The sequence below is a fragment of the Agelaius tricolor genome, unplaced genomic scaffold (genome assembly GCF_023055355.1).
Source record: "Agelaius tricolor isolate 1412-34295 unplaced genomic scaffold, bAgeTri1.0.p SCAF_50, whole genome shotgun sequence".
Classification (NCBI taxonomy): Eukaryota; Metazoa; Chordata; class Aves; order Passeriformes; family Icteridae; genus Agelaius; species Agelaius tricolor.
This window is the reverse complement of record NW_027269310.1, coordinates 1087064-2221399: the sequence shown is the minus strand read 5'-3', so window position 1 is coordinate 2221399 and position 1134336 is coordinate 1087064. Positions and strand designations below refer to the sequence as shown.

At 52.5% G+C, this 1134336-nt stretch overlaps 17 protein-coding genes, 8 long non-coding RNA genes and 4 pseudogenes across 26 annotated transcripts; 11 read left to right on the top strand and 18 right to left on the bottom strand.

The window, feature by feature from the left end:
* The first annotated feature begins 29446 nt into the window (after positions 1-29446).
* LOC139604396 (synaptonemal complex protein 1-like) lies at positions 29447-51615 on the top strand (annotated as a pseudogene).
* A 4801-nt stretch (positions 51616-56416) lies between these two features.
* Positions 56417-57398, bottom strand: LOC139604415 (uncharacterized). Its single transcript, XR_011683976.1, has 3 exons — positions 57259-57398; positions 56965-57043; positions 56417-56778 (listed from the first exon to the last, which is right to left on the bottom strand). It is a non-coding gene; the product is annotated as an uncharacterized lncRNA (long non-coding RNA).
* A 15948-nt stretch (positions 57399-73346) lies between these two features.
* Positions 73347-75850, bottom strand: LOC139604395 (serine/threonine-protein kinase pim-1-like; the record flags this gene model as incomplete). The annotated part of the gene is made up of 5 exons (XM_071455564.1): positions 73347-73453; positions 73702-73878; positions 74523-74889; positions 75093-75143; positions 75260-75850. Coding segments are annotated over 5 exons (1293 nt in total), but the record flags the coding sequence as incomplete, so codon positions are not given.
* A 59793-nt stretch (positions 75851-135643) lies between these two features.
* LOC139604394 (serine/threonine-protein kinase pim-1-like) lies at positions 135644-143076 on the top strand. The gene is made up of 6 exons (XM_071455563.1): positions 135644-135662; positions 140344-141161; positions 141278-141328; positions 141532-141898; positions 142545-142721; positions 142970-143076. The coding sequence occupies exons 1-6, from the start codon at positions 135644-135646 to the stop codon at positions 143074-143076; spliced, it is 1539 nt and encodes a 512-aa protein (XP_071311664.1).
* Positions 143077-204661: 61585 nt separating this feature from the next.
* LOC139604393 (serine/threonine-protein kinase pim-1-like) lies at positions 204662-207727 on the top strand. Its single transcript, XM_071455562.1, has 6 exons — positions 204662-204717; positions 205132-205813; positions 205930-205980; positions 206184-206550; positions 207196-207372; positions 207621-207727. Exons 1-6 carry the CDS (start codon positions 204662-204664, stop codon positions 207725-207727), a joined length of 1440 nt encoding a protein of 479 aa, XP_071311663.1.
* A 7426-nt stretch (positions 207728-215153) lies between these two features.
* LOC139604418 (uncharacterized) lies at positions 215154-215784 on the bottom strand. Its single transcript, XR_011683979.1, has 2 exons — positions 215626-215784; positions 215154-215386 (listed from the first exon to the last, which is right to left on the bottom strand). It is a non-coding gene; the product is annotated as an uncharacterized lncRNA (long non-coding RNA).
* A 31065-nt stretch (positions 215785-246849) lies between these two features.
* On the top strand, positions 246850-248553 carry LOC139604360 (uncharacterized). Its single transcript, XR_011683955.1, has 3 exons — positions 246850-247728; positions 247828-247978; positions 248436-248553. It is a non-coding gene; the product is annotated as an uncharacterized lncRNA (long non-coding RNA).
* Positions 248554-261243: 12690 nt separating this feature from the next.
* LOC139604392 (serine/threonine-protein kinase pim-1-like) lies at positions 261244-263742 on the bottom strand (the record flags this gene model as incomplete). Its single annotated transcript, XM_071455561.1, has 5 exons — positions 261244-261350; positions 261599-261775; positions 262421-262787; positions 262991-263041; positions 263158-263742. Coding segments are annotated over 5 exons (1287 nt in total), but the record flags the coding sequence as incomplete, so codon positions are not given.
* A 41302-nt stretch (positions 263743-305044) lies between these two features.
* LOC139604391 (serine/threonine-protein kinase pim-2-like) lies at positions 305045-314127 on the top strand. Its single transcript, XM_071455560.1, has 6 exons — positions 305045-305140; positions 311381-312226; positions 312343-312393; positions 312597-312963; positions 313596-313772; positions 314021-314127. The coding sequence occupies exons 1-6, from the start codon at positions 305045-305047 to the stop codon at positions 314125-314127; spliced, it is 1644 nt and encodes a 547-aa protein (XP_071311661.1).
* A 10658-nt stretch (positions 314128-324785) lies between these two features.
* LOC139604390 (olfactory receptor 14I1-like) lies at positions 324786-329663 on the top strand (annotated as a pseudogene).
* A 2558-nt stretch (positions 329664-332221) lies between these two features.
* Positions 332222-339432, bottom strand: LOC139604389 (olfactory receptor 14A16-like; annotated as a pseudogene).
* Positions 339433-350105: 10673 nt separating this feature from the next.
* Positions 350106-352602, bottom strand: LOC139604388 (serine/threonine-protein kinase pim-1-like; the record flags this gene model as incomplete). The annotated part of the gene is made up of 5 exons (XM_071455558.1): positions 350106-350212; positions 350461-350637; positions 351281-351647; positions 351851-351901; positions 352018-352602. Coding segments are annotated over 5 exons (1287 nt in total), but the record flags the coding sequence as incomplete, so codon positions are not given.
* Positions 352603-411400: 58798 nt separating this feature from the next.
* Positions 411401-414035, bottom strand: LOC139604361 (uncharacterized). The gene is made up of 4 exons (XR_011683956.1): positions 413536-414035; positions 412277-412383; positions 412027-412177; positions 411401-411570 (listed from the first exon to the last, which is right to left on the bottom strand). It is a non-coding gene; the product is annotated as an uncharacterized lncRNA (long non-coding RNA).
* Positions 414036-414278: 243 nt separating this feature from the next.
* Positions 414279-935680, top strand: LOC139604387 (zinc finger protein ZFP2-like). Its single transcript, XM_071455557.1, has 5 exons — positions 414279-414763; positions 415291-415666; positions 415749-416116; positions 934619-934754; positions 934837-935680. Exons 1-5 carry the CDS (start codon positions 414279-414281, stop codon positions 935362-935364), a joined length of 1893 nt encoding a protein of 630 aa, XP_071311658.1. The 3' UTR covers positions 935365-935680.
* Positions 420175-442562, bottom strand: LOC139604371 (synaptonemal complex protein 1-like; annotated as a pseudogene).
* Positions 550218-555948, bottom strand: LOC139604369 (serine/threonine-protein kinase pim-2-like). The gene is made up of 8 exons (XM_071455542.1): positions 555944-555948; positions 555331-555487; positions 553210-553249; positions 552136-552953; positions 551963-552013; positions 551393-551759; positions 550573-550749; positions 550218-550324 (listed from the first exon to the last, which is right to left on the bottom strand). The coding sequence occupies exons 1-8, from the start codon at positions 555946-555948 to the stop codon at positions 550218-550220; spliced, it is 1722 nt and encodes a 573-aa protein (XP_071311643.1).
* LOC139604368 (uncharacterized) lies at positions 579179-597969 on the top strand. The gene is made up of 12 exons (XM_071455541.1): positions 579179-579409; positions 580674-580847; positions 580945-581049; positions 581647-581833; positions 582783-582871; positions 583165-583268; positions 585391-585520; positions 595480-596055; positions 596172-596222; positions 596426-596792; positions 597438-597614; positions 597863-597969. The coding sequence occupies exons 1-12, from the start codon at positions 579179-579181 to the stop codon at positions 597967-597969; spliced, it is 2298 nt and encodes a 765-aa protein (XP_071311642.1).
* On the bottom strand, positions 664221-667285 carry LOC139604367 (serine/threonine-protein kinase pim-1-like). Its single transcript, XM_071455540.1, has 6 exons — positions 667230-667285; positions 666128-666815; positions 665955-666005; positions 665385-665751; positions 664576-664752; positions 664221-664327 (listed from the first exon to the last, which is right to left on the bottom strand). The coding sequence occupies exons 1-6, from the start codon at positions 667283-667285 to the stop codon at positions 664221-664223; spliced, it is 1446 nt and encodes a 481-aa protein (XP_071311641.1).
* Positions 705305-712746, bottom strand: LOC139604348 (synaptonemal complex protein 1-like). The gene is made up of 6 exons (XM_071455530.1): positions 712549-712746; positions 711821-711883; positions 710849-710965; positions 709398-709490; positions 707924-708493; positions 705305-706711 (listed from the first exon to the last, which is right to left on the bottom strand). Exons 1-5 carry the CDS (start codon positions 712609-712611, stop codon positions 708398-708400), a joined length of 432 nt encoding a protein of 143 aa, XP_071311631.1. The 5' UTR covers positions 712612-712746; the 3' UTR covers positions 705305-706711; positions 707924-708397.
* On the bottom strand, positions 736011-776496 carry LOC139604366 (serine/threonine-protein kinase pim-2-like). Its single transcript, XM_071455539.1, has 7 exons — positions 776143-776496; positions 775082-775266; positions 737889-738570; positions 737728-737778; positions 737158-737524; positions 736366-736542; positions 736011-736117 (listed from the first exon to the last, which is right to left on the bottom strand). Exons 1-7 carry the CDS (start codon positions 776494-776496, stop codon positions 736011-736013), a joined length of 1923 nt encoding a protein of 640 aa, XP_071311640.1.
* On the top strand, positions 799403-801918 carry LOC139604365 (serine/threonine-protein kinase pim-1-like; the record flags this gene model as incomplete). The annotated part of the gene is made up of 5 exons (XM_071455538.1): positions 799403-799993; positions 800122-800172; positions 800376-800742; positions 801387-801563; positions 801812-801918. Coding segments are annotated over 5 exons (1293 nt in total), but the record flags the coding sequence as incomplete, so codon positions are not given.
* On the top strand, positions 909151-917947 carry LOC139604364 (serine/threonine-protein kinase pim-1-like). Its single transcript, XM_071455537.1, has 6 exons — positions 909151-909285; positions 915459-916034; positions 916151-916201; positions 916405-916771; positions 917416-917592; positions 917841-917947. The coding sequence occupies exons 1-6, from the start codon at positions 909151-909153 to the stop codon at positions 917945-917947; spliced, it is 1413 nt and encodes a 470-aa protein (XP_071311638.1).
* Positions 935681-942073: 6393 nt separating the features above from the next.
* On the bottom strand, positions 942074-954158 carry LOC139604349 (synaptonemal complex protein 1-like). The gene is made up of 5 exons (XM_071455531.1): positions 953954-954158; positions 953230-953292; positions 952271-952387; positions 943464-943556; positions 942074-942559 (listed from the first exon to the last, which is right to left on the bottom strand). Exons 1-5 carry the CDS (start codon positions 954014-954016, stop codon positions 942515-942517), a joined length of 381 nt encoding a protein of 126 aa, XP_071311632.1. The 5' UTR covers positions 954017-954158; the 3' UTR covers positions 942074-942514.
* Positions 954159-958638: 4480 nt separating this feature from the next.
* LOC139604355 (uncharacterized) lies at positions 958639-960177 on the bottom strand. Its single transcript, XR_011683951.1, has 3 exons — positions 960089-960177; positions 959153-959568; positions 958639-958706 (listed from the first exon to the last, which is right to left on the bottom strand). It is a non-coding gene; the product is annotated as an uncharacterized lncRNA (long non-coding RNA).
* Positions 960178-967980: 7803 nt separating this feature from the next.
* On the top strand, positions 967981-975016 carry LOC139604351 (uncharacterized). Of its 2 annotated transcripts, none has more exons than XR_011683947.1 (3): positions 967981-968850; positions 973776-973928; positions 974362-975016. It is a non-coding gene; the product is annotated as an uncharacterized lncRNA (long non-coding RNA). The 2 variants fall into 2 exon arrangements; XR_011683946.1 differs by having other exon boundaries at positions 974359-975016.
* Positions 975017-976017: 1001 nt separating this feature from the next.
* On the bottom strand, positions 976018-976474 carry LOC139604354 (uncharacterized). Its single transcript, XR_011683950.1, has 2 exons — positions 976188-976474; positions 976018-976157 (listed from the first exon to the last, which is right to left on the bottom strand). It is a non-coding gene; the product is annotated as an uncharacterized lncRNA (long non-coding RNA).
* A 112359-nt stretch (positions 976475-1088833) lies between these two features.
* Positions 1088834-1094692, bottom strand: LOC139604347 (synaptonemal complex protein 1-like). The gene is made up of 6 exons (XM_071455529.1): positions 1094611-1094692; positions 1093710-1093772; positions 1092986-1093048; positions 1092014-1092130; positions 1090565-1090657; positions 1088834-1089659 (listed from the first exon to the last, which is right to left on the bottom strand). The coding sequence occupies exons 1-6, from the start codon at positions 1094662-1094664 to the stop codon at positions 1089564-1089566; spliced, it is 486 nt and encodes a 161-aa protein (XP_071311630.1). The 5' UTR covers positions 1094665-1094692; the 3' UTR covers positions 1088834-1089563.
* A 372-nt stretch (positions 1094693-1095064) lies between these two features.
* LOC139604353 (uncharacterized) lies at positions 1095065-1097489 on the bottom strand. The gene is made up of 3 exons (XR_011683949.1): positions 1097427-1097489; positions 1096270-1096373; positions 1095065-1095786 (listed from the first exon to the last, which is right to left on the bottom strand). It is a non-coding gene; the product is annotated as an uncharacterized lncRNA (long non-coding RNA).
* Positions 1097490-1116504: 19015 nt separating this feature from the next.
* LOC139604386 (serine/threonine-protein kinase pim-1-like) lies at positions 1116505-1123197 on the bottom strand (the record flags this gene model as incomplete). The annotated part of the gene is made up of 5 exons (XM_071455556.1): positions 1123185-1123197; positions 1118006-1118112; positions 1117731-1117883; positions 1117263-1117629; positions 1116505-1116617 (listed from the first exon to the last, which is right to left on the bottom strand). Coding segments are annotated over exons 1-5 (753 nt in total), but the record flags the coding sequence as incomplete, so codon positions are not given.
* Between the last annotated feature and the right edge of the window lie 11139 nt (positions 1123198-1134336).

Below are 1134336 nucleotides of genomic sequence, written 5' to 3'. Positions count from 1 at the left end.
ACAGCTACCAATACCTTAGCCTGGATCTTCTGTTTCTCTTCGTCTCGTCTCATGTCGACTTTCTGGGCTTCCTGAAGCAGCTCCTGCAACCCCTTTTCCTGCCACCCAAGTATCTTTTCTAACTTTTTCCGAATGTCCTCCCAGGATTTTGCTACAAACTGAGTTTTTAGCAAAACCGCCCTGATCGGAGAATCGGGATCCATGCCCAAATACATTCTCAAGCCCTTGCGGAGCCTCTCCAACCATTCCGTGGGAGTTTCATCTTTTCCCTGGCACTCTCTGAGTACCTTCCTCATGTTCTGTCCCTTGGGTACCGCTTCCCTGATACCCTTAATTATCATATTTCTGAAAATTATCATTTTCTGCCTCCCCTCCTCCGTCTGGGCATTCCAGGACAATTTTTGGTTTGGCCATCTCTCATCCCCGCTTTCCCTGTTGGGGTTTCTCTTTTCCCAGTCTTTGATCACAGCTAGTCTGATCATGTCCCTCTCCTCATTGTTGAACAGCGATCTCATGATCCCTTGGAGATCCTCCTCGGTGTAGGTGCTGGTCCCTAGAAATTCATCTAGCCTTTCTGCCACCCCCAAAGGACCATCCATTAATTTTCCCATCTCTTTCTTGAACGCTCGCACATCACTGGTGTCTATCGGGGCGTGTACAGAGCCAATAACTCCAGGAGCCGTCGGCACCTCCCGTAAAGGGAAGAAACAGGGCTTCTCTTCCTCATCGTCACTGTCTCCCGTGGTTGCCCTCTTCATTCGCTGCCTCGTTCAATAGGCCAAGGGAGATCTGAGTTTGGGGATGGTTACCTGTTTTTCTTCAGTTTTGGGAAGGGTTGGCAGCAGCGGTTGCTCACATGGGAGTGGAGTCGCCGCCGCTTGTTCACGTGGAGGGGAAGGCACCACAGCCTGCTCTGGTGGGAGCCTGGAGGAGTGGGGGGATCGGCCCAGGCTCTGTGCTTGTTCAGGATCCCCGAGTGCAGCAAACGGGAGAGTTCCCGGCTGGCAGAGGCCCCACTCAGAGGGAGTCGCTGGCCCAGGAGAGCTCCAAGGGCTCCTTTTGGAGCGCTGTTTGCAGAGCCCCAAGAGAGGGGCTTCAGTCCCAGCAATGGCTCATCCTGGCCACACTGGGCACCAACAGCTTTCTTTGGCAGGGTGAGAACAGGGATCTTGTGCCACTGAGGGAACAAAACCAGTTCCCAGGGCTGCTGCTAAAGGAACCAGGAGCTGGTTGGGCAGCAGCAGTGCCTGGAGCAGACAGTGTTTGTGATGAGCTGCAGAGGAGCTGAGCCCAGGGGCTGTTGGCCAAGGCCGAGGCCCAAGGAGCATTTCTCAGCTGGCAGGGCGGCCTGAGAAGGGCAGGGGGGAATGCACCAGCACAGGGCCATGGAACCAAGGGACCATTGTGACACTGTGGGGCCTAGTGAGACCAAGGGACCATTGTGACACTGAGGAGCCCTGTGAGACCAAGGGACCATTGTGACACTGTGGGGCCCTGTGAGACCAAGGGACGATTGTGACACTGTGGGGCCTCATGGAATCATGGAGACCACTGTGACATTGCTGGGCCTCATGGAACCAAGGGGACTGTACTCACACTGTGTGGCTCCATGGAATGTAGGTATCACTGTGACACTGAGAGGCCTCATGGAACCAAGGGTCCATTGTGACACCAGGGGGCCTCATGGCCCCATGGAGACCATTATGACACTTTGGGGTGTCATGGAACCAAGGAGCCATTTTGACACTGATGGCACCATGGAATCATGGAGACCATTGTGCCCCTGGGGGTCCCCAGAGAACCAAGAGGACCATTGTGATATTGTGGGGCCTCGTGAAACCAAGAGGCCTTTGTGACACTGCAGGGCTGCATGCAACCAAAGGTCCATTGTGTCACTGCAGGGCTGCATGGAACCAAAGCTCCAGGGCGATACAGAGTGGCCTCCTGTCATCAATGGTCCATTGTGACACTGTGGAGCCAGAGGAGACCATTGTGACACAGCAAAGCCCCAGGGTCCAAAGGTCCATTGTGACATTGCAGGGCTCATGGAACAGAGGAGTCACACGACATTGTGGGGCCTGGGGAACCATGGAGACCATTGTGACACTGCAAGGCCTCATGGAATACTTGGGACCATTGTGACACTGCGGGCCTTATGACACCTGGGGGCCACTGTGACATTGTGGGACCCCATCGAACCTGGGGGCCAGTGTGACACTGCAGGTCTTCTTGTAATCAAGGGGCCACTGTGACACTGCTGGAACCCATGGAATCAAGTCACCATTATGACACTGCGGGGCCCCATGGGTCCAAGGCACCATTGTGACACTCTGGAGGCCTATAAAACCAAGGGAACACAGAACAGCTCTGGCTGGTTTGGCCTCCCATGGGCTGCCTGACTGGTCCAAGGGACCTTTGCATGTTGAGGGTCACTTCTCATCTGCTGCTGAAACACTGGGGCTCTGTGCTTTCCTTCCCAATAGATATGAACTGTCCATCTGCTCCAGGCACCCATGGCCAGAATTGGGATTTCACCTCCAAATTTCCTTATATCCAGGGATTGTTCCCATAGGAATATTGCCAGGACAAGTCTGGCTGGCAGTGGTTTCACAAGGGTCATCTCTCATCTGTCTCCAAAACACTGGGGGAGGCTCCATGCTCTCCTTCCGATGAGAAAGAACTGTCCTGCTTCTCCAGGTGCCCATGGCCGAGATTGGGTTTCCACCTCCAAAATTCCCTAAATCCAAAATCTGCTATTACTGACAAGTCTGGCTGGCCTTGGCCTACTGAGGCTCTCACCTGTCTTCCAAACCTTGGGGATCTGTGCTTTCCTTCCTATGGAAAAGAACTGTCCTTCTCAGCCAGGTGCCCATGGCCCCAATTGGGATTGCACCTCCAACACTGCCTGTTGTGACAGACTGGAGGAGATTGTTGGCTCCAAACATTTTGTGTGTGGGGGAGGAAGGGGCAGGTCCAGCCTTGCCCTGTAAGCCCAGCCCAGCCCAGCCCTGTGACCCCAATGCCCCCAGGGGCCTCCAGTGGGTTTACGGTTTCTACCTGAACCACGGCACACTGAACCCCCAGCACCGCCGTCCGAGCCTGGGCACTGGGGCCCTCTTGGCTCTACTCAGTGCTGCTGCTGTACTCGGGGCATCCCAAACCCCGGTAGGGACCCGTGTCCCCCCACTCCAGGGATTGTGCGCGACTCACACTGCCCCGATCCTCCCCGCACCCGGAGCTCCATTCGGGGTTTGCGTGCCAACTCACCAATTCGTCTGCCACCCTCAGCACGCCCTGAGGGCGCCTACCAAGCCTGAAGGGGGAAGGCCGACCCCTTGCGTGCCACTCACATTTCTATTCCTCCCACGCCCGGAGGGGGGCCCACCTTATCCCCCTGGGAGGCGTCTCGCTCACTCAGGCTTCTCCTGCTTCCCTCCGTTTCTGGCCGGTCCCCTGGCAGGAGTCCGGAACCGCGGTACTCGGAGGCCCACAGCTGCTTCGGGGCTCCGAGCTGCCGGGCCCCGTCTCACACACACTTCTTTTGCTTGCCTCCTACTCCTGACACCGCCTTTACTTACCCATGCTCCTCCACACTCTTTGCTCCTAGGCTGCTGCCGACCGCTCCAGATAGGGCCAGATATCCCGCAGGCCCTCAGTCCTCTTTGGGTGTGGCCTTCTCCCGGACCAGTCCCCAAGACTGTTATGAATGGCACGTGAGCAGCTCTTTAGTGATTTCAGCTTTACTGGAAACAGTCTAGGCAGGGGACCCATGGGGTGTGCTCACACCACCGCTCCTCCCCAGACGGCGTGGAGGAGGAGGAGGTCAGCTCGTCCTCCAGCAGAGCTGGGTCTTCTTTCCTCACGACAGTCTCCGAGTAGACGCCTGTTGGTTTCAGGTTCATAATCTTTATACTGCTCTTGGCCTGCTCTGGTTAGATTGATGAAGGCAAAAAGTTCTGACCAGGGTCTTTGATATTGTCTTATGTTCTCTTTGTTTAGAGGTGGTATTTTGATTCTTTATTTGCAAGGTGGTTGGTTGTTCTAGGGGTTTTTGTTATGTAATCCTTTTCTGCTAAGTCTTATGGGAGTTTCATATTTGCTTATTAGGTGACGTAATCATCCTCTTTATGGTCTTGGGTGGTTTGCCATTTGAGATGAGAGTGGGAGCAGCGGGGGGAATACCCAACAGTAAGGGGATTTACATAATTTTAAGACCTTTAAAAAAACAATTAAAACTTACACTGGCACTTTACATAACTATAAAACATTAAACAAACAGTCTATATCTATCATTGGAATTTTCTATTAACTCCTTTAACAATGTATTCTCTACAACACTCTGGAAAGTTGTGGAACCAAGGGGATCATTGTGGCACTGTTGGGGCCCATGGAACCAAGGGGCCAGTGTGGAAACAAGAGGCCATTGTGAGCCTGTGGGGTGTAACAGCCCAGAACACTGAAATGCTGCAGGTAAACAAAGGCTCCTTTACTCGAGTTTGGTGCACAGCAGGAACACCAGCCAGATATTCTCAAGAGGTCAAAAGGACACAAAATTCTACTGGCAAAGTACAAAAACACAAGAAACTTTGGAAGAGGATTTAATGCAACATCCCATTACACAGAAAACACTTATCATAGCAGTAACTTCATTAACTTAGCTCATTTACCCTAGAAATCATTGAACACGTAAGCTGCTGAGGTACCCAAAAAATGTTGCATATAAAGAGCATTAGAAGGAGAAGAAAGAGAGAGAGACAGAAAGACAGAAGCTCTATAGAAAGACACTCATATGACTGTCAGTTCCTAGGGTTCCAGTGTGGGTGAGACACAAACCCCAGGAGAAGGCAGAGTCCATACCAGGGGCTGACCTTGTGCTCCGTGTTTTTAAGCCCCCGGGCCTTTGTGGGCCTGCCCCCAGGTGGGATTTCTGATCGCTCAGGCAATCAGGGCTGGGTTAGCCCTGTCCCCACTGTGTGACTGACTGACAGCTCATCCCACGGTGTCTCAGGACATTGATCTCATCCAGCCTCTGACAGTGACCATGGTGACACCGCGGAACCTCATGGAACCATGGGTGAGTTGTGACCAGGTGGGTCCAAGGACACCACGGTGACACTGGGGAACCTCATGGGAACAAGTGGCCACTGTGACGCTGTGGATCCCCATGGAACCAAGGGAATATGGAACAGGCTGATGCCTTCAGTTTTAGCTGTCATATCTCCAGATTCTGTACTGCATTAGTCTGTAAGTCTGGACTTCATACAGAGTGTTAGCAAGTTCTCTTCACAGTGTAGTCAGACAAAACAATCCTTTTCCAGCCCCAGAACCAGATGCTGTTGCAGCTTCAGGCCCCAAAAGTGCAAACAACAGCAAATTGAGGAGAGCAAACTGGGAAGATGGGACTGCATCACCTGAGGCTGGAATTGGACATTTAACCCCAATATTTAAATGGACCAAACCTTATAAAAGTGTGAAAACCCCTGACCAGTCATCCATTTTGAGTGTAGCCTTGGCTGGGCTCTTGTCCTGCTCAAGGGGAATCCTTTGAAGGCCTTTTAATAAATCCCTACTTTATTCCTTTAACTCTGCCCAGCCTCTGTTCCAGGGAGCCTCTCCAGGCATCAAGCTGATCAGTGCCCGCAGAGCAAAGGATTGCTCAGGAAGTCTCCCTCACCCTCGGACAGCCCCATCTGACCAGGGCAAAAATCCAGTGGAGAGGAGAACATTATCTTGGGCCCTGGAAGGTGTGTTCTGCCTTTGCTTTGCACTTCCATTCCTTGGACATTTGTGACATCTCCTTTGAGGAACTGAGGCTCATGGAGTTGCCACCAAATCTCCCATGGGGCTCCTCAGAGTGCACAAAGCCCAAAGGAGCTGTACCTCGACCAGAATTGGCTTCAAGAATTAATTTTGTCAGGACTGGAATTAATGAAAAAGATTTCAATGAGCAATTACCTCAAATGATTTTTTCCCATTTTCAGGATTTTCTCTCCTTAGTTTTCTTTTCATAAGAAGCAATATAACATTATTTTCTAATTGATATAGAAGCAGGGTGTTCCCTAAGGAAGTCTTGATTGGTAGGAAAGGTCTTCCTTGAGGTCAAGCACTGCCTCTATGAATAAAACTTTGCTTCTCACATTTTCAATACTGCCATTTCTCTCCTGGGCCTCCGGGCACCTGCATCCCTTTTCACCTTCTAGAAGGCAGTGAGCTGCGTCTCAGCTGCTTTTATTTTTTGGGACAGGAATGATGTTTTCTGTGGTGGTGAAACAGCAGCCAAAAGCTGACAAACTGAATCCTGACCTGAGCTGCCAGAAGCCATGAGAAAGCTGACAACTCTTTGTGAGAACAGAGTTGTGCAGCAGTGAAAAACAACTTGTTTTTCCTGAGAAAGAGCTCTAGGACAGTGGAAAACAACTGACTTTCCCTGAAAAAGAGCTCTAGGACTGTGATAAACGCTAGCCACCTGCATAAACTGTTTTTTCACTCTTAGATGGAAAAATGAAAACTATCTCTCACAAACAACTTTTCCTGCACTTACACACCAGGGGTTTGAGTGACCAATCAATCACCTGTGGGTAAACAATCTCCAAACACGTTCTGAACATGAGCACAAGACAGGAGAAGCAAATGAGATAAGCATTGTTTTCCTTTTCCTCTGAGGCTTCTCAGCTTCCCAGGAGAAAAATCCTGGGCGGAGGGATTTTTTCAGAGAATGTGAATGCCACAGTGATAGACATGAGTAATGAGATGGTTGGCCTTCCCAATTAAGGGGTGAACATGATAAGTATGTTAAGAGAAGTTGTACAGATGTAGAGTTCTGTTACTGCAATGCGTCCCCCCCGCCCAGCATTGTTATCCCGGGATGATCTTGGTAGTGCGGGCATTTGGGGAGGGGCAGATTGTTCCTAAGAGGCACGGCTTAGCAACAGCTGAGCTCCAATCCAGTTCCAAGAAAGCAGTCTGCACCAATGGACAGCGACCAAGAGTCAAGAGACAGCCTTTGGGAGGAGCTAGGGCTGCCTGTTGCAACAGCAAGGATATAAAAGGGAGAGCAGCCATTGTGTGGATGAGCCAGCCCCGTGGTTACCAGCCACAAAGTGGGGGAGGCTCCCAGCACTGTCACTTTTTCCTTATTTAGTCCCTTTGTTGTAAGTTTTGTTAAGTTTTTAATAGATCTTTCAAAATTTTGAGACGTGAACAGTCATTTCTCACAGGGAGAAAAGGTTTTAAAAGAAAGGGGTTTTTTTTAAATTTTTTTTTTCTTTTAAACCCAGGCCATGCCGACTTCTCTCACAGTGAACCACAGCCTTTCTCACCACCTGCACAGCCCCCCCTCCACTCAACCCATTCCCCCTGGACTCTGCACAACTCCCAACACACCATTTGTCTGGGGGAAAGCACAGACTGTGTCAAGGCAGCAGAGCCCAGACCTGGCCTGACTTCCCCAGACCACTGGAAAGGAGGAAATCCAGACCCACGGACACACACACAGACACAGAGCAAAGCTTTGCTCAAAGGGTTTATTGACTATTGATTGATTATTCTTCAGGGGAAATGGCCCAGGGCTCAAAGGGGTCAGGGGGTTCCTGCAGGGATGATCATCTCCTCATGCCACTGGAGAGGAAAAAGGACACTGGTCCTTGCCAGCCTAAAAGACAAAGCCCAGAAGGTGACCCCTGGAGCCCACTGGGCCATGGCTGGGCTTTGTCCCCAGCCCTGTCCCTGCAGGCACGGCTCACCTAGGCATCCAGAGAGGCAGCCAGGCGCTTCTGCCGCAGGAGAGCCCGCAGCTCTTCAGCCACAGGGGGCTGGGGACAAAGGCAGCGTTAGAGACACACTGGGGGCACTGGGCTGCACTGGGAGGCAGGGGACAGCAGGGGCGCCTTGGGGAAGGGGCTGTGGGAGCAATGGGGTGCAGGAGCTGCTGTGCTGCTGCCCAGAAGCACTGGGCTCCTGGCCAAGAGGCACAGCTGGGGCAGGGGCTGCGTCCTGGCTCATCCAGGGGCTCCTGGGCTGACAGGGATGGGAATGCAGCAGGGCCCTGGGCAAAGGCTTCCCTGGGGAGCAGCCCTGGGCCAGGGCATTGTCTGGGCTGTCAGGAGGGGTGCACTGGGCTCTGCTGGGACAGACTGGGATGGCCTGGGCTGTGCTGGCCAGGCAAGGGGAGGCTCTGACAGCAGCAGAACTCGTGGTACCCACCAGAGGCGTCTCCAGGACCGCGACATTGTCTAAATCCAACTGCAGAGAGACCAGGAGACCTCGCTGGTCACTGGGATGTCCCCGGTGCCAGCAAGGGATGGGGGGACACCCCTGCCCCCCAATGCCCTGAGGGGATGCCCTCCCATGCCAGCAGCCCACTCACCTCCCGCAGATCATCTTGGGTTCCTTCCAGGAGTGCCTGGAAAGGAGAACAAAGGCTGGGTCTGGAGTGGACCTTGTGGGGCTGGGGGGGACACGGGTGCAGGGAGCAGGGCGCAGGCAGAGGGATGGGAATTCAGGGCCTTCAAGAAGATCTGTTTGAGGTGGGGGGAGACCCAAAGACACTGATCTGGGGTCACTTGAGGGCCCAGGGGACAGGGCTGAGGGTGTGGAAGGAGCAGGGTGTGAGGTACAGGGGAGGAGAAAGGAACTGAGGTGTAGGGACATGGGTGGGCAAGGGAGGGACTTGGTGGTGACAGGAGAATGAGGACAGGTGGGGACAAAACCAACGGGACTGGGAGATGGTGTGGGAGTGGGGGTGAGTCAGGGAATTGTACAGGGGGACCCCTCTGCAGTGGCCAGGAAGAAAAGCAAAGGATTGAGGGGGGACATGGAAGGAAAGGCCTCAGGAATGGTCAGTGGGAGGGCGTTTGGGGACCCTGAATGGGACACAGAGGAGAGACCAAAAGAGTGGGAAGGGAGGCCAGAAAGGCAAGGATGTGGGGACAGCGTGTGGCTGGTGCCTCACCTTGGCCTGTGCCGGGGGGCACAGCAGGATGGAGAAGAGCAGGGCCACGCTGAGCACAGCCACCTTCATCTTCCTCTGGCTCTGGGCAGCGCTGCCTGAGGCTGCAGCAGGTGAGGAGCACCTTTATCCCTGCCGGGACTCCTCCCTGCACCCTCCCTGCCAGCCCCCAGGCCAAAGCCCGGCTTGGCACAGCCCCCAGCCCTGGCCACAAGCCCAGCCCTGGCACAGAGTCCACCCCACCCCACCTGTGGCACGGATCCAGCCCCCTTGCCCGGCATCCCTCCAGCTTCCTGCACGGGGCAGCTGCCCCTGGAAGGGCCCAGGCACCTGGGGGGCCAAGGGGGGCAGGCAGGGAGCCAAAGGCACCTGGGGACCCTGTGGGGACAGCCCCCAGTCCAACACAATCCATCCTCCAACAGCCCCCAGTGCCAGATCCCCCATCTCCTGCTGCCCCTCCCCTCCCAGAGCTTTCCCTGGGGGACACCCCAGAGCTGAGCCCGGCCCCAAACCCAACATGTGGGAGAACAAGGGGAACAAGGGACATGGGATCAGGTGGCTGATTGGCATCTCAGCCACTGCAGACACTGGGGAGCACTGGGCAATGCTGAGCACCTGCAGACAAGGCTGAGGCCTGGGGAATGCCTCACGAGTGACAATTCCCACATCCACACAACCCGATAGCCCTTTCCCTGCAGATGCCAAACCCCACCAAGCTCCATGCCCACAGCACTGTCCCGAGGGGAATATGCCCTGCCCTGCCCCTCATCCTGTCACACCTGCAGCCACCGAGCCCTCCCAGAGCACCTGGGTCATGGCCCTGGCTCTGGGCCCAGGCCAGCACTGGCCCTGAGCAGGATGTGCCCATCCCAGGCACATGGGGAAGTGGGCACCTGTCCCCAGGCAGCCACTCGGAGCTAATTGGGGTAACAGAGGTGCCCTGTGAGGAGGAGGGGTGTTGGTGCCCTGCCAGCCTCTCTGACAAGCCCTGTTTACCCAGGCCCTGAGGCACCAGGAGCACATTCAGACATCTTGGGCTTCCAGGAAGGAAAATCCACACTGAAGTGGTTCCTGAGAGCTGTCCAAGGCTGTGATTCCTGTTTGACATTCCAGGGCATAAGTGAAGGGTTCTGCACATCTCTTTCCCCAGGGACAATGTGCATCCATCAGAGAAGTGTTATGGCCCAGCTGGGAAAACATTTCAGGCCACTGCCTTGATTGTTTGCTCTGGAACTCACCCAAGGAGGCGCAGGGCCCAAGGGGGATGATTTCCCTTGGGGGTTTTGATGCTTTGGGCCTTGGAGGAGACACCTGAGTGTCCCTGTGGGAGATTCTTCACCAGATGGACAAGAGCTGTGATATCATTGGTTTTCTGAGGTCACCTTGGAGAGAAATTGAGGAAGTGTCTGCAAGACCCTAAACAGTGAATGAATGGATGAAGGAGATCCTCACTGTCCTGACCCACTATCCAGCAAAACCACAGCCAAGGGAAGAGGCCTGGTGGAATCAGGGGGGAAGGAGACCTTGTTGAGCCTGGTGCACACTGGGCACTGTGGGGTGATCTCCTGCTGGTGTCCCAGCTGTCAGTGCAAAACCACTGCTCTGATAAGACTGGGTCCTTAAGAAACAAAAGAAGTGTTCAAGCTCAGGGGAGGGGGGGATCTGGTCGCACTTCTCTTCTCTGGCAGTTTCTCTCCCAGGGGGGACATTACATGAGAATTGGGATGCGGTAAAGGACAGGGCTGAGGGCAGCTGCTCCCTCTCTCTCTGGGCTTCACAGGAGGACGCTGGGAGCTGCTGCCTGGGAAAAGGAATTGGTTGCTGCGGGTGGCCAGAGCAGCTTCCCCAGGCAGGCGCTGTCAGGCGCCTGCAGCACCGAAAGCGGCTCCACTTGGGGCTGCCTTGACAACTCCCCCAGCCCAGCAGACGCCTGAGCCCAGATGGTGCAATCAAAGCCTCACCAGAGGGACGAGAGGACTCCTCGCAGAGCAGATCCAGCCGGGTTTATTAAGGGAAAATCCAAGGGCCCAGCTGCAACCCAGGGTAGAAAGATGGAAACAGCAACCCTCTTCATCTTGCCCGAATTATAAATTTGGCCATCACAATTTTGATTGAATTGGGAGTACGATCTTTTCTGGGGCGCCAATTGAGTTTCTTGTTTCCAATTTTTAATTTGGGTAGTGTTTGGGGTGAGGGTAGTAAGCTGGCCAAGGCTGCAGGGGCCCCCTTTGATCTTTGAGGGGATCCCTGCCCACTCCCTGTCACCACAGATGAGAAACACTCCCTTGGGAAGCACTCTGGGAAACGGAGAGGACTTAGATAATGTTTTGGCAGTATAATTGCACCAGTCAACATCATTGTATCTCTTATCATTTGGTGATATATCTTTTCTCACTATCATCTGTGGTTCAGATTTCTCATGCCAATTTTGTTGGGGTGGCTCCTAGAAAAAGTTGACACAAGAAGTCGCTTTGAGGAGCCTGGTAGGTCTAGTTCTTGGAGCTCCTGTGGTGCATGTGGTAAGATCTTCATCCACTCGTCCCAGGTGTTTACCAGGGTGGGCTTCTTACCTGCACAGGCATATTCATTTGGTGACAGGGGGATTCCCACCAGACATGTAGACAGCAGGTCTTTTGCACCTGCCATGGCCATGCAAAAGTTATCCTGCTTGAGAGATTTCCCCAGTGTGACCCATAGGTTTTCTGTTGGTTGTGGCACGACCCATCCAACCGCTGTTTGGATGCACAGGAGCACAGTGACGGTGGCAGCAGCTGTTAAGGTATTTCGGGGTGTCCTGGGAGTGGCCATCTGGTCCTCCAGTGAGTCAGGTATCGACTGTTTGAGCACTGATGGAAACATGAAGTTAGTTAGTTGTCAAGTAAGTTGTCACTGTAATTTTCTTCGTTTTTAGTCAAGTTAGTTAGTTGTCAAGTTAGTTGTCACTGTAATTTTCTTCGTTTTGTCCCTATGGTAGCGAGGGCGAGGGATTGGCAATTGGGGCAGGTGGAGATAATTGCCTTGGCTTGGTCTCTGGAAATCTTAAATTGACCTACTAAAGCTGGAGCATTCTGAGGGAAGAATGCATGGCTTAGACGAGCCTGTTGAAAGACATGTGGTGCAGCGGGGGAAATGTGGGTGGCACTTGCTGCCATTGCTAACAAGTCTGCTCTCCGCTTGCCCTCAGTGATGTATCTTGGCAGCTCTGTGTGCGACCGGACGTGCAGAACGTGATAAGGTTGCTCTCTGTGGGAGATGAACCAAATTAATTCAGAGAGCAAGCTGTAGAATTTTTTATTTTGGACTTCCTTGATCAGGGCGCGCTCTGCCCGCTCTGCTATCCCGGTGACATATGCAGAACCTGTGACTGAATTGAAGGGTGGTTGGAATGTTCGAAACACCCTCACAGCTGCAGCAAGTTCTGCAGTCTGGGGGGAACCTTCAACAACCTGGATATCAGACTCCCACTTCTGGGTGTCCAGGTCCCTCCAGGTGAACACTGACTGGTGAGATTTGCCTGAACCGTCAGTGAACACCATGATAGAGTTTTTGAGTGGAGTTTTATCTGATTTTGGGGCCAAATGCAGTGAATCTTTAAAAAGTCTGTGTTCAGGATAATGACTTGAAATTTTTCTGGGATAGCTGTTGAATGAAATTTGCAGATGTTCATTTGTTTGTAGTAGAGAATCCAATTGTTCCAAAGTATAAGGGAGGTAAATGCACGCCGGATCACAAGCTGCGAGGGTCCGGAGGCGATGTCGGCCTTTAATAATAAGTTTGGCTACAAGTTCTGGTGGGGTGGTAAATGTTTGATGTGGTTGGTGCAGCAGAAAAAGCCACTCGATGATGATGAGTGGGGTTTTTGAAGTATCATCCCACTGAAAGAGCAGCACATGGAAGTTTGGGCACTTACCAAAAATACCGAGGCTGAGGGGAAGGGACCGGTCTGTCCGATGTGCCTGGTGGTGTTTGATGGCGCTGGCGACTCTCTCCAAAGCCTCCCAGGCTCCTGGCGTTAGCGAGCGTGGGGAAGCCAGGTCGCCGTCTCCTCGTAGAAGGTCGAAGAGCGGTGCCAGTTCTTCTGTGGTGAGGCCCAGGAGAGGTCGGATCCACGTGATGACGCCGCAGAGCTGTTGCGTGTCTCTTAATGTCTGGGGGTGCTCGTTGATGGACAGAGTTTGAGGCACGATGGTCCTTCCTGTGATTAAAAACCCGAGGTACTTCCATGGGCTCCATAGCTGGATTTTTTCCTGAGCTATCTGAAACCCCGCACTTTTGACAGCTGCGACAGTTTTGGAAAGTGCTGCGTCTGAGTAAGACTTGGTGGAAGCACAGTTTAGTACGTCATCCATGTAATGTATGTGTGAGACTCTGTCCGAAGTTTCTCTCATCTGCCTCACAATCGTCATTGGGGACCACTGAAGAAAAGCCCCTTGTCTGAAGTTTCTGGCCCTGGTGGAGAAAGTTACATGCCATGGGCCCCGAGACCTGAGCACAGCTGCTGGCATTGCTAAGCTATTGTTCACAGGTGTGTTTGCTGTATGCTACACTGAACCCAATGAAAGGAAGAAGGGGGCCCCTTGCCTTTTTGCAACAATAGCCTTGGAAGTTGTCCCACCTCTCGGCCTGGCTGGACTTCTCCTGAGTTTTGGGTGGTCCCCCACAGAAGACCCCTCACTTGTCTTACAGCCACCGTGACAGACAGACTGAGATGTACAAGGCCTCTCCATCAAAGACCGAGACATGAAATCCCTATGTGAAAAGGCCCCCCCACACTCTTTCCAAGGACTGGGACTGAGACCCCTAACCTGGGGGAGGTGTGTGGGGGAGGCAAGCTAACCAAAGCAAGATGGATGTTGCAGGTGCGAGCAGTGGACCAAGAAGACGATGGCTCTCACCCACTGCAGAGAACATGGACTGTGTGTACCCTTCTCTAAATACCATTTTTTCCCCCAAAAATACAATAGATTACCTTTGATTCAGTTTCATGTTTTACCCCTTCCCCCATCAACAAAAAGAGTATAATAGGAGTTTGGATGAACTGCAACCCTGAGATCTCCCCAGACGTGACCTGGTGAACTCCATTGGCTGGACATCAAAGGACTGTGCCTTTTCTACGTTTGGTAGCTCTATACCTTCCTTTCTCTTCCTCCCTCTTTTTCCCTTTTCCCCAATTCCTCCCCAATGCATTTTCTTGTGGTTATTCAATAAAGGTACATTTGTTTTGATTATCACTGCAGCCCCCTGTACCGTGCCGGTGTTTTTTGCACTCTGAGATCAACCCACAAACCATCACAAAACCCGTTTGTAAGGATGGATTGTGACACTTGCATACATACTATAGAAACCTTCTATCAAACCTTAAAAATTCTCTACAAATTCATTTCCAACATTACTGGGTCTGGCACTGCCCAGATCTGGTGTTTGCTGCCACCTCCAGTGCCCAGATCTGGAAATTCCCTTGTTCTGGCAGAGCCAAGTCCAGCAATTTTCTGGTAAAGAAAGCCAAAATCTGGCAATTTCCCACTGCTGACACTGGCAATGCCAAGATCTGGTGTTTGCTGCCACCGCCCGTACCCCAGTCTGGACATTTATCGGTTCTAACACAGCCCAAGTGCAGCAGTTTTTTGGAAAAAGAAGACAAAACGCAGCAATTTCCTGGTGCCAAGACTGTCACCACCCAGACCTGGTGTTTGATGGCACCACCCATGCCCAGATCTGAACATTTCCCTGTGCCACCACAGCCCAAGTCCAGCAATTGGCTGGCAAAGAAAGCCAAAACCAGGCAAATACCTGGTGCCTACACTACTCCGATCTCGTGTGTGCTGACACCGCCAGTGCCCAGATCCGGAATTTTTCAGATGCCTGCACAGCACAATTCCAGCAGTTTGCTGGCACAGAAAGGTCACATCTGGCAATTTCCCAGTGCTGGCACAACCCAAATGCAGCCATTTTCTGGCAAAGAAAGCCAAAACCCGACAGCTTCCCGGTGCTGCCACCAGCACCACTGTCTCTGTCTCTCTGGGAGCCTCTCAGGAACCCTGGGCCAGTCCCGAGTCGGCAGACACCGGGGGCAGCCCCGACACGGCCGACAGCAGGGAGACACTCTCTGTGCCCCGAGGGTACTGAGGGCACCTGGGCTGGCCGCCTTTGCAGCACAAGAGACACCAGAGACAGCGGTAGAAGATAAAGGGCCGACTCTTAGCAGGGGTTAATCCAAGGTTTTATTCCAGGTGTCCCAAAGGAGCCCCTACACCTCAGGGGCCTCCTGCCGAGAGCCCCGGGAGATGTGCCAAGGTTACATTTAAAGGGAGGTGGAAACCCAAAGTAGAGAACATTTGACTAACCAAGAAGTGACCCTAAGGGATGGGTCCTGGGGGATGGACATTTAGGACAGCGTATGGGGCAAGGCTTGGGGGGCTGACCCCTGGCCTCTGGCTGATCACTCGACATCCTGGACCGAAGCTTCTAGAGGGAGGGGATGGGATGCTGAGTGATTGACAGAGAGCCAGGGTGGGGATTTGGGGATGATCTCAGCAAGGGCAAAGGATTACACAGGGAAAGGGAGGGGGGTACCATCTGGGATGAACCATTTGGGAAAAATATGGGGATTCAAAACCTAAACTATCACAAAGTATTACAATGTATGAAAACACACTACAACACACCACCCAGATCTGGTGCCTGCTGCGCAAGTGCCCAGATCCGGAAATTTCCCAGTGCTGGCACAGCCCAAGTCCAGCAATTTGCTGGCACAGAAAACCAAAATCCGGCAATTTCCTGATACCAATACAGGCGCCCAGACCTGGTGTTTGCTGCCACTGCCAGTGCTCACATCTGGATATTTCCCCGTTCTGGCAGAGCCAAGTCCAGCAGTTTTCTGGCAAAGAAAGCCAAAATCTGGCAATTCCCTGCTACCGTCATTGGCAATGCCAAGATCCGGTGTTTGCTGGCACCACCAGTGCCCAGATGCGGGAATTTCCCGGTGCCGGCACAGCCCGAGTCGAGGAATTTTCTGGTAAAGAAAGCCAAAACCTTGCAAACACCTGGTGCAGGCCCCACCCAGATCTGGTGTTTGCTGGCACTGCCAGTGCTCAGATCCAGCAGTTTCCCAGGGGCAGCACAGCCCAAGTCCAGCAGTTTGCTGGCACAGAAAGACAAAACCCAGCAATTTTCTGGTGTCAGCACCGGCACCACCCAGATCTGCGGTGAGCTGGCACCGCCAGTGCCCAGATCTGGCAATTTCCCTGTGCCAGCACAGCCCAAATGCAGCAATTGTCTGGCAAAGAAAGCCAAAACCAGGCTCCACCCAGATCTGGTGTGTTGGGGTTGGTTTAAAAGAAGAAGGAGACCTTGGCTTAAGGCCATGGGAAAACCCTCTTTAGTTGGGGTCAGCAGGAGCTCCCGCCCATAATCCTCTTGTTCAGTTATGCAGATTGTTACTAGAAAGTTCTGAGTTCTCTTTGCTACCATTGGTTACATTTTACTGCAAAAATTGTAATATTCATAATCCTTCCTTCCTCTTGGATCCTTCCCTCAGATCCCACCTTAACCCCTCCCCATATATAAATGTATAAATATCCCTGCAGGACCCTGGGCCCAGGCTTTTTTCTGCTTTGCTCTGTGTACTGTGCACGCCGTCCTGTTTGTTGTGTTTGCCTGCATTAAAGTTCTGTTTCCAGACAAGCAGATGAAAGCAGTCTCTGTCTGTAAAGTGGCCAGAGCTGGTTCTCAGGGAAACCACTGGCCAATGGTCCGGACGAGGACCAGAAGATTTCACTGGTGTTTGCTGGCACCGCCAGTGCCCAGAGCTGGAAATTTCCCTAATCTGACACAGCCCAAGTGCAGCAATTTGCTGGCACAGAAATCCAAAACCCGGCCACTTTCTGCTACTGGCTCTGGCACTGCCCACATCTTGTTTTTGCTGTGCCAGTACCCAGATTTGGAAATTTCCCGGTGCCAGCAGAGCCCAAATCCGGCAGATTTCTGTCGCTGCCAACGACACCACCCAGATCTGGTGTTTGCTGGCAGCGCCAGCACCCAGATCTGAAAACTTCCTGGTGCCAGCACAGCCCAAGTCCAGTGATTTGCTGGCACAGAAAGCCAAAAGTTGGAAATTTGCAGGTTCTGGCTCCAGCACCATCCAGATCTGGTGTTTGCTGGGACTGACAGTGCCCAGATTTGGAAATTTCCCGGTGCCTTCACAGCCCAGGTCCAGCAATTTGGTTTTAGCTAGCTTAGGCAGAGAAGTTCCCGGGACTGGGACTTTCCTTTTTCTTGGAACTGTTTAAACCTGCTCTGGACTGAAAACCCAGAAAAACACCAGAAGCTCACACCTGTGGCCCACTGAGGTCTGGGACGCTGCATTCCAGCACCAGAGGGACTTAGAAGAGACCGAGTGAGCCAACTACAACCCACAAAAAGCACCTTCTGAATTTGCCATCCCTTCAGCACTGTCAGAGGTTTTATTTAATATTATTCATTTTTCATGCTGGTGAATACTTTACTTGATAAACAAACTGGGGTTTTATTACTTTTCCCAAGGGAAGTCTTTTTCTGAACTAGTAGGGGGAGAGGCCACTGGAACTTGATTTCTAGATGGACCCCTTTTGGAGGCTTCCTCCCAAAATTTGCCATAAACCAGCACAAACAGTCACAATGGAAACTTCACCAGTGGCACAACACCCCAGCCCACCAGGAAAAGAAAGGACACGTAAAGTTCTCCAAACAGTTGTCCTGCTTTGCTGCAAAAGTCCTGCTGCAGACACTGTGCAGTGTGGAAAGCCAAGAGAAGCTGCAGCTGGTGGCAAAGCTTGGGACAGAAGCTTGACCTTGTTCTCCAGGAGAGATTCTTGGCAAGAGCAGACAGGAGAAGATTCCTGGAAAACTGAAACAGCTTTCCAGAAGAGAAATGTAAATGAAAGAAACAATCCAAGATGTTTTCCTCTATTTATTTCTATGCTCCCCTTTTCCATGGGGCACTACTTCTCCATCCCAGTAATTCCAGATGCACTGTACCTCTAAGATCAGTGGCTTAGTGATTTTTAGACACTCTAAAATACCATGAGCCACACAGAGTTTTGCTTCCCCTGTTTTTACTGGAAGGCAACACTGGAGATGTAAGTGCAGTGCTGGGCTCAGGTAGGAATCCTAGCCCAAGGGAAGGTGTCCCGCCAGTGTTTGCCCCTCAGCCAGGCCAATGCAGAGCAGCAAGCGAGGGGATTGCTGTGCCAGTGTGCAGGAGTCAGGGCTCTGCACCTGGGCTCAAGGCTGCAAAGTTCCCGTGTTTGGACAGACTCAGGGGCTGTGCCCGGGGCGCGCGGGGCTCGAACGTGGGGCTCGTGGGGCGAGCGGGGAACGGACACGGGGACGAACGGCCCCGGTGCTTCAGTTGCAGCGGCGGCAGCGGCGGCAGCAGCAGCGGCGGCAACAGCGGCAGAAGCAGCAAAGCAGATACTCGATAAGGATCTTTCTCTCTTTCTTTCTCTGTCTCTCTTTCTTGGTCTTTTTCTCTTTCTTTCTCTGAGTCTCCCTTTCCCGCCGTCGGGCACCCTTCTCCCGGGGTCCCTTGCCCGGCGTCCCTCTCCTCTCCCCGCCTCCCTCTCCTGTCCCCGCCTCCCTCTCCCCCTGCCGGGCCGGGCCATGCCCCCGGCCCGCCCCCGGCCCCGGGCGGGGCTGCCCCGTGCCCGGCCCCGCCCGTCCCGCCGCGGTCTCGCCTCCGCCCGGCTCTGGCCCTACTGGCGGTGGCGCTGCTGGGCGGGCATCAGTGCCGTGTGCGGGGGCGGCATCGCCGCCCTTCGCCTCCGCCTGGCCCGAGCCCGGCCCCGGCCCCGAGGCAGGCTCCAGCCCCGAGCCCGGCCCCGGCCCCGGCTCCTCCCGGGGCCCGCGGAGGACACAGGCGGCGCGGCGGCTGCCGCCGCCTCCGCTGCGGCTTCCCCGGCCCGAGCTCCGCCGCTCGGCAGCGCGGCCGCCGGCCCCGAGCCTCCCGTGCCGCGTTGCGAGGAGCGAAGGCCTGGGCATGGCCGGCCCGGGGCGGCTGAGGGGCGCTCGGGGGCCGTTGCTGGCCCCGGGCCGAGCGCTGACAGCCGCGTCCCTCCCGCAGGGACGGCGCACGAGGCCCTGCAGGAGCGCTACCGCCTGGGTTCGCTGCTGGGGCGCGGAGGATTCGGCAGCGTCTTCGCGGCCACGCGGCTCTCGGACGGCGCCCCGGTGAGCGGCGGGGCCGGCGGCGGGCGCAGGAGGAGGGGGCGGAGGAGGAGGAGGAGAAGGAGGATGGGGCTGGGCAGGGCGGGCGGCGAGCTGAGCCCGCTGCTGTCCTTGGCTTGCAGGTGGCCATCAAGAGGGTGCCACGGAAGCGCGTCCGGCACTGGGGCGAGCTGGTGAGTGAGCGAGGCCAGCGGCAGCAGCCGGGGCTGCCGGGCGGGGATGAGCCGAGGCCCGGCACGGTGGAAGCCGCCAGGACGCCTCGAGGGGGAGCGGGCGTGGGCGCAGCGCAGGGCGCAGAGCATCCCGGGCTGGCTCAGGGCTTCCCCAGGCCTGGCACGGCATCGGCCCCACTGAGGGCATCGTGCTCCTCCCGCAGCCCGACGGCAGCAGGGCCCCGCTGGAGATCGTGCTGCAGGCCAAGGTGTCCACTGGCTTCCCCGGTGTGGTGCAGCTCCTGGAGTGGTTTGAGCTGCCCAACGACATCGTGATGGTGATGGAGCGGCCAGAGCGGTGTCAGGACCTGCATCGTGTCATTCGGGCACGGCGGTTCGTGCCCGAGGAGGTGGCACGGGAGCTGTTCCGCCAGGTGCTGGAGGCCGTGCGGCACTGCACCAGCTGCGGGGTCCTGCACCGCGACATCAAGCCAGAGAACATCGTGCTTGACCTGGCCACCGGGCAGGCCAAATTGATCGACTTTGGCTGTGGCACCTACCTGCAAGACACAGCCTACACCCACTTTGCAGGTGAGCCCACGTAAGGGTGTACTCCTGGTCCCGGGATCTCATGGCCCAACATCTCCCAGCCCAAGCTGGCTGTGGCAGCGGGGATTCTCCCTTTTGCTGCCAGTCAGGGGACTGAGTCTTCAGCTGAGTTGCTTTAGTGCGGGGCTGGGTGGGGAGCCATCTTCCAGCCCTGCTGGCAGCCTTTGCCAGCCACTCTGCCCAGGACTGGGGCTGGGCTGGGGCAACCAGCCCGAGCAAAACCCCCGTGGGTGGGGGTAGCAGAGAGGGGGGCGGAACCTGTGCCCCAGCCAGTTTGGTGTGCAGGCAAGAGGAAGGGCTTGCACTGCTCCACTCGCCCTGTTTGCCTTGGCTTCCTAATATTTTTGGGGCAATGCAGGCAGGGAGGATAAGGGCATGTTTTCCCCAGCACAGAGAGGGTTTTTCCTTTGCTTGTCATGGTCAGGCTTAGCCAGGGCTTCCTCTGCCCTCTTCTGACACCAGTGGCTTCTTTTCCAAGCCTACGTTTGTGCACAAGTCCCAGGTGCTGGCGAGAGGGCAGTGGTCACCCTGTGTGCCACTGATGCAGCCCCCGCAGGCCCAGGGATGCTGGGGCCAGGCTCTGGGAGCAGCAGCATCCCCCTGCTGAACTCCATCTGTATTCCATAGGAACACCGTCCTACAGCCCCCCGGAATGGACCCACTTTGGCTGGTACCATGGCGAGGCAGCAACGATCTGGTCCCTGGGCATCCTGCTGCACCAGATGGTCTGCGGGGAGCACCCTTTCAGGAGGGGCCGGAACCTCAGCTGGGGCCAGCTCCCGCTGCCACAAGGGCTCTCTCAAGGTGGATCCTCTTCTCTGGGCACGGGGGGAATCCCAGTGCTGGGAGCCAGCAGCGGGCTCGTGAGCATCCCGCTCTGGCAGCTGCTGAGGAGGTGGCACATGTCCTGCTCTCCTCCAAAACAGGGAATTGATGGGAAAGTTTAGGCCCAGCCCTGAGCGCATCCAGCAAGGCCTGGGCATGGCAATAGTGGGGCAAAGCAGACAGGAGCCTTCTCTGGCTGACCGGCAGTTTCTGCTTTCTCTGCCCAGAGTGCAAAGATCTGATCAGGTGGTGTTTATCCGTGAACTCCTTGGAAAGACCCACATTAGAAGACCTGTTCTGTGATCCTTGGGTGCAGGATATTCCTCGGCCCTAGAAGAAGGGAGAGAGCCACAGGCACACTTTGATCCAGGGCCCTGGTAAGTTGCAGCTCCACACATGCCTTGGCAATCAGAAGCAAAGGAACCCAGACCTTTTTGTGCTGCCTGTGTCACTGCACAGGGTCATGGGATGGGCACACGCAGCCCTTGTGCTGCAGCTGAGCTGCTCTGCCCAGCACTGGTGGCCGCCATCCAAGCTGGTTTTGCTTGTGCTGGTTCCCTGACAGCTGGGGCCCTGGGCAGAGCCCTGAGAGCCTGGTCTCCCCCCAGGGAAGGAGAAGGAGCCCCTGGAGAAGCTGTACCGGGTGGGGATGCTGCTGCTGCTGCTGCTGCTGCTGCTGCTGCTTCTGCTGCTGCTGCTGCTGCTGCTGCTGCTGGAGACAGCCAGGATGGCACCAAGGATGAGAAGCTCTTCCTCAGCCTGGCCACTGGAGGCTGAAGGTGATGGACTTTGATTCTGGCACCTTCTTCAAAGCCAGACTCCACAGGGAATTTGCAGGTGAGTCCCCACCCGGGGAAATGCTGCCAGATTTGGGCATGGCCCAGCCTGGCTGGGAAGCAAAGGTTCCCCCTTTGCTGGGGCAGATGCAACTCATTCTTCAGTCGCTGCCCAGCTGCTTTTGGCAGGGCTGGGGCATGGGCTGGGCTGGGTACGAAATGGGAGTGGGCTCCTGGCCCTGCCAACAGCCCCCAGCAGCCACCGTGGCCTGGGCCTGGGCTGGGGCTGGGGCAGCCAGCCCGACACAAGCAAAGCCCCATGGTGGGAGCAGAGGTGGGACTCCAGAAGCTGTGCAGGGGCTGCTTTGCTCTGCAGGCAAGGAAGGGCTGGGCTGCTGCACTGCCCTTGTTTGCTTTGGGATCACCGTGATTTTGGGGGGCAGTGCAGGGTGGAAGTGAGAAAGTGTGGGCTTCCCTCAGCCATGTCTGGGTTTTTCCCTACCATGTAGGAGTTGGGCCTTCCTCAAGGCCCTGAGAGAGATAAGATTTTTTCCCGTTTTTCTTGTTTTCCCTTTTTCCCTCTAATCTCTTTTCAAGAATGTGTTGTTTGTTTTTCCAGAGGAAGCGTTCCAGGTGGTCCAGTGTGGATGGGGAAGTGCTTGGGAGCAGCTGTGGCGTGGATGGGCGGTGGCCTTGGAGAAGGCTGAGGCCATGGTTTGGGAGCAGCTTTTCTTGCAGCCGTGGCTGGCGTGAGGTGGGTCCCTGTGTGCTTGGCAGGGTGGGATCAGAGCTTTTGGGAGATGGCAGCGAGCACAGGAGCATCCTGCTCTGGGCAGCTGCTGAGGGCTGGATGTGCCGTGGCTGGCTGCAGGCTGGGCACATGTCCTGCCCTCCTGCTCTGCTGCCAAAGGCAGCAGGGATGGGCAGCTCTGGGCACAGCTCTGGGCACAGCCAGCACGGCCTGGGCACCGCAGGCCTTGGCACAAGGGCACAGGAGCCCTCAGCTGACGGGCACTTTCTGCTTTCTCTCCTTGCAGCCGGGCTCTGCGGCTGCTGAGGCTGCTCTGGGCTCTGCCAGGGCTCTGCTGGGCTCAGCCCTGGGCCCAGCTGGGCTGGCTCTGCCCTCCCATTGCTCTGACAGCTTTGCATCAGACGAGCCCCTTGCGAGCACAGCGCCTGAGCTTTCTGCTTTGGCAGCTGAGTGAGACTCTGCTGCAGGCCCAGAGATTGCAGCTGGGGACACACATCCAATTGGCAAGAACCCAAACCCTCCACAGTCCCAGCTGAACGCCTGGATCTGCACAGGGTGTTTGTCTGTCCCATTCTTCCTTCTTGATTGGCTGGAATTGTGCAATTGCACTTTCTTCCTCCTCTAGAAGTGCCTGAGTGGGCCAAAGCTGGCGACTGGGCCGTGTTCCTGAGGCAGTGCAGTCTGGAGCTGATGGATGGAGAATTGCCCTTCTGCACTGCCAAACCAGAGCAAAAAGCCCTAAGTGGCACTTTGTGTCTCTAAGAAATCCCTGACAGTTTCAAAGGGAATGTGCAGCTCCTTGCCAGGCTGAGAAGGAAGGGCATCTTCTCAAGGATTTGGGCTTTGACAGAGTTTCCATTCCCAGTCCTGCTTGGAGCGGGAAGGGCACAAAGCAATTTCCTCTTGCTTTGAGCACAATTTCAAATGGCAATGTTGGAAACAAAGCCCAGAATCTTTTCAAAGGCTGCTGAGGTCAGTAAGATCCACGCCATCAGCACATTTACAATGTAAATAACTGAGTTCCCCTTTAAAAAAGATCATTTACCTCTTAATGCAAAGTTTCAGAAGTTTTTCACTAACACTTGGGTTTTGTTTTCATCTTTCACATTTTATATAGTTTTTTTTCTTTTTCCTTTTTTTCCTTTAAATAGAAAACATGTCCTACAGAAGGAATGTCCTTTGCTCCTGGTTCCTGTGTGGAGCAGCTCCCTTGCTGCTGGCTGAGCTGCTCAGGCAGAGCCCGGCAGCTCCTGGCCCTGCAGGGCTGAGGCTTTTCCCCGTTGCTGGGCACAGACTGATGGAGCAGCACTGCTGAACACGGGCACACACAGAGGGCCCAGCAGCAGCTGCCTTTGGCCACCTGAGGCTCCAAGGCCCAACCTCTGAGCAGGCAGGGCTGGAAGAGACTGGCAGCATCTGATCCCTGACTCTGGGCCAGGGCTGCACAAATGGCCCCACAGCAGCAGCAGCAGCAGCAGAAGCAGCAGCAGCAGCAGCAGCAGATGGAGCTGACTTTCAGCACAGCCCCTGGCCCTGTTCACTCCCGTGTGCAGCGGTGTCACAGCAGCCTGAGGCACCTGGGAGCCCCCAGTGCCAGCAGGGACTTGAGATGGCAGCCCTGGGCTCCTGGAGGCTGTGCAAGGAACGCAGCTGGGCACTCCCTGTCCATGGGGAGCTTGCAGATGGAAAAGGCTGCTGTGCCCAGGCAGCTCCAAGGGCACAGAAAGGAGGCTCTGGAGCACTGGATCTGTGCCAGTGCCACAGTCCTGGGCAGCAGCCAGCCAGCCCTGGGGGAACAGAGGGCACAGCAAGAGGGACAGAAGCAGGCAAGGGCAGAGACTGGGAAGAGCCAGGCCCGCAAGCAGGAACAGCTGCTCCATTGCACTCTTGGAGAAAGCTCCTGGCTGCTTCAAAGCGCTGAAAGGCGTGAAGGGCAGAGAGGAGGCCACAGCAAACAATGCTCCTGTTTGCACAGCCTCCCCTCTGCGTGTCCCAGAAGGAATTGGATGGACTGGATTCGTCTCTCCGAGTGCTCTCGTTCAGCATGAGCAGCTCAGCACCAGGAGCTGAAGGAGCTGAAGCCTCAGGCCACAGGAGCTGGGCATGAGGGAACTTCTGGAGCAAAGTAATGCTGCTGAAATAGCCCCAGCTGAATGCAGCGGATATCATCATGGAATCACAGAATCCTTTCTGTTGGAAAAGCCCTCTGAGCTCACCCAGTGCAGCCGCTCAGCCAGCAGTGCCAAGCCCAGCACTAAAGCACGTCCCTGAAGTGCCAAGGCCTGGACAGCAGCCCTGAGTGAGGCCTGGACAGCAGGCCCTGAGCCCAAGGTGGCCTCTGGAGGAACCTTCCAAGCAAAGGTTATCTTTGTATCTGCTCCCTGCTGAGATCTGCATGGTCATTAGCACTGTGATAGATGTAGCCACTCCTTAGTGAAACATGGATGGACCTTTGTGTATTTAGAAGCCAGAGAAGGCCATGAAATCTGACATCTGGCCTTGTGTGGGGCTGAAGGATCAAAGTCAGCTGCCTTGGCTCCTCCTTGAGGCCTGGCCAGGCTTTGGGAGGGAGCCAAGAGGAGGATGAAAGCAGATGTTGGCACACTAGCAGTGCTGTCAGTTTGTTCATGCAGCACTGTCAGAGCTGGGCCCTCTCCCAGCGGGCTTGGAGCCTCAGCTGGGGCTGGAGGCACCTGCAGGAATTGCCAGTGCCCAGGAGTGGCTCTGCAGCCCTTGGCTGTGACAGCTTCCCCAGCTGCTGTGTGCATCTGGGGCATGGGAAAGGCTGAGGGGAAATGCTGCTGCATCTTTCTTAATCACTGCAGGCAATCTTTGGTGGGGATGATTGGGTGCATTGCTGAGCTGCTCCTTTTGTGATTCTTTGCTGCTCTGAACTGCAGGAAATGACACTGATTCCTTCAGTTGGAGTCTGTGTCTTTGGTGCTGACTTTGGCCACTGGTCAAACCAAACTGGCCCAGTCTGGCCAGATCCCAACCAAATGTCACTTGTTCAATGTCAATGTGAGGCATCAGTGCCATCAGAAATTCCCAGATGGGAAGCCCTTCCCTGGAGTTCCCTGGCTCTGGAGTGGGCTGAGGTGGGAGCCCCGTGGGAGCAGTGGGGCAGTCGGGTAAAAGAAGCTGCAGCCCTGGATGTCTTCAAATGCATCCAAAAACTGCACATGGAAAAGGAAAAGGACTTGTGGGTTCGGGCAGACAAAGATGAATTTGTTAAGAGTCCAATGGAAACAGCACCTTCAGAAGGAACAATTATTGTTGGAATGCTCCCACATGGAGCAAGAGAAGAAGGTTTTAATCTTGAGCTCAGCTGCATTTGTGCCAGTGAAATATCAATATAAAAAATAACTATATGTATTTATTGTATAATAAGACCTCAATATATATATATAGTTGTACATTTATATATATATATACATTGTATATATATGTCTGTATCTATCTGTCTATATGTATATTAATATGTATATCTACATCTGAAATAATAATAATGTGAAATAGTGCTGACAATACTAATTTGGTAGCTTTGGCTGCTCAGGGATGTAACTCTAAATACCCTACAGAACAGGATTGGCCAGGACCCTCATGTCAGTGGTCAACTTTGTGAGATTGTATACAATGTAAAAAGGAGGAAGGGATGAAATTGGCTATTTTCCCAGGGTTTGCTGATACTGTGATGCAGAGTGCTTTGTCTGTTGCTGTGAAAAATACAGGGATGAAGCCTGCAGGGTTTTTCATGTCCCAGACTATGCACAAGCTGCAGGATTGGTTGAACGGGTGAAGGGGTTGTTAAAAGAGCAGTTGATAAAATGAGGAGATGGGAACCTTTGCCCATGGAGAACCCATCTCCCAGATGTGCTCCATGCCCTGAACAATGGCCCACGGGGGAAATGGAAACCCCCTGGCTGTGCACGGCTGCCCCCAATTTGCAAATCCAACCATGGGCAGTGAGACTTGGACTGCCTGGGAAATTGTTCTGGCTGTGATGGCCCCTGGCAGGGCCAGCCCAGAGGCTGCAGGCCTGGGCCTTCATGCATTGGAATTCATGAGGATGAATTCAAAGCAAATGAGAGCCATCAGTACTGAAACAGGAATTCAGATTCCTCCAGGACACTTTGCTTTGGTAACTGCTCCCTTGGAGCTTGGCCTTGCAAAGTGTTCATGTCATGGCAGGAGGAATTGATGCAGAATATGCAGGAGAAATGACAGTAATTCTGTGAAACAATAGTGACCAGGATTGGATTATTCAACCCCATGACAGGGTAGCACAATTATTGATATTGCAATTTTAGGAACGATTGTGAAAAAAGGAGCTCCAGCTGCAATCACCACCGTTTGTGGAGATAAAGGGTTTGGATGCAGCAGTCCTAATAATGGAGCCAGAGTGTGGGTCCCGAGGCCAAATGGCCCTCCCGAGGCAGCTGAAGGAGCAGCTCCTGGGAAAGACAACTCTGAGTCCTGAAAGCTGGGCAGGAGCAATGGGAATGTGTCCCTGCAGCCAAGGATTGTGTGTGAGAACAAGTAGATCTGACAGGATATTGTTTTACACATGCTGCCAGACCAAATCTCCCTGTTTGCCCCAAGGGCCCCTTTGGCAAATGCTCTGATCCACGGGGCTCCATGGGAAGGCTGCTGTGACACTGAGGGACTTGCACAGGAATTGCATCCAGGAGCCTGGGAGCCCCTCAGGGACTGGGACCCGGCCCCTTCCAGCCAGAGGGGAAAGGGCCCCCCAAGCCTTGTTAGCCCCAGACAACATGGTAAAGCTGAACAGCAAAGGGCCTGGGGGCATTATTCTGGAATTAAAAAGGTGCCAGCTCCATGGACAACAGAATTCTTGTTCCTATCTCCAAGGAGATTGAGAAAAAAGAATGAAGAATGGTGTCACTGAAGTACTACTGATGTCTGTTAGGTGTACCTTGATAGTCAGCCAGAATCTTTGTCTGCCACAAACACCTCTAGTGTTTGACCAAGGGGTTAGTCATCAAAATGTAATGATGAGTTCTGATGGATTGCTGAGCTTCTTTTGTAATTCTTTGCTAATGATGATGTGCTTTGCTGAGCTTATCCTTTTGTAATGCTTTGCAGCTGTGCATGATATAAATGCCACAATTCCTTCAGTTGGTGTCTGTGTCTTTGGTAGTGACCCTGCCCGCTGGTGAAACAGGGCCCCCTCTTGCCTAAGTGTTAGCTGGGAAGGCAAAAAGCCTCCCTCCAAAATTCCCCCCTTGCTCCTTGTTCCCCCCTTCATAGCCTGAGCATGATGTGCTCTGGTCTGGGCTGTGCCCGGGGTCAGCTGGGGTCACCTGTCCTGGCTGTGTCCCCTGCCAAGCTCCCCCGCAGCCCCAGCCCCTCCCCAGCGTGGCTGGACGAGGGGCAGGACAGGCCTTGGCTGTGCTGCAGCTCAGCAAGAACAAAACCATCTCTGCGTGCTCAGCGCTGTGCTCAGCACCCGGCCCAGCAGTGTCTCAGTGCCAGGGGCTGTGCCCTCAGTGCCTGCCAGGGCTTTCCATGGCAACTGCCAGGCCAGGTGCCCCAGGTGTCCCCCCCAGTGCCGGTTGCCATGGAAACAGTGCCCAGCCCTGCCCCTTTCTGTCTGGCTGACCTGGCCTTTGGCCCTGGCAGTGCCCTTGGCTGCTGGTTCCTGGTGCCCGAGCGGCCAGCGCGGCACAGGGCAGGTGGCCATGGCACAGCCCCAGCAAGGGATCCCCTCTGGCTCTGGGCACTGACACCAGCCCTGAGCAAGGGGCCCAGGGCAGCTTTCCATGCCCACCAACCATCACAATGCTTTTGCCCAGAAAAAGGTACTTGGACATCCGTAACTCTTTGTTCTTATTGTCTCGGATTCTCCTAAATCCTAATTGTCCTAATTTTTATTACTTTAATTATATTACTGTTTTATAAAACAATTTAATTGTTTTATAGCAATTTTTTAAAAGTTTAAAAACAAGTGATTGGTGTTTTTCACACAGTGCCCAACACACAACATCCCATGTACTGATGTTTCTGGGGGAGCCATTTACAACACCAGGGGCTTACAGGATGTGAAAAACGCCAATCACTTGTTTTTTAAATTTTTAAAAGTTTCATAGTAATAAAATGGTTAGAAAAAGAGCAATATAATTCGAGTAATAATAACTTGGAAAATTTGGATTAGGACAATATGAGACAATACAAACAAAGAGTTATGGACATATGGGTACCTTTTTCTGGGCAAAAGAAGCCTGAAAAAAGACACACTTTAAGAGAGGATTCACCCTTAAAAACAATAACCTGTTGCATATTCATACACCTTATACATGATGCATAAATTCCATTCAAACCAAGGAGTCTGTTCAGTGTCAACTTCTTCCTCTGAATCCTGACGGCGTCTTCAGGGCTGAGCAGGCAGGAAGAAGTTCGTTTACTCTGATAGGAAAGCAATAAATTCTCTTTCTCTGAAAGATTTAGGTGTCCTGTGGCTGCTATCTCGCTGCAAGTCCTTTCTTTTAAAAAAAAAGTATCTCACATAGCATAGTTTCTATTTTGACATTACGTTATACCCTAAAACTAGATTTAACACACTACTTAAGAAAATTAATACAGCATAACTTTCTGACATAACACATATAATATTCATTTGAATATTTGCGAAAAGCCAATCATAAAATACGCATTTTTCCCATAGGAGGACTGGGCTCCACCAGTTATTCCCTGTACAGGCGGGACCTCCCCTTCCCCTCAGACCTCTCCCGCCTTCCCCGCGACGGCCAAAGTCCCGCTGTGCTGCCCCCGGCCGGCGACCACGGCGACATCGCCAACCCGCCCGGGCCCCCGGGCTGCCCCGAGACCTCTCTGGCCTCCACGGGCGACGAGCAAGCCCCGCCGATGGCCCCGATGGTGCCGATGGCCCCGCCGATGGCCCCGCCGATGGCCCCGCCGGTGGCCCCGATGGTGCCGATGGCCCCGCCGATGGTGCCGCCGGTGGCCCCGCCGATGGCCCCGCCGATGGCCCCGCGGCCGCCGCTCTGTCCGGCCGGGCCGTGCCCGGGCCGTGCCCCGCGAGCTCCGCTAGGCGGCGCCCCCGCCCCCGCGCTGAGGGGCCGCTGCCGCTTCCCGCCCTTCGCGCCCGCCCTCAGCGGCCGCCGGGAGCTGGGGCCGCTCCGCCCGCCCTTTTATCGGAGCCATGGAGAAGGAAAACCACTTTAAATTGTTCATGCCGCTGCGCCTGAGCGCTGGGCAGGTGTCTGCGGGCAGATCCCAGGTGAGCGCTCGGCCGCGGGGCCGCTGAGGGCGGCCCCAAACCCCCCCTCCCCGGCCGCCCCCTCGGGCTGTGCTGCTCTGGAGGCCGCGGCTGAGGAGGGGACACGGGGAAAGCGCTGGGGCCCTTCCCCGGGGACACGGGGACAGTGCTGGGCCCGGGGAGTGCCCGGCAGAGCCCCGGCCTGGAGCACACACATACCTGCCCCTTGCCCCGCCACAGCCCCGGGCTGGAGCACACACACACCTGCCCCTTGCCCCGGCAGAGCCCCGGGCTGGAGCACACACACACCTGCCCCTGCATGGGCCGGGACGGCTCCTGCCTACTCGTTTCTGGCATATGCACAGACATCTTCGGTTTGAATTTCAAAGACTTTTGTTGTTGTTTTCTATTAAAACTGAAGGGAATCATCTTCTCGAGCATCCGCTCTGTGCTGTAAGTCCGCGTTTGATGTGGGTAATTGAGCCCAGAGAGCGAGCAGGGCTCTATCGCCAGCCGGGCTCTGTGTACAAATCACAAACGGGACGGGACTGCTGAGGAACTGCCTTGAGCGGTTTTCTTTTCCAGCATCAGTCTCATTACATGGTGATGACAATGGGAAGATGTCAGCACTCACATCCCAGGCAGCAGACAAAGAACTTAATGTTACAACTTACTTTCAAAGTTTTTTGACCAATCACACAAAGCAAAAGCATATTGACAGTAGTTCTTATAGTACCACTGTAAGCACAGGTACCTTTGGTTCAAACAATGCTTGCCTTTTTTGAATACAATACCTGCTGCTTGTAAGCCTTAAAACACAATGCACAGAGCTCCATTATTAAGCTTAGAACTTCCTAATATCTCGCTAGATAAACTTCTCTGTAACTTAGGGAGTTATTCTAGACAAGCGTTAATACACAGACCATTGTTCTATTTGCCCTTACTTTTCTACTTTTTAAATAATTTTTCTGCTGACCTATCTCATGGCTCCTGCTTGGCTCTAATCACAGTTCTGCTGTCTCTGAGGCTGCCTTTTGCAGCTTTCCCAAACCCCTCTGGTTTGATGGATTCCCACAGGCCCCACTCAGATGCTCGCACTGGTGTTGGTGTCTTGGTCTCACCAGATCAGGTGTGCAGTGAAAATGTTCTGTCCCCACACTGAGTTATGGGAATTCAACAAGTTATTTTTTCATGTCAAAGCTCCTTATGAAATATGTTGAGATTCAAATGGGACATTCTGACAGCAGATGAGTTAGCTGTTCACAGGATGAACCTCTGTGACTTAAAAACCTTGTGAAAGGGTATTTTCATGCTGAAACATAATCAGATATAGTTTAGAAGTGCCCTTGGAAGCAAAGCAAGAAAGAAATATCAACTACTGGTCTTCAAAAAAGTAATTTGTCTCCCTGAGTCCTTTGCCATGCACCAGGGCCCAGCCAGGCAGGAGCTGCTGAGTTCCCTGCATTGAAAGCTCCCCTTTGGCCACAGTCTATAAATCAAACTGCAGGACACCAACAGTTTGATCAACCACTGGGCAGGAAGAAGTGAGTTCCAAAGCCATTACCAATACCTTGGGCTTTGAAATTTGTAGGCAGCTGTTTTATTAATGACAAATTCTATTTTCACATCATCTGTAGGGATTTTTTATGGATTTTATAATTCTTTCTTTACAAATCTGCCCATAAGGAACTAATGTTTAAATTTGTGCAGGGTTTGAACAGATGCTCAGATGATGACTTTAAGCTGCCATTTGATGTGTCGAACCATGGCGAAATCACTGATTCAGGTACGATTGGAACATTTGCCATGCACCTTCTTTAGATTTTTATGTATTGTCAAGGTTTAATTTTCATGAGTAGTCTCACAGTTTCATATCTGTAACTGTTAAACACAGTTTCACTGTTACTTTTTTTTTAGAAAGACATCGATCAAAATCTCTTCATGTTTCAGATACAATTTCACAGCAAGTGAAACTTTGCTCTGAAGTAGATGAAGAGGTCAGCTAAGTATCAACTCTGCACATCTAATTCCTTGGGGTCTTTTGAATTTGTTCCCAAACAGTGCCTAAAGCATTATTCAGTAGATATTTCAGGGCTAAAGGAAGTAGTTAAAAGGGAATAATGTTTTCTGTCTCCTGTTTAAAGCTGAATCACTAAGAGGAGATATTTGTGATTTAGTGAACATGCCTGGAAACAAATCTTTAAAAATTAAGGTGATTGCGATATTGCTGTTGTTCTTTCTTTGTTTGAAGTGCCTGTGAAGTCCATGAGTTTTAATTAGAGTAAGATTTAAACACTTAAGTATCCTTGTGGAACTGGTTCTGAATATTCTGTTGAGGGGCAGAAGGGTTGAAGTCAGAGTATTCTTTGGAAAACTGAAGTAGATTATCCCCATTGCCTTGTCTGGCTTTATTTTATCTGTAAAACAATGAATTGAGTGGTTTCCAGCCTTGTCTGGCTTTGTTTTATCTGTAAAACAATGAATTCAGTGGTTTCCTCAAGCACTGGATTCTTTTGACAGTGTCTTTACCAGCAGATCTCTGCTTTAGCACAACTCAGTCCAGCTCTTTTTTTTTGCAATAGCTTCTGTACTTTGCAGCTACAAAACACTCTTTGCTACCACAAAATAAAACACATTTCTTGTACTCTCCCTGCTGATTTTCATATCCCTGACAACTTTTTAGACTTTTTTAATCCTAAGCTATTAAAGCACCATCAGGACTGGAACAAAACTGTGATGCAGCCAAAACAAGGATGGTGTTTGGGGGTGTTGTAAGTGAACCAAAGGGCCCTTTGGGCTCGTGTGTTGCTCTCCCTGCCTCGACCACTGGCCCAGCACTGCTTGTAGGACACTTTCAAGGTGTTCTAAGGGCACAAGGGTGGTGGTTTTCCTTCCTGCTCTGTGTGTGAGCAGAGAACTGCTGGGACACTTGGGTATTTGTAAATCCCTGGGTCCAGATGGGATCCATGCCAGGGTGAGGAGGGAGCTGGCAGATGAGCTTGCCAAGCCTCTCTCCATCATTTATCAAGAGTTGTGGCTCACTGCTGAGGTTCCAGATGATTGGACACTGGCCAGTGTGACACCCATTTACAAAAAAGGTAGGAAGGAGGATGCTGGTAATCACAGGCCAGTTAGCCTGGCCTCAGTGCCAGGTGAGCTAATGGAGCAGTTCATACTGAGTGCTATCCCACAGCACTCACAGGATGGCCAGGCTATCAGACCCAGCCAGCGTGGCTCTACGAAGGGTAGGGCATGTCTGACCAACCTGGTCTCCTTCTGTGACCAGGTGACCGCCTGGTGCATGCAGGAAAGGCTGTGGATGTTGTGTATCTGGACTCCAGCAGGGCCTTTGGCACTGTCTCCCCCAGCACACTCCTGGAGAAGCTGCACCCATGGCTTGGACAGGAGCACTCTGTGCTGGGCTCAGAACTGGCTGCATGGCCGGGCCAGAGAGTGATGGTGAATGGTGCTGCATGCAGCTGGCAGCCAGGCACCAGTGCTGTCCCTCAGGGCTCTGTACTGGGACCAGTTCTGTTCAATGTTTTTATAGACGACGGGGATGAGGGCATCGAGTCCTTCATTAGTAAATTTGCAGAGGACACTAAGCTGGGAGCTTGTGATGATCTATTGGAAGGAAGGAAGGAAGGAGGGCTCTGCAGAGAGACTTAGATCAGTTGGATGGATGGGCAGAGTGCAGCAGCATGAAGTTCACTAAGTCCAAGTGCTGCGTTCCACATTTTGGCCACAAAAATCCCCTACAACGTTCCAAGCTGGGGACAGTGTGGCTGGACAGTGTTGAGGCAGAAAGGGCCCTGGGGGTGCTGCTGACAGCCGGTTGAATATGAGCCAGCAATGTGCCCTGGTGGCCAAGAAGGCCAATGGCTCCTGGCCTGCATCAGGAATGGTGTGGGCAGCAGGAGCAGGGAGGTCATTCTGCCCCTGTGCTGGGCACTGGTGAGGCTGCACCTTGAGTGCTGGGTCCAGTTCTGGGCCCTCAGTTTAGGAAGGATGTTGAGGTGCTTGAGCACATCCAGAGGAGGGCAACAAGGCTGCTGAGGGGTTTGGAGCACAAGCCCTGTGAGGAACGTTGGAAGGAGCTGGGCTTGTTTAGCCTGGAGAAGAGGAGGCTTAGGGGTGACCTTATTGCTCTCTCCAACTGCCTGAAGGGAGGTTGTAGCCAGGTGGGGTCGGTCTCTTCCACCGGGCAGCACTGACAGAACCAGAGGACACAGTCTCAGGCTACAGCAGGGGAGGGACAGGTTGGATATTTGGAGGAAATTTTTCACCAAAAGAATAATGAAGCACTGGAATGCTCTTCCCAGGGAGGTGGTAGAATCACCATCTCTGGATGTGTTTATAAAAAGACTGGACATGGCACTTGGTGCTATAGCCCAGGTGTTGGGGCAGAGGTTGGACTCGATGATCTGAGAGGTCTCTTCCAACCTCATTATTCTGTGACTCTGTGATTCTCTGTGTGTTCATGGCAAGATCACAGGTACTCTTGGGCAAAGTCTCTGAAGCTGCTTTTACTTAACTCAGCAGTGTCTGTCAGAAGGAGAGGACAGAAATGGTGTGAAGAACCTGCTAGAAGGAATTTTAGCTTCACTGATAATTCTGGCAAAACTTTTATTGATTTTGGTGGACTGCAGTTATCCATGTCTTTAAGCCCATCTATTTGGTGATGTCTGAAGGGGGTTTGGGATATTTCATTGTATTTGTTTCTCCTGTGTGCTCTGTAAAGCCTTTTGATACATACATAGAGGATGCACAGATTTGTGCATCCTGTGCATAAACTTGGGCTCCTGATCATATATCAACTTCTATCACCATCTGTAGAAAAATATTACTCTTGTGATGTTTCTAAGAGATAAATACATTATCTACAACAGTATGAATTAGATATTATGTACTATTAATTAGATAGTATTTGAGATTAAATTGTGGAACCTGTTTCAATAGAATACAGGAACAATGAATGAATTGTTCTCAAAACTCTACAAAGAGGCTGAGAAGATCAAGCAGTGGAAACTGACTGTGGAAACTGAATTAAACCAGAAAGAAAGAAAGCTCCAGGAAAATAAAAAGACTATTGAAGCACAGAATAAAGCCATTCAAGAACTGCAGGCCAGTATTGTATAGTATACATTCAATAAACAAAGTTAAGTGCTTCCTGATTCAGTATGACACTATTATTGATACAATTAAATCTTAAAGACTGTTGCAGTTTGGTTTGTGCCTTGAGAAAATGATTGTTTTGAGAAGTTGCAGGCACCTGTCCCGTGTGAGTGTTTGTCTGAAGAATATACCTGTAAGTGTCTCATTTGCTGCTAAATTATTGTTCATTAATTATTGCATCTTTCATGCAAAAGATGACTCAGCATGTAATACCAGCTAAAACAGACTTCTGTCTACTGATGCCCCAAATTACTTTTTCATGAGGAATTTGAGAAGTCAAAGTGCATTTCTAATCTATTTTTCAATAACAGTGTCTTTTTGCATTTGTTCCCTATGAAATTAGTTTGAAAATGAAAAACTCCATTTGAAACTGGAAGATGAGATATGTGAAAATAAAGATCTCTTGAAAGAGTAAGTAATAGAACCAAGTATATATTCTTGTGGTGGAAATAATCAGTTTCCATGTGGGCAGTTTTATGTAGCTGTTAAATTTTGAAGGTCATTTCCATTGTTACTCCTTAGGCACACAAAGTACTGTGCACTCCTGTGCAAACAGGATATTTTTTCCCTCCTTTAGAGCTGCTGCTTCGAGGCATCTGTGTAATGTGCTCAAGGAAACCTGCACTCGCTTCACAGAGAAGACCAGCAAACGTAAATGCTTTTTTAGCTTTTATTGATCAGAGTAAATGTACTTCTAGCTTGCTCTAAATTCACAAACAGAAGAAAGAAGAAGAAATTTCTCGTGCTGTTCAGAGAAGTTCTCCAGTTGGGATCGACTGGATGTGGCTCTCAGAGTGAAAAGTGAATTTTAAGTGGCTCACAAAATTGGAAGTGAAGCCCCAGGTCTAACAGACTTTTGGTGTGTAATGCTGAATGCAGAGGGCTTTTGAAGCCAGTGAAATTGTTTGCTGAAAGGTGCCAGCCTGGGAGCTCTTTGGGTGCCCAAACAGTGACCCAGGGTTGAGGCCGTGCCCACAGCCCTGACTGGCCCTGGCAGCCGCTCCAGAGCAGGGCAGGGCTCCTCAAGGCTGCTCAGCCCATTGAAGGTTTGCAGGGCCATCCACACACTGGGAATATATTAAGACAGAAGAAGTGACCCTTCATGCCTGTTTTTAGGCAGTAGAATCTACTCTAAATTCCCAGCACTCTCTAACAAATTTCCAGAGCTGACATTTCCTGTTTTCAGCCATCACACATTTATGGGGAGAAAAGGTCTTAACCCCAAGGTACAATGAGTAACTGGAATTCTTCTCATGAAACTGAACAAGCCAGAACAGTTGGATAACTTAATGCAGTTTAAATTCTTGAGGTTTTAAAATATGTTCTTGATTGGAAGTTCTACTTTAAATGCAATTTAGAATTGTTATTCTAATCATTAGAATTTGACTAACTTGATCCTGGATACTTAAGAAGTGTCGATTTCTTTTTAGCCTTAATTCTAGAAATACTTGTATATAGATGTACTGTTCTTTTTTGATAGCTGTTTCTTTTACTGTTCTCTTTTTAATTGTTTTCTTAGGAAAAAAATAGTATCAATTACAAAAGTGAAAGAAGGAAAATATGGACATGGAGTGTTGCAATTTTCTAATGACAGCTCTGTGGTTATAGGTATCTGCTGATGGGAAGAAATTCAGTGCTAAACCCTAGATTACAGTTTAGAAATACTAACAGTCTTGATACATTATTATTCAACAGCATTAATGCTATAATAATTAATATGGTCACATCAACTGATCCAGAATTACACTTTTCACAGAAAAAAATATCTTAGGATATTTCCTTAGGAAGGAAATTTAAAAGCTGAGCTTGCTTAATGTTTCAATGAACTACACATTTTCCCTAAATCCTGTGACTTTTGGCACCATGTTTCATAAGGACTTATTAAATAAGAATGGAGCTGATAATTCCTTTTTTAATTCATTATGCTGATTAAGTATAATGACTTGGACAGCTGGCATTCTTGTTCAAAAGAAAAATTTTCTCATGTGTTCTTGCTTTGATAGATGAACAGGAAAAGGCAGAAACAATACAATTGTATGAGGAACTTCATAGCAACATAGAAGTAAGTGACCAGGCTTGATGAAAGGAATGTGAGTTATGTGAGCTGAGCTGAGTTCCATGTTTATGTTGGGATACTGTTTGTATCCATCATGTGTGGGTATCATGTCGTGTGTGATGCAGGAAGTTGGGTTTTCAATCCCTTTTCAAGAATGATTTTTGTGTTCCATAAAACACATTCAATGGAGAAAGTGCAGCAGTGTGTGGGATGTGGATCCCTGTGATCTGTGGGATGGGTGCTTAGTGCTGGGTCACTGCCACAACTTCTGGCTTCTTTCTGGGCTCTGTTTCACCCACCTGCTGGTTCCTCAGAATGGCTGAGGTGGGCAGCAGCCCCTGGAGAAGTTCCAGGGTTTCCAGTATTGAACTTCAGATATTAAATTTTGTTTTTAGAGAATGACAGCAGCATTTGAAGAGCTTCGTGTGCAAGCAGAGAACGACAGATCGGAAATGAGTTTCAAATGTGAGAATTCAGTTTATTGTGTTTATGCAGCTGGCTCAATTTTGTACTTCATAGCTTGTGTTCCACATGCAGGGCCAGGGCAGACAGATGTGAAGGGCTGGAATGGTGAGCAGGTCACCCTGAGACACTGGGACCCTTCTTTTATTCATGCAGCCTGTGTTCACTGCCTGGCCCCTTCTGTTGCTGTTCCACTGGGCCAAATTGGGAACTTTATTTTTCAAACTGTCACTCAACATTGAAGTTTTGTCTGTGAAGTACAGTCTAGAGATCAGTGCTTATTTCACATAGTTGGTTTATTTAAATGATAATGCACTAGTGTATAGCTACAGAAACTTTAGCTAAATGCTCTCTCTCTGTATGTATAGCCTGGTGTGTTCCTGTTTCATTTTCACATGCTCTTTTCTGTTTGTATTTTGATTATAAAATCAAACATTGCCTCAACAATTACTCTTGGGAAACAAAAGGTACAGCTGTACAATTCCAAGCAATCTTAAAGTGGAAGTTGTATTGAACTTGGAGTATATTTCAGCTAGAATGTTAACTGTGGATGTTACTGTATCTCAAAAGTAAAAGAAGAAGCAGAAAAAGTGGACAAGTTTGAAAAAGAATGCAAACTGGAAGTCAGTCAAAAGGAAAAGCAGGTTTGCTCATTTTACCATCTCATATGTAGAGCTTTGTTTGTGACTAAAGGGGCAATGCAAGAGCCAAGAAGTGTTTCTGGGTATTAGTAAAAAAGACAAAATAACACCTGAAGCTGCATTTAAGTCAAATTCTGCTAAGTTTAGTGATCTTTCAGTACCTTTAGTCTACTGGAATTTATGGTTTGATTTTGAATTGGAGAACTTTTTTCTTTAGAGTAATGTGACTTGATCAATATTTGGCTAAGATTATATCTAGCCAAATATTTTCTATCTGTCTGTCTGTCTGTCTATCTATCTAATCTAACTTGAATGACAGCAAAATGTCTGCTTATCATACCTGGGGTACAAATGAAAATTAGCATCTGTCCCTTTTCCAGACTTCATGGTGATATTTCTTGCATTTTTCTAGATTTCAGCTCTCACCATAGAGAGAGATGAAAAAGATGATGTCATAACAGACATCAAGGCTCAGCTGCAGACATCACAAAATAAGATTGCTGACTTAATGGAAGCAAAATGTAAGAGTTCTGCCTGCTGTGTTCAAATGTAATTGTTTATAGAATTTAAATGTAATTGTTTATGATTGTTTATTTATGATATGGAATTGTTCATAGAAGCATAGGAAACAGGGTCATGATGGTTTTATTCTGTGGCTGGTTGGCAGCAGAATTTTGGGGCCTTGAAGGCCTTATTTTTGTTTGGAGCTGGAGCTGCTCCTGTGGGAGCAGGACTGGCAGGGTCGTTTTTAGGGTGAGTGAAGCACTGAGAGCTTTGGAAGATTGCAAGGGGAAAATATGTTGCTTCAGTTTTGCAAATTTACAGTCAGGCAGATGTCACTGAGGAAACTTACTTTCAGAACTTGATTTTCAATATTTTTAAGCCATCTATATTCAAATTTTATCTATTATTTTATAGTATATGATGTCAGTAGCATTGGTCTTTGTTAAATTCTTTAAATGTATGTAATTTTCCATTTTTAGCAGTACTTTTTAGTAAATATCCTATTTTAAAAAATATTAACATCTTTTTTTGTTTAGTACATCATGAAGAAATGTTAAAGGAATCCCAGGTCAGTAAAGAACATTTGAGGGCAGAGCTGGAAGAGGCTAAAATGTCATTGCAAAAGGCAGAGGTACCCCTTGCTTATAGTTTTACAGTAGAAATAGACTAGAGGAGTATTTGCATAAATAATTATGGATACTTTAGACATGAAACAGCTGTAGCTGTTTGTTGCAAAACATGTTTAGAAATGATATCATGTCTTGAAGGTTACTCAAAAGAACTTGGAAACTGAGCTCCAGACTAGAGTGAAAACATTAATTCAGGTTACTGGAGAAAAGGAAGAGCAGGAGGAAGAATGTAAAAAAATGAAGGCTTTGCTTGCAGCCCTGACAGAGGAGTTGGAGACTTCTGTTGCCAATTTGAAAAGCTTGCTGCAAGAAGAGCAAAATAGGTAAATGAATGAGTTTAGATTCCAAGAGTGATCTTACAGGTTGCAGTCTATGACAAAATCAAGAACAATTGGAAATGAAGCTGAAATTTGGAGGTTTTTTCCACACAGTGGTCTAAATGCAGAGAATTGAATATAAATTTTTTTGTTGGTGATAGTTGATACTGGTCTATAAAAAGTAAATTTTTGCCCCCTCCAACTTTCATAACTCTGTCTTTAAGAAATAGAGATTTCTGTAGGTATATATTTGTTTACTTTTATGTCTACTGTTCTGAGGTTGTAAAAGTGTAATTTGATACGTGCTGCAGGCAGATAGATCATCTGCCTGTTGAAAGGTAAATGTTCTTAAAGTGCTTGTGCTAAGACTTTGTCTTATTGTCCTTGAAGTTTCAAATGCAGTGAGTGCTTTGTACCCTACATTTGGGGTTTTTAATTTACCATTTTCTTAGATTAAAGAAATATGAAGATGATTCAAAGCTGCTTACCTTGGAGCTCCAAAAGAAATCTGCTGAACTGGGTAAGGCTTGTAGAAAGGCAGAAAATGAGCCAGGCAGTAATAAAAATGCTTTCTGCTGTTGTCTGGAAATGGACTGTCTCTAGTAGGTGGAGAAATGATTTTACAGTACCTGTACCTATCAGGAATGCCTGAATTTATTTTGACTCAGCTGATCCCTTTTCTTTGGGGGTCATTGGTACTGGCAGCAGCCAAAGGGCAGTGCTGTGCAGAGCTCCAATAGTGAGACCATTCCTGCATGAATTCTTCTGGAGGTAATTTTGGTTTCCAGCTAAGAGCAGCAGCACTGCAGGTGCCAGGAGTGACTTCTGCAGCAGAGATAAAACCCTCCCATTGAGGTTTCTGGGACCCTCCCCGTGCTGGAAGTGGAATGATGCTGGCAGGGGTTGTCTTTAAATATCATCAATGTGATATCCTGTGCTTTCTAGGGATGTGCTCCTTAGTCCCCAGAGTGAGAGCTCTGCCTTGCTGCTGAGAACTTGCAAAAAATCCCAGCACTGTCAATGTGCACATAGAAACCATTTGGAAGTCAGTAACAACTGGTTTCCTTTCTCAGCAGATCCATGTGGTACCTTCAGCAGTTCAGATTTTTTTCTGGAACAATGCAGGTGCATCAATACTTGCAGAATACTCTAGTCTAACAGTCCTTGGTTTATTTGAAGCTATAATTGTGGAAAACATAGAAAGGCTCTAAATTTTATTTAAGATAAATGTTTAGTTTCTCTTCAGATAGAGATTTGCTAATGTCTGAATCATTTTTCAAGTCTACATTTAGATTAAGTCATAAATTAGCTTTTCAGCTTCTTAACTTAATCCAACAAGTTTTGAGAACTGGGTATTGCAAAGGGGTAAATGTTTTATACTGCCTGCTAAATATGAAAAATCATTTTTGTTCCATTAATTTTACATTCCATGTGCTGTAGAAGAGATGACTAAAGTAAAATGTGATAAAGAAGTGCACCTTGGAGAGCTGTCAGAAACTCTGGTAAATATTCATTTTATTAATCTCATGGCATTTGCTCTTCATATGAAATTCCTCTTGCTTTGTAAGTATCTTAAATGTCATAAATAAACACCATCTAGTCTACCTTAACATTTCTACTAAACTTTCTCACACACAATTTCAGTGTTTTCTTTGAAGAACTTTTTTATTGCCACTGTTTTTCTTGTCTCCTGTGCTTTTGGTTTTTCTTGTCTCCCATGTTTTTGGTTTTCCTTCTCAAGGTTTTTGGTTATTTCCTTCTTTGTTCATGCCCATTCAAATGCCACTCCCTGTGGATATAAAGTTTTCCCATTTGTTCTTCCTTACAGGCAGGTAATTAGCTCTGGCCTCTGTGAACCCTGCTGTACTGTGACACAGGCCCATTTTCTGTCACAGAAGTCCCAGCTATATGAAATACACTCTGAACAGAGGTTTCTTTTCATTATGATTTTAGATTTACAAGCCTAACAAGAATCCATATCAACTCAAGTTAAGATAGTGGGAAATCAGGTGTGCATTTCACTGTGTTTGCTTGTTGTTCTAATCTGTGCATTGAGTGTTCTGAACTGAGTTTCACTCATTTTCTAAAATGGGCAAATTGGAGGACTTTGACTGAAGAAGAGTCTTGAGGCTACTGTAGAAGATATGCAGAGAGAGAAAAATGTGGAGAGAGCAATGAAAATGCTCTCCAGATGAGAGAGGTCTGAAGTAGGGCAATAGTAACATGTTTTTAGAAATAGTGAAGTTACACATCATGACTTGTACACAAGTTTATGCATAAGAAACAGCACCCAGAGCAGTGTCCCACCCTAATTTTGCAGCCCAGGTAATTAAACTCACAGCAGGGGACAGACATGAACAGCACTGGTGTCACAGTTCACTATCTCACAGCACTTCCAGATCCCAGCAGAGACTGGAAAGATCCAACCTGGATAATCCATGCCATGGATGTTGTTGGGTTCTTCTGAAAGCCTTGTGCTCTTAGTTCATGTCTGATAACCTCCAGCAGTTGGAGTTTGCACATGGATACTCAAAACTCCTCCTTTTCATTTTGCAGAAAGAATTCCAGGATTTGAAAGCACAGCTGACAAGTACAGCTGAGAAGGAACAAGATTATTTAAAGCAGCTTGTGACTCTGAAAACAGATCTTGAACAAGAGGCGTATGACCATTTTGAAAATACAATATTTAATTCGTTTTGGTGGAGTTGCTTTAATCCACAGGGAAATGAACTAGGATTGTTTTCTAATGAAAGTTTTGAACCACATATATGCCATTAATTCTAGACTTACATTTCTAAATTCCACTTTCTCTATTTGTATGTATTCTATGGCATATGTAGTTGTTCCATATCTCTTTGACTTATTTAACAAGAAGAGAAAGTTTCTGAATTCATGGTTAATCTTGCTTTGAACTACATCATCTTCACTAACCATTAGATTTATATAAAAGTTGACTCTGATTTTCTTTCCTTCTTCTGTCACCTTTTTACATCTCTCTGACTCTGCTGCAAAGCTTATATTTGTAGATAAAGGCCTGGACTTCTTTCAGCATGGAATAAGACTTGATAATGGGTATGTTTAATTTAAAAGGAGATTTCAAAAGGCATCTTCTTATTCCTCTTGGCCATTTGTTTGAAATTAGGTTAAGGAATGAACAACTAACAGTGTATCTCAGTAAGCTTTCACTAGAGAAAGAACAAACAAGCACAAGAGAAAAATGCTGTGGCTGCAGAAGTCAAGAAACTGCAAGAACCACAAGAGGCAAGTTGTAAACTTCCAGGTTTCATGAAAGGACAATACTCAATTTGACAAATTACTCAGTTTTACAAATGAGATGATGAGCTGCAACATGACTTGGGTCTGTAGAGTACCTGAGCTGTTTTTTGTGTTTGAGTTGGAAAGGAAGTGTATTTACACTTGTGAGCAAGGCAGGTCAGTGTGCTTTGGATGTCTTTGAATTTTTTAAGAAGTCACTTTGAATTTTATTTCTTTGCTGACACATGGGTCTTTATTTAGGATAGTAAGAAAAAAGAAGAAAATACAAAGCAGTTAGTTGAAAATCTAGAAGAGGCAAATAGCCAGCTAAGGCAAGTAAAAACAAATATTAATAACTGATATTGTGAAAGGAGGTAGACTCAAATAGTTAGTTGTGTTCAAATGCTGCTTTCTGGGATTTTTTTGATTAATGTTTTTTCTAGATTATATAGCTAAACAGAAACTATTGAGAATTGCTGTTGGCCAAGTAGAAATTTTCTCAGATTAGAAATACCAATTGCTGCAGGAACAGTGTTTGCCATCATTTTGTATTACATAGTAGGAGCTGTCTTGTTGTGCATTAGACACCTCAGGTGAGAAGGCAATGAAAATGGAAGGTGAAGGTCATGGATTAAATGTGACAAGGCAAAACTGGGTAAGAGTTACTCTCTGTATCACCAGTTCAATAGACAGGCAGCTCCCATGTTTCACAGCTGCATTGCAATAGTCCAGGTGAGGATGTATTTTCCTTGGCTTAGCTGGAACATCTTTTCCTACTTCAAAAAAGTATGGACAGTTCACACATTGACTTACTGGGCATGTTGCTGTATTTTAAGAACATTTTCATTGAGCAGCTTATGAAGTTCCCATCAGCATTAGCAGCTCTTTTTAGAAAATAAAAGAAGGGTTTCTTAGAAGTACTGAAAATAAGTTAAAGGCAAGAAGGAAATATTTACTAATGCTTGTTAATTTGGCACTTAGAAATGAACTGGAGTCTTGGAAGGAGAAAATGGCAAAGACAGGTGAAGAGATGAGAAGTACCCTGGATGAAAGAGAAGAAAATGTATGTCCTGTGTCATGAAAATATCTTACAGAACCTGTAGGAGAGCATTAAATGTAAAATCTGTGTTGGGATTTTTCTGCAAAGCTCTGCCTGGGGGATGTGATCTCTGCCAGAGGTTTCTTCTCTCTCAGCTGCTGCCAGCTGTGCCATTGTGTGTGCCCATGCTGAGCCCTGGTATTTCAAAAGACAAGCACAGTCACGGGGATCTTCACTCTTTGCTGCAAGTTTCATATGAAAGATTTGGTTCTTTTCAGGCAAACAGAGAACCTGCTTTTCTGATTTTTCATATACCCACACAGTGATGGATGGGCTCTGGATTAGCTTTTTATATGTAGTGTGAGTTTTAGCTTAAATAGATTCAAACATTTCTACTTTCTTTCTATTGGTTCAAAGCAACCTAGGGTTTTTAGCAAATTTCAAAATTTCATTTTAGTCAAAGATTTACAATTGTCATTTCATGTAAAGAGTACTGAAAATGAAATTTCAAGAAAGGAAAAGCCATTGAAGATTCTAGAAAATAATTGGGACAATTCATTTTTTCATGGATGTAGGGAACTTCCTACAAGTGTATTTTTAAATTGTGAAGATATTGGGGTTTTTTTCTTCTTCTTTCCTAATTCCATAACAACTAAGGAACTGGTTCACTGCTATTAATTAACATCTTGTGGTACTTTATGGCTAAAACTCTGATTATTCTAACATGTCAGCTGGTGTTGCAGTCCCATTGGAACAAACCAGACTGGTGCAAGTGCAGGTTTGAGAACATTTACAGGAATTGCTCACATAGGGAGTCATTTGTAGAACTTACTAATGAATGTCTGAAATCTCTCTTTCAGATGAACAATTTAAAGCAGCAGGTGGAAAATAAAACCAAATGCATTGAAGAGTTGCAGCAGGAGGTGGGTAGAGATTTTCATTTCACAAATACATAAACACATTATATTTTGGGTTGCCTTTTCAGCAGGTTTGTGTCTGCTGTGATGTCTTTAGATACACCTATGTAATTTAAAAATTCTCCTTTCTTATCCTAACCCTGAGCAAATTAGGGAGTCATCTCAGGAATCACTTGATTTGTTAAATGTGCCTTAATTTGAAAAGAGCAATTACAAAAATAATACCTTTAATGAACTTCTACTCTTTTTCATTTAGTGCATAGTGTTATTTTTGTACTTGTAATAAGTATCTCAGTTACCACTAGTAGAAAATAATTCTGCACTGGCACAAACTGTAGTAATTTCACTGTAAAAATAAAGAATTTGTATTTTTTGTCATGACATCTTCACACCTTCTGTCAGCAGCATCTTAGTTGTAATTCCCATTCTGCACCTCATTTGTTATTCCCTGCTCTTGCTCAGGAGGAGCCTTTCTTAAGGTCATGAAGAAACAGTAATTATCACAGAAATGAGTTGAACATTCATTTGTTTGAAGAATTGTTCTGGAACCTGAGCTGCACAACAGAGAGTTATTTGCCTGATGAAAGCTGGAATTTCTTGATGCAGTTAAACCATTACATAATTCTATTTACTTATTAAGGTACAGTGCTTGTTTTGTTTTATTTCAACAGAATAAGGTGCTGAAAAAGAAACTTACTGCAGAAAGCAAGAAAAGCAATACTTATGAAGGGAAGGTAGGTTTAAATAACATCCTGTAGAAGATGAGGTGAGTGTTTTTAAGTGCCACTGTAAGTAATGATAATACTTGTTCAATACGTTCTGAGCTGCTTTGGGATCTGGGATACAGACTTTGCAGGAATGAGCTCACAGTTTTTAGAAGATGCTTCCATTTGTAATCATTGGGCACTGACTGTCGGACATTTAAGAGATGGATTCACATTGCAATTAATGATGTTTCTAATCTGTTCCTTTTTTTTGTTCTTTTGTTGATAGTGGACTGAACAGGGTTCAGCAACCTCATTGTAACAGAAAAGCATTTAAAAGACATATACATATATGTATATATATATTACTTTTTTAAGGCTGTTCTTTAAATGTGCTCTGCAGTGGCAATCCCTCTGATGGGAATATTGTGTCCAGCTTTGGGTACTGCACTTGAAGAAAAGTGGACTTTTTTGAGGATATTCATATGATAAACTTAAAAGGAAAAACTGTAATCAAAATGCACAGCTAGGAGAAAAATGTACCATAAAAGCTGTGAAAATCTGATACAGATTTACAAGAGAGGGAATCAAATCTCCATCTGTATTTGTTTTTTTCTGAGGCATTCACAGCATTTGGGGTGACTGCTTAGGGCAGTCTTCCCCACTGGGCTGTTGCCATTCTTTCTTTGAGTATTTTCCAACTCACTTCAGGCCAAAGTTCAACTCTTTATTAAAAAAAAAGCTGAACTTTTAAATAGGAAACACTTTAATCATATACCTGAACAGTAACAGTGTGTTTGTGCTCAAAAACAAGAGGTAAGAAAAAATCATTAACACAGTAATTCCTAAACAAATAACAGCAGCAATTCTGCATTCTCAAAAGGTGAATAAATTGCAGTTAGAGATGGAAAATATGAACAAGCAACATAAGGAAGCAGTTGACATCTATCAAAAAGACATAGAAACAAGCAAAGGAAATGAAAATAAACTTCGTGAAGAGGTGAGAGGTGTTAATTTTTACTGCAATTTAATTTTTTTTAATTTAAAATGTTTTTATGAAGCTTTATTGGCCAGAGTCCTTGCTCTTCCATTTCAGACATGAATGGAATTTGTGTATGCCTGTGAGCAAAGCTTCAGTACATGAGGTGCTTAGGCTGACGTATTTGAATATGTCTTTGAAAATAAGAACTCCATTAAAACTTCTTGCTTTCAAGATATAGCTCAAAGAAATTCCACCCTTGGTATAAAGTCAGCATAGTTAAATTAGATTATAACTTCTCCCATATTAGTATTTTTCTGCCCACACTTTTTTTTTGATGGCAATGCTAAGAAATGTTAGGGCAGAGTGCTTGAAATGGCCTTTTGGTTTGAAGTGAACTTGCCTGCCATGGCTGTACCTTTGATCTTGCCCATTTTAACAATCTGCAGAAAAGATGAGGGATTTGAAAGGGATCTGAAAAGCAAATAAAGCCCAAGTGGGACTGCAAACTTTGCACCCACAGGGGACAGAAGAAATTAAGATTAAAAAGAAATATATGGTTATGTTGATGAATGAAATGCAATTTATTACTGACAGGTAGAAAAGATGAGGTTGCTTTGTGATGAAGCAGCAATGATACAGAGAGAAACTGATGCCAGATGTCAGCACAAGATAACTGAGATGATGGCACTGATGGAAAAGCACAAGGGAAGAGATTTTCCTGCTTGCTGTGGTTTGCAGTGTGTGATACCATGTTAACAGCATGTTTATAACTTGTGATACCACGTTCATGACCTTTCCAAAGCAGAAACAGGCCTGAATCTGGGAAAAGGAAGCCGAACACATGCTGGACTTTGCATCATCGAAAATCAAATTCATTTGAAGATTTTCAAAAGATTCCTATGGGCAGATAAATTCCCTTCATCTAAACTTCTGGGATTTTTAGATTTTTTTCAATTCAGGCTTCCTTTGATACCATCTGAGTGCAATATTTTTCAGTATCAGTTTGGCTCTTTCTCTGAGATGCCTTAGTGACTGTCAGCAGTTTAGCCTGACACATTTTAGTTTTCCTTTCTGTTCCTCTATTTTGCAATATCTTTAGCAGATACATTAATAAAGATGGCACAGCTGGCTCTTAGTGCTGAGCACATATTGCTGCACAGAAATCAAGCACTCTCTGCCAGTCCACAAAATAATACTTGAATTGAGCATTTTCTGTTTTACAGTTTCTGCAGAAGCATCAATAAATCTTTTCTTTCTGAATCTTAGAGCCTGGTTTGAAAAAAATGATGTTTTAAGACTGGATAACTCTATAATTGTAACATTTAGTCACATGTTTTGAGTTTGTTGTTGGTTTGGTTTTTTTAACCCAGAATGAATATGATAAAATGGTTGAAGAAAAAGATGCAGAGTTAAAAGTCTATAAAATGAAACAGCAAAAGCAGTTCTCATCAGCAAGAGCACTGGTAAGGAGTACTTTCCAATGTGCAGTAATTCAGTGAAGGGGCTGATGTCCTTGTGGAGTGGTTTTATGCTGGCTAAGGGCCAGGCACACACAACAAAAACATTCACTCATTTTTCTCTGCTGTAGTTGAGCAGAGGAGGGGAAAGAAAAATTCAAGTTGAGATAAGGATTAGGAGAAAAACACTTTGAGGGTAAAGCAGATTCAAACTTAAATAGCATCAAAAATTTTATTATTAATAGAATTAAAAATGGGTAATGAGAATTAAAATAAACCTTTAAAACACCTTTTTTCCCAATCCCTCCCTCTTGCCCACCAACAGCACAGAGAGACAAAAGATGGGATCTTCAGTCAGTTTGTGACTTCTAAAAATCTTTTTTCAGGTTGCTTAGAGAGTTTCTTTTTCCTGCTGTGCTCTGGGGTCTTTCCCACCAGAGACAGTTCTCTGGGAACTTTTCCAGTGTGGTTTTAATTTTTACCAGTAGCAGTCCCACCCAAGCTGCTGCAGCAGATCTTATTCTGGGCACTAAAAACTCCAAATGTTTCTAGAAATGAATTGGAGTGGCAGTGTGTTTGTGTCTGCTCTTGCAGATAGTGTGTCATGCTCTGACTTCCCACTTGGAATAGGAAACTTTTGTTTTAAATATTTCGATTGTGCCCTCTCAGCCCTGTTCTCCCAAGTGTTTTAAGGTCTTACCTTGAACATTTCTGATCAAGTCCCTGTTTCTTATAGTGCTTCAGTCTTTTTTAAACAAGCTAAAGCAAAGCTTCAAGTACAGGGCTGAAAAGCAAATAGAATTCTCTTGTGTATCTAATGAGTGTCCCTGTTAATTACTGTCTCACTTGGGACTGTTTTCTTTTTTCTGGGCTGTGCATAGTTAACCCTGTCCTTTATTTAATGGTTTGTAGGAAAATGAGCTGTCATGTTTGAAAAGTGAACTGGCCTCCCTTAAGGAGCAACTGAAAGCAGAAATTGAAGAGAAGGTGGAGTTTTTTATTCACTGTGCAGTGGGGGTGAGAGGTGTGGCCTGGGCTTGTGCTGTGGGAGGAGTTGGATAAGAAATGAAACTGAACAGAAAAACAGGGACTTTTGAATGCTGGGGTTGTGCTAGATCTGGTCATATATTTGTGTGAACTTTGTAACACTCTGTGATTATAGATTATATATAAATTAACAACAAAACAAAACTCTCCTTTATTTTAGTTAACTTTAACTAGCTAAAGCAAAAAAGTTCCCTAAGCTGTAGGGGTTTTTCAGTGACTTTTGAATGCTGGGGTTGTGCTAAACCTGGTCATATTTTTGTGTGAGCTTTGTAACAGTCTGTGATTATAGACTGTGCTCTGTAATTACACCAAGAAGATTTTTAACAACTGAATTCAAAGAAATATTTCCTTGCTGTCACATAACTCTTTTGTAGGAGAATCTTGTAAAAGAGCACTCTCACAGTATGATTCCTGAAAGTGAAAAGAAACACAAGGTAACTTCAACTTTTTAATTGCTTCTAGAATTTGGTAGTGTTTATATGTGTAGAATCAATTGAAGTGCCAAGATAATTTATTTGCATTCAACAAAAGACATTGGAATGCTTTGGACTTCAAACTTTTTAAATTATAGAAAATAAAAATTTATGTTCCTGGGACTCCTAAACCTTGTTTAGATCTATACAGTGAATCTACTCATGTAAAAATAGAAAGTCTCCAAATTATATTCCTAAAATAAAAAAGATAAAAATAAAAAATATCTCCTTCAGTGCAGGAAGCCCCTTGGGCAGTCCAACACTGAAGTTTTGTAACTCCTAACAGTGAATTTTTCTTGTTGCATTTTTCTGCCTGTATTTCTTACTTCTCTGTAGATGATTTTTTTTTCCCCCTGGGATAAGAAGGGATTTTAAAGGGTCCTACCATTCCATGGAGATATTAGACAGCAGTTTCTGGAAGGGCTCCCGCTGTGTAATTTTTCTTGCTCAGTTGTTGATTTTTTTATGTCTCTGGAATTGTTTTACTCAGTCTTAAAAGTGTCCATTTGTAAAGGCACTTTTCCTCTATGGAAGAGAACAAAGCTGATCTAGCTGTAAAAATGGTCAAAGTATCAAAGTAGTCCTGACTGCAGAACTTACCCTTCTTCCCTGTCAGGAGTTCACTTGTGGGTTTCATATTGGAGCAATGGAATCCAGCACCACTTTGATGTTATCTGTCTGAAAAAGGACTGCACTGGACCATTCAATGCTTCTCAGTTTAACTTCTAGTGAAAAGACTATTTTAAGTAACACCAATCTTGACATAGCTATCAATCTTTCTCTGAAAGCCTTTTCCTGCAGTTTTGTTTGTTCCCATTTTCTTTGATGTTTGATATGGTCCACATGTAGTGGCTACAGTTCAGAATAACCTGAATTTCTGCAGATAAGCATGAAGAACTGAAATACAATGTGCCATGAAACTCAGCTCTTCCATAGCTTCCCCTTCATTCTCCTCATTTGGCAACAAAAATAATATAAAAAATGCTATTTCCACCCCACCCCACTTTGTTTGGGTCATTGCTTCGTGTTTGGATGGAAAGAGAAGAGTTCCACCATTTCTCTCAGGTGAATTCTTGGACACTCAGACTGTAAACTGGCTCCTGAGTTGGGCTTTAGATTCCATTCTTGCCCCACAAAATAAAATCTAAAAATAGAAACATTTTCTTTCCCAGACATATGCTATCAAGACTCCTCCAATGGATAAAATGCACAGTGGAAGAAGCACAAACCTGCCTTCAGAGCAGAGCAGCAGGAAAAAGCAGAAAGTGCTTGTGCAGCTGGACACTCAGTCAGACAGCTCTGAGCACACTGACCTCCTGGTAAGAGTCAGAGAGCAAATCATGTGCTGAGCACTTCTTTGTGCTCACTGCTGGCTCTGAGAATGAAAATAAACAGTTTGGGCTTCCACATTCAAGCCAATATTTATGGGTATATTTTTAATTGATTGGTTCTTTCTGGAATTGTATGTACATAATTAACATGCTTTTTATTGAACTGTTTTGCCTCATAATGACATCTTAACTTTTTTATTTTTCATAGTTTAATGTCCTTAGGGGGAAAGAAAAAGTAGTTTTTAATATAGTGTGAGTAAGTAACTTTTTCATTTATTAGAGCATAGTCTCGGAAGAAGAAATGTTTAAAAATTTGTACAAAGATTATCCACAAGCTTCACAATTACATTCCACAGCACCAAAAAAGGTATGTTAGCCTTTCCTAAGATTAAAGCAAGCAGTTAATCAGATTGTTTACAGAAACTAAAGGATGGCTTTATTTTCCTTCCTGGACCCCAGCTCCATCCAGTGTGAAATCTCCAGGCTCTGCTCTGAAACTCAAAACCATGAGGAGAATGCGCGAGGCGGGCTGGGCTGCGCTCTCCAAAATGGACAGGAAAAGGAAAATTAAAGATGTTGTAAAGTTCTTTGCTTAAAATGCAGAAATACCCAGTGCCCTGGCATTGCTTGCAGGGTTGTTTTTCTCTCAGAGTTAGTGCTTTGTTGCATTTTTCTGTCATACTCAGTGTGTTCAATACTGTGTTCATTCCTTTACACATATGAACTTTATAGATCTATAACTGCAACCCCTGCAGAGCCTTTTCCACCTTTCCTCCCTTGTGCTTCAAAATGTTGGGACAAAAATTGGCCAATTTTAAATTTTGAAATAAATAGAACTGCATAGAAAGTTGTTTCAAAGCTGTTTCTGGCATTAGAAAGTCTGGTTTTAAAGAACTTCTGTTCTTTTAAATTTACTCCATTTTTCTTAACACATAAATACATAGTGGAAGAAATGTTGCTGTTCAATGTATGTTCTTTTACCTGAAGTCCTCTTGCTTTTTCCTGCATTTTAATGGCTGTTAGACCTGTCTTTTTAGACTGTTTTGTTTTCAGTATGTTAAAATGGTTTTGAAACTTCTAAAATTGCAGTAGAATTGCTTGTATTTAAAAAGATTTCAGCTTCATAAGGAGTAAAAGACGCACAGTATAAGATTGTGAAAACAATGTTAAGATGCCATTAAATTGTTTATCTGAAATATCAAGTATGGGACTATTTGTTATTGCTTTAAGTATTTGAACACAGACAGAAATCACCCACCAGCCTTCCTAGGGACCAGCAGAAGTCCAAGGATAGATTAGAACATCTATTTCTGTATTAATCCTTGATTAATCTTGGTTTCACAACAACGACAAACCCTACTTCAGAGCCTAGACATAACAAGAAAACTACAAGTACATGTTAAAATGTAATGAAAAATCAAAAATCCCAAATGCAGGTGAAGTGGGAAGCAAAATAGATTTGTTTTCTTCTTTTTGTGTAGTCTTAGGGATAGGCCAGTAGTTTGGGTTCCTTATGTTGAGCTGTTGAGCAGCGATGTAAATGAGATTTGTTATTGTATGTAGCTAACAAATATTGTGCAGAGATCTGGAAGAATCTGCTGTGCTTTCCCCATGAGCACTTGGAAGTGAAAAATGGAAGTTTGTACTGCCCACTTCTGGACTCAAACAGTAACTAATCAACTAGAGCCTTGGTATTTCCTAGGGACATGAATCCATGGGATATCACAGAATTCTCCTGATCCTGTGAGTGTGTCCTGTGAGGTGCTGTGTAAATCACCTGAAAAAGTACAAAAATATTGCCAGCAACACTGCAGAAAGCTTGCAGGAAATGCAAACAGCAGGGAAGGGTGTAAAATCCCATCTGCCCGTTTCTGTGCCTGATTTTATTTATGGACTGAGGGTGCCCTGCTTGTTGCCATGGCCACAGTGCACAGCTCCATCTCTCCTGTCTCCTTCTCTGGCCTCAGGCCCAGTTCCTTGGAGCACCCCATGGGGGAGAATCCAGGCAGGGAAAGAGACAAAGAGCCCAAACTCCTGGGCTCAGACTCAGACAGGTCCATGGGGGAAGGAAAAGCTGTGCAAGGAAGCAAAACCAGGAATTCATTCCCTGCTTCCCACGGGCAGGTGGGTGTTCATCCGTGCCCAGGTGAGCAGGGCTCCAGCCCAGGCAATGGTGACCTGGGGACACAAATGCCATCACTGCCAGCATCCCCCCCTTTCTGCTTCTTCCCCCTCTTTCCAGACTGATTCTTCTTCCACATGGTCTGGGAATGCCCTGGGGTCAAGTCAGGTCACTGTCCCAGCTGCGTCTCTGCCCCTTTCTGGTGCTCCCCAAGCCCTCGCTGCCAGGGCAGGATGAGGAACAGGAAAGGCCTCGGCTCTGGGCAGGAACAAAACCCTCCTGGAACCTTCCCTCTGTTTCCAGGCCAAATCCAAGCCCTGCCCCAGAGAAGCCCCTGGAAGGAAGTTCAGTCTCCCCAGCCCAAAGCAGTCCCCAGTGCCCATCCCCAGCACCAGGCACTGCCTTCCCCAGGGCGTCTCCTCTAGGAAAGGGATGGCTCAGCGAGCACCAGGCCGATGGCGATTGCAGCTCGGGGGGAAAACAGGCGGGAGGGGATCCCTGCTTGGAGTTCCAGGGGTGCTTTATGGGCCAACACACCCGAGGGGTCCAGGCACCAAGAACCAAGAACAAAGCAGGGTCCAGGCTTTTATATGGGACAAGGGAGGGGGAGCTTTGGTGTCGCCATGATATTTTCTGAAACTGAGAAGCTGAGAAGCCTCACAGCAAAAGAAAAACAAGAATTATCTGCTGCTGTGGAATGCAACAGGTGCATCTTTGATTGGTCCATGTTGGTTGTTTCTAATTAATGGCCAATCACAGTCAGCTGGCTCGGACTCTCGGAGAGTCATGAGCTTTTGTTATCATTCTTTTCTATTCCCTGCTTGCCTTCTGATGAAATCCTCTCTTCAATTCTTTTAGTATAGTTTTAATATATCATTTTCTTTTAAGATAACATATATCATCAATAATAAATCAGCCTTCTGAAACATGGAGTCAAGATTCTCGTCTCTTCCCTTGTCCTGGGACCCCTGCAAACACCAGCGCACTTTGGGCCTGAGGGCCAATGGGCAGAGGGAACAAGGGTGGTGCAAAGGCGGGACAAAAGGGCAGCAACCAACTGAGATTCAGGGGAGGAGCTGCAGGGAACGGGAACCAATAGGAAGGCAGGAGTGGGGAACATTCTAGAACTGGGGAGGAGAACAAGGATGATGGAACTTGGGTCATCAACATGTAAGGGACACGATGCCACCAGGACACACACCAGGGGACAATGTCACCACACCTGTGGGGATGCTGCCACCAGGACGCCTCCAGTGACACCCAGCATGGGCCCACATGGCCCCTGTGGGTGACACTGACCCTTGCCCTGTCCCCAGGGGCGGTTGGGGTCCCCTGAGCGCGGTGGCCCTGGGACACCCTGGTGGCTGTCACTCTCTCCTGGGCCACTTGTCACCAGCTGAACAAGTTCCCATCCTGCCCTGGTGGGTGGTGACATTCAGCTGGGACACCACAATGGTGGCAGGGGGGACGTGGTGGCAGGAACTGCATCAGGCAGCGCCATGGCTGAGGTGAAGGTGCTGGTGGCACTGTGGTAGCACAGGTGGTGGCCTTGATGCTGTCCCAGTTCATGTCCCCATCCATGATCATGTCCTCCCATGTCACCATCCATGGCTGTGTCCCCCCATGTCCTTGTCCATGGCCACTTCCAACTCAGGTCCCCACCCAGGGCTGTGTCCCCACGTGTGCCCATCCAAGCCTTAGTTCAATGTCTTGATTTTTACCCCAATTTCAGGGCTTTCAAAGGTATGAACAGAAACCTTTGTGTTTGAAGGAAAAACCAAAAGGATTTATGTGTCCCTGCCAGAAGAGCATCCACGTGCTTGGGTGGGTGAGAAGAACCTTTTTTGGAGGGGTTTCCACCCCACTGTCTCCAAAATCATAGGGTTTTGCCCCAGTCTGACCCGATTTGGTTGTAGAAGATGCCTGTGGGGCAGAGAGAATTAAAATGATGGATTTGTATTGGAGAAGACCTCCAAGGCCACCCAGTGTTACTTGATGCCACCAGGAAGATGCAAGAAGTGAGATTTTTCTGGGGTCAGAAGTCGACAAATCTGCTCCATGTCGCTATAGGACATGAAACAACACGAGCGCACACACCACTGTTCTCAAGGTTAAAAAAGGGAAGTTTATTTCCTGACTCCAACATTTATAGTTTTCCAAAAGTGACAGTGGATTGGAGGGTGACAGTGCCACCTCTCCAATGACACTGGACAAACCAACAGTCCATCAGATTTCTTCTCCTCCATAAAAGAATGCAAAACAATAAGTTATTTACAGGAAGTATGTGAGAAAGTTTGCTACAAGAATGTAAACATCAGAAGGCTTAGAAAAATCTTCAAAAGTCAGGGCGACAGCTCTCCACAATGGATTTCTGATGTTGGTCTGTGGGTGTGTCCAGGTGCTCACGGGGAGCCAGGAGCCAGCCAGGTGTCTTCCTAACACAAATCAGCAGCACCACGGATCACCAGGGCTCTGCCCAACGGGGTCACTGGGGATCATCCAGTGCTGATCCTCCAATGAGGGATGGAGCTGTGGAGCTGGAGCAGCACACAAAGCTCTTCCCGCCCTGGGAGCACTCCCACAGCTTCCCTCAGTGCTGGATGAAGCGGTCCAGCTGGAGGAAGATTGATTGATTGTCCTTCTCGGACGTCCCGGCCGGCTGTCCAGCACCGCTAGCAGTAGGGGGGCACTATCCCGATCTCCGTGGTTCGGGACAGCACCTAAGGCAAACGCTCTGTGCTGTGACAGCAGTGTTACCTTGTGGCAGGACATGGCTTGGCTTATGGCTACAGTCAGCAGAAATGAGAGAGCGCTCTCCAGCTGTGGTGAATCCAGGTTTATTGGGTCCCAGGGGAAACCGACAACCAAAGAGAGCAAGGGGGAAGTTGCAACAGCTTATAAGGAGGGAGGGACACAGGGGAGGAGTCAGTCCTTGGACGAATAGGGTTTCAGAGGGGAGTGGGATACCAAAGATTGACTTAGGGAAAACCCCAATGGGGATAACTTGAGGGTGGGGCCCCAGCCCCTGAGCCAATCACTCGACGCTCCAGCTGAAAGTTTCTAGAGAGTTCTAGAGAGAAGGGTGGGAGCGCCGAGTGACGGACAGGGCACCAGGGAGGGATTTGAGGAAGGTACATTAATCTCCAAGGCAACTGGGGAGGAGTTGGGATAACTGGCAGCATAAAGGAGGAAAGGGAGAACCAGGGCAGACCCATTGCATGATAGGGGGAACAGAACAGTCCAACTTATACAGACAACACAACAGCTGGATGCATTGGTGTTGGGTCAAGGCTGACCTCTGGGAGAAGCTCTTCCCACACCAGGCACACTCATAGGGCCTCTCCCTGCTGTGGATGCGCTGGTGGGCACTCAGGTGGGCGCTCGTCCTGAAGCTCTTCCCACACCCCCCACACTCGTAGGGCCGTTCCCCCGTGTGGCTCCTCTGGTGGGCAGTCACTTCATAGCTGGTCTTGAAGCTCTTCCCACACCTGGGACACTTGTAGGGCCTCTCCCTGGAGTGGATGAGCTGGTGCCTGAGGAGGCTGCACTTGTCCCTGAAGCCCTTCCTGCAGTCGGGGCAGCGGAAGGGCCTCTCCTCTGTGTGAGTGGTGATGGAGGAGATTGGAGCTGATCTGAAACCTCTTGCTGCATTCATCACACTCGTAGGGCCGTTCCCCGTGTGGCTCCTCTGGTGGAAAATCAGGCTGGATCTGGCTCTGAAGCTCTTCCCACACCCAGGACATCCGTAGGGCCTCTCCCCGGAGTGGATGAGCTGGTGGCGGATCAGGTTGGAGTTGTGGCTGAAGCTCTTCCCACACTGCCCACACTCATAGGGCCTCTCCCTGGTGTGGATTCCCATGTGGGAGTTCAGGCAGGAGCTCCACCTGAAGCTCTTCCCACATTCCGAGCACTTGTGGGGCTTCTCCCCATCCTGAAGCTGCTCAGGGACCCCCAACTCTGACCTGTGGTCACCTTCCCAGCCCAAGGTGGGTCTTTCCTCCTCGGATCCCCGTGATCTGCGTTTGCAGCCCCTCCTTGTGTGGGATCTCCAGGACTTTTCCTCCCCGTTGGATTCCTGTGCCCTGGAGCCACTCCAAACGGCCTCAGCCACCAGGTTCTGCTGTGGGGATTTGTCCTCCCTGCTCTCCATCCTCAGCTCCTTCCCTGGGGGAGGAAGGACAAGGAGAGGATGGGATTTGCCTCCGTGCCACAGGGAAGGGGAAGGAGATCCCCCCAGTGCATCCCTGGCTGGACAGCATCAGCAGTGGGGCTGTCCTGCAGCCGGGGGCCGTGCTGGGCTGGGAGATGGAGCAGGAGAGAGGGGGAAAGGGGCACTGACTTCCTCCTCACCTGTCTGGGTGTCCTGGGGCATCTTCTTCCTCCTCGCAGCCTCCTCCTCCACCTGGCCAAGGTTTGGGAATGGGAAATCCTGGTTTGGGGGGCAAAACAAGGGCTGAGCGCGTCGGGTTTGATGGTCCCGGTGCCCAAGTGCAGCTGGAGAAGTCAGCGCCCCTTTCAGCCTCGGGGGGCCCGGACCCCGCTCATCCCCAGCCTCCCCCACCCCTCCAGGCTGCCGGGGGTCCCTCTGCACCGGGATCGCCCCTCTCCGCCATGGATTTGGGGCGACTCCCCCTCCCCGCTCACCTGCGGCTTCCGGAGGGGGCGGAACCGGGGCAGCCGCGGCCCGAGCGGGGGAACCGCGTGGGGTTGGAGCTGCGGCTCCTCCTCCCGCTGCTCCTCTTCCTCCTCCTCTGGCCCTCCTCTTCCTCTTCTTCCCGCTCCTCTCTCTCTCTCTTTCCCTTTCCTTTTCCTCCTCCTCTGGCCCTCCTCTCCCTCCCGCTCCTCCTCCGCTCCCAGCCCGGCCCGGGCAGTGCCGGCACCCAAAAGCAGCCGCGCTCTGCCCTGGGGGGGGTTCCAAAGCGGCCCCGCCACGCCCGGCACTGGGAGCGATACTGGGAGCACTGGGAACGATGGTGAGAGCAGCGGGCAGGAACTGGGAGCGCTCTCCCTGCCGGTCCCGCTCTTACTGGGAGCACTGGGAACGATGGTGAGAGCAGCGGGCGGGAACTGGGAGCGCTCTCCCTGCCGGTCCCGCTCTTACTGGGAGCACTGGGAGGGAACTGGGAGCAAACAGCGCCCGGACGCGGCTGCAGCCGGCGGGGGCGGGGCCTAATCTGAGGGCGTGGTTATGCAAATCAGGGAGCGATCGCGCGCTGGGATTGGTGGGCGGGAGCAGGGCGGGATTTGCACGGTCACGTGAGGGCCGAGGGGGGCCGGAGCGATGGCGACGGCGTCCGGGGAGAGGGAACCGGGAATGGGAATGAGGACAGGGAATGGGGAATGGGGACAGGGAATGGGGAATGGGGACGGGGAATGGGGATGGGAGATGGGGAATGGGGAATGGGGATGGAAGATGGGGAATGGGGAATGGGAGTGGGGACCGGGAATGGGGAATGGGGAATAGGAATGGGAATGGGGACGGGGAATGGGGAATGGAATGGGGACAGGGAATGGGAATGGGGACCGGGAATGGGAATGAGGAATGGGAACGGGGACAGGGACAGGGAATGGGGTCCATACTGCGAATGGAGCAGGACGGGACTGAGAGTGGGGTGACACGGGAACGGGCAGAGGAAAGGGGAGTGACAGCAGGGAGGGGGGTATCCGCTACAGGGGACACCAGGAAGCGGGACAAGGGGACACAGGGACAGTTCCAGGCCAGGAGGTCCTTGATCAGCAGCCCCAGAATCTCCACCAGCATCTTCCAAAGCACCCGGAGCCGCTCGGCCTTGTGTCCCCAAAGCCCTGAGCAAGCCCCAAGTCCTTCCCAGGAACTCTCAGCTCCCTCGGACCCAGCATCCCCCACACCTCTGGAACAGCCCCCCACTTCTCTAGCCCCATCTTAGTTCAACATCTTTATTTTTACCCAGGTTTTGGGTGTTTGGAAAGAATGAAGAAATGCTAAAAGAAGACCCAGGCCATGAGGAGCCAGGAGGATGTGGAGCCCCCAGCCAGGTGTCTTCCCACCAGGGATCACTGGCACCACGGATCACCGGGGCTCTGCCCACCGGGGTCACTGGGGATCATCCAGCGTGGATCCTCCCGTGGGGATGGAGCTGGAGCAGCGCACGGAGCTCTTCCCACACTGGGGGCACTGGCAGGGCTTCCCTCAGTGCTGGCTGCGTTGGTGTTGGGTCAAGGCTGACCTCTGGGAGAAGCTTTTCCCACACCCAGTACACTTGTAGGGGCTGTGACATCCCAGGAACAGGGCTGGGATGGGCTCTGGTGCCTGGGACATCCCCAGCAGCAGCGGGGCTGGGATGGGCTCTGGTGCCTGGGACATCCCCAGCAGCAGCGGGGCTGGGATGGGCTCTGGTGCCTGGGACATCCCCAGCAGCAGCGGGGCTGGGATGGGCTCTGGTGCCTGGGACATCCCCAGCAGCAGCAGGGGCTGGCTGTGATGCTCTCCAGTGCCTGGGCCGTGCCCAGGGGTGCTGCTGGCTGGGGTTGGGTTGGTGCCTGTGCAGTGCCCAGGGCAGGGTCACAGCGGGGCAGCTCTCAGTGTCCCCAGCAGGCCACGCTGTCCAGGGCAGCCGTGCCAGCGCTCACTGCGCACTCGGGGCAGGCTGGGCTGGACGGGGCTCGGGGCACAAACGCCGCCCCCGGGGCTGGGCTCTGCCCCTGCCTCTGGGGCCCAGCCCCTGCTGGCAGCGCCTTGGGCAGGGCACGGGGCTGCTGCTGGCCCAGGGGGACAGGCCTTGCCCCCTGCCAGCTGCCCGGGCCCCTCGGGTGCCTGTGCCACAGCCCTGTGCCTCCTGTCCCCGCTACTCCCTGCCACCTCCACTCCCTCCATCAAAGCCCCACTCAACCTCTGCACTGTGACCTCTGGAAAGAACAAAAGAACAGGAAAGAAAGAATGAGAGAGAAAAAGGAAAAAGGAAAGGAAAGAAAAAAGGAAAGGAAAGGAAAGGAAAGGAAAGGAAAGGAAAGGAAAGGAAAGGAAAGGAAAGGAAAGGGGAAAGGAAAAAGAGTAAAAAGAAAAGAGAAACATGTAGCCATTTGGCCCTGCCTGGATGCCAGGCACCCACCAAAGCTGCTCTCTCACTCCCCTCCAGAGATGGACAGGAGAAAAAACAGAATGAAGGCTTCATGGCTTGAGTTAAGGACTGGGACAGATCATTCAGCAAATGCCATCATAGGCAAAACATTTTTGAAATTACAGGTATTAATTGAATTTCTTTCTATCCAGATCAGGGCAGGATAGTGAGAAGTAAAATAAAGCTTCACAAACACCTTCTGCCTGTTCCTCCCTCCTTCCCAGCTCTGCTCCTCCCGCAGTGGTGCAGGCAGACAGGCACTGGGGGCTCTGCTCCGTTCATCACCCGTTGTTTCTCTGCTGCTCGGGGAGAGGAGTCGTTCCCCTGCTGTGCCAGGGGTCCCTCCTGAGACACTTCTCCATGAACTTCTGCAGGGTGAGTTCATCTCACGGACAGCAGCTCTTCACAAACTGCTGCAGCTGCCTCACTCTCCCAGGGGCTCACAAGTCCTGCCAGGACCCTGCTCCAGCGTGGGCTCCTCTCTCCACGGCTTTGCAGGTCCCTGCTGGGTCCCTGCTCCAGCACAGGTTTCTCATGGGGTCCCAGCCCCTGCTCAGGCACCCCCTGCTCCAGCACGGGCTCCTCCAGGCGCTGCAGGTGCATCTCTGCTCTCCGGGCCCTCCATGGGCTGCAGGGGCCCAGCTGCCTCCCAGGGGCTGCCCAGGGAATCTCAGGGCAATCAGCTCCAGCCCCTGGAGCAGCTCCTGCCCCTCCTCCTGCCCTGCCCTGGGGTGTGCAGAGTTGTTCCTCTCACGTGTTCTCACCCTGCTCTTCCCTGCTCACAGTTACACCTACACCATCACCCATTTTCCTAAATCTCTTGCCCCAAAGGTGTTACCACCATTTCCAACTGGCCCAGCCTTGGCCAGCGGCCGGTGCATCCTGGAGCTGGCTGGAATTGACTCTGTGGGACACAGAGGAGCAGCTGCTTCCAGCAGCCTCTCACAGAAGGTGCTCCTAGAGCCCCCCCTTACCAAAACCTGGCCATGCAAACCAAGTATAAGCATGGCAGGGTTTTTATTACCATTATTAATTCTTCTTTTTGCTATTGTCACTATTATTGCCCCTGTGATGTCACACTTTCCCTGTGATGTCACGCTGCCCCTGTGATGTCACAGAGCCAACTCTATGTCACCTTGTGATGTCATACAGCAGTGCTGTGAAATCACAGAAGACTGATATCCCAAAGTCACCCTGTCATGTCACAATCTGTTTTGTGACGTTACAGCCTGCTCTATGATGTCACACAGCCACCAGGTGATGTCACAACCCACTCTCTGATGCCACACAGCCACCCTCTGCGATGGCAGACTCTGCTCTATGGCCTCATATCCTGCTCTGTGACGTCACAGCCAGCTCTGTGATGTCACAGCCCGTTCTGTGATGTCACCATCCCCTCAGTGATGTCACAAAACCCTCAAGAACTCAGTTCTAATAAAACACTGAAGTTTCTTGTACTTTGAAGAGATCCCTGTCAGGGACACAGCTGAGAAAGTGTCCCCAGGTTCCAGCTAGAGCAGAACACTGCAGGCAGTGATGCCAGGTGGGGACAAGCAAGGCAAAGGTGTCTCTGGTGCTGAGCACACCTGGATGTGTTTCAGGAATGCAAAGGGCCAAGGCCTGAGCCCCAGGGCCTGGCCAGGCAGATCCTGTCCCTCCCTCCTTGCTCAGGGCTCTTCCCAGGATGGGCACTGGCATGTGGGGATGTGCAATGCCAGGGGCAGGAGCGTGGGGCGGCCCCTGCCAGGCTGCTGAGCAGGGACAAGGAGGCCATGAGGCCCCAGGCCTGCAAGGGTCACTTGTCCCCTCCTGGCCCCAGGCCCAGCAGCCATGGCCAAAGTGCTGCCCAAGCTGGCTCTGGCAGGGCTGTCTTGCAGCTGCTGCCCATCCCTGTGCCCTGTGCAGCCCAGGCTGTCCCACGGTGTCCCTGCCCTGCGCCTCTGTCCCTGCAGGCTGTCGGCATCCCCCGGCTGCCCCACCTGGCTGGGCCCTTCCTTTGCTGACAGCTCTGCCTGGCCACTGCATGGTGTTTGCAGGGATTGAGCAATTAGGGCAAAGCTGTATCGCACTGTCTGTAAGGGGAGGAGTTCCTTAATAAGTACAGTAGGCTATGATATAATATAGTAGAATAAAGCCATGGATCAGCCTTCTGCAATCATGGAGACAATGCTAATTATTACCTGGCTGGGAGCCTGCAACAACAGGCAAACACTGCAGTACTGATAAACAGAGGTAGAGCCAGGGGAGGGAGGCAGGTGGAAAAGGCTTTGTGCTGTCCCTGCTCTGAGGGGATGCTCAGCACGGCCTGAAGGTCTGCACATAGGAGAAAACAACAATGAACACAGAACAGCCAAATGATAAACAGGCACCAACAGCAAAAAGCCCAAGGTCCCTGGGGTTGGAAGTTTGAGGATCTGGGCGATTTCACAGAAGAACTGGCCCAGGGCATTGCCATGGCACAGGGGCAGGCAAAATGTATTGGCCATGTGCAGCAGAGCAGTGAGAAAGCCCCTGGCCCAGGCAGCTGCTGCCATGTGGGCACAAGCTCTGCTGCCCAGCAGGGTCCCGTGGTGCAGGGCTTTGCAGATGGACACGTAGCAGTTGGAGCATGTGAGGGTCAGGAATGAAAGCTCTGCTGTGATAAAGAACAAAAAGAAAAAGACCTGTGCAGCACATCCTGTGTAGGAGATGGTGCTGGTGTCCCAGAGGGAATTGTGCATGGCTCTGGGCACAGTGGTGCAGATGGAGCCCAGGTCAGTGAGGGCCAGGCTGAGCAGGAAGAAGAACATGGGCGTGTGCAGGTGGTGGCCGCAGGCTACGGCGCTGATGATGAGGCCGTTGCCCAGGAGGGCAGCCAGGGAGATGCCCAGCAAGAGGCAGAAGTGCAGGAGCTGCAGCTGCCCCGGCTCTGCCAATGCCAGCAGGAGGAAGTGGCTGATGCAGCTGCTGTTGGACATTTGCTGGGGCTGCACGTGGGCACCTGTTCATGGAGAAAAGGACAGTGAAGGGTTAGAGGAGATACCTGTAACCAAAATCAAAGCCATTTCCCACACACCCTCCTTTGTAATACACACGGACATGCTCTTGTGTTTCAGAGTTCTGGTGTTTTCTTTTTTAGCTCCTTCCATGGACTTCCTGGTACTCTTGGATATCAGAAACCCTCAGCATTTCTGCTGCCCTCTGGTAGAACAGAGTGATTTCCCTGAGGCAAGATAATGAGTGGAGGCTGGGGGCAGATGATCTGTCACTTCATTCTGTTTGCAGTTCCTCTGGGCTTTCACTTTTCTCAGCTGGAGGATGTTCACACTCCCATATTTCTCTTACGAACGCCCAGGTACTGTGAGAGCAGATGGATCCAGCACAGCCCAGCTCCACTTTTGTTGCCAAGGGCTCACGTTGCTCATTCCACCAACCCAGCAGCATTTTCAGTGTCACAACACCTCTGCCTTTGCCCATGGATCTTATCACTCAGAGATGCTCCAGGACAGGTTTGCATGCTGGGGTGAAGCTCCCAGCCTGGACTGAAATGTCAGAGGGACTTGCAAGTGTCCTTCTGCTGGCATTGGCTGAAGGGAGATACAGCTCCTTCCCTGGCTGCCCTGACAGCATTGCCCAGAGCCGGGCCCTGGGGACAGCGTCACCCTGAGCCAGCTGTGCCCCTCCAGAGCCCCCAGGGCCGGGCAGCTGCTCCCAGCCCTGTGCTCTGCAGAGGGAACTGGGCCCGGGGCTGCAGAGCTGCCCCACGGCTCTGCTGCAGCTCTGCCTGCACAGGAGGGGCTGCACGCCTTGGAGCCCCGGGCCTGAGGGCAGAGGCTTGGCTGGGGCACAGGAGGGAGGGGGCTTGTTCAGAGGGAGGGGCTGCACTGCAGGGGATCCTGTGCACATCTCTCAACTCTCCCTGCCACAGCATTGCTGGGTTCTGTTTTCTCTCCTTCCCTGATCCTCTCTCTGCTTCCTGGAGCTTTTCCTCCTGCAGGGGTTTCCCTGTGCCTGATCTCTCTGTACCAGCACTCACAGAGCCCAAAGCTCTGTGCACTCTCCTTGGCCTGACAGAACCCTGCCTGTTTGCAGGGCACTGCCTGGGGGCAGCTTCTCTTTGCAGCTTGGAGAAAGGACAGCTCAGACTGAGCCTGATGGCTCCAGCAAAGCTGCTGCTGCTGCTGTCCATGGGCAGAGTGGCTGAAGGCACATTAGGGATCTCCTGTGAGCCTGCTGGTCACTAGAAGGAACAGTTTGGTGATCTCAGGCACCACTTGCCAAAATTCAGAACTAATAATTCATAAACATCCTTTAATAATTATCCCCCCTCCCTGCCACTCTCCAGTAGTAGGAATCTGAAGACAAAGTCTTAGGAAATTGCCTCATTTCCATCAAAATCCTTGTCTTGGAAATATTCTGAGACTGATCAGCATGTGAGAGCTTCATGAGCATTTCAGGTCCCCTGCAGCAGAAATGCTCAGAGATGCACTGCCAGAGTCTGCAGGCATTGGGATGTTGCAGCTTTAGGAGATCAGTGCAGGAGCTGCAGCTGCATTGTCCTGCAGCCAGAGGTTGCTGTGCCAAGGGCTGGCAGGGATTGTGCCCCAGGCCCTTCCCAGCCCCTTCCCAGCCCTGCCTGCTTGAAGCTCTCTGTGCCTCTGTGCTGTGCCCGGGCTGGCTGCAGGCAGTGCCCCAGCCCTGCTGGGCTGTGCACAGGAGCTGCTCCTGCCCAGAGCTGTCTCTCTGCAGCTCTGCTGCCCTTGCCAGGAGCTGCCTCTGGGCCAGGAGCCCGGCCCAGCTCAGCAGCACAGACACAGCACAAGGACTTTAGGAGCCTCTGGGCCTTTGTGCTCAGGCCCTGAACATCAGGCCCTGAGAGGGAGCTGAAGAAGCCTCTGCAGAACTCCAAGTCACAATCCAACTCCAAAGTTTCTGGGACTTGTAGTGGCTCCCACTGAGGGACACGACAGAGAAAGTGTCCCCAGGCCCCAGGCAGAGCAGAGAACTGGAGGCACTGGTGGCAGCTGGGGACAAAGAGAAGCCAAGTCTTGATGCCCTGGGGCACAGCAGGGTCTGTGCCAGCAAGGGCTGGGAGGAGACACCTTGTGCTGAGGCCCTGGGGCCTCCTGGCCCAGCCCCAGCCAGGCTGGGCACTGCCAGCCCCTTGTTCTGCCCTCTGCATCCCCCCCTAGCCCACATCCCAGTGGCCTCAAGGATCTGCTGCAAGGAGTCCCTGGGGAGCCTTGCTCAGCAATGGCCCTGGCGGCTCCTGAATGCTCCCTGCAGGGGCTGCAGCTTTTTCAAAGGACTTGGGGTTTGGCTTTGGCCTTGCAGTCTCTGAGAGCTTTGTGCAATCATGGCCTCCAATTACCTGCTGTAATTAGTCCCTGCAGAGGCTCTGTCAGTAACACCACTCAGTGGGGCTCATGAATGCTTCAAGGTACTTCAGTTCTTTTAAGGTACTTGGTGTTTCCCTTTGGATCCAGACCCTGTGAGAGCTTTGTGCAATCATGGCCCCAGTTATCTGCGTTAATGAGTCCCTGGAGAGCTTTGTACTGACACTCAGTGGGGCTCATTCATGCTCTGAGACACTCAAGGTGTTGAAGGTACTTTGGATTTTCCTTTCCACACTGAGTGTCAGAGAGGTTCCTGGCCACCAATTCTCTCCTCCAAGGAGTCCATGAGGAGCCTGTGTTGGACAGGGACCTCAGTGGGAGCCATGAATGCCTGGAGACACTTTGGGTGTTTCCTCTGACTCTGACTCCTGGCAAGGTTTGTGCAATCTCCTCCCAGGCCCTGAGGTTCAAGGGCTCAGCTCCAAATGCACAGTGAGGCTCATGAGGATCAAGCAAGTCCTGACAAACCATGGCTGATTTCCCTCTGCTCCAGTGCAGTTCATTAGGAGGGTTTCCTTTGACAGTTATGGAGAAATAGCTCAAAGAGCTTCTAGGAAATATGGATTCCTATTTTCAAGGGTGTCTTTTATTGCTGTTCCCATTACACAAGAGGTGACTGCAGCATTCAGTGACTGCTATTGATGCAGGGACTGTCCTAAGGAGGTCTGGCCTGCTCAGAGAAGCTGTGCCTTGAGCTCTGAGCCAGTGTGGACAACCTTGCTCCACATTCCCCAAGCCCATGGTGTCTCTCCTCACTCACCTGGGAGCTGCTTTGCTTGGAGAAGTGGCTGCACTCAGGCAAAGAGGGATTTTCCTTCTTTGAGTTTTGAAGCCATCTAAAACTCCTGAGTTTCCCCATTGCAAAAAGACATCCTCCTCAAGTGTGTGCCAAGCCCAAGGTGGCACCAAGAGCACTCCAGCCCTGCCCTGGGCCAGCTGTGAGGGTGGATCATCATCCCAACAGGCAGTGGGCCATTGCAAGGGGCTGTTGCCATGGACACTGCAGGGACCCCAGTGCTGGCTTTGGGTGCCATGGCAACCGCCATCAGTTCAGGTTTCCTTGGAAAGCAGCCCCAGGAGCCATTTCTGCAGCCAGGTTCCATGGCCCCTTGCCTGCAGAGCTGCTGCTGCCCTGGGCTGCCATGGACACCCTGAGGACAAAGCGGTGCCAGGGCTGTTCCAGGCACAATTGCAGTGACACTGGTTGGTGCCAGCAGGTGCCATGGCAACGGCCACGGGGACCCGTTCCTTGGTTTGGTGCCATGGCAAGCAATGCTCGGAGCCGTTGTGATGGTTGGTGGGCATGGAAAGCTGCCCTGGGCCCCTTGCTCAGGGCTGGTGTCAGTGCCCAGAGCCAGAGGGGATCCCTTGCTGGGGGCTGTGCCATGGCCACCTGCCCTGTGCCGCGCTGGCCGCTCAGGCACCAGGAACCAGCAGCCAAGGGCACTGCCAGGGCCAAAGGCCAGGTCAGCCAGACAGAAAGGGGCAGGGCTGGGCACTGTTTCCATGGCAACCGGCACTGGGGGGGACACCTGGGGCACCTGGCCTGGCAGTTGCCATGGAAAGCCCTGGCAGGCACTGAGGGCACAGCCCCTGGCACTGAGACACTGCTGGGCCGGGTGCTGAGCACAGCGCTGAGCACGCAGAGATGGTTTTGTTCTTGCTGAGCTGCAGCACAGCCAAGGCCTGTCCTGCCCCTCGTCCAGCCACGCTGGGGAGGGGCTGGGGCTGCGGGGGAGCTTGGCAGGGGACACAGCCAGGACAGGTGACCCCAGCTGACCCCGGGCACAGCCCAGACCAGAGCACATCATGCTCAGGCTATGAAGGGGGGAACAAGGAGCAAGGGGGCAATTTTGGAGGGAGGCTTTTTGCCTTCCCAGCTAACACTTAGGCAAGAGGGGGCCCTGTTTCACCAGTGGGCAGGGTCACTAACAAAGACACAGACACCAACTGAAGGAATTGTGGCATTTATATCATGCACAGCTGCAAAGCATTACAAAAGGATAAGCTCAGCAAAGCACATCATCATTAGCAAAGAATTACAAAAGGATAAGCTCAGCAATCCATCAGAACTCATCATTACATTTTGATGACTAACCCCTTGGTCAAACACTAGAGGTGTTTGTGGCAGACAAAGATTCTGGCTGACTATCAAGGAACACCTTACAGACATCAGCAGTACTTCAGTGACACCGTTCTTCATTCTTTTTTCTCAATCTCCTTGGAGATAGGAACAAGAATTCTGTTGTCCATGGAGCTGGCACCTTTTTAATTCCAGAATAATGCCCCCAGGCCCTTTGCTGTTCAGCTTTACCATGTTGTCTGGGGCTAACAAGGCTTGGGGGGCCCTTTCCCCTCTGGCTGGAAGGGGCCGGGTCCCAGTCCCTGAGGGGCACCCAGGCTCCTGGATGCAATTCCTGTGCAAGTCCCTCAGTGTCACAGCAGCCTTCCCATGGAGCCCCGTGGATCAGAGCATTTGCCAAAGGGGCCCTTGGGGCAAACAGGGAGATTTGGTCTGGCAGCATGTGTAAAACAATATCCTGTCAGATCTACTTGTTCTCACACACAATCCTTGGCTGCAGGGACACATTCCCATTACTCCTGCCCAGCTTTCAGGACTCAGAGTTGTCTTTTCCAGGAGCTGCTCCTTCAGCTGCCTCGGGAGCGCCATTTGGCCTCCGGACCCACACTCTGGCTCCATTATCAGGACGGCTGCATCCAAACCCTTTATCTCCACAAACGGTGGTGACTGGAGCTGGAGCTCCTTTTTTCACAATCGTTCTCAAAATTGCAATATCAATAATTGTGCTACCCTGTGTCCTGGTGTTGAATAATCCAATCCTGGTCACTATTGTTTCACAGAACTACTATAATTTCTCCTGGATATTCTGCATCAATTCCTCTTGCCATGACATGAACACTTTGCAAGGCCAAGCTCCAAGGGAGCAGTTACCAAAGCAAAGTGTCCTGGAGGAATCTGAATTCCTGTTTCAGTATTGATGGCTCTCATTTGCTTTGAATTCATCCTCATGAATTCCAATGCATGAAGGCCCAGGCCTGCAGCCTCTGGGCTGGCCCTGCCAGGGGCCATCACAGCCAGAACAATTTCCCAGGCAGTCCAAGTCTCACTGCCCATGGTTGGATTTGCAAATTGGGGGCAGCCGTGCACAGCCAGGGGGTTTCCATTTCCCCCGTGGGCCATTGTTCAGGGCATGGAGCACATCTGGGAGATGGGTTCTCCATGGGCAAAGGTTCCCATCTCCTCATTTTATCAACTGCTCTTTTAACAACCCCTTCACCCGTTCAACCAATCCTGCAGCTTGTGCATAGTCTGGGACATGAAAAACCCTGCAGGCTTCATCCCTGTATTTTTCACAGCAACAGACAAAGCACTCTGCATCACAGTATCAGCAAACCCTGGGAAAATAGCCAATTTCCTCCCTTCCTCCTTTTTACATTGTATACAATCTCACAAAGTTGACCACTGACAGTAGGGCCCTGGCCAATCCTGTTCTGTAGGGTATTTAGTGTTACATCCCTGAGCAGCCAAAGCTACCAAATTAGTATTGTCAGCACTATTTCACATTATTATTATTTCATATGTAGATATACATATTGATATACATATAGACAGATAGATACAGACATATATCTATAATATATCTATAATATATATATATATTAAGGTCTTATTATACAATAAATACATATAGTTATTTAGTATATTGATATTTCACTGGCACAAATGCAGCTGAGCTCAAGATTAAAACCTTCTTCTCTTGCTCCATGTGGGAGCATTCCAGCAATTATTGTTCCTTCTGAAGGTGCTGTTTCCAACGGACTCTTAACAAATTCATCTTTGTCTGCCCAAACCCACAAGTTCTTTTCCTTTTCCATGTGCAGTTTTTGGATGCATTTGAAGACATCCAGGGCTGCAGCTTCTTTTACCCGACTGCCCCACTGCTCCCACGGGGCTCCCACCTCAGCCCACTCCAGAGCCAGGGAACTCCAGGGAAGGGCTTCCCATCTGGGAATTTCTGATGGCACTGATGCCTCACATTGACATTGAACAAGTGACATTTGGTTGGGATCTGGCCAGACTGGGCCAGTTTGGTTTGACCAGTGGCCAAAGTCAGCACCAAAGACACAGACTCCAACGGAAGGAATCAGTGTCATTTCCTGCAGTTCAGAGCAGCAAAGAATCACAAAAGGAGCAGCTCAGCAATGCACCCAATCATCCCCACCAAAGATTGCCTGCAGTGATTAGGAAAGATGCAGCAGCATTTCCCCTCAGCCTTTGCCATCCCCCAGATGCACACAGCAGCTGGGGAAGCTGTCACAGCCAAGGGCTGCAGAGCCACTCCTGGGCACTGGCAATTCCTGCAGGTGCCTCCAGCCCCAGCTGAGGCTCCAAGCCCGCTGGGAGAGGGCCCAGCTCTGACAGTGCTGCATGAACAAACTGACAGCACTGCTAGTGTGCCAACATCTGCTTTCATCCTCCTCTTGGCTCCCTCCCAAAGCCTGGCCAGGCCTCAAGGAGGAGCCAAGGCAGCTGACTTTGATCCTTCAGCCCCACACAAGGCCAGATGTCAGATTTCATGGCCTTCTCTGGCTTCTAAGTACACAAAGGTCCATCCATGTTTCACTAAGGAGTGGCTACATCTATCACAGTGCTAATGACCATGCAGATCTCATCAGGGAGCAGATACAAAGATAACCTTTGCTTGGAAGGTTCCTCCAGAGGCCACCTTGGGCTCAGGGCCTGCTGTCCAGGCCTCACTCAGGGCTGCTGTCCAGGCCTTGGCACTTCAGGGACGTGCTTTAGTGCTGGGCTTGGCACTGCTGGCTGAGCGGCTGCACTGGGTGAGCTCAGAGGGCTTTTCCAACAGAAAGGATTCTGTGATTCCATGATGAGATCCGCTGCATTCAGCTGGGGCTATTTCAGCAGCATTACTTTGCTCCAGAAGTTCCCTCTTGCCCAGCTCCTGTGGCCTGAGGCTTCAGCTCCTTCAGCTCCTGGTGCTGAGCTGCTCATGCTGAACGAGAGCACTCGGAGAGACGAATCCAGTCCATCCAATTCCTTCTGGGACACGCAGAGGGGAGGCTGTGCAAACAGGAGCATTGTTTGCTGTGGCCTCCTCTCTGCCCTTCACGCCTTTCAGTGCTTTGAAGCAGCCAAGAGCTTTCTCCAAGAGTGCAATGGAGCAGCTGTTCCTGCTCGCGGGCCGGGCTCTTCCCAGTCTCTGCCCTTGCCTGCTTCTGTCCCTCTTGCTGTGCCCTCTGTTCCCTCAGGGCTGGCTGGCTGCTGCCCAGGACTGTGGCACTGGCACAGATCCAGTGCTCCAGAGCCTCCTTTCTGTGCCCCTGGAGCTGCCTGGGCACAGCAGCCTTTTCCATCTGGAAGCTCCCCATGGACAGGGAGTGCCCAGCTGCGTTCCTTGCACAGCCTCCAGGAGCCCAGGGCTGCCATCTCAAGTCCCTGCTGGCACTGGGGGCTCCCAGGTGCCTCAGGCTGCTCTGACACCGCTGCACACGGGAGGGAACAGGGCCAGGGGCTGTGCTGAAAGTCAGCTCCATCTGCTGCTGCTGCTGCTGCTGCTGCTGCTGCTGCTGCTGCGGGGTCATTTGTGCAGCCCTGGCCCAGAGTCAGGGATCAGATGCTGCCAGTCTCTTCCAGCCCTGCCTGCTCAGAGGTTGGGCCTTGGAGCCTCAGGTGGCCAAAGGCAGCTGCTGCTGGGCCCTCTGTGTGTGCCCGTGTTCAGCAGTGCTGCTCCATCAGTCTGTGCCCAGCAACGGGGAAAAGCCTCAGCCCTGCAGGGCCAGGAGCTGCCGGGCTCTGCCTGAGCAGCTCAGCCAGCAGCAAGGGAGCTGCTCCACACAGGAACCAGGAGCAAAGGACACTCCTTCTCTAGGACATGTTTTCTATTTAAAGGAAAAAAAGGAAAAAGAAGAAAAACTATATAAAATGTGAAAGATGAAAACAAAACCCAAGTGTTAGTGAAAAACTTCTGAAACTTTGCATTAAGAGGTAAATGATCTTTTTTAAAGGGGAACTCAGTTATTTACATTGTAAATGTGCTGATGGCATGGATTCATCTTCCTGACCCCAGCAGCCTTTTAAAAGATTTTGGGCTTTGTTTCAACATTGCCATTTGAAATTGTGCTCAAAGCAAGAGGAAACTGCTTTGTGCCCTTCCCGCTCCAAGCAGGACTGGGAATGGAAACTCTGTCAAAGCCCAAATCCTTGAGAAGATGCCCTTCCTTCTCAGCCTGGCAAGGAGCTGCACATTCCCTTTGAAACTGTCAGGGATTTCTTAGAGACACAAAGTGCCACTTAGGGCTTTTTGCTCTGGTTTGGCAGTGCAGAAGGGCAATTCTCCATCCATCAGCTCCAGACTGCACTGCCTCAGGAACACGGCCCACTCGCCAGCTTTGGCCCACTCAGGCACTTCTAGAGGAGGAAGAAAGTGCAATTGCACAATTCCAGCCAATCAAGAAGGAAGAATGGGACAGACAAACACCTTGTGCAGATCCAGGCATTCGGCTGGGACTGTGGAGGGTTTGGGTTCTTGCCAATTGGATGTGTGTCCCCAGCTGCAATCTCTGGGCCTGCAGCAGAGTCTCACTCAGCTGCCAAAGCAGAAAGCTCAGGCGCTGTGCTCGCAAGGGGCTCGTCTGATGCAAAGCTGTCAGAGCAATGTGAGGGCAGAGCCAGCCCAGCTGGGCCCAGGGCTGAGCCCAGCAGAGCCCTGGCAGAGCCCAGAGCAGCCTCAGCAGCCACAGAGCCCGGCTGCAAGGAGAGAAAGCAGAAAGTGCCCGTCAGCTGAGGGCTCCTGTGCCCTTGTGCCAAGGCCTGCGGTGCCCAGGCCATGCTGGCTGTGCCCAGAGCTGTGCCCAGAGCTGCCCATCCCTGCTGCCTTTGGCAGCAGAGCAGGAGGGCAGGACATGTGCCCAGCCTGCAGCCAGCCACGGCACATCCAGCCCTCAGCAGCTGCCCAGAGCAGGATGCTCCTGTGCTCGCTGCCATCTCCCAAAAGCTCTGATCCCACCCTGCCAAGCACACAGGGACCCACCTCACGCCAGCCACGGCTGCAAGAAAAGCTGCTCCCAAACCACGTCCTCAGCCTTCTCCAAGGCCACCACCCATCCACGCCACAGCTGCTCCCAAGCACTTCCCCATCCACACTGGACCACCTGGAACGCTTCCTCTGGAAAAACAAACAACACATTCTTGAAAAGAGATTAGAGACAAAAAGGGAAAACAAGAAAAACGGGAAAAAATCTTATCTCTGTCAGGGCCTTGAGGAAGGCCCAACTCCTGCATGCCAGGGAAAAACCCAGACATGGGTGAGGGAAGCCCACACTTTCTCACTTCCACCCTGCACTGCCCCCCAAAATCACGGTGATCCCAAAGCAAACAAGGGCAGTGCAGCAGCCCAGCCCTTCCTTGCCTGCAGAGCAAAGCAGCCCCTGCACAGCTTCTGGAGTCCCACCTCTGCTCCCACCATGGGGCTTTGTTTGTGTCAGGCTGGCTGCCCCAGCCCCAGCCCAGGCCCAGGCCATGGTGGCTGCTGGGGGCTGTTGGCAGGGCCAGGAGCCCACTCCCATTTGTACCCAGCCCAGCCCATGCCCCAGCCCTGCCAAAAGCAGCTGGGCAGCGACTGAAGAATGAGTTGCATCTGCCCCAGCAAAGGGGGAACGTTTGCTTCCCAGCCAGGCTGGGCCATGCCCAAATCTGGCAGCATTTCCCCGGGTGGGGACTCACCTGCAAATTCCCTGTGGAGTTTGGCTTTGAAGAAGGTGCCAGAATCAAAGTCCATCACCTTCAGCCTCCAGTGGCCAGGCTGAGGAAGAGCTTCTCATCCTTGATGTCATCCTGGCTGTCTCCAGCAGCAGCAGCAGCAGCAGCAGCAGCAGCAGCAGCAGCAGCAGCAGCAGCAGCATCCCCACCCGGTACAGCTTCTCCAGGGGCTCCTTCTCCTTCCCTGGGGGGAGACCAGGCTCTCAGGGCTCTGCCCAGGGCCCCAGCTGTCAGGGAACCAGCACAAGCAAAACCAGCTTGGATGGCGGCCACCAGTGCTGGGCAGAGCAGCTCAGCTGCAGCACAAGGGCTGCGTGTGCCCATCCCATGACCCCGGTGCAGTGACACAGGCAGCACAAAAAGGTCTGGGTTCCTTTGCTTCTGATTGCCAAGGCATGTGTGGAGCTGCAACTTACCAGGGCCCTGGATCAAAGTGTGCCTGTGGCTCTCTCCCTTCTTCTAGGGCCGAGGAATATCCTGCACCCAAGGATCACAGAACAGGTCTTCTAATGTGGGTCTTTCCAAGGAGTTCACGGATAAACACCACCTGATCAGATCTTTGCACTCTGGGCAGAGAAAGCAGAAACTGCCGGTCAGCCAGAGAAGGCTCCTGTCTGCTTTGCCCCACTATTGCCATGCCCAGGCCTTGCTGGATGCGCTCAGGGCTGGGCCTAAACTTTCCCATCAATTCCCTGTTTTGGAGGAGAGCAGGACATGTGCCACCTCCTCAGCAGCTGCCAGAGCGGGATGCTCACGAGCCCGCTGCTGGCTCCCAGCACTGGGATTCCCCCCGTGCCCAGAGAAGAGGATCCACCTTGAGAGAGCCCTTGTGGCAGTGGGAGCTGGCCCCAGCTGAGGTTCCGGCCCCTCCTGAAAGGGTGCTCCCCGCAGACCATCTGGTGCAGCAGGATGCCCAGGGACCAGATCGTTGCTGCCTCGCCATGGTACCAGCCAAAGTCGTTCCATTCCGGGGGGCTGTAGGACGGTGTTCCTATGGAATACAGATGGAGTTCAGCAGGGGGATGCTGCTGCTCCCAGAGCCTGGCCCCAGCATCCCTGGGCCTGCGGGGGCTGCATCAGTGGCACACAGGGTGACCACTGCCCTCTCGCCAGCACCTGGGACTTGTGCACAAACTTGGGCTTGGAAAAGAAGCCACTGGTGTCAGAAGAGGGCAGAGGAAGCCCTGGCTAAGCCTGACCATGACATGCAAAGGAAAAACCCTCTCTGTGCTGGGGAAAACATGCCCCTATCCTCCATGTCTGCATTGCCCCAAAAATATTAGGAAGCCAAGACAAACAGGGCGAGTGGAGCAGTGCAAGCCCTTCCTCTCGCCTGCACACCAAACTGGCTGGGGCACAGATTCCATCCCCCTCTCTGCTACCCCCACCCACGGGGGTTTTGGTCGGGCTGGCTGCCCCAGCCCAGCCCCAGTCCTGGGCAGAGTGGCTGGCAAAGGCTGCCAGCAGGGCTGGAAGATGGCTCCCCACCCAGCCCCGCTCTAAAGCAACTCAGCTGAAGACTCAGTCCCCTGACTGGCAGCAAAAGGGAGAATCCCCGCTGCCACAGCCAGCTTGGGCTGGGAGATGTTGGCCATGAGATCCCGGGACCAGGAGTACACCCTTACGTGGGCTCACCTGCAAAGTGGGTGTAGGCTGTCTCTTGCAGGTAGGTGCCACAGCCAAAGTCGATCAATTTGGCCTGCCCGGTGGCCAGGTCAAGCACGATGTTCTGAGGTTTGATGTCGCGGTGCAGGACCCCGCAGCTGGTGCAGTGCCACACGGCCTCCAGCACCTGGCGGAACAGCTCCCGCGCCACCTCCTCGGGCACGAACCGCCGTGCCCGAATGACACGATGCAGGTCCTGACACCGCTCTGGCCGCTCCATCACCATCACAATGTGGTTGGGCAGCTCGAGCCACTCCAGCAGCTGGACCACGCCGGGGAAGCCAGTGGACACCTTGGCCTGCAGCACGATCTCCAGCGGGGCCCTGCTGCCGTCGGGCTGCGGGAGGAGCACGATGCCCTCAGTGGGGCCGATGCCGTGCCAGGCCTGGGGAAGCCCTGAGCCAGCCCGGGATGCTCTGCGCCCTGCGCTGCGCCCACGCCCGCTCCCCCTCAAGGCGTCCTGGCGGCTTCCACCGTGCCGGGCCTCGGCTCATCCCCGCCCGGCAGCCCCGGCTGCTGCCGCTGGCCCCGCTCACTCACCAGCTCGCCCCAGTGCCGGACGCGGTTCCGTGGCACCCTCTTGATGGCCACCTGCAAGCCAAGGACAGCAGCGGGCTCAGCTCGCCGCCCGCCCTGCCCAGCCCCATCCTCCTCCTCCTCCTCCTCCGCCCCCTCGTCCTGCGCCCGCCGCCGGCCCCGCCGCTCACCGGGGCGCCGTCCGAGAGCCGCGTGGCCGCGAAGACGCTGCCGAATCCTCCGCGCCCCAGCAGCGAACCCAGGCGGTAGCGCTCCTGCAGGGCCTCGTGCGCCGTCCCTGCGGGCGGGACGCGGCTGTCAGCGCTCGGCCCGGGGCCAGCAACGGCCCCCGAGCGCCCCTCAGCCGCCCCGGGCCGGCCATGCCCAGGCCTGCGCTCCTCGCAACGCGGCACGGGAGGCTCGGGGCCGGCGGCCGCGCTGCCGAGCGGCGGAGCTCGGGCCGGGGAAGCCGCAGCGGAGGCGGCGGCAGCGGCCGCGCCGCCTGTGTCCTCCGCGGGCCCCGGGAGGAGCCGGGGCCGGGGCCGGGGCCGGGCTCGGGGCTGGAGCCTGCCTCGGGGCCGGGGCCGGGCTCGGGCCAGGCGGAGGCAAAGGGCGGCGATGCCGCCCCCGCACACGGCACTGATGCCCGCCCAGCAGCGCCACCGCCAGTAGGGCCAGAGCCGGGCGGAGGCGAGACCGCGGCGGGACGGGCGGGGCCGGGCACGGGGCAGCCCCGCCCGGGGCCGGGGGCGGGCCGGGGGCATGGCCCGGCCCGGCAGGGGGAGAGGGAGGCGGGGAGAGGAGAGGGATGCCGGGCAAGGGACCCCGGGAGAAGGGTGCCCGACGGCGGGAAAGGGAGACACAGAGACAGAAAGAGAGAAAGACCAAGAAAGAGAGACAGAGAAAGAAAGAGAGAAAGAGAAAGAGTTATAGAGTTATCGGCTTTTGCTGCTTCTGCCGCTGCTGCCGCCGCTGCTGCTGCCGCCGCTGCCGCCGCTGCAACTGAAGCACCGGGGCCGTTCGTCCCCGTGTCCGTTCCCCGCTCGCCCCACGAGCCCCACGTTCGAGCCCCGCGCGCCCCGGGCACAGCCCCTGAGTCCGTCCAAACACGGGAACTTTGCAGCCTTGAGCCCAGGTGCAGAGCCCTGACTCCTGCACACTGGCACAGCAATCCCCTCGCTTGCTGCTCTGCATTGGCCTGGCTGTGGGGCAAACACTGTCGGGACACCTTCCCTTGGGCTAGGATTCCTACCTGAGCCCAGCACTGCACTTACATCTCCAGTGTTGCCTTCCTGTAAAAACAGGGGAAGCAAAACTCTGTGTGGCTCATGGTATTTTAGAGTGTCTAAAAATCACTAAGCCACCGATCTTAAAGGTGCAGTGCATCTGGAATTCCTGGGATGGAGAAGTAGTGCAACATGGAAAAGGGGAGCATAGAAATAAATAGAGGAAAACATCTTGGATTGTTTCTTTCATTTACATTTCCCTTCTTGAAAGCTGTTCCTGTTTTCCAGGAATCTTCTCCTGTCTGCTCTTGCCAAGAATCTCTCCTGGAGAACAAGGTCAAGCTTCTGCCACAAGATTTGCCACCAGCTGCAGCTTCTCTTGGCTTTCCACACTGCACAGTGTCTGCAGCAGGACTTTTGCAGCAAAGCAGGACAAATGTTTGGAGAACTTTACATGTCCTTTCTTTTCCTGGTGGGCTGGGGTGTTGTGCCACTGGTGAAGTTTCCATTGTGACTGTTTGTGCTGCTTTAGGGCAAATTTTGGGAGGAAACCTCCAAAAGGGGTCCGTCTAGAAAGCAACTTCAAGCGACCTCTCCTCCTACTAGTTCCGGAAAAAACTTCCCTGGAGAAAAGTTGAGAAAACCAGGTTATTTAACAAGTAAAGTATTCCCAAGCATGAAAAATGAATAATATTAAATAAAACCTCTGACAGTGCTGGAGAGATGGCAAATTCAGAAAGTGCTTTTTGTGGGTTGTAGTTGGCTCACTCGGTCTCTTCTAAGTCCCTCTGGTGCTGGAATGCAGCGTCCCAGACCTCAGTGGGCCACAGGTGTGAGCTGCAGGTGTTTTTCTGGGTTTTCAGTCCAGAGCAGGTTTCAACAGTTCCAAGAAAAAGGAAAGTCCCAGTCCCGGGAACTTCTCTGCCTAAGCTCGCTAAAACCAAATTGCTGGACCTGGGCTGTGAAGGCACTGGGAAATTTCCAAATCTGGGCACTGGTGGTCCCAGCAAACACCAGATCTGGATGGTGCTGGAGCCAGAACTGGAAATTTCCAACTTTTGGCTTTCTGTGCTAGCAAATCACTGGACTTGGGCTGTGCTGGCACCAGGAAGTTTTCAGATCTGGGCCCTGGCGCTGCCAGCAAACACCAGATCTGGGTGGTGTCGTTGGCAGCGACAGAAATCTGCCGGATTTGGGCTCTGCTGGCACCGGGAAATTTCCAAATCTGGGTACTGGCGCAGCAAACACAAGATGTGGGCGGTGCCAGAGCCAGTAGCAGAAAGTGGCCGGGTTTTAGTTTTCTTTGCCAGAAAATTGCTGCATTTGGGTCGTGCTCGCACCAGGAAATTGCCAGATATGGGCACTGGCAGTGCCAGCGCACACCAGATCTTGGTGGGGTATTTGCCACCACCAGGAAATTGCCAAATGTGAACTTTCTGTGCCAGCAAACTGCTGGAATTGTGCTGTGCAGGCATCTGAAAAATTCCGGATCGGGGCACTGGCAGTGTCAGCATACACGAGATCGGAGTAGTGTAGGCACCAGGTATTTGCCTGGTTTTGGCTTTCTTTGCCAGCCAATTGCTGGACTTGGGCTGTGTGGCACAGGGAAATGTTCAGATCTGGGCATGGGCAGTGCCATCAAACACCATGTCTGAGTGGTGACAGTCTTGGCACCAGGAAATTGCTGCGTTTTGTCTTCTTTTTCCAAAAAACTGCTGCACTTGGGCTGTGTTAGAACCAATAAATGTCCAGATTGGGGTACGGGCGGTGGCAGAAAACAGCAGATCTTGGCATTGCCAGCGTCAGCAGTAGGAAATTGCCAGATTTTGGCTTTGTTTACCAGAAAATTGCTGGACTTGGCTCTGCCAGAACAAGGGAATTTCCAGATCTGGGCACTTGAGGTGGCAGCAAACACCAGATCTGGGTGGTGCCAGACCCAGTAATGTTGGAAATGAATTTGTACAGAATTTTTAAGGTTTGATAGAAGGTTTCTATAGTATGTATGCAAGTGTCATGATCCATCCTTACGAATGGGTTTCATGATGGTTCGTGGGTTGATCTCAGAGTGCAAAAAACACTGACATGGTACAGGGGGCTGCAGTGATAATCAAAACAAATGTACCTTTATTGAATAACCACAAGAAAATGCATTGGGGAGGAATTGGGGAAAAGGGAAAAAGAGGGAGGAAGAGAAAGGAAGGTATAGAGCTACCAAACATAGAAAAGGAGAAGTCCTTTGATGTCCAGCCAATGGAGTTCACATGGTCACGTCTTGGGAGATCTCAGGGTTGCAGTTCATCTGAACTCTTATTATACTCTTTTTGTTGATGGGGGAAGGGGTAAAACTTGAAACCGAATCAAAGGTAGTCTATTGTGTTTTTGGGGAAAAAATGGTATTTAGAGAAGGGTACACACAGTCCATGTTCTCTGCAGTGGGTGAGAGCCATTGTCTTCTTGGTCCACTGCTTGCACCTGTAACATCCATCTTGCTTTGGTTAGCTTGCCTCCCCCACACACCTCCCCCAGGTTAGGGGTCTCAGTCCCAGTCCTTGGAAAGAGTGTGGGGGGGCCTTTTCACATAGGGATTTCATGTCTCGGTCATGGATGGAGAGGCCTTGTACATCTCAGTCTGTCTGTCACGGCGGTTGTAAGACAAGTGAGGGGTCTTCTGTGGGGGACCACCCAAAACTCAGGAGAAGTCCAGCCAGGCCGAGAGGTGGGACAACTTCCAAGGCTATTGTTGCACAAAGGCAAGGGGCCCCCTTCTTCCTTTCATTGGGTTCAGTGTAGCATACAGCAAACACACCTGTGAACAATAGCTTAGCAATGCCAGGAGCTGTGCTCAGGTCTCGGGGCCCTTGGCATGTAACTTTCTCCAACAGGGCCAGAAACTTCAGACAAGGGGCTTTTCTTCAGTGGTCCCCAATGACGATCATGAGGCAGATGAGAGAAACTTTGGACAGAGTCTCACACCTACATTACATGGACGATGTACTAATCTGTGCTTCCACCAAGTCTTACTCAGACGCAGCACTTTCCAAGACTGTCACAGCTGTCGAAAGCGCGGGGTTTCAGATAGCTCAGGAAAAAATCCAGCTATGGAGCCCATGGAAGTACCTCGGGGTTTTAATCACAGGAAGGACCGTCGTGCCTCAAACTCTGTCCATCAACGAGCACCCCCAGACATTAAGAGACACGCAACAGCTGTGCGGCGTCATCACGTGGATCCGACCTCTCCTGGGCCTCACCACAGAAGAACTGGCACCGCTCTTCGACCTTCTACGAGGAGACGGCGACCTGGCTTCCCCACGCTCGCTAACGCCAGAAGCCTGGGAGGCTTTGGAGAGAGTCGCCAGCGCCATCAAACACCGCCAGGCACATCGGACAGACCGGTCCCTTCCCCTCAGCCTCGGTATTTTTGGTAAGTGCCCAAACTTCCATGTGCTGCCCTTTCAGTGGGATGATACTTCAAAAACCCCACTCATCATCATCGAGTGGCTTTTCCTGCCGCACCAACCACATCAAACAGTTACCACCCCACCAGAACTTGTAGCCAAACTTATTATTAAAGGCCGACATCGCCTCCGGACCCTCGCAGCTTGCGATCCGGCGTGCATTTACCTCCCTTATACTTTGGAACAATTGGATTCTCTATTACAAACAAATGAACATCTGCAAATTTCTTTTGACAGCTATCCCGGAAAAACTTCAATTCATTATCCTGAACACAGGCTTTTTAAAGATTCACTGCATTTGGCCCCAAAATCAGATAAAAGTAAAACCCCATTCAAAAACTCTATCACGGAGTTCACGGACGGTTCAGGCAAATCTCACCAGTCAGTGTTCACCTGGAGGGATCCGGACACTCAGAAGTGGGAGTCTGATATCCAGGTTGTTGAAGGTTCCCCCCAGACTGCAGAACTTGCTGCAGCTGTGAGGGCGTTTCGAACATTCCAACAACCCTTCAATTCAGTCACAGGTTCTGCATATGTCACCGGGATAGCAGAGCGGGCAGAGCGTGCCCTGCTCAAGGAAGTCCAAAATAAAAAATTGTACAGCTTGCTCTCTGAATTAATTTGGTTCATCTCCCACAGAGAGCAACCTTATCACATCCTGCACGTCCGGTCGCACACAGAGCTGCCAAGATACATCACTGAGGGCAAGCGGAGAGCAGACTTGTTAGCAATGGCAGCAAGTGCCACCCACATTTTCCCCGCTGCACCACATGTCTTTCAACAGGCTCGTCTAAGCCATGCATTCTTCCCTCAGAATGCTCCAGCTTTAGTAGGTCAATTTAAGATTTCCAGAGACCAAGCCAAGGCAATTATCTCCACCTGCCCCAATGTCCAATCCCTCGCCCTCGCTACCATAGGGACAAAACAAAGAAAATTACAGTGACAACTAACTTGACCATTCATGTTTCTATCAGTGCTCGAACAGTCGATACCTGACTCACTTGGGGACCAGATGGCCACTCCCAGGACACCCCGAAATACCTTAACAGCTGCTGCCACCGTCACTGTGCTCCTGTGCATCCAAACAGCGGTTGGATGGGTCGTGCCACAACCAACAGAAAACCTATGGGTCACACTGGGGAAATCTCTCAAGCAGGATAACTTTTGCATGGCCATGGGAGGTGCAAAAGACCCGCTGTCTGCATGTCTGGTGGGAATCCCCCTGTCGCCAAATGAATATGCCTGTGCAGGTAAGAAGCCCACCCTGGTAGACACATGGGACGAGTGGGACAGATGATAGTGACAAAAGATATATCACCAAATGATAAGAGATACAATGATGTTGACTGGTGCAATTATACTGCCAAAACATTATCTAAGTCCTCTCTGTTTCCCAGAGTGCTTCCCAAGGGAGTGTTTCTCATCTGTGGTGACAGGGAGTGGGCAGGGATCACCTTGAAGATCAAAGGGGGCCCCTGCAGCCTTGGCCAGCTTACTACCCTCACCCCAAACACGACCCAAATTAAAAATTGGAAACAAGAAACTCAATTGGCGCCCCAGAAAAGATTGTACTCCCAATTCAATCAAAATTGTGATGGCCAAATTTATAATTGGGGCAAGATGAAGAGGGTCGCTGTTTCCATCTTTCTACCATGGGTTGCAGCTGCGAAGGCCCTCAGTGAGCTTTCTCACCTGGAGTGCTGGCTTAGTAAGCAGACCAAGGCTACATCCGCTGCCTTATCAGACCTTCTAGCGGACGAGGAAACCACCAGACATGCCACCCTTCAGAACAGAGCGGCCATCGACTTCCTGCTGCTCTCCCGTGGCCATGGTTGTGAAGATTTCAAAGGACTTTGTTGTTTTAACCTGTCATGGAAAAGCACATCGATCCAGGCCAACATCAAAGAAATGCAAGAGCAAATGAAGACTCTTCTTACTGAAAATAAAGTTGTGGACATGATGGACAAAACGCTCATGCAGTGGAGTGCTCCTGTGTGGGTGGCCCCCATTCTTAAAAGTATTCTGGGTCCTTCTCATAGTTGTTATCGTTTGAGCAGCACTGATGTGTTTTAAGAAAAGAATTGACAAAACACTGGGAAATGTTTATTTAATAAATAAAAAATGGGGAGATGTGAGACACAGGCATGGAGAAGACGAACCTGGGATGTCATTGGAGGACACCACTGTTGAAGTTAAGGTGAGAGACTGGTGCAATTCCCCATGGTTCTTTGCTTGTTAATGTGAATGTGCTGTTGTCAATCGACTGCTGCTCGTCCCCCAGTTCCAGAAAGTTCTGTACTCCCCGTTCCTCCATTGGCTTTCCCTGAGAGTCCCCTCCCACTCTGCTCCCCCATTGGTGCGTCCCGTGTCTCCCCACCTTAACTCCAGCCCTGACTCCCTTCCCCATTGGATAATTTGTACCCTGAGCCCTCCTGCCTTCCTCCAGTTATATACCCTGGCCCCAGCCCTGCTCCTGGCTCTTTGCCTCTGGTTCCCTTCAGCAGAGGTTGTGTTCCCTCTTGCTCCTGTTTCTCTCTTCCCCCTCACTGCAGCTGGGCCCTTGGATTTTCCCTTGATAAACCCGGCTGGATCTGCTCTGCGAGGAGTCCTCTCGTCCCTCTGGTGAGGCTTTGATTGCACCATCCGGGCTCAGGCGTCTGCTGGGCTGGGGCAGTTGTCAAGGCAGCCCCAAGTGGAGCCGCTTTCGGTGCTGCAGGCGCCTGACAGCGCCTGCCTGGGGAAGCTGCTCTGGCCACGCGCAGCAACCAATTCCTTTTCCCAGGCAGCAGCTCCCAGCGTCCTCCTGCGAAGCCCAGAGAGAGAGGGAGCAGCTGCCCTCAGCCCTGTCCTTTACCGCATCCCAATTCTCATGTAATGTCCCCCCTGGGAGAGAAACTACCAGAGAAGAGAAGTGTGACCCGATCCCCTCCTCCCCTGAGCTTGAACACTTCTTTTGTTTCTTAAGGACCCAGTCTTACCAGAGCAGTGGTATTGCACTGACAGCTGGGACACCAGCAGGGGATCACCCCACAGTGCCCAGTGTGCACCAGGCTCAACAAGGTCTCCTTCCCCCCTGATTCCACCAGGCCTCTTCCCTTGGCTGTGGTTTTGCTGGATAGTGGGTCAGGACAGTGAGAATCTCCTTCATCCATTCATTCACTGTTTAGGGTCTTGCAGACACTTCCTCAATTTCTCTCCAAGGTGACCTCAGAAAACCAATGACATCACAGCTCTTGTCCATCTGGTCAAGAATCTCCCACAGGGACACTCAGGTGTCTCCTCCAAGGCCCAAAGCATCAAAACCCCCAAGGGAAATCATCCCCCTTGGGCCCTGCGCCTCCTTGGGTGAGTTCCAGAGCAAACAATCAAGGCAGTGGCCTGAAATGTTTTCCCAGCTGGGCCATAACACTTCTCTGATGGATGCACATTGTCCCTGGGGAAAGAGATGTGCAGAACCCTTCACTAATGCCCTGGAATGTCCAACAGGAATCACAGCCTTGGACAGCTCTCAGGAACCACTTCACTGTGGATTTTCCTTCCTGGAAGCCCAAGATGTCTGAATGTTCTCCTGGTGCCTCAGGGCCTGGGTAAACAGGGCTTGTCAGAGAGGCTGGCAGGGCACCAACACCCCTCCTCCTCACAGGGCACCTCTGTTACCCCAATTAGCTCCGAGTGGCTGCCTGGGGACAGGTGCCCACTTCCCCATGTGCCTGGGATGGGCACATCCTGCTCAGGGCCAGTGCTGGCCTGGGCCCAGAGCCAGGGCCATGACCCAGGTGCTCTGGGAGGGCTCGGTGGCTGCAGGTGTGACAGGATGAGGGGCAGGGCAGGGCATATTCCCCTCGGGACAGTGCTGTGGGCATGGAGCTTGGTGGGGTTTGGCATCTGCAGGGAAAGGGCTATCGGGTTGTGTGGATGTGGGAATTGTCACTCGTGAGGCATTCCCCAGGCCTCAGCCTTGTCTGCAGGTGCTCAGCATTGCCCAGTGCTGCCCAGTGTCTGCAGTGGCTGAGATGCCAATCAGCCACCTGATCCCATGTCCCTTGTTCCCCTTGTTCTCCCACATGTTGGGTTTGGGGCCGAGCTCAGCTCTGGGGTGTCCCCCAGGGAAAGCTCTGGCAGGGGAGGGGCAGCAGGAGATGGGGGATCTGGCACTGGGGGCTGTTGGAGGATGGATTGTGTTGGACTGGGGGCTGTCCCCACAGGGTCCCCAGGTGCCTTTGGCTCCCTGCCTGCCCCCCTTGGCCCCCCAGGTGCCTGGGCCCTTCCAGGGGCAGCTGCCCCGTGCAGGAAGCTGGAGGGATGCCGGGCAAGGGGGCTGGATCCGTGCCACAGGTGGGGTGGGGTGGACTCTGTGCCAGGGCTGGGCTTGTGGCCAGGGCTGGGGGCTGTGCCAAGCCGGGCTTTGGCCTGGGGGCTGGCAGGGAGGGTGCAGGGAGGAGTCCCGGCAGGGATAAAGGTGCTCCTCACCTGCTGCAGCCTCAGGCAGCGCTGCCCAGAGCCAGAGGAAGATGAAGGTGGCTGTGCTCAGCGTGGCCCTGCTCTTCTCCATCCTGCTGTGCCCCCCGGCACAGGCCAAGGTGAGGCACCAGCCAAACGCTGTCCCCACATCCTGCCCTTTCTGGCCTCCCTTCCCACTCTTTTGGTCCCTCCTCTGTGTCCCATTCAGGGTCCCCAAACACCCTCCCACTGACCATTCCTGAGGCCTTTCCTTCCATGTCCCCTCTCAGTCCTTTGCCTTTCTTCCTGGCCATTGTAGCAGGGTCCTCCTATAGAATTCCCTGACTCACTCCCCATACTCCAATGATCTCCCAGTCCCGTTGGTTTTGTCCCCACCTGTCCTCGTTCTTCTGTCCCTACCAAGCCCCTCCCTTGCCCTCCCATGTCCCTACACCTCAATTCCTTTTTCCTCCCCTTTACCTCACACCCTGCTCCTTCCACAGCCCCAGCCCTGTCCCCTGGGCCCTCAAGTGACCCCAGATCAGTGTCTTTGTGTCTCCCTCCACCTCAAACAGATCTCCTTGGTGTCCCTGAATTCCCATCTCTCTGCCTGCGCCCTGCTCCCTGCACCTGTGTCCCCCCCAGCCCCACAAGGTCCAGTCCAGACCCAGCCTTTGTTCTCCTTTCCAGGCACTCCTGGAGGGAACCCAAGATGATCTGCGGGAGGTGAGTGGGCTGCTGGCATGGGAGGGCATCCCCTCAGGGCATTGGGGGGCAGTGGTGTCCCCCCATCCCTTGCTGGCACCGGGGACATCCCAGTGACCAGCGAGGTCTCCTGGTCTCTCTGCAGTTGGATTTAGACAATGTCGCGGTCCTGGAGACGCCTCTGGTGGGTACCACGAGTTCTGCCACTGTCAGAGCCTCCCCTTGCCTGGCCAGCACAGCCCAGGCCATCCCAGTCTGTCCCAGCAGAGCCCAGTGCACCCCTCCTGAGAGCCCAGACAATGCCCTGCCCCAGGGCTGCTCCCCAGGGAAGCCTTTGCCCAGGGCCCTGCTGCATTCCCATCCCTGTCAGCCCAGGAGCCCCTGGATGAGCCAGGACGCAGCCCCTGCCCCAGCTGTGCCTCTTGGCCAGGAGCCCAGTGCTTCTGGGCAGCAGCACAGCAGCTCCTGCACCCCATTGCTCCCACAGCCCCTTCCCCAAGGCGCCCCTGCTCTCCCCTGCCTCCCAGTGCAGCCCAGTGCCCCCAGTGTGTCTCTAACGCTGCCTTTGTCCCCAGCCCCCTGTGGCTGAAGAGCTGCGGGCTCTCCTGCGGCAGAAGCGCCTGGCTGCCTCTCTGGATGCCTAGGTGAGCCGTGCCTGCAGGGACAGGGCTGGGGACAAAGCCCAGCCATGGCCCAGTGGGCTCCAGAGGTCACCTTCTGGGCTTTGTCTTTTAGGCTTGCAAGGACCAGTGTCCTTTTTCCTCTCCAGTGGCATGAGGAGATGATCATCCCTGCAGGAACCCCCTGACCCCTTTGAGCCCTGGGCCATTTCCCCTGAAGAATAATCAATCAATAGTCAATAAACCCTTTGAGCAAAGCTTTGCTCTGTGTCTGTGTGTGTGTCCGTGGGTCTGGATTTCCTCCTTTCCAGTGGTCTGGGGAAGTCAGGCCCGGTCTGGGCTCTGCTGCCTTGACACAGTCTGTGCTTTCCCCCAGACAAATGGTGTATTGGGAGTTGTGCAGAGTCCAGGGGGAATGGGTTGAGTGGAGGGGTGGCTGTGCAGGTGGTGAGAAAGGCTGTGGTTCACTGTGAGAGAAGTCGGCATGGCCTGGGTTTTAAAGAAAATGATATATTTAAAAAAAAAGCTTTCTTTTAAAACTTTTTCTCCCTGTGAGAAATGACTGTTCACGTCTCAAAATTTTGAAAGGTCTATTAAAAAGTTAATAAAACTTACAACAAAAGGACTAAATAAGGAAAAAGTGACAGTGCTGGGAGCCTCCCCCACTTTGTGGCTGGTAACCACGGGGCTGGCTCATGCACACAATGGCTGCTCTCCCTTTTATATCCTTGCTGTTGCAACAGGCAGCCCTAGCTCCTCCCAAAGGCTGTCTCTTGACTCTTGGTCGCTGTCCATTGGTGCAGACTGCTTTCTTGGAACTGGATTGGAGCTCAGCTGTTGCTAAGCCGTGCCTCTTCGGAACAATCTGCCCCTCCCCAAATGCCCGCACTACCAAGATCATCCCAGGATAACAATGCGGGGCGGGGGGGACACATTGCAGTAACAGAACTCTACATCTGTACAACTTCTCTTAACATACTGATCATGTTCACCCTTTAACTGGGAGAGCCAACCATCTCATTACTCATCTCTAACACTGGGGCATTCACATTCTCTGAAAAAATCCCTCCGCCCAGGATTTTTCTCCTGGGAAGCTGAGAAGCCTCAGAGGAAAAGGAAAACAATGCTTATCTCATTTGCTTCTCCTGTGTTGGGCTGATGTGCAGAATGTGTTTGGAGATTGTTTACTCACAGGTGATTGATTGGTCACTCAAACCCCTGGTGTGTAAGTGCAGGAAAAGTTGTTTGTGAGAGATAGTTTTCATTTTTCCATCTAAGAGTGAAAAAACAGTTTATGTGGGTGGCTAGTGTTTATCACAGTCCTAGAGCTCTTTTTCAGGGAAAGTCAGTTGTTTTCCACAGTCCTAGAGCTCTTTCTCAGGAAAAACAAGTTGTTTTTCACTGCTGCACATCTCTGTTCTCACAAAGAGTTGTCAGCTTTCTCATGGCTTCTGTCAGCTCGGGTCAGGATTCAGTTTGTCGGCCTTTGTCTGCTGTTTCACCACCACAGAAAACATCATTCCTGTCCCAAAAAATAAAAGCAGCTGAGACGCAGCTCACTGCCTTCTAGAATGTGAAAAGGGATGCAGGTGCCTGGGGGCCCAGCAGAGAAATGGCCGTATTGAAAATGTGAGAAGCAAAGTTTTATCCATAGAGACAGTGCTTGACCTCAAGGAAGACCTTTCCTACCAATCAAGACTTCCTTAGGGAACACCCTGCTTCTATATCAATTAGAAAATAATGTTATATTGCTTCTTATGAAAAGAAAACTAAGGAGAGAAAATCTTGAAAATGGGAAAAAATCATTTGAGGTAATTGTTAATTGAAATCTTTTTCCTTAATTCCACTCCTGACAAAACTAATTCTTGAAGCTAATTCTGGTCGAGGTGCAGCTCCTTTGGGCTTTGTGCACTCTGAGGAGCCCCATGGGAGATTTGGTGGCAACTCCATGAGCCTCAGTTCCTCAAAGTGGATGTCACAAATGCCCAAGGAAAGGAAGTGCAAAGCAAAGGCAGAACACACCTTCCAGGGCCCAAGATAATGTTCTCCTCCCCACTGGATTTTTGCCCTGGTCAGATGGGACTGTCCAAGGGTGAGGGAGACTTCCTGAGCAATCCTTTTCTCTCCGGGCACTGATCAGCTTGATGCCCAGAGAGGCTCCCTGGAACAGAGGCTGGGCAGAGTTAAAGGAATAAAGTAGGGATTTATTAAAAGGCCTTCAAAGGATTCCCCTTGAGCAGGACAAGAGCCCAGCCAAGGCTGCACACAAAATGGATGACTGGTCAGGAGTTTTCACATTTTTATAAGGTTTGGTCCATTTAAATATTGGGGTTAAATGTCCAATTCCAGCCTCAGGTGATGCAGTCCCATCCTCCCAGTTTGCTCTCCTCAATTTGCTGTTGTTTGCCCTTTTGGGGCCTGAAGCTGCAACAGCATCTGGTTCTGGGGCTGGAAAAGGATTGTTTTGTCTGACAACACTGTGAAGAGAACTTGCTAACACTCTGTATGAAGTCCAGACTTACAGACTAATGCAGTACAGAATCTGGAGATATGACAGCTAAAACTGAAGGCATCAGCCTGTTCCATGTTCCCTTGGTTCCATGGGGACCCACAGCGTCACAATGGCCACTTGTTCCCATGAGGTTCCCCAGTGTCACCGTGGTGTCCTTGGACCCACCTGGTCACAACCGACCCATGGTTCCATGAGGTTCCGCGGTGTCACCATGGTCACTGTCAGAGGCTGGATGAGATCAATGTCCTGAGACACCGTGGGATGAGCTGTCAATCAGTCACACAGTGGGGACAGTGCTAACCCAGCCCTGATTGCCTGAGCGATCAGAAATCCCACCTGGGGGCAGGCCCACAAAGGCCCCGGGGCTTAAAAACACGGAGCACAAGGTCAGCCCCTGGTATGGACTCTGCCTTCTCCTGGGGTTTGTGTCTCACCCACACTGGAATCCTAGGAACTGATAGTCATATGAGTGTCTTTCTATAGAGCTTCTGTCTTTCTGTCTCTCTCTCTTTCTTCTCCTTCTAATGCTCTTTATATGCACCATTTTTTGGGTACCTCAGCAGCTTACGTGTTCAATGATTTCTAGGTTAAATGAGCTAAGTTAATGAAGTTACTGCTATGAAAAGTGTTTTCTGTGTAATTGGATGTTGCATTAAATCCTCTTCCAAAGTTTCTTGTGTTTTTGTACTTTGCCAGTAGAATTTTGTGTCATTTTGACCTCTTGAGAATATCTGGCTGGTGTTCTTGCTGTGCACCAAACTCAAGTAAAGGAGCCTTTGGTTACCTGCAGCATTTCAGTGTTCTGGGCTGTTACACCCCACAGGCTCACAATGGCCTCTTGTTTCCACACTGGCCTCTTGGTTCCATGGGCCCCAACAGTGCCACAATGATCCCCTTGGTTCCACAACTTCCCTGAGTGTTGTAGAGAATACATTGTAAAGGAGTTAATAGAAAGTTCCAATGATAGGTATAGATTGTTTGTTTAATGTGTTATAGTTATGTAAAGTGCCAGTGTTAGTTTTAATTGTTTTTTTAAAGGTCTTAAAATTATGTAAATCCCCTTACTGTTGGGTATTCCCCCCGCTGCTCCCACTCTCATCTAAAATGGCAAACCACCCAAGACCATAAAGAGGATGATTACGTCACCTAATAAGCAAATATGAAACTTCCATAAGACTTAGCAGAAAAGGATTACATAACAAAAACCCCTAGAACAACCAACCACCATGAAAATAAAGAATCAAAATACCACCTCTAAACAAAGAGAACATAAGACAATATCAAGGACCCTGGTCAGAAATTTTCGCCTTCGTCACTCTAACCATAGCGGGCCACGAGCAGTATAAAGATTATGAACCTGAAACCAACAGGCGTCTACTCAGAGACTCTTGTGAGGAAAGAAGACCCAGCTCTGCTGCAGGACGGAGCTGACCTCCTCCTCCTCCACGCCGTCTGGGGAGGAGCGGTGGTGTGCGCACACCCCATGGGTGCCCTGCCTAGACTGTTTCCAGTAAAGCTGAAATCACTAAAGAGCTGCTCACGTGCCATTCATAACAGTCTGGGGGACTGGTCCAGGACAGGCCACACCCGAAGAGGACTGAGGGCCTGCGGGATATCTGGCCCTATCTGGAGCGGTCGGCAGCAGCCTAGGACCAAAGAGTGTGGAGGAGCATGGGTAAGTAAAGGCGGTGTCAGGAGTAGGAGGCAAGTGAAAGAAGTGTGTGTGAGACAGGGCCCGGCAGCTCGGAGCCCCGAAGCAGCTGTGGGCCTCCGAGTACCGCGGTTCCAGACTCCTGCGAGGGGACCGGCCAGAAACGGAGGGAAGCAGGAGAAGCCTGAGTGAGTGAGACGCCTCCCAGGGGGATAAGGTGGGTCCCCGTCTGGGCGTGGGAGGAATAGAAATGTGAGTGGCACGCAAGGGGTCGGCCTTCCCCCTTCAGGCTTGGTAGGCGCCCTCAGGGCGTGCTGAGGGTGGCAGACGAATTGGTGAGTTGGCACGCAAACCCCGAACGGAGCTCCGGGTGCGGGGAGGATCGGGGCAGTGTGAGTCGCGCACAATCCCTGGAGTGGGGGGACACGGGTCCCTACCGGGGTTTGGGGTGCCCTGAGTACAGCAGCAGCACTGAGTAGAGCCAAGAGGGCCCCAGTGCCCAGGCTCGGACGGCCGTGCTGGGGGTTCAGTGTGCCGCGGTTCAGGTAGAAACCGTAAACCCACTGGAGGCCCCTGGGGGCATTGGGGTCACAGGGCAGGGCAGGGCTGGGCTTACAGGGCAGGGCAAGGCCCGACCTGCCCCTTCCTCCCCCACACACAAAATGTTTGGAGCCAACAATCTCCTCCAGTCTGTCACAACAGGCAATGTTGGAGGTGCAATCCTAATTGTGGCCATGGGCACCTGGCTGAGAAGGACAGTTCTTTTCCATAGGAAGGAAAGCACAGAGCTCCAAGGTTTTGAAGGCAGGTGAGAGCCTCAGTAGGCCAAAGCCAGCCAGACTTGTCAGTAATAGCAGATTTTGGATTTAGGGAATTTTGGAGGTGGAAACCCAATCTCGGCCATGGGCACCTGGAGAAGCAGGACAATTCTTTCCCATGGGAAGGACAGCATGAAGCCTCCCCCAATGTTTTGGGGACAGATGAGAGGTGACCATTGTGAAACCACTGCTAGACAGAATTGTCCTGGCAATATTCCTATGGGAACAATCCCTGGACTGAAGGAAATTTGGAGGTGAAATCCCAATTCTGGCCATGGGTGCCTGGAGCAGAAGGACAGTTCATATCTATTGGGAAGGAAAGCACAGAGCCCCAGTGTTTCAGCAGCAGATGAGAAGTGACCCTCAACATGCAAAGGTCCCTTGGACCAGTCAGGCAGCCCATGGGAGGCCAAACCAGCAAGAGCTGTTCTGTGTTCCCTTGGTTTTATGGGGCTCCAGAGTGTCACAACGGTGCCTTGGATCCATGGGGCCCCGCAGTGTCATAAGGGTGACTTGATTCCATGGGTTCCAGCAGTGTCACAATGGCCCCTTGATTACAAGAAGACCTGCAGTGTCACACTGGCCCCCAGGTTCGATGGGGTCCCACAATGTCACAGTGGCCCCCAGGTGTCATAAGGCCCCGCAGTGTCACAGTGGTCCCAAGGATTCCATGAGGCCTTGCAGTGTCACAATGGTCTCCCTGGTTCCCCAGGCCCCACAATGTCGCGTGACTCCTCTGCTCCATGAGCCCTGCAATGTCACAATGGACCTTTGGACCCTGGGGATTTGCTGTGTCACAATGGTCTCCTCTGGCTCCACAGTGTCACAATGGACCATTGATGACAGGAGGCCACTCTGTGTCACCCTGGAGCTTTGGTTCCATGCAGCCCTGCAGTGTCCCAATGGTCTCCTTTGCTTGCCCAGTGTCACAATGGACCAGTGATGACATGAGGCCCTGCAGTGTCACAATGGACCTTTGGTTGCATGCAGCCCTGCACTGTCACAAAGGCCTCTTGGTTTCACGAGGCCCCACAATACCACAATGGTCCTCTTGGTTCTGTGGGGACCCCCAGAGGCACAATGGTCTCTGTGATTCCATGGTGCCCCTCAGTGTCACAATGGCTCCTTGGTTCCATGAGGCTGTAAAGTGTCTTAATTGTCTTTGCATGGTTCCATGAGGCCTTGCACTGTCACAATGAACCTTTGGTTCCATGGAGTCTTGCAATGTCACAATGGCCCCTTGGTTCCATGACACCCCAAAGTGTCATAATGGTCTCCATGGTGCCATGAGGTCCCCTGGTGTCACAATGGACCCTTGGTTTGATGAGGCCTCTCAGTGTCACAGTGATCCCTACATTCCATGGAGCCACACAGTGTCAGTACGGTCCCCTTGGTTCCATGAGGCCCACCCGTGTCACAATGGTCCCTTGGTCTCACAGGGCCCCACAGTGTCACAATGGTGCCTTGGTTCCATGGCCCTGTGCTGGTGCATTCCCCCCTGCCCTTCTGAGGCCGCCCTGCCAGCTGAGAAATGCTCCTTGGGCCTCGGCCTTGGCCAACAGCCCCTGGGCTCAGCTCCTCTGCAGCTCATCACAAACACTGTCTGCTCCAGGCACTGCTGCTGCCCAACCAGCTCCTGGTTCCTTTAGCAGCAGCCCTGGGAACTGGTTTTGTTCCCTCAGTGGCACAAGATCCCTGTTCTCACCCTGCCAAAGAAAGCTGTAGGTGCCCAGTGCAGCCAGGATGAGCCATTGCTGGGACTGAAGCCCCTCTCTTGGGGCCCTGCAAACAGCACTCCAAAAGGAGCCCTTGGAGCTCTCCTGGGCCAGCGACTCCCTCTGAGCGGGGCCTCTCCCAGCCGGGAACTCTCCCGTTTGCTGCACTCGGGGATCCTGAACAAGCACAGAGCCTGGGCCGATCCCCCCACTCCTCCAGGCTCCCACCAGAGCAGGCTGTGGCGCCTTCCCCTCCACGTGAACAAGCGGCGGCGACTCCGCTCCCATGTGAGCAACCGCTGCTGTCGACCCTTCCCAAAACTGAAGAAAAACAGGTAACCATCCCCAAAGTCAGATCTCCCTTGGCCTATTGAACGAGGCAGCGAATGAGGAGGGCAACCACGAGAGACAGTGACGATGAGGAAGAGAAGCCCTGTTTCTTCCCTTTACGGGAGGTGCCGATGGCTCCTGGAGTTATTGGCTTTGTACACGCCCCGATAGACACCAGTGATGTGCGAGCATTCAAGAAAGAGATGGGAAAATTAATGGATGCTCCTTTGGGGGTGGCAGAAAGGCTAGATGAAATTCTAGGGACCAGCACCTACACCTAGGAGGATCTCCAAGCGATCATGAGATCGCTGTTCAACAATGAGGAGAGGGACATGATCAGACTAGCAGTGATCAAAGACTGGGAAAAGAGAAACCCCAACAGGGAAAGCGGGGATGAGAGATGGCCAAACCAAAAATTGTCCTGGAATGCCCAGAAAGAGGAGGGGAGGCAGAAAATGATAATTTTAAGAAATATGATAATTCAGGATATCAGGGAAGCCGTATCCAAGGGACAGAATATGAGGAAGGTACTCAGAGAGTGCCAGGGAAAAGATGAAACTCCCACGGAATGGTTGGAGAGGCTCCGCAAGGGCTTGAGAATGTATTTGGGCATGGATCTCGATTCTCCGATCCAGGCGGTTTTGCTAAAAACTCAATTTGTAGCAAAATCCTGGGAGGACATTTGGAAAAAGTTAGAAAAGATACATGGGTGGCAGGAAAAGGGGTTGCAGGAGCTGCTTCAGGAAGCCCAGAAAGTCGACATGAGACGAGACGAAGAGAAACAGAAGATCCAAGCTAAGGTATTGGTAGCTGTGGTAAGGGAAGCACAAAAACAGGAGCAGGTCAGAGACACGGCGAAGAAGGCGCTGGCAAAGAAACAGAACTCTTCCCAAGGAAAAGGATCAAATGATCAGAAGAGAGATTTCGAGTGCTATTACTGCAAGCAAAAGGGACACATCCGAAGGAATTGTCCCAGCAAAGCCAAGGACCAGGCAATGTTTCAAGAAGTTTAGGGGTGTCAGGGGCTTCTCAGTTTGGGGTCCGGAACACCGAGGGAGCCCTTGATAAAATTAAAAGTAGGACCCCACAGTCAGGAGATGTGGTTTATGGTAGACTCGGGGGCGGAACGGACAGCGGTGCAGCAGCTGCCACAAGGGTGCTCTCTGAGTGACGACTCACTGATGGTAATCGGGGCAAAAGGGGAACCCTTTGAGCTTCCGATCATAAAAGATGTAGAAATAGAAACGGAAAACAAAAGACGTACAGGACATATATTAATGATATGGGATGCGGATTTTAATTTACTGGGGCGGGACATGATGGTAGCCCTAGAAATCGGCTTGACAGTGGAGAATTCCCGGCTCAGGGTGAGAATGTATAAACTCACTGTTCAGGAAGAGGAGAAAATAGACCCGAAGGTGTGGTATGTTGAAGGGGAAGCTGGGAGGTTGGACTAGAGCGGATTTGTGTCGAAATTGGGAGACCAGAAGACCCTATACGGGTCAAACAATATACGGGTCAAACAATATCCCCCCTCCATGGAGGGGAGAAAGGGATTGAAACCAGTCATTAACAAATTGATAAAGAAAGGAACGTCTGAGCCATGCATGTGTCGGCACAACACCTCAATTTTTGCTGTGAAAAAGACAGATGGGAGCATTAGGCTGGTGCAAAAATTAAGGGCTGCGAATCAGAGCACTAAGACTTTGTTCCCCATGGTCTCAAATCCTTACACTTTGTTGAATAACATTTCTCCTGAGGACACTTATTTTGCATTTCAGTGAGAAGACCCGGAGACGAACAGAAAGCAGCAGCTCAGGTGGACATCGTTGCCTCAGGGCTTCGTGGATTCCCTGAATTTATTCAGGCATGCACTTGAGCAGGTGTTGAGTCATTTTGTACCAACAGAGAGGACAAAATTGCTACAATATGTAGGTGATTTGTTGGTTGCAGGCCCAAGGGAGGAGGTTGTAAGGGTGAGCACCATTGAGCTTTTGAACTTTTTAGGGGAAAAGGGGTTGAAGGTGTCGAAGCCAAAGTTGCAGTTCACAGAGCCCAAGGTCAGGTACTTGGGACACTGGTTAACCAGGGGAAAAAAGAAATTGGATCCAGAGAGGGTGGCAGGGATTATTGCCTTACCACCCCGCAAACAAAAAGGGAGGTCAGACAGCTTTTGGGGTTGTTGGGATATTGCCAGCAGTGGATTGAAGGGTACAGCGAAAAGGTGAAGTTTCTATACGAGAAACTCACCACAGACCGAATCAAATGGACGGAGAAAGACGAAGAGGAATTCAGGGGAGTCAAGGAAGCACTCACAGCAGCACCAGTGCTGAGCCTCCCTGATGTGAAGAAACCCTTTCAGTTGTTTGTGGACGTGAGCAGTCACGCAGCACATGGGGTGCTGACACAGGACTGGGCAGGGGTCAGGACACCGGTGGGTTACTTGTCGAGGCTTTTGGATCCGGTCAGCAGGGCTGGCCCACCTGCGTGCAGGCGATTGTCGCTGCAGCATTGCTGGTGGAGGAAGCCAAGAAGGCAACCTCCGGCGCACCATTGGTAGTATTTGCACCGCACAACGTGCGGGACATACTACAGCAGAAGGCAGACAAATGGCTCACTGATGCTAGATTGCTGAAGGATGAGGCCATTTTGATTCACTGGCAGGATTTGGAATTGAGAACAACGACCGCACAGAACCCTGCAGAGTTTTTGTTTGGGGAAGCTTCAGAGGAGCTTGTTCACGATTGCATGGAGGTGGTTGAATTACAAACAAAGATCAGAGAGGATTTAGAAGAGGAAGAGCTGGATGAAGGAGAGAAGTGGTTTGTGGATGGATCAAGCAGGGTAGTTGATGGGAAAAGGAAATCAGGATACGCAGTCGTGGATGGACAGACGGGAAAAGTGATTAAAGCAGGTGCCCTGAGTGCGAGTTGGTCAGCACAGGCATGCGAACTGTATGCAGTTCTGAGAGCCTTGAAGGGACTGAAAGGGAGAAAGGGAACAATTTTTACAGATTCTAGGTATGCCTTTGGAGTGGTTCACACTTTTGGGAAAATCTGGGAGGAAAGGGGGCTGATCAACACAAGGAGGAAGGGACTGATGCACGGAGAATTGATCCGGCAAATCTTAGAAGCTCTAAGGGGGCCGGAGGAAACTGCGGTGCTCCATGTAAAGGGACACCAGGCAGGGATTCAGTTCCGAACCAGGGGAAACAATTTGGCGGACCAGGAAGCCAAGACCGTGGCACTGATGACGGTGAATCCCCCGGAGATCAAAGGGACTGAGGTCCTAGATGATCCTCCACAGCCCTCTCAAGAGGAGATTGAATGTTATGAGAAGATTGGAGGAAAATTGAAAGAAGGTAAGTGGAGATTACCTGATGGGAGAGAACCAGTTTCTAAAAGGTTTTACCAGGAGGATTTTGTGGAAACTGCACCAGCGAACACACTGGGGGGCACAGGCCCTGGCGGAGCAATTTTTGAAATTTTTCAGGTGCAAGGGAATTTACGAATTGCCCAAACAAGAGGTACAAGGATGCCTGATTTGCCAGAAAGTCAACAAGACAAGGGCAAAACAGGCCATCCTGGAGAATCGCCCTGTAGCGTACCAACCATTTGAAAGAATTCTAGTTGGTTTCACAGAATTGCCAAAAGTGGGGAGATTCAAATTTGTGCTTGTGATTGTGGACAAATTGACGCATTGGGTGGAGGCTTTTCCTAGCCCATGGGCAACGGCTCAGACAGTGTCCAGAAAATTACTCGAGGAAATTGTACCCCAGTATGGGGTGGTGAATTGCATTGATTCAGACCAAGGAACACATTTTACATCAAAGATTATTAAGTAGATGGCTGATGTGCTAGGCATTCGGTGGGAATACCACACTCTGTGGCATCCCCAGGGCTCAGGACAAGTGGAAAGGACGAATCCGACTTGGAAAGTGCAGTTGTCTAAATTAATTTTAGAAATTCAGATGTCGTGGTTGAAATGCCTGCCTCTAGCATTGCTTAATATCAGGATGATGCCTCATTCAGAGACGGGACTCTCACAGTTTGAAATGCTGTATGGGATGCCATATAGACATGGGATGCCGGTGGGACACCCCAGGCTTGAGGACTGTCAGAACTCAGGAAACAAGGGATAATATCTCAGAGTCCTTCTCTGGGATTCACTATCCACAAAATCCAACCGGGTGACAGAGTGCTTGTGAAAGTGTGGAAAGATGTACCCCTCTCCCCTCACTGGGAAGGCCCCTTTCTTGTGCTCCTGACAACAGACCCAGCCATTCGGATGGTGGAGAAAGGCTGGACGCACGCATCTAGGGTGAAGAAAGTCCAACATCAGGAGGAAGTGCCCAAGTGGAAGGTCACTTCTTCCCCAGGCGACTTGAAACTCAGACTCCAACATCCTTGTAAATGACCAACAGTGATTGGACAGGTTGTAGACTGTCTGACTGTGTATGCTATCTGTTTGTACATTTCAAATGTGAATACTGTCAGGGGGTGTTTGTTGTACACTGTAGAAGGGGACAGAGGCCAAAGGGGTTGTGCACTCAGTGTCTGGAGGAGGAGCTTGAGCTGCCTGACCGAATCCTAACCCTAGCCACAAATCTAGGGATCATTGAATTAGATTCACAGGAGTGGTTTCAGATTTTTCAGAATGGCGTGCGTGGAAAGCTTAGATCAAAGGCAGAGATTCTGGATGTGGAGTGCCGGAAATCAATCAAGGTACCGTGCAGCTCAGATGCCATCAAGGTTTCACGGTGAGGTGCCTTGAAAAGGAGGTATGCGGCTAGGTCAGAAAATGTGTTCCCTGAAGAATACTCCTGCTGCTGTGAAGATGGTCTGCCCCACCGCTGGTGGCACCCCAGGGGGAGGAGGCAAAGGCAGAGGAGTACGCCTGGTGGGAATCCTGATTGGCCTGAGCCTGGCCATGTGCAGGACGCAGTCTGCACATTGAGGTCCCGATGAGAGGCAGAAACGAGAGCTCTGCAGATGAGTGCGGAAGTTTCACTCAGGTGGTCCCAGTTGTGCAAGGGGATGGGAAACCCTCAGCATACCAAGCCCCGGAAGAATGCATCAAGGAGCCTGGCAGGTACTGTTGGGTGAACGGCACAAGGGTCAAATTATGTAAATTGGACAAGGAGATTTGGTGTATCAATTCTGAGGCAGGGTCAAGGAACGGGCAGTCAGATGAGCACACGCATCAGATATGGAAACAGAGTGCAGAAATAATGTCAATCCCTATTTGTAACCAATACAATCGAACCATGTGGGTTGGGGGAAAAACTGAATCGATCTTTGTTGCGTATCACCATGTGAACCCATTGTGTTATGACAATGCGAGGCTGGGGATATGCACGATGAATGGGAAAATGTATTGGATGGGAAGAATTGTTAAATTTGATAGCAAGTTTACCTTAAGCAGAGAACCAATCATATTGGATTTGGCACAGGTGAATGATGATAGGGTGTGCCTGCAATATGACCGGGTTGTCTGTTTCATGAAAAATCAAGATGGTGAGGATCCTGAGGGAAGAATGAGAGAGATCACTCAGGAATTGAAGAGAAGGGAGTCAGAACTGAGGAAGAAACAAATTGAACGAGAGAGATTAAAAACTCTGGAAGAACAGTATGAATTACTTGAGAAAAAATATGCTGATGGGGAATTGCCTTCCCCGGACAGAAATCGATTGATTTGATGCAAGAAATTGCAACTGAACTGGGATTGTCAAATTGCTGGATTTGTGAGGGGCTGAAGTCAGCAATGGCCATGAAAAGGGGAAGGTTTGGCTCCGGAACAGCTTCTGAAATGGGACAATCCAAAAGTCTCAAAGTTGGCACAGAGGCCTGAGGGGTAGATTTTGGACCAGAGGGTAATTGGAACTATTTGCATCAGTCGGGAAGGAAAGGAATATACTGAGATGGTGGGATACACTCCGTGTGTAACTACCCTGATGGTAAATTCAAACAACAAGGGCAAGGTCTGGCAACCAGAACCCCTACGGGGTACTGGAGCCGGAAGAATGAGACCAATTGCAAATGGAACAAAAGGATAGGACTGTGCTGAGTCAAAAATCCTGGAGCCAACCCTTTCCAATCCTTGGAGGGCCTGAGAGAATACTGGGGAGACCCAGGGAGGACGAATATCAGATGGAAAGCCCCAGATGGAATTGATTGAATTTGTGGGAAAAAGGCATACAGTGAGTTACCCCTGAGGTGGAAGGGATCATGCACTCTGGGCATGATCCAGCCAGTCTTCTTTACTCTCCCTGGAATGAAAAGTAACCTACTAGGGGCTCCTCTGTATGAGACCCTGAGGAGGGAGAGGAGAAGCTTGAAAAAGATGATACCTGTAATAAGTGGTAAACAAACCTGGGGGGAGGAAGAGTGGCCAGCTGCAAGAATAATTGATTATTATGGACCGAGCACGTGGGCTCAAGATGGAAGCTACGGGTATAGGACTCCGATTTACCTACTGAGCCGGCTGATTCGGCTGCAGGCAGTGGTGGAAATTGTATCAAATCACACCTCTGAGGCCCTGGATTTACTTAGTCAGCAGCACACCCAGGTATGGGCATTTGTGTACCAAAATCGAATAGCTTTAGACTATTTGCTGGCCGAAGAAGGGGGAGTGTGTGGAAAGTTCAATGAATCAGAATGCTGTATTGAGATTGACAGTTATGGGGAGACCATAAGAGGATTGGCAGACAAAATCAAGAAAGTGGCCCATGTCCCTGTTCAAATATGGAATTCAATTTTGCAATCTTCATGGTGGGACAAATTGTTTGATGGGGCCTGGTGGAATAAAATTATGTTCTTCGTGCTGTGTTCAGTAGCTGGAATCCTATTCCTGCCATGTGTAATTCCTTGTTTTATTAGACTGATCCACTCCGTCGTACAGGGGATGCAGATAGCAATAGTGCCCGTGGACCCGGAGTTGGCTTCTGGAAGCAACACACCTAAGATCATGAGCCTGGGAGAAAAGAAGTATGCCAGCAATGCTGCCCAAGTATTGGCAAAATTTAAGAAACGAGCAAAAACGAGTGTAAACAATACTGAGTATCAGGGTATTCCCCAAGGGAAGTACAGAATAGTTGAATAAAGGTTACTCTCTTTGTGAAAGACCCTTAATGGTGGCAAATAGAAGTAGATATAAAAAGAATTTAGCAATTTGGGCTATAAAAGAAGCATGAATTGAATTAGTGATATAAAAGGGGAGGGATTGTAATATATGGTAGGGATAATTCATGCTATTAATGTATGGGAAAAAATATTATGAAATCCAAAAGCATGTCTTTGACCATCCCAGCTGGGAGCAGCTGTCTATTTAGATTCAACTAGTTCCCGGACACACGTTAAGATAACGATCGATGCCTTAACGTAAGGATAGAAGCGTCCAGGGCGGTGATCACCGGTTTCTCGAGTCCTCAGGAGCCACCCAAGAGCGATTATCGCCTTGCCAATTCATCTATCAAGACAGTCAGCGGCACCAAACTGATACATCTGCATACACGGCTTCCCTGGAGCCGATTGACACCAATGGCACACCTGGACCCGGCTTTTGTCCAGCTCTGCACATGGAAAGAAACAGCGATGCGTGTGAAGAGTTACAAAGGAAATTTGGTCATCTTTGCCTCGGGCACAATGAACTGTATAAAACCTCACTGCCAGAAGCAGCGTGCGTGAATGGGGGAGACTCTGAATCTCGAGGGGTCAGGACCAGGTTCACCCAGTGCCAAACTCGGGCTCGACGCTGTCTCTTTGGCTGTGGTGGTTTCGAACATCGGAATTCGGTCTCGCAGACAAATTAATGAATCTTTGCTAAATTTTTGATAATTTTGGCTCACAATTTGATCATTTATAACACTGGGAAGCAAAATTCCAACTCTCCACCTTCTCAGGCCATCCCAATGAATTTGGGAAGTTTGCAACTTTTTGGAACTACTTGAGTTGAGCAATGGAAAGTAAAGCTTTTCTGAATTGAGGAATCTTAAACCCCCGATTCTTCTGTGCCTTCAGTAAGATGTTTCTGTGCTGAAGGAAATGACTTCAATGAGAAAATAATTTCAGCAGGAAGTGAGACTTTCTGGCAGAGACCAAGTGTTGCCAGCAGTTGCTCCAGGTGCTGCTGCCAACAGCCCCTGCAGGAAGGAGCACAGCCCCCAATGCACGTGGGCTTTGGCTTCCTGTGGCACAGAAGTCCCCCGGGGGCACAGGTCTCTGGGGCAGGAGATGGGCACAAGGGCTCGGGGGTGTGGCAGCTCTGCTTGGGCAGGGACTCTGCCACACCTGCTGATGTCAGCACTCCCTGGGCCCCAGAGGTCAGAGCAGGATTCATGCCCTGGCCCACACGTTCTCTGTCCATGTCATACCCGCGGGTTTAGGATGGCCACCAGCTGGGATGCGTCCCAAGGAGGCTGTGCCAGCTTCTCTGGAAGGTCCTGTGACCTTCCCAGCGTGGCTGCGTCGGCAGCCCTGGGGCTCCTTCTGCTGCCCTGAGGCCGCACAGCAGGGCAGGTTTCCTGATGGTTTCAGCTGGTCCTAAAGACCCTGTTGGGCTGTCTTAGACACCTGGTGCCAGGGATTCCTTCCAAGCTGGGCCACTTGGGCTGGGCTGGATGCAGCCCCAGGGCAGAAGGCAGTGTGTGCAAGGGCCCTGGCTGGCACGCTGCAGCACGCTCACCGTGCCATGGAACAGAACCCGGTGACCAAGGCTCCTTTGTGACACGTGGGAAATAGAAGCTTGCCCGGCTGCTGGGAGCACGCAACGGGGCAGAACAGGACAGAGCCGTGCCGTGAGGAGACCCGCACAGCGCACTCGTTCCTGTCTGACCCGCAGCCTTTGCGAGGCCTTATTCCTGCAGCTGAGCTCCAGGCCAGGCCACAGGACTTGGTGACGCGTGGCCTTGCCGAGACTTCTCTTCTGCAGGTGCTCTCGAGAGCAGGGTGTGGGACTTGGTGCCCCAGAGGCATCTCCCATCCCTGCCACCAGTGCCCTCAAGGCCCGAGCACAATCCTTGACTCCTTGAATCCGTGACTCCTCCACAATCCAGGAGTCTCTGGTGCTTGTGGCAGGAGCCGTCGAGACCAGAGTGCAGGACTTGCTGTCCTGTAGCCTTGCCGAGGCTTCTGTCTTGAAGGTGCCTTCCAGGCACAACTGCAGGACTTGCTGACTCGGAGCTTTTCCCAGGCATCTCTCCTGCAAGTAGCCACAAATCCAGGCACTAACATGGAGCAGAGACCCCTGAGAGAGCCCAAGGTGCCCTGGGGGGAAGAGGAGGAAGAAGGCCCTGCAGCTGCCCCAGCACAGGAGACCAAAGAGGTGCTGCCATTTGAGCAGCTGCAGGAGGGTGAGTGGCAGAGCTGGGCCACAGGCTTGGTGCCTGCAGCCAGCTTGGCACCTTTGCATCCCATCCCATCCCATCCCATCCCATCCCATCCCATCCCATCCCATCCCATCCCATGCCATTCCCTGGGCCATGCCCATGGACAGGACAAAAAAAGGGCCGGGCAGACACCCCGCAGAGGCTGTGCTCCATCCCCTGGGGCATCCCGGGGCTCTCCCTGCCTGGGCAGCGCAGGGCTGGGCCGTGTTCTCCGGCCTCTCCCGCAGCCCCTCAGCTCTGGCTGCGCTCGCTCTTTGCCAGGTGCAGCCCTGGAGCGCACACAAGAGCAGGAGCCCACCCGTGGCCTCTTCTGCAGAACAGCGCAGGTAGCTGCAGCCATCCCCACCTGGGCTGGGCCTGCTGGCACCGTGCTTGGAGCATTGCCTGCAACATGCCTGGCTTCTTGCCCTTCTCCTACAGCGGGTTTGCAAATTCATCAAGAAAATTCGGGCGGAAGAAACCAGCACCATGGGCACTGGGCTCAGAGCCTATTCGCACATCTTCAAAACCAAGACCAGTGCTGCTCTGCTGGATATGCTCGTAGAGGAGGGCTTTTCCAAGCCAAAGCAAGTAAGCAGCCTGTGGCCAGGCTTTGATCCTGCCAGGAATTGCTTGCTCTCCCAAGCCATGCCTGCTGCTCACTGGAACTCTTGGAGGCCATGGCAGCATGGTGGCAAGGGAAGCACTTGTCTGGAGAAGCTGGGGACATTCCTCCCTCTGGCAGCTTTCCAAGTCTCCCCGTGCCTTCTCCAGGTGCCCGCCATGGTCAGGTACATCCACCAGTGGCTCCTGGCCAATCAGTTTGCTGAGCACAGGCTGAACAGGAGCCTGCTGGATCTGACGGAAGCACAGCCCGCTGACGTAGTCGTGACGCTCCTGCGTGTGGCCCCGTCCTGTGACAGGTATGGGGCCCACGTGCCCAGAGGGGCTCAGGCCTCCCCAGCCCATCAGCCTGTACAGCCTGGCCCAGGTGTGACAGGTTGTAGCCTGGCCTGAGCAACAGAGAGTTCCAGGGCCCTCTGGCTGCTCCCTTTGCCAGCCCTGGCACGTCAGGCCCCGAGCCTGCTGCCATGCTCCCTCGCTGCCCCTCAGGGGCCTGTCCCCACAGGGCTGGGCTGCCTGGCTGCTGCTGGCCAGTGGCATTGGGCAGAGGCAGAGCTGGCAGCCAGCTCAGCTCCCCACTGCTGCCCAGGCCCTGCTGCTTTGTCTGAGACCCCCCTGAGACAGAGCTCTAACCCCACAGAGCTGCTTTCACCATGTGGAAGAGCATCATGTGCTCGCCCAGGACTGCAGAGCCGGCGCTGCTGATACTGCTGCACGTGCTGGGGAGCTGGCCCAAGCACAGCACGGGCACCGCCGATGGGGACAAAACGGGTGTCTTTGGCCTGGCTGTGAGTTTCTCTAACTGGCCTTTGCTGGCCCCAAGGCCGCCTCTCCAGCAGCTCTCCATCCCCTTTCCCCCACTGCATCTCCCTGCCACAGGCACTGGCCTGAAACCTGGCCCAGGGGCAGCTCCAGGCCCAGCAGGCCCCGTGCTCCTGCTGCCTCTCTCCGGGCCTCTCCCTGCCAAGCTCGGGCCCTGCCACACGGACACCTGGGCACTGAGCGCTCTCTCGGGGGGCTTTGTCCTTTGCAGGCAACCGTGGTGATGTGGAAGATCCTCCAGGTGCCCTGTGTCCCACATATGGTGACGGTGTATTTCCCCCGCCTCTTTGTGCATCTGCTCTCCCAAGTGTTCCTCAGCACTCTGGATATGCCAGAGGAGGTCGATGCCTTCTGGAAGGGGATATGCCAGGAGGAATACGGCCTTGCCACCAGCCCCAACAGGTGCTCCATCCCACTCCTCCTGTCCCTGCCATGTCCCTGGCCAGGAGCCAGTGCTCCCAGCATGACCTGGCCTTTGCTGTGCACGCAGGTTTGCAGTGCAGACCCTGAAGTCCCTGCTCTGCCGAATGCAGCACGAGGATGTGGTGGTGGCAATAGAAAGCCATTGTGGCTGGGACACGCTGCTATGTGCTGACAGCCACCACTATGCCGTGGCTCTGCTGGCCAGGTGAGAGCCCCTTCTCCCCACAGCCTCTGACATGTGTGCCCAGGGAGCTCCACAGAGTCCCCGAGTCGTGGGCCAGAGGGCCTTGTCACCGAGGGATGGCCAAGCAGACTGGAAAAGGCTGGCACAGGAGGGTGCCCAGAAGAGCTGCCTCCCAAATAGCCCAGGGCCTCTTGCAGGATGCTGGGCAAAGAGCAGAGCTCTGTGAGTCACTCCTGGCAGAGGTTTGTCCCCCTGGCCCACAGCCTTGGCTCCTTTTCCTCCTGCCAGGGAGATGTGCTGTGTCTCCATCCCCTTGTGCTCCCGCATCGCTCGCTACCTGCTCCGGCTGCTCAGCACACAGGAGCCACGCTGGCAGCTGCCCGCCCTGGCCTTCCTTGTGGAGGTGAGCCTGATGGCCAGCGCCACCTGCCTGAGCTGCCTGCCAGCTCTCTGCCCTCTCGCAGCCGCCGCTGCCTGGGACGGTGCCCGCGCCCTGTGCTGCTGCCTGGGCCCAGCCCTGTGCGGCTCCGGGCTGCTGCCGGCCGGCTCCCCTGTCACTGGCCTGTGCCTTTCAGGTCCTCCAGTTCCTGGACTTGAGTCAACGTGGTGCTAAAAGAGTCCTGCAAATCTTGTCAAGGCAGCTGCAGAGCGAGTGCAGAGAGAGGCGTCGCCTGGCGCTCAGGGCCCTTCTTGAGCTCATTGAGGAGCCCTTCATGGTGAGAAGGAGGCAGCGGCTGAGGCTGAGCTGGGCAATGCAGTCACTTGGGCTTGGCAGGGCTTTGGGCGCTGCGGCAGCTGCTCCCAGCTCTCCTGCCTCCCACTTCAGCTGCCCCAGTGCTTGGCGACAGGCCTTTGGCCTCTGGGCCCTGCGGCAGCAGGATGGCATTTCACCAACTTGTCTTCCGCACAGACCAAAAAAATGTGGAGCCTGACTGAAAGTCTTGTGCACTTCCTGTGGGATGCAGATGGAGAGATAGTTTTCATGACAGTCATGCTACTCAGCTTCATCATCTTGGACAATGCCACGCTGATGCCCGGCCCCATCACACTGCAGCTGCTTGAGGCGCTCCTGCCACTCTTTGACCACGTAAGGCTCACTGCCCCCAGCCACGGCCACTGGCTGCTGCCCGGACACTTTGTGCCCTGTGCATTTGCAGGCCTGCGCCAAGCTGAGCCCCGTGCAGCCGCAATGCCGAGCTCTTGTCTTCTTGCTTCCATCCAGAACAATTGGCAGGTTCAGCTGATCTCCATCCTGCTCTTCCGAACATTGGTGACTCTTGCACAGGAAAGGGAAAAAAAGGCCCTGAAGACACCCCTGCGCCAGAGCCTGCTGCCCCTCTTCTTCCACTGCCATGATGACAATCGGCTTGTGGCACAGGTGAGGACTCGTGGGCTGCTGCTGTCCCCCTGGCAGGGGGCTCGGCTGCCTCCTGCCCTGGCGCCTGCCGGGCTGCAGCCTCCTGCAGGCCTTGGCACAGGGACGCGGGTCCTGCGCCCTGGGCTGCGGGGCCATCTGCGCGGCTCTGCTGCTCTCCAGGCTTCTCAGGAAACGCTGCTTTGTGTGGCCAAGTTCCTGAAGAGGAGGGATCTTGAAAGACTGCTGAAGAGCCAGAATCTGTGGAAGTTCAGCAAGTGCCTGGTAAGGACGGCCTGCAAGCCCCAGCCTCAGTCCGGAGAAGCCCCCTGAGGGTGGTGCTCAGAGTGCGGGGATGGCAGCTGTGCCCCTGCCCGCTGCTGCAGCCAGAGGCCGCGCGGGCTCTTCTCCAGGCTCCCGTGGGCCCGGCGTTGCTGCGGGGCGGGCCGGCCCCGCGGCTCCCCGGGCAGCAGCCGGCGCTCTGCCCTCTCCCCTCGGGAGCCCGGAGCTGGCGGCTGCTGGCCGCGCCTCAGGGCTGTGCGGCCAGGGGAGGCCGGGGCTGGGCACAGGCAGCGCCCGGCCCAGAGGCTGAGCCCGCGCCAAGCCTTCCCTCCTGCCGCTCTCTCCAGCTGGCAGAGAACAGCAGCAGAGCGGCCGAGCACCTGCGCCGGGCCCTGCCCTACCTGCAGAGCCCACAGGAGTCCCTGCGAGCGGCGGCCATCAGCTTCATGGGTGAGCCACAAGCCCGGGCTCCCTCCCCGGCCCGGCGCACCGCAACTCGGCCCCAGCCCCGCCTGCTGCCCTGGCAGCGCCAGCCAGGCCCGGCGCCGTGGAGCCCCGCCTGGCCTGGGCATTGCTGCTGCCGCCCTCTGGCAGCCGTGCCCTGGGGCGGCAGCGTGCGCCAAGGGCCGGGCTGAGCCCTGCCGGGCCAGCAGCCCGTGTGGCCGCAGCGCCGGCAGCGCCGCTGGCAGGGAGCTCTGCCGCTGGCGCCGTGACAGGCTCTGTGTTCACAGGCACGGCTGCGCGGCACCTGAGGGGGAAGAAGGAAGAGCTCCGGCTCATCTGCAGCGGTGACTGAGGCCAGCGGGGGCTGCCGGGGGAGCTGCAAGCCCTGCCCCGGCTGCCGAGGGCTCTGCTCCCTGTGCGCACCAGGGGCGGCGTGGCCAGAGCACACTGAGATTTCAGGGCCACCCGGGGCATTCGTGGCCAGCAGCGTCGGGCTGGTCCCCTTGCTCCCCGCTCCCTCCTGCCCATGGCTAGAGCTGGCTGGGATGGCCCTGCCAGGGGGCTCTCCTCGACTCCCCGCAGATCTGGGATCTGACCATGGCTCTGTCCCTCTCTCTTTCAGCCCTTCAACACCTGACAGAGGACACCAGCAGTGCCGTGTCAGACGTGGCACTTCCAACACTGGATGTCCTCCAGGCACTGCAGAGTGAGCCATATTCCATCTTCCAGAGGCTGCAAGATCAGCTCCGCAGGGCATGGAGGACTCGGCCTCGTCTCTCCAGGCTCGGCTGGCTGCGCTGCTGCAGTTCTGCAGAGAGCTGATCCCAGAGGCTCTGTCTGCTGGGGCCACCTGAGCCAGGGGGAATTTTCCATTTCCCTAAGATTGTTCTTTTCTTCTTTTGGTTTTTTCTTTCCTATATGAATATAGAGTGTGTTATAATACCCAGACTCCCAGGAGCTTTCTTTTGCTACCCAGGCTCTGCAGGGCATAGGGGAAGAGGGGGAGAAGGGTGCCTGGGCTCAGCCAGCTGTCCAGGCGTGCAGCGTTGCAGGGAAAATGGCCAGAAGCCCCTTGGCCTTTGGTGGTTCTGCTGAAGCCTTTGTGCTGGTGACAGAGCGGCTGGGCAGGGCCCGGAGCTGCGGGGATCCCTGTGAGAGCGGTGCCTGGAGATGGCCACAAGCCCTGGGCCAGGCAGGAAGCGCCCTCTGTGTCCTCCTGCCCGTCTGCTGCTGGCTGCCTTGCTGAGGGCTCCCGGCTGCCTCTGGATGGGGCTCCTCTGGAGCTGCTGTGGGGCTGCGGCGCTGCTGCCGGGCAGCTTGGCCGGGCTGGGGCAGCCCCTGAAGGGATGGTGCCATGAAGGGATGAGGGGCTGGGAAGCCCTGACAGGACACGGCAGTGGGAAGCCACGAGGGGGATGTGTGAGGGAGTGGGTGGCTGTAACATTGGCTGGAGGGGGAGCGGGTTGGAGACAGAGAGAGCACTCACCCCGATGTTCATGTGGCAAACAGAGAGTGTTTATTCTCAAGCCCTTCCTTCTAAAGGGCCTTTGAAAAACCCTGTCTGGATCATTTCATTGCTCTGATCTCTATGCCCTGTCAGAATCTGGCCAGTGAATTGCTCCAGCCCTGGGAGAGATGTGACTGGGCGAGGCCCCTGGCAGTCCAACCAGGGCTGGTCCATTCACACAGCACGAGCCAGCCTGCACTGTGACACACGGCAACAGAGTGCAAGGCACAGCTCCGGGTGCTCCCCAGGAACCTCAGCTCTGGGAGCCCTGTCTGCCCCAAGCTCCAGGGGCTGCAGTGCGAGCCCGGCTGGGCTCTGCCCTGGGGCCATCCTGCAGGGACAGCTGGACACAGGGAGCATTCCCTTGCCACAAACAGCCAAGCCAGGGCTGCAGGGCAGCTGCTGCAGCCCGGACTGCACTGTTGTGTGCTGTGCTCTGGGGCTGGGGCTCCCCGCACAGGGCACTGGGCTGGTGTGCCACAGGAGACAGAGAAGCTTCAGCTTCAGCCTAACTGAGGTGGGTGTGTGGGCTGGGAAGAGTGGGGAGGCCCAAGGGGATTAACAGAGCTCATCCTGCTGCAAGGACGAGGAACAGGGAGAGGGAGCTCAGCAGTGAGGAGAGCTGAGGGCTGGAGAGTGGCTCTGAGTACACTAAAATCCCACTGGACCTCTGAGACATTGCTGCTCCTCAGCCAGTCACAAGATGAGTCCCTAAGCCTGGGGCTCTACCTTCCTCATGGTGAGGGGCACCAAGGAAGGCAACAGGGTGATGGAGACTGCAATGGGCTGGGAACTCGCTGGGGGAAAAGAGGGAGCAGTTGGGAAGTAAAAGGCAGGTGGGGGAGAGAACTGTTCAGAGAAGGGCTGAGCTACAGCTTGAGCAAGCTGAAAAATGTCATTTGGGGTCATCCCAGATTGATTTCATTTCAGAACTTACTGAACAAGTTTATTTTTTGGGGGGTGTCATGTTTTCCCTTGGAAGTGTACACTCTGCAAACTTGGGCTGTGCTGCCAAAATGCTCAAGCAAGTCTGTGCTGCAGGTCACACCATTTCTTCTTTGGCTGATTCCGGCCCGGTGCTGAGCCCAGCAGAGCCCTGGCAGAGCCCAGAGCAGCCTCAGCAGCCGCAGAGCCCGGCTGCAAGGAGAGAAAGCAGAAAGTGCCCATCAGCTGAGGGCTCCTGTGCCCTTGTGCCAAGGCCTGCGGTGCCCAGGCCATGCTGGCTGTGCCCAGAGCTGTGCCCAGAGCTGCCCATCCCTGCTGCCTTTGGCAGCAGAGCAGGAGGGCAGGACATGTGCCCAGCCTGCAGCCAGCCACGGCACATCCAGCCCTCAGCAGCTGCCCAGAGCAGGATGCTCCTGTGCTCGCTGCCATCTCCCAAAAGCTCTGATCCCACCCTGCCAAGCACACACGGACCCACCTCACGCCAGCCACGGCTGCAAGAAAAGCTGCTCCCAAACCATGGCCTCAGCCTTCTCCAAGGCCACCGCCCATCCACGCCACAGCTGCTCCCAAGCACTTCCCCATCCAGACTAGAGCCCACGTAGAATGCTTCCTCTAGAGAAACAAACAAAAAATTATTGAAAATAGATTACAGAAAAAAAGGGGAAACAAGGTCAAAAATCTTGTTTCTACCAGGGCCTTGAGGAAGGCCCAACCCCTGCATGCCAGGGAAAATCCCACCCACGAGTGAGGGAGGCCAAGGCTCTCTCCCTTCCACCCTGCACTGCCCCCCAAAATCACAGTGATCCCAAAGCAAACAAGGGCAGTGCAGCAGCCCAGCCCTTCCTTGCCTGCAGAGCAAAGCAGCCCCTGCACAGCTTCTGGAGTCCCACCTCTGCTCCCAGCATGGGGCTTTGTTTGTGTCAGGCTGGCTGCCCCAGCCCCAGCCCCAGCCCAGGCCACGGTGGCTGCTGGGGGCTGTTGGCAGGGCCAGGAGCCCACTCCCATTTGTACCCAGCCCAGCCCATGCCCCAGCCCTGCCAAAAGCAGCTGGGCAGCGACTGAATGATCAGCTGCACCCGCCCCAGCAAAGGGGGAACCTTTGGTTCCTGGCCAGGCTGTGCAATGCCCAAATCTGGGAGCATCCCCCTGTGTGTGGACTCATCTGCAAATTCCCTGTAGAGCCTGGCTTTGAAGAAGGTGCCCCAATCAAAGTCCAGCATCTTCAGCTGGCCAGTAGCCAGGTCCAGGAAGAGCTTCTCATCCTTGATGTCATCCTGGCTGTCTCCAGCAGCAGCAGCCTCACCTGGTACAGCTTCTCCAGGGGCTCCTTCTCCTTCCCTGGGGGGAGACCAGGCTCTCAGGGTCTGCCCAGGGCCCCAGCTGTCAGGGAACCAGCACAAGCAAAACCAGCTTGGATGGCGGCCACCAGTGCTGGGCAGAGCAGCTCAGCTGCAGCACAAGGGCTGCGTGTGCCCATCCCATGACCCCGGTGCAGTGACACAGGCAGCACAAAAAGGTCTGGGTTCCTTTGCTTCTGATTGCCAAGGCATGTGTGGAGCTGCAACTTACCAGGGCCCTGGATCAAAGTGTGCCTGTGGCTCTCTCCCTTCTTCTACGGCAGAGGAATATCCTGCATCCAAAGATGACAGAGCAGCTCTTCTAACGAGGGCCTTTCCAAGTCCAGCATGGATAAACACCACCTGATCAGATCTTGGCACTCTGGGCACAGAAACTGGAAACTACTGGGCAGCTGGAGAAGGGTCCTGTTGGCTTTGCCCCACTATTGCCATGCCCAGGCCTTGCTGGATGTGCTCAGGGCTGGGCCTAAACTTTCCCATCAATTCCCTGTTTTGGAGGAGAACAGGACATGTGCCACCTCCTCAGCAGCTGCCAGAGCGGGATGCTCACGAGCCCGCTGCTGGCTCCCAGCACTGGGATTCCCCCCGTGCCCAGAGAAGAGGATCCACCTTGAGAGAGCCCTTGTGGCAGCGGGAGCTGGCCCCAGCTGAGGCTCCGGCCCCTCCTGAAAGGGTGCTCCCCGCAGACCATCTGGTGCAGCAGGATGCCCAGGGACCAGATCGTTGCTGCCTCGCCATGGTACCAGCCAAAGTGGGTCCATTCCGGGGGGCTGTAGGACGGTGTTCCTATGGAATACAGATGGAGTTCAGCAGGGGGATGCTGCTGCTCCCAGAGCCTGGCCCCAGCATCCCTGGGCCTGCGGGGGCTGCATCAGTGGCACACAGGGTGACCACTGCCCTTTTGCCAGCACCTGGGACTTGTGTACAGACGTAGGCTTGGAAAAGAAGCCACTGGTGTCAGAAGAGGGCTGTGGAAACCCTGGTAAGGCCCAACCATGACAAGGAAGAACCCACTCACTGCTGGTGAAAAACCATGCTGTTATGAATTAGAACGAGGCCAGATTTTGAGAAGGAAACAGGCTCTCATTTATCAAAACAAACTACAGACGACAGGGAGTTTGAGATAAACCCAAACTCCCACGCAACAACCCAAAGATAATGATGTGTCCCAAGCACGCTGGGTTCTCCCCCATATAGTACATCCCCCAGAAGGAGAAGAACCCCAACCCAATTGAAACCCTCATTTTATAACCCCTCTCAGGTCCAGGATTGGTGGGGTTTGGATCCACACGTTGATTGGTCGTTTTCCGGTGTTCTCATTGGTCCTTATCGATATTCATTCTGGACCAATCATTTTCTCAGGGCATCGAATGATTGGTCAGTCCCCTGTCCAATCACCTCTCGCCCCCCTTTGACTATCACCCCCACCAAACCCTGGACCTCCCCTCCCCAGGACCCACAACAAACACCCATCAACTCACCCCAAAACAACAATTCCCACCCCAGCCCCAATTCAACACAAATTGAATGTAATAAGTAGCAATACGTTTGTTCATTAATTAAATCAATAGCTAAATAATTATACAATATAAAAGCAATAACTAAATAGCTAAAACTGCTTGATTCTTATATGTGCAGCCACACATGGTTGCTTGGCTTGCAGGAATCGTATAGTGCTTTGGGAATTCCATGGTAAAGATATACCTTATAAGGGAAAGTTCACCCAGCGGTCACAGAGGAAGGCTGTAACAACAATCCTTAAACTCACAAGAATTGCTTAGGCTTGCAGGAATCGTATAGTGTTCTGAAAATTCCACTGTATAGATATGCCTTATAAGGGAAAGTTCACTCAGCGGTTAAAGAGGAAGACTTGGAGCCTTCATCCCACGACCGCCAGAAGGCAGAAAAAGACCCCCTAGCAAGTGAACGAGCAAGCGCAAAAGACAGACCACGTCATCCCTGAACCCAGGAGAAGAAGGCAATAAAAGGCGAACCTTGGGGATAGGAACGGCGCGAGCCTAGAGGAGCGGAGACTCCCGGCCGCCCAGCACTGAACTTTGCTTATTCTCGCTTGCAAAATAATAAAAATAATGATATGATCCTTAAATCCAGTGGACTCGTTTATCACAATTTGGTGCCGTGACTCGGATCCAGAAAACGGGGTTGGTTTGAGAATCCTGGGGGGGTGCCCCACCACCTGGTGGCCCTGGCCTTCTCACCCGACACCTCATCTGGACTGACGAACCTAAATTCAGGAATAAGCAAGGAAAACACTGGTAACCCTGTAAACTTTGTGCACGAAGATCCGAGCGACGACGCAGGACGCGTGAGTATACGAGGTGAACCGCTCGGTTGGGGTTGGGATCCCAGGGCACGGTGAATGAGACATCCACCTGCGGACGGCGTGAGAGGGACCCTCTAGTAGTGCAGTTCTCGTAGCCCGCGAGGGAGCGAGCCACGACCGAGGGGTTTTGTGTGTGTGTGTGTGTGTGTGTGGAGGTGCCTTGGAAGATGGGGCAGAAGAAGAGCAAGCCTTCTGATCCCATGGGGGAGGGTCCCCAGTTACCCCCAATACCTAAGGACAGTCCGTTAGGATTAATGATCAAGTATTGGGATGACTTTCCTTCCAGAAAGGGGAAGGATAAGGCAAAAATGATAAATTATTGCATGGTAGTGTGGGGAGGTAAGAATCTGGATTCAGGAAGTATATACTGGCCCGTTTTTGGATCCTTCGAGGATTGGGTCTGTCAAGCCCTGAACATTTATGTGAATTCTAAAGAGCCAGTGAACCCAGAGGAGAGTGCATATGCTAAATTATGGTTGGTAGGAAGTAATGAGCAAACGGCTAGGTTGTTCCCCCTTAAGGGAAGTCAAGGGGAGGAAGACAAAAAGAAAAAGTCTCGACCGGAGGAATATGTTCCTATTTATCCTCCCCCGTATATACCACCAGCTCCCCCTGAACCCCTCCCAAACGCACCCCTGGTATCGGCCCCTAATAGACAGCAGGTCACGGACTCCCCGGATTGCAGAAGGCGTACTCGGAGTCAGATGAGGACAGTAATTGAGGAAGGAGAGAGCAGTGGGCTGTTCCCTCTCAGGGAAATAGCATTAGGAGGACCTCAAGCTGGGATGGGATTTGTCACTGTTCCCTTGAACTCGGGAGATGTCCGCGAGTTTAAGAAAGAGATGGGAAAATTATTAGAAGACCCCATAGGAGTAGCAGAAAGAGTGGATCAGTTCCTAGGGCCAAACATATATACTTGGGTAGAGATGCAATCCATTCTTGGCATCCTATTTACAACAGAGGAGAGAGGGATGATTAGAAGGGCAGGAATGAGGATTTGGGACACCCAACATGTTCAAGGTCCCACGGATGATGTGAAATGGCCCTTGCAAAATCCCAACTGGAACAAGCAGGACCCCAACCATCGTGGTCATATGCAGGACTTAAGAACCATCATAATCCTGGGCATATGAGAGGCTGTGCCCTGGGGACAAAATATAAGCAAGGCATTCAAAGAGTGCCATGGAAAAGATGAGACCCCCACTGAATGGTTGGAAAGATTAAGGAAGAGTTTTCAGTTATACTCAGGGGTGGACCCAGAGACGCCAATGGGGCAAGCGCTCCTTAAAACACAGTTTGTAGCCAAATCATGGGAGGATGTTCGAAAGAAATTAGAAAAGTTAGAGGATTGGCAGGACAGAGGACTTGATGAATTGCTCAGGGAGGCTCAGAAGGTGTATGTTGGACGGGAGGATGAGGCACACAAAAGACAAGTTCGGATGATGGTGGCGGCAGTCAGGGAGGGACAGCGAAACAAACCTCCACCACGAGAAAGAAGTGGCATGAGGAGAGTCCCCAGGATTTAGGAGGACCTCCAACTGGAGGGAGAGAAGGAGTAGTGTGCTACTATTGTGGAGGAAAAGGACACGTGAAGAGGGAATGCCGAAAGAGGCTTAGGGATGAGAAGATGTTCAAAGAGGATTAGGGGGGTCAAGGGCTCTATCTATTGGGGACCCAAATGTCATCGGAGCCCTTGGTAAAACTTAAGGTGGGTCCCCAGCAAACCCCCATAACCTTCCTTGTAGATACAGGGGCCGAGAGATCAACGGTTCTATCTTTGTCCCCAGGATGTAAGATTTCACCTTCCACAGTACAGGTTATTGGGGCAAAAGGAGAACCCTTCAAGGTTCCTGTAATTAAAGATGTCTTCATAGAATCAGAGAAGAAAATAGGGGTAGGATCACTGCTACTGGTTCCCAAAGCTGATTACAATTTATTAGGAAGAGATTTAATGGTGGAATTCGGGATAAATATAAATATTGAAGAAAAAGAGCTGAAAGTCAGGTTGTGCCCCTTACGGGTCACTGATGAAGAGAAAATCAACCCAGAAGTCTGGTATACCCCTGATACAGCAGGAAGATTGAATATAGAGCCCTTCACAGTCAACATTCAAAACCCAGAAATCCCAGGAAGGATAAAACAATATCCCATGTCAGATGAGGGGCGAAGGGGACTAAAACCAGAGGTAGAATGGTTAATACAACAAGGGCTCTTGGAACCTTGCATGTCTCCCTTCAACACCCCCATCTTACCTGTAAAGAAACCAGACCAAAAATACTGATTAGTACATGATCTAAGGGAAATAAATAAGAGAACCATTGCCTGGTTCCCTGTAATAGCAAACCCCCACACATTGCTCAGTCAATTGAAACCAGATGATCACTGGTATAGTGTTATAGATTTGAAAGACGCCTTTTGGGCGTGCCCCTTGAAAGAAGAATGTAGAGATTATTTTGCATTTGAATGGGAAGATCCTGATACCACCGAAAGCAACAACTGAGGTGGGCAGTGCTCCCACAGGGATTCACAGAATCCCCGAATTTGTTTGGGCAGGCACTAGAGCAAATAATGAAATCCTATACCCCAAACCAAGGAATAACCATTATTCAATATGTAGATGACCTTTTAATTGCTGGAAAAAGCGTGGAATCAGTTAGAGAAGAAAGCATTAAGCTTCTGAACTTTTTAAGCATCCAGGGGCTGAAAGTGTCCAAAAGTAAATTGCAATTTGTAGAAGAAGAAGTGAAGTGCCTAGGACACCGACTTAGTAAAGGAACTAAAACACTAGACCCAGGGAGGGTTAAGGGAATCCTCTCCCTTCCTCCCCCAAGAAATAAGAGACAAATCAGGCAGCTATTGGGTCTTGTAGGATACTGCAGACAAAGGATTGAAAACTTTAGGGGTAAAGTAAAATTTTTGTATGAAAAACTAAGTGCTGAAGGTTTGATGAAACGGACTGAGAAGGATGATGAATCATCAGAACAATTAAAAGAGGAATTGGCTAATGCCCCGGTGCTAAGCCTCCCGGATGTTAGGAGACCCTTTTATTTGTTTGTTAACACTGAGGCAGGAGTAGCATTTGGGGTACTGGCTCAGGACTGGGCCGGCAGTCGAAAACCAGTAGCATTTATTTCTAAAATCCTAGACCCCGTAAGTAGAGGATGGCCAACATGTTTGCAGATTATAGTGGCAACAGCCCTCTTAGTGGAAGAAGCTCTCAAAATTACCTATGGAGGAGAACTGAAAGTCTTTACCCCCCATAACATACGGGCAGTATTGCAACAAGAGGCAGAAAAATGGATAATAGACTCAAGACTTTTGCAATACGAGGGCATTTTACTGTCATCCCCTCGGCTGATACTTGAAACCACCTCTCTGCAAAACCCCGCTGAATTCTTGTTTGGAGATCCACAGGAGAATTGAACTCATGACTGCCTACATAGCATAGAAAAACAAACAAAAATTCAGCCGGACCTCGAAGAGGAAGAACTGGAAGGGGGAGAAAGGTTATTTGTGGATGGGTCCTCTAGAGTTGTTGAGGGAAAGCGAATCTCTGGATATGCGATTGTGGGAGGTGAAAATCTGGAAATAATAGAATCTGGACCTTTGAGTCCTAGTTGGTCAGCCCAGGCCTGTGCGCTGTATGCAGTATTGTGGGCTCTAAAATTCTTGGAAGCTAAGGTTGGGACCATCTACACGGACTCCAAATATGCCTTTGGAGTGGTACATACTTTTGGGAAAATTTGGGAAGAAAGAGGGTTAATAAACTCCCGAGGAAGAGAATTAATACATCAGGAACGAATTACTCAGGTACTACAAGCTTTAAGAGGCCCAAAGAAAATAGCAATAGTACATGTTAAAGGACATCAAAAGGGTCTCTCCCATTTGATCAGAGGAAACAACACAGCAGACAGAGAGGCAAAGGAAGCTGCTCTCAGAAAATTCCAGGATCAGGGGATAAGGAGAATGTGAGATGATGAGAAAGTTTGAGTCCTGAGCTTCAGAGCCCAGGAAAAGGAGAAATCAGACAAAGTGGGAATAAAAGAGAATGGGGGTATTTGAAAATTGCCAGATGATCGGGAGGTACTGCCAAAATCTATGGCCCAAGAATAGTGCAGCAGCTGCATGACCAGACTCATTGGGGAACCCAAGCCTTAATAGATCAGTTTACTATTAAGTATATGTGTATAGGAATTTACGATATAGCAAAACAAGTAGTTAGGGGATGTATAACATGCCAAAGAGTTAACAGACATGAAGCTCGAGAAAGGATTCCAGGAGGAAGGGAATTAGCACACTGACCTTTTTCCCATGTACAAATAGATTTCACCGAGCTACCGAAAGTAGGGAGATACAAGTACTTCTTGGTACTGGTAGATCAGCTAACCCACTTTGTAGAAGCATATCCTACATTGCAGGCTACTGCAAATGTGGTGATTAAAACCCTGCTGGAAGAAATAATCCCTAGGTATGGACTAGTAGAAATATTAGACTCTGATAGAGGTCCCCATTTTGCAAACAAAGTACTGAGAGAGGTAACCATGGCCTTAGGCACTAAATGGCAACATCACAGCCCTTGGCACCCTCAAAGCTCAGGGAGGGTGGAAAGGGCAAATGGAGAAATCAAGAAGCAACTCACCAAGCTCATGGTAGAAACTAAAATGCCTTGGGTCAGATGTTTACCCATGGCATTGCTAAACATTAGAACCCAACCTAGGACGGATGTGGGAATCTCTCCCTTTGAAATGCTTTATGGAATGCCTTACGACTTAGAACGCCCGGGGAACCATCCTTGCATCCAAGATAGTCAAATTCAGGGTTACATACAACAGTTAATGAAACGGAGGGAGGAATTAAAACGAAAAGGGCTATTGGTACAAAGACCCCCTTTGGATATAATAATGCATAAGCTTAAACCCGGAGATAGGCTCCTAATTAAGACTTGGAAAGAGACATCCCTAACACCCCACTGGGAAGGTCCCTATGTTGTCCTGTTTACCACAGAAACAGCCATCCCAACTGCTGAAAAAGGCTGGACACATGCCAGTCGAGCGAAAGGACCCATCCCTGCAGACACCCCTTGGGAGGTGACCAGTCGCCCTGGAGATCTACGGCCAACCCTTCGGAAGGCACAGGAACCTGCGCCAGCTGGGAACGGGAATGACTGAATTAGGGGACAGAGAACTACACCGATTGAGACTCTTGGTAAGAAAACCCCTACAGGAACTGGAACAGGAGTTCAAGTGCCCTCTGCTGTGGAAAACCTGGAATGAACTGACCCTTGCTCTTTCAGTAGTGGCTGAAGTGAGGTGAGAATTATTCAATTACACTGAGTGTCTTAAATGTCAGGAATCTTCTTGTCAGGTGTGGGTAAAAGTCTTTTGCGGGGGCTGTAAAGACAAATGGTGGATTCTCCAGTCACATTTGGTGGGGAGTGCATGGTGTCTTCCTTGTGATTGGGATTGGAGAAGAGCAAATCCATTAAGAGCCTTAAGAGAATTTATAAGGATCCCTGGAGAGCGGGAGATCCCTGACAGAGAAGCAGAGTCACTAGTTGAAAATCTAGAACAGAGAAGAGATTGGGCCCTGGCATGGGAATTCCAACACCAATTGCATAGGATCACACGCCAAAACCAGACAGTCATATTAACTACCTTGTGTAAGAAGGGAATCCACGTTCCTCTGGGGTGGCAAGTGAGGCCTGACGAGTGGAATAGCACGATTCGTCGCTATTCCCGAGTTTATAAACAACAAAAACGTAGAGAACGTAGGGAAGAACGACGTAATTCTGGGAAGACAGGAGAAAGGGAATAAAAGGCAGAGGGTGGACCCTAAGTAGGTGTGGGACTCAGGCCCTGTAAAGCTCACTAGGGACGGCAGAGAGTCCGTCATAAAATCAAAGAAATCCTTTGCAGGAGACCCTTTGCCTGGAGGCCTGACAGCCTGCCCTTAGGAGTGGGGCAGGAGTTAAGGAGATAGCCCAAATAATGCACCCCCTGAAGACTACCCCTGCTGCCGAGAAGATAATGATCCCTGCAGAGCGACGCACCTGGGCTGGCAGGCGAGGCAGAGAGGTGAGGAGTAGTGGGGGAGAGCAACGGAGCACAGGAACAGGAACGGAGCACAGGAAAGCCCCAGGTAAGAGAGATATGAGTACAAAAGGAGAAAGAAATTTGTTGCTAGGACCCTGCCTTGCTTGGCAAGCTACCTTAATTATTATAACCCTGAGCCTCCCGGCTGCCTGGGGAAACCCTCATCAGCCTTACAAAGAGAACAGGATCCCCCTAAATAAATGGACCCTGATCCCTGACTGGTCTCAGGCCTTTTTGCAAACTACCGGATCTATGGGGAATACCACAGGTTTAAGTTTACTAACATTAGTACTGCATGACAGTCTGCCGTACGCTAGACACGAATGGAAGAAGCGGAAAACCTGGCAGCTTCAAGGAGTAGTGGGAGAACAAATTAATATTGGATGTCGAATGGTTAATGGGTCTGACTATACTAACACAATTGCAATCAGTGTTTCCATGGGTCAGGAGGATAAACAAATAGCAGATTGTGCATACCCAATAACACGAGACTGCTGGCAAAACTTCACATTAACTCACACTGCAGAGGTAGTCTGTCTCTGGTCGAAAGATACACAGGGCCTTTCTTTTAAATTTATAATAGATACTAAAACGCACTCTACCACTGCTGAACCTCACAATATCACCACTCCACCCGCACCACCAGTCATACTCACCCCAAAAATTTTCAAAATTGGACCTTATATAATCAGGAAAACTGGTTAACAACAAATATTCAATCCAGCATGGTCTCTCAAACAGGTCAAACTGATGATGCAGACCAATGTTTCAGACATCCAGCCAGCTTGTTCTCCGTTCTTGCAAACATCCTTTGAAGGCTGGACCATTTGGCTCTGGAAACGCAGCTCTTTTAAAACAAGGAAACCTAGAGATGTGACCGGTGTTCTAGGTACAGGATTGGGAATCCTGAATAGCATTGATTCAGAAGTACTAATGAACAAATTGGCTGCTATGACTAGAGATCTGTCCAAATTACAGCAAGCACTGAAGTCATCTCTGTTAGCCTTGGGGACACACCAGTGGATGCTGTCAAACATTTTGCCAAATTGGGAAAGAGTAAATGTGAACGATCACAAATTGGTGATTGATGCTCTTAGTGCTGCACAAAATAATGTTTCCTTAGCCCTCAGCTGTATCCAGACACAATTGTGGATGCAGTCAGTTTCTGCCTCGATTATAAGAGAAGGCGAGGAAGGCACTTTCCCCACAGAAATTCGGAAAATAATCTGGGACAATGCCACCGATTTTGAAAGAGAATTCCAATCCTGGTGGAAACTGGTGAATTTTACCTATAATGCTATTTCAAATACAGCTACTGCTTTTGTCTTGACCATATACAATGCCTCTGTACATCTAGTTTTTCCTGTTATTGCATTAGGAATAAACCATGACGGAGCTGTTCTCTATCCTATAGAACATAGGGGATGGGCCCATCAGTTTGATGACAAATGGCAAACTGTTGATTTGGAATCTTGTATTATCCGAGAACAACTGGGGTTCATCTGTGAAGGCAATGGAATTATAGCTCAAGATATCTGTTTAGACACGGAGCAAAACATCTGTCATTTTGAGATTCGTCCTAACGAGACTTCTAAAACAGTTCTTATATACATGGGCAATGGATGTGCGTGTCTTAGAACTATTTGTGATTCTGTGCTTGTAGATAATATTGTGGTGGATACAAAGAATGACTCAAACTTCTGTGCTTGTAACTTCACTAAGATTACAGGGTGTGATATCACTCATGAAGCTAAAGTCACCTCTTAATAACCTCTCTGATTTGGCCTTATCATAAAGCAGCGCAATAGGGCTCAGGAGCTCAGTCCCTGGGTAGGGGCCGGGTGCCCGAGGCCAGCTCGCTCATGCCAAGGCCACGGGGCTACCATCTAGCAAGCATGGTGATTATCAGCTCTATAGTGATTACAAGCTCTCAGGATTTCAGCTTTGCTTGCTAGGTAGTGCTGCCCCGGGCTTGAGGCTGCAGCAGACGGAGAGAGAGGAGAAGGAGAAGGCGCAGGCTGTTCCACGGAGGTGGCTTTATTTGGGGAGGTCCGTGAAGGGTCTCTGCTCTTCTTCTTTCTCCCCTAATGGGGTACAGTATGTTTCTTTTATAGGGTTGGAAAGGATCCAAGCTTGACCAATGGGGGGGTTAACGTGACATTGCCTTATAGGGTTACAGAGATAGGTTAGGGGTGGAGGACAGGGAAACAGGAATTTTCTTTTGCTGTTTCAGCATTCCTATTGTTCATATTCTCCATGGTGCTTTTCCTAAATCTATGGGGTTTACTACAGGGCTCCTCCGAGTGCACAAAGCCCAAAGGAGCTGCACCTCTACCAGAATTATCTTCAAGAATTAGTTTTGTCAGGAGTGGAATTAATGAAAAAGATTTCAATGAGCAATTCTTTAACTGATTTTTTTCCCCCATGTTCAAGATTTTCTCTCCTTAGTTTTCTTTTCATAAGAAGCAATATAACATTATTTTCCAATTGATATTGAAGCAGGGTGTTCCCTAAGGAAGTCTTGACGGTAGGAAAGGTCTTCCTTGAGGTCAGGCACTGCCTCTATGGATAAAACTTTGTTTCTCACATTTCCAATACTGCCATTTCTCTCCTGGGCCTCCGAGCACCTGCATCCCTCTTCCCCTGTGAGCTGCGTCTCAGCTGCTTTTATTTTTTGGGAAGGTAATGATGTTTTCTGTGGTGGTGAAACAGCAGCCAAAGGCTGACAAACTGAATCCTGACCTGAGCCGACGGAAGCCATGAGAAAGCTGACAACTCTTTGTGAGAACAGAGCTGTGCAGCAGTGAAAAACAACTTGTTTTTCCTGAGAAAGAGCTCTAGGACTGTGGAAAACAACTGACTTTCCCTGAAAAAGAGCTCTAGGACTGTGATAAACACTAGCCACCCACATAAACTGTTTTTTCACTCTTAGATGGAAAAATGAAAACTATCTCTCACAAACAACTTTTCCTGCACTTACACACCAGGGGTTTGAGTGACCAATCAATCACCTGTGAGTAAACAATCTCCAAACACATTCTGCACATCAGCCCAACACAGGAGAAGCAACTGAGATAAGAATTGTTTTCCTTTTCCTCTGAGGCTTCTCAGCTTCCCAGGAGAAAAATCCTGGGCGGAAGGATTTTTTCAGAGAATGTGAATGCCCCAGTGTTAGAGATGAGTAATGAGATGGTTGGCTCTCCCAATTAAAGGGTGAACATGATCAGTATGTTAAGAGAAGTTGTACAGATGTAGAGTTCTGTTACTGCAATGTGTCCCCCCCGCCCAGCATTGTTCTCCCAGGATGATCTTGGTAGTGCGGGCATTTGGGGAGGGGCAGATTGTTCCGAAGAGGCACGGCTTAGCAACAGCTGAGCTCCAATCCAGTTCCAAGAAAGCAGTCTGCACCAATGGACAGCGACCAAGAGTCAAGAGACAGCCTTTGGGAGGAGCTAGGGCTGCCTGTTGCAACAGCAAGGATATAAAAGGGAGAGCAGCCATTGTGTGCATGAGCCAGCCCCGTGGTTACCAGCCACAAAGTGGGGGAGGCTCCCAGCACTGTCACTTTTTCCTTATTTAGTCCTTTTGTTGTAAGTTTTGTTAACTTTTTAATAGACCTTTCAAAATTTTGAGACGTGAACAGTCATTTCTCACAGGGAGAAAAAGTTTTAAAAGAAAGCTTTTTTTTTAAATATATCATTTTCTTTAAAACCCAGGCCATGCCGACTTCTCTCACAGTGAACCACAGCCTTTCTCACCACCTGCACAGCCCCCCCTCCACTCAACCCATTCCCCCTGGACTCTGCACAACTCCCAACACACCATTTGTCTGGGGGAAAGCACAGACTGTGTCAAGGCAGCAGAGCCCAGACCTGGCCTGACTTCCCCAGACCACTGGAAAGGAGGAAATCCAGACCCACGGACACACACACAGACACAGAGCAAAGCTTTGCTCAAAGGGTTTATTGACTATTGATTGATTATTCTTCAGGGGAAATGGCCCAGGGCTCAAAGGGGTCAGGGGGTTCCTGCAGGGATGATCATCTCCTCATGCCACTGGAGAGGAAAAAGGACACTGGTCCTTGCAAGCCTAAAAGACAAAGCCCAGAAGGTGACCCCTGGAGCCCACTGGGCCATGGCTGGGCTTTGTCCCAGCCCTGTCCCTGCAGGCACGGCTCACCTAGGCATCCAGAGAGGCAGCCAGGCGCTTCTGCCGCAGGAGAGCCCGCAGCTCTTCAGCCACAGGGGGCTGGGGACAAAGGCAGCGTTAGAGACACACTGGGGGCACTGGGCTGCACTGGGAGGCAGGGGAGAGCAGGGGCGCCTTGGGGAAGGGGCTGTGGGAGCAATGGGGTGCAGGAGCTGCTGTGCTGCTGCCCAGAAGCACTGGGCTCCTGGCCAAGAGGCACAGCTGGGGCAGGGGCTGCATGGGACATGGGGTAGTGGGCACCTGTCCCCAGGCAGCCACTCAGAGCTAATTGGGGTAACAGAGGTGCCCTGTGAGGAGGAGGAGGGGTGTTGGTGCCCTGCCAGCCTCTCTGACAAGCCCTGTTTACCCAGGCCCTGAGGCACCAGGAGCACATTCAGACATCTTGGGCTTCCAGGAAGGAAAATCCACAGTGAAGTGGTTCCTGAGAGCTGTCCAAGGCTGTGATTCCTGTTTGACATTCCAGGGCATTAGTGAAGGGTTCTGCACATCTTTTTCCCCAGGGACATTGTGCATCCATCAGTGAAGTGTTATGGCCCAGCTGGGAAAACATTTCAGGCCACTGCCTTGGCTGTTTGCTCTGGAACTCACCCAAGGAGGCGCAGGGCGCCGGAAGATTTTTCTGTGGAGTGCCCCAGGGCTGAGAGACCAGAGGGTCCCTGTGGGGGATCCTTGACCAGATGGACAAGAGCTGCAATGTCATTGGCTTGCTAAGGACACCTTGGAATGGAATTGAGGACGTGTCCGCAGGGTTCTAATTGCAGAATAATGGCCAAGGAGAGATCCAGACCTCCTTGGAGATCAGTGCCAGTCAGGGGGGTGGCGCTGGACAGCCACTGACCACGTGCCAACAGCCCGGGCAGAAGGAGCTGGACGTGCCCAGAGGCTCCCAGTGTGGGCAGATTGGCCCTGCAGCCTCAGGGACCCCATGGGAATGTCCCTGCTGCCCTCGGGGCTGTGCATGAGCTGTGCAGAATCTCTCCCTCCAGCTCTCAGCAGCATTTCAGCAATGAGCTATTTCCCCTCTTTGACTGACCGGTGCTTTTGCACAAACAATTTACATCAGGGTCCTCGGCACAGGAAAGGCTCAGACTTCATGGAGCAGCTCCAGAGGAGGCTGAGATGCTCCAAAGTGTTGGAGCACCTCTGTGACAGAGACAGGCTGGGGGAGTTGGGGTGGTTCAGCCTAGAGCAGAAAAGGCTGTGGGGAGACCCCATTGTGACCTTGCAGCACTTCAAGGAACCTCACAGGAAATGTGGGGAGAAATGTTTTAGTAGGCCTGTCTCAATTGGAGAAGGGGAAATGGTTTTAAAGCAGAAGAGAATAAGTTCAGACTGGAGATAAGGAGGAAATATTTGATGCTGTGGTGGTGAAACCCTGGCATAGGTTTCCTGGACACCTGGTGGATGCTCCATCTTTGGAAATATTCCTGGTTGGATGGGCTCTGAGCAGCAGGATGGAGAAAAAGATGTCTCTGCTCCCACCCCACAGGAGGCCCTGTGGTGTCAGCTACCAGAGGGGTCAGTGTCTCTTGCAGGATTCAATTCCCCCAGAGAGCGGAGGAAACACACAGCAGCACAGATGGCAGGAACGTCCTCCCGTGGAGATGGGAATATTCTGGATCAACAGGCTCAGGCTGCCCAGTTTTGTGTCTTTGGAGATGGACACCAGTGTCAGAAGAGACTGAGAACCAGGAGCCCCCCCCAGTGTCTCTGAGTGCCCTTGGTTCCAGGAGGCCCCACAGAATCCCAGGGTGTGGCAGTAAGTTCCTTTGTTCTGAAACTGTGGTGTTATAAGCAAAAGTAGTTTGTTCCAGTTGTCTCCCATGCATGTTGGTTTGCCCTGGGGATGTACCTTCCCATCCCCCTGTCCATCTACCTCAAGACCTCCTGCTTATTCCAGATCCTTCCCTGCCACTCAGGGAAACCCTGCCCGCCTCCCTTGTCCATTACAGAAACCCCACCTTTCTCTCTAGAAACTTCTGGGTCCACCTTGTATCCCTCGAATACCCATTGGTGTGCTCAGTCCACTCTCCTCCCCTGTTGTTGCCCACTGGTTGCCATAATGTGTGCCCTGCCCTGTGCTCCTCCCCAGGTTTCTGCTATTGGTCCTTGTTTGCATCCTCCCCATGTTCCCTGTCCCATACTGAAGCTGTTGTAACCCTGCATTTGCTGTCACTTGTCCCTGCACCCTCTTGGAGAGTAAAACCTGTTGGGAGCATGCAGAAGTGATCCCTCTCTTTGCTTGGCTCTGGATTCCTCATCTCGGGACAACATCAGTAGCTGCACAGAGCAGCTTGCTGCTTCTGGGAGACAAGCAGCCCTGCTTGTACCACCAGCCAAACCGGCTCCAAGGGTGGGCAGGGAGTGGCCACTCCTGGCACGGGCCAGGAGACAGGGCTGGCTGCAGACATCTGCGAGTGGCCACCGTGTCACCAGGGCCCCTTTGGCCCCATGAGGCCCCAGAGAATCCCAGGGCCCCTTTGGCCCCATGAGGCCCCACAGAATCCCAGGGCCCCTTTGGCTCCAAGAGGCCCCAGAGAATCCCAGGGCCCCTTTGGCTCCATGAGGCCCCACAGAATCCCAGGGCCTCTTTGGCTCCAAGGGGCCCCACAATGTCACAAGGACCCCTGGACACCACAAGGCCCTGAGGTATCCCAATGGATCCTTGGTTCCAACCGGCCGCGCTGTGTCACAAGGGCCTCTGGATTCCCTGAGACCCCCCAGTGTCACAGTGTCCCCTTGTTTCCACAAGCCACAGGGTCACAATGGTCCCTGAGCATCTTTAGGCACCAGAGTGTCACAACATCCCCTCAGTTCCATGAACTCCACAGTGTCACAATGTCCCCTTGGCTCCATTTAGTCCTGCAGTGTCACAATGGTTCCTGGGATCCATGAGGCCCTGAGGGATCACAGTGGATGGTTCCATGAAGCCCCACAGGTTGGCAGTCTCCTCTTGGTTCCATTCTACAAGAACCCAGAGTGTCACAGAGCCCCTGTGATCCCATGAGTCCCTGCAGTGTCACCATGTCCCCAAGAGGCCATGCAGTGTCACCATGTCCCCAGGAGGCCATGCAGTGTCACAGTGTCCCCAGGAGGCCATGCAGTGTCACAGAGAAGCAGCACTGGAGTGGGCACAGCACCAGGGGAGGTTTGGCAGCGTTCCCCTCTCTGTGACACCACAGCAGTGGCAGCTACAATGTTCCCCACTCTGTGACACTACAGGTGTGGCAGTACCATGTCCCCTTCTCTGTGACACCACAAGGGTGGCAGCCCCAAAATTCCACTCTTTATGACCCCACAGCAATGGCTGCCCCAACGTTCCCTTCTCTGTCAAACCAGAGCAATAGCAGCACCAACATTCCCCTCTGTGTGATACCACAGTGGTGGCAATCCTGATCTTCCCCTCTGTGTGACACCACAGTGGTGGCAATCCTGACCTTCCCCTCTGTGTGTCACTGCAGCTATGGCAGCCCTAAGTCCCTTTTCTGTGACACCACAGCAGTGACAGCCCCAACGTTGCCCTCTCTGTGACACCACAGCTGTGACACCCTAATCTCCCTCTCTGTGACACCAGAGGTGGCATCCCCAGCGTTCCCCTCTGTCTGACACCAACACAGTGGCAAACCAAAGATTCCCCTCTCTATGAGGAAACAGTGGTGGCAGCCCCAGTGTTCCAATCTCTGTGACACTGCAGCAGTGCAGCCCCAACGTTCCCCTCTCTGTGACACCACAGCAATGGCAGCCCCAGTGTCCCACTGTCTGTGACACCACAGCGTCACAACCTCAACTTTCCCTCCTTGTGACACTGCAGCTGTGGCAGCCCAGAAGTTCTCTCAGTGACACCATTGCTGTGGCAGCCCCAGTGTCCCCCTCTCTGTGGCACCGCAGCGGTGGAAGCCCCAAAGTTCCCCTCTCTCTGTCACTCCAGGGGTGGCTGTCTAAAGTTCTACTCTCTATGACAGCAGCACAGTGGCAGTTGCAACATTCCCCTCTCTGTGACACCTCAACATTTGCAGCCCCAGTGTTCCCCTGTCAGTGACACCACAGTGGTGGCAACCGCAGTGTTCCCCTCTCTGTGACATGACAGCGGTGGCAAAACCAATGTCCCCTTCTCTATGACACCAAAGCGATTGCAAGCCCTGTGTTCCCCTGTCTGTGACACCACAGAGGTGGCACCCCCAGTGTTCTCCTGTCTATGACAGCATTGCAGGGCCAGCCCCAACATTCCCCTCTCTGTGACCCCTCAGCCCTGGCAGCCGCTGTGACAGCACAGCTGTGGCAGTCCCATTGTCCTGGTCTCTGTGATGGCACAGCTGTGGCAGCCGCTGTGTTCCCCTCTCTGTGACACCACAGCCCTGGCAGCCCCAGCGTTCCCCTCTCTGTGACAGCACAGCTGTGGCAGCCCCAGTGTTCATCTCTCTGTGACAGCACAGCTGTGGCAGTCCCATTGTCCTGGTCTCTGTGATGGCACAGCTGTGGCAGCCGCTGTGTTCCCCTCTCTGTGACACCACAGCTGTGGCAGTCCCATTGTCCTGGTCTCTGTGACACCACAGCTGTGGCAGCCCCGGTGTTCATCTCTCTGTGACAGCACAGCTGTGGCAGTCCCAGTGTTCATCTCTCTGTGACAGCACAGCTGTGGCAGTCCCGTTGTCCTGGTCTCTGTGACACCACAGTGGTTGCTGCCCGAACGTTCCCCTCTCTGTGACAGCACAGCCCTGGCAGCAGCACTTGAACAGAAGCAGCAGCTGTGGAACAACAGGGGAGCAGGGGAGGAGCAGAGACGGAACTCTGAAAGAGCAGGAGATGAGCAGTGCTGGAGCAGTGTTGGAGCGATGTTGGACAAGCAGGGGAACTGTGCGGGAGCATCCCCAGAGCAGCAGTGGAGCAGCTTTTGAGCAGCAGTGGAGTAACCATGGAAAAGGTGGAACAGTGGTGGCACAGGAACCACAGCCATGAACAGTGGTGGCACATTGGTGGCACATTGGAGGCACGTTGGTGGCACCATGGTAGCACATAGGTGGCACATTGGTGGCACGTTGGTGGCATGTTGGTGGCACGTTGGTGGCACGTTAGTGGCACATTGGTGGCACATTGGTGGCACATTGGAGGCACTTTGGTGGCACGTTGCTGGCACATTGGTGGCACATTGGAGGCACGTTGGTGGCATGTTGATGCCACGTTGGTGGCACAGTGGTAGCACATAGGTGGCATATTGGTGGCATGTTGGTGGCACATTGGAGGCACGTTGGTGGCACATTGGTGGCACATTGGAGGCACATTAGAGGCACGTTGGTGGCTCAGGCCCCACAGCCGTGGAGCAGCGCCAGAGATGCCGAAGCTGCGGGACACAGAGCGGCTCCGAGCGCTGTGTCCTGCAGGAGCCGGCCCCGCACACCAGAGCGATCCCGTCAGGCTGACCCAGAGCAGGGGCAGCAGCAGGAATTGCTGCTGGGCTCTGGAAGGCGCGGATGGAGAACATTTAATGGTGGCCTGGGGGTTTGATCCTGCTCATTGTGGCCGCTTCTGCTCATTGTGGCGTGCCGGGACAGTTCCAGTCCATCTGAAGTCATGAACTCAGGAGATACTGAGGGCAACAGCAACCAAATTGCCTTCTTTACTGCAGGGAAACACAGCCTGGGAGAAGTTTCATGATTTCTGATTTAGGAACCAAACTGGGTCAGTTACTGGCCTGTGCTTTGTTCTAGTCCAAGGAGAAATTTCCAAAGTGCTGCGATTTGGAGTTACAAACGAGCAACGTGCCTCATCACCTGGATATTGCACTTGGAGTACAGAGCTATTTGTGGTCGTTATGATCAAGAAAACCACTGGAATTCTTTTCCCGATTTCACTCTTTATTCCTCTCTCTGGGATGAAGCCTCCAGGACTCCCTGCAGGTCTGCTTTCCAGAATCTGCTCCTCTGGAGTTGGGATTGGACAAATGAGCAGTGGGAAGAGGGAGGAAAATGAACCGTTCAAACTGCAAACTCTGTTTTTGTAGCCTCTGGATTTTGAGTGTTTAGAAATTGTCATGTTTTCAACTATCTGCCCAAATCCCACATTTCTCACTTTTGCCCTGGCAGAAAACCTTCCTTTGGCCCCATTTAGGAACTGACCCTCAGAAACACCTCGTTGCAGATGCTTTTTGGTTGGTTTTGCTAACAGATGACAAGAAAATCAGTGCAAGGGGAGGCATGAGGTAGAGGGCAGAAACAATTCCTTTCTTTTGTCTTCCTGGTGGAAAATCTCCTGCAGAGGTTGTGCTGCAGGCAGAGACTTGGTGGGCCAAGGGCTGAGGGAAGCGATTCAGCTGAGGCAGCTGAGACATCTCCTCCCTGGTTTGCAGCCCTGGGGCTGGCAGGGGACACAGCTGCCCCCCGTGCACCCCACAGCCCCTGGAATGGGGGATTCTTCCTGCCTCTGCCAGATGCTCCTTCTCCATCCCTGGCCTGGGTGCTCCTGCTCTGAGCTCCCTGCCGTGGTCATTGCTGGCGGTGGGGAGCAGGAGGGAGGAGTTCAGCGCCAACCTGGGAGGTGCCAGTGGGGCAGAGATGTGTGGAGGTGACAGTGACAGAGCGACAGGATGTGCAAATGGACACAGGGACAAGACAACACCTCTGGGGGAAACCTCTTTGAGATTCAGAGACATTTCCTTTGGAACACACACACGGACACAGACACACAGACACAGAGTGTAGCTTTGCTGAAAGGGTTTATTTCTCATTTGAGGAAAAAGGCCCAGGGCTCACAGGGGATCAGGTGATTTCTCCAGAGGTGATCATCTCCTCATGCCACTGGAGGGGGACAGGACATGATTTTCACCAAGCGTTCCAGTGCTAAAAGACAGAGCCCAAAATGTGATGCCCTGTGTCCCCTGGACAGGAGAGGGGCCTCGTGCCCACCTCTCTTTCTAGAGGGTGAAAAGAATTGAGGTTCTGGATAAACCCAGGACAGGATTTGGCCCCTCAGATCCACAGCGTCCCCAAACCCCCTAAGCCCTGGGATGCTCCAAAACTGGCCTGAGAACCTCCCTGCCCCCAGGGGGACTGTGGGGTTCCCAGAGCTCCCCAAGTGCAAGGAAAGACTTGGGGCTGTTCTATGCAGCCACCTTGGGAAACAGATCAGTGAAAGCTCCTTTCTGTCCCTCTGCTGGCCCCACACTCTGCCCACCCAGAACACCCCAGGCTCCCCCATGAACCTCCCAGCATCACGTGGGGGTCAGGGGAGCACCAAGTGCTGCTCACCTATCCATGGAGAGCGGCAGCCAGGCGCTTCTGCCGCAGAACAGCCACCAGCTTTTCAGCCACAGGGGGCTGGGGACAAAGGCAGCGTTAGAGACACACTGGGGGCACTGGGCTGCACTGGGAGGCAGGGGAGAGCAGGGGGGCCTTGGGGAAGGGGCTGTGGGAGCAATGGGGTGCAGGAGCTGCTGTGCTGCTGCCCAGAAGCACTGGGCTCCTGGCCAAGAGGCACAGCTGGGGCAGGGGCTGCGTCCTGGCTCATCCAGGGGCTCCTGGGCTGACAGGGATGGGAATGCAGCAGGGCCCTGGGCAAAGGCTTCCCTGGGGAGCAGCCCTGGGGCAGGGCATTGTCTGGGCTGTCAGGAGGGGTGCACTGGGCTCTGCTGGGACAGACTGGGATGGCCTGGGCTGTGCTGGCCAGGCAAGGGGAGGCTCTGACAGTGGCAGAACTCGTGGTACCCACCAGAGGCGTCTCCAGGACCGCGACATTGTCTAAATCCAACTGCAGAGAGACCAGGAGACCTCGCTGGTCACTGGGATGTCCCCGGTGCCAGCAAGGGATGGGGGGACACCACTGCCCCCCAATGCCCTGAGGGGATGCCCTCCCATGCCAGCAGCCCACTCACCTCCCGCAGATCATCTTGGGTTCCTTCCAGGAGTGCCTGGAAAGGAGAACAAAGGCTGGGTCTGGACTGGACCTTGTGGGGCTGGGGGGGACACGGGTGCAGGGAGCAGGGTGCAGGCAGAGGGATGGGAATTCAGGGCCTCCAAGGAGATCTGTTTGAGGTGGGGGGAGACCCAAAGACACTGATCTGGGGTCACTTGAGGGCCCAGGGGACAGGGCTGGGGGTGTGGAAGGAGCAGGGTGTGAGGTACAGGGGAGGAGAAAGGAATTGAGGTGTAGGGACATGGGAGGGCAAGGGAGGGGCTTGGTAGGGACAGAAGAACGAGGACAGGTGGGGACAAAACCAACGGGACTGGGAGATCATTGGAGTATGGGGAGTGAGTCAGGGAATTCTATAGGAGGACCCTGCTACAATGGCCAGGAAGAAAGGCAAAGAACTGAGAGGGGACATGGAAGGAAAGGCCTCAGGAATGGTCAGTGGGAGGGTGTTTGGGGACCCTGAATGGGACACAGAGGAGAGACCAAAAGGGTGGGATGGGAGGCCAGAAAGGAGGGCAGGATGTGGGGACAGCGTTTGGCTGGTGCCTCACCTTGGCCTGTGCCGGGGGGCACAGCAGGATGGAGAAGAGCAGGGCCACGCTGAGCACAGCCACCTTCATCTTCCTCTGGCTCTGGGCAGCGCTGCCTGAGGCTGCAGCAGGTGAGGAGCACCTTTATCCCTGCCGGGACTCCTCCCTGCACCCTCCCTGCCAGCCCCCAGGCCAAAGCCCGGCTTGGCACAGCCCCCAGCCCTGGCCACAAGCCCAGCCCTGGCACAGAGTCCACCCCACCCCACCTGTGGCACGGATCCAGCCCCCTTGCCCGGCATCCCTCCAGCTTCCTGCACGGGGCAGCTGCCCCTGGAAGGGCCCAGGCACCTGGGGGGCCAAGGGGGGCAGGCAGGGAGCCAAAGGCACCTGGGGACCCTGTGGGGACAGCCCCCAGTCCAACACAATCCATCCTCCAACAGCCCCCAGTGCCAGATCCCCCATCTCCTGCTGCCCCTCCCCTCCCAGAGCTTTCCCTGGGGGACACCCCAGAGCTGAGCCCAGCCCCAAACCCAACATGTGGGAGAACAAGGGGAACAAGGGACATGGGATCAGGTGGCTGATTGGCATCTCAGTCACTGCAGACACTGGGGAGCACTGGGCAATGCTGAGCACCTGCAGACAAGGCTGAGGCCTGGGGAATGCCTCACGAGTGACAATTCCCACATCCACACAACCCGATAGCCCTTTCCCTGCAGATGCCAAACCCCACCAAGCTCCATGCCCACAGCACTGTCCCGAGGGGAATATGCCCTGCCCTGCCCCTCATCCTGTCACACCTGCAGCCACCGAGCCCTCCCAGAGCACCTGGGTCATGGCCTTGGCTCTGGGCCCAGGCCAGCACTGGCCCTGAGCAGGATGTGCCCATCCCAGGCACATGGGGAAGTGGGCACCTGTCCCCAGGCAGCCACTCGGAGCTAATTGGGGTAACAGAGGTGCCCTGTGAGGAGGAGGGGTGTTGGTGCCCTGCCAGCCTCTGCCAGCCTCTCTGACAAGCCCTGTTTACCCAGGCCCTGAGGCACCAGGAGCACATTCAGACATCTTGGGCTTCCAGGAAGGAAAATCCACAGTGAAGTGGTTCCTGAGAGCTGTCCAAGGCTGTGATTCCTGTTTGACATTCCAGGGCATAAGTGAAGGGTTCTGCACATCTCTTTCCCCGGGGACAGTATGGATCCACCAGAGAAGTGTTATGGCCCAGCTGGGAAAACATTTCAGGCCACTGCCTTGATTGTTTGCTCTGGAACTCACCCAAGGAGGCACAGTGCCCAAGGGGGATGATTTCCCTTGGGGGTTTTGATGCTTTGGGCCTTGGAGGAGACACCTGAGTGTCCCTGTGGGAGATTCTTGACCAGATGGACAAGAGCTGGGATGTCATTGGTTTTCTGAGGTCACCTTGGAGAGAAATTGAGGAAGTGTCTGCAGGACCCTAAACAGTGAATGAATGGATGAAGGAGATTCTCACTGTCCTGACCCACTATCCAGCAAAACCACAGCCAAGGGAAGTGGCCTGGTGGAATCAGGGGGGAAGGAGACCTTGTTGAGCCTGGTGCACACTGGGCACTGTGGGGTGATCCCCTGCTGGTGTCCCAGCTGTCAGTGCAATACCACTGCTCTGATAAGACTGGGTCCTTAAGAAACAAAAGAAGTGTTCAAGCTCAGGGGAGGGGGGGATCTGGTCGCACTTCTCTTCTCTGGCAGTTTCTCTCCCAGGGGGGACATTACATGAGAATTGGGATGCGGTAAAGGACAGGGCTGAGGGCAGCTGCTCCCTCTCTCTCTGGGCTTCGCAGGAGGACGCTGGGAGCTGCTGCCTGGGAAAAGGAATTGGTTGCTGCGGGTGGCCAGAGCAGCTTCCCCAGGCAGGCGCTGTCAGGCGCCTGCAGCACCGAAAGCGTCTCCACTTGGGGCTGCCTTGACAACTGCCCCAGCCCAGCAGACGCCTGAGCCCGGATGGTGCAATCAAAGCCTCACCAGAGGGACGAGAGGACTCCTTGCAGAGCAGATCCAGCCGGGTTTATTAAGGGAAAATCCAAGGGCCCAGCTGCAACCCAGGGTAGAAAGATGGAAACAGCAACCCTCTTCATCTTGCCCGAATTATAAATTTGGCCATCACAATTTTGATTGAATTGGGAGTACGATCTTTTCTGGGGCGCCAATTGAGTTTCTTGTTTCCAATTTTTAATTTGGGTAGTGTTTGGGGTGAGGGTAGTAAGCTGGCCAAAACTGCAGGGGCCCCCTTTGATCTTTGAGGGGATCCCTGCCCACACCCTGTCACCACAGATGAGAAACACTCCCTTGGGAAGCACTCTGGGAAACGGAGAGGACTTAGATAATGTTTTGGCAGTATAATTGCACCAGTCAACATCATTGTATCTCTTATCATTTGGTGATCTATCTTTTCTCACTATCATCTGTGGTTCAGATTTCTCATGCCAATTTTGTTGGGGTGGCTCCTAGAAAAAGTTGACACAAGAAGTCGCTTTGAGAAGCCTGGTAGGTCTAGTTCTTGGAGCTCCTGTGGTGCATGTGGTAAGATCTTCATCCACTCGTCCCAGGTGTCTACCAGGGTGGGCTTCTTACCTGCACAGGCATATTCATTTGGCGACAGGGGGATTCCCACCAGACATGTAGACAGCGGGTCTTTTGCACCTCCCATGGCCATGCAAAAGTTATCCTGCTTGAGAAATTTCCCCAGTGTGACCCATAGGTTTTCTGTTGGTTGTGGCACGACCCATCCAACCGCTGTTTGGATGCACAGGAGCACAGTGACGGTGGCAGCAGCTGTTAAGGTATTTCGGGGTGTCCTGGGAGTGGCCATCTGGTCCTCCAGTGAGTCAGGTATCGACTGTTTGAGCACTGATGGAAACATGAAGTTAGTTAGTTGTCAAGTTAGTTGTCACTGTAATTTTCTTCGTTTTTAGTCAAGTTAGTTAGTTGTCAAGTTAGTTGTCACTGTAATTTTCTTCGTTTTGTCCCTATGGTAGCGAGGGCGAGGGATTGGACATTGGGGCAGGTGGAGATAATTGCCTTGGCTTGGTCTCTGGAAATCTTAAATTGACCTACTAAAGCTGGAGCATTCTGAGGGAAGAATGCATGGCTTAGACGAGCCTGTTGAAAGACATGTGGTGCAGCGGGGAAAATGTGGGTGGCACTTGCTGCCATTGCTAACAAGTCTGCTCTCCGCTTGCCCTCAGTGATGTATCTTGGCAGCTCTGTGTGCGACCGGACGTGCAGAACGTGATAAGGTTGCTCTCTGTGGGAGATGAACACAATTAATTCAGAGAGCAAGCTGTAGAATTTTTTATTTTGGACTTCCTTGATCAGGGCACGCTCTGCCCGCTCTGCTATCCCAGTGACATATGCAGAACCTGTGACTGAATTGAAGGGTTGTTGGAATGTTCGAAACGCCCTCACAGCTGCAGCAAGTTCTGCAGTCTGGGGGGAACCTTCAACAACCTGGATATCAGACTCCCACTTCTGAGTGTCCGGGTCCCTCCAGGTGAACACTGACTGGTGAGATTTGCCTGAACCGTCAGTGAACTCCGTGATAGAGTTTTTGAGTGGAGTTTTACTTTTATCTGATTTTGGGGCCAAATGCAGTGAATCTTTAAAAAGTCTGTGTTCAGGATAATGACTTGAAATTTTTCTGGGATAGCTGTTGAATGAAATTTGCAGATGTTCATTTGTTTGTAATAGAGAATCCAATTGTTCCAAAGTATAAGGGAGGTAAATGCACGCTGGATCGCAAGCTGCGAGGGTCCGGAGGCGATGTCGGCCTTTAATAATAAGTTTGGCTACAAGTTCTGGTGGGGTGGTAAATGTTTGATGTGGTTGGTGCAGCAGAAAAAGCCACTCGATGATGATGAGTGGGGTTTTTGAAGTATCATCCCACTGAAAGAGCAGCACATGGAAGTTTGGGCACTTACCAAAAATACCGAGGCTGAGGGGAAGGGACCGGTCTGTCCGATGTGCCTGGCGGTGTTTGATGGCGCTGGTGACTCTCTACAAAGCCTCCCAGGCTTCTGGCGTTAGCAAGCGTGGGGAAGCCAGGTCGCCGTCTCCTCGTAGAAGGTCGAAGAGCGGTGCCAGTTCTTCTGTGGTGAGGCCCAGGAGAGGTCGGATCCACGTGATGACGCCGCACAGATGTTGCGTGTCTCTTAATGTCTGGGGGTGCTCGTTGATGGACAGAGGTTGAGGCACGATGGTCCTTCCTGTGATTAAAAACCCGAGGTACTTCCATGGGCTCCATAGCTGGATTTTTTCCTGAGCTATCTGAAACCCCGCACTTTCGACAGCTGCGACAGTTTTGGAAAGTGCTGCGTCTGAGTAAGACTTGGTGGAAGCACAGATTAGTACGTCGTCCATGTAATGTAGGTGTGAGACTCTGTCTGAAGTTTCTCTCATCTGCCTCATGATCGTCATTGGGGACCACTGAAGAAAAGCCCCTTGTCTGAAGTTTCTGGCCCTGTTGGAGAAAGTTACATGCCATGGGCCCCGAGACCTGAGCACAGCTCCTGGCATTGCTAAGCTATTGTTCACAGGTGTGTTTGCTGTATGCTACACTGAACCCAGTGAAAGGAAGAAGGGGGCCCCTTGCCTTTGTGCAACAATAGCCTTGGAAGTTGTCCCACCTCTCGGCCTGGCTGGACTTCTCCTGAGTTTTGGGTGGTCCCCCACAGAAGACTTGTCTTACAGCCGCCATGACAGACAGACTGAGATGTACAAGGCCTCTCCATCAAAGACCGAGACATGAAATCCCTGTGTGAAAAGGCCCCCCCACACTCTTTCCAAGGACTGGCACTGAGACCCCTAACCTGGGGGAGGTGTGTGGGGGAGGCAAGCTAACCAAAGCAAGATGGATGTTGCAGGTGCGAGCAGTGGACCAAGAAGACAATGGCTCTCACCCACTGCAGAGAACATGGACTGTGTGTACCCTTCTCTAAATACCATTTTTTCCCCAAAAATACAATAGACTACCTTTGATTCGGTTTCAAGTTTTACCCCTTCCCCCATCAACAAAAAGAGTATAATAAGAGTTCGGATGAAATGCAACCCTGAGATCTCCCCAGACGTGACCTGGTGAACTCCATTGGCTGGACATCAAAGGACTGCGCCTTTTCTATGTTTGGTAGCTCTATACCTTCCTTTCTCTTCCTCCCTCTTTTTCCCTTTTCCCCAATTCCTCCCCAATGCATTTTCTTGTGGTTATTCAATAAAGGTACATTTGTTTTGATTATCACTGCAGCCCCCTGTACCGTGTCGGTGTTTTTTGCACTCTGAGATCAACCCACAAACCATCACAAAACCCGTTCGTAAGGATGGATCGTGACACTTGCATACATACTATAGAAACCTTCTATCAAACCTTAAAAATTCTCTACAAATTCATTTCCAACATTACTGGGTCTGGCACTGCCCAGATCTGGTGTTTGCTGCCACCTCCAGTGCCCAGATCTGGAAATTCCCTTGTTCCGGCAGAGCCAAGTCCAGCAATTTTCTGGTAAAGAAAGCCAAAATCTGGCAATTTCCCACTGCTGACGCTGGCAATGCCAAGATCTGGTGTTTGCTGCCACCACCCGTGCCTCAGTCTGGACATACTCGGTTCCAACACAGCCCAAGTGCAGCAGTTTTTTGGAAAAAGAAGACAAAACGCAGCAATTTCCTGGTGCCAAGACTGTCACCACCCAGACCTGGTGTTTGATGGCACCACCCATGCCCAGATCTGAACATTTCCCTGTGCCACCACAGCCCAAGTACAGCAATTTGCTGGCAAAGAAAGCCAAAACCAGGCAAATACCTGGTGCCTACTCTACTCCGATCTCGTGTGTGCTGACACTGCCAGTGCCCAGATCCGGAATTTTTCAGATGCCTGCACAGCACAATTCCAGCAGTTTGCTGGCACAGAAAGGTCACATCTGGCAATTTCCCAGTGCTGGCACAACCCAAATGCAGCCATTTTCTGGCAAAGAAAGCCAAACCCGGCAGCTTCCCGGTGCTGCCACCAGCACCACTGTCTCTGTCTCTCTGGGAGCCTCTCAGGAACCCTGGGCCAGTCCCGAGTCGGCAGACACCGGGGGCAGCCCCGACACGGCCGACAGCGGGGAGACACTCTCTGTGCCCCGAGGGTACTGAGGGCACCTGGGCTGGCCGCCTTTGCAGCACAAGAGACACCAGAGACAGCGGTAGAAGATAAAGGGCCGACTCTTAGCAGGGGTTAATCCAAGGTTTTATTCCAGGTGTCCCAAAGGAGCCCCTACACCTCAGGGGCCTCCTGCCCAGAGCCCGGGAGATGTGCCAAGGTTACATTTAAAGGGAGGTGGAAACCCAAAGTAGAGAACATTTGACTAACCAAGAAGTGACCCTAAGGGATGGGTACTGGGGGATGGACATTTAGGACAGCGTATGGGGCAAGGCTTGGGGGGCTGACCCCTGGCCTCTGGCTGATCACTCGACATCCTGGACCGAAGCTTCTAGAGGGAGGGGATGGGATGCTGAGTGATTGACAGAGAGCCAGGGTGGGGATTTGGGGATGATCTCAGCAAGGGCAAAGGATTACACAGGGAAAGGGAGGGGGGTACCATCTGGGATGAACCATTTGGGAAAAATATGGGGATTCAAAACCTAAACTATCACAAAGTATTACAATGTATGAAAACACACTACAACACACCACCCAGATCTGGTGCCTTCTGCGCAAGTGCCCAGATCCGGAAATTTCCCAGTGCTGGCACAGCCAGAGTCCAGCAATTTGCTGGCACAGAAAACCAAAATCCGGCAATTTCCTGATGCCAATACAGGCGCCCAGACCTGGTGTTTGCTGCCACTGCCAGTGCTCACATCTGGATATTTCCCCGTTCTGGCAGAGCCATGTCCAGCAGTTTTCTGGCAAAGAAAGCCAAAATCTGGCAATTCCCTGCTACCGTCATTGGCAATGCCAAGATCCAGTGTTTGCTGGCACCACCAGTGCCCAGATGCGGGAATTTCCCGGTGCCGGCACAGCCCGAGTCGAGTAATTTTCTGGTAAAGAAAGCCAAAACCTTGCAAACACCTGGTGCAGGCCCCACCCAGATCTGGTGTTTGCTGGCACTGCCAGTGCTCAGATCCAGCAGTTTCCCAGGGGCAGCACAGCCCAAGTCCAGCAGTTTGCTGGCACAGAAAGACAAAACCCGGCAATTTTCTGGTGTCAGCACCGGCACCACCCAGATCTGCGGTGAGCTGGCACCGCCAGTGCCCACATCTGGCAATTTCCCTGTGCCAGCACAGCCCAAATGCAGCAATTGTCTGGCAAAGAAAGCCAAAACCCAGCACCACCCAGATCTGGTGTGTTGGGGTTGGTTTAAAAGAAGAGGGAGACCTTGGCTTAAGGCTGTGGGAAAACCCTCTTTAGTTGGGGTCAGCAGGAGCTCCCGCCCATAATCCTCTTGTTCAGTTATGCAGATTGTTACTAGAAAGTTCTGAGTTCTCTTTGCTACCATTGGTTACATTTTACTGCAAAAATTGTAATATTCATAATCCTTCCTTCCTCTTGGATCCTTCCCTCAGATCCCACCTTAACCCCTCCCCATATATAAATGTATAAATATCCCTGCAGGACCCTGGGCCTAGGCTTTTTTCTGCTTTGCTCTGCGTACTGTGCACACCGTCCTGTTTGTTGTGTTTGCCTTCATTAAAGTTCTGTTTCCAGACAAGCAGATGAAAGCAGTCTCTGTCTGTAAAGTGGCCAGAGCTGGTTCTCAGGGAAACCACTGGCCAATGGTCCGGACGAGGACCAGAAGGTTTCACTGGTGTTTGCTGGCACCGCCAGTGCCCAGAGCTGGAAATTTCCCTATTCTGACACAGCCCAAGGGCAGCAATTTGCTGGCACAGAAATCCAAAACCCGGCAACTTTCTGCTACTGGCTCTGGCACCGCCCACATCTTGTGTTTGCTGTGCCAGTACCCAGATTTGGAAATTTCCTGGTGCCAGCAGAGCCCAAATCCAGCAGATTTCTGTCGCTGCCAACGACACCACCCAGATCTGGTGTTTGCTGGCAGCGCCAGCGCCCAGATCTGAAAACTTCCTGGTGCCAGCACAGCCCAAGTCCAGTGATTTGCTGGCACAGAAAGCCAAAAGTTGGAAATTTCCAGGTTCTGGCTCCAGCACCATCCAGATCTGGTGTTTGCTGGCAGCGCCAGTGCCCAGATTTGGAAATTTCCCAGTGCCTTCACAGCCCAGGTCCAGCAATTTGGTTTTAGCTAGCTTAGGCAGAGAAGTTCCTGGGACTGGGACTTTCCTTTTTCTTGGAACTGTTTAAACCTGCTCGGGACTGAAAACCCAGAAAAACACCAGAAGCTCACACCTGTGGCCCACTGAGGTCTGGGGCGCTGCATTCCAGCACCAGAGGGACTTAGAAGAGACCGAGTGAGCCAACTACAACCCACAAAAAGCACCTTCTGAATTTGCCATCCCTTCAGCACTGTCAGAGGTTTTATTTAATATTATTCATTTTTCATGCTTGTGAATACTTTACTTGTTAAATAAACAGGGTTTCTTTTCACTTTTCTCCAGGGAAGACTTTTTCTGAACTAGTAGGGGGAGAGGCCACTGGAACTTGATTTCTAGACGGACCCCTTTTGGAGGCTTCCTCCCAAAATTTGCCCTAAAGCAGCACAAACAGTCACAATGGAAACTTCACCAGTGGCACAACACCCCAGCCCACCAGGAAAAGAAAGGACATGTAAAGTGCTCTAAACACTTGTCCTGCTTTGCTGCAAAAGTCCTGCTGCAGACACTGTGCAGTGTGGAAAGCCAAGAGAAGCTGCAGCTGGTGGCAAAGCTTGGGACAGAAGCTTGACCTTGTTCTCCAGGAGAGATTCTTGGGAAGAGCAGACAGGAGAAGATTCCTGGAAAACGGAAACAGCTTTCCAGAAGTGAAATGTAAATGAAAGAAACAATCCAAGATGTTTTCCTTTATTTATTTCTATACTCCCCTTTTCCATGTTGCACTACTTCTCCATCCCAGTAATTCCAGATGCACTGCACCTCTAAGATCAGTGGCTTAGTGATTTTTAGACACTCTAAAATACCATGAGCCACACTGAGTTTTGCTTCCCCTGTTTTTACTGGAAGTCAACACTGGAGATGTAAGTGCAGTGCTGGGCTCAGGTAGGAATCCTAGCCCAAGGGAAGGTGTCCCGACAGTGTTTGCCCCTCAGCCAGGCCAATGCAGAGCAGCAAGCGAGGGGATTGCTGTGCCAGTGTGCAGGAGTCAGGGCTCTGCACCTGGGCTCAAGGCTGCAAAGTTCCCGTGTTTGGACAGACTCAGGGGCTGTGCCCGGGGCGCGCGGGGCTCGAACGTGGGGCTCGTGGGGCGAGCGGGGAACGCACACGGGGACGAACGGCCCCGGTGCTTCAGTTGCAGCGGCGGCAGCGGCGGCAGCAGCAGCGGCGGCAACAGCGGCAAAAGCAGAAAACCAGATAATCTATAACGATCTTTCTCTTTCTATCTTTCTTTCTCGTTCTCTCTTTCTTGGTCTTTCTCACTTTCTGTCTCTGAATCTCCCTTTCCCGCTGTCGGGCACCCTTCTCCCGGGGTCCCTTGCCCGGCGTCCCTCTCCTCTCCCCGCCTCCCTCTCGTGTCCCCGCCTCCCTCTCCCCCTGCCGGGCCGGGCCATGCCCCCGGCCCGCCCCCGGCCCCGGGCGGGGCTGCCCCGTGCCCGGCCCCGCCCGTCCCGCCGCGGTCTCGCCTCCGCCCGGCTCTGGCCCTACTGGCGGTGGCGCTGCTGGGCGGGCATCAGTGCCGTGTGCGGGGGCGGCATCGCCGCCCTTCGCATCCGCCTGGCCCGAGCCCGGCCCCGGCCCCGAGGCAGGCTCCAGCCCCGAGCCCGGCCCCGGCCCCGGCTCCTGCCGGGGCCCGCGGAGGACACAGGCGGCGCGGCCGCTGCCGCCGCCTCCGCTGCGGCTTCCCCGGCCCGAGCTCCGCCGCTCGGCAGCGCGGCCGCCGGCCCCGAGCCTCCCGTGCCGCGTTGCGAGGAGCGAAGGCCTGGGCATGGCCGGCCCGGGGCGGCTGAGGGGCGCTCGGGGGCCGTTGCTGGCCCCGGGCCGAGCGCTGACAGCCGCGTCCCGCCCGCAGGGACGGCGCACGAGGCCCTGCAGGAGCGCTACCGCCTGGGTTCGCTGCTGGGGCGCGGAGGATTCGGCAGCGTCTTCGCGGCCACGCGGCTCTCGGACGGCGCCCCGGTGAGCGGCGGGGCCGGCGGCGGGCGCAGGACGAGGGGGCGGAGGAGGAGGAGGAGGAGGATGGGGCTGGGCAGGGCGGGCGGCGAGCTGAGCCCGCTGCTGTCCTTGGCTTGCAGGTGGCCATCAAGAGGGTGCCACGGAACCGCGTCCGGCACTGGGGCGAGCTGGTGAGTGAGCGGGGCCAGCGGCAGCAGCCGGGGCTGCCGGGCGGGGATGAGCCGAGGCCCGGCACGGTGGAAGCCGCCAGGACGCCTCGAGGGGGAGCGGGCGTGGGCGCAGCGCAGGGCGCAGAGCATCCCGGGCTGGCTCAGGGCTTCCCCAGGCCTGGCACGGCATCGGCCCCACTGAGGGCATCGTGCTCCTCCCGCAGCCCGACGGCAGCAGGGCCCCGCTGGAGATCGTGCTGCAGGCCAAGGTGTCCACTGGCTTCCCCGGCGTGGTGCAGCTCCTGGAGTGGTTCGAGCTGCCCAACCACATCGTGATGGTGATGGAGCGGCCAGAGCGGTGTCAGGACCTGCATCGTGTCATTCGGGCACGGCGGTTCGTGCCCGAGGAGGTGGCACGGGAGCTGTTCCGCCAGGTGCTGGAGGCCGTGTGGCACTGCACCAGCTGCGGGGTCCTGCACAGGGACATCAAACCAGAGAACATCGTGCTTGACCTGGCCACTGGGCAGGCCAAACTGATTGACTTTGGCTGTGGCACCTACCTGCAAGACACAGCCTACACCCACTTTGCAGGTGAGCCCACGTAAGGGTGTACTCCTGGTGCCGGGATCTCATGGCCCAACATCTCCCAGCCCAAGCTGGCTGTGGCAGCAGGGATTCTCCCTTTTGCTGCCAGTCAGGGGACTGAGTCTTCAGCTGAGTTGCTTTAGAGCGGGGCTGGGTGGGGAGCCATCTTCCAGCCCTGCTGGCAGCCTTTGCCAGCCACTCTGCCCAGGACTGGGGCTGGGCTGGGGCAGCCAGCCCGACCAAAAACCCCCGTGGGTGGGGGTAGCAGAGAGGGGGGTGGAACCTGTGCCCCAGCCAGTTTGGTGTGCAGGCGAGAGGAAGGGCTTGCACTTCTCAACTCGCCCTGTTTGCCTTGGCTTCCTAATATTTTTGGGGCAATGCAGACAGGGAGGATAAGGGCATGTTTTCCCCAGCACAGAGAGGGTTTTTCCTCTGCATGTCATGGTCAGGCTTAGCCAGGGCTTCCTCTGCCCTCTTCTGACACCAGTGACTTCTTTTCCAAGCCTAAGTTTGTGCACAAGTCCCAGGTGCTGGCGAGAGGGCAGTGGTCACCCTGTGTGCCACTGATGCAGCCCCCGCAGGCCCAGGGATGCTGGGGCCAGGCTCTGGGAGCAGCAGCATCCCCCTGCTGAACTCCATCTGTATTCCATAGGAACACCATCCTACAGCCCCCCGGAATGGAACGACTTTGGCTGGTACCATGGCGAGGCAGCAACGATCTGGTCCCTGGGCATCCTGCTGCACCAGATGGTCTGCGGGGAGCACCCTTTCAGGAGGGGCCGGAACTTCAGCTGGGGCCAGCTCCCGCTGCCACAAGGGCTCTCTCAAGGTGGATCCTCTTCTCTGGGCACGGGGGGAATCCCAGGGCTGGGAGCCAGCAGCGGGCTCGTGAGCATCCCGCTCTGGCAGCTGCTGAGGAGGTGGCACATGTCCTGCTCTCCTCCAAAACAGGGAATGGATGGGAAAGTTTAGGCCCAACCCTGAGCACATCCAGCAAGGCCTGGGCATGGCAATAGTGGGGCAAAGCCAACAGGAGCCTTCTCTGGCTGACCGGCAGTTTCTGCTTTCTCTGCCCAGAGTGCAAAGATCTGATCAGGTGGTGTTTATCCGTGAACTCCTTGGAAAGACCCACATTAGAAGACCTGTTCTCTGATCCTTGGGTGCAGGATATTCCTCGGCCCTAGAAGAAGGGAGAGAGCCACAGGCACACTTTGATCCAGGGCCCTGGTAAGTTGCAGCTCCACACATGCCGTGGCAATCAGAAGCAAAGGAACCCAGACCTTTTTGTGCTGCCTGTGTCACTGCACCGGGGTCATGGGATGGGCACACGCAGCCCTTGTGCTGCAGCTGAGCTGCTCTGCCCAGCACTGGTGGCCACCATCCAAGCTGGTTTTGCTTGTGCTGGTTCCCTGACAGCTGGGGCCCTGGGCAGAGCCCTGAGAGCCTGGTCTCCCCCCAGGGAAGGAGAAGGAGCCCCTGGAGAAGCTGTACCGGGTGGGGATGCTGCTGCTGCTGCTGCTGCTGCTGCTGCTGCTGCTGCTGCTGCTGCTGCTGCTGCTGCTGCTGCTGCTGCTGCTGGAGACAGCCAGGATGGCACCAAGGATGAGAAGCTCTTCCTCAGCCTGGCCACTGGAGGCTGAAGGTGATGGACTTTGATTCTGGCACCTTCTTCAAAGCCAAACTCCACAGGGAATTTGCAGGTGAGTCCCCACCCGGGGAAATGCTGCCAGATTTGGGCATGGCCCAGCCTGGCTGGGAAGCAAAGGTTCCCCCTCTGCTGGGGCAGATGCAACTCATTCTTCAGTTGCTGCCCAGCTGCTTTTGGCAGGGCTGGGGCATGGGCTGGGCTGGGTACGAAATGGGAGTGGGCTCCTGGCCCTGCCAACAGCCCCCAGCAGCCACCGTGGCCTGGGCTGGGGCTGGGGCTGGGGCAGCCAGCCCGACACAAGCAAAGCCCCATGCTGGGAGCAGAGGTGGGACTCCAGAAGCTGTGCAGGGGCTGCTTTGCTCTGCAGGCAAGGAAGGGCTGGGCTGCTGCACTGCCCTTGTTTGCTTTGGGATCACCGTGATTTTGGGGGGCAGTGCAGGGTGGAAGTGAGAAAGTGTGGGCTTCCCTCAGCCATGGCTGGGTTTTTCCCTACCATGTAGGAGTTGGGCCTTCCTCAAGGCCCTGACAGAGATAAGAGTTTTTCCTGTTTTTCTTGTTTTCCCTTTTTGTCTCTAATCTCTTTTCAGGAATGTGTTGTTTGTTTTTCCAGAGGAAGCGTTCCAGGTGGTCCAGTGCAGATGGGGAAGTGCTTGGGAGCAGCTGTGGCGTGAATGGGCGGTGGCCTTGGAGAAGGCTGAGGACGTGGTTTGGGAGCAGCTTTTCTTGCAGCCGTGGCTGGTGTGAGGTGGGTCCCTGTGTGCTTGGCAGGGTGGGATCAGAGCTTTTGGGAGATGGCAGCGAGCACAGGAGCATCCTGCTCTGGGCAGCTGCTGAGGGCTGGATGTGCCGTGGCTGGCTGCAGGCTGGGCACATGTCCTGCCCTCCTGCTCTGCTGCCAAAGGCAGCAGGGATGGGCAGCTCTGGGCACAGCTCTGGGCACAGCCAGCATGGCCTGGGCACCGCAGGCCTTGGCACAAGGGCACAGGAGCCCTCAGCTGACGGGCACTTTCTGCTTTCTCTCCTTGCAGCCGGGCTCTGCGGCTGCTGAGGCTGCTCTGGGCTCTGCCAGGGCTCTGCTGGGCTCAGCCCTGGGCCCAGCTGGGCTGGCTCTGCCCTCCCATTGCTCTGACAGCTTTGCATCAGACGAGCCCCTTGCGAGCACAGCGCCTGAGCTTTCTGCTTTGGCAGCTGAGTGAGACTGCTGCAGGCCCAGAGATTGCAGCTGGGGACACACATCCAATTGGCAAGAACCCAAACCCTCCACAGTCCCAGCTGAACGCCTGGATCTGCACAGGGTGTTTGTCTGTCCCATTCTTCCTTCTTGATTGGCTGGAATTGTGCAATTGCACTTTCTTCCTCCTCTAGAAGTGCCTGAGTGGGCCAAAGCTGGCGAGTGGGCCGTGTTCCTGAGGCAGTGCAGTCTGGAGCTGATGGATGGAGAATTGCCCTTCTGCACTGCCAAACCAGAGCAAAAAGCCCTAAGTGGGACTTTGTGTCTCTAAGAAATCCCTGACAGTTTCAAAGGGAATGTGCAGCTCCTTCCCAGGCTGAGAAGGAAGGGCATCTTCTCAAGGATTTGGGCTTTGACAGAGTTTCCATTCCCAGTCCTGCTTGGAGCGGGAAGGGCACAAAGCAATTTCCTCTTGCTTTGAGCACAATTTCAAATGGCAATGTTGGAAACAAAGCCCAGAATCTTTTAAAAGGCTGCTGGGGTCAGTAAGATGGATCCATGCCATCAGTACATTTACCATGTAAATAACTGAGTTCCCTTTTAAAAAAGATCATTTACCTCTTAATGCAAAGTTTCAGAAGTTTTTCACTAACACTTGGGTTTTGTTTTCATCTTTCACATTTTATATAGTTTTTTTTCTTTTTCCTTTTTTTCCTTTAAATAGAAAACATGTCCTACAAAAGGAGTGTCCTTTGCTCCTGGTTCCTGTGTGGAGCAGCTCCCTTGCTGCTGGCTGAGCTGCTCAGGCAGAGCCCGGCAGCTCCTGGCCCTGCAGGGCTGAGGCTTTTCCCCGTTGCTGGGCACAGACTGATGGAGCAGCACTGCTGAACACGGGCACACACAGAGGGCCCAGCAGCAGCTGCCTTTGGCCACCTGAGGCTCCAAGGCCCAACCTCTGAGCAGCCAGGGCTGGAAGAGACTGCCAGCATCTGATCCCTGACTCTGGGCCAGGGCTGCACAAATGACCCCACAGCAGCAGCAGCAGCAGCAGCAGCAGCAGCAGATGGAGCTGACTTTCAGCACAGCCCCTGGCCCTGTTCCCTCCCGTGTGCAGCGGTGTCACAGCAGCCTGAGGCACCTGGGAGCCCCCAGAGCCAGCAGGGACTTGAGATGGCAGCCCTGGGCTCCTGGAGGCTGTGCAAGGAACGGAGCTGGGCACTCCCTGTCCATGGGGAGCTTCCAGATGGAAAAGGCTGCTGTGCCCAGGCAGCTCCAAGGGCACAGAAAGGAGGCTCTGGAGCACTGGATCAGTGCCAGTGCCACAGTCCTGGGCAGCAGCCAGCCAGCCCTGGGGGAACAGAGGGCACAGCAAGAGGGACAGAAGCAGGCAAGGGCAGAGACTGGGAAGAGCCCGGCCCGCGAGCAGGAACAGCTGCTCCATTGCACTCTTGGAGAAAGCTCTTGGCTGCTTCAAAGCGCTGAAAGGCGTGAAGGGCAGAGAGGAGGCCACAGCAAACAATGCTCCTGTTTGCACAGCCTCCCCTCTGCGTGTCCCAGAAGGAATTGGATGGACTGGATTCGTCTCTCCGAGTGCTCTCGTTCAGCATGAGCAGCTCAGCACCAGCAGCTGAAGGAGCTGAAGCCTCAGGCCACAGGAGCTGGGCAAGAGGGAACTTCTGGAGCAAAGTAATGCTGCTGAAATAGCCCCAGCTGAATGCAGCGGATATCATCATGGAATCACAGAATCCTTTCTGTTGGAAAAGCCCTCTGAGCTCACCCAGTGCAGCCGCTCAGCCAGCAGTGCCAAGCCCAGCACTAAAGCACGTCCCTGAAGTGCCAAGGCCTGGACAGCAGCCCTGAGTGAGGCCTGGACAGCAGGCCCTGAGCCAAAGGTGGCCTCTGGAGGAACCTTCCAAGCAAAGGTTATCTTTGTATCTGCTCCCTGATGAGATATGCATGGTCATTAGCACTGTGATAGATGTAGCCACTCCTTAGTGAAACATGGATGGACCTTTGTGTACTTAGAAGCCAGAGAAGGCCATGAAATCTGACATCTGGCCTTGTGTGGGGCTGAAGGATCAAAGTCAGCTGCCTTGGCTCCTCCTTGAGGCCTGGCCAGGCTTTGGGAGGGAGCCAAGAGGAGGATGAAAGCAGATGTTGGCACACTAGCAGTGCTGTCAGTTTGTTCATGCAGCACTGTCAGAGCTGGGCCCTCTCCCAGCGGGCTTGGAGCCTCAGCTGGGGCTGGAGGCACCTGCAGGAATTGCCAGTGCCCAGGAGTGGCTCTGCAGCCCTTGGCTGTGACAGCTTCCCCAGCTGCTGTGTGCATCTGGGGGATGGCAAAGGCTGAGGGGAAATGCTGCTGCATCTTTCTTAACCACTGCAGGCAATCTTTGGTGGGGATGATTGGGTGCATTGCTGAGCTGCTCCTTTTGTGATTCTTTGCTGCTCTGAACTGCAGGAAATGACACTGATTCCTTCAGTTGGAGTCTGTGTCTTTGGTGCTGACTTTGGCCACTGGTCAAACCAAACTGGCCCAGTCTGGCCAGATCCCAACCAAATGTCACTTGTTCAATGTCAATGTGAGGCATCAGTGCCATCAGAAATTCCCAGATGGGAAGCCCTTCCCTGGAGTTCCCTGGCTCTGGAGTGGGCTGAGGGGGGAGCCCCGTGGGAGCAGTGGGGCAGTCGGGTAAAAGAAGCTGCAGCCCTGGATGTCTTCAAATGCATCCAAAAACTGCACATGGAAAAGGAAAAGGACTTGTGGGTTTGGGCAGACAAAGATGAATTTGTTAAGAGTCCATTGGAAACAGCAGCTTCAGAAGGAGCAATTATTGTTGGAATGCTCCCACATGGAGCAAGAGCAGAAGGTTTTAATCTTGAGCTCAGCTGCATTTGTACCAGTGAAATATCAATATAATAAATAACTATATGCATTTATTGTATAATAAGACCTTAATATATATATATATTTGTGTATTTATATATATATGTATTATATATATGTATTATATATATATATGTATGTATTATATGTATTATATATATATGTCTGTATCTATCTGTCTATATGTATATCAATATGTATATCTACATATGAAATAATAATAATGTGAAATAGTGCTGACAATACTAATTTGGTAGCTTTGGCTGCTCAGGGATGTAACTCTAAATACCCTACAGAACAGGATTGGCCAGGGCCCTACTGTCAGTGGTCAACTTTGTGAGATTGTATGCAATGTAAAAAGGAGGAAGGGAGGAAATTGGCTATTTTCCCAGGGTTTGCTGATACTGTGATGCAGAGGGCTTTGTCTGTTGCTGTGAAAAATACAGGGATGAAGCCTGCAGGGTTTTTCATGTCCCAGACTATGCACAAGCTGCAGGATTGGTTGAACGGGTGAAGGGGTTGTTAAAAGAGCAGTTGAAAAAATGAGGAGATGGGAACCTTTGCCCATGGAGAACCCATCTCCCAGATGTGCTCCATGCCCTGAACAATGGCCCACGGGGGAAATGGAAACCCCCTGGCTGTGCACGGCTGCCCCCAATTTGCAAATCCAACCATGGGCAGTGAGACTTGGACTGCCTGGGAAATTGTTCTGGCTGTGATGGCCCCTGGCAGGGCCAGCCCAGAGGCTGCAGGGCTGGGCCTTCCTGCATTGGAATTCATGAGGATGAATTCAAAGCAAATGAGAGCCATCAATACTGAAACAGGAATTCAGATTCCTCCAGGACACTTTGCTTTGGTAACTGCTCCCTTGGAGCTTGGCCTTGCAAAGTGTTCATGTCATGGCAGGAGGAATTGATGCAGAATATGCAGGAGAAATTACAGTAATTCTGTGAAACAATAGTGACCAGGATTGGATTATTCAACACCATGACAGGGTAGCACAATTATTGATTTTGCAATTTTAGTATTGTGAAAAAAGGAGCTCCAGCTCCAATCACCACCGTTTGTGGAGATAAAGGGTTTGGATGCAGCAGTCCTAATAATGGAGCCAGAGTGTGGGTCCGGAGGCCAAATGGCCCTCCCGAGGCAGCTGAAGGAGCAGCTCCTGGGAAAGCCAACTCTGAGTCCTGAAAGCTGGGCAGGAGCAATGGGAATGTGTCCCTGCAGCCAAGGACTGTGTGTGAGAACAAGTAGATGTGACAGGATATTGTTTTACACATGCTGCCAGACCAAATCTCCGTTTGCCCCAAGGGCCCCTTTGGCAAATGCTCTGATCCACGGGGCTCCATGGGAAGGCTGCTGTGACACTGAGGGACTTGCACAGGAATTGCATCCAGGAGCCCGGGTGCCCCTCAGGGACTGGGACCCGGCCCCTTCCAGCCAGAGGGGAAAGGGCGCCCCAAGCCTTGTTCGCCCCAGACAACATGGTAAAGCTGAACAGCAAAGGGCCTGGGGGCATTATTCTGGAATTAAAAAGGTGCCAGCTCCATGGACAACAGAATTCTTGTTCCTAACTCCAAGGAGATTGAGAAAAAAGAATGAAGAACGGTGTCACTAAAGTACTGCTGATGTCTGTAAGGTGTACCTTGATAGTCAGCCAGAATCTTTGTCTGCCACAAACACCTCTAGTGTTTGACCAAGGGGTTAGTCATCAAAATGTAATGATGAGTTCTGATGGATTGCTGAGCTTCTTTTGTAATTCTTTGCTAATGATGATGTGCTTTGCTGAGCTCTTCCTTTTGTAATGCTTTGCAGCTGTGCATGATATAAATGCCACAATTCCTTCAGTTGGTGTCTGTGTCTTTGGTAGTGACCCTGCCCACTGGTGAAACAGGGCCCCCTCTTGCCTAAGTGTTAGCTGGGAAGGCAAAAAGCCTCCCTCCAAAATTGCCCCCTTGCTCCTTGTTCCCCCCCTTCATAGCCTGAGCATGATGTGCTCTGGTCTGGGCTGTGCCCGGGGTCAGTTGGGGTCACCTGTCCTGGCTGTGTCCCCTGCCAAGCTCCCCTGCAGCCCCAGCCCCTCCCCAGCGTGGCTGGACGAGGGGCAGGACAGGCCTTGGCTGTGCTGCAGCTCAGCAAGAACAAAACCATCTCTGCGTGCTCAGCGCTGTGCTCAGCACCCGGCCCAGCAGTGTCTCAGTGCCAGGGGCTGTGCCCTCAGTGCCTGCCAGGGCTTTCCATGGCAACTGCCAGGCCAGGTGCCCCAGGTGTCCCCCCCAGTGCCGGTTGCCATGGAAACAGTGCCCAGCCCTGCCCCTTTCTGTCTGGCTGACCTGGCCTTTGGCCCTGGCAGTGCCCTTGGCTGCTGGTTCCTGGTGCCTGAGCGGCCAGCGCGGCACAGGGCAGGTGGCCATGGCACAGCCCCCAGCAAGGGATCCCCTCTGGCTCTGGGCACTGACACCAGCCCTGAGCAAGGGGCCCAGGGCAGCTTTCCATGCCCACCAACCATCACAACGGCTCCGGGCATTGCTTGCCATGGCACCAAACCAAGGAACGGGTCCCCGTGGCCGTTGCCATGGCACCTGCTGGCACCAACCAGTGTCACTGCAATTGTACCTGGAACAGCCCTGGCACCGCTTTGTCCTCAGGGTTGCCATGGCAGCCCAGGGCAGCAGCAGCTCTGCAGGCAAGGGGCCATGGAACCTGGCTGCAGAAATGGCTCCTGGGGCTGCTTTCCAAGGAAACCTGAACTGATGGCGGTTGCCATGGCACCCTAACCCAGCACTGGGGTCCCTGCAGTGTCCATGGCAACAGCCCCTTGCAATGGCCCACTGCCTGTTGGGATGATGATTCACCCTCACAGCTGGCCCAGGGCAGGGCTGGAGTGCTCTTGGTGCCACCTTGGGCTTGGCACACACTTGAGGAGGATGTCTGTTTGCAATGGGGAAACTCAGGAGTTTTAGATGACTTCAAAACTCAAAGAAGGAAAATCCCTCTTTGCCTGAGTGCAGCCACTTCTCCAAGCAAAGCAGCTCCCAGGTGAGGGAGGAGAGACACCATGGGCTTGGGGAATGTGGAGCAAGGTTGTCCACACTGGCTCAGAGCTCAAGGCACAGCTTCTCTGAGCAGGCCAGACCTCCTTAGGACAGTCCCTGCATCAATAGCAGTCACTGAATGCTGCAGTCACCTCTTGTGTAATAAGAAAAGCAATAAATGACACCCTTTAAAATAGGAATACATATTTCCTAGAAGCTCTTTGAGCTATTTCTCCATAACTGTCAAAGGAAACCCTCCTAATGAACTGCACTGGAGCAGAGGGAAATCAAGGCAGAGCCATGGTTTGTCAGGATTTGCTTGATCCTCATGAGCCTCACTGTGCATTTGGAGCTGAGCCCTTGAACCTCAGGGCCTGGGAGGAGATTGCACAAACCTTGCCAGGAGTCAGAGTCAGAGGAAACACCCAAAGTGTCTCCAGGCATTCATGGCTCCCACTGAGGTCCCTGTCCAACACAGGCTCCTCATGGACTCCTTGGAGGAGAGAATTGTGGCCAGGATGGCACAAAAACCTCTCAGACACTCAGTGTGGAAAGGAAAATCCAAAGTACCTTCAACACCTTGAGTGTCTCAGAGCATGAATGAGCCCCACTGAGTGTCAGTACAAAGCTCTCCAGGGACTCATTAACGCAGATAATTGGGGCCATGATTGCACAAAGCTCTCCCAGAGTCTGGATCCAAAGGGAAACACCAAGTACCTTAAAAGAACTGAAGTACCTTGAAGCATTCATGAGCCCCACTGAGTGGTGTTACTGACAGAGCCTCTGCAGGGACTAATTACAGCAGGTAATTGGAGGCCATGATTGCACAAAGCTCTCAGAGACTGCAAGGCCAAAGCCAAACCCCAAGTCCTTTGAAAAAGCTGCAGCCCCTGCAGGGAGCATTCAGGAGCCGCCAGGGCCATTGCTGAGCAAGGCTCCCCAGGGACTCCTTGCAGCAGATCCTTGAGGCCACTGGGATGTGGGCTAGGGGGGGATGCAGAGGGCAGCACAAGGGGCTGGCAGTGCCCAGCCTGGCTGGGGCTGGGCCAGGAGGCCCCAGGGCCTCAGCACAAGGTGTCTCCTCCCAGCCCTTGCTGGCACAGACCCTGCTGTGCCCCAGGGCACCAAGCCTTGGCTTCTCTTTGTCCCCAGCTGCCATCAGTGCCTCCAGTTCTCTGCTCTGCCTGGGGCCTGGGGACACTTTCTCTGTCGTGTCCCTCAGTGGGAGCCACTACAAGTCCCAGAAACTTTGGAGTTGGATTGTGACTTGGAGTTCTGCAGAGGCTTCTTCAGCTCCCTCTCAGGGCCTGATGTTCAGGGCCTGAGCACAAAGGCCCAGAGGCTCCTAAAGTCCTTGTGCTGTGTCTGTGCTGCTGAGCTGGGCCGGGCTCCTGGCCCAGAGGCAGCTCCTGGCAGGGGCAGCAGAGCTGCAGAGAGACAGCTCTGGGCAGGAGCAGCTCCTGTGCACAGCCCAGCAGGGCTGGGGCACTGCCTGCAGCCAGCCCGGGCACAGCACAGAGGCACAGAGAGCTTCAAGCAGGCAGGGCTGGGAAGGGGCTGGGAAGGGCCTGGGGCACAATCACTGCCAGCCCTTGGCACAGCAACCTCTGGCTGCAGGACAATGCAGCTGCAGCTCCTGCACTGATCTCCTAAAGCTGCAACATCCCAATGCCTGCAGACTCTGGCAGTGCATCTCTGAGGATTTCTGCCGCAGGGGAGCTGAAATGCTCATGAAGCTCTCACATGCTGATCAGTCTCAGAATATTTCCAAGACAAGGATTTTGATGGAAATGAGGCAATTTCCTAAGACTTTGTCTTCAGATTCCTACTACTGGAGAGTGGCAGGGAGGGAGGATAAATATTAAAGGACGATTATGAATTATTAGTTCTGAATTTTGGCAAGTGGTGCCTGAGATCACCAAACTGTTCCTTCTAGTGACCAGCAGGCTCACAGGAGATCCCTAATGTGCCTTCAGCCACTCTGCCCATGGACAGCAGCAGCAGCAGCTTTGCTGGAGCCATCAGGCTCAGTCTGAGCTGTCCTTTCTCCAAGCTGCAAAGAGAAGCTGCCACCAGGCAGTGCCCTGCAAACAGGCAGGGTTCTGTCAGGCCAAGGAGAGTGCACAGAGCTTTGGGCTCTGTGAGTGCTGGCACAGAGAGATCAGGCACAGGGAAACCCCTGCAGGAGGAAAATCTCCAGGAAGCAGAGAGAAGATCAGGGAAGGAGAGAAAACAGAACCCAGCAATGCTGTGGCAGGGAGAGTTGAGAGATGTGCACAGGATCCCCTGCAGTGCAGCCCCTCCCTCTGAACAAGCCCCCTCCCTCCTGTGCCCCAGCCAAGCCTCTGCCCTCAGGCCCGGGGCTCCAAGGTGTGCAGCCCCTCCTGTGCAGGCAGAGCTGCAGCAGAGCCGTGGGGCAGCTCTGCAGCCCCGGGCCCAGTTCCCTCTGCAGAGCACAGGGCTGGGAGCAGCTGCCCGGCCCTGGGGGCTCTGGAGGGGCACAGCTGGCTCAGGGTGACGCTGTCCCCAGGGCCCGGCTCTGGGCAATGCTGTCAGGGCAGCCAGGGAAGGAGCTGCATCTCCCTTCAGCCAATGCCAGCAGAAGGACACTTGCAAGTCCCTCTGACATTTCAGTCCAGGCTGGGAGCTTCACCCCAGCATGCAAACCTGTCCTAGAGCATCTCTGAGTGATAAGATCCATGGGCAAAGGCAGAGGTGTTGTGACACTGAAAATGCTGCTGGGCTGGTGGAATGAGCAACGTGAGTCCTTGGCTACAAAAGTGGAGCTGGGCTCTGCTGGATCCATCTGCTCTCACAGTACCTGGGCGTTTGTAAGAGGAACGTGGGAGTGTGAACATCCTCCAGCTGAGCAAAGTGAAAGCCCAGAGGAACTGCAAACAGAATGAAGTGACAGATCATCTGCCCCCAGTCTCCACTCATTATCTTGCCTCAGGGAAATCACTCTGTTCTACCAGAGGGCAGCAGAAATGCTGAGGGTTTCTGGTATCCAAGAGTACCAGGAAGTCCATGGAAGGAGCTTAAAAAGAAAACATCAGAACTCTGAAACACAAGAGCATGTCCGTGTGTATTACAAAGGAGGGTGTGTGGGAAATGGCTTTGATTTTGGTTACAGGTATCTCCTCTAACCCTTCACTGTCCTTTCTCCATGAACAGGTCCCCATGTGCAGCCACAGCAAATGTCCAACAGCAGCTGCATCAGCCTCTTCCTCCTGCTGGCATTGGCAGAGCCGGGGCAGCTGCAGCTCCTGCACTTCTGCCTCTTGCTGGGCATCTCCCTGGCTGCCCTCCTGGGCAACGGCCTCATCATCAGCGCCAGAGCCTGCGGCCACCACCTGCACACGCCCATGTTCTTCTTCCTGCTCAGCCTGGCCCTCCCTGACCTGGGCTCCATCTGCACCACTGTGCCCAGAGCCATGCACAATTCCCTCTGGGACACCAGCACCATTTCCTACACTGGATGTGCTGCACAGGTCTTTTTCTTTTTGTTCTTTATCACAGCAGAGCTTTCATTCCTGACCCTCATGTGCTCCGACTGCTACGTGTCCATCTGCAAAGCCCTGCACCATGGGACCCTGCTGGGCAGCAGAGCTTGTGCCCACATGGCAGCAGCTGCCTGGGCCAGGGGCTTTCTCACTGCTCTGCTGCACATGGCCAATACATTTTCCCTGCCCCTGTGCCATGGCAATGCCCTGGGCCAGTTCTTCTGTGAAATCCCCCAGATCCTCAAACTTCCAACCCCAGGGAACTTGGGCTTCTTGCTGTTGGTGCCTGTTTATCATTTGGCTGTTCTGTGTTCATTGTTGTTTTCTCCTATGTGCAGACCTTCAGGCCATGCTGAGCATCCCCTCAGAGCAGGGACAGCACAAAGCCTTTTCCACCTGCCTCCCTCCCCTGGCTGTACCTCTGTTTATCAGTACTGCAGTGTTTGCCTGTTGTTGCAGGCTCCCAGCCAGGTCATAATTAGCATTGTCTCCATGATTGCAGAAGGCTGATCCATGGCTTTATTCTACTATATTATATCATATCACACTGTACTCATTAAGGAACTCCTCCCCTTACAGACAGTGCGATACAGCTTTGCCCTAATTGCTCAATCCCTGCAAACACCATGCAGTGGCCAGGCAGAGCTGTCAGCAAAGGAAGGGCCCAGCCAGGTGGGGCAGCCGGGGGATGCCGACAGCCTGCAGGGACAGAGGCGCAGGGCAGGGACACCGTGGGACAGCCTGGGCTGCACAGGGCACAGGGATGGGCAGCAGCTGCAAGACAGCCCTGCCAGAGCCAGCTTGGGCAGCACTTTGGCCATGGCTGCTGGGCCTGGGGCCAGGAGGGGACAAGTGACCCTTGCAGGCCTGGGGCCTCATGGCCTCCTTGTCCCTGCTCAGCAGCCTGGCAGGGGCCGCCCCACGCTCCTGCCCCTGGCATTGCACATCCCCACATGCCAGTGCCCATCCCGGGAAGAGCCCTGAGCCAGGAGGGAGGGACAGGATCTGCCTGGCCAGGCCCTGGGGCTCAGGCCTTGGCCCTTTGCATTCCTGAAACACATCCAGGTGTACTCAGCACCAGAGACACCTTTGCCTTGCTTGTGCCAACTGGCATCACTGCCTGCAGTGTTCTGCTCTAGCTGGAACCTGGGGACACTTTCTCAGCTGTGTCCCTGACAGGGATCTCTTCAAAGTACAAGAAACTTCAGTGTTTCAATAGAACTGAGTTTTTGAGGGTTTTGTGACATCACTGAGGGGATGGTGACATCACAGAACTGGCTGTGACATCATAGAGCAGGATATGAGGCCATAGAGCAGAGTCTGCCATCACAGAGGGTGGCTCAATGGCATCAGAGAGTGGGTTGTGACGTCAACTGGTGGCTGTGTGACATCATAGAGCAGGCTGTGATATCTAAGAACAGACTGTGACATCACAGGGTGACTTTGTGACATCAGTCTTCTGTGACATCACAGCACAGCTGTATGACATCACAAGGTGACATAGAGTTGGCTCTGTGACATCACAGTGATGTGTGACATCACAGGGGCTTTGTGACATCACAGGGGCTGTGTGACATCACAGGGCTGTGTGAGGTCACTGGGGAGGTCACTCTGCCCCGGCCCCCCTCACAGTTCCCCCCAGAGCAGTCCAACCCTGCTCGAGCACAGCGGGGTCCCCTGTCCCCCCGGGTCCCCCCGCCCCCGGCCCCGCAGCCTCCCCCAGAGGATGTTCCACGAGATCGACCCCAGAGCCTGACACGGGGATGGGGGGCCGGGGCCCTGGGGCTGGCACAGGGGGACAGGGACCCCCCGGCAGCGTCCCCGTGTCCCCCAGGCCCAGAGCCTGGGCCAGGGCTCCTTCACCCTGCTACCAACGAGGCCTTGAGAGCCCTGAAAAAATCCCCAGCAGAGGAGCAGCAAAAACCAGATTTAATCTTAAGGGACAGCAGCACAAAGTTCCTTGGCAAGAGTCATTCTGCTCCTGACTGGACACTTCAGGCACACCAGGGAAACAAAGCAACAACAAAACCAAACAGAATCCAGGCAATCAAACCAGAAATGAACCAAGAACTGTCCCTCTGTGTGTGTGTGTGACAAAAGGACAGCGAGGACAGGGATAAAAGGAATACGGCCTAAAAGCTTAACAGAGCTCAAACTTAACAGGACTTAACTTATAACTTAATCTTAACTGATACTTTCAACCTCACAAATGTGCAAAAGAGCCGAGCGTAACAGCATTCAACCTAACTTAAACCTATGACTTAGCAATTTAACAGAGGAATAACACTTTACAATATTTAACTTAGCTTATAACTTATATTGAAGGTAACAACTTAGCAACTAAGAACAACTCTTAGCAGAATTTACCTTCACTTAGACCTTGTGATTTAGCCTTCCCTACAGGCCTGACTGACTCAGCTATCCAAGGCACTCCAAGCCCTCAGAGAGCAGCATTTCTGCCACATTTCCCCAGCACGGGCACTCCTGTGTGCACACAGACACAAAGAGTCAGTGCAAGGCACCTGGGAGCAATTCCCCTGAGGGCAGGGAATGCTCACTGCTGATGCTTTGGCATCTCCCCAGCGGGCAAAGGATTGAGCCTGGAGGAGTGGGGGGATCGGCCCAGGCTCTGTGCTTGTTCAGGATCCCCGAGTGCAGCAAACGGGAGAGTTCCCGGCTGGGAGAGGCCCCGCTCAGAGGGAGTCGCTGGCCCAGGAGAGCTCCAAGGGCTCCTTTTGGAGCGCTGTTTGCAGGGCCCCAAGAGAGGGGCTTCAGTCCCAGCAATGGCTCATCCTGGCTGCACTGGGCACCAACAGCTTTCTTTGGCAGGGTGAGAACAGGGATCTTGTGCCACTGAGGGAACAAAACCAGTTCCCAGGGCTGCTGCTAAAGGAACCAGGAGCTGGTTGGGCAGCAGCAGTGCCTGGAGCAGACAGTGTTTGTGATGAGCTGCACAGGAGCTGAGCCCAGGGGCTGTTGGCCAAGGCCGAGGCCCAAGGAGCATTTCTCAGCTGGCAGGGCGGCCTGAGAAGGGCAGGGGGGAATGCACCAGCACAGGGCCATGGAACCAAGGCACCATTGTGACACTGTGGGGCCCTGTGAGACCAAGGGACCATTGTGACACTGTGGGGCCCTGTGAGACCAAGGAACCACTGTGACACTGCTGGGCCTCATGGAACCAAGGGGACTGTACTGACACTGTGTGGCTCCATGGAATGTAGGTATCATTCTGACACTGAGAGGCCTCATCAAACCAAGGGTCCATTGTGACACCAGGGGGCCTCATGGCACCATGGAGACCATTATGACACTTTGGGGTGTCATGGACCCAAGGGGCCATTGTGACACTGAGAGGCACCATGGAATCATGGAGACCATTGTGCCCCTGGGGGTCCCCACAGAACCAAGAGGACCATTGTGATATTGTGTTGCCTTGTGAAACCAAGAGGCCTTTGTGACACTGCAGGGCGGCATGGAACCAAAGCTCCAGGGCGACACAGAGTGGCCTCCTGTCATCAATGGTCCATTGTGACACTGTGGAGCCAGAGGAGACCATTGTGACACAGCAAAGCCCCAGGGTCCAAAGGTCCATTGTGACATTGCAGGGCTCATGGAACAGAGGAGTCACACGACATTGTGGGGCCTGGGGAACCACGGAGACCATTGTGACACTGCAAGGCCTCATGGAATCCTTGGGACCATTGTGACACTGTGGGGCCTTATGACACCTGGGGGCCACTGTGACGTTGTGGGACCCCATCGAACCTGGGGGCCAGTGTAACACTGCAGGTCTTCTTGTAGTCAAGGGGCCATTGTGACACTGCTGGAACCCATGGAATCAAGTCACCATTATGACACTGCGGGGCCCCATGGATCCAAGGCACCATTGTGACACTCGGGAGCCCCATAAAACCAAGGGAACACAGAACAGCTCTGGCTGGTTTGGCCTCCCATGGGCTGCCTGAGTGGTCCAAGGGACCTTTGCATGTAGAGGGTCACTTCTCATCTGCTGCTGAAACACTGGGACTCTGTGCTTTCCTTCCCAATAGATATGAGCTGTCCTTCTGCTCCAGGCAGCCATGGCCAGAATTGGGATTTCACCTCCAAATTTCCTTCAGTCCAGGGATTGTTCCCATTGGAATATTGCCAGGACAAGTCTGGCTGGCAGTGGTTTCATAATGGTCACCTCTCATCTGTCCCCAAAACACTGGGGGAGGCTCCGTGCTCTCCTTCCCATGGGAAAGAACTGTCCTGCTTCTCCAGGTGCCCATGGCCGAGATTGGGTTTCCACCTCCAAAAATCCCTAAATCCAAAATCTGCTATTACTGACAAATCTGGCTGGCCTTGGCCTACTGAGGCTCTCACCTGCCTTCCAAACCTTGGGGCTCTGTGCTTTCCTTCCTATGGAAAAGAACTGTCCTTCTCAGCCAGGTGCCCATGGCCCCAATTGGGATTTCACCTCCAACACTGCCTGTTGTGACAGACTGGAGGAGATTGTTGGCTCCAAACATTTTGTGTGTGGGGGAGGAAGGGGCAGGTCGGGCCTTGCCCTGCCCTGTAAGCCCAGCCCTGCCCTGCCCTGTGACCCCAATGCCCCCAGGGGCCTCCAGTGGGTTTACGGTTTCTACCTGAACCGCGGCACACTGAACCCCCAGCACCGCCGTCCGAGCCTGGGCACTGGGGCCCTCTTGGCTCTACTCAGTGCTGCTGCTGTACTCGGGGCACCCCAAACCCCGGTAGGGACCCGTGTCCCCCCACTCCAGGGATTGTGCGCGACTCACAGTGCCCCGATCCTCCCCGCACCCGGAGCTCCGTTCGGGGTTTGCGTGCCAACTCACCAATTCCTCTGCCACCCTCAGCACGCCCTGAGGGCGCCTACCAAGCCTGAAGGGGGAAGGCCGACCCCTTGCGTGCCACTCACATTTCTATTCCTCCCACGCCCGGAGGGGGGCCCACCTTATCCCCCTGGGAGGCGTCTCACTCACTCAGGCTTCTCCTGCTTCCCTCTGTTTCTGGCCGGTCCCCTGGCAGGAGTCCGGAACCGCGGTACTCGGAGGCCCACAGCTGCTTCGGGGCTCCGAGCTGCCGGGCCCCGTCTCACACACACTTCTTTCGCTTGCCTCCTACTCCTGACACCGCCTTAACTTACCCATGTTCCTCCACACTCTTTGCTCCTAGGCTGCTGCCGACCTCTCCAGATAGGGCCAGATATCCCGCAGGCCCTCAGTCCTCTTCGGGTGTGGCCTGTCCCGGACCAGTCCCCCAGCCTGTTATGAATGGCACGTGAGCAGCTCTTTAGTGATTTCAGCTTTACTGGAAACAGTCTAGGCAGGGGACCCATGGGGTGTGCGCACACCACTGCTCCTCCCCAGACGGCGTGGAGGAGGAGGAGGTCAGCTCCGTCCTGCAGCAGAGCTGGGTCTGCTTTCCTCACGAGAGTCTCTGAGTAGACGCCTGTTGGTTTCAGGTTCATAATCTTTAGACTGCTCGTGGCCCACTCTGGTTAGGGTGATGAAGGAAAAAAGTTCTGACCAGGATCTTTGATATTGTCTTGTGTTCTCTTTGTTTAGAGGTGGTATTTTGATTCTTTATTTGCATGGTGGTTTGTTGTTCTAGGGGTTTTTGTTATGTAATCCTTTTCTTCTAAGTCTTATTGGAGTTTCATATTTGCTGATTACGTGACGTAATCATGTTCTTTATGGTCTCGGGTGGTTTGCCATTTTAGATGAGAGTGGGAGCAGCGGGGGTAATACCCAAAAGTAAGGGGATTTACATAATTATAAAACCTTCAAAAAAACAATTAAAACTAACACCGGCACTTTACATAACTGTAGAACATTAAACAAACAATCTATATCTATCATTGGAACCTTCTATTAACTCCTTTAACAATTTATTCTCTACAACACTCTGGGAAGTTGTGGAACCAAGGGGATCATTGTGGCACTGTTGGGGCCCATGGAACCAAGGGGCCAGTGTGCAAACAAGAGGCCATTGTGAGCCTGTGGGGTGTAACAGCCCAGAACACTGAAATGCTGCAGGTAACCAAAGGCTCCTTTACTCGAGTTTGGTGCACAGCAGGAACACCAGCCAGATATTCTCAAGAGGTCAAAAGGACACAAAATTATACTGGCAAAGTACAAAAACACAAGAAACTTTGGAAAAGGATTTAATGCAACATCCAATTACACAGAAAACACTTATCATAGCAGTAACTTCATTAACTTAGCTCATTCAACCTCGAAATCATTGAACACGTAAACTGCTGAGGTGCCCAAAAATGTTGCATATAAAAAGCATTAGAAGGAGAAGAAAGAGAGAGAGACAGAAAGACAGAAGCTCTATAGAAGACATGCATATGATTATCAGTTCCTAGGGTTCCAGTGTGGGTGAGACACAAACCCCAGGAGAAGGCAGAGTCCATACCAGGGGCTGACCTTGTGCTCCGTGTTTTTAAGCCCCGGGGCCTTTGTGGGCCTGCCCCCAGGTGGGATTTCTGATGGCTCAGGCAATCAGGGCTGGGTCAGCACTGTCCCCACTGTGTGACTGATTGACAGCTCATCCCACGGTGTCTCAGGACATTGATCTCATCCAGCCTCTGACAGTGACCATGGTGACACCGCGGAACCTCATGGAACCATGGGTCGGTTGTGACCAGGTGGGTCCAAGGACACCACGGTGACACTGGGGAACCTCATGGGAACAAGTGGCCATTGTGACGCTGTGGGTCCCCATGGAACCAAGGGAACATGGAACAGGCTGATGCCTTCAGTTTTAGCTGTCATATCTCCAGATTCTGTACTGCATTAGTCTGTAACTCTGGACTTCATACAGAGTGTTAGCAAGTTCTCTTCACACTGTAGTCAGACAAAACAATCCTTTTCCAGCCCCAGAACCAGATGCTGTTGCAGCTTCAGGCCCCAAAAGTGCAAACAACAGTGAATTGAGGAGAGCAAAGTGGGAGGATGGGACTGCATCACCTGAGGCTGGAATTGGACATTTAGCCCCAATATTTAAATGGACCAAACCTTATAAAAGTGGGAAAACTCCTGACCAGTCATCCATTTTGAGTGTAGCCTTGGCTGGGCTCTTGTCCTGCTCAAGGTGAATCCTTTGAAGGCCTTGTAATAAATCCCTACTTTATTCCTTTAACTCTGCCCAGCCTCTGTTCCAGGGAGCCTCTCCAGGCATCAAGCTGATCAGTGCCCGGAGAGCAAAGGATTGCTCAGGAAGTCTCCCTCACCCTCGGACAGCCCCATCTGACCAGGGCAAAAATCCAGTGGGGAGGAGAACATTATCTTGGGCCCTGGAAGGTGTGTTCTGCCTTTTCTTTGCACTTCCTTTCCTTGGGCATTTGTGACATCCACTTTGAGGAACTGAGGCTCATGGAGTTGGCACCAAATCTCCCATGGGGCTCCTCAGAGTGCACAAAGCCCAAAGGAGCTGCACCTCGACCAGAATTAGCTTCAAGAATTAATTTTGTCAGGAGTGAAATTAATGAAAAAGATTTCAATGAACAATTACCTCAAATGATTTTTTCCCACTTTCAAGATTTTCTCTCCTTAGTTTTCTTTTCATAAGAAGCAATATAGCATTATTTTCTAATTGATATTGAAGCAGGTTGTTCCCTAAGGAAGTCTTGCTTGGTAGGAAAGGTCTTCCTTGAGGTCAGGCACTGCCTCTATGGATAAAACTTTGCTTCTCACATTTTCAATACTGCTATTTCTCTGCTGGGCCTCCGGGCACCTGCATCCCTTTTCACCTTCTAGAAGGCAGTGAGCTGTGTCTCAGCTGCTTTTATTTTTTAGGACAGGAATGATGTTTTCTGTGGTGGCAAAACAGCAGCCAAAGGCTGACAAACTGAATCCTGACCTGAGCCGACAGAAGCCATGAGAAAGCTGACAACTCTTTGTGAGAACAGAGTTGTGCAGCAGTGAAAAACAACTTGTTTTTCCTGAGAAAGAGCTCTAGGACTGTGGAAAACAACCTACTTTCCCTGAAAAAGAGCTCTAGGACTGTGATAAACACTAGCCACCCGCATCAACTGTTTTTTCACTCTTTGATAGAAGAATGAAAACTATCTCTCACAAACAACTTTTCCTGCACTTACACACCAGGGGTTTGAGTGACCAATCAATCACCTGTGAGTAAACAATCTCCAAACACATTCTGCACATGAGCCCAACACAGGAGAAGCAAATGAGATAAGCATTGTTTTCCTTTTCCTCTGAGGCTTCTCAGCTTCCCAGGAGAAAAATCCTGGGCGGAGGGATTTTTTCAGAGAATGTGAATGCCCCAGTGTTAGAGATGAGTAATGAGATGGTTGGCTCTCCCAATTAAAGGGTGAACATGATCAGTATGTTAAGAGAAGTTGTACAGATGTAGAGTTCTGTTACTGCAATGTGTCCCCCCCGCCCAGCATTGTTCTCCCAGGATGATCTTGGTAGTGCGGGCATTTGGGGAAGGGCAGATTGTTCCTAAGAGGCACGGCTTAGCAACAGCTGAGCTCCAATCCAGTTCCAAGAAAGCAGTCTGCAGCAATGGACAGCAACCAAGAGTCAAGAGACAGCCTTTGGGAGGAGCTAGGGCTGCCTGTTGCAACAGCAAGGATATAAAAGGGAGAGCAGCCATTGTGTGGATGAGCCAGCCACGTGGTTACCAGCCACAAAGTGGGGGAGGCTCCCAGCACTGTCACTTTTTCCTTATTTAGTCCTTTTGTTGTAAGTTTTGTTAAGGTTTTAATAGACCTTTGAAAATTTTGAGAAGTGAGCACTCAGTTCTCACAGGGAGAAAAAGTTTTAAAAGAAAGTTGTTCTGAATTTATTTTTTTTCTTTTAAACCCAGGCCATTCCGACTTCTCTCACAGTGAACCACAGCCTTTCTCACCATCTGCACAGCTACCCCGCACTGAACCCACTCCCCCTGGACTCTGCACAACTCCCAACACACCATTTGTCTGGGGGAAAGCACAGACTGTGTCAAGGCAGCAGAGCCCAGACCTGGCCTGACTTCCCCAGACCACTGGAGAGGAGGAAATCCAGACCCACGGACACACACACAGACACAGAGCAAAGCTTTGCTCAAAGGGTTTATTGACTATTGATTGATTATTCTTCAGGGGAAATGGCCCAGGGCTCAAAGGGTTCAGGGGGTTCCTGCAGGGATGATCATCTCCTCATGCCACTGGAGAGGAAAAAGGACACTGGTCCTTGCAAGCCTAAAAGACAAAGCCCAGAAGGTGACCTCTGGAGCCCACTGGGCCATGGCTGGGCTTTGTCCCCAGCCCTGTCCCTGCAGGCATGGCTCACCTAGGCATCCAGAGAGGCAGCCAGGCGCTTCTGCCGCAGGAGAGCCCGCAGCTCTTCAGCCACAGGGGGCTGGGGACAAAGGCAGCGTTAGAGACACACTGGGGGCACTGGGCTGCACTGGGAGGCAGGGGAGAGCAGGGGCGCCTTGGGGAAGGGGCTGTGGGAGCAATGGGGTGCAGGAGCTGCTGTGCTGCTGCCCAGAAGCACTGGGCTCCTGGCCAAGAGGCACAGCTGGGGCAGGGGCTGCGTCCTGGCTCATCCAGGGGCTCCTGGGCTGACAGGGATGGGAATGCAGCAGGGCCCTGGGCAAAGGCTTCCCTGGGGAGCAGCCCTGGGGCAGGGCATTGTCTGGGCTGTCAGGAGGGGTGCACTGGGCTCTGCTGGGACAGACTGGGATGGCCTGGGCTGTGCTGGCCAGGCAAGGGGAGGCTCTGACAGCGGCAGAACTCGTGGTACCCACCAGAGGCGTCTCCAGGACCGCGACATTGTCTAAATCCAACTGCAGAGAGACCAGGAGACCTCGCTGGTCACTGGGATGTCCCCGGTGCCAGCAAGGGATGGGGGGACACCACTGCCCCCCAATGCCCTGAGGGGATGCCCTCCCATGCCAGCAGCCCACTCACCTCCCGCAGATCATCTTGGGTTCCTTCCAGGAGTGCCTGGAAAGGAGAACAAAGGCTGGGTCTGGACTGGACCTTGTGGGGCTGGGGGGGACACGGGTGCAGGGAGCAGGGCGCAGGCAGAGGGATGGGAATTCAGGGCCTCCAAGGAGATCTGTTTGAGGTGGGGGGAGACACAAAGACACTGATCTGGGGTCACTTGAGGGCCCAGGGGACAGGGCTGGGGGTGTGGAAGGAGCAGGGGGTGAGGTACAGGGGAGGAGAAAGGAACTGAGGTGTAGGGACATGGGTGGGCAAGGGAGGGACTTGGTGGTGACAGGAGAATGAGGACAGGTGGGGACAAAACCAACGGGACTGGGAGATGGTGTGGGAGTGGGGGTGAGTCAGGGAATTGTACAGGGGGACCCCTCTGCAGTGGCCAGGAAGAAAGGCAAAGGATTGAGGGGGGACATGGAAGGAAAGGCCTCAGGAATGGTCAGTGGGAGGGCGTTTGAGGACCCTGAATGGGACACACAGGAAGGACCAAAAGGGTGGAAAGGGAGGCCAGAAAGGAGGGCAGGATGTGGGGACAGCGTTTGGCTGGTGCCTCACCTTGGCCTGTGCCGGGGGGCACAGCAGGATGGAGAAGAGCAGAGCCACGCTGAGCACAGCCACCTTCATCTTCCTCTGGCTCTGGGCAGCGCTGCCTGAGGCTGCAGCAGGTGAGGAGCACCTTTATCCCTGCCGGGACTCCTCCCTGCACCCTCCCTGCCAGCCCCCAGGCCAAAGCCCGGCTTGGCACAGCCCCCAGCCCTGGCCACAAGCCCAGCCCTGGCACAGAGTCCACCCCACCCCACCTGTGGCACGGATCCAGCCCCCTTGCCCGGCATCCCTCCAGCTTCCTGCATGGGGCAGCTGCCCCTGGAATGGCCCAGGCACCTGGGGGGCCAAGGGGGGCAGGCAGGGAGCCAAAGGCACCTGGGGACCCTGTGGGGACAGCCCCCAGTCCAACACAATCCATCCTCCAACAGCCCCCAGTGCCAGATCCCCCATCTCCTGCTGCCCCTCCCCTCCCAGAGCTTTCCCTGGGGGACACCCCAGAGCTGAGCCCGGCCCCAAACCCAACATGTGGGAGAACAAGGGGAACAAGGGACATGGGATCAGGTGGCTGATTGGCATCTCAGTCACTGCAGACACTGGGCAGCACTGGGCAATGCTGAGCACCTGCAGACAAGGCTGAGGCCTGGGGAATGCCTCACGAGTGACAATTCCCACATCCACACAACCCGATAGCCCTTTGCCTGCAGATGCCAAACCCCACCAAGCTCCATGCCCACAGCACTGTCCCGAGGGGAATATGCCCTGCCCTGCCCCTCATCCTGTCACACCTGCAGCCACGGAGTCCTCCCAGAACACCTGGGTCATGGCCCTGGCTCTGGGCCCAGGCCAGCACTGGCCCTGAGCAGGATGTGCCCATCCCAGGCACATGGGGAAGTGGGCACCTGTCCCCAGGCAGCCACTCGGAGCTAATTGGGGTAACAGAGGTGCCCTGTGAGGAGGAGGGGTGTTGGTGCCCTGCCAGCCTCTCTGACAAGCCCTGTTTACCCAGGCCCTGAGGCACCAGGAGCACATTCAGACATCTTGGGCTCCCAGGAAGGAAAATCCACAGTGAAGTGGTTCCTGAGAGCTGTCCATGGCTGTGATTCCTGTTGGACATTCCAGGGCATTAGTGAAGGGTTCTGCAGATCTCTTTCCCCAGGGACAATGTGCATCCATCAGAGAAGTGTTATGGCCCAGCTGGGAAAACATTTCAGGCCACTGCCTTGATTGTTTGCTCTGGAACTCACCCAAGGAGGCGCAGGGCCCAAGGGGGATGATTTCCCTTCGGGGTTTTGATGCTTTGGGCCTTGGAGGAGAGACCAGAGTGTCCCTGTGGGAAATTCTTGACCAGATGGACAAGAGCTGGGATGTCATTGGTTTTCTGAGGTCACCTTGGTGAGAAATTGAGGAAGTGTCTGCAGGACCCTAAACAGTGAATGAATGGATGAAGGAGATTCTCACTGTCCTGACCCACTATCCAGCAAAACCACAGCCAGGGGAAGAGGCCTGGTGGAATCAGGGGGGAAGGAGACCTTGTTGAGCCTGGTGCACACTGGGCACTGTGGGGTGATCCCCTGCTGGTGTCCCAGCTGTCAGTGCAATACCACTGCTCTGGTAAGACTGGGTCCTTAAGAAACAAAAGAAGTGTTCAAGCTCAGGGGAGGAGGGGATCTGGTGGCACTTCTCTTCTCTGGCAGTTTCTCTCCCGGGGGGGACATTACATGAGAATTGGGATGCGGTAAAGGACAGGGCTGAGGGCAGCTGCTCCCTCTCTCTCTGGGCTTCGCAGGAGGACGCTGGGAGCTGCTGCCTGGGAAAAGGAATTGGTTGCTGCGGGTGGCCAGAGCAGCTTCCCCAGGCAGGCGCTGTCAGGCGCCTGCAGCACCGAAAGCGTCTCCACTTGGGGCTGCCTTGACAACTGCCCCAGCCCAGCAGACGCCTGAGCCCGGATGGTGCAATCAAAGCCTCACCAGAGGGACGAGAGGACTCCTCGCAGAGCAGATCCAGCCGGGTTTATCAAGGGAAAATCCAAGGGCCCAGCTGCAGTGAGGGGGAAGAGGGAAACAGGAGCAAGCAGGAACACAACCTCTGCTGAAGGGAACCAGAGGCAAAGAGCCAGGAGCAGGGCTGGGGCCAGGATATATAACTGGAGAAAGGCAGGAGGGCTCGGGGTACAAATTATCCAATGGGGAAGGGAGTCAGGGCTGGAGTTAAGGTGGGGTGACACGGGACGCACCAATGGGGGAGCAGAGTGGGAGGGGTCTCTCAGGGAAAGCCAATGGAGGAACGGGGAGTACAGAACATTCTGGAACTGGGGGATGAGCAGCAGTCAATTGACAACAGCACATTCACATTAACAAGCAAAGAACCATGGGGAATTGCACCAGTCTCTCACCTTAACTTAAACAGTGGTGTCCTCCAATGACATCCCAGGTTTGTCTTCTCCATGGCTGTCTCTCACATCTCCCCCTTTTTTATTTATTAAATAAACATTTCTCAGTGTTTTGTCAATTCTTTTCTTAAAACACATCAGTGCTGCTCAAACGATAACAACTATGAGAAGGACGCACGATAAACTTTTAAGAATGGGGGCACCCACACAGGGAGGCTCCACTGCATGAGAATTTTGTCCATCATGTCCACAACTTTATTTTCAGTAAGAGTCTTCATTTGCTCTTGCATTTGTTTGATGGTGGCCTGGATCGATGTGCTTTTCCATGACAGGTTAAAACAACAAAGTCCTTTGAAATCTTCACAACCATGGCCACGGGAGAGCAGCAGGAAGTCGATGGCCGCTCTGTTCTGAAGGGTGGCATGTCTGGTGGTTTCCTCATCCGCTAGAAGGTCTGATAAGGCAGCGGATGTAGCCTTGGTCTGCTTACTAAGCCAGCACTCCAGGTGAGAAAGCTCACCGAGGGCCTTCACAGCTGCAACCCATGGTAGAAAGATGGAAACAGTGACCCTCTTCATCTTGCCCCAATTATAAATTTGGCCATCACAGTTTTGATAGAATTGGGAGTACGATCTTTTCTGGGGAGCCAATTGAGTTTCTTGTTTCCAATTTTTAATTTGGGTCGTGTTTGGGGTGAGGGTAGTAAGCTGGCCAAGACTGCAGGGGCCCCCTTTGACCTTCGAGGGGATCCCTGCCCACACCCTGTCACCACAGATGAGAAACATTCCCTTGGGAAGCACTCTGGGAAACGGAGAGGACTTAGATAATGTTTTGGCAGTATAATTGCACCAGTCAACATCATTGTATCTCTTATCATTTGGTGATATATCTTTTCTCACTATCATCTGTGGTTCAGATTTCTCATGCCAATTTTGTTGGGGTGGCTCCTAGAAAAAGTTGACACAAGAAGTCGCTTTGAGGAGCCTGGTAGGTCTAGTTCTTGGAGGTCCTGTGGTGCATGGGGCAAGATCTTCATCCAGTCGTCCCAGGTGTCTACCAGGGTGGGCTTCTTACCTGCACAGGCATATTCATTTGGCGACAGGGGGATTCCCACCAGACATGTAGACAGCGGGTCTTTTGCACCTCCCGTGGCCATGCAAAAGTTATCCTGCTTGAGAAATTTCCCCAGTGTGACCCATAGGTTTTCTGTTGGTTGTGGCACGACCCATCCAACCGCTGTTTGGATGCACAGGAGCACAGTGACGGTGGCAGCAGCTGTTAAGGTATTTCGGGGTGTCCTGGGAGTGGCCATCTGGTCCTCCAGTGAGTCAGGTATCGACTGTTCGAGCACTGATAGAAACATGAATGGTCAAGTTAGTTGTCACTGTAATTTTCTTCGTTTTGTCCCTATGGTAGGGAGGGCAAGGGATTGGACATTGGGGCAGGTGGAGACAATTGCCTTGGCTTGGTCTCTGGAAATCTTAAATTGACCTACTAAAGCTGGAGCATTCTGAGGGAAGAATGCATGGCTTAGACGAGCCTGTTGAAAGACATGTGGTGCAGCGGGGGAAATGTGGGTGGCACTTGCTGCCATTGCTAACAAGTCTGCTCTCCAGTTGCCCTCAGTGATGTATCTTTGCAGCTCTGTGTGCTACCGGACGTGCAGGATGTGATAAGGTTGCTCTCTGTGGGAGATGAACCAAATTAATTCAGAGAGCAAGCTGTAGAATTTTTTATTTTGGACTTCCTTGATCAGGGCACGCTCTGCCCGCTCTGCTATCCCGGTGACATATGCAGAACCTGTGACTGAATTGAAGGGTTGTTGGAATGTTCGAAATGCCCTCACAGCTGCAGCAAGTTCTGCAGTCTGGGGGGAACCTTCAACAACACTTGCTTACATACTATAGAAACCTTCTATCAAACCTTAAAAATTCTCTACAAATTCATTTCCAGCATTACTGGGTCTGGCACTGCCCAGATCTGGTGTTTGCTGCCACCTCCAGCGCCCAGATCTGGAAATTCCCTTGTTCCGGCAGAGCCAAGTCCAGCAATTTTCTGGTAAAGAAAGCCAAAATCTGGCAATTTCCCACTGCTGACGCTGGCAATGCCAAGATCTGGTGTTTGCTGCCACCACCCGTGCCTCAGTCTGGACATACTCGGTTCCAACACAGCCCAAGTGCAGCAGTTTTTTGGAAAAAGAAGACAAAACGCAGCAATTTCCTGGTGCCAAGACTGTCACCACCCACACCTGGGGTTTGATGGCACCGCCCATGCCCAGATCTGAACATTTCCCTGTGCCACCACAGCCCAAGTCCAGCAATTGGCTGGCAAAGAAAGCCAAAACCAGGCAAATACCTGGTGCCTACACTACTCCGATCTCGTGTGTGCTGACACCGCCAGTGCCCAGATCCGGAATTTTTCAGATGCCTGCACAGCACAATTCCAGCAGTTTGCTGGCACAGAAAGGTCACATCTGGCAATTTCCCAGTGCTGGCACGACCCAAATGCAGCCATTTTCTGGCAAAGAAAGCCAAAACCCAGCAGCTTCCCGGTGCTGCCACCAGCACCACTGTCTCTGTCTCTCTGGGAGCCTCTCAGGAACCCTGGGCCAGTCCCGAGTCGGCAGACACCGGGGGCAGCCCCGACACGGCCGACAGCGGGGAGACACTCTCTGTGCCCCGAGGGTACTGAGGGCACCTGGGCTGGCCGCCTTTGCAGCACAAGAGACACCAGAGACAGCAGTAGAAGTTAAAGGGCCGACTCTTAGCAGGGGTTAATCCAAGGTTTTATTCCAGGTGTCCCAAAGGAGCCCCTACACCTCAGGGGCCTCCTGCCGAGAGCCCGGGAGATGTGCCAAGGGTACATTTAAAGGGAGGTGGAAAGCCAAAGTAGAGAACATTTGACTAACCAAGAAGTGACCCTAAGGGATGGGTCCTGGGGGATGGACATTTAGGACAGCGTATGGGGCAAGGCTTGGGGGGCTGACCCCTGGCCTCTGGCTGATCACTCGACATCCTGGACCGAAGCTTCTAGAGGGAGGGGATGGGATGCTGAGTGATTGACAGAGAGCCAGGGTGGGGATTTGGGGATGATCTCAGCAAGGGCAAAGGATTACACAGGGAAAGGGAGGGGGGTACCATCTGGGATGAACCATTTGGGAAAAATACGGGGATTCAAAACCTAAACTATCGCAAAGTATTACAAAGTATAAAAACACACTACAACACACCACCCAGATCTGGTGCCTGCCGCACAAGTGCCCAGATCCGGAAATTTCCCAGTGCTGGCACAGCCCAAGTCCAGCAATTTGCTGGCACAGAAAACCAAAATCCGGCAATTTCCTGATGCCAATACAGGCGCCCAGACCTGGTGTTTGCTGCCACTGCCAGTGCTCACATCTGGATATTTCCCCGTTCTGGCAGAGCCAAGTCCAGCAATTTTCTGGCAAAGAAAGCCAAAATCTGGCAATTCCCTGCTACCGTCATTGGCAATGCCAAGATCCGGTGTTTGCTGGCACCACCAGGGCCCAGATGCAGGAATTTCCCGGTGCCGGCACAGCCCGAGTCGAGGAATTTTCTGGTAAAGAAAGCCAAAACCTTGCAAATACCTGGTGCAGGCCCCACCCAGATCTGGTGTTTGCTGGCACTGCCAGTGCTCAGATCCAGCAGTTTCCCAGTGGCAGCACAGCCCAAGTCCAGCAGTTTGCTGGCACAGAAAGACAAAACCAGGCAATTTTCTGGTGATAGCACCAGCAGCACCCAGATCTGCGGTGAGCTGGCACCGCCAGTGCCCACATCTGGCAATTTCCCTGTGCCAGCACAGCCCAAATGCAGCAATTGTCTGGCAAAGAAAGCCAAAACCCGGCACCTCCCAGATCTGGTGTGTTGGGCTTGGTTTAAAAGAAGAGGGAGACCTCAGCTTAAGGCCGTGGGAAAACCCTCTTTAGTTGGGGTCAGCAGGAGCTCCCGCCCATAATCCTCTTGTTCAGTTATGCAGATTGTTACTAGAAAGTTCTGAGTTCTCTTTGCTACCGTTGGTTACATTTTACTGCAAAAATTGTAATATTCATAATCCTTCCTTCCTCTTGGATCCTTCCCTCAGATCCCACCTTAACCCCTCCCCATATATAAATGTATAAATATCCCTGCAGGACCCTGGGCCCAGGCTTTTTTCTGCATTGCTCTGTGTACTGTGCACGCCGTCCTGTTTGTTGTGTTTGCCTTCATTAAAGTTCTGTTTCCAGACAAGCAGATGAAAGCAGTCTCTCTCTGTTAAGTGGCCAGAGCTGGTTCTCAGGGAAACCACTGGCCAATGGTCCGGACGAGGACCAGAAGGTTTCACTGGTGTTTGCTGGCACCGCCAGTGCCCAGAGCTGGAAATTTCCCTATTCTGACACAGCCCAAGGGCAGCAATTTGCTGGCACAGAAATCCAAAACCCGGCAACTTTCTGCTACTGGCTCTGGCACCGCCCACATCTTGTGTTTGCTGCGCCAGTACCCAGATTTGGAAATTTCCCGGTGCCAGCAGAGCCCAAATCCGGCAGATTTCTGTCGCTGCCAACGACACCACCCAGATCTGGTGTTTGCTGGCAGCGCCAGCGCCCAGATCTGAAAACTTCCTGGTGCCAGCACAGCCCAAGTGCAGTGATTTGCTGGCACAGAAAGCCAAAAGTTGGAAATTTCCAGGTTCTGGCTCCAGCACCATCCAGATCTGGTGTTTGCTGGGACTCACAGTGCCCAGATTTGGAAATTTCCCAGTGCCTTCACAGCCCAGGTCCAGCAATTTGGTTTTAGCTAGCTTAGGCAGAGAAGTTCCTGGGACTGTGACTTTCCTTTTTCTTGGAACTGTTTAAACCTGCTCTGGACTGAAAACCCAGAAAAACACCTGCAGGTCACACCTCTGGCCTACCGAGGTCTGGGACGCTGCATTCCAGCACCAGAGGGACATAGAAGAGACCGAGTGAGCCAACTACAACCCACAAAAAGCACCTTCTGAATTTGCCATCTCTTCAGCACTGTCAGAGGTTTCATTTAATATTATTCATTTTTCATGCTTGCGAATACTTTACTTCTTAAATGAACTGGTTTTCCCCACTTTTCTCCAGGGAAGTTTTTTCCGGAACTAGTAGGGGGAGGAGCCGCTTGAAGTTGCTTTCTAGACGGACCCCTTTTGGAGGTTTCCTCCCAAAATTTGCCCTAAAGCAGCACAAACAGTCACAATGGAAATTTCACCAGTGGCACAACACCCCAGCCCACCAGGAAAAGAAAGGACATGTAAAGTTCTCCAAACAGTTGTCCTGCTTTGCTGCAAAAGTCCTGCTGCAGACACTGTGCAGTGTGGAAAGCCAAGAGAAGCTGCAGCTGGTGGCAAATCTTGGGACAGAAGCTTGACCTTGTTCTCCAGGAGAGATTCTTGGCAAGAGCAGAAAGGAGAAGATTCCTGGAAAACTGAAACAGCTTTCCAGAAGGGAAATGAAAATGAAAGAAACAATCCAAGATGTTTCCCTCTATTTATTTCTCTGCTCCCCTTTTCCATGTTGCACTACTTCTCCATCCCAGTAATTCCAGATGCACTGCACCTCCAAGATCGGTGGCTTAGTGATTTTTAGACACTCTAAAATACCATGAGGCACACACAGTTTTCCTTCCCCTGTTTTTACTGGAAGGCAACACTGGAGATGTAAGTGCAGTGCTGGGCTCAGGAATCCTAGCCCAAGGGAAGGTGTCCCGACAGTGTTTGCCCCTCAGCAAGGCCAATGCAGAGCAGCAAGCGAGGGGATTGCTGTGCCAGTGTGCAGGAGTCAGGGCTCTGCACCTGGGCTCAAGGCTGCAAAGTTCCCGTGTTTGGACAGACTCAGGGGCTGTGCCCGGGGCGCGCGGGGCTCGAACGTGGGGCTCGTGGGGCGAGCGGGGAACGGACACGGGGACGAACGGCCCCGGTGCTTCAGTTGCAGCGGCGGCAGCGGCGGCAGCAGCAGCGGCGGCGGCAGCAGCGGCGGCAACAGCGACAGAAGAAGCAAAAGCAGATAATCTATAACGATCTTTCTCCTTCTCTCTTTCTTTCTCTGTCTCTCTTTCTTGGTCTTTCTCTCTTTCTTTCTCTGAGTCTCCCTTTCCCGCCGTCGGGCACCCTTCTCCCGGGGTCCCTTGCCCGGCGTCCCTCTCCTCTCCCCGCCTCCCTCTCGTGTCCCCGCCTCCCTCTCCCCCTGCCGGGCCGGGCCATGCCCCCGGCCCGCCCCCGGCCCCGGGCGGGGCTGCCCCGTGCCCGGCCCCGCCCGTCCCGCCGCGGTCTCGCCTCCGCCCGGCTCTGGCCCTACTGGCGGTGGCGCTGCTGGGCGGGCATCAGTGCCGTGTGCGGGGGCGGCATCGCCGCCCTTCGCATCCGCCTGGCCCGAGCCCGGCCCCGGCCCCGAGGCAGGCTCCAGCCCCGAGCCCGGCCCCGGCCCCGGCCCCGGCCCCGGCTCCTCCCGGGGCCCGCGGAGGACACAGGCGGCGCGGCCGCTGCCGCCGCCTCCGCTGCGGCTTCCCCGGCCCGAGCTCCGCCGCTCGGCAGCGCGGCCGCCGGCCCCGAGCCTCCCGTGCCGCGTTCCGAGGAGCGAAGGCCTGGGCATGGCCGGCCCGGGACGGCTGAGGGGCGCTCGGGGGCCGTTGCTGGCCCCGGGCCGAGCGCTGACAGCCGCGTCCCGCCCGCAGGGACGGCGCCCGAGGCCCTGCAGGAGCGCTACCGCCTGGGTTCGCTGCTGGGGCGCGGAGGATTCGGCAGCGTCTTCGCGGCCACGCGGCTCTCGGACGGCGCCCCGGTGAGCGGCGGGGCCGGCGGCGGGTGCAGGAGGAGGGGACGGAGGAGGAGGAGGAGGAGGATGGGGCTTGGCAGGGCGGGCGGCGAGCTGAGCCCGCTGCTGTCCTTGGCTTGCAGGTGGCCATCAAGAGGGTGCCACGGAACCGCGTCCGGCACTGGGGCGAGCTGGTGAGTGAGCGGGGCCAGCAGCAGCAGCCGGGGCTGCCGGGCGGGGATGAGCCGAGGCCCGGCACGGTGGAAGCCGCCAGGACGCCTCGAGGGGGAGCGGGCGTGGGCGCAGCGCAGGGCGCAGAGCATCCCGGGCTGGCTCAGGGCTTCCCCAGGCCTGGCACGGCATCGGCCCCACTGAGGGCATCGTGCTCCTCCCGCAGCCCGACGGCAGCAGGGCCCCGCTGGAGATCGTGCTGCAGGCCAAGGTGTCCACTGGCTTCCCCGGCGTGGTGCAGCTCCTGGAGTGGTTCGAGCTGCCCAACCACATCGTGATGGTGATGGAGCGGCCAGAGCGGTGTCAGGACCTGCATCGTGTCATTCGGGCACGGCGGTTCGTGCCCGAGGAGGTGGCGCGGGAGCTGTTCCGCCAGGTGCTGGAGGCCGTGTGGCACTGCACCAGCTGCGGGGTCCTGCACAGGGACATCAAACCTCAGAACATCGTGCTTGACCTGGCCACTGGGCAGGCCAAACTGATTGACTTTGGCTGTGGCACCTACCTGCAAGAGACAGCCTACACCCACTTTGCAGGTGAGCCCACGTAAGGGTGTACTCCTGGTCCCGGGATCTCATGGCCAACATCTCCCAGCCCAAGCTGGCTGTGGCAGCAGGGATTCTCCCTTTTGCTGCCAGTCAGGGGACTGAGTCTTCAGCTGAGTTGCTTTAGAGCGGGGCTGGGTGGGGAGCCATCTTCCAGCCCTGCTGGCAGCCTTTGCCAGCCACTCTGCCCAGGACTGGGGCTGGGCTGGGGCAGCCAGCCCGCCCAAAACCCCCGTGGGTGGGGGTAGCAGAGAGGGGGGCGGAACCTGTGCCCCCGCCAGTTTGGTGTGCAGGCGAGAGGAAGGGCTTGCACTGCTCAACTCGCTCTGTTTGCTTTGGCTTCCTAATATTTTAGGGGCAATGCAGACAGGCAGAATAAGGGCATGTTTTCCCCAGCACAGAGAGGATTTTTCCTTTGCTTGTCATGGTTAGGCTTAGCCAGGGCTTCCTCTGCCCTCTTCTGACACCAGTGGCTTCTTTTCCAAGCCTAAGTCTGTACACAAGTCCCAGGTGCTGGCGAGAGGGCAGTGGTCACCCTGTGTGCCACTGATGCAGCCCCCGCAGGCCCAGGGATGCTGGGGCCAGGCTCTGGGAGCAGCAGCATCCCCCTGCTGAACTCCATCTGTATTCCATAGGAACACCGTCCTACAGCCCCCCGGAATGGACCCACTTTGGCTGGTACCATGGCGAGGCAGCAACGATCTGGTCCCTGGGCATCCTGCTGCACCAGATGGTCTGCGGGGAGCACCCTTTCAGGAGGGGCCGGAACCTCAGCTGGGGCCAGCTCCCGCTGCCACAAGGGCTCTCTCAAGGTGGATCCTCTTCTCTGGGCACGGGGGGAATCCCAGTGCTGGGAGCCAGCAGCGGGCTCATGAGCATCCCGCTCTGGCAGCTGCTGAGGAGGTGGCACACGTCCTGCTCTCCTCCAAAACAGGGAATGGATGGGAAAGTTTAGGCCCAACCCTGAGCGCATCCAGCAAGGCCTGGGCATGGCAATAGTGGGGCAAAGCAGACAGGAGCCTTCTCTGGCTGACCGGCAGTTTCTGCTTTCTCTGCCCAGAGTGCAAAGATCTGATCAGGTGGTGTTTATCCGTGAACTCCTTGGAAAGACCCACATTAGAAGACCTGTTCTGTGATCCTTGGGTGCAGGATATTCCTCGGCCGTAGAAGAAGGGAGAGAGCCACAGGCACACTTTGATCCAGGGCCCTGGTAAGTTGCAGCTCCACACATGCCTTGGCAATCAGAAGCAAGGGAACCCAGACCTTTTTGTGCTGCCTGTGTCACTGCACGGGGGTCATGGGATGGGCACACGCAGCCCTTGTGCTGCAGCTGAGCTGCTCTGCCCAGCACTGGTGGCCGCCATCCAAGCTGGTTTTGCTTGTGCTGGTTCCCTGACAGCTGGGGCCCTGGGCAGAGCCCTGAGAGCCTGGTCTCCCCCCAGGGAAGGAGCAGGAGCCCCTGGAGAAGCTGTACCGGGTGGGGATGCTGCTGCTGCTGCTGCTGCTGCTGCTGCTGCTGGAGACAGCCAGGATGGCACAAAGGATGAGAAGCTCTTCCTCAGCCTGACCACTGGAGGCTGAAGGTGATGGACTTTGATTCTGGCACCTTCTTCAAAGCCAGACTCCACAGGGAATTTGCAGATGAGTCCCCACGCGGGGAAATGCTGCCAGATTTGGGCATGGCCCAGCCTGGCTGGGAAGCAAAGGTTCCCCCTTTGCTGGGGCAGATGCAACTCATTCTTCAGTCGCTGCCCAGCTGCTTTTGGCAGGGCTGGGACATGGGCTGGGCTGGTACAAATGGGAGTGGGCTCCTGGCCCTGCCAACAGCCCCCAGCAGCCACCGTGGCCTGGGCTGGGGCTGGGGCTGGGGCAGCCAGCCCGACACAAGCAAAGCCCCCTGCTGGGAGCAGAGGTGGGACTCCAGAAGCTGTGCAGGGGCTGCTTTGCTCTGCAGGCAAGGAAGGGCTGGGCTGCTGCACTGCCCTTGTTTGCTTTGGGATCACCGTGATTTTGGGGGGCAGTGCAGGGTGGAAGGGAGAAAGTGTGGGCTTCCCTCACCCATGGCTGGGTTTTTCCCTACCATGTAGGAGTTGGGCCTTCCTCAAGGCCCTGACAGAGATAAGATTTTTTCCCGTTTTTCTTGTTTTCCCTTTTTGTCTCTAATCTCTTTTCAAGAATGTGTTGTTTGTTTTTCCAGAGGAAGCGTTCCAGGTGGTCCAGTGCGGATGGGGAAGTGCTTGGGAGCAGCTGTGGCGTGGATGGGCGGTGGCCTTGGAGAAGGCTGAGGCCATGGTTTGGGAGCAGCTTTTCTTGCAGCCGTGGCTGGTGTGAGGTGGGTCCCTGTGTGCTTGGCAGGGTGGGATCAGAGCTTTTGGGAGATGGCAGCGAGCACAGGAGCATCCTGCTCTGGGCAGCTGCTGAGGGCTGGATGTGCCGTGGCTGGCTGCAGGCTGGGCACATGTCCTGCCCTCCTGCTCTGCTGCCAAAGGCAGCAGGGATGGGCAGCTCTGGGCATAGCTCTGGGCACAGCCAGCATGGCCTGGGCACCGCAGGCCTTGGCACAAGGGCACAGGAGCCCTCAGCTGACGGGCACTTTCTGCTTTCTCTCCTTGCAGCCGGGCTCTGCGGCTGCTGAGGCTGCTCTGGGCTCTGCCAGGGCTCTGCTGGGCTCAGCCCTGGGCCCAGCTGGGCTGGCTCTGCCCTCCCATTGCTCTGACAGCTTTGCATCAGACGAGCCCCTTGCGAGCACAGCGCCTGAGCTTTCTGCTTTGGCAGCTGAGTGAGACTCTGCTGCAGGCCCAGAGATTGCAGCTGGGGACACACATCCAATTGGCAAGAACCCAAACTCTCCACAGTCCCAGCTGAACGCCTGGATCTGCACAGGGTGTTTGTCTGTCCCATTCTTCCTTCTTGATTGGCTGGAATTGTGCAATTGCACTTTCTTCCTCCTCTAGAAGTGCCTGAGTGGGCCAAAGCTGGCGAGTGGGCCATGTTCCTGAGGCAGTGCAGTCTGGAGCTGATGGATGGAGAATTGCCCTTCTGCACTGCCAAACCAGAGTAAGAACCCCTAAGTGGCACTTTGTGTCTCTAAGAAATCCCTGACAGTTTCAAAGGGAATGTGCAGCTCCTTGCCAGGCTGAGAAGGAAGGGCATCTTCTAAAGGATTTGGGCTTTGACAGAGTTTCCATTCCCAGTCCTGCTTGGAGCGGGAAGACCACAAAGCAGTTTCCTCTTGCTTTGAGCACAATTTCAAATGGCAATGTTGGAAACAAAGCCCAAAATCTTTTAAAAGGCTGCTGGGATAAGTAAGATGGATCCATGCCATCAGCACATTTACAATGTAAATAACTGAGTTCCCCTTTAAAAAAGATCATTTACCTCTTAATGCAAAGTTTCAGAAGTTTTTCACTAACACTTGGGTTTTGTTTTCATCTTTCACATTTTATATAGTTTTTTTTCTTTTTCCTTTTTTTCCTTTAAATAGAAAACATGTTCTACAGAAGGAATGTCCTTTGCTCCTGGTTCCTGTGTGGAGCAGCTCCCTTGCTGCTGGCTGAGCTGCTCAGGCAGAGCCCGGCAGCTCCTGGCCCTGCAGGGCTGAGGCTTTTCCCCGTTGCTGGGCACAGACTGATGGAGCAGCACTGCTAAACACGGGCACACACAGAGGGCCCAGCAGCAGCTGCCTTTGGCCACCTGAGGCTCCAAGGCCCAACCTCTGAGCAGCCAGGGCTGGAAGAGACTGGCAGCATCTGATCCCTGACTCTGGGCCAGGGCTGCACAAATGACCCCACAGCAGCTGCAGCAGCAGCAGCAGCAGCAGCAGATGGAGCTGACTTTCAGCACAGCCCCTGGCCCTGTTCCCTCCCGTGTGCAGCGGTGTCACAGCAGCCTGAGGCACCTGGGAGCCCCCAGTGCCAGCAGGGACCTGAGATGGCAGCCCTGGGCTCCTGGAGGCTGTGCAAGGAACAGAGCTGGGCACTCCCTGTCCATGGGGAGCTTGCAGATGGAAAAGGCTGCTGTGCCCAGGCAGCTCCAGGGGCACAGAAAGGAGGCTCTGGAGCACTGGATCAGTGCCAGTGCCACAGTCCTGGGCAGCAGCCAGGCAGCCCTGGGGGAACAGAGGGCACAGCAAGAGGGACAGAAGCAGGCAAGGGCAGAGACTGGGAAGAGCCAGGCCCGCGAGCAGGAACAGCTGCTCCATTGCACTCCTGGAGAAAGCTCTTGGCTGCTTCAAAGCGCTGAAAGGCGTGAAGGGCAGAGAGGAGGCCACAGCAAACAATGCTCCTGTTTGCACAACCTCCCCTCTGCGTGTCCCAGAAGGAATTGGATGGACTGGATTCGTCTCTCCGAGTGCTCTCGTTCAGCATGAGCAGCTCAGCACCAGGAGCTGAAGGAGCTGAAGCCTCAGGCCACAGGAGCTGGGCAAGAGGGAACTTCTGGAGCAAAGTAATGCTGCTGAAATAGCCCCAGCTGAATGCAGCGGATATCATCATGGAATCACAGAATCCTTTCTGTTGGAAAAGCCCTCTGAGCTCACCCAGTGCAGCCGCTCAGCCAGCAGTGCCAAGCCCAGCACTAAAGCACGTCCCTGAAGTGCCAAGGCCTGCACAGCAGCCCTGAGTGAGGCCTGGACAGCAGGCCCTGAGCCAAAGGTGGCCTCTGGAGGAACCTTCCAAGCAAAGGTTATCTTTGTATCTGCTCCCTGCTGAGATCTGCATGGTCATTAGCACTGTGATAGATGTAGCCACTCCTTAGTGAAACATGGATGGACCTTTGTGTATTTAGAAGCCAGAGAAGGCCATGAAATCTGACATCTGGCCTTGTGTGGGGCTGAAGGATCAAAGTCAGCTGCCTTGGCTCCTCCTTGAGGCCTGGCCAGACTTTGGTAGGGAGCCAAGAGGAGGATGAAAGCAGATGTTGGCACACTAGCAGTGCTGTCAGTTTGTTCATGCAGTACTGTCAGAGCTGGGCCCTCTCCCAGCGGGCCTGGAGCCTCAGCTGGGGCTGGAGGCACCTGCAGGAATTGCCAGTGCCCAGGAGTGGCTCTGCAGCCCTTGGCTGTGACAGCTTCCCCAGCTGCTGTGTGCATCTGGGGGATGGGAAAGGCTGAGGGGAAATGCTGCTGCATCTTTCTTAACCGCTGCAGGCAATCTTTGGTGGGGATGATTGGGTGCATTGCTGAGCTGCTCCTTTTGTGATTCTTTGCTGCTCTGAACTGCAGGAAATGACACTGATTCCTTCAGTTGGAGTCTGTGTCTTTGGTGCTGACTTTGGCCACTGGTCAAACCAAACTGGCCCAGTCTGGCCAGATCCCAACCAAATGTCACTTGTTCAATGTCAATGTGAGGCATCAGTGCCATCAGAAATTCCCAGATGGGAAGCCCTTCCCTGGAGTTCCCTGGCTCTGGAGTGGGCTGAGGTGGGAGCCCCGTGGGAGCAGTGGGGCAGTCGGGTAAAAGAAGCTGCAGCCCTGGATGTCTTCAAATGCATCCAAAAACTGCACATGGAAAAGGAAAAGGACTTGTGGGTTTGGGCAGACAAAGATGAATTTGTTAAGAGTCCATTGGAAACAGCACCTTCAGAGGGAACAATTAATGTTGGAATGCTCCCACATGGAGCAAGAGCAGAAGGTTTTAATCTTGAGCTCAGCTGCATTTGTACCAGTGAAATATCAATATAATAACTAGCTATATGTATTTATTGTATATTAAGACCATAATATATATATATATGTCTGTGTATTTATATATATATGTCTGTATCTATCTGTCTATATGTATATCAATATGTATATCTACATATGAAATAGTAATAATGTGAAATAGTGCTGACAATACTAATTTGGTAGCTTTGGCTGCTCAGGGATGTAACTCTAAATACCCTACAGAACAGGATTGGCCAGGACCCTCATGTCAGTGGTCAACTTTGTGAGATTGTAGACAAAGTAAAAAGGAGGAAGGGAGGAAATTGGCTATTTCCCCAGGGTTTGGTGATACTGTGATGCAGAGTGCTTTGTCTGTTGCTGTGAAAAATACAGGGATGAAGCCTGCAGGGTTTTTCATGTCCCAGACTATGCACAAGCTGCAGGATTGGTTGAACGGGTGAAGGGGTTGTTAAAAGAGCAGTTGAAAAAATGAGGAGATGGGAACCTTTGCCCATGGAGAACCCATCTCCCAGATGTGCTCCATGCCCTGAACAATGGCCCACGGGGGAAATGGAAACCCCCTGGCTGTGCACGGCTGCCCCCAATTTGCAAATCCAACCATGGGCAGTGAGACTTGGACTGCCTGGGAAATTGTTCTGGCTGTGATGGCCCCTGGCAGGGCCAGCCCAGAGGCTGCAGGGCTGGGCCTTCATGCATTGGAATTCATGAGGATGAATTCAAAGCAAATGAGAGCCATCAATACTGAAACAGGAATTCAGATTCCTCCAGGACACTTTGCTTTGGTAACTGCTCCCTTGGAGCTTGGCCTTGCAAAGTGTTCATGTCATGGCAGGAGGAATTGATGCAGAATATGCAGGAGAAATTACAGTAATTCTGTGAAACAATAGTGACCAGGATTGGATTATTCAACACCATGACAGGGTAGCACAATTATTGATTTTGCAATTTTAGTATTGTGAAAAAAGGAGCTCCAGCTCCAATCACCACCGTTTGTGGAGATAAAGGGTTTGGATGCAGCCGTCCTAATAATGGAGCCAGAGTGTGGGTCCGGAGGCCAAATGGCCCTCCCGAGGCAGCTGAAGGAGCAGCTCCTGGGAAAGACAACTCGGAGTCCTGAAAGCTGGGCAGGAACAATGGGAATGTGTCCCTGCAGCCAAGGATTGTGTGTGAGAACAAGTAGATGTGACAGGATATTGTTTTACACATGCTGCCAGACCAAATCTCCCTGGTTGCCCCAAGGGCCCCTTTGGCAAATGCTCTGATCCACGGGGCTCCATGGGAAGGCTGCTGTGACACTGAGGGACTTGCACAGGAATTGCATCCAGGAGCCTGGGAGCCCCTCAGGGACTGGGACCCGGCCCCTTCCAGCCAGAGGGGAAAGGGCCCCCCAAGCCTTGTTAGCCCCAGACAACATGGGAAAGCTGAACAGCAAAGGGCCTGGGGGCATTATTCTGGAATTAAAAAGGTGCCAGCTCCATGGACAGCAGAATTCTTGTTCCTAACTCCAAGGAGATTGAGAAAAAAGAATGAAGAACGGTGTCACTGAAGTACTACTGATGTCTGTAAGGTGTACCTTGATAGTCAGCCAGAATCTTTGTCTGCCACAAACACCTCTAGTGTTTGACCAAGGGGTTAGTCATCAAAATGTAATGATGAGTTCTGATGGATTGCTGAGCTTCTTTTGTAATTCTTTGCTAATGATGATGTGCTTTGCTGAGCTTATCCTTTTGTAATGCTTTGCAGCTGTGCATGATATAAATGCCACAATTCCTTCAGTTGGTGTCTGTGTCTTTGTTAGTGACCCTGCCCACTGGTGAAACAGGGCCCCCTCTTGCCTAAGTGTTAGCTGGGAAGGCAAAAAGCCTCCCTCCAAAATTCCCCCCTTGCTCCTTGTTCCCCCCCTTCATAGCCTGAGCATGATGTGCTCTGGTCTGGGCTGTGCCCGGGCTCAGCTGGGGTCACCTGTCCTGGCTGTGTCCCCTGCCAAGCTCCCCCGCAGCCCCAGCCCCTCCCCAGCGTGGCTGGACGAGGGGCAGGACAGGCCTTGGCTGTGCTGCAGCTCAGCAAGAACAAAACCATCTCTGCGTGCTCAGCGCTGTGCTCAGCACCCGGCCCAGCAGTGTCTCAGTGCCAGGGGCTGTGCCCTCAGTGCCTGCCAGGGCTTTCCATGGCAGCTGCCAGGCCAGGTGCCCCAGGTGTCCCCCCCAGTGCCGGTTGCCATGGAAACAGTGCCCAGCCCTGCCCCTTTCTGTCTGGCTGACCTGGCCTTTGGCCCTGGCAGTGCCCTTGGCTGCTGGTTCCTGGTGCCCGAGCGGCCAGCGCGGCACAGGGCAGGTGGCCATGGCACAGCCCCCAGCAAGGGATCCCCTCTGGCTCTGGGCACTGACACCAGCCCTGAGCAAGGGGCCCAGGCCAGCTTTCCATGCCCACCAACCATCACAACGGCTCCGGGCATTGCTTGCCATGGCACCAAACCAAGGAACGGGTCCCCGTGGCCGTTGCCATGGCACCTGCTGGCACCAACCAGTGTCACTGCAATTGTACCTGGAACAGCCCTGGCACCGCTTTGGCCTCAGGGTTGCCATGGCAGCCCAGGGCAGCAGCAGCTCTGCAGGCAAGGGGCCATGGAACCTGGCTGCAGAAATGGCTCCTGGGGCTGCTTTCCAAGGAAACCTGAAATGATGGCGGTTGCCATGGCACCCAAACCCAGCACTGGGATCCCTGCACTGTCCATGGCAGCAGCCCCTTGCAATGGCCCACTGCCTGTTGGGATGATGATCCACCCTCACAGCTGGCCCAGGGCAGGGCTGGAGTGCTCTTGGTGCCACCTTGGGCTTGGCACACACTTGAGGAGGATGTCTGTTTGCAATGGTGGAACTCAGGAGTTTTAGATGGCTTCAAAACTCAAAGAAGGAAAATCCCTCTTTGCCTCAGTGCAGCCACTTCTCCAAGCAAAGCAGCTCCCAGGTGAGTGAGGAGAGACACCATGGGCTTGGGGAATGTGGAGCAAGGTTGTCCACACTGGCTCAGAGCTCAAGGCACAGCTTCTCTGAGCAGGCCAGACCTCCTTAGGACAGTCCCTGCATCAATAGCAGTCACCTCTTGTGTAATGGGAACAGCAATAAAAGACACCCTTGAAAATAGGAATACATATTTCCTAGAAGCTCTTTGAGCTATTTCTCCATAACTTTCAAAGGAAGCCCTCCTAATGAACTGCACTGGAGCAGAGGGAAATCAAGGCAGAGCCATGGTTTGTCAGGACTTGCTTGATCCTCATGAGCCTCACTGTGCATTTGGAGCTGAGCCCTTGAACCTCAGGGCCTGGGAGGAGATTGCACAAACCTTGCCTGGAGTCAGAGTCAGAGGAAACACCCAAAGTGTCTCCAGGCATTCATGGCTCCCACTGAGGTCCCTGTCCAACACAGGTTCCTCATGGACTCCTTGGAGGAGAGAATTGGTGGCCAGGATGGCACAAAAACCTCTCAGACACTCAGTGTGGAAAGGAAAATCCCAAGTACCTTCAACACCTTGAGTGTCTCAGAGCATGAATGAGCCCCACTGAGTGTCAGTACAAAGCTCTCCAGGGACTCATTAACGCAGATAATTGGGGCCATGATTGCACAAAGCTCTCCCAGAGTCTGGATCCAAAGGGAAACACCAAGTACCTTAAAAGAACTGAAGTACCTTGAAGCATTCATGAGCCCCACTGAGTGGTGTTACTGACAGAGCCTCTGCAGGGACTAATTACAGCAGGTAATTGGAGGCCATGATTGCACAAAGCTCTCAGAGACTGCAAGGCCAAAGGCAAACCCCAAGTCCTTTGAAAAAGCTGCAGCCCCTGCAGGGAGCATTCAGGAGCCGCCAGGGCCATTGCTGAGCAAGGCTCCCCAGGGACTCCTTGCAGCAGATCCTTGAGGCCACTGGGATGTGGGCTAGGGGGGGATGCAGAGGGCAGGACAAGGGGCTGGCAGTGCCCAGCCTGGCTGGGGCTGGGCCAGGAGGCCCCAGGGTCTCAGCACAAGGTGTCTCCTCCCAGCCCTTGCTGGCACAGACCCTGCTGTGCCCCAGGGCACCAAGCCTTGGCTTCTCTTTGTCCCCAGCTGCCATCAGTGCCTCCAGTTCTCTGCTCTGCCTGGGGCCTGGGGACACTTTCTCTGTCTTGTCCCTCAGTGGGAGCCACTACAAGTCCAAGAAACTTTGGAGTTGGATTGTGACTTGGAGTTCTGCAGAGGCTTCTTCAGCTCCCTCTCAGGGCCTGATGTTCAGGGCCTGAGCACAAAGGCCCAGAGGCTCCTAAAGTCCTTGTGCTGTGTCTGTGCTGCTGAGCTGGGCCGGGCTCCTGGCCCAGAGGCAGCTCCTGGCAAGGGCAGCAGAGCTGCAGAGAGACAGCTCTGGGCAGGAGCAGCTCCTGTGCACAGCCCAGCAGGGCTGGGGCACTGCCTGCAGCCAGCCCGGGCACAGCACAGAGGCACAGAGAGCTTCAAGCAGGCAGGGCTGGGAAGGGGCTGGGAAGTGCCTGGGGCACAATCACTGCCAGCCCTTGGCACAGCAACCTCTGGCTGCAGGACAATGCAGCTGCAGCTCCTGCACTGATCTCCTAAAACTGCAACATCCCAATGCCTGCAGACTCTGCGAGTGCATCTCTGAGGATTTCTGCCGCAGGGGAGCTGAAATGCTCATGAAGCTCTCACATGCTGATCAGTCTCAGAATATTTCCAAGACAAGGATTTTGATTGAAATTAGGCAATTTCCTAAGCCTTTGTCTTCAGATTCCTACTACTGGAGAGTGGCAGGGAGGGGGGATAATTATTAAAGGATGATTATGAATTATTAGTTATGAATTTTGGCAAGTGGTGCCTGAGATCACCAAACTGTTCCTTCTAGTGACCAGCAGGTTCACAGGAGATCCCTAATGTGCCTTCAGCCACTGTGCCCATGGACAGCAGCAGCAGCAGCTTTGCTGGAGCCATCAGGCTCAGTCTGAGCTGTCCTTTCTCCAAGCTGCAAAGAGAAGCTGCCCCCAGGCAGTGCCCTGCAAACAGGCAGGGTTCTGTCAGGCCAAGGAGAGTGCACAGAGCTTTGGGCTCTGTGAGTGCTGGCACAGAGAGATCAGGCACAGGGAAACCCCTGCAGGAGGAAAATCTCCAGGAGGCAGAGAGAAGATCAGGGAAGGAGAGAAAACAGAACCCAGCAATGCTGTGGCAGGGAGAGTTGAGAGATGTGCACAGGATCCCCTGCAGTGCAGCCCCTCCCTCTGAACAAGCCCCCTCCCTCCTGTGCCCCAGCCAAGCCTCTGCCCTCAGGCCCGGGGCTCCAAGGTGTGCAGCCCCTCCTGTGCAGGCAGAGCTGCAGCAGAGCCGTGGGGCAGCTCTGCAGCCCCGGGCCCAGTTCCCTCTGCAGAGCACAGGGCTGGGAGCAGCTGCCCGGCCCTGGGGGCTCTGGAGGGGCACAGCTGGCTCAGGGTGACGCTGTCCCCAGGGCCCGGCTCTGGGCAATGCTGTCAGGGCAGCCAGGGAAGGAGCTGCATCTCCCTTCAGCCAATGCCAGCAGAAGGACACTTGCAAGTCCCTCTGAGATTTCAGTCCAGGCTGGGAGCTTCACCCCAGCATGCAAACCTGTCCTGGAGCATCTCTGAGTGATAAGATCCATGGGCAAAGGCAGAGGTGTTGTGACCCTGAAAATGCTGCTGGGTTGGTGGAATGAGCAACGTGAGTCCTTGGCTACAAAGGTGGAGCTGGGCTCTGCTGGATCCATCTGCTCTCACAGTACCTGGGCGTTTGTAAGAGAAACATGGGAGTCTGAACATCCTCCAGCTGAGAAAAGTGAAAGCCCAGAGGAACTGCAAACAGAATGAAGTGACAGATCAACTGTCCCCAGTCTCCACTCATTATCTTGCCTCAGGGAAATCACTCTGTTCTACCAGAGGGCAGCAGAAATGCTGAGGGTTTCTGGTATCCAAGAGTACCAGGAAGTCCATGGAAGGAGCTTAAAAAGAAAACATCAGAACTCTGAAACACAAGAGCATGTCCGTGTGTATTACAAAGGAGGGTGTGTGGGAAATGGCTTTGATTTTGGTTACAGGTATCTCCTCTAACCCTTCACTGTCCTTTCTCCATGAACAGGTCCCCATGTGCAGCCACAGCAAATGTCCAACAGCAGCTGCATCAGCCTCTTCCTCCTGCTGGCATTGGCAGAGCCGGGGCAGCTGCAGCTCCTGCACTTCTGCCTCTTGCTGGGCATCTCCCTGGCTGCCCTCCTGGGCAACGGCCTCATCATCAGCGCCGTAGCCTGCGGCCACCCCCTGCACACGCCCATGTTCTTCTTCCTGCTCAGCCTGGCCCTCCCTGACCTGGGCTCCATCTGCACCACTGTGCCCAGAGCCATGCACAATTCCCTCTGGGACACCAGCACCATCTCCTACACTGGATGTGCTGCACAGGTCTTTTTGTTCTTTATCACAGCAGAGCTTTCATTCCTGACCCTCACGTGCTCCAACTGCTACGTGTCCATCTGCAAAGCCCTGCACCACGGGACCCTGCTGGGCAGCAGAGCTTGTGCCCACATGGCAGCAGCTGCCTGGGCCTGGGGCTTTCTCACTGCTCTGCTGCACATGGCCAATACATTTTGCCTGCCCCTGTGCCATGGCAATGCCCTGGGCCAGTTCTTCTGTGAAATCCCCCAGATCCTCAAATTTCCAACCCCAGGGAACTTGGGCTTCTTGCTGTTGGTGCCTGTTTATCATTTGGCTGTTCTGTGTTCATTGTTGTTTTCTCCTATGTGCAGACCTTCAGGCCGTGCTGAGCATCCCCTCAGAGCAGGGACAGCACAAAGCCTTTTCCACCTGCCTCCCTCCCCTGGCTGTACCTCTGTTTATCAGTACTGCAGTGTTTGCCTGTTGTTGCAGGCTCCCAGCCAGGTCATAATTAGCATTGTCTCCATGATTGCAGAAGGCTGATCCATGGCTTTATTCTACTATATTATATCATATCCTACTGTACTTATTAAGGAACTCCTCCCCTTACAGACAGTGCGATACAGCTTTGCCCTAATTGCTCAATCCCTGCAAACACCATGCAGTGGCCAGGCAGAGCTGTCAGCAAAGGAAGGGCCCAGCCAGGTGGGGCAGCCGGGGGATGCCGACAGCCTGCAGGGACAGAGGCGCAGGGCAGGGACACCGTGGGACAGCCTGGGCTGCACAGGGCACAGGGATGGGCAGCAGCTGCAAGACAGCCCTGACAGAGCCATCTTGGGCAGCACTTTGGCCATGGCTGCTGGGCCTGGGGCCAGGAGGGGACAAGTGACCCTTGCAGGCCTGGGGCCTCATTGCCTCCTTGTCCCTGCTCAGCAGCCTGGCAGGGGCCGCCCCACGCTCCTGCCCCTGGCATTGCACATCCCCACATGCCAGTGCCCATCCCGGGAAGAGCCCTGAGCCAGGAGGGAGGGACAGGATCTGCCTGGCCAGGCCCTGGGGCTCAGGCCTTGGCCCTTTGCATTCCTGAAACACATCCAGGTGTGCTCAGCACCAGAGACACCTTTGCCTTGCTTGTGCCCACCTGGCATCACTGCCTGCAGTGTTCTGCTCTAGCTGGAACCTGGGGACACTTCTCAGTTGTGTCGCTGGCAGGGATCTCTTCAAAGTACAAGAAACTTCAGTGTTTCAATAGAACTGAGTTCTTGAGGGTTTTGTGACATCACTGAGGGGATGGTGACATCACAGAACTGGCTGTGACATCACAGAGCTGGCTGTGACACCACAGAGCAGGATATGAGGCCATAGAGCAGAGTCTGCCATCACAGAGGGTGGCTCAATGGCATCCGAGAGTGGGCTGTGACATCACCTGTTGGCTGGATATCATCATAAAGCAGGCTGTGACATCACAGGGTGACTTTGTGACATCAGTCTTCTGTGACGTCACAGCACTGCTGTATGACATCACAAGGTGACATAGAGTTGGCTCTGTGACATCACGGGGGCAGTGTGACATCACAGGTTGCTGTGTGACATCACAGGGGCTGTGTGACATCACAGGGGCTGTGTCAGGTCCCTGGGGAGGTCACTCTGCCCCGGCCCCCCTCACAGTTCCCCCCAGAGCAGTCCAACCCTGCTCGTGCACAGCGGGGTCCCCTGTCCCCCCGGGTCCCCCCGCCCCCGGCCCCACAGCCTCCCCCAGAGGATGTTCCACGAGATCGACCCCAGAGCCTGACACGGGGATGGGGGGCCGGGGCCCTGGGGCTGGCACAGGGGGACAGGGACCCCCTGGCAGCGTCCCCGTGTCCCCCAGGGCCAGAGCCTGGGCCAGGGCTCCTTCACCTTGCTACCAATGAGGCCTTGAGAGCGCTGAAAAAATCCCCAGCAAGGGAGCAGCGAAAACCAGATTTAATCTTAAGGGACAGCACCACAAAGTTCCTTGGCAAGAGTCACTCTGCTCCTGACTGGGCACTTCAGGCACACCAGGGAAACAAAGCAACAAGAAAACCAAACAGAATCCAGGCAATCAAACCAGAAATTAACCGAGAACTGTCCTTCTGTGTGTGTGTGTGAGAAAAGGACAGAGAGGACAGGGATAAAAGGAATACAGCCTAAAAGTTTAACAGAGCTCAAACTTAACCTATACTGATACTTTCAACTTCACAAATTTGCAAAAGAGCAGAGTGTAACAGCATTTAACATAACTTAAACCTATGACTTTGCAAATTTAACAGAGGAATAACACCTTACAATATTTAACTTAGCTGATAATTATATTGAAGGTAACAACTTAGCAACTAAGAACAACTCTTAGCAGCAGTTAATTTCACTTAGACCTTGTGATTTAAACTTCCCTACAGGACTGACTGACTCAGCTATCCAAGGCACTCCAACCCCTAAGGGAGCAGCATTTCTGCCACATTTCCCCAGCACAGGCACTCCTGTGTGCACACAGCCACAAAGAGTCAGTGCAAGGCACCTGGGAGCAATTCCCCTGAGGGCAGGGAATGCTCACTGCTGATGCTTTGGCATCTCCCCAGCGGGCAAAGGGTTGAGCCTGGAGGAGTGGGGGGATCGGCCCAGGCTCTGTGCTTGTTCAGGATCCCCGAGTGCAGCAAACGGGAGAGTTCCCGGCTGGGAGAGGCCCCGCTCAGAGGGAGTCGCTGGCCCAGGAGAGCTCCAAGGGCTCCTTTTGGAGCGCTGTTTGCAGGGCCCCAAGAGAGGGGCTTCAGCCCCAGCAATGGCTCATCCTGGCCGCACTGGGCACCAACAGCTTTCTTTGGCAGGGTGACAACAGGGATCTTGTGCCACTGAGGGAACAAACACAGTTCCCAGGGCTGCTGCTAAAGGAGCCAGGAGCTGGTTGGGCAGCAGCAGTGCCTGGAGCAGACAGTGTTTGTGATGAGCTGCACAGGAGCTGAGCCCAGGGGCTGTTGGCCAAGGCCGAGGCCCAAGGAGCATTTCTCAGCTGGCAGGGCGGCCTGAGAAGGGCAGGGGGGAATGCACCAGCACAGGGCCATGGAACCAAGGGACCATTGTGTCACTGTGGGGCCCAGTGACACCAAGGCACCATTGTGACATTGCTGGGCCTCATGGAACCAAGGGGACCGTACTGACATTGTGTGGCTCCATGGAATGTAGGGATCATTGTGACACTGAGAGGCCTCATGGAACCAAGGGTCCATTGTGACACCAGGGGGCCTCATGGCACCATGGAGACCATTATGACACTTTGGGGTGTCATGGAACCAAGGGGCCATTGTGACACTGCAAGACTCCATGGAACCAAAGGTTCATTGTGACATTGCAAGGCCTAATGGAACCATGCAAAGTCAATTAAGACTCTTTACAGCCTCATGGAACCAAGGAGCCATTTTGACACTGAGAGGCACCATGGAATCACGGAGACCATTGTGACACTGAGAGGCACCATGGAATCATGGAGACCATTGTGCCCCTGGGGGTCCCCACAGAACCAAGAGGACCATTGTGATATTGTGGGGCCTCGTGAAACCAAGAGGCCTTTGTGACACTGCAGGGCTGCATGGAACCAAAGCTCCAGGGTGACACAGAGTGGCCTCCTGTCATCAATGGTCCATTGTGACACTGTGGAGCCAGAGGAGACCATTGTGACACAGCAAATCCCCAGGGTCCAAAGGTCCATTGTGACATTGCAGGGCTCATGGAACAGAGGAGTCACGCGACATTGTGGGGCCTGGGGAACCACGGAGACCATTGTGACACTGCAAGGCCTCATGGAATCCTTGGGACCATTGTGACACTGCGGGGCCTTATGACACCTGGGGGCCACTGTGACATTGTGGGACCCCATCGAACCTGGGGGCCAGTGTGACACTGCAGGTCTTCTTGTAATCAAGGGGCCACTGTGACACTGCTGGAACCCATGGAATCAAGTCACCATTATGACACTGCGGGGCCCCATGGATCCAAGGCACCATTGTGACACTCTGAAGCCCCATAAAACCAAGGGAACACAGAACAGCTCTGGCTGGTTTGGCCTCCCATGGGCTGCCTGACTGCTCCAAGGGACCTTTGCATGTAGAGGGTTACTTCTCATCTGCTGCTGAAACACTGGGGCTCTGTGCTTTCCTTCCCAATGGAAAAGAACTGTCCTTCTACTCCAGGCACCCTTGGCCAGAATTGGGATTTCACCTCCAAATTTGTTTCTATCCAGGGATTGTTCCCATAGGAATATTGCCAGGACAAATCTGGCTGGCAGTGCTTTCACAATGGTCACCTCTTATCTGTCCCCAAAACATTGGGGAGGCTCCATGCTGTCCTTCCCATGGGAAAGAACTGTCCTGCTTCTCCAGGTGCCCATGGCCGAGATTTGGTTTCCACCTCCAAAATTCCCTAAATCCAAAATCTGCTATTACTGACAAGTCTGGCCAGCCTTGGCCTACTGACACTCTCACCTGCCTTCCAAACCTTGGAATTCTGTGCTTTCCTTCTTATGGAAAAGAACTGTCCTTCTCAGCCAGGTGCCCATGGCCACAATTGGGATTTCACCTCCAATATTGCCTGTTGTGACAGACTGGAGGAGATTGTTGGCTCCAAACATTTTGTGTGTGGGGGAGGAAGGGGCAGGTCGGGCCTTGCCCTGCCCTGTAAGCCCAGCCCTGCCCTGCCCTGTGACCCCAATGCCCCCAGGGGCCTCCAGTGGGTTTACGGTTTCTACCTGAACCGCGGCACACTGAACCCCCAGCACCGCCGTCCCAGCCTGGGCACTGGGGCCCTCTTGGCTCTACTCAGTGCTGCTGCTGTACTCGGGGCACCCCAAACCCCGGTAGGGACCCGTGTCCCCCCACTCCAGGGATTGTGCGCGACTCACACTGCCCTGATCCTCCCCGCACCCGGAGCTCCGTTCGGGGTTTGCGTGCCAACTCACCAATTCCTCTGCCACCCTCAGCACGCCCTGAGGGCGCCTACCAAGCCTGAAGGGGGAAGGCCGAACCCTTGCGTGCCACTCACATTTCTATTCCTCCCACGCCCGGAGGGGGGCCCACCTTATCCCCCTGGGAGGCGTCTCACTCACTCAGGCTTCTCCTGCTTCCCTCCGTTTCTGGCCGGTCCCCTGGCAGGAGTCCGGAACCGCGGTACTCGGAGGCCCACAGCTGCTTCGGGGCTCCGAGCTGCCGGGCCCTGTCTCACACACACTTCTTTCGCTTGCCTCCTACTCCTGACACCGCCTTTACTTACCCATGCTCCTCCACACTCTTTGCTCCTAGGCTGCTGCCGACCGCTCCAGATAGGGCCAGATATCCCGCAGGCCCTCAGTCCTCTTTGGGTGTGGCCTGTCCCGGACCAGTCCCCCAGACTGTTATGAATGGCCCGTGAGCAGCTCTTTAGTGATTTCAGCTTTACTGGAAACAGTCTAGGCAGGGGACCCATGGGGTGTGCGCACACCACCGCTCCTCCCCAGAGGGCGTGGAGGAGGAGGAGGTCAGCTCCGTCCTCCAGCAGAGCTGGGTCTTCTTTCCTCACAAGAGTCTCTGAGTAGATGCCTGTTGGTTTCAGATTCATAATATTTATACTGCTCGTGGCCCACTCTGGTTAGGGTGATGAAGGCTAAAAGTTGTGACCAGGGTCTTTGATATTGTCTTATATTCCCTCTGTTTAGAAGTGTTATTTTGATTCTTTATTTGCATGGTGGTTCGTTGTTCTAGGGGTTTTTGTTATGTAATCCCTTTCTGCTAAGTCTTATGGGAGTTTCATATTTTCTTATTAGGTGACGTCATCATCCTCTTTATGGTCTCGGGTGGTTTGCCATTTTAGATGAGAGTGGGAGTAGCGGGGAGAATACCCAACAGTAAGGGGATTTACATAATTATAAAACCTTTAAAAAAACAATTAAAACTAACACCGACACTTTACTTAACTATAAAACATTAAACAAACCATCTATATCTATCATTGGAACTTTCTATTAACTCCATTAACAATGTATTCTCTACAACACTGTGGGAAGTTGTGGAACCAAGGGGATCATTGTGGCACTGTTGGGGCCCATGGAACCAAGGGGCCAGTGTGGAAACAAGAGGCCATTGTGAGCCTGTGGGGTGTAACAGCCCAGAACACTGAAATGCTGCAGGTAAACAAAGGCTCCTTTACTTGAGTTTGGTGCACAGCAGGAACACCAGCCACATATTCTCAAGAGGTCAAAAGGACACAAAATGTTACTGGCAAAGTACAAAAACACAAGAAACTTTGGAAAAGGATTTAATGCAACATCCAATTACACAGAAGACACTTATCATAGCAGTAACTTCATTAACTTAGCTCATTCAACCTCAAAATCATTGAACACGTAAACTGCTGAGGTGCCTAAAAATGTTGCATATAAAGAGCATTAGAAAGAGAAGAAAGAGAGAGAGACAGAAAGACAGAAGCTCTATAGAAAGACACGCATATGACTATCAGTTCCTAGGGTTCCAGTGTGGGTGAGACACAAACCCCAGGAGAAGGCAGAGTCCATACCAGGGGCTGACCTTGTGCTCCGTGTTTTTAAGCCCCCGGGCCTTTGTGGGCCTGCCCCCAGGTGGGATTTCTGATCGCTCAGGCAATCAGGGCTGGGTTAGCACTGTCCCCACTGTGTGACTGATTGACAGCTCATTCCACAGTGTCTCAGGACATTGATCTCATCCAGCCTCTGACAGTGACCATGGTGACACCGCGGAACCTCATGGAACCATGGGTTGGTTGTGACCAGGTGGGTCCAAGGACACCACGGTGACACTGGGGAACCTCATGGGAACAAGTGGCCATTGTGACGCTGTGGATCCCCATGGAACCAAGGGAACATGGAACAGGCTGATGCCTTCAGTTTTAGCTGTCATATCTCCAGATTCTGTACTGCATTAGTCTGTAACTCTGGACTTCAGACAGAGTGTTAGCAAGTTCTCTTCACAGTGTAGTCAGACTAAACAATCCTTTTCCAGCCCCAGAACCAGATGCTGTTGCAGCTTCAGGCCCCAAAAGGGCAAACAACAGCAAATTTAGGAGAGCAAACTGGGAGGATGGGACTGCATCACCTGAGGCTGGAATTGGACATTTAACCCCAATATTTAAATGGACCAAACCTTATAAAAGTGGGAAAACCCCTGACCAGTCATCCATTTTGAGTGTAGCCTTGGCTGGGCTCTTGTCCTGCTCAAGGGGAATCCTTTGAAGGCCTTTTAATAAATCCCTACTTTATTCCTTTAACTCTGCCCAGCCTCTGTTCCAGGGAGCCTCTCCAGGCATCAAGCTGATCAGTGCCCGGAGAGCAAAGGATTGCTCAGGAAGTCTCCCTCACCCTCGGACAGCCCCATCTGACCAGGGCAAAAATCCAGTGGGGAGGAGAACATTATCTTGGACCTTGGAAGGTGTGTTCTGCCTTTGCTTTGCACTTCCTTTCCTTGGACATTTGTGACATCCACTTTGAGGAACTGAGGCTCATGGAGTTGGCACCAAATCTCCCATGGGGCTCCTCAGAGTGCACAAAGCCCAAAGGAGCTGCACCTCGACTAGAATTAGCTTCAAGAATTAATTTTGTCAGGAGTGAAATTAATGAAAAAGATTTCAATGAACAATTACTTTAAATGATTTTTTCCCATTTTCAAGATTTTCTCTCCTTAGTTTTCTTTTCATAAGAAGCAATATAACATTATTTTCTAATTGATATTGAAGCAGGGTGTTCCCTAAGGAAGTCTTGATTGGGAGGAAAGGTCTTCCTTGAGGTCAGGCACTGCCTCTATGGATAAAACTTTGCTTCTCACATTTTCAATACTGCCATTTCTCTCCTGGGCCTCCGGGCACCTGCATCCCTTTTCACCTTCTAGAAGGCAGTGATCTGCGTCTCAGCTGCTTTTATTTTTTGGGAAGTTAATGATGTTTTCTGTGGTGGTGAAACAGCAGCCAAAGGCTGCAAACTGAATCCTGACCTGAGCCGACAGAAGCCATGAGAAAGCTGACAACTCTTTGTGAGAACAGAGCTGTGCAGCAGTGAAAAACAACTTGTTTTTCCTGAGAAAGAGCTCTAGGGCAGTGCAAAACAACCGACTTTCCCTGAAAAAGAGCTCTAGGACTGTGATAAACGCTAGCCACCCGCATAAACTGTTTTTTCACTCTTAGATAGAAAAATGAAAACTATCTCTCACAAACAACTTTTCCTGCACTTACACACCAGGGGTTTGAGTGACCAATCAATCACCTGTGAGTAAACAATCTCCAAACACATTCTGCACATCAGCACAAGACAGGAGAAGCAAATGAGATAAGCATTGTTTTCCTTTTCCTCTGAGGCTTCTCAGCTTCCCAGGAGAAAAATCCTGGGCGGAGGGATTTTTTCAGAGAATGTGAATGCCCCAGTGTTAGAGATGAGTAATGAGATGGTTGGCTCTCCCAATTAGAGGGTGAACATGATCAGTATGTTAAGAGAAGTTGTACAGATGTAGAGTTCTGTTACTGCAATGTGTCCCCCCTGCCCAGCATTGTTATCCCAGGATGATCTTGGTAGTGCGGGCATTTGGGGAGGGGCAGATTGTTCCTAAGAGGCTCGGCTTAGCAACAGCTGAGCTCCAATCCAGTTCCAAGAAAGCAGTCTGCAGCAATGGACAGCGACCAAGAGTCAAGAGACAGCCTTTGGGAGGAGCTAGGGCTGCCTGTTGCAACAGCAAGGATATAAAAGGGAGAGCAGCCCTTGTGTGGATGAGCCAGCCCCGTGGTTACCAGCCACAAAGTGGGGGAGGCTCCCAGCACTGTCACTTTTTCCTTATTTAGTCCTTTTGTTGTAAGTTTTGTTAAGTTTTTAATAGACCTTTGAAAATTTTGAGAAGTGAGCACTCATTTCTCACAGGGAGAAAAAGTTTTAAAAGAAAGTTGTTCTGAATTTTTTTTTTCTTTAAAACCCAGGCCATTCCTTCCATGCTCACAGTGAACCACAGCCTTTCTCACCACCTGCACAGCCACCCCCCACTGAACCCACTCCCCCTGGACTCTGCACAACTCCCAACACACCATTTGTCTGGGGGAAAGCACAGACTGTGTCAAGGCAGCAGAGCCCAGACCGGGCCTGACTTCCCCAGACCACTGGAAAGGAGGAAATCCAGACCCACGGACACACACACGGACACAGAGCAAAGCTTTGCTCAAAGGGTTTATTGACTATTGATTGATTATTCTTCAGGGGAAATGGCCCAGGGCTCAAAGGGTTCAGGGGGTTCCTGCAGGGATGATCATCTCCTCATGCCACTGGAGAGGAAAAAGGACACTGGTCCTTGCAAGCCTAAAAGACAAAGCCCAGAAGGTGACCTCTGGAGCCCACTGGGCCATGGCTGGGCTTTGTCCCCAGCCCTGTCCCTGCAGGCACGGCTCACCTAGGCATCCAGAGAGGCAGCCAGGCGCTTCTGCCGCAGGAGAGCCCGCAGCTCTTCAGCCACAGGGGGCTGGGGACAAAGGCAGCGTTAGAGACACACTGGGGGCACTGGGCTGCACTGGGAGGCAGGGGAGAGCAGGGGCGCCTTGGGGAAGGGGCTGTGGGAGCAATGGGGTGCAGGAGCTGCTGTGCTGCTGCCCAGAAGCACTGGGCTCCTGGCCAAGAGGCACAGCTGGGGCAGGGGCTGCGTCCTGGCTCATCCAGGGGCTCCTGGGCTGACAGGGATGGGAATGCAGCAGGGCCCTGGGCAAAGGCTTCCCTGGGGAGCAGCCCTGGGGCAGGGCATTGTCTGGGCTGTCAGGAGGGGTGCACTGGGCTCTGCTGGGACAGACTGGGATGGCCTGGGCTGTGCTGGCCAGGCAAGGGGAGGCTCTGACAGCGGCAGAACTCGTGGTACCCACCAGAGGCGTCTCCAGGACCGCGACATTGTCTAAATCCAACTGCAGAGAGACCAGGAGACCTCGCTGGTCACTGGGATGTCCCCAGTGCCAGCAAGGGATGGGGGCACACCACTGCCCCCCAATGCCCTGAGGGGATGCCCTCCCATGCCAGCAGCCCACTCACCTCCCGCAGATCATCTTGGGTTCCTTCCAGGAGTGCCTGGAAAGGAGAACAAAGGCTGGGTCTGGACTGGACCTTGTGGGGCTGGGGGGGACACGGGTGCAGGGAGCAGGGCGCAGGCAGAGGGATGGGAATTCAGGGCCTCCAAGGAGATCTGTTTGAGGTGGGGGAACACCCAGAGACACTGATCTGGGGTCACTTGAGGGCCCAGGGGACAGGGCTGGGGGTGTGGAAGGAGCAGGGGGTGAGGTACAGGGGAGGAGAAAGGAACTGAGGTGTAGGGACATGGGTGGGCAAGGGAGGGACTTGGTGGTGACAGGAGAATGAGGACAGGTGGGGACAAAACCAACGGGACTGGGAGATGGTGTGGGAGTGGGGGTGAGTCAGGGAATTGTACAGGGGGACCCCTCTGCAGTGGCCAGGAACAAAAGCAAAGGATTGAGGGGGGACATGGAAGGAAAGGCCTCAGGAATGGTCAGTGGGAGGGCGTTTGAGGACCCTGAATGGGACACACAGGAAGGACCAAAAGGGTGGAAAGGGAGGCCAGAAAGGAGGGCAGGATGTGGGGACAGCGTTTGGCTGGTGCCTCACCTTGGCCTGTGCCGGGGGGCACAGCAGGATGGAGAAGAGCAGGGCCACGCTGAGCACAGCCACCTTCATCTTCCTCTGGCTCTGGGCAGCGCTGCCTGAGGCTGCAGCAGGTGAGGAGCACCTTTATCCCTGCCGGGACTCCTCCCTGCACCCTCCCTGCCAGCCCCCAGGCCAAAGCCCGGCTTGGCACAGCCCCCAGCCCTGGCCACAAGCCCAGCCCTGGCACAGAGTCCACCCCACCCCACCTGTGGCACGGATCCAGCCCCCTTGCCCGGCATCCCTCCAGCTTCCTGCACGGGGCAGCTGCCCCTGGAAGGGCCCAGGCACCTGGGGGGCCAAGGGGGGCAGGCAGGGAGCCAAAGGCACCTGGGGACCCTGTGGGGACAGCCCCCAGTCCAACACAATCCATCCTCCAACAGCCCCCAGTGCCAGATCCCCCATCTCCTGCTGCCCCTCCCCTCCCAGAGCTTTCCCTGGGGGACACCCCAGAGCTGAGCCCGGCCCCAAACCCAACATGTGGGAGAACAAGGGGAACAAGGGACATGGGATCAGCCGGCCGATTGGCATCTCAGTCACTGCAGACACTGGGCAGCACTGGGCAATGCTGAGCACCTGCAGACAAGGCTGAGGCCTGGGGAATGCCTCACGAGTGACAATTCCCACATCCACACAACCCGATAGCCCTTTGCCTGCAGATGCCAAACCCCACCAAGCTCCATGCCCACAGCACTGTCCCGAGGGGAATATGCCCTGCCCTGCCCCTCATCCTGTCACACCTGCAGCCACGGAGTCCTCCCAGAACACCTGGGTCATGGCCCTGGCTCTGGGCCCAGGCCAGCACTGGCCCTGAGCAGGATGTGCCCATCCCAGGCACATGGGGAAGTGGGCACCTGTCCCCAGGCAGCCACTCGGAGCTAATTGGGGTAACAGAGGTGCCCTGTGAGGAGGAGGGGTGTTGGTGCCCTGCCAGCCTCTCTGACAAGCCCTGTTTACCCAGGCCCTGAGGCACCAGGAGCACATTCAGACATCTTGGGCTCCCAGGAAGGAAAATCCACAGTGAAGTGGTTCCTGAGAGCTGTCCATGGCTGTGATTCCTGTTGGACATTCCAGGGCATTAGTGAAGGGTTCTGCAGATCTCTTTCCCCAGGGACAATGTGCATCCATCAGAGAAGTGTTATGGCCCAGCTGGGAAAACATTTCAGGCCACTGCCTTGATTGTTTGCTCTGGAACTCACCCAAGGAGGCGCAGGGCCCAAGGGGGAAGATTTTCCTTGGGGATTTTGCTGCTTTGTTCCCTTGGAGGAGAGACCAGAGTGTCCCATGGGAGATTCTTGACCAGATGGACAAGAGCTGTGATGTCATTGGTTTTCTGAGGTCACCTTGGAGAGAAATTGAGGCAGTGTCTGCAGGACACTTTGTCAATTCTTTTCTTAAAACACATCAGTGGTGCTGAAATGATAACAACTATGAGAAGGACACACAATAAACTTTTAAGAATGGGGGCCACCCACACAGGAGCATTTCACTGCATGAGAGTTCTGTCCATCATGTCCACAACTTTATTTTCAGTAAGAGTCTTCATTTGCTCTTGAATTTGTTTGATGGTGGCCTGGATCGATGTGCTTTTCCATGACAGGTTAAAACAACAAAGTCCTTTGAAATCTTCACAACCATGGCCATAGGAGAGCAGCAGGAAGCCGATGGCCGCTCTGTTCTGAAGGGTTGTGGGAACTCAGCACATCACTCCGGATGTCCAGAGTTACCAAGAGAACACTTGGGGGGGGCTTGGAAATCCTGGAATGGGTCCAGGAGCGTCTGGTGGCTTGATTTTAATCCTTCTAAGGATGTGACACCTGTGTGAGGACGTGAGAGTCCCTTGGGAGTGAGTGGTGCAAGAAAGATATATTTACAGGGTGAAATATAGATTTTAGGGTTTTTGGTACAGGGGGGTTATGGAGACAAGATGGAGGGATCAGGGCGTGTCTTGTCCTTCTTTCTTCTTCTTGTCATCCATTTTCTCTGGTGATGTTGGCACTTGGGGATTGGTTCATGGTAAAGGTGCACTTGCTAATATGGGTGAAAGGTATTGGGAAATAAAGGTAAATATGATATACGTAGTTTTTAGTATAAAAAGACACGACCACCCCGTGGGTGGTCAGAGTGCCCTTGGCTGCCTTGCAGGTCAGACCTCTGTTGGGCAGAAAGAAAATTCTGTAGATAAGAAATAATAAACAATCTGAAGACTGAGAAACTGAAGAGTCCAGACTCGTCCTTTGAAGCGCGGGCCGCCCCAGAACCACCCTGCCCGTGTCCGGGCAGAGACAGACAGCCGAACCGGACAAAGGGTGGCATGTCTGGTGGTTTCCTTGTCCGCTAGAAGGTCTGATAAGGCAGCGGATGTAGCCTTGGTCTGCTTACTAAGCCAGCACTCCAGGTGAGAAAGCTCACCGAGGGCCTTCACAGCTGCAACCCATGGTAGAAAGATGGAAACAGTGACCCTCTTCATCTTGCCCGAATTATAAATTTGGCCATCACAATTTTGATTGAATTGGGAGTACGATCTTTTCTGGGGCGCCAATTGAGTTTCTTGTTTCCAATTTTTAATTTGGGTAGTGTTTGGAGTGAGGGTAGTAAGCTGGCCAAGGCTGCAGGGGCCCCCTTTGGTCTTCGAGGGGATCCCTGCCCACACCCTGTCACCACAGATGAGAAACACTCCCCTGGGAAGCACTCTGGGAAACGGAGAGGACTTAGATAATGTTTTGGCAGTATAATTGCACCAGTCAACATCATTGTATCTCTTATCATTTGGTGATATATCTTTTCTCACTATCATCTGTGGTTCAGATTTCTCATGCCAATTTTGTTGGGGTTGCTCCTAGAAAAAGTTGACACAAGAAGTCGCTTTGAGGAGCCCGGTAGGTCTAGTTCTTGGAGCTCCTGTGGTGCATGGGGTAAGATCTTCATCCACTCATCCCAGGTGTCTACCAGGGTGGGCTTCTTACCTGCACAGGCATATTCATTTGGTGACAGGGGGATTCCCACCAGACATGTAGACAGCGGGTCTTTTGCACCTCCCATGGCCATGCAAAAGTTATCCTGCTTGAGAGATTTCCCCAGTGTGACCCATAGGTTTTCTGTTGGTTGTGGCATGACCCATCCAACCGCTGTTTGGATGCACAGGAGCACAGTGACGGTGGCAGCAGCTGTTAAGGTATTTCGGGGTGTCCTGGGAGTGGCCATCTGGTCCTCCAGTGAGTCAGGTATTGACTGTTTGAGCACTGATAGAAACATGAATGGTCAAGTTAGATGTCACTGTAATTTTCTTCGTTTTGTCCCTATGGAAGGGAGGGCGAGGGATTGGCAATTGGGGCAGGTGGAGATAATTGCCTTGGCTTGGTCTCTGGAAATCTTAAATTGACCTACTAAAGCTGGAGCATTCTGAGGGAAGAATGCATGGCTTAGACGAGCCTGTTGAAAGACATGTGGTGCAGCGGGGGAAATGTGGGTGGCACTTGCTGCCATTGCTAACAAGTCTGCTCTCCGCTTGCCCTCAGTGATGTATCTTGGCAGCTCTGTGTGCTACCGGATGTGCAGGATGTGATAAGGTTGCTCTCTGTGGGAGATGAACAAAATTAATTCAGAGAGCAAGCTGTAGAATTTTTTATTTTGGACTTCCTTGATCAGGGCACGCTCTGCCCGCTCTGCTATCCCGGTGACATATGCAGAACCTGTGACTGAATTGAAGGGTTGTTGGAATGTTCGAAACGCCCTCACAGCTGCAGCAAGTTCTGCAGTCTGGGGGGAACCTTCAACAACACTTGCTTACATACTATAGAAACCTTCTATCAAACCTTAAAAATTCTCTACAAATTCATTTCCAACATTACTGGGTCTGGCACTGCCCAGATCTGGTATTTGCTGCCACCTCCAGCGCCCAGATCTGGAAATTCCCTTGTTCCGGCAGAGCCAAGTCCAGCAATTTTCTGGTAAAGAAAGCCAAAATCTGGCAATTTCCCACTGCTGACACTGGCAATGCCAAGATCTGGTGTTTGCTGCCACCGCCCGTACCCCAGTCTGGACATTTATCGGTTCCAACACAGCCCAAGTGCAGCAGTTTTTTGGAAAAAGAAGACAAAACGCAGCAATTTCCTGGTGCCAAGACTGTCACCACCCACACCTGGTGTTTGATGGCACCGCCCATGCCCAGATCTGAACATTTCCCTGTGCCACCACAGCCCAAGTCCAGCAATTTGCTGGCAAAGAAAGCCATAACCAGGCAAATACCTGGTGCCTACACTACTCCGATCTCGTGTGTGCTGACACCACCAGTGCCCAGATCCGGAATTTTTCAGATGCCTGCACAGCACAATTCCAGCAGTTTGCTGGCACAGAAAGGTCACATTTGGCAATTTTCCAGTGCCAGCACATTCCCCACCAAGATCTGGTGTGCGCTGGCACTGCCAGTGCCCTCATCTGGCAATTTCCCAGTGCTGGCACAACCCAAATGCAGCCATTTTCTGGCAAAGAAAGCCAAAACCCAGCAGCTTCCCGGTGCTGCCACCAGCACCACTGTCTCTGTCTCTCTGGGAGCCTCTCAGGAACCCTGGGCCAGTCCCGAGTCGGCAGACACCGGGGGCAGCCCCGACACGGCCGACAGCGGGGAGACACTCTCTGTGCCCCGAGGGTACTGAGGGCACCTGGGCTGGCCGCCTTTGCAGCACAAGAGACACCAGAGACAGCGGTAGAAGGTAAAGGGCCGACTCTTAGCAGGGGTTAATCCAAGGTTTCATTCCAGGTGTCCCAAAGGAGCCCCTACACCTCAGGGGCCTCCTGCCCAGAGCCCGGGAGATGTGCCAAGGTTACATTTAAAGGGAGGTGGAAACCCAAAGTAGAGCACATTTGACTAACCAAGAAGTGACCCTAAGGGATGGGTCCTGGGGGATGGACATTTAGGACAGCGTATGGGGCAAGGCTTGGGGGGCTGACCCCTGGCCTCTGGCTGATCACTCGACATCCTGGACCGAATCTTCTAGAGGGAGGGGATGGGATGCTGAGTGATTGACAGAGAGCCAGGGTGGGGATTTGGGGATGATCTCAGCAAGGGCAAAGGATTACACAGGGAAAGGGAGGGGGGTACCATCTGGGATGAACCATTTGGGAAAAATACGGGGATTCAAAACCTAAACTATCGCAAAGTATTACAATGTATGAAAACACACTACAAAACACCACCCAGATCTGGTGCCTGCTGCGCAAGTGCCCAGATCCGGAAATTTCCCAGTGCTGGCACAGCCCAAGTGCAGCAATTTGCTGGCACAGAAAACCAAAATCCGGCAATTTCCTGATGCCAATACAGGCGCCCAGACCTGGTGTTTGCTGCCACTGCCAGTGCTCACATCTGGATATTTCCCCGTTCTGGCAGAGCCAAGTCCAGCAATTTTCTGGCAAAGAAAGCCAAAATCTGGCAATTCCCTGCTACCGTCATTGGCAATGCCAAGATCGGGTGTTTGCTGGCACCGCCAGTGCCCACATCTGGCAATTTCCCTGTGCCAGCACAGCCCAAATGCAGCAATTGTCTGGCAAAGAAAGCCAAAACCCAGCACCACCCAGATCTGGTGTGTTGGGGTTGGTTTAAAAGAAGAGGGAGACCTTGGCTTAAGGCTGTGGGAAAACCCTCTTTAGTTGGGGTCAGCAGGAGCTCCCGCCCATAATCCTCTTGTTCAGTTATGCAGATTGTTACTAGAAAGTTCTGAGTTCTCTTTGCTACCGTTGGTTACATTTTACTGCAAAAATTGTAATATTCATAATCTTCCTTCCTCTTGGATCCTTCCCTCAGATCCCACCTTAACTCCTCCCCATATATCAATGTATAAATATCCCTGCAGGACCCTGGGCCCAGGCTTTTTTCTGCATTGCTCTGTGTACTGTGCACGCCGTCCTGTTTGTTGTGTTTGCCTGCATTAAAGTTCTGTTTCCAGACAAGCAGATGAAAGCAGTCTCTCTCTGTTAAGTGGCCAGAGCTGGTTCTCAGGGAAACCACTGGCCAATGGTCCGGACGAGGACCAGAAGGTTTCACTGGTGTTTGCTGGCACTGCCAGCGCCCAGAGCTGGAAATTTCCCTATTCTGACACAGCCCAGGAGCAGCAATTTGCTGGCACAGAAATCCAAAACCCGGCCACTTTCTGCTACTGGCTCTGGCACTGCCCACATCTTGTGTTTGCTGTGCCAGTACCCAGATTTGGAAATTTCCCGGTGCCAGTAGAGCCCAAATCCGGCAGATTTCTGTCGCTGCCAACGACACCACCCAGATCTGGTGTTTGCTGGCAACGCCAGCGCCCAGATCTGAAAACTTCCTGGTGCCAGCACAGCCCAAGTGCAGTGATTTGCTGGCACAGAAAGCCAAAAGTTGGAAATTTCCAGGTTCTGGCTCCAGCACCATCCAGATCTGGTGTTTGCTGGGACTGACAGTGCCCAGATTTGGAAATTTCCCGGTGCCTTCACAGCCCAGGTCCAGCAATTTGGTTTTAGCTAGCTTAGGCAGAGAAGTTCCTGGGACTGGGACTTTCCTTTTTCTTGGAACTGTTTAAACCTGCTCTGGACTGAAAACCCAGAAAAACACCAGAAGCTCACACCTGTGGCCCACTGAGGTCTGGGACGCTGCATTCCAGCACCAGAGGGACTTAGAAGAGACCGAGTGAGCCAACTACAACCCACAAAAAGCACCTTCTGAATTTGCCATCCCTTCAGCACTGTCAGAGGTTTTATTTAATATTATTCATTTTTCATGCTGGTGAATACTTTACTTGATAAACAAACTGGGGTTTTATTACTTTTCCCAAGGGAAGTCTTTTTCTGAACTAGTAGGGGGAGAGGCCACTGGAACTTGATTTCTAGATGGACCCCTTTTGGAGGCTTCCTCCCAAAATTTGCCATAAACCAGCACAAACAGTCACAATGGAAACTTCACCAGTGGCACAACACCCCAGCCCACCAGGAAAAGAAAGGACACGTAAAGTTCTCCAAACAGTTGTCCTGCTTTGCTGCAAAAGTCCTGCTGCAGACACTGTGCAGTGTGGAAAGCCAAGAGAAGCTGCAGCTGGTGGCAAATCTTGGGACAGAAGCTTGACCTTGTTCTCCAGGAGAGATTCTTGGCAAGAGCAGACAGGAGCAGATTCCTGGAAAACTGAAACAGCTTTCCAGAAGAGAAATGTAAATGAAAGAAACAATCCAAGATGTTTTCCTTTATTTATTTCTATGCTCCCCTTTTCCATGGGGCACTACTTCTCCATCCCAGTAATTCCAGATGCACTGTACCTCTAAGATCAGTGGCTTAGTGATTTTTAGACACTCTAAAATACCATGAGCCACACAGAGTTTTCCTTCCCCTGTTTTTACTGGAAGGCAACACTGGAGATGTAAGTGCAGTGCTGGGCTCAGGTAGGAATCCTAGCCCAAGGGAAGGTGTCCCGCCAGTGTTTGCCCCTCAGCCAGGCCAATGCAGAGCAGCAAGCGAGGGCATTGCTGTGCCAGTGTGCAGGAGTCAGGGCTCTGCACCTGGGCTCAAGGCTGCAAAGTTCCCGTGTTTGGACAGACTCAGGGGCTGTGCCCGGGGCGCGCGGGGCTCGAACGTGGGGCTCGTGGGGCGAGCGGGGAACGGACACGGGGACGAACGGCCCCGGTGCTTCAGTTGCAGCGGCGGCAGCGGCGGCAGCAGCAGCGGCGGTAGCAGCGGCAGAAGCAGAAAAGCAGATATTCTATAACGATCTTTCTCTTTCTATCCTTCTTTCTCTTTCTCTCTTTCTTGGTCTTTCTCTCTTTCTTTCTCTGAGTCTCCCTTTCCCGTTGTCGGGCACCCTTCTCCCGGGGTCCCTTGCCCGGCGTCCCTCTCGTGTCCCCGCCTCCCTCTCGTGTCCCCGCCTCCCTCTCCCCCTGCCGGGCCGGGCCATGCCCCCGGCCCGCCCCCGGCCCCGGGCGGGGCTGCCCCGTGCCCGGCCCCGCCCGTCCCGCCGCGGTCTCGCCTCCGCCCGGCTCTGGCCCTACTGGCGGTGGCGCTGCTGGGCGGGCATCAGTGCCGTGTGCGGGGGCGGCATCGCCGCCCTTCGCCTCCGCCTGGCCCGAGCCCGGCCCCGGCCCCGAGGCAGGCTCCAGCCCCGAGCCCGGCCCCGGCCCCGGCTCCTGCCGGGGCCCGCGGAGGACACAGGCGGCGCGGCCGCTGCCGCCGCCTCCGCTGCGGCTTCCCCGGCCCGAGCTCCGCCGCTCGGCAGCGCGGCCGCCGGCCCCGAGCCTCCCGTGCCGCGTTGCGAGGAGCGAAGGCCTGGGCATGGCCGGCCCGGGGCGGCTGAGGGGCGCTCGGAGGCCGTTGCTGGCCCCGGGCCGAGCGCTGACAGCCGCGTCCCGCCCGCAGGGACGGCGCCCGAGGCCCTGCAGGAGCGCTACCGCCTGGGTTCGCTGCTGGGGCGCGGAGGATTCGGCAGCGTCTTCGCGGCCACGCGGCTCTCGGACGGCGCCCCGGTGAGCGGCGGGGCCGGCGGCGGGCGCAGGACGAGGGGGCGGAGGAGGAGGAGGAGGAGGATGGGGCTGGGCAGGGCGGGCGGCGAGCTGAGCCCGCTGCTGTCCTTGGCTTGCAGGTGGCCATCAAGAGGGTGCCACGGAACCGCGTCCGGCACTGGGGCGAGCTGGTGAGTGAGCGGGGCCAGCAGCAGCAGCCGGGGCTGCCGGGCGGGGATGAGCCGAGGCCCGGCACGGTGGAAGCCGCCAGGACGCCTCGAGGGGGAGCGGGCGTGGGCGCAGCGCAGGGCGCAGAGCATCCCGGGCTGGCTCAGGGCTTCCCCAGGCCTTGCACGGCATCGGCCCCACTGAGGGCATCGTGCTCCTCCCGCAGCCCGACGGCAGCAGGGCCCCGCTGGAGATCGTGCTGCAGGCCAAGGTGTCCACTGGCTTCCCCGGCGTGGTGCAGCTCCTGGAGTGGTTCGAGCTGCCCAACCACATCGTGATGGTGATGGAGCGGCCAGAGCGGTGTCAGGACCTGCATCGTGTCATTCGGGCACGGCGGTTCGTGCCCGAGGAGGTGGCACGGGAGCTGTTCCGCCAGGTGCTGGAGGCCGTGCGGCACTGCACCAGCTGCGGGGTCCTGCACCGCGACATCAAACCAGAGAACATCGTGCTTGACCTGGCCACCGGGCAGGCCAAATTGATCGACTTTGGCTGTGGCACCTACCTGCAAGACACAGCCTACACCCACTTTGCAGGTGAGCCCACGTAAGGGTGTACTCCTGGTGCCGGGATCTCATGGCCCAACATCTCCCAGCCCAAGCTGGCTGTGGCAGCGGGGATTCTCCCTTTTGCTGCCAGTCAGGGGACTGAGTCTTCAGCTGAGTTGCTTTAGAGCGGGGCTGGGTGGGCAGCCATCTTCCAGCCCTGCTGGCAGCCTTTGCCAGCCACTCTGCCCAGGACTGGGGCTGGGCTGGGGCAGCCAGCCCGACCAAAACCCCCGTGGGTGGGGGTAGCAGAGAGGGGGGTGGAACCTGTGCCCCAGCCAGTTTGGTGTGCAGGCGAGAGGAAGGGCTTGCACTACTCAACTCGCCCTGTTAGCCTTTGCTTCCTAATATTTTAGGGGCAATGCAGGCAGGGAGGATAAGGGCATGTCTTCCCCAGCACAGAGAGGGTTTTTCCTTTGCTTGTCATGGTCAGGCTTAGCCAGGGCTTCCTCTGCCCTCTTCTGACACCAGTGGCTTCTTTTCCAAGCCTTAGTTTGTGCACAAGTCCCAGGTGCTGGCGAGAGGGCAGTGGTCACCCTGTGTGCCACTGATGCAGCCCCCGCAGGCCCAGGGATGCTGGGGCCAGGCTCTGGGAGCAGCAGCATCCCCCTGCTGAACTCCATCTGTATTCCATAGGAACACCGTCCTACAGCCCCCCGGAATGGAACGACTTTGGCTGGTACCATGGCGAGGCAGCAACGATCTGGTCCCTGGGCATCCTGCTGCACCAGATGGTCTGCGGGGAGCACCCTTTCAGGAGGGGCCGGAGCCTCAGCTGGGGCCAGCTCCCGCTGCCACAAGGGCTCTCTCAAGGTGGATCCTCTTCTCTGGGCACGGGGGGAATCCCAGTGTTGGGAGCCAGCAGTGGGCTCGTGAGCATCCCGCTCTGGCAGCTGCTGAGGAGGTGGCACACGTCCTGCTCTCCTCCAAAACAGGGAATGGATGGGAAAGTTTAGGCCCAGCCCTGAGTGCATCCAGCAAGGCCTGGGCATGGCAATAGTGGGGCAAAGCGGACAGGGGCCTTCTCTGGCTGACCGGCAGTTTCTGCTTTCTCTGCCCAGAGTGCAAAGATCTGATCAGGTGGTGTTTATCCGTGAACTCCTTGGAAAGACCCACATTAGAAGACCTGTTCTCTGATCCTTGGGTGCAGGATATTTCTCGGCCGTAGAAGAAGGGAGAGAGCCACAGGCACACTTTGATGCAGGGCCCTGGTAAGTTGCAGCTCCACACATGCCTTGGCAATCAGAAGCAAAGGAACCCAGACCTTTTTGTGCTGCCTGTGTCACTGCACGGGGGTCATGGGATGGGCACACGCAGCCCTTGTGCTGCAGCTGAGCTGCTCTGCCCAGCACTGGTGGCCGCCATCCAAGCTGGTTTTGCTTGTGCTGATTCCCTGACAGCTGGGGCCCTGGGCAGAGCCCTGAGAGCCTGGTCTGCCCCCAGGGAAGGAGCAGGAGCCCCTGGAGAAGCTGTACCGGGTGGGGATGCTGCTGCTGCTGCTGCTGCTGCTGCTGCTGCTGCTGGAGACAGCCAGGATGACATAAAGGATGAGAAGCTCTTCCTCAGCCTGGCCACTGGAGGCTGAAGGTGATGGACTTTGATTCTGGCACCTTCTTCAAAGCCAGACTCCACAGGGAATTTGCAGATGAGTCCCCACGCGGGGAAATGCTGCCAGATTTGGGCATGGCCCAGCCTGGCTGGGAAGCAAAGGTTCCCCCTTTGCTGGGGCAGATGCAACTCATTCTTCAGTCGCTGCCCAGCTGCTTTTGGCAGGGCTGGGGCATGGGCTGGGCTGGGTACAAATGGGAGTGGGCTCCTGGCCCTGCCAACAGCCCCCAGCAGCCACCGTGGCCTGGGCTGGGGCTGGGGCTGGGGCAGCCAGCCCGACACAAGCAAAGCCCCATGCTGGGAGCAGAGGTGGGACTCCAGAAGCTGTGCAGGGGCTGCTTTGCTCTGCAGGCAAGGAAGGGCTGGGCTGCTGCACTGCCCTTGTTTGCTTTGGGATCACCGTGATTTTGGGGGGCAGTGCAGGGTGGAAGTGAGAAAGCGTGGGCTTCCCTCACCCATGGCTGGGTTTTTCCCTACCATGTAGGAGTTGGGCCTTCCTCAAGGCCCTGACAGAGATAAGAGTTCTTCCCATTTTTCTTGTTCTCCCTTTTTGTCTCTAATCTCTTTTCAAGAATGTTTTGTTTGTTTTTCCAGAGGAAGCGTTCCAGGTGGTGCAGTGTGGATGGGGAAGTGCTTGGGAGCAGCTGTGGCGTGGATGGGCGGTGGCCTTGGAGAAGGCTGAGGCCATGGTTTGGGAGCAGCTTTTCTTGCAGCCGTGGCTGGCGTGAGGTGGGTCCGTGTGTGCTTGGCAGGGTGGGATCAGAGCTTTTGGGAGATGGCAGCGAGCACAGGAGCATCCTGCTCTGGGCAGCTGCTGAGGGCTGGATGTGCCGTGGCTGGCTGCAGGCTGGGCACATGTCCTGCCCTCCTGCTCTGCTGCCAAAGGCAGCAGGGATGGGCAGCTCTGGGCACAGCTCTGGGCACAGCCAGCACGGCCTGGGCACCGCAGGCCTTGGCACAAGGGCACAGGAGCCCTCAGCTGACGGGCACTTTCTGCTTTCTCTCCTTGCAGCCGGGCTCTGCGGCTGCTGAGGCTGCTCTGAGCTCTGCCAGGGCTCTGCTGGGCTCAGCCCTGGGCCCAGCTGGGCTGGCTCTGCCCTCACATTGCTCTGACAGCTTTGCATCAGACGAGCCCCTTGCGAGCACAGTGCCTGAGCTTTCTGCTTTGGCAGCTGAGTGAGACTCTGCTGCAGGCCCAGAGATTGCAGCTGGGGACACACATCCAATTGGCAAGAACCCAAACCCTCCACAGTCCCAGCTGAACGCCTGGATCTGCACAGGGTGTTTGTCTGTCCCATTCTTCCTTCTTGATTGGCTGGAATTGTGCAATTGCACTTTCTTCCTCCTCTAGAAGTGCCTGAGTGGGCCAAAGCTGGCGAGTGGGCCGTGTTCCTGAGGCAGTGTAGTCTGGAGCTGTTGGATGGAGAATTGCCCTTCTGCACTGCCAAACCAGAGTAAGAACCCCTAAGTGGCACGTTGTGTCTCTAAGAAATCCCTGACAGTTTCAAAGGGAATGTGCAGCTCCTTCCCAGGCTGAGAAGGAAGGGCATCTTCTAAAGGATTTGGGCTTTGACAGAGTTTCCATTCCCAGTCCTGCTTGGAGCGGGAAGGGCACAAAGCAATTTCCTCTTGCTTTGAGCACAATTTCAAATGGCAATGTTGGAAACAAAGCCCAAAATCTTTTAAAAGGCTTCTGAGGTCAGTAAGATGGATCCATGCCATCAGCACATTTACAATGTAAATAACTGAGTTCCCCTTTAAAAAAGATCATTTACCTCTTAATGCAAAGTTTCAGAACATTTTCACTAACACTTGGGTTTTGTTTTCATCTTTCACATTTTATATAGTTTTTTTTCTTTTTCCTTTTTTTCCTTTAAATAGAAAACATGTCCTACAGAAGGAATGTCCTTTGCTCCTGGTTCCTGTGTGGAGCAGCTCCCTTGCTGCTGGCTGAGCTGCTCAGGCAGAGCCCGGCAGCTCCTGGCCCTGCAGGGCTGAGGCTTTTCCCCGTTGCTGGGCACAGACTGATGGAGCAGCACTGCTAAACACGGGCACACACAGAGGGCCCAGCAGCAGCTGCCTTTGGCCACCTGAGGCTCCAAGGCCCAACCTCTGAGCAGCCAGGGCTGGAAGAGACTGGCAGCATCTGATCCCTGACTCTGGGCCAGGGCTGCACAAATGACCCCACAGCAGCTGCAGCAGCAGCAGCAGCAGCAGCAGATGGAGCTGACTTTCAGCACAGCCCCTGGCCCTGTTCCCTCCCGTGTGCAGCGGTGTCACAGCAGCCTGAGGCACCTGGGAGCCCCCAGTGCCAGCAGGGACCTGAGATGGCAGCCCTGGGCTCCTGGAGGCTGTGCAAGGAACGCAGCTGGGCACTCCCTGTCCATGGGGAGCTTGCAGATGGAAAAGGCTGCTGTGCCCAGGCAGCTCCAAGGGCACAGAAAGGAGGCTCTGGAGCACTGGATCAGTGCCAGTGCCACAGTCCTGGGCAGCAGCCAGCCAGCCCTGGGGGAACAGAGGGCACAGCAAGAGGGACAGAAGCAGGCAAGGGCAGAGACTGGGAAGAGCCAGGCCTGCGAGCAGGAACAGCTGCTCCATTGCACTCCTGGAGAAAGCTCTTGGCTGCTTCAAAGCGCTGAAAGGCGTGAAGGGCAGAGAGGAGGCCACAGCAAACAATGCTCCTGTTTGCACAGCCTCCCCTCTGCGTGTCCCAGAAGGAATTGGATGGACTGGATTCGTCTCTCCGAGTGCTCTCGTTCAGCATGAGCAGCTCAGCACCAGGAGCTGAAGGAGCTGAAGCCTCAGGCCACAGGAGCTGGGCAAGAGGGAACTTCTGGAGCAAAGTAATGCTGCTGAAATAGCCCCAGCTGAATGCAGCGGATATCATCATGGAATCACAGAATCCTTTCTGTTGGAAAAGCCCTCTGAGCTCACCCAGTGCAGCCGCTCAGCCAGCAGTGCCAAGCCCAGCACTAAAGCACGTCCCTGAAGTGCCAAGGCCTGGACAGCAGCCCTGAGTGAGGCCTGGACAGCAGGCCCTGAGCCAAAGGTGGCCTCTGGAGGAACCTTCCAAGCAAAGGTTATCTTTGTATCTGCTCCCTGCTGAGATCTGCATGGTCATTAGCACTGTGATAGATGTAGCCACTCCTTAGTGAAACATGGATGGACCTTTGTGTATTTAGAAGCCAGAGAAGGCCATGAAATCTGACATCTGGCCTTGTGTGGGGCTGAAGGATCAAAGTCAGCTGCCTTGGCTCCTCCTTGAGGCCTGGCCAGGCTTTGGGAGGGAGCCAAGAGGAGGATGAAAGCAGATGTTGGCACACTAGCAGTGCTGTCAGTTTGTTCATGCAGCACTGTCAGAGCTGGGCCCTCTCCCAGCGGGCCTGGAGCCTCAGCTGGGGCTGGAGGCACCTGCAGGAATTGCCAGTGCCCAGGAGTGGCTCTGCAGCCCTTGGCTGTGACAGCTTCCCCAGCTGCTGTGTGCATCTGGGGGATGGCAAAGGCTGAGGGGAAATGCTGCTGCATCTTTCCTAATCAGTGCAGGCAATCTTTGGTGGGGATGATTGGGTGCATTGCTGAGCTGCTCCTTTTGTGATTCTTTGCTGCTCTGAACTGCAGGAAATGACACTGATTCCTTCAGCTGGAGTCTGTGTCTTTGGTGCTGACTTTGCTCACTGGTCAAACCAAACTGGCCCAGTCTGGCCAGATCCCAACCAAATGTCACTTGTTCAATGTCAATGTGAGGCATCAGTGCCATCAGAAATTCCCAGATGGGAAGCCCTTCCCTGGAGTTCCCTGGCTCTGGAGTGGGCTGAGGTGGGAGCCCCGTGGGAGCAGTGGGGCAGTCGGGTAAAAGAAGCTGCAGCCCTGGATGTCTTCAAATGCATCCAAAAATTGCACATGGAAAAGGAAAAGGACTTGTGGGTTTGGGCAGACAAAGATGAATTTGTTAAGAGTCCATTGGAAACAGCAGCTTCAGAAGGAGCAATTATTGTTGGAATGCTCCCACATGGAGCAAGAGAAGAAGGTTTTAATCTTGAGCTCAGCTGCATTTGTATCAGTGAAATATCAATATACTAAATAACTATATCTATTTATTGTATAATAAGACCTTAATATACTTATATATAGTTGTGTATTTATATATATATATTATATATATATGTATTTATCTGTCTATATGTATATCAATATGTATATCTACATATGAAATAATAATAATGTGAAATAGTGCTGACAATACTAATTTGGTAGCTTTGGCTGCTCAGGGATGTAACACTAAATACCCTACAGAACAGGATTGGCCAGGACCCTCATGTCAGTGGTCAACTTTGTGAGATTGTATACAATGTAAAAAGGAGGAAGGGAGGAAATTGGCTATTTCCCCAGGGTTTGCTGATACTGTGATGCAGAGTGCTTTGTCTGTTGCTGTGAAAAATACAGGGATGAAGCCTGCAGGGTTTTTCATATCCCAGACTATGCACAAGCTGCAGGATTGGTTGAACGGGTGAAGGGGTTGTTAAAAGAGCAGTTGATAAAATGAGGAGATGGGAACCTTTGCCCATGGAGAACCCATCTCCCAGATGTGCTCCTTGCCCTTAACAATGGCCCACTGGGGAAATGGAAACCCCCTGGCTGTGCACGGCTGCCCCCAATTTGCAAATCCAACCATGGGCAGTGAGACTTGGACTGCCTGGGAAATTGTTCTGGCTGTGATGGCCCCTGGCAGGGCCAGCCCAGAGGCTGCAGGGCTGGGCCTTCATGCATTGGAATTAATGAGGATGAATTCAAAGCAAATGAGAGCCATCAATACTGAAACAGGAATTCAGATTCCTCCAGGACACTTTGCTTTGGTAACTGCTCCCTTGGAGCTTGGCCTTGCAAAGTGTTCATGTCATGGCAGGAGGAATTGATGCAGAATATGCAGGAGAAATTACAGTAATTCTGTGAAACAATAGTGACCAGGATTGGATTATTCAACCCCATGGCAGGGTAGCACAATTATTGATATTGCAATTTTAGGAACGATTGTGAAAAAAGGAGCTCCAGCTGCAATCACCACCGTTTGTGGAGATAAAGGGTTTGGATGCAGCAGTCCTAATAATGGAGCCAGAGCGTGGGTCCGGAGGCCAAATGGCCCTCCCGAGGCAGCTGAAGGAGCAGCTCCTGGAAAAGCCAACTCGGGAGTCCTGAAAGCTGGGCAGGAACAATGGGAATGTGTCCCTGCAGCCAAGGACTGTGTGTGAGAACAAGTAGATGTGACAGGATATTGTTTTACACATGCTGCCAGACCAAATCTCCCTGTTTGCCCCAAGGGCCCCTTTGGCAAATGCTCTGATCCACGGGGCTCCATGGGAAGGCTGCTGTGACACTGAGGGACTTGCACAGGAATTGCATCCAGGAGCCCGGGTGCCCCTCAGGGACTGGGACCCGGCCCCTTCCAGCCAGAGGGGAAAGGGCCCCCCAAGCCTTGTTAGCCCCAGACAACATGGTAAAGCTGAACAGCAAAGGGCCTGGGGGCATTATTCTGGAATTAAAAAGGTGCCAGCTCCATGGACAACAGAATTCTTGTTCCTAACTCCAAGGAGATTGAGAAAAAAGAATGAAGAACGGTGTCACCAAAGTACTACTGATGTCTGTAAGGTGTACCTTGATAGTCAGCCAGAATCTTTGTCTGCCACAAACACCTCTAGTGTTTGACCAAGGGGTTAGTCATCAAAATGTAATGATGAGTTCTGATGGATTGCTGAGCTTCTTTTGTAATTCTTTGCTAATGATGATGTGCTTTGCTGAGCTTATCCTTTTGTCATTCTTTGCAGCTGTGCATGATATAAATGCCACAATTCCTTCAGTTGGTGTCTGTGTCTTTGTTAGTGACCCTGCCCACTGGTGAAACAGGGCCCCCTCTTGCCTAAGTGTTAGCTGGGAAGGCAAAAAGCCTCCCTCCAAAATTGCCCCCTTGCTCCTTGTTCCCCCCCTTCATAGCCTGAGCATGATGTGCTCTGGTCTGGGCTGTGCCCGGGCTCAGCTGGGGTCACCTGTCCTGGCTGTGTCCCCTGCCAAGCTCCCCCGCAGCCCCAGCCCCTCCCCAGCGTGGCTGGACGAGGGGCAGGACAGGCCTTGGCTGTGCTGCAGCTCAGCAAGAACAAAACCATCTCTGCGTGCTCAGCGCTGTGCTCAGCACCCGGCCCAGCAGTGTCTCAGTGCCAGGGGCTGTGCCCTCAGTGCCTGCCAGGGCTTTCCATGGCAACTGCCAGGCCAGGTGCCCCAGGTGTCCCCCCCCAGTGCCGGTTGCCATGGAAACAGTGCCCAGCCCTGCCCCTTTCTGTCTGGCTGACCTGGCCTTTGGCCCTGGCAGTGCCCTTGGCTGCTGGTTCCTGGTGCCTGAGCGGCCAGCGCGGCACAGGGCAGGTGGCCATGGCACAGCCCCCAGCAAGGGATCCCCTCTGGCTCTGGGCACTGACACCAGCCCTGAGCAAGGGGCCCAGGCCAGCTTTCCATGCCCACCAACCATCACAAGGCTTTTGCCCAGAAAAAGGTACTTGGACATCTGTAACTCTTTGTTCTTATTGTCTCGTATTCTCCTAAATCCTAATTGTCCTAAGTTTTATTACTTTAATTATATTACTGTTTTATAAAACAATTTAATTGTTTTATAGCAATTTTTTAAAAGTTTAAAAACAAGTGATTGGTGTTTTTCACACAGTGCCCAACACACAACATCCCATGTACTGATGTTTCTGGGGGAGCCATTTACAACACCAGGGGCTCACAGGATGTGAAAAACGCCAATCACTTGTTTTTTAAATTTTTAAAAGTTTCATAGTAATAAAATGGTTAGAAAAAGAGCAATATAATTCGAGTAATAATAACTTGGCAAATTTGGATTAGTACAATATGAGACAATACAAACAAAGAGTTACGGATATCTGGGTACCTTTTTCTGGGCAAAATAAGCCTGAAAAAAGACAAACTTTAAGAGAGGATTAACCCTTAAAGACAATAACCTGTTGCATATTCATACACCTCATACATGATGCATAAATTCCATTCAAACCAAGGAGTCTGTTCAGTGTCAACTTCTTCCTCTGAATCCTGACGGCGTCTTCAGGGCTGAGCAGGCAGGAAGAAGTTCGTTTCCTCTGATAGGAAAGCAATAAATTCTCTTTCTCTGAAAGATTTAGGTGTCCTGTGGCTGCTATCTCGCTGCAAGTCCTTTCTTTAAAAAAAAAGTATCTCACATAGCATAGTTTTTATTTTAACATTATGTTATAACCTAAAACTAGATTTAACACAGTACTTAAGAAAATTAATACAGCATAACTTTCTGACATAACACATATAATATTCATTTGAATATTTGCGAAAAGCCAATCATAAAATACGCATTTTTCCCACAGGAGGACTGGGCTCCCCCATTTATTCCCTGTACAGGCGGGACCCCTCTTCCCCTCAGACCTCTCCCGCCTTCCCCGCGACGGCCAAAGTCCCGCTGTGCTGCCCCCGGCCGGCGACCACGGCGACATCGCCAACCCGCCCGGGCCCCCGGGCTGCCCCGAGACCTCTCTGGCGTCCACGGGCGACGAGCAAGCCCCGCCGATGGCCCCGATGGCCCCGATGCTGCCGATGGCCCCGCCGATGGCCCCGATGGTGCCGTTGGCCCCGCCGATGGCCCCGATGGTGCCGTTGGCCCCGCCGATGGCCCCGCCGATGGCCCCGCCCGATGGCCCCGCCGATGGCCCCGCCGATGGCCCCGCCCGATGGCCCCGCCCGATGGCCCCGCCGATGGCCCCGCCGATGGCCCCGCCCGATGGCCCCGCCGATGGCCCCGCCGATGGCCCCGCCGATGGCCCCGCGGCCGCCGCTCTGTCCGGCCGGGCCGTGCCCGGGCCGTGCCCCGCGAGCTCCGCTAGGCGGCGCCCCCGCCCCCGCGCTGAGGGGCCGCTGCCGCTTCCCGCCCTTCGCGCCCGCCCTCAGCGGCCGCCGGGAGCTGGGGCCGCTCCGCCCGCCCTTTTATCGGAGCCATGGAGAAGGAAAACCGCTTTAAATTGTTCATGCCGCTGCGCCTGAGCGCTGGGCAGGTGTCTGCGGGCAGATCCCAGGTGAGCGCTCGGCCGCGGGGCCGCTGAGGGCGGCCCCAAACCCCCCCTCCCCGGCCGTCCCCTCGGGCTGTGCTGCTCTGGAGGCCGCGGCTGAGGAGGGGACGTGGGGAAAGCGCTGGGGCCCTTCCCCGGGGACACGGGGACAGTGCTGGGCCCGGGGAGTGCCCGGCAGAGCCCCGGGCTGGAGCACACACACACCTGCCCCTTGCCCCGGCACAGCCCCGGCCTGGAGCACACACACACCTGCCCCTTGCCCCGGCACAGCCCCGGCCTGGAGCACACACACACCTGCCCCTGCGTGGGCCGGGACGGCTCCTGCACTGGACTCGCGTTTCTGTGCGTATGCCTGGAGTGGCAGGCATTCCTCTATCTCCGGCTGGGGTCTGTGTACAAATCACAAACGGGACGGGACTGCTGAGGAACTGCCTTGAGCTGTTTTCTTTTCCAGCATCAGTCTCATTACATGGTGATGACAATGGGAAGATGCCAGCAGCTCACATCCCAGGCAGCAGACCAAGAACTTAATGTTACAACTTACTTTCAAAGGTTTTTGACCAATCACACAAAGCAAAAGCATATTGACAGTAGTTCTATCCAACCACTGTAAGCACAGGTACCTTTGGTTCAAACAATGCTTGCCTTTTTTGAATACAATACCTGCTGCTTGTAAGCCTTAAAACACAATGCACAGAGCTCCATTATTAAGCTTAGAACTTCCTAATATCTCCCTAGATAAACTTTTCTGTAACTTAGGGAGTTATTCTAGACAAGCGTTAATACACAGACCATTGTTCTATTTGCCCTTACTTTTCTACTTTTTAAATAATTTTTCTGCTGACCTATCTCATAGCTACTGCTTGGCTCTAATCACAGTTCTGCTGTCTCTGAGGCTGCCTTTTGCAGCTTTCCCAAACCCCTCTGATTTGATGGATTCCCACAGGCCCCACTCAGATGCTTGCACTGGTGTTGGTGTCTTGGTCTCACCAGATCAGGTGTGCAGTGAAAATGTTCTGTCCCCACACTGAGTTATGGGAATTCAACAAGTTATTTTTTCATGTTGAAGCTCCTTATGAAATATGTTGAGATTCAAATGGGACATTCTGACAGCAGATGAGTTAGCTGTTTACAGGATGAACTTCTGTGACTTAAAAACCTTGTAAAAGGGTATTTTCATGCTGAAACATAATCAAATATGGTCTAGAAGTGCCCTTGGAAGCAAAGCAAAAAAGAAATATCAACTACTGGTCTTCAAAAAAGTAATTTGTCTCCTTGAGTCCTTTGCCATGCACCAGGGCCCAGCCAGGCAGGAGCTGCTGAGTTCCCTGCATTGAAAGCTCCCCTTTGGCCACAGTCTATAAATCAAACTGCAGGACACCAACAGTTTGATCAACCACTGGGCAGGAAGAAGTGAGTTCCAAAGCCATTACCAATACCTTGGGCTTTGAAATTTGTAGGCAGCTGGTTTATTAATGACAAATTCTATTTTCACATCATCTGTAGGGATTTTTTATGGATTTTATAATTCTTCTTTACAAATCTACCCATAAGGAACTAATGTTTAAAGTTGTGCAGGGTTTGAACAGATGCTCAGATGATGACTTTAAGCTGCCATTTGATGTGTCGAACCGTGGCGAAATCACTGATTCAGGTACGATTGGAATATTTGCCATGCACCTTCTTTAGATTTTTATATCTTGTCAAGGTTTAATTTTCATGAGTAGTCTCACAGTTTCATATCTGTAACTGTTAAATACAGTTTCACTGTTACTGTTTTTAGAAAGACATTGACCAAAATCTCTTCATGTTTCAGATACAATTTCACAGCAAGTGAAACTTTGCTCTGAAGTAGATGAAGAGGTCAGCTAAGTATCAACTCTGCACATCTAATTCCTTGGGGTCTTTTGAATTTGTTCCCAAACAGTGCCTAAAGCATTATTCAGTAGATATTTCAGGGCTAAAGGAAGTAGTTAAAAGGGAATAATGTTTTTTGTCTCCTGTTTAAAGCTGAATCACTAAGAGGAGATATTTGTGATTTAGTGAACATGCCTGGAAACAAATCTTTAAAAATTAAGGTGATTGCAATATTGCTGTTGTTCTTTCTTTGTTTGAAGTGCCTGTGAAGTCCATGAGCTTTAATTAGAGTAAGATTTAAACACTTAAGTATCCTTGTGGAACTGGTTCTGAATATTCTGTTGAGGGGCAGAAGGGTTGAAGTCAGAGTATTCTTTGGAAAACTGAAGTAGATTATCCCAATTGCCTTGTCTGGCTTTGTTTTATCTGTAAAACAATGAATTCAGTGGTTTCCAGCCTTGTCTGGCTTTGTTTAATCTGTAAAACATTGAATTCAGTGGTTTCCTCAAGCACTGGATTCTTTTGACAGTGTCTTTACCAGCAGATCTCTGCTTTAGCACAACTCAGTCCAGCTCAATTTTTTTGCAATAGCTTCTGTACTTTGCAGCTACAAAACACTCTTTGCTACCACAAAATAAAACACATTTCTTGCACTCTCCCTGCTGATTTTCATATCCCTGACAACTTTTTAGACTTTTTAATCCTAAGCTAGACTTTTTAATCCTAAAGTACCATCAGGACTGGAACAAAACTGTGATGCAACCAAAACAAGGATGGTGTTTGGGGCTGTTGTAAGTGAACCAAAGGGCCCTTTGGGCTCGTGTGTTGCTCTCCCTGCCTCGACCACTGGCCCAGCACTGCTTGTAGGACACTTTCAAGGTGTTCTAAGGGCACAAGGGTGGTGGTTTTCCTTCCTGCTGCGTGTGTGAGCAGAGAACTGCTGGGACACTTGGATATTTGTAAATCCCTGGGTCCAGATGGGATCCATGCCAGGGTGAGGAGGGAGCTGGCAGATGAGCTTGCCAAGCCTCTCTCCATCATTTATCAAGAGTTGTGGCTCACTGGTGAGGTTGCAGATGATTGGACACTGGCCAGTGTGACACCCATTTACAAAAAAGGTAGGAAGGAGGATGCTGGTAATCACAGGCCAGTTAGCCTGGCCTCAGTGCCAGGTGAGCTAATGGAGCAGTTCATACTGAGTGCTATCCCACAGCACTCACAGGATGGCCAGGCTATCAGACCCAGCCAGCGTGGCTCTACGAAGGGTAGGGCATGTCTGACCAACCTGGTCTCCTTCTGTGACCAGGTGACCGCCTGGTGCATGCAGGAAAGGCTGTGGATGTTGTGTATCTGGACTCCAGCAGGGCCTTTGGCACTGTCTCCCCCAGCACACTCCTGGAGAAGCTGCAGCCCATGGCTTGGACAGGAGCACTCTGTGCTGGGCTCAGAACTGGCTGCATGGCCGGGCCAGAGAGTGATGGTGAATGGTGCTGCATGCAGCTGGCAGCCAGGCACCAGTGCTGTCCCTCAGGGCTCTGTACTGGGACCAGTTCTGTTCAATGTTTTTATAGACGACGGGGATGAGGGCATCGAGTCCTTCATGAGTAAATTTGCAGAGGACACTAAGCTGGGAGCTTGTGATGATCTGTTGGAAGGAAGGAAGGAAGGAAGGAAGGAAGGAAGGAAGGAAGGAAGGAAGGAAGGAAGGAAGGAAGGAAGGAAGGAAGGAAGGAAGGAAGGAAGGAAGGAAGGAAGGAAGGCTCTGCAGAGAGACTTAGATCAGTTGGATGGATGGGCAGAGTGCAGCAGCATGAAGTTCAATAAGTCCAAGTGCTGAGTTCCACATTTTGGCCACAGAAATCCCCCACAACGTTCCAAGCTGGGGACAGTGTGGCTGGACAGTGTTGAGGCAGAAAGGGCCCTGGGGGTGCTGCTGACAGCCGGTTGAATATGAGCCAGCAATGTGCCCTGGTGGCCGAGAAGGCCAATGGCTCCTGGCCTGCATCAGGAATGGTGTGGGCAGCAGGAGCAGGGAGGTCATTCTGCCCCTGTGCTGGGCACTGGTGAGGCTGCACCTTGAGTGCTGGGTCCAGTTCTGGGCCCTCAGTTTAGGAAGGATGTTGAGGTGCTTGAGCACATCCAGAGGAGGGCAACAAGGCTGCTGAGGGGTTTGGAGCACAAGCCCTGTGAGGAACGTTGGAAGGAGCTGGGCTTGTTTAGCCTGGAGAAGAGGAGGCTTAGGGGTGACCTTATTGCTCTCTCCAACTGCCTGAAGGGAGGTTGTAGCCAGGTGGGGTCGGTCTCTTCCACCGGGCAGCACTGACAGAACCAGAGGACACAGTCTCAGGCTACAGCAGGGGAGGGATAGGTTGGATATTTGGAGGAAATTTTTCACCAAAAGAATAATGAAGCACTGGAATGCTCTTCCCAGGGAGGTGGTAGAATCACCATCTCTGGACGTGTTTATAAAAAGACTGGACATGGCACTTGGTGCTATAGCCCAGGTGTTGGGGCAGAGGTTGGACTCGATGATCTGAGAGGTCTCTTCCAACCTCATTATTCTGTGACTCTGTGATTCTGTGTGTGTTCATGGCAAGATCACAGGTACTCTTGGGCAAAGTCTCTGAAGCTGCTTTTACTTAACTCAGCAGTGTCTGTCAGAAGGAGAGGACAGAAATGGTGTGAAGAACCTGCTAGAAGGAATTTTGGCTTCACTGATAATTCTGGCAAAACTTTATTGATTTTGGTGGACTGCAGTTATCCATGTCCATGTTTTCAGACATCATCTATTTGGTGATGTCTGAAGGGGGTTTGGGATATTTCATTGTATTTGTTTCTCCTGTGTGCTCTGTAAAGCCTTTTGATACATACATAGAGGATGCACAAAGATTTGTGCATCCTGTGCATAAACTTGGGCTCCTGATCATATATCAACTTCTATCACCATCTGTAGAAAAATATTACTCTTGTGATGTTTCTAAGAGATAAATACATTATCTCCAACAGTATTAATTAGATATTATGTACTATTAATTAGATAGTATTTGAGATTAAATTGTGGAACCTGTTTCAATAGAATACAGAAACAATGAATGAATTGTTCCCAAAACTCTACAAAGAGGCTGAGAAGATCAAGCAGTGGAAACTGACTGTGGAAACTGAATTAAACCAGAAAGAAAGAAAGCTCCAGGAAAATAAAAAGACTATTGAAGCACAGAATAAAGCCATTCAAGAACTGCAGGCCAGTATTGTATAGTATACATTAAATAAACAAAGTTAAGCGCTTCCTGATTCAGTATGACACTATTATTGATACAATTAAATCTTAAAGACTGTTGCAGTTTGGTTTGTGCCTTGAGAAAATGATTATTTTGAGAAGTTGCAGGCACCTGTCCTGTGTGACTGTTTGTCTGAAGAATATACCTGTAAGTGTCTCATTTGCTGCTAAATTATTGTTCATTAATTATTGCATCTTTCATGCAAAAGATGACTCAGCATGTAATACCAGCTAAAACAGACTTCTGTCTACTGATGCCCCAAATTACATTTTCATGAGGGATTTGAGAAGTCAAAGTGCATTTCTAATCTATTTTTCAATAACAGTGTCTTTTTGCATTTATTCCCTATGAAATTAGTTTGAAAATTAAAAACTCCATTTGAAACTGGAAGATGAGATATGTGAAAATAAAGATCTCTTGAAAGAGTAAGTAATAGAACCAAGCATATATTCTTGTGGTGGAAATAATCAGTTTCCATGTGGGCAGTTTTATGTAGCTGTTAAATTTTGAAGGTCATTTCCATTGTTACTCCTTAGGTACACAAAGTACTGTGCACTCCTGTGCAAACAGGATATTTTTTCCCTCCTTTAGAGCTGCTGCTTCGAGGCATCTGTGTAATGTGCTCAAGGAAACCTGCACTCGCTTCACAGAGAAGACCAGCAAACGTAAATGCTTTTTTAGCTTTTATTGATCAGAGTAAATGTACTTCTAGCTTGCTCTAAATTCACAAACAGAAGAAAGAAGAAGACATTTCTCGTGCTGTTCAGAGAAGTTCTCCAGTTGGGATCGACTGGATGTGGCTCTCAGAGTGAAAAGTGAATTTTAAGTGGCTCACAAAATTGGAAGTGAAGCCCCAGGTCTAACAGACTTTTGGTGTGTAATGCTGAATGCAGAGGGCTTTTGAAGCCAGTGAAATTGTTTGCTGAAAGGTGCCAGCCTGGGAGCTCTTTGGGTGCCCAAACAGTGACCCAGGGTTGAGGCCGTGCCCACAGCCCTGACTGGCCCTGGCAGCCGCTCCAGAGCAGGGCAGGGCTCCTCAAGGCTGCTCAGCCCATTGAAGGTTTGCAGGGCCATCCACACACTGGGAATATATTAAGACAGAAGAAGTGACCCTTCATGCCTGTTTTTAGGCAGTAGAATCTACTCTAAATTCCCAGCACTCTCTAACAAATTTCCAGAGCTGACATTTCCTGTTTTCAGCCATCACACATTTATGGGGAGAAAAGGTCTTAACCCCAAGGTATAATGAGTAACTGGAATTCTTCTCATGAAACTGAACAAGCCAAGACAGTTGGATAACTTAATGAAGTTTAAATTCTTGAGGTTTTAAAAGATGTTCTTGATTGGAAGTTCTACTTTATATGCAATTTAGAATTGTTATTCTAATCATTAGAATTTTACTAACTTGATCCTGGATACTTAAGAAGTGTCGATTTCTTTTTAGCCTTAATTCTAGAAACACTTGTATATAGATGGACTGTTCTTTTTTGATAGCTGTTTCTTTTACTGTTCTCTTTTTAATTGTTTTCTTAGGAAAAAATAGTATCAATTACAAAAGTGAAAGAAGGAAAATATGGACATGGAGTGTTGCAATTTTCTAATGACAGCTCTGTGCTTATAGGTATCTGCTGATAGGAAGAAAATCAGTGCTAAACCCTAGATTACAGTTTAGAAATACTGACAGTGTTGATACATTATTATTCAACAGCATTAATGCTATAATAATTAATATGGTCACATCAACTGATCCAGAATTAGACTTTTCACAGAAAAAAGTATCTTAGGAAGGAAATTTAAAAGCTGAGCTTGCTTAATGTTTCAATGAAATGCACATTTTCCCTAAATTCTGTAACTTTTGGCACCATGTTTCATAAGGACTTATTAAATAAGAATGGAGCTGGTAATTCCTTTTTTAATTCATTTTGCTGATTAAGTATAATGACTTGGACAGCTGGCATTCTTGTTCAAAAGAAAAACTTTCTCATATGTTCTTGCTTTGATAGATGAACAGGAAAAGGCAGAAACAATACAATTGTATGAGGAACTTCATAGCAACATAGAAGTAAGTGACCAGGCTTGATGAAAGGAATGTGAGTTATGTGAGCTGAGCTGAGTTCCATGTTTATGTTGGGATACTGTTTGTATCCATCATGTGTGGGTATCATGTCATGTGTGATGCAGGAAGTTGGGCTTTCAATCCCTTTTCAAGAATGATTTTTGTGTTCCATAAAACACATTCAATGGAGAAAGTGCAGCAGTGTGTGGGATGTGGATCCCTGTGATCTGTGGGATGGGTGCTTAGTGCTGGGTCACTGCCACAACTTCTGGCTTCTTTCTGGGCTCTGTTTCACCCACCTGCTGGTTCCTCAGAATGGCTGAGGTGGGCAGCAGCCCCTGGAGAAGTTCCAGGGTTTCCAGTATTGAACTTCAGATATTAAATTTTGTTTTTAGAGAATGACAGCGGCATTTGAAGAGCTTCGTGTGCAAGCAGAGAACGACAGATCGGAAATGAGTTTCAAATGTGAGAATTCAGTTTATTGTGTTTATGCAGCTGGCTCAATTTTGTACTTCATAGCTTGTGTTCCACATGCAGGGCCAGGGCAGACAGATGTGAAGGGCTGGAATGGTGAGCAGGTCACCCTGAGACACTGGGACCCTTCTTTTATTCATGCAGCCTTTGTTCACTGCCTGGCCCCTTCTGTTGCTGTTCCACTGGGCCAAATTTGGAACTTTATTTTTCAAACTGTCACTCAACATTGAAGTTTTGTCTGTGAAGTACAGTCTAGAGATCAGTGCTTATTTCACATAGTTGGTTTATTTAAATGATAATGCACTAGTGTATAGCTACAGAAACTTTAGCTAAATGCTCTCTCTCTGTATGTATAGCCTGGTGTGTTCCTGTTTCATTTTCACATGCTCTTTTCTGTTTGTATTTTGATTATAAAACCAAACATTGCCTCAACAATTACTCTTGGGAAACAAAAGGTACAGCTGTACAATTCCAAGCAATCTTAAAGTGGAATTTGTATTGAACTTGGAGTATATTTCAGCTAGAATGTTAACTGTGGATGTTACTGTATCTCAAAAGTAAAAGAAGAAGCAGAAAAAGTGGACAAGTTTGAAAAAGAATGCAAACTGGAAGTCAGTCAAAAGGAAAAGCAGGTTTGCTCATTTTACCATCTCATATGTAGAGCTTTATTTGTGACTAAAGGGGCAATGCAAGAGCCAAGAAGTGTTTCTGGGTATTAGTAAAAAAGACAAAATAACACCTGAAGCTGCATTAAAGTCAAATTCTGCTAAGTTTAGTGATCTTTCAGTACCTTTAGTCTACTGGAATTTATGGTTTGATTTTGAATTGGAGAACTTTTTTCTTTAGAGTAATGTGACTTGATCAATATTTGGCTAAGATTATATCTAGCCAAATATTTTCTGTCTGTCTGTCTGTCTGTCTATCTATCTATCTATTTATCTATCTATCTATTTATCTTGAATGACAGCAAAATGTCTGCTTATCATACCTGGGGTACAAATGAGAATTAACATCTGTCCCTTTTCCAGACTTCATGATGATATTTCTTGCATTTTTCTAGATTTCAGTTCTCACCATAGAGAGAGATGAAAAAGATGATGTCATAAAAGACATGAAGGCTCAGCTGCAGACGTCACAAAATAAGATTGCTGACTTAATGGAAGCAAAATGTAAGAGTTCTGCCTGCTGTGTTTAAATGTAATTGTTTATAGAATTTAAATGTAATTGTTTATGATTGTTTATTTATGATATGTAATTGTTTATAGAAGCATAGGAAACAGGGTCATGATAGCTTTATTCTGTTGCTGGTTGGCAGCAGAATTTTGGGGCCTTGAAGGCCTTATTTTTGTTTGGAGCAGGAGCTGCTCATGTGGGAGCAGGACTGGCAGGGTCGTTTTTAGGGTGAGTCAAGCACTGAGAGCTTTGGAAGATTGCAAGGGGAAAATATGTTGCTTCAGTTTTGCAAATTTACAGTCAGGCAGATGTCACTGAGGAAACTTACTTTCCAGAACTTGATTTTCAATATTTTTAAGCCATCTATATTCAAATTTTATCTATTATTTTATAGTATATGATGTCAGTACCATTGGTCTTTGTTAAATTCTTTAAATGTATGTAATTTTCCATTTTTAGCAGTACTTTTTAGTAAATATCCTGTTTTTAAAAATATTAACATCTTTTTTTGTTTAGTACATCATGATGAAATGTTAAAGGAATCCCAGGTCAGTAAAGAACATTTGAGGGCAGAGCTGGAAGAGGCTAAAATGTCATTGCAAAAGGCAGAGGTACCCCTTGCTTATAGTTTTACAGTAGAAATAGACTAGAGGAGTATTTGCATAAATAATTATGGATACTTTAGACATGAAACAGCTGTAGCTGTTTGTTGCAAAACATGTTTAGAAATGATATCATGTCTTGAAGGTTACTCAAAAGAACTTGGAAACTGAGCTCCAGACTAGAGTGAAAACATTAATTCAGGTTACTGGAGAAAAGGAAGAGCAGGAGGAAGAATGTAAAAAAATGAAGGCTTTGCTTGCAGCCCTGACAGAGGAGTTGGAGACTTCTGTTGCCAATTTGAAAAGCTTGCTGCAAGAAGAGCAAAATAGGTAAATTAATGAGTTTCAATTCCAAGAGTGATCTTACAGGTTGCAGTCTATGACAAAATCAAGAACCATTGGAAATGAAGCTGAAATTTGGAGGTTTTTTCCACACAGTGGTCTAAATGCAGAGAATTGAATGTAAATTTTTTTGTTGGTGATAGTTGATACTGGTCTATAAAAAGTAAATTTTTGCCCCCTCCAACTTTCATAACTCTGTCTTTAAGAAATAGAGATTTCTGTAGGTATATATTTGTTTACTTTTATGTCTACTGTTCTGAGGTTGTAAAAGTGTAATTTGATATGTGTTGCAGGCAGATAGATCATCTGCCTGTTGAAAGGTAAATGTTCTTAAAGTGCTTGTGCTAAGACTTTGTCTTATTGTCCTTGAAGTTTCAAATGCAGTGAGTGCTTTGTACCCTACATTTGGGGTTTTTAATTTACCATTTTCTTAGATTAAAGAAATATGAAGATGATTCAAAGCTGCTTACCTTGGAGCTCCAAAAGAAATCTGCTGAACTGGGTAAGGCTTGTAGAAAGGCAGAAAATGAGCCAGGCAGTAATAAAAATGTTTTCTGCTGTTGTCTGGAAATGGACTGTCTCTAGTAGGTGGAGAAATGATTTTACAGTACCTGTACCTATCAGGAATGCCTGAATTTATTTTGACTCAGCTGATCCCTTTTCTTTGGGGGTCATTGGTACTGGCAGCAGCCAAAGGGCAGTGCTGTGCAGAGCTCCAATAGTGAGACCATTCCTGCATGAATTCTTCTGGAGGTAATTTTGGTTTCCAGCTAAGAGCAGCAGCACTGCAGGTGCCAGGAGTGACTTCTGTAGCAGAGATAAAACCCTCCCATTGAGGTTTCTGGGACCCTGCCCGTGCTGGAAGTGGAATGATGCTGGCAGGGGTTGTCTTTAAATATCATAAATGTGATATCCTGTGCTTTCTAGGGATGTGCTCCTTAGTCCCCAGAGTGAGAGCTCTGCCTTGCTGCTGAGAACTTGCAAAAAATACCAGCACTGTCAATGTGCACAGAGAAACCATTGGGAAGTCAGTAACAACTGGTTTCCTTTCTCAGCAGATCCATGTGGTACCTTCAGCAGTTCAGATTTTTTTCTGGAACAATGCAGGTGCAGCAATACTTGCAGAATACTCTAGTCTAACAGTCCATGGTTTATTTGAAGCTATAATTGTGGAAAACATAGAAAGGCTCTAAACTTTATTTAAGATAAATATTTAGTTTCTCTTCAGATAGAGATTTGCTAATGTCTGAATCATTTTTTCAAGTCTACATTTAGATTAAGTCATAAATTAGCTTTTCAGCTTCTTAACTTAATCCAACAAGTTTTGAGAACTGGGTATTGCAAAAGGGTAAATGTTTTATACTGCCTGCTAAATATGAAAAATCATTTCTGTTCCATTAATTTTACATTCCATGTGCTGTAGAAGAGATGACTAAAGTAAAATGTGATAAAGAAGTGCAACTTGAAGAGCTGTCAGAAACTCTGGTAAATATTCATTTTATTAATCTCATGGCATTTGCTCTTCATATGAAATTGCTCTTGCTTTGTAAGCATCTTAAATGTCATAAATAAACACCATCTAGTCTACCTTAACATTTCTACTAAACTTTCTCACACACAATTTCAGTGTTTTCTTTGGAGAACTTTTTTATTGCCACTGTTTTTCTTGTCTCCTGTGCTTTTGGTTTTTCTTGTCTCCCATGGTTTTGGTTTTCCTTCTCAAGGTTTTTGGTTATTTCCTTCTTTGTTCATGCCCATTCAAATGCCACTCCCTGTGGATATAAAGTTTTCCCATTTGTTCTTCCTTACAGGCAGGTAATTAGCTCTGGCCTCTGTGAACCCTGCTGTACTGTGACACAGGCCCATTTTCTGTCACAGAAGTCTCAGCTATATGAAATACACTCTGAACAGAGGTTTCTTTTCATTATGATTTTAGATTTACAAGCCTAACAAGAATCCATATCAACTCAAGTTAAGATAGTGGGAAATCAGGTGTGCATTTCACTGTGTTTGCTTGTTGTTCTAATCTGTGCATTGAGTGTTCTGAACTGAGTTTCACTCATTTTCTAAAATGGGCAAATTGGAGGACTTTTACTGAAGAAGAGTCTTGAGGCTACTGTAGAAAATATGCAGAGAGAGAAAAATGTGGAGAGAGCAATGAAAATGCTCTCCAGATGAGAGAGGTCTGAAGTAGGGCAATAGTAACATGTTTTTAGAAATAGTGAAGTTGCACATCATGACTTGGACACAAGTTTATGCATAAGGAACAGCACCCAGAGCAGTGTCCCACCCTAATTTTGCAGCCCAGGTAATTAAACTCACAGCAGGGGACAGACATGAACAGCACTGGTGTCACAGTTCACTGTCTCACAGCACTTCCAGATCCCAGCAGAGACTGGAAAGATCCAACCTGGATAATCCATGCCATGGATGTTGTTGGGTTCTTCTGAAAGCCTTGTGCTCTTAGTTCATGTCTGATAACCTCCAGCAGCTGGAGTTTGCACATGGATACTCAAAACTCTTCATTTTGCAGAAAGAATTCCAGGATTTGAAAGCACAGCTGACAAGTACAGCTGAGAAGGAACAAGATTATTTAAAGCAGCTTGTGACTCTGAAAACAGATCTTGAACAAGAGGCGTATGACCATTTTGAAAATACAATATTTAATTAGTTTTGGTGGAGCTGCTTTAATCCACAGGGAAATGAACTATGATTGTTTTCTACTGAAAGTTTTGAACCACATATATGCCATTAATTCTAGACTTACATTTCTAAATTCCACTTTCTCTATTTGTATGTATTCTATGGCATATGTAGTTGTTCCATATCTCTTTGACTTATTTAACAAGAAGAGAAAGTTTCTGAATTCATGGTTAATCTTGCTTTGAACTACATCATCTTCACTAACCATGAGATTTATATAAAAGTTGACTCTGATTTTCTTTCCTTCTTCTGTCACCTTTTGACATCTCTCTGACTCTGCTGCAAAGCTCATATTTGTAGATAAAGGCCTGGACTTCTTTCAGCATGGAATAAGACTTGATAATGGGTATGTTTAATTTAAAAGGAGATTTCAAAAGGCATCTTCTTATTCCTCTTGGCCATTTGTTTGAAATTAGGTTAAGGAATGAACAACTAACAGTGTATCTCAGTAAGCTTTCACTAGAGAAAGAACAAACAGCACAAGAGAAAAATGCTGTGGCTGCAGAAGTCAAGAAACTGCAAGAACAACAAGAGGCAAGTTGTAAACTTCCAGGTTTCATGAAAGGACAATACTCAATTTGACAAATGACTCAGTTTTACAAATGAGATGATGAGCTGCAACATGACTTGGGTCTGTAGAGTACCTGAGCTGTTTTTTGTGTTTGAGTTGGAAAGGAAGTGTATTTACACTTGTGAGCAAGGCAGGTCAGTGTGCTTTGGATGTCTTTGAATTTTTTAAGAAGTCACTTTGAATTTTATTTCTTTGCTGACACATGGGTCTTTATTTAGGATAGTAAGAAAAAAGAAGAAAATACAAAGCAGTTAGTTGAAAATCTAGAAGAGGCAAATAGCCAGCTAAGGCAAGTAAAAACAAATATTAATAACTGATATTGTTAAAGGAAGTAGACTCAAATAGTTAGTTGTGTACAAATGCTGCTTTCTGGGATTTTTTGATTAATGTTTTTTCTAGATTATATAGCTAAACAGAAACTATTGAGAATTGCTGTTGGCCAAGTAGAAATTTTCTCAGATTAGAAATACCAATTGCTGCAGGAACAGTGTTTGCCATCATTTTGTGTTACATAGTAGGAGCTGTCTTGTTGTGCATTAGACACCTCAGGTGAGAAGGCAATGAAAATGGAAGGTGAAGGTCATGGATTAAATGTGACAAGGCAAAACCGGGTAAGAGTTACTCTCTGTATCACCAGTTCAATAGACAGGCAGCTCCCATGTTTCACAGCTGCATTGCAATAGTCCAGGTGAGGATGTATTTTCCTTGGCTTAGCTGGAACATCTTTTCCTACTTCAAAAAAGTATGGACAGTTCACACATTGACTTACTGGGCATGTTGCTGCATTTTAAGAACATTTTCATTGTGCAGCTTATGAAGTTCCCATCAACATTAGCAGCTCTTTTTAGAAAATAAAAGAAGGGTTTCTTAGAAGTACTGAAAATAAGTGAAAGGCAAGAAGGAAATATTTACTAATGCTTGTTAATTTGGCACTTAGAAATGAACTGGAGTCTTGGAAGGAGAAAATGGCAAAGACAGGTGAAGAGATGAGAAGTACCCTGGATGAAAGAGAAGAAAATGTATGTCATGTGTCATGCAAATATCTTACAGAACCTGTAGGAGAGCATTAAATGTAAAATCTGTGTTGGGATTTTTCTGCAAAGCTCTGCCTGGGGGATGTGATCTCTGCCAGAGGTTTCTTCTCTCTCAGCTGCTGCCAGCTGTGCCATTGTGTGTGCCCATGCTGAGCCCTGGTATTTCAAAAGACAAGCACAGTCACGGGGATGTTCACTCTTTGCTGCAAGTTTCATATTAAAGATTTGGTTGTTTTCAGGCAAACAGAGAACCTGCTTTTCTGATTTTTCATATACCCACACAGTGATGGATGGGCTCTGGATTAGCTTTTTATATGTAGTGTGAGTTTTAGCTTAAATAGATTCAAACATTTCTACTTTTCTTTCTATTGGTTCAAAGCAACCTGGGGTTTTTAGCAAATTTCAGAATTTCATTGTAACAGTCAAAGATTTACAATTGTCATTTCATGTAAAGAGTACTGAAAATGAAATTTCAAGAAAGGAAAACCATTGAAGATTCTAGAAAATAATTGGGAAAATTTATTTTTTCAATGATATAGGGAACTTCCTACAAGTGTATTTTTAAATTGTGAAGATATTGGGGTATTTTTCTTCTTCTTTCTTAATTCCATAACCACTAAGGAACTGGTTCGCTTCTATTAATTAACATCTTGTGGTCCTTTATGGCTAAAACTCTGATTATTCTAACATGTCAGCTGGTGTTGCAGTCCCATTGGAACAAACCAGACTGGTGCAAGTGCAGGTTTGAGAACATTTACAGGAATTGCTCACACAGGGAGTCATTTGTAGAACTTACTAATGAATGTCTGAAATCTCTCTTTCAGATGAACAATTTAAAGCAGCAGGTGGAAAATAAAACCAAATGCATTGAAGAGTTGCAGCAGGAGGTGGGTAGAGATTTTCATTTCACAAATACATAAACACATTATATTTTGGGTTGCCTTTTCAGCAGGTTTGTGTCTGCTGTGATATCTTTAGATCCACCTATGTAATTTAAAAATTCTCCTTTCTTATCCTAACCCTGAGCAAATTAGGGAGTCATCTCAGGAATCACTTGATTTGTTAAATGTGCCTTAATTTGAAAAGAGCAATTACAAAAATAATATCTTTAATAAACTTCATTTTTCATTTAGTGCATAGTGTTATTTTTGTACTTATAATAAGTATCTCAATTACCACTTGTAGAAAATAATTCTGCACTGGCACAAACTGTAGTAACTTCACTGTAAAAATAAAGAACTTGTATTTTTTGTCATGACATCTTCACACCTTCTGTCAGCAGCATCTTAGTTGTAATTCCCATTCTGCACCTCATTTGTTATTCCCTGCTCTTGCTCAGGAGGAGCCTTTCTTAAGGTCATGAAGAAACAGCAATTATCACAGAAATTAGTTGAACATTCATTTGTTTGAAGAATTGTTCTGGAACCTGAGCTGCACAACAGAGAGTTATTTGCCTGATGAAAGCTGGAATTTCTTGATGCAGTTAAACCATTACATAATTCTATTTACTTATTAAGGTACAGTGCTTGTTTTGTTTTATTTCACCAGAATAAGGTGCTGAAAAAGAAACTTACTGCAGAAAGCAAGAAAAGCAATACTTATGAAGGGAAGGTAGGTTTAAATAACATCATGTAGAAGATGAGGTGAGTGTTTTTAAGTGCCACTGTAAGTAATGATAATACTTGTTCAATACGTTCTGAGCTGCTTTGGGATCTGGGATACAGACTTTGCAGGAATGAGCTCACAGTTTTTAGAAGATGCTTCCATTTGTAATCATTGGGCACTGACTGTTGGACATTTAAGAGATGGATTCACATTGCAATTAATGATGTTTCTGATCTGTTCCTTTTTTTTTTCTTTTGTTGATAGTGGACTGAACAGGGTTCAGCAACCTCATTGTAACAGAAAAGCATTTAAAAGACACATACATATATGTATATATATATTACTTTTTTAAGGCTGTTCTTTAAATGTGTTCTGCAGTGGCAATCCCTCTGATGGGAATATTGTGTCCAGCTTTGGGTACTGCACTTGAAGAAAAGTGGACTTCTTTGAGGATATTCATATGATAATCTTAAAAGGAAAAACTGTAATCAAGATGCACAGCTGGGAGAAAAATGTACCATAAAAGCTGGTAAAATCTGATACAGATTTACAAGAGAGGGAATCAAATCTCCATCTGTATTTGTTTTTTTCTGAGGCATTCACAGCATTTAGGGTGACTGCTTAGGGCAGTCTTCCCCACTGGGCTGTTGCCATTCTTTCTTTGAGTATTTTCCAACTCACTTCAGGCCAAAGTTCAGCTCTTTATTAAAAAAAAAGCTGAACTTTTAAATAGGAAACACTTTAATCATATACCTGAACAGTAACAGTGTGTTTGTGCTCAAAAACAAGAGGTAAGAAAAAATCATTAACACAGTAATTCCTAAACAAATAACAGCAGCAATTCTGCATTCTCAAAAGGTGAATAAATTGCAGTTAGAGATGGAAAATATGAAGAAGCAACATAAGGAAGCAGTTGACATCTATCAAAAAGACATAGAAACAAGAAAAGGAAATGAAAATAAACTTCGTGAAGAGGTGAGAGGTGTTAATTTTTACTGCAATTTAATTTTTTTTAATTTAAAATGTTTTTATGAAGCTTTATTGGCCAGAGTCCTTGCTCTTCCATTTCAGACATGAATGGAATTTGTGTATGCCTGTGAGCAAAGCTTTAGTACATGAGGTGCTTAGGCTGACGTATTTGAATGTATCTTTGAAAATAAGAACTCCATTAAAACTTCTTGCTTTCAAGATATAGTTCAAAGAAATTCCACCCTTGGTATAAAGTCAGCATAGTTAAATTAGATTATAACTTCTCCCATATTAGTATTTTTCTGCCCACACTTTTTTTTTTTTGATGGCAATGCTAAGAAATGTTAGGGCAGAGTGCTTGAAATGGCCTTTTGGTTTGAAGTGAACTTGCCTGCCATGGCTGTACCTTTGATCCTGCCCATTTTAACAATCTGCAGAAAAGATGAGGGATTTGAAAGGGATCTGAAAAGCAAATAAAGCCCAAGTGGGACTGCAAACTTTGCACCCACAGGGGACAGAAGAAATTAAGATTAAAAAGAAATATATGGTTATGTTGATGAATGAAATGCAATTTATTGCTGACAGGTAGAAAAGATGAGGTTGCTTTGTGATGAAACAGCAATGATACAGAGAGAAACTGATGCCAGATGTCAGCACAAGATAACTGAGATGATGGCACTGATGGAAAAGCACAAGGGAAGAGATTTTCCTGCTTGCTGTGGTTTGCAGTGTGTGATACCATGTTAACAGCATGTTTATAACTTGTGATACCACGTTCATGACCTTTCCAAAGCAGAAACAGGCCTGAATCTGGGAAAAGGAAGCTGAACACATGCTGGACTTTGCATCATCTAAAATCAAATTCATTTGAAGATTTTCAAAAGATTCCTGTGGGCAGATAAATTCCCTTCATCTAAACTTCTGGGATTTTTAGATTTTTTTCAATTCAGGCTTCCTTTGATACCATCTGAGTGCAATATTTTTCAGTATCAGTTTGGCTCTTTCTCTGAGATGCCTTAGTGACTGTCAGCAGTTTAGCCTGACACATTTTAGTTTTCCTTTCTATTCCTCTATTTTGCAATATCTTTAGCAGATACATTAATAAAGATGGCACAGCTGGCTCTTAGTGCTGAGCACATATTGCTGCACAGAAATCAAGCACACTCTGCCAGTCCACAAAATAATACTTGAATTGAGCATTTTCTGGTTTACAGTTTCTGCAGAAGCATCAATGAATCTTTTCTTTCTGAATCTTAAGAGCCTGGTTTGAAAAAAATGATGTTTTAAGACTGGATAACTCTATAATTGTAACATTTAGTCACATGTTTTGAGTTTGTTGTTGGTTTGGTTTTTTAACCCAGAATGAATATAATAAAATGGTTGAAGAAAAAGATGCAGAGTTAAAAGTCTATAAAATGAAACAGCAAAAGCAGTTCTCATCAGCAAGAGCACTGGTAAGGAGTACTTTCCAATGTTCAGTAATTCAGTGAAGGGGCTGATGTCCTTGTGGAGTGGTTTTATGCTGGCTAAGGGCCAGGCACACACAACAAAAACATTCACTCATTTTTCTCTGCTGTAGTTGAGCAGAGGAGGGGAAAGAAAAATTCAAGTTGAGATAAGGATTAGGAGAAAAACACTTTGAGGGTAAAGCAGATTCAAACTTAAATAGCATCAAAAATTTTATTATTAATAGAATTAAAAATGGGTAATGAGAATTAAAATAAACCTTTAAAACACCTTTTTTCCCAATCCCTGCCTCTTGCCCACTGACAGCACAGAGAGACAAAAGATGGGATCTTCAGTCAGTTTGTGACTTCTAAAAATCTTTTTTCAGTTTGCTTAGAGAGTTTCTTTTTCCTGCTGTGCTCTGGGGTCTTTCCCACCAGAGACAGTTCTCTGGGAACTTTTCCAGTGTGGTTTTAATTTTTACCAGTAGCAGTCCCACCCAAGCTGCTGCAGCAGATCTTATTCTGGGCACTAAAAACTCCAAATGTTTCTAGAAATGAATTGGAGTAGCAGTGTGTTTGTGTCTGCTCTTGCAGACAGTGTGTCATGCTCTGACTTCCCACTTGGAATAGGAAACTTTTGTTTTAAATATTTCGATTGTGCCCTCTCAGCCCTGTTCTCCCAAGTGTTTTAAGGTCTTACCTTGAACATTTCTGATCAAGTTCCTGTTTCTTATAGTGCTTCAGTCTTTTTAAACAAGCTAAAGCAAAGCTTCAAGTACAGGGCTGAAAAGCAAATAGAATTCTCTTGTGTATCTAATGAGTGTCCCTGTTAATTACTGTCTCACTTGGGACTGTTTTCTTTTTTCTGGGCTGTGCATAGTTAACCCTGTCCTTTATTTAATGGTTTGTAGGAAAATGAGCTGTCATGTTTGAAAAGTGAACTGGCCTCCCTTAAGGAACAACTGAAAGCAGAAATTGAAGAGAAGGTGGAGTTTTTTATTCACTGAGCAGTGGGGGTGAGAGGTGTGGCCTGGGCTTGTGCTGTGGGAGGAGTTGGATAAGAAATGAAACTGAACAGAAAAACAGGGACTTTTGAATGCTGGGGTTGTGCTAAACCTGGTCATATATTTGTGTGAACTTTGTAACAGTCTGTGATTATAGATTATATATAAATAAACAAACAACAAAACAAAACTCTCCTTTATTTTAGTTAACTTTAACTAGCTAAAGCAAAAAAGTTCCCTAAACTGTAGGGGTTTTTTCAGTGACTTTTGAATACTGAGGTTGTGCTAAACCTGGTCATATTTTTGTGTGAGCTTTGTAACAGTGTGTGATTATAGACTGTGCTCTGTAATTACACCAAGAAGATTTTTAACAACTGAATTCAAAGAAATATTTCCTTGCTCTCACATAACTCTTTTGTAGGAGAATCTTGTAAAAGAGCACTCTCGCAGTATGATTCCTGAAAGTGAAAAGAAACACAAGGTAACTTCAACTTTTTAATTGCTTTTAGAATTTGGTAGTGTTTATATGTGTAGAATCAATTGAAGTGCCATGATAATTTATTTGCATTCAACAAAAGACACTGGAATGCTTTGGACTTCAAACTTTTTAAATTATAGAAAATAAAAATTTATGTTCCTGGGACTCCTAAACCTTGTTTAGATCTATACAGTGAATCTACTCATGTAAAAATAGAAAGTCTCCAAATATATTCCTAAAATAAAAAAGATAAAAATAAAAAATATCTCCTTCAGTGCAGGAAGCCCCTTGGGCAGTCCAACACTGAAGTTTTGTAGCTCCTAACAGTGAATTTTTCTTGTTGCATTTTTCTGCCTGTATTTCTTACTTCTCTGTAGATGATTTTTTTTCCCCCTGGGATAAGAAGGGATTTTAAAGGGTCCTACCATTCCATGGAGATATTAGACAGCAGTTTCTGGAAGGGCTCCCACTGTGTAATTTTTCTTGCTCAGTTGTTGATTTTTTTTATGTCTCTGGAATTGTTTTACTCAGTCTTAAAAGTGTCCATTTGAAAAGGCACTTTTCCTCTATGGAAGAGAACAAAGCTGATCTAGCTGTAAAAATGGTCAAAGTGTCAAAGTAGTCCTGACTGCAGAACTTACCCTTCTTCCCTGTCAGGAGTTCACTTGTGGGTTTTATATTGGAGCAATGGAATCCAGCACCACTTTGATGTTATCTGTCTGAAAAAGGACTGCACTGGACCATTCAATGCTTCTCAGTTTAACTTCTAGTGAAAAGACTATTTTAAGTAACACCAATCTTGTTATAGCTATCAATCTTTCTCTGAAAGCCTTTCCCTGCAGTTTTGTTTGTTCCCATTTTCTTTGATGTTTGATATGGTCCACATGTCGTGGCTACAGTTCAGAATAACCTGAATTTCTGCAGATAAGCATGAAGAACTGAAATACAATGTGCCATGAAACTCAGCTCTTCCATAGCTTCCCCTTCATTCTCCTCATTTGGCAACAAAAATAATATTAAAAATGCTATTTCCACCCCACCCCACTTTGTTTGGGTCATTGCTTCGTGTTTGGATGGAAAGAGAAGAGTTCCACCATTTCTCTCAGGTGAATTCTTGGACACTCAGACTGTAAACTGGCTCCTGAGTTTGGCTTTAGATTCCATTCTTGCCCCATAAAATAAAATCTAAAAATAGAAACGTTTTCTTTCCCAGACATATGCTATCAAGACTCCTCCAATGGATAAAATGCACAGTGGAAGAAGCACAAACCTGCCTTCAGAGCAGAGCAGCAGGAAAAAGCAGAAAGTGCTTGTGCAGCTGGACACTCAGTCAGACAGCTCTGAGCACACTGACCTCCTGGTAAGAGTCAGAGAGCAAATCCTGTGCTGAGCACTTCTTTGTGCTCACTGCTGGCTCTGAGAATGAAAATAAACAGTTTGGGCTTCCACATTCAAGCCAATATTTATGTGTATATTTTTAATTGATTGGTTCTTTCTGGAATTGTATGTACATAATTAACATGCTTTTTATTGAACTGTTTTGCCTTATAATGACATCTTAATTTTTTATTTTTCATAGTTTAATATCCTTAGGGGGAAAGAAAAAGTAGTTTTTAATATAGTGTGAGTAAGTAACTTTTTCATTTATTAGAGCATAGTCTCGGAAGAAGAAATGTTTAAAAATTTGTACAAAGATTATCCACAAGCTTCACAATTACATTCCACAGCACCAAAAAAGGTATGTTAGCCTTTCCTAAGATTAAAGCAAGCAGTTAATCAGATTGTTTACAGAAACTAAAGGATGGCTTTATTTTCCTTCCTGGACCCCAGCTCCATCCAGTGTGAAATCTCCAGGCTCTGCTCTGAAACTCAAAACCATGAGGAGAATGCGCGAGGCGGGCTGGGCTGCGCTCTCCAAAATGGACAGGAAAAGGAAAATTAAAGATGTTGTAAAGTTCTTTGCTTAGAATGCAGAAATACCCAGTGCCCTGGCATTGCTTGCAGGGTTGTTTTTCTCTCAGAGTTAGTGCTTTGTTGCATTTTTCTGTCATACTCAGTGTGTTCAATACTGTGTTCATTCCTTCACACATATGAACTTTATAGATCTATAACTGCAACCCCTGCAGAGCCTTTTCCACCTTTCCTCCCTTGTGCTTCAAAATGTTGGGACAAAAATTGGCCAATTTTAAATTTTGAAATAAATAGAACTGCATAGAAAGTTGTTTCCAAGCTGTTTCTGGCATTAGAAAGTCTGGTTTTAAAGAACTTCTGTTCTTTTAAATTTACTCCATTTTTCTTAACACATAAATACATAGTGGAAGAAATGTTGCTGTTCAATGTATGTTCTTTTACCTGAAGTCCTCTTGCTTTTTCCTGCATTTTAATGGCTGTTAGACCTGTCTTTTGAGACTGTTTTGTTTTCAGTATGTTAAAATGGTTTTGAAACTTCTAAAATTGCAGTAGAATTGCTTGTATTTAAAAAGATTTCAGCTTCACAAGGAGTAAAAGATGCATGTTATAAGATCGTGAAAACAATGTTAAGATGCCATTAAATTGTTTATCTGAAATATCAAGTATGGGACTATTTGTTATTGCTTTAAATATTTGAACACAGACAGAAATCACCCACCAGCCTTCCTAGGGACCAGCAGAAGTCCAAGGATAGATTAGAACATCTATTTCTGTATTAATCCTTGATTAATCTTGGTTTCACAACAGCAACAAACCCTACTTCAGAGCCTAGACATAACAAGAAAACTACAAGTACATGTTAAAATATAATGAAAAATCAAAAATCCCAAATGCAGGTGAAGTGGGAAGCAAAATAGATTTGTTTTCTTCTTTTTGTGTAGTCTTAGGGATAGGCCAGTAGTTTGGGTTCCTTATGTTGAGCTGTTGAGCAGCGATGTAAATGAGATTTGTTATTGTATGTAGCTAACAAATATTGTGCAGAGATCTGGAAGAATATGCTGTGCTTTCCCCATGAGCACTTGAAAGTGAAAAATGGAAGTTTGTACTGCCCACTTCTGGACTCAAACAGTAACTAATCAACTAGAGCCTTGGTATTTCCTAGGGACATGAATCCATGGGATATCACAGAATTCTCCTGATCCTGTGAGTGTGTCCTGTGAGGTGCTGTGTAAATCACCTGAAAAAGTACAAAAATATTGCCAGCAACACTGCAGAAAGCTTGCAGGAAATGCAAGCAGCAGGGAAGGGTGTAAAATCCCATCTGCCCGTTTCTGTGCCTGATTTTATTTATGGACTGAGGGTGCCCTGCTTGCTGCCATGGCCACAGTGCACAGCTCCATCTCTCCTGTCTCCTTCTCTGGCCTCAGGCTCAGTTCCTTGGAGCACCCCATGGGGGAGAATCCAGGCAGTGAAAGAGACAAAGAGCCCAAACTCCTGGGCTCAGACTCAGACAGGTCCATGGGGGAAGGAAAAGCTGTGCAAGGAAGCAAAACCAGGAATTCATTCCCTGCTTCCCACGGGCAGGTGGGTGTTCATCCGTGCCCAGGTGAGCAGGGCTCCAGCCCAGGCAATGGTGACCTGGGGACACAAATGCCATCACTGCCAGCATCCCCCCCTTTCTGCTTCTTCCCCCTCTTTCCAGACTGATTCTTCTTCCACATGGTCTGGGAATGCCCTGGGGTCAAGTCAGGTCACTGTCCCAGCTGCGTCTCTGCCCCTTTCTGGTGCTCCCCAAGCCCTCGCTGCCAGGGCAGGATGAGGAACAGGAAAGGCCTCGGCTCTGGGCAGGAACAAAACCCTCCTGGAACCTTCCCTCTGTTTCCAGGCCAAATCCAAGCCCTGCCCCAGAGAAGCCCCTGGAAGGAAGTTCAGTCTCCCCAGCCCAAAGCAGTCCCCAGTGCCCATCCCCAGCACCAGGCACTGCCTTCCCCAGGGCGTCTCCTCTAGGAAAGGGATGGCTCAGCGAGCACCAGGCCGATGGCGATTGCAGCTCGGGGGGAAAACAGGCGGGAGGGGATCCCTGCTTGGAGTTCCAGGGGTGCTTTATGGGCCAACACACCCGAGGGGTCCAGGCACCAAGAACCAAGAACAAAGCAGGGTCCAGGGTTTTATATGGGACAAGGGAGGGGGAGCTTTGGTGTTGCCATGATATTTTCTGAAACTGAGAAGCTGAGAAGCCTCACAGGAAAAGAAAAACAAGAATTACCTGCTGCTGTGGAATGCAACAGGTGCATCTTTGATTGGTCCATGTTGGTTGTTTCTAATTAATGGCCAATCACAGTCAGCTGGCTCGGACTCTCAGAGAGTCATGAGCTTTATCATTCTTTTCTATTCCCTGCTTGCCTTCTGATGAAATCCTCTCTTCAATTCTTTTAGTATAGTTTTAATATATCATTTTCTTTTAAGATAATATATATCATCAATAATAAATCAGCCTTCTGAAACATGGAGTCAAGATTCCCATCTCTTCCCTCGTCCTGGGACCCCTGCAAACACCAGCGCACTTTGGGCCTGAGGGCCAATGGGCAGAGGGAACAAGGGTGGTGCAAAGGCGGGACAAAAGGGCAGCAACCAACTGGGATTCAGGGGAGGAGCTGCAGGCAACGGGAACCAATAGGAAAGCGGGAGTGGGGAATGTTCTAGAACTGGGGAGGAGAACAAGGATGATGTAACTTGGGTCATCAACATGTAAGGGACACGATGCCACCAGGACACACACCAGGGGACAATGTCACCACACCTGTGGGGACGCTGCCGCCAGGACGCCTCCAGTGACACCCAGCATGGGCCCACATGGCCCCTGTGGGTGACACTGACCCTTGCCCTGTCCCCAGGGGCAGTTGGGGTCCCCCTGAGCGCGGTGGCCCTGGGACACCCTGGTGGCTGTCACTCTCTCCTGGGCCACTTGTCACCAGCTGAACAAGTTCCCATCCTGCCCTGGTGGGTGGTGACATTCGGCTGGGACACCACAATGGTGGCAGGGGGGACGTGGTGGCAGGAACTGCATCAGGCAGCGCCATGGCTGAGATGAAGGTGCTGGTGGCACTGTGGTGGCACAGGTGGTGGCCTTGATGCTGTTCATGTCCCCATCCATGATCATGTCCTCCCATGTCACCATCCATGGCTGTGTCCCCCCATGTCCCTGTCCATGGCCACTTCCAACTCAGGTCCCCACCCAGGGCTGTGTCCCCACGTGTGCCCATCCAAGCCTTAGTTCAATGTCTTGATTTTTACCCCAATTTCAGGGCTTTCAAAGGTATGAACAGAAACCTTTGTGTTTGAAGGCAAAACCAAAAGGATTTATGGGTCCTTGCCAGAAAAGCATCCACATGCTTGGGTGGGTGGGAAGAACCTTTTTTGGAGGGGTTTCCACCCCACTGTCTCCAAAATCATGGGTTTTGCCCCAGTCTGACCCAATTTGGTTGTAGAAGATGCCTGTGGGGCAGAGAGAATTAAAATGATGGATTTGTATTGGAGGTGACCTCCAAGGCCATCCAGTGTTACTTGATGCCACCAGGAAGACGCAAGAAGTGAGATTTTTCTGGGGTCAGAAGTCGACAAATCTGCTCCATGTCGCTATAGGACATGAAACAACACGAGCGCACACACCACTGTTCTCAAGGTGAAAAAGGGAAGTTTATTTCCTGACTCCAACATTTATAGTTTTCCAAAAGTGACAGTGGATTGGAGGGTGACAGTGCCACCTCTCCAATGACACTGGACAAACCAACAGTCCATCAAATTTCTTCTCCTCCATAAAAGAATGCAAAACAATAAGTTATTTACAGGAAGTATGTGAAAAAGTTTGCTACAAGAATGTAAACATCAGAAGGCTTAGAAAAATCTTCAAAAGTCAGGGCGACAGCTCTCCACAATGGATTTCTGATGTTGGTCTGTGGATGTGTCCAGGTGCTCACGGAGAGCCAGGAGCCAGCCAGGTGTCTTCCTAACACAAATCAGCAGCACCACGGATCACCAGGGCTCTGCCCAACGGGGTCACTGGGGATCATCCAGTGCTGATCCTCCAATGAGGGATGGAGCTGTGGAGCTGGAGCAGCACACAAAGCTCTTCCCGCCCTGGGAGCACTCCCACAGCTTCCCTCAGTGCTGGATGAAGCGGTCCAGCTGGAGGAAGATTGATTGATTGTCCTTCTCGGACGTCCCGGCCGGCTGTCCAGCACCGCTAGCAGTAGGGGGGCACTATCCCGATCTCTGTGGTTCGGGACAGCACCTAAGGCAAACGCTCTGTGCCGTGACAGCAGTGTTACCTTGTGGCAGGACGTGGCTTGGCTTATGGCTACAGTCAGCAGAAATGAGAGAGCGCTCTCCAGCTGTGGTGAATCCAGGTTTATTGGGTCCCAGGGGAAACCGACAACCAAAGAGAGCGAGGAGGAAGTTGCAACAGCTTATAAGGAGGGAGGGACACAGGGGAGGAGTCAGTCCTTGGACGAATAGGGTTTCAGAGGGGAGTGGGGTACAAAAGATTGACTTAGGGAAAACCTCAATGGGGATAACTTGAGGGTGGGGCCCCGGCCCCTGAGCCAATCACCCAATGCTCCAGCTGAAAGTTTCTAGAGAGTTCTAGAGAGAAGGGTGGGAGCGCCGAGTGACGGACAGGGCACCGGGGAGGGATTTGAGAAAGGGTACATTAATCTCCAAGGCAACTGGGGAGGAGTTGGGATAACTGGCAGCATAAAGGAGGAAAGGGAGAACCAGGGCAGAACCATTGCTTGATAGGGGGAACAGAACAGTCCAACTTATACAGACAACACAACAGCTGGATGCGTTGGTGTTGGGTCAAGGCTGACCTCTGGGAGAAGCTCTTCCCACACCAGGCACACTCATAGGGCCTCTCCCTGCTGTGGATGCGCTGGTGGGCACTCAGGTGGGCGCTCGTGCTGAAGCTCTTCCCACACTCCCCACACTCGTAGGGCCGTTCCCCCGTGTGGCTCCTCTGGTGGGCAGTCACTTCATAGCTGGTCTTGAAGCTCTTCCCACACCTGGGACACTCGTAGGGCCTCTCCCCGGAGTGGATGAGCTGGTGCCTGAGGAGGCTGCACTTGTCCCTGAAGCCCTTCCCACAGTCGGGGCATCGGAAGGGCCTCTCCTCTGTGTGAGTGCGCTGGTGATGGAGGAGATTGGAGCTGATCTGAAACCTCTTGCTGCATTCATCACACTCGTAGGGCCGTTCCCCGTGTGGCTCCTCTGGTGGAAAATCAGGCTGGATCTGGCTCTGAAGCTCTTCCCACACTCAGGACATCCGTAGGGCCTCTCCCGGTGTGGACGCGCTGGTGGTGGATCAGGTTGGAGTTGTGGCTGAAGCTCTTCCCACACTGCCCACACTCATAGGGCCTCTCCCTGGTGTGGATTCCCCTGTGGGAGTTCAGGCAGGAGCTCTACCTGAAGCTCTTCCCACACTGCCCACACTCATAGGGCCATTCCTCTGTGTGGATTCTCCAATGGTTGATCAGGGACGATCTCCACCTGAAGCTCTTCCCACATTCCGAGCACTCGTGGGGCTTCTCCCTGAGATGAGGGACTACATTTTGTTCGTCACGAAAAAGAGACCAGTGTGTTACAAGAGTTGTCTGCTGACTATTTCTGTACTACTTCATGAGATATGAGCCACAAGGATACCAGGGAAGGGGTTGCAGGAGCCCACACATAGTCCCACCCAGCAAATGGTACAAACAGATAACTCACAGAAATAACGACCAGGGAAAGGCTGGGGAAAGGGCAGGGGCAGATTAACACCCAGCAGGGAAACCTTTCCTGCTGACAAATGGTACAAGCAGATAACTCACAGAGATAACGACCAGGGAAAAGCTGGGAAGGGGCAGGGGCAGATAAACAGTCTGCAAGGCAGGATATTTGCTTGCTTAAGCTTGATAGGGCACAGTTTGCAAGGCAGGACATTTGCTTGCTTAAGCTTGATAGGGCATATATTGCGTTAATCATAAGATTTTGGTAATTTTCCACGGAGAAGTCACCAAATAAGGACATAGGATGAAGAAGACGCAGCTGCGGAAGACTCCGCAGCCTTTTATCACCGACCACCAGGAGACAGAAGGATGACCCCCTAGCAACAACCAGCGCAGGCGCAGAGAACTCCGAGATAACATGGACTCCTGAAGGATGGAGAGGATAAAAGGACTGAATCAGAAACTAGTTGGGGCAGCAGTAGGTGGAGCGGAGACTCCCCTGTCGCCCAGCGCTGAGCCTTTGCTTACATAGTATAACTGCTTCAATAATTAATAAATTCTTTGATTGGAAATTACTCGTTTTGAGTCAATTTTATAACACTCCCCATCCTGAAGCTGCTCAGGGACCCCCAACTCCGACCTGTGGTCACCTTCCCAGCCCAAGGTTGGTCTTTCCTCCTTGGATCCCCGTGATCTGCCTTTGCAGCCCCTCCTTGTGTGGGATCTCCAGGACTTTTCCTCCCCGTTGGATTCCTGTGCCCTGGAGCCACTCCAAACGGCCTCAGCCACCAGGTTCTGCTGTGGGGATTTGTCCTCCCTGCTCTCCATGCTCAGCTCCTTCCCTGGGGGAGGAAGGACAAGGAGAGGATGGGATTTGCCTCCGTGCCACAGGGAAGGGGAAGGAGATCCCCCCAGTGCATCCCTGGCTGGACAGCATCAGCAGTGGGGCTGTCCTGCAGCCGGGGGCCGTGCTGGGCTGGGAGATGGAGCAGGAGAGAGGGGGAAAGGGGCACTGACTTCCTCCTCACCTGCCTGGGTGTCATGGGGCATCTTCTTCCTCCTCGCAGCCTCCTCCGCCACCTGGCCAAGGTTTGGGAATGGGAAATCCTGGTTTGGGGGGCAAAACAAGGGCTGAGAGTGTCGGGTTTGATGGTCCCGGTGCCCAAGTGCAGCTGGAGAAGTCAGCGCCCCTTTCAGCCTCGGGGGGCCCGGACCCCGCTCATCCCCAGCCTCCCCCACCCCTCCAGGCTGCCGGGGGTCCCTCTGCACCGGGATCGCCCCTCTCCGCCATGGATTTGGGGCGACTCCCCCTCCCCGCTCACCTGCGGCTTCCGGAGGGGGCGGAACCGGGGCAGCCGCGGCCCGAGCGGGGGAACCGCGTGGGGTTGGTGCTGCGGCTCCTCCTCCCGCTGCTCCTCTTCCTCCTCCTCTGGCCCTCCTCTTCCTCTTCTTCCCGCTCCTCTCTCTCTCTTTCCCTTTCCTTTTCCTCCTCCTCTGTCCCTGCTCTCCCTCCCGTTCCTCCTCCGCTCCCAGCCCGGCCCGGGCAGTGCCGGCACCCAAAAGCAGCCGCGCTCTGCCCTGGGGGGGTTCCAAAGCGGCCCCGCCACGCCCGGCACTGGGAGCACTGGGAACGATGGTGAGAGCAGCGGGCAGGAACTGGGAGCGCTCTCCCTGCCGGTCCTGCTCGTACTGGGAGCGCTGGGAACGATGGTGAGAGCAGCGTGCGGGAACTGGGAGCGCTCTCCCTGCCGGTCCCGCTCTTACTGGGAGCACTGGGAGGGAACTGGGAGCAAACAGCGCCCGGACGCGGCTGCAGCCGGCGGGGGCGGGGCCGAATCTGAGGGCGCGGTTATGCAAATCCGGGAGCGATCGCGCGCTGGGATTGGTGGGCGGGAGCAGGGCGGGATTTGCACGGTCACGTGAGGGCCGAGGGGGGCCGGAGCGATGGCGGCGGCGTCCGGGGAGAGGGGACCGGGAATGGGGAATGGGGACAGGGAATAGGGAATGGGAACGGGGAATGGGGACAGGGAATGGGAATGGGGACAGGGAATGGGAGATGGGGAATGGGGACCGGGAATGGGGAATGGGGACAGGGAATGGGGAATGGAATGGGGACAGGGAATGGGGAATGGGGACAGGGAATGGGAATGAGGAATGGGAATGGGGGATGGGGATAGGGAGTGGGGAATGGGGACAGGGAATGGGGTCCATACTGGGAATGGAGCAGGACGGGACTGGGAGTGGGGTGACACGGGAAAAGTGGAGGAAAGGGTGGAGGGGTGCAAAGGGGAGTGACAGCAGGGAGGGGGGTATCCGCTACAGGGAACACCAGGAAGCGGGACAAGGGGATACAGGGACAGTTCTAGGCCAGGAGGCCCTTGATCAGCAGCCCCAGAATCTCCACCAGCATCTTCCAAAGCACCCGGAGCCGCTCGGCCTCGTGTCCCCAAAGCCCTGAGCAAGCCCCAAGTCCTTCCCAGGAACTCTCAGCTCCCTCGGACCCAGCATCCCCCACACCTCTGGAACAGCCCCCCACTTCTCTAGCCCCATCTTAGTTCAACATCTTTATTTTTACCCAGGTTTTGGGTGTTTGGAAAGAATGAAGAAATGTGAAAAGAAGACCCAGGCCATGAGGAGCCAGGAGGATGTGGAGCCCTCAGCCAGGTGTCTTCCCACCAGGGATCACTGGCACCATGGATCACCGGGGCTCTGCCCACTGGGGTCACTGGGGATCATCCAGCGCGGATCCTCCCGTGGGGATGGAGCTGGAGCAGCGCACGGAGCTCTTCCCACACTGGGGGCACTGGCAGGGCTTCCCTCAGTGCTGGCTGCGTTGGTGTTGGGTCAAGGCTGACCTCTGGGAGAAGCTCTTCCCACACCTGGTACACTTGTAGGGGCTGTGACATCCCAGGAACAGGGCTGGGATGGGCTCTGGTGCCTGGGACATCCCCAGCAGCAGCGGGGCTGGGATGGGCTCTGGTGCCTGGGACATCCCCAGCAGCAGCGGGGCTGGGATGGGCTCTGGTGCCTGGGACATCCCCAGCAGCAGCAGGGCTGGGATGGGCTCTGGTGCCTGGGACATCCCCAGGAGCAGCGGGGCTGGGATGGGCTCTGGTGCCTGGGACATCCCCAGCAGCAGCAGGGCTGGGATGGGCTCTGGTGCCTGGGACATCCCCAGCAGCAGCAGGGCTGGGATGGGCTCTGGTGCCTGGGACATCCCCAGCAGCAGCGGGGCTGGGATGGGCTCTGGTGCCTGGGACATCCCCAGCAGCAGCGGGGCTGGGATGGGCTCTGGTGCCTGGGACATCCCCAGCAGCAGCAGGGCTGGGATGGGCTCTGGTGCCTGGGACATCCCCAGCAGCAGCAGGGCTGGGATGGGCTCTGGTGCCTGGGACATCCCCAGCAGCAGCAGGGCTGGCTGTGATGCTCTCCAGTGCCTGGGCCGTGCCCAGGGGTGCTGCTGGCTGGGGTTGGGTTGGTGCCTGTGCAGTGCCCAGGGCAGGGTCACAGCGGGGCAGCTCTCAGTGTCCCCAGCAGGCCACGCTGTCCAGGGCAGCCGTGCCAGCGCTCGCTGCGCACTCGGGGCAGGCTGGGCTGGACGGGGCTCGGGGCACAAACGCCGCCCCCGGGGCTGGGCTCTGCCCCTGCCTCTGGGGCCCAGCCCCTGCTGGCAGCGCCTTGGGCAGGGCACGGGGCTGCTGCTGGCCCAGGGGGACAGGCCTTGCCCCCTGCCAGCTGCCCAGGCCCCTCGGGTGCCTGTGCCACAGCCCTGTGCCTCCTGTCCCCGCTACTCCCCGCCACCTCCACTCCCTCCATCAAAGCCCCACTCAACCTCTGCACTGTGACCTCTGGAAAGAACAAAAGAACAGGAAAGAAAGAATGAGAGAGAAAAAGGAAAGGAAAGGAAAAAGGAAAGGAAAGGAAAGGAAAGGAAAGGAAAGGAAAGGAAAGGAAAGGAAAGGAAAGGAAAGGAAAGGAAAGGAAAGGAAAGGGGAAAGGAAAAAAAGTAAAAAGAAAAGAGAAACTTGTAGCCATTTGGCCCTGCCTGGATGCCAGGCACCCACCAAAGCTGCTCTCTCACTCCCCTCCAGAGATGGACAGGAGAAAAAACAGAATGAAGGCTTCATGGCTTGAGTTAAGGACTGGGACAGATCATTCAGCAAATGCCATCATAGGCAAAACATTTTTGAAATTACAGGTATTAATTGAATTTCTTTCTATCCAGATCAGGGCAGGATAGTGAGAAGTAAAATAAAGCTTCACAAACACCTTCTGCCTGTTCCTCCTTCCTTCCCAGCTCTGCTCCTCCCCCAGTGGTGCAGGCAGACAGGCACTGGGGGCTCTGCTCCGTTCATCACCCGTTGTTTCTCTGCTGCTCGGGGAGAGGAGTCGTTCCCCTGCTGTGCCAGGGGTCCCTCCTGAGACACTTCTCCATGAACTTCTGCAGGGTGAGTTCATCTCACGGACAGCAGCTCTTCACAAACTGCTGCAGCTGCCTCACTCTCCCAGGGGCTCACAAGTCCTGCCAGGACCCTGCTCCAGCGTGGGCTCCTCTCTCCATGGCTTTGCAGGTCCCTGCTGGGTCCCTGCTCCAGCACAGGTTTCTCATGGGGTCCCAGCCCCTGCTCAGGCACCCCCTGCTCCAGCACGGGCTCCTCCAGGTGCTGCAGGTGCATCTCTGCTCTCCGGGCCCTCCATGGGCTGCAGGGGCCCAGCTGCCTCCCCAGGGGCTGCCCAGGGAATCTCAGGGCAATCAGCTCCAGCCCCTGGAGCAGCTCCTGCCCCTCCTCCTGCCCTGCCCTGGGGTGTGCAGAGTTGCTCCTCTCACGTGTTCTCACCCTGCTCTTCCCTGCTCGCAGTTACACCTACACCATCACCCATTTTCCTAAATCTCTTGCCCCAAAGGTGTTACCACCATTTCCAACTGGCCCAGCCTTGGCCAGCGGCCGGTGCATCCTGGAGCTGGCTGGAATTGACTCTGTGGGACACAGAGGAGCAGCTGCTTCCAGCAGCCTCTCACAGAAGGTGCTCCTAGAGCCCCCCCTTACCAAAACCTGGCCATGCAAACCAAGTATAAGCATGGTAGGGTTTTTATTACCATTATTAATTCTTCTTTTTGCTATTGTCACTATTATTGCCCCTGTGATGTCACACTTTCCCTGTGATGTCACGCTGCCCCTGTGATGTCACAGAGCCAACTCTATGTCACCTTGTGATGTCATACAGCAGTGCTGTGAAATCACAGAAGACTGATATCCCAAAGTCACCCTGTCATGTCACAATCTGTTTTGTGACGTTACAGCCTGCTCTATGATGTCACACAGCCACCAGGTGATGTCACAACCCACTCTCTGATGCCACACAGCCACCCTCTGCGATGGCAGACTCTGCTCTATGGCCTCATATCCTGCTCTGTGACGTCACAGCCAGCTCTGTGATGTCACAGCCAGTTCTGTGATGTCACCACCCCCTCAGTGATGTCACAAAACCCTCAAGAACTCAGTTCTAATAAAACACTGAAGTTTCTTGTACTTTGAAGAGATCCCTGTCAGGGACACAGCTGAGAAAGTGTCCCCAGGTTCCAGCGAGAGCAGAACACTGCAGGTGGTGATGCCAGGTGGGGACAAGCAAGGCAAAGGTGTCTCTGGTGCTGAGCACACCTGGAGGTGTTTGAGGAATGCAAAGGGCCAAGGCCTGAGCCCCAGGGCCTGGCCAGGCAGATCCTGTCCCTCCCTCCTGGCTCAGGGCTCTTCCCGGGATGGGCACTGGCATGTGGGGATGTGCAATGCCAGGGGCAGGAGCGTGGGGCGGCCCCTGCCAGGCTGCTGAGCAGGGACAAGGAGGCCATGAGGCCCCAGGCCTGCAAGGGTCACTTGTCCCCTCCTGGCCCCAGGCCCAGCAGCCATGGCCAAAGTGCTGCCCAAGCTGGCTCTGGCAGGGCTGTCTTGCAGCTGCTGCCCATCCCTGTGCCCTTGTGCAGCCCAGGCTGTCCCACGGTGTCCCTGCCCTGCGCCTCTGTCCCTGCAGGCTGTCGGCATCCCCCGGCTGCCCCCCCTGGCTGGGCCCTTCCTTTGCTGACAGCTCTGCCTGGCCACTGCACGGTGTTTGCAGGGATTGAGCAATTAGGGCAAAGCTGTATTGCACTGTCTGTAAGGGGAGGAGTTCCTTAATAAGTACAGTGTGATATGATATAATATAGTAGAATAAAGCCATGGATCAGCCTTCTGCAATCATGGAGACAATGCTAATTATGACCTGGCTGGGAGCCTGCAACAACAGGCAAACACTGCAGTACTGATAAACAGAGGTACAGCCAGGGGAGGGAGGCAGGTGGAAAAGGCTTTGTGCTGTCCCTGCTCTGAGGGGATGCTCAGCACGGCCTTAAGGTCTGCACACAGGAGAAAACAACAATGAACACAGAACAGCCAAATGATAAACAGGCACCAACAGCAAGAAGCCCAAGTTCCCTGGGGTTGGAAGTTTGAGGATCTGGGGGATTTCACAGAAGAACTGGCCCAGGGCATTGCCATGGCACAGGGGCAGGCAAAATGTATTGGCCATGTGCAGCAGAGCAGTGAGAAAGCCCCTGGCCCAGGCAGCTGCTGCCATGTGGGCACAAGCTCTGCTGCCCAGCAGGGTCCCGTGGTGCAGGGCTTTGCAGATGGACACGTAGCAGTTGGAGCATGTGAGGGTCAGGAATGAAAGCTCTGCTGTGATAAAGAACAAAAAGAAAAAGACCTGTGCAGCACATCCAGTGTAGGAGATGGTGCTGGTGTCCCAGAGGGAATTGTGCATGGCTCGGGGCACAGTGGTGCAGATGGAGCCCAGGTCAGGGAGGGCCAGGCTGAGCAGGAAGAAGAACATGGGCGTGTGCAGGGGGTGGCCGCAGGCTACGGCGCTGATGATGAGGCCGTTGCCCAGGAGGGCAGCCAGGGAGATGCCCAGCAAGAGGCAGAAGTGCAGGAGCTGCAGCTGCCCCGGCTCTGCCAATGCCAGCAGGAGGAAGTGGCTGATGCAGCTGCTGTTGGACATTTGCTGTGGCTGCACATGGGCACCTGTTCATGGAGAAAAGGACAGTGAAGGGTTAGAGGAGATACCTGTAACCAAAATCAAAGCCACTTCCCACACACCCTCCTTTGTAACACACACGGACATGCTCTTGTGTTTCAGAGTTCTGATGTTTTCTTTTTAAGCTCCTTCCATGGACTTCCTGGTACTCTTGGATATCAGAAACCCTGAGCATTTCTGCTGCCCTCTGGTAGAACAGACTGATTTCCCTGAGGCAAGATAATGAGTGGAGACTGGGGGCAGATGATCTGTCACTTCATTCTGTTTGCAGTTCCTCTGGGCTTTCACTTTTCTCAGCTGGAGGATGTTCACACTCCCACGTTCCTCTTACAAACGCCCAGGTACTGTGAGAGCAGATGGATCCAGCAGAGCCCAGCTCCACTTCTGTAGCCAAGGGCTCACGTTGCTCATTCCACCAGCCCAGCAGCATTTTCAGTGTCACAACACCTCTGCCTTTGCCCATGGATCTTATCACTCAGAGATGCTCCAGGACAGGTTTGCACGCTGGGGTGAAGCTCCCAGCCTGGACTGAAATCTCAGAGGGACTTGCAAGTGTCCTTCTGCTGGCATTGGCTGAAGGGAGATGCAGCTCCTTCCCTGGCTGCCCTGACAGCATTGCCCAGAGCCGGGCCCTGGGGACAGCGTCACCCTGAGCCAGCTGTGCCCCTCCAGAGCCCCCAGGGCCGGGCAGCTGCTCCCAGCCCTGTGCTCTGCAGAGGGAACTGGGCCTGGGGCTGCAGAGCTGCCCCACGGCTCTGCTGCAGCTCTGCCTGCACAGGAGGGGCTGCACACCTTGGAGCCCCGGGCCTGAGGGCAGAGGCTTGGCTGGGGCACAGGAGGGAGGGGGCTTGTTCAGAGGCAGGGGCTGCAGTGCAGGGGATCCTGTGCACATCTCTCAACTCTCCCTGCCACAGCATTGCTGGGTTCTGTTTTCTCTCCTTCCCTGATCTTCTCTCTGCTTCCTGGAGCTTTTCCTCCTGCAGGTGTTTCCCTGTGCCTGATCTCTCTGTGCCAGCACTCACAGAGCCCAAAGCTCTGTGCACTCTCCTTGGCCTGACAGAACCCTGCCTGTTTGCAGGGCACTGCCTGGGGGCAGCTTCTCTTTGCAGCTTGGAGAAAGGACAGCTCAGACTGAGCCTGATGGCTCCAGCAAAGCTGCTGCTGCTGCTGTCCATGGGCACAGTGGCTGAAGGCACATTAGGGATCTCCTGTGAACCTGCTGGTCACTAGAAGGAACAGTTTGGTGATCTCAGGCACCACTTGCCAAAATTCAGAACTAATAATTCATAATCATCCTTTAATATTTATCCTCCCTCCCTGGCACTCTCCAGTAGTAGGAATCTGAACACAAAGTCTTAGGAAATTGCCTCATTTTAATCAAAATCCTTGTCTTGAAAATATTCTGAGACTGCTCAGCATGTGAGAGCTTCATGAGCATTTCAGCTCCCCTGCAGCAGAAATCCTCAGAGATGCACTCGCAGAGTCTGCAGGCATTGGGATGTTGCAGCTTTAGGAGATCAGTGCAGGAGCTGCAGCTGCATTGTCCTGCAGCCAGAGGTTGCTGTGCCAAGGGCTGGCAGTGATTGTGCCCCAGGCACTTCCCAGCCCCTTCCCAGCCCTGCCTGCTTGAAGCTCTCTGTGCCTCTGTGCTGTGCCCGGGCTGGCTGCAGGCAGTGCCCCAGCCCTGCTGGGCTGTGCACAGGAGCTGCTCCTGCCCAGAGCTGTCTCTCTGCAGCTCTGCTGCCCTTGCCAGGAGCTGCCTCTGGGCCAGGAGCCCGGCCCAGCTCAGCAGCACAGACACAGCACAAGGACTTTAGGAGCCTCTGGGCCTTTGTGCTGAGGCCCTGAACATCAGGCCCTGAGAGGGAGCTGAAGAAGCCTTTCCAGAACTCCAAGTCACAATCCAACTCCAAAGTTTCTGGGACTTGTAGTGGCTCCCACTGAGGGACACGACAGAGAAAGTGTCCCCAGGCCCCAGGCAGAGCAGAGAACTGGAGGCACTGATGGCAGCTGGGGACAAAGAGAAGCCAAGGCTTGGTGCCCTGGGGCACAGCAGGGTCTGTGCCAGCAAGGGCTGGGAGGAGACACCTTGTGCTGAGGCCCTGGGGCCTCCTGGCCCAGCCCCAGCCAGGCTGGGCACTGCCAGCCCCTTGTCCTGCCCTCTGCATCCCCCCCTAGCCCACATCCCAGGGGCCTCAAGGATCTGCTGCAAGGAGTCCCTGGGGAGCCTTGCTCAGCAATGGCCCTGGCGGCTCCTGAATGCTCCCTGCAGGGGCTGCAGCTTTTTCAAAGGACTTGGGGTTTGCCTTTGGCCTTGCAGTCTCTGAGAGCTTTGTGCAATCATGGCCTCCAATTACCTGCTGTAATTAGTCCCTGCAGAGGCTCTGTCAGTAACACCACTCAGTGGGGCTCATGAATGCTTCAAGGTACTTCAGTTCTTTTAAGGTACTTGGTGTTTCCCTTTGGATCCAGACTCTGGGAGAGCTTTGTGCAATCATGGCCCCAATTATCTGCGTTAATGAGTCCCTGGAGAGCTTTGTACTGACACTCAGTGGGGCTCATTCATGCTCTGAGACACTCAAGGTGTTGAAGGTACTTTGGATTTTCCTTTCCACACTGAGTGTCTGAGAGGTTTTTGTGCCATCCTGGCCACCAATTCTCTCCTCCAAGGAGTCCATGAGGAACCTGTGTTGGACAGGGACCTCAGTGGGAGCCATGAATGCCTGGAGACACTTTGGGTGTTTCCTCTGACTCTGACTCCAGGCAAGGTTTGTGCAATCTCCTCCCAGGCCCTGAGGTTCAAGGGCTCAGCTCCAAATGCACAGTGAGGCTCATGAGGATCAAGCAAGTCCTGACAAACCATGGCTCTGCCTTGATTTCCCTCTGCTCCAGTGCAGTTCATTAGGAGGGTTTCCTTTCAAAGTTATGGAGAAATAGCTCAAAGAGCTTCTAGGAAATATGTATTCCTATTTGAAAGGGTGTCTTTTATTGCTTTTCTTATTACACAAGAGGTGACTGCAGCATTTGGTGACTGATATTGATGCAGGGACTGTCCTAAGGAGGTCTGGCCTGCTCAGAGAAGCTGTGCCTTGAGCTCTGCGCCAGTGTGGACAACCTTGCTGCACATTCCCCAAGCCCATGGTGTCTCTCCTCACTCACCTGGGAGTTGCTTTGCTTGGAGAAGTGGCTGCACTCAGGCAAAGAGGGATTTTCCTTCGTTGAGTTTTGAAGCCATCTAAAACTCCTGAGTTTCCCCATTGCAAACAGACATCCTCCTCAAGTGTGTGCCAAGCCCAAGGTGGCACCAAGAGCACTCCAGCCCTGCCCTGGGCCAGCTGTGAGGGTGGATCATCATCCCAACAGGCAGTGGGCCATTGCAAGGGGCTGTTGCCATGGACACTGCAGGGACCCCAGTGCTGGGTTAGGGTGCCATGGCAACCGCCATCAGTTCAGGTTTCCTTGGAAAGCAGCCCCAGGAGCCATTTCTGCAGCCAGGTTCCATGGCCCCTTGCCTGCAGAGCTGCTGCTGCCCTGGGCTGCCATGGACACCCTGAGGACAAGCGGTGCCAGGGCTGTTCCAGGCACAATTGCAGTGACACTGGTTGGTGCCAGCAGGTGCCATGGCAACGGCCACGGGGACCCGTTCCTTGGTTTGGTGCCATGGCAAGCAATGCCCGGAGCTGTTGTGATGGTTGGTGGGCATGGAAAGCTGCCCTGGGCCCCTTGCTCAGGGCTGGTGTCAGTGCCCAGAGCCAGAGGGGATCCCTTGCTGGGGGCTGTGCCATGGCCACCTGCCCTGTGCCGCGCTGGCCGCTCAGGCACCAGGAACCAGCAGCCAAGGGCACTGCCAGGGCCAAAGGCCAGGTCAGCCAGACAGAAAGGGGCAGGGCTGGGCACTGTTTCCATGGCAACCGGCACTGGGGGGGACACCTGGGGCACCTGGCCTGGCAGCTGCCATGGAAAGCCCTGGCAGGCACTGAGGGCACAGCCCCTGGCACTGAGACACTGCTGGGCCGGGTGCTGAGCACAGCGCTGAGCACGCAGAGATGGTTTTGTTCTTGCTGAGCTGCAGCACAGCCAAGGCCTGTCCTGCCCCTCGTCCAGCCACGCTGGGGAGGGGCTGGGGCTGCGGGGGAGCTTGGCAGGGGACACAGCCAGGACAGGTGACCCCAGCTGACCCCGGGCACAGCCCAGACCAGAGCACATCATGCTCAGGGTATGAAGGGGGGGAACAAGGAGCAAGGGGGGAATTTTGGAGGGAGGCTTTTTGCCTTCCCAGCTAACACTTAGGCAAGAGGGGGCCCTGTTTCACCAGCGGGCAGGGTCACTACCAAAGACACAGACACCAACTGAAGGAATTGTGGCATTTATATCATGCACAGCTGCAAAGCATTACAAAAGGATAAGCTCAGCAAAGCACATCATCATTAGCAAAGAATTACAAAAGGATAAGCTCAGCAATCCATCAGAACTCATCATTACATTTTGATGACTAACCCCTTGGTCAAACACTAGAGGTGTTTGTGGCAGACAAAGATTCTGGCTGACTATCAAGGTACACCTTACAGACATCAGCAGTACTTCAGTGACACCGTTCTTCATTCTTTTTTCTCAATCTCCTTGGAGTTAGGAACAAGAATTCTGTTGTCCATGGAGCTGGTGCCTTTATAATTCCAGAATAATGCCCCCAGGCCCTTTGCTGTTCAGCTTTACCATGTTGTCTGGGGCTAACAAGGCTTGGGGGGCCCTTTCCCCTCTGGCTGGAAGGGGCCGGGTCCCAGTCCCTGAGGGGCTCCCAGGCTCCTGGATGCAATTCCTGTGCAAGTCCCTCAGTGTCACAGCAGCCTTCCCATGGAGCCCCGTGGATCAGAGCATTTGCCAAAGGGGCCCTTGGGGCAAACAGGGAGATTTGGTCTGGCAGCATGTGTAAAACAATATCCTGTCAGATCTACTTGTTCTCACACACAATCCTTGGCTGCAGGGACACATTCCCATTGTTCCTGCCCAGCTTTCAGGACTCAGAGTTGTCTTTCCCAGGAGCTGCTCCTTCAGCTGCCTCGGGAGGGCCATTTGGCCTCCGGACCCACACTCTGGCTCCATTATTAGGACTGCTGCATCCAAACCCTTTATCTCCATAAACGGTGGTGATTGGAGCTGGAGCTCCTTTTTTCACAATCGTTCCTAAAATTGCAATATCAATAATTGTGCTACCCTGTCATGGGGTTGAATAATCCAATCTTGTTCACTATTGTTTCACAGAATTACTGTAATTTCTCCTGCATATTCTGCATCAATTCCTCCTGCCATGACATGAACACTTTGCAAGGCCAAGCTCCAAGGGAGCAGTTACCAAAGCAAAGTGTCCTGGAGGAATCTGAATTCCTGTTTCAGTACTGATGGCTCTCATTTGCTTTGAATTCATCCTCATTAATTCCAATGCATGAAGGCCCAGGCCTGCAGCCTCTGGGCTGGCCCTGCCAGGGGCCATCACAGCCAGAACAATTTCCCAGGCAGTCCAAGTCTCACTGCCCATGGTTGGATTTGCAAATTGGGGGCAGCCGTGCACAGCCAGGGGGTTTCCATTTCCCCCGTGGGCCATTGTTCAGGGCATGGAGCGCATCTGGGATATGGGTTCTCCATGGGCAAAGGTTCCCATCTCCTCATTTTTTCAACTGCTCTTTTAACAACCCCTTCACCCGTTCAACCAATCCTGCAGCTTGTGCATAGTCTGGGACATGAAAAGCCCTGCAGGCTTCATCCCTGTATTTTTCACAGCAACAGACAAAGCACTCTGCATCACAGTATCACCAAACCCTGGGAAAATAGCCAATTTCCTCCCTTCCTCCTTTTTACATTGTCTACAATCTCACAAAGTTGACCACTGACAGTAGGGTCCTGGCCAATCCTGTTCTGTAGGGTATTTAGAGTTACATCCCTGAGCAGCCAAAGCTACCAAATTAGTATTGTCAACACTATTTCACATTACTATTATTTCATATGTAGATATACATATTGATATACATATAGACAGATAGATACAGACATATATATATAATATATATATATATACATATACAGATATATATATATATTAAGTTCTTAATATACAAAAAATACATATAATTATTTATCATATTGATATTTCACTGGCACAAATGCAGCTGAGCTCAAGATTAAAACCTTCTGCTCCTGCTCCATGTGGGAGCATTCCAACAATAATTGTTCCTTCTGAAGGTGCTGTTTTCCAATGGACTCTTAACAAATTCATCTTTGTCTGCCCAAACCCACAAGTCCTTTTCCTTTTCCATGTGCAGTTTTTGGATGCATTTGAAGACATCCAGGGCTGCAGCTTCTTTTACCCGACTGCCCCACTGCTCCCACGGGGCTCCCACCTCAGCCCACTCCAGAGCCAGGGAACTCGAGGGAAGGGCTTCCCATCTGGGAATTTCTGATGGCACTGATGCCTCACATTGACATTGAACAAGTGACATTTGGTTGGGATCTGGCCAGACTGGGCCAGTTTGGTTTGACCAGTGGCCAAAGTCAGCACCAAAGACACAGACTCCAACTGAAGGAATCAGTGTCATTTCCTGCAGTTCAGAGCAGCAAAGAATCACAAAAGGAGCAGCTCAGCAATGCACCCAATCATCCCCACCAAAGATTGCCTGCAGTGGTTAAGAAAGATGCAGCAGCATTTCCCCTCAGCCTTTGCCATCCCCCAGATGCACACAGCAGCTGGGGAAGCTGTCACAGCCAAGGGCTGCAGAGCCACTCCTGGGCACTGGCAATTCCTGCAGGTGCCTCCAGCCCCAGCTGAGGCTCCAAGCCCGCTGGGAGAGGGCCCAGCTCTGACAGTGCTGCATGAACAAACTGACAGCACTGCTAGTGTGCCAACATCTGCTTTCATCCTCCTCTTGGCTCCCTCCCAAAGCCTGGCCAGGCCTCAAGGAGGAGCCAAGGCAGCTGACTTTGATCCTTCAGCCCCACACAAGGCCAGATGTCAGATTTCATGGCCTTCTCTGGCTTCTAAATACACAAAGGTCCATCCATGTTTCACTAAGGAGTGGCTACATCTATCACAGTGCTAATGACCATGCATATCTCAGCAGGGAGCAGATACAAAGATAACCTTTGCTTGGAAGGTTCCTCCAGAGGCCACCTTGGGCTCAGGGCCTGCTGTCCAGGCCTCACTCAGGGCTGCTGTGCAGGCCTTGGCACTTCAGGGACGTGCTTTAGTGCTGGGCTTGGCACTGCTGGCTGAGCGGCTGCACTGGGTGAGCTCAGAGGGCTTTTCCAACAGAAAGGATTCTGTGATTCCATTATGATATCCGCTGCATTCAGCTGGGGCTATTTCAGCAGCATTACTTTGCTCCAGAAGTTCCCTCTTGCCCAGCTCCTGTGGCCTGAGGCTTCAGCTCCTTCAGCTCCTGGTGCTGAGCTGCTCATGCTGAACGAGACCACTCGGAGAGACGAATCCAGTCCATCCAATTCCTTCTGGGACACGCAGAGGGGAGGCTGTGCAAACAGGAGCATTGTTTGCTGTGGCCTCCTCTCTGCCCTTCACGCCTTTCAGCGCTTTGAAGCAGCCAAGAGCTTTCTCCAAGAGTGCAATGGAGCAGCTGTTCCTGCTCGCGGGCCTGGCTCTTCCCAGTCTCTGCCCTTGCCTGCTTCTGTCCCTCTTGCTGTGCCCTCTGTTCCCCCAGGGCTGGCTGGCTGCTGCCCAGGACTGTGGCACTGGCACAGATCCAGTGCTCCAGAGCCTCCTTTCTGTGCCCCTGGAGCTGCCTGGGCACAGCAGCCTTTTCCATCTGCAAGCTCCCCATGGACAGGGAGTGCCCAGCTGCGTTCCTTGCACAGCCTCCAGGAGCCCAGGGCTGCCATCTCAAGTCCCTGCTGGCACTGGGGGCTCCCAGGTGCCTCAGGCTGCTGTGACACCACTGCACACGGGAGGGAACAGGGGCAGGAGCTGTGCTGAAAGTCAGCTCCATCTGCTGCTGCTGCTGCTGCTGCTGTGGGGTCATTTGTGCAGCCCTGGCCCAGAGTCAGGGATCAGATGCTGCCAGTCTCTTCCAGCCCTGGCTGCTCAGAGGTTGGGCCTTGGAGCCTCAGGTGGCCAAAGGCAGCTGCTGCTGGGCCCTCTGTGTGTGCCCGTGTTCAGCAGTGCTGCTCCATCAGTCTGTGCCCAGCAACGGGGAAAAGCCTCAGCCCTGCAGGGCTAGGAGCTGCTGGGCTCTGCCTGAGCAGCTCAGCCAGCAGGAAGGGAGCTGCTCCACACAGGAACCAGGAGCAAAGGACATTCCTTCTGTAGGACATGTTTTCTATATAAAGGAAAAAAAGGAAAAAGAAAAAAAACTGTATAAAATGTGAAAGATGAAAACAAAACCCAAGTGTTAGTGAAAAACTTCTGAAACTTTGCATTAAGAGGTAAATGATCTTTTTTAAAGGGGAACTCAGTTATTTACATTGTAAATGTGCTGATGGCGTGGATCTTACTGACTTCAGCAGCCTTTGAAAAGATTCTGGGCTTTGTTTCCAACATTGCCATTTGAAATTGTGCTCAAAGCAAGAGGAAATTGCTTTGTGCCCTGCCAGCTCAAAGCAGGACTGGGAATGGAAACTCTGTCAAAGCCCAAATCCTTTAGAAGATGCCCTTCCTTCTCAGCCTGGCAAGGAGCTGCACATTCCCTTTGAAACTGTCAGGGATTTCTTAGAGACACAAAGTGCCACTTAGGGCTTTTTGCTCTGGTTTGGCAGTGCAGAAGGGCAATTCTCCATCCATCAGCTCCAGACTGCACTGCCTCAGGAACACGGCCCACTCGCCAGCTTTGGCCCACTCAGGCACTTCTAGAGGAGGAAGAAAGTGCAATTGCACAATTCCAGCCAATCAAGAAGGAAGAATGGGACAGACAAACACCCTGTGCAGATCCAGGCGTTCAGCTGGGACTGTGGAGGGTTTGGGTTCTTGCCAATTGGATGTGTGTCCCCAGCTGCAATCTCTGGGCCTGCAGCAGAGTCTCACTCAGCTGCCAAAGCAGAAAGCTCAGGCGCTGTGCTCGCAACGGGCTCGTCTGATGCAAAGCTGTCAGAGCAATGGGAGGGCAGAGCCAGCCCAGCTGGGCCCAGGGCTGAGCCCAGCAGAGCCCTGGCAGAGCCCAGAGCAGCCTCAGCAGCCGCAGAGCCCGGCTGCAAGGAGAGAAAGCTGAAAGTGCCCCTCAGCTGAGGGCTCCTGTGCCCTTGTGCCAAGGCCTGCGGTGCTCAGGCCATGCTGGCTGTGCCCAGAGCTGTGCCCAGAGCTGCCCATCCCTGCTGCCTTTGGCAGCAGAGCAGGAGGGCAGGACGTGCCCAGCCTGCAGCCAGCCACGGCACATCCAGCCCTCAGCAGCTGCCCAGAGCAGGATGCTCCTGTGCTCGCTGCCATCTCCCAAAAGCTCTGATCCCACCCTGCCAAGCACACACGGACCCACCTCACGCCAGCCACGGCTGCAAGAAAAGCTGCTCCCAAACCACGTCCTCAGCCTTCTCCAAGGCCACCGCCCATCCACGCCACAGCTGCTCCCAAGCACTTCCCCATCTGCACTGGACCACCTGGAACGCTTCCTCTGGAAAAACAAACAACACATTCTTGAAAAGAGATTAGAGACAAAAAGGGAAAACAAGAAAAACGGGAAAAACTCTTATCTCTGTCAGGGCCTTGAGGAAGGCCCAACTCCCACATGGTAGGGAAAAACCCAGCCATGGCTGAGGGAAGCCCACACTTTCTCACTTCCCCCCTGCACTGCCCCCCAAAATCACGGTGATCCCAAAGCAAACAAGGGCAGTGCAGCAGCCCAGCCCTTCCTTGCCTGCAGAGCAAAGCAGCCCCTGCACAGCTTCTGGAGTCCCACCTCTGCTCCCAGCATGGGGCTTTGCTTGTGTCGGGCTGGCTGCCCCAGCCCCAGCCCCAGCCCAGGCCACGGTGGCTGCTGGGGGCTGTTGGCAGGGCCAGGAGCCCACTCCCATTTGTACCCAGCCCAGCCCATGCCCCAGCCCTGCCAAAAACAGCTGGGCAGCGACTGAAGAATGAGTGGCATCTGCCCCAGCAAAGGGGGAACCTTTGCTTCCCAGCCAGGCTGGGCCATGCCCAAATCTGGCAGCATTTCCACGGGTGGGGACTCACCTGCAAATTCCCTGTGGAGTCTGGCTTTGAAGAAGGTGCCAGAATCAAAGTCCATCACCTTCAGCCTCCAGTGGCCAGGCTGAGGAAGAGCTTCTCATCCTTGGTGCCATCCTGGCTGTCTCCAGCAGCAGCAGCAGCAGCAGCAGCAGCAGCAGCAGCAGCAGCAGCAGCATCCCCACCCGGTACAGCTTCTCCAGGGGCTCCTTCTCCTTCCCTGGGGGGACACCAGGCTCTCAGGGCTCTGCCCAGGGCCCCAGCTGTCAGGGAACCAGCACAAACAAAACCAGCTTGGATGGCGGCCACCAGTGCTGGGCAGAGCAGCTCAGCTGCAGCACAAGGGCTGCGTGTGCCCATCCCATGACCCCCGTGCAGTGACACAGGCAGCACAAAAAGGTCTGGGTTCCTTTGCTTCTGATTGCCAAGGCATGTGTGGAGCTGCAACTTACCAGGGCCCTGCATCAAAGTGTGCCTGTGGCTCTCTCCCTTCTTCTATGGCCGAGGAATATCCTGCACCCAAGGATCACAGAACAGGTCTTCTAATGTGGGTCTTTCCAAGGAGTTCACGGATAAACACCACCTGATCAGATCTTTGCACTCTGGGCAGAGAAAGCAGAAACTGCCGGTCAGCCAGAGAAGGCTCCTGTCTGCTTTGCCCCACTATTGCCATGCCCAGGCCATTCTGGATGCACTCAGGGCTGGGCCTAAACTTTCCCATCAATTCCCTGTTTTGGAGGAGAGCAGGACATGTGCCACCTCCTCAGCAGCTGCCAGAGCGGGATGCTCACGAGCCCGCTGCTGGCTCCCAGCACTGGGATTCCCCCCGTGCCCAGAGAAGAGGATCCACCTTGAGAGAGCCCTTGTGGCAGCGGGAGCTGGCCCCAGCTGAGGTTCCGGCCCCTCCTGAAAGGGTGCTCCCCGCAGACCATCTGGTGCAGCAGGATGCCCAGGGACCAGATCGTTGCTGCCTCGCCATGGTACCAGCCAAAGTCGTTCCATTCTGGGGGGCTGTAGGACGGTGTTCCTATGGAATACAGATGGAGTTCAGCAGGGGGATGCTGCTGCTCCCAGAGCCTGGCCCCAGCATCCCTGGGCCTGCGGGGGCTGCATCAGTGGCACACAGGGTGACCACTGCCCTCTCGCCAGCACCTGGGACTTGTGCACAAACTTGGGCTTGGAAAAGAAGCCACTGGTGTCAGAAGAGGGCAGAGGAAGCCCTGGCTAAGCCTGACCATGACATGCAAAGGAAGAACCCACTCACTGCTGGTGAAAACATGCCCCTATCCTCCATGTCTGCATTGCCCCAAAAATATTAGGAAGCCAAGGCAAACAGGGCGAGTGGAGCAGTGCAAGCCCTTCCTCTCGCCTGCACACCAAACTGGCTGGGGCACAGGTTCCTCCCCGCTCTCTGCTACCCCCACCCAGGGGGGTTTTGGTCGGGCTGGCTGCCCCAGCCCAGCCCCAGTCCTGGGCAGAGTGGCTGGCAAAGGCTGCCAGCAGGGCTGGAAGATGGCTCCCCACCCAGCCCCGCTCTAAAGCAACTCAGCTGAAGACTCAGTCCCCTGACTGGCAGCAAAAGGGAGAATCCCCGCTGCCACAGCCAGCTTGGGCTGGGAGATGTTGGGCCATGAGATCCCGGGACCAGGAGTACACCCTTACGTGGGCTCACCTGCAAAGTGGGTGTAGGCTGTCTCTTGCAGGTAGGTGCCACAGCCAAAGTCGATCAATTTGGCCTGCTGGGTGGCCAGGTCAAGCACGATGTTCTGAGGTTTGATGTCGCGGTGCAGGACCCCGCAGCTGGTGCAGTGCCACACGGCCTCCAGCACCTGGCGGAACAGCTCCCGCGCCACCTCCTCGGGCAGGAACTGCCGTGCCTCAATGAAACGCTGCAGGTCCTGACACCGCTCTGGCCGCTCCAGAACCATCACGATGTGGTTGGGGAGCTCGAGCCACTCCAGCAGCTGGACCACGCCGGGGAAGCCAGTGGACACCTTGGCCTGCAGCACGATCTCCAGCGGGGCCCTGCTGCCGTCGGGCTGCGGGAGGAGCACGATGCCCTCAGTGGGGCCGATGCCGTGCCAGGCCTGGGGAAGCCCTGAGCCAGCCCGGGATGCTCTGCGCCCTGCGCTGCGCCCACGCCCGCTCCCCCTCGAGGCGTCCTAGCGGCTTCCACCGTGCCGGGCCTCGGCTCATCCCCGCCCGGCAGCCCCGGCTGCTGCCGCTGGCCCCGCTCACTCACCAGCTCGCCCCAGTGCCGGACGCGGTTCCGTGGCACCCTCTTGATGGCCACCTGCAAGCCAAGGACACCAGCGGGCTCAGCTCGCCGCCCGCCCTGCCCAGCCCCATCCTCCTCCTCCTCCTCCTCCGCCCCCTCGTCCTGCGCCCGCCGCCGGCCCCGCCGCTCACCGGGGCGCCGTCCGAGAGCCGCGTGGCCGCGAAGACGCTGCCGAATCCTCCGCGCCCCAGCAGCGAACCCAGGCGGTAGCGCTCCTGCAGGGCCTCGGGCGCCGTCCCTGCGGGCGGGACGCGGCTGTCAGCGCTCGGCCCGGGGCCAGCAACGGCCCCCGAGCGCCCCTCAGCCGCCCCGGGCCGGCCATGCCCAGGCCTTCGCTCCTCGCAACGCGGCACGGGAGGCTCGGGGCCGGCGGCCGCGCTGCCGAGCGGCGGAGCTCGGGCCGGGGAAGCCGCAGCGGAGGCGGCGGCAGCGGCCGCGCCGCCTGTGTCCTCCGCGGGCCCCGGGAGGAGCCGGGGCCGGGGCCGGGCTCGGGGCTGGAGCCTGCCTCGGGGCCGGGGCCGGGCTCGGGCCAGGCGGAGGCAAAGGGCGGCGATGCCGCCCCCGCACACGGCACTGATGCCCGCCCAGCAGCGCCACCGCCAGTAGGGCCAGAGCCGGGCGGAGGCGAGACCGCGGCGGGACGGGCGGGGCCGGGCACGGGGCAGCCCCGCCCGGGGCCGGGGGCGGGCCGGGGGCATGGCCCGGCCCGGCAGGGGGAGAGGGAGGCGGGGACACGAGAGGGAGGCGGGGAGAGGAGAGGGACGCCGGGCAAGGGACCCCGGGAGAAGGGTGCCCGACAACGGGAAAGGGAGACGCAGAGACAGAAAGAGAGAAAGAGGAAGAAAGAGAGAACGAGAAAGATCGTTCTAGGCTATCTGTTTTGCTTCTGCCGCTGCCGCTACTGCTGCTGCTGCTGCTGCCGCTGCTGCTGCCGCCGCTGCCGCCGCTGCAACTGAAGCACCGGGGCCGTTCGTCCCCGTGTCCGTTCCCCGCTCGCCCCACGAGCCCCACGTTCGAGCCCCGCGCGCCCCGGGCACAGCCCCTGAGTCTGTCCAAACACGGGAACTTTGCAGCCTTGAGCCCAGGTGCAGAGCCCTGACTCCTGCACACTGGCACAGCAATCCCCTCGCTTGCTGCTCTGCATTGGCCTGGCTGAGGGGCAAACACTGGCGGGACACCTTCCCTTGGGCTAGGATTCCTACCTGAGCCCAGCACTGCACTTACATCTCCAGTGTTGCCTTCCAGTAAAGACAGGGGAAGGAAAACTGTGTGTGGCTCATGGTATTTTAGAGTGTCTAAAAATCCCTAAGTCACCGATCTTAAAGGCGCAGTGCATCTGGAATTCCTGGGATGGAGAAGTAGTGCAACATGGAAAAGGGGAGCATAGAAATAAATAGAGGAAAACATCTTGGATTGTTTCTTTCATTTTCATTTCCCTTCTGGAAAGCTGTTCCTGTTTTCCAGGAATCTTCTCCTGTCTGCTCTTGCCAAGAATCTCTCCTGGAGAACAAGGTCAAGCTTCTGTCCCAAGATTTGCCACCAGCTGCAGCTTCTCTTGGCTTTCCACACTGCACAGTGTCTGCAGCAGGACTTTTGCAGCAAAGCAGGACAACTGTTTGGAGAACTTTACATGTCCTTTCTTTTCCTGGTGGGCTGGGGTGTTGTGCCACTGGTGAAGTTTCCATTGTGACTGTTTGTGCTGGTTTAGGGCAAATTTTGGGAGGAAACCTCCAAAAGGGGTCCGTCTAGAAAGCAACTTCAAGCGGCTCCTCCCCCTACTAGTTCCGGAAAAAACTTCCCTGGAGAAAAGTGGATAAAACCCCAGTTTATTTAACAAGTAAAGTATTCCCAAGCATGAACAATGAATAATATTAAATGAAACCTCTGACAGTGCTGAAAAGTTGGCAAATTCAGAAGGTGCTTTTTGTGGGGTGTAGTTGGCTCACTCGGTCTCTTCTAAGTCCCTCTGGTGCTGGAATGCAGCGTCCCAGACCTCAGTGGGCCACAGGTGTGAGCTGCAGGTGTTTTTCTGGGTTTTCAGTCCAGAGCAGGTTTAAACAGTTCCAAGAAAAAGGAAAGTCACAGTCCCAGGAACTTCTCTGCCTAAGCTAGCTAAAACCAAATTGCTGGACCTGGGCTGTGAAGGCACCGGGAAATTTCCAAATCTGGGCACTGTCAGTCCCAGCAAACACCAGATCTGGATGGTGCTGGAGCCAGAACCTGGAAATTTCCAACTTTTGGCTTTCTGTGCCAGCAAATCACTGGACTTGGGCTGTGCTGGCACCAGGAAGTTTTCAAATCTGGGCGCTGGCGCTGCCAGCAAACACCAGATCTGGGTGGTGTCGTTGGCAGCGACAGAAATCTGCCAGATTTGGGCTCTGCTGGCACCGGGAAATTTCCAAATCTGGGTACGGGCACAGCAAACACAAATGTGGGCGGTGCCAGAGCCAGTAGCAGAAAGTTGCCGGGTTTTGGAATTCTGTGCCAGCAAATTGCTGCACTTGGGCTGTGTCAGAATAGGGAAATTTCCAGATCTGGGCACTGGCGGTGCCAGCAAACACCAGTGAAACCTTCTGGTCCTCGTCCGGACCATTGGCCAGTGGTTTCCCTGAGAACCAGCTCTGGCCACTTTACAGACAGAGACTGCTTTCATCTGCTTGTCTGGAAACACAACTTTAATGAAGGCAAACACAACAAACAGGACGGCGTGCACAGTACACAGAGCAAAGCAGAAAAAAGCCTGGGTCCAGGGTCCTGCAGGGATATTTATACATTTATATATGGGGAGGGGTTAAGGTGGGATCTGAGGGAAGGATCCAAGAGGAAGGAAGGATTATGAATATTACAATTTTTGCAGTAAAATGTAACCAACGGTAGCAAAGAGAACTCAGAACTTTCTAGTAACAATCTGCATAACTGAACAAGAGGATTATGGGCGGGAGCTCCTGCTGACCCCAGCTAAAGAGGGTTTTCCCACGGCCTTAAGCCAAGGTCTCCTTCTTCTTTTAAACCAACCCCAACACACCAGATCTGGGAGGTGCCGGGTTTTGGCTTTCTTTGCCAGACAATTGCTGCATTTGGGCTGTGCCGGCACCGGGAAATTCCCGCATCTGGGCACTGGCGGTGCCAGCAAACACCGGATCTTGGCATTGCCAATGACGGTAGCAGGGAATTGCCAGATTTTGGCTTTCTTTGCCAGAAAATTGCTGGACTTGGCTCTGCCAGAACGGGGAAATATCCAGATGTGAGCACTGGCAGTGGCAGCAAACACCAGGTCTGGGCGCCTGTATTGGCATCAGGAAATTGCCAGATTTTGGTTTTCTGTGCCAGCAAATTGCTGGACTTGGGCTGTGCCAGCACTGGGAAATTTCCGGATCTGGGCACTTGTGCAGCAAGCACCAGATCTGGGTGGTGTGTTGTAGTGTTTTTATACTTTGTAATACTTTGCGATAGTTTAGGTTTTGAATCCCCATATTTTTCCCAAATGGTTCATCCCAGATGGTACCCCCCTCCCTTTCCCTGTGTAATCCTTTGCCCTTGCTGAGATCATCCCCAAATCCCCACCCTGGCTCTCTGTCAATCACTCAGCATCCCATCCCCTCCCTCTAGAAGCTTCGGTCCAGGATGTCGAGTGATCAGCCAGAGGCCAGGGGTCAGCCCCCCAAGCCTTGCCCCATACGCTGTCCTAAATGTCCATCCCCCAGGACCCATCCCTTAGGGTCACTTCTTGGTTAGTCAAATGTTCTCTACTTTGGGTTTCCACCTCCCTTTAAATGTAACCTTGGCACATCTCCCGGGCTCTGGGCAGGAGGCCCCTGAGGTGTAGGGGCTCCTTTGGGACACCTGGAATAAAACCTTGGATTAACCCCTGCTAAGAGTGGGCCCTTTCTCTTCTACCGCTGTCTCTGGTGTCTCTTGTGCTGCAAAGGCGGCCAGCCCAGGTGCCCTCAGTACCCTCGGGGCACAGAGAGTGTCTCCCCGCTGTCGGCCGTGTCGGGGCTGCCCCCGGTGTCTGCCGACTCGGGACTGGCCCAGGGTTCCTGAGAGGCTCCCAGAGAGACAGAGACAGTGGTGCTGGTGGCAGCACCGGGAAGCTGCCGGGTTTGGGCTTTCTTTGCCAGAAAATGGCTGCATTTGGGTTGTACCAGCACTGGGAAATTGCCAGATGTGGGCACTGGCAGTGCCAGCGCACACCAGATCTTGGCATTGCCAGTGTCAGCAGTGGGAAATTGCCAGATTTTGGCTTTCTTTACCAGAAAATTGCTGGACTTGGCTCTGCTGGAACAAGGGAATTTCCAGATCTGGGCACTGGAGGTGGCAGCAAACACCAGATCTGGGCAGTGCCAGACCCAGTAATGTTGGAAATGAATTTGTAGAGAATTTTTAAGGTTTGATAGAAGGTTTCTATAGTATGTATGCAAGTGTCACAATCCATCCTTACGAACGGGTTTTGTGATGGTTCGTGGGTTGATCTCAGAGTGCAAAAAACACCGACACGGTACAGGAGGCTGCAGTGATAATCAAAAAAATGTACCTTTATTGAATAACCACAAGAAAATGCATTGGGGAGGAATTGGGGAAAAGGGAAAAAGAGGGAAGAAGAGGAAGGAAGGTATAGAGCTACCAAACGTAGAAATGGCAAAGTCCTTTGATGTCCAGCCAATGGAGTTCACCAGGTCACATCTGGGGAGATCTCAGGGTTGCAGTTTATCCGAACTCTTATTATACTCTTTTTGTTGATGGGGGAAGGGGTAAAACATGAAACTGAATCAAAGGTAGTCTATTGTATTTTTGGGGTAAAAAATGGCATTTAGAGAAGGGTACACACAGTCCATGTTCTCTGCAGTGGGTGAGAGCCATTGTCTTCTTGGTCCACTGCTCGCACCTGCAACATCCATCTTGCTTTGGTTAGCTTGCCTCCCCCACACACCTCCCCCAGGTTAGGGGTCTCAGTGCCAGTCCTTGGAAAGAGTGTGGGGGGGCCTTTTCACATAGGGATTTCATGTCTCGGTCTTTGATGGAGAGGCCTTGTACATCTCAGTCTGTCTGTCACGGCGGTTGTAAGACAAGTGAGGGGTCTTCTGTGGGGGACCACCCAAAACTCAGGAGAAGTCCAGCCAGGCCGAGAGGTGGGACAACTTCCAAGGCTATTGTTGCAAAAAGGCAAGGGGCCCCTTTCTTCCTTTCATTGGGTTCAGTGTAGCATACAGCAAACACACCTGTGAACAATAGCTTAGCAATGCCAGCAGCTGTGCTCAGGTCTCGGGGCCCTTGGCATGTAACTTTCTCCAACAGGGCCAGAAACTTCAGGCAAGGGGCTTTTCTTCAGTGGTCCCCAATGACGATCGTGAGGCAGATGAGAGAAACTTCAGACAGACTCTCACACCTACATTACATGGACGATGTACTAATCTGTGCTTCCACCAAGTCTTACTCAGACGCAGCACTTTCCAAGACTGTCGCAGCTGTCGAAAGTGCGGGGTTTCAGATAGCTCAGGAAAAAATCCAGCTATGGAGCCCATGGAAGTACCTCGGGGTTTTAATCACAGGAAGGACCATCGTGCCTCAAACTCTGTCCATCAACGAGCACCCCCAGACATTAAGAGACACGCAACAGCTGTGCGGCGTCATCACGTGGATCCGACCTCTCCTGGGCCTCACCACAGGAGAACTGGCACCACTCTTCGACCTTCTACGAGGAGACGGCGACCTGGCTTCCCCACGCTCGCTAACGCCAGAAGCCTGGGAGGCTTTGGAGAGAGTCGCCAGCGCCATCAAACACCGCCAGGCACATCAGACAGACCGGTCCCTTCCCCTCAGCCTCGGTATTTTTGGTAAGTGCCCAAACTTCCATGTGCTGCTCTTTCAGTGGGATGACACTTCAAAAACCCCACTCATCATCATCATCGAGTGGCTTTTTCTGCTGCACCAACCACATCAAACAGCTACCACCCCACCAGAACTTGTAGCCAAACTTATTATTAAAGGCCGACATCGCCTCTGGACCCTCGCAGCTTGTGATCCAGCGTGCATTTACCTCCCTTATACTTTGGAACAATTGGATTCTCTATTACAAACAAATGAACATCTGCAAATTTCATTTGACAGATATCCCGGAAAAATTTCAATTCATTATCCTAAACACAGACTTTTTAAAGATTCACTGCATTTGGCCCCAAAATCAGATAAAAGTAAAACTCCACTTAAAAACACTATCACGGAGTTCACTGACGGTTCAGGCAAATCTCACCTGTCAGTGTTCACCTGGAGGGACCCGAACACTCAGAAGTGGGAGTCTGATATCCAGGTTGTTTAAGGTTCCCCCCAGACTGCAGAACTTGCTGCAGCTGTGAGGGCATTTCGAACATTCCAACAACCCTTCAATTCAGTCACAGATTCTGCATATGTCACTGGGATAGCAGAGCGGGCAGAGCGTGCCCTGCTCAAGGAAGTCCAAAATAAAAAATTCTACAGCTTGCTCTCTGAATTAATTTGGTTCATCTCCCACAGAGAGCAACCTTATGACATCCTGCACATCCAGTTGCACACAGAGCTGCCAAGATACATCACTGAGGGCAACCGGAGAGCAGACTTGTTAGCAATGGCAGCAAGTGCCACCCACGTTTCCCCCCGCTGCACCACATGTCTTTCAACAGGCTCGTCTAAGCCATGCATTCTTCCCTCAGAATGCTCCAGCTTTAGTAGGTCAATTTAAGATTTCCAGGGACCAAGACAAGGCAATTGTCTCCACCTGCCCCAATTGCCAATCCCTCGCCCTCCCTTCCATAGGGACAAAACGAAGAAAATTACAGTGACAACTAACTTGACCATTCATGTTTCTATCAGTGCTCGAACAGTCGATACCTGACTCACTGGAGGACCAGATGGCCACTCCCAGGACACCCCGAAATACCTTAACAGCTGCTGCCACCGTCACTGTGCTCCTGTGCATCCAAACAGCAGTTGGATGGGTCGTGCCACAACCAACAGAAAACCTATGGGTCACACTGGGGAAATCTCTCAAGCAGGATAACTTTTGCATGGCCATGGGAGGTGCAAAAGACCCGCTGTCTACATGTCTGGTGGGAATCCCCCTGTCGCCAAATGAATATCCCTGTGCAGGTAAGAAGCCCACCCTGGTAGACACCTGGGACGAGTGGATGAAGATCTTACCCCATGCACCACAGGAGCTCCAAGAACTAGACCTACCGGGCTCCTCAAAGCGACTTCTTGTGTCAACTTTTTCGACAAGCCACCCCAACAAAATTGGCATGAGAAATCTGAACCACAGATGATAGTGAGAAAAGATATATCACCAAATGATAAGAGATACAATGATGTTGACTGGTGCAATTATACTGCCAAAACATTATCTAAGTCCTCTCCGTTTCCCAGAGTGCTTCCCGAGGGAGTGTTTCTCATCTGTGGTGACAGGGAGTGGGCAGGGATCCCCTTGAAGATCAAAGGGGGCCCCTGCAGCCTTGACCAGCTTACTACCCTCACCCCAAACACTACCCAAATTAAAAATTGGAAACAAGAAACTCAATTGGCACCCCAGAAAAGATTGTACTCCCAATTCAATCAAAATTGCGATGGCCAAATTTATAATTGGGGCAAGATGAAGAGGGTCGCTGTTTCCATCTTTCTACCATGGGTTGCAGCTGCGAAGGCCCTCGATGAGCTTTCTCACCTGGAGTGCTGGCTTAGTAAGCAGACCAAGGCTACATCTGCTGCCTTATCAGACCTTCTAGCGGACGAGGAAACCACCAGACATGCCACCCTTTGTCCGGTCCGGCTGTCTGTCTCTGCCCGGACACGGGTAGTGTGGTTCTGGGGCGGCCCGCGCTTCAAAGGACGAGTCTGGACTCTTCAGTTTCTCGGTCTTCAGATTGTTTATTATTTCTTATCTACAGAATGTTCTTTCTGCCCAACAGAGGTCTGACCTGCAAGGCAGCCAAGGGCACTCTGACCACCCACGGGGTGGTCGTGTCTTTTTATACTAAAAACTACGTATATCATATTTACCTTTTTTTTCCCAATACCTTTCACCCATATTAGCAAGTGCACCTTTACCATGAACCAATCCCCAAGTGCCAACATCACCACAGAAAATGGATGACAAGAAGAAGAAAGAAGAAGGACGAGACATGCCCTGATCCCTCCATCTTGTCTCCATAACCCAGGCGGTAGCGCTCCTGCAGGGCCTCGTGCGCCGTCCCTGCGGGCGGGACGCGGCTGTCAGCGCTCGGCCCGGGGCCAGCAACGGCCCCCGAGCGCCCCTCAGCCGCCCCGGGCCGGCCATGCCCAGGCCTTCGCGCCTCGCAACGCGGCACGGGAGGCTCGGGGCCGGCGGCCGCGCTGCCGAGCGGCGGAGCTCGGGCCGGGGAAGCCGCAGCGGAGGCGGCGGCAGCGGCCGCGCCGCCTGTGTCCTCCGCGGGCCCCGGTACCAAAAACCCTAAAATCTATATTTCACCCTGTAAATATATCTTTATTGCACCACTCACTGCCAAGTGACTCTCACGTCCTAACACAGGTGTCACATCCTTAGAAGGATCAAAATCAAGCCACCAGACGCTCCTGGCAACATTCCAAGTTTTCCGAGCCCCCCCCCAAGGGTTCTCGGTAACTGGACATCCGGAGTGATGTGCTGAGTTCCCACAACCCTTCAGAACAGAGCGGCCATCGGCTTCCTGCTGCTCTCCCGTGGCCATGGTTGTGAAGATTTCAAAGGACTTTGTTGTTTTAACCTGTCATGGAAAAGCACATCGATCCAGGCCACCATCAAACAAATGCAAGAGCAAATGAAGATTCTTCTTATTGAAAATAAAGTTGTAAACATGATGGACAAAACTCTCATGCAGTGGGGCCTTCCTGTGTGGGTGGCCCCCATTCTTAAAAGTTTATTGTGGGTCCTTCTTATAGTTGTTATCATTTCAGCACCACTGATGTGTTTTAAGAAAAGAATTGACAAAACACTGAGAAATGTTTATTTAATAAATAAAAAAGGGGGAGATGTGAGAGACAGCCATGGAGAAGACAAACCTGGGATGTCATGGGAGGACACCACTGTTTAAGTTAAGGTGAGAGACTGGTGCAATTCCCCATGGTTCTTTGCTTGTTAATGTGAATGTGCTGTTGTCAATCGACTGCTGCTCGTCCCCCAGTTCCAGAAAGTTCTGTACTCCCCGTTCCTCCATTGGCTTTCCCTGAGAGACCCCTCCCACTCTGCTCCCCCATTGGTGCGTCCCGTGTCACCCCACCTTAACTCCAGCCCTGACTCCCTTCCCCATTGGATAATTTGTACCCCGAGGCCTCCTGCCTTCCTCCAGTTATATACCCTGGCCCCAGCCCTGCTCCTGGCCCTTCGCCTCTGGTTCCCTTCAGCAGAGGTTGTGTTCCTGCTTGCTCCTGTTTCTCTCTTCACCCTCACTTCACCCGGGCCCTTGGATTTTCCCTTGATAAACCCGGCTGGATCTGCTCTGCGAGGAGTCCTCTCGTCCCTCTGGTGAGGCTTTGATTGCACCATCCGGGCTCAGGCGTCTGCTGGGCTGGGGCAGTTGTCAAGGCAGCCCCAAGTGGAGACGCTTTCGGTGCTGCAGGCGCCTGACAGCGCCTGCCTGGGGAAGCTGCTCTGGCCACCCGCAGCAACCAATTCCTTTTCCCAGGCAGCAGCTCCCAGCGTCCTCCTGCGAAGCCCAGAGAGAGAGGGAGCAGCTGCCCTCAGCCCTGTCCTTTACCGCATCCCAATTCTCATGTAATGTCCCCCCTGGGAGAGAAACTGCCAGAGAAGAGAAGTGCGACCAGATCCCCTCCTCCCCTGAGCTTGAGCACTTCTTTTGTTTCTTATGGACCCAGTCTTATCAGAGCAGTGGTATTGCACTGACAGCTGGGACACCAGCAGGGGATCACCCCACAGTGCCCAGTGTGCACCAGGCTCAACAAGGTCTCCTTCCCCCCGATTCCACCAGGCCTCTTCCTTTGGCTGTGGTTTTGCTGGATAGTGGGTCAGGACAGTGAGAATCTCCTTCATCCATTCATTCACTGTTTAGGGTCCTGCAGACACTTCCTCAATTTCTCTCCAAGGTGACCTCAGAAAACCAATGGCATCACAGCTCTTGTCCATCTGGTCAAGAATCTCCCACGAGGACACTCTGGTCTCTCTTCCAAGGGCACAAAGCAGCAAAACCCCTGAGGAAAATCTTCCCCCTTGGGCCCTGCGCCTCCTTGGGTGAGTTCCAGAGCAAACAATCAAGGCAGTGGCCTGAAATGTTTTCCCAGCTGGGCCATAACACTTCTCTGGTGGATCCATATTGTCCCTGGGGAAAGAGATGTGCAGAACCCTTCACTAATGCCCTGGAATGTCAAACAGGGATCCCAGCCTTGGACAGCTCTCAGGAACCACTTCACTGTGGATTTTCCTTCCTGGAAGCCCAAGATGTCTGAATGTGCTCCTGGTGCCTCAGGGCCTGGGTAAACAGGGCTTGTCAGAGAGGCTGGCAGGGCACCAACACCCCCCCTCCTCACAGGGCACCTCTGTTACCCCAATTAGCTCCGAGTGGCTGCCTGGGGACAGGTGCCCACTTCCCCATGTGCCTGGGATGGGCACATCCTGCTCAGGGCCAGTGCTGGCCTGGGCCCAGAGCCAGGGCCATGACCCAGGTGCTCTGGGAGGGCTCCGTGGCTGCAGGTGTGACAGGATGAGGGGCAGGGCAGGGCATATTCCCCTCGGGACAGTGCTGTTGGCATGGAGCTTGGTGGGGTTTGACATCTGCAGGGAAAGGGCTATCGGGTTGTGTGCATGTGGGAATTGTCACTCCTGAGGCATTCCCCAGGCCTCAGCCTTGTCTGCAGGTGCTCAGCATTGCCCAGTGCTCCCCAGTGTCTGCAGTGACTGAGATGCCAATCAGCCACCTGATCCCATGTCCCTTGTTCCCCTTGTTCTCCCACATGTTGGGTTTGGGGCCGGGCTCAGCTCTGGGGTGTCCCCCAGGGAAAGCTCTGGCAGGGGAGGGGCAGCAGGAGATGGGGGATCTGGCACTGGGGGCTGTTGGAGGATGGATTGTGTTGGACTGGGGGCTGTCCCCACAGGGTCCCCAGGTGCCTTTGGCTCCCTGCCTGCCCCCCTTGGCCCCCCAGGTGCCTGGGCCCTTCCAGGGGCAGCTGCCCCGTGCAGGAAGCTGGAGGGATGCCGGGCAAGGGGGCTGGATCCGTGCCACAGGTGGGGTGGGGTGGGGTGGACTCTGTGCCAGGGCTGGGCTTGTGGCCAGGGCTGGGGGCTGTGCCAAGCCGGGCTTTGGCCTGGGGGCTGGCAGGGAGGGTGCAGGGAGGAGTCCCGGCAGGGATAAAGGTGCTCCTCACCTGCTGCAGCCTCAGGCAGCGCTGCCCAGAGCCAGAGGAAGATGAAGGTGGCTGTGCTCAGCGTGGCCCTGCTCTTCTCCATCCTGCTGTGCCCCCCGGCACAGGCCAAGGTGAGGCACCAGCCAAACGCTGTCCCCACATCCTGCCCTTTCTGGCCTCCCATCCCACCCTTTTGGTCCCTCCTCTGTGTCCCATTCAGGGTCCCCAAACGCCCTCCCACTGACCAGTCCTGAGGCCTTTCCTTCCATGTCCCCCCTCAATCCTTTCCCTTTCTTCCTGGCCACTGCAGAGGGGTCCCCCTGTACAATTCCCTGACTCACCCCCACTCCCACACCATCTCCCAGTCCCGTTGGTTTTGTCCCCACCTGTCCTCATTCTTCTGTCCCCACCAAGCCCCTCACTTGCACTCCCATGCCCCTACACCTCAATTCCTTTCTCCCCCCCTGTACCTCACACCCTGCTCCTTCCACAGCCCCAGCCCTGTGCCCTGGGCCCTCAAGTGACCCCAGATCAGTGTCTTTGGGTCTCCCCCCACCTCAAACAGATCTCCTTGGAGGCCCTGAATTCCCATCCCTCTGCCTGCGCCCTGCTCCCTGCACCCGTGTCCCCCCCAGCCCCACAAGGTCCAGTCCAGACCCAGCCTTTGTTCTCCTTTCCAGGCACTCCTGGAGGGAACCCAAGATGATCTGCGGGAGGTGAGTGGGCTGCTGGCATGGGAGGGCATCCCCTCAGGGCATTGGGGGGCAGTGGTGTCCCCCCCATCCCTTGCTGGCACCGGGGACATCCCAGTGACCAGCGAGGTCTTCTGGTCTCTCTGCAGTTGGATTTAGACAATGTCGTGGTCCTGGAGACGCCTCTGGTGGGTACCACGAGTTCTGCCGCTGTCAGAGCCTCCCCTTGCCTGGCCAGCACAGCCCAGGCCATCCCAGTCTGTCCCAGCAGAGCCCAGTGCACCCCTCCTGACAGCCCAGACAATGGCCTGCCCCAGGGCTGCTCCCCAGGGAAGCCTTTGCCCAGGGCCCTGCTGCATTCCCATCCCTGTCAGCCCAGGAGCCCCTGGATGAGCCAGGACGCAGCCCCTGCCCCAGCTGTGCCTCTTGGCCAGGAGCCCAGTGCTTCTGGGCAGCAGCACAGCAGCTCCTGCAGCCCATTGCTCCCACAGCCCCTTCCCCAAGGCGCCCCTGCTCTCCCCTGCCTCCCAGTGCAGCCCAGTGCCCCCAGTGTGTCTCTAACGCTGCCTTTGTCCCCAGCCCCCTGTGGCTGAAGAGCTGCGGGCTCTCCTGCGGCAGAAGCGCCTGGCTGCCTCTCTGGATGCCTAGGTGAGCCGTGCCTGCAGGGACAGGGCTGGGGACAAAGCCCAGCCATGGCCCAGTGGGCTCCAGGGGTCACCTTCTGGGCTTTGTCTTTTAGGCTTGCAAGGACCAGTGTCCTTTTTCCTCTCCAGTGGCATGAGGAGATGATCCTCCCTGCAGGAACCCCTTGAACCATCTGAGCCCTGGGCCATTTCCCCTGAAGAATAATCAATCAAAAATCAATAAACCCTTTGATCAAAGCTTTGCTCTGTGTCCGTGTGTGTGTCCGTGGGTCTGGATTTCCTCCTTTCCAGTGGTCCGGGGAAGTCAGGCCAGGTCTGGGCTCTGCTGCCTTGACACAGTCTGTGCTTTCCCCCAGACAAATGGTGTGTTGGGAGTTGTGCAGAGTCCAGGGGGAATGGGTTGACTGGGGGGGTGGGTGTGCAGGTGGTGAGAAAGGCTGTGGTTCACTGTGAGCATGGTAGGAATGGCCTGGGTTTAAAAGAAAAAAAGTAAATTCAAAACAACTTTCTTTTAAAACTTTTTATCCCTGTGAGAATTGACCGCTCACTTCTCAAAATTTTGAAAGGTCTATGAAAGGTCTTGAAAGCTGTGTCGTGACTCTGGAAAAAGTCACGAGTTTTCATTATTATCTTTTGGACATTCAGTAAGTATCCTTTCTGTATTCTTTAGTATAGTATAGTATAGTATAGTATTCTTTAATAAAATACAGTATTATAAAGTAATAAATATATTATAAAGTATTTATAAAGTGTTCTAAAGTAATAAATTAGCCTTCTGAGAACATGGAGTCAAATGCATCATTCCTGCCTTCATTGGACATTCCCGCAAATACAATAGAACACCCCCAAAATTCTTGATTTACTCAAAAGAATTTAACTGCTAAAAAAAAATCTTCATGTATCACAAGTATGTTGAAATTATTTTTTGGTCTTGAAATGTGGTACCCTGGCGGGCTGGGGCTGCTGGGTCTACCTGTCTATGGGGCACTGCGGGGCTGTGGGGTTTCCTGGGTGAGGGGCCCTACACGGTCACCTGTAATGCCTGGCCACGGTGGGGTAGAGCCACCACGGTGTCCTGGAAAAGGGTGAGTGGTTCTACCTGGCTCTGGAGTCGTTCTTGCTGGGTCCATCGGCTCCAGCAGGACTTGGGTGAATTTCGGGTTGGGCCAGGTGGATCAGTTGTCCCCGGCCATCCTGAGAGCTCAGCAGGGCTCAGTCGTGTTTGCTGACTCCAGTTCCAATACTGAAGGAACCTCTGGTGCCAGCACCGCCCCAGGGAAGCCTCCCAGCAGAACTGGCACAGGGCATTGCCCTGCCAGAGGGGCAGGGAAAATGTCTCGGCCATGAGCAGCAGAATGGCGAGAAAGCCTCTGGTGCAGGAGTTCCCCACCCAGCAGGCTGAAGGCAGATTTGGGTTGCATTCCTGCTGTCCTGGCAGTGAAATTCTGAGCAGAGGGCACAGAGGTGTCTTCTCCACAGGGCTCACAGGTGACACCCAGATGCTGTGTGGGAGCTGAGCCCTGCCTGAGGGCAGACTCAGGCCAGCAGGAGCCCCGGGCTGACACTGGAGTCCACAGCTGGCTCAGGGGCGACGCGGAGCCATGAGTGGGGAACAGCTTCCCCTGAAACAGGGAGAGCTGAACCTTGGAGCCACCTGCTCCACAGCTGGAATGGTGTCAGCGTCAGGGAGCAGACTAAAGAGGAGAGGGAGGCCTTTGGTGTGAGATTCTGAGGAACATTCATTCCTCAAACAGAACAGGGCCCAAAGAGCCCCAAGCACCAGTGTGCTCGGGATTTTATACAGCACTATAACTGCAGGTGGGCACCATCGCTGAGCCAATAGGGAATCAGGGAGGGAGGAGCAAAAGGAGGGGAATACATCTCAGGGACCAATGGGATAAGGGGGTGGAGAGGGCAGCTCACATGGGCCAATGAGGCGTCATACATGAGGGGAATTCCAGAGGGGCGGAACCTGCAGGGGAGGGGTTTACAGGAGACTGACAGGGAAGGGTCCAGAACAGGGGCAGAGTTTAGAGTGATGGATAGGGAAGGCACTGGAATACAGGGTGGGGATTAAAATGATGGAAGGGTAAAAGGGGAGGGATATAACCTGGAATAATCCAACTTGGGGAAATACAACATACAGGGGGTGAACTGGAACATACCATCCAAAAACCTGTGCAATAAAAGGGCAAAAAGAAAGGATCGATCCTGTGCTATTTTTATCAGGTCTTTTTATAGGCCTTTTCTTAGGGTTCTTTAAGAACATCCCCTGTCTATCCCCATTTGGTCAGTAACAAGTTGTTACCCTGTATTGATTGGTCACTCAAACCCCTGGTGTGTAAGTGCAGGAAAAGTTGTTTGGGTGAGATAGTTTTTATTTTTCTATCAAAGAGTTAAAAGACAGTATATACCAGTGGCTAGTGTTTATCACAGTCCTAGAGCTCTTTTTCAGGGAAAGTCGGTTGTTTTCCACAGTCCTAGAGCTCTTTCTCAGGAAAAACAAGTTGTTTTTCACTGCTCCACAACTCTGTTCTCACAAAGAGTTGTCAGCTTTCTCATGGCTTCTGTCAGCTCAGGTCAGGATTCAGTTTGTCGGCCTTTGGCTGCTGTTTCACCACCACAGAAAACATCATTCCTGTCCCAAAAAATAAAAGCAGCTGAGACGCAGCCCAGTGCCTTCTAGAAGGTGAAAAGGGATGTGGGTGCCCAGAGGCCCAGGAGAGAAATGGCAGTATTGAAAATGTGAGAAGCAAAGTTTTATCCATAGAGGCAGTGCCTGACCTCAAGGAAGACCTTTCCTACAAATCAAGACATCCTTAGGGAACACCCTGCTTCAATATCAATTAGAAAATAATGTTATATTGCTTCTTATGAAAACTAAGGAGAGAAAATCTTGAAAATGGGAAAAAATCATTTGAGGTAATTGCTCATTGAAATCTTTTTCATTAATTCCACTCCTGACAAAATTAATTCTTGAAGATAATTCTGGTCGAGGTACAGCTGCTTTGGGCTTTGTGCACTTTGAGGAGCCCCATGGGAGATTTGGTGCCAACTCCATGAGCCTCAGTTCCTCAAAGGAGATGTCACAAATGTCCAAGGAAAGGAAGTGCAAAGCAAAGGCAGAACACACCTTCCAGGGCCCAAGATAATGTTCTCCTTCCCACTGGATTTTTGCCCTGGTCAGATGGGACTGTCCGAGGGTGAGGGAGACTTCCTGAGCAATCCTTTGCTCTGCGGGCACTGATCAGCTTGATGCCTGGAGAGGCTCCCTGGAACAGAGGCTGGGCAGAGTTAAAGGAATAAAGTAGGGATTTATTAAAAGGCCTTCAAAGGATTCCCCTTGAGCAGGACAAGAGCCCAGCCAAGGCTACACTCAAAATGGATGACTGGTCAGGAGATTTCACACTTTTCTAAGGTTTGGTCCATTTAAATATTGGGGTTAAATGTCCAATTCCAGCCTCAGGTGATGCAGTCCCATCCTCCCAGTTTGCTCTCCTCAATTCGCTGTTGTTTGCACTTTTGGGGCCTGAAGCTGCAACAGCATCTGGTTCTGGGGCTGGAAAAGGATTGTTTTGTCTGACTACACTGTGAAGAGAACTTGCTAACACTGTATGAAATCCAGAGTTACAGACTAATGCAGTACAGAATCTGGAGATATGACAGCTAAAACTGAAGGCATCAGCCTGTTCCATGTTCCCTTGGTTCCATGGGGATCCACAGCGTCACAATGGCTACTTGTTCCCATGAGGTTCCCCAGTGTCATCGTGGTGTTCTTGGATCCACCTGGTCACAACTCACCCATGGTTCCATGAGGTTCCGCGGTGTCACCATGGTCACTGTCAGAGGCTGGATGAGATCAATGACCTCCTCCTCCTCCACGCCGTCTGGGGAGGAGCGGTGGTGTGCGCACACCCCATGGGTCCCCTGCCTAGACTGTTTCCAGTAAAGCTGAAATCACTAAAGAGCTGCTCACGTGCCATTCATAAAAGTCTGGGGGACTAGTCCAGGACAGGCCACACCCAAAGAGGACTGAGGGCCTGCGGGATATCTGGCCCTATCTGGAGCGGTCGGCAGCAGCCTAGGAGCAAAGAGTGTGGAGGAGCATGGGTAAGTAAAGGCGGTGTCAGGAGTAGGAGGCAAGCGAAAGAAGTGTGTGTGAGATGGGGCCCAGCAGCTCGGAGCCCCGAAGCAGCTGTGGGCCTCCGAGTACCGCGGTTCCGGACTCCTGCGAGGGGACCGGCCAGAAACGGAGGGAAGCAGGAGAAGCCTGAGTGAGTGAGACGCCTCCCAGGGGGATAAGGTGGGCCCCCCTCCGGGCGTGGGAGGAATAGAAATGTGAGTGGCACGCAAGGGGTCGGCCTTCCCCCTTCAGGCTTGGTAGGCGCCCTCAGGGCGTGCTGAGGGTGGCAGACGAATTGGTGAGTTGGCACGCAAACCCCGAACGGAGCTCCGGGTGCGGGGAGGATCGGGGCAGTGTGAGTCGCGCACAATCCCTGGAGTGGGGGGACACGGGTCCCTACTGGTGTTTGGGGTGCCCCGAGTACAGCAGCAGCACTGAGTAGAGCCAAGAGGGCCCCAGTGCCCAGGCTCGGACGGCGGTGCTGGGGGTTCAGTGTGCCGCGGTTCAGGTAGAAACCGTAAACCCACTGGAGGCCCCTGGGGGCATTGGGGTCACAGGGCAGGGCAGGGCTGGGCTTACAGGGCAGGGCAAGGCCCGACCTGCCCCTTCCTCCGCCACACACAAAATGTTTGGAGCCAACAATCTCCTCCAGTCTGTCACAACAGGCAATCTTGGAGGTGCAATCCCAATTGTGGCCATGGGCACCTGGCTGAGAAGGACAGTTCTTTTCCATAGGAAGGAAAGCACAGAGCCCGAAGGTTTGGAAGGCAGGTGAGAGCCTCAGTAGGCCAAGGCCAGCCAGACTTGTCAGTAATAGCAGATGCTGGATTTAGGGAATTTTGGAGGTGGAAACCCAATCTCGGCCATGGGCACCTGGAGAAGCAGGACAGTTCTTTCCCATGGAAGTGAAGCATGGAGCCTCCCCAAAGTTTTGGGGACAGATGAGAGGTGACCTTTGTGAAACCACTGCCAGCCAGACTTGTCCTGGCAATATTCCTATGGGAAGAATCTCTGGATAGAAGGAAATTTGGAGGTGAAATCCCAATACTGGCCATGGGTGCCTGGAGCAGAAGGACAGTTCATATCTATTGGGAAGGAAAGCACAGAGCCCCAGTGTTTCAGCAGCAGATGAGAAGTGACCCTCAACATGCAAAGGTCCCTTGGACCCGTCAGGCAGCCCGTGGGAGGCCAAACCAGCCAGAGCTGTTCTGTGTTCCCTTGGTTTTATGGGGCTCCAGAGTGTCACAATGGTGCCTTGGATCCATGGGGCCCTGCAGTGTCATAATGGTGACTTGATTCCATGGGTTCCAGCAGTGTCACAATGGCCCCTTGATTACAAGAAGACCTGCAGTGTCACACTGGCCCCCAGGTTCGATGGGGTCCCACAATGTCACAGTGGCCCCCAGGTGTCATAAGACCCCACAGTGTCACAATGGTCCCAAGGATTCCATGAGGCCTTGCAGTGTCACAATGGTCTCCGCGGTTCCCCAGGCCCCACAATGTCGTGTGACTCCTCTGTTCCATGAGCCCTGCAATGTCACAATGGACCTTTGGACCCTGGGGCTTTGCTGTGTCACAATGGTCTCCTCTGGCTCCACAGTGTCACAATGGACCATTGATGACAGGAGGCCACTCTGTGTCGCCCTGGAGCTTTGGTTCCATGCAGCCCTGCAGTGTCACAATGGTCTCCTTTGGTTGCCCAGTGTCACAATGAACCACTGATGTCATGAGGCCCTGCAGTGTCACAATGGACCTTTGGTTCCGTGCAGCCCTGCAGTGTCACAAAGGCCTCTTGGTTCTGTGGGGACCCCCAGGGGCACAATGGTCTCACTGGTTCCCAGGAACCCTCCTTGGATCCATGAGGCTGTAAAGTGTCTTAATTGTCTTTGCATGGTTCTATGAGGCCCAGCAATGTCACAATGAACCTTTGCTTCCATGGAGTCTTGCAGTGTCACAATGGCCCCTTGGTTCCATGACACCCCAAAGTGTCATAATGGTCTCCATGGTGCCATGAGGCCCCCTGGTGTCACAATGGACCCTTGGTCCATGAGGCCTCTGTGTGTCAGAATGATCCCTACATTCCATGGAGCCACACAGCGTCAGTACGGTCCCCTTGGTTCCATGAGGCCCAGCAATGTCACAATGGTCCCTTGGTGTCAGGAGGCCCTCACAGTGTCACAGTGGTCCCTTGGTCTCACAGGGCCCCTCAGTGTCACAATGGTCCCTTGGTGTCACAGGGCTCCACAGTGTCACAATGGTCCCTTGGTCTCACAGGGCCCCACAGTGTCACAATGGTCCCTTGGTTCCATGGCCCTGTGCTGGTGCATTCCCCCCTGCCCTTCTCAGGCCGCCCTGCCAGCTGAGAAATGCTCCTTGGGCCTCAGCCTTGGCCAACAGCCCCTGGGCTCAGCTCCTCTGCAGCTCATCACAAACACTGTCTGCTCCAGGCACTGCTGCTGCCCAACCAGCTCCTGGTTCCTTTAGCAGCAGCCCTGGGAACTGGTTTTGTTCCTTCAGTGGCACAAGATCCCTGTTCTCACCCTGCCAAAGAAAGCTGTTGGTGCCCAGTGCAGCCAGGATGAGCCATTGCTGGGACTGAAGCCCCTCTCTTGGGGCCCTGCAAACAGCACTCCAAAAGGAGCCCTTGGAGCTCTCCTGGGCCAGCGACTCCCTCTGAGCGGGGCCTCTCCCAGCCGGGAACTCTCCCGTTTGCTTCACTTGGGGATCCTGAACAAGCACAGAGCCTGGGCCGATCCCCCCACTCCTCCAGGCTCAACCCTTTGCCCGCTGGGGAGATGCCAAAGCATCAGCAGTGAGCATTCCCTGCCCTCAGGGGAATTGCTCCCAGGTGCCTTGCACTGACTCTTTGTGTCTGTGTGCATACAGGAGTGCCTGTGCTGGGGAAATGTGGCAGAAATGCTGGATTCTGTTTGGTTTTGTTGTTGCTTTGTTTCCCTGGTGTGCCTGAAGTGTCCAGTCAGAAGCAGAGTGACTCTTGCCAAGGAATTCTGTGCTGCTGTCCCTTAAGATTAAATCTGGTTTTTGCTGCTCCTCTGCTGGGGATTTTTTCAGGGCTCTCAAGGCCTTGTTGGTAGCAGGGTGAAGGAGCCCTGGCCCAGGCTCTGGCCCTGGGGGACACGGGGACGCTGCCGGGGGGGTCCCTGTCCCCCTGTGCCACCCCCAGGGCCCCGGCCCCCCGTCCCCGTGTCAGGCTCTGGGGTTGATCTCGTGGAACATCCTCTGGGGGAGGCTGCGGGGCCGGGGGCGGGGGGACCCGGGGGGACAGGGGACCCCGCTGTGCACGAGCAGGGTTGGACTGCTCTGGGGGGAACTGTGAGGGGGGCCGGGGCAGAGTGACCTCCCCAGGGACCTCACACAGCCCCTGTGATGTCACACTGCCTCTGTGATGTCACACTGCGCCTGTGATGTCACAGAGCCGACTCTTTGTCACCTTGTGATGTCATACAGCAGTGCTGTGACATCACAGAAGACTGATGTCACAAAGTGACCCTGTGATGTCACAGTCTGTTCTGTGATGTCACAGCCTGCTGTATGATGTCACACAGCCACCAGGTGATGTCACAGCCCACTCTCTGATGCCATTGAGCCACCCTCTGTGATGGCAGACTCTGCTCTATGGCCTCATATTGTGCTCTGTGATGTCACAGCCAGCTCTGTGATGTCACGGCCCGTTCTGTGATGTCACCACCCCCTCAGTGATGTCACAGAACTCTCAAGAACTCAATTCTATTGAAACACTGAAGTTCCTTGTACTTTGAAGAATGGTTGGAAAGATTAAGGAAGAGTTTTCAGTAATACTCAGGGGTGGACCCAGAGACGCCAATGGGGCAAGCGCTCCTTAAAACACAGTTTGTAGCCAAATCATGGGAGGATGTTTGAAAGAAATTAGAAAAGTTGGAGGATTGGCAGGACAGAGGACTTGATGAATTGCTCAGGGAGGTTCAGAAGGTATATGTTAGACGGGAGGATGAGGCACACAAAAGACAAGTTCGGATGATGGTGGCAGCAGTCAGGGAGGGACAGCGAAACAACCCTCCACCACGAGAAAGAAGTGGCATGAGGAGAGTCCCTGGGATTTAGGAGGACCTGCAACTGGAGGGAGAGAAGGAGTAGTGTGCTACTGTTGTGGTGGAAAAGGACACATGAAGAGGGAATGCCGAAAGAGGCTTAGGGATGAGAAAATGTTCAAAGAGGATTAGGGGGGTCAAGGGCTCTATCTATTGGGGACCCAAATGTCCTTGGAGCCCTTGGTAAAACTTAAGGTGGGTCCCCAGCAAACCCCCATAACCTTCCTTGTAGATACAGGGGCTGAGAGATCAACAGTTCAATCTTTGCCCCCAGGATGTAAGATTTCACCTTCCACACTACAGGTTATTGGGGCAAAAGGAGAACCCTTCAAGGTTCCTGTAATTAAAGATGTCTTAATAGAATCAGAGAAGAAAATAGGGGTAGGATCACTGCTACTGGTTCCTGAAGCCGATTACAATTTATTAGGAAGAGATTTAATGGTGGAATTCGGGATAATATAAATATTGAAGAAAAACAGCTGAAAGTCAGGTTGTGCCCCTTACGGGTCACTGACAAAGAGAAAATCAACCCAGAAGTCTGGTATACCCCTGATACAGCAGGAAGATTGAATATAGAGCCCTTCACAGTCAACATTCAAAACCCAGAAATCCCAGGAAGGATAAAACAATATCCCATGTCAGATGAGGGGCGAAGGGGACTAAAACCAGAGGGAGAACGGTTAATACAACAAGGGCTCTTGGAACCTTGCATGTCTCCCTTCAACACCCCCATCTTACCTGTAAAGAAACCAGACGGAAAATACTGATTAGTACATGATCTAAGGGAAATAAATAAGAGAACCATTGCCTGGTTCCCTGTAGTAGCAAACCTTCATACATTGCTCAGTCAATTGAAACCAGATGATCACTGGTATAGTGTTATAGATTTGAAAGACACCTTTTGGGCGTGCCCCTTGAAAGAAGAATGTAGAGATTATTTTGCATTTGAATGGGAAGATCCCGATACCCACCGAAAGCAACAACTAAGGTGGACAGTGCTCCCACAGGGATTCACAGAATCCCTGAATTTGTCTGGGCAGGCACTAGAGCAAATAATGAAATCCTATACCCCGAACCAAGGAATAACCATTGTTCAATATGTAGATGACCTTTTAATTGCTGGAAAAAGCGTGGAATCAGTTAGAGAAGAAAGCATTAAGCTTCTGAACTTTTTAAGCATCCAGGGGCTGAAAGTGTCCAAAAGTAAATTGCAATTTGTAGAAGAAGAAGTGAAGTGCCTAGGACACTGACTTAGTAAAGGAACTAAAACACTAGACCCAGGGAAGGTTTAGGGAATCCTCTCCCTTCCTCCCCCAAGGAATAAGAGACAAATCAGGCAGCTATTGGGTCTTGTAGGATACTGCAGACAATGGATTGAAAACTTTAGGGGTAAAGTAAAATTTTTGTATGAAAAACTAACTGCTGAAGGTTTGATGAAATGGACTGAGAAGGATGATGAATCATCAGAACAATTAAAAGAGGAATTGGCAAATGCCCCGGTGCTAAGCCTCCCGGATGTTAGGAGACCCTTTTATTTGTTCGTTAACACTGAGGCAGGAGTAGCATTTGGGGGTACTGGCTCAGGACTGGGCCGGCAGTCAAAAACCAGTAGCATTTATTTCTAAAATCCTAGACCCCGTAAGTAGAGGATGGCCAACATGTTTGCAGATTATAGTGGCACCAGCCTTCTTAGTGGAAGAAGCTCTCAAAATTACCTATGGAGGAGAACTGAAAGTCTTTACCCCCCATAACATATGGGCAGTATTGCAACAAAAGGCAGAAAAATGGATAACAGACTCAAGACTTTTGAAATATGAGAGAATGTTACTGTCATCCCCTTGGTTGATACTTGAAACCACCTCTCTGCAAAACCCCGCTGAATTCTTGTTTGGAGATCCACAGGAGAATTGAACTCATGACTGCCTACATAGCATAGAAAAACAAACAAAAATTCGGCCGGACCTCGAAGAGGAAGAACTGGAAGGGGGAGAAAGGTTATTTGTGGATGGGTCCTCTAGAGTTGTTGAGGGAAAGCGAATCTCTGGATATGCGATTGTGGGAGGTGAAAATTTGGAAATAATAGAATCCGGACCTTTGAGTCCTAGTTGGTCAGCCCAGGCCTGTGAGCTGTATGCAGTATTGCGGGCTCTAAAATTCTTGGAAGCTAAGGTTGGGACCATCTACACGGACCCAAAATATGCCTTTGGAGTGGTACATACTTTTGGGAAAATTTGGGAAGAAAGAGGGTTAATAAACTCCCGAGGGAGAGAATTAATACATCAGGAACGAATTACTCAGGTACTACAAGCTTTAAGAGGCCCAAAGAAAATAGCAAAAGTACATGTTAAAGGACATCAAAAGGGTCTCTCCCATTTGATCAGAGGAAACAACACAGCAGACAGAGAGGCAAAGGAAGCTGCTCTCAGAAAATTCCAGGATCAGGGGATAAGGAGAACGTGAGATGATGAGAAAGTTTGAGTCCTGAGCTTCAGAGCCCAGGAAAAGGAGAAATTAGACAAAATGGGAATAAAAGAGAATGGGGGTATTTGAAAATTGCCAGATGATAGGGAGGTACTGCCAAAATCTATGGCCCAAGAATAGTGCAGCAGCTGCATGACCAGACTCATTGGGGAACCCAAGCCTTAGTAGATCAGTTTACTATTAAGTATATGTGCATAGGAATTTACGATATAGCAAAACAAGTAGTTAGGGGATGTATAACATGCCAAAGAGTTAACAGACATGAAGCTCAAGAAAGGATTCCAGGAGGAAGGGAATTAGCACACTGACCTTTTTCACATGTACAAATAGATTTCACCCAGCTACCGAAAGTAGGGAGATACAAGTACTTGGTACTGGTAGATCATCTCACCCACTTTGTAGAAGCATATCCTACATCACAGGCTACTGCAAATGTGGTGATTAAAACCCTGCTGGAAGAAATAATCCCTAGGTATGGACTAGTAGAAATATTAGACTCTGATAGAGGTCCCCATTTTGCAAACAAAGTACTGAGAGAGGTAACCATGGCCTTAGGCACTAAATGGCAATATCACACCCCTTGGCACCCTCAAAGCTCAGGGAGGGTGGAAAGGGCAAATGGAGAAATCAAGAAGCAACTCACCAAGCTCATGGTAGAAACTAAAATGCCTTGGGTCAGATGTTTACCCATGGCATTGCTAAACATTAGAACCCAACCTAGGACAGATGTGGGAATCTCTCCCTTTGAAATGCTTTATGGAATGCCTTACGACTTAGAACTCCCAGGGAACCATCCTTGCATCCAAGATAGTCAAATTCAGGGTTACATACAACAGTTAATGAAACGGAGGGAGGAATTAAAACGAAAAGGGCTATTGGTACAAAGACCCCCTTTGGATATAATAATGCATAAGCTTAAACCCGGAGATAGGCTCCTAATTAAGACTTGGAAAGAGACATCCCTAACACCCCACTGGGAAGGTCCCTATGTTGTCCTGTTTACCACAGAAACAGCCATCCCAACTGCTGAAAAAGGCTGGACACATGCCAGTCGAGCGAAAGGACCCATCCCTGCAGACACCCCTTGGGAGGTGACCAGTCGCCCTGGAGATCTACGGCCAACCCTTCGGAAGGCACAGGGACCTGCGCCAGCTGGGAACGGGAATGACTGAATTAGGGGACAGAGAACTATACTGATTGAGACTCTTGGTAAGAAAACCCCTACAGGAACTGGAACAGGAGTTCAAGTGCCCTCTGCCGTGGAAAACCTGGAATGAACTGACACTTGCTCGTTCAGTAGTGGCTGAAGTGAGGCGAGAATTATTCAATTAGACCGAGTGTCTTAAATGTCGGGAATCTTCTTGTCAGGCGTGGGTAAAAATCTTTTGCGGGGGCTGTAAAGACAAATGGTGGATTCTCCAGTCACATTTGGTGGGGAGTGCATGGTGTCTTCCTTGTGATTGGGATTGGAGAAGAGCAAATCCATTAAGAGCCTTAAGAGAATTTAGAAGGATCCCTGGAGAGCGGGAGATCCCTGACAGAGAAGCAGAGTCACTAGTTGAAAATCTAGAACAGAGAAGAGATTGGGCCCTGGCATGGGAATTCCAACACCAATTGCATAGGATCACACACCAAAACCAGACAGTCTGTCCTGGTTTAGGGCAACTTTGGAGGAGAATTTCCAAATTAGGGCCCCTCCAGTAAGCAAACCCCCACGGCCCGTCCCCCCAACCGGTTCAGGAAGGATTCCTCAGAGAGAAGTGGAAAGAACCTGTTTATTTAACAGGCACAGCACCCCCCAGCACACAAAATGAACAATACCAGATGGCAACACTCTGAAAAGAGATGATAAATTCAGAAAGTCTCTCTTGGGGGTAGTCACTCTGTTCTCAGTCCCTCCGGCGCTGGGGCAGCTGCTGCAGGCCACAAGGTGCAGACTCTTGGTGTTTCCCAGGTCCCAGTCCGGAGCAGGTTCGAAATGGTCAGAAAAAAGGAAAGGAGAAACGGTCCAGGAAGAAATTTGGACTGTTTAGGTAAACTAGCTAATGAGCAAAGCAAGCAGAAGCGAAGCAAGCAAGAGTGAGAGAGAGCAAAGAGAAAAGCAAAAGCAGCAAAAGCAAAAGCTGCAGCGTCTGTGTCCCGCCAGGCTGATAAGAAAACCAAAACAAAACTTTCCCTCTTCAGAGCCAGTCTTAAAGGTAGAGAATAGAATATCCAACATAAACAGAACACATGAATGGGGATACAAGCATCATAACGTCACCCTAGGACATTCCACCCCTTATCCCCATATCATCAACATACTACCACACATCATGCATTTATTCACACAAAATTTCCATCTGCTCCCCCCTTTCACCTTTCTCACTCAAAGCTCCATCTATCTCTTGCTCAGACCTTCGACACTTGCACATCTCCTTCTCCATCTTCCACTTGCCCAGACCTTCATCACTTACACATTTCCTTCTATCTCATGTCTGTATGGTTTAATGTACAGACAATGGCAGTAACATCCAACCAACAGTAATATTGCATATCATTCTCACCCCACAATCAGATCTCCCTGAGGTACACATCGTGTTGTTCCATCTCTTTGCATTATCCACCATGTGCAACCTGGTCCCTGAGCAAAGACAACCCCACGAATGGGTTTGTCTGTACTCGAGGCAGAATTGACCCACACTGTCTTCCCTAACAAACCTCTGACACGTACCACTGGGACTTTATCTCCATCTATTACATTCAGGGACTCAGACTGGGCAGGACCTGCTCGGTTGGTGGAACCTCGGGTGTTAACTAACCAGGTGGCCTTTGCTAAATGCTGCTCCCAACTTTTGAAAGATCCCCTATCCAAAGCTTTCAGCTGGGTTTTTAGTAGTCCATGGTACCTCTCCACTTTGCCTGCAGCTGGTGCATGGTAGGGGATATGGTACACCCACTCAATGCCATGTTCCCTAGCCCAGGTGTTGATAAGGCTGTTCTTGAAATGAGTCCCATTGTCTGACTCAGTCCTCTCAGGGGTACCATGTCTCCACAGGATTTGCTTTTCAAGGCCCAGGATGGTGTTCCGGGCAGTAGCATGAGACACAGGGTAGGTTTCCAACCCTCCAGTGGAGGCTTCCACCATGGTCAGCAGGTAGCGCTTGCCCTGGCGTGTCTGGGGCAGTGTGATGGAGTCAATCTGCCAGGCCTCCCCATACTTGTTCTTGGACCCCCGCCCACCATACCACAGGGGCTTCACTCACTTGGCCTGCTTGATGGCAGCACACGTCTCACAGTCATGGATAACCTGAGAAATACTGTCCATGGTTAAATCCACCCCTCGGTCTCTTGCCCACTTATAGGTGGCATCTCTGCCCTGATGGCCTGAGGCAGCATGGGCCCATCGAGCTAGGAATAACTCTCCCTTGTGTTCCCAATCTAGGTCTATCTTTGACACCCCTATCTTTGCTGCCTGGTCTACCTGCTCATTGTTTTGGTGCTCCTCATTGGCTCTACTCTTGGGGACATGGGCATCTACATGGCGGACTTTCACAGGTAGCCTCCCTACCCTGGTAGCAATATCTTTCCACTCATCAGCAGCCCAAATTGGTTTTCCTCTACGCTGCCAGTTAGCCTTCTTCCACCTCTCCAGCCATCCCCACAGAGCATTGGCTACCATCCATGAATCAGTGTAGAGGTAGAGCTTTGGCCATTTCTCTCTTTCTGCAATGTCCAGGGACAGTTGAACGGCTTTGAGTTCTGAAAGTTGACTTGATCCACCTTCTCCTTTGGTAGCTTGTGCAGCCTGTCGTGTGGGGCTCCATACGGCTGCTTTCCACTTCCGGTTCATCCCTAAGATGCGACAGGAACCGTCAGTGAAAAGAGCATAGCGTGTTTCCTCTGGGGGCAGTTGGTTATATGGAGGAGCCTCTTCAGCCCGTGTCACTGGTTCTTGTTCTTCATCTGTGACACCAAAATTCTCACCTTCGGGCCAATTTGTAATTACCTCCAAAATCCCAGGGCGATTCAGTTTACCTATACGGGCGCGCTGAGTGATAAGAGCAATCCACTTGCTCCATGTGGCACTGGTGGCATGGTGAGTGGAAGGAACCTTGCCTTTGAACATCCACCCCAGCACCGGCAGTCGGGGTGCCAGGAGGAGTTGCGCTTCTGTACCAATCACCTCTGAGGCGGCTTGGACTCCTTCATAGGCAGCCAAAATTTCCTTCTTTGTGGGAGTGTAGTTGGCTTCAGACCCTCTGTAGCTTCGACTCCAAAATCCCAGTGGTCGACCCCGAGTCTCCCCAGGCACTTTCTGCCAAAGGCTCCAGGACAAGCCATGGTTCCTGGCTGCAGAATAGAGCATGTTCTTCACATCTGGTCCTGTCCTGACCGGGCCAAGAGCTACTGCATGAGCGATCTCCTGCTTGATCTGTGCAAAGGCTTTTTGCTCCTCCGGGCCCCAGTGGAAAGTGTTCTTCTTGCGGGTGACCAGGTAAAGAGGGCTCACGATCTGACTATACTCAGGAATGTGCATCCTCCAAAAGCCTATGGCACCTAGGAAAGCTTGTGTCTCTTTCTTATTTATTGGTGGGTGGAGACATTGCTGTGATCTTGTTGATGACGTCTTTAGGAATCTGACGCCGTCCATCTTGCCACTTCACTCCCAGGAACTGAATCTCACCAGCTGGTCCCTTTACTTTGCTCTTTTTAATGGCGAAACCAGCACCCAGGAGGATTTGGATGATTCCCTTTCCTTTCTCAAACACTTCCGCAGCTGTGTTCCCCCACACAATGATGTCATCAATATATTGCAGATGTTCTGGAGCCTCACCCCTTTCTAGGGCAGTCTGGATCAGTCCATGGCAGATGGTGGGACTGTGCTTCCATCCCTGGGGCAGGCGGTTCCAGGTATACTGCACTCCCCTCCACGTGAAAGCAAACTGAGGCCTGCATTCTGCTGCCAGAGGAATGGAGAAAAATGCATTGGCAATGTCTATAGTGGCATACCACCTCGCTGCCTTGGACTCAAGCTCGTACTGGAGCTCTAATATGTCTGGCACAGCAGCACTCAGTGGTGGAGTCACCTCATTCAATGCACGGTAGTCCACAGTCAATCTCCATTCTCCTTCAGATTTTCGCACAGGCCAAATGGGGCTGTTGAAGGGTGAGTGGGTCTTGCTGACCACCCCTTGGCTCTCCAGCTCTCGGATCATCTTATGGATGGGGATCACAGCATCTCGAGTGGTTCTATACTGTCGTCGATGCACTATGGAGGTGGCCATTGGCACCCGTTGCTCTTCTCCCATCAGGCGTCCTACTGCAGATGGATTCTCAGACAGCCCAGGCAAGGTGTTCAATTGCTGGATGCCCTCTGTCTCTACAGCAGCTATCCCAAATGCCCACTTGTGTCCTTTTGGGTCTTTGAAATACCCACTTTGAAGGTAGTCTATGCCCAAAATACATGGGGCCTCTGGGCCAGTCACAATAGGATGTTTCTTCCACTCATTCCCAGTCAGGCTCACATCAGCTTCCACCAAAGTGAAATCCTGGGATCCCCCTGTCACACCAGCAATAGAAACAGACTCTGTCCCCACATGTCTCGACGGAATTAATGTACATTGAGCACCACTATCAACCAAAGCTTTATACTCTTGTGGTTCCGATGTGCCAGGCCAACGAATCCACACAGACCAGAAAACACGATTTTGCCTAGCCTCTACCTGGCTAGAGGCAGGGCTCCTCTAAGCCTGGTTATCCTTCTTTCCCTGGGCATATGTCTTGGATGTTCCTTCAAGGGGATCAGACATGGCATCATCAGCATCATACCTGGTGGTTCGGCTATGGGCAACTGGAGCTGCTTTCTTTCTGGTGGCTTCCTTCAATTCACGCACCCGTCGTGCCAGAACAGCAGTAAGTTTTCCATCCCACCTCCTCATGTTTTCTCCACAGTCACGCAGGTAGAACCACAGCTCTGTTCATGGGGTGTACCTTCTCTGGCCATCTGGGAAACATCTGCCTTGGATACCAGAACCTCTGATCTGTACTGCCGAGATTTGGAGAAGGTCTTCTTTAATCTCCTCTCTGAGCTTCTTATGATTCTCCTCTATCTTATCCTCTAAGTTCTGCAGACGTGTTTCTACCGCTGCAATTCTGGCATGTGTTGGGCCACGCACAGCATCTGCATATGCTCGGAGCTTCCTTGCCATATCCAGGACAGTCTCATCCCTCTCATCCCGCTTCATTATGGCTAGGGCAGAAGCATATTCGTGTGGCCCAAGTCGCACAAGTTTCCGCCACATCACAGACGTGCATGGCACCAAGTCTGGGTTCCTAGTTGTTACATCATCTGAGAAGATAATCTCTGCCACTGCCATCTCTCTCAGGCGTTGGATCCCTTGCTCTATGGTCTTCCACTGTGTTTGTTGCATGTAAAGATCATCTGCACACAGGTATCTTAGTGCAACACTTTCCAAGACCCGTGCCCAGAGGCTCTAAGGGTTTGTCCCCCTCATCATTCCTTGGTTGATGACAGGATCCTGTGACAGGGATCCCAAATGCCTCGCTTCTGTGCCATCCAGAATTGTAGCCTCGCCTGCAGCATCCCAGAGATGGACTAACCAACTAATTATGGATTCATCAGGTCGTCGGGTGTAATCCTTCCGTAAGCCATGAAGGTCCTTCAGGGAAAAAGACCCAATATTTGCATCTGATCTTGCACTGGCTGCTTTGACTCCTGATTTTATGTCAGGAGGCACTGAGGTTCCTTCTCCTGCATCATCATCATCATCATCCACTGGTCGATTGGTCTTGTCCGTGCATTTCCCACTTCTAGTGCTGGTAGCAGCAGCCATTGGTTTAGCTGCTGGCTTAGGCTCGCTATCTGGTTTGGCTGCTGGCTTCGAGCCTGGGCTGTTGGCTGCAGCCTGAGGGACTGGGATAGCTGCTGATTTATCTCCCTGCCCCCCTGCCTCTGTCTGCTGTCCTACAGTCTCCAACAGAGTGCGATAAGCATATGCCAGGGCCCAGCTCACTGCAATGACCTTTCTCTCCTTAGGCTCATCCTGGTGTTTCTCTTTCAGATATTTCCCCCCTCAGCTGGCGTCTGAATTTGTTCATGGGGAAAATCCCAGACTATAGGGTCAGAGAATTCCTTCAGGATTTGGCCCATATCCTCCCATTTCCCACACCACTCAGGATGTTCCACGCCTGGGTCTACTTCTGAGTCAGGGGTCTTATCAGCCCGTCTAGAAATCTCAGCCCTCATTCTGGAGAAGCAGCAGACTGTATAGAGGAAGGTTACCAGGTTGAATACCAGAAAGATGGTTTCTTTAACATTCAGGGGAAACTGAACATCCTTCACTACTGATGCAACCGATTCATAGGAGAAGAAGGAAAGCAAAGGCTGAAAAGCCTCATTCCCTGCTGCTCCTCCTCTAACAAACTGGGTGCATAACCATAGCCAGGAACCATTCATACCTGGAGCGGACCCCAACATGTTTATAAACTCCTTACAAATCATTGCCATCAAGCCCAGCAGGAGAGCTATTCTGGTCACTGCCCCTCTGCTGTAAAAACTACCTATTAGGGACAATCCTAGAGCTGTTTCTGGATAAGATAATAAACCTAGGGACAGACCATAGAGGTATTAAGATCTCAAAAAACCCTAGGGACCAGAAATGCATGCAAGCCTTCACCCCAACAGACATTATGAATTCAGAAAACATGGCAATTAACTGCTATATACGAAGACAGAATAATGGCAGCCAAAATGTACTCAAAGCAGGGTTTTTCCACTCTCTCTTGAGCCCCACGCGTTGGGCACCAAATTTTGTCCTGGTTTCGGGCAAATTTGGTAGAGAATCTCCAAAAGGGGGCCCCTCCAGTGAGCAAACCCACATGGCCCCTCCCCCAAACCAGTTTGGGAAGAATTCCTCAGAGAGAAGTGGAAAGAACCTGTTTATTTAACAGGCACAGCACCCCCCAGCACACAAAATGAAAAATACCAGGTGACACCACTCTGTCACCGCTCTGAAAAAAGATGACAAATTCAGAAAGTCTCTCTTGGAGGTGGTCGCTCTGTTATCAGTCCGTCCTGTGCTGGGGTAGCTGCTGCAGGCCACAAGGTGCAAACTCTCGGTGCTCCCAGGTCCCAGTCCGCAGCAGGTTCAAGCTGGTTCAAAAAAGGAAAGAAGAAACAGTCCAGCAAGAAATTTGGACTGTTTAGCTAAACTAGCTAATGAGCAGAAGCAAGAGCAAGCAGAAGCAAGGAAGAAGCAAGAGCGAGAGAGCAAAGCGAAAAGCAAAAGCAAAAAGCAAAAGCAGCACCATGTACTGCCCTGTCTCTGTGTCCTGCCAGGTTGATAAGAAAACCCAAACAAAACTTTCACTCTTCAGAGCCAGTCTTAAAGGCACAGAACATAACAGCCAGCATAAACAGAACACATGAATGGGGATACAAGCATCATAACGTCACCCTAGGACACACGGGGACAGGGGGCCGGGGCCCTGGGGGTGGCACAGGGGGACAGGGACCCCCCGGCAGTGTCCCCGTGTCCCCCAGGGCCAGAGCCTGGGCCAGGGCTCCTTCACCCTGCTACCAACGAGGCCTTGAGAGAGCTGAAAAAATCCCCAGCAAGGGAGCAGCAAAAACCAGATTTAATCTTAAGGGACAGCAGCACAAAGTTCCTTGGCAAGAGTCACTCTGCTCCTTACTGGACACTTCAGGCACACCAGGGAAACAAAGCAACAACAAAACCAAACAGAATCCAGGCAATCAAACCAGAAATGAACCGAGAACTGTCCCTCTGTGTGTGTGTGTGACAAAAGGACAGAGAGGACAAGGATAAAAGGAATACAGCCTAAAAGCTTAACAGAGCTCAAACTTAACCTATACTGATACTTTCAACTTCACAAATTTGCAAAAGAGCAGAGTGTAACAGCATTTAACCTAACTTAAACCTATGACTTTGCAATTTAACAGAGGAATAACACTTTACAATATTTAACTTAGCTGATAACTTATATTAAAGGCAACAACTTAGCAACTAAGAACAACTCTTAGCAGCAGGTAACTTCACTTAGACCTTGTGATTTAAGCTTCCCTACAGGCCTGACTGACTCAGCTATCCAAGGCACTCCAAGCCCTCAGAGAGCAGCATTTCTGCCACATTTCCCCAGCACAGGCACTCCTGTGTGCACACAGCCACAAAGAGTCAGTGCAAGGCACCTGGGAGCAATTCCCCTGAGGGCAGGGAATGCTCACTGCTGATGCTTTGGCATCTCCCCAGCGGGCAAAGGGTTGAGCCTGGAGGAGTGGGGGGATCGGCCCAGGCTCTGTGCTTGTTCAGGATCACCGAGTGCAGCAAACGGGAGAGTTCCCGGCTGGGAGAGGCCCCGCTCAGAGGGAGTCGCTGGCCCAGGAGAGCTCCAAGGGCTCCTTTTGGAGCGCTGTTTGCAGGGCCCCAAGAGAGGGGCTTCAGTCCCAGCAATGGCTCATCCTGGCCGCACTGGGCACCAACAGCTTTCTTTGGCAGGGTGACAACAGGGATCTTGTGCAACTGAGGGAACAAAACCGGTTCCCAGGGCTGCTGCTAAAGGAACCAGGAGCTGGTTGGGCAGCAGCAGTGCCTGGAGCAGACAGTGTTTGTGATGAGCTGCAGAGGAGCTGAGCCCAGGGGCTGTTGGCCAAGGCCGAGGCCCAAGGAGCATTTCTCAGCTGGCAGGGCGGCCTGAGAAGGGCAGGGGGGAATGCACCAGCACAGGGCCATGGAACCAAGGCACCATTGTGACACTGTGGGGCCCTGTGAGACCAAGGGACCACTGTGACATTGCTGGGCCTCATGGAATCATGGAGACCACTGTGACATTGCTGGGCATCATGGAACCAAGGGGACCGTACTGACACTGTGTGGCTCCATGGAATGTAGGGATCACTGTGACACTGAGAGGCCTCATCAAACCAAGGGTCCATTGTGACACTGTGGGGCCTCATGGCACCATGGAGACCATTATGACACTTCGGAGTGTCATGGAACCAAGGAGATATTGTGACACTGAGAGGCACCATGGAATCACAGAGACCATTGTGACACTGAGGGGCACCATGGAATCATGGAGATCTTTGTGCCCCTGGGGGTCCCCACAGAACCAAGAGGACCATTGTGATATTGTGGGGCCTTGTGAAACCAAGAGGCCTTTGTGACACTGCAGGGCTGCATGCAACCAAAGTTCCATTGTGACACTGCAGGGCCTCATGTCATCACTGGTCCATTGTGACACTGGGCAACCAAAGGAGACCATTGGGACACTGCAGGGCTGCATGGAACCAAAGCTCCAGGGCGACACAGAGTGGCCTCCTGTCATCAATGGTCCATTGTGACACTGTGGAGCCAGAGGAGACCATTGTGACACAGCAAAGCCCCAGGGTCCAAAGGTCCATTGTGACATTGCAGGGCTCATGGAACAGAGGAGTCACGCGACATTGTGGGGCCTGGGGAACCACAGAGACCATTGTGACACTGCAAGGCCTCATGGAATCCTTGGGACCATTGTGACACTGCGGGGCCTTATGACACCTGGGGGCCACTGTGACATTGTGGAACCCCATCACACCTGGGGGCCAGTGTGACACTGCAGGTCTTCTTGTAATCAAGGGGCCACTGTGACACTGCTGGAACCCATGGAATCAAGTCACCATTATGACACTGCGGGGCCCCATGGATCCAAGGCACCATTGTGACACTCTGGAGCCCCATAAAACCAAGGGAACACAGAACAGCTCTGGCTGGTTTGGCCTCCCATGGGCTGCCTGACTGGTCCAAGGGACCTTTGCATGTTGAGGGTCACTTCTCATCTGCTGCTGAAACACTGGGGGTGGGTGCTTTCCTTCCCAATGGAAAAGAACTGTCCTTCTGCTCCAGGCACCCATGGCCAGTATTGGGATTTCACCTCCAAATTTCCTTCTATCCAGGGATTCTTCCCATAGGAATATTGCCAGGACAAGTCTGGCTGGCAGTGGTTTCACAATGGTCACCTCACATCTGTCTCCAAAACACTTGGGGAGGCTCCATGCTCTCCTTCCCATGGGAAAGAACTGTCCTGCTTCCCCAGGTGCCCATGGCCGAGATTGGGTTTCCACCTCCAAAATTCCCTAAATCCAAAATCTGCTATTACTGACAAGTCTGGCTGGCCTTGGCCTACTGAGGCTCTCACCTGCCTTCCAGACCTTGGGGATCTGTGCTTTCCTTCCTATGGAAAAGAACTGTCCTTCTCGGGCAGGTGCCCATGGCCACAATTGGGATTGCACCTCCAAGATTGCCTGTTGTGACAGACTGGAGGAGATTGTTGGCTCCAAACATTTTGTGTGTGGCGGAGGAAGGGGCAGGTCGGGCCTTGCCCTGCCCTGTAAGCCCAGCCCTGCCCTGCCCTGTGACCCCAATGCCCCCAGGGGCCTCCAGTGGGTTTACGGTTTCTACCTGAACCGCGGCACACTGAACCCCCAGCACCGCCGTCTGAGCCTGGGCACTGGGGCCCTCTTGGCTCTACTCAGTGCTGCTGCTGTACTCGGGGCACCCCAAACCCCCGTAGGGACCCGTGTCCCCCCACTCCAGGGATTGTGCGCACAGCACCGCTCCTCCCGGGACGGCGTGGAGGAGAAGGAGGTCAGGTCCATTGTCCTGAAGAGCTGGGTCTTCTTTCCTCACAAGAGTCTCTGAGTAGACGCCTGTTGGTTTCAGGTTCATAATCTTTATACTGCTCTTGGCCCACTCTGGTTAGGTTGATGAAGGCAAAAAGTTCTGACCAGGATCTTTGATATTGTCTTAGGTTCTCTTTTTTTAGAGGTGTTATTTTGATTCTTTATTTGCATGGTGGTTCGTTGTTCTAGGAGTTTTTGTTATGTAATCCTTTTCTGCTAAGTCTTATGGGAGTATCCTATTTGCTTATTAGGTGATGTAATCATCCTCTTTTATGGTCTCGGGTGGTTTGCCATTTTAGATGAGAGTGGAAGCAGCGGGGGTACCGGCACTTTACATAACTATAAAACATTAAACAAACAATCTATACCTATCATTGGAACTTTCTATTAACTCCTTTACCAATGTATTCTCTACAACACTCTGGGAAGTTGTGGAACCAAGGGGATCATTGTGGCACTGTTGGGGCCCATGGAACCAAGGGGCCAGTGTGCAAACAAGAGGCCATTGTGAGCCTGTGGGGTGTAACAGCCCAGAACACTGAAATGCTGCAGGTAACCAAAGGCTCCTTTACTCGAGTTTGGTGCACAGCAGGAACACCAGCCACATATTCTCAAGAGGTCAAAAGGACACAAAATTTTACTGGCAAAGTACAAAAACACAAGAAACTTTGGAAGAGGATTTCATGCAACATCCAATTACACAGAAAACACTTATCATAGCAGCAACTTCATTAACTTAGCTCATTTAACCTAGAAATCATTGAACACGTAAGCTGCTGAGGTGCCCAAAAAATGGTGCATATAAAGAGCATTAGAAGGAGAAGAAAGAGAGAGAGACAGAAAGACAGAAACTCTATAGAAAGACATGCATATGACTATCAGTTCCTAGGGTTCCAGTGTGGGTGAGACACAAACCCCAGGAGAAGGCAGAGTCCATACCAGGGGCTGACCTTGTGCTCCGTGTTTTTAAGCCCCCGGGCCTTTGTGGGCCTCCCCCCAGGTGGGATTTCTGATGGCTCAGGCAATCAGGGCTGGGTTAGCACTGTCCCCACTGTGTGACTGATTGACAGCTCATCCCATGGTGTCTCAGGACATTGATCTCATCCAGCCTCTGACAGTGACCATGGTGACACCGCGGAACCTCATGGAACCATGGGTGAGTTGTGACCAGGTGGGTCCAAGGACACCACGGTGACACTGGGGAACCTCATGGGAACAAGTGGCCATTGTGACGCTGTGGGTCCCCATGGAACCAAGGGAACATGGAACAGGCTGATGCCTTCAGTTTTAGCTGTCATATCTCCAGATTCTGTACTGCATTAGTCTGTAACTCTGGACTTCATACAGAGTGTTAGCAAGTTCTCTTCACACTGTAGTCAGACAAAACAATCCTTTTCCAGCCCCAGAACCAGATGCTGTTGCAGCTTCAGGCCCCAAAAGTGCAAACAACAGCAAATTGAGGAGAGCAAACTGGGAGGATGGGACTGCATCACCTGAGGCTGGAATTGGACATTTAACCCCAATATTTAAATGGACCAAACCTTAGAAAAGTGTGAAATCTCCTGACCAGTCATCCATTTTGAGTGTAGCCTTGGCTGGGCTCTTGTCCTGCTCAAGGGGAATCCTTTGAAGGCCTTTTAATAAATCCCTACTTTATTCCTTTAACTCTGCCCAGCCTCTGTTCCAGGGAGCCTCTCCAGGCATCAAGCTGATCAGTGCCCGCAGAGCAAAGGATTGCTCAGGAAGTCTCCCTCACCCTCGGACAGTCCCATCTGACCAGGGCAAAAATCCAGTGGGAAGGAGAACATTATCTTGGGCCCTGGAAGGTGTGTTCTGCCTTTGCTTTGCACTTCCTTTCCTTGGACATTTGTGACATCTCCTTTGAGGAACTGAGGCTCATGGAGTTGGCACCAAATCTCCCATGGGGCTCCTCAGAGTGCACAAAGCCCAAAGGAGCTGCACCTCGACCAGAATTAGCTTCAAGAATTAGTTTTGTCAGGAGTGGAATTAATGAAAAAGATTTCAATGAGCAATTACATTAAATTTTTTTCCCCCCATTTTCAGGATTTTCTCTCCTTAGTTTTCTTTTCATAAGAAGCAATATAACATTATTTTCTAATTGATATTGAATCTGCGTGTTCCCTAAGGAAGTCTTGATTGGTAGGAAACGTCTTCCTTGAGGTCAGGCACTGCCTCTATGGATAAAACTTTGCTTCTCACATTTTCAATACTGCTATTTCTCTCCTGGACCTCCGGGCACCTGCATCCCTTTTCACCTTCTAGAATGCAATGATCTGCGTCTCAGCTGCTTTTATTTTTTGGGACAGGAATGATGTTTTCTGTAGTGGTGAAACAGCAGCCAAAGGCCGACAAACTGAATCCTGACCTGAGCCGACAGAAGCCATGAGAAAGCTGACGACTCTTTGTGAGAACAGAGTTGTGGAGCAGTGAAAAACAACTTGTTTTTCCTGAGATAGAGCTCTAGGACTGTGCAAAACAACCGACTTTCCCTGAAAAAGAGCTCTAGGACTGTGATAAACACTAGCCACCTGCATAAACTGTTTTTTCACTCTTAGATAGAAAAATGAAAACTCTCTCTCACAAACAACTTTTCCTGCACTTACACACCAGGGGATTGAGTGACCAATCAATCACCTGTGGGTAAACCATCTCCAAACAGATTCTGAACATGAGCCCAACACAGGAGAAGCAAATGAGATAAGCATTGTTTTCCTTTTCCTCTGAGGCTTCTCAGCTGCCCAGGAGAAAAATCCTGGGCGGAGGGATTTTTTCAGAGAATGTGAATGCCCCAGTGTTAGAGATGAGTAATGAGATGGTTGGCTCTCCCAATTAAAGGGTGAACATGATCAGTATGTTAAGAGAAGTTGTACAGATGTAGAGTTCTGTTACTGCAATGTGTCCCCCCCGCCCAGCATTGTTATCCCGGGATGATCTTGGTAGTGCGGGCATTTGGGGAGGGGCGGATTGTTCCTAAGAGGCACGGCTTAGCAACAGCTGAGCTCCAATCCAGTTCCAGGAAAGCAGTCTGCACCAATGGACAGCGACCAAGAGTCAAGAGACAGCCTTTGGGAGGAGCTAGGGCTGCCTGTGTCAACAGCAAGGATATAAAAGGGAGAGCAGCCATTGTGTGGATGAGCCAGCCACGTGGCTACCAGCCACAAAGTGGGGGAGGCTCCCAGCACTGTCACTGTTTCCCTATTTAGTCCCTTTGTTGTAAGTTTTCTAAGTTTTTAAAAGACCTTTCAAAATTTTGAGACGTGAACAGTCATTTCTCACAGGGAGAAAAGGTTTTAAAAGAAAGGGGTTTTTTTAAATTATTTTTTTTCTTTTAAACCCAGGCCATGCCGACTTCTCTCACAGTGAACCACAGCCTTTCTCACCACCTGCACAGCCACCCCTCCACTCAACCCATTCACCTTGGACTCTGCACAACTCCCAACACACCATTTGTCTGGGGGAAAGCACAGACTGTGTCAAGGCAGCAGAGCCCAGACCTGGCCTGACTTCCCCAGACCACTGGAAAGGAGGAAATCCAGACCCATGGACACACACACAGACACAGAGCAAAGCTTTGCTCAAAGGGTTTATTGACTATTGATTGATTATTCTTCAGGGGAAATGGCCCAGGGCTCAAAGGGTTCAGGGGGTTCCTGCAGGGATGATCATCTCCTCATGCCACTGGAGAGGAAAAAGGACACTGGTCCTTGCAAGCCTAAAAGACAAAGCCCAGAAGGTGACCTCTGGAGCCCACTGGGCCATGGCTGGGCTTTGTCCCCAGCCCTGTCCCTGCAGGCACGGCTCACCTAGGCATCCAGAGAGGCAGCCAGGCGCTTCTGCCGCAGGAGAGCCCGCAGCTCTTCAGCCACAGGGGGCTGGGGACAAAGGCAGCGTTAGAGACACACTGGGGGCACTGGGCTGCACTGGGAGGCAGGGGAGAGCAGGGGCACCTTGGGGAAGGGGCTGTGGGAGCAATGGGGTGCAGGAGCTGCTGTGCTGCTGCCCAGAAGCACTGGGCTCCTGGCCAAGAGGCACAGCTGGGGCAGGGGCTGCGTCCTGGCTCATCCAGGGGCTCCTGGGCTGACAGGGATGGGAATGCAGCAGGGCCCTGGGCAAAGGCTTCCCTGGGGAGCAGCCCTGGGCCAGGGCATTGTCTGGGCTGTCAGGAGGGGTGCACTGGGCTCTGCTGGGACAGACTGGGATGGCCTGGGCTGTGCTGGCCAGGCAAGGGGAGGCTCTGACAGCGGCAGAACTCGTGGTACCCACCAGAGGCGTCTCCAGGACTGCGACATTGTCTAAATCCAACTGCAGAGAGACCAGGAGACCTCGCTGGTCACTGGGATGTCCCCGGTGCCAGCAAGGGATGGGGGGGACACCACTGCCCCCCAGTGCCCTGAGGGGATGCCCTCCCATGCCAGCAGCCCACTCACCTCCCGCAGATCATCTTGGGTTCCCTCCAGGAGTGCCTGGAAAGGAGAACAAAGGCTGGGTCTGGACTGGACCTTGTGGGGCTGGAGGGGACACGGGTGCAGGGAGCAGGGCGCAGGCAGAGGGATGGGAATTCAGGGCCTCCAAGGAGATCTGTTTGAGGTGGGGGGAGACCCAAAGACACTGATCTGGGGTCACTTGAGGGCCCAGGGGACAGGGCTGGGGCTGTGGAAGGAGCAGGTGTGAGGTACAGGGGAGGAGAAAGGAATTGAGGTGTAGGGACATGGGAGGGCAAGGGAGGGACTTGGTGGGGACAGAAGAATGAGGACAGGTGGGGACAAAACCAACGGGACTGGGAGATGGTGTGGGAGTGGGGGTGAGTCAGGGAATTGTACAGGGGGACCCCTCTGCAGTGGCCAGGAACAAAAGCAAAGGATTGAGGGGGGACATGGAAGCAAAGGCCTCAGGAATGGTCAGTGGGAGGGCGTTTGGGGACCCTGAATGGGACACAGAGGAGGGACCAAAAGGGTGGGATGGGAGGCCAGAAAGGAGGGCAGGATGTGGGGACGGCGTTTGGCTGGTGCCTCACCTTGGCCTGTGCCGGGGGGCACAGCAGGATGGAGAAGAGCAGGGCCACGCTGAGCACAGCCACCTTCATCTTCCTCTGGCTCTGGGCAGCGCTGCCTGAGGCTGCAGCAGGTGAGGAGCACCTTTATCCCTGCCGGGACTCCTCCCTGCACCCTCCCTGCCAGCCCCCAGGCCAAAGCCCGGCTTGGCACAGCCCCCAGCCCTGGCCACAAGCCCAGCCCTGGCACAGAGTCCACCCCACCCCACCTGTGGCACGGATCCAGCCCCCTTGCCCGGCATCCCTCCAGCTTCCTGCACGGGGCAGCTGCCCCTGGAAGGGCCCAGGCACCTGGGGGGCCAAGGGGGGCAGGCAGGGAGCCAAAGGCACCTGGGGACCCTGTGGGGACAGCCCCCAGTCCAACACAATCCATCCTCCAACAGCCCCCAGTGCCAGATCCCCCATCTCCTGCTGCCCCTCCCCTGCCAGAGCTTTCCCTGGGGGACACCCCAGAGCTGAGCCCGGCCCCAAACCCAACATGTGGGAGAACAAGGGGAACAAGGGACATGGGATCAGGTGGCTGATTGGCATCTCAGTCACTGCAGACACTGGGGAGCACTGGGCAATGCTGAGCACCTGCAGACAAGGCTGAGGCCTGGGGAATGCCTCAGGAGTGACAATTCCCACATGCACACAACCCGATAGCCCTTTCCCTGCAGATGCCAAACCCCACCAAGCTCCATGCCCACAGCACTGTCCCGAGGGGAATATGCCCTGCCCTGCCCCTCATCCTGTCACACCTGCAGCCACGGAGCCCTCCCAGAGCACCTGGTTCATGGCCCTGGCTCTGGGCCCAGGCCAGCACTGGCCCTGAGCAGGATGTGCCCATCCCAGGCACATGGGGAAGTGGGCACCTGTCCCCAGGCAGCCACTCGGAGCTAATTGGGGTAACAGAGGTGCCCTGTGAGGAGGAGGGGTGTTGGTGCCCTGCCAGCCTCTCTGACAAGCCCTGTTTACCCAGGCCCTGAGGCACCAGGAGCACATTCAGACATCTTGGGCTTCCAGGAAGGAAAATCCACAGTGAAGTGGTTCCTGAGAGCTGTCCATGGCTGTGATTCCTGTTTGACATTCCAGGGCATTAGTGAAGGGTTCTGCACATCTCTTTCCCCAGGGACAATGTGCATCCATCAGAGAAGTGTTATGGCCCAGCTGGGAAAACATTTCAGGCCACTGCCTTGATTGTTTGCTCTGGAACTCACCCAAGGAGGCGCAGGGCTCAAGGGGGATGATTTCCCTTGGGGGTTTTGATGCTTTGTGCCCTTGGAGGAGAGACCAGAGTCTCCCTGTGGGGGATTCTTGACCAGATGGACGAGAGCTGTGATGTCATTGGTTTTCTGAGGTCACCTTGGAGAGAAATTGAGGAAGTGTCTGCCGGACCCTAAACAGTGAATGAATGGATGAAGGAGATTCTCACTGTCCTGACCCACTATCCAGCAAAACCACAGCCAAGGGAAGAGGCCTGGTGGAATCAGGGGGGAAGGAGACCTTGTTGAGCCTGGTGCACACTGGGCACTGTGGGGTGATCCCCTGCTGGTGTCCCAGCTGTCAGTGCAAAACCACTGCTCTGATAAGACTGGGTCCTTAAGAAACAAAAGAAGTGCTCAAGCTCAGTGGAGGAGGGGATCTGGTCACACTTCTCTTCTCTGGCAGTTTCTCTCCCAGGGGGGACATTACATGAGAATTGGGATGCGGTAAAGGACAGGGCTGAGGGCAGCTGCTCCCTCTCTCTCTGGGCTTCGCAGGAGGACGCTGGGAGCTGCTGCCTGGGAAAAGGAATTGGTTGCTGCGGGTGGCCAGAGCAGCTTCCCCAGGCAGGCGCTGTCAGGCGCCTGCAGCACCGAAAGCGTCTCCACTTGGGGCTGCCTTGACAACTGCCCCAGCCCAGCAGACGCCTGAGCCCGGATGGTGCAATCAAAGCCTCACCAGAGGGACGAGAGGACTCCTCGCAGAGCAGATCCAGCCGGGTTTATCAAGGGAAAATCCAAGGGCCCGGGTGAAGTGAGGGTGAAGAGAGAAACAGGAGCAAGCAGGAACACAACCTCTGCTGAAGGGAACCAGAGGCGAAGGGCCAGGAGCAGGGCTGGGGCCAGGGTATATAACTGGAGGAAGGCAGGAGGCCTCGGGGTACAAATTATCCAATGGGGAAGGGAGTCAGGGCTGGAGTTAAGGTGGGGTGACACGGGACGCACCAATGGGGGAGCAGAGTGGGAGGGGTCTCTCAGGGAAAGCCAATGGAGGAACGGGGAGTACAGAACTTTCTGGAACTGGGGGACGAGCAGCAGTCGATTGACAACAGCACATTCACATTAACAAGCAAAGAACCATGGGGAATTGCACCAGTCTCTCACCTTAACTTAAACAGTGGTGTTCTCCAATGACATCCCAGGTTTGTCTTCTCCATGCCTGTGTCTCACATCTCCCCCTTTTTTATTTATTAAATAAACATTTCTCAGTGTTTTGTCAATTCTTTTCTGAAAACACATCAGTGCTGCTGAAACGATAACAACTATGAGAAGGACGCACCATAAACTTTTAAGAATGGGGGCACCCACACAGGGAGGCTCCACTGCATGAGAATTTTGTCCATCATGTCCACAACTTTATTTTCAGTAAGAGTCTTCATTTGCTCTTGCATTTGTTTGATGTTGGCCTGGATGGATGTGCTTTTCCATGACAGGTTAAAACAACAAAGTCCTTTGAAATCTTCACAACCATGGCCATGGGAGAGCAGCAGGAAGTCGATGGCCGCTCTGTTCTGAAGGGTGGCATGTCTGGTGGTTTCCTCGTCCGCTAGAAGGTCTGATAAGGCAGCAGATGTAGCCTTGGTCTGCTTACTAAGCCAGCACTCCAGGTGAGAAAGCTCATCGAGGGCCTTCACAGCTGCAACCCATGGTAGAAAGATGGAAACAGTGACCCTCTTCGTCTTGCCCCAATTAAAAATTTGGCCATCACAATTTTGATTGAATTGGGAGTACGATCTTTTCTGGGGCACCAATTGAGTTTCTTGTTTCCAATTTTTAATTTGGGTAGTGTTTGGGGTGAGGGTAGTAAGCTGGCCAAGACTGCAGGGGCCCCCTTTGATCTTCAAGGGGATCCCTGCCCACTCCCTGTCACCACAGATGAGAAACACTCCCTCAGGAAGCACTCTGGGAAACGGAGAGGACTTAGATAATGTTTTGGCAGTATAATTGCACCAGTCAACATCATTGTATCTCTTATCATTTGGTGATATATCTTTTCTCACTATCATCTGTGGTTCAGATTTCTCATGCCAATTTTGTTGGGGTGGCTTGTAGAAAAAGTTGACACAAGAAGTCGCTTTGAGGAGCCCGGTAGGTCTCGTTCTTGGAGGTCCTGTGGTGCATGGGGTAAGATCTTCATCCACTCGTCCCAGGTGTCTACCAGGGTGGGCTTCTTACCTGCACAGGCATATTCATTTGGGGACAGGGGGATTCCCACCAGACATGTAGACAGCGGGTCTTTTGCACCTCCCATGGCCATGCAAAAGTTATCCTGCTTGAGAGATTTCCCCAGTGTGACCCATAAGTTTTCTGTTGGTTGTGGCACGACCCATCCAACCGCTGTTTGGATGCACAGGAGCACAGTGACGGTGGCAGCAGCTGTTAAGGTATTTCGGGGTGTCCTGGGAGTGGCCATCTGGTCCTCCAGTGAGTCAGGTATCGACTGTTTGAGCACTGATAGAAACATGAATGGTCAAGTTAGTTGTCACTGTAATTTTCTTCATTTTGTCCCTATGGAAGGGAGGGCGAGGGATTGGCAATTGGGGCAGGTGGAGACAATAGCCTTGGCTTGGTCTCTGGAAATCTTAAATTGACCTACTAAAGCTGGAGCATTCTGAGGGAAGAATGCATGGCTTAGACGAGCCTGTTGAAAGACATGTGGTGCAGCGGGGGAAATGTGGGTGGCACTTGCTGCCATTGCTAACAAGTCTGCTCTCCGGTTGCCCTCAGTGATGTATCTTGGCAGCTCTGTGTGCAACCGGACGTGCAGGATGTGATAAGGTTGCTCTCTGTGGGAGATGAACCAAATTAATTCAGAGAGCAAGCTGTAGAATTTTTTATTTTGGATTTCCTTGAGCAGGGCACGCTCTGCCCGCTCTGCTATCCCAGTGACATATGCAGAACCTGTGAGTGAATTGAAGGGTGGTTGGAATGTTCGAAACGCCCTCACAGCTGCAGCAAGTTCTGCAGTCTGGGAGGAAACCTTCAACAACACTTGCTTACATACTATAGAAACCTTCTATCAAACCTTAAAAATTCTCTACAAATTCATTTCCAGCATTACTGGGTCTGGCACCGCCCAGATCTGGTGTTTGCTGCCACCTCCAGCACCCAGATCTGGAAATTCCCTTGTTCCGGCAGAGCCAAATCCAGCAATTTTCTGGTAAAGAAAGCCAAAATCTGGCAATTTCCCACTGCTGACACTGGCAATGCCAAGACCTGGTGTTTGCTGCCACCACCTGTACCCCAATCTGGACATACTCGGTTCCAACACAGCCCAAGTGCAGCAGTTTTTTGGAAAAAGAAGACAAAACGCAGCAATTTCCTGGTGCCAAGACTGCCACCACCCAGACCTGGTGTTTGATGGCACCGCCCATGCCCAGATCTGAACATTTCCCTGTGCCACCACAGCCCAAGTCCAGCAATTTGCTGGCAAAGAAAGCCAAAACCAGGCAAATACCTGGTGCCTACACTACTCCGATTTCGTGTGTGCTGACACCGCCAGTGCCCAGATCCGGAATTTTTCAGATGCCTGCACAGCACAATTGCAGCAGTTTGCTGGCACAGAAAGGTCACATTTGGCAATTTTCCAGTGCCAGCACATTCCCCGCCAAGATCTGGTGTGCGCTGGCACTGCCAGTGCCCTCATCTGGCAATTTCCCAGTGCTGGCACAACCCAAATGCAGCCATTTTCTGGCAAAGAAAGCCAGCACCGGCAGCTTCCCGGTGCTGCCACCAGCACCACTGTCTCTGTCTCTCTGGGAGCCTCTCAGGAACCCTGGGCCAGTCCCGAGTCGGCAGACACCGGGGGCAGCCCCGACACGGCCGACAGCGGGGAGACACTCTCTGTGCCCCGAGGGTACTGAGGGCACCTGGGCTGGCCGCCTTTGCAGCACAAGAGACACCAGAGACAGCGGTAGAAGAGAAAGGGCCCACTCTTAGCAGGGGTTAATCCAAGGTTTTATTCCAGGTGTCCCAAAGGAGCCCCTACACCTCAGGGGCCTCCTGCCGAGAGCCCGGGAGATGTGCCAAGGTTACATTTAAAGGGAGGTGGAAACCCAAAGTAGAGAACATTTGACTAACCAAGAAGTGACCCTAAGGGATGGGTCCTGGGGGATGGACATTTAGGACAGCGCATGGGGCAAGGCTTGGGGGGCTGACCCCTGGCCTCTGGCTGATCACTCGACATCCTGGACCGAAGCTTCTAGAGGGAGGGGATGGGATGCTGAGTGATTGACAGAGAGCCAGGGTGGGGATTTGGGGATGATCTCAGCAAGGGCAAAGGATTACACAGGGAAAGGGAGGGGGGTACCATCTGGGATGAACAATTTGGGAAAAATATGGGGATACAAAACCAAAACTATCACAAAGTATTACAATGTATGAAAACACACTACAACACACCACCCAGATCTGGTGCCTGCTGCGCAAGTGCCCAGATCCGGAAATTTCCCAGTGCTGGCACAGCCCAAGTCCTGCATTTTTCTGGCACAGAAAACCAAAATCCGGCAATTTCCTGATGCCAATACAGGCGCCCAGACCTGGTGTTTGCTGCCACTGCCAGTGCTCACATCTGGATATTTCCCCGTTCTGGCAGAGCCAAGTCCAGCAGTTTTCTGGCAAAGAAAGCCAAAATCTGGCAATTCCCTGCTACCGTCATTGGCAATGCCAAGATCCGGTGTTTGCTGGCACCACCAGTGCCCAGATGCGGGAATTTCCCGGTGCCGGCACAGCCCGAGTTGAGTAATTTTCTGGTAAAGAAAGCCAAAACCTTGCAAACACCTGGTGCAGGCCCCACCCAGATCTGGTGTTTGCTGGCACTGCCAGTGCTCAGATCCAGCAGTTTCCCAGGGGCAGCACAGCCCAAGTCCAGCAGTTTGCTGGCACAGAAAGACAAAACCCGGCAATTTTCTGGTGTCAGCACCGGCACCACCCAGATCTGCAGTGAGCTGGCACCGCCAGTGCCCAGATCTGGCAATTTCCCTGTGCCAGCACAGCCCAAATGCAGCAATTGTCTGGCAAAGAAAGCCAAAACCCGGCACCTCCCAGATCTGGTGTGTTTGGGTTGGTTTAAAAGAAGAGGGAGACCTTGGCTTAAGGCTGTGGGAAAACCCTCTTTAGTTGGGGTCAGCAGGAGCTCCCGCCCATAATCCCCTTGTTCAGTTATGCAGACTGCTACTAGAAAGTTCTGAGTTCTCTTTGCTACCATTGGTTACATTTTACTGCAAAAATTGTAATATTCAAAATCCTTCCTTCCTCTTGGATCCTTCCCTCAGATCCCACCTTAACCCCTCCCCATATATAAATGTATAAATATCCCAGCTGGACCCTGGACCCAGGCTTTTTTCTGCTTTGCTCTCTGTACTGTGCACGCCGTCCTGTTTGTTGTGTTTGCCTTCATTAAAGTTCTGTTTCCAGACAAGCAGATGAAAGCAGTCTCTCTCTGTTAAGTGGCCAGAGCTGGTTCTCAGGGAAACCACTGGCCAATGGTCCGGACGAGGACCAGAAGGTTTCACTGGTGTTTGCTGGCACCACCAGTGCCCAGAGCTGGAAATTTCCCTATTCTGACACAGCCCAAGTGCAGCAATTTGCTGGCACAGAATTCCAAAACCCGGCAACTTTCTACTACTGGGTCTGGCACTGCCCACATCTTGTGTTTGCAGTGCCAGTACCCAGATTTGGAAATTTCCCGGTGCCAGCAGAGCCCAAATCCGGCAGATTTCTGTTGCTGCCAACGACACCACCCAGATATGGTGTTTGCTGGCAGCGCCAGTGCCCAGATTTGGAAATTTCCCAGTGCCTTCACAGCCCAGGTCCAGCAATTTGGTTTTAGCTAGCTTAGGCAGAGAAGTTCCTGGGACTGGGACTTTCCTTTTTCTTGGAACTGTTTAAACCTGCTCTGGACTGAAAACCCAGAAAAACACCTGCAGCTCACACCTGTGGCCCACCAAGGTCTGGGACGCTGCATTCCAGCACCAGAGGGACTTAGAAGAGACCGAGTGAGCCAACTACAACCCACAAAAAGGACTTTCTGAATTTGCCAACTCTTCAGCACTGTCAGAGGTTTCATTTAATATTATTCATTTTTCATGCTTGGGAATACTTTACTTGTTAAATAAACTGGTTTTCTCCACTTTTCTCCAGGGAAGTTTTTTCTGGAACTAGTAGGGGGAGGAGCCGCTTGAAGTTGCTTTCTAGACGGACCCCTTTTGGAGGTTTCCTCCCAAAATTTGCCCTAAAGCAGCACAAACAGTCACAATGGAAACTTCACCAGTGGCACAACACCCCAGCCCACCAGGAAAAGAAAGGACATGTAAAGTGCTCCAAACAGTTGTCCTGCTTTGCTGCAAAAGTCCTGCTGCAGACACTGTGCAGTGTGGAAAGCCAAGAGAAGCTGCAGCTGGTGGCAAATCTTGTGACAGAAGCTTGACCTTGTTCTCCAGGAGAGATCCTTGGGAAGAGCAAACAGGAGAAGATTCCTGGAAAACTGGAACAGCTTTCCAGAAGTGAAATGAAAATGAAAGAAACAATCCAAGATGTTTTCCTCTATTTATTTCTATGCTCCCCTTTTCCATGTTGCACTACTTCTCCATCCCAGTAATTCCAGATGCACTGCACCTCTAAGATCAGTGGCTTAGTGATTTTTAGACACTCTAAAATACCATGAGCCACACAGACTTTTCCTTCCCCTGTTTTTACTGGAAGGCAACACTGGAGATGTAAGTGCAGTGCTGGGCTCAGGTAGGAATCCTAGCCCAAGGGAAGGTGTCCCACCAGTGTTTGCCCCTCAGCCAGGCCAATGCAGAGCAGCAAGCGAGGGCATTGCTGTGCCAGTGTGCAGGAGTCAGGGCTCTGCACCTGGGCTCAAGGCTGCAAAGTTCCCGTGTTTGGACAGACTCAGGGGCTGTGCCCGGGGCGCGCGGGGCTCGAACGTGGGGCTCGTGGGGCGAGCGGGGAACGGACACGGGGACGAACGGCCCCGGTGCTTCAGTTGCAGCGGCGGCAGCGGCGGCAGCAGCAGCGGCAGAAGCAGCAGCGGCAGCAGCAGCGGCGGCAACAGCGGCAGAAGCAGCAAAAACAGATACTCGATAAGGATCTTCCTCTTTCTCTCTTTCTTTCTCTTTCTCTCTTTCTTGGTCTTTCTCTCTTTCTGTCTCTGTGTCTCCCTTTCCCGCCGTCGGGCACCCTTCTCCCGGGGTCCCTTGCCCGGCGTCCCTCTCCTCTCCCCGCCTCCCTCTCGTGTCCCCGCCTCCCTCTCCCCCTGCCGGGCCGGGCCATGCCCCCGGCCCGCCCCCGGCCCCGGGCGGGGCTGCCCCGTGCCCGGCCCCGCCCGTCCCGCCGCGGTCTCGCCTCCGCCCGGCTCTGGCCCTACTGGCGGTGGCGCTGCTGGGCGGGCATCAGTGCCGTGTGCGGGGGCGGCATCGCCGCCCTTCGCCTCCGCCTGGCCCGAGCTCGGCCCCGGCCCCGAGGCAGGCTCCAGCCCCGAGCCCGGCCCCGGCCCCGGCTCCTCCCGGAGCCCGCGGAGGACACAGGCGGCGCGGCCGCTGCTGCCGCCTCCGCTGCGGCTTCCCCGGCCCGAGCTCCGCCGCTCGGCAGCGCGGCCGCCGGCCCCGAGCCTCCCGTGCCGCGTTGCGAGGAGCGAAGGCCTGGGCATGGCCGGCCCGGGGCGGCTGAGGAGCGCTCGGGGGCCGTTGCTGGCCCCGGGCCGAGCGCTGACAGCCGCGTCCCGCCCGCAGGGACGGCGCCCGAGGTCCTGCAGGAGCGCTACCGCCTGGGTTCGCTGCTGGGGCGCGGAGGATTCGGCAGCGTCTTCGCGGCCACGCGGCTCTCGGACGGCGCCCCGGTGAGCGGCGGGGCCGGCGGCGGGCGCAGGACGAGGGGGCGGAGGAGGAGGAGGAGGAGGATGGGGCTGGGCAGGGCGGGCGGCGAGCTGAGCCCGCTGCTGTCCTTGGCTTGCAGGTGGCCATCAAGAGGGTGCCACGGAACCGCGTGCGGCACTGGGGCGAGCTGGTGAGTGAGCGGGGCCAGCGGCAGCAGCCGGGGCTGCCGGGCGGGGATGAGCCGAGGCCCGGCACGGTGGAAGCCGCCAGGACGCCTCGAGGGGGAGCGGGCGTGGGCGCAGCGCAGGGCGCAGAGCATCCCGGGCTGGCTCAGGGCTTCCCCATGCCTGGCACGGCATCGGCCCCACTGAGGGCATCGTGCTCCTCCCGCAGCCCGACGGCAGCAGGGCCCCGCTGGAGATCGTGCTGCTAGCCAAGGTGTCCACTGGCTTCCCCGGCGTGGTCCAGCTGCTGGAGTGGCTCGAGCTCCCCAACCACATCGTGATGGTTCTGGAGCGGCCAGAGCGGTGTCAGGACCTGCAGCGTTTCATTGAGGCACGGCAGTTCCTGCCCGAGGAGGTGGCGCGGGAGCTGTTCCGCCAGGTGCTGGAGGCCGTGTGGCACTGCACCAGCTGCGGGGTCCTGCACCGCGACATCAAACCTCAGAACATCGTGCTTGACCTGGCCACCCAGCAGGCCAAATTGATCGACTTTGGCTGTGGCACCTACCTGCAAGAGACAGCCTACACCCACTTTGCAGGTGAGCCCACGTAAGGGTGTACTCCTGGTCCCGGGATCTCATGGCCCAACATCTCCCAGCCCAAGCGGGGATTCTCCCTTTTGCTGCCAGTCAGGGGACTGAGTCTTCAGCTGAGTTGCTTTAGAGCGGGGCTGGGTGGGGAGCCATCTTCCAGCCCTGCTGGCAGCCTTTGCCAGCCACTCTGCCCAGGACTGGGGCTGGGCTGGGGCAGCCAGCCCGACCAAAACCCCCCTGGGTGGGGGTAGCAGAGAGCGGGGAGGAACCTGTGCCCCAGCCAGTTTGGTGTGCAGGCGAGAGGAAGGGCTTGCACTGCTCCACTCGCCCTGTTTGCCTTGGCTTCCTAATATTTTTGGGGCAATGCAGACATGGAGGATAGGGGCATGTTTTCACCAGCAGTGAGTGGGTTCTTCCTTTGCATGTCATGGTCAGGCTTAGCCAGGGCTTCCTCTGCCCTCTTCTGACACCAGTGGCTTCTTTTCCAAGCCCAAGTTTGTGCATAAGTCCCAGGTGCTGGCGAGAGGGCAGTGGTCACCCTGTGTGCCACTGATGCAGCCCCCGCAGGCCCAGGGATGCTGGGGCCAGGCTCTGGGAGCAGCAGCATCCCCCTGCTGAACTCCATCTGTATTCCATAGGAACACCGTCCTACAGCCCCCCAGAATGGAACGACTTTGGCTGGTACCATGGCGAGGCAGCAACGATCTGGTCCCTGGGCATCCTGCTGCACCAGATGGTCTGCGGGGAGCACCCTTTCAGGAGGGGCCAGAACCTCAGCTGGGGCCAGCTCCCGCTGCCACAAGGGCTCTCTCAAGGTGGATCCTCTTCTCTGGGCACGGGGGGAATCCCAGTGCTGGGAGCCAGCAGCGGGCTCGTGAGCATCCCGCTCTGGCAGCTGCTGAGGAGGTGGCACATGTCCTGCTCTCCTCCAAAACAGGGAATTGATGGGAAAGTTTAGGCCCAGCCCTGAGTGCATCCAGAATGGCCTGGGCATGGCAATAGTGGGGCAAAGCAGACAGGAGCCTTCTCTGGCTGACCGGCAGTTTCTGCTTTCTCTGCCCAGAGTGCAAAGATCTGATCAGGTGGTGTTTATCCGTGAACTCCTTGGAAAGACCCACATTAGAAGACCTGTTCTGTGATCCTTGGGTGCAGGATATTCCTCGGCCGTAGAAGAAGGGAGAGAGCCACAGGCACACTTTGATCCAGGGCCCTGGTAAGCTGCAGCTCCACACATGCCTTGGCAATCAGAAGCAAAGGAACCCAGACCTTTTTGTGCTGCCTGTGTCACTGCACGGGGGTCATGGGATGGGCACACGCAGCCCTTGTGCTGCAGCTGAGCTGCTCTGCCCAGCACTGGTGGCTGCCATCCAAGCTGGTTTTGCTTGTGCTGGTTCCCTGACAGCTGGGGCCCTGGGCAGAGCCCTGAGAGCCTGGTCTCCCCCCAGGGAAGGAGAAGGAGCCCCTGGAGAAGCTGTACCGGGTGGGGATGCTGCTGCTGCTGCTGCTGCTGCTGCTGCTGCTGCTGCTGCTGCTGCTGCTGCTGCTGCTGCTGCTGGAGACAGCCAGGATGACATCAAGGATGAGAAGCTCTTCCTCAGCCTGGCCACTGGAGGCTGAAGGTGATGGACTTTGATTCTGGCACCTTCTTCAAAGCCAGACTCCACAGGGAATTTGCAGGTGAGTCCCCACCCGGGGAAATGCTGCCAGATTTGGGCATGGCCCAGCCTGGCTGGGAAGCAAAGGTTCCCCCTCTGCTGGGGCAGATGCAACTCACTCTTCAGTCGCTGCCCAGCTGCTTTTGGCAGGGCTGGGGCATGGGCTGGGCTGGGTACAAATGGGAGTGGGCTCCTGGCCCTGCCAACAGCCCCCAGCAGCCACTGTGGCCTGGGCTGGGGCTGGGGCTGGGGCAGCCAGCCCGACACAAGCAAAGCCCCATGCTGGGAGCAGAGGTGGGACTCCAGAAGCTGTGCAGGGGCTGCTTTGCTCTGCAGGCAAGGAAGGGCTGGGCTGCTGCACTGCCCTTGTTTGCTTTGGGATCACCGTGATTTTGGGGGGCAGTGCTGGGTGGAAGTGAGAAAGTGTGGGCTTCCCTCACCCATGGCTGGGTTTTTCCCTACCATCTAGGAGTTGGCCTTCCTCAAGGCCCTGACAGAGATAAGAGTTTTTCCCGTTTTTCTTGTTTTCCTTTTTTGTCTGTAATCTCTTTTCAAGAATGTGTTGTTTGTTTTTCCAGAGGAAGCGTTCCAGGTGGTCCAGTGCAGATGGGGAAGTGCTTGGGAGCAGCTGTGGCGTGGATGGGTGGTGGCCTTGGAGAAGGCTGAGGCCGTGGTTTGGGAGCAGCTTTTCTTGCAGCCGTGGCTGGCGTGAGGTGGGTCCCTGTGTGCTTGGCAGGGTGGGATCAGAGCTTTTGGGAGATGGCAGCGAGCACAGGAGCATCCTGCTCTGGGCAGCTGCTGAGGGCTGGATGTGCCGTGGCTGGCTGCAGGCTGGGCACATGTCCTGCCCTCCTGCTCTGCTGCCAAAGGCAGCAGGGATGGGCAGCTCTGGGCACAGCTCTGGGCACAGCCAGCATGGCCTGGGCACCGCAGGCCTTGGCACAAGGGCACAGGAGCCCTCAGCTGATGGGCACTTTCTGCTTTCTCTCCTTGCAGCCGGGCTCTGTGGCTGCTGAGGCTGCTCTGGGCTCTGCCAGGGCTCTGCTGGGCTCAGCCCTGGGCCCAGCTGGGCTGGCTCTGCCCTCACATTGCTCTGACAGCTTTGCATCAGACGAGCCCCTTGCGAGCACAGCGCCTGAGCTTTCTGCTTTGGCAGCTGAGTGAGACTCTGCTGCAGGCCCAGAGATTGCAGCTGGGGACACACATCCAATTGGCAAGAAGCCAAACCCTCCACAGTCCCAGCTGAACGCCTGGATCTGCACAGGGTGTTTGTCTGTCCCATTCTTCCTTCTTGATTGGCTGGAATTGTGCAATTGCACTTTCTTCCTCCTCTAGAAGTGCCTGAGTGGGCCAAAGGTGGCGAGTGGGCCGTGTTCCTGAGGCAGTGCAGTCTGGAGCTGATGGATGGAGAATTGCCCTTCTGCACTGCCAAACCAGAGCAAAAAGCCCTAAGTGGCACTTTGTGTCTCTAAGAAATCCCTGACAGTTTCAAAGGGAATGTGCAGCTCCTTCCCAGGCTGAGAAGGAAGGGCATCTTCTAAAGAATTTGGGCTTTGACAGAGTTTCCATTCCCAGTCCTGCTTGGAGCGGGAAGGGCACAAAGCAATTTCCTCTTGCTTTGAGCACAATTTCAAATGGCAATGTTGGAAACAAAGCCCAGAATCTTTTCAAAGGCTGCTGGGATAAGTAAGATGGATCCATGCCATCAGCACATTTACAATGTAAATAACTGAGTTCCCCTTTAAAAAAATCATTTACCTCTTAATGCAAAGTTTCAGAACTTTTTCACTAACACTTGGGTTTTGTTTTCATCTTTCACATTTTATATAGTTTTTTTTCTTTTTCCTTTTTTTCCTTTAAATAGAAAACATGTCCTAGAGAAGGAATGTCCTTTGCTCGTGGTTCCTGTGTGGAGCAGCTCCCTTCCTGCTGGCTGAGCTGCTCAGGCAGAGCCCGGCAGCTCCTGGCCCTGCAGGTCTGAGGCTTTTCCCCGTTGCTGGGCACAGACTGATGGAGCAGCACTGCTGAACACGGGCACACACAGAGGGCCCAGCAGCAGCTGCCTTTGGCCACCTGAGGCTCCAAGGCCCAACCTCTGAGCAGCCAGGGCTGGAAGAGACTGGCAGCATCTGATCCCTGACTCTGGGCCAGGGCTGCACAAATGACCCCACAGCAGCAGCAGCAGCAGCAGCAGCAGATGGAGCTGACTTTCAGCACAGCCCCTGCCCCTGTTCCCTCCCGTGTGCAGCGGTGTCAGAGCAGCCTGAGGCACCTGGGAGCCCCCAGTGCCAGCAGGGACTTGAGATGGCAGCCCTGGGCTCCTGGAGGCTGTGCAAGGAACGCAGCTGGGCACTCCCTGTCCATGGGGAGCTTGCAGATGGAAAAGGCTGCTGTGCCCAGGCAGCTCCAAGGGCACAGAAAGGAGGCTCTGGAGCACTGGATCAGTGCCAGTGCCACAGTCCTGGGCAGCAGCCAGGCAGCCCTGGGGGAACAGAGGGCACAGCAAGAGGGACAGAAGCAGGCAAGGGCAGAGACTGGGAAGAGCCAGGCCCGCGAGCAGGAACAGCTGCTCCATTGCACTCTTGGAGAAAGCTCTTGGCTGCTTCAAAGCGCTGAAAGGCGTGAAGGGCAGAGAGGAGGCCACAGCAAACAATGCTCCTGTTTGCACAGCCTCCCCTCTGCGTGTCCCAGAAGGAATTGGATGGACTGGATTCGTCTCTCCGAGTGCTCTCGTTCAGCATGAGCAGCTCAGCACCAGGAGCTGAAGGAGCTGAAGCCTCAGGCCACAGGAGCTGGGCAAGAGGGAACTTCTGGAGCAAAGTAATGCTGCTGAAATAGCCCCAGCTGAATGCAGCGGATATCATCATGCAATCACAGAATCCTTTCTGTTGGAAAAGCCCTCTGAGCTCACCCAGTGCAGCCGCTCAGCCAGCAGTGCCAAGCCCAGCACTAAAGCACGTCCCTGAAGTGCCAAGGCCTGCACAGCAGCCCTGAGTGAGGCCTGGACAGCAGGCCCTGAGCCAAAGGTGGCCTCTGGAGGAACCTTCCAACCAAGGGTTATCTTTGTATCTGCTCCCTGCTGAGATATGCATGGTCATTAGCACTGTGATAGATGTAGCCACTCCTTAGTGAAACATGGATGGCCCTTTGTGTATTTAGAAGCCAGAGAAGGCCATGAAATCTGACATCTGGCCTTGTGTGGGGCTGAAGGATCAAAGTCAGCTGCCTTGGCTCCTCCTTGAGGCCTGGCCAGGCTTTGGGAGGGAGCCAAGGGGAGGATGAAAGCAGATGTTGGCACACTAGCAGTGCTGTCAGTTTGTTCATGCAGCACTGTCAGAGCTGGGCCCTCTCCCAGCAGGCTTGGAGCCTCAGCTGGGGCTGGAGGCACCTGCAGGAATTGCCAGTGCCCAGGAGTGGCTCTGCAGCCCTTGGCTGTGACAGCTTCCCCAGCTGCTGTGTGCATCTGGGGGATGGCAAAGGCTGAGGGTAAATGCTGCTGCATCTTTCTTAACCACTGCAGGCAATCTTTGGTGGGGATGATTGGGTGCATTGCTGAGCTGCTCCTTTTGTGATTCTTTGCTGCTCTGAACTGCAGGAAATGACACTGATTCTTTCAGCTGGAGTCTGTGTCTTTGGTGCTGACTTTGGCCACTGGTCAAACCAAACTGGCCCAGTCTGGCCAGATCCCAACCAAATGTCACTTGTTCAATGTCAATGTGAGGCATCAGTGCCATCAGAAATTCCCAGATGGGAAGCCCTTCCCTGGAGTTCCCTGGCTCTGCAGTGGGCTGAGGTGGGAGCCCCGTGGGAGCAGTGGGGCAGTGGGGTAAAAGAAGCTGCAGCCCTGGATGTCTTCAAATGCATCCAAAAATTGCACATGGAAAAGGAAAAGGACTTGTGGGTTTGGGCAGACAAAGATGAATTTGTTAAGAGTCCATTGGAAACAGCAGCTTCAGAAGGAACAATTATTGTTGGAATGCTCCCACATGGAGCAAGAGCAGAAGGTTTTAATCTTGAGCTCAGCTGCATTTGTGCCAGTGAAATATCACTATGATAACTAACTATATGCATTTATTGTATAATAAGACCTTAATATATATATATTTGTATACTTATATATATATATATTTTATATATATGTCTGTATCTATCTGTCTATATGTATATCTATGTATGAAATAATAGTATTGTGAAATAGTGCTGACAATACTAATTTGGTAGCTTTGGCTACTCAGGGATGTAACTCTGAATACCCTACAGAACAGGATTGGCCAGGACCCTCATGTCAGTGGTCAACTTTGTGAGATTGTATACAATGTAAAAAGGAGGAAGGGATGAAATTGGCTATTTCCCAGGGTTTGGTGATACTGTGATGCAGAGTGCTTTGTCTGTTGCTGTGAAAAATACAGGGATGAAGCCTGCAGGGCTTTTCATGTCCCAGACTATGCACAAGCTGCAGGATTGGTTGAACGGGTGAAGGGGTTGTTAAAAGAGCAGTTGATAAAATGAGGAGATGGGAACCTTTGCCCATGGAGAACCCATCTCCCAGATGTGCTCCATGCCCTTAACAATGGCCCGCGGGGGAAATGGAAACCCCCTGGCTGTGCACGGCTGCCCCCAATTTGCAAATCCAACCATGGGCAGTGAGACTTGGACTGCCTGGGAAATTGTTCTGGCTGTGATGGCCCCTGGCAGGGCCAGCCCAGAGGCTGCAGGGCTGGGCCTTCATGCATTGGAATTAATGAGGATGAATTCAAAGCAAATGAGAGCCATCAATACTGAAACAGGAATTCAGATTCCTCCAGGACACTTTGCTTTGGTAACTGCTCCCTTGGAGCTTGGCCTTGCAAAGTGTTCATGTCATGGCAGGAGGAATTGATGCAGAATATCCAGGAGAACTTACAGTAATTCTGTGAAACAATAGTGACCAGGATTGGATTATTCAACCCCATGACAGGGTAGCACAATTATTGATTTTGCAATTTTGAGAACGATTGTGAAAAAAGGAGCTCCAGCTCCAATCACCACCGTTTGTGGAGATAAAGGGTTTGGATGCAGCAGTCCTAATAATGGAGCCAGAGTGTGGGTCCGGAGGCCAAATGGCCCTCCCGAGGCAGCTGAAGGAGCAGCTCCTGGGAAAGACAACTCTGAGTCCTGAAAGCTGGGCAGGAACAATGGGAATGTGTCCCTGCAGCCAAGGATTGTGTGTGAGAACAAGTAGATGTGACAGGATATTGTTTTACACATGCTGCCAGACCAAATCTCCCTGTTTGCCCCAAGGGCCCCTTTGGCAAATGCTCTGATCCACGGGGCTCCATGGGAAGGCTGCTGTGACACTGAGGGACTTGCACAGGAATTGCATCCAGGAGCCTGGGTGCCCCTCAGGGACTGGGACCCGGCCCCTTCCAGCCAGAGGGGAAAGGGCCCCCCAAGCCTTGTTAGCCCCAGACAACATGGTAAAGCTGAACAGCAAAGGGCCTGGGGGCATTATTCTGGAATTAAAAAGGTGCCAGCTCCATGGACAACAGAATTCTTGTTCCTAACTCAAATGAGATTGAGAAAAAAGAATGAAGAACGGTGTCACTGAAGTACTGCTGATGTCTGTAAGGTGTACCTTGATAGTCAGCCAGAATCTTTGTCTGCCACAAACACCTCTAGTGTTTGACCAAGGGGTTAGTCATCAAAATGTAATGATGAGTTCTGAAGGATTGCTGAGCTTCTTTTGTAATTCTTTGCTAATGATGATGTGCTTTGCTGAGCTTATCCTTTTGTAATGCTTTGCAGCTGTGCATGATATAAATGCCACAATTCCTTCAGTTGGTGTCTGTGTCTTTGGTAGTGACCTTGCCCACTGGTGAAACAGGGCCCCCTCTTGCCTAAGTGTTCCCTGGGAAGGCAAAAAGCCTCCCTCCAAAATTCCCCCCTTGCTCCTTGTTCCCCCCTTCATAGCCTGAGCATGATGTGCTCTGGTCTGGGCTGTGCCCGGGGTCAGTTGGGGTCACCTGTCCTGGCTGTGTCCCCTGCCAAGCTCCCCCGCAGCCCCAGCCCCTCCCCAGCGTGGCTGGACGAGGGGCAGGACAGGCCTTGGCTGTGCTGCAGCTCAGCAAGAACAAAACCATCTCTGCGTGCTCAGCGCTGTGCTCAGCACCCGGCCCAGCAGTGTCTCAGTGCCAGGGGCTGTGCCCTCAGTGCCTGCCAGGGCTTTCCATGGCAACTGCCAGGCCAGGTGCCCCAGGTGTCCCCCCCAGTGCCGGTTGCCATGGAAACAGTGCCCAGCCCTGCCCCTTTCTGTCTGGCTGACCTGGCCTTTGGCCCTGGCAGTGCCCTTGGCTGCTGGTTCCTGGTGCCTGAGCGGCCAGCGCGGCACAGGGCAGGTGGCCATGGCACAGCCCCCAGCAAGGGATCCCCTCTGGCTCTGGGCACTGACACCAGCCCTGAGCAAGGGGCCCAGGGCAGCTTTCCATGCCCACCAACCATCACAACAGCTCCGGGCATTGCTTGCCATAGCACCAAACCAAGGAACGGGTCCCCGTGGCCGTTGCCATGGCACCTGCTGGCACCAACCAGTGTCACTGCAATTGTACCTGGAACAGCCCTGGCACCGCTTTGTCCTCAGGGTGTCCATGGCAGCCCAGGGCAGCAGCAGCTCTGCAGGCAAGGGGCCATGGAACCTGGCTGCAGAAATGGCTCCTGGGGCTGCTTTCCAAGGAAACCTGAACTGATGGCAGTTGCCATGGCACCCAAAGCCAGCACTGGGGTCCCTGCAGTGTCCATGGCAACAGCCCCTTGCAATGGCCCACTGCCTGTTGGGATGATGATCCACCCTCACAGCTGGCCCAGGGCAGGGCTGGAGTGCTCTTGGTGCCACCTTGGGCTTGGCACACACTTGAGGAGGATGTCTGCTTGCAATGGGGAAACTCAGGAGTTTTAGATGGCTTCAAAACTCAAAGAAGGAAAATCCCTCTTTGCCTGAGTGCAGCCACTTCTCCAAGCAAAGCAGCTCCCAGGTGAGTGAGGAGAGACACCATGGGCTTGGGGAATGTGGAGCAAGGTTGTCCACACTGGCTCAGAGCTCAAGGCACAGCTTCTCTGAGCAGGCCAGACCTCCTTAGGACAGTCCCTGCATCAATATCAGTCACCGAATGCTGCAGTCACCTCTTGTGTAATGGGAACAGCAATAAAAGACACCCTTTAAATAGGAATACATATTTCCTAGAAGCTCTTTGAACTATTTCTCCATAACTATTTCTCCATAACCCTCCTAATGAACTGCACTGGAGCAGAGGGAAATAAAGACAGAGCCATAGTCTGTCAGGACTTGCTTGATCCTCATGAGCCTCACTATGCATTTGGAGCTGAGCCCTTGAACCTCAGGGCCTGGGAGGAGATTGCACAAACCTTGCCTGGAGTCAGAGTCAGAGGAAACACCCAAAGTGTCTCCAGGCATTCATGGCTCCCACTGAGGTCCCTGTCCAACACAGGCTCCTCATGGACTCCTTGGAGGAGAGAATTGGTGGCCAGGATGGCACAAAAACCTCTCAGACACTCAGTGTGGAAAGGAAAATCCAAAGTACCTTCAACACCTTGAGTGTCTCAGAGCATGAATGAGCCCCACTGAGTGTCAGTACAAAGCTCTCCAGGGACTCATTAACGCAGATAATTGGGGCCATGATTGCACAAAGCTCTCCCAGAGTCTGGATCCAAGGGGAAACACCAAGTACCTTAAAAGATCTGAAGTACCTTGAAGCATTCATGAGCCCCACTGAGTGGTGTTACTGACAGAGCCTCTGCAGGGACTAATTACAGCAGGTAATTGGAGGCCATGATTGCACAAAGCTCTCAGAGACTGCAAGGCCAAAGCCAAACCCCAAGTCCTTTGAAAAAGCTGCAGCCCCTGCAGGGAGCATGAAGGAGCCCCCAGGGCCATTGCTGAGCAAGGCTCCCCAGGGACTCCTTGCAGCAGATCCTTGAGGCCCCTGGGATGTGGGCTAGGGGGGGATGCAGAGGGCAGCACAAGGGGCTGGCAGTGCCCAGCCTGGCTGGGGCTGGGCCAGGAGGCCCCAGGGCCTCAGCACAAGGTGTCTCCTCCCAGCCCTTGCTGGCACAGACCCTGCTGTGCCCCAGGGCACCAAGCCTTGGCTTCTCTTTGTCCCCAGCTGCCATCAGTGCCTCCAGTTCTCTGCTCTGCCTGGGGCCTGGGGACACTTTCTCTGTCGTGTCCCTCAGTGGGAGCCACTACAAGTCCAAGAAACTTTGGAGTTGGATTCTGCCTTGGAGTTCTGCAGAGGCTTCTTCAGCTCCCTCTCAGGGCCTGATGTTCAGGGCCTGAGCACAAAGGCCCAGAGGCTCCTAAAGTCCTTGTGCTGTGTCTGTGCTGCTGAGCTGGGCCGGGCTCCTGGCCCAGAGGCAGCTCCTGGCAAGGGCAGCAGAGCTGCAGAGAGACAGCTCTGGGCAGGAGCAGCTCCTGTGCACAGCCCAGCAGGGCTGGGGCACTGCCTGCAGCCAGCCCGGGCACAGCACAGAGGCACAGAGAGCTTCAAGCAGGCAGGGCTGGGAAGGGGCTGGGAAGTGCCTGGGGCACAATCCCTGCCAGCCCTTGGCACAGCAACCTCTGGCTGCAGGACAATGCAGCTGCAGCTCCTGCACTGATCTCCTAAAGCTGCAACATCCCAATGCCTGCAGACTCTGCGAGTGCATCTCTGAGGATTTCTGCTGCAGGGGAGCTGAAATGCTCATGAAGCTCTCACATGCTGATCAGTCTCAGAATATTTGCAAGACAAGGATTTTGATTGAAATTAGGCAATTTCCTAAGCCTTTCTCTTCAGATTCCTACTACTGGAGAGTGGCAGGGAGGGAGGATAATTATTAAAGGATGATTATGAATTATTAGTTCTGAATTTTGGCAAGTGGTGCCTGAGATCACCAAACTGTTCCTTCTAGTGACCAGCAGGTTCACAGGAGATCCCTAATGTGCCTTCAGCCACTGTGCCCATGGACAGCAGCAGCAGCAGCAGCTTTGCTGGAGCCATCAGGCTCAGTCTGAGCTGTCCTTTCTCCAAGCTGCAAAGAGAAGCTGCCCCCAGGCAGTGCCCTGCAAACAGGCAGGGTTCTGTCAGGCCAAGGAGAGTGCACAGAGCTTTGGGCTCTGTGAGTGCTGGCACAGAGAGATCAGGCACAGGGAAACCCCTGCAGGAGGAAAAGCTCCAGGAGGCAGAGAGAAGATCAGGGAAGGAGAGAAAACAGAACCCAGCAATGCTGTGGCAGGGAGAGTTGAGAGATGTGCACAGGATCCCCTGCAGTGCAGCCCCTCCCTCTGAACAAGCCCCCTCCCTCCTGTGCCCCAGCCAAGCCTCTGCCCTCAGGCCCGGGGCTCCAAGGCGTGCAGCCCCTCCTGTGCAGGCAGAGCTGCAGCAGAGCCGTGGGGCAGCTCTGCAGCCCCGGGCCCAGTTCCCTCTGCAGAGCACAGGGCTGGGAGCAGCTGCCCGGCCCTGGGGGCTCTGGAGGGGCACAGCTGGCTCAGGGTGACGCTGTCCCCAGGGCCCGGCTCTGGGCAATGCTGTCAGGGCAGCCAGGGAAGGAGCTGCATCTCCCTTCAGCCAATGCCAGCAGAAGGACACTTGCAAGTCCCTCTGACATTTCAGTCCAGCCTGGGAGCTTCACCCCAGCATGCAAACCTGTCCTGGAGCATCTCTGAGTGATAAGATCCATGGGCAAAGGCAGAGGTGTTGTGACACTGAAAATGCTGCTGGGTTGGTGGAATGAGCAACGTGAGTCCTTGGCTACAAAGGTGGAGCTGGGCTCTGCTGGATCCATCTGCTCTCACAGTACCTGGGCGTTTGTAAGAGGAACGTGGGAGTGTGAACATCCTCCAGCTGAGAAAAGTGAAAGCCCAGAGGAACTGCAAACAGAATGAAGTGACAGATCATCTGCCCCCAGTCTGCACTCATTATCTTGCCTGAGGGAAATCACTCTGTTCTACCAGAGGGCAGCAGAAATGCTGAGGGTTTCTGATATCCAAGAGTACCAGGAAGTCCATGGATGGAGGTTAACAAGAAAACATCAGAACTCTGAAACACAAGAGCGTGTCCGTGTGTGTTACAAAGGAGGGTGTGTGGGAAATGGCTTTGATTTTGGTTACAGGTATCTCCTCTAACCCTTCACTGTCCTTTTCTCCATGAACAGGTGCCCACGTGCAGCCACAGCAAATGTCCAACAGCAGCTGCATCAGCCACTTCCTCCTGCTGGCATTGGCAGAGCCGGGGCAGCTGCAGCTCCTGCACTTCTGCCTCTTGCTGGGCATCTCCCTGGCTGCCCTCCTGGGCAACGGCCTCATCATCAGCACCGTAGCCTGCGGCAACCACCTGCACACGCCCATGTTCTTCTTCCTGCTCAACCTGACCCTCAGCGACCTGGGCTCCATCTGCACCACTGTGCCCAGAGCCATGCACAATTCCCTCTGGGACACCAGCACCATCTCCTACACAGGATGTGCTGCACAGGTCTTTTTCTTTTTGTTCTTTATCACAGCAGAGCTTTCATTCCTGACCCTCACATGCTCCAACTGCTACGTGTCCATCTGCAAAGCCCTGCACCACGGGACCCTGCTGGGCAGCAGAGCTTGTGCCCACATGGCAGCAGCTGCCTGGGCCAGGGGCTTTCTCACTGCTCTGTTGCACATGGCCAATACATTTTGCCTGCCCCTGTGCCATGGCAATGCCCTGGGTCAGTTCTTCTGTGAAATCCCCCAGATCCTCAAACTTCCAACCCCAGGGAACTTGGGCTTCTTGCTGTTTGTGCCTGTTTATCATTTGGCTGTTCTGTGTTCCTTGTTGTTTTCTCCTATGTGCAGACCTTCAGGCCATGCTGAGCATCCCCTCAGAGCAGGGACAGCACAAAGCCTTTTCCACCTGCCTCCCTCCCCTGGCTGTACCTCTGTTTATCAGTACTGCAGTGTTTGCCTGTTGTTGCAGGCTCCCAGCCAGGTAATATTTAGCATTGTCTCCATGATTGCAGAAGGCTGATCCATGGCTTTATTCTACTATATTATATAATATCCTACTGTACTTATTAAGGAACTCCTCCCCTTACAGACAGTGCGATACAGCTTTGACCTAATTGCTCAATCCCTGCAAACACCATGCAGTGGCCAGGCAGAGCTGTCAGCAAAGGAAGGGCCCAGCCAGGTGGGGCAGCCGGGGGATGCCGACAGCCTGCAGGGACAGAGGCGCAGGGCAGGGACACCGTGGGACAGCCTGGGCTGCACAAGGGCACAGGGATGGGCAGCAGCTGCAAGACAGCCCTGCCAGAGCCAGCTTGGGCAGCACTTTGGCCATGGCTGCTGGGCCTGGGGCCAGGAGGGGACAAGTGACCCTTGCAGGCCTGGGGCCTCATTGCCTCCTTGTCCCTGCTCAGCAGCCTGGCAGGGGCCGCCCCACGCTCCTGGCCCTGGCATTGCACATCCCCACATGCCAGTGCCCATCCCGGGAAGAGCCCTGAGCCAGGAGGGAGGGACAGGATCTGCCTGGCCAGGCCCTGGGGCTCAGGCCTTGGCCCTTTGCATTCCTGAAACACATCCAGGTGTGCTCAGCACCAGAGACACCTTTGCCTTGCTTGTGCCAACTGGCATCACTGCCTGCAGTGTTCTGCTCTAGCTGGAACCTGGGGACACTTTCTCAGTTGTGTCGCTGGCAGGGATCTCTTCAAAGTACAAGAAACTTCAGTGTTTCAATAGAATTGAGTTCTTGAGTGTTCTGTGACATCACTGAGGGGATGGTGACATCACAGAACTGGCTGTGACATCACAGAGCTGGCTGTGACATCACAGAGCAGGATATGAGGCCATAGAGCAGAGTCTGCCATCACAGAGGGTGGCTCAATGGCATCTGAGAGTGGGTTGTGACATCACCTGGTGGCTGGATATCATCATAAAACAGGCTGTGACATCACAGGACAGACTGTGACATCACAGGGTGACTTTGTGACATCAGTCTTCTGTGATGTCACAGCACAGCTGTATGACATCACAAGGTGACATAGAGTTGGCTCTGTGACATCAAAGAGGCTGTGTGACATCACGGGGGCAGTGTGACATCACGGGGGCTGTGTGACATTATGGGGCTGTGTGACATCACAGGGGCAGGGTGAGGTCCCTGGTGAGGTCATTCTGCCCCGGCCCCCTCACAGTTCCCCCCAGAGCAGTCCAACCCTGCTCGTGCACAGCGGGGTCCCTGGTCCCCCCGGGTCCCCCCGCCCCCGGCCCCGCAGCCTCCCCCAGAGGATGTTCCACGAGATCGACCCCAGAGCCTGAGAAACAGGGACAGGGGGCCGGGGCCCTGGGGGTGGCACAGGGGGACAGGGACCCCCGGGCAGTGTCCCCGTGTCCCCCAGGGCCAGAGCCTGGGCCAGGGCTCCTTCACCCTGCTACCAATGAGGCCTTGAGAGCCCTGAAAAAATCCCCGCAAGGGAGCAGCAAAAACCAGATTTAATCTTAAGGGACAGCAGCACAGAATTCCTTGGCAAGAGTCACTCTGCTCCTGACTGGACACTTCAGGCACACCAGGGAAACAAAGCAACAAGAAATCCAAACAGAATCCAGGCAATCAAACCAGAAATGAACCGAGAACTGTCCCTCTGTGTGTGTGTGCGACACAAGGACAGGGAGGACAAGGATAAAAGGAATACGGCCTAAAAGCTTAACAGAGCTCAAACTTAACAGGACGTAACTTATTCCTTAACCTATACTGATACTTTCAACTTCACAAATTTGCAAAAGAGCAGACCATAACAGCATTTAACCTAACTTAAACCTATGACTTTGCAATTTAACAGAGGAATAACACTTTAAAATATTTAACTTAGCTGATAACTTATATTGAAGGTAACAACTTAGCAACTAAGAACAACTCTTAGCAGCATTTAACTTCACTTAGACCTTGTGATTTAACCTTCCCAACAGGCCTGACTGACTCAGCTATCCAAGGCACTCCAAGCCCTTAGAGAGCAGCATTTCTGCCACATTTCCCCAGCAGAGGCACTCCTGTGTGCACACAGACACAAAGAGTCAGTGCAAGGCACCTGGGAGCAATTCCCCTGAGGGCAGGGAATGCTCACTGCTGATGCTTTGGCATCTCCCCAGCGGGCAAAGGGTTGAGCCTGGAGGAGTGGGGGGATCGGCCCAGGCTCTGTGCTTGTTCAGGATCACCGAGTGCAGCAAACGGGAGAGTTCCTGGCTGGGAGAGGCCCCGCTCAGAGGGAGTCGCTGGCCCAGGAGAGCTCCAAGGGCTCCTTTTGGAGCGCTGTTTGCAGGGCCCCAAGAGAGGGGCTTCAGTCCCAGCAATGGCTCATCCTGGCTGCACTGGGCACCAACAGCTTTCTTTGGCAGGGTGACAACAGGGATCTTGTGCCAAGAGGGAACAAAACCAGTTCCCAGGGCTGCTGCTAAAGGAACCAGGAGCTGGTTGGGCAGCAGCAGTGCCTGGAGCAGACAGTGTTTGTGATGAGCTGCAGAGGAGCTGAGCCCAGGGGCTGTTGGCCAAGGCCGAGGCCCAAGGAGCATTTCTCAGCTGGCAGGGCGGCCGGAGAAGGGCAGGGGGGAATGCACCAGCACACGGCCATGGAACCAAGGGACCATTGTGACACTGTGGGGCCCTGTGAGACCAAGGGACCATTGTGACACTGTGGGGCCCTGTGAGACCAAGGGACCACTGTGACACTGTGGGGCCCTGTGACACCAAGGGACCATTGTGACACTGTGGGGCCCTGTGAGACCAAGGCACCATTGTGACACTGTGGGGCCCTGTGACACCAGGGGGCCTCATGGTACCAAGGAGACCATTATGACATTTTGGGGTGTCGTGGAACCAAGGGGCCATTGTGACACTGCAAGACTCAATGGAACCAAAGGTTCATTGTGACATTACAAGGCCTCATGGAACCATGCAAAGTCAATTAAGACTCTTTACAGCCTCACGGAACTAAGGGGCCATTGTGACACTGAGGGGCACCATGTGAAACATGGAGACCATTGTGACACTGTGAGGCCTCACGGAACCAGTGAGACCATTGTGCCCCTGGGGGTCCCCACAGAACCAAGAGGACCACTGTGATATTGTGGGGCCTTGTGAAACCAAGAGGCCTTTGTGACACTGCAGGGCTGCATGCAACCAAAGGTCCATTGTGACACTGCAGGGCCTCATGTCATCAGTGGTCCATTGTGCCACTGGGCAACCAAAGGAGACCATTGTGACACTGCAGGCCTGCATGGAACCAAAGCTCCAGGGTGTCACAGAGTGGCCTCCTGTCATCAATGGTCCATTGTGACACTGTGGAGCCAGAGGAGACCATTGTGACACAGCAAAGCCCCAGGGTCCAAAGGTCCATTGTGACATTGCAGGGCTCATGGAACAGAGGAGTCACGCGACATTGTGGGGCCTGGGGAACCACGGAGACCATTGTGACACTGCAAGGCCTCATGGAATCCTTGGGACCATTGTGACACTGCGGGGTCTTATGACACCTGGGGGGTACTGTGACATTGTGGAACCCCATCGAACCGGGGGGCCAGTGTGACACTGCAGGTCTTCTTGTAATCAAGGGGCCATTGTGACACTGCTGGAACCCATGGAATCAAGTCACCATTATGACACTGCGGGGCCCCATGGATCCAAGGCACCATTGTGACACTCTGGAGCCCCATAAAACCAAGGGAACACAGAACAACTCTGGCTGGTTTGGCCTCCCATGGGCTGCCTGACGGGTCCAAGGGACCTTTGCATGCTGAGGGTCACTTCTCATCTGCTGCTGAAACACTGGGCCTCTCAGCTGTGCCTCTTGGCCAGGAGCCCAGTGCTTCTGGGCAGCAGCACAGCAGCTCCTGCACCCCCTTGCTCCCACAGCCCCTTCCCCAAGGCGCCCCTGCTCTCCCCTGCCTCCCAGTGCAGCCCAGTGCCCCCAGTGTGTCTCTAACGCTGCCTTTGTCCCCAGCCCCCTGTGGCTGAAGAGCTGCGGGCTCTCCTGCGGCAGAAGCGCCTGGCTACCTCTCTGGATGCCTAGGTGAGCCGTGCCTGCAGGGACAGGGCTGGGGACAAAGCCCAGCCATGGCCCAGTGGGCTCCAGAGGTCACCGTCTGGGCTTTGTCTTTTAGGCTTGCAAGGACCAGTGTCCTTTTTCCTCTCCAGTGGCATGAGGAGATGATCATCTCTGCAGGAACCCCCTGAACCCTTTGAACCCTGGGCCATTTCCCCTGAAGAATAATCAATCAATAGTCAATAAACCCTTTGATCAAAGCTTTGCTCTGTGTCTGTGTGTGTGTCCGTGGGTCTGGATTTCCTCCTTTCCAGTGGTCTGGGGAAGTCAGGCCAGGTCTGGGCTCTGCTGCCTTGACACAGTCTGTGCTTCCCCCAGACAAATGGTGTGTTGGGAGTTGTGCAGAGTCCAGGGGGAGTGGGTTGACTGGGGGGGTGGCTGTGCAGGTGGTGAGAAAGGCTGTGGTTCACTGTGAGCATGGTAGGAATGGCCTGGGTTTAAAAGAAAAAAAGTAAATTCAAAACAACTTTCTTTTAAAACTTTTTATCCCTGTGAGAATTGACCGCTCACTTCTCAAAATTTTGAAAGGTCTATGAAAGGTCTTGAAAGCTGTGTTGTGACTGGAAAAAGTCATGAGTTTTCATTATTATCTTTTGGACATTCAGTAAGTATCCTTTCTGTATTCTTTAGTATAGTATAGTATAGTATAGTATTCTTTAATAAAATACAGTATTATAAACTAATAAATATATTATAAAGTATTTATAAAGTATTCTCAAGTAATAAATTAGCCTTCTGAGAACATGGAGTCAAATGCATCATTCCTGCCTTCATTGGACATTCCTGCAAATACAATAGAACACCCCCAAAATTCTTGATTTACTCAAAAGAATTTAACTGCTAAAAAAAAATCTTCATGTATCACAAGTATGTTGAAATTATTTATTGGTCTTGAAATTTGGTTCCCTGGCAGGATGGGCCTGCTGGGTCTACCTGTCTACGGGCAGTGCGGGGTTTCCTGGGTGAGGGGCCCTACACGGTCACCTGTAATGCCTGGCCACGGTGGGGTAGAGCCACCGCGGTGTCCTGGAAAAGGGAGAGTGGTTCTACCTGGCTCTGGGGTCGTTCTTGGCCGCTGGGTCCATCGGCTCCAGCAGGACTTGGGTGAATTTTGGGTTGGGCCAGGTGGATCAGTTGTCCCCGGCCATCCTGAGAGCTCAGCAGGGCTCAGTCGTGTTTGCTGACTCCAGTTCCAATACTGAAGGAACCACTGGCGCCAGCACCGCCCCAGGGAAGCCTCCCAGCAGAACTGGCACAGGGCATTGCCCTGCCAGAGGGGCAGGGAAAATGTCTTGGCCATGAGCAGAAGAATGGCGAGAAAGCCTCTGGTGCAGGAGTTCCCCACCCAGCAGGCTGAAGGCAGATTTGGGTTGCATTCCTGCTGTCCTGGCAGTGAAATTCTGAGCAGAGGGCACAGAGGTGTCTTCTCCACAGGGCTCACAGGTGACACCCAGATGCTGTGGGGGAGCAGAGCCCTGCCTGAGGGCAGACTCAGGCCAGCAGGAGCCCCGGGCTGACACTGGAGTCCACAGCTGGCTCAGGGGCGACGCAGGGCCATGAGTGGGGAACAGCTTCCCCTGAAACAGGGAGAGCTGAACCTTGGAGCCACCTGCTCCACAGCTGGAATGGTGTCAGCGTCAGGGAGCAGACTAAAGAGGAGAGGGAGGCCTTTGGTGTGAGATTCTGAGGAACATTCATTCCTCAAACAGAACAGGACCCAAAGAGCCCCAAGCACCCATGTGCTCGGGATTTTATACAGCACTAGACCTGCGGGCGGGCACCATCGCTGAGCCAATAGGGAATCAGGGAGGGAGGAGCAAAAGGAGGGGAATACATCTCAGGGACCAATGGGATAAGGGGGTGGAGAGGGCAGCTCACATGGGCCAATGGGGCATCATACATGAGGGGAATTCCAGAGGGGCGGAACCTGCAGGGGAGGGGTTTACAGGAGACTGACAGGGAAGGGTCCAGAACAGGGGCAGAGTTTAGAGTGATGGATAGGGAAGGCACTGGAATACAGGGTGGGGATTAAAATGATGGAAGGGTAAAAGGGGAGGGATATAACCTGGAATAATCCAACTTGGGGAAATACAACATACAGGGGGTGAACTGGAACATACCATCCAAAAACCTGTGCAATAAAAGGGCAAAAAGAAAGGATCGATCCTGTGCTATTTTTATCAGGTCTTTTTATAGGCCTTTTCTTAGGGTTCTTTAAGAACATCTCCTGTCTATCCCCATTTGGTCAGTAACAAGTTGTTACCCTGTATTGATTGATCACTCAAACCCCCGGTGTGTAAGTGCAGGAAAAGTTGTTTGGGTGAGATAGTTTTTATTTTTCTATCAAAGAGTTAAAAGACAGTATATACCAGTGGCTAGTGTTTATCACAGTCCTAGAGCTCTTTTTCAGGGAAAGTTGGTTGTTTTCCACAGTCCTAGAGCTCTTTCTCAGGAAAAACAAGTTGTTTTTCACTGCTGCACAACTCTGTTCTCACAAAGAGTTGTCAGCTTTCTCATGGCTTCTGTCAGCTCAGGTCAGCATTCAGTTTGTCGGCCTTTGGCTGCTGTTTCACCACCACAGAAAACATCATTCCTGTCTCAAAAAATAAAAGCAGCAGAGACGCAGCCCAGTGCCTTCTAGAAGGTGAAAAGGGATGCAGGTGCCTGGGGGCCCAGCAGAGAAATGGCAGTATTGAAAATGTGAGAAGCAAAGTTTTATCCATAGAGGCAGTGCCTGACCTCAAGGAAGACCTTTCCTACCAGTCAAGACTTCCTTAGGGAACACCCTGCTTCAATATCAATTAGAAAATAATGTTATATTACTTCTTATGAAAAGAAAACTAAGGAGAGAAAATCTTGAAAATGGGAAAAAATCATTTGAGGTAATTGCTCATTGAAATCTTTTTCATTAATTCCACTCCTGACAAAACTAATTCTTGAAGCTAATTCTGGTCGAGGTGCAGCTCCTTTGGGCTTTGTGCACTCTGAGGAGCCCCATGGGAGATTTGGTGCCAACTCCATGAGCCTCAGTTCCTCAAAGTGGATGTCACAAATGTCCAAGGAAAGGAAGTGCAAAGCAAAGGCAGAACACACCTTCCAGGGCCCAAGATAATGTTCTCCTCCCCACTGGATTTTTGCCCTGGTCAGATGGGACTGTTCGAGGGTGAGGGAGACTTCCTGAGCAATCCTTTGCTCTCTGGGCACTGATCAGCTTGATGCCTGGAGAGGCTCCCTGGAACAGAGGCTGGGCAGAGTTAAAGGAATAAAGTAGGGATTTATTACAAGGCCTTCAAAGGATTCCTCTTGAGCAGGACAAGAGCCCAGCCAAGGCTACACTCAAAATGGATGACTGGTCAGGAGATTTCACACTTTTCTAAGGTTTGGTCCATTTAAATATTGGGGTTAAATGTCCAATTCCAGCCTCAGGTGATGCAGTCCCATCCTGTCAGTTTGCTCTCCTCAATTTGCTGTTGTTTGCACTTTTGGGGCCTGAAGCTGCAACAGCATCTGGTTCTGGGGCTGGAAAAGGATTGTTTTGTCTGACTACACTGTGAAGAGAACTTGCTAACACTCTGTCTGAAGTCCAGAGTTACAGACTAATGCAGTACAGAATCTGGAGATATGACAGCTAAAACTGAAGGCATCAGCCTGTTCCATGTTCCCTTGGTTCCATGGGGACCCACAGCGTCACAATGGCCACTTGTTCCCATGAGGTTCCCCAGTGTCATCGTGGTGTTCTTGGACCCACCTGGTCACAACTCACCCATGGTTCCATGAGGTTCCACGGTGTCATCATGGTCACTGTCAGAGGCTGGATGAGATCAATGACCTCCTCCTCCTCCACGCCGTCTGGGGAGGAGCGGTGGTGTGCGCACACCCCATGGGTCCCCTGCCTAGACTGTTTCCAGTAAAGCTGAAATCACTAAAGAGCTGCTCACGTGCCATTCATAACAGTCTTGGGGACTGGTCCGGGACAGGCCACACCCGAAGAGGACTGAGGGCCTGCGGGATATCTGGCCCTATCTGGAGCGGTCGGCAGCAGCCTAGGAGCAAAGAGTGTGGAGGAGCATGGGTAAGTAAAGGCGGTGTCAGGAGTAGGAGGCAAGCGAAAGAAGTGTGTGTGAGATGGGGCCCAGCAGCTCGGAGCCCCGAAGCAGCTGTGGGCCTCCGAGTACCGCGGTTCTGGACTCCTGCCAGGGGACCGGCCAGAAACAGAGGGAAGCAGGAGAAGCCTGAGTGAGTGAGACGCCTCCCAGGGGGTTAAGGTGGGCCCCCTCCGGGCGTGGGAGGAATAGAAATGTGAGTGGCACGCAAGGGGTCGGCCTTCCCCCTTCAGGCTTGGTAGGCGCCCTCAGGGCGTGCTGAGGGTGGCAGACGAATTGGTGAGTTGGCACGCAAACCCCGAACAGAGCTCCGGGTGCGGGGAGGATCGGGGCAGTGTGAGTCGCGCACAATCCCTGGAGTGGGGGGACACGGGTCCCTACCGGGGTTTGGGGTGACCCGAGTACAGCAGCAGCACTGAGTAGAGCCAAGAGGCCCCAGTGCCCAGGCTCGGACGGCGGTGCTGGGGGTTCAGTGTGCCGCGGTTCAGGTAGAAACCGTAAACCCACTGGAGGCCCCTGGGGGCATTGGGGTCACAGGGCAGGGCAGGGCTGGGCTTACAGGGCAGGGCAAGGCCCGACCTGCCCCTTCCTCCGCCACACACAAAATGTTTGGAGCCAACAATCTTCTCCAGTCTGTCACAACAGGCAATCTTGGAGGTGCAATCCCAATTGTGGCCATGGGCACCTGGCTGAGAAGGACAGTTCTTTTCCATAGGAAGGAAAGCACAGAGCCCGAAGGTTTGGAAGGCAGGTGAGAGCCTCAGTAGGCCAAGGCCAGCCAGACTTGTCAGTAATAGCAGATGCTGGATTTAGGGCATTTTGGAGGTGGAAACCCAATCTCGGCCATAGGCACCTGGAGAAGCAGGACAGTTCTTTCCCATGGAAGTGAAGCATGGAGCCTCCCCAAAGTTTTGGGGACAGATGAGAGGTGACCTTTGTGAAACCACTGCCAGCCAGACTTGTTCTGGCAATATTCCTATGGGAAGAATCTCTGGATAGAAACAAATTTGGAGGTGAAATCCCAATTCTGGCCATGGGTGCCTGGAGCAGAAGGACAGTTCATATCTACTGGGAAGGAAAGCACAGAGCCCCAGTGTTTCAGCAGCAGATGAGAAGTGACCCTCTACATGCAAAGGTCCCTTGGACCCGTCAGGCATCCCATGGGAGGCCAAACCAGCCAGAGCTGTTCTGTGTTCCCTTGGTTTTATGGGGCTCCAGAGTGTCACAATGGTGCCTTGGATCCATGGGGCCCCGCAGTGTCATAATGGTGACTTGATTCCATGGGTTCCAGCAGTGTCACCGTGGCCCCTTGATTACAAGAAGACCTGCAGTGTCACACTGGCCCCCAGGTTCGATGGGGTCCCACAATGTCATAGTGGCCCCTAGGTGTCATAAGGCCCCGCAGTGTCACAATGGTCTCTGTGGTTCCCCAGGCCCCACAATGTCGCGTGACTCCTCTGTTCCATGAACCCTGCAATGTCACAATGGACCTTTGGACCCTGGGGCTTTGCTGTGTCACAATGGTCTCCTCTGGCTCCACAGTGTCACAATGGACCATTGATGACAGGAGGCCACTCTGTGTCACCCTGGAGCTTTGGTTCCATGCAGGCCTGCAGTGTCACAATGGTCTCCTTTGGTTGCATGCAGCCCTGCAGTGTCACAATGGTCTCCTTTGGTTGCATGCAGCCCTGCAGTGTCACAAAGGCCTCTTGGTTTCACGAGGCCCCACAATATCACAATGATCCTCTTGGTTCTGTGGGGACCCCCAGGGACACAATGGTCTCACTGGTTCCCGGGAACCCTCCTTGGTTCCCTATGGCTGTAAAATGTCTTAATTGTCTTTGCATGGTTCTATAGGCCCAGCAATGTCACAATGAACCTTTGGTTCCATGGAGTCTTGCAGTGTCACAATGGCCCCTTGGTTCCATGACACCCCAAAGTGTCATAATGGTCTCCATGGTGCCATGAGGCCCCCTGGTGTCACAATGGACCCTTGGTTCCATGAGGCCTCTCTGTGTCACAATGATCCCTACATTCCATGGAGCCACACAGCGTCAGTACGGTCCCCTTGGTTCCATGAGGCCCAGCAATGTCACAATGGTCCCTTGGTGTCAGGAGGCCATCACAGTGTCACAGTGGTCCCTTGGTCTCACAGGGCCCCACAGTGTCACAATGGTCCCTTGGTTCCATGGCCCTGTGCTGGTGCATTCCCCCCTGCCCTTCTCAGGCCGCCCTGCCAGCTGAGAAATGCTCCTTGGGCCTCAGCCTTGGCCAACAGCCCCTGGGCTCAGCTCCTCTGCAGCTCTTCACAAACACTGTCTGCTCCAGGCACTGCTGCTGCCCAACCAGCTCCTGGTTCCTTTAGCAGCAGCCCTGGGAACTGGTTTTGTTCCCTCCGTGGCACAAGATCCCTGTTCTCACCCTGCCAAAGAAAGCTGTTGGTGCCCAGTGCGGCCAGGATGAGCCATTGCTGGGACTGAAGCCCCTCTCTTGGGGCCCTGCAAACAGCGCTCCAAAAGGAGCCCTTGGAGCTCTCCTGGGCCAGCGACTCCCTCTGAGCGGGGCCTCTCCCAGCCGGGAACTCTCCCATTTGCTGCACTTGGGGATCCTGAACAAGCACAGAGCCTGGGCCGATCCCCCCACTCCTCCAGGCTCAACCCTTTGCCCGCTGGGGAGATGCCAAAGCATCAGCAGTGAGCATTCCCTGCCCTCAGGGGAATTGCTCCCAGGTGCCTTGCACTGACTCTTTGTGGCTGTGTGCACACAGGAGTGCCTGTGCTGGGGAAATGTGGCAGAAATGCTGCTCTCTGAGGGCTTGGAGTGCCTTGGATAGCTGAGTCAGTCAGGCCTGTAGGGAAGCTTAAATCACAAGGTCTAAGTGAAGTTACCTGCTGCTAAGAGTTGTTCTTAGTTGCTAAGTTGTTACCTTCAATATAAGTTATCAGCTAAGTTAAATATTGTAAAGTGTTATTCCTCTGTTAAATTGCAAAGTCATAGGTTTAAGTTAGGTTAAATGCTGTTACACTCTGCTCTTTAGCAAATTTGTGAAGTTGAAAGTATCAGTATAGGTTAAGGTATAAGTTAAGTCCTGTTAAGTTTGAGCTCTGTTAAGCTTTTAGGCCGTATTCCTTTTATCCTTGTCCTCACTGTCCTAGTGTCACACACACACACAGAGGGACAGTTCTTGGTTCATTTCTGGTTTGATTGCCTGGATTCTGTTTGGTTTTGTTGTTGCGTTGTTTCCCTGGTGTGCCTGAAGTGTCCAGTAAGGAGCAGAGTGACTCTTGCCAAGGACCTTTGTGCTGCTGTCCCTTAAGATTAAATCTGGTTTTTGCTGCTCCCTTGCTGGGGATTTTTTCAGCGCTCTCAAGGCCTCGTTGGTAGCTGGGTGAAGGAGCCCTGGCCCAGGCTCTGGCCCTGGGGGACACGGGGACGCTGCCGGGGGGTTCCTGTCCCCCTGTGCCACCCCCAGGGCCCCGGCCCCCCGTCCCCGTGTCAGGCTCTGGGGTCGATCTCGTGGAACATCCTCTGGGGGAGGCTGTGGAGCCGGGGGCGGGGGGACCCGGGGGGACAGGGGACCCCGCTGTGCACGAGCAGGGTTGGACTGCTCTGGGGGGAACTGTGAGGGGGCCGGGGCAGAGTGACCTCCCCAGGGACCTCACACAGCCCCTGTGATGTCACACAGCCCCTGTGATGTCACACAGCCCCTGTGACGTCTTATAGCTCCTGTGATGTCACACTGAACCTGTGATGTCACACTGCCCATGTGATGTCACACAACCCTATGATGTCACAGAGCCAACTCTATGTCACCTTGTGATGTCATACAGCTGTGCTGTGATGTCACAGAAGACAGATGTCACAAAGTCACCCTGTGATGTCAGTCTGTTCTGTGATGTCACAGCCTGCTCTATGATGTTATCCAGCCACCAGTTGATGTCACAACCCACTCTCTGATGCCATTGAGCCACCCTCTGTGATGGCAGACTCTGCTCTATGGCCTCATATCCTGCTCTATGATGTCACAGCCAGCTCTGTGATGTCACAGCCCGTTCTGTGATGTCACCATCCCCTCAGTGATGTCACAAAACACTCACAAACTCAGTTCTTTTGAAACACTGAAGTTTCTTGTACTTTGAAGAGATCCCTGTCAGGGACACGACTGAGAAAGTGTCCCCAGGTTCCAGCTAGAGCAGAACACTGCAGGCAGTGATGCCAGGTGGGCACAAGCAAGGCAAAGGTGGCTCTGGCGCTGAGCAAAGCTGGATGTGTTTCAGGAATGCAAAGGGCCAAGGCCTGAGCCCCAGGGCCTGGCCAGGCAGATCCTGTCCCTCCCTCCTGGCTCAGGGCTCTTCCGGGGATGGGCACTGGCATGTGGGGATGTGCAATGCCAGGGGCAGGAGCGTGGGGCGGCCCCTGCCAGGCTGCTGAGCAGGGACAAGGAGGCCATGAGGCCCCAGGCCTGCAAGGGTCACTTGTCCCCTCCTGGCCCCAGGCCCAGCAGCCATGGCCAAAGTGCTGCCCAAGCTGGCTCTGGCAGGGCTGTCTTGCAGCTGCTGCCCATCCCTGTGCCCTGTGCAGCCCAGGCTGTCCCACGGTGTCCCTGCCCTGCGCCTCTGTCCCTGCAGGCTGTGGGCATCCCCCGGCTGCCCCACCTGGCTGGGCCCTTCCTTTGCTGACAGCTCTGCCTGGCCACTGCATGGTGTTTGCAGGGATTGAGCAATTAGGGCAAAGCTGTATCGCACTGTCTGTAAGGGGAGGAGTTCCTTAATAAGTACAGTAGGATAGGATATAATATAGTAGAATAAAGCCATGGATCAGCCTTCTGCAATCATGGAGACAATGCTAATTATGACCTGGCTGGGAGCCTGCAACAACAGGCAAACACTGCAGTACTGATAAACAGAGGTACAGCCAGGGGAGGGAGGCAGGTGGAAAAGGCTTTGTGCTGTCCCTGCTCTGAGGGGATGCTCAGCACGGCCTGAAGGTCTGCACATAGGAGAAAACAACAATGAACACAGAACAGCCAAATGACAAACAGGCACCAACAGCAAGAAGCCCAAGTTCCCTGGGGTTGGAAGTTTGAGTATCTGGGGGATTCCACAGAAGAACTGGCTCAGGACATTGCCATGGCACAGGGGCAGGCAAAATGTATTGGCCATGTGCAACAGAGCAGTGAGAAAGCCCCTGGCCCAGGCAGCTGCTGCCATGTGGGCACAAGCTCTGCTGCCCAGCAGGGTCCCGTGGTGCAGGGCTTTGCAGATGGACACGTAGCAGTCGGAGCACATGAGGGTCAGGAATGAAAGCTCTGCTGTGATAAAGAACAAAAAGAAAAAGACCTGTGCAGCACATCCAGTGTAGGAGATGGTGCTGGTGTCCCAGAGGGAATTGTGCATGGCTCTGGGCACAGTGGTGCAGATGGAGCCCAGGTCAGGGAGGGCCAGGCTGAGCAGGAAGAAGAACATGGGCGTGTGCAGGTGGTGGCCGCAGGCTACGGCGCTGATGATGAGGCCGTTGCCCAGGAGGGCAGCCAGGGAGATGCCCAGCAAGAGGCAGAAGTGCAGGAGCTGCAGCTGCCCCGGCTCTGCCAATGCCAGCAGGAGGAAGAGGCTGATGCAGCTGCTGTTGGACATTTGCTGTGGCTGCACGTGGGCACCTGTTCATGGAGAAAAGGACAGTGAAGGGTTAGAGGAGATACCTGTAACCAAAATCAAAGCCACTTCCCACACACCCTCCTTTGTAACACACACGGACATGCTCTTGTGTTTCAGAGTTCTGATGTTTTCTTTTTAAGCTCCTTCCATGGACTTCCTGGTACTCTTGGATATCAGAAACCCTGAGCATTTCTGCTGCCCTCTGGTAGAACAGAGTGATTTCCCTGAGGCAAGATAATGAGTGCAGACTGGGGGCAGGTGATCTGTAACTTCATTCTGTTTGCAGTTCCTCTGGGCTTTCACTTTTCTCAGCTGGAGGATGTTCACACTCCCACGTTTCTCTTACAAACGCCCAGGTACTGTGAGAGCAGATGGATCCAGCACAGCCCAGCTCCACTTCTGTAGCCAAGGACTCACGTTGCTCATTCCACCAACCCAGCAGCATTTTCAGTGTCACAACACCTCTGCCTTTGCCCATGGATCTTATCACTCAGAGATGCTCCAGGACAGGTTTGCATGCTGGGGTGAAGCTCCCAGCCTGGACTGAAATGTCAGAGGGACTTGCAAGTGTCCTTCTGCTGGCATTGGCTGAAGGGAGATGCAGCTCCTTCCCTGGCTGCCCTGACAGCATTGCCCAGAGCCGGGCCCTGGGGACAGCGTCACCCTGAGCCAGCTGTGCCCCTCCAGAGCCCCCAGGGCCGGGCAGCTGCTCCCAGCCCTGTGCTCTGCAGAGGGAACTGGGCCCGGGGCTGCAGAGCTGCCCCACGGCTCTGCTGCAGCTCTGCCTGCACAGGAGGGGCTGCACACCTTGGAGCCCCGGGCCTGAGGGCAGAGGCTTGGCTGGGGCACAGGAGGGAGGGGGCTTGTTCAGAGGGAGGGGCTGCACTGCAGGGGATCCTGTGCACATCTCTCAACGCTCCCTGCCACAGCATTGCTGGGTTCTGTTTTCTCTCCTTCCCTGATCTTCTCTCTGCTTCCTGGAGCTTTTCCTCCTGCAGGGGTTTCCCTGTGCCTGATCTCTCTGTGCCAGCACTCACAGAGCCCAAAGCTCTGTGCACTCTCCTTGGCCTGACAGAACCCTGCCTGTTTGCAGGGCACTGCCTGGGGGCAGCTTCTCTTTGCAGCTTGGAGAAAGGACAGCTCAGACTGAGCCTGATGGCTCCAGCAAAGCTGCTGCTGCTGCTGTCCATGGGCACAGTGGCTGAAGGCACATTAGGGATCTCCTGTTAACCTGCTGGTCACTAAAAGGAACAGTTTGGTGATCTCAGGCACCACTTGCCAAAATTCATAACTAAAAATTCATAATCGTCCTTTAATAATTATCCTCCCTCCCTGGCACTCTCCAGTAGTAGGAATCTGAACACAAAGTCTTAGGAAATTGCCTCATTTCAATCAAAATCCTTGTCTTGAAAATATTCTGAGACTGATCAGCATGTGAGAGCTTCATGAGCATTTCAGCTCCCCTGCAGCAGAAATCCTCAGAGATGCACTGCCAGAGTCTGCAGGCATTGGGATGTTGCAGCTTTAGGAGATCAGTGCAGGAGCTGCAGCTGCATTGTCCTGCAGCCAGAGGTTGCTGTGCCAAGGGCTGGCAGTGATTGTGCCCCAGGCCCTTCCCAGCCCCTTCCCAGCCCTGCCTGCTTGAAGCTCTCTGTGCCTCTGTGCTGTGCCCGGGCTGGCTGCAGGCAGTGCCCCAGCCCTGCTGGGCTGTGCACAGGAGCTGCTCCTGCCCAGAGCTGTCTCTCTGCAGCTCTGCTGCCCTTGCCAGGAGCTGCCTCTGGGCCAGGAGCCCGGCCCAGCTCAGCAGCACAGACACAGCACAAGGACTTGAGGAGCCTCTGGGCCTTTGTGCTGAGGCCCTGAACATCAGGCCCTGAGAGGGAGCTGAAGAAGCCTCTGCAGAACTCCAAGTCACAATCCAACTCCAAAGTTTCTGGGACTTGTAGTGGCTCCCACTGAGGGACACGACAGAGAAAGTGTCCCCAGGCCCCAGGCAGAGCAGAGAACTGGAGGCACTGATGGCAGCTGGGGACAAAGAGAAGCCAAGGCTTGGTGCCCTGGGGCACAGCAGGGTCTGTGCCAGCAAGGGCTGGGAGGAGACACCTTGTGCTGAGGCCCTGGGGCCTCCTGGCCCAGCCCCAGCCAGGCTGGGCACTGCCAGCCCCTTGTGCTGCCCTCTGCATCCCCCCCTAGCCCACATCCCAGTGGCCTCAAGGATCTGCTGCAAGGAGTCCCTGGGGAGCCTTGCTCAGCAATGGCCCTGGCGGCTCCTGAATGCTCCCTGCAGGGACTGCAGCTTTTTCAAAGGACTTGGGGTTTGCCTTTGGCCTTGCAGTCTCTGAGAGCTTTGTGCAATCATGGCCTCCAATTACCTGCTGTAATTAGTCCCTGCAGAGGCTCTGTCAGTAACACCACTCAGTGGGGCTCATGAATGCTTCAAGGTACTTCAGATCTTTTAAGGTACTTGGTGTTTCCCCTTGGATCCAGACTCTGGGAGAGCTTTGTGCAATCATGGCCCCAATTATCTGCGTTAATGAGTCCCTGGAGAGCTTTGTACTGACACTCAGTGGGGCTCATTCATGCTCTGAGACACTCAAGGTGTTGAAGGTACTTTGGATTTTCCTTTCCACACTGAGTGTCTGAGAGGTTTTTGTGCCATCCTGGCCACCAATTCTCTCCTCCAAGGAGTCCATGAGGAGCCTGTGTTGGACAGGGACCTCAGTGGGAGCCATGAATGCCTGGAGACACTTTGGGTGTTTCCTCTGACTCTGACTCCAGGCAAGGTTTGTGCAATCTCCTCCCAGGCCCTGAGGTTCAAGGGCTCAGCTCCAAATGCACAGTGAGGCTCATGAGGATCAAGCAAGTCCTGACAAACCATGGCTCTGCCTTGATTTCCCTCTGCTCCAGTGCAGTTCATTAGAAGGGTTTCCTTTCAAAGTTATGGAGAAATAGCTCAAAGAGCTTCTAGGAAATATGTATTGCTATTTGAAAGGGTGTCTTTTATTGCTTTTCTTATTACACAAGAGGTGACTGCAGCATTTGGTGACTGATATTGATGCAGGGACTGTCCTAAGGAGGTCTGGCCTGCTCAGAGAAGCTGTGCCTTGAGCTCTGAGCCAGTGTGGACAACCTTGCTGCACATTCCCCAAGCCCATGGTGTCTCTCCTCACTCACCTGGGAGCTGCTTTGCTTGGAGAAGTGGCTGCACTCAGGCAAAGAGGGATTTTCCTTCGTTGAGTTTTGAAGCCATCTAAAACTCCTGAGTTCCCCCATTGCAAGCAGACATCCTCCTCAAGTGTGTGCCAAGCCCAAGGTGGCACCAAGAGCACTCCAGCCCTGCCCTGGGCCAGCTGTGAGGGTGGATCATCATCCCAACAGGCAGTGGGCCATTGCAAGGGGCTGCTGCCATGGACACTGCAGGGACCCCAGTGCTGGGTTTGGGTGCCATGGCAACCGCCATCAGTTCAGGTTTCCTTGGAAAGCAGCCCCAGGAGCCATTTCTGCAGCCAGGTTCCATGGCCCCTTGCCTGCAGAGCTGCTGCTGCCCTGGGCTGCCATGGCAACCCTGAGGACAAAGCGGTGCCAGGGCTGTTCCAGGCACAATTGCAGTGACACTGGTTGGTGCCAGCAGGTGCCATGGCAACGGCCACAGGGACCCGTTCCTTGGTTTGGTGCCATGGCAAGCAATGCCCGGAGCCGTTGTGATGGTTGGTGGGCATGGAAAGCTGCCCTGGGCCCCTTGCTCAGGGCTGGTGTCAGTGCCCAGAGCCAGAGGGGATCCCTTGCTGGGGGCTGTGCCATGGCCACCTGCCCTGTGCCGCGCTGGCCGCTCAGGCACCAGGAACCAGCAGCCAAGGGCACTGCCAGGGCCAAAGGCCAGGTCAGCCAGACAGAAAGGGGCAGGGCTGGGCACTGTTTCCATGGCACTCGGCACTGGGGGGACACCTGGGGCACCTGGCCTGGCAGTTGCCATGGAAAGCCCTGGCAGGCACTGAGGGCACAGCCCCTGGCACTGAGACACTGCTGGGCCGGGTGCTGAGCACAGCGCTGAGCACGCAGAGATGGTTTTGTTCTTGCTGAGCTGCAGCACAGCCAAGGCCTGTCCTGCCCCTCGTCCAGCCACGCTGGGGAGGGGCTGGGGCTGCGGGGGAGCTTGGCAGGGGACACAGCCAGGACAGGTGACCCCAACTGACCCCGGGCACAGCCCAGACCAGAGCACATCATGCTCAGGCTATGAAGGGGGGGAACAAGGAGCAAGGGGGCAATTTTGGAGGGAGGCTTTTTGCCTTCCCAGCTAACACTTAGGCAAGAGGGGGCCCTGTTTCACCAGTGGGCAGGGTCACTACCAAAGACACAGACACCAACTGAAGGAATTGTGGCATTTATATCATGCACAGCTGCAAAGAATTACAAAAGGATAAGCTCAGCAAAGCATATCATCATTAGCAAAGAATTACAAAAGAAGCTCAGCAATCCATCAGAACTCATCATTACATTTTGATGACTAACCCCTTGGTCAAACACTAGAGGTGTTTGTGGCAGACAAAGATTCTGGCTGACTATCAAGGTACACCTTACACACATCAGTAGTACTTCAGTGACACCGTTCTTCATTCTTTTTTCTCAATCTCCTTGGAGTTAGGAACAAGAATTCTGTTGTCCATGGAGCTGGCACCTTTATAATTCCAGAATAATGCCCCCAGGCCCTTTGCTGTTCAGCTTTACCATGTTGTCTGGGGCTAACAAGGCTTGGGGGGCCCTTTCCCCTCTGGCTGGAAGGGGCCGGGTCCCAGTCCCTGAGGGGCACCCAGGCTCCTGGATGCAATTCCTGTGCAAGTCCCTCAGTGTCACAGCAGCCTTCCCATGGAGCCCCGTGGATCAGAGCATTTGCCAAAGGGGCCCTTGGGGCAAACAGGGAGATTTGGTCTGGCAGCATGTGTAAAACAATATCCTGTCACATCTACTTGTTCTCACACACAATCCTTGGCTGCAGGGACACATTCCCATTGTTCCTGCCCAGCTTTCAGGACTCAGAGTTGTCTTTCCCAGGAGCTGCTCCTTCAGCTGCCTCGGGAGGGCCATTTGGCCTCCGGACCCACACTCTGGCTCCATTATTAGGACTGCTGCATCCAAACCCTTTATCTCCACAAACGGTGGTGATTGGAGCTGGAGCTCCTTTTTTCACAATCGTTCTCAAAATTGCAAAATCAATAATTGTGCTACCCTGTCATGGGGTTGAATAATCCAATCCTGGTCACTATTGTTTCACAGAATTACTGTCATTTCTCCTGGATATTCTGCATCAATTCCTGCTGCCATGACATGAACACTTTGCAAGGCCAAGCTCCAAGGGAGCAGTTACCAAAGCAAAGTGTCCTGGAGGAATCTGAATTCCTGTTTCAGTATTGATGGCTCTCATTTGCTTTGAATTCATCCTCATTAATTCCAATGCATGAAGGCCCAGGCCTGCAGCCTCTGGGCTGGCCCTGCCAGGGGCCATCACAGCCAGAACAATTTCCCAGGCAGTCCAAGTCTCACTGCCCATGGTTGGATTTGCAAACTGGGGGCAGCCGTGCACAGCCAGGGGGTTTCCATTTCCCCCGCGGGCCATTGTTCAGGGCATGGAGCACATCTGGGAGATGGGTTCTCCATGGACAAAGGTTCCCATCTCCTCATTTTTTCAACTGCTCTTTTAACAACCCCTTCACCCGTTCAACCAATCCTGCAGCTTGTGCATAGTCTGGGACATGAAAAACCCTGCAGGCTTCATCACTGTATTTTTCACAGCAACAGACAAAGCACTCTGCATCACAGTATCACCAAACCCTGAGAAAATAGCCAATTTCCTCCCTTCCTCCTTTTTACATTGTATACAATCTCACAAAGTTGACCACTGACAGTACGGTCCTGGCCAATCCTGTTCTGTAGGGTATTTAGAGTTACATCCCTGAGCAGCCAAAGCTACCAAATTAGTATTGTCAGCACTATTTCACATTACTATTATTTCATATGTAGATATACATATTGATATACATATAGACAGATAGATACAGACATATATATATAATATATATATATACATATACAGATATATATATATTAAGTTCTTAATATACAAAAAATACATATAATTATTTATCATATTGATATTTCACTGGCACAAATGCAGCTGAGCTCAAGATTAAAACCTTCTGCTCTTGCTCCATGTGGGAGCATTCCAACATTAATTGTTCCTTCTGAAGGTGCTGTTTTCCAATGGACTCTTAACAAATTCATCTTTGGCTGCCCAAACCCACAAGTCCTTTTCCTTTTCCATGTGCAGTTTTTGGATGCATTTGAAGACATCCAGGGCTGCAGCTTCTTTTACCCGACTGCCCCACTGCTCCCACGGGGCTCCCACCTCAGCCCACTCCAGAGCCAGGGAACTCCAGGGAAGGGCTTCCCATCTGGGAATTTCTGATGGCACTGATGCCTCACATTGACATTGAACAAGTGACATTTGGTTGGGATCTGGCCAGACTGGGCCAGTTTGGTTTGACCAGTGGCCAAAGTCAGCACCAAAGACACAGACTCCAACTGAAGGAATCAGTGTCATTTCCTGCAGTTCAGAGCAGCAAAGAATCACAAAAGGAGCAGCTCAGCAATGCACCCAATCATCCCCACCAAAGATTGCCTGCAGTGATTAGGAAAGATGCAGCAGCATTTCCCCTCAGCCTTTGCCATCCCCCAGATGCACACAGCAGCTGGGGAAGCTGTCACAGCCAAGGGCTGCAGAGCCACTCCTGGGCACTGGCAATTCCTGCAGGTGCCTCCAGCCCCAGCTGAGGCTCCAAGCCCACTGGGAGAGGGCCCAGCTCTGACAGTGCTGCATGAACAAACTGACAGCACTGCTAGTGTGCCAACATCTGCTTTCATCCTCCTCTTGGCTCCCTCCCAAAGCCTGGCCAGGCCTCAAGGAGGAGCCAAGGCAGCTGACTTTGATCCTTCAGCTCCACAGAAGGCCAGATGTCAGATTTCATGGCCTTCTCTGGCTTCTAAATACACAAAGGTCCATCCATGTTTCACTAAGGAGTGGCTACATCTATCACAGTGCTAATGACCATGCAGATCTCAGCAGGGAGCAGATACAAAGATAACCTTTGCTTGGAAGGTTCCTCCAGAGGCCACCTTGGGCTCAGGGCCTGCTGTCCAGGCCTCACTCAGGGCTGCTGTGCAGGCCTTGGCACTTCAGGGACGTGCTTTAGTGCTGGGCTTGGCACTGCTGGCTGAGCGGCTGCACTGGGTGAGCTCAGAGGGCTTTTCCAACAGAAAGGATTCTGTGATTGCATGATGATATCCGCTGCATTCAGCTGGGGCTATTTCAGCAGCATTACTTTGCTCCAGAAGTTCCCTCTTGCCCAGCTCCTGTGGCCTGAGGCTTCAGCTCCTTCAGCTGCTGGTGCTGAGCTGCTCATGCTGAACGAGAGCACTCGGAGAGACGAATCCAGTCCATCCAATTCCTTCTGGGACACGCAGAGGGGAGGCTGTGCAAACAGGAGCATTGTTTGCTGTGGCCTCCTCTCTGCCCTTCACGCCTTCCAGCGCTTTGAAGCAGCCAAGAGCTTTCTCCAAGAGTGCAATGGAGCAGCTGTTCCTGCTCGCGGGCCTGGCTCTTCCCAGTCTCTGCCCTTGCCTGCTTCTGCCCCTCTTGCTGTGCCCTCTGTTCCCCCAGGGCTGGCTGGCTGCTGCCCAGGACTGTGGCACTGGCACAGATCCAGTGCTCCAGAGCCTCCTTTCTGTGCCCTTGGAGCTGCCTGGGCACAGCAGCCTTTTCCATCTGCAAGCTCCCCATGGACAGGGAGTGCCCAGCTGCGTTCCTTGCACAGCCTCCAGGAGCCCAGGGCTGCCATCTCAAGTCCCTGCTGGCACTGGGGGCTCCCAGGTGCCTCAGGCTGCTCTGACACCGCTGCACACGGGAGGGAACAGGGCCAGGGGCTGTGCTGAAAGTCAGCTCCATCTGCTGCTGCTGCTGCTGCTGCTGCTGCTGCTGCTGTGGGGTCATTTGTGCAGCCCTGGCCCAGAGTCAGGGATCAGATGCTGCCAGTCTCTTCCAGCCCTGGCTGCTCAGAGGTTGGGCCTTGGAGCCTCAGGTGGCCAAAGGCAGCTGCTGCTGGGCCCTCTGTGTGTGCCCGTGTTCAGCAGTGCTGCTCCATCAGTCTGTGCCCAGCAACGGGGAAAAGCCTCAGCCCTGCAGGGCCAGGAGCTGCCGGGCTCTGCCTGAGCAGCTCAGCCAGCAGGAAGGGAGCTGCTCCACACAGGAACCAGGAGCAAAGGACACTCCTTTTGTAGGACATGTTTTCTATTTAAAGGAAAAAAAGGAAAAAGAAAAAAAACTATATAAAATGTGAAAGATGAAAACAAAACCCAAGTGTTAGTGAAAAAGTTCTGAAACTTTGCATTAAGAGGTAAATGATCTTTTTTAAAGGGGAACTCAGTTATTTACATTGTAAATGTGCTGATGGCGTGGATCTTACTGACCTCAGCAGCCTTTGAAAAGATTCTGGGCTTTGTTTCCAACATTGCCATTTGAAATTGTGCTCAAAGCAAGAGGAAATTGCTTTGTGCCCTTCCCGCTCCAAGCAGGACTGGGAATGGAAACTCTGTCAAAGCCCAAATCCTTTAGAAAATGCCCTTCCTTCTCAGCCTGGGAAGGAGCTGCACATTCCCTTTGAAACTGTCAGGGATTTCTTAGAGACACAAAGTGCCACTTAGAGCTTTTTGCTCTGGTTTGGCAGTGCAGAAGGGCAATTCTCCATCCATCAGCTCCAGACTGCACTGCCTCAGGAACACGGCCCACTCGCCAGTTTTAGCATACTCAGGCACTTCTAGAGGAGGAAGAAAGTGCAATTGCACAATTCCAGCCAATCAAGAAGGAAGAATGGGACAGACAAACACCCTGTGCAGATCCAGGCATTCAGCTGGGACTGTGGAGGGTTTGGGTTCTTGCCAATTGGATGTGTGTCCCCAGCTGCAATCTCTGGGCCTGCAGCAGAGTCTCACTCAGCTGCCAAAGCAGAAAGCTCAGGCGCTGTGCTCGCAAGGGGCTCGTCTGATGCAAAGCTGTCAGAGCAATGGGAGGGCAGAGCCAGCCCAGCTGGGCCCAGGGCTGAGCCCAGCAGAGCCCTGGCAGAGCCCAGAGCAGCCTCAGCAGCCGCAGAGCCCGGCCGCAAGGAGAGAAAGCAGAAAGTGCCCCTCAGCTGAGGGCTCCTGTGCCCTTGTGCCAAGGCCTGCGGTGCCCAGGCCATGCTGGCTGTGCCCAGAGCTGTGCCCAGAGCTGCCCATCCCTGCTGCCTTTGGCAGCAGAGCAGGAGGGCAGGACATGTGCCCAGCCTGCAGCCAGCCACGGCACATCCAGCCCTCAGCAGCTGCCCAGAGCAGGATGCTCCTGTGCTCGCTGCCATCCCCAAAAGCTCTGATCCCACCCTGCCAAGCACACAGGGACCCACCTCACGCCAGCCATGGCTGCAAGAAAAGCTGCTCCCAAACCACGTCCTCAGCCTTCTCCAAGGCCACCGCCCATCCACGCCACAGCTGCTCCCAAGCACTTCCCCATCCACACTGGACCACCTGGAACGCTTCCTCTGGAAAAACAAACAACACATTCTTGAAAAGAGATTAGAGACAAAAAGGGAAAACAAGAAAAACGGGAAAAAATCTTATCACTGTCAGGGCCTTGAGGAAGGCCCAACTCCCACATGTTAGGGAAAAACCCAGCCATGGCTGAGGGAAGCCCACACTTTCTCACTTCCACCCTGCACTGCCCCCCAAAATCACGGTCATCCCAAAGCAAACAAGGGCAGTGCAGCAGCCCAGCCCTTCCTTGCCTGCAGAGCAAAGCAGCCCCTGCACAGCTTCTGGAGTCCCACCTCTGCTCCCACCATGGGGCTTTGCTTGTGTCGGGCTGGCTGCCCCAGCCCCAGCCCCAGCCCAGGCCACGGTGGCTGCTGGGGGCTGTTGGCAGGGCCAGGAGCCCACTCCCATTTCGTACCCAGCACAGCCCATGCCCCAGCCCTGCCAAAAGCAGCTGGGCAGCGACTGAAGAATGAGTTGCATCTGCCCCAGCAGAGGGGGAACCTTTGCTTCTCAGCCAGGCTGGGCCATGCCCAAATCTGGCAGCATTTCCCCGCGTGGGGACTCACCTGCAAATTCCCTGTGGAGTCTGGCTTTGAAGAAGGTGCCAGAATCAAAGTCCATCACCTTCAGCCTCCAGTGGCCAGGCTGAGGAAGAGCTTCTCATCCTTGATGTCATCCTGGCTGTCTCCAGCAGCAGCAGCAGCAGCAGCAGCAGCAGCAGCATCCCCACCCGGTACAGCTTCTCCAGGGGCTCCTGCTCCTTCCCTGGGGGGAGACCAGGCTCTCAGGGCTCTGCCCAGGGCCCCAGCTGTCAGGGAACCAGCACAAGCAAAACCAGCTTGGATGGCAGCCACCAGTGCTGGGCAGAGCAGCTCAGCTGCAGCACAAGGGCTGCGTGTGCCCATCCCATGACCCCGGTGCAGTGACACAGGCAGCACAAAAAGGTCTGGGTTCCTTTGCTTCTGATTGCCAAGGCATGTGTGGAGCTGCAACTTACCAGGGCCCTGGATCAAAGTGTGCCTGTGGCTCTCTCCCTTCTTCTATGGCCGAGGAATATCCTGCACCCAAGGATCACAGAACAGGTCTTCTAATGTGGGTCTTTCCAAGGAGTTCACGGATAAACACCACCTGATCAGATCTTTGCACTCTGGGCAGAGAAAGCAGAAAGTGCCGGTCAGCCAGAGAAGGCTCCTGTCTGCTTTGCCCCACTATTGCCATGCCCAGGCCATTCTGGATGTGCTCAGGGCTGGGCCTAAACTTTCCCATCAATTCCCTGTTTTGGAGGAGAGCAGGACATGTGCCACCTCCTCAGCAGCTGCCAGAGCGGGATGCTCACGAGCCCGCTGCTGGCTCCCAGCACTGGGATTCCCCCCGTGCCCAGAGAAGAGGATCCACCTTGAGAGAGCCCTTGTGGCAGCGGGAGCTGGCCCCAGCTGAGGTTCTGGCCCCTCCTGAAAGGGTGCTCCCCGCAGACCATCTGGTGCAGCAGGATGCCCAGGGACCAGATCGTTGCTGCCTCGCCATGGTACCAGCCAAAGTCGTTCCATTCCGGGGGGCTGTAGGACGGTGTTCCTATGGAATACAGATGGAGTTCAGCAGGGGGATGCTGCTGCTCCCAGAGCCTGGCCCCAGCATCCCTGGGCCTGCGGGGGCTGCATCAGTGGCACACAGGGTGACCACTGCCCTCTCGCCAGCACCTGGGACTTGTGCACAAACTTAGGCTTGGAAAAGAAGCCACTGGTGTCAGAAGAGGGCAGAGGAAGCCCCAGCTAAGCCTGACCATGACAAGCAAAGGAAAAACCCTCTGTGCTGGGGAAAACATGCCCTTATCCTCCCTGCCTGCATTGCCCCAAAAATATTAGGAAGCCAAGGCAAACAGGGCGAGTTGAGCAGTGCAAGCCCTTCCTCTCGCCTGCACACCAAACTGGCTGGGGCACAGTTTCTGCCCCCCTCTCTGCTACCCCCACCCAGGGGGGTTTTGGTCGGGCTGGCTGCCCCAGCCCAGCCCCAGTCCTGGGCAGAGTGGCTGGCAAAGGCTGCCAGCAGGGCTGGAAGATGGCTCCCCACCCAGCCCCGCTCTAAAGCAACTCAGCTGAAGACTCAGTCCCCTGACTGGCAGCAAAAGGGAGAATCCCCGCTGCCACAGCCAGCTTGGGCTGGGAGATGTTGGGCCATGAGATCCCGGGACCAGGAGTACACCCTTACGTGGGCTCACCTGCAAAGTGGGTGTAGGCTGTCTCTTGCAGGTAGGTGCCACAGCCAAAGTCAATCAGTTTGGCCTGCTGGGTGGCCAGGTCAAGCACGATGTTCTGAGGTTTGATGTCGCGGTGCAGGACCCCGCAGCTGGTGCAGTGCCACACGGCCTCCAGCACCTGGCGGAACAGCTCCCGCGCCACCTCCTCGGGCACGAACTGCCGTGCCTCAATGAAACGCTGCAGGTCCTGACACCGCTCTGGCCGCTCCATCACCATCACGATGTGGTTGGGCAGCTCGAGCCACTCCAGCAGCTGCACCACACCAGGGAAGCCAGTGGACACCTTGGCAAGCAGCACGATCTCCAGCGGGGCCCTGCTGCCGTCGGGCTGCGGGAGGAGCACGATGCCCTCAGTGGGGCCGATGCCGTGCCAGGCCTGGGGAAGCCCTGAGCCAGCCCGGGATGCTCTGCGCCCTGCGCTGCGCCCACGCCCGCTCCCCCTCGAGGCGTCCTGGCGGCTTCCACCGTGCCGGGCCTCGGCTCATCCCCGCCCGGCAGCCCCGGCTGCTGCCGCTGGCCCCGCTCACTCACCAGCTCGCCCCAGTGCCGGACGCGGTTCCGTGGCACCCTCTTGATGGCCACCTGCAAGCCAAGGACAGCAGCGGGCTCAGCTCGCCGCCCGCCCTGCCCAGCCCCATCCTCCTCCTCCTCCTCCTCCGTCCCCTCGTCCTGCGCCCGCCGCCGGCCCCGCCGCTCACCGGGGCGCCGTCCGAGAGCCGCGTGGCCGCGAAGACGCTGCCGAATCCTCCGCGCCCCAGCAGCGAACCCAGGCGGTAGCGCTCCTGCAGGGCGTCGTGCGCCGTCCCTGCGGGCGGGACGCGGCTGTCAGCGCTCGGCCCGGGGCCAGCAACGGCCCCCGAGCGCCCCTCAGCCGCCCCGGGCCGGCCATGCCCAGGCCTTCGCTCCTCGCAACGCGGCACGGGAGGCTCGGGGCCGGCGGCCGCGCTGCCGAGCGGCGGAGCTCGGGCCGGGGAAGCCGCAGCGGAGGCGGCGGCAGCGGCCGCGCCGCCTGTGTCCTCCGCGGGCCCCGGCAGGAGCCGGGGCCGGGGCCGGGCTCGGGGCTGGAGCCTGCCTCGGGGCCGGGGCCGGGCTCGGGCCAGGCGGAGGCGAAGGGCGGCGATGCCGCCCCCGCACACGGCACTGATGCCCGCCCAGCAGCGCCACCGCCAGTAGGGCCAGAGCCGGGCGGAGGCGAGACCGCGGCGGGACGGGCGGGGCCGGGCACGGGGCAGCCCCGCCCGGGGCCGGGGGCGGGCCGGGGGCATGGCCCGGCCCGGCAGGGGGAGAGGGAGGCGGGGACACGAGAGGGAGGCGGGGAGAGGAGAGGGACGCCGGGCAAGGGACCCCGGGAGAAGGGTGCCCGACGGCGGGAAAGGGAGACACAGAGACAGAAAGAGAGAAAGACCAAGAAAGAGAGAAAGAGAAAGAAAGAGAGAAAGAGAAAGAGTTATAGAGTTATCGGCTTTTGCTGCTTCTGCCGCTGCTGCCGCCGCTGCTGCTGCCGCCGCTGCCGCCGCTGCCGCCGCTGCAACTGAAGCACCGGGGCCGTTCGTCCCCGTGTCCGTTCCCCGCTCGCCCCACGAGCCCCACGTTCGAGCCCCGCGCGCCCCGGGCACAGCCCCTGAGTCTGTCCAAACACGGGAACTTTGCAGCCTTGAGCCCAGGTGCAGAGCCCTGACTCCTGCACACTGGCACAGCAATGCCCTCGCTTGCTGCTCTGCATTGGCCTGGCTGAGGGGCAAACACTGGCGGGACACCTTCCCTTGGGCTAGGATTCCTACCTGAGCCCAGCACTGCACTTACATCTCCAGTGTTGCCTTCCTGTAAAAACAGGGGAAGGAAAACTGTGTGTGGCTCATGGTATTTTAGAGTGTCTAAAAATCACTAAGCCACCGATCTTAAAGGTGCAGTGCATCTGGAATTACTGGGATGGAGAAGTAGTGCAACATGGAAAAGGGGAGTATAGAAAGAAATAGAGGAAAACATCTTGGATTGTTTCTTTCATTTTCATTTCACTTCTGGAAAGCTGTTCCAGTTTTCCAGGAATCTTTTCCTGTTTGCTCTTGCCAAGAATCTCTCCTGGAGAACAAGGTCAAGCTTCTGTCCCAAGATTTGCCACCAGCTGCAGCTTCTCTTGGCTTTCCACACTGCACAGTGTCTGCAGCAGGACTTTTGCAGGAAAGCAGGACAACTGTTTGGAGAACTTTACATGTCCTTTCTTTTCCTGGTGGGCTGGGGTGTTGTGCCACTGGTGAAGTTTCCATTGTGACTGTTTGTGCTGCTTTAGGGCAAATTTTGGGAGGAAACCTCCAAAAGGGGTCCGTCTAGAAAGCAACTTCAACCGGCCTCTCCTCCTACTAGTTCCGGAAAAAACTTCCCTGGAGAAAAGTGGAGAAACCAGGTTATTTAACAAGTAAAGTATTCGCAAGCATGAAAAATTAATAATATTAAATGAAACCTCTGACGGTGCTGAAGAGTTGGCAAATTCAGAAAATCCTTTTTGTGGGTTGTAGTTGGCTCACTCGGTCTCTTCTAAGTCCCTCTGGTGCTGGAATGCAGTGTCCCAGACCTCAGTGGGCCACAGGTGTGAGCTGCAGGTGTTTTTCTGGGTTTTCAGTCCAGAGCAGGTTTAAACAGTTCCAAGAAAAAGGAAAGTCCCAGTCCCAGGAACTTCTCTGCCTAAGCTAGCTAAAACCAAATTGCTGGACCTGGGCTGTGAAGGCACCGGGAAATTTCCAAATCTGGGCACTGGCACTGCCAGCAAACACCAGATCTGGATGGTGCTGGAGCCAGAACCTGGAAATTTCCAACTTTTGGCTTTCTGTGCCAGCAAATCACTGCACTTGGGCTGTGCTGGCACCAGGAAGTTTTCAGATCTGGGCACTGGCGCTGCCAGCAAACACCAGATCTGGGTGGTGTCGTTGGCAGCGACAGAAATCTGCCGGATTTGGGCTCTGCTGGCACCGGGAAATTTCCAAATCTGGGTACTGGCGCAGCAAACACAAGATGTGGGCAGTGCCAGAGCCAGTAGCAGCAAGTTGCCGGGTTTTGGATTTCTGTGCCAGCAAATTGCTGCACTTGGGCTGTGTCAGAATAGGGAAATTTCCAGCTCTGGGCACTGGCGGTGCCAGCAAACACCAGTGAAACCTTCTGGTCCTCGTCCGGACCATTGGCCAGTGGTTTCCCTGAGAACCAGCTCTGGCCACTTTACAGACAGAGACTGCTTTCATCTGCTTGTCTGGAAACAGAACTTTAATGAAGGCAAACACAACAAACAGGACGGCGTGCACAGTACACAGAGCAATGCAGAAAAAAGCCTGGGTCTAGGGTCTAGCAGGGATATTTATACATTTATATATGGGGAGGGGTTAAGGTGGGATCTGAGGGAAGGATCCAAGAGGAAGGAAGGATTATGAATATTACAATTTTTGCAGTAAAATGTAACCAATGGTAGCAAAGAGAACTCAGAACTTTCTAGTAACAATCTGCATAACTGAACAAGAGGATTATGGGCGGGAGCTCCTGCTGACCCCAACTAAAGAGGGTTTTCCCACAGCCTTAAGCCAAGGTCTCCTTCTTCTTTTAAACCAACCCCAACACACCAGATCTGGGTGGAGCCTGGTTTTGGCTTTCTTTGCCAGACAATTGCTGCATTTGGGCTGTGCTGGCACAGGGAAATTGCCAGATGTGGGCACTGGCGGTGCCAGCTCACCGCAGATCTGGGGGCTGCTGGTGCTATCACCAGAAAATTGTCAGGTTTTGTCTTTCTGTGCCAGCAAACTGCTGGACTTGGGCTGTGCTGCCACTGGGAAACTGCTGGATCTGAGCACTGGCAGTGCCAGCAAACACCAGATCTGGGTGGGGCCTGCACCAGGTGTTTGCAAGGTTTTTTTGCTTTCTTTACCAGAAAATTACTCGACTCGGGCTGTGCCAGCACCGGGAAATTCCTGCATCTGGGCACTGGTGGTGCCAGCAAACACCGGATCTTGGCATTGCCAGTGATGGTAGCAGGGAATTGCCAGATTTTGGCTTTCTTTGCCAGAAAACTGCTGGACTTGGCTCTGCCAGAACAGGGAAATATCCAGATGTGAGCACTGGCAGTGGCAGCAAACACCAGGTCTGGGCACCTGTATTGGCATCAGGAAATTGCCGGATTTTGGTTTTCTGTGCCAGCAAATTGCTGGACTTGGACTGTGCCAGCACTGGGAAATTTCCGGATCTGGGCACTTGCGCAGCAGGCACCAGATCTGGGTGGTGTGTTGTAGTGTGTTTTCATACATTGTAATACTTTGTGATAGTTTAGGTTTTGAATCCCCGTATTTTTCCCAAATGGTTCATCCCAGATGGTACCCCCCTCCCTTTCCCTGTGTAATCCTTTGCCCTTGCTAAGATCATCCCCAAATCCCCACCCTGGCTCTCTGTCAATCACTCAGCATCCCATCCCCTCCCTCTAGAAGCTTTGGTCCAGGATGTCGAGTGATCAGCCAGAGGCCAGGGGTCAGCCCCCCAAGCCTTGCCCCATACGCTGTCCTAAATGTCCATCCCCCAGGACCCATCCCTTAGGGTCACTTCTTGGTTAGTCAAATGTTCTCTACTTTGGGTTTCCACCTCCCTTTAAATGTAACCTTGGCACATCTCCCGGGCTCTCGGCAGGAGGCCCCTGAGGTGTAGGGGCTCCTTTGGGACACCTGGAATAAAACCTTGGATTAACCCCTGCTAAGAGTGGGCCCTTTCTCTTCTACCGCTGTCTCTGGTGTCTCTTGTGCTGCAAAGGCGGCCAGCCCAGGTGCCCTCAGTACCCTCGGGGCACAGAGAGTGTCTCCCCGCTGTCGGCCGTGTCGGGGCTGCCCCCGGTGTCTGCCGACTCGGGACTGGCCCAGGGTTCCTGAGAGGCTCCCAGAGAGACAGAGACAGTGGTGCTGGTGGCAGCACCGGGAAGCTGCCGGGTTTGGCTTTCTTTGCCAGAAAATTGCTGCATTTGGGTTGTGACAGCACTGGGAAATTGCCAGATGAGGGCACTGGCAGTGCCAGCGCACACCAGATCTTGGCGGGGAATGTGCTGGCACTGGAAAATTGCCAAATGTGACCTTTCTGTGCCAGCAAACTGCTGGAATTGTGCTGTGCTTGCATCTGAAAAATTCCGGATCTGGGCACTGGCGGTGTCAGCACACACGAGATCAGAGTAGTGTAGGCACCAGGTATTTGCCTGGTTTTGGCTTTCTTTGCCAGCAAATTGCTGGACTTGGGCTGTGGTGGCACAGGGAAATGTTCAGATCTGGGCATGGGTGGTGCCATCAAACACCAGGTCTGGGTGGTGACAGTCTTGGCACCAGGAAATTGCTGCGTTTTGTCTTCTTTTTCCAAAAAACTGCTGCACTTGGGCTGTGTTGGAACCGAGTATGTCCAGATTGGGGTACAGGCGGTGGCAGCAAACACCAGATCTTGGCATTGCCAGTGTCAGCAGTGGGAAATTGCCAGATTTTGGCTTTCTTTACCAGAAAATCGCTGGACTTGGCTCTGCCGGAACAAGGGAATTTCCAGATCTGGGCACTGGAGGTGGCAGCAAACACCAGATCTGGGTGGTGCCAGACCCAGTAATGTTGGAAATGAATTTGTAGAGAATTTTTAAGGTTTGATAGAAGGTTTCTATAGTATGTATGGAAGTGTCACAATCCATCCTTACGAACGGGTTTCGTGATGGTTCGTGGGTTGATCTCAGAGTGCAAAAAACACCGACACAGTACAGGGGGCTGCAGTGATAATCAAAACATTGTACCTTTATTGAATAACCACAAGAAAATGCATTGGGGAGGAATTGGGGAAAAGGGAAAAAGGGGAGGAAGAGAAAGGAAGGTATAAAGCTACCAAACATAGAACAGCGAAGTCCTTTGATGTCCAGCCAATGGCGTTGACCAGGTCACGTCTGGGGAGATCTCAGGGTTGCAGTTCATCCGAACTCTTATTATACTCTTTTTGTTGATGGGGGAAGGGGTACAACTTGAAACCGTATCAAAGGTAGTCTATTGTATTTTTTGGGGAAAAAATGGCATTTAGAGAAGGGTACACACAGTCCATGTTCTCTGCAGTGGGTGAGAGCCATCGTCTTCTTGGTCCACTGCTCGCACCTGCAACATCCATCTTGCTTTGGTTAGCTTGCCTCCCCCACACACCTCCCCCAGGTTAGGGGTCTCAGTCCCAGTCCTTGGAAAGAGTGTGGGGGGGCCTTTTCACATAGGGATTTCATGTGTCGGTCATGGATGGAGAGGCCTTGTACATCTCAGTCTGTCTGTCACGGCGGTTGTAAGACAAGTGAGGGGTCTTCTGTGGGAGACCACCCAAAACTCAGGAGAAGTCCAGCCAGGCCGAGTGGTGGGACAACTTCCAAGGCTATTGTTGCAAAAAGGCAAGGGGCCCCCTTCTTCCTTTCATTGGGTTCAGTGTCGCATACAGACAAACACACCTGTGAACAATAGCTTAGCAATGCCTGCAGCTGTGCTCAGGTCTCGGGGCCCTTGGCATGTAACTTTCTCCAACAGGGCCAGAAACTTCAGACAAGGGGCTTTTCTTCAGTGGTCCCCAATGACGATCGTGAGGCAGATGAGAGAAACTTTGGACAGAGTCTCACACCTACATTACATGGACGACGTACTAATCTGTGCTTCCACCAAGTCTTACTCAGACGCAGCACTTTCCAAGACTGTCGCAGCTGTCGAAAGCGCGGGGTTTCAGATAGCTCAGGAAAAAATCCAGCTATGGAGCCCATGGAAGTACCTCGGGTTTTTAATCACAGGAAGGACCGTCGTGCCTCAACCTCTGTCCATCAACGAGCACCCCCAGACATTAAGAGACACGCAACAGCTGTGCGGCGTCATCACGTGGATCCGACCTCTCCTGGGCCTCACCACAGAAGAACTGGCACCGCTCTTCGACCTTCTACGAGGAGACGGCGACCTGGCTTCCCCACGCTCGCTAACGCCAGAAGCCAGGGAGGCTTTGGAGAGAGTCGCCAGCGCCATCAAACACCGCCAGGCACATCGGACAGACCGGTCCCTTCCCCTCAGCCTCGGTATTTCTGGTAAGTGCCCAAACTTCCATGTGCTGCCCTTTCAGTGGGATGATACTTCAAAAACCCCACTCATCATCATCGAGTGGCTTTTCCTGCCACACCAACCACATCAAACAGTTACCACCCCACCAGAACTTGTAGCCAAACTTATTATTAAAGGCCGACATCGCCTCTGGACCCTCGCAGCTTGCGATCCGGCGTGCATTTACCTCCCTTATACTTTGGAACAATTGGATTCTCTATTACAAACAGATGTACATCTGCAAATTCCATTAGACAGCTATCCTGGAAAAACTTCAATTCATTGTCCTCAACACAGGCTTTTTAAAGATTCACTGCATTTGGCCCCAAAATCAGATAAAAGTAAAACTCCACTCAAAAATGCTATCACGGAGTTCATTGACAGTTCAGGCAAATCTCACCAGTCAGTGTTCACCAGGAGGGACCCAGACACTCAGAAGTGGGAGTCTGATATCCAGGTTGTTGAAGGTTCCCCCCAGACTGCAGAACTTGCTGCAGCTGTGAGGGCATTTCGAACATTCCAACAACCCTTCAATTCAGTCACAGATTCTGCATTTGTCACTGGGATAGCAGAGCGGGCAGAGCGTGCCCTGCTCAAGGAAGTCCAAAATAAAAAATTCTACAGCTTGCTCTCTGAATTAATTTGGTTCATCTCCCACGGAGAGCAACCTTATCACATCCTGCACGTCCCGTCGCACACAGACCTGCCAAGATACATCACTGAGGGCAAGCGGAGAGCAGACTTGTTAGCAATGGCAGCAAGTGCCACCCACATTTCCCCCGCTGCACCACATGTCTTTCAACAGGCTCGTCTAAGCCATGCATTCTTCCCTCAGAATGCTCCAGCTTTAGTAGGTCAATTTAAGATTTCCAGAGACCAAGCCAAGGCTATTGTCTCCACCTGCCCCAATTGCCAATTCCTCGCCCTCCCTACCATGGGGACAAAATGAAGAAAATTACAGTGACAACTAACTTGACCATTCATGTTTCCATCAGTGCTCAAACAGTCGATACCTGACTCACTGGAGGACCAGATGGCCACTCCCAGGACACCCCGAAATACCTTAACAGCTGCTGCCACCGTCACTGTGCTCCTGTGCATCCAAACAGTGGTTGGATGGGTTGTGCCACAACCAACAGAAAACCTATGGGTCACACTGGGGAAATCTCTCAAGCAGGATAACTTTTGCATGGCCATGGGAGGTGCAAAAGACCCGCTGTCTACATGTCTGGTGGGAATCCCCCTGTCACCAAATGAATATGCCTGTGCAGGTAAGAAGCCCACGCTGGTAGACACCTGGGACGAGTGGATGAAGATCTTACCCCATGCACCACAGGACCTCCAAGAACGAGACCTACCGGGCTCCTCAAAGCGACTTCTTGTGTCAACTTTTTCTATGAGCCACCCCAACAAAATTGGCATGAGAAATCTGAACCACAGATGATAGTGAGAAAAGATAGATCACCAAATGATAAGAGATACAATGATGTTGACTGGTGCAATTATACTGCCAAAACATTATCTAAGTCCTCTCCGTTTCCCAGAGTGCTTCCCAAGGGAGTGTTTCTCATCTGTGGTGACAGGGAGTGGGCAGGGATCCCCTTGAAGATCAAAGGGGGCCCCTGCAGTCTTGGCCAGCTTACTACCCTCACCCCAAACACTACCCAAATTAAAAATTGGAAACAAGAAACTCAATTGGTGCCCCAGAAAAGATCGTACTCCCAATTCTATCAAAATTGTGATGGCCAAATTTTTAATTGGGGAAGACGAAGAGGGTCGCTGTTTCCATCTTTCTACCATGGGCTGCAGCTGTGAAGGCCCTCGGTGAGCTTTCTCACCTGGAGTGCTGGCTTCGTAAGCAGACCAAGGCTACATCTGCTGCCTTATCAGACCTTCTAGCGGACGAGGAAACCACCAGACATGCCACCCTTCAGAACAGAGCGGCCATTGACTTCCTGCTGCTCTCCTATGGCCATGGTTGTGAAGATTTCAAAGGACTTTGTTGTTTTAACCTGTTATGGAAAAGCACATCGATCCAGGCCACCATCAAACAAATGCCAGAGCAAATGAAGACTCTTCTTACTGAAAATAAAGTTGTGGACATGATGGACAAAACTCTCATGCAGTGGGGCCTTCCTGTGTGGGTGGCCCCCATTCTTACAAGTTTATTGGGGGTCCTTCTCATAGTTGTTATCATTTCAGCAGCACTGATGTGTTTTAAGAAAAGAATTGACAAAACACTGAGAAATGTTTATTTAATAAATAAAAAAGGGGGAGATGCAGGACACAGCCATGGAGAGGACAAACCTGGAATGCCATTGGAGGACACCACTGTTTAAGTTAAGGTGAGAGACTGGTGCAATTCCCCATGGTTCTTTGCTTGTCAATGTGAATGTGCTGTTGTCAATCGACTGCTGCTCATCCCCCAGTTCCAGAATGTTCTGTACTCCCCGTTCCTCCATTGGCTTTCTCTGAGAGACCCCTCCCACTCTGCTCCCCCATTGGTGCGTCCCGTGTCACCCCACCTTAACTCCAGCCCTGACTCCCTTCCCCATTGGATAATTTGTACCCTGAGCCCTCCTGCCTTCCTCCAGTTATATACCCTGGCCCCAGTCCTGCTCCTGGCTCTTTGCCTCTGGTTCCCTTCAGCAGAGGTTGTGTTCCTGCTTGCTCCTGTTTCCCTCTTCCCCCTCACTGCAGCTGGGCCCTTGGATTTTCCCTTACTAAACCCGGCTGGATCTGCTCTGCGAGGAGTCCTCTCGTCCCTCTGGTGAGGCTTTGATTGCACCATCCGGGCTCAGGCGTCTGCTGGGCTGGGGCAGTTGTCAAGGCAGCCCCAAGTGGAGACGCTTTCGGTGCTGCAGGCGCCTGACAGCGCCTGCCTGGGGAAGCTGCTCTGGCCACCCGCAGCAACCAATTCCTTTTCCCAGGCAGCAGCTCCCAGCGTCCTCCTGCGAAGCCCAGAGAGAGAGGGAGCAGCTGCCCTCAGCCCTGTCCTTTACCGCATCCCAATTCTCATGTAATGTCCCCCCTGGGACAGAAACTGCCAGAGAAGAGAAGTGCGACCAGATCCCCTCCTCCCCTGAGCTTGAACACTTCTTTTGTTTCTTAAGGACCCAGTCTTACCAGAGCAGTGGTATTGCACTGACAGCTGGGACACCAGCAGGGGATCACCCCACAGTGCCCAGTGTGCACCAGGCTCAACAAGGTCTCCCTCCCCCCCTGATTCCACCAGGCCTCTTCCCTTGGCTGTGGTTTTGCTGGATAGTGGGTCAGGACAGTGAGAATCTCCTTCATCCATTCATTCACTGTTTAGGGTCCTGCAGGCACTTCCTCAATTTCTCTCCAAGGTGACCTCAGAAAACCAATGACATCACAGCTCTTGTCCATCTGGTCAAGAATCCCCCACGAGGACACTCTGGTCTCTCGTCCAAGGGCACAAAGCAGCAAAACCCCTGAGGAAAATCTTCCCCCTTGGGCCCTGCGCCTCCTTGGGTGAGTTCCAGAGCAAACAATCAAGGCAGTGGCCTGAAATGTTTTCCCAGCTGGGCCATAACACTTCTCTGATGGATGCACATTGTCCCTGGGGAAAGAGATGTGCAGAACCCTTCACTAATGCCCTGGAATGGGGAACAGGAATCCCAGCCTTGGACAGCTCTCAGGAACCACTTCAGTGTGGATTTTCCTTCCTGGAAGCCCAAGATGTCTGAATGTGCTCCTGGTGCCTCAGGGCCTGGGTAAACAGGGCTTGTCAGAGAGGCTGGCAGGGCACCAACACCCCTCCTCCTCCTCACAGGGCACCTCTGTTACCCCAATTAGCTCCGAGTGGCTGCCTGGGGACAGGTGCCCACTTCCCCATGTGCCTGGGATGGGCACATCCTGCTCAGGGCCAGTGCTGGCCTGGGCCCAGAGCCAGGGCCATGACCCAGGTGCTCTGGGAGGGCTCCGTGGCTGCAGGTGTGACAGGATGAGGGGCAGGGCAGGGCATATTCCCCTCGGGACAGTGCTGTGGGCATGGAGCTTGGTGGGGTTTGGCATCTGCAGGGAAAGGGCTATCGGGTTGTGTGGATGTGGGAATTGTCACTCCTGAGGCATTCCCCAGGCCTCAGCCTTGTCTGCAGGTGCTCAGCATTGCCCAGTGCTCCCCAGTGTCTGCAGTGGCTGAGATGCCAATCAGCCACCTGATCCCATGTCCCTTGTTCCCCTTGTTCTCCCACATGTTGGGTTTGGGGCCGGGCTCAGCTCTGGGGTGTCCCCCAGGGAAAGCTCTGGGAGGGCAGGGGCAGCAGGAGATGGGGGATCTGGCACTGGGGGCTGTTGGAGGATGGATTGTGTTGGACTGGGGGCTGTCCCCACAGGGTCCCCAGGTGCCTTTGGCTCCCTGCCTGCCCCCCTTGGCCCCCCAGGTGCCTGGGCCCTTCCAGGGGCAGCTGCCCCGTGCAGGAAGCTGGAGGGATGCCGGGCAAGGGGGCTGGATCCGTGCCACAGGTGGGGTGGGGTGGACTCTGTGCCAGGGCTGGGCTTGTGGCCTGGGGGCTGGGGGCTGTGCCAAGCCGGGCTTTGGCCTGGGGGCTGGCAGGGAGGGTGCAGGGAGGAGTCCCGGCAGGGATAAAGGTGCTCCTCACCTGCTGCAGCCTCAGGCAGCGCTGCCCAGAGCCAGAGGAAGATGAAGGTGGCTGTGCTCAGCGTGGCCCTGCTCTTCTCCATCCTGCTGTGCCCCCCGGCACAGGCCAAGGTGAGGCACCAGCCAAACGCTGTCCCCACATCCTGCCCTTTCTGGCCTCCCTTCCCACTCTTTTGGTCTCTCCTCTGTGTCCCATTCAGGGTCCCCAAACGCCCTCCCACTGACCATTCCTGAGGCCTTTCCTTCCATGTCCCCCCTCAATCCTTTGCCTTTCTTCCTGGCCACTGCAGCAGGGTCCTCCTATAGAATTCCCTGACTCGCTCCCCATACTCCAATGATCTCCCAGTCCCGTTGGTTTTGTCCCCACCTGTCCTCGTTCTTCTGTCCCTGCCAAGTCCTTCCCTTGCCCTCCCATGTCCCTACACCTCAATTCCTTTTTCCTCCCCTGTACCTCACACCCTGCTCCTTCCACAGCCCCAGCCCTGTCCCCTGGGCCCTCAAGTGACCCCAGATCAGTGTCTCTGGGTGTCCCCCCACCTCAAACAGATCTCCTTGGAGGCCCTGAATTCCCATCCCTCTGCCTGCGCCCTGCTCCCTGCACCCGTGTCCCCCCCAGCCCCACAAGGTCCAGTCCAGACCCAGCCTTTGTTCTCCTTTCCAGGCACTCCTGGAAGGAACCCAAGATGATCTGCGGGAGGTGAGTGGGCTGCTGGCATGGGAGGGCATCCCCTCAGGGAACTGGGGGGCAGTGGTGTCCCCCCATCCCTTGCTGGCACCGGGGACATCCCAGTGACCAGCGAGGTCTCCTGGTCTCTCTGCAGTTGGATTTAGACAATGTCGCGGTCCTGGAGACGCCTCTGGTGGGTACCACGAGTTCTGCCGCTGTCAGAGCCTCCCCTTGCCTGGCCAGCACAGCCCAGGCCATCCCAGTCTGTCCCAGCAGAGCCCAGTGCACCCCTCCTGACAGCCCAGACAATGCCCTGGCCCAGGGCTGCTCCCCAGGGAAGCCTTTGCCCAGGGCCCTGCTGCATTCCCATCCCTGTCAGCCCAGGAGCCCCTGGATGAGCCAGGACGCAGCCCCTGCCCCAGCTGTGCCTCTTGGCCAGGAGCCCAGTGCTTCTGGGCAGCAGCACAGCAGCTCCTGCACCCCATTGCTCCCACAGCCCCTTCCCCAAGGCCCCCCTGCTCTCCCCTGCCTCCCAGTGCAGCCCAGTGCCCCCAGTGTGTCTCTAACGCTGCCTTTGTCCCCAGCCCCCTGTGGCTGAAAAGCTGGTGGCTGTTCTGCGGCAGAAGCGCCTGGCTGCCTCTCCATGGATAGGTGAGCAGCACTTGGTGCTCCCCTGACCCCCACGTGATGTTGGGAGGTTCATGGGGGAGCCTGGGGTGTTCTGGGTGGGCAGAGTTTGGGGCCAGCAGAGGGACAGAAAGGAGCTTTCACTGATCTGTTTCCCAAGGTGGCTGCATAGAGCAGCCCCAAGTCTTTCCTTGCACTTGGGGAGCTCTGGGAACCCCACAGTCCCCCTGGGGGCAGGGAGGTTCTCAGGCCAGTTTTGGAGCATCCCAGGGCTTAGGGGGTTTGGGGACGCTGTGGATCTGAGGGGCCAAATCCTGTCCTGGGTTTATCCAGAACCTCAATTCTTTTCACCCTCTAGAAAGAGAGGTGGGCACGAGGCCCCTCTCCTGTCCAGGGGACACAGGGCATCACATTTTGGGCTCTGTCTTTTAGCACTGGAACGCTTGGTGAAAATCATGTCCTGTCCCCCTCCAGTGGCATGAGGAGATGATCACCTCTGGAGAAATCACCTGATCCCCTGTGAGCCCTGGGCCTTTTTCCTCAAATGAGAAATAAACCCTTTCAGCAAAGCTACACTCTGTGTCTGTGTGTCTGTGTCCGTGTGTGTGTTCCAAAGGAAATGTCTCTAAATCTCAAAGAGGTTTCCCCCAGAGGTGTTGTCTTGTCCCTGTGTCCATCTGCACATCCTGTCGCTCTGTCACTGTCACCTCCACACATCTCTGCCCCACTGGCACCTCCCAGGTTGGCGCTGAACTCCTCCCTCCTGCTCCCCACCGCCAGCAATGACCACGGCAGGGAGCTCAGAGCAGGAGCACCCAGGCCAGGGATGGAGAAGGAGCATCTGGCAGAGGCGGGAAGAATCCCCCATTCCAGGGGCTGTGGGGTGCACGGGGGGCAGCTGTGTCCCCTGCCAGCCCCAGGGCTGCAAACCAGGGAGGAGATGTCTCAGCTGACTCAGCTGAATCGCTTCCCTCAGCCCTTGGCCCGCCAAATCTCCTGCTGCAGCCCAACCTCTGCAGGAGATTTTCCACCAGGAAGACAAAAGAAAGGAATTGTTTCTGCCCTCTCCCTCATGCCTCCCCTTGCACTGATTTTCTTGTCATCTGTTAGCAAAACCAACCAAAAAGCATCTGCACTGAGGTGTTTCTGAGGGTCAGTTCCTAAATGGGGCCAAAGGAAGGTTTTCTGCCAGGGCAAAAGTGAGAAATGTGGGATTTGGGCAGATAGTTGAAAACATGACAATTTCTAAACACTGGAAATCCAGAGGCTACAAAAACAGAGTTTGTAGTTTGAACCGTCCATTTTCCTCCCTCTTCCCACTGCTCATTTGTCCAATCCCAACTCCAGAGGAGCAGATTCTGGAAAGCAGACCTGCAGGGAGTCCTGGAGGCTTCATCCCAGAGAGAGGAATAAAGAGTGAAATCGGGAAAAGAATTCCAGTGGTTTTCTTGATCATAACGACCACAAATAGCTCTGTACTCCAAGTGCAATATCCAGGTGATGAGGCACGTTGCTCGTTTGTAACTCCAAACCGCAGCACTTTGGAAATTTCTTCTTGGACTAGAACAAAGCACAGGCCAGTAACTGACCCAGTTTGGTTCCTAAATCAGAAATCATGAAACTTCTCCCAAGCTGTGTTTCCCTGCAGTAAAGAAGGCAATTTGATTGCTGTTGCCCTCAGTATCTCCTGAGTTCATGACTTCAGATGGACTGGAACTGTCCCGGCACGCCAGAAGCGACCACAATGAGCAGGATCAAACCCCCAGGCCACCATTAAATGTTCTCCATCCGCGCCTTCCCGAGCCCAGCAGCAATTCCTGCTGCTGCCCCTGCTCTGGGTCAGCCTGACGGGATCGCTCTGGTGTGCGGGGCCGGCTCCTGCAGGACACAGCGCTCGGAGCCGCTCTGTGTCCTGCAGCTTCGGCATCTCCGGCGCTGCTCCACAGCTGTGGAGCCTGTGCCACCAATGTGCCACCAACGTGCCTCTAATGTGCCTCCAATGTGCCACCAACGTGCCAGCAATGTGCCACCAACATGCCACCAATATGCCACCTATGTGCTACCACTGTGCCACCAACGTGCCTCCAATGTGCCACCAATGTGCCAGCAACGTGCTACCAAAGTGCCTCCAATGTGCCACCAATGTGCCACCAATGTGCCACTAACGTTCCACCAACGTGCCACCAACATGCCACCAACGTGCCACCTATGTGCTACCACGGTGCCACCAACGTGCCTCCAATGTGCCACCAACATGCCACCAACGTGCCACCAATATGCCACCAATGTGCCACCAACGTGCCACCAACATGCCACCAAAATGCCTCCAATGTGCCACCAATGTGCCACCACTGTTCATGGCTGTGGTTCCTGTGCCACCACTGTTCCACCTTTTCCATGGTTACTCCACTGCTGCTCAAAAGCTGCTCCACTGCTGCTCTGGGGATGCTCCCGCACAGTTCCTCTGCTTGTCCAACATCGCTCCAACACTGCTCCAGCACTGCTCATCTCCTGCTCTTCCAGAGTTCCGTCTCTGCTCCTCCCCTGCTCCCCTGTTGTTCCACAGCTGCTGCTTCTGTTCAAGTGCTGCTGCCAGGGCTGTGCTGTCACAGAGAGGGGAACGTTCGGGCAGCAACCACTGTGGTGTCACAGAGACCAGGACAACGGGACTGCCACAGCTGTGCTGTCACAGAGAGATGAACACTGGGACTGCCACAGCTGTGCTGTCACAGAGAGATGAACACTGGGGCTGCCACAGCTGTGCTGTCACAGAGAGGGGAACGCTGGGGATGCCAGGACGGTGGTGTCACAGAGAGGGGAACACAGCGGCTGCCACAGCTGTGCCGTCACAGAGACCAGGACAATGGGACTGCCACAGCTGTGCTGTCACAGCGGCTGCCAGGGCTGAGGGGTCACAGAGAGGGGAATGTTGGGGCTGGCCCTGCAATGCTGTCATAGACAGGAGAACACTGGGGGTGCCACCTCTGTGGTGTCACAGACAGGGGAACACAGGGCTTGCAATCGCTTTGGTGTCATAGACAAGGGAACATTGGTTTTGCCACCGCTGTCATGTCACAGAGAGGGGAACACTGCGGTTGCAACCACTGTGGTGTCACTGACAGGGGAACACTGGGGCTGCAAATGTTGAGGTGTCACAGAGAGGGGAATGTTGCAACTGCCACTGTGCTGCTGTCATAGAGAGTAGAACTTTAGACAGCCACCCCTGGAGTGACAGAGAGAGGGGAACTTTGGGGCTTCCACTGCTGCGGTGCCACAGAGAGGGGGACACTGGGGCTGCCATAGCAATGGTGTCACTGAGAGAACTTCTGGGCTGCCACAGCTGCAGTGTCACAAGGAGGGAAAGTTGAGGTTGTGACGCTGTGGTGTCACAGACAGTGGGACACTGGGGCTGCCATTGCTGTGGTGTCACAGAGAGGGGAACGTTGGGGCTGCACTGCTGCAGTGTCACAGAGATTGGAACGCTGGGGCTGCCACCACTGTTTCCTCATAGAGAGGGGAATCTTTGGTTTGCCACTGTGTTGGTGTCAGACAGAGGGGAACGCTGGGGCTGCCACCTCTGGTGTCACAGAGAGGGAGATTAGGGTGTCACAGCTGTGGTGTCACAGAGAGGGCGACGTTGGGGCTGTCACTGCTGTGGTGTCACAGAAAAGGGACTTAGGGCTGCCATAGCTGCAGTGACACACAGAGGGGAAGGTCAGGATTGCCACCACTGTGGTGTCACACAGAGGGGAAGATCAGGATTGCCACCACTGTGGTATCACACAGAGGGGAATGTTGGTGCTGCTATTGCTCTGGTTTGACAGAGAAGGGAACGTTGGAGCAGCCATTGCTGTGGGGTCATAAAGAGTGGAATTTTGGGGCTGCCACCCTTGTGGTGTCACAGAGAAGGGGACATGGTACTGCCACACCTGTAGTGTCCCAGAGAGGGGAACATTGTAGCTGCCACTGCTGTGGTGTCACAGAGAAGGGAACGCTGCCAAACCTCCCCTGGTGCTGTGCCCACTCCAGTGTTGCTCCTCTGTGACACTGCAAGGGCCTCCTGGGGACATGGTGACACTGCAGGGACTCATGGGGACACTGTGACACTGCAGGGACTCATGGGATCACAGGGGCTCTGTGACACTCTGGGTTCTTGTAGAATGGAACCAAGAGGAGACTGCCAACCTGTGGGGCTTCATGGAACCATCCACTGTGATCCCTCAGGGCCTCATGGATCCCAGGAACCATTGTGACACTGCAGGACTAAATGGAGCCAAGGGGATATTGTGACACTCTGGAGTTCATGGAACTGAGGGGATGCTGCGACACTCTGGTGCCTAAAGATGCTCAGGGACCATTGTGACCCTGTGGCTTGTGGAAACAAGGGGACACTGTGACACTGGGGGGTCTCAGGGAATCCAGAGGCCCTTGTGACACAGCGCGGCCGGTTGGAACCAAGGATCCATTGGGATACCTCAGGGCCTTGTGGTGTCCAGGGGTCCTTGTGACATTGTGGGGCCTCTTGGAGCCAAAGGGGCCCTGGGATTCTGTGGGGCCTCTTGGAGCCAAAGGGGCCCTGGGATTCTGTGGGGCCTCATGGAGCCAAAGGGGCCCTGGGATTCTGTGGGGCCTCTTGGAGCCAAAGGGGCCCTGGGATTCTGTGGGGCCTCATGGAGCCAAAGGGGCCCTGGGATTCTCTGGGGCCTCATGGAGCCAAAGGGGCCCTGGGATTCTCTGGGGCCTCATGGAGCCAAAGGGGCCCTGGTGACACGGTGGCCACTCGCAGATGTCTGCAGCCAGCCCTGTCTCCTGGCCCGTGCCAGGAGTGGCCACTCCCTGCCCACCCTTGGGGCCGGTTTGGCTGGTGGTACAAGCAGGGCTGCTTGTCTCCCAGAAGCAGCAAGCTGCTCTGTGCAGCTACTGATGTTGTCCCGAGATGAGGAATCCAGAGCCAAGCAAAGAGAGGGATCACTTCTGCATGCTCCCAACAGGTTTTACTCTCCAAGAGGGTGCAGGGACAAGTGACAGCAAATGCAGGGTTACAACAGCTTCAGTACGGGGTGGGAACATGGGGAGGATGCAAACCAGGACCAATGGCAGAAACCTGGGGAGGAGCACAGGGCAGGGCACACATTATGGCAACCAGTGGGCAACAACAGGGGAGGAGAGTGGACTGAGCACACCAATGGGTATTCGAGGGATACAAGATGGACCCAGAAGTTTCTAGAGAGAAAGGTGGGGTTTCTGTAATGGACAAGGGAGGCGGGCAGGGTTTCCCTGAGTGGCAGGGAAGGATCTGGAATAAGCAGGAGGTCTTGAGGTAGATGGACAGGGGGATGGGAAGGTACATCCCCAGGGCAAACCAACATGCATGGGAGACAACTGGAACAAACTACTTTTGCTTATAACACCACAGTTTCAGAACAAAGGAACTTACTGCCACACCCTGGGATTCTGTGGGGCCTCCTGGAACCAAGGGCACTCAGAGACACTGGGGGGGGCTCCTGGTTCTCAGTCTCTTCTGACACTGGTGTCCATCTCCAAAGACACAAAACTGGGCAGCCTGAGCCTGTTGATCCAGAATATTCCCATCTCCACGGGAGGACGTTCCTGCCATCTGTGCTGCTGTGTGTTCCCTCTGCTCTCCGGGGGAATTGAATCCTGCAAGAGACACTGACCCCTCTGGTAGCTGACACCACAGGGCCTCCTGTGGGGTGGGAGCAGAGACATCTTTTCCTCCATCCTGCTGCTCAGAGCTCATCCAACCAGGAATATTTCCAAAGATGGAGCATCCACCAGGTGTCCAGGAAACCTATGCCAGGGTTTCACCACCACAGCATCAAATATTTCCTCCTTATCTCCAGTCTGAACTTATTCTCTTCTGCTTTAAAACCATTTCCCCTTCTCCAATTGAGACAGGCCTACTCAAACATTTCTCCCCACATTTCCTGTGAGGTTCCTTGAAGTGCTGCAAGGTCACAATGGGGTCTCCCCACAGCCTTTTCTGCTTTAGGCTGAACCACCCCAACTCCCCCAGCCTGTCTCTGTCACAGAGGTGCTCCAACATTTTGGAGCATCTCAGCCTCCTCTGGAGCTGCTCCATGAAGTCTGAGCCTTTCCTGTGCCGAGGACCCTGATGTAAATTGTTTGTGCAAAAGCACCGGTCAGTCAAAGAGGGGAAATAGCTCATTGCTGAAATGCTGCTGAGAGCTGGAGGGAGAGATTCTGCACAGCTCATGCACAGCCCCGAGGGCGGCAGGGACATTCCCATGGGGGCCCTGAGGCTGCAGGGCCAATCTGCCCACACTGGGAGCCTCTGGGCACGTCCAGCTCCTTCTGCCCGGGCTGTTGGCACGTGGTCAGTGGCTGTCCAGCGCCACCCCCGTGACTGGCACTGATCTCCAAGGAGGTCTGGATCTCTCCTTGGCCATTATTCTGCAATTAGAACCGTGCGGACACGTCCTCAATTCCATTCCAAGGTGTCCTTAGCAACCCAATGACATCGCAGCTCTTGTCCATCTGGTCAAGGATCCCCCACAGGGACCCTCTGGTCTCTCAGCCCTGGGGCACTCCACAGAAAAATCTTCTGGGGCCCTGCTCTTCCTTGGGTGAGTTGCAGAGCAAATAATCAAGGCAGTGGCCTGAAATGTTTTCCCAGCTGGGCCATAACACTTCTCTGATGGATGCACAATGTCCCTGGGGAAAAAGATGTGCAGAACCCTTCACTAATGCCCTGGAATGTCAAACAGGAATCACAGCCATGGACAGCTCTCAGGAACCACTTCACTGTGGATTTTCCTTCCTGGAAGCCCAAGATGTCTGAATGTGCTCCTGGTGCCTCAGGGCCTGGGTAAACAGGGCTTGTCAGAGAGGCTGGCAGGGCACCAACACCCCTCCTCCTCCTCACAGGGCACCTCTGTTCCCCCAATTAGCTCCGAGTGGCTGCCTGGGAACAGGTGCCCACTTCCCCATGTCCCATGCAGCCCCTGCCCCAGCTGTGCCTCTTGGCCAGGAGCCCAGTGCTTCTGGGCAGCAGCACAGCAGCTCCTGCACCCCATTGCTCCCACAGCCCCTTCCCCAAGGCGCCCCTGCTCTCCCCTGCCTCCCAGTGCAGCCCAGTGCCCCCAGTGTGTCTCTAACGCTGCCTTTGTCCCCAGCCCCCTGTGGCTGAAGAGCTGCGGGCTCTCCTGCGGCAGAAGCGCCTGGCTGCCTCTCTGGATGCCTAGGTGAGCCGTGCCTGCAGGGACAGGGCTGGGGACAAAGCCCAGCCATGGCCCAGTGGGCTCCAGGGGTCACCTTCTGGGCTTTGTCTTTTAGGCTGGCAAGGACCAGTGTCCTTTTTCCTCTCCAGTGGCATGAGGAGATGATCATCCCTGCAGGAACCCCCTGACCCCTTTGAGCCCTGGGCCATTTCCCCTGAAGAATAATCAATCAATAGTCAATAAACCCTTTGAGCAAAGCTTTGCTCTGTGTCCATGTGTGTGTCCGTGGGTCTGGATTTCCTCCTTTCCAGTGGTCTGGGGAAGTCAGGCCCGGTCTGGGCTCTGCTGCCTTGACACAGTCTGTGCTTTCCCCCAGACAAATGGTGTGTTGGGAGTTGTGCAGAGTCCAGGGGGAATGGGTTGAGTGGAGGGGGGGCTGTGCAGGTGGAGAAAGGCTGTGGTTCACTGTGAGAGAAGTCGGCATGGCCTGGGTTTTAAAGAAAATGATATATTAAAAAAAAAGCTTTCTTTTAAAACTTTTTCTCCCTGTGAGAAATGACTGTTCACGTCTCAAAATTTTGAAAGGTCTATTAAAAGCTTAACAAAACTTACAACAAAAGGACTAAATAAGGAAAAAGTGACAGTGCTGGGAGCCTCCCCCTCTTTGTGCCTGGTAACCACGTGGCTGGCTCATCCACACAAGGGCTGCTCTCCCTTTTATATCCTTGCTGTTGCAACAGGCAGCCCTAGCTCCTCCCAAAGGCTGTCTCTTGACTCTTGGTCGCTGTCCATTGCTGCAGACTGCTTTCCTGGAACTGGATTGGAGCTCAGCTGTTGCTAAGCCGTGCCTCTTAGGAACAATCTGCCCCTCCCCAAATGTCCGCACTACCAAGATCATCCCGGGATAACAATGCTGGGCTGGGGGACACATTGCAGTAACAGAACTCTACATCTGTACAACTTCTCTTAACATACTGATCATGTTCACCCTTTAACTGGGAGAGCCAACCATCTCATTACTCATCTCTAACACTGGGGCATTCACATTCTCTGAAAAAATCCCTCCACCCAGGATTTTTCTCCTGGGAAGCTGAGAAGCCTCAGAGAAAAAGGAAAACAATTTTCATCTCATTTGCTTCTCCTGTCTTGTGCTGATGTGCAGAATGTGTTTGGAGATGGTTTACTCACAGGTGATTGATTGGTCACTCAAACCCCTGGTGTGTAAGTGCAGGAAAAGTTGTTTGTGAGAGATAGTTTTCATTTTTCTATCTAAGAGTGAAAAAACAGTTTATGCAGGTGGCTAGTGTTTATCACAGTCCTAGAGCTCTTTCTCAGGAAAAACAAGTTGTTTTTCACTGCTCCACAACTCTGTTCTCAGAAAGAGTTGTCAGCTTTCTCATGGCTTCTGTTGGCTCAGGTCAGGATTCAGTTTGTCGGCCTTTGGCTGCTGTTTCACCACCACAGAAAATATCATTCCTGTCCCAAAAAATAAAAGCAGCTGAGACTCAGCCCAGTGCCTTCTAGAAGGTGAAAAGGGATGCAGGTGCCCGGAGGTCCAGGAGAGAAATGGCAATATTGGAAATGTGAGAAGCAAAGTTTTATCCATAGAGGCAGTGCTTGACCTCAAGGAAGACCTTTCCTACCAATCAAGACTTCCTTAGGGAACACCCTGCTTCTATATCAAATAGAAAATAATGTTATATTGCTTCTTATGAAAAGAAAGCTAATGAGTGAAAATCTTGAAAATGGGTGGGGAAAAAATCATTTGAGGTAATTGCTCATTGAAATCTTTTTCATTAATTCCACTCCTGACAAAATTAATTCTTGAAGCTAATTCTGGTTGAGGTGCAGCTCCTTTGGGCTTTGTGCACTCTGAGGAGCCCCATGAGAGATTTTGTGGCAACTCCATGAGCCTCAGTTCCTCAAAGGAGATGTCACAAATGCCCAAGGAAAGGAAGTGCAAAGCAAAGGCAGAACACACCTTCCAGGGCCCAAGATAATGTTCTCCTCCCCACTGGATTTTTGCCCTGGTCAGATGGGACTGTCCGAGGATGAGGGAGACTTCCTGAGCAATCCTTTGCTCTCCGGGCTCTGATCAGCTTGATGCCTGGAGAGGCTCCCTGGAACAGAGGCTGGGCAGAGTTAAAGGAATAAAGTAGGGATTTATTAAAAGGCCTTCAAAGGATTCCCCTTGAGCAGGACAAGAGCCCAGCCAAGGCTAGACTCAAAATGGATGACTGGTCAGGAGTTTTCACACTTTTATAAGGTTTGGTCCATTTAAATATTGGGGTTAAATGTCCAATTCCAGCCTCAGGTGATGCAGTCCCATCCTTCCAGTTTGCTCTCCTCAATTTGCTGTTGTTTGCACTTTTGGGGCCTGAAGCTGCAACAGCATCTGGTTCTGGGGCTGGAAAAGGATTGTTTTGCCTGACTACACTGTGAAGAGAACTTGCTAACACTCTGTATGAAGTCCAGAGTTACAGACTAATGCAGTACAGAATCTGGAGATATGACAGCTAAAACTGAAGGCATCAGCCTGTTCCATGTTCCCTTGGTTCCATGGGGATCCACAGCGTCACAATGGCCACTTGTTCCCATGAGGTTCCCCAGTGTCACCGTGGTGTCCTTGGACCCACCTGGTCACAACCGACCCATGGTTCCATGAGGTTCCGCGGTGTCACCATGGTCACTGTCAGAGGCTGGATGAGATCAATGTCCTGAGACACTGTGGGATGAGCTGTCAGTCAGTCACACAGTGGGGACAGTGCTAACCCAGCCCTGATTGCCTGAGCGATCAGAAATCCCACCTGGGGGCAGGCCCACAAAGGCCCAGGGGCTTAAAAACACGGAGCACAAGGTCAGCCCCTGGTATGGACTCTGCCTTCTCCTGGGGTTTGTGTCTCACCCACACTGGAACCCTAGGAACTGATAGTCATATGCATGTCTTTCTATAGAGCTTCTGTCTTTCTGTCTCTCTCTCTTTCTTCTCCTTCTAATGCTCTTTATATTTTTGGGTACCTCAACAGCTTACGTGTTCAATGATTTCTAGGTTAAATGAGCTAAGTTAATGAAGTTACTGCTATGAAAAGTGTTTTCTGTGTAATTGGATGTTGCATGAAATCCTCTTCCAAAGTTTCTTGTGTTTTTGTACTTTGCCAGTAAAATTTTGTGCCATCTTGACCTCTTGAGAATATCTGGCTGGTGTTCCTGCTGTGCACCAAACTCGAGTAAAGGAGCCTTTGGTTACCTGCAGCATTTCAGTGTTCTGGGCTGTTACACCCCACAGGCTCACAATGGCCTCTTGTTTGCACACTGGCCCCTTGGTTCCATGGGCCCCAACAGTGCCACAATGATCCCCTTGGTTCCACAACTTCCCAGAGTGTTGTAGAGAATACATTGTTAAAGGAGTTAATAGAAAGTTCCAATGATAGGTATAGATTGTTTGTTTAATGTTTTATAGTTATGTAAAGTGCCAGTGTTAGTTTTAATTGTTTTTTTAAAGGTTTTATAATTATGTAAATCCCCTTATGTAAATCCCCTTACTGTTGGGTATTCCCCCCGCTGCTCCCACTCTCATCTAAAATGGCAAACCACCCGAGACCATAAAGAGGATGATTTCATCATCTAATAAGCAAATATGAAACTCCCATAAGACTTAGCAGAAAAGGATTACATAACAAAAACCTCTAGAACAACAAACCACCATGCAAATAAAGAATCAAAATACCACCCCTAAACAAAGAGAACATAAGTCAATATCAAAGACCCTGGTCAGAACTTTTTGCCTTCATCACCCTAACCAGAGTGGGCCAAGAGCAGTATAAAGATTATGAACCTGAAACCAACAGGTGTCTACTCAGAGACTCTTGTGAGGAAAGAAGACCCAGCTCTGCTGAGGACGGAGCTGACCTCCTCCTCCTCCACGCCGTCTGGGGAGGAGCGGTGGTGTGCGCACACCCCATGGGTGCCCTGCCTAGACTGTTTCCAGTAAAGCTGAAATCACTAAAGAGCTGCTCACGTGCCATTCATAACAGTCTGGGGGACTGGTCCGGGACAGGCCACACCCAAAGAGGACTGAGGGCCTGCGGGATATCTGGCCCTATCTGGAGCGGTCGGCAGCAGCCTAGGAGCAAAGAGTGTGGAGGAGCATGGGTAAGTAAAGGCGGTGTCAGGAGTAGGAGGCAAGCGAAAGAAGTGTGTGTGAGACGGGGCCCGGCAGCTCGGAGCCCCGAAGCAGCTGTGGGCCTCCGAGTACCGCGGTTCCGGACTCCTGCCAGGGGACCGGCCAGAAACGGAGGGAAGCAGGAGAAGCCTGAGTGAGTGAGACGCCTCCCAGGGGGATAAGGTGGGCCCCCCTGCGGGCGTGGGAGGAATAGAAATGTGAGTGGCACGCAAGGGGTCGGCCTTCCCCCTTCAGGCTTGGTAGGCGCCCTCAGGGCGCGCTGAGGGTGGCAGACGAATTGGTGAGTTGGCACGCAAACCCCGAACGGAGCTCCGGGTGCGGGGAGGATCAGGGCACTGTGAGTCGTGCACAATCCCTGGAGTGGGGGGACACGGGTCCCTACCGGGGTTTGGGGTGCCCCGAGTACAGCAGCAGCACTGAGTAGAGCCAAGAGGGCCCCAGTGCCCAGGCTTGGACGGCGGTGCTGGGGGTTCAGTGTGCCGCGGTTCAGGTAGAAACCGTAAACCCACTGGAGGCCCCTGGGGGCATTGGGGTCACAGGGCAGGGCTGGGCTGGGCTTACAGGGCAGGGCAAGGCCCAACCTGCCCCTTCCTCCCCCACACACAAAATGTTTGGAGCCAACAATCTCCTCCAGTCTGTCACAACAGGCAATGTTGGAGGTGCAATCCCAATTGGGGCCATGGGCACCTGGCTGAGAAGGACAGTTCTTTTCCATAGGAAGGAAAGCACAGAGCTCCAAGGTCTGGAAGGCAGGTGAGAGTGTCAGTAGGCCAAGGCCAGCCAGACTTGTCAGTAATAGCAGATTTTGGATTTAGGGAATTTTGGAGGTGGAAACCCAATCTCGGCCATGGGCACCTGGGGAAGCAGGACCGTTCTTTCCCATGGGAAGGAGAGCATGGAGCCTCCCTGTCCTAGGGTGACGTTATGATGCTTGTATCCCCATTCATGTGTTCTGTTAATGTTGGATATTATGTTCTGTACCTTTAGGACCGGCTCTGAAGCGGGAAAGTTTTGTTTTGGTTTTCTTATCAGCCTGGCGGGACACAGAGACTGCAGCTTTTGCTTTTGCTGCTTTTGCTTTTTGCTTTTGCTCTCTCGCTCTTGCTCGCTTTGCTTCTGCTTGCTTTTGCTCTTTAGCTAATTCAGCTAAACTGTCCAATTTCTTCCTGGACGGTTTCTCCTTTCCTTTTTCTGATCACTTCGAACCTGCTCCGGACTGGGACCTGAGAAACACCAAGATCCTGCACCTTCTGGCCTGCAGCATCTGGCCCAGCGCCGGAGGGACTGAGACCAGAGTGACCACCCCCAGAGAGACTTTCTGAATTTGTCATCTTTTTTCAGAGTGGTGTCATCCGGTATTGTTCATTTTGTGTGCTGGGGGGTGCTGTGCTTGTTAAATAAACTCCTCTCCGAGAAATCCTTCCCGAACCGGCTGGGGGGAGGGGCTGTGTGGGTTTGCTAACTGGAGGAGCCCTAATTTGGAAATTCTCCTCCAAATTTGCCCTAAACCTCGACACTCCCCCAGTGTTTTGGGGATAGATGAGAGGTGACCATTGTGAAACTTGTCCTGGCAATATTCCTATGGGAAGAATCCCTGGACTGAAGGAAATTTGGAGGTGAAATCCCAATTCTGGCCAGGATGCCTGGAGCAGAAGGACAGTTCTTTTCCATTGGGAAGGAAAGGACAGACCCCCAGTGTTTCAGCAGCAGATGAGAAGTGACCCTCAACATGCAAAGGTCCCTTGGAGCAGTCAGGCAGCCCATGGGAGGCCAAACCAGCCAGAGCTGTTCTGTGTTCCCTTGGTTTTATGGGGCTCCAGAGTGTCACAACGGTGCCTTGGATCCACGGGGCCCCGCAGTGTCATAATGGTGACTTGATTCCATGGGTTCCAGCAGTGTCACAGTGGCCCCATGATTACAAGAAGACCTGCAGTGTCACACCGGCCCCCAGGTTCGACAGGGTCCCACAATGTCACAGTGGCCCCCAGGTGTCATAAGGCCCCGCAGTGTCACAATGGTCCCAAGGATTCCATGAGGCCTTGCAGTGTCACCATGGTCTCTGTGATTCCCCAGGCCCCACAATGTCGCGTGACTCCTCTGTTCCATGAGCCCTGCAATGTCACAATGGACCTTTGGACCCTGGGGCTTTGCTGTGTCACAATGGTCTCCTCTGGCTGCACAGTGTCACAATGGACCATTGATGACAGGAGGCCACTCTGTGTCGCCCTGGAGCTTTGGTTCCATGCAGCCCTGCAGTGTCACAGTGGTCTCCTTTGGTTGCCCAGTGTCACAATGGACCAGTGATGACATGAGGCCCTGCAGTGTCACAATGGACCTTTGGTTCCATGCAGCCCTGCAGTGTCACAAAGGCCTCTTGGTTTCACGAGGCCCCACAATATCACAATGGTCCTCTTGGTTCTGTGGGGACCCCCAGGGGCACAATGGTCTCTGTGATTCCATGGTGCCTCTCAGTGTCACCAATGGCTCCTTGGTTCCATAAGGCTGTAAAGTGCCTTAATTGTCTTTGCATGGTTCCATGAGGCCCAGCAATGTCACAGTGGTCCCTTGGTCTCACAGGGCCCCACAGTGTGACAATGGTCCCTTGGTTCCATGGCCCTTTGCTGGTGCATTCCCCCCTGCCCTTCTCAGGCCGCCCTGCCAGCTGAGAAATGCTCCTTGGGCCTCAGCCTTGGCCAACAGCCCCTGGGCTCAGCTCCTCTGCAGCTCATCACAAACACTGTCTGCTCCAGGCACTGCTGCTGCCCAACCAGCTCCTGGTTCCTTTAGCAGCAGCCCTGGGAACTGGTTTTGTTCCCTCAGTGGCACAAGATCCCTGTTCTCACCCTGCCAAAGAAAGCTGTTGGTGCCCAGAGCGGCCAGGATGAGCCATTGCTGGGGCTGAAGCCCCTCTCTTGGGGCCCTGCAAACAGCGCTCCAAAAGGAGCCCTTGGAGCTCTCCTGGGCCAGCGACTCCCTCTGAGCGGGGCCTCTCCCAGCCGGGAACTCTCCCGTTTGCTGCACTCGGGGATCCTGAACAAGCACAGAGCCTGGGCCGATCCCCCCACTCCTCCAGGCTCCCACCGGAGCAGGCTGTGGTGCCTTCCCCTCCACGTGAACAAGCGGCGATGACTCCGCTCCCATGTAAGCAACCACTGCTGCCGACCCTTCCCAAAACTGAAGAAAAACAGATCACCATCCCAAAAGTCAGATCTCCCATGGCCTATTGAACGAGGCAGCGAATGAGGAGGGCAACCACGGGAGACAGTGACGATGAGGAAGAGAAGCCCTGTTTCTTCCCTTTACGGGAGGTGCCGACGGCTCCTGGAGTTATTGGCTTTGTACACGCCCCGATAGACACCAGTGATGTGCGAGCGTTCAAGAAAGAGATGGGAAAATTAATGGATGATCCTGTGGGGGTGGCAGAAAGGCTAGATGAATTTATAGGGACCAGCACCTACACCAAGGAGGATCTCCAAGGGATCATGAGATTGCTGTTCAACAATGAGGAGAGGGACATGATCAGACTAGCTGTGATCAAAGACTGGGAAAAGAGAAACCCCAACAGGGAAAGCGGGGATGAGAGATGGCCAAACCAAAAATTGTCCTGGAATGCCCAGACGGAGGAGGGGAGGCAGAAAATGATAATTTTCAGAAATATGATAATTCAGGGTATCAGGGAAGCAGTACCCAAGGGACACAACATGAGGAAGGTACTCAGAGAGTGCCAGGGAAAAGATGAAACTCCCACGGAATGGTTGGAGAGGCTCCGCAAGGGCTTGAGAATGTATTTGGGCATGGATCCTGATTCTCCGATCAGGGCGGTTTTGCTAAAAACTCAGTTTGTAGCAAAATCCTGGGAGGACATTCGGAAAAAATTAGAAAAGATACTTGGGTGGCAGGAAAAGGGGTTGCAGGAGCTGCTTCAGGAAGCCCAGAAAGTCGATATGAGACGAGACGAAGAGAAACAGAAGATCCAGGCTAAGGTATTGGTAGCTGTGGTAAGGGAAGCACAAAAACAGGAGCAGGTCAGAGACACGGCGAAGAAGGCGCTGGCAAAGAAACAGAACTCTTCCCAAGGAAAAGGATCAAATGATCAGAGGAGAGATTTCGAGTGCTATTACTGCAAGCAAAAGGGACACATCCGAAGGAATTGTCCCAACAAAGCCAAGGACCAGGCAATGTTTCAAGAAGTTCAGGGGTGTCAGGGGTTTCTCAGTTTGGGGTCCGGAACACCGAGGGAGCCCTTGATAAAATTAAAAGTAGGACCCCACAGTCAGGAGATGTGGTTTATGTTAGACTCGGGGGCGGAACAGACAGCGGTGCAGCAGCTGCCACAAGGGTGCTCTCTGAGTGACGACTCACTGATGGTAATCGGGGCAAAAGGGGAACCCTTTGAGCTTCCGATCATAAAAGATGTAGAAATAGAAACGGAAAACAAAAGATGTACAAGACATATATTAATGATACGGGATGCGGATTTTAATTTACTGGGGCAGGACATGATGGTAGCCCTAGAAATCGGCTTGGCAGTGGAGAATTCCCGGCTCAGGGTGAGAATGTATAAACTCACCGTTCAGGAAGAGGAGAAAATAGACCCGAAGGTGTGGTATGTCGAAGGGGAAGCTGGGATGTCGTGAACGGTGGAAGAAATGCCTCACACAATATGCGTGAATAGCAAATCTCAAAGTTTATTGAAAGCTCACACATATTTATATTGGTGTTAATGAAGCTTATACATATTGCAAAAGCTGAGCTCATTATTGGCTAAAGGAGACTTAGATCAACTACACTTACTTCTATGCTCTAATGATTATTTTGTTTCTATGTTTACATTCTTCTAGCTTCTCAACTTAGATTATCTTCATTTTCTAGCAAGCGATTTTCTCCCCCATCTTCTTGTTTCAGCCAAGGTCACTATGACCTTTGTCAGTGATTGGACACTGGTTGCATAATCTCCAGCTTGTTTCCCCTATCTTTATCCAACGGTATCACATCGAAGTGGCCTTTCTCAGCTAGCCAATTATCTATAAAGCTCTCTACACTGGGAGGTTGGACATAGAGCGGATTTGTGTCGAAATTGGGAGACCAGAAGACCCTATACGGGTCAAACAATATATGGGTCAAACAATATCCCACCGCCATGGAGGGGAGAAAGGGATTGAAACCAGTGATTGACGAATTGATAAAGAAAGGAATGTTGGAGCCATGCATGTCTCGGCACAACACCCCAATTTTGGCTGTGAAAAAGACAGATGGGAGCATTAGGCTGGTGCAAAAATTAAGGGCTGCGAATCAGAGCACTAAGACTTTGTTCCCCATGGGCTCGAATCCTTACACTTTGTTGAATAACATTTCTCCTGAGGACCCGTGGTACAGTGTGATTGACTTGAAGAATGCTTTTTGGACCTGTCCTTTAGAAGAGGGCAGCAGAGATTATTTTGCATTTCAGTGGGAAGACCCGGAGACGAACAGAAAGCAGCAGCTCAGGTGGACATCGTTGCCTCAGGGCTTTGTGGATTCCCTGAATTTATTCAGGCATGCACTTGAGCAGGTGTTGAGTCATTTTGTACCAACACAGGGGAACAGAGGGGACAAAATTGCTACAATATGTAGACGATTTGTTGGTTGCAGGTCCAAGGGAGGAGGTTGTAAGGGTGAGCACCATTGAGCTTTTAAACTTTTTAGGGGAAAAGGGGTTGAAGGTGTTGAAGTTGCAGTTCACAGAGCCCGAGGTCAGGTATTTGGACACTGGTTAACCAGGGGAAAAAAGAAATTGGATCCAGAGAGGGTGGCAGGGATTATTGCCTTACCACCCCTGCAAACAAAAAGGGAGGTCAGACAGCTTTTGGGGTTGTTGGGATATTGCCAGCAGTGGATTGAAGGGTACAGCGAAAAGGTGAAGTTTCTATACGAGAAACTCACCACAGATTGAATCAAATGGGTGGAGAAAGACAAAGAAGAATTCAGGGGAGTCAAGGAAGCACTCACAGCAGCACCAGTGCTGAGCCTCCCTGATGTGAAGAAACCCTTTCAGTTGTTTGTGCATGTGAGCAGTCACGCAGGACATGGGGTGCTGACACAGGACTGGGCAGGGGTCAGGACACCGGTGGGTTACTTGTCGAGGCTTTTGGATCCGGTCAGCAGGGCTGGCCCACCTGCGTGCAGGCGATTGTCGCTGCAGCATTGCTGGTGGAGGAAGCCAAGAAGGCAACCTCCGGCGCACCGTTGGTGGTATTTGCACCGCACAACGTGCGGGACATACTACAGCAGAAGGCAGACAAATGGCTCACTGATGCTAGATTGCTGAAGGATGAGGCCATTTTGATTCACTGGCAGGATTTGGAATTGAGAACAACGACCGCACAGAACCCTGCACAGTTTTTGTTTGGGGAAGCTTCAGAGGAGCTTGTTCACGATTGCATGGAGGTGGTTGAATTACAAACAAAGATCAGAGAGGATTTAGAAGAGGAAGAGCTGGATGAAGGAGAGAAGTGGTTTGTGGATGGATCAAGCAGGGTAGTTGATGGGAAAAGGAAATCAGGATACGCAGTTGTGGATGGACAGACGGGAAAAGTGATTAAAGCAGGTGCCCTGAGTGCAAGTTGGTCAGCACAGGCATGCGAACTGTATGCAGTTCTGAGAGCCTTGAAGGGACTGAAAGGGAGAAAGGGAACAATTTTTACAGATTCTAGGTATGCCTTTGGAGTGGTTCACACTTTTGGGAAAATCTGGGAGGAAAGGGGGCTGATCAACACAAGGGGGAAGGGACTGATGCACGGAGAATTGATCCGGCAAATCTTAGAAGCTCTAAGGGGGCCGGAGGAAACTGCGGTGCTCCATGTAAAGGGACACCAGGCAGGGATTCAGTTCCGAACCAGGGGAAACAATTTGGCAGACCAGGAAGCCAAGACCGTGGCACTGATGACAGTGACTTACCCCGGAGATCAAAGGGACTGAGGTCCCAGATGATCCTCCACAGCCCTCTCAAGAGGAGATTGAATGTTATGAAAAGATTGGAGGAAAATTGAAAGAAGGTAAGTGGAGATTACCTGATAGGAGACAAATAGTTTCTAAAGGTTTTACCAGGAGGATTTTGTGGAAACTGCACCAGCGAACACACTGGGGGGCACAGGCCCTGGCAGAGCAATTTTTGAAATTTTTCGGGTGCAAGGGAATTTACGAATTGGCCAAACAAGAGGTACAAGGATGCCTGATCTGCCAGAAAGTCAACAAGACAAGGGCAAAACAGGCCATCCTGGAGAATCACCCCGTAGCGTACCGACCATTTGAAAGAATTCACGTTGATTTCACAGAATTGCCAAAAGTGGGGAGATTCAAATTTGTGCTTGTGATCGTGGACAAATTGACCCATTGGGTGGAGGCTTTTCCTAGCCCATGGGCAACGGCTCAGACAGTGTCCAGGAAATTACTAGAGGAAATTGTACCCCAATATGGGGTGGTGAATTGCATTGATTCAGACCAAAGAACACATTTTACATCAAAGATTATTAAGCAGATGGCTGATGTGCTAGGCATTCGGTGGGAATACCACACTCTGTGGCATCCCCAGAGCTCAGGACAAGTGGAAAGGATGAATCCGACTTGGAAAGTGCAGTTGTCTAAATTAATTTTAGAAACTCGGATGTCTTGGTTGAAATGCCTGCCTCTAGCATTGCTTAATATCAGGATGATGCCTCATTCAGAGACGGGACTCTCACAGTTTGAAATGCTGTATGGGATGCCATATAGACATGGGATGGACACCCCAGGCTTGAGGACTGTCAGATTCAACCATATTTGGTTACAATCAACAAAAATTTGCAAGAACTCAGGAAACAAGGGATAATATCTCAGAGTGCTTCTCTGGGATTCACTATCCACAAAATCCAACCGGGTGACAGAGTGCCTGTGAAAGTGTGGAAAGATGTACCCCTCTCCCCTCACTGGGAAGGCCCCTTTCTTGTGCTCCTGACAACAGACACAGCCATTCGGATGGCGGAGAAAGGCTGGACACACGCATCTAGGGTGAAGAAAGTCGAACATCAGGAGGAAGTGCCCGAGTGGAAGGTCACTTCTTCCCCAGGCGACTTGAAACTCAGACTCCAACATCCTTGTAAATGACCAACAGTGATCGGACAGGTTGTAGACTGTCTGACTGTGCATGCTATCTGTTTGTACATTTCAAATGTGAATACTGTCAGGGGGTGTTTGTTGTACACTATAGAAGGGGACAGAGGCCAAAGGGGTTGTGCACTCAGTGTCTGGAGGAGGAGCTTGAGCTGACTGACCGAATCCTAACCCTAGCCACAAATCTAGGAATCATTGAATTAGATTCACAGGAGTGGTTTCAGATTTTTCAGAACGGCGTGCGTGGAAAGCTTAGATCAAAGGCAGAGATTCTGGGTGTGGAGTGCCGGAAATCAATCAAGGTACCGTGCAGTTCAGATGCCGTCAAGGTTTCACGGTGAGGCGCCTTTAAAAGGAGGCATGCGGCTAGGTCAGAAAATGTGTTCCCTGAAGAATACTCCTGCTGCTGTGAAGATGGTCTGCCCCACCGCTGGTGGCACCCCAGGGGGAGGAGGCAAAGGCAGAGGAGTACGCCTGGTGGGAATCCTGATTGGCCTGAGCCTGGCCATGTGCAGGACGCAGTCTGCACATTGAGGTCCCGATGAGAGGCGGAAACGAGAGCTCTGCAGATGAGTGTGGAAGTTGCACTCAGGTGGTCCCAGCTGTGCAAGGGGATGGGAAACCCTCAGCATACCAAGCCCCGGAAGAATGCATCAAGGAGCCTGGCAGGTACTGTTGGGTGAGCGGCACAAGGGTCAAATTATGTAAATTGGACAAGGAGATTTGGTGTATCAGTTCTGAGGCAGGGTCAAGGAATGGGCAGTCAGATGAGCACAAGCATCAGATACGGAAACGGAGTGCAGAAATAATGTCAATCCCCGTTTGTAACCAATGCAATCGAACCATGTGGGTTGGGGGAAAAACTGAATCGATCTTTGTCGCGTATCACCATGTGAACCCATTGTGTTATGACAATGCAAGGCTGGGGATATGCACAATGAACGGGAAAATGTATTGGATGGGAAGAATTGTTAAATTTGATAGCAAGTTTACCTTAAGCAGAGAACCAATCATATTGGATTTGGCACAGGTGAATGATGATAGGGGGTGCCTGCAATAAGACCGGGTTGTCTGTTTCATGAAAAATCAAGATGGTGAGGATCCTGAGGGAAGAATGAGAGAGATCACTCAGGAATTGAAGAGAAGGGAGTCAGAATTGAGGAAGAAACTAATTGAATGAGAGAGATTAAAAACTCTGGAAGAACAGTATGAATTACTTGAGAAAAAATATGCTGATGGGGAATTGCCTTCCCCGGACAGAAATCGATTGATTTGATGCAAGAAATTGCAACTGAACTGGGATTGTCAAATTGCTGGATTTGTGAGGGGCTGAAGTCAGCAGAGAAATGGCCATGAAAAGGGGAAGGTTTGGCTCCGGAACAGCTTCTGAAATGGGACAATCCAAAAGTCTCAAAGTTGGCACAGAGGCCTGAGGGGTAGATTTTGGACCAGAGGGTAATTGGAACTATTTGCATCAGTCGGGAAGGAAAGGAATATACTGAGATGGTGGGATACACTCCGTGTGTAACTACCCTGATGGTAGATTCAAACAACAAGGGCAAGGTCTGGCAACCAGAACCCCTACGGGGTACTGGAGCTGGAAGAATGAGACCAATTGCGAATGGAACAAAAGGATAGGACTGTGCTGAGTCAAAAATCCTGGAGCCAACCCTTTCCAATCCTTGGAGGGCCTGAGAGAATACTGGGGAGACCCAGGGAGGACGAATATCAGATGGAAAGCCCCAGATGGAATTCATTGAATTTGCGGGAAAAAGGCATACAGTGAGTTACCCCCGAGGTGGAAGGGATCATGCACTCTGGGCATGATCCAGCCAGTCTTCTTTACTCTCCCTCGAATGAAAAGTAACCTACTAGGGGCTCCTCTGTATGAGACCCTGAGGAGGGAGAGGAGAAGCTTGAAAAAGATGATACCTGTAACAAGTGGTAAACAAACCTGGCGGGAGGAAGAGTGGCCGGCTGCAAGAATAATTGATTATTATGGACTGAGCACGTGGGCTCAAGATGGAAGCTACGGGTATAGGACTCTGATTTACCTACTGAGCCGGCTGATTTGGCTGCAGGCAGTGGTGGAAATTGTATCAAATCACACCTCTGAGGCCCTGGATTTACTTAGTCAGCAGCACACCCAGGTATGGGCATTTGTGTACCAAAATCGAATAACTTTAGACTATTTGCTGGCCGAAGAAGGGGGAGTGTGTGGAAAGTTCAATGAATCAGAATGCTGTATTGAGATTGACAGTTATGGGGAGACCATGAGAGGATTGGCAGCCAAAATCAAGAAAGTGGCCCATGTCCCTGTTCAAATATGGAATTCAATTTTGCAATCTTCATGGTGGGACAAATTGTTTGATGGGGCCTGGTGGAATACAACTATGTTCTTCGTGCTGTGTTCAGTAGCCTGAATCCTATTCCTGCCATGTGTAATTCCTTGTTTTATTAGACTGATCCACTCCGTCGTACAGGGGATGCAGATAGCAATAGTGCCCGTGGACCCGGAGTTGGCTTCCGGAAGCAACACACCTAAGATCATGAGCCTGGGAGAAAAGAAGTATGCCAGCAATGCTGCCCAAGTATTGGCAAAATTTAAGAAACGAGCGAAAAGAAGTGTAAACAATACTGAGTATCAGGGTATTCCACAAGGGGAGTACAGAATAGTTTAATAGAGGTTACTCTCTTTGTGAAAGACCCTTAATGGTGGCAAATAGAAGTAGATATAAAAAGAATTTAGCAATTTGGGCTATAAAAGAAGCATGAATTAAATTAGTGATATAAAAGGGGAGGGATTGTAATATATGGTAGGGATAATTCATGCAATTAATGTATGGTAAAAAATATTATGAAATCCAAAAGCATGTCTTTGACCATCCCAGCCGGGAGCAGCTGTCTATTTAGATTCAACTAGTTCCCGGACACACGTTAAGATAACGATCGATGCCTTAACGTAAGCATAGAAGCGTCCAGGGCGATGATCACCGGTTTCCCGAGTCCTCAGGAGCCACCCAAGAGCGATTATCGCCTTGCCAATTGCATCTCTCAAGACAGTCAGCGGCGCCAAACTGATACATCTGCATACACGGCTTCCCCAGAGCCAATTGACACCAATGGCACACCTGGACCCGGCTTTTGTCCAGCTCTGCACATGGAAAGAAACAGCGATGCGTGTGAAGAGTTACAAAGGAAATTTGGTCATCTTTGCCTCGGGCACAATGAACTGTATAAAACCTCACTACAAGAAGCAGCGTGCGTGAATGGGGGAGACTCTGACACTCGAGGGGTCAGGTCCAGGTTCACCCAGCGCCAAACTCGGGCTCGACGCTGTCTCTTTGGCTGTGGTGGTTTCGAACATTGGAATTCGGTCTCGCAGACAAATTAATGAATCTTTGCTAAATTTTTGATAATTTTGGCTCACGATTTGATCATTTATAACACTGGGAAGCAAAATTCCAACTCTCCACCTTCTCAGGCCATCCCAATGAATTTGGGAAGTTTGCAACATTTTGGAACTCCTTGAGTTGAGCAATGGAAAGTAAAGCTTTTCTGAATTGAGGAATCTTAAACCCCCGATTCTTCTGTGCCTTCAGTAAGATGTTTCTGTGCTGAAGGAAAATACTTCAATGAGAAAATAATTTCAGCAGGAAGTGAGACCTTCTGGCAGAGACCAGGTGTTGCCAGCAGTTGCTCCAGGTGCTGCTGCCAACAGCCCCTGCAGGAAGGAGCACAGCCCCCAATGCACGTGGGCTTTGGCTCCCTGTGGCACAGAAGCCCCCTGGGGGCACAGGTCTCTGGGGCAGGAGATGGGCACCAGGGCTCGGGGGTGTGGCAGCTCTGCTTGGGCAGGGACTCTGCCACACCTGCTGATGTCAGCACTCCCTGGGGCCCAGGGGTCAGAGCAGGATTCATGCCCTGGCCCACACGTTCCCTGTCCGTGCCACACCTGCGGGTTTAGGATGGCCACCAGCTGGGATGCGTCCCAAGGAGGCCGTGCCAGCTTCTCTGGAAGGTCCTGTGACCTTCCCAGCGTGGCTGCGTCAGCAGCCCTGGGGCTCCTTCTGCTGCCCTGAGGCCGCACAGCAGGGCAGGTTTCCTGATGGTTTCAGCTGGTCCTAAAGACCCTGTTGGGCTGTCTTAGACACCTGGTGCCAGGGATTCCTTCCAAGCTGGGCCACTTGGGCTGGGCTGGAGGCGGACCCAGGGCAGAAGGAAGTGTGTGCAAGGGCCCTGGCTGGCACGCTGCAGCACGCTCACCGTGCCATGGAACGGAACCCGGTGACCAAGGCCCCTTTGTGACACGTGGGAAATAGAAGCTTGCCCGGCTGCTGGGAGCACGCAACGGGGCAGAACAGGACAGAGCCGTGCCGTGAGGAGCCCCCGCACAGCGCACTCGTTCCTGTCTGACCCGGACCCTTTGTGAGGCCTTATTCCTGCAGCTGAGCTCGAGGGCAGGCCACAGGACTTGGTGACGCGTGGCCTTGCCGAGACTTCTCTTCTGCAGGTGCTCTCGAGGGCAGAGCATGGGACTTGGTGCCCCAGAGGCATCTCCCATCCCTGCCATCAGTGCCCTCGAGGCCTGACCACAATCCTTGACTCCTTGAATCCGTGACTCCTCCACAATCCAGGAGTCTCTGGTGCTTGTGGCAGGAGCCCTCGAGAGCAGAGTGCAGGACTTGCTGTCCTGTAGCCTTGCCCAGGCTTCTGTCTTGAAGGTGCCTTCCAGGCACAACTGCAGGACTTGCTGACTCAGAGCTTTTCCCAGGCATCTCTCCTGCAAGTAGCCACAAATCCAGGCACTAACATGGAGCAGAGACCCCTGAGAGCGCCCAAGGTGGCCTGGGGGGAAGAGGAGGAAGAAGGCCCTGCAGCTGCCCCAGCACAGGAGACCAAAGAGGTGCTGCCAATTGAACAGCTGCAGGAGGGTGAGTGGCAGAGCTGGGCCACAGGCTTGGTGCCTGCAGCCAGCTTGGCACCTTTGCATCCCATCCCATCCCATCCCATCCCATCCCATCCCATCCCATCCCATCCCATCCCATCCCATCCCATCCCATGCCATCCCCTGGGCCATGCCCATGGACAGGACAGAAAAGGGGCCGGGCAGACACCCCGCAGAGGCTGTGCTCCATCCCCTGGGGCATCCCGGGGCTCTCCCTGCCTGGGCAGCGCAGGGCTGGGCCGTGTTCTCCGGCCTCTCCCGCAGCCCCTCAGCTCTGGCTGCGCTCGCTCTTTGCCAGGTGCAGCCCTGGAGCGCACACAAGAGCAGGAGCCCGCCCGTGGCCTCTTCCGCAGAACAGCGCAGGTAGCTGCAGCCATCCCCACCTGGGCTGGGCCTGCTGGCACCGCGCTTGCAGCATTGCCTGCAACATGCCTGGCTTCTTGCCCTTCTCCTACAGCTGGTTTGCAAATTCATCAAGAAAATTCGGGCGGAAGAGACCAGCACCATGGGCACTGGGCTCAGAGCCTATTTGCACATCTTCAAAACCAAGACCAGTGCTGCTCTGCTGGATATGCTCGTAGAGGAGGGCTTTTCCAAGCCAAAGCAAGTAAGCAGCCTGTGGCCAGGCTTTGATCCTGCCAGGAATTGCTTGCTCTCCCAAGCCATGCCTGCTGCTCACTGGAACTCTTGGAGGCCATGGCAGCGTGGTGGCAAGGGGAGCACTTGTCTGGAGAAGCTGGGGACATTCCTCCCTCTGGCAGCTTTCCAAGTCTCCCCGTGCCTTCTCCAGGTGCCCGCCATGGTCAGGTACATCCACCAGTGGCTCCTGGCCAATCAGTTTGCTGAGCACAGGCTGAACAGGAGCCTGCTGGATCTGACGGAAGCACAGCCCGCTGACGTAGTCGTGACGCTCCTGCGCGTGGCCCCGTCCTGTGACAGGTATGGGGCCCACGTGCCCAGAGGGGCTCAGGGCTCCCCAGCCCATCAGCCTGTACAGCCTGGCCCAGGTTGGACAGGTTGTAGCTTGGCCTGAGCAAAAGAGAGTTCCAGGGCCCTCTGGCTGCTCCCTTTGCCAGCCCTGGCACGTCAGCCCCCGAGCCTGCTGCCATGCTCCCTCGCTGCCCCTCAGGGGCCTGTCCCCACAGGGCTGGACTGCCTGGCTGCTGCTGGCCAGTGGCATTGGGCAGAGGCAGAGCTGGCAGCCAGCTCGGGTCCCCACTGCTGCCCAGGCCCCGCTGCTGTGTCTGAGACCCCCCTGAGACAGAGCTCTAACCCCACAGAGCTGCTTTCACCATGTGGAAGAGCATCATGTGCTCGCCCAGGACTGCAGAGCCGGCGCTGCTGATACTCCTGCACGTGCTGGAGAGCTGGCCCAAGCACAGCACGTGCACCACCGATGGGGACAAAACGGGTGTCTTTGGCCTGGCTGTGAGTTTCTCTAACTGGCCTTTGCTGGCCCCAAGTCCGCATCTCCAGCAGCTCTCCATCCCCCTTCCCCCAGTGCATCTCCCTGCCGCAGGCGCTGGCCTGAAACCTGGCCCAGGGGCAGCTCCAGGCCCAGCAGGCCCCGTGCTCCTTAACTAAACAGGAGGCTATTTGCCTGTCATTATCTTCTCCTGGCAATCCATTCACAACCTGTTTGGTTGGATTGGCGGCAGATCCCTGGCCGTGCCCTTCACATATACCAACTTGTAAGGTCAGCAATGCTAGGACGAGTGTGGATAATTGGGATCAGTGGATTTCTCACTTTCCTATAGCACTGCAGGAACCCCAAGAGTTAGAGCTGTTAGGGTCAGTGATGGCAGATGCATGCATTCATTTTAACTATAGAAGCCTGCTGTCAGTCAAGAACCATTCTAATGTTGTAACTTCCAGCATGGCTGTCTACCGTAATGCATTGGCCTGGTGCAATTATACAACAAAGAGAGGGTGAGTCTCATCAAATGACCCTATTCAATTGCCAGCAGGATATTTCCTGATATGCGGAGACCGTGCTTGGGCCAGTATCCCATTAATGCTGCACGGGGGACCATGTACACTTGGACGGCTGTCTCTACTTACACCCAACATGTCCATGATACTGAACATGAGCCGCCGCCATCGTAGAAGCAAACGAATGGCTCATGCATTTGCAGTGGACTGCCGGGACGATGTAAAGTTTTGGTCTCCAGTGGTCATAGTTGCAGCATCTTTCTTAACTCCAGGGGTATCGGCAGCAGGTGCTCAGGCTATTTTAAACAAGTTAGGATGTTGGCTTGCTAAACAAACAAATGCAACTTCTTTGGCAATTTCGAGTCTTTTGCTTGATGTTGATTCTATTCGCCATGCGACACTTCAAAATAGAGCTGCAATTGATTTTCTTTTACTTGCACAAGGCCATGGTTGTGAAGAATTTGAAGGCATGTGTTGCATGAATCTTTCTGATCATGCGCAGTCTGTTCACTCACAGCTCTCTGAGTTGCGAAGGTTAACTGGGAACTTACAGGTAGAATCAGGCCTGGGTATTGATGGATGGCTCAAATCTTTAGGCTTAGGATCATGGTTACGTTTTATTGTTAAGGTAGGCATTGTAGTAGCCATTGTAGCTTTGTTGTTAGTATTAATTTTACCATGTTTTTGTATATGCTTACAGAATATGGTGCAAAAGATGATATCTACCACATTCAATCATGCTTGTTCAACAGAAAAACGGGGGAAATGTGGAGAGCTTTGTGGATAATTGGCTAGCTGAGAAAGGCCACTTTGATGTGATACCGTTGCATAAGGATAGGGGAAACAAGCTGGGGATTAAGTAATCAGTGTCCAATCACTGACAAGGGTCATGGTGACCTTTGCTGCAACATGAAGATGGGGGAGAAAATCTATTGCCAGAAAAATGAAGATAGCCTAGGTAGAATAGCCACAAGAATGTAAACATAGAAACAAAATAATCATTAGAGCATAGAAGTAGGTGTGGTTGATTCATGTGTGTTTTAACCAATAATGAGCTCAGCTTTTGCAATATGTATAAGCTTCATTAACACCAATATAAATATGTGTGAGTTATCAATAAACTTTGAGATTTGCTGTTCACGCATATTGTGTGCTGCAATTCTTCCGCCGTTCTCGACACCGGTTGCCATGGAAACAGTGCCCAGGGCTGCCCCTTTCTGTCTGGCTGACCTGGCCTTTGGCCCTGGCAGTGCCCTTGGCTGCTGGTTCCTGGTGCCCGAGCGGCCAGCGCGGCACAGGGCAGGTGGCCATGGCACAGCCCCCAGCAAGGGATCCCCTCTGGCTCTGGGCACTGACACCAGCCCTGAGCAAGGGGCCCAGGGCAGCTTTCCATGCCCACCAACCATCACAACGGCTCCGGGCATTGCTTGCCATGGCACCAAACCAAGGAACGGGTCCCCGTGGCCGTTGCCATGGCACCTGCTGGCACCAACCAGTGTCACTGCAATTGTGCCTGGAACAGCCCTGGCACCGCTTTGTCCTCAGGGTTGCCATGGCAGCCCAGGGCAGCAGCAGCTGGTGCCCTGCAAGGGCCCTGGGGCAGACGGGAATGAGCAGCAGAGCAGGGGCTGATCCATCCCCAGTGTGCTGCACAGCCCAGGGCAGCGTCCCAGAGCGTCCTCATGCAGCTGCCAACAACATCCCCCCTCTGCAGCCCTGGCCTCTCCCCCAGCTCACACAGGTGCCCCATCCTTGCAGGCACAGACATGGCAGCACTGCCTCAGCAGCCCCTGTTTGCATTGCACACAGCAGGGGCAGCACCCCCATGCTGTTGCTGTGGGGACATGAACCTGAGGGAGCACAAATGCCATCAGCCCCTGGGGCCAGCAAGGGCTGGGGAATGGCAGGGAAACCACCCAGGTTTGTTCTGGCCTCTGCAGTCAGCCAGAAGGTTTGTTCCCATCAGCTGGGAGTTTCCTGTGCCACTGCAGATGCTGTTGCTCAGAGCCAGGGCTGCCTGGCAGCCACCCCCAAACTGCCCTGAGCATTTCCTTGGCTTCACCTTTGCTTTCTTTCCTCTTCCTGATACAAATTTCTTCCTCTTGCCCAGCCCTGCTCCCTCCCCTGCAAACAGCCCATCCCTGGTTGCCCTTCCCTCTCTGGCCCCACTCCCCATTGCAGTTCCTGACTTGGCCCCATGGGAACGTCCCTTGGGCAGCAGGATCATCCTACAAGTGCTGCAGGAATCGTCTGCAGGCTCCTGCAGTGCCTGCTGCTGCTCCCTTGCCAGAGGCACCCCAGGCCAGGGGGGCACATCTGGGCTGCTGTGTCTGCCTCTGGGGCTCCCTGTTCTGGGCAGTGAGGAGGAGCTGCAGAGGCTCTGCAGGACTGACAGGATGGGCTTTGGGGCTGCCAGGAGAAGCTGAGGGACCTGGGCTGCTGGAGCTCCTCAAGAGGAGGCCCAGGGCTCATCCTGCAACTGCTCCAAGGGTGCTTTCAGAGAATCACAGAATCAGCAAGGGTGCAACAGGCCATGGAGATCATCAAGTCCAACCTGTGCCCTGACACCACCTTGTCTCCCCTGGGCCTCCTCTTCTCCAGGATAAACAACCCCAGCTCCCTCAGCTGCTCCTCACAGCTCTTGTGCTCCAGACCCCTCCCCAGCCTTGTTGCCCTTCTCTGGACACGCTCCAGCCCCTCCATGCCTTCCTAAACTGGGGGCCAGGAACTGGACACAGCACTCGAGGCGCTGCCCAAGCAGTGCTGAGCACAGGGGAAGAATCCCTGCCCTGCTCCTGCTGGCCACACCATTCCTGATCCAGGCCAGGAGCCATTGGCCTTCTTGGCCACCTGGGCACACTGCTGGCTCATGTCCAGCCTGCTGTCCACCAGTCCCTGCAGGTCCCTTTCTGCCTGGCTGCTGTCCAGCCCCTCTGGCACCTTGTTGAGGGAGAAAAGGGAAGGGAGGGGAACGGGTCCAGATCCAATCCTTACGGAAATGTGGTGTTTGCTGGCATTGCCAGTTCCCAGATCTTGATATTTCCCTATTCTAGCACAGCCCAAGTCCAGCAATTTGCTGGCACAGAAAGCCAAAACCAGGCAAATACCTGGTACCTACAGCAACCCAATCTCGTGTTTGCTGACACTGCCAGTGCCCATATCCAGAATTTTTCAGATGCCTGCACAGCACAATTCTGGCACAGAAAGATCACATTTGGCAATTTCCTGGTGCCTGCACGTTCCCCACCCAGATCTGGTGTGTGCTGGCACCGCCAGTGCCCACATCTGGCAATTTCCTGGTGCCAGCACAACCCAAACGCAGCAATGTTCTGGCAAAGAAAGCCAAAACCAGGCTCCACCCAGATCTGGTGTGTTGGGGTTGGTTAAAAGAAGAAGGAGACCTTGGCTTAAGGCCGTGGGAAAACCCTCTTTAGTTGGGGTCAGCAGGAGCTCCCGCCCATAATCCTCTTGTTCAGTTATGCAGATTGTTACTAGAAAGTTCTGAGTTCTCTTTGCTACCATTGGTTACATTTTACTGCAAAAATTGTAATATTCATAATCCTTCCTTCCTCTTGGATCCTTCCCTCAGATCCCACCTTAACCCCTCCCCATATATAAATGTATAAATATCCCTGCAGGACCCTGGACCCAGGCTTTTTTCTGCTTTGCTCTGTGTACTGTGCACGCCGTCCTGTTTGTTGTGTTTGCCTGCATTAAAGTTCTGTTTCCAGACAAGCAGATGAAAGCAGTCTCTGTCTGTAAAGTGGCCAGAGCTGGTTCTCAGGGAAACCACTGGCCAATGGTCCGGACGAGGACCAGAAGGTTTCACTGGTGTTTGCTGGCACCGCCAGTGCCCAGATCTGGAAATTTCCCTATTCTGACACAGCCCAAATGCAGCAATTTGCTGGCACAGAAATCCAAAACCCGGCAACTTGCTGCTACTGGCTCTGGCACCGCCCACATCTTGTGTTTGCTGTGCCAGCGCCCAGATTTGGAAATTTCCCGGTGCCAGCAGAGCCCAAATCCGGCAGATTTCTGTTGCTGCCAACGACACCACCCAGATCTGGTGTTTGCTGGCAGCGCCAGCGCCCAGATCTGAAAACTTCCTGGTGCCAGCACAGCCCAAGTGCAGTGATTTGCTAACACAGAAAGCCAAAAGTTGGAAATTTCCAGGTTCTGGCTCCAGCACCATCCAGATCTGGTGTTTGCTGGGACCACCAGTGCCCAGATTTGGAAATTTCCCAGTGCCTTCACAGCCCAGGTCCAGCAATTTGGTTTTAGCTAGCTTAGGCAGAGAAGTTCCTGGGACTGGGACTTTCCTTTTTCTTGGAACTGTTTAAACCTGCTCTGGACTGAAAACCCAGAAAAACACCTGCAGCTCACACCTGTGGCCCACTGAGGTCTGGGACGCTGCATTCCAGCACCAGAGGGACTTAGAAGAGACCGAGTGAGCAAACTACAACCCACAAAAAGGACTTTCTGAATTTGACATCTCTTCAGCACTGTCAGAGGTTTTATTTAATATTATTCATTTTTCATGCTTGGGAATACTTTACTTGTTAAATAAACTGGTTTTGTCCACTTTTCTCCAGGGAAGTTTTTTCCGGAACTAGTAGGGGGAGGAGCCGCTTGAAGTTGCTTTCTAGACGGACCCCTTTTGGAGGTTTCCTCCCAAAATTTGCCCTAAACCAGCACAAACAGTCACAATGGAAACTTCACCAGTGGCACAACACCCCAGCCCACCAGGAAAAGAAAGGACATGTAAAGTTCTCCAAACTGTTGTCCTGCTTTGCTGCAAAAGTCCTGCTGCAGACACTGTGCAGTGTGGAAAGCCAAGAGAAGCTGCAGCTGGTGGCAAATCTTGGGACAGAAGCTTGACCTTGTTCTCCAGGAGAGATTCTTGGCAAGAGCAGACAGGAGAAGATTCCTGGAAAACTGGAACAGCTTTCCAGAAGTGAAATGAAAATGAAAGAAACAATCCAAGATGTATTCCTCTATTTATTTCTATGCTCCCCTTTTCCAGGTTGCACTACTTCTCCATCCCAGGAATTCCAGATGCACTGCACCTCTAAGATCGGTGGCTTAGTGATTTTTAGACACTCTAAAATACCATGAGCCACACACAGTTTTCCTTCCCCTGTTTTTACTGGAAGGCAACACTGGAGATGTACGTGCAGTGCTGGGCTCAGGTAGGAATCCTAGCCCAAGGGAAGGTGTCCCGCCAGTGTTTGCCCCTCAGCCAGGCCAATGCAGAGCAGCAAGCGAGGGCATTGCTGTGCCAGTGTGCAGGAGTCAGGGCTCTGCACCTGGGCTCAAGGCTGCAAAGTTCCCGTGTTTGGACAGACTCAGGGGCTGTGCCCGGGGCGCGCGGGGCTCGAACGTGGGGCTCGTGGGGCGAGCGGGGAACGGACACGGGGACGAACGGCCCCGGTGCTTCAGTTGCAGCGGCGGCAGCAGCGGCAGCAGCAGCGGCGGCAGCAGCGGCAGAAGCAGCAAAGCAGATAACTCTATAACTCTTTCTCCTTCTCTCTTTCTTGGTCTTTCTCTCTTTCTGTCTCTGAGTCTCCCTTTCCCGCTGTCGGGCACCCTTCTCCCGGGGTCCCTTGCCCGGCGTCCCTCTCCTCTCCCCGCCTCCCTCTCGTGTCCCCGCCTCCCTCTCCCCCTGCCGGGCCGGGCCATGCCCCCGGCCCGCCCCCGGCCCCGGGCGGGGCTGCCCCGTGCCCGGCCCCGCCCGTCCCGCCGCGGTCTCGCCTCCGCCCGGCTCTGGCCCTACTGGCGGTGGCGCTGCTGGGCGGGCATCAGTGCCGTGTGCGGGGGCGGCATCGCCGCCCTTCGCCTCCGCCTGGCCCGAGCCCGGCCCCGGCCCCGAGGCAGGCTCCAGCCCCGAGCCCGGCCCCGGCCCCGGCCCCTCCCGGGGCCCGCGGAGGACACAGGCGGCGCGGCCGCTGCCGCCGCCTCCGCTGCGGCTTCCCCGGCCCGAGCTCCGCCGCTCGGCAGCGCGGCCGCCGGCCCCGAGCCTCCCGTGCCGCGTTGCGAGGAGCGAAGGCCTGGGCATGGCCGGCCCGGGGCGGCTGAGGGGCGCTCGGGGGCCGTTGCTGGCCCCGGGCCGAGCGCTGACAGCCGCGTCCCGCCCGCAGGGACGGCGCACGAGGCCCTGCAGGAGCGCTACCGCCTGGGTTCGCTGCTGGGGCGCGGAGGATTCGGCAGCGTCTTCGCGGCCACGCGGCTCTCGGACGGCGCCCCGGTGAGCGGCGGGGCCGGCGGCGGGCGCAGGACGAGGGGGCGGAGGAGGAGGAGGAGGAGGATGGGGCTGGGCAGGGCGGGCGGCGAGCTGAGCCCGCTGCTGTCCTTGGCTTGCAGGTGGCCATCAAGAGGGTGCCACGGAACCGCGTCCGGCACTGGGGCGAGCTGGTGAGTGAGCGGGGCCAGCGGCAGCAGCCGGGGCTGCCGGGCGGGGATGAGCCGAGGCCCGGCACGGTGGAAGCCGCCAGGACGCCTCGAGGGGGAGCGGGCGTGGGCGCAGCGCAGGGCGCAGAGCATCCCGGGCTGGCTCAGGGCTTCCCCAGGCCTGGCACGGCATCGGCCCCACTGAGGGCATCGTGCTCCTCCCGCAGCCCGACGGCAGCAGGGCCCCGCTGGAGATCGTGCTGCAGGCCAAGGTGTCCACTGGCTTCCCCGGCGTGGTGCAGCTGCTGGAGTGGTTCGAGCTGCCCAACCACATCGTGATGGTGATGGAGCGGCCAGAGCGGTGTCAGGACCTGCAGCGTGTCATTCGGGCACGGCGGTTCGTGCCCGAGGAGGTGGCACGGGAGCTGTTCCGCCAGGTGCTGGAGGCCGTGTGGCACTGCACCAGCTGTGGGGTCCTGCACCGCGACATCAAACCTCAGAACATCGTGCTTGACCTGGCCACCCAGCAGGCCAAACTGATTGACTTTGGCTGTGGCACCTACCTGCAAGAGACAGCCTACACCCACTTTGCAGGTGAGCCCACGTAAGGGTGTACTCCTGGTCCCAGGATCTCATGGCCAACATCTCCCAGCCCAAGCTGGCTGTGGCAGCGGGGATTCTCCCTTTTGCTGCCAGTCAGGGGACTGAGTCTTCAGCTGAGTTGCTTTAGAGCGGGGCTGGGTGGGGAGCCATCTTCCAGCCCTGCTGGCAGCCTTTGCCAGCCACTCTGCCCAGGACTGGGGCTGGGCTGGGGCAGCCAACCCGCCCAAAACCCCCGTGGGTGGGGGTAGCAGAGAGGGGGGTGGAACCTGTGCCCCAGCCAGTTTGGTGTGCAGGAGAGAGGAAGGGCTTGCACTGCTCCACTCGCTCTGTTTGCCTTTGCTTCCTAATATTTTTGGGGCAATGCAGGCAGGGAGGATAAGGGCATGTTTTCCCCAGCACAGAGAGGGTTTTTCTTTGCTTGTCGTGGTCAGGCTTAGCCGGGGCTTCCTCTGCCCTCTTCTGACACCAGTGGCTTCTTTTCCAAGCCTTAGTTTGTGCACAAGTCCCAGGTGCTGGCGAGAGGGCAGTGGTCACCCTGTGTGCCACTGATGCAGCCCCCGCAGGCCCAGGGATGCTGGGGCCAGGCTGTGGGAGCAGCAGCATCCCCCTGCTGAACTCCATCTGTATTCCATAGGAACACCATCCTACAGCCCCCGGAATGGACCCACTTTGGCTGGTACCATGGCGAGGCAGCAACGATCTGGTCCCTGGGCATCCTGCTGCACCAGATGGTCTGCGGGGAGCACCCTTTCAGGAGGGGCCGGAACCTCAGCTGGGGCCAGCTCCCGCTGCCACAAGGGCTCTCTCAAGGTGGATCCTCTTCTCTGGGCACGGGGGGAATCCCAGTGCTGGGAGCCAGCAGCGGGCTCGTGAGCATCCTGCTCTGGCAGCTGCTGAGGAGGTGGCACATGTCCTGCCCTCCTCCAAAACAGGGAATTGATGGGAAAGATTAGGCCCAGCCCTGAGTGCATCCAGCAAGGCCTGGGCATGGCAATAGTGGGGCAAAGCAGACAGGAGCCTTCTCTGGCTGACCGGCAGTTTCTGCTTTCTCTGCCCAGAGTGCAAAGATCTGATCAGGTGGTGTTTATCCGTGAACTCCTTGGAAAGACCCACATTAGAAGACCTGTTCTCTGATCCTTGGGTGCAGGATATTCCTCGGCCCTAGAAGAAGGGAGAGAGCCACAGGCACACTTTGATCCAGGGCCCTGGTAAGTTGCAGCTCCACACATGCCTTGGCAATCAGAAGCAAAGGAACCCAGACCTTTTTGTGCTGCCTGTGTCACTGCACCGGGGTCATGGGATGGGCACACGCAGCCCTTGTGCTGCAGCTGAGCTGCTCTGCCCAGCACTGGTGGCTGCCATCCAAGCTGGTTTTGCTTGTGCTGGTTCCCTGACAGCTGGGGCCCTGGGCAGACCCCTGAGAGCCTGGTCTGCCCCCAGGGAAGGAGAAGGAGCCCCTGGAGAAGCTGTACCGGGTGGGGATGCTGCTGCTGCTGCTGCTGCTGTTGCTGCTGGAGACAGCCAGGATGACATCAAGGATGAGAAGCTCTTCCTCAGCTTGGCCACTGGAGGCTGAAGGTGATGGACTTTGATTCTGGCACCTTCTTCAAAGCCAGACTCCACAGGGAATTTGCAGGTGAGTCCCCACGCGGGGAAATGCTGCCAGATTTGGGCATGGCCCAGCCTGGCTGTGAAGCAAAGGTTCCCCCTGTGCTGGGGCAGATGCAACTCATCCTTCAGTCGCTGCCCAGCTGCTTTTGGCAGGGCTGGGGCATGGGCTGGGCTGGGTACGAAATGGGAGTGGGCTCCTGGCCCTGCCAACAGCCCCCAGCAGCCACCGTGGCCTGGGCTGGGGCTGGGGCTGGGGCAGCCAGCCCGACACAAACAAAGCCCCATGCTGGGAGCAGAGGTGGGACTCCAGAAGCTGTGCAGGGGCTGCTTTGCTCTGCAGGCAAGGAAGGGCTGGGCTGCTGCACTGCCCTTGTTTGCTTTGGGATGACCGTGATTTTGGGGGGCAGTGCAGGGTGGAAGTGAGAAAGTGTGGGCTTCCCTCACCCATGGCTGGGTTTTTCCCTACCATGTAGGAGTTGGGCCTTCCTCAAGGCCCTGAGAGAGATAAGAGTTTTTCCTGTTTTTCTTGTTTTCCCTTTTTGTCTCTAATCTCTTTTCAAGAATGTGTTGTTTGTTTTTCCAGAGGAAGCGTTCCAGGTGGTCCAGTGCGGATGGGGAAGTGCTTGGGAGCAGCTGTGGCGTGGATGGGCGGTGGCCTTGGAGAAGGCTGAGGACGTGGTTTGGGAGCAGCTTTTCTTGCAGCCGTGGCTGGCGTGAGGTGGGTCCCTGTGTGCTTGGCAGGGTGGGATCAGAGCTTTTGGGAGATGGCAGCGAGCACAGGAGCATCCTGCTCTGGGCAGCTGCTGAGGGCTGGATGTGCCGTGGCTGGCTGCAGGCTGGGCACATGTCCTGCCCTCCTGCTCTGCTGCCAAAGGCAGCAGGGATGGGCAGCTCTGGGCACAGCTCTGGGCACAGCCAGCATGGCCTGGGCACCGCAGGCCTTGGCACAAGGGCACAGGAGCCCTCAGCTGATGGGCACTTTCTGCTTTCTCTCCTTGCAGCCGGGCTCTGCGGCTGCTGAGGCTGCTCTGGGCTCTGCCAGGGCTCTGCTGGGCTCAGCCCTGGGCCCAGCTGGGCTGGCTCTGCCCTCCCATTGCTCTGACAGCTTTGCATCAGACGAGCCCGTTGCCAGCACAGCGCCTGAGCTTTCTGCTTTGGCAGCTGAGTGAGACTCTGCTGCAGGCCCAGAGATTGCAGCTGGGGACACACATCCAATTGGCAAGAACCCAAACTCTCCACAGTCCCAGCTGAACGCCTGGATCTGCACAGGGTGTTTGTCTGTCCCATTCTTCCTTCTTGATTGGCTGGAATTGTGCAATTGCACTTTCTTCCTCCTCTAGAAGTGCCTGAGTGGGCCAAAGCTGGCGAGTGGGCCGTGTTCCTGAGGCAGTGCAGTCTGGAGCTGATGGATGGAGAATTGCCCTTCTGCACTGCCAAACCAGAGCAAAAAGCCCTAAGTGGCACTTTGTGTCTCTAAGAAATCCCTGACAGTTTCAAAGGGAATGTGCAGCTCATTCCCAGGCTGAGAAGGAAGGTCGTCTTCTAAAGGATTTGGGCTTGGACAGAGTTTCCATTCCCAGTCCTGCTTGGAGCGGGAAGGGCACAAAGCAATTTCCTCTTGCTTTGAGCACAATTTCAAATGGCAATGTTGGAAACAAAGCCCAAAATCTTTTCAAAGGCTGCTGAGGTCAGTAAGATCCACGCCATCAGCACATTTACAATGTAAATAACTGAGTTCCCCTTTAAAAAAGATCATTTACCTCTTAATGCAAAGTTTCAGAACTTTTTCACTAACACTTGGGTTTTGTTTTCATCTTTCACATTTTATATAGTTTTTTTTCTTTTGCCTTTTTTTCCTTTAAATAGAAAACATGTCCTAGAGAAGGAATGTCCTTTGCTCCTGGTTCCTGTGTGGAGCAGCTCCCTTCCTGCTGGCTGAGCTGCTCAGGCAGAGCCCGGCAGCTCCTGGCCCTGCAGGGCTGAGGCTTTTCCCCGTTGCTGGGCACAGACTGATGGAGCAGCACTGCTGAACACGGGCACACACAGAGGGCCCAGCAGCAGCTGCCTTTGGCCACCTGAGGCTCCAAGGCCCAACCTCTGAGCAGCCAGGGCTGGAAGAGACTGGCAGCATCTGATCCCTGACTCTGGGCCAGGGCTGCACAAATGACCCCACAGCAGCAGCAGCAGCAGCAGCAGATGGAGCTGACTTTCAGCACAGCCCATGCCCCTGTTCCCTCCCGTGTGCAGCGGTGTCAGAGCAGCCTGAGGCACCTGGGAGCCCCCAGTGCCAGCAGGGACTTGAGATGGCAGCCCTGGGCTCCTGGAGGCTGTGCAAGGAACGCAGCTGGGCACTCCCTGTCCATGGGGAGCTTGCAGATGGAAAAGGCTGCTGTGCCCAGGCAGCTCCAGGGGCACAGAAAGGAGGCTCTGGAGCACTGGATCTGTGCCAGTGCCACAGTCCTGGGCAGCAGCCAGCCAGCCCTGGGGGAACCGAGGGCACAGCAAGAGGGGCAGAAGCAGGCAAGGGCAGAGACTGGGAAGAGCCAGGCCCGCGAGCAGGAACAGCTGCTCCATTGCACTCTTGGAGAAAGCTCTTGGCTGCTTCAAAGCGCTGGAAGGCGTGAAGGGCAGAGAGGAGGCCACAGCAAACAATGCTCCTGTTTGCACAGCCTCCCCTCTGCGTGTCCCAGAAGGAATTGGATGGACTGGATTCGTCTCTCCGAGTGGTCTCGTTCAGCATGAGCAGCTCAGCACCAGCAGCTGAAGGAGCTGAAGCCTCAGGCCACGGGAGCTGGGCAAGAGGGAACTTCTGGAGCAAAGTAATGCTGCTGAAATAGCCCCAGCTGAATGCAGCGGATATCATAATGGAATCACAGAATCCTTTCTGTTGGAAAAGCCCTCTGAGCTCACCCAGTGCAGCCGCTCAGCCAGCAGTGCCAAGCCCAGCACTAAAGCACGTCCCTGAAGTGCCAAGGCCTGGACAGCAGCCCTGAGTGAGGCCTGGACAGCAGGCCCTGAGCCCAAGGTGGCCTCTGGAGGAACCTTCCAAGCAAAGGTTATCTTTGTATCTGCTCCCTGCTGAGATCTGCATGGTCATTAGCACTGTGATAGATGTAGCCACTCCTTAGTGAAACATGGATGGACCTTTGTGTATTTAGAAGCCAGAGAAGGCCATGAAATCTGACATCTGGCCTTGTGTGGGGCTGAAGGATCAAAGTCAGCTGCCTTGGCTCCTCCTTGAGGCCTGGCCAGGCTTTGGGAGGGAGCCAAGAGGAGGATGAAAGCAGATGTTGGCACACTAGCAGTGCTGTCAGTTTGTTCATGCAGCACTGCCAGAGCTGGGCCCTCTCCCAGCGGACCTGGAGGCTCAGCTGGGGCTGGAGGCACCTGCAGGAATTGCCAGTGCCCAGGAGTGGCTCTGCAGCCCTTGGCTGTGACAGCTTCCCCAGCTGCTGTGTGCATCTGGGGGATGGCAAAGGCTGAGGGGAAATGCTGCTGCATCTTTCTTAATCACTGCAGGCAGTCTTTGGTGGGGATGATTGGGTGCATTGCTGAGCTGCTCCTTTTGTGATTCTTTGCTGCTCTGAACTGCAGGAAATGACACTGATTCCTCCAGTTGGAGTCTGTGTCTTTGGTGCTGACTTTGGCCACTGGTCAAACCAAACTGGCCCAGTCTGGCCAGATCCCAACCAAATGTCACTTGTTCAATGTCAATGTGAGGCATCAGTGCCATCAGAAATTCCCAGATGGGAAGCCCTTCCCTGGAGTTCCCTGGCTCTGGAGTGGGCTGAGGTGGGAGCCCCGTGGGAGCAGTGGGGCAGTCGGGTAAAAGAAGCTGCAGCCCTGGATGTCTTCAAATGCATCCAAAAACTGCACATGGAAAAGGAAAAGGACTTGTGGGTTTGGACAGACAAAGATGAATTTGTTAAGAGTCCAATGGAAACAGCACCTTCAGAAGGAACAATTATTGTTGGAATGCTCCCACATGGAGCAAGAGCAGAAGGTTTTAATCTTGAGCTCAGCTGCATTTGTGCCAGTGAAATATCAATATACTACATAACTATATGTATTTATTGTATAATAAGACCTTAATATATATATTATAGATATATTATAGATATATGTCTGTATCTATCTGTCTATATGTATATCAATATGTATATCTACATATGAAATAATAATAATGTGAAATAGTGCTGACAATACTAATTTGGTAGCTTTGGCTGCTCAAGAATGTAACTCTAAATACCCTACAGAACAGGATTGGCCAGGACCGTACTGTCAGTGGTCAACTTTGTGAGATTGTATACAATGTAAAAAGGAGGAAGGGAGGAAATTGGCTATTTTCTCAGGGTTTGGTGATACTGTGATGCAGAGTGCTTTGTCTGTTGCTGTGAAAAATACAGTGATGAAGCCTGCAGGGTTTTTCATGTCCCAGACTATGCACAAGCTGCAGGATTGGTTGAACGGGTGAAGGGGTTGTTAAAAGAGCAGTTGAAAAAATGAGGAGATGGGAACCTTTGCCCATGGAGAACCCATCTCCCAGATGTGCTCCTTGCCCTTAACAATGGCCCACGGGGGAAATGGAAACCCCCTGGCTGTGCACGGCTGCCCCCAATTTGCAAATCCAACCATGGGCAGTGAGACTTGGACTGCCTGGGAAATTGTTCTGGCTGTGATGGCCCCTGGCAGGGCCAGCCCAGAGGCTGCAGGCCTGGGCCTTCATGCATTGGAATTAATGAGGATGAATTCAAAGCAAATGAGAGCCATCAATACTGAAACAGGAATTCAGATTCCTCCAGGACACTTTGCTTTGGTAACTGCTCCCTTGGAGCTTGGCCTTGCAAAGTGTTCATGTCATGGCAGGAGGAATTGATGCAGAATATGCAGGAGAAATTACAGTAATTCTGTTAAACAATAGTGACCAGGATTGGATTATTCAACCCCATGACAGAGTAGCACAATTATTGATTTTGCAATTTTGAGAACGATTGTGAAAAAAGGAGCTCCAGCTGCAATCACCACCGTTTGTGGAGATAAAGGGTTTGGATGCAGCCGTCCTAATAATGGAGCCAGAGTGTGGGTCCGGAGGCCAAATGGCCCTCCCGAGGCAGCTGAAGGAGCAGCTCCTGGGAAAGACAACTCTGAGTCCTGAAAGCTGGGCAGGAACAATGGGAATGTGTCCCTGCAGCCAAGGATTGTGTGTGAGAACAAGTAGATCTGACAGGATATTGTTTTACACATGCTGCCAGACCAAATCTCCCTGTTTGCCCCAAGGGCCCCTTTGGCAATTGCTCTGATCCACGGGGCTCCATGGGAAGGCTGCTGTGACACTGAGGGACTTGCACAGGAATTGCATCCAGGAGCCTGGGTGCCCCTCAGGGACTGGGACCCGGCCCCTTCCAGCCAGAGGGGAAAGGGCCCCCCAAGCCTTGTTAGCCCCAGACAACATGGTAAAGCTGAACAGCAAAGGGCCTGGGGGCATTATTCTGGAATTCAAAAGGTGCCAGCTCCATGGACAACAGAATTCTTGTTCCTAACTCCAAGGAGATTGAGAAAAAAGAATGAAGAACGGTGTCACTGAAGCACTACTGATGTCTGTAAGGTGTACCTTGATAGTCAGCCAGAATCTTTGTCTGCCACAAACACCTCTAGTGTTTGACCAAGGGGTTAGTCATCAAAATGTAATGATGAGTTCTGATGGATTGCTGAGCTTATCCTTTTGTAATTCTTTGCTAATGCTGATGTGCTTTGCTGAGCTTATCCTTTTGTAATGCTTTGCAGCTGTGCATGATATAAATGCCACAATTCCTTCAGTTGGTGTCTGTGTCTTTGGTAGTGACCCTGCCCACTGGTGAAACAGGGCCCCCTCTTGCCTAAGTGTTACCTGGGAAGGCAAAAAGCCTCCCTCCAAAATTCCCCCCTTGCTCCTTGTTCCCCCCTTCATAGCCTGAGCATGATGTGCTCTGGTCTGGGCTGTGCCCGGGGTCAGTTGGGGTCACCTGTCCTGGCTGTGTCCCCTGCCAAGCTCCCCCGCAGCCCCAGCCCCTCCCCAGCGTGGCTGGACGAGGGGCAGGACAGGCCTTGGCTGTGCTGCAGCTCAGCAAGAACAAAACCATCTCTGCGTGCTCAGCGCTGTGCTCAGCACCCGGCCCAGCAGTGTCTCAGTGCCAGGGGCTGTGCCCTCAGTGCCTGCCAGGGCTTTCCATGGCAGCTGCCAGGCCAGGTGCCCCAGGTGTCCCCCCCAGTGCCGGTTGCCATGGAAACAGTGCCCAGCCCTGCCCCTTTCTGTCTGGCTGACCTGGCCTTTGGCCCTGGCAGTGCCCTTGGCTGCTGGTTCCTGGTGCCCGAGCGGCCAGCGCGGCACAGGGCAGGTGGCCATGGCACAGCCCCCAGCAAGGGATCCCCTCTGGCTCTGGGCACTGACACCAGCCCTGAGCAAGGGGCCCAGGGCAGCTTTCCATGCCCACCAACCATCACAAAGGCTCCGGGCATTACTTGCCATGGCACCAAACCAAGGAACGGGTCCCCGTGGCCGTTGCCATGGCACCTGCTGGCACCAACCAGTGTCACTGCAATTGTGCCTGGAACAGCCCTGGCACCGCTTTGTCCTCAGGGTTGCCATGGCAGCCCAGGGCAGCAGCAGCTCTGCAGGCAAGGGGCCATGGAACCTGGCTGCAGAAATGGCTCCTGGGGCTGCTTTCCAAGGAAACCTGAACTGATGGCGGTTGCCATGGCACCCAAACCCAGCCCTGGGGTCCCTGCAGTGTCCATGGCAACAGCCCCTTGCAATGGCCCACTGCCTGTTGGGATGATGATCCACCCTCACAGCTGGCCCAGGGCAGGGCTGGAGTGCTCTTGGTGCCACCTTGGGCTTGGCACACACTTGAGGAGGATGTCTGTTTGCAATGGGGAAACTCAGGAGTTTTAGATGACTTCAAAACTCAAAGAAGGAAAATCCCTCTTTGCCTGAGTGCAGCCACTTCTCCAAGCAAAGCAGCTCCCAGGTGAGTGAGGAGAGACACCATGGGCTTGGGGAATGTGCAGCAAGGTTGTCCACACTGGCTCAGAGCTCAAGGCACAGCTTCTCTGAGCAGGCCAGACCTCCTTAGGACAGTCCCTGCATCAATATCAGTCACCGAATGCTGCAATCACTTCTTGTGTAATAAGAAAAGCAATAAAAGACACCCTTTCAAATAGGAATACATATTTCCTAGAAGCTCTTTGAACTATTTCTCCATAACTATTTCTCCATAACCCTCCTAATGAACTGCACAGGAGCAGAGGGAAATCAAGGCAGAGCCATGGTTTGTCAGGACTTGCTTGATCCTCATGAGCCTCACTGTGCATTTGGAGCTGAGCCCTTGAACCTCAGGGCCTGGGAGGAGATTGCACAAACCTTGCCTGGAGTCAGAGTCAGAGGAAACACCCAAAGTGTCTCCAGGCATTCATGGCTCCCACTGAGGTCCCTGTCCAACACAGGTTCCTCATGGACTCCTTGGAGGAGAGAATTGGTGGCCAGGATGGCACAAAAACCTCTCAGACACTCAGTGTGGAAAGGAAAATCCAAAGTACCTTCAACACCTTGAGTGTCTCAGAGCATGAATGAGCCCCACTGAGTGTCAGTACAAAGCTCTCCAGGGACTCATTAACGCAGATAATTGGGGCCATGATTGCACAAAGCTCTCCCAGAGTCTGGATCCAAGGGGAAACACCAAGTACCTTAAAAGAACTGAAGTACCTTGAAGCATTCATGAGCCCCACTGAGTGGTGTTACTGACAGAGCCTCTGCAGGGACTAATTACAGCAGGTAATTGGAGGCCATGATTGCACAAAGCTCTCAGAGACTGCAAGGCCAAAGCCAAACCCCAAGTCCTTTGAAAAAGCTGCAGTCCCTGCAGGGAGCATTCAGGAGCCGCCAGGGCCATTGCTGAGCAAGGCTCCCCAGGGACTCCTTGCAGCAGATCCTTGAGGCCACAGGGATGTGGGCCAGGGGGGGGATGCAGAGGGCAGCACAAGGGGCTGGCAGTGCCCAGCCTGGCTGGGGCTGGGCCAGGAGGCCCCAGGGCCTCAGCACAAGGTGTCTCCTCCCAGCCCTTGCTGGCACAGACCCTGCTGTGCCCCAGGGCACCAAGCCTTGGCTTCTCTTTGTCCCCAGCTGCCATCAGTGCCTCCAGTTCTCTGCTCTGCCTGGGGCCTGGGGACACTTTCTCTGTCGTGTCCCTCAGTGGGAGCCACTACAAGTCCCAGAAACTTTGGAGTTGGATTGTGACTTGGAGTTCTGCAGAGGCTTCTTCAGCTCCCTCTCAGGGCCTGATGTTCAGGGCCTCAGCACAAAGGCCCAGAGGCTCCTCAAGTCCTTGTGCTGTGTCTGTGCTGCTGAGCTGGGCCGGGCTCCTGGCCCAGAGGCAGCTCCTGGCAAGGGCAGCAGAGCTGCAGAGAGACAGCTCTGGGCAGGAGCAGCTCCTGTGCACAGCCCAGCAGGGCTGGGGCACTGCCTGCAGCCAGCCCGGGCACAGCACAGAGGCACAGAGAGCTTCAAGCAGGCAGGGCTGGGAAGGGGCTGGGAAGGGCCTGGGGCACAATCACTGCCAGCCCTTGGCACAGCAACCTCTGGCTGCAGGACAATGCAGCTGCAGCTCCTGCACTGATCTCCTAAAGCTGCAACATCCCAATGCCTGCAGACTCTGGCAGTGCATCTCTGAGCATTTCTGCTGCAGGGGAGCTGAAATGCTCATGAAGCTCTCACATGCTGAGCAGTCTCAGAATATTTGCAAGACAAGGATTTTGATTGAAATTAGGCAATTTCCTAAGCCTTTCTCTTCAGATTCCTACTACTGGAGAGTGGCAGGGAGGGAGGATAATTATTAAAGGATGATTATGAATTATTAGTTCTGAATGTTGGCAAGTGGTGCCTGAGATCACCAAACTGTTCCTTTTAGTGACCAGCAGGTTCACAGGAGATCCCTAATGTGCCTTCAGCCACTGTGCCCATGGACAGCAGCAGTAGCAGCTTTGCTGGAGCCATCAGGCTCAGTCTGAGCTGTCCTTTCTCCAAGCTGCACAGAGAAGCTGCCCCCAGGCAGTGCCCTGCAAACAGGCAGGGTTCTGTCAGGCCAAGGAGAGTGCACAGAGCTTTGGGCTCTGTGAGTGCTGGCACAGAGAGATCAGGCACAGGGAAACCCCTGCAGGAGGAAAATCTCCAGGAAGCAGAGAGAAGATCAGGGAAGGAGAGAAAACAGAACCCAGCAATGCTGTGGCAGGGAGAGTTGAGAGATGTGCACAGGATCCCCTGCAGTGCAGCCCCTCCCTCTGAACAAGCCCCCTCCCTCCTGTGCCCCAGCCAAGCCTCTGCCCTCAGGCCCGGGGCTCCAAGGTGTGCAGCCCCTCCTGTGCAGGCAGAGCTGCAGCAGAGCCGTGGGGCAGCTCTGCAGCCCCGGGCCCAGTTCCCTCTGCAGAGCACAGGGCTGGGAGCAGCTGCCCGGCCCTGGGGGCTCTGGAGGGGCACAGCTGGCTCAGGGTGACGCTGTCCCCAGGGCCCGGCTCTGGGCAATGCTGTCAGGGCAGCCAGGGAAGGAGCTGCATCTCCCTTCAGCCAATGCCAGCAGAAGGACACTTGCAAGTCCCTCTGACATTTCAGTCCAGGCTGGGAGCTTCACCCCAGCGTGCAAACCTGTCCTGGAGCATCTCTGAGTGATAAGATCCATGGGCAAAGGCAGAGGTGTTGTGACACTGAAAATGCTGCTGGGTTGGTGGAATGAGCAACGTGAGTCCTTGGCTACAGAAGTGGAGCTGGGCTCTGCTGGATCCATCTGCTCTCACGGTACCTGGGCGTTTGTAAGAGGAACATGGGAGTGTGAACATCCTCCAGCTGAGAAAAGTGAAAGCCCAGAGGAACTGCAAACAGAATGAAGTGACAGATCATCTGCCCCCAGCCTCCACTCATTATCTTGCCTCAGGGAAATCACTCTGTTCTACCAGAGGGCAGCAGAAATGCTGAGGGTTTCTGATATCCAAGAGTACCAGGAAGTCCATGGAAGGAGCTTAAAAAGAAAACATCAGAACTCTGAAAAACAAGAGCATGTCCCTGTGTATTACAAAGGAGGGTGTGTGGGAAATGGCTTTGATTTTGGTTACAGGTATCTCCTCTAACCCTTCACTGTCCTTTTCTCCATGAACAGGTGCCCACGTGCAGCCACAGCAAATGTCCAACAGCAGCTGCATCAGCCACTTCCTCCTGCTGGCATTGGCAGAGCCGGGGCAGCTGCAGCTCCTGCACTTCTGCCTCTTGCTGGGCATCTCCCTGGCTGCCCTCCTGGGCAACGGCCTCATCATCAGCGCCGTAGCCTGCGGCCACCCCCTGCACACGCCCATGTTCTTCTTCCTGCTCAGCCTGGCCCTCCCTGACCTGGGCTCCATCTGCACCACTGTGCCCAGAGCCATGCACAATTCCCTCTGGGACACCAGCACCATCTCCTACACTGGATGTGCTGCACAGGTCTTTTTCTTTTTGTTCTTTATCACAGCAGAGCTTTCATTCCTGACCCTCACGTGCTCCGACTGCTACGTGTCCATCTGCAAAGCCCTGCACCACGGGACCCTGCTGGGCAGCAGAGCTTGTGCCCACATGGCAGCAGCTGCCTGGGCCTGGGGCTTTCTCACTGCTCTGCTGCACATGGCCAATACATTTTCCCTGCCCCTGTGCCATGGCAATGCCCTGGGCCAGATCCTCAAACTTCCAACCCCAGGGAACTTGGGCTTCTTGCTGTTGGTGCCTGTTTATCATTTGGCTGTTCTGTGTTCATTTTTGTTTTCTCCTATATGCAGACCTTCAGGCCGTGCTGAGCATCCCCTCAGAGCAGGGACAGCACAAAGCCTTTTCCACCTGCCTCCCTCCCCTGGCTGTACCTCTGTTTATCAGTGCTGCAGTGTTTGCCTGTTGTTGCAGGCTCCCAGCCAGGTCATAATTAGCATTGTCTCCATGATTGCAGAAGGCTGATCCATGGCTTTATTCTACTATATTATATCCTATCCTACTGTACTTATTAAGGAACTCCTCCCCTTACAGACAGTGCGATACAGCTTTGCCCTAATTGCTCAATCCCTGCAAACACCATGCAGTGGCCAGGCAGAGCTGTCAGCAAAGGAAGGGCCCAGCCAGGTGGGGCAGCCGGGGGATGCCGACAGCCTGCAGGGACAGAGGCACAGGGCAGGGACACCGTGGGACAGCCTGGGCTGCACAGGGCACAGGGATGGGCAGCAGCTGCAAGACAGCCCTGCCAGAGCCAGCTTGGGCAGCACTTTGGCCATGGCTGCTGGGCCTGGGGCCAGGAGGGGACAAGTGACCCTTGCAGGCCTGGGGCCTCATGGCCTCCTTGTCCCTGCTCAGCAGCCTGGCAGGGACCGCCCCACGGTCCTGCCCCTGGCATTGCACATCCCCACATGCCAGTGCCCATCCCGGGAAGAGCCCTGAGCCAGGAGGGAGGGACAGGATCTGCCTGGCCAGGCCTTGGCCCTTTGCATTCCTGAAACACATCCAGGTGTGCTCAGCACCAGAGACACCTTTGCCTTGTTTGTGCCACCTGGCATCACTGCCTGCAGTGTTCTGCTCTAGCTGGAACCTGGGGACACTTTCTCAGTTGTGTCGCTGACAGGGATCTCTTCAAAGTACAAGAAACTTCAGTGTTTTATTAGAACTGAGTTCTTGAGGGTTGTGACATCACTGAGGGGATGGTGACATCACAGAACTAGCTGTGACATCACAGAGCATATTATGAGGCCATAGAGAAGAGTCTGCCATCACAGAGGGTGGCTCTGTGGCATCAGAGAGTGGGTTGTGACATCACCTAGTGGCTGTGTGACATCATAGAGCAGGCTGTGACGTCACAAAACAGATTGTGACATGACAGGGTGACTTTGGGATATCAGTCTTCTGTGATTTCACAGCACTGCTGTATGACGTCACACGGTGACATAGAGTTGGCTCTGTGACATCACAGGGGCAGTGTGACATCACAGGGGCAATAATAGTGACAATAGCAAAAAGAAGAATTAATAATGGTAATAAAAACCCTGCCATGCTTATACTTGGTTTGCATGGCCAGGTTTTGGTAAGGGGAGCTCGAGGAGCACCTTCTGTGAGAGGCTGCTGGAAGCAGCTGCTCCTCTGTGTCCCACAGAGTCAATTCCAGCCAGCTCCAGGATGCACCGGCCGCTGGCCAAGGCTGGGCCACTTGGAAATGGTGGTAACACCTTTGGGGCAAGAGATTTAGGAAAATGGGTGATGGTGTAGGTGTAACTGTGAGCAGGGAAGAGCAGGGTGAGAACACGTGAGAGGAACAACTCTGCACACCCCAGGGCAGGGCAGGAGGAGGGGCAGGAGCTGCTCCAGGGGCTGGAGCTGATTGCCCTGAGATTCCCTGGGCAGCCTCTGGGGAGGCAGCTGGGCCCCTGCAGCCCATGGAGGGCCCGGAGAGCAGAGATGCACCTGCAGCACCTGGAGGAGCCCGTGCTGGAGCAGGGGGTGCCTGAGCAGGGGCTGGGACCCCATGAGAAACCTGTGCTGGAGAGGGACCCAGCAGGGACCTGCAAAGCCGTGGAGAGAGGAGCCCACGCTGGAGCAGGGTCCTGGCAGGACTTGTGAGCCCCTGGGAGAGTGAGGCAGCTGCAGCAGTTTGTGAAGAGCTGCTGTCCGTGAGATGAACTCACCCTGCAGAAGTTCATGGAGAAGTGTCTCAGGAGGGACCCCTGGCAGAGCAGGGGAACGACTCCTCTCCCCGAGCAGCAGAGAAACAACGGGTGATGAACGGAGCAGAGCCCCCAGTGCCTGTCTGCCTGCACCACTGGGGGAGGAGCAGAGCTGGGAAGGAGGGAGGAACAGGCAGAAGGTGTTTGTGAAGCTTTATTTTACTTCTCACTATCCTGCCCTGATCTGGATAGAAAGAAATTCAATTAATACCTGTAATTTCAAAAATGTTTTGCCTATGATGGCATTTGCTGAATGATCTGTCCCAGTCCTTAACTCAAGCCATGAAGCCTTCATTCTGTTTTTTCTCCTGTCCATCTCTGGAGGCGAGTGAGAGAGCAGCTTTGGTGGGTGCCTGGCATCCAGGCAGGGCCAAATGGCTACAAGTTTCTCTTTTCTTTTTACTTTTTTTCCTTTCCCCTTTCCTTTCCTTTCCTTTCCTTTCCTTTCCTTTCCTTTCCTTTCCTTTCCTTTCCTTTCCTTTCCTTTCCTTTCCTTTCCTTTCCTTTCTCCTTTCCCTCTCTCATTCTTTCTTTCCTGTTCTTTTGTTCTTTCCAGAGGTCACAGTGCAGAGGTTGAGTGGGGCTTTGATGGAGGGAGTGGAGGTGGCGGGGAGTAGTGGGGACAGGAGGCACAGGGCTGTGGCACAGGCACCCGAGGGGCCCGGGCAGCTGGCAGGGGGCAAGGCCTGTCCCCCTGGGCCAGCAGCAGCCCCGTGCCCTGCCCAAGGCGCTGCCAGCAGGGGCTGGGCCCCAGAGGCAGGGGCAGAGCCCAGCCCCGGGGGCGGCGTTTGTGCCCCGAGCCCCGTCCAGCCCAGCCTGCCCCGAGTGCGCAGCGAGCGCTGGCACGGCTGCCCTGGACAGCGTGGCCTGCTGGGGACACTGAGAGCTGCCCCGCTGTGACCCTGCCCTGGGCACTGCACAGGCACCAACCCAACCCCAGCCAGCAGCACCCCTGGGCACGGCCCAGGCACTGGAGAGCATCACAGCCAGCCCTGCTGCTGCTGGGGATGTCCCAGGCACCAGAGCCCATCCCAGCCCTGCTGCTGCTGGGGATGTCCCAGGCACCAGAGCCCATCCCAGCCCTGCTGCTGCTGGGGATGTCCCAGGCACCAGAGCCCATCCCAGCCCCGCTGCTGCTGGGGATGTCCCAGGCACCAGAGCCCATCCCAGCCCCGCTGCTGCTGGGGATGTCCCAGGCACCAGAGCCCATCCCAGCCCTGTTCCTGGGATGTCACAGCCCCTACAAGTGTACCGGGTGTGGGAAGAGCTTCTCCCAGAGGTCAGCCTTGACCCAACACCAACGCAGCCAGCACTGAGGGAAGCCCTGCCAGTGCCCCCAGTGTGGGAAGAGCTCCGTGCGCTGCTCCAGCTCCATCCCCACGGGAGGATCCGCGCTGGATGATCCCCAGTGACCCCGGTGGGCAGAGCCCCGGTGATCCGTGGTGCCGGTGATCCCTGGTGGGAAGACACCTGGCTGAGGGCTCCACATCCTCCTGGCTCCTCATGGCCTGGGTCTTCTTTTCACATTTCTTCATTCTTTCCAAGCTTTTACCCAAAACCTGGGTAAAAATAAAGATGTTGAACTAAGATGGGGCTTGAGAAGTGGGGGGCTGTTCCAGAGGTGTGGGGGATGCTGGGTCCGAGGGAGCTGAGAGTTCCTGGGAAGGACTTGGGGCTTGCTCAGGGCTTTGGGGACACGAGGCCGAGCGGCTCCGGGTGCTTTGGAAGATGCTGGTGGAGATTCTGGGGCTGCTGATCAAGGACTTCCCGGCCTGGAACTGTCCCTGTGTCCCCTTGTCCCGCTTCCTGGTGTCCCCTGTAGCGGATACCCCCCTCCCTGCTGTCACTCCCCTTTCCTCCGCCCCTTCCCGTGTCACCCCACTCCCAGTCCCGTCCTGCTCCATTCCCAGTACAGGCCCCATTCCCTGTCCCCTGTCCCCATTCCCCATTCCTCATTCCCATTCCCTGTCCCCATTCCCAATCCCGGTCCCCATTCTCATTCCCATTCCCCATTGCCCATCTCGCATCCCCATTGCCCATCTCCCATTCCCATTCCCTGTCCCCATTCCCATTCCCTGTCCCCACTCCCCATTCCCTGTCCCCATTCCCGGTTCCCTCTCCCCGGACGCCGCCGCCATCGCTCCGGCCCCCCTCGCCCCTCACGTGACCGTGCAAATTCCGCCCTGCTCCCGCCCACCAATCCCAGCGCACAAATGCTCTCTGATTTGCATAACCACGCCCTCAGCTTCGGCCCCGCCCCCGCCGGCTGCAGCCGCGTCCGGGCGCTGTTTGCTCCCAGTTCCCTCCCAGTGCTCCCAGTAAGAGCGGGACCGGCAGGGAGAGCGCTCCCAGTTCCCGCCCGCTGCTCTCACCATCGTTCCCAGTGCTCCCAGTATCGCTCCCAGTGCCGGGCGTGGCTGGGCCGCTTTGGAACCCCCCCAGGCCAGAACGCGGCTGCTTTTGGGTGCCGGCACTGCCCGGGCCGGGCTGGGAGCGGAGGAGGAGCGGGAGGGAGAGGAGGGCCAGAGGAGGAGGAAAAGGAAAGGGAAAGAGAGAGAGAGGAGCGGGAAGAAGAGGAAGAGGAGGGCCAGAGGAGGAGGAAGAGGAGCAGCGGGAGGAGGAGCCGCAGCACCAACCCCACGCGGTTCTCCCGCTCGGGCCGCGGCTGCCCCGGTTCCGCCCCCTCCGGAAGCCGCAGGTGAGCGGGGAGGGGGAGTCGCCCCAAATCCATGGCGGAGAGGGGCGATCCCGGTGCAGAGGGACCCCCGGCAGCCTGGAGGGGTGGGGGAGGCTGGGGATGAGCGGGGTCCGGGCCCCCCGAGGCTGAAAGGGGCGCTGACTTCTCCAGCTGCACTTGGGCACCGGGACCATCAAACCCGACACGCTCAGCCCTTGTTTTGCCCCCCAAACCAGGATTTCCCATTCCCAAACCTTGGCCAGGTGGCGGAGGAGGCTGCGAGGAGGAAGAAGATGCCCCAGGACACCCAGGCAGGTGAGGAGGAAGTCAGTGCCCCTTTCCCCCTCTCTCCTGCTCCATCTCCCAGCCCAGCACGGCCGCCGGCTGCAGGACAGCCCCACTGCTGATGCTGTCCAGCCAGGGATGCACTGGGGGGATCTCCTTCCCCTTCCCTGTGGCACGGAGGCAAATCCCATCCTCTCCTTGTCCTTCCTCCCCCAGGGAAGGAGCTGAGGATGGAGAGCAGGGAGGACAAATCCCCACAGCAGAACCTGGTGGCTGAGGCCCGTTTGGAGTGGCTCCAGGGCACAGGAATCCAACGGGGAGGAAAAGTCCCCGAGATCCCACACAAGGAGGGGCTGCAAACGCAGATCACGGGGATCCGAGGAGGAAAGACCCACCTTGGGCCGGGAAGGTGACCACAGGTCAGAGTTGGGGGTCCCTGAGCAGCTTCAGGATGGGGAGAAGTCCCACAAGTGCTCGGAATGTGGGAAGAGCTTCAGGTGGAGCTCCTGCCTGAACTCCCACATGGGAATCCACACCAGGGAGAGGCCCTATGAGTGTGGGCAGTGTGGGAAGAGCTTCAGCCACAACTCCAACCTGATCCACCACCAGCGCGTCCACACCGGGAGAGGCCCTACGGATGTCCTGAGTGTGGGAAGAGCTTCAGAGCCAGATCCAGCCTGATTTTCCACCAGAGGAGCCACACGGGGAATGGCCCTACGAGTGTGATGAATGCAGCAAGAGGTTTCAGATCAGCTCCAATCTCCTCCATCACCAGCGCACTCACACAGAGGAGAGGCCCTTCCGATGCCCCGACTGCGGGAAGGGCTTCAGGGACAAGTGCAGCCTCCTCAGGCACCAGCTCATCCACTCCGGGGAGAGGCCCTACGAGTGTCCCAGGTGTGGGAAGAGCTTCGAGACCAGCTATGAAGTGACTGCCCACCAGAGGAGCCACACGGGGGAACGGCCCTATGAGTGTGGGGAGTGTGGGAAGAGCTTCAGGACGAGTGCCCACCTGAGTGCCCACCAGCGCATCCACAGTGGGGAGAGGCCCTATGAGTGTGCCTGGTGTGGGAAGAGCTTCTCCCAGAGGTCAGCCTTGACCCAACACCAATGCATCCAGCTGTTGTGTTGTCTGTATAAGTTGGACTGTTCTGTTCCCCCTATCATGCAATGGTTCTGCCCTGGTTCTCCCTTTCCTCCTTTATGCTGCCAGTTATCCCAACTCCTCCCCAGTTGTCTTGGAGATTAATGTACCCTTTCTCAAATCCCTCCCCGGTGCCCTGTCCGTCACTCGGCGCTCCCACCCTTCTCTCTAGAACTCTCTAGAAACTTTCAGCTGGAGCATTGGGTGATTGGCTCAGGGGCCGGGGCCCCACCCTCAAGTTATCCCCATTGGGGTTTTCCCTAAGTCAATCTTTTGTATCCCACTCCCCTCTGAAACCCTATTCGTCCAAGGACTGACTCCTCCCCTGTGTCCCTCCCTCCTTATAAGCTCTTGCAACTTCCCCCTCGCTCTCTTTGGTTGTCGGTTTCCCCTGGGACCCAATAAACCTGGATTCACCACAGCTGGAGAGCGCTCTCTCATTTCTGCTGACTGTAGCCATAAGCCAAGCCACATCCTGCCACAAGGTAACACTGCTGTCACGGCACAGAGCGTTTGCCTTAGGTGCTGTCCCCAACCACGGAGATCGGGATAGTGCCCCCCTACTGCTAGCGGTGCTGGACAGCCGGCCGGGACGTCCGAGAAGGACAATCAATCAATCTTCCTCCAGCTGGACCGCTTCATCCAGCACTGAGGGAAGCTGTGGGAGTGCTCCCAGGGCGGGAAGAGCTTTGTGTGCTGCTCCAGCTCCACAGCTCCATCCCTCATTGGAGGATCAGCAGTGGATGATCCCCAGTGACCCCATTGGGCAGAGCCCTGGTGATCCGTGGTGCTGCTGATTTGTGTTAGGAAGACACCTGGCTGGCTCCTGGCTCCCCGTGAGCACCTGGACACACCCACAGACCAACATCAGAAATCCATTGTGGAGAGCTGTCGCCCTGACTTTTGAAGATTTTTCTAAGCCTTCTGATGTTTACATTCTTGTAGCAAACTTTCTCACATACTTCCTGTAAATAACTTATTGTTTTGCATTCTTTTATGGAGGAGAAGAAATTTGATGGACTGTTGGTTTGTCCAGTGTCATTGGAGAGGTGGCACTGTCACCCTCCAATCCACTGTCACTTTTGGAAAACTATAAATGTTGGAGTCAGGAAATAAACTTCCCTTTTCTCACCTTGAGAACAGTGGTGTGTGCGCTCGTGTTGTTTCATGTCCTATAGCGACATGGAGCAGATTTGTCGACTTCTGACCCCAGAAAAATCTCACTTCTTGCGTCTTCCTGGTGGCATCAAGTAACGCTGGGTGGCCTTGGAGGTCTTCTCCAATACCAATCCATCATTTTAATTCTCTCTGCCCCACAGGCATCTTCTACAACCAAATCGGGTCCGACTGGGGCAAAACCCATGATTTTGGAGACAGTGGGGTTGGAAACCCCTCCAAAAAAGCTTCTTCCCACCCACCCAAGCACGTGGATGCTCTTCTGGCAGGGACACATAAATCCTTTTGGTTTTGCCTTCAAACACAAAGGTTTCTGTTCATACTTTTGAAAGCCCTGAAATTGGGGTAAAAATCAAGACATTGAACTAAGGCTTGGATGGGCACACGTGGGGACACAGCCCTGGGTGGGGACCTAAGTTGGAAGTGGCCATGGACAGGGACATGGGGGGGGACACAGCCATGGATGGTGACATGGGAGGACATGATCATGGATGGGGACATGAACTGGGACAGCATCAAGGCCACCACCTGTGCCACAACAGTGCCACCAGCACCTTCATCTCAGCCATGGCGCTGCCTGATGCAGTTCCTGCCACCACGTCCCCCCTGCCACCATTGTGGTGTCCCAGCCAAATGTCACCACCCACCAGGGCAGGATGGGAACTTGTTCAGCTGGTGACAAGTGGCCCAGGAGAGAGTGACAGCCACCAGGGTGTCCCAGGGCCACCGTGCTCAGGGGACCCCAACCGCCCCTGGGGACAGGGCAAGGGTCAGTGTCACCCACAGGGGCCATGTGGGCCCATGCTGGGTGTCACTGGAGGCGTCCTGGTGGCAGCGTCCCCGCAGGTGTGGTGACATTGTCCCCTGGTGTGTGTCCTGGTGGCATCGTGTCCCTTACATGTTGATGACCCAAGTTCCATCATCCTTGTTCTCCTCCCCAGTTCTAGAATGTTCCCCACTCCTGCCTTCCTATTGGTTCCCATTGCCTGCAGCTCCTCCCCTGAATCCCAGTTGGTTGCTGCCCTTTTGTCCCGCCTTTGCACCACCCTTGTTCCCTCTGCCCATTGGCCCTCAGGCCCAAAGTGCGCTGGTGTTTGCAGGGGTCCCAGGACAAGGGAAGAGACGAGAATCTTGACTCCATGTTTCAGAAGGCTGATTTATTATTGATGATATATGTTATCTTAAAAGAAAATGATATATTAAAACTATACTAAAAGAATTGAAGAGAGGATTTCATCAGAAGGCAAGCAGGGAATAGAAAAGAATGATAACAAAAGCTCATGACTCTCCGAGAGTCCGAGCCAGCTGACTGTGATTGGCCATTAATTAGAAACAACCAACATGGACCAATCAAAGATGCACCTGTTGCATTCCACAGCAGCAGATAATTCTTGTTTTTCTTTTGCTGTGAGGCTTCTCAGCTTCTCAGTTTCAGAAAATATCATGGCGACACCAAAGCTCCCCCTCCCTTGTCCCATATAAAAGCCTGGACCCTGCTTTGTTCTTGGTTCTTGGTGCCTGGACCCCTCGGGTGTGTTGGCCCATAAAGCACCCCTGGAACTCCAAGCAGGGATCCCCTCCCGCCTGTTTTCCCCCCGAGCTGCAATCGCCATCGGCCTGGTGCTCGCTGAGCCATCCCTTTCCTAGAGGAGACGCCCTGGGGAAGGCAGTGCCTGGTGCTGGGGATGGGCACTGGGGACTGCTTTGGGCTGGGGAGACTGAACTTCCTTCCAGGGGCTTCTCTGGGGCAGGGCTTGGATTTGGCCTGGAAACAGAGGGAAGGTTCCAGGAGGTTTTGTTCCTGCCCAGAGCCGAGGCCTTTCCTGTTCCTCATCCTGCCCTGGCAGCGAGGGCTTGGGGAGCACCAGAAAGGGGCAGAGACGCAGCTGGGACAGTGACCTGACTTGACCCCAGGGCATTCCCAGACCATGTGGAAGAAGAATCAGTCTGGAAAGAGGGGGAAGAAGCAGAAAGGGGGGGATGCTGGCAGTGATGGCATTTGTGTCCCCAGGTCACCATTGCCTGGGCTGGAGCCCTGCTCACCTGGGCACGGATGAACACCCACCTGCCCGTGGGAAGCAGGGAATGAATTCCTGGTTTTGCTTCCTTGCACAGCTTTTCCTTCCCCCATGGACCTGTCTGAGTCTGAGCCCAGGAGTTTGGGCTCTTTGTCTCTCTCACTGCCTGGATTCTCCCCCATGGGGTGCTCCAAGGAACTGGGCCTGAGGCCAGAGAAGGAGGCAGGAGAGATGGAGCTGTGCACTGTGGCCATGGCAGCAAGCAGGGCACCCTCAGCCCATAAATAAAATCAGGCACAGAAACGGGCAGATGGGATTTTACACCCTTCCCTGCTGCTTGCATTTCCTGCAAGCTTTCTGCAGTGTTGCTGGCAATATTTTTGTACTTTTTCAGGTGATTTACACAGCACCTCACAGGACACACTCACAGGATCAGGAGAATTCTGTGATATCCCATGGATTCATGTCCCTAGGAAATACCAAGGCTCTAGTTGATTAGTTACTGTTTGAGTCCAGAAGTGGGCAGTACAAACTTCCATTTTTCACTTTCAAGTGCTCATGGGGAAAGCACAGCAGATTCTTCCAGATCTCTGCACAATATTTGTTAGCTACATACAATAACAAATCTCATTTACATCGCTGCTCAACAGCTCAACATAAGGAACCCAAACTACTGGCCTATCCCTAAGACTACACAAAAAGAAGAAAACAAATCTATTTTGCTTCCCACTTCACCTGCATTTGGGATTTTTGATTTTGCATTATATTTTAACATGTAGTTTTCTTGTTATGTCTAGGCTCTGAAGTAGGGTTTGTCGCTGTTGTGAAACCAAGATTAATCAAGGATTAATACAGAAATAGATGTTCTAATCTATCCTTGGACTTCTGCTGGTCCCTAGGAAAGCTGGTGGGTGATTTCTGTCTGTGTTCAAATATTTAAAGCAATAACAAATAGTCCCATACTTGATATTTCAGATAAACAATTTAATGGCATCTTAACATTGTTTTCATGATCTTACACCGTGCATCTTTTACTCCTTATGAAGCTGAAATCTTTTTAAATACAAGCAATTCTACTGCAATTTTAGAAGTTTCAAAACCATTTTAACATACTGAAAACAAAACAGTCTAAAAAGACAGGTCTAACAGCCATTAAAATGCAGGAAAAAGCAAGAGGACTTCAGGTAAAAGAACATACATTGAACAGCAACATTTCTTCCACTATGTATTTATGTGTTAAGAAAAATGGAGTAAATTTAAAAGAACAGAAGTTCTTTAAAACCAGACTTTCTAATGCCAGAAACAGCTTTGAAACAACTTTCTATGCAGTTCTATTTATTTCAGAATTTAAAATTGGCCAATTTTTGTCCCAACATTTTGAAGCACAAGGGAGGAAAGGTGGAAAAGGCTCTGCAGGGGTTGCAGTTATAGATCTATAAAGTTCATATGTGTAAAGGAATGAACACAGTATTGAACACACTGAGTATGACAGAAAAATGCAACAAAGCACTAACTCTGAGAGAAAAACAACCCTGCAAGCAATGCCAGGGCACTGGGTATTTCTGCATTTCAAGCAAAGAACTTTACAACATCTTTAATTTTCCTTTTCCTGTCCATTTTGGAGAGCGCAGCCCAGCCCGCCTCGCGCATTCTCCTCATGGGTTTGAGTTTCCGAGCAGAGCCTGGAGATTTCACACTGGATGGAGCTGGGGTCCAGGAAGGAAAATAAAGCCATCCTTTAGTTTCTGTAAACAATCTGATTAACTGCTTGCTTTAATCTTAGGAAAGGCTAACATACCTTTTTTGGTGCTGTGGAATGTAATTGTGAAGCTTGTGGACAATCTTTGTACAAATTTTTAAACATTTCTTCTTCCGAGACTATGCTCTAATAAATGAAAAAGTTACTTACTCACACTATATTAAAAACTACTTTTTCTTTCCCCCTAAGGATATTAAACTATGAAAAATAAAAAAAATTAAGATGTCATTATAAGGCAAAACAGTTCAATAAAAAGCATGTTAATTATGTACATACAATTCCAGAAAGAACCAATCAATTAAAAATATACACATAAATATTGGCTTGAATGTGGAAGCCCAAACTGTTTATTTTCATTCTCAGAGCCAGCAGTGAGCACAAAGAAGTGCTCAGCACAGGATTTGCTCTCTGACTCTTACCAGGAGGTCAGTGTGCTCAGAGCTGTCTGACTGAGTGTCCAGCTGCACAAGCACTTTCTGCTTTTTCCTGCTGCTCTGCTCTGAAGGCAGGTTTGTGCTTCTTCCACTGTGCATTTTATCCATTGGAGGAGTCTTTATAGCATATGTCTGGGAAAGAAAACGTTTCTATTTTTAGATTTTATTTTATGGGGCAAGAATGGAATCTAAAGCCAAACTCAGGAGCCAGTTTACAGTCTGAGTGTCCAAGAATTCACCTGAGAGAAATGGTGGAACTCTTCTCTTTCCATCCAAACACGAAGCAGTGACCCAAACAAAGTGGGGTGGGGTGGAAATAGCATTTTTTATATTATTTTTGTTGCCAAATGAGGAGAATGAAGGGGAAGCTATGGAAGAGCTGAGTTTCATGGCACATTGTATTTCAGTTCTTCATGCTTATCTGCAGAAATTCAGGTTATTCTGAACTGTAGCCACTACATGTGGACCATATCAAACATCAAAGAAAATGGGAACAAACAAAAGTGCAGGAAAAGGCTTTCAGAGAAAGATTGATAGCTATAACAAGATTGGTGTTACTTAAAATAGTCTTTTCACTAGAAGTTAAACTGAGAAGCCTTGAATGGTCCAGTGCAGTCCTTTTTCAGACAGATAACATCAAAGTGGTGCTGGATTCCATTGCTCCAATATGAAAACCACAAGTGAACTCCTGACAGGGAAGAAGGGTAAGTTCTGCAGTCAGGACTACTTTGACACTTTGACCATTTTTACAGCTAGATCAGCTTTGTTCTCTTCCATAGAGGAAAAGTGCCTTTACAAATGGACACTTTTAAGACTGAGTAAAACAATTCCAGAGACATAAAAAAATCAACAACTGAGCAAGAAAAATTACACAGTGGGAGCCCTTCCAGAAACTGCTGTCTAATATCTCCATGGAATGGTAGGACCCTTTAAAATCCCTTCTTATCCCAGGGGGAAAAAAAAAATCATCTACAGAGAAGTAAGAAACACAGGCAGAAAAATGCAACAAGAAAAATTCACTGTTAGGAGCTACAAAACTTCAGTGTTGGACTGCCCAAGGGGCTTCCTGCACTGAAGGAGATATTTTTTATTTTTATCTTTTTTATTTTAGGAATATAATTTGGAGACTTTCTATTTTTACATGAGTAGATTCACTGTATAGATCTAAACAAGGTTTAGGAGTCCCAGGAACATAAATTTTTATTATCTTTAAAAAGTTTGAAGTCCAAAGCATTCCAATGTCTTTTGTTGAATGCAAATAAATTATCATGGCACTTCAATTGATTCTACACATATAAACACTACCAAATTCTAAAAGCAATTACAAAGTTGAAGTTACCTTGTGTTTCTTTTCACTTTCAGGAATCATACTGTGAGAGTGCTCTTTTACAAGATTCTCCTATAAAAGAGTTATGTGACAGCAAGGAAATATTTCTTTGAATTCAGTTGTTAAAAATCTTCTTGGTGTAATTACAGAGCACAGTCTATAATCACAGACTGTTACAAAGCTCACACAAAAATATGACCAGGTTTAGCACAACGTCAGCATTCAAAAGTCACTGAAAAAAACCCCTACAGTTTAGGGAACTTTTTTGCTTTAGCTAGTTAAAATTAACTAAACTAAAGGAGAGTTTTGTTTTGTTGTTTGTTAATTTATATATAATCTATAATCACAGACTCTTATACAGTTCACACAAATATATGACCAGGTTTAGCACAACCCCAGCATTCAAAAGTCCCTGTTTTTCTGTTCAGTTTCATTTCTTATCCAACTCCTCCCACAGCACAAGCCCAGGCCACACCTCTCACCCCCACTGCACAGTGAATAAAAAACTCCACCTTCTCTTCAATTTCTGCTTTCAGTTGTTCCTTAAGGGAGGCCAGTTCACTTTTCAAACATGACAGCTCATTTTCCTACAAACCATTAAATAAAGGACAGGGTTAACTATGCACAGCCCAGAAAAAAGAAAACAGTCCCAAGTGAGACAGTAATTAACAGGGACACTCATTAGATACACAAGAGAATTCTATTTGCTTTTCAGCCCTACACTTGAAGCTTTGCTTTAGCTTGTTTAAAAAGACTGAAGCACTATAAGAAACAGGAACTTGATCAGAAATGTTCAAGGTAAGACCTTAAAACACTTGGGAGAACAGGGCTGAGAGGGCACAATCGAAATATTTAAAACAAAAGTTTCCTATTCCAAGTGGGAAGTCAGAGCATGACACACTATCTGCAAGAGCAGACACAAACACACTGCTACTCCAATTCATTTCTAGAAACATTTGGAGTTTTTAGTGCCCAGAATAAGATCTGCTGCAGCAGCTTGGGTGGGACTGCTACTGGCAAAAATTAAAACCACACTGGAAAAGTTCCCAGAGAACTGTCTCTGGTGGGAAAGACCCCAGAGCACAGCAGGAAAAAGAAACTCTCTAAGCAACCTGAAAAAAGATTTTTAGAAGTCACAAACTGACTGAAGATCACATCTTTTGTCTCTCTGTGCTGTCAGTGGGCAAGAGGCAGGGATTGGGAAAAAAGGTGTTTTAAAGGTTTATTTTAATTCTCATTATCCATTTTTAATTCTATTAATAATAAAATTTTTGATGCTATTTAAGTTTGAATCTGCTTTACCCTCAAAGTGTTTTTCTCCTAATCCTTATCTCAACTTGAATTTTTCTTTCCCCTCCTCTGCTCAACTACAGCAGAGAAAAATGAGTGAATGTTTTTGTTGTGTGTGCCTGGCCCTTAGCCAGTATAAAACCACTCCACAAGGACATCAGCCCCTTCACTGAATTACTGAACATTGGAAAGTACTCCTTACCAGTGCTCTTGCTGATGAGAACTGCTTTTGCTGTTTCATTTTATAGACTTTTAACTGCATCTTTTTCTTCAACCATTTTATCATATTCATTCTGGGTTAAAAAAACCCAAACCAACAACAAACTCAAAACATGTGACTAAATGTTACAATTATAGAGTTATCCAGTCTTAAAACATCATCTTTCAAACCAGGCTCTTAAGATTCAGAAAGAAAAGATTCATTGATGCTTCTGCAGAAACTGTAAACCAGAAAATGCTCAATTCAAGTATTATTTTGTGGACTGGCAGAGAGTGCTTGATTTCTGTGCAGCAATATGTGCTCAGCACTAAGAGCCAGCTGTGCCATCTTTATTAATGTATCTGCTAAAGATATTGCAAAATAGAGGAACAGAAAGGAAAACTAAAATGTGTCAGGCTAAACTGCTGACAGTCACTAAGGCATCTCAGAGAAAGAGCCAAACTGATACTGAAAAATATTGCACTCAGATGGTATCAAAGGAAGCCTGAACTGAAAAAAATCTAAAAATCCCAGAAGTTTAGATGAATGGAATTTATCTGCCCATAGGAATCTTTTGAAAATCTTCAAATGAATTTGATTTTAGATGATGCAAAGTCCAGCATGTGTTCAGCTTCCTTTTCCCAGATTCAGGCCTGTTTCTGCTTTGGAAAGGTCATGAACGTGGTATCACAAGTTATAAACATGCTGTTAACATGGTATCACACACTGCAAACCACAGCAAGCAGGAAAATCTCTTCCCTTGTGCTTTTCCATCAGTGCCATCATCTCAGTTATCTTGTGCTGACATCTGGCATCAGTTTCTCTCTGTATCATTGCTGTTTCATCACAAAGCAACCTCATCTTTTCTACCTGTCAGTAATAAATTGCATTTCATTCATCAACATAACCATATATTTCTTTTTAATCTTAATTTCTTCTGTCCCCTGTGGGTGCAAAGTTTGCAGTCCCACTTGGGCTTTATTTGCTTTTCAGATCCCTTTCAAATCCCTCATCTTTTCTGCAGATTGTTAAAATGGGCAAGATCAAAGGTACAGCCATGGCAGGCAAGCTCACTTCAAACCAAAAGGCCATTTCAAGCACTCTGCCCTAACATTTCTTAGCATTGCCATCAAAAAAAAAAAGTGTGGGCAGAAAAATACTAATATGGGAGAAGTTATAATCTAATTTAACTATGCTGACTTTATACCAAGGTTGGAATTTCTTTGAACTATATCTTGAAAGCAAGAAGTTTTAATGGAGTTCTTATTTTCAAAGACATATTCAAATACGTCAGCCTAAGCACCTCATGTACTGAAGCTTTGCTCACAGGCATACACAAATTCCATTCATGTCTGAAATGGAAGAGCAAGGACTCTGGCCAATAAAGCTTCATAAAAACATTTTAAATTAAAAAAAATTAAATTGCAGTAAAAATTAACACCTCTCACCTCTTCACGAAGTTTATTTTCATTTCCTTTTCTTGTTTCTATGTCTTTTTGATAGATGTCAACTGCTTCCTTATGTTGCTTGTTCATATTTTCCATCTCTAACTGCAATTTATTCACCTTTTGAGAATGCAGAATTGCTGCTGTTATTTGTTTAGGAATTACTGTGTTAATGATTTTTTCTTACCTCTTGTTTTTGAGCACAAACACACTGTTACTGTTCAGGTATATGATTAAAGTGTTTCCTATTTAAAAGTTCAGCTTTTTTTTAATAAAAAGTTGAACTTTGGCCTGAAGTGAGTTGGAAAATACTCAAAGAAAGAATGGCAACAGCCCAGTGGGGAAGACTGCCCTAAGCAGTCACCCTAAATGCTGTGAATGCCTCAGAAAAAAACAAATACAGATGGAGATTTGATTCCCTCTCTTGTAAATCTGTATCAGATTTTCACAGCTTTTATGGTACATTTTTCTCCCAGCTGTGCATTTTGATTACAGTTTTTCCTTTTAAGGTTATCATATGAATATCCTCAAAGAAGTCCACTTTTCTTCAAGTGCAGTACCCAAAGCTGGACACAATATTCCCATCAGAGGGATTGCCACTGCAGAACACATTTAAAGAACAGCCTTAAAAAAGTAATATATATATATACATAGATGTATATGTCTTTTAAATGCTTTTCTGTTACAATGAGGTTGCTGAACCCTGTTCAGTCCACTATCAACAAAAGAACAAAAAAAAGGAACAGATTAGAAACATCATTAATTGCAATGTGAATCCATCTCTTAAATGTCCAACAGTCAGTGCCCAATGATTACAAATGGAAGCATCTTCTAAAAACTGTGAGCTCATTCCTGCAAAGTCTGTATCCCAGATCCCAAAGCAGCTCAGAACGTATTGAACAAGTATTATCATTACTTACAGTGGCACTTAAAAACACTCACCTCATCTTCTACATGATGTTATTTAAACCTACCTTCCCTTCATAAGTATTGCTTTTCTTGCTTTCTGCAGTAAGTTTCTTTTTCAGCACCTTATTCTGGTGAAATAAAACAAAACAAGCACTGTACCTTAATAAGTAAATAGAATTATGTAATGGTTTAACTGCATCAAGAAATTCCAGCTCTCATCAGGCAAATAACTCTCTGTTGTGCAGCTCAGGTTCCAGAACAATTCTTCAAACAAATGAATGTTCAACTAATTTCTGTGATAATTACTGTTTCTTCATGACCTTAAGAAAGGCTCCTCCTGAGCAAGAGCAGGGAATAACAAATGAGGTGCAGAATGGGAATTACAACTAAGATGCTGCTGACAGAAGGTGTGAAGATGTCATGACAAAAAATACAAGTTCTTTATTTTTACAGTGAAGTTACTACAGTTTGTGCCAGTGCAGAATTATTTTCTACAAGTGGTAACTGAGATACTTATTACAAGTACAAAAATAACACCATGCACTAAATGAAAAATTAAGTTTATTAAAGATATTATTTTTGTAATTGCTCTTTTCAAATTAAGGCACATTTAACAAATCAAGTGATTCCTGAGATGACTCCCTAATTTGCTCAGGGTTAGGATAAGAAAGGAGAATTTTTAAATTACATAGGTGGATCTAAAGATATCACAGCAGACACAAACCTGCTGAAAAGGCAACCCAAAATATAATGTGTTTATGTATTTGTGAAATGAAAATCTCTACCCACCTCCTGCTGCAACTCTTCAATGCATTTGGTTTTATTTTCCACCTGCTTCTTTAAATTGTTCATCTGAAAGAGAGATTTCAGACATTCATTAGTAAGTTCTACAAATGACTCCCTATGTGAGCAATTCCTGTAAATGTTCTCAAACCTGCACTTGCACCAGTCTGGTTTGTTCCAATGGGACTGCAACACCAGCTGACATGTTAGAATAATCAGAGTTTTAGCCATAAAGTACCACAAGATGTTAAATAATAGCAGTGAACCAGTTCCTTAGTTGTTAGAGACTTAAGAAAGAAGAAGAAAAATCCCCAATATCTTCACAATTTAAAAATACACTTGTAGGAAGTTCCCTACATCCATGAAAAAATGAATTGTCCCAATTATTTTCTAGAATCTTCAATGGTTTTCCTTTCTTGAAATTTCATTTTCAGTACTCTTCACCTGAAATGACAATTGTAAATCTTTGACTGTTACAATGAAATTCTGAAATTTGCTAAAAACCCCAGGTTGCTTTGAACCAACAGAAAGAAAAGTAAAAATGTTTGAATCTATTTAAGCTAAAACTCACACTACATATAAAAAGCTAATCCAGAGCCCATCCATCACTGTGTGGGTATATGAAAAATCAGAAAAGCAGGTTCTCTGTTTGCCTGAAAAGAACCAAATCTTTAATATGAAACTTGCAGCAAAGAGTGAAGATCCCCGTGACTGTGCTTGTCTTTTGAAATACCAGGGCTCAGCATGGGCACACACAATGGCACAGCTGGCAGCAGCTGAGAGAGAAGAAACCTCTGGCAGAGATCACATCCCCCAGGCAGAGCTTTGCAGAAAAATCCCAACACAGATTTTACATTTAATGCTCTCCTACAGGTTCTGTAAGATATTTTCATGACACATGACATACATTTTCTTCTCTTTCATCCAGGGTACTTCTCATCTCTTCACCTGTCTTTGCCATTTTCTCCTTCCAAGACTCCAGTTCATTTCTAAGTGCCAAATTAACAAGCATTAGTAAATATTTCCTTCTTGCCTTTAACTTATTTTCAGTACTTCTAAGAAACCCTTCTTTTATTTTCTAAAAAGAGCTGCTAATGTTGATGGGAACTTCATAAGCTGCTCAATGAAAATGTTCTTAAAATGCAGCAACATGCCCAGTAAGTCAATGTGTGAACTGTCCATACTTTTTTGAAGTAGGAAAAGATGTTCCAGCTAAGCCAAGGAAAATACATCCTCACCTGGACTATTGCAATGCAGCTGTGAAACATGGGAGCTGCCTGTCTATTGAACTGGTGATACAGAGAGTAACTCTTACCCAGTTTTGCCTTGTCACATTTAATCCATAACCTTCACCTTCCATTTTCATTGCCTTCTCACCTGAGGTGTCTAATGCACAACAAGACAGCTCCTACTATGTAATACAAAATGATGGCAAACACTGTTCCTGCAGCAATTGGTATTTCTAATCTGAGAAAATTTCTACTTGGCCAACAGCAATTCTCAATAGTTTCTGTTTAGCTATATAATCTAGAAAAACATTAATCAAAAAAATCCCAGAAAGCAGCATTTGAACACAACTAACTATTTGAGTCTACTTCCTTTCACAATATCAGTTATTAATATTTGTTTTTACTTGCCTTAGCTGGCTATTTGCCTCTTCTAGATTTTCAACTAACTGCTTTGTATTTTCTTCTTTTTTCTTACTATCCTAAATAAAGACCCATGTGTCAGCAAAGAATTAAAATTCAAAGTGACTTCTTAAAAAATTCAAAGCCATCCAAAGCACACTGACCTGCCTTGCTCACAAGTGTAAATACACTTCCTTTCCAACTCAAACACAAAAAACAGCTCAGGTACTCTACAGACCCAAGTCATGTTGCAGCTCATCATCTAATTTGTAAAACTGAGTCATTTGTCAAATTGAGTATTGTCCTTTCATGAAACCTGGAAGTTTACAACTTGCCTCTTGTTGTTCTTGCAGTTTCTTGACTTCTGCAGCCACAGCATTTTTCTCTTGTGCTGTTTGTTCTTTCTCTAGTGAAAGCTTACTGAGATACACTGTTAGTTGTTCATTCCTTAACCTAATTTCAAACAAATGGCCAAGAGGAATAAGAAGATGCCTTTTGAAATCTCCTTTTAAATTAAACATACCCATTTATCAAGTCTTATTCCATGCTGAAAGAAGTCCAGGCCTTTATCTACAAATATAAGCTTTGCAGCAGAGTCAGAGAGATGTAAAAAGGTGACAGAAGAAGGAAAGAAAATCAGAGTCAACTTTTATATAAATCTAATGGTTAGAGAAGTAGATGTAGTTCAAAGCAAGATTAACAATGAAGTCAGAAACTTTCTCTTCTTGTTAAATAAGTCAAAGAGATATGGAACAACTACATATGCCATAGAATACATACAAATAGAGAAAGTGGAATTTAGAAATGTAAGTCTAGAATTAATGGCATATATGTGGTTGAAAAGTTTGATTAGAAAACAATCCTAGTTCATTTCACTGTGGATTAAAGCAGCTCCACCAAAACGAATTAAATATTATATTTTCAAAATGGTCATACGCCTCTTGTTCAAGATCTGTTTTCAGAGTCACAAGCTGCTTTAAATAATCTTGTTCCTTCTCAGCTGTACTTGTCAGCTGTGCTTTCAAATCCTGGAATTCTTTCTGCAAAATGAAAAGGAAGAGTTTTGAGTATCCATGTGCAAACTCCAACTGCTGGAGGTTATCAGACATGAACTAAGAGCACAAGGCTTTCAGAAGAACCCAACAACATCCATGGCATGGATTATCCAGGTTGGATCTTTCCAGTCTCTGCTGGGATCTGGAAGTGCTGTGAGACAGTGAACTGTGACACCAGTGCTGTTCATGTCTGTCCCCTGCTGTGAGTTCAATTACCTGGGCTGCAAAATTAGGGTGGGACACTGCTCTGGGTGCTGTTTCTTATGCATAAACTTGTGTCCAAGTCATGATGTGTACCTTCACTATTTCTAAAAACATGTTACTATTGCCCTACTTCAGACCTCTCTCATCTGGAGAGCATTTTCATTGCTCTCGCCACATTTTTCTCTCTCTGCATATTTTCTACAGTAGCCTCAAGACTCTTCTTCAGTCAAAGTCCTCCAATTTGCCCATTTTAGAAAATGAGTGAAACTCAGTTCAGAACACTCAATGCATAGATTAGAACAACAAACAAACACAGTGAAATGCACACCTGATTTCCCACTATCTTAACTTGAGTTGATATGGATTCTTGTTAGGCTTGTAAATATAAAATCATAATGAAACCTCTGTTCAGAGTGTATTTCATATAGCTGAGACTTCTGTGACAGAAAATGGGCCTGTGTCACAGTACAGCAGGGTTCACAGAGGCCAGAGCTAATTACCTTCCTGTAAGGAAGAACAAATGGGAAAACTTTATATCCAGAGGGAGTGGCATTTGAATGGGCATGAACAAAGAAGGAAATAACAAAAACCTTGAGAAGGAAAACCAAAACCATGGGAGACAAGAAAAACCAAAAGCACAGGAGACAAGAAAAACAGTGGCAATAAAAAAGTTCTTCAAAGAGAACACTGAAATTGTGTGTGAGAAAGTTTAGTAGAAATGTTAAGGTAGACTAGATGGTGTTTATTTATGACATTTAAGATCCTTACAAAGCAAGAGGAATTTCATATGAAGAGCAAATGCCATGAGATTAATAAAATGAATATTTACCAGAGTTTCTGACAGCTCTTCAAGTTGCACTTCTTTATCACATTTTACTTTAGTCATCTCTTCTACAGCACATGGAATGTAAAATTAATGGAACAGAAATGATTTTTCAGATTTAGCAGGCAGTATAAAACATTTACCCTTTTGCAATACCCAGTTCTCAAAACTTGTTGGATTAAGTTAAGAAGCTGAAAAGCTAATTTATGACTTAATCTAAATGTAGACTTGAAAAATGAGTCAGACATTAGCAAATCTCTATCTGAAGAGAAACTAAATATTTTTCTTGAATAAAGTTTAGAGCCTATTATTTCCCACAATTATAGCTTCAAATAACCATGGACTGTTAGACTAGAGTATTCTGCAAGTATTGATGCACCTGCATTGTTCCAGAAAAAAATCTGAACTGCTGAAGGTACCACATGGATCTGCTGAGAAAGGAAACCAGTTGTTACTGACTTCCAAATGGTTTCTATGTGCACATTGACAGTGCTGGTATTTTTTGCAAGTTCTCAGCAGCAAGGCAGAGCTCTTACTCTGGGGACTAAGGAGCACATCCCTAGAAAGCACAGGATATCACATTGATGATATTTAAAGACAACCCCTGCCAGCATCATTCCACTTCCAGCACGGGGAGGGTCCCAGAAACCTCAATGGGAGGGTTTTATCTCTGCTGCAGAAGTCACTCCTGGCACCTGCAGTGCTGCTGCTCTTAGCTGGAAACCAAAATTACCTCCAGAAGAATTCATGCAGGAATGGTCTCACTATTGGAGCTCTGCACAGCACTGCCCTTTGGCTGCTGCCAGTACCAATGACCCCCAAAGAAAAGGGATCAGCTGAGTCAAAATAAATTCAGGCATTCCTGATAGGTACAGGTACTGTAAAATCATTTCTCCACCTGCTAGAGACAGTCCATTTCCAGACAACAGCAGAAAACATTTTTATTACTGCCTGGCTCATTTTCTGCCTTTCTACAAGCCTTACCCAGTTCAGCAGATTTCTTTTGGAGCTCCAAGGTAAGCAGCTTTGAATCATCTTCATATTTCTTTAATCTAAGAAAATGGTAAATTAAAAACCCCAAATGTAGGGTACAAAGCACTCACTGCATTTGAAACTTCAAGGACAATAAGACAAAGTCTTAGCACAAGCACTTTAAGAACATTTACCTTTCAACAGGCAGATGATGAATCTGCCTGCAACACATATCAAATTACACTTTTACAACCTCAGAACAGTAGACATAAAAGTAAACAAATATATACCTACAGAAATCTCTATTTCTTAAAGACAGAGTTATGAAAGTTGGAGGGGGCAAAAATTTACTTTTTATAGACCAGTATCAACTATCACCAACAAAAAAATTTACATTCAATTCTCTGCATTTAGACCACTGTGTGGAAAAAACCTCCAAATTTCAGCTTCATTTCCAATGGTTCTTGATTTTGTCATAGACTGCAACCTGTAAGATCACTCTTGGAATTGAAACTCATTAATTTACCTATTTTGCTCTTCTTGCAGCAAGCTTTTCAAATTGGCAACAGAAGTCTCCAACTCCTCTGTCAGGGCTGCAAGCAAAGCCTTCATTTTTTTACATTCTTCCTCCTGCTCTTCCTTTTCTCCAGTAACCTGAATTAATGTTTTCACTCTAGTCTGAAGCTCAGTTTCCAAGTTCTTTTGAGTAACCTTCAAGACATGATATCATTTCTAAACATGTTTTGCAACAAACAGCTACAGCTGTTTCATGTCTAAAGTATCCATAATTATTGATGCAAATACTCCTCTAGTCTATTTCTACTGTAAAACTATAAGCAAGGGGTACCTCTGCCTTTTGCAATGACATTTTAGCCTCTTCCAGCTCTGCCCTCAAATGTTCTTTACTGACCTGGAATTCCTTTAACATTTCTTCATTATGTACTAAACAAAAAAAGATGTCAATATTTTTAAAAATAGGATATTTATAAAAGTATATATAAATATAAATATAAATATATTATATAAAAATATAAATAAATATATAAATTACAAATATAAATATACATATAAATAAATATATTAAAAATATATAAAAATATATTTATATATATGTATATAAAAGTACTGCCAAAAATGGAAAATTACATACATTTAAAGAATTTAACAAAGACCAATGGTACTGACATCATATAGTATAAAATAATAGATAAAATTTGAATATAGATGGCTTAAAAATATTGAAAATCAAGTTCTGAAAAGTAAGTTTCCTCAGTGACATCTGCCTGACTGTAAATTTGCAAAACTGAAGCAACATATTTTCCCCTTGCAATCTTCCAAAGCTCTCAGTGCTTGACTCACCCTAAAAACGACCCTGCCAGTCCTGCTCCCACAGGAGCAGCTCCTGTTCCAAACAAAAATAAGGCCTTCAAGGCCCCAAAATTCTGCTGCCAACCAGCAACAGAATAAAGCTATCATGACCCTGTTTCCTATGCTTCTATAAACAATTACATATCATAAATAAACAATCATAAACAATTACATTTAAATTCTATAAACAATTACATTTAAACACAGCAGGCAGAACTCTTACATTTTGCTTCCATTAAGTCAGCAATCTTATTTTGTGACGTCTGCAGCTGAGCCTTGATGTCTGTTATGACATCATCTTTTTCATCTCTCTCTATGGTGAGAGCTGAAATCTAGAAAAATGCAAGAAATATCATCATGAAGTCTGGAAAAGGGACAGATGTTAATTTTCATTTGTACCCCAGGTATGATAAGCAGACATTTTGCTGTCATTCAAGTTAGATTAAATAGATAGATAGACAGACAGACAGACAGATAGAAAATATTTGGCTAGATATAATCTTAGCCAAATATTGATCAAGTCACATTACTCTAAAGAAAAAAGTTCTCCAATTCAAAATCAAACCATAAATTCCAGTAGACTAAAGGTACTGAAAGATCACTAAACTTAGCAGAATTTGACTTAAATGCAGCTTCAGATGTTATTTTGTCTTTTTTACTAATACCCAGAAACACTTCTTGGCTCTTGCATTGCCCCTTTAGTCACAAATAAAGCTCTACATATGAGATGGTAAAATGAGCAAACCTGCTTTTCCTTTTGACTGACTTCCAGTTTGCATTCTTTTTCAAACTTGTCCACTTTTTCTGCTTCTTCTTTTACTTTTGAGATACAGTAACATCCACAGTTAACATTCTAGCTGAAATATATTCCAAGTTCAATACAACTTCCACTTTAAGATTGCTTGGAATTGTACAGCTGTACCTTTTGTTTCCCAAGAGTAATTGTTGAGGCAATGTTTGATTTTATAATCAAAATACAAACAGAAAAGAGCATGTGAAAATGAAACAGGAACACACCAGGCTATACATACAGAGAGAGAGCATTTAGCTAAAGTTTCTGTAGCTATACACTAGTGCATTATCATTTAAATAAACCAACTATGTGAAATAGGTATTGATCTCTAGACTGTACTTCACAGACAAAACTTCAATGTTGAGTGACAGTTTGAAAAATAAAGTTCCAAATTTGGCCCAGTGGAACAGCAACAGAAGGGGCCAGGCAGTGAACAAAGGCTGCATGAATAAAAGAAGGGTCCCAGTATCTCAGGGTGACCTGCTCACCATTCCAGCCCTTCACATCTGTCTGCCCTGGCCCTGCATGTGGAACACAAGCTATGAAGTACAAAATTGAGCCAGCTGCATAAACACAATAAACTGAATTCTCACATTTGAAACTCATTTCCGATCTGTCGTTCTCTGCTTGCACACGAAGCTCTTCAAATGCCGCTGTCATTCTCTAAAAACAAAATTTAATATCTGAAGTTCAATACTGGAAACCCTGGAACTTCTCCAGGGGCTGCTGCCCACCTCAGCCATTCTGAGGAACCAGCAGGTGGGTGAAACAGAGCCCAGAAAGAAGCCAGAAGTTGTGGCAGTGACCCAGCACTAAGCACCCATCCCACAGATCACAGGGATCCACATCCCACACACTGCTGCACTTTCTCCATTGAATGTGTTTTATGGAACACAAAAATCATTCTTGAAAAGGGACTGAAAACCCAACTTCCTGCATCACACATGACATGATACCCACACATGATGGATACAAACAGTATCCCAACATAAACATGGAACTCAGCTCAGCTCACATAACTCACATTCCTTTCATCAAGCTCGGTCACTTACTTCTATGTTGCTATGAAGTTCCTCATACAGTTGTATTGTTTCTGCCTTTTCCTGTTCATCTATCAAAGCAAGAACATATGAGAAAGTTTTTCTTTTCAACAAGAATGCCAGCTGTCCAAGTCATTATACTTAATCAGCAAAATGAATTAAAAAAGGAATTATCAGCTCCATTCTTATTAAATAAGTCCTTATGAAACATGGTGCCAAAAGTTACAGAATTTAGGGAAAATGTGCATTTCATTGAAACATTAAGCAAGCTCAGCTTTTAAATTTCCTTCCTAAGATATTTCTTTCTGTGAAAAGTCTAATTCTGGATCAGTTGATGTGACCATATTAATTAATATAGCATTAATGCTGTTGAATAATAATGTATCAACACTGTTAGTATTTCTAAACTGTAATCTAGGGTTTAGCACTGAATTTCTTCCTATCAGCAGATACCTATAACCACAGAGCTGTCATTAGAAAATTGCAACACTCCATGTCCATATTTTCCTTCTTTCACTTTTGTAATTGATATTATTTTTTTCCTAAGAAAACAATTAAAAAGAGAACAGTAAAAGAAACAGCTATCAAAAAAGAACAGTCCATCTATATACAAGTGTTTCTAGAATTAAGGCTAAAAAGAAATAGACACTTCTTAAGTATCCAGGATCAAGTTAGTAAAATTCTAATGGTTAGAATAACAATTCTAAATTGCATATAAAGTAGAACTTCCAATCAAGAACATATTTTAAAACCTCAAGAATTTAAACTGCATTAAGTTATCCAACTGTTCTGGCTTGCTCAGTTTCATGAGAAGAATTCCAGTTACTCATTATACCTTGGGGTTAAGACCTTTTCTCCCCATAAATGTGTGATGGCTGAAAACAGGAAATGTCAGCTCTGGAAATTTGTTAGAGAGTGCTGGGAATTTAGAGTAGATTCTACTGCCTAAAAACAGGCATGAAGTGTCACTTCTTCTGTCTTAATATATTCCCAGTGTGTGGATGGCCCTGCAAACCTTCAATGGGCTGAGCAGCCTTGAGGAGCCCTGCCCTGCTCTGGAGCGGCTGCCAGGGCCAGTCAGGGCTGTGGGCACAGCCTCAACCCTGGGTCACTGTTTGGGCACCCAAAGAGCTCCCAGGCTGGCACCTTTCAGCAAACAATTTCACTGGCTTCAAAAGCCCTCTGCATTCAGCATTACAAACCAAAAGTCTGTTAGACCTGGGGCTTCACTTCCAATTTTGTGAGCCACTTAAAATTCACTTTTCACTCTGAGAGCCACATCCAGTCGATCCCAACTGGAGAACTTCTCTGAACAGCACGAGAAATGTCTTCTTCTTTCTTCTGTTTGTGAATTTAGAGCAAGCTAGAAGTACATTTACTCTGATCAATAAAAGCTAAAAAAGCATTTACAATTGCTGGTCTTCTCTGTGAAGCGAGTGCAGGTTTCCTTGAGCACATTACACAGATGCCTCGAAGCAGCAGCTCTAAAGGAGGGAAAAAATATCCTGTTTGCACAGGAGTGCACAGTACTTTGTGTGCCTAAGGAGTAACAATGGAAATGACCTTCAAAATTTCACAGCTACATAAAACTGCCCACATGGAAACTGATTATTTCCACCACAAGAATATATACTTGGTTCTATTATTACTCTTTCAAGAGATCTTTATTTTCACATATCTCATCTTCCAGTTTCAAATGGAGTTTTTCATTTTCAAACTAATTTCATAGGGAACAAATGCAAAAAGACACTGTTATTGAAAAATAGATTAGAAATGCACTTTGACTTCTCAAATCCCTCATGAAAAAGTAATTTGGGGCATCAGTAGACAGAAGTCTGTTTTATCTGGTATTACATGCTGAGTCATCTTTTGCATGAAAGATGCAATAATTAATGAACAATAATTTAGCAGCAAATGAGACACTTACAGGTATATTCTTCAGACAAACACTCACACAGGACAGGTGCCTGCAACTTCTCAAAATAATCATTTTCTCAAGGCACAAACCAAACTGCAACAGTCTTTAAGATTTAATTGTATCAATAATAGTGTCATACTGAATCAGGAAGCGCTTAACTTTGTTTATTGAATGTATACTATACAATACTGGCCTGCAGTTCTTGAATGGCTTTATTCTGTGCTTCAATAGTCTTTTTATTTTCCTGGAGCTTTCTTTCTTTCTGGTTTAATTCAGTTTCCACAGTCAGTTTCCAGTGCTTGATCTTCTCAGCCTCTTTGTAGAGTTTTGAGAACAATTCATTCATTGTTCCTGTATTCTATTGAAACAGGTTCCACAATTTAATCTCAAATACTATCTAATTAATAGTACATAATATCTAATTAATACTGTTGGAGATAATGGATTTATCTCTTAGAAACATCACAAGAGTAATATTTTTCTACAGATGGTGATATAAGTTGATATATGATCAGTAGCCCAAGTTTATGCACAGGATGCACAAATCTTTGTGCATCCTCTATGTATGTATCAAAAGGCTTTACAGAGCACACAGGAGAAACAAATACAATGAAATATCCCAAACCCCCTTCAGACATCACCAAATAGATGGGCTTAAAGACATGGATAACTGCAGTCCACCAAAATCAATAAAGTTTTGTCAGAATTATCAGTGAAGCCAAAATTCCTTCTAGCAGGTTCTTCACACCATTTCTGTCCTCTCCTTCTGACAGACACTGCTGAGTTAAGTAAAAGCAGCTTCAGAGACTTTGCCCAAGAGTACCTGTGATCTTGCCATGAACACACACAGAATCACAGTCACAGAATAATGAGGTTGGAAGAGACCTCTCAGATCATCGAGTCCAACCTCTGCCCCAACACCTGGGCTATAGCACCAAGTGCCATGTCCAGTCTTTTTATAAACACATCCAGAGATGGTGATTCTACCACCTCCCTGGGAAGAGCATTCCAGTGCTTCATTATTCTTTTGGTGAAAAATTTCCTCCAAATATCCAACCTATCCCTCCCCTGCTGTAGCCTGAGACTGTGTCCTCTGGTTCTGTCAGTGCTGCCCGGTGGAAGAGACCGACCCCACCTGGCTACAACCTCCCTTCAGGCAGTTGGAGAGAGCAATAAGGTCACCCCTAAGCCTCCTCTTCTCCAGGCTAAACAAGCCCAGCTCCTTCAAACGTTCCTCACAGGGCTTGTGCTCCAAACCCCTCAGCAGCCTTGCTGCCCTCCTCTGGATGTGCTCAAGCACCTCAACATCCTTCCTAAACTGAGGGCCCAGAACTGGACCCAGCACTCAAGGTGCAGCCTCACCAGTGCCCAGCACAGGGGCAGAATGACCTCCCTGCTCCTGCTGCCCACACCATTCCTGATGCAGGCCAGGAGCCATTGGCCTTCTTGGCCACCAGGGCACATTGCTGGCTCATATTCAACCGGCTGTCAGCAGCACCCCCAGGGCCCTTTCTGCCTCAACACTGTCCAGCCACACTGTCCCCAGCTTGGAACGTTGTGGGGGATTTTTGTGGCCAAAATGTGGAACTCAGCACTTGGACTTATTGAACTTCATGCTGCTGCACTCTGTCCATCCATCCAACTGATCTAAGTCTCTCTGCAGAGCCCTCCTTCCTTCCTTCCTTCCAATAGATCACCACAAGCTCCCAGCTTAGTGCCCTCTGCAAATTTACTAATGAAGGACTCGATGCCCTCATCCCCGTCGTCGATAAAAACATTGAACAGAACTGGTCCCAGTACAGAGCCCTGAGGGACAGCACTGGTGCCTGGCTGCCAGCTGCATGCAGCACCATTCACCATCACTCTCTGGCCCGGCCATGCAGCCAGTTCTGAGCCCAGCACAGAGTGCTCCTGTCCAAGCCATGGGCTGCAGCTTCTCCAGGAGTGTGCTGGGGGAGACAGTGCCAAAGGCCCTGCTGGAGTCCAGATACACAACATCCACAGCCTTTCCTGCATGCACCAGGCGGTCACCTGGTCACAGAAGGAGACCAGGTTGGTCAGACATGCCCTACCCTTCGTAGAGCCACGCTGGCTGGGTCTGATAGCCTGGCCATCCTGTGAGTGCTGTGGGATAGCACTCAGTATGAACTGCTCCATTAGCTCACCTGGCACTGAGGCCAGGCTAACTGGCCTGTGATTACCAGCATCCTCCTTCCTACCTTTTTTGTAAATGGGTGTCACACTGGCCAGTGTCCAATCATCTGGAACCTCAGCAGTGAGCCACAACTCTTGATAAATGATGGAGAGAGGCTTGGCAAGCTCATCTGCCAGCTCCCTCCTCACCCTGGCGTGGATCCCATCTGGACCCAGGGATTTACAAATACCCAAGTGTCCCAGCAGTTCTCTGCTCACACACGCAGCAGGAAGGAAAACCACCCCCCTTGTGCCCTTAGAACACCTTGAAAGTGTCCTACAAGCAGTGCTGGGCCAGTGGTCGAGGCAGGGAGAGCAACACACGAGCCCAAAGGGCCCTTTGGTTCACTTACAACACCCCCAAACACCATCCTTGTTTTGGCTGCATCACAGTTTTGTTCCAGTCCTGATGGTACTTTAATAGCTTAGGATTAAAAAGTCTAAAAAGTTGTCAGGGATATGAAAATCAGCAGGGAGAGTGCAAGAAATGGGTTTTATTTTGTGGTAGCAAAGAGTGTTTTGTAGCTGCAAAGTATAGAAGCTATTGCAAAAAAAATGAGCTGGACTGAGTTGTGCTAAAGCAGAGATCTGCTGGTAAAGACACTGTCAAAAGAATCCAGTGCTTGAGGAAACCACTGAATTCATTGTTTCACAGATAAAACAAAGCCAGACAAGGCTGGAAACCACTGAATTCATTGTTTTACAGATAAAACAAAGCCAGACAAGGCAATTGGGATAATCTACTTCAGATTTCCAAAGAATACTCTGACTTCAACCCTTCTGCCCCTCAACAGAATATTCAGAACCAGTTCTACAAGGATACTCAAGTGTTTAAATCTTACTCTAATTAAAGCTCATGGACTTCACAGGCACTTCAAACAAAGAAAGAACAACAGCAATATTGCAATCACCTTAATTTTTAAAGATTTGTTTCCAGGCGTGTTCACTAAATCACAAATATCTCCTCTAAGTGATTCAGCTTTAAACAGGAGACAAAAAACATTATTCCCTTTTAACTACTTCCTTTAGCCCTGAAATATCTACTGAATAATGCTTTAGGCACTGTTTGGGAACAAATTCAAAAGACCCCAAGGAATTAGATGTGCAGAGTTGATACTTAGCTGACCTCTTCATCTACTTCAGAGCAAAGTTTCACTTGCTGTGAAATTGTATCTGAAACATGAAGAGATTTTGATCAATGTCTTTCTAAAAACAGTAACAGTGAAACTGTATTTAACAGTTACAGATATGAAACTGTGAGACTACTCATGAAAATTAAACCTTGACAATACATAAAAATCTAAAGAAGGTGCATGGCAAATATTCCAATCGTACCTGAATCAGTGATTTCGCCACGGTTCGACACATCAAATGGCAGCTTAAAGTCATCATCTGAGCATCTGTTCAAACCCTGCACAAATTTAAACATTAGTTCCTTATGGGTACATTTGTAAAGAAGAATTATAAAATCCATAAAAAATCCCTACAGATGATGTGGAAATAGAATTGGTCATTAATAAAACAGCTGCCTACAAATTTCAAAGCCCAAGGTATTGGTAATGGCTTTGGAACTCACTTCTTCCTGCCCAGTGGTTGATCAAACTGTTGGTGTCCTGCAGTTTGATTTATAGACTGTGGCCAAAGGGGAGCTTTCAATGCAGGGAACTCAGCAGCTCCTGCCTGGCTGGGCCCTGGTGCATGGCAAAGGACTCAAGGAGACAAATTACTTTTTTGAAGACCAGTAGTTGACATTTCTTTTTTGCTTTGCTTCCAAGGGCACTTCTAAACTATATCTGATTATGTTTCAGCATGAAAATACCCTTTCACAAGGTTTTTAAGTCACAGAGGTTCATCCTGTAAACAGCTAACTCATCTGCTGTCAGAATATCCTGTTGAATCTCAACATATTTCATAAGGAGCTTCAACATGAAAAAATAACTTGTTGAATTCCCATAACTCAGTGTGGGGACAGAACATTTTCCCTGCACACCTGATCTGGTGAGACCAAGACACCAACACCAGTGCGAGCATCTGAATGGGGCCTGTGGGAATCCATCAAATCAGAGGGGTTTGGGAAAGCTGCAAAAGGCAACCTCAGAGACAGCAGAACTGTGATTAGAGCCAAGCAGTAGCCATGAGATAGGTCAGCAGAAAAATTATTTAAAAAGTAGAAAAGTAAGGGCAAATAGAACAATGGTCTGTGTATTAACGCTTGTCTAGAATAACTCCCTAAGTTACAGAAAAGTTTATCTAGCGAGATATTAGGAGGTTCTAAGCTTAATAATGGAGCTCTGTGCATTGTGTTTTAAGGCTTACAAGCAGCAGGTATTGTATTCAAAAAAGGCAAGCATTGTTTGCACCAAAGGTACCTGTGCTTACAGTGGTTGGATAGAACTACTGTCAATATGCTTTTGCTTTGTGTGATTGGTCAAAAACCTTTGAAAGTAAGTTGTAACATTAAGTTCTTGGTCTGCTGCCTGGGATGTGAGCTGCTGGCATCTTCCCATTGTCATCACCATGTAATGAGACTGATGCTGGAAAAGAAAACAGCTCAAGGCAGTTCCTCAGCAGTCCCGTCCCGTTTGTGATTTGTACACAGACCCCGGCCGGCAATAGAGCCCTGCTCGCTCTCTGGGCTCAATTACCCACATCAAACACGGACTTACAGCACAGAGCGGATGCTCGAGAAGATGATTCCCTTCAGTTTTGATGGAAAACAACAACAGAAGTCTTTGAAATTCAAACCGAAGATGTCTGTGCATATGCCAGAAACGAGTAGGCAGGAGCCGTCTCGGCCCATGCAGGGGCAGGTGTGTGTGTGCTCCAGGCCGGGGCTGTGCCGGGGCAAGGGGCAGGTGTGTGTGTGCTCCAGGCCGGGGCTGTGCCGGGGCAAGGGGCAGGTGTGTGTGTGCTCCAGCTCGGGGCTCTGCCGGGCACTCCCCGGGCCCAGCACTGTCCCCCCCGCGGCCGAGCGCTCACCTGGGATCTGCCCGCAGACACCTGCTCAGCGCTCAGGCGCGGCGGCATGAACAATTTAAAGCGGTTTTCCTTCTCCATGGCTCCGATAAAAGGGCGGGCGGAGCGGCCCCAGCTCCCGGCGGCCGCTGAGGGCGGGCGCGAAGGGCGGGAAGCGGCAGCGGCCCCTCAGCGCGGGGGCGGGGGCGCCGCCTAGCGGAGCTCGCGGGGCACGGCCCGGGCACGGCCCGGCCGGACAGAGCGGCGGCCGCGGGGCCATCGGCGGGGCCATCGGCGGGGCCATCGGCACCATCGGGGCCATCGGCGGGGCCATCGGCGGGGCCATCGGCACCATCGGGGCCATCGGCGGGGCCATCGGCGGGGCCATCGGCACCATCGGGGCCATCGGCGGGGCCATCGGCGGGGCCATCGGCGGGGCCATCGGCGGGGCCATCGGCACCATCGGGGCCATCGGCGGGGCCATCGGCGGGGCCATCGGCACCATCGGGGCCAGCGGCGGGGCCATCGGCACCATTGGGGCCATCGGCGGGGCTTGCTCGTCGCCCGTGGACGCCAGAGAGGTCTCGGGGCAGCCCGGGGGCCCGGGCGGGTTGGCGATGTCGCCGTGGTCGCCGGCCGGGGGCAGCACAGCGGGACTTTGGCCGTCGCGGGGAAGGCGGGAGAGGTCTGAGGGGAAGGGGAGGTCCCGCCTGTACAAGGAATAACTGGGGGAGCTCAGTCCTCCTATGTGAAAAATGCGTATTTTATGATTGGCTTTTCGCAAATATTCAAATGAATATTATATGTGTTATGTCAGAAAGTTATGCTGTATTAATTTTCTTAAGTAGTGTGTTAAATCTAGTTTTGGGGTATTACGTAATGTCAAAATAGAAACTATGCTATGTGAGATACTTTTTTTTAAAAAGAAAGGACTTGCAGCGAGATAGCAGCCACAGGACACCTAAATCTTTCAGAGAAAGAGAATTTATTGCTTTCCTATCAGAGGAAACGAACTTCTTCCTGCCTGCTCAGCCCTGAAGACGCCGTCAGGATTCAGAGGAAGAAGTTGACACTGAACAGACTCCTTGGTTTGAATGGAATTTATGCATCATGTATGAGGTGTATGAATATGCAACAGGTTATTGTTTTTAAGGGTGAATCCTCTCTTAAAGTGTGTCTTTTTTCAGGCTTATTTTGCCCAGAAAAAGGTACCCAGATGTCCGTAACTCTTTGTTTGTATTGTCTCATATTGTCCTAATCCAAAATATCGAAGTTATTATTACTCTAATTATATTGCTCATTTTCTAACCATTTTATTACTATGAAACTTTAAAAAATTTAAAAAACAAGTGATTGGCGTTTTTCACATCCTGTGACCCCCCGGTGTTGTAAATGGCTCTCCCAGAAACATCAGTACATGGGATATTGTGTGTTGGGCGCTGTGTGAAAAACACCAATCACTTGTTTTTAAAAGTTTAAAATTTCAATAGTAAGTAAATTGTTATAAAAACAGTAATATAATTAAAGTAATAAAAATTTGGACAATTAGGATTTACGAGAATACGAGAAAATAAGAACAAAGAGTTATGGATGTCCAAGTACCTTTTTCTGGGCAAAAGCCTTGTGATGGTTGGTGGGCATGGAAAGCTGCCCTGGGCCCCTTGCTCAGGGCTGGTGTCAGTGCCCAGAGCCAGAGGGGATCCCTTGCTGGGGGCTGTGCCATGGCCACCTGCCCTGTGCCGCGCTGGCCGCTCAGGCACCAGGAACCAGCAGCCAAGGGCACTGCCAGGGCCAAAGGCCAGGTCAGCCAGACAGAAAGGGGCAGGGCTGGGCACTGTTTCCATGGCACTCGGCACTGGGGGGACACCTGGGGCACCTGGCCTGGCAGCTGCCATGGAAAGCCCTGGCAGGCACTGAGGGCACAGCCCCTGGCACTGAGACACTGCTGGGCTGGGTGCTGAGCACAGCGCTGAGCACGCAGAGATGGTTTTGTTCTTGCTGAGCTGCAGCACAGCCAAGGCCTGTCCTGCCCCTCGTCCAGCCACGCTGGGGAGGGGCTGGGGCTGCGGGGGAGCTTGGCAGGGGACACAGCCAGGACAGGTGACCCCAACTGACCCCGGGCACAGCCCAGACCAGAGCACATCATGCTCAGGCTATGAAGGGGGGGAACAAGGAGCAAGGGGGCAATTTTGGAGGGAGGCTTTTTGCCTTCCCAGCTAACACTTAGGCAAGAGGGGGCCCTGTTTCACCAGTGGGCAGGGTCACTACCAAAGACACAGACACCAACTGAAGGAATTGTGGCATTTATATCATGCACAGCTGCAAAGCATTACAAAAGGATAAGCTCAGCAAAGCACATCATCATTAGCAAAGAATTACAAAAGGATAAGCTCAGCAATCCATCAGAACTCATCATTACATTTTGATGACTAACCCCTTGGTCAAACACTAGAGGTGTTTGTGGCAGACAAAGATTCTGGCTGACTATCAAGGTACACCTTACAGACATCAGCAGTACTTTAGTGACACCTTTCTTCATTCTTTTTTCTCAATCTCCTTGGAGTTAGGAACAAGAATTCTGTTGTCCATGGAGCTGGCACCTTTTGAATTCCAGAATAATGCCCCCAGGCCCTTTGCTGTTCAGCTTTACCATGTTGTCTGGGGCTAACAAGGCTTGGGGGGCCCTTTCCCCTCTGGCTGGAAGGGGCTGGGTCCCAGTCCCTGAGGGGCACCCAGGCTCCTGGATGCAATTCCTGTGCAAGTCCCTCAGTGTCACAGCAGCCTTCCCATGGAGCCCCGTGGATCAGAGCATTTGCCAAAGGGGCCCTTGGGGCAAACAGGGAGATTTGGTCTGGCAGCATGTGTAAAACAATATCCTGTCAGATCTACTTGTTCTCACACACAATCCTTGGCTGCAGGGACACATTCCCATTGCTCCTGCCCAGCTTTCAGGACTCAGAGTTGTCTTTCCCAGGAGCTGCTCCTTCAGCTGCCTCGGGAGGGCCATTTGGCCTCCGGACCCACACTCTGGCTCCATTATTAGGACTGCTGCATCCAAACCCTTTATCTCCACAAACGGTGGTGACTGGAGCTGGAGCTCCTTTTTTCAGAATCGTTCCTAAAATTGCAATATCAATAATTGTGCTACCCTGTCCTGGTGTTGAATAATCCAATCCTGGTCACTATTGTTTCACAGAATTACTGTAATTTCTCCTGGATATTCTGCATCAATTCCTCCTGCCATGACATGAACACTTTGCAAGGCCAAGCTCCAAGGGAGCAGTCACCAAAGCAAAGTGTCCTGGAGGAATCTGAATTCCTGTTTCAGTATTGATGGCTCTCATTTGCTTTGAATTCATCCTCATTAATTCCAATGCATGAAGGCCCAGTCCTGCAGCCTCTGGGCTGGCCCTGCCAGGGGCCATCACAGCCAGAACAATTTCCCAGGCAGTCCAAGTCTCACTGCCCATGGTTGGATTTGCAAATTGGGGGCAGCCGTGCACAGCCAGGGGGTTTCCATTTCCCCCGTGGGCCATTGTTCAGGGCATGGAGCACATCTGGGAGATGGGTTCTCCATGGGCAAAGGTTCCCATCTCCTCATTTTATCAACTGCTCTTTTAACAACCCCTTCACCCGTTCAACCAATCCTGCAGCTTGTGCATAGTCTGGTACATGAAAAACCCTGCAGGCTTCATCACTGTATTTTTCACAGCAACAGACAAAGCCCTCTGCATCACAGTATCAGCAAACCCTGGGAAAATAGCCAATTTCCTCCCTTCCTCCTTTTTACATTGTATACAATCTCACAAAGTTGACCACTGACAGTAGGGCCCTGGCCAATCCTGTTCTGTAGAGTATTTAGTGTTACATCCCTGAGCAGCCAAAGCTACCAAATTAGTATTGTCAGCACTATTTCACATTATTATTATTTCATATGTAGATATACATATTGATATACATATAGACAGATAGATACAGACATATATATATAAATACACAAATATATATATACATATTAAGGTCTTATTATACAATAAATACATATAGTTATTTATCATATTGATATTTCACTGGCACAAATGCAGCTGAGCTCAAGATTAAAACCTTCTGCTCTTGCTCCATGTGGGAGCATTCCAACAATAATTGTTCCTTCTGAAGGTGCTGTTTCCAATGGACTCTTAACAAATTCATCTTTGTCTGCCCAAACCCACAAGTCCTTTTCCTTTTCCATGTGCAGTTTTTGGATGCATTTGAAGACATCCAGGGCTGCAGCTTCTTTTACCCCACTGCCCCACTGCTCCCACGGGGCTCCCACCTCAGCCCACTCCAGAGCCAGGGAACTCCAGGGAAGGGCTTCCCATCTGGGAATTTCTGATGGCACTGATTCCTCACATTGACATTGAACAAGTGACATTTGGTTGGGATCTGGCCAGACTGGGCCAGTTTGGTTTGACCAGTGGCCAAAGTCAGCACCCAAGACACAGACTGCAACTGAAGGAATCAGTGTCATTTCCTGCAGTTCAGAGCAGCAAAGAATCACAAAAGGAGCAGCTCAGCAATGCACCCAATCATCCCCACCAAAGATTGCCTGCAGTGATTAAGAAAGATGCAGCAGCATTTCCCCTCAGCCTTTCCCATCCCCCAGATGCACACAGCAGCTGGGGAAGCTGTCACAGCCAAGGGCTGCAGAGCCACTCCTGGGCACTGGCAATTCCTGCAGGTGCCTCCAGCCCCAGCTGAGGCTCCAAGCCCGCTGGGAGAGGGCCCAGCTCTGACAGTGCTGCATGAACAAACTGACAGCACTGCTAGTGTGCCAACATCTGCTTTCATCCTCCTCTTGGCTCCCTCCCAAAGCCTGGCCAGGCCTCAAGGAGGAGCCAAGGCAGCTGACTTTGATCCTTCAGCCCCACACAAGGCCAGATGTCAGATTTCATGGCCTTCTCTGGCTTCTAAATACACAAAGATCCATCCATGTTTCACTAAGGAGTGGCTACATCTATCACAGTGCTAATGACCATGCAGATCTCATCAGGGAGCAGATACAAAGATAACCTTTGCTTGGAAGGTTCCTCCAGAGGCCACCTTGGGCTCAGGGCCTGCTGTCCAGGCCTCACTCAGGGCTGCTGTCCAGGCCTTGGCACTTCAGGGACGTGCTTTAGTGCTGGGCTTGGCACTGCTGGCTGAGCGGCTGCACTGGGTGAGCTCAGAGGGCTTTTCCAACAGAAAGGATTCTGTGATTCCATGATGAGATCCGCTGCATTCAGCTGGGGCTATTTCAGCAGCATTACTTTGCTCCAGAAGTTCCCTCTTGCCCAGCTCCTGTGGCCTGAGGCTTCAGCTCCTTCAGCTCCTGGTGCTGAGCTGCTCATGCTGAACGAGAGCACTCGGAGAGACGAATCCAGTCCATCCAATTCCTTCTGGGACACGCAGAGGGGAGGCTGTGCAAACAGGAGCATTGTTTGCTGTGGCCTCCTCTCTGCCCTTCACGCCTTTCAGCGCTTTGAAGCAGCCAAGAGCTTTCTCCAAGAGTGCAATGGAGCAGCTGTTCCTGCTCGCGGGCCTGGCTCTTCCCAGTCTCTGCCCTTGCCTGCTTCTGTCCCTCTTGCTGTGCCCTCTGTTCCCCCAGGGCTGGCTGGCTGCTGCCCAGGACTGTGGCACTGGCACAGATCCAGTGCTCCAGAGCCTCCTTTCTGTGCCCCTGGAGCTGCCTGGGCACAGCAGCCTTTTCCATCTGCAAGCTCCCCATGGACAGGGAGTGCCCAGCTGCGTTCCTTGCACAGCCTCCAGGAGCCCAGGGCTGCCATCTCAAGTCCCTGCTGGCACTGGGGGCTCCCAGGTGCCTCAGGCTGCTCTGACACCGCTGCACACGGGAGGGAACAGGGCCAGGGGCTGTGCTGAAAGTCAGCTCCATCTGCTGCTGCTGCTGCTGCTGCTGCTGCGGTGGGGTCATTTGTGCAGCCCTGGCCCAGAGTCAGGGATCAGATGCTGCCAGTCTCTTCCAGCCCTGGCTGCTCAGAGGTTGGGCCTTGGAGCCTCAGGTGGCCAAAGGCAGCTGCTGCTGGGCCCTCTGTGTGTGCCCGTGTTCAGCAGTGCTGCTCCATCAGTCTGTGCCCAGCAACGGGGAAAAGCCTCAGCCCTGCAGGGCCAGGAGCTGCTGGGCTCTGCCTGAGCAGCTCAGCCAGCAGCAAGGGAGCTGCTCCACACAGGAACCAGGAGCAAAGGACACTCCTTTTGTAGGACATGTTTTCTATATAAAGGAAAAAAAGGAAAAAGAAAAAAAACTATATAAAATGTGAAAGATGAAAACAAAACCCAAGTGTTAGTGAAAAAGTTCTGAAACTTTGCATTAAGAGGTAAATGATCTTTTTTAAAGGGGAACTCAGTTATTTACATTGTAAATGTGCTGATGGCATGGATCCATCTTACTGATCCCAGCAGCCTTTTAAAAGATTTTGGGCTTTGTTTCCAACATTGCCATTTTCAAATTGTGCTCAAAGTAAGAGGAAATTGCTTTGTGCCCTTCCGGCTCCAAGCAGGACTGGGAATGGAAACTCTGTCAAAGCCCAAATCCTTTAGAAGATGCCCTTCCTTCTCAGCCTGGGAATGAGCTGCACATTCCCTTTGAAACTGTCAGGGATTTCTTAGAGACACCAAGTGCCACTTAGGGCTTTTTGCTCTGGTTTGGCAGTGCAGAAGGGCAATTCTCCATCCATCAGCTCCAGACTGCACTGCCTCAGGAACACGGCCCACTCGCCAGCTTTGGCCCACTCAGGCACTTCTAGAGGAGGAAGAAAGTGCAATTGCACAATTCCAGGCAATCAAGAAGGAACAATGGGACAGACAAACACCCTGTGCAGATCCAGGCGTTCAGCTGGGACTGTGGAGGGTTTGGGTTCTTGCCAATTGGATGTGTGTCCCCAGCTGCAATCTCTGGGCCTGCAGCAGAGTCTCACTCAGCTGCCAAAGCAGAAAGCTCAGGCGCTGTGCTCGCAAGGGGCTCGTCTGATGCAAAGCTGTCAGAGCAATGGGAGGGCAGAGCCAGCCCAGCTGGGCCCAGGGCTGAGCCCAGCAGAGCCCTGGCAGAGCCCAGAGCAGCCTCAGCAGCCGCAGAGCCCGGCTGCAAGGAGAGAAAGCAGAAAGTGCCCATCAGCTGAGGGCTCCTGTGCCCTTGTGCCAAGGCCTGCGGTGCCCAGGCCATGCTGGCTGTGCCCAGAGCTGTGCCCAGAGCTGCCCATCCCTGCTGCCTTTGGCAGCAGAGCAGGAGGGCAGGACATGTGCCCAGCCTGCAGCCAGCCACGGCACATCCATCCCTCAGCAGCTGCCCAGAGCAGGATGCTCCTGTGCTTGCTGCCATCTCCCAAAAGCTCTGATCCCACCCTGCCAAGCACACAGGGACCCACCTCACGCCAGCCACGGCTGCAAGAAAAGCTGCTCCCAAACCACGTCCTCAGCCTTCTCCAAGGCCACCGCCCATCCACGCCACAGCTGCTCCCAAGCACTTCCCCATCTGCACTGGACCACCTGGAACGCTTCCTCTGGAAAAACAAACACCACATTCTTGAAAAGAGATTAGAGACAAAAAGGGAAAACAAGAAAAACGGGAAAAACTCTTATCTCTCTCAGGGCCTTGAGGAAGGCCCAACTCCTACATGGTAGGGAAAAACCCACCCACGGGTGAGGGAAGCCCACACTTTCTCCCTTCCCCCCTGCACTGTCCCCCAAAATCACGGTGATCCCAAAGCAAACAAGGGCAGTGCAGCAGCCCAGCCCTTCCTTGCCTGCAGAGCAAAGCAGCCCCTGCACAGCTTCTGGAGTCCCACCTCTGCTCCCACCATGGGGCTTTGCTTGTGTCGGGCTGGCTGCCCCAGCCCCAGCCCCAGCCCAGGCCACGGTGGCTGCTGGGGGCTGTTGGCAGGGCCAGGAGCCCACTCCCATTTCGTACCCAGCCCAGCCCATGCCCCAGCCCTGCCAAAAGCAGCTGGGCAGCGACTGAAGAATGAGTTGCATCTGCCCCAGCACAGGGGGAACCTTTGCTTCCCAGCCAGGCTGGGCCATGCCCAAATCTGGCAGCATTTCCCCGCGTGGGGACTCACCTGCAAATTCCCTGTGGAGTTTGGCTATGAAGAAGGTGCCAGAATCAAAGTCCATCACCTTCAGCCTCCAGTGGCCAGGCTGAGGAAGAGCTTGTCATCCTTGATGTCATCCTGGCTGTCTCCAGCAGCAGCAGCAGCAGCAGCAGCAGCAGCAGCAGCATCCCCACCCGGTACAGCTTCTCCAGGGGCTCCTTCTCCTTCCCTGGGGGGAGACCAGGCTCTCAGGGCTCTGCCCAGGGCCCCAGCTGTCAGGGAACCAGCACAAGCAAAACCAGCTTGGATGGCGGCCACCAGTGCTGGGCAGAGCAGCTCAGCTGCAGCACAAGGGCTGCGTGTGCCCATCCCATGACCCCGGTGCAGTGACACAGGCAGGACAAAAAAGTCTGGGTTCCTTTGCTACTCATTGCCAAGGCATGTGTGGAGCTGCAACTTACCAGGGCCCTGGATCAAAGTGTGCCTGTGGCTCTCTCCCTTCTTCTATGGCCGAGGAATATCCTGCACCCAAGGATCAGAGAACAGGTCTTCTAATGTGGGTCTTTCCAAGGAGTTCACGGATAAACACCACCTGATCAGATCTTTGCACTCTGGGCAGAGAAAGCAGAAAGTGCTGGTCAGCCAGAGAAGGCTCCTGTCTGCTTTGCCCCACTATTGCCATGCCCAGGCCTTGCTGGATGTGCTCAGGGCTGGGCCTAAACTTTCCCATCAATTCCCTGTTTTGGAGGAGAGAGGACATGTGCCACCTCCTCAGCAGCTGCCAGAGCGGGATGCTCACGAGCCCGCTGCTGGCTCCCAGCACTGGGATTCCCCCCGTGCCCAGAGAAGAGGATCCACCTTGAGAGAGCCCTTGTGGCAGCGGGAGCTGGCCCCAGCTGAGGCTCCGGCCCCTCCTGAAAGGGTGCTCCCCGCAGACCATCTGGTGCAGCAGGATGCCCAGGGACCAGATCGTTGCTGCCTCGCCATGGTACCAGCCAAAGTGGGTCCATTCCGGGGGCTGTAGGATGGTGTTCCTATGGAATACAGATGGAGTTCAGCAGGGGGATGCTGCTGCTCCCACAGCCTGGCCCCAGCATCCCTGGGCCTGCGGGGGCTGCATCAGTGGCACACAGGGTGACCACTGCCCTCTCGCCAGCACCTGGGACTTGTGCACAAACTAAGGCGTGGAAAAGAAGCCACTGGTGTCAGAAGAGGGCAGAGGAAGCCCTGGCTAAGCCTGACCATGACAAGCAAAGGAAAAACCCTCTCTGTGCTGGGGAAAACATGCCCTTATCCTGCCTGTCTGCATTGCCCCAAAAATATTAGGAAGCCAAGGCAAACAGGGCGAGTGGAGCAGTGCAAGCCCTTCCTCTCGCCTGCACACCAAACTGGCTGGGGCACAGGTTCCGCCCCCCTCTCTGCTACCCCCACCCACGGGGGTTTTGGTCGGGCTGGCTGCCCCAGCCCAGCCCCAGTCCTGGGCAGAGTGGCTGGCAAAGGCTGCCAGCAGGGCTGGAAGATGGCTCCCCACCCAGCCCCGCTCTAAAGCAACTCAGCTGAAGACTCAGTCCCCTGACTGGCAGCAAAAGGGAGAATCCCCGCTGCCACAGCCAGCTTGGGCTGGGAGATGTTGGGCCATGAGATCCCGGGACCAGGAGTACACCCTTACGTGGGCTCACCTGCAAAGTGGGTGTAGGCTGTCTCTTGCAGGTAGGTGCCACAGCCAAAGTCAATCAGTTTGGCCTGCCCGGTGGCCAGGTCAAGCACGATGTTCCCTGGCTTGATGTCGCGGTGCAGGACCCCGCAGCTGGTGCAGTGCCACACGGCCTCCAGCACCTGGCGGAACAGCTCCCGCGCCACCTCCTCGGGCACGAACCGCCGTGCCCGAATGACACGATGCAGGTCCTGACACCGCTCTGGCCGCTCCAGCACCATCACGATGTGGTTGGGCAGCTCGAACCACTCCAGGAGCTGCACCACGCCGGGGAAGCCAGTGGACACCTTGGCCTGCAGCACGATCTCCAGCGGGGCCCTGCTGCCGTCGGGCTGCGGGAGGAGCACGATGCCCTCAGTGGGGCCGATGCCGTGCCAGGCCTGGGGAAGCCCTGAGCCAGCCCGGGATGCTCTGCGCCCTGCGCTGCGCCCACGCCCGCTCCCCCTCGAGGCGTCCTGGCGGCTTCCACCGTGCCGGGCCTCGGCTCATCCCCGCCCGGCAGCCCCGGCTGCTGCCGCTGGCCCCGCTCACTCACCAGCTCGCCCCAGTGCCGGACGCGGTTCCGTGGCACCCTCTTGATGGCCACCTGCAAGCCAAGGACAGCAGCGGGCTCAGCTCGCCGCCCGCCCTGCCCAGCCCCATCCTCCTCCTCCTCCTCCTCCTCCGCCCCCTCGTCCTGCGCCCTCCGCCGGCCCCGCCGCTCACCGGGGCGCCGTCCGAGAGCCGCGTGGCCGCGAAGACGCTGCCGAATCCTCCGCGCCCCAGCAGCGAACCCAGGCGGTAGCGCTCCTGCAGGGCCTCGCGCGCCGTCCCTGCGGGCGGGACGCGGCTGTCAGCGCTCGGCCCGGGGCCAGCAACGGCCCCCGAGCGCCCCTCAGCCGCGCCGGGCCGGCCATGCCCAGGCCTTCGCTCCTCGCAACGCGGCACGGGAGGCTCGGGGCCGGCGGCCGCGCTGCCGAGCGGCGGAGCTCGGGCCGGGGAAGCCGCAGCGGAGGCGGCGGCAGCGGCCGCGCCGCCTGTGTCCTCCGCGGGCCCCGGGAGGAGCCGGGGCCGGGGCCGGGCTCGGGGCTGGAGCCTGCCTCGGGGCCGGGGCCGGGCTCGGGCCAGGCGGAGGCGAAGGGCGGCGATGCCGCCCCCGCACACGGCACTGATGCCCGCCCAGCAGCGCCACCGCCAGTAGGGCCAGAGCCAGGCGGAGGCGAGACCGCGGCGGGACGGGCGGGGCCGGGCACGGGGCAGCCCCGCCCGGGGCCGGGGGCGGGCCGGGGGCATGGCCCGGCCCGGCAGGGGGAGAGGGAGGCGGGGACACGAGAGGGAGGCGGGGAGAGGAGAGGGACGCCGGGCAAGGGACCCCGGGAGAAGGGTGCCCGACAGCGGGAAAGGGAGACACAGAGACAGAAAGAGAGAAAGACCAAGAAAGAGAGAACGAGAAAGAAAGAGAGAAAGAGGAAGATCGTTATCGATTATCTCGTTATGCTGCTTCTGCCGCTGTTGCTGCCGCTGCTGCCGCTGCCGCCGCTGCAACTGAAGCACCGGGGCCGTTCGTCCCCGTGTCCGTTCCCCGCTCGCCCCACGAGCCCCACGTTCGAGCCCCGCGCGCCCCGGGCACAGCCCCTGAGTCTGTCCAAACACGGGAACTTTGCAGCCTTGAGCCCAGGTGCAGAGCCCTGACTCCTGCACACTGGCACAGCAATGCCCTCGCTTGCTGCTCTGCATTGGCCTGGCTGAGGGGCAAACACTGGCGGGACACCTTCCCTTGGGCTAGGATTCCTACCTGAGCCCAGCACTGCACTTACATCTCCAGTGTTGCCTTCCAGTAAAAACAGGGGAAGAAAAACTCAGTGTGGCTCACGGTATTTTAGAGTGTCTAAAAATAACTAAGTCACCGATCTTAAAGATGCAATGCATCTTTAATTATTGGGATGGAGAAGTAGTGCAACATGGAAAAGGGGAGTATAGAAATAAATAAAGGAAAACATCTTGGATTGTTTCTTTCATTTACATTTCACTTCTGGAAAGCTGTTTCAGGTTTCCAGGAATCTTCTCCTGTCTGCTCTTGCCAAGAATCTCTCCTGGAGAACAAGGTCAAGCTTCTGTCCCAAGATTTGCCACCAGCTGCAGCTTCTCTTGGCTTTCCACACTGCACAGTGTCTGCAGCAGGACTTTTGCAGCAAAGCAGGACAACTGTTTGGAGAACTTTACATGTCCTTTCTTTTCCTGGTGGGCTGGGGTGTTGTGCCACTGGTGAAGTTTCCATTGTGACTGTTTGTGCTGGTTTAGGGCAAATTTTGGGAGGAAACCTCCAAAAGGGGTCCGTCTAGAAATCAAGTTCCAGTGGCCTCTCCCCCTACTAGTTCAGAAAAAGACTTCCCTTGGAAAAGTAATAAAACCCCAGTTTATTTATCAAGTAAAGTATTCACAAGCATGAAAAATGAATAATATTAAATAAAACCTCTGACAGTGCTGAAGAGATGGCAAATTCAGAGACTCCTTTTTGTGGGTTGTAGTTGGCTCACTCGGTCTCTTCTAAGTCCCTCTGGTGCTGGAATGCAGCGTCCCAGACCTTGGTGGGCCACAGGTGTGAGCTGCAGGTGTTTTTCTGGGTTTTCAGTCCAGAGCAGGTTTCAACAGTTCCAAGAAAAAGGAGAGTCCCAGTCCCAGGAACTTCTCTGCCTAAGCTAGCTAAAACCAAATTGCTGGACCTGGGCTGTGAAGGCACTGGGAAATTTCCAAATCTGGGCACTGGCGCTGCCAGCAAACACCAGATCTGGATGGTGCTGGAGCCAGAACCTGGAAATTTCCAACTTTTGGCTTTCTGTGTTAGCAAATCACTGCACTTGGGCTGTGCTGGCATCAGGAAGTTTTCAGATCTGGGCGCTGGCGTTGCCAGCAAACACCAGATCTGGGTGGTGTCGTTGGCAGCGACAGAAATCTGCCGGATTTGGGCTCTGCTGGCACCGAGAAATTTCCAAATCTGGGTACTGGCACAGCAAACACAAGATGTGGGCGGTGCCAGAGCCAGTAGCAGAAAGTGGCCGGGTTTTGGAATTCTGTGCCAGCAAATCGCTGCCCTTGGGCTGTGTCAGAATAGGGAAATTTCCAGACCTGGGCGCTGGCGGTGCCAGCAAACACCAGTGAAACCTTCTGGTCCTCGTCCGGACCATTGGCCAGTGGTTTCCCTGAGAACCAGCTCTGGCCACTTTACAGAGAGAGACTGCTTTCATCTGCTTGTCTGGAAACAGAACTTTAATGCAGGCAAACACAACAAACAGGACGGCGTGCACAGTACACAGAGCAAAGCAGAAAAAAGCCTGGGCCCAGGGTCCTGCAGGGATATTTATCCATTTATATATGGGGAGGGGTTAAGGTGGGATCTGAGGGAAGGATCCAAGAGGAAGGAAGGATTATGAATATTACAATTTTTGCAGTAAAATTAACCAATGGTAGCAAAGAGAACTCAGAACTTTCTAGTAGCAACTGCATAACTGAACAAGAGGATTATGGGCGGGAGCTCCTGCTGACCCCAACTAAAGAGGGTTTTCCCACGGCCTTAAGCCAAGGTCTCCTTCTTCTTTTAAACCAACCCCAACACACCAGATCTGGGTGGTGCCGGGTTTTGGCTTTCTCTGCCAGACAATTGCTGTATTTGGGCTGCGCTGGCACCAGGAAATATCCAGATGTGGGCACTGGCGGTGCCAGTGCCCACCAGATCTTGGTGGGGTATTTGCCACCACCAGGAAATTGCCAAATGTGACCTTTCTGTGCCAGCAAACTGCTGGAATTGTGCTGTGCAGGCATCTGAAAAATTCCGGATCGGGGCACTGGCGGTGTCAGCACACACGAGATCGGAGTAGTGTAGGCACCAGGTATTTGCCTGGTTTTGGCTTTCTTTGCCAGCCAATTGCTTACTTGGGCTGTGGTGGCACAGGGAAATGTTCAGATCTGGGCATGGGTGGTGCCATCAAACACCAGGTCTGGGTGGTGACAGTCTTGGCACCAGGAAATTGCTGCGTTTTGTCTTCTTTTTCCAAAAAACTGCTGCACTTGGGCTGTGTTGGAACCGAGTATGTCCAGATTGGGGCACGGGTGGTGGCAGCAAACACCAGATCTTGGCATTGCCAGTGTCAGCAGTGGGAAATTGCCAGATTTTGGCTTTCTTTACCAGAAAATTGCTGGACTTGGCTCTGCCGGAACAAGGGAATTTCCAGATCTGGGCACTGGAGGTGGCAGCAAACACCAGATCTGGGCAGTGCCAGACCCAGTAATGTTGGAAATGAATTTGTAGAGAATTTTTAAGGTTTGATAGAAGGTTTCTATAGTATGTATGCAAGTGTCACAATCCATCCTTACGAACGGGTTTTGTGATGGTTCGTGGGTTGATCTCAGAGTGCAAAAAACACCAACACAGTACAGGGGGCTGCAGTGATAATCAAAACAAATGTACCTTTTTTGAATTACCACAAGAAAATGCATTGGGGAGGAATTGGGGAAAAGGGAAAAAGAGGGAGGAAGAGAAAGGAAGGTATAAAGCTACCAAACATAGAACAGCGCAGTCCTTTGATGTCCAGCCAATGGAGTTCACCAGGTCACGTCTGGGGAGATCTCAGGGTTGCAGTTCATCTGAACCCTTATTATACTCTTTTTGTTGATGGGGGAAGGGGTAAAACATGAAACCGAATCAAAGGTAGTCTATTGTATTTTTGGGAGAAAAAATGGTATTTAGAGAAGGGTACACACAGTCCATGTTCTCTGCAGTGGGTGAGAGCCATTGTCTTCTTGGTCCACTGCTCGCACCTGCAACATCCATCTTGCTTTGGTTAGCTTGCCTCCCCCACACACCTCCCCCAGGTTAGGGGTCTCAGTCCCAGTCCTTGGAAAGAGTGTGGGGGGGCCTTTTCACATAGGGATTTCATGTCTCGGTCTTTGATGGAGAGGCTTCGTACATCTCAGTCTGTCTGTCACGGCGGCTGTAAGACAAGTGAGGGGTCTTCTGTGGGGGACCACCCAAAACTCAGGAGAAGTCCAGCCAGGCCGAGAGGTGGGACAACTTCCATGGCTATTGTTGCAAAAAGGCAAGGGGCCCCCTTCTTCCTTTCATTGGGTTCAGTGTAGCATACAGCAAACACACCTGTGAACAATAGCTTAGCAATGCTAGGAGCTGTTCTCAGGTCTCGGGGCCCTTGGCATGTAACTTTCTCCACCAGGGCCAGAAACTTCAGACAAGGGGCTTTTCTTCAGTGGTCCCAATGACGATGGTGAGGCAGATGAGAGAAACTTCGGACAGAGTCTCACACCTACATTACATGGACGACGTACTAATCTGTGCTTCCACCAAGTCTTACTCAGACACAGCACTTTCCAAAACTGTCGCAGCTGTCGAAAGCGCGGGGTTTCAGATAGCTCAGGAAAAAATCCAGCTATGGAGCCCATGGAAGTACCTTGGGTTTTTAATCACAGGAAGGACCGTCGTGCCTCAAACTCTGTCCATCAACGAGCACCCCCAGACATTAAGAGACACGCAACAGCTGTGCGGCGTCATCACGTGGATCCGACCTCTCCTGGGCCTCACCACAGAAGAACTGGCACCGCTCTTCGACCTTCTACGAGGAGACGGCGACCTGGCTTCCCCACGCTCGCTAACGCCAGAAGCCTGGGAGGCTTTGGAGAGAGTTGCCAGCGCCATCAAACACCGCCAGGCACATCGGACAGACCGGTCCCTTCCCCTCAGCCTCGGTATTTTTGGTAAGTGCCCAAACTTCCATGTGCTGCCCTTTCAGTGGGATGATACTTCAAAAACCCCACTCATCATCATCATCGAGTGGCTTTTTCTGCTGCACCAACCACATCAAACAGTTACCACCCCACCAGAACTTGTAGCCAAACTTATTATTAAAGGCCGACATCACCTCCAGACCCTCGCAGCTTGCGATCCAGCGTGCATTTACCTCCCTTATACTTTGGAACAATTGGATTCTCTACTACAAACAAATGAACATCTGCAAATTTCTTTTGACAGCTATCCCGGAAAAACTTCAATTCATTATCCTAAACAAAGACTTTTTAAAGATTCACTGCATTTGGCCCCAAAATCAGATAAAAGTAAAACCCCTTTCAAAAACGCTATCACGAAGTTCACTGGCGGTTCAGGCAAATCTCACCAGTCAGTGTTCACCTGGAGGGACCCGGACACTCAGAAGTGGGAGTCTGATATCCAGGTTGTTGAAGGTTCCCCCCAGACTGCAGAACTTGCTGCAGCTGTGAGGGCGTTTCGAACATTCCAACAACCCTTCAATTCAGTCACAGATTCTGCATATGTCACTGGGATAGCAGAGCGGGCAGAGCGCGCCCTGATCAAGGAAGTCCAAAATAAAAAATTCTACAGCTTGCTCTCTGAATTAATTTGGTTCATCTCCCACAGAGAGCAACCTTATCACATCCTGCACGTCCGGTCGCACACAGAGCTGCCAAGATACATCACTGAGGTCAAGCGGAGAGCAGACTTGTTAGCAATGGCAGCAAGTGCCACCCACATTTCCCCCGCTGCACCACATGTCTTTCAACAGGCTCGTCTAAGCCATGCATTCTTCCCTCAGAATGCTCCAGCTTTAGTAGGTCAATTTAAGATTTCCAGAGACCAAGCCAAGGCAATTGTCTCCACCTGCCCCAATTGCCAATCCCTCACCCGCCCTACCATAGGGACAAAACAAAGAAAATTACAGTGACAACTAACTTGACCATTCATGTTTCTATCAGTGCTCGAACAGTCGATAACTGACTCACGAGAGGACCAGATGGCCACTCCCAGGACACCCCGAAATACCTTAACAGCTGCTGCCACCATCACTGTGCTCCTGTGCATCCAAACAGCGGTTGGATGGGTCGTGCCACAACCAACAGAAAACCTATGGGTCACACTGGGGAAATCTCTCAAGCAGGATAACTTTTGCATGGCCATGGGAGGTGCAAAAGACCCGCTGTCTACATGTCTGGTGGGAATCCCCCTGTCACCAAATGAATATCCCTGTGCAGGTAAGAAGCCCACCCTGGTAGACACCTGGGACGAGTGGATGAAGATCTTACCCCATGCACCACAGGACCTCCAAGAACTAGACCTACCAGGCTCCTCAAAGCGACTTCTTGTGTCAACTTTTTCGACAAGCCACCCCAACAAAATTGGCATGAGAAATCTGAACCACAGATGATAGTGAGAAAAGATAAATCACCAAATGATAAGAGATACAATGATGTTGACTGGTGCAATTATACTGCCAAAACATTATCTAAGTCCTCTCCGTTTCCCAGAGTGCTTCCCAAGGGAGTGTTTCTCATCTGTGGTGACAGGGTGTGGGCAGGGATCCCCTCGAAGATCAAAGGGGGCCCCTGCAGCCTTGGCCCGCTTACTACCCTCACCCCAAACACTACCCAAATTAAAAATTGGAAACAAGAAACTCAATTGGCGCACCAGAAAAGATCGTACTCCCAATTCAATCAAAATTGTGATGGCCAAATTTATAATTGGGGAAGACGAAGAGGGTCGCTGTTTCCGTCTTTCTACCATGGGTTGCAGCTGTGAAGGCCCTCGGTGAGCTTTCTCACCTGGAGTGCTGGCTTAGTAAGCAGACCAAGGCTACATCCGCTGCCTTATCAGACCTTCTAGCGGACCAGGAAAGCACCAGACATGCCACCCTTCAGAACAGAGCGGCCATCGACTTCCTGCTGCTCTCCCGTGGCCATGGTTGTGAAGATTTCAAAGGACTTTGTTGTTTTAACCTGTCATGGAAAAGCACATCGATCCAGGCCAACATCAAACAAATGCAAGAGCAAATGAAGACTCTTCTTACTGAAAAGAAAGTTGTGGACATGATGGACAAAAGGCTCATGCAGTGGAGTGCTCCTGTGTGGGTGCCCCCATTCTTAAAAGTTTATTGTGCGTCCTTCTCATAGTTGTTATCGTTTGAGCAGCACTGATGTGTTTTAAGAAATGAATTCACAAAAGACTGGGAAATGTTTATTTAATAAATAAAAAAGGGGGAGATGTGAGAGACAGCCATGGAGAAGACAAACCTGGGATGTCATTGGAGGACACCACTGTTGAAGTTAAGGTGAGAGACTGGTGCAATTCCCCATGGTTCTTTGCTTGTTAATGTGAATGTGCTGTTGTCAATCGACTGCTGCTCGTCCCCCCAGTTCCAGAAAGTTCTGTACTCCCCGTTCCTCCATTGGCTTTCCCTGAGAGACCCCTCCCACTCTGCTCCCCCATTGGTGCGTCCCGTGTCACCCCACCTTAACTCCAGCCCTGACTCCCTTCCCCATTGGATAATTTGTACCCCGAGCCCTCCTGCCTTCCTCCAGTTATATACCCTGGCCCCAGCCCTGCTCCTGGCTCTTTGCCTCTGGTTCCCTTCAGCAGAGGTTGTGTTCCTGCTTGCTCCTGTTTCCCTCTTCCCCCTCACTTCAGCTGGGCCCTTGGATTTTCTCTTGATAAACCCGGCTGGATCTGCTCTGCGAGGAGTCCTCTCGTCCCTCTGGTGAGGCTTTGATTGCACCATCCGGGCTCAGGCGTCTGCTGGGCTGGGGCAGTTGTCAAGGCAGCCCCAAGTGGAGACGCTTTCGGTGCTGCAGGCGCCTGACAGCGCCTGCCTGGGGAAGCTGCTCTGGCCACCCGCAGCAACCAATTCCTTTTCCCAGGCAGCAGCTCCCAGCGTCCTCCTGCGAAGCCCAGAGAGAGAGGGAGCAGCTGCCCTCAGCCCTGTCCTTTACCGCATCCCAATTCTCATGTAATGTCCCCCCTGGGAGAGAAACTGCCAGAGAAGAGAAGTGCAACCAGATCCCCTCCTCCCCTGAGCTTGAACACTTCTTTTGTTTCTTAAGGACCCAGTCTTATCAGAGCAGTGGTATTGCACTGACAGCTGGGACACCAGCAGGGGATCACCCCACAGTGCCCAGTGTGCACCAGGCTCAACAAGGTCTCCTTCCCCCCTGCTTCCACCAGGCCGCTTCCCTTGGCTGTGGTTTTGCTGGATAGTGGGTCAGGACAGTGAGGATCTCCTTCATCCATTCATTCACTGTTGAGGGTCTTGCAGACACTTCCTCAATTTCTCTCCAAGGTGACCTCAGAAAACCAATGACATCACAGCTCTTGTCCATCTGGTCAAGAATTTCCCACAGGGACCCTCTGGTGTCTCCTCCAAGGCCCAAAGCAGAAAAACCCCCAAGGGAAATCTTCCCCCTTGGGCCCTGCGCCTCCTTGGGTGAGTTCCATAGCAAACAATCAAGGCAGTGGCCTGAAATGTTTTCCCAGCTGGGCCATAACACTTCTCTGATGGATGCACATTGTCCCTGGGGAAAGAGATGTGCAGAACCCTTCACTAATGCCCTGGAATGTCCAACAGGAATCACAGCCATGGACAGCTCTCAGGAACCACTTCACTGTGGATTTTCCTTCCTGGAAGCCCAAGATGTCTGAATGTGCTCCTGGTGCCTCAGGGCCTGGGTAAACAGGGCTTGTCAGAGAGGCTGGCAGGGCACCAACACCCCTCCTCCTCACAGGGCACCTCTGTTACCCCAATTAGCTCCGAGTGGCTGCCTGGGGACAGGTGCCCACTTCCCCATGTGCCTGGGATGGGCACATCCTGCTCAGGGCCAGTGCTGGCCTGGGCCCAGAGCCAGGGCCATGACCCAGGTGCTCTGGGAGGGCTCCGTGGCTGCAGGTGTGACAGGATGAGGGGCAGGGCAGGGCATATTCCCCTCGGGACAGTGCTGTGGGCATGGAGCTTGGTGGGGTTTGGCATCTGCAGGGAAAGGGCTATCGGGTTGTGTGGATGTGGGAATTGTCACTCCTGAGGCATTCCCCAGGCCTCAGCCTTGTCTGCAGGTGCTCAGCATTGCCCAGTGCTCCCCAGTGTCTGCAGTGACTGAGATGCCAATCAGCCACCTGATCCCATGTCCCTTGTTCCCCTTGTTCTCCCACATGTTGGGTTTGGGGCCGGGCTCAGCTCTGGGGTGTCCCCCAGGGAAAGCTCTGGGAGGGGAGGGGCAGCAGGAGATGGGGGATCTGGCACTGGGGGCTGTTGGAGGATGGATTGTGTTGGACTGGGGGCTGTGCCCACAGGGTCCCCAGGTGCCTTTGGCTCCCTGCCTGCCCCCCTTGGCCCCCCAGGTGCCTGGGCCCTTCCAGGGGCAGCTGCCCCGTGCAGGAAGCTGGAGGGATGCCGGGCAAGGGGGCTGGATCCGTGCCACAGGTGGGGTGGGGTGGACTCTGTGCCAAGGCTGGGCTTGTGGCCAGGGCTGGGGGCTGTGCCAAGCCGGGCTTTGGCCTGGGGGCTGGCAGGGAGGGTGCAGGGAGGAGTCCCGGCAGGGATAAAGGTGCTCCTCACCTGCTGCAGCCTCAGGCAGCGCTGCCCAGAGCCAGAGGAAGATGAAGGTGGCTGTGCTCAGCGTGGCTCTGCTCTTCTCCATCCTGCTGTGCCCCCCGGCACAGGCCAAGGTGAGGCACCAGCCAAACGCTGTCCCCACATCCTTCCTCCTTTCTGGACTCCCATCCCACCCTTTTGGTCTCTCCTCTGTGTCCCATTCAGGGTCCCCAAACGCCCTCCCACTGACCATTCCTGAGGCCTTTGCTTCCATGTCCCCCCTCAATCCTTTGCTTTTCTTCCTGGCCACTGCAGAGGGGTCCCCCTGTACAATTCCCTGACTCACCCCCACTCCCACACCATCTCCCAGTCCCGTTGGTTTTGTCCCCACCTGTCCTCATTCTCCTGTCACCACCAAGCCCCTCCCTTGCCCTCCCATGTCCCTACACCTCAGTTCCTTTCTCCTCCCCTGTACCTCACACCCTGCTCCTTCCACACCCCCAGCCCTGTCCCCTGGGCCCTCAACTGACCCCAGATCAGTGTCTTTGGGTCTCCTCCCACCTCAAACAGATCTCCTTGGAGGCCCTGAATTCCCATCCCTCTGCCTGCGCCCTGCTCCCTGCACCCGTGTCCCCCCCAGCCCCACAAGGTCCAGTCCAGACCCAGCCTTTGTTCTCCTTTCCAGGCACTCCTGGAAGGAACCCAAGATGATCTGCGGGAGGTGAGTGGGCTGCTGGCATGGGAGGGCATCCCCTCAGGGCATTGGGGGGCAGTGGTGTCCCCCCATCCCTTGCTGGCACCGGGGACATCCCAGTGACCAGCGCGGTCTCCTGGTCTCTCTGCAGTTGGATTTAGACAATGTCGCGGTCCTGGAGACGCCTCTGGTGGGTACCACGAGTTCTGCCGCTGTCAGAGCCTCCCCTTGCCTGGCCAGCACGGCCCAGGCCATGCCAGTCTGTCCCAGCAGAGCCCAGTGCACCCCTCCTGACAGCCCAGACAATGCCCTGGCCCAGGGCTGCTCCCCAGGGAAGCCTTTGCCCAGGGCCCTGCTGCATTCCCATCCCTGTCAGCCCAGGAGCCCCTGGATGAGCCAGGACGCAGCCCCTGCCCCAGCTGTGCCTCTTGGCCAGGAGCCCAGTGCTTCTGGGCAGCAGCACAGCAGCTCCTGCAGCCCATTGCTCCCACAGCCCCTTCCCCAAGGCCCCCCTGCTCTCCCCTGCTCTCCCCTGCCTCCCAGTGCAGCCCAGTGCCCCCAGTGTGTCTCTAACGCTGCCTTTGTCCCCAGCCCCCTGTGGCTGAAGAGCTGCGGGCTCTCCTGCGGCAGAAGCGCCTGGCTGCCTCTCTGGATGCCTAGGTGAGCCGTGCCTGCAGGGACAGGGCTGGGGACAAAGCCCTGCCATGGCCCAGTGGGCTCCAGAGGTCACCTTCTGGGCTTTGTCTTTTAGGCTTGCAAGGACCAGTGTCCTTTTTCCTCTCCAGTGGCATGAGGAGATGATCCTCCCTGCAGGAACCCCCTGAACCCTTTGAGCCCTGGGCCATTTCCCCTGAAGAATAATCAATCAATAGTCAATAAACCCTTTGAGGAAAGCTTTGCTCTGTGTCTGTGTGTGTGTCCGTGGGTCTGGATTTCCTCCTTTCCAGTGGTCTGGGGAAGTCAGGCCAGGTCTGGGCTCTGCTGCCTTGACACAGTCAGTGCTTTCCCCCAGACAAATGGTGTGTTGGGAGTTGTGCAGAGTCCAGGGGGAGTGGGTTGAGTGGGGGGTGGCTGTGCAGGTGGTGAGAAAGGCTGTGGTTCACTGTGAGCGTGGTAGGAATGGCCTGGGTTTAAAAGAAAAAAAAATAAATTCAGAACAACTTTCTTTTAAAACTTTTTCTCCCTGTGAGAAATGAGTGCTCACTTCTCAAAATTTTGAAAGGTCTATTAAAACCTTAACAAAACTTACAACAAAGGGACTAAATAAGGAAAAAGTGACAGTGCTGGGAGCCTCCCCCACTTTGTGGCTGGTAACCAGGTGGCTGGCTGATCCACACAATGGCTGCTCTCCCTTTTATATCCTTGCTGTTGCAACAGGCAGCCCTAGCTCCTCCCAAAGTCTGTCTCTTGACTCTTGGTCGCTGTCCATTGGTGCAGACTGCTTTCCTGGAACTGGATTGGAGCTCAGCTGTTGCTAAGCCGTGCCTCTTAGGAACAATCTGCCCCTCCCCAAATGCCCGCACTACCAAGATCATCCTGGGATAACAATGCTGGGCGGGGGGACACATTGCAGTAACAGAACTCTACATCTGTACAACTTCTCTTAACATACTGATCATGTTCACCCTTTAATTAGGAGAGCCAACCATCTCATTACTCATCTCTAACACCGTGGCATTCACATTCTCTGAAAAAGTCCCTTCCCCTAAGATTTTTCTCCTGGGAAGCTGAGAAGCCTCAGAGAAAAAGGAAAACAATGCTTATCTCATTTGCTTCTCCTGTGTTGTGCTCATTTTCAGAATGTGTTTAGAGATTGTTTACCCACAGGTGATTGATTGGAATCTGGTGTGAGTTATTTTGACTCATTGGCAAATTATGGCCAAGCTGTGTCGAGACTCTGGAAAAAGTCATGAGTTTTCATTATTATCTTTTGAACATTCAGCAAGTGTCCTTTCTGTATTCTTTAGTATAATATAGTGTAGTATTTTTTAATAAATTATAGTAATATAAAGTAATAAATTAGCCTTCTGAGAATATGGACTCAATGCAAAATTCCTGCCTTCATCGGGCATCCCTGCAAATACAACAGAACACGCCCAAAATTCTTGATTTACTCAAAAGATTTTAACTGCTAAAAAAAATCTTCATATATCACAAGTATGTTGAAATTATTTATTGGTCTTGAAATTTGGTTCCCTGGTGGGATGAGGCTGCTGGGTCTACCTGTCTATGGGGCACTGCGGGGCTGTGGGGTTTCCTGGGTGAGGGGCCCTACACGGTCACCTGTAATGCCTGGCCACGGTGGGGTGGAGCCACCGCGGTGTCCTGGAAAAGGGCGAGTGGTTCTACCTGGCTCTGGGGTCATTCTTGGCCTCTGGGTCCATCGGCTCCAGCAGGACTTGGGTGAATTTTGGGTTGGGCCAGGTGGATCAGTTGTCCCCGGCCATCCTGAGAGCTCAGCAGGGCTCAGTCGTGTTTGCTGACTCCAGTTCCAATACTGAAGGAACCACTGGTGCCAGCACTGCCCCAGGGAAGCCTCACAGCAGGGCTTTGTGCACTCTGAGGAGCCCCATGGGAGATTTGGTCCCAACTCAATGAACCTCGGTTCCTCAAAGGAGATGTCACAAAGGATTGTTTTGTCTGACTACACTGTGAAGAGAACTTGCTAACACTCTGTATGAAGTCCAGAGTTACAGACTAATGCAGTACAGAATCTGGAGATATGACAGCTAAAAGTGAAGGCATCAGCCTGTTCCATGTTCCCTTGGTTCCATGGGGACCCACAGCGTCACAATGGCCACTTGTTCCCATGAGGCTCCCCAGTGTCACCGTGGTGTCCTTGGACCCACCTGGTCACAACCGACCCATGGTTCCATGAGGTTCCGCGGTGTCACCATGGTCACTGTCAGAGGCTGGATGAGATCAATGTCCTGAGACACCGTGGGATGAGCTGTCAGTCAGTCACACAGTGGGGACAGTGCTAACCCAGCCCTGATTGCCTGAGCGATCAGAAATCCCACCTGGGGGCAGGCCCACAAAGGCCCGGGGGCTTAAAAACACGGAGCACAAGGTCAGCCCCTGGTATGGACTCTGCCTTCTCCTGGGGTTTGTGTCTCACCCACACTGGAACCCTAGGAACTGATAGTCATATGCATGTCTTTCTATAGAGCTTCTGTCTTTCTGTCTCTCTCTCTTTCTTCTCCTTCTAATGCTCTTTATATGCAACATTTTTTGGGCACCTCAGCAGTTTACGTGTTCAATGATTTCTAGGTTAAATGAGCTAAGTTAATGAAGTGACTGCTATGATAAGTGTTTTCTGTGTAATGGGATGTTGCATTAAATCCTCTTCCAAAGTTTCTTGTGTTTTTGTACTTTGCCAGTAAAATTCTGTGTCCTTTTGACCTCTTGAGAATATCTGGCTGGTGTTCCTGCTGTGCACCAAACTCGAGTAAAGGAGCCTTTGTTTACCTGCAGCATTTCAGTGTTCTGGGCTGTTACACCCCACAGGCTCACAATGGCCTCTTGTTTCCACACTGGGCCCTTGGTTCCATGGGCCCCAACAGTGCCACAATGATCCCCTTGGTTCCACAACTTCCCAGAGTGTTGTAGAGAATACATTGTTAAAGGAGTTAATAGAAAGTTCCAATGACAGGTATAGATTGTTTGTTTAATGTTTTATAGTTATGTAAAGTGCCAGTGTTAGTTTTAATTGTTTTTTAAAGGTTTTATTGCCGCTGTGGCTGTCCTTAAGAGGAGCCCGGCTGAGGATAAGCAAGTCCAGCCACAGCCTCAGTCGTCCAGGCACTCCCCCAGCACTAAGCCGGAGGCCGGTGCCTACCGTGGGTCGGGTGGAAAAGCCAAGATATAAGTGCAGCCGCACCGCAGGGTTGAGGGAAGAGACGACTCTCCACTCTGCTCAGGTGGGGTGAACTTGGTTTATTCCAGGATCGGAGCAGAAGGGTGGGTGACGGGGAAGGAGGGGAGCGGAGCCGCAGCTCTGCTGGGAAGGAGAAGAGAGCAGCAGGAGAGCCCCGAACCCCTTTGGGGATCGGGTCTTAAAGGGAAGGGGTGGGTACAAAAGACAACCAATCATGAGACGAGGAAATTGATACAGTAAAAACTGACGGGTGGTGTGAACCAATAGGGGCAGGCTAAGGGAGGGACTCAAGCCCTTCAGCCAATCACTCAACACCCAACCTGGAAAGTTCTAGAACTGAAGGCGGGGTGCCGGTGACTGACACAGGACTTGGGGAGGGGATACAGAGACAAATATGGGATAACAAGGAGGGGAAAACAGTGATTGACATAAACTGGTGGTCGAACCAGACCAACTTATCCAACTAAGGAGGGGAGAACGGGTGAAACCAAACACGAACTACAACATCTCCCCCTTTTTTGCATTAAAAGAAAAAGGAAGGGAGGGGGGCCGGACAAGTCTCTAAATGTCAGACAACTGTCATCTGTCGAGCTACTTCTGAGTCAATGCTCTCTTCGCTGGCGCTCCTGGAGCTTGAGTTGGAGGCAGAATTTCCTTCGACATCAGGGAGCTCTAGGTGGCTCACGTTGGCGATGGAAGCGCTCAGCACGAATCTTTTAAGAAGTCCCCACATTAGGGAGCAGGAGATAATCACTAGAACAACAACTAAAACTAGATATAAAACAGAGCGAATGATGGATCCGGCCCACCCTGACAGTCCCCAGCCCTTAAACAGGTTCCCCAGCCAGTCCGATGTTTCATTTTTAATATCATGGATGAGTTCTTTCATCTTTCGTATGGAGACTCTCGCGTCTTCCGCTTTCGATGACAAATTTAGACAACACAGGCCTTCGAATTCCTCACAGCTATGGTGGTGTAAAAGCAGGAGGAAGTCGATGGCTGCCCGATTCTGTAAGGTCGCCTTCCTAGTTATCTCCTCGTCCGTGAGGAGGTCAGTCAAGGCAGCTGAGGTGAAATTTGCTTGCTTAGCCACCCAACACTCTAGGCGGCCCAATTCTCCTAGAGATTTCGCAATCGATACCCACGGTAAAAAAATGGTGAGCGCGACTGACTTTGGTCTGGCCCAATGTTCGATTTTGGAGTCGCAGTCTGGGTCGAAATCTCTAAGATCTCTTTTGGAAATAGCCAATTCGGACTGCGATCTCTTACGCTTCCAATCTTTAATCTGCGTAACGTTGGGGGTAAGCAGCGTCAGCCTGCCAAATGTACAGACGCCTCCGGCAAGACGAGGGGGGATGCCAGCCCACGCCCAGTCTCCGCATATGAAGAATGTCCCTCTGGGCAGCGCCAATGGCTTGGTGCCTAGGGTAGAGGCGAAAGGCAACCGGATGGTAAAGTTGCACCATCGCGTTGCTTGGTACTCAAGACTGGATGGCCTTATGTCCGAGTACTTAGAGGAACCGAAAACGGGGGCGTATTGGAACCAAACACAAGCAGAGGACCTTGCGGAGCCGATCAGGTGGAGCTCTGGAGGGTCGGACTGCAGGGGGGTCAACTTCCTGAGCCCGTCTCTCCATGCGTTTTGGGCGTCTACCATTAATGGGGGGTTGCGGTGAAGTAACGAACCCAAAGTAACATTAAAGGGGTGGGGGAATTCGAAAATGGGAAGTGGGATCCCCACTAGGCAAGACGACATCGGGTCTTCAGCGGAACCAAGGTCCAGGCAGATATGCTCCTGACCCATGGCTTGGGCGAGGGTCTTCCACACGTTAGCTTTCGGCTGGGGAACTATCCAGGGACTCGCTGATGGCGGTGGAGTCCCGACAAGGAGGACTATCAGGAGGGTTGTGGTGGCCAGTGGGTCCATGCAGGTGGGAGATCTTAACTGAAAAGAAACAGAGACATAAATCAAAGGTCTGGCTCATAAGGAAGGTGGGTCAGGACCAGGACTAATGGTGATTTACCCACCAGCTCTTCCGTTTCCGCCGCCAACAAGCTTCTGCCACTTGAGGGACCTGTTCTGGTTTTGAACCCCGCTTAGGGCGGAAGGGTTTGACCCACTTTGATGGAATCCACCTTGGACCTGAGGGAGTCGACACGCAGGCGTATCCCCTACCCCAGGTCACAAGATCAAATGGCCCTTCCGTTTTCCAGGTCTCCGGGTCCTTAATGAGGACCGGAGGCCTGGCCCTAGGCTGCAGCTTCTCGTGCTTCCCGAAGTGTCGCACAATGGGCGGATTCAGATTTTCAAAGGAGCAATTTAGAAAGTTGATGGTATACAACGCCCGTGCGAGACGGATGTGGGGGGACTCCACCTTCACTGCCGATTGTTGTTGCTCCAAAACTCTTTTAAGGCTCTGGTGGGTCCTCTCCACCACGGCTTGGCCTGTCGGGGAATAGGGGATGCCGGTTTTGTGTTCTATTCCCCATTGCTGCAGGAAATTCCGCAGTTCCTTGGATTTATATGCTGGGCCATTATCAGTTTTGATTACCTTGGGGATGCCCAAGACTGCGAATGCTTGAAGCATATGCTTCTTGCAATCCACAGCCTTTTCACCTGTGTGGGCAGAAGCAAAGACAGCGCCCGAGAAAGTATCTACAGAGACGTGTACAAACTTGAAGCGGCCAAACGATGGACAATGCGTCACGTCCATCTGCCACACCTCACAGCTGGACAGACCACGGGGGTTAGCTCCAAGAGAGATGGCAGGGAGCTGGTGGGATTGGCAGTGAGGACATGTAGCCACGATGGCCTTGGCCTGCTCGCGCGTGAGATGAAATTGTCGAACTAGGCCAGGCGCATTTTGATGGAACAACTGGTGGCTGATCCTGGCTTGGCCGAAGAGATCAGGGAGCGGGGCCGCTTGAACAGGGGCGGCGAGGGCATCGGCACGCCGGTTGCCCTCCGCGATGAACCCCGGCAAGTCGGTGTGTGACCTTACGTGCATAACATAAAAGGGTTGCTCTCGGTGGGAGACCAACTGAACTAATTTGGAGAGCAAGTTATATAGGGTTGGGTTTGACACCTCCTGCAGCACAGCGTTTTCCGCTCTAGATACTATCCCCGCTACATAGGCCGAATCTGTAACTAAATTGAAAGGCTCAGGGAACTTCTCAAAAGCTCTGACCACTGCGTCCAACTCGGCGATTTGAGGTGATCCTTCAACTTTGATGACATCGGACTCCCACTCCCGAGTTTGGGGGTTCCTCCAAGTCATAACTGACTTGTGGGATCTCCCGGACGCGTCTGTAAAAATGGTCATCGCCTTTAGAGGAGTTCTGCTCTGGATTGATTTTGCAGACAATGCGAATTCTTGGTTAAATAATTTATGGGCCGGCCGATCAACACTAATTTGGCCGGGGTAGCTGTCTAGAGCAAACTGCAAAGCTGTGTTCGTCTGTAGGAGGTGGTCAATCATTTTTTGTTTTAGGTGGCCCGAATCTAATTTGAGAGGGATATGTATGCACGCTAGGTCAACACCTGCCAGCTCTCTGATTCTCAGCCTAGCTTTACGAATCAACTCTGCCACCAGCTCAGCGGGCTGTGTCATTCTCTTGGACCGGTGGTGACTGAGGAACACCCACTCTATAATTAAGAGGGGGTCTCTCAAGCCTTGGTCCCTGCCTCTGATGGTATCATCCCACTGAAAGATCACCCCGTGGAGGTGTGGCAGTTTTCCACAAATAATAAATTTAAATGGCAGGCCCGGATGACAACGATGGGCTTGCCTGGCCGAAATCAACCTCGATTTTTTCGAGCGCGGTCTTCGCCTCTGGGGTAAGGGTCCTAGGAGAACTTAGCTCTTCTCCCCCTTTCAATAAATTGAAAAGGGGGGCCAGGTCTTCTGTTGGTATGCCCAGCCAGGGCCTTACCCAATTTAAGGATCCACACAGCTGGTGAACATCCGCCAAGGTTTTGATAGTTGGTACAATCGCCAATTTTTGAGGAACAATGGTCCTCTTAGTTATTTCCAAGCCCAGATACTTCCAAGGCGGCACCCTTTGAATTTTTTCCTGCTGGAGCTCGAACCCTGCAGCAACCAGCGCATCGACTGTCAGGTCAAGAGCGTGGCCAAGCATGTCGGCGGTCGGGGCACACACCAAGATGTCATCCATGTAATGATAAATGATGGCATCGTTTATCACTGCACGGATTGGGGACAGCAAGGAAGCGACATACCATTGGCAGATCACTGGGCTGTTCTTCATGCCTTGCGGAAGGACCTGCCAATGGTAGCGCTTGCTTGGGGACTCACGGTTGATGGAGGGAACCGTGAACGCAAAACGCGGGGCATCGTCCGGGTGAAGGGGAATTTGAAAAAAGCAATCTTTTATATCTATTACAGCCAATTCCCAATTTTGCGGAAGCATCGTTGGGGACGGCATCCCTGGTTGGAGAGGCCCCATGTCTTCAATGATGTTATTAATTTGGCGGAGGTCGTGGAGGAGCCGCCACTTATCTTTATTGGGCTTCTTGATGACAAAGATGGGAGAATTCCACGGTGACGTGGTCTCTACAATGTTGCCCTTAAGGAGTTGCTCCTCAACGAGCTCCCTGAGCGCCGCCAATTTCTGTTTGTTGAGCGGCCACTGCACTACCTGAACCGGCTTGTCTGATTTCCAATTGAGCTTCCAGGTAGGGCGCTCATCAGTGGCCGCCGCCCGAAAAACCTGGGGAGCCGCTGGGAGGTCAATTCGGGCTCCCCACTGGGCTAGGAGGTCTCTCCCCCACAGGGGCTCCGTATAGTCTAAAACGAATGGGCGTATAGAAGCCAATTGCCCATCCGGCCCCGTAATTTGTACGATGCCTTTAGACTGTCTCGCCAATTGTAAACCCCCAACACCACGGACGTGACCAGGCGCGGTTTGCAACTCCCAATGCGACGGCCACTCCTTAGAAGGAATAACCGTGACATCTGCCCCAGTGTCCAGCAGGCCTTTTAGCTGTTTACCTTCTCCCCCTTTTGTAATATAACAATGGAGATGTGGTCTCTCGCGCCCTAGGACTTGGGCCCAGGCGACAGTTGGAACGGTGCCCTCGGATGAATGAGGTAAATCCCATGTGATTTCTGGCACCGGAATCGCTTGAGCGATGATTTGGCCCTTAGGCAGAAAGACGGGGGGCTGGACACAGTGCAGGCCGACGGCGAACACTCCCGCGTCCGATGGCAAGAGACCCGGGATAATGTTTACCGTCGGTGGTGTGTACTTAGTGTCACCGACGACGACATACTTGCAACGGATCCGTCTCCAGTTACCTGGACACTCCGGGTCGACTGTCACGAGTTGAAAGTCGGAGGTTTTCAGATGGAGAGCCTCCGAAAGCCGCAACCTGTAGGGTTCAAAAGTAGAAGAGGTCGTTAACACAGGTCTAGGTTGGATAGGTAATGCAGAAGGCAAGTCAGATAAATACGAATCAAGTCTGGTTGGCGGCGGTCCCTGGTCTCTCTCTCCCCCGCACATTGGTGTTATGTGGCCCGCCTGACTTTTATCAACGCGCAGGGGGGCACTGCGCTTTGATCTCAGTTTTTTGAGGGGTTGACCCTCAGCTGTCCCTGCTCCCTTTTGAACCGATAAAATTCCTGCCGCAGCGGGCAGTCAGGCATCCAGTGCCCAACTTTTCCGCACAGGTGGCATGGCGAGTTCGCGGCGGACGCCCCTGGGGCTTGCGAGCGGTTGGCAGTTCCAACGAAAGCGTTCTCGGTCGTCTCTTCTGCTACGTTGGCTTGGGGTAGCGATGGCTTCTTCTTCTCACCCTCTCTAGATGAAACAAGGTGAACTTTCCGGGCACAGACTTCAATTAGGTCGTGGAATTCTGGAGGCGGGTGCAGCGGAAGGCTGCGGATGGCATCCCTACACGCAGCGTTCGCATTGGAGGATGCCACTTCTTTGATGATGAGCTCTCGCGCAGCTTCGTCTGCTACCTGCCTCTCGACAGCTTTCCTCAGCCTCTCTGTGAAGTCGAGGAAAGGCTCCTCTGTGCCCTGGAAAATCTTCGAAAAGGGGAGGGGAGGACCTGCCCTTGGCAGTGCCAGGAACGCCTTTTCTGCGGCCCGGGCTGACTCTCGGAGTGCCTCCTGGGGTATGGTACTTGCTTGCAAGTTCCCGTCCGCCCAGTTCCCGGTCCCCAAGAGCTGGTCAATAGCTAGGACATTGCCTGCGAGATCTACCCCGGTATGGGGCTGACCCCACAGGCCTGGGAGCGCCTCCGTCACTTCCCTCTTCCACGACGCCTCCCACAGTGCCCGCTCGGAGGGATTGAGCAGGCATCTGAAGAGGCGCCGAACGTCGTAGGGGGTGACATCGGCCTCCGTGAGGGTTGCTTGCAACATGCCCTGAAAATATTCGTTGTCTCGGCCGAATTCTTTTTGGGCCTTGACCAGCTCCTTGATTTGGGTGTGATTGAGCGGGACCCATTGCCTACGCACTCCACCGTCTCCGTCAGGATGGTAAACGACCGGGGCTGCTGATGGCAGTGCAGCTGACTCCGGCTTCCGGCACTCAACTCCCCCCCCCCGGACTCCGGAGCGTGGGAACCGGAAGAGGAGGCGTGGGAACCGGAAGGAGGGACGGCAGAGGCGTGGCTGGGAACTGGGGCGGGGCGGTTTATTGTTTTAGGACCTCCCCAGGAGGCGGAGTCAGTGGGTGGGACAGGACTGAAGGTGGGAGGAGGAGACACGGGTGGTGACCTGGGCGGAGCCGAAGGAGGAGCTATCGTGGGAAATGTGGGAGGGAAATTGGGTGGGAAAGCGGGCGGAGAAGTAGGAGGGACCGATAAATGGGAGGAGTTGGGAAGAGGGGAAGAACTAAAAGGGAACATGGACATGGGGGTGGGACTTAGGGGGTGGCCGAGTGGCAGGAAGGGGTTGGAACTTGGAAGAAAGGGGTTCTGGGAAAGAGAAGAGGGTTTTCCCGCCACTTCGGCCGTATGGTCGCCTCCATCTTGGGCTCTATAGGAGCCATCTTGGAGAGCAAGAGACGACCGGGAGTGAATAGGGGACTTTGGAACTGGGGTCTTCGAAACTGGGGGTTCTAAAACCGGGGATTTGGGGACGGGACTCAGGGGGGCAGGAGAGGACGAGGAATCCCCAACAGTTTGGCCAGAACTGTCGGGGCGGGGGGGCTGGGAATTCTGGAGGGGGCCAGGGGAAGATGGAGCTCCCTGCGCCTGGCTGGTCGGGCGGGATGCTCCCTTCAGAATCCCAGTTTTTAATTTTGGCGTGCGGGAGGGGGCATTCGGGGCAGAGGGTAAGGAAACCGAACTGGGGCACGTAACAGAACTGGGGCAACACTTAACCTTGCCTGGAGTCTGTTCTGAGCTCCCTCCATCTTTCAATATTTTTCTAATTTGGGCAACAAGCCTGGCCAATTGTGTAAGTGAAGCGTCGCCTGGTCTGATCAACTCCGAAAGTCGAGTTTTGACTCTCCGCCAAAAGGCGGGATCCTTGATCATGTCAGGCGAGACTTCTGGGAACTCAGAAGTGACCCATTTTATCAATTTCTTAACAACGGCTTTTTCATAAACAACTCCCCCCCCAACAAGGATTCCCTCAACTTGGATTTTAAGCCTCTTCTGGGTAGTGGACAGCTTAGCACCCATCGCTAGGGACTTCTGACGAAGTCAAATGCCCACTACCACAAACTTCAAGCCCAAACCGCCGCGCAAAAGGCAAACGAAAAACCCAAAAGGTGACTTTCCACCGGCCCCTGTCTTGATAACCGAGGGAGGGCGACAAAACACCCTGGGGACTGGGGAGGGCGACTGGGAGAGTGGCGAAACACTCACGTGTCCGGTGGACGGTCAAAAAAGTTGCGGCGGAGTGGGTCCTGCGGTCAGACGACTCCGGGTGCTCGAGTTCTCGTCTGGTCCCCGGGGAGCGCTGCCTCAGAGGGCCTGCTCACCTCAGGGTGCTGCTGCGTCCAAAGGACTAAGTCCGAAATCCGCGGGGTCCGTGCAGAGATGGTAAATTCCGGCTCCACTGGTTAGGAATAAATCCCACCAGGAGCAAGCAAAAATTGCAGAGGGGCCCCACGTTGGGCGCCAGCAACTGCCGCTGTGGCTGTCCTTAAGAGGAGCCCGGCTGAGGATAAGCAAGTCCAGCCACAGCCTCAGTCGTCCAGGCACTCCCCCAGCACTAAGCCGGAGGCCGGTGCCTACCGTGGGTCGGGTGGAAAAGCCAAGATATAAGTGCAGCCGCACCGCAGGGTTGAGGGAAGAGACGACTCTCCACTCTGCTCAGGTGGGGTGAACTTGGTTTATTCCAGGATCGGAGCAGAAGGGTGGGTGACGGGGAAGGAGGGGAGCGGAGCCGCAGCTCTGCTGGGAAGGAGAAGAGAGCAGCAGGAGAGCCCCGAACCCCTTTGGGGATCGGGTCTTAAAGGGAAGGGGTGGGTACAAAAGACAACCAATCATGAGACGAGGAAATTGATACAGTAAAAACTGACGGGTGGTGTGAACCAATAGGGGCAGGCTAAGGGAGGGACTCAAGCCCTTCAGCCAATCACTCAACACCCAACCTGGAAAGTTCTAGAACTGAAGGCGGGGTGCCGGTGACTGACACAGGACTTGGGGAGGGGATACAGAGACAAATATGGGATAACAAGGAGGGGAAAACAGTGATTGACATAAACTGGTGGTCGAACCAGACCAACTTATCCAACTAAGGAGGGGAGAACGGGTGAAACCAAACACGAACTACAACATTTTATAATTATGTAAATCCCCTTACTGTTGGGTATTCTCCCCGCTGCTCCCACTCTCATCGAAAATGGCAAACCACCCGAGACCATAGAGAGGATGATTACGTCAGCAAATAAGCAAATATGAAACTCCCATAAGACTTAGCAGAAAAGGATTACATAACAAAAACCTCTAGAACAACAAACCACCATGCAAATAAAGAATCAAAATACCACCACTTAACAAAGAGAACATAAGTCAATATCAAAGACCCTGGTCACAACTTTTTGCCTTCGTCACCCTAACCAGAGTGGGTGAAGAGCAGTATAAAGATTATGAACCTGAAACCAACAGACGTCTACTCAGAGACTCTCGTGAGGAAAGAAGACCCAGCTCTGCAGGAGGACGGAGCTGACCTCCTCCTCCTCCACGCCATCTGGGGAGGAGCGGTGGTGTGCACACACCCCATGGGTCCCCTGCCTAGACTGTTTCCAGTAAAGCTGAAATCACTAAAGAGCTGCTCACGTGCCATTCATAACAGTCTGGGGGACTGGTCCAGGACAGGCCACACCCGAAGAGGACTGAGGGCCCCCGGGATATCTGGCCCTATCTGGAGTGGTCAGCAGCAGCCCAGGACCAAAGAGTGTGGAGGAGCATGGGTAAGTAAAGGCGGTGTCAGGAGTAGGAGGCAAGCGAAAGAAGTGTGTGTGAGACGGGGCCCGGCAGCTCGGAGCCCCGAAGCAGCTGTGGGCCTCCGAGTACCGCGGTTCCGGACTCCTGCGAGGGGACCGGCCAGAAACGGAGGGAAGCAGGAGAAGCCTGAGTGAGTGAGACGCCTCCCAGGGGGATAAGGTGGGCCCCCCTCCGGACGTGGGAGGAATAGAAATGTGAGTGGCATGCAAGGGGTCGGCCTTCCCCCTTCAGGCTTGGTAGGCGCCCTCAGGGCGTGCTGAGGGTGGCAGACGAATTGGTGAGTTGGCACGTAAACCCCGAACGGAGCTCCGGGTGCGGGGAGGATGGGGGCAGTGTGAGTCGCGCACAATCCCTGGAGTGGGGGGACATGGGTCCCTACCGGGGTTTGGGGTGCCCCGAGTACAGCAGCAGCACTGAGTAGAGCCAAGAGGGCCCAGTGCCCAGGCTCGGAGGGCGGTGCTGGGGGTTCAGTGTGCCGCGGTTCAGGTAGAAACCGTAAACCCACTGGAGGCCCCTGGGGGCATTGGGGTCACAGGGCAGGGCAGGGCTGGGCTTACAGGGCAGGGCAAGGCTGGATCTGCCCCTTCCTGCCCCACACACAAAATGTTTGGAGCCAACAATCTCCTCCAATCTGTCACAACAGGCAGTGTTGGAGGTGCAATCCCAATTGTGGCCATGGGCACCTGGCTGAGAAGGACAGTTCTTTTCCATAGGAAGGAAAGCACAGAGCTCCAAGGTTTGGAAGGCAGGTGAGAGCCTCAGTAGGCCAAGGCCAGCCAGACTTGTCAGGAATAGCAGATTTTGGATTTAGGGAATTTTGGAGGTGGAAACCCAATCTCGGCCATGGGCACCTGGAGAAGCAGGACAGTTCTTTCCCATGGGAAGGACAGCATGGAGCCTCCCCCAGTGTTTTGGGGATAGATGAGAGGTGACCCTTGTGAAACCACTGCCAGCCAGACTTGTCCTGGCAATATTCCTATGGGAACAGTCCCTGGATAGAAGGAAATTTGGAGGTGAAATCCCAATTCTGGCCATGGCTGCCTGGAGCAGAAGGACAGTTCTTTTCCATTGGGAAGGAAAGCACAGAGCCTCAGTGTTTCAGCAGCAGATGAGAAGTGACCCTCAACATGCAAAGGTCCCTTGGACCAGTCAGGCAGCCCATGGGAGGCCAAACCAGCCAGAGCTGTTCTGTGTTCCCTTGGTTTTTATGGGGCTCCAGAGTGTCACAATGGTGCTTGGATCCATGAGGCCCCGCAGTGTCATAATGGTGACTTTATTCCATGGGTTCCAGCAGTGTCACCGTGGCCCCTTGATTACAAGAAGACCTGCAGTGTCACACTGGCCCCCAGGTTCAATGGGGTCCCACAATGTCACAGTGGCCCCCTGGTGTCATAAGGCCCCGCAGTGTCACAATGGTCCCAAGGATTCCATGAGGCCTTGCAGTGTCACAATGGTCTCCGTGGTTCCCCAGGCCCCACAATGTCGCGTGACTCCTCTGTTCCATGAGCCCTGCAATGTCACAATGGACCTTTGGACCCTGGGGCTTTGCTGTGTCACAATGGTCTCCTCTGGCTCCACAGTGTCACAATGGACCATTGATGACAGGAGGCCACTCTGTGTCACCCTGGAGTTTTGGTTCCATGCAGCCCTGCAGTGTCACAAAGGCTTCTTGGTTTCACGAGGCCCCACAATATCACAATGGTCCTCTTGGTTCTTTGGGGACCCCCACGGGGACAATGGTCTCTGTGATTCCATGGTGCCTCTCAGTGTCACCAATAGCTCCTTGGTTCCATGAGGCTGTAAAGTGTCTTAATTGTCTTTGCATGGTTCCATGAGGCCTTGCAATGTCACAATGAACCTTTGGTTCCATGGAGTCCCGCAGTGTCACAATGGCCCCTTGGTTCCATGACACCCCAAAGTGTCATAATGGTCTCCATGGTGCCATGAGGCCTTGCAATGTCACAATGGACCCATGGTTTGATGGGGCCTCTCAGTGTCACAATGATCCCTACATTCCATGGAGCCACACAGCGTCAGTACAGTCCCCTTGGTTCCATGAGGCCCACAAATGTCACAGTGGTCCCTTGGTCTCACATGGCCCCACAGTGTGACAATGGTGCCTTGGTTCCATGGCCCTGTGCTGGTGCATTCCCCCCTGCCCTTCTCAGGCCGCCCTGCCAGCTGAGAAATGCTCCTTGGGCCTCGGCCTTGGCCAACAGCCCCTGGACTCAGCTCCTCTGCAGCTCATCACAAACACTGTCTGCTCCAGGCACTGCTGCTGCCCAACCAGCTCCTGGTTCCTTTTGCAGCAGCCCTGGGAACTGGTTTTGTTCCCTCAGTGGCACAAGATCCCTGTTCTCACCCTGCCAAAGAAAGCTGTTGGTGCCCAGTGCGGCCAGGATGAGCCATTGCTGGGACTGAAACCCCTCTCTTGGGGCCCTGCAAACAGCGCTCCAAAAGGAGCCCTTGGAGCTCTCCTGGGCCAGCGACTCCCTCTGAGCGGGGCCTCTCCCAGCCGGGAACTCTCCCGTTTGCTGCACTCGGGGATCCTGAACTAGCACAGAGCCTGGGCCGATCCCCCCACTCCTCCAGGCTCCCACCGGAGCAGGCTGTGGCGCCTTCCCCTCCACGTGAACAAGCGGCGGCGACTCCACTCCCATGTGAGCAACCACTGCTGCCGACCCTTCCCAAAACTGAAGAAAAACAGGTAACCATCCCCAAAGTCAGATCTCCCATGGCCTATTGAACGAGGCAGCGAATGAGGGGGGCAACCACGGGAGACAGTGAGGATGAGGAAGAGAAGCCCCGTTTCTTCCCTTTACAGGAGGTGCCGACAGCTCCTGGAGTTATTGGCTTTGTACACGCCCCAATAGACACCAGTGATGTGGAAGCGTTCAAGAAAGAGATGGGAAAATTAATGGATGGTCCTTTGGGGGTGGCAGAAAGGCTAGATGAATTTCTAGGGACCAGCACCTACACCTAGGAGGATCTCGAAGTGATCATGAGATCGCTGTTCAACAATGAGAAGAGGGACATGATCAGACTAGCCGTAATCAAAGACTGGGAAAAGAGAAACCCCAACAGGGAAAGCGGGGATGAGAGATGGCCAAACCAAAAATTGTCCTGGAATGCCCAGACGGAGGAGGGGAGGTGGAAAATGATAATTTTCAGAAATATGATAATTCAGGGTATCAGGGAAGCGGTACCCAAGGGACAGAACATGAGGAAGGTACTCAGAGAGTGCCAGGGAAAAGATGAAACTCCCACAGAATGGTTGGAGAGGCTCCGCAAGGGCTTGAGAATGTATTTGGGCATGGATCCCGATTCTCCGATCCGGGTGGTTTTGCTAAAAACTCAGTTTGTAGCAAAACCCTGGGAGGACATTTGGAAAAAGTTAGAAAAGATACATGGGTGGCAGGAAAAGGGGTTGCAGGAGCTGCTTCAGAAAGCCCAGAAAGTCGACATGAGACGAGACGAAGAGAAACAGAAGATCCAAGCTAAGGTATTGGTAGCTGTGGTAAGGGAAGCACAAAAACAGGAGCAGGGCAGAGACACAGCGAAGAAGGCATTGGCAAAGAAACAGAACTCTTCCCAAGGAAAAGGATCGAATGATCAGAGGAGAGATTTCGAGTGCTATTACTGCAAGCAAAAGGGACACATCCGAAGGAATTGTCCCAACAATGCAAAGGACCAGGCAATGTTTCAAGAAGTTTTGGGGTGTCAGGGGCTTCTCAGTTTGGGGTCCAGAACACCGAGGGAGCCCTTGATAAAATTAAAAGTAGGACCCCAGAGGCAGGAGATGTGGTTTATGTTAGACTCGGGGGCGGAACGGACAGCGGTGCAACAGCTGCCACAAGGGTGCTCTCTGAGTGACGACTCAGTGATGGTAATCGGGGCAAAAGGGGAACCCTTTGAGCTTCCGATCATAAAAGATGTAGAAATAGAAACGGAAAACAAAAGACATACAGGACATATATTAATGATATGGGATGCGGATTTTAATTTACTGGGGCGGGACATGATGGTAGCCCTAGAAATCAGCTTGGAAGTGGAGAATTCCCGGCTCAGGGCGAGAATGTATAAACTCACTGTTCAGGAAGAGGAGAAAATAGACCCGAAGGTGTGGTATGTCGAAGGGGAAGCTGGGAGGTTGGACTAGAGCGGATTTGTGTCGAAATTGGGAGACCAGAAGACCCTATACGGGTCAAACAATATACGGGTCAAACAATATCCCACCGCCATGGAGGGGAGAAAGGGATTGAAACCAGTGATTGACGAATTGATAAAGAAAGGAACGTCTGAGCCATGCATGTGTCGGCACAACACCTCAATTTTGGCTGTGAAAAAGACAGATGGGAGCATTAGGCTGGTGCAAAAATTAAGGGCTGTGAATCAGAGCACTAAGACTTTGTTCCCCATGGTCTCAAATCCTTACACTTTGTTGAATAACATTTCTCCTGAGGACACGTGGTACAGCGTGATAGACTTGAAGGATGCTTTTTGGACGTGTCCTTTAGCAGAGGGCAGCAGAGATTATTTTTCATTTCAGTGGGAAGACCCGGAGACGAACAGAAAGCAGCAGTTCAGGTGGACATCGTTGCCTCAGGGCTTTGTGGATTCCCTGAATTTATTCAGGCATGCACTTGAGCAGGTGTTGAGTCATTTTGTACCAACAGAGGGGACAAAATTGCTACAATATGTAGACGATCTGTTGGTTGCAGGCCCAAGGGAGGAGGTTGTAAGGGTGAGCACCATTGAGCTTTTAAACTTTTTAGGGGAAAAGGGGTTGAAGGTGTTGAAGTCAAAGTTGCAGTTCACAGAACCCGAGGTCAGGTACTTGGGACATTGGTTAACCAGGGGAAAAAAGAAATTGGATCCAGAGAGGGTGGCAGGGATTATTGCCTTACCACCCCTGCAAACAAAAAGGGAGGTCAGACAGCTTTTGGGGTTGTTGGGATATTGCCAGCAGTGGATTGAAGGGTACAGCGAAAAGGTGAAGTTTCTATATGAGAAACTCACCACAGACCGAATCAAATGGATGGAGAAAGACAAAGAAGAATTCAGGGGAGTCAAGGAAGCACTCACAGCAGCACCAGTGCTGAGCCTCCCTGATGTGAAGAAACCCTTTCAGTTGTTTGTGGACGTGAGCAGTCACGCAGCACATGGGGTGCTGACACAGGACTGGGCAGGGGTCAGGACACCGGTGGGTTACTTGTCGAGGCTTTTGGATCCGGTCAGCAGGGCTGGCCCACCTGCGTGCAGGCGATTGTCGCTGCAGCATTGCTGGTGGAGGAAGCCAAGAAGGCAACCTCCGGCGCACCACTGGTAGTATTTGCACCGCACTACGTGTGGGACACACTACAGCAGAAGGCAGACAAATGGCTCACTGATGCTAGATTGCTGAAGGATGAGGCCATTTTGATTCACTCACAGGATTTGGAATTGAGAACAACGACCGCACAGAACCCTGCAGAGTTTTTGTTTGGGGAAGCTTCAGAGGAGCTTGTTCACGATTGCATGGAGGTGGTTGAATTACAAACAAAGATCAGAGAGGATTTAGAAGAGGAAGAGTTGGATGAAGGAGAGAAGTGGTTTGTGGATGGATCAAGCAGGGTAGTTGATGGGAAAAGGAAATCAGGATACACAGTCGTGGATGGACAGATGGGAAAAGTGATTAAAGCAGGTGCCCTGAGTGCGAATTGGTCAGCACAGGCATGCGAACTGTATGCAGTTCTGAGAGCCTTGAAGGGACTGAAAGGGAGAAAGGGAACAATTTTTACAGATTCTAGGTATGCCTTTGGAGTGGTTCACACTTTTGGGAAAATCTGGGAGGAAAGGGGGCTGATCAACACAAGGGGGAAGGGACTGCTGCACGGAGAATTGATCCAGCAAATCTTAGAAGCTCTAAGGGGGCCGGAGGAAACTGCGGTGCTCCATGTAAAGGGACACCAGGCAGGAATTCAGTTCCGAACCAGGGGAAACAATTTGGCGGACCAGGAAGCCAAGACCGTGGCACTGATGACGGTGAATCCCCCGGAGATCAAAGGGACTGAGGTCCCAGATGATCCTCCACAGCCCTCTCAAGAGGAGATTGAATGTTATGAGAAGATTGGAGGAAAATTGAAAGAAGGTAAGTGGAGGTTACCTGATGGGAGAGAACTAGTTTCTAAAGGTTTTACCAGGAGGATTTTGTGGAAACTGCACCAGCGAACACACTGGGGGCACAGGCCCTGGCAGAGCAATTTTTGAAATTTTTCAGGTGCAAGGGAATTTACGAATTGGCCAAACAAGAGGTACAAGGATGCCTGATTTGCCAGAAAGTCAACAAGACAAGGGCAAAACAGGCCATTCTGGAGAATCGCCCTGTAGCGTACCGACCATTTGAAAGAATTCAAGTTGATTTCACAGAATTGCCAAAAGTGGGGAGATTCAAATTTGTGCTTGTGATCGTGGGCAAATTGACCCATTGGGTGGAGGCTTTTCCTAGCCCATGGGCAACGGCTCAGACAGTGTCCAGAAAATTACTCGAGGAAATTGTACCCCAATATGGGGTGGTGAATTGCATTGATTCAGACCAAGGAACACATTTTACATCAAAGATTATTAAGTAGATGGCTGATGTGCGAGGCATTCGGTGGGAATACCACACTCTGTGGCATCCCCAGAGCTCAGGACAAGTGGAAAGGATGAATCCGACTTGGAAAGTGCAGTTGTCTAAATTAACTTTAGAAACTCGGATTGGTTGAAATGCCTGCCTCTAGCATTGCTTAATATCAGGATGATGCCTCATTCAGAGACGGGACTCTCACAGTTTGAAATGCTGTATGGGATGCCATATAGACATGGGATGCCGGTGGGACACCCCAGGCTTGAGGACTGTCAGATTCAACCATATTTGGTTACAATCAACAAAAATTTGCAAGAACTCAGGAAACAAGGGATAATATCTCAGAGTGCTTCTCTGGGATTCACTATCCACAAAATCCAACCGGGTGACAGAGTGCTTGTGAAAGTGTGGAAAGATGTACCCCTCTCCCCTCACTGGGAAGGCCCCTTTTTTGTGCTCCTGACAACAGACACAGCCATTCGGATGGCGGAGAAAGGCTGGACGCACGCATCTAGGGTGAAGAAAGTCGAACATCAGGAGGAAGTGCCCGAGTGGAAGGTCACTTCTTCCCCAGGCGACTTGAAACTCAGACTCCAACATCCTTGTAAATGACCAACAGTGATCGGACAGGTTGTAGACTGTCTGACTGTGTATGCTATCTGTTTGTACATTTCAAATGTGAATACTGTCAGGGGGTGTTTGTTGTACACTGTAGAAGAGGAGAGAGGCCAAAGGGGTTGTGCACTCAGTGTCTGGAGGAGGAGCTTGAGCTGCCTGACCGAATCCTAACCCTAGCCACAAATCTAGGAATCATTGAATTAGATTCACAGGAGTGGTTTCAGATTTTTCAGAACGGCGTGCGTGGAAAGCTTAGATCAAAGGCAGAGATTCTGGGTGTGGAGTGCCGGAAATCAATCAAGGTACCGTGCAGCTCAGATGCCGTCAAGGTTTCACGGTGAGGCGCCTTGAAAAGGAGGTATGCGGCTAGGTCAGAAAATGTGTTCCCTGAAGAATACTCCTGCTGCTGCGAAGATGGTCTGCCCCACCGCTGGTGGCACCCCAGGGGGAGGAGGCAAAGGCAGAGGAGTACGCCTGGTGGGAATCCTGATTGGCCTGAGCCTGGCCATGTGCAGGACGCAGGCTGCACATTGAGGTCCCGATGAGAGGCGGAAACGAGAGCTCTGCAGATGAGTGCGGAAGTTGCCCTCAGGTGGTCCCAGTTGTGCAAGGGGATGGGAAACCCTCAGCATACCAAGTCCCGGAAGAATGCATCAAGGAGGCTGGCAGGTACTGTTGGGTGAACGGCACAAGGGTCAAATTATGTAAATTGGACAAGGAGATTTGGTGTATCAATTCTGAGGCAGGGTCAAGGAACGGGCAGTCAGATGAGCACAAGCATCAGATACGGAAACAGAGTGCAGAAATAATGTCAATCCCCGTTTGTAACCAATGCAATCGAACCATGTGGGTTGGGGGAAAAACTGAATCGATCTTTGTCGCGTATCACCATGTGAACCCATTGTGTTATGACAATGCGAGGCTGGGGATATGCACGATGAACAGGAAAATGTATTGGATGGGAAGAATTGTTAAATTTGATAGCAAGTTTACCTTAAGCAGAGAACCAATCATATTGGATTTGGCACAGGTGAATGATGATAGGGTGTGCCTGCAATATGACTGGGTTGTCTGTTTCATGAAAAATCAAGATGGTGAGGATCCTGAGGGAAGAATGAGAGAGATCACTCAGGAATTGAAGAGAAGGGAGTCAGAACTAAGGAAGAAAAGAATTGAACAAGAGAGATTAAAAACTCTGGAAGAACAGAATGAATTACTTGAGAAAAAATATGCTGATGGGGAATTGCCTTCCCCGGACAGAAATCAATTGATTTGATGCAAGAAATTGCAAGTGAACTGGGATTGTCAAATTGCTGGATTTGTGAGGGGCTGAAGTCAGCAGAGAAATGGCCATGAGAAGGGGAAGGTTTGGCTCCGGAACAGCTTCTGAAATGGGACAATCCAAAAGTCTCAAAGTTGGCACAGAGGCCTGAGGGGTAGATTTTGGACCAGAGGGTAATTGGAACTATTTGCATCAGTCGGGAAGGAAAGGAATATACTGAGATGGTGGGATACACTCCGTGTGTAACTACCCTGACGGTAAATTCAAACAACAAGGGCAAGGTCTGGCAACCAGAACCCCTACAGGGTACTGGAGGCGGAAAAATGAGACCAATTGCGAATGGAACAAAAGGATAGGACTGTGCTGAGTCAAAAATCCTGGAGCCAACCCTTTCCAATCCTTGGAGGGCCTGAGAGAATACTGGGGAGACCCAGGGAGGACGAATATCAGATGGAAAGCCCCAGATGGAATTCATTGAATTTGCGGGAAAAAGGCATACAGTGAGTTACCCCCGAGGTGGAAGGGATCATGCACTCTGGGCATGATCGGGCCAGTCTTCTTTACTCTCCCTTGAATGAAAAGTAACCTACTAGGGGCTCCTCTGTATGAGACCCTGAGGAGGGAGAGGAGAAGCTTGAAAAAGATGATACCTGTAACAAGTGGTAAACAAACCTGGGGGGAGGAAGAGTGGCCAGCTGCAAGAATAATTGATTATTATGGACCGAGCACGTGGGCTCAAGATGGAAGCTACGGGTATAGGACTCCGATTTACCTACTGAGCCGGCTGATTCGGCTGCAGGCAGTGGTGGAAATTGTATCAAATCACACCTCTGAGGCCCTGGATTTACTTAGTCAGCAGCACACCCAGGTATGGGCATTTGTGTACCAAAATTGAATAACTTTAGACTATTTGCTGGCCGAAGAAGGGGGAGTGTGTGGAAAGTTCAATGAATCAGAATGCTGTATTGAGATTGACAGTTATGGGGAGACCATAAGAGGATTGGCAGACAAAATCAAGAAAGTGGCCCATGTCCCTGTTCAAATATGGAATTCAATTTTGCAATCTTCATGGTGGGACAAATTGTTTGATGGGGCCTGGTGGAATAAAACTATGTTCTTCATGCTGTGTTCAGTAGCTGGAATCCTGTTCCTGCCATGTGTAATTCCTTGTTTTATTAGACTGATCCACTCCGTCGTACAGGGGATGCAGATAGCAATAGTGCCCGTGGACCCGGAGTTGGCTTCTGGAAGCAACACACCTAAGATCATGAGCCTGGGAGAAAAGAAGTATGCCAGCAATGCTGCCCAAGTATTGGCAAAATTTAAGAAACGAGCAAAAACGAGTGTAAACAATACTGAGTATCAGGGTATTCCACAAGGGGAGTACAGAATAGTTTAATAAATGTTACTGTCTTTGTGAAAGACCCTTAATGGTGGCAAATAGAAGTAGATATAAAAAGAATTTAGCAATTTGGGCTATAAAAGAAGCATGAATTAAATTAGTGATATAAAAGGGGAGGGATTGTAATATATGGTAGGGATAATTCATGCTATTAATGTATGGTAAAAAATATTATGAAATCCAAAAGCATGCCTTTGACCATGCCAGCCAGGAGCAGCTGTCTATTTAGATTCAACTAGTTCCCGGACACACGTTAAGATAACGATCAATGCCTTAACGTAAGGATAGAAGCGTCCAGGGCGGTGAACACCGGTTTCCCGAGTCCTCAGGAGCCACCCAAGAGCGATTATCGCCTTGCCAATTGCATCTATCAAGACAGTCAGCGGCACCAAACTGATACATCTGCATACACGGCTTCCCCAGAGCCAATTGACACCAATGGCACACCTGGACCCGGCTTTTGTCCAGCTCTGCACATGGAAAGAAACAGCGATGCGTGTGAAGAGTTACAAAGGAAATTTGGTCATCTTTGCCTCGGGCACAATAAAATGTATAAAACCTCGCTGCAAGAAGCAGCGTGCGTGAATGGGGGAGACTCTGACACTCGAGGGGTCAGGTCCAGGTTCACCCAGTGCAAAACTCGGGCTCGACGCTGTCTCTTTGGCTGTGGTGGTTTTGAACATCAGAATTCGGTCTTGCAGACAAATTAATAAATCTTTGCTAAATTTTTGATAATTTTGGCTCACGATTTGATCATTTATAACAATGGGAAGCAAAATTCCAACTCTTCACCTTCTCAGGCCATCCCAATGAATTTGGGAAGTTTGCAACATTTTGGAACTCCTTGAGTTGAGCAATGGAAAGTAAAGCTTTTCTGAGTTGAGGAATCTTAAACCCCCGATTCTTCTGTGCCTTCAGTAAGGTGTTTTTCTGCTGAAGGAAATGACTTCAATGAGAAAATAATTTCAGCAGGGAGTGAGACCTTCTGGCAGAGACCAAGTGTTGCCAGCAGTTGCTCCAGGTGCTGCTGCCAACAGCCCCTGCAGGAAGGAGCACAGCCCCCAATGCACGTGGGCTTTGGCTCCCTGTGGCACAGAAGCCCCCTGGGGGCACAGGTCTCTGTGGCAGGAGATGGGCACCAGCGCTGCCAGGGCTCGGGTGTGGCAGCTCTGCTTGGGCAGGGACTCTGCCACACCTGCTGATGTCAGCACTCCCTGGGGCCCAGGGGTCAGAGCAGGATTCATGCCCTGGCCCACACTGTCCATGTCATACCCGCGGGTTTAGGATGGCCACCAGCTGGGACGAGACCCAAGGAGGCCGTGCCAGCTTCTCTGGAAGGTCCTGTGACCTTCCCAGCGCTGCGTCAGCAGCCCTGGGGCTCCTTCTGCTGCCCTGAGCCCCCAGAGCCGGGCAACATTTCCTGGTGGTATGAGCCAGTCCTAAAGACCCTGTTGGCCTGTCTTAGACACCTGGTGCCAGGGATTCCTTCCAAGCTGGGCCACTTGGGCTGGGCTGGGGGCAGCCCCAGGGCAGAAGGCAGTGTGTGCAAGGGCCCTGGCTGGCACGTTGCAGCACGCTCACCGTGCCATGGAACGGAACCCGGTGACCAAGGCCCCTTTGTGACACGTAGGAAATAGAAGCTTGCCCGGCTGCTGGGAGCACGCAACGGGGCAGAACAGGACAGAGCGGTGCCATGAGGACCCCCCGCACAGCGCACTCGTTCCTGTCTGACCCACAGCCTTTGCGAGGCCTTATTCCTGCAGCTGAGCTCCAGGCCAGGCCACAGGACTTGGTGACGCGTGGCCTTGCCAAGACTTCTGTTCTGCAGGTGCTCTCGAGGGCAGGGTGTGGGACTTGGTGCCCCAGAGGCATCTCCCATCCCTGCCACCAGTGCCCTCGAGGCCCGAGCACAATCGTTGACAGGAGTCTCCTGTCCTTGTGGCAGGAGCCCTCGAGACCAGAGTGCAGGACTTGCTGTCCTGTAGCCTTGCCCAGGCTTCTGTCTTGAAGGTGCCTTCCAGGCACAACTGCAGGACTTGCTGACTCGGAGCTTTTCCCAGGCATCTCTCCTGCAAGTAGCCACAAATCCAGGCACTAACATGGAGCAGAGAGCCCTGAGAGCGCCCAAGGTGGCCTGGGGGGAAGAGGAGGAAGAAGGCCCTGCAGCTGCCCCAGCACAGGAGACCAAAGAGGTGCTGCCATTTGAGCAGCTGCAGGAGGGTGAGTGGCAGAGCTGGGCCACAGGCTTGGTGCCTGCAGCCAGCTTGGCGCCTTTGCATCCCATCCCATCCCATCCCATTCCATCCCATCCCATCCCATCCCATCCCATCCCATCCCATCCCATCCCATCCCATCCCATCCCATCCCATCCGCTGGGCCATGCCCATGGACAGGACAGAAAAGGGGCCGGGCAGACACCTCGCAGAGGCTGTGCTCCATCCCCTGGGGCATCCCGGGGCTCTCCCTGCCTGGGCAGCGCAGGGCTGGGCCGTGTTCTCCGGCCTCTCCCGCAGCCCCTCAGCTCTGGCTGCGCTCGCTCTTTGCCAGGTGCAGCCCTGGAGCGCACACAAGAGCAGGAGCCCGCCCGTGGCCTCTTCCGCAGAACAGCGCAGGTAGCTGCAGCCATCCCCACCTGGGCTGGGCCTGCTGGCACCACGCTTGCAGCATTGCCTGCAACATGCCTGGCTTCTTGCCCTTCTCCTACAGCTGGTTTGCAAATTCATCAAGAAAATTCGGGCGGAAGAGACCAGCACCATGGGCACTGGGCTCAGAGCCTATTTGCACATCTTCAAAACCAAGACCAGTGCTGCTCTGCTGGATATGCTCGTAGAGGAGGGCTTTTCCAAGCCAAAGCAAGTAAGCAGCCTGTGGCCAGGCTTTGATCCTGCCAGGAATTGCTTGCTCTCCCAAGCCATGCCTGCTGCTCACTGGAACTCTTGGAGGCCATGGCAGCGTGGTGGCAAGGGAAGCACTTGTCTGGAGAAGCTGGGGCCATTCCTCCCTCTGGCAGCTTTCCAAGTCTCCCCCTGCCTTCTCCAGGTGCCTGCCATGGTCAGGTACATCCACCAGTGGCTCCTGGCCAATCAGTTTGCTGAGCACAGGCTGAACAGGAGCCTGCTGGATCTGACGGAAGCACAGCCCGCTGACGTAGTCGTGACGCTCCTGCGTGTGGCCCCGTCCTGTGACAGGTATGGGGCCCACGTGCTCAGAGGGGCTCAGGCCTCCCCAGCCCATCAGCCTGTACAGCCTGGCCCAGGTTGGACAGGTTGTAGCCTGGCGTGAGCAACAGACAGTTCCAGGGCCCTCTGGCTGCTCCCTTTGCCAGCCCTGGCACGTCAGCCCCCGAGCCTGCTGCCATGCTCCCTCGCTGCCCCTCAGGGGCCTGTCCCCACAGGCCTGGGCTGCCTGGCTGCTGCTGGCCAGTGGCATTGGGCAGAGGCAGAGCTGGCAGCCAGCTCAGCTCCCCACTGCTGCCCAGGCCCTGCTGCTGTGTCTGAGACCCCCCTGAGACAGAGCTCTAACCCCACAGAGCTGCTTTCACCATGTGGAAGAGCATCATGTGCTCGCCCAGGACTGCAGAGCCGGCGCTGCTGATACTCCTGCACGTGCTGGGGAGCTGGCCCAAGCACAGCACGTGCACCGCCGCTGGGGACAAAACGGGTGTCTTTGGCCTGGCTGTGAGTTTCTCCAAGTGGCCTTTGCTGGCCCCAAGGCCGCCTCTCCAGCAGCTCTCCATCCCCCTTCCCCCACTGCATCTCCCTGCCGCAGGCGCTGGCCTGAAACCTGGCCCAGGGGCAGCTCCAGGCCCAGCAGGCCCCGTGCTCCTTAACTAAGCAGGAGACTATTTGCCTGTCATTATCTTCTCCTGGCAATCCATTCACAACCTGTTTGGTTGGAATGCCGGCAGATCCCTGGCCGTGCCCTTCACATATACCAACCTGTAAGGTCAGCAATGCTAGGACGAGTATGGATAATTGGGATCAGTGGATTTCTCACTTTTCATAGCACTGCAGGAACCCCAAGAGTTGGAGCTGTTAGGGTCAGTGATGGCAGATGCATGTATTCATTTTAACCATAGAAGCCTTCTGTCAGTCAAGAACCATTCTAATGTTGTAACTTCCAGCATGGCTGTCTACCGAAATGCAACAGCCTGGTGCAATTATACAACAAAGAGAGTGTCAGTCTCATCAAATGACCCTATTCAATTGCCAGCAGGATATTTCCTGATATGTGGAGACCGTGCTTGGGCCGGTATCCCATCAATGCTGCACGGGGGACCATGTACACTTGGACGGCTGTCTCTACTTACACCCAACATGTCCATGATACTGAACATGAGCCGTCGCCATCGTAGAAGCAGGCGAATGGCTCATGCTTTTGCAGCCGACTGCCGGGATGATGTAAAGTTTTGGTCCCCAGCGGCCATAGTTGCAGCATCTTTCTTAACTCCAGGGGTATCAGCAGCAGGTGCTCATGCTATTTTAAATAAGTTAGGATGTTGGCTTGCTAAACAAACAAATGCAACTTCTTTAGCAATTTCTAGTCTTTTGCTTGATGTAGATTCTATTCGCCATGCAATGCTTCAAAATAGAGCTGCGATTGATTTTCTCTTACTTGCACAAGGCCATGGTTGTGATGAATTTGAGGGCATGTGTTGCATGAATCTCTCTGATCATGCACGATCTGTACACTCACAGCTCTCTGAGTTACGGAGGTTAACTGGGAACTTACAAGTGGAATCAGGCCTTGGTATTGATGGATGGCTCAAATCTTTAAACTTAGGATCATGGTTACGTTCACTTATTAAGGTTAGCATTGTAGTAGCTATTGTAGTTTTGCTGTTAGTATTAGTTTTGCCTTGTTTTTGTATATGCTTACAGAATATGGTGAGAAAGATGATAACTACTGCATTTAATCAAACTATGCTTGTTCAACAGAAAAACAGGGGAGATGTAGAGAGCTTTGTGGATAATTGGTTAGCTGAGAAAGGACATTCCGATGTGATACCGATGGATAAGGGTAAGAGAAACAAGCTGGGAACTGAGCAACCGGTGCCCAATTACTGACGAAGGTCACAGTGACCTTCTCTAAAACGGGAAGGCGGGGGAGAAAATTGCTTGCCAGAAAATGTAGTTATCCCAAGGTAGAGAAATTAGAAGAATGTACACATAGAAGCAAAATAATTGTTAAGAGATAGAAGTAGGTGTGTTTGATTATAGTGTGCTTTAACCAATAATGAGCTCAGATTTTGCAATATGCATAAGCTTCATTAACACGAATATAAAAATGCGTAAGCTTTCAATAAACTTCGAGATTTGCTATTCATCACATATGGTGTGTCGCATCTCTCCCGCCGTTACGACATGTAGGCACCAGGTATTTGCCTGGTTTTGGCTTTCTTTGCCAGCAAATTGCTGGACTTGGGCTGTGGTGGCACAGGGAAATGTTCAGATCTGGGCATGGGCGGTGCCATCAAACACCAGGTCTGGGTGGTGACAGTCGTGGCACCAGGAAATTGCTGCGTTTTGTCTTCTTTTTCCAAAAAACTGCTGCACTTGGACTGTGTTGGAACCGAGTATGTCCAGACTGGGGTACGGGCGCTGGCAGCAAACACCAGATCATGGCATTGCCAGTGTCAGCAGTGGGAAATTGCCAGATTTTGGCTTTCTTTACCAGAAAATTGCTGGACTTGGCTCTGCCGGAACAAGGGAATTTCCAGATCTGGGCACTGGAGGTGGCAGCAAACACCAGATCTGGGCAGTGCCAGACCCAGTAATGTTGGAAATGAATTTGTAGAGAATTTTTAAGGTTTGATAGAAGGTTTCTATAGTATGTATGCAAGTGTCACGATCCATCCATACGAACGGGTTTTGTGATGGTTTGTGGGTTGATCTCAGAGTGCAAAAAACACCGACACGGTACAGGGGGCTGCAGTGATAATCAAAACAAATGTACCTTTATTGAATAACCACAAGAAAATGCATTGGGGAGGAATTGGGGAAAAGGGAAAAAGAGGGAGGAAGAGAAAGGAAGGTATAAAGCTACCAAATGTAGAACAGCGCAGTCCTTTGATGTCCAGCCAATGGAGTTCACCAGGTCACGTCTGGGGAGATCTCAGGGTTGCAGTTCATCCAAACTCTTATTATACTCTTTTTGTTGATGGGGGAAGGGGTAAAACTTGAAACCGAATCAAAGGTAGTCTATTGTATTTTTGGAAGAAAAAATGGTATTTAGAGAAGGGTACACACAGTCCATGTTCTCTGCAGTGGGTGAGAGCCATTGTCTTCTTGGTCCACTGCTCGCACCTGCAACATCCATCTTGCTTTGGTTAGCTTGCCTCCCCCACACACCTCCCCCAGGTTAGGGGTCTCAGTGCCAGTCCTTGGAAAGAGTGTGGGGGGGCCTTTTCACATAGGGATTTCATGTCTCGGTCTTTGATGGAGAGGCCTTGTACATCTCAGTCTGTCTGTCACAGCGGTTGTAAGACAAGTGAGGGGTCTTCTGTGGGGGACCACCCAAAACTCAGGAGAAGTCCAGCCAGGCCGAGAGGTGGGACAACTTCCAAGGCTATTGTTGTAAAAAGGCAAGGGGCCCCCTTCTTCCTTTCATTGGGTTCAGTGTAGCATACAGCAAACACACCTGTGAACAATAGCTTAGCAATGCTAGGAGCTGTTCTCAGGTCTCGGGGCCCTTGGCATGTAACTTTCTCCACCAGGGCCAGAAACTTCAGACAAGGGGCTTTTCTTCAGTGGTCCCCAATGACGATTGTGAGGCAGATGAGAGAAACTTCGGACAGAGTCTCACACCTACATTACATGGACGACGTACTAATCTGTGCTTCCACCAAGTCTTACTCAGACGCAGCACTTTCCAAGACTGTCGCAGCTGTCGAAAGCGCGGGGTTTCAGATAGCTCAGGAAAAAATCCAGCTATGGAGCCCATGGAAGTACCTTGGGTTTTTAATCACAGGAAGGACCGTCGTGCCTCAAACTCTGTCCATCAACGAGCACCCCCAGACATTAAGAGACACGCAACAGCTGTGCGGCGTCATCACGTGGATCCGACCTCTCCTGGGCCTCACCACAGAAGAACTGGCACCGCTCTTCGACCTTCTACGAGGAGACGGCGACCTGGCTTCCCCACGCTCGCTAACGCCAGAAGCCTGGGAGGCTTTGCAGAGAGTCGCCAGCGCCATCAAACACCGCCAGGCACATCGGACAGACCGGTCCCTTCCCCTCAGCCTCGGTATTTTTGGTAAGTGCCCAAACTTCCATTCGCTGCTCTTTCAGTGGGATGATACTTCAAAAACCCCACTCATCATCATCGAGTGGCTTTTTCTGCTGCACCAACCACATCAAACAGTTACCACCCCACCAGAACTTGTAGCCAAACTTATTATTAAAGGCTGACATCGCCTTCGGACCCTCGCAGCTTGCGATCCAGCGTGCATTTACCTCCCTTATACTTTGGAACAATTGGATTCTCTATTACAAACAAATGATCATCTGCAAATTTCTTTTGACAGCTATCCCGGAAAAACTTCAATTCATTATCCTAAACACAGACTTTTTAAAGATTCACTGCATTTGGCCCCAAAATCAGATAAAAGTAAAACCCCTTTCAAAAACTCTATCACGAAGTTCACTGACGGTTCAGGCAAATCTCACCAGTCAGTGTTCACCTGGAGGGACCCGGACACTCAGAAGTGGGAGTCTGATATCCAGGTTGTTGAAGGTTCCCCCCAGACTGCAGAACTTGCTGCAGCTGTGAGGGCATTTCGAACATTCCAACAACCCTTCAATTCAGTCACAGATTCTGCATATGTCACTGGGATAGCAGAGCGGGCAGAGCGTGCCCTGATCAAGGAAGTCCAAAATAAAAAATTCTACAGCTTGCTCTCTGAATTAATTTTGTTCATCTCCCACAGAGAGCAACCTTATCACGTTCTGCACGTCCGGTTGCACACAGAGCTGCCAAGATACATCACTGAGGGCAAGCGGAGAGCAGACTTGTTAGCAATGGCAGCAAGTGCCACCCACATTTCCCCCGCTGCACCACATGTCTTTCAACAGGCTCGTCTAAGCCATGCATTCTTCCCTCAGAATGCTCCAGCTTTAGTAGGTCAATTTAAGATTTCCAGAGACCAAGCCAAGGCAATTGTCTCCACCTGCCCCAATTGCCAATCCCTCGCCCTCCCTTCCATGGGGACAAAACGAAGAAAATTACAGTGACAACTAACTTGACAACTAACTAACTTGACTAAAAACGAAGAAAATTACAGTGACAACTAACTTGACAACTAACTAACTTCATGTTTCCATCAGTGCTCAAACAGTCGATACCTGACTCACTGGAGGACCAGATGGCCACTCCCAGGACACCCCGAAATACCTTAACAGCTGCTGCCACTGTCACTGTGCTCCTGTGCATCCAAACAGCGGTTGGATGGGTCGTGCCACAACCAACAGAAAACCTATGGGTCACACTGGGGAAATCTCTCAAGCAGGATAACTTTTGCATGGCCATGGGAGGTGCAAAAGACCCGCTGTCTACATGTCTGGTGGGAATCCCCCTGTCACCAAATGAATATGCCTGTGCAGGTAAGAAGCCCACCCTGGTAGACACCTGGGACGAGTGGATGAAGATCTTACCCCATGCACCACAGGACCTCCAAGAACGAGACCTACCGGGCTCCTCAAAGCGACTTCTTGTGTCAACTTTTTCTAGGAGCCACCCCAACAAAATTGGCATGAGAAACCTGAACCACAGATGATAGTAAGAAAAGATAAATCACCAAATGATAAGAGATACAATGATGTTGACTGGTGCAATTATACTGCCAAAACATTATCTAAGTCCTCTCCGTTTCCCAGAGTGCTTCCCAAGGGAGTGTTTCTCATCTGTGGTGACAGGGTGTGGGCAGGGATCCCCTCAAAGATCAAAGGGGGCCCCTGCAGTTTTGGCCAGCTTACTACCCTCACCCCAAACACGACCCAAATTAAAAATTGGAAACAAGAAACTCAATTGGCGCCCCAGAAAAGATCGTACTCCCAATTCAATCAAAATTGTGATGGCCAAATTTATAATTGGGGCAAGATGAAGAGGGTCGCTGTTTCCATCTTTCTACCATGGGTTGCAGCTGTGAAGGCCCTCGGTGAGCTTTCTCACCTGGAGTGCTGGCTTAGTAAGCAGACCAAGGCTACATCCGCTGCCTTATCAGACCTTCTAGCGGACCAGGAAAGCACCAGACATGCCACCCTTCAGAACAGAGCGGCCATCGACTTCCTGCTGCTCTCCCGTGGCCATGGTTGTGAAGATTTCAAAGGACTTTGTTGTTTTAACCTGTCATGGAAAAGCACATCGATCCAGGCCACCATCAAACAAATGCCAGAGTAAATGAAGACTCTTCTTACTGAAAAGAAAGTTGTGGACATGATGGACAAAACTCTCATGCAGTGGGGCCTTCCTGTGTGGGTGGCCCCCATTCTTAAAAGTTTATTGTGGGTCCTTCTCATAGTTGTTATCATTTCAGCAGCACTAATGTGTTTTAAGAAAAGAATTGACAAAACACTGAGAAATGTTTATTTAATAAATAAAAAAGGGGAGATGTGAGAGACAGCCATGGAGAAGACGGACCTGGGATGTCATTGGAGGACACCACTGTTGAAGTTAAGGTGAGAGACTGGTGCAATTCCCCATGGTTCTTTGCTTGTTAATGTGAATGTGCTGTTGTCAATCGACTGCTGCTCGTCCCCCCAGTTCCAGAAAGTTCTGTACTCCCCGTTCCTCCATTGGCTTTCCCTGAGAGACCCCTCCCACTCTGCTCCCCCATTGGTGCGTCCCGTGTCACCCCACCTTAACTCCAGCCCTGACTCCCTTCCCCATTGGATAATTTGTACCCCGAGCCCTCCTGCCTTCCTCCAGTTATATACCCTGGCCCCAGCCCTGCTCCTGGCTCTTTGCCTCTGGTTCCCTTCAGCAGAGGTTGTGTTCCTGCTTGCTCCTCTTTCCCTCTTCCCCCTCACTTCAGCTGGGCCCTTGGATTTTCCCTTAATAAATCCGGCTGGATCTGCTCTGCGAGGAGTCCTCTCGTCCCTCTGGTGAGGCTTTGATTGCACCATCTGGGCTCAGGCGTCTGCTGGGCTGGGGCAGTTGTCAAGGCAGCCCCAAGTGGAGCCGCTTTCGGTGCTGCAGGCGCCTGACAGCGCCTGCCTGGGGAAGCTGCTCTGGCCACCCGCAGCAACCAATTCCTTTTCCCAGGCAGCAGCTCCCAGCGTCCTCCTGCGAAGCCCAGAGAGAGAGGGAGCAGCTGCCCTCAGCCCTGTCCTTTACCGCATCCCAATTCTCATGTAATGTCCCCCCTGGGAGAGAAACTGCCAGAGAAGAGAAGTGCAACCAGATCCCCCTCTCCCCTGAGCTTGAACACTTCTTTTGTTTCTTAAGGACCCAGTCTTATCAGAGCAGTGGTATTGCACTGACAGCTGGGACACCAGCAGGGGATCACCCCACAGTGCCCAGTGTGCACCAGGCTCAACAAGGTCTCCTTCCCCCCTGATTCCACCAGGCCACTTCCCTTGGCTGTGGTTTTGCTGGATAGTGGGTCAGAACAGTGAGAATCTCCTTCATCCATTCATTCACTGTTTAGGGTCCTGCAGACACTTCCTCAATTTCTCTCCAAGGTGACTTCAGAAAACCAATGACATCACAGCTCTTGTCCATCTGGTCAAGAATCTCCCACGAGGACACTCTGGTCTCTCCTCCAAGGGCACAAAGCAGCAAAATCCCTGAGGAAAATTTTCCCCCGTGGGCCCTGTGCCTCCTTGGGTGAGTTCCAGAGCAAACAATCAAGGCAGTGGCCTGAAATGTTTTCCCAGCTGGGCCATAACACTTCTCTGATGGATGCACATTGTCCCTGGGGAAAGAGATGTGCAGAACCCTTCACTAATGCCCTGGAATGTCCAACAGGAATCACAGCCTTGGACAGCTCTCAGGAACCACTTCACTGTGGATTTTCCTTCCTGGAAGCCCAAGATGTCTGAATGTGCTCCTGGTGCCTCAGGGCCTGGGTAAACAGGGCTTGTCAGAGAGGCTGGCAGGGCACCAACACCCCTCCTCCTCCTCACAGGGCACCTCTGTTACCCCAATTAGCTCCGAGTGGCTGCCTGGGGACAGGTGCCCACTTCCCCATGTGCCTGGGATGGGCACATCCTGCTCAGGGCCAGTGCTGGCCTGGGCCCAGAGCCAGGGCCATGACCCAGGTGCTCTGGGAGGGCTCCGTGGCTGCAGGTGTGACAGGATGAGGGGCAGGGCAGGGCATATTCCCCTCGGGACAGTGCTGTGGGCATGGAGCTTGGTGGGGTTTGGCATCTGCAGGGAAAGGGCTATCGGGTTGTGTGGATGTGGGAATTGTCACTCGTGAGGCATTCCCCAGGCCTCAGCCTTGTCTGCAGGTGCTCAGCATTGCCCAGTGCTCCCCAGTGTCTGCAGTGGCTGAGATGCCAATCAGCCACCTGATCCCATGTCCCTTGTTCCCCTTGTTCTCCCACATGTTGGGTTTGGGGCCGGGCTCAGCTCTGGGGTGTCCCCCAGGGAAAGCTCTGGGAGGGGAGGGGCAGCAGGAGATGGGGGATCTGGCACTGGGGGCTGTTGGAGGATGGATTGTGTTGGACTGGGGGCTGTCCCCACAGGGTCCCCAGGTGCCTTTGGCTCCCTGCCTGCCCCCCTTGGCCCCCCAGGTGCCTGGGCCCTTCCAGGGGCAGCTGCCCCGTGCAGGAAGCTGGAGGGATGCCGGGCAAGGGGGCTGGATCCGTGCCACAGGTGGGGTGGGATGGACTCTGTGCCAGGGCTGGGCTTGTGGCCAGGGCTGGGGGCTGTGCCAAGCAGGGCTTTGGCCTGGGGGCTGGCAGGGAGGGTGCAGGGAGGAGTCCCGGCAGGGATAAAGGTGCTCCTCACCTGCTGCAGCCTCAGGCAGCGCTGCCCAGAGCCAGAGGAAGATGAAGGTGGCTGTGCTCAGCGTGGCCCTGCTCTTCTCCATCCTGCTGTGCCCCCCGGCACAGGCCAAGGTGAGGCACCAGCCAAACGCTGTCCCCACATCCTGCCCTTTCTGGCCTCCCATCCCACCCTTTTGGTGCCTCCTCTGTGTCCCATTCAGGGTCCCCAAACGCCCTCCCACTGACCATTCCTGAGGCCTTTCCTTCCATGTCCCCCCTCAATCCTTTGCCTTTCTTCCTGGCCACTGCAGCAGGGTCCTCCTATAGAATTCCCTGACTCACTCCCCATACTCCAATGATTTCCCAGTCTCGTTGGTTTTGTCCCCACCTGTCCTCATTCTTCTGTCCACACCAAGTCCCTCCCTTGCACTCCCATGTCCCTACACCTCAGTTCCTTTCTCCTCCCCTGTACCTCACACCCTGCTCCTTCCACACCCCCAGCCCTGTCCCCTGGGCCCTCAAGTGACCCCAGATCAGTGTCTTTGGGTCTCCCCCCACCTCAAACAGATCTCCTTGGAGGCCCTGAATTCCCATCCCTCTGCCTGCGCCCTGCTCCCTGCACCCGTGTCCCCCCCAGCCCCACAAGGTCCAGTCCAGACCCAGCCTTTGTTCTCCTTTCCAGGCACTCCTGGAAGGAACCCAAGATGATCTGCGGGAGGTGAGTGGGCTGCTGGCATGGGAGGGCATCCCCTCAGGGCATTGGGGGGCAGTGGTGTCCCCCCATCCCTTGCTGGCACTGGGGACATCCCAGTGACCAGCGAGGTCTCCTGGTCTCTCTGCAGTTGGATTTAGACAATGTCGCGGTCCTGGAGACGCCTCTGGTGGGTACCATGAGTTCTGCCGCTGTTAGAGCCTCCCCTTGCCTGGCCAGCACAGCCCAGGCCATCCCAGTCTGTCCCAGCAGAGCCCAGTGCACCCCTCCTGACAGCCCAGACAATGCCCTGCCCCAGGGCTGCTCCCCAGGGAAGCCTTTGCCCAGGGCCCTGCTGCATTCCCATCCCTGTCAGCCCAGGAGCCCCTGGATGAGCCAGGACGCAGCCCCTGCCCCAGCTGTGCCTCTTGGCCAGGAGCCCAGTGCTTCTGGGCAGCAGCACAGCAGCTCCTGCACCCCATTGCTCCCACAGCCCCTTCCCCAAGGCCCCCCTGCTCTCCCCTGCCTCCCAGTGCAGCCCAGTGCCCCCAGTGTGTCTCTAACGCTGCCTTTGTCCCCAGCCCCCTGTGGCTGAAGAGCTGCGGGCTCTCCTGCGGCAGAAGCGCCTGGCTGCCTCTCTGGATGCCTAGGTGAGCCGTGCCTGCAGGGACAGGGCTGGGGACAAAGCCCAGCCATGGCCCAGTGGGCTCCAGAGGGCACCTTCTGGGCTTTGTCTTTTAGGCTGGCAAGGACCAGTGTCCTTTTTCCTCTCCAGTGGCATGAGGAGATGATCATCCCTGCAGGAACCCCCTGAACCCTTTGAGCCCTGGGCCATTTCCCCTGAAGAATAATCAATCAATAGTCAATAAACCCTTTGAGGAAAGCTTTGCTCTGTGTCTGTGTGTGTGTCCGTGGGTCTGGATTTCCTCCTTTCCAGTGGTCTGGGGAAGTCAGGCCAGGTCTGGGCTCTGCTGCCTTGACACAGTCTGTGCTTTCCCCCAGACAAATGGTGTGTTGGGAGTTGTGCAGAGTCCAGAGGGAGTGGGTTGACTGGGGGGTGGCTGTGCAGGTGATGAGAAAGGCTGTGGTTCACTGTGAGCGTGGTAGGAACGGCCTGGGTTTAAAAGAACACAAATAATTTAAAAAACCCCTTTCTTTTAAAACCTTTTCTCCGTGTGAGAAATGACTGTTCACGTCTCAAAATTTTGAAAGGTCTATTAAAAACTTAAGAAAACTTACAACAAAAGGACTAAATAAGGAAAAAGTGACAGTGCTGGGAGCCTCCCCCTCTTTGTGGCTGGTAACCACGTGGCTGGCTCATCCACACAATGGCTGCTCTCCCTTTTATATCCTTGCTGTTGCAACAGGCAGCCCTAGCTCCTCCCAAAGGCTGTCTCTTGACTCTTGGTCGCTGTCCATTGCTGCAGACTGCTTTCTTGGAACTGGATTGGAGCTCAGCTGTTGCTAAGCCGAGCCTCTTAGGAACAATCTGCCCCTCCCCAAATGCCCGCACTACCAAGATCATCCCGGGACAACAATGCTGGGCGGGGGGGGGACACATTGCAGTAACAGAACTCTACATCTGTACAACTTCTCTTAACATACTGATCATGTTCACCCTCTAATTGGGAGAGCCAACCATCTCATTACTCATCTCTAACACTGGGGCATTCACATTCTCTGAAAAAATCCCTCCGCCCAGGATTTTTCTCCTGGGAAGCTGAGAAGCCTCAGAGAAAAAGGAAAACAATTTTTATCTCATTTGCTTCTCCTGTGTTGGGCTGATGTGCAGAATGTGTTTGGAGATTGTTTACCCACAGGTGATTGATTGGTCACTCAAACCCCTGGTGTGTAAGTGCAGGAAAAGTTGTTTGTGAGAGATAGTTTTCATTTTTCTATCTAAGAGTGAAAAAACAGTTTATGCAGGTGGCTAGTGTTTATCACAGTCCTAGAGCTCTTTTTCAGGGAAAGTCGTTGTTTTGCACAGTCCTCGAGCTCTATCTCAGGAAAAACAAGTTGTTTTTCACTGCTGCACAGCTCTGTTCTCACAAAGAGTTGTCAGCTTTCTCATGGCTTCTGTCGGCTCCGGTCAGGATTCAGTTTGTCAGCCTTTGGCTGCTGTTTCACCACCACAGAAAACATCATTCCTGTCCCAAAAAATAAAAGCAGCTGAGATGCAGATTACTGTCTTCTAGAAGGTGAAAAGGGATGCAGGTGCCTGAAGGCCCAGGAGAGAAATGGCAATATTGAAAATGTGAGAAGCAAAGTTTTATCCATAGAGGCAGTGCTTGACCTCAAGGAAGACCTTTCCTACCAGTCAAGACTTCCTTAGGGAACACCCTGCTTCAATATCAATTAAAAAGTAATGTTATATTGCTTCTTATGAAAACTAATGAGTGAAAATCTTGAAAATGGGAAAAAAATCATTTGGGGTTCATTGAAATCTTTTTCATTAATCCCACTCCTGACAAAATTAATTCTTGAAGCTAATTCTGGTCGAGGTGCAGCTCCTTTGGGCTTTGTGCACTCTGAGGAGCCCCATGGGAGATTTGGTGCCAACTCCATGAGCCTCAGTTCCTCAAAGTGGATGTCACAAATGTCCAAGGAAAGGAAGTGCAAAGCAAAGGCAGAACACACCTTCCAGGGCCCAAGATAATGTTCTCCTCCCCACTGGATTTTTGCCCTGGTCAGATGGGACTGTGCGAGGGTGAGGGAGACTTCCTGAGCAATCCTTTGCTCTGCGGGCACTGATCAGCTTGATGCCTGGAGAGGCTCCCTGGAACAGAGGCTGGGCAGAATTAAAGGAATAAAGTAGGGATTTATTACAAGGCCTTCAAAGGATTCCCCTTGAGCAGGACAAGAGCCCAGCCAAGGCTAGACTCAAAATGGATGACTGGTCAGGGGTTTTCACATTTTATAAGGTTTGGTCCTTTTAAATATTGGGGTTAAATGTCCAATTACAGCCTCAGGTGATGCAGTCCCATCCTCCCAGTTTGTTCTCCTCAATTTGCTGTTGTTTGCACTTTTGGGGCCTGAAGCTGAAACAGCATCTGGTTCTGGGGCTGGAAAAGGATTGTTTAGTCTGACTACACTGTGAAGAGAACTTGCTAACACTCTGTATGAAGTCCAGAGTTACAGACTAATGCAGTACAGAATCTGGAGATATGACAGCTAAAACTGAAGGCAGCAGCCTTGGTTCCATGGGGATCCACAGCGTCACAATGGCCACTTGTTCCCATGAGGTTCCCCAGTGTCACCGTGGTGTCCTTGGACCCACCTGGTCACAACCGACCCATGGTTCCATGAGGTTCCGCGGTGTCACCATGGTCACTGTCAGAGGCTGGATGAGATCAATGTCCTGAGACACCGTGGGATGAGCTGTCAATCAGTCACACAGTGGGGACAGTGCTAACCCATCCCTGATTGCCTGAGCCATCAGAAATCCCACCTGGGGGCAGGCCCACAAAGGCCCGGGGGCTTAAAAACACGGAGCACAAGGTCAGCCCCTGGTATGGACTCTGCCTTCTCCTGGGGTTTGTGTCTCACCCACACTGGAACCCTAGGAACTTATAGTCATATGCGTGTCTTTCTATAGAGCTTCTGTCTTTCTGTCTCTCTCTCTTTCTTCTCTTTCTAATGCTCTTTATATGCAACATTTTTTGGGTACCTCAGCAGCTTACGTGTTCAATGATTTCTAGGTTAAATGAGCTAAGTTAATGAAGTTACTGCTATGAAAAGTGTTTTCTGTGTAATTGGATGTTGCATTAAATCCTCTTCCAAAGTTTCTTGTGTTTTTGTACTTTGCCAGTAAAATTTTGTGTCCTTTTGACCTCTTGAGAATATGTGGCTGGTGTTCCTGCTGTGCACCAAACTCAAGTAAAGGAGCCTTTGTTTACCTGCAGCATTTCAGTGTTCTGGGCTGCTACACCCCACAGGCTCACAATGGCCTCTTGTTTGCACACTGGCCCCTTGGTTCCATGGGCCCCAACAGGTGCCACAATGATCCCCTTGGTTCCACAACCTCCCAGAGTGTTGTAGAGAAGACATTGTTAAAGGAGTTAATAGAAAAATCCAATGATAGGTATAGATTGTTTGTTTAATGTTTTATAGTCATGTAAAGTGCCGGTGTTAGATTTAATTGTTTTTTTAAAGGTTTTATAATCATGTAAATCCCCTTACTGTTGGGTGTTACCCCCACTGCTCCCACTCTCATCTAAAATGGCAAACCACCCAAGACCATAAAGAGGATGATTACGTCAGCTAATAAGCAAATATGAAACTCTCAAATATGAAAATAAGACTTAGAAGAAAAGGATTACATAACAAAAACCCCTAGAACAACCAACCACCATGAAAATAAAGAATCAAAATACCACCTCTAAACAAAGAGAACATAAGACAATGTCAAAGACCCTGGTCACAACATTTTGCCTTCATCACCCTAACCAGAGTGGGCCACGAGCAGTATAAAGATTATGAATCTGAAACCAACAGGTGTCTACTCATAGACTCTTGTGAGGAAAGCAGACCCAGCTCTGCTGGAGGACGGAGCTGACCTCCTCCTCCTCCACGCTGTCTGGGGAGGAGCGGTGGTGTGCGCACACCCCATGGGTCCCCTGCCTAGACTGTTTCCAGTAAATCTGAAATCACTAAAGAGCTGCTCACGTGCCATTCATAACAGGCTGGGGGACTGGTCCGGGACAGGCCACACCCGAAGAGGACTGAGGGCCTGCGGGATATCTGGCCTTATCTGGAGCGGTCGGCAGCAGCCTAGGAGCAAAGAGTGTGGAGGAGCATGGGTAAGTAAAGGCGGTGTCAGGAGTAGGAGGCAAGCGAAAGAAGTGTGTGTGAGACGGGGCCCGGCAGCTTGGAGCCCTGAAGCAGCTGTGGGCCTCCGAGTACCGCGGTTCCGGACTCCTGCCAGGGGACCGGCCAGAAACGGAGGGAAGCAGGAGAAGCCTGAGTGAGTGAGACGCCTCCCAGGGGGATAAGGTGGGCCCCCCTGCGGGCGTGGGAGGAATAGAAATGTGAGTGTCACGCAAGGGGTCGGCCTTCCCCCTTCAGGCTTGGTAGGCGCCCTCAGGGCGTGCTGAGGGTGGCAGACGAATTGGTGAGTTGGCACGCAAACCCCGAACGGAGCTCCGGGTGCTGGGAGGATCGGGGCAGTGTGAGTCGTGCACAATCCCTGGAGTGGGGGGACATGGGTCCCTACCGGGGTTTGGGGTGCCCCGAGTACAGCAGCAGCACTGAGTAGAGCCAAGAGGGCCCCAGTGCCCAGGCTCGGACGGCGGTGCTGGGGGTTCAGTGTGCCGCGGTTCAGGTAGAAACCGTAAACCCACTGGAGGCCCCTGGGGGCATTGGGGTCACAGGGCAGGGCAGGGCTGGGCTTACAGGGCAGGGCAAGGCTGGATCTGCCCCTTCCTGCCCCACACACAAAATGTTTGGAGCCAACAATCTCCTCCAATCTGTCACAACAGGCAGTGTTGGAGGTGCAATCCCAATTGTGGCCATGGGCACCTGGCTGAGAAGGACAGTTCTTTTCCATAGGAAGGAAAGCACAGAGCTCCAAGGTTTGGAAGGCAGGTGAGAGCCTCAGTAGGCCAAGGCCAGCCAGACTTGTCAGGAATAGCAGATTTTGGATTTAGGGAATTTTGGAGGTGGAAACCCAATCTCGGCCATGGGCACCTGGAGAAGCAGGACAGTTCTTTCCCATGGGAAGGACAGCATGGAGCCTCCCCAATGTTTTGGGGACAGATAAGAGGTGATTATTGTGAAACCACTGCCAGCCAGACTTGTCCTGGCAATATTCCTATGGGAACAATCCCTGGACTGAAGGAAATTTGGAGGTGAAATCCCAATTCTGGCCATGGGTGCCTGGAGCAGATGGACAGTTCCTATCTATTGGAAAGGAAAGCACATAGCCCCAGTGTTTCAGCAGCAGCTGAGAAGTGACCCTCAACATGCAAAGGTCCCTTGGACCGGTCAGGCAGCCCATGGGAGGCCAAACCAGCCAGAGCTGTTCTGTGTTCCCTTGGTTTTATGGGTCTCCAAAGTGTCACAATTCTGCCTTGGATCCATGGGGACCCGCAGTGTCATAATGGTTACTTGATTCCATGGGTTCCAGCAGTGTCACAATGGCCCCTTGATTACAAGAAGACCTGCAGTGTCACACCGGCCCCCAGGTTCAATGGGGTCCCACAATGTCGCAGTGGCCCCCAGGTGTCATAGGGCCCCGCAGTGTCACAATGGTCCCAAGGATTCCATGAGGCCTTGCAGTGTCACCATGGTCTCCGTGGTTCCCCAGGCCCCACAATGTCGCGTGACTCCTCTGTTCCATGAGCCCTGCAATGTCACAACGGACCTTTGGACCCTGGGGCTTTGCTGTGTCACAATGGTCTCCTCTGGCTCCACAGTGTCACAATGGACCATTGATGACAGGAGGCCACTCTGTGTCGCCCTGGAGCTTTGGTTCCATGCAGCCCTGCAGTGTCACAATGGTCTCCTTTGGTTGCCCAGTGTCACAATGGACCACTGATGTCATGAGGCCCTGCAGTGTCACAATGGACCTTTGGTTGCATGCAGCCCTGCAGTGTCACAAAGGCCTCTTGGTTTCACGAGGCCCCACAATATCACAATGGTCCTCTTGGTTCTGTGGGGACCCCCAGGGGCACAATGGTCTCCATGATTCCATGGTGCCCCTCAGTGTCACAATGGCTCCTTGGTTCCATGAGGCTGTAAAGTATCTTAATTGCCTTTGCATGGTGCCATGAGGCCTTGCAATGTCACAATGGCCCCTTGGTTCCATTACATCCCAAAGTGTCATAATGGTCTCCATGGTGCCATGAGGCCTTGCAATGTCACAATGGACCCTTGGTTTGATGAGGCCTCTCAGTGTCACAATGATCCCTACATTCCATCGAGCCACACAGTGTCAGTACAGTCCCCTTGGTTCCATGAGGCCCAGCAATGTCACAGTGGTCTCCATGATTCCATGAGGCCCCACAGTGTCACAACGATCCCTTGGTATCACAAGGCCCCACAATGTCACACTGGTCCTATGATGTCACAGATCCCCACAGTGCCACAATGGTCCCTTGGTCTCACAGGGCCCCACAGTGTCACAGCGCTCTCAAGGCCTCATTGGTAGCAGGGTGAAGGAGCCCTGGCCCAGGCTCTGGCCCTGGGGGACACGGGGACGCTGCCGGGGGGTCCCTGTCCCCCTGTGCCACCCCAGGGCCCCGGCCCCCCGTCCCCGTGTCAGGCTCTGGGGTCGATCTCGTGGAACATCCTCTGGGGGAGGCTGCGGGGCTGGGGGCGGGGGGACCCGGGGGGACAGGGGACCCCACTGTGCACGAACAGGGTTGGACTGCTCTGGGGGGAACTGTGAGGGGGGCCGGGGCAGAGTGACCTCCCCAGGGACCTCACACAGCCCCTGTGATGTCACACAGCCCCTGTGACGTCACACAGCAACCCGTGATGTCACACTGAACCTGTGATGTCACACTGAACCTGTGATGTCACAGAGCCAACTCTATGTCACCTTGTGATGTCTTAGAGCTGTGCTGTGATGTCACAGAAGACTGATGTCACAGTCACCCTGTGATGTCAAAGTCTGTTCTGTGATGTCACAGCCTGCTCTATGATGTCATCCAGCCATAAGTTGATGTCACAACCCACTCTCTGATGCCATTGAGCCATCCTCTGTGATGGCAGACTCTGCTCTATGGCCTCATATCCTGCTGTATGATGTCACAGCCAGCTCTGTGATGTCACAGCCCATTCTGTGATGTCACCATCCCCTCAGTGATGTCACAAAACCCTCAAGAACTCAGCTATAATAAAACACTGAAGTTTCTTGTACTTTGAAGAGATCCCTGTCAGGGACACAGCTGAGAAAGTGTCCCCAGGTTCCAGCTAGAGCAGAACACTGCAGGCAGTGATGCCAGGTGGGGACAAGCAAGGCAAAGGTATCTCATGTGCTGAGCACACCTGGATGTGTTTCAGGAATGCAAAGGGCCAAGGCCTGAGCCCCAGGGCCTGGCCAGGCAGATCCTGTCCCTCCCTCCTTGCTCAGGGCTCTTCCCGGGATGGGCACTGGCATGTGGGGATGTGCAATGCCAGGGCCAGGAGCGTGGGGCGGCCCCTGCCAGGCTGCTGAGCAGGGACAAGGAGGCAATGAGGCCCCAGGCCTGCAAGGGTCACTTGTCCCCTCCTGGCCCCAGGCCCAGCAGCCATGGCCAAAGTGCTGCCCAAGCTGGCTCTGGCAGGGCTGTCTTGCAGCTGCTGCCCATCCCTGTGCCCTGTGCAGCCCAGGCTGTCCCACGGTGTCCCTGCCCTGCGCCTCTGTCCCTGCAGGCTGTCGGCATCCCCCGGCTGCCCCCCCTGGCTGGGCCCTTCCTTTGCTGACAGCTCTGCCTGGCCACTGCATGGTGTTTGCAGGGATTGAGCAATTAGGGCAAAGCTGTATCGCACTGCCTGTAAGGGGAGGAGTTCCTTAATAAGTACAGTAGGATATGATATAATATAGTAGAATAAAGCCATGGATCAGCCTTCTGCAATCATGGAGACAATGCTAATTATTACCTGGCTGGGAGCCTGCAACAACAGGCAAACACTGCAGTACTGATAAACAGAGGTACAGCCAGGGGAGGGAGGCAGGTGGAAAAGGCTTTGTGCTGTCCCTGCTCTGAGGGGATGCTCAGCATGGCCTGAAGGTCTGCACATAGGAGAAAACAACAATGAACACAGAACAGCCAAATGATAAACAGGCACCAACAGCAAGAAGCCCAAGTTCCCTGGGGTTGGAAGTTTGAGGATCTGGGGGATTTCACAGAAGAACTGGCCCAGGGCATTGCCATGGCACAGGGGCAGGGAAAATGTATTGGCCATGTGCAGCAGAGCAGTGAGAAAGCCCCTGGCCCAGGCAGCTGCTGCCATGTGGGCACAAGCTCTGCTGCCCAGCAGGGTCCTGTGGTGCAGGGCTTTGCAGATGGACACGTAGCAGTCGGAGCACGTGAGGGTCAGGAATGAAAGCTCTGCTGTGATAAAGAACAAAAAGAAAAAGACCTGTGCAGCACATCCAGTGTAGGAGATGGTGCTGGTGTCCCAGAGGGAATTGTGCATGGCTCTGGGCACAGTGGTGCAGATGGAGCCCAGGTCAGGGAGGGCCAGGCTGAGCAGGAAGAAGAACATGGGCGTGTGCAGGTGGTGGCCGCAGGCTCCGGCGCTGATGATGAGGCCGTTGCCCAGGAGGGCAGCCAGGGAGATGCCCAGCAAGAGGCAGAAGTGCAGGAGCTGCAGCTGCCCCGGCTCTGCCAATGCCAGCAGGAGGAAGTGGCTGATGCAGCTGCTGTTGGACATTTGCTGTGGCTGCACATGGGCACCTGTTCATGGAGAAAAGGACAGTGAAGGGTTAGAGGAGATACCTGTAACCAAAATCAAAGCCACTTCCCACACACCCTCCTTTGTAACACACACGGACATGCTCTTGTGTTTCAGAGTTCTGATGTTTTCTTTTTAAGCTCCTTCCATGGACTTCCTGGTACTCTTGGATATCAGAAACCCTGAGCATTTCTGCTGCCCTCTGGTAGAACAGACTGATTTCCCTGAGGCAAGATAATGAGTGGAGACTGGGGGCAGATGATCTGTCACTTCATTCTGTTTGCAGTTCCTCTGGGCTTTCACTTTTCTCAGCTGGAGGATGTTCACACTCCCACGTTCCTCTTACAAACCCCAGGTACTGTGAGAGCAGATGGATCCAGCAGAGCCCAGCTCCACCTTTGTAGCCAAGGACTCATGTTGCTCATTCCACCAACCCAGCAGCATTTTCAGTGTCACAACACCTCTGCCTTTGCCCATGGATCTTATCACTCAGAGATGCTCCAGGACAGGTTTGCATGCTGGGGTGAAGCTCCCAGGCTGGACTGAAATGTCAGAGGGACTTGCAAGTGTCCTTCTGCTGGCATTGGCTGAAGGGAGATGCAGCTCCTTCCCTGGCTGCCCTGACAGCATTGCCCAGAGCCGGGCCCTGGGGACAGCGTCACCCTGAGCCAGCTGTGCCCCTCCAGAGCCCCCAGGGCCGGGCAGCTGCTCCCAGCCCTGTGCTCTGCAGAGGGAACTGGGCCCGGGGCTGCAGAGCTGCCCCACGGCTCTGCTGCAGCTCTGCCTGCACAGGAGGGGCTGCACACCTTGGAGCCCCGGGCCTGAGGGCAGAGGCTTGGCTGGGGCACAGGAGGGAGGGGGCTTGTTCAGAGGGAGGGGCTGCACTGCAGGGGATCCTGTGCACATCTCTCAACTCTCCCTGCCACAGCATTGCTGGGTTCTGTTTTCTCTCCTTCCCTGATCCTCTCTCTGCTTCCTGGAGCTTTTCCTCCTGCAGGTGTTTCCCTGTGCCTGATCTCTCTGTGCCAGCACTCACAGAGCCCAAAGCTCTGTTCACTCTCCTTGGCCTGACAGAACCCTGCCTGTTTGCAGGGCACTGCCTGGGGGCAGCTTCTCTTTGCAGCTTGGAGAAAGGACAGCTCAGACTGAGCCTGATGGCTCCAGCAAAGCTGCTGCTGCTGCTGTCCATGGGCACAGTGGCTGAAGGCACATTAGGGATCTCCTGTGAACCTGCTGGTCACTAGAAGGAACAGTTTGGTGATCTCAGGCACCACTTGCCAAAATTCATAACTAATAATTCATAAACATCCTTTAATATTTATCCTCCCTCCCTGGCACTCTCCAGTAGTAGGAATCTGAACACAAAGTCTTAGGAAATTGCCTCATTTTAATCAAAATCCTTGTCTTGAAAATATTCTGAGACTGCTCAGCATGTGAGAGCTTCATGAGCATTTCAGCTCCCCTGCAGCAGAAATCCTCAGAGATGCACTGCCAGAGTCTGCAGGCATTGGGATGTTGCAGCTTTAGGAGATCAGTGCAGGAGCTGCAGCTGCATTGTCCTGCAGCCAGAGGTTGCTGTGCCAAGGGCTGGCAGGGATTGTGCCCCAGGCACTTCCCAGCCCCTTCCCAGCCCTGCCTGCTTGAAGCTCTCTGTGCCTCTGTGCTGTGCCCGGGCTGGCTGCAGGCAGTGCCCCAGCCCTGCTGGGCTGTGCACAGGAGCTGCTCCTGCCCAGAGCTGTCTCTCTGCAGCTCTGCTGCCCTTGCCAGGAGCTGCCTCTGGGCCAGGAGCCCGGCCCAGCTCAGCAGCACAGACACAGCACAAGGACTTTAGGACCCTCTGGGGCTTTGTGCTCAGGCCCTGAACATCAGGCCCTGAGAGGGAGCTGAAGAAGCCTCTGCAGAACTCCAAGTCACAATCCAACTCCAAAGTTTCTTGGACTTGTAGTGGCTCCCACTGAGGGACATGACAGAGAAAGTGTCCCCAGGCCCAAGGCAGAGCAGAGAACTGGAGGCACTGATGGCAGCTGGGGACAAAGAGAAGCCAAGGCTTGGTGCCCTGGGGCACAGCAGGGTCTGTGCCAGCAAGGGCTGGGAGGAGACACCTTGTGCTGAGGCCCTGGGGCCTCCTGGCCCAGCCCCAGCCAGGCTGGGCACTGCCAGCCCCTTGTGCTGCCCTCTGCATCCCCCCCTAGCCCACATCCCAGGGGCCTCAAGGATCTGCTGCAAGGAGTCCCTGGGGAGCCTTGCTCAGCAATGGCCCTGGGGGCTCCTGAATGCTCCCTGCAGGGGCTGCAGCTTTTTCAAAGGACTTGGGGTTTGGCTTTGGCCTTGCAGTCTCTGAGAGCTTTGTGCAATCATGGCCTCCAATTACCTGCTGTAATTAGTCCCTGCAGAGGCTCTGTCAGTAACACCACTCAGTGGGGCTCATGAATGCTTCAAGGCACTTCAGTTCTTTTAAGGTACTTGGTGTTTCCCTTTGGATCCAGACTCTGGGAGAGCTTTGTGCAATCATGGCCCCAATTATCTGCGTTAATGAGTCCCTGGAGAGCTTTGTACTGACACTCAGTGGGGCTCATTCATGCTCTGAGACACTCAAGGTGTTGAAGGTACTTTGGATTTTCCTTTCCACACTGAGTGTCTGAGAGGTTTTTGTGCCATCCTGGCCACCAATTCTCTCCTCCAAGGAGTCCATGAGGAGCCTGTGTTGGACAGGGACCTCAGTGGGAGCCATGAATGCCTGGAGACACTTTGGGTGTTTCCTCTGACTCTGACTCCAGGCAAGGTTTGTGCAATCTCCTCCCAGGCCCTGAGGTTCAAGGGCTCAGCTCCAAATGCACAGTGAGGCTCATGAGGATCAAGCAAGTCCTGACAAACCATGGCTCTGCCTTGATTTCCCTCTGCTCCTGTGCAGTTCATTAGGAGGGTTTCCTTTCAAAGTTATGGAGAAATAGCTCAAAGAGCTTCTAGGAAATATGTATTCCTATTTGAAAGGGTGTCTTTTATTGCTTTTCTTATTACACAAGAGGTGACTGCAGCATTGGTGACTGATATTGATGCAGGGACTGTCCTAAGGAGGTCTGGCCTGCTCAGAGAAGCTGTGCCTTGAGCTCTGAGCCAGTGTGGACAACCTTGCTGCACATTCCCCAAGCCCATGGTGTCTCTCCTCCCTCACCTGGGAGCTGCTTTGCTTGGAGAAGTGGCTGCACTCAGGCAAAGAGGGATTTCCCTTCTTTGAGTTTTGAAGCCATCTAAAACTCCTGAGTTTCCCCATTGCAAACAGACATCCTCCTCAAGTGTGTGCCAAGCCCAAGGTGGCACCAAGAGCACTCCAGCCCTGCCCTGGGCCAGCTGTGAGGGTGGATCATCATCCCAACAGGCAGTGGGCCATTGCAAGGGGCTGTTGCCATGGACACTGCAGGGACCCCAGTGCTGGGTTAGGGTGCCATGGCAACCGCCATCAGTTCAGGTTTCCTTGGAAAGCAGCCCCAGGAGCCATTTCTGCAGCCAGGTTCCATGGCCCCTTGCCTGCAGAGCTGCTGCTGCCCTGGGCTGCCATGGCAACCCTGAGGCCAAAGCGGTGCCAGGGCTGTTCCAGGCACAATTGCAGTGACACTGGTTGGTGCCAGCAGGTGCCATGGCAACGGCCACAGGGACCCGTTCCTTGGTTTGGTGCCATGGCAAGCAATGCCCGGAGCCGTTGTGATGGTTGGTGGGCATGGAAAGCTGCCCTGGGCCCCTTGCTCAGGGCTGGTGTCAGTGCCCAGAGGCAGAGGGGATCCCTTGCTGGGGGCTGTGCCATGGCCACCTGCCCTGTGCCGCGCTGGCCGCTCGGGCACCAGGAACCAGCAGCCAAGGGCACTGCCAGGGCCAAAGGCCAGGTCAGCCAGACAGAAAGGGGCAGGGCTGGGCACTGTTTCCATGGCAACCGGCACTGGGGGGGACACCTGGGGCACCTGGCCTGGCAGTTGCCATGGAAAGCCCTGGCAGGCACTGAGGGCACAGCCCCTGGCACTGAGACACTGCTGGGCCGGGTGCTGAGCACAGCGCTGAGCACGCAGAGATGGTTTTGTTCTTGCTGAGCTGCAGCACAGCCAAGGCCTGTCCTGCCCCTCGTCCAGCCACGCTGGGGAGGGGCTGGGGCTGCGGGGGAGCTTGGCAGGGGACACAGCCAGGACAGGTGACCCCAGCTGACCCCGGGCACAGCCCAGACCAGAGCACATCATGCTCAGGCTATGAAGGGGGGGAACAAGGAGCAAGGGGGCAATTTTGGAGGGAGGCTTTTTGCCTTCCCAGGGAACACTTAGGCAAGAGGGGGCCCTGTTTCACCAGTGGGCAGGGTCACTACCAAAGACACAGACACCAACTGAAGGAATTGTGGCATTTATATCATGCACAGCTGCAAAGAATTACAAAAGGATAAGCTCAGCAAAGCACATCATCATTAGCAAAGAATTACAAAAGGATAAGCTCAGCAATCCATCAGAACTCATCATTACATTTTGATGACTAACCCCTTGGTCAAACACTAGAGGTGTTTGTGGCAGACAAAGATTCTGGCTGACTATCAAGGTACACCTTACAGACATCAGCAGTACTTTAGTGACACCTTTCTTCATTCTTTTTTCTCAATCTCCTTGGAGTTAGGAACAAGAATTCTGTTGTCCATGGAGCTGGCGCCTTTATAATTCCAGAATAATGCCCCCAGGCCCTTTGCTGTTCAGCTTTATCATGTTGTCTGGGGCTAACAAGGCTTGGGGGGCCCTTTCCCCTCTGGCTGGAAGGGGCCGGGTCCCAGTCCCTGAGGGGCTCCCAGGCTCCTGGATGCAATTCCTGTGCAAGTCCCTCAGTGTCACAGCAGCCTTCCCATGGAGCCCCGTGGATCAGAGCATTTGCCAAAGGGGCCCTTGGGGCAAACAGGGAGATTTGGTCTGGCAGCATGTGTAAAACAATATCCTGTCAGATCTACTTGTTCTCACACACAATCCTTGGCTGCAGGGACACATTCCCATTGTTCCTGCCCAGCTTTCAGGACTCAGAGTTGTCTTTCCCAGGAGCTGCTCCTTCAGCTGCCTCGGGAGGGCCATTTGGCCTCCAGACCCACACTCTGGCTCCATTATTAGGACTGCTGCATCCAAACCCTTTATCTCCATAAACGGTGGTGATTGGAGCTGGAGCTCCTTTTTTCACAATCGTTCCTAAAATTGCAATATCAATAATTGTGCTACCCTGTCATGGGGTTGAATAATCCAATCTTGTTCACTATTGTTTCACAGAATTACTGTAATTTCTCCTGGATATTCTGCATCAATTCCTCCTGCCATGACATGAACACTTTGCAAGGCCAAGCTCCAAGGGAGCAGTTACCAAAGCAAAGTGTCCTGGAGGAATCTGAATTCCTGTTTCAGTATTGATGGCTCTCATTTGCTTTAAATTCATCCTCATTAATTCCAATGCATGAAGGCCCAGGCCTGCAGCCTCTGGGCTGGCCCTGCCAGGGGCCATCACAGCCAGAACAATTTCCCAGGCAGTCCAAGTCTCACTGCCCATGGTTGGATTTGCAAATTGGGGGCAGCCGTGCACAGCCAGGGGGTTTCCATTTCCCCCACGGGCCATTGTTCAGGGCATGGAGCACATCTGGGAGATGGGTTCTCCATGGGCAAAGGTTCCCATCTCCTCATTTTTTCAACTGCTCTTTTAACAACCCCTTCACCCGTTCAACCAATCCTGCAGCTTGTGCATAGTCTGGGACATGAAAAACCCTGCAGGCTTCATCCCTGTATTTTTCACAGCAACAGACAAAGCACTCTGCATCACAGTATCACCAAACCCTGGGAAAATAGCCAATTTCCTCCCTTCCTCCTTTTTACATTGTCTACAATCTCACAAAGTTGACCACTGACAGTAGGGTCCTGGCCAATCCTGTTCTGTAGGGTATTTAGAGTTACATCCCTGAGCAGCCAAAGCTACCAAATTAGTATTGTCAACACTATTTCACATTACTATTATTTCATATGTAGATATACATATTGATATACATATAGACAGATAGATACAGACATATATATATAATATATATATATATACATATACAGATATATATATATATTAAGTTCTTAATATACAAAAAATACATATAATTATTTATCATATTGATATTTCACTGGCACAAATGCAGCTGAGCTCAAGATTAAAACCTTTTGCTCTTGCTCCATGTGGGAGCATTCCAACAATAATTGTTCCTTCTGAAGGTGCTGTTTCCATTGGACTCTTAACAAATTCATCTTTGTCTGCCCAAACCCACAAGTCCTTTTCCTTTTCCATGTGCAGTTTTTGGATGCATTTGAAGACATCCAGGGCTGCAGCTTCTTTTACCCGACTGCCCCACTGCTCCCACGGGGCTCCCACCTCAGCCCACTCCAGAGCCAGGGAACTCCAGGGAAGGGCTTCCCATCTGGGAATTTCTGATGGCACTGATGCCTCACATTGACATTGAACAAGTGACATTTGGTTGGGATCTGGCCAGACTGGGCCAGTTTGGTTTGACCAGTGGCCAAAGTCAGCACCAAAGACACAGACTCCAACTGAAGGAATCAGTGTCATTTCCTGCAGTTCAGAGCAGCAAAGAATCACAAAAGGAGCAGCTCAGCAATGCACCCAATCATCCCCACCAAAGATTGCCTGCAGTGATTAGGAAAGATGCAGCAGCATTTCCCCTCAGCCTTTCCCATCCCCCAGATGCACACAGCAGCTGGGGAAGCTGTCACAGCCAAGGGCTGCAGAGCCACTCCTGGGCACTGGCAATTCCTGCAGGTGCCTCCAGCCCCAGCTGAGGCTCCAAGCCCGCTGGGAGAGGGCCCAGCTCTGGCAGTGCTGCATGAACAAACTGACAGCACTGCTAGTGTGCCAACATCTGCTTTCATCCTCCTCTTGGCTCCCTCCCAAAGCCTGGCCAGGCCTCAAGGAGGAGCCAAGGCAGCTGACTTTGATCCTTCAGCCCCACACAAGGCCAGATGTCAGATTTCATGGCCTTCTCTGGCTTCTAAATACACAAAGGTCCATCCATGTTTCACTAAGGAGTGGCTACATCTATCACAGTGCTAATGACCATGCATATCTCAGCAGGGAGCAGATACAAAGATAACCTTTGCTTGGAAGGTTCCTCCAGAGGCCACCTTGGGCTCAGGGCCTGCTGTCCAGGCCTCACTCAGGGCTGCTGTCCAGGCCTTGGCACTTCAGGGACGTGCTTTAGTGCTGGGCTTGGCACTGCTGGCTGAGCGGCTGCACTGGGTGAGCTCAGAGGGCTTTTCCAACAGAAAGGATTCTGTGATTCCATGATGATATCCGCTGCATTCAGCTGGGGCTATTTCAGCAGCATTACTTTGCTCCAGAAGTTCCCTCTTGCCCAGCTCCTGTGGCCTGAGGCTTCAGCTCCTTCAGCTGCTGGTGCTGAGCTGCTCATGCTGAACGAGAGCACTCGGAGAGACGAATCCAGTCCATCCAATTCCTTCTGGGACACGCAGAGGGGAGGCTGTGCAAACAGGAGCATTGTTTGCTGTGGCCTCCTCTCTGCCCTTCACGCCTTTCAGCGCTTTGAAGCAGCCAAGAGCTTTCTCCAAGAGTGCAATGGAGCAGCTGTTCCTGCTCGCGGGCCTGGCTCTTCCCAGTCTCTGCCCTTGCCTGCTTCTGTCCCTCTTGCTGTGCCCTCTGTTCCCCCAGGGCTGGCTGGCTGCTGCCCAGGACTGTGGCACTGGCACAGATCCAGTGCTCCAGAGCCTCCTTTCTGTGCCCCTGGAGCTGCCTGGGCACAGCAGCCTTTTCCATCTGCAAGCTCCCCATGGACAGGGAGTGCCCAGCTGCGTTCCTTGCACAGCCTCCAGGAGCCCAGGGCTGCCATCTCAAGTCCCTGCTGGCACTGGGGGCTCCCAGGTGCCTCAGGCTGCTCTGACACCGCTGCACACGGGAGGGAACAGGGCCAGGGGCTGTGCTGAAAGTCAGCTCCATCTGCTGCTGCTGCTGCTGCTGCTGCTGCTGCTGCTGCTGCTGCTGCTGCTGCTGCTGTTGGGTCATTTGTGCAGCCCTGGCCCAGAGTCAGGGATCAGATGCTGCCAGTCTCTTCCAGCCCTGGCTGCTCAGAGGTTGGGCCTTGGAGCCTCATTGGCCAAAGGCAGCTGCTGCTGGGCCCTCTGTGTGTGCCCGTGTTCAGCAGTGCTGCTCCATCAGTCTGTGCCCAGCAACGGGGAAAAGCCTCAGCCCTGCAGGGCCAGGAGCTGCTGGGCTCTGCCTGAGCAGCTCAGCCAGCAGCAAGGGAGCTGCTCCACACAGGAACCAGGAGCAAAGGACATTCCTTCTGTAGGACATGTTTTCTATATAAAGGAAAAAAAGGAAAAAGAAAAAAAACTGTATAAAATGTGAAAGATGAAAACAAAACCCAAGTGTTAGTGAAAAACTTCTGAAACTTTGCATTAAGAGGTAAATGATCTTTTTTAAAGGGGAACTCAGTTATTTACATTGTAAATGTGCTGATGGCGTGGATCTTACTGACCTCAGCAGCCTTTGAAAAGATTCTGGGCTTTGTTTCCAACATTGCCATTTGAAATTGTGCTCAAAGCAAGAGGAAATTGCTTTGTGCCCTGCCAGCTCAAAGCAGGACTGGGAATGGAAACTCTGTCAAAGCCCAAATCCTTTAGAAGATGCCCTTCCTTCTCAGCCTGGGAAGGAGCTGCACATTCCCTTTGAAACTGTCAGGGATTTCTTAGAGACACCAAGTGCCACTTAGGGCTTTTTGCTCTGGTTTGGCAGTGCAGAAGGGCAATTCTCCATCCATCAGCTCCAGACTGCACTGCCTCAGGAACACGGCCCACTCGCCAGCTTTGGCCCACTCAGGCACTTCTAGAGGAGGAAGAAAGTGCAATTGCACAATTCCAGCCAATCAAGAAGGAAGAATGGGACAGACAAACACCCTGTGCAGATCCAGGCATTCAGCTGGGACTGTGGAGGGTTTGGGTTCTTGCCAATTGGATGTGTGTCCCCAGCTGCAATCTCTGGGCCTGCAGCAGAGTCTCACTCAGCTGCCAAAGCAGAAAGCTCAGGCGCTGTGCTCGCAAGGGGCTCGTCTGATGCAAAGCTGTCAGAGCAATGGGAGGGCAGAGCCAGCCCAGCTGGGCCCAGGGCTGAGCCCAGCAGAGCCCTGGCAGAGCCCAGAGCAGCCTCAGCAGCCGCAGAGCCCGGCTGCAAGGAGAGAAAGCAGAAAGTGCCCGTCAGCTGAGGGCTCCTGTGCCCTTGTGCCAAGGCCTGCGGGGCCCAGGCCATGCTGGCTGTGCCCAGAGCTGTGCCCAGAGCTGCCCATCCCTGCTGCCTTTGGCAGCAGAGCAGGAGGGCAGGACATGTGCCCAGCCTGCAGCCAGCCACGGCACATCCAGCCCTCAGCAGCTGCCCAGAGCAGGATGCTCCTGTGCTCGCTGCCATCTCCCAAAAGCTCTGATCCCACCCTGCCAAGCACACAGGGACCCACCTCACGCCAGCCACGGCTGCAAGAAAAGCTGCTCCCAAACCACGGCCTCAGCCTTCTCCAAGGCCACCACCCATCCACGCCACAGCTGCTCCCAAGCACTTCCCCATCCACACTGGACCACCTGGAACGCTTCCTCTGGAAAAACAAACAACACATTCTTGAAAAGAGATTAGAGACAAAAAGGGAAAACAAGAAAAACGGGAAAAACTCTTATCTCTGTCAGGGCCTTGAGGAAGGCCCAACTCCCACATGTTAGGGAAAAACCCAGCCATGGCTGAGGGAAGCCCACACTTTCTCACTTCCACCCTGCACTGCCCCCCAAAATCACGGTCATCCCAAAGCAAACAAGGGCAGTGCAGCAGCCCAGCCCTTCCTTGCCTGCAGAGCAAAGCAGCCCCTGCACAGCTTCTGGAGTCCCACCTCTGCTCCCACCATGGGGCTTTGCTTGTGTCGGGCTGGCTGCCCCAGCCCCAGCCCCAGCCCAGGCCACGGTGGCTGCTGGGGGCTGTTGGCAGGGCCAGGAGCCCACTCCCATTTGTACCCAGCCCAGCCCATGCCCCAGCCCTGCCAAAAGCAGCTGGGCAGCGACTGAAGAATGAGTGGCATCTGCCCCAGCAAAGGGGGAACCTTTGCTTCCCAGCCAGGCTGGGCCATGCCCAAATCTGGCAGCATTTCCCCGCGTGGGGACTCACCTGCAAATTCCCTGTGGAGTCTAGCTTTGAAGAAGGTGCCAGAATCAAAGTCCATCACCTTCAGCCTCCAGTGGCCAGGCTGAGGAAGAGCTTCTCATCCTTGATGTCATCCTGGCTGTCTCCAGCAGCAGCAGCAGCAGCAGCAGCAGCAGCAGCAGCAGCAGCAGCAGCAGCAGCAGCAGCAGCAGCAGAGGCAGCATCCCCACCCGGTACAGCTTCTCCAGGGGCTCCTGCTCCTTCCCTGGGGGCAGACCAGGCTCTCAGGGCTCTGCCCAGGGCCCCAGCTGTCAGGGAACCAGCACAAGCAAAACCAGCTTGGATGGCGGCCACCAGTGCTGGGCAGAGCAGCTCAGCTGCAGCACAAGGGCTGCGTGTGCCCATCCCATGACCCCCGTGCAGTGACACAGGCAGCACAAAAAGGTCTGGGTTCCTTTGCTTCTGATTGCCAAGGCATGTGTGGAGCTGCAACTTACCAGGGCCCTGGATCAAAGTGTGCCTGTGGCTCTCTCCCTTCTTCTACGGCCGAGGAATATCCTGCACCCAAGGATCACAGAACAGGTCTTCTAATGTGGGTCTTTCCAAGGAGTTCACGGATAAACACCACCTGATCAGATCTTTGCACTCTGGGCAGAGAAAGCAGAAAGTGCCGGTCAGCCAGAGAAGGCTCCTGTCTGCTTTGCCCCACTATTGCCATGCCCAGGCCTTGCTGGATGCGCTCAGGGCTGGGCCTAAACTTTCCCATCCATTCCCTGTTTTGGAGGAGAGCAGGACATGTGCCACCTCCTCAGCAGCTGCCAGAGCGGGATGCTCACGAGCCCGCTGCTGGCTCCCAGCACTGGGATTCCCCCCGTGCCCAGAGAAGAGGATCCACCTTGAGAGAGCCCTTGTGGCAGCGGGAGCTGGCCCCAGCTGAGGTTCCGGCCCCTCCTGAAAGGGTGCTCCCCGCAGACCATCTGGTGCAGCAGGATGCCCAGGGACCAGATCGTTGCTGCCTCGCCATGGTACCAGCCAAAGTCGTTCCATTCCGGGGGGCTGTAGGACGGTGTTCCTATGGAATACAGATGGAGTTCAGCAGGGGGATGCTGCTGCTCCCAGAGCCTGGCCCCAGCATCCCTGGGCCTGCGGGGGCTGCATCAGTGGCACACAGGGTGACCACTGCCCTCTCGCCAGCACCTGGGACTTGTGCACAAACTAAGGCGTGGAAAAGAAGCCACTGGTGTCAGAAGAGGGCAGAGGAAGCCCCAGCTAAGCCTGACCATGACAAGCAAAGGAAAAGCCCTCTGTGCTGGGGAAAACATGCCCTTATCCTCCCTGCCTGCATTGCCCCAAAAATATTAGGAAGCCAAGGCAAACAGGGCGAGTGGAGCAGTGCAAGCCCTTCCTCTCGCCTGCACACCAAACTGGCTGGGGCACAGGTTCCTCCCCCCTCTCTGCTACCCCCACCCACGGGGGTTTTGGTCGGGCTGGCTGCCCCAGCCCAGCCCCAGTCCTGGGCAGAGTGGCTGGCAAAGGCTGCCAGCAGGGCTGGAAGATGGCTGCCCACCCAGCCCCGCTCTAAAGCAACTCAGCTGAAGACTCAGTCCCCTGACTGGCAGCAAAAGGGAGAATCCCCGCTGCCACAGCCAGCTTGGGCTGGGAGATGTTGGGCCATGAGATCCCGGGACCAGGAGTACACCCTTACGTGGGCTCACCTGCAAAGTGGGTGTAGGCTGTCTCTTGCAGGTAGGTGCCACAGCCAAAGTCAATCAGTTTGGCCTGCTGGGTGGCCAGGTCAAGCACGATGTTCCCTGGCTTGATGTCGCGGTGCAGGACCCCGCAGCTGGTGCAGTGCCACACGGCCTCCAGCACCTGGCGGAACAGCTCCCGCGCGACCTCCTCGGGCAGGAACCGCCGTGCCTCAATGAAACGCTGCAGGTCCAGACACCGCTCTGGCCGCTCCATCACCATCACGATGTGGTTGGGCAGCTCGAACCACTCCAGCAGCTCGACCACGCCGGGGAAGCCAGTGGACACCTTGGCAAGCAGCACGATCTCCAGCGGGGCCCTGCTGCCGTCGGGCTGCGGGAGGAGCACGATGCCCTCAGTGGGGCCGATGCCGTGCCAGGCCTGGGGAAGCCCTGAGCCAGCCCGGGATGCTCTGCGCCCTGCGCTGCGCCCACGCCCGCTCCCCCTCGAGGCGTCCTGGCGGCTTCCACCGTGCCGGGCCTCGGCTCATCCCCGCCCGGCAGCCCCGGCTGCTGCCGCTGGCCCCGCTCACTCACCAGCTCGCCCCAGTGCCGGACGCGGTTCCGTGGCACCCTCTTGATGGCCACCTGCAAGCCAAGGACAGCAGCGGGCTCAGCTCGCCGCCCGCCCTGCCCAGCCCCATCCTCCTCCTCCTCCTCGTCCTCCTCCGCCCCCTCGTCCTGCGCCCGCCGCCGGCCCCGCCGCTCACCGGGGCGCCGTCCGAGAGCCGCGTGGCCGCGAAGACGCTGCCGAATCCTCCGCGCCCCAGCAGCGAACCCAGGCAGTAGCGCTCCTGCAGGGCCTCGGGCGCCGTCCCTGCGGGCGGGACGCGGCTGTCAGCGCTCGGCCCGGGGCCAGCAACGGCCCCCGAGCGCCCCTCAGCCGCCCCGGGCCGGCCATGCCGGGGCGTTCGCTCCTCGCAATGCGGCACGGGAGGCTCGGGGCCGGCGGCCGCGCTGCCGAGCGGCGGAGCTCGGGCCGGGGAAGCCGCAGCGGAGGCGGCGGCAGCGGCCGCGCCGCCTGTGTCCTCCGCGGGCCTCGGGAGGGGCCGGGGCCGGGGCCGGGCTCGGGGCTGGAGCCTGCCTCGGGGCCGGGGCCGGGCTCGGGCCAGGCGGAGGCGAAGGGCGGCGATGCCGCCCCCGCACACGGCACTGATGCCCGCCCAGCAGCGCCACCGCCAGTAGGGCCAGAGCCGGGCGGAGGCGAGACCGCGGCGGGACGGGCGGGGCCGGGCACGGGGCAGCCCCGCCCGGGGCCGGGGGCGGGCCGGGGGCATGGCCCGGCCCGGCAGGGGGAGAGGGAGGCGGGGACACGAGAGGGAGGCGGGGAGAGGAGAGGGACGCCGGGCAAGGGACCCCGGGAGAAGGGTGCCCGACAGCGGGAAAGGGAGACTCAGAGAAAGAAAGAGAGAAAGACCAAGAAAGAGAGACAGAGAAAGAAAGAGAGAAGGAGAAAGATCGTTATAGATTATCTGCTTTTGCTTCTTCTGCCGCTGCTGCCGCCGCTGCTGCTGCCGCCGCTGCCGCCGCTGCAACTGAAGCACCTGGGCCGTTCGTCCCCGTGTCCGTTCCCCGCTCGCCCCACGAGCCCCACGTTCGAGCCCCGCGCGCCCCGGGCACAGCCCCTGAGTCTGTCCACACACGGGAACTTTGCAGCCTTGAGCCCAGGTGCAGAGCCCTGACTCCTGCACACTGGCACAGCAATCCCCTCGCTTGCTGCTCTGCATTGGCCTGGCTGAGGGGCAAACACTGGCGGGACACTTTCCCTTGGGCTAGGATTCCTACCTGAGCCCAGCACTGCACGTACATCTCCAGTGTTGCCTTCCAGTAAAAACAGGGGAAGCAAAACTCTGTGTGCCTCATGGTATTTTAGAGTGTCTAAAAATCACTAAGCCACCGATCTTAAAGGTGCAGTGCATCTGGAATTACTGGGATGGAGAAGTAGTGCAACATGGAAAAGGGGAGCATAGAAATAAAAAGAGGAAAACATCTTGGATTGTTTCTTTAATTTTCATTTCACTTCTGGAAAGCTGTTGCTGTTTTCCAGGAATCTTCTCCTGTTTGCTCTTGCCAAGAATCTCTCCTGGAGAACAAGGTCAAGCTTCTGTCCCAAGATTTGCCACCAGCTGCAGCTTCTCTTGGCTTTCCACACTGCACAGTGTCTGCAGCAGGACTTTTGCAGCAAAGCAGGACAACTGTTTGGAGAACTTTACATGTCCTTTCTTTTCCTGGTGGGCTGGGGTGTTGTGCCACTGGTGAAGTTTCCATTGTGACTGTTTGTGCTGCTTTAGGGCAAATTTTGGGAGGAAACCTCCAAAAGGGGTCCGTCTAGAAAGCAACTTCAAGCGGCTCCTCCCCCTACTAGTTCCGGAAAAAACTTCCCTGGAGAAAAGTGGAGAAACCAGGTTATTTAACAAGTAAAGTATTCGCAAGCATGAAAAATTAATAATATTAAATGAAACCTCTGACAGTGCTGAAGAGATGGCAAATTCAGAGACTCCTTTTTGTGGGTTGTAGTTGGCTCACTCGGTCTCTTCTAAGTCCCTCTGGTGCTGGAATGCAGCGTCCCAGACCTCAGTGGGCCACAGGTGTGAGCTGCAGGTGTTTTTCTGGGTTTTCAGTCCAGAGCAGGTTTAAACAGTTCCAAAAAAAGGAAAGTCCCAGTCCCAGGAACTTCTCTGCCTAAGCTAGCTAAAACCAAATTGCTGGACCTGGGCTGTGAAGGCACCGGGAAATTTCCAAATCTGGGCACTGGCGGTGCCAGCAAACACCAGTGAAACCTTCTGGTCCTCGTCCGGACCATTGGCCAGTGGTTTCCCTGAGAACCAGCTCTGGCCACTTTACAGACAGAGACTGCTTTCATCTGCTTGTCTGGAAACAGAACTTTAATGCAGGCAAACACAACAAACAGGACGGCGTGCACAGTACACAGAGCAATGCAGAAAAAAGCCTGGGTCTAGGGTCTAGCAGGGATATTTATACATTTATATATGGGGAGGGGTTAAGGTGGGATCTGAGGGAAGGATCCAAGAGGAAGGAAGGATTATGAATATTACAATTTTTGCAGTAAAATGTAACCAATGGTAGCAAAGACAACTCAGAACTTTCTAGTAACAATCTGCATAATTGAACAAGAGGATTTTGGGCGGGAGCTCCTGCTGACCCCAGCTAAAGAGGGTTTTCCCACAGCCTTAAGCCAAGGTCTCCTTCTTCTTTTAAACCAACCCCAACACACCAGATCTGGGTGGAGCCTGGTTTTGGTTTTCTTTGCCAGACAATTGCTGCATTTGGGTTGTGCTGGCACAGGGAAATTGCCAGATCTGGGCACTGGCGGTGCCAGCTCACCGCAGATCTGGGGGCTGCTGGTGCTATCACCAGAAAATTGCCGAGTTTTGTCTTTCTGTGCCAGCAAACTGCTGGGCTTGGGCTGTGCTGCCACTGGGAAACTGCTGGATCTGAGCCCTGGCAGTGCCAGCAAACACCAGATCTGGGTGGGGCCTGCACCAGGTATTTGCAAGGTTTTGGGTTTCTTTGCCAGAAAATTCCTCGACTCGGGCTGTGCCGGCACTGGGAAATTCCCGCATCTGGGCACTGGTGGTGCCAGCAAACACCGGATCTTGGCATTGCCAATGACGGTAGCAGGGAATTGCCAGATTTTGGCTTTCTTTGCCAGAAAACTGCTGGACTTGGCTCTGCCAGAACGGGGAAATATCCAGATGTGAGCACTGGCAGTGGCAGCAAACACCAGGTCTGGGCACCTGTATTGGCATCAGGAAATTGCCGGATTTTGGTTTTCTGTGCCAGCAAATTGCTGGACTTGGACTGTGCCAGCACTGGGAAATTTCCTGATCTGGGCACTTGCGCAGCAGGCACCAGATCTGGGTGGTGTGTTGTAGTGTGTTTTCATACATTGTAATACTTTGTGATTGTTTAGGTTTTGAATCCCCGTATTTTTCCCAAATGGTTCATCCCAGATGGTACCCCCCTCCCTTTCCCTGTGTAATCCTTTGCCCTTGCTGAGATCATCCCCAAATCCCCACCCTGGCTCTCTGTCAATCACTCAGCATCCCATCCCCTCCCTCTAGAAGCTTCGGTCCAGGATGTCGAGTGATCAGCCAGAGGCCAGGGGTCAGCTCCCCAAGCCTTGCCCCATACGCTGTCCTAAATGTCCATCCCCCAGGACCCATCCCTTAGGGTCACTTCTTGGTTAGTCAAATGTTCTCTACTTTGGCTTTCCACCTCCCTTTAAATGTAACCTTGGCACATCTCCCGGGCTCTGGGCAGGAGGCCCCTGAGGTGTAGGGGCTCCTTTGGGACACCTGGAATAAAACCTTGGATTAACCCCTGCTAAGAGTGGGCCCTTTCTCTTCTACCGCTGTCTCTGGTGTCTCTTGTGCTGCAAAGGCGGCCAGCCCAGGTGCCCTCAGTACCCTCGGGGCACAGAGAGTGTCTCCCCACTGTCGGCCGTGTCGGGGCTGCCCCCGGTGTCTGCCGACTCGGGACTGGCCCAGGGTTCCTGAGAGGCTCCCAGAGAGACAGAGACAGTGGTGCTGGTGGCAGCACCAGGAAGCTACCGGGTTTGGCTTTCTTTGCCAGAAAATGGCTGCATTTCGGTTGTGCCAGCACTGGGAAATTGCCAGATGTGGGCACTGGCAGTGCCAGCGCACACCAGATCTTGGCGGGGAATGTGCTGGCACTGGAAAATTGCCAAATGTGACCTTTCTGTGCCAGCAAACTGCTGGAATTGTGCTGTGCAGGCATCTGAAAAATTCCGGATCTGGGCACTGTCGGTGTCAGCACACACGAGATCGGAGTAGTGTAGGCACCAGGTATTTGCCTGGTTTTGGCTTTCTTTGCCAGCAAATTGCTGGACTTGGGCTGTGGTGGCACGGGGAAATGTTCAGATCTGGGCATGGGCGGTGCCATCAAACACCAGGTCTGGGTGGTGACAGTCTTGGCACCAGGAAATTGCTGCGTTTTGTCTTCTTTTTCCAAAAAACTGCTGCACTTGGGCTGTGTTGGAACCGATAAATGTCCAGACTGGGGTACGGGCGGTGGCAGCAAACACCAGATGTTGGCATTGCCGGTGTCAGCAGTGGGAAATTGCCAGATTTTGGCTTTCTTTACCAGAAAATTGCTGGACTTGGCTCTGCCGGAACAAGGGAATTTCCAGATCTGGGCGCTGGAGGTGGCAGCAAATACCAGATCTGGGCAGTGCCAGACCCAGTAATGTTGGAAATGAATTTGTAGAGAATTTTTAAGGTTTGATAGAAGGTTTCTATAGTATGTAAGCAAGTGTTGTTGAAGGTTCCCCCCAGACTGCAGAACTTGCTGCAGCTGTGAGGGTGTTTCGAACATTCCAACAACCCTTCAATTCAGTCACAGGTTCTGCATATGTCACTGGGATAGCAGAGCGGGCAGAGCGTGCCCTGATCAAGGAAGTCCAAAATAAAAAATTCTACAGCTTGCTCTCTGAATTAATTTGGTTCATCTCCCACAGAGAGCAACCTTATCACATCCTGCACATCCGGTAGCACACAGAGCTGCCAAGATACATCACTGAGGGCAAGCGGAGAGCAGACTTGTTAGCAATGGCAGCAAGTGCCACCCACATTTCCCCCGCTGCACCACATGTCTTTCAACAGGCTCGTCTAAGCCATGCATTCTTCCCTCAGAATGCTCCAGCTTTAGTAGGTCAATTTAAGATTTCCAGACACCAAGCCAAGGCAATTGTCTCCACCTGCCCCAATTGCCAATCCCTCGCCCTCCCTTCCATAGGGACAAAATGAAGAAAATTACAGTGACAACTAACTTGACCATTCATGTTTCTATCAGTGGTCGAACAGTCGATACCTGACTCACTGGAGGACCAGATGGCCACTCCCAGGACACCCCGAAATACCTTAACAGCTGCTGCCACCGTCACTGTGCTCCTGTGCATCCAAACAGCGGTTGGATGGGTCGTGCCACAACCAACAGAAAACCTATGGGTCACACTGGGGAAATCTCTCAAGCAGGATAACTTTTGCATGGCCATGGGAGGTGCAAAAGACCCGCTGTCTACATGTCTGGTGGGAATCCCCCTGTCACCAAATGAATATGCCTGTGCAGGTAAGAAGCCCACCCTGGTAGACACCTGGGACGAGTGGATGAAGATCTTACCCCATGCACCACAGGACCTCCAAGAACGAGACCTACCGGGCTCCTCAAAGCGACTTCTTGTGTCAACTTTTTCTAGGAGCCACCCCAACAAAATTGGCATGAGAAATCTGAACCACAGATGATAGTGAGAAAAGATAGATCACCAAATGATAAGAGATACAATGATGTTGACTGGTGCAATTATACTGCCAAAACATTATCTAAGTCCTCTCCGTTTCCCAGAGTGCTTCCCAGGGGAGTGTTTCTCATGTGTGGTGACAGGGAGTGGGCAGGGATCCCCTCAAAGATCAAAGGGGGCCCCTGCAGCCTTGGCCCGCTTACTACCCTCACCCCAAACACTACCCAAATTAAAAATTGGAAACAAGAAACTCAATTGGCGCCCCAGAAAAGATCGTACTCCCAATTCAATCAAAATTGTGATGGCCAAATTTATAATTCGGGCAAGATGAAGAGGGTCGCTGTTTCCATCTTTCTACCATGGGTTGCAGCTGCGAAGGCCCTCGGTGAGCTTTCTCACCTGGAGTGCTGGCTTAGTAAGCAGACCAAGGCTACATCCGCTGCCTTATCAGACCTTCTAGCGGACAAGGAAACCACCAGACATGCCACCCTTTGTCCGGTTCGGCTGTCTGTCTCTGCCCGGACACGGGCAGGGTGGTTCTGGGGCGGCCCGCGCTTCAAAGGACGAGTCTGGACTCTTCAGTTTCTCAGTCTTCAGATTGTTTATTATTTCTTATCTACAGAATTTTCTTTCTGCCCAACAGAGGTCTGACCTGCAAGGCAGCCAAGGGCACTCTGACCACCCACGGGGTGGTCGTGTCTTTTTATACTAAAAACTACGTATATCATATTTACCTTTATTTCCCAATACCTTTCACCCATATTAGCAAGTGCACCTTTACCATGAACCAATCCCCAAGTGCCAACATCACCACAGAAAATGGATGACAAGAAGAAGAAAGAAGGACAAGGCACGCCCTGATCCCTCCATCTTGTCTCCATAACCCCCCTGTACCAAAAACCCTAAAATCTATATTTCACCCTGTAAATATATCTTTCTTGCACCACTCACTCCCAAGGGACTCTCACGTCCTCACACAGGTGTCACATCCTTAGAAGGATTAAAATCAAGCCACCAGATGCTCCTGGACCCATTCCAGGATTTCCAAGCCCCCCCCAAGTGTTCTCTTGGTAACTCTGGACATCCGGAGTGATGTGCTGAGTTCCCACAACCCTTCAGAACAGAGCGGCCATCGGCTTCCTGCTGCTCTCCTATGGCCATGGTTGTGAAGATTTCAAAGGACTTTGTTGTTTTAACCTGTCATGGAAAAGCACATCGATCCAGGCCACCATCAAACAAATGCAAGAGCAAATGAAGACTCTTACTGAAAATAAAGTTGTGGACATGATGGACAGAACTCTCATGCAGTGGGGCCTTCCTGTGTGGGTGGCCCCCATTCTTAAAAGTTTATTGTGGGTCCTTCTCATAGTTGTTATCATTTCAGCACCACTGATGTGTTTTAAGAAAAGAATTGACAAAGTGTCCTGCAGACACTGCCTCAATTTCTCTCCAAGGTGACCTCAGAAAACCAATGACATCACAGCTCTTGTCCATCTGGTCAAGAATCTCCCATGGGACACTCTGGTCTCTCCTCCAAGGGAACAAAGCAGCAAAATCCCCAAGGAAAATCTTCCCCCTTGGGCCCTGTGCCTCCTTGGGTGAGTTCCAGAGCAAACAATCAAGGCAGTGGCCTGAAATGTTTTCCCAGCTGGGCCATAACACTTCTCTGATGGATGCACATTGTCCCTGGGGAAAGAGATGTGCAGAACCCTTCACTAATGCCCTGGAATGTCCAACAGGAATCACAGCCTTGGACAGCTCTCAGGAACCACTTCACTGTGGATTTTCCTTCCTGGAAGCCCAAGATGTCTGAATGTGCTCCTGGTGCCTCAGGGCCTGGGTAAACAGGGCTTGTCAGAGAGGCTGGCAGGGCACCAACACCCCTCCTCCTCCTCACAGGGCACCTCTGTTACCCCAATTAGCTCCGAGTGGCTGCCTGGGGACAGGTGCCCACTTCCCCATGTGCCTGGGATGGGCACATCCTGCTCAGGGCCAGTGCTGGCCTGGGCCCAGAGCCAGGGCCATGACCCAGGTGCTCTGGGAGGGCTCCGTGGCTGCAGGTGTGACAGGATGAGGGGCAGGGCAGGGCATATTCCCCTCGGGACAGTGCTGTGGGCATGGAGCTTGGTGGGGTTTGGCATCTGCAGGGAAAGGGCTATCGGGTTGTGTGGATGTGGGAATTGTCACTCGTGAGGCATTCCCCAGGCCTCAGCCTTGTCTGCAGGTGCTCAGCATTGCCCAGTGCTCCCCAGTGTCTGCAGTGGCTGAGATGCCAATCAGCCACCTGATCCCATGTCCCTTGTTCCCCTTGTTCTCCCACATGTTGGGTTTGGGGCCGGGCTCAGCTCTGGGGTGTCCCCCAGGGAAAGCTCTGGGAGGGGAGGGGCAGCAGGAGATGGGGGATCTGGCACTGGGGGCTGTTGGAGGATGGATTGTGTTGGACTGGGGGCTGTGCCCACAGGGTCCCCAGGTGCCTTTGGCTCCCTGCCTGCCCCCCTTGGCCCCCCAGGTGCCTGGGCCCTTCCAGGGGCAGCTGCCCCGTGCAGGAAGCTGGAGGGATGCCGGGCAAGGGGGCTGGATCCGTGCCACAGGTGGGGTGGGATGGACTCTGTGCCAGGGCTGGGCTTGTGGCCAGGGCTGGGGGCTGTGCCAAGCAGGGCTTTGGCCTGGGGGCTGGCAGGGAGGGTGCAGGGAGGAGTCCCGGCAGGGATAAAGGTGCTCCTCACCTGCTGCAGCCTCAGGCAGCGCTGCCCAGAGCCAGAGGAAGATGAAGGTGGCTGTGCTCAGCGTGGCCCTGCTCTTCTCCATCCTGCTGTGCCCCCCGGCACAGGCCAAGGTGAGGCACCAGCCAAACGCTGTCCCCACATCCTGCCCTTTCTGGCCTCCCTTCCCACCCTTTTGGTGCCTCCTCTGTGTCCCATTCAGGGTCCCCAAACGCCCTCCCACTGACCATTCCTGAGGCCTTTCCTTCCATGTCCCCCCTCAATCCTTTGCCTTTCTTCCTGGCCACTGCAGAGGGGTCCCCCTGTACAATTCCCTGACTCACCCCCACTCCCACACCATCTCCCAGTCCCGTTGGTTTTGTCCCCACCTGTCCTCATTCTCCTGTCACCACCAAGCCCCTCCCTTGCCCTCCCATGTCCCTACACCTCAGTTCCTTTCTCCTCCCCTGTACCTCACACCCTGCTCCTTCCACACCCCCAGCCCTGTCCCCTGGGCCCTCAAGTGACCCCAGATCAGTGTCTTTGGGTCTCCCCCCACCTCAAACAGATCTCCTTGGAGGCCCTGAATTCCCATCCCTCTGCCTGCGCCCTGCTCCCTGCACCCGTGTCCCCCCCAGCCCCACAAGGTCCAGTCCAGACCCAGCCTTTGTTCTTCTTTCCAGGCACTCCTGGAAGGAACCCAAGATGATCTGCGGGAGGTGAGTGGGCTGCTGGCATGGGAGGGCATCCCCTCAAAGCATTGGGGGGCAGTGGTGTGCCCCCATCCCTTGCTGGCACCGGGGACATCCCAGTGACCAGCGAGGTCTCCTGGTCTCTCTGCAGTTGGATTTAGACAATGTCGCGGTCCTGGAGACGCCTCTGGTGGGTACCACGAGTTCTGCCGCTGTCAGAGCCTCCCCTTGCCTGGCCAGCACAGCCCAGGCCATCCCAGACTGTCCCAGCAGAGCCCAGTGCACCCCTCCTGACAGCCCAGACAATGCCCTGGCCCAGGGCTGCTCCCCAGGGAAGCCTTTGCCCAGGGCCCTGCTGCATTCCCATCCCTGTCAGCCCAGGAGCCCCTGGATGAGCCAGGACGCAGCCCCTGCCCCAGCTGTGCCTCTTGGCCAGGAGCCCAGTGCTTCTGGGCAGCAGCACAGCAGCTCCTGCACCCCATTGCTCCCACAGCCCCTTCCCCAAGGCCCCCCTGCTCTCCCCTGCCTCCCAGTGCAGCCCAGTGCCCCCAGTGTGTCTCTAACGCTGCCTTTGTCCCCAGCCCCCTGTGGCTGAAGAGCTGCGGGCTCTCCTGCGGCAGAAGCGCCTGGCTGCCTCTCTGGATGCCTAGGTGAGCCGTGCCTGCAGGGACAGGGCTGGGGACAAAGCCCAGCCATGGCCCAGTGGGCTCCAGGGGTCACCTTCTGGGCTTTGTCTTTTAGGCTGGCAAGGACCAGTGTCCTTTTTCCTCTCCAGTGGCATGAGGAGATGATCATCCCTGCAGGAACCCCCTGACCCCTTTGAGCCCTGGGCCATTTCCCCTGAAGAATAATCAATCAATAGTCAATAAACCCTTTGAGCAAAGCTTTGCTCTGTGTCCGTGTGTGTGTCCGTGGGTCTGGATTTCCTCCTTTCCAGTGGTCTGGGGAAGTCAGGCCAGGTCTGGACTCTGCTGCCTTGACACAGTCTGTGCTTTCCCCCAGACAAATGGTGTGTTGGGAGTTGTGCAGAGTCCAGGGGGAGTGGGTTCAGTGGGGGGTGGCTGTGCAGGTGGTGAGAAAGGCTGTGGTTCACTGTGAGCATGGAAGGAATGGCCTGGGTTTAAAAGAAAAAAAAAAATTCAGAACAACTTTCTTTTAAAACTTTTTCTCCCTGTGAGAAATGAGTGCTCACTTCTCAAAATTTTGAAAGGTCTATTAAAAACTTAACGAAACTTACAACAAAAGGACTAAATAAGGAAAAAGTGACAGTGCTGGGAGCCTCCCCCACTTTGTGGCTGGTAACCACGTGGCTGGCTCATCCACACAATGGCTGCTCTCCCTTTTATATCCTTGCTGTTGCAACAGGCAGCCCTAGCTCCTCCCAAAGGCTGTCTCTTGACTCTTGGTCGCTGTCCATTGCTGCAGACTGCTTTCTTGGAACTGGATTGGAGCTCAGCTGTTGCTAAGCCGAGCCTCTTAGGAACAATCTGCCCCTCCCCAAATGCCCGCACTACCAAGATCATCCCGGGACAACAATGCTGGGCGGGGGGGGGACACATTGCAGTAACAGAACTCTACATCTGTACAACTTCTCTTAACATACTGATCATGTTCACCCTCTAATTGGGAGAGCCAACCATCTCATTACTCATCTCTAACACTGGGGCATTCACATTCTCTGAAAAAATCCCTCCGCCCAGGATTTTTCTCCTGGGAAGCTGAGAAGCCTCAGAGGAAAAGGAGAACAATGCTTATCTCATTTGCTTCTCCTGTCTTGTGCTGATGTGCAGAATGTGTTTGGAGATGTTTTACTCACAGGTGATTGATTGGTCACTCAAACCCCTGGTGTGTAAGTGCAGGAAAAGTTGTTTGTGAGAGATAGTTTTCATTTTTCTATCTAAGAGTGAAAAAACAGTTTATGCGGGTGGCTAGCGTTTATCACAGTCCTAGAGCTCTTTTTCAGGGAAAGTCGGTTGTTTTGCACAGTCCTCGAGCTCTATCTCAGGAAAAACAAGTTGTTTTTCACTGCTGCACATCTCTGTTCTCACAAAGAGTTGTCAGCTTTCTCATGGCTTCTGTCGGCTCAGGTCAGGATTCAGTTTGCAGCCTTTGGCTGCTGTTTCGCCACCACAGAAAACATCATTCCTGTCCTAAATAATAAAAGCAGCTGAGACGCAGATGACTGCCTTCTAGAAGGTGAAAAGGGATGCAGGTGCCTGAAGGCCCAGGAGAGAAATGGCAGTATTGAAAATGTGAGAAGCAAAGTTTTATCCATAGAGGCAGTGCCTGACCTCAAGGAAGATCTTTCCTACCAATCAAGACTTCCTTAGGGAACACCCTGCTTCAATATCAATTAGAAAATAATGTTATATTGCTTCTTATGAAAAGAAAACTAAGGAGAGAAAATCTTGAAAATGGGAAAAAATCATTTAAAGTAATTGTTCATTGAAATCTTTTTCATTAATTTCACTCCTGACAAAATTAATTCTTGAAGCTAATTCTAGTCGAGGTGCAGCTCCTTTGGGCTTTGTGCACTCTGAGGAGCCCCATGGGAGATTTGGTGCCAACTCCATGAGCCTCAGTTCCTCAAAGTGGATGTCACAAATGTCCAAGGAAAGGAAGTGCAAAGCAAAGGCAGAACACACCTTCCAAGGCCCAAGATAATGTTCTCCTCCCCACTGGATTTTTGCCCTGGTCAGATGGGGCTGTCCGAGGGTGAGGGAGACTTCCTGAGCAATCCTTTGCTCTCCGGGCACTGATCAGCTTGATGCCTGGAGAGGCTCCCTGGAACAGAGGCTGGGCAGAGTTAAAGGAATAAAGTAGGGATTTATTACAAGGCCTTCAAAGGATTCACCTTGAGCAGGACAAGAGCCCAGCCAAGGCTACACTCAAAATGGATGACTGGTCAGGGGTTTTCCCACTTTTATAAGGTTTGGTCCATTTAAATATTGGGGTTAAATGTCCAATTACAGCCTCAGGTGATGCAGTCCCATCCTCCCAGTTTGCTCTCCTAAATTTGCTGTTGTTTGCCCTTTTGGGGCCTGAAGCTGCAACAGCATCTGGTTCTGGGGCTGGAAAAGGATTGTTTTGTCTGACTACACTGTGAAGAGAACTTGCTAACACTCTGTATGAAGTCCAGAGTTACAGACTAATGCAGTACAGAATCTGGAGATATGACAGCTAAAACTGAAGGCATCAGCCTGTTCCATGTTCCCTTGGTTCCATGGGGATCCACAGCGTCACAATGGCCACTTGTTCCCATGAGGTTCCCCAGTGTCACCGTGGTGTCCTTGGACCCACCTGGTCACAACCGACCCATGGTTCCATGAAGTTCCTGGTGTCACCATGGTCACTGTCAGAGGCTGGATGAGATCAATGTCCTGAGACACTGTGGGATGAGCTGTCAGTCAGTCACACAGTGGGGACAGTGCTAACCCAGCCCGAATTGCCTGAGCCATCAGAAATCCCACCTGGGAGCAGGCCCACAAAGGCCCGGGGTCTTAAAAACACGGAGCACAAGGTCAGCCCCTGGTATGGACTCTGCCTTCTCCTGGGGTTTGTGTCTCACCCACACTGGAACCCTAGGAACTGATAGTCATATGTGTGTCTTTCTATAGAGCTTCTGTCTTTCTGTCTCTCTCTCTTTCTTCTCTTTCTAATGCTCTTTATATGCAACATTTTTAGGCACCTCAGCAGTTTATGTGTTCAATGATTTTGAGGTTGAATGAGCTAAGTTAATGAAGTTACTGCTATGATAAGTGTCTTCTGTGTAATTGGATGTTGCATTAAATCCTCTTCCAAAGTTTCTTGTGTTTTTGTACTTTGCCAGTAACATTTTGTGTCCTTTTGACCTCTTGAGAATATGTGGCTGGTGTTCCTGCTGTGCACCAAACTCAAGGAGCCTTTGTTTACCTGCAGCATTTCAGTGTTCTGGGCTGTTACACCCCACAGGCTCACAATGGCCTCTTGTTTGCACACTGGCCCCTTGGTTCCATGGGCCCCAACAGTGCCACAATGATCCCCTTGGTTCCACAACTTCCCACAGTGTTGTAGAGAATACATTGTTAATGGAGTTAATAGAAAGTTCCAATGATAGATATAGATGGTTTGTTTAATGTTTTATAGTTAAGTAAAGTGTCGGTGTTAGTTTTAATTGTTTTTTTAAAGGTTTTATGATTATGTAAATCCCCTTACTGTTGGGTATTCTCCCCGCTACTCCCACTCTCATCTAAAATGGCAAACCACCCGAGACCATAAAGAGGATGATGACGTCACCTAATAAGAAAATATGAAACTCCCATAAGACTTAGCAGAAAGGGATTACATAACAAAAACCCCTAGAACAACGAACCACCATGCAAATAAAGAATCAAAATAACACTTCTAAACAGAGGGAATATAAGACAATATCAAAGACCCTGGTCACAACTTTTAGCCTTCATCAACCTAACCAGAGTGGGCCACGAGCAGTATAAATATTATGAATCTGAAACCAACAGGCGTCTACTCAGAGACTCTTGTGAGGAAAGAAGACCCAGCTCTGCTGGAGGACGGAGCTGACCTCCTCCTCCTCCACGCCATCTGGGGAGCGGTGGTGTGCGCACACCCCATGGGTGCCCTGCCTAGACTGTTTCCAGTAAAGCTGAAATCACTAAAGAGCTGCTCACGGGCCATTCATAACAGGCTGGGGGACTGGTCCGGGACAGGCCACACCCGAAGAGGACTGAGGGCCTGCGGGATATCTGGCCTTATCTGGAGCGGTCGGCAGCAGCCTAGGAGCAAAGAGTGTGGAGGAGCATGGGTAAGTAAAGGCGGTGTCAGGAGTAGGAGGCAAGCGAAAGAAGTGTGTGTGAGATGGGGCCCAGCAGCTCGGAGCCCCGAAGCAGCTGTGGGCCTCCGAGTACCGCGGTTCCAGACTCCTGCCAGGGGACCGGCCAGAAACGGAGGGAAGCAGGAGAAGCCTGAGTGAGTGAGACGCCTCCCAGGGGGATAAGGTGGGCCCCCCTCCGGGCGTGGGAGGAATAGAAATGTGAGTGGCACGCAAGGGGTCGGCCTTCCCCCTTCAGGCTTGGTAGGCGCCCTCAGGACGTGCTGAGGGTGGCAGACGAATTGGTGAGTTGGCACGCAAACCCCGAAGGGAGCTCCGGCTGCGGGGAGGATCGGGGCAGTGTGAGTCGTGCACAATCCCTGGAGTGGGGGGACACAGGTCCCTACCGGGGTTTGGGGTGCCCCGAGTACAGCAGCAGCACTGAGTAGAGCCAAGAGGGCCCCAGTGCCCAGGCTTGGACGGCGGTGCTGGGGGTTCAGTGTGCCGCGGTTCAGGTAGAAACCGTAAACCCACTGGAGGCCCCTGGGGGCATTGGGGTCACAGGGCAGGGCAGGGCTGGGCTTACAGGGCAGGGCAAGGCCCGACCTGCCCCTTCCTCCCCCACACACAAAATGTTTGGAGCCAACAATCTCCTCCAGTCTGTCACAACAGGCAATGTTGGAGGTGAAATCCCAATTGTGGCCATGGGCACCTGGCTGAGAAGGACAGTTCTTTTCCATAGGAAGGAAAGCACAGAGCCCCAAGGTTTGGAAGGCAGGTGAGAGCCTCAGTAGGCCAAGGCCAGCCAGACTTGTCAGGAATAGCAGATTTTGGATTTAGGGAATTTTGGAGGTGGAAACCCAATCTCGGCCATGGGCAACTGGAGAAGCAGGACAGTTCTTTCTCATGGGAAGGACAGCATGGAGCCTCCCCCAATGTTTTGGGGACAGATGAGAGGTGACCCTTGTGAAACCACTGCCAGCCAGACTTGTTCTGGCAATATTCCTATGGGAAGAATCCCTGGACTGAAGGAAATTTGGAGGTGAAATCCCAATTCTGGCCATGGGTGCCTGGAGCAGATGGACAGCTCATATCTATTGGGAAGGAAAGCAAAGAGTCCCAGTGTTTCAGCAGCAGATGAGAAGTGACCCTCTACATGCAAAGGTCCCTTGGAGCAGTCAGGCAGCCCATGGGAGGCCAAACCAGCCAGAGCCGTTCTGTGTTCCCTTGGTTTTATGGGGCTTCAGAGTGTCACAATGGTGCCTTGGATCCATGAGGCCTCTCAGTGTCATAATGGTGACTTGATTCCATGGGTTCCAGCAGTGTCACAATGGCCCCTTGATTACAAGAAGACCTGCAGTGTCACACTGGCCCCTTGGTCCAATGGGGTCCCACAGTGTCACAGTGGCGCCTTGATTACACGAAGACCTGCAGTGTCACACTGGCCCCCAGGTTCAATGGGGTCCCACAATGTCACAGTGGCCCCCAGGTGTCATAAGGCCCCGCAGTGTCACAATGGTCCCAAGGATTCCATGAGGCCTTGCAGTGTCACAATGGTCTCCGTGGTTCCCCAGGCCCCACAATGTCGCGTGACTCCTCTGTTCCATGAGCCCTGCAATGTCACAATGGACCTTTGGACCCTGGGGCTTTGCTGTGTCACAATGGTCTCCTCTGGCTCCACAGTGTCACAATGGACCACTGATGACATGAGGCCCTGCAGTGTCACAATGGACTTTTGGTTCCATGCAGCCCTGCAGTGTCACAAAGGCCTCTTGGTTTCACGAGGCCCCACAATATCACAATGGTCCTCTTGGTTCTGTGGGGACCCCCAGGGGCACAATGGTCTCCATGATTCCATGTTGCCCTTCAGTGTCACAATGGTCTCTGTGATTCCATGGTGCCCCTCAGTGTCACAATGGCCCCTTGGGTCCATGAGGCTATAAAGTGTCTTAATTGTCTTTGCATGGTTCCATGAGGCCTTGCAATGTCACAATGAACCTTTGGTTCCATGGAGTCTTGCAGTGTCACAATGGCCCCTTGGTTCCATGACATCCCAAAGTGTCATAATGGTCTCCATGGTGCCATGAGGCCTTGCAATGTCACAATGGACCCTTGGTTTGATGAGGCCTCTCACTGCCACAATGATCCCTACATTCCATGGAGCCACACAGTGTCAGTACAGTCCCCTTGGTTCCATGAGGCCCAGCAATGTCACAGTGGTCTCCATGATTCCATGAGGCCCCACAGTGTCACAACGATCCCTTGGTATCACAGGGCCCCACAATGTCACACTGGTCCCATGATGTCCCAGATCCCCACAGTGCCACAATGGTCCCTTGGTCTCACAGGGCCCCACAGTGTCACAGCGCTCTCAAGGCCTCATTGGTAGCAGGGTGAAGGAGCCCTGGCCCAGGCTCTGGCCCTGGGGGACACGGGGACGCTGCCGGGGGGTCCCTGTCCCCCTGTGCCACCCCCAGGGCCCCGGCCCCCCGTCCCCGTGTCAGGCTCTGGGGTCGATCTCGTGGAACATCCTCTGGGGGAGGTTGCGGGGCCGGGGGCGGGGGGACCCGGGGGGACAGGGGACCCCGCTGTGCTCGAGGAGGGTTGGACTGCTCTGGGGGGAACTGTGAGGGGGGCCGGGGCAGAGTGACCTCCCCAGGGACCTCACACAGCCCCTGTGATGTCACACAAACCCTGTGATGTCACACAGCAACCTGTGAGGTCACACAGTGCCTGTGATGTCACACTGACCCTGTGATGTCACACAGCCCTGTGATGCCACACAGCCTCCTGTGACGTCAGAGAACCAATTCTAAGTCACTTTGTTATGCCATAGAGCAGTGCTGTGATGTCACAGAAGACTGATGTCACAAAGTCTACCTGTCATGTCACAGTCTCATCTGTGATGTTCCACAGCCACCAGGTGATGTCACAACCCACTCTCTGATGCCATTGAGCCACCCTCTATGATGGCAGACTCTGTCTATGGCCTCATAATCTGCTCTGTGATGTCATTGCCAGGTCTGTGACATCACAGCCAGTTCTGTGATGTCACCATCCCCTCAGTGATGTCACAGAACCCTCAAGAACTCAGTTCTATTGAAAAACTGAAGTTTCTTGTACTTTGAAGAGATCCCTGTCAGGGACACAACTGAGAAAGTGTCCCCAGGTTCCAGCTAGAGCAGAACACTGCAGGCAGTGATGCCAGGTGGGGACAAGCAAGGCAAAGGTGTCTCTGGTGCTGAGCACACCTGGATGTGTTTCAGGAATGCAAAGGGCCAAGGCCTGAGCCCCAGGGCCTGGCCAGGCAGATCCTGTCCCTCCCTCCTGGCTCAGGGCTCTTCCCGGGATGGGCACTGGCATGTGGGGATGTGCAATCCCAGGGGCAGGAGCGTGGGGTGGCCCCTGCCAGGCTGCTGAGCAGGGACAAGGAGGCCATGAGGCCCCAGGCCTGCAAGGGTCACTTGTCCCCTCCTGGCCCCAGGCCCAGCAGCCATGGCCAAAGTGCTGCCCAAGCTGGCTCTGGCAGGGCTGTCTTGCAGCTGCTGCCCATCCCTGTGCCCTGTGCAGCCCAGGCTGTCCCATGGTGTCCCTGCCCTGGCCTCTGTCCCTGCAGGCTGTCGGCATCCCCCGGCTGCCCCACCTGGCTGGGCCCTTCCTTTGCTGACAGCTCTGCCTGGCCACTGCATGGTGTTTGCAGGGATTGAGCAATTAGGGCAAAGCTGTATCGCACTGTCTGTAAGGGGAGGAGTTCCTTAATAAGTACAGTAGGATATGATATAATATAGTAGAATAAAGCCATGGATCAGCCTTCTGCAATCATGGAGACAATGCTAATTATTACCTGGCTGGGAGCCTGCAACAACAGGCAAACACTGCAGTACTGATAAACAGAGGTAGAGCCAGGGGAGGGAGGCAGGTGGAAAAGGCTTTGTGCTGTCCCTGCTCTGAGGGGATGCTCAGCACGGCCTGAAGGTCTGCATATAGGAGAAAACAAAAATGAACACAGAACAGCCAAATGATAAACAGGCACCAACAGCAAGAAGCCCAAGTTCCCTGGGGTTGGAAGTTTGAGGATCTGGGGGATTTCACAGAAGAACTGGCCCAGGGCATTGCCATGGCACAGGGGCAGGGAAAATGTATTGGCCATGTGCAGCAGAGCAGTGAGAAAGCCCCTGGCCCAGGCAGCTGCTGCCATGTGGGCACAAGCTCTGCTGCCCAGCAGGGTCCCGTGGTGCAGGGCTTTGCAGATGGACACGTAGCAGTCGGAGCACATGAGGGTCAGGAATGAAAGCTCTGCTGCGATAAAGAACAAAAAGAAAAAGACCTGTGCAGCACATCCAGTGTAGGAGATGGTGCTGGTGTCCCAGAGGGAATTGTGCATGGCTCGGGGCACAGTGGTGCAGATGGAGCCCAGGTCAGGGAGGGCCAGGCTGAGCAGGAAGAAGAACATGGGCGTGTGCAGGTGGTGGCCGCAGGCTCTGGCGCTGATGATGAGGCCGTTGCCCAGGAGGGCAGCCAGGGAGATGCCCAGCAAGAGGCAGAAGTGCAGGAGCTGCAGCTGCCCCGGCTCTGCCAATGCCAGCAGGAGGAAGTGGCTGATGCAGCTGCTGTTGGACATTTGCTGTGGCTGCACATGGGCACCTGTTCATGGAGAAAAGGACAGTGAAGGGTTAGAGGAGATACCTGTAACCAAAATCAAAGCCACTTCCCACACACCCTCCTTTGTAACACACACGGACATGCTCTTGTGTTTCAGAGTTCTGATGTTTTCTTTTTAAGCTCCTTCCATGGACTTCCTGGTACTCTTGGATATCAGAAACCCTGAGCATTTCTGCTGCCCTCTGGTAGAACAGACTGATTTCCCTGAGGCAAGATAATGAGTGGAGACTGGGGGCAGATGATCTGTCACTTCATTCTGTTTGCAGTTCCTCTGGGCTTTCACTTTTCTCAGCTGGAGGATGTTCACACTCCCACGTTCCTCTTACAAACCCCAGGTACTGTGAGAGCAGATGGATCCAGCAGAGCCCAGCTCCACTTCTGTAGCCAAGGACTCACGTTGCTCATCCCACCAACCCAGCAGCATTTTCAGGGTCACAACACCTCTGCCTTTGCCCATGGATCTTATCACTCAGAGATGCTCTAGGACAGGTTTGCACGCTGGGGTGAAGCTCCCAGCCTGGACTGAAATCTCAGAGGGACGTGCAAGTGTCCTTCTGCTGGCATTGGCTGAAGGGAGATGCAGCTCCTTCCCTGGCTGCCCTGACAGCATTGCCCAGAGCCGGGCCCTGGGGACAGCATCACCCTGAGCCAGCTGTGCCCCTCCAGAGCCCCCAGGGCCGGGCAGCTGCTCCCAGCCCTGTGCTCTGCAGAGGGAACTGGGCCCGGGGCTGCAGAGCTGCCCCACGGCTCTGCTGCAGCTCTGCCTGCACAGGAGGGGCTGCACACCTTGGAGCCCCGGGCCTGAGGGCAGAGGCTTGGCTGGGGCACAGGAGGGAGGGGGCTGGTTCAGAGGGAGGGGCTGCACTGCAGGGGATCCTGTGCACATCTCTCAACGCTCCCTGCCACAGCATTGCTGGGTTCTGTTTTCTCTCCTTCCCTGATCTTCTCTCTGCTTCCTGGAGCTTTTCCTCCTGCAGGGGTTTCCCTGTGCCTGATCTCTCTGTGCCAGCACTCACAGAGCCCAAAGCTCTGTGCACTCTCCTTGGCCTGACAGAACCCTGCCTGTTTGCAGGGCACTGCCTGGGGGCAGCTTCTCTTTGCAGCTTGGAGAAAGGACAGCTCAGACTGAGCCTGATGGCTCCAGCAAAGCTGCTGCTGCTGCTGTCCATGGGCACAGTGGCTGAAGGCACATTAGGGATCTCCTGTTAACCTGCTGGTCACTAAAAGGAACAGTTTGGTGATCTCAGGCACCACTTGCCAAAATTCATAACTAAAAATTCATAATCGTCCTTTAATAATTATCCTCCCTCCCTGGCACTCTCCAGTAGTAGGAATCTGAACACAAAGTCTTAGGAAATTGCCTCATTTTAATCAAAATCCTTGTCTTGAAAATATTCTGAGACTGCTCAGCATGTGAGAGCTTCATGAGCATTTCAGCTCCCCTGCAGCAGAAATCCTCAGAGATGCACTGCCAGAGTCTGCAGGCATTGGGATGTTGCAGCTTTAGGAGATCAGTGCAGGAGCTGCAGCTGCATTGTCCTGCAGCCAGAGGTTGCTGTGCCAAGGGCTGGCAGGGATTGTGCCCCAGGCACTTCCCAGCCCCTTCCCAGCCCTGCCTGCTTGAAGCTCTCTGTGCCTCTGTGCTGTGCCCGGGCTGGCTGCAGGCAGTGCCCCAGCCCTGCTGGGCTGTGCACAGGAGCTGCTCCTGCCCAGAGCTGTCTCTCTGCAGCTCTGCTGCCCTTGCCAGGAGCTGCCTCTGGGCCAGGAGCCCGGCCCAGCTCAGCAGCACAGACACAGCACAAGGACTTTAGGACCCTCTGGGGCTTTGTGCTCAGGCCCTGAACATCAGGCCCTGAGAGGGAGCTGAAGAAGCCTCTGCAGAACTCCAAGTCACAATCCAACTCCAAAGTTTCTTGGACTTGTAGTGGCTCCCACTGAGGGACACGACAGAGAAAGTGTCCCCAGGCCCAAGGCAGAGCAGAGAACTGGAGGCACTGATGGCAGCTGGGGACAAAGAGAAGCCAAGGCTTGGTGCCCTGGGGCACAGCAGGGTCTGTGCCAGCAAGGGCTGGGAGGAGACACCTTGTGCTGAGGCCCTGGGGCCTCCTGGCCCAGCCCCAGCCAGGCTGGGCACTGCCAGCCCCTTGTGCTGCCCTCTGCATCCCCCCCTAGCCCACATCCCAGGGGCCTCAAGGATCTGCTGCAAGGAGTCCCTGGGGAGCCTTGCTCAGCAATGGCCCTGGGGGCTCCTGAATGCTCCCTGCAGGGGCTGCAGCTTTTTCAAAGGACTTGGGGTTTGGCTTTGGCCTTGCAGTCTCTGAGAGCTTTGTGCAATCATGGCCTCCAATTACCTGCTGTAATTAGTCCCTGCAGAGGCTCTGTCAGTAACACCACTCAGTGGGGCTCATGAATGCTTCAAGGCACTTCAGTTCTTTTAAGGTACTTGGTGTTTCCCTTTGGATCCAGACTCTGGGAGAGCTTTGTGCAATCATGGCCCCAATTATCTGCGTTAATGAGTCCCTGGAGAGCTTTGTACTGACACTCAGTGGGGCTCATTCATGCTCTGAGACACTCAAGGTGTTGAAGGTACTTTGGATTTTCCTTTCCACACTGAGTGTCTGAGAGGTTTTTGTGCCATCCTGGCCACCAATTCTCTCCTCCAAGGAGTCCATGAGGAGCCTGTGTTGGACAGGGACCTCAGTGGGAGCCATGAATGCCTGGAGACACTTTGGGTGTTTCCTCTGACTCTGACTCCTGGCAAGGTTTGTGCAATCTCCTCCCAGGCCCTGAGGTTCAAGGGCTCAGCTCCAAATGCACAGTGAGGCTCATGAGGATCAAGCAAATCCTGACAAACCATGGCTCTGCCTTGATTTCCCTCTGCTCCAGTGCAGTTCATTAGGAGGGTTTCCTTTCAAAGTTATGGAGAAATAGCTCAAAGAGCTTCTAGGAAATATGTATTCCTATTTGAAAGGGTGTCATTTATTGCTTTTCTTATTACACAAGAGGTGACTGCAGCATTTGGTGACTGATATTGATGCAGGGACTGTCCTAAGGAGGTCTGGCCTGCTCAGAGAAGCTGTGCCTTGAGCTCTGAGCCAGTGTGGACAACCTTGCTCCACATTCCCCAAGCCCATGGTGTCTCTCCTCCCTCACCTGGGAGCTGCTTTGCTTGGAGAAGTGGCTGCACTCAGGCAAAGAGGGATTTTCCTTCTTTGAGTTTTGAAGCCATCTAAAACTCCTGAGTTTCCCCATTGCAAACAGACATCCTCCTCAAGTGTGTGCCAAGCCCAAGGTGGCACCAAGAGCACTCCAGCCCTGCCCTGGGCCAGCTGTGAGGGTGGATCATCATCCCAACAGGCAGTGGGCCATTGCAAGGGGCTGTTGCCATGGACACTGCAGGGACCCCAGTGCTGGGTTAGGGTGCCATGGCAACTGCCATCAGTTCAGGTTTCCTTGGAAAGCAGCCCCAGGAGCCATTTCTGCAGCCAGGTTCCATGGCCCCTTGCCTGCAGAGCTACTGCTGCCCTGGGCTGCCATGGCAACCCTGAGGCCAAAGCGGTGCCAGGGCTGTTCCAGGTACAATTGCAGTGACACTGGTTGGTGCCAGCAGGTGCCATGGCAACGGCCACGGGGACCCGTTCCTTGGTTTGGTGCCAGGGCAAGCAATGCCCGGAGCCGTTGTGATGGTTGGTGGGCATGGAAAGCTGCCCTGGGCCCCTTGCTCAGGGCTGGTGTCAGTGCCCAGAGCCAGAGGGGATCCCTTGCTGGGGGCTGTGCCATGGCCACCTGCCCTGTGCCGCGCTGGCCGCTCGGGCACCAGGAACCAGCAGCCAAGGGCACTGCCAGGGCCAAAGGCCAGGTCAGCCAGACAGAAAGGGGCAGGGCTGGGCACTGTTTCCATGGCAACCGGCACTGGGGGGGACACCTGGGGCACCTGGCCTGGCAGCTGCCATGGAAAGCCCTGGCAGGCACTGAGGGCACAGCCCCTGGCACTGAGACACTGCTGGGCCGGGTGCTGAGCACAGCGCTGAGCACGCAGAGATGGTTTTGTTCTTGCTGAGCTGCAGCACAGCCAAGGCCTGTCCTGCCCCTCGTCCAGCCACGCTGGGGAGGGGCTGGGGCTGCGGGGGAGCTTGGCAGGGGACACAGCCAGGACAGGTGACCCCAACTGACCCCGGGCACAGCCCAGACCAGAGCACATCATGCTCAGGCTATGAAGGGGGGGAACAAGGAGCAAGGGGGCAATTTTGGAGGGAGGCTTTTTGCCTTCCCAGGTAACACTTAGGCAAGAGGGGGCCCTGTTTCACCAGGGGGCAGGGTCACTACCATAGACACAGACACCAACTGAAGGAATTGTGGCATTTATATCATGCACAGCTGCAAAGCATTACAAAAGGAAGAGCTCAGCAAAGCACATCATCATTAGCAAAGAATTACAAAAGAAGCTCAGCAATCCATCAGAACTCATCATTACATTTTGATGACTAACCCCTTGGTCAAACACTAGAGGTGTTTGTGGCAGACAAAGATTCTGGCTGACTATCAAGGTACACCTTACACACATCAGTAGTACTTCAGTGACACCGTTCTTCATTCTTTTTTCTCAATCTCCTTGGAGTTAGGAACAAGAATTCTGTTGTCCATGGAGCTGGCGCCTTTATAATTCCAGAATAATGCCCCCAGGCCCTTTGCTGTTCAGCTTTACCATGTTGTCTGGGGCTAACAAGGCTTGGGGGGCCCTTTCCCCTCTGGCTGGAAGGGGCCGGGTCCCAGTCCCTGAGGGGCACCCAGGCTCCTGGATGCAATTCCTGTGCAAGTCCCTCAGTGTCACAGCAGCCTTCCCATGGAGCCCCGTGGATCAGAGCATTTGCCAAAGGGGCCCTTGGGGCAAACAGGGAGATTTGGTCTGGCAGCATGTGTAAAACAATATCCTGTCAGATCTCCTTGTTCTCACACACAATCCTTGGCTGCAGGGACACATTCCCATTGTTCCTGCCCAGCTTTCAGGACTCAGAGTTGTCTTTCCCAGGAGCTGCTCCTTCAGCTGCCTCGGGAGGGCCATTCGGCCTCCAGACCCACACTCTGGCTCCATTATTAGGACTGCTGCATCCAAACCCTTTATCTCCACAAACGGTGGTGATTGCAGCTGGAGCTCCTTTTTTCACAATCGTTCTCAAAATTGCAATATCAATAATTGTGCTACCCTGTCATGGGGTTGAATAATCCAATCCTGGTCACTATTGTTTCACAGAATTACTGTCATTTCTCCTGGATATTCTGCATCAATTCCTCCTGCCATGACATGAACACTTTGCAAGGCCAAGCTCCAAGGGAGCAGTTACCAAAGCAAAGTGTCCTGGAGGAATCTGAATTCCTGTTTCAGTATTGATGGCTCTCATTTGCTTTGAATTCATCCTCATTAATTCCAATGCATGAAGGCCCAGCCCTGCAGCCTCTGGGCTGGCCCTGTCAGGGGCCATCACAGCCAGAACAATTTCCCAGGCAGTCCAAGTCTCACTGCCCATGGTTGGATTTGCAAATTGGGGGCAGCCGTGCACAGCCAGGGGGTTTCCATTTCCCCCACGGGCCATTGTTCAGGGCATGGAGCACATCTGGGAGATGGGTTCTCCATGGGCAAAGGTTCCCATCTCCTCATTTTTTCAACTGCTCTTTTAACAACCCCTTCACCCGTTCAACCAATCCTGCAGCTTGTGCATAGTCTGGGACATGAAAAACCCTGCAGGCTTCATCACTGTATTTTTCACAGCAACAGACAAAGCACTCTGCATCACAGTATCACCAAACCCTGAGAAAATAGCCAATTTCCTCCCTTCCTCCTTTTTACATTGTATACAATCTCAAAAAGTTGACCACTGACAGTAGGGTCCTGGCCAATCCTGTTCTGTAGGGTATTTAGAGTTACATTCCTGAGCAGCCAAAGCTACCAAATTAGTATTGTCAGCACTATTTCACATTACTATTATTTCATATGTAGATATACATATTGATATACATATAGACAGATAGATACAGACATATATATATAATATATATATATATACATATACAGATATATATATATATATTAAGTTCTTAATATACAAAAAATACATATAATTATTTATCATATTGATATTTCACTGGCACAAATGCAGCTGAGCTCAAGATTAAAACCTTCTCTTGCTCCATGTGTGAGCATTCCAACAATAATTGTTCTTTCTGAAGGTGCTGTTTCCATTGGACTCTTAACAAATTCATCTTTGTCTGCCCGAACCCACAAGTCCTTTTCCTTTTCCATGTGCAATTTTTGGATGCATTTGAAGACATCCAGGGCTGCAGCTTCTTTTACCCGACTGCCCCACTGCTCCCACGGGGCTCCCACCTCAGCCCACTCCAGAGCCAGGGAACTCCAGGGAAGGGCTTCCCATCTGGGAATTTCTGATGGCACTGATGCCTCACATTGACATTGAACAAGTGACATTTGGTTGGGATCTGGCCAGACTGGGCCAGTTTGGTTTGACCAGTGGGCAAAGTCAGCACCAAAGACACAGACTCCAACTGAAGGAATCAGTGTCATTTCCTGCAGTTCAGAGCAGCAAAGAATCACAAAAGGAGCAGCTCAGCAATGCACCCAATCATCCCCACCAAAGATTGCCTGCAGTGGTTAAGAAAGATGCAGCAGCATTTCCCCTCAGCCTTTGCCATCCCCCAGATGCACACAGCAGCTGGGGAAGCTGTCACAGCCAAGGGCTGCAGAGCCACTCCTGGGCACTGGCAATTCCTGCAGGTGCCTCCAGCCCCAGCTGAGGCTCCAAGCCCGCTGGGAGAGGGCCCAGCTCTGGCAGTGCTGCATGAACAAACTGACAGCACTGCTAGTGTGCCAACATCTGCTTTCATCCTCCTCTTGGCTCCCTCCCAAAGCCTGGCCAGGCCTCAAGGAGGAGCCAAGGCAGCTGACTTTGATCCTTCAGCCCCACACAAGGCCAGATGTCAGATTTCATGGCCTTCTCTGGCTTCTAAATACACAAAGGTCCATCCATGTTTCACTAAGGAGTGGCTACATCTATCACAGTGCTAATGACCATGCATATCTCAGCAGGGAGCAGATACAAAGATAACCTTTGCTTGGAAGGTTCCTCCAGAGGCCACCTTGGGCTCAGGGCCTGCTGTCCAGGCCTCACTCAGGGCTGCTGTCCAGGCCTTGGCACTTCAGGGATGTGCTTTAGTGCTGGGCTTGGCACTGCTGGCTGAGCGGCTGCACTGGGTGAGCTCAGAGGGCTTTTCCAACAGAAAGGATTCTGTGATTCCATGATGATATCCGCTGCATTCAGCTGGGGCTATTTCAGCAGCATTACTTTGCTCCAGAAGTTCCCTCTTGCCCAGCTCCTGTGGCCTGAGGCTTCAGCTCCTTCAGCTGCTGGTGCTGAGCTGCTCATGCTGAACGAGAGCACTCGGAGAGACGAATCCAGTCCATCCAATTCCTTCTGGGACACGCAGAGGGGAGGCTGTGCAAACAGGAGCATTGTTTGCTGTGGCCTCCTCTCTGCCCTTCACGCCTTTCAGCGCTTTGAAGCAGCCAAGAGCTTTCTCCAAGAGTGCAATGGAGCAGCTGTTCCTGCTCGCGGGCCTGGCTCTTCCCAGTCTCTGCCCTTGCCTGCTTCTGTCCCTCTTGCTGTGCCCTCTGTTCCCCCAGGGCTGGCTGGCTGCTGCCCAGGACTGTGGCACTGGCACAGATCCAGTGCTCCAGAGCCTCCTTTCTGTGCCCCTGGAGCTGCCTGGGCACAGCAGCCTTTTCCATCTGCAAGCTCCCCATGGACAGGGAGTGCCCAGCTGCGTTCCTTGCACAGCCTCCAGGAGCCCAGGGCTGCCATCTCAAGTCCCTGCTGGCACTGGGGGCTCCCAGGTGCCTCAGGCTGCTCTGACACCGCTGCACACGGGAGGGAACAGGGCCAGGGGCTGTGCTGAAAGTCAGCTCCATCTGCTGCTGCTGCTGCTGCTGCTGCTGCTGCTGCTGCTGTGGGGTCATTTGTGCAGCCCTGGCCCAGAGTCAGGGATCAGATGCTGCCAGTCTCTTCCAGCCCTGGCTGCTCAGAGGTTGGGCCTTGGAGCCTCAGGTGGCCAAAGGCAGCTGCTGCTGGGCCCTCTGTGTGTGCCCGTGTTCAGCAGTGCTGCTCCATCAGTCTGTGCCCAGCAACGGGGAAAAGCCTCAGCCCTGCAGGGCCAGGAGCTGCCGGGCTCTGCCTGAGCAGCTCAGCCAGCAGGAAGGGAGCTGCTCCACACAGGAACCAGGAGCAAAGGACATTCCTTCTGTAGGACATGTTTTCTATATAAAGGAAAAAAAGGAAAAAGAAAAAAAACTGTATAAAATGTGAAAGATGAAAACAAAACCCAAGTGTTAGTGAAAAACTTCTGAAACTTTGCATTAAGAGGTAAATGATCTTTTTTAAAGGGGAACTCAGTTATTTACATTGTAAATGTGCTGATGGCGTGGATCTTACTGACCTCAGCAGCCTTTGAAAAGATTCTGGGCTTTGTTTCCAACATTGCCATTTGAAATTGTGCTCAAAGCAAGAGGAAATTGCTTTGTGCCCTGCCAGCTCAAAGCAGGACTGGGAATGGAAACTCTGTCAAAGCCCAAATCCTTTAGAAGATGCCCTTCCTTCTCAGCCTGGGAAGGAGCTGCACATTCCCTTTGAAACTGTCAGGGATTTCTTAGAGACACCAAGTGCCACTTAGGGCTTTTTGCTCTGGTTTGGCAGTGCAGAAGGGCAATTCTCCATCCATCAGCTCCAGACTGCACTGCCTCAGGAACACGGCCCACTCGCCAGCTTTGGCCCACTCAGGCACTTCTAGAGGAGGAAGAAAGTGCAATTGCACAATTCCAGCCAATCAAGAAGGAAGAATGGGACAGACAAACACCCTGTGCAGATCCAGGCATTCAGCTGGGACTGTGGAGGGTTTGGGTTCTTGCCAATTGGATGTGTGTCCCCAGCTGCAATCTCTGGGCCTGCAGCAGAGTCTCACTCAGCTGCCAAAGCAGAAAGCTCAGGCGCTGTGCTCGCAAGGGGCTCGTCTGATGCAAAGCTGTCAGAGCAATGGGAGGGCAGAGCCAGCCCAGCTGGGCCCAGGGCTGAGCCCAGCAGAGCCCGGGCAGAGCCCAGAGCAGCCTCAGCAGCCGCAGAGCCCGGCTGCAAGGAGAGAAAGCAGAAAGTGCCCGTCAGCTGAGGGCTCCTGTGCCCTTGTGCCAAGGCCTGCGGGGCCCAGGCCATGCTGGCTGTGCCCAGAGCTGTGCCCAGAGCTGCCCATCCCTGCTGCCTTTGGCAGCAGAGCAGGAGGGCAGGACATGTGCCCAGCCTGCAGCCAGCCACGGCACATCCAGCCCTCAGCAGCTGCCCAGAGCAGGATGCTCCTGTGCTCGCTGCCATCTCCCAAAAGCTCTGATCCCACCCTGCCAAGCACACAGGGACCCACCTCACGCCAGCCACGGCTGCAAGAAAAGCTGCTCCCAAACCACGTCCTCAGCCTTCTCCAAGGCCACCGCCCATCCACGCCACAGCTGCTCCCAAGCACTTCCCCATCTGCACTGGACCACCTGGAACGCTTCCTCTGGAAAAACAAACAACACATTCTTGAAAAGAGATTAGAGACAAAAAGGGAAAACAAGAAAAACGGGAAAAACTCTTATCACTGTCAGGGCCTTGAGGAAGGCCCAACTCCCACATGTTAGGGAAAAACCCAGCCATGGCTGAGGGAAGCCCACACTTTCTCACTTCCACCCTGCACTGCCCCCCAAAATCACGGTCATCCCAAAGCAAACAAGGGCAGTGCAGCAGCCCAGCCCTTCCTTGCCTGCAGAGCAAAGCAGCCCCTGCACAGCTTCTGGAGTCCCACCTCTGCTCCCACCAAGGGGCTTTGCTTGTGTCGGGCTGGCTGCCCCAGCCCCAGCCCCAGCCCAGGCCACGGTGGCTGCTGGGGGCTGTTGGCAGGGCCAGGAGCCCACTCCCATTTCGTACCCAGCCCAGCCCATGCCCCAGCCCTGCCAAAAACAGCTGGGCAGCGACTGAAGAATGAGTTGCACCTGCCCCAGCAGAGGGGGGACCTTTGCTTCCCAGCCAGGCTGGGCCATGCCCAAATCTGGCAGCATTTCCCCAGGTGGGGACTCACCTGCAAATTCCCTGTGGAGTTTGGCTTTGAAGAAGGTGCCAGAATCAAAGTCCATCACCTTCAGCCTCCAGTGGCCAGGCTGAGGAAGAGCTTCTCATCCTTGATGTCATCCTGGCTGTCTCCAGCAGCAGCAGCAGCAGCAGCAGCAGCAGCAGCAGCATTCCCACCCGGTACAGCTTCTCCAGGGGCTCCTGCTCCTTCCCTGGGGGGAGACCAGGCTCTCAGGGCTCTGCCCAGGGCCCCAGCTGTCAGGGAACCAGCACAAGCAAAACCAGCTTGGATGGCAGCCACCAGTGCTGGGCAGAGCAGCTCAGCTGCAGCACAAGGGCTGCGTGTGCCCATCCCATGACCCTGTGCAGTGACACAGGCAGCACAAAAAGGTCTGGGTTCCTTTGCTTCTGATTGCCAAGGCATGTCTGGAGCTGCAACTTACCAGGGCCCTGGATCAAAGTGTGCCTGTGGCTCTCTCCCTTCTTCTACGGCCGAGGAATATCCTGCACCCAAGGATCAGAGAACAGGTCTTCTAATGTGGGTCTTTCCAAGGAGTTCACGGATAAACACCACCTGATCAGATCTTTGCACTCTGGGCAGAGAAAGCAGAAAGTGCCGGTCAGCCAGAGAAGGCTCCTGTCTGCTTTGCCCCACTATTGCCATGCCCAGGCCATTCTGGATGTGCTCAGGGCTGGGCCTAAACTTTCCCATCCATTCCCTGTTTTGGAGGAGAGCAGGACATGTGCCACCTCCTCAGCAGCTGCCAGAGCGGGATGCTCACGAGCCCGTTGCTGGCTCCCAGCACTGGGATTCCCCCCGTGCCCAGAGAAGAGGATCCACCTTGAGAGAGCCCTTGTGGCAGCGGGAGCTGGCCCCAGCTGAGGTTCCGGCCCCTCCTGAAAGGGTGCTCCCCGCAGACCATCTGGTGCAGCAGGATGCCCAGGGACCAGATCGTTGCTGCCTCGCCATGGTACCAGCCAAAGTCGTTCCATTCCGGGGGGCTGTAGGACGGTGTTCCTATGGAATACAGATGGAGTTCAGCAGGGGGATGCTGCTGCTCCCAGAGCCTGGCCCCAGCATCCCTGGGCCTGCGGGGGCTGCATCAGTGGCACACAGGGTGACCACTGCCCTCTCGCCAGCACCTGGGACTTGTGCACAAACTTAGGCTTGGAAAAGAAGCCACTGGTGTCAGAAGAGGGCAGAGGAAGCCCCAGCTAAGCCTGACCATGACAAGCAAAGGAAAAACCCTCTGTGCTGGGGAAAACATGCCCTTATCCTCCCTGCCTGCATTGCCCCAAAAATATTAGGAAGCCAAGGCAAACAGGGCGAGTGGAGCAGTGCAAGCCCTTCCTCTCGCCTGCACACCAAACTGGCTGGGGCACAGGTTCCTCCCCGCTCTCTGCTACCCCCACCCACGGGGGTTTTGGTCGGGCTGGCTGCCCCAGCCCAGCCCCAGTCCTGGGCAGAGTGGCTGGCAAAGGCTGCCAGCAGGGCTGGAAGATGGCTCCCCACCCAGCCCCGCTCTAAAGCAACTCAGCTGAAGACTCAGTCCCCTGACTGGCAGCAAAAGGGAGAATCCCCGCTGCCACAGCCAGCTTGGGCTGGGAGATGTTGGGCCATGAGATCCCGGGACCAGGAGTACACCCTTACGTGGGCTCACCTGCAAAGTGGGTGTAGGCTGTCTCTTGCAGGTAGGTGCCACAGCCAAAGTCAATCAGTTTGGCCTGCTGGGTGGCCAGGTCAAGCACGATGTTCTGAGGTTTGATGTCGCGGTGCAGGACCCCGCAGCTGGTGCAGTGCCACACGGCCTCCAGCACCTGGCGGAACAGCTCCCGCGCCACCTCCTCGGGCACGAACCGCCGTGCCTCAATGAAACGCTGCAGGTCCAGACACCGCTCTGGCCGCTCCATCACCATCACGATGTGGTTGGGCAGCTCGAGCCACTCCAGCAGCTGCACCACACCGGGGAAGCCAGTGGACACCTTGGCTAGCAGCACGATCTCCAGCGGGGCCCTGCTGCCGTCGGGCTGCGGGAGGAGCACGATGCCCTCAGTGGGGCCGATGCCGTGCCAGGCCTGGGGAAGCCCTGAGCCAGCCCGGGATGCTCTGCGCCCTGCGCTGCGCCCACGCCCGCTCCCCCTCGAGGCGTCCTGGCGGCTTCCACCGTGCCGGGCCTCGGCTCATCCCCGCCCGGCAGCCCCGGCTGCTGCCGCTGGCCCCGCTCACTCACCAGCTCGCCCCAGTGCCGGACGCGGTTCCGTGGCACCCTCTTGATGGCCACCTGCAAGCCAAGGACAGCAGCGGGCTCAGCTCGCCGCCCGCCCTGCCCAGCCCCATCCTCCTCCTCCTCCTCGTCCTCCTCCGCCCCCTCGTCCTGCGCCCTCCGCCGGCCCCGCCGCTCACCGGGGCGCCGTCCGAGAGCCGCGTGGCCGCGAAGACGCTGCCGAATCCTCCGCGCCCCAGCAGCGAACCCAGGCGGTAGCGCTCCTGCAGGGCCTCGCGCGCCGTCCCTGCGGGCGGGACGCGGCTGTCAGCGCTCGGCCCGGGGCCAGCAACGGCCCCCGAGCGCCCCTCAGCCGCCCCGGGCCGGCCATGCCCAGGCCTTCGCTCCTCGCAACGCGGCACGGGAGGCTCGGGGCCGGCGGCCGCGCTGCCGAGCGGCGGAGCTCGGGCCGGGGAAGCCGCAGCGGAGGCGGCGGCAGCGGCCGCGCCGCCTGTGTCCTCCGCGGGCCCCGGCAGGAGCCGGGGCCGGGGCCGGGCTCGGGGCTGGAGCCTGCCTCGGGGCCGGGGCCGGGCTCGGGCCAGGCGGAGGCAAAGGGCGGCGATGCCGCCCCCGCACACGGCACTGATGCCCGCCCAGCAGCGCCACCGCCAGTAGGGCCAGAGCCGGGCGGAGGCGAGACCGCGGCGGGACGGGCGGGGCCGGGCACGGGGCAGCCCCGCCCGGGGCCGGGGGCGGGCCGGGGGCATGGCCCGGCCCGGCAGGGGGAGAGGGAGGCGGGGACACGAGAGGGAGGCGGGGAGAGGAGAGGGACGCCGGGCAAGGGACCCCGGGAGAAGGGTGCCCGACGGCGGGAAAGGGAGACACAGAGACACAAAGAGAGAAAGACCAAGAAAGAGAGACAGAGAAAGAAAGAGAGAAAGAGAAAGAGTTATAGAGTTATCGGCTTTTGCTGCTTCTGCCGCTGCTGCCGCCGCTGCTGCTGCCGCCGCTGCCGCCGCTGCAACTGAAGCACCGGGGCCGTTCGTCCCCGTGTCCGTTCCCCGCTCGCCCCACGAGCCCCACGTTCGAGCCCCGCGCGCCCCGGGCACAGCCCCTGAGTCTGTCCAAACACGGGAACTTTGCAGCCTTGAGCCCAGGTGCAGAGCCCTGACTCCTGCACACTGGCACAGCAATGCCCTCGCTTGCTGCTCTGCATTGGCCTGGCTGAGGGGCAAACACTGGCGGGACACCTTCCCTTGGGCTAGGATTCCTACCTGAGCCCAGCACTGCACTTACATCTCCAGTGTTGCCTTCCTGTAAAAACAGGGGAAGCAAAACTCTGTGTGGCTCATGGTATTTTAGAGTGTCTAAAAATCACTAAGCCACCGATCTTAAAGGTGCAGTGCATCTGGAATTACTGGGATGGAGAAGTAGTGCAACATGGAAAAGGGGAGCATAGAAAGAAATAGAGGAAAACATCTTGGATTGTTTCTTTCATTTTCATTTCACTTCTGGAAAGCTGTTCCAGTTTTCCAGGAATCTTTTCCTGTTTGCTCTTGCCAAGAATCTCTCCTGGAGAACAAGGTCAAGCTTCTGTCCCAAGATTTGCCACCAGCTGCAGCTTCTCTTGGCTTTCCACACTGCACAGTGTCTGCAGCAGGACTTTTGCAGCAAAGCAGGACAACTGTTTGGAGAACTTTACATGTCCTTTCTTTTCCTGGTGGGCTGGGGTGTTGTGCCACTGGTGAAGTTTCCATTGTGACTGTTTGTGCTGCTTTAGGGCAAATTTTGGGAGGAAACCTCCAAAAGGGGTCCGTCTAGAAAGCAACTTCAAGCGGCTCCTCCCCCTACTAGTTCCGGAAAAAACTTCCCTGGAGAAAAGTGGAGAAACCAGGTTATTTAACAAGTAAAGTATTCGCAAGCATGAAAAATTAATAATATTAAATGAAACCTCTGACAGTGCTGAAGAGTTGGCAAATTCAGAGACTCCTTTTTGTGGGTTGTAGTTGGCTCACTCGGTCTCTTCTAAGTCCCTCTGGTGCTGGAATGCAGTGTCCCAGACCTCAGTGGGCCACAGGTGTGAGCTGCAGGTGTTTTTCTGGGTTTTCAGTCCAGAGCAGGTTTAAACAGTTCCAAGAAAAAGGAAAGTCCCAGTCCCAGGAACTTCTCTGCCTAAGCTAGCTAAAACCAAATTGCTGGACCTGGGCTGTGAAGGCACCGGGAAATTTCCAAATCTGGGCACTGGCACTGCCAGCAAACACCAGATCTGGATGGTGCTGGAGCCAGAACCTGGAAATTTCCAACTTTTGGCTTTCTGTGCCAGCAAATCACTGGACTTGGGCTGTGCTGGCACCAGGAAGTTTTCAGATCTGGGTGCTGGCGCTGCCAGCAAACACCAGATCTGGGTGGTGTCGTTGGCAGCGACAGAAATCTGCCGGATTTGGGCTCTGCTGGCACCGGGAAATTTCCAAATCTGGGTACTGGCACAGCAAACACAAGATGTGGGCAGTGCCAGAGCCAGTAGCAGAAAGTTGCCGGGTTTTGGATTTCTGTGCCAGCAAATTGCTGCACTTGGGCTGTGTCAGAATAGGGAAATTTCCAGCTCTGGGCACTGGCGGTGCCAGCAAACACCAGTGAAACCTTCTGGTCCTCGTCCGGACCATTGGCCAGTGGTTTCCCTGAGAACCAGCTCTGGCCACTTTACAGACAGAGACTGCTTTCATCTGCTTGTCTGGAAACAGAACTTTAATGCAGGCAAACACAACAAACAGGACGGCGTGCACAGTACGCAGAGCAAAGCAGAAAAAAGCCAGGGTCCAGGGTCCTGCAGGGATATTTATACATTTATATATGGGGAGGGGTTAAGGTGGGATCTGAGGGAAGGATCCAAGAGGAAGGAAGGATTATGAATATTACAATTTTTGCAGTAAAATGTAACCAATGGTAGCAAAGACAACTCAGAACTTTCTAGTAACAATCTGCATAATTGAACAAGAGGATTATGGGCGGGAGCTCCTGCTGACCCCAACTAAAGAGGGTTTTCCCACGGCCTTAAGCCAAGGTCTCCTTCTTCTTTTAAACCAACCCCAACACACCAGATCTGGGTGGAGCCTGGTTTTGGCTTTCTTTGCCAGACAATTGCTGCATTTGGGCTGTGCTGGCACAGGGAAATTGCCAGATGTGGGCACTGGCGGTGCCAGCTCACCGCAGATCTGGGTGGTGTCGGTGCTGTCACCCGAAAATTGCCAGGTTTTGTCTTTCTGTGCCAGCAAACTGCTGGACTTGGGCTGTGCTGCCCCTGGGAAACTGCTGGATCTGAGCACTGGCAGTGCCAGCAAACACCAGATCTGGGTGGGGCCTGCACCAGGTGTTTGCAAGGTTTTTGCTTTCTTTACCAGAAAATTACTCGACTCGGGCTGTGCCAGCACCGGGAAATTCCCGCATCTGGGCACTGGTGGTGCCAGCAAACACCGGATCTTGGCATTGCCAATGACGGTAGCAGGGAATTCCCAGATTTTGGCTTTCTTTGCCAGAAAACTGCTGGACTTGGCTCTGCCAGAACGGGGAAATATCCAGATGTGAGCACTGGCAGTGGCAGCAAACACCAGGTCTGGGCACCTGTATTGGCATCAGGAAATTGCCGGATTTTGGTTTTCTGTGCCAGCAAATTGCTGGACTTGGGCTGTGCCAGCACTGGGAAATTTCCGGATCTGGGCACTTGCGCAGCAGGCACCAGATCTGGGTGGTGTGTTGTAGTGTGTTTTCATACATTGTAATACTTTGTGATTGTTTAGGTTTTGAATCCCCGTATTTTTCCCAAATGGTTCATCCCAGATGGTACCCCCCTCCCTTTCCCTGTGTAATCCTTTGCCCTTGCTGAGATCATCCCCAAATCCCCACCCTGGCTCTCTGTCAATCACTCAGCATCCCATCCCCTCCCTCTAGAAGCTTTGGTCCAGGATGTCGAGTGATCAGCCAGAGGCCAGGGGTCAGCCCCCCAAGCCTTGCCCCATACGCTGTCCTAAATGTCCATCCCCCAGGACCCATCCCTTAGGGTCACTTCTTGGTTAGTCAAATGTTCTCTACTTTGGGTTTCCACCTCCCTTTAAATGTAACCTTGGCACATCTCCCGGGCTCTGGGCAGGAGGCCCCTGAGGTGTAGGGGTTCCTTTGGGACACCTGGAATAAAACCTTGGATTAACCCCTGCTAAGAGTGGGCCCTTTCTCTTCTACCGCTGTCTCTGGTGTCTCTTGTGCTGCAAAGGCGGCCAGCCCAGGTGCCCTCAGTACCCTCGGGGCACAGAGAGTGTCTCCCCACTGTCGGCCGTGTCGGGGCTGCCCCCGGTGTCTGCCGACTCGGGACTGGCCCAGGGTTCCTGAGAGGCTCCCAGAGAGACAGAGACAGTGGTGCTGGTGGCAGCACCAGGAAGCTACCGGGTTTGCCTTTCTTTGCCAGAAAATTGCTGCATTTGGGTTGTGACAGCACTGGGAAATTGCCAGATGAGGGCACTGGCAGTGCCAGTGCACACCAGATCTTGGCGGGGAATGTGCTGGCACTGGAAAATTGCCAAATGTGACCTTTCTGTGCCAGCAAACTGCTGGAATTGTGCTGTGCAGGCATCTGAAAAATTCCGGATCTGGGCACTGGTGGTGTCAGCACACACGAGATCAGAGTAGTGTAGGCACCAGGTATTTGCCTGGTTTTGGCTTTCTGTGCCAGCAAATTGCTGGACTTGGGCTGTGGTGGCACAGGGAAATGTTCAGATCTGGGCATGGGTGGTGCCATCAAACACCAGGTCTGGGTGGTGGCAGTCTTGGCACCAGGAAATTGCTGCGTTTTGTCTTCTTTTTCCAAAAAACTGCTGCACTTGGGCTGTGTTGGAACCGAGTATGTCCAGATTGGGGTACAGGCGGTGGCAGCAAACACCAGATCTTGGCATTGCCAGTGTCAGCAGTGGGAAATTGCCAGATTTTGGCTTTCTTTACCAGAAAATCGCTGGACTTGGCTCTGCCGGAACAAGGGAATTTCCAGATCTGGGCACTGGAGGTGGCAGCGAACACCAGATCTGGGCGGTGCCAGACCCAGTAATGTTGAAAATGAATTTGTAGAGAATTTTTAAGGTTTGATAGAAGGTTTCTATAGTATGTATGCAAGTGTCATGATCCATCCTTACGAACGGGTTTCGTGATGGTTCGTGGGTTGATCTCAGAGTGCAAAAAACACCGACACGGTACAGGGGGCTGCAGTGATAATCAAAACATTGTACCTTTATTGAATAACCACAAGAAAATGCATTGGGGAGGAATTGGGGAAAAGGGAAAAAGGGGAGGAAGAGAAAGGAAGGTATAAAGCTACCAAACATAGAACAGCGAAGTCCTTTGATGTCCAGCCAATGGCGTTCACCAGGTCACGTCTGGGGAGATCTCAGGGTTGCAGTTCATCCGAACTCTTATTATACTCTTTTTGTTGATGGGGGAAGGGGTACAACTTGAAACCGTATCAAAGGTAGTCTATTGTATTTTTTGGGGAAAAAATGGTATTTAGAGAAGGGTACACACAGTCCATGTTCTCTGCAGTGGGTGAGAGCCATCGTCTTCTTGGCCCACTGCTCGCACCTGCAACATCCATCTTGCTTTGGTTAGCTTGCCTCCCCCACACACCTCCCCCAGGTTAGGGGTCTCAGTGCCAGTCCTTGGAAAGAGTGTGGGGGGGCCTTTTCACATAGGGATTTCATGTGTTGGTCATGGATGGAGAGGCCTTGTACATCTCAGTCTGTCTGTCACGGCGGTTGTAAGACAAGTGAGGGGTCTTCTGTGGGGGACCACCCAAAACTCAGGAGAAGTCCAGCCAGGCCGAGAGGTGGGACAACTTCCAAGGCTATTGTTGCAAAAAGGCAAGGGGCCCCCTTCTTCCTTTCATTGGGTTCAGTGTCGCATACAGACAAACACACCTGTGAACAATAGCTTAGCAATGCCTGCAGCTGTGCTCAGGTCTCGGGGCCCTTGGCATGTAACTTTCTCCAACAGGGCCAGACGCTTCAGACAAGGGGCTTTTCTTCAGTGGTCCCCAATGACGATCGTGAGGCAGATGAGGGAAACTTTGGACAGAGTCTCACACCTACATTACATGGACGATGTACTAATCTGTGCTTCCACCAAGTCTTACTCAGACGCAGCACTTTCCAAGACTGTCGCAGCTGTCGAAAGCGCGGGGTTTCAGATAGCTCAGGAAAAAATCCAGCTATGGAGCCCATGGAAGTACCTCAGGTTTTTAATCACAGGAAGGACCGTCGTGCCTCAACCTCTGTCCATCAACGAGCACCCCCAGACATTAAGAGACACGCAACAGCTGTGCGGCGTCATCACGTGCATCCGACCTCTCCTGGGCCCCACCACAGAAGAACTGGCACCGCTCTTCGACCTTCTACGAGGAGACGGCGACCTGGCTTCCCCACGCTCGCTAACGCCAGAAGCCTGGGAGGCTTTGGAGAGAGTCGCCAGCGCCATCAAACACCGCCAGGCACATCGGACAGACCGGTCCCTTCCCCTCAGCCTCGGTATTTTTGGTAAGTGCCCAAACTTCCATGTGCTGCCCTTTCAGTGGGATGATACTTCAAAAACCCCACTCATCATCATCGAGTGGCTTTTCCTGCCACACCAACCACATCAAACAGTTACCACCCCACCAGAACTTGTAGCCAAACTTATTATTAAAGGCCGACATCGCCTCTGGACCCTCGCAGCTTGCGATCCGGCGTGCATTTACCTCCCTTATACTTTGGAACAATTGGATTCTCTATTACAAACAGATGAACATCTGCAAATTCCATTAGACAGCTATCCTGGAAAAACTTCAATTCATTATCCTCAACACAGGCTTTTTAAAGATTCACTGCATTTGGCCCCAAAATCAGATAAAAGAAAAACTCCACTCAAAAATGCTATCACGGAGTTCATTGACGGTTCAGGCAAATCTCACCAGTCAGTGTTCACCAGGAGGGACCCGGACACTCAGAAGTGGGAGTCTGATATCCAGGTTGTTGAAGGTTCCCCCCAGACTGCAGAACTTGCTGCAGCTGTGAGGGCATTTTGAACATTCCAACCACCCTTCAATTCAGTCACAGATTCTGCATATGTCACTGGGATAGCAGAGCAGGCAGAGCGTGCCCTGCTCAAGGAAGTCCAAAATAAAAAATTCTACAGCTTGCTCTCTGAATTAATTTGGTTCATCTCCCACGGAGAGCAACCTTATCACATCCTGCACGTCCCGTCGCACACAGACCTGCCAAGATGCATCACTGAGGGCAACCGGAGAGCAGACTTGTTAGCAATGGCAGCAAGTGCCACCCACATTTCCCCCGCTGCACCACATGTCTTTCAACAGGCTCGTCTAAGCCATGCATTCTTCCCTCAGAATGCTCCAGCTTTAGTAGGTCAATTTAAGATTTCCAGACACCAAGCCAAGGCAATTGTCTCCACCTGCCCCAATTGCCAATTCCTCGCCCTCCCTACCATGGGGACAAAACGAAGAAAATTACAGTGACAACTAACTTGACCATTCATGTTTCCATCAGTGCTCAAACAGTCGATACCTGACTCACTGGAGGACCAGATGGCCACTCCCAGGACACCCCGAAATACCTTAACAGCTGCTGCCACCGTCACTGTGCTCCTGTGCATCCAAACAGCGGTTGGATGGGTTGTGCCACAACCAACAGAAAACCTATGGGTCACACTGGGGAAATCTCTCAAGCAGGATAACTTTTGCATGGCCATGGGAGGTGCAAAAGACCCGCTGTCTACATGTCTGGTGGGAATCCCCCTGTCACCAAATGAATATGCCTGTGCAGGTAAGAAGCCCACCCTGGTAGACACCTGGGACGAGTGGATGAAGATCTTACCCCATGCACCACAGGACCTCCAAGAACGAGACCTACCGGGCTCCTCAAAGCGACTTCTTGTGTCAACTTTTTCTAGGAGCCACCCCAACAAAATTGGCATGAGAAATCTGAACCACAGATGATAGTGAGAAAAGATAGATCACCAAATGATAAGAGATACAATGATGTTGACTGGTGCAATTATACTGCCAAAACATTATCTAAGTCCTCTCCGTTTCCCAGAGTGCTTCCCAAGGGAGTGTTTCTCATCTGTGGTGACAGGGTGTGGGCAGGGATCCCCTTGAAGATCAAAGGGGGCCCCTGCAGTCTTGGCCAGCTTACTACCCTCACCCCAAACACTACCCAAATTAAAAATTGGAAACAAGAAACTCAATTGGCGCCCCAGAAAAGATCGTACTCCCAATTCTATCAAAATTGTGATGGCCAAATTTTTAATTGGGGAAGACGAAGAGGGTCGCTGTTTCCATCTTTCTACCATGGGTTGCAGCTGTGAAGGCCCTCGGTGAGCTTTCTCACCTGGAGTGCTGGCTTAGTAAGCAGACCAAGGCTACATCCGCTGCCTTATCAGACCTTCTAGCGGACGAGGAAACCACCAGACATGCCACCCTTCAGAACAGAGCGGCCATTGACTTCCTGCTGCTCTCCTATGGCCATGGTTGTGAAGATTTCAAAGGACTTTGTTGTTTTAACCTGTTATGGAAAAGCACATCGATCCAGGCCACCATCAAACAAATGTCAGAGCAAATGAAGACTCTTCTTACTGAAAATAAAGTTGTGGACATGATGGACAAAACTCTCATGCAGTGGGGCCTTCCTGTGTGGGTGGCCCCCATTCTTACAAGTTTATTGGGGGTCCTTCTCATAGTTGTTATCATTTCAGCAGCACTGATGTGTTTTAAGAAAAGAATTGACAAAACACTGAGAAATGTTTATTTAATAAATAAAAAAGGGGGAGATGCAGGACACAGCCATGGAGAGGACAAACCTGGAATGCCATTGGAGGACACCACTGTTTAAGTTAAGGTGAGAGACTGGTGCAATTCCCCATGGTTCTTTGCTTGTCAATGTGAATGTGCTGTTGTCAATCGACTGCTGCTCATCCCCCAGTTCCAGAAAGTTCTGTACTCCCCGTTCCTCCATTGGCTTTCTCTGAGAGACCCCTCCCACTCTGCTCCCCCATTGGTGCGTCCCGTGTCACCCCACCTTAACTCCAGCCCTGACTCCCTTCCCCATTGGATAATTTGTACCCCGAGCCCTCCTGCCTTCCTCCAGTTATATACCCTGGCCCCAGCCCTGCTCCTGGCTCTTTGCCTCTGGTTCCCTTCAGCAGAGGTTGTGTTCCTGCTTGCTCCTGTTTCCCTCTTCCCCCTCACTGCAGCTGGGCCCTTGGATTTTCCCTTACTAAACCCGGCTGGATCTGCTCTGCGAGGAGTCCTCTCGTCCCTCTGGTGAGGCTTTGATTGCACCATCCGGGCTCAGGCGTCTGCTGGGCTGGGGCAGTTGTCAAGGCAGCCCCAAGTGGAGACGCTTTCGGTGCTGCAGGCGCCTGACAGCGCCTGCCTGGGGAAGCTGCTCTGGCCACCCGCAGCAACCAATTCCTTTTCCCAGGCAGCAGCTCCCAGCGTCCTCCTGCGAAGCCCAGAGAGAGAGGGAGCAGCTGCCCTCAGCCCTGTCCTTTACCGCATCCCAATTCTCATGTAATGTCCCCCCTGGGAGAGAAACTGCCAGAGAAGAGAAGTGCGACCAGATCCCCTCCTCCCCTGAGCTTGAACACTTCTTTTGTTTCTTAAGGACCCAGTCTTATCAGAGCAGTGGTTTTGCACTGACAGCTGGGACACCAGCAGGGGATCACCCCACAGTGCCCAGTGTGCACCAGGCTCAGCAAGGTCTCCCTCCCCCCCTGATTCCAGCAGGCCTCTTCCCTTGGCTGTGGTTTTGCTGGATAGTGGGTCAGGACAGTGAGAATCTCCTTCATCCATTCATTCACTGTTTAGGGTCCTGCAGGCACTTCCTCAATTTCTCTCCAAGGTGACCTCAGAAAACCAATGACATCACAGCTCTTGTCCATCTGGTCAAGAATCCCCCACGAGGACACTCTGGTCTCTCGTCCAAGGGCACAAAGCAGCAAAACCCCTGAGGAAAATCTTCCCCCTTGGGCCCTGTGCCTCCTTGGGTGAGTTCCAGAGCAAACAATCAAGGCAGTGGCCTGAAATGTTTTCCCAGCTGGGCCATAACACTTCTCTGATGGATGCACATTGTCCCTGGGGAAAAAGATGTGCAGAACCCTTCACTAATGCCCTGGAATGTCCAACAGGAATCCCAGCCTTGGACAGCTCTCAGGAACCACTTCACTGTGGATTTTCCTTCCTGGAAGCCCAAGATGTCTGAATGTGCTCCTGGTGCCTCAGGGCCTGGGTAAACAGGGCTTGTCAGAGAGGCTGGCAGGGCACCAACACCCCTCCTCCTCCTCTCAGGGCACCTCTGTTACCCCAATTAGCTCCGAGTGGCTGCCTGGGGACAGGTGCCCACTTCCCCATGTGCCTGGGATGGGCACATCCTGCTCAGGGCCAGTGCTGGCCTGGGCCCAGAGCCAGGGCCATGACCCAGGTGCTCTGGGAGGGCTCCGTGGCTGCAGGTGTGACAGGATGAGGGGCAGGGCAGGGCATATTCCCCTCGGGACAGTGCTGTGGGCATGGAGCTTGGTGGGGTTTGGCATCTGCAGGGAAAGGGCTATCGGGTTGTGTGGATGTGGGAATTGTCACTCGTGAGGCATTCCCCAGGCCTCAGCCTTGTCTGCAGGTGCTCAGCATTGCCCAGTGCTCCCCAGTGTCTGCAGTGGCTGAGATGCCAATCAGCCACCTGATCCCATGTCCCTTGTTCCCCTTGTTCTCCCACATGTTGGGTTTGGGGCCGGGCTCAGCTCTGGGGTGTCCCCCAGGGAAAGCTCTGGGAGGGGAGGGGCAGCAGGAGATGGGGGATCTGGCACTGGGGGCTGTTGGAGGATGGATTGTGTTGGACTGGGGGCTGTCCCCACAGGGTCCCCAGGTGCCTTTGGCTCCCTGCCTGCCCCCCTTGGCCCCCCAGGTGCCTGGGCCCTTCCAGGGGCAGCTGCCCCGTGCAGGAAGCTGGAGGGATGCCGGGCAAGGGGGCTGGATCCGTGCCACAGGTGGGGTGGGGTGGACTCTGTGCCAGGGCTGGGCTTGTGGCCAGGGCTGGGGGCTGTGCCAAGCCGGGCTTTGGCCTGGGGGCTGGCAGGGAGGGTGCAGGGAGGAGTCCCGGCAGGGATAAAGGTGCTCCTCACCTGCTGCAGCCTCAGGCAGCGCTGCCCAGAGCCAGAGGAAGATGAAGGTGGCTGTGCTCAGCGTGGCCCTGCTCTTCTCCATCCTGCTGTGCCCCCCGGCACAGGCCAAGGTGAGGCACCAGCCAAACGCTGTCCCCACATCCTGCCCTTTCTGGCCTCCCTTCCCACTCTTTTGGTCTCTCCTCTGTGTCCCATTCAGGGTCCCCAAACGCCCTCCCACTGACCAGTCCTGAGGCCTTTCCTTCCATGTCCCCCCTCAATCCTTTGCCTTTCTTCCTGGCCACTGCAGCAGGGTCCTCCTATAGAATTCCCTGACTCACTCCCCATACTCCAATGATCTCCCAGTCCCGTTGGTTTTGTCCCCACCTGTCCTCGTTCTTCTGTCCCTGCCAAGTCCCTCCCTTGCCCTCCCATGTCCCTACACCTCAATTCCTTTTTCCTCCCCTGTACCTCACACCCTGCTCCTTCCACACCCCCAGCCCTGTCCCCTGGGCCCTCAAGTGACCCCAGATCAGTGTCTTTGGGTCTCCCCCCACCTCAAACAGATCTCCTTGGAGGCCCTGAATTCCCATCCCTCTGCCTGCGCCCTGCTCCCTGCACCCATGTCCCCCCCAGCCCCACAAGGTCCAGTCCAGACCCAGCCTTTGTTCTCCTTTCCAGGCACTCCTGGAAGGAACCCAAGATGATCTGCGGGAGGTGAGTGGGCTGCTGGCATGGGAGGGCATCCCCTCAGGGAACTGGGGGGCAGTGGTGTCCCCCCATCCCTTGCTGGCACCGGGGACATCCCAGTGACCAGCGAGGTCTCCTGGTCTCTCTGCAGTTGGATTTAGACAATGTTGCGGTCCTGGAGACGCCTCTGGTGGGTACCACGAGTTCTGCCGCTGTCAGAGCCTCCCCTTGCCTGGCCAGCACAGCCCAGGCCATCCCAGTCTGTCCCAGCAGAGCCCAGTGCACCCCTCCTGACAGCCCAGACAATGCCCTGGCCCAGGGCTGCTCCCCAGGGAAGCCTTTGCCCAGGGCCCTGCTGCATTCCCATCCCTGTCAGCCCAGGAGCCCCTGGATGAGCCAGGACGCAGCCCCTGCCCCAGCTGTGCCTCTTGGCCAGGAGCCCAGTGCTTCTGGGCAGCAGCACAGCAGCTCCTGCACCCCATTGCTCCCACAGCCCCTTCCCCAAGGCCCCCCTGCTCTCCCCTGCCTCCCAGTGCAGCCCAGTGCCCCCAGTGTGTCTCTAACGCTGCCTTTGTCCCCAGCCCCCTGTGGCTGAAAAGCTGGTGGCTGTTCTGCGGCAGAAGCGCCTGGCTGCCGCTCTCCATGGATAGGTGAGCAGCACTTGGTGCTCCCCTGACCCCCACGTGATGCTGGGAGGTTCATGGGGGAGCCTGGGGTGTTCTGGGTGGGCAGAGTTTGGGGCCAGCAGAGGGACAGAAAGGAGCTTTCACTGATCTGTTTCCCAAGGTGGCTGCATAGAACAGCCCCAAGTCTTTCCTTGCACTTGGGGAGCTCTGGGAACCCCACAGTCCCCCTGGGGGCAGGGAGGTTCTCAGGCCAGTTTTGGAGCATCCCAGGGCTTAGGGGGTTTGGGGACGCTGTGGATCTGAGGGGCCAAATCCTGTCCTGGGTTTATCCAGAACCTCAATTCTTTTCACCCTCTAGAAAGAGAGGTGGGCACGAGGCCCCTCTCCTGTCCAGGGGACACAGGGGATCACATTTTGGGCTCTGTCTTTTAGCACTGGAACGCTTGGTGAAAATCATGTCCTGTCCCCCTCCAGTGGCATGAGGAGATGATCACCTCTGGAGAAATCACCTGATCCCCTGTGAGCCCTGGGCCTTTTTCCTCAAATGAGAAATAAACCCTTTCAGCAAAGCTACACTCTGTGTCTGTGTGTCTGTGTCCGTGTGTGTGTTCCAAAGGAAATGTCTCTGAATCTCAAAGAGGTTTCCCCCAGAGGTGTTGTCTTGTCCCTGTGTCCATCTGCACATCCTGTCGCTCTGTCACTGTCACCTCCACACATCTCTGCCCCACTGGCACCTCCCAGGTTGGCGCTGAACTCCTCCCTCCTGCTCCCCACCGCCAGCAATGACCACGGCAGGGAGCTCAGAGCAGGAGCACCCAGGCCAGGGATGGAGAAGGAGCATCTGGCAGAGGCGGGAAGAATCCCCCATTCCAGGGGCTGTGGGGTGCACAGGGGGCAGCTGTGTCCCCTGCCAGCCCCAGGGCTGCAAACCAGGGAGGAGATGTCTCAGCTGCCTCAGCTGAATCGCTTCCCTCAGCCCTTGGCCCACCAAGTCTCCTGCTGCAGCACAACCTCTGCAGGAGATTTTCCACCAGGAAGACAAAAGAAAGGAATTGTTTCTGCCCTCTCCCTCATGCCTCCCCTTGCGCTGATTTTCTTGTCATCTGTTAGCAAAACCAACCAAAAAGCATCTGCACTGAGGTGTTTCTGAGGGTCAGTTCCTAAATGGGGCCAAAGGAAGGTTTTCTGCCAGGGCAAAAGTGAGAAATGTGGGATTTGGGCAGATAGTTGAAAACATGACAATTTCTAAACACTGGAAATCCAGAGGCTACAAAAACAGAGTTTGTAGTTTGAACAGTCCATTTTCCTCCCTCTTCCCACTGCTCATTTGTCCAATCCCAACTCCAGAGGAGCAGATTCTGGAAAGCAGACCTGCAGGGAGTCCTGGAGGCTTCATCCCAGAGAGAGGAATAAAGAGTGAAATCGGGAAAAGAATTCCAGTGGTTTTCTTGATCATAACGACCACAAATAGCTCTGTACTCCAAGTGCAATATCCAGGTGATGAGGCACGTTGCTCGTTTGTAACTCCAAACCGCAGCACTTTGGAAATTTCTTCTTGGACTAGAACAAAGCACAGGCCAGTAACTGACCCAGTTTGGTTCCTAAATCAGAAATCATGAAACTTCTCCCAAGCTGTGTTTCCCTGCAGTAAAGAAGGCAATTTGATTGCTGTTGCCCTCAGTATCTCCTGAGTTCATGACTTCAGATGGACTGGAACTGTCCCGGCACGCCAGAAGCGACCACAATGAGCAGGATCAAACCCCCAGGCCACCATTAAATGTTCTCCATCCGCGCCTTCCCGAGCCCAGCAGCAATTCCTGCTGCTGCCCCTGCTCTGGGTCAGCCTGACGGGATCGCTCTGGTGTGCGGGGCCGGCTCCTGCAGGACACAGCGCTCGGAGCCGCTCTGTGTCCCGCAGCTTCGGCATCTCCGGCGCTGCTCCACAGCTGTGGAGCCTGAGCCACCAACGTGCCACCAACGTGCCTCTAATGTGCCTCCAATGTGCCACCAACGTGCCAGCAATGTGCCACCAACATGCCACCAATATGCCACCTATGTGCTACCACTGTGCCACCAACGTGCCTCCAATGTGCCACCAATGTGCCAGCAACGTGCTACCAAAGTGCCTCCAATGTGCCACCAATGTGCCACTAACGTTCCACCAACGTGCCACCAACATGCCACCAACGTGCCACCAATGTGCCACCTATGTGCTACCACGGTCCCACCAACGTGCCTCCAATGTGCCACCAACATGCCACCAACGTGCCACCAATATGCCACCAATGTGCCACCAACGTGCCACCAACATGCCACCAAAATGCCTCCAATGTGCCACCAATGTGCCACCACTGTTCATGGCTGTGGTTCCTGTGCCACCACTGTTCCACCTTTTCCATGGTTACTCCACTGCTGCTCAAAAGCTGCTCCACTGCTGCTCTGGGGATGCTCCCGCACAGTTCCTCTGCTTGTCCAACATCGCTCCAACACTGCTCCAGCACTGCTCATCTCCTGCTCTTCCAGAGTTCCGTCTCTGCTCCTCCCCTGCTCCCCTGTTGTTCCACAGCTGCTGCTTCTGTTCAAGTGCTGCTGCCAGGGCTGTGCTGTCACAGAGAGGGGAACGTTCGGGCAGCAACCACTGTGGTGTCACAGAGACCAGGACAACGGGACTGCCACAGCTGTGCTGTCACAGAGAGATGAACACTGGGACTGCCACAGCTGTGCTGTCACAGAGAGATGAACACTGGGGCTGCCACAGCTGTGCTGTCACAGAGAGGGGAACGCTGGGGATGCCAGGACGGTGGTGTCACAGAGAGGGGAACACAGCGGCTGCCACAGCTGTGCCGTCACAGAGACCAGGACAATGGGACTGCCACAGCTGTGCTGTCACAGAGAGATGAACACTGGGGCTGCCACAGCTGTGCTGTCACAGAGAGGGGAACGCTGGGGATGCCAGGACGGTGGTGTCACAGAGAGGGGAACACAGCGGCTGCCACAGCTGTGCCGTCACAGAGACCAGGACAATGGGACTGCCACAGCTGTGCTGTCACAGCGGCTGCCAGGGCTGAGGGGTCACAGAGAGGGGAATGTTGGGGCTGGCCCTGCAATGCTGTCATAGACAGGAGAACACTGGGGGTGCCACCTCTGTGGTGTCACAGACAGGGGAACACAGGGCTTGCAATCGCTTTGGTGTCATAGACAAGGGAACATTGGTTTTGCCACCGCTGTCATGTCACAGAGAGGGGAACACTGCGGTTGCAACCACTGTGGTGTCACTGACAGGGGAACACTGGGGCTGCAAATGTTGAGGTGTCACAGAGAGGGGAATGTTGCAACTGCCACTGTGCTGCTGTCATAGAGAGTAGAACTTTAGACAGCCACCCCTGGAGTGACAGAGAGAGGGGAACTTTGGGGCTTCCACTGCTGCGGTGCCACAGAGGGGGGGACACTGGGGCTGCCATAGCAATGGTGTCACTGAGAGAACTTCTGGGCTGCCACAGCTGCAGTGTCACAAGGAGGGAAAGTTGAGGTTGTGACGCTGTGGTGTCACAGACAGTGGGACACTGGGGCTGCCATTGCTGTGGTGTCACAGAGAGGGGAACGTTGGGGCTGCACTGCTGCAGTGTCACAGAGATTGGAACGCTGGGGCTGCCACCACTGTTTCCTCATAGAGAGGGGAATCTTTGGTTTGCCACTGTGTTGGTGTCAGACAGAGGGGAACGCTGGGGCTGCCACCTCTGGTGTCACAGAGAGGGAGATTAGGGTGTCACAGCTGTGGTGTCACAGAGAGGGCAACGTTGGGGCTGTCACTGCTGTGGTGTCACAGAAAAGGGACTTAGGGCTGCCATAGCTGCAGTGACACACAGAGGGGAAGGTCAGGATTGCCACCACTGTGGTGTCACACAGAGGGGAAGATCAGGATTGCCACCACTGTGGTATCACACAGAGGGAAATGTTGGTGCTGCTATTGCTCTGGTTTGACAGAGAAGGGAACGTTGGAGCAGCCATTGCTGTGGGGTCATAAAGAGTGGAATTTTGGGGCTGCCACCCTTGTGGTGTCACAGAGAAGGGGACATGGTACTGCCACACCTGTAGTGTCACAGAGTGGGGAACATTGTAGCTGCCACTGCTGTGGTGTCACAGAGAGGGGAACGCTGCCAAACCTCCCCTGGTGCTGTGCCCACTCCAGTGCTGCTCCTCTGTGACACTGCAAGGGCCTCCTGGGGACATGGTGACACTGCAGGGACTCATGGGGACATGGTGACACTGCAGGGACTCATGGGATCACAGGGGCTCTGTGACACTCTGGGTTCTTGTAGAATGGAACCAAGAGGAGACTGCCAACCTGTGGGGCTTCATGGAACCATCCACTGTGATCCCTCAGGGCCTCATGGATCCCAGGAACTATTGTGACACTGCAGGACTAAATGGAGCCAAGGGGACATTGTGACACTGTGGAGTTCATGGAACTGAGGGGATGCTGTGACACTCTGGTGCCTAAAGATGCTCAGGGACCATTGTGACCCTGTGGCTTGTGGAAACAAGGGGACACTGTGACACTGGGGGGTCTCAGGGAATCCAGAGGCCCTTGTGACACAGCGCGGCCGGTTGGAACCAAGGATCCATTGGGATACCTCAGGGCCTTGTGGTGTCCAGGGGTCCTTGTGACATTGTGGGGCCTCTTGGAGCCAAAGGGGCCCTGGGATTCTGTGGGGCCTCATGGAGCCAAAGGGGCCCTGGGATTCTCTGGGGCCTCATGGAGCCAAAGGGGCCCTGGGATTCTCTGGGGCCTCTTGGAGCCAAAGGGGCCCTGGGATTCTGTGGGGCCTCTTGGAGCCAAAGGGGCCCTGGGATTCTCTGGGGCCTCATGGAGCCAAAGGGGCCCTGGGATTCTCTGGGGCCTCTTGGAGCCAAAGGGGCCCTGGTGACACGGTGGCCACTCGCAGATGTCTGCAGCCAGCCCTGTCTCCTGGCCCGTGCCAGGAGTGGCCACTCCCTGCCCACCCTTGGAGCCGGTTTGGCTGGTGGTACAAGCAGGGCTGCTTGTCTCCCAGAAGCAGCAAGCTGCTCTGTGCAGCTACTGATGTTGTCCCAAACTGAGGAATCCAGAGCCAAGCAAAGAGAGGGATCACTTCTGCATGCTCCCAACAGGTTTTACTCTCCAAGAGGGTGCAGGGACAAGTGACAGCAAATGCAGGGTTACAACAGCTTCAGTACGGGGTGGGAACATGGGGAGGATGCAAACCAGGACCAATGGCAGAAACCTGGGGAGGAGCACAGGGCAGGGCACACATTATGGCAACCAGTGGGCAACAACAGGGGAGGAGAGTGGACTGAGCACACCAATGGGTATTCGAGGGATACAAGATGGACCCAGAAGTTTCTAGAGAGAAAGGTGGGGTTTCTGTAATGGACAAGGGAGGCGGGCAGGGTTTCCCTGAGTGGCAGGGAAGGATCTGGAATAAGCAGGAGGTCTTGAGGTAGATGGACAGGGGGATGGGAAGGTACATCCCCAGGGCAAACCAACATGCATGGGAGACAACTGGAACAAACTACTTTTGCTTATAACACCACAGTTTCAGAACAAAGGAACTTACTGCCACACCCTGGGATTCTGTGGGGCCTCCTGGAACCAAGGGCACTCAGAGACACTGGGGGGGGCTCCTGGTTCTCAGTCTCTTCTGACACTGGTGTCCATCTCCAAAGACACAAAACTGGGCAGCCTGAGCCTGTTGATCCAGAATATTCCCATCTCCACGGGAGGACGTTCCTGCCATCTGTGCTGCTGTGTGTTTCCTCCGCTCTCTGGGGGAATTGAATCCTGCAAGAGACACTGACCCCTCTGGTAGCTGACACCACAGGGCCTCCTGTGGGGTGGGAGCAGAGACATCTTTTCCTCCATCCTGCTGCTCAGAGCCCATCCAACCAGGAATATTTCCAAAGATGGAGCATCCACCAGGTGTCCAGGAAACCTATGCCAGGGTTTCACCGCCACAGCATCAAATATTTCCTCCTTATCTCCAGTCTGAACTTATTCTCTTCTGCTTTAAAACCATTTCCCCTTCTCCAATTGAGACAGGCCTACTAAAACATTTCTCCCCACATTTCCTGTGAGGTTCCTTGAAGTGCTGCAAGGTCACAATGGGGTCTCCCCACAGCCTTTTCTGCTTTAGGCTGAACCACCCCAGTGCCCCCAGCCTGTCTCTGTCACAGAGGTGCTCCAACACTTTGGAGCATCTCAGCCTCCTCTGGAGCTGCTCCATGAAGTCTGAGCCTTTCCTGTGCCGAGGACCCTGATGTAAATTGTTTGTGCAAAAGCACCGGTCAGTCAAAGAGGGGAAATAGCTCATTGCTGAAATGCTGCTGAGAGCTGGAGGGAGAGATTCTGCACAGCTCATGCACAGCCCCGAGGGCGGCAGGGACATTCCCATGGGGTCCCTGAGGCTGCAGGGCCAATCTGCCCACACTGGGAGCCTCTGGGCACGTCCAGCTCCTTCTGCCCGGGCTGTTGGCACGTGGTAGGTGGCTGTCCAGCACCACCCCCCTGACTGGCACTGATCTCCAAGGAGGTCTGGATCTCTCCTTGGCCATTATTCTGCAATTAGAACCCTGCGGACACATCCTCAATTCCATTCCAAGGTGTCCTTAGCAACCCAATGACATCGCAGCTCTTGTCCATCTGGTCAAGGATCCCCCACAGGGACCCTCTGGTCTCTCAGCCCTGGGGCACTCCACAGAAAAATCTTCCGGGGCCCTGCACCTCCTTGGGTGAGTTCCAGAGCAAACAATCAAGGCAGTGGCCTGAAATGTTTTCCCAGCTGGGCCATAACACTTCACTGATGGATGCACATTGTCCCTGGGGAAAAAGATGTGCAGAACCCTTCACTAATGCCCCGGAATGTCCAACAGGAATCACAGCCATGGACAGCTCTCAGGAACCACTTCAGTGTGGATTTTCCTTCCTGGAAGCCCAAGGTGTCTGAATGTGCTCCTGGTGCCTCAGGGCCTGGGTAAACAGGGCTTGTCAGAGAGGCTGGCAGGGCACCAACACCCCTCCTCCTCTCAGGGCACCTCTGTTACCCCAATTAGCTCTGAGTGGCTGCCTGGGAACAGGTGCCCACTTCCCCATGTCCCATGCAGCCCCTGCCCCAGCTGTGCCTCTTGGCCAGGAGCCCAGTGCTTCTGGGCAGCAGCACAGCAGCTCCTGCACCCCATTGCTCCCACAGCCCCTTCCCCAAGGCGCCCCTGCTCTCCCCTGCCTCCCAGTGCAGCCCAGTGCCCCCAGTGTGTCTCTAACGCTGCCTTTGTCCCCAGCCCCCTGTGGCTGAAGAGCTGCGGGCTCTCCTGCGGCAGAAGCGCCTGGCTGCCTCTCTGGATGCCTAGGTGAGCCGTGCCTGCAGGGACAGGGCTGGGGACAAAGCCCAGCCATGGCCCAGTGGGCTCCAGGGGTCACCTTCTGGGCTTTGTCTTTTAGGCTGGCAAGGACCAGTGTCCTTTTTCCTCTCCAGTGGCATGAGGAGATGATCATCCCTGCAGGAACCCCCTGACCCCTTTGAGCCCTGGGCCATTTCCCCTGAAGAATAATCAATCAATAGTCAATAAACCCTTTGAGCAAAGCTTTGCTCTGTGTCCGTGTGTGTGTCCGTGGGTCTGGATTTCCTCCTTTCCAGTGGTCTGGGGAAGTCAGGCCAGGTCTGGGCTCTGCTGCCTTGACACAGTCAGTGCTTTCCCCCAGACAAATGGTGTGTTGGGAGTTGTGCAGAGTCCAGGGGGAGTGGGTTGAGTGGAGGGGGGGCTGTGCAGGTGGAGAAAGGCTGTGGTTCACTGTGAGAGAAGTCGGCATGGCCTGGGTTTAAAAGAAAATGATATATTAAAAAAAAAGCTTTCTTTTAAAACTTTTTCTCCCTGTGAGAAATGACTGTTCATGTCTCAAAATTTTGAAAGGTCTATTAAAAGCTTAACCAAACTTCCAACAAAAGGACTAAATAAGGAAAAAGTGACAGTGCTGGGAGCCTCCCCCTCTTTGTGGCTGGTAACCACGTGGCTGGCTCATCCACACAAGGCCTGCTCTCCCTTTTATATCCTTGCTGTTGCAACAGGCAGCCCTAGCTCCTCCCAAAGGCTGTCTCTTGACTCTTGGTCGCTGTCCATTGCTGCAGACTGCTTTCTTGGAACTGGATTGGAGCTCAGCTGTTGCTAAGCCGTGCCTCTTAGGAACAATCTGCCCCTCCCCAAATGCCCGCACTACCAAGATCATCCTGGGATAACAATGCTGGGCGGGGGGGACACATTGCAGTAACAGAACTCTACATCTGTACAACTTCTCTTAACATACTGATCATGTTCACCCTTTAACTGGGAGAGCCAACCATCTCATTACTCATCTCTAACACTGGGGCATTCACATTCTCTGAAAAAATCCCTCCGCCCAGGATTTTTCTCCTGGGAAGCTAAGAAGCCTCAGAGGAAAAGGAAAACAATGCTTATCTTATTGCTTCTCCTGTGTTGGGCTCATGTGCAGAATGTGTTTGGAGATGGTTTACTCACAGGTGATTGATTGGTCACTCAAACCCCTGGTGTGTAAGTGCAGGAAAAGTTGTTTGTGAGAGATAGTTTTCATTTTTCTATCTAACAGTGAAAAAACAGTTTATGTGGGTGGCTAGTGTTTATCACAGTCCTAGAGCTCTTTTTCAGGGAAAGTCGGTTGTTTTGCACAGTCTTAGAGCTCTATCTCAGGAAAAACAGGTTGTTTTTCACTGCTGCACAGCTCTGTTCTCACAAAGAGTTGTCAGCTTTCTCATGGCTTCTGTCGGCTCAGGACAGGATTCAGTTTGTCGGCCTTTGGCTGCTGTTTCACCACCACAGAAAACATCATTCCTGTCCCAAAAAATAAAAGCAGCTGAGACGCAGATCATTGCATTCTAGAAGGTGAAAAGGGATGCAGGTGCCCGGAGGCCCAGGAGAGAAATAGCAGTATTGAAAATGTGAGAAGCAAAGTTTTATCCATAGAGGCAGTGCCTGACCTCAAGGAAGACCTTTCCTACCAATCAAGACTTCCTTAGGGAACACCCTTCTTCAATATCAATTAGAAAATAATGTTATATTGCTTCTTATGAAAAGAAAACTAATGAGAGAAAATCCTGAAATTGGAGGAAAAAAAATTTAATGTAATTTCTCATTGAAATCTTTTTCATTAATTCCACTCCTGACAAAATTAATTCTTGAAGCTAATTCTGGTCGAGGTGCAGCTCCTTTGGGCTTTGTGCACTCTGAGGAGCCCCATGGGAGATTTGGTGCCAACTCCATGAGCCTCAGTTCCTCAAAGTGGATGTCACAAATGTCCAAGGAAAGGAAGTGCAAAGCAAAGGCAGAACACACCTTCCAGGGCCCAAGATAATGTTCTCCTCCCCACTGGATTTTTGCCCTGGTCAGATGGGGCTGTCCGAGGGTGAGGGAGACTTCCTGAGCATTCCTTTGCTCTCCGGGCACTGATCAGCTTGATGCCTGGAGAGGCTCCCTGGAACAGAGGCTGGGCAGAGTTAAAGGAATAAAGTAGGGATTTATTAAAAGGCGTTCAAAGGATTCCTCTTGAGCAGGACAAGAGCCCAGCCCAGGCTACACTCAAAATGGATGACTGGTCAGGAGTTTTCACACTTTTATAAGGTTTGGTCCATTTAAATATTGGGGTTAAATGTCCAATTACAGCCTCAGGTGATGCAGTCCCATCCTCCCAGTTTGCTCTCCTAAATTTGCTGTTGTTTGCCCTTTTGGGGCCTGAAGCTGCAACAGCATCTGGTTCTGGGGCTGGAAAAGGATTGTTTTGTCTGACTACACTGTGAAGAGAACTTGCTAACACTCTGTCTGAAGTCCAGAGTTACAGACTAATGCAGTACAGAATCTGGAGATATGACAGCTAAAACTGAAGGCATCAGCCTGTTCCATGTTCCCTTGGTTCCATGGGGATCCACAGCGTCACAATGGCCACTTGTTCCCATGAGGTTCCCCAGTGTCACCGTGGTGTCCTTGGACCCGCCTGGTCACAACCGACCCATGGTTCCATGAGGTTCCGCGGTGTCACCATGGTCACTGTCAGAGGCTGGATGAGATCAATGTCCTGAGACACCGTGGGATGAGCTGTCAATCAGTCACACAGTGGGGACAGGGCTAACCCAGCCCTGATTGCCTGAGTGATCAGAAATCCCACCTGGGGGGAGGCCCACAAAGGCCCGGGGGCTTAAAAACACGGAGCACAAGGTCAGCCCCTGGTATGGACTCTGCCTTCTCCTGGGGTTTGTGTCTCACCCACACTGGAACCCTAGGAACTGATAGTCATATGCGTGTCTTTCTATAGAGCTTCTGTCTTTCTGTCTCTCTCTCTTTCTTCTCCTTCTAATGCTCTTTATATGCACCATTTTTTGGGTACCTCAGCAGCTTACGTGTTCAATGATTTCTAGGTTAAATGAGCTAAGTTAATGAAGTCACTGCTATGAAAAGTGTTTTCTGTGTAATTGGATGTTGCAGTAAATTCTTTTCCAAAGTTTCTTGTGTTTTTGTACTTTGCCAGTAACATTTTGTGTCCTTTTGACCTCTTGAGAATATCTGGCTGGTGTTCCTCCTGTGCACCAAACTCGAGTAAGGAGCCTTTGATTACCTGCAGCATTTCAGTGTTCTGGGCTGTTACACCCCACAGGCTCACAATGGCCTCTTGTTTCCACACTGGCCCCTTGGTTCCATGGGCCCCAACAGTGCCACAATGATCCCCTTGGTTCCACAACCTCCCAGAGTGTTGTAGAGAATACATTGTTAAAGGAGTTAATAGAAAGTTCCAATGATAGGTACAGATTGTTTGTTTAATGTTTTATAGTTATGTAAAGTGCCGGTGTTAGTTTTAATTGTTTTTTTAAAGGTCCTAAAATTATGTAAATCCCCTTACTGTTGGGTATTCCCCCCGCTGCTCCCACTCTCATCTAAAATGTCAAATCACCCAAGACCATAAAGAAGATGATTACATCACCTAATCAGCAAATATGAAACTCCCATAAGACTAAGCAGAAAAGGATTACATAACAAAAACCCCTAGAACAACCAACCACCATGCAAATAAAGAATCAAAATACCACCTCTAAACAAAGAGAACTTAAGACAATATCAAAGATCCTGGTCAGAACTTTTAGCCTTCATCAACCTAACCAGAGTGGGCCAAGAGCAGTATAAAGATTATGAACCTGAAACCAACAGGCGTCTACTCAGAGACTCTTGTGAGGAAAGAAGACCCAGCTCTGCTGGAGGACGGAGCTGACCTCCTCCTCCTCCACGCTGTCTGGGGAGGAGCGGTGGTGTGCGCACACCCCATGGGTGCCCTGCCTAGACTGTTTCCAGTAAAGCTGAAATCACTAAAGAGCTGCTCACGGGCCATTCATAACAGTCTGGGGGACTGGTCCGGGACAGGCCACACCCAAAGAGGACTGAGGGCCTGCGGGATATCTGGCCCTATCTGGAGCGGTCGGCAGCAGCCTAGGAGCAAAGAGTGTGGAGGAGCATGGGTAAGTAAAGGCGGTGTCAGGAGTAGGAGTGCCCCGAGTACAGCAGCAGCACTGAGTAGAGCCAAGAGGGCCCCAGTGCCCAGGCTCGGACGGCGGTGCTGGGGGTTCAGTGTGCCGCGGTTCAGGTAGAAACCGTAAACCCACTGGAGGCCCCTGGGGGCATTGGGGTCACAGGGCAGGGCAGGGCTGGGCTTACAGGGCACAGCAAGGCTGGACCTGCCCCTTCCTCCCCCACACACAAAATGTTTGGAGCCAACAATCTCCTCCAGTCTGTCACAACAGGCAGTGTTGGAGGCGCAATCCCAATTGTGGCCATGGGCACCTGCCCGAGAAGGACAGTTCTTTTCCATAGGAAGGAAAGCACAGAGCCCCAAGGTTTGGAAGGCAGGTGAGAGCCTCAGTAGGCCAAGGCCAGCCAGATTTGTCAGTAATAGCAGATTTTGGATTTAGGGAATTTTGGAGGTGGAAACCCAATCTCGGCCATGGGCACCTGGAGAAGCAGGACAGTTCTTTCCCATGAGATGGAGAGCATGGAGCCTCCCCCAGTGTTTTGGGGACAGATGAGAGGCGACCATTGTGAAAACAATACCAGCCAGACTTGTCCTGGCAATATTCCTATGGGAACAATCCCTGGACTGAAGGAAATTTGGAGGTGAAATCCCAATTCTGGCCATGGGTGCCTGGAGCAGAAGGACAGTTCATATCTATTGGGAAGGAAAGCACAGAGCCTCAGTGTTTCAGCAGCAGATGAGAAGTGACCCTCAACATGCAAAGGTCCCTTGGAGCAGTCAGGCAGCCCATGGGAGGCCAAACCAGCCAGAGCTGTTCTGTGTTCCCTTGGTTTTATGGGGCTCCAGAGTGTCACAATGGTGCCTTGGATCCATGGGGCCCCACAGTGTCATAATGGTGACTTGATTCCATGGGTTCCAGCAGTGTCACCGTGGCCCCTTGATTACAAGAAGACCTGCAGTGTCACACTGGCCCCCAGGTTCAGTGGGGTCCCACAATGTCACAGTGGCCCCCAGGTGTCATAAGGCCCCGCAGTGTCACACTGGCCCCAAGGATTCCATGAGGCCTTGCAGTGTCACAATGGTCTCCGTGGTTCCCCAGGCCCCACAATGTCGCGTGACTCCTCTGTTCCATGAGCCCTGCAATGTCACAATGGACCTTTGGACCCTGGGGCTTTGCTGTGTCACAATGGTCTCCTCTGGCTCCACAGTGTCACAATGGACCATTGATGACAGGAGGCCACTCTGTATCACCCTGGAGCTTTGGTTCCATGCAGCCCTGCAGTGTCACAATGGTCTCCTTTGGTTGCCCAGTGTCACAATGCTGCACTGATGACATGAGGCCCTGCAGTGTCACAATGGACCTTTGGTTCCATGCAGCCCTGCAGGGTCACAAAGGCTTCTTGGTTTCACGAGGCCCCACAATATCACAATGGTCCTCTTGGTTCTTTGGGGACCCCCACGGGCACAATGGTCTCTGTGATTCCATGGTGCCTCTCAGTGTCACCAATAGCTCCTTGGTTCCATGAGGCTGTAAAGTGTCTTAATTGTCTTTGCATGGTTCCATGAGGCCTTGCAATGTCACAATGAACCTTTGGTTCCATGGAGTCCCGCAGTGTCACAATGGCCCCTTGGTTCCATGACACCCCAAAGTGTCATAATGGTCTCCATGGTGCCATGAGGCCTTGCAATGTCACAATGGACCCATGGTTTGATGGGGCCTCTCAGTGTCACAATGATCCCTACATTCCATGGAGCCACACAGCGTCAGTACAGTCCCCTTGGTTCCATGAGGCCCACAAATGTCACAGTGGTCCCTTGGTCTCACATGGCCCCACAGTGTGACAATGGTGCCTTGGTTCCATGGCCCTGTGCTGCTGCATTCCCCCCTGCCCTTCTCAGGCCGCCCTGCCAGCTGAGAAATGCTCCTTGGGCCTCGGCCTTGGCCAACAGCCCCTGGGCTCAGCTCCTCTGCAGCTCATCACAAACACTGTCTGCTCCAGGCACTGCTGCTGCCCAACCAGCTCCTGGTTCCTGTAGCAGCAGCCCTGGGAACTGGTTTTGTTCCCTCTTGGCACAAGATCCCTGTTCTCACCCTGCCAAAGAAAGCTGTAGGTGCCCAGTGCAGCCAGGATGAGCCATTGCTGGGACTGAAGCCCCTCTCTTGGGGCCCTGCAAACAGCGCTCCAAAATGAGCCCTTGGAGCTCTCCTGGGCCAGCGACTCCCTCTGAGCGGGGCCTCTCCCAGCCGGGAACTCTCCCGTTTGCTGCACTCGGGGATCCTGAAGAAGCACAGAGCCTGGGCCGATGCCCCCACTCCTCCAGGCTCCCACCGGAGCAGGCTGTGGCGCCTTCCCCTCCACATGAACAAGCGGCGGCGACTCCGCTCCCATGTGAGCAACCACTGCTGCCGACCCTTCCCAAAACTGAAGAAAAACAGGTAACCATCCCCAAAGTCAGATCTCCCTTGGCCTATTGAACGAGGCAGCGAATGAGGAGGGCAACCACGGGAGACAGTGAGGATGAGGAAGAGAAGCCCCATTTCTTCCCTTTACGGGAGGTGCCGACGGCTCCTGGAGTTATTGGCTTTGTATACGCCCCAATAGACACCAGTGATGTGCGAGCGTTCAAGAAGGAGATGGGAAAATTAATGGATGGTCCTTTGGGGGTGGCAGAAAGGCTAGATGAATTTCTAGGGACCAGCACCTACACCTAGGAGGATCTCCAAGGGATCATGAGATCGCTGTTCAACAATGAGGAGAGGGACATGATCAGACTAGCTGTGATCAAAGACTGGGAAAAGAGAAACCCCAACAGGGAAACCGGGATGAGAGATGGTCAAACCAAAAATTGTCCTGGAATGCCCAGACGGAGGAGGGAAGGCAGAAAATGATAATTTTCAGAAATATGATAATTCAGGGTATCAGGGAAGCGGTACCCAAGGGACAGAACATGAGGAAGGTACTCAGAGAGTGCCAGGGAAAAGATGAAACTCCCACGGAATGGTTGGAGAGGCTCCGCAAGGGCTTGAGAATGTATTTGGGCATGGATCCCGATTCTCCGATCAGGGCGGTTTTGCTAAAAACTCAGTTTGTAGAAAAATCCTGGGAGGACATTTGGAAAAAGTTAGAAAAGATACATGGGTGGCAGGAAAAGGGGTTGCAGGAGCTGCTTCAGAAAGCCCAGAAAGTCGACATGAGACGAGACAAAGAGAAACAGAAGATCCAAGCTAAGGTATTGGTATCTGTGGTAAGGGAAGCACAAAAACAGGAGCAGGTCAGAGACACGGCGAAGAAGGCGCTGGCAAAGAAACAGAACTCTTCCCAAGGAAAAGGATCGAATGATCAGAGGAGAGATTTCGAGTGCTATTACTGCAAGCAAAAGGGACACATCCGAAGGAATTGTCCCAGCAAAGCCAAGGACCAGGCAATGTTTCAAGAAGTTCAGGGGTGTCAGGGGCTTCTCAGTTTGGGGTCCGGAACACCGAGGGAGCCCTTGATAAAATTAAAAGTAGGACCCCACAGGCAGGAGATGTGGTTTATGGTAGACTCGGGGGCGGAACGGACAGCGGTGCAGCAGCTGCCACAAGGGTGCTCTCTGAGTGACGACTCACTGATGGTAATCGGGGCAAAAGGGGAACCCTTTGAGCTTCCGATCATAAAAGATGTAGAAATAGAAATGGAAAACAAAAGACGTACAGGACATATATTAATGGCACGAGATGCGGATTTTAATTTACTGGGGCGGGACATGATGGTAGCCCTAGAAATCGGCTTGGCAGTGGAGAATTCCTGGCTCAGGGTGAGAATGTATAAACTCACCATTCAGGAAGAGGAGAAAATAGACCCGAAGGTGTGGTATGTCGAAGGGGAAGCTGGGAGGTTGGACTAGAGCGAATTTGTGTCGAAATTGGGAGACCAGAAGACCCTATACGGGTCAAACAATATACGGGTCAAACAATATCCCACCGCCATGGAGGGGAGAAAGGGATTGAAACCAGTGAGTGACGAATTGATAAAGAAAGGAACCTTGGAGCCATGCATGTCTCAGCACAACACCCCAATTTTGGCTGTGAAAAAGACAGATGGGAGCATTAGGCTGGTGCAAAAATTAAGGGCTGTGAATCAGAGCACTAAGACTTTGTTCCCCGTGGTCTCAAATCCTTACACTTTGTTGAATAACATTTCTCCTGAGGACACGTGGTACAGCGTGATTGACTTGAAGGATGCTTTTTGGACCTGTCCTTTAGCAGAGGGCAGCAGAGATTATTTTGCATTTCAGTGGGAAGACCCGGAGACGAACAGAAAGCAGCAGCTCAGGTGGACATCGTTGCCTCAGGGCTTCGTGGATTCCCTGAATTTATTCAGGCATGCACTTGAGCAGGTGTTGAGTCATTTTGTACCAACAGAGGGGACAAAATTGCTACAATATGTAGATGATTTGTTGGTTGCAGGCCCAAGGGAGAAGGTTGTAAGGGTGAGCACCATTGAGCTTTTAAACTTTTTAGGGGAAAAGGGGTTGAAGGGGTCGAAGTTGCAGTTCACAGAGCCCGAGGTCAAGTACTTGGGACACTGGTTAACCAGGGGAAAAAAGAAATTGGATCCAGAGAGGGTGGCAGGGATCATTGCCTTACCACCCCTCAAAAAGGGAGGTCAGACAGCTTTTGGGGTTGTTGGGATATTGCCAGCAGTGGATTGAAGGGTACAGCGAAAAGGTGAAGTTTCTATACGAGAAACTCACCACAGAACAAATCAAATGGGTGGAGAAAGACAAAGAAGAATTCAGGGGAGTCAAGGAAGCACTCACAGCAGCACCAGTGCTGAGCCTCCCTGATGTGAAGAAACCCTTTCAGTTGTTTGTGGACGTGAGCAGTCACACAGCACATGGGGTGCTGACACAGGACTGGGCAGGGGTCAGGACACCGGTGGGTTACTTGTGAGGCTTTTGGATCCGGTCAGCAGGGCTGGCCCACCTGCGTGCAGGCGATTGTCGCTGTAGCATTGCTGGTGGAGGAAGCCAAGAAGGCAACCTCCGGCGCACCGCTGGTAGTATTTGCACCGCACAACGTGCGGGACATACTACAGCAGAAGGCAGACAAATGGCTCACTGATGCTAGATTGCTGAAGGATGAGGCCATTTTGATTCACTGGCAGGATTTGGAATTGAGAACAACGACCGCACAGAACCCTGCAGAGTTTTTGTTTGGGGAAGCTTCAGAGGAGCTTGTTCACGATTGCATGGAGGTGGTTGAATTACAAACAAAGATCAGAGAGGATTTAGAAGAGGAAGAGTTGGATGAAGGAGAGAAGTGGTTTGTGGATGGATCAAGCAGGGTAGTTGATGGGAAAAGGAAATCAGGATACGCAGTCGTGGATGGACAGACGGGAAAAGTGATTAAAGCAGGTGCCCTGAGTGCGAGTTGGTCAGCACAGGCATGCAAACTGTATGCAGTTCTGAGAGCCTTGAAGGGACTGAAAGGGAGAAAGGGAACAATTTTTACAGATTCTAGGTATGCCTTTGGAGTGGTTCACACTTTTGGGAAAATCTGGGAGGAAAGGGGGCTGATCAACACAAGGGGGAAGGGACTGATGCACGGAGAATTGATCCGGCAAATCTTAGAAGCTCTAAGGGGGCCGGAGGAAACTGTGGTGCTCCATGTAAAGGGACACCAGGCAGGAATTCAGTTCCGAACTGGGGGAAACAATTTGGCGGACCAGGAAGCCAAGACCATGGCACTGATGACGGTGAATCCCCCGGAGATCAAAGGGACTGAGGTCCCAGATGATCCTCCACAGCCCTCTCAAGAGAAGATTGAATGGTATGAAAAGATTGGAGGAAAATTGAAAGAAGGTAAGTGGAGGTTACCTGATGGGAGAGAACTAGTTTCTAAAGGTTTTACCAGGAGGATTTTGTGGAAACTGCACCAGCGAACACACTGGGGGCACAGGCCCTGGCAGAGCAATTTTTGAAATTTTTCGGATGCAAGGGAATTTACGAATTGGCCAAACAAGAGGTACAAGGATGCCTGATTTGCCAGAAAGTCAACAAGACAAGGGCAAAACAGGCCATCCTGGAGAATCGCCCTGTAGCGTACCGACCATTTGGAAGAATTCAAGTTGGTTTCACAGAATTGCCAAAAGTGGGGAGATTCAAATTTGTGCTTGTGATAGTGGACAAATTGACCCATTGGGTGGAGGCTTTTCCTAGCCCATGGGCAACGGCTCAGACAGTGTCCAGAAAATTACTCGAGGAAATTGTACCCCAATATGGGGTGGTGAATTGCATTGATTCAGACCAAGGAACACATTTTACATCAAAGATTATTAAGCAGATGGCTGATGTGCTAGGCATTTGGTGGGAATACCACACTCTGTGGCATCCCCAGAGCTCAGGACAAGTGGAAAGGATGAATCCGACTTGGAAAGTGCAGTTGTCTAAATTAATTTTAGAAACTCGGATGTCTTGGTTGAAATGCCTGCCTCTAGCATTGCTTAATATCAGGATGATGCCTCATTCAGAGACGGGACTCTCACAGTTTGAAATGCTGTATGGGATGCCATATAGACATGGGATGCCGGTGGGACACCCCAGGCTTGAGACTGTCAGATTCAACCATATTTGGTTACAATCAACAAAAATTTGCAAGAACTCAGGAAACAAGGAATAATATCTCAGAGTGCTTCTCTGGGATTCACTATCCACAAAATCCAACCGGGTGACAGAGTGCTTGTGAAAGTGTGGAAAGATGTACCCCTCTCTCCTCACTGGGATGGCCCCTTTCTTGTGCTCCTGACAACAGACACAGCCATTCGGATGGCGGAGAAAGGCTGGACGCACGCATCTAGGGTGAAGAAAGTTGAACATCAGGAGGAAGCGCCCGAGTGGAAGGTCACTTCTTCCCCAGGCGACTTGAAACTCAGACTCCAACATCCTTGTAAATGACCAACAGTGATCGGATAGGTCATATACTGTCTGACTGTGTATGCTATCTGTTTGTACATTTCAAATGTGAATACTGTCAGGGGGTGTTTGTTGTACACTGTAGAAGGGGACAGAGGCCAAAGGAGTTGTGCACTCACTGTCTGGAGGAGGAGCTTGAGCTGCCTGACCAAATCCTAACCCTAGCCACAAATCTAGGAATCATTGAATTAGATTCACAGGAGTGGTTTCAGATTTTTCAGAACGGCGTGCGTGGAAAGCTTAGATCAAAGGCAGAGATTCTGGGTGTGGAGTGCCGGAAATCAATCAAGGTACCGTGCAGCTCAGATGCCGTCAAGGTTTCACGGTGAGGCGCCTTTAAAAGGAGGTATGCGGCTAGGTCAGAAAATGTGTTCCCTGAAGAATACTCCTGCTGCTGCGAAGATGGTCTGCCCCACCGCTGGTGGCACCCCAGGGGGAGGAGGCAAAGGCAGAGGAGTACGCCTGGTGGGAATCCTGATTGGCCTGAGCCTGGCCATGTGCAGGACGCAGGCTGCACATTGAGGTCCCGATGAGAGGCGGAAACGAGAGCTCTGCAGATGAGTGCGGAAGTTGCCCTCAGGTGGTCCCAGTTGTGCAAGGGGATGGGAAACCCTCAGCATACCAAGCCCCGGAAGAATGCATCAAGGAGCCTGGCAGGTACTGTTGGGTGAACGGCACAAGGGTCAAATTATGTAAATTGGACAAGGAGATATGGTGTATCAATTCTGAGGCAGGGTCAAGGAACGGGCAGTCAGATGAGCACACACATCAGATATGGAAACAGAGTGCAGAAATAATGTCAATCCCCGTTTGTAACCAATGCAATCGAACCATGTGGGTTGGGGGAAAAACTGAATCGATCTTTGTCGCATATCACCATGCGAACCCATTGTGTTATGACAATGCGAGGCTGGGGAAATGCACGATGAACGGGAAAATGTATTGGATGGGAAGAATTGTTAAATTTGATAGCAAGTTTACCTTAAGCAGAGAACCAATCATATTGGATTTGGCACAGGTGAATGATGATAGGGTGTGCCTGCAATATGACTGGGTTGTCTGTTTCATGAAAAATAAAGATGGTGAGGATCCTGAGGGAAGAATGAGAGATCACTCAGGAATTGAAGAGAAGGGAGTCAGAACTAAGGAAGAAAAGAATTGAACAAGAGAGATTAAAAACTCTGGAAGAACAGAATGAATTACTTGAGAAAAAATATGCTGATGGGGAATTGCCTTCCCCGGACAGAAATCGATTGATTTGATGCAAGAAATTGCAACTGAACTGGGATTGTCAAATTGCTTGATTTGTGAGGGGCTGAAGTCAGCAGAGAAATGGCCATGAAAAGGGGAAGGGTTGGCTCCGGAACAGCTTCTGAAATGGGACAATCCAAAAGTCTCAAAGTTGGCACAGAGGCCTGAGGGGTAGATTTTGGACCAGAGGGTAATTGGAACTATTTGCATCAGTCGGGAAGGAAAGGAATATACTGAGATGGTGGGATACACTCCGTGTGTAACTACCCTGACGGTAAATTCAAACAACAAGGGCAAGGTCTGGCAACCAGAACTCCTACAGGGTACTGGAGGCGGAAAAATGAGACCAATTGCGAATGGAACAAAAGGATAGGACTGTGCTGAGTCAAAAATCCTGGAGCCAACCCTTTCCAATCCTTGGAGGGCTTGAGAGAATACTGGGGAGACCCAGGGAGGACGAATATCAGATGGAAAGCCCCAGATGGAATTGATTGAATTTGCGGGAAAAAGGCATACAGTGAGTTACCCCTGAGGTGGAAGGGATCATGCACTCTGGGCATGATCCGGCCAGTCTTCTTTACTCTCCCTCGAATGAAAAGTAACCTACTAGGGGCTCCTCTGTATGAGACCCTGAGGAGGGAGAGGAGAAGCTTGAAAAAGATGATACCTGTAATAAGTGGTAAACAAACCTGGGGGGAGGAAGAGTGGCCGGCTGCAAGAATGATTGATTATTATGGACCGACCACGTGGGCTCAAGATGGAAGCTACGGGTATAGGACTCCGATTTACCTACTGAGCCAGCTGATTTGGCTGCAGGCAGTGGTGGAAATTGTATCAAATCACACCTCTGAGGCCCTGGATTTACTTAGTCAGCAGCACACCCAGGTATGGGCATTTGTGTACCAAAATCGAATAGCTTTAGACTATTTGCTGGCCGAAGAAGGGGGAGTGTGTGGAAAGTTCAATGAATCAGAATGCTATATTGAGATTGACAATTATGGGGAGACCATTAGAGGATTGGCAGACAAAATCAAGAAAGTGGCCCATGTCCCTGTTCAAATATGGAATTCAATTTTGCAATCTTCATGGTGGGACAAATTGTTTGATGGGGCCTGGTGGAATACAATTATGTTCTTCGTGCTGTGCTCAGTAGCTGGAATCCTGTTCCTGCCATGTGTAATTCCTTGTTTTATTAGACTGATCCACTCCGTCGTACAGGGGATGCAGATAGCAATAGTGCCCGTGGACCCGGAGTTGGCTTCCGGAAGCAACACACCTAAGATCATGAGCCTGGGAGAAAAGAAGTATGCCAGCAATGCTGCCAAAGTATTGGCAAAATTTAAGAAACAAGTGAAAACAAGTGTAAACAATACTGAGTACCAGGGTATTCCACAAGGGGAGTACAGAATAGTTGAATAAAGGTTACTGTCTTTGTGAAAGACCCTTAATGGTGGCAAATAGAAGTAGATATAAAAAGAATTTAGCAATTTGGGCTATAAAAGAAGCATGAATTAAATTAGTGATATAAAAGGGGAGGGATTGTAATATATGGTAGGGATAATTCATGCTATTAATGTATGGTAAAAAATATTATGAAATCCAAAAGCATGTCTTTGACCATCCCAGCCGGGAGCAGCTGTCTCTTTAGATTCAACTAGTTCCCGGACACACGTTAAGATAACGATCGATGCCTTAACGTAAGGATAGAAGCATCCAGGGTGATGATCACCGGTTTCCCGAGTCCTCAGGAGCCACGCAAGAGCGATTATCGCCTTGCCAATTGCATCTCTCAAGACAGTCAGTGGCACCAAACTGATACATCTGCATACACGGCTTCCCTGGAGCCGATTGACACCAATGGCACACCTGGACCCGGCTTTTGTCCAGCTCTGCACATGGAAAGAAACAGCGATGCGTGTGAAGAGTTACAAAGGAAATTTGGTCATCTTTGCCTCGGGCACAATGAACTGTATAAAACCTCGCTGCAAGAAGCAGCGTGCGTGAATGGGGGAGACTCTGACACTCGAGGGGTCAGGTCCAGGTTCACCCAGCGCCAAACTCGGGCTCGACGCTGTCTCTTTGGCTGTGGTGGTTTCGAACATCGGAATTCGGTCTCGCAGACAAATTAATGAATCTTTGCTAAATTTTTGATAATTTTGGCTCACGATTTGATCATTTATAACAATGGGAAGCAAAATTCCAACTCTTCACCTTCTCAGGCCATCCCAATGAATTTGGGAAGTTTGCAACATTTTGGAACTCCTTGAGTTGAGCAATGGAAAGTAAAGCTTTTCTGAGTTGAGGAATCTTAAACCCCCGATTCTTCTGTGCCTTCAGTAAGGTGTTTTTGTGCTGAAGGAAATGACTTCAATGAGAAAATAATTTCAACAGGGAGTGAGACCTTCTGGCAGAGACCAAGTGTTGCCAGCAGTTGCTCCAGGTGCTGCTGCCAACAGCCCCTGCAGGAAGGAGCACAGCCCCCAATGCACGTGGGCTTTGTCTCCCTGTGGCACAGAAGCCCCCCGGGGGCACAGGTCTCTGGGGCAGGAGATGGGCACCAGCGCTGCCAGGGCTCGGGGGGTGGCAGCTCTGCTTGGGCAGGGACTCTGCCACACCTGCTGATGTTAGCACTCCCTGGGCCCCAGGGGTCAGAGCAGCATTCATGCCCTGGCCCACACGTTCCCTGTCCATGTCATACCCGCGGGTTTAGGATGGCCACCAGCTGGGACGTGTCCCAAGGAGGCTGTGCCAGCTTCTCTGGAAGGTCCTGTGCCCATCCCAGCGCGGCGTCAGCAGCCCTGGGGCTCATTCTGCTGCCCTGAGCCTGCAGAGCAGGGCAGCATTTGCTGATGGTCTGAGCCGGTCCTAAAGACCCTGTTGGGCCGTCTTAGACACCTGGTGCCAAGGCTTTCTTCCAAGCGGGGCCACTTGGGCTGGGCTGGGGGCAGCCCCAGGGCAGAAGGCAGTGTGTGCAAGGGCCCTGGCTGGCACGCTGCAGCACGCTCACTGTGCCATGGAACGGAACCCGGTGACCAAGGCCCCTTTGTGACACGTGGGAAATAGAAGCTTGCCCGGCTGCTGGGAGCATGCAACGGGGCAGAACAGGACAGAGCAGTGCCGTGAGGAGCCCCCGCACAGCGCACTCGTTCCTGTCTGACCCGCAGCCTTTGCGAGGCCTTATTCCTGCAGCTGAGCTCCAGGCCAGGCCACAGGACTTGGTGACGTGTGGCCTTGCCAAGACTTCTTTTCTGCAGGTGCTCTCAAGGGCAGGGTGTGGGACTTGGTGCCCCAGAGGCCTCTCCCATCCCTGCCACCAGTGCCCTCGAGGCCCCACCACAATCGTTGACAGGAGTCTCCTGTCCTTGTGGCAGGAGCCCTCGAGACCAGAGTGCAGGACTTGCTGTCCTGTAGCCTTGCCCAGGCTTCTGTCTTGAAGGTGCCTTCCAGGCACAACTGCAGGACTTGCTGACTCGGAGCTTTTCCCAGGCATCACTCCTGCAAGTAGCCACAAATCCAGGCACTAACATGGAGCAGAGACCCCTGAGAGAGCCCAAGGTGCCCTGGGGGAAAGAGGAGGAAGAAGGCCCTGCAGCTGCCCCAGCACAGGAGACCAAAGAGGTGCTGCCATTTGAGCTGCGGCAGGAGGGTGAGTGGCAGAGCTGGGCCACAGGCTTGGTGCCTGCAGCCAGCTTGGTGCCTTTGCATCCCATCCCATGCCATCCCATCCCATCCCATCCCATCCCATCCCATCCCATCCCATCCCATCCCATCCCATCCCATCCCATCCCATCCCATCCCCTGGGCCATGCCCATGGACAGGACAAAAAAGGGGCCGGGCAGACACCTCGCAGAGGCTGTGCTCCATCCCCTGGGGCATCCCGGGGCTCTCCCTGCCTGGGCAGCGCAGGGCTGGGCCGTGTTCTCCGGCCTCTCCCGCAGCCCCTCAGCTCTGGCTGCGCTCGCTCTTTGCCAGGTGCAGCCCTGGAGCGCACACAAGAGCAGGAGCCCGCCCGTGGCCTCTTCCGCAGAACAGCGCAGGTAGCTGCAGCCATCCCCACCTGGGCTGGGCCTGCTGGCACCGCGCTTGCAGCATTGCCTGCAACATGCCTGGCTTCTTGCCCTTCTCCTACAGCTGGTTTGCAAATTCATCAAGAAAATTCGGGCGGAAGAGACCAGCACCATGGGCACTGGGCTCAGAGCCTATTGGCACATCTTCAAAACCAAGACCAGTGCTGCTCTGCTGGATATGCTCGTAGAGGAGGGCTTTTCCAAGCCAAAGCAAGTAAGCAGCCTGTGGCCAGGCTTTGATCCTGCCAGGAATTGCTTGCTCTCCCAAGCCATGCCTGCTGCTCACTGGAACTCTTGGTGGCCATGGCAGCGTGGTGGCAAGGGAAGCACTTGTCTGGAGAAGCTGGGGACATTCCTCCCTCTGGCAGCTTTCCAAGTCTCCCCGTGCCTTCTCCAGGTGCCCGCCATGGTCAGGTACATCCACCAGTGGCTCCTGGCCAATCAGTTTGCTGAGCACAGGCTGAACAGGAGCCTGCTGGATCTGACGGAAGCACAGCCCGCTGATGTAGTCGTGACGCTCCTGCGTGTGGCCCCGTCCTGTGACAGGTATGGGGCCCACGTGCCCAGAGGGGCTCAGGGCTCCCCAGCCCATCAGCCTGTACAGCCTGGCCCAGGTTGGACAGGTTGTAGCCTGGCCTGAGCAACAGAGAGTTCCAGGGCCCTCTGGCTGCTCCCTTTGCCAGCCCTGGCACGTCAGCCCCTGAGCCTGCTGCCATGCTCCCTCGGTGCCCCTCAGGGGCCTGTCCCCACAGGCCTGGGCTGCCTGGCTGCTGCTGGCCAGTGGCATTGGGCAGAGGCAGAGCTGGCAGCCAGCTCAGCTCCCCACTGCTGCCCAGGCCCTGCTGCTGTGTCTGAGACCCCCCTGAGACAGAGCTCTAACCCCACAGAGCTGCTTTCACCATGTGGAAGAGCATCATGTGCTCGCCCAGGACTGCACATGCTGGGGAGCTGGCCCAAGCACAGCACGTGCACCGCCGATGGGGACAAAACGGGTGTCTTTGTCCTGGCTGTGAGTTTCTCTAAGTGGCCTTTGCTGGCCCCAAGGCCGCCTCTCCAGCAGCTCTCCATCCCCCTTCCCCCACTGCATCTCCCTGCCGCAGGCGCTGGCCTGAAACCTGGCCCAGGGGCAGCTCCAGGCCCAGCAGGCCCCGTGCTCCTTAACTAAGCAGGAGACTATTTGCCTGTCATTATCTTCTCCTGGCAATCCATTCACAACCTGTTTGGTTGGAATGCCGGCAGATCCCTGGCCGTGCCCTTCAAATATACCAACTTGTAAGGTCAGCAATGCTAGGATGAGTGTGGATAATTGGGATCAGTGGATTTCTCACTTTCCTATAGCACTGCAGGAACCCCAAGAGTTGGAGCTGTTAGGGTCAGTGATGGCAGATGCATGTATTCATTTTAACCATAGAAGCCTGCTGTCAGTCAAAAACCATTCTAATGTTGTAACTTCCAGCATGGCTGTCTACCGTAATGCAACAGCCTGGTGCAATTATACAATAAAGAGAGTGTCAGTCTCATCAAATGACCCTATTCAATTGCCAGCAGGATACTTCCTGATATGCGGAGACTGTGCTTGGGCCGGTATCCCATCAATGCTGCACGGGGGACCATGTACACTTGGACGGCTGTCTCTACTTACACCCAACATGTCCATGATACTGAACATGAGCCCCCATCGTAGAAGCAAACGAATGGCTCATGCATTTGCAGTGGACTGCCGGGATGATGTAAAGTTTTGGTCCCCAGCGGCCATAGTTGCAGCATCTTTCTTAACTCCAGGGGTATCGGCAGCAGGTGCTCAGGCTATTTTAAACAAGTTAGGATGTTGGCTTGCTAAACAAAAAAATGCAACTTCTTTGGCAATTTCCAGTCTTTTGCTTGATGTAGATTCTATTCGCCATGCGACACTTCAAAATAGAGCTGCAATTGATTTTCTTTTACTTGCACAAGGCCATGGTTGTGAAGAATTTGAGGGCATGTGTTGCATGAATCTTTCTGATCATGCACAGTCTGTTCACTCACAGCTCTCTGAGTTGCGAAGGTTAACTGGGAACTTACAGGTAGAATCAGGCCTTGGTATTGATGGATGGCTCAAATCTTTAAGCTTAGGATCATGGTTACGTTTTATTGTTAAGGTTGGCATTGTAGTAGCCATTGTAGCTTTGTTGTTAGTATTAATTTTACCATGTTTTTGTATATGCTTACAGAATATGGTGCAAAAGATGATATCTACCACATTCAATCAAACCATGCTTGTTCAACAGAAAAACGGGGGAAATGTGGAGAGCTTTGTGGATAATTGGCTAGCTGAGAAAGGCCACTTTGATGTGATACCGTTGCATAAGGATAGGGGAAACAAGCTGGGGATTAAGTAATCAGTGTCCAATCACTGACAAGGGTCATGGTGACCTTTGCTGCAACGTGAAGATGGGGGAGAAAATCTTTTGCCAGAAAAATGAAGATAGCCTAGGTAGAATAGCCACAAGAATGTAAGCATAGAAACAAAATAATCATTAGAGCATAGAAGTAGGTGTGGTTGATTCATGTGTGTTTTAACCAATAATGAGCTCAGCTTTTGCAATATGTATAAGCTTCATTAACACCAATATAAATATGTGTGAGTTATCAATAAACTTTGAGATTTGCTGTTCACGCATATTGTGTGCTGCAATTCTTCCGCCGTTCTCGACACCGGTTGCCATGGAAACAGTGCCCAGCCCTGCCCCTTTCTGTCTGGCTGACCTGGCCTTTGGCCCTGGCAGTGCCCTTGGCTGCTGGTTCCTGGTGCCTGAGCGGCCAGCGCGGCACAGGGCAGGTGGCCATGGCACAGCCCCCAGCAAGGGATCCCCTCTGGCTCTGGGCACTGACACCAGCCCTGAGCAAGGGGCCCAGGGCAGCTTTCCATGCCCACCAACCATCACAACGGCTCCGGGCATTGCTTGCCCTGGCACCAAACCAAGGAACGGGTCCCCGTGGCCGTTGCCATGGCACCTGCTGGCACCAACCAGTGTCACTGCAATTGTACCTGGAACAGCCCTGGCACCGCTTTGTCCTCAGGGTTGCCATGGCAGCCCAGGGCAGCATGGCTGGTGCTCTGCAAGGACCCTGGGGAGACGGGAATGAGCAGCAGAGCAGGGGCTGATCCATCCCCAGTGTGCTGCACAGCCCAGGGCAGCGTCCCAGAGCGTCCTCATGCAGCTGCCAACAACATCCCCCCTCTGCAGCCCTGGCCTCTCCCCCAGCTCACACAGGTGCCCCATCCTTGCAGGCACAGACACGGCAGCACTGCCTCAGCAGCCCCTGTTTGCATTGCACACAGCAGGGGCAGCACCCCCATGCTGTTGCTGTGGGGATATGAACCTGAGGGAGCACAAATGCCATCAGCCCCTGGGGCCAGCAAGGGCTGGGGAACGGCAGGGAAACCACCCAGGTTTGTCCTGGCCTCTGCAGGCAGCCAGAAGGTTTGTTCCCATCAGCTGGGAGTTTCCCGTCCCACTGCAGACGCTGTTGCTCAGAGCCAGGGCTGCCTGGCAGCCACCCCCAAACTGCCCTGAGCATTTCCTTGGCTTCACCTTTGCTTTCTTTCCTCTTCCTGATACAAACTTCTTCCTCTTGCCCACCCCTGCTCCCTCCCCTGCAAACAGCCCATCCCTGGTTGCCCTTCCCTCTCTGGCCCCCCTCCCCATTGCAGTTCCTGGCTTGGCCCCATGGGAACGTCCCTTGGGCAGCAGGATCATCCTACAAGTGCTGCAGGAATTGTCTGCAGGCTCCTGCAGTGCCTGGTGCTGCTCCCTTGCCAGAGGCACCCCAGGCCAGGGGGGCACATCTGGGCTGCTGTGTCTGCCTCTGGGGCCCCTGTTCTGGGCAGTGAGGAGGAGCTGCAGAGGCTCTGCAGGACTGACAGGATGGGCTTTGGGGCTGCCAGGAGAAGCTGAGGGACCTGGGCTGCTGGAGCTCCTGAAGAGGAGGCCCAGGGCTCATCCTGCAACTGCTCCAAGGGTGCTTTCAGAGAATCACAGAATCAGCAAGGGTGCAACAGGCCATGGAGATCATCAAGTCCAACCTGTGCCCTGACACCACCTTGTCTCCCCTGGGCCTCCTCTTCTCCAGGATAAACAACCCCAGCTCCCTCAGCTGCTCCTCACAGCTCTTGTGCTCCAGACCCCTCCCCAGCCTTGTTGCCCTTCTCTGGACACGCTCCAGCCCCTCCATGGCCTTCCTAAACTGGGGGCCAGGAACTGGACATAGCACTCGAGGTGCTGCCCAAGCAGTGCTGAGCACAGGGGAAGAATCCCTGCCCTGCTCCTGCTGGCCACACCATTCCTGATCCAGGCCAGGAGCCATTGGCCTTCTTGGCCACCTGGGCACACTGCTGGCTCATGTCCAGCCTGCTGTCCACCAGTCCCTGCAGGTCCCTTTCTGCCTGGCTGCTGTCCAGCCCCTCTGGCACCTTGTTGAGGGAGAAAAGGGAAGGGAGGGGAACGGGTCCAGATCCAATCCTTCCGGAAATGTGGTGTTTGCTGGCATTGCCAGTTCCCAGACCTTGATATTTCCCTACTCTAGCACAGCCCAAGTCCAGCAATTTGCTGGCACAGAAAGCCAAAACCAGGCAAATACCTGGTACCTACAGCAACCCAATCTCGTGTTTGCTGACACCGCCAGTGCCCATATCCAGAATTTTTCAGATGCCTGCACAGCACAATTCCAGCAGTTTTCTGGCACAGAAAGATCACATTTGGCAATTTCCTGGTGCCTGCACATTCCCCACCCAGATCTGGTGTGTGCTGGCACCGCCAGTGCCCACATCTGGCAATTTCCTGGTGCCAGCACAACCCAAATGCAGCAATTGTCTGGCAAAGAAAGCCAAAACCAGGCTCCACCCAGATCTGGTGTGTTGGGGTTGGTTAAAAGAAGAAGGAGACCTTGGCTTAAGGCTGTGGGAAAACCCTCTTTAGTTGGGGTCAGCAGGAGCTCCCGCCCATAATCCTCTTGTTCAGTTATGCAGATTGTTAATAGAAAGTTCTGAGTTCTCTTTGCTACCGTTGGTTACATTTTACTGCAAAAATTGTAATATTCATAATCCTTCCTTCCTCTTGGATCCTTCCCTCAGATCCCACCTTAACCCCTCCCCATATATAAATGTATAAATATCCCTGCTGGACCCTGGACCCAGGCTTTTTTCTGCTTTGCTCTCTGTACTGTGCACACCATCCTGTTTGTTGTGTTTGCCTTCATTAAAGTTCTGTTTCCAGACAAGCAGATGAAAGCAGTCTCTGTCTGTAAAGTGGCCAGAGCTGGTTCTCAGGGAAACCACTGGCCAATGGTCCGGACGAGGACCAGAAGGTTTCACTGGTGTTTGCTGGCACCGCCAGTGCCCAGAGCTGGAAATTTCCCTATTCTGACACAGCCCAAGTGCAGCAATTTGCTGGCACAGAAATCCAAAACCCGGCAACTTTCTGCTACTGGCTCTGGCACTGCCCACATCTTGTGCTTGCAGTGCCAGTACCCAGATTTGGAAATTTCCCGGTGCCAGCAGAGCCCAAATCCGGCAGATTTCTGTCGCTGCCAACGACACCACCCAGATCTGGTGTTTGCTGGCAGCGCCAGCACCCAGATCTGAAAACTTCCTGGTGCCGGCACAGCCCAAGTCCAGTGATTTGCTGGCACAGAAAGCCAAAAGTTGGAAATTTCCAGGTTCTGGCTCCAGCACCAGCCAGATCTGGTGTTTCCGGGCAGCGCCAGTGCCCAGATTTGGAAATTTCCCAGTGCCTTCACAGCCCAGGTCCAGCAATTTGGTTTTAGCTAGCTTAGGCAGAGAAGTTCCTGGGACTGGGACTTTCCTTTTTCTTGGAACTGTTTAAACCTGCTCTGGACTGAAAACCCAGAAAAACACCTGCAGCTCACACCTGTGGCCCACCGAGGTCTGGGACGCTGCATTCCAGCACCAGAGGGACTTAGAAGAGACCGAGTGAGCCAACTACAACCCACAAAAAGGACTTTCTGAATTTGCCAACTCTTCAGCACTGTCAGAGGTTTCATTTAATATTATTCATTTTTCATGCTTGGGAATACTTTACTTGATAAATAAACTGGGGTTTTATCCACTTTTCTCCAGGGAAGTTTTTTCCGGAACTAGTAGGGGGAGGAGCCGCTTGAAGTTGCTTTCTAGACGGACCCCTTTTGGAGGTTTCCTCCCAAAATTTGCCCTAAAGCAGCACAAACAGTCACAATGGAAACTTCACCAGTGGCACAACACCCCAGCCCACCAGGAAAAGAAAGGACATGTAAAGTTCTCCAAACAGTTGTCCTGCTTTGCTGCAAAAGTCCTGCTGCAGACACTGTGCAGTGTGGAAAGCCAAGAGAAGCTGCAGCTGGTGGCAAATCTTGGGACAGAAGCTTGACCTTGTTCTCCAGGAGAGATTCTTGGCAAGAGCAGACAGGAGAAGATTCCTGGAAAACTGAAACAGCTTTCCAGAAGGGAAATGTAAATGAAAGAAACAATCCAAGATGTTTTCCTCTTTTTATTTCTATGCTCCCCTTTTCCATGTTGCACTACTTCTCTATCATATTCATTCCAAATGCTCCTCACCTCTAAAACCAGTGACTTAGTGATTTTTAGACACTCTAAAATACCATGAGGCACACAGAGTTTTCCTTCCCCTGTTTTTACTGGAAGGCAACACTGGAGATGTAAGTGCAGTGCTGGGCTCAGGTAGGAATCCTAGCCCAAGGGAAGGTGTCCCGCCAGTGTTTGCCCCTCAGCCAGGCCAATGCAGAGCAGCAAGCGAGGGGATTGCTGTGCCAGTGTGCAGGAGTCAGGGCTCTGCACCTGGGCTCAAGGCTGCAAAGTTCCCGTGTTTGGACAGACTCAGGGGCTGTGCCCGGGGCGCGCGGGGCTCGAACGTGGGGCTCGTGGGGCGAGCGGGGAACGGACACGGGGACGAACGGCCCCGGTGCTTCAGTTGCAGCGGCGGCAGCAGCAGCGGCGGCAGCAGCGGCGGCAACAGCGGCAGAAGCAGCAAGAACAGATACTCGATAAGGATCTTCCTCTTTCCTTCTTTCTTTCTCTGTCTCTCTTTCTTGGTCTTTCTCTCTTTGTGTCTCTGTGTCTCCCTTTCCCGCCGTCGGGGACCCTTCTCCCGGGGTCCCTTGCCCGGCGTCCCTCTCCTCTCCCCGCCTCCCTCTCGTGTCCCCGCCTCCCTCTCCCCCTGCAGGGCCGGGCCATGCCCCCGGCCCGCCCCCGGCCCCGGGCGGGGCTGCCCCGTGCCCGGCCCCGCCCGTCCCGCCGCGGTCTCGCCTCCGCCCGGCTCTGGCCCTACTGGCGGTGGCGCTGCTGGGCGGGCATCAGTGCCGTGTGCGGGGGCGGCATCGCCGCCCTTCGCCTCCGCCTGGCCCGAGCCCGGCCCCGGCCCCGAGGCAGGCTCCAGCCCCGAGCCCGGCCCCGGCCCCGGCCCCTCCCGGGGCCCGCGGAGGACACAGGCGGCGCGGCCGCTGCCGCCGCCTCCGCTGCGGCTTCCCCGGCCCGAGCTCCGCCGCTCGGCAGCGCGGCCGCCGGCCCCGAGCCTCCCGTGCCGCGTTGCGAGGAGCGAAGGCCTGGGCATGGCCGGCCCGGGGCGGCTGAGGGGCGCTCGGGGGCCGTTGCTGGCCCCGGGCCGAGCGCTGACAGCCGCGTCCCGCCCGCAGGGACGGCGCCCGAGGCCCTGCAGGAGCGCTACCGCCTGGGTTCGCTGCTGGGGCGCGGAGGATTCGGCAGCGTCTTCGCGGCCACGCGGCTCTCGGACGGCGCCCCGGTGAGCGGCGGGGCCGGCGGCGGGCGCAGGACGAGGGGGCGGAGGAGGAGGAGGAGGAGGATGGGGCTGGGCAGGGCGGGCGGCGAGCTGAGCCCGCTGCTGTCCTTGGCTTGCAGGTGGCCATCAAGAGGGTGCCACGGAACCGCGTCCGGCACTGGGGCGAGCTGGTGAGTGAGCGGGGCCAGCGGCAGCAGCCGGGGCTGCCGGGCGGGGATGAGCCGAGGCCCGGCACGGTGGAAGCCGCCAGGACGCCTCGAGGGGGAGCGGGCGTGGGCGCAGCGCAGGGCGCAGAGCATCCCGGGCTGGCTCAGGGCTTCCCCAGGCCTGGCACGGCATCGGCCCCACTGAGGGCATCGTGCTCCTCCCGCAGCCCGACGGCAGCCGGGCCCCGCTGGAGATCGTGCTGCAGGCCAAGGTGTCCACTGGCTTCCCCGGTGTGGTGCAGCTCCTGGAGTGGTTCGAGCTGCCCAACCACATCGTGATGGTGATGGAGCGGCCAGAGCGGTGTCAGGACCTGCATCGTGTCATTCGGGCACGGCGGTTCGTGCCCGAGGAGGTGGCGCGGGAGCTGTTCCGCCAGGTGCTGGAGGCCGTGTGGCACTGCACCAGCTGCGGGGTCCTGCACAGGGACATCAAGCCAGAGAACATCGTGCTTGACCTGGCTACCGGGCAGGCCAAACTGATTGACTTTGGCTGTGGCACCTACCTGCAAGAGACAGCCTACACCCACTTTGCAGGTGAGCCCATGTAAGGGTGTACTCCTGGTCCCGGGATCTCATGGCCCAACATCTCCCAGCCCAAGCTGGCTGTGGCAGCGGGGATTCTCCCTTTTGCTGCCAGTCAGGGGACTGAGTCTTCAGCTGAGTTGCTTTAGAGCGGGGCTGGGTGGGGAGCCATCTTCCAGCCCTGCTGGCAGCCTTTGCCAGCCACTCTGCCCAGGACTGGGGCTGGGCTGGGGCAGCCAGCCCGACCAAAACCCCTGTGAGTAGGGGTAGCAGAGAGGGGGGTGGGACCTGTGCCCCAGCCAGTTTGGTGTGCAGGGGAGAGGAAGGGCTTGCACTGCTCAACTCGCCCTGTTTGCCTTGGCTTCCTAATATTTTTGGGGCAATGCAGACAGGCAGGATAAGGGCATGTTTTCCCCAGCACAGAGAGGGTTTTTCCTTTGCTTGTCATGGTCAGGCTTAGCTGGGGCTTCCTCTGCCCTCTTCTGACACCAGTGGCTTCTTTTCCAAGCCTTAGTTTGTGCACAAGTCCCAGGTGCTGGCAAGAGGGCAGTGGTCACCCTGTGTGCCACTGGGGCAGCCCCCACAGGCCCAGGGATGCTGGGGCCAGGCTCTGGGAGCAGCAGCATCCCCCTGCTGAACTCCATCTGTATTCCATAGGAACACCATCCTACAGCCCCCCGGAATGGAACGACTTTGGCTGGTACCATGGCGAGGCAGCAACGATCTGGTCCCTGGGCATCCTGCTGCACCAGATGGTCTGCGGGGAGCACCCTTTCAGGAGGGGCCGGAACCTCAGCTGGGGCCAGCTCCCGCTGCCACAAGGGCTCTCTCAAGGTGGATCCTCTTCTCTGGGCACGGGGGGAATCCCAGGGCTGGGAGCCAGCAGCGGGCTCGTGAGCATCCCGCTCTGGCAGCTGCTGAGGAGGTGGCACATGTCCTGCTCTCCTTCAAAACAGGGAATTGATGGGAAAGTTTAGGTCCAGCCCTGAGTGCATCCAGCAAGGCCTGGGCATGGCAATAGTGGGGCAAAGCAGACAGGAGCCTTCTCTGGCTGACCGGCACTTTCTGCTTTCTCTGCCCAGAGTGCCAAGATCTGATCAGGTGGTGTTTATCCGTGAACTCCTTGGAAAGACCCACATTAGAAGACCTGTTCTCTGATCCTTGGGTGCAGGATATTCTTCTGCCGTAGAAGAAGGGAGAGAGCCACAGGCACACTTTGATCCAGGGCCCTGGTAAGTTGCAGCTCCACACATGCCTTGGCAATCAGAAGCAAAGGAACCCAGACCTTTTTGTGCTGCCTGTGTCACTGCATGGGGGTCATGGGATGGGCACACGCAGCCCTTGTGCTGCAGCTGAGCTGCTCTGCCCAGCACTGGTGGCTGCCATCCAAGCTGGTTTTGCTTGTGCTGGTTCCCTGAGAGCTGGGGCCCTGGGCAGAGCCCTGAGAGCCTGGTCTCCCCCCAGGGAAGGAGCAGGAGCCCCTGGAGAAGCTGTACTGGGTGGGGATGCTGCTGCTGCTGCTGCTGCTGCTGCTGCTGCTGCTGCTGCTGCTGCTGCTGCTGCTGCTGGAGACAGCCAGGATGGCACCAAGGATGAGAAGCTCTTCCTCAGCCTGGCCACTGGAGGCTGAAGGTGATGGACTTTGATTCTGGCACCTTCTTCAAAGCCAGACTCCACAGGGAATTTGCAGATGAGTCCCCACGCGGGGAAATGCTGCCAGATTTGGGCATGGCCCAGCCTGGCTGGGAAGCAAAGGTTCCCCCTGTGCTGGGGCAGATGCAACTCATTCTTCAGTCGCTGCCCAGCTGCTTTTGGCAGGGCTGGGGCATGGGCTGGGCTGGGTACAAATGGGAGTGGGCTCCTGGCCCTGCCAACAGCCCCCAGCAGCCACCGTGGCCTGGGCTGGGGCTGGGGCTGGGGCAGCCAGCCTGACACAAACAAAGCCCCATGGTGGGAGCAGAGGTGGGACTCCAGAAGCTGTGCAGGGGCTGCTTTGCTCTGCAGGCAAGGAAGGGCTGGGCTGCTGCACTGCCCTTGTTTGCATTGGGATCACCGTGATTTTGGGGGGCAGTGCAGGGGGGAAGGGAGAGAGGCTGGGCCTCCCTAACCCATGTCTGGGTTTTTCACTACCATGTAGGAGTTGGGCCTTCCTCAAGGCCCTGGCAGAGATAAGAGTTTTTCCCATTTTGCTTGTTTTCCCTTTTTGTCTTTAAGTCTTTTCAAGAATGTTTTGTTTGTTTTTCCAGAGGAAGCGTTCCAGGTGGTCCAGTGTGGATGGGGAAGTGCTTGGGTGCAGCTGTGGCGTGGATGGGTGGTGGCCTTGGAGAAGGCTGAGGCCGTGGTTTGGGAGCAGCTTTTCTTGCAGCCGTGGCTGGCGTGAGGTGGGTCCCTGTGTGCTTGGCAGGGTGGGATCGGAGCTTTTGGGAGATGGCAGCGAGCACAGGAGCATCCTGCTCTGGTCAGCTGCTGAGGGCTGGATGTGCCGTGGCTGGCTGCAGGCTGGGCACATGTCCTGCCCTCCTGCTCTGCTGCCAAAGGCAGCAGGGATGGGCAGCTCTGGGCACAGCTCTGGGCACAGCCAGCATGGCCTGGGCACCGCAGGCCTTGGCACAAGGGCACAGGAGCCCTCAGCTGACGGGCACTTTCTGCTTTCTCTCCTTGCAGCCGGGCTCTGCGGCTGCTGAGGCTGCTCTGGGCTCTGCCAGGGCTCTGCTGGGCTCAGCCCTGGGCCCAGCTGGGCTGGCTCTGCCCTCACATTGCTCTGACAGCTTTGCATCAGACGAGCCCTTTGCGAGCACAGCGCCTGAGCTTTCTGCTTTGGCAGCTGAGTGAGACTCTGCTGCAGGCCCAGAGATTGCAGCTGGGGACACACATTCAATTGGCAAGAACCCAAACTCTCCACAGTCCCAGCTGAACGCCTGGATCTGCACAGGGTGTTTGTCTGTCCCATTCTTCCTTCTTGATTGGCTGGAATTGTGCAATTGCACTTTCTTCTTCCTCTAGAAGTGCCTGAGTGGGCCAAAGCTGGCGAGTGGGCTGTGTTCCTGAGTTCTGATGGACTGCTGAGCTTCTTTTGTAATTCTTTGCTAATGATGATGTGCTTTGCTGAGCTTATCCTTTTGTCATTCTTTGCAGCTGTGCATGATATAAATGCCACAATTCCTTCAGTTGGTGTCTGTGTCTTTGGTAGTGACCCTGCCCACTGGTGAAACAGGGCCCCCTCTTGCCTAAGTGTTACCTGGGAAGCCAAAAAGCCTCTCTCCAAAATTCCCCCCTTCCTCCTTGTTCCCCCCCTTCATAGCCTGAGCATGATGTGCTCTGGTCTGGGCTGTGCCCGGGGTCAGTTGGGGTCACCTGTCCTGGCTGTGTCCCCGTCCAAGCTCCCCCGCAGCCCCAGCCCCTCCCCAGCGTGGCTGGACGAGGGGCAGGACAGGCCTTGGCTGTGCTGCAGCTCAGCAAGAACAAAACCATCTCTGCGTGCTCAGCACTGTGCTCAGCACCCGGCCCAGCAGTGTCTCAGTGCCAGGGGCTGTGCCCTCAGTGCCTGCCAGGGCTTTCCATGGCAGCTGCCAGGCCAGGTGCCCCAGGTGTCCCCCCAGTGCCGGTTGCCATGGAAACAGTGCCCAGCCCTGCCCCTTTCTGTCTGGCTGACCTGGCCTTTGGCCCTGGCAGTGCCCTTGGCTGCTGGTTCCTGGTGCCTGAGTGGCCAGCCCAGCACTTGCTGCTGCCGCTTGGGGTGTGGCGTCCCGGGTCGAGGACGGTTCAGTGGTGGCTCCTCTTCCACACGGGCCAAGCACACGCATACACCAATGTGGGGGACAGTAACTGGCCTCTATTAACGGTTGGTCAGGGTCTTTTATAACAGGGGTAACGGTCAGTAACAGTAAAAGGGGAGGGGTTCTGCGTGACCTCGCGATATCTCGAGACCTCGCGATATTTCCCCACATTTCCCCCCCCTTTTATGACCAGTTAAAACAAAGCAAAACTGACAAGTACGAAACATGTGTAACTGGCAAAATGCAATTAACTTGAACAATATAACACAACTGCAATAAACTTGTAACTGCAAATGTTTAACAAACGAAAAGCTAATTATCTCTAACTGTTTTTTTCTAAAAAAAAAAAACCCACAAACTTGTTTAAAATGGAAGGCGACCAGTCATGGGGCTGACTGAACCCTGTCTTTGAATATCTTTGTAGGACCTCCTCAGTTGTTTTTTTTTTGTTTGTTTTTTTGGTTGGTTGGTTTTTTTTGTTGTTGGTTTTTTTTTGTTTTTTTTTTTTTTTTAGTTGACCTCCTAGGACCGAATTATTTTCCCAGAGTCTGCGACCTGTTTGATCTTAAACTAGAGAGGATTTGGAGAGTCCATGTCCGGACTTATGTTCCCTCCCAATCCCCCTTTGATCCTTTGACACAGGGAAGAACTCTGGGTTACTTGGCATTCCATCCAAATAGAGCCAGAACCAGGCCAGAGCTCGAACTCTACTTGCTGGATACCTCTTAACATTTTTGCTGAGCTGTTTTTCCCTCCCGTCCTTCTCTGTGCCAGCCGCTCCTTTAGTTTGGTCACTGAGTTCTTTCACGACCCTGGTATGGTCTGCCATCGGGCTGCTTTATGATTCGTCGCAGCCTTTAGGAAGCGGGGTATACAGGCCGCGGGGGTGTCTGAGGATTCAGTCCTGCAAAACAAACTTTACAAATTTCATTAGTTTCTGCCCTGAAGGTATGGTTTTATCGACTTAATCGGGCACCATTTGATTTTACTATTTTTCTTGACGGCTGCTTACCCTTGCCCTGTGAGTACCAGTCTCCAACCCTGTTCCCATTCCCCTAGTTCATTTTTAATTATGACCTGTGGGCCTTCCTCAAGTGCTCAGTTAGCCCAGTGTCACAATGTTAAGGTGTTCTTCAGGCCAGAAAGATCTGTTCACTGTATAGTTTGCTAAACAGTAGGCTGCTGCAGCAATTTGTGAAGGACTGAAGGAGGAACTGGCTGACGGTTGGGGCTGTTAGGTCAAAACCCAGCACTTTGTATACAATAGAACAATATAAGTTTGGTAATTACCATGAAAGTTATATAACGATAGAGTATAAAAACACGATCATCTCGAAAGTATGGTCGGAGTCAGATTTGAGTTGAATACTCCTGACACCCAGAGCTCTAAATAAAAGCACCTGCATATAACTGCTTATGTGATTATGTGTTTCTGAACGCTAACATTCCCCCCGCTGCTCCCACTCTCATCTAAAATGGCAAACCACCCGAGACCATAAAGAAGATGATTACGTCACCTAATCAGCAAATATGAAACTCCCATACGACTTAGCAGAAAAGGATTACATAACAAAAACCCCTAGAACAACCAACCACCATGCAAATAAAGAATCACAATAACACTTCTAAACAGAGGGAATATAGGACAATATCAAAGACCCTGGTCACAACTTTTTGCCTTCGTCACCCTAAACAGAGGGGGCCAAGAGCAGTATAAAGATTATGAACCTGAAACCAACAGGTGTCTACTCAGAGACTCTTGTGAGGAAAGAAGACCCAGCTCTGCTGGAGGACGGAGCTGACCTCCTCCTCTTCCACACCATCTGGGGAGGAGCGGTGGTGTGCGCACACCCCATGGGTCCCCTACCTAGACTGTTTCCAGTAAAGCTGAAATCACTAAAGAGCTGCTCATGTGCCATTCATAACAGGCTGGGGGACTGGTCCAGGACAGGCCACACCCAAAGAGGACTGAGGGCCTGCGGGATATCTGGCCCTATCTGGAGCGGTCGGCAGCAGCCTAGGACCAAAGAGTGTGGAGGAGCATGGGTTAGTAAAGGCGGTGTCAGGAGTAGGAGGCAAGCGAAAGAAGTGTGTGTGAGACGGGGCCCGGCAGCTCGGAGCCCCGAAGCAGCTGTGGGCCTCCGAGTACCGCGGTTCTGGACTCCTGCCAGGGGACCGGCCAGAAACGGAGGGAAGCAGGAGAAGCCTGAGTGAGTGAGACGCCTCCCAGGGGGATAAGGTGGGCCCCCCTCCGGGCGTGGGAGGAATAGAAATGTGAGTGGCACGCAAGGGGTCGGCCTTCCCCCTTCAGGCTTGGTAGGCGCCCTCAGGGCGTGCTGAGGGTGGCAGACGAATTGGTGAGTTGGCACGCAAACCCCGAACGGAGCTCCGGGTGCGGGGAGGATCGGGGCAGTGTGAGTCGCGCACAATCCCTGGAGTGGGGGGACACGGGTCCCTACCGGGGTTTGGGGTGCCCCGAGTACAGCAGCAGCACTGAGTAGAGCCAAGAGGGCCCCAGTGCCCAGGCTCGGACGGCGGTGCTGGGGGTTCAGTGTGCCGCGGTTCAGGTAGAAACCGTAAACCCACTGGAGGCCCCTGGGGGCATTGGGGTCACAGGGCAGGGCAGGGCTGGGCTTACAGGGCACAGCAAGGCTGGACCTGCCCCTTCCTCCCCCACACACAAAATGTTTGGAGCCAACAATCTCCTCCAGTCTGTCACAACAGGCAGTGTTGGAGGTGCAATCCCAATTGTGGCCATGGGCACCTGGCTGAGAAGGACAGCTCTTTTCCATAGGAAGGAAAGCACAGATCCCCAAGGTTTGGAAGGCAGGTGAGAGCCTCAGTAGGCCAAGGCCAGCCAGACTTGTCAGTAATAGCAGATTTTGGATCTAGGGAATTTTGGAGGTGGAAACCCAATCTCGGCCATGGGCACCTGGAGAAACAGGACAGTTCTTTCCCATGGGAAGGACAGCATGGAGCCTCCCCAAGTGTTTTGGAGACAGATGCGAGATGACCATTGTGAAACCACTACCAGCCAGACTTGTCCTGGCAATATTCCTATGGGAACAATCCCTGGATAGAAGGAAATTTGGAGGTGAAATCCCAATTCTGGCCATGGCTGCCTGGAGCAGAAGGACAGTTCTTTTCCATTGGGAAGGAAAGCACAGAGCCCCAGGGTTTCAGCAGCAGATGAGATGTGACCCTCAACATGCAAAGGTCCCTTGGACCACTCAGGCAGCCCATGGGAGGCCAAACCAGCCAGACTTGTTCTGTGTTCCCTTGGTTTTATGGGGCTCCAGAGTGTCACAATCCATGAGGCCCCGCAGTGTCAGAGTGGTGACTTGATTCCATGGGTTCCAGCAGTGTCACAGTGGCCCCTTTATTACAAGAAGACCTGCAGTGTCACACTGGCCCCCAGGTTCGATGGGGTCCCACAATGTCACAGTGGCCCCCAGGTGTCATAAGGCCCCGCAGTGTCACAATGGTCCCAAGGATTCCATGAGGCGTTGCAGTGTCACAATGGTCTCCGTGGTTCCCCAGGCCCCACAATGTCGCGTGACTCCTCTGTTCCATGAGCCCTGCAATGTCACAATGGACCTTTGGACCCTGGGGCTTTGCTGTGTCACAATGGTCTCCTCTGGCTCCACAGTGTCACAATGGACCATTGATGACAGGAGGCCACTCTGTGTCACCCTGGAGTTTTGGTTCCATGCAGCCCTGCAGTGTCCCAATGGTCTCCTTTGGTTGCCCAGTGTCACAATGGACCACTAATGACATGAGGCCCTGCAGTGTCACAATGGACCTTTGGTTCTATGCAGCCCTGCAGTGTCACAATGGACCTTTGGTTCCATGCAGCCCTGCAGGGTCACAAAGGCCTCTTGGTTTCACGAGGCCCCACAAAATCACAATGGGCCCTTGGTTCTCTAGGGACCCCCAGTGTCACAATGGTCTCCATGATTCCATGGTGCCCCTCAGTGTCACAATGGCTCCTTGGTTCCATGAGGCTGTAAAGTGTCTTAATTGTCTTTGCATGGTTCCATGAGGCCTTGCAATGTCACAATGAACCTTTGGTTCTATGGAGTCTTGCAGTGTCACAATGGCTCCTTGGTTCCATGACACCCCAAAGTGTCATAATGGTCTCCATGGTGCCATGAGGCCCCCTGGTGTCACAATGGACCCTTGGTTCCATGAGGCCTCTCAGTGTCACAATGATCCCTACATTCCATGGAGCCACACAGCGTCAGTACAGTCCCCTTGGATCCATGAGGCCCAGCAATGTCACAGTGGTCCCTTGGTCTCACAGGGCCCCACAGTGTCACAATGGTCCCTTGGTCTCACAGGGCTCCACAGTGTCACAATGGTCCCTTGGTTCCATGGCCCTGTGCTGGTGCATTCCCCCCTGCCCTTCTCAGGCCGGCCTGCCAGCTGAGAAATGCTCCTTGGGCCTCGGCCTTGGCCAACAGCCCCTGGGCTCAGCTCCTCTGCAGCTCATCACAAACACTGTCTGCTCCAGGCACTGCTGCTGCCCAACCAGCTCCTGGTTCCTGTAGCAGCAGCCCTGGGAACTGGTTTTGTTCCCTCAGTGGCACAAGATCCCTGTTCTCACCCTGCCAAAGAAAGCTGTTGGTGCCCAGTGCGGCCAGGATGAGCCATTGCTGGGACTGAAGCCCCTCTCTTGGGGCCCTGCAAACAGCGCTCCAAAAGGAGCCCGTGGAGCTCTCCTGGGCCAGCGACTCCCTCTGAGCGGGGCCTCTCCCAGCCGGGAACTCTCCCGTTTGCTGCACTCGGGGATCCTGAACAAGCACAGAGCCTGGGCCGATGCCCGCACTCCTCCAGGCTCCCACCGGAGCAGGCTGTGGCGCCTTCCCCTCCACGTGAACAAGCGGCAGCGACTCCGCTCCCATGTGAGCAACCGCTGCTGTCAACCCTTCCCAAAACTGAAGAAAAACAGGTAACAATCCCCAAAGTCAGATCTCCCTTGTCCTTTTGAACGAGGAAGCGAATGAGGAGGGCAACCACGGGAGACAGTGAGGATGAGGAAGAGAAGCCCCGTTTCTTCCCTTTACAGGAGGTGCCGACGGCTCCTGGAGTTATTGGCTTTGTACACGCCCCGATAGACACCAGTGATGTGCGAGCGTTAGAGAAAGAGATGGGAAAATTAATGGATGGTCCTTTGGGGGTGGCAGAAAGGCTAGATGAATTTCTAGGGACCAGCACCTACACCTAGGAGGATCTCCAAGCGATCCTGAGATCGCTGTTCAACAATGAGGAGAGGGACATGATCAGACTAGCAGTGATCAAAGACTGGCAAAAGAGAAACTCCAACAGGGAAAGCGGGGATGAGAGATGGCCAAACCAAAAATTGTCCTGGAATGCCCAGACGGAGCAGGGGAGGCAGAAAATGATAATTTTAAGAAATATGATAATTCAGGGTATCAGGGAAGCGGTACCCAAGGGACAGAACATGAGGAAGGTACTCAGAGAGTGCCAGGGAAAAGATGAAACTCCCACAGAATGGTTGGAGAGGCTCCGCAAGGGCTTGAGAATGTATTTGGGCATGGATCCCGATTCTCCGATCCGGGCGGTTTTGCTAAAACCTCAATTTGTAGCAAAATCCTGGGATGACATTCAGAAAAAGTTAGAAAAGATACATGGGTGGCAGGAAAAGGGGATGCAGGAGCTGCTTCAGGAAGCCCAGAAAGTCTACATGAGACGAGACGAAGAGAAACAGAAGATCCAAGCTAAGGTATTGGTAGCTGTGGTAAGGGAAGCACAAAAACAGGAGCAGGGCAGAGACATGGCGAAGAAGGCGCTGGCAAAGAAACAGAACTCTTCCCAAGGAAAAGGATCGAATGATCAGAGGAGAGATTTCGAGTGCTATTACTGCAAGCAAAAGGGACACATCCGAAGGAATTGTCCCAGCAAAGCCAAGGACCAGGCAATGTTTCAAGAAGTTCAGGGGTGTCAGGGGCTTCTCAGTTTGGGGTCCGGAACACCGAGGGAGCCCTTGATAAAATTAAAAGTAGGACCCCACAGGCAGGAGATGTGGTTTATGGTAGACTCTGGGGCGGAACGGACAGCGGTGCAGCAGCTGCCACAAGGGTGCTCTCTGAGTGACGACTCACTGATGGTAATCGGGGCAAAAGGGGAACCCTTTGAGCTTCCGATCATAAAAGATGTAGAAATAGAAACGGAAAACAAAAGATGTACAGGACATATATTAATGATACGGGATGCGGATTTTAATTTACTGGGGCGGGACATGATGGTAGCCCTAGAAATCGGCTTGGCAGTGGAGAATTCCTGGCTCAGGGTGAGAATGTATAAACTCACCATTCAGGAAGAGGAGAAAATAGACCCGAAGGTGTGGTATGTTGAAGGGGAAGCTGGGAGGTTGGACATAGAGCGGATTTGTGTCGAAATTGGGAGACCAGAAGACCCTATACGGGTCAAACAATATACGGGTCAAACAATATCCCACCGCCATGGAGGGGAGAAAGGGATTGAAACCAGTGAGTGACGAATTGATAAAGAAAGGAACCTTGGAGCCATGCATGTCTCAGCACAACACCCCAATTTTGGCTGTGAAAAAGACAGATGGGAGCATTAGGCTGGTGCAAAAATTAAGGGCTGTGAATCAGAGCACTAAGACTTTGTTCCCCGTGGTCTCAAATCCTTACACTTTGTTGAATAACATTTCTCCTTAGGACACGTAGTACAGCGTGATTGACTTGAAGGATGCCTTTTGGACCTGTCCTTTAGCAGAGGGCAGCAGAGATTATTTTGCATTTCAGTGGGAAGACCCGGAGACAAACAGAAAGCAGCAGCTCAGGTGGACATCGTTGCCTCAGGGCTTCGTGGATTCCCTGAATTTATTCAGGCATGCACTTGAGCAGGTGTTGAGTCATTTTGTACCAACAGAGGGGACAAAATTGCTACAATATGTAGATGATTTGTTGGTTGCAGGCCCAAGGGAGAAGGTTGTAAGGGTGAGCACCATTGAGCTTTGGAACTTTTTAGGGGGAAAGGGGTTGAAGGGGTCGAAGTTGAAGTTTACAGAGCCCGAGGTCAGGTACTTGGGACACTGGTTAACCAGGGGAAAAAAGAAATTGGATCCAGAGAGGGTGGCAGGGATTATTGCCTTACCACCCCTGCAAACAAAAAGGGAGGTCAGACAGCTTTTGGGGTTGTTGGGATATTGCCAGCAGTGGATTGAAGGGTACAGCGAAAAGGTGAAGTTTCTATACGAGAAACTCACCACAGACCGAATCAAATGGGTGGAGAAAGACAAAGAAGAATTCAGGGGAGTCAAGGAAGCACTCACAGCAGCACCAGTGCTGAGCCTCCCTGATGTGAAGAAACCCTTTCAGTTGTTTGTGGACGTGAGCAGTCACACAGCACATGGGGTGCTGACACAGGACTGGGTAGGGGTCAGGACACCGGTGGGTTACTTGTCGAGGCTTTTGGATCCGGTCAGCAGGGCTGGCCCACCTGCGTGCAGGCGATTGTCGCTGCAGCATTGCTGGTGGAGGAAGCCAAAAAGGCAACCTCCGGCGCACCGCTGGTAGTATTTGCACCGCACAACGTACGGGACACACTACAGCAGAAGGCAGAGAAATGGCTCACTGATGCTAGATTGCTGAAGGATGAGGCCATTTTGATTCACTGGCAGGATTTGGAATTGAGAACAACGACCGCACAGAACCCTGCACAGTTTTTGTTTGGGGAAGCTTCAGAGGAGCTTGTTCACGATTGCATGGAGGTGGTTGAATTACAAACAAAGATCAGAGAGGATTTAGAAGAGGAAGAGCTGGATGAAGGAGAGAAGTGGTTTGTGGATGGATCAAGCAGGGTAGTTGATGGGAAAAGGAAATCAGGATATGCAGTCGTGGATGGACAGACGGGAAAAGTGATTAAAGCAGGTGCCCTGAGTGCAAGTTGGTCAGCACAGGCATGCAAACTGTATGCAGTTCTGAGAGCCTTGAAGGGACTGAAAGGGAGAAAGGGAACAATTTTTACAGATTCTAGGTATGCCTTTGGAGTGGTTCACACTTTTGGGAAAATCTGGGAGGAAAGGGGGCTGATCAACACAAGGGGGAAGGGACTGATGCACGGAGAATTGATCCGGCAAATCTTAGAAGCTCTAAGGGGGCCAGAGGAAACTGCGGTGCTGCATGTAAAGGGACACCAGGCAGGAATTCAGTTCTGAATCAGGGGAAACAATTTGGCAGACCAGGAAGCCAAGACCGTGGCACTGATGACGGTGAATACCCCGGAGATCAAAGGGACTGAGGTCCCAGATGATCCTCCACAGCCCTCTCAAGAGGAGATTGAATGTTATGAGAAGATTGGAGGAAAACTGAAAGAAGGTAAGTGGAGATTACCTGATGGGAGACAAATAGTTTCTAAAGGTTTTACCAGGAGGATTTTGTGGAAACTGCACCAGCGAACACACTGGGGGCACAGGCCCTGGCAGAGCAATTTTTGAAATTTTTCGAGTGCAAGGGAATTTACGAATTGGCCAAACAAGAGGTACAAGGATGCCTGATTTGCCAGAAAGTCAACGACAAGGGCAAAACAGGCCATCCTGGAGAATCGCCCTGTAGCGTACCGACCATTTGGAAGAATTCAAGTTGATTTCACAGAATTGCCAAAAGTGGGGAGATTCAAATTTGTGCTTGTGATCGTGGACAAATTGAGCCATTGGGTGGAGGCTTTTCCTAGCCCATGGGCAAGGGCTCAGACAGTGTCCAGAAAATTACTAGAGGAAGTTGTACCCCAGTATGGGGTGGTGAATTGCATTGATTCAGACCAAGGAACACATTTTACATCAAAGATTATTAAGTAGATGGCTGATGTGCGAGGCATTCGGTGGGAATACCACACTCTGTGGCATCCCCAGAGCTCAGGACAAGTGGAAAGGATGAATCTGACTTGGAAAGTGCAGTTGTCTAAGTTAATTTTAGAAACTCGGATGTCTTGGTTGAAATGCCTGCCTCTAGCATTGCTTAATATCAGGATGATGCCTCATTCAGAGACGGGACTCTCACAGTTTGAAATGCTGTATGGGATGCCATATAGACATGGGATGCCGGTGGGACACCCCAGGCTTTAGACTGTCAGATTCAACCATATTTGGTTACAATCAACAAAAATTTGCAAGAACTCAGGAAACAAGGGATAATATCTCAGAGTGCTTCTCTGGGATTCACTATCCACAAAATCCAACCGGGTGACAGAGTGCTTGTGAAAGTGTGGAAAGATGTACCCCTCTCCCCTCACTGGGAAGGCCCCTTTCTTGTGCTCCTGACAACAGACACAGCCATTCGGATGGCAGAGAAAGGCTGGACGCACGCATCTAGGGTGAAGAAAGTCAAACATCAGGAGGAAGCGCCCGAGTGGAAGGTCACTTCTTCCCCAGGCAACTTGAAACTCAGACTCCAACATCCTTGTAAATGACCAACAGTGATCGGATAGGTTGTAGACTGTCTGACTGTGTATGCTATCTGTTTGTACATTTCAAATGTGAATACTGTCAGGGGGTGTTTGTTGTACACTATAGAAGGGGACAGAGGCCAAAGGGGTTGTGCACTCAGTGTCTGGAGGAGAAGCTTGAGCTGACTGACCGAATCCTAACCCTAGCCACAAATCTAGGAATCATTGAATTAGATTCACAGGAGTGGTTTCAGATTTTTCAGAACGGCGTGCGTGGAAAGCTTAGATCAAAGGCAGAGATTCTGGGTGTGGAGTGCCGGAAATCAATCAAGGTACCGTGCAGCTCAGATGCCGTCAAGGTTTCACGGTGAGGCGCCTTTAAAAGGAGGTATGCGGCTAGGTCAGAAAATGTGTTCCCTGAAGAATACTCCTGCTGCTGCGAAGATGGTCTGCCCCACCGCTGGTGGCACCCCAGGGGGAGGAGGCAAAGGCAGAGGAGTACGCCTGGTGGGAATCCTGATTGGCCTGAGCCTGGCCATGTGCAGGACGCAGGCTGCACATTGAGGTCCCGATGAGAGGCGGAAACGAGAGCTCTGCAGGTGAGTGCGGAAGTTGCACTCAGGTGGTCCCAGTTGTGCAAGGGGATGGGAAACCCTCAGCATACCAAGCCCTGGAAGAATGCATCAAGGAGCCTGGCAGGTACTGTTGGGTGAACGGCACAAGGGTCAAATTATGTAAATTGGACAAGGAGATTTGGTGTATCAATTCTGAGGCAGGGTCAAGGAACGGGCAGTCAGATGAGCACACGCATCAGATATGGAAACAGAGTGCAGAAATAATGTCAATCCCCGTTTGTAACCAATGCAATCGAACCATGTGGGTTGGGGGAAAAACTGAATGGATCTTTGTCGTGTATCACCATGTGAACTCATTGTGTTATGACAATGCGAGGCTGGGGATATGCACGATGAATGGGAAAATGTATTGGATGGGAAGAATTGTTAAATTTGATAGCAAGTTTACCTTAAGCAGAGAACCAATCATATTGGATTTGGCACAGGTGAATGATGATAGGGTGTGCCTGCAATATGACTGGGTTGTCTGTTTCATGAAAAATCAAGATGGTGAGGATCCTGAGGGAAGAATGAGAGAGATCACTCAGGAATTGAAGAGAAGGGAGTCAGAACTGAGGAAGAAACGAATTGAACAAGAGAGATTAAAAACTCTGGAAGAACAGAATGAATTACTTGAGAAAAAATATGCTGATGGGGAATTGCCTTCCCCGGACAGAAATCGATTGATTTGATGCAAGAAATTGCAACTGAATTGGGATTGTCAAATTGCTGGATTTGTGAGGGGCTGAAGTCAGCAATGGCCATGAAAAGGGGAAGGTTTGGCTCCGGAACAGCTTCTGAAATGGGACAATCCAAAAGTCTCAAAGTTGGCACAGAGGCCTGAGGGGTAGATTTTGGACCAGAGGGTAATTGGAACTATTTGCATCAGTCGGGAAGGAAAGGAATATACTGAGATGGTGGGATACACTCCGTGTGTAACTACCCTGACGGTAAATTCAAACAACAAGGGCAAGGTCTGGCAACCAGAACCCCTACGGGGTACTGGAGCCGGAAGAATGAGACCAATTGCGAATGGAACAAAAGGATGGGACTGTGCTGAGTCAAAAATCCTGGAGCCAACCCTTTCCAATCCTTGGAGGGCCTGAGAGAATACTGGGGAGACCCAGGGAGGACGAATATCAGATGGAAAGCCCCAGATGGAATTGATTGAATTTGCGGGAAAAAGGCAGACAGTGAGTTACCCCCGAGGTGGAAGGGATCATGCACTCTGGGCATGATCCGGCCAGTCTTCTTTACTCTCCCTTGAATGAAAAGTAACCGACTAGGGGCTCCTCTGTATGAGACCCTGAGGAGGGAGAGGAGAAGCTTGAAAAAGATGATACCTGTAATAAGTGGTAAACAAACCTGGGGGGAGGAAGAGTGGCCGGCTGCAAGAATAATTGATTATTATGGACCGAGCACGTGGGTTCAAGATGGAAGCTACGGGTATAGGACTCCGATTTACCTACTGAGCCGGCTGATTCGGCTGCAGGCAGTGGTGGAAATTGTATCAAATCACACCTCTGAGGCCCTGGATTTACTTAGTCAGCAGCACACCCAGGTATGGGCATTTGTGTACCAAAATCGAATAGCTTTAGACTGTTTGCTGGCCGAAGAAGGGGGAGTGTGTGGAAAGTTCAATGAATCAGAATGCTGTATTGAGATTGACAGTTATGGGGAGACCATAAGAGGATTGGCAGACAAAATCAAGAAAGTGGCCCATGTCCCTGTTCAAATATGGAATTCAATTTTGCAATCTTCATGGTGGGACAAATTGTTTGATGGGGCCTGGTGGAATACAATTATGTTCTTCGTGCTGTATTCCGTAGCCGGAATCCTATTCCTGCCATGTGTAATTCCTTGTTTTATTAGACTGATCCACTGTGTCGTACAGGGGATGCAGATAGCAATAGTGCCCGTGGACCCGGAGTTGGCTTCCGGAAGCAACACACCTAAGATCATGAGCCTGGGAGAAAAGAAGTATGCCAGCAATGCTGCTGAAGTATTGGCAAAATTTAAGAAACGAGCGAAAACGAGTGTAAACAATACTGAGTATCAGGGTATTCCCCAAGGGGAGTACCGAATAGTTTAATAGAGGTTACTCTCTTTGTGAAAGACCCTTAATGGTGGCAAATAGAAGTAGATATAAAAAGAATTTAGCAATTTGGGCTATAAAAGAAGCATGAATTAAATTAGTGATATAAAAGGGGAGGGATTGTAATATATGGTAGGGATAATTCATGCTATGAATGTATGGTAAAAAATATTATGAAATCCAAAAGCATGTCTTTGACCATCCCAGCCGGGAGCAGCTGTCTATTTAGATTCAACTAGTTCCCGGACACACGTTAAGATAACGATCGATGCCTTAACGTAAGGATAGAAGCGTCCAGGGCGATGATCACCGGTTTCTGGAGTCCTCAGGAGGTACCCAAGAGCGATTATCGCCTTGCCAATTGCATCTCTCAAGACAGTCAGCGGCACCAAACTGATACATCTGCATACACGGCTTCCCCGGAGCCGATTGACACCAATGGCACACCTGGACCCGGCTTTTGTCCAGCTCTGCACATGGAAAGAAACAGCGATGCGTGTGAAGAGTTACAAAGGAAATTTGGTCATCTTTGCCTCGGGCACAATAAAATGTATAAAACCTCACTGCAAGAAGCAGCGTGCGTGAATGGGGGAGACTCTGACACTCGAGGGGTCAGGTCCAGGTTCACCCAGCGCCAAACTCGGGCTCGACGCTGTCTCTTTGGCTGTGGTGGTTTCGAACATTGGAATTCGGTCTCGCAGACAAATGAATAAATTTTTGCTAAATTTTTGATAATTTTGGCTCACGATTTGATCATTTATAACACTGGGAAGCAAAATTCCAACTCTTCACCTTCTCAGGCCATCCCAATGGATTTGGGAAGTTTGCAACATTTTGGAACTCCTTGAGCTGAGCAATGGAAAGTAAAGCTTTTCTGAATTGAGGAGTCTTAAACGCCCGATTCTTCTGTGCCTTCAGTAAGGTGTTTTTGTGCTGAAGGAAATGACTTCAATGAGAAAATAATTTCAGCAGGGAGTGAGACCTTCTGGCAGAGACCAAGTGTTGCCAGCAGTTGCTCCAGGTGCTGCTGCCAACAGCCCCTGCAGGAAGGAGCACAGCCCCCAATGCACGTGGGCTTTGGCTCCCTGTGGCACAGAAGCCCCCCGGGGGCACAGGTCTCTGGGGCAGGAGATGGGCACCAGCACTGCCAGGGCTCGGGGGGTGGCAGCTCTGCTTGGGCAGGGACTCTGCCACACCTGTTGATGTCAGCACTCCCTGAGCCCCAGGGGTCAGAGCAGCTTTCATGCCCTGGCCCACACGTTCCCTGTCCATGTCATACCCGCGGGTTTAGGATGGCCACCAGCTGGGACATCTCCCAAGGAGGCCGTGCCAGCTTCTCTGGAAGGTCCTGTGACCTTCCAGGCACAGCTGCGTCGGCAGCCCTGGGGCTCATTCTGCTGCCCTGAGCCCCCAGAGCCGGGCAGCATTTGCTGATGGTGTGAGCCGGTCCTAAAGACCCTGTAGGCCTGTCTTAGACACCTGGTGCCAGGGATTCCTTCCAAGCTGGGCCACTTGGGCTGGGCTGGGGGCAGCCCCAGGGCAGAAGGCAGTGTGTGCAAGGGCCCTGGCTGGCACGCTGCAGCACGCTCACCGTGCCATGGAACGGAACCCGGTGACCAAGGCCCCTTTGTGACATGTGGGAAATAGAAGCTTGCCCGGCTGCTGGGAGCACGCAACGGGGCAGAACAGGACAGAGCGGTGCCGTGAGGAGCCCCCGCACAGCGCACTCGTTCCTGTCTGACCCGCAGCCTTTGCGAGGCCTTATTCCTGCAGCTGAGCTCCAGGCCAGGCCACAGGACTTGGTGACGCGTGGCCTTGCCGAGACTTCTGTTCTGCAGGTGCTCTCGAGGGCAGGGTGTGGGACTTGGTGCCCCAGAGGCATCTCCCATCCCTGCCACGAGTGCCCCCAAGGCCTGACCACAATCGTTGACTCCTTGAATCCGTGACTCCTCCACAATCCAGGAGTCTCCGGTGCTTGTGGCAGGAGCCCTCGAGAGCAGAGTGCAGGACTTGCTGTCCTGTAGCCTTGCCCAGGCTTCTGTCTTGAAGGTGCCTTCCAGGCACAACTGCAGGACTTGCTGACTCGGAGCTTTTCCGAGGCATCTCTCCTGCAAGTAGCCACAAATCCAGGCACTAACATGGAGCAGAGAGCCCTGAGAGCGCCCAAGGTGGCCTGGGGGGAAGAGGAGGAAGAAGGCCCTGCAGCTGCCCCAGCACAGGAGACCAAAGAGGTGCTGCCATTTGAGCTGCCGCAGGAGGGTGAGTGGCAGAGCTGGGCCACAGGCTTGGTGCCTGCAGCCAGCTTGGCGCCTTTGCATCCCATCCCATCCCATCCCATCCCATCCCATCCCATCCCATCCCATCCCATCCCATGCCATCCCCTGGGCCATGCCCATGGACAGGACAGAAAAGGGGCCTGGCAGACACCCCACAGAGGCTGTGCTCCATCCCCTGGGGCATCCCGGGGCTCTCCCTGCCTGGGCAGCGCAGGGCTGGGCCGTGTTCTCCGGCCTCTCCCGCAGCCCCCCAGCTCTGGCTGCGCTCGCTCTTTGCCAGGTGCAGCCCTGGAGCGCACACAAGAGCAGGAGCCCGCCCGTGGCCTCTTCCGCAGAACAGCGCAGGTAGCTGCAGCCATCCCCACCTGGGCTGGGCCTGCTGGCACCGCGCTTGCAGCATTGCCTGCAACATGCCTGGCTTCTTGCCCTTCTCCTACAGCTGGTTTGCAAATTCATCAAGAAAATTCGGGCGGAAGAGACCAGCACCATGGGCACTGGGCTCAGAGCCTATTCACACATCTTCAAAACCAAGACCAGTGCTGCTCTGCTGGATATGCTCGTAGAGGAGGGCTTTTCCAAGCCAAAGCAAGTAAGCAGCCTGTGGCCAGGCTTTGATCCTGCCAGGAATTGCTTGCTCTCCCAAGCCATGCCTGCTGCTCACTGCAACTCTTGGAGGCCATGGCAGCGTGGTGGCAAGGGAAGCACTTGTCTGGAGAAGCTGGGGACATTCCTCCCTCTGGCAGCTTTCCAAGTCTCCCCGTGCCTTCTCCAGGTGCCTGCCATGGTCAGGTACATCCACCAGTGGCTCCTGGCCAATCAGTTTGCTGAGCACAGGCTGAACAGGAGCCTGCTGGATCTGACGGAAGCACAGCCCGCTGACGTAGTCGTGACGCTCCTGCGTGTGGCCCCGTCCTGTGACAGGTATGGGGCCCACGTGCTCAGAGGGGCTCAGGCCTCCCCAGCCCATCAGCCTGTACAGCCTGGCCCAGGTTGTACAGGTTGTAGCCTGGCGTGAGCAACAGACAGTTCCAGGGCCTTCTGGCTGCTCCCTTTGCCAGCCCTGGCACGTCAGCCCCCGAGCCTGCTGCCATGCTCCCTCGCTGCCCCTCAGGGGCCTGTCCCCACAGGCCTGGGCTGCCTGGCTGCTGCTGGCCAGTGGCATTGGGCAGAGGCAGAGCTGGCAGCCAGCTCAGCTCCCCACTGCTGCCCAGGCCCTGCTGCTGTGTCTGAGACCCCCCTGAGACAGAGCTCTAACCCCACAGAGCTGCTTTCACCATGTGGAAGAGCATCATGTGCTCGCCCAGGACTGCAGAGCCGGCGCTGCTGATACTGCTGCACGTGCTGGGGAGCTGGCCCAAGCACAGCATGTGCACCACCGATGGGGACAAAACGGGTGTCTTTGGCCTGGCTGTGAGTTGCTCTAACTGGCCTTTGCTGGCCCCAAGGCCGCCTCTCCAGCAGCTCTCCATCCCCCTTCCCCCACTGCATCTCCCTGCCGCAGGCGCTGGCCTGAAACCTGGCCCAGGGGCAGCCCCAGGCCCAGCAGGCCCCGTGCTCCTGCTGCCTCTCTCCGGGCCTCTCCCTGCCAAGCTCGGGCCCTGCCACACGGACACCTGGGCACTGAGCGCTCTCTCGGGGGGCTTTGTCCTTTGCAGGCAACCGTGGTGATGTGGAAGATCCTCCAGGTGCCCTGTGTCCCACATATGGTGACGGTGTATTTCCCCCGCCTCTTTGTGCATCTGCTCTCCCAAGTGTTCCTCAGCACTCTGGATATGCCAGAGGAGGTCGATGCCTTCTGGAAGGGGATATGCCAGGAGGAATACGGCCTTGCCACCAGCCCCAACAGGTGCTCCATCCCACTCCTCCTGTCCCTGCCATGTCCCTGGCCAGGAGCCAGTGCTCCCAGCATGACCTGGCCTTTGCTGTGCACGCAGGTTTGCAGTGCAGACCCTGAAGTCCCTGCTCTGCCGAATGCAGCACGAGGATGTGGTGGTGGCAATAGAAAGCCATTGTGGTTGGGACACGCTGCTATGTGCTGACAGCCACCACTATGCCGTGGCTCTGCTGGCCAGGTGAGAGCCCCTTCTCCCCACAGCCTCTGACATGTGTGCCCAGGGAGCTCCACAGAGTCCCCGAGTCGTGGGCCAGAGGGCCTTGTCACCGAGGGATGGCCAAGCAGACTGGAAAAGGCTGGCACAGGAGGGTGCCCAGAAGAGCTGCCTCCCAAATAGCCCAGGGCCTCTTGCAGGATGCTGGGCAAAGAGCAGAGCTCTGTGAGTCACTCCTGGCAGAGGTTTGTCCCCCTGGCCCACAGCCTTGGCTCCTTTTCCTCCTGCCAGGGAGATGTGCTGTGTCTCCATCCCCTTGTGCTCCCGCATCGCTCGCTACCTGCTCCGGCTGCTCAGCACACAGGAGCCACGCTGGCAGCTGCCCGCCCTGGCCTTCCTTGTGGAGGTGAGCCTGATGGCCAGCGCCACCTGCCTGAGCTGCCTGCCAGCTCTCTGCCCTCTCGCAGCCGCCGCTGCCTGGGACGGTGCCCGCGCCCTGTGCTGCTGCCTGGGCCCAGCCCTGTGCGGCTCCGGGCTGCTGCCGGCCGGCTCCCCTGTCACTGGCCTGTGCCTTTCAGGTCCTCCAGTTCCTGGACTTGAGTCAACGTGGTGCTAAAAGAGTCCTGCAAATCTTGTCAAGGCAGCTGCAGAGCGAGTGCAGAGAGAGGCGTCGCCTGGCGCTCAGGGCCCTTCTTGAGCTCATTGAGGAGCCCTTCATGGTGAGAAGGAGGCAGCGGCTGAGGCTGAGCTGGGCAATGCAGTCACTTGGGCTTGGCAGGGCTTTGGGCGCTGCGGCAGCTGCTCCCAGCTCTCCTGCCTCCCACTTCAGCTGCCCCAGTGCTTGGCGACAGGCCTTTGGCCTCTGGGCCCTGCGGCAGCAGGATGGCATTTCACCAACTTGTCTTCCGCACAGACCAAAAAAATGTGGAGCCTGACTGAAAGTCTTGTGCACTTCCTGTGGGATGCAGATGGAGAGATAGTTTTCATGACAGTCATGCTACTCAGCTTCATCATCTTGGACAATGCCACGCTGATGCCCGGCCCCATCACACTGCAGCTGCTTGAGGCGCTCCTGCCACTCTTTGACCACGTAAGGCTCACTGCCCCCAGCCACGGCCACTGGCTGCTGCCCGGACACTTTGTGCCCTGTGCATTTGCAGGCCTGCGCCAAGCTGAGCCCCGTGCAGCCGCAATGCCGAGCTCTTGTCTTCTTGCTTCCATCCAGAACAATTGGCAGGTTCAGCTGATCTCCATCCTGCTCTTCCGAACATTGGTGACTCTTGCACAGGAAAGGGAAAAAAAGGCCCTGAAGACACCCCTGCGCCAGAGCCTGCTGCCCCTCTTCTTCCACTGCCATGATGACAATCGGCTTGTGGCACAGGTGAGGACTCGTGGGCTGCTGCTGTCCCCCTGGCAGGGGGCTCGGCTGCCTCCTGCCCTGGCGCCTGCCGGGCTGCAGCCTCCTGCAGGCCTTGGCACAGGGACGCGGGTCCTGCGCCCTGGGCTGCGGGGCCATCTGCGCGGCTCTGCTGCTCTCCAGGCTTCTCAGGAAACGCTGCTTTGTGTGGCCAAGTTCCTGAAGAGGAGGGATCTTGAAAGACTGCTGAAGAGCCAGAATCTGTGGAAGTTCAGCAAGTGCCTGGTAAGGACGGCCTGCAAGCCCCAGCCTCAGTCCGGAGAAGCCCCCTGAGGGTGGTGCTCCGAGTGTGGGGCTGGCAGCTGTGCCCCTGCCCGCTGCTGCAGCCAGAGGCCGCGCGGGCTCTTCTCCAGGCTCCCGTGGGCCCGGCGTTGCTGCGGGGCGGGCCGGCCCCGCGGCTCCCCGGGCAGCAGCCGGCGCTCTGCCCTCTCCCCTCGGGAGCCCGGCGCCGGCGGCTGCTGGCCGCGCCTCAGGGCTGTGGGGCCAGGGGAGGCCGGGGCTGGGCGCAGGCAGCGCCCGGCCCAGGGGCTGAGCCAGCGCCAAGCCTTCCCTCCTGCCGCTCTCTCCAGCTGGCAGAGAACAGCAGCAGAGCGGCCGAGCACCTGCGCCGGGCCCTGCCCTACCTGCAGAGCCCACAGGAGTCCCTGCGAGCGGCGGCCATCAGCTTCATGGGTGAGCCACGAGCCCCGGCTCCCTCCCCGGCCCGGCCCGCCGCAGCCCGGCCCCAGCCCCGCCTGCTGCCCTGGCAGCGCCGGCCAGGCCCGGCGCCGTGGAGCCCCGCCTGGCCTGGGCATTGCTGCTGCCGCCCTCTGGCAGCCGTGCCCTGGGGCGGCAGCGTGCGCCAAGGGCCGGGCTGAGCCCTGCCGGGCCAGCAGCCCGTGTGGCCGCAGCGCCGGCAGCGCCGCTGGCAGGGAGCTCTGCCGCTGGCACCGTGACAGGCTCTGTGTTCACAGGCACGGCTGCGCGGCACCTGAGGGGGAAGAAGGAAGAGCTCCGGCTCATCTGCAGCGGTGAGTGAGGCCAGCGGGGGCTGCCGGGGGAGCTGCAAGCCCTGCCCCGGCTGCCGAGGGCTCTGCTCCCTGTGCGCACCAGGGGCGGCGTGGCCAGAGCACACCGAGATTTCAGGGCCACCCGGGGCATTCGTGGCCAGCAGCGTCGGGCTGCTCCCCTTGCTCCCTGCTCCCTCCTGCCCATGGCTAGAGCCGGCTGCCATGGCCCTGCCAGGGGGCTCTCCTCGACTCCCCGCAGATCCGGGATCTGACCATGGCTCTGTCCCTCTCTCTTTCAGCCCTTCAACACCTGACAGAGGACACCAGCAGTGCCGTGTCAGACGTGGCACTTCCAACATTGGATGTCCTCCAGGCACTGCAGAGTGAGTCATGTTCCATCTTCCAGAGGCTGCAAGATCAGCTCCGCAGGGCATGGAGGACTCGGCCTCGTCTGTCCAGGCTCGGCTGGCTGCGCTGCTGCAGCTCTGCAGAGAGCTGATCGCAGAGGCTCTGTCTGCTGGGGCCACCTGAGCCAGGGGGAATTTTCCATTTCCCTAAGATTGTTCTTTTCTTCTTTTGTTTTTTTCTTTCCTATATGAATATAGAGTGTGTTATAATACCCAGACTCCCAGCAGCTTTCTTTTGCTACCCAGGCTCTGCAGGGCATAGGGGAAGAGGGGGAGAAGGGTGCCTGGGCTCAGCCAGCTGTCCAGGCGTGCAGTGTTGCAGGGAAAATGGCCAGAAGCCCCTTGGCCTTTGGTGGTTCTGCTGAAGCCTTTGTGCTGGTGACAGAGCGGCTGGGCAGGGCCCGGAGCTGCGGGGATCCCTGTGAGAGCGGTGCCTGGAGATGGCCACAAGCCCTGGGCCAGGCAGGAAGCGCCCTCTGTGTCCTCCTGCCCGTCTGCTGCTGGCTGCCTTGCTGAGGGCTCCCGGCTGCCTCTGGATGGGGCTCCTCTGGAGCTGCTGTGGGGCTGCGGCGCTGCTGCCGGGCAGCTTGGCCGGGCTGGGGCAGCCCCTGAGGGGCTGGGCCGCTGGCAAGCCCTGAGCAATGGGGCTGTCAGAGGCCACAAGCAGCCCCCTGGCAGCCACCTTCTTCCTGCCAGAGTTGACTTGCAAGAGGGATCCTGGGCACTGTGCAACTAACAGCATCAGTGCTGTTGGAAAGCCAAAGGCAGGGAAATCTAAGACCTTTGGTCTTGTCGGCAAAGCTTAGAATTAAACACAGCATTTGACTGGAGACCTTGGAGAGGGCTTCCAAACTTAGGTGCTAGAAGCGAGCATGCCGATTTCTAGTTTATTAGAGCAGAGACACGGGGAGGAAAGTTGAAGTGGGGGAAAGTTTTGAGTTTTAGGGCTGAAGATCTAGAAAAAATCAAAGTAGTTCCAATGGTAAACAAGAAGCCTGGGATGCAGTGCTGTAGGTTTGTGTGTCCTAACATGATTGGCTAAGGAAGCTTCCACTGTAGCATGAGTCCATCAGAGGAAATATTGAAGCATTGGCTCCAAAACATAAATATCCCTGTTGGCAGTGTCTTCTTGGCCAAGAAATCCTTCAAAGCTCTTGCAACTACAAGTCTTGTGGCCTTGTGAGCCATGCAGTGGAGATGTGAGCCAAACTCACCCTTCCTGGCTACGTAGAAGAGAAGAAAAAGCAATGGCATCATCTAAAAAACTCCGAGGTCCGCCCTCTAGCTCCTTCCAAACTCCTTCAAATCCCCCAAAGTGGGATTTAGCTCCAAATAGATGACAAGGACTCTTAGTACTGGCTCTTGGACTGCAGAGCAGCTGCTTTAGGATCTTTCCCATAAGCCTGTGGAGTTGTGTGCCAGAAATGTGTCATTTGAAGAAACTTTCCCAACTGACTTGCATGGAGGTTTGTTTGGAGGGAGTTTGAGGAGAAAGGCTCCCAGCAGAGGTCTGGCCTTTGGCCTAGCTGTGTCCCCTGCTGCTGCTTTTGAAGTGTGCCATCAGCTGCAGGGCTTTCTGGGCTCAAAATATCATCAAGTCACCTGGACTTGCTCTTTTTGGCCTCTAAGAGCTGGAGCAAAATTCGGGGCAAATTTGGAGACCTCATCTATGGGTGGATGGACCAGCTCGGATTTTCCCACTTGCTGGGAATGGTTCTCCAGGTGCCTGGTATAAAACGGGGCTCCCCAGCAACTGCGGATCTGCAAGATGATGAACAATTGTCTTGCTTTGAAGAGAGAGGCGTCTGCTAATGAAGGCAGAAGGCTTCTCTGAAATGGAAAATGGAAATCCCCTCCCTTCCAATGATTCTAATTTAGAAATTCAAATGCTCTCAGTGAAAGATATGGGGATAGGAATGAGCCCGCAGAGCCGGGCAGCGTTTGCTGATGCTCTGAGCCCTTGCTAAAGATCCTGTGTGGGCTGTCTTAGACACCTGGGGCCAGGCATTCCTTCCAAGCTGGGCCACTTGGGCTGGGCTGGGGGCAGCCCCAGGGCAGAAGGCAGTGTGTGCAAGGGCCCTGGCTGGCACGCTGCAGCACGCTCACCGTGCCATGGAAGGGAACCCGGTGACCAAGGCCCCTTTGTGACACGTGGGAAATAGAAGCTTGCCCGGCTGCTGGGAGCACGCAACGGGGCAGAACAGGACAGAGCGGTGCTGTGAGGAGCCCCCACACAGCACACTCGTTCCTGTCTGACCCACAGCCTTTGCGAGGCCTTATTCCTGCAGCTGAGCTCCAGGCCAGGCCACAGGACTTGGTGACGCGTGGCCTTGCCGAGACTTCTCTTCTGCAGGTGCTCTCGAGGGCAGGGTGTGGGACTTGGTGCCCCAGAGGCATCTCCCATCCCTGCCACCAGTGCCCTCGAGGCCCGAGCACAATCGTTGACAGGAGTCTCCTGTCCTTGTGGCAGGAGCCCTCGAGACCAGAGTGCAGGACTTGCTGTCCTGTAGCCTTGCCCAGGCTTCTGTCTTGAAGGTGCCTTCCAGGCACAACTGCAGGACTTGCTGACTCAGAGCTTTTCCGAGGCATCTCTCCTGCAAGTAGCCACAAATCCAGGCACTAACATGGAGCAGAGACCCCTGAGAGAGCCCAAGGTGGCCTGGGGGGAAGAAAGCCCTGCAGCTGCCCCAGCACAGGAGACCAAAGAGGTGCTGCCATTTGAGCTGCGGCAGGAGGGTGAGTGGCAGAGCTGGGCCACAGGCTTGGTGCCTGCAGCCAGCTTGGTGCCTTTGCATCCCATGCCATCCCATGCCATCCCATGCCATCCCATGCCATTCCATGCCATGCCATGCCATCCCATCCCATCCCATCCCATCCCATCCCATCCCATCCCATCCCATCCCATCCCATCCCATCCCATGCCATCCCCTGGGCCATGCCCATGGACAGGACAGAAAAGGGGCCGGGCAGACACCCCGCAGAGGCTGTGCTCCATCCCCTGGGGCATCCCGGGGCTCTCCCTGCCTGGGCAGCGCAGGGCTGGGCCGTGTTCTCCGGCCTCTCCCGCAGCCCCTCAGCTCTGGCTGCGCTCGCTCTTTGCCAGGTGCAGCCCTGGAGCGCACACAAGAGCAGGAGCCCGCCCGTGGCCTCTTCCGCAGAACAGCGCAGGTAGCTGCAGCCATCCCCACCTGGGCTGGGCCTGCTGGCACCGCGCTTGCAGCATTGCCTGCAACACGCCTGGCTTCTTGCCCTTCTCCTACAGCTGGTTTGCAAATTCATCAAGAAAATTCGGGCGGAAGAGACCAGCACCATGGGCACTGGGCTCAGAGCCTATTCGCACATCTTCAAAACCAAGACCAGTGCTGCTCTGCTGGATATGCTCGTAGAGGAGGGCTTTTCCAAGCCAAAGCAAGTAAGCAGCCTGTGGCCAGGCTTTGATCCTGCCAGGAATTGCTTGCTCTCCCAAGCCATGCCTGCTGCTCACTGCAACTCTTGGAGGCCATGGCAGCGTGGTGGCAAGGGAAGCACTTGTCTGGAGAAGCTGGGGACATTCCTCCCTCTGGCAGCTTTCCAAGTCTCCCCCTGCCTTCTCCAGGTGCCCGCCATGGTCAGGTACATCCACCAGTGGCTCCTGGCCAATCAGTTTGCTGAGCACAGGCTGAACAGGAGCCTGCTGGATCTGACGGAAGCACAGCCCGCTGACGTAGTCGTGACGCTCCTGCGTGTGGCCCCGTCCTGTGACAGGTATGGGGCCCACGTGCCCAGAGGGGCTCAGGGCTCCCCAGCCCATCAGCCTGTACAGCCTGGCCCAGGTTGGACAGGTTGTAGCCTGGCGTGAGCAACAGACAGTTCCAGGGCCCTCTGGCTGCTCCCTTTGCCAGCCCTGGCACGTCAGCCCCCGAGCCTGCTGCCATGCTCCCTCGTTGCCCCTCAGGGGCCTGTCCCCACAGGCCTGGGCTGCCTGGCTGCTGCTGGCCAGTGGCATTGGGCAGAGGCAGAGCTGGCAGCCAGCTCGGGTCCCCACTGCTGCCCAGGCCCCGCTGCTGTGTCTGAGACCCCCCTGAGACAGAGCTCTAACCCCACAGAGCTGCTTTCACCATGTGGAAGAGCATCATGTGCTCGCCCAGGACTGCAGAGCCGGCGCTGCTGATACTCCTGCACGTGCTGGGGAGCTGGCCCAAGCACAGCATGTGCACCGCCGATGGGGACAAAACGGGTGTCTTTGGCCTGGCTGTGAGTTGCTCTAACTGGCCTTTGCTGGCCCCAAGGCCGCCTCTCCAGCAGCTCTCCATCCCCCTTCCCCCACTGCATCTCCCTGCCGCAGGCGCTGGCCTGAAACCTGGCCCAGGGGCAGCCCCAGGCCCAGCAGGCCCCGTGCTCCTGCTGCCTCTCTCCGGGCCTCTCCCTGCCAAGCTCGGGCCCTGCCACACGGACACCTGGGCACTGAGCGCTCTCTCGGGGGGCTTTGTCCTTTGCAGGCAACCGTGGTGATGTGGAAGATCCTCCAGGTGCCCTGTGTCCCACATATGGTGACGGTGTATTTCCCCCGCCTCTTTGTGCATCTGCTCTCCCAAGTGTTCCTCAGCACTCTGGATATGCCAGAGGAGGTCGATGCCTTCTGGAAGGGGATATGCCAGGAGGAATACGGCCTTGCCACCAGCCCCAACAGGTGCTCCATCCCACTCCTCCTGTCCCTGCCATGTCCCTGGCCAGGAGCCAGTGCTCCCAGCATGACCTGGCCTTTGCTGTGCACGCAGGTTTGCAGTGCAGACCCTGAAGTCCCTGCTCTGCCGAATGCAGCACGAGGATGTGGTGGTGGCAATAGAAAGCCATTGTGGCTGGGACACGCTGCTATGTGCTGACAGCCACCACTATGCCGTGGCTCTGCTGGCCAGGTGAGAGCCCCTTCTCCCCACAGCCTCTGACATGTGTGCCCAGGGAGCTCCACAGAGTCCCCGAGTCGTGGGCCAGAGGGCCTTGTCACCGAGGGATGGCCAAGCAGACTGGAAAAGGCTGGCACAGGAGGGTGCCCAGAAGAGCTGCCTCCCAAATAGCCCAGGGCCTCTTGCAGGATGCTGGGCAAAGAGCAGAGCTCTGTGAGTCACTCCTGGCAGAGGTTTGTCCCCCTGGCCCACAGCCTTGGCTCCTTTTCCTCCTGCCAGGGAGATGTGCTGTGTCTCCATCCCCTTGTGCTCCCGCATCGCTCGCTACCTGCTCCGGCTGCTCAGCACACAGGAGCCACGCTGGCAGCTGCCCGCCCTGGCCTTCCTTGTGGAGGTGAGCCTGATGGCCAGCGCCACCTGCCTGAGCTGCCTGCCAGCTCTCTGCCCTCTTGCAGCCGCCGCTGCCTGGGACGGTGCCCGCGCCCTGTGCTGCTGCCTGGGCCCAGCCCTGTGCGGCTCCGGGCTGCTGCCGGCCGGCTCCCCTGTCACTGGCCTGTGCCTTTCAGGTCCTCCAGTTCCTGGACTTGAGTCAACGTGGTGCTAAAAGAGTCCTGCAAATCTTGTCAAGGCAGCTGCAGAGCGAGTGCAGAGAGAGGCGTCGCCTGGCGCTCAGGGCCCTTCTTGAGCTCATTGAGGAGCCCTTCATGGTGAGAAGGAGGCAGCGGCTGAGGCTGAGCTGGGCAATGCAGTCACTTGGGCTTGGCAGGGCTTTGGGCGCTGGGGCAGCTGCTCCCAGCTCTCCTGCCTCCCACTTCAGCTGCCCCAGTGCTTGGCGACAGGCCTTTGGCCTCTGGGCCCTGCGGCAGCAGGATGGCATTTCACCAACTTGTCTTCCGCACAGACCAAAAAAATGTGGAGCCTGACTGAAAGTCTTGTGCACTTCCTGTGGGATGCAGATGGAGAGATAGTTTTCATGACAGTCATGCTACTCAGCTTCATCATCTTGGACAATGCCACGCTGATGCCCGGCCCCATCACACTGCAGCTGCTTGAGGCGCTCCTGCCACTCTTTGACCACGTAAGGCTCACTGCCCCCAGCCACGGCCACTGGCTGCTGCCCGGACACTTTGTGCCCTGTGCATTTGCAGGCCTGCGCCAAGCTGAGCCCCGTGCAGCCGCAATGCCGAGCTCTTGTCTTCTTGCTTCCATCCAGAACAATTGGCAGGTTCAGCTGATCTCCATCCTGCTCTTCCGAACATTGGTGACTCTTGCACAGGAAAGGGAAAAAAAGGCCCTGAAGACACCCCTGCGCCAGAGCCTGCTGCCCCTCTTCTTCCACTGCCATGATGACAATCGGCTTGTGGCACAGGTGAGGACTCGTGGGCTGCTGCTGTCCCCCTGGCAGGGGGCTCGGCTGCCTCCTGCCCTGGCGCCTGCCGGGCTGCAGCCTCCTGCAGGCCTTGGCACAGGGACGCGGGTCCTGCGCCCTGGGCTGCGGGGCCATCTGCGCGGCTCTGCTGCTCTCCAGGCTTCTCAGGAAACGCTGCTTTGTGTGGCCAAGTTCCTGAAGAGGAGGGATCTTGAAAGACTGCTGAAGAGCCAGAATCTGTGGAAGTTCAGCAAGTGCCTGGTAAGGACGGCCTGCAAGCCCCAGCCTCAGTCCGGAGAAGCCCCCTGAGGGTGGTGCTCCGAGTGTGGGGCTGGCAGCTGTGCCCCTGCCCGCTGCTGCAGCCAGAGGCCGCGCGGGCTCTTCTCCAGGCTCCCGTGGGCCCGGCGTTGCTGCGGGGCGGGCCGGCCCCGCGGCTCCCCGGGCAGCAGCCGGCGCTCTGCCCTCTCCCCTCGGGAGCCCGGCGCCGGCGGCTGCTGGCCGCGCCTCAGGGCTGTGGGGCCAGGGGAGGCCGGGGCTGGGCGCAGGCAGCGCCCGGCCCAGGGGCTGAGCCAGCGCCAAGCCTTCCCTCCTGCCGCTCTCTCCAGCTGGCAGAGAACAGCAGCAGAGCGGCCGAGCACCTGCGCCGGGCCCTGCCCTACCTGCAGAGCCCACAGGAGTCCCTGCGAGCGGCGGCCATCAGCTTCATGGGTGAGCCACGAGCCCCGGCTCCCTCCCCGGCCCGGCCCGCCGCAGCCCGGCCCCAGCCCCGCCTGCTGCCCTGGCAGCGCCGGCCAGGCCCGGCGCCGTGGAGCCCCGCCTGGCCTGGGCATTGCTGCTGCCGCCCTCTGGCAGCCGTGCCCTGGGGCGGCAGCGTGCGCCAAGGGCCGGGCTGAGCCCTGCCGGGCCAGCAGCCCGTGTGGCCGCAGCGCCGGCAGCACCGCTGGCAGGGAGCTCTGCCGCTGGCGCCGTGACAGGCTCTGTGTTCACAGGCACAGCTGCGCGGCACCTGAGGGGGAAGAAGGAAGAGCTCCGGCTCATCTGCAGCGGTGAGTGAGGCCAGCGGGGGCTGCCGGGGGAGCTGCAAGCCCTGCCCCGGCTGCCGAGGGCTCTGCTCCCTGTGCGCACCAGGGGCGGCGTGGCCAGAGCACACCGAGATTTCAGGGCCACCCGGGGCATTCGTGGCCAGCAGCGTCGGGCTGCTCCCCTTGCTCCCTGCTCCCTCCTGCCCATGGCTAGAGCCGGCTGCCATGGCCCTGCCAGGGGGCTCTCCTCGACTCCCCGCAGATCCGGGATCTGACCATGGCTCTGTCCCTCTCTCTTTCAGCCCTTCAACACCTGACAGAGGACACCAGCAGTGCCGTGTCAGACGTGGCACTTCCAACATTGGATGTCCTCCAGGCACTGCAGAGTGAGTCATATTCCATCTTCCAGAGGCTGCAAGATCAGCTCCGCAGGGCATGGAGGACTCGGCCTCGTCTGTCCAGGCTCGGCTGGCTGCGCTGCTGCAGCTCTGCAGAGAGCTGATCGCAGAGGCTCTGTCTGCTGGGGCCACCTGAGCCAGGGGGAATTTTCCATTTCCCTAAGATTGTTCTTTTCTTCTTTTGTTTTTTTCTTTCCTATATGAATATAGAGTGTGTTATAATACCCAGACTCCCAGCAGCTTTCTTTTGCTACCCAGGCTCTGCAGGGCATAGGGGAAGAGGGGGAGAAGGGTGCCTGGGCTCAGCCAGCTGTCCAGGCGTGCAGTGTTGCAGGGAAAATGGCCAGAAGCCCCTTGGCCTTTGGTGGTTCTGCTGAAGCCTTTGTGCTGGTGACAGAGCGGCTGGGCAGGGCCCGGAGCTGCGGGGATCCCTGTGAGAGCGGTGCCTGGAGATGGCCACAAGCCCTGGGCCAGGCAGGAAGCGCCCTCTGTGTCCTCCTGCCCGTCTGCTGCTGGCTGCCTTGCTGAGGGCTCCCGGCTGCCTCTGGATGGGGCTCCTCTGGAGCTGCTGTGGGGCTGCGGCGCTGCTGCCGGGCAGCTTGGCCGGGCTGGGGCAGCCCCTGAGGGGCTGGGCCGCTGGCAAGCCCTGAGCAATGGGGCTGTCAGAGGCCACAAGCAGCCCCCTGGCAGCCGCCTTCTTCCTGCCAGAGTTGACTTGCAAGAGGGATCCTGGGCACTGTGCAACTAACAGCATCAGTGCTGTTGGAAAGCCAAAGGCAGGGAAATCTAAGACCTTTGGTCTTGTCGGCAAAGCTTAGAATTAAACACAGCATTTGACTGGAGACCTTGGAGAGGGCTTCCAAACTTAGGTGCTAGAAGCGAGCATGCCGATTTCTAGTTTATTAGAGCAGAGACACGGGGAGGAAAGTTGAAGTGGGGGAAAGTTTTGAGTTTTAGGGCTGAAGATCTAGAAAAAATCAAAGTAGTTCCAATGGTAAACAAGAAGCCTGGGATGCAGTGCTGTAGGTTTGTGTGTCCTAACATGATTGGCTAAGGAAGCTTCCACTGTAGCATGAGTCCATCAGAGGAAATATTGAAGCATTGGCTCCAAAACATAAATATCCCTGTTGGCAGTGTCTTCTTGGCCAAGAAATCCTTCAAAGCTCTTGCAACTACAAGTCTTGTGGCCTTGTGAGCCATGCAGTGGAGATGTGAGCCAAACTCACCCTTCCTGGCTACGTAGAAGAGAAGAAAAAGCAATGGCATCATCTAAAAAACTCCGAGGTCCGCCCTCTAGCTCCTTCCAAACTCCTTCAAATCCCCCAAAGTGGGATTTAGCTCCAAATAGATGACAAGGACTCTTAGTACTGGCTCTTGGACTGCAGAGCAGCTGCTTTAGGATCTTTCCCATAAGCCTGTGGAGTTGTGTGCCAGAAATGTGTCATTTGAAGAAACTTTCCCAACTGACTTGCATGGAGGTTTGTTTGGAGGGAGTTTGAGGAGAAAGGCTCCCAGTAGAGGTCTGGCCTTTGGCCTAGCTGTGTCCCCTGCTGCTGCTTTTGAAGTGTGCCATCAGCTGCAGGGCTTTCTGGGCTCAAAATATCATCAAGTCACCTGGACTTGCTCTTTTTGGCCTCTAAGAGCTGGAGCAAAATTCGGGGCAAATTTGGAGACCTCATCTATGGGTGGATGGACCAGCTCGGATTTTCCCACTTGCTGGGAATGGTTCTCCAGGTGCCTGGTATAAAACGGGGCTCCCCAGCAACTGCGGATCTGCAAGATGATGAACAATTGTCTTGCTTTGAAGAGAGAGGCGTCTGCTAATGAAGGCAGAAGGCTTCTCTGAAATGGAAAATGGAAATCCCCTCCCTTCCAATGATTCTAATTTAGAAATTCAAATGCTCTCAGTGAAAGATATGGGGATAGGAATGAGCCCGCAGAGCCGGGCAGCGTTTGCTGATGCTCTGAGCCCTTGCTAAAGATCCTGTGTGGGCTGTCTTAGACACCTGGGGCCAGGCATTCCTTCCAAGCTGGGCCACTTGGGCTGGGCTGGGGGCAGCCCCAGGGCAGAAGGCAGTGTGTGCAAGGGCCCTGGCTGGCACGCTGCAGCACGCTCACCGTGCCATGGAAGGGAACCCGGTGACCAAGGCCCCTTTGTGACACGTGGGAAATAGAAGCTTGCCCGGCTGCTGGGAGCACGCAACGGGGCAGAACAGGACAGAGCGGTGCTGTGAGGAGCCCCCACACAGCACACTCGTTCCTGTCTGACCCACAGCCTTTGCGAGGCCTTATTCCTGCAGCTGAGCTCCAGGCCAGGCCACAGGACTTGGTGACGCGTGGCCTTGCCGAGACTTCTCTTCTGCAGGTGCTCTCGAGGGCAGGGTGTGGGACTTGGTGCCCCAGAGGCATCTCCCATCCCTGCCACCAGTGCCCTCGAGGCCCGAGCACAATCGTTGACAGGAGTCTCCTGTCCTTGTGGCAGGAGCCCTCGAGACCAGAGTGCAGGACTTGCTGTCCTGTAGCCTTGCCCAGGCTTCTGTCTTGAAGGTGCCTTCCAGGCACAACTGCAGGACTTGCTGACTCAGAGCTTTTCCGAGGCATCTCTCCTGCAAGTAGCCACAAATCCAGGCACTAACATGGAGCAGAGACCCCTGAGAGAGCCCAAGGTGGCCTGGGGGGAAGAAAGCCCTGCAGCTGCCCCAGCACAGGAGACCAAAGAGGTGCTGCCATTTGAGCTGCGGCAGGAGGGTGAGTGGCAGAGCTGGGCCACAGGCTTGGTGCCTGCAGCCAGCTTGGTGCCTTTGCATCCCATGCCATCCCATGCCATCCCATGCCATCCCATGCCATTCCATGCCATGCCATGCCATCCCATCCCATCCCATCCCATCCCATCCCATCCCATCCCATCCCATCCCATCCCATCCCATCCCATGCCATCCCCTGGGCCATGCCCATGGACAGGACAGAAAAGGGGCCGGGCAGACACCCCGCAGAGGCTGTGCTCCATCCCCTGGGGCATCCCGGGGCTCTCCCTGCCTGGGCAGCGCAGGGCTGGGCCGTGTTCTCCGGCCTCTCCCGCAGCCCCTCAGCTCTGGCTGCGCTCGCTCTTTGCCAGGTGCAGCCCTGGAGCGCACACAAGAGCAGGAGCCCGCCCGTGGCCTCTTCCGCAGAACAGCGCAGGTAGCTGCAGCCATCCCCACCTGGGCTGGGCCTGCTGGCACCGCGCTTGCAGCATTGCCTGCAACATGCCTGGCTTCTTGCCCTTCTCCTACAGCTGGTTTGCAAATTCATCAAGAAAATTCGGGCGGAAGAGACCAGCACCATGGGCACTGGGCTCAGAGCCTATTCGCACATCTTCAAAACCAAGACCAGTGCTGCTCTGCTGGATATGCTCGTAGAGGAGGGCTTTTCCAAGCCAAAGCAAGTAAGCAGCCTGTGGCCAGGCTTTGATCCTGCCAGGAATTGCTTGCTCTCCCAAGCCATGCCTGCTGCTCACTGCAACTCTTGGAGGCCATGGCAGCGTGGTGGCAAGGGAAGCACTTGTCTGGAGAAGCTGGGGACATTCCTCCCTCTGGCAGCTTTCCAAGTCTCCCCCTGCCTTCTCCAGGTGCCCGCCATGGTCAGGTACATCCACCAGTGGCTCCTGGCCAATCAGTTTGCTGAGCACAGGCTGAACAGGAGCCTGCTGGATCTGACGGAAGCACAGCCCGCTGACGTAGTCGTGACGCTCCTGCGTGTGGCCCCGTCCTGTGACAGGTATGGGGCCCACGTGCCCAGAGGGGCTCAGGGCTCCCCAGCCCATCAGCCTGTACAGCCTGGCCCAGGTTGGACAGGTTGTAGCCTGGCGTGAGCAACAGACAGTTCCAGGGCCCTCTGGCTGCTCCCTTTGCCAGCCCTGGCACGTCAGCCCCCGAGCCTGCTGCCATGCTCCCTCGTTGCCCCTCAGGGGCCTGTCCCCACAGGCCTGGGCTGCCTGGCTGCTGCTGGCCAGTGGCATTGGGCAGAGGCAGAGCTGGCAGCCAGCTCGGGTCCCCACTGCTGCCCAGGCCCCGCTGCTGTGTCTGAGACCCCCCTGAGACAGAGCTCTAACCCCACAGAGCTGCTTTCACCATGTGGAAGAGCATCATGTGCTCGCCCAGGACTGCAGAGCCGGCGCTGCTGATACTCCTGCACGTGCTGGGGAGCTGGCCCAAGCACAGCATGTGCACCGCCGATGGGGACAAAACGGGTGTCTTTGGCCTGGCTGTGAGTTGCTCTAACTGGCCTTTGCTGGCCCCAAGGCCGCCTCTCCAGCAGCTCTCCATCCCCCTTCCCCCACTGCATCTCCCTGCCGCAGGCGCTGGCCTGAAACCTGGCCCAGGGGCAGCCCCAGGCCCAGCAGGCCCCGTGCTCCTGCTGCCTCTCTCCGGGCCTCTCCCTGCCAAGCTCGGGCCCTGCCACACGGACACCTGGGCACTGAGCGCTCTCTCGGGGGGCTTTGTCCTTTGCAGGCAACCGTGGTGATGTGGAAGATCCTCCAGGTGCCCTGTGTCCCACATATGGTGACGGTGTATTTCCCCCGCCTCTTTGTGCATCTGCTCTCCCAAGTGTTCCTCAGCACTCTGGATATGCCAGAGGAGGTCGATGCCTTCTGGAAGGGGATATGCCAGGAGGAATACGGCCTTGCCACCAGCCCCAACAGGTGCTCCATCCCACTCCTCCTGTCCCTGCCATGTCCCTGGCCAGGAGCCAGTGCTCCCAGCATGACCTGGCCTTTGCTGTGCACGCAGGTTTGCAGTGCAGACCCTGAAGTCCCTGCTCTGCCGAATGCAGCACGAGGATGTGGTGGTGGCAATAGAAAGCCATTGTGGCTGGGACACGCTGCTATGTGCTGACAGCCACCACTATGCCGTGGCTCTGCTGGCCAGGTGAGAGCCCCTTCTCCCCACAGCCTCTGACATGTGTGCCCAGGGAGCTCCACAGAGTCCCCGAGTCGTGGGCCAGAGGGCCTTGTCACCGAGGGATGGCCAAGCAGACTGGAAAAGGCTGGCACAGGAGGGTGCCCAGAAGAGCTGCCTCCCAAATAGCCCAGGGCCTCTTGCAGGATGCTGGGCAAAGAGCAGAGCTCTGTGAGTCACTCCTGGCAGAGGTTTGTCCCCCTGGCCCACAGCCTTGGCTCCTTTTCCTCCTGCCAGGGAGATGTGCTGTGTCTCCATCCCCTTGTGCTCCCGCATCGCTCGCTACCTGCTCCGGCTGCTCAGCACACAGGAGCCACGCTGGCAGCTGCCCGCCCTGGCCTTCCTTGTGGAGGTGAGCCTGATGGCCAGCGCCACCTGCCTGAGCTGCCTGCCAGCTCTCTGCCCTCTTGCAGCCGCCGCTGCCTGGGACGGTGCCCGCGCCCTGTGCTGCTGCCTGGGCCCAGCCCTGTGCGGCTCCGGGCTGCTGCCGGCCGGCTCCCCTGTCACTGGCCTGTGCCTTTCAGGTCCTCCAGTTCCTGGACTTGAGTCAACGTGGTGCTAAAAGAGTCCTGCAAATCTTGTCAAGGCAGCTGCAGAGCGAGTGCAGAGAGAGGCGTCGCCTGGCGCTCAGGGCCCTTCTTGAGCTCATTGAGGAGCCCTTCATGGTGAGAAGGAGGCAGCGGCTGAGGCTGAGCTGGGCAATGCAGTCACTTGGGCTTGGCAGGGCTTTGGGCGCTGGGGCAGCTGCTCCCAGCTCTCCTGCCTCCCACTTCAGCTGCCCCAGTGCTTGGCGACAGGCCTTTGGCCTCTGGGCCCTGCGGCAGCAGGATGGCATTTCACCAACTTGTCTTCCGCACAGACCAAAAAAATGTGGAGCCTGACTGAAAGTCTTGTGCACTTCCTGTGGGATGCAGATGGAGAGATAGTTTTCATGACAGTCATGCTACTCAGCTTCATCATCTTGGACAATGCCACGCTGATGCCCGGCCCCATCACACTGCAGCTGCTTGAGGCGCTCCTGCCACTCTTTGACCACGTAAGGCTCACTGCCCCCAGCCACGGCCACTGGCTGCTGCCCGGACACTTTGTGCCCTGTGCATTTGCAGGCCTGCGCCAAGCTGAGCCCCGTGCAGCCGCAATGCCGAGCTCTTGTCTTCTTGCTTCCATCCAGAACAATTGGCAGGTTCAGCTGATCTCCATCCTGCTCTTCCGAACATTGGTGACTCTTGCACAGGAAAGGGAAAAAAAGGCCCTGAAGACACCCCTGCGCCAGAGCCTGCTGCCCCTCTTCTTCCACTGCCATGATGACAATCGGCTTGTGGCACAGGTGAGGACTCGTGGGCTGCTGCTGTCCCCCTGGCAGGGGGCTCGGCTGCCTCCTGCCCTGGCGCCTGCCGGGCTGCAGCCTCCTGCAGGCCTTGGCACAGGGACGCGGGTCCTGCGCCCTGGGCTGCGGGGCCATCTGCGCGGCTCTGCTGCTCTCCAGGCTTCTCAGGAAACGCTGCTTTGTGTGGCCAAGTTCCTGAAGAGGAGGGATCTTGAAAGACTGCTGAAGAGCCAGAATCTGTGGAAGTTCAGCAAGTGCCTGGTAAGGACGGCCTGCAAGCCCCAGCCTCAGTCCGGAGAAGCCCCCTGAGGGTGGTGCTCCGAGTGTGGGGCTGGCAGCTGTGCCCCTGCCCGCTGCTGCAGCCAGAGGCCGCGCGGGCTCTTCTCCAGGCTCCCGTGGGCCCGGCGTTGCTGCGGGGCGGGCCGGCCCCGCGGCTCCCCGGGCAGCAGCCGGCGCTCTGCCCTCTCCCCTCGGGAGCCCGGCGCCGGCGGCTGCTGGCCGCGCCTCAGGGCTGTGGGGCCAGGGGAGGCCGGGGCTGGGCGCAGGCAGCGCCCGGCCCAGGGGCTGAGCCAGCGCCAAGCCTTCCCTCCTGCCGCTCTCTCCAGCTGGCAGAGAACAGCAGCAGAGCGGCCGAGCACCTGCGCCGGGCCCTGCCCTACCTGCAGAGCCCACAGGAGTCCCTGCGAGCGGCGGCCATCAGCTTCATGGGTGAGCCACGAGCCCCGGCTCCCTCCCCGGCCCGGCCCGCCGCAGCCCGGCCCCAGCCCCGCCTGCTGCCCTGGCAGCGCCGGCCAGGCCCGGCGCCGTGGAGCCCCGCCTGGCCTGGGCATTGCTGCTGCCGCCCTCTGGCAGCCGTGCCCTGGGGCGGCAGCGTGCGCCAAGGGCCGGGCTGAGCCCTGCCGGGCCAGCAGCCCGTGTGGCCGCAGCGCCGGCAGCACCGCTGGCAGGGAGCTCTGCCGCTGGCGCCGTGACAGGCTCTGTGTTCACAGGCACAGCTGCGCGGCACCTGAGGGGGAAGAAGGAAGAGCTCCGGCTCATCTGCAGCGGTGAGTGAGGCCAGCGGGGGCTGCCGGGGGAGCTGCAAGCCCTGCCCCGGCTGCCGAGGGCTCTGCTCCCTGTGCGCACCAGGGGCGGCGTGGCCAGAGCACACCGAGATTTCAGGGCCACCCGGGGCATTCGTGGCCAGCAGCGTCGGGCTGGTCCCCTTGCTCCCTGCTCCCTCCTGCCCATGGCTAGAGCCGGCTGCCATGGCCCTGCCAGGGGGCTCTCCTCGACTCCCCGCAGATCCGGGATCTGACCATGGCTCTGTCCCTCTCTCTTTCAGCCCTTCAACACCTGACAGAGGACACCAGCAGTGCCGTGTCAGACGTGGCACTTCCAACATTGGATGTCCTCCAGGCACTGCAGAGTGAGTCATATTCCATCTTCCAGAGGCTGCAAGATCAGCTCCGCAGGGCATGGAGGACTCGGCCTCGTCTGTCCAGGCTCGGCTGGCTGCGCTGCTGCAGCTCTGCAGAGAGCTGATCGCAGAGGCTCTGTCTGCTGGGGCCACCTGAGCCAGGGGGAATTTTCCATTTCCCTAAGATTGTTCTTTTCTTCTTTTGTTTTTTTCTTTCCTATATGAATATAGAGTGTGTTATAATACCCAGACTCCCAGCAGCTTTCTTTTGCTACCCAGGCTCTGCAGGGCATAGGGGAAGAGGGGGAGAAGGGTGCCTGGGCTCAGCCAGCTGTCCAGGCGTGCAGTGTTGCAGGGAAAATGGCCAGAAGCCCCTTGGCCTTTGGTGGTTCTGCTGAAGCCTTTGTGCTGGTGACAGAGCGGCTGGGCAGGGCCCGGAGCTGCGGGGATCCCTGTGAGAGCGGTGCCTGGAGATGGCCACAAGCCCTGGGCCAGGCAGGAAGCGCCCTCTGTGTCCTCCTGCCCGTCTGCTGCTGGCTGCCTTGCTGAGGGCTCCCGGCTGCCTCTGGATGGGGCTCCTCTGGAGCTGCTGTGGGGCTGCGGCGCTGCTGCCGGGCAGCTTGGCCGGGCTGGGGCAGCCCCTGAGGGGCTGGGCCGCTGGCAAGCCCTGAGCAATGGGGCTGTCAGAGGCCACAAGCAGCCCCCTGGCAGCCGCCTTCTTCCTGCCAGAGTTGACTTGCAAGAGGGATCCTGGGCACTGTGCAACTAACAGCATCAGTGCTGTTGGAAAGCCAAAGGCAGGGAAATCTAAGACCTTTGGTCTTGTCGGCAAAGCTTAGAATTAAACACAGCATTTGACTGGAGACCTTGGAGAGGGCTTCCAAACTTAGGTGCTAGAAGCGAGCATGCCGATTTCTAGTTTATTAGAGCAGAGACACGGGGAGGAAAGTTGAAGTGGGGGAAAGTTTTGAGTTTTAGGGCTGAAGATCTAGAAAAAATCAAAGTAGTTCCAATGGTAAACAAGAAGCCTGGGATGCAGTGCTGTAGGTTTGTGTGTCCTAACATGATTGGCTAAGGAAGCTTCCACTGTAGCATGAGTCCATCAGAGGAAATATTGAAGCATTGGCTCCAAAACATAAATATCCCTGTTGGCAGTGTCTTCTTGGCCAAGAAATCCTTCAAAGCTCTTGCAACTACAAGTCTTGTGGCCTTGTGAGCCATGCAGTGGAGATGTGAGCCAAACTCACCCTTCCTGGCTACGTAGAAGAGAAGAAAAAGCAATGGCATCATCTAAAAAACTCCGAGGTCCGCCCTCTAGCTCCTTCCAAACTCCTTCAAATCCCCCAAAGTGGGATTTAGCTCCAAATAGATGACAAGGACTCTTAGTACTGGCTCTTGGACTGCAGAGCAGCTGCTTTAGGATCTTTCCCATAAGCCTGTGGAGTTGTGTGCCAGAAATGTGTCATTTGAAGAAACTTTCCCAACTGACTTGCATGGAGGTTTGTTTGGAGGGAGTTTGAGGAGAAAGGCTCCCAGTAGAGGTCTGGCCTTTGGCCTAGCTGTGTCCCCTGCTGCTGCTTTTGAAGTGTGCCATCAGCTGCAGGGCTTTCTGGGCTCAAAATATCATCAAGTCACCTGGACTTGCTCTTTTTGGCCTCTAAGAGCTGGAGCAAAATTCGGGGCAAATTTGGAGACCTCATCTATGGGTGGATGGACCAGCTCGGATTTTCCCACTTGCTGGGAATGGTTCTCCAGGTGCCTGGTATAAAACGGGGCTCCCCAGCAACTGCGGATCTGCAAGATGATGAACAATTGTCTTGCTTTGAAGAGAGAGGCGTCTGCTAATGAAGGCAGAAGGCTTCTCTGAAATGGAAAATGGAAATCCCCTCCCTTCCAATGATTCTAATTTAGAAATTCAAATGCTCTCAGTGAAAGATATGGGGATAGGAATGAGCCCGCAGAGCCGGGCAGCGTTTGCTGATGCTCTGAGCCCTTGCTAAAGATCCTGTGTGGGCTGTCTTAGACACCTGGGGCCAGGCATTCCTTCCAAGCTGGGCCACTTGGGCTGGGCTGGGGGCAGCCCCAGGGCAGAAGGCAGTGTGTGCAAGGGCCCTGGCTGGCACGCTGCAGCACGCTCACCGTGCCATGGAAGGGAACCCGGTGACCAAGGCCCCTTTGTGACATGTGGGAAATAGAAGCTTGCCCGGCTGCTGGGAGCACGCAACGGGGCAGAACAGGACAGAGCGGTGCTGTGAGGAGCCCCCACACAGCACACTCGTTCCTGTCTGACCCACAGCCTTTGCGAGGCCTTATTCCTGCAGCTGAGCTCCAGGCCAGGCCACAGGACTTGGTGACGCGTGGCCTTGCCGAGACTTCTCTTCTGCAGGTGCTCTCGAGGGCAGGGTGTGGGACTTGGTGCCCCAGAGGCATCTCCCATCCCTGCCACCAGTGCCCTCGAGGCCCGAGCACAATCGTTGACAGGAGTCTCCTGTCCTTGTGGCAGGAGCCCTCGAGACCAGAGTGCAGGACTTGCTGTCCTGTAGCCTTGCCCAGGCTTCTGTCTTGAAGGTGCCTTCCAGGCACAACTGCAGGACTTGCTGACTCAGAGCTTTTCCGAGGCATCTCTCCTGCAAGTAGCCACAAATCCAGGCACTAACATGGAGCAGAGACCCCTGAGAGAGCCCAAGGTGGCCTGGGGGGAAGAAAGCCCTGCAGCTGCCCCAGCACAGGAGACCAAAGAGGTGCTGCCATTTGAGCTGCGGCAGGAGGGTGAGTGGCAGAGCTGGGCCACAGGCTTGGTGCCTGCAGCCAGCTTGGTGCCTTTGCATCCCATGCCATCCCATGCCATCCCATGCCATCCCATGCCATTCCATGCCATGCCATGCCATCCCATCCCATCCCATCCCATCCCATCCCATCCCATCCCATCCCATCCCATCCCATCCCATGCCATCCCCTGGGCCATGCCCATGGACAGGACAGAAAAGGGGCCGGGCAGACACCCCGCAGAGGCTGTGCTCCATCCCCTGGGGCATCCCGGGGCTCTCCCTGCCTGGGCAGCGCAGGGCTGGGCCGTGTTCTCCGGCCTCTCCCGCAGCCCCTCAGCTCTGGCTGCGCTCGCTCTTTGCCAGGTGCAGCCCTGGAGCGCACACAAGAGCAGGAGCCCGCCCGTGGCCTCTTCCGCAGAACAGCGCAGGTAGCTGCAGCCATCCCCACCTGGGCTGGGCCTGCTGGCACCGCGCTTGGAGCATTGCCTGCAACATGCCTGGCTTCTTGCCCTTCTCCTACAGCTGGTTTGCAAATTCATCAAGAAAATTCGGGCGGAAGAGACCAGCACCATGGGCACTGGGCTCAGAGCCTATTGGCACATCTTCAAAACCAAGACCAGTGCTGCTCTGCTGGATATGCTCGTAGAGGAGGGCTTTTCCAAGCCAAAGCAAGTAAGCAGCCTGTGGCCAGGCTTTGATCCTGCCAGGAATTGCTTGCTCTCCCAAGCCATGCCTGCTGCTCACTGCAACTCTTGGAGGCCATGGCAGCGTGGTGGCAAGGGAAGCACTTGTCTGGAGAAGCTGGGGACATTCCTCCCTCTGGCAGCTTTCCAAGTCTCCCCCTGCCTTCTCCAGGTGCCCGCCATGGTCAGGTACATCCACCAGTGGCTCCTGGCCAATCAGTTTGCTGAGCACAGGCTGAACAGGAGCCTGCTGGATCTGACGGAAGCACAGCCCGCTGACGTAGTCGTGACGCTCCTGCGTGTGGCCCCGTCCTGTGACAGGTATGGGGCCCACGTGCCCAGAGGGGCTCAGGGCTCCCCAGCCCATCAGCCTGTACAGCCTGGCCCAGGTTGGACAGGTTGTAGCCTGGCGTGAGCAACAGACAGTTCCAGGGCCCTCTGGCTGCTCCCTTTGCCAGCCCTGGCACGTCAGCCCCCGAGCCTGCTGCCATGCTCCCTCGTTGCCCCTCAGGGGCCTGTCCCCACAGGCCTGGGCTGCCTGGCTGCTGCTGGCCAGTGGCATTGGGCAGAGGCAGAGCTGGCAGCCAGCTCGGGTCCCCACTGCTGCCCAGGCCCCGCTGCTGTGTCTGAGACCCCCCTGAGACAGAGCTCTAACCCCACAGAGCTGCTTTCACCATGTGGAAGAGCATCATGTGCTCGCCCAGGACTGCAGAGCCGGCGCTGCTGATACTCCTGCACGTGCTGGAGAGCTGGCCCAAGCACAGCACGTGCACCACCGATGGGGACAAAACGGGTGTCTTTGGCCTGGCTGTGAGTTTCTCTAACTGGCCTTTGCTGGCCCCAAGGCTGCCTCTCCATCCCCCTTCCCCCAGTGCATCTCCCTGCCGCAGGCGCTGGCCTGAAACCTGGCCCAGGGGCAGCCCCAGGCCCAGCAGGCCCCGTGCTCCTGCTGCCTCTCTCCGGGCCTCTCCCTGCCAAGCTCGGGCCCTGCCACACGGACACCTGGGCACTGAGTGCTCTCTCGGGGGGCTTTGTCCTTTGCAGGCAACCGTGGTGATGTGGAAGATCCTCCAGGTGCCCTGTGTCCCACATATGGTGACGGTGCATTTCCCCCGCCTCCTTGTGCATCTGCTCTCCCAAGTGTTCTTCAGCACTCTGGATATGCCAGAGGAGGTCAATGCCTTCTGGAAGGGGATATGCCAGGAGGAATACGGCCTTGCCACCAGCCCCAACAGGTGCTCCATCCCACTCCTCCTGTCCCTGCCATGTCCCTGGCCAGGAGCCAGTGCTCCCAGCATGACCTGGCCTTTGCTGTGCACGCAGGTTTGCAGTGCAGACCCTGAAGTCCCTGCTCTGCCGAATGCAGCACGAGGATGTGGTGGTGGCAATGGAAAGCCATTGTGGCTGGGACACGCTGCTATGTGCTGACAGCCACCACTATGCCGTGGCTCTGCTGGCCAGGTGAGAGCCCCTTCTCCCCACAGCCTCTGACATGTGTGCCCAGGGAGCTCCACAGAGTCCCCGAGTCGTGGGCCAGAGGGCCTTGTCACCGAGGGATGGCCAAGCAGACTGGAAAAGGCTGGCACAGGAGGGTGCCCAGAAGAGCTGCCTCCCAAATAGCCCAGGGCCTCTTGCAGGATGCTGGGCAAAGAGCAGAGCTCTGTGAGTCACTCCTGGCAGAGGTTTGTCCCCCTGGCCCACAGCCTTGGCTCCTTTTCCTCCTGCCAGGGAGATGTGCTGTGTCTCCATCCCCTTGTGCTCCCGCATCGCTCGCTACCTGCTCCGGCTGCTCAGCACACAGGAGCCACGCTGGCAGCTGCCCGCCCTGGCCTTCCTTGTGGAGGTGAGCCTGATGGCCAGCGCCACCTGCCTGAGCTGCCTGCCAGCTCTCTGCCCTCTCGCAGCCGCCGCTGCCTGGGACGGTGCCCGCGCCCTGTGCTGCTGCCTGGGCCCAGCCCTGTGCGGCTCCGGGCTGCTGCCGGCCGGCTCCCCTGTCACTGGCCTGTGCCTTTCAGGTCCTCCAGTTCCTGGACTTGAGTCAACGTGGTGCTAAAAGAGTCCTGCAAATCTTGTCAAGGCAGCTGCAGAGCGAGTGCAGAGAGAGGCGTCGCCTGGCGCTCAGGGCCCTTCTTGAGCTCATTGAGGAGCCCTTCATGGTGAGAAGGAGGCAGCGGCTGAGGCTGAGCTGGGCAATGCAGTCACTTGGGCTTGGCAGGGCTTTGGGCGCTGGGGCAGCTGCTCCCAGCTCTCCTGCCTCCCACTTCAGCTGCCCCAGTGCTTGGCGACAGGCCTTTGGCCTCTGGGCCCTGCGGCAGCAGGATGGCATTTCACCAACTTGTCTTCCGCACAGACCAAAAAAATGTGGAGCCTGACTGAAAGTCTTGTGCACTTCCTGTGGGATGCAGATGGAGAGATAGTTTTCATGACAGTCATGCTACTCAGCTTCATCATCTTGGACAATGCCACGCTGATGCCCGGCCCCATCACACTGCAGCTGCTTGAGGCGCTCCTGCCACTCTTTGACCACGTAAGGCTCACTGCCCCCAGCCACGGCCACTGGCTGCTGCCCGGACACTTTGTGCCCTGTGCATTTGCAGGCCTGCGCCAAGCTGAGCCCCGTGCAGCCGCAATGCCGAGCTCTTGTCTTCTTGCTTCCATCCAGAACAATTGGCAGGTTCAGCTGATCTCCATCCTGCTCTTCCGAACATTGGTGACTCTTGCACAGGAAAGGGAAAAAAAGGCCCTGAAGACACCCCTGCGCCAGAGCCTGCTGCCCCTCTTCTTCCACTGCCATGATGACAATCGGCTTGTGGCACAGGTGAGGACTCGTGGGCTGCTGCTGTCCCCCTGGCAGGGGGCTCGGCTGCCTCCTGCCCTGGCGCCTGCCGGGCTGCAGCCTCCTGCAGGCCTTGGCACAGGGACGCGGGTCCTGCGCCCTGGGCTGCGGGGCCATCTGCGCGGCTCTGCTGCTCTCCAGGCTTCTCAGGAAACGCTGCTTTGTGTGGCCAAGTTCCTGAAGAGGAGGGATCTTGAAAGACTGCTGAAGAGCCAGAATCTGTGGAAGTTCAGCAAGTGCCTGGTAAGGACGGCCTGCAAGCCCCAGCCTCAGTCCGGAGAAGCCCCCTGAGGGTGGTGCTCCGAGTGTGGGGCTGGCAGCTGTGCCGCCCGCTGCTGCAGCCAGAGGCCGCGCGGGCTCTTCTCCAGGCTCCCGTGGGCCCGGCGTTGCTGCGGGGCGGGCCGGCCCCGCGGCTCCCCGGGCAGCAGCCGGCGCTCTGCCCTCTCCCCTCGGGAGCCCGGCGCCGGCGGCTGCTGGCCGCGCCTCAGGGCTGTGGGGCCAGGGGAGGCCGGGGCTGGGCGCAGGCAGCGCCCGGCCCAGGGGCTGAGCCAGCGCCAAGCCTTCCCTCCTGCCGCTCTCTCCAGCTGGCAGAGAACAGCAGCAGAGCGGCCGAGCACCTGCGCCGGGCCCTGCCCTACCTGCAGAGCCCACAGGAGTCCCTGCGAGCGGCGGCCATCAGCTTCATGGGTGAGCCACGAGCCCCGGCTCCCTCCCCGGCCCGGCCCGCCGCAGCCCGGCCCCAGCCCCGCCTGCTGCCCTGGCAGCGCCGGCCAGGCCCGGCGCCGTGGAGCCCCGCCTGGCCTGGGCATTGCTGCTGCCGCCCTCTGGCAGCCGTGCCCTGGGGCGGCAGCGTGCACCAAGGGCCGGGCTGAGCCCTGCCGGGCCAGCAGCCCGTGTGGCCGCAGCGCCGGCAGCACCGCTGGCAGGGAGCTCTGCCGCTGGCGCCGTGACAGGCTCTGTGTTCACAGGCACAGCTGCGCGGCACCTGAGGGGGAAGAAGGAAGAGCTCCGGCTCATCTGCAGCGGTGAGTGAGGCCAGCGGGGGCTGCCGGGGGAGCTGCAAGCCCTGCCCCGGCTGCCGAGGGCTCTGCTCCCTGTGCGCACCAGGGGCGGCGTGGCCAGAGCACACCGAGATTTCAGGGCCACCCGGGGCATTCGTGGCCAGCAGCGTCGGGCTGGTCCCCTTGCTCCCTGCTCCCTCCTGCCCATGGCTAGAGCCGGCTGCCATGGCCCTGCCAGGGGGCTCTCCTCGACTCCCCGCAGATCCGGGATCTGACCATGGCTCTGTCCCTCTCTCTTTCAGCCCTTCAACACCTGACAGAGGACACCAGCAGTGCCGTGTCAGACGTGGCACTTCCAACATTGGATGTCCTCCAGGCACTGCAGAGTGAGTCATATTCCATCTTCCAGAGGCTGCAAGATCAGCTCCGCAGGGCATGGAGGACTCGGCCTCGTCTGTCCAGGCTCGGCTGGCTGCGCTGCTGCAGCTCTGCAGAGAGCTGATCGCAGAGGCTCTGTCTGCTGGGGCCACCTGAGCCAGGGGGAATTTTCCATTTCCCTAAGATTGTTCTTTTCTTCTTTTGTTTTTTTCTTTCCTATATGAATATAGAGTGTGTTATAATACCCAGACTCCCAGCAGCTTTCTTTTGCTACCCAGGCTCTGCAGGGCATAGGGGAAGAGGGGGAGAAGGGTGCCTGGGCTCAGCCAGCTGTCCAGGCGTGCAGTGTTGCAGGGAAAATGGCCAGAAGCCCCTTGGCCTTTGGTGGTTCTGCTGAAGCCTTTGTGCTGGTGACAGAGCGGCTGGGCAGGGCCCAGAGCTGCGGGGATCCCTGTGAGAGCGGTGCCTGGAGATGGCCACAAGCCCTGGGCCAGGCAGGAAGCGCCCTCTGTGTCCTCCTGCCCGTCTGCTGCTGGCTGCCTTGCTGAGGGCTCCCGGCTGCCTCTGGATGGGGCTCCTCTGGAGCTGCTGTGGGGCTGCGGCGCTGCTGCCGGGCAGCTTGGCCGGGCTGGGGCAGCCCCTGAGGGGCTGGGCCGCTGGCAAGCCCTGAGCAATGGGGCTGTCAGAGGCCACAAGCAGCCCCCTGGCAGCCGCCTTCTTCCTGCCAGAGTTGACTTGCAAGAGGGATCCTGGGCACTGTGCAACTAACAGCATCAGTGCTGTTGGAAAGCCAAAGGCAGGGAAATCTAAGACCTTTGGTCTTGTCGGCAAAGCTTAGAATTAAACACAGCATTTGACTGGAGACCTTGGAGAGGGCTTCCAAACTTAGGTGCTAGAAGCGAGCATGCCGATTTCTAGTTTATTAGAGCAGAGACACGGGGAGGAAAGTTGAAGTGGGGGAAAGTTTTGAGTTTTAGGGCTGAAGATCTAGAAAAAATCAAAGTAGTTCCAATGGTAAACAAGAAGCCTGGGATGCAGTGCTGTAGGTTTGTGTGTCCTAACATGATTGGCTAAGGAAGCTTCCACTGTAGCATGAGTCCATCAGAGGAAATATTGAAGCATTGGCTCCAAAACATAAATATCCCTGTTGGCAGTGTCTTCTTGGCCAAGAAATCCTTCAAAGCTCTTGCAACTACAAGTCTTGCGGCCTTGTGAGCCATGCAGTGGAGATGTGAGCCAAACTCACCCTTCCTGGCTACGTAGAAGAGAAGAAAAAGCAATGGCATCATCTAAAAAACTCCGAGGTCCGCCCTCTAGCTCCTTCCAAACTCCTTCAAATCCCCCAAAGTGGGATTTAGCTCCAAATAGATGACAAGGACTCTTAGTACTGGCTCTTGGACTGCAGAGCAGCTGCTTTAGGATCTTTCCCATAAGCCTGTGGAGTTGTGTGCCAGAAATGTGTCATTTGAAGAAACTTTCCCAACTGACTTGCATGGAGGTTTGTTTGGAGGGAGTTTGAGGAGAAAGGCTCCCAGTAGAGGTCTGGCCTTTGGCCTAGCTGTGTCCCCTGCTGCTGCTTTTGAAGTGTGCCATCAGCTGCAGGGCTTTCTGGGCTCAAAATATCATCAAGTCACCTGGACTTGCTCTTTTTGGCCTCTAAGAGCTGGAGCAAAATTCGGGGCAAATTTGGAGACCTCATCTATGGGTGGATGGACCAGCTCGGATTTTCCCACTTGCTGGGAATGGTTCTCCAGGTGCCTGGTATAAAACGGGGCTCCCCAGCAACTGCGGATCTGCAAGATGATGAACAATTGTCTTGCTTTGAAGAGAGAGGCGTCTGCTAATGAAGGCAGAAGGCTTCTCTGAAATGGAAAATGGAAATCCCCTCCCTTCCAATGATTCTAATTTAGAAATTCAAATGCTCTCAGTGAAAGATATGGGGATAGGAATGAGCCCGCAGAGCCGGGCAGCGTTTGCTGATGCTCTGAGCCCTTGCTAAAGATCCTGTGTGGGCTGTCTTAGACACCTGGGGCCAGGCATTCCTTCCAAGCTGGGCCACTTGGGCTGGGCTGGGGGCAGCCCCAGGGCAGAAGGCAGTGTGTGCAAGGGCCCTGGCTGGCACGCTGCAGCACGCTCACCGTGCCATGGAAGGGAACCCGGTGACCAAGGCCCCTTTGTGACACGTGGGAAATAGAAGCTTGCCCGGCTGCTGGGAGCACGCAACGGGGCAGAACAGGACAGAGCGGTGCTGTGAGGAGCCCCCACACAGCACACTCGTTCCTGTCTGACCCACAGCCTTTGCGAGGCCTTATTCCTGCAGCTGAGCTCCAGGCCAGGCCACAGGACTTGGTGACGCGTGGCCTTGCCGAGACTTCTCTTCTGCAGGTGCTCTCGAGGGCAGGGTGTGGGACTTGGTGCCCCAGAGGCATCTCCCATCCCTGCCACCAGTGCCCTCGAGGCCCGAGCACAATCGTTGACAGGAGTCTCCTGTCCTTGTGGCAGGAGCCCTCGAGACCAGAGTGCAGGACTTGCTGTCCTGTAGCCTTGCCCAGGCTTCTGTCTTGAAGGTGCCTTCCAGGCACAACTGCAGGACTTGCTGACTCAGAGCTTTTCCGAGGCATCTCTCCTGCAAGTAGCCACAAATCCAGGCACTAACATGGAGCAGAGACCCCTGAGAGAGCCCAAGGTGGCCTGGGGGGAAGAAAGCCCTGCAGCTGCCCCAGCACAGGAGACCAAAGAGGTGCTGCCATTTGAGCTGCCGCAGGAGGGTGAGTGGCAGAGCTGGGCCACAGGCTTGGTGCCTGCAGCCAGCTTGGTGCCTTTGCATCCCATGCCATCCCATGCCATCCCATGCCATCCCATGCCATTCCATGCCATGCCATGCCATCCCATCCCATCCCATCCCATCCCATCCCATCCCATCCCATCCCATCCCATCCCATGCCATCCCCTGGGCCATGCCCATGGACAGGACAAAAAAGGGGCCGGGCAGACACCCCGCAGAGGCTGTGCTCCATCCCCTGGGGCATCCCGGGGCTCTCCCTGCCTGGGCAGCGCAGGGCTGGGCCGTGTTCTCCGGCCTCTCCCGCAGCCCCTCAGCTCTGGCTGCGCTCGCTCTTTGCCAGGTGCAGCCCTGGAGCGCACACAAGAGCAGGAGCCCGCCCGTGGCCTCTTCCGCAGAACAGCGCAGGTAGCTGCAGCCATCCCCACCTGGGCTGGGCCTGCTGGCACCGCGCTTGCAGCATTGCCTGCAACATGCCTGGCTTCTTGCCCTTCTCCTACAGCTGGTTTGCAAATTCATCAAGAAAATTCGGGCGGAAGAGACCAGCACCATGGGCACTGGGCTCAGAGCCTATTGGCACATCTTCAAAACCAAGACCAGTGCTGCTCTGCTGGATATGCTCGTAGAGGAGGGCTTTTCCAAGCCAAAGCAAGTAAGCAGCCTGTGGCCAGGCTTTGATCCTGCCAGGAATTGCTTGCTCTCCCAAGCCATGCCTGCTGCTCACTGCAACTCTTGGAGGCCATGGCAGCGTGGTGGCAAGGGAAGCACTTGTCTGGAGAAGCTGGGGACATTCCTCCCTCTGGCAGCTTTCCAAGTCTCCCCCTGCCTTCTCCAGGTGCCCGCCATGGTCAGGTACATCCACCAGTGGCTCCTGGCCAATCAGTTTGCTGAGCACAGGCTGAACAGGAGCCTGCTGGATCTGACGGAAGCACAGCCCGCTGACGTAGTCGTGACGCTCCTGCGTGTGGCCCCGTCCTGTGACAGGTATGGGGCCCACGTGCCCAGAGGGGCTCAGGGCTCCCCAGCCCATCAGCCTGTACAGCCTGGCCCAGGTTGGACAGGTTGTAGCCTGGCGTGAGCAACAGACAGTTCCAGGGCCCTCTGGCTGCTCCCTTTGCCAGCCCTGGCACGTCAGCCCCCGAGCCTGCTGCCATGCTCCCTCGTTGCCCCTCAGGGGCCTGTCCCCACAGGCCTGGGCTGCCTGGCTGCTGCTGGCCAGTGGCATTGGGCAGAGGCAGAGCTGGCAGCCAGCTCGGGTCCCCACTGCTGCCCAGGCCCCGCTGCTGTGTCTGAGACCCCCCTGAGACAGAGCTCTAACCCCACAGAGCTGCTTTCACCATGTGGAAGAGCATCATGTGCTCGCCCAGGACTGCAGAGCCGGCGCTGCTGATACTCCTGCACGTGCTGGAGAGCTGGCCCAAGCACAGCACGTGCACCACCGATGGGGACAAAACGGGTGTCTTTGGCCTGGCTGTGAGTTTCTCTAACTGGCCTTTGCTGGCCCCAAGGCTGCCTCTCCATCCCCCTTCCCCCAGTGCATCTCCCTGCCGCAGGCGCTGGCCTGAAACCTGGCCCAGGGGCAGCCCCAGGCCCAGCAGGCCCCGTGCTCCTGCTGCCTCTCTCCGGGCCTCTCCCTGCCAAGCTCGGGCCCTGCCACACGGACACCTGGGCACTGAGTGCTCTCTCGGGGGGCTTTGTCCTTTGCAGGCAACCGTGGTGATGTGGAAGATCCTCCAGGTGCCCTGTGTCCCACATATGGTGACGGTGCATTTCCCCCGCCTCCTTGTGCATCTGCTCTCCCAAGTGTTCTTCAGCACTCTGGATATGCCAGAGGAGGTCAATGCCTTCTGGAAGGGGATATGCCAGGAGGAATACGGCCTTGCCACCAGCCCCAACAGGTGCTCCATCCCACTCCTCCTGTCCCTGCCATGTCCCTGGCCAGGAGCCAGTGCTCCCAGCATGACCTGGCCTTTGCTGTGCACGCAGGTTTGCAGTGCAGACCCTGAAGTCCCTGCTCTGCCGAATGCAGCACGAGGATGTGGTGGTGGCAATGGAAAGCCATTGTGGCTGGGACACGCTGCTATGTGCTGACAGCCACCACTATGCCGTGGCTCTGCTGGCCAGGTGAGAGCCCCTTCTCCCCACAGCCTCTGACATGTGTGCCCAGGGAGCTCCACAGAGTCCCCGAGTCGTGGGCCAGAGGGCCTTGTCACCGAGGGATGGCCAAGCAGACTGGAAAAGGCTGGCACAGGAGGGTGCCCAAAAGAGCTGCCTCCCAAATAGCCCAGGGCCTCTTGCAGGATGCTGGGCAAAGAGCAGAGCTCTGTGAGTCACTCCTGGCAGAGGTTTGTCCCCCTGGCCCACAGCCTTGGCTCCTTTTCCTCCTGCCAGGGAGATGTGCTGTGTCTCCATCCCCTTGTGCTCCCGCATCGCTCGCTACCTGCTCCGGCTGCTCAGCACACAGGAGCCACGCTGGCAGCTGCCTGCCCTGGCCTTCCTTGTGGAGGTGAGCCTGATGGCCAGCGCCACCTGCCTGAGCTGCCTGCCAGCTCTCTGCCCTCTCGCAGCCGCCGCTGCCTGGGACGGTGCCCGCGCCCTGTGCTGCTGCCTGGGCCCAGCCCTGTGCGGCTCCGGGCTGCTGCCGGCCGGCTCCCCTGTCACTGGCCTGTGCCTTTCAGGTCCTCCAGTTCCTGGACTTGAGTCAACGTGGTGCTAAAAGAGTCCTGCAAATCTTGTCAAGGCAGCTGCAGAGCCAGTGCAGAGAGAGGCATCGCCTGGCGCTCAGGGCCCTTCTTGAGCTCATTGAGGAGCCCTTCATGGTGAGAAGGGGGCAGCGGCTGAGGCTGAGCTGGGCAATGCAGTTGCTTGGGCTTGGCAGGGCTTTGGGCGCTGGGGCAGCTGCTCCCAGCTCTCCTGCCTCCCACTTCAGCTGCCCCAGTGCTTGGCGACAGGCCTTTGGCCTCTGGGCCCTGCGGCAGCAGGACGGCATTTCACCAACTTGTCTTCCGCACAGACCAAAAAAATGTGGAGCCTGACTGAAAGTCTTGTGCACTTCTTGTGGGATGCAGATGGAGAGACAGTTTTCATGACAGTCATGCTACTCAGCTTCATCATCTTGGACAATGCCACGCTGATGCCCGGCCCCATCACACTGCAGCTGCTTGAGGCGCTCCTGCCACTCTTGGACCACGTAAGGCTCACTGCCCCCAGCCACGGCCACTGGCTGCTGCCCGGACACTTTGTGCCCTGTGCATTTGCAGGCCTGCGCCAAGCTGAGCCGCGTGCAGCCACAATGCCGAGCTCTTGTCTTCTTGCTTCCATACAGAACAATTGGCAGGTTCAGCTGATCTCCATCCTGCTCTTCCGAACATTGGTGACTCTTGCACAGGAAAGGGAAAAAAAGACCCTGAAGACACCCCTGCGCCAGAGCCTGCTGCCCCTCTTCTTCCACTGCCATGATGACAATCGGCTTGTGGCACAGGTGAGGACTCGTGGGCTGCTGCTGTCCCCCTGGCAGGTGGCTCGGCTGCCTCCTGCCCTGGCACCTGCTGGGCTGCAGCCTCCTGCAGGCCTTGGCACAGGGACACGGGTCCTGTGCCCTGGGCTGCGGGGCCATCTGCGCGGCTCTGCTGCTCTCCAGGCTTCTCAGGAAACGCTGCTTTGTGTGGCCAAGTTCCTGAAGAGGAGGGATCTTGAAAGACTGCTGAAGAGCCAGAATCTGTGGAAGTTCAGCAAGTGCCTGGTAAGGACGGCCTGCAAGCCCCAGCCTCAGTCCGGAGAAGCCCCCTGAGGGTGGTGCTCCGAGTGTGGGGCTGGCAGCTGTGCCCCTGCCCGCTGCTGCAGCCAGAGGCCGCGCGGGCTCTTCTCCAGGCTCCCGTGGGCCCGGCGTTGCTGCGGGGCGGGCCGGCCCCGCGGCTCCCCGGGCAGCAGCCGGTGCTCTGCCCTCTCCCCTCGGGAGCCCGGCGCCGGCGGCTGCTGGCCGCGCCTCAGGGCTGTGTGGCCAGGGGAGGCCGGGGCTGGGCGCAGGCAGCGCCCGGCCCAGGGGCTGAGCCAGCACCAAGCCTTCCCTCCTGCCGCTCTCTCCAGCTGGCAGAGAACAGCAGCAGAGCGGTCGAGCACCTGCGCCGGGCCCTGCCCTACCTGCAGAGCCCACAGGAGTCCCTGCGAGCGGCGGCCATCAGCTTCATGGGTGAGCCACGAGCCCGGGCTCCCTCCCCGGCCTGGCCTGCCGCAGCTCGCCCCCAGCCCCGCCTGCTGCCCTGGCAGCGCCGGCCGGGCCCGGCGCCGTGGAGCCCCGCCTGGCTGGCGCTGCTGCCGCCCTCTGGCAGCCGTGCCCTGGGGCGGCAGCGTGCGCCAAGGGCCGGGCTGAGCCCTGCCGGGCCAGCAGCCCGTGTGGCCGCAGCGCCGGCAGCGCCGCTGGCAGGGAGCTCTGCCGCTGGCGCCGTGACAGGCTCTGTGTTCACAGGCACAGCTGCGCGGCACCTGAGGGGGAAGAAGGAAGAGCTCCGGCTCATCTGCAGCGGTGAGTGAGGCCAGCGGGGGCTGCCGGGGGAGCTGCAAGCCCTGCCCCGGCTGCCGAGGGCTCTGCTCCCTGTGCGCACCAGGGGCGGCGTGGCCAGAGCACACCGAGATTTCAGGGCCACCCGGGGCATTCGTGGCCAGCAGCGTCGGGCTGGTCCCCTTGCTCCCTGCTCCCTCCTGCCCATGGCTAGAGCCGGCTGCCATGGCCCTGCCAGGGGGCTCTCCTCGACTCCCCGCAGATCCGGGATCTGACCATGGCTCTGTCCCTCTCTCTTTCAGCCCTTCAACACCTGACAGAGGACACCAGCAGTGCCGTGTCAGACGTGGCACTTCCAACATTGGATGTCCTCCAGGCACTGCAGAGTGAGTCATATTCCATCTTCCAGAGGCTGCAAGATCAGCTCCGCAGGGCATGGAGGACTCGGCCTCGTCTGTCCAGGCTCGGCTGGCTGCGCTGCTGCAGCTCTGCAGAGAGCTGATCGCAGAGGCTCTGTCTGCTGGGGCCACCTGAGCCAGGGGGAATTTTCCATTTCCCTAAGATTGTTCTTTTCTTCTTTTGTTTTTTTCTTTCCTATATGAATATAGAGTGTGTTATAATACCCAGACTCCCAGCAGCTTTCTTTTGCTACCCAGGCTCTGCAGGGCATAGGGGAAGAGGGGGAGAAGGGTGCCTGGGCTCAGCCAGCTGTCCAGGCGTGCAGTGTTGCAGGGAAAATGGCCAGAAGCCCCTTGGCCTTTGGTGGTTCTGCTGAAGCCTTTGTGCTGGTGACAGAGCGGCTGGGCAGGGCCCGGAGCTGCGGGGATCCCTGTGAGAGCGGTGCCTGGAGATGGCCACAAGCCCTGGGCCAGGCAGGAAGCGCCCTCTGTGTCCTCCTGCCCGTCTGCTGCTGGCTGCCTTGCTGAGGGCTCCCGGCTGCCTCTGGATGGGGCTCCTCTGGAGCTGCTGTGGGGCTGCGGCGCTGCTGCCGGGCAGCTTGGCCGGGCTGGGGCAGCCCCTGAGGGGCTGGGCCGCTGGCAAGCCCTGAGCAATGGGGCTGTCAGAGGCCACAAGCAGCCCCCTGGCAGCCGCCTTCTTCCTGCCAGAGTTGACTTGCAAGAGGGATCCTGGGCACTGTGCAACTAACAGCATCAGTGCTGTTGGAAAGCCAAAGGCAGGGAAATCTAAGACCTTTGGTCTTGTCGGCAAAGCTTAGAATTAAACACAGCATTTGACTGGAGACCTTGGAGAGGGCTTCCAAACTTAGGTGCTAGAAGCGAGCATGCCGATTTCTAGTTTATTAGAGCAGAGACACGGGGAGGAAAGTTGAAGTGGGGGAAAGTTTTGAGTTTTAGGGCTGAAGATCTAGAAAAAATCAAAGTAGTTCCAATGGTAAACAAGAAGCCTGGGATGCAGTGCTGTAGGTTTGTGTGTCCTAACATGATTGGCTAAGGAAGCTTCCACTGTAGCATGAGTCCATCAGAGGAAATATTGAAGCATTGGCTCCAAAACATAAATATCCCTGTTGGCAGTGTCTTCTTGGCCAAGAAATCCTTCAAAGCTCTTGCAACTACAAGTCTTGCGGCCTTGTGAGCCATGCAGTGGAGATGTGAGCCAAACTCACCCTTCCTGGCTACGTAGAAGAGAAGAAAAAGCAATGGCATCATCTAAAAAACTCCGAGGTCCGCCCTCTAGCTCCTTCCAAACTCCTTCAAATCCCCCAAAGTGGGATTTAGCTCCAAATAGATGACAAGGACTCTTAGTACTGGCTCTTGGACTGCAGAGCAGCTGCTTTAGGATCTTTCCCATAAGCCTGTGGAGTTGTGTGCCAGAAATGTGTCATTTGAAGAAACTTTCCCAACTGACTTGCATGGAGGTTTGTTTGGAGGGAGTTTGAGGAGAAAGGCTCCCAGCAGAGGTCTGGCCTTTGGCCTAGCTGTGTCCCCTGCTGCTGCTTTTGAAGTGTGCCATCAGCTGCAGGGCTTTCTGGGCTCAAAATATCATCAAGTCACCTGGACTTGCTCTTTTTGGCCTCTAAGAGCTGGAGCAAAATTCGGGGCAAATTTGGAGACCTCATCTATGGGTGGATGGACCAGCTCGGATTTTCCCACTTGCTGGGAATGGTTCTCCAGGTGCCTGGTGTAAAACGGGGCTCCCCAGCAACTGCAGATCAGCAAGATGATAAACAATTGTCTTGCTTTGAAGAGAGAGGCGTCTGCTAATGAAGGCAGAAGGCTTCTCTGAAATGGAAAATGGAAATCCCCTCCCTTCCAATGATTCTAATTTAGAAATTCAAATGCTCTCAGTGAAAGATATGGGGATAGGAATGAGCCCGCAGAGCCGGGCAGCGTTTGCTGATGCTCTGAGCCCTTGCTAAAGATCCTGTGTGGGCTGTCTTAGACACCTGGGGCCAGGCATTCCTTCCAAGCTGGGCCACTTGGGCTGGGCTGGGGGCAGCCCCAGGGCAGAAGGCAGTGTGTGCAAGGGCCCTGGCTGGCACGCTGCAGCACGCTCACCGTGCCATGGAAGGGAACCCGGTGACCAAGGCCCCTTTGTGACACGTGGGAAATAGAAGCTTGCCCGGCTGCTGGGAGCACGCAACGGGGCAGAACAGGACAGAGTGGTGCCGTGAGGAGCCCCCGCACAGCACACTCGTTCCTGTCTGACCCACAGCCTTTGCGAGGCCTTATTCCTGCAGCTGAGCTCCAGGCCAGGCCACAGGACTTGGTGACGCGTGGCCTTGCCGAGACTTCTCTTCTGCAGGTGCTCTCGAGGGCAGGGTGTGGGACTTGGTGCCCCAGAGGCATCTCCCATCCCTGCCACCAGTGCCCTCGAGGCCCGAGCACAATCGTTGACAGGAGTCTCCTGTCCTTGTGGCAGGAGCCCTCGAGACCAGAGTGCAGGACTTGCTGTCCTGTAGCCTTGCCCAGGCTTCTGTCTTGAAGGTGCCTTCCAGGCACAACTGCAGGACTTGCTGACTCGGAGCTTTTCCGAGGCATCTCTCCTGCAAGTAGCCACAAATCCAGGCACTAACATGGAGCAGAGACCCCTGAGAGCACCCAAGGTGGCCTGGGGGGAAGAGGAGGAAGAAGGCCCTGCAGCTGCCCCAGCACAGGAGACCAAAGAGGTGCTGCCATTTGAGCTGCCGCAGGAGGGTGAGTGGCAGAGCTGGGCCACAGGCTTGGTGCCTGCAGCCAGCTTGGTGCCTTTGCATCCCATGCCATCCCATGCCATCCCATGCCATCCCATGCCATTCCATGCCATGCCATGCCATCCCATCCCATCCCATCCCATCCCATCCCATCCCATCCCATCCCATGCCATCCCCTGGGCCATGCCCATGGACAGGACAAAAAAGGGGCCGGGCAGACACCCCGCAGAGGCTGTGCTCCATCCCCTGGGGCATCCCGGGGCTCTCCCTGCCTGGGCAGCGCAGGGCTGGGCCGTGTTCTCCGGCCTCTCCCGCAGCCCCTCAGCTCTGGCTGCGCTCGCTCTTTGCCAGGTGCAGCCCTGGAGCGCACACAAGAGCAGGAGCCCGCCCGTGGCCTCTTCCGCAGAACAGCGCAGGTAGCTGCAGCCATCCCCACCTGGGCTGGGCCTGCTGGCACCGCGCTTGCAGCATTGCCTGCAACATGCCTGGCTTCTTGCCCTTCTCCTACAGCTGGTTTGCAAATTCATCAAGAAAATTCGGGCGGAAGAGACCAGCACCATGGGCACTGGGCTCAGAGCCTATTGGCACATCTTCAAAACCAAGACCAGTGCTGCTCTGCTGGATATGCTCGTAGAGGAGGGCTTTTCCAAGCCAAAGCAAGTAAGCAGCCTGTGGCCAGGCTTTGATCCTGCCAGGAATTGCTTGCTCTCCCAAGCTATGCCTGCTGCTCACTGCAACTCTTGGAGGCCATGGCAGCATGGTGGCAAGGGAAGCACTTGTCTGGAGAAGCTGGGGACATTCCTCCCTCTGGCAGCTTTCCAAGTCTCCCCGTGCCTTCTCCAGGTGCCCGCCATGGTCAGGTACATCCACCAGTGGCTCCTGGCCAATCAGTTTGCTGAGCACAGGCTGAACAGGAGCCTGCTGGATCTGACGGAAGCACAGCCCGCTGACGTAGTCGTGACGCTCCTGCGCGTGGCCCCGTCCTGTGACAGGTATGGGGCCCACGTGCCCAGAGGGGCTCAGGGCTCCCCAGCCCATCAGCCTGTACAGCCTGGCCCAGGTTGGACAGGTTGTAGCCTGGCGTGAGCAACAGAGAGTTCCAGGGCCCTCTGGCTGCTCCCTTTGCCAGCCCTGGCACGTCAGCCCCCGAGCCTGCTGCCATGCTCCCTCGCTGTAGAGAGCTTTTTGGATAATTGGTTAGCTGAGAAAGGACATTTCAATGTGATACCAATGGATAAGGATAGGGGAAACAAGCTGGGAACTGAGCAACCAGTGTCCAATCACTGACAAAGGTCACAGTGACCTTCCCTGAAACGGGAAGACGGGGGAGAAAATCGCTTGCCAGAAAATGTCGTTATCTTAGGTAGAAAAGTTAGAAGAATGCAAACATAGACGCAAAATAATTGTTAGAAGATAGAAGTAGGTGTGGTTGATCTAAGTGTGCTTTAAGCAATAATGAGCTCAGCTTTTGCAACATGTATAAGCTTCATTAACACCAATATAAATATGTGTGAGTTTTCAATAAACTTTGGGATTTGTCATCCACGCATATGGTGTGTTGCAATTCCTCCGCCGTTCACAACAATACCTGTAACCAAAATCAAAGCCATTTCCCACACACCCTCCTTTGTAACACACACAGACATGCTCTTGTGTTTCAGAGTTCTGATGTTTTCTTTTTAAGCTCCTTCCATGGACTTCCTGGTACTCTTGGATATCAGAAACCCTCAGCATTTCTGCTGCCCTCTGGTAGAACAGAGTGATTTCCCTGAGGCAAGATAATGAGTGCAGACTGGGGGCAGATGATCTGTCACTTCATTCTGTTTGCAGTTCCTCTGGGCTTTCACTTTGCTCAGCTGGAGGATGTTCACACTCCCACGTTCCTCTTACAAACCCCAGGTACTGTGAGAGCAGATGGATCCAGCAGAGCCCAGCTCCACTTCTGTAGCCAAGGACTCACGTTGCTCATTCCACCAACCCAGCAGCATTTTCAGGGTCACAACACCTCTGCCTTTGCCCATGGATCTTATCACTCAGAGATGCTCCAGGACAGGTTTGCATGCTGGGGTGAAGCTCCCAGCCTGGACTGAAATGTCAGAGGGACTTGCAAGTGTCCTTCTGCTGGCATTGGCTGAAGGGAGATGCAGCTCCTTCCCTGGCTGCCCTGACAGCATTGCCCAGAGCCGGGCCCTGGGGACAGCGTCACCCTGAGCCAGCTGTGCCCCTCCAGAGCCCCCAGGGCCGGGCAGCTGCTCCCAGCCCTGTGCTCTGCAGAGGGAACTGGGCCCGGGGCTGCAGAGCTGCCCCACGGCTCTGCTGCAGCTCTGCCTGCACAGGAGGGGCTGCACGCCTTGGAGCCCCGGGCCTGAGGGCAGAGGCTTGGCTGGGGCACAGGAGGGAGGGGGCTTGTTCAGAGGGAGGGGCTGCACTGCAGGGGATCCTGTGCACATCTCTCAACTCTCCCTGCCACAGCATTGCTGGGTTCTGTTTTCTCTCCTTCCCTGATCTCTCTGCTTCCTGGAGATTTTCCTCCTGCAGGGGTTTCCCTGTGCCTGATCTCTCTGTGCCAGCACTCACAGAGCCCAAAGCTCTGTGCACTCTCCTTGGCCCTACAGAACCCTGCCTGTTTGCAGGGCACTGCCTGGGGGCAGCTTCTCTTTGCAGCTTGCAGAAAGGACAGCTCAGACTGAGCCTGATGGCTCCAGCAAAGCTGCTGCTGCTGCTGTCCATGGGCACAGTGGCTGAAGGCACATTAGGGATCTCCTGTGAACCTGCTGGTCACTAGAAGGAACAGTTTGGTGGTCTCAGGCACCACTTGCCAAAATTCAGAACTAATAATTCATAATCATCCTTTAATAATTATCCCCCCTCCCTGCCACTCTCCAGTAGTAGGAATCTGAAGACAAAGTCTTAGGAAATTGCCTCATTTCAATCAAAATCCTTGTCTTGGAAATATTCTGTGAGTGATCAGCATGTGAGAGCTTCATGAGCATTTCAGCTCCCCTGCAGCAGAAATCCTCAGAGATGCACTGCCAGAGTCTGCAGGCATTGGGATGTTGCAGCTTTAGGAGATCAGTGCAGGAGCTGCAGCTGCATTGTCCTGCAGCCAGAGGTTGCTGTGCCAAGGGCTGGCAGTGATTGTGCCCCAGGCACTTCCCAGCCCCTTCCCAGCCCTGCCTGCTTGAAGCTCTCTGTGCCTCTGTGCTGTGCCCGGGCTGGCTGCAGGCAGTGCCCCAGCCCTGCTGGGCTGTGCACAGGAGCTGCTCCTGCCCAGAGCTGTCTCTCTGCAGCTCTGCTGCCCTTGCCAGGAGCTGCCTCTGGGCCAGGAGCCCGGCCCAGCTCAGCAGCACAGACACAGCACAAGGACTTTAGGAGGTCCTAAGGAGGTCTGGCCTGCTCAGAGAAGCTGTGCCTTGAGCTCTGAGCCAGTGTGGACAACCTTGCTGCACATTCCCCAAGCCCATGGTGTCTCTCCTCACTCACCTGGGAGCTGCTATGCTTGGAGAAGTGGCTGCACTCAGGCAAAGAGGGATTTTCCTTCTTTGAGTTTTGAAGCCATCTAAAACTCCTGAGTTCCCCCATTGCAAACAGACATCCTCCTCAAGTGTGTGCCAAGCCCAAGGTGGCACCAAGAGCACTCCAGCCCTGCCCTGGGCCAGCTGTGAGGGTGGATCATCATCCCAACAGGCAGTGGGCCATTGCAAGGGGCTGCTGCCATGGACACTGCAGGGACCCCAGTGCTGGGTTTGGGTGCCATGGCAACCGCCATCAGTTCAGGTTTCCTTGGAAAGCAGCCCCAGGAGCCATTTCTGCAGCCAGGCTCCATGGCCCCTTGCCTGCAGAGCTGCTGCTGCCCTGGGCTGCCATGGCAACCCTGAGGACAAAGCGGTGCCAGGGCTGTTCCAGGTACAATTGCAGTGACACTGGTTGGTGCCAGCAGGTGCCATGGCAACAGCCACAGGGACCCGTTCCTTGGTTTGGTGCCATGGCAAGCAATGCTCGGAGCCGTTGTGATGGTTGGTGGGCATGGAAAGCTGGCCTGGGCCCCTTGCTCAGGGCTGGTGTCAGTGCCCAGAGCCAGAGGGGATCCCTTGCTGGGGGCTGTGCCATGGCCACCTGCCCTGTGCCGCGCTGGCCGCTCAGGCACCAGGAACCAGCAGCCAAGGGCACTGCCAGGGCCAAAGGCCAGGTCAGCCAGACAGAAAGGGGCAGGGCTGGGCACTGTTTCCATGGCAACCGGCACTGGGGGGGACACCTGGGGCACCTGGCCTGGCAGTTGCCATGGAAAGCCCTGGCAGGCACTGAGGGCACAGCCCCTGGCACTGAGACACTGCTGGGCCGGGTGCTGAGCACAGCGCTGAGCACACAGAGATGGTTTTGTTCTTGCTGAGCTGCAGCACAGCCAAGGCCTGTCCTGCCCCTCGTCCAGCCACGCTGGGGAGGGGCTGGGGCTGCAGGGGAGCTTGGCAGGGGACACAGCCAGGACAGGTGACCCCAGCTGACCCCGGGCACAGCCCAGACCAGAGCACATCATGCTCAGGCTATGAAGGGGGGAACAAGGAGCAAGGGGGGAATTTTGGAGGGAGGCTTTTTGCCTTCCCAGCTAACACTTAGGCAAGAGGGGGCCCTGTTTCACCAGTGGGCAGGGTCACTACCAAAGACACAGACACCAACTGAAGGAATTGTGGCATTTATATCATGCACAGCTGCAAAGCATTACAAAAGGATAAGCTCAGCAAAGCACATCATCATTAGCAAAGAATTACAAAAGAAGCTCAGCAATCCATCAGAACTCATCATTACATTTTGATGACTAACCCCTTGGTCAAACACTAGAGGTGTTTGTGGCAGACAAAGATTCTGGCTGACTATCAAGGAACACCTTACAGACATCAGTAGTGCTTCAGTGACACCTTTCTTCATTCTTTTTTCTCAATCTCCTTGGAGTTAGGAACAAGAATTCCGTTGTCCATGGAGCTGGCACCTTTTGAATTCCAGAATAATGCCCCCAGGCCCTTTGCTGTTCAGCTTTACCATGTTGTCTGGGGCTAACAAGGCTTGGGGGGCCCTTTCCCCTCTGGCTGGAAGGGACTGGGTCCCAGTCCCTGAGGGGCACCCAGGCTCCTGGATGCAATTCCTGTGCAAGTCCCTCAGTGTCACAGCAGCCTTCCCATGGAGCCCCGTGGATCAGAGCATTTGCCAAAGGGGCCCTTGGGGCAAACAGGGAGATTTGGTCTGGCAGCATGTGTAAAACAATATCCTGTCACATCTACTTGTTCTCACACACAATCCTTGGCTGCAGGGACACATTCCCATTGCTCCTGCCCAGCTTTCAGGACTCCGAGTTGTCTTTCCCAGGAGCTGCTCCTTCAGCTGCCTCGGGAGGGCCATTTGGCCTCCGGACCCACACTCTGGCTCCATTATTAGGACTGCTGCATCCAAACCCTTTATCTCCACAAACGGTGGTGATTGCAGCTGGAGCTCCTTTTTTCACAATCGTTCCTAAAATTGCAATATCAATAATTGTGCTACCCTGTCACAGGGTTGAATAATCCAATCTTGTTCACTATTGTTTAACAGAATTACTGTAATTTCTCCTGGATATTCTGCATCAATTCCTCCTGCCATGACATGAACACTTTGCAAGGCCAAGCTCCAAGGGAGCAGTTACCAAAGCAAAGTGTCCTGGAGGAATCTGAATTCCTGTTTCAGTATTGATGGCTCTCATTTGCTTTGAATTCATCCTCATTAATTCCAATGCAGGAAGGCCCAGCCCTGCAGCCTCTGGGCTGGCCCTGCCAGGGGCCATCACAGCCAGAACAATTTCCCAGGCAGTCCAAGTCTCACTGCCCATGGTTGGATTTGCAAATTGGGGGCAGCCGTGCACAGCCAGGGGGTTTCCATTTCCCCCGCGGGCCATTGTTCAGGGCATGGAGCACATCTGGGAGATGGGTTCTCCATGGGCAAAGGTTCCCATCTCCTCATTTTTTCAACTGCTCTTTTAACAACCCCTTCACCCGTTCAACCAATCCTGCAGCTTGTGCATAGTCTGGGACATGAAAAACCCTGCAGGCTTCATCCCTGTATTTTTCACAGCAACAGACAAAGCCCTCTGCATCACAGTATCACCAAACCCTGGGAAATAGCCAATTTCATCCCTTCCTCCTTTTTACATTGTATACAATCTCACATAGTTGACCACTGACAGTAGGGCCCTGGCCAATCCTGTTCTGTAGGGTATTCAGAGTTACATCCCTGAGTAGCCAAAGCTACCAAATTAGTATTGTCATCACTATTTCACATTATTATTATTTCATACATAGATATACATATAGACAGATAGATACAGACATATATATAAAATATATATATATATATAAGTATACAAATATATATATATTAAGGTCTTATTATACAATAAATGCATATAGTTAGTTATCATAGTGATATTTCACTGGTACAAATGCAGCTGAGCTCAAGATTAAAACCTTCTGCTCTTGCTCCATGTGGGAGCATTCCAACAATAATTGTTCCTTCTGAAGGTGCTGTTTCCAATGGACTCTTAACAAATTCATCTTTGTCTGCCCAAACCCACAAGTCCTTTTCCTTTTCCATGTGCACTTTTTGGATGCATTTGAAGACATCCAGGGCTGCAGCTTCTTTTACCCGACTGCCCCACTGCTCCCACGGGGCTCCCACCTCAGCCCACTCTAGAGCCAGGGAACTCCAGGGAAGGGCTTCCCATCTGGGAATTTCTGATGGCACTGATGCCTCACATTGACATTGAACAAGTGACATTTGGTTGGGATCTGGCCAGACTGGGCCAGTTTGGTTTGACCAGTGGCCAAAGTCAGCACCAAAGACACAGACTCCAGCTGAAAGAATCAGTGTCATTTCCTGCAGTTCAGAGCAGCAAAGAATCACAAAAGGAGCAGCTCAGCAATGCACCCAATCATCCCCACCAAAGATTGCCTGCAGTGATTAAGAAAGATGCAGCAGCATTTCCCCTCAGCCTTTGCCATCCCCCAGATGCACACAGCAGCTGGGGAAGCTGTCACAGCCAAGGGCTGCAGAGCCACTCCTGGGCACTGGCAATTCCTGCAGGTGCCTCCAGCCCCAGCTGAGGCTCCAAGCCTGCTGGGAGAGGGCCCAGCTCTGACAGTGCTGCATGAACAAACTGACAGCACTGCTAGTGTGCCAACATCTGCTTTCATCCTCCTCTTGGCTCCCTCCCAAAGCCTGGCCAGGCCTCAAGGAGGAGCCAAGGCAGCTGACTTTGATCCTTCAGCCCCACACAAGGCCAGATGTCAGATTTCATGGCCTTCTCTGGCTTCTAAATACACAAAGGGCCATCCATGTTTCACTAAGGAGTGGCTACATCTATCACAGTGCTAATGACCATGCATATCTCATCAGGGAGCAGATACAAAGATAACCCTTGGTTGGAAGGTTCCTCCAGAGGCCACCTTTGGCTCAGGGCCTGCTGTCCAGGCCTCACTCAGGGCTGCTGTCCAGGCCTTGGCACTTCAGGGATGTGCTTTAGTGCTGGGCTTGGCACTGCTGGCTGAGCGGCTGCACTGGGTGAGCTCAGAGGGCTTTTCCAACAGAAAGGATTCTGTGATTCCATGATGATATCCGCTGCATTCAGCTGGGGCTATTTCAGCAGCATTACTTTGCTCCAGAAGTTCCCTCTTGCCCAGCTCCTGTGGCCTGAGGCTTCAGCTCCTTCAGCTCCTGGTGCTGAGCTGCTCATGCTGAACGAGAGCACTCGGAGAGACGAATCCAGTCCATCCAATTCCTTCTGGGACACGCAGAGGGGAGGCTGTGCAAACAGGAGCATTGTTTGCTGTGGCCTCCTCTCTGCCCTTCACGCCTTTCAGCGCTTTGAAGCAGCCAAGAGCTTTCTCCAAGAGTGCAATGGAGCAGCTGTTCCTGCTCGCGGGCCTGGCTCTTCCCAGTCTCTGCCCTTGCCTGCTTCTGTCCCTCTTGCTGTGCCCTCTGTTCCCCCAGGGCTGCCTGGCTGCTGCCCAGGACTGTGGCACTGGCACAGATCCAGTGCTCCAGAGCCTCCTTTCTGTGCCCTTGGAGCTGCCTGGGCACAGCAGCCTTTTCCATCTGCAAGCTCCCCATGGACAGGGAGTGCCCAGCTGCGTTCCTTGCACAGCCTCCAGGAGCCCAGGGCTGCCATCTCAAGTCCCTGCTGGCACTGGGGGCTCCCAGGTGCCTCAGGCTGCTCTGACACCGCTGCACACGGGAGGGAACAGGGGCAGGGGCTGTGCTGAAAGTCAGCTCCATCTGCTGCTGCTACTGCTGCTGCTGCTGCTGCTGCTGTGGGGTCATTTGTGCAGCCCTGGCCCAGAGTCAGGGATCAGATGCTGCCAGTCTCTTCCAGCCCTGGCTGCTCAGAGGTTGGGCCTTGGAGCCTCAGGTGGCCAAAGGCAGCTGCTGCTGGCCCCTCTGTGTGTGCCCGTGTTCAGCAGTGCTGCTCCATCAGTCTGTGCCCAGCAACGGGGAAAAGCCTCAGCCCTGCAGGGCCAGGAGCTGCCGGGCTCTGCCTGAGCAGCTCAGCCAGCAGGAAGGGAGCTGCTCCACACAGGAACCAGGAGCAAAGGACACTCCTTCTGTAGGACATGTTTTCTATTTAAAGGAAAAAAAGGAAAAAGAAAAAAAACTGTATAAAATGTGAAAGATGAAAACAAAACCCAAGTGTTAGTGAAAAACTTCTGAATCTTTGCATTAAGAGGTAAATGATTTTTTTAAAGGGGAACTCAGTTATTTACATTGTAAATGTGCTGATGGCATGGATCCATCTTACTGACCCCAGCAGCCTTTTAAAGATTCTGGGCTTTGTTTCCAACATTGCCATTTGAAATTGTGCTCAAAGCAAGAGGAAATTGCTTTGTGCCCTTCCCGCTCCAAGCAGGACTGGGAATGGAAACTCTGTCAAAGCCCAAATCCTTTAGAAGATGCCCTTCCTTCTCAGCCTGGGAAGGAGCTGCACATTCCCTTTGAAACTGTCAGGGATTTCTTAGAGACACAAAGTCCCACTTAGGGCTTTTTGCTCTGGTTTGGCAGTGCAGAAGGGCAATTCTCCATCCAACAGCTCCAGACTGCACTGCCTCAGGAACACGGCCCACTCGCCAGCTTTGGCCCACTCAGGCACTTCTAGAGGAGGAAGAAAGTGCAATTGCACAATCAAGAAGGAAGAATGGGACAGACAAACACCCTGTGCAGATCCAGGCATTCAGCTGGGACTGTGGAGGGTTTGGGTTCTTGCCAATTGGATGTGTGTCCCCAGCTGCAATCTCTGGGCCTGCAGCAGAGTCTCACTCAGCTGCCAAAGCAGAAAGCTCAGGCGCTGTGCTCGCAAGGGGCTCGTCTGATGCAAAGCTGTCAGAGCAATGTGAGGGCAGAGCCAGCCCAGCTGGGCCCAGGGCTGAGCCCAGCAGAGCCCTGGCAGAGCCCAGAGCAGCCTCAGCAGCCACAGAGCCCGGCTGCAAGGAGAGAAAGCAGAAAGTGCCCGTCAGCTGAGGGCTCCTGTGCCCTTGTGCCAAGGCCTGCGGTGCCCAGGCCATGCTGGCTGTGCCCAGAGCTGTGCCCAGAGCTGCCCATCCCTGCTGCCTTTGGCAGCAGAGCAGGAGGGCAGGACATGTGCCCAGCCTGCAGCCAGCCACGGCACATCCAGCCCTCAGCAGCTGCCCAGAGCAGGATGCTCCTGTGCTCGCTGCCATCTCCCAAAAGCTCTGATCCCACCCTGCCAAGCACACAGGGACCCACCTCACGCCAGCCACGGCTGCAAGAAAAGCTGCTCCCAAACCACGTCCTCAGCCTTCTCCAAGGCCACCGCCCATCCACGCCACAGCTGCTCCCAAGCACTTCCCCATCCACACTGGACCACCTGGAACGCTTCCTCTGGAAAAACAAACAACACATTCTTGAAAAGAGATTACAGACAAAAAAGGAAAACAAGAAAAACGGGAAAAACTCTTATCTCTGTCAGGGCCTTGAGGAAGGCCAACTCCTACATGGTAGGGAAAAACCCAGCCATGGGTGAGGGAAGCCCACACTTTCTCACTTCCACCCAGCACTGCCCCCCAAAATCACGGTGATCCCAAAGCAAACAAGGGCAGTGCAGCAGCCCAGCCCTTCCTTGCCTGCAGAGCAAAGCAGCCCCTGCACAGCTTCTGGAGTCCCACCTCTGCTCCCACCATGGGGCTTTGCTTGTGTCGGGCTGGCTGCCCCAGCCCCAGCCCCAGCCCAGGCCACGGTGGCTGCTGGGGGCTGTTGGCAGGGCCAGGAGCCCACTCCCATTTGTACCCAGCCCAGCCCATGCCCCAGCCCTGCCAAAAGCAGCTGGGCAGCGACTGAAGAATGAGTTGCATCTGCCCCAGCAGAGGGGGAACCTTTGCTTCCCAGCCAGGCTGGGCCATGCCCAAATCTGGCAGCATTTCCCCGGGTGGGGACTCACCTGCAAATTCCCTGTGGAGTCTGGCTTTGAAGAAGGTGCCAGAACCAAAGTCCATCACCTTCAGCCTCCAGTGGCCAGGCTGAGGAAGAGCTTCTCATCCTTGATGTCATCCTGGCTGTCTCCAGCAGCAGCAGCAGCAGCAGCAGCAGCAGCAGCAGCAGCAGCATCCCCACCCGGTACAGCTTCTCCAGGAGCTCCTTCTCCTTCCCTGGGGGGAGACCAGGCTCTCAGGGCTCTGCCCAGGGCCCCAGCTCTCAGGGAACCAGCACAAGCAAAACCAGCTTGGATGGCGGCCACCAGTGCTGGGCAGAGCAGCTCAGCTGCAGCACAAGGGCTGCGTGTGCCCATCCCATGACCCCCGTGCAGTGACACAGGCAGCACAAAAAGGTCTGGGTTCCTTTGCTTCTGATTGCCAAGGCATGTGTGGAGCTGCAACTTACCAGGGCCCTGGATCAAAGTGTGCCTGTGGCTCTCTCCCTTCTTCTACGGCCGAGGAATATCCTGCACCCAAGGATCACAGAACAGGTCTTCTAATGTGGGTCTTTCCAAGGAGTTCACGGATAAACACCACCTGATCAGATCTTTGCACTCTGGGCAGAGAAAGCAGAAAGTGCCGGTCAGCCAGAGAAGGCTCCTGTCTGCTTTGCCCCACTATTGCCATGCCCAGGCCTTGCTGGATGCGCTCAGGGCTGGGCCTAAACTTTCCCATCAATTCCCTGTTTTGGAGGAGAGCAGGACATGTGCCACCTCCTCAGCAGCTGCCAGAGCGGGATGCTCACGAGCCCGCTGCTGGCTCCCAGCACTGGGATTCCCCCCGTGCCCAGAGAAGAGGATCCACCTTGAGAGAGCCCTTGTGGCAGCGGGAGCTGGCCCCAGCTGAGGTTCCGGCCCCTCCTGAAAGGGTGCTCCCCGCAGACCATCTGGTGCAGCAGGATGCCCAGGGACCAGATCGTTGCTGCCTCGCCATGGTACCAGCCAAAGTCGTTCCATTCCGGGGGGCTGTAGGACGGTGTTCCTATGGAATACAGATGGAGTTCAGCAGGGGGATGCTGCTGCTCCCAGAGCCTGGCCCCAGCATCCCTGGGCCTGCGGGGGCTGCATCAGTGGCACACAGGGTGACCACTGCCCTCTCGCCAGCACCTGGGACTTGTGCACAAACTTGGGCTTGGAAAAGAAGCCACTGGTGTCAGAAGAGGGCAGAGGAAGCCCTGGCTAAGCCTGACCATGACATGCAAAGGAAGAACCCACTCACTGCTGGTGAAAACATGCCCCTATCCTCCATGTCTGCATTGCCCCAAAAATATTAGGAAGCCAAGGCAAACAGGGCGAGTGGAGCAGTGCAAGCCCTTCCTCTCGCCTGCACACCAAACTGGCTGGGGCACAGGTTCCTCCCCGCTCTCTGCTACCCCCACCCAGGGGGGTTTTGGGCGGGCTGGCTGCCCCAGCCCAGCCCCAGTCCTGGGCAGAGTGGCTGGCAAAGGCTGCCAGCAGGGCTGGAAGATGGCTCCCCACCCAGCCCCACTCTAAAGCAACTCAGCTGAAGACTCAGTCCCCTGACTGGCAGCAAAAGGGAGAATCCCCGCTTGGGCTGGGAGATGTTGGGCCATGAGATCCCGGGACCAGGAGTACACCCTTACGTGGGCTCACCTGCAAAGTGGGTGTAGGCTGTCTCTTGCAGGTAGGTGCCACAGCCAAAGTCGATCAATTTGGCCTGCTGGGTGGCCAGGTCAAGCACGATGTTCTGAGGTTTGATGTCGCGGTGCAGGACCCCGCAGCTGGTGCAGTGCCACACGGCCTCCAGCACCTGGCGGAACAGCTCCCGCGCCACCTCCTCGGGCAGGAACTGCCGTGCCTCAATGAAACGCTGCAGGTCCTGACACCGCTCTGGCCGCTCCATCACCATCACGATGTGGTTGGGGAGCTCGAGCCACTCCAGCAGCTGGACCACGCCGGGGAAGCCAGTGGACACCTTGGCTAGCAGCACGATCTCCAGCGGGGCCCTGCTGCCGTCGGGCTGCGGGAGGAGCACGATGCCCTCAGTGGGGCCGATGCCGTGCCAGGCCTGGGGAAGCCCTGAGCCAGCCCGGGATGCTCTGCGCCCTGCGCTGCGCCCACGCCCGCTCCCCCTCGAGGCGTCCTGGCGGCTTCCACCGTGCCGGGCCTCGGCTCATCCCCGCCCGGCAGCCCCGGCTGCTGCCGCTGGCCCCGCTCACTCACCAGCTCGCCCCAGTGCCGCACGCGGTTCCGTGGCACCCTCTTGATGGCCACCTGCAAGCCAAGGACAGCAGCGGGCTCAGCTCGCCGCCCGCTCTGCCCAGCCCCATCCTCCTCCTCCTCCTCCTCCTCCTCCGCCCCCTCGTCCTGCGCCCGCCGCCGGCCCCGCCGCTCACCGGGGCGCCGTCCGAGAGCCGCGTGGCCGCGAAGACGCTGCCGAATCCTCCGCGCCCCAGCAGCGAACCCAGGCGGTAGCGCTCCTGCAGGGCCTCGTGCGCCGTCCCTGCGGGCGGGACGCGGCTGTCAGCGCTCGGCCCGGGGCCAGCAACGGCCCCCGAGCGCCCCTCAGCCGCCCCGGGCCGGCCATGCCCAGGCCTTCGCTCCTCGCAACGCGGCACGGGAGGCTCGGGGCCGGCGGCCGCGCTGCCGAGCGGCGGAGCTCGGGCCGGGGAAGCCGCAGCGGAGGCGGCGGCAGCGGCCGCGCCGCCTGTGTCCTCCGCGGGCCTCGGGAGGGGCCGGGGCCGGGGCCGGGCTCGGGGCTGGAGCCTGCCTCGGGGCCGGGGCCGGGGCCGGGCTCGGGCCAGGCGGAGGCAAAGGGCGGCGATGCCGCCCCCGCACACGGCACTGATGCCCGCCCAGCAGCGCCACCGCCAGTAGGGCCAGAGCCGGGCGGAGGCGAGACCGCGGCGGGACGGGCGGGGCCGGGCACGGGGCAGCCCCGCCCGGGGCCGGGGGCGGGCCGGGGGCATGGCCCGGCCCGGCAGGGGGAGAGGGAGGCGGGGAGAGGAGAGGGAGGCGGGGAGAGGAGAGGGACGCCGGGCGAGGGACCCCGGGAGAAGGGTGCCCGACAGCGGGAAAGGGAGACTCAGAGACAGAAAGAGAGAAAGACCAAGAAAGAGAGACAGAGAAAGAAAGAGAGAAAGATCCTTATCGGTTATCTGCTTTGCTGCTTCTGCCGCTGTTGCCGCTGCCGCCGCTGCTGCTGCCGCCGCTGCCGCCGCTGCAACTGAAGCACCGGGGCCGTTCGTCCCCGTGTCCGTTCCCCATGAGCCCCACGAGCCCCACGTTCGAGCCCCGCGCGCCCCGGGCACAGCCCCTGAGTCTGTCCAAACACGGGAACTTTGCAGCCTTGAGCCCAGGTGCAGAGCCCTGACTCCTGCACACTGGCACAGCAATCCCCTCGCTTGCTGCTCTGCATTGGCCTGGCTGAGGGGCAAACACTGGCGGGACACCTTCCCTTGGGCTAGGATTCCTACCTGAGCCCAGCACTGCACTTACATCTCCAGTGTTGCCTTCCAGTAAAAACAGGGGAAGCAAAACTCTGTGTGGCTCATGGTATTTTAGAGTGTCTAAAAATCACTAAGCCACCGATCTTAGAGGTGCAGTGCATCTGGAATTACTGGGATGGAGAAGTAGTGCCCCATGGAAAAGGGGAGCATAGAAATAAATAAAGGAAAACATCTTGGATTGTTTCTTTCATTTACATTTCCCTTCTGGAAAGCTGTTCCTGTTTTCCAGGAATCTTCTCCTGTCTGCTCTTGCCAAGAATCTCTCCTGGAGAACAAGGTCAAGCTCCTGTCCCAAGATTTGCCACCAGCTGCAGCTTCTCTTGGCTTTCCACACTGCACAGTGTCTGCAGCAGGACTTTTGCAGCAAAGCAGGACAAATGTTTGGAGAACTTTACGTGTCCTTTCTTTTCCTGGTGGGCTGGGGTGTTGTGCCACTGGTGAAGTTTCCATTGTGACTGTTTGTGCTGGTTTAGGGCAAATTTTGGGAGGAAACCTCCAAAAGGGGTCCGTCTAGAAAGCAACTTCAACCGGCCTCTCCTCCTACTAGTTCTGGAAAAAACTTCCCTGGAGAAAAGTTGAGAAAACCAGGTTATTTAACAAGTAAAGTATTCCCAAGCATGAAAAATGAATAATATTAAATAAAACCTCTGACAGTGCTGAAGAGATGGCAAATTCAGAAAGTCCTTTTTGTGGGGTGTAGTTGGCTCACTCGGTCTCTTCTAAGTCCCTCTGGTGCTGGAATGCAGCGTCCCAGACCTCAGTGGGCCACAGGTGTGAGCTTCTGGTGTTTTTCTGGGTTTTCAGTCCAGAGCAGGTTTAAACAGTTCCAAGAAAAAGGAAAGTCCCAGTCCCAGGAACTTCTCTGCCTAAGCTAGCTAAAACCAAATTGCTGGACCTGGGCTGTGAAGGCACTGGGAAATTTCCAAATCTGGGCACTGGTGGTCCCAGCAAACACCAGATCTGGATGGTGCTGGAGCCAGAACCTGGAAATTTCCAACTTTTGGCTTTCTGTGCCAGCAAATCACTGGACTTGGGCTGTGCTGGCACCAGGAAGTTTTCAGATCTGGGCGCTGGCGCTGCCAGCAAACACCAGATCTGGGTGGTGTCGTTGGCAGTGACAGAAATCTGCCGGATTTGGGCTCTGCTGGCACCGGGAAATTTCCAAATCTGGGTACTGGCATAGCAAACACAAGATGTGGGCAGTGCCAGAGCCAGTAGCAGAAAGTGGCCGGGTTTTAGTTTTCTTTGCCAGAAAATTGCTGCATTTGGGTCGTGCTCGCACCAGGAAATTGCCAGATGTGGGCACTGGCAGTGCCAGCGCACACCAGATCTTGGTGGGGTATTTGCCACTACCAGGAAATTGCCAAATGTGAACTTTCTGTGCCAGCAAACTGCTGGAATTGTGCTGTGCAGGCATCTGAAAAATTCCAGATCGCGGCACTGGCAGTGTCAGCACACACGAGATTGGAGTAGTGTAGGCACCAGGTATTTGCCTGGTTTTGGCTTTCTGTGCCAGCCAATTGCTGGACTTGGGCTGTGTGGCACAGGGAAATGTTCAGATCTGGGCATGGGCAGTGCCATCAAACACCAGGTCTGGGTGGTGACAGTCTTGGCACCAGGAAATTGCTGCGTTTTGTCTTCTTTTTCCAAAAAAACTGCTGCACTTGGGCTGTGTTAGAACCGATAAATGTCCAGACTGGGGTACAGGCGGTGGCAGCAAACACCAGATCTTGGCATTGCCAGTGCCAGCAGTGGGAAATTGCCAGATTTTGACTTTCTTTACCAGAAAATTACTGGACTTGGCTCTGCCAGAACAATGGAATTTCCAGGTCTGGGCACTTGAGGTGGCAGCAAACACCAGATCTGGGCGGTGCCAGACCCAGTAATGTTGGAAATGAATTTGTACAGAATTTTTAAGGTTTGATAGAAGGTTTCTATAGTATGTATGCAAGTGTCACAATCCATCCTTACGAACGGGTTTCGTGATGGTTTGTGGGTTGATCTCAGAGTGCAAAAAACACCGACACGGTACAGGGGGCTGCAGTGATAATCAAAACAAATGTACCTTTATTGAATAACCACAAGAAAATGCATTGGGGAGGAATTGGGGAAAAGGGAAAAAGAGGGAGGAAGAGAAAGGAAGGTATAGAGCTACCAAACATAGAAAAGGAGAAGTCCTTTGATGTCCAGCCAATGGAGTTCACCAGGTCACGTCTGGGGAGATCTCAGGGTTGCAGTTCATCCAAACTCTTATTATACTCTTTTTGTTGATGGGGAAAGGGGTAAAACTTGAAACCGAATCAAAGGTAGCCTATTGTATTTTTGGGAGAAAAAATGGTATTTAGAGAAGGGTACACACAGTCCATGTTCTCTGCAGTGGGTGAGAGCCATTGTCTTCTTGGTCCACTGCTCGCACCTGCAACATCCATCTTGCTTTGGTTAGCTTGCCTCCCCCACACACCTCCGTGTGGGGTCTCAGTGCCAGTCCTTGGAAAGAGTGTGGGGGGGCCTTTTCACATAGGGATTTCATGTCTCGGTCTTTGATGGAGAGGCCTTGTACATCTCAGTCTGTCTGTCACGGCGGCTGTAAGACAAGTGAGGGGTCTTCTGTGGGGGACCACCCAAAACTCAGGAGAAGTCCAGCCAGGCCGAGAGGTGGGACAACTTCCAAGGCTATTGTTGCAAAAAGGCAAGGGGCCCCCTTCTTCCTTTCACTGGGTTCAGTGTAGCATACAGCAAACACACCTGTGAACAATAGCTTAGCAATGCCAGCAGCTGTGCTCAGGTCTCGGGGCCCTTGGCATGTAACTTTCTCCAACAGGGCCAGAAACTTCAGACAAGGGGCTTTTCTTCAGTGGTCCCAATGACGATGGTGAGGCAGATGAGAGAAACTTTGGACAGAGTCTCACACCTACATTACATGGACGATGTACTAATCTGTGCTTCCACCAAGTCTTACTCAGACACAGCACTTTCCAAAACTGTCGCAGCTGTCGAAAGCGCGGGGTTTCAGATAGCTCAGGAAAAAATCCAGCTATGGAGCCCATGGAAGTACCTCGGGTTTTTAATCACAGGAAGGACCGTCGTGCCTCAACCTCTGTCCATCAACGAGCACCCCCAGACATTAAGAGACACGCAACAGCTGTGCGGCGTCATCACGTGGATCCGACCTCTCCTGGGCCTCACCACAGAAGAACTGGCACCGCTCTTCGACCTTCTACGAGGAGACGGCGACCTGGCTTCCCCACGCTCGCTAACGCCAGAAGCCTGGGAGGCTTTGCAGAGAGTCGCCAGCACCATCAAACACCGCCAGGCACATCGGACAGAGCGGTCCCTTCCCCTCAGCCTCGGTATTTTTGGTAAGTGCCCAAACTTCCATGTGCTGCTCTTTCAGTGGGATGATACTTCAAAAACCCCACTCATCATCATCATTGAGTGGCTTTTTCTGCTGCACCAGCCACATCAAACAGTTACCACCCCACCAGAACTTGTAGCCAAACTTATTATTAAAGGCTGCCATTCGCGTCTCTGGGTCCACCCCTGAGTACAACTGAAAACTCTTCCTTAATCTTTCCAACCATTCAGTGGGGGTCTCATCTTTTCCTTGGCACTCTTTGAATGCCTTGCTTATGTTTTGTCCCCGGGGCACAGCCTCTTGTATGCCCTGGGTTATGATGGTTCTTAAGTCCTGCATATGACCACGATGGTTGGGGTCCTGCTTGTTCCAGTTGGGATTTTGCAAGGGCCATTTCACATCAGCTGCGGGACCTTGAACATGTTGGGGGTCCCAAATCCTCATTCCTGCCCTTCTAATCATCCCTCTCTCCTCTGTTGTAAATAGGATGCCTAGAATGGATTGCATCTCTACCCAAGTATATATGTTTGGCCCTAGGAACTGATCCACTCTTTCTGCTACTCCTACGGGGTCTTCTAATAATTTTCCCATCTCTTTCTTAAACTTGCAGACATCTCCTGAGTTCAAGGGAACAGTGACAAACCCCATCCCAGCTTGAGGTCCTCCTAATGCTATTTCCCTGGGAGGGAACAACCCACTGCTCTCTCCTTCCTCAATTACTGTCCTCATCTGACTCCAAGTACGCCTTCTGCAATCCGGGGAGTCCGTGACCTGCTGTCTATTAGGGGCCGATACTGGGGGTGCATTTGGGAGGGGTTCAGGGGGAGCTGGTGGTATATACGGGGGAGGATAAATAGGAACATATTCCTCCGGTCGAGACTTTTTCTTTTTGTCTTCCTCCCCTTGACTTCCCTTAAGGGGGAACAACCTAGCCGTTTGCTCATTACTTCCTACCAACCATAATTTAGCATATGCACTCTCCTCTGGGTTCACTGGCTCTTTACAATTCACATAAATGTTCAGGGCTTGACAGACCCAATCCTGGAAGGATGCGAAAATGGGCCAGTATATACTTCCTGAATCCAGATTCTTACCTCCCTGTACTACCATGCAATAATTTATCATTTTTGCCTTATCCTTCCCCTTTCTGGAAGGCAAGTCATCCCAAGACTTGATCATTAATCCTAACGGACTGTCATTAGGTATTGGGGGTAACTGGGGACCCTCCCCCATGGGATCAGAAGGCTTGCTCTTCTTCTGCCCCATCTTCCAAGGCACCTCCACACACACACACACACACACACAAAACCCCTCGGTCGTGGCTCGCTCCCTCGCGGGCTACGAGAACCGCACTACTAGAGGGTCCCTCTCACGTTTTCCGCAGGTGGACGTCTCATTCACTGTGCCCTGGGATCCCAACCCCAACCGAGCGGTTCACCTCGTATACTCACGCGTCCTGCGTCGTCGCTCGGATCTTCGTGCACAAAGTTTACAGGGTTACCGGTGTTTTCCTTGCTTATTCCCGAATTTAGGTTCGTCAGTTCAGATGAGGGGTCGGGTGAGAAGGCCAGGGCCACCAGGTGGTGGGGCGCCCCCCCAGGATTCTCGAACCAACCCTGTTTTCTGGATCCAAGTCACGGCACCAAATTGTGATAAACGAGTCCACTGGATTTAAGGATCATATAATTATATTTATTATTATGCAAGCGAGAATAAGCAAAGTTCAGCGCTGGGCGGCCGGGAGTCTCCGCTCCTCTAGGCTCGCGCCGTTCCTATCCCCAAGGTTCGCCTTTTATTGCCGTCTTCTCCCGGGTTCAGGGATGACGTGGTCTGTCTTTTGCGCTTGCTCGTTCAGTTGCTAGGGGGTCTTTTTCTGCCTTCTGGTGGTCGTGGGATGAAGGCTCCAAGTCTTCCTCTTTAACCGCTGAGTGAACTTTCCCTTATAAGGCATATCTATACAGTAGAATTTTCAGAAAACTATACAATTCCTGCAAGCCTAAGCAATTCTTGCAAGTTTAAGGATTGTTGTTACAGCCTTCCTCTGTGACCGCTGGGTGAACTTTCCCTTATAAGGTATATCTTTACCATGGAATTCCCAAAGCACTATACGATTCCTGCAAGCCAAGCAACCATGTGTGGCTGCACATTTAAGAATCAAGCAGTTTTAGCTATTTAGTTATTGCTTTTCTATTGTATAATTATGTAGCTATTGATTTAATTAATGAACAAACGTATTGCTACTTATTACATCCAATTTGTGTTGAATTGGGGCTGGGTTGGGAATTGTTGTTTTGGGGTGAGTTGATGGGTGTTTGTTGTGGGTCCTGGGGAGGGGAGGTCCAGGGTTTGGTGGGGGTGATAGTCAAAGGGGGGCGGGAGGTGATTGGACAGGGGACTTGACCAATCATTCGATGCCCTGAGAAAATGATTGGTCCAGAATGAATATTGATAAGGACCAATGAGAACACCGGAAAACGACCAATCAACGTGCGGATCCAAACCCCACCAATCCTGGACCTGAGAGGGGTTATAAAATGAGGGTTTTGACTGGGTTGGGGTTCTTCTCCTTCTGGGGGATGTACTAAATGGGGGAGAACCCAGCGTGCTTGGGACACATCATTATCTTTGGGTTGTTGTGTGGGAGTTTGGGGTTATCTCAGACTCCCTGTCCTCTGTAGTTTGTTTTGATAAACGAGGGCCTGTTTCCTTCTCAAGATCTGGCCTCGTTCGAATTCATAACAGCATGGTTTTCACCAGCACTGAGTGGGTTCTTCCTTGTCATGGTTGGGTCTTGCCAGGGTTTCCACAGCGCTCTTCTAACACCAGTGGCTTCCTATCCAACCCTAAGTCAACACAAGTCCCAGGTGCTGGCGAGAGGGCAGTGGTCACCCTGTGTGCCACTGATGCAGCCCCCGCAGGCCCAGGGATGCTGGGGCCAGGCTCTGGGAGCAGCAGCATCCCCCTGCTGAACTCCATCTGTATTCCATAGGAACACCGTCCTACAGCCCCCCGGAATGGACCCACTTTGGCTGGTACCATGGCGAGGCAGCAACGATCTGGTCCCTGGGCATCCTGCTGCACCAGATGGTCTGCGGGGAGCACCCTTTCAGGAGGGGCCGGAACCTCAGCTGGGGCCAGCTCCCGCTGCCACAAGGGCTCTCTCAAGGTGGATCCTCTTCTCTGGGCACGGGGGGAATCCCAGTGCTGGGAGCCAGCAGCGGGCTCGTGAGCATCCCGCTCTGGCAGCTGCTGAGGAGGTGGCACATGTCCTGCTCTCCTCCAAAACAGGGAATTGATGGGAAAGTTTAGGTCCAGCTCTGAGCATATCCAGCAAGGCCTGGGCATGGCAATAGTGAGGCAAAGACAACAGGAGCCTTCTCTGGCTGCCCAGTGGTTTCTGGTTTCTGTGCCCAGAGTGCCAAGATCTGATCAGGCGGTGTTTATCCATGCTGGACGTGGAAAGGCCCTCATTAGAAGAGCTGCTCTGTCATCCTTGGATGCAGGATATTCATCTCCCCTAGAAGAAGGGAGAGAGCCACAGGCACACTTTGATCCAGGGCCCTGGTAAGTTGCAGCTCCACACATGCCTTGGCAATGAATAGCAAAGGAACCCAGACTTTTTTGTCCTGCCTATGTCACTGCCCAGGGCTCATCAGATGGGAACACACAGCCCTTGTGCTGGAGCTGAGCTGCTCTGCCCAGCACTGGTGGCTGCCCTCTGAGCTGGTTTTGCTTGTCCTGGTTTCCTGACAGCTGGGGCCCTGGGCAGACCCTGAGAGCCTGGTCTCCCCCCAGGGAAGGAGAAGGAGCCCCTGGAGAAGCTGTACCAGGTGGGGATGCTGCTGCTGGAGACAGCCAGGATGACATCAAGGATGACAAGCTCTTCCTGGACCTGGCTACTGGCCAGCTGAAGATGCTGCACTTTGATTGGGGCACCTTCTTCAAAGCCAGGCTCCACAGGGAATTTGCAGATGAGTCCACACACAGGGGGATGCTCCCAGATTTGGGCATTGCACAGCCTTGCCAGGAACCAAAGGTTCCCCCTTTGCTGGGGCGGGTGCAGCTGATCCTTCAGTCACTGCCCAGCTGCTTTTGGCAGGGCTGGGGCATGGGCTGGGCTGGGTACGAAATGGGAGTGGGCTCCTGGCCCTGCCAACAGCCCCCAGCAGCCACCGTGGCCTGGGCTGGGGCTGGGGCTGGGGCAGCCAGCCCGACACAAGCAAAGCCCCATGCTGGGAGCAGAGGTGGGACTCCAGAAGCTGTGCAGGGGCTGCTTTGCTCTGCAGGCAAGGAAGGGCTGGGCTGCTGCACTGCCCTTGTTTGCTTTGGGATCACCGTGATTTTGGGGGGCAGTGCAGGGGGGAAGGGAGAAAGCCTGGGCCTCCCTCACCCGTGGGTGGGTTTTTCCTTACCATGTAGGAGTTGGGCCTTCCTCAAGGCCCTGACAGAGATAAGAGTTTTGACCTTGTTTCCCCCTTTTGTCTGTAATCTATTTTCAATAATTTTTTGTTTCTTTTTCTAGAGGAAGCATTCTAGGTGGGCTCTAGTCTGTATTGGGAAGTGCTTGGGAGCAGCTGTGGCGTGGATGGGCGGTGGCCTTGGAGAAGGCTGAGGACGTGGTTTGGGAGCAGCTTTTCTTGCAGCCGTGGCTGGCGTGAGGTGGGTCCCTGTGTGCTTGGCAGGGTGGGATCAGAGCTTTTGGGAGATGGCAGCGAGCACAGGAGCATCCTGCTCTGGGCAGCTGCTGAGGGCTGGATGTGCCGTGGCTGGCTGCAGGCTGGGCACATGTCCTGCCCTCCTGCTCTGCTGCCAAAGGCAGCAGGGATGGGCAGCTCTGGGCACAGCTCTGGGCACAGCCAGCATGGCCTGGGCACCGCAGGCCTTGGCACAAGGGCACAGGAGCCCTCAGCTGACGGGCACTTTCTGCTTTCTCTCCTTGAAGCCGGGCTCTGCGGCTGCTGAGGCTGCTCTGGGCTCTGCCAGGGCTCTGCTGGAGCTCAGCACCGGGCCGGAATCAGCCAAAGAAGAAATGGTGTGACCTGCAGCACAGACTTGCTCAAGCATTTTGGCAGCACAGCCCAAGTTTGCAGAGTGTACACTTCCAAGGGAAAACGTGACTCCCCCCAAAAAATAAACTTGTTCAGTAATTTCTGAAATGAAATCAATCTGGGATGACCCCAAATGACATTTTTCAGCTTGCTCAAGCTGTAGCTCAGCTCTTCTCTGAACAGTTCTCTCCCCCACCTGCCTTTTACTTCCCAACTGCTCCCTCTTTTCCCCCAGTGAGTTCCCAGCCCATTGCAGTCTCCATCACCCTGTTGTCTTCCTTGGTGCCCCTCACCATGAGGAAGGCAGAGCCCCAGGCTTAGGGTCTCATCTTGTGACTGGCTGAGGAGCAGCAATGTCTCAGAGGTCCAGTGGGATTTTAGTGTCATTCAGAGCCACTCTCCAGCCCTTAGCTCTCCTCACTGCTGAGCTCCCTCTCCCTTTTCCTCGTCCTTGCAGCAGGATGAGCTCTGTAACCTGCCCACACACCCACCTCAGTGAGGCTGAAGCTGAAGCTTCTCTGTCTCCTGTGGCACACCAGACCAGTGCCCTGTGCAGGGAGCCCCAGCCCCAGAGCACAGCACACAACAGTGCAGTCCGGGCTGCAGCAGCTGCCCTGCAGCCCTGGCTTGGCTGTTTGTGGCAAGGGAATGCTCCCTGTGTCCAGCTGTCCCTGCAGGATGGCCCCAGGGCAGAGCCCAGCCGGGCTCGCACTGCAGCCCCTGGAGCTTGGGGCAGACAGGGCTCCCAGAGTTGAGGTTCCTGGGGAGCACCCGGAGCTGTGCCTTGCACTCTGTTGCCGTGTGTCACAGTGCAGGCTGGCTCGTGCTGTGTGAATGGACCAGCCCTGGTTGGACTGCCAGGGGCCTCGCCCAGTCACATCTCTCCCAGGGCTGCAGCATTTCACGGGCCAGATTCTGACAGGGCATAGAGATCACAGCAATGAAATTATCCAGACAGGTTTTTTCAAAGGCCCTTTAGAAGGAAGGGCTTGAGAATAAATGCTCTCTGTTTGCCACATGAACATCGGGGTGAGTGCTCTCTCTGTCTCCAACCCACTCCAGCTCCAGCCAAAGTTACAGCCACCCACTCCCTCACACATCCCCCTCGTGCCTTCCCAGTGCCGTGTCCGGTCAGGGCTTCCCAGCCCCTCATCCCTTCATGGCCCCATCCCCTCAGGGGCTGCCCCAGCCTGGCCAAGCTGCCCAGCAGCAGCGCCGCAGCCCCACAGCAGCTCCAGAGCAGCCCCATCCAGAGGCACCCGGGAGCCCTCAGCAATGCAGCCAGCAGCAGATGGGCAGGAGGACACAGAGGGCGCTTCCTGCCTGGCCCAGGGCTTGTGGCCATCTCCAGGCACCGCTCTCACAGGGATCCCCGCAGCGCCGGGCCCTGCCCAGCCACTCTGTCACCAGCACAAAGGCTTCAGCACAACCACCAAAGGCCAAGGGGCTTCTGGCCATTTTCCCTGCAACACTGCACACCTGGACAGCTGGCTGAGCCCAGGCACCCTTCTCCCCCTCTTCCCCTATGCCCTGCAGAGCCTGGGTAGCAAAAGAAAGCTCCTGGGAGTCTGGGTATTATAACACACTCTATATTCATATAAGAAAGAAAAACCAAAAAGAAGAAAAGAACAATCTTAGAGAAATGGAAAATTCCCCCTGGCTCAGGTGGCCCCAGCAGACAGAGCCTCTGCGATCAGCTCTCTGCAGAGCTGCAGCAGCGCAGCCAGCCGAGCCTGGACAGATGAGGCCGAGTCCTCCATGCCCTGCGGAGCTGATCTTGCAGCCTCTGGAAGATGGAATATGGCTCACTCTGCAGTGCCTGGAGGACATCCAATGTTGGAAGTGCCACGTCTGACACGGCACTGCTGGTGTCCTCTGTCAGGTGTTGAAGGGCTGAAAGAAAGAGGGACAGAGCCATGGTCAGATCCCGGATCTGCGGGGAGTCGAGGAGAGCCCCCTGGCAGGGCCATGGCAGCCGGCTCTAGCCATGGGCAGGAGGGAGCGGGGAGCAAGGGGACCAGCCCGACGCTGCTGGCCACGAATGCCCCGGGTGGCCCTGAAATCTCGGTGTGCTCTGGCCACGCCGCCTCTGGTGCGCACAGGGAGCAGAGCCCTCGGCAGCCGGGGCAGGGCTTGCAGCTCCCCCGGCAGCCCCCGCTGGCCTCACTCACCGCTGCAGATGAGCCGGAGCTCTTCCTTCTTCCCCCTCAGGTGCCGCGCAGCCGTGCCTGTGAACACAGAGCCTGTGACGGCGCCAGCGGCAGAGCTCCCTGCCAGCGGCGCTGCCGGCGCTGCGGCCACACGGGCTGCTGGCCCGGCAGGGCTCAGCCCGGCCCTTGGCGCACGCTGCCGCCCCAGGGCACGGCTGCCAGAGGGCGGCAGCAGCAATGTCCAGGCCAGGCGGGGCTCCACGGCGCCGGGCCTGGCTGGCGCTGCCAGGGCAGCAGGCGGGGCTGGGGCCGAGCTGTGGCGGGCCGGGCCGGGGAGGGAGCCGGGGCTCGTGGCTCACCCATGAAGCTGATGGCCGCCGCTCGCAGGGACTCCTGTGGGCTCTGCAGGTAGGGCAGGGCCCGGCGCAGGTGCTCGGCCGCTCTGCTGCTGTTCTCTGCCAGCTGGAGAGAGCGGCAGGAGGGAAGGCTTGGCGCTGGCTCAGCCCCTGGGCCGGGCGCTGCCTGCGCCCAGCCCCGGCCTCCTCTGGCCCCACAGCACTGAGGCGCGGCCAGCAGCCGCCGGTGCCGGGCTCCCGAGCGTAGAGGGCAGAGCGCCGGCTGCTGCCCGGGGAGCGGCGGGGCCGGCCCGCCCCGCAGCAACGCCGGGCCCACGGGAGCCTGGAGAAGAGCCCGCGCGGCCTCTGGCTGCAGCAGCGGGCAGGGGCACAGCTGCCAGCCCCGCACTCTGAGCACCACCCTCAGGGGGCTTCTCCGGACTGAGGCTGGGGCTTGCAGGCCGTCCTTACCAGGCACTTGCTGAACTTCCACAGATTCTGGCTCTTCAGCAGTCTTTCAAGATCCCTCCTTTTCAGGAACTTGGCCACACAAAGCAGCGTTTCCTGAGAAGCCTGGAGAGCAGCAGAGCCGCGCAGATGGCCCCGCAGCCCAGGGCGCAGGACCCGCGTCCCTGTGCCAAGGCCTGCAGGAGGCTGCAGCCCGGCAGGCGCCAGGGCAGGAGGCAGCCGAGCCCCCTGCCAGGGGGACAGCAGCAGCCCACGAGTCCTCACCTGTGCCACAAGCCGATTGTCATCATGGCAGTGGAAGAAGAGGGGCAGCAGGCTCTGGCACAGGGTTGTCTTCAGGGCCTTTTTTTCCCTTTGCTGTGGAAGAGTCACCAATGTTCGGAAGAGCAGGATGGAGATCAGCTGAACCTGCCAATTGTTCTGGATGGAAGCAAGAAGACAAGAGCTCAGCATTGCGGCTGCACGGGGCTCAGCTTGGCGCAGGCCTGCAAATGCACAGGGCACAAAGTGTCCGGGCAGCAGCCAGTGGCCGTGGCTGGGGGCAGTGAGCCTTACGTGGTCCAAGAGTGGCAGGAGCGCCTCAAGCAGCTGCAGTGTGATGGGGCCGGGCATCAGCGTGGCATTGTCCAAGATGATAAAGCTGAGTAACATGACTGTCATGAAAACTATCTCTCCATCTGCATCCCACAGGAAGCGCACAAGACTTTCAGTCAGGCTCCACATTTTTTTGGTCTGTGCGGAAGACAAGTTGGTGAAATGCCATCCTGCTGCCGCAGGGCCCAGAGGCCAAAGGCCTGTCGCCAAGCACTGGGGCAGCTGAAGTGGGAGGCAGGAGAGCTGGGAGCAGCTGCCGCAGCGCCCAAAGCCCTGCCAAGCCCAAGCGACTGCATTGCCCAGCTCAGCCTCAGCCACTGCCCCCTTCTCACCATGAAGGGCTCCTCAATGAGCTCAAGAAGGGCCCTGAGCGCCAGGCGATGCCTCTCTCTGCACTGGCTCTGCAGCTGCCTTGACAAGATTTGCAGGACTCTTTTAGCACCACGTTGACTCAAGTCCAGGAACTGGAGGACCTGAAAGGCACAGGGCAGTGACAGGGGAGCCGGCCGGCAGCAGCCCGGAGCCGCACAGGGCTGGGCCCAGGCAGCAGCACAGGGCGCGGGCACCGTCCCAGGCAGCTGCGGCTGCGAGAGGGCAGAGAGCTGGCAGGCAGCTCAGGCAGGTGGCGCTGGCCATCAGGCTCACCTCCACAAGGAAGGCCAGGGCAGGCAGCTGCCAGCATGGCTCCTGTGTGCTGAGCAGCCGCAGCAGGTAGCGAGCGATGCGGGAGCACAAGGGGATGGAGACACAGCACATCTCCCTGGCAGGAGAAAAAGGAGCCAAGGCTGTCGGCCAGGGGGACAAACCTCTGCCAGGACTGACTCACAGAGCTCTGCTCTTTCCCCAGCATCCTGCAAGAGGCCCTGGGCTATTTGGGAGGCAGCTCTTTTGGGCACCCTCCTGTGCCAGCATTTTCCAGTCTGCTTGGCCATCCCTCGGTGACAAGGCCCTCTGGCCCACGACTCAGGGACTCTGTGGAGCTCCCTGGGCACACATGTCAGAGGCTGTGGGGAGAAGGGGCTCTCACCTGGCCAGCAGAGCCACAGCATAGTGGTGGCTGTCAGCACATAGCAGCGTGTCCCAGCCACAATGGCTTTCCATTGCCACCACCACATCCTCGTGCTGCATTCGGCAGAGCAGGGACTTCAGGGTCTGCACTGCAAACCTGCGTGCACAGCAAAGGCCAGGTCATGCTGGGAGCACTGGCTCCTGGCCAGGGACATGGCAGGGACAGGAGGAGTGGGATGGAGCACCTGTTGGGGCTGGTGGCAAGGCCGTATTCCTCCTGGCATATCCCCTTCCAGAAGGCATCGACCTCCTCTGGCATATCCAGAGTGCTGAGGAACACTTGGGAGAGCAGATGCACAAAGAGGTGGGGGAAATGCACCGTCACCATATGTGGGACACAGGGCACCTGGAGGATCTTCCACATCACCACGGTTGCCTGCAAAGGACAAAGCCCCCCGAGAGAGCGCTCAGTGCCCAGGTGTCCGTGTGGCAGGGCCCGAGCTTGGCAGGGAGAGGCCCAGAGAGAGGCAGCAGGAGCACGGGGCCTGCTGGGCCTGGAGCTGCCCCTGGGCCAGGTTTCAGGCCAGCGCCTGTGGCAGGGAGATGCACTGGGGGAAGGGGGATGGAGAGCTGCTGGAGAGGCGGCCTTGGGGCCAGCAAAGGCCAGTTAGAGAAACTCACAGCCAGGACAAAGACGCCCGTTTTGTCCCCATCGGCGGTGCACGTGCTGTGCTTGGGCCAGCTCCCCAGCACGTGCAGCAGTATCAGCAGCGCCGGCTCTGCAGTCCTGGGCGAGCACATGATGCTCTTCCACATGGTGAAAGCAGCTCTGTGGGGTTAGAGCTCTGTCTCAGGGGGGTCTCAGACACAGCAGCGGGGCCTGGGCAGCAGTGGGGACCCGAGCTGGCTGCCAGCTCTGCCTCTGCCCAATGCCACTGGCCAGCAGCAGCCAGGCAGCCCAGGCCTGTGGGGACAGGCCCCTGAGGGGCAGCGAGGTAGCATGGCAGCAGGCTCTGGGGCTGATGTGCCAGGGCTGGCAAAGGGAGCAGCCAGAGGGCCCTGGAACTCTCTGTTGCTCAGGCCAGGCTACAACCTGTCCAACCTGGGCCAGGCTGTACAGGCTGATGGACTGGGGAGCCCTGAGCCCCTCTGGGGGCAGGTGGGCCCCATACCTGTCACAGGACGGGGCCACACGCAGGAGCGTCACGACTACGTCAGCAGGCTGTGCTTCCGTCAGATCCAGCAGGCTCCTGTTCAGCCTGTGCTCAGCAAACTGATTGGCCAGGAGCCACTGGTGGATGTACCTGACCATGGCGGGCACCTGGAGAAGGCACAGGGAGACTTGGAAAGCTGCCAGAGGGAGGAATGTCCCCAGCTTCTCCAGACAAGTGCTCCCCTTGCCACCACGCTGCCATGGCCTCCAAGAGTTCCAGTGAGCAGCAGGCATGGCTTGGGAGAGCAAGCAATTCCTGGCAGGATCAAAGCCTGGCCACAGGCTGCTTACTTGCTTTGGCTTGGAAAAGCCCTCCTCTACGAGCATATCCAGCAGAGCAGCACTGGTCTTGGTTTTGAAGATGTGCAAATAGGCTCTGAGCCCAGTGCCCATGGTGCTGGTCTCTTCCGCCCGAATTTTCTTGATGAATTTGCAAACCAGCTGTAGGAGAAGGGCAAGAAGCCAGGCATGTTGCAGGCAATGCTGCAAGCGCGGTGCCAGCAGGCCCAGCCCAGGTGGGGATGGCTGCAGCTACCTGCGCTGTTCTGCGGAAGAGGCCACGGGCGGGCTCCTGCTCTTGTGTGCGCTCCAGGGCTGCACCTGGCAAAGAGCGAGCGCAGCCAGAGCTGAGGGGCTGCGGGAGAGGCCGGAGAACACGGCCCAGCCCTGCGCTGCCCAGGCAGGGAGAGCCCCGGGATGCCCCAGGGGATGGAGCACAGCCTCTGCGGGGTGTCTGCCCGGCCCCTTTTTTGTCCTGTCCATGGGCATGGCCCAGGGGATGGGATGGGATGGGATGGGATGGGATGGGATGGGATGGGATGGGATGGGATGGGATGGGATGGGATGCAAAGGCACCAAGCTGGTTGCAGGCACCAAGCCTGTGGCCCAGCTCTGCCACTCACCCTCCTGCAGCTGCTCAAATGGCAGCACCTCTTTGGTCTCCTGTGCTGGGGCAGCTGCAGGGCCTTCTTCCTCCTCTTCCCCCCAGGGCACCTTGGGCGCTCTCAGGGCTCTCTGCTCCATGTTAGTGCCTGGATTTGTGGCTACTTGCAGGAGAGATGCCTCGGAAAAGCTCCGAGTCAGCAAGTCCTGCAGTTGTGCCTGGAAGGCACCTTTAAGACAGAAGCCTCGGCAAGGCTACAGGACAGCAAGTCCTGCACTCTGGTCTTGAGGGCTCCTACAACAAGGACAGGAGACTCCTGGATTGTGGAGGGGTCACGGATTCAAGGTGTCAACGATTGTGGTCAGGCCTCGAGGGCACTGGTGGCAGGGATGGGAGATGCCTCTGGGGCACCAAGTCCCACGCTTTGCCCTCGAGAGCACCTGCAGAAGAGAAGTCTCGGCAAGGCCACGCGTCACCAAGTCCTGTGGCCTGGCCTGGAGCTCAGCTGCAGGAATAAGGCCTCACAAAGGCTGCGGGTCAGACTGGAACGAGTGCGCTGTGCGGGGGCTCCTCACGGCACCGCTCTGTCCTGTTCTGCCCCGTTGCGTGCTCCCAGCAGCCGGGCAAGCTTCTATTTCCCACGTGTCACAAAGGGGCCTTGGTCACCGGGTTCCGTTCCATGGCACGGTGACCGTGCTGCAGCGTGCCAGCCAGGGCCCTTGCACACACTGCCTTCTGCCCTGGGGCTGCCCCCAGCCCAGCCCAAGTGGCCCAGCTTGGAAGGAATGCCTGGCACCAGGTGTCTAAGACAGCCCAACAGGGTCTGTAGGACCAGCTCTCACCATCAGCAAATGCTGCCCTGGTCTGCAGCCTCAGGGGAGCAGGATGAGCCCCAGGGCTGCTGATGCCGCGCTGGGAAGGGCACAGGACCTTCCAGAGAAGCTGGCACAGCCTCCTTGGGACACGTCCCAGCTGGTGGCCATCCTAAACCTGCGGGTATGACATGGACAGGGAACGTGTGGGCCAGGGCATGAATGCTGCTCTGACCCCTGGGGCCCAGGGAGTGCTGACATCAGCAGGTGTGGCAGAGTCCCTGCCCAAGCAGAGCTGCCACCCCCTGAGCCCTGGCAGCGCTGGTGCCCATCTCCTGCCCCAGAGACCTGTGCCCCCGGGGGGCTTCTGTGCCACAGGGAGACAAAGCCCACGTGCATTGGGGGCTGTGCTCCTTCCTGCAGGGGCTGTTGGCAGCAGCACCTGGAGCAACTGCTGGCAACACTTGGTCTCTGTCAGAAGGTCTCACTCCCTGCTGAAATTATTTTCTCATTGAAGTCATTTCCTTCAGCACAAAAACATCTTACTGAAGCCACAGAAGAATCAGGGGTTTAAGACTTCTCAATTCAGAAAAGCTTTACTTCCCATTGCTGAACTCAAGGAGTTCCAAAAAGTTGCAAACTTCCCAAATTCATTGGGATGGCCTGAGAAGGTGAACAGTTGGAATTTTGCTTCCCATTGTTATAAATGATCAAATCGTGAGCCAAAATTATCAAAAATTTAGCAAAGATTTATTAATTTGTCAGCGAGACCGAATTCCAATGTTCGAAACCACCACAGCCAAAGAGACAGCGCCGAGCCCGAGTTTGGCGCTGGGTGAACCTGGACCTGACCCCTCGAGTGTCAGAGTCTCCCCCATTCACGCACGCTGCTTCTGGCAGTGAGGTTTTATACAGTTCATTGTGCCCGAGGCAAAGATGACCAAATTTCCTTTGTAACTCTTCACACGCATCGCTGTTTCTTTCCATGTGCAGAGCTGGACAAAAGCCGGGTCCAGGTGTGCCATTGGTGTCAATTGGCTCTGGGGAAGCCGTGTATGCAGATGTATCAGTTTGGTGCCGCTGACTGTCTTGAGAGATGCAATTGGCAAGGCGATAATCGCTCTTGGGTGGCTGCTGAGGACTCCAGAAACCGGTGATCATCGCCCTGGATGCTTCTATCCTTACGTTAAGGCATTGATCGTTATCTTAACGTGTGTCCGGGAACTAGTTGAATCTAAATAGACAGCTGCTCCCGGCTGGCATGGTCAAAGGTATGCTTTTGGATTTCATAATATTTTTTACCATACATTAATAGCATGAATTATCCCTACCATATATTACAATCCCTCCCCTTTTATATCATTAATTTAATTCATGCTTCTTTTATAGCCCAAATTGCTAAATTCTTTTTATATCTACTTCTATTTGCCACCATTAAGGGTCTTTCACAAAGACAGTAACCTTTATTAAACTATTCGGTACTCCCCTTGGGGAATACCCTGATACTCAGTATTGTTTACACTTGTTTTCGCTCGTTTCTTAAATTTTGCCAATACTTCGGCAGCATTGCTGGCATACTTCTTTTCTCCCAGGCTCATGATCTTAGGTGTGTTGCTTCCGGAAGCCAACTCCGGGTCCACGGGCACTATTGCTATCTGCATCCCCTGTACGACGGAGTGGATCAGTCTAATAAAACAAGGAATTACACATGGCAGGAATAGGATTCCAGCTACTGAACACAGCACAAAGAACATAATTGTATTCCACCAGACCCCATCAAACAATTTGTCCCACCATGAAGATTGCAAAATTGAATTCCATATTTGAACAGGGACATGGGCCACTTTCTTGATTTTGGCTGCCAATCCTCTTATGGTCTCCCCATAACTGTCAATCTCAATACAGCATTCTGATTCATTGAACTTTCCACACACTCCCCCTTCTTCGGCCAGCAAACAGTCTAAAGCTATTCGATTTTGGTACACAAATGCCCATACCTGGGTGTGCTGCTGACTAAGTAAATCCAGGGCCTCAGAGGTGTGATTTGATACAATTTCCACCACTGCCTGCAGCCAAATCAGCCGGCTCAGTAGGTAAATCGGAGTCCTATACCCGTAGCTTCCATCTTGAGCCCACGGGCTCAGTCCATAATAATCAATCATTCTTGCAGCCGGCCACTCTTCCTCCCCCCAGGTTTGTTTACCACTTGTTACAGGTATCATCTTTTTCAAGCTTCTCCTCTCCCTCCTCAGGTCTCATACAGAGGAGCCCCTAGTAGGTTACTTTTCATTCGAGGGAGAGTAAAGAAGACTGGCTGGATCATGCCCAGAGTGCATGATCCCTTCCACCTCAGGGGTAACTCACTGTATGCCTTTTTCCCGCAAATTCAATGAATTCCATCTGGGGCTTTCCATCTGATATTCATCCTCCCTGGGTGTCCCCAGTATTCTCTCAGGCCCTCCAAGGATTGGAAAGGGTTGGCTCCAGGATTTTTGACTCAGCACAGTCCTATCCTTTTGTTCCATTTGCAATTGGTCTCATTCTTCCAGCTCCAGTACCCCGTAGGGGTTCTGGTTGCCAGACCTTGCCCTTGTTGTTTGAATCTACCGTCAGGGTAGTTACACACGGAGTGTATCCCACCATCTCAGTATATTCCTTTCCTTCCTGACTGATGCAAATAGTTCCAATTACCCTCTGGTCCAAAATCTACCCCTCAGGCCTCTGTGCCAACTTTGAGACTTTTGGACTGTCCCATTTCAGAAGCTGTTCCGGAGCCAACCCTTCCCCTTTTCATGGCCATTTCTCTGCTGACTTCAGCCCCTCACAAATCCAGCAATTTGACAATCCCAGTTCACTTGCAATTTCTCGCATCAAATCAATCGATTTCTGTCCGGGGAAGGCAATTCCCCATCAGCATATTTTTTCTCAAGTAATTCATACTGTTCTTCCAGAGTTTTTAATCTCTCTCATTCAATTCGTTTCTTCCTCAGTTCTGACTCCCTTCTCTTCAATTCCTGAGTGATCTCTCTCATTCTTCCCTCAGGATCCTCACCATCTTGATTTTTCATGAAACAGACAACCCGGTCTTATTGCAGGCACACCCTATCATCATTCACCTGTGCCAAATCCAATATGATTGGTTCTCTGCTTAAGGTAAACTTGCTATCAAATTTAACAATTCTTCCCATCCAATACATTTTCCCGTTCATCGTGCATATCCCCAGCCTCGCATTGTCATAACACAATGGGTTCACATGGTGATACGCGACAAAGATCGATTCAGTTTTTCCCCCAACCCACATGGTTCGATTGCATTGGTTACAAATGGGGATTGACATTATTTCTGCACTCTGTTTCCGTATCTGATGCGTGTGCTCATCTGACTGCCCGTTCCTTGACCCTGCCTCAGAATTGATACACCATATCTCCTTGTCCAATTTACATAATTTGACCCTTGTGCCGTTCACCCAACAGTACCTGCCAGCCTCCTTGATGCATTCTTCCAGGGCTTGGTATGCTGAGGGTTTCCCATCCCCTTGCACAGCTGGGACCACCTGAGGGCAACTTCCGCACTCATCTGCAGAGCTCTCGTTTCCGCCTCTCATTGGGACCTCAATGTGCAGACTGTCCTGCACATGGCCAGGCTCAGGCCAATCAGGATTCCCACCAGGCGTACTCCTCTGCCTTTGCCTCCTCCCCCTGGGGTGCCACCAGCGGTGGGGAAGACCATCTTCGCAGCAGCAGGAGTATTCTTCAGGGAACACATTTTCTGACCTAGCCGCATACCTCCTTTTAAAGGCGCCTCACTGTGAAACCTTGACGGCATCTGAGCTGCACGGTACCTTGATTGATTTCCGGCACTCCACATCCAGAATCTCTGCCTTTGATCTAAGCTTTCCACGCACGCCGTTCTGAAAAATCTGAAACCACTCCTGTGAATCTAATTCAATGATTCCTAGATTTGTGGCTAGAGTTAGGATTTGGTCAGTCAGCTCAAGCTCCTCCTCCAGACACTGAGTGCACAACCCCTTTGGCCTCTGTCCCCTTCTACAGTGTACAACAAACACCCCCTGACAGTATTCACATTTGAAATGTACAAACAGATAGCATACACAGTCAGACGGTCTACAACCTGTCCAATCACTGTTGGTCATTTACAAGGATGTTGGAGTCTGAGTTTCAAGTCTCCTGGGGAAGAAGTGACCTTCCACTCGGGCGCTTCCTCCTGATGTTCAACTTTCTTCACCCTAGATGCGTGCGTCCAGCCTTTCTCCGCCATCCGAATGGCTGTGTCTGTTGTCAGGAGCACAAGAAAGGGGCCATCCCAGTGAGGAGAGAGGGGTACATCTTTCCACACTTTCACAAGCACTCTGTCACCCGGTTGGATTTTGTGGATAGTGAATCCCAGAGAAGCACTCTGAGATATTATCCCTTGTTTCCTGAGTTCTTGCAAATTTTTGTTGATTGTAACCAAATATGGTTGAATCTGACAGTCTCAAGCCTGGGGTGTCCCACCGGCATCCCATGTCTATATGGCATCCCATACAGCATTTCAAACTGTGAGAGTCCCGTCTCTGAATGAGGCATCATCCTGATATTAAGCAATGCTAGAGGCAGGCATTTCAACCAAGACATCTGAGTTTCTAAAATTAATTTAGACAACTGCACTTTCCAGGTCAGATTCATCCTTTCCACTTGTCCTGAGCTCTGGGGATGCCACAGAGTGTGGTATTCCCACCGAATGCCTAGCACATCAGCCATCTACTTAATAATCTTTGATGTAAAATGTGTTCCTTGGTCTGAATCAATGCAATTCACCACCCCATACTGGGGTACAACTTCCTCTAGTAATTTTCTGGACACTGTCTGAGCCCTTGCCCATGGGCTAGGAAAAGCCTCCACCCAATGGCTCAATTTGTCCACGATCACAAGCACAAATTTGAATCTCCCCACTTTTGGCAATTCTGTGAAATCAACTTGAATTCTTCCAAATGGTCGGTACGCTACAGGGCGATTCTCCAGGATGGCCTGTTTTGCCCTTGTCGTTGACTTTCTGGCAAATCAGGCATCCTTGTACCTCTTGTTTGGCCAATTCGTAAATTCCCTTGCACTCGAAAAATTTCAAAAATTGCTCTGCCAGGGCCTGTGCCCCCCAGTGTGTTCGCTGGTGCAGTTTCCACAAAATCCTCCTGGTAAAACCTTTAGAAACTGGTTCTCTCCCATCAGGTAATCTCCACTTACCTTCTTTCAATTTTCCTCCAATCTTCTCATAACATTCAATCTCCTCTTGAGAGGGCTGTGGAGGATCATCTGGGACCTCAGTCCCTTTGATCTCCGGCGTATTCACCATCATCAGTGCCATGGTCTTGGCTTCCTGGTCCGCCAAATTGTTTCCCCCAGTTCGGAACTGAATTCCTGCCTGGTGTCCCTTCACATGGACCACCGCAGTTTCCTCCGGCCCCCTTAGATCTTCTAAGATTTTCCGGATCAATTCTCCATGCATCAGTCCCTTCCCCCTTGTGTTGATCAGCCCCCTTTCCTCCCAGATTTTCCCAAAACTGTGAACCACTCCAAAGGCATACCTAGAATCTGTAAAAATTGTTCCCTTTCTCCCTTTCAGTCCCTTCAAGGCTCTCAGAACTGCATACAGTTCTCATGCCTGTGCTGAACAACTCGCACTCAGGGCACCTGCTTTAATCACTTTTCCCGTCTGTCCATCCACGACTGCGTATCCTGATTTCCTTTTCCCATCAACTACCCTGCTTGATCCAACCTGCTTAATTCAACCACCTCCATGCAATCGTGAACAACTCCTCTGAAGCTTCCCCAAACAAAAACTGTGCAGGGTTCTGTGCGGTCGTTGTTCTCAATTCCAAATCCTGCCAGTGAATCAAAATGGCCTCATCCTTCAGCAATCTAGCATCAGTGAGCCATTTGTCTGCCTTCTGCTGTAGTATGTCCCGCACGGTGTGCGGTGCAAATGCTACCAACAGTGCGCCGGAGGTTGCCTTCTTGGCTTCCTCCACCAGCAATGCTACAGCGACAATCGCCTGCACGCAGGTGGGCCAGCCCTGCTGACCGGATCCAAAAGCCTCGACAAGTAACCCACCGGTGTCCTGACCCCTGCCCAGTCCCGTGTCAGCACCCCATGTGCTGCGTGACTGCTCACGTCCACAAACAACTGAAAGGGTTTCTTCACATCAGGGAGGCTCAGCACTGGTGCTGCTGTGAGTGCTTCCTTGACTCCCCTGAATTCTTCTTTGTCTTTCTCCACCCATTTGATTCGGTCTGTGGTGAGTTTCTCGTATAGAAACTTCACCTTTTCGCTGTACCCTTCAATCCACTGCTGGCAATATCCAAACAACCCCAAAAGCTGTCTGACCTCCCTTTTTGAGGGGTGGTAAGGCAATGATCCCTGCCACCCTCTCTGGATCCAATTTCTTTTTTCCCCTGGTTAACCAGTGTCCCAAGTACCTGACCTCGGGCTCTGTGAACTGCAACTTCGACCCCTTCAACCCCTTTTCCCCTAAAAAGTTCAAAAACTCAATGGTGCTCACCCTTACAACCTCCTCCCTTGGGCCTGCAACCAACAAATCGTCTACATATTGTAGCAATTTTGTCCCCTCTGTTGGTACAAAATGACTCAACACCTGCTCAAGTGCATGCCTGAATAAATTCAGGGAATCCACAAAGCCCTGAGGCAACAATGTCCACCTGAGCTGCTGCTTTCTGTTTGTCTCCAGGTCTTCCCACTGAAATGCAAAATAATCTCTGCTGCCCTCTGCTAAAGGACAGGTCCAAAAAGCATCCTTCAAGTCAATCACGCTGTACCACGTGTCCTCAGGAGAAATGTTATTCAACAAAGTGTAAGGATTTGAGACCACGGGGAACAAAGTCTTAGTGCTCTGATTCGCAGCCCTTAATTTTTGCACCAGCCTAATGCTCCCATCTGTCTTTTTCACAGGCAAAATTGAGGTGTTGTGCCGACACATGCATGGCTCAGACGTTCCTTTCTTTATCAATTCGTCAACCACTGGTTTCAATCCCTTTCTCCCCTCCATGGCGGTGGGATATTGTTTGACCCGTATATTGTTTGACCCGTATAGGGTCTTCTGGTCTCCCAATTTCGACACAAATCCGCTCTAGTCCAACCTCCCAGCTTCCCCTTCGACATACCACACCTTCGGGTCTATTTTCTCCTCTTCCTGAACAGTGAGTTTATACATTCTCACCCTGAGCCGGGAATTCTCCACTGCCAAGCCGATTTCTAGGGCTACCATCATGTCCCGCCCCAGTAAATTAAAATCCGCATCCCGTATCATTAATATATGTCCTGTATGTCTTTTGTTTTCCGTTTCTATTTCTACATCTTTTATGATCGGAAGCTCAAAGGGTTCCCCTTTTGCCCCGATTACCATCAGTGAGTCGTCACTCAGAGAGCACCCTTGTGGCAGCTGCTGCACCGCTGTCCGTTCCGCCCCCGAGTCTACCATAAACCACATCTCCTGCCTGTGGGGTCCTACTTTGAATTTTATCAAGGGCTCCCTCGGTGTTCCGGACCCCAAACTGAGAAGCCCCTGACACCCGTAAACTTCTTGAAACGTTGCCTGGTCCTTGGCATTGTTGGGACAATTCCTTTGGATGTGTCCCTTTTGCTTGCAGTAATAGCACTCGAAATCTCTCCTCTGATCATTCAATCCTTTTCCTTGGGAAGAGTTCTGTTTCTTTGCCAGTGCCTTCTTTGCCGTGTCTCTGCCCTGCTCCTGTTTTTGTGCTTCCCTTACCACAGCTACCAATACCTTAGCTTGGATCTTCTGTTTCTCTTCGTCTCGTCTCATGTAGACTTTCTGGGCTTCCTGAAGCAGCTCCTGCAACCCCTTTTCCTGCCACCCATGTATCTTTTCTAACTTTTTCCAAATGTCCTCCCAGGATTTTGCTACAAACTGAGTTTTTAGCAAAACCACCCGGATCGGAGAATCGGGATCCATGCCCAAATACATTCTCAAGCCCTTGCGGAGCCTCTCCAACCATTCCGTGGGAGTTTCATCTTTTCCCTGGCACTCTCTGAGTACCTTCCTCATGTTTTGTCCCTTGGGTACTGCTTCCCTGATACCCTGAATTATCATATTTCTTAAAATTATCATTTTCTGCCTCCCCTGCTCCGTCTGGGCATTCCAGGACAATTTTTGGTTTGGCCATCTCTCATCCCCGCTTTCCCTGTTGGAGTTTCTCTTTTCCCAGTCTTTGATCACGGCTAGTCTGATCATGTCCCTCTCCTCATTGTTGAACAGCGATCTCAGGATCGCTTGGAGATCCTCCTAGGTGTAGGTGCTGGTCCCTAGAAATTCATCTAGCCTTTCTGCCACCCCCAAAGGACCATCCATTAATTTTCCCATCTCTTTCTTGAACGCTCGCACATCATTGGTGTCTATCGGGGCGTGTACAAAGCCAATAACTCCAGGAGCCTTCGGCACCTTCTGTAAAGCGAAGAAACGGGGCTTCTCTTCCTCATCCTCACTGTCTCCCGTGGTTGCCCTCCTCATTTGCTGCCTCATTCAATAGGCCAAGGGAGATTTGACTTTTGGGATGGTTACCTGTTTTTCTTCAGTTTTGGGAAGGGTCGGCAGCAGCGGTTGCTCACATGGGAGCGGAGTCGCCGCCGCTTGTTCACGTGGAGGGGAAGGCGCCACAGCCTGCTCCGGTGGGAGCCTGGAGGAGTGGGGGCATCGGCCCAGGCTCTGTGCTTCTTCAGGATCCCCGAGTGCAGCAAACGGGAGAGTTCCCGGCTGGGAGAGGCCCCGCTCAGAGGGAGTCGCTGGCCCAGGAGAGCTCCAAGGGCTCCTTTTGGAGCGCTGTTTGCAGGGCCCCAAGAGAGGGGCTTCAGTCCCAGCAATGGCTCATCCTGGCCACACTGGGCACCAACAGCTTTCTTTGGCAGGGTGAGAACAGGGATCTTGTGCCACTGAGGGAACAAACACAGTTCCCAGGGCTGCTGCTAAAGGAACCAGGAGCTGGTTGGGCAGCAGCAGTGCCTGGAGCAGACAGTGTTTGTGATGAGCTGCAGAGGAGCTGAGGCCAGGGGCTGTTGGCCAAGGCCGAGGCCCAAGGAGCATTTCTCAGCTGGCAGGGCGGCCTGAGAAGGGCAGGGGGGAATGCACCAGCACAGGGCCATGGAACCAAGGCACCATTGTGACACTGTGGGGCCCTGTGAGACCAAGGGACCACTGTGACATTGCTGGGCCTCATGGAACCAACGGGACTGTACTGACACTGTGTGGCTCCATGGAATGTAGGCATCATTGTGACACTGAGAGGCCCCATCAAACCAAGGGACCATTGTGACATTGCAAGGCCTCATGGCACCATGGAGACCATTATGACACTTTGGGGTGTCATGGAACCAAGGGGCCATTGTGACACTGCGGGACTCCATGGAACCAAAGCTTCATTGTGACATTGCAAGGCCTCATGGAACCATGCAAAGACAATTAGGACACTTTACAGCCTCATGGAACCAAGGAGCCATTGGTGACACTGAGAGGCACCATGGAAACATGGAGACCATTGTGACACTGGGGGTCCCCACAGAACCAAGAGGACTATTGTGATATTGTGGGGCCTTGTGAAACCAAGAGGCCTTTGTGAGACTGCAGGGCTGCATGCAACCAAAGGTCCATTGTGACACTGCAGGGCCTCATGTCATCAGTGCTCCATTGTGACACTGGGCAACCAAAGGAGACCATTGTGACACTGCAGGGCTGCATGGAACCAAAGCTCCAGGGCGATACAGAGTGGCCTCCTGTCATCAATGGTCCATTGTGACACTGTGGAGCCAGAGGAGACCATTGTGATACAGCAGAGCCCCAGGGTCCAAAGGTCCATTGTGACATTGCAGGGCTCATGGAACAGAGGAGTCACGCGACATTGTGGGGCCTGGGGAACCATGGAGACCATTGTGACACTGCAAGGCCTCATGGAATCCTTGGGACCATTGTGACACTGCGGGGCCTTATGACACCTGGGGGCCACTGTGACATTGTGGGACCCCATCGAACCTGGGGGCCAGTGTGACACTGCAGGTCTTCTGGTAATCAAGGGGCCATTGTGACACTGCTGGAACCTATGGAATCAAGTCACCATTATGACACTGCGGGGCCCCATGGATCCAAGGCACCATTGTGACACTCTGGAGCCCCATAAAACCAAGGGAACACAGAACAGCTCTGGCTGGTTTGGCCTCCCATGGGCTGCCTGACTGGTCCAAGGGACCTTTGCATGTTGAGGGTCACTTCTCATCTGCTGCTGAAACCGTGGGACTCTGTGCTTTCCTTCCCAATAGATATGAACTGTCCTTCTGCTCCAGGCACCAATGGCCAGAATTCCAATTTCACCTCCAAATTTCCTTCAGCCCAGGGATTGCTCCCATAGGAATATTGCCAGGACAAGTCTGGCTGGCAGTGGTTTCACAAGGGTCACCTCTCATCTGTCCCCAAAACACTGGGGGAGGCTCCATGCTGTCCTTCCCATGGGAAAGAACTGTCCTGCTTCTCCAGGTGCCCATGGCCGAGATTGGGTTTCCACCTCCAAAATTCCCTAAATACAAAATCTTCTATTACTGACAAGTCTGGCTGGCCTTGGCCTACTGAGGCTCTCACCTGCCTTCCAAACCTTGGAGCTCTGTGCTTTCCTTGCTATGGAAAAGAACTGTCCTTCTCAGCCAGGTGCCCATGGCCACAATTGGGATTGCACTTCCAACATTGCCTGTTGTGACAGACTGGAGGAGATTGTTGGCTCCAAACATTTTGTGTGTGGGGGAGGAAGGGGCAGGTCGGGCCTTGCCCTGCCCTGTAAGCCCAGCCCTGCCCTGCCCTGTGACCCCAATGCCCCCAGGGGCCTCCAGTGGGTTTACGGTTTCTACCTGAACCGCGGCACACTGAACCCCCAGCACCGCCGTCCAAGCCTGGGCACTGGGGCCCTCTTGGCTCTACTCAGTGCTGCTGCTGTACTCGGGGCACCCCAAACCCCGGTAGGGACCCGTGTCCCCCCACTCCAGGGATTGTGCGTGACTCACACTGCCCCGATCCTCCCCGCACCCGGAGCTCCGTTCGGGGTTTGCGTGCCAACTCACCAATTCGTCTGCCACCCTCAGCACGCCCTGAGGGCACCTACCAAGCCTGAAGGGGGAAGGCCGACCCCTTGCGTGCCACTCACATTTCTATTCCTCCCACGCCCGGAGGGGGGCCCACCTTATCCCCCTGGGAGGCGTCTCACTCACTCAGGCTTCTCCTGCTTCCCTCCGTTTCTGGCCGGTCCCCTGGCAGGAGTCCGGAACCGCGGTACTCGGAGGCCCACAGCTGCTTCGGGGCTCCGAGCTGCCGGGCCCCGTCTCACACACACTTCTTTCGCTTGCCTCCTACTCCTGACACCGCCTTTACTTACCCATGCTCCTCCACACTCTTTGCTCCTAGGCTGCTGCCGACCTCTCCAGATAGGGCCAGATATCCCGCAGGCCCTCAGTCCTCTTCGGGTGTGGCCTGTCCCGGACCAGTCCCCCAGACTGTTATGAATGGCACGTGAGCAGCTCTTTAGTGATTTCAGCTTTACTGGAAACAGTCTAGGCAGGGGACCCATGGGGTGTGCGCACACCACCGCTCCTCCCCAGACGGCATGGAGGAGGAGGAGGTCAGCTCCGTCCTCCAGCAGAGCTGGGTCTTCTTTCCTCACAAGAGTCTCTGAGTAGACACCTGTTGGTTTCAGGTTCATAATCTTTATACTGCTCTTGGCCCGCTCTGGTTAGGTAGATGAAGGCAAAAAGTTGTGACCAGGGTCTTTGATATTGTCTTATGTTCTCTGTGTTTAGAGGTGGTATTTTGATTCTTTATTTGCATGGTGGTTGGTTGTTCTAGGGGTTTTTGTTATGTAATCCTTTTCTGCTTAGTCTTATGGGAGTTTCATATTTGCTTATTAGATGATGTAATCATCCTCTTTATGGTCTCGGGTGGTTTGCCATTTTAGATGAGAGTGGGAGCAGCGGGGGGAATACCCAACAGTAAGGGGATTTACATAATTATAAAACCTTTTGAAAAAACAATTAAAACTAACACTGGCACTTTACATAACTATAAAACATTAAACAAACAATCTATATCTATCATTGGAATTTTCTATTAACTCCTTTAACAATGTATTCTCTACAACATTCTGGGAGGTTGTGGAACCAAGGGGATCATTGTGGCACTGTTGGGGCCCATGGAACCAAGGGGCCAGTGTGGAAACAAGAGGCCATTGTGAGCCTGTGGGGCTTAGCAGCCCAGAACACTGAAATGCTGCAGGTAACCAAAGGCCCCTTTACTCGAGTTTGGTGCACAGGAGGAACACCAGCCAGATATTCTCAAGAGGTCAAGATGACACAAAATTATACTGGAAAAGTACAAAAACACAAGAAACTTTGGAAGAGGATTTAATGCAACATCCAATTACACAGAAAACACTTATCATAGCAGTAACTTCATTAACTTAGCTCATTTAACCTAGAAATCATTGAACACGTAAGCCGCTGAGGTGCCCAAAAAATGTTGCATATAAAGAGCATTAGAAGGAGAAGAAAGAGAGAGAGACAGAAAGACAGAAGCTCTATAGAAAGACACGCATATGACTAACAGCTCCTAGGGTTCCAGTGTGGGTGAGACACAAACCCCAGGAGAAGGCAGAGTCCATACCAGGGGCTGACCTTGTGCTCCGTGTTTTTAAGCCCCCGGGCCTTTGTGGGCCTGCCCCCAGGTGGGATTTCTGATCGCTCAGGCAATTCGGGCTGGGTTAGCACTGTCCCCACTGTGTGACTGATTGACAGCTCATCCCACGGTGTCTCAGGACATTGATCTCATCCAGCCTCTGACAGTGACCATGGTGACACCGCGGAACCTCATGGAACCATGGGTCGGTTGTGACCAGGTGGGTCCAAGGACACCACGGTGACACTGGGGAACCTCATGGGAACAAGTGGCCATTGTGACGCTGTGGATCCCCATGGAACCAAGGGAACATGGAACAGGCTGATGCCTTCAGTTTTAGCTGTCATATCTCCAGATTCTGTACTGCATTAGTCTGTAACTCTGGACTTCATACAGAGTGTTAGCAAGTTCTCTTCACAGTGTAGTCAGACTAAACAATCCTTTTCCAGCCCCAGAACCAGATGCTGTTGCAGCTTCAGGCCCCAAAAGTGCAAACAACAGCAAATTGAGGAGAGCAAACTGGGAGGATGGGACTGCATCACCTGAGGCTGTAATTGGACATTTAACCCCAATATTTAAATGGACCAAACCTTATAAAAGTGGGAAAACCCCTGAGCAGTCATCCATTTTGAGTGTAGCCTTGGCTGGGCTCTTGTCCTGCTCAAGGTGAATCCTTTGAAGGCCTTGTAATAAATCCCTACTTTATTCCTTTAACTCTGCCCAGCCTCTGTTCCAGGGAGCCTCTCCAGGCATCAAGCTGATCAGTGCCCGGAGAGCAAAGGATTGCTCAGGAAGTCTCCCTCACCCTCGCACAGTCCCATCTGACCAGGGCAAAAATCCAGTGGGGAGGAGAACATTATCTTGGGCCCTGGAAGGTGTGTTCTGCCTTTGCTTTGCACTTCCTTTCCTTGGACATTTGTGACATCTCCTTTGAGGAACTGAGGCTCATGGAGTTGGCACCAAATCTCCCATCGGTCTCCTCAGAGTGCACAAAGCCTAAAGGAGCTGCACCTCGACCAGAATTATCTTCAAGAATTAATTTTGTCAGGAGTGGAATTAATGAAAAAGATTTCAATGAGCAATTACCTCAAATGATTTTTTCCCATTTTCAGGATTTTCTCTCCTTAGTTTCCTTTTCATAAGAAGCAATATAACATTATTTTCTAATTGATATTGAAGCAGGGTGTTCCCTAAGGAAGTCTTGATTGGTAGGAAAGGTCTTCCTTGAGGTCAAGCACTGCCTCTATGAATAAAACTTTGCTTCTCACATTTTCAATACGGCCATTTCTCTGCTGGGCCTCCGGGCACCTGCATCCCTTTTCACCTTCTAGAAGGCACTGGGCTGAGTCTCAGCTGCTTTTATTTTTTGGGACAGGAATGATGTTTTCTGTAGTGGTGAAACAGCAGCCAAAGGCCGACAAACTGAATCTTGACTTGAGCTGACAGAAGCCATGAGAAAGCTGACAACTCTTTGTGAGAACAGAGTTGTGGAGCAGTGAAAAACAACTTGTTTTTCCTGAGAAAGAGCTCTAAGACTGTGATAAACACTAGCCACCTGCATAAACTGTTTTTTCACTCTTAGATAGAAAAATGAAAACTATCTCTCACAAACAACTTTTCCTGCACTTACACACCAGGGGTTTGAGTGACTAATCAATCACCTGTGGGTAAACAATCTCCAAACACATTCTGCACATGAGCACAACACAGGAGAAGCAAATGAGATAAGCATTGTTTTCATTTTTCTCTGAGGCTTCTCAGCTTCCTAGGAGAAAAATCATGGGCGGAGGGATTTTTTCAGAGAATGTGAATGCCCCATTGTTAGACATGAGTAATGAGATGGTTGGCTCTCCCAATTAAAGGGTGAACATGATCAGTATGTTAAGAGAAGTTGTACAGATGTAGAGTTCTGTTACTGCAATGTGTCCCCCAGCCCAGCATTGTTATCCCGGGATGATCTTGGTAGTGCGGGCATTTGGGGAGGGGCAGATTGTTCCTAAGAGGCTCGGCTTAGCAACAGCTGAGCTCCAATCCAGTTCCAAGAAAGCAGTCTGCACCAATGGACAGCGACCAAGAGTCAAGAGACAGCCTTTGGGAGGAGCTAGGGCTGCCTGTTGCAACAGCAAGGATATAAAAGGGAGAGCAGCCATTGTGTGGATGAGCCAGCCATGTGGTTACCAGCCACAAAGTGGGGGAGGCTCCCAGCACTGTCACTTTTTCCTCATTTAGTCCTTTGGTTGTAAGTTTTGTTAAGGTTTTAATAAACATTTCAAACTCTTGAGCAGTGAGCAGTCATTTCTCACAGGGAGAAAAAGTTTTAAAAGAAAGTTGTTCTGAATTTATTTGTGTTCTTTTAAACCCAGGCCGTTCCTACCACGCTCACAGTGAACCACAGCCTTTCTCACCACCTGCACAGCCACCCCCCACTCAACCAACCCACTCCCCCTGGACTCTGCACAACTCCCAACACACCATTTGTCTGGGGGAAGCACAGACTGTGTCAAGGCAGCAGAGCCCAGACCTGGCCTGACTTCCCCGGACCACTGGAAAGGAGGAAATCCAGACCCACAGACACACACACGGACACAGAGCAAAGCTTTGCTCAAAGGGTTTATTGACTATTGATTGATTATTCTTCAGGGGAAATGGCCTAGGGCTCAAAGGGGTCAGAGGGTTCCTGCAGGGATGATCATCTCCTCATGCCACTGGAGAGGAAAAAGGACACTGGTCCTTGCAAGCCTAAAAGACAAAGCCCAGAAGGTGACCTCTGGAGCCCACTGGGCCATGGCTGGGCTTTGTCCCCAGCCCTGTCCCTGCAGGCACGGCTCACCTAGGCATCCAGAGAGGCAGCCAGGCGCTTCTGCCGCAGGAGAGCCCGCAGCTCTTCAGCCACAGGGGGCTGGGGACAAAGGCAGCGTTAGAGACACACTGGGGGCACTGGGCTGCACTGGAAGGGGCTGTGGGAGCAATGGGGTGCAGGAGCTGCTGTGCTGCTGCCCAGAAGCACTGGGCTCCTGGCCAAGAGGCACAGCTGGGGCAGGGGCTGCGTCCTGGCTCATCCAGGGGCTCCTGGGCTGACAGGGATGGGAATGCAGCAGGGCCCTGGGCAAAGGCTTCCCTGGGGAGCAGCCCTGGGCCAGGGCATTGTCTGGGCTGTCAGGAGGGGTGCACTGGGCTCTGCTGGGACAGACTGGGATGGCCTGGGCTGTGCTGGCCAGGCAAGGGGAGGCTCTGACAGCGGCAGAACTCGTGGTACCCACCAGAGGCGTCTCCAGGACCGCGACATTGTCTAAATCCAACTGCAGAGAGACCAGGAGACCTCGCTGGTCACTGGGATGTCCCCGGTGCCAGCAAGGGATGGGGGGACACCACTGCCCCCCAATGCCCTGAGGGGATGCCCTCCCATGCCAGCAGCCCACTCACCTCCCGCAGATCATCTTGGGTTCCTTCCAGGAGTGCCTGGAAAGGAGAACAAAGGCTGGGTCTGGACTGGACCTTGTGGGGCTGGGGGGGACACGGGTGCAGGGAGCAGGGCGCAGGCAGAGGGATGGGAATTCAGGGCCTCCAAGGAGATCTGTTTGAGGTGGGGGGACACCCAAAGACACTGATCTGGGGTCACTTGAGGGCCCAGGGGACAGGGCTGGGGGTGTGGAAGGAGCAGGGTGTGAGGTACAGGGGAGGAGAAAGGAATTGAGGTGTAGGGACATGGGAGGGCAAGGGAGGGACTTGGTAGGGACAGAAGAATGAGGACAGGTGGGGACAAAACCAACGGGACTGGGAGATTATTGGAGTATGGGGAGTGAGTCAGGGAATTCTATAGGAGGACCCTGCTACAATGGCCAGGAAGAAAGGCAAAGGATTGAGGGGGGACATGGAAGGAAAGGCCTCAGGAATGGTCAGTGGGAGGGCGTTTGGGGACCCTGAATGGGACACAGAGGAGAGACCAAAAGGGTGGGATGGGAGGCCAGAAAGGGCAGGATGTGGGGACAGCGTTTGGCTGGTGCCTCACCTTGGCCTGTGCCGGGGGGCACAGCAGGATGGAGAAGAGCAGGGCCACGCTGAGCACAGCCACCTTCATCTTCCTCTGGCTCTGGGCAGCGCTGCCTGAGGCTGCAGCAGGTGAGGAGCACCTTTATCCCTGCCGGGACTCCTCCCTGCACCCTCCCTGCCAGCCCCCAGGCCAAAGCCCGGCTTGGCACAGCCCCCAGCCCTGGCCACAAGCCCAGCCCTGGCACAGAGTCCACCCCACCCCACCTGTGGCACGGATCCAGCCCCCTTGCCCGGCATCCCTCCAGCTTCCTGCACGGGGCAGCTGCCCCTGGAAGGGCCCAGGCACCTGGGGGGCCAAGGGGGGCAGGCAGGGAGCCAAAGGCACCTGGGGACCCTGTGGGGACAGCCCCCAGTCCAACACAATCCATCCTCCAACAGCCCCCAGTGCCAGATCCCCCATCTCCTGCTGCCCCTCCCCTCCCAGAGCTTTCTCTGGGGGACACCCCAGAGCTGAGCCCGGCCCCAAACCCAACATGTGGGAGAACAAGGGGAACAAGGCACATGGGATCAGGTGGCTGATTGGCATCTCAGTCACTGCAGACACTGGGCAGCACTGGGCAATGCTGAGCACCTGCAGACAAGGCTGAGGCCTGGGGAATTGCCTCAGGAGTGACAATTCCCACATCCACACAACCCGATAGCCCTTTCCCTGCAGATGCCAAACCCCACCAAGCTCCATGCCCACAGCACTGTCCCGAGGGGAATATGCCCTGCCCTGCCCCTCATCCTGTCACACCTGCAGCCACCGAGCCCTCCCAGAGCACCTGGGTCATGGCCCTGGCTCTGGGCCCAGGCCAGCACTGGCCCTGAGCAGGATGTGCCCATCCCAGGGACAGGGGGAAGTGGGCACCTGTCCCCAGGCAGCCACTCGGAGCTAATTGGGGTAACAGAGGTGCCCTGTGAGGAGGAAGGGTGTTGGTGCCCTGCCAGCCTCTCTGACAAGCCCTGTTTACCCAGGCCCTGAGGCACCAGGAGCACATTCAGACATCTTGGGCTTCCAGGAAGGAAAATCCACAGTGAAGTGGTTCCTGAGAGCTGTCCATGGCTGTGAATCCTGTTTGACATTCCAGGGCATTAGTGAAGGGTTCTGCACATCTCTTTCCCCAGGGACAATGTGCATCCATCAGAGAAGTGTTATGGCCCAGCTGGGAAAACATTTCAGGCCACTGCCTTGACTGTTTGCTCTGGAACTCTATTAAATACTAGACCCCGAATGCTTCTGGGGTGTGTCCTGGCTGGCTTTGTCAGGCCTCGCTGCTGGACTAAAGGCGGCAGCTGTGGTGTTTTCACCGCAGAGGTGCCTTTGGCTGGCTGGGTGCTGCAGCTGGGCGCTCAGAACAAGTCCAGGCAAAATAGGAACTCAGTTTACCTTTGGTGGAAAAGGTTCAGACGACGGTGAAGAGAAAAGGAGCAGGTTCTGCTGTGGAGCTTAGATCCAGAGTTTTATTGTAGACTTCTGAATGTGGTAACAGCCTCAGACAGACACCCTGGCCGCATGGTCTCGTGTCCTTTTTAAGCCCCGGGGACAGGGGGAGGGGAGGGACAGGTGAGGGCCAACCAGGTGTGAGCAGGGGAAGGGTCAGGGGATGTGGACGCCAGGACAAACCAATGAGCCCAGGCCTGGGGGGCATCTGCCAATCACACGACGCCTTGCTGGAAGGTGAAGATTAATGGGCAGCTCCTAGGCAGGATGGCAAAAGGTGGAGGGGGAAAGGTTGGGGCACCTGAGGAGGTTTGGATAGTTGAAACAGGAAATGGCGACACACTGCAACAGACGGCTGTCTCTACTCACACCCAACACGTCCATGATACTTAACATGAGCCGCTGTCATCGTCGCAATAAACGAATGGCTCATGCATTTGCTGCAGACTGCAGGGATGATGTAAAATTCTGGTCCCCAGAGGCCAGAGTTGCAGCATCTTTCTTGACTCTAGGGGTATTGGCAGCAGGTCATGCTATTGCTCATGCTATTTTAAACAAGCTATAATAGCTATATTTTAAACAAGCTATAATAGCTCATGCTATTTTAAACAAGTTGGGATGTTGGCTTGCTAAGCAAACCAATGCCACCTCTTTAGCACTTTCTAGTCTTTTGCTTGATGTTGATTCTATTTGCTATGCAATGCTTCAAAATAGAGCTGCAATTGATTTTCTTTTACTTGCACAAGGCCATGGTTGTGAAGAATTTGAGGGCATGTGTTGCATGAATCTTTCTGATCATTCACAGTCCATTCACTCACAACTCTCTGAGTTGTGGAAGTTAACTGGAAACCTACAGGTAGAATCGGGCCTTGGTATTGATGGATGGCTCAAATCTTTAGGCCTGGGATCATGGTTACGCTGTATTGTTAAGGCCAGCATTATAGTGGGCATTATAGCTTTGTTAGTAGTATTAGTTTTGCTGTGCTTTTGCATATGCCTACAGAACATGGTGCAAAAGATGATATCTGCTGCATTTAATCAGACCATGCTTGTTCAACAGAAAAACAGAGGAAATGTGGAGAGCTTTGTGGACAGTTGGCTAGCTGAGAAAGGTCACGTCGACATAATACCGTTGGCTCAGTTAGAAGGAGGCAAGTCTAGGATTCAGCAGTCAGTGTCTAACCACTGATAAGGACATTGTGCCCTTGGTGCAACAACAGGATAGAGGAGAGGATCTTTTGCCAAAAATATGAGGATAGTTTCAGCAGAATAACAAGAATGTAGAAGTAGTAACAAAATAACCATAAGAATATAGAAGTAGGTGTGGTTGACCAATAAGTAATTAACCAATAATGAGCTCAGCTTTGCAATATGTATAAGCTTCATTAATACCAATATAAATATTTGTGAATCCTCAATAAAGTTCGAGACTTGCTGATCACTCATATTGGGTGCCACATTTCTTCCGCCAATCCAACAGCAGTGGCCATGGACAGGGACATGGGGGGGACACATCCATGGATGGTGACATGGGAGGACATGAACATGGATGGGGACATGAACTGGACAGCATCAAGGCCACCACCTGTGCCACCACAGTGCCCCAGCACCTTCATCTCAGCCATGGCGCTGCCTGATGCAGTTCCTGCCACCACATCCCCCCTGCCACCATTGTGGTGTCCCAGCTGAATGTCACCACCCACCAGGGCAGGATGGGAACTTGTTCAGCTGGTGACAAGTGGCCCAGGAGTGAGTGACAGCCACCAGGGTGTCCCAGGGCCACCGCGCTCAGGGGACCCCAACTGCCCCTGGGGACAGGGCAAGGGTCAGTGTCACCCACAGGGGCCATGTGGGCCCATGCTGGGTGTCACTGGAGGCGTCCTGGCGGCAGCGTCCCCACAGGTGTGGTGACATTGTCCCCTGGTGTGTGTCCTGGTGGCATTGTGTCCCTTACATGTTGATGACCCAAGTTCCATCATCCTTGTTCTCCTCCCCAGTTCTAGAACGTTCCCCACTCCCGCTTTCCTATTGGTTCCCGTTGCCTGCAGCTCCTCCCCTGAATCCCAGTTGGTTGCTGCCCTTTTGTCCCGCATTTGCACCACCCTTGTTCCCTCTGCCCATTGGCCCTCAGGCCCAAAGTGCGCTGGTGTTTGCAGGGGTCCCAGGACAAGGGAAGAGACGAGAATCTTGACTCCATGTTTCAGAAGGCTGATTTATTATTGATGATATATATTATCTTAAAAGAAAATGATATCTTAAAACTATACTAAAAGAATTGAAGAGAGGATTTCATCAGAAGGCAAGCAGGGAATAGAAAAGAATGATTACAAAAGCTCATGACTCTCAGAGAGTCCGAGCCAGCTGACTGTGATTGGCCATTAATTAGAAACAACCAACATGGACCAATCAAAGATGCACCTGTTGCATTCCACAGCAGCAGATAATTCTTGTTTTTCTTTTGCTGTGAGGCTTCTCAGCTTCTCAGTTTCAGAAAATATCATGGCGACACCAAAGCTCCCCCTCCCTTGTCCCATATAAAAGCCTGGACCCTGCTTTGTTCTTGGTTCTTGGTGCCTGGACCCCTCGGGTGTGTTGGCCCATAAAGCACCCCTGAAACTCCAAGCAGGGATCCCCTCCTGCCTGTTTTCCCCCGAGCTGCAATCGCCATCGGCCTGGTGCTCGCTGAGCCATCCCTTTCCTAGAGGAGACGCCCTGGGGAAGGCAGTGCCTGGTGCTGGGGATGGGCACTGGGGACTGCTTTGGGCTGGGGAGACTGAACTTCCTTCCAGGGGCTTCTCTGGGGCAGGGCTTGGATTTGGCCTGGAAACAGAGGGAAGGTTCCAGGAGGGTTTTGTTCCTGCCCAGAGCCGAGGCCTTTCCTGTTCCTCATCCTGCCCTGGCAGCGAGGGCTTGGGGAGCACCAGAAAGGGGCAGAGACGCAGCTGGGACAGTGACCTGACTTGACCCCAGGGCATTCCCAGACCATGTGGAAGAAGAATCAGTCTGGAAAGAGGGGGAAGAAGAGAAAGGGGGGGATGCTGGCAGTGATGGCATTTGTGTCCCCAGGTCACCATTGCCTGGGCTGGAGCCCTGCTCACCTGGGCACGGATGAACACCCACCTGCCCGTGGGAAGCAGGGAATGAATTCCTGGTTTTGCTTCCTTGCACAGCTTTTCCTTCCCCCATGGACCTGTCTGAGTCTGAGCCCAGGAGTTGGGGCTCTTTGTCTCTCTCACTGCCTGGATTCTCCCCCATGGGGTGCTCCCAGGAACTGGGCCTGAGGCCAGAGAAGGAGACAGGAGAGATGGAGCTGTGCACTGTGGCCATGGCAGCAAGCAGGGCACCCTCAGTCCATAAATAAAATCAGGCACAGAAACGGGCAGATGGGATTTTACACCCTTCCCTGCTGTTTGCATTTCCTGCAAGCTTTCTGCAGTGTTGCTGGCAATATTTTTGTACTTTTTCAGGTGATTTACACAGCACCTCACAGGACACACTCACAGGATCAGGAGAATTCTGTGATATCCCATGGATTCATGTCCCTAGGAAATACCAAGGCTCTAGTTGATTAGTTACTGTTTGAGTCCAGAAGTGGGCAGTACAAACTTCCATTTTTCACTTTCAAGTGCTCATGGGGAAAGCACAGCAGATTCTTCCAGATCTCTGCACAATATTTGTTAGCTACATACAATAACAAATCTCATTTACATCGCTGCTCAACAGCTCAACATAAGGAACCCAAACTACTGGCCTATCCCTAAGACTACACAAAAAGAAGAAAACAAATATATTTTGCTTCCCACTTCACCTGCATTTGGGATTTTTGATTTTGCATTATATTTTAACATGTACTTGTAGTTTTCTTGTTATGTCTAGGCTCTGAAGTAGGGTTTGTCGCTGTTGTGAAACCAAGATTAATCAAGGATTAATACAGAAATAGATGTTCTAATCTATCCTTGGACTTCTGCTGGTCCCTAGGGAGGCTGGTGGGTGATTTCTGTCTGTGTTCAAATATTTAAAGCAATAACAAATAGTCCCATACTTGATATTTCAGATAAACAATTTAATGGCATCTGAACATTGTTTTCACGATCTTATAACATGCATCTTTTACTCCTTGTGAAGCTGAAATCTTTTTAAATACAAGCAATTCTACTGCAATTTTAGAAGTTTCAAAACCATTTTAACATACTGAAAACAAAACAGTCTAAAAAGACAGGTCTAACAGCCATTAAAATGCAGGAAAAAGCAAGAGGACTTCAGGTAAAAGAACATACATTGAACAGCAACATTTCTTCCACTATGTATTTATGTGTTAAAAAAAATGGAGTAAATTTAAAAGAACAGAAGTTCTTTAAAACCAGACTTTCTAATGCCAGAAACAGCTTTGAAACAACTTTCTATGCAGTTCTATTTATTTCAAAATTTAAAATTGGCCAATTTTTGTCCCAACATTTTGAAGCACAAGGGAGGAAAGGTGGAAAAGGCTCTGCAGAGGTTGCAGTTATAGATCTATAAAGTTCATATGTGTAAAGGAATGAACACAGTATTGAACACACTGAGTATGACAGAAAAATGCAACAAAGCACTAACTGAGAGAAAAACAACCCTGCAAGCAATGCCAGGGCACTGGGTATTTCTGCATTTTAAGCAAAGAACTTTACAACATCTTTAATTTTCCTTTTCCTGTCCATTTTGGAGAGCGCAGCCCAGCCCGCCTCGCGCATTCTCCTCATGGTTTTGAGTTTCAGAGCAGAGCCTGGAGATTTCACACTGGATGGAGCTGGGGTCCAGGAAGGAAAATAAAGCCATCCTTTAGTTTCAGTAAACAATCTGATTAACTGCTTGCTTTAATCTTAGGAAAGGCTAACATACCTTTTTTGGTGCTGTGGAATGTAATTGTGAAGCTTGTGGATAATCTTTGTACAAATTTTTAAACATTTCTTCTTCCGAGACTATGCTCTAATAAATGAAAAAGTTACTTACTCACACTATATTAAAAACTACTTTTTCTTTCCCCCTAAGGATATTAAACTATGAAAAATTAAAAAATTAAGATGTCATTATGAGGCAAAACAGTTCAATAAAAAGCATGTTAATTATGTACATACAATTCCAGAAAGAACCAATCAATTAAAAATATACACATAAATATTGGCTTGAATGTGGAAGCCCAAACTGTTTATTTTCATTCTCAGAGCCAGCAGTGAGCACAAAGAAGTGCTCAGCACAGGATTTGCTCTCTGACTCTTACCAGGAGGTCAGTGTGCTCAGAGCTGTCTGACTGAGTGTCCAGCTGCACAAGCACTTTCTGCTTTTTCCTGCTGCTCTGCTCTGAAGGCAGGTTTGTGCTTCTTCCACTGTGCATTTTATCCATTGGAGGAGTCTTGATAGCATATGTCTGGGAAAGAAAACGTTTCTATTTTTAGATTTTATTTTATGGGGCAAGAATGGAATCTAAAGCCAAACTCAGGAGCCAGTTTACAGTCTGAGTGTCCAAGAATTCACCTGAGAGAAATGGTGGAACTCTTCTCTTTCCATCCAAACACGAAGCAATGACCCAAACAAAGTGGGGTGGGGTGGAAATAGCATTTTTTGTATTATTTTTGTTGCCAAATGAGGAGAATGAAGGGGAAGCTATGGAAGAGCTGAGTTTCATGGCACATTGTATTTCAGTTCTTCATGCTTATCTGCAGAAATTCAGGTTATTCTGAACTGTAGCCACGACATGTGGACCATATCAAACATCAAAGAAAATGGGAACAAACAAAACTGCAGGGAAAGGCTTTCAGAGAAAGATTGATAGCTATATCAAGATTGGTGTTACTTAAAATAGTCTTTTCACTAGAAGTTAAACTAAGAAGCCTTGAATGGTCCAGTGCAGTCCTTTTTCAGACAGATAACATCAAAGTGGTGCTGGATTCCATTGCTCCAATATGAAACCCACAAGTGAACTCCTGACAGGGAAGAAGGGTAAGTTCTGCAGTCAGGACTACTTTGACACTTTGACCATTTTTACAGCTAGATCAGCTTTGTTCTCTTCCATAGAGGAAAAGTGCCTTTACAAATGGACACTTTTAAGACTGAGTAAAACAATTCCAGAGACATAAAAAAATCAACAACTGAGCAAGAAAAATTACACAGTGGGAGCCCTTCCAGAAACTGCTGTCTAATATCTCCATGGAATGGTAGGACCCTTTAAAATCCCTTCTTATCCCAGGGGGAAAAAAAAATCATCTACAGAGAAGTAAGAAATACAGGCAGAAAAATGCAACAAGAAAAATTCACTGTTAGGAGCTACAAAACTTCAATGTTGGACTGCCCAAGGGGCTTCCTGAACTGAAGGAGATATTTTTTATTTTTATCTTTTTTTATTTTAGGAATATAATTTGGAGACTTTCTATTTTTACATGAGTAGATTCACTGTATAGATCTAAACAAGGTTTAGGAGTCCCAGGAACATAAATTTTTATTTTCTATAATTTAAAAAGTTTGAAGTCCAAAGCATTCCAGTGTCTTTTGTTGAATGCAAATAAATTATCATGGCACTTCAATTGATTCTACACATATAAACACTACCAAATTCTAGAAGCAATTAAAAAGTTGAAGTTACCTTGTGTTTCTTTTCACTTTCAGGAATCATGCTGTGAGAGTGCTCTTTTACAAGATTCTCCTACAAAAGAGTTATGTGACAGCAAGGAAATATTTCTTTGAATTCAGTTGTTAAAAATCTTCTTGGTGTAATTACAGAGCACAGTCTATAATCACAGACTGTTACAAAGCTCACACAAAAATATGACCAGGTTTAGCACAACCCCAGCATTCAAAAGTCACTGAAAAAACCCCTACAGTTTAGGGAACTTTTTTGCTTTAGCTAGTTAAAATTAACTAAACTAAAGGAGAGTTTTGTTTTGTTGTTAATTTATATATAATCTATAATCACAGACTGTTACAAAGTTCACACAAATATATGACCAGGTTTAGCACAACCCCAGCATTCAAAAGTCCCTGTTTTTCTGTTCAGTTTCATTTCTTATCCAACTCCTCCCACAGCACAAGCCCAGGCCACACCTCTCACCCCCACTGCTCAGTGAATAAAAAACTCCACCTTCTCTTCAATTTCTGCTTTCAGTTGTTCCTTAAGGGAGGCCAGTTCACTTTTCAAACATGACAGCTCATTTTCCTACAAACCATTAAATAAAGGACAGGGTTAACTATGCACAGCCCAGAAAAAAGAAAACAGTCCCAAGTGAGACAGTAATTAACAGGGACACTCATTAGATACACAAGAGAATTCTATTTGCTTTTCAGCCCTGTACTTGAAGCTTTGCTTTAGCTTGTTTAAAAAGACTGAAGCACTATAAGAAACAGGGACTTGATCAGAAATGTTCAAGGTAAGACCTTAAAACACTTGGGAGAACAGGGCTGAGAGGGCACAATCGAAATATTTAAAACAAAAGTTTCCTATTCCAAGTGGGAAGTCAGAGCATGACACACTATCTGCAAGAGCAGACACAAACACACTGCTACTCCAATTCATTTCTAGAAACATTTGGAGTTTTTAGTGCCCAGAATAAGATCTGCTGCAGCAGCTTGGGTGGGACTGCTACTGGTAAAAATTAAAACCACACTGGAAAAGTTCCCAGAGAACTGTCTCTGGTGGGAAAGACCCCAGAGCACAGCAGGAAAAAGAAACTCTCTAAGCAAACTGAAAAAAGATTTTTAGAAGTCACAAACTGACTGAAGATCACATCTTTTGTCTCTCTGTGCTGTTGGTGGGCAAGAGGCAGGGATTGGGAAAAAAGGTGTTTTAAAGGTTTATTTTAATTCTCATTACCCATTTTTAATCCTATTAATAATAAAACTTTTGATGCTATTTAGGTTTGAATCTGCTTTACCCTCAAAGTGTTTTTCTCCTAATCCTTATCTCAACTTGAATTTTTCTTTCCCCTCCTCTGCTCAACTACAGCAGAGAAAAATGAGTGAATGTTTTTTTGTGTGTGTCTGGCCCTTAGCCAGTATAAAACCACTCCACAAGGACATCAGCCCCTTCACTGAATTACTGAACATTGGAAAGTACTCCTTACCAGTGCTCTTGCTGATGAGAACTGCTTTTGCTGTTTCATTTTATAGACTTTTAACTCTGCATCTTTTTCTTCAACCATTTTATCATATTCATTCTGGGTTAAAAAAACCAAACCAACAACAAACTCAAAACATGTGACTAAATGTTACAATTATAGAGTTATCCAGTCTTAAAACATCATTTTTTTCAAACCAGGCTCTTAAGATTCAGAAAGAAAAGATTCATTGATGCTTCTGCAGAAACTGTAAACCAGAAAATGCTCAGTTCAAGTATTATTTTGTGGACTGGCAGAGAGTGCTTGATTTCTGTGCAGCAATATGTGCTCAGCACTAAGAGCCAGCTGTGCCATCTTTATTAATGTATCTGCTAAAGATATTGCAAAATAGAGGAACAGAAAGGAAAACTAAAATGTGTCAGGCTAAACTGCTGACAGTCACTAAGGCATCTCAGAGAAAGAGCCAAACTGATACTGAAAAATATTGCACTCAGATGGTATCAAAGGAAGCCTGAATTGAAAAAAATCTAAAAATCCCAGAAGTTTAGATGAATGGAATTTATCTGCCCATAGGAATCTTTTGAAAATCTTCAAATGAATTTGATTTTAGATGATGCAAAGTCCAGCATGTGTTCAGCTTCCTTTTCCCAGATTCAGGCCTGTTTCTGCTTTGGAAAGGTCATGAACGTGGTATCACAAGTTATAAACATGCTGTTAACATGGTATCACACACTGCAAACCACAGCAAGCAGGAAAATCTCTTCCCTTGTGCTTTTCCATCAGTGCCATCATCTCAGTTATCTTGTGCTGACATCTGGCATCAGTTTCTCTCTGTATCATTGCTGTTTCATCACAAAGCAACCTCATCTTTTCTACCTGTCAGTAATAAATTGCATTTCATTCATCAACATAACCATATATTTCTTTTTAATCCTAATTTCTTCTTTCCCCTGTGGGTGCAAAGTTTGCAGTCCCACTTGGGCTTTATTTGCTTTTCAGATCCCTTTCAAATCCCTCATCTTTTCTGCAGATTGTTAAAATGGGCAAGATCAAAGGTACAGCCATGGCAGGCAAGTTCACTTCAAACCAAAAGGCCATTTCAAGCACTCTGCCCTAACATTTCTTAGCATTGCCATCAAAAAAAAAAAAAGTGTGGGCAGAAAAATACTAATATGGGAGAAGTTATAATCTAATTTAACTATGCTGACTTTATACCAAGGGTGGAATTTCTTTGAACTATGTCTTGAAAGCAAGAAGTTTTAATGGAGTTCTTATTTTCAAAGACATATTCAAATACGTCAGCCTAAGCACCTCATGTACTAAAGCTTTGCTCACAGGCATACACAAATTCCATTCATGTCTGAAATGGAAGAGCAAGGACTCTGGCCAATAAAGCTTCAAAAAAACATTTTAAATTAAAAAAAAATTAAATTGCAGTAAAAATTAACACCTCTCACCTCTTCACGAAGTTTATTTTCATTTCCTTTTCTTGTTTCTATGTCGTTTTGATAGGTGTCAACTGCTTCCTTATGTTGCTTGTTCATATTTTCCATCTCTAACTGCAATTTATTCACCTTTTGAGAATGCAGAATTGCTGCTGTTATTTGTTTAGGAATTACTGTGTTAATGATTTTTTCTTACCTCTTGTTTTTGAGCACAAACACACTGTTACTGTTCAGGTATATGATTAAAGTGTTTCCTATTTAAAAGTTCAGCTTTTTTTTTAATAAAGAGTTGAACTTTGGCCTGAAGTGAGTTGGAAAATACTCAAAGAAAGAATGGCAACAGCCCAGTGGGGAAGACTGCCCTAAGCAGTCACCCTAAATGCTGTGAATGCCTCAGAAAAAAACAAATACAGATGGAGATTTGATTCCCTCTCTTGTAAATCTGTATCAGATTTTCACAGCTTTTATGGTACATTTTTCTCCCAGCTGTGCATCTTGATTACAGTTTTTCCTTTTAAGGTTATCATATGAATATCCTCAAAAAAGTCCACTTTTCTTCAAGTGCAGTACCCAAAGCTGGACACAATATTCCCATCAGAGGGATTGCCACTGCAGAATACATTGAAAGAACAGCCTTAAAAAAGTAATATATATATATACATATATGTATATGTCTTTTAAATGCTTTTCTGTTACAATGAGGTTGCTGAACCCTGTTCAGTCCACTATCAACAAAAGGAAAAAAAAAAGGAACAGATTAGAAACATCATTAATTGCAATGTGAATCCATCTCTTAAATGTCCAACAGTCAGTGCCCAATGATTACAAATGGAAGCATCTTCTAAAAACTGTGAGCTCATTCCTGCAAAGTCTGTATCCCAGATCCCAAAGCAGCTCAGAACGTATTGAACAAGTATTATCATTACTTACAGTGGCACTTAAAAACACTCACCTCATCTTCTACATGATGTTATTTAAACCTACCTTCCCTTCATAAGTATTGCTTTTCTTGCTTTCTGCAGTAAGTTTCTTTTTCAGCACCTTATTCTGGTGAAATAAGACAAAACAAGCACTGTACCTTAATAAGTAAATAGAATTATGTAATGGTTTAACTGCATCAAGAAATTCCAGCTTTCATCAGGCAAATAACTCTCTGTTGTGCAGCTCAGGTTCCAGAACAATTCTTCAAACAAATGAATGTTCAACTAATTTCTGTGATAATTACTGTTTCTTCATGACCTTAAGAAAGGCTCCTCCTGAGCAAGAGCAGGGAATAACAAATGAGGTGCAGAATGGGAATTACAACTAAGATGCTGCTGACAGAAGGTGTGAAGATGTCATGACAAAAAATACAAGTTCTTTATATTTACAGTGAAGTTACTACAGTTTGTGCCAGTGCAGAATTATTTTCTACTAGTGGTAACTGAGATACTTATTACAAGTACAAAAATAACACCATGCACTAAATGAAAAAGAGTAGAAGTTCATTAAAGATATTATTTTTGTAATTGCTCTTTTCAAATTAAGGCACATTTAACAAATCAAGTGATTCCTGAGATGACTCCCTAATTTGCTCAGGGTTAGGATAAGAAAGGAGAATTTTTAAATTACATAGGTGTATCTAAAGATATCACAGCAGACACAAACCTGCTGAAAAGGCAGCCCAAAATATAATGTGTTTATGTATTTGTGAAATTAAAATCTCTACCCACCTCCTGCTGCAACTCTTCAATGCATTTGGTTTTATTTTCCACCTGCTGCTTTAAATTGTTCATCTGAAAGAGAGATTTCAGACATTCATTAGTAAGTTCTACAAATGACTCCCTATGTGAGCAATTCCTGTAAATGTTCTCAAACCTGCACTTGCACCAGTCTGGTTTGTTCCAATGGGACTGCAACACCAGCTGACATGTTAGAATAATCAGAGTTTTAGCCATAAAGTACCATAAAATGTTAATCAATAGCAGTGAACCAGTTCCTTAGTGGTAATGGAATTAAGAAAGAAGAAGAAAAAAAACCCCAATATCTTCACAATTTAAAAATACACTTGCATGAAGTTCCCTACATCCATGAAAAAATGAATTTCCCAATTATTTTCTAGAATCTTCAATGGTTTTTCCTTTCTTGAAATTTCATTTTCAGAACTCTTAACCTGAAATGACAATTGTAAATCTTTGACTGTTACAATGAAATTTTGAAATTTGCTAAAAACCCCAGGTGGCTTTGAACCAACAGAAAGAAAAGTAAAAATGTTTGAATCTATTTAAGCTAAACCTCACACTACATATAAAAAGCTAATCCAGAGCCCATCCATCACTGTGTGGGTATATGAAAAATCAGAAAAGCAGGTTCTCTGTTTGCCTGAAAAGAACCAAATCTTTAATATGAAACTTGCAGCAAAGAGTGAAGATCCCCGTGACTGTGCTTGTCTTTTGAAATACCAGGGCTCAGCATGGGCACACACAATGGCACAGCTGGCAGCAGCTGAGAGAGAAGAAACCTCTGGCAGAGATCACATCCCCCAGGCAGAGCTTTGCAGAAAAATCCCAACACAGATTTTACATTTAATGCTCTCCTACAGGTTCTGTAAGATATTTTCATGACACATGACATACATTTTCTTCTCTTTCATCCAGGGTACTTCTCATCTCTTCACCTGTCTTTGCCATTTTCTCCTTCAAAGACTCCAGTTCATTTCTAAGTGCCAAATTAACAAGCATTAGTAAATATTTCCTTCTTGCCTTTAACTTATTTTCAGTACTTCTAAGAAACCCTTCTTTTATTTTCTAAAAAGAGCTGCTAATGCTGATGGGAACTTCATAAGCTGCTCAATGAAAATGTTCTTAAAATGCAGCAACATGCCCAGTAAGTCAATGTGTGAACTGTCCATACTTTTTTGAAGTAGGAAAAGATGTTCCAGCTAAGCCAAGGAAAATACATCCTCACCTGGACTATTGCAATGCAGCTGTGAAACATGGGAGCTGCCTGTCTATTGAACTGGTGATACAGAGAGTAACTCTTACCCAGTTTTGCCTTGTCACATTTAATCCATAACCTTCACCTTCCATTTTCATTGCCTTCTCACCTGAGGTGTCTAATGCACAACAAGACAGCTCCTACTATGTAATACAAAATGATGGCAAACACTGTTCCTGCAGCAATTGGTATTTCTGATCTGAGAAAATTTCTACTTGGCCAACAGCAATTCTGAATAGTTTCTGTTTAGCTATATAATCTAGAAAAAATATTAATCAAAAAAATCCCAGAAAGCAGCATTTGAACACAATTAACTATTTGAGTCTACTTCCTTTCACAATATCAGTTATTAATATTTGTTTTTACTTGCCTTAGCTGGCTATTTGCCTCTTCTAGATTTTCAACTAACTGCTTTGTATTTTCTTCTTTTTTCTTACTATCCTAAATAAAGACCCATGTGTCAGCAAAGAAATAAAATTCAAAGTGACTTCTTAAAAAATTCAAAGACATCCAAAGCACACTGACCTGCCTTGCTCACAAGTGTAAATACACTTCCTTTCCAACTCAAACACAAAAAACAGCTCAGGTACTCCACAGACCCAAGTCATGTTGCAGCTCATCATCTAATTTGTAAAACTGAGTAATTTGTCAAATTGAGTATTGTCCTTTCATGAAACCTGGAAGTTTACAACTTGCCTCTTGTTGTTCTTGCAGTTTCTTGACTTCTGCAGCCACAGCATTTTTCTCTTGTGCTGTTTGTTCTTTCTCTAGTGAAAGCTTACTGAGATACACTGTTAGTTGTTCATTCCTTAACCTAATTTCAAACAAATGGCCAAGAGGAATAAGAAGATGCCTTTTGAAATCTCCTTTTAAATTAAACATACCCATTATCAAGTCTTATTCCATGCTGAAAGAAGTCCAGGCCTTTATCTACAAATATAAGCTTTGCAGCAGAGTCAGAGAGATGTCAAAAGGTGACAGAAGAAGGAAAGAAAATCAGAGTCAACTTTTATATAAATCTCATGGTTAATGAAGATGATGTAGTTCAAAGCAAGATTAACAATGAAGTCAGAAACTTTCTCTTCTTGTTAAATAAGTCAAAGAGATATGGAACAACTACATATGCCATAGAATACATACAAATGGAGAATGTGGAATTTAGAAATGTAAGTCTAGAATTAATGGCATATATGTAGTTCAAAAGTTTGATTAGAAAACAATCATAGTTCATTTCACTGTGGATTAAAGCAACTCCACCAAAACGAATTAAATATTATATTTTCAAAATGGTCATACGCCTCTTGTTCAAGATCTGTTTTCAGAGTCACAAGCTGCTTTAAATAATCTTGTTCCTTCTCAGCTGTACTTGTCAGCTGTGCTTTCAAATCCTGGAATTCTTTCTGCAAAATGAAAAGGAAGAGTTTTGAGTATCCATGTGCAAACTCCAACTGCTGGAGGTTATCAGACATGAACTAAGAGCACAAGGCTTTCAGAAGAACCCAACAACATCCATGGCATGGATTATCCAGGTTGGATCTTTCCAATCTCTGCTGGGATCTGGAAGTGCTGTGAGACAGTGAACTGTGACACCAGTGCTGTTCATGTCTGTCCCCTGCTGTGAGTTTAATTACCTGGGCTGCAAAATTAGGGTGGGACACTGCTCTGGGTGCTGTTTCTTATGCAGAAACTTGTGTCCAAGTCATGATGTGCAACTTCACTATTTCTAAAAACATGTTACTGTTGCCCTACTTCAGACCTCTCTCATCTGGAGAGCATTTTCATTGCTCTCTCCACATTTTTCTCTCTCTGCATATTTTCTACAGTAGCCTCAAGACTCTTCTTCAGTAAAAGTCCTCCAATTTGCCCATTTTAGAAAATGAGGGAAACTCAGTTCAGAACACTCAATGCACAGATTAGAACAACAAGCAAACACAGTGAAATGCACACCTGATTTCCCACTATCTTAACTTGAGTTGATATGGATTCTTGTTAGGCTTGTAAATCTAAAATCATAATGAAAAGAAACCTCTGTTCAGAGTGTATTTCATACAGCTGAGACTTCTGTGACAGAAAATGGGCCTGTGTCACAGTACAGCAGGGTTCACAGAGGCCAGAGCTAATTACCTGCCTGTAAGGAAGAACAAATGGGAAAACTTTATATCCAGAGGGAGTGGCATTTGAATGGGCATGAACAAAGAAGGAAATAACAAAAACCTTGAGAAGGAAAACCAAAAACATGGGAGACAAGAAAAACCAAAAGCACAGGAGACAAGAAAAACAGTGGCAATAAAAAAGTTCTTTAAAGAAAACACTGAAATTGTGTGTGAGAAAGTTTAGTAGAAATGTTAAGGTAGACTAGATGGTGTTTATTTATGACATTTAAGATGCTTACAAAGCAAGAGGAATTTCATATGAAGAGCAAATGCCATGAGATTAATAAAATGAATATTTACCAGAGTTTCTGACAGCTCTTCAAGTTGCACTTCTTTATCACATTTTACTTTAGTCATCGCTTCTACAGCACATGGAATGTAAAATTAATGGAACAGAAATGATTTTTCAGATTTAGCAGGCAGTATAAAACATTTACCCCTTTGCAATACCCAGTTCTCAAAACTTGTTGGATTAAGTTAAGAAGCTGAAAAGCTAATTTATGACTTAATCTAAAAGTAGACTTGAAAAAATGAGTCAGACATTAGCAAATCTCTATCTGAAGAGAAACTAAATATTTTTCTTGAATAAAGTTTAGAGCCTATTATTTCCCACAACTATAACTTCAAATAACCATGGACTGTTAGACTAGAGTATTCTGCAAGTATTGATGCACCTGCATTGTTCCAGAAAAAAATCTGAACTGCTGAAGGTACCACATGGATATGCTGAGAAAGGAAACCAGTTGTTACTGACTTCCAAATGGTTTCTATGTGCACATTGACAGTGCTGGTATTTTTTGCAAGTTCTCAGCAGCAAGGCAGAGCTCTTACTCTGGGGACTAAGGAGCACATCCCTAGAAAGCACAGGATATCAAATTGATGATATTTAAAGACAACCCCTGCCAGCATCATTCCACTTCCAGCACGGGGAGGGTCCCAGAAACCTCAATGGGAGGGTTTTATCTCTGCTGCAGAAGTCACTCCTGGCACCTGCAGTGCTGCTGCTCTTAGCTGGAAACCAAAATTACCTCCAGAAGAATTCATGCAGGAATGGTCTCACTATTGGAGCTCTGCACAGCACTGCCCTTTGGCTGCTGCCAGCACCAATGACCCCCAAAGAAAAGGGATCAGCTGAGTCAAAATAAATTCAGGCATTCCTGATAGGTACAGGTACTGTAAAATCATTTCTCCACCTACTAGAGACAGTCCATTTCCAGACAACAGCAGAAAACATTTTTATTACTGCCTGGCTCATTTTCTGCCTTTCTACAAGCCTTACCCAGTTCAGCAGATTTCTTTTGGAGCTCCAAGGTAAGCAGCTTTGAATCATCTTCATATTTCTTTAATCTAAGAAAATGGTAAATTAAAAACCCCAAATGTAGGGTACAAAGCACTCACTGCATTTGAAACTTCAAGGACAATAAGACAAAGTCTTAGCACAAGCACTTTAAGAACATTTACCTTTCAACAGGCAGATGATGAATCTGCCTGCAGCACATATCAAATTACACTTTTACAACCTCAGAACAGTAGACATAAAAGTAAACAAATCTATACCTACAGAAATCTCTATTTCTTAAAGACAGAGTTATGAAAGTTGGAGGGGGCAAAAATTTACTTTTTATAGACCAGTATCAACTATCACCAACAAAAAAATTTACATTCAATTCTCTGCATTTAGACCACTGTGTGGAAAAAACCTCCAAATTTCAGCTTCATTTCCAATTGTTCTTGATTTTGTCATAGACTGCAACCTGTAAGATCACTCTTGGAATTGAAACTCATTAATTTACCTATTTTGCTCTTCTTGCAGCAAGCTTTTCAAATTGGCAACAGAAGTCTCCAACTCCTCTGTCAGGGCTGCAAGCAAAGCCTTCATTTTTTTACATTCTTCCTCCTGCTCTTCCTTTTCTCCAGTAACCTGAATTAATGTTTTCACTCTAGTCTGGAGCTCAGTTTCCAAGTTCTTTTGAGTAACCTTCAAGACATGATATCATTTCTAAACATGTTTTGCAACAAACAGCTACAGCTGTTTCATGTCTAAAGTATCCATAATTATTTATGCAAATACTCCTCTAGTCTATTTCTACTGTAAAACTATAAGCAAGGGGTACCTCTGCCTTTTGCAATGACATTTTAGCCTCTTCCAGCTCTGCCCTCAAATGTTCTTTACTGACCTGGGATTCCTTTAACATTTCTTCATTATGTACTAAACAAAAAAAGATGTTAATATTTTTAAAAATAGGATATTTATAAAAGTATATATAAATATAAATATAAATATATTATATAAAAATATAAATAAATATATAAAATACAAATATAAATATACATATAAATAAATATATTAAAAAAATATATAAATATATTTATATATATGTATATAAAAGTACTGCCAAAAATGGAAAATTACATACATTTAAAGAATTTAACAAAGACCAATGGTACTGACATCATATAGTATAAAATAATAGATAAAATTTGAATATAGATGGCTTAAAAATATTGAAAATCAAGTTCTGAAAAGTAAGTTTCCTCAGTGACATCTGCCTGACTGTAAATTTGCAATACTGAAGCAACATATTTTTCCCTTGCAATCTTCCAAAGCTCTCAGTGCTTGACTCACCCTAAAAACGACCCTGCCAGTCCTGCTCCCACAGGAGCAGCTCCTGTTCCAAACAAAAATAAGGCCTTCAAGGCCCCAAAATTCTGCTGCCAACCAGCAAGAGAATAAAACCATCATGACCCTGTTTGCTATGCTTCTATAAACAATTACATCTCATAAATAAACAATCATAAACAATTACATTTAAATTCTATAAACAATTACATTTAAACACAGCAGGCAGAACTCTTACAGTTTGCTTCCATTAAGTCAGCAATCTTATTTTGTGACATCTGCAGCTGAGCCTTGATGTCTTTTATGACAACATCTTTTTCATCTCTCTCTATGGTGAGAGCTGAAATCTAGAAAAATGCAAGAAATATCATCATGAAGTCTGGAAAAGGGACAGATGTTAATTTTCATTTGTACCCCAGGTATGATAAGCAGACATTTTGCTGTCATTCAAGTTAGATTAAATAGATAGATAGAGAGATAGAGAGATAGATAGATAGACAGACAGACAGATAGAAAATATTTGGCTAGATATAATCTTAGCCAAATATTGATCAAGTCACATTACTCTAAAGAAAAAAGTTCTCCAATTCAAAATCAAACCATAAATTCCAGTACACTAAAGGTACTGAAAGATCACTAAACTTAGCAGAATTTGACTTAAATGCAGCTTCAGGTGTTATTTTGTCTTTTTTACTAATACCCAGAAACACTTCTTGGCTCTTGCATTGCCCCTTTAGTCACAAATAAAGCTCTACATATGAGATGGTAAAATGAGCAAACCTGCTTTTCCTTTTGACTGACTTCCAGTTTGCATTCTTTTTCAAACTTGTCCACTTTTTCTGCTTCTTCTTTTACTTTTGAGATACAGTAACATCCACAGTTAACATTCTAGCTGAAATATACTCCAAGTTCAATACAACTTCCACTTTAAGATTGCTTGGAATTGTACAGCTGTACCTTTTGTTTCCCAAGAGTAATTGTTGAGGCAATGTTTGATTTTATAATCAAAATACAAACAGAAAAGAGCATGTGAAAATGAAACAGGAACACACCAGGCTATACATACAGAGAGAGAGCATTTAGCTAAAGTTTCTGTAGCTATACACTAGTGCATTATCATTCAAATAAACCAACTATGTGAAATAAGCACTGATCTCTAGACTGTACTTCACAGACAAAACTTCAATGTTGAGTGACAGTTTGAAAAATAAAGTTCCAAATTTGGCCCAGTGGAACAGCAACAGAAGGGGCCAGGCAGTGAACAAAGGCTGCATGAATAAAAGAAGGGTCCCAGTGTCTCAGGGTGACCTGCTCACCATTCCAGCCCTTCACATCTGTCTGCCCTGGCCCTGCATGTGGAACACAAGCTATGAAGTACAAAATTGAGCCAGCTGCATAAACACAATAAACAGAATTCTCACATTTGAAACTCATTTCCGATCTGTCGTTCTCTGCTTGCACACGAAGCTCTTCAAATGCCGCTGTCATTCTCTAAAAACAAAATTTAATATCTGAAGTTCAATCCTGGAAACCCTGGAACTTCTCCAGGGGCTGCTGCCCACCTCAGCCATTCTGAGGAACCAGCAGGTGGGTGAAACAGAGCCCAGAAAGAAGCCAGAAGTTGTGGCAGTGACCCAGCACTAAGCACCCATCCCACAGATCACAGGGATCCACATCCCACACACTGCTGCACTTTCTCCATTGAATGTGTTTTATGGAACACAAAAATCATTCTTGAAAAGGGATTGAAAACCCAACTTCCTGCATCACACATGACATGATACCCACACATGATGGATACAAACAGTATCCCAACATAAACATGGAACTCAGCTCAGCTCACATAACTCACATTCCTTTCATCAAGCCTGGTCACTTACTTCTATGTTGCTATGAAGTTCCTCATACAATTGTATTGTTTCTGCCTTTTCCTGTTCATCTATCAAAGCAAGAACATATGAGAAAGTTTTTCTTTTGAACAAGAATGCCAGCTGTCCAAGTCATTATACTTAATCAGCAAAATGAATTAAAAAAGGAATTACCAGCTCCATTCTTATTAAATAAGTCCTTATGAAACATGGTGCCAAAAGTTACAGAATTTAGGGAAAATGTGCATTTCATTGAAACATTAAGCAAGCTCAGCTTTTAAATTTCCTTCCTAAGATACTTTTTTCTGTGAAAAGTTTAATTCTGGATCAGTTGATGTGACCATATTAATTAATATAGCATTAATGCTGTTGAATAATAATGTATCAACACTGTTAGTATTTCTAAACTGTAATCTAGGGTTTAGCACTGAATTTCTTCCTATCAGCAGATACCTATAACCACAGAGCTGTCATTAGAAAATTGCAACACTCCATGTCCATATTTTCCTTCTTCCACTTTTGTAATTGATACTATTTTTTCCTAAGAAAACAATTAAAAAGAGAACAGTAAAAGAAACAGCTATCAAAAAAGAACAGTCCATCTATATACAAGTGTTTGTAGAATTAAGGCTAAAAAGAAATAGACACTTCTTAAGTATCCAGGATCAAGTTAGTAAAATTCTAATGGTTAGAATAACAATTCTAAATTGCATATAAAGTAGAACTTCCAATCAAGAACATATTTTAAAACCTCAAGAATTTAAACTGCATTAAGTTATCCAACTGTTCTGGCTTGTTCAGTTTCATGAGAAGAATTCCAGTTACTCATTATACCTTGGGGTTAAGACCTTTTCTCCCCATAAATGTGTGATGGCTGAAAACAGGAAATGTCAGCTCTGGAAATTTGTTAGAGAGTGCTGGGAATTTAGAGTAGATTCTACTGCCTAAAAACAGGCATGAAGTGTCACTTCTTCTGTCTTAATATATTCCCAGTGTGTGGATGGCCCTGCAAACCTTCAATGGGCTGAGCAGCCTTGAGGAGCCCTGCCCTGCTCTGGAGCGGCTGCCAGGGCCAGTCAGGGCTGTGGGCACGGCCTCAACCCTGGGTCACTGTTTGGGCACCCAAAGAGCTCCCAGGCTGGCACCTTTCAGCAAACAATTTCACTGGCTTCAAAAGCCCTCTGCATTCAGCATTACACACCAAAAGTCTGTTAGACCTGGGGCTTCACTTCCAATTTTGTGAGCCACTAAAAATTCACTTTTCACTCTGAGAGCCACATCCAGTCGATCCCAACTGGAGAACTTCTCTGAACAGCACGAGAAATTTCTTCTGCTTTCTTCTGTTTGTGAATTTAGAGCAAGCTAGAAGTACATTTACTCTGATCAATAAAAGCTAAAAAAGCATTTACGTTTGCTGGTCTTCTCTGTGAAGTAAGTGCAGGTTTCCTTGAGCACATTACACAGATGCCTCGAAGCAGCAGCTCTAAAGGAGGGAAAAAATATCCTGTTTGCACAGGAGTGCACAGTACTTTGTGTGCCTAAGGAGTAACAATGGAAATGACCTTCAAAATTTCACAGCTACATAAAACTGCCCACATGGAAACTGATTATTTCCACCACAAGAATATATACTTGGTTCTATTACTTACTCTTTCAAGAGATCTTTATTTTCACATATCTCATCTTCCAGTTTCAAATGGAGTTTTTCATTTTCAAACTAATTTCATAGGGAACAAATGCAAAAAGACACTGTTATTGAAAAATAGATTAGAAATGCACTTTGACTTCTCAAATCCCTCATGAAAAAGTAATTTGGGGCATCAGTAGACAGAAGTCTGTTTTATCTGGTATTACATGCTGAGTCATCTTTTGCATGAAAGATGCAATAATTAATGGACAATAATTTACCAGCAAATGAGACACTTACAGGTATATTCTTCAGACAAACACTCACACAGGACAGGTGCCTGCAACTTCTCAAAATAATCATTTTCTCAAGGCACAAACCAAACTGCAACAGTCTTTAAGATTTAATTGTATCAATAATAGTGTCATACTGAATCAGGAAGCACTTAACTTTGTTTATTTAATGTACACTATACAATACTGGCCTGCAGTTCTTGAATGGCTTTATTCTGTGCTTCAATAGTCTTTTTATTTTCCTGGAGCTTTCTTTCTTTCTGGTTTAATTCAGTTTCCACAGTCAGTTTCCACTGCTTGATCTTCTCAGCCTCTTTGTAGAGTTTTGAGAACAATTCATTCATTGTTCCTGTATTCTATTGAAACAGGTTCCACAATTTAATCTCAAATACTATCTAATTAATAGTACATAATATCTAATTAATACTGTTGGAGATAATGTATTTATCTCTTAGAAACATCACAAGAGTAATATTTTTCTACAGATGGTGATATAAGTTGATATATGATCAGGAGCCCAAGTTTATGCACAGGATGCACAAATCTTTGTGCATCCTCTATGTATGTATCAAAAGGCTTTACAGAGCACACAGGAGAAACAAATACAATGAAATATCCCAAACCCCCTTCAGACATCACCAAATAGATGGGCTTAAAGACATGGATAACTGCAGTCCACCAAAATCAATAAAAGTTTTGTCAGAATTATCAGTGAAGCCAAAATTCCTTCTAGCAGGTTCTTCACACCATTTCTGTCCTCTCCTTCTGACAGACACTGCTGAGTTAAGTAAAAGCAGCTTCAGAGACTTTGCCCAAGAGTACCTGTGATACTGCCATGAACACACACAGAATCACAGTCACAGAATAATGAGGTTGGAAGAGACCTCTCAGATCATCGAGTCCAACCTCTGCCCCAACACCTGGGCTATAGCACCAAGTGCCATGTCCAGTCTTTTTATAAACACATCCAGAGATGGTGATTCTACCACCTCCCTGGGAAGAGCATTCCAGTGCTTCATTATTCTTTTGGTGAAAAATTTCCTCCAAATATCCAACCTATCCCTCCCCTGCTGTAGCCTGAGACTGTGTCCTCTGGTTCTGTCAGTGCTGCCCGGTGGAAGAGACCGACCCCACCTGGCTACAACCTCCCTTCAGGCAGTTGGAGAGAGCAATAAGGTCACCCCTAAGCCTCCTCTTCTCCAGGCTAAACAAGCCCAGCTCCTTCCAACGTTCCTCACAGGGCTTGTGCTCCAAACCCCTCAGCAGCCTTGCTGCCCTCCTCTGGATGTGCTCAAGCACCTCAACATCCTTCCTAAACTGAGGGCCCAGAACTGGACCCAGCACTCAAGGTGCAGCCTCACCAGTGCCCAGCACAGGGGCAGAATGACCTCCCTGCTCCTGCTGCCCACACCATTCCTGATGCAGGCCAGGAGCCATTGGCCTTCTTGGCCACCAGGGCACATTGCTGGCTCATATTCAACCAGCTGTCAGCAGCACCCCCAGGGCCCTTTCTGCCTCAACACTGTCCAGCCACACTGTCCCCAGCTTGGAACGTTGTAGGGGATTTCTGTGGCCAAAATGTGGAACTCAGCACTTGGACTTATTGAACTTCATGCTGCTGCACTCTGCCCATCCATCCAACTGATCTAAGTCTCTCTGCAGAGCCTTCCTTCCTTCCTTCCTTCCTTCCTTCCTTCCTTCCTTCCTTCCTTCCTTCCTTCCTTCCTTCCTTCCTTCCTTCCTTCCTTCCTTCCTTCCTTCCTTCCTTCCTTCCTTCCTTCCTTCCTTCCTTCCTTCCTTCCTTCCTTCCTTCCTTCCTTCCTTCCTTCCTTCCTTCCTTCCTTCCTTCCTTCCTTCCTTCCAACAGATCATCACAAGCTCCCAGCTTAGTGCCCTCTGCAAATTTACTAATGAAGGACTCGATGCCCTCATCCCCGTCGTCTATAAAAACATTGAACAGAACTGGTCCCAGTACAGAGCCCTGAGGGACAGCACTGGTGCCTGGCTGCCAGCTGCATGCAGCACCATTCACCATCACTCTCTGGCCCGGCCATGCAGCCAGTTCTGAGCCCAGCACAGAGTGCTCCTGTCCAAGCCATGGGCTGCAGCTTCTCCAGGAGTGTGCTGGGGGGAGACAGTGCCAAAGGCCCTGCTGGAGTCCAGATACACAACATCCACAGCCTTTCCTGCATGCACCAGGCGGTCACCTGGTCACAGAAGGAGACCAGGTTGGTCAGACATGCCCTACCCTTCGTAGAGCCACGCTGGCTGGGTCTGATAGCCTGGCCATCCTGTGAGTGCTGTGGGATAGCACTCAGTATGAACTGCTCCATTATCTCACCTGCTGGCACTGAGGCCAGGCTAACTGGCCTGTGATTACCAGGATCCTCCTTCCTACCTTTTTTGTAAATGGGTGTCACACTGGCCAGTGTCCAATCATCTGCAACCTCAGCAGTGAGCCACAACTCTTGATAAATGATGGAGAGAGGCTTGGCAAGCTCATCTGCCAGCTCCCTCCTCACCCTGGCATGGATCCCATCTGCACCCAGGGATTTACAAATATCCAAGTGTCCCAGCAGTTCTCTGCTCACACACAGAGCAGGAAGGAAAACCACCCCCCTTGTGCCCTTAGAACACCTTGAAAGTGTCCTACAAGCAGTGCTGGGCCAGTGGTCGAGGCAGGGAGAGCAACACACGAGCCCAAAGGGCCCTTTGGTTCACTTACAACACCCCAAACACCATCCTTGTTTTGGCTGCATCACAGTTTTGTTACAGTCCTGATGGTGCTTTAATAGCTTAGGATTAAAAAAGTCTAAAAAGTTGTCAGGGATATGAAAATCAGCAGGGAGAGTGCTAGAAATGTGTTTTATTTTGTGGTAGCAAAGAGTGTTTTGTAGCTGCAAAGTACAGAAGCTATTGCAAAAAAAAATGAGCTGGACTGAGTTGTGCTAAAGCAGAGATCTGCTGGTAAAGACACTGTCAAAAGAATCCAGTGCTTGAGGAAACCACTGAATTCATTGTTTTACAGATAAAACAAAGCCAGACAAGGCTGGAAACCACTCAATTCATTGTTTTACAGATAAAACAAAGCCAGACAAGGCAATGGGGATAATCTACTTCCGATTTCCAAAGAATACTCTGACTTCAACCCTTCTGCCCCTCAACAGAATATTCAGAACCAGTTCCACAAGGATACTTAAGTGTTTAAATCTTACTCTAATTAAAGCTCATGGACTTCACAGGCACTTCAAACAAAGAAAGAACAACAGCAATATTGCAGTCACCTTAATTTTTAAAGATTTGTTTCCAGGCATGTTCACTAAATCACAAATATCTCCTCTTAGTGATTCAGCTTTAAACAGGAGACAAAAAACATTATTCCCTTTTAACTACTTCCTTTAGCCCTGAAATATCTACTGAATGATGCTTTAGGCACTGTTTGGGAACAAATTCAAAAGACCCCAAGGAATTAGATGTGCAGAGTTGATACTTAGCTGACCTCTTCATCTACTTCAGAGCAAAGTTTCACTTGCTGTGAAATTGTATCTGAAACATGAAGAGATTTTGATCAATGTCTTTCTAAAAACTGTAACAGTGAAACTGTATTTAACAGTTACAGATATGAAACTGTGAGACTACTCATGAAAATTAAACCTTGACAATATATAAAAATCTAAAGAAGGTGCATGGCAAATATTCCAATCGTACCTGAATCAGTGATTTCGCCACAGTTCGACACATCAAATGGCAGCTTAAAGTCATCATCTGAGCATCTGTTCAAACCCTGCACAAATTTAAACATTAGTTCCTTATGGGTACATTTGTAAAGAAGAATTATAAAATCCATAAAAAATCCCTACAGATGATGTGAAAATAGAATTGGTCATTAATAAAACAGCTGCCTACAAATTTCAAAGCCCAAGGTATTGGTAATGGCTTTGGAACTCACTTCTTCCTGCCCAGTGGTTGATCAAACTGTTGGTGTCCTGCAGTTTGATTTACAGACTGTGGCCAAAGGGGAGCTTTCAATGCAGGGAACTCAGCAGCTCCTGCCTGTCTGGGCCCTGGTGCATGGCAAAGGACTCAAGGAGAAAAATTACTTTTTTGAAGACCAGTAGTTGATAGTTCTTTTTTGCTTTGCTTCCAAGGGCACTTCTAGACCATATTTGATTATGTTTCAGCATGAAAATACCCTTTTACAAGGTTTTTAAGTCACAGAAGTTCATCCTGTAAACAGCTAACTCATCTGCTGTCAGAATATCCTGTTGAATCTCAACATATTTCATAAGGAGCTTCAACATGAAAAAATAAGTTGTTGAATTCCCATAACTCAGTGTGGGGACAGAACATTTTCACTGCACACCTGATCTGGTGAGACCAAGACACCAACACCAGTGCGAGCATCTGAGTGGGGCCTGTGGGAATCCATCAAATCAGAGGGGTTTGGGAAAGCTGCAAAAGGCAGCCTCAGAGACAGCAGAACTGTGATTAGAGCCAAGCAGGAGCCATGAGATAGGTCAGCAGAAAAATTATTTAAAAAGTAGAAAAGTAAGGGCAAATAGAACAATGGTCTGTGTATTAACGCTTGTCTAGAATAACTCCCTAAGTTACAGAAAAGTTTATCTAGCGAGATATTAGGAAGTTCTAAGCTTAATAATGGAGCTCTGTGCATTGTGTTTTAAGGCTTACAAGCAGCAGGTATTGTATTCAAAAAAGGCAAGCATTGTTTGAACCAAAGGTACCTGTGCTTACAGTGGTTGGATAGAACTACTGTCAATATGCTTTTGCTTTGTGTGATTGGTCAAAAAACTTTGAAAGTAAGTTGTAACATTAAGTTCTTTGTCTGCTGCCTGGGATGTGAGCTGCTGACATCTTCCCATTGTCATCACCATGTAATGAGACTGATGCTGGAAAAGAAAACAGCTCAAGGCAGTTCCTCAGCAGTCCCGTCCCGTTTGTGATTTGTACACAGACCCCGGCCGGCGATAGAGCCCTGCTCGCTCTCTGGGCTGAATTACCCACATCAAGCGCGGACTTACAGCACAGAGCGGATGCTCGAGAAGATGATTCCCTTCAGTTTTGATGGAAAACAACAACAAAAGTCTTTGAAATTCAAACCGAAGATGTCTGTGCATATGCCAGAAACGAGTAGGCAGGAGCCGTCTCGGCCCATGCAGGGGCAGGTGTGTGTGTGCTCCAGGCCGGGGCTGTGCCGGGCACTCCCCGGGCCCAGCACTGTCCCCCCCGCGGCCGAGCGCTCACCTGGGATCTGCCCGCAGACACCTGCCCAGCGCTCAGGCGCGGCGGCATGAACAATTTAAAGCGGTTTTCCTTCTCCATGGCTCCGATAAAAGGGCGGGCGGAGCGGCCCCAGCTCCCGGCGGCCGCTGAGGGCGGGCGCGAAGGGCGGGAAGCGGCAGCGGCCCCTCAGCGCGGGGGCGGGGGCGCCGCCTAGCGGAGCTCGCGGGGCACGGCCCGGGCACGGCCCGGCCGGACAGAGCGGCGGCCGCGGGGCCATCGGCGGGGCCATCGGCGGGGCCATCGGGCGGGGCCATCGGCGGGGCCATCGGCGGGGCCATCGGCGGGGCCATCGGCACCATCGGGGCCATCGGCGGGGTTTGCTCGTCGCCCGTGGACGCCAGAGAGGTCTCGGGGCAGCCCGGGGGCCCGGGCGGGTTGGCGATGTCGCCGTGGTCGCCGGCCGGGGGCAGCACAGCGGGACTTTGGCCGTCGCGGGGAAGGCGGGAGAGGTCTGAGGGGAAGGGGGGGTCCCGCCTGTACGGGGGGAGCTCAGTCCTCCTATGTGAAAAATGCGTATTTTATGATTGGCTTTTCGCAAATATTCAAATGAATATTATATGTGTTATGTCAGAAAGTTATGCTGTATTAATTTTCTTAAGTAGTGTGTTAAATCTAGTTTTGGGGTATTACGTAATGTCAAAATAGAAACTATGCTATGTGAGATACTTTTTTTTAAAAAGAAAGGACTTGCAGCGAGATAGCAGCCACAGGACACCTAAATCTTTCAGAGAAAGAGAATTTATTGCTTTCCTATCAGAGGAAACGAACTTCTTCCTGCCTGCTCAGCCCTGAAGACGCCGTCAGGATTCAGAGGAAGAAGTTGACACTGAACAGACTCCTCGGTTTGAATGGAATTTATGCATCATGTATGAGGTGTATGAATATGCAACAGGTTATTGTTTTTAAGGGTGAATCCTCTCTTAAAGTGTGTCTTTTTTCAGGCTTATTTTGCCCAGAAAAAGGTACCCAGATGTCCGTAACTCTTTGTTTGTATTGTCTCATATTGTCCTAATCCAAAATATCGAAGTTATTATTACTCTAATTATATTGCTCATTTTCTAACCATTTTATTACTATGAAACTTTTAAAGATTTAAAAAACAAGTGATTGGCGTTTTTCACATCCTGTGACCCCCCGGTGTTGTAAATGGCTCCCCCAGAAACATCAGTACATGGGATATTGTGTGTTGGGCGCTGTGTGAAAAACACCAATCACTTGTTTTTAAAAGTTTAAAATTTCAATAGTAAGTAAATTGTTATAAAAACAGTAATATAATTAAAGTAATAAAAATTTGGACAATTAGGATTTAGGAGAATACGTGACAATAAGAACAAAGAGTTATGGATGTCCAAGTACCTTTTTCTGGGCAAAAGCATTGTGATGGTTGGTGGGCATGGAAAGCTGCCCTGGGCCCCTTGCTCAGGGCTGGTGTCAGTGCCCAGAGCCAGAGGGGATCCCTTGCTGGGGGCTGTGCCATGGCCACCTGCCCTGTGCCGCGCTGGCCGCTCGGGCACCAGGAACCAGCAGCCAAGGGCACTGCCAGGGCCAAAGGCCAGGTCAGCCAGACAGAAAGGGGCAGGGCTGGGCACTGTTTCCATGGCAACCGGCACTGGGGGGGACACCTGGGGCACCTGGCCTGGCAGTTGCCATGGAAAGCCCTGGCAGGCACTGAGGGCACAGCCCCTGGCACTGAGACACTGCTGGGCCGGGTGCTGAGCACAGCGCTGAGCACGCAGAGATGGTTTTGTTCTTGCTGAGCTGCAGCACAGCCAAGGCCTGTCCTGCCCCTCGTCCAGCCACGCTGGGGAGGGGCTGGGGCTGAGGGGGAGCTTGGCAGGGGACACAGCCAGGACAGGTGACCCCAGCTGACCCCGGGCACAGCCCAGACCAGAGGACATCATGCTCAGGCTATGAAGGGGGGGAACAAGGAGCAAGGGGGCAATTTTGGAGGGAGGCTTTTTGCCTTCCCAGCTAACACTTAGGCAAGAGGGGGCCCTGTTTCACCAGTGGGCAGGGTCACTACCAAAGACACAGACACCAACTGAAGGAATTGTGGCATTTATATCATGCACAGCTGCAAAGCATTACAAAAGGAAGAGCTCAGCAAAGCACATCATCATTAGCAAAGAATTACAAAAGGATAAGCTCAGCAATCCATCAGAACTCATCATTACATTTTGATGACTAACCCCTTGGTCAAACACTAGAGGTGTTTGTGGCAGACAAAGATTCTGGCTGACTATCAAGGTACACCTTACAGACATCAGTAGTGCTTCAGTGACACCTTTCTTCATTCTTTTTTCTCAATCTCCTTGGAGTTAGGAACAAGAATTCCGTTGTCCATGGAGCTGGCACCTTTTGAATTCCAGAATAATGCCCCCAGGCCCTTTGCTGTTCAGCTTTACCATGTTGTCTGGGGCTAACAAGGCTTGGGGGGCCCTTTCCCCTCTGGCTGGAAGGGGCCGGGTCCCAGTCCCTGAGGGGCACCCAGGCTCCTGGATGCAATTCCTGTGCAAGTCCCTCAGTGTCACAGCAGCCTTCCCATGGAGCCCCGTGGATCAGAGCATTTGCCAAAGGGGCCCTTGGGGCAAACAGGGAGATTTGGTCTGGCAGCATGTGTAAAACAATATCCTGTCAGATCTACTTGTTCTCACACACAATCCTTGGCTGCAGGGACACATTCCCATTGTTCCTGCCCAGCTTTCAGGACTCAGAGTTGTCTTTCCCAGGAGCTGCTCCTTCAGCTGCCTCGGGAGGGCCATTTGGCCTCCGGACCCACGCTCTGGCTCCATTATTAGGACTGCTGCATCCAAACCCTTTATCTCCACAAACGGTGGTGATTGGAGCTGGAGCTCCTTTTTTCACAATCGTTCCTAAAATTGCAATATCAATAATTGTGCTACCCTGTCACAGGGTTGAATAATCCAATCTTGTTCACTATTGTTTAACAGAATTACTGTAATTTCTCCTGGATATTCTGCATCAATTCCTCCTGCCATGACATGAACACTTTGCAAGGCCAAGCTCCAAGGGAGCAGTTACCAAAGCAAAGTGTCCTGGAGGAATCTGAATTCCTGTTTCAGTACTGATGGCTCTCATTTGCTTTGAATTCATCCTCATGAATTCCAATGCATGAAGGCCCAGCCCTGCAGCCTCTGGGCTGGCCCTGCCAGGGGCCATCACAGCCAGAACAATTTCCCAGGCAGTCCAAGTCTCACTGCCCATGGTTGGATTTGCAAATTGGGGGCAGCCGTGCACAGCCAGGGGGTTTCCATTTCCCCCGTGGGCCATTGTTCAGGGCATGGAGCACATCTGGGAGATGGGTTCTCCATGGGCAAAGGTTCCCATCTCCTCATTTTATCAACTGCTCTTTTAACAACCCCTTCACCCGTTCAACCAATCCTGCAGCTTGTGCATAGTCTGGGACATGAAAAACCCTGCAGGCTTCATCCCTGTATTTTTCACAGCAACAGACAAAGCCCTCTGCATCACAGTATCACCAAACCCTGGGGAAATAGCCAATTTCATCCCTTCCTCCTTTTTACATTGTATACAATCTCACATAGTTGACCACTGACAGTAGGGCCCTGGCCAATCCTGTTCTGTAGGGTATTCAGAGTTACATCCCTGAGTAGCCAAAGCTACCAAATTAGTATTGTCATCACTATTTCACATTATTATTATTTCATACATAGATATACATATAGACAGATAGATACAGACATATATATAAAATATATATATATATAAGTATACAAATATATATATATTAAGGTCTTATTATACAATAAATGCATATAGTTAGTTATCATAGTGATATTTCACTGGTACAAATGCAGCTGAGCTCAAGATTAAAACCTTCTTCTCTTGCTCCATGTGGGAGCATTCCAACAATAATTGTTCCTTCTGAAGGTGCTGTTTCCATTGGACTCTTAACAAATTCATCTTTGTCTGCCCAAACCCACAAGTCCTTTTCCTTTTCCATGTGCAATTTTTGGATGCATTTGAAGACATCCAGGGCTGCAGCTTCTTTTACCCGACTGCCCCACTGCTCCCACGGGGCTCCCACCTCAGCCCACTCTAGAGCCAGGGAACTCCAGGGAAGGGCTTCCCATCTGGGAATTTCTGATGGCACTGATGCCTCACATTGACATTGAACAAGTGACATTTGGTTGGGATCTGGCCAGACTGGGCCAGTTTGGTTTGACCAGTGGCCAAAGTCAGCACCAAAGACACAGACTCCAGCTGAAGGAATCAGTGTCATTTCCTGCAGTTCAGAGCAGCAAAGAATCACAAAAGGAGCAGCTCAGCAATGCACCCAATCATCCCCACCAAAGATTGCCTGCAGTGATTAAGAAAGATGCAGCAGCATTTCCCCTCAGCCTTTGCCATCCCCCAGATGCACACAGCAGCTGGGGAAGCTGTCACAGCCAAGGGCTGCAGAGCCACTCCTGGGCACTGGCAATTCCTGCAGGTGCCTCCAGCCCCAGCTGAGGCTCCAGGCCCGCTGGGAGAGGGCCCAGCTCTGACAGTGCTGCATGAACAAACTGACAGCACTGCTCGTGTGCCAACATCTGCTTTCATCCTCCTCTTGGCTCCCTCCCAAAGCCTGGCCAGGCCTCAAGGAGGAGCCAAGGCAGCTGACTTTGATCCTTCAGCCCCACACAAGGCCAGATGTCAGATTTCATGGCCTTCTCTGGCTTCTAAATACACAAAGGTCCATCCATGTTTCACTAAGGAGTGGCTACATCTATCACAGTGCTAATGACCATGCAGATCTCAGCAGGGAGCAGATACAAAGATAACCTTTGCTTGGAAGGTTCCTCCAGAGGCCACCTTTGGCTCAGGGCCTGCTGTCCAGGCCTCACTCAGGGCTGCTGTCCAGGCCTTGGCACTTCAGGGACGTGCTTTAGTGCTGGGCTTGGCACTGCTGGCTGAGCGGCTGCACTGGGTGAGCTCAGAGGGCTTTTCCAACAGAAAGGATTCTGTGATTCCATGATGAGATCCGCTGCATTCAGCTGGGGCTATTTCAGCAGCATTACTTTGCTCCAGAAGTTCCCTCTTGCCCAGCTCCTGTGGCCTGAGGCTTCAGCTCCTTCAGCTGCTGGTGCTGAGCTGCTCATGCTGAACGAGAGCACTCGGAGAGACGAATCCAGTCCATCCAATTCCTTCTGGGACACGCAGAGGGGAGGCTGTGCAAACAGGAGCATTGTTTGCTGTGGCCTCCTCTCTGCCCTTCACGCCTTTCAGCGCTTTGAAGCAGCCAAGAGCTTTCTCCAAGAGTGCAATGGAGCAGCTGTTCCTGCTCGTGGGCCTGGCTCTTCCCAGTCTCTGCCCTTGCCTGCTTCTGTCCCTCTTGCTGTGCCCTCTGTTCCCCCAGGGCTGGCTGGCTGCTGCCCAGGACTGTGGCACTGGCCCAGATCCAGTGCTCCAGAGCCTCCTTTCTGTGCCCCTGGAGCTGCCTGGGCACAGCAGCCTTTTCCATCTGCAAGCTCCCCATGGACAGGGAGTGCCCAGCTGCGTTCCTTGCACAGCCTCCAGGAGCCCAGGGCTGCCATCTCAAGTCCCTGCTGGCACTGGGGGCTCCCAGGTGCCTCAGGCTGCTCTGACACCGCTGCACACGGGAGGGAACAGGGGCAGGGGCTGTGCTGAAAGTCAGCTCCATCTGCTGCTGCTGCTGCTGCTGCTGCTGCTGCTGCTGTGGGGTCATTTGTGCAGCCCTGGCCCAGAGTCAGGGATCAGATGCTGCCAGTCTCTTCCAGCCCTGGCTGCTCAGAGGTTGGGCCTTGGAGCCTCATTGGCCAAAGGCAGCTGCTGCTGGCCCCTCTGTGTGTGCCCGTGTTCAGCAGTGCTGCTCCATCAGTCTGTGCCCAGCAACGGGGAAAAGCCTCAGCCCTGCAGGGCCAGGAGCTGCCGGGCTCTGCCTGAGCAGCTCAGCCAGCAGCAAGGGAGCTGCTCCACACAGGAACCAGGAGCAAAGGACATTCCTTCTGTAGGACATGTTTTCTATTTAAAGGAAAAAAAGGAAAAAGAAAAAAAACTATATAAAATGTGAAAGATGAAAACAAAACCCAAGTGTTAGTGAAAAAGTTCTGAAACTTTGCATTAAGAGGTAAATGATTTTTTTAAAGGGGAACTCAGTTATTTACATTGTAAATGTGCTGATGGCATGGATCCATCTTACTGACCCCAGCAGCCTTTTAAAGATTCTGGGCTTTGTTTCCAACATTGCCATTTGAAATTGTGCTCAAAGCAAGAGGAAATTGCTTTGTGCCCTTCCAGCTCCAAGCAGGACTGGGAATGGAAACTCTGTCAAAGCCCAAATCCTTTAGAAGATGCCCTTCCTTCTCAGCCTGGGAAGGAGCTGCACATTCCCTTTGAAACTGTCAGGGATTTCTTAGAGACACAAAGTCCCACTTAGGGCTTTTTGCTCTGGTTTGGCAGTGCAGAAGGGCAATTCTCCATCCAACAGCTCCAGACTGCACTGCCTCAGGAACACGGCCCACTCGCCAGCTTTGGCCCACTCAGGCACTTCTAGAGGAGGAAGAAAGTGCAATTGCACAATTCCAGGCAATCAAGAAGGAAGAATGGGACAGACAAACACCCTGTGCAGATCCAGGCGTTCAGCTGGGACTGTGGAGGGTTTGGGTTCTTGCCAATTGGATGTGTGTCCCCAGCTGCAATCTCTGGGCCTGCAGCAGAGTCTCACTCAGCTGCCAAAGCAGAAAGCTCAGGCGCTGTGCTCGCAAGGGGCTCGTCTGATGCAAAGCTGTCAGAGCAATGTGAGGGCAGAGCCAGCCCAGCTGGGCCCAGGGCTGAGCCCAGCAGAGCCCTGGCAGAGCCCAGAGCAGCCTCAGCAGCCGCAGAGCCCGGCTGCAAGGAGAGAAAGCAGAAAGTGCCCGTCAGCTGAGGGCTCCTGTGCCCTTGTGCCAAGGCCTGCGGTGCCCAGGCCATGCTGGCTGTGCCCAGAGCTGTGCCCAGAGCTGCCCATCCCTGCTGCCTTTGGCAGCAGAGCAGGAGGGCAGGACATGTGCCCAGCCTGCAGCCAGCCACAGCACATCCAGCCCTCAGCAGCTGCCCAGAGCAGGATGCTCCTGTGCTCGCTGCCATCTCCCAAAAGCTCTGATCCCACCTTGCCAAGCACACAGGGACCCACCTCACGCCAGCCACGGCTGCAAGAAAAGCTGCTCCCAAACCATGGCCTCAGCCTTCTCCAAGGCCACCGCCCATCCACGCCACAGCTGCTCCCAAGCACTTCCCCATCTGCACTGGACCACCTGGAACGCTTCCTCTGGAAAAACAAACAACACATTCTTGAAAAGAGATTACAGACAAAAAAGGAAAACAAGAAAAACGGGAAAAACTCTTATCTCTGTCAGGGCCTTGAGGAAGGCCAACTCCTACATGGTAGGGAAAAACCCAGCCATGGGTGAGGGAAGCCCACACTTTCTCACTTCCACCCAGCACTGCCCCCCAAAATCACGGTGATCCCAAAGCAAACAAGGGCAGTGCAGCAGCCCAGCCCTTCCTTGCCTGCACAGCAAAGCAGCCCCTGCACAGCTTCTGGAGTCCCACCTCTGCTCACACCATGGGGCTTTGCTTGTGTCCGGCTGGCTGCCCCAGCCCCAGCCCCAGCCCAGGCCACGGTGGCTGCTGGGGGCTGTTGGCAGGGCCAGGAGCCCACTCCCATTTCGTACCCAGCCCAGCCCATGCCCCAGCCCTGCCAAAAGCAGCTGGGCAGCGACTGAAGAATGAGTTGCATCTGCCCCAGCAGAGGGGGAACCTTTGCTTCCCAGCCAGGCTGGGCCATGCCCAAATCTGGCAGCATTTCCCCGGGTGGGGACTCACCTGCAAATTCCCTGTGGAGTCTGGCTTTGAAGAAGGTGCCAGAATCAAAGTCCATCACCTTCAGCCTCCAGTGGCCAGGCTGAGGAAGAGCTTCTCATCCTTGATGTCATCCTGGCTGTCTCCAGCAGCAGCAGCAGCAGCAGCAGCAGCAGCAGCAGCAGCAGCAGCAGCATCCCCACCCGGTACAGCTTCTCCAGGGGCTCCTTCTCCTTCCCTGGGGGCAGACCAGGCTCTCAGTGCTCTGCCCAGGGCCCCAGCTGTCAGGGAACCAGCACAAGCAAAACCAGCTTGGATGGCGGCCACCAGTGCTGGGCAGAGCAGCTCAGCTGCAGCACAAGGGCTGCGTGTGCCCATCCCATGACCCTGTGCAGTGACACATGCAGCACAAAAAGGTCTGGGTTCCTTTGCTTCTGATTGCCAAGGCATGTGTGGAGCTGCAGCTTACCAGGGCCCTGCATCAAAGTGTGCCTGTGGCTCTCTCCCTTCTTCTACGGCCGAGGAATATCCTGCACCCAAGGATCACAGAACAGGTCTTCTAATGTGGGTCTTTCCAAGGAGTTCACGGATAAACACCACCTGATCAGATCTTTGCACTCTGGGCAGAGAAAGCAGAAACTGCCGGTCAGCCAGAGAAGGCTCCTGTTGGCTTTGCCCCACTATTGCCATGCCCAGGCCATTCTGGATGCACTCAGGGCTGGGCCTAAACTTTCCCATCAATTCCCTGTTTTGGAGGAGAGCAGGACATGTGCCACCTCCTCAGCAGCTGCCAGAGCGGGATGCTCACGAGCCCGCTGCTGGCTCCCAGCCCTGGGATTCCCCCCGTGCCCAGAGAAGAGGATCCACCTTGAGAGAGCCCTTGTGGCAGCGGGAGCTGGCCCCAGCTGAGGTTCCGGCCCCTCCTGAAAGGGTGCTCCCCGCAGACCATCTGGTGCAGCAGGATGCCCAGGGACCAGATCGTTGCTGCCTCGCCATGGTACCAGCCAAAGTCGTTCCATTCCGGGGGGCTGTAGGACGGTGTTCCTATGGAATACAGATGGAGTTCAGCAGGGGGATGCTGCTGCTCCCAGAGCCTGGCCCCAGCATCCCTGGGCCTGCGGGGGCTGCATCAGTGGCACACAGGGTGACCACTGCCCTCTCGCCAGCACCTGGGACTTGTGCACAAACTAAGGCTTGGAAAAGAAGCCACTGGTGTCAGAAGAGGGAAGCCTGACCATGACATGCAAAGGAAGAACCCACTCACTGCTGGTGAAAACATGCCCCTATCCTCCATGTCTGCATTGCCCCAAAAATATTAGGAAGCCAAGGCAAACAGGGCGAGTGGAGCAGTGCAAGCCCTTCCTCTCGCCTGCACACCAAACTGGCTGGGGCACAGGTTCCTCCCCGCTCTCTGCTACCCCCACCCAGGGGGGTTTTGGTCGGGCTGGCTGCCCCAGCCCAGCCCCAGTCCTGGGCAGAGTGGCTGGCAAAGGCTGCCAGCAGGGCTGGAAGATGGCTCCCCACCCAGCCCCGCTCTAAAGCAACTCAGCTGAAGACTCAGTCCCCTGACTGGCAGCAAAAGGGAGAATCCCCGCTTGGGCTGGGAGATGTTGGGCCATGAGATCCCGGGACCAGGAGTACACCCTTACATGGGCTCACCTGCAAAGTGGGTGTAGGCTGTCTCTTGCAGGTAGGTGCCACAGCCAAAGTCGATCAGTTTGGCCTGCCCGGTGGCCAGGTCAAGCACGATGTTCCCTGGCTTGATGTCGCGGTGCAGGACCCCGCAGCTGGTGCAGTGCCACACGGCCTCCAGCACCTGGCGGAACAGCTCCCGCGCCACCTCCTCGGGCAGGAACTGCCGTGCCTCAATGAAACGCTGCAGGTCCTGACACCGCTCTGGCCGCTCCATCACCATCACGATGTGGTTGGGGAGCTCGAGCCACTCCAGGAGCTGCACCACGCCGGGGAAGCCAGTGGACACCTTGGCTAGCAGCACGATCTCCAGCGGGGCCCTGCTGCCGTCGGGCTGCGGGAGGAGCACGATGCCCTCAGTGGGGCCGATGCCGTGCCAGGCCTGGGGAAGCCCTGAGCCAGCCCGGGATGCTCTGCGCCCTGCGCTGCGCCCACGCCCGCTCCCCCTCGAGGCGTCCTGGCGGCTTCCACCGTGCCGGGCCTCGGCTCATCCCCGCCCGGCAGCCCCGGCTGCTGCCGCTGGCCCCGCTCACTCACCAGCTCGCCCCAGTGCCGGACGCGGTTCCGTGGCACCCTCTTGATGGCCACCTGCAAGCCAAGGACAGCAGCGGGCTCAGCTCGCCGCCCGCCCTGCCCAGCCCCATCCTCCTCCTCCTCCGCCCCCTCGTCCTGCGCCCGCCGCCGGCCCCGCCGCTCACCGGGGCGCCGTCCGAGAGCCGCGTGGCCGCGAAGACGCTGCCGAATCCTCCGCGCCCCAGCAGCGAACCCAGGCGGTAGCGCTCCTGCAGGGCCTCGGGCGCCGTCCCTGCGGGCGGGACGCGGCTGTCAGCGCTCGGCCCGGGGCCAGCAACGGCCCCCGAGCGCCCCTCAGCCGCCCCGGGCCGGCCATGCCCAGGCGTTCGCTCCTCGCAACGCGGCACGGGAGGCTCGGGGCCGGCGGCCGCGCTGCCGAGCGGCGGAGCTCGGGCCGGGGAAGCCGCAGCGGAGGCGGCGGCAGCGGCCGCGCCGCCTGTGTCCTCCGCGGGCCCCGGGAGGGGCCGGGGCCGGGGCCGGGCTCGGGGCTGGAGCCTGCCTCGGGGCCGGGGCCGGGCTCGGGCCAGGCGGAGGCAAAGGGCGGCGATGCCGCCCCCGCACACGGCACTGATGCCCGCCCAGCAGCGCCACCGCCAGTAGGGCCAGAGCCGGGCGGAGGCGAGACCGCGGCGGGACGGGCGGGGCCGGGCACGGGGCAGCCCCGCCCGGGGCCGGGGGCGGGCCGGGGGCATGGCCCGGCCCGGCAGGGGGAGAGGGAGGCGGGGAGAGGAGAGGGAGGCGGGGAGAGGAGAGGGACGCCGGGCGAGGGACCCCGGGAGAAGGGTGCCCGACGGCGGGAAAGGGAGACTCAGAGACAGAAAGAGAGAAAGACCAAGAAAGAGAGACAGAGAAAGAAAGAGAGAAAGAGAAAGAGTTATAGAGTTATCTGCTTTTGTTTCTTCTGCCGCTGCTGCCGCCGCTGCTGCTGCCGCCGCTGCCGCCGCTGCAACTGAAGCACCGGGGCCGTTCGTCCCCGTGTCCGTTCCCCGCTCGCCCCACGAGCCCCACGTTCGAGCCCCGCGCGCCCCGGGCACAGCCCCTGAGTCTGTCCAAACACGGGAACTTTGCAGCCTTGAGCCCAGGTGCAGAGCCCTGACTCCTGCACACTGGCACAGCAATCCCCTCGCTTGCTGCTCTGCATTGGCCTGGCTGAGGGGCAAACACTGGCGGGACACCTTCCCTTGGGCTAGGATTCCTACCTGAGCCCAGCACTGCACTTACATCTCCAGTGTTGCCTTCCAGTAAAAACAGGGGAAGCAAAACTGTGTGTGGCTCATGGTATTTTAGAGTGTCTAAAAATCCCTAAGTCACCGATCTTAGAGGTACAGTGCATCTGGAATTACTGGGATGGAGAAGTAGTGCAACATGGAAAAGGGGAGCATAGAAATAAATAAAGGAAAACATCTTGGATTGTTTCTTTCATTTTCATTTCCCTTCTGGAAAGCTGTTCCTGTTTTCCAGGAATCTTCTCCTGTCTGCTCTTGCCAAGAATCTCTCCTGGAGAACAAGGTCAAGCTCCTGTCCCAAGATTTGCCACCAGCTGCAGCTTCTCTTGGCTTTCCACACTGCACAGTGTCTGCAGCAGGACTTTTGCAGCAAAGCAGGACAAATGTTTGGAGAACTTTACATGTCCTTTCTTTTCCTGGTGGGCTGGGGTGTTGTGCCACTGGTGATGTTTCCATTGTGACTGTTTGTGCTGCTTTAGGGCAAATTTTGGGAGGAAACCTCCAAAAGGGGTCCGTCTAGAAAGCAACTTCAACCGGCCTCTCCTCCTACTAGTTCCGGAAAAAACTTCCTTGGAGAAAAGTTGAGAAAACCAGGTTATTTAACAAGTAAAGTATTCCCAAGCATGAAAAATGAATAATATTAAATAAAACCTCTGACAGTGCTGAAGAGTTGGCAAATTCAGAGACTCCTTTTTGTGGGTTGTAGTTGGCTCACTCGGTCTCTTCTAAGTCCCTCTGGTGCTGGAATGCAGCGTCCCAGACCTCAGTGGGCCACAGGTGTGAGCTGCAGGTGTTTTTCTGGGTTTTCAGTCCAGAGCAGGTTTCAACAGTTCCAAGAAAAAGGAAAGTCCCAGTCCCAGGAACTTCTCTGCCTAAGCTAGCTAAAACCAAATTGCTGGACCAGGGCTGTGAAGGCACTGGGAAATTTCCAAATCTGGGCACTGGTGGTCCCAGCAAACACCAGATCTGGATGGTGCTGGAGCCAGAACCTGGAAATTTCCAACTTTTGGCTTTCTGTGTTAGCAAATCACTGCACTTGGGCTGTGCTGGCACCAGGAAGTTTTCAGATCTGGGCGCTGGCGCTGCCAGCAAACACCAGATCTGGGTGGTGTCGTTGGCAGTGACAGAAATCTGCCGGATTTGGGCTCTGCTGGCACCGGGAAATTTCCAAATCTGGGTACTGGCATAGCAAACACAAGATGTGGGCAGTGCCAGAGCCAGTAGCAGAAAGTGGCCGGGTTTTAGTTTTCTTTGCCAGAAAATTGCTGCATTTGGGTCGTGCTCGCACCAGGAAATTGCCAGATGTGGGCACTGGCAGTGCCAGCGCACACCAGATCTTGGTGGGGTATTTGCCACTACCAGGAAATTGCCAAATGTGAACTTTCTGTGCCAGCAAACTGCTGGAATTGTGCTGTGCAGGCATCTGAAAAATTCCAGATCGGGGCACTGGCGGTGTCAGCACACACGAGATCGGAGTAGTGTAGGCACCAGGTATTTGCCTGGTTTTGGCTTTCTGTGCCAGCCAATTGCTGGACTTGGGCTGTGTGGCACAGGGAAATGTTCAGATCTGGGAATGGGCAGTGCCATCAAACACCAGGTCTGGGTGGTGACAGTCTTGGCACCAGGAAATTGCTGCGTTTTGTCTTCTTTTTCCAAAAAAACTGCTGCACTTGGGCTGTGTTAGAACCGATAAATGTCCAGACTGGGGTACAGGCGGTGGCAGCAAACACCAGATCTTGGCATTGCCAGTGCCAGCAGTGGGAAATTGCCAGATTTTGACTTTCTTTACCAGAAAATTACTGGACTTGGCTCTGCCAGAACAATGGAATTTCCAGGTCTGGGCACTTGAGGTGGCAGCAAACACCAGATCTGGGCGGTGCCAGACCCAGTAATGTTGGAAATGAATTTGTAGAGAATTTTTAAGGTTTGATAGAAGGTTTCTATAGTATGTATGCAAGTGTCACAATCCATCCTTACGAACGGGTTTCGTGATGGTTCGTGGGTTGATCTCAGAGTGCAAAAAACACCGACACGGTAAAGGGGGCTGCAGTGATAATCAAAAGAAATGTACCTTTATTGAATAACCACAAGAAAATGCATTGGGGAGGAATTGGGGAAAAGGGAAAAAGAGGGAGGAAGAGAAAGGAAGGTATAGAGCTACCAAACATAGAAAAGGCACAGTCCTTTGATGTCCAGCCAATGGAGTTCACCAGGTCACGTCTGGGGAGATCTCAGGGTTGCAGTTCATCTGAACTCTTATTATACTCTTTTTGTTGATGGGGGAAGGGGTAAAACTTGAAACCGAATCAGAGGTAGTCTATTGTGTTTTTGGGGAAAAAATGGTATTTAGAGAAGGGTACACACAGTCCATGTTCTCTGCAGTGGGCGAGAGCCATTGTCTTCTTGGTCCACTGCTCGCACCTGCAACATCCATCTTGCTTTGGTTAGCTTGCCTCCCCCACACACCTCCCCCAGGTTAGGGGTCTCAGTCCCAGTCCTTGGAAAGAGTGTGGGGGGGCCTTTTCACACAGGGATTTCATGTCTCGGTCTTTGATGGAGAGGCCTTGTACATCTCAGTCTGTCTGTCACGGCCGTTGTAAGACAAGTCAGGGGTCTTCTGTGGGGGACCACCCAAAACTCAGGAGAAGTCCAGCCAGGCCGAGAGGTGGGACAACTTCCAAGGCTATTGTTGCAAAAAGGCAAGGGGCCCCCTTCTTCCTTTCATTGGGTTCAGTGTAGCATACAGCAAACACACCTGTGAACAATAGCTTAGCAATGCCAGCAGCTGTGCTCAGGTCTCGGGGCCCTTGGCATGTAACTTTCTCCAACAGGGCCAGAAACTTCAGACAAGGGGCTTTTCTTCAGTGGTCCCCAATGACGATCGTGAGGCAGATGAGAGAAACTTCGGACAGAGTCTCACACCTACATTACATGGACGACGTACTAATCTGTGCTTCCACCAAGTCTTACTCAGACACAGCACTTTCCAAGACTGTCGCAGCTGTCGAAAGCGCGGGGTTTCAGATAGCTCAGGAAAAAATCCAGCTATGGAGCCCATGGAAGTACCTCGGGTTTTTAATCACAGGAAGGACCGTCGTGCCTCAACCTCTGTCCATCAACGAGCACCCCCAGACATTAAGAGACACGCAACAGCTGTGCGGCGTCATCACGTGGATCCGACCTCTCCTGGGCCTCACCACAGAAGAACTGGCACCGCTCTTTGACCTTCTACGAGGAGACGGCGACCTGGCTTCCCCACGCTCGCTAACGCCAGAAGCCTGGGAGGCTTTGGAGAGAGTCGCCAGCGCCGTCAAACACCGCCAGGCGCATCGGACAGACCGGTCCCTTCCCCTCAGCCTCGGTATTTTTGGTAAGTGCCCAAACTTCCATGTGCTGCTCTTTCAGTGGGATGATACTTCAAAAACCCCACTCATCATCATCATTGAGTGGCTTTTTCTGCTGCACCAGCCACATCAAACAGTTACCACCCCACCAGAACTTGTAGCCAAACTTATTATTAAAGGCTGCCATTCGCGTCTCTGGGTCCACCCCTGAGTATAACTGAAAACTCTTCCTTAATCTTTCCAACCATTCAGTGGGGGTCTCATCTTTTCCTTGGCACTCTTTGAATGCCTTGCTTATGTTTTGTCCCCAGGGCACAGCCTCTTGTATGCCCTGGGTTGTGATGGTTCTTAAGTCCTGCATATGACCACGATGGTTGGGGTCCTGCTTGTTCCAGTTGGGATTTTGCAAGGGCCATTTCACATCAGCTGCGGGACCTTGAACATGTTGGGGGTCCCAAATCCTCATTCCTGCCCTTCTAATCATCCCTCTCTCCTCTGTTGTAAATAGGATGCCTAGAATGGATTGCATCTCTACCCAAGTATATCTGTTTGGCCCTAGGAACTGATCCACTCTTTCTGCTACTCCTACGGGGTCTTCTAATAATTTTCCCATCTCTTTCTTAAACTTGCAGACATCTCCTGAGTTCAAGGGAACAGTGACAAACCCCATCCCAGCTTGAGGTCCTCCTAATGCTATTTCCCTGAGAGGGAACAGCCCACTGCTCTCTCCTTCCTCAATTACTGTCCTCATCTGACTCCAAGTACGCCTTCTGCAATCCGGGGAGTCCGTGACCTGCTGTCTATTAGGGGCCGATATCAGGGGTGCATTTGGGAGGGGTTCAGGGGGAGCTGGTGGTATATACAGGGGAGGATAAATAGGAACATATTCCTCCGGTCGAGACTTTTTCTTTTTGTCTTCCTCCCCTTGTTCCCTTAAGGGGGAACAACCTAGCCGTTTGCTCATTACTTCCTACCAACCATAATTTAGCATATGCACTCTCCTCTGGGTTCACTGGCTCTTTAGAATTCACATAAATGTTCAGGGCTTGACAGACCCAATCCTGGAAGGATCCAAAAATGGGCCAGTATATACTTCCTGAATCCAGATTCTTACCTCCCTGTACTACCATGCAATAATTTATCATTTTTGCCTTATCCTTCCCCTTTCTGGAAGGCAAGTCATCCCAATACTTGATCATTAATCTTAACGGACTGTCCTTAGGTATTGGGGGTAACTGGGGACCCTCCCACATGGGATCAGAAGGCTTGCTCTTCTTCTGCCCCATCTTCCAAGGCACCTCCACACACACACACACACACACACAAAACCCCTCGGTCATGGCTCGCTCCCTCGCGGGCTACGAGAACCGCACTACTAGAGGGTCCCTCTCACGTCGTCCGCAGGTGGACGTCTCATTCACTGTGCCCTGGGATCCCAACCCCAACCGAGCGGTTCACCTCGTATACTCACGCGTCCTGCGTCGTCGCTCGGATCTTCGTGCACAAAGTTTACAGGGTTACCGGTGTTTTCCTTGCTTATTCCCGAATTTAGGTTCATCAGTTCAGATGAGGGGTCGGGTGAGAAGGCCAGGGCCACCAGGTGGTGGGGCACACCCCCAGGATTCTCGAACCAACCCTGTTTTCTGGATCCAAGTCACGGCACCAAATTGTGATAAACGAGTCCACTGGATTTAAGGATCATATAATTATATTTATTATTATGCAAGCGAGAATAAGCAAAGTTCAGCGCTGGGCGGCCGGGAGTCTCCGCTCCTCTAGGCTCGCGCCGTTCCTATCCCCAAGGTTCGCCTTTTATTGCCTTCTTCTCCCGGGTTCAGGGATGACGTGGTCTGTCTTTTGCGCTTGCTCGTTCACTTGCTAGGGGGTCTTTTTCTGCCTTCTGGTGGTCGTGGGATGAAGGCTCCAAGTCTTCCTCTTTAACCGCTGAGTGAACTTTCCCTTATAAGGCATATCTATACAGTAGAATTTTCAGAAAACTATACAATTCCTGCAAGCCTAAGCAATTCTTGCAAGTTTAAGGATTGTTGTTACAGCCTTCCTCTGTGACCGCTGGGTGAACTTTCCCTTATAAGGTATATCTTTACCATGGAATTCCCAAAGCACTATACGATTCCTGCAAGCCAAGCAACCATGTGTGGCTGCACATTTAAGAATCAAGCTGTTTTAGCTATTTAGTTATTGCTTTTATATTGTATAATTATGTAGCTATTGATTTAATTAATGAACAAACGTATTGCTACTTATTACATCCAATTTGTGTTGAATTGGAGCTGGGTTGGGAATTGTTGTTTTGGGGTGAGTTGATGGGTGTTTGTTGTGGGTCCTGGGGAGGGGAGGTCCAGGGTTTGGTGGGGGTGATAGTCAAAGGGGGGCGGGAGGTGATTGGACAGGGGACTTGACCAATCATTCGATGTCCTGAGAAAATGATTGGTCCAGAATGAATATCGATAAGGACCAATGAGAACACCGGAAAACGACCAATCAACGTGCGGATCCAAACCCCACCAATCCTGGACCTGAGAGGGGTTATGAAATGAGGGTTTTGACTGGGTTGGGGTTCTTCTCCTTCTGGGGGATGTACTATATGGGGGAGAACCCAGCGTGCTTGGGACACATCATTATCTTTGGGTTGTTGTGTGGGAGTTTGGGGTTATCTCAGACTCCCTGTCCTCTGTAGTTTGTTTTGATAAACGAGGGCCTGTTTCCTTCTCAAGATCTGGCCTCGTTCGAATTCATAACAGCATGGTTTTCACCAGCACTGAGTGGGTTCTTCCTTGTCATGGTTGGGTCTTGCCAGGGTTTCCACAGCCCTCTTCTAACACCAGTGGCTTCTTTTCCAAGCCCAAGTTTGTGCACAAGTCCCAGGTGCTGGCGAGAGGGCAGTGGTCACCCTGTGTGCCACTGATGCAGCCCCCGCAGGCCCAGGGATGGTGGGGCCAGGCTCTGGGAGCAGCAGCATCCCCCTGCTGAACTCCATCTGTATTCCATAGGAACACCATCCTACAGCCCCCCGGAATGGAACGACTTTGGCTGGTACCATGGCGAGGCAGCAACGATCTGGTCCCTGGGCATCCTGCTGCACCAGATGGTCTGCGGGGAGCACCCTTTCAGGAGGGGCCGGAACCTCAGCTGGGGCCAGCTCCCGCTGCCACAAGGGCTCTCTCAAGGTGGATCCTCTTCTCTGGGCACGGGGGGAATCCCAGGGCTGGGAGCCAGCAGCGGGCTCGTGAGCATCCCGCTCTGGCAGCTGCTGAGGAGGTGGCACATGTCCTGCCCTCCTCCAAAACAGGGAATTGATGGGAAAGTTTAGGCCCAGCCCTGAGCACATCCAGAATGGCCTGGGCATGGCAATAGTGGGGCAAAGCAGACAGGAGCCTTCTCTGGCTGACCGGCAGTTTCTGCTTTCTCTGCCCAGAGTGCCAAGATCTGATCAGGTGGTGTTTATCCGTGAACTCCTTGGAAAGACCCACATTAGAAGACCTGTTCTCTGATCCTTGGGTGCAGGATATTCCTCGGCCATAGAAGAAGGGAGAGAGCCACAGGCACACTTTGATGCAGGGCCCTGGTAAGTTGCAGCTCCACACATGCCTTGGCAATCAGAAGCAAAGGAACCCAGACCTTTTTGTGCTGCCTGTGTCACTGCACAGGGTCATGGGATGGGCACACGCAGCCCTTGTGCTGCAGCTGAGCTGCTCTGCCCAGCACTGGTGGCCACCATCCAGGCTGGTTTTGCTTGTGCTGGTTCCCTGACAGCTGGGGCCCTGGGCAGAGCCCTGAGAGCCTGGTCTCCCCCCAGGGAAGGAGAAGGAGCCCCTGGAGAAGCTGTACCGGGTGGGGATGCTGCTGGTGCTGCTGCTGGTGCTGGTGCTGCTGCTGGAGACAGCCAGGATGGCACCAAGGATGAGAAGCTCTTCCTCAGCTTGGCCACTGGAGGCTGAAGGTGATGGACTTTGATTCTGGCACCTTCTTCAAAGCCAGACTCCACAGGGAATTTGCAGGTGAGTCCCCACGCGGGGAAATGCTGCCAGATTTGGGCATGGCCCAGCCTGGCTGTGAAGCAAAGGTTCCCCCTGTGCTGGGGCAGATGCAACTCATCCTTCAGTCGCTGCCCAGCTGCTTCTGGCAGGGCTGGGGCATGGGCTGGGCTGGGTACGAAATGGGAGTGGGCTCCTGGCCCTGCCAACAGCCCCCAGCAGCCACCGTGGCCTGGGCTGGGGCTGGGGCTGGGGCAGCCATCCCGACACAAACAAAGCCCCATGGTGGGAGCAGAGGTGGGACTCCAGAAGCTGTGCAGGGGCTGCTTTGCTCTGCAGGCAAGGAAGGGCTGGGCTGCTGCACTGCCCTTGTTTGCTTTGGGATCACCGTGATTTTGGGGGGCAGTGCAGGGTGGAAGTGAGAAAGTGTGGGCTTCCCTCAGCCATGGCTGGGTTTTTCCCTACCATGTAGGAGTTGGGCCTTCCTCAAGGCCCTGAGAGAGATAAGAGTTTTTCCTGTTTTTCTTGTTTTCCCTTTTTGTCTCTAATCTCTTTTCAAGAATGTGTTGTTTGTTTTTCCAGAGGAAGCGTTCCAGGTGGTCCAGTGCGGATGGGGAAGTGCTTGGGAGCAGCTGTGGCGTGGATGGGCGGTGGCCTTGGAGAAGGCTGAGGCCATGGTTTGGGAGCAGCTTTTCTTGCAGCCGTGGCTGGCGTGAGGTGGGTCCCTGTGTGCTTGGCAGGGTGGGATCAGAGCTTTTGGGAGATGGCAGCGAGCACAGGAGCATCCTGCTCTGGGCAGCTGCTGAGGGCTGGATGTGCCGTGGCTGGCTGCAGGCTGGGCACATGTCCTGCCCTCCTGCTCTGCTGCCAAAGGCAGCAGGGATGGGCAGCTCTGGGCACAGCTCTGGGCACAGCCAGCATGGCCTGGGCACCGCAGGCCTTGGCACAAGGGCACAGGAGCCCTCAGCTGACGGGCACTTTCTGCTTTCTCTCCTTGCAGCCGGGCTCTGCGGCTGCTGAGGCTGCTCTGGGCTCTGCCAGGGCTCTGCTGGGCTCAGCCCTGGGCCCAGCTGGGCTGGCTCTGCCCTCCCATTGCTCTGACAGCTTTGCATCAGACGAGCCCCTTGTGAGCACAGCGCCTGAGCTTTCTGCTTTGGCAGCTGAGTGAGACTCTGCTGCAGGCCCAGAGATTGCAGCTGGGGACACACATCCAATTGGCAAGAACCCAAACCCTCCACAGTCCCAGCTGAACGCCTGGATCTGCACAGGGTGTTTGTCTGTCCCATTCTTCCTTCTTGATTGCCTGGAATTGTGCAATTGCACTTTCTTCCTCCTCTAGAAGTGCCTGAGTGGGCCAAAGCTGGCGAGTGGGCCGTGTTCCTGAGGCAGTGCAGTCTGGAGCTGATGGATGGAGAATTGCCCTTCTGCACTGCCAAACCAGAGCAAAAAGCCCTAAGTGGCACTTTGTGTCTCTAAGAAATCCCTGACAGTTTCAAAGGGAATGTGCAGCTCATTCCCAGGCTGAGAAGGAAGGTCGTCTTCTAAAGGATTTGGGCTTGGACAGAGTTTCCATTCCCAGTCCTGCTTGGAGCAGGAAGGGCACAAAGCAATTTCCTCTTGCTTTGAGCACAATTTCAAATGGCAATGTTGGAAACAAAGCCCAAAATCTTTTCAAAGGCTGCTGAGGTCAGTAAGATCCACGCCATCAGCACATTTACAATGTAAATAACTGAGTTCCCCTTTAAAAAAGATCATTTACCTCTTAATGCAAAGTTTCAGAAGTTTTTCACTAACACTTGGGTTTTGTTTTCATCTTTCACATTTTATATAGTTTTTTTTCTTTTTCCTTTTTTTCCTTTAAATAGAAAACATGTCCTACAAAAGGAGTGTCCTTTGCTCCTGGTTCCTGTGTGGAGCAGCTCCCTTGCTGCTGGCTGAGCTGCTCAGGCAGAGCCCGGCAGCTCCTGGCCCTGCAGGGCTGAGGCTTTTCCCCGTTGCTGGGCACAGACTGATGGAGCAGCACTGCTGAACACGGGCACACACAGAGGGCCCAGCAGCAGCTGCCTTTGGCCACCTGAGGCTCCAAGGCCCAACCTCTGAGCAGCCAGGGCTGGAAGAGACTGGCAGCATCTGATCCCTGACTCTGGGCCAGGGCTGCACAAATGACCCCACAGCAGCAGCAGCAGCAGCAGCAGATGGAGCTGACTTTCAGCACAGCCCCTGCCCCTGTTCCCTCCTGTGTGCAGCGGTGTCACAGCAGCCTGAGGCACCTGGGAGCCCCCAGTGCCAGCAGGGACTTGAGATGGCAGCCCTGGGCTCCTGGAGGCTGTGCAAGGAACGCAGCTGGGCACTCCCTGTCCATGGGGAGCTTGCAGATGGAAAAGGCTGCTGTGCCCAGGCAGCTCCAGGGGCACAGAAAGGAGGCTCTGGAGCACTGGATCAGTGCCAGTGCCACAGTCCTGGGCAGCAGCCAGCCAGCCCTGGGGGAACAGAGGGCACAGCAAGAGGGACAGAAGCAGGCAAGGGCAGAGACTGGGAAGAGCCCGGCCCGCGAGCAGGAACAGCTGCTCCATTGCACTCTTGGAGAAAGCTCTTGGCTGCTTCAAAGCGCTGAAAGGCGTGAAGGGCAGAGAGGAGGCCACAGCAAACAATGCTCCTGTTTGCACAGCCTCCCCTCTCCGTGTCCCAGAAGGAATTGGATGGACTGGATTCGTCTCTCCGAGTGCTCTCGTTCAGCATGAGCAGCTCAGCACCAGCAGCTGAAGGAGCTGAAGCCTCAGGCCACGGGAGCTGGGCAAGAGGGAACTTCTGGAGCAAAGTAATGCTGCTGAAATAGCCCCAGCTGAATGCAGCGGATCTCATCATGGAATCACAGAATCCTTTCTGTTGGAAAAGCCCTCTGAGCTCACCCAGTGCAGCCGCTCAGCCAGCAGTGCCAAGCCCAGCACTAAAGCACGTCCCTGAAGTGCCAAGGCCTGCACAGCAGCCCTGAGTGAGGCCTGGACAGCAGGCCCTGAGCCCAAGGTGGCCTCTGGAGGAACCTTCCAAGCAAAGGTTACCTTTGTATCTGCTCCCTGATGAGATATGCATGGTCATTAGCACTGTGATAGATGTAGCCACTCCTTAGTGAAACATGGATGGACCTTTGTGTATTTAGAAGCCAGAGAAGGCCATGAAATCTGACATCTGGCCTTGTGTGGGGCTGAAGGATCAAAGTCAGCTGCCTTGGCTCCTCCTTGAGGCCTGGCCAGGCTTTGGGAGGGAGCCAAGAGGAGGATGAAAGCAGATGTTGGCACACTAGCAGTGCTGTCAGTTTGTTCATGCAGCACTGCCAGAGCTGGGCCCTCTCCCAGCAGGCTTGGAGCCTCAGCTGGGGCTGGAGGCACCTGCAGGAATTGCCAGTGCCCAGGAGTGGCTCTGCAGCCCTTGGCTGTGACAGCTTCCCCAGCTGCTGTGTGCATCTGGGGGATGGCAAAGGCTGAGGGGAAATGCTGCTGCATCTTTCTTAATCACTGCAGGCAATCTTTGGTGGGGATGATTGGGTGCATTGCTGAGCTGCTCCTTTTGTGATTCTTTGCTGCTCTGAACTGCAGGAAATGACACTGATTCCTTCAGCTGGAGTCTGTGTCTTTGGTGCTGACTTTGGCCACTGGTCAAACCAAACTGGCCCAGTCTGGCCAGATCCCAACCAAATGTCACTTGTTCAATGTCAATGTGAGGCATCAGTGCCATCAGAAATTCCCAGATGGGAAGCCCTTCCCTGGAGTTCCCTGGCTCTGGAGTGGGCTGAGGTGGGAGCCCCGTGGGAGCAGTGGGGCAGTCGGGTAAAAGAAGCTGCAGCCCTGGATGTCTTCAAATGCATCCAAAAACTGCACATGGAAAAGGACTTGTGGGTTTGGGCAGACAAAGATGAATTTGTTAAGAGTCCATTGGAAACAGCACCTTCAGAAGGAACAATTATTGTTGGACTGCTCCCACATGGAGCAAGAGCAGAAGGTTTTAATCTTGAGCTCAGCTGCATTTGTACCAGTGAAATATCAATATAATAACTAACTATATGTATTTTTTGTATATTAAGACCTTAATATATATATATCTGTATATTTATATATATATTATATATATATGTCTGTATCTATCTGTCTATATATATATCAATATGTATATCTACATATGAAATGATAATAATGTGAAATAGTGCTGACAATAGTAATTTGGTAGCTTTGGCTGCTCAGGGATGTAACTCTAAATACCCTACAGAACAGGATTGGCCAGGGCCCTACTGTCAGTGGTCAACTTTGTGAGATTGTATACAATGTAAAAAGGAGGAAGGGAGGAAGTTGGCTATTTTCCCAGGGTTTGGTGATACTGTGATGCAGAGGGCTTTGTCTGTTGCTGTGAAAAATACAGGGATGAAGCCTGCAGGGTTTTTCATGTCCCAGACTATGCACAAGCTGCAGGATTGGTTGAACGGGTGAAGGGGTTGTTAAAAGAGCAGTTGAAAAAATGAGGAGATGGGAACCTTTGCCCATGGAGAACCCATCTCCCAGATGTGCTCCATGCCCTGAACAATGGCCCGCGGGGGAAATGGAAACCCCCTGGCTGTGCACGGCTGCCCCCAATTTGCAAATCCAACCATGGGCAGTGAGACTTGGACTGCCTGGGAAATTGTTCTGGCTGTGATGGCCCCTGGCAGGGCCAGCCCAGAGGCTGCAGGGCTGGGCCTTCATGCATTGGAATTAATGAGGATGAATTCAAAGCAAATGAGAGCTATCAGTACTGAAACAGGAATTCAGATTCCTCCAGGACACTTTGTTTTGGTAACTGCTCCCTTGGAGCTTGGCCTTGCAAAGTGTTCGTGTCATGGCAGGAGGAATTGATGCAGAATATCCAGGAGAAATTACAGTAATTCTGTGAAACAATAGTGACCAGGATTGGATTATTCAACCCCGTGACAGGGTAGCACAATTATTGATATTGCAATTTTGAGAACAATTGTGAAAAAAGGAGCTCCAGCTCCAATCACCACCGTTTGTGGAGATAAAGGGTTTGGATGCAGCAGTCCTGATAATGGAGCCAGAGTGTGGGTCCGGAGGCCAAATGGCCCTCCCGAGGCAGCTGAAGGAGCAGCTCCTGGGAAAGACAACTCGGAGTCCTGAAACCTGGGCAGGAACAATGGGAATGTGTCCCTGCAGCCAAGGATTGTGTGTGAGAACAGGTAGATCTGACAGGATATTGTTTTACACATGCTGCCAGACCAAATCTCCCTGTTTGCCCCAAGGGCCCCTTTGGCAAATGCTCTGATCCACGGGGCTCCATGGGAAGGCTGCTGTGACACTGAGGGACTTGCACAGGAATTGCATCCAGGAGCCTGGGTGCCCCTCAGGGACTGGGACCCGGCCCCTTCCAGCCAGAGGGGAAAGGGCCCCCCAAGCCTTGTTAGCCCCAGACAACATGGTAAAGCTGAACAGCAAAGGGCCTGGGGGCATTATTCTGGAATTAAAAAGGTGCCAGCTCCATGGACAACAGAATTCTTGTTCCTAACTCCAAGGAGATTGAGAAAAAAGAATGAAGAAAGGTGTCACTGAAGCACTACTGATGTCTGTAAGGTGTACCTTGATAGTCAGCCAGAATCTTTGTCTGCCACAAACACCTCTAGTGTTTGACCAAGGGGTTAGTCATCAAAATGTAATGATGAGTTCTGAAGGATTGCTGAGCTTATCCTTTTGTAATTCTTTGCTAATGATCATGTGCTTTGCTGAGCTTATCCTTTTGTAATGCTTTGCAGCTGTGCATGATATAAATGCCACAATTCCTTCAGTTGGTGTCTGTGTCTTTGGTAGTGACCCTGCCCACTGGTGAAACAGGGCCCCCTCTTGCCTAAGTGTTAGCTGGGAAGGCAAAAAGCCTCCCTCCAAAATTCCCCCCTTGCTCCTTGTTCCCCCCTTCATAGCCTGAGCATGATGTGCTCTGGTCTGGGCTGTGCCCGGGGTCAGTTGGGGTCACCTGTCCTGGCTGTGTCCCCTGCCAAGCTCCCCCGCAGCCCCAGCCCCTCCCCAGCGTGGCTGGACGAGGGGCAGGACAGGCCTTGGCTGTGCTGCAGCTCAGCAAGAACAAAACCATCTCTGCGTGCTCAGCGCTGTGCTCAGCACCCGGCCCAGCAGTGTCTCAGTGCCAGGGGCTGTGCCCTCAGTGCCTGCCAGGGCTTTCCATGGCAACTGCCAGGCCAGGTGCCCCAGGTGTCCCCCCCAGTGCCGGTTGCCATGGAAACAGTGCCCAGCCCTGCCCCTTTCTGTCTGGCTGACCTGGCCTTTGGCCCTGGCAGTGCCCTTGGCTGCTGGTTCCTGGTGCCTGAGCGGCCAGCGCGGCACAGGGCAGGTGGCCATGGCACAGCCCCCAGCAAGGGATCCCCTCTGGCTCTGGGCACTGACACCAGCCCCGAGCAAGGGGCCCAGGCCAGCTTTCCATGCCCACCAACCATCACAACGGCTGCGGGCATTGCTTGCCATGGCACCAAACCAAGGAACGGGTCCCCGTGGCCGTTGCCATGGCACCTGCTGGCACCCACCAGTGTCACTGCAATTGTACCCGGAACAGCCCTGGCACCGCTTTGTCCTCAGGGTTGCCATGGCAGCCCAGGGCAGCAGCAGCTCTGCAGGCAAGGGGCCATGGAACCTGGCTGCAGAAATGGCTCCTGGGGCTGCTTTCCAAGGAAACCTGAAATGATGGCGGTTGCCATGGCACCCAAACCCAGCACTGGGATCCCTGCAGTGTCCATGGCAGCAGCCCCTTGCAATGGCCCACTGCCTGTTGGGATGATGATCCACCCTCACAGCTGGCCCAGGGCAGGGCTGGAGTGCTCTTGGTGCCACCTTGGGCTTGGCACACACTTGAGGAGGATGTCTGTTTGCAATGGTGGAACTCAGGAGTTTTAGATGGCTTCAAAACTCAAAGAAGGAAAATCCCTCTTTGCCTCAGTGCAGCCACTTCTCCAAGCAAAGCAGCTCCCAGGTGAGTGAGGAGAGACACCATGGGCTTGGGGAATGTGGAGCAAGGTTGTCCACACTGGCTCAGAGCTCAAGGCACAGCTTCTCTGAGCAGGCCAGACCTCCTTAGGACAGTCCCTGCATCAATAGCAGTCACCTCTTGTGTAATGGGAACAGCAATAAAAGACACCCTTGAAAATAGGAATACATATTTCCTAGAAGCTCTTTGAGCTATTTCTCCATAACTTTCAAAGGAAGCCCTCCTAATGAACTGCACTGGAGCAGAGGGAAATCAAGGCAGAGCCATGGTTTGTCAGGACTTGCTTGATCCTCATGAGCCTCACTGTGCATTTGGAGCTGAGCCCTTGAACCTCAGGGCCTGGGAGGAGATTGCACAAACCTTGCCAGGAGTCAGAGTCAGAGGAAACACCCAAAGTGTCTCCAGGCATTCATGGCTCCCACTCAGGTCCCTGTCCAACACAGGCTCCTCATGGACTCCTTGGAGGAGAGAATTGGTGGCCAGGACAGCACAAAAACCTCTCAGACACTCAGTGTGGAAAGGAAAATCCCAAGTACCTTCAACACCTTGAGTGTCTCAGAGCATGAATGAGCCCCACTGAGTGTCAGTACAAAGCTCTCCAGGGACTCATTAACGCAGATAATTGGGGCCATGATTGCACAAAGCTCTCCCAGAGTCTGGATCCAAAGGGAAACACCAAGTACCTTAAAAGAACTGAAGTACCTTGAAGCATTCATGAGCCCCACTGAGTGGTGTTACTGACAGAGCCTCTGCAGGGACTAATTACAGCAGGTAATTGGAGGCCATGATTGCACAAAGCTCTCAGAGACTGCAAGGCCAAAGCCAAACCCCAAGTCCTTTGAAAAAGCTGCAGCCCCTGCAGGGAGCATTCAGGAGCTGCCAGGGCCATTGCTGAGCAAGGCTCCCCAGGGACTCCTTGCAGCAGATCCTTGAGGCCACTGGGATGTGGGCCAGGGGGGGATGCAGAGGGCAGGACAAGGGGCTGGCAGTGCCCAGCCTGGCTGGGGCTGGGCCAGGAGGCCCCAGGGCCTCAGCACAAGGTGTCTCCTCCCAGCCCTTGCTGGCACAGACCCTGCTGTGCCCCAGGGCACCAAGCCTTGGCTTCTCTTTGTCCCAGCTGCCATCAGTGCCTCCAGTTCTCTGCTCTGCCTGGGGCCTGGGGACACTTTCTCTGTCGTGTCCCTCAGTGGGAGCCACTACAAGTCCCAGAAACTTTGGAGTTGGATTCTGCCTTGGAGTTCTGCAGAGGCTTCTTCAGCTCCCTCTCAGGGCCTGATGTTCAGGGCCTCAGCACAAAGCCCCAGAGGCTCCTAAAGTCCTTGTGCTGTGTCTGTGCTGCTGAGCTGGGCCGGGCTCCTGGCCCAGAGGCAGCTCCTGGCAAGGGCAGCAGAGCTGCAGAGAGACAGCTCTGGGCAGGAGCAGCTCCTGTGCACAGCCCAGCAGGGCTGGGGCACTGCCTGCAGCCAGCCCGGGCACAGCACAGAGGCACAGAGAGCTTCAAGCAGGCAGGGCTGGGAAGGGGCTGGGAAGTGCCTGGGGCACAATCCCTGCCAGCCCTTGGCACAGCAACCTCTGGCTGCAGGACAATGCAGCTGCAGCTCCTGCACTGATCTCCTAAAGCTGCAACATCCCAATGCCTGCAGACTCTGGCAGTGCATCTCTGAGGATTTCTGCTGCAGGGGAGCTGAAATGCTCATGAAGCTCTCACATGCTGATCACTCACAGAATATTTCCAAGACAAGGATTTTGATTGAAATGAGGCAATTTCCTAAGACTTTGTCTTCAGATTCCTACTACTGGAGAGTGGCAGGGAGGGAGGATAAATATTAAAGGACGATTATGAATTATTAGTTCTGAATTTTGGCAAGTGGTGCCTGAGATCACCAAACTGTTCCTTCTAGTGACCAGCAGGTTCACAGGAGATCCCTAATGTGCCTTCAGCCACTGTGCCCATGGACAGCAGCAGCAGCAGCTTTGCCGGAGCCATCAGGCTCAGTCTGAGCTGTCCTTTCTGCAAGCTGCAAAGAGAAGCTGCCCCCAGGCAGTGCCCTGCAAACAGGCAGGGTTCTGTCAGGCCAAGGAGAGTGCACAGAGCTTTGGGCTCTGTGAGTGCTGGCACAGAGAGATCAGGCACAGGGAAACCCCTGCAGGAGGAAAATCTCCAGGAAGCAGAGAGAGGATCAGGGAAGGAGAGAAAACAGAACCCAGCAATGCTGTGGCAGGGAGAGTTGAGAGATGTGCACAGGATCCCCTGCAGTGCAGCCCCTCCCTCTGAACAAGCCCCCTCCCTCCTGTGCCCCAGCCAAGCCTCTGCCCTCAGGCCCGGGGCTCCAAGGCGTGCAGCCCCTCCTGTGCAGGCAGAGCTGCAGCAGAGCCGTGGGGCAGCTCTGCAGCCCCGGGCCCAGTTCCCTCTGCAGAGCACAGGGCTGGGAGCAGCTGCCCGGCCCTGGGGGCTCTGGAGGGGCACAGCTGGCTCAGGGTGACGCTGTCCCCAGGGCCCGGCTCTGGGCAATGCTGTCAGGGCAGCCAGGGAAGGAGCTGCATCTCCCTTCAGCCAATGCCAGCAGAAGGACACTTGCAAGTCCCTCTGAGATTTCAGTCCAGGCTGGGAGCTTCACCCCAGCATGCAAACCTGTCCTGGAGCATCTCTGAGTGATAAGATCCATGGGCAAAGGCAGAGGTGTTGTGACACTGAAAATGCTGCTGGGCTGGTGGAATGAGCAACGTGAGTCCTTGGCTACAGAAGTGGAGCTGGGCTCTGCTGGATCCATCTGCTCTCACAGTACCTGGGCGTTTGTAAGAGAAACGTGGGAGTGTGAACATCCTCCAGCTGAGAAAAGTGAAAGCCCAGAGGAACTGCAAACAGAATGAAGTGACAGATCATCTGCCCCCAGTCTGCACTCATTATCTTGCCTCAGGAAAATCACTCTGTTCTACCAGAGGGCAGCAGAAATGCTCAGGGTTTCTGATATCCAAGAGTACCAGGAAGTCCATGGAAGGAGCTTAAAAAGAAAACATCAGAACTCTGAAACACAAGAGCATGTCCGTGTGTGTTACAAAGGAGGGTGTGTGGGAAGTGGCTTTGATTTTGGTTACAGGTATCTCCTCTAACCCTTCACTGTCCTTTTCTCCATGAACAGGTGCCCATGTGCAGCCACAGCAAATGTCCAACAGCAGCTGCATCAGCCACTTCCTCCTGCTGGCATTGGCAGAGCCGGGGCAGCTGCAGCTCCTGCACTTCTGCCTCTTGCTGGGCATCTCCCTGGCTGCCCTCCTGGGCAACGGCCTCATCATCAGCGCCGGAGCCTGCGGCCACCACCTGCACACGCCCATGTTCTTCTTCCTGCTCAGCCTGGCCCTCCCTGACCTGGGCTCCATCTGCACCACTGTGCCCAGAGCCATGCACAATTCCCTCTGGGACACCAGCACCATCTCCTACACTGCATGTGCTGCACAGGTCTTTTTCTTTTTGTTCTTTATCACAGCAGAGCTTTCATTCCTGACCCTCACGTGCTCCGACTGCTACGTGTCCATCTGCAAAGCCCTGCACCACGGGACCCTGCTGGGCAGCAGAGCTTGTGCCCACATGGCAGCAGCTGCCTGGGCCAGGGGCTTTCTCACTGCTCTGCTGTACATGGCCAATACATTTTCCCTGCCCCTGTGCCATGGCAATGTCCTGGGCCAGTTCTTCTGTGAAATCCCCCAGATACTCAAACTTCCAAACCCAGGGAACTTGGGCTTCTTGCTGTTTGTGCCTGTTTATCATTTGGCTGTTCTGTGTTCATTGTTGTTTTCTCCTATGTGCAGACCTTCAGGCCGTGCTGAGGATCCCCTCAGAGCAGGGACAGCACAAAGCCTTTTCCACCTGCCTCCCTCCCCTGGCTGTACCTCTGTTTATCAGTACTGCAGTGTTTGCCTGTTGTTGCAGGCTCCCAGCCAGGTCATAATTAGCATTGTCTCCATGATTGCAGAAGGCTGATCCATGGCTTTATTCTACTATATTATATCATATCACACTGTACTCATTAAGGAACTCCTCCCCTTACAGACAGTGCGATACAGCTTTGCCCTAATTGCTCAATCCCTGCAAACACCATGCAGTGGCCAGGCAGAGCTGTCAGCAAAGAAAGGGCCCAGCCAGGTGGGGCAGCCGGGGGATGCCGACAGCCTGCAGGGACAGAGGTGCAGGGCAGGGACACCGTGGGACAGCCTGGGCTGCACAGGGCACAGGGATGGGCAGCAGCTGCAAGACAGCCCTGCCAGAGCCAGCTTGGGCAGCACTTTGGCCATGGCTGCTGGGCCTGGGGCCAGGAGGGGACAAGTGACCCTTGCAGGCCTGGGGCCTCATTGCCTCCTTGTCCCTGCTCAGCAGCCTGGCAGGGGCCGCCCCACGCTCCTGCCCCTGGCATTGCACATCCCCACATGCCAGAGTCCATCCCGGGAAGAGCCCTGAGCCAGGAGGGAGGGACAGGATCTGCCTGGCCAGGCCCTGGGGCTCAGGCCTTTGCCCTTGGCATTCCTGAAACACATCCAGGTGTGCTCAGCACCAGAGACACCTTTGCCTTGCTTGTGCCCACCTGGCATCACTGCCTGCAGTGTTCTGCTCTAGCTGGAACCTGGGGACACTTTCTCAGTTGTGTCGCTGGCAGGGATCTCTTCAAAGTACAAGAAACTTCAGTCTTTCAATAGAATTGAGTTCTTGAGAGTTCTGTGACATCACTGAGGGGATGGTGACATCACAGAACGGGCTGTGACATCACAGAGCTGGCTGTGACATCACAGAGCACAATATGAGGCCATAGAGCAGAGTCTGCCATCACAGAGGGTGGCTCAATGGCATCCGAGAGTGGGTTGTGACATCACCTGCTGGCTGGATATCATCATAAAGCAGGCTGTGACATCACAGAACAGACTGTGACATCACAGGATGACTTTCTGACATCAGTCTTCTGTGATGTCACAGCACTGCTGTATGACATCACAAGGTGACATAGAGTTGGCTCTGTGACATCAAAGGGGCTGTGTGACATCACGGGGGCTGTGTGACATCACAGGGGTTGTGTGACATCACAGGGGCAGTGTGAGGTCCCTGGTGAGGTCATTCTTCCCTGGCCCCCATCACAGTTCCCCCCAGAGCAGTCCAACCCTGCTCCTGCACAGCGGGGTCCCTTGTGCCCCCGGGTCCCCCCGCCCCCGGCCCCGCAACCTCCCCCAGAGGATGTTCCACGAGATCGACCCCAGAGCCTCACAAACAGGGACGGGGGGCTGGGGCCCTGGGGGTGGCACAGGGGGACAGGGACCCCCCCGGCAGCGTCCCCGTGTCCCCCAGGGCCAGAGCCTGGGCCAAGGCTCCTTCACCCTGCTACCAACGAGGCCTTGAGAGCGCTGAAAAAATCCCCAGCAAGGGAGCAGCAAAAACCAGATTTAATCTTAAGGGACAGCAGCACAGAATTCCTTGGCAAGAGTCACTCTGCTCCTGACTGGACACTTCAGGCACACCAGGGAAACAAAGCAACAACAAAACCAAACAGAATCCAGGCAATCAAACCAGAAATTAACCGAGAACTGTCCCTCTGTGTGTGTGTGTGACAAAAGGACAGAGAGGACAGGGATAAAAGGAATACGGCCTAAAAGCTTAACAGAGCTCAAACTTAACATATACTGATACTTTCAACTTCACAAATTTGCAAAAGAGCAGAGTGTAACAGCATTTAACCTAACTTAAACCTATGACTTTGCAATTTAACAGAGGAATAACGCTTTACAATATTTAAATTAGCTGATAACTTATATTAAAGGCAACAACTTAGCAACTAAGAACAACTCTTAGCAGCAGGTAACTTCACTTAGACCTTGTGATTTAACCTTCCCAACAGGCCTGAATGACTCAGCTATGCAAGGCACTCCAAGCCCTCAGAGAGCAGCATTTCTGCCACATTTCCCCAGCACAGGCACTCCTGTGTGCACACAGACACAAAGAGTCAGTGCAAGGCACCTGGGAGCAATTCCCCTGAGGACAGGGAATGTTCACTGCTGATGCTTTGGCATCTCCCCAGCAGGCAAAGGGTTGAGCCTGGAGGAGTGGGGGGATCGGCCCAGGCTCTGTGCTTGTTCAGGATCCCCGAGTGCAGCAAACGGGAGAGTTCCCGGCTGGGAGAGGCCCCGCTCAGAGGGAGTCGCTGGCCCAGGAGAGCTCCAAGGGCTCCTTTTGGAGCGCTGTTTGCAGGGCCCCAAGAGAGGGGCTTCAGTCCCAGCAATGGCTCATCCTGGCCGCACTGGGCACCAACAGCTTTCTTTGGCAGGGTGAGAATAGGGATCTTGTGCCACTGAGGGAACAAAACCAGTTCCCAGGGCTGCTGCTAAAGGAACCAGGAGCTAGTTGGGCAGCAGCAGTGCCTGGAGCAGACAGTGTTTGTGATGAGCTGCAGAGGAGCTGAGCCCAGGGGCTGTTGGCCAAGGCTGAGGCCCAAGGAGCATTTCTCAGCTGGCAGGGCGGCCTGAGAAGGGCAGGGGGGAATGCACCAGCACAGGGCCATGGAACCAAGGCACCATTGTGACACTGTGGAGCCCTGTGACACCAAGGGACCATTGTGATACTGTGGGGCCCTTTGAGACCAAGGGACCACTGTGACACTGTGGGGCCCTATGACACCAAGGGACCATTGTGGTACTGTGAGGCCTCATGGAACCAAGGAGACCATTATGACATTTTGGGGTGTCGTGGAACCAAGGGCCCATTGTGACACTGCAAGACTCAATGGAACCAAACGTTCATTGTGACATTACAAGGCCTCATGGAACCATGCAAAGTCAATTAAGACTCTTTACAGCCTCACGGAACTAAGGGGCCATTGTGACACTGAGGGGCATCATGTGAAACATGGAGGCGATTGTGACACTGTGAGGCCTCACGGAACCAGTGAGACCATTGTGCCCCTGGGAGTACCCACAGAACCAAGAGGACCATTGTGATATTGTGGGGCCTCGTGAAACCAAGAGGCCTTTGTGACACTGCAGGGCTGCATGCAACCAAAGGTCCATTGTGACACTGCAGGGCCTCATGTCATCAGTGGTTCATTGTGACACTGGGCAACCAAAGAAGACCATTGTGACACTGCAGGGCTGCATGGAACCAAAGCTCCAGGGTGACACAGAGTGGCCTCCTGTCATCAATGGTCCATTGTGACACTGTGGAGCCAGAGGAGACCATTGTGACACAGCAAAGCCCCAGGGTCCAAAGGTCCATTGTGACATTGCAGGGCTCATGGAACAGAGGAGTCACGCAACATTGTGGGGCCTGGGGAACCACGGAGACCATTGTGACACTGCAAGGCCTCATGGAATCCTTGGGACCATTGTGACACTGCGGGGCCTTATGACACCTGGGGGCCACTGTGACATTGTGGGACCCCATCGAACCTGGGGGCCAGTGTGACACTGCAGGTCTTCTTGTAATCAAGGGGCCATTGTGACACTGCTGGAACCCATGGAATCAAGTCACCATTATGACACTGCGGGGCCCCATGGGTCCAAGGCACCATTGTGACACTCTGGAGCCCCATAAAACCAAGGGAACACAGAACAGCTCTGGCTGGTTTGGCCTCACATGGGCTGCCTGACGGGTCCAAGGGACCTTTGCATGCTGAGGGTCACTTCTCATCTGCTGCTGAAACACTGGGCCTCCCAGCTGTGCCTCTTGGCCAGGAGCCCAGTGCTTCTGGGCAGCAGCACAGCAGCTCCTGCACCCCATTGCTCCCACAGCCCCTTCCCCAAGGCCCCCCTGCTCCCCCCTGCCTCCCAGTGCAGCCCAGTGCCCCCAGTGTGTCTCTAACGCTGCCTTTGTCCCCAGCCCCCTGTGGCTGAAGAGCTGCGGGCTCTCCTGCGGCAGAAGTGCCTGGCTGCCTCTCTGGATGCCTAGGTGAGCCGTGCCTGCAGGGACAGGGCTGGGGACAAAGCCCAGCCATGGCCCAGTGGGCTCCAGAGGTCACCTTCTGGGCTTTGTCTTTTAGGCTTGCAAGGACCAGTGTCCTTTTTCCTCTCCAGTGGCATGAGGAGATGATCATCCCTGCAGGAACCCCCTGAACCCTTTGAGCCCTGGGCCATTTCCCCTGAAGAATAATCAATCAAAAATCAATAAACCCTTTGATCAAAGCTTTGCTCTGTGTCCGTGTGTGTGTCCGTGGGTCTGGATTTCCTCCTTTCCAGTGGTCCGGGGAAGTCAGGCCAGGTCTGGGCTCTGCTGCCTTGACACAGTCTGTGCTTTCCCCCAGACAAATGGTGTGTTGGGAGTTGTGCAGAGTCCAGGGGGAATGGGTTGAGTAGGGGGTGGCTGTGCAGGTGGTGAGAAAGGCTGTGGTTCACTGTGAGCATGGTAGGAATGGCCTGGGTTTAAAAGAAAAAAAGTAAATTCAAAACAACTTTCTTTTAAAACTTTTTCTCCCTGTGAGAATTGACCGCTCACTTCTCAAAATTTTGAAAGGTCTATGAAAGGTCTTGAAAGCTGTGTCGTGACTCTGGAAAAAGTCACGAGTTTTCATTATTATCTTTTGGACATTCAGTAAGTATCCTTTCTGTATTCTTTAGTATAGTATAGTATAGTATAGTATAGTATTCTTTAATAAAATACAGTATTATAAAGTAATAAATATATTATAAAGTATTTATAAAGTATTCTAAAGTAATAAATTAGCCTTCTGAGAACATGGAGTCAAATGCATCATTCCTGCCTTCATTGGACATTCCCGCAAATACAATAGAACACCCCCAAAATTCTTGATTTACTCAAAAGAATTTAACTGCTAAAAAAAAATCTTCATGTATCACAAGTATGTTGAAATTATTTTTTGGTCTTGAAATGTGGTACCCTGGCAGGCTGGGGCTGCTGGGTCTACCTGTCTATGGGGCACTGCGGGGCTGTGGGGTTTCCTGGGTGAGGGGCTCTACACGGTCACCTGTAATGCCTGGCCACGGTGGGGTAGAGCCACTGCGGTGCCCTGGAAAAGGGTGAGTGGTTCTACCTGGCTCTGGAGTCGTTCTTGCTGGGTCCATCGGCTCCAGCAGGACTTGGGTGAATTTCGGGTTGGGCCAGGTGGATCAGTTGTCCCCGGCCATCCTGAGAGCTCAGCAGGGCTCAGTCGTGTTCGCTGACTCCAGTTCCAATACTGATGGAACCTTTGGTGCCAGCACCACCCCAGGGAAGCCTCCCAGCAGAACTGGCACAGGGCATTGCCCTGGCAGAGGGGCAGGGAAAATGTCTTGGCCATGAGCAGCAGAATGGCGAGAAAGCCTCTGGTGCAGGAGTTCCCCACCCAGCAGGCTGAAGGCAGATTTGGGTTGCATTCCTGCTGTCCTGGCAGTGAAATTCTGAGCAGAGGGCACAGAGGTGTCTTCTCCGCTGGGCTCACAGGTGACACCCAGATGCTGTGGGGGAGCTGAGCCCTGCCTGAGGGCAGACTCAGCCCAGCAGGAGCCCCGGGCTGACACTGGAGTCCACAGCTGGCTCAGGGGCGACGCAGGGCCATGAGTGGGGAACAGCTTCCCCTGAAACAGGGAGAGCTGAACCTTGGAGCCACCTGCTCCACAGCTGGAATGGTGTCAGCGTCAGGGAGCAGACTAAAGAGGAGAGGGAGGCCTTTGGTGTGAGATTCTGAGAAACATTTGTTCCTCAAACAGAACAGGGCCCAAAGAGCCCCAAGCACCAGTGTGCTCGGGATTTTATACAGCACTATAACTGCAGGTGGGAACCATCACTGAGCCAATAGGGAATCAGGGAGGGAGGAGCAAAAGGAGGGGAATACATCTCAGGGACCAATGGGATAAGGGGGTGGAGAGGGCAGCTCACATGGGCCAATGGGGCGTCATACATGAGGGGAATTCCAGAGGGGCGGAACCTGCAGGGGAGGGGTTTACAGGAGACTGACAGGGAAGGGTCCAGAACAGGGGCAGAGTTTAGAGTGATGGATAGGGAAGGCACTGGAATACAGGGTGGGGATTAAAATGATTGAAGGGTAAAAGGGGAGGGATATAACCTGGAATAATCCAACTTGGGGAAATACAACATACAGGGGGTGAACTGGAACATACCATCCAAAAACCTGTGAAATAAAAGGGCAAAAAGAAAGGATCGATCCTGTGCTATTTTTATCAGGTCTTTTTATAGGCCTTTTCGTAGGGTTCTTTAAGAACATCCCCTGTCTATCCCCATTTGGTCAGTAACAAGTTGTTACCCTGTATTGATTGGTCACTCAAACCCCTGGTGTGTAAGTGCAGGAAAAGTTGTTTGGGTGAGATAGTTTTTATTTTTCTATCTAAGAGTTAAAAGACAGTATATACCAGTGGCTAGTGTTTATCACAGTCCTAGAGCTCTTTTTCAGGGAAAGTCGGTTGTTTTCCACAGTCCTAGAGCTCTTTCTCAGGAAAAACAAGTTGTTTTTCACTGCTGCACAACTCTGTTCTCACAAAGAGTTGTCAGCTTTCTCATGGCTTCTGTCAGCTCAGGTCAGGATTCAGTTTGTCGGCCTTTGGCTGCTGTTTCACCACCACAGAAAACATCATTCCTGTCCCAAAAAATAAAAGCAGCTGAGACGCAGCTCACTGCCTTCTAGAAGGTGAAAAGGGATGTGGGTGCCCAGAGGCCCAGGAGAGAAATGGCAGTATTGAAAATGTGAGAAGCAAAGTTTTATCCATAGAGGCAGTGCCTGACCTCAAGGAAGACGTTTCCTACAAATCAAGACTTCCTTAGGGAACACCCTGCTTCAATATCAATTAGAAAATAATGTTATATTGCTTCTTATGAAAACTAAGGAGAGAAAATCTTGAAAATGGGAAAAAATCATTTGAGGTAATTGCTCATTGAAATCTTTTTCATTAATTCCACTCCTGACAAAATTAATTCTTGAAGCTAATTCTGGTCAAGGTGCAGCTCCTTTGGGCTTTGTGCACTCTGAGGAGCCCCATGGGAGATTTGGTGGCAACTCCATGAGCCTCAGTTCCTCAAAGTGGATGTCACAAATGTCGTAGGAAAGGAAGTGCAAAGCAAAGGCAGAACACACCTTCCAGGGCCCAAGATAATGTTCTCCTCCCCACTGGATTTTTGCCCTGGTCAGATGGGACTGTCCGAGGGTGAGGGAGACTTCCTGAGCAATCCTTTGCTCTCCGGGCACTGATCAGCTTGATGCCTGGAGAGGCTCCCTGGAACAGAGGCTGGTCAGAGTTAAAGGAATAAAGTAGGGATTTATTACAAGGCCTTCAAAAGATTCACCTTGAGAAGGACAAGAGCCCAGCCAAGGCTACACTCAAAATGGATGACTGGTCAGGAGATTTCACACTTTTCTAAGGTTTGGTCCATTTAAATATTGGGGTTAAATGTCCAATTCCAGCCTCAGGTGATGCAGTCCCATCCTGCAAGTTTGCTCTCCTCAATTTGCTGTTGTTTGCACTTTTGGGGCCTGAAGCTGCAACAGCATCTGGTTCTGGGGCTGGAAAAGGATTGTTTTGTCTGACTACACTGTGAAGAGAACTTGCTAACACTGTATGAAATCCAGAGTTACAGACTAATGCAGTACAGAATCTGGAGATATGACAGCTAAAACTGAAGGCATCAGCCTGTTCCATGTTCCCTTGGTTCCATGGGGATCCACAGCGTCACAGTGGCCACTTGTTCCCATGAGGTTCCCCAGTGTCACCGTGGTGTCCTTGGACCCACCTGGTCACAACCGACCCATGGTTCCATGAGGTTCCGCGGTGTCACCATGGTCACTGTCAGAGGCTGGATGAGATCAATGACCTCCTCCTCCTCCACACCGTCTGGGGAGGAGCGGTGGTGTGCGCACACCCCATGGGTCCCCTGCCTAGACTGTTTCCAGTAAAGCTGAAATCACTAAAGAGCTGCTCACGGGCCATTCATAAAAGTCTGGGGGACTAGTCCAGGACAGGCCACACCCAAAGAGGACTGAGGGCCTGCGGGATATCTGGCCCTATCTGGAGCGGTCGGCAGCAGCCTAGGAGCAAAGAGTGTGGAGGAGCATGGGTAAGTAAAGGCGGTGTCAGGAGTAGGAGGCAAGCGAAAGAAGTGTGTGTGAGACGGGGCCCGGCAGCTCGGAGCCCCGAAGCAGCTGTGGGCCTCCGAGTACCACGGTTCCGGACTCCTGCCAGGGGACCGGCCAGAAACGGAGGGAAGCAGGAGAAGCCTGAGTGAGTGAGACGCCTCCCAGGGGGATAAGGTGGGCCCCCCTGCGGGCGTGGGAGGAATAGAAATGTGAGTGGCACGCAAGGGGTCGGCCTTCCCCCTTCAGGCTTGGCAGGCGCCCTCAGGGCGTGCTGAGGGTGGCAGACGAATTGGTGAGTTGGCACGCAAACCCCAAACGGAGCTCCGGGTGCGGGGAGGATCGGGGCAGTGTGAGTCGCGCACAATCCCTGGAGTGGGGGGACACGGGTCCCTACCGGGGTTTGGGGTGCCCCAAGTACAGCAGCAGCACTGAGTAGAGCCAAGAGGGCCCCAGTGCCCAGGCTCAGACGGCGGTGCTGGGGGTTCAGTGTGCCGCGGTTCAGGTAGAAACCGTAAACCCACTGGAGGCCCCTGGGGGCATTGGGGTCACAGGGCAGGGCAGGGCTGGGCTTACAGGGCAAGGCCCGACCTGCCCCTTCCTCCCCCACACACAAAATGTTTGGAGCCAACAATCTCCTCCAGTCTGTCACAACAGGCAGTGTTGGAGGTGCAATCCCAATTGTGGCCATGGGCACCTGGCTGAGAAGGACAGTTCTTTTCCATAGGAAGGAAAGCACAGAGCCCGAAGGTTTGGAAGGCAGGTGAGAGCCTCAGTAGGCCAAGGCCAGCCAGACTTGTCAGTAATAGCAGATGCTGGATTTAGGGAATTTTGGAGGTGGAAACCCAATCTCGGCCATGGGCACCTGGAGAAGCAGGACAGTTCTTTCCCATGGAAGTGAAGCATGGAGCCTCCCCAAAGTTTTGGGGACAGATGAGAGGTGACCTTTGTGAAACCACTGCCAGCCAGACTTGTCCTGGCAATATTCCTATGGGAAGAATCTCTGGATAGAAGGAAATTTGGAGGTGAAATCCCAATTCTGGCCATGGGTGCCTGGAGCAGAAGGACAGTTCTTTTCTATTGGGAAGGAAAGCACAGAGCCCCAGTGTTTCAGCAGCAGATGAGAAGTGACCCTCAACATGCAAAGGTCCCTTGGACCAGTCAGGCAGCCCATGTGAGGCCAAACCAGCCAGAGCTGTTCTGTGTTCCCTTGGTTTTATGGGCCTCCAGAGTGTCACAATGGTGCCTTGGATCCATGGGGCCCCGCAGTGTCATAATGGTGACTTGATTCCATAGGTTCCAGCAGTGTCACAGAGGCCCCTTGATTACAAGAAGACCTGCAGTGTCACACTGGCCCCCAGGTTCGATGGGGTCCCACAATGTCACAGTGGCCCCCAGGTGTCATAAGACCCCGCAGTGTCACAATGGTCCCAAGGATTCCATGAGGCCTTGCAGTGTCACAATGGTCTCCGTGGTTCCCCAGGCCCCACAATGTCGCGTGACTCCTCTGTTCCATGAGCCCTGCAATGTCACAACGGACCTTTGGACCCTGGGGCTTTGCTGTGTCACAATGGTCTCCTCTGGCTCCACAGTGTCACAATGGACCATTGATGACAGGAGGCCACTCTGTATCGCCCTGGAGCTTTGGTTCCATGCAGCCCTGCAGTGTCACAATGGTCTCCTTTGGTTGCCCAGTGTCACAATGGACCAGTGATGACATGAGGCCCTGCAGTGTCACAATGGACCTTTGGTTGCATGCAGCCCTGCAGTGTCACAAAGGCCTCTTGGTTTCACGAGGCCCCACAATATCACAATGGTCCTCTTGGTTCTGTGGGGACCCCCAGGGGCACAATGGTCTCACTGGTTCCCGGGAACCCTCCTTGGATCCATGAGGCTGTAAAATGTCTTAATTGTCTTTGCATGGTTCTATGAGGCCCAGCAATATCACAATGAACCTTTGCTTCCATGGAGTCTTGCAGTGTCACAATGGCCCCTTGGTTCCATGACACCCCAAAGTGTCATAATGGTCTCCATGGTGCCATGAGGCCCCCTGGTGTCACAGTGGACCCTTGGTTCCATGAGGCCTCTGTGTGTCACAATGATCCCTACATTCCATGGAGCCACACAGCGTCAGTACGGTCCCCTTGGTTCCATGAGGCCCAGCAATGTCACAATGGTCCCTTGGTGTCAGGAGGCCCTCACAGTGTCACAGTGGTCCCTTGGTCTCACAGGGCCCCACAGTGTCACAATGGTTCCTTGGTGTCACAGGGCTCCACAGTGTCACAATGGTCCCTTGGTTCCATGGCCCTGTGCTGGTGCATTCCCCCCTGCCCTTCTCAGGCCGCCCTGCCAGCTGAGAAATGCTCCTTGGGCCTCAGCCTTGGCCAACAGCCCCTGGCCTCAGCTCCTCTGCAGCTCATCACAAACACTGTCTGCCCCAGGCACTGCTGCTGCCCAACTAGCTCCTGGTTCCTTTAGCAGCAGCCCTGGGAACTGTGTTTGTTCCCTCAGTGGCACAAGATCCCTATTCTCACCCTGCCAAAGAAAGCTGTTGGTGCCCAGTGCGGCCAGGATGAGCCATTGCTGGGACTGAAGCCCCTCTCTTGGGGCCCTGCAAACAGCGCTCCAAAAGGAGCCCTTGGAGCTCTCCTGGGCCAGCGACTCCCTCTGAGCGGGGCCTCTCCCAGCCGGGAACTCTCCCGTTTGCTGCACTCGGGGATCCTGAACAAGCACAGAGCCTGGGCCGATCCCCCCACTCCTCCAGGCTCAACCCTTTGCCCGCTGGGGAGATGCCAAAGCATCAGCAGTGAGCATTCCCTGCCCTCAGGGGAATTGCTCACAGGTGCCTTGAACTGACTCTTTGTGTCTGTGTGCACACAGGAGTGCCTGTGCTGGGGAAATGTGGCAGAAATGCTGGATTCTGTTTGGTTTTGTTGTTGCTTTGTTTCCCTGGTGTGCCTGAAGTGTCCAGTCAGAAGCAGAGTGACTCTTGCCAAGGAATTCTGTGCTGCTGTCCCTTAAGATTAAATCTGGTTTTTGCTGCTCCTCTGCTGGGGATTTTTTCAGGGCTCTCAAGGCCTTGTTGGTAGCAGGGTGAAGGAGCCCTGGCCCAGGCTCTGGCCCTGGGGGACACGGGGACGCTGCCGGGGGGTCCCTGTCTCCCTGTGCCACCCCCAGGGCCCCGGCCCCCCATCCCCGTGTCAGGCTCTGGGGTCGATCTCGTGGAACATCCTCTGGGGGAGGCTGCGGGGCCGGGGGCGGGGGAACCCGGGGGGACAGGGGACCCCGCTGTGCACGAGCAGGGTTGGACTGCTCTGGGGGGAACTGTGAGGGGGCCAGGGCAGAGTGACCTCCCCAGGGACCTCACACAGCCCCTGTGATGTCACACTGCCCCTGTGATGTCACACTGCGCCTGTGATGTCACAGAGCCGACTCTTTGTCACCTTGTGATGTCATACAGCAGTGCTGTGACATCACAGAAGACTGATGTCACAAAGTCACCCTGTGATGTCACAGTCTGTTCTGTGATGTCACAGCCTGCTGTATGATGTCACACAGCCACCAGGTGATGTCACAGCCCACTCTCTGATGCCATTGAGCCACCCTCTGTGATGGCAGACTCTGCTCTATGGCCTCATATTGTGCTCTGTGATGTCACAGCCAGCTCTGTGACGTCACGGCCCGTTCTGTGATGTCACCACCCCCTCAGTGATGTCACAGAACTCTCAAGAACTCAATTCTATTGAAACACTGAAGTTCCTTGTACTTTGAAGAATGGTTGGAAAGATTAAGGAAGAGTTTTCAGTAATACTCAGGGGTGGACCCAGAGACGCCAATGGGGCAAGCGCTCCTTAAAACACAGTTTGTAGCCAAATCATGGAAGGATGTTTGAAAGAAATTAGAAAAGTTGGAGGATTGGCAGGACAGAGGACTTGATGAATTGCTCAGGGAGGCTCAGAAGGTATATGTTAGACGGGAGGATGAGGCACACAAAAGACAAGTTCGGATGATGGTGGCGGCAGTCAGGGAGGGACAGCGAAACAACCCTCCACCACGAGAAAGAAGTGGCATGAGGAGAGTCCCTGGGATTTAGGAGGACCTGCAACTGGAGGGAGAGAAGGAGTAGTGTGCTACTGTTGAGGTGGAAAAGGACACATGAAGAGGGAATGTCGAAAGAGGCTTAGGGATGAGAAAATGTTCAAAGAGGATTAGGGGGGTCAAGGGCTCTATCTATTGGGGACCCAAATGTCCTTGGAGCCCTTGGTAAAACTTAAGGTGGGTCCCCAGCAAACCCCCATAACCTTCCTTGTAGATACAGGGGCTGAGAGATCAACAGTTCAATCTTTGTCCCCAGGATGTAAGATTTCACCTTCCACACTACAGGTTATTGGGGCAAAAGGAGAACCCTTCAAGGTTCCTGTAATTAAAGATGTCTTAATAGAATCAGAGAAGAAAATCGGGGTAGGATCACTGCTACTGGTTCCCGAAGCTGATTACAATTTATTAGGAAGAGATTTAATGGTGGAATTCGGGATAAATATAAATATTGAAGAAAAACAGCTGAAAGTCAGGTTGTGCCCCTTACGGGTCACTGACAAAGAGAAAATCAACCCAGAAGTCTGGTATACCCCTGATACAGCAGGAAGATTGAATATAGAGCCCTTCACAGTCAACATTCAAAACCCAGAAATCCCAGGAAGGATAAAACAATATCCCATGTCAGATGAGGGGCGAAGGGGACTAAAACCAGAGGTAGAACGGTTAATACAACAAGGGCTCTTGGAAGCTTGCATGTCTCCCTTCAACACCCCCATCTTACCTGTAAAGAAACCAGACGGAAAATACTGATTAGTACATGATCTAAGGGAAATAAATAAGAGAACCATTGCCTGGTTCCCTGTAGTAGCAAACCCCCACACATTGCTCAGTCAATTGAAACCAGATGGTCACTGGTATAGTGTTATAGATTTGAAAGACACCTTTTGGGCGTGCCCCTTGAAAGAAGAATGTAGAGATTATTTTGCATTTGAATGGGAAGATCCCGATACCACCGAAAGCAACAACTAAGGTGGACAGTGCTCCCACAGGGATTCACAGAATCCCCGAATTTGTTTGGGCAGGCACTAGAGCAAATAATGAAATCCTATACCCCGAACCAAGGAATAACCATTGTTCAATATGTAGATGACCTTTTAATTGCTTGAAAAAGCATGGAATCAGTTAGAGAAGAAAGCATTAAGCTTCTGAACTATTTAAGCATCCAGGGGCTGAAAGTGTCCAAAAGTAAATTGCAATTTGTAGAAGAAGTGAAGTACCTAGGACACCGACTTAGTAAAGGAACTAAAACACTAGACCCAGGGAGGGTTAAGGGAATCCTCTCCTTTCCTCCCCCAAGGAATAAGAGACAAATCAGGCAGCTATTGGGTCTTGTAGGATACTGCAGACAATGGATTGAAAACTTTAGTGGTAAAGTAAAATTTTTGTATGAAAAACTAAGTGCTGAAGGTTTGATGAAACGGACTGAGAAGGATGATGAATCAACAGAACAATTAAAAGAGGAATTGGCTAATGCCCCGGTGCTAAGCCTCCCGGATGTTAGGAGACCCTTTTATTTGTTTGTTAACACTGAGGCAGGAGTAGCATTTGGGGTACTGGCTCAGGACTGGGCCGGCAGTCAAAAACCAGTAGCATTTATTTCTAAAATCCTAGACCCCGTAAGTAGAGGATGGCCAACATGTTTGCAGATTATAGTGGCAACAGCCCTCTTAGTGGAAGAAGCTCTCAAAAGTACCTATGGAGGAGAACTGAAAGTCTTTACCCCCCCATAACATACAGGACAGTTCTGCTTATGTTGCAGTATTGCAACAAAAGGCAGAAAAATGGATAACAGACTCAAGACTTTTGAAATACGAGGGCATTTTACTGTCATCCCCTTGGTTGATACTTGAAACCACCTCTCTGCAAAACCCCGCTGAATTCTTGTTTGGAGATCCACAGGAGAATTGAACTCATGACTGTTTACACAGCATAGAAAAACAAACAAAAATTCGGCTGGACCTTGAAGAGGAAGAAGTGGAAGGGGGAGAAAGGTTATTTGTGGATGGGTCCTGTAGAGTTGTTGAGGGAAAGCGAATCTCTGGATATGCGATTGTGGGAGGTGAAAATTTGGAAATAATAGAATCTGGACCTTTGAGTCCCAGTTGGTCAGCCCAGGCCTGTGAACTGTATGCAATATTGCGGGCTCTAAAATTCTTGGAAGCTAAGGTTGGGACCATCTACACGGACTCCAAATATGCCTTTGGAGTGGTACATACTTTTGGGAAAATTTGGGAAGAAAGAGGGTTAATAAACTCCCGAGGAAGAGAATTAATACATCAGGAACTAATTACTCAGGTACTACAAGCTTTAAGAGGCCCAAAGAAAATAGCAATAGTACATGTTAAAGGATATCAAAAGGGTCTCTCCCATTTGATCAGAGGAATCAACACAGCAGACAGAGAAGCAAAGGAAGCTGCTCTCAGAAAATTCCAGGATCAGGGGATAAGGAGAACGTGAGATGATGAGAAAGTTTGAGTCCTGAGCTTCACAGCCCAGGAAAAGAAGAAATTAGACAAAATGGGAATAAAAGAGAACGGGGGTATTCGAAAATTGCCAGATGATAGGGAGGTACTGCCAAAATCTATGGCCCAAGAATAGTGCAGAAGCTGCATGACCAGACTCATTGGGGAACCCAAGCCTTAGTAGATCAGTTTACTATTAAGTATATGTGTATAGGAATTTACGATATAGCAAAACAAGTAGTTAGGGGATGTATAACATGCCAAAGAGTTAACAGACATCAGGCTCGAGAAAGGATTCCAGGAGGAAGGGAATTAGCACACCGACCTTTTTCACATGTACAAATAGATTTCACCGAGCTACCGAAAGTAGGGAGATACAAGTACTTCTTGGTACTGGTAGATCAGCTAACCCACTTTGTAGAAGCATATCCTACATCGTGGGCTACTGCAAATGTGGTGATTAAAACCCTGCTGGAAGAAATAATCCCTAGGTATGGACTAGTAGAAATATTAGACTCTGATAGAGGTCCCCATTTTGCAAACAAAGTACTGAGAGAGGTAACCATGGCCTTAGGCACTAAATGGCAATATCACAGCCCTTGGCACCCTCAAAGCTCAGGGAGGGTGGAAAGGGCAAATGGAGAAATCAAGAAGCAACTCACCAAGCTCATGGTAGAAACTAAAATGCCTTGGGTCAGATGTTTACCCATGGCATTGCTAAACATTAGAACCCAACCTAGGACGGATGTGGGAATCTCTCCCTTTGAAATGCTTTATGGAATGCCTTACGACTTAGAACTTCCGGGGAACCATCCTTGCATCCAAGATAGTCAAATTCAGGGTTACATACAACAGTTAATGAAACGGAGGGAGGAATTAAAACAAAAAGGGCTATTGGTACAAAGACCCCCTTTGGATATAATAATGCATAAGCTTAAACCCGGAGATAGGCTCCTAATTAAGACTTGGAAAGAGACATCCCTAACACCCCACTGGGAAGGTCCCTGTGTTGTCCTGTTTACCACAGAAACAGCCATCCCAACTGCTGAAAAAGGCTGGACACATGCCAGTCGAGCGAAAGGACCCATCCCTGCAGACACCCCTTGGGAGGTGACCAGTCGCCCTGGAGATCTACGGCCAACCCTTCGGAAGGCACAGGAACCTGCGCCAGCTGGGAACGGGAATGACTGCATTAGGGGACAGAGAACTACACCGATTGAGACTCTTGGTAAGAAAACCCCTACAGGAACTGGAACAGGAGTTCAAGTTCCCTCTGCCGTGGAAAACCTGGAATGAACTGACACTTGCTCTTTCAGTAGTGGCTGAAGTGAGGTGAGAATTATTCAATTAGACCGAGTGTCTTAAATGTCGGGAATCTTCTTGTCAGGCGTGGGTAAAAATCTTTTGTGGGGGCTGTAAAGACAAATGGTGGATTCTCCAGTCACATTTGGTGGGGAGTGCATGGTGTCTTCCTTGGGATTGGGATTGGAGAAGACCAAATCCATTAAGAGCCTTAAGAGAATTTAGAAGGATCCCTGGAGAGCGGGAGATCCCTGACAGAGAAGCAGAGTCACTAGTTGAAAATCTAGAACAGAGAAGAGATTGGGCCCTGGCATGGGAATTCCAACACCAATTGCATAGGATCACACACCAAAACCAGACAGTCTGTCCTGGTTTAGGGCAACTTTGGAGGAGAATTTCCAAATTAGGGTCCCTCCAGTAAGCAAACCCCCACGGCCCGTCCCCCCAACCGGTTCGGGAAGGATTCCTCAGAGAGAAGTGGAAAGAACCTGTTTATTTAACAGGCACAGCACCCCCCAGCAAACAAAATGAACAATACTGGATGGCAACACTCTGAAAAGAGATGATAAATTCAGAAAGTCTCTCTTGGGGGTGGTCACTCTGTTCTCAGTCCCTCCGGCGCTGGGCCAGCTGCTGCAGGCCACAAGGTGCAGACTCTTGGTGTTTCCCAGGTCCCAGTCCGGAGCAGGTTCGAAATGGTCAGAAAAAAGGAAAGGAGAAACGGTCCAGGAAGAAATTTGGACTTTTTAGGTAAACTAGCTAATGAGCAAAGCAAGCAGAAGTGAAGCAAGCAAGAGCGAGAGAGAGCAAAGCGAAAAGCAAAAGCAGCAAAAGCAAAAGCTGCAGTCTCTGTGTCCCGCCAGGCTGATAAGAAAACCAAAACAAAACTTTCCCTCTTCAGAGCCAGTCTTAAAGGTAGAGAATAGAATATCCAACATTAACAGAACACATGAATGGGGATACAAACATCATAACGTCACCCTAGGACATTCCACCCCTTATCCCCATATCATCAACATACTACCACACATCATGCATTTATTCACACAAAATTTCCATCTGCTCCCCCCTTTCACCTTACTCACTCAAAGCTCCATCTATCACTTGCTCAGACCTTCGACACTTGCACATCTCCTTCTCCATCTTCCACTTGCCCAGACCTTCATCACTTACACATTTCCTTCTATCTCATGTCTGTATGGTTTAATGTACAGACAATGGCAGTAACATCCAACGAACAGTAATATTGCGTATCATTCTCACCCCACAATCAGATCTCCCTGAGGTACACATCGTGTTGTTCCATCTCTTTGCATTATCCACCATGTGCAACCTGGTCCCTGAGCAAAGACAACCCCACAAATGGGTTTGTCTGTACTCGAGGCAGAATTGACCCACACAGTCTTCCCTAACAAACCTCTGACACGTACCACTGGGACTTGATCTCCATCTATTACATTCAGGGACTCAGACTGGGCAGGACCTGCTCGGTTGGTGGAACCTCGGGTGTTAACTAACCAGGTGGCCTTTGCTAAATGCTGCTCCCAATTTTTGAAAGATCCCCCACCCAAAGCTTTCAGCTGGGTTTTTAGTAGTCCATTGTACCTCTCCACTTTGCCTGCAGCTGGTGCATGGTAGGGGATATGGTACACCCACTCAATGCCATGTTCACTAGCCCAGGTGTTGATAAGGCTGTTCTTGAAATGAGTCCCATTGTCTGACTCAATCCTCTCAGGGGTACCATGTCTCCACAGGATTTGCTTTTCAAGGCCCAGGATGGTGTTCCGGGCAGTAGCATGAGACACAGGGTAGGTTTCCAACCCTCCAGTGGAGGCTTCCACCATGGTCAGCAGGTAGCGCTTGCCCTGGCGTGTCTGGGGCAGTGTGATGGAGTCAATCTGCCAGGCCTCCCCATACTTGTTCTTGGACCCCCGCCCACCATACCACAGGGGCTTCACTCGCTTGGCCTGCTTGATGGCAGCACACGTCTCACGGTCATGGATAACCTGAGAAATACTGTCCATGGTTAAATCCACCCCTCGGTCTCTTGCCCACTTATAGGTGGCATCTCTGCCCTGATGGCCTGAGGCAGCATGGGCCCATCGAGCTAGGAATAACTCTCCCTTGTGTTCCCAATCTAGGTCTATCTTTGACACCCCTATCTTTGCTGCCTGGTCTACCTGCTCATTGTTTTGGTGCTCCTCATTGGCTCTACTCTTGGGGACATGGGCATCTACATGGCGGACTTTCACAGGTAGCCTCCCTACCCTGGTAGCAATATCTTTCCACTCATCAGCAGCCCAAATTGGTTTTCCTCTACGCTGCCAGTTAGCCTTCTTCCACCTCTCCAGCCATCCCCACAGAGCATTGGCTACCATCCATGAATCAGTGTAGAGGTAGAGCTTTGGCCATTTCTCTCTTTCTGCAATGTCCAGGGCCAGTTGAACGGCTTTGAGTTCTGCAAGTTGACTTGATCCACCTTCTCCTTTGGTAGCTTGTGCAGCCTGTCGTGTGGGGCTCCATATGGCTGCTTTCCACTTCCGGTTCATCCCTAAGATGCGACAGGAACCGTCAGCGAAAAGAGCAGAGCGTGTTTCCTCTACGGGCAGTTGGTTATATGGAGGAGCCTCTTCAGCCCGTGTCACTGGTTCTTGTTCTTCATCTGTGACACCAAAATTCTCACCTTCGGGCCAATTTGTAATTACCTCCAAAATCCCAGGGCGATTCAGTTTACCTATACGGGCGCGCTGAGTGATAAGAGCAATCCACTTGCTCCATGTGGCACCGGTGGCATGGTGAGTGGCAGGAACCTTGCCTTTGAACATCCACCCCAGCACCGGCAGTCGGGGTGCCAGGAGGAGTTGTGCTTCTGTACCAATCACCTTTGAGGCGGCTTGGACTCCTTCATAGGCAGCCAAAATTTCCTTCTCTGTGGGAGGGTAGTTGGCTTCAGACCCTCTGTAGCTTCGACTCCAAAATCCCAGTGGTCGACCCCGAGTCTCCCCAGGCACCTTCTGCCAAAGGCTCCAGGACAAGCCATGGTTCCGGGCTGCAGAATAGAGCATGTTCTTCACATCTGGTCCCGTCCTGACCGGGCCAAGAGCTACTGCATGAGCGATCTCCTGCTTGATCTGTGCAAAGGCTTTTTGCTCCTCCGGGCCCCAGTGGAAAGTGTTCTTCTTGCGGGTGACCAGGTAAAGAGGGCTCACGATCTGACTATACTCAGGAATGTGCATCCTCCAAAAGCCTATGGCACCTAGGAAAGCTTGTGTCTCTTTCTTATTTATTGGTGGGTGGAGACATTGCTGTGATCTTGTTGATGACGTCTTTAGGAATCTGACGCCGTCCATCTTGCCACTTCACTCCCAGGAACTGAATCTCACCAGCTGGTCCCTTTACTTTGCTCTTTTTAATGGCGAAACCAGCTCCCAGGAGGATTTGGATGATTCCCTTTCCTTTCTCAAACACTTCCGCAGCTGTGTTCCCCCACACAATGATGTCATCAATATATTGCAGATGTTCTGGAGCCTCACCCCTTTCTAGGGCAGTCTGGATCAGTCCATGGCAGATGGTGGGACTGTGCTTCCATCCCTGGGGCAGTTGGTTCCACGTATACTGCACTCCCCTCCACGTGAAAGCAAACTGAGGCCTGCATTCTGCTGCCAGAGGAATGGAGAAAAATGCATTGGCAATGTCTATAGTGGCATACCACCTCGCTGCCTTGGACTCAAGCTCGTACTGGAGCTCTAATATGTCTGGCACAGCAGCACTCAGTGGTGGAGTCACCTCATTCAATGCACGGTAGTCCACAGTCAATCTCCATTCTCCTTCAGATTTTCGCACAGGCCAAATGGGGCTGTTGAAGGGTGAGTGGGTCTTGCTGACCACCCCTTGGCTCTCCAGCTCTCGGATCATCTTATGGATGGGGATCACAGCATCTCGAGTGGTTCTATACTGTCGTCGATGCACTATGGAGGTGGCCATTGGCACCCGTTGCTCTTCTCCCATCAGGCGTCCTACTGCAGATGGATTCTCAGACAGCCCAGGCAAGGTGTTCAATTGCTGGATGCCCTCTGTCTCTACAGCAGCTATCCCAAATGCCCACTTGTGTCCTTTTGGGTCTTTGAAATACCCACTTTGAAGGTAGTCTATGCCCAAAATACATGGGGCCTCTGGGCCAGTCACAATAGGATGTTTCTTCCACTCATTCCCAGTCAGGCTCACATCAGCTTCCACCAAAGTGAAATCCTGGGATCCCCCTGTCACACCAGCAATAGAAACAGACTCTGTCCCCACATGTCTCGACGGAATTAATGTACATTGAGCACCACTATCAACCAAAGCTTTATACTCTTGTGGTTCCGATGTGCCAGGCCAACGAATCCACACAGACCAGAAAACACGATTTTGCCTAGCCTCTAAGTGGCTCGAGGCAGGGCTCCTCTAAGCCTGGTTATCCTTCTTTCCCTGGGCATATGTCTTGGATGTTCCTTCAAGGGGATCAGACATGGCATCATCAGCATCATACCTGGTGGTTCGGCTATGGGCAACTGGAGCTGCTTTCTTCCTGGTGGCTTCCTTCAATTCACGCACCTGTCGTGCCAGAGCAGCAGTAGGTTTTCCATCCCACCTCCTCATGTTTTCTCCACAGTCACGCAGGTAGAACCACAGCTCTGTTCATGGGGTGTACCTTCTCTGGCCATCTGGGAAACATCTGCCTTGGATACCAGAACCTCTGATCTGTACTGCCGAGATTTGGAGAAGGTCTTCTTTAATCTCCTCTCTGAGCTTCTTATGATTCTCCTCTATCTTATCCTCTAAGTTCTGCAGACGTGTTTCTACCGCTGCAATTCTGGCCTGTGTTGGGCCACGCACAGCATCTGCATATGCTCCGAGCTTCCTTGCCATATCCAGGACAGTCTCATCCCTCTCATCCCACTTCATTATGGCTAAAGCAGAAGCATATTCGTGTGGCCCAAGTCGCACAAGTTTCCGCCACATCACAGACGTGCATGGCACCAAGTCTGGGTTCCTAGTTGTCACATCATCTGAGAAGATAATCTCTGCCACTGCCATCTCTCTCAGGCGTTGGATCCCTTGCTCTATGGTCTTCCACTGTGTTTGTTGCATGTAAAGATCATCTGCACACAGGTATCTTAGTGCAACACTTTCCAAGACCCGTGCCCAGAGGCTCTAAGGGTTTGTCCCCCTCATCATTCCTTGGTTGATGACAGGATCCTGTGACAGGGATCCCAAATGCCTCGCTTCCGTGCCATCCAGAATTGTAGCCTCGCCTGCAGCATCCCAGAGACGGACTAACCAACTAATTATGGATTCATCAGGTCGTCGGGTGTAATCCTTCCGTAAGCCATGAAGGTCCTTCAGGGAAAAAGACCCAATATTTGCATCTGATCTTGCACTGGCTGCTTTGACTCCTGATTTTATGTCAGGAGGCACTGAGGTTCCTTCTCCTGCATCATCATCATCATCATCCCCTGGTCGATTGGTCTTGTCCGTGCATTTCCCACTTCTAGTGCTGGTAGCAGCAGCCATTGGTTTAGCTGCTGGCTTAGGCTCGCTATCTGGTTTGGCTGCTGGCTTCGAGCCTGGGCTGTTGGCTGCAGCCTGAGGGACTGGGATAGCTGCTGATTTATCTCCTTGCCCCCTTGCCTCTGTCTGCTGTCCTACAGTCTCCAACAGAGTGCGATAAGCATATGCCAGGGCCCAGCTCACTGCAATGACCTTTCTCTCCTTAGGCTCATCCTGGTGTTTCTCTTTCAGATATTTCCCCCCTCAGCTGGCGTCTGAATTTGTTCATGGGGAAAATCCCAGACTAGAGGGTCAGAGAATTCCTTCAGGATTTGGCCCATATCCTCCCATTTCCCACACCACTCAGGATGTTCCACGCCTGGGTCTACTTCTGAGTCAGGGGTCTCATCAGCCTGTCTAGAAATCTCAGCCCTCATTCTGGAGAAGCAGCAGACTGTATAGAGGAAGGTTACCAGGCTGAATACCAGAAAGATGGTTTCTTTAACATTCATGGGAAACTGAACATCCTTCACTACTGATGCAACCGATTCATAGGAGAAGAAGGAAAGCAAAGGCTGAAAAGCCTCATTCCCGGCTGCTCCTCCTCTAACAAACTGGGTGCATAACCATAGCCAGGAACCATTCATACCTGGAGCGGACCCCAACATGGTTATCAACTCCTTACAAATCATTACCACCAAGCCCAGCAGGAGAGCTATTCTGGTCACTGCCCCTCTGCTGTAAAAACTACCTATTAGGGACAATACTAGAGCTGTTTCTGGATAAGATAATAAACCTAGGGACAGACCATAGAGGTATTATGATCTCAAAAAACCCTAGGGACCAGAAATGCATGCAAGCCTTCACCCCAACAGACATTATGAATTCAGAAAACATGGCAATTAACTGCTATATACCAAGACAGAATAATGGCAGCCAAAATGTACTCAAAGCAGGGTTTTTCCACTCTCGCTTGAGCCCCACGCGTTGGGCACCAAATTTTGTCCTGGTTTCGGGCAAATTTGGTAGAGAATCTCCAAAAGGGGGCCCCTCCAGTGAGCAAACCCACATGGCCCCTCCCCCAAACCAGTTTGGGAAGAATTCCTCAGAGAGAAGTGGAAAGAACCTGTTTATTTAACAGGCACAGCACCCCCCAGCACACAAAATGAAAAATACCAGGTGACACCACTCTGTCACCGCTCTGAAAAAAGATGACAAATTCAGAAAGTCTCTCTTGGAGGTGGTCGCTCTGTTATCAGTCCGTCCTGTGCTGGGGTAGCTGCTGCAGGCCACAAGGTGCAAACTCTCGGTGCTCCCAGGTCCCAGTCCGCAGCAGGTTCAAGCTGGTTCAAAAAAGGAAAGAAGAAACAGTCCAGCAAGAAATTTGGACTGTTTAGCTAAACTAGCTAATGAGCAGAAGCAAGAGCAAGCAGAAGCAAGGAAGAAGCAAGAGCAAGAGAGCAAAGCGAAAAGCAAAAGCAAAAAGCAAAAGCAGCACCATGTACTGCCTTGTCTCTGTGTCCTGCCAGGCTGATAAGAAAACCCAAACAAAACTTTCACTCTTCAGAGCCAGTCTTAAAGGCACAGAACATAACAGCCAGCATAAACAGAACACATGAATGGGGATACAAGCATCATAACGTCACCCTAGGACACACGGGGACAGGGGCCAGGGCCCTGGGGGTGGCACAGGGGGACAGGGACCCCCCGGCAGCGTCCCCGTGTCCCCCAGGGCCACAGCCTGGGCCAGGGCTCCTTCACCCTGCTACCAACGAGGCCTTGAGAGCGCTGAAAAAATCCCCAGCAAGGGAGCAGCAAAAACCAGATTTAATCTTAAGGGACAGCAGCACAAAGTTCCTTGGCAAGAGTCACTCTGCTCCTTACTGGACACTTCAGGCACACCAGGGAAACAAAGCAACAACAAAACCAAACAGAATCCAGGCAATCAAACCAGAAATTAACCGAGAACTGTCCCTCTGTGTGTGTGTGTGAGAAAAGGACAGAGAGGACAGGGATAAAAGGAATACGGCCTAAAAGCTTAACAGAGCTCAAACTTAACATATACTGATACTTTCAACTTCACAAATTTGCAAAAGAGCAGAGTGTAACAGCATTTAACCTAACTTAAACCTATGACTTTGCAATTTAACAGAGGAATAACACTTTACAATATTTAACTTAGCTAATAACTTATATTAAAGGTAACAACTTAGCAACTAAGAACAACTCTTAGCAGCAGGTAACTTCACTTAGACCTTGTGATTTAAGCTTCCCTACAGGCCTGACTGACTCAGCTATCCAAGGCACTCCAAGCCCTCAGAGAGCAGCATTTCTGCCACATTTCCCCAGCACAGGCACTCCTGTGTGCACACAGACACAAAGAGTCAGTGCAAGGCACCTGGGAGCGATTCCCCTGAGGGCAGGGAATGCTCACTGCTGATGCTTTGGCATCTCCCCAGCGGGCAAAGGGTTGAGCCTGGAGGAGTGGGGGGATCGGCCCAGGCTCTGTGCTTGTTCAGGATCCCCGAGTGCAGCAAACGGGAGAGTTCCCGGCTGGGAGAGGCCCCGCTCAGAGGGAGTCGCTGGCCCAGGAGAGCTCCAAGGGCTCCTTTTGGAGTGCTGTTTGCAGGGTCCCAAGAGAGGGGCTTCAGTCCCAGCAATGGCTCATCCTGGCCGCACTGGGCACCAACAGCTTTCTTTGGCAGGGTGAGAACAGGGATCTTGTGCCACTGAGGGAACAAACACAGTTCCCAGGGCTGCTGCTAAAGGAACCAGGAGCTGGTTGGGCAGCAGCAGTGCCTGGAGCAGACAGTGTTTGTGATGAGCTGCAGAGGAGCTGAGGCCAGGGGCTGTTGGCCGAGGCCGAGGCCCAAGGAGCATTTCTCAGCTGGCAGGGCGGCCTGAGAAGGGCAGGGGGGAATGCACCAGCACAGGGCCATGGAACCAAGGCACCATTGTGACACTGTGGGGCCCTGTGACACCAAGGAACCATTGTGACACTGTGGGGCCCTGTGACACCAAGGGACCACTGTGACATTGCTGGGCCTCATGGAATCATGGAGACCACTGTGACATTGCTGGGCATCATGGAAACAAGGGGACCGTACTGACACTGTGTGGCTCCATGGAATGTAGGGATCATTGTGACACACAGAGGCCTCATCAAACCAAGGGTCCATTGTGACATTGCAAAGCCTCATGGCACCATGGAGACCATTATGACACTTTGGGGTGCCATGGAACCAAGGGGCCATTGTGACACTGCAAGACTCCATAGAACCAAAGGTTCATTGTGACATTGCAAGGCCTCATGGAACCATGCAAAGTCAATTAAGACACTTTATAGCCTCATGGAACCAAGGAGCCATTGTGACACTGAGGGGCACCATGGAATCATGGAGACCATTGTGCCCCTGGGGGTCCCCACAGAACCAAGAGGACCATTGTGATATTATGGGGCCTTGTGAAACCAAGAGGCCTTTGTGACACTGCAGGGCTGCATGCAACCAAAGGTCCATTGTGACACTGCAGGGCCTCATGTCATCACTGGTCCATTGTGACACTGGGCAACCAAAGGAGACCATTGTGACACTGCAGGGCTGCATGGAACCAAAGCTCCAGGGTGGCACAGAGTGGCCTCCTGTCATCAATGGTCCATTGTGACACTGTGGAGCCAGAGGAGACCATTGTCACACAGCAAAGCCCCAGGGTCCAAAGGTCCATTGTGACATTGCAGGGCTCATGGAACAGAGGAGTCACGCGACATTGTGGGGCCTGGGGAATCACGGAGACCATGGTGACACTGCAAGGCCTCATGGAATCCTTGGGACCATTGTGACACTGCGGGGCCTTATGACGCCTGGGGGCCACTGTGACATTTTGGGACCCCATCGAACCTGGAGGCCAGTGTGACACTGCAGGTCTTCTTGTAATCAAGGGGCCACTGTGACACTGCTGGAACCCATGGAATCAAGTCACCATTATGACACTGCGGGGCCCCATGGATCCAAGGCACCATTGTGACACTCTGGAGCCCCATAAAACCAAGGGAACACAGAACAGCTCTGGCTGGTTTGGCCTCCCATGGGCTGCCTGACGGGTCCAAGGGACCTTTGCATGTTGAGGGTCACTTCTCATCTGCTGCTGAAACACTGGGGCTCGGTGCTTTCCTTCCCAATGGAAAAGAACTGTCCTTCTGCTCCAGGCACCCATGGCCAGAATTGGGATTTCACCTCCAAATTTCCTTCTATCCAGGGATTGTTCCCATAGGAATATTGCCAGGACAAGTCTGGCTGGCAGTGGTTTCACAATGGTCACCTCGCATCTGTCTCCAAAACACTGGAGGAGGCTCCATGCTGTCCTTCCCATGGGAAAGAACTGTCCTGCTTCTCCAGGTGCCCATGGCCGAGATTGGGTTTCCACCTCCAAAATTCCCTAAATCCAGCATCTGCTATTACTGACAAGTCTGGCTGGCCTTGGCCTACTAAGGCTCTCACCTGCCTTCCAGACCTTGGGGATCTGTGCTTTCCTTCCTATGGAAAAGAACTGTCCTTCTCAGCCAGGTGCCCATGGCCACAATTGGGATTGCACCTCCAACATTGCCTGTTGTGACAGACTGGAGGAGATTGTTGGCTCCAAACATCTTGTGTGTGGGGGAGGAAGGGGCAGGTCTGGCCTTGCCCTGCCCTGTAAGCCCAGCCCAGCCCTGCCCTGTGACCCCAATGCCCCCAGGGACCTCCAGTGGGTTTACGGTTTCTACCTGAACCGTGGCACACTGAACCCCCAGCACCGCCGTCCGAGCCTGGGCACTGGGGCCCTCTTTGCTCTACTCAGTGCTGCTGCTGTACTCGGGGCACCCCAAACCCCGGTAGGGACCCGTGTCCCCCCACTCCAGGGATTGTGCACACACCACCGCTCCTCCCCAGATGGCGTGGAGGAGAAGGAGGTCAGCTCCATTGTCCTGAAGAGCTGGGTCTTCTTTCCTCACAAGAGTCTCTGAGTAGACACCTGTTGGTTTCAGGTTCATAATCTTTATACTGCTCTTGGCCCACTCTGGTAAGGGTGATGAAGGAAAAAAGTTCTGACCATGATCTTTGATATTGTCTTATGTTCTCTTTGTTTAGAGGTGGTATTTTGATTCTTTATTTGCATGGTGGTTGGTTGTTCTAGGGGTTTTTGTTATGTAATCCTTTTCTGCTAAGTCTTATGGGAATTTCATATTTGCTTATTAGGTGATGTAATCATGTTCTTTATGGTCTTGGTTGGTTTGCCATTTTAGATGAGAGTGGGAGCAGCGGGGGGAATACCCAACAGTAAGGGGATTTACATAATTATAAAACCTTTAAAAAAACAATTAAAACTAACACCGGCACTTTACATAACTATAAAACATTAAACAAACAATCTATACCTATCATTGGAACTTTCTATTAACTCCTTTACAATGTATTCTCTACAACACTCTGGGAGGTTGTGGAACCAAGGGGATCATTGTGGCACTGTTGGGGCCCATGGAACCAAGGGGCCAGTGTGGAAACAAGAGGCCATTGTGAGCCTGTGGGGTGTAACAGCCCAGAACACTGAAATGCTGCAGGTAACCAAAGGCTCCTTTACTCGAGTTTGGTGCACAGCAGGAACACCAGCCAGATATTCTCAAGAGGTCAAAATGACACAGAATTTTACTGGCAAAGTACAAAAACACAAGAAACTTTGGAAGAGGATTTCATGCAACATCCAATTACACAGAAAACACTTTTCATAGCAGTAACTTCATTAACTTAGCTCATTTAACCTAGAAATCATTCAACACGTAAGCTGTTGAGGTACCCAAAAATATAAAGAGCATTAGAAGGAGAAGAAAGAGAGAGAGACAGAAAGACAGAAGCTCTATAGAAGACATGCATATGATTATCAGTTCCTAGGCTTCCAGTGTGGGTGAGACACAAACCCCAGGAGAAGGCAGAGTCCATACCAGGGGCTGACCTTGTGCTCCGTGTTTTTAAGCCCCTGGGCCTTTGTGGGCCTCCCCCAGGTGGGATTTCTGATGGCTCAGGCAATCAGGGCTGGGTTAGCACTGTCCCCACTGTGTGACTGACTGACAGCTCATCCCACGGTGTCTCAGGACATTGATCTCACCCAGCCTCTGACAGTGACCATGGTGACACCAGGAACCTCATGGAACCATGGGTCGGTTGTGACCAGGTGGGTCCAAGGACACCACGATGACACTGGGGAACCTCATGGGAACAAGTGGCCATTGTGACGCTGTGGATCCCCATGGAACCAAGGGAACATGGAACAGGCTGATGCCTTCAGTTTTAGCTGTCATATCTCCAGATTCTGTACTGCATTAGTCTGTAACTCTGGACTTCATACAGAGTGTTAGCAAGTTCTCTTCACACTGTAGTCAGACAAAACAATCCTTTTCCAGCCCCAGAACCAGATGCTGTTGCAGCTTCAGGCCCCAAAAGGGCAAACAACAGCAAATTGAGGAGAGCAAACTGGGAGGATGGGACTGCATCACCTGAGGCTGGAATTGGACAATTATCCCCAATATTTAAATGGACCAAACCTTATAAAAGTGGGAAAACTCCTGACCAGTCATCCATTTTGAGGCTAGCCTTGGCTGGGCTCTTGTCCTGCTCAAGGGGAATCCTTTGAAGGCCTTGTAATAAATCCCTACTTTATTCCTTTAATTCTGCCCAGCCTCTGTTCCAGGGAGCCTCTCCAGGCATCAAGCTGATCAGTGCCCGGAGAGCAAAGGATTGCTCAGGAAGTCTCCCTCACCCTCGCACAGTCCCATCTGACCAGGGCAGAAATCCAGTGGGGAGGAGAACATTATCTTGGGCCCTGGAAGGTGTGTTCTGCCTTTGCTTTGCACTTCCTTTCCTTGGGCATTTGTGACATCTCCTTTGAGGAACTGAGGCTCATGGAGTTGGCACCAAATCTCCCATGGGGCTCCTCAGAGTGCACAAAGCCCAAAGGAGCTGCACCTCTACCAGAATTAGCTTCAAGAATGAATTTTGTCAGGAGTGGGATTAATGAAATAGATTTCAATGAGCAATTACCTCAAATGATTTTTTCCCATTTTCAGGATTTTCTCTCCTTAGTTTTCTTTTCATAAGAAGCAATATAACATTATTTTCTAATTGATATTGAGCAGGGTGTTCCCTAAGGAAGTCTTGACTGGTAGGAAAGGTCTTCCTTGAGGTCAGGCACTGCCTCTATGGATAAAACTTTGCTTCTCACATTTCCAATATTGCCATTTCTCTCCTGGACCTCCGGGCACCTGCATCCCTTTTCACCTTCTAGAAGGCACTGGGCTGAGTCTCAGCTGCTTTTATTTTTTGGGACAGGAATGGTGTTTTCTGTGGTGGTGAAACAGCAGCCAAAGGCTGACAAACTGAATCCTGACCTGAGCCGACAGAAGCCATGAGAAAGCTGACAACTCTTTGTGAGAACAGAGTTGTGCAGCAGTGAAAAACAACTTGTTTTTCCTGAGAAAGAGCTCTAAGACTGTGATAAACACTAGCCACCCACATAAACTGTTTTTTCACTCTTTGATAGAAAAATGAAAACTATCTCTCACAAACAACTTTTCCTGCACTTACACACCAGGGGTTTGAGTGACCAATCAATCACCTGTGGGTAAACAATCTCCAAACACATTCTGCACATCAGCCCAACACAGGAGAAGCAAATGAGATAAGAATTGTTTTCCTTTTCCTCTGAGGCTTCTCAGCTTCCCAGGAGAAAAATCCTGGGTGGAGGGATTTTTTCAGAGAATGTGAATGCCCCAGTGTTAGAGATGAGTAATGAGATGGTTGGCTCTCCCAATTAAAGGGTGAACATGATCAGTATGTTAAGAGAAGTTGTACAGATGTAGAGTTCTGTTACTGCAATGTGTCCCCCCTGCCCAGCATTGTTATCCCGGGATGATCTTGGTAGTCTGGGCATTTGGGGAGGGGCAGATTGTTCCTAAGAGGCACGGCTTAGCAACAGCTGAGCTCCAATCCAGTTCCAGGAAAGCAGTCTGCAGCAATGGACAGCGACCAAGAGTCAAGAGACAGCCTTTGGGAGGAGCTAGGGCTGCCTGTTGCAACAGCAAGGATATAAAAGGGAGAGCAGCCATTGTGTGGATGAGCCAGCCACCTGGTTACCAGCCACAAAGTGGGGGAGGCTCCCAGCACTGTCACTTTTTCCTTATTTAGTCCTTTTGTTGTAAGTTTTGTTAAGGTTTTAATAAACATTTCAAACTCTTGGGCAATGAGTGGTCATTTCTCACAGGGAGAAAAAGTTTTAAAAGAAAGTTGTTCTGAAGTTATTTGTGTTCTTTTAAACCCAGGCCATTCCTACCATGCTAACAGTGAACCACAGCCTTTCTCACCACCTGCACAGCCACCCCCCACTCAACCCATTCCCCCTGGACTCTGCACAACTCCCAACACACCATTTGTCTGGGGGAAAGCACAGACTGTGTCAAGGCAGCAGAGCCCAGACCTGGCCTGACTTCCCCGGGTCACTGGAAAGGAGGAAATCCAGACCCACGGACACACACACAGACACAGAGCAAAGCTTTGCTCAAAGGGTTTATTGACTATTGATTGATTATTCTTCAGGGGAAATGGCCCAGGGCTCAAAGGGTTCAGGGGGTTCCTGCAGGGATGATCATCTCCTCATGCCACTGGAGAGGAAAAAGGACACTGGTCCTTGCAAGCCTAAAAGACAAAGCCCAGAAGGTGACCCCTGGAGCCCACTGGGCCATGGCTGGGCTTTGTCCCCAGCCCTGTCCCTGCAGGCACGGCTCACCTAGGCATCCAGAGAGGCAGCCAGGCGCTTCTGCCGCAGGAGAGCCCGCAGCTCTTCGGCCACAGGGGGCTGGGGACAAAGGCAGCGTTAGAGACACACTGGGGGCACTGGGCTGCACTGGGAGGCAGGGGAGAGCAGGGGGGCCTTGGGGAAGGGGCTGTGGGAGCAATGGGGTGCAGGAGCTGCTGTGCTGCTGCCCAGAAGCACTGGGCTCCTGGCCAAGAGGCACAGCTGGGGCAGGGGCTGCGTCCTGGCTCATCCAGGGGCTCCTGGGCTGACAGGGATGGGAATGCAGCAGGGCCCTGGGCAAAGGCTTCCCTGGGGAGCAGCCCTGGGCCAGGGCATTGTCTGGGCTGTCAGGACGGGTGCACTGGGCTCTGCTGGGACAGACTGGGATGGCCTGGGCTGTGCTGGCCAGGCAAGGGGAGGCTCTGACAGCGGCAGAACTCGTGGTACCCACCAGAGGCGTCTCCAGGAATGCGACATTGTCTAAATCCAACTGCAGAGAGATCAGGAGACCTCGCTGGTCACTGGGATGTCCCAGGTGCCAGCAAGGGATGGGGGGACACCACTGCCCCCCAGTTCCCTGAGGGGATGCCCTCCCATGCCAGCAGCCCACTCACCTCCCGCAGATCATCTTGGGTTCCTTCCAGGAGTGCCTGGAAAGGAGAACAAAGGCTGGGTCTGGACTGGACCTTGTGGGGCTGGGGGGGACACAGGTGCAGGGAGCAGGTTGCAGGCAGAGGGATGGGAATTCAGGGCCTCCAAGGAGATCTGTTTGAGGTGGGGGGAGACACAAAGACACTGATCTGGGGTCACTTGAGGGCCCAGGGGACAGGGCTGGGGCTGTGGAAGGAGCAGGGTGTGAGGTACAGGGGAGGAAAAAGGAATTGAGGTGTAGGGACATGGGAGGGCAAGGGAGGGACTTGGCAGGGACAGAAGAATGAGGACAGGTGGGGACAAAACCAACGGGACGGGGAAATCATTGGAGTATGGGGAGTGAGTCAGGGAATTCTATAGGAGGACCCTGCTACAATGGCCAGGAAGAAAGGCAAAGGATTGAGGGGGAACATGGAAGGAAAGGTCTCAGGAATGGTCAGTGGGAGGGCGTTTGGGGACCCTGAATAGGACACACAGGAAGGACCAAAAGGGTGGGAAGGGAGGCCAGAAAGGAGGGCAGGATGTGGGGACAGCGTTTGGCTGGTGCCTCACCTTGGCCTGTGCCGGGGGGCACAGCAGGATGGAGAAGAGCAGGGCCACGCTGAGCACAGCCACCTTCATCTTCCTCTGGCTCTGGGCAGCGCTGCCTGAGGCTGCAGCAGGTGAGGAGCACCTTTATCCCTGCCGGGACTCCTCCCTGCACCCTCCCTGCCAGCCCCCAGGCCAAAGCCCGGCTTGGCACAGCCCCCAGCCCTGGCCACAAGCCCAGCCCTGGCACAGAGTCCACCCCACCCCACCTGTGGCACGGATCCAGCCCCCTTGCCCGGCATCCCTCCAGCTTCCTGCACGGGGCAGCTGCCCCTGGAAGGGCCCAGGCACCTGGGGGGCCAAGGGGGGCAGGCAGGGAGCCAAAGGCACCTGGGGACCCTGTGGGGACAGCCCCCAGTCCAACACAATCCATCCTCCAACAGCCCCCAGTGCCAGATCCCCCATCTCCTGCTGCCCCTCCCCTCCCAGAGCTTTCCCTGGGGGACACCCCAGAGCTGAGCCCAGCCCCAAACCCAACATGTGGGAGAACAAGGGGAACAAGGGACATGGGATCAGGTGGCTGATTGGCATCTCAGTCACTGCAGACACTGGGCAGCACTGGGCAATGCTGAGCACCTGCAGACAAGGCTGAGGCCTGGGGAATGCCTCAGGAGTGACAATTCCCACATCCACACAACCCAATAGCCCTTTCCCTGCAGATGCCAAACCCCACCAAGCTCCATGCCCACAGCACTGTCCCGAGGGGAATATGCCCTGCCCTGCCCCTCATCCTGTCACACCTGCAGCCACCGAGCCCTCCCAGAGCACCTGGGTCATGGCCCTGGCTCTGGGCCCAGGCCAGCACTGGCCCTGAGCAGGATGTGCCCATCCCAGGCACATGGGGAAGTGGGCACCTGTCCCCAGGCAGCCACTCGGAGCTAATTGGGGTAACAGAGGTGCCCTGTGAGGAGGAGGGGTGTTGGTGCCCTGCCAGCCTCTCTGACAAGCCCTGTTTACCCAGGCCCTGAGGCACCAGGAGCACATTCAGACATCTTGGGCTTCCAGGAAGGAAAATCCACAGTGAAGTGGTTCCTGAGAGCTGTCCAAGGCTGGGATTCCTGTTTGACATTCCAGGGCATTAGTGAAGGGTTCTGCACATCTCTTTCCCCAGGGACAATGTGCATCCATCAGAGAAGTGTTATGGCCCAGCTGGGAAAACATTTCAGGCCACTGCCTTGATTGTTTGCTCTGGAACTCACCCAAGGAGGCGCAGGGCCCACGGGGGAAAATTTTCCTCAGGGGTTTTGCTGCTTTGTGCCCTTGGAGGAGAGACCAGAGTGTCCTCGTGGGAGATTCTTGACCAGATGGACAAGAGCTGTGATGTCATTGGTTTTCTGAGGTCACCTTGGAGAGAAATTGAGCAAGTGTCGGCAGGACCCTAAACAGTGAATGAATGGATGAAGGAGATTCTCACTGTCCTGACCCACTATCCAGCAAAACCACAGCCAAGGGAAGCGGCCTGGTGGAATCAGGGGGGAAGGAGACCTTGTTGAGCCTGGTGCACACTGGGCACTGTGGGGTGATCCCCTGCTGGTGTCCCAGCTGTCAGTGCAATACCACTGCTCTGATAAGACTGGGTCCTTAAGAAACAAAAGAAGTGTTCAAGCTCAGGGGAGGGGGGGATCTGGTCGCACTTCTCTTCTCTGGCAGTTTCTCTCCCGGGGGGGACATTACATGAGAATTGGGATGCGGTAAAGGACAGGGCTGAGGGCAGCTGCTCCCTCTCTCTCTGGGCTTCGCAGGAGGACGCTGGGAGCTGCTGCCTGGGAAAAGGAATTGGTTGCTGCGGGTGGCCAGAGCAGCTTCCCCAGGCAGGCGCTGTCAGGCGCCTGCAGCACCGAAAGCGGCTCCACTTGGGGCTGCCTTGACAACTGCCCCAGCCCAGCAGACGCCTGAGCCCGGATGGTGCAATCAAAGCCTCACCAGAGGGACGAGAGGACTCCTCGCAGAGCAGATCCAGCCGGGTTTAGTAAGGGAAAATCCAAGGGCCCAGCTGCAGTGAGGGGGAAGAGGGAAACAGGAGCAAGCAGGAACACAACCTCTGCTGCAGGGAACCAGAGGCAAAGAGCCAGGAGCAGGGCTGGGGCCAGGGTATATAACTGGAGGAAGGCAGGAGGGCTCAGGGTACAAATTATCCAATGGGGAAGGGAGTCAGGGCTGGAGTTAAGGTGGGGTGACACGGGACGCACCAATGGGGGAGCAGAGTGGGAAGGGTCTCTCAGGGAAAGCCAATGGAGGAATGGGGAGTACAGAACTTTCTGGAACTGGGGGATGAGCAGCAGTCGATTGACAACAGCACATTCACATTAACAAGCAAAGAACCATGGGGAATTGCACCAGTCTCTCACCTTAACTTAAAAAGTGGTGTTCTCCAATGACATCCCAGGTTTGTCTTCTCCATGCCTATGTCTCACATCTCCCCCTTTTTTATTTATTAAATACACATTTCCCAGTCTTTTGTGAATTCTTTTCTTAAAACACATCAGTGCTGCTCAAACGATAACAACTATGAGAAGGACGCACAATAAACTTTTAAGAATGGGGGCACCCACACAGGGAGGCTCCACTGCATGAGAATTTTGTCCATCATGTCCACAACTTTATTTTCAGTAAGGGTCTTCATTTGCTCTTGCATTTGTTTGATGGTGGCCTGGATCGATGTGCTTTTCCATGACAGGTTAAAACAACAAAGTCCTTTGAAATCTTCACAACCATGGCCACGGGAGAGCAGCAGGAAGTCGATGGCCGCTCTGTTCTGAAGGGTGGCATGTCTGGTGCTTTCCTCGTCCACTAGAAGGTCTGATAAGGCAGCGGATGTAGCCTTGCTCTGCTTACTAAGCCAGCACTCCAGGTGAGAAAGCTCACCTAGGGCCTTCGCAGCTGCAACCCATGGTAGAAAGATGGAAACAGCGACCCTCTTCGTCTTGCCCCAATTATAAATTTGGCCATCACAATTTTGATTGAATTGGTAGTACGATCTTTTCTGGGGAGCCAATTGAGTTTCTTGTTTCCAATTTTTAATTTGGGTAGTGTTTGGGGTGAGGGTAGTAAGCTGGCCAAGGCTACAGGGGACCCCTTTGATCTTCGAGGGGATCCCTGCCCACTCCCTGTCACCACAGATGAGAAACACTCCCTTGGGAAGCACTCTGGGAAACGGAGAGGACTTAGATAATGTTTTGGCAGTATAATTGCACCAGTCAACATCATTGTATCTCTTATCATTTGGTGATTTATCTTTTCTCACTATCATCTGTGGTTCAGATTTCTCATGCCAATTTTGTTGGGGTGGCTCCTAGAAAAAGTTGACACAAGAAGTCGCTTTGAGGAGCCCGGTAGGTCTCGTTCTTGGAGGTCCTGTGGTGCATGGGGTAAGATCTTCATCCACTCGTCCCAGGTGTCTACCAGGGTGGGCTTCTTACCTGCACAGGGATATTCATTTGGTGACAGGGGGATTCCCACCAGACATGTAGACAGCGGGTCTTTTGCACCTCCCATGGCCGTGCAAAAGTTATCCTGCTTGAGAGATTTCCCCAGTGTGACCCATAGGTTTTCTGTTGGTTGTGGCACGACCCATCCAACCGCTGTTTGGATGCACAGGAGCACAGTGACGGTGGCAGCAGCTGTTAAGGTATTTCGGGGTGTCCTGGGAGTGGCCATCTGGTCTCCAGTGAGTCAGTTATCGACTGTTCGAGCACTGATAGAAACATGAATGGTCAAGTTAGTTGTCACTGTAATTTTCTTCGTTTTGTCCCTATGGAAGGGAGGGCGAGGGATTGGCAATTGGGGCAGGTGGAGACAATTGCCTTGGCTTGGTCTCTGGAAATCTTAAATTGACCTACTAAAGCTGGAGCATTCTGAGGGAAGAATGCATGGCTTAGACGAGCCTGTTGAAAGACATGTGGTGCAGCGGGGGAAATGTGGGTGGCACTTGCTGCCATTGCTAACAAGTCTGCTCTCCGCTTGCCCTCAGTGATGCATCTTGGCAGCTCTGTGTGCGACCGGACGTGCAGAACGTGATAAGGTTGCTCTCTGTGGGAGATGAACCAAATGATTTCAGAGAGCAAGCTGTAGAATTTTTTATTTTGGACTTCCTTGATCAGGGCACGCTCTGCCCGCTCTGCTATCCCGGTGACATCTGCAGAACCTGTGACTGAATTGAAGGGTTGTTGGAATGTTCGAAACGCCCTCACAGCTGCAGCAAATTCTGCAGTCTGGGGGGAACCTTCAACAACCTGGATATCAGACTCCCACTTCTGAGTGTCCGGGTCCCTCCAGGTGAACACTGACTGGTGAGATTTGCCTGAACTGTCAGTGAACTCCATGATAGCGTTTTTGAGTGGAGTTTTACTTTTATCTGATTTTGGGGCCAAATGCAGTGAATCTTTAAAAAGTCTGTGTTTAGGATAATGAATTGAAGTTTTTCCAGGATAGCTGTCAAAAGAAATTTGCAGATGATCATTTGTTTGTAATAGAGAATCCAGTTGTTCCAAAGTATAAGGGAGGTAAATGCACGCCGGATCACAAGCTGCGAGGGTCCGGAGGCGATGTCGGCCTTTAATAATACGTTTGGCTACAGGTTCTGGTGGGGTGGTAAGTGTTTGATGTGGTTGGTGCGGCAGAAAAAGCCACTCGATGATGATGAGTGGGGTTTTTGAAGTGTCATCCCACTGAAAGAGCAGCACATGGAAGTTTGGGCACTTACCAGAAATACCGAGGCTGAGGGGAAGGGACCGGTCTGTCCGATGTGCCTGGCGGTGTTTGATGGCGCTGGCGACTCTCTCCAAAGCCTCCCAGGCTTCTGGCGTTAGCGAGCGTGGGGAAGCCAGGTCGCCGTCTCCTCGTAGAAGGTCGAAGAGCGGTGCCAGTTCTTCTGTGGTGAGGCCCAGGAGAGGTCGGATCCACGTGATGACGCCGCACAGCTGTTGCGTGTCTCTTAATGTCTGGGGGTGCTCGTTGATGGACAGAGTTTGAGGCACGATGGTCCTTCCTGTGATTAAAAACCCGAGGTACTTCCATGGGCTCCATAGCTGGATTTTTTCCTGAGCTTTCTGAAACCCCGCGCTTTCGACAGCTGCGACAGTCTTGGAAAGTGCTGTGTCTGAGTAAGACTTGGTGGAAGCACAGATTAGTACGTCGTCCATGTAATGTAGGTGTGAGACTCTGTCCAAAGTTTCTCTCATCTGCCTCACCACCGTCATTGGGGACCACTGAAGAAAAGCCCCTTGTCTGAAGTTTCTGGCCCTGTTGGAGAAAGTTACATGCCAAGGGCCCCGAGACCTGAGCACAGCTGCTGGCATTGCTAAGCTATTGTTCACAGGTGTGTTTGCTGTATGCTACACTGAACCCAATGAAAGGAAGAAAGGGGGCCCCTTGCCTTTTTGCAACAATAGCCTTGGAAGTTGTCCCACCTCTCGGCCTGGCTGGACTTCTCCTGAGTTTTGGGTGGTCCCCCACAGAAGACCCCTCACTTGTCTTACAACCGCCGTGACAGACAGACTGAGATGTACAAGGCCTCTCCATCAAAGACCGAGACATGAAATCCCTATGTGAAAAGGCCCCCCCACACTCTTTCCAAGGACTGGGACTGAGACCCCTAACCTGGGGGAGGTGTGTGGGGGAGGCAAGCTAACCAAAGCAAGATGGATGTTGCAGGTGCGAGCAGTGGACCAAGAAGACAATGGCTCTCACCCACTGCAGAGAACATGGACTGTGTGTACCCTTCTCTAAATGCCATTTTTTCCCCAAAAAATACAATAGACTACCTTTGATACGGTTTCAAGTTGTACCCCTTCCCCCATTAACAAAAAGAGTATAATAAGAGTTCGGATGAACTGCAACCCTGAGATCTCCCCAGAGTGACCTGGTCAACGCCATTGGCTGGACATCAAAGGACTTCGCCGTTCCACGTTTGGTAGCTCTATACCTTCCTTTCTCTTCCTCCCTCTTTTTCCCTTTTCCCCAATTCCTCCCCAATGCATTTTCTTGTGGTTATTCAATAAAGGTACATTTGTTTTGATTATCACTGCAACCCCCTGTACCGTGTCGGTGTTTTTTGCACTCTGATATCAACCCACGAACCATCACAAAACCCGTTCGTATGGATGGATTGTGACACTTGCATACATACTATAGAAACCTTCCATCAAACCTTAAAAATTGTCTACAAATTCATTTCCAACACTACTGGGTCTGGCACTGCCCAGATCTGGTGTTTGCTGCCACCTCCAGTGCCCAGATCTGGAAATTCCCTTGTTCCGGCAGAGCCAAGTCCAGCAATTTTCTGGTAAAGAAAGCCAAAATCTGGCAATTTCCCACTAACGGCACCGGCAATGCCAAGATCTGGTGTTTGCTGCCACCACCCGTGCCCCAGTCTGGACATTTATCGGTTCCAAAACAGCCCAAGTGCAGCATTTTTTTGGAAAAAGAAGACAAAACACAGCAATTTCCTGGTGCCAAGACTGTCATCACTCAGACCTGGTGTTTGATGGCACCGCCCATGCCCAGATCTGAACATTTCCCTGTGCCACCACAGCCCAAGTCCAGCAATTGGCTGGCAAAGAAAGCCAAAACCAGGCAAATACCTGGTGCCTACACTAATCCGATCTCGTGTGTGCTGACACCGCCAGTGCCCCGATCTGGAATTTTTCAGATGCCTGCACAGCACAATTCCAGCAGTTTGCTGGCACAGAAAGGTCACATTTGGCAATTTTCCAGTGCCAGCACATTCCCCGCCAAGATCTGGTGTGCGCTGGCACTGCCAGTGCCCACATCTGGCAATTTCCCAGTGCTGGCACAACCCAAATGCAGCCATTTTCTGGCAAAGAAAGCCAAACCCGGCAGCTTCCCGGTGCTGCCACCAGCACCACTGTCTCTGTCTCTCTGGGAGCCCCTCAGGAACCCTGGGCCAGTCCCGAGTCGGCAGACACCGGGGGCAGCCCCGACACGGCCGACAGCGGGGAGACACTCTCTGTGCCCCGAGGGTACTGAGGGCACCTGGGCTGGCCGCCTTTGCAGCACAAGAGACACCAGAGACAGCGGTAGAAGAGAAAGGGCCCACTCTTAGCAGGGGTTAATCCAAGGTTTTATTCCAGGTGTCCCAAAGGAGCCCCTACACCTCAGGGGCCTCCTGCCGAGAGCCCAGGAGATGTGCCAAGGTTACATTTAAAGGGAGGTGGAAAGCCAAAGTAGAGAACATTTGACTAACCAAGAAGTGACCCTAAGGGATGGGTCCTGGGGGATGGACATTTAGGACAGCGTATGGGGCAAGGCTTGGGGGGCTGACCCCTGGCCTCTGGCTGATCACTCGACATCCTGGACCGAAGCTTCTAGAGGGAGGGGATGGGATGCTGAGTGATTGACAGAGAGCCAGGGTGGGGATTTGGGGATGATCTCAGCAAGGGCAAAGGATTACACAGGGAAAGGGAGGGGGGTACCATCTGGGATGAACCATTTGGGAAAAATACGGGGATACAAAACCAAAACTATCACAAATTATATAAAAACACACTACAACACACCACCCAGATCTGGTGCTTGCTGCACAAGTGCCCAGATCCGGAAATTTCCCAGTGCTGGCACAGCCCAAGTCCAGCAATTTGCTGGCACAGAAAACCAAAATCCGGCAATTTCCTGATGCCAATACAGGCGCCCAGACCTGGTGTTTGCTGCCACTGCCAGTGCCCAGATGTGGGAATTTCCTGGTGCCGGCACAGCCCAAGTCGAGTAATTTTCTGGTAAAGAAAGCCAAAACCTTGCAAATACCTGGTGCAGGCCCCACCCAGATCTGGTCTTTGCTGGCACTGCCAGTGCTCAGATCCAGCAGTTTCCCAGTGGCAGCACAGCCCAAGTCCAGCAGTTTGCTGGCACAGAAAGACAAAACCTGGCAATTTTCTGGTGACAGCACCGGCACCACCCAGATCTGCGGTGAGCTTGCACCGCCAGTGCCCAGATCTGGCAATTTCCCTGTGCCAGCACAGCCCAAATGCAGCAATTGTCTGGCAAAGAAAGCCAAAACCCAGCACCACCCAGATCTGGTGTGTTGGGGTTGGTTTAAAAGAAGAGGGAGACCTTGGCTTAAGGCCGTGGGAAAACCCTCTTTCGTTGGGGTCAGCAGGAGCTCCCGCCCATAATCCTCTTGTTCAGTTATGCAGATTGTTACTAGAAAGTTCTGAGTTCTCTTTGCTACCATTGGTTAATTTTACTGCAAAAATTGTAATATTCATAATCCTTCCTTCCTCTTGGATCCTTCCCTCAGATCCCACCTTAACCCCTCCCCATATATAAATGGATAAATATCCCTGCAGGACCCTGGACCCAGGCTTTTTTCTGCTTTGCTCTCTGTATTGTGCACGCCGTCCTGTTTGTTGTGTTTGCCTGCATTAAAGTTCTGTTTCCAGACAAGCAGATGAAAGCAGTCTCTGTCTGTAAAGTGGCCAGAGCTGGTTCTCAGGGAAACCACTGGCCAATGGTCCGGACGAGGACCAGAAGGTTTCACTGGTGTTTGCTGGCACCGCCAGTGCCCAGAGCTGGAAATTTCCCTATTCTGACACAGCCCAAGTGCAGCAATTTGCTGGCACAGAAATCCAAAACCCGGCAATTTCCCCTTGCCAGCACTGCCCAATCTGGGAGCAGGATCCCAGGAAGGAAGGAAAGAAGGAAGGAAAAGAGGAAGGGATCCAGATCCAGTCCTTCCTGGAGTCTGGAGCCTGAAGTAGGGTGTTTGCTGGCACTGCCAGCGCCCAGGTCGGGAAATTTCCCGGTTCTGGTACAGCCCAAGGGCAGCAATTTGCTGGCACAGAAATCCAAAACCCGGCCACTTTCTGCTACTGGCTCTTGCATCACCCACATCTTGTGTTTGCTGTGCCAGTACCCAGATTTGGAAATTTCCCGGTGCCAGCAGAGCCCAAATCCGGCAGATTTCTGTCGCTGCCAACGACACCACCCAGATCTGGTGTTTGCTGGCAGCGCCAACGCCCAGATCTGAAAACTTCCTGGTGCCAGCACAGCCCAAGTCCAGTGATTTGCTGGCACAGAAAGCCAAAAGTTGGAAATTTCCAGGTTCTGGCTCCAGCACCATCCAGATCTGGTGTTTGCTGGCAGCGCCAGTGCCCAGATTTGGAAATTTCCCAGTGCCTTCACAGCCCAGGTCCAGCAATTTGGTTTTAGCTAGCTTAGGCAGAGAAGTTCCTGGGACTGGGACTTTCCTTTTTCTTGGAACTGTTTAAACCTGCTCTGGACTGAAAACCCAGAAAAACACCTGCAGCTCACACCTGTGGCCCACCGAGGTCTGGGACGCTGCATTCCAGCACCAGAGGGACTTAGAAGAGATCGAGTGAGCCAACTACAACCCACAAAAAGGACTTTCTGAATTTGCCAACTCTTCAGCACTGTCAGAGGTTTCATTTAATATTATTCATTTTTCATGCTTGGGAATACTGTACGTGTTAAATAAACTGGTTTCTCCACTTTTCTCCAGGGAAGTTTTTTCCGGAACTAGTAGGGGGAGGAGCCGCTTGAAGTTGCTTTCTAGACGGACCCCTTTTGGAGGCTTCCTCCCAAAATTTGCCCTAAACCAGCACAAACAGTCACAATGGAAACTTCACCAGTGGCACAACACCCCAGCCCACCAGGAAAAGAAAGGACATGTAAAGTTCTCCAAACATTTGTCCTGCTTTGCTGCAAAAGTCCTGCTGCAGACACTGTGCAGTGTGGAAAGCCAAGAGAAGCTGCAGCTGGTGGCAAATCTTGTGACAGAAGCTTGACCTTGTTCTCCAGGAGAGATTCTTGGGAAGAGCAGACAGGAGAAGATTCCTGGAAAACTGAAACAGCTTTCCAGAAGGGAAATGAAAATGAAAGAAACAATCCAAGATGTTTTCCTCTATTTATTTCTATGCTCCCCTTTTCCATGTTGCACTACTTCTCCATCCCAGGAATTCCAGATGCACTGCACCTCTAAGATTGGTGACTTAGTGATTTTTAGACACTCTAAAATACCATGAGGCACACACAGTTTTCCTTCCCCTGTTTTTATTGGAAGGCAACACTGGAGATGTAAGTGCAGTGCTGGGCTCAGGTAGGAATCCTAGCCCAAGGGAAGGTGTCCCGACAGCGTTTGCCCCTCAGCCAGGCCAATGCAGAGCAGCAAGCGAGGGGATTGCTGTGCCAGTGTGCAGGAGTCAGGGCTCTGCACCTGGGCTCAAGGCTGCAAAGTTCCCGTGTTTGGACAGACTCAGGGGCTGTGCCCGGGGCGCGCGGGGCTCGAACGTGGGGCTCGTGGGGCGAGCGGGGAACGGACACGGGGACGAACGGCCCCGGTGCTTCAGTTGCAGCGGCGGCAGCGGCGGCAGCAGCAGCGGCGGCAACAGCGTCAGCAGCAACAAAGCAGATACTCGATAAGGATCTTTCTCTTTCTCTCTTTCTTGGTCTTTCTCTCTTTCTTGGTCTTTCTTTCTGTCTCTGTGTCTCCCTTTCCCGCTGTCGGGCACCCTTCTCCCGGGGTCCCTTGCCCGGCGTCCCTCTCCTCTCCCCGCCTCCCTCTCGTGTCCCCGCCTCCCTCTCCCCCTGCCGGGCTGGGCCATGCCCCCGGCCCGCCCCCGGCCCCGGGCGGGGCTGCCCCGTGCCCGGCCCCGCCCGTCCCGCCGCGGTCTCGCCTCCGCCCGGCTCTGGCCCTACTGGCGGTGGCGCTGCTGGGCGGGCATCAGTGCCGTGTGCGGGGGCGGCATTGCCGCCCTTTGCCTCCGCCTGGCCCGAGCCCGGCCCCGGCCCCGAGGCAGGCTCCAGCCCCGAGCCCGGCCCCGGCCCCGGCCCCGGCTCCTCCCGGGGCCCGCGGAGGACACAGGCGGCGCGGCCGCTGCCGCCGCCTCCGCTGCGGCTTCCCCGGCCCGAGCTCCGCCGCTCGGCAGCGCGGCCGCCGGCCCCGAGCCTCCCGTGCCGCGTTGCGAGGAGCGAAGGCCTGGGCATGGCCGGCCCGGGGCGGCTGAGGGGCGCTCGGGGGCCGTTGCTGGCCCCGGGCCGAGCGCTGACAGCCGCGTCCCGCCCGCAGGGACGGCGCACGAGGCCCTGCAGGAGCGCTACCGCCTGGGTTCGCTGCTGGGGCGCGGAGGATTCGGCAGCGTCTTCGCGGCCACGCGGCTCTCGGACGGCGCCCCGGTGAGCGGCGGGGCCGGCGGCGGGCGCAGGAGGAGGGGACGGAGGAGGACGAGGAGGAGGACGAGGAGGAGGATGGGGCTGGGCAGGGCGGGCGGCGAGCTGAGGCCGCTGCTGTCCTTGGCTTGCAGGTGGCCATCAAGAGGGTGCCACGGAACCGCGTCCGGCACTGGGGCGAGCTGGTGAGTGAGCGGGGCCAGCGGCAGCAGCCGGGGCTGCCGGGCGGGGATGAGCCGAGGCCCGGCACGGTGGAAGCCGCCAGGACGCCTCGAGGGGGAGCGGGCGTGGGCGCAGCGCAGGGCGCAGAGCATCCCGGGCTGGCTCAGGGCTTCCCCAGGCCTGGCACGGCATCGGCCCCACTGAGGGCATCGTGCTCCTCCCGCAGCCCGACGGCAGCAGGGCCCCGCTGGAGATCGTGCTGCAGGCCAAGGTGTCCACTGGCTTCCCCGGCGTGGTGCAGCTCCTGGAGTGGTTCGAGCTCCCCAACGACATCGTGATGGTGCTGGAGCGGCCAGAGCGGTGTCAGGACCTGCATCGTGTCATTCGGGCACGGCGGTTCGTGCCCGAGGAGGTGGCGCGGGAGCTGTTCCGCCAGGTGCTGGAGGCCGTGTGGCACTGCACCAGCTGCGGGGTCCTGCACCGCGACATCAAGCCAGAGAACATCGTGCTTGACCTGGCCACCGGGCAGGCCAAACTGATTGACTTTGGCTGTGGCACCTACCTGCAAGAGACAGCCTACACCCACTTTGCAGGTGAGCCCACGTAAGGGTGTACTCCTGGTCCTGGGATCTCATGGCCAACATCTCCCAGCCCAAGCTGGCTGTGGCAGTGGGGATTCTCCCTTTTGCTGCCAGTCAGGGGACTGAGTCTTCAGCTGAGTTGCTTTAGAGCGGGGCTGGGTGGGGAGCCATCTTCCAGCCCTGCTGGCAGCCTTTGCCAGCCACTCTGCCCAGGACTGGGGCTGGGCTGGGGCAGCCAGCCCGACCAAAACCCCCGTGGGTGGGGGTAGCAGAGAGGGGGGCGGAACCTGTGCCCCAGCCAGTTTGGTGTGCAGGCAAGAGGAAGGGCTTGCACTGCTCAACTCTCCCTGTTTGCCTTTGCTTCCTAATATTTTTGGGGCAATGCAGACAGGGAGGATAAGGGCATGTTTTCCCCAGCACAAGGAGGGTTTTTCCTTTGCTTGTCATGGTCAGGCTTAGCCAGGGCTTCCTCTGCCCTCTTCTGACACCAGTGGCTTCTTTTCCAAGCCTTAGTTTGTGCACAAGTCCCAGGTGCTGGCGAGAGGGCAGTGGTCACCCTGTGTGCCACTGATGCAGCCCCCGCAGGCCCAGGGATGGTGGGGCCAGGCTCTGGGAGCAGCAGCATCCCCCTGCTGAACTCCATCTGTATTCCATAGGAACACTGTCCTACAGCCCCCCGGAATGGAACGACTTTGGCTGGTACCATGGCGAGGCAGCAACGATCTGGTCCCTGGGCATCCTGCTGCACCAGATGGTCTGCGGGGAGCACCCTTTCAGGAGGGGCCGGAACCTCAGCTGGGGCCAGCTCCCGCTGCCACAAGGGCTCTCTCAAGGTGGATCCTCTTCTCTGGGCACGGGGGGAATCCCAGTGCTGGGAGCCAGCAGCGGGCTCGTGAGCATCCCGCTCTGGCAGCTGCTGAGGAGGTGGCACATGTCCTGCTCTCCTCCAAAACAGGGAATGGATGGGAAAGTTTAGGCCCAGCCCTGAGCGCATCCAGAATGGCCTGGGCATGGCAATAGTGGGGCAAAGCCAACAGGAGCCTTCTCTGGCTGACCGGCAGTTTCTGCTTTCTCTGCCCAGAGTGCAAAGATCTGATCAGGTGGTGTTTATCTGTGAACTCCTTGGAAAGACCCACATTAGAAGACCTGTTCTGTGATCCTTGGGTGCAGGATATTCCTCGGCCGTAGAAGAAGGGAGAGAGCCACAGGCACACTTTGATCCAGGGCCCTGGTAAGTTGCAGCTCCACACATGCCTTGGCAATCAGAAGCAAAGGAACCCAGACCTTTTTGTGCTGCCTGTGTCACTGCACAGGGTCATGGGATGGGCACACTCAGCCCTTGTGCTGCAGCTGAGCTGCTCTGCCCAGCACTGGTGGCCGCCATCCAAGCTGGTTTTGTTTGTGCTGGTTCCCTGACAGCTGGGGCCCTGGGCAGAGCCCTGAGAGCCTGGTCTCCCCCCAGGGAAGGAGAAGGAGCCCCTGGAGAAGCTGTACCGGGTGGGGATGCTGCTGCTGCTGCTGCTGCTGCTGGAGACAGCCAGGATGACATCAAGGATGAGAAGCTCTTCCTCAGCCTGGCCACTGGAGGCTGAAGGTGATGGACTTTGATTCTGGCACTTTCTTCAAAGCCAAACTCCACAGGGAATTTGCAGGTGAGTCCCCACCTGGGGAAATGCTGCCAGATTTGGGCATGGCCCAGCCTGGCTGGGAAGCAAAGGTTCCCCCTCTGCTGGGGCAGATGCAACTCATTCTTCAGTCGCTGCCCAGCTGCTTTTGGCAGGGCTGGGGCATGGGCTGGGCTGGGTACAAATGGGAGTGGGCTCCTGGCCCTGCCAACAGCCCCCAGCAGCCACCGTGGCCTGGGCTGGGGCTGGGGCTGGGGCTGGGGCAGCCAGCCCGACACAAACAAAGCCCCATGGTGGGAGCAGAGGTGGGACTCCAGAAGCTGTGCAGGGGCTGCTTTGCTCTGCAGGCAAGGAAGGGCTGGGCTGCTGCACTGCCCTTGTTTGCTTTGGGATCACCGTGATTTTGGGGGGCAGTGCAGGGGGGAAGGGAGAAAGTGTGGGCTTCCCTCACCCGTGGGTGGGTTTTTCCCTACCATGTAGGAGTTGGGCCTTCCTCAAGGCCCTGACAGGGATAAGATTTTTTCCCGTTTTTCTTGTTTTCCCTTTTTGTCTGTAATCTCTTTTCAAGAATATGTTGTTTGTTTTTCCAGAGGAAGCGTTCCAGGTGGTCCAGTGTGGATGGGGAAGTGCTTGGGAGCAGCTGTGGCGTGGATGGGCGGTGGCCTTGGAGAAGGCTGAGGACGTGGTTTGGGAGCAGCTTTTCTTGCAGCCGTGGCTGGCGTGAGGTGGGTCCGTGTGTGCTTGGCAGGGTGGGATCAGAGCTTTTGGGAGATGGCAGCGAGCACAGGAGCATCCTGCTCTGGGCAGCTGCTGAGGGCTGGATGTGCCGTGGCTGGCTGCAGGCTGGGCACATGTCCTGCCCTCCTGCTCTGCTGCCCAAGGCAGCAGGGATGGGCAGCTCTGGGCACAGCTCTGGGCACAGCCAGCATGGCCTGGGCACCGCAGGCCTTGGCACAAGGGCACAGGAGCCCTCAGCTGAGGGGCACTTTCTGCTTTCTCTCCTTGCAGCCGGGCTCTGCGGCTGCTGAGGCTGCTCTGGGCTCTGCCAGGGCTCTGCTGGGCTCAGCCCTGGGCCCAGCTGGGCTGGCTCTGCCCTCCCATTGCTCTGACAGCTTTGCATCAGACGAGCCCCTTGCGAGCACAGCGGCTGAGCTTTCTGCTTTGGCAGCTGAGTGAGACTCTGCTGCAGGCCCAGAGATTGCAGCTGGGGACACACATCCAATTGGCAAGAACCCAAACCCTCCACAGTCCCAGCTGAACGCCTGGATCTGCACAGGGTGTTTGTCTGTCCCATTCTTCCTTCTTGATTGCCTGGAATTGTGCAATTGCACTTTCTTCCTCCTCTAGAAGTGCCTGAGTGGGCCAAAGCTGGCGAGTGGGCCGTGTTCCTGAGGCAGTGCAGTCTGGAGCTGATGGATGGAGAATTGCCCTTCTGCACTGCCCAACCAGAGCAAAAAGCCCTAAGTGGGACTTTGTGTCTCTAAGAAATCCCTGACAGTTTCAAAGGGAATGTGCAGCTCCTTCCCAGGCTGAGAAGGAAGGGCATCTTCTCAAGGATTTGGGCTTTGACAGAGTTTCCATTCCCAGTCCTGCTTGGAGCGGGAAGGGCACAAAGCAATTTCCTCTTGCTTTGAGCACAATTTCAAATGGCAATGTTGGAAACAAAGCCCAAAATCTTTTAAAAGGCTGCTGGCGTCAGTAAGATCCACGCCATCAGCACATTTACAATGTAAATAACTGAGTTCCCTTTTAAAAAAGATCATTTACCTCTTATTGCAAAGTTTCAGAAGTTTTTCACTAACACTTGGGTTTTGTTTTCATCTTTCACATTTTATATAGTTTTTTTTCTTTTGCCTTTTTTTCCTTTAAATAGAAAACATGTCCTACAAAAGGAGTGTCCTTTGCTCCTGGTTCCTGTGTGGAGCAGCTCCCTTGCTGCTGGCTGAGCTGCTCAGGCAGAGCCCGGCAGCTCCTGGCCCTGCAGGGCTGAGGCTTTTCCCCGTTGCTGGGCACAGACTGATGGAGCAGCACTGCTGAACACGGGCACACACAGAGGGCCCAGCAGCAGCTGCCTTTGGCCACCTGAGGCTCCAAGGCCCAACCTCTGAGCAGCCAGGGCTGGAAGAGACTGGCAGCATCTGATCCCTGACTCTGGGCCAGGGCTGCACAAATGACCCCACAGCAGCAGCAGCAGCAGCAGCAGCAGCAGCAGCAGCAGCAGCAGCAGCAGCAGCAGATGGAGCTGACTTTCAGCACAGCCCCTGCCCCTGTTCCCTCCCGTGTGCAGTGGTGTCACAGCAGCCTGAGGCACCTGGGAGTCCCCAGAGCCAGCAGGGACTTGAGATGGCAGCCCTGGGCTCCTGGAGGCTGTGCAAGGAACGGAGCTGGGCACTCCCTGTCCATGGGGAGCTTCCAGATGGAAAAGGCTGCTGTGCCCAGGCAGCTCCAGGGGCACAGAAAGGAGGCTCTGGAGCACTGGATCTGTGCCAGTGCCACAGTCCTGGGCAGCAGCCAGCCAGCCCTGGGGGAACAGAGGGCACAGCAAGAGGGACAGAAGCAGGCAAGGGCAGAGACTGGGAAGAGCCAGGCCCGCAAGCAGGAACAGCTGCTCCATTGCACTCTTGGAGAAAGCTCTTGGCTGCTTCAAAGCGCTGGAAGGCGTGAAGGGCAGAGAGGAGGCCACAGCAAACAATGCTCCTGTTTGCACAGCCTCCCCTCTGCGTGTCCCAGAAGGAATTGGATGGACTGGATTCGTCTCTCCGAGTGGTCTTGTTCAGCATGAGCAGCTCAGCACCAGGAGCTGAAGGAGCTGAAGCCTCAGGCCACAGGAGCTGGGCAAGAGGGAACTTCTGGAGCAAAGTAATGCTGCTAAAATAGCCCCAGCTGAATGCAGCGGATATCATCATGGAATCACAGAATCCTTTCTGTTGGAAAAGCCCTCTGAGCTCACCCAGTGCAGCCGCTCAGCCAGCAGTGCCAAGCCCAGCACTAAAGCACGTCCCTGAAGTGCCAAGGCCTGCACAGCAGCCCTGAGTGAGGCCTGGACAGCAGGCCCTGAGCCCAAGGTGGCCTCTGGAGGAACCTTCCAAGCAAAGGTTACCTTTGTATCTGCTCCCTGATGAGATATGCATGGTCATTAGCACTGTGATAGATGTAGCCACTCCTTAGTGAAACATGGATGGACCTTTGTGTATTTAGAAGCCAGAGAAGGCCATGAAATCTGACATCTGGCCTTGTGTGGGGCTGAAGGATCAAAGTCAGCTGCCTTGGCTCCTCCTTGAGGCCTGGCCAGGCTCTGGGAGGGAGCCAAGAGGAGGATGAAAGCAGATGTTGGCACACTAGCAGTGCTGTCAGTTTGTTCATGCAGCACTGTCAGAGCTGGGCCCTCTCCCAGCGGGCTTGGAGCCTCAGCTGGGGCTGGAGGCACCTGCAGGAATTGCCAGTGCCCAGGAGTGGCTCTGCAGCCCTTGGCTGTGACAGCTTCCCCAGCTGCTGTGTGCATCTGGGGGATGGCAAAGGCTGAGGGGAAATGCTGCTGCATCTTTCCTAATCACTGCAGGCAATCTTTGGTGGGGATGATTGGGTGCATTGCTGAGCTGCTCCTTTTGTGATTCTTTGCTGCTCTGAACTGCAGGAAATGACACTGATTCCTTCAGCTGGAGTCTGTTTCTTTGGTGCTGACTTTGGCCACTGGTCAAACCAAACTGGCCCAGTCTGGCCAGATCCCAACCAAATGTCACTTGTTCAATGTCAATGTGAGGCATCAGTGCCATCAGAAATTCCCAGATGGGAAGCCCTTCCCTGGAGTTCCCTGGCTCTGGAGTGGGCTGAGGTGGGAGCCCCGTGGGAGCAGTGGGGCAGTCGGGTAAAAGAAGCTGCAGCCCTGGATGTCTTCAAATGCATCCAAAAACTGCACATGGAAAAGGAAAAGGACTTGTGGGTTTGGGCAGACAAAGATGAATTTGTTAAGAGTCCATTGGAAACAGCACCTTTAGAAGGAATTATTGTTGGAATGCTCCCACATGGAGCAAGAGAAGAAGGTTTTAATCTTGAGCTCAGCTGTATTTGTGCCAGTGAAATATCAATATACTAAATAACTATATGTATTTATTGTATAATAAGACCTCAATATATATATATATTTGTACATTTATATATATATATACATTGTATATATATGTCTGTATCTATCTGTCTATATGTATATTAATATGTATATCTACATATGAAATAATAATAATGTGAAATAGTGCTGACAATAGTAATTTGGTAGCTTTGGCTGCTCAGGGATGTAACTCTAAATACCCTACAGAACAGGATTGGCCAGGGCCCTACTGTCAGTGGTCAACTTTGTGAGATTGTATACAATGTAAAAAGGAGGAAGGGAGGAAGTTGGCTATTTTCCCAGGGTTTGGTGATACTGTGATGCAGAGGGCTTTGTCTGTTGCTGTGAAAAATACAGGGATGAAGCCTGCAGGGTTTTTCATGTCCCAGACTATGCACAAGCTGCAGGATTGGTTGAACGGGTGAAGGGGTTGTTAAAAGAGCAGTTGAAAAAATGAGGAGATGGGAACCTTTGCCCATGGAGAACCCATCTCCCAGATGTGCTCCATGCCCTGAACAATGGCCCGCGGGGGAAATGGAAACCCCCTGGCTGTGCACGGCTGCCCCCAATTTGCAAATCCAACCATGGGCAGTGAGACTTGGACTGCCTGGGAAATTGTTCTGGCTGTGATGGCCCCTGGCAGGGCCAGCCCAGAGGCTGCAGGGCTGGGCCTTCATGCATTGGAATTAATGAGGATGAATTCAAAGCAAATGAGAGCTATCAGTACTGAAACAGGAATTCAGATTCCTCCAGGACACTTTGTTTTGGTAACTGCTCCCTTGGAGCTTGGCCTTGCAAAGTGTTCGTGTCATGGCAGGAGGAATTGATGCAGAATATCCAGGAGAAATTACAGTAATTCTGTGAAACAATAGTGACCAGGATTGGATTATTCAACCCCGTGACAGGGTAGCACAATTATTGATATTGCAATTTTGAGAACAATTGTGAAAAAAGGAGCTCCAGCTCCAATCACCACCGTTTGTGGAGATAAAGGGTTTGGATGCAGCAGTCCTGATAATGGAGCCAGAGTGTGGGTCCGGAGGCCAAATGGCCCTCCCGAGGCAGCTGAAGGAGCAGCTCCTGGGAAAGACAACTCGGAGTCCTGAAACCTGGGCAGGAACAATGGGAATGTGTCCCTGCAGCCAAGGATTGTGTGTGAGAACAGGTAGATGTGACAGGATATTGTTTTACACATGCTGCCAGACCAAATCTCCCTGTTTGCCCCAAGGGCCCCTTTGGCAAATGCTCTGATCCACGGGGCTCCATGGGAAGGCTGCTGTGACACTGAGGGACTTGCACAGGAATTGCATCCAGGAGCCTGGGTGCCCCTCAGGGACTGGGACCCGGCCCCTTCCAGCCAGAGGGGAAAGGGCCCCCCAAGCCTTGTTAGCCCCAGACAACATGGTAAAGCTGAACAGCAAAGGGCCTGGGGGCATTATTCTGGAATTAAAAAGGTGCCAGCTCCATGGACAACAGAATTCTTGTTCCTAACTCCAAGGAGATTGAGAAAAAAGAATGAAGAACGGTGTCACTGAAGTACTGCTGATGTCTGTAAGGTGTACCTTGATAGTCAGCCAGAATCTTTGTCTGCCACAAACACCTCTAGTGTTTGACCAAGGGGTTAGTCATCAAAATGTAATGATGAGTTCTGAAGGATTGCTGAGCTTATCCTTTTGTAATTCTTTGCTAATGATCATGTGCTTTGCTGAGCTTATCCTTTTGTAATGCTTTGCAGCTGTGCATGATATAAATGCCACAATTCCTTCAGTTGGTGTCTGTGTCTTTGGTAGTGACCCTGCCCACTGGTGAAACAGGGCCCCCTCTTGCCTAAGTGTTAGCTGGGAAGGCAAAAAGCCTCCCTCCAAAATTCCCCCCTTGCTCCTTGTTCCCCCCTTCATAGCCTGAGCATGATGTGCTCTGGTCTGGGCTGTGCCCGGGGTCAGTTGGGGTCACCTGTCCTGGCTGTGTCCCCTGCCAAGCTCCCCCGCAGCCCCAGCCCCTCCCCAGCGTGGCTGGACGAGGGGCAGGACAGGCCTTGGCTGTGCTGCAGCTCAGCAAGAACAAAACCATCTCTGCGTGCTCAGCGCTGTGCTCAGCACCCGGCCCAGCAGTGTCTCAGTGCCAGGGGCTGTGCCCTCAGTGCCTGCCAGGGCTTTCCATGGCAACTGCCAGGCCAGGTGCCCCAGGTGTCCCCCCCAGTGCCGGTTGCCATGGAAACAGTGCCCAGCCCTGCCCCTTTCTGTCTGGCTGACCTGGCCTTTGGCCCTGGCAGTGCCCTTGGCTGCTGGTTCCTGGTGCCTGAGCGGCCAGCGCGGCACAGGGCAGGTGGCCATGGCACAGCCCCCAGCAAGGGATCCCCTCTGGCTCTGGGCACTGACACCAGCCCCGAGCAAGGGGCCCAGGCCAGCTTTCCATGCCCACCAACCATCACAATGGCTCCGGGCATTGCTTGCCATGGCACCAAACCAAGGAACGGGTCCCCGTGGCCGTTGCCATGGCACCTGCTGGCACCCACCAGTGTCACTGCAATTGTACCCGGAACAGCCCTGGCACCGCTTTGTCCTCAGGGTTGCCATGGCAGCCCAGGGCAGCAGCAGCTCTGCAGGCAAGGGGCCATGGAACCTGGCTGCAGAAATGGCTCCTGGGGCTGCTTTCCAAGGAAACCTGAAATGATGGCGGTTGCCATGGCACCCAAACCCAGCACTGGGATCCCTGCAGTGTCCATGGCAGCAGCCCCTTGCAATGGCCCACTGCCTGTTGGGATGATGATCCACCCTCACAGCTGGCCCAGGGCAGGGCTGGAGTGCTCTTGGTGCCACCTTGGGCTTGGCACACACTTGAGGAGGATGTCTGTTTGTAATGGTGGAACTCAGGAGTTTTAGATGGCTTCAAAACTCAAAGAAGGAAAATCCCTCTTTGCCTCAGTGCAGCCACTTCTCCAAGCAAAGCAGCTCCCAGGTGAGTGAGGAGAGACACCATGGGCTTGGGGAATGTGGAGCAAGGTTGTCCACACTGGCTCAGAGCTCAAGGCACAGCTTCTCTGAGCAGGCCAGACCTCCTTAGGACAGTCCCTGCATCAATAGCAGTCACCTCTTGTGTAATGGGAACAGCAATAAAAGACACCCTTGAAAATAGGAATACATATTTCCTAGAAGCTCTTTGAGCTATTTCTCCATAACTTTCAAAGGAAGCCCTCCTAATGAACTGCACTGGAGCAGAGGGAAATCAAGGCAGAGCCATGGTTTGTCAGGACTTGCTTGATCCTCATGAGCCTCACTGTGCATTTGGAGCTGAGCCCTTGAACCTCAGGGCCTGGGAGGAGATTGCACAAACCTTGCCAGGAGTCAGAGTCAGAGGAAACACCCAAAGTGTCTCCAGGCATTCATGGCTCCCACTCAGGTCCCTGTCCAACACAGGCTCCTCATGGACTCCTTGGAGGAGAGAATTGGTGGCCAGGACAGCACAAAAACCTCTCAGACACTCAGTGTGGAAAGGAAAATCCCAAGTACCTTCAACACCTTGAGTGTCTCAGAGCATGAATGAGCCCCACTGAGTGTCAGTACAAAGCTCTCCAGGGACTCATTAACGCAGATAATTGGGGCCATGATTGCACAAAGCTCTCCCAGAGTCTGGATCCAAAGGGAAACACCAAGTACCTTAAAAGAACTGAAGTACCTTGAAGCATTCATGAGCCCCACTGAGTGGTGTTACTGACAGAGCCTCTGCAGGGACTAATTACAGCAGGTAATTGGAGGCCATGATTGCACAAAGCTCTCAGAGACTGCAAGGCCAAAGCCAAACCCCAAGTCCTTTGAAAAAGCTGCAGCCCCTGCAGGGAGCATTCAGGAGCTGCCAGGGCCATTGCTGAGCAAAGCTCCCCAGGGACTCCTTGCAGCAGATCCTTGAGGCCACTGGGATGTGGGCCAGGGGGGGATGCAGAGGGCAGGACAAGGGGCTGGCAGTGCCCAGCCTGGCTGGGGCTGGGCCAGGAGGCCCCAGGGCCTCAGCACAAGGTGTCTCCTCCCAGCCCTTGCTGGCACAGACCCTGCTGTGCCCCAGGGCACCAAGCCTTGGCTTCTCTTTGTCCCAGCTGCCATCAGTGCTTCCAGTTCTCTGCTCTGCCTGGGGCCTGGGGACACTTTCTCTGTCGTGTCCCTCAGTGGGAGCCACTACAAGTCCCAGAAACTTTGGAGTTGGATTGTGACTTGGAGTTCTGGAAAGGCTTCTTCAGCTCCCTCTCAGGGCCTGATGTTCAGGGCCTCAGCACAAAGCCCCAGAGGCTCCTAAAGTCCTTGTGCTGTGTCTGTGCTGCTGAGCTGGGCCGGGCTCCTGGCCCAGAGGCAGCTCCTGGCAAGGGCAGCAGAGCTGCAGAGAGACAGCTCTGGGCAGGAGCAGCTCCTGTGCACAGCCCAGCAGGGCTGGGGCACTGCCTGCAGCCAGCCCGGGCACAGCACAGAGGCACAGAGAGCTTCAAGCAGGCAGGGCTGGGAAGGGGCTGGGAAGTGCCTGGGGCACAATCACTGCCAGCCCTTGGCACAGCAACCTCTGGCTGCAGGACAATGCAGCTGCAGCTCCTGCACTGATCTCCTAAAGCTGCAACATCCCAATGCCTGCAGACTCTGGCAGTGCATCTCTGAGGATTTCTGCTGCAGGGGAGCTGAAATGCTCATGAAGCTCTCACATGCTGATCAGTCTCAGAATATTTCCAAGACAAGGATTTTGATGGAAATGAGGCAATTTCCTAAGACTTTGTCTTCAGATTCCTACTACTGGAGAGTGGCAGGGAGGGAGGATAAATATTAAAGGACGATTATGAATTATTAGTTATGAATTTTGGCAAGTGGTGCCTGAGATCACCAAACTGTTCCTTCTAGTGACCAGCAGGTTCACAGGAGATCCCTAATGTGTCTTCAGCCACTCTGCCCATGGACAGCAGCAGCAGCAGCTTTGCCGGAGCCATCAGGCTCAGTCTGAGCTGTCCTTTCTGCAAGCTGCAAAGAGAAGCTGCCCCCAGGCAGTGCCCTGCAAACAGGCAGGGTTCTGTCAGGCCAAGGAGAGTGCACAGAGCTTTGGGCTCTGTGAGTGCTGGCACAGAGAGATCAGGCACAGGGAAACCCCTGCAGGAGGAAAATCTCCAGGAAGCAGAGAGAGGATCAGGGAAGGAGAGAAAACAGAACCCAGCAATGCTGTGGCAGGGAGAGTTGAGAGATGTGCACAGGATCCCCTGCAGTGCAGCCCCTCCCTCTGAACAAGCCCCCTCCCTCCTGTGCCCCAGCCAAGCCTCTGCCCTCAGGCCCGGGGCTCCAAGGCGTGCAGCCCCTCCTGTGCAGGCAGAGCTGCAGCAGAGCCGTGGGGCAGCTCTGCAGCCCCGGGCCCAGTTCCCTCTGCAGAGCACAGGGCTGGGAGCAGCTGCCCGGCCCTGGGGGCTCTGGAGGGGCACAGCTGGCTCAGGGTGACGCTGTCCCCAGGGCCCGGCTCTGGGCAATGCTGTCAGGGCAGCCAGGGAAGGAGCTGCATCTCCCTTCAGCCAATGCCAGCAGAAGGACACTTGCAAGTCCCTCTGAGATTTCAGTCCAGGCTGGGAGCTTCACCCCAGCATGCAAACCTGTCCTGGAGCATCTCTGAGTGATAAGATCCATGGGCAAAGGCAGAGGTGTTGTGACACTGAAAATGCTGCTGGGCTGGTGGAATGAGCAACGTGAGTCCTTGGCTACAGAAGTGGAGCTGGGCTCTGCTGGATCCATCTGCTCTCACAGTACCTGGGCGTTTGTAAGAGAAACGTGGGAGTGTGAACATCCTCCAGCTGAGAAAAGTGAAAGCCCAGAGGAACTGCAAACAGAATGAAGTGACAGATCATCTGCCCCCAGTCTGCACTCATTATCTTGCCTCAGGAAAATCACTCTGTTCTACCAGAGGGCAGCAGAAATGCTCAGGGTTTCTGATATCCAAGAGTACCAGGAAGTCCATGGAAGGAGCTTAAAAAGAAAACATCAGAACTCTGAAACACAAGAGCATGTCTGTGTGTGTTACAAAGGAGGGTGTGTGGGAAATGGCTTTGATTTTGGTTACAGGTATCTCCTCTAACCCTTCACTGTCCTTTTCTCCATGAACAGGTGCCCATGTGCAGCCACAGCAAATGTCCAACAGCAGCTGCATCAGCCACTTCCTCCTGCTGGCATTGGCAGAGCCGGGGCAGCTGCAGCTCCTGCACTTCTGCCTCTTGCTGGGCATCTCCCTGGCTGCCCTCCTGGGCAACGGCCTCATCATCAGCGCCGGAGCCTGCGGCCACCACCTGCACACGCCCATGTTCTTCTTCCTGCTCAGCCTGGCCCTCCCTGACCTGGGCTCCATCTGCACCACTGTGCCCAGAGCCATGCACAATTCCCTCTGGGACACCAGCACCATCTCCTACACTGCATGTGCTGCACAGGTCTTTTTCTTTTTGTTCTTTATCACAGCAGAGCTTTCATTCCTGACCCTCACGTGCTCCGACTGCTACGTGTCCATCTGCAAAGCCCTGCACCACGGGACCCTGCTGGGCAGCAGAGCTTGTGCCCACATGGCAGCAGCTGCCTGGGCCAGGGGCTTTCTCACTGCTCTGCTGTACATGGCCAATACATTTTCCCTGCCCCTGTGCCATGGCAATGTCCTGGGCCAGTTCTTCTGTGAAATCCCCCAGATACTCAAACTTCCAAACCCAGGGAACTTGGGCTTCTTGCTGTTTGTGCCTGTTTATCATTTGGCTGTTCTGTGTTCATTGTTGTTTTCTCCTATGTGCAGACCTTCAGGCCGTGCTGAGGATCCCCTCAGAGCAGGGACAGCACAAAGCCTTTTCCACCTGCCTCCCTCCCCTGGCTGTACCTCTGTTTATCAGTACTGCAGTGTTTGCCTGTTGTTGCAGGCTCCCAGCCAGGTCATAATTAGCATTGTCTCCATGATTGCAGAAGGCTGATCCATGGCTTTATTCTACTATATTATATCATATCACACTGTACTCATTAAGGAACTCCTCCCCTTACAGACAGTGCGATACAGCTTTGCCCTAATTGCTCAATCCCTGCAAACACCATGCAGTGGCCAGGCAGAGCTGTCAGCAAAGGAAGGGCCCAGCCAGGTGGGGCAGCCGGGGGATGCCGACAGCCTGCAGGGACAGAGGTGCAGGGCAGGGACACCGTGGGACAGCCTGGGCTGCACAGGGCACAGGGATGGGCAGCAGCTGCAAGACAGCCCTGCCAGAGCCAGCTTGGGCAGCACTTTGGCCATGGCTGCTGGGCCTGGGGCCAGGAGGGGACAAGTGACCCTTGCAGGCCTGGGGCCTCATTGCCTCCTTGTCCCTGCTCAGCAGCCTGGCAGGGGCCGCCCCACGCTCCTGCCCCTGGCATTGCACATCCCCACATGCCAGAGTCCATCCCGGGAAGAGCCCTGAGCCAGGAGGGAGGGACAGGATCTGCCTGGCCAGGCCCTGGGGCTCAGGCCTTTGCCCTTGGCATTCCTGAAACACATCCAGGTGTGCTCAGCACCAGAGACACCTTTGCCTTGCTTGTGCCCACCTGGCATCACTGCCTGCAGTGTTCTGCTCTAGCTGGAACCTGGGGACACTTTCTCAGTTGTGTCGCTGGCAGGGATCTCTTCAAAGTACAAGAAACTTCAGTCTTTCAATAGAATTGAGTTCTTGAGAGTTCTGTGACATCACTGAGGGGATGGTGACATCACAGAACGGGCTGTGACATCACAGAGCTGGCTGTGACATCACAGAGCACAATATGAGGCCATAGAGCAGAGTCTGCCATCACAGAGGGTGGCTCAATGGCATCCGAGAGTGGGTTGTGACATCACCTGCTGGCTGGATATCATCATAAAGCAGGCTGTGACATCACAGAACAGACTGTGACATCACAGGATGACTTTCTGACATCAGTCTTCTGTGATGTCACAGCACTGCTGTATGACATCACAAGGTGACATAGAGTTGGCTCTGTGACATCAAAGGGGCTGTGTGACATCACGGGGGCTGTGTGACATCACAGGGGTTGTGTGACATCACAGGGGCAGTGTGAGGTCCCTGGTGAGGTCATTCTTCCCTGGCCCCCATCACAGTTCCCCCCAGAGCAGTCCAACCCTGCTCCTGCACAGCGGGGTCCCTTGTGCCCCCGGGTCCCCCCGCCCCCGGCCCCGCAACCTCCCCCAGAGGATGTTCCACGAGATCGACCCCAGAGCCTCACAAACAGGGACGGGGGGCTGGGGCCCTGGGGGTGGCACAGGGGGACAGGGACCCCCCCGGCAGCGTCCCCGTGTCCCCCAGGGCCAGAGCCTGGGCCAAGGCTCCTTCACCCTGCTACCAACGAGGCCTTGAGAGCGCTGAAAAAATCCCCAGCAAGGGAGCAGCAAAAACCAGATTTAATCTTAAGGGACAGCAGCACAGAATTCCTTGGCAAGAGTCACTCTGCTCCTGACTGGACACTTCAGGCACACCAGGGAAACAAAGCAACAACAAAACCAAACAGAATCCAGGCAATCAAACCAGAAATTAACCGAGAACTGTCCCTCTGTGTGTGTGTGTGACAAAAGGACAGAGAGGACAGGGATAAAAGGAATACGGCCTAAAAGCTTAACAGAGCTCAAACTTAACATATACTGATACTTTCAACTTCACAAATTTGCAAAAGAGCAGAGTGTAACAGCATTTAACCTAACTTAAACCTATGACTTTGCAATTTAACAGAGGAATAACGCTTTACAATATTTAAATTAGCTGATAACTTATATTAAAGGCAACAACTTAGCAACTAAGAACAACTCTTAGCAGCAGGTAACTTCACTTAGACCTTGTGATTTAACCTTCCCAACAGGCCTGAATGACTCAGCTATGCAAGGCACTCCAAGCCCTCAGAGAGCAGCATTTCTGCCACATTTCCCCAGCACAGGCACTCCTGTGTGCACACAGACACAAAGAGTCAGTGCAAGGCACCTGGGAGCAATTCCCCTGAGGACAGGGAATGTTCACTGCTGATGCTTTGGCATCTCCCCAGCAGGCAAAGGGTTGAGCCTGGAGGAGTGGGGGGATCGGCCCAGGCTCTGTGCTTGTTCAGGATCCCCGAGTGCAGCAAACGGGAGAGTTCCCGGCTGGGAGAGGCCCCGCTCAGAGGGAGTCGCTGGCCCAGGAGAGCTCCAAGGGCTCCTTTTGGAGCGCTGTTTGCAGGGCCCCAAGAGAGGGGCTTCAGTCCCAGCAATGGCTCATCCTGGCCGCACTGGGCACCAACAGCTTTCTTTGGCAGGGTGAGAATAGGGATCTTGTGCCACTGAGGGAACAAAACCAGTTCCCAGGGCTGCTGCTAAAGGAACCAGGAGCTGGTTGGGCAGCAGCAGTGCCTGGAGCAGACAGTGTTTGTGATGAGCTGCAGAGGAGCTGAGCCCAGGGGCTGTTGGCCAAGGCTGAGGCCCAAGGAGCATTTCTCAGCTGGCAGGGCGGCCTGAGAAGGGCAGGGGGGAATGCACCAGCACAGGGCCATGGAACCAAGGCACCATTGTGACACTGTGGAGCCCTGTGACACCAAGGGACCATTGTGATACTGTGGGGCCCTTTGAGACCAAGGGACCACTGTGACACTGTGGGGCCCTATGACACCAAGGGACCATTGTGGTACTGTGAGGCCTCATGGAACCAAGGAGACCATTATGACATTTTGGGGTGTCGTGGAACCAAGGGCCCATTGTGACACTGCAAGACTCAATGGAACCAAACGTTCATTGTGACATTACAAGGCCTCATGGAACCATGCAAAGTCAATTAAGACTCTTTACAGCCTCACGGAACTAAGGGGCCATTGTGACACTGAGGGGCACCATGTGAAACATGGAGGCGATTGTGACACTGTGAGGCCTCACGGAACCAGTGAGACCATTGTGCCCCTGGGAGTACCCACAGAACCAAGAGGACCATTGTGATATTGTGGGGCCTCGTGAAACCAAGAGGCCTTTGTGACACTGCAGGGCTGCATGCAACCAAAGGTCCATTGTGACACTGCAGGGCCTCATGTCATCACTGGTCCATTGTGACACTGGGCAACCAAAGGAGACCATTGTGACACTGCAGGGCTGCATGGAACCAAAGCTCCAGGGTGACACAGAGTGGCCTCCTGTCATCAATGGTCCATTGTGACACTGTGGAGCCAGAGGAGACCATTGTGACACAGCAAAGCCCCAGGGTCCAAAGGTCCATTGTGACATTGCAGGGCTCATGGAACAGAGGAGTCACGCAACATTGTGGGGCCTGGGGAACCACGGAGACCATTGTGACACTGCAAGGCCTCATGGAATCCTTGGGACCATTGTGACACTGCGGGGCCTTATGACACCTGGGGGCCACTGTGACATTGTGGGACCCCATCGAACCTGGGGGCCAGTGTGACACTGCAGGTCTTCTTGTAATCAAGGGGCCATTGTGACACTGCTGGAACCCATGGAATCAAGTCACCATTATGACACTGCGGGGCCCCATGGGTCCAAGGCACCATTGTGACACTCTGGAGGCCCATAAAACCAAGGGAACACAGAACAGCTCTGGCTGGTTTGGCCTCACATGGGCTGCCTGACGGGTCCAAGGGACCTTTGCATGCTGAGGGTCACTTCTCATCTGCTGCTGAAACACTGGGCCTCCCAGCTGTGCCTCTTGGCCAGGAGCCCAGTGCTTCTGGGCAGCAGCACAGCAGCTCCTGCACCCCATTGCTCCCACAGCCCCTTCCCCAAGGCCCCCCTGCTCCCTCCTGCCTCCCAGTGCAGCCCAGTGCCCCCAGTGTGTCTCTAACGCTGCCTTTGTCCCCAGCCCCCTGTGGCTGAAGAGCTGCGGGCTCTCCTGCGGCAGAAGCGCCTGGCTGCCTCTCTGGATGCCTAGGTGAGCCGTGCCTGCAGGGACAGGGCTGGGGACAAAGCCCAGCCATGGCCCAGTGGGCTCCAGGGGTCACCTTCTGGGCTTTGTCTTTTAGGCTTGCAAGGACCAGTGTCCTTTTTCCTCTCCAGTGGCATGAGGAGATGATCATCCCTGCAGGAACCCCCTGAACCCTTTGAGCCCTGGGCCATTTCCCCTGAAGAATAATCAATCAAAAATCAATAAACCCTTTGATCAAAGCTTTGCTCTGTGTCCGTGTGTGTGTCCGTGGGTCTGGATTTCCTCCTTTCCAGTGGTCCGGGGAAGTCAGGCCAGGTCTGGGCTCTGCTGCCTTGACACAGTCTGTGCTTTCCCCCAGACAAATGGTGTGTTGGGAGTTGTGCAGAGTCCAGGGGGAATGGGTTGAGTAGGGGGTGGCTGTGCAGGTGGTGAGAAAGGCTGTGGTTCACTGTGAGCATGGTAGGAATGGCCTGGGTTTAAAAGAAAAAAAGTAAATTCAAAACAACTTTCTTTTAAAACTTTTTCTCCCTGTGAGAATTGACCGCTCACTTCTCAAAATTTTGAAAGGTCTATGAAAGGTCTTGAAAGCTGTGTCGTGACTCTGGAAAAAGTCACGAGTTTTCATTATTATCTTTTGGACATTCAGTAAGTATCCTTTCTGTATTCTTTAGTATAGTATAGTATAGTATAGTATAGTATTCTTTAATAAAATACAGTATTATAAAGTAATAAATATATTATAAAGTATTTATAAAGTATTCTAAAGTAATAAATTAGCCTTCTGAGAACATGGAGTCAAATGCATCATTCCTGCCTTCATTGGACATTCCCGCAAATACAATAGAACACCCCCAAAATTCTTGATTTACTCAAAAGAATTTAACTGCTAAAAAAAAATCTTCATGTATCACAAGTATGTTGAAATTATTTTTTGGTCTTGAAATGTGGTACCCTGGCAGGCTGGGGCTGCTGGGTCTACCTGTCTATGGGGCACTGCGGGGCTGTGGGGTTTCCTGGGTGAGGGGCTCTACACGGTCACCTGTAATGCCTGGCCACGGTGGGGTAGAGCCACTGCGGTGCCCTGGAAAAGGGTGAGTGGTTCTACCTGGCTCTGGAGTCGTTCTTGCTGGGTCCATCGGCTCCAGCAGGACTTGGGTGAATTTCGGGTTGGGCCAGGTGGATCAGTTGTCCCCGGCCATCCTGAGAGCTCAGCAGGGCTCAGTCGTGTTCGCTGACTCCAGTTCCAATACTGATGGAACCTTTGGTGCCAGCACCACCCCAGGGAAGCCTCCCAGCAGAACTGGCACAGGGCATTGCCCTGGCAGAGGGGCAGGGAAAATGTCTTGGCCATGAGCAGCAGAATGGCGAGAAAGCCTCTGGTGCAGGAGTTCCCCACCCAGCAGGCTGAAGGCAGATTTGGGTTGCATTCCTGCTGTCCTGGCAGTGAAATTCTGAGCAGAGGGCACAGAGGTGTCTTCTCCGCTGGGCTCACAGGTGACACCCAGATGCTGTGGGGGAGCTGAGCCCTGCCTGAGGGCAGACTCAGCCCAGCAGGAGCCCCGGGCTGACACTGGAGTCCACAGCTGGCTCAGGGGCGACGCAGGGCCATGAGTGGGGAACAGCTTCCCCTGAAACAGGGAGAGCTGAACCTTGGAGCCACCTGCTCCACAGCTGGAATGGTGTCAGCGTCAGGGAGCAGACTAAAGAGGAGAGGGAGGCCTTTGGTGTGAGATTCTGAGAAACATTTGTTCCTCAAACAGAACAGGGCCCAAAGAGCCCCAAGCACCAGTGTGCTCGGGATTTTATACAGCACTATAACTGCAGGTGGGAACCATCACTGAGCCAATAGGGAATCAGGGAGGGAGGAGCAAAAGGAGGGGAATACATCTCAGGGACCAATGGGATAAGGGGGTGGAGAGGGCAGCTCACATGGGCCAATGGGGCGTCATACATGAGGGGAATTCCAGAGGGGCGGAACCTGCAGGGGAGGGGTTTACAGGAGACTGACAGGGAAGGGTCCAGAACAGGGGCAGAGTTTAGAGTGATGGATAGGGAAGGCACTGGAATACAGGGTGGGGATTAAAATGATTGAAGGGTAAAAGGGGAGGGATATAACCTGGAATAATCCAACTTGGGGAAATACAACATACAGGGGGTGAACTGGAACATACCATCCAAAAACCTGTGCAATAAAAGGGCAAAAAGAAAGGATCGATCCTGTGCTATTTTTATCAGGTCTTTTTATAGGCCTTTTCGTAGGGTTCTTTAAGAACATCCCCTGTCTATCCCCATTTGGTCAGTAACAAGTTGTTACCCTGTATTGATTGGTCACTCAAACCCCTGGTGTGTAAGTGCAGGAAAAGTTGTTTGGGTGAGATAGTTTTTATTTTTCTATCTAAGAGTTAAAAGACAGTATATACCAGTGGCTAGTGTTTATCACAGTCCTAGAGCTCTTTTTCAGGGAAAGTCGGTTGTTTTCCACAGTCCTAGAGCTCTTTCTCAGGAAAAACAAGTTGTTTTTCACTGCTGCACAACTCTGTTCTCACAAAGAGTTGTCAGCTTTCTCATGGCTTCTGTCAGCTCAGGTCAGGATTCAGTTTGTCGGCCTTTGGCTGCTGTTTCACCACCACAGAAAACATCATTCCTGTCCCAAAAAATAAAAGCAGCTGAGACGCAGCTCACTGCCTTCTAGAAGGTGAAAAGGGATGTGGGTGCCCAGAGGCCCAGGAGAGAAATGGCAGTATTGAAAATGTGAGAAGCAAAGTTTTATCCATAGAGGCAGTGCCTGACCTCAAGGAAGACGTTTCCTACAAATCAAGACTTCCTTAGGGAACACCCTGCTTCAATATCAATTAGAAAATAATGTTATATTGCTTCTTATGAAAACTAAGGAGAGAAAATCTTGAAAATGGGAAAAAATCATTTGAGGTAATTGCTCATTGAAATCTTTTTCATTAATTCCACTCCTGACAAAATTAATTCTTGAAGCTAATTCTGGTCAAGGTGCAGCTCCTTTGGGCTTTGTGCACTCTGAGGAGCCCCATGGGAGATTTGGTGGCAACTCCATGAGCCTCAGTTCCTCAAAGTGGATGTCACAAATGTCGTAGGAAAGGAAGTGCAAAGCAAAGGCAGAACACACCTTCCAGGGCCCAAGATAATGTTCTCCTCCCCACTGGATTTTTGCCCTGGTCAGATGGGACTGTCCGAGGGTGAGGGAGACTTCCTGAGCAATCCTTTGCTCTCCGGGCACTGATCAGCTTGATGCCTGGAGAGGCTCCCTGGAACAGAGGCTGGTCAGAGTTAAAGGAATAAAGTAGGGATTTATTACAAGGCCTTCAAAAGATTCACCTTGAGAAGGACAAGAGCCCAGCCAAGGCTACACTCAAAATGGATGACTGGTCAGGAGATTTCACACTTTTCTAAGGTTTGGTCCATTTAAATATTGGGGTTAAATGTCCAATTCCAGCCTCAGGTGATGCAGTCCCATCCTGCAAGTTTGCTCTCCTCAATTTGCTGTTGTTTGCACTTTTGGGGCCTGAAGCTGCAACAGCATCTGGTTCTGGGGCTGGAAAAGGATTGTTTTGTCTGACTACAGTGTGAAGAGAACTTGCTAACACTCTGTATGAAGTCCAGAGTTACAGACTAATGCAGTACAGAATCTGGAGATATGACAGCTAAAACTGAAGGCATCAGCCTGTTCCATGTTCCCTTGGTTCCATGGGGATCCACAGCGTCACAGTGGCCACTTGTTCCCATGAGGTTCCCCAGTGTCACCGTGGTGTCCTTGGACCCACCTGGTCACAACCGACCCATGGTTCCATGAGGTTCCGCGGTGTCACCATGGTCACTGTCAGAGGCTGGATGAGATCAATGACCTCCTCCTCCTCCACACCGTCTGGGGAGGAGCGGTGGTGTGCGCACACCCCATGGGTCCCCTGCCTAGACTGTTTCCAGTAAAGCTGAAATCACTAAAGAGCTGCTCACGGGCCATTCATAAAAGTCTGGGGGACTAGTTCAGGACAGGCCACACCCAAAGAGGACTGAGGGCCTGCGGGATATCTGGCCCTATCTGGAGCGGTCGGCAGCAGCCTAGGAGCAAAGAGTGTGGAGGAGCATGGGTAAGTAAAGGCGGTGTCAGGAGTAGGAGGCAAGCGAAAGAAGTGTGTGTGAGACGGGGCCCGGCAGCTCGGAGCCCCGAAGCAGCTGTGGGCCTCCGAGTACCACGGTTCCGGACTCCTGCCAGGGGACCGGCCAGAAACGGAGGGAAGCAGGAGAAGCCTGAGTGAGTGAGACGCCTCCCAGGGGGATAAGGTGGGCCCCCCTGCGGGCGTGGGAGGAATAGAAATGTGAGTGGCACGCAAGGGGTCGGCCTTCCCCCTTCAGGCTTGGCAGGCGCCCTCAGGGCGTGCTGAGGGTGGCAGACGAATTGGTGAGTTGGCACGCAAACCCCAAACGGAGCTCCGGGTGCGGGGAGGATCGGGGCAGTGTGAGTCGCGCACAATCCCTGGAGTGGGGGGACACGGGTCCCTACCGGGGTTTGGGGTGCCCCAAGTACAGCAGCAGCACTGAGTAGAGCCAAGAGGGCCCCAGTGCCCAGGCTCAGACGGCGGTGCTGGGGGTTCAGTGTGCCGCGGTTCAGGTAGAAACCGTAAACCCACTGGAGGCCCCTGGGGGCATTGGGGTCACAGGGCAGGGCAGGGCTGGGCTTACAGGGCAAGGCCCGACCTGCCCCTTCCTCCCCCACACACAAAATGTTTGGAGCCAACAATCTCCTCCAGTCTGTCACAACAGGCAATGTTGGAGGTGCAATCCCAATTGTGGCCATGGGCACCTGGCTGAGAAGGACAGTTCTTTTCCATAGGAAGGAAAGCACAGAGCCCGAAGGTTTGGAAGGCAGGTGAGAGCCTCAGTAGGCCAAGGCCAGCCAGACTTGTCAGTAATAGCAGATGCTGGATTTAGGGAATTTTGGAGGTGGAAACCCAATATCGGCCATGGGCACCTGGAGAAGCAGGACAGTTCTTTCCCATGGAAGTGAAGCATGGAGCCTCCCCAAAGTTTTGGGGACAGATGAGAGGTGACCTTTGTGAAACCACTGCCAACCAGACTTGTCCTGGCAATATTCCTATGGGAAGAATCTCTGGATAGAAGGAAATTTGGAGGTGGAATCCCAATTCTGGCCATGGGTGCCTGGAGCAGAAGGACAGTTCTTTTCTATTGGGAAGGAAAGCACCGAGCCCCAGTGTTTCAGCAGCAGATGAGAAGTGACCCTCAACATGCAAAGGTCCCTTGGACCAGTCAGGCAGCCCATGTGAGGCCAAACCAGCCAGAGCTGTTCTGTGTTCCCTTGGTTTTATGGGCCTCCAGAGTGTCACAATGGTGCCTTGGATCCATGGGGCCCCGCAGTGTCATAATGGTGACTTGATTCCATGGGTTCCAGCAGTGTCACAGAGGCCCCTTGATTACAAGAAGACCTGCAGTGTCACACTGGCCCCCAGGTTCGATGGGGTCCCACAATGTCACAGTGGCCCCCAGGTGTCATAAGACCCCGCAGTGTCACAATGGTCCCAAGGATTCCATGAGGCCTTGCAGTGTCACAATGGTCTCCGTGGTTCCCCAGGCCCCACAATGTCGCGTGACTCCTCTGTTCCATGAGCCCTGCAATGTCACAACGGACCTTTGGACCCTGGGGCTTTGCTGTGTGACAATGGTCTCCTCTGGCTCCACAGTGTCACAATGGACCATTGATGACAGGAGGCCACTCTGTGTCGCCCTGGAGCTTTGGTTCCATGCAGCCCTGCAGTGTCACAATGGTCTCCTTTGGTTGCCCAGTGTCACAATGGACCAGTGATGACATGAGGCCCTGCAGTGTCACAATGGACCTTTGGTTGCATGCAGCCCTGCAGTGTCACAAAGGCCTCTTGGTTTCACGAGGCCCCACAATATCACAATGGTCCTCTTGGTTCTGTGGGGACCCCCAGGGGCACAATGGTCTCACTGGTTCCCGGGAACCCTCCTTGGATCCATGAGGCTGTAAAATGTCTTAATTGTCTTTGCATGGTTCTATGAGGCCCAGCAATATCACAATGAACCTTTGCTTCCATGGAGTCTTGCAGTGTCACAATGGCCCCTTGGTTCCATGACACCCCAAAGTGTCATAATGGTCTCCATGGTGCCATGAGGCCCCCTGGTGTCACAGTGGACCCTTGGTTCCATGAGGCCTCTGTGTGTCACAATGATCCCTACATTCCATGGAGCCACACAGCGTCAGTACGGTCCCCTTGGTTCCATGAGGCCCAGCAATGTCACAATGGTCCCTTGGTGTCAGGAGGCCCTCACAGTGTCACAGTGGTCCCTTGGTCTCACAGGGCCCCACAGTGTCACAATGGTTCCTTGGTGTCACAGGGCTCCACAGTGTCACAATGGTCCCTTGGTTCCATGGCCCTGTGCTGGTGCATTCCCCCCTGCCCTTCTCAGGCCGCCCTGCCAGCTGAGAAATGCTCCTTGGGCCTCAGCCTTGGCCAACAGCCCCTGGCCTCAGCTCCTCTGCAGCTCATCACAAACACTGTCTGCTCCAGGCACTGCTGCTGCCCAACCAGCTCCTGGTTCCTTTAGCAGCAGCCCTGGGAACTGGTTTTGTTCCCTCAGTGGCACAAGATCCCTATTCTCACCCTGCCAAAGAAAGCTGTTGGTGCCCAGTGCGGCCAGGATGAGCCATTGCTGGGACTGAAGCCCCTCTCTTGGGGCCCTGCAAACAGCGCTCCAAAAGGAGCCCTTGGAGCTCTCCTGGGCCAGCGACTCCCTCTGAGCGGGGCCTCTCCCAGCCGGGAACTCTCCCGTTTGCTGCACTCGGGGATCCTGAACAAGCACAGAGCCTGGGCCGATCCCCCCACTCCTCCAGGCTCAACCCTTTGCCCGCTGGGGAGATGCCAAAGCATCAGCAGTGAGCATTCCCTGCCCTCAGGGGAATTGCTCACAGGTGCCTTGCACTGACTCTTTGTGTCTGTGTGCACACAGGAGTGCCTGTGCTGGGGAAATGTGGCAGAAATGCTGGATTCTGTTTGGTTTTGTTGTTGCTTTGTTTCCCTGGTGTGCCTGAAGTGTCCAGTCAGAAGCAGAGTGACTCTTGCCAAGGAATTCTGTGCTGCTGTCCCTTAAGATTAAATCTGGTTTTTGCTGCTCCTCTGCTGGGGATTTTTTCAGGGCTCTCAAGGCCTTGTTGGTAGCAGGGTGAAGGAGCCCTGGCCCAGGCTCTGGCCCTGGGGGACACGGGGACGCTGCCGGGGGGTCCCTGTCTCCCTGTGCCACCCCCAGGGCCCCGGCCCCCCATCCCCGTGTCAGGCTCTGGGGTCGATCTCGTGGAACATCCTCTGGGGGAGGCTGCGGGGCCGGGGGCGGGGGAACCCGGGGGGACAGGGGACCCCGCTGTGCACGAGCAGGGTTGGACTGCTCTGGGGGGAACTGTGAGGGGGCCAGGGCAGAGTGACCTCCCCAGGGACCTCACACAGCCCCTGTGATGTCACACTGCCCCTGTGATGTCACACTGCGCCTGTGATGTCACAGAGCCGACTCTTTGTCACCTTGTGATGTCATACAGCAGTGCTGTGACATCACAGAAGACTGATGTCACAAAGTCACCCTGTGATGTCACAGTCTGTTCTGTGATGTCACAGCCTGCTGTATGATGTCACACAGCCACCAGGTGATGTCACAGCCCACTCTCTGATGCCATTGAGCCACCCTCTGTGATGGCAGACTCTGCTCTATGGCCTCATATTGTGCTCTGTGATGTCACAGCCAGCTCTGTGACGTCACGGCCCGTTCTGTGATGTCACCACCCCCTCAGTGATGTCACAGAACTCTCAAGAACTCAATTCTATTGAAACACTGAAGTTCCTTGTACTTTGAAGAATGGTTGGAAAGATTAAGGAAGAGTTTTCAGTAATACTCAGGGGTGGACCCAGAGACGCCAATGGGGCAAGCGCTCCTTAAAACACAGTTTGTAGCCAAATCATGGAAGGATGTTTGAAAGAAATTAGAAAAGTTGGAGGATTGGCAGGACAGAGGACTTGATGAATTGCTCAGGGAGGCTCAGAAGGTATATGTTAGACGGGAGGATGAGGCACACAAAAGACAAGTTCGGATGATGGTGGCGGCAGTCAGGGAGGGACAGCGAAACAACCCTCCACCACGAGAAAGAAGTGGCATGAGGAGAGTCCCTGGGATTTAGGAGGACCTGCAACTGGAGGGAGAGAAGGAGTAGTGTGCTACTGTTGAGGTGGAAAAGGACACATGAAGAGGGAATGTCGAAAGAGGCTTAGGGATGAGAAAATGTTCAAAGAGGATTAGGGGGGTCAAGGGCTCTATCTATTGGGGACCCAAATGTCCTTGGAGCCCTTGGTAAAACTTAAGGTGGGTCCCCAGCAAACCCCCATAACCTTCCTTGTAGATACAGGGGCTGAGAGATCAACAGTTCAATCTTTGTCCCCAGGATGTAAGATTTCACCTTCCACACTACAGGTTATTGGGGCAAAAGGAGAACCCTTCAAGGTTCCTGTAATTAAAGATGTCTTAATAGAATCAGAGAAGAAAATCGGGGTAGGATCACTGCTACTGGTTCCCGAAGCTGATTACAATTTATTAGGAAGAGATTTAATGGTGGAATTCGGGATAAATATAAATATTGAAGAAAAACAGCTGAAAGTCAGGTTGTGCCCCTTACGGGTCACTGACAAAGAGAAAATCAACCCAGAAGTCTGGTATACCCCTGATACAGCAGGAAGATTGAATATAGAGCCCTTCACAGTCAACATTCAAAACCCAGAAATCCCAGGAAGGATAAAACAATATCCCATGTCAGATGAGGGGCGAAGGGGACTAAAACCAGAGGTAGAACGGTTAATACAACAAGGGCTCTTGGAAGCTTGCATGTCTCCCTTCAACACCCCCATCTTACCTGTAAAGAAACCAGACGGAAAATACTGATTAGTACATGATCTAAGGGAAATAAATAAGAGAACCATTGCCTGGTTCCCTGTAGTAGCAAACCCCCACACATTGCTCAGTCAATTGAAACCAGATGGTCACTGGTATAGTGTTATAGATTTGAAAGACACCTTTTGGGCGTGCCCCTTGAAAGAAGAATGTAGAGATTATTTTGCATTTGAATGGGAAGATCCCGATACCACCGAAAGCAACAACTAAGGTGGACAGTGCTCCCACAGGGATTCACAGAATCCCCGAATTTGTTTGGGCAGGCACTAGAGCAAATAATGAAATCCTATACCCCGAACCAAGGAATAACCATTGTTCAATATGTAGATGACCTTTTAATTGCTTGAAAAAGCATGGAATCAGTTAGAGAAGAAAGCATTAAGCTTCTGAACTATTTAAGCATCCAGGGGCTGAAAGTGTCCAAAAGTAAATTGCAATTTGTAGAAGAAGTGAAGTACCTAGGACACCGACTTAGTAAAGGAACTAAAACACTAGACCCAGGGAGGGTTAAGGGAATCCTCTCCTTTCCTCCCCCAAGGAATAAGAGACAAATCAGGCAGCTATTGGGTCTTGTAGGATACTGCAGACAATGGATTGAAAACTTTAGTGGTAAAGTAAAATTTTTGTATGAAAAACTAAGTGCTGAAGGTTTGATGAAACGGACTGAGAAGGATGATGAATCAACAGAACAATTAAAAGAGGAATTGGCTAATGCCCCGGTGCTAAGCCTCCCGGATGTTAGGAGACCCTTTTATTTGTTTGTTAACACTGAGGCAGGAGTAGCATTTGGGGTACTGGCTCAGGACTGGGCCGGCAGTCAAAAACCAGTAGCATTTATTTCTAAAATCCTAGACCCCGTAAGTAGAGGATGGCCAACATGTTTGCAGATTATAGTGGCAACAGCCCTCTTAGTGGAAGAAGCTCTCAAAAGTACCTATGGAGGAGAACTGAAAGTCTTTACCCCCCCATAACATACAGGACAGTTCTGCTTATGTTGCAGTATTGCAACAAAAGGCAGAAAAATGGATAACAGACTCAAGACTTTTGAAATACGAGGGCATTTTACTGTCATCCCCTTGGTTGATACTTGAAACCACCTCTCTGCAAAACCCCGCTGAATTCTTGTTTGGAGATCCACAGGAGAATTGAACTCATGACTGTTTACACAGCATAGAAAAACAAACAAAAATTCGGCTGGACCTTGAAGAGGAAGAAGTGGAAGGGGGAGAAAGGTTATTTGTGGATGGGTCCTGTAGAGTTGTTGAGGGAAAGCGAATCTCTGGATATGCGATTGTGGGAGGTGAAAATTTGGAAATAATAGAATCTGGACCTTTGAGTCCCAGTTGGTCAGCCCAGGCCTGTGAACTGTATGCAATATTGCGGGCTCTAAAATTCTTGGAAGCTAAGGTTGGGACCATCTACACGGACTCCAAATATGCCTTTGGAGTGGTACATACTTTTGGGAAAATTTGGGAAGAAAGAGGGTTAATAAACTCCCGAGGAAGAGAATTAATACATCAGGAACTAATTACTCAGGTACTACAAGCTTTAAGAGGCCCAAAGAAAATAGCAATAGTACATGTTAAAGGATATCAAAAGGGTCTCTCCCATTTGATCAGAGGAATCAACACAGCAGACAGAGAAGCAAAGGAAGCTGCTCTCAGAAAATTCCAGGATCAGGGGATAAGGAGAACGTGAGATGATGAGAAAGTTTGAGTCCTGAGCTTCACAGCCCAGGAAAAGAAGAAATTAGACAAAATGGGAATAAAAGAGAACGGGGGTATTCGAAAATTGCCAGATGATAGGGAGGTACTGCCAAAATCTATGGCCCAAGAATAGTGCAGAAGCTGCATGACCAGACTCATTGGGGAACCCAAGCCTTAGTAGATCAGTTTACTATTAAGTATATGTGTATAGGAATTTACGATATAGCAAAACAAGTAGTTAGGGGATGTATAACATGCCAAAGAGTTAACAGACATCAGGCTCGAGAAAGGATTCCAGGAGGAAGGGAATTAGCACACCGACCTTTTTCACATGTACAAATAGATTTCACCGAGCTACCGAAAGTAGGGAGATACAAGTACTTCTTGGTACTGGTAGATCAGCTAACCCACTTTGTAGAAGCATATCCTACATCGTGGGCTACTGCAAATGTGGTGATTAAAACCCTGCTGGAAGAAATAATCCCTAGGTATGGACTAGTAGAAATATTAGACTCTGATAGAGGTCCCCATTTTGCAAACAAAGTACTGAGAGAGGTAACCATGGCCTTAGGCACTAAATGGCAATATCACAGCCCTTGGCACCCTCAAAGCTCAGGGAGGGTGGAAAGGGCAAATGGAGAAATCAAGAAGCAACTCACCAAGCTCATGGTAGAAACTAAAATGCCTTGGGTCAGATGTTTACCCATGGCATTGCTAAACATTAGAACCCAACCTAGGACGGATGTGGGAATCTCTCCCTTTGAAATGCTTTATGGAATGCCTTACGACTTAGAACTTCCGGGGAACCATCCTTGCATCCAAGATAGTCAAATTCAGGGTTACATACAACAGTTAATGAAACGGAGGGAGGAATTAAAACAAAAAGGGCTATTGGTACAAAGACCCCCTTTGGATATAATAATGCATAAGCTTAAACCCGGAGATAGGCTCCTAATTAAGACTTGGAAAGAGACATCCCTAACACCCCACTGGGAAGGTCCCTGTGTTGTCCTGTTTACCACAGAAACAGCCATCCCAACTGCTGAAAAAGGCTGGACACATGCCAGTCGAGCGAAAGGACCCATCCCTGCAGACACCCCTTGGGAGGTGACCAGTCGCCCTGGAGATCTACGGCCAACCCTTCGGAAGGCACAGGAACCTGCGCCAGCTGGGAACGGGAATGACTGCATTAGGGGACAGAGAACTACACCGATTGAGACTCTTGGTAAGAAAACCCCTACAGGAACTGGAACAGGAGTTCAAGTTCCCTCTGCCGTGGAAAACCTGGAATGAACTGACACTTGCTCTTTCAGTAGTGGCTGAAGTGAGGTGAGAATTATTCAATTAGACCGAGTGTCTTAAATGTCGGGAATCTTCTTGTCAGGCGTGGGTAAAAATCTTTTGTGGGGGCTGTAAAGACAAATGGTGGATTCTCCAGTCACATTTGGTGGGGAGTGCATGGTGTCTTCCTTGGGATTGGGATTGGAGAAGACCAAATCCATTAAGAGCCTTAAGAGAATTTAGAAGGATCCCTGGAGAGCGGGAGATCCCTGACAGAGAAGCAGAGTCACTAGTTGAAAATCTAGAACAGAGAAGAGATTGGGCCCTGGCATGGGAATTCCAACACCAATTGCATAGGATCACACACCAAAACCAGACAGTCTGTCCTGGTTTAGGGCAACTTTGGAGGAGAATTTCCAAATTAGGGTCCCTCCAGTAAGCAAACCCCCACGGCCCGTCCCCCCAACCGGTTCGGGAAGGATTCCTCAGAGAGAAGTGGAAAGAACCTGTTTATTTAACAGGCACAGCACCCCCCAGCAAACAAAATGAACAATACTGGATGGCAACACTCTGAAAAGAGATGATAAATTCAGAAAGTCTCTCTTGGGGGTGGTCACTCTGTTCTCAGTCCCTCCGGCGCTGGGCCAGCTGCTGCAGGCCACAAGGTGCAGACTCTTGGTGTTTCCCAGGTCCCAGTCCGGAGCAGGTTCGAAATGGTCAGAAAAAAGGAAAGGAGAAACGGTCCAGGAAGAAATTTGGACTTTTTAGGTAAACTAGCTAATGAGCAAAGCAAGCAGAAGTGAAGCAAGCAAGAGCGAGAGAGAGCAAAGCGAAAAGCAAAAGCAGCAAAAGCAAAAGCTGCAGTCTCTGTGTCCCGCCAGGCTGATAAGAAAACCAAAACAAAACTTTCCCTCTTCAGAGCCAGTCTTAAAGGTAGAGAATAGAATATCCAACATTAACAGAACACATGAATGGGGATACAAACATCATAACGTCACCCTAGGACATTCCACCCCTTATCCCCATATCATCAACATACTACCACACATCATGCATTTATTCACACAAAATTTCCATCTGCTCCCCCCTTTCACCTTACTCACTCAAAGCTCCATCTATCACTTGCTCAGACCTTCGACACTTGCACATCTCCTTCTCCATCTTCCACTTGCCCAGACCTTCATCACTTACACATTTCCTTCTATCTCATGTCTGTATGGTTTAATGTACAGACAATGGCAGTAACATCCAACGAACAGTAATATTGCGTATCATTCTCACCCCACAATCAGATCTCCCTGAGGTACACATCGTGTTGTTCCATCTCTTTGCATTATCCACCATGTGCAACCTGGTCCCTGAGCAAAGACAACCCCACAAATGGGTTTGTCTGTACTCGAGGCAGAATTGACCCACACAGTCTTCCCTAACAAACCTCTGACACGTACCACTGGGACTTGATCTCCATCTATTACATTCAGGGACTCAGACTGGGCAGGACCTGCTCGGTTGGTGGAACCTCGGGTGTTAACTAACCAGGTGGCCTTTGCTAAATGCTGCTCCCAATTTTTGAAAGATCCCCCACCCAAAGCTTTCAGCTGGGTTTTTAGTAGTCCATTGTACCTCTCCACTTTGCCTGCAGCTGGTGCATGGTAGGGGATATGGTACACCCACTCAATGCCATGTTCACTAGCCCAGGTGTTGATAAGGCTGTTCTTGAAATGAGTCCCATTGTCTGACTCAATCCTCTCAGGGGTACCATGTCTCCACAGGATTTGCTTTTCAAGGCCCAGGATGGTGTTCCGGGCAGTAGCATGAGACACAGGGTAGGTTTCCAACCCTCCAGTGGAGGCTTCCACCATGGTCAGCAGGTAGCGCTTGCCCTGGCGTGTCTGGGGCAGTGTGATGGAGTCAATCTGCCAGGCCTCCCCATACTTGTTCTTGGACCCCCGCCCACCATACCACAGGGGCTTCACTCGCTTGGCCTGCTTGATGGCAGCACACGTCTCACGGTCATGGATAACCTGAGAAATACTGTCCATGGTTAAATCCACCCCTCGGTCTCTTGCCCACTTATAGGTGGCATCTCTGCCCTGATGGCCTGAGGCAGCATGGGCCCATCGAGCTAGGAATAACTCTCCCTTGTGTTCCCAATCTAGGTCTATCTTTGACACCCCTATCTTTGCTGCCTGGTCTACCTGCTCATTGTTTTGGTGCTCCTCATTGGCTCTACTCTTGGGGACATGGGCATCTACATGGCGGACTTTCACAGGTAGCCTCCCTACCCTGGTAGCAATATCTTTCCACTCATCAGCAGCCCAAATTGGTTTTCCTCTACGCTGCCAGTTAGCCTTCTTCCACCTCTCCAGCCATCCCCACAGAGCATTGGCTACCATCCATGAATCAGTGTAGAGGTAGAGCTTTGGCCATTTCTCTCTTTCTGCAATGTCCAGGGCCAGTTGAACGGCTTTGAGTTCTGCAAGTTGACTTGATCCACCTTCTCCTTTGGTAGCTTGTGCAGCCTGTCGTGTGGGGCTCCATATGGCTGCTTTCCACTTCCGGTTCATCCCTAAGATGCGACAGGAACCGTCAGCGAAAAGAGCAGAGCGTGTTTCCTCTACGGGCAGTTGGTTATATGGAGGAGCCTCTTCAGCCCGTGTCACTGGTTCTTGTTCTTCATCTGTGACACCAAAATTCTCACCTTCGGGCCAATTTGTAATTACCTCCAAAATCCCAGGGCGATTCAGTTTACCTATACGGGCGCGCTGAGTGATAAGAGCAATCCACTTGCTCCATGTGGCACCGGTGGCATGGTGAGTGGCAGGAACCTTGCCTTTGAACATCCACCCCAGCACCGGCAGTCGGGGTGCCAGGAGGAGTTGTGCTTCTGTACCAATCACCTTTGAGGCGGCTTGGACTCCTTCATAGGCAGCCAAAATTTCCTTCTCTGTGGGAGGGTAGTTGGCTTCAGACCCTCTGTAGCTTCGACTCCAAAATCCCAGTGGTCGACCCCGAGTCTCCCCAGGCACCTTCTGCCAAAGGCTCCAGGACAAGCCATGGTTCCGGGCTGCAGAATAGAGCATGTTCTTCACATCTGGTCCCGTCCTGACCGGGCCAAGAGCTACTGCATGAGCGATCTCCTGCTTGATCTGTGCAAAGGCTTTTTGCTCCTCCGGGCCCCAGTGGAAAGTGTTCTTCTTGCGGGTGACCAGGTAAAGAGGGCTCACGATCTGACTATACTCAGGAATGTGCATCCTCCAAAAGCCTATGGCACCTAGGAAAGCTTGTGTCTCTTTCTTATTTATTGGTGGGTGGAGACATTGCTGTGATCTTGTTGATGACGTCTTTAGGAATCTGACGCCGTCCATCTTGCCACTTCACTCCCAGGAACTGAATCTCACCAGCTGGTCCCTTTACTTTGCTCTTTTTAATGGCGAAACCAGCTCCCAGGAGGATTTGGATGATTCCCTTTCCTTTCTCAAACACTTCCGCAGCTGTGTTCCCCCACACAATGATGTCATCAATATATTGCAGATGTTCTGGAGCCTCACCCCTTTCTAGGGCAGTCTGGATCAGTCCATGGCAGATGGTGGGACTGTGCTTCCATCCCTGGGGCAGTTGGTTCCACGTATACTGCACTCCCCTCCACGTGAAAGCAAACTGAGGCCTGCATTCTGCTGCCAGAGGAATGGAGAAAAATGCATTGGCAATGTCTATAGTGGCATACCACCTCGCTGCCTTGGACTCAAGCTCGTACTGGAGCTCTAATATGTCTGGCACAGCAGCACTCAGTGGTGGAGTCACCTCATTCAATGCACGGTAGTCCACAGTCAATCTCCATTCTCCTTCAGATTTTCGCACAGGCCAAATGGGGCTGTTGAAGGGTGAGTGGGTCTTGCTGACCACCCCTTGGCTCTCCAGCTCTCGGATCATCTTATGGATGGGGATCACAGCATCTCGAGTGGTTCTATACTGTCGTCGATGCACTATGGAGGTGGCCATTGGCACCCGTTGCTCTTCTCCCATCAGGCGTCCTACTGCAGATGGATTCTCAGACAGCCCAGGCAAGGTGTTCAATTGCTGGATGCCCTCTGTCTCTACAGCAGCTATCCCAAATGCCCACTTGTGTCCTTTTGGGTCTTTGAAATACCCACTTTGAAGGTAGTCTATGCCCAAAATACATGGGGCCTCTGGGCCAGTCACAATAGGATGTTTCTTCCACTCATTCCCAGTCAGGCTCACATCAGCTTCCACCAAAGTGAAATCCTGGGATCCCCCTGTCACACCAGCAATAGAAACAGACTCTGTCCCCACATGTCTCGACGGAATTAATGTACATTGAGCACCACTATCAACCAAAGCTTTATACTCTTGTGGTTCCGATGTGCCAGGCCAACGAATCCACACAGACCAGAAAACACGATTTTGCCTAGCCTCTAAGTGGCTCGAGGCAGGGCTCCTCTAAGCCTGGTTATCCTTCTTTCCCTGGGCATATGTCTTGGATGTTCCTTCAAGGGGATCAGACATGGCATCATCAGCATCATACCTGGTGGTTCGGCTATGGGCAACTGGAGCTGCTTTCTTCCTGGTGGCTTCCTTCAATTCACGCACCTGTCGTGCCAGAGCAGCAGTAGGTTTTCCATCCCACCTCCTCATGTTTTCTCCACAGTCACGCAGGTAGAACCACAGCTCTGTTCATGGGGTGTACCTTCTCTGGCCATCTGGGAAACATCTGCCTTGGATACCAGAACCTCTGATCTGTACTGCCGAGATTTGGAGAAGGTCTTCTTTAATCTCCTCTCTGAGCTTCTTATGATTCTCCTCTATCTTATCCTCTAAGTTCTGCAGACGTGTTTCTACCGCTGCAATTCTGGCCTGTGTTGGGCCACGCACAGCATCTGCATATGCTCCGAGCTTCCTTGCCATATCCAGGACAGTCTCATCCCTCTCATCCCACTTCATTATGGCTAAAGCAGAAGCATATTCGTGTGGCCCAAGTCGCACAAGTTTCCGCCACATCACAGACGTGCATGGCACCAAGTCTGGGTTCCTAGTTGTCACATCATCTGAGAAGATAATCTCTGCCACTGCCATCTCTCTCAGGCGTTGGATCCCTTGCTCTATGGTCTTCCACTGTGTTTGTTGCATGTAAAGATCATCTGCACACAGGTATCTTAGTGCAACACTTTCCAAGACCCGTGCCCAGAGGCTCTAAGGGTTTGTCCCCCTCATCATTCCTTGGTTGATGACAGGATCCTGTGACAGGGATCCCAAATGCCTCGCTTCCGTGCCATCCAGAATTGTAGCCTCGCCTGCAGCATCCCAGAGACGGACTAACCAACTAATTATGGATTCATCAGGTCGTCGGGTGTAATCCTTCCGTAAGCCATGAAGGTCCTTCAGGGAAAAAGACCCAATATTTGCATCTGATCTTGCACTGGCTGCTTTGACTCCTGATTTTATGTCAGGAGGCACTGAGGTTCCTTCTCCTGCATCATCATCATCATCATCCCCTGGTCGATTGGTCTTGTCCGTGCATTTCCCACTTCTAGTGCTGGTAGCAGCAGCCATTGGTTTAGCTGCTGGCTTAGGCTCGCTATCTGGTTTGGCTGCTGGCTTCGAGCCTGGGCTGTTGGCTGCAGCCTGAGGGACTGGGATAGCTGCTGATTTATCTCCTTGCCCCCTTGCCTCTGTCTGCTGTCCTACAGTCTCCAACAGAGTGCGATAAGCATATGCCAGGGCCCAGCTCACTGCAATGACCTTTCTCTCCTTAGGCTCATCCTGGTGTTTCTCTTTCAGATATTTCCCCCCTCAGCTGGCGTCTGAATTTGTTCATGGGGAAAATCCCAGACTAGAGGGTCAGAGAATTCCTTCAGGATTTGGCCCATATCCTCCCATTTCCCACACCACTCAGGATGTTCCACGCCTGGGTCTACTCCTCAGTCAGGGGTCTCATCAGCCTGTCTAGAAATCTCAGCCCTCATTCTGGAGAAGCAGCAGACTGTATAGAGGAAGGTTACCAGGCTGAATACCAGAAAGATGGTTTCTTTAACATTCATGGGAAACTGAACATCCTTCACTACTGATGCAACCGATTCATAGGAGAAGAAGGAAAGCAAAGGCTGAAAAGCCTCATTCCCGGCTGCTCCTCCTCTAACAAACTGGGTGCATAACCATAGCCAGGAACCATTCATACCTGGAGCGGACCCCAACATGGTTATCAACTCCTTACAAATCATTACCACCAAGCCCAGCAGGAGAGCTATTCTGGTCACTGCCCCTCTGCTGTAAAAACTACCTATTAGGGACAATACTAGAGCTGTTTCTGGATAAGATAATAAACCTAGGGACAGACCATAGAGGTATTATGATCTCAAAAAACCCTAGGGACCAGAAATGCATGCAAGCCTTCACCCCAACAGACATTATGAATTCAGAAAACATGGCAATTAACTGCTATATACCAAGACAGAATAATGGCAGCCAAAATGTACTCAAAGCAGGGTTTTTCCACTCTCGCTTGAGCCCCACGCGTTGGGCACCAAATTTTGTCCTGGTTTCGGGCAAATTTGGTAGAGAATCTCCAAAAGGGGGCCCCTCCAGTGAGCAAACCCACATGGCCCCTCCCCCAAACCAGTTTGGGAAGAATTCCTCAGAGAGAAGTGGAAAGAACCTGTTTATTTAACAGGCACAGCACCCCCCAGCACACAAAATGAAAAATACCAGGTGACACCACTCTGTCACCGCTCTGAAAAAAGATGACAAATTCAGAAAGTCTCTCTTGGAGGTGGTCGCTCTGTTATCAGTCCGTCCTGTGCTGGGGTAGCTGCTGCAGGCCACAAGGTGCAAACTCTCGGTGCTCCCAGGTCCCAGTCCGCAGCAGGTTCAAGCTGGTTCAAAAAAGGAAAGAAGAAACAGTCCAGCAAGAAATTTGGACTGTTTAGCTAAACTAGCTAATGAGCAGAAGCAAGAGCAAGCAGAAGCAAGGAAGAAGCAAGAGCAAGAGAGCAAAGCGAAAAGCAAAAGCAAAAAGCAAAAGCAGCACCATGTACTGCCTTGTCTCTGTGTCCTGCCAGGCTGATAAGAAAACCCAAACAAAACTTTCACTCTTCAGAGCCAGTCTTAAAGGCACAGAACATAACAGCCAGCATAAACAGAACACATGAATGGGGATACAAGCATCATAACGTCACCCTAGGACACACGGGGACAGGGGCCAGGGCCCTGGGGGTGGCACAGGGGGACAGGGACCCCCCGGCAGCGTCCCCGTGTCCCCCAGGGCCAGAGCCTGGGCCAGGGCTCCTTCACCCTGCTACCAACGAGGCCTTGAGAGCGCTGAAAAAATCCCCAGCAAGGGAGCAGCAAAAACCAGATTTAATCTTAAGGGACAGCAGCACAAAGTTCCTTGGCAAGAGTCACTCTGCTCCTTACTGGACACTTCAGGCACACCAGGGAAACAAAGCAACAACAAAACCAAACAGAATCCAGGCAATCAAACCAGAAATTAACCGAGAACTGTCCCTCTGTGTGTGTGTGTGAGAAAAGGACAGAGAGGACAGGGATAAAAGGAATACGGCCTAAAAGCTTAACAGAGCTCAAACTTAACATATACTGATACTTTCAACTTCACAAATTTGCAAAAGAGCAGAGTGTAACAGCATTTAACCTAACTTAAACCTATGACTTTGCAATTTAACAGAGGAATAACACTTTACAATATTTAACTTAGCTAATAACTTATATTAAAGGTAACAACTTAGCAACTAAGAACAACTCTTAGCAGCAGGTAACTTCACTTAGACCTTGTGATTTAAGCTTCCCTACAGGCCTGACTGACTCAGCTATCCAAGGCACTCCAAGCCCTCAGAGAGCAGCATTTCTGCCACATTTCCCCAGCACAGGCACTCCTGTGTGCACACAGACACAAAGAGTCAGTGCAAGGCACCTGGGAGCGATTCCCCTGAGGGCAGGGAATGCTCACTGCTGATGCTTTGGCATCTCCCCAGCGGGCAAAGGGTTGAGCCTGGAGGAGTGGGGGGATCGGCCCAGGCTCTGTGCTTGTTCAGGATCCCCGAGTGCAGCAAACGGGAGAGTTCCCGGCTGGGAGAGGCCCCGCTCAGAGGGAGTCGCTGGCCCAGGAGAGCTCCAAGGGCTCCTTTTGGAGTGCTGTTTGCAGGGTCCCAAGAGAGGGGCTTCAGTCCCAGCAATGGCTCATCCTGGCCGCACTGGGCACCAACAGCTTTCTTTGGCAGGGTGAGAACAGGGATCTTGTGCCACTGAGGGAACAAACACAGTTCCCAGGGCTGCTGCTAAAGGAACCAGGAGCTGGTTGGGCAGCAGCAGTGCCTGGAGCAGACAGTGTTTGTGATGAGCTGCAGAGGAGCTGAGGCCAGGGGCTGTTGGCCGAGGCCGAGGCCCAAGGAGCATTTCTCAGCTGGCAGGGCGGCCTGAGAAGGGCAGGGGGGAATGCACCAGCACAGGGCCATGGAACCAAGGCACCATTGTGACACTGTGGGGCCCTGTGACACCAAGGAACCATTGTGACACTGTGGGGCCCTGTGACACCAAGGGACCACTGTGACATTGCTGGGCCTCATGGAATCATGGAGACCACTGTGACATTGCTGGGCATCATGGAAACAAGGGGACCGTACTGACACTGTGTGGCTCCATGGAATGTAGGGATCATTGTGACACACAGAGGCCTCATCAAACCAAGGGTCCATTGTGACATTGCAAAGCCTCATGGCACCATGGAGACCATTATGACACTTTGGGGTGCCATGGAACCAAGGGGCCATTGTGACACTGCAAGACTCCATAGAACCAAAGGTTCATTGTGACATTGCAAGGCCTCATGGAACCATGCAAAGTCAATTAAGACACTTTATAGCCTCATGGAACCAAGGAGCCATTGTGACACTGAGGGGCACCATGGAATCATGGAGACCATTGTGCCCCTGGGGGTCCCCACAGAACCAAGAGGACCATTGTGATATTATGGGGCCTTGTGAAACCAAGAGGCCTTTGTGACACTGCAGGGCTGCATGCAACCAAAGGTCCATTGTGACACTGCAGGGCCTCATGTCATCACTGGTCCATTGTGACACTGGGCAACCAAAGGAGACCATTGTGACACTGCAGGGCTGCATGGAACCAAAGCTCCAGGGTGGCACAGAGTGGCCTCCTGTCATCAATGGTCCATTGTGACACTGTGGAGCCAGAGGAGACCATTGTCACACAGCAAAGCCCCAGGGTCCAAAGGTCCATTGTGACATTGCAGGGCTCATGGAACAGAGGAGTCACGCGACATTGTGGGGCCTGGGGAATCACGGAGACCATGGTGACACTGCAAGGCCTCATGGAATCCTTGGGACCATTGTGACACTGCGGGGCCTTATGACGCCTGGGGGCCACTGTGACATTTTGGGACCCCATCGAACCTGGAGGCCAGTGTGACACTGCAGGTCTTCTTGTAATCAAGGGGCCACTGTGACACTGCTGGAACCCATGGAATCAAGTCACCATTATGACACTGCGGGGCCCCATGGATCCAAGGCACCATTGTGACACTCTGGAGCCCCATAAAACCAAGGGAACACAGAACAGCTCTGGCTGGTTTGGCCTCCCATGGGCTGCCTGACGGGTCCAAGGGACCTTTGCATGTTGAGGGTCACTTCTCATCTGCTGCTGAAACACTGGGGCTCGGTGCTTTCCTTCCCAATGGAAAAGAACTGTCCTTCTGCTCCAGGCACCCATGGCCAGAATTGGGATTTCACCTCCAAATTTCCTTCTATCCAGGGATTGTTCCCATAGGAATATTGCCAGGACAAGTCTGGCTGGCAGTGGTTTCACAATGGTCACCTCGCATCTGTCTCCAAAACACTGGAGGAGGCTCCATGCTGTCCTTCCCATGGGAAAGAACTGTCCTGCTTCTCCAGGTGCCCATGGCCGAGATTGGGTTTCCACCTCCAAAATTCCCTAAATCCAGCATCTGCTATTACTGACAAGTCTGGCTGGCCTTGGCCTACTAAGGCTCTCACCTGCCTTCCAGACCTTGGGGATCTGTGCTTTCCTTCCTATGGAAAAGAACTGTCCTTCTCAGCCAGGTGCCCATGGCCACAATTGGGATTGCACCTCCAACATTGCCTGTTGTGACAGACTGGAGGAGATTGTTGGCTCCAAACATCTTGTGTGTGGGGGAGGAAGGGGCAGGTCTGGCCTTGCCCTGCCCTGTAAGCCCAGCCCAGCCCTGCCCTGTGACCCCAATGCCCCCAGGGACCTCCAGTGGGTTTACGGTTTCTACCTGAACCGTGGCACACTGAACCCCCAGCACCGCCGTCCGAGCCTGGGCACTGGGGCCCTCTTTGCTCTACTCAGTGCTGCTGCTGTACTCGGGGCACCCCAAACCCCGGTAGGGACCCGTGTCCCCCCACTCCAGGGATTGTGCACACACCACCGCTCCTCCCCAGATGGCGTGGAGGAGAAGGAGGTCAGCTCCATTGTCCTGAAGAGCTGGGTCTTCTTTCCTCACAAGAGTCTCTGAGTAGACACCTGTTGGTTTCAGGTTCATAATCTTTATACTGCTCTTGGCCCACTCTGGTAAGGGTGATGAAGGAAAAAAGTTCTGACCATGATCTTTGATATTGTCTTATGTTCTCTTTGTTTAGAGGTGGTATTTTGATTCTTTATTTGCATGGTGGTTGGTTGTTCTAGGGGTTTTTGTTATGTAATCCTTTTCTGCTAAGTCTTATGGGAATTTCATATTTGCTTATTAGGTGATGTAATCATGTTCTTTATGGTCTTGGTTGGTTTGCCATTTTAGATGAGAGTGGGAGCAGCGGGGGGAATACCCAACAGTAAGGGGATTTACATAATTATAAAACCTTTAAAAAAACAATTAAAACTAACACCGGCACTTTACATAACTATAAAACATTAAACAAACAATCTATACCTATCATTGGAACTTTCTATTAACTCCTTTACAATGTATTCTCTACAACACTCTGGGAGGTTGTGGAACCAAGGGGATCATTGTGGCACTGTTGGGGCCCATGGAACCAAGGGGCCAGTGTGGAAACAAGAGGCCATTGTGAGCCTGTGGGGTGTAACAGCCCAGAACACTGAAATGCTGCAGGTAACCAAAGGCTCCTTTACTCGAGTTTGGTGCACAGCAGGAACACCAGCCAGATATTCTCAAGAGGTCAAAATGACACAGAATTTTACTGGCAAAGTACAAAAACACAAGAAACTTTGGAAGAGGATTTCATGCAACATCCAATTACACAGAAAACACTTATCATAGCAGTAACTTCATTAACTTAGCTCATTTAACCTAGAAATCATTCAACACGTAAGCTGTTGAGGTACCCAAAAATATAAAGAGCATTAGAAGGAGAAGAAAGAGAGAGAGACAGAAAGACAGAAGCTCTATAGAAGACATGCATATGATTATCAGTTCCTAGGCTTCCAGTGTGGGTGAGACACAAACCCCAGGAGAAGGCAGAGTCCATACCAGGGGCTGACCTTGTGCTCCGTGTTTTTAAGCCCCTGGGCCTTTGTGGGCCTCCCCCAGGTGGGATTTCTGATGGCTCAGGCAATCAGGGCTGGGTTAGCACTGTCCCCACTGTGTGACTGACTGACAGCTCATCCCACGGTGTCTCAGGACATTGATCTCACCCAGCCTCTGACAGTGACCATGGTGACACCAGGAACCTCATGGAACCATGGGTCGGTTGTGACCAGGTGGGTCCAAGGACACCACGATGACACTGGGGAACCTCATGGGAACAAGTGGCCATTGTGACGCTGTGGGTCCCCATGGAACCAAGGGAACATGGAACAGGCTGATGCCTTCAGTTTTAGCTGTCATATCTCCAGATTCTGTACTGCATTAGTCTGTAACTCTGGACTTCATACAGAGTGTTAGCAAGTTCTCTTCACACTGTAGTCAGACAAAACAATCCTTTTCCAGCCCCAGAACCAGATGCTGTTGCAGCTTCAGGCCCCAAAAGGGCAAACAACAGCAAATTGAGGAGAGCAAACTGGGAGGATGGGACTGCATCACCTGAGGCTGTAACTGGACAATTATCCCCAATATTTAAATGGACCAAACCTTATAAAAGTGGGAAAACTCCTGACCAGTCATCCATTTTGAGGCTAGCCTTGGCTGGGCTCTTGTCCTGCTCAAGGGGAATCCTTTGAAGGCCTTGTAATAAATCCCTACTTTATTCCTTTAATTCTGCCCAGCCTCTGTTCCAGGGAGCCTCTCCAGGCATCAAGCTGATCAGTGCCCGGAGAGCAAAGGATTGCTCAGGAAGTCTCCCTCACCCTCGCACAGTCCCATCTGACCAGGGCAGAAATCCAGTGGGGAGGAGAACATTATCTTGGGCCCTGGAAGGTGTGTTCTGCCTTTGCTTTGCACTTCCTTTCCTTGGGCATTTGTGACATCTCCTTTGAGGAACTGAGGCTCATGGAGTTGGCACCAAATCTCCCATGGGGCTCCTCAGAGTGCACAAAGCCCAAAGGAGCTGCACCTCTACCAGAATTAGCTTCAAGAATGAATTTTGTCAGGAGTGGGATTAATGAAATAGATTTCAATGAGCAATTACCTCAAATGATTTTTTCCCATTTTCAGGATTTTCTCTCCTTAGTTTTCTTTTCATAAGAAGCAATATAACATTATTTTCTAATTGATATTGAGCAGGGTGTTCCCTAAGGAAGTCTTGACTGGTAGGAAAGGTCTTCCTTGAGGTCAGGCACTGCCTCTATGGATAAAACTTTGCTTCTCACATTTCCAATATTGCCATTTCTCTCCTGGACCTCCGGGCACCTGCATCCCTTTTCACCTTCTAGAAGGCACTGGGCTGAGTCTCAGCTGCTTTTATTTTTTGGGACAGGAATGGTGTTTTCTGTGGTGGTGAAACAGCAGCCAAAGGCTGACAAACTGAATCCTGACCTGAGCCGACAGAAGCCATGAGAAAGCTGACAACTCTTTGTGAGAACAGAGTTGTGCAGCAGTGAAAAACAACTTGTTTTTCCTGAGAAAGAGCTCTAAGACTGTGATAAACACTAGCCACCCACATAAACTGTTTTTTCACTCTTTGATAGAAAAATGAAAACTATCTCTCACAAACAACTTTTCCTGCACTTACACACCAGGGGTTTGAGTGACCAATCAATCACCTGTGGGTAAACAATCTCCAAACACATTCTGCACATCAGCCCAACACAGGAGAAGCAAATGAGATAAGAATTGTTTTCCTTTTCCTCTGAGGCTTCTCAGCTTCCCAGGAGAAAAATCCTGGGTGGAGGGATTTTTTCAGAGAATGTGAATGCCCCAGTGTTAGAGATGAGTAATGAGATGGTTGGCTCTCCCAATTAAAGGGTGAACATGATCAGTATGTTAAGAGAAGTTGTACAGATGTAGAGTTCTGTTACTGCAATGTGTCCCCCCTGCCCAGCATTGTTATCCCGGGATGATCTTGGTAGTCTGGGCATTTGGGGAGGGGCAGATTGTTCCTAAGAGGCACGGCTTAGCAACAGCTGAGCTCCAATCCAGTTCCAGGAAAGCAGTCTGCAGCAATGGACAGCGACCAAGAGTCAAGAGACAGCCTTTGGGAGGAGCTAGGGCTGCCTGTTGCAACAGCAAGGATATAAAAGGGAGAGCAGCCATTGTGTGGATGAGCCAGCCACCTGGTTACCAGCCACAAAGTGGGGGAGGCTCCCAGCACTGTCACTTTTTCCTTATTTAGTCCTTTTGTTGTAAGTTTTGTTAAGGTTTTAATAAACATTTCAAACTCTTGGGCAATGAGTGGTCATTTCTCACAGGGAGAAAAAGTTTTAAAAGAAAGTTGTTCTGAAGTTATTTGTGTTCTTTTAAACCCAGGCCATTCCTACCATGCTAACAGTGAACCACAGCCTTTCTCACCACCTGCACAGCCACCCCCCACTCAACCCATTCCCCCTGGACTCTGCACAACTCCCAACACACCATTTGTCTGGGGGAAAGCACAGACTGTGTCAAGGCAGCAGAGCCCAGACCTGGCCTGACTTCCCCGGGTCACTGGAAAGGAGGAAATCCAGACCCACGGACACACACACAGACACAGAGCAAAGCTTTGCTCAAAGGGTTTATTGACTATTGATTGATTATTCTTCAGGGGAAATGGCCCAGGGCTCAAAGGGTTCAGGGGGTTCCTGCAGGGATGATCATCTCCTCATGCCACTGGAGAGGAAAAAGGACACTGGTCCTTGCAAGCCTAAAAGACAAAGCCCAGAAGGTGACCCCTGGAGCCCACTGGGCCATGGCTGGGCTTTGTCCCCAGCCCTGTCCCTGCAGGCACGGCTCACCTAGGCATCCAGAGAGGCAGCCAGGCGCTTCTGCCGCAGGAGAGCCCGCAGCTCTTCGGCCACAGGGGGCTGGGGACAAAGGCAGCGTTAGAGACACACTGGGGGCACTGGGCTGCACTGGGAGGCAGGGAAGAGCAGGGGGGCCTTGGGGAAGGGGCTGTGGGAGCAATGGGGTGCAGGAGCTGCTGTGCTGCTGCCCAGAAGCACTGGGCTCCTGGCCAAGAGGCACAGCTGGGGCAGGGGCTGCGTCCTGGCTCATCCAGGGGCTCCTGGGCTGACAGGGATGGGAATGCAGCAGGGCCCTGGGCAAAGGCTTCCCTGGGGAGCAGCCCTGGGCCAGGGCATTGTCTGGGCTGTCAGGACGGGTGCACTGGGCTCTGCTGGGACAGACTGGGATGGCCTGGGCTGTGCTGGCCAGGCAAGGGGAGGCTCTGACAGCGGCAGAACTCGTGGTACCCACCAGAGGCGTCTCCAGGAATGCGACATTGTCTAAATCCAACTGCAGAGAGATCAGGAGACCTCGCTGGTCACTGGGATGTCCCAGGTGCCAGCAAGGGATGGGGGGACACCACTGCCCCCCAGTTCCCTGAGGGGATGCCCTCCCATGCCAGCAGCCCACTCACCTCCCGCAGATCATCTTGGGTTCCTTCCAGGAGTGCCTGGAAAGGAGAACAAAGGCTGGGTCTGGACTGGACCTTGTGGGGCTGGGGGGGACACAGGTGCAGGGAGCAGGTTGCAGGCAGAGGGATGGGAATTCAGGGCCTCCAAGGAGATCTGTTTGAGGTGGGGGGAGACACAAAGACACTGATCTGGGGTCACTTGAGGGCCCAGGGGACAGGGCTGGGGCTGTGGAAGGAGCAGGGTGTGAGGTACAGGGGAGGAAAAAGGAATTGAGGTGTAGGGACATGGGAGGGCAAGGGAGGGACTTGGCAGGGACAGAAGAATGAGGACAGGTGGGGACAAAACCAACGGGACGGGGAAATCATTGGAGTATGGGGAGTGAGTCAGGGAATTCTATAGGAGGACCCTGCTACAATGGCCAGGAAGAAAGGCAAAGGATTGAGGGGGAACATGGAAGGAAAGGTCTCAGGAATGGTCAGTGGGAGGGCGTTTGGGGACCCTGAATAGGACACACAGGAAGGACCAAAAGGGTGGGAAGGGAGGCCAGAAAGGAGGGCAGGATGTGGGGACAGCGTTTGGCTGGTGCCTCACCTTGGCCTGTGCCGGGGGGCACAGCAGGATGGAGAAGAGCAGGGCCACGCTGAGCACAGCCACCTTCATCTTCCTCTGGCTCTGGGCAGCGCTGCCTGAGGCTGCAGCAGGTGAGGAGCACCTTTATCCCTGCCGGGACTCCTCCCTGCACCCTCCCTGCCAGCCCCCAGGCCAAAGCCCGGCTTGGCACAGCCCCCAGCCCTGGCCACAAGCCCAGCCCTGGCACAGAGTCCACCCCACCCCACCTGTGGCACGGATCCAGCCCCCTTGCCCGGCATCCCTCCAGCTTCCTGCACGGGGCAGCTGCCCCTGGAAGGGCCCAGGCACCTGGGGGGCCAAGGGGGGCAGGCAGGGAGCCAAAGGCACCTGGGGACCCTGTGGGGACAGCCCCCAGTCCAACACAATCCATCCTCCAACAGCCCCCAGTGCCAGATCCCCCATCTCCTGCTGCCCCTCCCCTCCCAGAGCTTTCCCTGGGGGACACCCCAGAGCTGAGCCCAGCCCCAAACCCAACATGTGGGAGAACAAGGGGAACAAGGGACATGGGATCAGGTGGCTGATTGGCATCTCAGTCACTGCAGACACTGGGCAGCACTGGGCAATGCTGAGCACCTGCAGACAAGGCTGAGGCCTGGGGAATGCCTCAGGAGTGACAATTCCCACATCCACACAACCCAATAGCCCTTTCCCTGCAGATGCCAAACCCCACCAAGCTCCATGCCCACAGCACTGTCCCGAGGGGAATATGCCCTGCCCTGCCCCTCATCCTGTCACACCTGCAGCCACCGAGCCCTCCCAGAGCACCTGGGTCATGGCCCTGGCTCTGGGCCCAGGCCAGCACTGGCCCTGAGCAGGATGTGCCCATCCCAGGCACATGGGGAAGTGGGCACCTGTCCCCAGGCAGCCACTCGGAGCTAATTGGGGTAACAGAGGTGCCCTGAGAGGAGGAGGAGGGGTGTTGGTGCCCTGCCAGCCTCTCTGACAAGCCCTGTTTACCCAGGCCCTGAGGCACCAGGAGCACATTCAGACATCTTGGGCTTCCAGGAAGGAAAATCCACAGTGAAGTGGTTCCTGAGAGCTGTCCAAGGCTGGGATTCCTGTTTGACATTCCAGGGCATTAGTGAAGGGTTCTGCACATCTCTTTCCCCAGGGACAATGTGCATCCATCAGAGAAGTGTTATGGCCCAGCTGGGAAAACATTTCAGGCCACTGCCTTGATTGTTTGCTCTGGAACTCACCCAAGGAGGCGCAGGGCCCACGGGGGAAAATTTTCCTCAGGGGTTTTGCTGCTTTGTGCCCTTGGAGGAGAGACCAGAGTGTCCTCGTGGGAGATTCTTGACCAGATGGACAAGAGCTGTGATGTCATTGGTTTTCTGAGGTCACCTTGGAGAGAAATTGAGCAAGTGTCGGCAGGACCCTAAACAGTGAATGAATGGATGAAGGAGATTCTCACTGTCCTGACCCACTATCCAGCAAAACCACAGCCAAGGGAAGCGGCCTGGTGGAATCAGGGGGGAAGGAGACCTTGTTGAGCCTGGTGCACACTGGGCACTGTGGGGTGATCCCCTGCTGGTGTCCCAGCTGTCAGTGCAATACCACTGCTCTGATAAGACTGGGTCCTTAAGAAACAAAAGAAGTGTTCAAGCTCAGGGGAGGGGGGGATCTGGTCGCACTTCTCTTCTCTGGCAGTTTCTCTCCCGGGGGGGACATTACATGAGAATTGGGATGCGGTAAAGGACAGGGCTGAGGGCAGCTGCTCCCTCTCTCTCTGGGCTTCGCAGGAGGACGCTGGGAGCTGCTGCCTGGGAAAAGGAATTGGTTGCTGCGGGTGGCCAGAGCAGCTTCCCCAGGCAGGCGCTGTCAGGCGCCTGCAGCACCGAAAGCGTCTCCACTTGGGGCTGCCTTGACAACTGCCCCAGCCCAGCAGACGCCTGAGCCCGGATGGTGCAATCAAAGCCTCACCAGAGGGACGAGAGGACTCCTCGCAGAGCAGATCCAGCCGGGTTTAGTAAGGGAAAATCCAAGGGCCCAGCTGCAGTGAGGGGGAAGAGGGAAACAGGAGCAAGCAGGAACACAACCTCTGCTGCAGGGAACCAGAGGCAAAGAGCCAGGAGCAGGGCTGGGGCCAGGGTATATAACTGGAGGAAGGCAGGAGGGCTCAGGGTACAAATTATCCAATGGGGAAGGGAGTCAGGGCTGGAGTTAAGGTGGGGTGACACGGGACGCACCAATGGGGGAGCAGAGTGGGAAGGGTCTCTCAGGGAAAGCCAATGGAGGAATGGGGAGTACAGAACTTTCTGGAACTGGGGGATGAGCAGCAGTCGATTGACAACAGCACATTCACATTAACAAGCAAAGAACCATGGGGAATTGCACCAGTCTCTCACCTTAACTTAAAAAGTGGTGTTCTCCAATGACATCCCAGGTTTGTCTTCTCCATGCCTATGTCTCACATCTCCCCCTTTTTTATTTATTAAATACACATTTCCCAGTCTTTTGTGAATTCTTTTCTTAAAACACATCAGTGCTGCTCAAACGATAACAACTATGAGAAGGACGCACAATAAACTTTTAAGAATGGGGGCACCCACACAGGGAGGCTCCACTGCATGAGAATTTTGTCCATCATGTCCACAACTTTATTTTCAGTAAGGGTCTTCATTTGCTCTTGCATTTGTTTGATGGTGGCCTGGATCGATGTGCTTTTCCATGACAGGTTAAAACAACAAAGTCCTTTGAAATCTTCACAACCATGGCCACGGGAGAGCAGCAGGAAGTCGATGGCCGCTCTGTTCTGAAGGGTGGCATGTCTGGTGCTTTCCTCGTCCACTAGAAGGTCTGATAAGGCAGCGGATGTAGCCTTGCTCTGCTTACTAAGCCAGCACTCCAGGTGAGAAAGCTCACCTAGGGCCTTCGCAGCTGCAACCCATGGTAGAAAGATGGAAACAGCGACCCTCTTCGTCTTGCCCCAATTATAAATTTGGCCATCACAATTTTGATTGAATTGGTAGTACGATCTTTTCTGGGGAGCCAATTGAGTTTCTTGTTTCCAATTTTTAATTTGGGTAGTGTTTGGGGTGAGGGTAGTAAGCTGGCCAAGGCTACAGGGGACCCCTTTGATCTTCGAGGGGATCCCTGCCCACTCCCTGTCACCACAGATGAGAAACACTCCCTTGGGAAGCACTCTGGGAAACGGAGAGGACTTAGATAATGTTTTGGCAGTATAATTGCACCAGTCAACATCATTGTATCTCTTATCATTTGGTGATTTATCTTTTCTCACTATCATCTGTGGTTCAGATTTCTCATGCCAATTTTGTTGGGGTGGCTCCTAGAAAAAGTTGACACAAGAAGTCGCTTTGAGGAGCCCGGTAGGTCTCGTTCTTGGAGGTCCTGTGGTGCATGGGGTAAGATCTTCATCCACTCGTCCCAGGTGTCTACCAGGGTGGGCTTCTTACCTGCACAGGGATATTCATTTGGTGACAGGGGGATTCCCACCAGACATGTAGACAGCGGGTCTTTTGCACCTCCCATGGCCGTGCAAAAGTTATCCTGCTTGAGAGATTTCCCCAGTGTGACCCATAGGTTTTCTGTTGGTTGTGGCACGACCCATCCAACCGCTGTTTGGATGCACAGGAGCACAGTGACGGTGGCAGCAGCTGTTAAGGTATTTCGGGGTGTCCTGGGAGTGGCCATCTGGTCTCCAGTGAGTCAGTTATCGACTGTTCGAGCACTGATAGAAACATGAATGGTCAAGTTAGTTGTCACTGTAATTTTCTTCGTTTTGTCCCTATGGAAGGGAGGGCGAGGGATTGGCAATTGGGGCAGGTGGAGACAATTGCCTTGGCTTGGTCTCTGGAAATCTTAAATTGACCTACTAAAGCTGGAGCATTCTGAGGGAAGAATGCATGGCTTAGACGAGCCTGTTGAAAGACATGTGGTGCAGCGGGGGAAATGTGGGTGGCACTTGCTGCCATTGCTAACAAGTCTGCTCTCCGCTTGCCCTCAGTGATGCATCTTGGCAGCTCTGTGTGCGACCGGACGTGCAGAACGTGATAAGGTTGCTCTCTGTGGGAGATGAACCAAATGATTTCAGAGAGCAAGCTGTAGAATTTTTTATTTTGGACTTCCTTGATCAGGGCACGCTCTGCCCGCTCTGCTATCCCGGTGACATCTGCAGAACCTGTGACTGAATTGAAGGGTTGTTGGAATGTTCGAAACGCCCTCACAGCTGCAGCAAATTCTGCAGTCTGGGGGGAACCTTCAACAACCTGGATATCAGACTCCCACTTCTGAGTGTCCGGGTCCCTCCAGGTGAACACTGACTGGTGAGATTTGCCTGAACTGTCAGTGAACTCCATGATAGCGTTTTTGAGTGGAGTTTTACTTTTATCTGATTTTGGGGCCAAATGCAGTGAATCTTTAAAAAGTCTGTGTTTAGGATAATGAATTGAAGTTTTTCCAGGATAGCTGTCAAAAGAAATTTGCAGATGATCATTTGTTTGTAATAGAGAATCCAGTTGTTCCAAAGTATAAGGGAGGTAAATGCACGCCGGATCACAAGCTGCGAGGGTCCGGAGGCGATGTCGGCCTTTAATAATACGTTTGGCTACAGGTTCTGGTGGGGTGGTAAGTGTTTGATGTGGTTGGTGCGGCAGAAAAAGCCACTCGATGATGATGAGTGGGGTTTTTGAAGTGTCATCCCACTGAAAGAGCAGCACATGGAAGTTTGGGCACTTACCAGAAATACCGAGGCTGAGGGGAAGGGACCGGTCTGTCCGATGTGCCTGGCGGTGTTTGATGGCGCTGGCGACTCTCTCCAAAGCCTCCCAGGCTTCTGGCGTTAGCGAGCGTGGGGAAGCCAGGTCGCCGTCTCCTCGTAGAAGGTCGAAGAGCGGTGCCAGTTCTTCTGTGGTGAGGCCCAGGAGAGGTCGGATCCACGTGATGACGCCGCACAGCTGTTGCGTGTCTCTTAATGTCTGGGGGTGCTCGTTGATGGACAGAGTTTGAGGCACGATGGTCCTTCCTGTGATTAAAAACCCGAGGTACTTCCATGGGCTCCATAGCTGGATTTTTTCCTGAGCTTTCTGAAACCCCGCGCTTTCGACAGCTGCGACAGTCTTGGAAAGTGCTGTGTCTGAGTAAGACTTGGTGGAAGCACAGATTAGTACGTCGTCCATGTAATGTAGGTGTGAGACTCTGTCCAAAGTTTCTCTCATCTGCCTCACCACCGTCATTGGGGACCACTGAAGAAAAGCCCCTTGTCTGAAGTTTCTGGCCCTGTTGGAGAAAGTTACATGCCAAGGGCCCCGAGACCTGAGCACAGCTGCTGGCATTGCTAAGCTATTGTTCACAGGTGTGTTTGCTGTATGCTACACTGAACCCAATGAAAGGAAGAAAGGGGGCCCCTTGCCTTTTTGCAACAATAGCCTTGGAAGTTGTCCCACCTCTCGGCCTGGCTGGACTTCTCCTGAGTTTTGGGTGGTCCCCCACAGAAGACCCCTCACTTGTCTTACAACCGCCGTGACAGACAGACTGAGATGTACAAGGCCTCTCCATCAAAGACCGAGACATGAAATCCCTATGTGAAAAGGCCCCCCCACACTCTTTCCAAGGACTGGGACTGAGACCCCTAACCTGGGGGAGGTGTGTGGGGGAGGCAAGCTAACCAAAGCAAGATGGATGTTGCAGGTGCGAGCAGTGGACCAAGAAGACAATGGCTCTCACCCACTGCAGAGAACATGGACTGTGTGTACCCTTCTCTAAATGCCATTTTTTCCCCAAAAAATACAATAGACTACCTTTGATACGGTTTCAAGTTGTACCCCTTCCCCCATTAACAAAAAGAGTATAATAAGAGTTCGGATGAACTGCAACCCTGAGATCTCCCCAGAGTGACCTGGTCAACGCCATTGGCTGGACATCAAAGGACTTCGCCGTTCCACGTTTGGTAGCTCTATACCTTCCTTTCTCTTCCTCCCTCTTTTTCCCTTTTCCCCAATTCCTCCCCAATGCATTTTCTTGTGGTTATTCAATAAAGGTACATTTCTTTTGATTATCACTGCAACCCCCTGTACCGTGTCGGTGTTTTTTGCACTCTGATATCAACCCACGAACCATCACAAAACCCGTTCGTATGGATGGATTGTGACACTTGCATACATACTATAGAAACCTTCCATCAAACCTTAAAAATTGTCTACAAATTCATTTCCAACACTACTGGGTCTGGCACTGCCCAGATCTGGTGTTTGCTGCCACCTCCAGTGCCCAGATCTGGAAATTCCCTTGTTCTGGCAGAGCCAAGTCCAGCAATTTTCTGGTAAAGAAAGCCAAAATCTGGCAATTTCCCACTAACGGCACCGGCAATGCCAAGATCTGGTGTTTGCTGCCACCACCCGTGCCCCAGTCTGGACATTTATCGGTTCCAAAACAGCCCAAGTGCAGCATTTTTTTGGAAAAAGAAGACAAAACACAGCAATTTCCTGGTGCCAAGACTGTCATCACTCAGACCTGGTGTTTGATGGCACCGCCCATGCCCAGATCTGAACATTTCCCTGTGCCACCACAGCCCAAGTCCAGCAATTGGCTGGCAAAGAAAGCCAAAACCAGGCAAATACCTGGTGCCTACACTAATCCGATCTCGTGTGTGCTGACACCGCCAGTGCCCCGATCTGGAATTTTTCAGATGCCTGCACAGCACAATTCCAGCAGTTTGCTGGCACAGAAAGGTCACATTTGGCAATTTTCCAGTGCCAGCACATTCCCCGCCAAGATCTGGTGTGCGCTGGCACTGCCAGTGCCCACATCTGGCAATTTCCCAGTGCTGGCACAACCCAAATGCAGCCATTTTCTGGCAAAGAAAGCCAAACCCGGCAGCTTCCCGGTGCTGCCACCAGCACCACTGTCTCTGTCTCTCTGGGAGCCCCTCAGGAACCCTGGGCCAGTCCCGAGTCGGCAGACACCGGGGGCAGCCCCGACACGGCCGACAGCGGGGAGACACTCTCTGTGCCCCGAGGGTACTGAGGGCACCTGGGCTGGCCGCCTTTGCAGCACAAGAGACACCAGAGACAGCGGTAGAAGAGAAAGGGCCCACTCTTAGCAGGGGTTAATCCAAGGTTTTATTCCAGGTGTCCCAAAGGAGCCCCTACACCTCAGGGGCCTCCTGCCGAGAGCCCGGGAGATGTGCCAAGGTTACATTTAAAGGGAGGTGGAAAGCCAAAGTAGAGAACATTTGACTAACCAAGAAGTGACCCTAAGGGATGGGTCCTGGGGGATGGACATTTAGGACAGCATATGGGGCAAGGCTTGGGGGGCTGACCCCTGGCCTCTGGCTGATCACTCGACATCCTGGACCGAAGCTTCTAGAGGGAGGGGATGGGATGCTGAGTGATTGACAGAGAGCCAGGGTGGGGATTTGGGGATGATCTCAGCAAGGGCAAAGGATTACACAGGGAAAGGGAGGGGGGTACCATCTGGGATGAACCATTTGGGAAAAATACGGGGATACAAAACCAAAACTATCACAAATTATATAAAAACACACTACAACACACCACCCAGATCTGGTGCTTGCTGCACAAGTGCCCAGATCCGGAAATTTCCCAGTGCTGGCACAGCCCAAGTCCAGCAATTTGCTGGCACAGAAAACCAAAATCCGGCAATTTCCTGATGCCAATACAGGCGCCCAGACCTGGTGTTTGCTGCCACTGCCAGTGCCCAGATGTGGGAATTTCCTGGTGCCGGCACAGCCCAAGTCGAGTAATTTTCTGGTAAAGAAAGCCAAAACCTTGCAAATACCTGGTGCAGGCCCCACCCAGATCTGGTCTTTGCTGGCACTGCCAGTGCTCAGATCCAGCAGTTTCCCAGTGGCAGCACAGCCCAAGTCCAGCAGTTTGCTGGCACAGAAAGACAAAACCTGGCAATTTTCTGGTGACAGCACCGGCACCACCCAGATCTGCGGTGAGCTTGCACCGCCAGTGCCCAGATCTGGCAATTTCCCTGTGCCAGCACAGCCCAAATGCAGCAATTGTCTGGCAAAGAAAGCCAAAACCCAGCACCACCCAGATCTGGTGTGTTGGGGTTGGTTTAAAAGAAGAGGGAGACCTTGGCTTAAGGCCGTGGGAAAACCCTCTTTAGTTGGGGTCAGCAGGAGCTCCCGCCCATAATCCTCTTGTTCAGTTATGCAGATTGTTACTAGAAAGTTCTGAGTTCTCTTTGCTACCATTGGTTAATTTTACTGCAAAAATTGTAATATTCATAATCCTTCCTTCCTCTTGGATCCTTCCCTCAGATCCCACCTTAACCCCTCCCCATATATAAATGGATAAATATCCCTGCAGGACCCTGGACCCAGGCTTTTTTCTGCTTTGCTCTCTGTATTGTGCACGCCGTCCTGTTTGTTGTGTTTGCCTGCATTAAAGTTCTGTTTCCAGACAAGCAGATGAAAGCAGTCTCTGTCTGTAAAGTGGCCAGAGCTGGTTCTCAGGGAAACCACTGGCCAATGGTCCGGACGAGGACCAGAAGGTTTCACTGGTGTTTGCTGGCACCGCCAGTGCCCAGAGCTGGAAATTTCCCTATTCTGACACAGCCCAAGTGCAGCAATTTGCTGGCACAGAAATCCAAAACCCGGCAATTTCCCCTTGCCAGCACTGCCCAATCTGGGAGCAGGATCCCAGGAAGGAAGGAAAGAAGGAAGGAAAAGAGGAAGGGATCCAGATCCAGTCCTTCCTGGAGTCTGGAGCCTGAAGTAGGGTGTTTGCTGGCACTGCCAGCGCCCAGGTCGGGAAATTTCCCGGTTCTGGTACAGCCCAAGGGCAGCAATTTGCTGGCACAGAAATCCAAAACCCGGCCACTTTCTGCTACTGGCTCTTGCATCACCCACATCTTGTGTTTGCTGTGCCAGTACCCAGATTTGGAAATTTCCCGGTGCCAGCAGAGCCCAAATCCGGCAGATTTCTGTCGCTGCCAACGACACCACCCAGATCTGGTGTTTGCTGGCAGCGCCAACGCCCAGATCTGAAAACTTCCTGGTGCCAGCACAGCCCAAGTCCAGTGATTTGCTGGCACAGAAAGCCAAAAGTTGGAAATTTCCAGGTTCTGGCTCCAGCACCATCCAGATCTGGTGTTTGCTGGCAGCGCCAGTGCCCAGATTTGGAAATTTCCCAGTGCCTTCACAGCCCAGGTCCAGCAATTTGGTTTTAGCTAGCTTAGGCAGAGAAGTTCCTGGGACTGGGACTTTCCTTTTTCTTGGAACTGTTTAAACCTGCTCTGGACTGAAAACCCAGAAAAACACCTGCAGCTCACACCTGTGGCCCACCAAGGTCTGGGACACTGCATTCCAGCACCAGAGGGACTTAGAAGAGATCGAGTGAGCCAACTACAACCCACAAAAAGGACTTTCTGAATTTGCCAACTCTTCAGCACTGTCAGAGGTTTCATTTAATATTATTCATTTTTCATGCTTGGGAATACTGTACGTGTTAAATAAACTGGTTTCTCCACTTTTCTCCAGGGAAGTTTTTTCCGGAACTAGTAGGGGGAGGAGCCGCTTGAAGTTGCTTTCTAGACGGACCCCTTTTGGAGGTTTCCTCCCAAAATTTGCCCTAAACCAGCACAAACAGTCACAATGGAAACTTCACCAGTGGCACAACACCCCAGCCCACCAGGAAAAGAAAGGACATGTAAAGTTCTCCAAACAGTTGTCCTGCTTTGCTGCAAAAGTCCTGCTGCAGACACTGTGCAGTGTGGAAAGCCAAGAGAAGCTGCAGCTGGTGGCAAATCTTGTGACAGAAGCTTGACCTTGTTCTCCAGGAGAGATTCTTGGGAAGAGCAGACAGGAGAAGATTCCTGGAAAACTGAAACAGCTTTCCAGAAGGGAAATGAAAATGAAAGAAACAATCCAAGATGTTTTCCTCTATTTATTTCTATGCTCCCCTTTTCCATGTTGCACTACTTCTCCATCCCAGGAATTCCAGATGCACTGCACCTCTAAGATTGGTGACTTAGTGATTTTTAGACACTCTAAAATACCATGAGGCACACACAGTTTTCCTTCCCCTGTTTTTATTGGAAGGCAACACTGGAGATGTAAGTGCAGTGCTGGGCTCAGGTAGGAATCCTAGCCCAAGGGAAGGTGTCCCGACAGCGTTTGCCCCTCAGCCAGGCCAATGCAGAGCAGCAAGCGAGGGGATTGCTGTGCCAGTGTGCAGGAGTCAGGGCTCTGCACCTGGGCTCAAGGCTGCAAAGTTCCCGTGTTTGGACAGACTCAGGGGCTGTGCCCGGGGCGCGCGGGGCTCGAACGTGGGGCTCGTGGGGCGAGCGGGGAACGGACACGGGGACGAACGGCCCCGGTGCTTCAGTTGCAGCGGCGGCAGCGGCGGCAGCAGCAGCGGCGGCAACAGCGTCAGCAGCAACAAAGCAGATACTCGATAAGGATCTTTCTCTTTCTCTCTTTCTTGGTCTTTCTCTCTTTCTTGGTCTTTCTTTCTGTCTCTGTGTCTCCCTTTCCCGCCGTCGGGGACCCTTCTCCCGGGGTCCCTTGCCCGGCGTCCCTCTCCTCTCCCCGCCTCCCTCTCGTGTCCCCGCCTCCCTCTCCCCCTGCCGGGCTGGGCCATGCCCCCGGCCCGCCCCCGGCCCCGGGCGGGGCTGCCCCGTGCCCGGCCCCGCCCGTCCCGCCGCGGTCTCGCCTCCGCCCGGCTCTGGCCCTACTGGCGGTGGCGCTGCTGGGCGGGCATCAGTGCCGTGTGCGGGGGCGGCATTGCCGCCCTTTGCCTCCGCCTGGCCCGAGCCCGGCCCCGGCCCCGAGGCAGGCTCCAGCCCCGAGCCCGGCCCCGGCCCCGGCCCCGGCTCCTCCCGGGGCCCGCGGAGGACACAGGCGGCGCGGCCGCTGCCGCCGCCTCCGCTGCGGCTTCCCCGGCCCGAGCTCCGCCGCTCGGCAGCGCGGCCGCCGGCCCCGAGCCTCCCGTGCCGCGTTGCGAGGAGCGAAGGCCTGGGCATGGCCGGCCCGGGGCGGCTGAGGGGCGCTCGGGGGCCGTTGCTGGCCCCGGGCCGAGCGCTGACAGCCGCGTCCCGCCCGCAGGGACGGCGCACGAGGCCCTGCAGGAGCGCTACCGCCTGGGTTCGCTGCTGGGGCGCGGAGGATTCGGCAGCGTCTTCGCGGCCACGCGGCTCTCGGACGGCGCCCCGGTGAGCGGCGGGGCCGGCGGCGGGCGCAGGAGGAGGGGACGGAGGAGGACGAGGAGGAGGACGAGGAGGAGGATGGGGCTGGGCAGGGCGGGCGGCGAGCTGAGGCCGCTGCTGTCCTTGGCTTGCAGGTGGCCATCAAGAGGGTGCCACGGAACCGCGTCCGGCACTGGGGCGAGCTGGTGAGTGAGCGGGGCCAGCGGCAGCAGCCGGGGCTGCCGGGCGGGGATGAGCCGAGGCCCGGCACGGTGGAAGCCGCCAGGACGCCTCGAGGGGGAGCGGGCGTGGGTCCAGCGCAGGGCGCAGAGCATCCCGGGCTGGCTCAGGGCTTCCCCAGGCCTGGCACGGCATCGGCCCCACTGAGGGCATCGTGCTCCTCCCGCAGCCCGACGGCAGCAGGGCCCCGCTGGAGATCGTGCTGCAGGCCAAGGTGTCCACTGGCTTCCCCGGCGTGGTGCAGCTCCTGGAGTGGTTCGAGCTCCCCAACGACATCGTGATGGTGCTGGAGCGGCCAGAGCGGTGTCAGGACCTGCATCGTGTCATTCGGGCACGGCGGTTCGTGCCCGAGGAGGTGGCGCGGGAGCTGTTCCGCCAGGTGCTGGAGGCCGTGTGGCACTGCACCAGCTGCGGGGTCCTGCACCGCGACATCAAACCTCAGAACATCGTGCTTGACCTGGCCACCGGGCAGGCCAAACTGATTGACTTTGGCTGTGGCACCTACCTGCAAGAGACAGCCTACACCCACTTTGCAGGTGAGCCCACGTAAGGGTGTACTCCTGGTCCTGGGATCTCATGGCCAACATCTCCCAGCCCAAGCTGGCTGTGGCAGTGGGGATTCTCCCTTTTGCTGCCAGTCAGGGGACTGAGTCTTCAGCTGAGTTGCTTTAGAGCGGGGCTGGGTGGGGAGCCATCTTCCAGCCCTGCTGGCAGCCTTTGCCAGCCACTCTGCCCAGGACTGGGGCTGGGCTGGGGCAGCCAGCCCGACCAAAACCCCCGTGGGTGGGGGTAGCAGAGAGGGGGGCGGAACCTGTGCCCCAGCCAGTTTGGTGTGCAGGCAAGAGGAAGGGCTTGCACTGCTCAACTCTCCCTGTTTGCCTTTGCTTCCTAATATTTTTGGGGCAATGCAGACAGGGAGGATAAGGGCATGTTTTCCCCAGCACAAGGAGGGTTTTTCCTTTGCTTGTCATGGTCAGGCTTAGCCAGGGCTTCCTCTGCCCTCTTCTGACACCAGTGGCTTCTTTTCCACGCCTTAGTTTGTGCACAAGTCCCAGGTGCTGGCGAGAGGGCAGTGGTCACCCTGTGTGCCACTGATGCAGCCCCCGCAGGCCCAGGGATGGTGGGGCCAGGCTCTGGGAGCAGCAGCATCCCCCTGCTGAACTCCATCTGTATTCCATAGGAACACTGTCCTACAGCCCCCCGGAATGGACCCACTTTGGCTGGTACCATGGCGAGGCAGCAACGATCTGGTCCCTGGGCATCCTGCTGCACCAGATGGTCTGCGGGGAGCACCCTTTCAGGAGGGGCCGGAACCTCAGCTGGGGCCAGCTCCCGCTGCCACAAGGGCTCTCTCAAGGTGGATCCTCTTCTCTGGGCACGGGGGGAATCCCAGTGCTGGGAGCCAGCAGCGGGCTCGTGAGCATCCCGCTCTGGCAGCTGCTGAGGAGGTGGCACATGTCCTGCTCTCCTCCAAAACAGGGAATGGATGGGAAAGTTTAGGCCCAGCCCTGAGCGCATGCAGCAAGGCCTGGGCATGGGAATAGTGGGGCAAAGCCAACAGGAGCCTTCTCTGGCTGACCGGCAGTTTCTGCTTTCTCTGCCCAGAGTGCAAAGATCTGATCAGGTGGTGTTTATCTGTGAACTCCTTGGAAAGACCCACATTAGAAGACCTGTTCTGTGATCCTTGGGTGCAGGATATTCCTCGGCCGTAGAAGAAGGGAGAGAGCCACAGGCACACTTTGATCCAGGGCCCTGGTAAGTTGCAGCTCCACACATGCCTTGGCAATCAGAAGCAAAGGAACCCAGACCTTTTTGTGCTGCCTGTGTCACTGCACAGGGTCATGGGATGGGCACACTCAGCCCTTGTGCTGCAGCTGAGCTGCTCTGCCCAGCACTGGTGGCCGCCATCCAAGCTGGTTTTGTTTGTGCTGGTTCCCTGACAGCTGGGGCCCTGGGCAGAGCCCTGAGAGCCTGGTCTCCCCCCAGGGAAGGAGAAGGAGCCCCTGGAGAAGCTGTACCGGGTGGGGATGCTGCTGCTGCTGCTGCTGCTGCTGGAGACAGCCAGGATGACATCAAGGATGAGAAGCTCTTCCTCAGCCTGGCCACTGGAGGCTGAAGGTGATGGACTTTGATTCTGGCACTTTCTTCAAAGCCAAACTCCACAGGGAATTTGCAGGTGAGTCCCCACCTGGGGAAATGCTGCCAGATTTGGGCATGGCCCAGCCTGGCTGGGAAGCAAAGGTTCCCCCTCTGCTGGGGCAGATGCAACTCATTCTTCAGTCGCTGCCCAGCTGCTTTTGGCAGGGCTGGGGCATGGGCTGGGCTGGGTATGAAATGGGAGTGGGCTCCTGGCCCTGCCAACAGCCCCCAGCAGCCACCGTGGCCTGGGCTGGGGCTGGGGCTGGGGCTGGGGCAGCCAGCCCGACACAAACAAAGCCCCATGGTGGGAGCAGAGGTGGGACTCCAGAAGCTGTGCAGGGGCTGCTTTGCTCTGCAGGCAAGGAAGGGCTGGGCTGCTGCACTGCCCTTGTTTGCTTTGGGATCACCGTGATTTTGGGGGGCAGTGCAGGGGGGAAGGGAGAAAGTGTGGGCTTCCCTCACCCGTGGGTGGGTTTTTCCCTACCATGTAGGAGTTGGGCCTTCCTCAAGGCCCTGACAGGGATAAGATTTTTTCCCGTTTTTCTTGTTTTCCCTTTTTGTCTGTAATCTCTTTTCAAGAATATGTTGTTTGTTTTTCCAGAGGAAGCGTTCCAGGTGGTCCAGTGTGGATGGGGAAGTGCTTGGGAGCAGCTGTGGCGTGGATGGGCGGTGGCCTTGGAGAAGGCTGAGGACGTGGTTTGGGAGCAGCTTTTCTTGCAGCCGTGGCTGGCGTGAGGTGGGTCCCTGTGTGCTTGGCAGGGTGGGATCAGAGCTTTTGGGAGATGGCAGCGAGCACAGGAGCATCCTGCTCTGGGCAGCTGCTGAGGGCTGGATGTGCCGTGGCTGGCTGCAGGCTGGGCACATGTCCTGCCCTCCTGCTCTGCTGCCAAAGGCAGCAGGGATGGGCAGCTCTGGGCACAGCTCTGGGCACAGCCAGCATGGCCTGGGCACCGCAGGCCTTGGCACAAGGGCACAGGAGCCCTCAGCTGAGGGGCACTTTCTGCTTTCTCTCCTTGCAGCCGGGCTCTGCGGCTGCTGAGGCTGCTCTGGGCTCTGCCAGGGCTCTGCTGGGCTCAGCCCTGGGCCCAGCTGGGCTGGCTCTGCCCTCCCATTGCTCTGACAGCTTTGCATCAGACGAGCCCCTTGCGAGCACAGCGGCTGAGCTTTCTGCTTTGGCAGCTGAGTGAGACTCTGCTGCAGGCCCAGAGATTGCAGCTGGGGACACACATCCAATTGGCAAGAACCCAAACCCTCCACAGTCCCAGCTGAACGCCTGGATCTGCACAGGGTGTTTGTCTGTCCCATTCTTCCTTCTTGATTGCCTGGAATTGTGCAATTGCACTTTCTTCCTCCTCTAGAAGTGCCTGAGTGGGCCAAAGCTGGCGAGTGGGCTGTGTTCCTGAGGCAGTGCAGTCTGGAGCTGATGGATGGAGAATTGCCCTTCTGCACTGCCCAACCAGAGCAAAAAGCCCTAAGTGGGACTTTGTGTCTCTAAGAAATCCCTGACAGTTTCAAAGGGAATGTGCAGCTCCTTCCCAGGCTGAGAAGGAAGGGCATCTTCTCAAGGATTTGGGCTTTGACAGAGTTTCCATTCCCAGTCCTGCTTGGAGCGGGAAGGGCACAAAGCAATTTCCTCTTGCTTTGAGCACAATTTCAAATGGCAATGTTGGAAACAAAGCCCAAAATCTTTTAAAAGGCTGCTGGCGTCAGTAAGATCCACGCCATCAGCACATTTACAATGTAAATAACTGAGTTCCCTTTTAAAAAAGATCATTTACCTCTTATTGCAAAGTTTCAGAAGTTTTTCACTAACACTTGGGTTTTGTTTTCATCTTTCACATTTTATATAGTTTTTTTTCTTTTGCCTTTTTTTCCTTTAAATAGAAAACATGTCCTACAAAAGGAGTGTCCTTTGCTCCTGGTTCCTGTGTGGAGCAGCTCCCTTGCTGCTGGCTGAGCTGCTCAGGCAGAGCCCGGCAGCTCCTGGCCCTGCAGGGCTGAGGCTTTTCCCCGTTGCTGGGCACAGACTGATGGAGCAGCACTGCTGAACACGGGCACACACAGAGGGGCCAGCAGCAGCTGCCTTTGGCCACCTGAGGCTCCAAGGCCCAACCTCTGAGCAGCCAGGGCTGGAAGAGACTGGCAGCATCTGATCCCTGACTCTGGGCCAGGGCTGCACAAATGACCCCACAGCAGCAGCAGCAGCAGCAGCAGCAGCAGCAGCAGCAGCAGCAGCAGCAGATGGAGCTGACTTTCAGCACAGCCCCTGCCCCTGTTCCCTCCCGTGTGCAGTGGTGTCACAGCAGCCTGAGGCACCTGGGAGTCCCCAGAGCCAGCAGGGACTTGAGATGGCAGCCCTGGGCTCCTGGAGGCTGTGCAAGGAACGGAGCTGGGCACTCCCTGTCCATGGGGAGCTTCCAGATGGAAAAGGCTGCTGTGCCCAGGCAGCTCCAGGGGCACAGAAAGGAGGCTCTGGAGCACTGGATCTGTGCCAGTGCCACAGTCCTGGGCAGCAGCCAGCCAGCCCTGGGGGAACAGAGGGCACAGCAAGAGGGACAGAAGCAGGCAAGGGCAGAGACTGGGAAGAGCCAGGCCCGCAAGCAGGAACAGCTGCTCCATTGCACTCTTGGAGAAAGCTCTTGGCTGCTTCAAAGCGCTGGAAGGCGTGAAGGGCAGAGAGGAGGCCACAGCAAACAATGCTCCTGTTTGCACAGCCTCCCCTCTGCGTGTCCCAGAAGGAATTGGATGGACTGGATTCGTCTCTCCGAGTGGTCTTGTTCAGCATGAGCAGCTCAGCACCAGGAGCTGAAGGAGCTGAAGCCTCAGGCCACAGGAGCTGGGCAAGAGGGAACTTCTGGAGCAAAGTAATGCTGCTAAAATAGCCCCAGCTGAATGCAGCGGATATCATCATGGAATCACAGAATCCTTTCTGTTGGAAAAGCCCTCTGAGCTCACCCAGTGCAGCCGCTCAGCCAGCAGTGCCAAGCCCAGCACTAAAGCACGTCCCTGAAGTGCCAAGGCCTGCACAGCAGCCCTGAGTGAGGCCTGGACAGCAGGCCCTGAGCCCAAGGTGGCCTCTGGAGGAACCTTCCAAGCAAAGGTTACCTTTGTATCTGCTCCCTGATGAGATATGCATGGTCATTAGCACTGTGATAGATGTAGCCACTCCTTAGTGAAACATGGATGGACCTTTGTGTATTTAGAAGCCAGAGAAGGCCATGAAATCTGACATCTGGCCTTGTGTGGGGCTGAAGGATCAAAGTCAGCTGCCTTGGCTCCTCCTTGAGGCCTGGCCAGGCTCTGGGAGGGAGCCAAGAGGAGGATGAAAGCAGATGTTGGCACACGAGCAGTGCTGTCAGTTTGTTCATGCAGCACTGTCAGAGCTGGGCCCTCTCCCAGCGGGCTTGGAGCCTCAGCTGGGGCTGGAGGCACCTGCAGGAATTGCCAGTGCCCAGGAGTGGCTCTGCAGCCCTTGGCTGTGACAGCTTCCCCAGCTGCTGTGTGCATCTGGGGGATGGCAAAGGCTGAGGGGAAATGCTGCTGCATCTTTCCTAATCACTGCAGGCAATCTTTGGTGGGGATGATTGGGTGCATTGCTGAGCTGCTCCTTTTGTGATTCTTTGCTGCTCTGAACTGCAGGAAATGACACTGATTCCTTCAGCTGGAGTCTGTTTCTTTGGTGCTGACTTTGGCCACTGGTCAAACCAAACTGGCCCAGTCTGGCCAGATCCCAACCAAATGTCACTTGTTCAATGTCAATGTGAGGCATCAGTGCCATCAGAAATTCCCAGATGGGAAGCCCTTCCCTGGAGTTCCCTGGCTCTGGAGTGGGCTGAGGTGGGAGCCCCGTGGGAGCAGTGGGGCAGTCGGGTAAAAGAAGCTGCAGCCCTGGATGTCTTCAAATGCATCCAAAAACTGCACATGGAAAAGGAAAAGGACTTGTGGGTTTGGGCAGACAAAGATGAATTTGTTAAGAGTCCATTGGAAACAGCACCTTTAGAAGGAACAATTATTGTTGGAATGCTCCCACATGGAGCAAGAGAAGAAGGTTTTAATCTTGAGCTCAGCTGTATTTGTGCCAGTGAAATATCAATATACTAAATAACTATATGTATTTATTGTATAATAAGACCTCAATATATATATATATTTGTACATTTATATATATATATACATTGTATATATATGTCTGTATCTATCTGTCTATATGTATATTAATATGTATATCTACATATGAAATAATAATAATGTGAAATAGTGCTGACAATAGTAATTTGGTAGCTTTGGCTGCTCAGGGATGTAACTCTAAATACCCTACAGAACAGGATTGGCCAGGGCCCTACTGTCAGTGGTCAACTTTGTGAGATTGTATACAATGTAAAAAGGAGGAAGGGAGGAAGTTGGCTATTTTCCCAGGGTTTGGTGATACTGTGATGCAGAGGGCTTTGTCTGTTGCTGTGAAAAATACAGGGATGAAGCCTGCAGGGTTTTTCATGTCCCAGACTATGCACAAGCTGCAGGATTGGTTGAACGGGTGAAGGGGTTGTTAAAAGAGCAGTTGAAAAAATGAGGAGATGGGAACCTTTGCCCATGGAGAACCCATCTCCCAGATGTGCTCCATGCCCTGAACAATGGCCCGCGGGGGAAATGGAAACCCCCTGGCTGTGCACGGCTGCCCCCAATTTGCAAATCCAACCATGGGCAGTGAGACTTGGACTGCCTGGGAAATTGTTCTGGCTGTGATGGCCCCTGGCAGGGCCAGCCCAGAGGCTGCAGGGCTGGGCCTTCATGCATTGGAATTAATGAGGATGAATTCAAAGCAAATGAGAGCTATCAGTACTGAAACAGGAATTCAGATTCCTCCAGGACACTTTGTTTTGGTAACTGCTCCCTTGGAGCTTGGCCTTGCAAAGTGTTCGTGTCATGGCAGGAGGAATTGATGCAGAATATCCAGGAGAAATTACAGTAATTCTGTGAAACAATAGTGACCAGGATTGGATTATTCAACCCCGTGACAGGGTAGCACAATTATTGATATTGCAATTTTGAGAACAATTGTGAAAAAAGGAGCTCCAGCTCCAATCACCACCGTTTGTGGAGATAAAGGGTTTGGATGCAGCAGTCCTGATAATGGAGCCAGAGTGTGGGTCCGGAGGCCAAATGGCCCTCCCGAGGCAGCTGAAGGAGCAGCTCCTGGGAAAGACAACTCGGAGTCCTGAAACCTGGGCAGGAACAATGGGAATGTGTCCCTGCAGCCAAGGATTGTGTGTGAGAACAGGTAGATCTGACAGGATATTGTTTTACACATGCTGCCAGACCAAATCTCCCTGTTTGCCCCAAGGGCCCCTTTGGCAAATGCTCTGATCCACGGGGCTCCATGGGAAGGCTGCTGTGACACTGAGGGACTTGCACAGGAATTGCATCCAGGAGCCTGGGTGCCCCTCAGGGACTGGGACCCGGCCCCTTCCAGCCAGAGGGGAAAGGGCCCCCCAAGCCTTGTTAGCCCCAGACAACATGGTAAAGCTGAACAGCAAAGGGCCTGGGGGCATTATTCTGGAATTAAAAAGGTGCCAGCTCCATGGACAACAGAATTCTTGTTCCTAACTCCAAGGAGATTGAGAAAAAAGAATGAAGAACGGTGTCACTGAAGTACTGCTGATGTCTGTAAGGTGTACCTTGATAGTCAGCCAGAATCTTTGTCTGCCACAAACACCTCTAGTGTTTGACCAAGGGGTTAGTCATCAAAATGTAATGATGAGTTCTGATGGATTGCTGAGCTTATCCTTTTGTAATTCTTTGCAGCTGTGCATGATATAAATGCCACAATTCCTTCAGTTGGTGTCTGTGTCTTTGGTAGTGACCCTGCCCACTGGTGAAACAGGGCCCCCTCTTGCCTAAGTGTTAGCTGGGAAGGCAAAAAGCCTCCCTCCAAAATTCCCCCCTTCCTCCTTGTTCCCCCCCTTCATAGCCTGAGCATGATGTGCTCTGCTCTGGGCTGTGCCCGGGGTCAGCTGGGGTCACCTGTCCTGGCTGTGTCCCCTGCCAAGCTCCCCCGCAGCCCCAGCCCCTCCCCAGCGTGGCTGGACGAGGGGCAGGACAGGCCTTGGCTGTGCTGCAGCTCAGCAAGAACAAAACCATCTCTGCGTGCTCAGCGCTGTGCTCAGCACCCGGCCCAGCAGTGTCTCAGTGCCAGGGGCTGTGCCCTCAGTGCCTGCCAGGGCTTTCCATGGCAACTGCCAGGCCAGGTGCCCCAGGTGTCCCCCCCAGTGCCGGTTGCCATGGAAACAGTGCCCAGCCCTGCCCCTTTCTGTCTGGCTGACCTGGCCTTTGGCCCTGGCAGTGCCCTTGGCTGCTGGTTCCTGGTGCCTGAGCGGCCAGCGCGGCACAGGGCAGGTGGCCATGGCACAGCCCCCAGCAAGGGATCCCCTCTGGCTCTGGGCACTGACACCAGCCCTGAGCAAGGGGCCCAGGCCAGCTTTCCATGCCCACCAACCATCACAATGCTTTTGCCCAGAAAAAGGTACTTGGACATCCGTAACTCTTTGTTCTTATTGTCTCGGATTCTCCTAAATCCTAATTGTCCAAATTTTTATTACTTTAATTATATTACTGTTTTTATAACAATTTACTTACTATTGAAATTTTAAAAGTTTAAAAGCAAGTGATTGGTGTTTTTCACACAGTGCCCAACACACAACATCCCATGTACTGATGTTTCTGGGGGAGCCATTTAGAACACCGCGGGGTCACAGGATGTGAAAAACGCCAATCACTTGTTTTTTGAATTTTTAAAAGTTTCATAGTAATAAAATAGTTAGAAAAAGAGCAATATAATTAGAGTAATAATAACTTGGATAATTTGGATTAGGACAATATGAGACAATACAAACAAAGAAATATGGACATCTGGGTACCTTTTTCTGGGCAAAAGAAGCCTGAAAAAAGACACACTTTAAGAGAGGATTCGCCCTTAAAAACAATAACCTGTTGCATATTCATACACCTCATACATGGTGCATAAATTCCATTCAAACCAAGGAGTCTGTTCAGTGTCAACTTCTTCCTCTGAATCCTGATGGCATCTTCAGGGCTGAGCAGGCAGGAAGAAGTTCGTTTCCTCTGATAGGAAAGCAATAAATTCTCTTTCTCTGAAAGATTTAGGTGTCCTGTGGCTGCTATCTCGCTGCAAGTCCTTTCTTTAAAAAAAAAGTATCTCACATAGCATAGTTTCTATTTTGACATTACGTTATACCCTGAAACTAGATTTAACACAGTACTTAAGAAAATTAATACAGCATAACTTTCTGACATAACACATATAATATTCATTTGAATATTTGCGAAAAGCCAATCATAAAATACGCATTTTTCCCATAGGAGGACTGGGCTCCCCCATTTATTCCTTGTACAGGCGGGATCCCTCTTCCCCTCAGACCTCTCCCGCCTTCCCCGCGACGGCCAAAGTCCCGCTGTGCTGCCCCCGGCCGGCGACCACGGCGACATCGCCAACCCGCCCGGGCCCCCGGGCTGCCCCGAGACCTCTCTGGCGTCCACGGGCGACGAGCAAACCCCGCCGATGGCCCCGATGGTGCCGATGGCCCCGCCGATGGCCCCGCCGATGGCCCCGCCGATGGCCCCGCCGATGGCCCCGCCGATGGCCCCGCGGCCGCCGCTCTGTCCGGCCGGGCCGTGCCCGGGCCGTGCCCCGCGAGCTCCGCTAGGCGGCGCCCCCGCCCCCGCGCTGAGGGGCCGCTGCCGCTTCCCGCCCTTCGCGCCCGCCCTCAGCGGCCGCCGGGAGGTGGGGCCGCTCCGCCCGCCCTTTTATCGGAGCCATGGAGAAGGAAAACCACTTTAAATTGTTCATGCCGCCGCGCCTGAGCGCTGGGCAGGTGTTTGCGGGCAGATCCCAGGTGAGCGCTCGGCCGCGGGGCCGCTGAGGGCGGCCCCAAAGCCCCCCTCCCCGGCCGCCCCCTCGGGCTGTGCTGCTCTGGAGGCCGCGGCTGAGGAGGGGACGGGGGGAAAGCGCAGGGGCCCTTCCCTGGGGACACGGGGACAGTGCTGGGCCCGGGGAGTGGCCGGCAGAGCCCCGGGCTGGAGCACACACACACCTGCCCCTTGCCCCGGCACAGCCCCGGCCTGGAGCACACACACACCTGCCCCTTGCCCCGGCAGAGCCCCGGGCTGGAGCACGCACACACCTGCCCCTTGCCCCGGCACAGCCCCGGCCTGGAGCACACACACACCTGCCCCTTGCCCCGGCACAGCCCCGGCCTGGAGCACACACACACCTGCCCCTTGCCCCGGCACAGCCCCGGGCTGGAGCACACACACACCTGCCCCTGCGTGGGCCGGGACGGCTCCTGCCTACTCGTTTCTGGCATATGCACAGACATCTTCGGTTTGAATTTCAAAGACTTTTGTTGTTGTTTTCTATCAAAACTGAAGGGAATCATCTTCTTGAGCATCCGCTCTGTGCTGTAAGTCCGTGTTTGATGTGGGTAATTGAGCCCAGAGAGCGAGCAGGGCTCTATCGCCGGCCGGGCTCTGTGTACAAATCACAAACGGGACGGGACTGCTGAGGAACTGCCTTGAGCTGTTTTCTTTTCCAGCATCAGTCTCATTACATGGTGATGACAATGGGAAGATGCCAGCAGCTCACATCCCAGGCAGCAGACCAAGAACTTAATTTTACAACTTACTTTCAAAGTTTTTTGACCAATCACACAAAGCAAAAGCATATTGACAGTAGTTCTTATAGTACCACTGTAAGCACAGGTACCTTTGGTTCAAACAATGCTTGCCTTTTTTGAATACAATACCTGCTGCTTGTAAGCCTTAAAACACAATGCACAGAGCTCCATTATTAAGCTTAGAACTTCCTAATATCTCCCTAGATAAACTTTTCTGTAACTTAGGGAGTTATTCTAGACAAGTGTTAATACACAGACCATTGTTCTATTTGCCCTTACTTTTCTACTTTTTAAATAATTTTTCTGCTGACCTATCTCATGGCTACTGCTTGGCTCTAATCACAGTTCTGCTGCCTCTGAGGCTGCCTTTTGCAGCTTTCCCAAACCCCTCTGATTTGATGGATTCCCACAGGCCCCACTCAGATGCTCGCACTGGTGTTGGTGTCTTGGTCTCACCAGATCAGGTGTGCAGTGAAAATGTTCTGTCCCCACACTGAGTTATGGGAATTCAACAAGTTATTTTTTCATGTTGAAGCTCCTTATGAAATATGTTGAGATTCAACAGGATATTCTGACAGCAGATGAGTTAGCTGTTTACAGGATGAACCTCTGTGACTTAAAAACCTTGTAAAAGGGTATTTTCATGCTGAAACATAATCAGATATAGTTTAGAAGTGCCCTTGGAAGCAAAGCAAGAAAGAAATGTCAACTACTGGTCTTCAAAAAAGTAATTTGTCTCCTTGAGTCCTTTGCCATGCACCAGGGCCCAGCCAGGCAGGAGCTGCTGAGTTCCCTGCATTGAAAGCTCCCCTTTGGCCACAGTCTATAAATCAAACTGCAGGACACCAACAGTTTGATCAACCACTGGGCAGGAAGAAGTGAGTTCCAAAGCCATTACCAATACCTTGGGCTTTGAAATTTGTAGGCAGCTGTTTTATTAATGACCAATTCTATTTTCACATCATCTGTAGGGATTTTTTATGGATTTTATAATTCTTTCTTTACAAATCTGCCCATAAGGAACTAATGTTTAAATTTGTTCAGGGTTTGAACAGATGCTCAGATGATGACTTTAAGCTGCCATTTGATGTGTCGAACCGTGGCGAAATCACTGATTCAGGTACGATTGGAACATTTGCCATGCACCTTCTTTAGATTTTTATATCTTGTCAAGGTTTAATTTTCATGAGTAGTCTCACAGTTTCATATCTGTAACTGTTAAACAGTTTCACTGTTACTGTTTTTAGAAAGACATTGATCAAAATCTCTTCATGTTTCAGATACAATTTCACAGCAAGTGAAACTTTGCTCTGAAGTAGATGAAGAGGTCAGCTAAGTATCAACTCTGCACATCTAATTCCTTGGGGTTTTTTGAATTTGTTCCCAAACAGTGCCTAAAGCATTATTCAGTAGATATTTCAGGGCTAAAGGAAGTAGTTAAAAGGGAATAATGTTTTCTGTCTCCTGTTTAAAGCTGAATCACTTAGAGGAGATATTTGTGATTTAGTGAACATGCCTGGAAACAAATCTTTAAAAATTAAGGTGATTGCAATATTGCTGTTGTTCTTTCTTTGTTTGAAGTGCCTGTGAAGTCCATGAGCTTTAATTAGAGTAAGATTTAAACACTTGAGTATCCTTGTGGAACTGGTTCTGAATATTCTGTTGAGGGGCAGAAGGGTTGAAGTCAGAGTATTCTTTGGAAAACTGAAGTAGATTATCCCCATTGCCTTGTCTGGCTTTGTTTTATCTGTAAAACAATGAATTCAGTGGTTTCCAGCCTTGTCTGGCTTTGTTTTATCTGTAAAACAATGAATTCAGTGGTTTCCTCAAGCACTGGATTCTTTTGACAGTGTCTTTACCAGCAGATCTCTGCTTTAGCACAACTCAGTCCAGCTCATTTTTTTGCAATAGCTTCTGTACTTTGCAGCTACAAAACGCTCTTTGCTACCACAAAATAAAACACATTTCTTGCACTCTCCCTGCTGATTTTCATATCCCTGACAACTTTTTAGACTTTTTTAATCCTAAGCTATTAAAGTACCATCAGGACTGGAACAAAACTGTGATGCAGCCAAAACAAGGATGGTGTTTGGGGGTGTTGTAAGTGAACCAAAGGGCCCTTTGGGCTCGTGTGTTGCTCTCCCTGCCTCGACCACTGGCCCAGCACTGCTTGTAGGACACTTTCAAGGTGTTCTAAGGGCACAAGGGTGGTGGTTTTCCTTCCTGCTCTGTGTGTGAGCAGAGAACTGCTGGGACACTTGGATATTTGTAAATCCCTGGGTGCAGATGGGATCCATGCCAGGGTGAGGAGGGAGCTGGCAGATGAGCTTGCCAAGCCTCTCTCCATCATTTATCAAGAGTTGTGGCTCACTGCTGAGGTTGCAGATGATTGGACACTGGCCAGTGTGACACCCATTTACAAAAAAGGTAGGAAGGAGGATGCTGGTAATCACAGGCCAGTTAGCCTGGCCTCAGTGCCAGGTGAGCTAATGGAGCAGTTCATACTGAGTGCTATCCCACAGCACTCACAGGATGGCCAGGCTATCAGGCCCAGCCAGCGTGGCTCTATGAAGGGTGGGTCATGTCTGACCAACCTGGTCTCCTTCTGTGACCAGGTGACCGCCTGGTGCATGCAGGAAAGGCTGTGGATGTTGTGTATCTGGACTCCAGCAGGGCCTTTGGCACTGTCTCCCCCAGCACACTCCTGGAGAAGCTGCAGCCCATGGCTTGGACAGGAGCACTCTGTGCTGGGCTCAGAACTGGCTGCATGGCCGGGCCAGAGAGTGATGGTGAATGGTGCTGCATGCAGCTGGCAGCCAGGCACCAGTGCTGTCCCTCAGGGCTCTGTACTGGGACCAGTTCTGTTCAATGTTTTTATCGACGACGGGGATGAGGGCATCGAGTCCTTCATTAGTAAATTTGCAGAGGACACTAAGCTGGGAGCTTGTGATGAGGAAGGAAGGAAGGAAGGAAGGAAGGAAGGAAGGAAGGAAGGAAGGAAGGAAGGAAGGAAGGAAGGAAGGAAGGAAGGAAGGAAGGAAGGAAGGAAGGAAGGAAGGAAGGAAGGAAGGAAGGAAGGAAGGAAGGCTTAGATCAGTTGGATGGATGGGCAGAGTGCAGCAGCATGAAGTTCAATAAGTCCAAGTGCTGAGTTCCACATTTTGGCCACAGAAATCCCCCACAACGTTCCAAGCTGGGGACAGTGTGGCTGGACAGTGTTGAGGCAGAAAGGGCCCTGGGGGTGCTGCTGACAGCCGGTTGAATATGAGCCAGCAATGTGCCCTGGTGGCCAAGAAGGCCAATGGCTCCTGGCCTGCATCAGGAATGGTGTGGGCAGCAGGAGCAGGGAGGTCATTCTGCCCCTGTGCTGGGCACTGGTGAGGCTGCACCTTGAGTGCTTGTCGTAACGGCGGGAGAGATGCGACACACCATATGCGATGAATAGCAAATCTCGAAGTTTATTGAAAGCTTACACATTTTTATATTAGTGTTAATGAAGCTTATACATATTGCAAAAGCCGAGCTCATTATTGGTTAAAGCACACTTAGATCAAACACACCTACTTCTATCTTTTAACAATTATTTTGCTTCTATGTGTACATTCTTCTAATTTCTCTACCTTGGGATAGCTACATTTTCTGGCAAGCAATTTTCTCCCCCGTCTTCCCGTTTTAGAGAAGGTCACTGTGACCTTCGTCAGTAATTAGGCACCGGTTGCTCAGTTCCCAGCTTGTTTCTCTTACCCTTATCCATCGGTATCACATCAGAATGTCCTTTCTCAGCTAACCAATTATCCAAAAAGCTCTCTACATCTCCCCTGTTTTTCTGTTGAACAAGCATAGTTTGATTAAATGCAGTAGTTATCATCTTTCGCACCATATTCTGCAAGCATATACAAAAACAAGGCAAAACTAATACTAACAACAAAACTACAATAGCTACTAGAATGCTAACCTTAATAATTGAACGTAACCATGATCCTAAGTTTAAAGATTTGAGCCATCCATCAATACCAAGGCCTGATTCCACCTGTAAGTTCCCAGTTAACCTCCGTAACTCAGAGAGCTGTGAGTGTACAGATTGTGCATGATCAGAGAGATTCATGCAACACATGCCCTCAAATTCATCACAGCCATGGCCTTGTGCAAGTAAGAGAAAATCAATCGCTTGTCCTGTAGGAGAATTGGGGATGCCGGTTATGTGCTCTATTCCCCACATTTGCAGAAATTGCTTTATTCTTTTGCTACTGTAAGCAGGCCCATTGTCTGTCTTGATACGCTGTGGTACTCCCATTACTGCAAAACAACTGCTGAGATGTCTCTCTACCTGCCCTGCTTTCTCACCAGTCTGCGCTGTGGCCCATATAAAATGACTGTAAGTGTCTATGGTAACATGTACATACTTCAACCTCCCAAACTCTGCCACATGTGTGACATCCATTTGCCAGGTCTCATTTGTGCTCAGCCCTCTTGGGTTAACTCCCAGACCTAAACCACAGCCTCCATTATGATGACTGCATATAGGACAGGCTTTGACTATTGCCCGTGCCTCCTCCATAGATATTTGAAATTCTCTATGAAGGCCTTTTCCATTCTGGTGGAACATGGAGTGTGCCTCTCTGGCTATGGTCTGTTTGGGAATCGGAGTTGCTTGTGTGACTGAGACTAACTTATCTGCTCGCATGTTACCTTCTCCCAGACCAATATCCCATTTGTGACTTCTGATATGGATAACACAAAAGGAATGCGTCCTTAGCCTAATTGCTCTCTGCAGTTGCATAAACAGCTCGTGTAACCTCCTGTTTTGAACCTCTTTTATGGAGGCATCCTCTATTCTCTCACACACTCCTGCAACATACAAAGAATCTGTTACAATGTTAAGAGGTCCAGAGAAATGCATCATGGCCCATACAACAGCCAAAAGCTCCATCGTTTGTAAAGTGTCCACCTCAGTAGCTCGGAGTATGTGATGATGCCATTGTCCCTTTTCTCGCCAGGTCACTGCAGCAGTTTTAGATTTTCTTCCTGCATCAGTGTAGGCAGTTGTAGCATCCGATAAGGACTTCAGTGATCTTTTTGGGCATTGAATCCAACCCCATTGTCCTACCCAATTCAATGGTACATTGGGAATATCATCAGTGGCAGTCATGCTACCGGCTCCCAACAGGGCCTCTTGTAACTCCATACTGTTTGCCAGATACCAGGTCAATGTATCCTTTTTCATTGGTATCTGTATCTGATCAGGTTCCTTTCCCATAATCTGTATTGTCCGTTCACGACCCTTTTTAAGCAGATCAGCTAGACTTTCAATTTTCTGAAGAAGGGTTTTATGTTGTTGAAGTGGAGGAGATATCCATTCCAAGGCCCATGTCTCCCCCGTTTTTCTGTTATGCTGAGTAAGTGCACCCAGTAAAAATTTTGGCCCGCACCAAACCATCAGCTGTATAGGAAGGTCGAGATCACGTCTCCGAACACTGCCTTGTGTAACACAGTCCAATATCTGCTGCAATGTCTCAGCCTGTTCAGGGGCTATACGAACAGGCTGTGCCGGATCAGTCCCCTTCAGTAAAGGTCGAAGCTTGTCCAAGAGGTCATTAGGGATACCAACAATGGGGCATAGCCACTGTAGATCCCCCAGTAATTTCTGAACATCATGCAATGTATGTAATTTGATGTTTAATTGCAATTTTTGAGGGGTAACAATTTGATCAGTAAGTGTCCACCCCAAATATTTCCACGGTGCAGACAACTGAATTTTTTCAGGAGCTACAGTCAGTCCATGGAGCTTCAGAGCATCATGTATTGCCTGAATTTGTTGACGCGCAAAAGGTTCTGGTTGTGCAAATAGAATGTCATCCATATAATGATAAATAATTGTGTCAGGCCAGGCATGCCGCAAGGGCTGTAGAGCTGCAGCGACATAAAGTTGACACAAGGTGGCGCTGTTCCGCATTCCCTGGGGAAGAGAAACCCATTCGAATCTCTTGTCCGGCTCTGCTCTGTTTAAAGAAGGCAAAGTGAATGCAAACCTCCGAGTATCTCGAGGATGCAGAGCAATAGTAAAGAAGCAGTCCTTCAGATCAATAATCAGAAGTGGCCAGTCCCTTGGCAGCATAGCTGGGTTAGGTAATCCGGGTTGTAAGGCTCCCATAGGCTCCATCTGTTCATTCACAGCTCGCAAATCATGTATTAAGCGATACTTTCCCGACTTCTTTTTAATCACAAAGATGGGCGTGTTCCATGGACTTGTTGACAGCTGTAAATGTCCTTGTTTATATTGTTCGTATACCAGCATGTGAACCTGCTCGAGACTTTCCCTTTTTAAATGCCACTGCTTAACCCATACCGGAGTGTTCGTGGTCCAGGTCAATGGGATTGGGAAAGTCCATGCAATGGCCCTTAGCCTAAAGGGTGCTCATTTGTCAAAACCACACCCATCTGAGCCAGAATGTCCCGACCGATTAGACACTGCACAGTAGGAGGCAAAGGTACAACTGACAAAACACCTCGTACAGTTTTATCCTCAACCGTCACAGATAGCATGGGTGTCTTCCTTGCAAGTGTCAGGCCTCCAACTCCGGTTACTGGCATAGTAGTTGACTGCAATGGCCAATCGTGGGGCCAAAAATCCGGACTCACAATGCTGGAGTCTGCGCCAGTGTCTAACAGTCCTTCCAAGGTTCGCCTTTCGCCCTGATAGTCCAAAACAACAGTGCTCTTTGGCCGTTCATTTAAGTTCATTGTCAAAAGGGCAAGGCCCCCCGTGGGTCCGAATCCATGCTCTCCTCTGGACTGTGCCTGGCGAGGGGGTACAGTCTTAGCCAACTGCTGCAGAGGAATCAATTGAGCTATCCTTTGTCCCTTTTCGATCCGCATCGGTGGAAAAAGAGTATGCACCATAATAGAAATCTCCCCTGTATAATCAGCGTCTATTATTCCAGATAAAACAAATAATCCCATCATTGTAGCCGAGGAACGCCCTAAAAGCAGAGCCCCCATAGGTAAGCCGTCAATAATGAGTGGCCCTTTTACCCCAGTTGGAACCTTCTCCGGGCGAGTAGTCATCAAAGTCACGGCTGCTGCTGCTTCGAGGTCTAGTCCAAGGCTCCCGGCAGTTGCGGGCTGGAGGCAGGTTGAGTCGAAGTTGTGACAGCTGCTATTTGTGTCTGGGCGTGGCGGCTGGCGGGCGCGCTGGCTCTGCGGTTTCCCGAGCGGCATCTGCAGATTCCGGTATTGTGGGTGTCCAGGCGTCAACGGCTACACCAAACACTGACGGCGGGACAGTCCCGTCGCGCATGTCCCATTCCTCCACATCGGTAGCATTTGAATCGGCCAGTCGATGGAGCTCGTGGAGCATTTATTGCAGCTGCTTGGAGCGGGGCGAGGGCTGCCAGTACTTGGTTTTGAGAGGACTCTGCCTGCTTCTGCAACCCGGCCCCTAGCTCTTTAATAGCATCTACTAACATTGCTTGTGATCCCAGCAGAACATTTGCTAATCGCTCTAAAGCTTCCTCTATAGACCAATTAGCCCCCAGGGTATTTATCACATTCTTGGTAAGCTGATTGCCGTTTTGAAGTGCGCATTGTTTGAGCATGGACCCTTTCATGAATTCAGGGACTCCTGCTCGTTCAATAGCGCTGGCTACCCTGTCTATAAAAGCTCCGAAAGACTCTTCCATACCTTGCTTCATTCCCATGTAAGAAGGAATTCCTCCTGGGTCCTTAATTCTGTCGATAGCTAAACGTGCTAACCGCATAGCCTCCCTGCACTTTTCGGGCCCAATCAATGCTTGTGCCTCCGTTCTAAGAAACGGCCCGAACCCCATTAACTCCTCCAGGGTCACCCCATATAACGGGTCTCCTGGTTGCCGTACCACTGCGACACATTGCTGACAAATCGCCTGCCAATGGGCATTAAATAAAAGCTGTTGGTGTTGAGTAAAAATGAGCCGCGTTACCGTCCTGCAATCTGCCGGCAGCAAAACCTGAGTGCCCCATGTAATCCAGCATTTGTTTTGTGGGTTCACTAGTTACTCCAAATTGACTAACTGTGGATCGTAACTGCGATAACAGTTTCCAGTCCAGGGCAGTTATTGTGGCTTGAGACCCTCCCCCCGGCTGGGGAGAATAGACCACCGGGCAGGCCATTTCCATAGCAGCCGATCTTGCCTCCTCATCCCCCGTGTCCATAAATTCTTTAGCTACCGCCGCCCATGCCTCCCTTCGCTGCTGAGCAACGGCCCTTGCAAGGTCACCGTCCGACCCGGGGACGGTCGAACCGCTAAGCGGAGGAGGTGTAGGGCTCAACACCAGGACAGGCGGCGCGGACGGCACGGCTGGAGGACACCCGGGGGGGGGCTGCTGCCCGAAAGAGGAACTGGTAGCGGCGGGGAGCCGTTGTCTGGAGCGGGGGCTGGGGTTGGCGGGGAGCCGCCGCTTATTGCAGATGCCGGTGCCGGCGGCAGACCGCCACCCGAGGCAGGAACCGAAATCGGTGAGGGGGTGCCCGTCAAAACAGGCGCCGAAGCTGGCGGGGCCGTGCTGCTTAGAGCAGGCACCGATGGGGGTGGGAAACTGCCGTTTAAGGTAGAAGGCAATGCCGGCGGCAGATTGACTGTGGGCGTAACAGGAGGCAGCGGGGAACCAAACCAGTCCCCATAACTCCTGTTCCTTTCATGAGCTGCACTGGCCTGCCGGGCAGCTCTTTCCTCTGCCTGGTATTTTAGCAATTCATCATGAACGACTCGCCATAACTTCCCCCACCTTTTCGCGGTCTTATCGTCATCTATGACTGCGTGCCACAGCTTATCCCCGAATATACGCCACTCCGACAATTCATGCACTGTATGTGGATTACGAAAAAACCCCTGTGCACACCCATAAGCTAACAACCCAGGAAGTTCTTTCTGTAAATCTATTCCTCTAATCTGACGCCCTCGTAAAAAGTCAGTAAATAAATCATATGCTGCTTGCCTGTCTTTATCCATTTTAACGACGATAGCGCGCTTCTTGCGGCTCTATTCAGGTCCGGCAGCACGTAGCAGCCGGGCACTCCTCTGAGCTCACCCGGGGCACTTGACACCTTCTTTTTTCAGCGGTGTTTTTTGCCGTCCCCAGCCGCGAAAGGACCTGCACTTGACTTTTACGCCTCCGACCGTGGCTAGTGCCGAAGGAACGCGTCCGGGGTCACCATTTGTCGTAGCGGCGGGAGAGATGCGACACACCATATGCGATGAATAGCAAATCCCGAAGTTTATTGAAACTCCACACATATTTATATTAGTGTTAATGAAGCTTATACATATTGCAAAAGCCGAGCTCATTATTGGTTAAAGCACACTTAGATCAAACACACCTACTTCTATCTCTTAACAATTATTTTGCTTCTATGTGTACATTCTTCTAATTTCTCTACCTTGGGATAGCTACATTTTCTGGCAAGCAATTTTCTCCCCCGTCTTCCCGTTTTAGAGAAGGTCACTGTGACCTTCGTCAGTAATTAGGCACCGGTTGCTCAGTTCCCAGCTTGTTTCTCTTACCCTTATCCATCGGTATCACATCGGAATGTCCTTTCTCAGCTAACCAATTATCCAAAAAGCTCTCTACAAGTCCCAGTCCTTGGAAAGAGTGTGGGGGGGCCTTTTCACATAGGGATTTCATGTCTCGGTCTTTGATGGAGAGGCCTTGTACATCTCAGTCTGTCTGTCACGGCCGTTGTAAGACAAGTGAGGGGTCTTCTGTGGGGGACCACCCAAAACTCAGGAGAAGTCCAGCCAGGCCGAGAGGTGGGACAACTTCCAAGGCTATTGTTACAAAAAGGCAAGGGGCCCCTTTCTTCCTTTCATTGGGTTCAGTGTAGCATACAGCAAACACACCTGTGAACAATAGCTTAGCAATGCCAGGAGCTGTGCTCAGGTCTTGGAGCCCTTGGCATGTAACTTTCTCCAACAGGGCCAGAAACTTCAGACAAGGGGCTTTTCTTCAGTGGTCCCCAATGACGATTGTGAGGCAGATGAGAGAAACTTTGGACAGAGTCTCACACCTACATTACACGGACAATGTACCAATCTGTGCTTCCACCAAGTCATACTCAGACACAGCACTTTCCAAGACTGTCGCAGCTGTCGAAAGCGCAGGGTTTCAGAAAGCTCAGGAAAAAATCCAGCTATGGAGCCCATGGAAGTACCTCGGGTTTTTAATCACAGGAAGGACCATCGTGCCTCAAACTCTGTCCATCAACGAGCACCCCCAGACATTAAGAGACACGCAACAGCTGTGCGGCGTCATCACGTGGATCCGACCTCTCCTGGGCCTCACCACAGAAGAACTGGCACCGCTCTTCGACCTTCTACGAGGAGACGGCGACCTGGCTTCCCCACGCTCGCTAACGCCAGAAGCCTGGGAGGCTTTGGAGAGAGTCGCCAGCGCCATCAAACACCGCCAGGCACATCGGACAGACCGGTCCCTTCCCCTCAGCCTCGGTATTTCTGGTAAGTGCCCAAACTTCCATTCGCTGCTCTTTCAGTGGGATGATACTTCAAAAACCCCACTCATCATCATCATCGAGTGGCTTTTTCTGCTGCACCAACCACATCAAACAGTTACCACCCCACCAGAACTTGTAGCCAAACTTATTATTAAAGGCCGACATCGCCTCCGGACCCTCGCAGCTTGTGATCCGGCGTGCATTTACCTCCCTTATACTTTGGAACAACTGGATTCTCTATTACAAACAAATGATCATCTGCAAATTTCATTCGACAGCTATCCCGGAAAAACTTCAATTCATTATCCTAAACACAGACTTTTTAAAGATTCACTGCATTTGGCCCCAAAATCAGATAAAAGTAAAACCCCATTCAAAAACTCTATCACGGAGTTCACTGACGGTTCAGGCAAATCTCACCAGTCAGTGTTCACCTGGAGGGACCCAGACACTCAGAAGTGGGAGTCTGATATCCAGGTTGTTGAAGGTTCCCCCCAGACTGCAGAATTTGCTGCAGCTGTGAGGGCGTTTCGAACATTCCAACCACCCTTCAATTCAGTCACAGATTCTGCATATGTCACTGGGATAGCAGAGCGGGCAGAGCATGCCCTGATCAAGGAAGTCCAAAATAAAAAATTCTACAGCTTGCTCTCTGAATTAATTTGGTTCATCTCCCACAGAGAGCAACCTTATCACATCCTGCACGTCCCGTCGCACACAGAGCTGCCAAGATACATCACTGAGGGCAACCGGAGAGCAGACTTGTTAGCAATGGCAGCAAGTGCCACCCACATTTCCCCCGCTGCACCACATGTCTTTCAACAGGCTCGTCTAAGCCATGCATTCTTCCCTCAGAATGCTCCAGCTTTAGTAGGTCAATTTAAGATTTCCAGAGACCAAGCCAAGGCAATTGTCTCCACCTGCCCCAATTGCCAATCCCTCGCCCTCCCTTCCATAGGGACAAAACGAAGAAAATTACAGTGACAACTAACTTGACCATTCATGTTTCTATCAGTGCTTGAACAGTCGATACCTGACTCACTGGAGGACCAGATGGCCACTCCCAGGACACCCCGAAATACCTTAACAGCTGCTGCCACCGTCACTGTGCTCCTGTGCATCCAAACAGCGGTTGGATAGGTCGTGCCACAACCAACGGAAAACCTATGGGTCACACTGGGGAAATCTCTCAAGCAGGATAACTTTTGCATGGCCATGGGAGGTGCAAAAGACCCGCTGTCTACATGTCTGGTGGGAATCCCCCTGTCACCAAATGAATATCCCTGTGCAGGTAAGAAGCCCACCCTGGTAGACACCTGGGACGAGTGGATGAAGATCTTACCCCATGCACCACAGGAGCTCCAAGAACTAGACCTACCGGGCTCCTCAAAGCGACTTCTTGTGTCAACTTTTTCTAGGAGCCACCCCAACAAAATTGGCATGAGAAATCTGAACCACAGATGATAGTGAGAAAAGATAAATCACCAAATGATAAGAGATACAATGATGTTGACTGGTGCAATTATACTGCCAAAACATTATCTAAGTCCTCTCCGTTTCCCAGAGTGCTTCCCAAGGGAGTGTTTCTCATCTGTGGTGACAGGGTGTGGGCAGGGATCCCATCGAAGATCAAAGGGGGCCCCTGCAGTCTTGGTCAGCTTACTACCCTCACCCCAAACACTACCCAAATTAAAAATTGGAAACAAGAAACTCAATTGGTGCCCCAGAAAAGATCGTACTCCCAATTCAATCAAAATTGTGATGGCCAAATTTATAATTGGGGCAAGATGAAGAGGGTCGCTGTTTCCATCTTTCTACCATGGGTTGCAGCTGCGAAGGCCCTTGGTGAGCTTTCTCACCTGGAGTGCTGGCTTAGTAAGCAGACCAAGGCTACATCCGCTGCCTTATCAGACCTTCTAGCGGACGAGGAAACCACCAGACATGCCACCCTTCAGAACAGAGCGGCCATTGACTTCCTGCTGCTCTCCTATGGCCATGGTTGTGAAGATTTCAAAGGACTTTGTTGTTTTAACCTGTCATGGAAAAGCACATCGATCCAGGCCACCATCAAACAAATGCCAGAGTAAATGAAGACTCTTCTTACTGAAAATAAAGTTGTGGACATGATGGACAAAATTCTCATGCAGTGGGGCCTTCCTGTGTGGGTGGCCCCCATTCTTACAAGTTTATTGGGGGTCCTTCTCATAGTTGTTATCATTTCAGCAGCACTGATGTGTTTTAAGAAAAGAATTGACAAAACACTGAGAAATGTTTATTTAATAAATAAAAAAGGGGGAGATGCAGGACACAGCCATGGAGAGGACAAACCTGGAATGCCATTGGAGGACACCACTGTTTAAGTTAAGGTGAGAGACTGGTGCAATTCCCCATGGTTCTTTGCTTGTCAATGTGAATGTGCTGTTGTCAATCGACTGCTGCTCATCCCCCAGTTCCAGAAAGTTCTGTACTCCCCGTTCCTCCATTGGCTTTCTCTGAGAGACCCCTCCCACTCTGCTCCCCCATTGGTGCGTCCCGTGTCACCCCACCTTAACTCCAGCCCTGACTCCCTTCCCCATTGGATAATTTGTACCCTGAGCCCTCCTGCCTTCCTCCAGTTATATACCCTGGCCCCAGCCCTGCTCCTGGCTCTTTGCCTCTGGTTCCCTTCAGCAGAGGTTGTGTTCCTGCTTGCTCCTGTTTCCCTCTTCCCCCTCACTGCAGCTGGGCCCTTGGATTTTCCCTTACTAAACCCGGCTGGATCTGCTCTGCGAGGAGTCCTCTCGTCCCTCTGGTGAGGCTTTGATTGCACCATCCGGGCTCAGACGTCTGCTGGGCTGGGGCAGTTGTCAAGGCAGCCCCAAGTGGAGACGCTTTCGGTGCTGCAGGCGCCTGACAGCGCCTGCCTGGGGAAGCTGCTCTGGCCACCCGCAGCAACCAATTCCTTTTCCCAGGCAGCAGCTCCCAGCGTCCTCCTGCGAAGCCCAGAGAGAGAGGGAGCAGCTGCCCTCAGCCCTGTCCTTTACCGCATCCCAATTCTCATGTAATGTCCCCCCTGGGACAGAAACTGCCAGAGAAGAGAAGTGCGACCAGATCCCCTCCTCCCCTGAGCTTGAACACTTCTTTTGTTTCTTAAGGACCCAGTCTTACCAGAGCAGTGGTATTGCACTGACAGCTGGGACACCAGCAGGGGATCACCCCACAGTGCCCAGTGTGCACCAGGCTCAACAAGGTCTCCCTCCCCCCCTGATTCCACCAGGCCTCTTCCCTTGGCTGTGGTTTTGCTGGATAGTGGGTCAGGACAGTGAGAATCTCCTTCATCCATTCATTCACTGTTTAGGGTCCTGCAGGCACTTCCTCAATTTCTCTCCAAGGTGACCTAAGAAAACCAATGACATCACAGCTCTTGTCCATCTGGTCAAGAATCCCCCACGAGGACACTCTGGTCTCTCGTCCAAGGGCACAAAGCAGCAAAACCCCTGAGGAAAATCTTCCCCCTTGGGCCCTGCGCCTCCTTGGGTGAGTTCCAGAGCAAACAATCAAGGCAGTGGCCTGAAATGTTTTCCCAGCTGGGCCATAACGCTTCTCTGATGGATGCACATTGTCCCTGGGGAAAGAGATGTGCAGAACCCTTCACTAATGCCCTGGAATGTCAAACAGGAATCCCAGCCATGGACAGCTCTCAGGAACCACTTCACTGTGGATTTTCCTTCCTGGAAGCCCAAGATGTCTGAATGTGCTCCTGGTGCCTCAGGGCCTGGGTAAACAGGGCTTGTCAGAGAGGCTGGCAGGGCACCAACACCCCTCCTCCTCCTCTCAGGGCACCTCTGTTACCCCAATTAGCTCCGAGTGGCTGCCTGGGGACAGGTGCCCACTTCCCCATGTGCCTGGGATGGGCACATCCTGCTCAGGGCCAGTGCTGGCCTGGGCCCAGAGCCAGGGCCATGACCCAGGTGCTCTGGGAGGGCTCGGTGGCTGCAGGTGTGACAGGATGAGGGGCAGGGCAGGGCATATTCCCCTCGGGACAGTGCTGTTGGCATGGAGCTTGGTGGGGTTTGACATCTGCAGGGAAAGGGCTATCGGGTTGTGTGGATGTGGGAATTGTCACTCCTGAGGCATTCCCCAGGCCTCAGCCTTGTCTGCAGGTGCTCAGCATTGCCCAGTGCTCCCCAGTGTCTGCAGTGGCTGAGATGCCAATCAGCCACCTGATCCCATGTCCCTTGTTCCCCTTGTTCTCCCACATGTTGGGTTTGGGGCCGGGCTCAGCTCTGGGGTGTCCCCCAGGGAAAGCTCTGGGAGGGCAGGGGCAGCAGGAGATGGGGGATCTGGCACTGGGGGCTGTTGGAGGATGGATTGTGTTGGACTGGGGGCTGTGCCCACAGGGTCCCCAGGTGCCTTTGGCTCCCTGCCTGCCCCCCTTGGCCCCCCAGGTGCCTGGGCCCTTCCAGGGGCAGCTGCCCCGTGCAGGAAGCTGGAGGGATGCCGGGCAAGGGGGCTGGATCCGTGCCACAGGTGGGGTGGGGTGGACTCTGTGCCAGGGCTGGGCTTGTGGCCTGGGGGCTGGGGGCTGTGCCAAGCCGGGCTTTGGCCTGGGGGCTGGCAGGGAGGGTGCAGGGAGGAGTCCCGGCAGGGATAAAGGTGCTCCTCACCTGCTGCAGCCTCAGGCAGCGCTGCCCAGAGCAAGAGGAAGATGAAGGTGGCTGTGCTCAGCGTGGCCCTGCTCTTCTCCATCCTGCTGTGCCCCCCGGCACAGGCCAAGGTGAGGCACCAGCCAAACGCTGTCCCCACATCCTGCCCTTTCTGGCCTCCCTTCCCACTCTTTTGGTCTCTCCTCTGTGTCCCATTCAGGGTCCTCAAACGCCCTCCCACTGACCATTCCTGAGGGCTTTCCTTCCATGTCCCCCCTCAATCCTTTGCCTTTCTTCCTGGCCACTGCAGCAGGGTCCTCCTATAGAATTCCCTGACTCGCTCCCCATACTCCAATGATCTCCCAGTCCCGTTGGTTTTGTCCCCACCTGTCCTCGTTCTTCTGTCCCTGCCAAGTCCCTCCCTTGCCCTCCCATGTCCCTACACCTCAATTCCTTTTTCCTCCCCTGTACCTCACACCCTGCTCCTTCCACACCCCCAGCCCTGTCCCCTGGGCCCTCAAGTGACCCCAGATCAGTGTCTTTGTGTCTCCCCCCACCTCAAACAGATCTCCTTGGAGGCCCTGAATTCCCATCCCTCTGCCTGCGCCCTGCTCCCTGCACCCGTGTCCCCCCCAGCCCCACAAGGTCCAGTCCAGACCCAGCCTTTGTTCTCCTTTCCAGGCACTCCTGGAAGGAACCCAAGATGATCTGCGGGAGGTGAGTGGGCTGCTGGCATGGGAGGGCATCCCCTCAGGGAACTGGGGGGCAGTGGTGTGCCCCCATCCCTTGCTGGCACCGGGGACATCCCAGTGACCAGCGAGGTCTCCTGGTCTCTCTGCAGTTGGATTTAGACAATGTCGCGGTCCTGGAGACGCCTCTGGTGGGTACCACGAGTTCTGCCGCTGTCAGAGCCTCCCCTTGCCTGGCCAGCACAGCCCAGGCCATCCCAGTCTGTCCCAGCAGAGCCCAGTGCACCCCTCCTGACAGCCCAGACAATGCCCTGCCCCAGGGCTGCTCCCCAGGGAAGCCTTTGCCCAGGGCCCTGCTGCATTCCCATCCCTGTCAGCCCAGGAGCCCCTGGATGAGCCAGGACACAGCCCCTGCCCCAGCTGTGCCTCTTGGCCAGGAGCCCAGTGCTTCTGGGCAGCAGCACAGCAGCTCCTGCACCCCATTGCTCCCACAGCCCCTTCCCCAGGGCGCCCCTGCTCTCCCCTGCCTCCCAGTGCAGCCCAGTGCCCCCAGTGTGTCTCTAACGCTGCCTTTGTCCCCAGCCCCCTGTGGCTGAAAAGCTGGTGGCTGTTCTGCGGCAGAAGCGCCTGGCTGCCGCTCTCCATGGATAGGTGAGCAGCACTTGGTGCTCCCCTGACCCCGACGTGGTGCTGGGAGGTTCATGGGGGAGCCTGGGGTGTTCTGGGTGGGCAGAGTTTGGGGCCAGCAGAGGGACAGAAAGGAGCTTTCACTGATCTGTTTCCCAAGGTGGCTGCATAGAGCAGCCCCAAGTCTTTCCTTGCACTTGGGGAGCTCTGGGAACCCCACAGTCCCCCTGGGGGCAGGGAGGTTCTCAGGCCAGTTTTGGAGCATCCCAGGGCTTAGGGGGTTTGGGGACGCTGTGGATCTGAGGGGCCAAATCCTGTCCTGGGTTTATCCAGAACCTCAATTCTTTTCACCCTCTAGAAAGAGAGGTGGGCACGAGGCCCCTCTCCTGTCCAGGGGACACAGGGCATCACATTTTGGGCTCTGTCTTTTAGCACTGGAACGCTTGGTGAAAATCATGTCCTGTCCCCCTCCAGTGGCATGAGGAGATGATCACCTCTGGAGAAATCACCTGATCCCCTGTGAGCCCTGGGCCTTTTTCCTCAAATGAGAAATAAACCCTTTCAGCAAAGCTACACTCTGTGTCTGTGTGTCTGTGTCCGTGTGTGTGTTCCAAAGGAAATGTCTCTGAATCTCAAAGAGGTTTCCCCCAGAGGTGTTGTCTTGTCCCTGTGTCCATCTGCACATCCTGTCGCTCTGTCACTGTCACCTCCACACATCTCTGCCCCACTGGCACCTCCCAGGTTGGCGCTGAACTCCTCCCTCCTGCTCCCCACCGCCAGCAATGACCACGGCAGGGAGCTCAGAGCAGGAGCACCCAGGCCAGGGATGGAGAAGGAGCATCTGGCAGAGGCAGGAAGAATCCCCCATTCCAGGGGCTGTGGGGTGCACGGGGGGCAGCTGTGTCCCCTGCCAGCCCCAGGGCTGCAAACCAGGGAGGAGATGTCTCAGCTGCCTCAGCTGAATCGCTTCCCTCAGCCCTTGGCCCACCAAGTCTCCTGCTGCAGCACAACCTCTGCAGGAGATTTTCTACCAGGAAGACAAAAGAAAGGAATTGTTTCTGCCCTCTCCCTCATGCCTCCCCTTGCACTGATTTTCTTGTCATCTGTTAGCAAAACCAACCAAAAAGCATCTGCACTGAGGTGTTTCTGAGGGTCAGTTCCTAAATAGGGCCAAGGAAGGTTTTCTGCCAGGGCAAAAGTGAGAAATGTGGGATTTGGGCAGATAGTTGAAAACATGACAATTTCTAAACACTGGAAATCCAGAGGCTACAAAAACAGAGTTTGTAGTTTGAACAGTCCATTTTCCTCCCTCTTCCCACTGCTCATTTGTCCAATCCCAACTCCAGAGGAGCAGATTCTGGAAAGCAGACCTGCAGGGAGTCCTGGAGGCTTCATCCCAGAGAGAGGAATAAAGAGTGAAATCGGGAAAAGAATTCCAGTGGTTTTCTTGATCATAACGACCACAAATAGCTCTGTACTCCAAGTGCAATATCCAGGTGATGAGGCACGTTGCTCGTTTGTAACTCCAAACCGCAGCACTTTGGAAATTTCTTCTTGGACTAGAACAAAGCACAGGCCAGTAACTGACCCAGTTTGGTTCCTAAATCAGAAATCATGAAACTTCTCCCAAGCTGTGTTTCCCTGCAGTAAAGAAGGCAATTTGATTGCTGTTGCCCTCAGTATCTCCTGAGTTCATGACTTCAGATGGACTGGAACTGTCCCGGCATGCCAGAAGCGACCACAATGAGCAGGATCAAACCCCCAGGCCACCATTAAATGTTCTCCATCCGCGCCTTCCAGAGCCCAGCAGCAATTCCTGCTGCTGCCCCTGCTCTGGGTCAGCCTGACGGGATCGCTCTGGTGTGCGGGGCCGGCTCCTGCAGGACACAGCGCTCGGAGCCGCTCTGTGTCCCGCAGCTTCGGCATCTCCGGCGCTGCTCCACAGCTGTGGAGCCTGTGCCACCAATGTGCCACCAACGTGCCTCTAATGTGCCTCCAATGTGCCACCAACGTGCCAGCAATGTGCCACCAACATGCCACCAATATGCCACCTATGTGCTACCACTGTGCCACCAACGTGCCTCCAATGTGCCACCAATGTGCCAGCAACGTGCTACCAAAGTGCCTCCAATGTGCCACCAATGTGCCACTAACGTTCCACCAACGTGCCACCAACATGCCACCAACGTGCCACCAATGTGCCACCTATGTGCTACCACGGTCCCACCAACGTGCCTCCAATGTGCCACCAACATGCCACCAACGTGCCACCAATATGCCACCAATGTGCCACCAACGTGCCACCAACATGCCACCAAAATGCCTCCAATGTGCCACCAATGTGCCACCACTGTTCATGGCTGTGGTTCCTGTGCCACCACTGTTCCACCTTTTCCATGGTTACTCCACTGCTGCTCAAAAGCTGCTCCACTGCTGCTCTGGGGATGCTCCTGCACAGTTCCTCTGCTTGTCCAACATCGCTCCAACACTGCTCCAGCACTGCTCATCTCCTGCTCTTCCAGAGTTCCGTCTCTGCTCCTCCCCTGCTCCCCTGTTGTTCCACAGCTGCTGCTTCTGTTCAAGTGCTGCTGCCAGGGCTGTGCTGTCACAGAGAGGGGAACGTTCGGGCAGCAACCACTGTGGTGTCACAGAGACCAGGACAACGGGACTGCCACAGCTGTGCTGTCACAGAGAGATGAACACTGGGGCTGCCACAGCTGTGCTGTCACAGAGAGGGGAACGCTGGGGATGCCAGGACGGTGGTGTCACAGAGAGGGGAACACAGCGGCTGCCACAGCTGTGCCGTCACAGAGACCAGGACAATGGGACTGCCACAGCTGTGCTGTCACAGCGGCTGCCAGGGCTGAGGGGTCACAGAGAGGGGAATGTTGGGGCTGGCCCTGCAATGCTGTCATAGACAGGAGAACACTGGGGGTGCCACCTCTGTGGTGTCACAGACAGGGGAACACAGGGGTTGCAATCGCTTTGGTGTCATAGACAAGGGAACATTGGTTTTGCCACCACTGTCATGTCACAGAGAGGGGAACACTGCGGTTGCAACCACTGTGGTGTCACTGACAGGGGAACACTGGGGCTGCAAATGTTGAGGTGTCACAGAGAGGGGAATGTTGCAACTGCCACTGTGCTGCTGTCATAGAGAGTAGAACTTTAGACAGCCACCCCTGGAGTGACAGAGAGAGGGGAACTTTGGGGCTTCCACTGCTGCGGTGCCACAGAGAGGGGGACACTGGGGCTGCCATAGCAATGGTGTCACTGAGAGAACTTCTGGGCTGCCACAGCTGCAGTGTCACAAGGAGGGAAAGTTGAGGTTGTGACGCTGTGGTGTCACAGACAGTGGGACACTGGGGCTGCCATTGCTGTGGTGTCACAGAGAGGGGAACGTTGGGGCTGCACTGCTGCAGTGTCACAGAGATTGGAACGCTGGGGCTGCCACCACTGTTTCCTCATAGAGAGGGGAATCTTTGGTTTGCCACTGTGTTGGTGTCAGACAGAGGGGAACGCTGGGGCTGCCACCTCTGGTGTCACAGAGAGGGAGATTAGGGTGTCACAGCTGTGGTGTCACAGAGAGGGCAACGTTGGGGCTGTCACTGCTGTGGTGTCACAGAAAAGGGACTTAGGGCTGCCATAGCTGCAGTGACACACAGAGGGGAAGGTCAGGATTGCCACCACTGTGGTGTCACACAGAGGGGAAGATCAGGATTGCCACCACTGTGGTATCACACAGAGGGGAATGTTGGTGCTGCTATTGCTCTGGTGTGACAGAGAAGGGAACGTTGGAGCAGCCATTGCTGTGGGGTCATAAAGAGTGGAATTTTGGGGCTGCCACCCTTGTGGTGTCACAGAGAAGGGGACATGGTACTGCCACACCTGTAGTGTCCCAGAGAGGGGAACATTGTAGCTGCCACTGCTGTGGTGTCACAGAGAAGGGAACGCTGCCAAACCTCCCCTGGTGCTGTGCCCACTCCAGTGCTGCTCCTCTGTGACACTGCAAGGGCCTCCTGGGGACATGGTGACACTGCAGGGACTCATGGGGACACTGTGACACTGCAGGGACTCATGGGATCACAGGGGCTCTGTGACACTCTGGGTTCTTGTAGAATGGAACCAAGAGGAGACTGCCAACCTGTGGGGCTTCATGGAACCATCCACTGTGATCCCTCAGGGCCTCATGGATCCCAGGAACCATTGTGACACTGCAGGACTAAATGGAGCCAAGGGGATATTGTGACACTGTGGAGTTCATGGAACTGAGGGGATGCTGCGACACTCTGGTGCCTAAAGATGCTCAGGGACCATTGTGACCCTGTGGCTTGTGGAAACAAGGGGACACTGTGACACTGGGGGGTCTCAGGGAATCCAGAGGCCCTTGTGACACAGCGCGGCCGGTTGGAACCAAGGATCCATTGGGATACCTCAGGGCCTTGTGGTGTCCAGGGGTCCTTGTGACATTGTGGGGCCTCTTGGAGCCAAAGGGGCCCTGGGATTCTGTGGGGCCTCTTGGAGCCAAAGGGGCCCTGGGATTCTGTGGGGCCTCATGGAGCCAAAGGGGCCCTGGGATTCTGTGGGGCCTCTTGGAGCCAAAGGGGCCCTGGGATTCTGTGGGGCCTCATGGAGCCAAAGGGGCCCTGGGATTCTCTGGGGCCTCATGGAGCCAAAGGGGCCCTGGGATTCTCTGGGGCCTCATGGAGCCAAAGGGGCCCTGGTGACACGGTGGCCACTCGCAGATGTCTGCAGCCAGCCCTGTCTCCTGGCCCGTGCCAGGAGTGGCCACTCCCTGCCCACCCTTGGGGCCGGTTTGGCTGGTGGTACAAGCAGGGCTGCTTGTCTCCCAGAAGCAGCAAGCTGCTCTGTGCAGCTACTGATGTTGTCCCGAGATGAGGAATCCAGAGCCAAGCAAAGAGAGGGATCACTTCTGCATGCTCCCAACAGGTTTTACTCTCCAAGAGGGCGCAGGGACAAGTGACAGCAAATGCAGGGTTACAACAGCTTCAGTACGGGACAGGGAACATGGGGAGGATACAAACAAGGACCAATGGCAGAAACCTGGGGAGGAGCACAGGGCAGGGCACACATTATGGCAACCAGTGGGCAACAACAGGGGAGGAGAGTGGACTGAGCACACCAATGGGTATTCGAGGGATACAAGATGGACCCAGAAGTTTCTAGAGAGAAAGGTGGGGTTTCTGTAATGGACAAGGGAGGCGGGCAGGGTTTCCCTGAGTGGCAGGGAAGGATCTGGAATAAGCAGGAGGTCTTGAGGTAGATGGACAGGGGGATGGGAAGGTACATCCCCAGGGCAAACCAACATGCATGGGAGACAACTGGAACAAACTACTTTTGCTTATAGCACCACAGTTTCAGAACAAAGGAACTTACTGCCACACCCTGGGATTCTGTGGGGCCTCCTGGAACCAAGGGCACTCAGAGACACTGGGGGGGGCTCCTGGTTCTCAGTCTCTTCTGACACTGGTGTCCATCTCCAAAGACACAAAACTGGGCAGCCTGAGCCTGTTGATCCAGAATATTCCCATCTCCACGGGAGGACGTTCCTGCCATCTGTGCTGCTGTGTGTTTCCTCCGCTCTCTGGGGGAATTGAATCCTGCAAGAGACACTGACCCCTCTGGTAGCTGACACCACAGGGCCTCCTGTGGGGTGGGAGCAGAGACATCTTTTCCTCCATCCTGCTGCTCAGAGCCCATCCAACCAGGAATATTTCCAAAGATGGAGCATCCACCAGGTGTCCAGGAAACCTATGCCAGGGTTTCACCGCCACAGCATCAAATATTTCCTCCTTATCTCCAGTCTGAACTTATTCTCTTCTGCTTTAAAACCATTTCCCCTTCTCCAATTGAGACAGGCCTACTAAAACATTTCTCCCCACATTTCCTGTGAGGTTCCTTGAAGTGCTGCAAGGTCACAATGGGGTCTCCCCACAGCCTTTTCTGCTTTAGGCTGAACCACCCCAGTGCCCCCAGCCTGTCTCTGTCACAGAGGTGCTCCAACACTTTGGAGCATCTCAGCCTCCTCTGGAGCTGCTCCATGAAGTCTGAGCCTTTCCTGTGCCGAGGACCCTGATGTAAATTGTTTGTGCAAAAGCACCGGTCAGTCAAAGAGGGGAAATAGCTCATTGCTGAAATGCTGCTGAGAGCTGGAGGGAGAGATTCTGCACAGCTCATGCACAGCCCCGAGGGCGGCAGGGACATTCCCATGGGGTCCCTGAGGCTGCAGGGCCAATCTGCCCACACTGGGAGCCTCTGGGCACGTCCAGCTCCTTCTGCCCGGGCTGTTGGCACGTGGTAGGGTGCTGTCCAGCGCCACCCCCCTGACTGGCACTGATCTCCAAGGAGGTCTGGATCTCTCCTTGGCCATTATTCTGCAATTAGAACCCTGCGGACATGTCCTCAATTCCATTCCAAGGTGTCCTTAGCAAGCCAATGACATCACAGCTCTTGTCCATCTGGTCAAGGATCCCCCACAGGGACCCTCTGGTCTCTCAGCCCTGGGGCACTCCACAGAAAAATCTTCTGGGGCCCTGCTCTTCCTTGGGTGAGTTGCAGAGCAAATAATCAAGGCAGTGGCCTGAAATGTTTTCCCAGCTGGGCTATAACACTTCTCTGATGGATGCACATTGTCCCTGGGGAAAAAGATGTGCAGAACCCTTCACTAATGCCCTGGAATGTCAAACAGGAATCCCAGCCATGGACAGCTCTCAGGAACCACTTCACTGTGGATTTTCCTTCCTGGAAGCCCAAGGTGTCTGAATGTGCTCCTGGTGCCTCAGGGCCTGGGTAAACAGGGCTTGTCAGAGAGGCTGGCAGGGCACCAACACCCCTCCTCCTCCTCACAGGGCACCTCTGTTACCCCAATTAGCTCCGAGTGGCTGCCTGGGGACAGGTGCCCACTTCCCCATGTCCCATGCAGCCCCTGCCCCAGCTGTGCCTCTTGGCCAGGAGCCCAGTGCTTCTGGGCAGCAGCACAGCAGCTCCTGCACCCCATTGCTCCCACAGCCCCTTCCCCAAGGCGCCCCTGCTCTCCCCTGCCTCCCAGTGCAGCCCAGTGCCCCCAGTGTGTCTCTAACGCTGCCTTTGTCCCCAGCCCCCTGTGGCTGAAGAGCTGCGGGCTCTCCTGCGGCAGAAGCGCCTGGCTGCCTCTCTGGATGCCTAGGTGAGCCGTGCCTGCAGGGACAGGGCTGGGGACAAAGCCCAGCCATGGCCCAGTGGGCTCCAGGGGTCACCTTCTGGGCTTTGTCTTTTAGGCTGGCAAGGACCAGTGTCCTTTTTCCTCTCCAGTGGCATGAGGAGATGATCATCCCTGCAGGAACCCCCTGACCCCTTTGAGCCCTGGGCCATTTCCCCTGAAGAATAATCAATCAATAGTCAATAAACCCTTTGAGCAAAGCTTTGCTCTGTGTCCATGTGTGTGTCCGTGGGTCTGGATTTCCTCCTTTCCAGTGGTCTGGGGAAGTCAGGCCAGGTCTGGGCTCTGCTGCCTTGACACAGTCTGTGCTTTCCCCCAGACAAATGGTGTGTTGGGAGTTGTGCAGAGTCCAGGGGGAATGGGTTGAGTGGAGGGGGGGCTGTGCAGGTGGAGAAAGGCTGTGGTTCACTGTGAGAGAAGTCGGCATGGCCTGGGTTTTAAAGAAAATGATATATTAAAAAAAAAGCTTTCTTTTAAAACTTTTTCTCCCTGTGAGAAATGACTGTTCACGTCTCAAAATTTTGAAAGGTCTATTAAAAGCTTAACAAAACTTACAACAAAAGGACTAAATAAGGAAAAAGTGACAGTGCTGGGAGCCTCCCCCTCTTTGTGGCTGGTAACCACGTGGCTGGCTCATCCACACAATGGCTGCTCTCCCTTTTATATCCTTGCTGTTGCAACAGGCAGCCCTAGCTCCTCCCAAAGGCTGTCTCTTGACTCTTGGTCGCTGTCCATTGCTGCAGACTGCTTTCCTGGAACTGGATTGGAGCTCAGCTGTTGCTAAGCCGTGCCTCTTAGGAACAATCTGCCCCTCCCCAAATGCCCGCACTACCAAGATCATCCCGGGATAACAATGCTGGGCGGGGGGGACACATTGCAGTAACAGAACTCTACATCTGTACAACTTCTCTTAACATACTGATCACGTTCACCCTTTAACTGGGAGAGCCAACCATCTCATTACTCATCTCTAACACTGGGGCATTCACATTCTCTGAAAAAATCCCTCCACCCAGGATTTTTCTCCTGGGAAGCTGAGAAGCCTCAGAGAAAAAGGAAAACAATTTTCATCTCATTTGCTTCTCCTGTCTTGTGCTCATGTGCAGAATGTGTTTGGAGATTGTTTACCCACAGGTGATTGATTGGTCACTCAAACCCCTGGTGTGTAAGTGCAGGAAAAGTTGTTTGTGAGAGATAGTTTTCATTTTTCTATCTAAGAGTGAAAAAACAGTTTATGCAGGTGGCTAGTGTTTATCACAGTCCTAGAGCTCTTTCTCAGGAAAAACAAGTTGTTTTTCACTGCTCCACAACTCTGTTCTCACAAAGAGTTGTCAGATTTCTCATGGCTTCTGTTGGCTCAGGTCAGGATTCAGTTTGTCGGCCTTTGGCTGCTGTTTCACCACCACAGAAAATATCATTCCTGTCCCAAAAAATAAAAGCAGCTGAGACTCAGCCCAGTGCCTTCTAGAAGGTGAAAAGGGATGCAGGTGCCCGGAGGTCCAGGAGAGAAATGGCAATATTGGAAATGTGAGAAGCAAAGTTTTATCCATAGAGGCAGTGCTTGACCTCAAGGAAGACCTTTCCTACCAATCAAGACTTCCTTAGGGAACACCCTGCTTCTATATCAAATAGAAAATAATGTTATATTGCTTCTTATGAAAAGAAAGCTAATGAGTGAAAATCTTGAAAATGGGAGGGGAAAAAATCATTTGAGGTAATTGCTCATTGAAATCTTTTTCATTAATTCCACTCCTGACAAAATTAATTCTTGAAGCTAATTCTGGTTGAGGTGCAGCTCCTTTGGGCTTTGTGCACTCTGAGGAGCCCCATGAGAGATTTTGTGGCAACTCCATGAGCCTCAGTTCCTCAAAGGAGATGTCACAAATGCCCAAGGAAAGGAAGTGCAAAGCAAAGGCAGAACACACCTTCCAGGGCCCAAGATAATGTTCTCCTCCCCACTGGATTTTTGCCCTGGTCAGATGGGACTGTCCGAGGATGAGGGAGACTTCCTGAGCAATCCTTTGCTCTCCAGGCACTGATCAGCTTGATGCCTGGAGAGGCTCCCTGGAACAGAGGCTGGGCAGAATTAAAGGAATAAAGTAGGGATTTATTAAAAGGCCTTCAAAGGATTCCCCTTGAGCAGGACAAGAGCCCAGCCAAGGCTAGACTCAAAATGGATGACTGGTCAGGAGTTTTCACACTTTTATAAGGTTTGGTCCATTTAAATATTGGGGTTAAATGTCCAATTCCAGCCTCAGGTGATGCAGTCCCATCCTGCAAGTTTGCTCTCCTCAATTTGCTGTTGTTTGCACTTTTGGGGCCTGAAGCTGCAACAGCATCTGGTTCTGGGGCTGGAAAAGGATTGTTTTGCCTGACTACACTGTGAAGAGAACTTGCTAACACTCTGTATGAAGTCCAGAGTTACAGACTAATGCAGTACAGAATCTGGAGATATGACAGCTAAAACTGAAGGCATCAGCCTGTTCCATGTTCCCTTGGTTCCATGGGGATCCACAGCGTCACAATGGCCACTTGTTCCCATGAGGTTCCCCAGTGTCACCGTGGTGTCCTTGGACCCACCTGGTCACAACCGACCCATGGTTCCATGAGGTTCCGTGGTGTCACCATGGTCACTGTCAGAGGCTGGATGAGATCAATGTCCTGAGACACCGTGGGATGAGCTGTCAGTCAGTCACACAGTGGGGACAGTGCTAACCCAGCCCTGATTGCCTGAGCGATCAGAAATCCCACCTGGGGGCAGGCCCACAAAGGCCCGGGGGCTTAAAAACACGGAGCACAAGGTCAGCCCCTGGTATGGACTCTGCCTTCTCCTGGGGTTTGTGTCTCACCCACACTGGAACCCTAGGAACTGATAGTCATATGCATGTCTTTCTATAGAGCTTCTGTCTTTCTGTCTCTCTCTCTTTCTTCTCCTTCTAATGCTCTTTATATTTTTGGGTACCTCAACAGCTTACGTGTTCAATGATTTCTAGGTTAAATGAGCTAAGTTAATGAAGTTACTGCTATGAAAAGTGTTTTCTGTGTAATTGGATGTTGCATGAAATCCTCTTCCAAAGTTTCTTGTGTTTTTGTACTTTGCCAGTAAAATTTTGTGCCATCTTGACCTCTTGAGAATATCTGGCTGGTGTTCCTGCTGTGCACCAAACTCGAGTAAAGGAGCCTTTGGTTACCTGCAGCATTTCAGTGTTCTGGGCTGTTACACCCCACAGGCTCACAATGGCCTCTTGTTTCCACACTGGCCCCTTGGTTCCATGGGCCCCAACAGTGCCACAATGATCCCCTTGGTTCCACAACCTCCCAGAGTGTTGTAGAGAATACATTGTAAAGGAGTTAATAGAAAGTTCCAATGATAGGTATAGATTGTTTGTTTAATGTTTTATAGTTATGTAAAGTGCCAGTGTTAGTTTTAATTGTTTTTTTAAAGGTTTTATAATTATGTAAATCCCCTTATGTAAATCCCCTTACTGTTGGGTATTCCCCCCGCTGCTCCCACTCTCATCTAAAATGGCAAACCACCCGAGACCATAAAGAGGATGATTTCATCATCTAATAAGCAAATATGAAACTCCCATAAGACTTAGCAGAAAAGGATTACATAACAAAAACCTCTAGAACAACAAACCACCATGCAAATAAAGAATCAAAATACCACCCCTAAACAAAGAGAACATAAGACAATATCAAAGACCCTGGTCAGAACTTTTTGCCTTCATCACCCTAACCAGAGTGGGTGAAGAGCAGTATAAAGATTATGAACCTGAAACCAACAGGTGTCTACTCAGAGACTCTTGTGAGGAAAGAAGACCCAGCTCTGCTGAGGACGGAGCTGACCTCCTCCTCCTCCACGCCGTCTGGGGAGGAGCGGTGGTGTGCGCACACCCCATGGGTGCCCTGCCTAGACTGTTTCCAGTAAAGCTGAAATCACTAAAGAGCTGCTCACGTGCCATTCATAACAGTCTGGGGGACTGGTCCGGGACAGGCCACAGCCAAAGAGGACTGAGGGCCTGCGGGATATCTGGCCCTATCTGGAGCGGTCGGCAGCAGCCTAGGAGCAAAGAGTGTGGAGGAGCATGGGTAAGTAAAGGCGGTGTCAGGAGTAGGAGGCAAGCGAAAGAAGTGTGTGTGAGACGGGGCCCGGCAGCTCGGAGCCCCGAAGCAGCTGTGGGCCTCCGAGTACCGCGGTTCCGGACTCCTGCGAGGGGACCGGCCAGAAACGGAGGGAAGCAGGAGAAGCCTGAGTGAGTGAGACGCCTCCCAGGGGGATAAGGTGGGCCCCCCTCCGGGCGTGGGAGGAATAGAAATGTGAGTGTCACGCAAGGGGTCGGCCTTCCCCCTTCAGGCTTGGTAGGCGCCCTCAGGGCGCACTGAGGGTGGCAGACGAATTGGTGAGTTGGCACGCAAACCCCGAACGGAGCTCCGGGTGCGGGGAGGATCGGGGCAGTGTGAGTCGCGCACAATCCCTGGAGTGGGGGGACACGGGTCCCTACCGGGGTTTGGGGTGCCCCGAGTACAGCAGCAGCACTGAGTAGAGCCAAGAGGGCCCCAGTGCCCAGGCTCGGACGGCGGTGCTGGGGGTTCAGTGTGCCGCGGTTCAGGTAGAAACCGTAAACCCACTGGAGGCCCCTGGGGGCATTGGGGTCACAGGGCAGGGCAGGGCTGGGCTTACAGGGCAGGGCAAGGCCCGACCTGCCCCTTCCTCCCCCACACACAAAATGTTTGGAGCCAACAATCTCCTCCAGTCTGTCACAACAGGCAATGTTGGAGGTGCAATCCCAATTGGGGCCATGGGCACCTGGCTGAGAAGGACAGTTCTTTTCCATAGGAAGGAAAGCACAGAGCTCCAAGGTCTGGAAGGCAGGTGAGAGTGTCAGTAGGCCAAGGCCAGCCAGACTTGTCAGTAATAGCAGATTTTGGATTTAGGGAATTTTGGAGGTGGAAACCCAATCTCGGCCATGGGCACCTGGGGAAGCAGGACCGTTCTTTCCCATGGGAAGGAGAGCATGGAGCCTCCCTGTCCTAGGGTGACGTTATGATGCTTGTATCCCCATTCATGTGTTCTGTTAATGTTGGATATTATGTTCTGTACCTTGAAGACCGGCTCTGAAGCGGGAAAGTTTTGTTTTGGTTTTCTTATCAGCCTGGCGGGACACAGAGACTGCAGCTTTTGCTTTTGCTGCTTTTGCTTTTTGCTTTTGCTCTCTCGCTCTTGCTCGCTTTGCTTCTGCTTGCTTTTGCTCTTTAGCTAATTCAGCTAAACTGTCCAATTTCTTCCTGGACGGTTTCTCCTTTCCTTTTTCTGATCACTTCGAACCTGCTCCGGACTGGGACCTGAGAAACACCAAGATCCTGCACCTTCTGGCCTGCAGCATCTGGCCCAGCGCCGGAGGGACTGAGACCAGAGTGACCACCCCCAGAGAGACTTTCTGAATTTGTCATCTTTTTTCAGAGTGGTGTCATCCGGTATTGTTCATTTTGTGTGCTGGGGGGTGCTGTGCTTGTTAAATAAACAGGTTCTTTCCACTCCTCTCCGAGAAATCCTTCCCGAACCGGCTGGGGGGAGGGGCTGTGTGGGTTTGCTAACTGGAGGAGCCCTAATTTGGAAATTCTCCTCCAAATTTGCCCTAAACCTCGACACTCCCCCAGTGTTTTGGGGATAGATGAGAGGTGACCATTGTGAAACTTGTCCTGGCAATATTCCTATGGGAAGAATCCCTGGACTGAAGGAAATTTGGAGGTGAAATCCCAATTCTGGCCAGGATGCCTGGAGCAGAAGGACAGTTCTTTTCCATTGGGAAGGAAAGGACAGACCCCCAGTGTTTCAGCAGCAGATGAGAAGTGACCCTCAACATGCAAAGGTCCCTTGGAGCAGTCAGGCAGCCCATGGGAGGCCAAACCAGCCAGAGCTGTTCTGTGTTCCCTTGGTTTTATGGGGCTCCAGAGTGTCACAACGGTGCCTTGGATCCACGGGGCCCCGCAGTGTCATAAGGGTGACTTGATTCCATGGGTTCCAGCAGTGTCACAATGGCCCCATGATTACAAGAAGACCTGCAGTGTCACACCGGCCCCCAGGTTCGACAGGGTCCCACAATGTCACAGTGGCCCCCAGGTGTCATAAGGCCCCGCAGTGTCACAATGGTCCCAAGGATTCCATGAGGCCTTGCAGTGTCACCATGGTCTCTGTGATTCCCCAGGCCCCACAATGTCGCGTGACTCCTCTGTTCCATGAACCCTGCAATGTCACAATGGACCTTTGGACCCTGGGGCTTTGCTGTGTAACAATGGTCTCCTCTGGCTGCACAGTGTCACAATGGACCATTGATGACAGGAGGCCACTCTGTGTCGCCCTGGAGCTTTGGTTCCATGCAGCCCTGCAGTGTCACAAAGGCCTCTTGGTTTCACGAGGCCCCACAATATCACAATGGTCCTCTTGGTTCTGTGGGGACCCCCAGGGGCACAATGGTCTCTGTGATTCCATGGTGCCTCTCAGTGTCACCAATGGCTCCTTGGTTCCATAAGGCTGTAAAGTGCCTTAATTGTCTTTGCATGGTTCCATGAGGCCCAGCAATGTCACAGTGGTCCCTTGGTCTCACAGGGCCCCACAGTGTGACAATGGTCCCTTGGTTCCATGGCCCTTTGCTGGTGCATTCCCCCCTGCCCTTCTCAGGCCGCCCTGCCAGCTGAGAAATGCTCCTTGGGCCTCGGCCTTGGCCAACAGCCCCTGGGCTCAGCTCCTCTGCAGCTCATCACAAACACTGTCTGCTCCAGGCACTGCTGCTGCCCAACCAGCTCCTGGTTCCTTTAGCAGCAGCCCTGGGAACTGGTTTTGTTCCCTCAGTGGCACAAGATCCCTGTTCTCACCCTGCCAAAGAAAGCTGTTGGTGCCCAGTGCGGCCAGGATGAGCCATTGCTGGGGCTGAAGCCCCTCTCTTGGGGCCCTGCAAACAGCGCTCCAAAAGGAGCCCTTGGAGCTCTCCTGGGCCAGCGACTCCCTCTGAGTGGGGCCTCTCCCAGCTGGGAACTCTCCCGTTTGCTGCACTCGGGGATCCTGAACAAGCACAGAGCCTGGGCCGATCCCCCCACTCCTCCAGGCTCCCACCGGAGCAGGCTGTGGTGCCTTCCCCTCCACGTGAACAAGCGGCGATGACTCCGCTCCCATGTGAGCAACCGCTGCTGCCGACCCTTCCCAAAACTGAAGAAAAACAGATCACCATCCCAAAAGTCAGATCTCCCATGGCCTATTGAACGAGGCAGCGAATGAGGAGGGCAACCACGGGAGACAGTGACGATGAGGAAGAGAAGCCCTGTTTCTTCCCTTTACGGGAGGTGCCGACGGCTCCTGGAGTTATTGGCTTAGTACACGCCCCGATAGACACCAGTGATGTGCGAGCGTTCAAGAAAGAGATGGGAAAATTAATGGATGATCCTGTGGGGGTGGCAGAAAGGCTAGATGAATTTATAGGGACCAGCACCTACACCAAGGAGGATCTCCAAGGGATCATGAGATTGCTGTTCAACAATGAGGAGAGGGACATGATCAGACTAGCTGTGATCAAAGACTGGGAAAAGAGAAACCCCAACAGGGAAAGCGGGGATGAGAGATGGCCAAACCAAAAATTGTCCTGGAATGCCCAGACGGAGGAGGGGAGGCAGAAAATGATAATTTTCAGAAATATGATAATTCAGGGTATCAGGGAAGCAGTACCCAAGGGACAGAACATGAGGAAGGTACTCAGAGAGTGCCAGGGAAAAGATGAAACTCCCACGGAATGGTTGGAGAGGCTCCGCAAGGGCTTGAGAATGTATTTGGGCATGGATCCTGATTCTCCGATCAGGGCGGTTTTGCTAAAAACTCAGTTTGTAGCAAAATCCTGGGAGGACATTCGGAAAAAATTAGAAAAGATACTTGGGTGGCAGGAAAAGGGGTTGCAGGAGCTGCTTCAGGAAGCCCAGAAAGTCGATATGAGACGAGACGAAGAGAAACAGAAGATCCAGGCTAAGGTATTGGTAGCTGTGGTAAGGGAAGCACAAAAACAGGAGCAGGTCAGAGACACGGCGAAGAAGGCGCTGGCAAAGAAACAGAACTCTTCCCAAGGAAAAGGATCAAATGATCAGAGGAGAGATTTCGAGTGCTATTACTGCAAGCAAAAGGGACACATCCGAAGGAATTGTCCCAACAAAGCCAAGGACCAGGCAATGTTTCAAGAAGTTCAGGGGTGTCAGGGGTTTCTCAGTTTGGGGTCCGGAACACCGAGGGAGCCCTTGATAAAATTAAAAGTAGGACCCCACAGTCAGGAGATGTGGTTTATGGTAGGCTCGGGGGCGGAACAGACAGCGGTGCAGCAGCTGCCACAAGGGTGCTCTCTGAGTGACGACTCACTGATGGTAATCGGGGCAAAAGGGGAACCCTTTGAGCTTCCGATCATAAAAGATGTAGAAATAGAAACGGAAAACAAAAGATGTACAAGACATATATTAATGATACGGGATGCGGATTTTAATTTACTGGGGCAGGACATGATGGTAGCCCTAGAAATCGGCTTGGCAGTGGAGAATTCCCGGCTCAGGGTGAGAATGTATAAACTCACCGTTCAGGAAGAGGAGAAAATAGACCCGAAGGTGTGGTATGTCGAAGGGGAAGCTGGGATGTCGTGAACGGTGGAAGAAATGCCTCACACAATATGCGTGAATAGCAAATCTCAAAGTTTATTGAAAGCTCACACATATTTATATTGGTGTTAATGAAGCTTATACATATTGCAAAAGCTGAGCTCATTATTGGCTAAAGGAGACTTAGATCAACTACACTTACTTCTATGCTCTAATGATTATTTTGTTTCTATGTTTACATTCTTCTAGCTTCTCTACTTAGATTATCTTCATTTTCTAGCAAGCGATTTTCTCCCCCATCTTCTTGTTTCAGCCAAGGTCACTATGACCTTTGTCAGTGATTGGACACTGGTTGCATAATCTCCAGCTTGTTTCCCCTATCTTTATCCAACGGTATCACATCGAAGTGGCCTTTCTCAGCTAGCCAATTATCTATAAAGCTCTCTACACTGGGAGGTTGGACATAGAGCGGATTTGTGTCGAAATTGGGAGACCAGAAGACCCTATACGGGTCAAACAATATATGGGTCAAACAATATCCCACCGCCATGGAGGGGAGAAAGGGATTGAAACCAGTGATTGACGAATTGATAAAGAAAGGAATGTTGGAGCCATGCATGTCTCGGCACAACACCCCAATTTTGGCTGTGAAAAAGACAGATGGGAGCATTAGGCTGGTGCAAAAATTAAGGGCTGCGAATCAGAGCACTAAGACTTTGTTCCCCATGGGCTCGAATCCTTACACTTTGTTGAATAACATTTCTCCTGAGGACCCGTGGTACAGTGTGATTGACTTGAAGAATGCTTTTTGGACCTGTCCTTTAGAAGAGGGCAGCAGAGATTATTTTGCATTTCAGTGGGAAGACCCGGAGACGAACAGAAAGCAGCAGCTCAGGTGGACATCGTTGCCTCAGGGCTTTGTGGATTCCCTGAATTTATTCAGGCATGCACTTGAGCAGGTGTTGAGTCATTTTGTACCAACACAGGGGAACAGAGGGGACAAAATTGCTACAATATGTAGACGATTTGTTGGTTGCAGGTCCAAGGGAGGAGGTTGTAAGGGTGAGCACCATTGAGCTTTTAAACTTTTTAGGGGAAAAGGGGTTGAAGGTGTTGAAGTTGCAGTTCACAGAGCCCGAGGTCAGGTATTTGGACACTGGTTAACCAGGGGAAAAAAGAAATTGGATCCAGAGAGGGTGGCAGGGATTATTGCCTTACCACCCCTGCAAACAAAAAGGGAGGTCAGACAGCTTTTGGGGTTGTTGGGATATTGCCAGCAGTGGATTGAAGGGTACAGCGAAAAGGTGAAGTTTCTATACGAGAAACTCACCACAGATTGAATCAAATGGGTGGAGAAAGACAAAGAAGAATTCAGGGGAGTCAAGGAAGCACTCACAGCAGCACCAGTGCTGAGCCTCCCTGATGTGAAGAAACCCTTTCAGTTGTTTGTGCATGTGAGCAGTCACGCAGGACATGGGGTGCTGACACAGGACTGGGCAGGGGTCAGGACACCGGTGGGTTACTTGTCGAGGCTTTTGGATCCGGTCAGCAGGGCTGGCCCACCTGCGTGCAGGCGATTGTCGCTGTAGCATTGCTGGTGGAGGAAGCCAAGAAGGCAACCTCCGGCGCACCGTTGGTGGTATTTGCACCGCACAACGTGCGGGACATACTACAGCAGAAGGCAGACAAATGGCTCACTGATGCTAGATTGCTGAAGGATGAGGCCATTTTGATTCACTGGCAGGATTTGGAATTGAGAACAACGACCGCACAGAACCCTGCACAGTTTTTGTTTAGGGAAGCTTCAGAGGAGCTTGTTCACGATTGCATGGAGGTGGTTGAATTACAAACAAAGATCAGAGAGGATTTAGAAGAGGAAGAGCTGGATGAAGGAGAGAAGTGGTTTGTGGATGGATCAAGCAGGGTAGTTGATGGGAAAAGGAAATCAGGATACGCAGTTGTGGATGGACAGACGGGAAAAGTGATTAAAGCAGGTGCCCTGAGTGCAAGTTGGTCAGCACAGGCATGCGAACTGTATGCAGTTCTGAGAGCCTTGAAGGGACTGAAAGGGAGAAAGGGAACAATTTTTACAGATTCTAGGTATGCCTTTGGAGTGGTTCACACTTTTGGGAAAATCTGGGAGGAAAGGGGGCTGATCAACACAAGGGGGAAGGGACTGATGCACGGAGAATTGATCCGGCAAATCTTAGAAGCTCTAAGGGGGCCGGAGGAAACTGCGGTAAAGGGACACCAGGCAGGGATTCAGTTCCGAACCAGGGGAAACAATTTGGCAGACCAGGAAGCCAAGACCGTGGCACTGATGACAGTGACTTACCCCGGAGATCAAAGGGACTGAGGTCCCAGATGATCCTCCACAGCCCTCTCAAGAGGAGATTGAATGTTATGAAAAGATTGGAGGAAAATTGAAAGAAGGTAAGTGGAGATTACCTGATAGGAGACAAATAGTTTCTAAAGGTTTTACCAGGAGGATTTTGTGGAAACTGCACCAGCGAACACACTGGGGGGCACAGGCCCTGGCAGAGCAATTTTTGAAATTTTTCGGGTGCAAGGGAATTTACGAATTGGCCAAACAAGAGGTACAAGGATGCCTGATCTGCCAGAAAGTCAACAAGACAAGGGCAAAACAGGCCATCCTGGAGAATCGCCCTGTAGCGTACCGACCATTTGAAAGAATTCAAGTTGATTTCACAGAATTGCCAAAAGTGGGGAGATTCAAATTTGTGCTTGTGATCGTGGACAAATTGACCCATTGGGTGGAGGCTTTTCCTAGCCCATGGGCAACGGCTCAGACAGTGTCCAGGAAATTACTAGAGGAAATTGTACCCCAATATGGGGTGGTGAATTGCATTGATTCAGACCAAAGAACACATTTTACATCAAAGATTATTAAGCAGATGGCTGATGTGCTAGGCATTCGGTGGGAATACCACACTCTGTGGCATCCCCAGAGCTCAGGACAAGTGGAAAGGATGAATCCGACTTGGAAAGTGCAGTTGTCTAAATTAATTTTAGAAACTCGGATGTCTTGGTTGAAATGCCTGCCTCTAGCATTGCTTAATATCAGGATGATGCCTCATTCAGAGACGGGACTCTCACAGTTTGAAATGCTGTATGGGATGCCATATAGACATGGGATGGACACCCCAGGCTTGAGGACTGTCAGATTCAACCATATTTGGTTACAATCAACAAAAATTTGCAAGAACTCAGGAAACAAGGGATAATATCTCAGAGTGCTTCTCTGGGATTCACTATCCACAAAATCCAACCGGGTGACAGAGTGCCTGTGAAAGTGTGGAAAGATGTACCCCTCTCCCCTCACTGGGAAGGCCCCTTTCTTGTGCTCCTGACAACAGACACAGCCATTCGGATGGCGGAGAAAGGCTGGACACACGCATCTAGGGTGAAGAAAGTCGAACATCAGGAGGAAGTGCCCGAGTGGAAGGTCACTTCTTCCCCAGGCGACTTGAAACTCAGACTCCAACATCCTTGTAAATGACCAACAGTGATCGGACAGGTTGTAGACTGTCTGACTGTGCATGCTATCTGTTTGTACATTTCAAATGTGAATACTGTCAGGGGGTGTTTGTTGTACACTGTAGAAGGGGACAGAGGCCAAAGGGGTTGTGCACTCACTGTCTGGAGGAGGAGCTTGAGCTGCCTGACCGAATCCTAACCCTAGCCACAAATCTAGGAATCATTGAATTAGATTCACAGGAGTGGTTTCAGATTTTTCAGAACGGCGTGCGTGGAAAGCTTAGATCAAAGGCAGAGATTCTGGGTGTGGAGTGCTGGAAATCAATCAAGGTACCGTGCAGTTCAGATGCCGTCAAGGTTTCACGGTGAGGCGCCTTTAAAAGGAGGTATGCGGCTAGGTCAGAAAATGTGTTCCCTGAAGAATACTCCTGCTGCTGCGAAGATGGTCTGCCCAACCGCTGGTGGCACCCCAGGGGGAGGAGGCAAAGGCAGAGGAGTACGCCTGGTGGGAATCCTGATTGGCCTGAGCCTAGCCACGTGCAGGATGCAGTCTGCACATTGAGGTCCCGATGAGAGGCGGAAACGAGAGCTCTGCAGGTGAGTGCGGAAGTTGCACTCAGGTGGTCCCAGCTGTGCAAGGGGATGGGAAACCCTCAGCATACCAAGCCCCGGAAGAATGCATCAAGGAGCCTGGCAGGTACTGTTGGGTGAGCGGCACAAGGGTCAAATTATGTAAATTGGACAAGGAGATTTGGTGTATCAGTTCTGAGGCAGGGTCAAGGAATGGGCAGTCAGATGAGCACAAGCATCAGATACGGAAACGGAGTGCAGAAATAATGTCAATCCCCGTTTGTAACCAATGCAATCGAACCATGTGGGTTGGGGGAAAAACTGAATCGATCTTTGTCGCGTATCACCATGTGAACCCATTGTGTTATGACAATGCAAGGCTGGGGATATGCACAATGAACGGGAAAATGTATTGGATGGGAAGAATTGTTAAATTTGATAGCAAGTTTACCTTAAGCAGAGAACCAATCATATTGGATTTGGCACAGGTGAATGATGATAGGGGGTGCCTGCAATAAGACCGGGTTGTCTGTTTCATGAAAAATAAAGATGGTGAGGATCCTGAGGGAAGAATGAGAGAGATCACTCAGGAATTGAAGAGAAGGGAGTCAGAATTGAGGAAGAAACTAATTGAATGAGAGAGATTAAAAACTCTGGAAGAACAGTATGAATTACTTGAGAAAAAATATGCTGATGGGGAATTGCCTTCCCCGGACAGAAATCGATTGATTTGATGCAAGAAATTGCAACTGAACTGGGATTGTCAAATTGCTGGATTTGTGAGGGGCTGAAGTCAGCAGAGAAATGGCCATGAAAAGGGGAAGGTTTGGCTCCGGAACAGCTTCTGAAATGGGACAATCCAAAAGTCTCAAAGTTGGCACAGAGGCCTGAGGGGTAGATTTTGGACCAGAGGGTAATTGGAACTATTTGCATCAGTCGGGAAGGAAAGGAATATACTGAGATGGTGGGATACACTCCGTGTGTAACTACCCTGATGGTAGATTCAAACAACAAGGGCAAGGTCTGGCAACCAGAACCCCTACGGGGTACTGGAGCTGGAAGAATGAGACCAATTGCGAATGGAACAAAAGGATAGGACTGTGCTGAGTCAAAAATCCTGGAGCCAACCCTTTCCAATCCTTGGAGGGCCTGAGAGAATACTGGGGAGACCCAGGGAGGACGAATATCAGATGGAAAGCCCCAGATGGAATTGATTGAATTTGCGGGAAAAAGGCATACAGTGAGTTACCCCCGAGGTGGAAGGGATCATGCACTCTGGGCATGATCCAGCCAGTCTTCTTTACTCTCCCTTGAATGAAAAGTAACCTACTAGGGGCTCCTCTGTATGAGACCCTGAGGAGGGAGAGGAGAAGCTTGAAAAAGATGATACCTGTAACAAGTGGTAAACAAACCTGGCGGGAGGAAGAGTGGCCGGCTGCAAGAATAATTGATTATTATGGACTGAGCACGTGGGCTCAAGATGGAAGCTACAGGTATAGGACTCCGATTTACCTACTGAGCCGGCTGATTTGGCTGCAGGCAGTGGTGGAAATTGTATCAAATCACACCTCTGAGGCCCTGGATTTACTTAGTCAGCAGCACACCCAGGTATGGGCATTTGTGTACCAAAATCGAATAACTTTAGACTATTTGCTGGCCGAAGAAGGGGGAGTGTGTGGAAAGTTCAATGAATCAGAATGCTGTATTGAGATTGACAGTTATGGGGAGACCATGAGAGGATTGGCAGCCAAAATCAAGAAAGTGGCCCATGTCCCTGTTCAAATATGGAATTCAATTTTGCAATCTTCATGGTGGGACAAATTGTTTGATGGGGCCTGGTGGAATACAACTATGTTCTTCGTGCTGTGTTCAGTAGCCTGAATCCTATTCCTGCCATGTGTAATTCCTTGTTTTATTAGACTGATCCACTCCGTCGTACAGGGGATGCAGATAGCAATAGTGCCCGTGGACCTGGAGTTGGCTTCCGGAAGCAACACACCTAAGATCATGAGCCTGGGAGAAAAGAAGTATGCCAGCAATGCGGCCGAAGTATTGGCAAAATTTAAGAAACGAGCGAAAACGAGTGTAAACAATACTGAGTATCAGGGTATTCCACAAGGGGAGTACAGAATAGTTTAATAAAGGTTACTCTCTTTGTGAAAGACCCTTAATGGTGGCAAATAGAAGTAGATATAAAAAGAATTTAGCAATTTGGGCTATAAAAGAAGCATGAATTAAATTAGTGATATAAAAGGGGAGGGATTGTAATATATGGTAGGGATAATTCATGCAATTAATGTATGGTAAAAAATATTATGAAATCCAAAAGCATGTCTTTGACCATCCCAGCCGGGAGCAGCTGTCTATTTAGATTCAACTAGTTCCCGGACACACGTTAAGATAACGATCGATGCCTTAACGTAAGGATAGAAGCGTCCAGGGCGATGATCACTGGTTTCCCGAGTCCTCAGCAGCCACCCAAGAGCGATTATCGCCTTGCCAATTGCATCTCTCAAGACAGTCAGCGGCGCCAAACTGATACATCTGCATACACGGCTTCCCCAGAGCCAATTGACACCAATGGCACACCTGGACCCGGCTTTTGTCCAGCTCTGCACATGGAAAGAAACAGCGATGCGTGTGAAGAGTTACAAAGGAAATTTGGTCATCTTTGCCTCGGGCACAATGAACTGTATAAAACCTCGCTGCAAGAAGCAGCGTGCGTGAATGGGGGAGACTCTGACACTCGAGGGGTCAGGTCCAGGTTCACCCAGCGCCAAACTCGGGCTCAACGCTGTCTCTTTGGCTGTGGTGGTTTCGAACATTGGAATTCGGTCTCGCAGACAAATTAATGAATCTTTGCTAAATTTTTGATAATTTTGGCTCACGATTTGATCATTTATAACACTGGGAAGCAAAATTCCAACTCTCCACCTTCTCAGGCCATCCCAATGAATTTGGGAAGTTTGCAACATTTTGGAACTCCTTGAGTTGAGCAATCGAAAGTAAAGCTTTTCTGAATTGAGGAATCTTAAACCCCCGATTCTTCTGTGCCTTCAGTAAGATGTTTCTGTGCTGAAGGAAAATACTTCAATGAGAAAATAATTTCAGCAGGAAGTGAGACCTTCTGGCAGAGACCAGGTGTTGCCAGCAGTTGCTCCAGGTGCTGCTGCCAACAGCCCCTGCAGGAAGGAGCACAGCCCCCAATGCACGTGGGCTTTGGCTCCCTGTGGCACAGAAGCCCCCTGGGGGCACAGGTCTCTGGGGCAGGAGATGGGCACCAGGGCTCGGGGGTGTGGCAGCTCTGCTTGGGCAGGGACTCTGCCACACCTGCTGATGTCAGCACTCCCTGGGGCCCAGGGGTCAGAGCAGGATTCATGCCCTGGCCCACACGTTCCCTGTCCGTGCCACACCTGCGGGTTTAGGATGGCCACCAGCTGGGATGCGTCCCAAGGAGGCCGTGCCAGCTTCTCTGGAAGGTCCTGTGACCTTCCCAGCGTGGCTGCGTCAGCAGCCCTGGGGCTCCTTCTGCTGCCCTGAGGCCGCACAGCAGGGCAGGTTTCCTGATGGTTTCAGCCGGTCCTAAAGACCCTGTTGGGCTGTCTTAGACACCTGGTGCCAGGGATTCCTTCCAAGCTGGGCCACTTGGGCTGGGCTGGAGGCGGACCCAGGGCAGAAGGAAGTGTGTGCAAGGGCCCTGGCTGGCACGCTGCAGCACGCTCACCGTGCCATGGAACGGAACCCGGTGACCAAGGCCCCTTTGTGACACGTGGGAAATAGAAGCTTGCCCGGCTGCTGGGAGCACGCAACGGGGCAGAACAGGACAGAGCGGTGCCGTGAGGAGCCCCCGCACCGCGCACTCGTTCCTGTCTGACCCGGACCCTTTGTGAGGCCTTATTCCTGCAGCTGAGCTCCAGGCCAGGCCACAGGACTTGGTGACGCGTGGCCTTGCCGAGACTTCTCTTCTGCAGGTGCTCTTGAGGGCAGAGCATGGGACTTGGTGCCCCAGAGGCATCTCCCATCCCTGCCATCAGTGCCCTCGAGGCCTGACCACAATCCTTGACTCCTTGAATCCGTGACTCCTCCACAATCCAGGAGTCTCCGGTGCTTGTGGCAGGAGCCCTCGAGAGCAGAGTGCAGGACTTGCTGTCCTGTAGCCTTGCCCAGGCTTCTGTCTTGAAGGTGCCTTCCAGGCACAACTGCAGGACTTGCTGACTCAGAGCTTTTCCCAGGCATCTCTCCTGCAAGTAGCCACAAATCCAGGCACTAACATGGAGCAGAGACCCCTGAGAGCGCCCAAGGTGGCCTGGGGGGAAGAGGAGGAAGAAGGCCCTGCAGCTGCCCCAGCACAGGAGACCAAAGAGGTGCTGCCAATTGAACAGCTGCAGGAGGGTGAGTGGCAGAGCTGGGCCACAGGCTTGGTGCCTGCAGCCAGCTTGGCGCCTTTGCATCCCATCCCATCCCATCCCATCCCATCCCATCCCATCCCATCCCATCCCATCCCATCCCATGCCATCCCCTGGGCCATGCCCATGGACAGGACAAAAAAGGGGCCGGGCAGACACCCCGCAGAGGCTGTGCTCCATCCCCTGGGGCATCCCGGGGCTCTCCCTGCCTGGGCAGCGCAGGGCTGGGCCGTGTTCTCCGGCCTCTCCCGCAGCCCCTCAGCTCTGGCTGTGCTCGCTCTTTGCCAGGTGCAGCCCTGGAGCGCACACAAGAGCAGGAGCCCGCCCGTGGCCTCTTCCGCAGAACAGCGCAGGTAGCTGCAGCCATCCCCACCTGGGCTGGGCCTGCTGGCACCGTGCTTGGAGCATTGCCAGCAACATGCCTGGCTTCTTGCCCTTCTCCTACAGCTGGTTTGCAAATTCATCAAGAAAATTCGGGCGGAAGAGACCAGCACCATGGGCACTGGGCTCAGAGCCTATTTGCACATCTTCAAAACCAAGACCAGTGCTGCTCTGCTGGATATGCTCGTAGAGGAGGGCTTTTCCAAGCCAAAGCAAGTAAGCAGCCTGTGGCCAGGCTTTGATCCTGCCAGGAATTGCTTGCTCTCCCAAGCCATGCCTGCTGCTCACTGGAACTCTTGGAGGCCATGGCAGCGTGGTGGCAAGGGGAGCACTTGTCTGGAGAAGCTGGGGACATTCCTCCCTCTGGCAGCTTTCCAAGTCTCCCCGTGCCTTCTCCAGGTGCCCGCCATGGTCAGGTACATCCACCAGTGGCTCCTGGCCAATCAGTTTGCTGAGCACAGGCTGAACAGGAGCCTGCTGGATCTGACGGAAGCACAGCCCGCTGACGTAGTCGTGACGCTCCTGCGCGTGGCCCCGTCCTGTGACAGGTATGGGGCCCACGTGCCCAGAGGGGCTCAGGGCTCCCCAGCCCATCAGCCTGTACAGCCTGGCCCAGGTTGGACAGGTTGTAGCTTGGCCTGAGCAAAAGAGAGTTCCAGGGCCCTCTGGCTGCTCCCTTTGCCAGCCCTGGCACGTCAGGCCCCGAGCCTGCTGCCATGCTCCCTCGCTGCCCCTCAGGGGCCTGTCCCCACAGGCCTGGGCTGCCTGGCTGCTGCTGGCCAGTGGCATTGGGCAGAGGCAGAGCTGGCAGCCAGCTCAGCTCCCCACTGCTGCCCAGGCCCCGCTGCTGTGTCTGAGACCCCCCTGAGACAGAGCTCTAACCCCACAGAGCTGCTTTCACCATGTGGAAGAGCATCATGTGCTCGCCCAGGACTGCAGAGCCGGCGCTGCTGATACTGCTGCACGTGCTGGGGAGCTGGCCCAAGCACAGCACGTGCACCGCCGATGGGGACAAAACGGGTGTCTTTGGCCTGGCTGTGAGTTTCTCTAACTGGCCTTTGCTGGCCCCAAGTCCGCCTCTCCAGCAGCTCTCCATCCCCCTTCCCCCAGTGCATCTCCCTGCCGCAGGCGCTGGCCTGAAACCTGGCCCAGGGGCAGCTCCAGGCCCAGCAGGCCCCGTGCTCCTTAACTAAACAGGAGGCTATTTGCCTGTCATTATCTTCTCCTGGCAATCCATTCACAACCTGTTTGGTTGGATTGGCGGCAGATCCCTGGCCGTGCCCTTCACATATACCAACTTGTAAGGTCAGCAATGCTAGGACGAGTGTGGATAATTGGGATCAGTGGATTTCTCACTTTCCTATAGCACTGCAGGAACCCCAAGAGTTAGAGCTGTTAGGGTCAGTGATGGCAGATGCATGCATTCATTTTAACTATAGAAGCCTGCTGTCAGTCAAAAACCATTCTAATGTTGTAACTTCCAGCATGGCTGTCTACCGTAATGCATTGGCCTGGTGCAATTATACAACAAAGAGAGGGTGAGTCTCATCAAATGACCCTATTCAATTGCCAGCAGGATATTTCCTGATATGCGGAGACCGTGCTTGGGCCAGTATCCCATCAATGCTGCACGGGGGACCATGTACACTTGGACGGCTGTCTCTACTTACACCCAACATGTCCATGATACTGAACATGAGCCGCCACCATCGTAGAAGCAAACGAATGGCTCATGCATTTGCAGTGGACTGCCAGGATGATGTAAAGTTTTGGTCTCCAGTGGTCATAGTTGCAGCATCTTTCTTAACTCCAGGGGTATCGGCAGCAGGTGCTCAGGCTATTTTAAACAAGTTAGGATGTTGGCTTGCTAAACAAACAAATGCAACTTCTTTGGCAATTTCGAGTCTTTTGCTTGATGTTGATTCTATTCGCCATGCGACACTTCAAAATAGAGCTGCAATTGATTTTCTTTTACTTGCACAAGGCCATGGTTGTGAAGAATTTGAGGGCATGTGTTGCATGAATCTTTCTGATCATGCGCAGTCTGTTCACTCACAGCTCTCTGAGTTGCGAAGGTTAACTGGGAACTTACAGGTAGAATCAGGCCTGGGTATTGATGGATGGCTCAAATCTTTAGGCTTAGGATCATGGTTACGTTTTATTGTTAAGGTAGGCATTGTAGTAGCCATTGTAGCTTTGTTGTTAGTATTAATTTTACCATGTTTTTGTATATGCTTACAGAATATGGTGCAAAAGATGATATCTACCACATTCAATCATGCTTGTTCAACAGAAAAACGGGGGAAATGTGGAGAGCTTTGTGGATAATTGGCTAGCTGAGAAAGGCCACTTTGATGTGATACCGTTGCATAAGGATAGGGGAAACAAACTGGGGATTAAGTAATCAGTGTCCAATCACTGACAAGGGTCATGGTGACCTTTGCTGCAACATGAAGATGGGGGAGAAAATCGCTTGCCAGAAAAATGAAGATAGCCTAGGTAGAATAGCCACAAGAATGTAAACATAGAAACAAAATAATCATTAGAGCATAGAAGTAGGTGTGGTTGATTCATGTGTGTTTTAACCAATAATGAGCTCAGCTTTTGCAATATGTATAAGCTTCATTAACACCAATATAAATATGTGTGAGTTATCAATAAACTTTGAGATTTGCTGTTCACGCATATTGTGTGCTGCAATTCTTCCGCCGTTCTCGACACCGGTTGCCATGGAAACAGTGCCCAGCCCTGCCCCTTTCTGTCTGGCTGACCTGGCCTTTGGCCCTGGCAGTGCCCTTGGCTGCTGGTTCCTGGTGCCTGAGCGGCCAGCGCGGCACAGGGCAGGTGGCCATGGCACAGCCCCCAGCAAGGGATCCCCTCTGGCTCTGGGCACTGACACCAGCCCTGAGCAAGGGGCCCAGGCCAGCTTTCCATGCCCACCAACCATCACAACGGCTCCGGGCATTGCTTGCCATGGCACCAAACCAAGGAACGGGTCCCCGTGGCCGTTGCCATGGCGCCTGCTGGCACCAACCAGTGTCACTGCAATTGTACCTGGAACAGCCCTGGCACCGCTTTGTCCTCAGGGTTGCCATGGCAGCCCAGGGCAGCAGCAGCTGGTGCCCTGCAAGGGCCCTGGGGCAGACGGGAATGAGCAGCAGAGCAGGGGCTGATCCATCCCCAGTGCGCTGCACAGCCCAGGGCAGCGTCCCAGAGCGTCCTCATGCAGCTGCCAACAACATCCCCCCTCTGCAGCCCTGGCCTCTCCCCCAGCTCACACAGGTGCCCCATCCTTGCAGGCACAGACATGGCAGCACTGCCTCAGCAGCCCCTGTTTGCATTGCACACAGCAGGGGCAGCACCCCCATGCTGTTGCTGTGGGGACATGAACCTGAGGGAGCACAAATGCCATCAGCCCCTGGGGCCAGCAAGGGCTGGGGAATGGCAGGGAAACCACCCAGGTTTGTTCTGGCCTCTGCAGTCAGCCAGAAGGTTTGTTCCCATCAGCTGGGAGTTTCCTGTGCCACTGCAGATGCTGTTGCTCAGAGCCAGGGCTGCCTGGCAGCCACCCCCAAACTGCCCTGAGCATTTCCTTGGCTTCACCTTTGCTTTCTTTCCTCTTCCTGATACAAATTTCTTCCTCTTGCCCAGCCCTGCTCCCTCCCCTGCAAACAGCCCATCCCTGGTTGCCCTTCCCTCTCTGGTCCCACTCCCCATTGCAGTTCCTGACTTGGCCCCATGGGAACGTCCCTTGGGCAGCAGGATCATCCTACAAGTGCTGCAGGAATCGTCTGCAGGCTCCTGCAGTGCCTGCTGCTGCTCCCTTGCCAGAGGCACCCCAGGCCAGGGGGGCACATCTGGGCTGCTGTGTCTGCCTCTGGGGCTCCCTGTTCTGGGCAGTGAGGAGGAGCTGCAGAGGCTCTGCAGGACTGACAGGATGGGCTTTGGGGCTGGCAGGAGAAGCTGAGGGACCTGGGCTGCTGGAGCTCCTGAAGAGGAGGCCCAGGGCTCATCCTGCAACTGCTCCAAGGGTGCTTTCAGAGAATCACAGAATCAGCAAGGGTGCAACAGGCCATGGAGATCATCAAGTCCAACCTGTGCCCTGACACCACCTTGTCTCCCCTGGGCCTCCTCTTCTCCAGGATAAACAACCCCAGCTCCCTCAGCTGCTCCTCACAGCTCTTGTGCTCCAGACCCCTCCCCAGCCTTGTTGCCCTTCTCTGGACACGCTCCAGCCCCTCCATGGCCTTCCTAAACTGGGGGCCAGGAACTGGACACAGCACTCGAGGCGCTGCCCAAGCAGTGCTGAACACAGGGGAAGAATCCCTGCCCTGCTCCTGCTGGCCACACCATTCCTGATCCAGGCCAGGAGCCATTGGCCTTCTTGGCCACCTGGGCACACTGCTGGCTCATGTCCAGCCTGCTGTCCACCAGTCCCTGCAGGTCCCTTTCTGCCTGGCTGCTGTCCAGCCCCTCTGGCACCTTGTTGAGGGAGAAAAGGGAAGGGAGGGGAACGGGTCCAGATCCAATCCTTACGGAAATGTGGTGTTTGCTGGCATTGCCAGTTCCCAGATCTTGATATTTCCCTATTCTAGCACAGCCCAAGTCCAGCAATTTGCTGGCACAGAAAGCCAAAACCAGGCAAATACCTGGTACCTACAGCAACCCAATCTCGTGTTTGCTGACACTGCCAGTGCCCATATCCAGAATTTTTCAGATGCCTGCACAGCACAATTCTGGCACAGAAAGATCACATTTGGCAATTTCCTGGTGCCTGCACGTTCCCCACCCAGATCTGGTGTGTGCTGGCACCGCCAGTGCCCACATCTGGCAATTTCCTGGTGCCAGCACAACCCAAATGCAGCAATGTTCTGGCAAAGAAAGCCAAAACCAGGCTCCACCCAGATCTGGTGTGTTGGGGTTGGTTAAAAGAAGAAGGAGACCTTGGCTTAAGGCCGTGGGAAAACCCTCTTTAGTTGGGGTCAGCAGGAGCTCCCGCCCATAATCCTCTTGTTCAGTTATGCAGATTGTTACTAGAAAGTTCTGAGTTCTCTTTGCTACCATTGGTTACATTTTACTGCAAAAATTGTAATATTCATAATCCTTCCTTCCTCTTGGATCCTTCCCTCAGATCCCACCTTAACCCCTCCCCATATATAAATGTATAAATATCCCTGCAGGACCCTGGACCCAGGCTTTTTTCTGCTTTGCTCTGTGTACTGTGCACGCCGTCCTGTTTGTTGTGTTTGCCTGCATTAAAGTTCTGTTTCCAGACAAGCAGATGAAAGCAGTCTCTGTCTGTAAAGTGGCCAGAGCTGGTTCTCAGGGAAACCACTGGCCAATGGTCCGGACGAGGACCAGAAGGTTTCACTGGTGTTTGCTGGCACCGCCAGTGCCCAGATCTGGAAATTTCCCTATTCTGACACAGCCCAAATGCAGCAATTTGCTGGCACAGAAATCCAAAACCCGGCAACTTGCTGCTACTGGCTCTGGCACCGCCCACATCTTGTGTTTGCTGTGCCAGCGCCCAGATTTGGAAATTTCCCGGTGCCAGCAGAGCCCAAATCCGGCAGATTTCTGTTGCTGCCAACGACACCACCCAGATCTGGTGTTTGCTGGCAGCGCCAGCGCCCAGATCTGAAAACTTCCTGGTGCCAGCACAGCCCAAGTGCAGTGATTTGCTAACACAGAAAGCCAAAAGTTGGAAATTTCCAGGTTCTGGCTCCAGCACCATCCAGATCTGGTGTTTGCTGGGACCACCAGTGCCCAGATATGGAAATTTCCCAGTGCCTTCACAGCCCAGGTCCAGCAATTTGGTTTTAGCTAGCTTAGGCAGAGAAGTTCCTGGGACTGGGACTTTCCTTTTTCTTGGAACTGTTGAAACCTGCTCTGGACTGAAAACCCAGAAAAACACCTGCAGCTCACACCTGTGGCCCACCGAGGTCTGGGACGCTGCATTCCAGCACCAGAGGGACTTAGAAGAGACCGAGTGAGCAAACTACAACCCACAAAAAGGACTTTCTGAATTTGACATCTCTTCAGCACTGTCAGAGGTTTTATTTAATATTATTCATTTTTCATGCTTGGGAATACTTTACTTGTTAAATAAACTGGTTTTGTCCACTTTTCTCCAGGGAAGTTTTTTCCGAAACTAGTAGGGGGAGGAGCCGCTTGAAGTTGCTTTCTAGACGGACCCCTTTTGGAGGTTTCCTCCCAAAATTTGCCCTAAACCAGCACAAACAGTCACAATGGAAACTTCACCAGTGGCACAACACCCCAGCCCACCAGGAAAAGAAAGGACATGTAAAGTTCTCCAAACATTTGTCCTGCTTTGCTGCAAAAGTCCTGCTGCAGACACTGTGCAGTGTGGAAAGCCAAGAGAAGCTGCAGCTGGTGGCAAATCTTGGGACAGAAGCTTGACCTTGTTCTCCAGGAGAGATTCTTGGCAAGAGCAGACAGGAGAAGATTCCTGGAAAACTGGAACAGCTTTCCAGAAGTGAAATGAAAATGAAAGAAACAATCCAAGATGTATTCCTCTATTTATTTCTATGCTCCCCTTTTCCAGGTTGCACTACTTCTCCATCCCAGGAATTCCAGATGCACTGCACCTCTAAGATCGGTGGCTTAGTGATTTTTAGACACTCTAAAATACCATGAGGCACACAGAGTTTTCCTTCCCCTGTTTTTACTGGAAGGCAACACTGGAGATGTAAGTGCAGTGCTGGGCTCAGGTAGGAATCCTAGCCCAAGGGAAGGTGTCCCGCCAGTGTTTGCCCCTCAGCCAGGCCAATGCAGAGCAGCAAGCGAGGGGATTGCTGTGCCAGTGTGCAGGAGTCAGGGCTCTGCACCTGGGCTCAAGGCTGCAAAGTTCCCGTGTTTGGACAGACTCAGGGGCTGTGCCCGGGGCGCGCGGGGCTCGAACGTGGGGCTCGTGGGGCGAGCGGGGAACGGACACGGGGACGAACGGCCCCGGTGCTTCAGTTGCAGCGGCGGCAGCAGCGGCAGCAGCAGCGGCGGCAGCAGCGGCAGAAGCAGCAAAGCAGATAACTCTATAACTCTTTCTCCTTCTCTCTTTCTTGGTCTTTCTCTCTTTCTGTCTCTGAGTCTCCCTTTCCCGCCGTCGGGCACCCTTCTCCCGGGGTCCCTTGCCCGGCGTCCCTCTCCTCTCCCCGCCTCCCTCTCGTGTCCCCGCCTCCCTCTCCCCCTGCAGGGCCGGGCCATGCCCCCGGCCCGCCCCCGGCCCCGGGCGGGGCTGCCCCGTGCCCGGCCCCGCCCGTCCCGCCGCGGTCTCGCCTCCGCCCGGCTCTGGCCCTACTGGCGGTGGCGCTGCTGGGCGGGCATCAGTGCCGTGTGCGGGGGCGGCATCGCCGCCCTTCGCCTCCGCCTGGCCCGAGCCCGGCCCCGGCCCCGAGGCAGGCTCCAGCCCCGAGCCCGGCCCCGGCCCCGGCCCCTCCCGGGGCCCGCGGAGGACACAGGCGGCGCGGCCGCTGCCGCCGCCTCCGCTGCGGCTTCCCCGGCCCGAGCTCCGCCGCTCGGCAGCGCGGCCGCCGGCCCCGAGCCTCCCGTGCCGCGTTGCGAGGAGCGAAGGCCTGGGCATGGCCGGCCCGGGGCGGCTGAGGGGCGCTCGGGGGCCGTTGCTGGCCCCGGGCCGAGCGCTGACAGCCGCGTCCCGCCCGCAGGGACGGCGCACGACGCCCTGCAGGAGCGCTACCGCCTGGGTTCGCTGCTGGGGCGCGGAGGATTCGGCAGCGTCTTCGCGGCCACGCGGCTCTCGGACGGCGCCCCGGTGAGCGGCGGGGCCGGCGGCGGGCGCAGGACGAGGGGGCGGAGGAGGACGAGGAGGAGGATGGGGCTGGGCAGGGCGGGCGGCGAGCTGAGCCCGCTGCTGTCCTTGGCTTGCAGGTGGCCATCAAGAGGGTACCACGGAACCGCGTGCGGCACTGGGGCGAGCTGGTGAGTGAGCGGGGCCAGCGGCAGCAGCCGGGGCTGCCGGGCGGGGATGAGCCGAGGCCCGGCACGGTGGAAGCCGCCAGGACGCCTCGAGGGGGAGCGGGCGTGGGCGCAGCGCAGGGTGCAGAGCATCCCGGGCTGGCTCAGGGCTTCCCCAGGCCTGGCACGGCATCGGCCCCACTGAGGGCATCGTGCTCCTCCCGCAGCCCGACGGCAGCAGGGCCCCGCTGGAGATCGTGCTGCTTGCCAAGGTGTCCACTGGCTTCCCTGGTGTGGTGCAGCTGCTGGAGTGGCTCGAGCTGCCCAACCACATCGTGATGGTGCTGGAGCGGCCAGAGCGGTGTCAGGACCTGCAGCGTTTCATTCGGGCACGGCGGTTCGTGCCCGAGGAGGTGGCGCGGGAGCTGTTCCGCCAGGTGCTGGAGGCCGTGTGGCACTGCACCAGCTGCGGGGTCCTGCACCGCGACATCAAACCTCAGAACATCGTGCTTGACCTGGCCACCGGGCAGGCCAAATTGATCGACTTTGGCTGTGGCACCTACCTGCAAGAGACAGCCTACACCCACTTTGCAGGTGAGCCCACGTAAGGGTGTACTCCTGGTCCCGGGATCTCATGGCCCAACATCTCCCAGCCCAAGCTGGCTGTGGCAGCGGGGATTCTCCCTTTTGCTGCCAGTCAGGGGACTGAGTCTTCAGCTGAGTTGCTTTAGAGCGGGGCTGGGTGGGGAGCCATCTTCCAGCCCTGCTGGCAGCCTTTGCCAGCCACTCTGCCCAGGACTGGGGCTGGGCTGGGGCAGCCAACCCGCCCAAAACCCCCGTGGGTGGGGGTAGCAGAGAGGGGGGCAGAACCTGTGCCCCAGCCAGTTTGGTGTGCAGGCGAGAGGAAGGGCTTGCACTGCTCCACTCGCTCTGTTTGCCTTTACTTCCTAATATTTTTGGGGCAATGCAGGCAGGGAGGATAAGGGCATGTTTTCCCCAGCACAGAGAGGGTTTTTCTTTGCTTGTCGTGGTCAGGCTTAGCCGGGGCTTCCTCTGCCCTCTTCTGACACCAGTGGCTTCTTTTCCAAGCCTTAGTTTGTGCACAAGTCCCAGGTGCTGGCGAGAGGGCAGTGGTCACCCTGTGTGCCACTGATGCAGCCCCCGCAGGCCCAGGGATGCTGGGGCCAGGCTCTGGGAGCAGCAGCATCCCCCTGCTGAACTCCATCTGTATTCCATAGGAACACCATCCTACAGCCCCCCGGAATGGACCCACTTTGGCTGGTACCATGGCGAGGCAGCAACGATCTGGTCCCTGGGCATCCTGCTGCACCAGATGGTCTGCGGGGAGCACCCTTTCAGGAGGGGCCGGAACCTCAGCTGGGGCCAGTTCCCGCTGCCACAAGGGCTCTCTCAAGGTGGATCCTCTTCTCTGGGCACGGGGGGAATCCCAGTGCTGGGAGCCAGCAGCGGGCTTGTGAGCATCCTGCTCTGGCAGCTGCTGAGGAGGTGGCACATGTCCTGCTCTCCTCCAAAACAGGGAATTGATGGGAAAGTTTAGGCCCAGCCCTGAGCACATCCAGAATGGCCTGGGCATGGCAATAGTGGGGCAAAGCAGACAGGAGCCTTCTCTGGCTGACCGGCACTTTCTGCTTTCTCTGCCCAGAGTGCAAAGATCTGATCAGGTGGTGTTTATCCGTGAACTCCTTGGAAAGACCCACATTAGAAGACCTGTTCTCTGATCCTTGGGTGCAGGATATTCCTCGGCCATAGAAGAAGGGAGAGAGCCACAGGCACACTTTGATCCAGGGCCCTGGTAAGTTGCAGCTCCACACATGCCTTGGCAATCAGAAGCAAAGGAACCCAGACCTTTTTGTGCTGCCTGTGTCACTGCATGGGGGTCATGGGATGGGCACACGCAGCCCTTGTGCTGCAGCTGAGCTGCTCTGCCCAGCACTGGTGGCTGCCATCCAAGCTGGTTTTGCTTGTGCTGGTTCCCTGACAGCTGGGGCCCTGGGCAGAGCCCTGAGAGCCTGGTCTGCCCCCAGGGAAGGAGCAGGAGCCCCTGGAGAAGCTGTACTGGGTGGGGATGCTGCTGCTGCTGCTGCTGCTGCTGCTGCTGCTGCTGCTGCTGGAGACAGCCAGGATGGCACCAAGGATGAGAAGCTCTTCCTCAGCTTGGCCACTGGAGGCTGAAGGTGATGGACTTTGATTCTGGCACCTTCTTCAAAGCCAGACTCCACAGGGAATTTGCAGGTGAGTCCCCACCCGGGGAAATGCTGCCAGATTTGGGCATGGCCCAGCCTGGCTGTGAAGCAAAGGTTCCCCCTGTGCTGGGGCAGATGCAACTCATCCTTCAGTCGCTGCCCAGCTGCTTCTGGCAGGGCTGGGGCATGGGCTGGGCTGGGTACAAAATGGGAGTGGGCTCCTGGCCCTGCCAACAGCCCCCAGCAGCCACCGTGGCCTGGGCTGGGGCTGGGGCTGGGGCAGCCAGCCCGACACAAGCAAAGCCCCATGGTGGGAGCAGAGGTGGGACTCCAGAAGCTGTGCAGGGGCTGCTTTGCTCTGCAGGCAAGGAAGGGCTGGGCTGCTGCACTGCCCTTGTTTGCTTTGGGATGACCGTGATTTTGGGGGGCAGTGCAGGGTGGAAGTGAGAAAGTGTGGGCTTCCCTCACCCATGGCTGGGTTTTTCCCTACCATGTAGGAGTTGGGCCTTCCTCAAGGCCCTGAGAGAGATAAGAGTTTTTCCTGTTTTTCTTGTTTTCCCTTTTTGTCTCTAATCTCTTTTCAAGAATGTGTTGTTTGTTTTTCCAGAGGAAGCGTTCCAGGTGGTCCAGTGCGGATGGGGAAGTGCTTGGGAGCAGCTGTGGCATGGATGGGCGGTGGCCTTGGAGAAGGCTGAGGACGTGGTTTGGGAGCAGCTTTTCTTGCAGCCGTGGCTGGCGTGAGGTGGGTCCCTGTGTGCTTGGCAGGGTGGGATCAGAGCTTTTGGGAGATGGCAGCGAGCACAGGAGCATCCTGCTCTGGGCAGCTGCTGAGGGCTGGATGTGCCGTGGCTGGCTGCAGGCTGGGCACATGTCCTGCCCTCCTGCTCTGCTGCCAAAGGCAGCAGGGATGGGCAGCTCTGGGCACAGCTCTGGGCACAGCCAGCATGGCCTGGGCCCCGCAGGCCTTGGCACAAGGGCACAGGAGCCCTCAGCTGAGGGGCACTTTCTGCTTTCTCTCCTTGCAGCCGGGCTCTGCGGCTGCTGAGGCTGCTCTGGGCTCTGCCAGGGCTCTGCTGGGCTCAGCCCTGGGCCCAGCTGGGCTGGCTCTGCCCTCCCATTGCTCTGACAGCTTTGCATCAGACGAGCCCGTTGCCAGCACAGCGCCTGAGCTTTCTGCTTTGGCAGCTGAGTGAGACTCTGCTGCAGGCCCAGAGATTGCAGCTGGGGACACACATCCAATTGGCAAGAACCCAAACTCTCCACAGTCCCAGCTGAACGCCTGGATCTGCACAGGGTGTTTGTCTGTCCCATTCTTCCTTCTTGATTGGCTGGAATTGTGCAATTGCACTTTCTTCCTCCTCTAGAAGTGCCTGAGTGGGCCAAAGCTGGCGAGTGGGCCGTGTTCCTGAGGCAGTGCAGTCTGGAGCTGATGGATGGAGAATTGCCCTTCTTCACTGCCAAACCAGAGCAAAAAGCCCTAAGTGGCACTTGGTGTCTCTAAGAAATCCCTGAGAGTTTCAAAGGGAATGTGCAGCTCATTCCCAGGCTGAGAAGGAAGGTCGTCTTCTAAAGGATTTGGGCTTGGACAGAGTTTCCATTCCCAGTCCTGCTTGGAGCGGGAAGGGCACAAAGCAATTTCCTCTTGCTTTGAGCACAATTTCAAATGGCAATGTTGGAAACAAAGCCCAAAATCTTTTCAAAGGCTGCTGAGGTCAGTAAGATCCACGCCATCAGCACATTTACAATGTAAATAACTGAGTTCCCCTTTAAAAAAGATCATTTACCTCTTAATGCAAAGTTTCAGAACTTTTTCACTAACACTTGGGTTTTGTTTTCATCTTTCACATTTTATATAGTTTTTTTTCTTTTGCCTTTTTTTCCTTTAAATAGAAAACATGTCCTAGAGAAGGAATGTCCTTTGCTCCTGGTTCCTGTGTGGAGCAGCTCCCTTGCTGCTGGCTGAGCTGCTCAGGCAGAGCCCGGCAGCTCCTGGCCCTGCAGGGCTGAGGCTTTTCCCCGTTGCTGGGCACAGACTGATGGAGCAGCACTGCTGAACATGGGCACACACAGAGGGCCCAGCAGCAGCTGCCTTTGGCCACCTGAGGCTCCAAGGCCCAACCTCTGAGCAGCCAGGGCTGGAAGAGACTGGCAGCATCTGATCCCTGACTCTGGGCCAGGGCTGCACAAATGACCCCACAGCAGCAGCAGCAGCAGCAGCAGATGGAGCTGACTTTCAGCACAGCCCCTGCCCCTGTTCCCTCCCGTGTGCAGCGGTGTCAGAGCAGCCTGAGGCACCTGGGAGCCCCCAGTGCCAGCAGGGACTTGAGATGGCAGCCCTGGGCTCCTGGAGGCTGTGCAAGGAACGGAGCTGGGCACTCCCTGTCCATGGGGAGCTTGCAGATGGAAAAGGCTGCTGTGCCCAGGCAGCTCCAGGGGCACAGAAAGGAGGCTCTGGGGCACTGGATCTGTGCCAGTGCCACAGTCCTGGGCAGCAGCCAGCCAGCCCTGGGGGAACAGAGGGCACAGCAAGAGGGACAGAAGCAGGCAAGGGCAGAGACTGGGAAGAGCCAGGCCTGCGAGCAGGAACAGCTGCTCCATTGCACTCTTGGAGAAAGCTCTTGGCTGCTTCAAAGCGCTGGAAGGCGTGAAGGGCAGAGAGGAGGCCACAGCAAACAATGCTCCTGTTTGCACAGCCTCCCCTCTGCGTGTCCCAGAAGGAATTGGATGGACTGGATTCGTCTCTCCGAGTGCTCTCGTTCAGCATGAGCAGCTCAGCACCAGGAGCTGAAGGAGCTGAAGCCTCAGGCCACGGGAGCTGGGCAAGAGGGAACTTCTGGAGCAAAGTAATGCTGCTGAAATAGCCCCAGCTGAATGCAGCCGATATCATCATGGAATCACAGAATCCTTTCTGTTGGAAAAGCCCTCTGAGCTCACCCAGTGCAGCCGCTCAGCCAGCAGTGCCAAGCCCAGCACTAAAGCACGTCCCTGAAGTGCCAAGGCCTGGACAGCAGCCCTGAGTGAGGCCTGGACAGCAGGCCCTGAGCCCAAGGTGGCCTCTGGAGGAACCTTCCAAGCAAAGGTTACCTTTGTATCTGCTCCCTGATGAGATATGCATGGTCATTAGCACTGTGATAGATGTAGCCACTCCTTAGTGAAACATGGATGGACCTTTGTGTATTTAGAAGCACGACAAGGCCATGAAATCTGACATCTGGCCTTGTGTGGGGCTGAAGGATCAAAGTCAGCTGCCTTGGCTCCTCCTTGAGGCCTGGCCAGGCTTTGGGAGGGAGCCAAGGGGAGGATGAAAGCAGATGTTGGCACACTAGCAGTGCTGTCAGTTTGTTCATGCAGCACTGCCAGAGCTGGGCCCTCTCCCAGCGGGCTTGGAGCCTCAGTGGGGCTGGAGGCACCTGCAGGAATTGCCAGTGCCCAGGAGTGGCTCTGCAGCCCTTGGCTGTGACAGCTTCCCCAGCTGCTGTGTGCATCTGGGGGATGGCAAAGGCTGAGGGGAAATGCTGCTGCATCTTTCTTAATCACTGCAGGCAATCTTTGGTGGGGATGATTGGGTGCATTGCTGAGCTGCTCCTTTTGTGATTCTTTGCTGCTCTGAACTGCAGGAAATGACACTGATTCCTCCAGTTGGAGTCTGTGTCTTTGGTGCTGACTTTGGCCACTGGTCAAACCAAACTGGCCCAGTCTGGCCAGATCCCAACCAAATGTCACTTGTTCAATGTCAATGTGAGGCATCAGTGTCATCAGAAATTCCCAGATGGGAAGCCCTTCCCTGGAGTTCCCTGGCTCTGCAGTGGGCTGAGGTGGGAGCCCCGTGGGAGCAGTGGGGCAGTCGGGTAAAAGAAGCTGCAGCCCTGGATGTCTTCAAATGCATCCAAAAACTGCACATGGAAAAGGAAAAGGACTTGTGGGTTTGGGCAGACAAAGATGAATTTGTTAAGAGTCCATTGGAAACAGCACCTTCAGAAGGAACAATTATTGTTGGAATGCTCCCACATGGAGCAAGAGCAGAAGGTTTTAATCTTGAGCTCAGCTGCATTTGTGCCAGTGAAATATCAATATACTACATAACTATATGTATTTATTGTATAATAAGACCTTAATATATATATTATAGATATATTATAGATATATGTCTGTATCTATCTGTCTATATGTATATCAATATGTATATCTACATATGAAATAATAATAATGTGAAATAGTGCTGACAATACTAATTTGGTAGCTTTGGCTGCTCAAGAATGTAACTCTAAATACCCTACAGAACAGGATTGGCCAGGACCGTACTGTCAGTGGTCAACTTTGTGAGATTGTATACAATTAAAAAAGGAGGAAGGGAGGAAATTGGCTATTTCCCCAGGGTTTGGTGATACTGTGATGCAGAGTGCTTTGTCTGTTGCTGTGAAAAATACAGGGATGAAGCCTGCAGGGTTTTTCATGTACCAGACTATGCACAAGCTGCAGGATTGGTTGAACGGGTGAAGGGGTTGTTAAAAGAGCAGTTGAAAAAATGAGGAGATGGGAACCTTTGCCCATGGAGAACCCATCTCCCAGATGTGCTCCTTGCCCTGAACAATGGCCCACGGGGGAAATGGAAACCCCCTGGCTGTGCACGGCTGCCCCCAATTTGCAAATCCAACCATGGGCAGTGAGACTTGGACTGCCTGGGAAATTGTTCTGGCTGTGATGGCCCCTGGCAGGGCCAGCCCAGAGGCTGCAGGCCTGGGCCTTCATGCATTGGAATTAATGAGGATGAATTCAAAGCAAATGAGAGCCATCAATACTGAAACAGGAATTCAGATTCCTCCAGGACACTTTGCTTTGGTAACTGCTCCCTTGGAGCTTGGCCTTGCAAAGTGTTCATGTCATGGCAGGAGGAATTGATGCAGAATATGCAGGAGAAATTACAGTAATTCTGTTAAACAATAGTGAACAAGATTGGATTATTCAACCCCATGACAGAGTAGCACAATTATTGATTTTGCAATTTTGAGAACGATTGTGAAAAAAGGAGCTCCAGCTGCAATCACCAGCGTTTGTGGAGATAAAGGGTTTGGATGCAGCCGTCCTAATAATGGAGCCAGAGTGTGGGTCCGGAGGCCAAATGGCCCTCCCGAGGCAGCTGAAGGAGCAGCTCCTGGGAAAGACAACTCTGAGTCCTGAAAGCTGGGCAGCAACAATGGGAATGTGTCCCTGCAGCCAAGGATTGTGTGTGAGAACAAGTAGATCTGACAGGATATTGTTTTACACATGCTGCCAGACCAAATCTCCCTGTTTGCCCCAAGGGCCCCTTTGGCAATTGCTCTGATCCACGGGGCTCCATGGGAAGGCTGCTGTGACACTGAGGGACTTGCACAGGAATTGCATCCAGGAGCCTGGGTGCCCCTCAGGGACTGGGACCCGGCCCCTTCCAGCCAGAGGGGAAAGGGCCCCCCAAGCCTTGTTAGCCCCAGACAACATGGTAAAGCTGAACAGCAAAGGGCCTGGGGGCATTATTCTGGAATTAAAAAGGTGCCAGCTCCATGGACAACAGAATTCTTGTTCCTAACTCCAAGGAGATTGAGAAAAAAGAATGAAGAACGGTGTCACTGAAGTACTACTGATGTGTGTAAGGTGTACCTTGATAGTCAGCCAGAATCTTTGTCTGCCACAAACACCTCTAGTGTTTGACCAAGGGGTTAGTCATCAAAATGTAATGATGAGTTCTGATGGATTGCTGAGCTTATCCTTTTGTAATTCTTTGCTAATGCTGATGTGCTTTGCTGAGCTTATCCTTTTGTAATGCTTTGCAGCTGTGCATGATATAAATGCCACAATTCCTTCAGTTGGTGTCTGTGTCTTTGGTAGTGACCCTGCCCACTGGTGAAACAGGGCCCCCTCTTGCCTAAGTGTTACCTGGGAAGGCAAAAAGCCTCCCTCCAAAATTCCCCCCTTGCTCCTTGTTCCCCCCTTCATAGCCTGAGCATGATGTGCTCTGGTCTGGGCTGTGCCCGGGGTCAGTTGGGGTCACCTGTCCTGGCTGTGTCCCCTGCCAAGCTCCCCCGCAGCCCCAGCCCCTCCCCAGCGTGGCTGGACGAGGGGCAGGACAGGCCTTGGCTGTGCTGCAGCTCAGCAAGAACAAAACCATCTCTGCGTGCTCAGCGCTGTGCTCAGCACCCGGCCCAGCAGTGTCTCAGTGCCAGGGGCTGTGCCCTCAGTGCCTGCCAGGGCTTTCCATGGCAACTGCCAGGCCAGGTGCCCCAGGTGTCCCCCCAGTGCCGAGTGCCATGGAAACAGTGCCTAGCCCTGCCCCTTTCTGTCTGGCTGACCTGGCCTTTGGCCCTGGCAGTGCCCTTGGCTGCTGGTTCCTGGTGCCTGAGCGGCCAGCGCGGCACAGGGCAGGTGGCCATGGCACAGCCCCCAGCAAGGGATCCCCTCTGGCTCTGGGCACTGACACCAGCCCTGAGCAAGGGGCCCAGGCCAGCTTTCCATGCCCACCAACCATCACAACGGCTCCGGGCATTGCTTGCCATGGCACCAAACCAAGGAACGGGTCCCCGTGGCCGTTGCCATGGCACCTGCTGGCACCAACCAGTGTCACTGCAATTGTGCCTGGAACAGCCCTGGCACCGCTTTGTCCTCAGGGTTGCCATGGCAGCCCAGGGCAGCAGCAGCTCTGCAGGCAAGGGGCCATGGAACCTGGCTGCAGAAATGGCTCCTGGGGCTGCTTTCCAAGGAAACCTGAATTGATGGCGGTTGCCATGGCACCCAAACCCAGCACTGGGGTCCCCGCAGTGTCCATGGCAACAGCCCCTTGCAATGGCCCACTGCCTGTTGGGATGATGATCCACCCTCACAGCTGGCCCAGGGCAGGGCTGGAGTGCTCTTGGTGCCACCTTGGGCTTGGCACACACTTGAGGAGGATGTCTGTTTGTAATGGGGAAACTCAGGAGTTTTAGATGGCTTCAAAACTCAAAGAAGGAAAATCCCTCTTTGCCTGAGTGCAGCCACTTCTCCAAGCAAAGCAGCTCCCAGGTGAGTGAGGAGAGACACCATGGGCTTGGGGAATGTGGAGCAAGGTTGTCCACACTGGCTCAGAGCTCAAGGCACAGCTTCTCTGAGCAGGCCAGACCTCCTTAGGACAGTCCCTGCATCAATATCAGTCACTGAATGCTGCAATCACTTCTTGTGTAATAAGAAAAGCAATAAAAGACACCCTTTCAAATAGGAATACATATTTCCTAGAAGCTCTTTGAACTATTTCTCCATAACTATTTCTCCATAACCCTCCTAATGAATTGCACAGGAGCAGAGGGAAATCAAGGCAGAGCCATGGTTTGTCAGGACTTGCTTGATCCTCATGAGCCTCACTGTGCATTTGGAGCTGAGCCCTTGAACCTCAGGGCCTGGGAGGAGATTGCACAAACCTTGCCTGGAGTCAGAGTCAGAGGAAACACCCAAAGTGTCTCCAGGCATTCATGGCTCCCACTGAGGTCCCTGTCCAACACAGGTTCCTCATGGACTCCTTGGAGGAGAGAATTGGTGGCCAGGATGGCACAAAAACCTCTCAGACACTCAGTGTGGAAAGGAAAATCCAAAGTACCTTCAACACCTTGAGTGTCTCAGAGCATGAATGAGCCCCACTGAGTGTCAGTACAAAGCTCTCCAGGGACTCATTAACGCAGATAATTGGGGCCATGATTGCACAAAGCTCTCCCAGAGTCTGGATCCAAGGGGAAACACCAAGTACCTTAAAAGAACTGAAGTACCTTGAAGCATTCATGAGCCCCACTGAGTGGTGTTACTGACAGAGCCTCTGCAGGGACTAATTACAGCAGGTAATTGGAGGCCATGATTGCACAAAGCTCTCAGAGACTGCAAGGCCAAAGCCAAACCCCAAGTCCTTTGAAAAAGCTGCAGCCCCTGCAGGGAGCATTCAGGAGCCGCCAGGGCCATTGCTGAGCAAGGCTCCCCAGGGACTCCTTGCAGCAGATCCTTGAGGCCCCTGGGATGTGGGCTAGGGGGGGATGCAGAGGGCAGCACAAGGGGCTGGCAGTGCCCAGCCTGGCTGGGGCTGGGCCAGGAGGCCCCAGGGCCTCAGCACAAGGTGTCTCCTCCCAGCCCTTGCTGGCACAGACCCTGCTGTGCCCCAGGGCACCAAGCCTTGGCTTCTCTTTGTCCCCAGCTGCCATCAGTGCCTCCAGTTCTCTGCTCTGCCTGGGGCCTGGGGACACTTTCTCTGTCGTGTCCCTCAGTGGGAGCCACTACAAGTCCCAGAAACTTTGGAGTTGGATTGTGACTTGGAGTTCTGCAGAGGCTTCTTCAGCTCCCTCTCAGGGCCTGATGTTCAGGGCCTGAGCACAAAGGCCCAGAGGCTCCTAAAGTCCTTGTGCTGTGTCTGTGCTGCTGAGCTGGGCCGGGCTCCTGGCCCAGAGGCAGCTCCTGGCAAGGGCAGCAGAGCTGCAGAGAGACAGCTCTGGGCAGGAGCAGCTCCTGTGCACAGCCCAGCAGGGCTGGGGCACTGCCTGCAGCCAGCCCGGGCACAGCACAGAGGCACAGAGAGCTTCAAGCAGGCAGGGCTGGGAAGGGGCTGGGAAGTGCCTGGGGCACAATCCCTGCCAGCCCTTGGCACAGCAACCTCTGGCTGCAGGACAATGCAGCTGCAGCTCCTGCACTGATCTCCTAAAGCTGCAACATCCCAATGCCTGCAGACTCTGGCAGTGCATCTCTGAGGATTTCTGCTGCAGGGGAGCTGAAATGCTCATGAAGCTCTCACATGCTGATCAGTCTCAGAATATTTCCAAGACAAGGATTTTGATTGAAATTAGGCAATTTCCTAAGACTTTGTCTTCAGATTCCTACTACTGGAGAGTGGCAGGGAGGGGGGATAATTATTAAAGGATGATTATGAATTATTAGTTCTGAATTTTGGCAAGTGGTGCCTGAGATCACCAAACTGTTCCTTTTAGTGACCAGCAGGTTCACAGGAGATCCCTAATGTGCCTTCAGCCACTGTGCCCATGGACAGCAGCAGCAGCAGCTTTGCTGGAGCCATCAGGCTCAGTCTGAGCTGTCCTTTCTGCAAGCTGCAAAGAGAAGCTGCCCCCAGGCAGTGCCCTGCAAACAGGCAGGGTTCTGTCAGGCCAAGGAGAGTGCACAGAGCTTTGGGCTCTGTGAGTGCTGGTACAGAGAGATCAGGCACAGGGAAACCCCTGCAGGAGGAAAATCTCCAGGAAGCAGAGAGAGGATCAGGGAAGGAGAGAAAACAGAACCCAGCAATGCTGTGGCAGGGAGAGTTGAGAGATGTGCACAGGATCCCCTGCAGTGCAGCCCCTCCCTCTGAACAAGCCCCCTCCCTCCTGTGCCCCAGCCAAGCCTCTGCCCTCAGGCCCGGGGCTCCAAGGTGTGCAGCCCCTCCTGTGCAGGCAGAGCTGCAGCAGAGCCGTGGGGCAGCTCTGCAGCCCCGGGCCCAGTTCCCTCTGCAGAGCACAGGGCTGGGAGCAGCTGCCCGGCCCTGGGGGCTCTGGAGGGGCACAGCTGGCTCAGGGTGACGCTGTCCCCAGGGCCCGGCTCTGGGCAATGCTGTCAGGGCAGCCAGGGAAGGAGCTGCATCTCCCTTCAGCCAATGCCAGCAGAAGGACACTTGCAAGTCCCTCTGACATTTCAGTCCAGGCTGGGAGCTTCACCCCAGCGTGCAAACCTGTCCTGGAGCATCTCTGAGTGATAACACCCATGGGCAAAGGCAGAGGTGTTGTGACCCTGAAAATGCTGCTGGGTTGGTGGAATGAGCAACGTGAGTCCTTGGGTACAGAAGTGGAGCTGGGCTCTGCTGGATCCATCTGCTCTCACGGTACCTGGGCGTTTGTAAGAGGAACATGGGAGTGTGAACATCCTCCAGCTGAGCAAAGTGAAAGCCCAGAGGAACTGCAAACAGAATGAAGTGACAGATCATCTGCCCCCAGCCTCCACTCATTATCTTGCCTCAGGGAAATCACTCTGTTCTACCAGAGGGCAGCAGAAATGCTGAGGGTTTCTGATATCCAAGAGTACCAGGAAGTCCATGGAAGGAGCTTAAAAAGAAAACATCAGAACTCTGAAACACAAGAGCATGTCCCTGTGTATTACAAAGGAGGGTGTGTGGGAAATGGCTTTGATTTTGGTTACAGGTATCTCCTCTAACCCTTCACTGTCCTTTTCTCCATGAACAGGTGCCCACGTGCAGCCACAGCAAATGTCCAACAGCAGCTGCATCAGCCACTTCCTCCTGCTGGCATTGGCAGAGCCGGGGCAGCTGCAGCTCCTGCACTTCTGCCTCTTGCTGGGCATCTCCCTGGCTGCCCTCCTGGGCAACGGCCTCATCATCAGCGCCGTAGCCTGGGGCCACCCCCTGCACACGCCCATGTTCTTCTTGCTGCTCAGCCTGGCCCTCACTGACCTGGGCTCCATCTGCACCACTGTGCCCAGAGCCATGCACAATTCCCTCTGGGACACCAGCACCATCTCCTACACTGGATGTGCTGCACAGGTCTTTTTCTTTTTGTTCTTTATCACAGCAGAGCTTTCATTCCTGACCCTCACGTGCTCCGACTGCTACGTGTCCATCTGCAAAGCCCTGCACCACGGGACCCTGCTGGGCAGCAGAGCTTGTGCCCACATGGCAGCAGCTGCCTGGGCCTGGGGCTTTCTCACTGCTCTGCTGCACATGGCCAATACATTTTCCCTGCCCCTGTGCCATGGCAATGCCCTGGGCCAGATCCTCAAACTTCCAACCCCAGGGAACTTGGGCTTCTTGCTGTTGGTGCCTGTTTATCATTTGGCTGTTCTGTGTTCATTGTTGTTTTCTCCTATATGCAGACCTTCAGGCCGTGCTGAGCATCCCCTCAGAGCAGGGACAGCACAAAGCCTTTTCCACCTGCCTCCCTCCCCTGGCTGTACCTCTGTTTATCAGTACTGCAGTGTTTGCCTGTTGTTGCAGGCTCCCAGCCAGGTCATAATTAGCATTGTCTCCATGATTGCAGAAGGCTGATCCATGGCTTTATTCTACTATATTATATCCTAGCCTACTGTACTTATTAAGGAACTCCTCCCCTTACAGACAGTGCGATACAGCTTTGCCCTAATTGCTCAATCCCTGCAAACACCATGCAGTGGCCAGGCAGAGCTGTCAGCAAAGGAAGGGCCCAGCCAGGTGGGGCAGCCGGGGGATGCCCACAGCCTGCAGGGACAGAGGCGCAGGGCAGGGACACCGTGGGACAGCCTGGGCTGCACAGGGCACAGGGATGGGCAGCAGCTGCAAGACAGCCCTGCCAGAGCCAGCTTGGGCAGCACTTTGGCCATGGCTGCTGGGCCTGGGGCCAGGAGGGGACAAGTGACCCTTGCAGGCCTGGGGCCTCATGGCCTCCTTGTCCCTGCTCAGCAGCCTGGCAGGGACCGCCCCACGGTCCTGCCCCTGGCATTGCACATCCCCACATGCCAGTGCCTATCCCGGGAAGAGCCCTGAGCCAGGAGGGAGGGACAGGATCTGCCTGGCCAGGCCTTGGCCCTTTGCATTCCTGAAACACATCCAGGTGTGCTCAGCACCAGAGACACCTTTGCCTTGTTTGTGCCACCTGGCATCACTGCCTGCAGTGTTCTGCTCTAGCTGGAACCTGGGGACACTTTCTCAGTTGTGTCCCTGACAGGGATCTCTTCAAAGTACAAGAAACTTCAGTGTTTTATTAGAACTGAGTTCTTGAGGGTTGTGACATCACTGAGGGGATGGTGACATCACAGAACTAGCTGTGACATCACAGAGCATATTATGAGGCCATAGAGAAGAGTCTGCCATCACAGAGGGTGGCTCTGTGGCATCAGAGAGTGGGTTGTGACATCACCTAGTGGCTGTGTGACATCATAGAGCAGGCTGTGACGTCACAAAACAGATTGTGACATGACAGGGTGACTTTGGGATATCAGTCTTCTGTGATTTCACAGCACTGCTGTATGACGTCACACGGTGACATAGAGTTGGCTCTGTGACATCACAGGGGCAGTGTGACATCACAGGGGCAATAATAGTGACAATAGCAAAAAGAAGAATTAATAATGGTAATAAAAACCCTGCCATGCTTATACTTGGTTTGCATGGCCAGGTTTTGGTAAGGGGAGCTCGAGGAGCACCTTCTGTGAGAGGCTGCTGGAAGCAGCTGCTCCTCTGTGTCCCACAGAGTCAATTCCAGCCAGCTCCAGGATGCACCGGCCGCTGGGCAAAGCTGGGCCACTTGGAAATGGTGGTAACACCTTTGGGGCAAGAGATTTAGGAAAATGGGTGATGGTGTAGGTGTAACTGTGAGCAGGGAAGAGCAGGGTGAGAACACGTGAGAGGAACAACTCTGCACACCCCAGGGCAGGGCAGGAGGAGGGGCAGGAGCTGCTCCAGGGGCTGGAGCTGATTGCCCTGAGATTCCCTGGGCAGCCCCTGGGGAGGCAGCTGGGCCCCTGCAGCCCATGGAGGGCCCGGAGAGCAGAGATGCACCTGCAGCGCCTGGAGGAGCCCGTGCTGGAGCAGGGGGTGCCTGAGCAGGGGCTGGGACCCCATGAGAAACCTGTGCTGGAGAGGGACCCAGCAGGGACCTGCAAAGCCGTGGAGAGAGGAGCCCACGCTGGAGCAGGGTCCTGGCAGGACTTGTGAGCCCCTGGGAGAGTGAGGCAGCTGCAGCAGTTTGTGAAGAGCTGCTGTCCGTGAGATGAACTCACCCTGCAGAAGTTCATGGAGAAGTGTCTCAGGAGGGACCCCTGGCACAGCAGGGGAACGACTCCTCTCCCCGAGCAGCAGAGAAACAACGGGTGATGAACGGAGCAGAGCCCCCAGTGCCTGTCTGCCTGCACCACTGGGGGAGGAGCAGAGCTGGGAAGGAGGGAGGAACAGGCAGAAGGTGTTTGTGAAGCTTTATTTTACTTCTCACTATCCTGCCCTGATCTGGATAGAAAGAAATTCAATTAATACCTGTAATTTCAAAAATGTTTTGCCTATGATGGCATTTGCTGAATGATCTGTCCCAGTCCTTAACTCAAGCCATGAAGCCTTCATTCTGTTTTTTCTCCTGTCCATCTCTGGAGGCGAGTGAGAGAGCAGCTTTGGTGGGTGCCTGGCATCCAGGCAGGGCCAAATGGCTACATGTTTCTCTTTTCTTTTTACTCTTTTTCCTTTCCCCTTTCCTTTTTCCTTTCCTTTCCTTTCCTTTCCTTTCTTTTCCTTTCCTTTCCTTTCCTTTCCTTTCCTTTCCTTTCCTTTCCTTTCCTTTCCTTTCCTTTCCTTTCCTTTCCTTTCCTTTCCTTTCTCCTTTCCTTTCTCCTTTCCCTCTCTCATTCTTTCTTTCCTGTTCTTTTGTTCTTTCCAGAGGTCACAGTGCAGAGGTTGAGTGGGGCTTTGATGGAGGGAGTGGAGGTGGCGGGGAGTAGCGGGGACAGGAGGCACAGGGCTGTGGCACAGGGACCCGAGGGGCCCGGGCAGCTGGCAGGGGGCAAGGCCTGTCCCCCTGGGCCAGCAGCAGCCCCGTGCCCTGCCCAAGGCGCTGCCAGCAGGGGCTGGGCCCCAGAGGCAGGGGCAGAGCCCAGCCCCGGGGGCGGCGTTTGTGCCCCGAGCCCCGTCCAGCCCAGCCTGCCCCGAGTGCGCAGCGAGCGCTGGCACGGCTGCCCTGGACAGCGTGGCCTGCTGGGGACACTGAGAGCTGCCCCGCTGTGACCCTGCCCTGGGCACTGCACAGGCACCAACCCAACCCCAGCCAGCAGCACCCCTGGGCACGGCCCAGGCACTGGAGAGCATCACAGCCAGCCCCGCTGCTGCTGGGGATGTCCCAGGCACCAGAGCCCATCCCAGCCCTGCTGCTGCTGGGGATGTCCCAGGCACCAGAGCCCATCCCAGCCCTGCTGCTGCTGGGGATGTCCCAGGCACCAGAGCCCATCCCAGCCCCGCTGCTGCTGGGGATGTCCCAGGCACCAGAGCCCATCCCAGCCCTGTTCCTGGGATGTCACAGCCCCTACAATTGTACCGGGTGTGGGAAGAGCTTCTCCCAGAGGTCAGCCTTGACCCAACACCAACGCAGCCAGCACTGAGGGAAGCCCTGCCAGTGCCCCCAGTGTGGGAAGAGCTCCGTGCGCTGCTCCAGCTCCATCCCCATGGGAGGATCCGCGCTGGATGATCCCCAGTGACCCCGGTGGGCAGAGCCCCGGTGATCCGTGGTGCCGGTGATCCCTGGTGGGAAGACACCTGGCTGGGGGCTCCACATCCTCCTGGCTCCTCATGGCCTGGGTCTTCTTTTCACATTTCTTCATTCTTTCCAAGCTTTTACCCAAAACCTGGGTAAAAATAAAGATGTTGAACTAAGATGGGGCTTGAGAAGTGGGGGGCTGTTCCAGAGGTGTGGGGGATGCTGGGTCCGAGGGAGCTGAGAGTTCCTGGGAAGGACTTGGGGCTTGCTCAGGGCTTTGGGGACACGAGGCCGAGCGGCTCCGGGTGCTTTGGAAGATGCTGGTGGAGATTCTGGGGCTGCTGATCAAGGACTTCCCGGCCTGGAACTGTCCCTGTGTCCCCTTGTCCCACTTCCTGGTGTCCCCTGTAGCGGATACCCCCCTCCCTGCTGTCACTCCCCTTTCCTCCGCCCCTTCCCGTGTCACCCCACTCCCAGTCCCGTCCTGCTCCATTCCCAGTACAGGCCCCATTCCCTGTCCCCTGTCCCCATTCCCCATTCCTCATTCCCATTCCCTGTCCCCATTCCCAATCCCGGTCCCCATTCTCATTCCCATTCCCCATTGCCCATCTCGCATCCCCATTGCCCATCTCCCATTCCCATTCCCTGTCCCCATTCCCATTCCCTGTCCCCACTCCCCATTCCCTGTCCCCATTCCCGGTTCCCTCTCCCCGGACGCCGCCGCCATCGCTCCGGCCCCCCTCGCCCCTCACGTGACCGTGCAAATTCCGCCCTGCTCCCGCCCACCAATCCCAGCGCACAAATGCTCCCTGATTTGCATAACCACGCCCTCAGCTTCGGCCCCACCCCCGCCGGCTGCAGCCGCGTCCGGGCGCTGTTTGCTCCCAGTTCCCTCCCAGTGCTCCCAGTAAGAGCGGGACCGGCAGGGAGAGCGCTCCCAGTTCCCGCCCGCTGCTCTCACCATCGTTCCCAGTGCTCCCAGTATCGCTCCCAGTGCCGGGCGTGGCTGGGCCGCTTTGGAACCCCCCCAGGCCAGAACGCGGCTGCTTTTGGGTGCCGGCACTGCCCGGGCCGGGCTGGGAGCGGAGGAGGAGCGGGAGGGAGAGGAGGGCCAGAGGAGGAGGAAAAGGAAAGGGAAAGAGAGAGAGAGGAGCGGGAAGAAGAGGAAGAGGAGGGCCAGAGGAGGAGGAAGAGGAGCAGCGGGAGGAGGAGCCGCAGCACCAACCCCACGCGGTTCTCCCGCTCGGGCCGCGGCTGCCCCGGTTCCGCCCCCTCCGGAAGGCGCAGGTGAGCGGGGAGGGGGAGTCGCCCCAAATCCATGGCGGAGAGGGGCGATCCCGGTGCAGAGGGACCCCCGGCAGCCTGGAGGGGTGGGGGAGGCTGGGGATGAGCGGGGTCCGGGCCCCCCGAGGCTGAAAGGGGCGCTGACTTCTCCAGCTGCACTTGGGCACCGGGACCATCAAACCCGACACGCTCAGCCCTTGTTTTGCCCCCCAAACCAGGATTTCCCATTCCCAAACCTTGGCCAGGTGGCGGAGGAGGCTGCGAGGAGGAAGAAGATGCCCCAGGACACCCAGGCAGGTGAGGAGGAAGTCAGTGCCCCTTTCCCCCTCTCTCCTGCTCCATCTCCCAGCCCAGCACGGCCCCCGGCTGCAGGACAGCCCCACTGCTGATGCTGTCCAGCCAGGGATGCACTGGGGGGATCTCCTTCCCCTTCCCTGTGGCACGGAGGCAAATCCCATCCTCTCCTTGTCCTTCCTCCCCCAGGGAAGGAGCTGAGCATGGAGAGCAGGGAGGACAAATCCCCACAGCAGAACCTGGTGGCTGAGGCCCGTTTGGAGTGGCTCCAGGGCACAGGAATCCAACGGGGAGGAAAAGTCCCCGAGATCCCACACAAGGAGGGGCTGCAAACGCAGATCACGGGGATCCGAGGAGGAAAGACCCACCTTGGGCCGGGAAGGTGACCACAGGTCAGAGTTGGGGGTCCCTGAGCAGCTTCAGGATGGGGAGAAGTCCCACAAGTGCTCGGAATGTGGGAAGAGCTTCAGGTGGAGCTCCCGCCTGAACTCCCACATGGGAATCCACACCAGGGAGAGGCCCTATGAGTGTGGGCAGTGTGGGAAGAGCTTCAGCCACAACTCCAACCTGATCCGCCACCAGCGCGTCCACACCGGGAGAGGCCCTACGGATGTCCTGAGTGTGGGAAGAGCTTCAGAGCCAGATCCAGCCTGATTTTCCACCAGAGGAGCCACACGGGGAATGGCCCTACGAGTGTGATGAATGCAGCAAGAGGTTTCAGATCAGCTCCAATCTCCTCCATCACCAGCGCACTCACACAGAGGAGAGGCCCTTCCGATGCCCCGACTGCGGGAAGGGCTTCAGGGACAAGTGCAGCCTCCTCAGGCACCAGCTCATCCACTCCGGGGAGAGGCCCTACGAGTCTCCCAGGTGTGGGAAGAGCTTCGAGACCAGCTATGAAGTGACTGCCCACCAGAGGAGCCACACGGGGGAACGGCCCTACGAGTGTGGGGAGTGTGGGAAGAGCTTCAGGACGAGTGCCCACCTGAGTGCCCACCAGCGCATCCACAGTGGGGAGAGGCCCTATGAGTGTGCCTGGTGTGGGAAGAGCTTCTCCCAGAGGTCAGCCTTGACCCAACACCAATGCATCCAGCTGTTGTGTTGTCTGTATAAGTTGGACTGTTCTGTTCCCCCTATCATGCAATGGTTCTGCCCTGGTTCTCCCTTTCCTCCTTTATGCTGCCAGTTATCCCAACTCCTCCCCAGTTGTCTTGGAGATTAATGTACCCTTTCTCAAATCCCTCCCCAGTGCCCTGTCCGTCACTCGGCGCTCCCACCCTTCTCTCTAGAACTCTCTAGAAACTTTCAGCTAGAGCGTCGAGTGATTGGCTCAGGGGCTGGGGCCCCACCCTCAAGTTATCCCCATTGGGGTTTTCCCTAAGTCAATCTTTTGTATCCCACTCCCCTCTGAAACCCTATTCGTCCAAGGACTGACTCCTCCCCTGTGTCCCTCCCTCCTTATAAGCTGTTGCAACTTCCCCCTCGCTCTCTTTGGTTGTCGGTTTCCCCTGGGACCCAATAAACCTGGATTCACCACAGCTGGAGAGCGCTCTCTCATTTCTGCTGACTGTAGCCATAAGCCAAGCCATGTCCTGCCACAAGGTAACACTGCTGTCATGGCACAGAGCGTTTGCCTTAGGTGCTGTCCCCAACCACGGAGATCGGGATAGTGCCCCCCTACTGCTAGCGGTGCTGGACAGCCGGCCGGGACGTCCGAGAAGGACAATCAATCAATCTTTCTCCAGCTGGACCGCTTCATCCAGCACTGAGGGAAGCTGTGGGAGTGCTCCCAGGGCGGGAAGAGCTTTGTGTGCTGCTCCAGCTCCACAGCTCCATCCCTCATTGGAGGATCAGCAGTGGATGATCCCCAGTGACCCCGTTGGGCAGAGCCCTGGTGATCTGTGGTGCTGCTGATTTGTGTTAGGAAGACACCTGGCTGGCTCCTGGCTCCCCGTGAGCACCTGGACACACCCACAGACCAACATCAGAAATCCATTGTGGAGAGCTGTCGCCCTGACTTTTGAAGATTTTTCTAAGCCTTCTGATGTTTACATTCTTGTAGCAAACTTTCTCACATACTTCCTGTAAATAACTTATTGTTTTGCATTCTTTTATGGAGGAGAAGAAATTTGATGGACTGTTGGTTTGTCCAGTGTCATTGGAGAGGTGGCACTGTCACCCTCCAATCCACTGTCACTTTTGGAAAACTATAAATGTTGGAGTCAGGAAATAAACTTCCCTTTTCTCACCTTGAGAACAGTGGTGTGTGCGCTCGTGTTGTTTCATGTCCTATAGCGACATGGAGCAGATTTGTCGACTTCTGACCCCAGAAAAATCTCACTTCTTGCGTCTTCCTGGTGGCATCAAGTAACGCTGGGTGGCCTTGGAGGTCTTCTCCAATACCAATCCATCATTTTAATTCTCTCTGCCCCACAGGCATCTTCTACAACCAAATCGGGTCAGACTGGGGCAAAACCCATGATTTTGGAGACAGTGGGGTTGGAAACCCCTCCAAAAAAGGTTCTTCTCACCCACCCAAGCACGTGGATGCTCTTCTGGCAGGGACACATAAATCCTTTTGGTTTTGCCTTCAAACACAAAGGTTTCTGTTCATACCTTTGAAAGCCCTGAAATTGGGGTAAAAATCAAGACATTGAACTAAGGCTTGGATAGGAACACGTGGGGACACAGCCCTGGGTGGGGACCTGAGTTGGAAGTGGCCATGGACAGGGACATGGGGGGGGACACAGCCATGGATGGTGACATGGGAGGACATGATCATGGATGGGGACATGAACTGGGACAGCATCAAGGCCACCACCTGTGCCACCACAGTGCCACCAGCACCTTCATCTCAGCCATGGCGCTGCCTGATGCAGTTCCTGCCACCACGTCCCCCCTGCCACCATTGTGGTGTCCCAGCCAAATGTCACCACCCACCAGGGCAGGATGGGAACTTGTTCAGCTGGTGACAAGTGGCCCAGGAGAGAGTGACAGCCACCAGGGTGTCCCAGGGCCACCGCGCTCAGGGGACCCCAACCGCCCCTGGGGACAGGGCAAGGGTCAGTGTCACCCACAGGGGCCATGTGGGCCCATGCTGGGTGTCACTGGAGGCGTCCTGGTGGCAGCGTCCCCGCAGGTGTGGTGGCATTGTCCCCTGCTGTGTGTCCTGGTGGCATCGTGTCCCTTACATGTTGATGACCCAAGTTCCATCATCCTTGTTCTCCTCCCCAGTTCTAGAATGTTCCCCACTCCTGCCTTCCTATTGGTTCCCATTGCCTGCAGCTCCTCCCCTGAATCCCAGTTGGTTGCTGCCCTTTTGTCCCGCCTTTGCACCACCCTTGTTCCCTCTGCCCATTGGCCCTCAGGCCCAAAGTGCGCTGGTGTTTGCAGGGGTCCCAGGACAAGGGAAGAGACGAGAATCTTGACTCCATGTTTCAGAAAGCTGATTTATTATTGATGATATATATTATCTTAAAAGAAAATGATATATTAAAACTATACTAAAAGAATTGAAGAGAGGATTTCATCAGAAGGCAAGCAGGGAATAGAAAAGAATGATAACAAAAGCTCATGACTCTCCGAGAGTCCGAGCCAGCTGACTGTGATTGGCCATTAATTAGAAACAACCAACATGGACCAATCAAAGATGCACCTGTTGCATTCCACAGCAGCAGATAATTCTTGTTTTTCTTTTGCTGTGAGGCTTCTCAGCTTCTCAGTTTCAGAAAATATCATGGCGACACCAAAGCTCCCCCTCCCTTGTCCCATATAAAAGCCTGGACCCTGCTTTGTTCTTGGTTCTTGGTGCCTGGACCCCTCGGGTGTGTTGGCCCATAAAGCACCCCTGGAACTCCAAGCAGGGATCCCCTCCCGCCTGTTTTCCCCCGAGCTGCAATCGCCATCGGCCTGGTGCTCGCTGAGCCATCCCTTTCCTAGAGGAGACGCCCTGGGGAAGGCAGTGCCTGGTGCTGGGGATGGGCACTGGGGACTGCTTTGGGCTGGGGAGACTGAACTTCCTTCCAGGGGCTTCTCTGGGGCAGGGCTTGGATTTGGCCTGGAAACAGAGGGAAGGTTCCAGGAGGTTTTGTTCCTGCCCAGAGCCGAGGCCTTTCCTGTTCCTCATCCTGCCCTGGCAGCGAGGGCTTGGGGAGCACCAGAAAGGGGCAGAGACGCAGCTGGGACAGTGACCTGACTTGACCCCAGGGCATTCCCAGACCATGTGGAAGAAGAATCAGTCTGGAAAGAGGGGGAAGAAGCAGAAAGGGGGGGGATGCTGGCAGTGATGGCATTTGTGTCCCCAGGTCACCATTGCCTGGGCTGGAGCCCTGCTCACCTGGGCACGGATGAACACCCACCTGCCCGTGGGAAGCAGGGAATGAATTCCTGGTTTTGCTTCCTTGCACAGCTTTTCCTTCCCCCATGGACCTGTCTGAGTCTGAGCCCAGGAGTTTGGGCTCTTTGTCTCTTTCACTGCCAGGATTCTCCCCCATGGGGTGCTCCAAGGAACTGGGCCTGAGGCCAGAGAAGGAGACAGGAGAGATGGAGCTGTGCACTGTGGCCATGGCAGCAAGCAGGGCACCCTCAGCCCATAAATAAAATCAGGCACAGAAACGGGCAGATGGGATTTTACACCCTTCCCTGCTGCTTGCATTTCCTGCAAGCTTTCTGCAGTGTTGCTGGCAATATTTTTGTACTTTTTCAGGTGATTTACACAGCACCTCACAGGACACACTCACAGGATCAGGAGAATTCTGTGATATCCCATGGATTCATGTCCCTAGGAAATACCAAGGCTCTAGTTGATTAGTTACTGTTTGAGTCCAGAAGTGGGCAGTACAAACTTCCATTTTTCACTTTCAAGTGCTCATGGGGAAAGCACAGCAGATTCTTCCAGATCTCTGCACAATATTTGTTAGCTACATACAATAACAAATCTCATTTACATCGCTGCTCAACAGCTCAACATAAGGAACCCAAACTACTGGCCTATCCCTAAGACTACACAAAAAGAAGAAAACAAATCTATTTTGCTTCCCACTTCACCTGCATTTGGGATTTTTGATTTTGCATTATATTTTAACATGTAGTTTTCTTGTTATGTCTAGGCTGTGAAGTAGGGTTTGTCGCTGTTGTGAAACCAAGATTAATCAAGGATTAATACAGAAATAGATGTTCTAATCTATCCTTGGACTTCTGCTGGTCCCTAGGAAAGCTGGTGGGTGATTTCTGTCTGTGTTAAAATATTTAAAGCAATAACAAATAGTCCCATACTTGATATTTCAGATAAACAATTTAATGGCATCTTAACATTGTTTTCACGATCTTATACCGTGCATCTTTTACTCCTTATGAAGCTGAAATCTTTTTAAATACAAGCAATTCTACTGCAATTTTAGAAGTTTCAAAACCATTTTAACATACTGAAAACAAAACAGTCTAAAAAGACAGGTCTAACAGCCATTAAAATGCAGGAAAAAGCAAGAGGACTTCAGGTAAAAGAACATACATTGAACAGCAACATTTCTTCCACTATGTATTTATGTGTTAAGAAAAATGGAGTAAATTTAAAAGAACAGAAGTTCTTTAAAACCAGACTTTCTAATGCCAGAAACAGCTTTGAAACAACTTTCTATGCAGTTCTATTTATTTCAAAATTTCAAATTGGCCAATTTTTGTCCCAACATTTTGAAGCACAAGGGAGGAAAGGTGGAAAATGCTCTGCAGGGGTTGCAGTTATAGATCTATAAAGTTCGTATGTGTGAAGGAATGAACACAGTATTGAACACACTGAGTATGACAGAAAAATGCAACAAAGCACTAACTCTGAGAGAAAAACAACCCTGCAAGCAATGCCAGGGCACTGGGTGTTTCTGCATTTTAAGCAAAGAACTTTACAACATCTTTAATTTTCCTTTTCCTGTCCATTTTGGAGAGCGCAGCCCAGCCCGCCTCGCGCATTCTCCTCATGGTTTTGAGTTTCAGAGCAGAGCCTGGAGATTTCACACTGGATGGAGCTGGGGTCTAGGAAGGAAAATAAAGCCATCCTTTAGTTTCTGTAAACAATCTGATTAACTGCTTGCTTTAATCTTAGGAAAGGCTAACATACCTTTTTTGGTGCTGTGGAATGTAATTGTGAAGCTTGTGGATAATCTTTGTACAAATTTTTAAACATTTCTTCTTCCGAGACTATGCTCTAATAAATGAAAAAGTTACTTACTCACACTATATTAAAAACTACTTTTTCTTTCCCCCTAAGGATATTAAACTATGAAAAATAAAAAACATTAAGATGTCATTATAAGGCAAAACAGTTCAATAAAAAGCATGTTAATTATGTACATACAATTCCAGAAAGAACCAATCAATTAAAAATATACCCATAAATATTGGCTTGAATGTGGAAGCCCAAACTGTTTATTTTCATTCTCAGAGCCAGCAGTGAGCACAAAGAAGTGCTCAGCACAGGATTTGCTCTCTGACTCTTACCAGGAGGTCAGTGTGCTCAGAGCTGTCTGACTGAGTGTCCAGCTGCACAAGCACTTTCTGCTTTTTCCTGTTGCTCTGCTCTGAAGGCAGGTTTGTGCTTCTTCCACTGTGCATTTTATCCATTGGAGGAGTCTTGATAGCATATGTCTGGGAAAGAAAACGTTTCTATTTTTAGATTTTATTTTGTGGGGCAAGAATGGAATCTAAAGCCAAACTCAGGAGCCAGTTTACAGTCTGAGTGTCCAAGAATTCACCTGAGAGAAATGGTGGAACTCTTCTCTTTCCATCCAAACACGAAGCAATGACCCAAACAAAGTGGGGTGGGGTGGAAATAGCATTTTTTATATTATTTTTGTTGCCAAATGAGGAGAATGAAGGGGAAGCTATGGAAGAGCTGAGTTTCATGGCACATTGTATTTCAGTTCTTCATGCTTATCTGCAGAAATTCAGGTTATTCTGAACTGTAGCCACTACATGTGGACCATATCAAACATCAAAGAAAATGGGAACAAACAAAACTGCAGGGAAAGGCTTTCAGAGAAAGATTGATAGCTATATCAAGATTGGTGTTACTTAAAATAGTCTTTTCACTAGAAGTTAAACTGAGAAGCATTGAATGGTCCAGTGCAGTCCTTTTTCAGACAGATAACATCAAAGTGGTGCTGGATTCCATTGCTCCAATATGAAACCCACAAGTGAACTCCTGACAGGGAAGAAGGGTAAGTTCTGCAGTCAGGACTACTTTGACACTTTGACCATTTTTACAGCTAGATCAGCTTTGTTCTCTTCCATAGAGGAAAAGTGCCTTTACAAATGGACACTTTTAAGACTGAGTAAAACAATTCCAGAGACATAAAAAAATCAACAACTGAGCAAGAAAAATTACACAGTGGGAGCCCTTCCAGAAACTGCTGTCTAATATCTCCATGGAATGGTAGGACCCTTTAAAATCCCTTCTTATCCCAGGGAAAAAAAATCATCTACAGAGAAGTAAGAAATACAGGCAGAAAAATGCAACAAGAAAAATTCACTGTTAGGAGTTACAAAACTTCAGTGTTGGACTGCCCAAGGGGCTTCCTGCACTGAAGGAGATATTTTTTATTTTTATCTTTTTTATTTTAGGAATATAATTTGGAGACTTTCTATTTTTACATGAGTAGATTCACTGTATAGATCTATACAAGGTTTAGGAGTCCCAGGAACATAAATTTTTATTTTCTATAATTTAAAAAGTTTGAAGTCCAAAGCATTCCAATGTCTTTTGTTGAATGCAAATAAATTATCGTGGCACTTCAATTGATTCTACACATATGAACACTACCAAATTCTAAAAGCAATTACAAAGTTGAAGTTACCTTGTGTTTCTTTTCACTTTCAGGAATCATACTGTGAGAGTGCTCTTTTACAAGATTCTCCTACAAAAGAGTTATGTGAGAGCAAGGAAATATTTCTTTGAATTCAGTTGTTAAAAATCTTCTTGGTGTAATTACAGAGCACAGTCTATAATCACAGACTGTTACAAAGCTCACACAAAAATAGGACCAGGTTTAGTACAACCTCAGCATTCAAAAGTCACTGAAAAACCCCTACAGTTTAGGGAACTTTTTTGCTTTAGCTAGTTAAAGTTAACTAAAATAAAGGAGAGTTTTGTTTTGTTGTTTGTTTATTTATATATAATCTATAATCACAGACTGTTACAAAGTTCACACAAATACATGACCAGATTTAGCACAACCCCAGCATTCAAAAGTCCCTGTTTTTCTGTTCAGTTTCATTTCTTATCCAACTCCTCCCACAGCACAAGCCCAGGCCACACCTCTCACCCCCACTGCTCAGTGAATAAAAAACTCCACCTTTTCTTCAATTTCTGCTTTCAGTTGTTCCTAAAGGGAGGCCAGTTCACTTTTCAAACATGACAGCTCATTTTCCTACAAACCATTAAATAAAGGACAGGGTTAACTATGCACAGCCCAGAAAAAAGAAAACAGTCCCAAGTGAGACAGTAATTAACAGGGACACTCATTAGGTACACAAGAGAATTCTATTTGCTTTTCAACCCTGTACTTGAAGCTTTGCTTTAGCTTGTTTAAAAAGACTGAAGCACTATAAGAAACAGGAACTTGATCAGAAATGTTCAAGGTAAGACCTTAAAACACTTGGGAGAACAGGGCTGAGAGGGCACAATTGAAATATTTAAAACAAAAGTTTCCTATTCCAAGTGGGAAGTCAGAGCATGACACACTATCTGCAAGAGCAGACACAAACACACTGCTACTCCAATTCATTTCTAGAAACATTTGGAGTTTTTAGTGCCCAGAATAAGATCTGCTGCAGCAGCTTGGGTGGGACTGCTACTGGTAAAAATTAAAACCACACTGGAAAAGTTCCCAGAGAACTGTCTCTGGTGGGAAAGACCCCAGAGCACAGCAGGAAAAAGAAACTCTCTAAGCAACCTGAAAAAAGATTTTTAGAAGTCACAAACTGACTGAAGATCACATCTTTTGTCTCTCTGTGCTGTTGGTGGGCAAGAGGCAGGGATTGGGAAAAAAGGTGTTTTAAAGGTTTATTTTAATTCTCATTACCCATTTTTAATTCTATTAATAATAAATTTTTGATGCTATTTAAGTTTGAATCTGCTTTACCCTCAAAGTGTTTTTCTCCTAATCCTTATCTCAACTTGAATTTTTCTTTCCCCTCCTCTGCTCAACTACAGCAGAGAAAAATGAGTGAATGTTTTTGTTGTGTGTGCCTGGCCCTTAGCCAGTATAAAACCACTCCACAAGGACATCAGCCCCTTCACTGAATTACTGAACATTGGAAAGTACTCCTTACCAGTGCTCTTGCTGATGAGAACTGCTTTTGCTGTTTCATTTTATAGACTTTTAACTCTGCATCTTTTTCTTCAACCATTTTATCATATTCATTCTGGGTTAAAAAAACCAAACCAACAACAAACTCAAAACATGTGACTAAATGTTACAATTATAGAGTTATCCAGTCTTAAAACATCATTTCTTTCAAACCAGGCTCTTAAGATTCAGAAAGAAAAGATTCATTGATGCTTCTGCAGAAACTGTAAACCAGAAAATGCTCAATTCAAGTATTATTTTGTGGACTGGCAGAGAGTGCTTGATTTCTGTGCAGCAATATGTGCTCAGGACTAAGAGCCAGCTGTGCCATCTTTATTAATGTATCTGCTAAAGATATTGCAAAATAGAGGAACAGAAAGTGTTGTGGTGTGTTTTATGCTTGTTCAGTTTTCCCTCCATTGTTCTCTCAGAAAGTCCTGTCCTGTTACCAGTTTGTGTCAATCCCCAAACCCCTCCCCAGTTGTCTTGGTTACCAAATGTATCTTTCTTGTTCCCCACCCCTGGCAGCCTGCCTGTCACTCGACACCCCTGCCTCTTTTTCTAGAGAGTTCGGGCCAGGGTGTCGAGTGATTGGGTTAGGGGCCAGGGTCTCTCCCGCAACTGTGTTTGATGGGTTCTCCGATCATGCCAATCCTTAATGTATCCCTCTCTGATTTGCTATCTTTCACCCCTCCCACCCTCTGTAAAACCGAGGCTTTTTCCCTGCCTCGGGGCTCTCAGCTTCTTCCACCGAACCTGCACGTTTCCCTACCAATAAAACCACCCCCCCGAAGAAACTGAGGGTCGCCTCTTCATTTCATCCTGCGACTTCGGAGCTCTTTACTGCGGCCACACGTCCGCAAGGCCTGACATCGCCTTAGGCACAAGCCCCTGACTCCGGGTTGGGGAAGTGCCTTACTGGCTGGAGGTTGGCTGGACACTTATCTAGCCTGGGCGTTTCACTTTTCACCGGCCACTGCTCCAGTTTTGGCGCCCAGCGCGGGGCCCCCCCTTTTCTCGGATTCGTGGACCCCACGGACGGGATTTCGAGAATCCCAGCGGTCGCGGAACTACCCTGTGGTCGAGCAGACCTTGTGCGCGAGGTAGCGCTCCCCGGGGACCCTGGACGGCAGCTCCTTGCACCTGGGAGTCGTCCTGTCGCAGGAAACCCCTCGTTCCAGCTTTTCGTTTGTCGCCTCCGGACTTCGTGAGTATTCTGCTACTCTCCCTGTCGCCTTCCCCTCTATTGGTGTTTCGTCACCACCCTTCTTTTTCTCTAGACAGGGGCCGGGGGTGGGCACCCTTATTTTTTTTCTTTCGCGTTTACTGGAACGGGGGGGGCTTTTCCGCAGCTGCCACTTATAACATCGAGCGATGGGTGCAAAGTTTTCGCTCTCGGCAGCTCAGAAGGGGCTGTTTTACCAAGTTGTGGGTATCCTAGTTGGGGGGGGTTGTTCCGTTGATAAAAAGGAAGTTAAAAAATTAATCCGATGGCTTTTTTCTGAGTTTCCCGAAGTCTCCCCCGATCTAATTAAAGATCCTGCCTTTTGGCAGAGGGCAAATGCCACGTTATCAAACTTGATTAGATCACGAGACACCTCGCTTTCTCCGTTAGCTTTTTGGATTTCACAAATTCGATCTATCCTGAAAGCAGGAGGAAACTCAGAAAAACCTTCGGTCAGTTTTAGTTCGTGCCCCAGTTCTTCTACTTCTCCCTCTACCCCTAACCCTTCTTCCCGTCCCCATAAACGTAAAACCGGGATTCTGAAGGGTGCAGCGCGCTCCAGCCCCGCGCAGGGTGACCATTCGTCCCCTGGCCCCCTTCAAAATCCTCGGCCCCCCCGCCCTAAGAGTCCTGGCCAGTCTCTTAGGGGCTCCTCGTCTTCCCCTACCTCTCCTGTTCCCGCCCCCAGGTCCTCAGTTTCTAAAACCCCAAAATCCAAAACCCTAATTTCTAAGTCCCCAGTTTGCTCCCAGTCGCCTCCAATTCCCCAAAATGGCTCCTATGGGGCCCAAGATGGAGGCAACCACATGGCTGAAATGGCGGGAAAGCCCTCTTCTTCTCCCCAGAATCCCTTCTTCCCAAGTCCCAACCCCTTCCTGCCAGTCGGCCACTCCCAGTGTTCTACCCCCTCGTCCTTCCCCCCTCCTGGTCCCTCCTCCTTTCCAGAAACCTCCTCTTCAGTAGTCCCTCCCCTTTCTCCTCCCACATCCCCGCCCATAGCTCCTCCCTCGGTCCCTCCCATACCACCTCCCATCTCTCCACCCCCTGCCAGTCAAAAGGTTCCACCCCTTGTCTCCGCCTCCTGGGAGGGTCCCTCGATATCGGATTGCCCTGCTCAAGTTCCCAGCCACGCCCCTACCTCCTCCTCTCCCGGTTCCCACGCTCTCCCTGCTGGCTCCCGCACTTTGGGTTCCGGGGGGGGGGCAGCAGTTGGGAACCGGGAACCGGGGTCTGCTGCGATACCATCCGCAGCCCCGGTTGTTTACCATCCAGAGGGAGATGGTGGGGTGCGTCGCCAGTGGGTCCCCTTACACCATTCACAAATTAAGGAGCTGTGCAAGGCACAGAAAGATTACGGCCGGGACAGCGAATACTTTCGGGGAGTGTTGCAGGCAACACTTACCGAAGCCGATGTCACCCCCTCTGACATCCGGCGCCTCTTCACGTGTCTGCTCAATCCCACCGAGCGGGCTATGTGGGAGGCAGCCTGGAAGAGGGGAGTGACGGAGGCCCTCCCGAGCCTGTGGGAACGGCCCCACACGGGGCTGGACCTAACGGGCAATGTCCTGGCCATCGATCAACTCCTTGGGACCGGCAACTGGGCAGATGGGCACTCGCAGGCGAGTGCCATCCCCCAGGAAGCACTCCGGGAGTCAGCGCGGGCAGCCGAGAAGGCGTTCCTGGCGCTGCCGGGGGCGGCTCCTCTCCTTTCTTTTTCCAGAATCTTTCAGGGCGCCGAGGAATCTTTCCTTGATTTTGTCGAGCGTCTTCGAAAAGCTGTCGAGCAGCAAGTGGCGGACGAAGTTGCCCGGGAACATATCCTGAAGGAAGTAGCATCCACGAATGCAAACTCTGCGTGTAGGGATGCCATCCTCAGCCTCCCGATGCACCCACCCCCCTCGCTGCACGATATGCTCGAAGTCTGCACCCGGAAAGTCCTAATCATGCCATCTAGGGAGGGAGAGAAGAGAAAACAGCTGCCACCCCGAGTCAGCGCCGCAGAAGAGGCGCCTGAAAACACCTTCTCTGAAGCCACCTGCCGCTCGCCTGCTCCCGGTCCTTCCACCGCCAAATCACCCTGCCATCTGTGCGGAAAGCTCGGGCATTGGATGCCCGACTGCCCGCTGCGGCGGGAATTTTATGAATTCAAAAGGGGGCAGGGACTCCTGGGGAAAACCCAGACAAAAAACTAACATCTGAGCGCAGTTCCCCCCTGCGCCATGATAAAAATAGGGCGGGACAACTAACACCACGCAGGGAGGGGAGATCTCAGGGACCGCCGCCTGCCAAACAAGACATATTCTCACCGGACTTGTCACATGTTGCATGTCTCCAACCTAGACCCGTGCTAACTACCTTTTCTGCTTTCAGACCCTTCCGGCTGCAGCTGACGGAGCCACTACATCTTAAGAACTCCGATTTTCAACTCGTGTCAGTCAGCCCGGAATGCCCAGGAAACTGGGGGCGGATAAGGTGTAAGTACGTCGTTGTCGGAGACACTAAGCACACACCTTTAGAGGTGAACATAATTCCAGGTCTTCTGCCATCTGACCCGGGACTGTTCGCCGTGGGGCTGCACTGTGTCCAACCCCCCACTTTCCTGCCCAAGGGACAGGTGATCGCGCAAGCGATCCCTGTTCCCGAAATAACTTGGGCCCTGGGGTTTCCTCCGGCTGAACTCCAAAATCCAACAGTAGCTTGGGCCCAGGTCCTGGGGCGGGAAAGGCCTCATGTCACCTGTCATATCTCAAAAGGGGGAGAGGGCAAGCCTCTTAAAGGCTTGTTGGACACAGGAGCAGATGTAACGATCATTCCTTCCCGAGAATGGCCGTCACATTGGGAATTGCAAAACGCGCCTGGCCACGTCCGAGGTGTCGGGGGTTTACAATTGGCACGTCAATCAAAGAGCGTTGTACAAATTACGGTGCCGGATGGGCAATTGGCTTCAGTGCGCCCATTCGTATTAGATTACACGGAACCCCTGTGGGGGAGAGACCTCTTGGCCCAGTGGGGAGCCCGAATTGACCTCCCAGCAGCTCCCCAAGTTTTTCGGGCAGCAGTCACTGATGAGCGCCCTACCTGGAAACTGAATTGGAAATCTGATAAACCAGTACAGGTAGTGCAGTGGCCGCTCAACAAGCAAAAATTAGCGGCGCTCAATGAGCTTGTTAAGGAGCAGCTACTCAAGGGCAACCTGGTGGAGACCATGTCAGAGTGGAACTCCCCAGTGTTCGTTATCAAAAAGCCCAACAAAGATAAGTGGCGGCTCCTTCACGACCTCCGCCAAATTAACAACATCATTGAAGATATGGGGCCTCTCCAACCAGGGATGCCGTCCCCAACGATGCTCCCCCAAAATTGGAATTTGGTCGTAATTGACATAAAAGATTGCTTTTTCCAAATTCCCTTACACCCGGACGATGCTCCGCGTTTCGCCTTCACGGTTCCTGCCATCAACCGTGAAGCCCCAAGCAAGCGCTATCATTGGCGAGTTCTTCCACAAGGCCTAAAGGCCAGCCCGATGATCTGTCAATGGTACGTCGCCTCCTTGCTGTCCCCAGTTCGTGCAGCCGCCAAAGACACCATCATTTACCATTATATGGATGACATCCTAGTGTGCGCTCCGACCAACGACCTACTTACCCACGCGCTTGACCTGACAATCGATGCATTGGTTGTTGCAGGGTTCGAGCTCCAGCAAGATAAGATTCAACAGATGCCACCCTGGAAGTACCTGGGCCTGGAAATAACGAAGCGGACCATTGTTCCGCAAAAATTGGCTATTAAAACTAACATCAAAAACCTGGCAGATGTCCACCAGCTGTGTGGGTCCTTGAATTGGGTAAGGCCTTGGCTAGGCATTCCAACAGAAGACCTAGCCCCCCTTTTCAATTTATTGAAAGGGGGAGAAGAGCTTAGTTCTCCAAGGTCCCTTACCCCAGAGGCCCAGACAGCGCTGGAGAAGATCCAAAACTCCATCTCGGCCAGGCAGGCCCACAGATATCACCCGGGCCTGCCATTTAAATTCATTGTTCTAGGTAAGCTGCCACACCTCCATGGGGTGATTTTCCAGTGGGATGATTCCATCAAGGGCAAGGACCGGGGCTCGGGGGATCCCCTCTTAATCATAGAGTGGGTGTTCCTCAGCCATCACAGGTCCAAAAGGATGACGCAGCCAGCCGAGCTGGTGGCAGAATTGATCAGAAAGGCTAGATCGCGGATCAGAGAGTTGGCAGGTTGTGACTTTGACTGCATCCACATTCCTTTAAAATTCGATTCAGGCCATCTAAAAAGAAAGATGATTGATAACCTTCTGGAAACAAATGAGATGCTTCAACTGGCTTTGGACAGCTACACCGGCCAAATCGCAGTAGATCGGCCGGCCCACAAATTATTCAATCAGGAATTCACATTGTCTCTAAAATCAGTTCAGAGTAGAACTCCTCTGAAGGCTTTGACAGTTTTTACAGACGCGTCTGGAGCATCCCACAAGTCAGTGATGACTTGGAAGGATCCTCAGACTCAGCGGTGGGAGGCAGATGTCACAGAGGTGGAAGGTTCACCTCAAGTTGCTGAGTTGGACGCAGTCGTCAGAGCCTTTGAGAGGTTCTCTGAACCATTCAATTTGGTCACTGATTCAGCCTATGTCGCGGGTGTGGTTTCCAGAGCCGAAAATGCAATTTTACAGGAGGTATCAAACATCCCTTTGTTTAACTTGCTCTCTAAACTTGTGAACTTAGTCTCCCACCGAGAGCAACCCTTTTATGTGATGCATGTCAGGTCACATACCGATTTGCCTGGATTTATTGCGGAAGGCAATAGGCGTGCTGACGCTCTTGCCGCTCCTGTTCAAGCTGCCCCACTCCCTGATCTGTTCAGTCAGGCCAAGATCAGCCACCAGCAATTTCATCAGAACGCCCCTGGCCTTGTTCGACAATTCCATCTTACACGCGAACAGGCCAAGGCGATCGTGGCTACATGTCCTCAATGCCAGTCCCACCAGCTCCCAACAATACCCTTGGGAGCTAACCCCAGAGGTCTATCTAGTTGCAAGGTGTGGCAGATGGATGTTACCCACATCCCTGCCTTTGGCCGTCTGCAATTCGTACATGTCTCAGTGGATACCTTCTCCGGCGCAGTCTATGCCTCTGCCCACACAGGGGAAAAGGCAGCAGATTGTGAAAAACACCTAGTTCAAGCGTTTGCTGTCCTGGGCATCCCCAAGGTCCTGAAAACAGACAATGGCCCGGCGTATAAATCCAGGGAGCTGCGAAGCTTCCTGCAACAATGGGGAATAGAGCATAAGACCGGCATCCCCTATTCCCCGACAGGCCAAGCCGTGGTAGAAAGGACCCACCAGAGCCTGAAGAGAGTTTTAGAACAACAGCGAGTGGCTGTGAAGGTGGAGTCCCCCCATATCCGTCTCGCGAAGGCGCTTTTTACCATTAACTTCCTAAACTGTTCTTTCGAAAATCTCAATCCGCCTATCGTGCGACATTTCGGGAGACATGAGCAGCTGCAGGCCAGGGTCAGGCCTCCTGTCCTGATTAAGGATCCGGAGACCTGGAAAACGGAGGGGCCTTTCGATCTAGTGACTTGGGGGAGGGGATACGCTTGCGTGTCCACCCCCTCAGGTCCGAGATGGATCCCCGCTAAGTGGGTCAAGCCCTTCCGCCCTGGGAAGACTCTGAGAGCAGAAAACGTAGAACAGGTCACGGAGGCATGTTGGCGGCGGCGGCGGAAGCTCCCAGGGATGGAGCCACTCCCAGTTTAACCCTCTCCCTGCCCCAGGCAGGACCTGATTCAGAGTCATTCCTTATGTCTGTCTCTTGTTTGTTTTTAGTTTTCCCCCAATGGACGGTGTTTGCCCTTACAGTTCTTTTATTTTTAAACGAAAAAGGGGGAGATGTTGTGGTGTGTTTTATGCTTGTTCAGTTTTCCCTCCATTGTTCTCTCAGAAAGTCCTGTCCTGTTACCAGTTTGTGTCAATCCCCAAACCCCTCCCCAGTTGTCTTGGTTACCAAATGTATCTTTCTTGTTCCCCACCCCTGGCAGCCTGCCTGTCACTCGACACCCCTGCCTCTTTTTCTAGAGAGTTCGGGCCAGGGTGTCGAGTGATTGGGTTAGGGGCCAGGGTCTCTCCCGCAACTGTGTTTGATGGGTTCTCCGATCATGCCAATCCTTAATGTATCCCTCTCTGATTTGCTATCTTTCACCCCTCCCACCCTCTGTAAAACCGAGGCTTTTTCCCTGCCTCGGGGCTCTCAGCTTCTTCCACCGAACCTGCACGTTTCCCTACCAATAAAACCACCCCCCCGAAGAAACTGAGGGTCGCCTCTTCATTTCATCCTGCGACTTCGGAGCTCTTTACTGCGGCCACACGTCCGCAAGGCCTGACATCGCCTTAGGCACAAGCCCCTGACTCCGGGTTGGGGAAGTGCCTTACTGGCTGGAGGTTGGCTGGACACTTATCTAGCCTGGGCGTTTCACTTTTCACCGGCCACTGCTCCAAGAAAGGAAAACTAAAATGTGTCAGCTAAACTGCTGACAGTCACTAAGGCATCTCAGAGAAAGAGCCAAACTGATACTGAAAAATATTGCACTCAGATGGTATCAAAGGAAGCCTGAACTGAAAAAAATCTAAAAATCCCAGAAGTTTGGATGAATGGAATTTATCTGCCCATAGGAATCTTTTGAAAATCTTCAAATGAATTTGATTTTAGATGATGCAAAGTCCAGCATGTGTTCAGCTTCCTTTTCCCAGATTCAGGCCTGTTTCTGCTTTGGAAAGGTCATGAACGTGGTATCACAAGTTATAAACATGCTGTTAACATGGTATCACACACTGCAAACCACAGCAAGCAGGAAAATCTCTTCCCTTGTGCTTTTCCATCAGTGCCATCATCTCAGCTATCTTGTGCTGACATCTGGCATCAGTTTCTCTCTGTATCATTGCTGTTTCATCACAAAGCAACCTCATCTTTTCTACCTGTCAGTAATAAATTGCATTTCATTCATCAACATAACCATATATTTCTTTTTAATCTTAATTTCTTCTTTCCCCTGTGGGTGCAAAGTTTGCAGTCCCACTTGGGCTTTATTTGCTTTTCAGATCCCTTTCAAATCCCTCATCTTTTCTGCAGATTGTTAAAATGGGCAGGATCAAAGGTACAGCCATGGCAGGCAAGTTCACTTCAAACCAAAAGGCCATTTCAAGCACTCTGCCCTAACATTTCTTAGCATTGCCATCAAAAAAAAAAGTGTGGGCAGAAAAATACTAATATGGGAGAAGTTATAATCTAATTTAACTATGCTGACTTTATACCAAGGGTGGAATTTCTTTGAACTATATCTTGAAAGCAAGAAGTTTTAATGGAGTTCTTATTTTCAAAGACATATTCAAATACGTCAGCCTAAGCACCTCATGTACTGAAGCTTTGCTCACAGGCATACACAAATTCCATTCATGTCTGAAATGGAAGAGCAAGGACTCTGGCCAATAAAGCTTCATAAAAACATTTTAAATTAAAAAAAATTAAATTGCAGTAAAAATTAACACCTCTCACCTCTTCACGAAGTTTATTTTCATTTCCTTTTCTTGTTTCTATGTCTTTTTGATAGGTGTCAACTGCTTCCTTATGTTGCTTGTTCATATTTTCCATCTCTAACTGCAATTTATTCACCTTTTGAGAATGCAGAATTGCTGCTGTTATTTGTTTAGGAATTACTGTGTTAATGATTTTTTCTTACCTCTTGTTTTTGAGCACAAACACACTGTTACTGTTCAGGTATATGAATAAAGTGTTTCCTATTTAAAAGTTCAGCTTTTTTTTTAATAAAGAGTTGAACTTTGGCCTGAAGTGAGTTGGAAAATACTCAAAGAAAGAATGGCAACAGCCCAGTGGGGAAGACTGCCCTAAGCAGTCACCCTAAATGCTGTGAATGCCTCAGAAAAAAACAAATACAGATGGAGATTTGATTCCCTCTCTTGTAAATCTGTATCAGATTTTACCAGCTTTTATGGTACATTTTTCTCCCAGCTGTGCATCTTGATTACAGTTTTTCCTTTTAAGGTTATCATATGAATATCCTCAAAGAAGTCCACTTTTCTTCAAGTGCAGTACCCAAAGCTGGACACAATATTCCCATCAGAGGGATTACCACTGCAGAACAGCCTTAAAAAAGTAATATATATATATACATATATGTATATGTCTTTTAAATGCTTTTCTGTTACAATGAGGTTGCTGAACCCTGTTCAGTCCACTATCAACAAAAGAAAAAAAAAAAGGAACAGATTAGAAACATCATTAATAGCAATGTGAATCCATCTCTTAAATGTCCAACAGTCAGTGCCCAATGATTACAAATGGAAGCATCTTCTAAAAACTGTGAGCTCATTCCTGCAAAGTCTGTATCCCAGATCCCAAAGCAGCTCAGAACGTATTGAACAAGTATTATCATTACTTACAGTGGCACTTAAAAACACTCACCTCATCTTCTACAGGATGTTATTTAAACCTACCTTCCCTTCATAAGTATTGCTTTTCTTGCTTTCTGCAGTAAGTTTCTTTTTCAGCACCTTATTCTGTTGAAATAAGACAAAACAAGCACTGTACCTTAATAAGTAAATAGAATTATGTAATGGTTTAACTGCATCAAGAAATTCCAGCTTTCATCAGGCAAATAACTCTCTGTTGTGCAGCTCAGGTTCCAGAACAATTCTTCAAACAAATGAATGTTCAACTAATTTCTGTGATAATGACTGTTTCTTCATGACCTTAAGAAAGGCTCCTCCTGAGCAAGAGCAGGGAATAACAAATGAGGTGCAGAATGGGAATTACAACTAAGATGCTGCTGACAGAAGGTGTGAAGATGTCATGACAAAAAAAACAAGTTCTTTATATTTACAGTGAAGTTACTACAGTTTGTGCCAGTGCAGAATTATTTTCTACTAGTGGTAACTGAGATACTTATTACAAGTACAAAAATAACACCATGCACTAAATGAAAAATGAAGTTTATTAAAGATATTATTTTTGTAATTGCTCTTTTCAAATTAAGGCACATTTAACAAATCAAGTGATTCCTGAGATGACTCCCTAATTTGCTCAGGGTTAGGATAAGAAAGGAGAATTTTTAAATTACATAGGTGTATCTAAAGATATCACAGCAGACACAAACCTGCTGAAAAGGCAGCCCAAAATATAATGTGTTTATGTATTTGTGAAATTAAAATCTCTACCCACCTCCTGCTGCAACTCTTCAATGCATTTGGTTTTATTTTCCACCTGCTGCTTTAAATTGTTCATCTGAAAGAGAGATTTCAGACATTCATTAGTAAGTTCTACAAATGACTCCCTATGTGAGCAATTCCTGTAAATGTTCTCAAACCTGCACTTGCACCAGTCTGGTTTGTTCCAATGGGACTGCAACACCAGCTGACATGTTAGAATAATCAGAGTTTTAGCCATAAAGTACCACAAGATGTTAATCAATAGCAGTGAACCAGTTCCTTAGTGGTTATGGAATTAAGAAAGAAGAAGAGAAATACCCCAATATCTTCACAATTTAAAAATACACTTGTAGGAAGTTCCCTACATCCATGAAAAAATGAATTGTCCCAATTATTTTCTAGAATCTTCAATGGCTTTTCCTTTCTTGAAATTTCATTTTCAGTGCTCTTTACCTGAAATGACAATTGTAAATCTTTGACTGTTACAATGAAATTTTGAAATTTGCTAAAAACCCCAGGTTGCTTTGAACCAACAGAAAGAAAAGTAAAAATGTTTGAATCTATTTAAGCTAAAACTCACACTACATATAAAAGCTAATCCAGAGCCCATCCCTCACTGTGTGGGTATATGAAAAATCAGAAAAGCAGGTTCTCTGTTTGCCTGAAAACAACCAAATCTTTAATATGAAACTTGCAGCAAAGAGTGAACATCCCCGTGACTGTGCTTGTCTTTTGAAATACCAGGGCTCAGCATGGGCACACACAATGGCACAGCTGGCAGCAGCTGAGAGAGAAGAAACCTCTGGCAGAGATCACATCCCCCAGGCAGAGCTTTGCAGAAAAATCCCAACACAGATTTTACATTTAATGCTCTCCTACAGGTTCTGTAAGATATTTGCATGACACATGACATACATTTTCTTCTCTTTCATCCAGGGTACTTCTCATCTCTTCACCTGTCTTTGCCATTTTCTCCTTCCAAGACTCCAGTTCATTTCTAAGTGCCAAATTAACAAGCATTAGTAAATATTTCCTTCTTGCCTTTAACTTATTTTCAGTACTTCTAAGAAACCCTTCTTTTATTTTCTAAAAAGAGCTGCTAATGTTGATGGGAACTTCATAAGCTGCTCAATGAAAATGTTCTTAAAATGCAGCAACATGCCCAGTAAGTCAATGTGTGAACTGTCCATACTTTTTTGAAGTAGGAAAAGATGTTCCAGCTAAGCCAAGGAAAATACATCCTCACCTGGACTATTGCAATGCAGCTGTGAAACATGGGAGCTGCCTGTCTATTGAACTGGTGATACAGAGAGTAACTCTTACCCAGTTTTGCCTTGTCACATTTAATCCATAACCTTCACCTTCCATTTTCATTGCCTTCTCACCTGAGGTGTCTAATGCACAACAAGACAGCTCCTACTATGTAATACAAAATGATGGCAAACACTGTTCCTGCAGCAATTGGTATTTCTAATCTGAGAAAATTTCTACTTGGCTAACAGCAATTCTGAATAGTTTCTGTTTAGCTATATAATCTAGAAAAACATTAATCAAAAAAATCCCAGAAAGCAGCATTTGAACACAACTAACTATTTGAGTCTACTTCCTTTCACAATATCAGTTATTAATATTTGTTTTTACTTGCCTTAGCTGGCTATTTGCCTCTTCTAGATTTTCAACTAACTGCTTTGTATTTTCTTCTTTTTTCTTACTATCCTAAATAAAGACCCATGTGTCAGCAAAGAAATAAAATTCAAAGTGACTTCTTAAAAAATTCAAAGACATCCAAAGCACACTGACCTGCCTTGCTCACAAGTGTAAATACACTTCCTTTCCAACTCAAACACAAAAAACAGCTCAGGTACTCTAAAGACCCAAGTCATGTTGCAGCTCATCATCTAATTTGTAAAACTGAGTCATTTGTCAAATTGAGTATTGTCCTTTCATGAAACCTGGAAGTTTACAACTTGCCTCTTGTTGTTCTTGCAGTTTCTTGACTTCTGCAGCCACAGCATTTTTCTCTTGTGCTTGTTTGTTCTTTCTCTAGTGAAAGCTTACTGAGATACACTGTTAGTTGTTCATTCCTTAACCTAATTTCAAACAAATGGCCAAGAGGAATAAGAAGATGCCTTTTGAAATCTCCTTTTAAATTAAACATACCCATTATCAAGTCTTATTCCATGCTGAAAGAAGTCCAGGCCTTTATCTACAAATATAAGCTTTGCAGCAGAGTCAGAGAGATGTCAAAAGGTGACAGAAGAAGGAAAGAAAATCAGAGTCAACTTTTATATAAATCTAATGGTTAGTGAAGTTGATGTAGTTCAAAGCAAGATTAACTATGAATTCAGAAACTTTCTCTTCTTGTTAAATAAGTCAAAGAGATATGGAACAACTACATATGCCATAGAATACATACAAATGGAGAAAGTGGAATTTAGAAATGTAAGTCTAGAATTAATGGCATATATGTAGTTCAAAAGTTTGATTAGAAAACAATCATAGTTCATTTCACTGTGGATTAAAGCAACTCCACCAAAACTAATTAAATATTATATTTTCAAAATGGTCATACGCCTCTTGTTCAAGATCTGTTTTCAGAGTCACAAGCTGCTTTAAATAATCTTGTTCCTTCTCAGCTGTACTTGTCAGCTGTGCTTTCAAATCCTGGAATTCTTTCTGCAAAATGAAAAGGAAGAGTTTTGAGTATCCATGTGCAAACTCCAGCTGCTGGAGGTTATCAGACATGAACTAAGAGCACAAGGCTTTCAGAAGAACCCAACAACATCCATGTCATGGATTATCCAGGTTGGATCTTTCCAGTCTCTGCTGGGATCTGGAAGTGCTGTGAGATAGTGAACTGTGACACCAGCGCTGTTCATGTCTGTCCCCTGCTGTGAGTTCAATTACCTGGGCTGCAAAATTAGGGTGGGACACTGCTCTGGGTGCTGTTTCTTATGCATAAACTTGTGTACAAGTCATGATGTGCAACTTCACTATTTCTAAAAACATGTTACTATTGCCCTACTTCAGACCTCTCTCATCTGGAGAGCATTTTCATTGCTCTCTCCACATTTTTCTCTCTCTGCATATTTTCTACAGTAGCCTCAAGGCTCTTCTTCAGTCAAAGTCCTCCAATTTGCCCATTTTAGAAAATGAGTGAAACTCAGTTCAGAACACTCAATGCACAGATTAGAACAAGCAAACACAGTGAAATGCACACCTGATTTCCCACTATCTTGAGTTGATATGGATTCTTGTTAGGCTTGTAAATATAAAATCATAATGAAAAGAAACCTCTGTTCAGAGTGTATTTCATATAGCTGAGACTTCTGTGACAGAAAATGGGCCTGTGTCACAGTACAGCAGGGTTCACAGAGGCCAGAGCTAATTACCTGCCTGTAAGGAAGAACAAATGGGAAAACTTTATATCCACAGGGAGTGGCATTTGAATGGGCATGAACAAAGAAGGAAATAACCAAAAACCTTGAGAAGGAAAACCAAAACCATGGGAGACAAGAAAAACCAAAAGCACAGGAGACAAGAAAAACAGTGGCAATAAAAAAGTTCTCCAAAGAAAACACTGAAATTGTGTGTGAGAAAGTTTAGTAGAAATGTTAAGGTAGACTAGATGGTGTTTATTTATGACATTTAAGATACTTACAAAGCAAGAGGAATTTCATATGAAGAGCAAATGCCATGAGATTAATAAAATGAATATTTACCAGAGTTTCTGACAGCTCTTCAAGTTGCACTTCTTTATCACATTTTACTTTAGTCATCTCTTCTACAGCACATGGAATGTAAAATTAATGGAACAGAAATGATTTTTCAGATTTAGCAGGCAGTATAAAACATTTACCCCTTTGCAATACCCAGTTCTCAAAACTTGTTGGATTAAGTTAAGAAGCTGAAAAGCTAATTTATGACTTAATCTAAATGTAGACTTGAAAAATGAGTCAGACATTAGCAAATCTCTATCTGAAGAGAAACTAAATATTTATCTTAAATAAAGTTTAGAGCCTTTCTATGTTTTCCACAATTATAGCTTCAAATAAACCATGGACTGTTAGACTAGAGTATTCTGCAAGTATTGATGCACCTGCATTGTTCCAGAAAAAAATCTGAACTGCTGAAGGTACCACATGGATATGCTGAGAAAGGAAACCAGTTGTTACTGACTTCCAAATGGTTTCTCTGTGCACATTGACAGTGCTGGTATTTTTTGCAAGTTCTCAGTAGCAAGGCAGAGCTCTTACTCTGGGGACTAAGGAGCACATCCCTAGAAAGCACAGGATATCACATTTATGATATTTAAAGACAACCCCTGCCAGCATCATTCCACTTCCAGCACGGGGAGGGTCCCAGAAACCTCAATGGGAGGGTTTTATCTCTGCTGCAGAAGTCACTCCTGGCACCTGCAGTGCTGCTGCTCTTAGCTGGAAACCAAAATTACCTCCAGAAGAATTCATGCAGGAATGGTCTCACTATTGGAGCTCTGCACAGCACTGCCCTTTGGCTGCTGCCAGCACCAATGACCCCCAAAGAAAAGGGATCAGCTGAGTCAAAATAAATTCAGGCATTCCTGATAGGTACTGTAAAATCATTTCTCCACCTACTAGAGACAGTCCATTTCCAGACAACAGCAGAAAGCATTTTTATTACTGCCTGGCTCATTTTCTGCCTTTCTACAAGCCTTACCCAGTTCAGCAGATTTCTTTTGGAGCTCCAAGGTAAGCAGCTTTGAATCATCTTCATATTTCTTTAATCTAAGAAAATGGTAAATTAAAAACCCCAAATGTAGGGTACAAAGCACTCACTGCATTTGAAACTTCAAGGACAATAAGACAAAGTCTTAGCACAAGCACTTTAAGAACATTTACCTTTCAACAGGCAGATGATGAATCTGCCTGCAGCACATATCAAATTACACTTTTACAACCTCAGAACAGCAGACATAAAAGTAAACAAATATATACCTACAGAAATCTCTATTTCTTAAAGACAGAATTATGAAAGTTGGAGGGGGCAAAAATTTACTTTTTATAGACCAGTATCAACTATCACCAACAAAAAAATTTACATTCAATTCTCTGCATTTAGACCACTGTGTGGAAAAAACCTCCAAATTTCAGCTTCATTTCCAATGGTTCTTGATTTTGTCATAGACTGCAACCTGTAAGATCACTCTTGGAATTGAAACTCATTCATTTACCTATTTTGCTCTTCTTGCAGCAAGCTTTTCAAATTGGCAACAGAAGTCTCCAACTCCTCTGTCAGGGCTGCAAGCAAAGCCTTCATTTTTTTACATTCTTCCTCCTGCTCTTCCTTTTCTCCAGTAACCTGAATTAATGTTTTCACTCTAGTCTGGAGCTCAGTTTCCAAGTTCTTTTGAGTAACCTTCAAGACATGATATCATTTCTAAACATGTTTTGCAACAAACAGCTACAGCTGTTTCATGTCTAAAGTATCCATAATTATTGATGCAAATACTCCTCTAGTCTATTTCTACTGTAAAACTATAAGCAAGGGGTACCTCTGCCTTTTGCAATGACATTTTAGCCTCTTCCAGCTCTGCCCTCAAATGTTCTTTACTGACCTGGGATTCCTTTAACATTTCTTCATGATGTACTAAACAAAAAAAGATGTTAATATTTTTAAAAATAGGATATTTTCTAAGAAGTACTGCTAAAAATGGAAAATTACATACATTTAAAGAATCTAACAAAGACCAATGGTACTGACATCATATACTATAAAATAATGGATAAAATTTGAATATAGATGGCTTAAAAATATTGAAAATCAAGTTCTGAAAAGTAAGTTTCCTCAGTGACATCTGCCTGACTGTAAATTTGCAAAACTGAAGCAACATATTTTCCCCTTGCAATCTTCCAAAGCTCTCAGTGCTTGACTCACCCTAAAAACGACCCTGCCAGTCCTGCTCCCACAGGAGCAGCTCCTGTTCCAAACAAAAATAAGGCCTTCAAGGCCCCAAAATTCTGCTGCCAACCAGCAACAGAATAAAACCATCATGACCCTGTTTCCTATGCTTCTATGAACAATTACATCTCATAAATAAACAATCATAAACAATTACATTTAAATTCTATAAACAATTACATTTGAACACAGCAGGCAGAACTCTTACAGTTTGCTTCCATTAAGTCAGCAATCTTATTTTGTGACGTCTGCAGCTGAGCCTTGATGTCTTTTATGACATCATCTTTTTCATCTCTCTCTATGGCGAGAGCTGAAATCTAGAAAAATGCAAGAAATATCATCATGAAGTCTGGAAAAGGGACAGATGCTAATTTTCATTTGTACCCCAGGTATGATAAGCAGACATTTTGCTGTCATTCAAGTTAGATTAGATAGATAGATAGAGAGATAGAGAGATAGACAGACAGACAGACAGACAGACAGATAGAAAATATTTGGCTAGATATAATCTTAGCCAAATATCGATCAAGTCACATTACTCTAAAGAAAAAAGTTCTCCAATTCAAAATCAAACCATAAATTCCAGTAGACTAAAGGTACTGAAAGATCACTAAACTTAGTAGAATTTGACTTAAATGCAGCTTCAGATGTTATTTTGTCTTTTATACTAATACCCAGAAACACTTCTTGGCTCTTGCATTGCCCCTTTAGTCACAAATAAAGCTCTACATATGAGATGGTAAAATGAGCAAACCTGCTTTTCCTTTTGACTGACTTCCAGTTTGCATTCTTTTTGAAACTTGTCCACTTTTTCTGCTTCTTCTTTTACTTTTGAGATACAGTAACATCCACAGTTAACATTCTAGCTGAAATGTACTCCAAGTTCAATACAACTTCCACTTTAAGATTGCTTGGAATTGTACAGCTGTACCATTTGTTTCCCAAGAGTAATTGTTGAGGCAATGTTTGATTTTATAATCAAAATACAAACAGAAAAGAGCATGTGAAAATGAAACAGGAACACACCAGGCTATACATACAGAGAGAGAGCATTTAGCTAAAGTTTCTGTAGCTATACACTAGTGCATTATCATCTAAATAAACCAACTATGTGAAGTAAGTATTGATCTCTAGACTGTACTTCACAGACAAAACTTCAATGTTGAGTGACTGTTTGAAAAATAAAGTTCCAAATTTGGCCCAGTGGAACAGCAACAGAAGGGGCCAGGCAGTGAACAAAGGCTGCATGAATAAAAGAAGGGTCCCAGTGTCTCAGGGTGACCTGCTCACCATTCCAGCCCTTCACATCTGTCTGCCCTGGCCCTGCATGTGGAACACAAGCTATGAAGTACAAAATTGAGCCAGCTGCATAAACACAATAAACTGAATTCTCACATTTGAAACTCATTTCCGATCTGTCGTTCTCTGCTTGCACACGAAGCTCTTCAAATGCCGCTGTCATTCTCTAAAAACAAAATTTAATATCTGAAGTTCAATACTGGAAACCCTGGAACTTCTCCAGGGGCTGCTGCCCACCTCAGCCATTCTGAGGAACCAGCAGGTGGGTGAAACAGAGCCCAGAAAGAAGCCAGAAGTTGTGGCAGTGACCCAGCACTAAGCACCCATCCCACAGATCACAGGGATCCACATCCCACACACTGCTGCACTTTCTCCATTGAATGTGTTTTATGGAACACAAAAATCATTCTTGAAAAGGGATTGAAAACCCAACTTCCTGCATCACACACAACATGATACCCACACATGATGGATACAAACAGTATCCCAACATAAACATGGAACTCAGCTCAGCTCACATAACTCACATTCCTTTCATCAAGCCTGGTCACTTACTTCTATGTTGCTATGAAGTTCCTCATACAATTGTATTGTTTCTGCCTTTTCCTGTTCATCTATCAAAGCAAGAACATATGAGAAAGTTTTTCTTTTGAACAAGAATGCCAGCTGTCCAAATCATTATACTTAATCAGCATAAGGAATTAAAAAAGGAATTACCAGCTCCATTCTTATTAAATAAGTCCTTATGAAACATGGTGCCAAAAGTTACAGAATTTAGGGAAAATGTGTAGTTCATTGAAACATTAAGCAAGCTCAGCTTTTAAATTTCCTTCCTAAGATATTTTTTTCTGTGAAAAGTGTAATTCTGGATCAGTTGATGTGACCATATTAATTATTATAGTATTAATGCTGTTGAATAATAATGTATCAACACTGTTAGTATTTCTAAACTGTAATCTAGGGTTTAGCACTGAATTTCTTCCTATCAGCAGATACCTATAACCACAGAGCTGTCATTAGAAAATTGCAACACTCCATGTCCATATTTTCCTTCTTCCACTTTTGTAATTGATACTATTTTTTCCTAAGAAAACAATTAAAAAGAGAACAGTAATAGAAATAGCTATCAAAAAAGAACAGTACATCCATATACAAGTGTTTGTAGAATTAAGGCTAAAAAGAAATCAACACTTCTTAAGTATCCAGGATCAAGTTAGTAAAATTCTAATGATTAGAATAAGAATTCTAAATTGCATATACAGTAGAACTTCCAATCAAGAACATATTTTAAAACCTCAAGAATTTAAACTTCATTAAGTTATCCAACTGTCTTGGCTTGTTCAGTTGCATGAGAAGAATTCCAGTTACTCATTGTACCTTGGGGTTAAGACCTTTTCTCCCCATAAATGTGTGATGGCTGAAAACAGGAAATGTCAGCTCTGGAAATTTGTTAGAGAGTGCTGGGAATTTAGAGTAGATTCTACTGCCTAAAAACAGGCATGAAGTGTCACTTCTTATGTCTTAATATATTCCCAGTGTGTGGATGGCCCTGCAAACCTTCAATGGGCTGAGCAGCCTTGAGGAGCCCTGCCCTGCTCTGGAGCGGCTGCCAGGGCCAGTCAGGGCTGTGGGCACGGCCTCAACCCTGGGTCACTGTTTGGGCACCCAAAGAGCTCCCAGGCTGGCACCTTTCAGCAAACAATTTCACTGGCTTCAAAAGCCCTCTGCATTCAGCATTACAAACCAAAAGTCTGTTAGACCTGGGGCTTCACTTCCAATTTTGTGAGCCACTAAAAATTCACTTTTCACTCTGAGAGCCACATCCAGTCGATCCCAACTGGAGAACTTCTCTGAACAGCACGAGAAATGTCTTCTTCTTTCTTCTGTTTGTGAATTTAGAGCAAGCTAGAAGTACATTTACTCTGATCAATAAAAGCTAAAAAAGCATTTACGTTTGCTGGTCTTCTCTGTGAAGCGAGTGCAGGTTTCCTTGAGCACATTACACAGATGCCTCGAAGCAGCAGCTCTAAAGGAGGGAAAAAATATCCTGTTTGCACAGGAGTGCACAGTACTTTGTGTACCTAAGGAGTAACAATGGAAATGACCTTCAAAATTTAACAGCTACATAAAACTGCCCACATGGAAACTGATTCTTTCCACCACAAGAATATATACTTGGTTCTATTACTTACTCTTTCAAGAGATCTTTATTTTCACATATCTCATCTTCCAGTTTCAAATGGAGTTTTTCATTTTCAAACTAATTTCATAGGGAACAAATGCAAAAAGACACTGTTATTGAAAAATAGATTAGAAATGCACTTTGACTTCTCAAATCCCTCATGAAAAAGTAATTTGGGACATCAGTAGACAGAAGTCTGTTTTATCTGGTATTACATGCTGAGTCATCTTTTGCATGAAAGATGCAATCATTAATGAACAATAATTTAGCAGCAAATGAGACACTTACAGCTATATTCTTCAGACAAACACACACACAGGACAGGTGCCTGCAACTTCTCAAAATAATCATTTTCTCAAGGCACAAACCAAACTGCAACAGTCTTTAAGATTTAATTGTATCAATAATAGTGTCATACTGAATCAGGAAGCACTTAACTTTGTTTATTTAATGTATACTATACAATACTGGCCTGCAGTTCTTGAATGGCTTTATTCTGTGCTTCAATAGTCTTTTTATTTTCCTGGAGCTTTCTTTCTTTCTGGTTTAATTCAGTTTCCACAGTCAGTTTCCACTGCTTGATCTTCTCAGCCTCTTTGTAGAGTTTTGAGAACAATTCATTCATTGTTTCTGTATTCTATTGAAACAGGTTCCACAATTTAATCTCAAATACTATCTAATTAATAGTACGTAATATCTAATTAATACTGTTTGAGATAATGTATTTATCTCTTAGAAACATCACAAGAGTAATATTTTTCTACAGATGGTGATAGAAGTTGATATATGATCAGGAGCCCAAGTTTATGCACAGGATGCACAAATCTTTGTGCATCCTCTATGTATGTATCAAAAGGCTTTACAGAGCACACAGGAGAAACAAATACAATGAAATATCCCAAACCCCCTTCAGACATCATCAAATAGATGGGCTTAAAGACATGGATAACTGCAGTCCACCAAAATCAATAAAGTTTTGTCAGAATTATCAGTGAAGCCAAAATTCCTTCTAGCAGGTTCTTCACACCATTTCTGTCCTCTCCTTCTGACAGACACTGCTGAGTTAAGTAAAAGCAGCTTCAGAGACTTTGCCCAAGAGTACCTGTGATCTTGCCATGAACACACACAGAATCACAGAGTCACAGAATAATGAGGTTGGAAGAGACCTCTCAGATCATCGAGTCCAACCTCTGCCCCAACACCTGGGCTATAGCACCAAGTGCCATATCCAGTCTTTTTATAAACACATCCAGAGATGGTGATTCTACCACCTCCCTGGGGAGAGCATTCCAGTGCTTCATTATTCTTTTGGTGAAAAATTTCCTCCAAATATCCAACCTATCCCTCCCCTGCTGTAGCCTGAGACTGTGTCCTCTGGTTCTGTCAGTGCTGCCCGGTGGAAGAGACCGACCCCACCTGGCTACAACCTCCCTTCAGGCAGTTGGAGAGAGCAATAAGGTCACCCCTAAGCCTCCTCTTCTCCAGGCTAAACAAGCCCAGCTCCTTCCAACGTTCCTCACAGGGCTTGTGCTCCAAACCCCTCAGCAGCCTTGCTGCCCTCCTCTGGATGTGCTCAAGCACCTCAACATCCTTCCTAAACTGAGGGCCCAGAACTGGACACAGCACTCAAGGTGCAGCCTCACCAGTGCCCAGCACAGGGGCAGAATGACCTCCCTGCTCCTGCTGCCCACACCATTCCTGATGCAGGCCAGGAGCCATTGGCCTTCTTGGCCACCAGGGCACATTGCTGGCTCATATTCAACTGGCTGTCAGCAGCACCCCCAGGGCCCTTTCTGCCTCAACACTGTCCAGCCACACTGTCCCCAGCTTGGAACGTTGTGGGGGATTTCTGTAGCCAAAATGTGGAACTCAGCACTTGGACTTATTGAACTTCATGCTGCTGCACTCTGCCCATCCATCCAACTGATCTAAGTCTCTCTGCAGAGCCTTCCTTCCTTCCTTCTTTCCAATAGATCACCACAAGCTCCCAGCTTAGTGTCCTCTGCAAATTTACTAATGAAGGACTCGATGCCCTCATCCCCGTCGTCTATAAAAACATTGAACAGAACTGGTCCCAGTACAGAGCCCTGAGGGACAGCACTGGTGCCTGGCTGCCAGCTGCATGCAGCACCATTCACCATCACTCTCTGGCCCGGCCATGCAGCCAGTTCTGAGCCCAGCACAGAGTGCTCCTGTCCAAGCCATGGGCTGCAGCTTCTCCAGGAGTGTGCTGGGGGAGACAGTGCCAAAGGCCCTGCTGGAGTCCAGATACACAACATCCACAGCCTTTCCTGCATGCACCAGGCGGTCACCTGGTCACAGAAGGAGACCAGGTTGGTCAGACATGCCCTACCCTTCGTAGAGCCACGCTGGCTGGGTCTGATAGCCTGGCCATCCTGTGAGTGCTGTGGGATAGCACTCAGTATGAACTGCTCCATTAGCTCACCTGGCACTGAGGCCAGGCTAACTGGCCTGTGATTACCAGCATCCTCCTTCCTACCTTTTTTGTAAATGGGTGTCACACTGGCCAGTGTCCAATCATCTGCAACCTCAGCAGTGAGCCACAACTCTTGATAAATGATGGAGAGAGGCTTGGCAAGCTCATCTGCCAGCTCCCTCCTCACCCTGGCATGGATCCCATCTGGACCCAGGGATTTACAAATACCCAAGTGTCCCAGCAGTTCTCTGCTCACACACGCAGCAGGAAGGAAAACCACCACCCTTGTGCCCTTAGAACACCTTGAAAGTGTCCTACAAGCAGTGCTGGGCCAGTGGTCGAGGCAGGGAGAGCAACACACGAGCCCAAAGGGCCCTTTGGTTCACTTACAACACCCCCAAACACCATCCTTGTTTTGGCTGCATCACAGTTTTGTTCCAGTCCTGATGGTGCTTTAATAGCTTAGGATTAAAAAGTCTAAAAAGTTGTCAGGGATATGAAAATCAGCAGGGAGAGTGCAAGAAATGTGTTTTATTTTGTGGTAGCAAAGAGTGTTTTGTAGCTGCAAAGTACAGAAGCTATTGCAAAAAAAATGAGCTGGACTGAGTTGTGCTAAAGCAGAGATCTGCTGGTAAAGACACTGTCAAAAGAATCCAGTGCTTGAGGAAACCACTGAATTCATTGTTTTACAGATAAAACAAAGCCAGACAAGGCTGGAAACCACTCAATTCATTGTTTTACAGATAAAACAAAGCCAGACAAGGCAATGGGGATAATCTACTTCCGATTTCCAAAGAATACTCTGACTTCAACCCTTCTGCCCCTCAACAGAATATTCAGAACCAGTTCCACAAGGATACTTAAGTGTTTAAATCTTACTCTAATTAAAGCTCATGGACTTCACAGGCACTTCAAACAAAGAAAGAACAACAGCAATATTGCAATCACCTTAATTTTTAAAGATTTGTTTCCAGGCATGTTCACTAAATCACAAATATCTCCTCTAAGTGATTCAGCTTTAAACAGGAGACAGAAAACATTATTCCCTTTTAACTACTTCCTTTAGCCCTGAAATATCTACTGAATAATGCTTTAGGCACTGTTTGGGAACAAATTCAAAAGACCCCAAGGAATTAGATGTGCAGAGTTGATACTTAGCTGACCTCTTCATCTACTTCAGAGCAAAGTTTCACTTGCTGTGAAATTGTATCTGAAACATGAAGAGATTTTGATCAATGTCTTTCTAAAAACTGTAACAGTGAAACTGTATTTAACAGTTACAGATATGAAACTGTGAGACTACTCATGAAAATTAAACCTTGACAAGATATAAAAATCTAAAGAAGGTGCATGGCAAATATTCCAATCGTACCTGAATCAGTGATTTCGCCACGGTTCGACACATCAAATGGCAGCTTAAAGTCATCATCTGAGCATCTGTTCAAACCCTGCACAAATTTAAACATTAGTTCCTTATGGGTACATTTGTAAAGAAGAATTATAAAATCCATAAAAAATCCCTCCAGATGATGTGAAAATAGAATTGGTCATTAATAAAACAGCTGCCTACAAATTTCAAAGCCCAAGGTATTGGTAATGGCTTTGGAACTCACTTCTTCCTGCCCAGTGGTTGATCAAACTGTTGGTGTCCTGCAGTTTGATTTATAGACTGTGGCCAAAGGGGAGCTTTCAATGCAGGGAACTCAGCAGCTCCTGCCTGGCTGGGCCCTGGTGCATGGCAAAGGACTCAAGGAGACAAATTACTTTTTTGGAGACCAGTAGTTGATATTTCTTTTTTACTTTGCTTCCAAGGGCACTTCTAAACTATATCTGATTATGTTTCAGCATGAAAATACCCTTTTACAAGGTTTTTAAGTCACAGAGGTTCATCCTGTAAACAGCTAACTCATCTGCTGTCAGAATGTCCCATTTGAATCTCAACATATTTCATAAGGAGCTTCAACATGAAAAAATAACTTGTTGAATTCCCATAACTCAGTGTGGGGACAGAACATTTTCACTGCACACCTGATCTGGTGAGACCAAGACACCAACACCAGTGCGAGCATCTGAGTGGGGCCTGTGGGAATCCATCAAATCAGAGGTGAGATGAAGGACTACATTTTGTTCATCACGAAAAAGAGACCAGTGTGTTACAAGAATTGTCTGCTGACTATTTCTGTACTACTTCATGAGATATGAGCTACAAGGATACCAGGGAAGGGGTTGCAGGAGCCCACACATAGTCCCACCCAGCAAATGGTACAAACAGATAACTCACAGAAATAACGACCAGGGAAAGGCTGGGGAAAGGGCAGGGGCAGATTAACACCCAGCAGGGAAACCTTTCCCGCTGACAAATGGTACAAGCAGATAACTCACAGAGATAACGACCAGGGAAAAGCTGGGGAAGGGGCAGGGGCAGATAAACAGTCTGCAAGGCAGGATATTTGCTTGCTGAAGCTTGATAGGGCACATATTGCGTTAATCATAAGATTTTGGTAATTTTCCACGGAGAAGTCACCAAATAAAGACATAGGGTGAAGAAGATGCAGCTGAGGAAGACTCCGCAGCCTTTTATCACCGACCACCAGGAGACAGAAGGATGACCCTCTAGCAACAACCAGCGCAGGCGCAGAGAACTCCGAGATAACATGGACTCCTGAAGGATGGAGAGGATAAAAGGACTGAATCAGAAACTAGTTGGGGCGGCAGTAGGTGGAGCGGAGACTCCCCTGTCGCCCAGCGCTGAGCCTTTGCTTACGTAGTATAACTGCTTCAATAATTAATAAATTCTTTGATTGGAAATTGCTCGTTTTGAGTCAATTTTATAACAATTTGGTGCCGCGACTCAGATGAGAGTTTGGATCGGGTAAGATCTACCCAGAGTGGGGGGCGCCTCATCCAGTGCTTTCCGGGTGGCCCCTCTGGGAGAACCTCCGCCACTCTCACCGACGACCCTAAAATATATACTAGTAAGCAAATGGGACAAATTATACCGGTGAACCCCTTAATAATCTGTGCACGGAGTCCGGACGAAGACGCAGGACGCGTAAGTATAAAAGGGAATCCGTTCGGGCGGGGTTGGGATCCCGGAGTGTGGCGGTGGACAAGTGTGAATGAGAGGAGGGCCGGCAGCCGGACTCTCCAAGTGAGTGTGGACCCTTGAGTAGTGCGGTTCCCGCAGACCCGCGAGGGCGAGGGCCACGAAAAAGGGGAAGTGAAAGGAATTTGAGAGTGAAAGAAGGCACTCCGGACGAATGGGGCAGGGGAAAAGCAAGACCCCAACCCAAGTCAAACTCCCCCCCATTCCAAGGGACAGTCCCCCTAGGATTTATGCTTAGTAACTGGAAGCATTACCCGGGGACGGAGACTAAGGATAGGGCCAGAATGATACATTATTGCATGGAAGTATGGGGTGGGAAAGAGATTTCCAAAAAAGTTTTTTGGCCCGTGTTTGGATCATCTGAAGACTGGGTTCAACAGGACTTGAACCTATGGGTAAATTCTAAAGAGCCCTTCTCGCAAGAGGAGAGCGATTATGCCAAAATATGGGTAGCAAGACCCGAAGCGTATGTTTTCCAATTAAGAGAAGGGAAAGGGGATCCGGACAAAAAGGGGAAAAGGGACAATCATTTGGGCGACTTAATTATAGCACCGCCCCCATATGTCCCACCGCTAGCACCCAATGCCCCACCACCTCCACAACCACCTGCACCAAACAATGATGAAGAGGGTAACCAAGGGGAGGTTAACCAAACCGGTTACCAAGGCCCGATTACAAGGAGCCGCAGTAGGATGGAGATGGGGCTATTCCCTCTATGGGAGATGCCCATGGGTGGACCACAGGCGGGTATAGGATTTATTACTGTCCCCTTGAGTTCGGCAGATGTACGAGACTTTAAGAAGGACATGGGACATTTATTAGAGGACCCTTTTGGGGTAGCCGAGAGGGTCGACCAGTTCTTAGGATCAAACATCTATACCTGGGAAGAAATGCAGTCCATTTTGGGCATTCTGTTCTCTACTGAAGAACGGAATATGATAAGAAGGGAAGGAATGCGTATTTGGGACACGCAGCATGTCCAAGGCCCGGCTGTGGACACTAAATGGCCCCTACAGAACCCCCATTGGGACCACCAAAATGCGGCACATAGAACACATATGCAGGATTTAAGGACCATAATTATTCAAGGGATTAGGGACTCAGTCCCGAGGGGGCAAAATATAGATCGGGCATTCAATGATAGGCAAAAGAAGGACGAGTCGCCTACGGAATGGCTCGAGAGATTACGGAGGAACTTACGATTGTACTCCGGAATGGACCCCGATAGCCAAACTTTACAGTCAATGCTGAAAGTTCATTTCGTTTTAAAATCGTGGGACGACATAAAGAAGAAAATCCAGAAGTTAGAGGACTGGCAGGACAGGGGGCTGGATGAACTGCTTAGGGAGGCACAGAAAGTATATGTCCGTAGGGACAACGAAAGAGACCGCAGACAAGTAAAGTTGATGGTCGCAGCAACAGGTGGGGGGAGGTACCAAAGAGAAGGGCGAAAGGGAGGTTCGAATGAACAAAAAGAGAGAAGTATAGGGGAGTCAGAAGGGGTGAAGGTATGTTTTTATTGCGGAAAAAAAGGGCATTTTAAGTGAGAATGTAGAGTCCGAATCAGAGACGAGAAGCAGTTCCAAATGGACTAGGGGGGTCAGGGGCTCTATTTGGTGGGGACCCGGAAAAATCATAAAGAGCCCTTGATAAAACTTAAAGTGGGTCCCCACAACCAAGAAATGGAATTTTTGGTAGATACGGGGGCAGAAAGATCCACGGTACAGAACCTACCAAAAGGATGTACCATCTCTAAAGAAACTGCCACTGTCATAGGGGCGAAAGGGGAACCTTTTGAAGTACAAATCATAAAAAATGTGACTATAGAATCAGGATCCAAAATAAGGATGGGAAATCTATTATTGGTACCCGAGTCAGATTATAATCTGCTCGGGCGAGACATGATTATAGAATTAGGGATTAGTATAGGTGTAGATAATAAGGAATTAAAAATTAAATTATGCCCTTTAAGGGTAGAAGATGAAAAGCAAATTAACCCCGAAGTCTGGTACACGCCTGAGAGCGTGGGACAGCTAAAAATCACTCCATTTTTGGTAACTATCAAAAATCTGGATGTCCCCGTCCGAATTAAGCAATACCCATTATCCCCAGAAGGGAGATGAGGATTAAAACCAGAAATAGAAAGGTTGTTGAATAATGGATTGTTAGAACCCTGTATGTCTCCCTTCAATACTCCCATCCTACCAGTTAAAAAGCCAAACGGCACCTATCGATTGGTGCATGATTTAAGGGAAATAAACAAGCGAACTGTAGCCCGGTTCCCGGTGGTGGCAAATCCTTATACCCTCTTGACTAAACTGGGGCCTGAGAATTTATGGTACAGTGTTATAGATCTCAAAGATGCCTTTTGGGCATGCCCTTTGGCTAAAGAAAGCCGGGATTATTTTGCATTTGAATGGGAAGACCCCGATACGGGAAGGAGACAACAATTAAGATGGACGGTACTCCCTCAAGGATTCACTGAGTCCCCTAATCTCTTCGGGCAGGCTTTAGAGCAAATTTTACAGGATTACCAAGCAGGGCCAGGGGTTACATTAATCCAATACGTAGATGATCTACTCCTGGCGGGGCAGCAGGAAGAGAATGTACGGAAAGAAAGTATTAAGTTATTGAACTTTTTAGGATTAAAGGGATTGAAAGTCTCCAAGGCAAAACTACAATTTGTCGAAGAAGAAGTAAAATACCTAGGCCATTATCTAAAGAAAGGAGAGAAGAGAATAGATCCTGAACGAATACAGGCGATTTTAGCATTACCAATTCCAAGAAATAAGAGACAAATCAGGCAAATACTTGGACTAACTGGTTATTGTCGTCAATGGATTGAAAATTACAGTAGTAAGGCGACTTTCTTGTATCAGAAACTTACTCAAGAGGGACTCCTAAAATGGGATCAGGAGGACACCGAAAGGCTGCAAGAGCTTAAAGAAAGCCTAATCCATGCCCCGGTATTAAGTTTACCTAATACTAATAGACCCTTCTTTTTGTTCATAAACGTAGACAAGGGGGTCGCATATGGGGTCCTTACTCAAGAATGGGCAGAGAAAAGGAAACCGGTGGCTTATCTATCAAAGATCTTGGACCCAGTAAGCAGAGGATGGCCTACGTGCTTACAAGCAATTGTAGGATGTGCTCTTTTGGTAGAAGAAGCCCGGAAAATTACATTTAATAGCAGCCTGAAAGTGCTGTCCCCCCATAACATACGGGGAGTCTTACAGCAAAAGGCTGAAAAATGGATCTCAGACGCAAGGCTTCTAAAATATGAAGGAATATTAATTGAGGCTCCAAATTTAACTCTAGAAACTACTAATATCCAAAATCCAGCTTCCTTCTTATATGGAGGACCAGAAGAAGCACTAACACATGATTGTATAGTGACTATAGAAGAACAAACAAAAATCAGACCAGATTTGGAAGAAGAGGAATTGGAAAAAGGAGAAAGACTGTTTGTGGATGGATCCTCCAGAGTAGTTGAGGGAAGGAGAAAATCAGGATATGCTATCATAAGGGGACCCAACCTGGAAGTGATAGAATCGGGACCCCTTAGTGGATCCTGGTCCGCCCAAGCATGTGAACTATATGCTGTACTACGAGCCCTGGAATGGTTAACAGGAAAAGATGGGACTATTTTTACGGACTCGAAATATAGCTATGGGGTAGTCCATACATTTGGCAAAATATGGGAGGAAAGAGGACTAATAAATTCACAAGGGAAAGATTTAGTTCACCGTAAATTAATATTAGATGTACTCAGTGCCCTACGAAAACCCCGAAAAATAGCTATAGTTCACCTGAAAGGTCACCAAAAAGGACTGGATTTGAGAAGTAGGGGAAATAATACAGCTGACCAGGAGGCTAAACGGGCTGCCCTGAGACTCCTCACTTTGCAGGAAAACATAAAACACTCCCAAATGCCAGAACCTGACCCCGACATCAAGTTTAATAAAGAGGAAGAGAATAAAATACAAAAACTAGGAGCTAAAAGGGATGCACAAGGAGCATGGAAATTAGCAGATGGCAGAGAAATAATACCCAGAGCATTGGCACATAGATTACTGACTAAGATACATCAAAAAACACATTGGGGATCACAGGGACTGGTAGATTATTTTGCTGCAAAGTATGTGAGTGTGGGAATCTGGGACATTGCCAAACAAGTAACCAGAGGATGCCTAATTTGCTTACAAGTAAATAGAAAAAATTTGAGAAAATTACCGGAGGGAGGCCGACCGCTAGCGAAAAGGCCTTTCTCCCACATTCAGATAGATTTCACCGAGCTCCCCAAAGTAGGGAGAACCAAATATTTATTGGTCTTGGTGGACCACCTAACACATTTTGTGGAAGCCTTCCCAACCGTAAGAGAAACAGCCAAAGTAGTTACGAAAATATTGATGGAAGAGATAATCCCGAGATATGGGGTCCCAGAAGTCATTGACTCAGATAGAGGGCCGCATTTTATTTCCCAAGTTACCCAAAACTTAGCAACAGCTCTGGGCATACGGTGGGAACAACATGCCCCCTGGCATCCCCAGAGCTCTGGACGAGTTGAACGAATGAATGGGGAAATAAAAAAGCAATTGACCAAACTGGTAGCAGAAACCAATTTGACCTGGGTTAAATGTATTCCTCTAGCGTTGCTAAATATAAGAACAAGACCTAGAGCTGATTTAGGGGTATCACCCTTTGAAATGATGTATGGGATGCCGTATAACCTAGAAAATCCTAACGAACATCCTGTCATTAATGACACATGTACACAAAAATATTTGGTGGAATTGACAAAGTACAGAAAGGCATTATGGGAAAAAGGTATGTTAGCACAACGACCTCCTTTAGATTTTATCTTACACCAGGTACAGCCAGGAGATTGGGTGCTCGTGAAAAGCTGGAAAGAAAACCCCTTGACTCCAAGGTGGGAAGGACCGTTCCAAGTACTCCTCAGCACAGAAGCAGCCATACGAACCGCTGAAAAAGGATGGACTCATGCTAGTCGCATAAAAGGACCGGTGAAACCCCCTCACAGCTGTGAGGTTTGCAGTCTCCTGGGAGAAACCAAATTAAAGCTGAAACGAACTGATAAATGATTTGGATAGTAATCTGGGTTGGAGATAACCATTATCTCCAAACCCAGCTAATAGGGAATCGGGAGGCTCTTGGATATTGCAAACTCTTAGAGGACGAGTTAAGAAAGCCCTACTTTAAGTCCCCGAGATTAGAACATAAAGGGCACCCATGGTGGAAGGGGGAAAAAGCACAAAACAAAGATATAAGGTTAAAGTGTAACTGGTTAGATTGTGACTGTCACCCCCTTGTATGCTTTTCCTGTAAATTGTGTCACGAACCTTGGTGGTCTCATTGTCGGAGTGGTAGAACACCTAGGGGAATTTGCACGCCGTGCTATGAGAAAGAGAGGAGACTAACTTCTATCATTTTTAGTAGCAGAGTTGCTACGGGGGAGGTAAAGCTTGGATCTGACGAGTGGTGGGAAACCTTTTCCAAAGGGGTAAATCCTGATCGGTTCTGCTACCACCCTAACGAACCGATCCCCTTTCTCCTGGACATCCTGGAAGTGGTGTGTCAGAAGAAAGCCCCCAATTTGTGGCGTGACCTCTCATTAATAAAAGCTAATAACTGGGCCGCCAGTGCTAAAAAGTGGAAACGGGAGGTTTATCCGGCTCCTGAAGAATACCCCTGCTGCCGAGAAGATGGTAAACCCCGAGGCTCGCAGCAACCGAGTCGTCGGGCGAGGCAGAGAGGTAATAACCAGTGGAGTCCGTCGGAAGCCTCGACCCCCATATGGGATGTCCAGGAAATGTTGGCCGTCCTGCCCCAGGATTGGTAACCCACCACTGGGGAAACCAAAGGTAAAATTTAACCTGAGCTCCGACAATGACAGCCCCAAATTACAAGCCTTAATTCTTTTCTGGTGCATTGTAACAAGTTCAGGGGCAGAAGGGTATTCACATCAACCCTTCAAATGGTCACTGATTAGATGGGAAGACCAGTATGTTATCCAGACCAAAATCACGTCTGGCGCACCCAGCTTTTTATGTACTTTGTGTGATTTAATACCTGTAAATCCATGTTTAAATCAGTTTGGATATTATTTTTGTCCAAGCTCAAACCCGGGAAAAGGGTATTGTAACTATCCAGGACACTTTTACTGTGCTTATTGGGACTGTGCATCAGTAAGCTCCTTTGGGGGGAACGAGGACGGGTTTATCAGAACTGGATGGGGTCCATACGAGTGTACACAGCCCACTTCCACATATACCCAGAAAGAAGGAGGGTTAGATGGAACATGCAATATGATTTACATTAATGTGACAAAACCACATGACCAAGTCTGGTTATTAGGGAAAATGTGGGGAGCCCGATTATGGGAACCAGGGACAGACAGAGGGGGGCACTTTATAATCCAAAAGACAACCGTGCCACACGACCCCGAACCAATTGGACCAAACCAGGCGATAGCTGGAGAACTAACGCTAGGAGAAAATAATGGAAATGAATCAGAAACAGCCCCAACCACTAGTCTTCCAGAAATGTATAAGCAAAACTTTACTAATTCGACCCGAGGACCTGAAAACCCGGGAGAAGGGGACTTGTGGAAAATATTACAGGCCACTTTCCTAGTCCTGAATGAGACCCATCCAAATCTAACTGAGGAATGTTGGCTGTGTTACACCATAAACCCCCCGTTCTATGAAGCCATAGGGGTAACAGCAAAAAGCAGACGAGTAAATGGGACCAACCCAGCTAGGTGCCTATGGAAAAAAGAAGGAGAAGAATCGAGAGGGATAACCTTGGCAAGGGTAACGGGGAGAGGAAGATGTATAGGACGAGTACCAGTGGAAAAACGACATCTATGTCAGGTTATGGGGAATTTGAGTGACCCTAAGAAACCTGCCAGCTGGATACTGCCAGCAGCAAATACTAAATGGGTCCGTAACATTCTCGGAGTCACCCCATGTATAAATATAGACCGATTTAATGAATCCAGTGACTTTTGTATTCAAGTATTGATCGTACCCAGAGTCCTTTACCACCCCGTAGAGTACGTTTATGAACAATATCAAAATATAGGACCCCACATAGTGAAACGGGAAATATTCACAACCTTCACTGTGGCAATGTTACTAGGAATAGGTGCAGCCGGGACAGGAACAGGAATAGCCTCACTCATACAGCAACACTGAGGATTCCAAGAACTAAGAGCCTCTGTAGATGAAGACCTCAGGAGGATCGAAACCTCCATCAAAGACCTCACAGAATCATTAGATTCCCTAGCAGAGGTAGCCTTACAAAATCGAAGGGGGTTAAATCTATTATTCCTGCAACAAGGAGGACTATGTGCTGCTTTAAGAGAAGAATGCTGCACATATGTAAACAAGAGCGGAATTATACGGGACTCAATGGCAAAACTAAGGGAGGGGCTAGAAAGAAGACAAAGAGAAAGGGAAAAACACCAAAGCTGGTATGAATCTTGGTTTAACTATTCTCCTTGGCTTACAACTTTATTATCAACGATAGCGGGTCCACTACTTCTCTTACTATTGGGACACACGTTTGGCCCTTGTATTTTTAATAAATTGATTAGCATTGTAAAAGGCAGATTAGAAGCTGCTCACCTTATGCTCATACGAGCAAAATACGAAACCTTGAAGATGGATGATCCAGAAGAATCTCTGGAGCTCAGCAAAAGGGAATTAGAGCGTTTTGACGAACAAAATTGAGTATCAAAACAAAGGGGGGATTGAGATGAGGGATTACATTTTGTTCGTCATGAAAAAGAGACCAGTGTGTTACAAGAGTTGTCTGCTGACTATTTCTGTACTACTTCATGAGATATGAGCTACAAGGATACCAGGGAAGGGGTTGCAGGAGCCCACACATAGTCCCACCCAGCAAATGGTACAAACAGATAACTCACAGAAATAACGGCCAGGGAAAAGCTGGGGAAGGGGCAGGGGCAGATAAACAGTCTGCAAGGCAGGATATTTGCTTGCTTGATAGGGCACATATTGCGTTAATCATAAGATTTTGGTAATTTTCCACGGAGAAGTCACCAAATAAAGACATAGGGTGAAGAAGATGCAGCTGAGGAAGACTCCGCAGCCTTTTATCACCGACCACCAGGAGACAGAAGGATGACCCTCTAGCAACAACCAGCGCAGGCACAGAGAACTCCGAGATAACATGGACTCCTGAAGGATGGAGAGGATAAAAGGACTGAATCAGAAACTAGTTGGGGCGGCAGTAGGTGGAGCGGAGACTCCCCTGTCGCCCAGCGCTGAGCCTTTGCTTACGTAGTATAACTGCTTCAATAATTAATAAATTCTTTGATTGGAAATTACTCATTTTGAGTCAATTTTATAACATTACCCACATCAAACACGGACTTACAGCACAGAGCGGATGCTCGAGAAGATGATTCCCTTCAGTTTTGATGGAAAACAACAACAAAAGTCTTTGTAATTCAAACCGAAGATGTCTGTGCATATGCCACTCCAGGCATACACACAGAAACGAGTCCAGTGCAGGAGCCGTCCCGGCCCACGCAAGGGCAGGTGTGTGTGTGCTCCAGGCCGGGGCTGTGCCGGGGCAAGGGGCAGGTGTGTGTGTGCTCCAGCCCGGGGCTCTGCCGGGCACTCCTTGGGCCCAGCACTGTCCCCGTGTCCCCGGGGAAGGGCCCTAGCGCTTTCCCCCCGTCCCCTCCTCAGCCGCGGCCTCCAGAGCAGCACAGCCCGAGGGGCGGCCGGGGAGGGGGGCTTTGGGGCCGCCCTCAGCGGCCCCGCGGCCGAGCGCTCACCTGGGATCTGCCCGCAGACACCTGCCCAGCGCTCAGGCGCGGCGGCATGAACAATTTAAAGCGGTTTTCCTTCTCCATGGCTCCGATAAAAGGGCGGGCGGAGCGGCCCCAGCTGCCGGCGGCCGCTGAGGGCGGGCGCGAAGGGCGGGAAGCGGCAGCGGCCCCTCAGCGCGGGGGCGGGGGCGCCGCCTAGCGGAGCTCGCGGGGCACGGCCCGGGCACGGCCCGGCCGGACAGAGCGGCGGCCGCGGGGCCATCGGCGGGGCCATCGGCGGGGCCATCGGCGGGGTCATCGGCACCATCGGGGCCATCGGCGGGGCCATCGGCACCATCGGGGCCATCGGCGGGGTTTGCTCGTCGCCCGTGGACGCCAGAGAGGTCTCGGGGCAGCCCGGGGGCCCGGGCGGGTTGGCGATGTCGCCGTGGTCGCCGGCCGGGGGCAGCACAGCGGGACTTTGGCCGTCGCGGGGAAGGCAGGAGAGGTCTGAGGGGAAGGGGGGGTCCCGCCTGTACAAGGAATAAATGGGGGAGCCCAGTCCTCCTGTGTGAAAAATGCGTATTTTATGATTGGCTTTTCGCAAATATTCAAATGAATATTATATGTGTTTATGTCAGAAAGTTATGCTGTATTAATTTTCTTAAGTAGTGTGTTAAATCTAGTTTTAGGGTATAACATAATGTTAAAATAAAAACTATGCTATGTGAGATACTTTTTTTTTAAAGAAAGGACTTGCAGCAAGATAGCAGCCACAGAACACCTAAATCTTTCAGAGAAAGAGAATTTATTGCTTTCCTATCAGAGGAAACGAACTTCTTCCTGCCTGCTCAGCCCTGAAGACGCTGTCAGGATTCAGAGGAAGAAGTTGACACTGAACAGACTCCTTGGTTTGAATGAAATTTATGCATCATGTATGAGGTGTATGAATATGCAACAGGTTATTGTTTTTAAGGGTGAATCCTCTCTTAAAGTGTGTCTTTTTTCAGGCTTATTTTGCCCAGAAAAAGGTACCCAGATGTCCGTAACTTTTTCTTGGTATTGCCTCATATTGTCCTAATCCAAATTATCCAAGTTATTATTACTCAAATTATATATATTGCTATTTTCTAACTATTTTATTACTATGAAACTTTTAAAGATTTAAAAAACAAGTGATTGGCGTTTTTCACATCCTGTGACCCCGCGGTGTTGTAAATGGCTCCCCCAGAAACATCAGTACATGGGATGTTGTGTGTTGGGCACTGTGTGAAAAACACCAATCACTTGTTTTTAAACTTTTAAACTTTTAATAGTAATTAAATTGTTATAAAACAGTAATATAATTAAAGTAATAAAAATTTGGACAATTAGGATTTAGGAGAATATGAGACAATAAGAACAAAGAGTTACGGATGTCCAAGTACCTTTTTCTGGGCAAAAGCCTTGTGATGGTTGGTGGGCATGGAAAGCTGCCCTGGGCCCCTTGCTCAGGGCTGGTGTCAGTGCCCAGAGCCAGAGGGGATCCCTTGCTGGGGGCTGTGCCATGGCCACCTGCCCTGTGCCGCGCTGGCCGCTCAGGCACCAGGAACCAGCAGCCAAGGGCACTGCCAGGGCCAAAGGCCAGGTCAGCCAGACAGAAAGGGGCAGGGCTGGGCACTGTTTCCATGGCACTCGGCACTGGGGGGACACCTGGGGCACCTGGCCTGGCAGTTGCCATGGAAAGCCCTGGCAGGCACTGAGGGCACAGCCCCTGGCACTGAGACACTGCTGGGCCGGGTGCTGAGCACAGCGCTGAGCACGCAGAGATGGTTTTGTTCTTGCTGAGCTGCAGCACAGCCAAGGCCTGTCCTGCCCCTCGTCCAGCCACGCTGGGGAGGGGCTGGGGCTGCGGGGGAGCTTGGCAGGGGACACAGCCAGGACAGGTGACCCCAACTGACCCCGGGCACAGCCCAGACCAGAGCACATCATGCTCAGGCTATGAAGGGGGGGAACAAGGAGCAAGGGGGCAATTTTGGAGGGAGGCTTTTTGCCTTCCCAGCTAACACTTAGGCAAGAGGGGGCCCTGTTTCACCAGTGGGCAGGGTCACTACCAAAGACACAGACACCAACTGAAGGAATTGTGGCATTTATATCATGCACAGCTGCAAAGCATTACAAAAGGATAAGCTCAGCAAAGCACATCAGCATTAGCAAAGAATTACAAAAGGATAAGCTCAGCAATCCATCAGAACTCATCATTACATTTTGATGACTAACCCCTTGGTCAAACACTAGAGGTGTTTGTGGCAGACAAAGATTCTGGCTGACTATCAAGGTACACCTTACACACATCAGTAGTACTTTAGTGACACCGTTCTTCATTCTTTTTTCTCAATCTCCTTGGAGTTAGGAACAAGAATTCTGTTGTCCATGGAGCTGGCACCTTTTTAATTCCAGAATAATGCCCCCAGGCCCTTTGCTGTTCAGCTTTACCATGTTGTCTGGGGCTAACAAGGCTTGGGGGGCCCTTTCCCCTCTGGCTGGAAGGGGCCGGGTCCCAGTCCCTGAGGGGCACCCAGGCTCCTGGATGCAATTCCTGTGCAAGTCCCTCAGTGTCACAGCAGCCTTCCCATGGAGCCCCGTGGATCAGAGCATTTGCCAAAGGGGCCCTTGGGGCAAACAGGGAGATTTGGTCTAGCAGCATGTGTAAAACAATATCCTGTCAGATCTACTTGTTCTCACACACAATCCTTGGCTTCAGGGACACATTCCCATTGCTCCTGCCCAGCTTTCAGGACTCAGAGTTGTCTTTCCCAGGAGCTGCTCCTTCAGCTGCCTCGGGAGGGCCATTTGGCCTCCAGACCCACACTCTGGCTCCATTATTAGGACTGCTGCATCCAAACCCTTTATCTCCACAAACGGTGGTGATTGGAGCTGGAGCTCCTTTTTTCACAATCGTTCCTAAAATTGCAATATCAATAATTGTGCTACCCTGTCATGGGGTTGAATAATCCAATCTTGTTCACTATTGTTTAACAGAATTACTGTAATTTCTCCTGGATATTCTGCATCAATTCCTCTTGCCATGACATGAACACTTTGCAAGGCCATGCTCCAAGGGAGCAATTACCAAAGCAAAGTGTCCTGGAGGAATCTGAATTCCTGTTTCAGTATTGATGGCTTTCATTTGCTTTGAATTCATCCTCATTAATTCCAATGCATGAAGGCCCAGCCCTGCAGCCTCTGGGCTGGCCCTGCCAGGGGCCATCACAGCCAGAACAATTTCCCAGGCAGCCCAAGTCTCACTGCCCATGGTTGGATTTGCAAATTGGGGGCAGCCGTGCACAGCCAGGGGGTTTCCATTTCCCCCGTGGGCCATTGTTCAGGGCATGGAGCACATCTGGGAGATGGGTTCTCCATGGGCAAAGGTTCCCATCTCCTCATTTTTTCAACTGCTCTTTTAACAACCCCTTCACCCGTTCAACCAATCCTGCAGCTTGTGCATAGTCTGGGACATGAAAAACCCTGCAGGCTTCATCCCTGTATTTTTCACAGCAACAGACAAAGCACTCTGCATCACAGTATCAGCAAACCCTGGGAAAATAGCCAATTTCATCCCTTCCTCCTTTTTACATTGTATACAATCTCACAAAGTTGACCACTGACAGTAGGGCCCTGGCCAATCCTGTTCTGTAGGGTATTTAGAGTTACATCCCTGAGCAGCCAAAGCTACCAAATTAGTATTCTCAGCACTATTTCACATTATTATTATTTCATATGTAGATATACATATTGATATATATATAGACAGATAGATACAGACATATATATATAATATATATATAAATATACAGATATATATATATTAAGGTCTTAATATACAAAAAATACATATAGTTAGTTATTATATTGATATTTCACTGGTACAAATGCAGCTGAGCTCAAGATTAAAACCTTCTGCTCTTGCTCCATGTGGGAGCATTCCAACAATAATTGTTCCTTCTGAAGGTGCTGTTTCCAATGGACTCTTAACAAATTCATCTTTGTCTGCCCAAACCCATAAGTCCTTTTCCTTTTCCATGTGCAGTTTTTGGATGCATTTGAAGACATCCAGGGCTGCAGCTTCTTTTCCCCGACTGCCCCACTGCTCCCACGGGGCTCCCACCTCAGCCCACTCCAGAGCCAGGGAACTCCAGGGAAGGGCTTCCCATCTGGGAATTTCTGATGGCACTGATTCCTCACATTGACATTGAACAAGTGACATTTGGTTGGGATCTGGCCAGACTGGGCCAGTTTGGTTTGACCAGTGGCCAAAGTCAGCACCAAAGACACAGACTCCAGCTGAAGGAATCAGTGTCATTTCCTGCAGTTCAGAGCAGCAAAGAATCACAAAAGGAGCAGCTCAGCAATGCACCCAATCATCCCCACCAAAGATTGCCTGCAGTGATTAAGAAAGATGCAGCAGCATTTCCCCTCAGCCTTTCCCATCCCCCAGATGCACACAGCAGCTGGGGAAGCTGTCACAGCCAAGGGCTGCAGAGCCACTCCTGGGCACTGGCAATTCCTGCAGGTGCCTCCAGCCCCAGCTGAGGCTCCAGGCCCGCTGGGAGAGGGCCCAGCTCTGGCAGTGCTGCATGAACAAACTGACAGCACTGCTAGTGTGCCAACATCTGCTTTCATCCTCCCCTTGGCTCCCGCCCAAAGCCTGGCCAGGCCTCAAGGAGGAGCCAAGGCAGCTGACTTTGATCCTTCAGCCCCACACAAGGCCAGATGTCAGATTTCATGGCCTTCTCTGGCTTCTAAATACACAAAGGGCCATCCATGTTTCACTAAGGAGTGGCTACATCTATCACAGTGCTAATGACCATGCATATCTCAGCAGGGAGCAGATACAAAGATAACCTTTGCTTGGAAGGTTCCTCCAGAGGCCACCTTTGGCTCAGGGCCTGCTGTCCAGGCCTCACTCAGGGCTGCTGTCCAGGCCTTGGCACTTCAGGGACGTGTTTTAGTGCTGGGCTTGGCACTGCTGGCTGAGCGGCTGCACTGGGTGAGCTCAGAGGGCTTTTCCAACAGAAAGGATTCTGTGATTCCATGATGATATCCGCTGCATTCAGCTGGGGCTATTTCAGCAGCATTACTTTGCTCCAGAAGTTCCCTCTTGCCCAGCTCCTGTGGCCTGAGGCTTCAGCTCCTTCAGCTGCTGGTGCTGAGCTGCTCATGCTGAACGAGAGCACTCGGAGAGACGAATCCAGTCCATCCAATTTCTTCTGGGACACGCAGAGGGGAGGCTGTGCAAACAGGAGCATTGTTTGCTGTGGCCTCCTCTCTGCCCTTCACGCCTTCCAGCGCTTTGAAGCAGCCAAGAGCTTTCTCCAAGAGTGCAATGGAGCAGCTGTTCCTGCTCGCGGGCCTGGCTCTTCCCAGTCTCTGCCCTTGCCTGCTTCTGTCCCTCTTGCTGTGCCCTCTGTTCCCCCAGGGCTGGCTGGCTGCTGCCCAGGACTGTGGCACTGGCACAGATCCAGTGCTCCAGAGCCTCCTTTCTGTGCCCTTGGAGCTGCCTGGGCACAGCAGCCTTTTCCATCTGGAAGCTCCCCATGGACAGGGAGTGCCCAGCTGCGTTCCTTGCACAGCCTCCAGGAGCCCAGGGCTGCCATCTCAAGTCCCTGCTGGCACTGGGGGCTCCCAGGTGCCTCAGGCTGCTCTGACACCGCTGCACACGGGAGGGAACAGGGCCAGGGGCTGTGCTGAAAGTCAGCTCCATCTGCTGCTGCTGCTGCTGCAGCTGCTGCTGCTGTGGGGTCATTTGTGCAGCCCTGGCCCAGAGTCAGGGATCAGATGCTGCCAGTCTCTTCCAGCCCTGGCTGCTCAGAGGTTGGGCCTTGGAGCCTCATTGGCCAAAGGCAGCTGCTGCTGGGCCCTCTGTGTGTGCCCGTGTTCAGCAGTGCTGCTCCATCAGTCTGTGCCCAGCAACGGGGAAAAGCCTCAGCCCTGCAGGGCCAGGAGCTGCCGGGCTCTGCCTGAGCAGCTCAGCCAGCAGCAAGGGAGCTGCTCCACACAGGAACCAGGAGCAAAGGACATTCCTTCTGTAGGACATGTTTTCTATTTAAAGGAAAAAAAGGCAAAAGAAAAAAAACTATATAAAATGTGAAAGATGAAAACAAAACCCAAGTGTTAGTGAAAAAGTTCTGAAACTTTGCATTAAGAGGTAAATGATCTTTCCAAAAAGAGAAGTCAATTATTTTCATTGTAAATGTGCTGATGCCATGGATCCATCTTACTGACCCCAGCAGCCTTTTAAAAGATTTTGGGCTTTGTTTCCAACATTGCCATTTGAAATTGTGCTCAAAGCAAGAGGAAATTGCTTTGTGCCCTTCCCGCTCCAAGCAGGACTGGGAATGGAAACTCTGTCCAAGCCCAAATCCTTTAGAAGATGACCTTCCTTCTCAGCCTGGGAAGGAGCTGCACATTCCCTTTGAAACTGTCAGGGATTTCTTAGAGACACAAAGTGCCACTTAGGGCTTTTTGCTCTGGTTTGGCAGTGCAGAAGGGCAATTCTCCATCCATCAGCTCCAGACTGCACTGCCTCAGGAACACGGCCCACTCGCCAGCTTTGGCCCACTCAGGCACTTCTAGAGGAGGAAGAAAGTGCAATTGCACAATTCCAGCCAATCAAGAAGGAAGAATGGGACAGACAAACACCCTGTGCAGATCCAGGCGTTCAGCTGGGACTGTGGAGGGTTTGGGTTCTTGCCAATTGGATGTGTGTCCCCAGCTGCAATCTCTGGGCCTGCAGCAGAGTCTCACTCAGCTGCCAAAGCAGAAAGCTCAGGCGCTGTGCTCGCAAGGGGCTCGTCTGATGCAAAGCTGTCAGAGCAATGGGAGGGCAGAGCCAGCCCAGCTGGGCCCAGGGCTGAGCCCAGCAGAGCCCTGGCAGAGCCCAGAGCAGCCTCAGCAGCCACAGAGCCCGGCTGCAAGGAGAGAAAGCAGAAAGTGCCCGTCAGCTGAGGGCTCCTGTGCCCTTGTGCCAAGGCCTGCGGTGCCCAGGCCATGCTGGCTGTGCCCAGAGCTGTGCCCAGAGCTGCCCATCCCTGCTGCCTTTGGCAGCAGAGCAGGAGGGCAGGACATGTGCCCAGCCTGCAGCCAGCCACGGCACATCCAGCCCTCAGTAGCTGCCCAGAGCAGGATGCTCCTGTGCTCGCTGCCATCTCCCAAAAGCTCTGATCCCACCCTGCCAAGCACACACGGACCCACCTCACGCCAGCCACGGCTGCAAGAAAAGCTGCTCCCAAACCATGGCCTCAGCCTTCTCTAAGGCCACCGCCCATCCACGCCACAGCTGCTCCCAAGCACTTCCCCATCCACACTGGACCACCTGGAACGCTTCCTCTGGAAAAACAAACAACACATTCTTGAAAAGAGATTAGAGACAAAAAGGGAAAACAAGAAAAACAGGAAAAACTCTTATCTCTCTCAGGGCCTTGAGGAAGGCCCAACTCCTACATGGTAGGGAAAAACCCAGCCATGGGTGAGGGAAGCCCACACTTTCTCACTTCCACCCTGCACTGCCCCCCAAAATCACGGTCATCCCAAAGCAAACAAGGGCAGTGCAGCAGCCCAGCCCTTCCTTGCCTGCAGAGCAAAGCAGCCCCTGCACAGCTTCTGGAGTCCCGCCTCTGCTCCCACCATGGGGCTTTGTTTGTGTCGGGCTGGCTGCCCCAGCCCCAGCCCCAGCCCAGGCCACGGTGGCTGCTGGGGGCTGTTGGCAGGGCCAGGAGCCCACTCCCATTTGTACCCAGCCCAGCCCATGCCCCAGCCCTGCCAAAAGCAGCTGGGCAGCGACTGAAGAATGAGTTGCATCTGCCCCAGCAAAGGGGGAACCTTTGCTTCCCAGCCAGGCTGGGCCATGCCCAAATCTGGCAGCATTTCCCTGGGTGGGGACTCACCTGCAAATTCCCTGTGGAGTCTGGCTTTGAAGAAGGTGCCAGAATCAAAGTCCATCACCTTCAGCCTCCAGTGGCCAGGCTGAGGAAGAGCTTCTCATCCTTGGTGCCATCCTGGCTGTCTCCAGCAGCAGCAGCAGCAGCAGCAGCAGCAGCAGCAGCAGCATCCCCATCCGGTACAGCTTCTCCAGGGGCTCCTTCTCCTTCCCTGGGGGCAGACCAGGCTCTCAGGGCTCTGCCCAGGGCCCCAGCTGTCAGGGAACCAGCACAAGCAAAACCAGCTTGGATGGCGGCCACCAGTGCTGGGCAGAGCAGCTCAGCTGCAGCACAAGGGCTGCGTGTGCCCATCCCATGACCCCTGTGCAGTGACACAGGAAGCACAAAAAGGTCTGGGTTCCCTTGCTTCTGATTGCCAAGGCATGTGTGGAGCTGCAACTTACCAGGGCCCTGGATCAAAGTGTGCCTGTGGCTCTCTCCCTTCTTCTATGGCCGAGGAATATCCTGCACCCAAGGATCAGAGAACAGGTCTTCTAATGTGGGTCTTTCCAAGGAGTTCACGGATAAACACCACCTGATCAGATCTTTGCACTCTGGGCAGAGAAAGCAGAAAGTGCCGGTCAGCCAGAGAAGGCTCCTGTCTGCTTTGCCCCACTATTGCCATGCCCAGGCCATTCTGGATGTGCTCAGGGCTGGGCCTAAACTTTCCCATCAATTCCCTGTTTTGGAGGAGAGCAGGACATGTGCCACCTCCTCAGCAGCTGCCAGAGCGGGATGCTCACGAGCCCGCTGCTGGCTCCCAGCACTGGGATTCCCCCCGTGCCCAGAGAAGAGGATCCACCTTGAGAGAGCCCTTGTGGCAGCGGGAGCTGGCCCCAGCTGAGGTTCCGGCCCCTCCTGAAAGGGTGCTCCCCGCAGACCATCTGGTGCAGCAGGATGCCCAGGGACCAGATCGTTGCTGCCTCGCCATGGTACCAGCCAAAGTGGGTCCATTCCGGGGGGCTGTAGGATGGTGTTCCTATGGAATACAGATGGAGTTCAGCAGGGGGATGCTGCTGCTCCCAGAGCCTGGCCCCAGCATCCCTGGGCCTGCGGGGGCTGCATCAGTGGCACACAGGGTGACCACTGCCCTCTCGCCAGCACCTGGGACTTGTGCACAAACTAAGGCTTGGAAAAGAAGCCACTGGTGTCAGAAGAGGGCAGAGGAAGCCCCAGCTAAGCCTGACCATGACAAGCAAAGAAAAACCCTCTCTGTGCTGGGGAAAACATGCCCTTATCCTCCCTGCCTGCATTGCCCCAAAAATATTAGGAAGCCAAGGCAAACAGGGCGAGTGGAGCAGTGCAAGCCCTTCCTCTCTCCTGCACACCAAACTGGCTGGGGCACAGGTTCTGCCCCCCTCTCTGCTACCCCCACCCAGGGGGGTTTTGGTCGGGCTGGCTGCCCCAGCCCAGCCCCAGTCCTGGGCAGAGTGGCTGGCAAAGGCTGCCAGCAGGGCTGGAAGATGGCTCCCCACCCAGCCCCGCTCTAAAGCAACTCAGCTGAAGACTCAGTCCCCTGACTGGCAGCAAAAGGGAGAATCCCCGCTGCCACAGCCAGCTTGGGCTGGGAGATGTTGGGCCATGAGATCCCGGCACCAGGAGTACACCCTTACGTGGGCTCACCTGCAAAGTGGGTGTAGGCTGTCTCTTGCAGGTAGGTGCCACAGCCAAAGTCGATCAATTTGGCCTGCCCGGTGGCCAGGTCAAGCACGATGTTCTCTGGCTTGATGTTGCGGTGCAGGACCCCGCAGCTGGTGCAGTGCCACACGGCCTCCAGCACCTGGCGGAACAGCTCCCGTGCCACCTCCTCGGGCACGAACCGCCGTGCCCGAATGACACGATGCAGGTCCAGACACCGCTCTGGCCGCTCCATCACCATCACGATGTGGTTGGGCAGCTCGAGCCACTCCAGCAGCTGGACCACGCCGGGGAAGCCAGTGGACACCTTGGCCTGCAGCACGATCTCCAGAGGGGCCCTGCTGCCGTCGGGCTGCGGGAGGAGCACGATGCCCTCAGTGGGGCCGATGCCGTGCCAGGCCTGGGGAAGCCCTGAGCCAGCCCGGGATGCTCTGCGCCCTGCGCTGCGCCCACGCCCGCTCCCCCTCGAGGCGTCCTGGTGGCTTCCACCGTGCCGGGCCTCGGCTCATCCCCGCCCGGCAGCCCCGGCTGCTGCCGCTGGCCCCGCTCACTCACCAGCTCGCCCCAGTGCCGGACGCGGTTCCGTGGCACCCTCTTGATGGCCACCTGCAAGCCAAGGACAGCAGCGGGCTCAGCTCGCCGCCCGCCCTGCCCAGCCCCATCCTCCTCCTCCTCCTCCTCCTCCGTCCCCTCGTCCTGCGCCCGCCGCCGGCCCCGCCGCTCACCGGGGCGCCGTCCGAGAGCCGCGTGGCCGCGAAGACGCTGCCGAATCCTCCGCGCCCCAGCAGCGAACCCAGGCGGTAGCGCTCCTGCAGGGCCTCGGGCGCCGTCCCTGCGGGCGGGACGCGGCTGTCAGCGCTCGGCCCGGGGCCAGCAAGGGCCCCCGAGCGCCCCTCAGCCGCCCCGGGCCGGCCATGCCCAGGCCTTCGCTCCTCGCAACGCGGCACGGGAGGCTCGGGGCCGGCGGCCGCGCTGCCGAGCGGCGGAGCTCGGGCCGGGGAAGCCGCAGCGGAGGCGGCGGCAGCGGCCGCGCCGCCTGTGTCCTCCGCGGGCCCCGGGAGGGGCCGGGGCCGGGCTCGGGGCTGGAGCCTGCCTCGGGGCCGGGGCCGGGCTCGGGCCAGGCGGAGGCAAAGGGCGGCGATGCCGCCCCCGCACACGGCACTGATGCCCGCCCAGCAGCGCCACCGCCAGTAGGGCCAGAGCCGGGCGGAGGCGAGACCGCGGCGGGACGGGCGGGGCCGGGCACGGGGCAGCCCCGCCCGGGGCCGGGGGCGGGCCGGGGGCATGGCCCGGCCCGGCAGGGGGAGAGGGAGGCGGGGAGAGGAGAGGGAGGCGGGGAGAGGAGAGGGACGCCGGGCAAGGGACCCCGGGAGAAGGGTGCCCGACGGCGGGAAAGGGAGACTCAGAGACAGAAAGAGAGAAAGACCAAGAAAGAGAGACAGAGAAAGAAAGAGAGAAAGAGAAAGAGTTATAGAGTTATCTGCTTTTGTTTCTTCTGCCGCTGCTGCCGCCGCTGCTGCTGCCGCCGCTGCCGCCGCTGCAACTGAAGCACCGGGGCCGTTCGTCCCCGTGTCCGTTCCCCGCTCGCCCCACGAGCCCCACGTTCGAGCCCCGCGCGCCCCGGGCACAGCCCCTGAGTCTGTCCAAACACGGGAACTTTGCAGCCTTGAGCCCAGGTGCAGAGCCCTGACTCCTGCACACTGGCACAGCAATCCCCTTGCTTGCTGCTCTGCATTGGCCTGGCTGAGGGGCAAACACTGTCGGGACACCTTCCCTTGGGCTAGGATTCCTACCTGAGCCCAGCACTGCACTTACATCTCCAGTGTTGCCTTCCAGTAAAAACAGGGGAAGGAAAACTCTGTGTGCCTCATGGTATTTTAGAGTGTCTAAAAATCACTAAGCCACTGATCTTAGAGGTGCAGTGCATCTGGAATTACTGGGATGGAGAAGTAGTGCAACATGGAAAAGGGGAGCATAGAAATAAATAGAGGAAAACATCTTGGATTGTTTCTTTCATTTACATTTCACTTCTGGAAAGCTGCTCCACTTTTCCAGGAATCTTCTCCTGTCTGCTCTTGCCAAGAATCTCTCCTGGAGAACAAGGTCAAGCTTCTGTCACAAGATTTGCACCCAGGAAATTATGCCACTGGTGAAGTTTTCATTGTGACTGTTTGTGCTGCTTTAGGGCAAATTTTGGGAGGAAACCTCCAAAAGGGGTCCGTCTAGAAAGCAACTTCAAGCGGATCCTCCCCCTACTAGTTCCGGAAAAAACTTCCCTGGAGAAAAGTGGATAAAACCCCAGTTTATTTAACAAGTAAAGTATTCCCAAGCATGCACAATGAATATTATTAAATGAAACCTCTGACAGTGCTGAAAAGTTGGCAAATTCAGAAGGTGCTTTTTGTGGGCTGTAGTTGGCTCACTCGGTCTCTTCTAAGTCCCTCTGGTGCTGGAATGCAGCGTCCCAGACCTCGGTGGGCCACAGGTGTGAGCTGCAGGTGTTTTTCTGGGTTTTCAGTCCAGAGCAGGTTTAAACAGTTCCAAGAAAAAGGAAAGTCCCAGTCCCAGGAACTTCTCTGCCTAAGCTAGCTAAAACCAAATTGCTGGACCTGGGCTGTGAAGGCACCGGGAAATTTCCAAATCTGGGCACTGGCGCTGCCAGCAAACACCAGATCTGGATGGTGCTGGAGCCAGAACCTGGAAATTTCCAACTTTTGGCTTTCTGTGCCAGCAAATCACTGGACTTGGGCTGTGCTGGCACCAGGAAGTTTTCAGATCTGGGCGCTGGCGCTGCCAGCAAACACCAGATCTGGGTGGTGTCGTTGGCAGCGACAGAAATCTGCCGGATTTGGGCTCTGCTGGCACCGGGAAATTTCCAAATCTGGGTACTGGCACAGCAAACACAAGATGTGGGCGGTGCCAGAGCCAGTAGCAGAAAGTGGCCGGGTTTTGGATTTCTGTGCCAGCAAATTGCTGCCCTTGGGCTGTGTCAGAATAGGGAAATTTCCAGATCTGGGCCCTGGCGGTGCCAGCAAACACCAGTGAAACCTTCTGGTCCTCGTCCGGACCGTTGGCCAGTGGTTTCCCTGAGAACCAGCTCTGGCCACTTTACAGACAGAGACTGCTTTCATCTGCTTGTCTGGAAACAGAACTTTAATGCAGGCAAACACAACAAACAGGACGGCGTGCACAGTACAGAGAGCAAAGCAGAAAAAAGCCTGGGTCCAGGGTCCTGCAGGGATATTTATACATTTATATATGGGGAGGGGTTAAGGTGGGATCTGAGGGAAGGATCCAAGAGGAAGGAAGGATTATGAATATTACAATTTTTGCAGTAAAATGTAACCAACGGTAGCAAAGAGAACTCAGAACTTTCTAGTAACAACCTGCATAACTGAACAAGAGGATTATGGGCGGGAGCTCCTGCTGACCCCAACTAAAGAGGGTTTTCCCACGGCCTTAAGCCAAGGTCTCCTTCTTCTTTTAAACCAACCCCAACACACCAGATCTGGGAGGTGCTGGGTTTTGGCTTTCTTTGCCAGACAATTGCTGCATTTGGGCTGTGCCGGCACCGGGAAATTCCCGCATCTGGGCACTGGCGGTGCCAGCAAACACCGGATCTTGGCATTGCCAATGACGGTAGCAGGGAATTGCCAGATTTTGGCTTTCTTTGCCAGAAAATTGCTGGACTTGGCTCTGCCAGAACGGGGAAATATCCAGATGTGAGCACTGGCAGTGGCAGCAAACACCAGGTCTGGGCGCCTGTATTGGCATCAGGAAATTGCCGGATTTTGGTTTTCTGTGTGTCGAGGTTTAGGGCAAATTTGGAGGAGAATTTCCAAATTAGGGCTCCTCCAGTAAGCAAACCCACACAGCCCCTCCCCCCAACCGGTGCCGGAAGGATTTCTCGGAGAGGAGTGGAAAGAACCTGTTTATTTAACAAGCACAGCACCCCCCAGCACTCAAAATGAACAATACCAGATGACACTGCTCTGAAAAAGATGACAAATTCAGAAAGTCTCTCTGGGGGTGGTCACTCTGTTCTCAGTCCCTCCGGCGCTGGGGCTGCTGCTGCAGGCCAGAAGGTGCAGGATCTTGGTGTTTCTCAGGTCCCAGTCCGGAGCAGGTTCGAAGTGATCAGAAAAAGGAAAGGAGAAACCGTCCAGGAAGAAATTGGACAGTTTAGCTGAATTAGCTAAAGAGCAAAAGCAAGCAGAAGCAAAGCAAGCAAGAGCGAGAGAGCCAAAGCAAAAAGCAAAAGCAGCAAAAGCAAAAGCTGCAGTCTCTGTGTCCCGCCAGGCTGATAAGAAAACCAAAACAAAACTTTCCCGCTTCAGAGCCGGTCTTAAAGGTACAGAACATAATATCCAACATTAACAGAACACATGAATGGGGATACAAGCATCATAACGTCACCCTAGGACATTCCACCCCTTATCCCCATATCATCAACATACTACCACACATCATACATTTATTCACACAAAATTTCCATCTGCTCCCCCACAATTTACAAGCAACACCCATTATGTCTTCATCACATCCCCACACTGGACCACTGAGTCCATGCCCTGTACTACAGAGCGGCAGGATTTCACCCCTTTCACTTTACTCACTCAAAGCTCCATCTATCACTTGCTCAGACCTTCAACACTTGCACATCTCCTTCTCCATCTCCCACTTGCCCAGACCTTCAACACTTACACATTTCCTTCTATCTCATGTCTGTATGGTTTAATGTACAGACAATGGCAGTAACATCCAACGAACAGTAATATTGCGTATCATTCTCACCCCACAATCAGATCTCCCTGTGGTACACATCGTGTTGTTCCATCTCTTTGCATTATCCACCATGTGCAACCTGGTCCCTGAGCAAAGACAACACCACGAATGGGTTTGTCTGTACTCGAGGCAGAATTGACCCACACATTCTTCCCTAACAAACCTCTGACACGTACCACTGGGACTTTATCTCCATCTATTACATTCAGGGACTCAGACTGGGCAGGACCTGCTCGGTTGGTGGAACCTCGGGTGTTAACTAACCAGGTGGCCTTTGCTAAATGCTGCCCCCAATTTTTGAAAGATCCCCTACCCAAAGCTTTTAGCTGGGTTTTTAGTAGTCCATTGTACCTCTCCACTTTGCCTGCAGCTGGTGCATGGTAGGGGATATGGTACACCCACTCAATGCCATGTTCCCTAGCCCAGGTGTTGATAAGGCTGTTCCTGAAATGAGTCCCATTGTCTGACTCAATCCTCTCAGGGGTACCATGTCTCCACAGGATTTGGTTTTCCAGGCCCAGGATGGTGTTCCGGGCAGTAGCATGAGACACAGGGTAGGTTTCCAACCATCCAGTGGTGGCTTCCACCATGGTCAGCACGTAGCGCTTGCCCTGGCGTGTCTGGGGCAGTGTGATGGAGTCAATCTGCCAGGCCTCCCCATACTTGTTCTTGGACCCCCGCCCACCATACCACAGGGGCTTCACTCGCTTGGCCTGCTTGATGGCAGCACACGTCTCACAGTCATGGATAACCTGAGAAATACTGTCCATGGTTAAATCCACCCCTCGGTCTCTTGCCCACTTATAGGTGGCATCTCTGCCCTGATGGCCTGAGGCATCATGGGCCCATTGAGCTAGGAATAACTCTCCCTTGTGTTCCCAATCTAGGTCTATCTTTGACACCCCTATCTTTGCTGCCTGGTCTACCTGCTCATTGTTTTGGTGCTCCTCATTGGCTCTACTCTTGGGGACATGGGCATCTACATGGCGGACTTTCACAGGTAGCCTCCCTACCCTGGTAGCAATATCTTTCCACTCATCAGCAGCCCAAATTGGTTTTCCTCTACGCTGCCAGTTAGCCTTCTTCCACCTCTCCAGCCATCCCCACAGAGCATTGGCTACCATCCATGAATCAGTGTAGAGGTAGAGCTTTGGCCATTTCTCTCTTTCTGCAATGTCCAGGGCCAGTTGAACGGCTTTGAGTTCTGAAAGTTGACTTGATCCACCTTCTCCTTCAGTAGCTTGTGCAACCTGTCGTGTGGGGCTCCCTACGGCTGCTTTCCACTTCCGGTTCATCCCTAAGATGCGACAGGAACCGTCAGTGAAAAGAGCATAGCGTGTTTCCTCTGGGGGCAGTTGGTTATATGGAGGAGCCTCTTCAGCCCGTGTCACTGGTTCTTGTTCTTCATCTGTGACACCAAAATTCTCACCTTCGGGCCAATTTGTAATTACCTCCAAAATCCCAGGGCGATTCAGTTTACCTATATGGGCGCGCTGAGTGATAAGAGCAATCCACTTGCTCCATGTGGCACCGGTGGCATGGTGAGTGGCAGGAACCTTGCCTTTGAACATCCACCCCAGCACCGGTAGTCAGGGTGCCAGGAGGAGTTGCGCTTCTGTACCAATCACCTTTGAGGCAGCTTGGACTCCTTCATAGGCAGCCAAGATTTCCTTCTCTGTGGGAGTGTAGTTGGCCTCAGAGCCTCTGTAGCCTCGACTCCAAAATCCCAGTGGTCGACCCCGAGTCTCCCCAGGCACCTTCTGCCAAAGGCTCCAGGACAAGCCATGGTTCCCAGCTGCAGAATAGAGCATGTTCTTCACATCTGGTCCCGTCCTGACTGAGCCAAGAGCTACTGCATGAGCGATCTCCTGCTTGATCTGGACAAAGGCCTGTTGCTGCTCAGGGCCCCAGTGGAAAGTGTTCTTCTTGCGGGTGACCAGGTAAAGAGGGCTCACGATCTGACTATACTCAGGAATGTGCATCCTCCAAAAGCCTATGGCACCTAGGAAAGCTTGTGTCTCTTTCTTATTGGTGGGTGGAGACATTGCTGTGATCTTGTTGATGACGTCTGTAGGAATCTGACGCCGTCCATCTTGCCACTTCACTCCCAGGAACTGAATCTCACGAGCTGGTCCCTTTACTTTGCTCTTTTTAATGGCGAAACCAGCTCCCAGGAGGATTTGGATGATTCCCTTTCCTTTCTCAAACGCTTCCGCAGTTGTGTTCCCCCACACAATGATGTCATCAATATATTGCAGATGTTCTGGAGCCTCACCCCTTTCTAGTGCACTCTGGATCAGTCCATGGCAGATGGTAGGACTGTGCTTCCACCCCTGGGGCAGTCGGTTCCAGGTATACTGCACTCCCCTCCACGTGAAAGCAAACTGAGGCCTGCATTCTGCTGCCAGAGGAATGGAGAAAAATGCATTGGCAATGTCTATAGTGGCGTACCACCTCGCTGCCTTGGACTCAAGCTCGTACTGGAGCTCTAATATGTCTGGCATGGCAGCACTCAGTGGTGGAGTCACCTCATTCAATGCACGGTAGTCCACAGTCAATCTCCATTCTCCTTCAGATTTTCGCACAGGCCAAATGGGGCTGTTGAAGGGTGAGTGGGTCTTGCTGACCACCCCTTGGCTCTCCAGCTCTCGGATCATCTTATGGATGGGGATCACAGCATCTCGAGTGGTTCTATACTGTCGTCAATGCACTATGGAGGTGGCAATTGGCACCCGTTGCTCTTCTCCCATCAGACATCCTACTGCAGATGGATTCTCAGACAGCCCAGGCAAGGTGTTCAATTGCTGGATGCCCTCTGTCTCTACAGCAGCTATCCCAAATGCCCACTTGAGTCCTTTTGGGTCTTTGAAATACCCACTTTGAAGGTAGTCTATGCCCAAAATACATGGGGCCTCTGGGCCAGGCCCAATAGGATGTTTCTTCCACTCATTCCCAGTCAGGCTCACATCAGCTTCCACCAAAGTGAAATCCTGGGATCCCCCTGTCACACCAGCAATAGAAACAGACTCTGTCCCCACATGTCTCGACGGAATTAATGTACATTGCGCGCCAGTATCAACCAAAGCTTTATACTCTTGTGGTTCCGATGTGCCAGGCCAACGAATCCACACAGACCAGAAAACACGATTTTCCCTGGCCTCTACCTGGCTAGAGGCAGGGCCCCTCTAAGCCTGGTTATCCTTCTTTCCCTGGGCATATGTCTTGGATGTTCCTTCAAGGGGATCAGACGTGGCATCATCAGCATCATACCTGGTGGTTCGGTTACGGGCAACTGGAGCTGCTTTCTTTCTGGTGGCTTCCTTCAATTCACGCACCCGTCGTGCCAGAACAGCAGTAGGTTTTCCATCCCACCTCCTCATGTTTTCTCCACAGTCACGCAGGTAGAACCACAGCTCTGTTTGTGGGGTGTACCTTCTCTGGCCATCTGGGAAACGTCTGCCTTGGATACCAGAACCTCTGATCTGTACTGCCGAGATTTGGAGAAGGTCTTCTTTAATCTCCTCTCTGAGCTTCTTATGATTCTCCTCTATCTTATCCTCTAAGTTCTGCAGACGTGTTTCTACGCTGCAATTCTGGCATGTGTTGGGCCACGCACAGCATCTGCATATGCTCGGAGCTTCCTTGCCATATCCAGCACAGTCTCTTCCCTCTCATCCCGCTTCATTATGGCTAAAGCAGAAGCATATTCGTGTGGCCCAAGTCGCACAAGTTTCCGCCACATCACAGACGTGCATGGCACCAAGTCTGGGTTCCTAGTTGTTACATCATCTGCGAAGATAATCTCTGCCACTGCCATCTCTCTCAGGCATTGGTTCCCTTGCTCTATGGTCTTCCACTGTGTTTGTTGCATATAAAGATCATCTGCACACAGGTATCTTTGTGCAACACTTTCCAAGACCCGTGCCCAGAGGCTCTGAGGGTTTGTCCCCCTCATCATTCCTTGGTCGATGACAGGATCCTGTGACAGGAATCCCAAATGCCTCGCTTCTGTGCCATCCAGAATTGTAGCCTCGCCTGCAGCATCCCAGAGACGGACTAACCAACGAATTATGGATTCATCAGGTCGTCGGGTGTAATCCTTCCGTAAGCCATGAAGGTCCTTCAGGGAAAAAGACCCAATATTTGCATCTGATCTTGCACTGGCTGCTTTGACTCCTGATTTTATGTCAGGAGGCACTGAGGTTCCTTCTCCTGCATCATCATCATCATCATCCCCTGGTCGATTGGTCTTGTCCGTGCATTTCCCACTTCTAGTGCTGGTAGCAGCAGCCATTGGTTTAGCTGCTGGCTTAGGCTCGCTATCTGGTTTGGCTGCTGGCTTCGAGCCTGGGCTGTTGGCTGCAGCCTGAGGGACTGGGATAGCTGCTGATTTATCTCCTCGCCCCCTTGCCTCTGTCTGCTGTCCTACAGTCTCCAACAGAGTGTGATAAGCATATGCCAGGGCCCAGCTCACTGCAATGACCTTTCTCTCCTTAGGCTCATCCTGGTATTTCTCTTTCAGATATTTCCCCCCTCAGCTGGTGTCTGAATTTGTTCATGGGGAAAATCCCAGACTATAGGGTCAGAGAATTCCTTCAGGATTTGGCCCATATCCTCCCATTTCCCACACCACTCAGGATGTTCCACGCCTGGGTCTACTCCTGAGTCAGGGGTCTCATCAGCCCGTCTAGAAATCTCAGCCCTCATTCTGGAGAAGCAGCAGACTGTATAGAGGAAGGTTACCAGGTTGAATACCAGAAAGATGGTTTCTTTAACATTCATGGGAAACTGAACATCCTTCACTACTGATGCAACCGATTCATAGGAGAAGAAGGAAAGCAAAGGCTGAAAAGCCTCATTCCCTGCTGCTCTTCCTCTAACAGACTGGATGCATAACCATAGACAGGAACCATTCATACCTGGAGCAGACCCCAACATGTTTATAAACTCCTTACAAATCATTACCACCAAGCCCAGCAGGAGAGCTATTCTGGTCACTGCCCCTCTGCTGTAAAAACTACCTATTAGGGACAATCCTAGAGCTGTTTCTGGATAAGATAATAAACCTAGGGACAGACCATAGAGGTATTAAGATCTCAAAAAACCCTAGGGACCAGAAATGCATGCAAGCCTTCACCCCAATAGACATTATGAATTCAGAAAACATGGCGATTAACTGCTATATACCAAGACAGAATAATGGCAGCCAAAATGTACTCAAAGCAGGGTTTTTGCACTCTCGCTTGAGCCCCACGCGTTGGGCATCAAGATTTTGTCCTGGTTTCGGGCAAATTTGGTAGAGAATCTCCAAAAGGGGGCCCCTCCAGTAAGCAAACCCACATGGCCCCTCCCCCAACCAGTGTGGGAAGAATTCCTCCGAGAGAAGTGGAAAGAACCTGTTTATTTAACAGGCACAGCACCCCCCAGCACACAAAATGAACAATACCAGGTGACACCACTCTGTCACCGCTCTGAAAAAAGATGACAAATTCAGAAAGTCTCTCTTGGAGGTGGTCGCTCTGTTATCAGTCCGTCCTGTGCTGGGGTAGCTGCTGCAGGCCACAAGGTGCAAACTCTTGGTGCTCCCAGGTCCCAGTCCGCAGCAGGTTCAAGCTGGTTCAAAAAAGGAAAGAAGAAACAGTCCAGGAAGAAATTTGGACTGTTTAGCTAAACTAGCTAATGAGCAGAAGCAAGAGCAAGCAGAAGCAAGGAAGAAGCAAGAGCGAGAGAGCAAAGCGAAAAGCAAAAGCAAAAAGCAAAAGCAGCACCATGTACTGCCCTGTCTCTGTGTCCTGCCAGGTTGATAAGAAAACCCAAACAAAACTTTCACTCTTCAGAGTCAGTCTTAAAGGCACAGAACATAACAGCCAGCATAAACAGAACACATGAATGGGGATACAAGCATCATAACATCACCCTAGGACACACGGGGACAGGGGCCAGGGCCCTGGGGGTGGCACAGGGGGACAGGGACCCCCCGGCAGCGTCCCCGTGTCCCCCAGGGCCAGAGCCTGGGCCAGGGCTCCTTCACCCTGCTACCAACGAGGCCTTGAGAGCCCTGAAAAAATCCCCAACAAGGGAGCAGCAAAAACCAGATTTAATCTTAAGGGACAGCAGCACAAAGTTCCTTGGCAAGAGTCACTCTGCTCCTTACTGGACACTTCAGGCACACCAGGGAAACAAAGCAACCAGAAAACCAAACAGAATCCAGGCAATCAAACCAGAAATGAACCGAGAACTGTCCCTCTGTGTGTGTGTGTGACAAAAGGACAGAGAGGACAGGGATAAAAGGAATACAGCCTAAAAGCTTAACAGAGCTCAAACTTAACCTATACTGATACTTTCAACTTCACAAATTTGCAAAAGAGCAGAGTGTAACAGCATTTAACCTAACTTAAACCTATGACTTTGCAAATTTAACAGAGGAATAACTCTTTACAATATTTAACTTAGCTGATAACTTATATTAAAGGTAACAACTTAGCAACTAAGAACAACTCTTAGCAGCACGTAACTTCACTTAGACCTTGTGATTTAAGCTTCCCTACAGGCCTGACTGACTCAGCTATCCAAGGCACTCCAACCCCTAAGGGAGCAGCATTTCTGCCACATTTCCCCAGCACAGGCACTCCTGTGTGCACACAGCCACAAAGAGTCAGTGCAAGGCACCTGGGAGCAATTCCCCTGAGGGCAGGGAATGCTCACTGCTGATGCTTTGGCATCTCCCCAGCAGACAAAGGGTTGAGCCTGGAGGAGTGGGGGGATAGGCCCAGGCTCTGTGCTTGTTCAGGATCCCCGAGTGCAGCAAACGGGAGAGTTGCCGGCTGGGAGAGGCCCCGCTCAGAGGGAGTCGCTGGCCCAGGAGAGCTCCAAGGGCTCCTTTTGGAGCGCTGTTTGCAGGGCCCCAAGAGAGGGGCTTCAGCCCCAGCAATGGCTCATCCTGGCCGCACTGGGCACCAACAGCTTTCTTTGGCAGGGTGAGAACAGGGATCTTGTGCCACTGAGGGAACAAAACCAGTTCCCAGGGCTGCTGCTAAAGGAACCAGGAGCTGGTTGGGCAGCAGCAGTGCCTGGAGCAGACAGTGTTTGTGATGAGCTGCAGAGGAGCTGAGCCCAGGGGCTGTTGGCCAAGGCTGAGGCCCAAGGAGCATTTCTCAGCTGGCAGGGCAGCCTGAGAAGGGCAGGGGGGAATGCACCAGCACAGGGCCATGGAACCAAGGGACCATTGTGACACTGTGGGGCCCTGTGACACCAAGGTACCATTGTGACATTGCTGGGCCTACTGGAACCAAGGGGACCATTGTGACACTGTGGGGCCCTGTGAGACCAAGGGACCACTGTGACATTGCTGGGCCTCATGGAATCATGGAGACCACTGTGACATTGCTGGGCATCATGGAACCAAGGGGACTGTACTGACACTGTGTGGCTCCATGGAATGTAGGGATCATTGTGACACTGAGAGGCCTCATCAAACCAAGGGTCCATTGTGACATTGCAAAGCCTCATGGCACCATGGAGACCATTATGACACTTTGGGGTGTCATGGAACCAAGGGGCCATTGTGACACTGCAAGACTCCATGGAACCAAAGGTTCATTGGGACATTGCAAGGCCTCATGGAACCATGCAAAGTCAATTAAGACACTTTATAGCCTTATGGAACCAAGGAGCCATTGTGACACTGAGAGGCACCATGGAATCACATAGACCATTGTGACACTGAGGGGCACCATGGAATCACAGAGACCATTGTGCCCCTGGGGGTCCCCACAGAACCAAGAGGACCATTGTGATATTATGGGGCCTTGTGAAACCAAGAGGCCTTTGTGAAACTGCAGGGCTGCATGCAACCAAAGGTCCATTGTGACACTGCAGGGCCTCATGTCATCACTGGTCCATTGTGACACTGGGCAACCAAAGGAGACCATTGTGACACTGCAGGGATGCATGGAACCAAAGCTCCAGGGTGACACAGAGTGGCCTCCTGTCATCGATGGTCCATTGTGACACTGTGCAGCCAGAGGAGACCATTGTGACACAGCAAAGCCCCAGGGTCCAAAGGTCCATTGTGACATTGCAGGGCTCATGGAACAGAGGAGTCACGCGACATTGTGGGGGCTGGGGAATCACGGAGACCATTGTGACACTGCAAGGCCTCATGGAATCCTTGGGACCATTGTGACACTGCGGGGCCTTATGACACCTGGGGGCCACTGGGACATTGTGGGACCCCATCGAACCTGGGGGCCAGTGTGACACTGCAGGTCTTCTTGTAATCAAGGGGCCATTGTGACACTGCTGGAACCCATGGAATCAAGTCACCATTATGACACTGCGGGGCCCCATGGATCCAAGGCACCATTGTGACACTCTGGAACCCCTTAAAAACAAGGGAACACAGAACAGCTCTGGCTGGTTTGGCCTCCCATGGGCTGCCTGACGGGTCCAAGGGACCTTTGCATGTTGAGGGTCACTTCTCATCTGCTCCTGAAACACTGGGGCTCGGTGCTTTCCTTCCCAATGGAAAAGAACTGTCCTTCTGCTCCAGGCACCCATGGCCAGTACTGGGATTTCACCTCCAAATTTCCTTCTATCCAGGGATTGTTCCATAGGAATATTGCCAGGACAAGTCCGGCTGGCAGTGGTTTCACAATGGTCACCTCGCATCTGTCTCCAAAACACTTGGGGAGGCTCCATGCTCTCCTTCCCATGGGAAAGAACTGTCCTGCTTCTCCAGGTGCCCATGGCCGAGATTGGGTTTCCACCTCCAAAATTCCCTAAATCCAAAATCTGCTATTACTGACAAGTCTGTCTGGCCTTGGCCTACTGAGGCTCTCACCTGCCTTCCAGACCTTGGGGATCTGTGCTTTCCTTCCTATGGAAAAGAATTGTCCTTCTCAGCCAGGTGCCCATGGCCACAATTGGGATTGCACCTCCAACATTGCCTGTTGTGACAGACTGGAGGAGATTGTTGGCTCCAAACATTTTGTGTGTGGCGGAGGAAGGGGCAGGTCGGGCCTTGCCCTGCCCTGTAAGCCCAGCCCTGCCCTGCCCTGTGACCCCAATGCCCCCAGGGGCCTCCAGTGGCTTTACGGTTTCTACCTGAACCGCGGCACACTGAACCCCCAGCACCGCCGTCCGAGCCTGGGCACTGGGGCCCTCTTGGCTCTACTCAGTGCTGCTGCTGTACTCGGGGCACCCCAAACCCCGGTAGGGACCCGTGTCCCCCCACTCCAGGGATTGTGCGCACAGCACCGCTCCTCCCGGGACGGCGTGGAGGAGAAGGAGGTCAGCTCCATTGTCCTGAAGAGCTGGGTCTTCTTTCCTCACAAGAGTCTCTGAGTAGACGCCTGTTGGTTTCAGGTTCATAATCTTTATACTGCTCTTGGCCCACTCTGGTTAGGGTGATGAAGGCTAAAAGTTCTGACCAGGATCTTTGATATTGTCTTAGGTTCTCTTTGTTTAGAGGTGTTATTTTGATCCTTTATTTGCATGGTGGTTCGTTGTTCTAGGAGTTTTTGTTATGTAATCCTTTTCTGCTAAGTCTTATGGGAGTATCCTATTTGCTTATTAGGTGATGTAATCATCCTCTTTATGGTCTTGGTTGGTTTGCCATTTTAGATGAGAGTGGGAGCAGCGGGGGTACCGGCACTTTACATAACTATAAAACATTAAACAAACAATCTATACCTATCATTGGAACTTTCTATTAACTCCTTTACCAATGTATTCTCTACAACACTCTGGGAAGTCGTGGAACCAAGGGGATCATTGTGGCACTGTTGGGGCCCATGGAACCAAGGGGCCAGTGTGCAAACAAGAGGCCATTGTGAGCCTGTGGGGTGTAACAGCCCAGAACACTGAAATGCTGCAGGTAACCAAAGGCTCCTTTACTCGAGTTTGGTGCACAGCAGGAACACCAGCCAGATATTCTCAAGAGGTCAAAATGACACAGAATTTTACTGGCAAAGTACAAAAACACAAGAAACTTTGGAAAAGGATTTCATGCAACATCCAATTACACAGAAAACACTTTTCATAGCAGTAACTTCATTAACTTAGCTCATTTAACCTAGAAATCATTGAGCACGTAAACTGCTGAGGTGCCCAAAAAATGTTGCATATAAAGAGCATTAGAAGGAGAAGAAAGAGAGAGAGACAGAAAGACAGAAGCTCTATAGAAAGACACTCATATGACTATCAGTTCCTAGGGTTCCAGTGTGGGTGAGACACAAACCCCAGGAGAAGGCAGAGTCCATACCAGGGGCTGACCTTGTGCTCCGTGTTTTTAAGCCCCCGGGCCTTTGTGGGCCTGCCCCCAGGTGGGATTTCTGATCGCTCAGGCAATCAGGGCTGGGTTAGCCCTGTCCCCACTGTGTGACTGATTGACAGCTCATCCCACGGTGTCTCAGGACATTGATCTCATCCAGCCTCTGACAGTGACCATGGTGACACCGCGGAACCTCATGGAACCATGGGTCGGTTGTGACCAGGTGGGTCCAAGGACACCACGGTGACACTGGGGAACCTCATGGGAACAAGTGGCCATTGTGACGCTGTGGGTCCCCATGGAACCAAGGGAACATGGAACAGGCTGATGCCTTCAGTTTTAGCTGTCATATCTCCAGATTCTGTACTGCATTAGTCTGTAACTCTGGACTTCAGACAGAGTGTTAGCAAGTTCTCTTCACAGTGTAGTCAGACAAAACAATCCTTTTCCAGCCCCAGAACCAGATGCTGTTGCAGCTTCAGGCCCCAAAAGTGCAAACAACAGCAAATTGAGGAGAGCAAACTGGAAGGATGGGACTGCATCACCTGAAGCTGTAACTGGACATTTAGCCCCAATATTTAAATGGACCAAACCTTATAAAAGTGGGAAAACTCCTGACCAGTCATCCATTTTGAGTGTAGCCTTGGCTGGGCTCTTGTCCTGCTCAAGGGGAATCCTTTGAAGGCCTTGTAATAAATCCCTACTTTATTCCTTTAACTCTGCCCAGCCTCTGTTCCAGGGAGCCTCTCCAGGCATCAAGCTGATCAGTGCCCGCAGAGCAAAGGATTGCTCAGGAAGTCTCCCTCACCCTCGCACAGTCCCATCTGACCAGGGCAAAAATCCAGTGGGGAGGAGAACATTATCTTGGGCCCTGGAAGGTGTGTTCTGCCTTTGCTTTGCACTTCCTTTCCTTGGACATTTGTGACATCCACTTTGAGGAACTGAGGCTCATGGAGTTGGCACCAAATCTCCCATGGGGCTCCTCAGAGTGCACAAAGCCCAAAGGAGCTGCACCTCGACCAGAATTAGCTTCAAGAATTAGTTTTGTCAGGAGTGGAATTAATGAAAAAGATTTCAATGAGCAATTACATTAAATTTTTTTTCCCCCATTTTCAGGATTTTCTCTCATTAGTTTTCTTTTCATAAGAAGCAATATAACATTATTTTCTAATTGATATAGAAGCAGGGTGCTCCCTAAGGAAGTCTTGATTGGTAGGAAACGTCTTCCTTGAGGTCAGGCATTGCCTCTATGGATAAAACTTTGCTTCTCACATTTTCAATACTGCCATTTCTCTCCTGGACCTCTGGGCACCTGCATCCCTTTTCACCTTCTAGAATGCAATGATCTGCGTCTCAGCTGCTTTTATTTTTTGGGACAGGAATGATGTTTTCTGTGGTGGTGAAACAGCAGCCAAAGGCCGACAAACTGAATCCTGACCTGAGCCGACAGAAGCCATGAGAAAGCTGACAACTCTTTGTGAGAACAGAGTTGTGCAGCAGTGAAAAACAACTTGTTTTTCCTGAAAAAGAGCTCCAGGACTGTGCAAAACAACCTACTTTCCCTGAAAAAGAGCTCTAGGACTGTGATAAACACTAGCCACCCGCATAAACTGTTTTTCACTCTTAGATAGAAAAATGAAAACTATCTCTCACAAACAACTTTTCCTGCACTTACACACCAGGGGATTGAGTGACCAATCAATCACCTGTGGGTAAACCATCTCCAAACACATTCTGCACAGGAGCCCAACACAGGAGAAGCAAATGAGATAAGCATTGTTTTCCTTTTTCTCTGAGGCTTCTCAGCTGCCCAGGAGAAAAATCCTGGGCGGAGGGATTTTTTCAGAGAATGTGAATGCCCCAGTGTTAGAGATGAGTAATGAGATGGTTATCTCTCCCAATTAAAGGGTGAACATGATCAGTATGTTAAGAGAAGTTGTACAGATGTAGAGTGCTGTTACTGCAATGTGTCCCCCCGCCCAGCATTGTTATCCCGGGATGATCTTGGTAGTGCGGGCATTTGGGGAGGGGCAGATTGTTCCTAAGAGGCTCGGCTTAGCAACAGCTGAGCTCCAATCCAGTTCCAGGAAAGCAGTCTGCAGCAATGGACAGCGACCAAGAGTCAAGAGACAGCCTTTGGGAGGAGCTAGGGCTGCCTGTTGCAACAGCAAGGATATAAAAGGGAGAGCAGCCATTGTGTGGATGAGCCAGCCACGTGGCTACCAGCCACAAAGAGGGGGAGGCTCCCAGCACTGTCACTTTTTCCTTATTTAGTCCCTTTGTTGTAAGTTTTGTTAAGTTTTTAAAAGACCTTTCAAAATTTTGAGACGTGAACAGTCATTTCTCACAGGGAGAAAAGGTTTTAAAAGAAAGGGGTTTTTTTAAATTTTTTTTTTTCTTTTAAACCCAGGCCATTCCGACTTCTCTCACAGTGAACCACAGCCTTTCTCACCACCTGCACAGCCACCCCCCAGTCAACCCATTCCCCCTGGACTCTGCACAACTCCCAACACACCATTTGTCTGGGGGAAAGCACAGACTGTGTCAAGGCAGCAGAGCCCAGACCTGGCCTGACTTCCCCAGACCACTGGAGAGGAGGAAATCCAGACCCACAGACACACACACGGACACAGAGCAAAGCTTTGCTCAAAGGGTTTATTGACTATTGATTGATTATTCTTCAGGGGAAATGGCCCAGGGCTCAGATGGTTCAGGGGGTTCCTGCAGAGATGATCATCTCCTCATGCCACTGGAGAGGAAAAAGGACACTGGTCCTTGCAAGCCTAAAAGACAAAGCCCAGAAGGTGACCTCTGGAGCCCACTGGGCCACGGCTGGGCTTTGTCCCCAGCCCTGTCCCTGCAGGCACGGCTCACCTAGGCATCCAGAGAGGCAGCCAGGCGCTTCTGCCGCAGGAGAGCCCGCAGCTCTTCAGCCACAGGGGGCTGGGGACAAAGGCAGCGTTAGAGACACACTGGGGGCACTGGGCTGCACTGGGAGGCAGGGGAGAGCAGGGGCGCCTTGGGGAAGGGGCTGTGGGAGCAATGGGGTGCAGGAGCTGCTGTGCTGCTGCCCAGAAGCACTGGGCTCCTGGCCAAGAGGCACAGCTGGGGCAGGGGCTGCGTCCTGGCTCATCCAGGGGCTCCTGGGCTGACAGGGATGGGAATGCAGCAGGGCCCTGGGCAAAGGCTTCCCTGGGGAGCAGCCCTGGGCCAGGGCATTGTCTGGGCTGTCAGGAGGGGTGCACTGGGCTCTGCTGGGACAGACTGGGATGGCCTGGGCTGTGCTGGCCATGCAAGGGGAGGCTCTGACAGCGGCAGAACTCGTGGTACCCACCAGAGGCGTCTCCAGGACTGCGACATTGTCTAAATCCAACTGCAGAGAGACCAGGAGACCTCACTGGTCACTGGGATGTCCCCAGTGCCAGCAAGGGATGGGGGGACACCACTGCCCCCCAGTTCCCTGAGGGGATGCCCTCCCATGCCAGCAGCCCACTCACCTCCCGCAGATCATCTTGGGTTCCCTCCAGGAGTGCCTGGAAAGGAGAACAAAGGCTGGGTCTGGACTGGACCTTGTGGGGCTGGGGGGGACACGGGTGCAGGGAGCAGGGTGCAGGCAGAGGGATGGGAATTCAGGGCCTCCAAGGAGATCTGTTTGAGGTGGGGGGAGACCCAAAGACACTGATCTGGGGTCACTTGAGGGCCCAGGGGACAGGGCTGGGGGTGTGGAAGGAGCAGGGTGTGAGGTACAGGGGAGGAGAAAGGAACTGAGGTGTAGGGACATGGGTGAGCAAGGGAGGGACTTGGTGGTGACAGGAGAATGAGGACAGGTGGGGACAAAACCAACGGGACTGGGAGATGGTGTGGGAGTGGGGGTGAGTCAGGGAATTGTACAGGGGGACCCCTCTGCAGTGGCCAGGAAGAAAAGCAAAGGATTGAGGGGGGACATGGAAGGAGAGGCCTAAGGAATGGTCAGTGGGAGGGCGTTTGGGGACCCTGAATGGGACACAGAGGAGGCACCAAAAGGGTGGGAAGGGAGGCCAGAAAGGGCAGGATGTGGGGACAGCGTTTGGCTGGTGCCTCACCTTGGCCTGTGCCGGGGGGCACAGCAGGATGGAGAAGAGCAGGGCCACGCTGAGCACAGCCACCTTCATCTTCCTCTGGCTCTGGGCAGCGCTGCTTGAGGCTGCAGCAGGTGAGGAGCACCTTTATCCCTGCCAGGACTCCTCCCTGCACCCTCCCTGCCAGCCCCCAGGCCAAAGCCTGGCTTGGCACAGCCCCCAGCCCTGGCCACAAGCCCAGCCCTGGCACAGAGTCCACACCACCCCACCTGTGGCACGGATCCAGCCCCCTTGCCCGGCATCCCTCCAGCTTCCTGCATGGGGCAGCTGCCCCTGGAAGGGCCCAGGCACCTGGGGGGCCAAGGGGGGCAGGCAGGGAGCCAAAGGCACCTGGGGACCCTGTGGGGACAGCCCCCAGTCCAACACAATCCGTCCTCCAACAGCCCCCAGTGCCAGATCCCCCATCTCCTGCTGCCCCTCCCCTGCCAGAGCTTTCCCTGGGGGACACCCCAGAGCTGAGCCCGGCCCCAAACCCAACATGTGGGAGAACAAGGGGAACAAGGGACATGGGATCAGGTGGCTGATTGGCATCGCAGTCACTGCAGACACTGGGGAGCACTGGGCAATGCTGAGCACCTGCAGACAAGGCTGAGGCCTGGGGAATGCCTCAGGAGTGACAATTCCCACATCCACACAACCCGATAGCCCTTTCCCTGCAGATGCCAAACCCCACCAAGCTCCATGCCCACAGCACTGTCCCGAGGGGAATATGCCCTGCCCTGCCCCTCATCCTGTCACACCTGCAGCCACGCAGCCCTCCCAGAGCACCTGGGTCATGGCCCTGGCTCTGGGCCCAGGCCAGCACTGGCCCTGAGCAGGATGTGCCCATCCCAGGCACATGGGGAAGTGGGCACCTGTCCCCAGGCAGCCACTCGGAGCTAATTGGGGTAACAGAGGTGCCCTGTGAGGAGGAGGGGTGTTGGTGCCCTGCCAGCCTCTCTGACAAGCCCTGTTTACCCAGGCCCTGAGGCACCAGGAGCACATTCAGACATCTTGGGCTTCCAGGAAGGAAAATCCACAGTGAAGTGGTTCCTGAGAGCTGTCCATGGCTGTGAATCCTGTTTGACATTCCAGGGCATTAGTGAAGGGTTCTGCACATCTCTTTCCCCAGGGACAATGTGCATCCATCAGAGAAGTGTTATGGCCTAGCTGGGAAAACATTTCAGGCCACTGCCTTGATTGTTTGCTCTGGAACTCACCCAAGGAGGCGCAGGGCCCACGGGGGAAAATTTTCCTCAGGGATTTTGCTGCTTTGTGCCCTTGGAGGAGAGACCAGAGTGTCCTCGTGGGAGATTCTTGACCAGATGGACAAGAGCTGTGATGTCATTGGTTTTCTGAGGTCAACTTGGAGAGAAATTGAGGAAGTGCCTGCAGGACCCTCAACAGTGAATGAATGGATGAAGGAGATTCTCACTGTCCTGACCCACTATCCAGCAAAACCACAGCCAAGGGAAGCGGCCTGGTGGAATCAGGGGGGAAGGAGACCTTGTTGAGCCTGGTGCACACTGGGCACTGTGGGGTGATCCCCTGCTGGTGTCCCAGCTGTCAGTGCAATACCACTGCTCTGGTAAGACTGGGTCCTTAAGAAACAAAAGAAGTGTTCAAGCTCAGGGGAGGAGGGGATCTGGTCGCACTTCTCTTCTCTGGCAGTTTCTCTCCCAGGGGGGACATTACATGAGAATTGGGATGCGGTAAGGACAGGGCTGAGGGCAGCTGCTCCCTCTCTCTCTGGGCTTCGCAGGAGGACGCTGGGAGCTGCTGCCTGGGAAAAGGAATTGGTTGCTGCGGGTGGCCAGAGCAGCTTCCCCAGGCAGGCGCTGTCAGGCGCCTGCAGCACCGAAAGCGGCTCCACTTGGGGCTGCCTTGACAACTGCCCCAGCCCAGCAGACGCCTGAGCCCGGATGGTGCAATCAAAGCCTCACCAGAGGGACGAGAGGACTCCTCGCAGAGCAGATCCAGCCGGGTTTAGTAAGGGAAAATCCAAGGGCCCAGCTGAAGTGAGGGGGAAGAGGGAAACAGGAGCAAGCAGGAACACAACCTCTGCTGAAGGGAACCAGAGGTAAAGAGCCAGAAGCAGGGCTGGGGCCAGGGTATATAACTGGAGGAAGGCAGGAGGGCTCGGGGTACAAATTATCCAATGGGGAAGGGAGTCAGGGCTGGAGTTAAGGTGGGGTGACACGGGACACACCAATGGGGGAGCAGAGTGGGAAGGGTCTCTCAGGGAAAGCCAATGGAGGAACGGGGAGTACAGAACTTTCTGGAACTGGGGGACGAGCAGCAGTCGATTGACAACAGCACATTCACATTAACAAGCAAAGAACCATGGGGAATTGCACCAGTCTCTCACCTTAACTTAAACAGTGGTGTCCTCCAATGACATCCCAGGTTTGTCTTCTCCATGCCTATGTCTCACATCTCCCCCTTTTTTATTTATTAAATAAACATTTCCCAGTCTTTTGTGAATTCATTTCTTAAAACACATCAGTGCTGCTGAAACGATAACAACTATGAGAAGGACGCACAATAAACTTTTAAGAATGGGGGCACCCACACAGGGAGGCTCCACTGCATGAGAATTTTGTCCATCATGTCCACAACTTTATTTTCAGTAAGGGTCTTCATTTGCTCTGGCATTTGTTTGATGGTGGCCTGGATCGATGTGCTTTTCCATGACAGGTTAAAACAACAAAGTCCTTTGAAATCTTCACAACCATGGCCACGGGAGAGCAGCAGGAAGTCAATGGCCGCTCTGTTCTGAAGGGTGGCATGTCTGGTGGTTTCCTCGTCCGCTAGAAGGTCTGATAAGGCAGCGGATGTAGCCTTGGTCTGCTTACTAAGCCAGCACTCCAGGTGAGAAAGCTCACCGAGGGCCTTCACAGCTGCAACCCATGGTAGAAAGATGGAAACAGCGACCCTCTCCGTCTTGCCCCAATTATAAATTTGGCCATCACAATTTTGATTGAATTGGGAGTACGATCTTTTCTGGGGTGCCAATTGAGTTTCTTGTTTCCAATTTTTAATTTGGGTAGTGTTTGGGGTGAGGGTAGTAAGCTGGCCAAGACTGCAGGGGCCCCCTTTGATTTTCAAGGGGATCCCTGCCCACTCCCTGTCACTACAGATGAGAAACACTCCCTTGGGAAGCACTCTGGGAAACGGAGAGGACTTAGATAATGTTTTGGCAGTATAATTGCACCAGTCAACATCATTGTATCTCTTATCATTTGGTGATCTATCTTTTCTCACTATCATCTGTGGTTCAGATTTCTCATGCCAATTTTGTTGGGGTGGCTTGTCGAAAAAGTTGACACAAGAAGTCACTTTGAGGAGCCCGGTAGGTCTCGTTCTTGGAGGTCCTGTGGTGCATGGGGTAAGATCTTCATCCACTCGTCCCAGGTGTCTACCAGGGTGGGCTTCTTACCTGCACAGGCATATTCATTTGGTGACAGGGGGATTCCCACCAGACATGTAGACAGCGGGTTTTTGCACCTCCCATGGCCATGCAAAAGTTATCCTGCTTGAGAGATTTCCCCAGTGTGACCCATAGGTTTTCTGTTGGTTGTGGCACGACCCATCCAACCGCTGTTTGGATGCACAGGAGCACAGTGACGGTGGCAGCAGCTGTTAAGGTATTTCGGGGTGTCCTGGGAGTGGCCATCTGGTCTCCAGTGAGTCAGTTATCGACTGTTCGAGCACTGATAGAAACATGAATGGTCAAGTTAGTTGTCACTGTAATTTTCTTCGTTTTGTCCCTATGGAAGGGAGGGCGAGGGATTGGCAATTGGGGCAGGTGGAGACAATTGCCTTGGCTTGGTCTCTGGAAATCTTAAATTGACCTACTAAAGCTGGAGCATTCTGAGGGAAGAATGCATGGCTTAGATGAGCCTGTTGAAAGACATGTGGTGCAGCGGGGGAAATGTGGGTGGCACTTGCTGCCATTGCTAACAAGTCTGCTCTCCGGTTGCCCTCAGTGATGCATCTTGGCAGCTCTGTGTGTGACCGGACGTGCAGGATGAGATAAGGTTGCTCTCGTTGGGAGATGAACCAAATTAATTCAGAGAGCAAGCTGTAGAATTTTTTATTTTGGACTTCCTTGAGCAGGGCACGCTCTGCCCGCTCTGCTATCCCAGTGACATATGCAGAATCTGTGACAGAATTGAAGGGTTGTTGGAATGTTCGAAACGCCCTCACAGCTGCAGCAAGTTCTGCAGTCTGGGGGGAACCTTCAACAACCTGGATATCAGACTCCCACTTCTGAGTGTCCGGGTCCCTCCAGGTGAACACTGACTGGTGAGATTTGCCTGAACTGTCAGTGAACTCCATGATAGCGTTTTTGAGTGGAGTTTTACTTTTATCTGATTTTGGGGCCAAATGCAGTGAATCTTTAAAAAGTCTGTGTTTAGGATAATGAATTGAAGTTTTTCCAGGATAGCTGTCTAATGGAATTTGCAGATGTTCATCTGTTTGTAATAGAGAATCCAATTGTTCCAAAGTATAAGGGAGGTAAATGCACGCTGGATCGCAAGCTGCAAGGGTCCGGAGGCGATGTCAGCCTTTAATAATAAGTTTGGCTACAAGTTCTGGTGGGGTGGTAACTGTTTGATGTGGTTGGTGCGGCAGAAAAAGCCACTCGATGATGATGAGTGGGGTTTTTGAAGTGTCATCCCACTGAAAGAGCAGCACATGGAAGTTTGGGCACTTACCAGAAATACCGAGGCTGAGGGGAAGGGACCGGTCTGTCCGATGTGCCTGGCGGTGTTTGATGGCGCTGGCGACTCTCTCCAAAGCCTCCCAGGCTTCTGGCATTAGCGAGCATGGGGAAGCCAGGTCGCCGTCTCCTCGTAGAAGGTCGAAGAGCGGTGCCAGTTCTTCTGTGGTGAGGCCCAGGAGAGGTCGGATGCACGTGATGACGCCGCACAGCTGTTGCGTGTCTCTTAATGTCTGGGGGTGCTCGTTGATGGACAGAGTTTGAGGCACGATGGTCCTTCCTGTGATTAAAAACCCGAGGTACTTCCATGGGCTCCATAGCTGGATTTTTTCCTGAGCTATCTGAAACCCCGCGCTTTCGACAGCTGCGACAGTCTTGGAAAGTGCTGCTTCTGAGTAAGACTTGGTGGAAGCACAGATTAGTACATCGTCCATGTAATGTAGGTGTGAGACTCTGTCCAAAGTTTCTCTCATCTGCCTCACGATCGTCATTGGGGACCACTGAAGAAAAGCCCCTTGTCTGAAGTTTCTGGCCCTGGTGGAGAAAGTTACATGCCAAGGGCCCCGAGACCCAAGCACAGCTCCTGGCATTGCTAAGCTATTGTTCACAGGTGTGTTTGCTGTATGCTACACTGAACCCAATGAAAGGAAGAAGGGGGCCCCTTGCCTTTTTGCAACAATAGCCTTGGAAGTTGTCCCACCTCTCGGCCTGGCTGGACTTCTCCTGAGTTTTGGGTGGTCCCCCACAGAAGACCCCTCACTTGTCTTACAACGGCCGTGACAGACAGACTGAGATGTACAAGGTCTCTCCATCCATGACCGAGACATGAAATCCCTGTGTGAAAAGGCCCCCCCACACTCTTTCCAAGGACTGGCACTGAGACCCCTAACCTGGGGGAGGTGTGTGGGGGAGGCAAGCTAACCAAAGCAAGATGGATGTTGCAGGTGCGAGCAGTGGACCAAGAAGACAATGGCTCTCACCCACTGCAGAGAACATGGACTGTGTGTACCCTTCTCTAAATACCATTTTTTCTTCCAAAAATACAATAGACTACCTTTGATTCGGTTTCAAGTTTTACCCCTTCCCCCATCAACAGAAAGAGTATAATAAGAGTTCGGATGAACTGCAACCCTGAGATCTCCCCAGACGTGACCTGGTGAACTCCATTGGCTGGACATCAAAGGACTTCTCCTTTTCTATGTTTGGTAGCTTTATACCTTCCTTTCTCTTCCTCCCTCTTTTTCCCTTTTCCCCAATTCCTCCCCAATGCATTTTCTTGTGGTTATTCAATAAAGGTACATTTCTTTTGATTATCACTGCAGCCCCCTGTACCGTGTCGATGTTTTTTGCACTCTGAGATCAACCCACGAACCATCATGAAACCCGTTCGTAAGGATGGATCATGACACTTGCATACATACTATAGAAACCTTCTATCAAACCTTAAAAATTCTCTACAAATTCATTTCCAACATTACTGGGTCTGGCACCGCCCAGATCTGGTGTTTGCTGCCACCTCCAGTGCCCAGATCTGGAAATTCCCTTGTTCCGGCAGAGCCAAGTCCAGCAATTTTCTGGTAAAGAAAGCCAAAATCTGGCAATTTCCCATTGCTGACACTGGCAATGCCAAGATCTGGTGTTTGCTGCCACCGCCTGTACCCCAATCTGGACATACTCGGTTCCAACACAGCCCAAGTGCAGCAGTTTTTTGGAAAAAGAAGACAAAACGCAGCAATTTCCTGGTGCCAAGACTGTCACCACCCACACCTGGTGTTTGATGGCACCACCCATGCCCAGATCTGAACATTTCCCTGTGCCACCACAGCCCAAGTCCAGCAATTTTCTGGTAAAGAAAGCCAAAATCTGGCAATTTCCCATTGCTGACACTGGCAATGCCAAGATCTGGTGTTTGCTGCCACCGCCTGTACCCCAATCTGGACATACTCGGTTCCAACACAGCCCAAGTGCAGCAGTTTTTTGGAAAAAGAAGACAAAACGCAGCAATTTCCTGGTGCCAAGACTGTCACCACCCACACCTGGTGTTTGATGGCACCACCCATGCCCAGATCTGAACATTTCCCTGTGCCACCACAGCCCAAGTCCAGCAATTGGCTGGCAAAGAAAGCCAAAACCAGGCAAATACCTGGTGCCTACACTACTCCGATCTCGTGTGTGCTGACACTGCCAGTGCCCCGATCCGGAATTTTTCAGATGCCTGCACAGCAGAATTCCAGCAGTTTGCTGGCACAGAAAGGTCACATTTGGCAATTTCCTGGTGGTGGCAAATACCCCACCCAGATCTGGTGTGCGTTGGCACTGCCAGTGCCCACATCTGGCAATTTCCTGGTGTCAGCACGACCCAAATGCAGCAATTGTCTGGCAAAGAAAGCCAAAACCCAGCACCACCCAGATCTGGGGTGTTGGGGTTGGTTTAAAAGAAGAAGGGGACCTCAGCTTAAGGCTGTGGGAAAACCCTCTTTAGTTGGGGTCAGCAGGAGCTCCCGCCCATAATCCTCTTGTTCAATTATGCAGATTGTTACTAGAAAGTTCTGAGTTCTCTTTGCTACCATTGGTTACATTTTACTGCAAAAATTTCAATATTCATAATCCTTCCTTCTTCTTGGATCCTTCCCTCAGATCCCACCTTAACCCCTCCCCATATATAAATGTATAAATATCCCTGCAGGACCCTAGACCCAGGCTTTTTTCTGCATTGCTCTGTGTACTGTGCACGCCGTCCTGTTTGTTGTGTTTGCCTGCATTAAAGTTCTGTTTCCAGACAAGCAGATGAAAGCAGTCTCTGTCTGTAAAGTGGCCAGAGCTGGTTCTCAGGGAAACCACTGGCCAACGGTCCAGACGAGGACCAGAAGGTTTCACTGGTGTTTGCTGGCACCGCCAGTGCCCAGATCTGGAAATTTCCCTATTCTGACACAGCCCAAGGGCAGCAATTTGCTGGCACAGAATTCCAAAACCCGGCCACTTTCTGCTACTGGCTCTGGCACTGCCCACATCTTGTGTTTGCAGTGCCCGTACCCAGATTTGGAAATTTCCCGGTGCCAGCAGAGCCCAAATCCGGCAGATTTCTGTCGCTGCCAACGACACCAGCCAGATCTGGTGTTTGCTGGCAGCGCCAGCACCCAGATCTGAAAACTTCCTGGTGCCAGCACAGCCCAAGTCCAGTGATTTGCTGGCACAGAAAGCCAAAAGTTGGAAACTTCCAGGTTCTGGCTCCAGCACCATCCAGATCTGGTGTTTGCTGGCAGCACCAGTGCCCAGATTTGGAAATTTCCCGGTGCCTTCACAGCCCAGGTCCAGCAATTTGGTTTTAGCTAGCTTAGGCAGAGAAGTTCCTGGGACTGGGACTTTCCTTTTTCTTGGAACTGTTGAAACCTGCTCTGGACTGAAAACCCAGAAAAACACCTGCAGCTCACACCTGTGGCCCACTGAGGTCTGGGACGCTGCATTCCATCACCAGAGGAACTTAGAAGAGACCGAGTGAGCCAACTACACCCCACAAAAAGGATTTTCTGAATTTGCCATCTCTTCAGCACTGTCAGAGGTTTCATTTAATATTATTCCTTTTTCATGCTTGTGAATACTTTAGTTGTTAAATAACCTGGTTTCTTTTCGCTTTTCTCCAGGGAAGTCTTTTCCTGAACTAGCAGGGGGAGGGGCTACTTGAACTTGCTTTCTAGATGGACCCCTTTTGGAGTTTTCCTCCCAAAATTTGCCCTAACGCAGCACAAACAGTCATAATGAAAATTTCACCAGTGGCATAATTTCCTGGGTGCAAATCTTGTGACAGAAGCTTGACCTTGTTCTCCAGGAGAGATTCTTGGCAAGAGCAGACAGGAGAAGATTCCTGGAAAAGTGGAACAGCTTTCCAGAAGTGAAATGAAAATGAAAGAAACAATCCAAGATGTTTTCCTCTATTTATTTCTATGCTCCCCTTTTCTATATTGCACTACTTCTCTATCATATTCATTCCAAATGCTTCTCACCTCTATGACCAGTGACTTAGTGATTTTTAGACACTCTAAAATACCATGAGGCACACAGAGTTTTCCTTCCCCTGTTTTTACTGGAAGGCAACACTGGAGATGTAAGTGCAGTGCTGGGCTCAGGTAGGAATCCTAGCCCAAGGGAAGGTGTCCCGACAGTGTTTGCCCCTCAGCCAGGCCAATGCAGAGCAGCAAGCGAGGGGATTGCTGTGCCAGTGTGCAGGAGTCAGGGCTCTGCACCTGGGCTCAAGGCTGCAAAGTTCCCGTGTTTGGACAGACTCAGGGGCTGTGCCCGGGGCGCGCGGGGCTCGAACGTGGGGCTCGTGGGGCGAGCGGGGAACGGACACGGGGACGAACGGCCCCGGTGCTTCAGTTGCAGCGGCGGCAGCGGCGGCAGCAGCAGCGGCAGCGGCAGCAGCAGCGGCGGCAGAAGCAAAACAGATACCATAGAACGATCTTTCTCGTTCTCTCTTTCTTCCTCTTTCTCTCTTTCTTTCTCTGTGTCTCCCTTTCCCGCCGTCGGGCACCCTTCTCCCGGGGTCCCTTGCCCGGCGTCCCTCTCCTCTCCCCGCCTCCCTCTCGTGTCCCCGCCTCCCTCTCCCCCTGCCGGGCCGGGCCATGCCCCCGGCCCGCCCCCGGCCCCGGGCGGGGCTGCCCCGTGCCCGGCCCCGCCCGTCCCGCCGCGGTCTCGCCTCCGCCCGGCTCTGGCCCTACTGGCGGTGGCGCTGCTGGGCGGCCATCAATGCCGTGTGCGGGAGCGGCATCGCCGCCCTTCGCCTCCGCCTGGCCCGAGCCCGGCCCCGGCCCCGAGGCAGGCTCCAGCCCCGAGCCCGGCCCCGGCCCCTCCCGGGGCCCGCGGAGGACACAGGCGGCGCGGCCGCTGCCGCCGCCTCCGCTGCGGCTTCCCCGGCCCGAGCTCCGCCGCTCGGCAGCGCGGCCGCCGGCCCCGAGCCTCCCGTGCCGCGTTGCGAGGAGCGAAGGCCTGGGCATGGCCGGCCCGGGGCGGCTGAGGGGCGCTCGGGGGCCGTTGCTGGCCCCGGGCCGAGCGCTGACAGCCGCGTCCCGCCCGCAGGGACGGCGCACGAGGCCCTGCAGGAGCGCTACCGCCTGGGTTCGCTGCTGGGGCGCGGAGGATTCGGCAGCGTCTTCGCGGCCACGCGGCTCTCGGACGGCGCCCCGGTGAGCGGCGGGGCCGGCGGCGGGCGCAGGACGACGGGGCGGAGGAGGAGGAGGAGGATGGGGCTGGGCAGGGCGGGCGGCGAGCTGAGCCCGCCGGTGTCCTTGGCTTGCAGGTGGCCATCAAGAGGGTGCCACGGAACCGCGTCCGGCACTGGGGCGAGCTGGTGAGTGAGCGGGGCCAGCGGCAGCAGCCGGGGCTGCCGGGCGGGGATGAGCCGAGGCCCGGCACGGTGGAAGCCGCCAGGACGCCTCGAGGGGGAGCGGGCGTGGGCGCAGCGCAGGGCGCAGAGCATCCCGGGCTGGCTCAGGGCTTCCCCAGGCCTGGCACGGCATCGGCCCCACTGAGGGCATCGTGCTCCTCCCGCAGCCCGACGGCAGCAGGGCCCCGCTGGAGATCGTGCTGCAGACCAAGGTGTCCACTGGCTTCCCCGGCGTGGTGCAGCTCCTGGAGTGGTTCGAGCTGCCCAACCACATCGTGATGGTGCTGGAGCGGCCAGAGCGGTGTCAGGACCTGCATCGTGTCATTCGGGCACGGCGGTTCGTGCCCGAGGAGGTGGCGCGGGAGCTGTTCCACCAGGTGCTGGAGGCCGTGTGGCACTGCACCAGCTGCGGGGTCCTGCACAGGGACATCAAGCCAGGGAACATCGTGCTTGACCTGGCCACCGGGCAGGCCAAACTGATTGACTTCGGCTGTGGCACCTACCTGCAAGAGACAGCCTACACCCACTTTGCAGGTGAGCCCACGTAAGGGTGTACTCCTGGTCCCGGGATCTCATGGCCAACATCTCCCAGCCCAAGCTGGCTGTGGCAGCGGGGATTCTCCCTTTTGCTGCCAGTCAGGGGACTGAGTCTTCAGCTGAGTTGCTTTAGAGCGGGGCTGGGTGGGGAGCCATCTTCCAGCCCTGCTGGCAGCCTTTGCCAGCCACTCTGCCCAGGACTGGGGCTGGGCTGGGGCAGCCAGCCCGCCCAAAACCCCCCTGGGTGGGGGTAGAAGAGAGGGGGGGGGAACCTGTGCCCCAGCCAGTTTGGTGTGCAGGCGAGAGGAAGGGCTTGCACTGCTCCACTCGCCCTGTTTGCCTTGGCTTCCCAATATTTTTGGGGCAATGCAGACAGGGAGGATAAGGGCATGTTTTCCCCAGCACAGAGAGGGTTTTTCTTTGCTTGTCATGGTCAGGCTTAGCCAGGGCTTCCTCTGCCCTCTTCTGACACCAGTGGCTTCTTTTCCAAGCCCAAGTTTGTGCACAAGTCCCAGGTGCTGGTGAGAGGGCAGTGGTCACCCTGTGTGCCACTGATGCAGCCCCCGCAGGCCCAGGGGTGCTGGGGCCAGGCTCTGGGAGCAGCAGCATCCCCCTGCTGAACTCCATCTGTATTCCATAGGAACACCATCCTACAGCCCCCCGGAATGGACCCACTTTGGCTGGTACCATGGCGAGGCAGCAACGATCTGGTCCCTGGGCATCCTGCTGCACCAGATGGTCTGCGGGGAGCACCCTTTCAGGAGGGGCCGGAACCTCAGCTGGGGCCAGCTCCCGCTGCCACAAGGGCTCTCTCAAGGTGGATCCTCTTCTCTGGGCACGGGGGGAATCCCAGTGCTGGGAGCCAGCAGCGGGCTCATGAGCATCCCGCTCTGGCAGCTGCTGAGGAGGTGGCACATGTCCTGCTCTCCTCCAAAACAGGGAATTGATGGGAAAGTTTAGGCCCAGCCCTGAGCACATCCTGCAAGGCCTGGGCATGGCAATAGTGGGGCAAAGCAGACAGGAGCCTTCTCTGGCTGACCGGCACTTTCTGCTTTCTCTGCCCCGAGTGCAAAGATCTGATCAGGTGGTGTTTATCCGTGAACTCCTTGGACAGACCCACATTAGAAGACCTGTTCTGTGATCCTTGGGTGCAGGATATTCCTCGGCCGTAGAAGAAGGGAGAGAGCCACAGGCACACTTTGATGCAGGGCCCTGGTAAGCTGCAGCTCCACACATGCCTTGGCAATCAGAAGCAAGGGAACCCAGACCTTTTTGTGCTGCCTGTGTCACTGCACGGGGGTCATGGGATGGGCACACGCAGCCCTTGTGCTGCAGCTTAGCTGCTCTGCCCAGCACTGGTGGCCGCCATCCAAGCTGGTTTTGCTTGTGCTGGTTTCCTGACAGCTGGGGCCCTGGGCAGAGCCCTGAGAGCCTGGTCTGCCCCCAGGGAAGGAGAAGGAGCCCCTGGAGAAGCTGTACCGGATGGGGATGCTGCTGCTGCTGCTGCTGCTGCTGCTGCTGCTGCTGCTGCTGCTGCTGCTGCTGCTGGAGACAGCCAGGATGGCACCAAGGATGAGAAGCTCTTCCTCAGCCTGGCCACTGGAGGCTGAAGGTGATGGACTTTGATTCTGGCACCTTCTTCAAAGCCAGACTCCACAGGGAATTTGCAGGTGAGTCCCCACCCGGGGAAATGCTGCCAGATTTGGGCATGGCCCAGCCTGGCTGGGAAGCAAAGGTTCCCCCTTTGCTGGGGCAGATGCAACTCATTCTTCAGTCGCTGCCCAGCTGCTTTTGGCAGGGCTGGGGCATGGACTGGGCTGGGTACAAATGGGAGTGGGCTCCTGGCCCTGCCAACAGCCCCCAGCAGCCACCGTGGCCTGGGCTGGGGCTGGGGCTGGGGCAGCCAGCCCGACACAAACAAAGCCCCATGGTGGGAGCAGAGGTGGGACTCCAGAAGCTGTGCAGGGGCTGCTTTGCTCTGCAGGCAAGGAAGGGCTGGGCTGCTGCACTGCCCTTGTTTGCTTTGGGATGACCGTGATTTTGGGGGGCAGTGCTGGGTGGAAGTGAGAAAGTGTGGGCTTCCCTCACCCATGGCTGGGATTTTCCCTACCATGTAGGAGTTGGGCCTTCCTCAAGGCCCTGACGGAGATAGGAGTTTTTCCCCGTTTTTCCTGTTTTCCCTTTTTGTCTTTAAGTCTTTCCAAGAATGTTTTGTTTGTTTTTCCAGAGGAAGCGTTCCAGGTGGTCCAGTGCAGATGGGGAAGTGCTTGGGAGCAGCTGTGGCGTGGATGGGCGGTGGCCTTGGAGAAGGCTGAGGACATGGTTTGGAGCAGCTCTTCTTGCAGCCGTGGCTGGCGTGAGGTGGGTCCCTGTGTGCTTGGCAGGGTGGGATCAGAGCTTTTGGGAGATGGCAGCGAGCACAGGAGCATCCTGCTCTGGGCAGCTGCTGAGGGCTGGATGTGCCGTGGCTGGCTGCAGGCTGGGCACATGTCCTGCCCTCCTGCTCTGCTGCCAAAGGCAGCAGGGATGGGCAGCTCTGGGCACAGCTCTGGGCACAGCCAGCATGGCCTGGGCACCGCAGGCCTTGGCACAAGGGCACAGGAGCCCTCAGCTGATGGGCACTTTCTGCTTTCTCTCCTTGCAGCCGGGCTCTGCGGCTGCTGAGGCTGCTCTGGGCTCTGCCAGGGCTCTGCTGGGCTCAGCCCTGGGCCCAGCTGGGCTGGCTCTGCCCTCCCATTGCTCTGACAGCTTTGCATCAGACGAGCCCCTTGCGAGCACAGCGCCTGAGCTTTCTGCTTTGGCAGCTGAGTGAGACTCTGCTGCAGGCCCAGAGATTGCAGCTGGGGACACACATCCAATTGGCAAGAAGCCAAACCCTCCACAGTCCCAGCTGAACGCCTGGATCTGCACAGGGTGTTTGTCTGTCCCATTCTTCCTTCTTGATTGCCTGGAATTGTGCAATTGCACTTTCTTCCTCCTCTAGAAGTGCCTGAGTGGGCCAAAGCTGGTGAGTGGGCTGTGTTCCTGAGTTCTGATGGATTGCTGAGCTTCTTTTGTATTTCTTTGCTAATGATGATGTGCTTTGCTGAGCTTTTCCTTTTGTAATTCTTTGCAGCTGTGCATGATATAAATGCCACAATTGCTTCAGTTGGTGTCTGTGTCTTTGGTAGTGACCCTGCCCACTGGTGAAACAGGGCCCCCTCTTGCCTAAGTGTTACCTGGGAAGGCAAAAAGCCTCCCTCCAAAATTCCCCCCTTGCTCCTTGTTCCCCCCCTTCATAGCCTGAGCATGATGTGCTCTGGTCTGGGCTGTGCCCGGGGTCAGTTGGGGTCACCTGTCCTGGCTGTGTCCCCTGCCAAGCTCCCCCGCAGCCCCAGCCCCTCCCCAGCGTGGCTGGACGAGGGGCAGGACAGGCCTTGGCTGTGCTGCAGCTCAGCAAGAACAAAACCATCTCTGCGTGCTTAGCGCTGTGCTCAGCACCCGGCCCAGCAGTGTCTCAGTGCCAGGGGCTGTGCCCTCAGTGCCTGCCAGGGCTTTCCATGGCAACTGCCAGGCCAGGTGCCCCAGGTGTCCCCCCCAGTGCCGGTTGCCATGGAAACAGTGCCCAGCCCTGCCCCTTTCTGTCTGGCTGACCTGGCCTTTGGCCCTGGCAGTGCCCTTGGCTGCTGGTTCCTGGTGCCTGAGTGGCCAGTGTGGCACTTGCTGCTGCTGCTTGGGGTGTGGCGTCCCGGGTCGAGGACGGTTCAGTGGCGGCGCCTCTGCCACACGGGCCAAGCACACGCATACACCAATGTGGGGGACAGTAACTGGCCTCTATTAACGGTTGGTCAGGGTCTTTTATAACAGGGGGTAACGGTCAGTAACAGTAAAAGGGGAGGGGTTCTGCGTGACCTCGCGATATCTCGAGACCTCGCGATATTTCCCCACATTTCCCCCCCCTTTTATGACCAGTTAAAAACATAGCAGAACTGACAAGTAGGAAACATGTGTAACTGGCAAAATGCAATTAACTTGAACAACATAACAGAATTGCAATAAGCTTGTAACTGCAAATGTTTAACAAACGAAAAGCTAACTATCTCTAATGTTTGTTTCAAAAAAAAAAAAACACAAACTTGTTGAAAATGTAAGGCGACCAGTCATGGGGCTGACTGAACCCTGTCTTTGAATATCTTTGTAGGACCTCCTCGGTTGTTTTTTTTTTTTGTTTGGTTGGTTGGTTGTTTTTTTTTTTGTTGTTGGGGTTTTTTTTGTTTTTTTTTATAGTTGACCTCCTAGGACGGAATTATTTTCCCAGAGTCTGCGACCTGTTTGATCTTAAACTAGAGAGGATTTGGAGAATCCATGTCCGGACTTATGTTCCCTCCAAATCGCCCTTTGATCCTTTGACACAGGGAAGAATTCTGGGTTACTTGGCATTACATCCAAGTAGAGCCAGAACCTGGCCAGAGCTCGAACTCTACTTGCTGGATACCTCTTAACATTTTTGCTGAGCTGTTTTCCCCCCCCGTCCTTCTCTGTGCCAGCCGCTCCTTTAGTTTGGTCACTGAGTTCTTTCACGACCCTGGTATGGTCTGCCATCGGGCTGCTTTATGATTCGTCGCAGCCTTTAGGAAGCGGGGTATACAGGCCGCGGGGGTGTCTGAGGATTCAGTCCTGCAAAACAAACTTTACAAATTTCATTAGTTTTTGCCCTGAAGGTATGGTTTTATCGACTTAAGCGGGCACCATTTGATTTTACTATTTTTCTTGATGGCTGCGTACCCTTGCCCTGTGAGTACCAGTCTCCAACCCTGTTCCCATTCCCCTAGTTCATTTTTAATTATGACCTGTGGGCCTTCCTCAAGTGCTCAGGTAGCCCAGTGTCACAATGTTAAGGTGTTCTTCTGGCCAGAAAGATGTGTTCACTGTATAGTTTGCTAAACAGTAGGCTGCTGCAGCAATTTGTGAAGGACTGAAGGAGGAACTGGCTGACGGTTGGGGCTGTTAGGTCAAAACCCAGCACTCTGTATACAATAGAACAATATAAGTTTAGTAATTACCATGAAAGTTATATAACGATAGAGTATAAAAACACGATCATCTCGAAAATATGGTCGGAGTCAGATTTGAGTTGAATACTCCTGAGACCCAGAGCTCTTAATAAAAGCACCTGCATATAATTGCTTATGTGATGATGTGTTTCTGAACGCTAACATTACCCCCGCTGCTCCCACTCTCATCTAAAATGGCAAACCACCCGAGACCATAAAGAAGATGATTACGTCACCTAATCAGCAAATCTGAAACTCCCATAACACTTAGCAGAAAAGGATTACGTAAAAAAAATCCCTAGAACAACCAACCACCATGCAAATAAAGAATCAAAATAACACTTCTAAACAAAGGGAATATAGGACAATATAAAAGATCCTGCTCACAACTTTTTGCCTTCGTCACCCTTAACAGAGTGGGCCAAGAGCAGTATAAAGATTATGAACCTGAAACCAACAGGTGTCTACTCAGAGACTCTTGTGAGGAAAGCAGACCCAGCTCTGCTGGAGGACGGAGCTGACCTCCTCCTCCTCCACGCCGTCTGGGGAGCAGCGGTGGTGTGCGCACACCCCATGGGTCCCCAGCCTAGACTGTTTCCAGTAAAGCTGAAATCACTAAAGAGCTGCTCACGTGCCATTCATAACAGTCTGGGGGACTGGTCCAGGACAGGCCACACCCGAAGAAGACTGAGGGCCTGCGGGATATCTGGCCCTATCTGGAGCGGTTGGCAGCAGCCTAGGAGCAAAGAGTGTGGAGGAGCATGGGTAAGTAAAGGCGGTGTCAGGAGTAGGAGGCAAGCGAAAGAAGTGTGTGTGAGACGGGGCCCGGCAGCTCGGAGCCCCGAAGCAGCTGTGGGCCTCCGAGTACCGCGGTTCCGGACTCCTGCCAGGGGAGCGGCCAGAAACGGAGGGAAGCAGGAGAAGCCTGAGTGAGTGAGAGGCCTCCCAGGGGGATGAGGTGGGCCCCGCTCCGGGCGTGGGAGGAATAGAAATGTGAATGGCACGCAAGGGGTCGGCCTTCCCCCTTCAGGCTTGTTAGGCGCCCTCAGGGCGTGCTGAGGGTGGCAGACGAATTGGTGAGTTGGCACGCAAACCCCGAACGGAGCTCCGGCTGCGGGGAGGATCGGGGCAGTGTGAGTCGAGCACAATCCCTGGAGTGGGGGGACACGGGTCCCTACCGGGGTTTGGGGTGCCCCGAGTACAGCAGCAGCACTGAGTAGAGCCAAGAGGGCCCCAGTGCCCAGGCTCGGACGGCCGTGCTGGGGGTTCAGTGTGCCGCGGTTCAGGTAGAAACCGTAAACCCACTGGAGGCCCCTGGGGGCATTGGGGTCACAGGGCAGGGCAGGGCTGGGCTTACAGGGCAGGGCAAGGCCCGACCTGCCCCTTCCTCCGCCACACACAAAATGTTTGGAGCCAACAATCTCCTCCAGTCTGTCACAACAGGCAATGTTGGAGGTGCAATCCCAATTGGGGCCATGGGCACCTGGCTGAGAAGGACAGTTCTTTTCCATAGGAAGGAAAGCACAGAATTCCAAGGTTTGGAAGGCAGGTGAGAGCCTCAGTAGGCCAAGGCCAGACAGACTTGTCAGTAATAGCAGATTTTGGACTTAGGGAATTTTGGAGGTGGAAACCCAATCTCGGCCATGGGCACCTGGAGAAGCAGGACAGTTCTTTCCCATGGAAGTGAAGCATGGAGCCTCCTCCAGTGTTTTGGAGACAGATGAGAGGTGACCATTGTGAAACCACTGCCAGCCAGACTTGTCCTGGCAATATTCCTATGGGAACAATCCCTGGATAGAAACAAATTTGGAGGTGAAATCCCAATTTTGGCCATGGGTCCCTGAAGCAGAAGGACAGTTCATATCTATTGGGAAGGAAAGCACAGAGTCCCACGGTTTCAGCAGCAGATGAGAAGTGACCCTCTACATGCAAAGGTCCCTTGGACCAGTCAGGCAGCCCATGGGAGGCCAAACCAGCCAGAGCTGTTCTGTGTTCCCTTGGTTTTATGGGGCTCCAGAGTGTCACAATGGTGCCTTGGATCCATGGGGCCCTGCAGTGTCATAATGGTGACTTGATTCCATGGGTTCCAGCAGTGTCACAGTGGCCCCTTGATTACAAGAAGACCTGCAGTGTCACACTTGCCCCCAGGTTCGATGGGGTCCCACAATGTCCCAGTGGCCCCCAGGTGTCATAAGGCCCCGCAGTGTCACAATGGTCCCAAGGATTCCATGAGGCCTTGCAGTGTCACAATGGTCTCCATGGTTCCCCAGGCCCCACAATGTCGCGTGACTCCTCTGTTCCATGAGCCCTGCAATGTCACAATGGACCTTTGGACCCTGGGGCTTTGCTGTGTCACAATGGTCTCCTCTGGCTGCACAGTGTCACAATAGACCATTGATGACAGGAGGCCACTCTGTGACACCCTGGAGCTTTGGTTCCATGCATCCCTGCAGTGTCCCAATGGTCTTCTTTGGTTGCCCAGTGTCACAATGGACCAGTGATGACATGAGGCCCTGCAGTGTCACAATGGACCTTTGGTTCCATGCAGCCCTGCAGTGTCACAAAGGCCTCTTGGTTTCACAAGGCCCCACAATATGACAATGGTCCTCTTGGTTCTGTGGGGACCCCCAGGGTCACAATGGTCTCCGTGATTCCATGGTGCCTCTCAGTGTCAAAATGGCTCCTTGGTTCCATGAGGCTGTAAAGAGTCTTAATTGACTTTGCATGGTTCCATGAGGCCTTGCAATGTCCCAATGAACCTTTGGTTCCATGGAGTCTTGCAGTGTCACAATGGCCCCTTGGTTCCATGACACCCCAAAGTGTCATAATGGTCTCCATGGTGCCATGAGGCTTTGCAATGTCACAATGGACCCTTGGTTTGATGAGGCCTCTCAGTGTCACAATGATCCCTACATTCCATGGAGCCACACAATGTCAGTACAGTCCCCTTGGTTCCATGAGGCCCAGCAATGTCACAATGGTGCCTTGGTGTCACAGGGCCCCACAGTGTCACAATGGTGCCTTGGTTCCATGGCCCTGTGCTGGTGCATTCCCCCCTGCCCTTCTCAGGCCGCCCTGCCAGCTGAGAAATGCTCCTTGGGCCTCGGCCTTGGCCAGCAGCCCCTGGGCTCAGCTCCTCTGCAGCTCATCACAAACACTGTCTGCTCCAGGCACTGCTGCTGCCCAACCAGCTCCTGCTTCCTTTAGCAGCAGCCCTGGGAACTGGTTTTGTTCCCTCAGTGGCACAAGATCCCTGTTCTCACCCTGCCAAAGAAAGCTGTTGGTGCCCAGTGTGGCCAGGATGAGCCATTGCTGGGACTGAAGCCCCTCTCTTGGGGCCCTGCAAACAGCGCTCCAAAAGGAGCCCTTGGAGCTCTCCTGGGCCAGCGACTCCCTCTGAGCGGGGCCTCTCCCAGCCGGGAACTCTCCCGTTTGCTGCACTCGGGGATCCTGAACAAGCACAGAGCCTGGGCCGATCCCCCCACTCCTCCAGGCTCAACCCTTTGCCTGCTGGGGAGATGCCAAAGCATCAGCAGTGAACATTCCCTGTCCTCAGGGGAATTGCTCCCAGGTGCCTTGCACTGACTCTTTGTGTCTGTGTGCACACAGGAGTGCCTGTGCTGGGGAAATGTGGCAGAAATGCTGCTCTCTGAGGGCTTGGAGTGCCTTGGATAGCTGAGTCAGTCAGGCCTGTAGGGAAGCTTAAATCACAAGGTCTAAGTGAAAGTAACTGCTGCTAAGAGTTGTTCTTAGTTGCTAAGTTGTTACCTTTAATATAAGTTATCAGCTAAGTTAAATATTGTAAAGAGTTATTCCTCTGTTAAATTTGCAAAGTCATAGGTTTAAGTTATGTTAAATGCTGTTACACTCTGCTCTTTTGCAAATTTGTGAAGTTGAAAGTATCAGTATAGGTTAAGTTTGAGCTCTGTTAAACTTTTAGGCTGTATTCCTTTTATCCCTGTCCTCTCTGTCGTTTTCTCACACACACACACAGAGGGACAGTTTTCGGTTAATTTCTGGTTTGATTGCCTGGATTCTGTTTGGTTTTGTTGTTGCTTTGTTTCCCTGGTGTGCCTGAAGTGCCCAGTCAGGAGCAGAATGACTCTTGCCAAGGAACTTTGTGCTGCTGTCCCTTAAGATTAAATCTGGTTTTTGCTGCTCCCTTGCTGGGGATTTTTTCAGGGCTCTCAAGGCCTCGTTGGTAGCAGGGTGAAGGAGCCCTGGCCAAGGCTCTGGCCCTGGGGGACACGGGGACGCTGCCGGGGGGTCCCTGTCCCCCTGTGCCACCCCCAGGGCCCTGGCCCCTGGCCCCGTGTGTCCTAGGGTGATGTTATGATGCTTGTATCCCCATTCATGTGTTCTGTTTATGCTGGCTGTTATGTTCTGTGCCTTTAAGACTGGCTCTGAAGAGTGAAAGTTTTGTTTGTGTTTTCTTATCAACCTGGCAGGACACAGAGACAGGGCAGTACATGGTGCTGCTTTTGCTTTTTGCTTTTGCTTTTCGCTTTGCTCTCTCGCTCTTGCTTCTTCCTTGCTTCTGCTTGCTCTTGCTTCTGCTCATTAGCTAGTTTAGCTAAACAGTCCAAATTTCTTCCTGGACTGTTTCTTCTTTCCTTTTTTGAACCAGCTTGAACCTGCTGCGGACTGGGACCTGGGAGCACCAAGAGTTTGCACCTTGTGGCCTGCAGCAGCTACCCCAGCACAGGACGGACTGATAACAGAGCGACCACCTCCAAGAGAGACTTTCTGAATTTGTCATCTTTTTTCAGAGCGGTGAAAGAGTGGTGTCACCTGGTATGTTTCATTTTGTGTGCTGGGGGGTGCTGTGCCTGTTAAATAAACAGGTTCTTTCCACTTCTCTCGGAGGAATTCTTCCCACACTGGTTGGGGGAGGGGCCATGTGGGTTTGCTTACTGGAGGGGCCCCCTTTTGGAGATTCTCTACCAAATTTGCCCGAAACCAGGACAAAATCTTGATGCCCAACGCGTGGGGCTCAAGCGAGAGTGCAAAAACCCTGCTTTGAGTACATTTTGGCTGCCATTATTCTGTCTTGGTATATAGCAGTTAATCGCCATGTTTTCTGAATTCATAATGTCTATTGGGGTGAAGGCTTGCATGCATTTCTGGTCCCTAGGGTTTTTTGAGATCTTAATACCTCTATGGTCTGTCCCTAGGTTTATTATCTTATCCAGAAACAGCTCTAGTATTGTCCCTAATAGGTAGTTTTTACAGCAGAGGGGCAGTGACCAGAATAGCTCTCCTGCTGGGCTTGGTGGTAATGATTTGTAAGGAGTTTATAAACATGTTGGGGTCTGCTCCAGGTATGAATGGTTCCTGTCTATGATTATGCACCCAGTTTGTTAGAGGAGGAGCAGCAGGGAATGAGGCTTTTCAGCCTTTGCTTTCCTTCTTCTCCTATGAATCGGTTGCATCAGTAGTGAAGGATGTTCAGTTTCCCCTGAATGTTAAAGAAACCATCTTTCTGGTATTCAACCTGGTAACCTTCCTCTATACAGTCTGCTGCTTCTCCAGAATGAGGGCTGAGATTTCTAGACGGGCTGATGAGACCCCTGACTCAGGAGTAGACCCAGGCGTGGAACATCCTGAGTGGTGTGGGAAATGGGAGGATATGGGCCAAATCCTGAAGGAATTCTCTTACCCTATAGTCTGGGATTTTCTCCATGAACAAATTCAGACACCAGCTGAGGGGGGAAATATCTGAAAGAGAAATACCAGGATGAGCCTAAGGAGAGAAAGGTCATTGCAGTGAGCTGGGCCCTGGCATATGCTTATCACACTCTGTTGGAGACTGTAGGACAGCAGACAGAGGCAGGGGGGCAAGGACATAAATCAGCAGCTATCCCAGTCCCTCAGGCTGCAGCCAACAGCACAGGCTCGAAGCCAGCAGCCAAACCAGATAGCGAGCCTAAGCCAGCAGCTAAACCAATGGCTGTTGCTACCAGTACTAGAAGTGGGAAATGCACGGACAAGACCAATCGATCAGTGGATGATGATGATGATGATGATGATGCAGGAGAAGGAACCTCAGTGCCTCCTGACATAAAATCAGGAGTCAAAGCAGCCGGTACAAGATCAGATGCAAATATTGAGTCTTTTTCCCTGAAGGACCTTCATGGCTTACGGAAGGATTACACCCGACGACCTGATGAATCCATAATTCGTTGGTTAGTCCGTCTCTGGGATGCTGCAGGCGAGGCTACAATTCTGGATGGCATGGAAGCGAGGCATTTGGGATGCCTATCACAGGATCCTTGTAGAGAGCTTTTTGGATAATTGGTTAGCTGAGAAAGGACATTTCGATGTGATACCGATGGATAAGGATAGGGGAAACAAGCTGGGGATTATGTAACCGGTGTCCAATCACTGACAAAGGTCATAGTGACCTTCGCTGAAACGGGAAGACGGGGGAGAAAATTGCTTGCCAGAAAATGTAGATATTCTAGGTAGAGAAGCTAGAAGAATGCAAACATAGAAACAAAATAATCATTAGAAGATAGAAGTAGGTGTGGTTGATCTAAGTGTGCTTTAACCAATAATGAGCTCAGCTTTTGCAATATGTATAAGCTTCATTAACACCAATATAAATATGTGTGAGTTTTCAATAAACTTTGGGATTTGTCATCCACACATATGGTGTGTTGCAATTCCTCCGCCGTTCACGACAAATGGCGACCCCGGACGTTCTTCTTCGACACTAGCCACGGTCGAGCGGCGTACAGAGTTCGGGTCCTATCGCAGCTGAGGACGGCAAAAGCACCGCTGAAAAGAGGGAAAGTGCGAGGCCCCGGGTGACCTCAAAGGAGAGCCCGGCCCATACGTGCTGCCGGAAGCCTGAAAGGGCTGCAAGAAGCGCGCTGTTATCGTTAACATGGATAAAGAAAGGCAAGCAGCATATGATTTATTTACTGACTTTCTACGAGGGCATCAGGTTAAGGGTATAGATTTGCAGAAAGAGCTTCCTGGGTTGTTAGCTTATGGGTGTGCACAGGGGCTTTTTCGTAATCCGCACACGGTGCATGAATTGTCGGAGTGGCGTATATTTGGGGATAAGTTGTGGCAGGCAGTTATAGATGATGATAAGACCGCGAGAAAGTGGGGGAAGTTATGGCGAGTCGTGCATGATGAATTGCTGAAATACCAGGCAGAGGAAAGAGCTGCCCGGCAGGCCAGTGCAGCTCATGAAAGAAACAGGAGTTATGGGGACTGGTTTGGTTCCCCGCTGCCTCCTGTTACGCCCACAGTAAATCTGCCGCCGGCATCGCCTTCTACTCTAAACGGCAGTTCCCCACCCCCATCGGTGCCTGCTCTCAGCAGCACGGCCCCGCCAGCTTCGGCGCCTGTTTTGAGTGGCACCCCCTCCCCGGCTTCGGTTCCTGCCTCATACGGCAGTCCCCTGCCGGCACCGGCATCTACATTAAGCGGCGGCTCCCCGCTGACCCTAGTCCCCGCTTCAGACAATAGCTCCCCGCCGCTATCAGTTCCCACTTTGGGCAGCAGCCCTCCCCCGCGTGTCCTCCAGCCGTGCTGTCTGCACCGCCTGTCCCGGTGTCAAGCCCTACACCTCCTCCGCTTAGTGATGCGCTCGTCCCCGGGGCGGAGAGCGACCTTGCAAGGGCTGTTGCTCAGCAGCGAAGGGAGGCATGGGCGGCGGTAGCTAAAGAACTCATGGACACGGGGGATGATGAGGCGGTATCAGCTGCTATGGAAATGGCCTGCCCGGTGGTTTATTCTCCCCTGCCGGGGGGAGGGTTTCAAGCTACAATAACTGCTTTGGATTGGAAACTGTTATCACAGTTACGATCCACGGTTAGTCAATTTGGAGTAACCAGTGAACCCACAAGACAAATGCTGGATTACATCTGGGGCACTCAGGTTTTGCTGCCGGCAGATTGCAGGGCATTAATACGGCTCATTTTTACTCAGCACCAACAGCTTCTGTTCAACGCGCATTGGCACGCGATTTGTCAGCAATGTGTCGCAGTAGTACGGCAACCAGGGGACCCGTTATATGGGGTGACCCTGGAGGAGTTAATGGGGTTCGGGCCACAAGCATTAATTGGTCCTGAAAAGTGCAGGGAGGCTATGCGGTTGGCACGTTTAGCTATCGATAGAATTAAGGATCCGGGAGGAATTCCTTCTTACATGGGGATGAAGCAAGGTAAAGAAGAGTCATTCGGAGCTTTTATAGATAGGGTAGCCAACGCTATTGAATGGGCAGGAGTCCCTGAATTCATGAAAGGGACCTTGCTAAAGCAATGCGCACTTCAAAACAGCAATCAGCCTACCAAGAATGTGTTAAATACCCTGGGAGCTAATTGGTCTATAGAGGAAGCTTTAGAACGATTAGCAAATGTTCCGCTGGGATCACAAGCAATGTTAGTAGATGCTATTAAAGAGCTAGGGGTCGGGTTACAGAAGCAGGCAGAGTCTTCTCAGAACCAAATGCTGGCGGCCCTCGCCCCGCTCCAGGCAGCAGCAATAAATGCTCCACGAGCTCCATCGACTGGCCGATTCAAATGCTACCGATGTGGAGGAATGGGACATATGCGACAGGACTGTCCCGCCGTCAGTGTTTGGTGTAATGATTGCTGCCTGGATACCCACAACACCGGAGCCTGCAGATGCCGCTCGGGAAACGGCAGAGCCAGCGCGCCCACCAGCCGCCGCGCCCGGACACAAGTAGCAGCTGTCACCACTTCGGCTCAACCTGCCTCCAGCCCGCCACCGCCGGGAGCCTTGGATTGGACCTGGCAGCCGCAGCAACAGTGACTTTGATGACTACTCACCCAGAAAAGGTTCCAACTGGAGTGAAGGGACCACTCGTCATTGATGGATTACCCATGGGAGCTTTGCTTTTAGGACGTTCCTCGGCTACAATGATGGGATTATTTGTTTTATCTGGAATAATAGACGCTGATTATACAGGGGAGATTTCCATTATGGTGCATACTCTTTTTCCACCGATGCGGATCGAAAAAGGACAAAGGATAGCTCAATTAATTCCTTTGCAACAGTTGGCTAAAACTGTACCCCCTCGTCAGGCACAATCCAGAGCATGGATTCGGATCCACTGGAGGCCTTGCTTTTTTGACAATGAACTTAAATGAACGGCCAAAGCGCACTGTAATTTTGGATTATCAGGGTGAAAAGCAAACCTTGGTAGGATTATTAGATACTGGCGCAGACTCCAGCATTGTGAGTGCGGATTTCTGGCCCCACAATTGGCCATTGCAGTCAACCACGATGCCAGTAACTGGAGTTGGAGGCCTGACACTTGCAAGAAAAACACCCATGCTATCTGTGACTATTGAGGACAAAACTGTGCGGGGTGTTTTGTCAGTTGTACCTTTGCCTCCTACTGTGCAGTGCCTTATCGGTCGGGACATTCTGGCTCAGATGGGTGTAGTCTTGACAAATGAACACCCTTTGGGCTAAGGGCCATTGCATGGACTTTCCCAATCCCATTAACCTGGACCATGGACGTTCCGGTATGGGTTAAGCAGTGGCCTTTAAAAAGGGAGAGTCTCGAACAGGTTCACATACTGGTATATGAACAATATAAACAAGGACATTTACAGCTGTCAACAAGTCCATGGAACACGCCCATCTTTGTGATTAAAAAGAAGTCGGGAAAGTATCGCTTAATACATGATTTGCGAGCTGTGAATGAACAGATGGAGCCTATGGGAGCCTTGCAACCCGGATTACCTAACCCGGCTATGCTGCCAAGGGACTGGCCACTTTTGATTATTGATCTGAAGGACTGCTTTTTTTACTATTGCTCTTCATCCTCGAGACACTCGGAGGTTCTCATTCACTCTGCCGGCTCTAAACAGAGGGGAGCCGGACAAGAGAGTTGAATGGGTATCTCTACCCCAGGGCATGCGGAACAGCGCCACCTTGTGTCAACTTTATGTCGATGCAGCTTTACAACCCTTACGGCATGCCTGGCCTGACACAATCATTTACCATTATATGGATGACATTCTATTTGCACAACCAGAACCTTTTGCAGGTCAACAAACTCAAGCAATACATGATGCTTTGAAGCTCTATGGATTGACTGTATCTTCTGAGAAAATTCAGTTATCTGCACCGTGGAAATATCTGGGGTGGACACTTACTGATCAGATTGTTACCCCTCAGAAATTGCAATTAAACATTAAATTACATACATTGCATGATGTTCAGAAATTACTGGGGGACCTACAATGGCTACGCCCCATTGTTGGTATCCCTAATGAACTCTTAGATGAGCTTTGACCTTTACTGAAGGGGACTGATCCGGCACAGCCTGTTCGTATAACCTCTGAACAGGTTGAGACACTGCAGCAGATATTGGACTGCGTTACACAAGGCAGTGTTCGGAGACGTGATCTTGATCTCCCTATACAGCTGACAGTTTGGTGTGGACCAAAATTTTTACTGAGTGCACTTACTCAGCATAACAGAAAAACAGGGGAGATATGGGCCTTGGAATGGATATCTCCTCCACTTCAACAACATAAAACCCTTCTTCAGAAAATTGAGATTTTAGCTGATCTGCTCAAAAAGGGTCGTGAACGGACAATACAGATTATGGGAAAGGAACCTGATCAGATACAGATACCAATGAAAAAGGATACATTGACCTGGTATCTGGCAAACAGTATGGAGTTACAAGAGGCCCTGTTGGGAGCCGGTAGCGTGACTGCCACTGATGAAATTCCCAATGTGCCATTGAATTGGGTAGGACAGTGGGGTTGGATTCAGTGTCCAAAGAGATCACTAAAGCCCTTATCGGATGCTATAACTGCTTACACAGATGCAGGAAGAAAATCCAAAACTGCTGCAGTGACCTGGCGAGAAAAGGGACAATGGCATCATCATATACTCCGAGCTGCTGAGTTGGACACTTTGCAAAGGATGGAGCTATTGGCTGTTGTATGGGCCATGATGCACTTCTCTGGACCTCTCAACATTGTAACAGATTCCTTGTATGTTGCAGGCGTGTGTGAGCGAATAGAGGATGCCTCTATAAAAGAGGTTCAGAACAGGAGGTTACATGAGCTGTTTATGCAACTGCAGAGAGCAATTAAGCTAAGAAAGCATTCTTTTTGTGTTATCCATATCAGAAGTCACAAATGGGATATTGGTCTGGGAGAAGGTAACATGCGAGCAGATAAATTAGTCTCAATTACACAAGCAACTCCGATTCCCAAACAAACCATAGCCAGGGAGGCACACTCCATGTTCCACCAGAATGCAAAAGGCCTTCATAGAGAATTTCAGATATCTATGGAGGAGGCACGGGCAATAGTCAAAGCCTGTCCTATATGTAGTCATCATAATGGAGGCTGTGGTTTAGGTCTGGGAGTTAACCCAAGAGGGCTGAGCACAAATGAGACCTGGCAGATGGATGTCACACATGTGGCAGAGTTTGGGAGGTTGAAGTATGTACATGTTACCATAGACACTTACAGTCATTTTATATGGGCCACAGCACAGACTGGTGAGAAAGCAGGGCAGGTGGAGAGACATCTCAGCAGTTGTTTTGCAGTAATGGGAGTGCCACAGCGCATCAAGACAGATAATGGGCCTGCTTACTGTAGCAAAAGAATAAAGCAATTTCTGCAGATGTGGGGGATAGGACACATAACAGGCCTCCCCAATTCTCCTACAGGGCAAGCGATTGTGGAGAGAGCAAATGGTACCTTGAAAAGATATCTGAGTAAATATATGGATACCAGAGAGCCACAAGAGAGATTGTTAAAGTGTTTGTTTGTTTTGAACCACCTGTATGTTTTTGGGGAAAATAAGGTTCCTGCTGTGATTCATCACTATGTACATGAAACAGATGGTGTAAAGAAAGATGTATGGGTGAGATACAGGGATCCCAAAACAGGACAATGGCAAGGTCCTGCTAAGGTGTTATATGGGGGCCGCGGATATCTTTGTGTTTCTACCCCTACAGGATCTCTGTGGGTACCTGCTAAATGGACCCGAGCAGCTGTGTTTGATGGAACACCTCGATCAGCTGAGCGAAGAGGATCGTCAGCGGGTGGAGACGAAGCTGCTGATCATCCTTCGACCGATACTTCTCAAACTGAAAGGACAGTGTGATGCTGCCATCGATCGAGCAGTTGATCAGTGCAAATCTCTTGATAACATATTAAGCTTGTATTCGATGCTTTCTGAGTTTGACTCTGAAGGGCCTAGGGGTTTAGCCTGTATTAAGTGTCAAGATAGACGTTGTACTGCATGGGTATTATTTTTCTGTGGAGGTTGTCAGGAGACTAAGTGGGTACACCAAACTCGATTAGCTGAATTGTGGTGTGAAAGCTGTAATTTCTATTGGCGGCTTAACTCTTGGCAGAGAGGTCTTAAATTGTTCACAGGACTACCTGGCCTCCAAGGGTTACAATTGTATGAGTCCCCAGAACAGAAAATCCTTGCATGGTTTAGGTGGGAAATACAACATTTAGTCAAACATGTTTTGGGGATATCTCAGTCCTGTATTTTGCAGACTAAGTGTGGTAGAAATATTCCTCTGTCACAGTCGAATGTGATAGGTCCTATTTTGGGAGGTCAGGATCCCAACCAAGTGTGGGAGGATTGTCTGAAGAACCCAAAGAAGCTGAAGCTGAGAAAGAAGAGATATTCTTAAGAGTTTGTGACAGACATGATGGCCGAGTGGTCCAAAAGGGTGCCTGGGAAAATCAAGATGGGATGGAAACTTTATGTTGTTGCTTTATTAATTTTTGCTTCTTTTGGGGACAGTGTAGACCATCAGGCATGGGCCCCACCTCATCCCAAGACTAACATATGGGTCACCCTGGCAAACTTAACTAAGCAGGAGACTATTTGCCTGTCATTATCTTCTCCTGGCAATCCTTTCACAACCTGTTTGGTTGGATTACCAGCAGATCCCTGGCCGTGCCGTTTGCATATACCAACTTGTAAGGTCAGCAATGCTAGGACGAGTGTGGATAATTGGGATCAGTGGATTTCCCACTTTCCTATAGCACCACAGGAACCCCAAGAGTTAGAGTTGCTAGGGTCAGTGATGGCAGATGCATGCATTCATTTTAACCATAGAAGCCTGCTGTCAGTCAAAAACCATTCTAATGTTGTAACTTCCAGCATGGCTGTCTACCGAAATGCATCGGCCTGGTGCAATTATACAACAAAGAGAGTGTCAGTCTCATCAAATGACCCTATTCAATTGCCAGCAGGATATTTCCTGATATGTGGAGACCGTGCTTGGGCCGGTATCCCATCAATGCTGCACGGGGGACCACGTACACTTGGACGGCTGTCTCTACTTACACCCAACATGTCCATGATACTAAACATGAGCCGCCGCCATCGTAGAAGCAAATGAATGGCTCATGCATTTGCAGCCGACTGCCAGGATGATGTAAAGTTTTGGTGCCCAGCAGCCATAATCGCAGCATCCTTCTTAACTCCAGGGGTATCAGCAGCACGTGCTCATGCTATTTTAAACAAGTTAGGATGTTGGCTTGCTAAACAAACAAATGCAACTTCTTTAGCGATTTCTAGTCTTTTGCTTGATGTAGATTCTATTCGCCATGCAACACTTCAAAATAGAGCTGCAATTGATTTTCTTTTACTTGCACAAGGCCATGGCTGTGATGAATTTGAGGGCATGTGTTGCATGAATCTTTCTGATCATGCACAGTCTGTACACTCACAGCTATCTGAGTTACGGAGGTTAACTGGGAATTTACAGGTAGAATCAGGCCTTGGTATTGATGGATGGCTCAAATCTTTAAACTTAGGATCATGGTTACGTTCTATTGTTAAGGTTAGCATTGTAGTAGCTATTGTAGCTTTGTTGTTAGTATTAGTCTTGCCTTGTTTTTGTATATGCTTGCAGAATATGGTGCGAAAGATGATATCTACCGCATTCAATCAAACCATGCTTGTTCAACAGAAAAACGGGGGAAATGTAGAGAGCTTTTTGGATAATTGGTTAGCTGAGAAAGGACATTTCAATGTGATACTGATGGATAAGGATAGGGGAAACAAGCTGGGGATTATGTAACTGGTGTCCAATCACTGACAAAGGTCATAGTGACCTTCGCTGAAACGGGAAGACGGGGGAGAAAATCGCTTGCCAGAAAATGTAGACATCTTAGGTAGAGAAGCTAGAAGAATGCAAACATAGAAGCAAAATAATCATTAGAAGATAGAAGTAGGTGTGGTTGATCTAAGTGTGCTTTAACCAATAATGAGCTCAGCTTTTTCAATATGTGTAAGCTTCATTAACACCAATATAAATATGTGTGAGTTTTCAATAAACTTTGGGATTTGTCATCCACACATATGGTGTGTTGCAATTCCTCCGCCGTTCACGACAATACCTGTAACCAAAATCAAAGCCATTTCCCACACACCCTCCTTTGTAACACACACGGACATGCTCTTGTGTTTCAGAGTTCTGACGTTTTCTTTTTAAGCTCCTTCCATGGACTTCCTTGTACTCTTGGATATCAGAAACCCTGAGCATTTCTGCTGCCCTCTGGTAGAACAGAGTGATTTCCCTGAGGCAAGATAATGAGTGCAGACTGGGGGCAGATGATCTGTCACTTCATTCTGTTTGCAGTTCCTCTGGGCTTTCACTTTTCTCAGCTGGAGGATGTTCACACTCCCACGTTCCTCTTACAAACGCCCAGTACTGTGAGAGCAGATGGATCCAGCAGAGCCCAGCTCCACTTCTGTAGCCAAGGACTCACGTTGCTCATTCCACCAGCCCAGCAGCATTTTCAGTGTCACAACACCTCTGCCTTTGCCCATGGATGTTATCACTCAGAGATGCTCCAGGACAGGTTTGCATGCTGGGGTGAAGCTCCCAGCCTGGACTGAAATCTCAGAGGGACTTGCAAGTGTCCTTCTGCTGGCATTGGCTGAAGGGAGATGCAGCTCCTTCCCTGGCTGCCCTGACAGCATTGCCCAGAGCCGGGCCCTGGGGACAGCGTCACCCTGAGCCAGCTGTGCCCCTCCAGAGCCCCCAGGGCCGGGCAGCTGCTCCCAGCCCTGTGCTCTGCAGAGGGAACTGGGCCCGGGGCTGCAGAGCTGCCCCACGGCTCTGCTGCAGCTCTGCCTGCACAGGAGGGGCTGCACACCTTGGAGCCCCGGGCCTGAGGGCAGAGGCTTGGCTGGGGCACAGGAGGGAGGGGGCTTGTTCAGAGGGAGGGGCTGCACTGCAGGGGATCCTGTGCACATCTCTCAACTCTCCCTGCCACAGCATTGCTGGGTTCTGTTTTCTCTCCTTCCCTGATCTTCTCTCTGCTTCCTGGAGCTTTTCCTCCTGCAGGGGTTTCCCTGTGCCTGATCTCTCTGTGCCAGCACTCACAGAGCCCAAAGCTCTGTGCACTCTCCTTGGCCTGACAGAACCCTGCCTGTTTGCAGGGCACTGCCTGGGGGCAGCTTCTCTTTGCAGCTTGGAGAAAGGACAGCTCAGACTGAGCCTGATGGCTCCAGCAAAGCTGCTGCTGCTGCTGTCCATGGGCAGAGTGGCTGAAGGCACATTAGGGATCTCCTGTGAACCTGCTGGTCACTAGAAGGAACAGTTTGGTGATCTCAGGCACCACTTGCCAAAATTCAGAACTAATAATTCATAATCATCCTTTAATAATTATCCCCCCTCCCTGCCACTCTCCAGTAGTAGGAATCTGAAGACAAAGGCTTAGGAAATTGCCTCATTTTAATTAAAATCCTTGTCTTGCAAATATTCTGTGACTGCTCAGCATGTGAGAGCTTCATGAGCATTTCAGCTCCCCTGCAGCAGAAATCCTCAGAGATGCACTGCCAGAGTCTGCAGGCATTGGGATGTTGCAGCTTTAGGAGATCAGTGCAGGAGCTGCAGCTGCATTGTCCTGCAGCCAGAGGTTGCTGTGCCAAGGGCTGGCAGGGATTGTGCCCCAGGCACTTCCCAGCCCCTTCCCAGCCCTGCCTGCTTGAAGCTCTCTGTGCCTCTGTGCTGTGCCCGGGCTGGCTGCAGGCAGTGCCCCAGCCCTGCTGGGCTGTGCACAGGAGCTGCTCCTGCCCAGAGCTGTCTCTCTGCAGCTCTACTGCCCTTGCCAGGAGCTGCCTCTGGGCCAGGAGCCCGGCCCAGCTCAGCAGCACAGACACAGCACAAGGACTTTAGGAGCCTCTGGGCCTTTGTGCTGAGGCCTGAACATCAGGCCCTGAGAGGGAGCTGAAGAAGCCTCTGCAGAACTCCAAGTCACAATCCAACTCCAAAGTTTCTGGGACTTGTAGTGGCTCCCACTGAGGGACACGACAGAGAAAGTGTCCCCAGGCCCCAGGCAGAGCAGAGAACTGGAGGCACTGATGGCAGCTGGGGACAAAGAGAAGCCAAGGCTTGGTGCCCTGGGGCACAGCAGGGTCTGTGCCAGCAAGGGCTGGGAGGAGACACCTTGTGCTGAGGCCCTGGGGCCTCCTGGCCCAGCCCCAGCCAGGCTGGGCACTGTCAGCCCCTTGTCCTGCCCTCTGCATCCCCCCCTAGCCCACATCCCAGTGGCCTCAAGGATCTGCTGCAAGGAGTCCCTGGGGAGCCTTGCTCAGCAATGGCCCTGGCGGCTCCTGAATGCTCCCTGCAGGGGCTGCAGCTTTTTCAAAGGACTTGGGGTTTGCCTTTGGCCTTGCAGTCTCTGAGAGCTTTGTGCAATCATGGCCTCCAATTACCTGCTGTAATTAGTCCCTGCAGAGGCTTTGTCAGTAACACCACTCAGTGGGGCTCATGAATGCTTCAAGGTGCTTCAGTTCTTTTAAGGTACTTGGTGTTTCCCTTTGGATCCAGACTCTGGGAGAGCTTTGTGCAATCATGGCCCCAATTATCTGCGTTAATGAGTCCCTGGAGAGCTTTGTACTGACACTCAGTGGGGCTCATTCATGCTCTGAGACACTCAAGGTGTTGAAGGTACTTTGGATTTTCCTTTCCACACTGAGTGTCTGAGAGGTTTTTGTGCCATCCTGGCCACCAATTCTCTCCTCCAAGGAGTCCATGAGGAGCCTGTGTTGGACAGGGACCTCAGTGGGAGCCATGAATGCCTGGAGACACTTTGGGTGTTTCCTCTGACTCTGACTCCAGGCAAGGTTTGTGCAATCTCCTCCCAGGCCCTGAGGTTCAAGGGCTCAGCTCCAAATGCACAGTGAGGCTCATGAGGATCAAGCAAGTCCTGACAAACCATGGCTCTGCCTTGATTTCCCTCTGCTCCTGTGCAGTTCATTAGGAGGGTTTCCTTTGACAGTTATGGAGAAATAGTTCAAAGAGCTTCTAGGAAATATGTATTCCTATTTTAAAGGCTGTCTTTTATTGCTGTTCCCATTACACAAGAAGTGATTGCAGCATTCAGTGACTGCTATTGATGCAGGGACTGTCCTAAGGAGGTCTGGCCTGCTCAGAGAAGCTGTGCCTTGAGCTCTGAGCCAGTGTGGACAACCTTGCTCCACATTCCCCAAGCCCATGGTGTCTCTCCTCACTCACCTGGGAGCTGCTTTGCTTGGAGAAGTGGCTGCACTCAGGCAAAGAGGGATTTTCCTTCTTTGAGTTTTGAAGCCATCTAAAACTCCTGAGTTTCCCCATTGCAAACAGACATCCTCCTCAAGTGTGTGCCAAGCCCAAGGTGGCACCAAGAGCACTCCAGCCCTGCCCTGGGCCAGCTGTGAGGGTGGATCATCATCCCAACAGGCAGTGGGCCATTGCAAGGGGCTGTTGCCATGGACACTGCAGGGACCCCAGTGCTGGGTTTGGGTGCCATGGCAACCGCCATCAGTTCAGGTTTCCTTGGAAAGCAGCCCCAGGAGCCATTTCTGCAGCCAGGTTCCATGGCCCCTTGCCTGCAGAGCTGCTGCTGCCCTGGGCTGCCATGGACACCCTGAGGACAAAGCGGTGCCAGGGCTGTTCCAGGCACAATTGCAGTGACACTGGTTGGTGCCAGCAGGTGCCATGGCAACGGCCACGGGGACCCGTTCCTTGGTTTGGTGCCATGGCAAGCAATGCCCGGAGCCGTTGTGATGGTTGGTGGGCATGGAAAGCTGCCCTGGGCCCCTCGCTCAGGGCTGGTGTCAGTGCCCAGAGCCAGAGGGGATCCCTTGCTGGGGGCTGTGCCATGGCCACCTGCCCTGTGCCGCGCTGGCCGCTCAGGCACCAGGAACCAGCAGCCAAGGGCACTGCCAGGGCCAAAGGCCAGGTCAGCCAGACAGAAAGGGGCAGGGCTGGGCACTGTTTCCATGGCACTCGGCACTGGGGGGACACCTGGGGCACCTGGCCTGGCAGTTGCCATGGAAAGCCCTGGCAGGCACTGAGGGCACAGCCCCTGGCACTGAGACACTGCTGGGCCGGGTGCTGAGCACAGCGCTGAGCACGCAGAGATGGTTTTGTTCTTGCTGAGCTGCAGCACAGCCAAGGCCTGTCCTGCCCCTCGTCCAGCCACGCTGGGGAGGGGCTGGGGCTGCGGGGGAGCTTGGCAGGGGACACAGCCAGGACAGGTGACCCCAACTGACCCCGGGCACAGCCCAGACCAGAGCACATCATGCTCAGGCTATGAAGGGGGGAACAAGGAGCACGGGGGGAATTTTGGAGGGAGGCTTTTTGCCTTCCCAGCTAACACTTAGGCAAGAGGGGGCCCTGTTTCACCAGTGGGCAGGGTCACTACCAAAGACACAGACACCAACTGAAGGAATTGTGGCATTTATATCATGCACAGCTGCAAAGCATTACAAAAGGATAAGCTCAGCAAAGCACATCATCATTAGCAAAGAATTACAAAAGAAGCTCAGCAATCCATCAGTAGTCATCATTACATTTTGATGACTAACCCCTTGGTCAAACACTAGAGGTGTTTGTGGCAGACAAAGATTCTGGCTGACTATCAAGGTACACCTTACACACATCAGTAGTACTTCAGTGACACCGTTCTTCATTCTTTTTTCTCAATCTCCTTGGAGTTAGGAACAAGAATTCTGTTGTCCATGGAGCTGGCACCTTTTTAATTCCAGAATAATGCCCCCAGGCCCTTTGCTGTTCAGCTTTACCATGTTGTCTGGGGCTAACAAGGCTTGGGGGGCCCTTTCCCCTCTGGCTGGAAGGGGCCGGGTCCCAGTCCCTGAGGGGCTCCCAGGCTCCTGGATGCAATTCCTGTGCAAGTCCCTCAGTGTCACAGCAGCCTTCCCATGGAGCCCCGTGGATCAGAGCATTTGCCAAAGGGGCCCTTGGGGCAAACAGGGAGATTTGGTCTGGCAGCATGTGTAAAACAATATCCTGTCAGATCTCCTTGTTCTCACACACAATCCTTGGCTGCAGGGACACATTCCCAGTGTTCCTGCCCAGCTTTCAGGACTCCGAGTTGTCTTTCCCAGGAGCTGCTCCTTCAGCTGCCTCGGGAGGGCCATTTGGCCTCTGAACCCACACTCTGGCTCCATTATTAGGACTGCTTCATCCAAACCCTTTATCTCCACAAACGGTGGTGATTGGAGCTGGAGCTCCTTTTTTCACAATCGTTCCTAAAATTGCAAAATCAATAATTGTGCTACCCTGTCATGGGGTTGAATAATCCAATCCTGGTCACTATTGTTTCACAGAATTACTGTAATTTCTCCTGGATATTCTGCATCAATTCCTCCTGCCATGACATGAACACTTTGCAAGGCCAAGCTCCAAGGGAGCAGTTACCAAAGCAAAGTGTCCTGGAGGAATCTGAATTCCTGTTTCAGTACTGATGGCTCTCATTTGCTTTGAATTCATCCTCATTAATTCCAATGCATGAAGGCCCAGCCCTGCAGCCTCTGGGCTGGCCCTGCCAGGGGCCATCACAGCCAGAACAATTTCCCAGGCAGTCCAAGTCTCACTGCCCATGGTTGGATTTGCAAATTGGGGGCAGCCGTGCACAGCCAGGGGGTTTCCATTTCCCCCGTGGGCCATTGTTCAGGGCATGGAGCACATCTGGGAGATGGGTTCTCCATGGGCAAAGGTTCCCATCTCCTCATTTTTTCAACTGCTCTTTTAACAACCCCTTCACCCGTTCAACCAATCCTGCAGCTTGTGCATAGTCTGGTACATGAAAAGCCCTGCAGGCTTCATCCCTGTATTTTTCACAGCAACAGACAAAGCACTCTGCATCACAGTATCACCAAACCCTGGGAAAATAGCCAATTTCCTCCCTTCCTCCTTTTTACATTGTCTACAATCTCACAAAGTTGACCACTGACAGTAGGGCCCTGGCCAATCCTGTTCTGTAGGGTATTTAGAGTTACATCCCTGAGCAGCCAAAGCTACCAAATTAGTATTGTCAGCACTATTTCACATTACTATTATTTCATATGTAGATATACATATTGATATACATATAGACAGATAGATACAGACATATATATATAATATAGATATATATAAATATACAGATATATATATATATATATATATTAAGGTCTTAATATACAAAAAATACATATAGTTAGTTAATATATTGATATTTCACTGGTACAAATGCAGCTGAGCTCAAGATTAAAACCTTCTTCTCTTGCTCCATGTGGGAGCATTCCAACAATAATTGTTCCCTCTGAAGCTGCTGTTTCCAATGGACTCTTAACAAATTCATCTTTGTCTGCCCAAACCCACAAGTCCTTTTCCATGTGCAGTTTTTGGATGCATTTGAAGACATCCAGGGCTGCAGCTTCTTTTACCTGACTGCCCCACTGCTCCCACGGGGCTCCCACCTCAGCCCACTCCAGAGCCAGGGAACTCCAGGGAAGGGCTTCCCATCTGGGAATTTCTGATGGCACTGATGCCTCACATTGACATTGAACAAGTGACATTTGGTTGGGATCTGGCCAGACTGGGCCAGTTTGGTTTGACCAGTGGCCAAAGTCAGCACCAAAGACACAGACTCCAACTGAAGGAATCAGTGTCATTTCCTGCAGTTCAGAGCAGCAAAGAATCACAAAAGGAGCAGCTCAGCAATGCACCCAATCATCCCCACCAAAGATTGCCTGCAGTGGTTAAGAAAGATGCAGCAGCATTTACCCTCAGCCTTTGCCATCCCCCAGATGCACACAGCAGCTGGGGAAGCTGTCACAGCCAAGGGCTGCAGAGCCACTCCTGGGCACTGGCAATTCCTGCAGGTGCCTCCAGCCCCAGCTGAGGCTCCAAGCCTGCTGGGAGAGGGCCCAGCTCTGGCAGTGCTGCATGAACAAACTGACAGCACTGCTCGTGTGCCAACATCTGCTTTCATCCTCCTCTTGGCTCCCTCCCAAAGCCTGGCCAGGCCTCAAGGAGGAGCCAAGGCAGCTGACTTTGATCCTTCAGCCCCACACAAGGCCAGATGTCAGATTTCATGGCCTTCTCTGGCTTCTAAATACACAAAGGGCCATCCATGTTTCACTAAGGAGTGGCTACATCTATCACAGTGCTAATGACCATGCATATCTCAGCAGGGAGCAGATACAAAGATAACCCTTGGTTGGAAGGTTCATCCAGAGGCCACCTTTGGCTCAGGGCCTGCTGTCCAGGCCTCACTCAGGGCTGCTGTCCAGGCCTTGGCACTTCAGGGACGTGCTTTAGTGCTGGGCTTGGCACTGCTGGCTGAGCGGCTGCACTGGGTGAGCTCAGAGGGCTTTTCCAACAGAAAGGATTCTGTGATTCCATGATGATATCGGCTGCATTCAGCTGGGGCTATTTCAGCAGCATTACTTTGCTCCAGAAGTTCCCTCTTGCCCAGCTCCTGTGGCCTGAGGCTTCAGCTCCTTCAGCTCCTGGTGCTGAGCTGCTCATGCTGAACGAGAGCACTTGGAGAGACGAATCCAGTCCATGCAATTCCTTCTGGGACACGCAGAGGGGAGGCTGTGCAAACAGGAGCATTGTTTGCTGTGGCCTCCTCTCTGCCCTTCACGCCTTTCAGCGCTTTGAAGCAGCCAAGAGCTTTCTCCAAGAGTGCAATGGAGCAGCTGTTCCTGCTCGCGGGCCTGGCTCTTCCCAGTCTCTGCCCTTGCCTGCTTCTGTCCCTCTTGCTGTGCCCTCTGTTCCCCCAGGGCTGGCTGGCTGCTGCCCAGGACTGTGGCACTGGCACAGATCCAGTGCTCCAGAGCCTCCTTTCTGTGCCCTTGGAGCTGCCTGGGCACAGCAGCCTTTTCCATCTGGAAGCTCCCCATGGACAGGGAGTGCCCAGCTCCGTTCCTTGCACAGCCTCCAGGAGCCCAGGGCTGCCATCTCAAGTCCCTGCTGGCACTGGGGGCTCCCAGGTGCCTCAGGCTGCTCTGACACCGCTGCACACGGGAGGGAACAGGGCCAGGGGCTGTGCTGAAAGTCAGCTCCATCTGCTGCTGCTGCTGCTGCTGCTGTGGGGTCATTTGTGCAGCCCTGGCCCAGAGTCAGGGATCAGATGCTGCCAGTCTCTTCCAGCCCTGGCTGCTCAGAGGTTGGGCCTTGGAGCCTCAGGTGGCCAAAGGCAGCTGCTGCTGGGCCCTCTGTGTGTGCCCGTGTTCAGCAGTGCTGCTCCATCAGTCTGTGCCCAGCAACGGGGAAAAGCCTCAGCCCTGCAGGGCCAGGAGCTGCCGGGCTCTGCCTGAGCAGCTCAGCCAGCAGCAAGGGAGCTGCTCCACACAGGAACCAGGAGCAAAGGACACTCCTTCTGTAGGACATGTTTTCTATTTAAAGGAAAAAAAGGAAAAAGAAAAAAAACTATATAAAATGTTAAAGATGAAAACAAAACCCAAGTGTTAGTGAAAAACTTCTGAAACTTTGCATTAAGAGGTAAATGATCTTTTTTAAAGGGCAACTCAGTTATTTACATTGTAAATGTGCTGATGGCATGGATCCATCTTACTTATCCCAGCAGCCTTTGAAAAGATTCTGGGCTTTGTTTCCAACATTGCCATTTGAAATTGTGCTCAAAGCAAGAGGAAATTGCTTTGTGCCCTTCCCGCTCCAAGCAGGACTGGGAATGGAAATTCTGTCCAAGCCCAAATCCTTTAGAAGATGCCCTTCCTTCTCAGCCTGGGAATGAGCTGCACATTCCCTTTGAAACTGTCAGGGATTTCTTAGAGACAAAAAGTGCCACTTAGGGCTTTTTGCTCTGGTTTGGCAGTGCAGAAGGGCAATTCTCCATCCATCAGCTCCAGACTGCACTGCCTCAGGAACACAGCCCACTCACCAGCTTTGGCCCACTCAGGCACTTCTAGAGGAGGAAGAAAGTGCAATTGCACAATTCCAGCCAATCAAGAAGGAGGAATGGGACAGACAAACACCCTGTGCAGATCCAGGCGTTCAGCTGGGACTGTGGAGAGTTTGGGTTCTTGCCAATTGGATGTGTGTCCCCAGCTGCAATCTCTGGGCCTGCAGCAGAGTCTCACTCAGCTGCCAAAGCAGAAAGCTCAGGCGCTGTGCTCGCAAGGGGCTCGTCTGATGCAAAGCTGTCAGAGCAATGGGAGGGCAGAGCCAGCCCAGCTGGGCCCAGGGCTGAGCCCAGCAGAGCCCTGGCAGAGCCCAGAGCAGCCTCAGCAGCCGCAGAGCCCGGCTGCAAGGAGAGAAAGCAGAAAGTGCCCGTCAGCTGAGGGCTCCTGTGCCCTTGTGCCAAGGCCTGCGGTGCCCAGGCCATGCTGGCTGTGCCCAGAGCTGTGCCCAGAGCTGCCCATCCCTGCTGCCTTTGGCAGCAGAGCAGGAGGGCAGGACATGTGCCCAGCCTGCAGCCAGCCACGGCACATCCAGCCCTCAGCAGCTGCCCAGAGCAGGATGCTCCTGTGCTCGCTGCCATCTCCCAAAAGCTCTGATCCCACCCTGCCAAGCACACAGGGACCCACCTCACGCCAGCCACGGCTGCAAGAAAAGCTGCTCCAAACCATGGCCTCAGCCTTCTCCAAGGCCACCGCCCATCCACGCCACAGCTGCTCCCAAGCACTTCCCCATCCACACTGGACCACCTGGAACGCTTCCTCTGGAAAAACAAACAACACATTCTTGAAAAGAGATTAGAGACAAAAAGGGAAAACAAGAAAAACGGGAAAAAATCTTATCTCTGTCAGGGCCTTGAGGAAGGCCCAACTCCTACATGGTAGGGAAAAACCCAGCCATGGCTGAGGGAAGCCCACACTTTCTCACTTCCACCCAGCACTGCCCCCCAAAATCACGGTCATCCCAAAGCAAACAAGGGCAGTGCAGCAGCCCAGCCCTTCCTTGCCTGCAGAGCAAAGCAGCCCCTGCACAGCTTCTGGAGTCCCACCTCTGCTCCCACCATGGGGCTCTGTTTGTGTTGGGCTGGCTGCCCCAGCCCCAGCCCCAGCCCAGGCCACGGTGGCTGCTGGGGGCTGTTGGCAGGGCCAGGAGCCCACTCCCATTTCGTACCCAGCCCAGCCCATGCCCCAGCCCTGCCAAAAGCAGCTGGGCAGCGACTGAAGAATGAGTTGCATCTGCCCCAGCAAAGGGGGAACCTTTGCTTCCCAGCCAGGCTGGGCCATGCCCAAATCTGGCAGCATTTCCCCGGGTGGGGACTCACCTGCAAATTCCCTGTGGAGTCTGGCTTTGAAGAAGGTGCCAGAATCAAAGTCCATCACCTTCAGCCTCCAGTGGCCAGGCTGAGGAAGAGCTTGTCATCCTTGATGTCATCCAGGCTGTCTCCAGCAGCAGCAGCAGCAGCAGCAGCAGCAGCAGCAGCATCCCCACCCGGTACAGCTTCTCCATGGGCTCCTGCTCCTTCCCTGGGGGGACACCAGGCTCTCAGGGCTCTGCCCAGGGCCCCAGCTGTCAGGGAACCAGCACAAGCAAAACCAGCTTGGATGGCGGCCACCAGTGCTGGGCAGAGCAGCTCAGCTGCAGCACAAGGCTGGCTGTGGCAGCGGGGATTCTCCCTTTTGCTGCCAGTCAGGGGACTGAGTCTTCAGCTGAGTTGCTTTAGAGCGGGGCTGGGTGGGGAGCCATCTTCCAGCCCTGCTGGCAGCCTTTGCCAGCCACTCTGCCCAGGACTGGGGCTGGGCTGGGGCAGCCAGCCCGACCAAAACCCCCGTGGGTGGGGGTAGCAGAGAGCGGGGAGGAACCTGTGCCCCAGCCAGTTTGGTGTGCAGGCGAGAGGAAGGGCTTGCACTGCTCCACTCGCCCTGTTTGCCTTGGCTTCCTAATATTTTTGGGGCAATGCAGACAGGGAGGATAAGGGCATGTTTTCACCAGCAGTGAGTGGGTTCTTCCTTGTCATGGTTGGGTCTTGCCAGGGTTTCCACAGCCCTCTTCTGACACCAGTGGCTTCCTATCCAACCCTAAGTCAACACAAGTCCCAGGTGCTGGCGAGAGGGCAGTGGTCACCCTGTGTGCCACTGATGCAGCCCCCGCAGGCCCAGGGGTGCTGGGGCCAGGCTCTGGGAGCAGCAGCATCCCCCTGCTGAACTCCATCTGTATTCCATAGGAACACTGTCCTACAGCCCCCCGGAATGGACCCACTTTGGCTGGTACCATGGCGAGGCAGCAACGATCTGGTCCCTGGGCATCCTGCTGCACCAGATGGTCTGCGGGGAGCACCCTTTCAGGAGGGGCCGGAACCTCAGCTGGGGCCAGCTCCCGCTGCCACAAGGGCTCTCTCAAGGTGGATCCTCTTCTCTGGGCACGGGGGGAATCCCAGTGCTGGGAGCCAGCAGCGGGCTCATGAGCATCCTGCTCTGGCAGCTGCTGAGGAGGTGGCACATGTCCTGCTCTCCTCCAAAACAGGGAATTGATGGGAAAGTTTAGGCCCAGCCCTGAGCGCATCCAGCAAGGCCTGGGCATGGCAATAGTGGGGCAAAGCCAACAGGAGCCTTCTCTGGCTGACCGGCACTTTCTGCTTTCTCTGCCCAGAGTGCAAAGATCTGATCAAGTGGTGTTTATCCGTGAACTCCTTGGAAAGACCCACATTAGAAGACCTGTTCTGTGATCCTTGGGTGCAGGATATTCCTCGGCCATAGAAGAAGGGAGAGAGCCACAGGCACACTTTGATCCAGGGCCCTGGTAAGTTGCAGCTCCACACATGCCTTGGCAATCAGAAGCAAAGGAACCCAGACCTTTTTGTGCTTCCTGTGTCACTGCACGGGGGTCATGGGATGGGCACACGCAGCCCTTGTGCTGCAGCTGAGCTGCTCTGCCCAGCACTGGTGGCCGCCATCCAAGCTGGTTTTGCTTGTGCTGGTTCCCTGACAGCTGGGGCCCTGGGCAGAGCCCTGAGAGCCTGGTCTGCCCCCAGGGAAGGAGAAGGAGCCCCTGGAGAAGCTGTACCGGGTGGGGATGCTGCTGCTGCTGCTGCTGCTGCTGCTGCTGCTGCTGGAGACAGCCTGGATGACATCAAGGATGAGAAGCTCTTCCTCAGCCTGGCCACTGGAGGCTGAAGGTGATGGACTTTGATTCTGGCACCTTCTTCAAAGCCAGACTCCACAGGGAATTTGCAGGTGAGTCCCCACCCGGGGAAATGCTGCCAGATTTGGGCATGGCCCAGCCTGGCTGGGAAGCAAAGGTTCCCCCTCTGCTGGGGCAGATGCAACTCTTCTTCAGTCACTGCCCAGCTGCTTTTGGCAGGGCTGGGGCATGGGCTGGGCTGGGTATGAAATGGGAGTGGGCTCCTGGCCCTGCCAACAGCCCCCAGCAGCCACCGTGGCCTGGGCTGGGGCTGGGGCTGGGGCAGCCAGCCCGACACAAGCAAAGCCCCATGCTGGGAGCAGAGGTGGGACTCCAGAAGCTGTGCAGGGGCTGCTTTGCTCTGCAGGCAAGGAAGGGCTGGGCTGCTGCACTGCCCTTGTTTGCTTTGGGATCACCGTGATTTTGGGGGGCAGTGCAGGGGGAAGGGAGAAAGTGTGGGCTTCCCTCAGCCATGGCTGGGTTTTTCCCTACCATGTAGGAGTTGGGCCTTCCTCAAGGCCCTGACAGAGATAAGAGTTTTGACCTTGTTTCCCCCTTTTGTCTGTAATCTATTTTCAATAATTTTTTGTTTCTTTTTCTAGAGGAAGCATTCTAGGTGGGCTCTAGTCTGTATTGGGAAGTGCTTGGGAGCAGCTGTGGCATGGATGAGCGGTGGCCTTGGAGAAGGCTGAGGCCATGGTTTGGGAGCAGCTTTTCTTGCAGCCGTGGCTGGCGTGAGGTGGGTCCCTGTGTGCTTGGCAGGGTGGGATCAGAGCTTTTGGGAGATGGCAGCGAGCACAGGAGCATCCTGCTCTGGGCAGCTGCTGAGGGCTGGATGTGCCGTGGCTGGCTGCAGGCTGGGCACATGTCCTGCCCTCCTGCTCTGCTGCCAAAGGCAGCAGGGATGGGCAGCTCTGGGCACAGCTCTGGGCACAGCCAGCATGGCCTGGGCACCGCAGGCCTTGGCACAAGGGCACAGGAGCCCTCAGCTGATGGGCACTTTCTGCTTTCTCTCCTTGAAGCCGGGCTCTGCGGCTGCTGAGGCTGCTCTGGGCTCTGCCAGGGCTCTGCTGGGCTCAGCCCTGGGCTGGAATCAGCCAAAGAAGAAATGGTGTGACCTGCAGCACAGACTTGCTCAAGCATTTTGGCAGCACAGCCCAAGTTTGCAGAGTGTTCACTTCCAAGGGAAAACGTGACTCCCCCCAAAAAATAAACTTGTTCAGTAATTTCTGAAATGAAATCAATCTGGGATGACCCCAAATGACATTTTTCAGCTTGCTCAAGCTGTAGCTCAGCTCTTCTCTGAACAGTTCTCTCCCCCACCTGCCTTTTACTTCCCAACTGCTCCCTCTTTTCCCCCAGTGAGTTCCCAGCCCATTGCAGTCTCCATCAGCCTGTTGCCTTCCTTGGTGCCCCTCACCATGAGGAAGGCAGAGCCCCAGGCTTAGGGACTCATCTTGTGACTGGCTGAGGAGCAGCAATGTCTCAGAGGTCCAGTGGGATTTTAGTGTCATTCAGAGGCACTCTCCAGCCCTCAGCTCTCCTCACTGCTGAGCTCCCTCTCCCTTTTCCTCGTCCTTGCAGCAGGATGAGCTCTGTGAATCCCCTTGAGCCTCCCCACTCTTCCCAGCCCACACACCCACCTCAGTGAGGCTGAAGCTGAAGCTTCTCTGTCTCCTGTGGCACACCAGCCCAGTGCCCTGTGTGGGGAGCCCCAGCCCCAGAGCACAGCACATAACAGTGCAGTCCGGGCTGCAGCAGCTGCCCTGCAGCCCTGGCTTGGCTGTTTGTGGCAAGGGAATGCTCCCTGTGTCCAGCTGTCCCTGCAGGATGGCCCCAGGGCAGAGCCCAGCCGGGCTCGCACTGCAGCCCCTGGAGCTTGGGGCAGACAGCGCTCCCAGAGCTGAGGTTCCTGGGGAGCACCCGGAGCTGTGCCTTGCACTCTGTTGCCGTGTGTCACAGTGCAGGCTGGCTCGTGCTGTGTGAATGTACCAGCCCTGGTTTGACTGCCAGGGGCCTCGCCCAGTCACATCTCTCCCAGGGCTGCAGCATTTCACTGGCCAGATTCTGACAGGGCATAGAGATCAGAGCAATGAAATTATCCAGACAGGGTTTGTCAAAGGCCCTTTAGAAGGAAGGGCGTGAGAATAAACGTTTTCAGTTTGCCAAATGAACATCGGGGTGAGTGCTCTCTCCATTGCCAACCCACTCCCACTCCAGCCAATGTTACAGCCACCCACTCCCTCACACATCCCCCTCGTGCCTTCCCCCTGCCGTGTCCTGTCAGGGCTTCCCAGCCCCTCATCCCTTCTTGGCCCCATCGCCTCAGGGGCTGCCCCAGCCCGGCCAAGCTGCCCGGCAGCAGCGCCGCAGCCCCACAGCAGCTCCAGAGGAGCCCCATCCAGAGGCACCCGGGAGCCCTCAGCAAGGCAGCCAGCAGCAGACGGGCAGGAGGACACAGAGGGCGCTTCCTGCCTGGCCCAGGGCTTGTGGCCATCTCCAGGCACCACTCTCACAGGGATCCCCGCAGCTCCGGGCCCTGCCCAGCCGCTCTGTCACCAGCACAAAGGCTTCAGCAGAACCACCAAAGGCCAAGCGGCTTCTGGCCATTTTCCCTGCAACACTGCACACCTGGACAGCTGGCTGAGCCCAGGCACCCTTCTCCCCCTCTTCCCCTATGCCCTGCAGAGCCTGGGTAGCAAAAGAAAGCTCCTGGGAGTCTGGGTATTATAACACACTCTATATTCATATAAGAAAGAAAAAAACAAAAGAAGAAGAGAATAATCTTAGGGAAATGGAAAATTCCCACTGGCACAGGTGGCCCCAGCAGACAGAGCCTCTGCGATCAGCTCTCTGCAGAGCTGCAGCAGCGCAGCCAGCCCAGCCTGGACAGATGAGGCCGAGTCCTCCATGCCCTGCGGAGCTGATCTTGCAGCCTCTGGAAGATGGAATATGGCTCACTCTGCAGTGCCTGGAGGACATCCAATGTTGGAAGTGCCACGTCTGACACGGCACTGCTGGTGTCCTCTGTCAGGTGTTGAAGGGCTGAAAGAGAGAGGGTCAGAGCCATGGTCAGATCCCAGATCTGCGGGGAGTCGAGGAGAGCCCCCTGGCAGGGCCATGGCAGCCGGCTCTAGCCATGGGCAGGAGGGAGCAGGGAGCAAGGGGAGCAGCCCGAAGCTGCTGGCCACGAATGCCCCGGGTGGCCCTGAAATCTCGGTGTGCTCTGGCCACGCCACCCCTGGTGCGCACAGGGAGCAGAGCCCTCGGCAGCCGGGGCAGGGCTTGCAGCTCCCCCGGCAGCCCCCGCTGGCCTCACTCACCGCTGCAGATGAGCCGGAGCTCTTCCTTCTTCCCCCTCAGGTGCCGCGCAGCCGTGCCTGTGAACACAGAGCCTGTCACGGCGCCAGCGGCAGAGCTCCCTGCCAGCGGTGCTGCCGGCGCTGCGGCCACACGGGCTGCTGGCCCGGCAGGGCTCAGCCCGGCCCTTGGCGCACGCTGCCGCCCCAGGGCACGGCTGCCAGAGGGCGGCAGCAGCAATGCCCAGGCCAGGCGGGGCTCCACGGCGCCGGGCCTGGCTGGCGCTGCCAGGGCAGCAGGCGGGGCTGGGGCCGGGCTGCGGCGGGCCGGGCCGGGGAGGGAGCCGGGGCTCGTGGCTCACCCATGAAGCTGATGGCCGCCGCTCGCAGGGACTCCTGTGGGCTCTGCAGGTAGGGCAGGGCCCGGCGCAGGTGCTCGGCCGCTCTGCTGCTGTTCTCTGCCAGCTGGAGAGAGCGGCAGGAGGGAAGGCTTGGCGCTGGCTCAGCCCCTGGGCCGGGCGCTGCCTGCACCCAGCCCCGGCCTCCCCTGGCCCCACAGCCCTGAGGCGCGGCCAGCAGCCGCCAGCGCCGGGCTCCCGAGGGGAGAGGGCAGAGCGCCGGCTGCTGCCCGGGGAGCCACGGGGCCGGCCCGCCCCGCAGCAACGCCGGGCCCACGGGAGCCTGGAGAAGAGCCCGCGCGGCCTCTGGCTGCAGCAGCGGGCAGGGGCACAGCTGCCAGCCCCACACTCGGAGCACCACCCTCAGGGGGCTTCTCCGGACTGAGGCTGGGGCTTGCAGGCCGTCCTTACCAGGCACTTGCTGAACTTCCACAGATTCTGCCTCTTCAGCAGCCTTTCAAGATCCCTCCTCTTCAGGAACTTGGCCACACAAAGCAGCGTTTCCTGAGAAGCCTGGAGAGCAGCAGAGCCGCGCAAATGGCCCCGCAGCCCAGGGCGCAGGACCCGCGTCCCTGTGCCAAGGCCTGCAGGAGGCTGCAGCCCGGCAGGCGCCAGGGCAGGAGGCAGCCGAGCCCCCTGCCAGGGGGACAGCAGCAGCCCACGAGTCCTCACCTGTGCCACAAGCCGATTGTCATCATGGCAGTGGAAGAAGAGGGGCAGCAGGCTCTGGCGCAGGGGTGTCTTCAGGGCCTTTTTTTCCCTTTGCTGTGCAAGAGCCACCAATGTTCGGAAGAGCAGGATGGAGATCAGCTGAACCTGCCAATTGTTCTGGATGGAAGCAAGAAGACAAGAGCTCAGCATTGCGGCTGCACGGGGCTCAGCTTGGCGCAGGCCTGCAAATGCACAGGGCACAAAGTGTCCGGGCAGCAGCCAGTGGCCGTGGCTGGGGGCAGTGAGCCTTACGTGGTCAAAGAGTGGCAGGAGCGCCTCAAGCAGCTGCAGTGTGATGGGGCCGGGCATCAGCGTGGCATTGTCCAAGATGATGAAGCTGAGTAGCATGACTGTCATGAAAACTATCTCTCCATCTGCATCCCACAGGAAGTGCACAAGACTTTCAGTCAGGCTCCACATTTTTTTGGTCTGTGCAGAAGACAAGTTGGTGAAATGCCATCCTGCTGCCGCAGGGCCCAGAGGCCAAAGGCCTGTCGCCAAGCACTGGGGCAGCTGAAGTGGGAGGCAGGAGAGCTGGGAGCAGCTGCCCCAGCGCCCAAAGCCCTGCCAAGCCCAAGCGACTGCATTGCCCAGCTCAGCCTCAGCCGCTGCCCCCTTCTCACCATGAAGGGCTCCTCAATGAGCTCAAGAAGGGCCCTGAGCGCCAGGCGACGCCTCTCTCTGCACTCGCTCTGCAGCTGCCTTGACAAGATTTGCAGGACTCTTTTAGCACCACGTTGACTCAAGTCCAGGAACTGGAGGACCTGAAAGGCACAGGCCAGTGACAGGGGAGCTGGCCGGCAGCAGCCCGGAGCCGCACAGGGCTGGGCCCAGGCAGCAGCACAGGGCGCGGGCACCGTCCCAGGCAGCGGCGGCTGCGAGAGGGCAGAGAGCTGGCAGGCAGCTCAGGCAGGTGGCGCTGGCCATCAGGCTCACCTCCACAAGGAAGGCCAGGGCGGGCAGCTGCCAGCGTGGCTCCTGTGTGCTGAGCAGCCGCAGCAGGTAGCGAGCGATGCGGGAGCACAAGGGGATGGAGACACAGCACATCTCCCTGGCAGGAGGAAAAGGAGCCAAGGCTGTGGGCCAGGGGGACAAACCTCTGCCAGGAGTGACTCACAGAGCTCTGCTCTTTGCCCAGCATCCTGCAAGAGGCCCTGGGCTATTTGGGAGGCAGCTCTTCTGGGCACCCTCCTGTGCCAGCCTTTTCCAGTCTGCTTGGCCATCCCTCGGTGACAAGGCCCTCTGGCCCACGACTCGGGGACTCTGTGGAGCTCCCTGGGCACACATGTCAGAGGCTGTGGGGAAAAGGGGCTCTCACCTGGCCAGCAGAGCCACGGCATAGTGGTGGCTGTCAGCACATAGCAGCGTGTCCCAGCCACAATTGCTTTCCATTGCCACCACCACATCCTGGTGCTGCATTCGGCAGAGCAGGGACTTCAGGGTCTGCACTGCAAACCTGCGTGCACAGCAAAGGCCAGGTCATGCTGGGAGCACTGGCTCCTGGCCAGGGACATGGCAGGGACAGGAGGAGTGGGATGGAGCACCTGTTGGGGCTGGTGGCAAGGCCGTATTCCTCCTGGCATATCCCCTTCCAGAAGGCATCGACCTCCTCTGGCATATCCAGAGTGCTGAGGAACACTTGGGAGAGCAGATGCACAAAGAGGCGGGGGAAATACACCGTCACCATATGTGGCACACAGGGCACCTGGAGGATCTTCCACATCACCACGGTTGCCTGCAAAGGACAAAGCCCCCCGAGAGAGCGCTCAGTGCCCAGGTGTCCGTGTGGCAGGGCCCGAGCTTGGCAGGGAGAGGCCCGGAGAGAGGCAGCAGGAGCACGGGGCCTGCTGGGCCTGGAGCTGCCCCTGGGCCAGGTTTCAGGCCAGCGCCTGCGGCAGGGAGATGCAGTGGGGGAAGGGGGATGGAGAGCTGCTGGAGAGGCGGCCTTGGGGCCAGCAAAGGCCAGTTAGAGAAACTCACAGCCAGGCCAAAGACACCCGTTTTGTCCCCATCGGCGGTGCACGTGCTGTGCTTGGGCCAGCTCCCCAGCACGTGCAGCAGTATCAGCAGCGCCGGCTCTGCAGTCCTGGGCGAGCACATGATGCTCTTCCACATGGTGAAAGCAGCTCTGTGGGGTTAGAGCTCTGTCTCAGGGGGGTCTCAGACACAGCAGCAGGGCCTGGGCAGCAGTGGGGACCCAAGCTGGCTGCCAGCTCTGCCTCTGCCCAATGCCACTGGCCAGCAGCAGCCAGGCAGCCCAGGCCTGTGGGGACAGGCCCCTGAGGGGCAGCGAGGGAGCATGGCAGCAGGCTCGGGGGCTGACGTGCCAGGGCTGGCAAAGGGAGCAGCCAGAGGGCCCTGGAACTCTCTGTTGCTCAGGCCAGGCTACAACCTGTACAACCTGGGCCAGGCTGTACAGGCTGATGGGCTGGGGAGCCCTGAGCACCTCTGGGCACGTGGGCCCCATACCTGTCACAGGACGGGGCCACACGCAGGAGCGTCACGACTACGTCAGCGGGCTGTGCTTCCGTCAGATCCAGCAGGCTCCTGTTCAGCCTGTGCTCAGCAAACTGATTGGCCAGGAGCCACTGGTGGATGTACCTGACCATGGCGGGCACCTGGAGAAGCCACGGGGAGACTTGGAAAGCTGCCAGAGGGAGGAATGTCCCCAGCTTCTCCAGACAAGTGCTCCCCTTGCCACCACGCTGCCATGGCCTCCAAGAGTTCCAGTGAGCAGCAGGCATGGCTTGGGAGAGCAAGCAATTCCTGGCAGGATCAAAGCCTGGCCACAGACTGCTTACTTGCTTTGGCTTGGAAAAGCCCTCCTCTACGAGCATATCCAGCAGAGCAGCACTGGTCTTGGTTTTGAAGATGTGCCAATAGGCTCTGAGCCCAGTGCCCATGGTGCTGGTCTCTTCCGCCTGAATTTTCTTGATGAATTTGCAAACCAGCTGTAGGAGAAGGGCAAGAAGCCAGGCATGTTGCAGGCAATGCTCCAAGCGCGGTGCCAGCAAGCCCAGCCCAGGTGGGGATGGCTGCAGCTACCTGCGCTGTTCTGCGGAAGAGGCCACGGGCGGGCTCCTGCTCTTGTGTGCGCTCCAGGGCTGCACCTGGCAAAGAGCGAGCGCAGCCAGAGCTGGGGGGCTGCGGGAGAGGCCGGAGAACACGGCCCAGCCCTGCGCTGCCCAGGCAGGGAGAGCCCCGGGATGCCCCAGGGGATGGAGCACAGCCTCTGCGGGGTGCCTGCCAGGCCCCTTTTTTGTCCTGTCCATGGGCATGGCCCAGGGGATGGGATGGGATGGGATGGGATGGGATGGGATGGGATGGGATGGGATGGGATGGGATGGGATGGGATGGGATGCAAAGGCGCCAAGCTGGCTGCAGGCACCAAGCCTGTGGCCCAGCTCTGCCACTCACCCTCCTGCAGCTGCTCAAATGGCAGCACCTCTTTGGTCTCCTGTGCTGGGGTAGCTGCAGGGCCTTCTTCCTCCTCTTCCCCCCAGGGCACCTTGGGCTCTCTCAGGGGTCTCTGCTCCATGTTAGTGCCTGGATTTGTGGCTACTTGCAGGAGAGATGCCTGGGAAAAGCTCTGAGTCAGCAAGTCCTGCAGTTGTGCCTGGAAGGCACCTTCAAGACAGAAGCCTGGGCAAGGCTACAGGACAGCAAGTCCTGCACTCTGCTCTCGAGGGCTCCTGCCACAAGCACCGGAGACTCCTGGATTGTGGAGGAGTCACGGATTCAAGGAGTCAACGATTGTGGTGGGGCCTCGAGGGCACTGGTGGCAGGGATGGGAGATGCCTCTGGGGCACCAAGTCCCACACCCTGCCCTCGAGAGCACCTGCAGAACAGAAGTCTCGGCAAGGCCACGCGTCACCAAGTCCTGTGGCCTGGCCTGGAGCTCAGCTGCAGGAATAAGGCCTCGCAAAGGCTGCGGGTCGGACAGGAACGAGTGCGCTGTGCGGGGGCTCCTCACGGCACCGCTCTGTCCTGTTCTGCCCCGTTGCGTGCTCCCAGCAGCCGGGCAAGCTTCTATTTCCTACGTGTCACAAAGGGGCCTTGGTCACCGGGTTCCGTTCTATGGCACGGTGAGCGTGCTGCAGCGTGCCAGCCAGGGCCCTTGCACACACTGCCTTCTGCCCTGGGGCTGCCCCCAGCCCAGCCCAAGTGGCCCAGCTTGGAAGGAATCCCTGGCCCCAGGTGTCTAAGACAGCCCGCACAGGATCTTTAGCAAGGGCTCAGAGCATCAGCAAACGCTGCCCGGCTCTGCGGGCTCATTCCTATCCCCATATCTTTCACTGAGAGCATTTGAATTTCTAAATTAGAATCATTGGAAGGGAGGGGATTTCCATTTTCCATTTCAGAGAAGCCTTCTGCCTTCATTAGCAGATGCCTCTCTCTTCAAAGCAAGACAGTTGTTTATTATCTTGCCGATCTGCAGTTGCTGGGGAGCCCCGCTTTACACCAGGCACCTGGAGAACCATTCCCAGCAAGTGGGAAAATCCTAGCTGGTCCATCCACCCATAGATGAGGTCTCCAAATTTGCCCCGAATTTTGCTCCAGCTCTTAGAGGCCAAAAAGAGCAAGTCCAAGTGACTTGATGATATTTTGAGCCCAGAAAGCCCTGCAGCTGATGGCACACTTCAAAAGCAGCAGCAGGGGACACAGCTAGGCCAAAGGCCAGACCTCTGCTGGGAGCCTTTCTCCTCAAACTCCCTCCAAACAAACCTCCATGCAAGTCAGTTGGGAAAGTTTCTTCAAATGACACATTTCTGGCACACAACTACACAGGCTTATGGGAAAGATGTTAGAGCAGCTGCTCTGTAGTCCAAGAGCCAGTACTAAGAGTCTTTGTCATCTATTTGGAGCTAAATCCCACTTTGGGGGATTTGAAGGAGTTTGGAAGGAGCTAGAGGGCGGACCTCGGAGTTTTTTAGATGATGCCATTGCTTTTTCTTCTCTTCTACATAGCCAGGAAGGGTGAGTTTGGCTCACATCTCCACTGCATGGCTCACAAGGCCGCAAGAGGTAGTTGCAAGAGCTTTGAAGGATTTCTTGGCCAAGAAGACACGGCCAACAAGGTTATTTATGTTTTGGAGCCAATGCTTCAATATTTCCTCTGATGGACTCATGCTACAGTGGAAGCTTCCTTAGCCAACCATGTTAGGACACACAAACCTACAGCACTGCATCCCAAGCTTCTTGTTTACCATTGGAACTACTTTGATTTTTTCTAGATCTTCAGCCCTAAAACTCGAAACTTTCCCCCACTTCAACTTTCCTCCCCGTGTCTCTGCTCTAATAAACTAGAAATCGGCATGCTCGCTTCTAGCACCTAAGTTTGGAAGCCCTCTCCAAGGTCTCCAGTCAAATGCTGTGTTTAATTCTAAGCTTTGCTGACAAGACCAAAGGTCTGAGATTTCCCTGCCTTTGGCTTTCCAACAACACTGATGCTGTTAGCTCCACAGTGCCCAGAATCCCTCTTGCAAGTCAACTCTGGCAGGAAGAAGGCGGCTGCCAGGGGGCTGCTTGTGGCCTCTGACAGCCCCATTGCTCAGGGCTTGCCAGCGGCCCAGCCCCTCAGGGGCTGCCCCCGCCCGGCCAAGCTGCCCGGCAGCAGCGCCGCAGCCCCACAGCAGCTCCAGAGGAGCCCCATCCAGAGGCAGCCGGGAGGCCTCAGCAATGCAGCCAGCGGCAGACGGGCAGGAGGACACAGAAGGCGCTTCCTGCCTGGCCCAGGGCTTGTGGCCATCTCCAGGCACCGCTCTCACAGGGATCCCCGCAGCTCCGGGCCCTGCCCAGCCACTCTGTCACCAGCACAAAGGCTTCAGCAGAACCACCAAAGGCCAAGGGGCTTCTGGCCATTTTCCCTGCAACACTGCACGCCGGGACAGCTGGCTGAGCCCAGGCACCCTTCTCCCCCTCTTCCCCTATGCCCTGCAGAGCCTGGGTAGCAAAAGAAAGCTGCTGGGAGTCTGGGTATTATAACACACTCTATATTCATATAAGAAAGAAAAACCAAAAGGAAGAAAAGAACAATCTTAGAGAAATGGAAAATTCCCCCTGGCTCAGGTGGCCCCAGCAGACAGAGCCTCTGCGATCAGCTCTCTGCAGAGCTGCAGCAGCGCAGCCAGCCCAGCCTGAACAGATGAGGCCGAGTCCTCCATGCCCTGCGGAGCTGATCTTGCAGCCTCTGGAAGATGGAATATGGCTCACTCTGCAGTGCCTGGAGGACATCCAATGTTGGAAGTGCCACGTCTGACACGGCACTGCTGGTGTCCTCTGTCAGGTGTTGAAGGGCTGAAAGAGAGAGGGTCAGAGCCATGGTCAGATCCCAGATCTGCGGGGAGTCGAGGAGAGCCCCCTGGCAGGGCCATGGCAGCCAGCTCTAGCCATGGGCAGGAGGGAGCAGGGAGCAAGGGGAGCAGCCCGAAGCTGCTGGCCACGAATGCCCCGGGTGGCCCTGAAATCTCGGTGTGCTCTGGCCACGCCACCCCTGGTGCGCACAGGGAGCAGAGCCCTCGGCAGCCGGGGCAGGGCTTGCAGCTCCCCCGGCAGCCCCCGCTGGCCTCACTCACCGCTGCAGATGAGCCGGAGCTCTTCCTTCTTCCCCCTCAGGTGCCGCGCAGCCGTGCCTGTGAACACAGAGCCTGTCACGGCGCCAGCGGCAGAGCTCCCTGCCAGCGGTGCTGCCGGCGCTGCGGCCACACGGGCTGCTGGCCCGGCAGGGCTCAGCCCGGCCCTTGGCGCACGCTGCCGCCCCAGGGCACGGCTGCCAGAGGGCGGCAGCAGCAATGCCCAGGCCAGGCGGGGCTCCACGGCGCCGGGCCTGGCTGGCGCTGCCAGGGCAGCAGGCGGGGCTGGGGCCGGGCTGCGGCGGGCCGGGCCGGGGAGGGCGCCGGGGCTCGTGGCTCACCCATGAAGCTGATGGCCGCCGCTCGCAGGGACTCCTGTGGGCTCTGCAGGTAGGGCAGGGCCCGGCGCAGGTGCTCGGCCGCTCTGCTGCTGTTCTCTGCCAGCTGGAGAGAGCGGCAGGAGGGAAGGCTTGGCGCTGGCTCAGCCCCTGGGCCGGGCGCTGCCTGCACCCAGCCCCGGCCTCCCCTGGCCCCACAGCCCTGAGGCGCGGCCAGCAGCCGCCGGCGCCGGGCTCCCGAGGGGAGAGGGCAGAGCGCCGGCTGCTGCCCGGGGAGCCGCGGGGCCGGCCCGCCCCGCAGCAACGCCGGGCCCACGGGAGCCTGGAGAAGAGCCCGCGCGGCCTCTGGCTGCAGCAGCGGGCAGGGGCACAGCTGCCAGCCCCACACTCGGAGCACCACCCTCAGGGGGCTTCTCCGGACTGAGGCTGGGGCTTGCAGGCCGTCCTTACCAGGCACTTGCTGAACTTCCACAGATTCTGCCTCTTCAGCAGCCTTTCAAGATCCCTCCTCTTCAGGAACTTGGCCACACAAAGCAGCGTTTCCTGAGAAGCCTGGAGAGCAGCAGAGCCGCGCAAATGGCCCCGCAGCCCAGGGCGCAGGACCTGCGTCCCTGTGCCAAGGCCTGCAGGAGGCTGCAGCCCGGCAGGCGCCAGGGCAGGAGGCAGCCGAGCCCCCTGCCAGGGGGACAGCAGCAGCCCACGAGTCCTCACCTGTGCCACAAGCCGATTGTCATCATGGCAGTGGAAGAAGAGGGGCAGCAGGCTCTGGCGCAGGGGTGTCTTCAGGGCCTTTTTTTCCCTTTGCTGTGCAAGAGCCACCAATGTTCGGAAGAGCAGGATGGAGATCAGCTGAACCTGCCAATTGTTCTGGATGGAAGCAAGAAGACAAGAGCTCAGCATTGCGGCTGCACGGGGCTCAGCTTGGCGCAGGCCTGCAAATGCACAGGGCACAAAGTGTCCGGGCAGCAGCCAGTGGCCGTGGCTGGGGGCAGTGAGCCTTACGTGGTCAAAGAGTGGCAGGAGCGCCTCAAGCAGCTGCAGTGTGATGGGGCCGGGCATCAGCGTGGCATTGTCCAAGATGATGAAGCTGAGTAGCATGACTGTCATGAAAACTATCTCTCCATCTGCATCCCACAGGAAGTGCACAAGACTTTCAGTCAGGCTCCACATTTTTTTGGTCTGTGCAGAAGACAAGTTGGTGAAATGCCATCCTGCTGCCGCAGGGCCCAGAGGCCAAAGGCCTGTCGCCAAGCACTGGGGCAGCTGAAGTGGGAGGCAGGAGAGCTGGGAGCAGCTGCCCCAGCGCCCAAAGCCCTGCCAAGCCCAAGCGACTGCATTGCCCAGCTCAGCCTCAGCCCCTGCCTCCTTCTCACCATGAAGGGCTCCTCAATGAGCTCAAGAAGGGCCCTGAGCGCCAGGCGACGCCTCTCTCTGCACTCGCTCTGCAGCTGCCTTGACAAGATTTGCAGGACTCTTTTAGCACCACGTTGACTCAAGTCCAGGAACTGGAGGACCTGAAAGGCACAGGCCAGTGACAGGGGAGCTGGCCGGCAGCAGCCCGGAGCCGCACAGGGCTGGGCCCAGGCAGCAGCACAGGGCGCGGGCACCGTCCCAGGCAGCGGCGGCTGCGAGAGGGCAGAGAGCTGGCAGGCAGCTCAGGCAGGTGGCGCTGGCCATCAGGCTCACCTCCACAAGGAAGGCCAGGGCGGGCAGCTGCCAGCGTGGCTCCTGTGTGCTGAGCAGCCGCAGCAGGTAGCGAGCGATGCGGGAGCACAAGGGGATGGAGACACAGCACATCTCCCTGGCAGGAGGAAAAGGAGCCAAGGCTGTGGGCCAGGGGGACAAACCTCTGCCAGGAGTGACTCACAGAGCTCTGCTCTTTGCCCAGCATCCTGCAAGAGGCCCTGGGCTATTTGGGAGGCAGCTCTTCTGGGCACCCTCCTGTGCCAGCCTTTTCCAGTCTGCTTGGCCATCCCTCGGTGACAAGGCCCTCTGGCCCACGACTCGGGGACTCTGTGGAGCTCCCTGGGCACACATGTCAGAGGCTGTGGGGAAAAGGGGCTCTCACCTGGCCAGCAGAGCCACGGCATAGTGGTGGCTGTCAGCACATAGCAGCGTGTCCCAGCCACAATTGCTTTCCATTGCCACCACCACATCCTGGTGCTGCATTCGGCAGAGCAGGGACTTCAGGGTCTGCACTGCAAACCTGCGTGCACAGCAAAGGCCAGGTCATGCTGGGAGCACTGGCTCCTGGCCAGGGACATGGCAGGGACAGGAGGAGTGGGATGGAGCACCTGTTGGGGCTGGTGGCAAGGCCGTATTCCTCCTGGCATATCCCCTTCCAGAAGGCATCGACCTCCTCTGGCATATCCAGAGTGCTGAGGAACACTTGGGAGAGCAGATGCACAAAGAGGCGGGGGAAATACACCGTCACCATATGTGGCACACAGGGCACCTGGAGGATCTTCCACATCACCACGGTTGCCTGCAAAGGACAAAGCCCCCCGAGAGAGCGCTCAGTGCCCAGGTGTCCGTGTGGCAGGGCCCGAGCTTGGCAGGGAGAGGCCCGGAGAGAGGCAGCAGGAGCACGGGGCCTGCTGGGCCTGGAGCTGCCCCTGGGCCAGGTTTCAGGCCAGCGCCTGCGGCAGGGAGATGCAGTGGGGGAAGGGGGATGGAGAGCTGCTGGAGAGGCGGCCTTGGGGCCAGCAAAGGCCAGTTAGAGAAACTCACAGCCAGGCCAAAGACACCCGTTTTGTCCCCATCGGCGGTGCACGTGCTGTGCTTGGGCCAGCTCCCCAGCACGTGCAGCAGTATCAGCAGCGCCGGCTCTGCAGTCCTGGGCGAGCACATGATGCTCTTCCACATGGTGAAAGCAGCTCTGTGGGGTTAGAGCTCTGTCTCAGGGGGGTCTCAGACACAGCAGCAGGGCCTGGGCAGCAGTGGGGACCCAAGCTGGCTGCCAGCTCTGCCTCTGCCCAATGCCACTGGCCAGCAGCAGCCAGGCAGCCCAGGCCTGTGGGGACAGGCCCCTGAGGGGCAGCGAGGGAGCATGGCAGCAGGCTCGGGGGCTGACGTGCCAGGGCTGGCAAAGGGAGCAGCCAGAGGGCCCTGGAACTCTCTGTTGCTCAGGCCAGGCTACAACCTGTACAACCTGGGCCAGGCTGTACAGGCTGATGGGCTGGGGAGCCCTGAGCACCTCTGGGCACGTGGGCCCCATACCTGTCACAGGACGGGGCCACACGCAGGAGCGTCACGACTACGTCAGCGGGCTGTGCTTCCGTCAGATCCAGCAGGCTCCTGTTCAGCCTGTGCTCAGCAAACTGATTGGCCAGGAGCCACTGGTGGATGTACCTGACCATGGCGGGCACCTGGAGAAGCCACGGGGAGACTTGGAAAGCTGCCAGAGGGAGGAATGTCCCCAGCTTCTCCAGACAAGTGCTCCCCTTGCCACCACGCTGCCATGGCCTCCAAGAGTTCCAGTGAGCAGCAGGCATGGCTTGGGAGAGCAAGCAATTCCTGGCAGGATCAAAGCCTGGCCACAGACTGCTTACTTGCTTTGGCTTGGAAAAGCCCTCCTCTACGAGCATATCCAGCAGAGCAGCACTGGTCTTGGTTTTGAAGATGTGCCAATAGGCTCTGAGCCCAGTGCCCATGGTGCTGGTCTCTTCCGCCTGAATTTTCTTGATGAATTTGCAAACCAGCTGTAGGAGAAGGGCAAGAAGCCAGGCATGTTGCAGGCAATGCTCCAAGCGCGGTGCCAGCAAGCCCAGCCCAGGTGGGGATGGCTGCAGCTACCTGCGCTGTTCTGCGGAAGAGGCCACGGGCGGGCTCCTGCTCTTGTGTGCGCTCCAGGGCTGCACCTGGCAAAGAGCGAGCGCAGCCAGAGCTGGGGGGCTGCGGGAGAGGCCGGAGAACACGGCCCAGCCCTGCGCTGCCCAGGCAGGGAGAGCCCCGGGATGCCCCAGGGGATGGAGCACAGCCTCTGCGGGGTGCCTGCCAGGCCCCTTTTTTGTCCTGTCCATGGGCATGGCCCAGGGGATGGGATGGGATGGGATGGGATGGGATGGGATGGGATGGGATGGGATGGGATGCAAAGGCGCCAAGCTGGCTGCAGGCACCAAGCCTGTGGCCCAGCTCTGCCACTCACCCTCCTGCAGCTGCTCAAATGGCAGCACCTCTTTGGTCTCCTGTGCTGGGGTAGCTGCAGGGCCTTCTTCCTCCTCTTCCCCCCAGGGCACCTTGGGCTCTCTCAGGGGTCTCTGCTCCATGTTAGTGCCTGGATTTGTGGCTACTTGCAGGAGAGATGCCTGGGAAAAGCTCCGAGTCAGCAAGTCCTGCAGTTGTGCCTGGAAGGCACCTTCAAGACAGAAGCCTGGGCAAGGCTACAGGACAGCAAGTCCTGCACTCTGCTCTCGAGGGCTCCTGCCACAAGCACCGGAGACTCCTGGATTGTGGAGGAGTCACGGATTCAAGGAGTCAACGATTGTGGTGGGGCCTCGAGGGCACTGGTGGCAGGGATGGGAGATGCCTCTGGGGCACCAAGTCCCACACCCTGCCCTCGAGAGCACCTGCAGAACAGAAGTCTCGGCAAGGCCACGCGTCACCAAGTCCTGTGGCCTGGCCTGGAGCTCAGCTGCAGGAATAAGGCCTCGCAAAGGCTGCGGGTCAGACAGGAACGAGTGCGCTGTGCGGGGGCTCCTCACGGCACGGCTCTGTCCTGTTCTGCTCCGTTGCGTGCTCCCAGCAGCCGGGCAAGCTTCTATTTCCCACATGTCACAAAGGGGCCTTGGTCACCAGGTTCCGTTCCATGGCACGGTGAGCGTGCTGCAGCGTGCCAGCCAGGGCCCTTGCACACACTGCCTTCTGCCCTGGGGCTGCCCCCAGCCCAGCCCAAGTGGCCCAGCTTGGAAGGAATCCCTGGCAGCAGGTGTCTAAGACAGGCCTACAGGGTCTTTAGGACCGGCTGAAACCATCAGGAAATGCTGCCTGGCTCTGGGGGCTCAGGGCAGCAGAATGAGCCCCAGGGCTGCCGACGCAGCTGTGCCTGGAAGGTCACAGGACCTTCCAGAGAAGCTGGCACGGCCTCCTTGGGAGATGTCCCAGCTGGTGGCCATCCTAAACCCGCGAGTATGACATGGACAGGGAACGTGTGGGCCAGGGCATGAAAGCTGCTCTGACCCCTGGGGCCCAGGGAGTGCTGACATCAACAGGTGTGGCAGAGTCCCTGCCCAAGCAGAGCTGCCACCCCCCGAGCCCTGGCAGTGCTGGTGCCCATCTCCTGCCCCAGAGACCTGTGCCCCCGGGGGGCTTCTGTGCCACAGGGAGCCAAAGCCCACGTGCATTGGGGGCTGTGCTCCTTCCTGCAGGGGCTGTTGGCAGCAGCACCTGGAGCAACTGCTGGCAACACTTGGTCTCTGCCAGAAGGTCTCACTCCCTGCTGAAATTATTTTCTCATTGAAGTCATTTCCTTCAGCACAAAAACACCTTACTGAAGGCACAGAAGAATCGGGGGTTTAAGATTCCTCAATTCAGAAAAGCTTTACTTTCCATTGCTCAAGTCAAGGAGTTCCAAAATGTTGCAAACTTCCCAAATCCATTGGGATGGCCTGAGAAGCTGGAGAGTTGGAATTTTGCTTCCCAGTGTTATAAATGATCAAATCGTGAGCCACAATTATCAAAAATTTAGCAAAAATTTATTCATTTGTCTGCGAGACCGAATTCCGATGTTCGAAACCACCACAGCCAAAGAGACAGCGTCGAGCCCGAGTTTGGCGCTGGGTGAACCTGGACCTGACCCCTCGAGTGTCAGAGTCTCCCCCATTCACGCACGCTGCTTCTTGCAGCGAGGTTTTATACAGTTCATTGTGCCCGAGGCAAAGATGACCAAATTTCCTTTGTAACTCTTCACACGCATCGCTGTTTCTTTCCATGTGCGGAGCTGGACAAAAGCCGGGTCCAGGTGGGCCATTGGTGTCAATCGGCTCCGGCTCCGGGGAAGCCGTGTATGCAGATGTATCAGTTTGGCACCGCTGACTGTCTTGAGAGATGCAATTGGCAAGGCGATAATCGCTCTTGGGTGGCTCCTGAGGACTCGGGAAACCGGTGATCACTGCCCTGGACGCTTCTATCCTTACGTTAAGGCATCGATCGTTATCTTAACGTGTGTCCGGGAACTAGTTGAATCTAAATAGACAGCTGCTCCCGGCTGGGATGGTCAAAGACATGCTTTTGGATTTCATAATATTTTTTACCATACATTAATAGCATGAATTATCCCTACCATATATTACAATCCCTCCCCTTTTATATCACTAATTCAATTCATGCTTCTTTTATAGCCCAAATTGCTAAATTCTTTTTATATCTACTTCTATTTGCCACCATTAAGGGTCTTTCACAAAGAGAGTAACCTCTATTAAACTATTAGGTACTCCCCTTGGGGAATACCCTGATACTCAGTATTGTTTACACTCATTTTCGCTCGTTTCTTAAATTTTGCCAATACTTCAGCAGCATTGCTGGCATACTTCTTTTCTCCCAGGCTCATGATCTTAGGTGTGTTGCTTCCGGAAGCCAACTCCGGGTCCACGGGCACTATTGCTATCTGCATCCCCTGTACGACACAGTGGATCAGTCTAATAAAACAAGGAATTACACATGGCAGGAATAGGATTCCGGCTACGGAATACAGCACGAAGAACATAATTGTATTCCACCAGGCCCCATCAAACAATTTGTCCCACCATGAAGATTGCAAAATTGAATTCCATATTTGAACAGGGACATGGGCCACTTTCTTGATTTTGGCTGCCAATCCTCTTATGGTCTCCCCATAACTGTCAATCTCAATACAGCATTCTGATTCATTGAACTTTCCACGCACTCCCCCTTCTTCGGCCAGCAAACAGTCTAAAGCTATTCGATTTTGGTACACAAATGCCCATACCTGGGTGTGCTGCTGACTAAGTAAATCCAGGGCCTCAGAGGTGTGATTTGATACAATTTCCACCACTGCCTGCAGCCGAATCAGCCGGCTCAGTAGGTAAATCGGAGTCCTATACCCGTAGCTTCCATCTTGAGCCCACGTGCTCGGTCCATAATAATCAATTATTCTTGCAGCCGGCCACTCTTCCTCCCCCCAGGTTTGTTTACCACTTATTACAGGTATCATCTTTTTCAAGCTTCTCCTCTCCCTCCTCAGGGTCTCATACAGAGGAGCCCCTAGTAGGTTACTTTTCATTCAAGGGAGAGTAAAGAAGACTGGCTGGATCATGCCCAGAGTGCATGATCCCTTCCACCTCGGGGGTAACTCACTGTCTGCCTTTTTCCCGCAAATTCAATCAATTCCATCTGGGGCTTTCCATCTGATATTCGTCCTCCCTGGGTCTCCCCAGTATTCTCTCAGGCCCTCCAAGGATTGGAAAGGGTTGGCTCCAGGATTTTTGACTCAGCACAGTCCTATCCTTTTGTTCCATTCGCAATTGGTCTCATTCTTCCGGCTCCAGTACCCCGTAGGGGTTCTGGTTGCCAGACCTTGCCCTTGTTGTTTGAATTTACCGTCAGGGTAGTTACACACGGAGTGTATCCCACCATCTCAGTATATTCCTTTCCTTCCTGACTGATGCAAATAGTTCCAATTACCCTCTGGTCCAAAATCTACCCCTCAGGCCTCTGTGCCAACTTTGAGACTTTTGGACTGTCCCATTTCAGAAGCTGTTCCGGAGCCAACCCTTCCCCTTTTCATGGCCATTTCTCTGCTGACTTCAGCCCCTCACAAATCCAGCAATTTGACAATCCCAATTCAGTTGCAATTTCTTGCATCAAATCAATCGATTTCTGTCCGGGGAAGGCAATTCCCCATCAGCATATTTTTTCTCAAGTAATTCATTCTGTTCTTCCAGAGTTTTTAATCTCTCTTGTTCAATTCGTTTCTTCCTCAGTTCTGACTCCCTTCTCTTCAATTCCTGAGTGATCTCTCTCATTCTTCCCTCAGGATCCTCACCATCTTGATTTTTCATGAAACAGACAACCCGGTCATATTGCAGGCACACCCTATCATCATTCACCTGGGCCAAATCCAATATGATTGGTTCTCTGCTTAAGGTAAACTTGCTATCAAATTTAACAATTCTTCCCATCCAATACATTTTCCCGTTCATCGTGCATATCCCCAGCCTCGCATTGTCATAACACAATGAGTTCACATGGTGATACACGACAAAGATCCATTCAGTTTTTCCCCCAACCCACATGGTTCGATTGCATTGGTTACAAACGGGGATTGACATTATTTCTGCACTCTGTTTCCATATCTGATGCGTGTGCTCATCTGACTGCCCGTTCCTTGACCCTGCCTCAGAATTGATACACCAAATCTCCTTGTCCAATTTACATAATTTGACCCTTGTGCCGTTCACCCAACAGTACCTGCCAGTCTCCTTGATGCATTCTTCCAGGGCTTGGTATGCTGAGGGTTTCCCATCCCCTTGCACAACTGGGACCACCTGAGTGCAACTTCCGCACTCATCTGCAGAGCTCTCGTTTCCGCCTCTCATCGGGACCTCAATGTGCAGACTGCGTCCTGCACATGGCCAGGCTCAGGCCAATCAGGATTCCCACCAGGCATACTCCTCTGCCTTTGCCTCCTCCCCCTGGGGTGCCACCAGCGGTGGGGCAGACCATCTTCGCAGCAGCAGGAGTATTCTTCAGGGAACACATTTTCTGACCTAGCCGCATACCTCCTTTTAAAGGCGCCTCACCGTGAAACCTTGACGGCATCTGAGCTGCATGGTACCTTGATTGATTTCCGGCACTCCACACCCAGAATCTCTGCCTTTGATCTAAGCTTTCCACGCACGCCGTTCTGAAAAATCTGAAACCACTCCTGTGAATCTAATTCAATGATCCCTAGATTTGTGGCTAGGGTTAGGATTCGGTCAGGCAGCTCAAGCTCCTCCTCCAGACACTGAGTGCACAACCCCTTTGGCCTCTGTCCCCTTCTACAGTGTACAACAAACACCCCCTGACAGTATTCACATTTGAAATGTACAAACAGATAGCATACACAGTCAGACAGTATACGACCTATCCGATCACTGTTGGTCATTTACAAGGATGTTGGAGTCTGAGTTTCAAGTCGCCTGGGGAAGAAGTGACCTTCCACTCGGGCGCTTCCTCCTGATGTTTGACTTTCTTCACCCTAGATGCGTGCGTCCAGCCATTCTCTGCCATCCGAATGGCTGTGTCTGTTGTCAGGAGCACAAGAAAGGGGCCTTCCCAGTGAGGGGAGAGGGGTACATCTTTCCACACTTTCACAAGCACTCTGTCACCCGGTTGGATTTTGTGGATAGTGAATCCCAGAGAAGCACTCTGAGATATTATCCATTGTTTCCTGAGTTCTTGCAAATTTTTGTTGATTGTAACCAAATATGGTTGAATCTGACAGTCTAAAGCCTGGGGTGTCCCACCGGCATCCCATGTCTATATGGCATCCCATACAGCATTTCAAACTGTGAGAGTCCCGTCTCTGAATGAGGCATCATCCTGATATTAAGCAATGCTAGAGGCAGGCATTTCAACCAAGACATCCGAGTTTCTAAAATTAATTTAGACAACTGCACTTTCCAGGTCGGATTCATCCTTTCCACTTATCCTGAGCTCTGGGGATGCCACAGAGTGTGGTATTCCCACCGAATGCCTCGCACATCAGCCATCTGCTTAATAATCTTTGATGTAAAATGTGTTCCTTGGTCTGAATCAATGCAATTCACCACCCCATATTGGGGTACAATTTCCTCGAGTAATTTTCTGGACACTGTCTGAGCCCTTGCCCATGGGCTAGGAAAAGCCTCCACCCAATGGGTCAATTTGTCCACGATCACAAGCACAAATTTGAATCTCCCCACTTTTGGCAATTCTGTGAAACCAACTTGAATTCTTTCAAATGGTCGGTACGCTACAGGGCGATTCTCCAGGCTGGCCTGTTTTGCCCTTGTCTTGTTGACTTTCTGGCAAATCAGGCATCCTTGTACCTCTTGTTTGGCCAATTCGTAAATTCCCTTGCACCCGAAAAATTTCAAAAATTGCTCTGCCAGGGCCTGTGCCCCCAGTGTGTTCGCTGGTGCAGTTTCCACAAAATCCTCCTGGTAAAACCTTTAGAAACTATTTGTCTCCCATCAGGTAATCTCCACTTACCTTCTTTCAGTTTTCCTCCAATCTTCTCATACCATTCAATCTCCTCTTGAGAGGGCTGTGGAGGATCATCTGGGACCTCAGTCCCTTTGATCTCCGGGGTATTCACCGTCATCAGTGCCACGGTCTTGGCTTCCTGGTCCGCCAAATTGTTTCCCCTGATTCAGAACTGAATTCCTGCCTGGTGTCCCTTTACATGCAGCACCGCAGTTTCCTCTGGCCCCCTTAGAGCTTCTAAGATTTGCCGGATCAATTCTCCGTGCATCAGTCCCTTCCCCCTTGTGTTGATCAGCCCCCTTTCCTCCCAGATTTTCCCAAAAGTGTGAACCACTCCAAAGGCATACCTAGAATCTGTAAAAATTGTTCCCTTTCTCCCTTTCAGTCCCTTCAAGGCTCTCAGAACTGCATACAGTTCGCATGCCTGTGCTGACCAACTCGCACTCAGGGCACCTCCTTTAATCACTTTTCCCGTCTGTCCATCCACGACTGCATATCCTGATTTCCTTTTCCCATCAACTACCCTGCTTGATCCATCCACAAACCACTTCTCTCCTTCATCCGACTCTTCCTCTTCTAAATCCTCTCTGATCTTTGTTTGTAATTCAACCACCTCCATGCAATCGTGAACAAGCTCCTCTGAAGCTTCCCCAAACAAAAACTCTGCAGGGTTCTGTGCGGTCGTTGTTCTCAATTCCAAATCCTGCCAGTGAATCAAAATGGCCTCATCCTTCAGCAATCTAGCATCAGTGAGCCATTTCTCTGCCTTCTGCTGTAGTATGTCCCGTACGTTGTGCGGTGCAAATACTACCAACGGTGCGCCGGAGGTTGCCTTCTTGGCTTCCTCCACCAGCAATGCTGCAGCGACAATCGCCTGCACGCAGGTGGGCCAGCCCTGCTGACCGGATCCAAAAGCCTCGACAAGTAACCCACCGGTGTCCTGACCCCTGCCCAGTCCTGTGTCAGCACCCCATGTGCTGCGTGACTGCTCACGTCCACAAACAACTGAAAGGGTTTCTTCACATCAGGGAGGCTCAGCACTGGTGCTGCTGTGAGTGCTTCCTTGACTCCCCTGAATTCTTCTTTGTCTTTCTCCATCCATTTGATTCAGTCTGTGGTGAGTTTCTCGTATAGAAACTTCACCTTTTCGCTGTACCCTTCAATCCACTGCTGGCAATATCCCAACAACCCCAAAAGCTGTCTGACCTCCCTTTTTGTTTGCAGGGGTGGTAAGGCAATAATCCCTGCCACCCTCTCTGGATCCAATTTCTTTTTTCCCCTGGTTAACCAGTGTCCAAATACCTGACCTCGGGCTCTGTAAACTGCAACTTCAACACCTTCAACCCCTTTTCCCCTAAAAAGTTCCAAAGCTCAATGGTGCTCACCCTTACAACCTTCTCCCTTGGGCCTGCAACCAACAAATCATCTACATATTGTAGCAATTTTGTCCCCTCTGTTGGTACAAAATGACTCAACACCTGCTCAAGTGCATGCCTGAATAAATTCAGGGAATCCACGAAGCCCTGAGGCAACGATGTCCACCTGAGCTGCTGCTTTCTGTTTGTCTCCGGGTCTTCCCACTGAAATGCAAAATAATCTCTGCTGCCCTCTGCTAAAGGACAGGTCCAAAAAGCATCCTTCAAGTCAATCACGCTGTACCGCGTGTCCTCAGGAGAAATGTTATTCAACAAAGTGTAAGGATTTGAGACCACGGGGAACAAAGTCTTAGTGCTCTGATTCACAGCCCTTAATTTTTGCACCAGCCTAATGCTCCCATCTGTCTTTTTCACAGCCAAAATTGGGGTGTTGTGCCGAGACATGCATGGCTCCAAGGTTCCTTTCTTTATCAATTCGTCACTCACTGGTTTCAATCCCTTTCTCCCCTCCATGGCGGTGGGATATTTTTTGACCCGTATATTGTTTGACCCGTATAGGGTCTTCTGGTCTCCCAATTTCGACACAAATCCGCTCTAGTCCAACCTCCCAGCTTCCCCTTCGACATACCACACCTTCGGGTCTATTTTCTCCTCTTCCTGAACGCTGAGTTTATACATTCTCACCCTGAGCCGGGAATTCTCCACTGCCAAGCCGATTTCTAGGGCTACCATCATGTCCCACCCCAGTAAATTAAAATCCGCATCCCGTATCATTAATATATGTCCTGTACATCTTTTGTTTTCCGTTTCTATTTCTACATCTTTTATGATCAGAAGCTCAAAGGGTTCCCCTTTTGCCCCGATTACCATCACTGAGTCGTCACTCAGAGAGCACCCTTGTGGCAGCTGCTGCACCGCTGTCCGTTCCGCCCCCGAGTCTACCATAAACCACATCTCCTGCCTGTGGGGTCCTACTTTTAATTTTATCAAGGGCTCCCTCGGTGTTCCGGACCCCAAACTGAGAAGCCCCTGACACCCCAAAACTTCTTGAAACATTGCCTGGTCCTTGGCTTTGTTGGGACAATTCCTTCGGATGTGTCCCTTTTGCTTGCAGTAATAGCACTCGAAATCTCTCTTCTGATCATTCAATCCTTTTCCTTGGGAAGAGTTCTGTTTCTTTGCCAGTGCCTTCTTCGCCGTGTCTCTGACCTGCTCCTGTTTTTGTGCTTCCCTTACCACAGCTACCAATACCTTAGCCTGGATCTTCTGTTTCTCTTCGTCTCGTCTCATGTCGACTTTCTGGGCTTCCTGAAGCAGCTCCTGCAACCCCTTTTCCTGCCACCCAAGTATCTTTTCTAACTTTTTCCAAATGTCCTCCCAGGATTTTCCTACAAACTGAGTTTTTAGCAAAACCGCCCTGATCGGAGAATCGGGATCCATGCCCAAATACATTCTCAAGCCCTTGCGGAGCCTCTCCAACCATTCCGTGGGAGTTTCATCTTTTCCCTGGCACTCTCTGAGTACCTTACTCATGTTCTGTCCCTTGGGTACCGCTTCCCTGATACCCTGAATTATCATATTACTTAAAATTATCATTTTCCGCCTCCCCTCCTCCGTCTGGGCATTCCAGGACAATTTTTGGTTTGGCCGTCTCTCATCCCCGCTTTCCCTGTTGGGGTTTCTCTTTTCCCAGTCTTTGATCACTGCTAGTCTGATCATGTCCCTCTTCTCATTGTTGAACAGCGATCTCATGATCGCTTGGAGATCCTCCTAGGTGTAGGTGCTGGTCCCTAGAAATTCATCTAGCCTTTCTGCCACCCCCAAAGGACCATCCATTAATTTTCCCATCTCTTTCTTGAACGCTCGCACATCACTGGTGTCTATCGGGGCGTGTACAAAGCCAATAACTCCAGGAGCTGTCGGCACCTCCTGTAAAGGGAAGAAACGGGGCTTCTCTTCCTCATCCTCACTGTCTCCCGTGGTTGTCCTCCTCATTCGCTGCCTCGTTCAATAGGCCATAGGAGATCTGACTTTGGGGATGGTTACCTGTTTTTCTTCAGTTTTGGGAAGGGTCGACAGCAGCGGTTGCTCACATGGGAGCGGAGTCGCCGCCGCTTGTTCACGTGGAGGGGAAGGCACCACAGCCTGCTCTGGTGGGAGCCTGGAGGAGTGGGGGGATCGGCCCAGGCTCTGTGCTTGTTCAGGATCCCCGAGTGCAGCAAACGGGAGAGTTCCCGGCTGGCAGAGGCCCCGCTCAGAGGGAGTCGCTGGCCCAGGAGAGCTCCAAGGGCTCCTTTTGGAGCGCTGTTTGCAGGGCCCCAAGAGAGGGGCTTCAGTCCCAGCAATGCTTCATCCTGGCCACACTGGGCACCAACAGCTTTCTTTGGCAGGGTGAGAACAGGGATCTTGTGCCACTGAGGGAACAAACACAGTTCCCAGGGCTGCTGCTAAAGGAACCAGGAGCTGGTTGGGCAGCAGCAGTGCCTGGAGCAGACAGTGTTTGTGATGAGCTGCAGAGGAGCTGAGCCCAGGGGCTGTTGGCCAAGGCCGAGGCCCAAGGAGCATTTCTCAGCTGGCAGGGCGGCCTGAGAAGGGCAGGGGGGAATGCACCAGGACAGAGCCATGGAACCAAGGCACCATTGTCACACTGTGGGGCCATGTGAGACCAAGGGACCACTGTGACATTTGTGGGCCTCATGGAACCAAGGGGCCTGTACTGACGCTGTGTGGCTCCATGGAATGTAGGGATCATTGTGACACTGAGAGGCCCCATCAAACCATGGGTCCATTGTGACATTGCAAGGCCTCATGGCACCATGGAGACCATTATGACACTTTGGGGTGTCATGGAACCAAGGGGCCATTGTGACACTGCCGGACTCCATGGAACCAAAGGTTCATTGTGACATTGCAAGGCCTCATGGAACCATGCAAAGACAATTAAGACACTTTACAGCCTCATGGAACCAAGGAGCTATTGGTGACACTGAGAGGCACCATGGAATCACAGAGACCATTGTGCCCGTGGGGGTCCCAAAAGAACCAAGAGGACCATTGTGATATTGTGGGGCCTCGTGAAACCAAGAAGCCTTTGTGACACTGCAGGGCTGCATGGAACCAAAGCTCCAGGGTGTCACAGAGTGGCCTCCTGTCATCAATGGTCCATTGTGACACTGTGGAGCCAGAGGAGACCATTGTGACACAGCAAAGCCCCAGGGTCCAAAGGTCCATTGTGACATTGCAGGGCTCATGGAACAGAGGAGTCACGCGACATTGTGGGGCCTGGGGAACCATGGAGACCATGGTGACACTGCAAGGCCTCATGGAATCCTTGGGACCATTGTGACACTGCGGGGCCTTATGACACCTGGGGGCCACTGTGACATTGTGGGACCCCATCGAACCAAGGGGCCACTGTGACACTGCAGGTCTTCTTGTAATCAAGGGGCCATTCTGACAATGCTGGAACCCATGGAATCAAGTCACCATTATGACACTGTGGGGCCCCATGGATCCAAGGCACCATTATGACACTCTGGAGCCCCATAAAACCAAGGGAACACAGAACAGCTCTGGCTGGTTTGGCCTCCCATGGGCTGCCTGACTGGTCCAAGGGACCTTTGCATGTTGAGGGTCACTTCTCATCTGCTGCTGAAACACTGAGGCTCTGTGCTTTCCTTCCCAATGGAAAAGAACTGTCCTTCTGCTCCAGGCAGCCATGGCCAGAATTGGGATTTCACCTCCAAATTTCCTTCAGTCCAGGGATTGCTCCCATATGAATATTGCCAGGACAAGTCTGGCTGGCAGTGGTTTCACAACGGTCACCTCTCATCTATCCCCAAAACACTGGGGGAGGCTCCATGCTCTCCTTCCCATGGGAAAGAACTGTCCTGCTTCTCCAGGTGCCCATGGCCGAGATTGGGTTTCCACCTCCAAAATTCCAAAATCTGCTATTACTGACAAATCTGGCTGGCCTTGGCCTACTGAGGCTCTCACCTGCCTTCCAAACCTTAGAGCTCTGTGCTTTCCTTCCTATGGAAAAGAATTGTCCTTCTCAGCCAGGTGCCCATGGCCCCAATTGGGATTGCACCTCCAACACTGCCTGTTGTGACAGACTGGAGGAGATTGTTGGCTCCAAACATTTTGTGTGTGGGGGAGGAAGGGGCAGGTCGGGCCTTGCCCTGCCCTGTAAGCCCAGTCTTGCCCTGCCCTGTGACCCCAATGCCCCCAGGGGCCTCCAGTGGGTTTACGGTTTCTACCTGAACCGCGGCACACTGAACCCCCAGCACCGCCGTCCGAGCCTGGGCACTGGGGCCCTCTTGGCTCTACTCAGTGCTGCTGCTGTACTCGGGGCACCCCAAACCCCAGTAGGGACCCGTGTCCCCCCACTCCAGGGATTGTGCAGGACTCACACTGCCCCGATCCTCCCCGCACCCGGAGCTCCGTTTGGGGTTTGCGTGCCAACTCACCAATTCGTCTGCCACCCTCAGCACGCCCTGAGGGCGCCTAACAAGCCTGAAGGGGGAAGGCCGACCCCTTGCGTGCCACTCACATTTCTATTCCTCCCACGCCCGGAGGGGGGCCCACCTTATCCCCCTGGGAGGCGTCTCACTCACTCAGGCTTCTCCTGCTTCCCTCCGTTTCTGGCCGCTCCCCTCGCAGGAGTCCGGAACCGCGGTACTCGGAGGCCCACAGCTGCTTCGGGGCTCCGAGATCCTGGGCCCCGTCTCACACACACTTCTTTCGCTTGCCTCCTACTCCTGACACCGCCTTTACTTACCCATGCTCCTCCACACTCTTTGCTCCTAGGCTGCTGCCGACCGCTCCAGATAGGGCCAGATATCCCGCAGGCCCTCAGTCCTCTTCGGGTGTGGCCTGTCCCGGACCAGTCCCCCAGACTGTTATGAATGGCCCGTGAGCAGCTCTTTAGTGATTTCAGCTTTACTGGAAACAGTCTAGGCAGGGGACCCATGGGGTGTGTGTACACCACCGCTCCTCCCCAGACCGCGTGGAGGAGGAGGAGGTCAGCTCCGTCCTCCAGCAGAGCTGGGTCTTCTTTCCTCACGAGAGTCTCTGAGTAGACACCTGTTGGTTTCAGCTTCATAATCTTTATACTGCTCTTCACCCACTCTGGTTAGGGTGATGAAGGCAAAAAGTTGTGACCAGGGTCTTTGATATTGACTTATGTTCTCTTTGTTAAGTGGTGGTATTTTGATTCTTTATTTGCATGGTGGTTTGTTGTTCTAGAGGTTTTTGTTATGTAATCCTTTTCTGCTAAGTCTTATGGGAGTTTCATATTTGCTTATTTGCTGACGTAATCATCCTCTCTATGGTCTCGGGTGGTTTGCCATTTTCGATGAGAGTGGGAGCAGCGGGGGGAATACCCAACAGTAAGGGGATTTACATAATTATAAAACCTTTAAAAAAACAATTAAAACTAACACTGGCACTTTACATAACTATAAAACATTAAACAAACAATCTATACCTGTCATTGGAACTTTCTATTAACTCCTTTAACAATGTATTCTCTACAACACTCTGGGAAGTTGTGGAACCAAGGGGATCATTGTGGCACTGTTGGGGCCCATGGAACCAAGGGGCCAGTGTGCAAACAAGAGGCCATTGTGAGCCTGTGGGGTGTAACAGCCCAGAACACTGAAATGCTGCAGGTAACCAAAGGCTCCTTTACTCGAGTTTGGTGCACAGCAGGAACACCAGCCACATATTCTCAAGAGGTCAAAATGACACAAAATTCTACTGGCAAAGTACAAAAACACAAGAAACTTTGGAAGAGGATTTAATGCAACATCCAATTACACAGAAAACACTTATCATAGCAGTGACTTCATTAACTTAGCTCATTTAACCTAGAAATCATTGAACACGTAAGCTGCTGAGGGACCCAAAAAATGGTGCATATAAAGAGCATTAGAAGGAGAAGAAAGAGAGAGAGACAGAAAGACAGAAGCTCTATAGAAAGACACACATATTACTATCCGTTCCTAGGGTTCCAGTGTGGGTGAGACACAAACCCCAGGAGAAGGCAGAGTCCATACCAGGGGCTGACCTTGTGCTCCGTGTTTTTAAGCCCCCGGGCCTTTGTGGGCCTGCCCCCAGGTGGGATTTCTGATCGCTCAGGCAATCAGGGCTGGGTTAGCCCTGTCCCCACTGTGTGACTGACTGACAGCTCATCCCACGGTGTCTCGGGACATTGATCTCATCCAGCCTCTGACAGTGACCATGGTGACACCGCGGAACCTCATGGAACCATGGGTCGGTTGTGACCAGGTGGGTCCAAGGACACCACGGTGACACTGGGGAACCTCATGGGAACAAGTGGCCATTGTGACGCTGTGGGTCCCCATGGAACCAAGGGAACATGGAACAGGCTGATGCCTTCAGTTTTAGCTGTCATATCTCCAGATTCTGTACTGCATTAGTCTGTAACTCTGGACTTCATACAGAGTGTTAGCAAGTTCTCTTCACAGTGTAGTCAGACAAAACAATCCTTTGTGACATCTCCTTTGAGGAACCGAGGTTCATTGAGTTGGCACCAAATCTCCCATGGGGCTCCTCAGAGTGCACAAAGCCCTGCTGTGAGGCTTCCCTGGGGCAGTGCTGGCACCAGTGGTTCCTTCAGTATTGGAACTGGAGTCAGCAAACACGACTGAGCCCTGCTGAGCTCTCAGGATGGCCGGGGACAACTGATCCACCTGGCCCAACCCAAAATTCACCCAAGTCCTGCTGGAGCCGATGGACCCAGAGGCCAAGAATGACCCCAGAGCCAGGTAGAACCACTCGCCCTTTTCCAGGACACCGCGGTGGCTCCACCCCACCGTGGCCAGGCATTACAGGTGACCGTGTAGGGCCCCTCACCCAGGAAACCCCACAGCCCCGCAGTGCCCCATAGACAGGTAGACCCAGCAGCCTCATCCCACCAGGGAACCAAATTTCAAGACCAATAAATAATTTCAACATACTTGTGATATATGAAGATTTTTTTTAGCAGTTAAAATCTTTTGAGTAAATCAAGAATTTTGGGCGTGTTCTGTTGTATTTGCAGGGATGCCCGATGAAGGCAGGAATTTTGCATTGAGTCCATATTCTCAGAAGGCTAATTTATTACTTTATATTACTATAATTTATTAAAAAATACTATACTATATTATACTAAAGAATACAGAAAGGACACTTGCTGAATGTTCAAAAGATAATAATGAAAACTCATGACTTTTTCCAGAGTCTCGACACAGCTTGGCCATAATTTGCCAATGAGTCAAAATAACTCACACCAGATTCCAATCAATCACCTGTGGGTAAACAATCTCTAAACACATTCTGAAAATGAGCACAACACAGGAGAAGCAAATGAGATAAGCATTGTTTTTCTTTTTCTCTGAGGCTTCTCAGCTTCCCAGGAGAAAAATCTTAGGGGAAGGGACTTTTTCAGAGAATGTGAATGCCACAGTGTTAGAGATGAGTAATGAGATGGTTGGCTCTCCTAATTAAAGGGTGAACATGATCAGTATGTTAAGAGAAGTTGTACAGATGTAGAGTTCTGTTACTGCAATGTGTCCCCCCCGCCCAGCATTGTTATCCCGGGATGATCTTGGTAGTGCGGGCATTTGGGGAGGGGCAGATTGTTCCTAAGAGGCACAGCTTAGCAACAGCTGAGCTCCAATCCAGTTCCAGGAAAGCAGTCTGCACCAATGGACAGCGACCAAGAGTCAAGAGACAGCCTTTTGGAGGAGCTAGGGCTGCCTGTTGCAACAGCAAGGATATAAAAGGGAGAGCAGCCATTGTGTGGATGAGCCAGCCACGTGGTTACCAGCCACAAAGTGGGGGAGGCTCCCAGCACTGTCACTTTTTCCTTATTTAGTCCTTTGGTTGTAAGTTTTGTTAAGGTTTTAATAGAACTTTTAAAATTTTGAGAAGTGAGCACTCATTTCTCACAGGGAGAAAAAGTTTTAAAAGAAAGTTGTTCTGAATTTATTTTTTTTTCTTTTAAACCCAGGCCATTCCTACCACGCTCACAGTGAACCACAGCCTTTCTCACCACCTGCACAGCCACCCCTCCACTCAACCCATTCCCCCTGGACTCTGCACAACTCCCAACACACCATTTGTCTGGGGGAAAGCACAGACTGTGTCAAGGCAGCAGAGCCCAGACCTGGCCTGACTTCCCCAGACCACTGGAAAGGAGGAAATCCAGGCCCACAGACACACACACGGACACAGAGCAAAGCTTTCCTCAAAGGGTTTATTGACTATTGATTGATTATTCTTCAGGGGAAATGGCCCAGGGCTCAAAGGGTTCAGGGGGTTCCTGCAGGGATGATCATCTCCTCATGCCACTGGAGAGGAAAAAGGACACTGGTCCTTGCCAGCGTAAAAGACAAAGCCCAGAAGGTGACCTCTGGAGCCCACTGGGCCATGGCTGGGCTTTGTCCCCAGCCCTGTCCCTGCAGGCACGGCTCACCTAGGCATCCAGAGAGGCAGCCAGGCGCTTCTGCCGCAGGAGAGCCCGCAGCTCTTCAGCCACAGGGGGCTGGGGACAAAGGCAGCGTTAGAGACACACTGGGGGCACTGGGCTGCACTGGGAGGCAGGGGAGAGCAGGGGCGCCTTGGGGAAGGGGCTGTGGGAGCAATGGGGTGCAGGAGCTGCTGTGCTGCTGCCCTGAAGCACTGGGCTCCTGGCCAAGAGGCACAGCTGGGGCAGGGGCTGCGTCCTGGCTCATCCAGGGGCTCCTGGGCTGACAGGGATGGGAATGCAGCAGGGCCCTGGGCAAAGGCTTCCCTGGGGAGCAGCCCTGGGCCAGGGCATTGTCTGGGCTGTCAGGAGGGGTGCACTGGGCTCTGCTGGGACAGACAGGGATGGCCTGGGCTGTGCTGGCCAGGCAAGGGGAGGCTCTGACAGCGACAGAACTCGTGGTACCCACCAGAGGCGTCTCCAGGACCGCGACATTGTCTAAATCCAACTGCAGAGAGACCAGGAGACCTCGCTGGTCACTGGGATGTCCCCGGTGCCAGCAAGGGATGGGGGGACACCACTGCCCCCCAATGCCCTGAGGGGATGCCCTCCCATGCCAGCAGCCCACTCACCTCCCGCAGATCATCTTGGGTTCCTTCCAGGAGTGCCTGGAAAGGAGAACAAAGGCTGGGTCTGGACTGGATCTTGTGGGGCTGGGGGGGACACGGGTGCAGGGAGCAGGGTGCAGGCAGAGGGATGGGAATTCAGGGCCTCCAAGGAGATCTGTTTGAGGTGGGGGGAGACCCAAAGACACTGATCTGGGGTCACTTGAGGGCCCAGGGGACAGGGCTGGGGGTGTGGAAGGAGCAGGGTGTGAGGTACAGGGGAGGAAAAAGGAATTGAGGTTAGGGACATGGGAGGGCAAGGGAGGGACTTGGTAGGGACAGAAGAATGAGGACAGGTGGGGACAAAACCAACGGGACTGGGAGATTATTGGAGTATGGGGAGTGAGTCAGGGAATTCTATAGGAGGACCCTGCTACAATGGCCAGGAAGAAAGGCAAAGGATTGAGGGGGGACATGGAAGGAAAGGCCTCAGGAATGGTCAGTGGGAGGGCGTTTGGGGACCCTGAATGGGACACAGAGGAGAGACCAAAAGGGTGGGATGGGAGGCCAGAAAGGGCAGGATGTGGGGACAGCGTTTGGCTGGTGCCTCACCTTGGCCTGTGCCGGGGGGCACAGCAGGATGGAGAAGAGCAGGGCCACGCTGAGCACAGCCACCTTCATCTTCCTCTGGCTCTGGGCAGCGCTGCCTGAGGCTGCAGCAGGTGAGGAGCACCTTTATCCCTGCCGGGACTCCCTCCCTGCACCCTCCCTGCCAGCCCCCAGGCCAAAGCCCAGCTTGGCACAGCCCCCAGCCCTGGCCACAAGCCCAGCCCTGGCACAGAGTCCACCCCACCCCACCTGTGGCACGGATCCAGCCCCCTTGCCCGGCATCCCTCCAGCTTCCTGCACGGGGCAGCTGCCCCTGGAAGGGCCCAGGCACCTGGGGGGCCAAGGGGGGCAGGCAGGGAGCCAAAGGCACCTGGGGACCCTGTGGGGACAGCCCCCAGTCCAACACAATCCATCCTCCAACAGCCCCCAGTGCCAGATCCCCCATCTCCTGCTGCCCCTCCCCTCCCAGAGCTTTCTCTGGGGGACACCCCAGAGCTGAGCCTGGCCCCAAACCCAACATGTGGGAGAACAAGGGGAACAAGGGACATGGGATCAGGTGGCTGATTGGCATCGCAGTCACTGCAGACACTGGGGAGCACTGGGCAATGCTGAGCACCTGCAGACAAGGCTGAGGCCTGGGGAATGCCTCACGAGTGACAATTCCCACATCCACACAACCCGATAGCCCTTTCCCTGCAGATGCCAAACCCCACCAAGCTCCATGCCCACAGCCCTGTCCGAGGGGAATATGCCCTGCCCTGCCCCTCATCCTGTCACACCTGCAGCCACGCAGCCCTCCCAGAGCACCTGGGTCATGGCCCTGGCTCTGGGCCCAGGCCAGCACTGGCCCTGAGCAGGATGTGCCCATCCCAGGCACATGGGGAAGTGGGCACCTGTCCCCAGGCAGCCACTCGGAGCTAATTGGGGTAACAGAGGTGCCCTGTGAGGAGGAGGAGGGGTGTTGGTGCCCTGCCAGCCTCTCTGACAAGCCCTGTTTACCCAGGCCCTGAGGCACCAGGAGCACATTCAGACATCTTGGGCTTCCAGGAAGGAAAATCCACAGTGAAGTGGTTCCTGAGAGCTGTCCATGGCTGGGATTCCTGTTTGACATTCCAGGGCATTAGTGAAGGGTTCTGCACATCTCTTTCCCCAGGGACAATGTGCATCCATCAGAGAAGTGTTATGGCCCAGCTGGGAAAACATTTCAGGCCACTGCCTTGACTGTTTGCTCTGGAACTCTATTAAATACTAGACCCCGAATGCTTCTGGGGTGTGTCCTGCCTGGCTTTGTCAGGCCTCGCTGCTGGACCAAAGGCGGCAGCTGTGGTGTTTTCACCGCAGAGGTGCCTTTGGCTGGCTGGGTGCTGCAGCTGGGCGCTCAGAACAAGTCCAGGCAAAATAGGAACTCAGTTTACCTTTGGTGGAAAAGGTTCAGACGACGGTGAAGAGAAAAGGAGCAGGTTCTGCTGTGGAGCTTAGATCCAGAGTTTTATTGTAGACTTCTGAATGTGGTAACAGCCTCAGACAGACACCCCGGCCACATGGTCTCGTGTCCTTTTTAAGCCCCGGGGACAGGGGGAGGGGACGGACAGGTGAGGGCCAACCAGGTGTGAGCAGGGGAAGGGTCAGGGGATGTGGACGCTAGGACAAACCAATGAGCCCAGGCCTGGGGGGCATCTGCCAATCACACAACGCCTTGCTGGAAGGTGAAGATTAATGGGCAGCTCCTAGGCAGGATGGCAAAAGGTGGAGGGGGAAAGGTTGGGGCACCTGAGGAGGTTTGGATAGTTGAAACAGGAAATGGCGACACACTGCAACAGACGGCTGTCTCTACTCACACCCAACACGTCCATGATACTGAACATGAGCCGCTGTCATCGTCGCAATAAACGAATGGCTCATGCATTTGCTGCAGACTGCAGGGATGATGTAAAATTCTGGTCCCCAGAGGCCAGAGTTGCAGCATCTTTCTTGACTCTAGGGGTATTGGCAGCAGGTGCTCATGCTATTTTAAACAAGTTGGGATGTTGGCTTGCTAAGCAAACCAATGCCACCTCTTTAGCACTTTCTAGTCTTTTGCTTGATGTTGATTCTATTTGCTATGCAATGCTTCAAAATAGAGCTGCAATTGATTTTCTTTTACTTGCACAAGGCCATGGTTGTGAAGAATTTGAGGGCATGTGTTGCATGAATCTTTCTGATCATTCACAGTCCATTCACTCACAACTCTCTGAGTTGTGGAAGTTAACTGGAAACCTACAGGTAGAATCGGGCCTTGGTATTGATGGATGGCTCAAATCTTTAGGCCTGGGATCATGGTTACGCTGTATTGTTAAGGCCAGCATTATAGTGGGCATTATAGCTTTGTTAGTAGTATTAGTTTTGCTGTGCTTTTGCATATGCCTACAGAACATGGTGCAAAAGATGATATCTGCTGCATTTAATCAGACCATGCTTGTTCAACAGAAAAACAGAGGAAATGTGGAGAGCTTTGTGGACAGTTGGCTAGCTGAGAAAGGTCACGTCGACATAATACCGTTGGCTCAGTTAGAAGGAGGCAAGTCTAGGATTCAGCAGTCAGTGTCTAACCACTGATAAGGACATTGTGCCCTTGGTGCAACAACAGGATAGAGGAGAGGATCTTTTGCCAAAAATATGAGGATAGTTTCAGCAGAATAACAACAAGAATGTAGAAGTAGTAACAAAATAACCATAAGAATATAGAAGTAGGTGTGGTTGACAAATAAGTAATTAACCAATAATGAGCTCAGCTTTGCAATATGTATAAGCTTCATTAATACCAATATAAATATTTGTGAATCCTCAATAAAGTTCGAGACTTGCTGATCACTCATATTGGGTGCCACATTTCTTCCGCCAATCCAACAGCAGTGGCCATGGACAGGGACATGGGGGGGACACATCCATGGATGGTGACATGGGAGGACATGAACATGGATGGGGACATGAACTGGACAGCATCAAGGCCACCACCTGTGCCACCACAGTGCCCCAGCACCTTCATCTCAGCCATGGCGCTGCCTGATGCAGTTCCTGCCACCACATCCCCCCTGCCACCATTGTGGTGTCCCAGCCGAATGTCACCACCCACCAGGGCAGGATGGGAACTTGTTCAGCTGGTGACAAGTGGCCCAGGAGAGAGTGACAGCCACCAGGGTGTCCCAGGGCCACCGCGCTCAGGGGACCCCAACTGCCCCTGGGGACAGGGCAAGGGTCAGTGTCACCCACAGGGGCCATGTGGGCCCATGCTGGGTGTCACTGGAGGCGTCCTGGTGGCAGCGTCCCCACAGGTGTGGTGACATTGTCCCCTGGTGTGTGTCCTGGTGGCATCGTGTCCCTTACATGTTGATGACCCAAGTTACATCATCCTTGTTCTCCTCCCCAGTTCTAGAATGTTCCCCACTCCCGCTTTCCTATTGGTTCCCGTTCCCTGCAGCTCCTCCCCTGAATCCCAGTTGGTTGCTGCCCTTTTGTCCCTCATTTGCACCACCCTTGTTCCCTCTGCCCATTGGCCCTCAGGCCCAAAGTGCGCTGGTGTTTGCAGGGGTCCCAGGACAAGGGAAGAGACGAGAATCTTGACTCCATGTTTCAGAAGGCTGATTTATTATTGATGATATATATTATCTTAAAAGAAAATGATATCTTAAAACTATACTAAAAGAATTGAAGAGAGGATTTCATCAGAAGGCAAGCAGGGAATAGAAAAGAATGATTACAAAAGCTCATGACTCTCCGAGAGTCCGGGCCAGCTGACTGTGATTGGCCATTAATTAGAAACAACCAACATGGACCAATCAAAGATGCACCTGTTGCATTCCACAGCAGCAGATAATTCTTGTTTTTCTTTTGCTGTGAGGCTTCTCAGCTTCTCAGTTTCAGAAAATATCATGGCGACACCAAAGCTCCCCCTCCCTTGTCCCATATAAAAGCCTGGACCCTGCTTTGTTCTTGGTTCTTGGTGCCTGGACCCCTCGGGTGTGTTGGCCCATAAAGCACCCCTGGAACTCCAAGCAGGGATCCCCTCCCGCCTGTTTTCCCCCCGAGCTGCAATCGCCATCGGCCTGGTGCTCGCTGAGCCATCCCTTTCCTAGAGGAGACGCCCTGGGGAAGGCAGTGCCTGGTGCTGGGGATGGGCACTGGGGACTGCTTTGGGCTGGGGAGACTGAACTTCCTTCCAGGGGCTTCTCTGGGGCAGGGCTTGGATTTGGCCTGGAAACAGAGGGAAGGTTCCAGGAGGGTTTTGTTCCTGCCCAGAGCCGAGGCCTTTCCTGTTCCTCATCCTGCCCTGGCAGCGAGGGCTTGGGGAGCACCAGAAAGGGGCAGAGACGCAGCTGGGACAGTGACCTGACTTGACCCCAGGGCATTCCCAGACCATGTGGAAGAAGAATCAGTCTGGAAAGAGGGGGAAGAAGCAGAAAGGGGGGGATGCTGGCAGTGATGGCATTTGTGTCCCCAGGTCACCATTGCCTGGGCTGGAGCCCTGCTCACCTGGGCACGGATGAACACCCACCTGCCCGTGGGAAGCAGGGAATGAATTCCTGGTTTTGCTTCCTTGCACAGCTTTTCCTTCCCCCATGGACCTGTCTGAGTCTGAGCCCAGGAGTTTGGGCTCTTTGTCTCTTTCACTGCCAGGATTCTCCCCCATGGGGTGCTCCCAGGAACTGAGCCTGAGGCCAGAGAAGGAGACAGGAGAGATGGAGCTGTGCACTGTGGCCATGGCAACAAGCAGGGCACCCTCAGTCCATAAATAAAATCAGGCACAGAAACGGGCAGATGGGATTTTACACCCTTCCCTGCTGCTTGCATTTCCTGCAAGCTTTCTGCAGTGTTGCTGGCAATATTTTTGTACTTTTTCAGGTGATTTACACAGCACCTCACAGGACACACTCACAGGATCAGGAGAATTCTGTGATATCCCATGGATTCATGTCCCTAGGAAATACCAAGGCTCTAGTTGATTAGTTACTGTTTGAGTCCAGAAGTGGGCAGTACAAACTTCCATTTTTCACTTTCAAGTGCTCATGGGGAAAGCACAGCAGATTCTTCCAGATCTTTGCACAATATTTGTTAGCTACATACAATAACAAATCTCATTTACATCGCTGCTCAACAGCTCAACATAAGGAACCCAAACTACTGGCCTATCCCTAAGACTACACAAAAAGAAGAAAACAAATCTATTTTGCTTCCCACTTCACCTGCATTTGGGATTTTTGATTTTGCATTATATTTTAACATGTACTTGTAGTTTTCTTGTTATGTCTAGGCTCTGAAGTAGGGTTTGTCGCTGTTGTGAAACCAAGATTAATCAAGGATTAATACAGAAATAGATGTTCTAATCTATCCTTGGACTTCTGCTGGTCCCTAGGAAAGCTGGTGGGTGATTTCTGTCTGTGTTCAAATATTTAAAGCAATAACAAATAGTCCCATACTTGATATTTCAGATAAACAATTTAATGGCATCTGAACATTGTTTTCACGATCTTATAACGTGCATCTTTTACTCCTTGTGAAGCTGAAATCTTTTTAAATACAAGCAATTCTACTGCAATTTTAGAAGTTTCAAAACCATTTTAACATACTGAAAACAAAACAGTCTAAAAAGACAGGTCTAACAGCCATTAAAATGCAGGAAAAAGCAAGAGGACTTCAGGTAAAAGAACATACATTGAACAGCAACATTTCTTCCACTATGATTTATGTGTTAAGAAAAATGGAGTAAATTTAAAAGAAGTTCTTTAAAACCAGACTTTCTAATGCCAGAAACAGCTTTGAAACAACTTTCTATGCAGTTCTATTTATTTCAAAATTTAAAATTGGCCAATTTTTGTCCCAACATTTTGAAGCACAAGGGAGGAAAGGTGGAAAAGGCTCTGCAGGGGTTGCAGTTATAGATCTATAAAGTTCATATGTGTGAAGGAATGAACACAGTATTGAACACACTGAGTATGACAGAAAAATGCAACAAAGCACTAACTCTGAGAGAAAAACAACCCTGCAAGCAATGCCAGGGCACTGGGTGTTTCTGCATTTCAAGCAAAGAACTTTACAACATCTTTAATTTTCCTTTTCCTGTCCATTTTGGAGAGCGCAGCCCAGCCCGCCTCGCGCATTCTCCTCATGGTTTTGAGTTTCAGAGCAGAGCCTGGAGATTTCACACTGGATGGAGCTGGGGTCTAGGAAGGAAAATAAAGCCATCCTTTAGTTTCTGTAAACAATCTGATTAACTGCTTGCTTTAATCTTAGGAAAGGCTAACATACCTTTTTTGGTGCTGTGGAATGTAATTGTGAAGCTTGTGGAAAATCTTTGTACAAATTTTTAAACATTTCTTCTTCCGAGACTATGCTCTAATAAATGAAAAAGTTACTTACTCACACTATATTAAAAACTACTTTTTCTTTCCCCCTAAGGATATTAAACTATGAAAAATTAAAAAATTAAGATGTCATTATAAGGCAAAACAGTTCAATAAAAAGCATGTTAATTATGTACATACAATTCCAGAAAGAACCAATCAATTAAAAATATACACATAAATATTGGCTTGAATGTGGAAGCCCAAACTGTTTATTTTCATTCTCAGAGCCAGCAGTGAGCACAAAGAAGTGCTCAGCACAGGATTTGCTCTCTGACTCTTACCAGGAGGTCAGTGTGCTCAGAGCTGTCTGACTGAGTGTCCAGCTGCACAAGCACTTTCTGCTTTTTCCTGCTGCTCTGCTCTGAAGGCAGGTTTGTGCTTCTTCCACTGTGCATTTTATCCATTGGAGGAGTCTTTATAGCATATGTCTGGGAAAGAAAACGTTTCTATTTTTAGATTTTATTTTGTGGGGCAAGAATGGAATCTAAAGCCAAACTCAGGAGCCAGTTTACAGTCTGAGTGTCCAAGAATTCACCTGAGAGAAATGGTGGAACTCTTCTCTTTCCATCCAAACACGAAGCAATGACCCAAACAAAGTGGGGTGGGGTGGAAATAGCATTTTTTATATTATTTTTGTTGCCAAATGAGGAGAATGAAGGGGAAGCTATGGAAGAGCTGAGTTTCATGGCACATTGTATTTCAGTTCTTCATGCTTATCTGCAGAAATTCAGGTTATTCTGAACTGTAGCCACGACATGTGGACTATATCAAACATCAAAGAAAATGGGAACAAACAAAACTGCAGGGAAAGGCTTTCAGAGAAAGATTGATAGCTATATCAAGATTGGTGTTATTTAAAATAGTCTTTTCACTAGAAGTTAAACTGAGAAGCCTTGAATGGTCCAGTGCAGTCCTTTTTCAGACAGATAACATCAAAGTGGTGCTGGATTCCATTGCTCCAATATGAAACCCACAAGTGAACTCCTGACAGGGAAGAAGGGTAAGTTCTGCAGTCAGGACTACTTTGACACTTTGACCATTTTTACAGCTAGATCAGCTTTGTTCTCTTCCATAGAGGAAAAGTGCCTTTACAAATGGACACTTTTAAGACTGAGTAAAACAATTCCAGAGACATAAAAAAATCAACAACGGAGCAAGAAAAATTACACAGTGGGAGCCCTTCCAGAAACTGCTGTCTAATATCTCCATGGAATGGTAGGACCCTTTAAAATCCCTTCTTATCCCAGGGGGGAAAAAAAAATCATCTACAGAGAAGTAAGAAATACAGGCAGAAAAATGCAACAAGAAAAATTCACTGTTAGGAGTTACAAAACTTCAATGTTGGACTGCCCAAGGGGCTTCCTGCACTGAAGGAGATATTTTTTATTTTTATCTTTTTTATTTTAGGAATATAATTTGGAGACTTTCTATTTTTACATGAATAGATTCACTGTATAGATCTAAACAAGGTTTAGGAGTCCCAGGAACATAAATTTTTATTTTCTTTAAAAAGTTTGAAGTCCAAAGCATTCCAATGCCTTTTGTTGAATGCAAATAAATTATCATGGCACTTCAATTGATTCTACACATATAAACACTACCAAATTCTAAAAGCAATTAAAAAGTTGAAGTTACCTTGTGTTTCTTTTCACTTTCAGGAATCATGCTGTGAGAGTGCTCTTTTACAAGATTCTCCTACAAAAGAGTTATGTGACAGCAAGGAAATATTTCTTTGAATTCAGTTGTTAAAAATCTTCTTGGTGTAATTACAGAGCACAGTCTATAATCACAGACTGTTACAAAGCTCACACAAAAATAGGACCAGGTTTAGCACAACCTCAGCATTCAAAAGTCACTGAAAAAACCCCTACAGTTTAGGGAACTTTTTTGCTTTAGCTAGTTAAAGTTAACTAAACTAAAGGAGAGTTTTGTTTTGTTGTTAATTTATATATAATCTATAATCACAGAGTGTTACAAAGTTCACACAAATATATGACCAGGTTTAGCACAACCCCAGCATTCAAAAGTCCCTGTTTTTCTGTTCAGTTTCATTTCTTATCCAACTCCTCCCACAGCACAAGCCCAGGCCACACCTCTCACCCCCACTGCTCAGTGAATAAAAAACTCCACCTTCTCTTCAATTTCTGCTTTCAGTTGTTCCTTAAGGGAGGCCAGTTCACTTTTCAAACATGACAGCTCATTTTCCTACAAACCATTAAATAAAGGACAGGGTTAACTATGCACAGCCCAGAAAAAAGAAAACAGTCCCAAGTGAGACAGTAATTAACAGGGACACTCATTAGGTACACAAGAGAATTCTATTTGCTTTTCAGCCCTATACTTGAAGCTTTGCTTTAGCTTGTTTAAAAAGACTGAAGCACTATAAGAAACAGGGACTTGATCAGAAATGTTCAAGGTAAGACCTTAAAACACTTGGGAGAACACGGCTGAGAGGGCACAATTGAAATATTTAAAACAAAAGTTTCCTATTCCAAGTGGGAAGTCAGAGCATGACACACTATCTGCAAGAGCAGACACAAACACACTGCTACTCCAATTCATTTCTAGAAACATTTGGAGTTTTTAGTGCCCAGAATAAGATCTGCTGCAGCAGCTTGGGTGGGACTGCTACTGGTAAAAATTAAAACCACACTGGAAAAGTTCCCAGAGAACTGTCTCTGGTGGGAAAGACCCCAGAGCACAGCAGGAAAAAGAAACTCTCTAAGCAACCTGAAAAAAGATTTTTAGAAGTCACAAACTGACTGAAGATCACATCTTTTGTCTCTCTGTGCTGTTGGTGGGCAAGAGGCAGGGATTGGGAAAAAAGGTGTTTTAAAGGTTTATTTTAATTCTCATTACCCATTTTTAATTCTATTAATAATAAAATATTTGATGCTATTTAAGTTTGAATCTTCTTTACCCTCAAAGTGTTTTTCTCCTAATCCTTATCTCAACTTGAATTTTTCTTTCCCCTCCTCTGCTCAACTACAGCAGAGAAAAATGAGTGAATGGTTTTGTTGTGTGTGCCTGGCCCTTAGCCAGTATAAAACCACTACACAAGGACATCAGCCCCTTCACTGAATTACTGAACATTGGAAAGTACTCCTTACCAGTGCTCTTGCTGATGAGAACTGCTTTTGCTGTTTCATTTTATAGACTTTTAACTCTGCATCTTTTTCTTCAACCATTTTATCATATTCATTCTGGGTTAAAAAAAACCAAACCAACAACAAACTCAAAATATGTGACTAAATGTTACAATTATAGAGTTATCCAGTCTTAAAACATCATTTCTTTCAAACCAGGCTCTTAAGATTCAGAAAGAAAAGATTCATTGATGCTTCTGCAGAAACTGTAAACCAGAAAATGTTCAATTCAAGTATTATTTTGTGGACTGGCAGAGAGTGCTTGATTTCTGTGCAGCAATATGTGCTCAGCACTAAGAGCCAGCTGTGCCAGCTTTATTAATGTATCTGCTAAAGATATTGCAAAATAGAGGAACAGAAAGGAAAACTAAAATGTGTCAGGCTAAACTGCTGACAGTCACTAAGGCATCTCAGAGAAAGAGCCAAACTGATACTGAAAAATATTGCACTCAGATGGTATCAAAGGAAGCCTGAATTGAAAAAAATCTAAAAATCCCAGAAGTTTAGATGAATGGAATTTATCTGCCCATAGGAATCTTTTGAAAATCTTCAAATGAATTTGATTTTAGATGATGCAAAGTCCAGCATGTGTTCAGCTTCCTTTTCCCAGATTCAGGCCTGTTTCTGCTTTGGAAAGGTCATGAACGTGGTATCACAAGTTATAAACATGCTGTTAACATGGTATCACACACTGCAAACCACAGCAAGCAGGAAAATCTCTTCCCTTGTGCTTTTCCATCAGTGCCATCATCTCAGTTAGCTTGTGCTGACATCTGGCATCAGTTTCTCTCTGGATCATTGCTGTTTCATCACAAAGCAACCTCATCTTTTCTACCTGTCAGCAATAAATTGCATTTCATTCATCAACATAACCATATATTTCTTTTTAATCTCAATTTCTTCTTTCCCCTGTGGGTGCAAAGTTTGCAGTCCCACTTGGGCTTTATTTGCTTTTCAGATCCCTTTCAAATCCCTCATCTTTTCTGCAGATTGTTAAAATGGGCAAGATCAAAGGTACAGCCATGGCAGGCAAGTTCACTTCAAACCAAAAGGCCATTTCAAGCACTCTGCCCTAACATTTCTTAGCATTGCCATCAAAAAAAAAAAGTGTGGGCAGAAAAATACTAATATGGGAGAAGTTATAATCTAATTTAACTATGCTGACTTTATACCAAGGGTGGAATTTCTTTGAACTATATCTTGAAAGCAAGAAGTTTTAATGGAGTTCTTATTTTCAAAGATACATTCAAATACGTCAGCCTAAGCACCTCATGTACTGAAGCTTTGCTCACAGGCATACACAAATTCCATTCATGTCTGAAATGGAAGAGCAAGGACTCTGGCCAATAAAGCTTCATAAAAACATTTTAAATTAAAAAAAATTAAATTGCAGTAAAAATGAACACCTCTCACCTCTTCACGAAGTTTATTTTCATTTCCTTTTCTTGTTTCTATGTCTTTTTGATAGATGTCAACTGCTTCCTTATGTTGCTTGTTCATATTTTCCATCTCTAACTGCAATTTATTCACCTTTTGAGAATGCAGAATTGCTGCTGTTATTTGTTTAGGAATTACTGTGTTAATGATTTTTTCTTACCTCTTGTTTTTGAGCACAAACACACTGTTACTGTTCAGGTATATGATTAAAGTGTTCCCTATTTAAAAGTTCAGCTTTTTTTTTAATAAAGAGTTGAACTTTGGCCTGAAGTGAGTTGGAAAATACTCAAAGAAAGAATGGCAACAGCCCAGTGGGGAAGACTGCCCTAAGCAGTCACCCTAAATGCTGTGAATGCCTCAGAAAAAAACAAACACAGATGGAGATTTGATTCCCTCTCTTGTAAACCTGTATCAGATTTTCACAGCTTTTATGGTACATTTTTCTCCCAGCTGTGCATCTTGATTACAGTTTTTCCTTTTAAGGTTATCATATGAATATCCTCAAAGAAGTCCACTTTTCTTCAAGTGCAGTACCCAAAGCTGGACACAATATTACCATCAGAGGGATTGCCACTGCAGAACACATTTAAAGAACAGCCTTAAAAAAGTAATATATATATATACATATATGTATATGTCTTTTAAATGCTTTTCTGTTACAATGAGGTTGCTGAACCCTGTTCAGTCCACTATCAATAAAAGGAAAAAAAAAAGGAACAGATTAGAAACATCATTAATTGCAACGTGAATCCATCTCTTAAATGTCCAACAGTCAGTGCCCAATGATTACAAATGGAAGCATCTTCTAAAAACTGTGAGCTCATTCCTGCAAAGTCTGTATCCCAGATCCCAAAGCAGCTCAGAACGTATTGAACAAGTATTATCATTACTTACAGTGGCACTTAAAAACACTCACCTCATCTTCTACAGGATGTTATTTAAACCTACCTTCCCTTCATAAGTATTGCTTTTCTTGCTTTCTGCAGTAAGTTTCTTTTTCAGCACCTTATTCTGGTGAAATAAGACAAAACAAGCACTGTACCTTAATAAGTAAATGGAATTATGTAATGGTTTAACTGCATCAAGAAATTCCAGCTTTCATCAGGCAAATAACTCTCTGTTGTGCAGCTCAGGTTCCAGAACAATTCTTCAAACAAATGAATGTTCAACTAATTTCTGTGATAATTACTGTTTCTTCATGACCTTAAGAAAGGCTCCTCCTGAGCAAGAGCAGGGAATAACAAATGAGGTGCAGAATGGGAATTACAACTAAGATGCTGCTGACAGAAGGTGTGAAGATGTCATGACAAAAAATACAAGTTCTTTATATTTACAGTGAAGTTACTACAGTTTGTGCCAGTGCAGAATTATTTTCTACAAGTGGTAACTGAGATACTTATTACAAGTACAAAAATAACACTATGCACTAAATGAAAAATGAAGTTTATTAAAGATATTATTTTTGTAATTGCTCTTTTCAAATTAAGGCACATTTAACAAATCAAGTGATTCCTGAGATGACTCCCTAATTTGCTCAGGGTTAGGATAAGAAAGGAGAATTTTTAAATTACATAGGTGTATCTAAAGATATCACAGCAGACACAAACCTGCTGAAAAGGCAACCCAAAATATAATGTGTTTATGTATTTGTGAAATGAAAATCTCTACCCACCTCCTGCTGCAACTCTTCAATGCATTTGGTTTTATTTTCCACCTGCTTCTTTAAATTGTTCATCTGAAAGAGAGATTTCAGACATTCATTAGTAAGTTCTACAAATGACTCCCTGTGTGAGCAATTCCTGTAAATGTTCTCAAACCTGCACTTGCACCAGTCTGGTTTGTTCCAATGGGACTGCAACACCAGCTGACATGTTAGAATAATCAGAGTTTTAACCATAAAGTACCACAACTTGTTAATCAATAGCAGTGAACCAGTTCCTTAGTTGTTAGAGACTTAAGAAAGAAGAAGAAAAATCCCCAATATCTTCACAATTTAAAAATACACTTGTAGGAAGTTCCCTACATCCATGAAAAAATGAATTTCCCAATTATTTTCTAGAATCTTCAATGGTTTTTCCTTTCTTGAAATTTCATTTTCAGTACTCTTCACCTGAAATGACAATTGTAAATCTTTGACTGTTACAATGAAATTTTGAAATTTGCTAAAAACCCCAGGTTGCTTTGAACCAACAGAAAGAAAAGTAAAAATGTTTGAATCTATTTAAGCTAAAACTCACACTACATATAAAAAGCTAATCCAGAGCCCATCCATCACTGTGTGGGTATATGAAAAATCAGAAAAGCAGGTTCTCTGTTTGCCTGAAAAGAACCAAATCTTTAATATGAAACTTGCAGCAAAGAGTGAAGATCCCAGTGACTGTGCTTGTCTTTTGAAATACCAGGGCTCAGCATGGGCACACACAATGGCACAGCTGGCAGCAGCTGAGAGAGAAGAAACCTCTGGCAGAGATCACATCCCCCAGGCAGAGCTTTGCAGAAAAATCCCAACACAGATTTTACATTTAATGCTGTCCTACAGGTTCTGTAAGATATTTTCATGACACATGACATACATTTTCTTCTCTTTCATCCAGTGTACTTCTCATCTCTTCACCTGTCTTTGCCATTTTCTCCTTCCAAGACTCCAGTTCATTTCTAAGTGCCAAATTAACAAGCATTAGTAAATATTTCCTTCTTGCCTTTAACTTACTTTCAGTACTTCTAAGAAACCCTTCTTTTATTTTCTAAAAAGAGCTGCTAATGTTGATGGGAACTTCATAAGCTGCTCAATGAAAATGTTCTTAAAATGCAGCAGCATGCCCAGTAAGTCAATCTGTGAACTGTCCATACTTTTTTGAAGTAGGAAAAGATGTTCCAGCTAAGCCAAGGAAAATACATCCTCACCTGGACTATTGCAATGCAGCTGTGAAACATGGGAGCTGCCTGTCTATTGAACTGGTGATACAGAGAGTAACTCTTACCCAGTTTTGCCTTGTCACATTTAATCCATGACCTTCACCTTCCACTTTCATTGCCTTCTCACCTGAGGTGTCTAATGCACAACAAGACAGCTCCTACTATGTAATACAAAATGATGGCAAACACTGTTCCTGCAGCAATTGGTATTTCTGATCTGAGAAAATTTCTACTTGGCCAACAGCAATTCTGAATAGTTTCTGTTTAGCTATATAATCTAGAAAAAAACATTAATCAAAAAAATCCCAGAAAGCAGCATTTGAACACAACTAACTATTTGAGTCTACTTCCTTTCACAATATCAGTTATTAATATTTGTTTTTACTTGCCTTAGCTGGCTATTTGCCTCTTCTAGATTTTCAACTAACTGCTTTGTATTTTCTTCTTTTTTCTTACTATCCTAAATAAAGACCCATGTGTCAGCAAAGAAATAAAATTCAAAGTGACTTCTTAAAAAATTCAAAGACATCCAAAGCACACTGAGCTGCCTTGCTCACAAGTGTAAATACACTTCCTTTCCAACTCAAACACAAAAAACAGCTCAGGTACTCTACAGACCCAAGTCATGTTGCAGCTCATCATCTAATTTGTAAAACTGAGTAATTTGTCAAATTGAGTATTGTCCTTTCATGAAACCTGGAAGTTTACAACTTGCCTCTTGTTGTTCTTGCAGTTTCTTGACTTCTGCAGCCACAGCATTTTTCTCTTGTGCTGTTTGTTCTTTCTCTAGTGAAAGCTTACTGAGATACACTGTTAGTTGTTCATTCCTTAACCTAATTTCAAACAAATGGCCAAGAGGAATAAGAAGATGCCTTTTGAAATCTCCTTTTAAATTAAACATACCCATTTATCAAGTCTTATTCCATGCTGAAAGAAGTCCAGGCCTTTATCTACAAATATGAGCTTTGCAGCAGAGTCAGAGAGATGTAAAAAGGTGACAGAAGAAGGAAAGAAAATCAGAGTCAACTTTTATATAAATCTCATGGTTAGTGAAGATGATGTAGTTCAAAGCAAGATTAACCATGAATTCAGAAACTTTCTCTTCTTGTTAAATAAGTCAAAGAGATATGGAACAACTACATATGCCATAGAATACATACAAATAGAGAAAGTGGAATTTAGAAATGTAAGTCTAGAATTAATGGCATATATGTGGTTCAAAAGTTTGATTAGAAAACAATCATAGTTCATTTCCCTGTGGATTAAAGCAGCTCCACCAAAACTAATTAAATATTATATTTTCAAAATGGTCATACGCCTCTTGTTCAAGATCTGTTTTCAGAGTCACAAGCTGCTTTAAATAATCTTGTTCCTTCTCAGCTGTACTTGTCAGCTGTGCTTTCAAATCCTGGAATTCTTTCTGCAAAATGAAAAGGAAGAGTTTTGAGTATCCATGTGCAAACTCCAACTGCTGGAGGTTATCAGACATGAACTAAGAGCATGAGGCTTTCAGAAGAACCCAACACCATCCATGTCATGGATTATCCAGGTTGGATCTTTCCAATCTCTGCTGGGATCTGGAAGTGCTGTGAGACAGTGAACTGTGACACCAGTGCTGTTCATGTCTGTCCCCTGCTGTGAGTTCAATTACCTGGGCTGCAAAATTAGGGTGGGACACTGCTCTGGGTGCTGTTTCTTATGCATAAACTTGTGTACAAGTCATGATGTGTAACTTCACTATTTCTAAAAACATGTTACTATTGCCCTACTTCAGACCTCTCTCATCTGGAGAGCATTTTCATTGCTCTCTCCACATTTTTCTCTCTCTGCATATTTTCTACAGTAGCCTCAAGACTCTTCTTCAGTCAAAGCCCTCCAATTTGCCCATTTTAGAAAATGAGTGAAACTCAGTTCAGAACACTCAATGCACAGATTAGAACAACAAGCAAACACAGTGAAATGCACACCTGATTTCCCACTATCTTAACTTGAGTTGATATGGATTCTTGTTAGGCTTGTAAATCTAAAATCATAATGAAAAGAAACCTTTGTTCAGAGTGTATTTCATATAGCTGAGACTTCTGTGACAGAAAATGGGCCTGTGTCACAGTACAGCAGGGTTCACAGAGGCCAGAGCTAATTACCTGCCTGTAAGGAAGAACAAATGGGAAAACTTTATATCCACAGGGAGTGGCATTTGAATGGGCATGAACAAAGAAGGAAATAACAAAAACCTTGAGAAGGAAAACCAAAACCATGGGAGACAAGAAAAACCAAAAGCACAGGAGACAAGAAAAACAGTGGCAATAAAAAAGTTCTTCAAAGAAAACACTGAAATTGTGTGTGAGAAAGTTTAGTAGAAATGTTAAGGTAGACTAGATGGTGTTTATTTATGACATTTAAGATACTTACAAAGCAAGAGGAATTTCATATGAAGAGCAAATGCCATGAGATTAATAAAATGAATATTTACCAGAGTTTCTGACAGCTCTTCAAGTTGCACTTCTTTATCACATTTTACTTTAGTCATCTCTTCTACAGCACATGGAATGTAAAATTAATGGAACAGAAATGATTTTTCAGATTTAGCAGGCAGTATAAAACATTTATCCTTTTGAATACCCAGTTCTCAAAACTTGTTGGATTAAGTTAAGAAGCTGAAAAGCTAATTTATGACTTAATCTAAATGTAGACTTGAAAAATGAGTCAGACATTAGCAAATCTCTATCTGAAGAGAAACTAAATATTTTTCTTGAATAAAGTTTAGAGCCTATTATTTCCCACAACTATAACTTCAAATAACCATGGACTGTAAGACTAGAGTATTCTGCAAGTATTGATGCACCTGCATTGTTCCAGAAAAAAATCTGAACTGCTGAAGGTACCACATGGATATGCTGAGAAAGGAAACCAGTTGTTACTGACTTCCAAATGGTTTCTCTGTGCACATTGACAGTGCTGGTATTTTTTGCAAGTTCTCAGCAGCAAGGCAGAGCTCTCACTCTGGGGACTAAGGAGCACATCCCTAGAAAGCACAGGATATCAAATTGATGATATTTAAAGACAACCCCTGCCAGCATCATTCCACTTCCAGCATGGGGAGGGTCCCAGAAACCTCAATGGGAGGGTTTTATCTCTGCTGCAGAAGTCACTCCTGGCACCTGCAGTGCTGCTGCTCTTAGCTGGAAACCAAAATTACCTCCAGAAGAATTCATGCAGGAATGGTCTCACTATTGGAGCTCTGCACAGCACTGCCCTTTGGCTGCTGCCAGCACCAATGACCCCCAAAGAAAAGGGATCAGCTGAGTCAAAATAAATTCAGGCATTCCTGATAGGTACAGGTACTGTAAAATCATTTCTCCACCTACTAGAGACAGTCCATTTCCAGACAACAGCAGAAAACATTTTTATTACTGCCTGGCTCATTTTCTGCCTTTCTACAAGCCTTACCCAGTTCAGCAGATTTCTTTTGGAGCTCCAAGGTAAGCAGCTTTGAATCATCTTCATATTTCTTTAATCTAAGAAAATGGTAAATTAAAAACCCCAAATGTAGGGTACAAAGCACTCACTGCATTTGAAACTTCAAGGACAATAAGACAAAGTCTTAGCACAAGCACTTTAAGAACATTTACCTTTCAACAGGCAGATGATCTATCTGCCTGCAGCACATATCAAATTACACTTTTACAACCTCAGAACAGTAGACATAAAAGTAAACAAATATATACCTACAGAAATCTCTATTTCTTAAAGACAGAGTTAGGAAAGTTGGAGGGGGCAAAAATTTACTTTTTATAGACCAGTATCAACTATCACCAACAAAAAAATTTACATTCAATTCTCTGCATTTAGACCACTGTGTGGAAAAAACCTCCAAATTTCAGCTTCATTTCCAATGGTTCTTGATTTTGTCATAGACTGCAACCTGTAAGATCACTCTTGGAATTGAAACTCATTAATTTACCTATTTTGCTCTTCTTGCAGCAAGCTTTTCAAATTGGCAACAGAAGTCTCCAACTCCTCTATCAGGGCTGCAAGCAAAGCCTTCATTGTTTTACATTCTTCCTCCTGCTCTTCCTTTTCTCCAGTAACCTGAATTAATGTTTTCACTCTAGTCTGGAGCTCAGTTTCCAAGTTCTTTTGAGTAACCTTCAAGACATGATATCATTTCTAAACATGTTTTGCACAAACAGCTACAGCTGTTTCATGTCTAAAGTATCCATAATTATTTATGCAAATACTCCTCTAGTCTATTTCTACTGTAAAACTATAAGCAAGGGGTACCTCTGCCTTTTGCAATGACATTTTAGCCTCTTCCAGCTCTGCCCTCAAATGTTCTTTACTGACCTGGGATTCCTTTAACATTTCTTCATGATGTACTAAACAAAAAAAGATGTTAATATTTTTAAAAATAGGATATTTATAAAAGTATATATAAATATAAATATAAATATATTATATAAAATTATAAATAAATATATAAAATACAAATATAAATATACATATAAATAAATATATTAAAAATATATATAAATATATTTATATATATGTATATAAAAGTACTGCCAAAAATGGAAAATTACATACATTTAAAGAATTTAACAAAGACCAATGGTACTGACATCATATACTATAAAATAATAGATAAAATTTGAATATAGATGGCTTAAAAATATTGAAAATCAAGTTCTGAAAAGTAAGTTTCCTCAGTGACATCTGCCTGACTGTAAATTTGCAATACTGAAGCAACATATTTTCCCCTTGCAATCTTCCAAAGCTCTCAGTGCTTGACTCACCCTAAAAACGACCCTGCCAGTCCTGCTCCCACAGGAGCAGCTCCTGTTCCAAACAAAAATAAGGCCTTCAAGGCCCCAAAATTCTGCTGCCAACCAGCAACAGAATAAAACCATCATGACCCTGTTTGCTATGCTTCTATAAACAATTACATCTCATAAATAAACAATCATAAACAATTACATTTAAATTCTATAAACAATTACATTTAAACACAGCAGGCAGAACTCTTACAGTTTGCTTCCATTAAGTCAGCAATCTTATTTTGTGACATCTGCAGCTGAGCCTTCATGTCTTTTATGACAACATCTTTTTCATCTCTCTCTATGGTGAGAGCTGAAATCTAGAAAAATGCAAGAAATATCATCATGAAGTCTGGAAAAGGGACAGATGTTAATTTTCATTTGTACCCCAGGTATGATAAGCAGACATTTTGCTGTCATTCAAGTTAGATTAGATAGATAGATAGAGAGATAGAGAGATAGACAGACAGACAGACAGATAGAAAATATTTGGCTAGATATAATCTTAGCCAAATATTGATCAAGTCACATTACTCTAAAGAAAAAAGTTCTCCAATTCAAAATCAAACCATAAATTCCAGTACACTAAAGGTACTGAAAGATCACTAAACTTAGCAGAATTTGACTTAAATGCAGCTTCAGGTGTTATTTTGTCTTTTTTACTAATACCCAGAAACACTTCTTGGCTCTTGCATTGCCCCTTTAGTCACAAACAAAGCTCTACATATGAGATGGTAAAATGAGCAAACCTGCTTTTCCTTTTGACTGACTTCCAGTTTGCATTCTTTTTCAAACTTGTCCACTTTTTCTGCTTCTTCTTTTACTTTTGAGATACAGTAACATCCACAGTTAACATTCTAGCTGAAATATACTCCAAGTTCAATACAACTTCCACTTTAAGATTGCTTGGAATTGTACAGCTGTACCTTTTGTTTCCCAAGAGTAATTGTTGAGGCAATGTTTGATTTTATAATCAAAATACAAACAGAAAAGAGCATGTGAAAATGAAACAGGAACATACCAGGCTATACATACAGAGAGAGAGCATTTAGCTAAAGTTTCTGTAGCTATACACTAGTGCATTATCATTTAAATAAACCAACTATGTGAAATAAGCACTGATCTCTAGACTGTACTTCACAGACAAAACTTCAATGTTGAGTGACAGTTTGAAAAATAAAGTTCCAAATTTGGCCCAGTGGAACAGCAACAGAAGGGGCCAGGCAGTGAACAAAGGCTGCATGAATAAAAGAAGGGTCCCAGTGTCTCAGGGTGACCTGCTCACCATTCCAGCCCTTCACATCTGTCTGCCCTGGCCCTGCATGTGGAACACAAGCTATGAAGTACAAAATTGAGCCAGCTGCATAAACACAATAAACAGAATTCTCACATTTGAAACTCATTTCCGATCTGTCGTTCTCTGCTTGCACACGAAGCTCTTCAAATGCCGCTGTCATTCTCTAAAAACAAAATTTAATATCTGAAGTTCAATACTGGAAACCCTGGAACTTCTCCAGGGGCTGCTGCCCACCTCAGCCATTCTGAGGAACCAGCAGGTGGGTGAAACAGAGCCCAGAAAGAAGCCAGAAGTTGTGGCAGTGACCCAGCACTAAGCACCCATCCCACAGATCACAGGGATCCACATCCCACACACTGCTGCACTTTCTCCATTGAATGTGTTTTATGGAACACAAAAATCATTCTTGAAAAGGGATTGAAAGCCCAACTTCCTGCATCACACATGACATGATACCCACACATGATGGATACAAACAGTATCGCAACATAAACATGGAACTCAGCTCAGCTCACATAACTCACATTCCTTTCATCAAGCTCGGTCACTTACTTCTATGTTGCTATGAAGTTCCTCATACAATTGTATTGTTTCTGCCTTTTCCTGTTCATCTATCAAAGCAAGAACATATGAGAAAGTTTTTCTTTTGAACAAGAATGCCAGCTGTCCAAGTCATTATACTTAATCAGTATAATGAATTAAAAAAGGAATTACCAGCTCCATTCTTATTAAATAAGTCCTTATGAAACATGGTGCCAAAAGTTACAGAATTTAGGGAAAATGTGTAGTTCATTGAAACATTAAGCAAGCTCAGCTTTTAAATTTCCTTCCTAAGATACTTTTTTCTGTGAAAAGTTTAATTCTGGATCAGTTGATGTGACCATATTAATTAATATAGCATTAATGCTGTTGAATAATAATGTATCAACACTGTTAGTATTTCTAAACTGTAATCTAGGGTTTAGCACTGAATTTCTTCCTATCAGCAGATACCTATAACCACAGAGCTGTCATTAGAAAATTGCAACACTCCATGTCCATATTTTCCTTCTTCCACTTTTGTAATTGATACTATTTTTTCCTAAGAAAACAATGAAAAAGAGAACAGTAAAAGAAACAGCTATCAAAAAAGAACAGTCCATCTATATACAAGTGTTTCTAGAATTAAGGCTAAAAAGAAATAGACACTTCTTAAGTATCCAGGATCAAGTTAGTAAAATTCTAATGGTTAGAATAACAATTCTAAATTGCATATAAAGTAGAACTTCCAATCAAGAACATATTTTAAAACCTCAAGAATTTAAACTTCATTAAGTTATCCAACTGTCTTGGCTTGTTCAGTTGCATGAGAAGAATTCCAGTTACTCATTGTACCTTGGGGTTAAGACCTTTTCTCCCCATAAATGTGTGATGGCTGAAAACAGGAAATGTCAGCTCTGGAAATTTGTTAGAGAGTGCTGGGAATTTAGAGTAGATTCTACTGCCTAAAAACAGACATGAAGTGTCACTTCTTATGTCTTAATATATTCCCAGTGTGTGGGTGGCCCTGCAAACCTTCAATGGGCTGAGCAGCCTTGAGGAGCCCTGCCCTGCTCTGGAGCGGCTGCCAGGGCCAGTCAGGGCTGTGGGCACTGCCTCAACCCTGGGTCACTGTTTGGGCACCCAAAGAGCTCCCAGGCTGGCACCTTTCAGCAAACAATTTCACTGGCTTCAAAAGCCCTCTGCATTCAGCATTACAAACCAAAAGTCTGTTAGACCTGGGGCTTCACTTCCAATTTTGTGAGCCACTTAAAATTCACTTTTCACTCTGAGAGCCACATCCAGTCGATCCCAACTGGAGAACTTCTCTGAACAGCACGAGAAATTTCTTCTTCTTTCTTCTGTTTGTGAATTTAGAGCAAGCTAGAAGTACATTTACTCTGATCAATAAAAGCTAAAAAAGCATTTACGTTTGCTGGTCTTCTCTGTGAAGCGAGTGCAGGTTTCCTTGAGCACATTACACAGATGCCTCGAAGCAGCAGCTCTAAAGGAGGGAAAAAATATCCTGTTTGCACAGGAGTGCACAGTACTTTGTGTACCTAAGGAGTAACAATGGAAATGACCTTCAAAATTTAACAGCTACATAAAACTGCCCACATGGAAACTGATTCTTTCCACCACAAGAATATATACTTGGTTCTATTACTTACTCTTTCAAGAGATCTTTATTTTCACATATCTCATCTTCCAGTTTCAAATGGAGTTTTTCATTTTCAAACTAATTTCATAGGGAACAAATGCAAAAAGACACTGTTATTGAAAAATAGATTAGAAATGCACTTTGACTTCTCAAATCCCTCATGAAAATGTAATTTGGGGCATCAGTAGACAGAAGTCTGTTTTAGCTGGTATTACATGCTGAGTCATCTTTTGCATGAAAGATGCAATAATTAATGAACAATAATTTAGCAGCAAATGAGACACTTACAGGTATATTCTTCAGACAAACACTCACACAGGACAGGTGCCTGCAACTCCGCAAAATAATCATTTTCTCAAGGCACAAACCAAACTGCAACAGTCTTTAAGATTTAATTGTATCAATAATAGTGTCATACTGAATCAGGAAGCACTTAACTTTGTTTATTTAATGTATACTATACAATACTGGCCTGCAGTTCTTGAATGGCTTTATTCTGTGCTTCAATAGTCTTTTTATTTTCCTGGAGCTTTCTTTCTTTCTGGTTTAATTCAGTTTCCACAGTCAGTTTCCACTGCTTGATCTTCTCAGCCTCTTTGTAGAGTTTTGAGAACAATTCATTCATTGTTTCTGTATTCTATTGAAACAGGTTCCACAATTTAATCTCAAATACTATCTAATTAATAGTACATAATATCTAATTCCTACTGTTGGAGATAATGTATTTATCTCTTAGAAATATCACAAGAGTAATATTTTTCTACAGATGGTGATATAAGTTGATATATGATCAGGAGCCCAAGTTTATGCACAGGATGCACAAATCTTTGTGCATCCTCTATGTATGTATCAAAAGGCTTTACAGAGCACACAGGAGAAACAAATACAATGAAATATCCCAAACCTCCTTCAGACATCACCACATAGATGGGCTTAAAGACATGGATAACTGCAGTCCACCAAAATCAATAAAAGTTTTGTCAGAATTATCAGTGAAGTCAAAATTCCTTCTAGCAGGTTCTTCACACCATTTCTGTCCTCTCCTTCTGACAGACACTGCTGAGTTAAGTAAAAGCAGCTTCAGAGACTTTGCCCAAGAGTACCTGTGATCTTGCCATGAACACACACAGAATCACAGAGTCACAGAATAATGAGGTTGGAAGAGACCTCTCAGATCATCGAGTCCAACCTCTGCCCCAACACCTGGGCTATAGCACCAAGTGCCATGTCCAGTCTTTTTATAAACACATCCAGAGATGGTGATTCTACCACCTCCCTGGGAAGAGCATTCCAGTGCTTCATTATTCTTTTGGTGAAAAATTTCCTCCAAATATCCAACCTATCCCTCCCCTGCTGTAGCCTGAGACTGTGTCCTCTGGTTCTGTCAGTGCTGCCCGGTGGAAGAGACCGACCCCACCTGGCTACAACCTCCCTGCAGGCAGTTGGAGAGAGCAATAAGGTCACCCCTAAGCCTCCTCTTCTCCAGGCTAAACAAGCCCAGCTCCTTCCAACGTTCCTCACAGGGCTTGTGCTCCAAACCCCTCAGCAGCCTTGTTGTCCTCCTCTGGATGTGCTCAAGCACCTCAACATCCTTCCTAAACTGAGGGCCCAGAACTGGACCCAGCACTCAAGGTGCAGCCTCACCAGTGCCCAGCACAGGGGCAGAATGACCTCCCTGCTCCTGCTGCCCACACCATTCCTGATGCAGGCCAGGAGCCATTGGCCTTCTTGGCCACCAGGGCACATTGCTGGCTCATATTCAACCGGCTGTCAGCAGCACCCCCAGGGCCCTTTCTGCCTCAACACTGCCCAGCCACACTGTCCCCAGCTTGGAACGTTGTGGGGGATTTCTGTGGCCAAAATGTGGAACTCAGCACTTGGACTTATTGAACTTCATGCTGCTGCACTCTGCCCATCCATCCAACTGATCTAAGTCTCTCTGCAGAGCCTTCCTTCCTTCCTTCCTTCCTTCCTTCCTTCCTTCCTTCCTTCCTTCCTTCCTTCCTTCCTTCCTTCCTTCCTTCCTTCCTTCCTTCCTTCCTTCCTTCCTTCCTTCCTTCCTTCCTTCCTTCCAACAGATCATCACAAGCTCCCAGCTTAGTGTCCTCTGCAAATTTACTAATGAAGGACTCAATGCCCTCATCCCCGTCGTCTATAAAAACATTGAACAGAACTGGTCCCAGTACAGAGCCCTGAGGGACAGCACTGGTGCCTGGCTGCCAGCTGCATGCAGCACCATTCACCATCACTCTCTGGCCCGGCCATGCAGCCAGTTCTGAGCCCAGCACAGAGTGCTCCTGTCCAAGCCATGGGCTGCAGCTTCTCCAGGAGTGTGCTGGGGGAGACAGTGCCAAAGGCCCTGCTGGAGTCCAGATACACAACATCCACAGCCTTTCCTGCATGCACCAGGCGGTCACCTGGTCACAGAAGGAGACCAGGTTGGTCAGACATGCCCTACCCTTCGTAGAGCCACGCTGGCTGGGTCTGATAGCCTGGCCATCCTGTGAGTGCTGTGGGATAGCACTCAGTATGAACTGCTCCATTATCTCACCTGGCACTGAGGCCAGGCTAACTGGCCTGTGATTACCAGCATCCTCCTTCCTACCTTTTTTGTAAATGGGTGTCACACTGGCCAGTGTCCAATCATCTGCAACCTCACCAGTGAGCCACAACTCTTGATAAATGATGGAGAGAGGCTTGGCAAGCTCATCTGCCAGCTCCCTCCTCACCCTGGCATGGATCCCATCTGGACCCAGGGATTTACAAATATCCAAGTGTCCCAGCAGTTCTCTGCTCACACACACAGCAGGAAGGAAAACCACCCCCCTTGTGCCCTTAGAACACCTTGAAAGTGTCCTACAAGCAGTGCTGGGCCAGTGGTCGAGGCAGGGAGAGCAACACACGAGCCCAAAGGGCCCTTTGGTTCACTTACAACACCCCCAAACACCATCCTTGTTTTGGCTGCATCACAGTTTTGTTACAGTCCTGATGGCGCTTTAATAGCTTAGGATTAAAAAAGTCTAAAAAGTTGTCAGGGATATGAAAATCAGCAGGGAGAGTGCTAGAAATGTGTTTTATTTTGTGGTAGCAAAGAGTGTTTTGTAGCTGCAAAGTACAGAAGCTATTGCAAAAAAAATGAGCTGGACTGAGTTGTGCTAAAGCAGAGATCTGCTGGTAAAGACACTGTCAAAAGAATCCAGTGCTTGAGGAAACCCCTGAATTCATTGTTTTACAGATAAAACAAAGCCAGACAAGGCTGGAAACCACTGAATTCATTGTTTTACAGATAAAACAAAGCCAGACAAGGCAATGGGGATAATCTACTTCCGATTTCCAAAGAATACTCTGACTTCAACCCTTCTGCCCCTCAACAGAATATTCAGAACCAGTTCCACAAGGATACTTAAGTGTTTAAATCTTACTCTAATTAAAGCTCATGGACTTCACAGGCACTTCAAACAAAGAAAGAACAACAGCAATATTGCAGTCACCTTAATTTTTAAAGATTTGTTTCCAGGCATGTTCACTAAATCACAAATATCTCCTCTAAGTGATTCAGCTTTAAACAGGAGACAGAAAACATTATTCCCTTTTAACTACTTCCTTTAGCCCTGAAATATCTACTGAATTATGCTTTAGGCACTGTTTGGGAACAAATTCAAAAGACCCCAAGGAATTAGATGTGCAGAGTTGATACTTAGCTGACCTCTTCATCTACTTCAGAGCAAAGTTTCACTTGCTGTGAAATTGTATCTGAAACATGAAGAGATTTTGATCAATGTCTTTCTAAAAACAGTAACAGTGAAACTGTATTTAACAGTTACAGATATGAAACTGTGAGACTACTCATGAAAATTAAACCTTGACAAGATATAAAAATCTAAAGAAGGTGCATGGCAAATGTTCCAATCGTACCTGAATCAGTGATTTCGCCACGGTTCAACACATCAAATGGCAGCTTAAAGTCATCATCTGAGCATCTGTTCAAACCCTGCACAAATTTAAACATTAGTTCCTTATGGGTACATTTGTAAAGAAGAATTATAAAATCCATAAAAAATCCCTACAGATGATGTGAAAATAGAATTTGTCATTAATAAAACAGCTGCCTACAAATTTCAAAGCCCAAGGTATTGGTAATGGCTTTGGAACTCACTTCTTCCTGCCCAGTGGTTGATCAAACTGTTGGTGTCCTGCAGTTTGATTTATAGACTGTGGCCAAAGGGGAGCTTTCAATGCAGGGAACTCAGCAGCTCCTGCCTGGCTGGGCCCTGGTGCATGGCAAAGGACTCAAGGAGACAAATTACTTTTTTGAAGACCAGTAGTTGATATTTCTTTCTTGCTTTGCTTCCAAGGGCACTTCTAAACTATATCTGATTATGTTTCAGCATGAAAATACCCTTTTACAAGGTTTTTAAGTCACAGAGGTTCATCCTGTAAACAGCTAACTCATCTGCTGTCAGAATGTCCCATTTGAATCTCAACATATTTCATAAGGAGCTTCAACATGAAAAAATAACTTGTTGAATTCCCATAACTCAGTGTGGGGACAGAACATTTTCACTGCACACCTGATCTGGTGAGACCAAGACACCAACACCAGTGCGAGCATCTGAGTGGGGCCTGTGGGAATCCATCAAATCAGAGGGGTTTGGGAAAGCTGCAAAAGGCAGCCTCAGAGACAGCAGAACTGTGATTAGAGCCAAGCAGGAGCCATGAGATAGGTCAGCAGAAAAATTATTTAAAAAGTAGAAAAGTAAGGGCAAATAGAACAATGGTCTGTGTATTAACGCTTGTCTAGAATAACTCCCTAAGTTACAGAAAAGTTTATCTAGCGAGATATTAGGAAGTTCTAAGCTTAATAATGGAGCTCTGTGCATTGTGTTTTAAGGCTTACAAGCAGCAGGTATTGTATTCAAAAAAGGCAAGCATTGTTTGAACCAAAGGTACCTGTGCTTACAGTGGTTGGATAGAACTACTGTCAATATGCTTTTGCTTTGTGTGATTGGTCAAAAACCTTTGAAAGTAAGTTGTAACATTAAGTTCTTTGTCTGCTGCCTGGGATGTGAGCTGCTGACATCTTCCCATTGTCATCACCATGTAATGAGACTGATGCTGGAAAAGAAAACAGCTCAAGGCAGTTCCTCAGCAGTCCCGTCCCGTTTGTGATTTGTACACAGACCCCGGCCGGCGATAGAGCCCTGCTCGCTCTCTGGGCTCAATTACCCACATCAAGCGCGGACTTACAGCACAGAGCAGATGCTCGAGAAGATGATTCCCTTCAGTTTTGATGGAAAACAACAACAAAAGTCTTTGAAATTCAAACCGAAGATGTCTGTGCATATGCCAGAAACGAGTAGGCAGGAGCCGTCTCGGCCCATGCAGGGGCAGGTGTGTGTGTGCTCCAGGCCGGGGCTGTGCCGGGCACTCCCCGGGCCCAGCACTGTCCCCCCCGCGGCCGAGCGCTCACCTGGGATCTGCCCGCAGACACCTGCCCAGCGCTCAGGCGCGGCGGCATGAACAATTTAAAGCGGTTTTCCTTCTCCATGGCTCCGATAAAAGGGCGGGCGGAGCGGCCCCAGCTCCCGGCGGCCGCTGAGGGCGGGCGCGAAGGGCGGGAAGCGGCAGCGGCCCCTCAGCGCGGGGGCGGGGGCGCCGCCTAGCGGAGCTCGCGGGGCACGGCCCGGGCACGGCCCGGCCGGACAGAGCGGCGGCCGCGGGGCCATCGGCGGGGCCATCGGCGGGGCCATCGGCGGGGCCATCGGCGGGGCCATCGGCGGGGCCATCGGCACCATCGGGGCCATCGGCGGGGTTTGCTCGTCGCCCGTGGACGCCAGAGAGGTCTCGGGGCAGCCCGGGGGCCCGGGCGGGTTGGCGATGTCGCCGTGGTCGCCGGCCGGGGGCAGCACAGCGGGACTTTGGCCGTCGCGGGGAAGGCGGGAGAGGTCTGAGGGGAAGGGGGGGTCCCGCCTGTACGGGGAATAACTGGGGGAGCTCAGTCCTCCTATGTGAAAAATGCGTATTTTATGATTGGCTTTTCGCAAATATTCAAATGAATATTATATGTGTTATGTCAGAAAGTTATGCTGTATTAATTTTCTTAAGTAGTGTGTTAAATCTAGTTTTGGGGTATTACGTAATGTCAAAATAGAAACTATGCTATGTGAGATACTTTTTTTTAAAAAGAAAGGACTTGCAGCGAGATAGCAGCCACAGGACACCTAAATCTTTCAGAGAAAGAGAATTTATTGCTTTCCTATCAGAGGAAACGAACTTCTTCCTGCCTGCTCAGCCCTGAAGACGCCGTCAGGATTCAGAGGAAGAAGTTGACACTGAACAGACTCCTTGGTTTGAATGAAATTTATGCATCATGTATGAGGTGTATGAATATGCAACAGGTTATTGTTTTTAAGGGTGAATCCTCTCTTAAAGTGTGTCTTTTTTCAGGCTTATTTTGCCCAGAAAAAGGTACCCAGATGTCCGTAACTCTTTGTTTGTATTGTCTCATATTGTCCTAATCCAAAATATCGAAGTTATTATTACTCTAATTATATTGCTCATTTTCTAACCATTTTATTACTATGAAACTTTTAAAGATTTAAAAAACAAGTGATTGGCGTTTTTCACATCCTGTGACCCCCCGGTGTTGTAAATGGCTCCCCCAGAAACATCAGTACATGGGATGTTGTGTGTTGGGCACTGTGTGAAAAACACCAATCACTTGTTTTTAAACTTTTAAAAAATTGTTATAAAACAATTAAATTGTTTTATAAAACAGTAATATAATTAAAGTAATAAAAATTTGGACAATTAGGATTTAGGAGAATAAGAGACAATAAGAACAAAGACTTATGGATGTCCAAGTACCTTTTTCTGGGCAAAAGCATTGTGATGGTTGGTGGGCATGGAAAGCTGGCCTGGGCCCCTTGCTCAGGGCTGGTGTCAGTGCCCAGAGCCAGAGGGGATCCCTTGCTGGGGGCTGTGCCATGGCCACCTGCCCTGTGCCGCGCTGGCCGCTCGGGCACCAGGAACCAGCAGCCAAGGGCACTGCCAGGGCCAAAGGCCAGGTCAGCCAGACAGAAAGGGTCAGGGCTGGGCACTGTTTCCATGGCAACCGGCACTGGGGGGGACACCTGGGGCACCTGGCCTGGCAGTTGCCATGGAAAGCCCTGGCAGGCACTGAGGGCACAGCCCCTGGCACTGAGACACTGCTGGGCCGGGTGCTGAGCACAGCGCTGAGCACGCAGAGATGGTTTTGTTCTTGCTGAGCTGCAGCACAGCCAAGGCCTGTCCTGCCCCTCGTCCAGCCACGCTGGGGAGGGGCTGGGGCTGCGGGGGAGCTTGGCAGGGGACACAGCCAGGACAGGTGACCCCAACTGACCCCGGGCACAGCCCAGACCAGAGCACATCATGCTCAGGCTATGAAGGGGGGAACAAGGAGCAAGGGGGCAATTTTGGAGGGAGGCTTTTTGCCTTCCCAGCTAACACTTAGGCAAGAGGGGGCCCTGTTTCACCAGTGGGCAGGGTCACTACCAAAGACACAGACACCAACTGAAGGAATTGTGGCATTTATATCATGCACAGCTGCAAAGCATTACAAAAGGATGAGCTCAGCAAAGCACATCATCATTAGCAAAGAATTACAAAAGGATAAGCTCAGCAATCCATCAGAACTCATCATTACATTTTGATGACTAACCCCTTGGTCAAACACTAGAGGTGTTTGTGGCAGACAAAGATTCTGGCTGACTATCAAGGTACACCTTACACACATCAGGAGTACTTCAATGACACCATTCTTCATTCTTTTTTCTCAATCTCCTTGGAGTTAGGAACAAGAATTCTGTTGTCCATGGAGCTGGCACCTTTTTAATTCCAGAATAATGCCCCCAGGCCCTTTGCTGTTCAGCTTTACCATGTTGTCTGGGGCTAACAAGGCTTGGGGGGGCCCTTTCCCCTCTGGCTGGAAGGGGCCGGGTCCCAGTCCCTGAGGGGCTCCCAGGCTCCTGGATGCAATTCCTGTGCAAGTCCCTCAGTGTCACAGCAGCCTTCCCATGGAGCCCCGTGGATCAGAGCATTTGCCAAAGGGGCCCTTGGGGCAAACAGGGAGATTTGGTCTGGCAGCATGTGTAAAACAATATCCTATCACATTATTATTATTATTTCATATGTAGATATACATATCGATATACATATAGACAGATAAATACAGACATATATATATAATATATATATATATATATATATATAAATACACAACTATATATATATATATTAAGGTCTTATTATACAATAAATGCATATAGTTAGTTATCATAGTGATATTTCACTGGCACAAATGCAGCTGAGCTCAAGATTAAAACCTTCTGCTCTTGCTCCATGTGGGAGCATTCCAACAATAATTGTTCCTTCTGAAGGTGCTGTTTCCAATGGACTCTTAACAAATTCATCTTTGTCTGCCCAAACCCACAAGTCCTTTTCCTTTTCCATGTGCAATTTTTGGATGCATTTGAAGACATCCAGGGCTGCAGCTTCTTTTACCCGACTGCCCCACTGCTCCCACGGGGCTCCCACCTCAGCCCACTCCAGAGCCAGGGAACTCCAGGGAAGGGCTTCCCATCTGGGAATTTCTGATGGCACTGATGCCTCACATTGACATTGAACAAGTGACATTTGGTTGGGATCTGGCCAGACTGGGCCAGTTTGGTTTGACCAGTGGCCAAAGTCAGCACCAAAGACACAGACTCCAGCTGAAGGAATCAGTGTCATTTCCTGCAGTTCAGAGCAGCAAAGAATCACAAAAGGAGCAGCTCAGCAATGCACCCAATCATCCCCACCAAAGATTGCCTGCAGTGATTAAGAAAGATGCAGCAGCATTTACCCTCAGCCTTTGCCATCCCCCAGATGCGCACAGCAGCTGGGGAAGCTGTCACAGCCAAGGGCTGCAGAGCCACTCCTGGGCACTGGCAATTCCTGCAGGTGCCTCCAGCCCCAGCTGAGGCTCCAAGCCTGCTGGGAGAGGGCCCAGCTCTGACAGTGCTGCATGAACAAACTGACAGCACTGCTAGTGTGCCAACATCTGCTTTCATCCTCCTCTTGGCTCCCTCCCAAAGCCTGGCCAGGCCTCAAGGAGGAGCCAAGGCAGCTGACTTTGATCCTTCAGCCCCACACAAGGCCAGATGTCAGATTTCATGGCCTTCTCTGGCTTCTAAATACACAAAGGTCCATCCATGTTTCACTAAGGAGTGGCTACATCTATCACAGTGCTAATGACCATGCATATCTCAGCAGGGAGCAGATACAAAGATAACCTTTGCTTGGAAGGTTCCTCCAGAGGCCACCTTGGGCTCAGGGCCTGCTGTCCAGGCCTCACTCAGGGCTGCTGTCCAGGCCTTGGCACTTCAGGGACGTGCTTTAGTGCTGGGCTTGGCACTGCTGGCTGAGCGGCTGCACTGGGTGAGCTCAGAGGGCTTTTCCAACAGAAAGGATTCTGTGATTCCATGATGATATCCGCTGCATTCAGCTGGGGCTATTTCAGCAGCATTACTTTGCTCCAGAAGTTCCCTCTTGCCCAGCTCCTGTGGCCTGAGGCTTCAGCTCCTTCAGCTGCTGGTGCTGAGCTGCTCATGCTGAACGAGAGCACTCGGAGAGACGAATCCAGTCCATCCAATTCCTTCTGGGACACACAGAGGGGAGGCTGTGCAAACAGGAGCATTGTTTGCTGTGGCCTCCTCTCTGCCCTTCACGCCTTTCAGCGCTTTGAAGCAGCCAAGAGCTTTCTCCAAGAGTGCAATGGAGCAGCTGTTCCTGCTCGCGGGCCTGGCTCTTCCCAGTCTCTGCCCTTGCCTGCTTCTGTCCCTCTTGCTGTGCCCTCTGCTCCCCCAGGGCTGGCTGGCTGCTGCCCAGGACTGTGGCACTGGCACAGATCCAGTGCTCCAGAGCCTCCTTTCTGTGCCCTTGGAGCTGCCTGGGCACAGCAGCCTTTTCCATCTGGAAGCTCCCCATGGACAGGGAGTGCCCAGCTCCGTTCCTTGCACAGCCTCCAGGAGCCCAGGGCTGCCATCTCAAGTCCCTGCTGGCACTGGGGGCTCCCAGGTGCCTCAGGCTGCTGTGACACCGCTGCACACGGGAGGGAACAGGGGCAGGGGCTGTGCTGAAAGTCAGCTCCATCTGCTGCTGCTGCTGCTGCTGCTGCTGTGGGGTCATTTGTGCAGCCCTGGCCCAGAGTCAGGGATCAGATGCTGCCAGTCTCTTCCAGCCCTGGCTGCTCAGAGGTTGGGCCTTGGAGCCTCAGGTGGCCAAAGGCAGCTGCTGCTGGGCCCTCTGTGTGTGCCCGTGTTCAGCAGTGCTGCTCCATCAGTCTGTGCCCAGCAACGGGGAAAAGCCTCAGCCCTGCAGGGCCAGGAGCTGCCGGGCTCTGCCTGAGCAGCTCAGCCAGCAGCAAGGGAGCTGCTCCACACAGGAACCAGGAGCAAAGGACACTCCTTTTGTAGGATATGTTTTCTATTTAAAGGAAAAAAAGGAAAAAGAAAAAAAACTATATAAAATGTGAAAGATGAAAATAAAACCCAAGTGTTAGTGAAAAACTTCTGAAACTTTGCAATAAGAGGTAAATGATCTTTTTTAAAGGGGAACTCAGTTATTTACATTGTAAATGTACTGATGGCATGGATCCATCTTACTGATCCCAGCAGCCTTTGAAAAGATTTTGGGCTTTGTTTCCAACATTGCCATTTGAAATTGTGCTCAAAGCAAGAGGAAATTGCTTTGTGCCCTTCCCGCTGCAAGCAGGACTGGGAATGGAAACTCTGTCAAAGCCCAAATCCTTTAGAAGATGCCCTTCCTTCTCAGCCTGGGAAGGAGCTGCACATTCCCTTTGAAACTGTCAGGGATTTCTTAGAGACACAAAGTGCCACTTAGGGCTTTTTGCTCTGGTTTGGCAGTGCAGAAGGGCAATTCTCCATCCATCAGCTCCAGACTGCACTGCCTCAGGAACACGGCCCACTCGCCAGCTTTGGCCCACTCAGGCACTTCTAGACGAGGAAGAAAGTGCAATTGCACAATTCCAGCCAATCAAGAAGGAGGAATGGGACAGACAAACACCCTGTGCAGATCCAGGCGTTCAGCTGGGACTGTGGAGAGTTTGGGTTCTTGCCAATTGGATGTGTGTCCCCAGCTGCAATCTCTGGGCCTGCAGCAGAGTCTCACTCAGCTGCCAAAGCAGAAAGCTCAGGCGCTGTGCTCGCAAGGGGCTCGTCTGATGCAAAGCTGTCAGAGCAATGTGAGGGCAGAGCCAGCCCAGCTGGGCCCAGGGCTGAGCCCAGCAGAGCCCTGGCAGAGCCCAGAGCAGCCTCAGCAGCCGCAGAGCCCGGCTGCAAGGAGAGAAAGCAGAAAGTGCCCGTCAGCTGAGGGCTCCTGTGCCCTTGTGCCAAGGCCTGCGGTGCCCAGGCCATGCTGGCTGTGCCCAGAGCTGTGCCCAGAGCTGCCCATCCCTGCTGCCTTTGGCAGCAGAGCAGGAGGGCAGGACATGTGCCCAGCCTGCAGCCAGCCACGGCACATCCAGCCCTCAGCAGCTGCCCAGAGCAGGATGCTCCTGTGCTCGCTGCCATCTCCCAAAAGCTCTGATCCCACCCTGCCAAGCACACCCGGACCCACCTCACGCCAGCCACGGCTGCAAGAAAAGCTGCTCCCAAACCACGTCCTCAGCCTTCTCCAAGGCCACCGCCCATCCACGCCACAGCTGCTCCCAAGCACTTCCCCATCCACACTGGACCACCTGGAACGCTTCCTCTGGAAAAACAAACAACACATTCTTGAAAAGAGATTAGAGACAAAAAGGGAAAACAAGAAAAACGGGAAAAAATCTTATCTCTGTCAGGGCCTTGAGGAAGGCCCAACTCCCACATGGTAGGGAAAAACCCAGCCATGGCTGAGGGAAGCCCACACTTTCTCACTTCCACCCTGCACTGCCCCCCAAAATCACCGTGATCCCAAAGCAAACAAGGGCAGTGCAGCAGCCCAGCCCTTCCTTGCCTGCAGAGCAAAGCAGCCCCTGCACAGCTTCTGGAGTCCCACCTCTGCTCCCACCATGGGGCTTTGCTTGTGTCGGGCTGGCTGCCCCAGCCCCAGCCCCAGCCCAGGCCACGATGGCTGCTGGGGGCTGTTGGCAGGGCCAGGAGCCCACTCCCATTTCGTACCCACCCCAGCCCATGCCCCAGCCCTGCCAAAAAGCAGCTGGGCAGGGACTGAAGAATGAGTTGCATCTGCCCCAGCAGAGGGGGAACCTTTGCTTCCCAGCCAGGCTGGGCCATGCATTATCTGGCAGCATCTCCCCGGGTGGGGACTCATCTGCAAATTCCCTGTGGAGTCTGGCTTTGAAGAAGGTGCCAGAATCAAAGTCCATCACCTTCAGCCTCCAGTGGCCAGGCTGAGGAAGAGCTTCTCATCCTTGGTGCCATCCTGGCTGTCTCCAGCAGCAGCAGCAGCAGCAGCAGCAGCAGCAGCAGCAGCAGCAGCAGCAGCATCCCCACCCGGTACAGCTTCTCCAGGGGCTCCTTCTCCTTCCCTGGGGGCAGACCAGGCTCTCAGGGCTCTGCCCAGGGCCCCAGCTGTCAGGGAACCAGCACAAGCAAAACCAGCTTGGATGGCGGCCACCAGTGCTGGGCAGAGCAGCTCAGCTGCAGCACAAGGGCTGCGTGTGCCCATCTGATGAGCCCTGGGCAGTGACATAGGCAGGAAAAAAAGTCTGGGTTCCTTTGCTTCTGATTGCCAAGGCATGTGTGGAGCTGCAACTTACCAGGGCCCTGCATCAAAGTGTGCCTGTGGCTCTCTCCCTTCTTCTAGGGCCGAGGAATATCCTGCACCCAAGGATCAGAGAACAGGTCTTCTAATGTGGGTCTGTCCAAGGAGTTCACGGATAAACACCACCTGATCAGATCTTTGCACTCTGGGCAGAGAAAGCAGAAAGTGCCGGTCAGCCAGAGAAGGCTCCTGTCTGCTTTGCCCCACTATTGCCATGCCCAGGCCATTCTGGATGCGCTCAGGGCTGGGCCTAAACTTTCCCATCCATTCCCTGTTTTGGAGGAGAGCAGGACATGTGCCACCTCCTCAGCAGCTGCCAGAGCAGGATGCTCACGAGCCCGCTGCTGGCTCCCAGCACTGGGATTCCCCCCGTGCCCAGAGAAGAGGATCCACCTTGAGAGAGCCCTTGTGGCAGCGGGAGCTGGCCCCAGCTGAGGTTCCGGCCCCTCCTGAAAGGGTGCTCCCCGCAGACCATCTGGTGCAGCAGGATGCCCAGGGACCAGATCGTTGCTGCCTCGCCATGGTACCAGCCAAAGTGGGTCCATTCCGGGGGGCTGTAGGATGGTGTTCCTATGGAATACAGATGGAGTTCAGCAGGGGGATGCTGCTGCTCCCAGAGCCTGGCCCCAGCATCCCTGGGCCTGCGGGGGCTGCCCCAGTGGCACACAGGGTGACCACTGCCCTCTCGCCAGCACCTGGGACTTGTGCACAAACTAAGGCTTGGAAAAGAAGCCACTGGTGTCAGAAGAGGGCAGAGGAAGCCCTGGCTAAGCCTGACCATGACATGCAAAGGAAAAACCCTCTCTGTGCTGGGGAAAACATGCCCTTTTCCTCCCTGTCTGCATTGCCCCAAAAATATTAGGAAGCCAAGGCAAACAGGGCGAGTGGAGCAGTGCAAGCCCTTCCTCTCGCCTGCACACCAAACTGGCGGGGGCACAGGTTCCGTCCCCCTCTCTGCTACCCCCACCCACGGGGGTTTTGGTCGGGCTGGCTGCCCCAGCCCAGCTCCAGTCCTGGGCAGAGTGGCTGGCAAAGGCTGCCAGCAGGGCTGGAAGATGGCTCCCCACCCAGCCCTGCTCTAAAGCAACTCAGCTGAAGACTCAGTCCCCTGACTGGCAGCAAAAGGGAGAATCCCCGCTGCCACAGCCAGCTTGGGCTGGGAGATGTTGGGCCATGAGATCCCGGGACCAGAAGTACACCCTTACGTGGGCTCACCTGCAAAGTGGGTGTAGGCGGTCTCTTGCAGGTAGGTGCCACAGCCAAAGTCAATCAGTTTGGCCTGCCCGGTGGCCAGGTCAAGCACGATGTTCCCTGGCTTGATGTCCCTGTGCAGGACCCCGCAGCTGGTGCAGTGCCGCACGGCCTCCAGCACCTGGCGGAACAGCTCCCGCGCCACCTCCTCGGGCACGAACCGGCATGCCCGAATGACACGATGCAGGTCCAAACACCGCTCTGGCCGCTCCAGAACCATCACGATGTCGTTGGGGAGCTCAAGCCACTCCAGCAGCTGCACCACGCCGGGGAAGCCAGTGGACACCTTGTCCTGCAGCACGATCTCCAGCGGGGCCCTGCTGCCGTCGGGCTGCGGGAGGAGCACGATGCACTCAGTGGGGCCGATGCCGTGCCAGGCCTGGGGAAGCCCTGAGCCAGCCCGGGATGCTCTGCGCCCTGCGCTGCGCCCACGCCCGCTCCCCCTCGAGGCGTCCTGGCGGCTTCCACCGTGCCGGGCCTCGGCTCATCCCCGCCCGGCAGCCCCGGCTGCTGCCGCTGGCCCCGCTCACTCACCAGCTCGCCCCAGTGCCGGACGCGGTTCCGTGGCACCCTCTTGATGGCCACCTGCAAGCCAAGGACACCAGCGGGCTCAGCTCGCCGCCCGCCCTGCCCAGCCCCATCCTCCTCCTCCTCCTCCTCCTCCTCCGCCCCCTCGTCCTGCGCCCGCCGCCGGCCCCGCCGCTCACCGGGACGCCGTCCGAGAGCCGCGTGGCCGCGAAGACGCTGCCGAATCCTCCGCGCCCCAGCAGCGAACCCAGGCGGTAGCGCTCCTGCAGGGCCTCGGGCGCCGTCCCTGCGGGCGGGACGCGGCTGTCAGCGCTCGGCCCGGGGCCAGCAACAGCCCCCGAGCGCCCCTCAGCCGCCCCGGGCCGGCCATGCCCAGGCCTTCGCTCCTCGCAACGCGGCACGGGAGGCTCGGGGCCGGCGGCCGCGCTGCCGAGCGGCGGAGCTCGGGCCGGGGAAGCCGCAGCGGAGGCGGCGGCAGCGGCCGCGCCGCCTGTGTCCTCCGCGGGCCCCGGGAGGGGCCGGGGCCGGGGCCGGGCTCGGGGCTGGAGCCTGCCTCGGGGCCGGGGCCGGGCTCGGGCCAGGCGGAGGCGAAGGGCGGCGATGCCGCCCCCGCACACGGCACTGATGCCCGCCCAGCAGCGCCACCGCCAGTAGGGCCAGAGCCGGGCGGAGGCGAGACCGCGGCGGGACGGGCGGGGCCGGGCACGGGGCAGCCCCGCCCGGGGCCGGGGGCGGGCCGGGGGCATGGCCCGGCCCGGCAGGGGGAGAGGGAGGCGGGGACACGAGAGGGAGGCGGGGAGAGGAGAGGGACGCCGGGCAAGGGACCCCGGGAGAAGGGTGCCCGACAACAGGAAAGGGAGACTCAGAGACAGAAAGAGAGAAAGACCAAGAAAGAGAGACAGAGAAAGAAAGAGAGAAGGAGAAAGATCGTTATAGATTATCTGCTTTTGCTTCTTCTGTCGCTGTTGCCGCCGCTGCTGCCGCCGCCGCTGCTGCTGCCGCCGCTGCCGCCGCTGCAACTGAAGCACCGGGGCCGTTCGTCCCCGTGTTCGTTCCCCGCTCGCCCCACGAGCCCCACGTTCGAGCCCCGCGCGCCCCGGGCACAGCCCCTGAGTCTGTCCAAACACGGCAACTTTGCAGCCTTGAGCCCAGGTGCAGAGCCCTGACTCCTGCACACTGGCACAGCAATCCCCTCGCTTGCTGCTCTGCATTGGCCTGGCTGAGGGGCAAACACTGGCGGGACGCCTTCCCTTGGGCTAGGATTCCTACCTGAGCCCAGCACTGCACTTACATCTCCAGTGTTGCCTTCCAGTAAAAACAGGGGAAGCAAAACTGTGTGTGGCTCATGGTACTTTAGAGTGTCTAAAAATCACTAAGCCACTGATCTTAGAGGTGCAGTGCATCTGGAATTATTGGGATGGAGTAGTGCAACATGGAAAAGGGGAGCACAGAAATAAATAGAGAAAAATATCTTGGATTGTTTCTTTCATTTTAATTTCACTTCTGGAAAGCTGTTTCAGTTTTCCAGGAATCTTCTCCTGTCTGCTCTTGCCAAGAATCTCTCCTGGAGGACAAGCTCAAGCTTCTGTCACACGATTTGCCACCAGGAAATTATGCCACTGGTGAAGTTTCCATTGTGACTGTTTTGCTGGTTTAGGGCAAATTTTGGGAGGAAACCTCCAAAAAGGGTCAGTCTAGAAATCAAGTTCCAGTGGCCTCTCCTCCTACTAGTTCAGAAAAAGACTTCCCTCGGGAAAAGTAATAAAACCCCAGTTTATTTATCAAGTAAAGTATTCACAAGCATGAAAAATGAATAATACTAAATAAAACCTCTGACTGTGCTGAAGAGATGGCAAATTCAGAAAGTCCTTTTTTGTGGGTTGTAGTTGGCTCACTCGGTCTCTTCTAAGTCCCTCTGGTGCTGGAATGCAGCGTCCCAGACCTCGGTGGGCCACAGGTGTGAGCTGCAGGTGTTTTTCTGGGTTTTCAGTCCAGAGCAAGAAAAAGGAAAGTCCCAGTCCCAGGAACTTCTCTGCCTAAGCAAGATAAAACCAAATTGCTGGACCTGGGATGTGAAGGCATCGGGAAATTTCCAAATCTGGGCACTGGCGCTGCCAGCAAACACCAGATCTGGATGGTGCTGGAGCCAGAACCTGCAAATTTCCAACTTTTGACCTTTTGTGCCAGCAAATCACTGGACTTGGGCTGTGCTGGCACCAGGAAATTTCCAAATCTGGGTACTGGCACAGCAAACACAAGATGTGGGCAGTGCCAGAGCCAGTAGCAGCAAGTTGCCGGGTTTTGGATTTCTGTGCCAGCAAATTGCTGCCCTTGGGCTGTGTCAGATTAGGGAAATTTCCAGATCTGGGCACTGGCGGTGCCAGCAAACACCAGTGAAACCTTCTGGTCCTCGTCCGGACCATTGGCCAGTGGTTTCCCTGAGAACCAGCTCTGGCCACTTTACAGACAGAGACTGCTTTCATCTGCTTGTCTGGAAACAGAACTTTAATGCAGGCAAACACAACAAACAGGACGGCGTGCACAGTACACAGAGCAAAGCAGAAAAAAGCCTGGGCCCAGGGTCCAGCAGGGATATTTATCCATTTATATATGGGGAGGGGTTAAGGTGGGATCTGAGGGAAGGATCCAAGAGGAAGGAAGGATTATGAATATTACAATTTTTGCAGTAAAATTAACCAACGGTAGCAAAGAGAACGCAGAACTTTCTAGTAACAATCTGCATAACTGAACAAGAGGATTATGGGCGGGAGCTCCTGCTGACCCCAACTAAAGAGGGTTTTCCCACGGCCTTAAGCTGAGGTCTCCTTCTTCTTTTAAACCAACCCCAACACACCAGATCTGGGAGGTGCCGGGTTTTGGCTTTCTTTGCCAGACAATTGCTGCATTTGGGCTGTGCTGGCACAGGGAAATTGCCAGATCTGGGCACTGGCGGTGCCAGCTCACCGCAGATCTGGGTGGTGCCGGTGCTGACACCAGAAAATTGCCAGGTTTTGTCTTTCTGTGCCAGCAAACTGCTGGACTTGGGCTGTGCTGCCACTGGGAAACTGCTGGATCTGAGCACTGGCAGTGCCAGCAAACACCAGATGTGTTTGCAAGGTTTTGGCTTTCTTTACCAGAAAATTCCTTGACTCGGGCTGTGCCGGCACTGGGAAATTCCCGCATCTGGGCACTGGTGGTGCCTGCAAACACCGGATCTTGGCATTGCCAATGACGGTAGCAGGGAATTGCCAGATTTTGGCTTTCTTTCTCAGAAAATTGCTGGACTTGGCTCTGCCAGAACGGGGAAATATCCAGATGTGAGCCCTGGCAGTGGCAGCAAACACCAGGTCTGGGCGCCTGTATTGGCATCAGGAAATTGCCGGATTTTGGTTTTCTGTGCCAGCAAATTGCTGGACTTGGGCTGTGCCAGCACTGGGAAATTTCCGGATCTGGGCACTTGTGCAGCAGGCACCAGATCTGCGTGGTGTGTTGTAGTGTGTTTTCATACATTGTAATACTTTGTGATAGTTTAGGTTTTGAATCCCCGTATTTTTCCGAAATGGCTCATCCCAGATGGTACCCCCCTCCCTTTCCCTGTGTAATCCTTTGCCCTTGCTGAGATCATCCCCAAATCCCCACCCTGGCTCTCTGTCAATCACTCAGCATCCCATCCCCTCCCTCTAGAAGCTTCGGTCCAGGATGTCGAGTGATGAGCCAGAGGCCAGGGGTCAGCCCCCCAAGCCTTGCCCCATACGCTGTCCTAAATGTCCATCCCCCAGTACCCATCCCTTAGGGGCACTTCTTGGTTAGTCAAATGTTCTCTACTTTGGGTTTCCACCTCCCTTTAAATGTAACCGTGGCACATCTCCCGGGCTCTCGGCAGGAGGCCCCTGAGGTGTAGGGGCTCTTTTGGGACACCTGGAATAAAACCTTGGATTAACCCCTGCTAAGAGTCGGCCCTTTATCTTCTACCGCTGTCTCTGGTGTCTCTTGTGCTGCAAAGGCGGCCAGCCCAGGTGCCCTCAGTACCCTCGGGGCACAGAGAGTGTCTCCCCGCTGTCGGCCGTGTCGGGGCTGCCCCCGGTGTCTGCCGACTCGGGACTGGCCCAGGGTTCCTGAGAGGCTCCCAGAGAGACAGAGACAGTGGTGCTGGTGGCAGCACTGGGAAGCTGCCGGGTTTGGCTTTCTTTGCCAGAAAATGGCTGCATTTGGGTTGTGCCAGCACTGGGAAATTGCCAGATGAGGGCACTGGCAGTTCCAGCGCACACCAGATCTTGGCGGGGAATGTGCTGGCACTGGAAAATTTCCAAATGTGACCTTTCTGTGCCAGCAAACTGCTGGAATTGTGCTGTGCAGGCATCTGAAAAATTCCGGATCTGGGCACTGGCGGTGTCAGCACACACGAGATCGGAGTAGTGTAGGCACCAGGTATTTGCCTGCTTTTGGCTTTCTTTGCCAGCAAATTGCTGGACTTGGGCTGTGTGGCACAGGGAAATGTTCAGATCTGGGCATGGGCGGTGCCATCAAACACCAGGTCTGGGTGGTGACAGTCGTGGCACCAGGAAATTGCTGCGTTTTGTCTTCTTTTTCCAAAAAACTGCTGCACTTGGGCTGTGTTACAACCGATAAATGTCCAGACTGGGGTACGGGTGGTGGCAGCAAACACCAGATCTTGGCATTGCCAGTGTCAGCAGTGGGAAATTGCCAGATTTTGGCTTTCTTTACCAGAAAATTGCTGGACTTGGCTCTGCCGGAACAAGGGAATTTCCAGATCTGGGCACTGGAGGTGGCAGCAAACACCAGATCTGGGCGGTGCCAGACCCAGTAATGTTGGAAATGAATTTGTAGAGAATTTTTAAGGTTTGATAGAAGGTTTCTATAATATGTATGCAAGTGTCACAATCCATCCTTACGAACGGGTTTTGTGATGGTTCGTGGGTTGATCTCAGAGTGCAAAAAACACCGGCACGGTACAGGGGGCTGCAGTGATAATCAAAAGAAATGTACCTTTATTGAATAACCACAAGAAAATGCATTGGGGAGGAATTGGGGAAAAGGGAAAAAGAGGGAGGAAGAGAAAGGAAGGTATAAAGCTACCAAACATAGAAAAGGCGCAGTCCTTTGATGTCCAGCCAATGGAGTTCACCAGGTCACGTCTGGGGAGATCTCAGGGTTGCAGTTCATCCGAACTCTTATTATACTCTTTTTGTTAATGGGAGAAGGGGTAAAACATGAAACTGAATCAAAGGTAATCTATTGTATTTTTGGGGGAAAAAATGGTATTTAGAGAAGGGTACACACAGTCCATGTTCTCTGCAGTGGGTGAGAGCCATTGTCTTCTTGGTCCACTGCTCGCACCTGCAACATCCATCTTGCTTTGGTTAGCTTGCCTCCCCCACACACCTCCCCCAGGTTAGGGGTCTCAGTCCCAGTCCTTGGAAAGAGTGTGGGGGGGCCTTTTCACATAGGGATTTCATGTCTCGGTCATGGATGGAGAGGCCTTGTACATCTCAGTCTGTCTGTCACGGCCGTTGTAAGACAAGTGAGGGGTCTTCTGTGGGGGACCACCCAAAACTCAGGAGAAGTCCAGCCAGGCCGAGAGGTGGGACAACTTCCAAGGCTATTGTTGCAAAAAGGCAAGGGGCCCCCTTCTTCCTTTCACTGGGTTCAGTGTAGCATACAGCAAACACACCTGTGAACAATAGCTTAGCAATGCCAGCAGCTGTGCTCAGGTCTCGGGGCCCTTGGCATGTAACTTTCTCCACCAGGGCCAGAAACTTCAGACAAGGGGCTTTTCTTCAGTGGTCCCCAATGACGATTGGGAGGCAGATGAGAGAAACTTTGGACAGAGTCTCACACCTACATTACATGGACGACGTACTAATCTGTGCTTCCACCAAGTCTAACTCAGACACAGCACTTTCCAAGACTGTCACAGCTGTCGAAAGCGCGGGGTTTCAGATAGCTCAGGAAAAAATCCAGCTATGGAGCCCATGGAAGTACCTCGGGTTTTTAATCACAGGAAAGACCGTCGTGCCTCAAACTCTGTCCATCAGCGAGCACCCCCAGACATTAAGAGACACGCAACAGCTGTGCGGCGTCATCACGTGCATCCGACCTCTCCTGGGCCTCACCACAGAAGAACTGGCACCGCTCTTCGACCTTCTACGAGGAGACGGCGACCTGGCTTCCCCACGCTCGCTAACGCCAGAAGCCTGGGAGGCTTTGGAGAGAGTCGCCAGCGCCATCAAACACCGCCAGGCACATCGGACAGACCGGCCCCTTCCCCTCAGCCTCGGTATTTTTGGTAAGTGCCCAAACTTCCATGTGCTGCTCTTTCAGTGGGATGATACTTCAAAAACCCCACTCATCATCATCAAGTGGCTTTTTCTGCCGCACCAACCACATCAAACAGTTACCACCCCACCAGAACTTGTAGCCAAACTTATTATTAAAGGCCGACATCACCTCCAGACCCTTGCAGCTTGCGATCCGGCGTGCATTTACCTCCCTTATACTTTGGAACAATTGGATTCTCTATTACAAACAAATGAACATCTGCAAATTCCAATAGACAGCTATCCCGGAAAAACTTCAATTCATTATCCTCAACACAGGCTTTTTAAAGATTCACTTCATTTGGCCCCAAAATCAGATAAAAGTAAAACTCCACTCAAAAAGGCTATCACGGAGTTCATTGACGGTTCAGGCAAATCTCACCAGTCAGTGTTCACCTGGAGGGACCCGGACACTCCGAAGTGGGAGTCTGATATCCAGGTTGTTGAAGGTTCCCCCCAGACTGCAGAACTTGCTGCAGCTGTGAGGGTGTTTCGAACATTCCAACCACCCTTCAATTCAGTCACAGATTCTGCATATGTCACCGGAATAGCAGAGCGGGCAGAGCGTGCCCTGCTCAAGGAAGTCCAAAATAAAAAATTCTACAGCTTGCTCTCTGAATTAAATTGGTTCATCTCCCACGGAGAGCAACCTTATCTCATCCTGCACATCCCGTTGCACACAGAGCTGCCAAGATGCATCACTGAGGGCAGCCGGAGAGCAGACTTGTTAGCAATGGCAGCAAGTGCCACCCACATTTCCCCCGCTGCACCACATGTCTTTCAACAGGCTCGTCTAAGCCATGCATTCTTCCCTCAGAATGCTCCAGCTTTAGTAGGTCAATTTAAGATTTCCAGAGACCAAGCCAAGGCAATTGTCTCCACCTGCCCCAATTGCCAATCCCTCGCCCTCCCTACCATGGGGACAAAACAAAGAAAATTACAGTGACAACTAACTTGACCATTCATGTTTCTATCAGTGCTCAAACAGTCAATACCTGACTCACTGGAGGACCAGATGGCCACTCCCAGGACACCCCGAAATACCTTAACAGCTGCTGCCACCGTCACTGTGCTCCTGTGCATCCAAACAGCGGTTGGATGGGTCGTGCCACAACCAACAGAAAACCTATGGGTCACACTGGGGAAATCTCTCAAGCAGGATAACTTTTGCACAGCCATGGGAGGTGCAAAAGACCCGCTGTCTACATGTCTGGTGGGAATCCCCCTGTCACCAAATGAATATGCCTGTGCAGGTAAGAAGCCCACCCTGGTAGACACCTGGGACGAGTGGATGAAGATCTTACCCCATGCACCACAGGAGCTCCAAGAACTAGACCTACCGGGCTCCTCAAAGCGACTTCTTGTGTCAACTTTTTCTACGAGCCACCCCAACAAAATTGGCATGAGAAATCTGAACCACAGATGATAGTGAGAAAAGATATATCACCAAATGATAAGAGATACAATGATGTTGACTGGTGCAATTATACTGCCAAAACATTATCTAAGTCCTCTCCGTTTCCCAGAGTGCTTCCCAAGGGAGTGTTTCTCATCTGTGGTGACAGGGAGTGGGCAGGGATCCCCTTGAAGATCAAAGGGGGCCCCTGCAGTCTTGGTCAGCTTACTACCCTCACCCCAAACACTACCCAAATTAAAAATTGGAAACAAGAAACTCAATTGGTGCCCCAGAAAAGATCGTACTCCCAATTCAATCAAAATTGTGATGGCCAAATTTATAATTGGGGAAGATGAAGAGGGTCGCTGTTTCCATCTTTCTACCATGGGTTGCAGCTGCGAAGGCCCTCGGTGAGCTTTCTCACCTGGAGTGCTGGCTTAGTAAGCAGACCAAGGCTACATCCGCTGCCTTATCAGACCTTCTAGCGGACGAGGAAACCACCAGACATGCCACCCTTCAGAACAGAGCGGCCATTGACTTCCTGCTGCTCTCCCGTGGCCATGGTTGTGAAGATTTCAAAGGACTTTGTTGTTTTAACCTGTCATGGAAAAGCACATCCATCCAGGCCACCATCAAACAAATGCAAGAGCAAATGAAGATTCTTCTTACTGAAAATAAAGTTGTGGACATGATGGACAAAACTCTCATGCAGTGGAGTGCTCCTGTGTGGGTGCCCCCATTCTTAAAAGTTTATTGTGCGTCCTTCTCATAGTTGTTATCGTTTGAGCAGCACTGATGTGTTTTAAGAAAAGAATTCACAAAAGACTGGGAAATGTTTATTTAATAAATAAAAAAGGGGGAGATGTGAGACACAGCCATGGAGAAGACAAACCTGGGATGTCATTGGAGAACACCACTGTTTAAGGTGAGAGACTGGTGCAATTCCCCATGGTTCTTTGCTTGTTAATGTGAATGTGCTGTTGTCAATCGACTGCTGCTCGTCCCCCAGTTCCAGAAAGTTCTGTACTCCCCGTTCCTCCATTGGCTTTCCCTGAGAGACCCCTCCCACTCTGCTCCCCCATTGGTGTGTCCCGTGTCACCCCACCTTAACTCCAGCCCTGACTCCCTTCCCCATTGGATAATTTGTACCCCGAGCCCTCCTGCCTTCCTCCAGTTATATACCCTGGCCCCAGCCCTGCTCCTGGCTCTTTGCCTCTGGTTCCCTTCAGCAGAGGTTGTGTTCCTGCTTGCTCCTGTTTCCCTCTTCCCCCTCACTGCAGCTGGGTCCTTGGATTTTCCCTTACTAAACCCAGCTGGATCTGCTCTGCGAGGAGTCCTCTCGTCCCTCTGGTGAGGCTTTGATTGCACCATCCGGGCTCAGGCGTCTGCTGGGCTGGGGCAGTTGTCAAGGCAGCCCCAAGTGGAGCCGCTTTCGGTGCTGCAGGTGCCTGACAGCGCCTGCCTGGGGAAGCTGCTCTGGCCACCCTCAGCAACCAATTCCTTTTCCCAGGCAGCAGCTCCCAGCGTCCTCCTGCGAAGCCCAGAGAGAGAGGGAGCAGCTGCCCTCAGCCCTGTCCTTTACCGCATCCCAATTCTCATGTAATGTCCCCCCTGGGAGAGAAACTGCCAGAGAAGAGAAGTGCGACCAGATCCCCTCCTCCCCTGAGCTTGAACACTTCTTTTGTTTCTTAAGGACCCAGTCTTATCAGAGCAGTGGTATTGCACTGACAGCTGGGACACCAGCAGGGGATCACCCCACAGTGCACCAGGCTCAGCAAGGTCTCCTTCCCCCCTGATTCCACCAGGCCGCTTCCCTTGGCTGTGGTTTTGCTGGATAGTGGGTCAGGACAGTGAGAATCTCCTTCATCCATTCATTCACTGTTGAGGGTCCTGCAGACACTTCCTCAATTTCTCTCCAAGGTGACCTCAGAAAACCAATGACATCACAACTCTTGTCCATCTGGTCAAGAATGTCCCACGGGGACACTCTGGTCTCTCCTCCAAGGGCACAAAGCAGCAAAATCCCTGAGGAAAATTTTCACATGTGGGCCCTGCGCCTCCTTGGGTGAGTTCCAGAGCAAACAATCAAGGCAGTGGCCTGAAATGTTTTCCCAGCTGGGCCATAACACTTCTCTGATGGATGCACATTGTCCCTGGGGAAAGAGATGTGCAGAACCCTTCACTAATGCCCTGGAATGTCAAACAGGATTCACAGCCATGGACAGGTCTCAGGAACCACTTCACTGTGGATTTTCCTTCCTGGAAGCCCAAGATGTCTGAATGTGCTCCTGGTGCCTCAGGGCCTGGGTAAACAGGGCTTGTCAGAGAGGCTGGCAGGGCACCAACACCCCTCCTCCTCACAGGGCACCTCTGTTACCCCAATTAGCTCTGAGTGGCTGCCTGGGGACAGGTGCCCACTTCCCCATGTCCCTGGGATGGGCACATCCTGCTCAGGGCCAGTGCTGGCCTGGGCCCAGAGCCAGGGCCATGACCCAGGTGCTCTGGGAGGGCTCGGTGGCTGCAGGTGTGACAGGATGAGGGGCAGGGCAGGGCATATTCCCCTCGGACAGTGCTGTGGGCATGGAGCTTGGTGAGGTTTGGCATCTGCAGGGAAAGGGATATCGGGTTGTGTGGATGTGGGAATTGTCACTCGTGAGGCATTCCCCAGGCCTCAGCCTTGTCTGCAGGTGCTCAGCATTGCCCAGTGCTGCCCAGTGTCTGCAGTGGCTGAGATGCCAATCAGCCACCTGATCCCATGTCCCTTGTTCCCCTTGTTCTCCCACATGTTGGGTTTGGGGCTGGGCTCAGCTCTGGGGTGTCCCCCAGGGAAAGCTCTGGGAGGGGAGAGGCAGCAGGAGATGGGGGATCTGGCACTGGGGGCTGTTGGAGGATGGATTGTGTTGGACTGGGGGCTGTCCCCACAGGGTCCCCAGGTGCCTTTGGCTCCCTGCCTGCCCCCCTTGGCCCCCCAGGTGCCTGGGCCCTTCCAGGGGCAGCTGCCCCGTGCAGGAAGCTGGAGGGATGCCGGGCAAGGGGGCTGGATCCGTGCCACAGGTGGGGTGGGGTGGACTCTGTGCCAGGGCTGGGCTTGTGGCCAGGGCTGGGGGCTGTGCCAAGCCGGGCTTTGGCCTGGGGGCTGGCAGGGAGGGTGCAGGGAGGAGTCCCGGCAGGGATAAAGGTGCTCCTCACCTGCTGCAGCCTCAGGCAGCGCTGCCCAGAGCCAGAGGAAGATGAAGGTGGCTGTGCTCAGCGTGGCTCTGCTCTTCTCCATCCTGCTGTGCCCCCCGGCACAGGCCAAGGTGAGGCACCAGCCAAATGCTGTCCCCACATCCTGCCCTTTCTGGCCTCCCTTCCCACTCTTTTGGTCCCTCCTCTGTGTCCCATTCAGGGTCCCCAAACGCCCTCCCACTGACCATTCCTGAGGCCTTTCCTTCCATGTCCCCCCTCAATCCTTTGCCTTTCTTCCTGGCCATTGTAGCAGGGTCCTCCTATAGAATTCCCTGACTCACTCCCCATACTCCAATGATCTCCCAGTCCCGTTGGTTTTGTCCCCACCTGTCCTCATTCTTCTGTCCACACCAAGTCCCTCCCTTTCCCTCCCATGTCCCTACACCTCAATTCCTTTCTCCTCCCCTTTACCTCACACCCTGCTCCTTCCACAGCCCCAGCCCTGTCCCCTGGGCCCTCAAGTGACCCCAGATCAGTGTCTTTGGGTCTCCCCCCACCTCAAACAGATCTCCTTGGAGGCCCTGAATTCCCATCCCTCTGCCTGCGCCCTGCTCCCTGCACCCGTGTCCCCCCCAGCCCCACAAGGTCCAGTCCAGACCCAGCCTTTGTTCTCCTTTCCAGGCACTCCTGGAAGGAACCCAAGATGATCTGCGGGAGGTGAGTGGGCTGCTGGCATGGGAGGGCATCCCCTCAGGGCATTGGGGGGCAGTGGTGTCCCCCCATCCCTTGCTGGCACCGGGGACATCCCAGTGACCAGCGAGGTCTCCTGGTCTCTCTGCAGTTGGATTTAGACAATGTCGCGGTCCTGGAGACGCCTCTGGTGGGTACCACGAGTTCTGCCGCTGTCAGAGCCTCCCCTTGCCTGGCCAGCACAGCCCAGGCCATCCCAGTCTGTCCCAGCAGAGCCCAGTGCACCCCTCCTGACAGCCCAGACAATGCCCTGCCCCAGGGCTGCTCCCCAGGGAAGCCTTTGCCCAGGGCCCTGCTGCATTCCCATCCCTGTCAGCCCAGGAGCCCCTGGATGAGCCAGGACACAGCCCCTGCCCCAGCTGTGCCTCTTGGCCAGGAGCCCAGTGCTTCTGGGCAGCAGCACAGCAGCTCCTGCACCCCATTGCTCCCACAGCCCCTTCCCCAAGGTCCCCCTGCTCTCCCCTGCCTCCCAGTGCAGCCCAGTGCCCCCAGTGTGTCTCTAACGCTGCCTTTGTCCCCAGCCCCCTGTGGCTGAAGAGCTGCGGGCTCTCCTGCGGCAGAAGCGCCTGGCTGCCTCTCTGGATGCCTAGGTGAGCCGTGCCTGCAGGGACAGGGCTGGGGACAAAGCCCAGCCATGGCCCAGTGGGCTCCAGAGGTCTCCTTCTGGGCTTTGTCTTTTAGGCTTGCAAGGACCAGTGTCCTTTTTCCTCTCCAGTGGCATGAGGAGATGATCATCCCTGCAGGAACCCCCTGAACCCTTTGAGCCCTGGGCCATTTCCCCTGAAGAATAATCAATCAATAGTCAATAAACCCTTTGAGCAAAGCTTTGCTCTGTGTCTGTGTGTGTGTCCGTGGGTCTGGATTTCCTCCTTTCCAGTGGTCTGGGGAAGTCAGGCCAGGTCTGGGCTCTGCTGCCTTGACACAGTCTGTGCTTTCCCCCAGACAAATGGTGTGTTGGGAGTTGTGCAGAGTCCAGGGGGAGTGGGTTGAGTAGGGGGTGGCTGTGCAGGTGGTGAGAAAGGCTGTGGTTCACTGTGAGAGAAGTCGGCATGGCCTGGGTTTAAAAGAAAAAAAATAATTTAAAAAAAACCCTTTCTTTTAAAACCTTTTCTCCCTGTGAGAAATGACTGTTCACGTCTCAAAATTTTGAAAGGTCTATTAAAAACTTAAGAAAACTTACAACCAAAGGACTAAATAAGGAAAAAGTGACAGTGCTGGGAGCCTCCCCCACTTTGTGGCTGGTAACCACGTGGCTGGCTCATCCACACAATGGCTGCTCTCCCTTTTATATCCTTGCTGTTGCAACAGGCAGCTCTAGCTCCTCCCAAAGGCTGTCTCTTGACTCTTGGTCGCTGTCCATTGGTGCAGACTGCTTTCTTGGAACTGGATTGGAGCTCAGCTGTTGCTAAGCCGTGCCTCTTAGGAACAATCTGCCCCTCCCCAAATGCCCGCACTACCAAGATCATCCCGGGATAACAATGCTGGGCGGGGAGACACATTGCAGTAACATAACTCTACATCTGTACAACTTCTCTTAACATACTTACCATGTTCACCCTCTAATTGGGAGAGCCAACCATCTCATTACTCATCTCTAACACTGGGGCATTCACATTCTCTGAAAAAAATCCCTCCGCCCACGATTTTTCTCCTGGGAAGCTGAGAAGCCTCAGAGGAAAAGGAAAACAATGCTTATCTCATTTGCTTCTCCTGTGTTGGGCTGATGTGCAGAATGTGTTTGGAGATGGTTTACTCACAGGTGATTGATTGGTCACTCAATCCCCTGGTGTGTAAGTGCAGGAAAAGTTGTTTGTGAGAGATAGTTTTCATTCTTCTATCAAAGAGTGAAAAAACAGTTTATGCGGGTGGCTAGTGTTTATCACAGTCCTAGAGCTCTTTTTCAGGGAAAGTAGGTTGTTTTGCACTGCCCTAGAGCTCTTTCTCAGGAAAAACAAGTTGTTTTTCACTGCTGCACAACTCTGTTCTCACAAAGAGTTGTCAGCTTTCTCATGGCTTCTGTCGGCTCAGGTCAGGATTCAGTTTGTCAGCCTTTGGCTGCTGTTTCACCACCACAGAAAACATCATTCCTGTCCCAAAAAATAAAAGCAGCTGAGACGCAGCTCACTGCCTTCTAGAAGGTGAAAAGGGATGCAGGTGCCTGGGGGCCCAGCAGAGAAATGGCAGTATTGGAAATGTGAGAAGCAAAGTTTTATCCATAGAGGCAGTGCCTGACCTCAAGGAAGACCTTTCCTACCAATCAAGACTTCTTAGGGAACACCCTGCTTCAATATCAATTAGAAAATAATGTTATATTGCTTCTTATGAAAAGAAAACTAATGAGAGAAAATCTTGAAAATGGGGGAAAAAAATCATTTAAAGTAATTGCTCATTGAAATCTTTTTCATTAATTCCACTCCTGACAAAATTAATTCTTGAAAATAATTCTGGTAGAGGTGCAGCTCCTTTGGGCTTTGTGCACTCTGAGGAGCCCCATGGGAGATTTGGTGCCAACTCCATGAGCCTCAGTTCCTCAAAGGAGATGTCACAAATGCCCAAGGAAAAGAAGTGCAAAGCAAAGGCAGAACACACCTTCCAGGGCCCAAGATAATGTTCTCCTCCCCACTGGATTTTTGCCCTGGTCAGATGGGACGGTCCGAGGGTGAGGGAGACTTCCTGAGCAATCCTTTGCTCTCCGGGCACTGATCAGCTTGATGCCTGGAGAGGCTCCCTGGAACAGAGGCTGGGCAGAGTTAAAGGAATAAAGTAGGGATTTATTACAAGGCCTTCAAAGGATTCCCCTTGAGCAGAACAAGAGCCCAGCCAAGGCTAGACTCAAAATGGATGACTGGTCAGGGGTTTTCACACTTTTATAAGGTTTGGTCCATTTAAATATTGGGGTTAAATGTCCAATTCCAGCCTCAGGTGATGCAGTCCCATCCTCCCAGTTTGCTCTCCTAAATTTGCTGTTGTTTGCACTTTTGGGGCCTGAAGCTGCAACAGCATCTGGTTCTGGGGCTGGAAAAGGATTGTTTTGTCTGACTACACTGTGAAGAGAACTTGCTAACACTCTGTATGAAGTCCAGAGTTACAGACTAATGCAGTACAGAATCTGGAGATATGACAGCTAAAACTGAAGGCATCAGCCTGTTCCATGTTCCCTTGGTTCCATGGGGTTCCACAGCGTCACAATGGCCACTTGTTCCCATGAGGTTCCCCAGTGTCACCGTGGTGTCCTTGGACCCACCTGGTCACAACCGACCCATGGTTCCATGAGGTTCCGTGGTGTCACCATGGTCACTGTCAGAGGCTGGATGAGATCAATGTCCTGAGACACCGTGGGATGAGCTGTCAATCAGTCACACAGTGGGGACAGTGCTAACCCAGCCCTGATTGCCTGAGCCATCAGAAATCCCACCTGGGGGCAGGCCCACAAAGGCCCGGGGGCTTAAAAACACGGAGCACAAGGTCAGCCCCTGGTATGGACTCTGCCTTCTCCTGGGGTTTGTGTCTCACCCACACTGGAACCCTAGGAACTGATAGTCATATGTGTGTCTTTCTATAGAGCTTCTGTCTTTCTGTCTCTCTCTCTTTCTTCTCCTTCTAATGCTCTTTATATGAACCATTCTTTGGGTACCTCAGCAGCTTACGTGTTCAATGATTTCTAGGTTAAATGAGCTAAGTTAATGAAGTTACTGCTATGAAAAGTGTTTTCTGTGTAATTGGATGTTGCATTAAATCCTCTTCCAAAATTTCTTGTGTTTTTGTACTTTGCCAGTAACATTTTGTGTCCTTTTGACCTCTTGAGAATATCTGGCTGGTGTTCCTCCTGTGCACCAAACTCAAGTAAAGGAGCCTTTGTTTACCTGCAGCATTTCAGTGTTCTGGGCTGTTACACCCCACAGGCTCACAATGGCCTCTTGTTTGCACACTGGCCCCTTGGTTCCATGGGCCCCAACAGTGCCACAATGATCCCCTTGGTTCCACAACTTCCCAGAGTGTTGTAGAGAATACATTGTTAAAGGAGTTAATAGAAAGTTCCAATGATAGGTATAGATTGTTTGTTTAATGTGTTATAGTTATGTAAGGTGCCGGTGTTAGATTTAGTTGTTTTTTTAAAGGTCTTAAAATTATGTAAATCCCCTTACTGTTGGGTATTCCCCCCGCTGCTTCCACTCTCATCTAAAATGGCAAACCACCCAAGACCATAAAGAAGATGATTACGGCACCTAATCAGCAAATATGAAACTCCCATAAGACTTAGCAGAAAAGGATTACATAACAAAAACCCCTAGAACAACCAACCACCATGCAAATAAAGAATCAAAATACCACCTCTAAACAAAGAGAACATAAGTCAATATCAAAGATCCTGGTCAGAACTTTTCGCCTTCATCACCCTAACCAGAGTGGGCCAAGAGCAGTATAAAGATTATGAACCTGAAACCAACAGGCGTCTACTCAGAGACTCTCGTGAGGAAAGAAGACCCAGCTCTGCTGGAGGACGGAGCTGACCTCCTCCTCCTCCACGCCCTCTGGGGAGGAGCGGTGGTGTGCGCACACCCCATGGGTGCCCTGCCTAGACTGTTTCCAGTAAAGCTGAAATCACTAAAGAGCTGCTCACGTGCCATTCATAACAGTCTGGGCGACTGGTCCAGGACAGGCCACACCCGAAGAGGACTGAGGGCCTGCGGGATATCTGGCCCTATCTGGAGCGGTTGGCAGCAGCCTAGGACCAAAGAGTGTGGAGGAGCATGGGTAAGTGAAGGCGGTGTCAGGAGTAGGAGGCAAGCGAAAGAAGTGTGTGTGAGACGGGGCCCGGCAGCTCGGAGCCCCGAAGCAGCTGTGGGCCTCCGAGTAC

What these genes read in the sequence shown, in the direction of transcription:
- LOC139604393 (XM_071455562.1), top strand. Translation starts at nt 204,662, where the DNA reads ATGAGCCACACAGAGTTTTCCTTCCCCTGTTTTTACTGGAAGGCAACA. An exon ending in TGGAAGGCAACACTGGAGAT is followed by an intron (nt 204,718 to 205,131) that starts GTAAGTGCAGTG and finishes TCTTTCTCTGAG; the next exon opens with TCTCCCTTTCCCGTTGTCGG. An exon ending in TCCGGCACTGGGGCGAGCTG is followed by an intron (nt 205,981 to 206,183) that starts GTGAGTGAGCGG and finishes CTCCTCCCGCAG; the next exon opens with CCCGACGGCAGCAGGGCCCC.
- LOC139604368 (XM_071455541.1), top strand. Translation starts at nt 579,179, where the DNA reads ATGAGACGAGACAAAGAGAAACAGAAGATCCAAGCTAAGGTATTGGTA. An exon ending in GATGCCGTCAAGGTTTCACG is followed by an intron (nt 583,269 to 585,390) that starts GTGAGGCGCCTT and finishes TTGTTTTATTAG; the next exon opens with ACTGATCCACTCCGTCGTAC. An exon ending in ATGCCAGCAATGCTGCCAAA is followed by an intron (nt 585,521 to 595,479) that starts GTATTGGCAAAA and finishes CTCCCCCTGCAG; the next exon opens with GGCCGGGCCATGCCCCCGGC.
- LOC139604348 (XM_071455530.1), bottom strand. Translation starts at nt 712,611, where the DNA reads ATGAACAATTTAAAGCAGCAGGTGGAAAATAAAACCAAATGCATTGAA. An exon ending in TTGAAGAGTTGCAGCAGGAG is followed by an intron (nt 711,884 to 712,548) that starts GTGGGTAGAGAT and finishes TTATTTCACCAG; the next exon opens with AATAAGGTGCTGAAAAAGAA. An exon ending in AAAATAAACTTCGTGAAGAG is followed by an intron (nt 709,491 to 710,848) that starts GTGAGAGGTGTT and finishes TTTTTAACCCAG; the next exon opens with AATGAATATGATAAAATGGT.
- LOC139604394 (XM_071455563.1), top strand. An exon ending in GGCTCTCGGACGGCGCCCCG is followed by an intron (nt 141,162 to 141,277) that starts GTGAGCGGCGGG and finishes CTTGGCTTGCAG; the next exon opens with GTGGCCATCAAGAGGGTGCC. An exon ending in GCCACAAGGGCTCTCTCAAG is followed by an intron (nt 142,722 to 142,969) that starts GTGGATCCTCTT and finishes TTCTCTGCCCAG; the next exon opens with AGTGCAAAGATCTGATCAGG.
- LOC139604364 (XM_071455537.1), top strand. Translation starts at nt 909,151, where the DNA reads ATGTGGAAGAGCATCATGTGCTCGCCCAGGACTGCAGAGCCGGCGCTG. An exon ending in GGCTCTCGGACGGCGCCCCG is followed by an intron (nt 916,035 to 916,150) that starts GTGAGCGGCGGG and finishes CTTGGCTTGCAG; the next exon opens with GTGGCCATCAAGAGGGTACC. An exon ending in TGCGGCACTGGGGCGAGCTG is followed by an intron (nt 916,202 to 916,404) that starts GTGAGTGAGCGG and finishes CTCCTCCCGCAG; the next exon opens with CCCGACGGCAGCAGGGCCCC.
- LOC139604369 (XM_071455542.1), bottom strand. An exon ending in GGCTCTCGGACGGCGCCCCG is followed by an intron (nt 552,014 to 552,135) that starts GTGAGCGGCGGG and finishes CTTGGCTTGCAG; the next exon opens with GTGGCCATCAAGAGGGTGCC. An exon ending in TCCGGCACTGGGGCGAGCTG is followed by an intron (nt 551,760 to 551,962) that starts GTGAGTGAGCGG and finishes CTCCTCCCGCAG; the next exon opens with CCCGACGGCAGCAGGGCCCC.
- LOC139604387 (XM_071455557.1), top strand. Translation starts at nt 414,279, where the DNA reads ATGCTCTCTGATTTGCATAACCACGCCCTCAGCTTCGGCCCCGCCCCC. An exon ending in GGGAAGAGCTTCTCCCAGAG is followed by an intron (nt 416,117 to 934,618) that starts GTCAGCCTTGAC and finishes CTTCAGGTGGAG; the next exon opens with CTCCCGCCTGAACTCCCACA. An exon ending in CCGGGAGAGGCCCTACGGAT is followed by an intron (nt 934,755 to 934,836) that starts GTCCTGAGTGTG and finishes TGGCCCTACGAG; the next exon opens with TGTGATGAATGCAGCAAGAG.
- LOC139604347 (XM_071455529.1), bottom strand. Translation starts at nt 1,094,664, where the DNA reads ATGGCAAAGACAGGTGAAGAGATGAGAAGTACACTGGATGAAAGAGAA. An exon ending in AAAATAAACTTCGTGAAGAG is followed by an intron (nt 1,090,658 to 1,092,013) that starts GTGAGAGGTGTT and finishes TTTTTAACCCAG; the next exon opens with AATGAATATGATAAAATGGT. An exon ending in TCTCATCAGCAAGAGCACTG is followed by an intron (nt 1,089,660 to 1,090,564) that starts GTAAGGAGTACT and finishes AATGGTTTGTAG; the next exon opens with GAAAATGAGCTGTCATGTTT.
- LOC139604349 (XM_071455531.1), bottom strand. Translation starts at nt 954,016, where the DNA reads ATGAACAATTTAAAGCAGCAGGTGGAAAATAAAACCAAATGCATTGAA. An exon ending in GCAATACTTATGAAGGGAAG is followed by an intron (nt 952,388 to 953,229) that starts GTAGGTTTAAAT and finishes CATTCTCAAAAG; the next exon opens with GTGAATAAATTGCAGTTAGA. An exon ending in AAAATAAACTTCGTGAAGAG is followed by an intron (nt 943,557 to 952,270) that starts GTGAGAGGTGTT and finishes TTTTTAACCCAG; the next exon opens with AATGAATATGATAAAATGGT.
- LOC139604366 (XM_071455539.1), bottom strand. Translation starts at nt 776,496, where the DNA reads ATGCACATTCCTGAGTATAGTCAGATCGTGAGCCCTCTTTACCTGGTC. An exon ending in TCCGGCACTGGGGCGAGCTG is followed by an intron (nt 737,525 to 737,727) that starts GTGAGTGAGCGG and finishes CTCCTCCCGCAG; the next exon opens with CCCGACGGCAGCAGGGCCCC. An exon ending in AGCCTACACCCACTTTGCAG is followed by an intron (nt 736,543 to 737,157) that starts GTGAGCCCATGT and finishes TGTATTCCATAG; the next exon opens with GAACACCGTCCTACAGCCCC.
- LOC139604391 (XM_071455560.1), top strand. Translation starts at nt 305,045, where the DNA reads ATGGTGCAATCAAAGCCTCACCAGAGGGACGAGAGGACTCCTCGCAGA. An exon ending in AATCCAAGGGCCCGGGTGAA is followed by an intron (nt 305,141 to 311,380) that starts GTGAGGGTGAAG and finishes CTTCAGTTGCAG; the next exon opens with CGGCGGCAGCGGCGGCAGCA. An exon ending in AGCCTACACCCACTTTGCAG is followed by an intron (nt 312,964 to 313,595) that starts GTGAGCCCACGT and finishes TGTATTCCATAG; the next exon opens with GAACACCGTCCTACAGCCCC.
- LOC139604367 (XM_071455540.1), bottom strand. Translation starts at nt 667,285, where the DNA reads ATGAGCCACACAGAGTTTTGCTTCCCCTGTTTTTACTGGAAGGCAACA. An exon ending in TGGAAGGCAACACTGGAGAT is followed by an intron (nt 666,816 to 667,229) that starts GTAAGTGCAGTG and finishes TCTGTCTCTGAG; the next exon opens with TCTCCCTTTCCCGCTGTCGG. An exon ending in GGCTCTCGGACGGCGCCCCG is followed by an intron (nt 666,006 to 666,127) that starts GTGAGCGGCGGG and finishes CTTGGCTTGCAG; the next exon opens with GTGGCCATCAAGAGGGTGCC.